The following is a 1153433-nucleotide window of genomic DNA, read 5'->3' on the forward strand; positions in this document are numbered from 1 at the left end:
TCAGCTGCCTACTCTAGGGCAAAGAGCATGAGCTTTAGATTAGGATTTATTAGTATCACTACCATTTATGTGCCTCCCTCAGCTGGAGGATCAAGGAAATGAATGTAGTTCTTCACAAAGATATTGTTCCTTCTACCTTGGGGTGTCCTCTGTTCTCTGCATGCTTTATATTATGCAGGGCGTAGGGGTTCAGAGGCTGCATGAGATTTATTTTCTATACCTAGGTATCTTTTATATGTCTAACTGAATGCGTGTACATGTTGTATTGGAGTTATACATATGCCACTGCTAGGAAATTTGCCTTCTCCTGCCATTGTTATTTTCTGTGAAGAACAACTACCTCATGTTTGGCTATACCAGTCCTTTCAATCTCCTATGCTTGCTAGACTGAATATTCAGATAAGGATTTAGAGTTTTTACAAAAGGGCAAACATACTACAGAGGGTTGTTCACCAAATGAAATATTCTGGTATGAGTAGGGTGACTATGTGAATAAAAATCCAGGGGAAGAGAAATTACAGGACTGATAAGGGGTCAAGAGAGGATTAGTGTAGAAAATGTTGTCAAAGTATAAACAATGCCTAGATGAAAGGGCAATTAACCCTGTGGATTGTAGGGAAAGGTTTATGAAGGAACTTCCAGTCCTTCGGTCTTATTCCAGCAGGTTGGTGGTGAGGTTGGCAAGGTGAAGTAGTAATTTGTAAGTGTTTGCACGACTGATTTAATAAGAACTGAGTCATTTGAAATGGCCAAGGGAAAGCAGGTTAATCGCCCAAGCAGATAGGAATTTAACACCACCACCACCCTCGCCCCAATCCTTTTCTTCATTTGGAATACTCAAGTGGAAAGATTGGAAACTGGAAAATAGGACTTCAGCCATACTTCCACTTCTGAATAGCTATGAGCCAATGGGCAAGTTGTTTCTGGGTCTTAGTTTCTGCACCCCTTTCTGTATACTTTATGAGGGCATATGAGTTCATACCAATATAATTAATGCGTAAAGTTATTAAAGGTGAATGTCTCTAAATTAAATATTGTTCATGTGGAAGACAATAATATTGCTAATGATAATAATGACCCATCCTGTTCTTTGGCAATGTGCTAATATTCTCAGAATTGATGAGAAAAAGATATTCAATAAAATACATAGAGAAACTAAAACAAGATGCTCTAGATAAAGCTATAAAGTGCCAGAGGAAGAAAGTGGGGAGATTTTTTAAAGAGAATAAATAGATGCGAACAGGATAGAAAGAAGAATTAGAAGAGTCAGATTTTGAGTGGCAGAAATACTTACTAGAGGAAGGTTCTGGAGACCTGGTTATAAGCCTGGTTCTGTCATTAGCTGAGTGATCAGAAACAAGTTGCCAAATCTCTCTCAGACTAGAATTTCTCATCCACTAACAAAAAGATCTTTTATCACATGAAATTGAAAGTGGAACCTCAGTATCTAAAAGCAGCTTAAAGTCTTGTTTCTTTTGTTGAAATCTTTCTTGACATTTTCTTGGCCCCATTCCTCACTGTGGCTGTGGATCACCTGTTTAAAAATCAAAGATTTTTGAGGATCATACTCTGAAAACCAAGGATGTGGATAGCATCTGATGGGTTACTTCTGAGATTAAAACAGTCCTAGAAAAGTTTGAAATCTCTTGAGAATGGAATTGAAATGGATGTTAAAGATCAACTGGAAAAGGTGGCTAATTTTTGACTAAGATTATTGTTGACTGACAGGCGTGTGAACAAACATCTAGAAATAGTATTCACCATAAAAGAAAGATGAATTCATGGGGAAGTAATGTCCCCCAAATCAATATTTTTCTAAGAAACATATAAGCATACAGTTGACTCTTGAACAACATGGGCTTGAACTGTGCATGTACACTTACACATGACTTATTTTGATAAATATAGTACAGTGCTATAAATGTATTTTTTTCTTGTGATTTTCTTAGTAACACTTTTTCTTTAGCTTAATTTATTGTAAGAATACAGTATATAATACATATAATATAAAAATATGTGTTAATTGACTGTTTATGTTATTGGTAAGGCTTCTGTTCAACAGTAGTAGGCTGTTAGTAAAGTTTTCAGGGAGACAAAGTTATATACAGATTTTCAACTATTTAGGGGGTTGCCCCTAACGCCAGTATTGTTAAGGGATCAACCGTAGTAGGAAGAAGAACCATGAAAATAACTTGGATCAGAAGACTGAACTCTGCACATTAATTAATATCCAATGCAGTCCGATGCAATTTGTAATTCAAGGAGTAAAATGACCCAGTACATCCCAACAAAATGTTGTTAGGGATATAATCTCTGCCAGTTCTTGTTCACTAAGGCTCCTTTGTTCCATTCTTTCCCCCTTTGCCTAATAATTCAGTGAAGTTCTCATAAGGAAATATTGAAGGCAGTGGCCCACTCCTAGCAAGAGGAAGCTGGACAGACCTCTAACCAGGTCCATTCAGTCTTTTGCAACCATGAGTAAAAGAGGATTTGGAGGACGGGTGGGGAAGGAGCTGCCTGCCTTTCCAATGAAGTCATCATTGTTTCCCAAAGATTTTGCAAAATGCCAATCAACAGTACATTAGAGAAAAGGTTCACACAGCTCTTTCCTGAATTTCAGAATAGGATTGAACTGTTTGGGGGATTCTGAACATTAATCACCTTTTATTCAAAGCTGAATTTCAATTTCCAAGTTTGAAATCAGCCAGTGGTCTATACACTTCAGATGGGCTACAGAGTTGAGGGGAAATGAAGAAATAGAGCTGTGGATGGGAAAACACATTTATATGATACTCTTCTGACAGCTCTCACCTGTATATTGTTGATGCAGTAACAAGCCCATGAACCTAGATGTTAAAATACATGTATTTTTAATCTTGAGAAGTATTTTAAATATTCTGAATTTTGTTAAGTCTACTCAAATATTTCAAGTTTCTGTTAACACCCAGTCTTGTTGGTTTTCAGATCAGATGCTTTCACTAAGGATTATAAATCAGACATTTGGCTGAAATCTCACTTGGTATGCCTCATGATGTTAGGAAGTCAGGTTATTTTATGGCTAATATCTGAAGGGGCAAATGATGAGTAAAAGGAACTGGCATTCTTTCTTTTTATTGTGGTATAATTGACATACAATATTATACTAGTTTCAGGGACACAACATAGTGATTCAACATTTGTATACATTGTGAAATGATCACCAGAGTAAGTCTAGGTACCATCTGGCACTATACAAAGTTAATACAATATTATTGACTGTATTCTTCATGCTGTTCATAACATTCCCGTGATTTACTAATTTTATAATTGGCAGTTTGTACTTCTTGATCCGCTTCACCCATTTCACCTCCCACCCCCCCCTCCCCTTCCTTCTGGCAACCACCGATCTGTTCTCTGTGTCTTATGAATGTGGGTTTTATTTTGTTTGTTTTGGTTTTTACATTCCACATATAAGTGAAATCATGCAGTCTCTGTCTTTCTCTGACTTATTTCACTTAGTGTAATACCGTCTAGGTCCATCCCTGTTGTCATAAATGTCAAGATTTCATTCTTTTTGTATGGCTAAGTAGGATGGATAGATGGATGATATGTAAATTTACTTTCTATTTTTTTAAGATTTTATTTATTTATTTATGAGAGACACAGAGAGAGAGGCAGAGATATGGCAGAGGGACAAGCAAGCTCCCCGCAGGGAGCCTGATGTGGGACTCGATCCCAGGACCCTGGGATCACCACCTGAGCCAAAGGCAGCGCACTGCTCCACCACTGAGCCACCCAGGTGCCCTAGATAGATCAGTTTATAGGTGATCTATCTATTTATCTATCTCACCACATTTTCTTTATCCATTCACCCATCATTAGACACTTAGGTTATTTCCTTATCTTAGCTATTATAAATAATGTACAGTTAACACAGGGACACATATACCTTTTCAAATTAGTGTTTTCATTTTCTTCCGATACATACCCAGTGGTGGAATTGCTTAATCATATGATAATTCTATCTATTTTCAGCTCTTTTTGAGGAAACTCCATACTGTTTTCCGTAGTGGCTACACCAATTGACAATACTACCAACAGTTCACAAGGGTTCCCTTTTTTTCCACATTCTTACCAACACTTATTATTTCTTCTTCTTTTTTTTTTTTGATAATAGCCATTTTGGCAAGTTTAAGGTGATATCTTATTGTAGTTTTGATTTGCTTTTGACTAGTGATTTCTAATGGCTAATGATGTTGAGAATCTTTTCATTTGCCTGCCGTGCTATGTCTTCTTTGGACAAAACGTCTGTTCCTGTACTCTGGCCATTTTAAATTGGAATATTTTTGTTACTGTTGTTGAGTTGTGGGAGTTTTCTTACATATTTTAGATATTAACTCCTTATTGGATATATGATTTGCAGATATCTTCTATCCAGAGATTGCCTTTTCATTTTGTTGTTGGTTTCCTTCACTGTGCAAAAGCTTTTTAGTTTGATGTAGTCACATATTTTTTTAATGTTTGCTTTTGTGGTCCTTGCCTTTGGAATCAGATGCCAAAAAAAATTGTTAACACTAATGTTAAGGAGCCTACCACCTATGTTTTTTTCTATGATTTTTATGGTTTCAGGTTTTACATTCAAGTGTTTAATCTATTTTGAGTTTTTTGGTATGTGGTGTAAGATAGTGGTGCAAGTTCATTCTTTTGCATGTGGCTATCCAAGATTTCCAACACTGTTTATTGAAGAGACTGTCGTTCTCCATTGTATGTTCTTACTTCCTTTGTCATAAATTAATTGACCATATATGCATAAGTTTATTTCTGGGCTTATTTTTCTTGATTTATGTGTCTGTTTTTATGCCAATACTATACTGTTTGGATTACTATGGCTTTGTAGCCAAGTTTGAAATCAGGTAGTATAATACCTCTGGGCTTTGTTCTTCTTTCTCAAGATTGTTGTGGCTAATTGAGGTCTTTGTGGTTCCTTATAAATATTATAATTACTTGCTCTAGTAAGTAATTTGAAAACTACCATTGGAATTTTAATTAAAATTTCATTGAATCTATAGATTCCTTTGGGCATTTTAACAATATTAATTCTTTCGACCCATGAGCAAAAAATATTTTTGCATTTATTTGTGTGTCTTCTTCAATTTCTTTCATCAGTGTCTTGTAGTTTTCAGTGCATAGGTCTTTCTCTATAACTGGTGGCAGGTTCACTTCTTTCTTTCTAATTTTTTAACCCCTTTATTTCTTTTTCTTGCCTAATTGCTGTGGCTAGAACTTCCAATACTATGTTGAGTAAAAGTGACGAGGGGGCATCCTTGTCTTCTTCCTTTTCTTGCAGAAAATATTTTATCTTCTTATCATTGATTGATTATTTCAATGACCCAGTTGTTGTTTATAACATGTTCTTTAATCTCCATATATTTGTAGTTTACCCAGTTTTCTTCTTATAATATCTGATTTCACATCAGTGTGGTTGGAAAAGATGCTTGATATGATTTCAAACTCCTTGAATTTATTGAGATTTGTTTTATGGCCTAACTGGTGATCTATCTTGGAGAATGCTGCATGTGCATCTGAGAATACTGTGTTCTGCCTTTGGATGGAATGTCCAGTCTATATCTATTTAATTCATCTGGTCTAATGTGTTGGCTAAAGCCAGTGTTTTCTTCTTGATTTTCTGTTTGGATGATCTTTCCATTGATATAAATGGAAAGTGTTAAGGTCTTGTACTGTTATATTGCTATCAATAACATTTTTATGCCATTAATATTTGTTTTTTATATTTTGGTGCTTTTATACTGTGTGCATATATATTTATAAATGTTATATCTTCTTGCTGACTTGGTCCCTTTATCACTATGTAATGCTGCTCTTTGTCTTTTATTTTGATCTTTGTTTTAAAATCTATTTTGTCTGATGTGAGTATAGCTCTACCACCTTTAATATTTGTTTCCATGTTCATGGCCTATCTTTTTTCATCTTTTCACTTTCAGTTTGTGTGTGCCCTTACTTCTGAAATGAATCTCCTATAGTGAACAGTATATAGATGTGTTTCGCTTTTGTTTTTGTTTTTTTGATTCATTCAACCACTCTATGTCTTTTGACTGAGGAATTTAATCCACTTATAGTAAAGTAATCATTGATAGGAATGTGTTTATTGCCATTTTGTTAATTGTTTGCTGGTTGTTTTTATAGTTTTCATAGTTTCTCTTTATTCCTTTGTTATTACATAAACTTCCCATTTCCCCTTTGCATATTTGCTCTGAGTTTTTGCTTTGGGTTACCATGAAGTTTACATATATCATCCTATATATAAAATAGTCTATTTTAAGTTGATTGCAACTTACATTTTGAAGACATTATAAAACTAAATTTTTACTCCCCCAGTTTTATATTTTGATATCATATTTTATGTCTTTTTATTTTATGTTTCCCTCAACTATTTTATTTTTAATTATAGCACTTTTCTTTTTCAATCTTCATAGTAGCTTTATAATTGAGTAATCCACTACTTTTACTACATATTTACCTTTTCTAGTGAGATTTTTACTTTTGCATGTTTTTCTTTTCATTAATTAGTGCCTTTCCTTTTCAATTAAAAAAAAAACTTTAACTTTTCTTGTACGGCCATTTTAGTAGTAGTTTCTTTTCTGGAAAACTATCTCTCCTTCAGTTTAGAATGATAACCTTGCTGGGTAGAGTATTCTTCATTGGAAGTTTGTTTATTTGCTTATTTTGTGTTTTTCTTTCAGCATTTTGAATATGTCATGCCATTTTCTTCTTTCTGCTAAGAAATCTACTCATAGCCCTATGGGGTTTCCCTCATATGTACCAACCACTTTTCTTTTGTGTTTTTAAGATTCTCTTTTTTATCATTAACTTTTGACATTTTAATTATTGTCTTGATGTGGATCTCTTTGGGTTCATCTTATTCGGAACTCTCCAGGCTTCCTGGACCTGAATGTCTGATTTTCCCTTTATAGGTTTGGTAAGTTTTTAGCCATTATTCTGTCAAATAATTTTCTGTCCCTTTTTCTATCTCTTCTTCTTCTGAGATCCTTATATTGAGATTGTTTTTCGCACTTGATGATGTCCCATAGGTCCCTTACATAATCTTCATGTTTTAATATGCTTGTTTCTTTTTGCTGCTCTGGGTGCATTTTATGCTTTGTCTTCTAGCTTGCTGATCTATTCTTCTGCTTCACCTAGTCTGCTGTTGAACATCTCAAGTGTATTTTTTAGTTCAGTCACTGTAATCTTTGGCTCTGTGACTTATGATTGGTACTTTATAGTTTCTATCTCTTTGTTGAAGTTCTCACTATTCATTCATTCTTCTCCTGAGTTTGGTGACTCTGATAAGATTACTTTTCTCCATGTCATTAAGGTCTTTTTCTAAGATTTTGCCTTGTTTTTGTTTTGTTGTTGTTGTTGTTGTTGTTGTTGTTTTTGAAACATATTCTTCATTTCCTGATTTTGCTTGACTCTCTGTGGTTGTTTCTGCATATTAGTCAGAACTGCTACATCTCTCAGTCTTGGAGAAGTGGTTTTCTGAAGGTGATGAAACTTCCTATTCAATCTTGCCCTAGCTATTTGTTTTCTCTCAAAGCTTTGTAATTGTCTGAACAGCCTACTTTATTTTTGATATATCACCATTGTTGAGGGGTGTGTCAAGACATGTCAGTGTCCCAAAGCAGGAAGGGAGAGATCTCATTTAGCACCTGGTTTTGGCTGATTGGAAACTAGACCCTCAGGCAGCAGTTTTTAAAATGTGCAAATATATCCTATGGGATCACAATCATAATCCCTGCTCGTCCCCAGACCAGAAGTTCTGCAAGTGTTCTTTGGACAACAGTTGCAAATACCAGGACTCCAAATAAGTATATAAGCTACTTTCTGGGAGGTTTTGTGGAGCTATAGCAAGACCAAGGTTGTGTGCAAGCATGGTCTCTCCCTGCTTACATTCCCTATTAGCTTGTCCTTAGCCTCTGGATATATGGGAAATCTGAAGTCTATCCCTTGGGCTGGAGCTCCCGGACAAGTAAATAGGTTTTTTTCCCGCCCCACCCCCCCAGGAAGACTGGCTTGTGTTTCCATCTGTTTGCTCTGCAGTCCCCTGGGAGTGGTGGCCCCAAAACTATCTTCTCATTTGTTACATTTCTGTGGAGCTCGGGAACCCCAGCCCCTTAGCCACCAGGGCCAAGTAATCAAAGAGTGTCCCCTGTGTGAATTGCATATCTTCATTGGCTTTATCAAGGCAGAAGCAAAATGGGGTGGATGGACCATGCTTGCTGGCTTCAGAAAGGCAAATGGCAGGAAATGTCTGACTGGGAGTGCCCATAGGTGTGAGAAGTACAGCAAGAAACTGTCAAACTGTCTTATCCGTGCATGTATGCCATCTTTAGGCTAGGAGCAGGAAAATGCCATGAGTGCTCATGTTCTCCAGCCCCAACCAGGGAGTCAGGGAATATTGAAACCACTGTACTCCTGCTTAAGTAAGGCAGCAATAGACTGCCACAACCACTTGCTCCCATCTATCTTTGCTAGGTGGCAGGAGGGTGCTGGCTCAGAGCCTGCCCACCTGTGCTAGTTGGGTGGGTGGAGAGTTTAAAAATGGCCTCCACCAGTGCCTTCATCTCTGGGGAGTTACAACTGTCCCCAACTTCTCTAGAATTTGCTTTTAAATTCGCAAATGCACTTCCTTCACATATAGTCCAGGTGTTTTTCGAACTGCTTTTCCCAGCCCCCACCCCTACCCCCACTGGCCTACTGGGCCCTGAGGCAAGTGGGAGCATACACAAGCTATTTAAAAGGGAATGTCAGTTTCCTATAGCACTTTGGGTCCCTTGGATATCAGTCCCATTGGTTTTTTAGGCCAGACATAAGAAGCTCGTCACTCTAGTGCAGATCCTATGGGTTGGGGTACTTGATGTGGCATATCCATCCCTTGTTCCTCCAAGAAAAGTGCCAGAGTAGTACAATCTTTTTCTATTATGTGTCACTATACCAGGTATAGGTTTTTTAGCAAGAAAAAAACCCGTGTCTCTGTCTCTCCTATCTCTCTTGTTATGGTCTTTTATTTGTTGTTGTGGAGAAGAAGTTCATTTGTTTTCAGATATTTTTTCAGAGATATATGATAGATATGTAACTGTATATTTGGCATGTCCATGGGAGGAGGTGAGTTTGGGATCTTACCACACTGCCATCTTGGGGATCTCTAAGACCAACATTCTAATATGTTCCAGCTCTTTCTTGTCTAAGTAGTTGAAGACCTAACTTCTAGTCCCTTCCTATTTTTTCTGGTCCTCATTTTTTTTTTTTTTTGGTCTCATTCTAACTTTCCTAATTCTCCCTATATATGTGTATATGTGAGTATGCACATATCTATGCACATGTGAATGGTATGAAAAGGAATAGGAGAAAAAAATAGGTATGAGGCTTAGCAATTTGGGGAGAGAATAGAAGGAAACATTTAAATTTTTTTTTCATTATTTCAGGTACTTCTTGTAGACAGAACTGAGCCAGATTCTAAAATGAATATTTAATTTGGACAGATAAATTATATTATACCTCACTAATCTAAAAAGAAAATGAGGTGTGTAATATGTGTAGAGTGTGTGCAATAAATCAGTGTGAAGTTACAGAGAAAGTGTGGCCAAATGATGCATATGTTGTCCTCTAACATCTTCACTCTCTTCCTATTAGGTTGCTGGTAAGAGTCAGTGTAAGTCCTCTGTGACTTTGCTCCTGTATGCCTCTCTAGAACTCCTACGATAGTCTTCTTCTAGACATACTAAACAGCTTGCAGTGCCAATTGAGTGGTATAATATGTGATTTTCTTCCCACTCATCCTTCTTCTCAATTGAAAGAAATGTATTTAGCTTTGGCATCCCTTTAATCATAGAACTTTCCTTGAAATTATTTGCTCTGTTCCAGAATCTTGAAAACAATTAATCAATCTCACCTTTGTGCCTGTACTCTTCCTCTTGCAAATGTCTCTTCTAACATCTCAAATTTCTGGTATGCTAACGTGCTAGTTTGGATGATATTTCCTGTTCTACTAAACTATGGAGGTACAGTGTATATAATTCTTCCTTGTATTCCCAGTATCTGACAAAGCATCTGGCACCTAGAAGTTATATATAATTATATATATACATTAATATTATATATAATATTATAGTAATATTGCTTAATATACTATCTATATTACATGGCATCATAATACTTCATGATTAATATCTATTATATCATAACCAGTATATAATTATATAACTAAAACATAATTAATATATATTTTGTAGAATATTATATATAGTATATTTTAGCAATATACCTATGTATACTATACACACATATAAAATATCGTAAAAAATCTTATTCTTGCAGAGGCTCAGAGCATCTAGTTACTTGCCAATTATTTGGGTTCTGCCTTGATATGTTGGATTTTAGGACTGACTTGCTATGAAGGCTACTTCTGGAAGAACTAAGCTAGGAAAATGTTATAGGAGACCAGAACCTGTGACTGGGGTACTGAGTTTAGAGGGTGAAGGAATGGCAGTAAAGACCACTGATCAAACAAACAAACAACAACAACAAAAAAGCCACTGATCACATCCTGCCTTTGTTGAGATAGTGTCAGGAATGAAGCAAGCCTAGAATTCTACAAGGGGGCTGACAGGATTGAAATATCTGGGCTGATTAAAGCAGTGTCAAGGAAATGAAGTTGTGGTGACATTCATGGTTTGAAAACATTAACTTTATGGAACTATTTTCATACGACCTTTGGGTAGATTCTAATTTGATCCAGCAACAATATCTGCTTGGCTCCAAACTGTTTGGCATCTGCTAATTTTTCTAACCATTTTAATCATTTTGGGGGCTCTGCTTTAGAACCTCTCCAAATCTCCTCCTTCTCACTAAAGTCTCAAGTCTTCAAAGTCTATGCCAATTTTAATAAAGTTCTAAAAGGACTACCATATGTTTCCAATTTGGTATTTCTGTTTAATATCCCATTATTTGTCTCACTTAATATATCAAAATGCAGTGAGAATCCTTGAATTTCTGTGAGCCAATGACTTACAGAACAAAAAGTTGAAATTCAATCTCAGGTCACACATAAGCAGGAAGTAATTTGTGTGTCTGCCTTACTCACTACAGTATGATGTTCTTGAGGACAAGGACTTTGTCTTTTTAAAACATTTTCCCCAGTACTTTGTATAGTACCTATCTCCTTTTTTGTTTTTTTTTGGTCAAATATAAATATTCAGGGTGAGTTTAGTATTTTCATTTTCAAACACTCCTTTTTTTTTAATTAATTTTTATTGGTGTTCAATTTACCAACATACAGAAAAACACCCAGTGCTCATCCCGTCAAGTGTCCACCTCAGTGCCCGTCACCCATTCCCCTCCAACACCCGCCCTCCTCCCCTTCCACCACCCCTAGTTCGTTTCCCCGAGTTAGGAGTCTTTATGTTCTGTCTCCCTTCCTGATATTTCCCAACATTTCTTTTCCCTTCCTTTATATTCCCTTTCACTATTATTCATATTCCCCAAATGAATGAGAACATACACTGTTTGTCCTTCTCCGATTGACTTATTTCACTCAGCATAATACCCTCCAGTTCCATCCACGTACACTCCTAATCAAGAGTGCTTGGTAACTGAAAACCAAGTAGGAAATTAAGAACAGAAATACAAAATGTTGTCAGTATATATATTAGATCGTCTTTAAACTTGTGACTCCCTTTTATATGGCCCAGTGTAGAACACGGGGTAAACGAAGTTAAAGTGAAAAAAAAAAAAAAAAAGATAGTTTTAGAAAAGATAAAGAGGTAGGGAAAGTGATAAAAAGTAAAAACAGAAACAGAGGGCAAAGACAAAGATGTTACATGCTAAAACAAATAAAACAGGGCAAACACTGTGTGAATGACCCCTCCCTAATTTCCCCACTGATCAAAAGCTGTCATATTTCAGCCTGGCAAGGGCTCGACATATAGTCGAGGTTAAACAATCTTCCACAATCTGTCATTGCAGGCATAGCTGAAGTAGGTGACTGGCCCTTCTTTGTCTTGTCCTCAAAGGTCTCATTCACACAATCTGAAATTGTAGCCTTCTCTAAATAATCTATTTTTAGTCTTATAGGAATAGATGTGATAGTTCAGATATTCCCCCAATAGCAAATCTCCAGGCTAGTGAACAGATCATTAACTGAAGCATCACCCACAAAAGATGAGGCCTGAAATTTTAGGTTGTCTCTGATGACTTTAACCAAATAGCTATAAATGGCTGAGAAATATCACACAGGGCGATAGCAGAAGATTTCTAGATTTTGAGAAGTAATCTAGGTAATATTTCCTTAGAATAAGACTTAACAAGAAATGTAGGTACCAGTGCTGTTTCTGTCTTATCAAGACTGTGGGCATAGACTAGCATTGCTTCTGAAAAAGAAATACCTGGTCCCCACCCCCTGCATCCCAAAAAGTACTCGATAAAGTTAGGTCCTTATTATACATCCTAAACATTTCAGAGGAATTAAAATGAAGTGGAATGCGATGCCTACACAGTACAGGTACAATTCTCACACTAATTATTGTGAAGAGTAAGATTTTTGCTCATTTGTTCTAAATGAAATCGAGCCATTTCAACAAATCCCTTTTAGCACTCACCATCACCAAACACCACGCATACCATGCATTCAAAGGCAGGAAGACCATGGTTCCTATCCCCTAAGGAGTTTATGATGCAGCAATACTATTGTATAATCTACTCCAGTGAAATAGACAGAAACATTAGCAAAGAACTCTGATATGTTTGACAGTTATGCTACCAGAACAATCCAAGTGCTTTCTAGGAGGTTAAAACAGTAGGTATTGCCTGAGATAAGCAGAAAGACAGGAAGAGATGGTATTTGAACTGGGTTTTGATTAAGGAGTAAGAATGCTGCTTAAAGAAAAGTTGGAGTGACAGAGTTGGGGGGGAAGGTAGGGATATCCTACCCAAGAAAACAGACCAAGCAAGGGGACACACACTTATACACAAATACACACTTGTGCACATACTCATGTATCCTAGAAGTCACCATATTTCAATAAGAGTTCTGAACTGCATATAAGAAGAAATGCTTTCTGAGCCTGGCTTTGCTAGGATCCATTGTATGACCTTGAGCTGGACTTTTAAAGTCTTTGGATCTCAGTTATTCCATATGTAAAACAAAAAGACTAGATTCTACGATGGCTAGAGCTCCATCAGATGAAAAAAGCTGGGAGATAGAGTTAAAACCTATTTGATCTGAAATTCATGATTTAAGGTATACAAGAATAGCTTATGAGAAGGGATCCAAGCTAGCTGATTTCATATAAGGGAAAACATTTTTGACTCTCATTAGTAGGAAAGTTCATTGCAAATTTAATAGTTCTTCAATCTAAATTTCTTTACTATTTGGTAACACAGATATCGTAGGGTATAAATTTAATATTTTTCCTTAAAAATTAAGGACTTCTCCCCCACACTCTAAACTTCAGATAAGAAAAGGCACTGCTGAGACTTAGGACATTGACATATAGTACATTATAACACTCTGTCTGGCTCTGCCTAGGCAAGTGGAGATGATAAAGAATCAGTGCCGTGCACAGCTTCAAGTTCCAGGTGACAGTGAGAATTGAACGGCTGGAAATACAGGGGGGATGTACCAAATCTTCTGCTCCTATCTGAATATCTGTAGGATTTGCATTTGTCAAATATGAAAACTTGAGCTCAGAAACTACATATAATACCAAAGATAGCACCAGACATATTATCCTTCCTCTGCAAACATCTCTCCAAGATTTGGAGCTCAAGGTTTCAACTTCAGCTCTCCGGTACTTCATTTACCCCATCTGGAAGCAGCATGAGCACAATTAAGAAGAAAACTTGAAATTTAAACTCTGCCAATTACATAGATTTTAGATGAATTAATAATAAATTAATGAATAAAAACCAATTGGTTAGTAAATCACCAACTGTCCAGTTTTCCAAATATGTCCATATTTTTGCACATGTGCCTCTGTGTGTGTGGGGGGGGGGTGTATAATGTTCTATGACATTTCAAATTAGATTTAAAATGTTTCTTGGGAAAACAATGCAAATTTAGTGCTGGTTACCAAAGGTAATTCTTTTCACTTATAAAATGCTCAGGTAACATCAGAATCTCAAACTGTATTTACAAATTGGAATAACTTGTAAAATGGCATTTTAGAGAAAGGATTCCATTTCAGTTGTTTACAAGAAAAACACATTAAACATGTGTTTAAGCCATTCTCTTCTTAAAGCTCTGTCGTGTGCTAATGATGAAGTTATGGCCTGTTGTGTTATAATTTCTCTTGGAAACATGGAAGTCCCATTGTACATGTAGCAATCATCTCTCTATTCATCTATTGATGAATCTCTCTAATCATCTGTTGAATTAGTGACAGTCCTAATGGAACTTTGGATAAGGTAGAAAAGGCACATTTGGAGAGGAGACCATGCCTCTCCTTCAGCGAGTTCATCACTCTGTTGCATACATAGGGATGTCCTGAGTTTTCTCTACCCTGGGTTCTCATTGTCCTGTGATATTGATCCAAACCACTTAGTGATGAATACAGTCAGCACTCTCTTTCTATTTAAAGATCTTGAGTATCTATTATTGTTTTTATGTTTATTATCTTAATACCTGACACTTATAACATCTTTTTCCAAAGAGCTCTCTGGAGTGCAATAGGATGCCAAGTGAAGACAAGTGAATGCTGAAGCACTTTGTGTTCTACAGATGAAAGGATATTTACAAAAAAAAAAAAAAAAGAAGAAGAAGAAAGGAGATTCACTCTGGATCTGCTGCTTTCTAGGAACAACTTCTCTTGCTTCTTGTTTTCTTGCTCCAACATGGCAAGCTCTTCCCATGGTGCAGTTTTTAGACTCAGCTCTTCTTTTTCTTCTTTTACTCTTTCAAACATACACATGCAGACACAGACACACATGCACACACACACACACACACACTTCAACTCTCATCTTTATCCTGATGACTCCCCAATCTGTATTTCACTACTGGATCCTTTCTTAAAACCCTGCTTCGTATTTATAACTATCTTTTGTAAATTTCTTCTTTAATATTTAAACAAATCTAAGATTCCCAGCGTAAAGCTCATTATTTATTTATCATTAGAAAAACTATCTTATAACTTTATTTGATATTCCAAATGCATTTTGAAATGTACAGAATTAAAAAAAATGACCTGGCCCCAGTTAGAAATAAATTATAATAAAGAAAGGCATAAGAAACTCAAGGGTAGAAGATTATGATAAACAAACAAGCTCAGTGAGCATAGCCTGGAATATTTTGGACTCTTAAGAGTTTGAGGTAGAGATCTAGTGAGAACCAGTTAAAAACATCTAGGGTTATATTAAATAGAAATTTAGAATAATCAACCTTTAGTGAGTAAGGCTCACTGTAGCCCAGGTGTTACATATATTTTAGATTATTCTTTTATGTACATCACATTTTTAGAGAGTGGATATTAGAGAATAACTAATGTTATCTTATTTATGAGCAATTATAAATATAAGCACAAATACTGAAAGGATCATATGTTTTCTTTTTGGAATTTTTTTCTTTCTTAATTATGCACATCTGGGAAATTCATACCAATTGAGCAAATGCAGCCAAATCCATTAACAAGCACACTCCCTCCAGTAAGTGTAGCTAACCAAATGGCAGTGCTGCTGCTTAGCAGCAATTAGTTCCTCATCTTCCCCTATCCCGGTATACTACACTCTGCTTTTTCAGCTCCCTGATCTCTAGCAGATCTCTAGCAGTGATGATCCCATTCTCCAGAAATCCAGGGGGGAATTCACAGGACTCATTTTGGATACCTTCCTCTTACCCATTCCATGTATTCAGTTAGTCGACAATTCTTTTTGACCCTTCCTTTATATCTCTGATATTTATTCTTCTTCTCCACCCTCACTGTAAAATCATTACCTTTCAAGCCTGAGTTACTGAGGTAGTATCCTAATTGGGCCCTCTGTTTTATGCAACTGTTATACCGATGGCCACTTTCAAGTCTTCGCCCAAGAAGATAAAACACTTTAAAAGGGGTCTTTCCCTGTGCTTCTTTGTGATCTCAGTGTTTACTATCTTGCCTAGCATGTAAAAGGATGAAGTGAACTCCACATGTTTGAATTTCTCTGCATTTAGAGCACTTTTATCAAAATTTCAAACTTATTTTCTACTGGTTTTGAGTCATTCACCAATCCATTTGTTGATCTTCTTTTCCTGACAAGGTTGATTTTTTCCCCCCTCATCATAGAGCCCATAGTGAATGGTTCCCACAGTCTTGCAGAATATCTACTTACACAAAGTGATCGTTAAATTCTTATTACTTAATGAAATAACTGAACTATTGTTACTAATATCATAACCCAAAAATAACATAAACCAAATTGGTAGGAGTGAAAAGAAGTTGCAAACCACCATTCAGTATTGTTTCTTAATAACAAGGTGGTCATTTTTGTCCCAAGAAAAATGATTTTACTCATTTGCTACATGCATTAAAATAGGTACCAGCATTACACTGTCTCACATTAGCTGATGACTAAATTGTTTTTATTTTAAGAGATAACTGATCACAATACAAGTTTCCCTTCATTTATTATCTTCCTCTCTCCTTGCTCCTGTTGTCTTGTACTCCTTCTTGTTCACTTACTGCTATCAGATCCATATCTGCACACCTGCTTATCGTTTTCTCTATCCTGCTACTTCCCAAAACTGTCTGGTCCTTATATCCAAGCTAGATGTTTTCTACATCAATGCTCTAACTATAACCTATTTCTCCTGAAACAGCGAGTATTCCTTGTATCAGCTCATTCTCATTGCTTCCAAACATCACAAAAGGCTTCTAAAGCCACTTACCAACCTGATTCTAGCCTAAGATCAATACTCTGTCATGCTTTCTTGCAAGAGAAAAAGAGAACACCACTGAAGAAAAAGACTCTAATTTTGATTTCACTACTGGAAAAAAAGTTTGTGTGAAAAGTTTAACCGATAAATTGTTGTTGGATATGGGTATTGGAAATATTTGCCAAGTGCATTGGATGTAGTCTATGTTTTGGAACTATCTATATTGTCTGTATTTGTTCTTAGCTCTGTGTGTGTATTATATACAGTTTCACTGGTATCTCTATTCCTGACCTATATCTATCATCTGTATAAAATTTTTTTAATAGGTGCAATATATTCAATTAATGGTCTAAGCTGAGTTTTCTTCTGTGTGAGGGGATTTTATGATTTAATGGGTTAAGATGATGTAATTTTTTTAATTTTAATTTTAGATCTCTTAAATTACTTTCACAGTTATTGACTCAAATGATCTTATCTCTTGTCAGTAAAAAACAAGTTACTAAAGGACTCTCCCATTTGAAAACAAACAAACAAACAAAAAACCTTCTCTATTTATTTTACCAGGTAGAGATTTACTGGGTTTAGGAAATTTCCCTTGTATAATATTCACTTCCCTGCAAAAATTGGAATTTACCACTCACACACAAGTATCAATTATTTTAACTGGCATTTTTTTCTTCTGCCGAAAGAAAATGGGAATATCCATTAAGAATGGAGATGACTTTGGAGAATAGGATATCTGAGAGGTGTAGTACACTGTCTACAGAGAGCATATAGGGAAGAAAAGAGTGCTCCAAGCCGTTAGAGGGTGAGGAATTGTACTCCAATTCTTCTGCTGACACAATCTATAATGCCCTAGCATCTCTGAAAGCCATCTCAAGCCTTGCCTATGGTTCTAGAGCCCCAAGGCTGGGCAGACCACAACCTATTCAAGCAAGTAATTTGGGATTGGTCTTTGCCTTATTGTCTATTTTTTCAGCTGATGTACCTTCCTTTGTTTGTTTGTTCGTTTCTTACTTGCTTTTAAGTTTAACATAGCTATGGACTGTTCCGTTGCTGTATAGATCTAGCCTCAGAGAAATGGGCATTTCTAATCTATAGTCCAGCCTTTTTGTGTAAATATTTCATTTGTGGTGTGAAGGATTAATCTCCTGACAGCATTAGGCAGACAGCATGGTACAACAGAAATAGTACTGTTTTGAGAGTTTTACTCTTTGAATATTATCAGTGATCCTAAACAACTGTAAACTCTAGGCTTCCATGTTTCAGTTATTAAAATGGAGAGATTGAGCAATGAGATCTTCTGGGCCTTTACCAGCTTTAACAGTATGCAATTTTTAAAATTACATATGCTTCCTGATTTTCCTCTGATTTCTTTAATTTCTTAATGAGAGCTTAATGGGTTGGAGTCAAAGTGTTTTTCTGACAAGTGGAGTGATAATACTTGCACTGTTTATCTCAAAGTGTTACAGAGAAGATAAAATATAAAATTATGTGTGTCATTATCCATTATGAACTGCAAAGTCCCAACCTTGTGCATAACAAATTATTATTGTACGTTTCTATTTCTTGTATTCTGGTTTAAAAGACCCATGATACTTCAGTGTGCAACCAGCAGAGGGAGACAAGTTCAGATTATATTTCTTCTTCAAACACAGAAGTAGCTAATTGCTATGTGCACATGCGTTTTTAAAAATTAAAATGAGGCTTGTATGATTGGTAAATATGTCACCAGCTTGATGCGCTATTTGTATATTAAAGTTACAAAAACACATGAGAGAAAGAAAGATAAAGCACAAGAAAAATTGGGGGGGGGGATGTTTGATTTCTGGGCTTACTTTATTACAGAACTCAGAGATAGCTCTCCTATGAAGCATGTCATATTCCTGTGACAACTTCCTAAGCATGTCCATCTGGAGGTACAGACTATTTGAGTACCAATTTAGGAACCAATTCAGAATTCTAAAAGTAGAATTTCCAAATTTCCTCTGAAACTAGTTTCTTAACTCAACTTTCTCATTTTACCAGCCTGGATTTGAAGGAGGAAAAAAAAAATACACTTACACAGACACACACAGGGGGGTGGGGTGAGGGAGAGAATGAAATCTTCTGTATCTAATTAGTTAACAAATCCTATCAGTCCCTCCACGAAATTCCTCCAAGTCTTCACCCCTTTTCTCTTTACACTTTGTCCTGTGATCTACTTTTGTCATCTCTTGCCTGTGCTATTTCAGAAAGGTTATAACTGGTCTTTCCTGCCTTTGACTTGCCCCAGTCCATCTTCCACTCCATTGCCAGTTAGTTATCATCTTAAAACACAAGTCTGATTATGTCACTTGCTTAAGGCCTTAAAAAAATTCTTTATTTATTTGAGAGACAGACAGAGAGAGAGAAAGAGAGAGAGAGCAGAAGCAGAGGTGATGGAAGGGAGCAGTGGACAGAGGCAGAGGGAGGGGGAAAAACAGGCTGAACAGGAAGCCTGACATGGGGCTCCATCCCAAGACTCTGGGATCATGACCTGGGTGAAAGGTGGACGCTTGACTGATTGAGCCACCCAGGGGCCCTCCCAGCCTTCCTTTAATGGCTCCCTTTTGCATAAAATAAAGACATACTTGCTAACTTGCCTGCAAAAACCCTTACAGACCCCAACTTACAAAAAAACACTTATTTTCCTTTCTAACTTTTCCATTTCTACCTCCATATCCTTTCCTACAACTTATCTTCCCCACGAACCTAAAGTCTCTGAAGGAAGGTCTTCATTCCTCATCATTATTAGAAGCAATAATGTATATAATGAACAATGCTGATTTCCTTTCTCATTTGTCCCCAGCAGCTTGACTAGTCTTCTGAGTAGTTTCTCTACTTCATCTTCCTTCTTTTTTTTTTTAAGTTTTTTTAAAATTTATTTTTCGAAGATACAGAGAGGCAGAATCATAGGCAGAGGGAGAAGCAGGCTCCACACAGGGAGCCCGACATGGGACTCAATCCCAGGACTCCAGGATCATGCCCTGGGCTGAAGGCGGGACTAAACCTAGCTGAGCCACCAGGGCTGCCCCTTCATCTTCCTTCTGACCTCTAATTTCCCATAGCCAGAACAATCTCCTTAAGATGTCCATATCTCATCTCACTCCTCCATAATTTATTTATTTATTTTTAAAAATATTTTATTTATTTATTCATGAGATACACACACACACACACACACACACAGAGAGAGAGAGAGAGAGAGGCAGAGACACAGGTAGAGGGAGAAGCAGGCTCCATGCAGGGAGCCTGATGTGGGACTCGATCCCAGGTCTCCAGGATCACACCCTGGGCTGCCGGGGGTGCTAAACCTCTGAGCCACCCGGGCTGCCCATTGATCCTCCATAATTTAAAGTAGCCTTCCAAATAGGAGATGAGGAGGGAAGTGTGATTCTTCATTCAGGCCTCCAGGATTCTCCATGATGCAGCTTCTCTCTTCAGCCTTCTCTCTCCCTTCCCTGCTGCTAGTCATGTAAGCCTTCCTCCAGGTCCAATCTTCCTTCAGGATGGTTCTCATGGCCATCTTTTGCATACTTTGCATAACATATTACCTTCCTCCAGTCCCCTCTTACACATCTTCCAAGGCTTACGTAAAATACCATTTTCTCCAAGAAGTTTCTTTCTCAGTTACTTTTTCTGAACTACCATTGTGCTTTGATTTCACTTCCTTTGAATTTAGTACTTAACTGCTCACTGGTTATCTTATTCTCTGCTTCATATGTGTATACCTAACTTCTTCATCTGAGGTGCAAATCCCAGAATTTTATAATTTCTCAGTACTTCTCAGTACTAGAGAGGAATGGGCATATACGTTGATTAATTTTGGTCCTGCTCTGTAATGGAGAACAGCTGTGAGAGGCTTGCCTTATAATTGTACAAAGATGATGTTTGGTCCCTCTCCAGGAGGGGCTTTGAAGGGCATCCCCCTCATTAGATTTCATGAGGGTATGGTGTCAGTTGCATACATTATTGTTTCTCCAGAATTTAGTATAGTGCCTGTTGTACTGTAGTTCTCGAAAAAAAAAATTGCTTATTTTTGTGAATTGTTTTTTTGCATACTGACACCACTGAAGAGACACATCTCGTGAATCCTCTTCCTCTCACATAGGCAGTGCTCCCACATTCACTGCCAGCAGTAGAGAGGGATGAGATTGTGATTTACAGATAGGAAAGGAAGATACTTTTAAGCAGACTAAGTTCTGGAACCTTTTGAATAAGATAATGACCTAACACTGGACCTGCCCTGCAGCTCAATATTGTCAGTAAACTCTTGAGAAAACATATTAGTGTTATTTACATGATTTACAGCCTCAAGATATTTAACTAGGCATTCCGTTTAGATTTAGTGGGATTACTCTTGTCTGCTAAATACATATAGGTACATAAGAAAATATTTAGTAAAGTTTAGCAATTAGATGGCATCTGTCATCTTGTTAGGTACTTCTTCCTCTGTAGCAAAGCATTTTCTTATACTGACATTTAGTTAACGTGTAATAACCATATTAAGGGTAAGCAAAGTTTGCACCTGAAAAAGAGCACCAACTGGGACACAGTTTTGTTTTTGTTTTTGTTTTCTTGACTAGCTGGTATAAATTACAGTCTACTTGGCGGTCTGTCAGTTCTTATTTGATGAGTGATGATTTCCTACAAGGCAACACCAGAATCGAACTAGTACAGTAAGGGAGAATGCTGGTATGTGGGAAATATTGATAATTTGTGAGAGAACATGGCCTTTGGGCAGGGGGAGGTCTTCTCATAATGAGCAGGTGTAGTTAACTCAATCTTTCCTCCATTTCTGTTGTTACTCCCCAGTCCAACCCAGCTGCCACTGGATGACAAAGATTTCCTTTTATTTGTCTCCTTGCTTTCACTATTGCTCTTCTACAAGTCATTCTCCATATGATATTTGGAGCAATCTTCCTAAAATATAAATCAAATTATCTAAATCCCTAAAATCTTGCATTGATCATTCAAGTCAGTAGAATAAAATCTAAATGCTTACCTTGGAATCTCTTCATTATGACCCCTCCTCAATCTCTAATCTCATCTGCTTTTTCTAGCTACCTCCCACAGCATACACATAAACCACACTCCTGGTTTACTCTTCTTGTTTTGCTTTCTATGTTTGGTGTATCCGTCCCTGCCTCAGAACCTCTGCATATGCCATTTCTTTTATCTGGGAAATGTCTTGCAGATATTTGCATGTCTGCTTCCTTAGATTTTAGGAGGTATCATACCTAATACCAGGCCATACCTCTAGGCTGTTTTCTTTGCATCACACATATGTTTCTCCATTGCATTTAGTCTCCAACATAATCTTAATGTGTATTTACTTGTTTAGTGTCTATTTCTCCATCGAGGATGTAAGTTCTATGAGATAGAGTCTTGGTCTGTCTTATATAGCTATCATATCAATAAACACTGAATGAATGAATGACTCATAAACCTACTGGGAATGTCAGAGTTTCAGAACTCTGACAGAACGACACACCTGCCTCTACTCTTTCTCATTTCTCCTCGGCCTATTTTCTAAGTATAGGTATCCAAGTCACTACAGTAACCACAAATAGGGGATATAATTGTCTGATTACCTGCTTGTACTAATATCTTGCTATACTGAAGATGCTGCTACCACCATCCTTCCAGATGTTCCAACATTCTTCCCATACGGGAAGGAGAGATAAAAGAACAGTAGCAATGCAGATGCAGCATTACTTGACAGTTGCCACCTCCTTGTACATGGTGACAGACTGGACAATCTAGAGAAAAGGAAGGCCTAAGGGATAGTATGTACATGTCTGTGAAATAATAAAACATATATATGAGGGTAAGTCTGCTGGTGTAGGAGGACCCAAGCAGCAGCTCAAGAACCTCAGAGACCTTATGAGAACTTAGATCCAAGTACTGATACTTCCCAAAACAGAATGAATGAGCGAAGAAGCAGAAGACCAATATGATAACAATATACCACAAAAGCATGAGCAAAAAGCAAACCACGAAAGAGCAGTTTTAACTGTGCAGAGTACAGATTGAGTGCTTTACATCACTGAGGGTTCTGTAGTAAGGATTTGAATAACATTTTTAAAAAAATTATTTATAATAGTCACAGAGAGAGAGAGAGAGAGAGAGAGAGGCAGAGGGAGAAGCAGGCTCCATGCACCGGGAGCCCGACCTGGGACTCGATCCCCTGTCTCCAGGATTGCGCCCTGGGCCGAAGGCAGGCGCCTAACCGCTGTGCCACCCAGGGATCCCCTTGAACAACATTTAACTGACTTGAAGCTGATTGATTCTGTTAGGCAGTGAGACACATGTGAATGAAGCTACCGTATTCAAAGGAGCCAGATTCGAAGGGAAATTCACATGAGACAGTGCCATGCTTATGAACATAAACTGAGATACTTGAATATTGCTAAATTATGATGAAATCATTGAAAATGTCATAGCGGGAATCCTAAGGAGAAGTATTAACAGTTCTGCATTTCTAGTTCATATGGAAATGCTAATTCCACTTATGAAAGTAAAGTACAGGCATGGCGTTATTATGATTAAGATCCTACAACTGTAGAAATGTAGAGTGGTATATTAATAATATTATAGACATGTTTAGCATAAAATGTAAGCAATGTAACTAAATTAGTTGTACATTCCAGGCTGCATCTGGATTTCCTGTGAGCCTGTTACATTACAAAGCTAAACAGAAGAATAAACCTTTCATGCTTCTTAGGGTGCTCAGACGTTAGCCAGTTTTTGTTTTTCCTGCAGCATTTGTCCCTGGAGAGTGCCAGAATCTTCTAAAGCCTCTTTTAGAAGGCAGTATGTTATTTTAAAGTAGTAGTTAAGATCATCTTACTTGGGTGATGATGGCTGTTTCACATGGCTAACAGCCATACTTGCCTCACAAATAACCTGAAAGTATGTTCGTTTTTGCCAGCCCTCTTGGAAGAATGCATATAGTGGTGTCCAAAGAAAAAAAAAAAAAAGAATAGCTTGTATAAATTTCAGGAACTTGTCTATTTGTTTCCTTCTTTGCATTTCTTAGGAAAGCCAGCAGAGGAGTTCATACTGGAATAGTTTTGGAGGAGTGACCATTAGGATGAGATAAATTACTCACGAGATATACATATATACATATATTGACCATTGGATTTATTAGTCCTCAGTGAGAGCTCCTGGAGGCGAGAAAACCAGAAGGAGTCCACAAGGGAGTGAAAAGGGGAAAAAAAAACCCCTAGAGAACATAAAGTTGAAACGGAAGTCAACGGTACACTCCCAAATAGATTTATTATTTTATAAATGATAGACATTTAGCCATTCCTCTGTTCTCACATTCATCAATTGTAGAGTGCTGCCCCTGTGCCAAGAATTGGGTTAGGAAGTTGCATTTGAAGTGCCTGCTGGACATGACATAAATGATAAATACTAAAGAATTAACTTATATAATAAACTTCATTTTTTGGAAATTCTTCAGAAATCCAGTATAAATTATCAATCTGAATTAGAGAATTCTTAAAAGGTAGTCTTTTTATAAAAAATAAAATAAATACAGTCTTCTTTTTGTGTTTTGCTTCCAAGGAACATAGTAAGTCAATTTAGTTCAACAAAAGTGGCCAATAAACGGATTTTAATGAAAATATTTCTTAACAAAAACTTTTAATCACATTATATCATTTCTTCCTATATACATATGTATTCAAGATTTTATCCTCTTGGTTAGGTTAGGCATGTCTATTCCATTTCTGATTACAATCTTGATTAATTTAATACATTCTTTTCTCAGAGTGACTGGCACTACAGATTTGATAGCACTACAAATTCCACATTCTTGTTACTTTGGTGTGAATTATCTTGAACCCCAGTATTTTAATTTTTATGTTTCACCTTAGGACCAGACAAGTCCTACTGGTAATTTGAGGTGAATTGTATAGACATTAGTGAGCAACCCTTATACAGCATCTCCTGCAAATCATATGGTACTGCCCCACCAAACTTCCTTCTTGCCCTGGAAAAACCTCTTTGTTCATTCGAAGTGTCGCCCACTGATACGAGAGGATACTGATACTCTTGATATATCTGATCCTCCTCAGAGTTTCTAGTTCCCGTGGTGGGGGGTGGTGTCTTATCATACATCTGGCCCCATGAATGCAAATAGATGTTCTAGTGGCCCCAGTCCTTTGGGTCTTTCTTTTCTTCCTCCTGACATTGGAGAAACACTACTCACCCAAAGAAGATGTTCTAAGACTATCCTTCATCTCTGAAAGCTCAGAAGAAGCCTCCTGGGAGATTGTCAAGCCTACTGGCAGGGGTGGGTGGGGTGGGTGTCCTTTCCTGCAGTCTTTGCATACAGTTATGTAATCCATGCATCTCCATTTGGAACTTGATGTTCATCTTCCCATTGATACTGGGAACCACAGGATTATGGGTTTTGTAGTTCACCTAACCACTTGACTTATCTTTTGTGTGTGTGTGGCAAAGTGGGTTCCAAGTTTTAAACAGCCGAGTTACAAATTAGAGGTGGAACATCACTGGTTTATTATCTGGGTGCAACTTATCAGCACCAACGTAGGATAAAACACTTTTAAAAAACCCACAGTTTTTTCCTTACATTTCTCACATAATCTGTAAGAGTGTACCTACCTTTCAAATTGATAAAATTCAGCAGGTAAATTCTTTGAACTTGGGGGACAAGGCAGGTGTCAGCACAGTGAGTGCCTCCTAAGGGCTTGTACTCTGGTGGGCGTACTTGAGAAGAATTCCCCCCCCCCACCCCCGCCATGCCTTTGGCCAAGCATTTGTGTAACTAAGAGGGGTGGACATGATATGTGTGTGTATTTGCTTGTATATACTTGGATATTTAGGGCGAGTTGTGTAAGAAACAGGAAATACTTGTTGCTCCCAAACAGGAGAAATGGTTGCCCAAAGACAGGAGTAGGAAAGATAACTACAGGTTGCTCTGCAGCACTCCTTACCGCTTGATCTTTGCGCTGTGAATGCCTTAACTATTCAAAAAAGTACAATTTAAAAAGAAAAAAAAAAAAACCCAACAATGATGTCCTCGGCTAGTTCACCCCTATCTCTTATCCTCAGCATCAGCACTGAGGGAGACATCTAATAGTGGGGGCTGTCACATGGGTGACTAACAGTGTTAGGCCCTATGGGTCTTATCACTTGGCTTGACTCATGGAGTAGAAGGAATGACGCATGATGGCACGCTGTGTGCGGTCCCAGGACCCCATCCGGAGCCTCAGTGCGGTCCTGTGAATGCCCACCTTTCCCATATGCAAATCTCTTCCTTGCATGGGAACATTTCGAGGAGCAAGTGCCAGCAGCAGCCTAGGCAGCAGCCACAGGCCCAAGGACATCCCCCCCCCCCAGCCTCACTTTAGGACCCCTCCTCGGGTGTGGGGACTGAGTGCGGGGTGGGGGGCGGGGGGGTTCCTGGAGAGCGAGGTTGACTTAGGGATGGGGGGATCAGCTGCTGAGGCTGGCACTTGCAAAAAAGACAAACCAGGCATTCACACTCCAGACCACTCAATGCCAGCATTGTCTCCAATCCATCCTTCATTAAGGTGGGGGCGCCCGCGGGGGAGGGGGAGGGGGGCTCCAGGAGGGGGGAGGCGATGAAGGAAGGAGGGAAAAGCAACCTTTTTTTTAATTTTAATTTTAATTTTTTTATTTTTACATCCTGCACAAGAAAACGCAGGAGAGAGGAAAGAGTGAGCAGGACGGGAGGCCAGGGAGAGTTGGTGTCGAAGTGAACTTTGGCTTTTGATGGGGGCCCCCTCCCGCCCAGTGGCTTCTGTTTCGCATCCTTGGGCGCCGGTCCCCTCCAGTGGCAGGCTTCTGGGGCTTCTCCGGCTCACCGGGGTGCCCTCTCCCGGCCCCCTGCTGTCCTGGGGCTCCTTCTCCCACTCACACCCCCACCCCCGGCCTCTCCCACACTTTTCCTCCCCGGGTCCCCGCGCTCTTGCACCGCACAGCGGAGCTGCGCCCCCTCCCAGGGCAGGCGGCCGGGGCGGGGGGGTGGTGGTGCCCGGGGCTCCCCGAGGCCGGGCCTGCAGGGGGCAGCTCGCCGAGGGTCCGGGCTGCGGGGGGGGGGGGGGGGCGCCCGGGGCTCCCCGAGGCCGGGCCTGCAGGGGGCAGCTCGCCGAGGGGGCCGGACGGGGGGCGGGGTGCGCCCGGGGCTCCCCGAGGCCGGGCCTGCAGGGGGCAGCTCTCCGAGGGGGCCGGGGCCGGGGGGGGGGGCGCCCGGGGCTCCCCGAGGCCGGGCCTGCAGGGGGCAGCTCGCCGAGGGTCCGGGCTGGGGGGCGGTGCACCCGGGGCTCCCCGAGGCCAGGCCTGCAGGGGGCAGCTCGCCGAGGGTCCGGGCTGCGGGGGGGGGGGCGGGGCGCCCGGGGCTCCCCGAGGCCGGGCCTGCAGGGGGCAGCTCTCCGAGGGGGCCGGGGCTGGGGGGCGGTGCACCCGGGGCTCCCCGAGGCCGGGCCTGCAGGGGGCAGCTCTCCGAGGGGGCCGGGGCTGGGGGGGGGGCGCCCGGGGCTCCCCGAGGCCGGGCCTGCAGGGGGCAGCTCTCCGAGGGGGCCGGGGCCGGGGGGAGGGGCGCCCGGGGCTCCCCGAGGCCGGGCCTGCAGGGGGCAGCTCTCCGAGGGGGCCGGGGCCGGGGGGAGGGGCGCCCGGGGCTCCCCGAGGCCGGGCCTGCAGGGGGCAGCTCGCCGAGGGTCCGGACGCGGGGGGGGGGCGCCCGGGGCTCCCCGAGGCCGGGCCTGCAGGGGGCAGCTCGCCGAGGGTCCGGGGCTGCGGGCGGGGGGGGGGCGCCCGGGGCTCCCCGAGGCCGGGCCTGCAGGGGGCAGCTCGCCGAGGGGGCCGGACGGGGGGCGGGGTGCGCCCGGGGCTCCCCGAGGCCGGGCCTGCAGGGGGCAGCTCTCCGAGGGGGCCGGGGCCGGGGGGAGGGGCGCCCGGGGCTCCCCGAGGCCGGGCCTGCAGGGGGCAGCTCTCCGAGGGGGCCGGGGCTGGGGGGCGGTGCACCCGGGGCTCCCCGAGGCCGGGCCTGCAGGGGGCAGCTCTCCGAGGGGGCCGGACGGGGGGGGGGGCGCCCGGGGCTCCCCGAGGCCGGGCCTGCAGGGGGCAGCTCTCCGAGGGGGCCGGGGCTGGGAGGGGCGCCCGGGGCTCCCCGAGGCCGGGTCTGCAGGGGGCAGCTCGCCGAGGGGGCCGGACGCGGGGGGGGCGCCCGGGGCTCCCCGAGGCCGGGCCTGCAGGGGGCAGCTCGCCGAGGGTCCGGGCTGCGGGCGGGGGGGGGGGCGCCCGGGGCTCCCCGAGGCCGGGCCTGCAGGGGGCAGCTCTCCGAGGGGGCCGGGGCCGGGGGGAGGGGCGCCCGGGGCTCCCCGAGGCCGGGCCTGCAGGGGGCAGCTCTCCGAGGGGGCCGGGGCTGGGGGGCGGTGCACCCGGGGCTCCCCGAGGCCGGGCCTGCAGGGGGCAGCTCTCCGAGGGGGCCGGACGGGGGGGGGGCGCCCGGGGCTCCCCGAGGCCGGGCCTGCAGGGGGCAGCTCGCCGAGGGTCCGGGCTGGGGGGCGGTGCACCCGGGGCTCCCCGAGGCCGGGCCTGCAGGGGGCAGCTCGCCGAGGGGGCCGGGGCCGGGGGGGGGCGCCCGGGGCTCCCCGAGGCCGGGCCTGCAGGGGGCAGCTCGCCGAGGGGGCCGGGCCGGGGGCGGGCGGGGGGATGACGTGCCGGGGCGTGGGGCCCCGCGGGGGGCGGGGGCGGCGCGGGGGCGGGGCGGGGCGGGGCGGGCGGGGCGCGCGGCCGCCGAGTGGCTGTGCGCTCGGGCGCTGGCAGCTGGGCGCCGGCTCCGGGCCGCCCGCGCGGGAACTGGGTCGGCGAGGGCGGGAGCGCGGGCCGCAGACGCACCGGGAGCCGCCCAGCCGCGCGTCCTCGGGGCCCGGCGCACCCCCGCAGCCCGGCTGCGAGCCGCTGTCGAGTGCCCGAGGGAGGCCCGGAGCAGCCCGGGAAGCCCGCGCGCCGCCCGCACCGCGGCGAGGCCACCATGCTCGGCGCCCGCCGGCCGGCCCGCAGCCAGTTGCCGCTCGTCCTGCTCAGGCTGCTCTGCCTTCTCCCCACAGGACTGCCCGTTCGCAGCGTGGACTTTAACCGAGGCACGGACAACATCACCGTGAGGCAGGGCGACACGGCCATCCTCAGGTAGGGCTCCCGGCAACTTTTCTGCTGAGCGCGACGGCGGGGCTGCGTGTGCGCGCGCGTGGGTCTGTGGGCTGTGTGTGCCCAACTCCGGCCTGAGCTGCAGGCTCGAGTGTGTGCGTGTGTGTGAGTGTGTGTGTGCGCGTGTGTGCCCGACTCCGGCTTCCGAGGTTGCAGGCTCGAGTGTGTGCATATGTGTGTGTGTGTGTGTGTGTGTGCGCGCTCAACTCCAGCTTCTGAGGTTGCAGGCTCGTGTGTCTGTGCATGTGGGTGCTCAACTCTGGCTTCTGAGGTTGCAGGCTCCAGTGTTTGCATGTGTGTGTGTGTGCTCAACTTCAGCTTCTGAGGCTGCAGGCTCGTGTGTGTGCATGTGTGTGCTCAACTTCAGCTTCTGAGGCTGCAGGCTCGTGTGTGCATGTGTGTGTGTGTGTGTGCACGCTCAACTCCAGCTTCTGAGGCTGCAGACTCCCCTGTGTGCATGTGCCTGTACATCTGCTCAACTTCAGCTTCTGAGGCTGTAGGCTCGTGTGTGTGCATGTGTGTGTGTGTGCGTGTGTGTTCAACTCCAGCTTCTGAGGCTGCAGGCTCGTGTGTGCATGTATGTGTGTGTGTGCATGTGTGAGCTCAACTCCAGCTTCTGAGGCTGCAGGCTTGTGTGTGCGTGTGTGTGTGTTTGCTCAACTCCAGCTTCTGAGGCTGCAGGCTCGTGTGTGTGCGTGTGTCCTGAGCGTGTACATGCACCTCTTACAGAGTGGCCCACTGATCTGGCCACAGATTTCAAGGGAATTCTGTTTCCCGTGGAGGACCAGCGGTGTTGACGAAATGTGGTTTGGTTTCTTAGGACCAGGAAAGCCCAACTTTGCCGATGGTGTGATGGTGTTCGTGACACTTGGGCCAGTGTTCCTGCTTTTGTGATTTCAGATGCTTTGCACTTAAGAGTTTTGTTGGGCTTCTCTAATGGGAGAAAGACGAGTTGTTGAATTACGGCTCTCAGAGAGTGGTACACAGTACTGCATTCTCTATGCTGTGTGTGTGTGTGTGTGTGTGTGCGAGAGAGAGAGAGAGAGAGAGAGAGAGAGAGAGAGAGAGCAAGGAATACATGCGCATCAAGGCTCTCGCTCTGCCCCAGCAGTAGTTGGGACTGGAGACTTTCTGTAAGGATCCTCTAATTGACATCGAGGGCAATAAATCAATCTTAGAACTTTGGTTGGTTACTGAGCCTTTTCTGGAATGCGGATAGACATCGACACATGAAAGTGGAAAAGGAAAAAAAAAATAGGAACTTGCCAAATTGCTGATATTTAAGAATAGGAGCGTTAAGCACAAAGGTTAGGCAAGAATTAACCTGGCGTAAAATGGATATTTCAAATTGATTATTGACCTTAAAGTCCTATCTCTGTGTGGCTCTGCCAAACTCTGAAATATAATTTGGGATTGAAATTTGGAAAGGAAGAGTCCCAGTCCTTGGGAGTTTGACCCCTGTAAGGGACAGTGAGCAGGAGAAACTCAGATCGAACCTAGCCATAATTTTATTTCTAAAAAAGCATCAAGCTTCTTTTCCTATGTTTCTCTTCTCTCTCCCCCTCCTCCACCTACTGCACATACCCTTGTCCTTTTTTCCAGCTTTCTTAAATTTCTGTCAGATAGGAAAGAGAGGAAGAAAGGAAGAAAGGAAAGAAAGAGAAAGAAAGAAAGAGAGAGAGAGAGAGAGAGAAAGAGAAAGAAAGAAAGAAAGAAAGAAAGAAAGAAAGAAAGAAAGAAAGAAAGAAAGAAAGAAAGAAAATGTTTTCCTTGGAGAGCTTTTAAAATCTCATTGTGTCCAAATAAAATGACCCAGTGTCAGTCTGTCCATACAGTTAATTCGGCTTGTTGTGGCAATAAAAAACAGGATGCGAGAGAAAGTAACCTCTAATCTGTGTGCAAGGAGCTGATAGTGCATAAACCCTGGGGCATCAGGGAGCAGTTCTCTAGCAGAGCTGCCTACAGCAGCAAAGTTTTCTTTCCTTTTCTCAGAAATAAATTTGGTTGGCTGTCACAGTGTCCTGCTTGGGGATCTCTAGCCTTGTTAGAGAGGAATGTGTACGTGTGGTTTGGTGTGTGTGTGTGTGTGTGTGTGTGTGTTGCTGCAGGTTGTAAAAAGGAAGAAAATCCTTACGTGTAAGTGCTCCTTTCTTCGTTTCCTGAGCATTGAGAGATTATGAATCCCAAAGATCCTACTATCCAAAGCAGATTTTCCCTACCAGCTTTCCAGCCCTGTAAACCTGCATGTGTGATTTATCCACATGGAGTAATAAGATTTATAGAGTAATTTATCTGTTTGCAAAGGGATTTGGATATGATGCAGAAAATGTTTTTTGCAAACACATAAGCATGCCATCTCAACTGCTAACATTCATACTCCCTAACGTCATTAACCCTTTGCTAGTGAAGCACTCTATATAGATTTATGGTATCCCCAGAAAGACTTGTTTTCGCTGAGTGTGAGACTGAATATGGGGAAAGCGACTACCCTGGATGTGTATGTTTTTATTTAAAGGTCCATGAACTTTGTAAGTCAGCATCACCTGTATCTTAAGCTATAGTTATTAAGGAGTTAGGGAAACATCTAGATGGTAACTCAAAAGAAAGAGGATATTCTTCTGTTTTTGTATAGCATGTGCATAGAGTCTATGTCTATGAGAGGTGTCTAACTGCATAAATGTCTACATAGGATATCGATGTGCTTCTGTGTGTCTCTGGCTTAAAGGAAATGGAGTTTTTAAGCTTTACACTTTGGGAGGCATTATGGGGTGGAAATGGGGGTAGTGAGAAATGAGAATAAATATAGAAGCAGTTATTCACTAGGAAAGAGAAGATAGACAAACAGAACCATGCAGAGAAGTCACCTGTGAGAGTCCATTGCTTTTTCAGACCTCACCTAATGTGCCCTCTTTTTTTTTTTTTTTTTTTTTATTTCCTTTGCCCTGGACAAGGCTTTTATTTCTGGGTGGTGGAGCTCTATCAGAAGTAACTATGGAGAGAGTTCCCTTTGTTTTCGTAGCTGACCTTCTTCTCAATCTCCTTAACTGAGCCCAGTAAGCTTTGTGGGTCAGTTTCCCGGTGAAGAATGGTTTTCTTGCTTTCTGTTTACAAGTCTAGCCCGGGAAAGGCTTGCTTCTACTTTATTTGTGACAATTTACTGGGAGCATGAGCTTCCAGGGGAGGAGAGGAAAAAGAGAACTCGATTCATTGGAAGCCACAGTAGATGTTTGGCACTGAGAAAGTGAAATGGCAAGGAAAAAAAAAAAAACCCTCTCAGTGATTCTGTGGCCCTGAATACTCTGAAATAGCAACAGGAGACAAGGAAGGTTTGTAATTGTGGTGGTCCAGTGGCAGGAGTTTGGTTGACTGTCCTCCAGACATTTCCCTTTACTGCCTTGAAAAAAAAAGGTGTATCTTTTGGGAACTGATGCTTCTTTTTGTAAAATTATGATATACTAGTCTTGGGGTCTTGTTTGGTACTTTCTATCTTTTTTGGGGGAAAACAATAAAAGACTGTAGAATGAAAGTAACAGAACTAGATGGAGAAATACTCTCCTTTATATGAACCTAACCCTGTTATTTCCCAGACAAAAATCTAGATCTTCAGAGGTTCTCTATGAGATCCTTTAAAGGCTAAAGGAAACCACACACCATCTGCTATCTTATTTTTTTTTAAGATTTTGTTTTCCATCTTCTATCTTAAAGACATAGAATCAAGGTATGATCCACAGACAAGTGGCAGCAGCAGCAGTTACATGGGTTCCTTCCTAGATATTAAACCAGAAACTGCATTTATATTTGTGTGTGCAGTAAAGTGTAAGACATACTCATAGGACTTGACTTATGGAATGTCTCAGGTATTTTTCTGAACAGAGCCCACCTGCCTGTCACCCCCAAGAAGTGTAGGAGTTCATCAGTTACTAGACACATTTCTAACACTGGTTTTCCTAACTTTCTACTCTTGCACACATGCTCCCAACGAGATTCACCTCCTGGTTATGCTTGGCAGGTTGAAATCGTATGGCTCTTTTGATAAGTCAAAGAACAAATGGAAATAGGTAGTATTCTAATCTAGCCTGCAAAATTTCATTTTTACCAGTCCCATTGACGATATCTTTAATATCAACATACGTATAGAAAGATAATGATAAAGTAATTGATCCTGATGTATCTGTTCAAAAGGTAACTTTGTAAAAATTACATTTTATGCATATTTGTACATATTGTATAAGTGCATATATGATAAAATGCTGGGGTTTCATTCTATTGTGATTTTAAATATTTTAAATTTGAGGTATTGCAATTTTATTTATTTATTTATTTATTTATTTATTTATTTATGCAATTTTATTATTTTACAATGCTGACCCTACTTGATGTTTGCAAGATATTATAATACTTTTTATGGTGATAACATTTTCCCCATTTAAATGTAAATATACTTGATGAGTGGTAGGTGTAAGAAATTAAGTGTCTAAATTTATTTATTTATTTTTTAAAGAAAGGTTTCTTTTTTTTTTTTAAGATTTTATTTATTTATTCATGAGAGACACAAAGAGAGAGAGAGAGAGAGAGAGAGAGAGAGGCAGAGACACAGGCAGAAGGAGAAGCAGGCTCCATGCACGGAGCCAGATGCGGGACTTGATCCCGGGACTCAAGGATCATGCCCTGGGCCCAAGGCAGGTGCTAAACCACTGAGCCACCCAGGGATCCCCTAGGTGTCTAAATTTAACATGGCCCTAAGCTTTTAATTTTTTAGAATTCTAGGTCCTCATTCCCTTGTTTTTACACTAGGGGAAAAAGTGGAAACAACACAAGAGATTTGAGTATTTGACAGTGCAATGTGAAAATGTTGCGCAAATTTCAAGGGAAAAATGGCTTCTCTTCTATAAGGCATCTGGAACGCCTACATTTACAAAGAAAGTGTCAACACTCAAACATACTCCTGACACAATATGTGATTTTTCTACCGCTTGTAAATCACTATTTGAAAACAAACTTTGTGGGCATGGGTCTTTGGGGAACGTCTGTGGCAATTATGACGTTTTCTTTCCCTGGCTAAGTCACTAATCAACATTTATTGGTTATTACTGATACTTAAAGGACCCTGCATTTCACATTGAATCCTTTATCAAACATATTAGTAAATGGTCGAGTATCGCACACTGTATATTGTCCAGGAATATGGCATATTAGATACACTTTTTAATGTTGATGTACCTGTGCATTGTATCATTTGTTGTCACTTATGGACAGAAGAGTGCAGCCCAGTCTCATGTGACAAATACAAATTGTGATAATTTGTGTTTTTCTAAGTACGAAACACCTAAGTATATATACACACACTCCACATATTAGGGTCATTTTTCTGTTCTGTGTCATCTGACTTTAATGAATTATCTGCAGAATTGTGGAGTGAACAAGCAAAGGTGACTGACTTATCTACTAAATCAGTTGGTGAAGGTTAAACATTTGTGTTTCTTGAAGCTGGTTCTACATAATAGCAAACTCAGGCAAAAAGAGGATTAGTGCATATTTTGCTGTGGTCTTTGAGAGCCCCAGGTACAAATGTATATAACTCCCGTGATAGGAAGTTACCTAACCATGTGCTGGTCCCCCTTGCTGTCATCACTTGCACCTTAGAGAGCCCTTCTCTTCAGGCTGTTACTTAGGCTTACAGCCATTTGCCCTGTTTTTGGAATGTCCTGCTTGTTAGTTTATAAGACTTAGAAGACCTAGACTCTAATTTTGGATCTATCCTTGCATGCTACATGACTTTGAACAAATCCCTTAAATATTTGAGCTTCAGTTTAATTTATAAAATGCTGAAACTGCCTATTTTAGTTACTCTAGTTACTTTACAGGGTTGTTTTAAGAAGCTCAGAAGAGGTAAAGTAGGGAAGTTTGTCCAATTGTAAACTGCTACATAAGCATAAATATATTAGTCATTTTCCAACCACATTCAGCCAGTTGTTCGGACTTCGGGCAGCTCTTTTGCTTAGACCAGTGTTTCTCAAACTTGTAGGTGTATTGGAAGGTATATCAGGAGTGCTTATCAGAACATGAATTGGTTGGCTTCTACCTTCAGAGTTTCTGATTCAGTAGGTCTCCGGTGGGGTCTGAGATACGCATTTCTAGCAAGTTCTTGATGTTGCTAATGCTGCAGGACGAGGCCACACTTTTGAGAATTGACTCTTGCTATAACAAGTGTGTTCTGCAGATGGGTATTTTAGATATCACACAGTCTCTTTTTAAAATCCCAAATCTCAGGGATTTTACAAGATCCTCAAATGATTCATAAACATCTGAAAGGTAGAGAAGCACTGCTTTAGATGGATCACAACCGTGGCTGCCTATTACAGTCAAGGGGAGACCTTTCAAAAAATACTGAAGCCACATAATCTCTGCTTTCAGAAATTCTTATTTAATTAGTTTAGAGTAGGGCTGGGCATAGGTTTCTTTTTTTTTTAATGATTCTGATGTGTACATAGAGTTAGAACCATTATTTTACTAGTTGAGGAATCTCTTTTATAAAACACCTTTGGGTCAGTACTTAATAGATATGGTAAAAAATTAAAGTCATATGGTATGGCTTGGGAACTATGTCAACAGCAAAGATGTACAAGTTCAATTGGGACAAAAGAATGTATGTCCCAATTGAATATATGTTTGAGTGTTGACACTTTCTTTGTAAATGTAGGCGTTCCAGATGCCTTATAGAAGAGAAGCCATTTTTCCCTTGAAATTTGCACAGCATTTTCACATTGCACTGTCAAATACTCAAATCTCTTGTGTTGTTTCCACTTTTTCCCCTAGTGTAAAAACAAGGGAATGAGGACCTAGAATTCTAAAAAATTAAAAGCTTAGGGCCATGTTAAATTTAGACACTTAGTGGATCCCTGGGTAGCTCAGCGGTTTAGCGCTCATCATAGATCTATTTCTTTACCACACAATCCCATAGCACAATGTCATGGAAAATGTAGTGACTTTATCTTAATATGGATCCAATTTATATACTATCTATTGAAAGATCATTAAAGCTTGGGTTTTTAAAAGATTATTGTCTTGTGTTCTCATTTTCATTGGTATTAGGCAAGACACAAAACAGTTTTAGTATGGTTTTTTTCAGTTCCATCTCTAAGAGTTAAAAGAGATAATATTTAGGCAAGAAAATGTCTTCAGTGATAACTTATTCAAACAGGCTTAATTGTGTACGTTTATGTTGCCATATACACAGATATATGATTTACAAGATGAAAGTTACATATTTGTGGACTTCATCTCTATTTTACATGGTGATCAATCTTTAGCTGAAACGTAGGATCAAGTCTTTGTGCATAGGTAAAGACTGTCAAGGGTATAATAAGTTTAGAATGCTTAACAAGTAGTCAGAAGACTTAGATCTAAATATCATGAAATAATCCAATCTATTAAATGAGAATAATCATCAATTACTTGGCCTACTACACAAACTATTTTTGTGATGATCAAGTGACCCAGTATATATTGGAGTGCTGTATAAATTATAAGATGGCATAAAATATAAGCTCTTAGTAAGATTATTGTCATCATATTCACAGTAAGAAAAACATTTTAGGACATTAGGAAATTTGATAAAATGAGCTTTTTTTTTAAAATTTCTTGGTCAAGGATAGTCATTGGCTCTATGTTTGTATCATTTTTTTCCCCCTGAGGTCATTTAAAGTTACATGTATCTTAGAATATAGTTGAGTTTCTTATCAGGAGTGCAGGGTGAGTGAACACTTTTGGAGCCACTTGTAATCAAAACATAATCTCAAGTTAATGAGTGATTAACCTTAACAAAAGAAAACACTTTGCTTCAGATTTTGTTAATTACTGTAGGATAAACTTGTAGAAGTCTCGGGTAGGAAAGGCTCTGGAGATTGGGCGGTCTAAATTAATTAATTAATTAATTAATTAATGAGAGAGTGTGTACAGGTCGGGGTGTGGGGCAGAAGGAGGGGGATAGGTGATGCAGACTCTTCACTGAGATCATGACCTAAGATCATGACTGAAGTCCTGTGCTGAACAGATTGATGGTAGGTGCCTCCTACCATCTCATTTTAAAGTAATACAACTGAGGGGGTGTCTAGGTGGCTCAGTTGGTTGAGGGGTTAAACATTTGCCTTTGGCTCAGGTCGTGATCCCCGGGTCCTGGGATCAAGTTCCACATTGGGCTCCCTGCAGGGAGCCTGCTTCTCCCTCTGCCTATATTTCTGCCTCTCTCTCTGTGTCTCTCATGAATAAATAAAATCTTTAAAAAAACAATATTAAAGTCATGTAACTGAGGAAAGAAAAATTTAGTTGGTTGTCTAAATATTTGAGTGATTTTTAGAACTCGAATTCATGTCTTCTGTTTCTCATTCAGCAATCCTTATTCCATGGTAGCACTCAAGTTATCTTCCTGGTTTTCATGCAGTCTCATTCTGTGCTGTTTAAAATTATGCCAGAAGTGTCCTTGTCCTTCCCTTTTTTCCCTATCTTCTCTTCTTTTTCTCCTCCAGTCCCTATCCTTCCCCCTCCCTCCACTCGCCTCCTCCTTTGTCCTCTTCCTTTTTCTACCCTTCTCTTCCATTCTTTCTCTCTCTCTCTTATCCCTTCTCCTCTCCTCTCTTCTTCTCTTCTCTTTTCTCTCTCATCCCTGAAAATCAAAGTTGAGCTTTGCTATGAATGATCCTCCAGCTAGTGCTGGTCAAGGAAGTTTTCAGTAAATATGTTATTGTTTACATGTCTGCTATCACCTGTCTTAAGCAGATACGCTTTTTTTCTCACTTGAAGCTTCAATCTTATCATACTGGCAAATCCAGTCTTGTTCTTGGCAGAACCTACATAACTTTTTTTTTAAGTTTTGTTTTGTTTTCCTTTTTGCTTCTGGTGCTCTGCCTGTTACTTATATTTCTTATCTGAATTCATGACTCTTTACTCCAGTACTTCACTTGGGTTCCTCAACCCTACTACCACCTTATTGTTCCTTATAACTTTCTACCTGGTTAAGTTTCCAATTGCTTGTCCCTCGTAGAGACCCCGATCAGGATGACTGTACAATGAGATCATGGTCCAAAGGCTCTGCTTTCAGTTTGTAGACTATCCTTTATATAACCCCAAGCAGTACTCTAAACATTGTAGTCATTTTAAATTATACTTAAAATTCTTTGAGGAAGATAGAATTTATTTTCTAATTTGTACAGAATTTATTTTGGGCTAACAGGAGGGCTGATGATAGTCACTGGGAGGAACTGGACATAGATATAGACCAGTCTCCTGGGATGGTGGAAGCACTGGATGGTAGGTTCTGCTACCAGTGCCTAGGGGGGTGCTTGTGTGTCATGAAGAACAAGGTTTCATGAAGCTTTCTTAGCAGATGAGCCAAGGGAGGTCCAAATTACACCACCAAAAGGACAGAGCACAGTAAGGGGAAGATAACAGGTTAGCAACTCCCAGTGAGCCCTATAGGTAGGTAAGCAGTTGACACAGGGAGGTCTGTAGCTCGTATAGAGACTATGTCACAAGGCAGAGCCAAGTCAGAGAAGAACAGAGTCCATGGGATAAGGACTGGCTTATACAGATACTGAGGGCTCTGCCCTCAGTAATAAGGGACTTACAGCCCAGACATACTACTAAGAATAGCTAACTTGGTCAAGGATACAAGTAAATCTCTGTATCAAAGCTTTTATAACTAAGGGGTAACACAAAGATAACTCTCAGAGCGCTGAACTCCGTCTTTTAAAACTTGTTCAGGATCATGAAACCTGGTCTAGATAGGCAGGGAAAAGATAGAGACAGAGGTCTGAAATGAGTTAAGAATTGACATTACTTGCTTCTCTCTGACTTAGGCAACTTTGCTAGATTACATCTTTGTTCTACTTAGTTCTTTGAGACCCCATGTAGTTGGTAGAATTATGGACCTGACCTCATCTGACCATCCCAGGCCTATTGTTTTCTTTCTTTTTTTCCCCAGGTCTGTTGTTTTCCAATATCAGTCTAGAAGTATTCCCAGATCCTTCAAAGCCTTCCCATCTACAACATAAAAGTCAAAAGTCCTTACCTTGGATAGCTCCCCATGCCCTGCTACTTCATTGTATCTACTAATTCAGAATCACTTAAATTCTCTGTTCATGAGCATGTGAATGTGTGTACACACATGGTGCTGTTTCTTACCTTTGACCATGAAACTGTCTCTGTCTGGAACCTTCTCTTTCTCCCCTCCACCCTTTCCCATCGCATTTCTTTGCTAAGTTACATCTGTGTTGCTTCTTCCAGGCTCAAGTCTAGTTTTGGTGATGTCTCATTCAGGAATCTTCTCTTGTTCTCTCAGACTGGGCTAAGTACTCTATTTATTATTGGTGATAGACTTTCTGCATATCTTTGTTCCCTTCTAGCTTTATTGAGGTATAATTGATAAATAAAATTTTATATATTTAATCTGTACAGTGTGATGATTTGATATACATATACATTATAAAATGATGACTACAATGAAGTTAATTAACACATTTATCGCTTGACTTAGCTACCTTCCTTTTTGTGTGATAAGAACACCCAGGATCCACTCTCCATGCAAATTTCACATGTACAATGCAGCATTATGAACCATTGTCACCATGAAGTTTATTAGCTCTCTGGAATATATTCATCTTATAACTGAAAGTCTACCCTTTGACCAACATTTCTCCATTTCCATCACCCTCCAGCCACTACCACTCTATTCTGTTTTTATGACTTAGACCTTTTTTAGGCCCCATATATCATTGAGATTATACAATGTTTGTCTTTATCTAGCTTTTTTTCATTTAGCATGATACCCCCCAGGTACACTCAGGCTGTTGCAAATGGCAAGATTTAAAAAAAAATTTATGACTAAGTAATACTCCATTGTGTGTGGGAGGAAGGGATAGAATGAGAAAGAGAGAGAGAAAGAGAAAGAGATATGATATATAGATATATAGATATAGCTAGATATAGATACATCACATGTTTTCTTTATCGATTCATTCATCAGTAAATGCTTGGGTTGTTTCCGTATCTTGGCTATTGTGAATAATGCTGCAGTGAACATGGGAGTACAGATACCTCTTTAAGATACTGATTTCCTTCTAATATATGTCCGGAAGTGGGATTGCTGGGTTTATACCTACCTCATTTGAGCATTTAGTACACTTTAGAGTCACTCTTGTCTTGCCTCAAATGTATTATCAGTCCTTCAAAGACAGGCATCTCATCTACTTTAACTTTCCATCTAAAAAATTAGCTTAACACCTATAGGCGCTCAGATAAATATTCACTTACCGAATTAAACAGAAAGAGGTAGTCTTACTGTAAAGCAAGCATATGAGAAATTGGTTTATGGAAGAGGAAATAAGTTTGAAAGAGACAGGGATGAAGCAAGATATATTAATGGTAAAACCAACCACTACTAGAGAAATTATAAATGTGTGGTTGAAGAAGGTAAAGTAGCAAAATCAGAGATAGATTATTTTCTGATCGGTGGTTGAGGGGATAAGGGGTTTGGCTAAAACATTCAACATTTCCCATTGCAGATACTCTTATTAAGCACAGCTTTCTAGGGCATGAGGAAGGCATATGAAAGCATTTTAGGAGAACTCAAAACTTTAGTCACACGTGCCCAAAGTGTGCTCCATTCACTGATGGATGAGCTTTTGACAAAATTAGGAGTCACTCAGTGCTTCTGGTGTGTCATGTCCAATGTCTGTGAAGAACTCAGAATCGCAGGTAGCTCAAGAGAAGGAATAAACCTTCTGAGAGCTGCTGAGGCTTTCTCCCTGAAAGATGGCTATGAACTTTCCGGAACTAAGTTGAGGATTTGGGAGTTATTTATGGTTGGCAGGATTGTTGTGCATCAGGTAGTTTCACCTCATCTGTTCTACTTCTTTGTGAAATGAGACAAAGTACAGATCATTTGCACTCATTTGACTTGAAATAATTATTCACACTGAACAATGATGCCTACTTCGGTTTTGCAGTATTGAGCTCTTTACTTGCTGCTGGAGAAATTCAAACTTGAACGTACAGTGGACTTTTTAATAATCTCAGATTCTCTGTATATTTTGTCATAATGCACAAAGGCATTATTTAGATGAGGTCAGAGGAAAAGCCTGTAACTCTGAGGAAAATGAAACACAGCTTCTCATACAGTAATGCATTATTATATTTATTCCATTATAATTTTTAGTGATGCATTTCTCTATTGAATTTCTATATTTTGAAGTTATCAGATGTTACTAATATCTTTTCTAACATAATGCTTTTGTCATGCTACTACTTGCCACACTTCTCTGCTAGGAACAGTATAGCTAAAATGAAAGTCATGTAGTTCAGCACTAAAAACCATGCATAGCCAATGTATACATGTGAAGATGCTGATTGGGAAAATTACTTGGTTTACTATTTTCTAATTTTTGTGCTGCTTCAGTTATATTTCACTCTAGGACATATATCAGACTTGTTTGTTTTATGGGACTTGAGTCACATATGATTGTCAATTTGTGGCTGATCTTTGTCTTGAGATAACCAACATTGCTGTCATCTTAACGCATGTTCATGCTGTAATTAGCAGCATTTTATATTGCAGAATCATTAACTTAGCAGATGTATCTTTCTTTGACTTTCTTTCTGACCCTTATGCCTCTACCATTTTTTAAAGCATTTTAAAAATATTTATTTATTTATTTGAGAGAGAGAAGGAGAGCATGTGAGTGGGGAGGGGAAGCACAGAGAGGAAGTGAGAGAGAGAAGCTCAAGCAGATTCTCCACTGAGCACAGAGCCCAGCAGAGCATGATTCTGAGATAGTGACTTGAGCCCAAACCGAGACGCGGGTGTTCAAACCATGGAGCCACCCTGGTGCCCCTCTTCTGTCTTTCTTTTGTGACTTGGATACAGTGAGCTAATATCTAATATCATTAGCACCTTAAGGAACTGCCTAAAGTCTACAGAATATCACTAGATCAGATAAATTTCTAGATTGAATGCCAAGGGACTTAGGCTTTAGTTCCACAAAACCTTAACTGTAGAAAGTTGGGAATTAATTTTTATTGTTTTAACTCCGAGAGAGTAATTCCTACTTACCTCTTAAAGATGTTGATCTGTCGTTGAATATGGTTGAGTTCATTAAAAGAAATGTGTGATGTCATAAGTGGAATGGTGATATGCTCAAATTAAAAAAAAAAAACAACTCCTACATTATGTTATAAATGTCATGGTATAGGGAACTTAAAAACATTTTTGCTTTAATACCTTGATACTTGTATAGAAATAAAGTGACTCCAAACTTATTCTGAAAATAAAAGTATATACTTAATAGAATCTGTTATGATAAACAAATTACATCATAAATATGCTTAATTACATTGTGCAGATCTATTTGAACACAAGACTTAAATTTTTTAGTTTCTTTTGCATATATCAACAATAATATATAAAAATCAAAAGCATTTATATGCTTTTTATATGTACAATAAATATACATATACTCAATATGAATCAGAATATTATTGTGAACTTGGGTTATAGTATATACTTTAATAGGAATCTAATTTAATTTGATGCACCAATATGGAGAAGCTTATTGCAGAAAACTAAATTTTCCAGGTTATGAAGGATACAAGTAGGTACAATATATAGGAAGCATCATATGATGTCTTTCTTAATTTTTGATTAATTTTTAATCAATCATTATGCAAGTGCCAAAATTACTCTGTTGAGTGAATTAAAAAAAAAAAAAAAAGGTCAGACTTAATGTTTCTGCCCCCCCCCGATTTAAAATTTTTTTTTTTGCAGATTTATATACTATTTGTTGAATCATGAAATTTGACTTATTGTTTCTTGTTTCTATTCTATCTTGGTTAACATACATAATAATCCCTAAGGAGTAAAATAAGATTGTATACCATTGCTTCTATTTGGATTATAGGATAGACACTCATGGCGTATTAGTTAAGTGAGAAATAACTTTTAAAAATGTAAAATTAATTCTTCATATTTCTGAACTCAGTTCTAAGCTAGACTTCCATTTTCTTTCATCCTAAATCATCAAGAGATATTGTCATCTGGTAAAAAGCATGCTTGCTGCAAATGAGAGACTGGCCACTGAAGGAGAAGAATAAGAATTTTAATTAAATTTCAATTTGTTTATCAAGTAAAAATACCATAATTATGCTTTTATGCCCTTTTCAATATTAAAGACGATTCAAGACAAGTAAAGAAATGATTAGAATAATAGAAATAAGTTCAGGTGTAAGACTCAGATGCACTAAAACAACTTGGTAGTATGATTATAGACCTACTATTGCTAACATTTGGAGCCCTGTAGAAAACAGAAACCATTTCACAGTATTGGTGACATACAATATTGTCCAGGTTAAAAGGAGAAAATGATACTAAATCAATAACAGCAACAAAAGCCTAAGTACTAGAACATTTTAAAAAGGAAGCAGTGACCACTAAGAGCCAACATAGGTTCCCTGGGAACAAACTGTTACATGGTAAATAGGCTTCTTTCTTTCTTTCTTTCTTTCTTTCTTTCTTTCTTTCTTTCTTTCTCTTTCTTTCTTTCTTTCTTTCTTCTTTTCTTAAAGATTTTGTTTTTAATTAGAAATAGATTTCTTTAAAACAAACAAAAATCTGGGCCGGTAGATTAGGGAAATGCCATTTACTCTGAGTATCTGTATTTTGACAAGTTTCTCCTGATAGACATATGAACAGATTATCAGTCTATTAATGATCTAGATTTTTTTTTGGTTAATTGGATGATCATGCCAGAGAAATACTGATTGACAGCATTGAAGGATTCTCTCAGTCTGTCTTTGGCCATGTTCAATATTTGGATAAAAATATGGGAAGCAAACCTACTACCATGTGTATGACACAAAAATAAGAGAATGGTTTGTGTCATACCATGTGTATGGCACAAAGATAAGAGGATTTTGTCTTTTCACAGAATTATAAGGTAGAAATGGATGAGAGCTTATACAGAGGTAAGTTATCACTCTCTGTATAAAAGAATGATAGTCATATGTATGTCTTTATACCATACTTCATTCCTCCCCATCCACTCCCAAAATAAAGGAGAGAAAAGGAAAGAATTTAGGGTAGTTTGTAATTTAAGTAGAACATAATTTAAATAAGTAAATCAGGTTGAAGTCTTTTATAAATGATCTTTCAAATAGTTTTATGATGTGATGGGAATAACACAGCCTCTGAGCTAGGAGACCTAGCTCCAAGTATTGCTTCTACCAATCCCTAACTTTGCAAGCAAGGGCAAAGAAGGACAAATTACTTATCCTTGCTGGGCCTCAAGTCCTCTATTTGAAAAGTTAAAGTGATAATAATAGTTACCCTTTTACCCCAGAAGGCTAGTATAAGAATGAAATAAGAAGGATCTGTAGTTATAGGTAAGATAGATAGATCGACCTATACATCTGGGTGTATGTATATTTATTTTATAAATGTCACTTGCTTTTCTGCCAAGTGGAATAGGTTTCCTTGTAAAGAAGTAAATTTTTAATCATCTTCATATTTAAGCAGAGACCAGGTAACCACAATTAAGAAATGTTATTTAAAAAGGACCAACATCCCAAAATTTTTATGTAGTAGAAGGTTGAAATGGATCATTCCTCATATGCTACCATTAATCTGTATTTCTACACCAATGCATTTTGTGTGTGTTTATTTATTTATTATTTTGCTGGCATCCATTATAACTTTGATTATTTGTGAAGAGCTTCATTCAGAAATATGTTTTCTAATCATTTTTCAGTGGGTTGTAATATTCATACCTCTACTACTTTCTTCCCACTGGAGAGTTTGTGAACATGTTAAGAGAGAAAGGGACTGTGTTTCATTAAAATGGAAGATCTATTTAGGTCTTTCATCTTTCTATGTAGATCAATATTAAGACAAATCTGGTCTTAGAAAGATGCTTTTATATTCATGCAGCTTCACAGAGATAGGTAAGATTGATCAGGTCAAATGGGGATCTCATTTCTTACATTGTTCAACATGGCTCAAGATGTTATTTCATTTACTTCCCCAAAGAGTGAAACATGGTACCACCTCCAAATCCATGCTTCTTGTTGGTTCTCTTTCTACTCTGAGGACTTAAGTATCCTAGGCCTTGAACCTCTCCAGTCCTGACTCCCTCTGAACCCTGACAGGACTAAGCATCCCTAGCTATTTGATACAAGAATCTTCTCTCTGTTGGCTACCTCAGTATCATCATCAGAAGTCATCTCCAGTAAAATGGGAGTAGAAGAGCAGTATCCATGGTTTTTATTCATTTGTGGGTAAATCTGCTATTTCTAAATTGAGGAGTGCTTTGTATGTAGCACTCCCTTACTTTTTATATCACCTACCTTTCCCAGAAAAAATGAAGCAAAAAAAAAGCAAAAAGAAAAAAAGAAAAAAAAAGAAAAAATGGAGCAAAAGAACTTGAACGTCTGATTTGCTGTGCTTACAATTCAGATAACCTCTGCTACCACTAAATATTAGGTTAAATAACGAATGCCATGCATCAATATATCTAGGTAAATCATATTTCCAACTCTTGATGAACCTGGTCTCTTTCACCAACTTCAACATTTTTGCTTTATTTTTGTATGTATATTTCCTTATTTTATTTCTTCTTGTAAAATGACTCTAATTTGCCTGAAAGTTCAACTGTTAAAATTTGTAAACGGTAGTTATCAGAGTATTAAACCAGTCTCTTTCCTGTTGAGTTGACAAGTTTTTAGCCAATTACCTCTTCATTACCTTAGCCATGCTCATAGTGAAAGAAGCATTGATGCACATCTTTGCCTGTGGAACCAGTTAACTTTCAAATTTATAATGTAGCATTTTGCAGATGAGTTAACAGGGCACAGAAAAACCAATACCTTATATTTTATATATTAATTAAATTTCATATGTCATTGGTTCAGAGGGAGTCAGGACTGGAGCATTTTGGGTCATAGTTTTGAAAGCGCTCAGAAAGTTTGAGCTAACCAAAATGAGGATTTGAAGGGAGAAATGAGGAGACAGAGACAAGTTAGGGTCAAGCAGATTAGGAAAGGACCAGATGTCAGGATGTCAGTAAAAGACACATAGCTTCCTTCCAAAGTGGGTTATTGCGTGTACAGCTGAAAATATTCCCACAGATGTCAATTTCCCAATGGAAAATTTGTGGATGCTCAAGTAAAAATAGAACTTGTTAAAAGATAATGACAAGGAATCCTAAGAATTATCTAACAAAGTCCTAAATATGTCAGAGTTAATTTCTTGTAGATAATGTCTCAGTTTCATTCAATATTAGTCCCAAAAGAAAAGGGGTAGGCAATCAGTTCCCAAGCCCTAGCCTCTTGGGCAACTACAGAATTATTGCAAAGTTTCCAAACTTCCATACGAACCTTAAGCATTATCTATGGACATTATGTATCTCACATATAAATAAATAATTGTTTTTCAAACTTAGAACATAAGTTCATTTAAAATATTGATTAGAAATGGAAATGAGAAGGCTGGCAGAATGATAGAGAAAGAGGGAGAGTCCTAAGTAAATAAAATAAAGTATTACTGGAAATGCGGATGTGGGAGCCTAGGACCAAATATGAAAGGACATGTGGAATTAAATAGATTTTCAAACTAAGATTAATTTGGTTGGTTAAATGGAGTTTGAAGGGCTGTTGGATATTCAGGTAAAGTAGCCCATTGACAAGTGAATCTGAGAACTCTGGCATTGAGGAAAAAAAAACCTGCATGACTGAGGATCATTGAATGTTTCCCCATTAAGGGATAGTTTTATCTATAGTTTAGATGAAATTGCTAAGGGAAAGAATGTAACATGGGTAGTTAGTATGCATAGCCCTGTGCTGGACATTCTAGGGGGATTAAATAAATGTCCAACAGAAGTAGATTTACGGTGCAGCTTAAGCTTTGGGGCTCTTCACTTGCGTGGACCAACTATTCTGAAGCGTTCTCTCTGATTTTTAATTTACGATTTTGTATCTTTTAAAAGAAAGACTCCACACGCTATAAATGTCAGGCTCCACAAAAATCTGGATCCATACTTGTTCTAGTTCCTCAGGAACTTGTACAAATGGAAAATTAAATGACAGTGAAAGCAATATATTCCTAATAGTGACTTTTCCAAAACTGCTGTGAGCTGATGTGTTACTGTGGGCATTTTTTAAATGAACGAACTGAGTCTTAAGGGTTGTGGTGAAACTTGATTGGGGATAGAGAGAAAAAGTAGAAATCCAGACATTTCAGTAAACAAGTGAGGGCATGGTACATAGAATAAACCAATCTCAGATTGTGTGCCATCAGAAAAATATGAGGAGATGTCTGTCTCAAACTTCTCGACATACCTCTTCACCTCGAGGCAGATTAGTAATTATAATTACACCCCACCAATCTGTAGACTACTTTGGCTCATCATTCTTTACCATGAAATACAGCCTCACTCTGCTGTGGACAGCTCTGTGTTGCTTCAAAGTTAGGAAATATGGTGATGACGGCTCCAGGGTTCAGGACAAAGAGAAAAAGACACAGGACAGTCACAGAAGATATATAGTCCCATTTCAGGTTTGATTTCCCAATTGTGCTACAGTGCTGTTACAGTTTTTATTATTATTATTATTTTGCTTTTATTTTTCTTTACACTTAGTAATTATAATGAGCTGTCACTGAGTAATGGAACTCCTTCATTCCCACTGCTCTTGCTGTACTCCAAACCCTTATCAGTGCATGGCTGCCTTTAGTCTTTCCATGCACTGAATACTTAACTTTACGCTAGGCACTGGGCTGAGTACTGGCAATGAACAGTGAGCAATGTGGAGATCATAGTCTAAACTTCTAGATTTTCACCACAGTTTAGATTCTTCTGCAAACACAGCGTTTCATCAGTTCCTTTCCTCGCTTAATAAACTATAATTGGCCTCCAGTCTGTGCCCCATCAGCCTCAATTTCTAAGCACCATCAGGCTTTTCATATGTTTCTCTGTAATATCCATCCCCTCTTTTTGTCGGGAATGTTTCCTGATACCCCAGGCCTACATTTCCTTTTTAAAATATCCATGTTTTATCTTCCTTCAGAATTAATCATTCAACCCTCAGTTTATTATTTTTCCTTACTTGTTTGTTTATTTATCTATTTTTTATTTTTGGACTTCTAGGCAATACCAAACAATTCAGTGCTTAAGTGTTTGCTAATGGTTTCATGCGTTTTAGCCTTGTATCCTCAACTAGAATGCAAACTCCCTAAATTATTGTATCAAGGAATGTTGGAGAGCACAAAATACCGTGGTCTGGGTTATCTCTCCATCAATAGTTGTATTAATATACTTACTCAAGTATGTCATATTAACTGCCTTTTAAAGAGGAAGAAAAAAACTCTAGGGAAAATAAATGACTTCTCTATGGTCCACTGGTTATTAGTGGATCCTAGTCTAGATCACTACCGTTTCCATGAAACCATGTTTTCTCTGCCCTACATATTGCCCAGAACAGAGCTAGATGAATGGCAAGTGCTCAATAATTTCTTTTAATGGTGGTCACAGAGTGAATTGTGTTTGTTGCTATGTTCCATTCATCCATATATGGATCATATATGGCCAGAGGTATAGAGTGACAATAGGACATTGATTTTCCTTTGTCAGAATTAAATATGGGGTGATGAAATCTTTAGGGATAGTGAAAATGCCAAAGGCAAACAATTCTTTTAAAATTATTTTCATGCTGATTTTGTATGATAATCCCAGAGTGGATGACTTGGGGAAAGCTTTATGACTTAGACATCTAGTGTTGCCATCAGATCTAAATGCCCAGCCCCCTCACGGTAGGCAATGTATTTGGCTTGGCATACTCCTCTCTCTCTCTCTCTCTCTCTCTCTCTCTCTCTGTTTTTTATTAGTGAAGTTGTCCTCTTTGGAATGGCATTTTTAAGAGTAATGCAAATACCTCCTTTCCTATCAATAAAGCTGTGATTTACAGTATTTAATCTAGTTGAAGGGCAAGAAAAATGGAATTCTGCATACAGAAGAAATGAAATTATAATAAAATGGCACACTCCCCAAAGTTTTCTTAATATGTAGAGTATTAACCTGGCACCCAGCCTTATTTGCTGCATACAGAGCTCCATCAATCAGAAGAATGGAAAGCCTGGCTCTCCAAGACTCTTATTAAAGCATTTGACTTACTAGGTTCTGTAGATTTTCTTGGGTAAATAACATGATATTTAATCCACAATATCTCCTCTATCATCTTGTGTAAGACTGAGTCTCTAAAACCTAGAGATATTCCTTATAATTTCTGCCCTATCGTTATCTGAGTTCTACCTTTTATCCGTATGCTGCTATACTCTGTATCATCCTGTGACCCTCACTTGATTATAAAACACTCAGCTTTCATTAGTAAGAGCTTTCTCTGATTTTTTTTTCCCCCACTAATTGCCCCTTGGAGAAGGTAGGGCTATGGAAAATTAGTAGTGTTTTGTCACTAACTTAGAAATGCTGGAATGAAATTTAAATCTTTCCCCAATGAACTATAAACTGCTCTCTCTTGCTCAGCCTCAAAACTTGAGTGTGATTTAATGTTTATTCAGCATCAACAATATACAGGCACTTCAAAAAAAAGCATTCTGTTTATATAGCACTCTAAAGTTCTAAAGACATGTCACATACTTTGCCTAATTAGTACTCACCAGACCCTATGATGAAGGAAAGGAGGGTGTGCACATTATCCCCACCACATACACTGGAAGTAAAGCTCAGACTTTTAAGCAAGATAATTGAAGTCAGTGGCCACAGGACATGAGTGAGTGGAACACAGCTCCCTCATTCATTTTGAACTAACCAATAAAGATATTACTTATTTTTCTCCTTTTTCCATTTTTAAATCACCTATTTCTACTACCTGTTTTAGAATCTAGTTAATTCTTGTCTTAAATTTGTAAGCAAACAGATATTTTTCATCTCGCTATATTCTCCCCTTTTGTGCATTGTTATCAGTCCATTCCCTTTTCCCTTCTTCTTTCACTTATGATTGCATTTAAACTCATTATTGTGAGAGACATCACCAGAGGGATAGATGGGGAGGACATTAAGATGTTCTCTCCCTCCCACCCTCCCTCTTCTCTTGTTCTTGGTGCTGTGTTCAGTGCAGGCTCTCTGTTCTCATTGAGGCTGCAGTTTCTTTGCTGAATCACTGCTTTGTATTCAGCCAGGGACCATGGAGTATTCCCAGTGTATTTATTTTCTGTTCCTGAGCTGAATGCTGGGTGCTTCTTTGTCCTGATGCTTTCTGCAAAGGAGTTTAGGAGGTGGGGGGGGGGGGTAAGGGGGGAAGAGGAGGAGGGGTAAGAATGCCAATAAAGCTTTCTCTATCCCCTAGAGGAATGTGTGCAAGCGTCTTTAACATTGCTTCACTCAATGTTCTCCTCTCTGCTGCCCTTGCTCTTAATTGGATCTAGACCCTGGAGAAAATCACTTTGTTAATGGGATGGTTAAAGAAAAAGAGAGGTGGAAGTTGGCGGTGCTCAGTTCTGGCAACTGGTCCTCTCCGGGAATAAAAGTCTCAGATGCCTAATCTGGGGAAGGGGTTCTGCTTTCTTGATCATGAGGAAATACCATTTCCCTTCTGTTTCATTTTTCCCCCCACTCAAAATGGATTATTTTCTTTGTCTTCTAAAAATGCATAAAACTCGTTGCTTAGAAAATATGAGTCATCCATTTCCACAGCCGTTTATGTATTTATCCATTTATTTATTTATTCATATATTTGACAAATGGCTGTTAAACGTACTCTTGTGCCTGCTATTGTTCTAAATTGTGAGAGTAAAATGGTAAGTGAGAGATATAAAGTACCTGCCCTCATGGGGCTTACATTCCAATTGAGAAAGAAAATAAGCAAGTATTCCAACACATGTATAACAGTTATTGCTTGGGGGTAGTGCTATATTTGGAAATCAACAGGATGTAATAATAGCAACTATGAAGGGAGTACTTTGGTTGAAATTTCCAGATATTCCTCCTCTGAAGGGATGACATTGAAGCTGAGACATAATGGCATTTATGTAAGCTTATCAGCACTTTTTATTTATTTCTAGCAGCTTTAATGACGTATAACTTAGATATCATAAAATCTACCCATATAAAGTGTTCAGTTCAATGATTATTAGTAAATGTACAGCGTTGTGCAACTATTATCACAATCCAGTAGAAGATTTTCAAAATCCCTAAAAGATTCCTTAAGCACATTTTAGTTAATCCCCATTCCCACCCCATACACTGGTCACTTACCAATCTGTCTCTTTATATTTGCTTCTCCTAGACATTTTATATAAATGGAATTTATATAAATGGAATACGTGGTCTTTTACATCTCTCTTACTTAGCATAATGTTTTTGAAGGTTCATCCATAGTGTAGCATACAGCAGGGTTTTTTTTTTTCTTTTTTTAGAGAGAGAGACACAGACAGAGATAGAGAGAAAGACATTTTGGGGGTGGGGGAAAGGCAGAGGGAGAGAAACAATCTTAAGTAGGCTCCATGCCCAGTTTAGAGCATGATGTGGGGCTCAATCTTGAGATTATGACCTGAGTCAAAATCAAAAGTCAGATGGTTAACCTACTTACCCAAGTACCCCAGTGTTTTCTTTTTTATGACAGAATAATATTCTTTTCTATGAATATGCCATTATGATTATGTTTAATCATATACCAGTTGATGAACACTTTGGTGCTATTATGGACAATGTTGCTATGAACATTTGTGACAGCATACTTTTTCATTTATTTTCTGTAGCTCCCTAGGATTGCAATTTCTAGATTGTATGGAAAATTTATTTTTAACTTTTAAGAAGTCACCACATTGTTTTTCAGTGTACCTACACCATTTTACATTCTCATCAGCAGTGTGTGCAAGGTTGCTTCTCCATATTCTTGCCAACCTTTACTGATGTTTTCCTTTTGGCAGAGCCATTTGAGTGGGTATGTAGTGGTGTTTTACTGTGGTTTTAATTTGTACTTACCTAATGCCTAATGTTGAATATCTTTTCCAGTGTCTATAAGTCACTTGAATATCTTTTTTGAGAATACATTATTCATATATTTTGCCCATTTTTAGTTAGTGTGTTTGTCTTATTGAATTATAAGAATTAAAACAATTTTTTGTATATAACTTCTTTATCAGTTATATAAATTTACAAATATTTTCTTAGAGTCAATGGCTCATCTTTTCATTTTATTTTGAAGTATAAAAGTTTTTAATTTTGATAAAGCAAATTTATCAAGTTTTTCTCTCATGAGAACTTACGATTTTGGTATAAGAACTAAGAACTTTTCGTTTAGCCCAAAGTTACAAAGATTAATCTGTTTTTCCTAAACATTTTATAGTTTTAGCTCTTATGTTTGGGTTTCTGATTCACTTTTCACTCATTTCTGTGTATGGTGTGAAGTAGATTCTGAATTCTTTTTTTTTTTTTTCTATCTGCATATCCAATTGGTTCAGAACTATTTGTTGAAAAGACTATCTTAACTCTGGTTGATTTGCCAATATATTTATTTTTAAATTGCCTTATTTCAGGAGGATCATGGCCCATAAACCTGAAATCTGTTATCTTGTCCTTAGATCAGTCATTGCCATAAGATACACGAAATTTATAGTACTCCTTTTCTGTTACTGCCTGGTTTTCTAAAAAATATATAAGATATGGTCCTTACATCACATATCTACTGTGTTAGGCATAGTGAGATATGAAGCCTTTTTTTTTCTCAAAAAGGCTTTAATGAATATGCCTTAACATACATATCAACAAGAGTAGGCACAGTATCACTTTTACATGTTATAAAGAACAAAATGAAGCAGTTACAATTTTCAAGTCAAAAGAAGCTGACATCTGAAAGTCATTTTAATGAAAGGCACTATAATAAATATATGACTGGTTGTTTACTTGTGTATCCAGAATGGTTGGCTATATGTTTCTAAATGGTGCAAGTAGATGAATATCAAGAATTATATCCTTCCCCATGTTAAATCCAGTTACCCTACCTTTTCTGGTCCACAGTGTCTATTTTGCCTTTGTGTTGATTGTCTACACCCTTTTAATTTGCACACCTATGTTTCCACCTATCTGCTTTGCTTCTGTTGATGTTTGTTTTGCATTCTTTAAAGATTACTGTTTTATTCCTGAAAAATTGTCTTTGAAATCTCACTTGTCTTCATATTTGTAATCTTGCCCCGCTTTACTCCTATTATTTTTTTTTCTGGGACCATTGTCTTGACTTAAACTCCAGTACACCAATTTTCTAGAAAGGAAATTTGAATAATCCCGAAACCAGTATTCTTTTAAACCTTATTAACTTATGCCTCAAACTTTCCAGAAACAAAATAAATGATCTAATTACTATAAATTCCAAGTAGAAGCAGTAAATGATTTGTTGAATAAGAATTTAGAGAATTTAGAAAGCGAGAAATCACGCATAATGGTCAAGGAAAGCTTTGAAGATATGAAGATCCTTGAAAGATGTTAAGATTAAGTTTGTACAGATGTGGGAAGAATAAAGAAGTAGAAAACTCCAGACAGTATAGTTTCGTTTGTTTATTCATTCATCCATTCATTCATCATCAAGTTACCCTAGATATATAATGTTGGAGAATAAGCATTCTATAATGCTAGAGAAAAAGAAAGCATAGGATGCTTTTGGAGTGTATGTAGAAGTCATCTACAGAGGGTGGGAGAGAAGGGGAAACACATCTAGAAGATGACATCAATATTGACTACTTAATATTCAAGTAAAAGTTAATCTATAATGGTTAGAAGGAAGAAGAACTGGTGTTTCAGGGTGAGGAAATAACATGTGCAGAGGTAGAGACACTTAAAGTTGTATGGAGAACTCAGGGAATTGAGAGTGGGTTGGTATGGTTGAAGCACAGCATGCATGTAAGCATGAGCAATTGAGGTACAACTGAGGAAACTCAAGGTGATTTTTAGAAAATGGTGTATCTTTACTGGGCAAGTATGAAGACTGGAAAGAGAACTAAAGTAGATATATCTGGAAATGTAGAATGTATCAGTTATAAGTGACCTTAAATACCAGGTTGAGGAGTCTGAATTTAGTTCTTTATTTTTATTTATGTTTTTTTCTCAGGCAAGGAGAGACATGATTTAGTAACTCATATTGCTATAGTTGTGGCCTATGAGATAGTTTGAAGGTGAGGAAAGGCTGACAACAGGGGCATCATCTAGAAGATTATTGGCGATAGAATGTGTTTGATGTTAAAGAGATAAGCTACAGTGGTGAGATGGAACTGAAATAAATAAAAAGATACGAAACAAATATCTTGAAAAAATAATCAACAGGCACTTGTTGACTTACATGGCAAGGATGAGTGAGGAGTCAAGGATGGCATAAATAATAGAAAATTAGAGAAAGACAGCATTTTTGGTGAAGCATAAATGATGAATTCATATTTAAGTCTGCTGATTTTGAGATGGCATTAAAATATCTGAAACTTCTCGGCTATCCAACTAAGATAAATGACTAAATCTCATGAGTGACATCAGCACTGAAGATTGGGTTGGGAAGTATTACAGGATAGTAGAAAAAAGAGTAGTACTTTAAAATAAACATAAATGGCATAAAAATGCATCCACTATGGTTGTGCAGGAAAATGACCATGTGAAAGTCCAGGTACCAGTAAGATAGTGAGAAAGAATAAATGCATATTAGTGAAACAAATGCCCTAAAGATGGTACAGCTTTTAAAAACTGTTATCAGTGATATATCAAGGGATATATAACCTAAACTTAGGTTATTAAAGTAACTGTGATTAGACTCCACCCTGTCACTTCTGTCTCTCTAGGAGGTAATTTTTTCCTCTCCAACATACAGAAGTGCCATGGAGCCTTGCTGTGTCCTCTCCAGCAGGAAATTCATAAGATCCACAGGACTTGGGTCCTGGTACTTAGAGAAAAAAAGCAAAACTTGTTATTGTTGTTGTTGTTGTTGTTTTAACTAATAGAATCTCAAAGAAATACAAGAGAGTTGTGTTGACCTGTTATTACTGATCATAATCAGGACTGACAAGTGAAACAAAGAGTCTCATTCCCTTAAAGCGACAGTGAATTAAACCAGTTGATTAAACAAAACACACACAAAACCCATAAAAAAAAAAAAAAGACCAGAACATAAGCCAAACTCTCTTTCCCTTCCTTTCTCGTCCCCTTGTCCTATTTCTGATTTGTTTTCCTGTCAGCATTTTCTCCACAGATCGATTCCTCTTCAGTTAGTCCCAGTGATTTTTAAGCAGAGAGAAGCTTACTCTTTGCAGGTGAGAGATAATCAAATTGAATATTACACAGCCCCTGAAGTGCAGGCAGCTGATAACAAGAGCCAAACTCAATATCCTGACAGATGTTGTCTTGGATTGATTAATCTCTGCTCTCACCAGTGTAGCCATCCTCCAGCATGGACAGCACAGCCTCTTGGCCCCATCCCAAATGGGTTTTCACGTGGCTGGGGCTGGCTGAGAGAAATAACCCTGTTAAGAGTGCAATAGAATCCCTTCCTTTTGAGGAGGAAGAAATTAAACTCCAGCATACACCTCTGTTTTAAAATCCATTGTAGTGGAAGGCGGCCGGTTTCTGGGCTTACTTAATGGTACTCACAATAAAGGAATATTGTGAATTTTTAGTTGAGTTTTTAGGTTAGCCAAAAAAAAAAAAAAAGAAAAAAAGAAAAAAGAAAAAAGAAAAGAAAAAGGTTGCTGCCTCTTGATCTTTAAGAATTGAGGCATGTGCATTTTTGTGATGGAAAGAAACAGGAGATTAGAACAAATAAAAGTAAAACATGAAAGTAGAAAAGCAAATAATTACAAGACTGCTTCTAAACGTGAGAGAAGAAAAAAGAGATTTATTCATTCTTTCATTTCTGTTCTTGCCTTATTTTTTCCCTTCCTTTTGCCTTTTCCCTCCGTACCATTGCCTTTCTTTCCTGCCTGCCTCTTTCCCCTTTTTTCTAATCTCCTTCTTTGATTTTGTTTATTATGAAGATACTCTCTAAATGCTGAGAACACAAAGAGGACCAAAAAAAAAAAAAAGTCTCCATCATCATTGACATGCCTTCAACTTAGGAGGAGCCAGGAAGTAGATAAGTCACAAAACAGCAATGTAAGAAGCCTGTAACAAAGTACCACGTGCTATGGGAGCAAGAGGAAATTGAGGGAGGCTTCATGTAAGAGAACAGATTTGCCCTGGGTCTTGAAAGATGGCTAGGGATTCATCAAAAGGATAAGGAAAGGAGTGTTTCAAAGAGAAGTAAGCATGTGCAGAAAGCACATGATGGATTTCAGGTGGCGTGTCACCAATATAGCAGCCCCACTAAATAGCAGTCTCAAAGTAAGCATGTATTCCACTCTGAAAACTGCAGCAGATTTACCACCACCTGCCTTGATACAGCCATTTAACTTCATTGTTTTCTTATCCCCATTTTGCTTCTATACCTCATTCTTATTCCAAATGTAGTATCTCAAAGTTGTGAGCTAGTGTTTAGTTCCTCCAGCTCTAATCCTGGTGTTCTCTTAAAGCCCTCTATGTAACAGTTGCAGGTCAATACATCTGTAAATAATAATGCCTCTTTTCCAGGCCTGGTACAAAACACATGTCGGTACCTAGTAGGGAGGGGCTCTGTGTGGTTTGTTTGGAGAGTGAGCAGTTAGGTGGCTTGAGACTGGAAAAAGTAGTGACAGTAGCCCAGGATGGATCTTGAGAAGGAGATGAACTCGGAAATATGTTAGGGCTTGGAGTAGAAAATGCTAGAAGTAGGGCAGCCTGGGTGGCTCAGCGGTTTAAGCACTGCCTTCAGCCCAGGGAGGGATCCTGGAGACCCAGGATCGAGTCCCACATCAGGTTCCCTGCATGGAGCCTGCTTCTCCCTCTGCCTCTCTCTCTCTCTGTCTCTCATGAATAAATAAATAAAAATCTTTAAAAAAAAGAAAATGCTAGAAGTAGATAAGATAAATAGAACAACTAAGAATATGAGTTCCTTGAGACTTGTCTTGTCCAGTCTTGTGGTCCTAGCACTGGCACAGTTCCTGTCATATAGAAGGGCTCACTTGGTGAATCATTTATTTCCGTAATGCTGACTAAAGGCAAATGGTCCAGAATCATTTCCCCCTCTACCTTGATTTTATAGAATAAAGTAATGTTTTAATCTGTGGAAATAAGCCCCATGTGAATGATAACTCTGCTTCTTTGAATTTATGTATGATTTCTATGCTTAGAATTGTAAGGAATGTACAGTGAAGCCTTTGTGAATATCATCACTTTAAGGAAAGTGTTTGAATTGAAATAGACATTTTACTTTAAAATTTATAAAATTTCCAGAATACATTTGCCCCAGCCCTGTTCCTTGCATTCCCATCCCCCATTAGACCACCTGTCTTTCCCCTTCTGACTGCTTCTCACTCCATTCTTTGCCCAAAGCCCTGTTGACATATTACAGAGCTTTCATTTGCATTCTCTGCAAGGGCCTATGTTAATTTGACATCAGCAGCATTACAATGCACATAAAGGGTAAAGCATTACTATTATTTATTATGATGCTTTGAGTTTACACTTTACCTGTGGGAAGTTTCAAATGCCTGCATCATTCCAGTCTGCAGTAATCATCTATACATACGATTTGAGGATATGCCAGCTCTCTCTCCAAGAGAAAAGAAGAAAATGAAGACAGTCTGGGCAACTCTTCCTGCCACAGTTCCAGGAAACAGTCTCCTCCTACCTTAATCATTTTGTTGTGCATATTGAAAAGTACCAAGGAACCTGTTTCTTGGTCTCAAGCTCACTGACCTACCTATATGACCTACCTATATTTATTATAGCAGATTTAACTTGGTCCTCTGACCTTTGTCCGGTTGGACTGTTGTATGTACAGCCCACCTTCAGCAATATTGTGAAGAAGGAAATGCTTATCTTTATTTTGTCAGGTAAGTATTTTTTTACACACATCTCTCTTATCCACCATTACTCCTATAATTTATTACCTCAGTTGACCTCAGGTGGCCTCATGCCACCTCTGTGAGCCTCACTTTCTTCATCTGTAAAAAGGGTCATAATAATAACAACTGTCAAATAAATATAAATCTGGCTTTAGGTAGGAGAGATTTTAATTAGAAAGCAAGACTGTCATAGTAGGGAGAGAACTGTGATCCTACGGATCTTCAAGTTTCTTAAAATCAAACAAAAACGTTTTATTTGATAGGGTAAAGGAGAGGTAAGTAAGCAGAATCTTTGGAGGGGAAGTTAGACAAGCAAGGGAAATGACCATGGGGGTCTATCCGGTACGGAAGTATTTCTCTGGGGTCAGATGATTCCCAGGAGAAACTGAGAAGGGGGCACAGTTCACTTTTTAAGTGCTTGTTCAGACTTGGGGTAAGTGGAGTTCAGGGCCCTATAGAAAGGACAGAAGCTTGGCGAAAGTCTGGTCAGAAAAAGACAAAGCAAAGGTTAAAAAATGGGTCTTTATGAACTATGAAAACTTGATCACTGCTGCTCAGGATTTTTGTGGAAATTAAGTGAGAGTACATATGCAAAGGGTTGAGCATGGTGATTCCAGCAGATCACAGAGTAGAACTCAAGGAACTCATTGAAGCTCTGTGATCCAGTAAAGATAAGATCCAACAATAGTAGGGTGATTTCTCCCAGACTCCAATTCCTTCTAGTACCTCAAGGCACATTAAAGAGTCTGCTTAGGCTTTCTTATGAATTAGGTGATTTTTAGCTGAAATATAATTCCCACCAAGATGAGAAGGACAAAGATTAAATAGTTGCTCTGTCTGCTCCAGACTGTTGAGATGTACGATTGTGTAGGTCAGGCATATGTTAATACACGTCCAATGAATGAATGAGTAAATGAATGAATGAACTAACTATCTTGATGCCACAGGGCATGCAGCATCATGATACGCTGGAGGAATTGTGCAGTAAACGATAGAGGATAGGTGTATTATTGAAATCCAAATGGAATTTAAATAAAATATTTTAAAAAATAAATCCACTGTACAGGATGGTAGAGCATTTTGAGAAATCTGCTACTGAAGGAATGGGGGACTATTTTAGGGAAAAATAAAGATTCTGATGCCTTTTTTTCTGTAGCAAATACTTCTGTCATTTATGCTTCCTTAGTGCCCATTGAACAGTGATAATAGTTTCTAGATCAGCTCTAAAATTCACTCCCCCAAAATATAAATTCTCTAAAATGAAAACTGGTATGATCTGACAGTGTACAATGGCTACTTTAAAATGAAGGAGGGAAGTAATGACACCAAGACAGACACATAGGTTGTTACTGACTTTACTTCTAGTCATAAGAAAAATTCACAGCTATTTAAGGAACAAGATACCTCTGAGAGAATACTAATCCTAGTGAGGCTGAAAGCACCCCTCACCATCATAGAGCCCAAGACAGATTGCATTAGAAGAATAAAAGAAGAGGCTACATGTTGACTGAATTGCCCTTTCCCCATGCTAGCATAGCACCATGCAGAACGATCTCTGAGCCTCTGGTTCTTCCACCGGGAACAGGGAATCCAGGAGAGACAGCCAGCTGTCCCCCAGCATTTTGGGCCACTTTGTGGGAGCCGCTAATATGGTCTCATATCAAAGGGATTGCAGTGGTATCTGTGGATCTCAACCACTGGGAATCTGACTGAGACAGAAGGCCAATGACTTGCAACAACCAGCACACAGATCTTGGCAAACGAAGTTCATGTCTGCAGTGCCCAAGGGTTAATCCCAATCAGCAGCTTTGCTCGTCTATGGAACCAAGTAGAAGACTTATTTTGACCAGAAAACTCAGTAGGTTGCAGATCTACCTGATTTTATGGGCCCTACAGCCTGTTTTCCCTTGCCCAAGCAAGGAGCTAAGTCATAGCTCCACCTACTGTTTAGTGTCTTCTGGCTCCATTGGACTAGAAGAGCTATGGAAGACTCCTGGAAGAAGTGTGGCCCAGTGGCACTTGAACCAAGAGGTGAACAGACAGAGATAATCACAACCATAAGATTTCAGGATTTATTTTCCTTTAGTGCCTGTGGTTCTTGGTCACACCACTTCGAACAGTGGAGAGGTAGACCAGACAGAATGGTGGACAACAAAGCAAAGTTTACTGAATGATAATACAAAGCTCCCGAAGAGGGAGGAGGCCTGAGAGGATTGCCATTAGAGTTTCTAAGTCTGGGGGTTTTCTGAGAATGTTTGTGGATTGTTTTAACCTAATTAATCCTTCATGCACCTGTCACACAATCAGGCTTTTGTCTACACACTTATCTACCTATCAGGTAGCTGTTCATGTGGGTGGAGGGCTCCTTCCAGGGTAGTGTAGAATAACAAGATGGGGTACAGGTACAAGGTATGGAGAGTTGCTATGTTGCACACAGGCAGGGAGGATTCTATCATAGACAGGGCTTAGAATCCTGGCCTAGTAGCCAGAGAGCCTATTTTGGGGAATTGGGATTAGCCCAAAATGGACCCTCTCCCTTCTTCCCAGGTAAGGGAGCTGAGACCACCCTGTCCATTGTGGAGAGTGTCTTTCAGCCCCATCTGGCCAGGGAGAACTTTTGGAAGCTGTACAGTTCACCAACATTTGAGCTAGAGGCAGATAGGTAGAGCTGATAGTTTGCAGAACAAAGCCAATGGTCCTCTTTAGTCAGGGCACCTGGGTTGTGGGTCAACTCGACTTAATACAACAAATAGCTTTACTGACTTTAGAGCCACTTCTCTCATTGCATCTGGGTAGGGAATCCAAATCATAGTCCCACTAATTGTTGAATGCAGCCTTCAGCCTGTTGGACCAGGGAACCTAACCAGAGCACATGGGAAGCTGCATAATCTATTTAACAGTCCTATGTACAGTGGCACTTGAACAGAGAATATAGCCTGTGGGTTCCCTAATCTGCATAGCAAAACCAATGGTCTCACCTGACCAGGGAATTCAGTGTACACTCTGGCCTGATTTGGGTCCCCAAACAATGGGCTGTATAGGCTCTGGACCCATCCTGATGCCCTGCCAGGTCAGGGAAGCTAATTCATAGCTCCATCTACTACTGAATATGGTACCCAGTCTCTACCATTTAGTAAGTCTGACTGGAGAATCCAGGCAACAATGGAGCCAATCCTCCAGCCTCACTTGGGTAAGGAAGCAAACCAGCAATCCTATCCAACTGCTCTCAGCCAGTGACGCACCCACCCATTCCTCTCCTCAGAGCTTGAACAATCACCTCATCCCAGAATAGACTATAATAGCAGGCCCCACCTGCCCAAGAACATTGCGAGCAGAAACCAAACTGAGCTTTTTGGTTAAGAATTGTCTCTGCTAAGACAAATTTGTCAAGTCTAGAAGAGGATCCCAATAACTCAAATGCTTGGAGTCAATTGTAAGAAATCAAAAATCACAAAAAATCATGTCAATATGATACCACCAAAGGAAACTAATAAAGCTCCAGTAACTGACCCTAAAGAAATGGAGATATATGACTGTCAAAGAATTCATTAAAAAAAAGAAGAAGAAGCTTAGCAAACTATAGGAAAACCCCAGACAGACAACTAAACAAAATTAGAAAAACAATACATCAATGAGAAAACAAGTTTATCAAGGAAATAGTAAACATAAAACAACAAGAACAGCAATAGCAAAAGCACCACCGCCAACAAAAAACCCACGCAACCAACCCAATCAAAAAAACCCCAGAAATCCTATGGTTGAAAAGATACAATAACTGAACTGAAGAATTCAATAGAGCATTTTCAAAAGTAGTCTCAATCATGCATAAGAAAGAATCAGTGACCTGGATGATAGGAGTTAGAAATTACCCAGTGAGAAGAGTAAAAAATGAAAAGGAATGAAGAAAGCCTAAAGGAGTTATGGGACACAATGAAAAGAAGCAATATTTACATTATGGGAATTTCAGAAGGAAAAGATAAGGAGAAAGTATTTAAAGAGCGTATTTAAAGCAATAATGGCAGAAAACATTCTGAACCTGGGAAGAAAAATGGACATCTAAATCCGTAAGTCCAAAGAGACGCAGATAAGTTAAATCAGAATAGGGCTACAGAGAGACACATTTTAATAAATTGTCAAAATTCAATATCAAAGAAAACTCAAAAGTCAAAAACAAAGAATTTCAAGAGCAGCAAAAGAAAACAGAGAAGTTACACACAAGGGAACCTCCATAACCTGTGGGCAGATTTTTCAACAAAGACTTTTTAGGCCAGGAGAGAATGAAATGACATATTCCAAATATTAAAAGAAAATACTTGTCAACCAGTGACTAACCCATTGAAGCTGCCTTTCAGAAGCAATGAAAGTATAAAGACTTTTCTGAACAAATAAAAACTAAGGGAGCTCATTACCACCAGACCTACCTTATAAGAAATGGGAAAGGGAGCGTTTTTTTTTTTTTTTAGTTGGAGCTAAAGAATGCTAATTAGCACCATAAAAACATAAAAAGATAGTATAAATGTCACTAACAATGGCAAATATATAGTCACAGACTCTGCAATATGGTAATAATAGTGCATGATTCACTTAAATCTATTTTAAAATTTAAAAAAATGAATGTAGCAAAAATAATCATAAATATAATAACCTGTCATTGATTAAACAATATAAAAACATGTACATTTTAATAGAAATAACTTAAAATGTGAGAAGTAGAATTATAAAGTTTACAAATTCTACTGAAATTAAGTTATCAGCTGACAAATCTAAAATATTTTAGGTTCATAGTAACCACAAAGGAAAATCTTGTAGTAACTACAGAAAAGAATATAATTAAGAAGTAGAAGATACCAATACCAAAGGACATTAAATCATAACAAAAGGCAGTAAATAGCATAAGAAACACAGGACAAGGGAGCTACAGTACAATCAGAAAACAATTAACAAAATGACAATAGTAAGCCCTTACCTATCAATAATTACTTTAAATGTATATAGATTAAATTCTCTAATTAAAAGACATAAGAATGGCTGAATGGATTAAAACTAACAAACCAACCAACCTAAATCCAACAATGTGCCGCCCAGAAGAGACTCACTTTAGCTTTAAAGACACACCCACAGACTGGGAGTAAGGAGATGGAAAAAGACATTTCAAGCAAACAGAAACCAAATAAATGCAGGGGTAGTTATATCAGGCAAAACAGACGTTAAACTAAAATTGGTAAAAAAGGAACAGAAAAGGTCATCATTTAATGATGAAGGAGTCAATAAATCAAGAAAATATAATTATTTTAAATATGCACTCAACATTGGAGTACCAAAATATATAAAAGAAAAATTAACAGAGATAAAAAGAAAAGCAAACAGTAATACAATAATAGTTAGGTTGGGGCACCTGGGTGACTCAGTGGTTGAGCATCTGCCTTTGGCTCAGGTCCTGATCCTGGGGTCCTGGGATTGAGTCTGTATCAGGCTCCCCCAGGGAGCCTGCTTCTCCCTCTGCCTATGTCTCCACCTGCCTCTCTCTCTCTCTCTCTGCCTCTCATGAATAAATAAGATCTTTAAAAAAATAAATAATAGTTAGGTTTTAAAGTGCAAAACTGAAAAAAAAAATAAAGTGCAAAACTGTAGACTAATGGACCAAACAGACATAAACAAAATACTCTCCAACACAGCAGAATATAGATTCTTCTCAAGTGCACATGGAGAATTTTTTTAGGATAGATCATATATTAGGCCACAGAAAAAAAGCTATAGTAAATTCAAGGAGGTTGAAATTATATCCATTATCTTCTCTGACCACATTAGCATGAAAGTAGAAATTAATAATAGTAAGAAAATTGGAAAATTGATGAACACATGGAACACATTTTCTTGAACAACCATTGAGTCAAAGAAGAAATGAAAGGAGAAATAAAAAATAATTTCTTGATACAGATGAAAATGGAGACATAATGTACCAGAACTTATGAGATGCAACAACAGCAGTTTTAAGAGGGAAGTTCATAGCAATAAACATTTACATTAAGAAGCAAGAAAGATCCCAAATAAGCAACCTAACCCTATGCCTTAAGAAACTGGAAAAAGAAGAATAAACTGAGCCCAAAGTTAGCAGAAGAGGGGAAATAATAAAGATTAGAGCAGAAATAAATGAGATAAAGAACAGAAAAGCAATAGAAAAGATTAACCAAACTAAGAAATAGTTCTATGAAAAGATAAACAAAATTGACAAACCCTTAACCAAGGAAAAAGGGAAAGTACCCAAATCAACAAAATTATAAATGGGAAAGTAAACACTCCAGTAGATATCACAGAAATTCAAAGGACCATAGGAGACTACTATGAACAACTAACTCTATGCCAACAAACTGGACAATCTAAAAGAAACAGAAAAAAATTCTTTTTTAAAAAAATATTTTGTTTATTTGAGAGAGAGAGAGAGAGCACAAGCTGGAGATAGAGGCAAAGGGAGAGGGAGAAGCAAACTCCCCACTGAGCAGGGAGGCTGATACAGGGCTTGATTACAGGCCCCTGGGATTATGACTTTAGTCAAAGAAGATGCTCAACTGACTGAGCCACCCAGGTGGCTTGAAATAGAAAAAAAAAAATCTTATAAAAGTATGGGTTACCCAGACTAAATAAGGAAGAAATAGAAAATCTGAATAGATCAATTACTAGTAAGGAGACTGAATCAGTAATCAAAAATCTGCCATGGCTCTCTTCCCCTGAGCTGCCTGAGGTGACCTCTGGAAATGGTTCGCTACTTGCAGGATCCAGAAAACCCTATAAAATCATGTAAGTCAGGAGGTTCAAATCTTTTGTTCACTTTAAGAACATGCATGAAACTGCCCAGGCCATCAAGGGTATGCAAAGCCTCCAAGTATCTGAAAGATACCACTTTGCAGAAGCAGTGTGTGCCATTCTGTCGCTACAATGGTGGAGTTGGTAGGTGTGCATAGGCCAAACAGTGGGACTGGACACAGGGTTGGTGGCCCAAGAAGAGTGCTGAATTTTTACTGCACATGCTTAAAAATGCAGAGTAATGCTGAACTTAAGGGTTTAGATGTCGATTCTCTGGTTATTGAGCACATCCAGGTAAACAAAGCCCCCAAGATGTGACGTAGAACCTATAGGGCTCATGTCCGGAATAACCCATACATGAGCTTTCCCTGCCACATTGAGATGATTCTTACTGAAAAAGAGCAGATTGTTCCTAAACCCGAAGAGGAGGTTGCACAGAAGAAAAAGATATCCCAGAAGAAACTGAGAAACAAAAACTTACGGCCCAGGAGTGAATTCTGCATAGAATAAATGCAAATAAAAAAAAATCTGCCATGGAAGAAAAGCCCAGGAGCAGATGGCTTACTGGTGAATTTTACCAAACATAAAAAATTAACACCAATCCTCAAACTATTCCAAAGATCTAACAGAAGAGAACACTCCCAAATTCAGTTTACAGTGCCAGCAGTATTCTGATACCAAAACCAGAAAAAGAAACTACTATAAGAGAAAACTATAGGCCAGTATCTCTGATGACGGTAGATGCAAAATTTCTCAAAAAGATACTAGCAGACCAAATTCAGCAGCTCAATAAAAGGATCTTACACCATGATCAAGTCAGATTTATCCCCAGGATGCAAGATGCTTCAACAAATATGCAAATCAATTAATGTGATACATCACATTAAAAGAATGAAAGAAAAGTATCCTATGATCATCTCCATAGGCACACAGAAAGCATTTGACAAAATTCAACATCCATTCATGATAAAAATTTTTAACAAATTATTCATAGAAGGTACATATCTCAACATAATAAAGGCCATATATTTTAAGCCCACAGCTAACATCATACTCAGTGTTGAAAGACAGACAGCCTTCCTTAAGATCAGGAACAAAACAAGGGTGCCTATTCCACTCCTATTCAACATAGTACTAGAAATCCTAGCTAGAACAATCAAAGAAAAGGTACAAGAGGTATCAGGGATCTAAAGAAAGAAGTAAAATTGTTTCTGTTTACAGATGACATGATTTCATATATAGAAAATCCTAGAGACTCAAGTAAAAAACGGTTAAATCTAATTATTGAATTTAGTAAATTTGCAGGATACAAAATTAACATGCAAAATCAGCAGTGTTTCTGTACACTCAGTAAGTGAAGAGGTGTTTCTTTGTTTTTAAATGAACTTTTATTAAGCATGAAAGCAGTTGCCAGGACTTCTGAGTAAGCTGTCAATTTTTTTAGAAGGACTTAATTGTTTGTAATGAAATGTAGAAATATGATTTTTCTCTCATATTGTATGATGCTATATATATATGTTATATAACAGGTGTGTGGGCAGCCCCAGTGGCGCAGCGGTTTAGCGCCGCCTGCAGCCCAGGGCGTAATCCTGGAGACCTGGGGTCGAGTCCCATGTCGGGCTCCCTGCATGGGGCCTGCTTTTCCCTCTGCCTGTGTCTCTGCCTCTCTCTCTCTCTCTCTCTCTCTCTCTCTCTCTGTGCCTCTATGAATAAATAAATAAAATCTTTAAATATATATATAACGTGTGTGTGTATGCATGACACTGAAAGAATGTTTTTTTCCTTAAAAAGCACAATTAATTTGAGACCTTTTGTAATTTTTCTAGTAATTAGTTGTTATAATGGGATAGTGCTAGAGTCACTGAAACTACAGCAGACCAGGATTCTTCAACTTTAGACTGCATCAGAATCACTTGGAGGGGGACACCTGGGTGGCTCAGTGGTTTTAGCGCCTGCCTTTGGCCCAGGGTGTGATCCTGGAGACCCAGGATCGAGTCCCACATGAGTCTCCCTCATGGAGCCTGCTTCTCCCTCTGCCTGTGTCTCTGCCTCTCTCTCTTTCTGTGTCTCATGAATAAATAGATAAACCTTTAAAAAAAAAAAAAAGAATCACTTGGAAGGTGTGTTAAAACACAGAGTGCTGGGCTACACCTCCAGTATTTCTGATTCAGTAACCTTGGGTAAAGTCCAATAATTTGGTTTTCTCATAACTTCCTTGGTGAAGCTGAAAAGGTGAAGCTGAGAATGCAACCCCGTTTTGAGAATCACTGCTTTAGTCAAATACTGGGACAACCCCTAAGTAATCAGCTATTTTTATTTTTCAAACCTGGTTCATTGCAAAAATTTTAGTATTAACGTCAAGGAGTGAATTTCTACTTTCTCACCAACACATTATTAGTGCTTGCACTTCAGATTTATTCCCAGGTTTGTTTCTTTATGTCAAGAATAATAGACTCATTTCCCCCTGATTCTTAGATTTATTTCCTTTTTTGTAATGTTTAGAAAGTTACCAACTCATGATAATGTTAAATACTAATGCTATATGTTAGTTATATATCAATAAAACTGGGGGCACCTGGGTGGCTCAGTGGCTGAGCATCTGCCTCTGGCTTGGGTCATGATCCCAGGGTCCTGGTAGCAAGTCCCGTATCCGGCTCTCGGCAAGGAGCCTGCTTCTCCTTCTGCCTATGTCTCTTCCTCTCTTTCTGTTTCTCTTATGAATAAATAAATAAATCTTTAAAAAAATAAAAAATAATAAAACTGGACAGTAATAATATTAATGATAAAATTCTCTATTTTAAAAAATATGGACATTAGTTATCCCTTAGATTCCTAATGATATGACTGCTTCTTTTGATCCAAGCCAAAATTGTGATGTAATTAATGATTTCTAAAGATGCTGGTAAACTAAGAACTAATCGGTGCTTGTTTAAGTCTTGCTTGGTGGTAGGTTATGCTGTCATTAAAAACCTGTTTCTTGAGGCTTTTGCATAGCTCAATGAGTTAAGCATCTAACTCTTGGTTTCGGCTTGGGTCTTGATCTCATGGCTGGTGAGATCGAGCCAATGTCCAGCTCTGTGCTGAGAGGGGAGTCACTTGAAAATCTTCTCCCTCTGCCCCTCCCGTTACTCGAATGTTCTCTCTTTCTCAAATAAATAAATAAACCTTTAAAACATTTGTTAGAAACCTGTTTCTTATTGAGACAGGTCCTTGATTTCTCAGAACATTTCCTATAAAGGAGGGCGAGAGTTCAAGTGACTTGCCAGAGATGTAGAAACAGACATCAGTAAAGCAGGTATTTGCTATGCCCTTAATGTGTGAGACTACAATATTAGGACTATATATCCTAAGGGAGTTCTAGGCAGGCAGAGCCAAGAGAATTTTCTTTGACTTTTCTTAGAGAGTGGATGTTTTCAAGTTAATATAATCTATCATGTAGCTTCCCTGTTCATTTCATGATTTCATCTCCATTCTGACTGTTGGGTAGTACAATCATGCATGAACAATTAGGACTTCTAGCTGTGTCCCTCTGAAGGAATATTCCAGGGGAGCAGATTTAGTGGGAATAACAGTTTCAGTAAAAATTTACAGCCAGACACCAATGGCCTGGAAGGATAAAGCTACTATAGGGGAGGGTGAACCACTGCAAGAAGGAAGGTAATGAATTGAGAAAGTCATTATAAAACATTTGCTGCTCACATTTCAGAAGTATAGGTTAGACCAGAGAGAGAAGGCTTGAGAAAACTCCATCTCTCCCGGCAGGGTGACAAACGTTGGAGGATATGGAGTACAAAGAGGAGAGCTGATGTGGATAGGGAATTGGCACAGAATTCCTCCGATGGACCAGACGACAACTTGTGTTGTTCACTTGTCTGATCACATTTTATTTTGCTGTGACGTGAATTTTACTCTAAGTTTTGATATGAAAAGCAGCTAAGGAGAGTGTTTTAAAAACAGAAGCTAGAAATAGAAGAAAGCAAAGGAAGTTTGTGCCAGGATTAGAAAGACTAATTCAGTAATCCTACAAAGATTTTACACACCAGCAGTTTCAGAGGTGAATTCCAGCAGGTGATGGAAGAGGGTTCAAGGAGCTTCCTCTAACACGAATTCTTCTGCTCTGCAGTGTCCTTCAGCTTTACCAGAGTCCACTGGAATAAAGTGACACTGGAAGTCTTTGTGTGAAACTTCCTTTTATAATCTCCTCTTGGTAATTCAGTATTTAAGTTAGCCTCCGTTGTTGGGGGCTAAGAATTAGGGTCTTATTTAGAAAAAAAAAAAGATCTATTGTTGCTTTTCAATATAACGGTCTATGAAGAGGGCTAAGAATCCCTATTATTTACAGGTATGATTTTGGTGTTATATGGAGATTTAGTGACAGAAGCTGAAGAAATTGTCTCAATGTGATGAAAATTATATAATAATGAACACTCAGGAAGGAATGGAAAGTGAGATTCATCTGAGGTCCACTCAGTATCCTTGAAAGAGATCATTTCCTTGAGGGACGCCGGGGTGGCTCACTGGTTGAGCATCTGCCTTTGGCTCAGGTCATGATCCTGGGGTCCTGGGATTGAGTCCTGTGTCAGGCTCCACAGGGAGCCTGCTTCTCCCTCTGCCTATGTCTCTGCCTCTCTCTGTGTGTCTCTCATGAATAAATAAATAAAATCTTAAAAAAAAAAAAGAATCCATGAGCCCTCTTTGCCTTGGCACCAGCCTCTCAGTGAGAAATTCCCTGGCAGAGAAGGCAGAGAGACCTGGGGATCTGAGCAGATTCGTACATGAGAGCTGGCTTTAAACACACCAATAACTCTCTCTTTTATTCAGAATAGGTCTGTAAATAAGTGTCATTCTCCTTCCATTCAGCTCCTCCAAAGCATTTACAGCTCCTTAATTAGACATATGTCTGCCATTTATTACCATTTAAAAGGCCAAGATGTTAATGTCCCATTGTTGAAAATTCTAAGTAATTAATAATTAACTAAATAAGCGCAGCTTTTTCTCTACCTACCTCATCTTTGGTTGTCTCCCTGTATTTATATATTAATACGGAGTAATTAAATGATGGCAGGAAAAGTGTTTCAGAGCTGGCATCAGCATAACAATGGATCTATTCTCACCCTTCCAGTCTTAATTAGTGCTATTTCTAAAGGATAGAATGGAGAGGGCTGATTCTACTTGTTGCCTTTACTTTTCCAGGTTACCAGGGTAGTTTCCCACAGGTATAATTTGGAGCAGATGACTTTAACTTTCATCTTTAAAAGGCGGGCATGGTGAATGAAAACTACAGACCCCGGCATGCAGAGCAGCTTCCTGGTGCTGATTTAAAAAAGAAGAGGAGGAGGAAGAAGGCTACATAATGAGTTGTTGTTTCATTTCCCTGAGATATTGCTCATCAGCAAAGAGGAAGATGACCAAGGTCACTGTAAAGCGTCCTTACACCAAATTTGGCCTGAAAACTATGCTTTGTCCACCACACCTGTCTTACGTTGTGCCTGAAGGATCCGGAGGGAAAATGTTTAAACAAACAGCTGGTGGTTAAGCTTTTACTGTGTGTCGTAACAATGTCAATGATAACCTAAAGCTCTGTACTTAAAAGCATCTCTCATCCAAGAAACCTGAAGTGCTTTACACATGATAACTCATTAGAGCTCCCAACATATCTCCAAGGGAACTAGGAGGCACATATGATCTCCGGTGGGCAGATGGAGAAACCAATGTAGAAGAATGGCAAAATACTTTGATTTTTCCCATTTCTGCAATGGGAAATGACTCAGCAGCAGTCTGGGAATAGAATATATGTTTCCCGACTGTGGTCTGTCTGGGTAGTCCCTGGACCACATACTGAAGGAGGAATGCTCTATGGAAAAGACTACAACTAAAGCAAGGAAGGATTTATGCTTTTATAGGCATTATGTATCTGAGAATCAGTAAGCTAACTTATTTTCAAACTGCCCATTGTTATGCTTTTATATAGTTATGCTCCTGGTGTGATGGACAGACCGTTGACTTTGGATTCAGATTGATGCAGCCATTGAGCTAGCTGTGAGATGTTGTGCAATTTCTCTACCTCTCTAAACCCATAACCCGGGGAAAATAATATCTATCATGCGTCATGGCCATGAGGATTACACGCCTGTTTTTGCCACACCTATTTTTGCAATGCCCATAATCAAGCTAGGGTGCTTCTCATTATGTTGAACATTGATGTAAAGCCTGGATTCAGGTATGATTAAATTCATAGGGAAAAAAAAAACCCTCAATACTCACTGCTTTTTTTCTCAACATAAAATGCAACAACAACACAAAAAGATACAAAATATACTTCCCCATTCTGATTTCATTTTTGGAAGTTACACATTGTAGGTTTGTGTTAAATTAATTTCTAGTTTAGTGAATTTCTCCAAAGGAAAAAAATCAAACATTCTGCATTTGTAGAACAGACACATAATATTGATGTTTTATCCATCCATTTATTGACTTACATTATCATTTACCATTTTACAAGTGTAACTTTTTATATAAATCACATTTTCCAACTATAAACATATATACTCATTATGTAAAATTTAAATGACACAGATATGTGTAAAGAAGGAAAACATGAATATTATTTGGTGTTTTTTCTTGAAGATTTCTTCCAAGACATATTTCTAGAGTGCATGTTTTGTCTCTAATAAGAAATATGTCTTATATAAGAAGTTTTATGAAAATAAATTTCTATAATGGTTACCTCAAAGGCTATTCCTCAATAAATTCAGAGTTATTAGGCTCTGATATTTACCTTCCTATCTATCATGGGCCATGTTTTAATACTACATATAACATTTTCTTTTCAAAAAAAAAAGAGACTTGTTTATAGTCTAATTGTGTTTATTGAAGTTTATAGTTTAAGAGAGTGTCACCAGAATGGGTTTCCCTGTTAAGGGAGAGTTGAATCTGGAGTTAGGAACAAATACCATCCGTGGCCACCTGGGAAGCTGGTTTTAGTAGGCACTGGCCTCTGGATTGCTCCTGTCATGCTCAATTTATAGATTCTAGCATGCAAATTCATCAAATTATATGACAGGGCAAATCAAGCATGCAAATCATGTACCACAGTAATAAGAGTACTACATGAACAATAAATAACAGTATCCTAAGATTGAATGGCCCAGACTTGCCTTCACAAGTCACCATTTGTTTTCCTGCAAATACTTAGGCTATACTTACACCTTTGGCACAATGTAAGCATCTGTTGCAAAAGCCTGAATATAGGGAATATAATCTTGTTGTATCCTTGCTGGGAAAACAAAACAAAACAACTAAATAGCATGGGGGTTCCTCAAAGCCTTGCTACCCTTGAAAATCAATATTATTTAAGATTTGCAATATTCAATATTGAAATTCACCTGGGGGTAATCAGTTGTTGGTCTTTTAAATTTGACATTAATTTTAATTACCTTCATGTTTCTACATCAAATAACAAAGCTATTTCTGCTTCATTCGAAATAGTCTCCCCTCTGTATCTGCTTCTCATAGGTGTTTGATGGATGCATGGTTGGAAAGACACATACATAAATAATGCACTGGTATAGACAAGTTAGATGGAAGATGAATAGGGAGAGGGATACATGAATGGATGATGAACTGATGGGAATGTACTGTGTGTTCCCTTTACAGACAAATATGCTAGGCTGTTTTTTTTATGTCTTTTTAAAGAACTTGAAATTTAAATAAAAAAATCAATTAGTGAAGGCAGAAAGTTAATTTTTTTTTCATACTCTTACAGCAGATGCTTTGAGAATCAAAGACAGGTGGTTTAAGAATTGCTAAAAAGAGCCATCACTTGTCTTTTTCTTTCTGTATAGCACCCCCAAAACAATTTCTCATAACTGTTTTTCCCCTTTTTACCTCTTTCTAATCTTCATCTTGCTTTTCTTTACACTTACACGTTTTACTGTTCTAATTGCTAATCTTTTTTCTCCATCTCCCTGATTTTCTCCTTTTTTCTACCTAATGTCTATAAAACATGATCATTTATTTTAGTTTTTGTTTTTTATTATAGGGGTGCAGAGTAGAAGGAAGCAAGAAGAGTTGGGCCTTTAGAGAAGAAAAAGGAATGTTTTTTTTAAATTTCCCATTTTTCCTCTCTCTTGTGGTGGACATTTTCTACCCAACTCCTAATCAAAGACCAGGAAGAAGATGCAGAGAAATGGGAAGATGAAGTGGAATGATTTGATTTAAATATCAATAAAAAAACAGGAAAGGCAGGAAGTGAATGTATGCCAGTAGAGTAATAGAAAGGGTTTAAGTGAGGCATAATCAAGAAGGAAATAGCAAAAAAGGATTCATAATGATATCATTTGTCCTGAAAGGAAGCCATGCCTACATGAATTTAAAGCTAATAACTCTTTGATACCATTTACTCATTCTAGGCTAAACTTTATATTATTTACTTTAACCTGGGCGTATAGTGAGTTTCCAAGGCATAGAAGGAATTGAGTGTTTGCATACATCTCTTTGTATGGTAATTTATTCATCATTGGTATTTATGGCCTCTATACCTTCATTCATGCAATACATCTCCAAAATCCCCTAAACCTTAAGTAAATGATAATTCCAAGAAGGAAAGAATTTTGGATAACATGTCCTTTGTTGACCTTTCAATTTTTTGGTAGATGTGTATTTCCGGATTTTAGCCAGAACTAAAAGAAAGTATAAAAAGAGATGGAAATTTAACTGCCGTGGGAAAATCATATTTGAATTTGCAGCAAAGTGAATGTAGGGAAAATCCAGAAGTTTCATAAAGTTTTTGCCTGAGAATTCAGATAATTTTCTAGGCTAGAATACCAATAATAAATCTAAAATTTTAGTTGATTCTGGTTTATCCAACTTTATGTAGTTCTTTCTGTTCTTCACACTATGGTTCACATACATCCCTGTTGACAGATCAGAAGGGTGGGTTCTACTCCTTTTCAGTTATTAAATCACTACATGATCTTGTATAGGTTTCAACATCTATGGATCTAACATCTTCACCTGAGGGGAACAGAAATGATTAATCTATGCCTCTTCTTATGAGCCTTATAGATCTAAATGTTTGAGACTCATTAAAAATGTTCCTCTTTCTTATACTTAGCACCATTGGGTTTTTTTAATTTATTTTTTTATTGGAGTTCAATTTGCCAACATAGCTTAACACCCAGTGTTCATCCCGCCAGGTGCCCCCCTCAGTGCCCATCACCCAGTCACCCCAACCACCCGCCCACCTCTCCTTCCACTACCCCTTGTTCATTTCCCAGAGTTATTAGCACCATTGTTGATCACAAAAAGTGCTCATTTTAATGGAGTTTTACATGTTCCTTACTTGGTCATTTAAAGTCAGGATGTGATACTTCCAATTATTTATCATATTGGAAACACTGCATATTGCTGATGTGTTTCTTACTATCAGTGTGGCAGTCTGATAAAACATAAAGAGTGGCACTTTTGCAATCTAGACAGAGTAGTCCCCACCACTGTCTCTCTCCCAGACAGTCCCCACCTATCATCTGCCCATATCAGGAAAATAAGTAAATGGCTCATCTTTTCCATACAAATAATTTAGTAGCTTGTCTGTCTAGAAGGTAATGGCATAGCATCTGCAATTCTTGCAATTTTGATAGTGTAACATAATAAGATATAAGACACCCCAAACTACAACCCAGACAGCCCTGTTACTAAGAATGGGAAATTACTCTGGCCTCCCATTCACAGAAATACTGTGGTTAGCACCACTTGCCTATGCTTGTTCTTTGAGCTGCCTACCTCTTGGAAGTTAATTCAACTTTTTTCTACTACCTATCTCATTGATAGTATAATTTGAATAAAAACTCCTGGCTCTGGACAAAATGATCTGAATCTGTTTTTATTGCTATTTCCCATTGATTCATCTCTTTGTAATAAATCTTTGTGTGTGTACAATGTTATTTTGGAGTTGCATTATTACACCAACCTTGGATTTCTAGAGGACGAGACATTTAAAGGGAGAGAAATAGATTTTGCCATATGTTTGAATACTATATAAGACAACAAGAAGAAAATTGCAAGGAGAAAGAATGACCTATATTTCTCCTTTTATTTTAAGCATGGCTTTTGATATTTAATCCAACAAAGAAAATTTTGTTTCATCCTTGGAATGATATGATCTGTCTGAGGTCAGCTGATGAGAAGGAAAAAAAGTATATTTTATCCAATTAGAGTATTTCTTTTATGATCTACAGAGAAACAGTGTGGTTGTCATCATAGTCATTATCATCATTATTGTTATCTTTGTAATAATAATGAAAGCATGTCTTCTTTCACCTGCATAACTTATTTGTATTTACCCATCCATTATTCATCCATCCATGCATTCATCCATCAATTAATATCATGTTTTTTATGCATATGTTTTGTGAGACACAATGCAAGGAACCAGAAACTGTCCTCAAGGAGTTTAAAATAACCATCTATTCAAGCCAGTTAAGCCTAGTAATAATTGGACATATTTTTGCTTTATTAGAAACTCCAGTATGGCAGGCAGAAATTAATATTGTCTGAGACGTTAAAAATTGGATTTCAGCTTTCACTATTACATCATAAGAATGAGATACTTAAATTTGATTTTGTAGGAACTGAATCTGAAACTTATAAGCAGGGGTGCCTGGGTGGCTCAGTGGTTGAGAGTCTGCTTTTGGCTCAGATCATGATCCTGGGGTCCTAGGATTGAGTCCCACATCAGACTCCCCACAGGGAGCCTGCTTCTCTCCCTACTTTGTCTCTGCCTCTCTCTCTCTGTGTCTCTCATGAATAAATAAATTAAATCTTTAGAAATAAATAAATACATACATACATACATAAATACAATCACATAGAGACCTCTTTCTGGATCTGGAGGCTTGATACACTTGTGATTTAGCCTGCTCTATCACCCAGTTTCTTTGTGCAGCTATCCCCCAAGAAATGGAAAAAGACAGCAAAAACAAAACAAAACAAACAAACAAAAAAACAAACAAAAAAAACCCCTTGGAGGTAATATAATCATGGAACTCATAGAATATTCATATCCATTCTTGCTATTAAAAATCTACAGTAATATTTCAAATTGTGAACTCTTTACCATTTGTTTGTTTATTGAACTGTGAATTAAAACATTAGAGGGAAAACTTTTTTTTCATAAATATCTTATTTTTAATATGTAAAGGTTTCTAAGCCAAACTTAAATTTTGACATTTTTCATGTTGTTAACTAATCATGTGTGAGAGACATTCACCATGTCAATCTTTAGCAAATATGTAAAATAATAACCTTATATGTATTCAACACATAATTTTTTTAGAGCACATGGGATTATTTCAATTAAACTTTTAGCTAAATTGTATCAATGTGGACTTAGTTAATGCATGTTCTCCAGGTTGTAAATTGATTAGATTTGTACCAAGGAATTTTTTTAAAAAGGTTCGTTGGTTGGTTGGTTGGTTGGTTGGTTTATTTATTTATTTACTTATTTATTTATGAGAGTGCACATGAGTAGGAGGGATGAGGAGGGAGAGGGAGAGTCTCAAGCAGGCTCCACACTGAAAACGGAGTCCCCCTGTGTGGAGTTCGATCTAATGACCCTGAGGTCATTACCTGAGCCAAAACCAGGAGCCATTTGCTTAACCAACTGAGCCCTACAGGCTCCCTCCCCCCCAAGGAATTTTTTAAATAGCCTTTGAAAATGAACAGTATTTCCCAGATTAATCTAACATTACTGGTAGATATTTCTTCAAAAAATATGTATTATAAAAGCAAATACTAGGGTGCCTAACTAGGTGTCTCAATGTATTTTTAATGGATGTAAAATTCATTATTCGTTGTTTCCAACTTCTAATCATCTTTTTTTACCAATTCTCCATCTCAACCCCACTGCTCTGTGGCTCTTAAGTTGCTGCCCTTTTTTAGGTATAGACTCCCTTTTTTTTTTTTTTAGACTCCCTTTTTAAAAAGACTTTGCCCCCCATGTTTGACCCACCTGGCTTCCTTCCCCCGTTATTCCATTCATGCAAGGATAGTTGTTCAGTCCTTATTTCTACCTTTTCTGACAGCAGTTATTAAGATGGGAATGGTGCTATCATCATGAAGATTTCCTTCTATTAGATGCTGTATGTCTCTAAAACCTTCCTAAAATGCTATTCTTTAGATGAAATGTGTTTCATCTTTCAAATGAGCATTATTACCCCTAGGAGACTGGTTATTCCTGTTATAATTTTATAATAATTCATATATGCACATAGTTAATGCCTGCAGAAGTATCGGTATTCAGGGGCATTAAATTTTTACAATGAAAATTTACCCATTGGAATACATGTATAGAAATTATTGGGTTCTTGTTCATTTTTGCCATTACAATGGAAACTCATTAAAGGCAAACCATAAAGTGCTGAATTGCATTTATTTATCCATTATTAATTTTAGAAAAATTTATTGAATTTTCATTGGATGAGGGATATAGTAAGTATATCAAATTTTCTTTAAAGGAGGTATACAGGGACCCCTGGGTGGCTCAGTGGTTGGGCTCATGTCTTCGGCTCAGGTTGTGATCCCGGGATCCAGGATCAAGTCCCACATTGGGCTCCCTGCATGGAGCCTGCTTCTCTCTCTGCCTGTGTCTCTGCCTCTCTCTCTGTCTGTGTCTCTTGTGAATAAATAAATAAATCTTTAAAAAAAATAAAGGAGGTATACATTTCTCTTAGAATGAGTATATGAAAAATATGAAAGAATAAAATTATAATTTAGAGTAATATAGATGCTATATATATAAAGAGAAATGGAAGGAAAGACAATAACCTGAGTTATTGGCCTACTTGTCAATATTTTGGACCCTTGGATACGTAATTTAACCTGTGTGAGTCTCAGTCTCCACACCTATAAAATAAGGAACTTGAGCTAGATGTCCTATAATCCATCATTTATTCAGAGATATGCAGGTAAGAAAATCCATCTCTTACTAGCTTGAGAAAAAAATAATTGTCTCTGCAGATATGAATGAAAATGGCTTCAGGATACAGCTGAATCTACCTTTCTAACTTGTGTACACACAGTTTTCCCCTATCCATCCCCTATTTCCACCTTTTCTCATTTCTGCCTTCTTTCTTCTCTGCTGTTTATTGGTTTTTCCCACATATTAGAGGACTACAGGGTTGCTGGCAGTGCTGGGCTTATACCCATAATTATAGAGTTATAACCATAAAAGAAAGGAAACTTTTCATGCCAACACCATCTAGAAAATCTATGGGAAGGTTATCATTAGTCTTTGTTTATTGTCCAGGGAATTGTAAACCTCTTATCTCAGTGTAACTATTAATAACACTCTTTCACACTCAGAAGTCTAGTTTGGGCAATAAATTATTTAATAACTCTATCTTGGAGAAGACTGATTAACTTAGTTTAGGTTTTCTGCCATTTTTGGAGTAATCCCTGTGATTAAAGGAATGAGATACAGTGGTTGTCCATATCTGGATCATAGGCTAACAGTTAAGGCAGGAGATTTGGGGTAATGGAATTGGCAGCTTCCACTCAAAACATGATGAGGAGGGGTGCCTGGGTGGCATAGTCAGTTGAGTGTCCAAGTCTTGGTCAGCTCAGGCTGTGACCTCAGGGTCATGAGATCAAGCCCTATGTCAGGCTCCATGCTCAGTGTGGAGTTTGCTTAAGACTCTCTCTCTTCCTCTGCCTGCTCCCCCACCCAGCACTCTTTTTCTCTCTCTCTTCTCTCTCTCTCCCTCTCAAGTAAAATAAATAAATCTTAAAACAAAAACAAAACAAAACATAACAAAAGAACAAGTGGATAAGGGACTAGTCCTAGCGGGTAAGAGTGGTTTGGGCCAGTTGAAAAGCATGAAGATGTACTTACTGCATAAAAGCATGAAGATGTACTTACTGCAAAAGTGAAGCACACATATGTCTTCTTTGCCATGACACACAGCAACATATATACAAGGAATGCTGAATAGAGGCACAATCAGCATTAGATGGGGCTTTGTGGCATCTGATATTACACATAGTAGATTTATTTTTTTTAATTGAGGGTAATTGTAGTGCATACTGTAAATAAATCATCTCAGTTTTATGTATATTTGTCTAATGACATATATATGCATACACACATAAGTATGTACACGTGCATACATATATATATTCACATGTATATATATATTCACTTTTAATTTGGTTTAATGCCTATGAATAATAATTTAATTATTAGAAAACTAGTATTATGATCATGTTGATATTTCTATAAACAACTAAAATGACTTTTATATTTAAGCAAATATCTTGAAGTATTTGTGTTTGTGTGTTATTTCTTCTAATCATTGAGATATTGAGATAAGGTGATTTTAAATTAAAGTTGTATAAGTGACGTGCATATGTTTTGCCTTTCCTAGTCAGGCCTAACCTCAGTCAGCAGTTTCATAGGATGACAGTTTTCAGGGACAGTTGAGATCTTTCTTAAATGAGAAGTGATTATGCTTCATAATAGTGTTGCAACCAGTCCTTAATGAATGGATGTACTGATGTCTATTTGTTCTTTGGACATATTAGCCTAAATTTATTTTTTAGCCCTAACATATGAAATCACAAATAAAATACATAATTATCTCCTCAAAATAGCATCATATCAGCTGTTTTTACAGTATATTTAGGCTTTGAGTCACCAAATGTTTTCCACAATGAAGGGAGTGAAGTGTATTATTGAAAAATGACAGTGGTTGAATTTTCCATTTTGGGTTTCTATATTGGGCAATGGAAGCATGAAATAAGATTCTTCATGCAGTAGCAAGTGGTTTAGTTCTTCTCATAAAAAATATTAACTACCTAACTGTACATCAGGCATAGTATTAGGCAGTAAGACAGCAAAAAAATAATAAGACCAAGCCTCTGATCTTAAGATTACAATCTATAAAGTGAACAGACTTGCACAACTTAAACATGTATAATAAATGTATATATGCACACATACATATACACACATGTATATAAACACATATATATGGTATTATATGATAGTACATATGTAGCCTTTATTTGGTCTATTTTTCATAAATAGTGAATTAATTATTAGTATGAACTGCTGTGCTCTGAGCTGTTCAGAGGAAGAAAAACCTAATTCTGCATAAAGGAAGAGTGAGGGCCTGGTTAGGTAGACTTTGCAAAAAAAGATTATCCATAAATCTTGGCTGATTAGAAGAGATGGTCAAGTCAGCAAGGGAAGGTATAGTGTGATATAAAGAAATCACTCTAGATATAGAGTACAGCCTACAAGCTTTTTACCTAACCGGTCTTCCCTGGATGTTATAAGGAAGCTCTGAGATACTCAAAGTACAAAATACAGAGGGATAGTAAGTAACCAGTAATTTCTTAGAAGTCCTTACCTTTTTTATGGCTTCATGTCCTGGCAGTCAGAGTTGGCCCAGGAAAATACAAGGCTAGAGCAGAACTATATAGCATTACCATCAGTGAGCCTTCTCTTGAGAGATCTGTACTTATTCCTTTCTAAAGGTGAAGTTGAAGAGGTAGGACACTGTTTGTTTGTAGGCCCACCCCGTGGCACTTACTGCCTATACACTGATTACTAAACAGTAAGGATTAAACCATTATTATAGAGACCTAAAGAAAAGTTAATAAAATTACTAAAGAAGGAGCCAAAGTGGAATATGAAAAAAAAAAATGCACTCAGAAAAAAAAAAAAGTGGTGTCTACAAGGAACAAGGTCAGAAGTGGCTGGAAGTGTTACTGATGTTGGCAAGCCAGGGATGGAAGAGCACCTGACTTTTGGGAAGCTTAGTGAGAATGCCATCACATTTCTTATGAGTCACTGCTCTTTTTCCCTCCACAATGACAAAGCCTCTGTTTTATCACCAGTCCTCAACTGGAATTTTGCTAGATTGCGAATTTCTCTGATTCTAACCACTTTGCCTCATTACATTTTTTTTTCTTTTTTCCAGAGTTTTCTGCAGTGAGTTTCTGCCAATTGCACTTCTTCAAAATCTCTCAGTCTTATCCCTTTATTTTCCTCCCCTGTCATCACTACCCATACTCAGGCCTGTATTATTTCTTGCTTGTGTCATTGTAAGAACCTCCCCCTGGCTTCGGTGCTCTGTGTTGCACCTCAATCTAGTCTACAGACTGTAGGCAGAGCTTTCTAAATATGATTTTACTTTAATTATGTCATTGCTTTTCTTACGCTACTTCAGTTGCTCTCCATTATTGTTAGAATAAAATAAAATTTCTTCCAAAAGTAAACAAACTCTTTATAATCTTGCCCCTACTTATTGACTTCCCAATCTCATTTAAAATTATTTTCTGCCTACCTTTTCCCACCTCTACCTTCCTCTGGCTTTTCAGTCCACTTGAAATCAAAGTGGACTTTGATTCTGTGTCTTCCAATGAACCATTTTCTCTTTCACAGTTGTTTTTAAAGCGCTTCTTCTAGCTACAACTTTTCCTTCCGTCTTTATTTCAATTTTCACTCCTTCTGGGAAGCCTCCCCTGATCTGCCAGTGGTCTTGGCTAGGTAACCCTTATACACCCAACACTGTCTGTTGGATTTATTTCATTGTGTTTCCCCCTTCCAGAGATTGTCAACTTCTTGAGAACAGTGATGTTTTATTTATTTCCAGAATCTAGTGCGCAGGCTGGTACATACAGGTATTTAGAACATGAGTAGTACCTTTTATACTGAGATAATATTCAACATGCTTACCTTCTAAATTACCAAATATTCTTCATTCTCTTAAAATACACATTTTTATAGTTTCTCCAAACACATGCAGTTTTGGGGTAATTTTTCCATATAGTCTAAATATCACATGGTTCAAGGACCATCTCTTTAAAAAAAAGAGATTCATTAAAATAAACAAAAGTGAATTATTAAAATAAACAAGAATTCTTTTTTTTTTTTTTTTAAACAAGAATTCTTAAAAGTCTGTGTATCTCATGGAGTTTTATGAGATAATGAATCAAACCAATAAGAAAAACTATGTTCTTAGTCACGCAAGGTCATCTCATAACGTCTTCTTTCTCATTTCTTCTCTCAGTGAGCACGCACTCTCAACAGTAAGTTACATATGTATTTTTAGACTATCTTTTTGCTCTGTGATCAGTTATTGAATAAATACTATTAACTAGGCAGTATTACTATATTGAGAATGTAATTGTCACACTCAAGATTATAATGCAGTATTATAAAGGCTAATTATGTCTTTATTTTATGTTTTAAATTTATGTTTCATAGTTCATTACTTATTTTTCACATCAGAATGTAACCTTTGGGATGATAAATATTATTTTATTTACTGACTCTTTATCATAAGTCTGGTCCTGGATGTAGAATGCTATGTAAAAGAGATACTTAACTCTATTTTAGAAGTTAAATATTCACAGAGAAGATGGCATGAGAAAAATTTATAAAACAGTATATAAAGCACTCAGGTCAAAGGCAGGCATCATAACAAATTTACTCTCTAAGGCAAGGAGAATATCAATCCTTTCCTGGGGCTATGTAGGTAACCAATGGCTGAGTTTGGCCTGGAGTCTACTACTCCTAGCCATGGTGGAAACATGTAACTATCCATGCGAGAGGAGAAACGTGCTTTGACTACTGCCTGTCTCTGAGATTTTGTTCAGAGCCCTTCCCATTTATGTTAAACTGTACTCGATTGGTAAGAACTCAGGACTGTATTGCCTGCCTGTTTACTCATTCATTCATATATCATCAGAATCATTACTGAGCATCTACTTCTTGTCTAGTGATATTCTAGCACTGGGCAATAGAGCAGTGAACAAAACATACAAAAATCCCTGCCCACAAGAAGTTAATATATTCTAGTGGAGGGAGATAGATAAATATAGAAATAAATAAGTAAACATTTTAGTATGTTAGATTGTGATAGGTACATGGAGAACAAAACTTAGTTGGAAGGGGTATCCAAAGCTGTTTTGCCAAAGATATGTATGGATGCAGTTTAAATAGAGCAAAACACTCCAGGCTGAAGGAATGACAAGTGCAAAGGCCCTTAGCCAGGCCTTACATGGAAGAGACCAGGAATAGGCAGGAAGCTTGTGTGCAGAAATGGAGTGAATGGTGGAAAGAGAAGGAGACAAGGTCAAAGAAATGGCAGAATGTCTCTAGGGTTTTGTAGGTCACTTTTAAGATGTTAACATTACCCTATTAAGACTTTTTAAATGAGATTTTTGCAATTTATTTTGACAGAGAGCAAGCACAAGCAGGGGAAGCGGCAGAGGGAGATGGAGAAGCAGATTCCCTACTAAGCAGGGAGCCCGATGACTTGGTGCTCAATTTCAGGACCCTGAGATCATGACCTGAGCCAAAGGCAGATGCTTACCTGACTGAGCCATCGAGGCATCCACCCCTACCCTATTAAGACTTAACACTAAATCTGAGGGCCATTGTAGGGATTTGGGAAGATAAGTGATATGATCTGACTTATGTTTTCAAAGGACCTCTTGGCTCGTATGTCGAAAATGGATTGCAGGGTGCAGTATGGAAGCAAGGAGACTGATTAGCATATTTAATACTTAATAGTATTATAATAGGAGAGAGATGTTGATGGCTTGGTGTAAGTGATAGCAATGGAAGTAGAAGTAGTGATCCTATTTTGGATTTGTTCTGGTGATAGAAATGAGATAATTTCAAGATAAATGAGACATGGAACATGACAGAAAGACGAATCCAAGGTATTTTGGCATGAACAACTAGGAGGATGAAACTTCCAAGATTGAAATAGCGAAAACAATGTGCAGGGCAGATTGTAGAGGGAAAAGATTTGGCGGTAGCAAGTTTAATTGCCTATTAGACTTCTAAGGGCTGATGTTAAGTAGACAGATGGATAAGGAAGTCGAGAGTCCAAGAGAAATGTCCATGATGGAGATATGTTGGATGTAATGATAAATCCTACAGGAGATAGATGGTAACTCAAAAGTACCATCTGTGCTTTTTAGAAGTCTGTAATCTACTGGCTGGACATGAGAGATATATAAAAATAATAAGCAGTGCAAAGCAGTAGATGTAGTGTATTTACAAAGTATTTGAGTACCAAAATGAATGCTGGAGACCACAGGTGCAGTGACACTTCAGAGAAGGGAGATGTACATCCAGGAAAGGTTCCAAAGAGAAGACAGGATTTGAAATAGCCTAGCAGCAAGTGTTGGATTACGGTAGTTGCAAAAGGGAGAGGTATCCCAGGCTTAGGAGGCAGGGAATGAGAACACAAAACTCTTGAAACACAGATGAGATCTTCCCATTTGTCTAGGAATATATGCATGGAAGTCCCAAATTAGATGATAAAAGACAGAATTGCTTAAGAAATGATGCGAATTGATCTGGTCAAAAAGTATCTTTAGAGTTTTTGAGTTAGTGAATAACATATGGAATGCCTTGTTTTCCCTAAATTAATCTGATGACCACACTGAATTTTTACTCAGTGGTGCAAATCCAGCTTTAGTACTCCTTCCAAAACATGGTCCATCAGAGCACTGAAGTCTAATTGATAAAGGAACAAAAATGTCTAATTCCATAGCTTTGAAATACTTGTACTATTTTAAAATGTAATTAGATGTAACAGAGTCATATAAAAACTGTTTATATAAAATTATAATCATGTTCTCAAGGTCATACTTGTGACCGTTAGGTAACAGCCATACTAACGTTGTAAATTGGATAGGCCGGGGCAGTATATATCCTTTTGCTCTAGGCAGACTGTCTTTGGCAATTTTCCAGTGACCAGTAAAAACCATCCTACAAAAGAAGAAAGTAACAATAGGAACTAAAGAGGTCGAAATACTTTAAACCTCAGAATATGTTTGCCTTCCATGAAGTGGCTGTACTTGCCCTGTTTCCAGTCACACCTTAAGTTTTCCAAGCAGACTGTATAATCTGAGTCTTTCTCTGGAGATAATACAGGGTGAAAGCCCCTTCAAAGAAGGGATTTGTGCTTGCTGGCAGCTCCCAGAGCACTGTTCTCTCTAGTAGTTAACATCTCCAGAGTGGCTTATGGGCTTTGTGTAATTTCTATCTGCACCCAGACAGCCGGACTTCATTTCATTTTATTTGCATTTAATAATAAGCTGCCTTTCCTTAGCTGTTAAATTGTGAATTATCAAACACTATCAAATCCTCCTTCCCATATTCTGAATACACTTACTTTGAAACAGACCCATTGGTAACATGCTGGTTCCAGGGAAAAGCTGGGCTTCGTGCCATGTATTTCAGGGTGGGAACTACTCTGATATATTTCTTTTGGGGCTAAAAAATGCCATTTCTGATCTAATGTGAACACTGGGAACGGCAGAGCGAGCTTCGTGGTGGATTCATCTTTAATTATTAAAACAGGAGAGATCATTCGTGCCTCTTTGAAGTTCTTATTTTATTTTCAGGAAAGGAAATGAATGTACTAGTCACTACGTGTGAAGCAGGGTAGATAGTGGTGGTAAAAAGGGGAAAAAAAAAAGGAACAGAATAACAGAAGGAATAGAAAATAGAGGGGAATAGTGATTACAAAGGGGAAAGGAACTGTAGAAATGAGAACAAAGGACAGAGTTGGCCTGGCTGGTAAGAAGCTAGTGCAGAGCTCTCAAACATATTTGGATGCTAGATTTGAGCTCTCTTTGCTGAGTCTTTGTCAGTCAATATAAATACAACTGTATGTTGGCAGCAAACGGGTTTATAAGGGCTAGAGATGAAGAAAAGGATGGGGGATGAGGGGGAAAGGTTTTATATATTAAAACCTCCTGAGGAATTCTTTCCTCTTGCTATGGATTTGAGAGAAATACCATATATTAGTTCAAAAAAAGAAAAAACAACAACAAACAACTGGGCAAACTAGAACAGGGTGAGGAGTTGTGAGGAAGAAAGAGACAACCACGATAAAAAGTCACTGGACACTGAGCATCAGAGATCCCAGTGTGTGGTTTTTCTTCCTGTCTAAAATTGTCCAGTCCTAGTAATTAGAAATTGAGCATAATGAGAGGGCTGGTCTGAGTCACGCTTTAATGAATCAAAATTACAGCAAGCTGGCACTCATTACATGGAAGCACTTATATGTGTGGTGGGGGTTGGGGGAGCAAGGTGTCATTTTTTAGGAGAAAAGATTACTAAAGCTCAAGGTATGTTGTAAGAATTTGTCATGGGCCTGGGGTAGGAGTGGCAGAGGGAGCATGGGATTTAGGTGCATCAATGGACCCTTGGATTCTTATTCTCAATGTTGTGATAATCATGGATAATGTTGTATACATATATCAAAAACTATTATCATTTAGTTGCTTCTCATGCTTGAGGAATTTGAGCCTTTTCTGGCTTACAATGAAATAACCATAAGATAAAGAAAGGGTTGGGACTAGGAACGATGTTGCTGATGTACATAGAACCTGGATATTTGTTACCGTAATAAAGTTCCTCCTTATTTGATTGTCCTCTAACCTGACATATGTGGAATTGAAATGAATTTTCTCTAATCAAGAGAGAAATAGGGAAAAGAAAAAATTTGCATAATGGATGCCTTAGATGCAGAGAGCCCTATATGCACCTGGAGTCAGACACCAGATTCACTGATCTTCCAGCCATAATATCATCAGTTCCAACCCAGGGCATGCCCATGAAATGGTCAAATGAAACAACTAAAGCCTTGCTTCTTTACTATTCCACATAAATGGATAAATGTGTAATTTCATATATTCTTAATGCCACCAACCTTGCAATACACCATAGCCTAATTAGAACCATTTCTCATTTCGTCATGGCTTTCTATTTAGTTTATGAATGAAACATTTTCTCCATAGATTCACTTTATTAGCTCATAGCTTTATGTTTGAAGGATATCTTAGATTGGACTCCCCCATAAAAGTAGACCTGAAATGAGAAGTTTTGTCTAACTGATTTATCAGGAACCATTCTAAGGAAAAACCATAGATGAGTAGGAAAGTGGGTTTTGAAGGGAAAAAATCACAAGTAAAAAAATCACAAGTGAGAGTAAAGTATCAGATACCACAGAGGTTAAGGCATACGTCACAGTTGTCCTAACTTAAGAAAGAGGGCCTGAGTATTCCAGCACCCTGAATCATTGATTAAAGGCTTTATTAGAGGAAAATTTAAGGGCACTTCTACATTTGGGCCAAACAAACTCAGCCTGAGGACAGCCCACTGACAAAGAGCCTCACTTGCTAGCTTTCTGTTGAACCTCATTGGGAGACAATGTACATACATGAAAATGGCAGAGGATTTGAGGGGTTGGGGGAGGAGCACTGACCAAATCTACTGCAGAGGGTATGGCACTTCCTAGTCCATACTGCTTACAAAATATGGATATTGTCATTGCTTCTTAGTATAACTCTTGCTTTTTTTCCCACGCACCACCCTCTCCACCCCCCGCAACAGCCACTCATTCCTTCCAAACACACCATGTTGTTATGTGTTTCCTTGCTTTTGTACATGGCTTTTCTTCTCTGGAATGCCCTTAGCTAATCTCTTCCCTTTGATTGGCTGATGCACTCTTGCCCCATCCTTGATGTCCTACTCAAGCTTTACCTTCTACATGGAATTTTCTTTAACTGAATCTGGAATAATTGACACTCACTCCATCATCAAACAATAGCACCTTTAGTTGCTAGCATAGGACATATCACACTAGATCGTAATTTTTCATTTCTATGACTGCTTACTTTGGCTATAGCGGCTATGTTTTTATTTACCTTTGAGAACTTAGAACCCTTGATTCATGTCTAGCACATAGTCAGTGTCAGTGAATCTTGCTGAATATAAATGAATGTATAAAAAAGAATTTGAATGTAGGAGACATTGAGATTTTTTACTTGGAGGATCATTTGACTAATTTCCCATCCAGAGTAGAAATCTCTGTCCATTTCATCCACAATCAGTGGGATATTTGGTCTGTTTATTTTATTTTATATTGTATTTATTTTTTAAAATATTTTATTTATTCATGAGAGACATAGGCAGAGGGAGAAGCAGGTTCTCCGCAGGGAGCCTGATGTGGGACTTGATCCCAGGACCTTGGGATCACGACCTGAGGCAAAGGCAGATGTTTAATCACAGAGCCACGCAGGTGCCCCTGCATTTATTTTAAATAATTTTATTTATTTTAAATAATTTTCCAGCCCAAACTGTCACCTTTTATTTAACTATGTGTCCTGCAAGCAGTAACAGTGGTGGGAGTGTTTGCTCCTTGGATCCCACACCTTCAACACTTTTTCCACAGTAATTAGAATCTATATTGTGCCTAAAATTACTTTTTAGTATTTTAAATAAAATTTTCACAGAAATAGTAATGGCGTATTCACAGTCAACACTTTTTACATTGAGAAGTCAGTAGAGAATATCAAGATGGATTATATATTAATATCATCTTCAAAACTGACATTGTACCATCCTTGGATATTTCATGGACGTTCACTTTTTTGTGTGTGTGTTTTCCCCTGATTATGTCAAGGGAAGAGTCTCCCCATGCTGAGCCTTTTCCTATGGCCCTTTGTAAATCAAGTGACCAAACTTTAGCAATGCAGTTTATGGCTTTCAAGATGTTCGATGTGAAGAGGAAATAAAATCTAATAATAATTGAGCAATGTTTTGTTATCATCAGAGGGATAAAGAATGCAGAATTTAGACAAGGTACAGACCTGTTACAGAGGTAGAAGTCATGGGTGATCCAGGAGAGTTATGAGATATAACTGATATAAAAGTGATCTCAATGTGAATTTATCCAGCATCACTGTAACCAAAGAAATCCCTCTCTGCCTGTTATTTTTCACTGTTAGAAAGTATATTTTATTCTCTTTCCACAACTTTCCCATACCCACTAGGACCTTTATCATCCCTTGCCTATCCTACCACAGCTGGAAGTTGGCTAGCTTTTGGAATAGACACTAGAGAGCCTGTGTTTGCATTTTTTCCTCCACACCATCTGTTCACAGAATGGATTACAGTTGCCTCCAGTTAAAAAGCAGATTGTCTTGGCCCAAGGTCAGGAGAGAAGTCTCAGCATCCTGTTTGATTGTTGAAAACGTCTTCCCCATCCCTGCAAGACAGGAATGGAACATCTGCAATTAGAACTTGGGTCCCTTGACTGTTTCCTCTGGCTATTGCTTAGCAACTCTTAACTGAAAATTCACAAAAGTACCTCCTCCTTCTCTGGCCTGGCCTTCTATTTCTTCATTTCAATGTGTTTTCTGTTAGGCTCTTTTTAAAAATTTTCAGATAGCTGCTGTCAGCCTTGATTTACCTTCAAATGTGCTTATGCTCGGAACTTTCAGAGCTGTGGTCCCAATCTACATTAGGGGTGGTAAAAAGACCTACAGTTATCTTTTGCCAAATCACTTTGGCATCATGTTCAAAAGAAAATTTATTAAGTTTCTGTCTCTTTGTTTATTGGAGATCAAGATCAGAGAAAGAGAAGGTAGTAAAGCTGAATATTAAAACTTTCTCCAGAATGCTCGGCCACCACTTTGGAAGAGAGGTAAAAAGATGCTTCATATATGTGTGTGTATATATGTGTGTATATATATATATATACACTCTGCCTCTTTCAGAGCTTTCTATTGGCATCTAGTAAAAATTTTCCATATCTCAGAGCCCTTATTTTTTTCATTTTATTTCATTATATTTTATTTAATTTAAATATTTTATTTCTTTGAGAAAGAGAGAGAGTGCATGTGAGTGTGTTTGGTGGGGAGGAAAATAGGGGGAGGGAGAGAGAGAAGCAGACTTCCTTTGAGTTGAGTGTGGAGCTGAAGGTGAGGCTTGATCTCAGGATCTTGAGATCAGTAAATTAAGAGTCAGAAGCCCAACCAACTGAGCCACCCAGGAGCGCCTTCCCCCCTCTTAGTTTCATTTTTAAAAATATTTCTGAACGTAGAAAAGTCCTTTTGTTAGCTAATTGCAGATTATATGCCTTTTGGTCCATAGAGAAGGCTATTGGTATAAATTTTCCAGAGTTATAAAATGGCAAGAGTAAAGGAGAATGAAGAGGTAAATGAAAAAAATACCCAGTATCTGTCCCTTCACCTTTACCTTCAGGTGCATAGAATTTACTTGAAATCCTAAAAAGTAGGATCAGTGTATGCACCTTCCTAAGGATTTCCTGATTTCTTAGTCAAGTGGCCTATCTCCTTAGTACTTCTGCAACATTCTCTCTGTCCTTTTTCAGACCCATCCTTCTCAGATGTTCACCTCCCTTCTTCCAAAGGTCCAACTTCTACCTGCCAATGTTCAAGTTATCCTTCAAAATCCAGTAAAAATGTTATTTTTTTTCCATTAAGTCTTCTGCAATTGCATTAGCTAGAGGCTCCAGGGTGGAAGAGGGCATTTTAGATAAATGGAAAAGAATATGAGTCATATGATTTACTAACTCAATAATTGGTATCAATTTGTAGTAGTATTAGTATTAACATCAACAATAATAACTATTCCTTGCTTGAGTTCTTCAATTTACATTTCAACAAGATTATTGTACATATACCTACTAAAATCACTCATGGCTAAGGCTCTCTTCACATTTATAAAATGCTCCTTGTTCTGGGGTAAGTTGTGCCCTAATGCTCCTACCCCTCCAAAAAAAAAAAAAAAAAAAAAAAAAAAAACCAAAACTCTGTGAAGTCCTAACCCCCAGTACTTTAGGACGGAATCTTATTTAGATACAGAGTTTTTACAGAGATAATCAAGTTATAATGTGGTCATTAGGGTGGGCCCTAAGCCAACATAAAAGGTATCCTTCTAAGAGGAGGAAATTTGGATACAGATATGTACAGAGGGAAGATGATGTGAAAACATAAGGAGAAGATGACCATTTACAAGCCAAGGAGAAGGACACAGAATAGATCCTCCCCCCTCCCCCACAGCCCTCAGAGGGACCAACAGTGCTGGCACCTTAATCTCAGACGGTTAGTCTCAAAAACTGTGAGAAAGAAAATTTTTGTTGTTTAAGTCAAATGGCTTGTGGTACTCTGTTACAGCAGCCCTAGTAAACTAATTTTTACCCTTAAACAGTCCCCAGGGCATTCATTATCTTTTAAATCACTTGCTCCATTCAGTGTCCCAAATGATAACCAGACAGGGTAGATATTTTAAAATAGGCAACACCATATTAAGTAAAGACATTCCTATAAAATGTAGAGAGACTTATAAAGAGTCTCTTAGCAATCAGGGAGACAGACTCTGAGACCTTGTGAATCCTTAGTTTGTAAAGATGACTAAAGAAGGGAAATGCCCCAGTGATGCTCAGGTGGATAGATTCATGGTTTGCCTAGAGTGCAGCCTCTTTGGACTTAACATTCAACTTGGCTCTGGCCAAATTGCATTTTATTGTATTCTTTGCACCTTTGGGAGTAATCTCAAGTAATGGGAACTATAAAAATAAACATTTGAACGCCAAAGATCTACCTGACATTGCTGAAGTCTGCTTATGTGTACCCTACTATTTGGGACTCTAAGAAGGTATTTTCATAGAATCATAACATCTTACTGCTTGCTGATAATTGAAAGAATTTTAATCAGCTTTCTCTCTCTCTTTTTTTAAAAGTTTTTATTTTTTATCTACTTATTCATGAGAGACACAGAGAGAGCGAGAGAGGGGCAGAGATACAGGCAGAGGGAGAAGCAGGCTCCATGCAGGGAGCCCGACGTGGGACTCGATCCCGGGTCTCCAGGCTCACGCCCTGGGCTGAAGGTGGTGCTAAACCCCTGAGCCACCCGGGCTGCCCTCAGCTTTCTCTTATGATAGATGTGGAAACTGAATCCAGAGAATGGGAAGTATCTAGGTCAGGGTGGTGGAGCTAATTTCGGTTCTCCCTAATTTCAGTCTTCGATTTTAAACTCTTGGAGAGTGAGGCATATAACACAGTATTTCCCCCTCACCTTCCTTCTCTTTGGTTTTGTCTTTTATTTCATCCTCCTTGAGGTTCCTGTAGAAATAAAAGAAGCTAGATTCTGACCCTGTGGCTGAGCGGAGCTCAATGACTTACATGCACCTCTGCTTGTCCTATAATCCAACCAGCCTCAGAGACTGCTTAGCTCCTAGCATCTCAATAATTCATTTCACACATTCTAGTCAGTGTTGTTTTGACATATAGCTTTTGAAAGTGAAGGGAAGGAGAGGGAGGGTGAAGGGAACTTTGCTCTGGGTATCCATGCTGGACTTCTTTGAATTAGGAAAACATAATCACTCATAAAATAGTGTGAGAGAATTGCACCTTCTAAAATATATTACTCAAAATTAAATGTTTTCTGTGTAGGAGGACAGGTGGTGATATGCAAGAAAAGGGAAAAAATCACAAAACACCCCCTCAAAATTACCTTTTCTCTGCCTAGGATTTTTAGATTGTTCACATGTACTGAGAACAATGCACCATCTGTCATCAATATTGGGAATGATCCAACTAATTTGTTAACTTTATCACTCTATATACCCCACATTACCTAATATTCTAAATTAATGGGTCTAGATATATATTTGAAGATGAGTGACTCCCAACCCCCACTGTGCATCAGACTCCTCTTGTCAGCTTAACCCAAATAAATTAACATAGATGCCCATGTCCCACTTTCAGAAATTCTGAGTCATTTGGGCTGGGATGTGGATCATATGGCAGTTATGTCTTTGAAATCTTTCCAGGTGATTCTAATATACAGACTGTTGAGGACAACTGATTTAGTGGTTCCATAAGCCAAGGCAATTGATGTGTGAAATGGATGAAATACAAGAATATTACTCAGAATAAAGACAATAAAGTGAGAGACATCCTCTTCCTGAGTTGAAATCTGAGATGGCAGAAGCCTAGGAAGTGACCAGAGGAAGTCTGGAGGATGCTGCTTGCTATAATATTTTGTTCTTCCCCAAAACACATGACATGTCATTTTAATCAGAGAAAGATGATAGATTACTGTGCATTGCCTAGCAGAGATAGGCTAAATAATTCTCTGGCTTGATGAATGAATTTCTTCCTAAATAAGTGAAACATATTTGTATTTTATTTAATTTAACAAAGTCTTTTTGTATGGTTTGGTCTAAGGTTAGTAGGTTTATATCTCAGATGAAGGAGGAAAGTGCTAGTTAGAATGCAGCTGTTAGACACCAGTATACTAATGAGCGAACTATGGCATGTCATCAATGTGTGAAAAATGGGTAATCGTCACTAATGCCCTGCTAATGTTTTCATAATGATCTGTCAAAGTACTAGAGCTAATTATTGTCATGGCAATTTGGCCCAGCTTCACTGGGATAATCCTGGCATTGGTGAACAAGAACATACATTGCCAATTTGTTACCCACTTTGAGTCTTTTTTCCTGTTTCTCTTCATATAAAGATCATATATGTCATTTTCTATATACTTTTAAACATGTCTTTACAGATATCATTTTCCTTTTATTTTCTTGTTTTCCAAGCTCTGTGTTTCATCTTTTCCTCCCTGCTTCCTTTTACTTTTCATCACAGACTCAGCCCTGCAATTGCATTTTGCTTCTTTTATAAGGGCAAGTCATTTTATCTCCCTGAGCTTTTTTCCTTTAGTATAAGAATAAGGTAACTAGATAAGCAGTAATGTCCTTCTTTCTTTAAAATAATAGACTTCTAGCTTTCTCTTGCATGTCTGCTCTATGTCTGCATCCATAGAATCATTTTTATCAAGTTTATTTGTCATCATGATTCATTTTGGACCATAGTTTGTACAGCAAGCAAGTTGCCTACTATGGGTAGTCAGTAGCACAGGAAATGAAGTTCATTGTCTACAGAGAGATGTAGAGGGAGGAGAAGAAAATAACCTTTAAATATGAAAACATACTTCCAAGTATATTGAAGGGTGACATTGCCACCTCCAAATTTTCTCCTAAAATAGTTATTTTTATGGACTAATTTTTCATTAATAATCTTTCAAATAATTATTGTGATAATGCCTAGGATCTGTACAGCATCTAGTGAAGGGATCAGATTTCTTATCATTTCAGTTTATAACATCCTTGAGAGATAGTTGGGGCAGGTAATAATTATCCCTTCCTTTTTGGTAGGAAGCAATATTTGGCCCTGAGCCATATTTGCCAACCCCTGCCTTAGAGTCATGCCCAAGTTGTGTGGTCCTCAGACACTTAGGCCAATAGATACACTGATATTCACATTCAGGAGCTCATAACAAAGGATATTAATGTTTCCTGATCTATTAAATTGACATTTAAGAGGTGATCCCTGTGCTATTCAACTTGACGACCACTGAAAGCAAGACTCATTTCTTGGAAGGGCTAAATTTTCCAATAAGTAACACAAAATCTTGAATAGCAGATTTCCCAATTCTGTCCAAGACTCACTGGGCTCCAGATAAAGGTTATTGTCCAGGCTATCTCTAGCTTATACAACTGATGTGTTTCTGAAAAATAATGCTAAAGTTGAAAATCTGTGAAATGATTTTTTTTCCTTTTCTTTCCCAGATAACTTCATCTATGACTTTCCCTGGGGGGGAAGTATTGTGAGACATAATGAAGAGTTTATCTTTTATAATAATACTCTCTTCATTTTTGATAATGAACAATTTATATTCACTTCATTCTCCTATACAGTCCTCACCGAGAAAAGTTAATCAAGAAATAACCAATATGCATGATCTTTTATACACTTATAATGTACACATGCTTATGCCTACATGCCACACAGTGCTGTAACATATCTAGATATGTTAATTAGTTAATACATGTTTCACTGGCCATTCCAAATTATCCTTAGAACTTATTTTTTAAAATATTTTATTTATTTATTTATGAGAGATACAGAGAAAGAGAGAGAGAGGCTCTACGCAGGGACCCCGATGTGGGACTCAAATCTCGGGCCCTTGGGATCACACTTTGAGCTGAAGGCAGATGCTCAACCGCTGAGCCACCTGGGCATCCCACCCTTAGAACTTATGTATCTTCAGTAGAGTCCTTAGTTGAAAAAGACAAGATAAATTCTTTCTAGGAAAGAATGCACCAGTTTATTACTATCCTTCACTTGTTTGGATCTGATGCAATAAAAAGGAATAACAAACAAAAGGAGTAAATAACTCTTAAAGCATTTCTTCCTTTATGAGTGCCAATAAAAACTGAAAACCTAAGTACATTTTTAAGTTAAAAAGTTACTTATTTTTGAGGGAGCACAAACAAGGGGAGGGGCAGAGGGAGAAGCAAATTCCCTGAAGATCTGGGAGCCTGACAGGCTTGATTCCAGGACCGTGCCATCATGACCTGAGCTGAAGGCAGACGCTTAACTGACTGAGCCACCAAGGCGCCTTAACTGAACTACATTTTGTCAGAATTCAGTTCAATGTGCATAATTTTGCCCTGTACAATAAAGAATATAAGGTAACAAGCAGCCTTTGATTTAGCATTCTGACTTTACTGAATTAATCCTATTAGTAATAAGATTATAAGTCCACAATGTTTTTTACTATAACAATAGTTGTAATAGAAACAGAAAGCAAAAATTATAATCAATCCAAATATTCATCAATTAGAAAATGCTTAAAGATATCATGGTATATTCATATTATGAAATAGCTTGCAATCATTGAATGAGTTAGATCTGAATCTATTAATGTAGAAGAATGTCCATGACTCATTAAATCATGGAATCATTTATAGAGTGTGGCCCCCACTTTATAAAAACAATCCCCACAATACATGTATAGGTTTGGATGAGCATGGAGAAATACGAAAACACATATACATACATCCAGGCTGTTAAAACTGGTGCTTCAGGAAGGTGCCAAAGGGGGAGACAGACAAAGATCTGTAGAGACTGAAACTTTTCTTATTCCTCAAGTTAACAAAGAAAATAAAGACAGAGGAAAGCACATAGCCAAAGGATATCTTTAGGTATAGTTACATAAATGTATCCTTAATCTTAAACAAATAATACCAGTTAATGGGGTATATATCAATTATATACCAACCAAAATATAAGAACACATTAATAATTTTAATAATCATAGATTATATGACTTTAACCTGACATCTAATAATACTAGCTAGGGATGTCTGGGTGGTTCACTTGGTTAGGCTTCCGATTCTTGATTTTGGTTCAGATCATGATGTTAAGGTTGTGAGATTGAGCCCATGTCAGGCTCTGCACTCAGCGTGGAGCCTGCTTGAGATCCTCTCTCTCCGTCTGCCCCTGCCCATGCCCCCAACTCAGGTGTGTGCTCTCTCTCTCTCTCTCTCTCATTCTGTCTCTCAAAAATAAATAAAACTAAAATATTTAAAAAAATAATAGAATAAAAAATAAAAACCATAATTTTAAATATACTATCCAAGTACTGTGCTCAGCACTTTATATGGACTCTTTTTTTTGCCACCAATGGCTGCTATTGAAAACCCCATTTTACAAATGAGAAGACCATGATTGAATCACTTATTCATACTCATATGGTCTAAAGATATTGCATTGGATTTTATTTTATTTTTTTTAAGATTTTATTTATTTATTCACGACAGAGAGAGAGAGAGAGAGAGAGAGAGGCAGAGACACAGGCAGAGGGAGAAGCAGGCTCCATGCCAGGAGCCCAACACGGGACTCCATCCTGGGACTCCAGGATCGTGCCCTGGGCCAAAGGCAGGCGCCAAACCACTGAGCCATCCAGGGATCCCCTGCATTGGATTTTAAATCCTAGTTTGCTAAATCTAAAGCCATTTTTCTCAGCAATGTGTTACAATCACACAAAATGTGTGGTAGTGTCCTAGAAAGGCTCCAGGTATATAGAGTTTTACATATGGGAAAGCCAGTGATTATAGAAGGATAAATCAGAAATTCTGAACCCAGAAAGGAATTTGGGCAAGATCTACAGTTTATGAAAATGATTAAGTTTCCATCCTTCGATTCTACATTTGCCAGTGGGTGTTTTCCATTATGACATTATCCATGGTTATCCATGATAGCCTAATTTCCTTTCTGGTCAAAATGTTTATTCTTATCCTGCTTCCTCTGCTTACCACAAATCTTTTTTGATTATGCTGATTTATATGGCTTCTACCTCAGGTCAGACAATTATTTTTTCCCTTCTAAACCCACTAATTTCCTATAAACAATTATTCAATATCATTTCCAGTTAGACCAACTTTTACTTCGATACAACATGCTCACATGAACCCAAAAGATTTTAATTTGAACAGTTTTCTAAAAATATAAGTTACATCACCTCACCAATCTGCTTAGAATTCTTAAGGATCTTTTCAGAGCTTTATAAACAATATCTAAATCCCTGTCCCATCCTCCAAAGGCCCCACATGGTCTGGCCTTTTTCTAACTTCCTATAGCATGTACTAGACTTTCCATGACTCAGACTAGCTCTGCTCTTTTGTTGAAATGCCCAGCCCTGGATCGCTGAGTCTGGGTCCTTGTTGTCTTTTCACCTCAAAGAAGTTTCTTCGGTTACCCAATTACTTGCTATACCAGCAGACTGTTTTAATTCTCAGCATAATTCTGGAAAACTATAAGGATATATTCTCGGGTATATCAGTGAAAAATGATCATCTTTGTTTATTTGTAGTTCCTGTTGCAATAAAATTAATAGTCAATAATACAATTAAGTTCTTCACTGATGCTTTTATATCTTTAAAATCCACCTGAAAGCAACATTCAGGATGCCTACAAACACACAAATGCTTTTAATAAGAATGAACTTGTTTATATCATTATAGGACTCATGATTTTTGGTCTAAGCAGTTACGCATAATGAAAGAACAGACCAAGTATAAGTCTTCTTACATGTGTTACTTCTGCCACCTAGGACTATCTGACCTTGGCCAAGGTTAATGTAACTTTGCCAAGTTCAATTCAATCAGCTAGAAACTTAAAATGATAGTATTTATTGTATAGCCACATCTAAAATACAAACTAGGTGAGGTGGTTCTCTAATTGAGGGGTAGGGGGTGGGGTGGGGTTCTTATGTCAACCTTATTGCAATGTTTACAGTTGTAACTGACATTTATTTGTATAATTAGTTTATTTCTTGTCTGCACCACTGGACTGTAAATCTCATAATGTCAGGGATAGTATCTCTCTTGTAAGTCTGTGAGTCTTCAGCATCTAATTCAGTGCCAAAACAGAGAAGACCCTCAATAAATATTTATTGCACTAATTAATTAAGTTCTTATGAGGATCAAATAAGATGATATGTGCAGAGGCTTTTTATGAATTGTAAAATACACTACAAATGTATAATAGTAAATCATTCTCTTTACTACTATAACGTCTTCTTATTCTTCATACCACAGAAGAAAGGCCACTCCTAGGGTAAGTGGGTTTCTGGAAAATATTTTTTTGTAGAGGCCTCTATCTATGTGAATTCAAAAAGTTCCCCAAATTAGTATTCTGATAGCCCATCTCATATGTTCCCTTGAAAGAAATGCCACATGAGCCATCAGGAGCAATCCACTAACTAGGCCAACCATTGGAACTGGGCCTGGCTATGGGACTTCAGATTGACTCCATAGTCATAAACCTTGGCAAACTCTTAAGGACATCTAAAGCTCTTCCACACAGAGAAGAGATTTAGAGTGCACTGTAAAGAGGAGAAATAGCTGTGCGTGGTTTTAGGCCCGAGAGGGAAACAGAAATTTTGAGAAAGACATTCCAAAGTTTAGCCCCCCTCGAGGCACAGGAACAAGGTCATGGCTTTTCTTTCTTGTGTCTGGGGTAGAAGAGGTGTGCTGACACATGGGGCATTGCATGCTCAGAAACATATGCTGATTTGCTGGCTCTAATCCTGGCTCCCAATTAACTGGTTATTTTCAAACCAGCTGCATTTTCTGTTTCCTTATTGGTTAAAGAGGACTAATAATGTTTTTCTATTCACTCTCAATAGTTTATGTGTGTATTTTTGTGTGTCATAACACACATATTCTTTGTGAAAAAAGAAAGGGTTTTGTGGAATTTAAATGTTATTAACAGTCATGGAAATGAAAGGTGAATAGTCTATGACTTTGAAAAAAAGTGTAGGATATCGGTCAATAAATTCAATAGTGAGGTTTTGTGTGATAGGGGAAATAGTATTTGGACTGGTAGAGTGAAAAAAGGAGGGAATACAAAGTAAAAGATTTGAAATTGTTTGTCCTGGAAATAGTAAAAGAGATAAGACAAATTCTATTGATGACTATCTTAAAATAGGGAGCTAAAGGGTTGAATTTTATTTAATATCTGTGAGGAGGTTATTGAACATAGAACTGATTGACAGAAAAGTTTTAGAAATATTATTCGGCATTAAGTAATGGATTATATAAATATTTATAGATGCTAATTGACCCCACAGGGGCACCTTTGAAATGTGTTCTACTTCTTCAACTTCCTTTAAATTTTGTTTTGGCATCAGTAAAAATACCCAGTTTGTGAATATCCAATATGTGAATCAAAATAGTGCTCCTACTAATTAGACATAAAAACTGTTCTAAGGAAAAATGCTTTAAAGACAGATTGGCAAATATTACAGAAATGTTCTTTTGCTGAATCCAAAGATCCCGAACGACAAAAATTAAACTATGGCTTTCATGAAGTGTTTGTGTAGTTTCAAGGATAGAACTACAATCCCACTATAATTGCCTGATATAAAAGATGTTGTTGTTATTGTTTTGTCTTTTGTTTTGAAAACATCAGGTCAAGCTGTAGTTTGGCTTGTGAAAATAAAACATTTTGTTTCTGTAATAAGAAGAAATTATTTTTCATCATGCATTTTATCCAAAATGAGAGACACAAGATTTTTCTATTTGAGGATTAGGTAATTAGATGCAAGAATGCCTCATCATCAGTATTTAAAATTAATTCACCCACTGGGTGTCTTACCTTATTATGATTGTATTTATCAGAATTCAAAGGGTCTTCCTTGTAAGGAATTGATAAGACATACAACATTTAATTGCAGTACCTTTCCAACTTACAGATTATGTTCCAAAATTTCTTGGCAAGTATTATTCTAACTAATTATTTTAAAGTTCTGAAAAGTAAATCCTGCTATATTAATAGCAAAATCCCCTTAATTTTAATTAATTTAGTGTATTGTTTGAGTCAAGTAAAAACTATAAAAAATTATGTACAGAGTAAAAATATGCACAGTAGTTATTATCCTACAAAAAAGTCATCATAAATGATAAATTCACATAACTGTTTACATTTTGATGTATTTTTATATAAAATGAGATTTTAGTATATCTAAAAGTATGTTAGGATTTTAGTCCTGAAAATACTAGCAGATTCAATGACCTGAGTGATAATCTAGAATGCTTTTTAAAGTGAATGGGTTGATTACCACCAAGTTCTTTATAATGCTTAATTTCAGGATGATCATTTGAAGCTCAACTATGAAAGTCAAGACAATCCCTTATAGATATTACAAATGAAATCTGCCATTAAGCGCAATTGTTACTATAAATTACAAAAAAAAATTACGTTGAAAAATGAAGATAAAGAAGGAAAGCTACAGCAGTTTTTGTCTACAATGATATTCACAATATAAAACAAAATCAAATTAGTCCATTAAAAAAATCTTACAGGAAAAATACTGAATGTTAGTGTTTATCATTAGATGGGAGGAGTAAGGGAGTTTATTTTTTTATTCTTAAAATTTTTTTTTTTAATTTTTTATTTATTTATGATAGTCACAGAGAGAGAGAGAGAGAGGCAGAGACACAGGCGGAGGGAGAAGCAGGCTCCATGCACCGGGAGCCTGATGTGGGATTCGATCCCGGGTCTCCAGGATCGCGCCCTGGGCCAAAGGCAGGCGCCAAACCGCTGCGCCACCCAGGGATCCCTATTTTTTTATTCTTATATGTATTGTGAATTTCCTTAAAAAAGTCTTTAAACTATTTTTAATGATGAAAGTATTTATTTATTTATTCATTCATTCATTCATTCATGCAGTCATTCAAATACTGTCCCAGCAACAAACAGGAGCTCAAAACCATTTAGCATGGACCACAGTTTAAAGTCCTTTTCCCCAGCAGTGGTTAAAATAGCCTCTTTTTCTTCTCTCACTAATAATATCATGATGATCATAATAGTGATGATAGACAAAGAAGACAAAGCATGTTTTTGAAAAGCGTAACATGCATTTCCAAGCAATCTTGACATAGATTTACTCACTTGTTTCTCATGATACCAACTCTGTGAAGTCACTGACTTATTTACCAAAGGGAATCAGTCCTTTTTTTGGCCTGGTCCAAGGCAGAAGGATTAAAGGAGCTATACAATTGGCAGGGGAAGCATCCTGCATCTTGGCTGAGCTGTTATTCAATCACCCTGGGAGTGTATTCATCACTACTTTCTTGTTCTCAGAACCTACATTGGTAGGAATTCATACTCTGGAGTCCTGGAAGAATTTGTGACATCCAATTCCCAAATCTGGATTCAGTTTCATAGCTTGTAGAAAATTTTGAAGGCTGATTGTAGTTTGGGTGATAGCAAAAATGCACCAAGAAAGAAGTATTAACAGTTACAGTGACTTCAAAAAGCAAGAAGTGATTGTCAACAGCAGGGATTTTTCTGATCATCCTGTTTTACGTTTTGTTGTTCTTGTTGAAATTCAGTGCGTTTCATAAATAATAGAGCAAGATATAACCAAAAATAATAACTAAGATGTAGACAACCAGATGCTTGGTTTTTATCACTATAGTTGACTTGTTTATTGACATGGGGTCAGACATTTCATCCCTCATTTCATTTCTAGTAAAATATATTTAATGTTGTGATAACACTTGTCAAGCATATTGAAACTTTTAGAAGGTACGTAGTGTCAAGTGTCATTATACCCGTAAAATGACCAATACTTTCCAGTTTTCCAGAGCTTTTTATGAAAATCAAATGCCTCCATGCAAAAAAATAAGTAACTTCTTGAATACATTACAAATCAGATTCTTATTTTATTACAACTTTATGTAGTTTTATTGAAAATGACTAGGGAACCCATTACTCTCCTTAGCAGAATAGAGAAATTTTCATTGGCCTGCAAGGAAGTAATCATTTTTTTCCCCTTATGTGATCATAAATGAATACAGTCAAATCTCTTTACTGTTGATTTGTCTCACCATATAATTTGAGTACTATGTAGATGACACTTCCTTTCCTGTATGATATTAATGATGGGATATTGAACTAGACATTAAATGGAGGAAATTGAAGAGGTTACTATAATACAGTATGAGAATCCTTGTTTGTGTTGTGGCATCAAACTAGGATTTTTAAGTTTTGTACATTATTGTCTTTGATCATGTTGGTCTACTCAACCTAGAATATTCTTTTTTTAAGATATTTATTTATTTATTTATTTATTTATTTATTTATTTATTTATTCATGAGAGATACAGAGAGAGTCAGGCAGAGACACAGGCAGAGGGGAAGCAGGCTCCCTACAGGGAGCCCCATGTAGGACTTGATCCTGGAACTCTGGGATCACACCCTCAGCCAAAGGCAGATGCTTAACCACTGAGCCACCCAGGAGTCCTGACTTAGAATATTCTTCATCCCTTTTGATATGTGAGAAACCAGTTGTTGGTTTGTAAACTTCTCTGGTATAAACTGAAACCGGTCCCTGTATGTGGAGGGCATGAATAGACTGAGGAAAGTGGCAGACCACTTCAGATTGGTAGGTGGCAGTTTTAATGAGCAAGGGAATTAACATGGGGGAATTGCCTTGGGCAGCTGCTAAGACGGGTAGGCCTCTGCACTTACCCACCAAATCTTAAGTTTATAGGAAGGCTTTAACTGAGTTCAGTCATGTATAGTGCTAGGTGACCTTAGCACCATATCGTTATCTCAAGATTGTGTCTTTGGAGCAGCCTCTGGAGGTCAGGGAGGCAAGTAGAATGCACCTTCCAAGGATGGGAAGGGGGTAAGGAGCCTCTGATTGTTGAGGTTGAGCTGATGGGTCAACTGGCAATAATGACCTCCCCTAACATCAATCCAAAGTCATCTGCCCCATGAGACATCATTATTGACTATAGAATCTCATTTTACAGGATGCGATAATTTAGATGCTCCCTATTTATCTAGGTTATTGGAGCGCCTTTTTCTTTGATACACAAAATTGTTCCGCACAAATTCCATTTCATGAAAGAAATTCAGAAGTCTTCCTCACATTTCTGAAAATATCTAGGGTGTTATTTGGGGAAGGTTTGGTTAGAGGGAAGTTGGGGAGATTATGTGAACTTCTGGTAACTTTTGTTGCAATTTTTATTGTAGTAAAATACACATAACATAAAATGTAATGTCTCCACCTTTTTTAAGTGTACAGTTGAGTGATACTAAGTACACTCATATTGTTGTACAACCATCACCATCATCCATCTCCAGAACTCTTTTATTTTGCAAAACTGAAACTTTGTATACATTAAGCAAGAACTCCACATTCCTTCTCTCCCAGCTCCAACAACCCACCATTCTATGTTCTGTCTCCATGATTTTGACTACTCTCAGTACCTCATGTGAGTGGAATCACACAATATCTGTCTTTTTGTGACTGGCTTATTTCACTTAGCATAATGGCTTCAGGGCTCATCTGTATTTTAAGATATGCCAGACCTTACTTCCATGGAATAATATTTCATTGTATGTGTATATCACATTTTGCTTATCCACTCATCTGTCAATAGACACTTGGGTTTCTCCACATTTTGGCTATTGTGAATAATGCTGCCAGGACCATGAGTATGCAAATACCTATTCAAGACCCTCCTTTCAATTCTTTTGGAGATATATTCAGAAGTGAAATTGCTGGACCATATAGCAATTCTATTTTTGATATTTTGATGAACTGCCATACTGTTTTCCAAAGTGGCTGCACCATTTTAGATTCGCACCAACAGTGTGCAAGGGCTTCAATTTCTCCGTATCTCACCAACACTTGGTATTTTCTCTACTTTTAATAATAATCATTCTAATGGGCATGAAATGATGACTCATTGTAGTTTTGATTGTATTCCTGTAATGATTAATGATCTTAAGCGTCTTTTCATATGCTTATTGGTCATTTGTATATCTGGAAAAATATCTATTTTTTAAAATAATTTATTTATTAATGAGAGACACACACAGAGAGGCAGAGACATAGATAGAGAAGCAGGCTCCATGTAGGAAACCCAATGCAAGACTCGATCCTGGGTCTCCAGGATCATGCCCTGGGCTAAAGCCAGGCACCCAACCGCTGAGCTACCCAGGCATCCCAAAAACTATCTATTTAACTCCTTTGCCCATTTTTGAATTTAGTTTTAGGAATGTGCTACATATTCTGCGTATTTATTCCTTACGAGATATATGATTTAGAAATATTTTATCCCAGTCTGGGGATTGTTTTTTTACTCTGTTCATGGTACCTTTTGATGCATGAATCTTTAAAATTTTCATAAAGTTCAATTTGTCTATTTTTTCTTTTACCTATGCCTTTGTTGTCAAATCTAAGAAATCATTACCAAATCCAATATGGTGAAGCTTTTGCCCTGTTTTCTTTGAAGAGTTTTATAATTTTTTGTCTTACATTTAGGTCATAGATCTACTTTAAGTTAATTATTGTAGATGATGTTAGGTAAAGACCCAACTTAATACTTTTGCTTGTGAATATCCAGTTTTTCCAGCACCTCTTTTTTTTTTTTTTTTTTTTTGGAGAGAGCGAGTGAGTGAGAGAATGAGAGCATGCATGTGCATGTGAGGTGGGGGCAGAGGGAGAGGGAGAGATAGACTCTTAAGCAGGCACCACACCCAGCACAAGCCCAACATGGGGCTTGATCCCACGACCCTGAGATCATGACGTTAACCAAAACCAAGATCAGAGGCTTAACTAACTGAGCCACTGAGGTGCTCCCCCAACTCCCAGGATCCTTTAAAAAAAAAAAAAAACAACTGTCATTTCTCCATTGAATGGTCTTGGTACTTTGTCAAAAATAATTTGATCATGCATGTAAGGACTTATTTCTAGACTCTCTATTCTGTTGAGCTCTATGTCTGTCTTTATGCTAGTACCATACTCTTTTGATTACTCTTTGTAGCAGGTTTTGAAATCAGGAAGTTTGAATGCTTCAGCTTTATTCTTCCTTTTCAGAATTGTTTTTTCTCTGACTACTCATGGTCTCTTGAGATTCCATCTGCATTTTAGGATGGGATTTACTATATCTGCAAAAACTGTATTTGGGATTTTGATAGGGATTGCATAAAGGTGTTAGTTAGTTGTTTTGGGGGGTATTGATATCTTAATATTAAGGTGTCTAATCCCTGAACCAAAATGTCCTCCCGTTGACTTTTGTCTTTTTAAATATCTTTCAGAAATGTTTTGTAGTTTTCATCGCACAAGTCTTTTATCTCCTTGGTTTATTCCTAAGCATTTAACTTTTTTTTTTTTTGATGCAGCTGTGAATGGATTTATTTTTAAATTTCCTTTTTGGACTATTCATTGTTAGGGTATAGAAATGCAATAATTTTTTGTTGACTTTGTGTCCTCCTATTTTGCTGAATTCATGTATTAGAATTTTTAGAATTTTTCACATATAAGATCATATCAGATTATACAAATAGAGATAATTATATGTCTTTTGTTTTGGATGTCTTTTATCTATTTTTTCTTGATAATTTCTTTGTCTACAACTTCCAATACTATGTTGAAGGGAAGTGTGAAAGCAGGTATGTTGGCTGTCTTCTTGATTTTAGAGGAAACACTTTCAGTCTTTTACCTTTGAGTATGTTTGCAATGGACTTTTCATATATGGCTTTATTATGTTTAGGTAGTTTCCTCCTATTCCTAGTTTATTGAGTGTCTTTACCGTGAAAGTGTTGTATTTTCTCTCTCTCTCTCTTTTTTCTGTATCAATTAAGATTTCATGGTTTTTTTTTTCTCTCTTTTTCCTTCATTCTGTTAATGTAGTGATTAACTTTTTTTATGTTGAACCACTCTTGGATTTCAGGGATAAATCATACATGTGCCATTGTGTATAATCTTTTTAGTGTGATACTGAATTTGATATTTTGTTGAGGATTTTTGCATCATTGTTTTCCTGTAGCATCTTTGACTTTGGTATCAGGGTAATGCTACCCTCATAGAGTTAGAGAATGCATCTTTCTCTGTATATTTTGGGAAAAGTTGGAAAAGGGTTAGTGTCAGTTCTTCCTGAAATGTTTAGTAGAATTTACTGGTGAAACTATCAGGTCCAGGGCTTTTCTTTGGTGAGAGATTCTGCTTACTGATTAAATCTTTTACATTTTCTGTTTTTCATTGTTTGGTCTTGGTAGGTTTTTTTTAAAGAAATTATTCATGACACACACACACACACACACACACACACACACACACAGGCAGAGACATAGGCAGAGGGTTCCATGCAGGTTCCATGCAGAAAGCCCAATGTGGGACTTGATCCCAGGACTCTGGGATCACGCCCTGAGCCAAATGCAGGCACTCAATCGCTGAGCCACCCAGGCGTCCCAAGTCTTGGTAGATTTTGTGTTTTTAGGAATGTGTTCATTTCATCTAGGTTATCAAATTTGTTCATGTATAGTTGCTCACAATACTTTCTTATAATCCTTTTTCCCCATAGAATTGGTAGTTATATTCCCATTTCCATTTCTAGTTTTAATAATTTGAGTCTTCTTTCTTTTTTTCACAGTTCATCTAGCTAAAGGTTTGTCAATTCTGTTGATCTTTCTGATAACCAACTTCTGGGTTTTTTTTAAACTTTCTCTTTTATTTTTCTAGCTTTTACTTATCGCTGTACAAATCTTTATTATTTCCTTCCTTTGATAGCTTTGGCTTCTTCTTTTTCTAGTTCTGTAAGTGATAAAATTAGATTGATGATTTGAGATTTCTTTTGTTTGTTTTTTTATGTAACATATTTTAGCTCTAATTTTCCCCCTTAGTGCTACTTTCACTGTATTTTATAAGTATTGATATGTTGTGTTTTCATTTTCATTCATCTCTCCATATTCTCTAATGTCTCTTGTGATTTCTTCTTTGATCTATTCATTAAGGATATGTTCTTTAATTTCCACACATTTGTGAATTTTTTAGTTTTACTTCTGTTAATTGATTTCTGACTTCATCCTGTTGTCATCCTTTGTAGGACATCTAACTATTGAGACTTAATTTGTGACCTAATTTATCATCCTTCCTGGGAAATGTTCCATGTGCACTTGAAAGGAATGTATTCTCTTGTTGGTGGGCAAAGTGCTCTATATATGCCTGCTATATCTAGTTGCTTTATTGTGTTGTTCATGATCTCTACTCCATTATTTATCTCCTATATGGTTTCTCTACCTCATTAAGAGTGAGAGATTAAAGTCTCCAACTGTTATTGTAGAACTGGCTTTCTCCTCTCCAAATCTGTCAATTTTTGCTTCATATTTTGATGGTCTATTATTAGGTGTGTAAATGTTTATAAATGTTATATCTTCTTGCTATACTGACCTTTTTATTAATATATAATTTATTTTTAATTTTTTTTTGTCTTACAGACTTTCTGAGTTCAATTCTATTTTGTTGATGTTAGCATAGCTCCCCTGCTCTATTTGCATGGAATATGGCTTTCCATCCTTTTACTCAAACCTATGTGTGTATTTTAATCTAAGATGAGTCTGTTGTAGACAGCTTATAGTTGGACTGTGTGTGTGTGTGTGTGTGTGTGTTTACCCATTCTACTAATCTTTGTCTTTTGATTAGAGAGTTTTTTTGATTAATAGAAACTGCCTCTGTGCCTAGGTATGAGCTGGAGGGGAAAAATTTACATTGTCCTTAGATCTTTTCTGAGCCTGTGTCTTCCGTTGAGTTTGTGCCTTCATTCTCTAATTTCCCTGTATATGTGGTTGCTTTTACATATCTTAGTCTTCAATATCTGGCTCCCAAAAGAGGAATAAAAATGAGGGGAAGAAGTTGTTGCCAACCCTTTAATCCTCTGGAATTTACCTCACTCAAGGGACAGGTGTTTGCAGTTGTGAGAGGAGGTGCAAAAACAATGGCCTCCTCCTCTTTCTCTTCACATCTCTGAGTGTTAGCAGCAAAGCACAGATCTCTGATATGTGGAGGACAAGATCTTTTTGCCCACACTGGCTTCCACAAACTGTGTGCAGGGTGCTCCATGAACATGCATACAGCTGCCTGCCATGAAAGAGGAGGGGAATGGGTAGCTGGTGCTGTGCGAAGAGGGGAAATTGACCAAAATTTATCATCCAGGCCTTCCTTGGGAAATTGCAAGTTTTTCAACAGACTCCAGAACTTCAGAAGAGTTACATCACCTATATTCTGTCAGGACAAATGTTGTTTAGGTCAGAAAGACGAATTTCTGATGTTTCCTACTCCACCACCTTCCCAGAATCCTCCTGGTTTCCGATAACTTTTATGTTAAATTCCTGCTCTTGTTAAATTCTTAGTTGTGTATTTATAGACTCTGTTATTTTAGCTGATGTCTTGTCTATGCCTCAAATCCCCTCCTACACAACTTCTCTCCTATTCCCCAAAACACTACAACCATAAAATTGTTATGTGAATAGTTTCTTGATATAATAAAGGGACATGGGATATAGCACATAATGAAACCATTCAAATTATAGTTAATTTCGTTTTTAATACTATTTCTTCCTGACTTCACCAGACCTATGTATTAGTTTGCTAGAGCCACCATAACAAAATACTGTAGACTTAGGCATCTTAAGCAATTGAAAGTCATGATCTAACAATTCTAGAACCCGTGATCAAGGTGCTGGCCTTTCCCTTATATAAGGGGGCTAGTCACATGAGTTTAGGGACCTGCTCTAAATGTCCTATTTTGAAATGTTCATCTGTTTAAAGGCCGTATCTCCAAAAAAATTATCACATTCTGATGCCTTGGATTAACCTGTGGATTTTGGATGGACAAAATTTAACCCGTAACAACAACCCAAGACTGCAGATTACCTTTATGTTCCTCGGGTAACTCTTCTCTTTCTCTTCTCCAGATTCCTATGCCAATCCATAAAACAATTTGTCATTCTTGAGCTGTAAGAGGGCAAACCCACCTTCCTGTTCTTTATTATTTCTTGGTCCCTGTTTTCTTTAATAGACCTACCAGGGTGGGGAGAGGGAACCCAACCAAAGAGCTCCAAAAACATGTTTTCTAGAAGATAAGAGTAATTCTCTTCTTGGAATGAACGCTTCCATCATTGTGACTCAGATTACAGCCAGTGTTGTAAATAACATTTTTCTTCTGACTACTCTATGTGTATCCCATTCAGTCTTTTATTAAAACTATTTGCTGCATCTATCTGCCTCAACCTGTAGGTTGTGAGGTCTTTGTAGGCAGAGACATGTCTTATTTATTACTGTATTGCTCATAACCTCTGTCTGAAGACCTTTATATCATAGGATCTTTCTTCTTTTTTCTAGCTTTCCTCTTTATGCTGTTGGAAAAACTGTGAATTCCGTTCAGTGTTATTCACGTAATAAAACTATTTCTTTAGAATTTCAGGCTAAATTTTCATACATTCAGTCTTAGGGTTTGTTTCTTAATTTGTCCTTATTCTCTTCTTATGTACTTCCATTAGCTCAAATTACCTTATACCAGCTTCAGAAAGTTTTTTAGTCTCATAGCTATCTCCATTTTTTAAAAATAAGCATTCTTTTCTGATGATGTAAAATTCTAGTTTATTGGCCATGAATTTATGTTTCCCCTCTTAAAAGGCTGCCTGTTTTTGAAATTTTATATAGGGAAGATTTACAGCCAATTTTGGATTTTCGTTCAGTTAAATTGTGTATATTCACACACACATATACATATATACACACATTCATGTGTACACATATCTGTATATACATGTGTGTATGTATGTATGTATACACGCACATATAATTATACATTTGTATTATGTTGGCCTTGAAAATATGAATATTTTTCCTAGGAATAATTGGAATTTTTATATTCTGAATCTGTGATGATAGAGGCATTTCTCACTGCTCTGAAAAATAATTCCACAATTAATAAAATTGCTGACTTTTTTTAAATCTTTTTTGAAATATTTTATTTATTTAATCATGAGAGACACACACAGAGAGAGGCAGAGACATAGGCAGAGGGAGAAGCAGGCTCCATGCAGGGAGCCCGATGAGGGACTCAGTCCCAGGATTCCGAGATCACATCCTCTGCCAAAGTCAGACCCTCAACCGCTGAGCCACCCAAGTGTCCCTAGAAGTACTGACTTCTGTTATAACCTGTCTTGGTGGAACATTCAGTCACTATTTCCTCCTTTTCCATGTCATATCCAACAAACATGTTCAGTATGATTGTAGACATTATTTTTCCTTTGGATGTGGGAGCTAAGAATCCTATTTGGCTAGGGTCAACTTTTTCAAGCTAACCATCTTTTAGGAGGCTTATAAAGTAGATTCAGAGCCAGGCTTCTCCAAATACTATTCACTTAACCTTGAACAAGTTTTTTTGAACAAATCTACATTCTTTTTCCTTCAGTTGATCCTTTACTTTGTTTAGAATCTGAATAATCACTGTTAGTAATGGAGATTTGTTATAACTTTTCACTTGATCTTTTTCTACATTGAAAAATATGTATGTCTTCTGACATACAAGTGGACTACATAGGTATTAACAAAAGTGTTTTGGAGGGCATTCAGAAGCCTCATCATGACTCCTGCTCTACTCTTGGCAATCATCTGTTTTGACTTATGAGTGCAAGATGATTTTCAATCTTATTTCACTGTATATTATATGCATGATTTTAACCTGTCAGGGGATGTTCTCCACCTCCTCTGTGCACAGCTGCTTAAGCACACTATGGGCATCCTTCTGAGCCTTTACTAGTGCTCTTCTCACACTATTAATTAAATGAGAAATATTATTACAGCATTTAAAAAAACCTATCAGACAGCTAACATTTTCCACCCACCTGCATTTACCAGAAGCAATTTTGCTCCCACTCACTCACCTGCCACTCATGTCCGTAGGTTAGGAGAATATTTGTTTGTGTTTGCTGACCAGCATATTCAGAGACCACATATAGTCACAGTCATTACACCTGCAAGGAATGTGTGGGGAAACAAAGATAAGAGAACCAGTGAATAATTACTCTTGCTTGTAAGCAGTGGGTTTCATATGAAATAAAAAGAAAGGCAAGAAAATGAATAAATGGAAAAAGAGAAAGAAATACCCTGTTCAGAGATGAAGAAACTTAGGTCAGAAAGAAGTCATTTAATAAGAAGTGAGGAAATAACAGGGATACATATCATGAGATATACTTGCATCCTAATGTCTTTAGAATGGATGGCTGCCTGGTCCTTCTCTTTATGCTTTATGAAGTATTTAGCACACTTAAGAAATCAATGCCCAGCTTAAGAAATCAATCAGTGACACTGTTTTGAAGATGGCAGTCGCTTGTGGTTTCTCTAGCTTAACGCCTCAGATATGCATATTCAGAAAAATATAGGCTATATCCATACATTTGACTCTTCATAATGAAAGGATCCAGTTATCTTTTTTTTTTTTTTTTTTAAACTTTATGGTTTTTTTTTTTAATTTATTTATGATAGTCACAGAGAGAGAGAGAGGCAGAGACACAGGCAGAGGGAGAAGCAGGCTCCATGCACCGGGAGCCCGACGTGGGATTCGATCCCGGGTCTCCAGGATCGCGCCCTGGGCCAAAGGCAGGCGCCAAACCCCTGCGCCACCCAGGGATCCCCAGTTATCTTATTATTAATCCAATCAACTGCTATTGTACAGGTTGTTAGCGTCTAATGTGCCAACTGAGATTATTTAGCAAGTTGTAGTAATCGCTTCAGGTACAAGATATGCCAGCTACCTTAGTCCCAAAGTCGGGCAAATCGAATCAGTCCACCCCTCTCCCATCATTCATATTTTGTGAAGGGCTAGGCAATACACATAGCAGGAAGGCAACTCAGAAAGACAGGTAGCGTGTGTGTGTGTGTGTGTGTGTGTGTGCATGTATCTGTGTACACTGTGTGTGCATGTGCAAGCATATGTGTATGTGTGTGTGTGTGTGTTTGATATGGAAATTAAAAAAAGATTACCATGTGCAAAATAAACAGGTCTTTGATTTTGGTACCTAGAATCATTCCCTAACCCCTTTTAAAGGCAAAGTAGAAAGAAGAACTCTGGGTAGCACAGGATGGATCTACCATTTCTGAATTCCCATCCCTTAACGCCAAATAGTTATTCAGTAAAATGATTTTCTGAATCAAAAATGAACAAATACACATTATTTCTCAGGCACTTCCTCCATATCTCCTTGGGAACTACATACCTGGACTTCTTTGATCCTTTGAAACTTTTCTCCATGCTCCTTGACTTTATATTCACTTATAAAAATATGTGTGGGGAGAATCTTGAGTGACAGGTTTTTTTTCTTTGCATGGTCATGTGAAGACCAGACAGTGAGTACTTAGTACCAAAAACTATTGCTGTGGGTATAAAAACACACTGATTCTCATTGCTTATCAATCCTGGTCTTCACTTTTATGGATGAGTCTTGGAAGGAGATGCTTTTGATGGAAGTAGGATATTGGCTTCAAGGAAATGTAGTCTCTCCTGGCCCATTTCACTAGAAAATGAAAAAAAAAAAAGTTTACTTCAAGTACACTGCAGTTTATTGTCCAGGATGTTGTTTTGGAACTCATCATCCTAAGGATTAAACCTAAGGACATTCTTGTTGAGCTCCTACCTTCCAGCTCTTTTCCCTGGTGTTTTATTTTAGTAAGGGCTGAGGAGTAAAGTCCCCTCACTGCACCCCCTTCTCAGGTAAAAAGCTGCTGAAGGGCATTAGGCTATGCAACATCTATACAATATAGGTACTTGGAGCTAGGCTGACCTTTGTCACCTATTCTGTGTTACCAGGACAGGAATGGTCTGATATGGTGTGATGCCACACTGCTGTGTTAAAGACAGGTCAAGTCTATGTCTTTATTTAATTTTTGCCATTTTAAAACCTTCAGTATCTTGAGCCTATTTGTTTGAATCACACCAAAACATTTTATTCTTTCGTTGACTACTGATTCAAGGGGAAATGATCTTTTCTTTTTTTTTTTAAGGTTTGTTTATTTATGTATTTGAGAGAGTGTGTGAGAAAGAGAGAGAGAAAGAGAGAAAGAGTGCATGAGGGGCCAATGGGAAAGGTAGAAGCAGGCCCCCTACTGAGCAGGGAGCTTGACTAGGGGATGGGGAGTTTGATCCCAGGACCCCAGGATCATGACCTGAGCCAAAGGCAGCCTCTTAACCAACTGAGCTACCGAAATGCCCCAAGTGGAAATGATCTTAATACATTGATAGATGGATTAATTAATGAATTTAAAATATACACATAGTACCTCAGCTTTGAAGAGAACTGAACTCTAATATATATCACAGAATATGTTATCAATAAGTTTAAAAGATAATCTGAATTATGAAATTTAATAGTGATCAAAATTCAGAGGTTCAAAGAAATCAAAATTTCTTTCATGGAAGCTAGGTTTTCCTTCCTTTAGCATGGCAAAAGCAATTTTATACATGGTAAAAATCTCAAAGATAGGCAGATATTTAAATGCAGTCCAGAGTTTATAATTGGACTATTTACTTATTTACATCCTACATAACTTCAGAAATGCTCTTTGGTGGAGAAGAATAATGACCAAATACATTATTCAAATCCATATTTGTTCTCTTAATAATTCTTAGCTTTTTATTTGTGCATATTACTATTTTTAAATCATTAAAACCAGTTAGCTCCTTTCATTAAAGAATAATGTTTGAACATCTCACATTTTTATTTCATAGGAGGGACTTTGATTTAGTCAACATTTTTATATAAAAAACAGGTGTGCGTATAGACAGAATGTCTTTCATCTAATACATCACTCATATCAAAGTTTAAAAAACGCATTCCAACTGGTGAATTTATTATTGTATTCCAGTAATGAGCAAGCATATCTAATGAGCTTTTTTTTTAAATTCTCTCATTAGATGTAACTTGGCATAACAAAGCTTTCCTTCCTCCCTGAATGTGAGCAAGCTCTTAGGTTTTTGTGCTAGTCCCTCTGTGTGTCCTTGCAGTCGAGGTTAGTGCCTTCTTCCCAAGGTATCTAGACTGTTGTCATACAACAACTTTCCTATATTCATATATCCTTACACATCAACTCACTGCTGAAGTCCATGGAATGAAGGTCTACATTGAATGAAGGGGTCTGGCCCACTAAAACCCTTTTCCGTTGTTCTTGAAAGAGCAACTAGCTCTTCCTTTGGAGAACTGCCACTCTTGCATTCCACCTGGTGCTATTTGAGTTTGTCAACCATGAAGCCTTCTCTACCTTGATGAGGGCAACTAGACTGAACAGCTCAGTCGTTTTTTTTTTTTTTTTTTAAGATTTTATTTATTTATTCATGAGAGACAGAGAGAGAGGTAGAGACACAGGCAGAGGGAGAAGCAGGCTCTATGCAGGGAGCCTGATGTGGGACTCGACCCCAGGACCTGAGCCCTGAGCCCTGAGCCCAAGGCAGGGGCTATACTGCTGAGCCACCCAGGGGTCCCCTTTTCTCAGTAGTTTTAATATGGATTATGCTCATGGGAGGATGGAAAGCAATTGGAACTCTTCCTGAAGATGAAACCTAAGGAGATTCGTAGTTGGTTCTTGCCTCCAAGCTCTCTGAAGTTTCCATGGTGTTTTACTTTCTTAGGCTCTGTGTATTTCATTCTTTTTTTTTTTTTAATTGTCTTACCATGTGAAGCCAGTCAATTCATTTTTTTGTCCTTCTGTTAGTCTCAGTGGAAACTTTCTGTTAACTTTCAATGAAGGACATGAACTGATGTAACTTTTTCGTAAACTGTTTTCAGGGTTTATTTATTATTTAGTATTATTAGCTTTGGAACAAGATAATTAGGCTCAATGCTTGTAAACCTTATCTAAAATCCATGAAGAATATATATAAAATTGGCCTTAAAACAAACCATTCAGCTTGTATGCTTGACCATCACTTTGAGGATTATACTCTATATGTAAATATTTCTTTTTATTGTATTATAATGTACTGGGTGAATTATGGTTTCAAATCTCTCAGACCCAGTCTTCTAGGAATGATTTAGTTACCACTCTGCAGGATTTGGGATTATCTACTTTAATCTTTAAACCTATAGATATGGGATCCCTGGGTGGCGCAGCGGTTTGGCGCCTGCCTTTGGCCCAGGGCGCGATCCTGGAGACCCGGGATTGAATCCCACATCAGGCTCCCGGTGCATGGAGCCTGCTTCTCCCTCCGCCTGTGTCTCTGCCTCTCTCTCTCTCTCTGTGACTATCATAAATAAATTTAAAAAAAAAAATAAACCTATAGATATCATCCATTGTCAATATTTGGGATAATCCCAGCAGGATACTCATTGTCTTTTTTGAACTTGAAGAGACTTTGGTTCCATAAACTCTCCAGTGATTCAAAAGATTCATATTTGTCAAAGAAAATTCTGGTAATTTACTTCTCAGGGCAAATGTTGAAAATGACTACTTTTATATGAATATAACATTTTTTGCATTTAGTTACATAGAGATTAATTAGATGAGTAAAATCTGCTTTCATCTTATTATAAAATTATAGTTCTCAGCATTGGCTTTAAAAAGTAATATTGGGGTAGGCAGACCTAGTGATCTTGTTTGGCAATTTGCTGATCTTGCTATAAGGTTAAACAAAGGACTAACTCCTGATTAGGTCTATCATCATAAGAGACTGACTTCTTATGGAAAAAAAAAAGTTAAAAAAATATTTCCATATAGTAATTCCTAATCAGCAGGAATGCTCATTTTTTTAAAAAAAGAATTATCTTAAAAGAAAATTCGGGACACCTGGGTGGCTCAGAGGTTGACCATCAGCCTTTGGCTCAGGGTGTGATCCCAGGGTCCAAGGATCAAGTCCTACAGCCAGCTCCCCACAGGAAGCCTGCTTCTCTCTCTGCCTATGTCTTTGCCTCTCACTCTGTATCTCTCATGAATAAATCAATAAAATCTTTTTTTTAAAAAAATAAAATTTATAGGGATCCCTGGGTGGCGCAGCGGTTTGGCGCCTGCCTTTGGCCCAGGGCGCGATCCTGGAGACCCGGGATCGAATCCCACATCAGGCTCCCGGTGCATGGAGCCTGCTTCTCACTCCGCCTGTGTCTCTGCCTCTCTCTCTCTCTCTCTGTGACTATCATAAATAAATAAAAAATTAAAAAAAAAAATAAATAAAATAAAATAAAATTTATAGCAGACTAGGTGAATTTGCTTATTTTCTCCTTATTGCAGTTATTACTCAAATCTTCAAAATATGTACATACATATAAATGTGGAAAAGAAATATATGTTCTGAACCAAACTTATCTTTATATAGTGAATTCCATTTTTTAGAATCAATGGTTTAATAGAGTCAGCTACTTATTTGAGTTAATATAAAAGCCAATTGTATATATTATATAAGAAATCTATAGTGGGATGCCAGAGAATTAGTCATGCCATCTAATGTAAGTGTTGTGTGCATTTGCCCAGTGTTCTAAATCCCCCTCTTCCTCAAGGAAATAGAACACACACACACACACACACACACACACACACACACACACTTTTTTTTTTTTTTTCTGTAGCCTTAGAAGTCTTTGATGGCTTTCTCCATCTTCCTGGGTGGAACTACAAAACATTGGTGATGCCCCCAGTATCTATCCTGATTTATACTTTCTTTGAGAATACACAGGTAGTAGATATATGTTGGTCTTTCCTCTGACAGACTTAAGGCAACTTAACATAAAATGTTGCATTTACATGTGATGCCCAATTCAGCCTTAAAATTGAAGGATCTCTTCAGTTCCCTCTGAGCTCTAAAATTTTTATGATTCTGTGATTCTGGGTACAAGAAAATATTTGAGCTCCCTCATTGCCAAGGAAAAGTCACAGGAGCTGTGAGGCTACAAATTCAGCAAAGACAAAGCAAGGTTTTTGGTAATTGCAAAAGCCATGGCTTAAATAGAATTGGAAACAGTCAAGTCTGGAATGGCTGGCATGATGGCCATGATATTCCCAAGAAGGCGGTTTAAATAGGATACAGGCAGAGAAGTAGAGAGCATCAGTAAGGTCTGCAGTTTGCATCAAAGTATCTGATCTTGGAAATGCCTGCTTTGGATTTTGATTCAGGGGTGGTCTTAGAAAGGATCAGGGATATATGACTGGAAGGGATAGGATGAATTCAGGATTTTTGAAGATAAAGCAAAAGTAAAAATTTTATTTATTTAAATGTTCCCTCATCAGGGTTAAATGTATATGTCGGTGGTAAGTGGCTCTAGCTTCAAAGGTTAAAAGAAAAGGGCAAGAAGAGTTGTAGCCGATCCTGATAATATATTCTTTCCAGCCAAACTCTGTTAGTGATACTCTAGCTGTCAAGTACCAAAAACAAACAAAAACAACAACAAAAACATATTGAATGGCATTGAATGGATATGCAGTTATCCTAGAAACTCTTCTACAATGATTTTCACAAAATTTATCTTAATTAAATCATTTAGTTAATATATTCAAGTGATTCTTTCCTGAAGTGGGTCTAATAATGTATAATCAAGTGTTTGTGTGAATATGCTTATACCTGTACACTTTAAGTGTACATAACTAAGGCATTCCATTATATTAAAATATGGGATAGAGAATAAATGGTGTGACTTTTATTAGATGATTTCCCAATACTCACACCTATACACTTTTCATCTTTTCCCATTTTTGTTTTGTCACTGTGTTAGATAGTAGCAGAAAGAAATTTATACTATCCTAATTTCAGCTTGATTTGTAAAGATTCATATATAACAATTCAATTCAGTACAGAATTATGGAATGTTCTCTACATGCACTGGATTATCTGGGGAGCTGTGGAGAAATCAAATTAGATGGAAAGACTTGATCCCTGCCTTCAAGGCGTGTACAGTCCTGTTAAGGAAATAAAACTTGTGAACATGAAGCAATTAAATAATAATACCAAGACAGTTTATAATAAAGTGTTAAATTAAATATCGTCAATCACCATAATTATATGGTTTGAACTGTAATTCTTATAGGCAGAACTTTCCAGAGTTAATTGATCATTTTGAATAATTCAGCAAGAGTAGAGGGCTATAATTTATCTTCGTCTTAATTTTCCCAGTAGGTCACCCAACCCTTTTTATAACTTAGTCACATTCCTAGGCATGTGGTATTATTAACCCTTGTTGCCTCTTGATTTGCCTACAGCTGTATCTCTGTCCCATGATCTTTATCTTTTGCTTAAGTATAATTCCCAGATTAACTAGCGATTAGACTATAGCTAATCACTACCATCCAGAATATATTCTGAACACAAGAACAAGCAGAGATGACTCTGAGTTTACAAATTCCAACTGAATGAGTTTTAGAAGAAAGTGAACTGTACTTGTGATCTTACCCAGATTGGATATGAAATTGAAATCCTACATAAAGAAGTAAGCACTTCTGTGTACAGGCAACTAATGACAAAGGGAAAAAACTAAACAGCTATAAACTTAGGACAGGATCTGAGCTATTCCACATTGGGGCAAATAACCTAAGTACATACACCATGAGATCCCCCAAAAAAGTATTTTACAGCATTATACAATGTAGTAAAATAATTGATGCTTGTTGGAATGGAATACATGTAAATTAAATAAATGGTTGATATATTTTATAATTAGTTACAAGAAAGACGGTTAAAATGGAAGCATGTATTAGAGATGAAGGGAGACACCTTTCAGTTATTTTAATGTTTTACTTTGAGGCATACCACATTTTCTGGAGAGAATGATATAAAGGAACTATTACCGCATCTTTAATAGAATATTTCCATATTAGAGCTCAAAACTTGATAGGAGATTTATTTAATGGCCCATCATTAGTCTTAGAGCCGTCTCTAGCTGACAGTGTAAACAAGACTACTTTGCCTTTTCTCACCTGTATCTCCACCTGTAACTTCTTTCCTCTTCTTCTGATGGTCTTTTTACTGTTCTCCATTTGAGGTCCCTAGCTCTCTACTAAAATGCTCCCATTCCCATTGGCCTCCACTGGCAAGTTCCGTGGTTTGGATCTGTCTCATTTTTTCCTTTCCCATCCCAGCTCTCTAATCACATACATCTCGAGCCCTATTCTCTTCTAGATACCTTGATAACCAGCTCCACATTAATGTTAAGTGGGTATTAATGAGTGATGTGTAGTTTTTTAAAGGATCCCTCCTGTTGACAACTTACCTTATAATGGCAATGTCAGAGAACTCAGGCAGTATTTTTAAGACAGGTGGAACTTCCTGTTTAAATACCTAGAGTAGATGCCTGCTTCTTCTGTTTCTACATATGGTGAAGCCTGATTAACCTTTTAACCAAATGACAGAGCTGACAAAGAATCATGTCACAACAGCTGAAGGATTTAGCCAAAATTACCTCTGACATCATGGCCGACATTTTCACACTGTTACCTGAAAAATTACCTGGAAGAAGGTAATATTCACATGTTGCTGATATCGATTTATTTAAATAAGGAACTAGTTGGTGTTTGTCCCTGAAAAGAAATGAGGTAACATTTTTGTTTCACTTCTAGTTACTACTGTTCTTGAACATTTCAAGAGCTTCAAATATATTTACCCAAAGCATGTGTGAGCCAGAGCAGCCAGTTTGAAGGGAATGATAGTGGAGAGCACTAAGATCTTTCCCATTTTCTGCAGTAATTCAGATAAAGAGACAATGGCTTTTGGGACCGTGCTTTTACTTAGGTCATCACTGCCATTTATTATGTAGTTAGTCTTCTAATCATTAGAAAGAGGGTTTAGTCCAGGCTAACAAGTTCAGACTTTATTCAGTTAAGAAAGAACATAATCACATGTAATGTGAGAGCTAAGGGTGGGTGGCTATCCATGTGAATATGCTGCTGACTCTGGAAAATTCTTCAGAATCCTTTCCTGACATAGCAAGGGCCAACCCTCTCTGCAATTTCCCTGTCAGGTGCTGAAGCCACCTTTCCATTATTCAGGGATTAATGCTGCTGAGGTGTTCTCATTCTGTTTCTTCTCCCTTCAGATGTTTAGCTTTTGATCATTTTGTTTGTTTGTTTGTTTAACAGCACCTCCAATGGAAAGTAGGGTGTAGGGAAGAGACAAAGGCAAAATTCAAACAAATCAGTTGTATTGTGTGCAAGACACAGCAGGTGTACTGCCGTTACTGTCAACCATGCAGTCCTTATAGTTTTCTCCCCAGACCCAAACTCCCAAATCCCTCCTTTCTTTATGCAAACTGTTTGAACAGACTCTCAGGCAGTCTTCAGGGTTATAAGAGGAAGCTTGTATATAAAAAGTACTGAGGTAAACCTATATGTATATCCCCTGAGATAAGTCCACATATTTTTAAAAAATTTTTTTAATTTTATTTATTTATTCATGAGAGATACACAGAGAGAGGCAGAGACACAGGCAGAGGGAGAAGCAGGCTCCATGCAGGGAGCCTGATGTGGGACTCGATCCTGGGTCTCCAGGATCACGCCCTGGGCTGAAGGCAGGTGCTCAACCACTGAGCCACCCAGCTGTCCCGATATATATGCTTTAAAATCTACCTGGAAAAGCACGGAAAAAGTGATGGACAGTGATTTGTTCCATCTCATTTACTTCATGTCTGCCATTTTCTGTCCCTCTTTCTTTCTCTCATTTGTTATTTTCCCATCTTTCCATATTGTGATATTCCTCCATTGTACAGAAGAAGAAATACAATATTTCTTCTTCTAATTGTTAAAGCTATAAACAGGAGACAAAGACCTGAAGCCTGCTGTGAGTTTCTTGGGTTCTAGTATGGATGGATCATGAAGCAGTAGTCTTGTTCTCTTGGTTTGGACTCTGCTTGCCCTTTTTTGTACTGTCTCACTACCTGTAATTTCCCTTTAAAAAAATCCATGTTGTAGGTTATTTCTAGAATAGGAAGTCTTGCAATCCAGGGAAACAAACATATCCAAATATTTTAAAGGTGGAGAGGAAGAGAGAGGTAGAGAGGGATAGATTGAAATGGGCATGGGAGGGGGCAGTTGGGGAGAAAAAGACTGAAATAATAGTGAAGAGAAGAAGGGGTGAAAAGGTATCCTAATACAAGGGATCAAATCTTTCAACTATAGTTAGTGTCAGCACTTTAAAAAAATGATTTTATTTCTCTATTCATGAGAGACACAAAGAGAGAGAGGCAGAGACACAAGCAGAGAGAGAAGCAGGCTCCCTCTGGGGAGCCCAATGTGTGATTCGATCCCAGGACCCCAGGGTCATGACCTGAACCAAAGGCAGATGCTCAACCACTGAGCCACCCAGGTGCCCTTAGTGTCAGTTATTTACACACATGTCATTACTGCCTGACCATATTAAACTAGGCCTAAATGAATTTGCTTATAAGTCTAAAGAGAACCAGTATTTGTTTTCTGAAACAATTATTTGGCTGACCTACCAACTGTGAAAATGTTTTAAGGGCAAGCTAGGGAAGGAAAGGCAAGTTCTGTATACAGTATCCGAAGATTCACCTTCATCATCAAAGCTTATTTCGTGAAGAGTGAATAGAAAGAATAACTGTTCATATTATGACTCTGTTCTATCTTGATGCATAAAATTATCAGTACTTTAGAGCTCAGTGCAATGCTCTAAGCAAAATTAGAAAATGTACTTGTCCTGTAATTCTTCTAGAAGTACTCTGGAATACCCAAACCTTTATGGGAAGTTGATTTTCTGTGTTATTGTTTCAACATAAATTAAGAGCACCACTTGGCTATTTTTCAAAATTGTACATAAGTAAATCATTTTTACTTGTTTCTTCATCAAGTTTGGGAACTGATCTTAGGTATAGAGGGATCTGTTGTATAATTTGATCTACTTCAGTGAGTAAAATGAACATATAGATTTAAAAGTATTGGGAAAGGGAAGGAGACACTTGGGAATATGTCAGGAGACTACTGTTGTAGGATATGTGTACAACCAAAACCAACACATAGTAGGTACTCAATGAATTTTTTTTGAATGAATAAATTCCCAGACATGCCTGAAATACTTGAATGACATGTGCTAACACTCCTCTCTGGTGGTTCTCACCATCCTCCTCTGCAAAATGAAAGTGTTGAACAGTAATCTGTAAGGATAATTTCATCTCTAAAATTGTGTGATTCATAATTTTTGTTATAACAATCAAAATAATAGTGGGAACTATCTTCAAAGACCTATAGATACTCATGCAAACTATAGACAGTCATTAGAACTCTAATAAGATGTAACTAACCCTTAAGAAATAAATAATCTGTTCTGGTTTGGGGGGAACTTACTGGACATACATGTGCACATAAGGTTTAAAAATCTCATTAATAGGAATATCTAACAATGCAGAGTATTACTGACCTGTATGAAATCCTTATCTGTGGACATATGGTTATTTGCAATTAAAAAGCAATTTTCTTTTTCAGAATTTTTGCCTAAGGTTCCAGAGTCTAACCCTTCTAGGAAGTGTGTTAATTTTAGTAATGTACACTCAGACCTTTTAATTCATAGAATACTTCTGGTTTCTCGCTTCATTTCCTGTCAAAACTCATTCTTCTTTAGATTATGTGCATGGCATATCATATTTATTTATTTACCAAGATGGCATTCATAATAAGGGAACACCCCAGTAGGAAGCAATCAGTAGTTATTAGTATCCCCAATTTTGTTTTTCTTTCTCTGTTGTATTTTGCTTTTTGTTTTTTCATTATATAGTTACACCAGCTCCTGTAGGCCTGGTAATAGACCAGCAACGGACAACAGCCATACCAAAGTTTCGGGAACACTTGCTGGTCTTCCTGGGCTAGGTACCCATGTATTAACAAAACATTTTTTTTCTCCCTTAGATCAATCAAAAGAGAGAGAGAGAGAGAGAACAAAACAAAACAGAAATTATAAAAAAAATAACATTTAATAATGCAGGGTGGATTAAAGGTCTAAAAACTAAAATGATGGAAATTAATGAAATTGTGAGCACAGTTTTTATTTAGTGTAACTAAATATCCATCCCAGTTTGCCTGTTCCTGGAAGTCACTGGAGACATCCCATTTCAATGATTGTCATTCACATAAGGTAGTTATTTCTCTGTTCATTTACAGAAAAGAGAAGATTGACGTACCCTGAGTCTTGAACCTTGGGGCAGGTGTCTAGTTATTCTCATTTCTCCAGGTGACCCCTGCTCTGAGGGTTGATAGTCCTGCAGAATTCTAATTCCTTTAATTTTACAATAATAAAAAAATACTTCATAACTATAGCAATAATGATGATGACAATGATAGTATTGAAAGGTTGATCTCTCACAAATGGTTGATCCTTTACATTAGGTATGTATTTCTCTTTATAAATCCCAGCCTTCTCAATACTTTAGTGCATTGTATTTTGTTTGTTTGTTTGGCTTTGGCTGCTATTTGGCTTTAAATAACCTTGCGTATCAAACAAAGCAGGCAGATAGATGGTAATCTCTGTGAGAGGAGAGGCCATGCAATGACTATGGTTTTCTCCATAGTACTTAGCATAGTGCCTAGCACAGAATTATGCATATGGTAGACATCTGTTGAACAGACAAAATGCATATATGCGTGTGTGGGCACACACACACCTGGATACAGGTATCACAATCTATTTGCTTGTAGCCTCAAAGAAAGTATTAAGGAATGACTATAGTGAATGATAAAGAAATCAGAGATTGAGTCCTAAATAATTTTAAGGAAATCTATTTATCTCTTGTCATTGTTTGTTTGGGAAACTTTAGAGTTAGCTAGACTTGGCTTTGAACCTTGAGTGCTAAATTGACCATATAAATATTTATTCTTCCAGTTTCTTCTTCTTTAACACCAGAATAATAACACATCTCTTAGAGTTGTGTATAGATTAAATATACTTATGAAGCCCTTGACACATTTTGTATGTAGGTAAATAGTTATTATTCAATTGCAAGAAATTTAGATTTGGGGTCATCTGGGGTGGGTTTCCTAGTGTAAGCATTACATGTGTTTCAGATATGACAATTGTAGGGGGTGGAATGGAAGAGGCTGGAAGCAGAGATTTCTTTAGTAAATATGATAAGGTTAATTTAGATTTATAGGTGAAATAAAATCTTCTCTGATGAAGGGTTTCTCAAATCTCGCTGCAAGTCTACATCGAGTCATACTGTTTCCCCCCTTTACTCCACACTGGCTATCAACCAGTTACTGTACTTTGCATTTGGACTTATCTTGTCCTACAAGCCACATGTGACTAGGGGAATTCTGGGTTATTTGCTTTTCCTTTTACACTCTTTCACTCAAATCTTTATGTATGTCTCTTGTCTGTATCTATGAAATCACAGCTGATTTGGACTAAAAGCAAAAGTTCACTGTACTTTTGGCCTAAAACTTGTAGCCAATCCATATGGCAAAGCTACCTGGTATTGAATAAGGGATGGTGGTACCATGACTCAGATGTGGTCACAGGATCCTCTTAATTTTTTGTTGGCTTGTTTTTGGTATCTACATCACGAGATTGTCATTCAGGGTTCAAATCCTTATATTTCTTGAAATGTTACATTTTTGCACAAATATTACCTTGAAATTGTGGCAAAGAGATTTTTACATATTACAGATTTTTTTCTTACTCATGAATAATAAATTTACATTCTCACAGTGTCTGTATAGTGATGCTGTAATTAAGAGCTACTCAGGTTTATGTGGAGCTATCAGATGGCTGAAGAATCTCGACCCATACATGATTGACACAAAACAGATTGCAGGCTGGCTAATTTTGCCTATCTCTATATTTCAGAGTGACCTGCATCCTGTCTTTGACTTCTGTGGTTTTGACCCAGGCTGTGCCTCTTGGAAACTAAGCTAACTTATGAGACATGACTAAAGTAGTTTTTGTGTTTGGCTACTAATAATCAACACAGAAAGCCACACTATCAGTAAACCCTGAGTGACCTGAATCCATCATAAAAACTGCCTTTGGCCAACAGTACAGGCCATTTTCTACACAGCACAATACATTTTACTGACTGTGTTTGGGCTAAACTGGCTGCCTTAGGTGACTATCTTTGTTTCCATTAAAGTACTTGTATTAGGAAATTACCTGAAACCTAAGAAGCTATTTTCTTTACTATTAGAATATAAATAACAAGTGGACCCTGGTGATTATTACATTGCTTTCACATTCCCCATCAATCCCTTCAGGCCAGTCAGTGACAGATCTAGAGTGGGTGTTTGCTCTGCCTGCATTGCCTACTTTCAGGGTCACAAACCTGTCCTTCCCGTAACTTAGGGGCTCTTTAGTGACCCATGTTTCACTGTGTTTGCTCTACAGCAGATGTCTGACTCTTTAAAGTTTCCCTTGAGCAAGATATCCTGTCTTTCCAAATACATCACAAGTAGGTGCAAGAATTTCACATTTTCCTCCCTTCCACTCCAGGGATCAGTGATGAATGGTCACTGCAGTCTCTTTTTTCCCCCCTTTTGTTTGCTAACCCTATATACTTTATCACTCACTTTGTTCTCGAGTTCTATCTCCCTGGTATTCTAAATACTTAACATATAATGGAACAACTTTTCATCTTTCTTTTACCTTCTTTCTTACATTTTCATTTTGGAAAGAATTCATTAATATTGACTCTTGAATCATGAAAATGATCCTCAGTCGTTGAATTATAGAGTCATAGAATGTTGGAGTTAGAAGGGAGCTAAGTTATATTTCTCTTACATCCATGCTTCCAATAGAGCATGTCCTGGCTTGTAGCTGCATGAAAATTTCCCCCACATAGCTTCATATGTCATAAAGCATGTCACATGCACTTGATGTTTGGGGTTTTAATGCAAAACCCCAAACATCTATTAAATCGAGCCCATTCAATCTCTAAGACTGCTGCAGCTTTTTTAGCAGCTTGAAATGGTGCAGGGGGCAATTCCAAATACAAGCATTTGCCACTTGAAAGCTTAGAGAATGTGATTTGAAGGGCTCAGGGATGGTCCATATCAAAACATATTTCTCATCTATGGGACAGATAGATACCTTTTTTGTGGAAAAAATGTCATGCATAAATTTTAGAAATATATTAAGCTGTTCTCTCACAGACTAGCATCTTAGTATAAATTGGTTCAGATCCTCCATTCTCTTTATTGTTTGACTGAGGAGAGAGTTCCTAGAGATGGACAAGCAAAAGCAATATTTGATGTGGATTCTGGAAACAAGGCTAATAAGCAGATTAAATTTGAATGAAGAATAGGGTAATGTAGGCTAGTGTTAAGAAAAGCACTAAAACGATGTACACAAAATTTGATTGTTCCCAGTAACAACTCCCAGTGGTTCAAGTTTCTCTACCCTGAGATTGGGAAGAGGGAACATGTCCAGTGCTTTCCATCAATATCGTAACAATTGAACTATGCAGTCTAGTGATGTCAGGAAGTGATCTCAAATATTAACCATGTACTAAGGCCATGCCATCCCCTCTTATGTACTTTCCCATGGCGTTTTAATATTGTTCCTATTATTTTACATTTATATAGCCCTTTCTCCTGAGGAAAATTATAACTTTCAAATGCTGACTTAGTGCTACATTAGCCCTGTTTGTCATTGCTTATCCAGGCAATACATATTTAGCTCCTTTAATCTTTTTCCATAATATACATCATTCCATTTCTTTAATCATTTCGGTGCTATCCTCTGTATTCAGTTCCATTTCTCAACACATTTCAAGTATCGGGAAGCCTGACAGTAGTTTAGCCTAAACAGAGTCGAGGAAGGTGGGAGTCATTTCTCTATATTTCTGCTCTGTCCCAACATAATGGATCGTTGTATTCAGTTCAAAATAGCATCAGCCCCTTTGGCAGCCATATTACATTGCAAACTGATATCTAATTTGTCCTCCATTATCAGCTCTGGGTTTGTCAGTGTTACTAGTCCCCAGGTTTCTCCTGCCCACTGAATTATTTTGCTGAAGATGTATTGGTTTTCATTTTTCTAAGCTGAATCTCATTTTGTTATTTTTGACTCCTATCACTACCCTCTCTGGGTCCATTTATATAGCATCTTAGGAGCTTTGCTGGTGCCTGCCATACATCTTAACTTATCACCTGGAAGTTCCATTAATGAGCTACTTTCACTCTTTTCTTACCTAAGGGATCATTAACATAATGAAAATAACCCTTCTTCTAGGTCATTTTTAGACAGATTTATTAGGATCTGAGCTAAGAATACTCCCAGAAGAAAAATATTGTTTAGCGCTATTTTCATACGTAACAAAAGTATCATTTTTACACCTTTACATTTGAATTAGGTGAATTAACTGGAATTATTCTCTAATAGATATTTTTGAACATTTTCTAATACTTAACATATTGTCAGAGAGACTACATCTTACCTATGCCTGATTTGGAGTTGTTAAAACAAAAATCACGGTTGAAAGTGTTTAAATGTCATTATCTCAGTTACTTGGAGGCCATCTGGATCCCTAAAAGGATCATTTAACTTCTTTTTTCTCCATATGCCACACAGATAATCATACCAGCTTCTCTTATAGGAGTACTGATGATGGGGTGTACAGAGCTTATCAGAATTATTTCCCTTCTATTAAGAGCCAAAGAAGACTACAAAACATGCTTCTAATTGGGTGTGGCTATATAGTATGACTTTTGGAAAGTCTAGATGTGGCAAGTGGGAAGAGACACTGACTTGTCATAAGAATTCCAAGGTTGTGAGGTTTATTGAGCAATGAAGACATTTGTTCTAATGGAGCTTTGGATCTGTATTTGCAGAGTATTGTCTATAGGCTGTATGACAGGTACACATTGCAATTTTTAATATGTTTGAAGAAGTTACGGGTTAGTAACAGAATGTGTATTTTTTCCTAAAGTAAATACTATCATATGGGTGTCCAGTGGTTTTGTTTGCTTTCTTAACATTAAAAAAAGTCCTCACTGTACTGGAAAAAAAATATTTAACTTAGTATCTCATCTATATATGGAGTATGTTGGGAAGGGCAGATTCTGAAATCCCTTTTGTCATAAGATTTATTTGCCATGACTTGAACGTGTTCTGTTTCCTTCCCTCAGTCATAAGGAGTAATGGCTTTGATCACTACTGAGATATCCAGGGACCTTTGATAATTAGTTATAATAATGTCAACTATAATAATAACAAAGATAACACTGATAATTATTAAATTCCCACTGTGTTACAGGCACTGTGTCAGGCACATTCTTAATACATTGCCTCTTTTAATCTCTACTACAACCCTGAGATACACTTTTCTCTGTAGCTTACATATTAGGAATCTGATCTTCTGAGAGCATGAGTTAATTACCCAAAGTCACACAGGTTTTAATTGAGTGACAAGGATAATTGAATGACAAAGCTAGGACTATTAGATTCTATAATCCTTACTCTGCCCATAGTAACTTGAATGATTTCTGGCCCTGACGTATGTTCTGCTCTACCACTTGTCACTGTAAAACAACCATTATGCCCAAGACACTGTGGGTCAGGAATTTGGGAAGTGCCTAATAATGATAGCTTGTTTTCACTTTACAATATCTGGGACTTCAATTGGGAAGACCCAAAGCTGGGGGTGATTTGATGGCTTCGAGTGACTCAACAGTACAGAGCTAGTGATGTCCAGGGGCATATTTGCTTGGATATCTGGCCATTAATGATGGCTGTTGACCGGTTCCTCAGCTGGGGCAGTTAGCCAAAACACCTATAGTTAGCTCCTTTATGTGGAGCCTGGCAGCCTAAGACTTCTCATGTGTTGGATCAAGGCTCTGAAGACAAATGTCTTAAGAAAATCAGGTAGAAGCTGTATCATCCTTTATGACCTATACTTGGAAATCACTTAGTGTTACTTCCTCTGTACTCTATTTGGTCTGCTGTCCCCTAAGTTTAGCCAGGTTCAAGGGGAAGGGGATGTAGATCCCACTTCTTCATGGAAAAATGTCAATTTTCAGACATGCTTAGAACCTCTGTAATTCAAGTATTGATGTGGGTTCTTGAACTCTGATATGGCTTTGATTTATTTACTATAGTTCTCAATCATGACTACAGTTCGTCACCACTGGGGAACATGATAAGCTTATCAAGTTCCAGACTCCACTCCAAATATTCTTGAAGCAAAATTACTAGGAAGGGATCTTGGGAATTTGTAATTTCATCAAGCTCCTGGTGATTCTTAGATAGCTAGACTAACCTAAACACCCAAGTTTTACTTATACTGATTCTATAGGTAGAGATATTCCAAAAAACGTATAGCCAGATCCACTCTTTTTTTTTTCTGAAATTTTTTCTTGGTCTAGGCAGATCTACTCTTGGTAGGATTGCCTCAATATGGTAAACTCCTTGGCATCTGTTATTACGGCTGATTGTCATCTCTACTTCTTCTCCCTGCCTTGGAGAGGCACTGGAAGCTTTACAAAATACCACCTCTACATCTGCAAGAGGAATACTGGGATCTCCTTCCCCATCTCATCGTGGATGGATAACAGGACTTTAAGCAAAATATCTGCTGAAGCTATCACAGCAGGAGGTGTACCAGCTTAAAGCTGTCAGTTGATAATCACTCTCCTGTGAATGGTTGGGCTAGTGGCACCCAGTGATTCAATTTGCATATTTATAACTTGATGTGTGCACAGAAGTGCCACTTTGGGGTGCCACTGCAGCAGCTCCACTCCAATGAAAATATCTTCAAAGAGCCTTGTCAGCTTCCTTCAGCATTTTTTCCTGAGGTTTAGAACCAGAGGAGGGTGGTGGTCCACACCTCAGGAGGAATGGCTAATAAAATCTATTAACTCTTTTCTCCTTTTGGGCATCATCTCTCACATCTGCATCAGCAACCAGTCCCGTTAGTGGGAATTAGAACACTACTTAAACATAAAAGAGAAAAGAAGCTTCTATTTTATCTGCCTGGTTTCCAGTCTTTGGATTATCAGGAGTTTCACAAGTCCTAGTATCCATGCATGGAGCAGGAGAGAAGAGACTATAAAGGATCATCTGGGGAGGATGAAAGGGGTTGGAGGAAAATGCTTATAGGAAGAGCTTTCTGTAGCTGGTGACCAAGGGACAAGTTACTAAGGAGATTCTCCTGCAATTTAGAAAAAGAGGCTATAAAGAGAACCTTACTGCATTCGTTCACTGGGCAGGAAAGTCAGACTCTACTTACTAAACTAACTCCACTACAGTCTTCTGAAATCTCAGCCACTGTTCCATCAGTCTATATGTTGGAGACTAGAGAGATGACAATCAGTAAGATTATGTTTTCCATATGCTCTACAAAGGTAAGAGTCTTTGCGGAAAGTACATAGAAACAAGCAAAACTCAATGAAAACCATGCCATTTTCTTTGTAGGACTGGAGTTAGGTTGTGTAGGGCAAGAAAGCAAGGTAACATTCTCTCTTCCCTTCTCTCCTCTTTGGTGATTTCAGATTGGGTCCAGCTATGTGTATTTTTAAGAGTAAGAGGAAAAGATAAAACAAGATGAAATCAGAGAGAGAGAGAGAGAGAGAGAGAGACAAATCGTAAGAGACTCTTAATCATAAATAACAAACTGAGGGTTCCTGGAGGGGAGAAGGTGGAGGGAAGGGGCAACCGGATGATGGATATTAAGGAGGGCATGTGATATAATGAGCACTGGGTGTTGTATAAGACTAATGAATCACTGACCTCCACCTCTGAAACTAATAATACATTATATGTTAATTAATTGAATTTAAATTTTAAAAATTAAGTGTATTTCTTGAACAGTCTGCATCAGAATCTTGTAGGAGTTTTATGAAAAATGAAGATGTCTAGAAACCACTTTAGATCTACTTAATCAGCAACTCTGGAGATGGATCCATAGAATCAAAGTTAGTGAGGAGTTGCCCAGTGGCTGGGAAACACACTCTAATTGAAGAAGCATTAACTCAGATGCTGCCATTACTAGTGTTAGGGGTGCCAGGAAGAGTGCCTTTAAAGGTTTCTATTAGCATGCACACACTCTTCTTGGGTCCTTGTCCCTCAGGGGGACTCATGGGCACTAGGAGGGTCTTTTGAAGTTTGATGGTGTTAAGTAGTTGACCTTTATGAAGTAGGTAAAGTCTTCTTTGATATTAATTGGCCATTAGGTCAGCAAACATTATAAAGGGCTACCTACAGTGGAGAATACAGTAAAAATGACTCTTTGGTTTTTGAATAAAAGTTTATTTTCTGTATTTGAATCCAGTAAAATTGCTTGTCCAAATGACTACTAATTTGCCCCAGCCCTGGAAGAGCCACTAGAGGCTGTATAACGTTCAAATAAAAGTCCCAACAGATATCAAATTAACAATAAAATATGCTTTAATAAATGGACACTATACAAAGTCATATGAGTTAATTGCCCTATCTGACTAAATTTCTTGGAAGAGTGATGTAGAAAAGAGAAATGGGAAGTAGTAATTATTCAGCAACTTATATATGCCAATGTTTTGTCTTTGATATCCAAAATTTCAGGGACTCCTGGGTGGCTCACCTGGTCTGCCTTTGGCTCAGGGCATGATCCTGGAGTCCCAGGATGGGGTCCCATGTGGGGCTCCCTGTATGGAGCCTATTTCTCCCTCTGCCTATTTCTCTGCCTTTCTCTGTGTCTCTCATGAATAAATAAATAAAAATTCAAAAAAAAATACAACAATTTCATTGACTTCAGTGCAAGTGAGCTTGTATATAGATATCAAAAAGTATCATTTTAAATAAGTTAAGATTATTTCTTTTTTAATAAGAAAGAATAATAAGATTCTTATTGTTTATTTATTATGCATGACGCTAACTCCCCCCCCCTCCACTGATGATAAATCACTAAAAATAAAATGGATTGGAAATACAATAAACTTGAAAAAACAAGATTCAGATGTAATGCCATCTAATATTTGAGGTGAAGTTAAATGGTACATTTGTTCTAGTCCAGTTAAATGGTACATTTGTTCTAGTCCAGTCTTTACTGTTATATAATGAAGTCCTCTTCCATAATATTTGGAAAATGAATGAACACCTGATGTTGGCAGAATTACTTTGAATTTTGAAAATTTAGACATCCTTCCATTTATGGCTTTTTTGATAGCTAAGGATTTGCATATGTAGCATCAAAGAATTTTAGATTTGGCAAAAACATTTACTCTTTAGCTGAAGAAGCCAAAGTACAAAAATCATGATTTTTAAATTGTTTTTCTTTTTCCTGCTAACGATTTTCAGTCTTCTTCTTAATAGGGAAATCTACTTTAATTTGAAAGATTCTCATAAAATCAGAAACAAATAACTAGAAAGAATTCTTTTGGTTGAACAATTTTAATAGAAAATAATTTAACTGAATGTTAAAAGACCTTATGTGTGGATTTCTTCACATATAGCTGATATGCCTTGGATGACTGGGCTTTAGTTTCTTTAACCCTAAAATGGGAACAAAAGATGGATCAAGTTCATTGGGCTGTTGTAAGAACTAAATTAGAAAATGTACATTTACTGCTTAGCATAGAGCTTATTAAAGTTTGATGCATGTTTCCAATTATTATTTTAAAAGGTAAGTTTATAACATATATTAAATTCTATCTACATGCAATAGTGTATTCTTATTAGAAACTACCCTATAATTCATACATTGTAGTAAGCCAAAAGTGTCTTACCCTGCATTACTCTAAATTGGGTGACATTTTACCTTGTTCATAATTATGAAACATTCTTGATGACAATGAAATTCTGCATTATAAAGATCTGAAATTCAAACTCATTTGTTTTTATTTCTACATACATCAAGCTGTATTCTTATATTGTAGAGTCATGAAGGTTTATTTCAATGTTAAATAGTAAAAATTATATACCCTTAATTTTCTACAATAAGCATACAGAAAAATATACATGTTTTTAAATAACATAATCAGATAAAATTGGTCCATCTTTGAAGAAAGATAATTACTTTATTTTCATTGGCCATGTATAACAGCATCATCCCTTTCCCATTTTGTGTTGGTAAATGTCAGTGTACAGAAGGGCCTTCTTTGTTGACAAGGTAGTAATGATGATGCCCCTATCACTCTTCAGCTGTTCTCATTAGCGCCTAACCACCTTCATTTATTACTACCGATTCCCTCATATTCAGTATATTAAATGTTAACAAATGGTTCTCATTTTACATGACAATTCTAATAATTAATGGTTATAGAAGCATGTTAGACACATAATGCTAAAATATATTACCTGTAATGTTAATCTCTAATTTGAGTTCCTTTCATATGTTGGGAATAGAATATGCTTTTTAGAGGTCAGAGCAGGAACACAGATGTACCTCTATACCTCTTCTTCACAATCTTGTGCCTGTTAATTGAAGTCAGTGAAGAATTCTAAATCTAATTTTCCATTAGCAGTGTCAGGCTTGCCCGAGAGATCTCTGAGGCCCCGAGAAGACTAGCTGAAATTCATGATGGAAAGAGATTGAATATGATGAAGGAAAATATTCTTGGCCTGACATCTCTTTACTGCCCAAGAGACTATGGGAGACCATTTCCTTTGCATGATGGATTACCACTCTTCCTCCTCTCCAGTGTTGGGAAGGGAGAGTGAAAGCAAAGGAGCAAGCCTAGACCCCAGGGTACTCAGCTAATGAGCACCAAGAGGACTGTAGACAAAACATTGGAAAGGAAAATACAAGGGGAAGGGAGGTGAGGGAATCAGTGCCTCAGAAGTAGGGAACAGAACTGAGTTAACTGATGGACGATGGTTGCACAACCATACCTCAAGAGTCCTGACCTTTGCAGTGTCTCAGCACAAATTAGGATGGGTGTGAGAGAGACTTACTGATGTCCTCAAGGCACATGTCACACAGACTCCAACCTAATTCATTCTGCCTGTTATAATTTTTTTTAAAGATTTATCTTCTGGTTATTTTTATTTTTTTTATTTATTTTTTAAACATCTATCACGGTCACACTCTTTGCCAACCGAGTGTTGTTTCAGAGTCAGAACCATAATAAGCTGTTATTAGGGACTGACATTGTTCCTGATCCTGAACTACCAGATCAGCCAGGTATGAGTCTAAAATTCAGTGTGTTCTTTATATATTACTTAGTTGAACAAATATTTACAAAGTGCTCTTCCATGCCAAGAAGAGTGTTAGAAGTGGGGAAAATAGAAAATCAGATGGTGGTTTTGTCCTTGATAACTTCAGGGTCTAATGAGAGGAAATAGCCACATCAACTTAAACCTTGATATGAAGGAATCATAGAAAGGACAATAGTGCAAGTAAGATTAGAAGTTTCCAGGATAAAATCCTGGAGAAAATAATCTTTTGTTGGAGCCCAAAAAAGATGTAAAAAAGAATATTCTAAACATAGAAAATAGGATGAGCTAAAGTATAGAGTAAGAAAACCACTAGAGTGTCCCTGAACACAGCAGTTTGGTCTTACTAGAAGGGAAGTTGCAGGAACACTGGAAGGGCATATGGTAGGAGAGGAAGGCAGCGAATCATAGAGGGTCATGTAGGACCTTGTTACTCAAAGTGCTATCCCCAGCCCTCAGCATTGTCCTTGGCTGGAACTTTTTGGAAATGCAGTTCCTTTGGCCAGATATTCTACATCAGAATTTGGATTTTAACAAGATCCCCAGGTGATTTGTTTGCACAATAAAGCACGAGTAGCACTGGTATAGTGGTGTTGGGCAGATCTGAGGAAGACTTAATTGGAAGCTGAGGGACCAGAAGTTTTTCTCAGCCAGTCTCTATATTTCTCTTCCTTCCTCACCAAGAATGGACTCCTCAGGGTAGCTTCAAGTTTAATTTGGGCCTTGAACTCCTGCTTTCTGCTGCTTGATTTCAGTGACACTTAACCCACACCCCCAATCCATGCAAACCTCACATGAAAAGCCTTGGGTATATGAAGATAAAAGGAAGGTATCAGGGACACTTTGAAAAATCTTGAAGTTGTGTTAACACAACTTAATATACTTCAACTGTGTAATGGTTGTCAGTTTTTCACATGTATTTTCCTCACTTCAGCCGTGTGAGATCATGATCAATCTCCTCATTGTGTAGATGAAATAATTGAGACAAGTAATATCAAATGTTGAAAGTCACATGGCTGAGGGAGAAGTAAAAAAAAAAAAGAAAGAAGAAAGAAAGAAAGAAAGAAAGAAAGAAAGAAAGAAAGAAACTAAATTGGCTTTTCTAATACAGAGTTCAATGATGCTTCCTCTTCTCTAAGTTGCCTTCCTAGCTCATGAGCTTATGGAACTCTGATCTCTTGCTGTATTGTATTATAACATCATTTTTCTCAATATTTTATTAAGTAATCTTTACACCCAACTTGAACCCATAACCCCAAGATCAAGAGTCACCTGCTCCCCCGAATGAGCCAGCTAGGCACCCTAATCATCATTCTGGAACAGAGGATTTGAGGACACTGGGAGTTGGGAGACCCTCAGAGGTCCACTGGAGGATGACCATGTTTACCTGTTCAAGGAGTTGGGATTCAGTGAATTGTTAAAGCAATGCAATTCTTTTAACTCTTTCAGCAGTTACAAAGGGAGGCAGAACAGAGCCAGGACAAAAGTTTAAGTCAATTTTAGATTAACTCTAAATAAGAATAGGGATCAAATTCTGATATGAGTAGCCTTGCTTTCCTTTTTCACTGCTCAAGAGTATTGAAGACCATGACTTCAGACCACTACATTATGGCCAGTCTAACGTTTAGAGCTCATCTTAATGATTGAATTAAAATGAGCCTTTGGCTCAGGGCATGATCCCATGGTCCTGGGATCAAGTCCCACATCGGGCTCCCTGTGGGAAGCCTGCTTCTCCCTCTGCCTGTGTCTCTGTCTCTCTCTGTCTCTCATGAATAAATAAATAAAATCTTTAAAAAAAGTCTACATAGATAATTTGATTTATCAAATTGAAACTGGTCATTGCTTATGTAGTTAAGTTGGAAATAAAGATTGTCCAATGTCCAAGTTGGATATAGATAGAGTAAAATGTCCCACTCCTCAATTATTCAGCTTTTGATAATGGTTGAAAATGGTGATAAGGGACATGTAGAAAAATCACGAATGTCTTTAGATATGTTTGTGCTCTCTTCACTATTTTCTGTGAGGGTTTGGGATCTTAATCCTTTCTTTTGGCTTGTGGAGAGAAAGTGGAACTTTCTCATCATCAAAATAGGAGTGCTTCTCTGCTCTGGTGGTTCCCAAATAATACTTTGGTCATCCAAGGCTCAAAATAGCTCTATATTCAGTTCTTTGGCAACTTTAGCTCAGAGGGAAATAGTGTTGCTTAAAACCTACACCCTGAAACTCTGCATACTGTTAAAAGTTCAGAGAACAGAAATCACAGAGAGAAAAGGTAATATTTAAGAGATGAGGTTAAGAAAGTAGAAGTATGATTCTTGATCTTCTGTTTGTTCTTGTTGTATAAGAGATATTTTTTTTCTAGCTTTGGAAATTCCACCTCTTATTGGAAATAAAAATCCGGATTTATCTGAAGATTTGAGGGACCTCTATGCCTTCACTAAAATCAAAGATGTTAGCTTTTAACATGGGACTTTCCCTTGTCATTTACTTCATAAGAATAGGAACACCGGGGTATGTGAGTAGGGGTATGTGAGTAGAGGGAGATTCGATTAGAGTAGGGGGCAGCTAGAAGAGAGAATTACTGACTTTTTGTTAAATAAATATGTGTGTATATGTATTTAAATATGTATAGTTTAATTTTTTAAAATATAGAAAAATATTTAATTTTAAAATATATATATTATTATATTATTAATATTATATAAACATAATATATATTAATCATCTGGTATATATACACATGTATATGATGATTAATATGGTAATAGATCTGTGGTCAGATCTTCCACAGATGACCAAGAAACATTAAAAAAAAAAGTTACCATCTTGTATTTTCTAGTGTGTGAGAGGGATTCTAGAGGCTAAGGAGCCCAATCTAATCCTGGAAGGGCAAAAAAAGGAAATCATAGTCCATATAGCCTGTGAAAAAAAGAGGCAGTTAAGATGGAATGGAAATGACTATAAAGACTTAAATACTACAGATACTGCCAGGGCACACTGTTTGTTGTGGGCCAGGTTAGAGAAGATAAACTGCAGAAAAGAAAAAATAACTTCTCTCAACTCAAGAGGAAATGCTTTTCACACAGGTGCTATGGGCACCAAATATGACTTGCAAAAAAGGTGAATTTAAGGAAATCAAGAGAAGAGCATCCAAGGAGAAAATAAAGCATTGTTTGTTGTGGCTCAGGTGTCTGGGAGCTTAGAATGAATAGACTGTGACACTAGTATTATTAGTGAAAAGAAAAATTTTATTGACTACATACTGTGTAGATGTCTGTTTAGATCTGACTATGTAATCTAAAATAGCCAAACTTGTGGGGTCTGAGTCTGAAGTAAAAACAAAGATGGGTAATTTGTGGAATACTTCTGTCTGCCTAATTCCAGAGGCAAAACTCAAGGTTTAGAAAGAGCTTTTATAGCCTAAAGATCACAGAGACAGAATTAAGGAGGAAATGCTATTTCAGCTCAGAGTTATGAATGTCTGGTGAGATGTCTGCCCATCCCAACTTTAGCAGATAAATAGAATAAATCAGTTGAATACTATACTTTTATTTGACTCATGTGTAACCATTACAGAAAGAAAGAGAAAGCTCTGCAATGTGAACTTCGGCATGAGTTTGTTGACCACTGCCTTTATTCATTTGTTTATTCATTAATTTATTCATTCATATGTTCACTCATTCTATAAATAATACTTGAATGCCTAGGAAAGGATCAGGGAATATTCTGAGCCCTAAAGCTACAGTTGTCACCACATAGACTTTATCCTCTGGCTCACAGAGTTTATAGACTAGTAGAGAAATAGGTAAAAACAAAAAACAAGATGATTTCAAATGACAAAATTACTATGAAGAAAGAGAATAAGATGGCATTATAGAGATCCGTTGCTTTATTTTTAATAAAATAAAGAGGATAGACTGCTTATGTACAGTAGTCTGGGAAGTCCTCTTTTAGGTGTCCTTTAAATTGAGACCCATGGTAAGAAGAAACCAGGCTACATTAGTGATATACATATATTTAACAGAATACAAAGGAAATCTAATTTATTTCAGAATATGTAGATTGGAGATTAAAGAATAATTTGCTAGGATGTAAAGTCCTTATATTTTTTAAGGAAAAGAATCTCTCTCCCTCTTTCTCTCTAATTATTTCTCTTTATGCCTCTCAAATGTGGAAACTAGCAATTCTTTGTGTCCATGAAGTTCATACATCTCTGTCTTCTTTTCTTTTTAAAAGATTTTATTTATTTATTCATGAGAGAGAGAGAGAGAGAGAGAGAAGAGAGGCAGAGACATAGGCAGAGGGAGAAGCAGGTTCCCCACAAGGAGCCCGATGTGGGACTTGACCTCAGATCCTGGGATCACGCCCTGAGCCGAAGGCAGATGTTCAACTGCTGAGCCACCCAGACATCCCTCATCTCCGTCTTAAGCACAACAGAAAGCACATCTAGACTTTTATAGTTCTTAAAAGGAAAAAAAATAGTTTCAGTCCATCAGAGTTCAAAGAGTTGTCTTTGATACAGTATTGTGTGCATGGTAGTTGCTCAATAAAGACTAATTTAGAGAATGGAATTTTGTTTAGAGAATGGAATTTTGTTTAAAGATGGTAGTTGCTGGGGATTCCTGGGTGGCTCAGCGGTTTGGCACCTGCCTTTGCCTGGCATCATCCTGGAGTTCCGGGATCGAGTCCCACATCAGGCTTCCTGCATGGAGTCTGCTTACTCTCTGCCTGTGTCTCTGCTTCTCTCTCTCTCTCTCATTCTCTCTCTGTCTGTGTCTCACATGAATAAATAAATAAAATCTTTAAAAAAAAAAAAGATGGTAGTTGCCAAATATATACTTTTTGGTTAAAGAGGAGGTTAAATTTAATGAGATCATATCATGTTTTTATGATTCTTTTCTAAATACTCTAAAATGCTTTATTACTCATTCCACAGGTAATTGCCATTCACTTGACTAGATAACATATAAGAGTATTAATCCTGAGAACAGTAACACTGAGTCGTGATTCATAGTGTTGGTTCAAAGATGGGATTCGACTGAGAGGAAGGCTTCTGTCTCTATCACTCAAATGTTACTTAGATAAATAACAGGATAAGGGAAAACACACAATGAGAGATCACCTTATACCTGTCAGAAAGGATAAAATTTAAAAAAAGATAAATAAAAAATTGTTTGTGAGAATGTGGAGAAAAAGGAACCTTCATGTAACTGTTGGTGGGAATGTAAATTGGTATGGCCCTTAAAGAAAACTGAATGGAGTTTCCTCCAAAAATTAAAATGAGAAATACTTTATGATCCAATAATATCATATAGTACTGAGTCTTTTAGTACTAAGTCTCATTTTCATGCTGAGTCTTTACCCAAGGAAAACAAAAACATTAATTTGAAAAGATGAACACACCCCTATGTTTATTGCAGCTCTATGTACAGTAGCCAAGATATCGAAGCAACCTAAGTGTCCTTCCAGAGAGGAATGGATAAGGAAGATGTGGTACATATACATAGTGGATTATTATACAACCATGAAAAAGAATGAGGTCTTGCCATTTGTGACAACATGGATGAACCTGTAAGGTATAATGCTAAGTGAAATAAGTCAGAATGAGAGAGGCAAATACCATTTAATTTCATTCATATATGGAACTAAAAACAAAACAAATGAATAAAATAATAAAGAAGCAGAATTCGATCTGTAAATATAGATAACAAACTGATGGTTTGGGAAAGGTGGTAGAGGGATAAACAAAATGGATGAGTGAGAGATACAGGCCTGCCGTTATGGAATGAACAGGTCATGAGAGTAAAAGGCACAGCCTAGGGAATATAGTCAATGGTATTGTCATAGGGTTGTATGGTGAGTAGACCTCTGGATGGTAGCTGCACTTGTGAGGGGGCATAGCACAGCATATAGAGAAGTTGAACTACTATGCTGTACACCTGAAACTAATGTGACATCATGTGTCAACTATACTTAGATAAAACATAAATAAAATAAATGATGGACTTTGAAGATTCTGAGCTAAGAAAAAAGAGAGAACATATTTTTATATATGCTGTTTGTTTTCTGACTAGATTGTAAAGTACATGAAGATAGAAGACAATGATTTATGCCTTAGAACTCTAATTTCTAGCATAGACAAATCACAGATATTACCTAATCTTTAAGACTGTGTGGTGAACTGCAAAAACTGTTTTTAAAGCCAGACAAACTGTTTTGAATCCTGGTCTGCAGCTTGCCAGCTCTTTGAGGTTGAGCTAATTGATACGTCAACTGAACCTCACTTTTTTCACCTATAGAACAGAAATCCTGCTACCTTTATGGTGGATTTTGAGATTAGTGATACTTTAGGCAAAGTAACTATGGAATAGCTATTAATATTAAAAACAAGAAGAAAAATGGGCAGACTGTGCTATTGAGTTCTGTAAGGGCAGGAAGAGGAACTGGATCTTTCTGTATCCACAAGTCTTGGTTCTTAGGAGTAGATACTCAACAGGTATTTGCTGAATGAGGAAATAAATGAATATTATGCTTCATGATTTGAGATGGATAGGAAGTTAAGAAATACAGAGAACTGAAGAATTTAAAGACTGCATTAGATATCACTGTATCCACAAATTTCCTATTGCTTCTAGGAGGAATACTGTTACATTATCTCCAGAAAGAAAGCTATCCCTTTTATTCATAAAGCACTTCAAAAGAAGCACTTTCAATTATTCTTATTTTCCTAAAGCAATTTCCCACAAGTCAAACCTACAAAAAAATTAATCAAATAAACAATACCAAAACACTTCCTCAAATGTTACTTGTAGGAGTTACCATGGAATGATTCTTTGAACAGTTGCAGTTGGGCCCAGGGAGGAAGTGCTGAAGATTACTTGGGGTCTTTAGTTCTTAAATCTTGCTGTGCAATAAGTGAAGAAGTCTGATGAAGCTTAAAGAATGTTCTAAATAAGGCAATTGAATGGCCTCTGTGCTTAGAAAAAAGGACAGTAAGTTCTAAGAATTTCTGAGGGCTATGATCAAAATCTGCAAGTTAGTCTACACACCTGTTGGAAGGATTAATATTGACATAACGGGAAGGTAGACTTAGACCTTAAGTAGAAAAAGACTCAGCTTTTCCGAAGACCTGAGAATCTGAGATAAAAAGCCTATTGTATACTGATGGTAGAAATAAGGGGAGTTACCAAGGAGCAAGGGAATTTATCTAGATACAGAAATATCTACACCAGATAATCTGAAGAATAGGGTCGTGGAAAGAATACTACTTATAGGGGCGCCTGGGTGGCTCAGTTGGTTAAACATCTACCTTTGGATGTTTGTAATGCTCCAGTCATTACCTCAGGGTCCTGGGATGTAGCCCTGTGTCTGGTACTCTGCTTAGTGGGAAATCTGCTTCTGTCTCTCCCTCTGCCCCTGCCACCCACCCCCCATTGTTCCTGGCTCATGCTCTTCCTCAAATAAAAATTTTAAAAAAGGCTACTGCTTATAATGTCTCAATTAGACATTTCTGTTTTGGTGCTTGCAATGAACACAGCCCTGTTCTTGGAAAGAAATTGTCCCATCCTTCACCTATAGCCTCTTCTGGAAAACTCTCTGTGTGACCACGCTTTTGCCACCCTGCCTCCTCCTGCCCTAATTGTGTTCACTTCAGCCCTACCACTATATACTGCAGAGGGTGTCTGCTAACTGGGCATTGAATCTATATACTGGCCAATGCAAAATGATAAAATGGACTAAGGAAATTTGTTCTGGACTTTGAGGTGGAGGTATTAGTACAATATGGCTTAGTTAGCAAAGGAAATTGAAGCTGAGTCATGCAGCAAACCCATGAGTTAAGGGGTCTTAAGAAACCTGAGTTGTGAGAAAGCAGGCTGTGACTAACCAGAAGTTATGAAGCTGAAAAAGGGATGCAAAGCTAAGAGGAAGGGATTCATAGTGCAGGCAGCACCAGGAAGAGAAGTGCATATCCAGAGATGGAGATTGCTAGAGAGTAGCTGAGTCATATTTATGATTGACAGATATTAACCATCTCCTGTTTTCCTGCAGCTTTGCTCTTTTATAATTTCTGCTCTTACTGAGTTTGGAGTTTTCAGGGTTTTTTTCCTGGCTCACTGAACAATATATGTTCACAGTACAACCCTATTCTTTGTGGTAAACCTACTTCATAACCAAACTATCCCAATTAAAATGTGTATGATGACTAAGCAGCCAGTTTTCCTTCACACATTCTCAGTTTTATGTATTCCGTCCCAGTGTTCACAGATGACCAGCAAGGTTGGATCTGTTAATGGTTTGAAAAAATATGATTGTTGTATTCTTTGCTGGCCTAATATAGTTTGCAGAGAAGTAAAGAGGGGAGAGAGAAGGAAGGAGTAAAGAAAGTTGGGGAGCAGAAGAGGAGGGTAGGAGGGATAGACGAAGAAAAGGAAGGAAAAAAGAAGACTGAAAGAAATAAGGAATAAAAAGATCGAAAGATTTGCATAGGAAGAATATGATCCAATAAGTGGTGGGCAAATCCACTTAAGTGCGTTTGGAGTTTAGGGAGATTTGTTCACCGAGGAACCTGGGTAGCTCAGTCAGTTGAGCATCTCACTCTTGGTTTCAGCTCAGATCATGCTTTCAGAGTCCTAGAGTTGAAGTCTTGTTGGGCTCTGGGCTCAATGGGGTTCTGCTTGAGGACTCTCCCTCTCCCTCTCCCTTCCCTGCCCCGGGCTTGCACTCTCTTTCTCTAAAATAAATAAATAAATAAATTTTAAGAAAAGATCTGTTCACCTATAATAAGTCTTTTAAAGTTACCATCTGTCAAAAGGAATAAGACAGTCAATTTTGAAAAATTTTGCATGCCCAAATACACAGGTCCTAAATCTGGGTAAATAATATGCCTCCAAGTATAATGTAAAATAAGCAGTCTCAAACACTATTAAGAGAGAGGTGGTGTTTGCATGTTACTTGTGTAGCAAGAATCCATCTACTATTAATATTGTCTAAAAAAAATGCATTAAGCCTCCTTATAGAGCCCAGAAAAATATTAAGGCAAAAAATGTCTGGATGTCCCTGGTTGAGTTCACATAAAGGAGGCAGGCATATTTCCATATAACAACTCAATGGAATAGTTATAGCCACTTCAATAATACAATACAATAAAATTTATTTTTATATTGGGTCATAAAATTACTATACCAGAAGTGGTCAACAGTTTATCAGTTCTCAAAATGGCTAGTGTAGGATGTGGCTGGGAAAGGTGTAAAATCCCTCAAATGTGTCTAATTATCCCAAACTGTAGGCCCAAGGGAAATATTCTCCTAACCCTTTCTGTTGATCAGTTTATGTTATAAAACATATGGGTTGATGACCCTTACAACAGAGTTTTGCTTCAGTGGATAATGTAACTACAGATCTCTTTTATTGTACTATAAATACTCTGTCTTCCCTTGAAAGAGTATTGCATTCATCCCGTGTCTTTCTCAAATTGTTTTCTTGTGTCATTATTTCACATATTAACTGAACATCACTAAGCCCTATTTAGAATGAATGAGTTCTGGAAAAGAACTGTTGAAAATGCCTTCGGCTTCAGAGCATGGAAGTTTGTTGAAAATACCTGGGACCAAATTTAAATTCCAAACCCTGTCTCACCAACAGTCCCAGATTAGAGGAAAAGGAAAGGTTTAGAAGCCATTTATGCCTTTTTTTCTTCAGGCTTTAAGAATAAGTGTGTGGGTGAGAGAGAGAGAGAGAAAGAGAGCAGCTCTGAAACATTAACACTGAGATGAAAGAATGAAAATCAGGGTACTTAAACTTGAACCCAAGTTCCATCACTTACCAATTGTGTGGTCTTAGCTAATCCTTCAATTCCATTTTCTCAGCAGTAAAGTATCAATAATAGCACCTTCCTAATAGAGTTGTCATGAAGATCAGTGAGCAAGAGCCTGAAATGCCCCTCACGTGGTACTTGGCACCTAGCAAGCAACTAGTAGACGTCAACTGCTAAAAATGACCATAGCTGTTCTTTTTCTTTTTTTTTTTTTGTAAGATTTTATTTATTTATTCATGAGAGACACAGAGAGAGGCAGAGACACAGGCAGAGGGATAAGTAGGCTCCCTGCAAGGAGCCCAATGTGGGACTTAGTCGCAGGACCCCGGGATCACAACCTAAGCTAAAGGCAGATGCTCAACCACTGAGCCATCCAGGAGTCCCCAGACCATAGCTATTCTTGATGTAAGTGGTTTTTGTATGTAGAGAGAGTGATTTCCTTTTTTAATGTCCCCTATGGAAATCATTGAGAGAGGTAAGGGGCAGCCTTGGGTCAGAAGAGTCTTACATTAAATAAGGTTGAGGGATACCTGGGTGGCTCAGTTGGTTAAGCTCTGCCTTTGGCTCAAGTCATGATCTCAGGGTCCTGAGGAGCCCCACGTCAGGCTCCCTGCTGAATGGGGAACCTGCCTCTCCCTGCCACTCCTCCTGCGTGTGCTCCCTTGCACTCTCTCTCTCTCTCTGTCAAATAAATTAATAGAAACTTTTTTTAAAAAGAACAAAAAGAAGAAAAAGAAGGTTGGAAAAAAACTGCATAGCCCAGATGCCCTCATAATGATCCTAAAGGCAGGAGGAGAAAACTCTGAAGACAGATGAAGGAACAAACGTAGAGTAAATTTATCCAAGTGTAGTATTCCATGCACTGCTGGCTTATGATACTCCTGTCACTTGCTCCTGCTCCCACTACATTGAAGGCTGGGTTTGGGGTGGCAAATGGTGAACGGAAGAGAAAAAACATCCTTTTCTTTTTTTCATTGAAATATAATTGACGTATAGTATTCTCTTAGGTATAGGGCATAATGATTTGATATATGTATATATTGCAAAACACATTAAGCCTAGTTAATATTATTAATAGATTACCACTTTAAGCTTAGTTAATATTCAGTATCAAGAGGACAGTAGACAAAAGATGCAGAAAACAGGGTGGAGAGAAGCAGGTGAGAGTGAGGATAAATGACATTCAAGCTTTGTCTCAATATTTGATTCCTGACCCATCGTGACCATGATTTCTGAGCAATACAATCAGCTAGATGCCATGGCACCCTCAGAGAATCTAGTACTTCTGGCTTGTGCCAACTGTCCTGTGTGCTGACACAGCTGTACAAAGGGAGAAACGGAGGAACGTCTAACTGGTGGTAGGGATTGATGCCTCTCCAGTGCTATTAATTACTGCCATTGTTTCCAAGGGCTGCCACACTGGAAACACAATAGCAGTTTTCTTACACATTTACCTGAAAGACTGGTGTCTGACATCATTTCGGAGGAGTAGAGGTTGGGGTTATAAGCATAATGTATTGTTTTGCTGACATATGCCAATGTTTGGAAAGTCTTCCAATTTTAAAGGAGGAAAAAAAAAAAAAACAACATAAATTGTAGTCAAAGGAAAAAAAAAACCCACAAACCGTTGTTTGGTTTTCCATCTTCCCTGGGGAGCAGCTGCTGATTTCTCTCTAATTTTAGCTGCTATTGCTTTGAGCTAAACTTTCCATTTTTATTAAAAAAAAAAAAACTTTGAGTCTAGAGGATTACAAGCTCCTGTGCTTTTGATTTTTAATAAAAAGCGAGCATTTACCTCTGAACAGTAGCAGCAAGAAAGGGAATTAAACCGGAGGCTAGTGAGCTGACCTTTAGAGGGGTGCCGATCCAGAGGGAGATGAGAAATTTAACACACATCCCTTTTCTTTCTCATGTACACACTCTCCAGCTAATATTCTTCTTTTTATATTTATTTAAATGGGGGAAATCATTTGATTTTTTTTTAATCTGTGTGCACTAATGTTTGCGTTGCATGAATTGCCTGAGTGGATGAAAGTCCTTCCAAGTGCTATGCCTACTGGTATGGTTGGATTTTCATATGTAATATGAAATGAATGTTGATGGTGCTGATAAGATATAGAATAGAAAGAGAAATCACATATCCATCTCTATACAAGACTACTGAATGGGGAATCTGGGGTGATGCATGACACAGTGAAACTAATCGCTCCAGCATGGCTGACAAAATACTACTTGCAACTGGGAATATGTATACCCAAATTGCAGGGAAATCTCATTCTTGAATCTGTTCACTTTTTTATAGGAGAAAGGAAGCATAGTAAATTTAGTCTAATTTGCATATCACTTTTCTGTAAAACAAGTATATTCCTGTGACATTAAATGAATACCACTGTTTAAAGAAAAATGGGCTATGATCCATGAATTCAGTTTACAAATTACTGTTTGCTACTCCCCAGTCCTCCCCCACCACCAATTCTAGGCAACAATATTTTGTTTCTGTCAAGGAGCTCACCTGTAACTAGCTTAGGATACAAAATGTTGAGCCTCAAACTCGGCCTTCTACTTCTTTTGCTTTCCTTGTTCTCCGTTTCTCCTACCTCTTGTGAAAAGAGTCCCAGCCCGGGAGAGTAAAGGTTGGGAGTTTGCATTTCTATTTGAATTCATCGATAGCTTTACTTCTCTCTGTCAAATGGATCACTACTCTTACAGAATTTAGTTCTCTTTATCATCGAAAAACGCTTCACTTGCAGAGAAAATATTTAAAGAAATACTTGTTAGAGTATCCAAACATAATGTATTGCATGAGTTTTGTTTTCATGACTTTTACCTTCACATGGTTATTGGCATTAGTTAGATGTGTACATTGAATCCTGAGTTGTGTTTAATTACTTTTGTTATTTAATTTATAATTTCAAGTTAGCTAAAATTATACTATGGGATAATGGAAACCTCTCATGGAGCTAATTAGACGACTAAGGATCATTTATAAAGGTCAGGCTGGCAGCTGGCTTGGGAGAAGGAAGTTCACTGGCTAGAGAATAGCAGTGAAAGGACAGTCTATACAGAGTTAAAGAATCTCAGACTGGAAGAGCTTCAGAGATGGTCATGCCCAAACCTTTCCTTCTCTGGGGATAGAGATTAAATGGAAACAAAGTTCTACATCTTCCTGTGACTTGCTATGAATCTTTAGATGAGTCATTTAATTTCCCAATGTCTGGTTCATATAATCTATCATTAAAACCCTAGCTTTTGATTAGTGCCATGTAGGTTGTCCAAAGAGTTGATGCAACTTTGCTGCCATAAGTGGTAAGTGTGTTTTCTTAAAATGATGTATGTATGTATGTATGTATGTATGTATTTGAGAGAGAGAGCGAGCGCGCACCTGAGTGAGTGCACGGGAGGAGGGTGGGCAGAGAGAGAAGAGAGAATCCAAAGCAGACTCCCCATTAAGTGCAGAGCCTGACTTGTGGCTCGATCTCATGACCTTGAGACCATGACCCCAGCTGAAATCAAGAATCAGACACTGAACCAACTGAGCCACCCAGACACCCTATGAGTATTTTATTACTGAATTTATGGAAGACACTTATCTTCACAATTTAAATGAAGAAATTTGTGACTTCTTACATGGATTCTTGATCCAGTTGCTCACTTATAAAACCTCTTTTCCTGCTACTAATTAAAGATGAAAATCATGGACTGTATCTGTTTCCTTCATTTTCTCTTTCAACATCATGCAGACTAGATTGCATTCTTCTCATCACAAGAACAGTACTCATGAAAATCACTCAAGCATCCCTCCAGTCAATGTTCCTCTTCTCTACTTTCATTCTCCTTCACTTCATTTTGATATTAACTCTTATAGTTACCACCTCATATTTGAAGCACACCTATTTTATTTGCTTTCCTATAGTGCCCCACCCTATTTTCTCCCAAATATCTTTCCCTACATTCATTTATTCCACAGCCATTTATGATCACCTACAATTTGCCAGGGATTTTGCTGGGCATGGAGGGTATATAATGAATAATAAATGATTCCTGAAACAACCTAAAAAATATAAGAGGGGGAGAATTTTGTAGGAAATATAGGACTGTGTGATACAGTATGAAATCCTGCTCACAAGTAAATCCCAGTGATCAGTAGTTTCAATCCAGCATCTTAACTGCTTCGCTAGGACCAATGATGGCTCCATCTTACTCGAATGATCACATCTCAACTCTTTAACCTATGGTCAAGGTCCTGTATCAAGTGTCCCTTTTTCATCCATTAGTCTGTATTTTTCCTTAGGTCTCCCCACAGAGACATAGTTGCTGTCGTCTCTATGACTTGGTTGAAGTTTATCTATCCCAGATTACACTTGATTTTCTCCAACTGCTCAAACAGTACTTTCTTTCCTAACCCTTTTCCCTTCAAACACTTGGGATTTTTATTTGACTACATTGACTTTCCTCCCCTCTCTGAACACTGTTAGCTTCTGAACATGCCTTTGTAGTCCAAAATTTAGCTATTTATCATATACCAAAGACACATCAAGGACATGAGCTCTGGGGTCATCATTTACTAATCGAGTGATGGCTCCATGTTTCTATTTTCTCCTCTGTAAAATAAAGATAATAATAGTTTCTACGTCCTGGAGTTCTGGACAGGATCAAAGGAGGAAATAGGTAGGTAGGTACATGACAGAAAAATAGAGATATTCCTTCATCACTTAGAACAGTTCTTGAAACAGCAAACACTCAGCAAAATGTCAGATGCTATTATTATTGTATATTTACATTTGTAAATTACTGTCCTCTGGGTATATGTCTTATACCTTTAAACATAAATTTTTAAAGATAGTCTCTATATTTTATTTCTTCTGTAGCCAATAGAGAGCTGTCTATGGTGCTTGTCATATAACAGACAATAAAATTGACTGATTGTGGTGTTTAACAGCTATTTTTTTTTTTCCCCTTTGGCTCTGTCTCTGCCCCAATATAGATTCATAGATTTCCCTCCTCTACATTTTAAAAACATATGCTATGTGCTATGGGTCTCAGTTTGAGAGGCTGTCTAAAACTAGGTATAGAACTAGAAAAAGAAAGCAGAGATGAGACTGCGCCCCTGATATATCAGGGGAAATATTTGATCCTTAAAGTGACTTAAGGAAGAAGTGGGCATCTGAATGAATTTTGGAGGCTTGCTAAATAGAACTTGAGACGTAGACATTAGGATATGGGTTGAGTCATTCCAGATGGATGGGCTGAAATGAGCAAAGTCTGAAAGGCCAGAAAGCATCGAGATAGGTTTGGGAAAATTACAAATCATTCAGTTTAGTGGGTAAAACATAGTACTGGAGAAAAAACAATAGAAAATTTGGATGAAATACTGAATTTTAGGGTCAGTCTTTTTAAGCTTGAGTGATATTTTTATCTGATTTATATTTTTTAAATATCATCGTTTGGTAGATTAAAAACCTAGAACTCAATTTTTCTTTCTGAGAATTATGAGACTCTTTTTTTTGTTGTTGTTTTGTTTTTAAGGGAAAATGATTCATTCTTAGGCCTTATATATGGCATGTTTGAATAAGAGGAGTTCAGCTTTATATAAATGTTGACAGCTCTAAAAACAGCAGTACTAATGGTCAAGCTAAGCTCTCCATACAGCAACCCCAGAGGGCTTCCAGAAGCAGGCAGGGGAGTTCTGAGTAAGAAATGGCCCCTGGAACTACCTTATCTGTCTTTACCAGTTAAACCCACAACTATTTTCTAGCACAGCTAGTTTCCATAGATACCATTGTGAGTTTTATTTTCCTTTTATTAAGGTGGACTCATTTCACATTTTACAGGATGGAAAGTGCTAGGTAGGGATTCTCCTCTGAGCTCCCACTGCATTTCCTTTTTAACTTTATTTTAGTATTTGGCATCTTGTGGTGTAATTTATCTGTTCATGTGTCTTTCTTCCCCACCAGCCTGTGAGCTCTATCAGGAGTTTCTTGAAATCTTTGCCGTGTTTCTGGCATTGTACTAACGGTTTCACGTAGATAATTTATTCACGTTCATAACAGTTTTATGAGGTGGATACTATTGTTAATCTCATTCTATATATAAAGAACTGATGTATAGGGAAGATAAGAAAATTATTCAGCTTGTATAATTAGTAGATGTTAGACCTAGGATGTGAAATCAATGTAATTCCAGAGCTTTGGCTCTCAAGTATCATATCATATCATGCAGAAATGACTGTCAATTGAATGTGTGAATAAATGGAACAAATGTCATTAAGTGCATTTTTGGTAGAAAGAGCATTGAATAGGGAACTAGGAAACATGACCTCTAGTCCCAGTTCTGCTTCATACTTAGCTGGGTGACCTTGGGCAATTATCCTAACTTCTTTGAACCTCATTTCTTTACTTGGTTATTGTGAAAATATAGTAATATGACATGTGTGAAAGCACAAGGCCTGGTACATTCTAAGTTTTTATAAATGCTAGTTTTTCTTTCTTTCTCACCCTTCTTTGCCCTGAGAGGCCTGTGAACCAACCTTGACTTTTCTATAGCATATGACATCCTGTCTCAGTCTATGCCCACCCCCCAGGGGCCAGAAGGTCCTTGCCTGCACTTGAAGGAGGGGGAACATGGGCAGCAGCAGATGATTATTGAGAGAGCAGAACTCACTGAGGTTATTGCAGCTGCCACTTCAATGACCGATGATGGCAAGGGGCCACCACATCAGGGCAGGGCTCCACGTGTCCATGCTGGGTGCACCCGCTTCAAGTCACTCTGTATCTCTAATGTGAGTTACACATGTAATTATCCAGGCAGCAGGCTAAAATATCTCCACAGATAGCAAAGTTTCATCAGCAGAAGGGCATATTTTGTTTCATGTGACTCCAGCAGAGCACTGCCAAGTGTGATAAAGCTGTGGTGATTAATTGAAGGACAAGTTAGAAAGTCATGGAATAATATGTTGTCCCTATGGCCAGGCCTCCATGGGTTAAGCAAAGCAGAAGGTTAAGGAACACACCTGAATCTTTCAGAAAAAAAAGATATTCCACAAATCATTTTTAGCTAGGAGTCCTCACTAGAAGGCTTTTCCAAAGAGCTCAGAGTCCATATTTTTGTGACTAAGTCCTTAATATTGACTAAAACTATCACTGCAAAATAAATCACGTTTTATTATTTCTTTTATTTTTTTTAAGTTATTTATTTGAGAGAGTGAGAGAGGGAATGTCTGGGGGGCAGAGGGAGAGATTAGCACAGAGCCTGATGTTGGCAGACCTCATGACCCTGAGACCACTACTACTCAAGCTGAAACCAAGAGCTGGATGCCCAACTGACTGTGCCATCCAGGTGCCCCAGAAATCATATTGCAGATAAAATTTTGTTGGGGAGCAATGGAATGAGTGAAATGCGCATATTCTGTGAGTTAGGTGCATGCCTATAGAGCAAAAGAAACACATATACATGTTTGCAAAGACACTTAAAAAATCATTTCAATAAAAACTTTATTATTCTCTTATTTCGTTATTGTTCTTACTTCCGTTAGGTTGACCTCAGGTTCCTGACAGGAATCCTCTTTTGTATGTATGAGGCTAGAGACCATACTTCTTGTAAGGAGTATAGACAGCTGCTATGCCCTGTGTAATCTTGTGCACTCAAGAACTCGTGAGAATTGTGGATAGTTTAAAAGGCATAGAACATGGAAGAAAAAAAAAACAAGGAAAAGGAAAAATGAAATAGATTATGAAAAAAATGTGAGGAAGAAGGAAGACTGGAAATAAAGAATTCCAAATGGAAAAGAGGGAAGGAAAGGAAGGAGGTGAGCATGGTCAGGAGGGGTATATGCCGCCAGCAGTCATCTATGGTGCCACATAGTGACTGACTCTGTCAAGGATTCTTAGACTGACTCTTGGGATATTAATGATCATATTCGACTTAGGATATTTACATCATATTCTCTAAATAGGTCAAAGGAAATTCCAGAGACCATCAGGGTTGCTGAGCCAACATTTTTTTTAAGATTTATTTTTTAGAGAGAGAGACAGACGAAGAGAGAGGGAAAGAGAGGGAGAGAGAGGGAGAGAGAGAGAACCCTCAAGTGAATGGAGGGGACAGAGGGAGAGAGAGAGAGAGAGAGAGAGAGAGAGAATCTCAAGCAGACTCCTTGCTGAGTGAGGAGCCTAATGTGAGATCTGAGCCAAGGCTCATGACCGAAGCTAAAACCATGTGTTGGATGCTCAAACAAGTGAGCTACCCAGGTGCCCACTGAGCCAACATTTTTAAGGAGGACTTTATGCCTGACCTGCTACTTCTTTTACTGCCATCTATACCCAGTGCCCATATAAATACATTGTTCATGATCTGGCACAGTGTTATTATTTTTGTTTTAATTTTTGCCTTTCTTGGGGGGAACTGGTAAGAAGAGAGAATTGGGAATGTACTGGGGCGTTTTGAGTGGTGAAACCAAAGGGTTGAGATGCACAGATCTAGACCATCTTTTACCTGCTTATTGATGAGAATGCAACTGAATCAGAGTTATCATTTGTTGATAGATTGCATCTTTTGCTTCCCTTTCCTACATGGCCACTCTATCTCAGATGAAGATTAGATCACTTGGTACCATTTACTCCTCATACAAGCATTAGTTGTTGCTCAGGGCTTTATTTTTTTTAGATTAAGTAGATTGTTTTAGTTTGTTCCTTCATTCAGTCAAAAGGTATTTATTGAATACTGCTAATACAACCACTACCACAACTACAGCCCTGAGTTACCATTTATTAAAAATGGATATTATTATGGTTTACCTGCTTGACACATCATCTTATTTACAGTTTATAACAAACCTTTGATGTATATATAATTACGTAAGCAACCAGGGCTCACATAAGTTTTATAATTTGCTAAAGTCATGGTGTTTGTAGTGGTGGGGCTAGAATTCAAACTGAGATATATCTGGATCTAGAGCACTATGTACATCACCATGCAAGAAATAGGGTTGGGCCCATACAAAAAAAAATGCAAATAAATAAAATAAAGCACTATCCTCTAATTTAAAATTTATTGTATGAAAAGACAGATCTATAAATAACTCTAATTCATTGTAAGTGGTGTTGAATGTTCTGAGCAGTGATTTTTCAAATGATGCATCAGGATCACTTGGGGGCATTTATTAAAAATGTAGATTCCAGATTGCAACCAAAAACCCTGGGTTGGGGCCCAGGAATCTATTATTTAAAAAGAAAAATGTGTGAAAATCTCCACTGATTCCAAAGCCCAGCCAACTTTGAGAACTGAAGTTAATCCTTAATAGTCAAGGCAAGGGGCGCCTGGGTGGCTCAGCGGTTGGGGCCTGCCTTCAGCTCAGATCCTGATCCCGGGATCCGGGATCCAGTCTCGCATCAGGCTCCCTGTGGGGAGCCTACTTCTCCCTCTGCCTGTGTCTCTACCTCTCTCACTCAGTCTGTTTCTCTCATGAATAAATAAATAAGTCTTTTTTAAAAAAATAGTCCAGGCCATATATTATCCCTTCTAATAAGAAGGGGTAAAGGGTAAAATAGATTCAACAAGAAGTGGAGGTTGTGGAAGGCTGTTTGAGGTTGTTTAGTTAATAATTTCAGGGTTATTTAAGCCTTCAAAATCACATCATGATTTTTGGAAAATAGTTGTCAGTAACTTTAGACTAGCATCTACCAATTCTATAAATGACTATCCTTAACCTTTGCTGGCTTGAATAGATCTCCTGTGTTAAGGTACACTTAAATTGTTGTACTTTGTAAAAGGAGGGCACGTGGTGTGATGAGCATTGGGGTATTATACCATATATTGGCAAATTGAATTTAAGTAAAAAAAAAATTTGCACTTTGCTATCATAATTAGATGTTCTAACCTTTCAATTTACTTGGGATAGTAATCTAGTTACTAGATTGTATGAAATCTACATTTTGTATGAAAACAAAACAATATATAATCATTATCATCATTATTATCAAGTTATAACTGTCAACATTTTTGCTTAGACAGTATTTGTATATGATCAAGGCACTTCACCTCTCTGGGCCTAGACTTTTCATCTGTGTAATGAGGAAGTTGGACTAAATAACTTAAAGTTGTGAAAATACATGTAGCTAAGATCTTGGGCTGTCATCCCTCAGTACGCTATTACCCTAAGACATTTTTCTTTCCAGTTGGGAAACTTCTTCATAATTCAGTAAATATAGAATGACTATTTCAAAGGCCAGCTCTGGAATAACTAGGAATCATTCTGGGCAGACTTGAGGCTTGTGTCTGAAAAGCTATATATACAGAAAGCCTAGAGGATCGAAATAGTCCAGAACATTTCAGGACTGGACAGCTGATGAGTGGGTAAAGGTTGCCTGTGCCTCACTCTGTCAGCTTGTCATTTTAATGAATATCAGAATCACCCACACACCAAATCGAGAAGCCAAGGACCTCATCTTAGCTGAGAGTGAGCCCTCTCAGAACCTGGTTCTTGAAACAGTTTCAGTAGCTAAAAAGTTCCACTCCCGCCAGCTGCTGCGAGGACTCCTATTGCAGGAATTCTGCGACCTCTCTTGTCCTTGATTATAATATAGGCGAAAAACTGCCTCGAAAAGATAAAGATACGTTACATGATTTACAGTCTGACCTTAAGATGCTCTTGACGGTATGTCTGAAGGAAAAGAAGGAACGACTGTTCCCAGACAGGTTGAGTTCTTTCCTTATCAGAAGGGTTAAAATAAATATTCTTTCTCTTCTGTGCCTTCCTAGTATTTCTCTGGCTGATAAAAGGGGAGATCTGTGTTTTGGACTGAGAGTTATGGGGAAGCAAATCTGAAGAGATGGAACAAACTTTTTTTTCTTTGCCAGTGCACAAGAAGTGTGAGTTTGCAGAAAAAGAAGGACTTGTCGATTAGAAAGGGGGTTGGCCTGGAAAGGGAGAGTCACTAAAGCAAGGGCAGTAATGCCCACCAAAGCAATAGTGAAGGAAAGTCTTGGCTGGCAGGCTAAGCATTCTAGCAATAAGACAAGTTTGTATTGTTGGCCAGATTATCATAACCAGATGCCATGAAACGTTTGACTCATCCAGTCATTCTCCTTGTTCTGATTTTGTGCCCTCTAAACCAAACTCAGATCTAATGTTTTTCCAATGAGGAAAAGACGCTCACCATGCTGGAAGCCTATGTGAGAATTTTCTTTTCCATTATAAAATAATAAACCGTCATTCTTTTTTGAGTGCTTAAGTGTTCATTTGGCTAATGAGCAAATGCTCATGCTAAAAACAGTGACTGGTTAAAACTGTACTGTTTAGTACAGGAAGTAGTCACTAACCAAATATAGCTATTTAAGTTTAAATTAATTAAAATTAAGTCAAAACTTAAACTCCTTTAGTCAATACAAACCATGTTTCGAGTGCTGAAAGCCACATGTAGCTAGTGACTACCATACTGAATAGTGCAGATTATCAAACATTTCCATTATCCCAGAAAGTTCTGTTGGGCAGTTTTGGATTAGAAAACTTAGATTAGATTAGAATTAGATTAGAATTCTCAATTCCTTTGTCAGATCATTCTTGGTAATATGCTGTGCCTCAGTTTGCCTTTGAAATAGAAGAAGGATGCTGTCAACCAAACAGGAATTATGTGGGCATTTTTAATGTAATTGCTAATTGATGCTTTATAAATAGAACAAAGAAGAGTGTTTGTATATTTAAATATTAATGTGAATAACACTCCTCATTTTCATCGTGTTCCATAGGAACTCTATTTAATAGTTTTAAACCTCTCCATCATTCCAACAACTTCTTTGTAAAATGAGGTGGAGGGAAACACTGAAAGGTTGTCCTTGATCTTGTCAAAGAATTATAGGCTACTGTAAATTTGTAAAATGTCTAATATTAAACATGAACTTCTGTGGGGTGCCTGGGTGGTTCAATTGGTTAAGCGTCTGTCTCTGGCTCAGGTCATGATTTCAAGGTCCTGGGATCAAGCCCCATGTCTAGCTGCTTCTTCCTCTGCTTCTCTCCCTCTCCTCTCAGCCCCACCCCACGCTCTCTCTCTCTCAAACAGATAAATAAAATCCCTAAAAAAAAAATGTGAACTTCTGAATGAGCCAAGCTTTACTCACAAAAGTACTAATGATGATACTTTATATTTGTGTGCTACCTTTCCAAAATGCCCTCATGTGCATTCTTTAATTGGTACTTAAAATAACCCTTTGGAGTAGACTCCAGGGTGCAAGAGGGGGGAGCAGGGTGTGTATTTTCATCCCTATTTTACAAGTTCAAAGAAGTTAAGTTACTTTCTCAAGGTCATATGGTTTGAGTGTCAGCAATAGAACTTTTGACTTCTTTTTTTTTTTTTTTTTTTTAGAACTTTTGACTTCTAAGTTCATTTTTGGTTCTGTTTTACCACGCTGTTCAGTTATCAGGACAAGTACTATATTTTAGAAAGGTCAACAATAGAAAGAGAATGGGAATGTTGAGGATTTGGAGTCATGAGATATGGGCTGAAAATATTCCCCCTTCTTCCTCTGGCCCAAAGAAGCACTCTTGAACCTTTGGAAGTCACAGGAGAAAAACTACTTTTCATCTTTCCTTCCTACCTGCTTGACTCATAGAACATAGCTTGCGTGCATTTCATTCATTAATCCAATGGGAATGAGCATTTTTCCTATGCCAAGCATTTGCCAAGCTGTGGGAGATGTAAAGCAGAACAAAACAAACCACTAATACTGAGGGAGCTACATTTTGATGGGAAAAGGGATAAACCTTGATTACCATCCTGTAGCATCGATGCTAGCATAGTGCTTGTTACAAAAATGCTCTGACAGTGCAAGGGAAAGGGTGATTCTTTTTCTTTTTTTTTTTTTTTAAGATTTATTTAGTTGAGAGAGAAAGAGCAGAACTAATGAAAGAGAATATGAGTGGGGCCAAGAGTGGCAGAGAGAGAGGGAGAAGTGGGCTAAGCACAGAGCTCAATGTGGGGCTCCATCCCAGGACTCTGAGATCATGCCCTGAGCCGAACATAGATGCTTAACTGACTGAACCACCCAGGTACCGCAGGGTGATTAGTTCTGTCTAGAGGGGGTGGTCATGAAAAACCTCCATATTCTTTTTAGGTGACATGTGAGCTGGACCTTAGAGGGTAAGTGGGAGCTCACAGGTAAAATTTAAAAGGAGAAGCATTTGGGTACCTGGGTGGCTCAGTCGGTTGGGCATCTGCCTTTGGCTCACATCATGATCCCAGGGTTCTGGAATCGAAGCCTGCGTGGGGCTCCTTGCTCAGCAGGAAGCCTGCTTCTCCCTTTCCCTCTGCCTGTAGCTTCCCTTGCCTTCTGTGTCAAATAAATAAAATTTAAAAAATAAATAAAAGGAGAAGCATTTCTAAGTAGAATAAATACCATGAGCAAAATTATGTTGATTCAGAACAAATTAAAACAGTAGTCTGTATTGTACTAACTGTAATCCTGGCATTTTGTAAATATATTAAAAATCTCTTCATCCTTTTAACAACACTAGGAGATAGTTACTGTTCTTATCTGCATTTTGGAAATAAAAGAAACTGTGGCTCAGAAAGGTGAACTAATTTACTCTAGGTTCAAATATCTCATAACTGTTATAATCAGGAATCAAATGTGCTCAGCCAAATTCTAGCAATAGTGCTCTTAACAACGTAGTGGTGATAATAATGTATAGTCAGTTTTATAACCTGATTTTTCTTCCTTTTTATGGTATATCATAAGCTCTTTCCCAAGTCATTAGAATTCTTTACAAATGCTGTTTTAATAGTATAAGGACCCATCTTGCTGATGTATTATAATTTGTTTAACTAGTCCTTTATTGTTGGACATTAAGTTGTCTCCAATTTTTTACTATTTTGAATAAGAGTGCATGACTATTTTTGTGATTCAGAATTTTCTTCCACAGTCTCAACCTTCACAGACTCACAGAAAGCCCCAGAGATTTCCTTGGTTCTAGCACCAGACTGAACGTGCTCTATTTTGGATTATTCTTTTTGGAATTATCTTTAGTGTATTGAACAACACTAACTTGCTACTTCTAAAGACCCAGATATTTCCAGGCCTCTGCTACTTGGTTAGAATATTCTGAATGATTACAAATTAGTTTTAATATTAACCTAAGAAAAATATAATTAAGAAAGCAAATCAACTGAAAATGTTATTACAAACCCAAATAGAGGTGATTTCTGGATTATCTGCTCTTCTGAATTACTTATTACATCACTCTGTCCATTTGAGTGCTGGCAGTTTTTGATTGCTCTGCCCTATGTCAAATTTGGCAGAGAGAAATGTGAAGGTTTAGGTTAAGATGTGAGGTGTTTTTTTTCCCCCTAAATTAATGCAATTAAAATTACTAAGCTTCGCTTGACCCATACTGATTGTATATCTCTTTTCTTGCTTGGCGATGGCATCCATTTTAAAGGAAAAACCTAGAAATGCTGAGCGAGGAACACACACCCTTCATTTCCAAAAGGTTCATTTCCCACTTCTGCTTTAGATTGACAATGAGTTGTAGTTCAAAGGCTGCCCTGCAGGAAAGCTCATATACCCTATAATTTAGAGGGCCTGAGACGCCTCATGGGAAACTTGGTAAAACATTCTATTTAGAGACATGCCTGCTGATATGACACATATTTTTATAGTTATACCTCTTTATTGCTGGGACATAAAACCTGTTTTCACTCAAAATGTGCCTGCTTTCAGAAAATAGAATAAGAGACATGCAGAAAACAGCGATTCTATTATCGTGTATTATAACTTTTGTTTTATAGTTCTCTTCTGCAACTCATCTCTTTGCCTTGTAGCTATGGAGTCTGGACAGGAAAATCTACACATTTCTTCCACCAAGCCCAGAGATGAACCCCAAGTTAAAGACTAGTAATACCTGCTTTGAAGGACAGTTCTATAGCCCTCATGAGCTTTCAACCAGTTAGGCCTTCCGAGTACAAGTTCAACAGAATCATTCATTCAGTTCTTCATTCCTTCATTCCCATGAGAAAGTCATCTATACAACCAACATTTCAGAAATACTGGGTCTGTGCTAAGAATTGTTCCACTTGTTGCCAAGAATACGCACATGAATAGAAGATTCTGACACTACCCATTCCATGTCTCTCAGCAAATGATCACCCCTTGTAGATCTTTATATATGGAAACATTCCTCACTTTCTGACTAAACATTCTAATCTGACTATACTTTCACCCATCACTTCAGTGACCCACCTGTTACAATGGAGGGAGGGGAAGGAGGTGTGGCTGCTGCCTTCTATCTAAGGATAATCCCTTCACTTCTCCCTTCCCACCCGCTAGCATTTCAACTTCTTTAGAGGGTACGGGGTTGCACCTGCATTTATGTACCATTGTTTTTTTCAGGGTCAGGCACAATTCTAGGTACATATAATAGTTTTTCAATAAGTATTCGTTGAATAAATAAGTGAATTTTACCTGAAAAGACTGAGAGCCTAATGTGGAAAATTAGATGTGTACTGGGCACAGAATAAAACCTCAAAATATTAGCTGAAGAAAAATAAATATATGATTAAAAACACTGAAGAAATATGTTCAATATCAGAGACAGAGGGAAAATACTCTTCAGAAGCTCAGATTCCCTCAAGCTGAGATATGGGAGCAGTTTTTTATTTGTGATCATATTTCAAAATATACTAACTTTGGTTTCTCCTGGAAAGCCATTTTCTTGTATTATATTCACTAGATTAGATAATTTTACTTTTCAGTATCCTATTAGAAAATGAGTCCTAGGAGGACACTCAGAATACACACAAAACTGTGATGAATATAAATGATATAATTATTTTTGTGAAATTAAACACTTTTTCACTGTTTTTAAAAAATACTTTTTTGGATTTTATTTATTTGAAGGAGAGTGAGAAAGAGAGCATGAGTGTGGGGGAGAGGCAGAAGCAGGCTGCCTACTGAGCAAGGAGCCTGATGCTGTGCTGGATCCCAGGACCCTGAGACCATAACCTTAGCTGAAGGCAGTTGCTTAACCTACTGAGCCACCCAGGTGCCCCCACTGGGTTTTGATGTTTGTACTTTCATATCAGTGTTATGTATTTCTTCACCCTTCCCCTGTTTTTTTTTTTTTTTTTTGAGCTAGCCCATACATTATTTTTTTTTAATTTTTTTTTTTAATTTTTATTTATTTATGATAGTCACAGAGAGATAGAGAGAGGCAGAGACACAGGCAGAGGGAGAAGCAGGCTCCATGCGCCGGGAGCCCGACGTGGGATTCGATCCCGGGTCTCCAGGATCGCGCCCTGGGCCAAAGGCAGGCGCCAAACCGCTGCGCCACCCAGGGATCCCTAGCCCATACATTATTTTACCTAAAGAAGATGAAGGATAAGAAGGAAATGGAAATGAGACTAGAGGTAGTAGATTCTGCTTGAGTCAGATTCTTTTTTATAAGTTTTCAATTTTAATTTCAGTATAGTTAACATACAGTATTATAATAGTTTCAAGTGTGCAATACAGTGATTTGACAATTCATACATTTCTCATTGACTATCATGGTAAGTGTACTCTTAACTCCCCTTCACGTATTTTACTCATTCTCCCACCTACTACTCCTCTGTCAACCATTAGTTTGTTCTCTATAGTTAAGAGTCTCCTTTTTTTCCTTTGCTCATTTGTTTCTTAAATTCCATGTGTAAGTGAAATCATATGTTATTTGTTTTTCTCTGACAGACTTATTTCATTTAGCATTATACTCTTTAAATCCATCCATGTTAATATTCCTCAGCCATTAGAAAAGACAAATACCCACCATTTGTTTCGACGTGGATAGACCTGGAGCGTATTATGCTGAGTGAAATAAGTCAATCAGAGAAGAACAAACATTATATGGTCTCATTCATTTGGGGAATATAAAAAATAGTGAAAGGGAATAAAGGGGAAAGGAGAGAAATTGAGTGGGAAATATCAGTGAGGGTGACAGATCATGAGAGACTCCTAACTCTGGGAATCGACCAACGGGTACTGGAAGGGAGGTGGGCGGGGGGTTGGGGTGAAGACTGGCTGATGGGCACTGAGGGGGTCACTTGACATGATGAGCACCAGGTGTTATGCTATATGTTGGCAATTTCAACTCCAATAAAATATAACTTAAAAAAAATAAATCCATCCATGTTGTTGCAAATGGCAAGATTTTTTTTTATGACTGAATAATATTACACACTACACACACACACACACACATACATATACATACATACACAACATGTCTTTATCCATTAATCTATCAGTGGACACTTGGCTGCTTCCATAGTTTGGCTATTGTAAATAATGCTGCAAAAAAATAGTGGTGCACGTATCCCTTTGAATCAGTGTTTTTGTATTGTGGGAGTAATTACCCAGTTGTATGATTACCGGATTGTAGGGTAGTTCTATTTTTAATTTTTGTGGAACCTCCTTACTGTTTTCCAGAGTGGCTGTATCAGTTTGCATTCCCACCAACAATGTACAAGGGTTCCCTTTCCTCTGCATCCTCATCAATACCTGTTGTTTCTTGACTTTTTGGTTTTAGCTATTCTGATAGGTATGAGTTTGTATCTCATTATAGTTTTAATTTGTATTTCCCTGTTGGTGAGGATGTTGAGCATCTTTTCATGTGTCTGTTGGTCATCTGCGTGTCTTCTTTGGAAAGTTGTCTGTTTGTGTCTTCTGCCTATTTTTAATTGGCTTATTTGGCTTTTGGGTGTGAGTTGTATCAGTCCTTTATATATTTTGGATACTAATCCTTTATCAGACATGTCATTTGCAAATATCTTCTACCATTTCAGTAAGTTGCTTTTTTTGTTTTGTTGATTGTTTTCTTTGCTGTGCACAAGCTTTTCATTTTGATGTAGCACCCCATAGTTTATTTTTGCTTTTATTTCTCTTGCCTCAGAAGATATATCTAGAAAAGTCATTTGCTATGGTCAATGTCAGAGAAATTAATGCCACGCTCTCTTCTAGGTTTTTTTTTTGTTTTTTGTTTTTTGTTTGTTTGTTTGTTTTTTGTTTTTTTTTTTGTTTGTTTTTTTACAATTTCAGGTCTCACATTTAGGCCTTTAATCCATTGTGCATTTATTTTTGTGTATAATATAAGATGTGGTCCAATTTCATTCTTTTGCATGTAGCTATCCAATTTTCTCAACACCATTTGTTGAAGAGACTTTTTTCATCATATATTTTTCCTTTTTATTTCATTTTTTTTTAATTTTTAAAAAATTTTTATTTACCTTTGATAGTCACAGAGAGAGAGAGATTGAGGCAGAGACACAGGCAGAGGGAGAAGCAGGCTCCATGCACCGGGAGCCTGATGTGGGATTCGATCCCCGGTCTCCAGGATCGCGCCGTAGGCCAAGGGCAGGCGCAAGACCACTATGCCACCCAGGGATCCCTACTTTTCCTTTTTAAAAGATCAATTGACCATATAACTGTGGACTATTTCTAGGCTTTCTGTTTTGTTCTATTTATCTATGCGTCTATACTGTTTTGATTACTACAGCTCCATAATATAACTTGAAGTCTGCAATTGTGATACCTCCAGTTTTCTTTTTTTTTTAAGATTTTATTTATTTATTCATGAGAGACACACAGAGAGAGGCAGAGACACAGGCAGAGGGAGAAGCAGGCTCCCTGTAGGGAACCCAATGTGGGACTCGATCCCTGAACTCACAGATCATGCCCTGAGCTGAAGGCAGATGCTCAACCACTGAGCCACCCAAGAATCCTGGTTTTTTGTTTGTTTGCTTTTTGTTTTATTTATGTATTTATTTTTTAAGATTGCTTTAGCTATTCGGAGTCTTTCGTGGTTCCATACAAATTTTGAGATTGTTTGTTCCAGTTCTGTGAAAAAATGCTATTGGTATTTTGATAGGGGTTGCACTAAATCTATAGATTACTTTGAGTAATATAGAGATTTTAACAACAGTTGTTCTTCTAATCCATGAGCATGGAATACATTTCCTTTTTTAAAGATTTTATTTATTTATTCATGAGAGACAAGGAGAGAGAGAGAGACAGAGACAAAGGCAGAGGGAGAAGCAGGTTCCATGCAGGGAGCCTGATGCAGGTCTCGATCCCGGGACTCCAGGATCACACCCTGGGCCGAAGGCAGGCTCTAGACCACTGAGCCACCCAGGGATCGCCTACATTTCCTTTTTTTGTGTCATCCCCAATTTATTTATCAGTGTTTTATAGTTCTCAGAGTACAGGTCTTCCACCTACTTGATTAAATAAGATTCTTTTTATTCATAATAATATTTAATAATATTAATCTTGGCTCAGGCTTTGGGGTTTTCTAGGACTTACTTATTCAAGATGAATGAGTTGGTATAGGGTAGACCATGTAGTGCCTTGGTCCATTATGGTTTTCTCTTCCACTTACTCTTTTCTTAACCCAATAATTCTATTTTCTTTTATTCACCTATTTGTGTAAAAGAACTCATCCTAAAATGAAATCTTTTTGCTGTTACAAAAATACTGTGAACTATAATTGGGATATATTATGATTTTGAGTGAACGATAATATAATTTTGTACAGGCTGTATCACCATCTGTAATTCGTTGGCCTTTTCATTGAAGTAGGGAAGGACATTGGAACTATGTACTTAAGCAAAAGGATGCTGCTGTGTCCTTGATCTTTATTTAAAAGACAAACTTGTTATACAAAATTAGCTCTAGATGTCTGGTACCATCTTGAAATGTTAACACCTGAAGTCGAGTACTTTTACTTCTTCCCTCATCTTCATCTTGGATTCTTTAGCTCAGCTTGTGACTTTCTTTCCCTTCTCCATAAGGAAATTTTTTCAGAAACATAAACAGTAACATTCTTGCATAAATTTCTGTTCATTCTACTTCTGCACCACATGCACATCCCCTTTAGGTACCATCCACACCATTGCCTTAGTATAAGTCCTTATCAGCAATCACCAGGACTATAGGGTCCCTAATACTGTCCATACCCTAGACTCCCACCATAATTTATTTCCCCTAACTGCTGCTAGAGAACTCCTCGGAAAATCTACATCCGACCTTCTCATTCACCTGCTAAAATTCCTTTGTTTTTTTTCTATATTTTAGATGATTACAAACATGTCATACAGACCCATGCCGGCTCAGTTTCCTCTCCCATAGCTCCCTTCCCCACACTCATCCCTCATGCTTTGAACTTCAACAAATGTGTCTTGTTTGTTTCCTAATGGGCTCCATGTGGTTTCACAGCATTGACCCTGTAGTTTCTTTTGTCTGTAACAACTTCTTCATGTCTGAATGCCCAACTGTCCTCCACCTACTAAAAGAAACTTCCCTGATTATAAATGTTCCTTTCAATTTTTAACCCCAGGTCCCATGTTATCACTTACTCCTTTCTTTATGTATTCCTGTATCTTACCTAGTTTTCTATGATTATATATAGGAATGAACTCTTTGGATGTATCCTTTCTTCCAATTAACTCTCACTCTTTGAGGCAGAGATTGTCCCTTACTGGTTCTCAGGTCCTCAGGATGTGGTACATAGCAGTGTAGTTTAGAATATCTGTAGAAATGCGTAGAACATTCTACCAAATACTCAGAGATTAGTTAGCACAGCCAATGAGAGAAAATACATATTATTAACCATGCTCCATTTAGTAAGGTAAAGTTGTTTATGATCGGTTCATGATTATCCTTGAGAGGTTTTATAATGCTTTGCCCCTAATCTCACTTGTCCATGAGTATTAACCCAGCCCTGTCATTTAATACCCTTTTATCTACCTTTAAGTGATGGTGTCCCTTAAATTTGTTTGACTGTTCTAACACTTTCATCAGTTCACACTTGCTTTTCACAATGATATAAGAGATAGCAACCCAAATATCACACACCATATAAAAGATTGCTCTGTGCATCCAGTTGTTAAATCTGTTGTGCTCTAGGTATGCTCGTGCCAGTCTGTACATACAGATTATTCGCTCGCAGGGTTAGTGACTGTAACGTTTTTGATTAACCTCTCTGTACACTTCACAAGCACTTACTCTGGGCCATGTTTAGATCATGAAGATACCCTGAGTCACTGAGATGTTACCTGATATCTGTTGACATAGTTTTTATGAGTGTGGAATAATTCAGTGTTCCTCAAATTTAAGAAGAGTTAAAAACAGCATATTTTTCTAGTTTTATTCATTTCCAACTCAGACATAATGGACATTGAATTACAAATTAAAAAGAAGAAGAAGAGAAAGAAGAAGGAGAAAAGAAAGAGACAAAAATATATTACAGGTTACTTACATTATGCCTCCGTACCAAAATTTATCCATTCATAGACATTCAAATCTTCAATGTTTTTACCTTGAAATAAGCAGAACTTATCTATCAAATATTTTCTAAGCTTTAATGACATATGGCAATTTTCTCAAAATCTTTATTTCTCCCAAATATCTTCTACAGGACATAAGACTGCTGTAGTTTGCTTAATTCAACTCAGAGACAACTTGACATTTCAGTTACTATTTACTCTCCTCAAGATGAAGCTAGGCATTTGCAAGAGATTGAGAAGTCCTCTCTATTTGTTTCATTTTCCAGTGTTCATGGGCACACATTAATGCCCATTTATTTTTTCAAAAATAAAAACAAAACAAAAACAAAAACAAAACAAAACAAATAAAATAAAATAAAAAATAAAAACAAAAACAAATCAAGGTATATGTAATTTAGAACTATAAGCCACTTACAACCAAATGCTAGAATAGTTTAGAAACCTAGATTCTTTAATTTAGAAAAATTATGTATTTACTTGATAGAATGACAAATACATATGACTAAACTAATGTAAGATGAGTTTTTGCATCTAGTGTATCATAATAGAAAAAGTTATTTAAAAAAAGAGTTATTTGGGGGCTGAGGACTAGGTAATAGAAGGAGGAGCTAGTAAGTTGAGCATACTTACAAAGGGATAGGGAATTATAGGGGGAAAAATTACTCACATAAAATTTTGCCTAGGACTGGCCTAGGTATATGTATCTAGAAAGGAATATTTTTTTTCTGGAAAAGCGCTATGGTAAACAAAATGAGCATATTATATAGAATGCCACTGGGAATTACATAACATGTAGATGCTTTCTGTTGCATTGTGGGGCCCAATTATTACTGCTTTCATTTTGGAACACATACTTCCTTCTTGACAGATTGCCATGATCACTATAGTAAATGAATAGAGTTTAATATCTGGAGCCATTAAACAGTAGTATTTGTGACAAAGAAGAGACCTCAGCTGGAGAATTTATCTTTCTTTACCAAGAATTGCTCTGAATGGTGGGAATCTGAGTGAATTTTGTCCATGTTCACACAGTTGCAACTGACCATTTTTCTTTAGGAGGTCTTTTCATTGGGATTGGAAAGAACCAACAATTAGGATCAAATTGCCAGTTCTATCTTGATGGCTTTGTGTCAAGGAAATATTTTGCTTGCTATCTGTCTTTATAATACCTAAAATCATAATTTTATACTTTCATTAATTTTTTTCATTTACCTTATAAAAACTTAATTTCATGGTTTGGTAGGAATACTTTTTATTATGAATATGTATGAAATATGAGGTTCATTCATTTCTCCAGTGACTCATCCAATGAAATACATAAATCTCAAACCAATATTGGAAATACTTCTCCATCCTTTCAGGGTGGACAGGTTTCTCATGAAACCATTTTAAGGAAGAGATATAGTCTTGGAAATCAGCAATTTACCTCTTTCTAGGACAAGAGAATATTAAAAAAATGTTATTGACAAAATCTTCTATCATCTTCTTTCATCTGCATCACTGAATTGTGTTTGTTATTGGTCTCCCTCGTTGGTTGTATTTTATTTCTTTTTGTTTGTTTGTTTTGACCTCAGGTACAGGAGGTTGAGTTAATCTTCTCTTGAGTTCCGTGTCAGTTGTCATCAAAATCAGTTTGGTTGTCAGAGGGTCATATTTTCAGCTGTAGCCTACAAGTAATTTGATAGTCTGTCTTTCAGCCTTGGTGAAATACTTTAAGTCTTAGGCACATAAGTGTGGCTTTTTAATTGAGTAATTCCATTCCTGGATTTTCATTTTATTTTTATTTTTTTTTAAATTAATTTTTATTGGTGTTCAATTTACCAACATACAGAAAAACACCCAGTGCTCATCCCGTCAAGTGTCCACCTCAGTGCCCGTCACCCATTCCCCTCCAACACCCGCCCTCCTCCCCTTCCACCACCCCTAGTTCGTTTCCCCGAGTGAGGAGTCTTTATGTTCTGTCTCCCTTCCTGATATTTCCCAACATTTCTTTTCCCTTCCTTTATATTCCCTTTCACTATTATTCATATTCCCCAAATGAATGAGAACATACACTGTTTGTCCTTCTCCGATTGACTTATTTCACTCAGCATAATACCCTCCAGTTCCATCCACGTTGAAGCAAATGGTGGGTATTTGTCGTTTCTGATTGCTGAGGAATATTCCATTGTATACATAAACCACATCTTCTTTATCCATTCATCTTTCGATGGACACCGAGGCTCCTTCCACAGTTTGGCTATTGTGGCCATTGCTGATAGAAACATCGGGGTGCAGGTGTCCCGACGTTTCATTGCATCTGAATCTTTGGGGTAAATCCCCAACAGTGCAATTGCTGGGTCGTAGGGCAGGTCTATTTTTAACTCTTTGAGGAACCTCCACACAGTTTTCCAGAGTGGCTGCACCAGTTCACATTCCCACCAACAGTGTAAGAGGGTTCCCTTTTCTCCGCATCCTCTCCAACATTTGTTGTTTCCTGCCTTGTTAATTTTCCCCATTCTCACTGGTGTGAGGTGGTATCTCATTGTGGTTTTGATTTGTATTTCCCTGATGGCAAGTGATGCAGAGCATTTTCTCATGTGCATGTTGGCCATGTCCATGTCTTCCTCTGTGAGATTTCTCTTCATGTCTTTTGCCCATTTCATGATTGGATTGTCTGTTTCTTTGGTGTTGAGTTTAATAAGTTCTTTATAGATTTTGGAAACTAGCCCTTTATCTGATATGTCATTTGCAAATATCTTCTCCCATTCTGTAGGTTGTCTTTTAGTTTTGTTGACTGTATCCTTTGCTGTGCAAAAGCTTCTTATCTTGATGAAGTCCCAATAGTTCATTTTTGCTTTTGTTTCTTTTGCCTTCGTGGATGTATCTTGCAAGAAGTTACTGTGGCCACGTTCAAAAAGGGTGTTGCCTGTGTTCTCCTCTAGGATTTTGATGGAATCTTGTCTCACATTTAGATCTCTCATCCATTTTGAGTTTATCTTTGTGTATGGTGAAAGAGAGTGGTCCAGTTTCATTCTTCTGCATGTGGATGTCCAATTTTCCCAGCACCATTTATTGAAGAGACTGTCTTTCTTCCAATGGATAGTCTTTCCTCCTTTATCGAATATTAGATGACCGTACATTTCAGGGTCCACTTCTGGGTTCTCTATTCTGTTCCATTGATCTATGTGTCTGTTTTTGTGCCAGTACCACACTGTCTTGATGACCACAGCTTTGTAGTACAACCTGAAATCTGGCATTGTGATGCCCCCAGCTATGGTTTTCTTTTTTAAAATTCCCCTGGCTATTCGGGGTCTTTTCTGATTCCACACAAATCTTAAAATAATTTGTTCTAACTCTCTGAAGAAAGTCCATGGTATTTTGATAGGGATTGCATTAAACGTATAAATTGCCCTGGGTAACATTGACATTTTTACAATATTAATTCTGCCAATCCATGAGCATGGAATATTCTTCCATCTCTTTGTGTCTTCCTCAATTTCTTTCAGAAGTGTTCTATAGTTTTTAGGGTATAGATCTTTTACCTCTTTGGTTAGGTTTATTCCTAGGTATCTTATGCTTTTGGGTACAATTGTAAATGGGATTGACTCCTTAATTTCTCTTTCTCAGTCTCATTGTTAGTGTATAGAAATGCCATTGATTTCTGGGCATTGATTTTGTTATCCTGCCACGCTACCAAATTGCTAGGAGTTCTAGCAATCTTGGGGTGGAGGCTTTTGGGTTTTCTATGTAGAGTATCATGTCATCGCGAAGAGGGAGAGTTTGACTTCTTCTTTGCCAATTTGAATGCCTTTAATGTCTTTTTGTTGTCTGATTGCTGAGGCGAGGACTTCCAGAACTATGTTGAACAGCAGTGGTGAGAGTGGACATCCCTGTCTTGTTCCTGATCTTAGGGGAAAGGCTCCCAGTGCTTCCCCATTGAGAATGATATTTGCTGTGGGCTTTTCGTAGATGGCTTTTAAGATGTCGAGCAAAGTTCCCTCTATCCCAACACTCTGAAGGGTTTTGATCAGGAATGGATGCTGTATTTTGTCAAATGCTTTCTCTGCATCTAATGAGAGTATCATATGGTTCTTGGTTTTTCTCTTGCTGATATGATGAATCACATTGATGGTTTTACGAGTGTTGAACCAGCCTTGTGACCCAGGGATAAATCCTACTTGGTCATGGTGAATAATTTTCTTAATGTGTTGTTGGATCCTATTGGCTAGTATCTTGTTGAGAATTTTTGCATCCATGTTCATCAGGGATATTGGTCTGTAATTCTCCTTTTTGGTGGGGTCTTTGTCTGGTTTCGGAATTAAGGTGATGCTGGCCTCATAGAACGAATTTGGAAGTACTCCATCTCTTTCTATCTTTCCAAACAGCTTTAGTAGAATAGGTATGATTTCTTCTTTAAACGTTTGATAGAATTCCCCTGGGAAGCCATCTGGCCCTGGACTCTTGTGTCTTGGGAGGTTTTTGATGACTGCTTCAATTTCCTCCCTGGTTATTGGCCTGTTCAGGTTTTCTATTTCTTCCTGCTCCAGTTTTGGTAGTTTGTGGCTTTCCAGGAATGCATCCATTTCTTCTAGATTTCCTAATTTATTGGCGTACAGCTGTTCATAATATGTTTTTAAAATCGTTTGTATTTCCTTGGTGTTGGTAGTGATCTCTCCTTTCTCATTCATGATTTTATTAATTTGAGTCTTCTCTCTCTTCTTTTTAATAAGGTTGGCTAATGGTTTATCTATCTTATTAATTCTTTCAAAGAACCAACTCCTGGTTCTGTTGATCTGTTCCACAGTTCTTTTGGTCTCGATATCATTGAGTTCTGCTCGAATTTTAATTAACTGTCTTCTTCTGCTGGGGGTGGGGTCTATTTGTTGCTTTTTCTCTAGTTCCTTTATGTGTAAGGTGAGCTTTTGAATTTGAGTTCTTTCCAGTTTTTGAATGGATGCTTGTATTGCGATGTATTTCCCCCTCAGGACTGCTTTTGCTGCATCCCAAAGATTTTGAACGGTTGTATCTTCATTCTCATTAGTTTCCATGAATCTTTTTAATTCTTCCTTAATTTCCTGGTTGACCTTTTCATCTTTTAGCAGGATGGTCCTTAACCTCCACGTGTTTGTGGTCCTTCCATACTTCTTGTTGTGATTAAGTTCTAATTTCAAGGCATTATGGTCTGAGAATACACAGGGCACTATCCCGATCTTTTGGTATCGGTTCAGACCCGATTTGTGACCCAGTATGTGGTCTATTCTGGAGAAAGTTCCATGTGCACTTGAGAAGAATGTGTATTCAGTTGAGTTTGGATGTAAAGTTCTGTAGATATCTGTGAAATCCATCTGGTCCAGTGTATCATTTAAAGCTCTCCTTTCTTTGGAGATGTTGTGCTTAGAAGACCTATCCAGGGTGGAAAGAGCTAGATTGAAGTCACCAAGTATAAGTGTATTATTATCAAGGTATTTCTTGAGTTTGGTTATTAATTGGTTTAAATATTTGGCAGCTCCCACATTCGGGGCATATATATTGAGGATTGTTAAGTCCTCTTGTTGGATAGATCCTTTGAGTATGAGATAATGTCCCTCTTCATCTCTCACTGTAGTCTTTGGGGTAAATTTTAATTTATATGATATAAGGATGGCAACCCCTGCTTTCTTTGGAGGACCATTTGAATGGTAAATGGTTCTCCAACCTTTTATTTTCAGGTTGTAGGTGTCCTTCTGTCTAAAATGAGTCTCTTGTAGACAGCAAATAGATGGGTCCTGCTTTTTTATCCAGTCTGAAACCCTGCGCCTTTTGATGGGGTCATTAAGCCCGTTCACCTTCAGAGTTACAATTGATAGATATGAGTTTAGTGTCATCATATCTATTCAGTCCTTGTTTTTGTGGATTGTTCCACTGAACTTCTTCTTAAAGGGGAATTTTAAGAGTCCCCCTTAAAATTTCTTGCAGAGCTGGTTTGGAGGTTACATATTCTTTCAGTTCCTGCCTGTCTTGGAAGCTCTTTATCTCTCCTTCCATTTTGAATGAAAGCCTTGCTGGGTAAAGTATTCTTGGTTGCATGTTCTTCTCATTTAGGACCCTGAATATATCCTGCCAGCCCTTTCTGGCCTGCCAGGTCTCTGTGGAGAGGTCTGCTGTTACCCTAATATTCCTCCCCATGAAAGTCAGGGACTTTTTTTCTCTTGCTGCTTTAAGGATCTTCTCCTTATCTTTGGAATTTGCAAGCTTCACTATTAAATGTCGAGGTGTTGAACGGTTTTTGTTGATTTTAGGGGGGGATCTCTCTATTTCCTGGATCTGAATGCCTGTTTCCCTTCCCAGGTTAGGAAAGTTTTCAGCTAGGATTTGTTCAAATACATATTCTGGCCCTCTGTCCCTTTCGGCGCCCTCAGGAACCCCAATTAAACGTAGGTTTTTCTTCCTCAGGCTGTCATTTATTTCCCTTAATCTATCCTCATGATCTTTTAATTGCTTGTCTCTTTTTTCCTCAGTTTCCCTCTTTGCCATCAACTTGTCTTCCGTGTCACTCACTCGTTCTTCCACCTCGTTAACCCTCGTCGTTAGGACTTCTAGCTTGGATTGCATCTCATTTAATTGATTTTTAATTTCTGCCTGATTGGATCTAAATTCTGCAGTCATGAAGTCTCTTGAGTCCTTTATGGTTTTTTCTAGAGCCACCAGTAGCTGTAAAATAGTGCTTCTGAATTGGCTTTCTGACATTGAATTGTAATCCATATTTTGTAACTCTGTGGGAGAGTGGGCTCTTTCTGATTCTTTTTTTTGAGGGGGTTTTCCTTCTAGTCATTTTGCTCAGTGCAGAGTGGCCAAAAACAAGTTGTATTGGGAAAAGGAGAAAAAGAGAGAGAAGGAAAGAAAAGAGAAAAAGAAAAAAGAGAAAGAAGAAAAAAATAGGGGAAAAAGAGAAGAAAAAGAAAGAAAAAGAAAGAAAGGAGAAAAAAGAAAAAAAGGGGGGGAGGGGGAAGCAATCAGAAATCAAGAAGAAGAGAGAAAAAAAAGCACAAAACAAAACAAAAAAAAAAACAAAAACAAAAACAAAAAACAAAACAAAAAAAACCACGGGGGAGTATCTTCCGATTCTGTGTACTTTAAGTCCCTTGACTTCCCCTGGAACTGGTCCGTCTCGCTGGTCTTCTGGGGGAGGGGCCTGCTGTGCTGATTCTCAGGTGTTGGCACTTGGGGGAGCTGCTCTGCCCCTGCCTGGTGCAGGGCTCGGTGGGGGTTGTTCACCCCGTGAGGCCCCGGGAGGAAGCCACAGTGGCGGGGGCAGCTCTGGGACCCTGGATTCAGCCCCCGCAGTAGCTCCGGGGCTCTCCTTCTGCAGGGCCTGGGGGCTCCGGGGCGGGGCCGCTGATCTGCTCAGTTCCAGGCAGGAGCGTCCTTGCTGTCCTGGGCCCTCCCGGCCTCTGCCTGTCCCGGGGGAGGCCGGATCCTGGGCTGTGTCCCGGCGCCCTGTGCTCCGGGGCCTGCGCTGTTGGATTCGCGCTCCCGGCGGTGCAGCCCCCTCCGCGGAGCCGCCGCCCGAGCCTCTCCGAGCTGTTCCCGGAGCCGCGCAGCCCCCTCCGCGCGGAGCTTCTTCCTCTGCGCGAGCCGCCGCCGCTGAGCTGTTCCCGGAGCCGCGCAGCCCCCTCCGCGGAGCCGCCGCCCGAGCCCCTCCGAGCTGTTCCCGGAGCCGCGCCGCCCCCTCCGCGGAGCTTCTTCCTCCGCCCGAGCCGCCGCCGCTGAGCTGTTCCCGGAGCCGCGCAGCCCCCTCCGCGGAGCCGCCGCCCGAGCCCCTCCGAGCTGCTCCGGGCCCCGCCGAGCGCTGCAGCCCTTAGGGAGCTCGGCGCATCTCCGGGGCGCAGTTCCTCTGTTACTGTCCCAGGGAGCCCGAGGGCATCCCCGCCTTTCTGGGGATCCTGCTCCAATTCCCGGGGAGCCCCTTTCCGCGGGGAAGGTCGGTGCAGCTCCTGCCCCTCCGGGCCGGGGCTCTCCTGTCCTGGGGACACTCGCCCCGGCCTCAGCCCGGCTCCTCGCGGGGCCCCTCCCCCTCGGAGGCCTTTTGTGTCTTTATTTCTTTTTCCCCGTCTTCCTACCTGGATAGAAGCGCGAACTCCTTACTGTAGCGTTCCAGCAGGTCTCCCTTTAAATCTCAGGCCGAATTCGTAGATTTTCAGAATGATTGGATGGTTTTCTAGGTAATTTGTTGAGGACAGATGTTTTGGAGACCCTGCTCCTCCGCCATCGTGCCCCTCCCCCCTGGATTTTCATTTTAATAGAAATATTTAAACTGATAAGATCCTGGTTATGGATGATACCAATTTTTTTTTTAATTTCCACTTGCAAATATTAAAGATATTGTTTTAATTCCCCAAATATGTAAAAAAGTGTACTCAATATATTAACTTTTATTAGAGTGAAATAATATTCTAAGGCATTATTAGGTCAGTAACCACATATTAAAAGATTATTTATTGTTTTGTTTGTTTTTGCTAAGACAGGTACAAATGACCTAAAAGAGTTAAATCATTTCCCCAAAATGAGCACCCTGTTTCCAGAAGTTATATTAGTCTTATCAATATCACCTGCAGTCTTACGTAATGATATAGACGAGCCCGATCATTGCTATAAGTTTAAGTGCCTCTCTGTTATGAATCAAGTCAATGGGAGAGCAGAGAATAAACTCTAGTAAGACTCCCAAGTGGTTGCCCAGAGTTCCCCCCATGTGATTGTGTGGTTTCTCATGTCCTCTGTGCCCTGGGTTTGAACCTTTGGGAACTGAGGTCCAGCTCTTTTCTCTGCTTTCTCATATGGCTTTGCTTGAGCAAGCGGGTGGATGACTGAGTGCTGTTGCACAGCCAGCCTGCTTTCTTCACCTCTCTGCTAAATGGATGTGATCAAAATGTGCCTTAGACACGGGAGCCTAAATAATGGGGCTGCAGTTTCCTTGTGGAGCTCAGTAATATTTACTGAGCCCAACAGCTTCATTTTCCTTGGTTTCTGCTGCATTAATGGCTGGCTTTGGGGTGGGAGGTGAGAAGGGAGGGAGTGAAGAATTGCTGAGAGGGACTCAGGCGACGTGGTTAACGGATGGCCTTATTAGAGACACTTTCCCTAGGCCTAAGTGAAGCCTTTTTGTCTGAGTCGGCAAGAAGTGGGTCATTTTCCTGAGCTGTCAGGCTCAGTGCTTACTTGACTTGTGGCTGTAGCTGCAGCAAGCTGTGGGTTTCCCCACTGGTTTTCAGTTTCCTGAGATGTGCTATGAAGGCCCTGTCTCTTTAGATCTTCCCAGAGCAGGACAGGACTTCTACACAGACCATTTGTTTTCTGGACCATAGGCTGCCTCATAACTCTGCATGCCTCATGCACAACCAGCCACAGGTGGGGATCTCTGAATCTCTATCCCTAAGGCTGGGTCCTGTTCTGAGCTGATGCAATGGTCCAGTGGTTCCAGACACCTGGAGAGGAAGGAAACTACTGTAGAGTCTCAAAATCGTATAAGCATCAAGAAGCATCTGTATGTAGGATAAAGAGCAATCCTAACTCATTACTATTATTTCCCAATGTAAATGCATGTTATGATGAGTAACATTCAAATTCATTTGAAATATTTCTGAATCTATAGCAACATCCCATCACCACACAATTTTCAATCCAAAGGATATTCAAAGAATGAGCATGGTTCTAAACCATTCTTTTACAGTGTTTTCATAATATTTGCTAAGAATTTGCTCTCCATCAATACTGTTTCCAGTATGTGACATGCTGTCTCCTGTAGGCTCTATCTGTCACAGATTATACATCAATGACCTTTTAGCAAGTCAATAGTAATCCTTCCCCACCCACAGCTGTTGTTTTAGAAGAATTCGGTCACTGTGTTTCTACCTCTCCCACTCCACAGTTTAGGGCCTTATGGGTGGTCATTCCCTAGGGATATTAAAAGGACAGAATACTTAGATGGTCAAAACAAAAGGCAATCTATAGTCTATTACTTAGCAAGACTCTGTACTCTGCATCATTTGCATTGGTCTGCATTACCCTGTCACTCCTGCTGTGTTTTGGGTTTTGGTTTTTGAGGGTTTCTTTTTTTTTTTTTTTAAGTTTTGGTTTCATTGTCTCCCCACTCCCTACACACCTTTCTTCCAAAGTCCTTAAGTGATTGACATATATGTGTATGCCATATATCAGGATAGGCACTGCTCAATTTTAAAAAAACCTCTTCAAAGGGAGGTTGTACCTGTTTCTGAGTCTTGCAGCAAGAATGTGGGACAGGAAGGGAAACTATGATGTACCAGGAAATAAACCAGTATCACTAGACGGTCTCTTGCATACTTAAAAGTGTTAAGTGCTTAGTTTAGCTTGACTTGAGAATCATTTCCATCTCCAGCATGAAGAAGAATAGAAAATAAAGTGAAACTATGCCTTGAAATTAGTTCTTAAAACGTATATAACATACTTAAATTGATAGATAAGGAAATAACTTTATGGAGTTATTTTTTTCCCAAAAGCCACAGATTAATGACTGCATCTTTACACATTAAGAAGAGGACACTTAAATACATTTTCTGTTGAACAATACTGCCCAGTTTTATTTGTGTCTCTGTGCGCTCCCCTTACTCCCTGTCTTCTCTAACAAACTCCAGAAGTCAGAGAAAAGCTTCCTAACTTCCAGGTTTCTTTCTTTCTTTCTTTTTTTTTTTTTCATTTCTGAACACATACATCTTTCAAACACATTTAAACATGTTGGAGCCAGAAGATATAAAGCTGCTGGTTTTAAGTCCATGATTTATTTGCTAAAACCGGGCATGATTTTGGGCAGAAAATTAGAAAAGGGAACAGAAGGAGGGTTTCTCCCTTCTGTCCATGGCTCTGCAGGGATTTCTGTTGGAACCAGAAGAGAAGAATCAGACAGAAGGTTTCTTTAGCTTCCAAGAGATAGTAAGTCAATTGTTGCATTATATTTTAGGTATCTGTGTCTGCAACAAAAGCACAATGGATAGCTAGATGGATTTATAGATAGATACCTAGATGGATGATAAAGAGAAATAGAACATGCGTTGAAGAATTGTGTCACAGAATGCCTTTTGGAAGATTATTTGGCTGCCAGAGATGCCACACATAAAGAAGATAAAGGAGAGCCAATAAGCAGGAAATCTATTATGACTACAGAGTTGGTGAATTCTGGAAGAAGAGAAGGGGTGGTCGTAGGAGTATCACTGAAGAAGAATAATGAAGATAAAATTAGAAAACATGAGCAAAACCAAAATACTATGTTTTTTTTTCTCCTCCTGTGTGCTCCAAGGATAAACAATTACTTTTTCTAAAAAAGATAATTTTTAGCTAGTTTATTCTCATCCTATATGAAGAAGCCAATGTACAGAGAAGTTAGTGGACTTTATCAGTTTGCTTAGTGTGTCTTACAATAATCTTGAGATTTGTACTCTTAGTCTATCCAGAAAGACAATTCTGAAGACAAGAATGAAGGTAAAGGTATTGAAATATAGGATACTCAATGATTGTTGTCAAACTTAGCATTTAGATTTTAGGTAAATCAATAGATAGTATGATATTGTGTATCACTACCCATACAAGAAACATCCTTGTTTTTGTCCCCTCCAGGGAAAAACATAAAGGTTTCATTTGTCAAATAGAATGTATAGAAATTTTTTTTTTTTTTTTTTTTTTAGTATCAGGCAGTATTTTCTTTAGCACACAGAATATTATATCATGACTCTGCTCTCAGCCAGAGATCTCATTGCCCTTTATTATCTAGAGCAAATTGCTTGGACCACACCAATGATGTTGGATCCTTGGGAAGTTCAGTGGTCTCCCCAAGGTTTTAGTGATTCTGGTTAGAAGAGTATTAATAACCCCTGTGGATGTCAGTCTTCCAGTTTCCTTTGCCTCTGTATCTTCTGTGTATCTTGTCTCTCAGCTATTTTCAATTTAGATACAGAATTCAGTCTCTTCATTAGGATAAAAAAATATCCAGTGACATTTTGTTTTGTTTATAGACCTTGCAGAATATTGGAAAGAACATACTATGTGGTGCTTAGAATCCTTGCTGTACTTTTTGCCTCCACAAACAGAGGCAACAGATACTAGGAAAAGAATTATTTGACGGCATTCAGTCACATGTGGCGTTCAGTTCGAGTCAGCCCCTACTGACTACGTGATAGGGAGCTGAAATTTAAGTTTTTGGACTCTTGTCATTTGAGTTTCTTATCTGTAAAATAAGGAGCTTGAACTATTTTTTCCGGTATTTTCACGGTTATAGATTCCATGGGCCTCCATGGCATAACGGCTGTGTCTTCAACTTCTTTGAATCCTCCACAATAATTGGTTTGATGTATTACCCATGGGAATGGATTCTCAGTAGATATTTAGAATTTTTTCAAAAAAAGAAAAGAAAGAAAAAAAGAAAAAAATCCTTATTTTGGGATAGGCTTAACACCTGAAGAACTCAAATGGACATGTAACTGGACATGAAACTACCTCGGTTAGATAAAGCAAACACTGCTCCAGTCAAACCATAGTTCTTGGCTATTCTTACAAAATCTTTAACTGCAAATTGTCTGTAGGGTATTTCTTAAAGTAACTAAAGGTCTTATGGTTTAAATAATCCACAAAATGTATCAGCTTTGCCTTGTCCAATACTTAAGAAAAAAGTCTTTTTTTTTTATATTCAAAGTTTAGTAGGGAATTAACAAAGAGAGTAGATTAGCAGCTGCAATATATTTTCATCTCATTCTCTTTAGCAATTGAGTCAGTTTGTCTGTATGTGATTTGGCTGCAGTGACCATACTGATGCTGATACTTATACTGATATTCATACTCATACTTATTGCATTATGTGGCCAGATGATTCAGTTCATCCAGCACACACAGAGAGGGATCTTTTATATTCAGTGGAAATGGGTGCTTTATTCTAAATTATATCTTAATGTCCCTTCCAACTTTATGTAAGCAAGTATGTAAGTTTTCTAACATCCTATTCTAAAGGCATGAAAAATGCTTTACCCCCTTATTTTTTGGGGGACAGAAGGGTTTAAAGATTTTATTTATTTACTCACGAGGGACACAGAGAGAGAGAGAGAGGCAGAGACATAGGCAGAGGGAAAAGCAGGCTCCATGCAGGGAGTCGGATATGGGACGCGATCCTGGGACTCCAGGATCATGCTCTGAGCCGAAGGCAGATGCTTAACCGCTGAACCACCCAGGTGTCCCTACTCCCCCTTGTTAATCTGAGATCTATAACTTTAGGAGTGTATTTCCTCATATAGTGTCTCATGAATGCAACTGTATCGTAGCAAAATAATCCCAGAATCTTCCCTTTTGGGCTTAAGGCGGGGAGGGCATCAATATAGAATACCTATTTATTGCCTTTCTAAGTTCTATTCAGTTAAGGAATAAGACACAGAAGACAGTATCTCTTCTGATACAATGAGATGGTGACTTCTCTATTATTGATAATCATAACTGGAGCTAAAGCTATAGAACTGTGACTAAAATGATGTGCTAACACTTTCTATCCCCTCTCCCTCCAACTTCCTTTGTGCCTGGTTGTAGACCTTGGGAATGACCACAAAATAGAAAGTTTAACTCTACAAAATAGGCGCACTTAGAATTATATAGCTTTATGTTTCTCAAGGTGGAGAAAGAATAAATTCCTGTAGCATGCAACTGGTAAATGGAGGTCAGCTCCAGCTCGTCAAAAAATGTGGATCCATGGATGTCACATGATATCTAAATAACTCAGTCTTGGAGAGTCAGAAGGTCAAGGTATTATTGTACTGAAAATCCTTCAAGGTGGAAAATAGAAACCAGAGAAAGGATGCTCCCCGTCAGCATTAATTTTGCTCAGAATTAAAAAGTTCTGGGACACCTGGGTTGCTCAGTGGTTTCGTGTCTGCCTTTAGTTCAGGTCGTGATCCCAGGGTCCTAGTATCGAGTCCCACATCAGGCTCCCTGTAGGAAGCCTGCTTCTCCCTTTGCCTATGTCTCTGCTTCTGTGTCTCTCATGAATAAATAAATTTTCTTTAGTGTCAGTCAGATGTGTTTGACTCTCCAGGCATAGGACAACTGTGTGATGTCAGTTCTGGACACTTTTTATTTCTCCCTCAACTCTTAAGGTACGGTTTTCATGTCCTCTTTTATCACTCTCTTCCCTGTAGTATTTCATCAATCCTGGGTGTTCCACACAGGGCCATTCTCACATCCCTAAGGCCAGGAGATAAAATTTGTTCTATTAATTTCCTATTTCTTGCTCCCTTGCCAATGAGTTTTAATTGAGCTTCAGGAAGAGATTACAGGAAGAACTGGGCAACTTATAGCTCCTCCAATCTGGCCTGTTGTCAGCATAAATGCTGTAAGTTCTATTGGCAACAAATTGAATTACTATGCCCTCTGTCACCCTCCCTCACTACCCCCTATGCCCAGTCACTGCAGGCTTGAAAGTTAAGTGCAGGTTACTTTTGTTATTTGATGTTAGTGGTGAAATGGCTGACCCTATAATATCCCACATCAGGTATTATCCACACAACATATAAATTAACCTTTGATTCATAACATTTCTTAATATTTAAATTTAAATAGCAATTTAAGCTTGTAACATTGTATGTTGCTTTTAATACCTTGAAGCACAATAGGAAATGCTGATTACTATAATGCTGAATCTGTATGAATAGTATTTAAAAATCACTGCCGCTATGGTAACCAAAGGAAAAAAATTCTTACTCTTTATTATAGTCTCTTAAATGTTCTTTTTTACTTCAGATTGATTTCCACGTGTTTTTATTCATTTCATGTAAAATAACTTTTCTGAAATAGAAGTGATTATTTGTTTTGCTTCTTATTTCTGAATCTTAGAATATTCAAACACTTTAGTAGACTATAGTAAGATTTAGCAATCAGTGTTTGAAATAATTGTAGTAAAATCAGGACTCAAAATCACATAGAAACATTGTTCCCAAAACATTGTCCTCCCAGCCTATTTTATGAAATTCAACCATTAATAGCTGATAATCTTCACTGAAGAATCTACTGTATGGACTCATTATAACCAGTGTTCAATGTTAAATGGGTTTCCTTCGACTACCTGCAGTGGGTCTGGATTCTTACACTCTAGTGTTAGTAAGTACATGTGCAGGATGTATAGAATCAAGACGATGGCAATGATAATGATTCTTCTTTCTTTCATGTATTCGGTTATTCATTCATTCAACCCCTCAGCTAGACAACTAAACAACCAAAGAAGCAATCAACTAGTATCTACTAAGAACATTGTACATAGCACGGTTTTTATCTTGTAGATCACCTGGAAAGATGAAAAATAGGTTTTCTAGTATATGTTTAAAATAATACATGCACATGGCTGAAAACATTAAAATATAGAGTAGTCTCCTACCTTACCTACCCCCAAACCCTACTTCACAATTTATTGTTTGCTTTGTTATATTGATTAGCTCTATATATTTCACTGTAACACTTATAATGATATTATCAGATTTATCAGTTTTAGATATTGTTTGTTAACTTTGTGTTATGATAACAATTTTACCCATTCAAACCATCTGGTCATTTTCCCAACCTGATATAACTGTAAACATATTCTCAATTTTCTTACTCGCTATTTCCATTTTTTTCCATGAACCATATACAATATTCTTAATCCTTATTTTATAAGTTAAGAACATTTATGTTTCTTCTTGTTCCTCTAACTTGTTTTTCACCTTTTAAAAAATATTTTAATGGAAATTTGAAATAAAATGTAATTATTCTAAATTTCTTTTTTTTTTTTAAAGATTTTATTTATTTATTCATGAGAGACAAAGAGAGAGAGAGAGAGGCAGAGACACAGGCAGAGGGAGAAGCAGGCTCCATGCAGGGAGCCCGATGCGGGACTCGATCCTGGGTCTCCAGGATCACTCACGCCCTGGGCTGAAGGCAGCGCTAAACCCCTGAGCTACCCAGGCTGCCCTTATTCTAAATTTCTATACCCTTCCTAGTTTATAAAATTTTCAAGTTTGGAAGGTAATCTTCAGGGCTACTGATAGCCTCTATTAGAATTTAAAATGAAGACATATCCAGATATGGATATTAGCTATATCCTTCATAAGATTCCCTGATGTGATTGTAATCTAGATATGGTACTGTGTATTGACTCCTGTGAAAGAGAAATCATCTTGGTGGCAGCACCAGTAACAAAGGACATCCAGAAGAAGTATTGCGGCCTCGCAGGAAAAAGCAAAAAGATATAAGATGAACAATCTTTGCAGAAAATGGTGGTAGGTATAAGAAAATGAAGGTGGTTCAAGTGAAGGCCTTTGGGTTGGTATTCATTCATAACAAAAAAAAAAAAAAGAAAGAAAGAAAATACATGGAGAAAGAAATAGTTTTTGCTTCCTTCTGTTAAGGTTGACACAAGAATGTTCAAGAGGTAATTCTCCATAGGATTTAGACTTAAAAAGGTTAATGTGATAGCCTTTAGGTTATTGTACATTGATATTATTCTGAGCTTTACCCTTACTTGCTCTTAGGTTCACTGTCTTGTAAATGAACACTTTCAGGACAACAGAAACAGTATGTGAGCAAACCATTTAACCTTGTGAGCTTCAGTTATCTTCCCTGGAAAATGAAGGTGGGGAACAGGATCATTTATGAAGTCATTTTTTGGTGTTAAGTTTTATATTGTGGATCAGAAGTCAGAAGGCTAGACCAAGATACACTGAGGTTGAGTAAAAGATCTATGAATAATATCTTACATTTGTAAAGCACACTGCAAATTATAAACTTAAATGTTCACCTTGCCCTATTGATTTCTCAAGACAACTCTGGGATATGCATTGGGTGCACTTGCCTAAGACCTTACAATTAAATAATGGCTGAGTTGAGATTACAGACCTGATTTCCTTTTTCTTTAGTAGAATTTTTTCTCACTTGTCTTGTGAGGTAGACGATACAAAAGCACACAAGGTCTTTTATCCATACACGGTATAAGTCCATCACATAATAATAATAATAATAATAATAATAATAATAATAGTGTGATGTTATTTACTACTTGCATTTAATTATAAAATGTACATTCAATCCAAACTGCAGAAATGAAAGGAGTACAGGAGATTGTAAAAGGTAAATTTTAAATTAACTCATTTTGGTCAGGAAAGAAAATGCCTTCTGTACATCTTTTGTGAGGGGTGTCATTTTACATGGTTGGTGTTCTCAGAAAGAGTATGTCTCAAAAGGTGACAAACTATAAGTCTTTCTAGGATTTGATTTTGGGGGGAGGGGTGAGAATTGTTGTTACACAATTTACTTTGAAAATGATTGCTGAGTGGTGACCTTAGAGCTGGAGAAATTTGTAGGGCTATAGGGCTATGGAAGACAGTAAGAAGAGAGATAAAGAGAAAAAAACCCCGAGTTGTTGCCTGGCAGATTGTTCCATAACAATGGGAGATCTGCCAGGCACTTTTATGTGTGAGTCGAGGACTGTTTTTCCCAAGAAAACTGTAGATTAAATGCAACTTCTGAAGTCTGGTCTGTAAGCGGATGTGTCTATTTCATAACTGGGGAACTCTGCCAAAGTTTCATGTACCAAGAGTTTGTCTGAAGCTCTAGTGAGCACAGGAATTTGCAGTGGAGCATGAGAAATACCTGGACTTTGGGGAAGGAAGGAAAGGAACCACCAAAGCTTGATTGTATATCTGAACTGAGCCTTGCATAAATCCTATCCTCCAATTCTAACTCAAGTCATTTCCCAACCTAATATTAGTTGTGGCAAACCACTGAAGCCAACTCCTATTAGAATGAAAACATTCATCATGGCATCATGGAATGTAAGGAATTGAAAACACTCCAGATATCATCTAGGTCAAAGCACTCATTTTGCAGATGAAGAAACTGAAGTCCAAGGAGGTTAAGTGTTTTGCCCAAGTTAAATAGCTTGTTAGTACTGTATTTGAGATTAGGGCCCAGATCTCATGACTCCTTGGCCAGTGCTTTTGGTTAGATCCAATAGAGTCTGTCCATAAGGCCAAGTCTTTCAAGCCCATATGACAGAATCCTCAAAGATCTAGTTCTGCCACAGAAAATCTAAGCTCGTCATTGTTGTCTTCATAATTCTGTTTCCAATTCACCAACCCATATGTGTCAATGCTAATTAGTAAGGCTAATTAGCTTAAAATTAAGCTTAAATTACTTAATTACTAATTAGCTTAAAACAGGCTTAAAATTTAGAGCATTTATGTGCAGACCAATAGGTTAGATTAGGGTAAGGAAGCAAAGATGAATAGTCCAGCAGAGAGAACAACTTGAGAAAATACCTAAATATGAGAATTTGGTTGGTATCCTTAGCAACCAGTGCAAAGACTAACAGTTTCCTATTGGACAGAGGGGTACATAAATTTAAAGATAGAGTTCAGGGTCAATATATGTAGAGTCTTCAGTGAAATTTCAAGGTTTGGGTGGGATCTTTGGTGCAAGAAAGAATACTGGAGATTTTCTTTAAAACAGTGGCTTGCCCTAACTGTTCTCAATTAGACTAATGCAATAACAAAAATCTAGAATTGATTATATCAAGAATTTAGAGGCATAATGACCAACTAAGAAAGTATTTTTATATTTAGATTATTTTTACCTGTTTCTTGGGGAAGGTGGGAGGAAATTCTTCAATATACAGATTCTAATTTTAATGTCCACTTATTCTTGAATATAGTACAGCACAGATAGTGAAATTTAATATTTCTCCCACATCAGTGTGGTGGAGGCCAGTGTACAGGGTCACGCCATGTAAGGATACTGCCACTTATAATGTCTCTTATGAACTAAAATGCCACTAATCCATTACCTTCTTATGGAAGTCATTATAGGCTGCTCAAACAAAGACCTTTTTGGTTTTTGGTTTTTGTTTGCTTGTTTGTTTTTAAAGATTTTATTTATTTATTCATGAAAGACACAGAGAGAGAGAGGCAGAGACACAGGCGGAGGGAGAAGCAGGCTCCCTGCAGGGAGCCCAATGCTGAACTCCATCCTGGATCACGTCCTGAGCCAAAGGCAGATGCTCAACTGCTGAGCCACCCAGGTGTCCCCAAAGACCTTTTTGAATACAAGAGGGAGCTGTACTTCCAACCTTAAATTGCCATTCTAGAGTCCACAAGATCAATTGATACAAAGAGCTCTGCACAATAGGGTAATTAATGATTTGCTAATCCATCAGAGTAGCTGCCTCTGGTATTTGTCCTAGGAAATATGAGAGGATGGACCAGCAGGTAATGAAAAGAAAAGACAAAAGAAATGCAGAGAGAGAGAGAAATGGGGAAAGTAACTAGTTGATATGGTTGCCTTGTGCTGTGATAGATTTTTAGTCCAGGTTTAGCTGTAGGCCATACGTCTTCACAATAAATCCTGTTTTCTTAAGGTGGCCTAAGTAAGTCTCCATTCTTTGCAGCAAACTGATAAATACCTTGAGCTAATTTTTGGTGTTGCCAGTTGATAGTTAGAAAACTTAATAAGCGAGTTTTGTGTTAGAGACAGTAGACTAAGATTTCCATTAGACTGTGCCACCGAGTGACTACCAGATGGTAGGACTTCAAAGGATATTGTCATTGAGCTACTTTGAATTAAAAAAAGTCAACTAGAGGATTTTTTTCTGAATCTGCATTTGGGAAATGACATGTATAAAAGGAACAGAGTAAAAGAGAGGAGAAATTGACTATAAAGTCAATTGATCTTCAGTAGCCTTTGCTGCATCATTTGGCTATTGACCTAACCGATCATTTCCTTAAATCAGTTGTGACAAACTAAGGAATCCTGTAATTGTTGGTATTCCATTTTTCTGGAAAAAAGTCTGTTCTGAGTTAAATACAGGCAGGGATTGCTGTTCAAACACGTTAACCAAATTAAACAGGTTTTGGGAAACAGACTTTTCAGAGCCTTCTATGTTATGGTGGATTGTGAATAGCTAAAAAGTGCTACAATATGCAGTTGTTTTCAAATGTTTGACAGGAAAAGTCCCTACCATCAATTTTTGAGAACTGTTTATTCATAGAGCAGGAGAATACCTGTCTTGATTAGCCCCTCTCTCTCATAAATTGGTATGTTCTCTCTTGTGTTAGGCCTTCTCTGATTGCTGTCGATGCTACTGATTGTTTCTTTGATGGAATTTTATAAAACAGATAAATAGAAACTCTAGGTTCTTTCTGTAAGTTTAGTTTCCACCTCCAAGCATGCACTGTATGGAGTAAATCTTTTCAAGTCAACCTAATAAACCCATGGGTACATTTAAGACTAAAAAAGCACAGATCTGTTTTTACTGTGTGTGAAATGGCTTAAACATTTATATCTTTTGAACTGAACTTCATTTATTCTCAAATGAATTCACCAATTGTTTGCTTGTTTGTATCTTCTTGGTCTTGACATATCTTAAATACGAGGTAGTTAATGCAGGAGCCCAGCTCTTGTTTGAGGCCCCCTTATGAAAAATATTCTACGGGGTGATTTGAGAGCAAAAGAAATTTCTCATCGCCTTATGCCAGGAAAATGAATAGTGCAGCGTTGAAGACCCAAGAGATCAGAGTGGGTTGAAAAAAATTCAGCTAGTGCATGTTATGAGGAAGTCAGCAAATTGAAACCCTCGGTACTTTTAGGGGCTTATCACAGAAAACCTTCAGACTTTGTGAGAGAGCGCAACAAAATGAAGTGAAGTTTTCAATTGGCTTTTTAAAGTTTAAAGAGTTAGAAATTTCACAAACCTTCACTCTACAGGTCCCCAGTGAAGAATCAACAATGTGAGAATAATCCCACCTGCACCAATGAACATATATTTTAACTCCATGCTTGTGTTGGTCTTTGGTGAGGAGGAGGGCACAGGCTCAATGGCAGTTCTGCGGTGGTTTGCATTTTTTTCTAACTCCTTCCCTTATTGCCTCCACCTCTTTTAGGCAACAGCACAGGGCAGCCCGGGTGGCTCAGCGGTTAAGCATCGCCTTCAGCCCAGGGCCTGATCCTGGAGACCAGGATCGAGTCCCATGTCAGGCTCCCTGCATAGAGCCTGCTGTTCCCTCTGCCTGTCTCTCTCTCTCTATCTCTCTCTCTCTCTCTCTCTGTCTCTCATAAAAAAAAAAAAAAAAAAAAGATTTAAAAAAAAAAAAAAAAAAAGACACCAGGATGGTAAGCTCTGCTTTCTTCCCCCTAAAATAAAAAAAAAAAAGAAACATACCTTGTCCTCTTTTACATGGTCATAGTATCCTACAAAATTTTTTTCTGCCTCACTTCTCTCTGTTCTCTTTCAAGGTCAAAGTTATTACAGATGAAGAGGAAGTATCATGCTTCCTGAGTCCAAGCCAGCTGGTTTGGAATTACAGAAAGTTGGAGGCTTGTGCAGTGTTCTTAGCCAGGGATGCAGCAGCCCCTTAATGCTTGTGGTTGAGGGTAAACTAAGAGCTTTCTTGAATAATAGCAGGCAGACAAATCTGCATTTTGGGGTTAGCGATTGGAGCATGAAGCGATCAGACTGGAGGTGGGGCTTTGGGACGTGCTGGTGATGAGAATGGTAAAGTTAGATAAATGGTCATTGCTTTTGGTTTCATCTTTTTTATCTGATAAGAAAGAAACATCTTAAAATATATTCCCTTTCCAACATTCATTATTTTTTTTTCAGGTTTATTGTTCTAGTGCATTTTGCTTTCAGAGTCCTTAATATTTTACGTCTTTAGCTTAGTCTTTGGAAAATGCTAAATCCATCAAGCTACAGTAAGTGATGGAGCCAGATACAATACACACAAAAGGAAATAAACATTTCCCAGGCAGCCTCTCTCCACCAGTGTGCATAAGCACACAGGTACTGTACCAGAGCCTGATGATTATGCCCTCAACCCACTTTGACAGAGGGATTTGTGTGGATTACAAATTAAGGCTTCGTGCTTGGGAGTGCATCTTCTCATAATACAGGGTCACGTTGTGAGAGCTCTAGGTGAGAAAATCACAGAGGAGTGCTCAACAGTTCTGACCTCACCTCCACAAGGCAAACACCACACCAGTATCTTATCTGCAACAGAGAATTTATGGCTCTGCATGTGACACCATCCCCATTTTCCCTCTGTGTGCTTGCACACACAGACACGCACAAACACACTCACATCAATCCATAAACAGTTAACTTTTTACAAACAAATTACACATCGACATCTAAGAAAATGCTACAAATCTCAGCCAATTCTGGTTATATCTGTAAGTGTCCATTATGAGGCAAGCAATGGAGACTGGAGCGGAATATTTCTGTTCTTTATCTAGATGGGCATCAACAAAAAGAAATAAGGTAGTGATGACAGTGTCTTTTTGTACACCTATTAGGCCCTAGTTTTCCTTAATTTTTTAACTGACAGACATGGTATCAAAGTAAGAAATGCAGACCAGGGAACTGGGAACTGCCAGTCCCTGGCATTAATATTTAGCATTAGGTCCTTGTGCTGATAAAGACCAGCTAGATGCACACTTTCTTTCACCCCAGATCCTGTTTTTTGAATGATACAGATGATTTATGTAACTTTTGGCCTAAATAGTATAAAAATCACTAGCCTTCACTGAAAAATGTGGTAGCAATTCCTGTGCTAATCAAGGTAAATGAGCCATAGTCAGATAGATGGGAAGATAGACCGAAAAATGAAAGGGGGAGAAAAAAAGGAGCTGAAGGGGGTGAGTTAGAGGAAGAGAAGTGATGAAAACCATGGACACTTTGTCTGAGGACATGAGCCTTAAAGAGAACAGCATTGCTATGAGCCTGAGTTACTGTGAGAGCTGTGCCTTTCTGTCATTTTTAATGGAATGTTATTAAAGACAAATCTCGAGTAGTGAACCCTTTCATGCTTTCTTTTAATTTATTTATTTCTGCAGAAGGAAACCCTGTTAACCCCAGCAGATAATGTATTCAACAGCTTGTATCCATGGCAAGGTTGTTCCCTAAAAATTTTATGGGATAAATTTAGTTCAACATTTGCACATATTTACACATGAGGTCTCCGTTTCAAGGTCTTTGGCTTAAGTAAGAAAGTCATCCCGAGGCAGGATGGCTGCCAGGGCTTCAGAGGATACTCCACATGCATTGCAAAGCTCCCCTGTTTCCTAGGACATGAAGAGGACATTGCCTCCAGTGACCCCTTCTCCTCTTGGAATTTCAAAGTGCAGGCTAGGGCTGCTGCGGATCCCACAGGACACTTCCTACCGCGAAGCCCTTTAGGTCATGTCTCAGGCCTAGGCTGGCTCCCCCACAGTCTTTGCCCTCCTTTTTGTAAGCCCTAGAGATGAAGCCTGCTTTCTTTTTCTCTGTAGAAGGGCTCTTCCCCCACTGTATGTTAACTAACTGGAATTAAAACAAAAACTTAAAAGAGCTCTGCCCCTTCCAGCTCTTTTCCCTAAAGGAACTACTCTGGAGTGGCACAAAACCATCCTGTTTCTCAGATTGCCACTGAATCTGCACAAGCCTTTTCTCTTGTAAGGCTTTTATAGCTAATATTAGTGTAGAGAGGGGAGTGGTAGCAAGAGAGGACATTCATTGTCACCTTCTATAGACATCTAAGGAGCACCACACTTGAGCCTATTTTAGGTACAGGGGATGCCATGGTCTAGAAGCAAAGTCACCATGTTTATGGCTCTTACATTCTAGTGAGAGAAAACAATAAATGCCATGACCTGATTTTTCTATACATTCTAGGGAAAAAAAAAAACTGAAGCAGGTTAGGGCTTTTGGAATGGGGGATATTTTGGAAAGTATATTCTATTTTTTAAAAAACATACATTTCTCAGGAGTAGTTACATTATAATGGGGTCCTAAAAGAAGGCAAAATGTGGGATGCAGGGGTGGCCGAGTGGTTGAGTGTCTGCCTTCAGCTCGGGAGTGATCCTGGAGTCCCAGGATCGAGTCCCACACTGGGCTCCTTGCGTGGAGTCTGCTTCTCCTCCCACTGCTTCTGTCTCTGCCTCTCTCTGTCTCTCATGAATAAATAAATATTATCTTAAAAAAAAAAAGACGACGACGAAATGAGTCACACAGTATGGAGGCAAAGCATTCCAGGGAGAAGAAATGGGAATGGCACCAATAAGTTTGGACTCCTTGAGAATTGACAGGGTTGCCAATGTATCTACAGGGGCAAGAGTAAAGCAGAGATTGGTAGTAGATAAGGATCACCTCCTGCAGAGTCAGTGAAAAATTGGGATTTTTATTTCCTGTGTGATAGGAAGACACTTCAGAATATTGACATGAGATAATTTACATTTTAAAAAGTCACATGGTACAACTAAGGATCAGGAAATTGAAGGGAGCACTCCAAACACTTAGTTGATTTGGGGCTGAGCCAACCCTAAAGCTCAAGTTTGAAACAAGCCCTGCTCAGAGATCAAGCTGAGACTAAAGTCTCAGCTTGGTGATCAAGACCTTTACTTTCTTTGTTCCTTTGAGTTTTTATCCTTGAAAGTGCAAGGTCATTCGACTATTTACTAAACAAAGACGCTTTACTACAGTGTGAGGGATTCTTGGGATATATACATGTCCTGGTTTATTTTGTTTCCGTAATTATATCATATTTTATGTTTCTTCAAATAGGATTGATGAGCAGATGATTTAGAATGATGGGTGAAGTTGGTCATTTCAGAAATCAAGTATTTTAATTTCATTTTAGGGGGATTCTGAAATCTGGAAACTATTCTATGCGTTCTTTGGATTGGAAGGCCATGAGGAAGTGACATTGCTAATGGGCTGTTCTATATACAGCAGGGTGGCAGCCATGGAGGAGTTAACCTCAGTAGCTGTCCTTTCTTCAGTACCAAAGTAGCAGTGCCCTGTGCTGGAGTCAATAGTGAAATAAAAAGATCTTACTTGGTGGTAGGAAGGAAAATATCTCAGAAACGGTCCACAGCTTCTGTAATGTATTAGCCTTAGATAAAAATTTAATTTTAAATTTGAACAGAAACATGCAAATGCATTATTAGCAAATTGCATGCTTTCTAGGTCCTTTTGAGTGTTAAGTAACATATATGTCTTCTCCTAGGAAAAATATTTTTAAAAAATTCTTACAACTTATATAGTTCTGATACTCTGTACGATCAATACATTACAAATGATCATTTGGGGGGCACAGAACTCTGAGTTACAGAACTTAGGTAGTGATTTACTCTACAAGAAGAAACAACAGTAGAGAAGTAATTTCAGGCATGAGATAAAATGATCAAAAAAATAAAATGATCTTTGCAGTGATTTTTCCATGTTTATTTTTAGAAGGCATGAGGAATGTAGGTGTTTCCCCCACACTTGTCCCATTATTCAAACTGCCTTTGACTACATGTAAAATCACAACCTATATATAAATAAATATCTTGAGTAAGTTGGCACCATCCTAATAGGTAGAGACGTAAGAACTATAGAAGATCGAGAAGAGGGAAATGTGATTTTTTTGTTGGGTAGACGCCTCAGACCATCACACCCTCTATCTGGATTTTGACAAAGCAAGTCTTATGGGTTTCATTATAAATCATCTTTATTATTTTTATACTCCATATCTTTTTAAAATTTATTCAATGCGATATTTTTCCCCTATCTTTGATCGGGACTTTGCTGATCACTCAGATAATACAAAGTCCTAAGCTTTAAGTGTAAAGCATAGATTTGTTTTAAAAGTAAACTGTTAAGCCCTGTTAGTCAACAATTTTGTCTTATTCCAAGGTTCTTCCGCCATCTCAAGATACGGTTTACTTCAGTTGGGAAAAGAGGATACCAGTTTCTTTTCTCTTTCCTTACTCTTATTAAGGATTTTTTTTTTTTTTAATTTGTGTAGAGCTGGGGCTCTGAGAAAGAAGAAAAGATAAGGAGAACCGGAACATCTTACCTTATTGGTAATATCATAAGACAATTTTACATCCTCTAATCCTGGAAAAAGGTTTAAGCTGACTTTTTCTCTAGTGGACACCTTCAAGGATTCTTAGGAGACCCATTCATCTCGTGGAAAGCACTCACCTGTAGCTCTTTTGATCACAATGAATGCCTCCCTCTTTCAGTGATGACTGGCTCTTCTAAAGCCCTATAGGAATTGAGTTATAGAACTTCAGTTGATCTTTGCTGAACCCTCCTTTTCTCTATAGTTTGCCCTGTTGAAAAGGACCTAAGAGGACTTCATCCTGGCTCTCTGCCATGCGGGGCATATATCTACTGCACAGGAAATACCCAAAGATTGTTGGAGATACTGGGGAGTGAAGACTATAATCATTTCATCCTAGCTCCACTTTCAACCCATCTCTTGCCCTTCTGAATGCTCAGGTGGAAGTCAGATACAAGTCCACTGTAACCCTCACTACCTATAAAGCTCTGGGAGAGTCTTGTTGAAACCTCTCTTGAGGTGATTGGCAAGCTGTCAATCAATTGGGAAAAGGGCCCTAGCACAGCTTATTCCAAAGACTTTCTTTCTTTATATATATCTTTTAGCTTTGAAACCTTTTATGTTTTTTTTTTCTATGTTGGTGAGAAGTTTAAAAGTCTTCTAACCTACTACTCTTTTTTTCTCTAACATGAATCTCACAACTCTCTTTGATATTTGATATTTCTCTCCACCAAAGCTTACACTGTAACATTCTCAGTACCTTGTATAATATGGGGAAGGCCTTATGTTCATTAAAATCACCTAGGTAATTGTTTTTCTTATTGCTTCATTTATTGAAGAACCTTTCAGATGGTCTAATTTAGACTTAAGTTTTACCAAAGTATATAATTAAAATTTATTTCGCCCAGTCTACTGGATGAGTAACCTGAGTGTGCATGGCTTTATCGATAGGCAGGTTGTCTCTATAGTATAATTTAATGGCTCAGAAGCCCTTTATGCCTTTTATGCTATCTAGAAGATAGCAACTATCTTCTTCCATCTCCATCTGTATCATAAGGTTTTTGAGATTCCAATGGAAGAGAGCATTTGCTTTGAGTAAGAGTCAGAAAACCTGAGTTTAAACTATTTCCATTTCCCTACTCAACACCTGTAGGATTTTATCGTTGGTAGTACTAGATAGAACTCTCTGCATTTTAATTTACTCATTTGTGAAATGTGGTCAGAAATATCCTCTTACCCAGCCCTGTCATATTGATTAAATAAGATGGTGAACATTTAAGGACAATGCAGGGTTAAAGTAGTCACCAAATGTGATTTGTCATGACTGCTGCTGCTTCTGCTGTTGCTACTACTACAACTGCTACTACTGCACTTCACTCATGAGAGTGGGGAGCAGAGAGATGCATCCAAAGGGGGCCGACTGTCAAGGAAGAGCACATTGTTAGAGAATATTGATGGGGCCAAGATGGTCAAAAGCAGGATGAGGGCAATAAGCAGCTTGTTAGATGATAAGAAGTAGAAGAGAGAGTAAGAGGCATTGAAAAGGAAACTAGCAAGGGATCCAAACCAAATATTTCCATGTGTTTGCCTCAGGTTTATCTTGCCTAGAAGAAAAGTCGGCTTCATCTTAGGTCTCAATGTCAGCTGTGAAGTGGACCATGCATATATACTTCTCATATTTCCTTCATAAGAATACCTTTGCAATTCCTGAGTTAGTGGAAGAACTTCTGTTTGGAAAAAAAAAAGAAAGACATATTGCAACATCCTTGGCTTAGTTACATTCCAGAACATTTTTGTTGTTGTTGTTCTGTGCAGTCTGGTTAGGGTATAGGTGAGATTCATATACCAGAAAATGTAAGTTTCAGAGACTGGAGGCATACATATATACACAGATTAAGGAATATGGAGACAGGGTTTCAGAGCATAGCTTTGAACTTCCAACATATCTATATGATATATGTATGATATATGTAAGATGTAACTCGCATCCCTGCTATACTGAAGCCATTTAAGGAAGTTATATTGTAACTTCCTATTTCATAAGGAAATACCCATAAAAAAGCACATATTAAGAGAAAAAAATATTACAATGACATACAGATGCCAATTAAATTACTTTTAAGAAAAGTTTATCTACCACTGGCTAAAACAATAGAGATTGTGTGTGTGCACACACGCACAAATACCCAAACTCTAGGTTGTTTCCAGGGGCTGACTCTCCAAGAAATATTTTGTATATTACACGGTGTTCTTGCTCTTCTAAGTTGGGGATGAGAAAAACCAGAGGCAACTGTCTCTGACCTTCACCTCTGAGCCCTCCCCTTTTTATCTTATCCTCTGTCCCTACTTACATCAAACCACATTGTCACTGTTTCAATTAAGTCCTGCCCAGCATGAGCCTAGTCCATGTTCTGAGTGGAGATTTATCAAAGTTATCCTCATTTTTAGTAAAGACTGAAGATGTTTTTAAAGAGCATCTCGATTTTCTTATAGAAAATAAACAAAGCAGCAGCACATGCATAATCACTTACATAGCATCCCTTTCCATAATAACAACTTACACAGCATCCCTTTCCATATTGGCAGTGTCAGAAGGTTAATTAAGGAGGCTGTTAATCTGAAGAAGGATGTTTTCATTTCAGATCAACACCTCTCAAGACACAAGTATAACTAACGTCTATTGATTAGAATGAAAAGATGACATAGACAATGTGAGGAAACACCCAATAGCCATAGAAAATTCAAAGTCAAATCCTAGGGGGAAATATGCTCTAGATTGTTGTGGTACTCTAAATGAAATCATCTTCCTCTCAAAAGATGTAACTAGTATCTTTAGATTTAACAGTGCACCTATCCAACATAAAAAGACAGGTGCTTGGATTTGCATTCATGTTAAAAGTAATATAGTAATAGCATCTTATTATTTGTGTAGTGTTTTATATGTTACGAAATGGTCTCATGTTCATGTTTAGTCCTCGCAAGAGTCCTATATGGTAGTGTAATGTGCCTGTTTTTTTCAGATGGCAGTTTAATGCAGGCTCTAACTGCCATGTGTGAATCTGGCCATCGTAGAGATAAAATATGACTCTTTTGCTTGTATTTATCAATTATGATAGCTGTCATGCTTTATCATCTGATTACAAAATGAGTAATTGTCATGAACACTAAAGGAAATGGCCTATCTCACCAGCTTTGCTAATAAGTACTTTTCTTTGAAACCAGCAAGATGTCAGTTCATGTGAAGCTTGAAAACTAGATTGTAAGCGTTCCAAAAGAAGTACCCCTGCCTCACCTCTCTTCCACTACCATGCATCTTTAATGCCTTTCTTTTTCCCTCATTCAAATCTCCTCAAAATTCTCCACAAAGCTCTTCAGTCTGATTTCCTGTACTTCTGGTCTTCCCTGGGTTCAAGAATAATCCCACACATCTCGGGCCTGTATGGTTTCAAAACTTGTAGCTGCTGGGTTTTCTTTCATATTTATTCCACCACCTGCACTTCCCTTACCCTGCCCTTTCATTTTCACTTGTGTGTTCAATGTCTTCCACGTTCTTGAGGATGAAATAATGTAATTAACTTATTAGATGAGTATTTGTCAGGAAAAAAAATTACATTTCTTGGGTTTTCACAAGAGACAGCCTGTCATTCTCATTCTACTCTTTACATTTGTACTGAGTGATCACTTCCCCTGGCTAGAGGGAAAGAAACAGAATCATGAAGGAGGGAAGCAAGACTATTGGAAAGAAAGAGAAGCTACAGGATAAAAGCCTAAGGAATGCTGTCAGTCATCCCCTCCTGTAAGTGAACCACTCTCAGAAGATGCTTATTTTCCCATCTATACAAGCCTGTGTAGAAGCCCCAGATGCTATGCATCATCTGATAACCCAGCATTTTTAAAACTACCTGGCCAGCACCATGGAAATGGATGCCAGTGCTAGGTCTTGATCCTTAGTCAATTGAAACCCGACCTGCAGCCAACCTATTTTAGGAAAGGAGAACAATATAGCATATACAAATTGGAAGTTCCAGTCACCAAGTCCCAGAAATTCCTACTCTTCCCTGTTTAGAACAGAGAATGGAGCAGAAGACTGGGGCCCAGGAACCTAGGTGCAGTTCCCTTTAGGTCCACTCACTGGTCATGTGACCCTGAGATGCTTCACTTCTCAGAGCATCTCTGTAATGAGTGTCTTCTTTCCTAAAGTGAAAATATCTGCCACACTTTCCTCACTCAGTTGTCATGCCAGGGAGCCAATGTGATTTAGGTGAAATACATCAAGGTTAAAAAGTTATTATATATTGATTTAATACCATTATCTTTTTTTTATTGTTTTGTCTTCTGTGGTGTAAATATTTCTGGTCAGATTTTTGTTTTGTCTTAAGTCACACTGGAACAAAAAGTTCACAAAAACTGTCTAAAATTGGAACTACTAGTAATTGGAACCACCATTTTGTTCTTTAAATATAAAGGTTCCCCTCTAAGTGCATATATTACAGAGTCCATATTTTGCCCAAACTCAGATTTCTGAATTATTGTTTTCCTAACCAAGACTGACCATAGATAATGGTAAATGTTTGGACCGTGTGCCTAAAATTTCTGACATGTACCAGAACCAATAATATTGGAAAAACGGGTAAATTCAGCTAATCTATTGTATCATATGCAAGACTCATTTACAGCAGGGTGCAATAATCATTAACTTATAGAGTTTGGGGAAAATGTGTCTCCAGAAATGCTTCATTTTAGATGAAATTTTCATGTACTGTACAACGGATTTCCAAAATTCAATACATATAATATATGCTCAGTAGTCAGCAATATACAAGTAACAGTGTTATTGAACATAATTTTATTTCTTCAATAATTACAAGCAATAAAATACAATAACCAAGAATATCTTTTCTTTAGGCAAGCACATAATTCTTCTTAAAAATGTGAAACATTTATATTCCTTTCCAAGATTTGAGACTAACATGAGCAAAAATCAACACAGAGAATCCTTCACATAATACAGCCACAGTTACTAATGAACTAGTTTTAGGCAGAGACTATAGTTAAAAGAAGAGATATTTATCTGGGAGCAGAAGTATACTTTCTGGGCAGCCAAGGAAACTAGTATCAGGGATGCCTTTGTTGTGGAAAGACTCTCCTAGAAATCAGGCCTTTTGTGAGAAAGAGCATTAGGCAGTCCTCGGTGTGGTTCTTTCTCCTCTGGGAGATAAACTTCTTGTGACTATTCATTACTAAAGGATGATATGTGTAGGCTTAGAGAACAATGCAGAAAGCTCTCCTGCTCTCTCTAGGTTGCCTCTATACCTCTTTTTCCACAGGAACACATAAAATTTAATATAATTAAAAAATATAGGACAGGGGAACCTGAGTGGCTTAGTCAGTTAAATGTCTGATTCTTAATTTCGACTCAGCTCAGGATCTCAGGGTCATGACACTAAGCTCAATGTCAAGCTCCCCGCTGGGTGTGGAGCCTGCTTGGGATTCTTTCTGTACCCCTTCCCCTCTGCTTTCTCTCTATATATAAAAAATCATAAAATAAATGAAAATAAAATATAAGACACAAAATGGTGAATGCATTCCTGTGACTCATGTGCAAGGTTTATTTATTCAAGTGGCAAATAGTAGCAAAAATACTCTTTATGAAAACTCCCCTATGATAAAAGCAAACTCCAGATACAAAGACTTTCTGGGGCAGCCCAGGTGGCTCAGCGGTTTAGAGCCGCCTTCAGCCCAGGGTCTGATCCTGGAGGCCCGGGATCGAGTCCCACGTCGGGCTCCCTGCATGGAGCCTGCTTCTTCCTCTGCCTGTGTCTCTGTCTCTCTCAGTGTCTCTCATGAATAAATAAATAAAATCTTAAAAAAAAAAAGACTTTCTGACAGTTTTATAGATGGAAGCATCCCATACATTGTCCCTTGGCCCTAACAGGGTAAGAGTTTTCTCTGTTGTCCCTGAAGGCAGACCATAGGCCAGAAGAGCCCCACGTCTTACGTGAGGCAGATGATTTAATACAGAAGGATTAACAAAGCATCCAGTTTGGGAGATATACATTCTAATTCAATAAAAATATATTTTTCAAATATCTATTCAACAAAAATATTTTGAGCCACAACCATGAGCTAGGCTAGGTGTTGGGTGTTGAGTTATAAACTGATTTGCATCATGGACAACTTTGTCATCCCAGGAGGTAATTTTGGTAGATATGTGTCAGTTTTTTACTTTATCCATGGCCACAATTATGTCACAGTAGAAGCAATTCTCAGTTACTTCAAACATAGGTAAAGTTAAATCATCAACCTAGGGATGAAAAGAGCCATACATGTGCCCATGTCTCCCCAGAGACTCCTCTCTTCCTGGCTTTTCATGCTTTACAAATCCTTGCATTCCTCTTGTTTATTTCCCCCCTCTGAATCCATGTTCCTGTTTAGTTGCTTTGCAGATGAGTATGATATGAATTAAGTATAATAACTTCAGGTGGAGAATAAGCAGTAAAAAAAAAAAAATCAGCTAATAGTTTCATTTAAATGTCCTCAGTAGTAAAGAGCAGGAAGAGGAAACCTAGACAATATATAATCTAGGAGCTGAATTATTTTCAAATGGAATAATTTTCAGAGTTCCACAGAGTGACAATAGCTCTTAAATCACATGAAGGGAAAAGCTTATTTCAGCTTCTGAGTATGTGTGTGACTTTCTTTTTGCTCCCCAAAGCTAGAATTGCTCTGATAATCAGCACACAGAAGGGTGGTCCTGCTGGGACTAAATTATAAATAAGAGAAACATTCAGTGCCCTCAAAGGATTTTACCTGTGGTAATAGTGCTTTCCATCTTTAATACACTTCACTTTTATTATAGGATTATTACTTTCAGCCCCAATCCTAAATGTGTCGTTTTGTCAGTACAATATCTCATACAGATAAATACCATTAAATAGGGTTAAAGTAATTATGAAACATTAAAGTGACATCTTGTATATCACAGTGCTAATATCAGGTAAGTGTCCAAAAGATAGGACGATTTCTTACAATAAGCAACACGCATGACTTTCTTCTTTTATATGATGAAGATAAGAATAGGCTAAGTCCATGATGTCTTTCTAAACATTTGGTGTATTTATTCTGGAGCATTTACAACCCACATACCAGGTAACTGTTAAAATTTTGACATATGTAGACATGGGTGGACAGAGTGTGATCTGCCCTCTTTTGCAGATGTGCAAAAACCGGCACAAGAGGAAGAAATGAATTGTCATGCTAAAAGCAAATGTTGAACAAGTATCAGGAAAAAATAGCCCTGGAAATTCTTGTATCTAGAGTGATGCTATATACTTGCAAAGTTCAGTGTAGTATCTGGATTAATAAGAATTAACTGTTAATATCAGCCACATGAATATTAGCCACATGCTGAAGACGTATAACTTCCTACCAGAGTATTATGATTCACTTCTGTTTATAGACCTAATGTTGCTTGATCTCTCTTGTCAGGGACCGTGTTCTATTGCATGTTGTTTGATGATCATTCAAGTGTTCACTGATGTGTAGACTTAAGTGTTCAAAACTGCAAGCCCTAGTGCTACTACTGCCTTTCCTTTCAATTCATTTGTCAACTGCTCTATGTGTACTAACCTGTGAGTGTCAGCATCTCCAACAACCGTGACTGTGAACCAATGTGAAGAACAAGAGTGCACTGGAGTCCTTTTCATCCCAGAGTTGATCCTTGGTGACCATTGGTGGTCAGCTCATTCAATAATGGACACTGCTTGGCTGCCTCTCTCAGCAGATTATGTAGAATGTTCTCAGTAAGAATTGCTCCACTGGGCTGGCTCTATTTGTTTGTTCTTATATTCTGTTTCTCAAGGGATTTTTTTTATAGACTTCAGTCTTTAAGCTGAGTATCTACCACAAAGACCCTCTTTGCTTAATAATACCTTGTCTATCTGTTACCCATGAAACTTCTTTATTCTTTTTTTGAACTGCACTTATTTTCAGCCTAAACTAACTCTTAAAATAATCCTTACATCCCATGTTGATTAATCATGCATAAAGTAATATTTTTATTTCAAATATATCTTTTTGAGAGCTTTAAGAGGTGCATCCAACCCTAACATGAAGGAAGCAGGTGGATGCATTTACTTTCTTTCTAATCCAAATATTTCCTCATTACAGATAAAACTTTTTTTGCACTACAGTCTCTCAGGATTTAAAAAAAAAGTGTTAAACTATAGAGCACTCAGTATATTTAAAGAAATATTTTCCTGGGGGCATCCATCATTTATATTTGCAAGGAAAATCTTTTTGAATCCATCAAATCAATTAGGCTTAATATTAAAGCACAGCCCATTCTAAGTCTGATTGCTCTTAAAATCTATAGTCTTGAGGGTTTTTGTTTTGTTTTGTTTTCTTTTATTTTCTTGTGTGAATGCTTATCTATAGTTCAAGAACTTAATGATCACATAATTTTCACCTTTGTGCTTTTCCCTGGTTTGGTCTTCTTCAGTTAAGTGTAGAATGATGCTACCATTTGTTATAGCTTTCTTCTGTTTGTCCTTATGGGAATAAAATTAATTGTTACATAGGTCTTACTTTGGGAGAATGCAGGGAGTAAAAGATATAAATATAGGGGGATTGAGGGGAAAAGGATGGCAACCTCATACAAACTCATATTACTAGTGATGTTTAATCTTCTTAAGAAGCAAATTTTGAACTTTTACCGCCAATCCGGGTTTCAAAAATCAGGGAAGACTATTAATTTTCCTTGATGATATTTCTACATTAGTCTGAAAACCTAAAAATGGGGCTAAAAAAGGAAAATTCAGTTATACCCTGTATGATTTTTTTTCTTTTGTTGTCAGGCTTGAGTTAGATAAAGAACATTTATTTAAGTTGTAGATCCCCCACCTACCCCCACCACCACCTACAGACACACATTGGATTTTTCCACAAAAATGACTGAGGTGATTAAATATAATTTTCTTTTCAGATCTTATTTTATGAAGAGGAGAGGGAACAAAAATTACTCTGCGACCATGTTTATAAGATAGCCAACAAATGTTTTAAGCAGTTCAAAAATAAAAGCCTGTGCTATGGGTATCAGTTTTTTTGAATATTACTACTTGGTACCATTCTTATCAATCATGGAAATACTATATGGACATTGTTCCCTTTATATTCCCAGTTTTCAATAGCCCCTGACATCTATTTGTTCTTCTATTACATAAATACTAGTAATAGGAACAGCAAGATAACATGAAAAAAAAAAGTAAAGAATACAATAACAACGTATTTCTCTTAATATTCCAATACAAACTATGTGTTTTCCAAATTGTAATACGTGGACTCTAATATATGGAAACTCTGACAGGGAAGTTCAAAAGCTAACAGAAGAGGACATGCAGATTTTTAAAATAATATACTAAGTGTGAGGCAGACCAGGAAGGCAAACCTCTACTTAGGTGATACACAGGGAAGAAGAACAGTTTAGTGGGAAAATAGAAAGGATGTAGATAGAAAATCACAGATTGGAGCCAGAGAAGAAACTTAAACTTAAGGAGGAATCTTAGTGGTCACCTGGGGCTAGTGTTCTGGCCTATGGTAAAACACCTTTTACAGAGATGATAGGTGATCATCCAGGCTCTTCAGACACACGCGCATACACACAGAGTCAGAGAAACACACAAAAAGAGACAGAAAAGCACATATTACACACATATGTAATTCAGAATGATTGCAATTCTGAAATAGATTCCTCTAAGAGAGCAGTAATTAATTTCTATGTGAGATTGAAACTACAAACCCAAAAGAATTTTTAGAGTTAATGTTTCCTCTATTATAGTGCCTGTTATCACTCCTGGAATATATTTTATAAGAATATTCCACTTCTGTCAGTTGCCTTTGTATATTAAGATGGGCTAGGTTTCTTTCTGTTACTGGAGGTCAGAGGTTACAGAGCAAATCAATTTAAAAGCCAGGATGAGAATGGAAAATCAAGGAGTCCTTATCCAGTGCCGTGTTAGTCAAGGATAGGGTGAGGTAGAGATAGGATTGATAGGGACAGAAGTTTGGCTGGTGTAGCAGGTCACACATGAACTCACATTTGATATACAGATAAGGTCTTCTGTCCTGCTTATCTCTTTCTGAAATTATTAAGTGCTTTGATGACCTTTTGGGGAACAGTGAGCAATTCTAAGTGTTCAAACAATGAATGACAGCACTTAATAACACAAGAAGGACTCAGGAAATCCAAGGGAACACATTAGCATGTCATAAAGTCCTAGAAATAATTTACCTGATTCTGAGAGGCTATTTATACTCAAAGTGCTGCTTCCATGAAAGAATAGAAAATTAAACAACAAAAAAGTTAGTTTGTTATAGCTAAGACATTTAAATCAAATAGCAAACCCAAATTTCTGGATTGTTTTTTCATGTTAATAGGCTTTTCTACCTCGTATTTAGAGTAGGTTCCTACACATAACATGACATTATTTGTATGTGCCCTGATTCCGTGGAAGCCAAAATCATGCAAAAAATAATGGATTTGGGGCACCTAGGTGGCTCAGTTGGTTAAGCACAGCCTTTAGCTCAGGTCCTGATCCTAGAATCCTGGGATCAAGCCCCACATCGAGTTCTCTGGTCAGTGGAGGGCCTCCTTCTCCCTCTCCCTCTGCCTGCTGCTCTGCCAACTTGTGCTCCCTCTCTGTCAACTAAATAAATAAATAAATCTTAAAAAAAATGAATTCACCAGGAGATGAAGTTATTCCTATTGTCTTTGAATCAAAACAAGGCAAAAACAAGAAAATACCATGACCAACAGAAACAGAACATCAATGTAGTCCAAAGTCTTTGCTTCAAAATATGGAATCAAGATAAATTTGGTTAATTCTTTATCAAGAAAATGTATTTCCTCATTAGACAGCGTGCTACCATGTCACAGATTTGAAGATATGTACTGAACTGCTACCTCTGGCCATTATCAAATAGTTAACTTGAAGATAATCATTTAAAGAGGGCAAAAAGGCCATTCTAATTGGTCTTTGTATCAAACAATCAGACATACCTTGTTAAGTGAAAGGATCCTAATGCAAAGTCTTGGTGTTGTAGGTTTTTGTTTTTTGTTTTCTAATGTAATTTTTGCCTTTCTTCAGATACTTAATTGGTGGCTTCAGTTCCATGATATAACAGGACTCATAAGTTTTGTCCATGCACCACTAAACAGAAGTTTTTTTAACATATGTGGTCCTTGTCTTAATTATATTATATCCACGTTTAGTTGTTTATGGTTCTGTGACTCATAAGACATATACTTAAATAAGTGGTCAGTGCTATCATACATGAAGACAGAAAAAGTGCTTCACTAACTCCTCATTTTTACATCCATCTCCTCTTTCACTCTGCTTGCTTTTCTAAAATACTATTTCCATTTCATCACTTTTTAATTTTTTTCTATTTTCACGATTGCATTTTGCTCGTGTTCTCTTCCCTATACACAATTCAGATAGATTATATAGGCATATACTCATTGTACTTTCTTACTTCTCTCCTTAGTGTTTCTGGCTGTCCTTCCCTATAGCAGAAAAAAGCCCAAGAATGAGTTGGAGTATCATTATTGGATTACTACAAAACAGTAATAAAAGTCCAACTTCTCTTTTAGATTAACTAACTTGGCTCATTATCCCCCAGCAAATTATATTTTATGCTCTAATCACAAAGTAGATTATACTTCTATGATATAAAATGGGAAATTTAAAAGAAAGATGTTTCAGTTTTTTCATAATGTTAGTAAAGTAGGATATTCTTGTTCAGTAATCCTAGAACACCTAGTGCCAGCTGGGTTTACTAGCACAATCCAGTTTTGTTATTATGTCCACCTGGAGGAACTTAAAATATGAAATTAGTTAACTGAGAGTATGTAAAACTGGATTATTTCAAGTTTTGCAAACTCAGGGAAGATACTTAACTTTTCTAGGTCTGTTTCCTCTTCTACAGAAGAGGAAACAGATGAGTACAATTAAGTTATGTATTAGAAATTAATTTTCATGCTGAAAAACATACGATGGGTAGTAATCACATGATACCATGTGTATGGATACTGAAAATAATCTGTATCATATCAGAAAGGCTGAATTCTGTTTTTATTAGCTGAACTCTTAGTTAATACTCTTCTTGGCCATCAACTCTTTACAGTGGAACCATGGAACATCATTATATCACCCTATAACATCCTAGGTTTCTATCTATTTAAAGCTTCCAAGAATCACTTCTAAAATGCTAGTTGTGAAAGGAATCTATAGTAAATATGGTCCGATTCTCTACTTTTACATATGAAGTAATTTAAGTCTGGAGAAGTGAACAGGCTTTATCAAGGTCTCAGAGATAATGCCTAAGACAACCGGGGCTGCGCTTTAAGTTTTCCTGACTTTATATGGTATTGTTACTGCTTATTATATATAGTTATTCAAGTGGGATGTTTGGGTGGGCATGGAAGGGCTAAGAAACATGTTAAGATGTTACTTAACATCTTCTGTAAAGTGACATTCTGTGATCACAGCTCAACCAGGGCAAACAGGGAGCCCTCACAAAAGTCACAGCTGAAAGTTTTTCTGAAACCTTCCAACATATATTAAACATGATGCCTCCCTGGCCAAAAGGGAGTCTTTGGCCAAAGCCAAAGTTATTCAGGGTTTAGCAATTACAGTGCCCAAGTGCTTTCAGAAATGCATTTTCTTGGACCTAATTGAGAGCAGCTTAACCATTGTTTCATTTCAGGATCAGTCCTTGTTGGCCACTGAAGGACCAAGGCCGCTGCTGATGGCATTCTGACAGAGTCAGCTACTAAGATAATCACAATGTAGGTCTCAAACACAGCAAAGAACCTTTGTAGTTCATCTAACCCCACAACCTCAATTGCAGACAACTCTGCTTGAGTTTTATGGGGCAAAAGGATGTTAATTCTTTGGCCATCCATGGAAATGGAGTGCCACCTTAAGGAGAAATTGTCCTTCCACACTGCTTAATGATAGTCCTCTACCATTTTTGTCTATCATCCCAATAAGGTGACAACTTTCATCATAGTAAGGTTCTTGTATGCCTGAAAGGATCCTAGATGAGAAATTGATCACTCACATATTATTAGGACATGTTTCATATAAGACTCTGGTGTAAAGTTGTATCATGCTTTGGAAAACTTAATATAAAACTAAACAAAGCAAGCTTTAATTTATAAGCAAGTAAATTGGATATCAATGTTCATGGAGGGACAGTTGATTATTCAAATTTTAGAATTTATCCCTTTAACGATAGTTCAGTGCCAAAATTCTTTTATAGAGTGCCCTCATGGAAATGTGTATGTACTTTTTTTTATTAAAATCCAGTAAACATAGTTGTTAGGGCAGCAATCTATTGTACAGAGGAAGGCATATTTCCACAATGTTTGGGCAGTTCTCTTGGCTTAAACATTGAAAGCAATGAACCTCTTCCTGCTTTTATAATTACAAATTCATCTGTCATCCTGACCCAAGGGATCAAGCAAAGAGTCATGTGCTACTTAAGAAGGTGATTTATATATATGTCCCTTTTTGCCCAGGACAGTTCCAGTTTATACCAGTTGTCCTATGGTAATTATTAATAGTGCCCCCCCCCTTAGTTCTCAAAAGTGCCCTGGTTTGAATTACGTGGTTGCCTTATTGATAGGGTTGCTGCATAATGGAATAAGCTCAGTGTTAGCTTGGAAATAAAATAGTATTACACAAATAAAATTTGGCAAGGACCCAGAGCACTGCCATTGGGACATTCATTCGTTAGTTTATTATATATTATTCAAACTTTACTGAATATTTATTGATCATTGTGTGTCAATAAATATTTTAGAGCAATTTATTGAGCATTGTGTGTGGGATGCTAGAGATTCAAACATGAGCTGTAAATGGACAAAGTATGTATGTGTTGTATATCTCATTTAACATTTAACAAGAGGTTGCAATTCATATTGTATAAGTGAGAAAACAGGGTTGCAGAGGTTTCATATCTTATTATCCCACAGTTCATACATAGAAAAGTTGAAATTTATAGCTACTCATTATTAAAATTTTGTACTTGTCCTTCCATCATTTCACCTTAATTGAGAGATGCATTAAAGAACTTTGCGCTTAGTTTATGGGAGGAAATGGACAGAGATAATGATGAAGAAAGAATGGGTAGAGCTCTATTCAACACAGCAGATTTCTGAGCTATAGGGACCATTCAACAGGAAGGCTTATCTAGTCCCTACCAAGGCAACTCATGACCCATGTGTCTACACTGACAAGGACAGTGTGGCTATCCAGCCCACTGAATGATCTGATGTTACATAGATTCTCTCATCTGGTTGGGCTGTCATTTCATTTGCTATTAAAATCCCAAGAAAAGTTACTTATTTTTTTTTTCACTCCGCAGAATTTTCTGCCCTCTTACCTGCCCTGTCTTTGCTGCCTTCATCCTTCAAAAGAATAATATTTCTTTAAATGTACAACAGTTTCTAAAATTAAGAGTAAAGTCCAAAAGAAACAAAAGTAAAAGAAATGAAACAGGATAGAGAGAGAAAGTGAGAGTGTTTGAGAGAGAAGAAATGAGAACTTTAGAAATCCTGAAACACACAAAAAAATATTAAGGTCAAATAAAAAATGGAAGGATTCTACACTTAAGTTTTTTCAAAAATGATGATTTTTTTCTGATGCCCTCACAGACTGCAGTGCCTTAAGGATGTTAAAGAGGTGCCATGACCCTCTAGGCTCCCATCCTGCAGCAACATCTAAAGAAGCTCATCCTCCACTTCCAAACATCCTCAACTTACATGAACTCTTCAGACAGCTCAGAAAGAAGAGGAAGGGGGAGAAAAGTCACACCTTATATAAAGGATAGAGCACAGAGTTAAAACTAATCTTTGAATTATAGCAAGGAAAAGGGGTTTTGGTCAGCCAGGCATGGGAGACACTCATAGCTGACATGACGACTATGTTTACCAAAAGGAGTACCCCTTAATATAAACAGAAAGGGGTGTTTGTGTTTTATTTACCATAAGGAAAAAAAAAATAAAGTAGCCATTCTTACTAGTCTAGGAATACTAAGAAGAAATTGGGAAAAGGATGTATTAGTTGAAGTTAGATTTAGTTGCTTATTACAAAAAGCCCAAATAAAGTGGTTTGAATGAATGAGGGCTTTTAGTTTTCTTTTTTCTTTCTTTCTTTTTTTTTTTTTTAGTTTTCTTTAATGTAAGATAGTACAGAAGAGATATCCAAAAATGAAATGATGTCACAACTGCCCTGAGCCTATATTTTGACTCTGTCATCTTAATGTGTGACTTCCATCCTCAAGGTTCAAGGAAGTTTTTGGAGGTCCAGCCTTTACATTTTTATCTCTCCTTCAGAGAACATTCCTGAAGCCTCTGTCCATTGACATTCATACGTTTCATGGCCAAGTCCATCTACAAGAGAAGCTGAAAAGTGGAGGTTTTTAGCTGGGCTCATTGCCAATGATATAGATATTCTCTTATGAATGGAGAAAGAAAGAATAAATATTGGGGCAAACAGATGGAGATTGCACTTTATATTGAAATGCACATGATGGAAGGAAAACAGGTTCCTAACCTAATAAGCAGCTGCTATTCCTTTTTTTTTTTTTTTTAAGATTTTATTTATTTACTCATGAGATGCAGAGAGAGAGAGAGGGGCAGAGACACAGGCAGAGGGAGAAGCAGGCTCCATGCAGGGAGCCCGACGTGGGACTCGATCCTGGGTCTCCAAGATCACACCCTGGGCTGAAGGCGGCGCTAAACTGCGCCACCGGGGCTGTCCAGCAGCTCCTATTCTAGTGTCAATATCTCTGCCAACTGAACTCTAGGATTCCAACTCTAGAGACTATATTTATTCCCCCAGAGATGGGCATTGTCTCGTACCCTTTGAAAGTAAGGAACTTTCCTATAAATTCTGACTGCTGCTCTTCTTCTTTCAGTTGATAATAAGACTTAAGGATAAAGGGAGTAGTTCTTCCTGACTTAAGGGAAACACCAGCAGAAGGACATCAAGAAGTGTTGTGCAAACACATTGGGGGACAGCAAAATAAAGTTATTTGCTATGCTAATTTTATTGCTTCAAAATGTGTTTCTTAACATAGTCTAAGTAATAGATGTGAAATACATGGTGTTGGCACCATCAACTCAGGAAAGGGATGGATCTCTTCAAAGTTCATTTACATTGCTCACATTCCGTTGTTAATTTCTACTTAAATGAGTACCTGTTATATTCTGGATGAATGGGACACCGGACACTCAAAAATGAAGCATTTGCCTTGCATTCCAGTTCATTGGGCACTGTGGGAATTCATTCTTCCTGGTGTATTGCAAAAGTTCTTAGTTTTGAATCTCTATTTTGAGATAATGGTCAGAGACGCTACCTCAGAGCCCTACACTGACCTTATCATTCTCTTCTCTGGGATGGGGTATCTGTAAAAGAATGCATGTAAAGTGCTTAGCAGCTGCCTGCCTCCCAGAAAAGGAACACCCAGTAAGTGTTGGTCATCATTATTGTTAACATTAGTGTTACAGTCTTCTTGCTCCTTGCTAACTTCTCTGCCTATTCCATTTGCAGTGTTTTTCTCACAGTCAGACAAAAGTGGTTATTTATATTCTTTCCATTTTTCCTTTCTCATCATATCCTCTTTTGTTCCTCTAGCCACTTCCCTGCATGCCCAAGACCCTCACTCTGCATGAAATACCAAACTTTTTAGGCTGTTTTGGGGGACTTTTAAACGACTGTACTCAAATCCGTGGACAGATGGCACACATACAAGTAGCTAATCAATAGTTCACTTTCAGTATGCTCATCTTCCATCACTGGGTCCACCAGAAAAAATAATGAGACTTCCCTATTTATTGAACACTCTTTGCCATGTGCTCTACACATCCCACAGTTTCCTATAAACCTTATCCTCAGATTTGTCTCTTGATTTCAGCTCAGGTGTTGCTTCCTCTGAGTGATTTTGTTTCTTAACCTTTCTGCCCTCTCCCAAAGTTCTTGGCTTGTAAGCAGCATAATAAATTCCCATCTCATCATCATTAACTGTCAACTGGAAATCCACAGCCAGGTGAAGGGTAGAATAGGAACCCATGTCTTGTCACTAAAGCATGCTGGATCTCTAATAGCTCATTAGCATACCATATACAAGCATCCTGCTTTTAATTAGTTACGTGGTGTGATAATTAAGTAGTCTTTCTCTGCAATTTTCCCTCATGTGGGGAAAAAAGGGGGAGGGAAGAGGTTGGCTAGTGATGGAAAGGGGTGTTAAAGCTAAGTATAAAGTTTTAAATAATTGTGACCCTGGAGACGAAACAGCTAGCAAACTCTCAAGGGGAGAAAATAAAATACTTGCCTTACGTTTAAAAAAAAATGGAGTAATAAAAACCTCCCTTGCTGGTAGTAATTTGAAGGAAAAATCTTTTTTAAAATTTTAAACCAAAGATGAAGACATATATTGATCTTGATATGAGAGCACAACATGTGTCTTGTGCTAGCCCAGGTCAGGAGAAAAGGACAAGGGGAAGACAACTGCCTAGAAAGGAACTCTAATGAGGCCTTGATTGTTCAGCCTCAGAAACATTTCAGGAAGCCTGTACCTGAGCTCTAAAGAATGACCAAGGTAATTACACTGTACATAATTTCCTCTCACCTGTAGGAAAGAGGATGCATCATTTCCCTGTATGGTTGTCATGACGTTGGTCTGAGGCAAGGCATTGGGAGGAGAAATTTCTCCTCTTAAAAATTCCATCACTTTGGGGATCCCTGGGTGGCTCACCAGTTTAGCGCCTGCCTTCGGCCCAGGGCGTGATCCTGGAGTCCCGGGATCAAGTCCCACGTTGGGCTCCCGGTACGGAGCCTGCTTCTCCCTCTGCTTCTCCCTCTGCCTGTGTCTCTGCCTCTCTCTCTCTCTCTCTCTCTCCCTATCATGAATAAATAAATAAGATCTCTTTAAAAAAAAATTCCATCACTTTGTGTGTGTCTAGGTGGTTGAGTCAGTTAAGCATCTGACTTTGGCTCAGGTCATGATCTTGGAGTTCTAGGATGGAGACCTGTGTTGGACTCTGCCCTCAGCAGGGGAGTCTGCTTCTCCCTCTGCCCCTCCCTCTACTCATGCTTGCTCGCTTGATCTCTCTCTCTCAAATAAATAATAAATCTTTTTAAAAATGCAAAACAACTCCATCATTTTGGAATAATTGTTTAGGTTACTAAATGGCCAGCGCAGCAGGGTATATAAACTAAAGCCATATTCTGGCAGAGTATAAACTATTGGGTTTCCTCTGGTGAGGAAACAGATGGCAGGTCTATGAGTCCTCTATATGTGGATTTGAAAAGTTACCATATCATCTAAAGGACAGATGTAAACCTGTTATGATATAAAGTACCAAATGCAGTTCCACATTGAACCTTAATAGTAATATAGTCCTATAATCTCTTGGAAATTATGTCCACCTCAAACAAGTGCCAAATTTCCAATTAAAAAAAATTGCAGCATGAACTTTAGCTTTTCTCCAGGTGATTCTTCCTCAGGAAGAGAAGAATTGACAACTCTTGGTGCTCTTAAGGGTATACTTTTCTTTTTTTTTTTTAACAGTTCTTTTTTTTTTTAATTTTTATTTATTTATGATAGGCACACAGTGAGAGAGAGAGAGAGGCAGAGACATAGGCAGAGGGAGAAGCAGGCTCCATGCACCGGAGCCTGATGTGAGATTCAATCCCGAGTCTCCAGGATCGCGCCCTGGGCCAAAGGCAGGCGCCAAACCGCTGCGCCACCCAGGGATCCCAAGGGTATACTTTTCCATGCCAAAGATGATTGTCAGTAAAATATGTGCAGCATTATAAGTCTGTTTCAAATTAGAGACTAATCTCTAACCAACCTCTTTCAACTAAAAGTTAATATAAAGGCAATAATACAGAGTAATGCATGGACATAAGAAAACAGTTGCCAAATCACTAAGAATATATATATATTTTTATTTATTTATGATAGTCACACAGAGAGAGAGAGAGAGAGAGAGGCAGAGACACAGGCAGAGGGAGAAGCAGGCTCCATGCACCGGGAGCCCGACGTGGGACTCGATCCCAGGTCTCCAGGATCGCACCCTGGGCCAAAGGCAGGTGCCAAACCACTGTGCCACCCAGGGATCCCACTAAGAATATTGTCAAAGAAAAAAGATGACTCTGATATAGAGATTTGGAAAATGAGTAGATTACAAATGGAATAGGGCTGATAAGTGTAGTGTTTACCCATCCCTGCCACCATGTTCTCTCTCTTCTTTATTCCTTCCTTCTCTTGTTCCCTTGATATTCACTGCAAAGCAGAAACACTGAACAATCTCCCTTAGCTCCTGGGAGTCTCCCAGAGGATCTGACCTCAGAAGCTGAGCTGTGCCAGTATTCACCTGGCCTGCACTAAAGCCACAGTTTGATGTCTTGGAAGCCACTCTTTTCCAGTATATGGGAAATATCACAAGACCATTTCATTGCCCAAGCTTGGCAGGCAGTCAACCCCAGAGAACTCTACCTTGCTCCAACATGAAGTCCAGACTAAGAATGTAATCTGAAAGAAGAACAGAGGGAGAACTTTCTTATCTCTCATCCCGGAAGAGTGATTTTTTTAGGGTTCTACTAGCTACCAAGGAAGAGACCAAGGAGGTAGCAGAAAGTGTTCTGCAGAACTAGCGGGTGACTTAATATTAAAAGGTGATATTTTCCTTTAATGAGACAGGCATGTGGTAACAGCAAAGCATAAGCTAACATGTAGACATGTCCCACTACTGTCCTGCCTGGTAGAAATACACCATCATTTTTAGAAGGAGCTTCTCAGAACTTATCCGTACTTTCCTCTGTACTTACCTCTATTCTCCCAAGGGGCTGAGTACGTCCCATTGCCATCTGAGTGAAGAAGCCACAAGTGACTTTTTTCCACTCTGAGTTAAAATCTTGGCCTCAAAACCATGCTGCCATAGTTCTCTTAGAAGTCACAGGGTGCAATAAAAAGAATACTTTTTATGCAGATTAATATTAGTGATATTAGTGGATCTAGTCATTAATTGTTAGAATGGAGTCTTATAAATACAAAGTCATATCTCCAGAACTCTAGAACTTGAAGACATAAAACTATTGATCTTATAAGAGACAATATAAAAACTGTAATCTTAGTATGTGCTTATGGAAGCACGCCTCACTTTAGAGAAGCGAAGCTGAAAATGTTACTTAAAAATGGCACTTAAATTAGTTTCTTACCAAATATATAACTATAAAAATATTCATCCTTTTATATAATAGTTTAATTACTGCAGTCGAAAGTATACATAGTTCATTATGACCACCCTCCATCTCTGCCCTGATCATATTCTTTGTTATCTTTGCCATTCATAAATTATCAGATGGCCTTTTACTAATTTTTTATCTTCCTCTCCTGCCGAGTGTTATCTTCCCTATGTCTGCTGAAGAGCAGACAGGTTTCCCTGGTGACAATGGGTGGAATGACAGAGCCCAAACCATAGAATATCTCTCTAACCAAACCATTAAGAGCCTACAAAACAAGATCACTGCCCTTTCTATTCACTGGGCACCCAGAAAACTAGTGTCTGTGAGTCCATCTGAACCTCTTAGTCCCTGCACCTACTTCATGAAGGATGTAGAAGAGGGTTGGAAGCGCAGAAACTGTATGCAATAGGACTTACTTTGACTCTGACGATTCATGCTTCCCCAGTAAATGTCTTTTTCCTTCTTCTTGCTGTCCTTTAAGAACATGGTATCCTTTTGAACATTTTCCCTGTTCCCTTAGGCGAGATGTGCTAAGTGATTTATGCCTAGAAATGTACTGCATTATTTTCTGTGCAGTGGTAGCTTTACCAATACAGCAGTCTGTAGTCTAAAGAAGCTTTAGTAGTTCTATTTTACATGCACCAAAAAGTTCCTGCCATCTATCTGGCACTCCTAGAGAACATCAGAGTATATAGAGCTCTAGTCACATACCTGCAGCCCAAAAGCTCAGAATCTCAGAGAAGACCTTGCACATTTTGACAAGTCAAAAGTGTTCAAAATATCAGTGATACCAAAAAAATGCACTTATGGGTGTATTCAAGATGTTAATACAGAGCCAGGGAAGAAAATTTATTATCATTTGTATCACTTATCTCCTAAAATGTAAGCCCAAGAAGACTAAAATCTCACAGCATGATCTAGGATCTATGGTTTATGATTTCTACTTCCCAGATAGTTAAAATTAAATTTCAGGCTTAATATTAAGTCAAAGACTCAACAGTAGGTCATAACTATTAATTGTGTTTGTATAGCCCATGGGAGAAATGCTTCTCTCTCTCTCTTCTAAAATATTTATTTATTTATTTTAGAGGGAGGGAGGGCGGGGTTAGGGGAAAAGAGAGAGGGAGAGAAAGTCCCAAGCAGACTACATGCTGAGAGCAAAGCCTGACTTGGGTCTAGATCTCACTACGCTCAGATCACAACTTGAGCCTAAGTTGGACACTAACCAGCTGTGCCATCCAGGTGCTCGAGATGTTTCTCTACACTTAGGTGAAAAATATATAGAACCAACTGTGCCACCCAGGTGCTCAAGTGTTTCTTTCACTGAGGTGAAAAATATTCATGCAAACTATGAATAGTGTATTTCTACCTTCATTTGGGTCAGAAAGATAATAAGAAAATGATAAGGAATAGGATCCATTAGGCTTACTAGGGAAGTAATTTAGTATTTATTACATTCTCAATTATTCTTCTATTGTATACATCAGTCACATAGAGTATTAAATATTTGCTCAATCCTGTCTTACTTTAATTTAGAAAAAAGATGGGAATGTAGATATGCATACCCAAATGGAGAAATATAACATATTCTAGTGGCAAAGAGACTTATGAAAATTAGAGCATTTAGAAAAGGAGATTCCCAAGATCAGTACATTCTGCAAACCTGCCCACAGTTGGCTAAGAGTTTTCTGAGGAACCTAGTCTTCAGAAAGCTTGGATGCTAATTGACTGTGCTAATTTCCTAGAGAGGCAATTGTTACCTAAACAGGAAATGGTGCAAGCCACAGATCGCTTCAAGCAAAGCAAAACTGGAGGGAAAAAAAAATTCAAAGCTATGAGAAAGACTGAGCTAAAGTGGAAGGATGCCATGAAGAAGAAAGAGTCAGATGACAGCTTTCTAAATAGCAAGGTGACATGCTGATAATTCAGTGTGATGCTAAGATAATAAAAATGCATGAGAACATTGGCTTCATAAACAGACACACACTATCACAGGACAGGAAAGCTGTAGCCTATAGCTTCTATTTATTCGGTAAGGTGAGACTATATCTGGCATTCCCCTCCTAAGCCTGAGCGCCCCGGGATCAGAAAGATACTGATAACTGGAAATGAAAGAGGAAACCAACAACAAAAATGATTAAAGAACTTTAGGACGAATGGAGAAAGATTACAAGAATAAAATAGCTCTAGTTTCACTGTGATAACTAGGAAGGAATATGCATGATCACTATCTACAAGTGCTATATCAGAAAGTTGTAAACACTAAGGAGGCAAAGAAATAATTTATAATACTGTGATGCCAAGGTGTATGTGGCTAAGGGTAATAGGATAGAATTACACTATGCAAAACATAATTTGAAAGCTCTGGAATATACTTCAGAAAAGTTAATTGTGCACAAACTGTTTTACATGCTCAGAATGTTAATCAACTGCATAGTTCCCCAGGTGATGCTCTATCTTTGCCTCCACCTCTACCCCCATCAACACACACTCAAGGAGAAGCACTTCACTGAAGGCCAGATCTCCCACGGGAAATGCTGCCTTGGACTTTGGGCCTTGGGCCCAGGTTCTCCCTCCCTAAGGCACAGATGCATACTAATTGGCTTCTATTTCCCTAAGCCTCACAAATATTGATCTGGCTCAGGCCAGAGAAAATGGGACTGGAGATTGGAACCTAGAAGTTATGCTCTTCTAGCAATACAAATGTTCTACCCCAACCCCAACTGGGAGCCTCCGCAGGTGATCACTACTCCCTCCAGGTGTCCAAGTTCAATTGCCAATAACGTTGTAGATCATACAGTAGTCTCAAAGAGGATCCTATGAGTATGCACTGAGGTCTTGAAGAAGATTAGAAACTCTGTATTTGTATCTCATTTTTACTTTTATATAAATTACATTTGTAATATATTAATATGGCTTCTAGTATATTAATAAAGCAGTCCATGCATATTATTTAAAAATAAACACATATACATAGATTGAGATACTGTGTTTTAATACTTTTTTTTTTTTAAATCTATGTATTACTGGATAGGACGGAGACTCCTAGATGTGAGAGTCCTACCTACCACCAGAGGCCTCGGTAATATCAAATGAAATAAAATGTGTTTGTTTAAGCCCTTTGGAAACTTAAATTGATTATACAAATGTAAAAAGGGATCTTTATTAAAAAATTAAAAGGAAGAAGAGTTTAGGATCCCTTTCCTTAGAGAAAGATTCAGGAACATCTTCCTGAATGCAAACCACAGATTTGACCCTACTTGTGAGACAAATACTTAAACTTGGAAATGTACCCTTTCAAGCAACAACCCATACCTGGGAAATTGCACATAGAAGATTGTAGAGAAAAGCTATAGGAAAAAGGGATGTATTTTGAGATTAAGTAAAATGAGAACAAAGAAGAGTGAGTACAAAAAAAAAAAAAGTGAGTGCATAGTAATGCTATTGTAGAGGGTAAGGCTGTTTGTTTTGATGGCAGGGAGTGAAGAAGTGGGAGAGCCACTCTTATACTTGAGAGTATTTGTTATCAAAAGAATTCTCCAGTCATCCTCACACTCAACCAATAGGAGATTGTAAGCAACCCTACCACACCATTGCATATCCCAGCACCACAACTACGCTTATTTATGTACTGCTTCCTAAATAGAAACTAGTTCCATTCTCTTTACATCGTCTTGGCTTCTTGTTTTGTGATATAGTAATAATCTATCAAAGTGTTTATAAGCCTTAAAATAGGAAAACACAGGGGTGCCTGGGTGGCTCAGTAAGTTGAGCATCTGACTCTTCAATTTGGCTAGGGTCATGATGTTGGGGTGCTGGGAGCCACCCCCGCATCTTGGCTCCCTGCTCAGCAGGGAGTCTGCTTCTCTCCCTCTGCTTCTCCCTCATCTCATGCTCTCTTTTGCATGCGTGCATGTGTTCTCTCCCTCTAAAATAAATAAATAAATCTTTTTTTAAAAAAAATAGGAAAACACATAGATAAGAAACAGTGAAATAAGAAAAAGCTTTTGGCAAAATTTTCCAGTTTTCATTTATGTGTCGTAGAGTGTCAGGACTGAAAATGAACTAGTCTAAATTCTTCACCATTTGTGAGCAAAATATAACAACCGAATACTGTCTTATATCCATAGAGCAATATTAGACCATGCAAACCATATTTTGTTTTGGTGTTTCTAATACTTCCCTGTGGCCCAATGTGTCATAAGTAAGCTAAGACAAATATTTTTGAGTACATGCCATTAATTGATTGAGGCCCTTACGTTGTTGGCAAGAGATCATTGACATTTTAAGATTGACGTGTTATTGGATAGCTAAATGTATATTGTGAAAACTTATCAACTAAATGCATAACAAATGAACAATCCTGTAGAACTCTGAATTTCTGTTGTCCTAATTACCAAATATGTTGACAGTGTTAGAGCACCAATGAACTAATATTTGTTTTGGTAAAATAATAATAATAATAATAATAATAATAATAATAATAATAATAATAAAAATAAAATTTAAAAAAGACAATCCTTGTGTAGGATTAAGCCAAATTCAAAAGTCTATAGATTCAGTGAAGTAAGGACATGTGTGGGATATTTTTTAAAAGAAATTTTTATTGATCTCTCTACTAGGAGCAGCTCTCCTGCCATACCCCTCTTCTCCTGAAAATGTATACCTGCTCAAAGTTCATCTCCATCCCCTTGGTCAGTAGTGCCTCTTAGCTGTTGAGCAATTACTGTCCACAGTGGTGTAAACCATAGACAGTGACAGATGAGAGTGTCAGCAGCTTGGTAGCCCCATCCCTTAATCTCACTTATTCCTAGCTGCAGCTTCCATCTCAAGGGAGCTTTCAATGGACATCAATATAGCAGCCAAGTTCCCTGGTGCTGGGGCTGCCACAAGTAGAGGTGGCTGGCACTGGGACTGGAATTGGGATTGTGTTTGGAGCCTCATCATTGGTTATGGCAGGAACCCTTCACTGAAGCAACAGCTCTTCTCCTCTGCCATTCTGGGGCTTTGCCCTCTTGGAGGCCAGGGAGCTCTTTGTGGTGTTGGTGTCCTTTTTCATCCTCTGCCATGTGAAGGAACCATCTCCATCTCCCATACATAGGTCTTTCTCCCATGTTTCATCTGCCTTATTATGTTGCTTTTCCTATACTTCCTCAGGCAGCCTCAGTAGTTGACTCAGGGTTTGACAGAAGACAAATACTATATTAATAAGATTTTTTAATGAAATTGTTATTGATGGAAAATATCACTCCAATAATTTTCAAGAGTGTTACATATAAACCATTTGCTAAGAAATTGCAGATTTATGCATAAATGTGTTTATCCCTTTCTCTTTCATGTTCCTATTGAGTAGTCACTTTATAGTATTATGCATGCAAAAAGCGATCACTCCAGAAGCATATGCTCACCTGAAAGTAACAACTCTGTTTTACTCTTAAGCAGTTGTGTTCATCTTCAGGAAGCGGAATTAATAGATGATGTCATTTTCCTATTGGCAATCGTGCCTTCCTTAATTCAAACTTTGGATGTCGGGTTACTTAGAATATAATACATTTCTATAAAAGATTTCCATCACCTAATTATACTATGAGACTTTTTTTTTAAGTATTGCTTTTTTCTAGAATTCTGTTAAATTTTAGTAAAAAGGAAATCATTGGAAAAAAATGTCCCTGGGATGCCTGGTGGCTCAACAGTTGAGCATCTGCCTTTGGCTCAGGCTGTGATCCCAGAGTCCCAAGATCAAGTACCACATTGGGCTCCCTGCATGGAGCCTGCTTTTGTCTCTGCCTGTGTCTCTGCCTCTCTCTGTGTCTCTTATTAAATAAATAAATAAATAAATAAATAAATAAATAAATAAATTTTTTAAAAAATTGTTCCTGACACTCTGTTTAGTACTTTTTAAAGATTAAAATTTTCAAATATACTACTCTTTAAAATGGAGAGGACTCTTAATTTAAAAAAAAAATGAAGTAAAGCTTCCATATTTAACTAAGTTATTGGTAATGCTCAGCTAATAAAAGGTATTTTAAAAGCTACTGAAAATTCAGAAGAGACCTATACAAATGGTAAGAAAAATTATAATGAGGGTTGGAAAACAATTTGGGAGAAGATAAATTCATCCTTAGATTACTCATTAACTTTGTAGAAAGGCAACCATATTAAATTTAGTTCAGGAGGCCACGGAATTGCACATTCTTTACTCTTTTATGAGAATGAGATTAAGAACAAGAAAACAAGCTGGAATCAAAAAATCAGTCAAAAGCAAAGTGGGGTGACAATTAGGGGCAATGAGAATCAGCTTTTATTCTTCCCATTTTACCTGGTAATTGTCAGGTTATTAATTTGATAGTGCTAATTAATATTACTTAATGAGGCACTGCGAAATTCTGAGCCATTAAGAAAAGTCCAAATATGTTTCTGTGTTTACTGAGGAAGCAAAGAAATAATTTTTAAAAATCAATAAAAGAGTTGGAACAAGAAAAAAATGCAACAAATAATATTTACTTAACTATTCATTGATTTTACTAATATTTTCTTAAAGATTTTATTATTTATTCATGAGAGACACACAGAGAGGCAGAAACACAGACGGGGGAGAAGCAGGCTTCATGTACGGAGCCCGATATGGGACTTGATCCGGGGACTCCAGGATCATGCCCTGGGGTAAAGGCAGGTGCTAAACCACTAAGCCACCCAGGCATCCCAATTTTACTATTCATGAAATACCTATTCTGTATCAGAAATTATAGGTAATAAGGTTACAGTGATAGTAAGCAAGACTTAAAAATGCCCTTAGAGGGACGCCTGGGTGGCTCAGTGGTTGAACATCTGCCTTCAGCCCAGGGCCTGATCCTGGAGTCCTGGGATCAAGTCCAACATTGGACTCCCTGTGGTGACTCTGCTTCTCTCTCTGCCTGTGTCTCTGCCTCTCTGTGTGTATCTCTCATGAATGAATGAATAAAATCTTTAAAAAAAATGCCCTTAGAGGTCATGGAACTTAAATTCAAACAATCAGAAAAATTACATTGCTCAGTACAATTCTCAACCATATATGTAAGCTGATCCCATGTTCTGTTATTGCCTTTTGTGTATTTTATAATTAGCAGCAGATACTTAGAACAAATCTATATTTTATATAGGATGTGCAATGACACATTTTATATAATACAAATTTGTTACACAAAATAGTCATATTGTACTACTCTTTAAATACTTACAAACTGAATCTTGTATGATTGCTCAACAAATTATCCAAAGAATTTGGAAAACAGAAAAGATAGATGAGAAAAAAAAAAAACGAAAAGAAAAACGAACAGTAAGAAAATAGAAGAAGAGAGTGAGCATCTGTTTTGGACTGGATGTTTGTATCCTCAAATTGATGTAGTGATCCCAATTCTCAATCTGATGATATTATGAGGTGGGACCTTTATGAGGTGATTAGGTCATGAGGGTGGAACCCTCCTGAATGGGATTGGTGTCCTTATAAAAGAGACCTTGGAGAGCTCTCTTGATTCTTCTGTCCTATGAGGACACAGTGAGAAGATGGCCATCTATGAACCAGGAAGCAGGGTTCTCATCAGATACCATATCTGCTGGTGCCTTGATCTTGAACTTCCAAGCCACTAAGACTATGAGAAATAAATGTTCATTGTTTAAGGCACCCAGTCTGTTGTCTTTTTTATAGCTGCTCAGCACCAGTGATAGAAGAAAAATACATATTGTGTGTTTAGAACCTACCACTCCTCCCCCACCTCCAGGTTTCTGAAGGATAGAGTATGTATGCATAGATTGGATCTGCTCCAGTTGTAAACATGTACCAGTGTTATTAGTCTACACAAGTCGCTGTAACTCCGATGCTTGGTTCTCTGCTGTAGAGGACATTAGAGAACATGACTCTGGAGCTGAAGGGCAACCTCTGGCTTCTCATCTTAAATTTAGAACTTAGGTCCTACACCCTGTGGATGTCTTCTTTGAAGAGCACAGCTTTGCTATGGAAACCATGCCTCGGGCAAAGCCGAAGGGGCCTCAGCAGTGGGATTAGAAACAGATGGCCCAAGGTATGGCAGCCCCAAATGTGAAAGAGCAGGCAAGAAGTGCTTTCTGCACCTCAGTACAAGCAGTTGAAGAAAGGTTAAAGGAGGTTTGTGTCCTGCTACTGAAGAAGAGCCATTTGTACCACTCATAAAAAGTGACCTAATGAATGTCAGGATCTGATCCATCAGATTCATATTTTCTCTCCTTCCTCTTCATTTGGAGAAAGTGAGGATATGAAATAGGTCAAATTACTCTACTTCATAAGAAAATGAGGTGATGAGGGCATAAAAGAGAGAAGAAAGAAAGTACCAGGCACAGAAGATGTGGATAAATTATATTAGAGATTTAGGTAAGATGAGGTATTTTGAACAGCTTTTACATACTAACCTGTGTAGGTGAGTTATATATAATTATAGGTGAAGGCGTATTATATATCAATCATGTCATCAGTGTACTGTTATTCCCTCCAACCAATTCTTCACCCTCACTCAAGCTGAAATCATGCTATCAAAAATTAAAGATGGAAAACACCTGTGAGGTCATAGCTTGTCCCTTCTCTTGAGCAGTGTAAGGAAAACCAGTGTTTTCTTCAGTATTTTGTAAAAGTGATTTTCTATCTTCCCATGCTGGCGTGCACAGAGAGGTCTGCCCGAATGCACATGCCTTGCTGGTTGGTTTTGCACAGACAGGTTTTAAACACACTGGGGGAAAGCAGCTCTTGCTAAATGTTTTATAACGTGTCAGGAAACCTTTATCGAACATTTAATCCAAAACCTGGCTTTGAACCAGGGAGGCATACAATTCCGTAATTAATTTTTTTTACCTTCTTTTGCTAATCGCTGATAAAAAGCTTAATTCTATTAACAACTCGACTTGACAAATTGCACCGCTCAACGGAAGCGTTTAGAAATTAATTATGCATTTTATTGCATTAGATTGGATAAACAGGGAAGCACCAGCAAGAAAAAGGAAAACCGGGACAGAACAAAAATGGTCACAATATAAACAATCCATTGGTGTCTGACCCTTTCCATTGTGACTCAGTGTGTCACTTAAAAAATAAATAAAATAAACACACAACCTTCTCGGATGACACCTCCTATTTAAGTATGGCTTCTTCTCTAGGCCATGTTAGTAATACAGGTTTCTTCTACTTTTTCCTGAAAGCATACATTTTCCTCCCTACAGCCCAAGCTGATTTGGATTCCTAAAGGGACTTCTCATCTAATTGTCATGGAAGCTCAAGTCTTCCCCTTTCTTAGATCCTTCAGCTTCAAGTCTTAGGAATCTCAGAGCATGGCCTTCAGGGATTTAACTAAGTAAGAGTAGCAGATTGTAACAGTAGGTGTAATATTGTAGCACCAAAGTATTAAAAAACTAGGAGAAAGATTAAGTTGGCTTCCACTTCACTTCTCTAGTTAAAGTTAAGTGCTCAAGCAGTCAAAAGACCAAATGCAATTTTTATGGCTCTCTTTGTCTATAAATATACATGTTTCAAGGTGGCTGTTGAAAGAGACTTCTGGCAGGTAATCAAATTGTGCTAGCATGTGGACTTCTACACTGTGCCTGCTCTAACCAAAGAGTTTTACCCAGTAGCAAACTTGTCAATAAATTCATGTTTAAAGCATCATACTCTTTCGCATCTCTCTGGCCAATCTTCCTTTTCTTAATTTACATGCTAAGATATAATGAGGCTTTGAGATTTTTCTTCTAAAATTTGATGCACTCAACTATTCATTTCTTTCATTTCAGTTTCATAATTGTTATGTCAGTACATAAGCATGTTATTGAAATGAATATCACCATTAGCAATGGTGGGAAGATCAGGAGAAGAGGGTCTTGTCTATAAAAATCTGGAATTGTTCCTTAAAATGAGATGGAAATGGAGATAAAATGTCATATCACACAGAGCGCCAGAGAAAGGTGCTTCTTTTCTAATGTCCAGCTTCAGTAATTGGTAAAGAGCCCCATCCAATCCGAAGAAAGATGAGAGTAAATTTCTTATCAGAAATCCTCTCCAAGAAAACAGAAGAGAGATTGAGAGAGATTGGCCAATATCCAATGCAAAAGCGAAATATTATTGGCAAATCTGTAAGTTTTTAACCGGGGAGATTTGTGGGAAAATATATTATGGGGCGATTTGGGGGTTCTGGGAAATTTCTTGGGAAACAGTTTCAATCATTAGATCTTTTTTTCCAAAGAGTTTTAAAATAAATTCAACTACTACACAGATTATAGTCAGAGTTTCATATAAAGCCACGTGCTAGCTTTTCTCCTAGTCCTGGTGAAGTCAGTGGCGCTTGCTTCAAGTTTGAGTCTCAGCAGTATCTGTCTCAACATTGTTGAGAGGAGAAAGTGTTAACAGAGGAACTGGTTTTGTTTATTCATGAGAGGCAGAAATGGAGTAAACCAGGCTAACAGTCATATTTACCATGGCATGTTGGGCCCCCCTTTTAATCTCTCTCTAGTGTATATAGTCTATACCCTTCTCATTCTTGGTCTGCCCACATCATGCCATTGTCTTTTTGTGAAACACAAGTAGGCAGTGGTGAGTGAAATCTGTATGAATCTATTTGTTGCATGAATGAATATAACAACTGTCAAATCCAAATCTAATTTTTGGACAGACTGCTGGTTATAAAGTGGATAAAGTGGATAAAGTGGAAACTTTGATCACCAACAGATAATTTTTTACCTCGTTCTCTGTGTGGGAGGGCAAAGGAGTTTCGGATACGATGAGATATAGCATGGTCTCCATCCTTAGAGAATATTCCATGTATAGACAGGGCATGTTAACAGAGAAACCACTCTATAGGCTATCATATTAAATGTCCCCTGTGAAGGATGTGTACAGTCAGTGCTGCCAGACTTTAGAGGATTTTGGCCCATCATGGAACTCTAGGGGAAGGCGGTAATGGGAAGAAGCACATGGTGTTTAAATTGGTAAGAACTTGATTTTAAAATGTGTATGCACTTACAAAATGTTATGATGATTGGAGGATGAGAATGATCTTGCTGGGCCCTTTTGAGAAAGAAAAGTTATTACTGTGACCCTTACAGCAACTTGAACCCTCCCCACTCCATTCTAGTTTCTTGACATCGCCCTCTGCTCTTAAATTTCAAACTGTTTGTTTTATCTATTTATTTTCCTTTTCCACTTTAAAATTTAATTTTCACTGAAGCACAACAGCTGCTAATGTCCAATGTACAGCAACAAATGAGAAATTTCCATACTTCTAAAAGGAATCCACATAGGTCTTCCTGCAGACTAGCTTCAGCTATATGAACAACAAAGAAAAATCTTAAAGTTTATTACATTTAATGTTATCTAGTGCTCTCTCTTTCCCTTGCCTCTGCAGTCTTATTTTGGGCTGCTGTGAACTATTTTCTGCAAAGATAGGTGAAAGATAAAAGACAAATAATAATAATAAAAACATATATGTATTACGTATATGCAACGTTCTAGAAAAATGTGTTTCTCTACAGAGTTTAGCTGACGTTTACAACCACTACAGAAACTCTTTGTTCAGAGATTGGATCTTGCTAATGGAAAATACCACATCCCGTTTTCTGTCTTTCCATGGATGGCATCTGATTACTGAAAATCATGTTATATGGCTGGTCAGTATGTACAGATGGTGAAGGGCGTTTTATTTCTCTATTTATTCAATTTGCAAAATGTATCCATTTTTTTAAGATTCCTTTGCAGTAGTAATATATCAAGAAGATCCCTAACTTTCTCTTCAGGAAGAAAGAAGAGTGGAAGGGGAAGGCCATTTGCTGAGCTCCATAGCTCTGATAATTCTCCAAATATGGAATAGTTCTGGGACAACAGGCTTAGCTGAAGATTGTATTGACCACAAAGCTCTAGAAAGGGATAGGCTTATTCAAAATTTAGTGGATTATTTCCCCCATTGGCTAGGGCACTGTAGACAAAAGAGCCCTCGTCTTTGATCAAGACTTAATGTCTCCAACTCACTGGAGTCATCTCCTAATTCTTAATGATGGATGTTATGGAATTGGCCTTCTTAGAAGCTGTTACACATCAGAAAGAAGTCCCTTAAGGTTACCTTTATGGTGACATTTGTGAAGGCAAGTAGACATTTATTGCTGCAAAGTTTTCCTTGAATTATTCACATTCATGATGCTAGAATATTTTCTTTTCAGTGAAAAATCCAAGGTGTGTATCACAAATATTTAGCTACCTAGAGTCTCAGGGAATCATGATTACAAGTATCTCTAGAGATTTTTCAAATGAACCAAACACCTACTACCCCTAGAGTGTGCCCTCTGGTTTCCCCCACAAATTATTGAGGGAAGCAGTATGGAAAAACAACAATGGTGTTGAAATCCTCTAATTACTCCAAAGGCTGAATAAGAGTCTTCATCTTGCAGGTCGCAAGTTACCTAGCCACATCCCTTATGGCTAACTTTTAAATGGATGACTTGCAAAGTCTCATTTTGTCTCTGTTGATTTCATCAGGATTTCTTGTTGTGAGACTACGGGGTTCTTTCTCTGGCACATGCAAATTGTCGCCACTGGAGGCAGAGCATGCTGGGCATTGCCCTAACCTCTAAGTGTGTACTCTTGGTGTCGCCCTCACATCTGCCTCTTTGTGCTTACATACTGGGTGTACGTTTGTAGACACTTGGCACAGGATTAGCTGTGTATAGAGAGGCTCCCTAAACCCCCCACCTGTTTAAGAACAACGAATGTTAATGTTGTTCCTAGCCAGCAGGGAGAGGAGCAGGACACTCCTAACAAGAGCTGACATGAGGAGAAATACTGGCTTTTTGTCTCTCTTGTATGTTAAACAATTCATGAGATTTGGGGTTGAGTGAGACATTTAATAAACATTGGCCGCTTGGGCTGCCTACAGCTGGTGATTTGTCACTATTGGTCAAATGTATGAGAAGCAGAATGAGTTTTTCAGCTCTGAGGACTTAAGGCTTAACAAATAGTGCTCTTTACCATTCATTTAAATTTGAAGGCACAACATGATTCAAGTGATAAGCACTGAGTTTTGGTCTATCTAAAAAAGTAAGTCTTCCATAAGATGAAATTACAGTATTTGCAAATCAAAATCTTTCATGGAATCTTAGCACTGGAATTGTTTTTGGATGTCACTCAACACAAGCTCCTATCCCATTATAGCAATCCCTCCTGAGGAATGTCAGTTGTCTGTTCTTGGTGAAATACTTTGCTTGGCCTTGTTCAGTTTCTTTAAAGGAGCTGCCCTCTACAGTCTTGATATGAAAGACGTGACCCGCCAGCTTGAACCATCTTACCTCACCTGCCTATATATGTATTGGTGACCTCTCTTTTGCTAATGAATTCACCTGCTTTCAGTGTGATTAACCTTATGGGTAAAGCACCCGCTGGGTGGTCTTGGCCCCCATGACCGACTTCTGTTAGAAAGGTTTTCTTGATATTACAGTGCTCGCTGCTTCTTTCCCATCTCTACCTTTTATACTAACCATGCCGTTTGCTAAATATTAAAGCTAAGTTTTGTAGCTGAATTAGTAATGTTAAATTCCCGAGTTTATGAAATTCTAATGAGGATTTCATCAGAAAAAATCATAAGTCAAATAGAGGCTCAAATCAGGTGTTTCTACCTTAATTTAACAGTAATTTGCTCCAGCAGAATATTATTGCAACCGATCTGTGTAAATGGCAGGGATATGTCTTATAAAAACAAACTGTTGCTTGGGGCCACATGTTTTTGCAAAGGGGCAGCATGTCTTAGCATATAGGGGTCTGAACACGGAGCAACAAGATGAAGTTGGGCATCTGAATAGCTAATCTTCTGTTCATTGAAGGAATCTCACATAAACAGTGATCCAGTTACCCCTTCTCTGCTTGCATATTTTGTTCCACCTCTAAGAAGGAGGTGGGCACATGGACAGCAGTAGGTTCCTTTTCCTTTTCTTTCCTTTTATAGCTTTTTTTTTTCTTTTTTCCCATCACAATTTTGAACATCTGAAGGGGGAGGTAGGAAATAGGTGCTCCATTGTGGGTAATAATTTATGTTTAATTTCTATACAGATATGATTCTTTCTTGGATTTTTTTTATAAGGATGAATTGAAAAATGAATGGATGGAGTGCCTGAGTAGCTCAATTGGTTAAGAGTGTGCCTTCAGCCCAGGTTTTGATCTCGAGGTCATGGGATCGAGCCTCTTATTGGGCTCCCTGCTCAACAGGGAGTCTGCTTCTCCCTTTCCGAATGCAGCAGACCCCCCTGCAGTTCTGCATTCGCTGTCTCCCAAATAAATAAATAAGATCTTAAAAAACGAAAAATTAGTGGAAATTAGGGTGAAGGAAACAGTTCTCTAAAAATGGAACTGTAGGGCGATGCCTGGGTGGCTCAGCGGTTGGGCATCTGCCTTTGGCCCAGGGCATGATCCTGGAGTCCCAGGATCCAGTCCCACATTGGGCTCCTTGCATGGAGACCTGCTTCTTTCTCTGCCTATGTCTCTGCCTCTCTTTGTGTGTCTCTCATGAATAAATAAATAAAGTCTTTAAATAAAAAAAAATAAAAATTGAAATTAAAATGGAAGTGTAGGGCCACCTGGGTGGTTTGGTGGGTTAAGCGTCCAACTCTTGATTTCGGCTCAGGTCATGATCTCAGGGTTGTGAGACTGAGCCCCCTCTCAGGCACTGTACTGGGTGTAGAGCCTACCTAGAATTCTCTCTCCTTCTCCCTCTTCCTCTCCCCTTTACCCCCCTCACACACTCTTTCTCTAAAATTAAATTAATTAAAAAAATAATACAAAGAGAAGTGTTATCAAATTCAGAGTCAATGGTAGTGAGCATTTCTTTAGATGAGATAGTCCGTTCCTGAAATTCCTGATATTGTGGATTTGACATTGTGTCTCAGGCAGCAAAGAAGGTATCCTGTCACTTGAACCAAGTATTCATAGGGAAAATAACAATACCATCTTTAACTAAATTGTGAAGGAAATGCAGTCTGAGTATTACTGTCAAGCACTCTGTTACTCATTTTACTGAATCTGAGTCTGTTTGGCTTAGATCATCATTCTGGGGCAATAAAAGGCAGAGGATTCAGAAGATCTGGGTTTTTCTGTGGCACTGCTATCAAATAACTGAAAGATCCAGAGCAAGGCAGTTATTTCTCTGGATCTTGAAGGCTCCTTATTTATAAAATGAGGTACATGATGTTTATTTTAGGGCTCATGGGAGGTTTAAATGAGATAGTACACTCAGAAACACTTTGTAAATTATAAATGACCATTTTGGTAGCCTGGTTTTTGACAATATGATATTATCATTGGTGAAACTATAAAAATAATAATAACAATAAATTTGTGTTACAGAGTACTACTGGCTTGTGACTTTGGCTAAGTATTATCTAAAGGGGCTTACTCGAGCAGTATTTTTTGGGACTTTCCTGGGTATACAGTTCCCAAAAGACTAGATATTAAAAGATCTTCCCTAGTTTCCAGAAGCATCTGAGAACTACTGGCTTCAGGATAAGGCAGGCAAATTTGTCAGGGCATCAAAGCAAAAAGAATATCAGATAAAGTGACTAGATGACTTACTAATCCTGAAATCAGGGGATATTATTTTGGACACACCTTAGATCAACACATACCCTGAGTCTCACAACCTCAAAAGTGTTACTAAACTTTAGTGCATTTTAAAGATTCTTCTGATGGGGATTTTTATCAGCCTGAAGAACAAATTTCAGTTTTTCACACATAAGGCCATATAGACATGCGGATGTATTCATGTCTACATATACTCATAAGCATCTTTGGCCTGGTGTCCTGCTCAAGAAAACTCAATGAAGCATGAGCAGGGTAGGGTAGAGAGTTCAAGGCCAAGAGGGTTCAAAGGAGCTGATCTGAAAATGTGGCAGCTTGGCCATTTCATAGAAGAGAGACTTGTTTCCCTTGCCTGACTTTTTGCCAAGTCAAGGTGATGTTTGCAGAATGGAGGATACTAAATGGTTTATTTTGCCCTATAGGTCTTGTCCAAACATCACAGTTGCTTGGAATAGCCCTTTCTCTCTTTCTAGGTATCAAGATCCCACTCATCTTTCCAGGCTCCAGAGCTAAAATCCCATTTCCTTTTCCTTTTTATTTTTATTTTTTTTATTTATGATAGTCACAGAGAGAGAGAGAGAGGCAGAGACACAGGCAGAGGGAGAAGCAGGCTCCATGCACCGGAAGCCCGATGTGGGATTCAATCCCGGGTCTCCAGGATCGCGCCCTGGGCCAAAGGCAGGCGCCGAACCGCTGCGCCACCCAGGGATCCCTAAAATCCCATTTCCTTTCTGGAGTCATTTCTAACTCACCCCAGCAGGCAGGCCTACCTACTTGCTCCAATGTAATTAGTTTCCTTCTAATATTTGAACTTCTAGAGATAGGATCCCCATCTGCTTCATCATTGTATCTCCAAAACCAAGCACATTACCTGGCACAGAATTTGGTAACTCAATACCCAGGTGATTAATAATATCACTTTTAAAGAATATTTCCAAAAAAAAAAAAAAGAATATTTTCTTGAGAATATGTCTTCAAGGTCACCCACCTTTTTGTTACTCTTGTGATTTTTCTACTATAGTATGTGGACATAAAGCCACCATGCTCCATAGTTCTCTAGGTGCAAATACACTCATTATCATTTGAGGGAAGTGATAAGTAATTGCAAAAACTCTCTCAGATGGGTCAATTTGGCCTGGCAAAGATTCCTATTGGTTGGTTTAGGTTTAATTACATATTTCACCTGTACTTTAAGAAGTCACAGACCAGAGATAGACCTCAGTTGCTAAAAGTCTCTGATCTTTAGATTATATGCTTGACTCAAGGCCACAATTTAGCTTGATATTCCCTCCTTTCTGCCCACAGAAACTCTTCTGCCTTGAGTGTGCCCATAAACTTACCCTAGTCCTAAAACTTCCTCCTTTCCAAAACGTTATTATATACATTGCTCCCATAATTTCCCCAAAAATGTCTCCAGGTATCTCCATAATTTTACTTTTCTATGTCATATTTATGGAATTTTTATTCTTCTCAAATCAGCAAAATATATCTTGACATGTTAACTTTCTTAAATACTTATCCAACCTGTGTATTAGGGCCTTAGAGGATAACATTGATGCCGTATAATGATTTGTTTTATTTATAAAATAAAAAACTGTGTGACAGATACATACCAAAAACATCTACAACTTCTGAAATATATATAGAAAGGCCTTTGTGTGATAGAACAAGGTAATGAGTTTCCTATCACTGACTATGAACAAACAAAAGCCAGCATAATGCAGAGGCAGGAAAATTAGAGGAATAACTTAAATATTAGATAATCGTCACTCCCAAACTTGTAATTCTTTCAACTTTCACATCGCTTTATTGAGATTGGAGTTCCATGACCTCACTTCTATGTCTTACTAAAAATGGTATATAAACCCTGAATGAATTGTTTATACCACACATTTCTATATAATTTTACCAGCTTGCTTCCTAAATACGTATCCATTTTCTGACCATGTATTCATTAGTGAGAAGATGACCACAGTCACTAAAAAGATAAATGAGCTTACTGATTTCAGATGTTCTAAAATGAACATCACCCCTGCCCATCCCCATTCCACCTCTCCTCTGCCCTATCATCACTATTACCAGGACATTTTCTTTTTTTTTTTTTATTTTTATTTTTTTTATTTTTTTTACACCAGGACATTTTCAAAGTAGGAAAGAATCTGTCCTGTTACTGTTTTGGAGTTTCTAGGACTGCCCTCCCATTCTTTATTTCAAGTGTTCTCTTCCTGACTCTCCCTTCCCCCACCCTGATATATGCATTGCTTTGGATGTGACAAAGGGGGACCATATCCCCTCCCCTCTCCTGCCCTGAGGTGCTAGAGGAGCTCAGAGAATAATGTGCAGTAGGGTTGTTTATCACCATACTGAAAAATAGAAGGATGGCATCGCTACAGGAGCAGATGGCACTGCATGCTTGGCATAATTTTCTCAGACAAACTAGGACTAGGGCTGCGAATACTGGCATTTGCCTGCTATAGTCATTCATATCAAAACATAACAATGAAAATAAGGTACTTTTGCAGAAAAGGTATAGAGATTTATTTTTTTCAGAGATTTAAAATTACATGTGTTTAAGTGTCATAGACTCCTTTGTGTGTATATATATTTGTACACCTAACTTTTTTTTTATCCTGTGAAATTTTATATATGATGTTTTTAGGGTTTATTTTGTATTTATCTTTCTATGTATTCTCCTAAATTTACTTAGGCAGTGATATATCAGAAAATTGAATTTGAGCTTGTAGAATGTGTTTGGAACGTAGAAATAAAAATGGTAGTAGAAAGAATAAGAATGCACTTTAATTCTGGGAACTAGCAAATGTCTAAAAGAAAAATTTGATGTGTGAAGGAATCATTAGTCTTTGTTTTAGAAAACTCAAAGTTCTACTTATTAAATGAGTGATTTTAAGCAAATCAAACCTATTGGCATACAATTTCTCTCATTGGCAAAGTGAAGAGTTTGGACTGGATGACTGCTAAGATTTCTTCTAATTTTCTTTGATTTGGTATTTCTGTGAGGACTAATGAAATGGTAATGCAGACCACCTACCTTTTGGTCCGTGTGTGTTGTGTGTGTGTGTGTGTGTGTGTGTGTGTGTGTGTGTTTTCTCTTTTTCCTCCCTTCCTCCTCCAACTTTTTCTCCTTAATAACCCTGGAGTGAAATAAAGCATTTCATTTCTGAAGTATATTCCACATTTTTTTAAAGATTTTATTTATTTATTCATAGAGACAGAGAGAGAGAGAGGCAGAGACACAGGCTGAGGGAGAAGCAGGCATCATACAGAGAGCCTGATGTGGGACTTGATCCAGTGTCTCCAGGATCATGCCCTGGGCTGCAGGCAGCACTAAACCGCTGTGCCACCGGGGCTGCCCTATATTCCACCTTTTTTACCCCTTTCTTTCTTCTCTCTTCCTTTAGAATCAGTGCTTCCCTGTCTCAATTTTTATTTCCTTTGAGAAACCAAGAAACTCCCAAGAAAATGGCTATAGTCTCCCATGTGTTTGAATTAACAAATATATGTATTCATCCATTCAGCAAATTCAGTTGCAGGCAGATGTTAGTCTACAGAGATACAGTGATGGTTAAGATTTGTTCACTGCCTTATAGGAATTGACCATCCAGCGGGAGGCATACTGCCTACATATAAATGTAGCATGATGTAGTAAGTGCTAAAGTAAGACACAAGGGACAGAACTGATTTTGTTAAGATATGAGGAAAATGTCACAAAAGAGGTTAAAACATTGGGTTTTAGAGGAATTCTTATGATGAAGAAAGAAAAAAAAAACACTCTATGAAGAGGGAACTGTATATACTAGAAATAATGGTCTGATATATTTGGACAAAAGTGAGAAGTTTTATACATCTTGAATATAGGGTATAGATGAAAAAGGTAGGAATTAAAGGCTAAGAAGAAAATATGGGCCATTTTGAAGGGCTTTGTTTTCCTAAGACATTAGGATTTTACCTTTTAAGGAGAAAAGAGAACAGCAGAGATTTGGGTTTTTGTTTTGTTTTGTTTTGTTTTATTGAAGGATAATTGACATACAATATTGCATTAGTTTCAGGTGTAAAACAAGTGATTCAATATGTATATTGCAAAATGGTCATCACAATAAGTCTAGTTATCTATCATCTGTCACCATACAAAGTTGTTAGAGTAATTGTTGACTGTATTCCCTATGCTATACATTGCATCCCATGTCTTATTTGTTTTATAACTAGAAGATTGTGCCTCTTAATCCCCTTCATTTATTTTGTCTATTCCCTCAATCCCCCTCTCTGGTAACCATCAGTTTGTTCTCTGTATCTGTGAATCTGTTTCTGTTTTGTTTTGTTTGTTTGTTTTAGATTTCACAGATAAGTATTTTCTTTGTCTGACTTATTTCACATAGTGTGATATCCTCTAGGTCCATCCATGTTGTCACAAATGACAAGATCCTACTCTTTTTATGGCTGAATACTCTTTTTATGGTATATATATATGCACACATATATATATATATACCACATTTTCTTTACCTGTTCCTCTATCAATATCATAACTTGGCTGTTGTAAATAATGCCAGAATGAACATAGGGTCTGGTCTTTTCTAATTAGTATTTTCATTTTCTTTGGATAAATACCTAGAAGAGGAACTGCTGGATCATATTATAGTTCTATTTTTCATTTTTTGAGGTACCTCCATACTGTTTTCCATAATGGCTTCACCAATTTACGTTCCCATCAGTAGTACACAAGGATCTCTACATCCTTCCAAGGAAAGGATCTCTACATCCTTCCAAACATTTGTTATTTCTTGTTTGTTTCTTTGTTTTTATTTTTTATTATAGCCATTCTGACAGGTGTTAGGTGATAGTCCATTGTGGTTTTGATTTGCATTTCACCAATAATTAGTGATGTTGAGCATCTTTTAATGAGTCTCTTGGCCATTTGTATGACTTCTGCCCCATTTTTTAAAAGATTTTATTTATTTATTTGAGAGAGCACATGCACAAGTGAGGGGGAGGGACAGAGGGAGAAGCAGACTCCCTCCCAAATGGGGTGCCCAATGGTTGGGGGGCACTCAATCCCAGGACCCCAGGATTATAACCTGTGCCAGATGCAGTTGCTTAACTGACTGAGGCACCCAGGCACCCTGTCTTCTGCTCATTTTTAATTAGGTTATTTGTATCTCTTTTGGTGTTGAGTTGTATAAAAATTCTTTATATGTTTTAGATATTAAACCCTTATCAGATATATCATTTGCAAATCTTTTCCCATTTGGTGGGTTATCTTTTTGTTTTGTTGATGGTTTCCTTCACTGTGAAAATACTTTTTTATTTTAGCGCAGTCTCAATGGTTTGATTTTGCTTTTGTTTCTCTTGCCCCAGGGCAGCTGTTTTTAGTTGGTGCGGCTAAGTAAATCTTACTGAGGCAAACAGGAAAATGATAGCAAAAAACCAGACACTCAAAGATTAGTAGGAAGAAGACTATTCTAGGCACACAGATGGATTCTTGTTTTCGAATTTTAATAGATTAAAATGAAGGGAACAGAGAATGTTTAGAAGAGAAGATAACGACACGTTAGGTATGAGAACATGGATTTGCCTGGCAGGGAGTTGGAAATATATCTGGCTACATGATAAGAGATTAGATCAATGGAAATGAATTGGGGAATAAACAAAGTTAGAGGAAATTTGAAGTTAAATGATTGTGGTTGAGAAAGAGATAAAATAGCAAATTCCAAAGAAGAACCTAACTGATACAATTGCAAGAGAAGTTGAGAGATAGATAATACTCAGGGTAGCATAGGACTCCAGTGAGAAGAACAGAGTGTTTCCTCTGTGATAGGGATTAAGTCAAGGTCACTAAACCCGGAAGTGTTTAGTAGAAGAGGGAATTGAGGAAGATCTTAACTAGAGGACTTTATTTTTAATGTATTTGGAATGTGGACTTTAAAGCAGAGTAGTAAGAAGTTAAGGCCATCTACCATAGTGAGTTCACAAGAGAAAGTATTGAGGACAAATAAAAGATTTGCCAAGCAACATAGAACGTTCTGCTGAAATCAGACTATCCTATCCTGTTCCTTCTGCTACTCATCAGATTTATAGTACAGAAATACAAATTTCATAATCGTAAGTCTTCAGATCATTTATAATAGATTAAGTATAGTCTTCAAATAAAAAAGTACTTGTCATAAATTTCATTTTCATTTACTCCTCCATATCTTCTTATTACATCACTATACATATTTGGTTTGGTAGCAGCAAATGGTCTATGAAATAAATAAGTCATGACTGCAGACACAGTATCCTTTCCTAGTCCTGATTCTTCCCAAATTGTATGGATACAGAGAGAAAACTTTGTCTGGAAGCATAAGAGTTCTTGAACCTTCACTGTTCCAGGGTAGTTAGTTCAAAGTTAAAAAATGCATTGAGTAGTTAAGACTTTGAAAACTTAGAAATTTCAAAACAGTTCAGATTTTAGGTCTCTTATAGATATTCAAATTCTGTTTTGACCTAGGCATTGACAATTTGCTAACATATGGGAGATGAAAAATGAAAAAATAGAATAATCTATTCCCTTGCTATGCTAAAGAGCTAGAGTGTGCTGGTCTTATGGCCATTGCTTCTTAGATCTAGTCCTCATACTCTCACACTGTTCTGTTTCTTTGTAGCAGGAGTCTGACCTCCAAGGCTACCCTGTTAATTAAGCTCACCTTCTTCCTGGGCTCAGGCAGTGGGAGGTATGGTGAGAAACTGGACAGCAGGAAAAAGTGAGCAACTAGAGTATATGTCTTTTCCAATTGGTGTCTTGTACAGACTACTGAGGTTTTTTTGTGACTCCAAATCCCCAGGACAGATCTGCATACTTCCAGTTTTTGCTTCTGTGTTCAAGCAATACCATTGCCTCTGTTTAGTATAGGGAAGGAGTAGCTTTCTGCTGCTGCTAATCACTTTTTGCTCTCAGTATCCCCTGGATGGTTTCCCATCCTCTTCTATCATCTGTTTGTCAAGTTCCTATAGTAATTTCCTTTTAAAGACTCATGGAAGATTGTATTTTTTGCTTATACCTTGACTAACATAGCAAAATTAGTAACTTACTTCAGGGTAAGAGATTCTGATATTTTAATTCACAATGGAATAGAATTCAATAACTATTTGAAGGTTTTTTCCTAACTATAATACAGAATAGAGCAAAGTGCTGGAAATATTCCTTAGAAGCCAAATCTTAATAGATTTTTTTTCATGTTAAAATTCAAGTTAGATAGGTTGAACATGTTTGGGCTGCAAAGATTAGTACACAAGGAAAGCATATTAAAAAGTAGAACCAAAGCAGAAAAAGAAAAAGTAGTTGGGAAAACATTATAGAAATAATAATGGGGCAGCATAGAGGAAAAAAAAAGTCCAAAAGGCAGAAGGAAAAGTGGGGAACCAGAGGATCTGGAGAAGAAAAAAGACAGTCTTTTACGGAAGAAAAGAGATGAAGCTGACACAGAACATGCCCACAATGATGCTGTCCCACTTCTTCTGGATCACTGGGCCTGCCTGGAGTATCTAAGAAGCTTTTTTAATTTCAGTACATGACCATCCCTTTCCTTCCCCTACCATCAACCTGCTAATGCTTTTTTAATAATTACCATTTTTGAAACTATTTTGGCTGTTAAAAATGTTTCTTTTTAATAAGCTGATTAAAAGAGGCTGCTTATTAGCATAAGCTCTTTGCTGTTCAGCCCTCTTCCTAATTAAAAGCACTCATCTGTGGAGACCTCGATTTTTCCTTTTCTCTGTGATGAGTTTTTGGATATTTTTCCTTGGAAATTTGTTTTATTTTACTTTTCTTTCTTTTCGTAGTCTTCCGCTCCTATGTTCCACAGAGATAGAAGCTACTGAGTAAAAATAACACAGGGGAGGTGGTATGCAGTCTAAATATCTAAGAGAGGGCTGGAAGAAGCAGCTAATATAGTTAAGTTGGATCTAAGGAAAAAGTCCGATTTTTATGGTGGTTGTGTAGTTGTGTCAAATTTCTAGGACCATGAGTTGCCAAAAGTCATATGTAAAGCTGAAGGGTGGTGAATCCAAATATATTGTTCCTTGCAAAGGATTATATCCACAGTATCAGTAAATATGCCCTTGAAAATATTCCTTTTCTCACAGTGATAGTGTTGAGAGCACATATTTGAAAGCTTCCTCAGGGTGACCCTAGAACATAGGGATATACAATGGATGACAGTCATTGGTTATAGATGCACCCACCCCTCAGAAATGGTCCTTAAATATGTGATTAGGGAACTTGGGAAATGATTGGACCCCAAATGATGAGATTAGCATCATAATTTTACATATTTTTATGAGCAGAAGCTTTTAATATAAAGAAAAGTATACATTTAGAAATTGTCTGCATAAAGAATAAATTAACAGAGTGCTCTGTAAGAAACCTGGAACAAAGGGAGTGAAAGAGAAAAATGTGTATGTCTCAAGTTGTTGAAGGAAGAGGAATTTCTATACAGATACATGCGATTTTTTGTTCACTTTGCATAGCATATTATTTAATGTTTAGCATTGTTTGCTTTTGGGCCCTCTTGAGAATCTGATGAAACTGTGGCTTTCTCACCCCTGAAAAACAAACATTTGCATATAAATACAGTTTTATTTTTTTTGCAATATCTTGAGTTTCACAGATGCCTTAAGCCCAAGAATCCATAGATATGAGTTAAAAATACTTGATGCAAAAAAAAAAAAATACTTGATGCAACTTCTGTAATTGGTGCTGCTAGCTATATAGATCATTTTTCATTTTGGCTTTACTATAATCTCATCCTCATCAAGTGAACTTCTAATTTCAACTTTTTTCCTAGTGTTTTCTGTAGCAGAGAGATTGTGCCAACTAGATCTAGTATAAATGTTTTGCATAAATTGGCAGACATATTCATCAATGAAAATTAATAATATAGCATTTTAGATTAACATATATACTTTCTGAATCTTGCTACTGTGGATTGCCTTTCTGAGCCTTTTAACTCTAAGCTGTGTGGCAAGGTTTTCCTTTGATACTCAAAAAACAGCAGATCCAGGTTCAGTGATGTGATTTTCTTAATAAAATCTTATGGAAGACGTTATGGACTTTTATGGGTTTTATGGAAGCTCCAAGGGACCTGACCTCCACATATCTTATAAATAGCATTATGAGAAGTATTATGTCCATTCAAGCATTCATATCATGAATATTTTCTTTGTAAAAGGAAGATTAAAGGATATTTGTTTTTGTAAAGCCTCTTGACTTATTCTCAGAACCACACTTCCTTATAACATCCATTAATTATGCAATTTGGGTATATTTTCTATATTATGAAGATTTTGTAAATCTATGAAGAAATAATCCCATCAAGTTATTTTATGGATATGAGCAAACTGATTATACTTTATATATATATATATATATATATATATATATATATAAATACACACATTTTATATATATATACATACACACACATATATATATATATATATACACACACACACACATTGCTATATGTAGAAAGCTACATGAAGAAGGAAAAGATCCTAGAATAGCCAGTACACTATTGAAGGAGAAGATCAGATTTGGAGAAGTGACACAACTCAACTTGAAGACTTACTATAAAGCTACAGTAATCAAGACAAAGTGATATTGGCAAAAGAACAGACAAATATACCAATGGAAAAAACTGGTAACAGGCCCACATAAATAAAGTCAACTAATCTTTGACTGAGGAACAAAGACAATACAATAGAGCAAAAGCAGTCCTTTCAACCAAAGATCCTGAAGCAACTGTATATCCACATGCAAGAAAATGAATCTATATATAGGCTTTACATGCCTCACAAAAATTAACTCAAGATAAATTGTGGATCTAAGTGTAAAATGAAAACTATAAAACTCCTAGAAGAAAACATAGAAGAAAACCTAGATGGACTTGGGTATGGTGATGCCTTTTTACACTAAAGACATAGTCCATGAAAAAAAATTGAAAATTAAAATTAAAAACTTAGGGGCACCCAGGTAGCTCAACCAGTTAAGCGCTCTCTCTCTCTCTCTCTCTCTCTCTCTCTTTCTCAAATAAATAAATAAATAAATAAATAAATAAATAAAATCTTTTTTTAAAAATGAAAAACTTAGGGGCACCTGGGTAGCACAGTTGGGTGAGCCTCCAATTCTTGGTTTTTGGCTCGGGTCATGATCTTGGTGTTGTGAGATCAGCCTCACTTTGGGCTCCATAGTCAGCACTGAGTCTGCTTTAAAAAAAGACTTTTTCTCTCTCTCTTTCTGCCCCTCTATCCTCTCTCTAATGAATAAATAAATCTTGAAAAAATAGTTAAGATTAAAAAAAAAAGTTAAATACTTCTGCTCTGCTAAACACAATGCCAAGATACTTAGAGCATAAGCCACAGACTGGGAGAAAATATTTGCAAAAGACACTTCAGATAAGGGACTTCTATCCTTATATACCAAAAACTCTAAGAACTCAACAATAATAAAACAGCCCAATTAAAAGATGGCCCAAAGATATTAACATGAACATCACCAAAGAAGATATACAGATAGCACATAAGCATGTAGAAGCTGCTCCACATAAAATGTCATCAGAGAAATGCAAATTAAAACAATGAGATATCACTGTACCTCAACTAGAATGAACAAAGCCCAGAAGATGGACAACACCAAATGCAGCTGAGGATGTGAAGGAACATTTTTATATGTTGCTGGTGGGAATGCAAAATGCTACACCCATTTTGGAAAACAGTTTGGCACTTTTTTATAAAAATAAACATCAAATCCAGCTATTGCACTCCTTGATATTTACTGAAGGGAGCTGAAAACTCATGCCCGCACAAAAACCTTACACAGATATTTTTATAACACCTTTCTTCATAACTGTCAAAACCTGGAAACAACTAAGATATCCTTCAGCAGGTTTATGGTTAAATAAACTTTGGTACAGCCAGACAATGGAATATTATTCAGTGCTAAAAAGAAATGAGCTATTATTGTCCTCCATGAAAAGACATGGAGGAACCTTAAATGCGAATGGCTAAAGGAAAGAAGCCAATCTGAGAAGGCTACATACTGTGTGATTCCAACTCTATGACATTCTAGAAAAGGCAAAACTATGGGAACAATAAAAAAAAATTAATTGTTGTCAGAAGGGGTGGGGAGAGGAATAGGCAGAGGAGGAAGGATGGTTAGGGATGTAAAAGTACTCTGCATGGTAATATAATGATGGATATCTGTCATTATACGTTAGTCCCAGCCCATAGAAAGTGTAACACCAAGAGTGAACCTTCAGGCAAACCATGAGCTTTGAGTGATTATGATGTGTCAATGTAGGTTTCTCCTGGTTTAAAAAGTTAAATTAAAAAGTACCATTCTGGTGAGTGATGTTGACAATGGAAGATGCCATGCATGTGTGGGAGCTGGGCAGCACATATGGGACATCTCTTTACTTCCTCTCAATTTTGTTCTTAACCAAAATTGCTCTAAAAAAGAAGACTTTAAAAAATGAAGAAATGAAGAAATATATATATATATATATATATTTAGTACACACACACAATGTCACAAAAGTGAAAAAAAAGGAAAAGAGCAATAGCAGCTAGGTTATGTTCACTTGAGGGCACTTCAAATGTTAGAATTTATAGATCATAAACTTTTAATGTGAGGAAGCATGGAAAGTAACCTAATGGATTAAATCTAACCTAGAGAAGAGAATGCAGACATGACTGTCTCCAAATTCATGAGCAAACTGACATAGGAAGGAGTACAGTTATTCTGAATTGATCCCAGCATAAGAACTAGGCTAGTGAGTATGAGATATGAAGAGTGGATGAGGTAGAAAGAAACCAGATTGATATCAGGATGACTTAAAGCAAATAGATCCATCCAACAGAAGAATATTGGATTTTTTAAAATAGTGGATTCTCTATCCCTGGAAGAGTTCAAGCAGAGCCTAGATAACCACTAATCAGGAAGCCTGTTATAAGTATTCTAAGAATTATGTTTTTAAAATTATTCTAAATCTAAAATCTGTGACTCTTCTATAATTGTTTTATACTTCTATTCCATGACTACTTGAAAGGTCTATTTTTTTTTTTAATACTTAGGTGTTTCTTATTGTTTTGCAAGTTAGCTTATCTTCTCTGCTTCAATCATTTAACAATTTAAATCATTTTTATTTAGGTACTGTTAATTTATTCAATAAATTGAATAACATATTTCTTAATATAGTATCTTGTCTTAAATTTAATTAGGATTTTAAGAATAGGATTCCTGGCTTTCAATAGATCTTGATTTCACCAATCTTTTTTTTTTTTTTTCCTTTTTCTTTAAACATATGTTCTGGATCCTGTATTCTAGGATTTGTGGAACTCAAGTTATAATCCAAAGCTTAGTACGCCAGGAAGTCACTTCAGTTTTCTATAGTTTAGCAAGTGAACTTCATCAAGACAGAGACATATGGCTGTGTGTGCATGTGTGTTTCCACTTGAACATTCATTCGGTAGTATGCCATGATTGGGACCCCAAGTCATCCACTTTATTCTCCCAATGGAGAACTATATATCTATTTCATAGTCCTGTGGTGAGGTCAGCAACCCTCACAGAAGAAGAGCTGGAATAGATTCCCTTTATTCTAGACTTAGACTGTTGCAGGTGACATTACACAAACGCAAGTCTACTACTCACAGTCTCTAAAAGCATAGCTATCCTCCACCACATGGGGAGAACTAAGCTGAATTCACTCTCACCTTGTGAATCATCAAAACCCTGTCAGTTGGGTTACGGTTATAGGATGTGGTGTTGATGATGCATGGGGTGAGGGGGAAAATAAAAGCATAAAACCCCATCTGTTTTTAAGACTGCAGGCAGACTGGCTTAGCATTGCTACCCTCCAAAATAAAAACAAAAGATAACCATATCATAATTTCATTTTTATATCGAGTGTATTTTCTGCTGAAGTCAGCAAGTGCCAATACATATGACTGCCTTGATATCAGGTTTATATTTTCTTAGCTAATTTTAGAGGAGAGGCAGATGGACTGGAACCTCATAGGCTGATTTTACTGGGCACAATCAGAAGACATGACTGGCATGACATGAAACTGACAGTGAAATTGATATGATGACATAGGGAAGGGTCTCTAGTACCATCCATTATATAGGTTTTGAAGAAAGACATAAGACACAGTTATCTTCTACCTCTTTTTTATTCCTCCCATTTCTGGATATCTTGCAGCTGAGCTTTGAGCCACTCTAAAAGATAGGCTTAGAAGTGTTGTCTACTTAGTTATGGTCCCATATATGAGTAACCCCCTGCAGCAGTCAGAATGGGTACAAATTTTTCTCAATTTACTATGGGATTACATTCTATAAAGTCATCATAAATTGAAAATATTTTAGGTCGAAAATGCATATAATGCACCAAAGCTACTGAATGTCATAGCATAGCATCACTTACCTCACATAGCTCAGAACAACACTTCCATTATCTATTTGGCACAACCATCTAAACAAAGCCCATTTTATGATCAAGTATTGATTATCTCCTGTAGTTTATTGAACACTGTACTGAAAATGAAAAATAGAATGGCGATATGGGTACAGAATGGTTGTAAGTGTATCAGTTGTTCACCCTCATGATCACCTCTCTGACTGGGAGCTGCAGCTCACTGCTGATGCCCAGCATCATGAAAGTATCCTATCACATATCACTAGCCCATGGAAAGATCAAAATTCAAACTTCAAAGTATGGTTTTTACTAAATGTGTACTGCTTTTGCAGCATCATAAAGTCAAAAAATCATAAGTCGAACCATCTTAAGTCAGGGCCCATCTGTGTTTAAGCAGATCACAGTTATGCAGGAATAGTAAAAAGTTCAGAAAAATGTTTCCAAAATGACAGCTATTTTATGCTTCTGTTCTAGAATTTTAACTATTTTTTTCAAAAATGTCAGGCAGGATCAAAATAATGCTGCCGTGATCAAAAGAGCTTGATTAGCTTAGTGGCGGCCAAAAGGATTATGTTGTTTAATGAAACTTTACGAGAGCCAATCCCATAGTAAGAAAGAACTGAAAGATCCAGGCCTCAGACCCTTGCAAGGATCACTTAATCAGGTGGTCATGATAAAGACATCAATCCTCTAGAACCTGGGCTATTTTTCCCCCCAGGAAACCGTTGGTGATGTCTAGAGCTAATTTTAGTTGTTACATCTTGGTAAGGGAAAGGCTGGATGCTAAGACATCTAGTGAGTAGAAGCTAGAGATGCTGCTAATTATTCTACAATGTACAGGTCTGTCCTTCACAAGAAAGTATTGTTCATTCTAAAATGCCAATAGTGCCAACACTGAGAAACCCTCCTTGAGGAATTTGTTTGGACTGATCTTTTAATGTCAGCTCCCTGATACCCCTGCCCCTCCATTAATTCTAAGACATACATGAGAACTTGGTCTAGTATGTTGTCGAATTATTCAGTGCTAAAAGCATGGGTTTCTCAGTTAAACAGTCTAAGTTTGAGTTCTAGTCAGTGAGTTGTATGACTTCTGGCCACTTACTATCCTCTCTGAACCTCAGTTTCTTCGGTCATAAAATAGGCTAATAATGTCCTTAGGTTTTTCGTGAGGACTAAATCCCAGGGTATTTAATAAATAATGGTGGAAGTAAATGAAGGGAATGGGAGTAGATATCTTGTAATTACAATGCCTGTGTATTAATTGGGTCAGGAGACATGTACAAAGCTCATGTACTTGGCACTGTGCTAAGTGTTCCATTCCAGTACTTCATTACCTTGTGTAAATGACAAGCTTCTTGCTCTCCTTTTATCTTTCCCACTTTGCTCTACAGTTATCAGCAATTATTAGCATTGGCACCACAGAGGCTAAGCAAAAGAGAAGAGAAAATAAAGAGTAAAATTTACGAAACCACTAGTGATTTGAATGTATGTACTTTCCAGTACATTGAACAAAGAGTTAAACATGTTAAGATAAAAGGAACATGCTAATGATAGGGTCTATATGTTGTTACTGATACTACTGTTAAGTTCACCTTTACTTGAGTCTTTGTGAGAAAGAGTGGAGAGTGGATTTAATAATGTTAAGATAGGTCTAGGCCTTGTATTCCTCCTAAATTTTATGTATATAGGCATGTTTTTGATGTTACCATCAGAAAGTAGTTTTACTGTCTTCAGTTTTCATGTTCCAGATTTTGAAATGGCAAATGTGATGTCTGAAAAATATATATTATTTAAATTGTAGAGGCATAGCATTTTCAAAGTAGGAAATGACCTTGTAAATCATCTAGTACAGCTCTTTTGTTTTACAAATAAAGAATCTAAGGCTCATGTAGGTGAGATAACAGTCTCAAAGTGTAGCTCAAAGGAAAATTTTTCTGAATATTTCTTGAATTCATATATTGTTTCTCATTCAAATATATAAAGATAAATAAACTTTAAATAATGGACCTTTTCCAAATAGTATAACATTAAAGGCAATGTACGAGCCCAAAAGGTGTTAACTAAGCATTTAAAGAGCATTCAGTAGGTTGTTCTATTATCATCATGCATTTGTTATCATCTTATGATCTTGGGGGATGCTTTTTATCTTACCCATTTAATAACTGGAGGCTATAAAAAAGCCATTATTTAATGTGTGGTTTAGCATTTCATAAATGAAATCAAGGTGGGCTCCAACACTGAAGTGAGGGTCAAGATGAAAGGTCAGCATTGGGAATAAGTGACATGGGGAATCTTTTTTTTTTTTTCCATTTTTTTCTTTTAGCATATAGTATCCTTTTCTTTTAGATTTAATATGAATCTCAAAATATAGATACAGGAAACAATAAAGTTTAGTCTTTATACTATACGTTAATAATTTGGGAATGAATCTTTTGCCCAGCCTTCTGACTAGTACAACTTGGGTTATTTTTATTTTTATTTTTTTATTTTTATTTTTTTATTTTAAAGAAAATGCACAACAGATTTAAAATCATAAATTAATAACGTTGAAAAACCTAATTCTAAGTCAAATATAGAAAAATAAAAGTATTTTTAAAGGGAAATAAAATGGAAAAAAGTAATATTTCACTACAAAGAAAGCCTTTGCTTTTTCTAGTTACCAGTGAATTGGGCTCCACTTGTCCTTAGTTTTTTGATGATGATCAGTACAGAGTGGAGAAACACAAGTGATGTACAGATATACTAATAATTTTAATAGTAAAAAGGACCACAGACATTTACTGAGCACCTACTATGTCCCTGTTAGTGTTTTCACATATGTTGACTTATGTAAAAGAGTGGCGCTTGGAGGTGAGATCTAAAAGCTTGAAAGAAAGACACATTTCAGTCTAAATCTAATCATAGTATCTGAATTAAATAATCATACAGGATTTATTCTTCAGTCCTTTATTTAATTTAAATGTAAAAACAGAATATCAAAGTCACAGAGAATATGGAGGTATACTACTGTCTTGGATTTAGTCTGAACTCTTCCGAGATAAAGATGATTTTGTAATAAATATTCTAGTACCTTCATGAAATAACATATATATATATATATATATATATATATATATATATATATATATATGGTACCTTTTAAAAGTGAGTAATGCATAGTAGATCTTTAAATATGATATCCTTTTTCATCACCAATACACAACATTACCATTGTATAAAACAACAAAGATTTGGAGACTAAGTTATTTGAGGCTTAGGACAAAATCAATCTTTATCTACATCTCTCCTTCTATCTCTGTCTCTGTCTCTGTCCCTGAGTCTCTTTCTTTTCCTCACTCCCATTCTCCCTCTCCCTTTCTCTTTCTATCTTTTCCTCTCTGTGCATTTATGATTTTTAAAGTTTAATAAGGACACACTTTGGCAGGAAAACAAAAACTTGAATATTGGCCTACTTGAGTGGTTAGTCTGTTTACTTTGCACTATACTGGCATGTCCCAAGTCATGTCCTTAGAATATTTGTTCTGCAGAAACATAATTATATTACATTTATACTTATATAAATGACCAAATATATAAATATATATATATAGTTATATAGTTATATATATATATATATGGTCCAAAAGTTTGGTGGATACCAATTTTTTTTTAATTAATTTTTATTGGTGTTCAATTTACCAACATACAGAAAAACACCCAGTGCTCATCCCGTCAAGTGTCCACCTCAGTGCCCGTCACCCATTCCCCTCCAACACCTGCCCTCCTCCCCTTCCACCACCCCTAGTTCGTTTCCCCGAGTTAGGAGTCTTTATGTTCTGTCTCCCTTCCTGATATTTCCCAACATTTCTTTTCCCTTCCTTTATATTCCCTTTCACTATTATTCATATTCCCCAAATGAATGAGAACGTACACTGTTTGTCCTTCTCCGATTGACTTATTTCACTCAGCATAATACCCTCCAGTTCCATCCACGTTGAAGCAAATGGTGAGTATTTGTCGTTTCTAATTGCTGAGTAATGCAGTCAGCTCTGATGTTAATTCTGTAGTTGAGTTTTGAACAAGAAACCATTTTCTTTTCATGGAATGGGATTTCTTATTTAAATGAATGGATGAATGAAGTCTTAAAGCTGGCCAGAGTGTCCTTAGCCATGTTTGCTTTTTCTACAAGTTCCACCTTTTTATCTTATCGGACGACATTTGGTCATTTCATGTATTATTCTCTGTGTATGCCTTTTTGTTCTTTCTTCTTTCTCCTAACATTCGTGTCCCAAGAGAAGTTCAAGTGAAAAATGAATGAGCCAATATTCTCCAATCCATGGGATCTGTGATCAGACCAGTAAACACCTAAGAAAAACTCCTCTTCAATATACACAACAGAACAACTATCACGGGAAGGGTGTTCATAGAGATGGTTTATGTCCAATGCATCCAGCTCCTGAATCTCTGATCTCACTGTATTTGTTTCTATGAGCCAAGCCTTAAAAAAGTATCCCAGCCAGGAGTTGTGCAGGTGCCAGCTGCCAGTCAGCAGTTCTTTGCTCGAACCAGATTGTAAGTCCAGCACTTCAAGTGGAGAATCTACAAAGAGTCAGCAGGAGAATTTTCTGCTGCTCACAGAGCATGTTGCTGTGCCTTCTGGAACTATGAAGGGAGAATTAAGTAAACCATGTGACCATTACAAATTGAACTGCAACATAGAATTCATAGAGGTCACAGAATATCAATAATTCACCTTAAACTAAGTAATATATTATAATTTCTATTCTGGTTCATTTTTTCACCACACCACATCATTACGTCAAGGCTCATCTTTTTTTGTCACAAATATAATCTAGTCCATAATTTCTTAATTAAAATGTGGCTGCACATTTTTTTGCAAGCTCTCAGATGTTCTAAATGACACTTTTCTTTTCTACAAGGTTCTAAGAAAGCTAGAAAAAGAACCAACTATGTACTTTACCTTTGTCAATGCCACACAAGTTGACGGTGGTCCATATATCATAAAGGCAGGTGGGCTAAATAAATGTCCCTTGTTTTTTAATTTTTTGCTAATGTACGAAAAGGATGTTCCAAGTTGGTACAAGCTCCCCCTACTAGTTCAACAGGTGCTCTGAGGCCATCTGACATCCATCAAAGGCCTAGATAGTTTCATTTAACTTAATAACTCTACATTCTTGGTGTTTAAGACCTGTGCTCATCTGAGACTCAGGACCTTCCTTGCCTCAGGTAGCACATCTATACTGCTGCTGAAGAAAAAAAAAAAGAAAGAATAAGAATAAGAATAAGAAAGAAGGAAGAAGGAAGAAGGAAGAAGGAAGAAGAAGAAGAAGAAGAAGAAGAAGAAGAAGAAAGAAGAAGAAGAAGAAGAAGAAGAAAGAAAGAAGAGAAAAAGAGAGGGAAAAAAAAAGCTCTTCAGACCATCTCTTTCTGTAGCTAAACTAGCTGGTGCTATGATTGATTTTCTTAACTTGGAAATTAGATGTTCTACCAAGCTAAGGCCTTTATAAAGCATCTGGACAGCTTCGATAGGACTCAATAGATTGTCAGCAGCCTTTCCATCTAGATCGTGAATGGACCAAGTGAATATTTTTTCTCTAAACATCTTTGGTTGAAGGGACTTTTACAAACTCCCTTTGCACAAATACAGATGGCTTCACTAAGAGAATGTCAACTTTGTTCTTAAGTCTGAGGAATCTAATTTTACAATCTGTAACATCTGAGAACAGACGTTGAAGAAGTAAGTCATATGGTCACGCTTACTACCAATTTCTTGGAAAGCTGCTACCTGGCAATGCTAGTGAAGTGGGCCCAAACATGGGATGACTGTGGAATTGGAGGACTATATGTAGTAGTACTTATAAGAGAAAGGCTCTCCAGCAGCTCTTCTTGTACTAATTTCAAAATTCATATAGAGAGCTGTTGATTCAATGTATATTTCTCTAAATTTGCTTAGTTCATACGCCAGGACTAGGACCCTAACCTTGAAAGGTGAGCCATATAATGATTTCCATCTACAAACTGTCTTTCTGGCTGAAAGTGTAAGGAAGGCAAATCAGAGACCAAAGACTAAAGGCTTAAAGGTTAGCATATTCAAAGTGTGACAATCTATAGAACAAGGAACAGAACCAGAGGAGTCTTTTACATGTTGTTAAAATACAAAAGCCTCTCAGCGTGCTTGAGGAATTCCATGATTATTTACCTGCTGACATGTTTTTTCCCCTCATGACTGATGACTGAGATACATAGAAAGTATATGTTCTGAGCTGTGATTAAAGTTCTTTCCTCCTTAACTATGTCATTTTCTTTTTTTTCCTTTTGATTCATTCTCTCCAGAAGTCACTACTGATTTCTCTAGACCAATGTGCCTGTTCTCTTTAGATAGACTTGCATTTCACTCAGAGTGTCAGAGCCTTTAGCCTTTAATTGTGCACTCATAAGTAGTTTATGCAACTTAGTTTTTGGTTTTCTAGTGGGTGTATCAGTTCTTGGAAGACAAGGGTTATGTTTTTCACTCTTTCTGCATGCCCTGTATCAGGTGCATGGAAGATGCAGATCCTTTCTCTCACCAGGCCTATGTTTCAGAATGGGAATGAGTGTTTCCTCACTCATGCTCTGCAATTATCAGTGATTGAGTTTGTCAGGACTTTGTCCTGTAAAAAGAACCAGACCTTTTCACTGCATCAAATGTCAAAAAAAAATCAGGCACCAGATCTAATTAATAATAATATAAAAGCCAATTTCACAGCCCATTACCTCCAACAGACCAATATGAGGACATTAAAGGGGGACTTGAACAAACATGGGTGTTTGTATTTGTGGTCTTCATAGTGACCCACAGTCAAGTCAAGGAAAAGCAGAACTTCCTTATATTCCCTCCCCAGCTGATGGTTTTTGGCTCTATTAACCCAGACTGTAATGCAAAAGAAAAAGAATCAGGAGAAAATTTCAAGCCCAACCTCCTCAGTTTGCTTCATTAATAAGGCTACAAACTCTTTGTCAGGTTCCTCCTCCCTTTACCCCTCCCTTTCACTTTCCGTTTCGTTTAACTGAAGGCAATTCATCTCATTTTAATTAATTTTTACTTGAAGCATTATCACCCTGAGTATAAAGGCAAAACGTTTTTTTTTTTAATTACAAAGCTAACGGCATTAATTACTAGTACAGTGAATGCACCGGCGCACGCAAGCCGAGTGAGTTCCAAGGAGCTGAGGCAGCAATTGGTGAACATCTCAACAGCTGGAAAAGGCTTAGTCACAAAGGAGAAACCTTTCTATGGTAACAATATGAAGGCTGTCTTCACACTGATTGAGCTACTGTTTAATTGAAGGTGACATCGCTACAGACTAGGGATAGCACTATTGCATTACAGAGAAAAGGTTATTCATAGAGTCTCTCTGGACTTTCCACTAGGTCTACTGTCTAGGAACCTGTAGGGAACTCAGAAATCAAACAGATTTTGAAATATATGAAAGGAGGTGCAATAGCATAGCACTACAGTATGTGCGAATATGATATCAAGTGTCATTTTCCCCACATATTTTGTTTTGGTCCTATTAATCAAGAAGCAATCTCATCATGTGTTAAGCTAAAACCCAATACCTAATTCATGGCTAGAGAGAACTGGCTAATGCTGAATGTTAGTAACATCAGAAGGTTTGCATATTAACCTGGTCAAGATAAGCGAGTGTTTACCCACAAGCTTGAAAGGCTCAAAAAGTATTCTAGAGCAGAGCCTTCGAAGTATTTTTCTTCATATAGTGTGTGTGCATTCTGTTTGTCAACCAAAATGTCATGAGGAAACATCCCAGCCACTTTGTAGACAGCTCATAGAATGAGTAGGCCCGTATTTCTGCCCCAACACTTCCTTAATCTTCTGCCAAAGGATTATACACAATTCTGCATCTCTGTCATTCTCTGCATGCAGCTCAAAAATCTCCTCCTAGGCAGTCTCCTTTGATTCCAGACATTTTTCCCTGCTTTTTTAAAATCTCACCACACCACACCCCCATTTCCTTGTAAATCACCCTCTCTTTTTCTCTCTCCATTACATTTTTTAGTCAGTAGCTGATAATATTTAAATTTGGTTCTGAAAACCTATCTGTACCACCTGTAAGATATGAAATTATTTAGGGAAAGAGAGAATCTTGCCTAATAACCTCTAAAGTCCTCAAAGATGCCCTTACACTTTCTTCAGAAACTACCAACAATATCACACCTCTCTTCCAAGTTTTACGATCATTTCTCTAATACATAAAATTTTAAATAGATATAAAATAATACTTCTATTCCAGTTTTCTTTAAAGATTTATTTATTCATGAGAGATAGAGAGGCAGAGACGTATGCAGAGAGAGAAGCAGGGCTCCCCACGGGAAGCCTGATGCGGAACTCGATCCCAGGACCTCAGGATTACTCCCTGAGCAAAGGCAGAAATCAGTGGAGCCATCCAGGTGCCCTATAAAAGTGTTTCTATGGGATAAATGAACTTCTGGAACGTGTGCTTTGTATATTGCCAATTGCTGGTAGTTATAAGGTACAGGAGTGTAACTTAGTGATATCCCTATAACAATTTATCTCTAGCCCAACAAAATTTAAAATAAGCAGGAATTTCCAGCTAATTTTACCTCTGTGGTGTTAATATTGATCCGAATTTAGATTTTTATTTGTAACTACTCAGAATATGTTATAACTTTTAGATTTCCTTTTATTTTCCTTAAATAAGTAAATGAATCTTGTGTTCTTATTTGAGGATGATTCTGCTGGTTTTTCTCTGAATATCTTAATCTTGCAGAAGAAGGCTGTAATTCCCCCCAAGAAAATACTTTCAAAAGAAGGTTTAATATCCTTTGTTTGTGGAATTTCCATGAGAAAGCTTACAAAGCATAATAAAAAATTTAGAGAAAATCAATTGCTAAATTTATTCAAATTGTTATGAAACATGACATTTCTTTGGATTTGAATTTGTCAAACATTTTTATTACTTTCTTAATCTAGATGGTTTCTCTAATCCCTGAAGCAACATGATAGAGCTGATACTTCCCAAGTGGTTCCTCAAGTTATCATTTGAAAGGGCCTGTAGCAAACACTAAATGGGCTATTGAATTGCTGCTTGCCCAATGCCCCCAGCTTCCTTCAGGAATAAAGAGGGAATTAATGTTAATCTCCTTTTGAGAGTTCAGACTAGTTTTCTTATGGTACCACAGTTGCTTTACTTGATATATTTTCCATTTGACAGCACTTAGAATTGACCTCTCTTATTTTGCCACACTCAGCAAGAACAAAACAATCACCGCTGCTACCACAACAACATAGCAATACATATGAGAATCATAGGGATAGTAGTAGATATCATTCCATTGAATACTCACTCTTTATATTATGTTGGACTAATCAGTTTTTAGGCCCATTCAATCCCCCTGTCAGGTAGATAGAATCATTACCCTCATTTTACATGAAAGGAAAGTGAGACTTGGAGTCTTTGCCCAAAGTGACACGATTAGGACGGAAAAAACTTCACTCAACCCAGATCCATCTGGTTCCGATGCCTGAGTCGTAACTATTCTAATAATACCAATGAATAATGTATTATTAGCCTTGGCAACACTGTTTTGTCACCAGATATTGTGAGAAGTGCTTTTCTGAAGGGATGTCTTCTCTAGGACTTTGCAACCTCTTAAAGAAGAGTTTTTGTTGACTAGGATAAACTATGGCCCACGCGAAATAAAGAAGATTTAAAAAACAACAACCAAATTTAAAGAAACTGAGAAGATTGATGTTCTCTCCTGTTTGAAGGCAGGCTGTACTGAACTTGTGCATCCCATATTTTATATTTTAGGACTCGCTTGCACTACTTTTAAAATTAGCTTGTACTTACTATGTACAAACATAATTACACCATTGTATATAATTAATACATATTAATAGAATACAGAATGCTTTTTCTACAATCTCCTTTGAAACAGTACCAGCATGGCTGAATTTTGGTAAGACTTTCAAAATCACAGTTATTGGTGCTAGGCAAAAACTTTGTGGTTGAAAGTTATGACCCTTTAAAATGTGAATGACTCTCAGTTTCATATCGTTCAATATTTAATAGATTGATAGATTTGGGGCTGTCTCTTACAAATGTGAGCTGTCTCCCATAAAATTCATAAATAAGGTGACAGGAAAGGGATAAGAAAAGAAGGGAGGGGCAAGATGATAAAACAAGAGAAATAAGAGGAGAGATAGGAGAAGAGAAACAGAGAAGAAAAGGAATGGAAATGAAAGGAAAGTAGCTTGGGCCTAAAATATATAGACCAGACATTAGTTAAGCAGGGTAAAGCTGGGCTTTGAATGTATGCTATACTCATTTATTTAGCACATACTTATTAACCATATGTATGTGGTGTATCTGGTGCTGTTGCTAGGTTTATGGTAATGAAGAAAATAGTCATGGAGCTTTGAGCCAAGCAAAGAAAGTAAATTTTAACCCAAAATACTGTATAAGTGCAGAATCTGGTTAGTACTATGATGAAAATATGCCTGGGAGATGTGCCTTAGATTGCGTGGTCAGGTAAGACCACGGTAAGAAGTGGTTAAATTGAGACGAGAAGGATGAGAAGACTCTACCTGTGTGAAGAGCAGTGCAAGAGATGCTATATAAGTATAATTTACAAACAAGTGTATAGATTATACTGGAAGACATTCATAATATAAAGTAGCTTCATGAATCCTAAACAAGTGATTCTGAATGATTTATATACCGCACTATGAAGGGGGATTGGTTTTATTTATTTTTATTTATTTTTATTTATTTATTCATGAGAGACACAGAGAAAGAGAGAGAGAGAGGCAGAGACACAGGAGGAGGGAGAAGCAGGCTCCATGCAGGGAGCCCGACGTGGGACTCCATCCTGGGTCTCCAGGATCACGCCCTGGGCCGAAGGCGGCGTTAAACCGCTGAGCCACCCTGGCTACCCAGGGGATTGATTTTAGATGAACTTGAAGCAGAATGGCAAACCCAAGTTTCATTCTCAAGGAGGACCTTTTAATTCCTTTATAATAGTGATAAAATGTATCAGGATATAACATTGTTTGCATATTTCTTGAAGAAAATAATCCATGACTTAAATTTGTTACAGAACAGAAGGAGAGGGAAGGAATGGCTGCAAAAGACAAATCAGTGGTGATGTGATATGAAGGGATAGGGTGGGAGGGGAATTTGCAGAGCCAGATTCCTCAGCATCTACTGCAGAACAGGTTAGAAGAAGTCTTCTTATTATAATAATACCAGCCATACATTTTAAGAAGCCCATCTGTGATATGTCTACATTACATACACAAAACAGAGAGAATAACCGTTAAAGGGTTTAAGCCATCTAATACATAATTCTGCAAGGATATGGGCCATAAAAATCTGAGGAACAGCTGATACTAGATGTCGCTCTCTCTAGATAAGGGAGTGCCCATGATGGTACTAGGGCCTTGAGTGCTCAAAAGAGATGTTCTGTTGGGCAGAGGGTGGTGTCACTGAAAGACAATTATGAGAACAGTTTCTACTGATAAAATAGAGCAAATGGACTGCTCTGTTGTTCCTCGAGCAAAGATCAGCAACAGCTTGAGAGAGAACCAGGGAATACCAGAAAGAAAATTCCATTTGCTGGGATCACTTTCTAGTAGAAGTGAAGTAAATGTCAATTTATCAGACTTTGATCTCATCCCCGTGGGTTAGACAATCAGCTCTATTCAGAAGCTGAGGCGACAGGTTATCATCAGAGGAGAGGACTTGACCCTGAAGCTTGAGAACGAATATCAGCTTAGCACCTAATATTTAGGGAAAGGGGGAGGGGTGTGGAGATTAGTAGTGGCTGTTCTGTACAGCAGTTCGTGAAGTTTTGGGGGGAGAATTAGAGATAGAATTTAGGAGACACCTGTTGATTGTTCACTGGTTAAATCAATGTTTTTAACTCGAGAAAAAGAAAAATTTGAAGAGGTACCATGAAGAGCATTCAATTTGATTTTGAAAGCTGGACAGCTAGATGCTAGAGCAGAATTGTGAAAGGATTTTTTAAGTCAGTCACACAGCACAGAAGGAAAAAATTATGGAGATTAGAGCTTTTCTTTTAGACATTGGTAGATGATTTGTAAAATTGAGTGTCTATTTTGGAGAACTGATTGTCATTTTAAAGAACTAAACATCCTGAAATAAGACAGCTTGAGGAAGTGTTTATTTTCAGCATTTTATTTATTTTTTTAAATGCACAGGAAATAATAGAATAATACAGCAAATACTCAAATATTCAATTCCTAGATTCGACGTTTATTATCATTTTGTCACATCACCTATATTTAGATGATGTATTTTAAAGCCAATTAAAGGTAACATATATTTCATCCCTAAAAAATGAAGTTTTTTAACTTCAAAATCTGTCCCTACATAGCCTCAGTACCATTATTACACCTAACACAAATAACAATAATTCCTTTCTTTCTTAATACCATCTATTATAAGGCCTTTATTAGTTTTTTAGAGCTGCCACAAAACTTTTTAGAGCTTTATTAAGCTAACATAAACTAGGTAGCTTAAGACACTTCTGGAGGCCAGAAGTCCAAAATCAAGGTGTGGCAGGGATGCACTTCCTCATCTTCCAGCTTCTGGTACCTCGAGGAGTCCCTTGGCTTGTGGCAGCGCAGCTCCAATCTCTGTTTCTGTCTCTGGGGGCCTTCTCAACTGTCTGGTTTATTTGTCTCTCTCTGTCTTCTCTTGTAAGAACACTAGTCACTAAATTTAGGGGCCACCTAAAGGATGTTCTCATCTTGAGATTCTTATTTATCTGCAAAGAACCCATTTTCATATAATTCATAGGAACTAGAAATTAGGACTTGGACGTATCTTTGGGGGGCCATTAGTATATTCACTACATATACATATTCAGGTTTACCCCAAATACTTTTCTAAAATACTCTTTATAGCTGATTTGTTCAAATTACTATCAAAGTCCATCCATTGAGCAAAGTATTTAAATGACAAGCTGAGAAAAGCCTGTTTTTTTTTTTTGTTTTTGTTTTTTTTTTATTTATGATAGTCACAGAGAAAGAGAGAGAGAGGCAGAGACACAGGCAGAGGGAGAAGCAGGCTCCATGCACCAGGAGTCCGATGTGGGATTCGATCCTGGGTCTCCAGGATCGCGCCCTGGGCCAAAGGCAGGCGCCAAACCTCTGCGCCACCCAGGGATCCCCAGAAAAGCCTGTTTTTGATCCATAAATCAAAAGTTCTGTAGATTCATTCATTTAACTAATATGGGTTATCACTAAGCACTTACTATCGGCAAGACATTCTATCATAGGGGCTGGGTATACGGTGGGTAAACAAAATAGGTGGTGAGTTACTAGGAATCAATCATTCTAGGGCTGGCAGCGCTATCACGGAACCACAGGACCTCACAAGTGTTGCTTCAAGCCAGATAGACTGAAGGAGTATGGCTCTCACACAGGGATATAAGGTTGCCTTTTCTTTTGTGCCTTTTGACTTTTGTAAGGTTGACAAGGCTTTTTCTTAGGTCTCAGAATTTCCATCATATGTTGCTTCATTGGTTACATGTTCGTAGGTACTTTATAGATCAGGATAGGATGATCAATGAGACACAGGAAAGTGTATAAGCTGTGAAGATTTTTAGAAGAAAAGAAACAGCTTTAGATGCAGAAAAATATATCCTCTTCATCTTTGTGCCTTTTTTTCCCCCTTAAATCAAATATTCATTGTGTTATCTAGCTCTGGATTCTGCATCCCTTTGTCAGGTTCCTTTAGAATCTGCAAATAAGTTGAAAAGTTATAAGAACAAAAGGAAGGATCCAAAGATGAGTCTACACTATTTTATTTTTTTTTTAAGATTTTATTTATTTATTTATTCTTGAGAGTCACACACACACACAGAGAGAGAGAGAGAGAGAGAGAGAGAGAGAGAGAGGCAGAGACACAGACAGGGAGAAGCAGGTTCCATGGAGGGACCCCAATGTGGGACTCGATCTCAGGTATCCGGGACCAGGCCCTGGACTGAAGGTGGTGCTAAACCACTGAGCCACCTGGGCTTTCCTAGACTATTGTTTTTTTTTTAAAGAAGCCCTTAGAAGTATGATCTTTACTATTGCTCACTTGTTTCCTGGATGTGTTATGCAAATGACTGATAAAGAAATCTTGTAAAATGCTTGGATATCCTCAGGTGAAGGGTCTAATTAAGTGAACATTACTATTTTTATTATTTTCTGGGTATGGTTTAAAATAATTATGATGGGATAACATGAATAGTTGTTCCTTGAAATAGCTAACTCGGCAGCCTAGTAGAGAGGCTATGATCTTGGACTTGTAAGTCTAGGTGAGTCATTAAGTAACAGAGAGAACAATCTAATTAAATTTGACATCCTCACATGGGGAATCGTACCCACGGGTAGTACTACAGCATGAAACTTCAGGAAGGATTTTTTTCTTTTTTTTCTTTTTTTTTTTAAGAAAGTTCATTAGAAAGAGACTGAGGGGAAAAGTTTGAAAATGAAAATTTATGAAATCAGCAAAGGAGCCACTTTCAAATATTCCCCTGGAGAAAGAATTAGAGCTGAAAGTATCAGCAGTTTCCAAAGGGTTATGCAGCTGGTACGCACAAAGGGTCAGACCTCAGGCAGCCACATTGTGGGACTGGAATCACCGTGAACCTTAAGAAGCTTCTTATGTAGTTAAATGCCATCACGTTCACACAAAGTGTAATTAGAGAATGAGGCCCCTTTTATTGTTGAACAAAGGTACTATACTATCAGTGTTAAACACCATCTTCAAAAGGATCATGTACAATATCACCACTTTAATAAAAATTGTTTCACTCTCTAAGATATTTCCTTCAAATCAATGTCCATGTGAACATATATTACACAGTTGAGATGCTAGTGGGCAAGTTTTCTTTCTTTTTTTTTTCTTTTTCTAAGTAATCTCTACACCTAGTATGGGGCTCAAACTCACAGCCCTAAGATCAAGGGTCAGATTCTCTACTGACTGAGCCAGCCAGGCATCCCTATGATTTGCTTTTTTATTTAACATATTTGCCTAAACACTTTCAATAGTTTTCATCTTTTTATATGTTTTAATGTAAAGTGCCTTCGTACTATTTGAATAAATTGATGTATCACACTAGATCAGTCTTTTATTTTTTGACATTTAGATTGATTCTAAATTTTGATGGTTATAGATGGTTTGACTGATTTAAACAGTTCTTGATACAATGAAAGTACTTAACAAATATTTGGTGAAGGTATGAATATAATTATTTTATCCTTTCTTGGCTAGTATTACTAGGGGTGTCATTCTGATTTTGGAACTTCTATTACTTGTCCAAAGAGTGGTATATTTTACAGTATCACCAAATTATATAAATACCCTTTATTCTCAATCTATTTGTTCTCTGCTATGTATTTAAAGACAAATCTAGGAGCACCTCAGTGGCTCAATCGGTTAAGCATCTAACTCTTGATTTCAGCTCAGGTCATTATCTCAATGTTGTGATATTGATAGGTCTCTGTGCTAGGTATGGAACCTACTTCAGATGCTCTCTCTCCTGCTCCCTCTGCCTCTTCCCCCATGTGCATGCATTCTCCCTCTCTCTCAAGAAATAAAGAAGTAAAAAATAAAAATAAATCGAGGCTAATAGTTCCTTTAGTTTGTGTGCATTGCATTGAGTCTATTACACTAAAGAAAACTGTGCTACCCATTATACAGTTTATGTATTTTGAAAAGAGGGTTTTTATCTATAGAAGTCTATTAAAAAATGGGTGAGAGGATGAAAGGTGAGAAAAAAGAAAGAGGAACAGAAGTAAGAAAGATGTTAAATTCCCCCACAGAAAGATGTTAAATTCCTCCCCTGGCTTCTATTAAATGATGCACAGTGGCTTTTCTTCTCCTCCTTGACACATACCCCAATGCATGCTAGTCCCAGCACAGAAGTCTCAAATACAGCTCTTATTACAGAGGCTTCACACTCAGACCTGAAGTCCAACCAATAAAATTAGAATGGAAAATTATGAGCTTAAGCCCTTTCCTCCCTCACATTTATTCAAATAGCTAGATATAGAAATGTGTTTATTCTTCAAAGGAGCTACTTTAAACATTTAAAACAAACGCCAAGCAAGTAATTATTAAAAAGTAACTTCATAAAAAAAAAAAAAAAAAAAAAAAAAAAAGTAACTTCATCCATGGCAGGCAACTGTCAGTCCATAGGATGCAGCGCTATAGAAATAGAAAAGTATCTAATTGTTTTTTTTTTAACTCATCAAATAGGCATAACATCATAGAATGTCAGAGCTGGAAGGGGTCTCAAGGATCACCTTTATTTTATACATGACAAGAGTGACAAGAATTCCAAAATTCCACTTAGTGTGGGAGCCGGGACTAGAACTCAGATCAGTGAGTTTGTGCAACCCCATCTTTATGGATCTTTCTTCCAGAAAGAGGAGCAGTCTCTAATTCCAAGTGATGGAGGTGAGCCCAGTGAGGTGATACTGGCTCCTCAGACACCCCTCATGATAGATGCTTAATAATTGTCTTTAAATGAGTTCCCACACTGTGAAACGGTGAACAAATTGTCATTTGAGGAAGAACAATAAAAAAGGCATCGTTCACTGTGTTTACCACCCACCCCCGTACAGACACATAAACACAAACACATACTTGTCTACCCAGTGTTACATAGAGGTCTTCAGACTGTTTTCTGCAAAGTAACAAGTGGCCCTTAGCATCTCTTCAGGGTCACAGTGAGGATGGAGGGGTGAGACGCCAGGACCTTTGTTGGCAGCTTAATCAGCATAATTCTATCAGTGTCTGTTACATAAAGCAAAGATCTGTCCTGTTTTGTGATGATGATGCTTCTGCCTCCACACACAGGTACACACACACATTTGGAAAGCCCTGGTCTAGATGAACGATCTCATTTTATAGGCAAACCCGTGGAGGTTTAAATAGGTGGAATGGCTGAGTGACCTCCCGAGGAGGTAAGGTGGGAGAGCAGAGAGGGCTAGGATTTCCCTGTGGGAGAGTCTGCTTTGTGTGAATGGAGCTCTCGATTTTCTGTTCTTGGATTCCCCATGAAAGGTTTACAGGAAGTTTAAAAAATTTTAAAAAGGGGGGGTTTTTTTTATCTATAGAAGTCTATTAAAAAATGGTGAGAGGATGAAAGGTGAGAAAAAAGAAAAGGAACAGAAGTAAAAAGATTTTAAAAATTTCCCCCCACAGAAAGATGAAAAATTCCTCCCCTGGCTTCTATTAAATGATGCCAGGGCTTTTCTTCTCCTCCTTGACACTACCCCAATGCATGCAGTCCCAGCACAGAAGTCCAAATACAGCTCTTATCAGAGGCTTCACACTCAACCTGAAGCCCAAACCATAAAATTAAAAAGGGAAAATTTGAGCTTAAGCCCTTTCCCCCCCTCACATTTATTCAAATAGCTAGATATAAAATGGGTTTATTCTTCAAGGAGCTATTTTAAACATTTAAAACAAACGCCAAGAAAGTAATTATTAAAAAGTAACTTCATAAAAAAAAAAAAAAAAAAAAAAAAAAAAAAGTAACTTCATCCAGGGCACAACGTCACCCCATAGGATGCAGCGCTATAGAAATAGAAAAGTATCTAATTGTTTTTTTTTTAACTCATCAAATAGGCATAACATCATAGAATGTCAGAGCTGGAAGGGGTCTCAAGGATCACCTTTATTTTATACATGACAAGAGTGACAAGAATTCCAAAATTCCACTTAGTGTGGGAGCCGGGACTAGAACTCAGATCAGTGAGTTTGTGCAACCCCATCTTTATGGATCTTTCTTCCAGAAAGAGGAGCAGTCTCTAATTCCAAGTGATGGAGGTGAGCCCAGTGAGGTGATACTGGCTCCTCAGACACCCCTCATGATAGATGCTTAATAATTGTCTTTAAATGAGTTCCCACACTGTGAAACGGTGAACAAATTGTCATTTGAGGAAGAACAATAAAAAAGGCATCGTTCACTGTGTTTACCACCCACCCCCGTACAGACACATAAACACAAACACATACTTGTCTACCCAGTGTTACATAGAGGTCTTCAGACTGTTTTCTGCAAAGTAACAAGTGGCCCTTAGCATCTGTGTGAATGGAGCTCTCGATTTTCTGTTCTTGGATTCCCCATGAAAGGTTTACAGGAAGGTCTGCTCTCAAATAGAGACAGTCGGAAGGAAGGTAGCAGGCACAGAGCAGTCTCAAGGTCCGGGGAGAGGGCGGGCCCAGGGGTGGCAACTGCACTGGGGTTAGGGGTGTCTTTGCTTTTTATGTTTGCAGAGGTTATGAGTCCTTGCTGGGGTGGTCTCCCACTGAGGTTGTTTGCAATCATCTGAGAGACTCCTCCCAACCGTTTGGGAGGGGGAGTTTTTGGCATCAGAAGGTTCTGGCAGGAACTGTCACAACATCTCGCTGGGGGTTGTCAAAATCACAATGTAAATATTTTATTTATTTATTTATTTATTTATTTATTTATTTATTTAGATTATTTATTTATTCATGATTATTTATTTATTTATTTATTCATGAGAGACACAGAAAGAGAAGGGAGGCAGAGACACAGGCAGAGGGAGAAGCAGGCTCCAAGCAGGGAGCCTGACGTGGGACTGGATCCTGGGTCTCCAGGATCACACCCCAGGCTGAAGGCGGTGCTAAACCACTGAGCCACCTGGGCTGCCCATGTAAATATATTTTAATAAAGCTATAGGTTGCGAGCAGGGGCCAGAGATTGTAGAGGAGTGTGCTTGTTTTGCACCTGTGGCTCTTGGTCTGTCAGTCAAGGGGTGTTGAAGCCTTAAGGCTGGGGTGTTAAGAGCCACAAAGTCAGTATGTTGTGCCCTGAGGCTTCTGATGTGTCACCTATTTATCACTGCCTTCACCTCTAGCTCTTGTCTAAGGAACTGCCTACTCCATCAGAATCCTGAGGTTCCTGGTCCAAAACCTTCCTCTGCTATGTTATTGGATTTGTTAACTTGGCCAAGTTATCTTGCTGAGCCTCCATTTTCTTACTTATCAAATAGGATTATTGCATTTTTATATAGACCAATTTTAAGGTAAAATGAAGCAGTTTGCATAAAGAGGCAGTTTTCAGTATTTTAAAAAAATGTTTAGTGTTTGTGTTTTGTTTTGTTTCGTTTTTTTGCTTGTTTCACTTTTTCTTCATCTCAGGGTCAGGACTGGGACCATGCTTCCTGAATCCCACTGAACACACTTTCGAGTACAGAATGGCTGCTTATTTTGCTCGTGTCAGAATTGTTTTCCTATCCATTGTACTTGATTACAGCTGTAGATAAGTGGCCCCCAAATCCCTTATCTCATTCTTCAGTTCCAGTTTGATAAATACAGATCCTGAAACTCCTAAAGATATGATGCCTGAGATTCTGTAATGGTTGCTCCATGACACAACAAATCCTGATACCTGATATGAATAAGAAATTGGTGTTTCGAACTGTCCACCCTCTCTAATGCTTGGCAGCACAAATGTCCCAAAACCCCAATACTGTCTTTTCCAGTCACTGATAAATTATGCTTTATTATACATTTCCCCACATTTAGCTTTTGTTCCAGTATCTGTTGCATCTCATATCATTGTCCCTCTTTCTCTGGTTCTTTGTTACTTTTATTATTTTTTTAAATATATTTTTTAATTTATTTACTCATTAGAGACACACAGAGAGAGAGGCAGAGACACAGGCAGAGGGAGAAGCAGGCTCCCTTCAGGGAGCCCGACGTGGGACTCGATCCCGGGTCTCCAGGATCACACCCTGGGCTGAAGGCGGCGCTAAACCGCTGAGCCACCCGGGCTGCCCATCTTGGTTACTTTTAGAACTATCTTTTGTGTGTATGTGTGTACACGTGTGTGTGTGTGTGTGTGTGTATAGTCTGTATATAGTGTGTATATAGTCATATATGTATATATATGTCATATGCATAATATATATTGTGCATACACCTATACACATATACACACATGTATATATGCAAATGACAGAGCAAAATGACAAGACACTTTATTAAAATGTATGTAGTTTTTTTGCTACTACTGCTCCAGGGCAACAGCATAAAGTATTACCAGTAAAAAATTTGAGCCCACTCAGAATAAAGTTAAAAAGCAGAGGACTGATTACACGGTAGTGAAAATGAAAGCAGAAGCGGGGGCTGGGGGGGTGGACCGAAGCCATCTGGGAGAGAAGCTCCTGGTAGCCAGAAGCTATCAACCAACTCCATGCAAGTACTGCTGGGCACGGAGAAGACCTCAGTGCTGTGACATTGCTTGGCAGACTGTTGGCGGGTAGGGCGTGGTGATGGGATAAGGGAAGTGCAGTGCAGCAAGTTAAACAGTAAAATTGTGACTAATAACTAGGAGAAACTTACTGTTTCTGTACCATCTAAAGCAGAGTTCATCAGATACAGCCTACTATGATCTACTGTACTCCACAGGTACTCTGTTGACATATGATCCCTGTTGTTTTATTCGGGGATCCATTAGATCAGTAATCTGCACTTCTTTCTCCTAAATCCAGTCTATGCCTCTGCCTTTTCTAGTATCTATAGGTCCTACTACTCTTGGAAGGTGACACATGAAAGGAAGGATTTCCACTCCTGTTGCTCTTTTCCTTCCCAAGCCTCCCGCTCCTGAGTACCAAGACCACATGATCCCCATTCCCTATTCTTTCTCACATTGTTAGGTTGCTCAGTAGCATCTTCCCATGCTCAAAGAGTTCAAGACTAGACATTCTATGCAACCAGTTTTAGAATGTGCTCTCCTTTCACCTGAACCGCTATGGAAATAAAAGCATCTCCTCAACCCTACGAACTAAATATTATTCTCTGGGTTATGGCCTAGTGTGGGAGCCCCTCAAGTTCCTCCAGTTCCTTCTTATTCCCCACCTGGCACCAAGGCAGGTATAAGTAATGTATAGAGGCTGGGAACAGGAGCACCAGAATTAGAAATACCTGATTTCAAGTATCAACCTGAGCATATTACTTAAACCTTCTAATCCTCACTTTTCTCATTTGTTTTTTTTTAAAGATTTATTTATTTATTCATGAGAATACACAGAGAGGAGAGAAAAAGAGAGGCAGAGACACAGGCAGAGGGAGAAGCAGGCTCCATGCAGGGAGCCCGACGTGGGACTCGATCCCGGGTCTCCAGGATCACGCCCTGGGCTGAAGGCGGCGCTAAACTGCTGAGCCACTTTTCTCATTTGTAATCAGAGATGCTATTGTCTTCATAGAGCTTTAGTGCCACATAAATAAGCAAATACTGTGTAAAATGTTTAGCACAGTACTTGGCACATGGAAGCACTTTGAAACAAGTAAGGAGAAAACTGTGATCCTTTGGGCTTCTTCCTACTAGACTGTAAACTCTCTGGAGCAGAGACGTGTCTTATTAGCTGTGCTGAGCGTAGTAAGCACTTAATTAATTTGAAAATAACGAGTTCAAGAATGCATGCTTTTATGAACAAATTATAAAATGAGAGCTCAGGAGATTAAATAACTTGCCCAAAGTCATCCATTGTTAGAAGAGCTGGAATTTGGGATGCCTGGGTGGCTCAGCGGTTAGCCTTGCCTTTGCCTCTGGAATTCCGGGATCGAGTCGCGCATCGGGCTCCTGCATGGAGCCTGCTTCTCCTCCCTCTGCCTGTGTCTCTGCCTGTCTCTGTGTCTCTCATGAAAGAATAAATAAAATCTTTTAAAAAATCAAATAAAATAAAAAAGAAGAGCTGGAATTTGAAATCAGGTATATTTTATTATATGCTGCCACTCGGTCTTCTGTAACATAAACACTTTCTTTAGGTTCTTCACTTTGTGGAGGGTTAACTCTTGCTTTTTCAAGCACAGTTCCTTGAACTGTATAGTCGTGGTGATGAAAACAGCCATAAATCCTTGAGACTCCATATTAAAATGTTTTGGCTCAATTACCTGCATGAATTTATCTGTTTGGTGAAGGTGTGGGCTCATACCATAACAGCCACCAGCAGTGAGAATTAATCTCCTGAGTCTTAATTAAAACAGTCTTTGGAGAATACAACTGCCTCAGGAAGTGCCAGAAATCTCATTTGAAAGCTTCCTGATTGTGATATTTCCAATGTCATAGCACAGATTCAAGAAATTTGGGTGTTTGGAATGAGCTTCGGATAAGAACAGCCTCACTTTAAGTGCTTATCTGAACCACCATACCATCTGTTCTTCTCCCATCATGGTTCTGAACAGTACAGAGAAACAAACGTTCCTCTCTCTGTCCCACTTTGCATCTGAACATGATCTCCTTCCAAAGTAGTTTATTTCTCTCCTTTCCCCATCAAGTAAAGCAGAAACTAGCTATGAACATCTCAACAGCACTGAAAAAATCTCTTATCTTTTCCTAATACCTCCTCCCCAACACTCCTTCCCAAATCTTCTGTTTTAAACTCAGAGTTATTTCAGTGAAGTTTTTTATTTTTTTCAAATTTATTTATTTTTTTTTACATCCAATTCATTACTACGCCTATTTTTTTTTCCTAAACAGTTTCTTAAATCTCTCCCTTCCTCTTCACTTCATGCATTAGATCATTACCAAAACTTTTTTTTCCCTGTTTCTCTGTTTCTAGACTCTCTCATGCTCACACCGTCTCAGACAAGATGTAAGGGTAATTGGTTTTAGATAATAGAGGAGGGCCACCAGATAAAAGAAACAAAAAGTCTAAAAAAAATTATTTTGATCTCATTCTCTATTATACAGTGCCCAGAACAAGGACAGTGGATGACACTTTTCTTCTCTGTCCTCATCAGAGCATACCTGTGATGGCACATTCAATTCTGGGCACATTCAGAGCATATTAACAAACTGAAGAAAAGCACTACAGAGTGATCTAGACAACAGTGGGCCTAGAAGTCCTGGGAGGTAAGGGGCAAGTTAAAAACCCCTAAGGAAATTTATTTAGAAATAAAGGGAGACCTGATAAACTAAGATTTAAAGGGATTTTATATAAGAGGATTACATTTATTTATTTTTGTCACTTTTAAGGATAAAACTTGAGCCACTGATTAGAGACTAAGGAGAGGTAGCTTTTAGATCGATCTAAAGAAGAATTTTCTAATGTTTGATATTCATAAAAGAGGTAAGCACCTTTGTGAGGTAGTGACATCCCTGTACAAGAAGCTGTTGCATGGCTATTTATTGGAAATTTTGCAGGAAATACACATGTATAGAGAAGGGAAATCGACCACATGACCTCTTTAGCTATCAGCAATGCTTCTTCAATCATTTGAGCCTTGCTCTTCACCATTTTCTTTTCTTTTTCATTTGTTTTTGTTGTTTTAAACAGCTTTCTTGAAGCATAACTTATATATAGAAGTCACTCAATCTAAATGAACATTTTGAGCTTTTTGACACCTTATTTTTTTAGAGCAGTTTTAGTCACATCAAGATTGAGAGGAAGGTGCAGAGATTTCCCATATAACCACTGCCCCTACTCATGCATGGCCTCCCTCATTATCAGCATCCCTCATCAGAGTGATATATTTGTTACAGTTGATGAATCTACACCGACACATCATTATCACCCAAAGTCCTTAGTTTACTTTAGGGTTCACTCTCGGGCGGTGTACTTTCAATGCATTTAGACAAATGTGTAATGACTTGTCCAGCATTACAGTATCATAGCATTTTCAGTGCTTTAAAAATCCTCTGTGCTCTGTCTGTCCATTCTTACCTGCCAGTCCTGGCAATAACTAATCTTTTTGCCATATCCATAGTTTTGCCTTTTCCGGAATGTCATATAGTTGGACTCACAGTAGTAGGCTTTTCTTATTTGCTTCTTTCACTTAATAATACTCCTTAAAGGTTCCTTTTTGTCTTTTCATGGCTTGATAGCTAATTTTTCTAGATGCTGATTAATATTCCATTGTCTTTATGTGCCTTAGTTTATCCATTCATCTACTGAGGAAAATCTTGGTTGCTATTTAATCACTTTCTTGTTGAACTACTCTTTCTTTAATCAAGCTAATTACCCATCTATTATGGATTATCCTGATCACTGTATATATCTATATCTGTATTTGTAGATATAGAGGTATATCTCCAACTTCTAGACAATTCATGCCCATCGTCTTCCTCTAAACCCATTTAAGGACACTTCTCTAATTAAACACCACTTTCTGAGTGCTTGGCAGGTGAATTAGTTAGGGGTCAGGCTAAAAGTCTTTCACAAATTAACCAGGAAAAAAACAAAGCAAAAAAGACAGGGCAGAAATGCAATAGATCATTTCTCTGTCAAGTTATAGCTCAAAAGGAAGCAGTCTTGATGAGGGTGGTTTTGCATCTTCAGTAAGTGGCCTCCATCTCTCTGACTCAAGCATTTTTCCCCCTTCTCACCTTCTTGCAGCAGCAGGCTCCTGGGAAGGTGCCAAGGCAGTGCATGTTCAATAATTTAAAGTGCAGACTTGGAAGTGGCATGTATCACCTTCACTCACATTGCATTAACCAGAATTTGGTCTCATGGTTGCATCCAACTATAGGAAGATTGAGGAATAAAGTTTTCCTTGAGTGACCAGAGGCCAGCTAAAACTTGATTATAGATGAAAGCGAGAATGGATGTAACATCTCACAGTTGACCAATGCATCTCCTCAGCAGTTTTTTACATTGGGGTTTGTTGTTTTATATGCTTTTTTCCCTTTTTCTGACAGTTAGTTTTGCTTTTCAGAAAGCAAACAACTTTATTTTGAATCATAATTTTCTGTTAAATTCCACTGAAATTTCAAAGATGAGTTCATAGGTTTAAAATTTGTAGTCCTGGGCAGCCCCGGTGGCCCAGCGGTTTAGCGCTGCCTTCAGCCTGGGGTGTGGTTCTGGAGACCCGGGATCGAGTCCAGTCCCACGTCGGGTTCCCTGCATGGTGCCTGCTTCTCCCTCTGCCTGTGTCTCTGCCTCTCCCTCTCTCTCTCTGTCTGTCATGAATAGATAAATAAAATCATAAATAAATAAATAAATAAATAAATAAATAAATAAATAAATAAATAAATAAAATTTGTAGCCCTTGATCTATCAATAATTTTAACATTGTCTCTTTTGAGTATAAAGTCTTTGGGCTTTAAAATAAATGTCCCACAGTTCTACCCAAAAGGAGAATTAATGATAGTGAAGTTTATGAATCTTTGAATGTGATTTTTAAATACACAAATTACAACATGATACTGTGAAAATTCTCACATTACTAGATCTTTTCACTTACTAATGAGACCTAAAGTCTTTATATTTTCACACAGTGTACACTAGTGCAATACAACTTGGTGCTTAATGAGACAAATGAGTCAGGTTCTCTGCAACCTGCTGCTCACTTGTATATGTACACAGGCTTGCACTCACCCACCTGATGCAGAGGAAAGAATGCTACAAGGAACTAGCAGTTGCATAAACTTAAAACTCGAAAGCCTGTTTCCATGATTCTTGTAAGCTTTAAACACTAGTTAGAGAGTCATTAAATGCTTAAATAAACATTTGTTATATCTAGTCAACTCAGAAGGGTGTCTTTGAAGTTCATTTTACTTCCGTAGTTTCTTTGAAGTTTTATTTTGTCTCTTTAAAAAATTCTCTAAATTAAATCTCTGCCTTAATAGGATAAATGCTAAAAGTGAGATTGCATAGTAAATAATCTCAGAAGAATGTCTATATGGATTAGTTCCTCAATTACTTCCATCTCGATTCTGTTTAAAATTGGCTTTTGCTTTGATTCTGTTGCTTATCGGGAAATATTATGGTATTGCCATAAATGGAAAAACCATCACCTTTAGCATCTTTAAAATTTGCTCAGAAGGTAACTTTTTCATCACTACTGGGTCATTTTGCACCTAGAACTACATTTTGTGAACTTTTTTTCAACTGGTTGATCATAAGCAGTCTCTCAATTCCAACTTCCATTTATTTAATGTCACAGTACACATGGTTCATTATTTTTCAGAAGTACCAGACTGTGAATTGCCTCATGACTGCTCAACAAACTGTGTCAAGAAATAAAATCCTGTGTCACTGGATTTGGTAAAAGCTTTCTTCCTTTAGCATTCTTTTCATAGCCTTTATCACAGTCAGAATCCAATTGTAACCTGACTTCTCTCTTCTATTACATATGAGGAAGCACAATCAGAGTACTGACACAAGCTGTAACCCATAACACCAAAATCTCCTGCCGTGATCTCTTTCCTGGGCATCCCTCATTTTTTGTGTATATCTGAAAATAAAGGCTGAGTAGATGGCAGAGTCCTCATTAAACAAGAAGTATTTTGGCCTCTTCCTGGGACGTGTAATAAGAACTCAGTCATCTCCACAGAAAGTCAGCATATCCCTCCCCACCACTGTGTTTAAGGTGTGGAGGATGGGTCAGTCTTCTTTATCCTCTCTTTAGATTCTCAGCATTTATGTTAGATACCCTAAAAACCTTTGGCTTCCCCATATTTCTAGGTTGGCAATGCATAAAGTCAGCCTACCTTAGTACAATCTTGGTTATTGCTTTTTGATCAAATGTCTCTTTTTATTTAGTCATTCAGTATTGGAAGTTTTCTCTACTACTGGCCTATATAATGTGTTTATATTTCCAAATCATCTTTATCATCATCACACAAGAATACCTGGGACACTAAAGCCAGGTAGATCCATATTTTTAATTTCTAAACAGTTTCCCCTTAAGTGAGCAGCCAAAAAAAATCCAAAATCTGTTTCTTCAATTTGAAACTCTAAACTAAGGACTAAATACTAGCTGACTAATCACTGTTTGCAATTCTTTACTTCTTTTTTAAAGACTTTTTTGTTAGTTTGTTTATCTGAGGGAGAGAGAGAAAGAGAGAATGTGCATGAGCGAGGGGAAGGGCAGAGGAAGAGGGAAAAGCAGCCCGATGCAGGCTCCATCCTATGACCCCAAGAGCATGATCCTAGGACCAGAGATGGTAACCTGAGCTGAAGGCAGATGCTTAACAGATTGAGCCAGCCAGGTGCTCCTAGTGTTTGCATTTCTTTGGACTCTACCTTAATTCTTCTTAGTTCTCCAAAATCAGAGGTCCCCCTCCCCACCAAACACATATGAACATATTTACATTGAAACCAAAGTATATGCAAGAGATATTTCAGTTTGAGCCTTTTTGGCTTTAAATCATCATGCATCTATAAAAAAATAGAAAAACTATATACATGGGGGAAAGACAAAAATATACATATTTCTAAAAGCAAATTGGAATTTGAGGAGGATATTCATGTAAATAATAACTGAGAAAAACCATTTGATAAAATATTGTGTACATTCATGATAAACACATTTAGTAAATTAGGATGGAAGGGAACTTTTTTACCTCACAAAGGAAATCTAAAAAATATAACAAAATACGTACTGGTTAAATTAAATATCGCTTTGAAAATTAGTAATGAGACAAAGATGCTCAATATCACAAAATCACACCTGAAAGCCTCATAGCCAGTGCAGCAAGATAAGAAAGGGAATAAAAGGCACAAAGATCGAACGCAAGAAATAAAGCTCTTATTATTTGTAGAAAATATGATTGTCTACATAAAACAAGAGGATCTATACACTATTAGAACTATAAAATAGTTTAGGAAAGTGGTTGGATACAAAATCAATATACACAAATCAATTGCGTTTTGTATACTTTAGCAACAAAGAATACATTTCCATATTTCTCTTTAAAGGTAACTTTAGTGCTACCTGCATACAGTGATTTGGGCCTGGATGCTTCACCTGCAAAGAGATGGATACTTCCAGGGGAAAAGGAAAAACAGAAGTAACAGCATCCTAGGAGAGTTTATTTAGGAGTAGGAAAGGCTTTCTGGAGCAAGAGTTACTAGAACTAGTATTTGACCTCAATAGGGATGAGGAAAGGATGTGGATGAGTGCGACCAGGTAGTCATGGCTGAAAAGAAACACAATATAGAGATGGAAGCTACAGCAAACACAGAATTGCGGGTTCCGAGAATAAATCAAAGGCCTCAGGGGAGGAGGTGAGTTTATTATATTTCCAGGCAATACCAGTAAAGAAATTCATTGAGTAGTTCACTGAAGGGGAACTGCTAGGGGTTTCCAAGTGGTGGAAGGTGGGAATTTTTCATGTTGATGCCAATTGAGGATGAAAAGCTAGCATCCTGGATAGGTTAGAATGAGTCAATTGGTGTCAAGACAGTTGGTTCAAGTAAGTCCCACCTCTCATTGGGCAGGAAAGAGTCTTCAGTAAAGGTCTGGGGAATGGGGAAAGGCATCCCTCAAAATTCATGGTACTTTAACAGCTTCCACTGGTTAGAGGAGCTGCAATGAAACAGCATTTAGTTTCTGTATCTCCTGGGCAAATGCCTTAGTAAATGGAACATTTTCCTTTTACAAAAGTAATGTGGGATGACTGGATATAGATTAGAGGCCATTTTAAGGGATCTGTGAACCTGTAGGCAACAGGAAGCCACCGGAGGAATCCAAGAACAGAATGGCACAGACAGATTTCTGCCCTGGGGGCTGGGGGCAGCCTGGCAGCCACACACAGGAGGGTCGTGATGGGAAACACAGAGAGGAGTTGACTGCCCGTGACTCTTCCAAAGAGAGATCAGTTTGGTTTTATGAAAAGACACTAAAGCACAAAGATGAGGAAGGCACCATCCCTGCCTTCCCCCAAAGTGTTAACGTTTTGGGTGTTTGGATGAGCTTGGTGTAAAGAGGCAAGGCTGTTTTAAAGTCTGTACTGGCTGGTGCCGCCTGCGCTTTACCAGGGCCTGAAGGAGGCTCTGCTAGGAATGGCCATTAACAGTCTAGGCACAGGCCAGGAGCCAATGCATGCAAATGAGAAACAAACAAACCTGAAGGTGGGATGGAGAGAAGGAGGTGCAGGGGGGAGGGACAGAGAGTAGATGAAACAGCGAACCCACCCATCCGATGAATTCTTCTCTGCTCTCGTTTCCAAACTGCACAGGCTTGGCTGAGCGTGCACCTCACTTGTTAATCTCCTTTTTGCATCCCTGTTTTTGTGGCTGTCAGAACTCCATATTATGCAAATTGGGTTTAAGCAATTAAGGCAATAATGTTTCCCTTGAAGAGTTTGACAAGGTGGTGGGAGCTAGGAGTGAATTTTGCAGAAGGGAGCTTGGATGCTTATTTACCTACAAATAGAAGAGGAACAAGAAAAGGGAAAACACTGCAGCATCAGGCTTACCTGAGCTGAGCTGCTGATTTTCTTGCTTTGCCTTGGTGTTTCATAGGAGAACAAAGGGTCACTCCACGGAATTAGTGGGTGGTAAATTTAAAACAAATGAACACTTTTCAGAAGATGCAGCTTTAACCTGTTGAATTGAATTCACTGTTGCAGAAGGACACCGAATCGAATAAAGTGTTCTGGCAGGATTTTAAAGAAGACTGGGCAATCTCAAGACCAATAACATTTGAAGCCACTGGGGTTGTGTCACCTCTGTTTGGGGCCATGAGCCAGTTGTCTTGCATCTGGAGAAAAGCAAGTCCAGAAAGCCGGACTTTGTCTTCAAATTGCACAATAGTTGAGAATGTCACATTTACCTTCCTTTGAAAAATCCACTGTCATTAGGAAGCTTGATATGATATATCAGACTCTTAATTGGGGATGGCACATTCCACATTTCTATACTTAGGGGAACTATACCCAAATGACGCTGTTCTCAACTTGTGCATGTGGCCAAACAAACAAACAAAACCTCTTAGAGTTTGCCAGAAATAGTTTTTAGAATATTTACTAAAGTTCCAAAATACGATTGTGAATATTCCTCTTCCTCCAAAATCATGGTTGAAGCTTCCAGAAATGTCAGAGTATCAGTAGAAAATGGTGCCCTCTCTCCTGCCCGGCATTTATTAACTCTTCAACAGGTAGTTAGAAAATGCCTGCTAGGCATTTAGCCCTGTGTGTGTGTTTGTGTGTGCGAGAGACAGACAGACAGGCAGACAGACAGAGATATGAAAAGTGAGACTATAAACAACAGTAAAATTATACCACATCATCAAAACAAGGAGAAGGTGCAAGAACCCTGACTCCCAGCAGGATCATTCAGAGATAAAAATAAGTGATCACACTGACTTCCAGGATCCAGAGAAGCAGGAAAACCAGGATCTCAGAACTGTTGGAGAAGTTCCTTCACCACTAGATGAGAACCAAGGAGAGGAGAATGCAGTCTCCACAGGAAAAAGAAGAAGTCTTTCTCCTCATTCCTAAGTATTCTATCACTATATTCCTCACTCCTGGTCTCTTATACACACCTTTTCAGTTTACATCCTATGCAAACCTTTATCATTTGCCAAGCTTCTCCTTTCCAAAACTATAATCCCTGTCACCCAAAATCAACATCTATACTCTCTCTTTTTCTTAACTCTTTTTCTGATGTAGTGGATGGTTGGTGGAACGATTTCTTCTCTCTCATAAATTCATCAAAATACTGAATTCTGACCTCTGTTCCCTGGGATAATTTTCTTTTTAGGAAATCCAATTAAATAATCATTTCCTTAATCTAATCAAGTCTTTCTGACCTTACTTTACTTGATTGCTCTACAGCATTTCACAGCTAGCCTCCTTGAAATTTTGACTTGTCTTCAAGCTATTTTTTTCGATAAGTCTCTGTGTCACTGTTCTTCCTTCTATTTATTAATTCATCCACTCATTCCTTCCTTCATTTATTCGAGTAGTCATGCAATAAAGTTTTCTGTGCTAAGAACATGATATGTTGAGGTTCTCATTTTTCTCCTTTAACCTATTGGACACATTGGTTCCCAATGTCTGCAGATTCCACCTCCCAAAAGAGCATCAGATATACTTTGTCCCTTCTAGTTCTGTAGCCACGATCTCCATTATATCTCATTATGAATAGTGACAACTTCCTGATCTCCCTGAATTTAGACTCACAGAAATGCTTACAAAAGAAAGTCCATGCATTTTTAAAAATATTTTATTTCATACTCTTACCTTTTCAATACTATCTTGTCATATTCTTGTATTCTTGCCTTGTACTTCACCCGAACCAGACTGTTCCTGCTTACCTGAGTAAGTGATTTTTGTCTATATCTGTGTGCTTTTTCTCACAGTGTTCCTTATTGTTTGGCAACCTCCCCCCTATCTCTGACTAGTGATATTTAATTTATTCTTCCCATCTCTGTTTAAATGCCACCTTCCTGTAATTCTCTGGGAAGAATTAGTTACTTTCTAGGCAGATGGGTAGGTAGGTAGGTATATCTATTATATATCTATTATATATGTACAGGTATACCTACCTATATCTATTATGTATCTATTATACATATAGATATATCTGTTTATATGTATATAGAAATAATCACATGCATCATGTTATAATAAAGCCAGCTCTACATGTGTCTGCCCACTAGACTCTATCTCCTTGGGAACGAGGACTGGGTCTTGTACTAGCATTCAGTAGATGCCCAGAAAACATCTACAGAGTTAAAGTATGGTTCCCTGGACTCAGTTTCCCAGTATTCTTCTGAAGAGACAGAGGTTCTTATTATTAAGAATAATGGAAAACAGATGACTTAATAGTGGAAGAGAGAAATTAAGACTGTATTGAGAGCAAAAGAGAACAATCCAAATGATTGGGTTAAAAAATCTGCTGTCCTGCCTTGAAAGTTAAGAAGAGTTGGCACAGAGCTTTAAGCAATCTTTAACTTAATACGCTGAGTCTGTAGAGTTGTAACTTATCCAATCTAGCTGAGTAAGGTGAGTTTGTATACTTCATACTAGTTTGTAAACCATGATTGCCTGGCACTGTAGTTTAAAAAAAATGATGTTGTCTGCATCTTGAAGCAGCTGGCTCCATGTGAATATTTGAAGGTGAGACGTTTGGAAGGAGGAGTGACAAGGACACAGTTATAAATTCCATACCTAGAGTCTGCATCCGTGCAGTCCTTTTGCATCTTTCCCAAACCCATCCTGGTCTTTCCAGGATAAAAAGGGCAAACAGGGACAAAGGTAGCAGCATTGGGAGGTGGGAGATGGAAACCAGAAAAAGTGTGTGTGTGTGTGTGTGTGTGTGTGTGTGTGTGTGTGTGTGAGAGGGGTAGTTACTTTTGTTTCAGGGCTGGTCAGAGGAGCTATTTTATCAGCGACTACCAGTTAAAACCTCTTTTATTTGGAAGAGCGAGATTTTGAATGGCCTCTAATCTCCCCTTAAATTGGTAGACCTTTTAGGAGATGCTGAACACTTGGCCCCCAGATGAAGACAGTAACAGATTAAGAGAAAATGGCTATAAAAACCCTGGCCATGGGAGGCAATGGGAGGCTTTCAGGAGTTAATCAGCATTAGCAGCAGGAATATGGCCACAAAGAATGTGGGAATACCAGAAAGAGGTGATTTTTGAATGAAGGAGTGCGTGGAAAGAAGGTGATCAGAGAAGACTGCTGGAAAGAAGGAAGGGAGAGGATGGTGAGACTGTAAAAGAAAGATCCACTTCACCCCTTTCCAGTTTTCCCCAAGGCAAGCTCTGGCTTGATATTTTGTCTACACAGAAGAAAGCAGATTTCTAAGAGGGAAAAATCCCTGCTATTTTTTCCTCCTGAATTTTCCCTTTCTTGCAAGATGATTTTCACAGAAATTGAAATTTTATCTTGGCAACAATAGCTGAAATAAAAATCCCTGTAAATGAATATGATGGCTTAGGGTAGTATATTGGGGAGAAGTAAAATCAATACCATTATTAATTACGATCTACTTGAGATAGGACTCAAATGTTTTCATCTCCCCACTGGTAAAGTGGCATGAAATGAATGGGTTTAGTGAAATTGTTGTTAATTCAGTTCATTTCAACAAATACCGATAGTCAGACACTGTATTAGGTTCTGTGAATAAGTAGATGATAAGATAGTACCATAACCAAATATTTAGAGAACTAACTAGAGCCAAAAACTGTGCTAGTTGCTGTAATAAGATGGAGCCTAGCACCACCGTAACTATAGACCGGACTTTGTCTTTTTGACTACTTAATTGTAGTCTTAGTCAAAATCAGAACACAATTCAGTTAAAGATCCCTGCATTTCAAAATTCAGCTGAACATCACCAGCAGTCCTGAGATCAGTAACCCAACTATTATCTCTATGTTTGTTATGAAAAAAACAGCAACAAGTTTTTGCATTTTTGAAATAGGGGCATTGTTCCAACTATCAAATTATTACTTCCTCAGTCATTTCTAATCACCAATAGTATTCTATTTTCCTTTTAGGGCAGTGGCCTTCAAATTTTAATGCGCACGGGCTCCTTGCATGGAGCCTGCTTCTCCCTCTGCCTGTGTCTCTGCCTCTCTCTCTCTCTCTTTCTCTCTCTCTCATGAATAAATAAATAAAATCTTAAAAGAAAAAAAGAAGTCTGCTAGAAAGAACATTTAAAAAAAATTTTTAATGCATATTAAAAAAATCACCAAATGTGTTTTTTGGGTGTTTGTTTGTTTCACTAAATATGTTTTTAAAACAGATTTCTGGATTCCAGCCACCTTTGAAAGATTCCAGTCAGTAGATCCAGGAAGTGACCAGGAACAGTTTATTGTTAACAAGCAACCTGAATGATTCTGATATTGTTGGTCTATGAACAATACTTTAAGAAACATTGCTTCATAGATAGACCTTTCTCTGAAAAATTGTCCCCATTTTTTTTTCCTAAAAAATCTTTCTCCTGGAACAGTTTTTAAAGAAATCCATTCATTTATTTTTAGACTTCCATCTATACCAAAAGGTCCTACTAGATGGTATACTATTACAGCCTTCTTTCTGCTCATTTATTTTGCTCCTTTTTCATGGTCCAGATGATAGTGATTGTAGTAGATTACATACTGATGTTGATTCATTGTCATACCAATTTAGGAGAAAATTTAGCCAAACTGTTTAGAGACATAGTTAGATTGTATATATTGGCCACCTTAATTATATTTGTGTTATATTAATGAATATGAATATGACATGATTTAATCAGAAATATTAAAATAGATTTTAATACTAGAAAGTCTGAAAAAATGATCATTGAGTCATGAAGGTACAACAAGGAAAATATAAATTACACACTATTTAAAAAAAATAAATTTAATTCAAAAAAAAATGTACACAGGAAATAGAATTGTGAGAAGCCAATCAGAGGGCATCCAGGCAACCCCAAGATTAGCACCAACTACAGAGACAGTGGGAAGTATTAGGGTTACCAGAGCCAAGGAATTGATCTCCAGATGCAATAAATCCATAGCCAAAGATGGTGACAAGGGACAAGGGGAGAGAAATGCCCTGGCTTTTCTCATGCTCCTGTCCTCAAATTTTCTGCCATTTCTTCTTACGAGATGAACTCAGTTGACAGGGGAGCCTGTGAAATGCAATGTGTACCAGTCAGTTCCACAGTGATTCAAAAGAAAGAGGCAGTGAGGAATGGTTCCTAGGATTGTTAAAAGATAAACTGAGGCATATTAAAAACTTAAGAATTTATTTGAGCAAAAATCAGTTGGAATTGGGCAATGGCAAACCAGAAGTAGGTAGAAGCATTCTGTCTAATGCAGCTGTGAAAAACTTAGAAAGGGGAAGCAAAGCAAAATTATTGGTTGGCTATACTTTATTTTGTTCAGCTGTTTGTGATTGGTTGTCCTTAGTTTTCAGTTTTGTAACCTTGAGATATTTACAGGCTTGCTGGCATGCTCTAATGTCAGGGCATTAGAGCCACCTCAGTCTAATGGCCTCCTTGTTTAATTAATAAGACAAAGTAGTAGAGCCCAGGACCAGCAGAGAGGTGAATATATCCCCAAATTTAACTTAATGATTCTCCTCGATCTACTTTAATGCCAAGAATTTAGTCTCTGATATTCCTTATAAGTCCCTTTTTGCATTGTACCCAACCTGAACCTTAAACCCTGATTTATGTGGGCATGGGGCAAAGTGGAAGGGGTCACCACTAGTTTGCTGCCTCGGGAGTGTAGTGCTTGAGATCCACGCAAGCTGAAAAAGAAAACAGCTTTTCCCTCCATGTCTCTTCCACCACTGACATTGTTTCTACATTGCTCTCTGCATTCCTCTCTAGGGTCTCGCGTGGCAGCCATGTGCATTTGGCCATCTTCAGCTTGATATATTTTGATTTGTGCAGAGAGATCTTGTATCCATTTCCTGACAGCTATCATCACTCCTCACTTGCTTCCTCCACTTCTTCCCAGTGTGATGTATTTTTTATGTTGAGTTCTCTTTCCTGGGAGAGGGGGCTTGCTTCAGCTGGTAAGCTTTAGGAATGGCCAGGGCCAATTGCAGCTTGAATGCAGCTACAAAGGGTTTTCAGCTCTCTGTCTGAAACTCAGCGTGACTTAGCTATAAAAGGAAACACTGCACAAGGACTAAAAGAGCGGATGTAGGACTGAACTGGGGTCAGCAAAGAGAAGACTGGAGCTGGGGATAGTGTGGCATTTGATTTAGTTCCTGAAGAATATTACAGTTAATATTTTATTGTTTAGCCAGGGTTCTGCTTGCATGGTTTTGTCTTCTTCATTTTACCTCAATGTTTAGTTGGTGGGTGTGGGCCAAAGGGTGGGAACGTTCACGTGTATTTTACAACATTCTGGTGGCCAGGCTTTCAAGTTTTCTCCAGCTTCTATTAAGTGAATTTGAGGTGGTTCCAACCCCCAAATGAGATGTTGTTGCAAAATGGGATTAGACTTTGTGTAAATCAATGTCCGGCTTGCAGTAGCATTATTTTCTTTTGTTTTTGCAAATATTTTTTTTTCTTTTTACAAAGTGCAATTCTTTTTTTTTTTTTCAAGGTGTAATTCTTTTAGATGAGGAGCATTTCATCTAAATCTGAGCAATCATCACATTACAAGACAAATGATACCTTGTTTTTCCAAAAACAAATGCCATAATGAGCTCCTTCTCTGCCATGAATTAACGATTCCTAGGGCTATAGGCCATGCTTATTGTGACAAATAACACTATGGATGGGAACTTTGAGAAGACTGTCTGAGTTCAAATCTTCCAGTTATTTGAACAACAGAGGAAAAACTGAGACAATCAAAACTCAATTTGCCTTCTTTTAGGGAAATAGGAGACAGCCTTATATAGTTCCTGGCCAACCTTGAACAAATCAAATGATTTTCAGATCAGCACTCTTTATTTGTAAAATATTATAACAATGCCTATAGTGAGGACTTAATGAGTTCATGTGTTTGAAAGTGTTCTATAAACACTAAAGCATTATAAAAGTAAAAGATATTGATTAATATTGCCCTCATCCTCATTTCTAATTGCACGAGGAACTAATCATCTACCATGGGGTTGTTCTGTCACAGTGCAGTGGTTAGCATATCATTACAAAAGTTATCTAATTAAATGGTTGTGAAAGCACCTCCGGTACCAGTGTAATCCAATTACATTTACCAGGTAAAAGAAATTAGAATGAAAATTTAATCTCTGGCTTGGACAGCTCCCTGTTTGTCAGTCCGCCTTTCAGAGCTGGAAAGCTTTAGTGATCATCTATTCCAGTATCTTAATTGATTCATAAGAGAAGCCACTGAAAACCAGGGGAAAAAATCCACTAATCATCACCAAAGTTGTAGCAGTAATGGAGGGACTGGCAGTCAGAAACTCTATCCATTTGCCTATATTTGCTGACTCGTCCACCTAATTCTTTAATTTTCCATTTGCCAGATGTCAGTTACTGATAATATTTTGATATGCCTTCCTATTCTACCACTTATGCTTTCTAATGCCATTCCCCTAGTACTTTGGAATATAAAGGGGAAAAGAGTTGGATTGGGAAAGAAAAAGATAAATGCAGAGAGAAGGAAAATAAAAAAAGGAAAGGTTTACTGGAGAAATTTAGGGAACAATGGAACGCAAAAGGTGATGGGGATGGTTGGACAGACAGGCAAGCAATTAAAAATATGTAAATGGAGTGCTAGGGTTTAGAACTGATGTCTAATATTTCCTGCTCTTGTTCCATTCCCTTTCAGATCACATTTACTTCTGTGTCGCCACCACAGCATATGGTGGTTCTTAAGCCACTTCTCACTGATAGGAACAATCAGAAAGTCTCTGTTTAGCCCATGAATTATTATATTAATACCTAGTACAATGGTCATCTGTTCTCATGTGTTTAACAATCATCAGGCCATACAAACCATACTAACTTGTATGCAAAAATAATACCTTGCTGTAATAGGATATTTTTAAATTTTAAAGAATTTGTAAAAGTTAGTTTGTGTCTGTTATCTCATTTTTCCTCACAGTAATTCAGAAATTTAGACAGATACTTTTAACTGTGTTTCACAGATGAAAAAACTGGTATCTGTGGATATTAAATTACCTACTGGCTATTACACATTGAGTCAATAAATATATATCTAAGTGATGCAAGATCTGATTCCTGAATCAAATAATCAGGATATGGTTGAACAGGAGCTAAATATGTTATTCGGACATTTTTTAACATTTACCATTCTTTCTAAAAACTTCCCATAGTCTAGAAGACATGGCTCTAGAAGACGTTAAAATGAAAAAAGCAAGATACAGTACCATATATGCAATATGATCTCGACTATGAAATAGTTTTAATATTTATACATTGAAAAAAAGACTGAAAGAAAATGCACCAAACATGCATTTAGAAGACATGGCTCAATAGCCCAGAAATATGTCAATGGCTAATTAAGAGTATTTGGGGTCAATAAGACAGCACAGAAAACCAGATTCAGACCAGAGTAGCTAAAGCAAGAAATCAGACCAGCAGAGGAAATGAGTTAGTTCCATTTCTCCAGACAAGCTTCCAGGTTGACTGAGGAACTCAGTGAGGCTGGTTGAGATCCAGAAGTTGAGTGGAATCTCCAGCTGTTCAAAATCATCTTGTCTCCCCAAAGTTCTTATCCTTCTCTGACTTGCAGACCCATATGGGAATCCTGAGAAAAGCGCACAGTTAGTTGTAAGAACTCACAAATGACAATTCCATTCAGTATCAGACATTCACAGATTTCCCAAATCTGTCTATAGACTGTTTCTCAGTGTCTGCCCTTCGGACCAGTGCAACAGAATCTCCTAGAATGCTTGCTTCTTAAAATGCAAATTCCTGATTCTCATCCCGAAACATCAAAGCAGTCTCCGTGTATAGTGGAGGCTAGGAATTTGTGTTTTTAACAAGCCCTATGGCTGATTCTTATCCAGTCTAACAATTGAGAACCTATATTACAAGTGCCCATTGACCCACAAAACCCATCTGTCTTAGAAAAATGAATTTGAGACTGCTCCACAAACTCAGCCATTCCTGTTCCAAAATTTTTAAAAAATTGCCATGTATCCTATGTTAATGCTAAGATCAACACTGCCTCTAGGAAGTCCAGTGGCCCTTGTTTCTTATGCTGTTCTCCACTGAAGGTGCCCAACATAGGAGGTCATCTAACTTAGCGTAGGAGCCTCAGAAGGCATCTAAGTGAGTGCTTCCCTGTTGCTTCACACCATCCAAAACAATATTCTAAGCTGCTAAATTCTGTTTACAAAACGTTACGATCTCATTTATGCCAAAACTCCACCCATAATAACAGCAAATATTACTTCCTTGTGGTTTTCCACTGCCCGTGACACATGTACCTTTTACTGTATCCCTCTGGTTTGGAAATATGAAGCCAGTGTAGTAAAAAAGTGAATGAGCCGGTCTGTTTATTTCCATTAAAATGCAGGTACACACTGTTTGTTTATCTCCCTCTGGGAACAAGCTGAGAAACTGTTAGTGTTGGGGAAAATAATAATAAAAAAAAAAGTCTTAAGTGTTGATTCCACATTTTCAGGGTTTGATAAGTCCTTCTGAGTGTGGCACTCCATCACTTTTCTCAGCAGGGTATAATTACTCATAACTTGAAGGTTTTATCTCTGGGCTGCTTCTAATAAAAAGGGGGGAAGAAGGCATATCTGTCACTCACTGGAAGTATAGATGTTTAATTAAGTATCACATATAATTGTTTCAGTCTCTTGTGTGACAATTGCACAGTCCAGGAGTTTGGGATGGGGGTAGGGAGATCATCTAGCAGATTTATGAGGATTTATAAAGTAGGGATTTTTTAATGTATCTTGTGTGCGTGCGCATGCATGTGTGCACGAGTATGCTCCTCCTATTCCTGCATCTGAATCTCAACCTGGTGTTTGGTCTGTGAGTCTCATGTTCCTTGAATCTCATTTGCATTCTCTCTGGGTATCCTTCTCAGTATTTTTAAACTGTGAAGTAATTATTTCCTACCCCTGTTCCACTTCTTTATGTCCCTTCTCTTGTATTGACCAGGGTCTCTTGTATTTAATGTTTACATGTGGTATATCTGATGTAACCCCACAGGACAAAAAGTACAGCAGGCAAAGTGGGGTTCTGCATTGATAAAAAGGTGGTGAGGTAGGATTCATGGCTCCTTAGAAGACAGTACAGACCATTTGAAGCCTAAGTAGACCTTCTCTGTTGGTTCCTTACACCCTGGACCTAAACAGCTTTAGAAGTTTCCAGACACTGTGGTTACAGGTTTGAAGCCCTACAGTTGTCCATCACTGTTGGAAATCTTTGGCACAAAGGTGATTTTGAAGGTTTGAGAAAGGCTTTTTCTCTGGACACGTGGAAATGCCCAAACAGCATATTTCCTGAATCCAGACCAGGGAAACCCTGATTTGTTAGTGTGTGCTAATTGCCATGATGTAAAGGGTCCCGTTATGGCCAGCTAAGGGGCTCTGCTATATCTGTTCAGGGTTTCTTCATGCTTCTCAAACTGTCAGCATCATTCTCACGTCAACTTTTGCTATCGTTACTCCTTATACCAAGAGAATTCTTTTTTCTTAGACCATCCATTAGCTTTCTCTGTCTTACTTTATTTAGGCCTCTATTGTTATGTCCCCTCCTCAGAGAGGCCTTCATTGATCACACATTAATTTTTATCTATTGTTAATTCATAACACTTCCATGACCTGAAATTCTGTGTTTACATGTTTATTATCCGTTTTCTCAGTTGGTTTTCTTCATTACTGTATTTCTAATACCTGGACTAAATAAAGCTGGCATGTAGTAGATACTCAGAAATAATTATTGAATCAAAAAATAAAATATGTGATTAATCAGTAGCCGTGAGATGAAGACTGCAGAGATTTTGTACAATTTGGGAATATTTTCAACTCTCAGTATAATGGAAACTGTCCTTTCTACTGTGCTTTCCACAGTCCCCATTCATCTTCCTATCATAGTATTTATTGAGTAGATAGTGATTTTTTTTTCTGTTAGACTAAGAGCCTCTTGGAGGAAAGCATCATTTCTCATTTACTCTTAAATTCCTCATATCTGGAATATAGTAGAAGCTCAATAAATACAGGGAGACTGAGGATGAATTTGCCGCATTTTCTGTTTTTCTTATTTTTTATGTTTCAGGGTTGGTTAGCAATAAATCCATAGGTTATAATAAAAGGGGCCTGTGTGCATCTATCATGGCCAGCAAGAAATTAAGAGTCAACAAAGAGACTGTATTTTGCATCACAAACAGGCTGGAAGGAAGCAAGGATGTCACAGGATGGAGTAAGTTTTGGCAGCTACCAGTGGGAAGCATCTAAAATCCCCAGGATTTCAGAGCAAGAAGTTCTGAGGCTAATCAGATAAATGGCTTCCATGGAGCCCCAGGAAATGTACAGATACAAGACATTTATAAATGTGTTATAAGATGTTGTATTAGACCTCTAACCAACTGAACAACTCTATGATAGTCTCAAAGTTGTCTGTTCCTGAGAAGTCTACCAGAAAAAAGCATGACGGGAGACTGTACTGAGGCAATGGATTTTCCATGTCAGCTTTTCCTTGTACCTAACTGGATCACTATATGAGGCAAAGAACTCTCCCAGCAAGTGCTCAGGATAGGGAGAGCATTTAAGGACATGTAGGTGTAGTGTTTGCCATCAGCAAGGAGATCCAACAAATTTATAACAAGCCTATTATTTTTATGGGTTAGGATGGTTTGCATAGAATGATGTGCACAAAGTTAAAATACACCTTCTGTAACTTTGTAAAAACAATTCAAGTGTGATGTCCCTGTGGTGAGGGTGAGTGAGTATGGAGGAGAAGCTGTGTCCTGGGAAAGGAAGGATGCTAAATGAGTCAGAGTGAAGTTTTATAACTCAGTAACTCCACTGTACAATAACTATGAAGGAAGAGATCTCGTCTCAAGAGGGAAAGAAATAGGTAAAATACAAAGCTTTTGTGTTGTGCTGAGTACTTGATACTTCGAAGACTATGCAGCTGACTTTCTGAGACAATAGATCACAGCAGTTGGGAAAGGGGACTGGGGACTCGGAAGCTGGAGTAGAAGGAAGGGAAGGCTGCTCCCCGCTCTACCCAGGTTCTTAGAGAAAGTAGTACTGAATATCCCTTTAAAAGTTCTGAAATTTAACCTTTTCATTTTACGTCATTTGGTCCAGATTTCCCATCTGTAATTTGCTTAAAGCTGCGCAGATGGACATTGGCAGAGATTGAATCCAGGAAGTTTTCAGTTTCCCCTTAAGACAGTCCACTTTTGGACCATACTTCAGCAGAATGCCCAGTTACACCAACATGGTACTACTTACATACCAAGTGCAATATGGAAAAAAATGCAAAATGAGTTGATGTAGATCTAGAAGAAAAGAGAGCTTGAAATTATGGAGAACTATGGAAACCAGAGGGCAGGTTAAGGGCCCGATGCACTGTCTGTTGTGGCTTTTTTGGTCCCAGAGAACATGGTCATTATTACCTATAATCCTGACCACCAGGATGCCCCTCACCCCCAGAAATAGTCTTGTGGATAGCAGGTTCCTTCTCTGATGCTAACCCAGCTCTGTTTAAAGCCATAGGCTTGAATATACTCAGAGGCATATCCAGCTGAAGCAAACCCTTCTGGTTGAATGGTTTTTCGGGAGGGATGGAGTCAAATACCAAGAAAGAAAAAGCTGGGGTAGAGATGGTAATTGGGGTCCTCTGAGAGTCAAGAGAGAGATTATATGGTATACAAAGCAAGAGTGTGGAGAAGTGGATTGTGGACCTGTAATTTCATTGGACTAATTGTGAGTCCTTGAAGCTCCATTTCCTCTTTCTAAGATGAGGGGATTTGTCATGATATCCTAATGGTGCCAATGTGATCTAATTAAGCCTATTCAAGAAATAATTCTTATCTTGATTAGGTAAATAAGACTTGATTAATTCCACTCTGATTAACCACTGCTTCTCAAAATGTCCTACAGGCTTCTACCCATTCTATGCAGCAACTCACCGTGTTCTCCTAGCAGAAATGAAAAATGCCCCAGTATCCCTCATGACAGAGATCAAGCCAAGAACCAAATGCTTTAAAACATGAAACACTTCTACAGATGGTTGTGGTTTGCCTTGCAAGCAGGATGGCATTGGTGGAGATAAGATGATGAGGGAAAAAAAGGAGGGGGGTATAAAGGAGAGGTCCTTTAAAACATCAAAAAGACTTGATACATCCTTTCTGCCCTTTCATAAAGACTTCATCTGGCAGCCAGATTGCCTTAATGGTCTCCCTAAAAAGGCCCACCCTGGCCTGACGGAGCCAGGCACATACTCTCTAGCTTTGCTTTGCTTCTTTGATGCTGTCACATCTCCTTCATTTTCTACATTTCATTCATTCTTTGCCTTTAAGCTATGAGGATAAAAGTGCCTGGCATTAAAAAAATCAGCTTACATTTTTTAAAGGGGTAGACATTTCATGCAGCCTTTGATTTTTTTCTAGGAGAAAAATGTTACTTTAAGGAGAAACTAGAAAAAAAAATTTAAAAAAAAGAGAAACTAGAGAGATTTTTCTGCTTTCTTTTCCCCCTTTGCACCCTTCACCCCGAATCTCCCATTTTGAGCAGTAAGACACAGCAGTAGGTATAGTACAGGAAAGAGTATGGGAATGATTGTCTCTGAGAAAGCATTTAAACCACTACAGTGAATAAAAAAGCCTGAACATTCATTTACTGCTAAACAATGACAAAAGATAATTAGAATGTTTGAAAGCACTGCACTATATTCAACATCTGTTAAACATTGGTTGAGATAGCTGTTTTTAAAATTAGGCAGTGTTGAGGAGGAAAGGTAACCAGTAGAGTATAATTCTTATAGCCTTCAGAATCTTTGTGAAGGGTACATAGAGATATCTGAAGCATTGTATATGAAGGAGGGCATAAAAAGTAAAAACCTTATAGCTAAAGGAAACTCTGTGATAGAATTCCTGTGTGTGGAAATACTCAAATAATAAAATGTGGCCATGGGGATACAGTCTAGATTATCTCTCCAAAATAATGAGTATAATCTTAAAATATGGAGAGACACAGAGAATCTGTGAGAAAAGGACAAGTAGCAATCCTAGGGGATGAGAGTTGGTTAGAAATGAAGTGAATTCACACATGGAAGAAAGAATAGGAAATAGTAAGATTTCCAGATAGGATAAATGACTCCTTCTACAACAGGTGTTTAGAGCCCAAATGAAAAGGAAATGTGGATGTGATACTTAGATTTGAATAAGAACTTATGCTAAAGATATGTATAAATGTGTTCAAACCAAATCGCACAATTCTTTTTTTTGTATATCTTTTTAATTTTTTAAAATTTATTTATGATAGAGAGAGAGAGAGGGAGAGAGAGAGGGAGAGAGAGAGAGAGAGAGAGGCAGAGACACAGCAGAGGGAGAAGCAGGCTCCATGCACCGGGAGCCCGATGTGGGATTTGATCCCAGGTCTCCAGGATCGCGCCCTGGGCCAAAGGCAGGCGCCAAACCGCTGCGCTACCCTGGGATCCCTTTTTTGTATATTTTTTTATTGGAGTTCGATTTGCCAACATATAGTATAAAAATTCTAAAGGGAGATGAAATAATGAAGAAATCTATCACCTAGCTATTAAACTCCAGGAGAGAAAACTATGCCAAAATGTGTGTGTGGTGGTGAGGTTGGGGGGGTGAGGATTAAGAAGACCTGTAAATAACTTTACAGTAAACCACAAGGAACCTGGCAAGATTTAAGATATTTCATTGGAAATTCAGAGTAAATGCATTCTGAGGATCAAACACACCGAGGGCTGGTGAAAGAAAACAAAACTGTCTGAATAACCAGCAAAGTCAAAGAATCTTTCACTGGAAAAAACAAACAAAAAAGACATCTTTGGGAGAGAGGAAAACAATTCAGAACTAAAAAATCAACCAACCAGAGCAAGCACCAAGCCCATAAGAAAGCCACATTGGAGGATCCCATGAGAGGTACTTAAAATATAATACGAAAAGTGGCTTTCACTCAGGTAGCCAAGTCTTCCTTAGGAGCCTGCATGAAGCTCAACTAGGCCCACACTTCGAGGAACAGAACTTTGGGGGGAATTTGCAGCACCATTTGATGGTCAGTGTATGGAAGAGTGGACTTAGAGATAAAAGGAAAATCAAAGAAGCTTATTTAAATGTTGACTTCCTTTATTAATAAAATAGGTCATTAAGTTTCTGTTAGCCAATATTCCATTCAGAATAATTTGGTAAAATAATGACAAAAATCATTGACTGTCTTACTGGTTTTTCTGGTGGCATGCATGATGGAAAGACTCAATCAATGCTTATAAATCCTCCTTTGTTGAGAGAAAGCACAGCTTCTATAAGTAGAAATAACATAATAAAACTATTAAGACTCTAAATTTACATTTAAAATTTATTTTTTTTAAAAGCCATATTGGGAAGGGGCCCTTGGGTAGCTCCCTCAGTTAGTTTGGCTTAGGTCATGATCTCAGGGTCATGAGATGAAACCCCGAGTTGGGCTCCACGCTGGGTGTAGAGCCTGCTTAAGATTCTCATCTCTTCCTCTCTCTCTCTCTGTCCCTCCCCACCAAAGAAAACCCCAAAAAATCCATATTGGGAAATATTTTGCTTTTTTAATATGAGCCAGGATGTTAACTTAAAAATAGGAAATCAAACATAAAGATAACACACAAAATATTGGCCCAATACAAATATATCCACATTATACTTTTGTGAAAAAGCCAAACAGGGGATAATTAGTAATGTCTCCCAAATGGTGCTAGCATTTTTGGGGTTATAAAATGTCAGCTCAATGGGAATAAACTGAAATAAGCTCCCAAAAGAGACTGTAACTTATCAGAGGAGAGGTAGGTTAGGCCTAATACAGGCAAGCCCAAGAGGTCAACAACAGTATAACGAAGGATCTGGAAGCTGTTATATGTCATTTTATGCTGATACCAACTGGATTTGATATCAGTTAGGTTTTCTAAATTTGGGCATCATCAGATGGGAATTCATAACTAAATACAGCAGGGGAGCCCGCGTGGCTCAGTTGCTTAAAGTGACTGACTCTTGGTTTCAGCTCAGGTCATGATCTCAGGGTTGTGGATACAAGCCCTGCATCAGACTCTGCACTCAGCATTGAGTCTGCTTGTCCCTCTCCCTCTGCTCCTCCCCTACCTGCTCTCTCTCTCTTTCTCAAATAAATAAATAAAATCTTTAAAAAAAGACAAAACCACAAAAACTAAACACAACCATAACCTTGCTCTTGTTCAGCTGGACTGTATGTGAAAAAATAGGCTATACAGAAAATGGAGAGTAAATTAAAGGACAAAGGGATGGGTGCCTAGCTGTGTGGAGACCAACCACGTGGAAAGAATGGGACTTATTAGTTAGAATAGGAGAAAGCTGAGCTGAGACCAAACCATGACGGAAGTGTTCAGTGAGAATACCACTTTCAACAGAGCATGGTTTACTGGCATTACGGGGCACCACCTAAAATATGAAAAAAAATAATATTAGGACAAGTAAAAAGAAGCTACATTGTGCATGATATATTTTAAATTTGTGTAACTTTTAATTCTACAAAAAGTAAATGCTAAATAGATGAACAGTGTAGTGAAAGATGTGTATGATTTCAAGGATGCTAGTTCCAAAATGAGTTTTTAGTGGTAGAAAGTGGGAAAATGTGATTGTTCAAACTTTAAGGTTGAAAACTATTCCCTTTCACATCTGATTCTTTGGCACCTCTGTCAACTAAAGAATATTCTCTACTAGGTTAGGATTTTACTTTTGGTTTGTTGTTTCAGGGCTTGAATTCCCAGAAGGAGTAGGGGGAAAATATCAAGAGGTCAGATGACACTATGACGCTTCAAATACACTATTTGGTGAAGGTGTTGAGGGATTCTGTTAACAAATAAGAATGTTTTATGTACTTCCTCCTCTCCTATGGAAGCCTTCTCTGGTCTCCAGCTTTTAACTTATGCTACATCTCATTACACAATAATTTTGTATATCGCCCTAGCTGCTTAGTGATTGGAAAAACATGAAAAATGATACAATTTTTGCATAACTTAATAAATGTGATGTTGTAATATATATTTGATAAAACAGAAGAAAGAAGAAAAAAAAGAAAAGAAAGAAAAGAAGAAGAAGAGGAAGAAAGGGAGATGATCGATGGATCTATCATAAGGTTATATGGTTAAAAGCTGGCGTTCCAGGTAGTATACAGGGCTAACAGGAAAAGGAATTTGGGAACCGAAAGGCTATTGATTCAGCTCTGTATGATTGTTTTTGGATTGGTATGTTCATAGCCCATATTTCTTTTTTTTTTTTTTTAATTTTTATTTATTTATGATAGTCACTGAGAGAGAGAGAGGCAGAGACACAGGCAGAGGGAGAAGCAGGCTCCATGCACCGGGAGCCCGATGTGGGACTCGATCCCGGGTCTCCAGGATCGCGCCCTGGGCCAAAGGCAGGCGCCAAACCGCTGCGCCACCCAGGGATCCCTCATAGCCCATATTTCTAATCAATTTCTCTCTCTCCCACCACGTTTCTGCCTCTGTCCTTAACTTCCTCCCTGTTTGCTTCCACATAGATCCATATTTCATGATACTTCCAAATGCTGCACATTTACATGTACATGGATGCCTCTGCACATACCTACAACACATTTTTTCAAACCTTCCTGCTTATTGGCAATAAACTGTATTGCTCCAAATCCAGTTTCACCAGTTCAGAACATCTGGGATATTTTTGATTTTCTGTTTTTCCTAGTTTCCATATCTCATTCAGTTACCTCCTCATCTTGATTCTATCATCTTGAAACTACCCTTTGTGTCTCTTCTCCACTTTCCCCTCAGATTCCATGTAATGTAGCGATTACAAGTGCAAGCTCTAGAGTTGACTGCCTACATATCCCTGTGTTTGATAGCCTGGTCTACCCACTTACTGCATCTGTCAGGCAAGTTGTAAACCTTATGCCTCAGTTCTACAAATATAAAGTAGAAATATAGTGGTAAACCATATCATAGGATTGTATTCAAGTTTAAATTAGTTAATATAAGCAATGCTTCTTAAAGTTAGTTATAATCATGGTAGCAGTGGTTGTGGTCGTGATGATGATGATAATGATGAAGATAGTGATGATTTCAGAGCCATCTCATCTTTCGTAAGCCCCAGTTTTCTAATACATATCCCAAATTCCACTTTTTGTTCTCTCAAGTTCGGCTTTCGTGCTTCTACCAGAGTTGGAACTCTATAGCACATATGTTAATGTTTTTCCTCCTGCTCAAGCCTTATTTTTTATAGGATGGTTCCCATGCCTATTAACATTACGGTCCTATTTTACTGGGACTCAGTAACCTACTACACTTTCCTTTTGTTCATATGGCTATTTTCTTCCCCATCTCACATGCCCTACTTGTTCTTTTCCAAATGTGGCCTAAGTAATGATACCTATTTATTTTTCTTCTTATTAGGGATATCTTTCTATCCATTTTTTGCATGTTATTATAATCCTTTCCAAGCCTTCCGATCAAAGATGTTGTCTATTCCTAACATCTAAATAGTAATACTAAATATAACTAAGTTTTAATACTAAAATCAACAATTGCCATGTATTAATCAAATGTTAACAGTGTACCAAGAATTTTGTACAGTATCATGTCCATTTTAGAGATAAGGAAACTTATATTCTACAGTGTAAAGTAACTTAGTCAAAATTCACCAACCAGAAAGTTGATAGACCTGATTCTTTCTGAGTACAGAGCCAATATACTCTTTCTTACTAACCCATTACACTACCCTGACACCTGTTCATGTGTTTATTTCCCATTCAATATTCTTCTCTGTTTCCCCAAATTAAAAATCTCTCTAAGCTCAGTGTTTTGTCTGGACATAGCTCCAGCACTTCATGCTGTGCCCTCAGCACAATAAACAAGCAATGATGGTGAGTTGAACTGACTTTCCCTGGTGCAGCCAAAAGTGTGTATGGTCATGATAGAGATGTGAGATGCTATGTTAGCTTTACCTCCATGCCTCATTCATTCTGTCCCTAAAGGTCACATATAGATGGTCCCTAGCTGCAGAATATATCAAAACAAACAGCCCTCATTTACCTTAGTCTTAAGTTCAGTCATATCAAGGAAGATACTGAAAAGTAGTATAATATTTTATGCAGGTATAAACATTCAGAGACCAATTATCAGACAATAGCTACTATTAACTCACCCCAGTTACCTGTTACAAATCTCTTTCATTAAACACTCAAAAATCATTGTGATGATAAGGTCTAAGTCTCTTTGTCTTTGTCTTACCAATGTACAATACAATGCCTGGTGTATAGTTAAACACTTTTAAAATTAGAATATATAGGGATGCCTGGGTGGCTCAGTCAGTTAATCTTCCAACTCTTGGTTTCAATGAAGATCATGATCTCATGGGTCATGAGGTTGATCCTTTGCATTGGACTCTGCACTCAGTGGGGAGTCTGCTTGAAAGATTCTCTCCCTCTGTCCCTCCCCCCCATTTTTCTCTCTCTCCCTCTCTCTCTCTAAAATAGATAAATCTTCTTAAAAATTTAAAATATATAAAAATCTACATTACTATGGTCAACTCCCCCTTCCCAAACTTAGATTCAGTAGGTCTAGCATAGGGTTCAAGCATCTCTATTAAAAGGAACAAACAACAACAAAAACCCAGTTGACTCCTTAGTACCTTTTATCTTCATTCTATTTAGAAATGATATTAGGCAAGATTACTCTGGACGGTCTTCTTTTCTTCTCTAACCTTTCCTTTACTCCCTCTTCACACACATGCAAACACCTACACTGAAGCAATCAGGTTTCATCCATAGGCATTTCCATAGCATCCTATCATAGCAATCAGTACTTTCTTCTAATTGCTTATTTTAATTGGCATAGTCTTCCATTAGACTACAGGGTTCATGAGGACAAAAACTATTTCTAATTTTTTCAAAGTCTTCTCTTTGGTGCCCTGCACAGTGCCTAACTATACGTGAAGTCCAGTATATATTCAATATAAAATAGAATGGTTTAACAAAAAAAAATTTTTTAACAAAAAAAATGGATAGAACATGGTATCTATTTTCCTATAGAAAATATATTTTATGAAAAGAACCATAAGAATGGCTGAAGTAGTAACTCATGGCACTGGTTATTTGGCTGCATCATTGGCTACAGAAGTTTCATGAATGTTGTTGGAACTGACCAGTATCTACCATGTTATTTCCAAGGGAAAATGATTTCTAGCTCTTTTAATTTAAAAGAACTTTCAAACATGACACATTCAGGCCCTACTTGTACAGAGCAGGTTGGCAATTCTCACTGAAGCTGAAATATAACATGTTCTACTCATTTTTAATAAAGTTTGTATCTCATCATCTTTGAATTTCTTTCCATGAGTATTCTGTAACAAAGGCTCCTAAAGACAGTCATTGTATCCTGAAATGTAGTTGCCTGGAGAAACCTTACACAAATACAGATTCCTGAGTTGCACAGGAGGCAATTTTCACTTGGAAAGTCTGTGGCAGGATTTGTAAAGACTAAATTTTTAGACATCCTTTCAAGGAAATCAGATGCACAGATAGGCAATCACAGTCTTGGGTCACAGTGGTTGCAAGGTTGGGGGTCTGGTGTTTGAATAACATGGCTCTCTACCTCAGGATATTGTGATGAATGGTAAAAAACAATTGAAAGTGCTTTGGGAAAGGAAGGGGGCATACAAATACCAAATATTTAGGAGTATGGCATGTTTTTACTTTGTATCAGTTAATACTGATGTCATTATACAATATTTGCAAGGGATTTTGATACTGTGAGTGATGGGCAGCTTAGGGAACTGAGGTGCATTTGGGATGTCCTAAGTCATCACGGACATAAACTTTCTCTGTAGATATGAAAGCAAATATTTTTACAACGATTACACCAGTTCAAAACTCATTATCAATGTCCTTTTTATCAACTTTTATGTTTGAGCTGAACAACTGGTGAACTATGTATTGAATAGCACATTCCCTGTGGTTGGAAATCTATCTTTTGTTACTATGTCAGTACAGCCCTAGTAAAGAGAAGGATCAGAAAATTAAATACTGACCCAGACAAGACTACCTGAATTATTGTGCAGTGTTTTAATTTTAAAGATAAATTATAACTGAATGCAGTAGGCTAATTAGGAACTTCTGTGTAAATGACAGTCTAAGGACCTAAGAAACTATTTAAAGTATGAGACACTATAAAAATCACCTTAATGGGACACCGGGGTGGTTCAGAGGTTGAGCGTCTGCCTTTTTTTTTTTTAATAAATTAATTTTTATTGGTGTTCAATTTACCAACATACAGAATAACACCCAGTGCTCATCCCGTCAAGTGTCCCCCTCAGTGCCCGTCACCCATTCACCCCCACCCCCCACCCTCCTCCCCTTCCACCACCCCTAGTTCGTTTCCCAGAGTTAGGAGTCTTTATGTTCTGTCTCCCTTCCTGATATTTCCCACACATTTCTTCTCCCTTCCTTTATATTCCCTTTCACTATTATTTATATTCCCCAAATGAATGAGACCATATAATGTTTGTCCTTCTCTGATTGACTTACTTCACTCAGGATAATACCCTCCAGTTCCATCCACGTTGAAGCAAATGGTGGGTATTTGTCGTTTCTAATGGCTGAGGAATATTCCATTGTATACATAGACCACAGCTTCTTTATCCATTCATCTTTCGATGGACACCGAGGCTCATTCCACAGTTTGGCTATTGTGGCCATTGCTGATAGAAACATCGGGGTGCAGGTGTCCCGGCGTTTCATTGCATCTGAATCTTTGGGGTAAATCCCCAACAGTGCAACTGCTGGGTTGTAGGGCAGGTCTATTTTTAACTGTGTAGAAAACTCCACACAGTTTTCCAGAGTGGCTGCGCACCAGTTCACATTCCCACCAACAGTGTAAGAGGGTTCCCTTTTCTCCGCATCCTCTCCAACATTTGTTGTTTCCTGCCTTGTTAATTTTCCCCATTCTCACTGGTGTGAGGTGGTATCTCATTGTGAGCGTCTGCCTTTGACTCAGGTCATGATCCCGGGGTCCTGGGAGACTCCTAGGGAGGCTGCTTCTCCCTCTGCGTATGTCTCTGCTTCTCTCTCTCTCTCTCTCTCTGTGTCTCATGAATAAATAAATAAAATCTTAAAAAAATTCATCATGGACTATCCTTGGTTCATCTTCAGCAGCACCCATTTGCTGTCTTTATTATTTTATTTTATTTTTTTAGATTTTTTTGCTTACTTGAGAGAGTGTGCCAGTGTACAAGGGGAGGGGGGCAGGAGCAGAGAATCCCAAGCACCTTCCCCCTGAGTGCAGCTCAATGGGGCTCGATGTTATGACCCAATATCAGGACCTTAGCTGAAACCAAGTGTCTGTCGCTCAACCGTCTAAGCAACCCAGGCACCCCAGCTATCTTTTTCTGGAGCAGATCTCTCAGTAGTCCACAAACCATATTCATGGATCACTTCACTCACCTTCAGATGCAGCCACGTTCAGGGTAAAGATTATTATGCTGTTGTTTTGCCCTACTTACAGACCAGAGGTGTGATTCAGTAACAAAAACATAACTTTTTTTAAGTATGAAAAGAATTAGCTCATAAAAACTATTGATCATCAAATCCAGCCATATCTCCTATTTATTCCTTCTGAGTAATTTATTACATCCTAAAGGGATGTTGTGATCATTGTCCTTCTATAACAGCCAAAAGCAGTCTCAAGTGACACTGTCCATGGTTCTTTATCTTCCCAGAAGTCTTCTTGATGGAACAGCACTTCTCAGCCACAACAGATACTTACCTAATTTAGCACAAGTCTAATGCTTTGGGTCTTAAGAAAAAAATCTGATAATACAAAACATCTGGAACAAGAAATTTAAATCTTCAAACCATATCTTCAGGTTCTGGTAATGCACTCTCATAGCATTGTGTATTTTGCCTGTCTTTTCCTTATCACAATTGTAATCATGTGTTCATTTGAGCAGTTAACTTGTTCGATATCTGTCAGCCGCTTCAAGTGAGCTTTAAGTTCCTTGACGGCAGGGACTAGGTCTATCTAATCCAAGGATATGTCCCCAGTGCAAAGTATGGTACCTGCCATCTGTTCATTTATGAACATGTCCCCTCTGATGTCCTGGGGACTACATATGTGGTTATAATCTTTAAAATATTTTTCATGTGAAAAAATTATTGGCTGAAAATGAATAAACATCTCCAGATCTATTTGCATCCCAAGCTATTTGCTATGTGGCTATTATAAATATGCTATATATACTTAGAACAAGTACTAATTATTTGGCCGAACACAAGCATACTATTAAAAAAAATTCCAATAAAGAGACGGAGAGGTCAAAAGTATTTCTTTCTAGCAGCAACTGGTTAGGTATAATTTTATTACATTTTTCTGACATTAATATCCTTGGGGAGTGTTAATAAGCATGCTCATTAATCATTTGTCCCCTTTCTAACCACCTTCATCTATTGAAATTCATCTTTCAATGCTCAGGTATCAAGCATAGACAGGTTTCTCATGGAAGGTGCTTGATACAGAAGTCATGCATCCCAGGGATGTTACTAGTATATCTTTTTGTGCAGCTGAGGAACTGGATGTAAGTGACTAGATGAAAGTCCTTGCAGGAAATGTCTGTAGAGGTTTATGTGGTCGTAGCCTAGGGCAGCAGGAACAGGTAGGAAGTAGCCTTGGTCTGTAGGTCCTGATTTTCAAGGTGTTTGACTATATTCTTGAAGAAATATAAACTATGATGCAAACAAGGGGTCATTGCTCAGGAAATGGGAGGAGGCCACTGCTGTCGAGGCTTTTTTTTTTTTTTTGTATCAAAAAAGTTGGGTATCTGAGTCCCTTGGTATCAAAAGTTGGGTATCTGAGACCCTTGCACATAAACGCCAGAGTACAGCATCTTTTCATGAACTAGAAAGTGATTAAAACTTGACTTGATAGACCCCCAAGGATTCAGACTGCTTCAGGAGAGGGGCAGGGAGTGGGAAGAAAAGACCAGGAGACCAGATAGCACTTACAGGATCTTCAGGTAGGAAGTTTTTACCAAGAAAGAACTGATCGTTTTGTCCAAAAATGCCCCCTTAGCATCTTCTTTATCTGTTTAATTTTAAAGTTTAACTGTTTTGTCATTATTTTGGAGACTAAAATAGTCAGGTGAGAAATAGATTTGGTTTATGTTGGGCTCCCAAGTGCCAAGAATGTGTTCCTGTTTCACTGGTAGCCTTTTTTAGGGGAGGAAAATATCTGTTACCCACATGTTTTAATTCATCCTACTTCTTAGCATTTATAGCAAGCACCCCCTCATCCATCCTGCCCTTCCCACTCTCTCTACCATCTCTCTGGTTTATGTAATAAGGCTAAAATTATAATCGCCCCCAATGGATCTGTCTGCTTTAAGTCTCTTCCTTTTTTCATGCATGTGTGTGCACGTGCAAGCATGTCCCAGTATGCGTGCCCACATACACACACACATATATGCAGGACGGTCTGTATGACTGCCCTTAAAGACACATGTTATTATGTACAAATCCTGCTTTCAGTGTTTTCTCATTTTCTCATTTAAAATCTAAACTTCTCTCCTACTTTTAAGACTCTGTATTGATTTTGCTTCCAGTATAGAGTAAACTCTAATAGAATTTAACATGATCCGCCACATATCCTAGCAGCTTGTTATGGAAGCATTATCCTCTCCATCTAGACTGTGAAATTCCCACAAGTCAGAGACAATGTTTTATTGATTTCTGCATCTCTATAATAACTAGGATGTGATATTCACATAGTAGGTGCTCAATAGATAGGTGACTGTTTTCAGCGATATTGAGGGTGATCTCATCCAAGCCATTAGAAGAACCTGATAAAATTATCCTCCTTTTCTTCCCTGTGAGATGAATTCTCACAAAAACCTTCAACAAGATTTATTACAGTTCTCATCGCTGGACCATTCTTAAGGAACTGTTTTTATTTATTACAATTTTTTTTTCTATTTACACTCTCCCCTGATCTTGCTCACATTGTGACATTTCACATTGTAAAATGCACACAAAACCCCTTTTCTCTACATTATAAAAACTTCCAGACCCACTTTATAATTACTGAATCTCAAGAGAGCTCTATCATGCCTGCCTTGTGGGAGATTTCTTATGTATTCATACCCTCTATACTACATGGATTCTTATTTACTTTGATCAGAGTGAAGTGTTTCTCCCTTTGATTCTGGACTAGTTTCTCTTGTCACTTATAAAATGCGGGATCCAAACATTCCTTATTCTAAATCTCTGAGACATACTACAATTCAGAAATGTCAGCCTTGGGAATTACTGTTCCTTTCTCCAGTCAGTGTTGCATACAAAGCTGCCATCCAAGTACACAAACACTGCACCTTAGAATTGCATGCACCTCTTGACTCTCCCAGAGTAGTGGTTTTAAACTATATCCCCATCACTGTTAGCATTCTTAAAAGACTTCTCAAGAGGTTACCTCTGAGAAGAGCTGCAACTTTTGCCAGCTTTGCTTTTATCTATCTTGTGTAACTCGGGTTTCAAATAAGATTTTAGTTTGGAAAACAGCATCCACAGCCACATTTCAAAGGTTAAATTTTTAAAAAAGTGAAATCAACTATATTAGAGGATAAATGCAAAAGTATAGAAATCTAATACTAACTGTAAACAGTCCTTCGAATATTTGAAGCTTTTTAACACCCATTTCTAATTTTTCGTAACACCCATCCCACCTGAAAATCTCTCATGGAGGCAGAATGTTATTGCTTTCTTTCATACCACTTTCCCCCATAAAATGGTTCGAGATTCCATGAGTATTTACTGAATACCTCTATGTGCCAGACATTAGATATATTACTAGCTATAACTAGTTCTAACAAACAAACATAAATTAGATATGGTCCCTGCTATAGCCGGGATATTTTGCCTTCGCCAAAAATTTGTATGTGAAATTCGAATTCACAGAGGTATTAGTAGACAGGGTTTGGGAGGTGATTAGGTCACGGGAAGAGAAGCCTCATGAATGAGATTAGTGCCCTTATAAAAGAGGCCTCAGACACACTGGGTGTTATTCTGTATGTTGGTAAATTGAACACCACTAAAAAATAAATTTATTAAAAATAATAATAAAAAAAATAAAAGAGGCCTCAGACAGATTTCCTTTCTCTTCCACACTATGGGGATAGAAGAAGTCTGGAAGCTGGTAGCAGGCCCTCACCTGACCATTCTGGCGACCTGATCTTGGAATTTAAGCCCCCAGGACAATGAGAAATAAATTTCTGTTGTTTATATGCCACCCAGTTTCTGACATTTTGTTATAGCAGCCTGAACCTGGTCAGACTAAGACAGTTCCCTAACGACATATACCTAATTATTTAGTACTACTTTTTGATATCTGTTATTTCTGATACTAAGGAAGAGCCTTCAATTGCTTGTTTGCTTGGTTAGTTGTTTGCTTGTTCGGTTGGTTGGTACATCTGTTTATTAATTTGGCAAGTAAGATTATATCAGTTACGTTGAGAGTGGGCAAGATGATGAAATGCTGTTAATTGTTCCTAGAGATTCACACTCTGTCAATGATGTACCGTGCTCCAATTTTAACATGGGATGGTAACTTCCACATTAGTCCCACACTTAGCATTTCCTTTTCATTTTTCTTTTGTGTCTTGTTTTTCTACCTTCCTGCCTCTTTTGAGGGCCAAAGTTATTTCTCATCCTTCTGTGAATTGCTCTATTCCCTACTGTTTCTAGTGCAATTATTTGCACATATAGGGTACTCAATGATATGTCTGAAAATACTAGTTATTATATGTCTACATTTCTGACTCTACCAGTGAGGAAAATGATTGAAATATTGCAGGTTTTTTTGTGCCTCATGCCGAGCTCTGTCAAGGTGGAGAATTATTTTTAGCAAGAATATTATATCATGAATTTCTGCATCAAACAAAGGGTTAAACTGAATGACCTCCAAAGCTTCTTCCACCTCTTAATTTTTATGATTCTGTGTTATTGCACAAGGGTGCAATTTTATAAACAGAAAAATAAGCTTGCCTTTGGGTGTTAGACTTTCACATCCTTCAATTTGAGTTTTCATTGGATTTACTATATCCATTAGCACAATGTTCTTTACATTGTCTTGAAAGTCAGGAAACTTGGCTCTGCTTCTTAGCCCTGTAATGCCCTCATTATGAGCCAGCCCGCAAAGATGTCTGGTTGCACCCCTATGATATCCACTTTGACCTAGTCTTTTTTTTGCATTTGCTTTCTCCAGAAAAAGGCAATCATCCTAAGGTGTGTATATGTGATTGTTTATGTACATGTGCTGCTACAGGTATTTTTCCTCTTCATATTCCTTGGGCGTATACCTTTTATATAGTCATTTAATCAATATTTTAGTACTTCCTGAATTCCTATATTGTTTTAGATGCTTTGGTAAAGTCAAAGAAATAAGAGGACATGCCCTAAGCTTTGTAGAGCATAATCTAATTAGGGAGACCTTAAAATACTAGAGAATGATAATCTTAGATGTTTTGAGACAAATTTGATATACCATGAGAAAAGATCACCACATAGGCTAAAAGATGGCTCCAGGGGTGAATTATTATTTATTAAGGGAGAGCTCTTGGGAGTCTAGAATTGTCACATTGATGGAGAGGCCATTTATGAATGTGGGTAGTAGAGGAATGGCAATAACTAACACAAAAAAAATGGGATACCAAAATAATAAGGCCAGGTGATGCCAAATGGGTTGAACCAAGGGATAACCCACATTGTCAAGTTCAAAGACAAGAATGGAATAGAGAATGGAGAAGGGCAAGGTGAAGGTGATTATTATTAAAGAATTTATTTATTTATTTTCATGAGAGACACAGAGACATAGGCAGAGAGAGAAGCAGGCTCCCTGCAGGGGGCCTGATGTGGGACTTGATCCTAGGACCCCGGAATCATGACCTGAGCCAAAGGCAGATAGATGCTCAACCACTGAGCCACCCAGGCATTCCAGTGAAGGTGATTCTGAAAGGAAATTAGTAGAGCCTGTATATAATGTGACAGACAACAGGAAACCTTTCTACATGATCTGGGTTAAGTACATATTGTATTTGAGATGGACTTAGCTATATAGAGAGGAGGAGCATAAAGATAAGAAAGCCATCTGAAAGTGGGGTACAAAAATCTCCCTGTGATATAATAAGTTGCTCATCATCATGGTTGTGGAAGTGAAGGAGAAGGGATACATATGAGATATGACTAGATTTGATGACCAATAATTTTATAAGGTAATTTTTTTTGGTGCTTTTTAGTGGTTATGTTTTCATACTGAACACTGCCTCTGGTCTATGAGTAGGGCAAAAGAATGAGCATAATAAAAGACATAGCTATTATGATTGCTATTATTATAAAATCCCCTTGAAGATTTGAAGAGAGAATAATAGTCTTAATGTGGTGTTTTGTGGGCCAGTGCTATGTTAAACAGCTATTACTTTTTACCCTAAGGTGGCTGCATACTAAAGATGGGTGAAGTGATACCCAAGAATATGGCTTGTAGAATATGTAGGGATCAGCTCAAATTAAAGACACCATATAAATGCTGGGTGTCATTACCAATAGTCCTAACAGTGTTGGTTGTTATTGTTGTCTTGGGGAGTTTATAAGAACTCATTGCAATGGTTGCTCATACTGTAGCCATAAGCTGTGAGAAATAATCTTTTGAGTCATAATATTAAATATGTCCAAAGGCAGCTAAACAGCCTTTGGAAATAAATGAGACTGCTTTGATTTTTACCTGTGACAATGCACAAATCTGGCATTTTCTGATTTGGAAAAGTTCTGAGTCTGGAAATTAAACTGTCAGAGTTGAAAAGTATGGGAATGTGAGGACCAAAAACTGTTTAATCAAAGTGCCAGATACTTTTTCAAAAGGGGTAGGAAATAGATTGTCCAATAACAATGTAACCATGTGAAATGCATCTTCTGAACACGGAAAGATGGAAGAAGAGGGAGAAGGGTAGAGAAACAGGAGATTGCTTTTCCAATGGTTAAGAAAGAGAAAATGTTTCTTTCTTTTTGTCATCTATTATGCCAGACATAATATCAACTGTTAAATACTCTAGCTTTACCTTCAATTAAAACATTTGCCTTTAAAATTCTTTTATAACCCAATAATACAAGTTTCTGGGTTTTAAAAATATTTGATGACAGATCAAGAACATATTATATACATCATAAAAAAGATAGAGACAGATTTCATCTATGAGTTTAAATGGTTCTATTCCTGCCATAAAGAAAGTAATGACAGAAAGTGATGGTGAATATGTATCTTTTAGGTCTTGAACTCCTAGTGGACATATGGCACTGGATTATAAGTTCTAGAGTTACTATCAATGTTTTTCTAATAGATCTTTGTTATCCACAGGTTGATCAGTGTGTAGCCACTTAATCGACAGACTGAAAAAGTCACAGTGTATATCATGCTCTATTATTTCAAGGTTTGGGAAGAACAAGTAAGAGAAATGCAGTAGGATTTACTGCAAATTCAGGGGCTTCCTCTACTTAACCAGTGTTTAGGACAAGTAATCCCACTTTTTTAACTAACAAAATTCATTCATGACGAAATAAGTAGATATTAAGTTTTGGGGAATTTACTAAATGGCATTATTGACAATTTACTTGACTCTTTAGGTCTTACGTGAGAAGATAGAACTCTTTTATCTCCTTTCAATCATCCCTCTTCCTATTTTCCAGTAGTCACTTGAGTGTGGAGACTTTATTCTGTCTCCTTTATGGGAGATGGGAGGAGACACGTCACTCAGCAGGCCAATATAAGGAAACTGATCCTCACTTTTAGGTTATGGAGCAAATCTTCAATCATGACCCACTACACTGATAACACTGATGATTCTGGAAGCAAGTCTTCTTGAGAGAATATTTGAGAGCAACTAGATGCTTGCATTTCTATCCTATATCCCCCTTACAATACTGCTAGCATCTTCCTTGGGAGTTTTCAAATGCTCTCAAACATTTGAGGTTTGTAGTTGTCTTTATCATCACTAGATTTTCTCTTCTCTAGTACAAGTTTAAACAAAAAAATATCAGTTGTTTGATAAGCCCCAGTACCAAATTCCAGGTATTTGTATCTGGTTCCTGTGGATATTTTTATCTCTATGGAAGTCAGAGATGCTGATAATTGAGGTAGAAGAATTTAAAAGCTTTTGACAAAATTTGATAGAAAAACCTTGAAACAATGGCATTGCTAAGTACACACTTTGACTTCTCATCTTTTCTTACCCGATGAAATTTTAACCCTTTTTCCCACGAAGTTATGTAAGATTGTGAATATACGAATAGGCAGCTACAATCACTATATCCTCAGAGGTTCTGTGTTTAAATATGTTTCTGTATTTACCAACTTGTAACTAGATACTTGTCCAGTTCCTGACAGGATATAGATCAATTAATACTTATAGAATAAATTTGAAGGGAAGGTGTGATGTGACTATTCTGCATCTTTAATGTGTTGACAGTCACATAACTGAAGGAATTTGTCAAAATTAGTAGAACTGTATGTTGTATTAATTTCTGTTATTATATGCAACTGTTTTTGAATGAGTAGCTGTTCATCTCTTAAAGGATCCATGCTTGTTCATTCACTCTCCTTTATTTATCAGACATTTTTTTGAGAACCCACGATGCACTGGGCACTGTGTTCAATTCTAAGGAGATACAGATAAATAATCTCTTCCCTTCTGCCTTAGGAGTTTGACCTCTTCTCCACTTAGTTTTTATATTCCTACCTCTCGTAGTTCCATTTTGTTGTTTACCTTACCTAACCAAGTCCATGGATCTTGGTTCCTTAAAGGACAAGAGGGCTCAAATGTTCTGGATCCTTGGGCTCAGGTAGCTACATCAGACTTAAAATGACTCAAAACTAGAATTCAGTCCTATTTCAGTGATATCAAGGGTGAAAAGTAGTTCAGTGACAAGCACATATATTTAAAAAATACTTGTTGACAAAAGTATGTTTCATATTCAAATAATAGGTAAAATATAAAATCATCAGGTAGGGCTTACCTATGGTTCAGTCAGTAGATCTTCATTTTGGGAGAAAGGTAATGTGGTGATGTTATTAAATAAAATAAAAATAGTGTGAGCGTTAGTGCTTTGAGTGTGATGATCAGATGAGGTTGTCTACCTAATGTAATTCAGTTTTGTTAAAATTTCCATTCACCCACGTGATTCAGCGAAAAGTGACCTTTCCTCCAGCTCATAAACTGTGTTTAATTTAGCCAATTTCTCTTCTCAGTGATTGGTTTAGAATTTAAAATAGCAAATACTTATTAAACATTCGTTATGTGCTAGGTACTGTTCTTATTGTTCGCTTTGTATTAACCCATGTGATCATCACAACAATCCAATGAGGAAGGCAATATTGACATCCTCGTTTTATAAACAAGGAATCTGAGGCACAGAGAAATGAAGGGATTGCCCAGAGATAAACAGCTATGAATTGCAACACTGAATTCAAACTTACGCCCCCTTATCCCATTTTTCATGTTCTGAACCACTATTTTATTCTGCATATGACCCAATTTCAGCCAATGAGATGTGAGAAAAATTTGCTGGGAAGTTTTTAGAGAGTATTCTTACGCTCGAGTATTGAACTAACACAGAAAGGAGGAAATTACCGGGAACCACAGAGAAGCAAAGCCAACAATCTAACATGCCCCTCTGGAGCCTGCCCCATCTCTGTACGTCTTGTTATGTGAGATAATAAACATCCTTTTTATCTAAATCCTATGTCAGGATTTTCTCGTGTTTTACAGTCAAAAGCATCCAAGCACTTATTGATGTATTGAATGCTAATCCCACCCCTCATCACATAGCAGGTGTGGTACATATATTATTTTATGTAACCCTCACAACTTAAAATAGGTTTTATAATACCCCTATCCAGACTGAAGGTTAGAGAGATTAGCTAATTTGCCACAGTCATATAGCACATAAGAGGCAGAGGCCTGTATACTGGACTCTGGAGGCCGTCTTCTTAAAACACCCTGCATGACTGTCCTTTCCCAATCACAAAATCATTCCATAATAATAACCTGTCTATCCAATATCTGTAACATAAAGCAAGTTCTACCATTATAATATGGAAAACCATATATAGAGAGAGGTAAATAGTTCTATCTCTATCAAGCTTTAAGGAAAGAGCGACCATACAGCAAGTGCATTACACTATCTTATGGCACTAAGCAATTAGATTGAATCAAAAATGCTGGTCTCCTCTGATTGATTTATACAAGAAGTTAAGGCAATTAGCAAAAATTTTAACATTTTTCTTACTTTTTCTTGCTTTTAATGCAGGTCGAAAATTATTTCAAAATTGAATTTTACTTAGTTATGTTTACTCATATGGCTTGTCATATATATAGAGAGAAATATATATGTATATACATATGTTTTTATGAATTTGCCTTATTGAAAAGGGACATGAAACATTTTAGTGTCTGAAAAATGTAAATATTATGGTTAAAGCCCACATGCAAACACAAGAAACATAAGAAATGGATTAAAGTCTAACAGGAGAGCTGGCTGTATGGTCATGATTTCTCATAGATGAGCTGTAAGCCCATCAATTATCAATAGCTGTGGGCTTAGGCTACATAAATTGTCGGTGCCCACCATCGGTGTTTATAGCCTATAGGAAGAGACACAAGCTTTACTCAAACTCATACCCATTTATTTTAAAAATGTACTGTGTGGCAAGCATTAAAAATAGATGAGTCTAGTTTCACAAGACCCATTGACAGTAATCAACAGCACACGTAGGGAGAAAAACAAATTAGATTTTTAAAACCTTTCAGCTGAAATCATCAATGATTCTTCTGATCCTACAAATAGCGGAATGAGTTTAAAGAAATAGAGTTATCATTTGGGGGTTTGCTTTTAAAGTGAAGAACAAAGCTATAAAAATAACTTTCATTTCTGGAGGGCTTTCCTCCTCATCAGTGATGGTGTTCTCTGCAGGGAGTGGAGAGCATTCTCTTGGCATTGCTGGGCTCCAGACTTCCTGGAAACACGCAAAAGGACTGTGTTGTTCACTGCTCCACCTCTCAATGGGAGGCAGAGGAAGAGGAGGGTGTGCATTGGGAGAGAAGAGGACTCGGGAAGGTTAATATATGGCAAACCCCTCAGGCCCTGTGTTCAGCCCTTGCGTGAGCCTGTCTTTCTCATTCTGTTTTTTGGTTGGGATGTAAACTGGAAAATAGAAAAGAGTCTTTAAGAACAATCGTTCCACTACTAGATTCACTACAAGTAGTTTAGGGGATAAAAGCAATTCAAGTTTGAGTGTTTCTTGCCTTTTCTATTTTTCTTCTATGCCTTTTCCTGACTGGTAAGTGTAGGGAGTAAAACTATTTGATCAACAAATCAGTTTTAAAGTCTTCTATATCTGTTCCTTTTAAGAGATTTCCATTTTAGAAAAAGATACCAGTAAGACAGCAGAATTAGATTTAGTGTTTAGAAGTCTGTAATGAATCGTACTGTGCTTTTTGGTTATTAGATCAAGAAATGAACAAACGAACGAACAAATATCTTAGCTAATCCTTAATGGCTCCTCGATTTCCCCTAAGCATGAATCACTAATGCTGGAATTTTAGGCATCAGTGGAGGAGATGTTCAGGTCATCCAGGCTGTCCTCTGCCCTGTCAACTCACACCACAGGGGTGAGAACATATTGCATCGCCAGGGGTATTCCAATCAGTCTTGTCAGGATTCAGTAAGTTAATGCTCAGGGCTCAGGTATATGCAGAAGGAAAGAGTAGAAAAAAATGCCTCCATCCACATGACTTGGGGAGCCTTCTTAGTGGTGGTAAATATCAAAATAATCTCATTAAGATTTTACATCCTATTTCTGGGATGAATTTCTATCAAAGGTCTACTTGGCAGCAATGGTGAGGGGTGGATTGATTGGAACAAAACTGACAATAAAATGATGGATTTTTTTCTTTCATATCAAATGTTAATTAATATCCTTTGATTCTTGGGAAATGTAGCCATAGTTCTGTCACTCCCATGGCACAGAGAGAGCTGCCCTCTGGGGATATCATCTCCTGTACCCTCACAGACCCATTAGTCAATAAAGAAGAAAAGCTTTTTTGGCGTGGGGGCGGGGGTTCCCCAGAACAGGCACAGAGGTAATGGGTTAGTGGAGTCTTTGTATTCCTTAGAAAAAGAAATACTTTGAACACCTTGTTTATTTCTACGAATATATCTTAAAAACCTTTAAAAAATACTCTAAGATGAACAGTCCCACTTGTCCTGGGCACATGGGATCAACCTGCTGAGTCTGTTGGGACAAAGTCATCATTCTGTCCTTGATGGTACCTGTTCCCCAGGTTCCCGTACTTTCCCTCCTGGCTTCATACCTCCACTTTCCCCTCACTGCTCCTTTGGCCATTACCCTGTGCTTCTCTGCCTGATAGCTGTGTCTCCATTCCTGCTCCCTGTCTTTGGTCTTCACACTCACACACAGATTTTTCTCTGTCCTGTTTACGAATTGGCACTGCGTAAAAACTCTACATAAGGGATGAAGGCCAGGGATTGTTAAGAACAATACATGCCAGAATGTATCTCCATGGGAGCAGGGACAGTAGCTGCCTCGGTCACTGCTTACATCACTTACACAGTGATGGGCTTATAGCAGACATTTGATGAATGGATGGGCGGAAGGATAGAGAGACATTTGGACCAGGTACAAAGGTTATCCGTGCTTCACAAGATCCTTAAACCATTCTCATTCCAATTTACTTGCATAGTTTTACACACGCAGACACACACACATACACAGACACACAAACACACACCTTTCCACCTTTTTGAAGAGTGGATTTGTGTAACAATCTCTCAGGCCAAATGATGCTGTGAAGAAATACGTCTTCACTTATACCCAGTACAAGTGCATAGATTAAGCTGAATATAATTGATGATGAAACTTCAAGTACAGGACTCTACAGATGGACTCTGAGTATCTACATTAGATTTTTTTTTTCTAAAAATGGCAGCAATCATGTGTTCTAGTAGCCTGTGGTCCAGTGCATTTATAAAATACACACACATACACATGGTAGGCCTTTTGACACGTTATCGTTGTCTCATTTGTGCTGAGTGCCTGCAGTTTCGTATGATAATGATCTAAGTAGAGAGTTGATATAGTACCGTCCCTAGGAGCATAGACTCTGGAGTCATTCTGTCAGGAGTCTAAATACTACTTCTGCCTCTTGGTAACTCTGTGAACATGGGAAAGTCACTGAAGTGCTCTGTGTTCCCTCTGTTTCAGTTTTCTCATCTAAAAAATAGGGATAATAATAGTGCTTTCCTCCTAAGGTTTTTGTAAGGATTAAATATGTTAGTACGTAAAGAACTTAGAACAGGACCTGGCAGGTGGCAAGTGCTATATAAAGGGCAGCTGTGATAAGATCCACTGGGGTATTGTTACAATAGCAAAAACTGCTGGAAATAAATATTTTTTTTCTAAGTAACTATTACCTCAATATATCATTCATTAATTGATTCAGCATGTCGTTGAGCAATGACATGTGATAGGTATTATGGTAGTTACTGGGACTGCATAAGGAATAAAATAGACAAATTCCCTGCTCCTGCTGAACTTACCTCATAGTGGGAGAAATACTTTTTTAAAAAAGGAAAGACATACATACATATATATAGATATAGCTATAGATAGGTAAAGATGTCTCTATCTATCTGTCCATCTATCTATGTAGCCACAAGATGACTTCAGATGATAAAGGCTCTAGAGATCATGCAACAGGGCTAAAAGGTTCAGGAGAGCCTGGGTGGGTTGGGAAGGCAACAGTGGTGGGAAGCTAATCATGCACGCAGTGGGGAAAGACATTCAGGGGATCAGCAGTGCAGAGCCTCTAGTGATAAGGAACTTGGCATCCTTGCTGCATCGAAGCTAGACCAGGGGGAGGGGGTCACAGCAGATGAGGCCTGTGGGGTCAAGTAGAGCTAGCCTGTTCTGCTCACATTTCCCTCATAATTAAAAATAACCTATCTGGACCACTCTGAAATTTCCAAGGCACAGTTAGAGCCCAAATTTTTCCTTAATTATCATTTCCTGTCTGGTGGATTTTTCCCTGGGTGGCGGTGTGGGGGAGTGGGGAAGGTGGGGGGTGGGGGTGGGGAGTGAATACACACACACACACACACACACACACACACACACACAAGCATGCACCCAGACAAAAGGCATCTGCCTATCTTTATTCAGGCTTCTGATTAATCCAGTTTTAATCCATCTACCTAATTGTGCTTTGCTATTTTCTCTTTCTTTATCCTCCAATTGGTCCACTGGGTGGGGGGTCTGGAGGGCAAACACATTCATTATGTTGCCAGCAAACAAGATAGGAATTGCACTGCAGGGGACAAAATTAAATTTACAGCTTTCCCTTGTACATGTCATAAACTATTGATTTAACACAAGAGGAGAGAGCTGCAATGATGGGGCACAGTGGCAGTGTGGGGCCAGGTTCTGGCCAAGAAGATGTTAGTGGTGACTGCAGATAAGGCTCTAGCTTCTGAGATCACCCCCTGTCCCCAGCCAAAGGGCTAAAAGTAGGCAGGTTTATATGCCTTGGTTTATATGCTGAATGTACAAAATTTCAACCCAGGACCATTCCCTGCTCAGAAACACCAGCTTTATGCCCAGGCGAAGCATTAGTGTTCAGTATGGGAAAGCGAGATTCAGTGAATATTTCCATCTACCATCCCTGGTATAGTAGAGCTGCATGGAATATTTTTTTAAAGTTATAAGTGAAGAGTCAGGTTCAGAGAGGCAAAGTAGATAAAGACCACCCACTTTTAAGTAATAGAATTAGTTCTTTTCCTGCAGGAAGTCTTCATGAGACCTCAGTACTAGTCAGGGACAGTTTCATGTTCCTCTAATACCATGTCCATGGCGATTATATTGTTCCTGTTCCTGTCTTCACTAAGCTGGAGGCTCCAGGGCAGAGAATGCCTTATGTGCATGCTTATACCTGAGGTGATGAGATCTGAAACATAAAGGTATCTGTATCTATTAGTTGAATTAGCAACCCCATGTTGATTTCAAATGAGACAAAATTAATTACAATAAAACATATTCTCTATATGGAGATCTTCCAAAACGTCTTCCTGGTCCTCATTTTCTTTACTATTTGGCATAATTCTCAGGAGATGGAATAATGAATGAAAGGGAAGGAGAAGGGGCTAGAATTTCAAAGTATTTAACTACACTGTCTGTTGCTCTATCCATCCTAATAGGGCACTTTTGGGTGTTAAATCTGACAATGGAAACCAGATGCTTGTTGTTAACTGCCTTTTGCGTAAGCAAATAGAAAAGGAATTCAAGAAGCAAGATGAGTGATTGAGTTAAAAAAGCACAATTATCCAACATTTGTACAAATAGTCAGCATATTCAAAGGACCCAACTCAAGCTGAGAATTTAGTGGGGAACAATGTTTAAATGCAAAACAAAAGTCAGTAATACTTAAAAACCTCTTCTGGCAAGCTTTAGCCTCAACTATGAATCTGTCTAGACAATTCGGACTCCCCGGGATGCATGTGTGAGTCTTATTTCCAAATGGAAAGCATTTGAAAACTGTAAACTATATATGTGTGGCCTTCTTCCTTTTTCTTTCCATTTTGTTTTCCCTCTCGTCCAAGCTCCTTCCTTTTTTCCACAGACCCGGAAACTTCCAAATACCTGTTGATCCCAGTGAGGTCAGTGAGCCAGAAGTCCAGGCATAGGGAACAAGTAGGCTGACAGCCAAGCCGTGGCTTCCATAACAAAACTTGTGCAGGGAGTATCATGAGAGAAAGAGCAAAGCCTATGTCAGAACAGTAGGTCACAGAGATTTATCAAGGCTAAGACATCTTGCAAAATTAAAGCTTTAGAATGCAAAGTATATGTACACACATACACACCTACATATTTGTGTAGACAAAAAGACAAAATTGTCAGTGCAAAAGTAACACACACAGTCAGGTAATGCCAATCTTTTATTATTATTATTATTATTATTATTATTATTTCTTTTAAACCACATCTGTAAACTTCTTTTGCCAAATTCTTTAGAAACATAGTTTTAAGAAAGGGGGTAGTGCAAGTATTATAGAATGTGCCTGAGATTAAGCATCAGAAATCCAGAATTTAAATCCCAAATGAACCACTGACTTTTAGCATATGACCTTACTGTGTGAGCATCCCCTTTTGCATGTATAAAATTGTGACAGAATGGTTGAGCCCACAAAGCGTTACTCACAAAAGGAAGCTGAGATGTGCCATATAGAGGAGAGCTTTTTAAAACATTATACTAGGGAATCATTTCTCGACTCTGATTACACAGAAAGTCTTAAAGAACTTATGAACTGAGCCCTCACCATATCCTGACTTCACTGGGGAAAGATTTAGAGACATTGGCTACAGAATCCATCCCTCTCTCTGTTTTCTGGTCGGTACCAATTTTCTAGGAGAGATTCCCCCAGGAGCCAGGCCACTTCACCACATTGCCCAGGCCCTGAAATATTGCCAAGACCTGTATCACAAAATATGTGTACTGTCAGTCACCAAATTTCTGGAAACAATTCTCTAAGATCACTTATTGCCAGCTACATGAAGATGTCTAAGATTTTAGTTAGGAGAGCAGTAATTTGTTATAGACTAGCATCAGAATTCATTTTCATATGCCAAAATGCTAATGTGAATGGTGCAGAAAGAACCTTTGTCTCTGGGGGCAAAGGAGGTGGATCCGTTAATGTTCTTTTTTTCTGCCCTACTTCCCTTTTATTTTATTCTCTGCTTGGGGGTGAGTTATTTTGACATGATTATGCACTCTCATTCCAGCATCCAAATCCACTATTCCCCACCCTCGCCTGCCAAACTCCATCTATTTAGCTAATGTGTGTGTGTACATTTTTTTAGCCTTTTTTTTTTAACCTAATGCTGTTCTTAGAACAGGCCCAATATAAAGATAAAGTTTCACATCTGTGCTAAGTCTGGCATAGGAATTCAAGCAATATTTGAAGGAGAATCTGCTCTATTGTCTCTTTTAGTTGCATGAATACTAGACCCTGATGCTCTATGATTTAGAATATTTTTTGGCACTAAACCCATCAATAAGATAGCTTGGAATCTCCCTTTGTTCCATTGTGACTTTCTTGGCAGTCGGCATTGCTAGTGTTTGCTTGGGAAGGAGAGATCTATGGATTTGGATAGTTTCTCAAGCACATGGGGTAGCCCTTTCTAACATCTAATCAAGGCCTAGCTGCCTGACCTGATTAGCCACAGGCATTATAGTCATGAAACTAACTGGTGGGATTGCTGCAAGGTGCGACAACATACCCACGGTTCAGTGCGCATTCATTTTAAGTACAAATAAATGGAGATACCCATAGATCGTTCATTTAGCTCACCCTATGAATATGGCATAGCTTGCTATTTACAGACTAGGAAAGGAATAAAAATGTTTATTCTGATAATATACAATCACACTGCTATGTGCACTAGTGGATTGAATGGAAGCATCCTGCAGAAAATGTTATTTCATGCTATTCCTACTGAGATCTAGAATCTCTTGCTTCCTTACTGTGGTGGGTACAATACAAAAGAAAAGGGATGGCTCCTTGTCCCTAAACAAAGTGTATTCTAAAGCTCAGCTCTCTAGTGTGGCAGCCACTAGCCATATGTGGCTATTTAAATTAAAAATAATTAAGTAAAATTGAAAATTCAGTTCCTTATCTACACTAGCTACTTTTTAAGTACTCAACAACCACAAGCAGCTAGGGGCTATCTCATTGAAAAGCACATATACAGAGCATTTCCCTCACTGTGGAAAGTTCTATCAGAGAGCACTGTAATTTCTCCAAATGCAGTCTGTACAATTGTTCCTTCTGCTTATTAAAAACACAAATTTCTGGCACCATTCAAGGCCTACTAAATCAGAATCTCTGGGGCACAGTCTTCAAATGTGCATATTAACAAACTTCTCAAATATTCTGTATCTGCAGTGAACTTTGAGAACACTTCATAGTATATGTCCTCACAACCATTACACATTCAGTTACCAGTCACCAAAATGTTGCCAGATATATTTTATCTAAAATAGTTCTCCCGCTCATTTCCTCATTTCTATTTATCTTCTCTCTCCCTCCTCTCTCTCTCTCTCTCTCTCTCTCTCTCTCTCTTTCATTGAGTATGTTTTCCCCATATATTTGGGGGTGATAATGTAATTCCTTTTGTGAAAGTAATTACTAAATGGCTTTACTGAATTGACGACCAAGAATCTTTACATCTTCTCTTTGCCAGTAACTACATTGGCAAACATAAGCAGAGAATAAAGTAGAACATCGGGTCACCTAAGGAAACAAAAAATTCTTACAGAAAACCTCATAAATCATAAAGTTTTCCACATCTTCAATGACACCTTTCTCTTTTTGCCAGTTTTTTGATTATTACTTCTGTAGCATTTATGCAGAAACGTAGAATCAGGATCTCAGGGATGAATCTCACCACTGATTTTATATACTTACATATCAGATGAGATAAAATAAGGATAAGGAGAACCAGCATTCCTTTTTCCCACCCCAACCCAAATTAGAAGGGTGCTATGTGACCTCATGAGTTCTTTTACTCAACGTTTAGGTTTTCAAGCAGTCATATCTGTCTCCTTTAGAGACAGGTAGTACAAACTGATCTGATCAGTTCTAATACAAGTCAGTCCTAGAGGTCTCTTTTCCCTTCTTTCATTTTCTTTCCTGCAGTGTAGGATTATAGGTTTGCCACCCCCTGCCTGAGAATTCTGAATGAGACCTAAAGAGAACTGGAATTTTCACCAGTGTCCTAAATCACCATTATTAAGTCCAAAGAGCACATCCTGTACAGGAAAATTGCAGCAGCATATGGGCAGCCCTCTGCACTTCATATGTCATCCATCACGTTACAGAGCCCTGCCACATGTTCCTGAAGCGGCCAGGGAAGAACTTGGCTCAGTGCTTGCTGAGTGGGGCCTCTTAATCTGTTTTACAGCAAACAGTTTTGCAATTACTGTGGGCATCATGGACCCAGCTGATATTTGAGCTTTGTCCTGACAAGTCTATAGCAAATAAACATATGACACAAAAATAATCCACTGAAATCAATGGAAAAAGGAGCTAGAGAAATGGAGGAAGGGTATATTAGTTACAGATAGAGAAGGGAAAAAATCCAGCTCTCCCTTTGAAGAACTTTAATTTTGACTTTATATGTGTACACACATACATACATGTTTCAAATACATATATGTAGATGTAGATGTTTCAAACGTACAGTGTATACTTCAAATATGCATACATTTATATGCTCCATACACACACACTCACACACACCCCTCTGTGTTCATTAAATATTTATGAAGCACTTACTGTAAGGCAGACAACAGGTTAGGCATTATGAAAGAAAACAGGTGATCAAAAATGGACCTCAGTGCTTGCCCTCATTAGAGTGTCTAGTGAATGAAAACAGGCATTAATTAAATAGTCTCAGAGATAAATTAAAATTGTAACTACTAGTATGCTTCACGGAAGTGTATTGTGATATGAGTCTACAGGGAGTCTGATTGTCTTAGTCTGATTGGTAAAGGAAGGCATTCATAATGAGGTAAACAGTTGAGCAACTGGAATATTCATGGTGAGGTCACATGAAGAGGTAACAGTGAGGCAGTGGCCTGCAAACAGTTACTTTACTTTGTATGATATGTTCCAAATATGGAATTTATTATATATAAGTTACCTATATGTGTTCCTGCCTGTGGATATATCAATATTTGAAAACTCAATTTACCTTTAAGCTTAGGTCAAAGTAAATAGAAATAAAAGCTTCCCCCCTGCCCTTCCCAGGCTCCATAGGACTGTCTTGCATTCCCCACAGGGTACATACATTCTACTTTGGAGATCTCTTTGAGGATGCCATTAGTGGACTAAACGAAACGAGTAGGGAGGGGCCTTCAAGAAGGAAGAAGCAACATATGCCTCAAGAGCTGAAAGAGGCCCAGTATGGTTGGGAGGAAGAAGGGACAGTTAGGTAAACCTCAAAAAGACCTTGGCTTCCAGACCAAACATGGCTTTGCCAAACCCAATGATGTCTTAGGTCATCAACCTAAAACCAACGGGAAGCTGTGAACTGTTTCATCATTGAGTGAGAAGATTCCATTCGAATTTAGAAACAATTATTTTAAGCAATTGTGGAGAATGAGATTTACCAGAGCATATTAAACCTTGAGCAAGTGATTTTTATCAGTGAATGGGTCGCTTAAGACAAATTAAAGTTTATGAGAACACTCTTTGTGTTCCAAGCTTTGTTATTAAAAAATGCCTTTCTAAATTAGTCAAGGTACATAATACACCAAGTGGCATAACAAATATAATTGAATCTTTGGTCTTGTAGTTCCTCAAGGTAGGCCAATATATATTTGTGATTGATAATTATCACAACAGTACTCATCATCATCATTCTGAATCACATTTTCCTTTGGCATATTGCTTTATTGTGTGAAAATATTTAACAGAACAGCAAGTAAGTGCTTTTATTTGCATCAACTTTGTTAATCCTCACAAACACACTATGTGGTGAATAGCCCAGGAAAACTACTAGGCTGCTTATGTTACAGGTTATCATTCCAGTCTATTCCATGATATTAGCTATTTTGGGAGATTTGTCAAATTTTTGAATCAGTAAAGACAGATTTAGAATGTTTACTTTCTTAGAGTTCTGGTTGTTTGGTTGGTTTTGATGCTCTAAAAACAAGGATTGGACAATAATTTTGTATAAAATTTATCTTGGGTTTCCTTTCTCTTACTTACAGAGTCAATCTACCAGATTTTAGTAGCCAGTATAATGAATGAATAGTTGTTAACCACTGTAAATGTCACTATTTAGACTAGATTTTACTTAAAGACAAATTGTTTAAACTATTCCTAAAGAAATCTCATGACATTGAATGAAGAGGTTTCTAGGTCAAGTGCCCCTTTGCCCCTTGAACTTGTCCTCAGCCTTAAGCAAAGGCTGAGCAATACATCTAATTGACCCAATGCTAATTCTCTTCTAAATAATGACAGTTCATCCATACTTTTCTAAGAATTTGTAGCAACCTTATGATTATCATCTTATAAAAAGCTTTTATTGTTCTGAATTAAATCCACTATTGGTTTATATGCTACCATAACTCTATACAAAAACAAAAAAATAATTTTATACAAACTGTTGCACTAAAGTTGGAATAATGGTCGATAGTCCATCTAGTAAAATGGGACAATTTGAGAGTTCTAGGTTGATCTTATTTTTTCCCTTAATTCTGGAATCATTATTGGAAATATGTGTGGTCTTTCCAGCACCAAAGCTGTTTTCATTTTTGTAGAGTTCTTTTGCGTAGTCAATTTAGTAAAGAGATAGCACAGTTTGATAAGTCATCTCTTCTTAGAAGAAAGCAAGCCCTCCATAGCATGTGGCATAATTTACAGCCATTATTCAGGGGAAACCCTGCAGGGCTTAGCTCCTAAATATGGAATTGCTTTCATTTTCCTGTAGTTGAGTTGAGTCATTAGCTAAGTCATGTAGGTACAGTCTGAGAAATCCCTTTGTGTTCTCAGATGGTCTGGAGTGGCCAAAAGATAACAGAGGGTCTTCAGCTTCACAGGAACTGGAATAGAGTCTGAAATCAAACTCCAAGGAATTTTGGAACAGTGCGTGCAGTGGTTCGAAACATTCAAAAACATTTTTTTTTGGGGGGGGGGGGGGAAGAGGATTCTTTTTCAATTTGAACACTTTGACTATTTGTGTATCTTTAAAAATAGGTCTTTTTTTAAGCAAAAGAGACAAAATTTTACAAAATTATTCACAATATCATGGAAAACACTGATAATATTTTGGCAAATTTACTTCCAATTGTTTTTCAAGCATTTATTTATTTGTAGAACTGAGACCATGCTCAGAGGCTCTTCTTTAATAGAGGAATGTCGGGATGCCTGGGTGGCTCAGCAGTTGAGTGTCTCCCTTTGGCTGAGGGCATGATCCCGGGGTCCTGGGATCAAATCCCACATCTGGCTCCCTGTGTGGAGCCTGCTACTCCCTCTGCCTATGTTTCTGCCTCTCTCTTTGTGTCTCTCATGAATAAATAAAATCTTCTTAAAAATTAAAGGAATGTTTATGTGCTTCTTAGTGTATAATTTACAAAACCAGTAGAATGGACTATGGGTACTGGATTCTAGTCCACACTTTTCTAACGATATGTTTATAACTTTTAAGTAAGTTGTGTGTGTGTGTGTGTGTGTGTGTGTGTGCTTACAATGAATTTTATTTTGGGTCTTTTTTTTTGTTTTTGTTTTGCTAAATAAATAAATTAGACTTGATCTCTGGATCTCCTACAGGTTCTATTTCACATGATTTTTTGTAATTTCCATTATACCACTAGAATTCAATCTATATAAGAATATCTACGACATGATTTCTCTGCCTGTGTATCTAGATGCCCAAAACAATGAGCCTGGTGCATAGATGTTGCTCATTCAATATTTGTTGATCAATTAATTGTGACAATAAAGGACCTAAGTGGAGATGCAATCAATAGCTTTTCTAAGTGATACAAATTCAATTTAGTACAACCGAGGCACAATACAACAAAGTGGTTGAGCAGTGCAGTGTCATGGCTAAAAAGGCAAACTTTGAAGGTAGATTGCCTGGATGTATACACCAGCTCCTCCATTTACCAGCTATGACCTTCTACACATTCCTTAGCTTTAACGTTATTGATTGAATCATAGAATGTGGGTAACTGCAGATAAATTATAGTGTGATTATTAGGAATAAATTAGTTTATGTATGGAAAGCAGTTAGAAGGATATCTGTCATATAGTAAAGCCCTCAATAGATGTTTGCTACTATTGATAGGGTGTATTGCCAGTCTAGGGAATGAGAATAAGCCAATAACTTTTATACCTAGAGCTTATATCAGACCTGATCTGGGGTAGAAACTAAACAAGCTTGGTGAGGAATAACAGTTCAAGAATTTTGTTTAGACTAGAGGTAAGAGATAGGCCTGAGATCAGATCCAGAATAGTCAGGTAATCTAAAAAGAAGAAAACACTGAACAGAAATATAAGAAATTCCTAATCCTGTGTTCCCTAATAATTGCTGGTCTTAATGGCTAGAGTTTTGGGTCAGTTCTGGGTGCCTCATTTTTTTTTAAAGATTTTATTTATTTATTCATGAGACACACACACACACACACACACACACACACACAGAGGCAGAGACACAGGCAGAGGGAGAAGCAGGCTCCCTGCAGGGAGCCCGACGTTGGACTCGATCCCAGGTCTCCAGGATCATGCCCTGGGCTGAAGGTGGCACTAATCCTCTGAGCCACTCAGGCTGTCCTGGGTGCCTTATTTAAAAAGAAACATGCATCTTTTCAGGCCTCTCTGTGTATCTAGAATCCAGTGGTAGCAGAGTTTGCAGTGTGGGAAGGCGAAGGGAGTTCTTTGTTCTGTGTTTTAAAGAACAGGTGAAGTTGAGTGACCTGCTCCTTCTCAGCAGAGTTAATCAAGTTCCTGGAGTTTGGTCTCCATGGGCAGGCCCTGGCATATGGCAGGTACTGTGTCCAATCTGTGGTTCAACAGCAAAGCCAGATTTTTCTGTCTCTCCCCTCCACCTTAACTAAACAACTTGAGGGAAGAAATTGAACTGATATACAGAAGAGGCATAATAGATATTTTTGTATTTTTTTTTAAAAAAAGAGATAAAGATGGAGTAGAACACTGACTTCTCTATTTAGGGTTACAGTGAATTTTATATGGTCCCCAATCAAACCAGTCTCCCTGGGAAGATACCATTACCTTCCCTTGAAATGCTCCTTCCTGCTACTTCTAATTGTTTAACTCCCACACATCCTTAAGAATTCAACTGGCATGTGACTATCCTTAGGAAACCCATTCTTGTTATGTCCCCTCCACCTCAGTTCAGGCTGAGATAAATAAATGCCCTCCTTTGTAACCCAGTAGCACTCTATACATATGCATGTTTCTCTCCTAATCTAATGCAACACTCATAAATTCTATTACTTTTCTGTCTCCTTCATTAAATTACAAGGTTCTTGATGTCGATGACTTTGGATTTCAGCTCAGTATTCTCAGGGCCTAACTTTGCTCAGTGTAAGGAAGGAGTTTTGAAATAGTAGGGTTTAAAATGGGCTGTCTCAAGCAGAAGCTCTTTACTAGTTAAGGATGGAATAAAGGCTATGGCTATATGCCCTCAGTCATCCAAGATTCTAGGGGATGACTCTCCCAATCCTTACAATGGGTCCAGTAGGATACTACCTGGAAATACTTTATGAGCCAAAAATAGTTTACATATGCTGAAGTAGTGAAATTGCATTTCTTTAGTACATTTAGCAATTTAGATTTTTACCTGTTCAGCAGGTTTCTCTTCTCCAAATTAGTAGTGTGTATTATGCCAATAAATCCTCATATTTTTCTTTATATTTTAAAACTTGCTTTTTTAGGTCAAATTAAAAACTGATTTTTTCCCTCTCTAGACAGTTTCTAGTCCTTGAGATAGATAGCTATGTGCCTTTTTTTTTATAATAAAGGTTTTATTCATTCATGAGAGACACACAGAGAGAGAGGCAGAGACATAGGCAGAGGCAGAGGGAGAAGCAGGCTCCATGCAGGAAGCCGGATGTGGGACTCCATCCTGGGTGTCCAGGATCACACCCTGGTCTAAAGGCAGACAGACGCTCAACTGCTGAGCCACCCAGGCATCCCTATGTGCCTCTTTTCATCACATTCGTAACCATTATGACTCCTGTAAGCTTGCGTCACTCGGCATCAAACTCCTTTCCTTGGCCCTCAGCCCCATGAGGTCTTCCACCTTTTCTCTCCATCTCCATCTCTAGCTTTTCTAGAGATGTTTGTTTGTTTTTAAGAGAAAAAGAAAGAGTACAAGGGGAGAGGCAGAGAAAGAGGGAGAGAGAGAATCTTAAAAAACAGGCTCCATGCCCAGTACAGAGCCTGACGTGGGGCTCAGTCTCAGGACTCTGAGATTATGATCTGAGTGGAAACCAAAAGTTGGACATTTAAGGGACTGAGCCACCCATACATCCTTGGCCAGTCTTTTTCTTTGGTAATAGAAATGCCATTTTTCATGTTTCTTTCTGCTACCATGTAGTTGGTATTTGAATTCTTTCAACTAAAGCATCCATTTGCAATTTTATAAAAGTCATAATAGTCCTGCTAAAAAATGCCTCCTTATTCTTGAGGCTTTCAAAAGGTTCTTTAAACTAAAAGTCTGGGGATATTTAAGTTGACAGGTGCAGACATTAGACTCCATTATCAAACAATAGCTAGAGTCCACAATAAGGGAGAATAATTAGCTATTTTATGAATTAGAGATATATTTATACATTGGGAATTTAAAAATATAATTTGTTGACTTAAATAACCTCCAGGCCTTGATTTCTTGTGTTAGTTTAATTGAAAGTGATGACTGAGCTCAGGCCTCTGCTGTGAAAAGCAAGTGTGTGAAATTCTAACACACTCATGAGGTCAGGAGAGTATAATTTACTAATTAAACATGCTAAATGACGTTTTAATAAAGTCCATATACTTTTAAATCAGCTTTATAATTCAGTTCAACATTGTTGAAGTCATCTAATAATTGAACATGTTAATTGCAATCAGATTAATGAAGGTCATTATTGCTTTTTTCATATAGACTGTGAGTAATATTCAGTGCTATAGTTAGAATGATATTTGCTGTTTCAACAATATATATAGTTTTTGGTAGACTTGTATATATACAAGGCATTTTCATGTATCTCCCAGCTGCTGAAGTCAGTATGTGTATAGGAAATGCTTCCAGTCACTCAGAGCCCCCCTTTTTAAAAAATGATATTTATTCAGGAGCTCCATCAAAAAAGAAGTGCATCACCATCACAACAAAGTCTCCTTCCCTGAGATCTTGCAGAGTAACAGTACATATTCAGATAAATGAACCACTGAATGCTGTCTGTAATAGCAACAGCTGGCACCTCTCAGATAACGCTGAGCTGCCCAGCCCCCATAGATGAGAAAATAGGCAACGACTAAGTCGAATTTTTATAGATCTGAAGTCTGCTGAATGCCCATTGAAAGAGAGCAAAATGTGCATTAGACCTCACTGACAAGTACCCAAGGTTCAATCTCTCAAACAGTTTTGCAAACCAACAAAAAACAGGAGTGAAAGGGATTATCTCCATCCTCAAATTTTCAACATGGTCAGAGGGACTGTAAAATCCTTCTGGTGAGCAAGCCGGTTTAATGGTCGGGAACAAATGCTTCTTTAGTCACAGTCCAAGCCTTTTGGATTTGTTGTAATTTCCTGTTAGGGGCAGCAAGGCCTCCACTCCTACCCCCACCCTGCTCTCCAAGCCCCTTCACCATACTGTCTTCTCTTCTTCCTTCCTTTCTCTTTCTTCAGCACAATTCTAGCTGTACCGCAGGTTCTCCTGGAGTCTGCACTTGGAGGGCGTCAGGCCTATATTATGATCCATTCACCACAATTCTGCACATAAACCCACTCTCCAGAGAAGTAAATATGTACCCGAACTGCTAGCAGTAAACATAATTGGTGCCTAGTGGAAGGTTGAACAGAGCGCTAACAACACATCATTAGGGGCTGAATAGATGATCTTATGCAATCGGTTGCTCTGTGACTGTGCCTTAGCATAGCAGTGGGCCCCTATTATAACTAGTCTTTTCATAGCCTCTGCCATTTTCTCTATTGACGTCTGTGATTGCAGATAGTGGAAAGTAGGTACTGTTGTCCAAAATCAGTAGTTTGCTATATGCATATACTACTGCAAACTACTGCCATTCTTTTGAAACATACTGAGGACTATTGTTCAGTATCAGTTACTCATTTTTTCTGAGTCTGGAATAGACCTCTTTCTGTTTACCAGTCGCATGTTAAATTACTCTGACAGATGCATTTTTTAAAGGCAAGTAAATTCAGTCTCTGAGATTAAATGGGACAAAGATGTTGGATGGCTTGTCATTATCTTCTGGTGTCATTAACTCTCTAGGACTTACATATCCATGAATTTCCCACACGGCAAGAAACTGCCTTGACTTACTAGGGGCTCCATATCTATTTCTGTAACACTGGTTTGTGCTCCAAACAACTTCTTTTATTTGGAATTAGGTATAACTACAAAGGTAAAATGACCAAAGTCATTATATTGTAGCAACACATAGGTTTTTGCTTAAAAATAGAGGAGAAGAGGAGAACAGGGTAAATTTCTTTCCTTTCTCCTCATTGGAGTAACTTGAGGTCTTCCTAATAATCATAATCCAGATAAGGTGAGCAGGAACTACCTATGTGACATTTTCTAAGCATTAATCCAGGTCTGCAAAGTGATTCTGTTCCATATGAAAGAATATTGGCTAAAGGGTCACTTTGTGTGAGTAAATAATCAATGAATCAAATGCAATTCCTTATTTGTTGTTACTGATGTTCTGTTAGCTCTGAGGGTACACATACAAACTGCACACCATTATTCATGAATAGAAGAAGCATACACTTCTGTAGAAGAAAATCAAGGATTAGGACTGATGAAGGAAAAAAATGCTTTAAAAAATGCCGTAAAACTCCAAGAACAGTCTTTGGAAATCTTAAAATTAGAATTAGTTGAACTGTGCTGTGGGAAAAATGTATAAGGACAAAAATGTATAGATTAGTTTCATTCAAATTAAGAAAAAAGAATAAAGAAGAGCTAGAGTCAGATAAAAAGGAAAGAATAGAACCACTCTTTTTCAATTTTGAAATTGTCATTTAAGTAATGAAGAAATATTTTTAAACTGGAAAAGATGGCACTCAAAAATATGCAGAAATATGGAGAGCATCTAACTTAAGTGAGTTCTGTTGTCTTTGATCAAATGAAATATGTCCCAGTGCCTGCTGATAAAATCAATAAAACTGATTTGGGATTTTTGAAAAAATCAAAGATAACGGACCAGAAGACCAGAGATGGGAAAAACTGGGTCCCACTTTTTTTTAAAAAGTGAGTAGTAGATGTCTTCAACCATATAATATAGGACCTGCTACCAATTCTTGAAAAATATTATAGACACATTATTAATTTAATTGTGGGAAAAGAAAATGGTGATTACTCTGAGTTGGGACGGGGTCACTGAAAATCAGATGATATCAGACTTGAACTCATGTGCTTTCCTGACCATCTTACAAAACTGTTTATTAGAAGATTGGAGAATATGTGGCATGGATGAATGTTGGCAAAACATGAGTGAATATATGCTCTGAATACCACTGGTGACAGAATGGAGAAAAATGAGTAGAATTTTTAAAAAGCTGAGTTCACCTAGCAGGAATTTCTTAAGGTAAGGATCAACATTTCTTTTAAAGGATTCTATAAGGAGATGAAGCTCAGAGGTTGGACATGTAATAGGAATGTAGACAAACATATAACATGCTGATGAGCAGATCTGGAAATTTAAAAGTTTCCAGGAATTTGGAATAAGGATACAAATCTCAGAAAATCCAACTGTAAGAATGTGATATGTGAAATCGATAGTGAAATCGAACATTTAGATACATGAAAAAACAAACAAACAAACAAAACACCTAAACTGTCAAATTGACTGCAGTTCCAATTCAAATCAATAGTCTGCCGAAGTTATACCAAAAATAAATAGCTTAGATTACATTAGAATCAAGAAAAATTAATTAGAATTATTTTACTTCTAACCATGAGATACTAATCCATAGTTTTGTAGGACTTTGAAAAATCATCTTGCTCAGTTTTCTTTTTTATGATTCTTATTAATTCCTTCAACAGTACTTCTCATAAGTTGTGTTTCAGCCTCCTCATACCCCAAAACAGGGCATTCTATCTTTATATAGTTAAAATTGTCATAAATGTCTTTTTTAGGCCCAAATTGATTTGCCTGTACCTTTTATCAAGTAGATATAATTCTGTTCACTTGAATCACACAGAACAGTCTTAATCCATCTTCTATCTGACAACTCTTTAGGTATCTAAGAATTTCTTTCATTACCCTTGTCAGACTGTATTTCCTTTTTGAAATATACACTATCATGTCAGCATCTCCTCTTTTGTTAGTGTTGCCATTCATTCATACAACACATAGTTACTGTTCCAATTGATGTGCTAGTATTGGTGATGGAAAGAAAAATAAGACTTTTTCTTTGCATTCAAGGAGGCATTTTGTCTAAAAGGGAACAACATACTATTGACTTATATTAGGCTCTTTGTCAGCTAAAATCTCTAAGGCTTCTTTTGTTTCTACAGATCATTGCAGCTATTAAGTCATGTCTTACCTATTTTACCATGCACATAACACAGCGCCAAGCCCACTGAAAAAGAGATACTTTGTGATCTGACAATATTAGATTTTCTTAAATTTGTAAATTCAGAGCAACCAGCTTATATTAGGGATCAGTTATCTTCCAAGTACAACTCCTACTCTTAAGATCACCAGTCTAGTGGTAGATGGAGGAATATAAACCAAGAATCACATTATAATGTTCTATGTTTTAGAACAGAAGTATGTAATGAATGGTACTGGAATACAGAATAAAAAGCATAAACTATTTTACTGTTTGCTATTTCGGTGAAAAAGATTCATTCACAATTGCCCATATGGCACTTTTTTTAAAAGACAATTGGCATATGGGATTTTATTTTTTAAGAACTGGAGCTATTTACCTGGGGAAGACTCGAGGAAAATCTGAATGTGAGCATTCAGATAATTGAAAGGCTAATATATAAAGATAGATACAGATTTTGGCTCTGGTTCTCTGAAGAACCCTAACTCGTACATAATGAGAATTTCAAAATAGGCCTAATAGGAGTTTCAGAAAAAGAGAGTACAGAGATGATACCTCAAAGATATTGCAGATTTGGTTTCAGACTACCACAATAAAGCAAATGTCACAAAAAAGCAAATCAAAGGAATTTTTTTTGTTTCTCATTAAAAGTTGTTTTTAATATACTGTAATTTATCAAGTATGCAATAGCATCATGTCTAAAATGTATATATATATATATACACCTTAACTACAAATATTAATTACATTTTACCACTAAAAATGCTAGCCATCCTCTGAGCTTTCAGTGAGTTATCTTTTTGTTGATGGAGGTTCTTGCCTCTATGTTGATAGCTGCTGATTGATCCGGGTGGTGGCTGCTGAAGATTGGGGTGGCTGTGGCAATTTCTTAAAATAAGACAACAATGAAGGTTGTCATTGAACGATGAAGGAAGGAGAGATTCCTCCTTTCATGAAAGATTTCTTTGTAACATGAGATTCTCTTTGGTAGCGTTTTGTATACCAACCTCTTTCAGAATTGGAGTCAATCCTCTCAAGCCCTGCCACTGCTTTATCAAGTATGTTTCTGTCACATTCTAAATCCTCTGTTGTCATTTTAACAGTCTTCGCAGCATCTTCACCAGAAGTAGATTCCATTTCAAGAAACCACTTTGCTGATCCATTGAGACACAACTGCTTATCCATTAACATTTTATCATGAGGGCTGGCAGTTAACATTTTATCAAGGATGGCTCAGCAGTTGAGCTCTGCTTTTGGTTCAGGGTGTGATCCTGGAGTTCAGGGCTCTAGTCCCACATCGGGCTCCCTGAGGGAAGCCTGCTTCTCCCTCTGCCTGTATCTCTGCCTCTCTCTGTGTGTGTCTCTCATGTATAAATAAATATAATCTTAAAGAACCCCAACATTTTATCATGAGATTACAGCCATCCAGTCACACCTTTGAGCTCCTCTTCTAATTCTAGTTCTCTTGCTATTTCCACCACATCTGCAGTTACTTATTGCACTCAAGTCTTGAAGCCTCAAAGTCATCAGTGGTGCTTGGAATCAGCTTCTTTCAAACTGCTGTTAATGTTGATTATTTGGCCTCTTCCCATGAATCATGAAAGTTTTTAATGGTATCTAGAATGGTGAATCCTTTCCAAGAGTTTTTCAATTTCCTTTACCTAGATCTATCAGAAATATTATATCGTGGCAGTTATAACCTTAAACACACAAAAATGTGTTTCTTCAATAATGAGACTTAAAAGTTGAAAGTACTCCTCACTCTATAGGCCACAGAATGGATGTTGTGTTAGCAAGGATGAAAACAACATTAATCTCATTATATATCTCCATCAGAGCTCCTGGATGACCAGTTGCATTATCAATGAGCAGTAATGTTTTAAAATAAAGCTTGTTTTTTTTTTTCTTCTAAGCAGTATGTCTCAACAGTGGGCTTAAAATATTCAGTAAACCATGTTGTAAACAGATGTGCTTGCTGTCATCCAGGCTTCATTGTTCCATTTATAGAGCACAGGCAGAGTAGATTGGGCATAATTCCTAAGGGCCCTGATTCTTGGAATGGTATATGAGCACTGGCTTCAACTTTAAGTCACCAGCTGCCTTAGTCCCTAATAAGAGAGCCAGCCTGTCCTTGGAAACTTTGAGGTCAGGTGTTGACTTTTCCTCTACGAAAGTCCTAGCTGCATCTTCTTCCAATCGAAGACTGCTTCATCTACATTGAAAATCTCTTGTTGGGGCAGCCCAGGTGGCTCAGCAGTTTAGTGCTGCCTTCAGTCCAGGGCATGATCCTGGAGACCCGGGATCAAGTCCCATGTCTGTCGGGCTCCCTGCATGGAGCCTGCTTCTCTCCCTCTGCCTGTGTCTCTGCCTCTCTCTGTCCCTCTGTCTCTGTCTCTCTCTCTCTCTCTCTGTCTCATGAATGAATAAATAAAATCTTTTTAAAAAAGAAAAAAGAGGGCAGCCCCGGTGGCTCAGCAGTTTAGCGCTGCCTTCAGCCCAGGGCCTGATCCTGGAGACCCGGGATTGAGTCCCATGTTGGGCTCCCTGCGTGGAGTCTGCTTGTGTCTCTGTCTCTCTGTCTCATGAATAAATAAATAAAATTTAAAAAAAGAAAAAGAAAAAAGAAAATCTCCTGTTGAGTGTAGCCACCTTTATTAATTATCTGAGCTAGGTCTTCTGGATAACTTGATACAGCTTCTACACCAGCACCTGCAGCTTCCCCTTGCACCTGTGTGTTATGAAGATAGTTTTTTACCTTAAACTTCATGAACCAACCTCTGCTAGCTTCCAACTTTCCTTCTGCAGTTTCCTCACCTCTCAGCCTTCATGGAATTGAAGGGAATTAGGACCTTCTTATAGATTAGGTTTTGGCTTAAGAGAATGTTGTGGTTGATTTGATGTATCCAGACCACTGAAACTTTCTTCACATCAGCAATAAGGCTGTTTCACTTTTTTATCATCTGTGTGCTTATTGAGGTAGTACTTTTAATTTCCTTCAAGCACTTTTTCTTTGGCATTCACAACTTGGCTAAACATTTAGTGTAAGAGGCCTAGCTTTCGGCCTATCCCAGCATTTGAAGTGCCTTTCTCACTAACTTAATCATTTCTAGCTTTTGATTTGAAGCAGAGATGTGTGACTCTTCCTTTCACTTGGACACTTAGAGGCAATTATAGAGTTCTTAAATGGCCACATTTTAATACTGTTTTGCCTCAGGGAATAGGAGACCACAGGAGGGGGAGAGGGATGGGGAACAACCAGTTGTAGGAGCACTCAAAATACACACATTATTCATTAAGCTCACCACCTTATATGGTGTGGCTGTGGCACACCAAAACAACTAGCATAGAAACATCAAAGATCAAAGATCACTGACCATAGGTCACAATAACAAATGTAATGATATTGAAAAGTCTCAAATACTGTGAGAACTACCAAGATGTTATAAAGAGACATAAAGTGAGCAAATGCTGTTAGGAAAAGTGAGGAAATACACCAATAGATTTGCTCATTGCAGGGTTACCGCAAACCTTAATTTGTACAAAATGCAATCTGTGAGGTGCAATAAAGCAAAGTGGGATAAAATAAGGTATGCCTACATATAAAATGAAGAAGAAGAAATATTCAGAGGTGAATAAATTAAAGGTGAATAAATTAAAAAGCTAATTATTTTGTAAAGGCTAATAAAGTCTGTGCAATGATTGATCAAGTAAAAAAAGAGAAGGGAGAAAAATCAGTGATATGTATAAAAGGGGGCATAATTATAATATAGTGGAAGTGTTTATATCATGAGTAATAAACATCTTTAAGCCAACACATTAGAAAACTTAGATAAAATGCATATTTTGAAAAAATAAATGATAAACTTATTTAAGAGGAAGTGAAAGATTAATTTTTAACCTTTTTTTTTCATTATTCACTTTGGTGAGGAGAACTAATATATGTTCTGATGAGAATGACTAAGTTGATAAGCAATGTTAGGGAGTCATTCCTTTGCCTGCCTAGGTCTGTAATTTAACTTGGGATTTGGGGAAGTTATTAGTGAAAATAGGAAGGTATAGAAGTAGTAATGAAAATAGAAGGTATAATGGAAACAGAGGAAGGGAAGAGAAGGCGAGACAGAAGGCTGAGAGTGTGCTACTTCTTTTTCCAGCTAGAATTTTTTTTCACCTTTCTTTACTAACGCACAATGTTCTGAAGCACCCTCCCTCCAGTTCTTCTCACTCTTCTCCTAACCCCTTCTATTCATCTATCTTCTACTTTCCCGTAAGTAGAAACAGTAGTTAAATGTATGTATCAAGGAGAATTCTGTTTATAATGAGAGGGTCTAGACATATGTCATAGTTCTGCCACTTACTTTAAGTAAATTTCAATATAAAGTATATATAAAATATATATAGTTTCAGGATGCCTGAGTAGCTCAGCAGTTGAGTGTCTGCCTTTGGCTCAGAGTGTGACCCCAGGGTCCTGGAATCAAGTCCTACATCAGGCTCCCTGCATGGAGCCTGTTTCACCCTCTGCCTGTGTCTCTGCCTCTCTCTCTCTTTGTGTCTCTCATGAATAAATAAATAAAATCATATATATATATATATATATATATATATATATCAAATAAACTATAAATAAAATTGCAGTCACCTTGGCAGTGAGTGTATTTGAAACATTTTAGTAGAAATGAATGGAACTTAAGCCACCAACTTTAACCAGTTGGGCAATGGCATGCTCCTAATTATAACAATAGCTTCCTGATTGATCAAACCTCACTGGATTTTATTTTTGTGACTATTCCATTCAGGCCAAGGTCAATCCCTTTTAGTTATCAAACTCCAAGCCTACAGAAAAAAAACATTGATCATTTTTCCCTCTTCCCTCTTCTTTTCTTCTTACCCTTCTTTTCCAGTAACCTGAATTTCCCATTCTATTTGAATTAGTTTAAACATTCCCCCTCTATAGTTTTACTTTCTTAAACTTAAGACCATTTCAGCAAATGAATCCCAAATATTCATTTTATCTACATTAGTTAATATAAGCCCTTTCTGCTTTCTTTAGTTTAATTTAGCTGATCTGTTCTTTAGAGGAATTGCTGAAAATTAGCTTTTCAAACTGCTTACAACTTTTCTAAGATGATCTAGTCATTCTGGACTATTCAGCACTAGAGTAACCTTGCAAAATACAAAATCATATGATTGTTTTTAAATAGTGAGTCAAACCACTAACTGAATTCCTTTTCCTACTTACAATTATTTAGATGTGATGAGATCACACACCCACAATCATGTGATTTTGCATTCACCTGTTTGTTAAAATGTGGTCCCGTCTACAAAAACAGAACCGGATGCTCTAGAATCAGATTAATTTTAGAAACACTGTCACCTGGTGGCATATTCAAGTGATTACACTTGGCTTTTCCTCAAGTTTTTTCAGTGTCCATCTACAGGAGAAATGAATCAATCTCTAAAAAACTAAACAAAACATCTTAAGTTACCAAGTGTAGTTCAAAGGGAGAACTATACAGACCCTTTCCATCATGCTATAAGACTAAATTCAAAGACTGAAGACCTTCCTCATTCTGAAAAGTCCAACCTAGTGTTCAGGGATCATTTGTGTCTCCCCTTCCTATGTCTTTAATCACATGTATTTGCAGCTTGGAGAAACTAGGAGAAATCTTGGTAACATTTTTAACTGATAAAACCATCTCTATTTTATTGTTCTTATTTGCTTATTTGTGAAAAATAGGATATTCCATAAGAACCACAGGCAAGATACTATAACCCAAAGAAAACTCTGTCTGCAGTCACAATGCTCCTCTCTATATACTGAAATGAATCATACAATTCATGGATGGTGAGAGAACAGAAAACAGTGTTGTCTCTTGCTACATCTTTCCCATTCTTCTAAATATAGGAACCATGCAAAGCATTATAGGTCTAAAAGTATGTCTTATATGTGCTGTAATACACTGGTCTGGATTGACCTTTAAGAAGGAATATAAAGGTACATAGGTTGATAGTGAATGACTTAAGCAAGTAAAGCTGTACATAAGATCCTGTAGCATACATTTGGCAATTAGCTAATTTGTTTGATCAATGAAAACAGCAAAGCTAAATATTTCATCTATTATGTCTACTTTGGGGGTGAAGAAATAGTTGAACTTATGGAAGACAGAACTTATCTTTACCTTATGCTGTGAGATCTGGTTATTGCAGTTGAAGTAGCCATTTGCCATCTTTTTTGATATCATGATGAAGGACTCCAGGTTGGCCTCAGAACTCTCAGTCCCCAAATTGGAGAAGAATCGTGAGTGTTTTTCTGTATGTTGGTAAATTGAACACCAATAAAAATTAATTTATTTAAAAAAATAGTATCAGAACTAATTATTTTTGTGGTCTTGAATGCTTCTGATCAAAAGAAGTTTAAATGTGAACAGTTATCCTTTGAAAATTGGCTCCGGATATCAGGCCATGTTTGTGTTGGTGGCAGCATAATAGTTGGACTTTTTGTGAGAATTTATGGAGTGAAATTCAAGATACTGCAACTTCCTTTGAGTTTTCAGCCCTGAAGAAGATCGGGAAGTCATTACTACCTTCAACAGCAGGTGTATGCGGAGGAAGACATAGACATGGCCAACAAGCACATGAGAAAATGCTCCGCATCACTTGCCATCAGGGAAATACAAATCAAAACCACAATGAGATACCACCTCACACCAGTGAGAATGGGGAAAATTAACAAGGCAGGAGACCACAAGTGTTGGAGAGGATGCGGAGAAAAGGGAACCCTCTTACACTGTTGGTGGGAATGTGAACTGGTGCAACCACTCTGGAAACTGTGTGGAGGTTCCTCAAAGAGTTAAAAATAGACCTGCCCTATGACCCAGCAGTTGCACTGTTGGGGATTTACCCCAAAGATTCAGATGCAATGAAATGCTGGGACACCTGCACCCCAATGTCTATAGCAGCAATGTCCAAAATAGCCAAACTGTGGAAGGAGCCTCGGTGTCCATCAAAAGATGAATGGATAAAGAAGATGTGGTTTATGTATACAATGGAATATTCCTCAGCCATTAGAAACGACAAATACCCACCATTTGCTTCCACGTGGATGGAACTGTAGGGTATTATGCTGAGTGAAGTAAGTCAATCGGAGAAGGACAAACATTATATTCTCATTCATTTGGGGAATATGAATAATAGTGAAAGGGAATAGAAGGGAAGGGAGAAGAAATGGGTAGGAAATATCACAAAGGGACACAGAACATGAAGACTCCTAACTCTGGGAAACTAACTAGGGGTGGTGGAAAGGGAGGTGGGCAGGGGGTGGGGGTGAATGGGTGACGGGCACTGAGGGGGGCACTTGATGGGATGAGCACTGGGTGTTATTCTGTATGTTGGCAAATTGAACACCAAAAAAAATAAATTTATTATTTAAAAAAAAAAAACAGGTGTATGAAGAGATTCTTCATAGGGCGAGTTTCCCAGGACATTTAAAGACCCTCCTGAAAATGTATAATACACACACACACACACATGCATATGATCAATATATACTTTCAGTTGACAGGGCAAACCGCTAAACTACTTTTAGGATCAGAATAGTCTTTGGTGGATTCTCAAACTGACTGAGAAATTCCCCTGGCTGCTACCTGCCCATGAAATCCCCAATTTTAACCCAAATCAACATGAAAAAAGAGGCAATTGCATAATTTTAGTCTTCAGCAGCCAGAGCCATTACACTCTAGCACATCTCTTTAGCAAGGCATAGAAGTAAATTAAACAAAACACAAGAACTTATTGATTTTTCTATAAATTAAATACTTTCTTCTGTGAATGTTTTATTATCTCTTTGTGAGTCATTCCTGCTCATTGCTGCATCTGCTCACAGCCTGGGAACCACAGCACAGTGCTGACTGCTGCTCCCAAAATCTGAGCAAGTTATTATGCTACCTCCTGAATATAGTCCTTAGGGAAGACGCTGCCCTCACTGCTAATGGGCTGTATGTTTTAGAACAGAGACCAATTGCATCAATTTTTATAAAACTAGTAAAAGTAGGTTAACTTTTTTGCCCATTTAAAAAATATTTTATTTCCATTATTTCCCTGATATTTTTTGAAAATGAAAGTAGGTACCATATATTATAGCTGAAAAAAATCGCAACTGGCTGCAAAAGAAACTCTTAATGATTTGGATTATAGTTCATTTATCTTTGTATTTACCAAAAATGACTGCTACAGAATAGGGGTCCAGTAAATGTCTGTCAAATGACTTAGAGCCTCGTAATCTTTAACCTATGTGGCATCATAATTTGCCAGCCCTGTTAGAATAACTTGATCCTCTATAACCTTGGTACTCAAAGTGTGGTCCTTGATCATTATCAGAAGTTGTTAGAAATACAGACCCGCAAGACCTACTCCTGGAATCTGCATTCCAACACGAGCCCCAGGTTTTTCATATGTGAAAATACTGCTTCTCTATGTATCTATTCCTGTATTAGGATGGTCAGGCTTTGTTTTCCTAAGTTGTTTCTCTATGAATGTATCTCTCAATTCTATGTTGATTCCTGTGGGATTTTTCATTGAAAAAGGCAGAAAGGGGGCACTTGGGTGGCTCAGTTGAGTGTGTCTGCCTTTGGTTGAGTGTCTGCCTTTGGCTCCGGTCATGATCCCAGGGTTCTGGGATCAAGTCCTGCATTGGGCTCCTTGCAGGGAGCCTGCTTCTCCCTCTGCCTATGTCTCTGTCTCTCTCTGTGTGTCTCTCATTAATAAATAAATAAAATTGTTTTTAAGAAAGGGGGACAGAAAGGACCTGTTTATATCTACTACCTGTAGACACAAACATACCTATTCTTTATCCTTTATGTAATTACCTTTTTTTTTTCAAGTTTTATTTACTTACTTGAGAGAGAGAGAGAGAGAGAGAGAGAAGGAGAGAGAGAGATTGAGAGAGCAGGGTGGGAGAGAGGGAAAGAGGGAGAGAGTCTTAAGCTGAGTGCAGAGTCCAAGGTGGGGCTCAATCTCAAAGATTGGGACCTGAGTCAAAACCAAGAGGTGTGTACACCTTTGACTGCACCAGCAAGGCACCTCTAGGACCGACTTTTCTTAAAGGATGTGTATTTACCTCATTGGAAGGATAAGAAAAGTAATTAGTGCCCATAGTTTCTTGATTCTCATGTCATTAGCTGAATTTTTATACTTGTGGGTAGTTTTAGAATATGTATTATTGCTAAATAAAATACGTATTACTTGTTTTAAAAAAAGAGATATCTTTAGTATATTTTAACAAATTAAATTGAATATCTATTTAAGATTGTAGTGAGTTCAGTGGTGACCTATCCAGACATATGTCTAAAATACTCAAAATGTAACTTGTTTGGAAATACGTAGATATATTTAGGATAAGAATCTCCAGATGAGATTATTTAAGATTAGACAGGGTGCTGAGTCTAATGAGGAATGCATTTGTAAAAGAAAACAGCGAGAGACAAAGGGAAGAAGGTCATGTAAAGAAGGAAGCAGAGATTAAAATGATGTCTCTGTAAAACCAAAGAATACAAGTAATTACCAGCAAGCACCAGAGTTGGAAGAAGCTGGAAAGGATTCTCCTAGGGCCTTTGGAGCTTTGCTGGCACCTGGATTTTTGACTTCTGACCTTCAGAACTATGAAAAAATAACTTTCTGTTGTTTTAGCTACTAAGTTTTGTGATAAACAATTACAGGAACTATGGGAAGTTGATATAATAGGCTAAATAAATTAATTGTTTGGTGATATACTGACTGAGTGGCTTTGACATTACAACCCCCCACCCAGTGTATAACACCTCTACTTCTATATCATCTTCTGATTCTATTTCTGCACTTGCAGAGGCACACATATATGCACAGGAGGCAGGATACATGCACAGGTGGATAAATCTGGATGAAACAATAATAGTGAACAAGAAATGATACTGACAAGAATGGGAAAATTGGCAGGGAAAGAGAAAGGCAAAGTAAGATTTTTAAGCATCTTCTGAAACTGTAAGGCAGAAATGTAAAAGAAACAAAGATCTAGAACAACTGAGTTTATTAAGGGCCATAACCTTTGGCTGGTGATATTCCTATTATATAAAGAAATTATTAAATAGCCTTTACGCTCTAATTCAACAATCACAGTTTAACAGGGGGTGCAGGGGTGAGGTTTGGGGTTCTTACAGTTGTAACATTGTGTTCTGTTATCTCTGGATTGACAGTGGTGTGTGTGAGTGCATTGCATGGGTGTGTGTGGCTAATAGGCAGGGTTTAGAAACACACTCTTACCTTCTAGGGAGTGTGCCCTGCTCTCTTTCACAACTAGTGTGGCTAGGACAATAGTCATTGCCCTGGTTGACTGAATACCTGTGCAGTTCATTCTATACATGCTCCAATCCCTTGCCAAAGCTGCACGATCCAAAAGGGTGTTAAAACTATTGATATATTAGGTGTGTGAAAGAAATGGGTGGTTTTTAAATAGTTTGCTCCATCTGTGTCACTAATGTGGGTCTTGCCACCTTGTAGACTCACAAATCAATATCCAAATTCAATGACAAACTCTTTCAAAAACATAAGTCATTAAGCTTTAGTGCTACTTAAGACAAGGACCTTGCCTGTGTGAGGCCATCAAACATCGATATTGACTCTCTAGGACATTTTTAAGGCTATTTATATCACAATAAAGGCGCTTTATTAGCCTCATCAATCAGAAGAGTGCAAATTCCACCCTGGAATCATCTCTGCCTGAGCCTGTGGAATGGGGAAGGGTGAGAAATTATGGGATGCATTATCTTCAATCTCATTTGAAACATCTTAATTGAAACAACGAACAAGCACAGTTTATTGCTTATAAAATAAATGAAGGAGGTACCACTATTGTAATAATGAAAGTTTAGGCTTGTGGTTGTTTTTCCTCTTCTTGACAGAGTTGGTGATTAGCCAGCAGAGTGATTCCTGGTTTCTGTAGTTAGAGACACGGGGCATCTGTCATTTGACCAAGATGAATGCCCTGGCCATGCAGAGGGCTGCACGTGGCTTGCAGCACAGGCCTAGACTGGTGGTTCCTGTCATCCATGAGTTGGCAAGTAACACCACCTTTCACTGCATCGGGGAAATTCTATCCCAGAATAGTTAACAGTCCAGTGCCAGGAGTCAGACAAGATTGGGTTCAAATTCTGTTTGACCTAGTTTAGTTGAATTTTGCTCATGAAAAACAAGAGACCTGCATCTTAGGGTTGCTGTAAGAATTAACGTAGATAATACCCTGTGCATAGGAAGCACAGGAAATGCTCTCCAGTAATGATATTTGATGTGACAGGTCTTCACCTCTGTTTGGGTAGCTAGGACAGGTAGGAAAATATATAAATGGTGGTGATGTTTGTGAGATGAAAGGCACCAGTTTTAATGTCATTCAGAGTTGGATTTGAATCCTAGCTCTGCCATACATGCACTGTGAATTCTTGGCTTGTAAACTTACTTTCTCTGGGTTTTAGTTCCCTAAGTTGTAAATGGGTTATGAAAATAATAATGCCGCCCTGTCAAAGTTGTTGTGAAGACCAAATGAAAAATGCATGTTGGTAATAATGTATGTTGAGTGCTTTCTATATGCCTTTAGTGCCATAAATGTTCCATAAATAACCTTTGGTTATGATTTATGGTTCCATGCACCATAAATGTTCCATAAATAACCTTTTTATATGATTATTGAGAGTCTGGAAAAATTTTAGAAAGAAATATCTATGTGCATGCCCGGAGAATTATTTAATTTCATAGATTTTATACATTTACTTAACAAATATTTACTGAGTGATTCTTACAGCTGGAAGATGGATACAGAGGAGAACAAGACAGTAAATTCTCTGCTTATGGATCTTATAATCTGCATGGGGAAGATGGACTTGTGCCCTTATGAAATAACTAACAGAGGGTGATGTGAAGGAGAGTGATGGGGAATGGGAAAAGGTGATTGGTCATCACTGTCCCCTCTCCAGTTATGCATTTGGACTACAAAAGAGTAAGCAATGAAAATATAGGAGGGGAAGATGAATACATTTTAAGCCAAAGTTGAAGTTAACATTACAGGATAACTCAAGAAAGTATATTTGGAGAGGCATGTACCCTAGGGCCTAAATGAACCATGAAATAGTTCACTGAATCACACCAAGGCATTAATTATTACTTAATTGAAATTTTTGTTGTTGTTTTCTGGTTGAAGAGAAATAAAAGTGCTAAACTACTGTAGGAGATGTAGGGGAGACAACTGAGGGAGTAAAGGAAAGAGGAAGAAAAGGGGGCAATTGTAGAAATACCAAATGATAGAAAATATGGCCTGTGGGCTTTTTTCTCTTAAAAATTTAGGGACCTTTTTTAAGTCATTAGATGTTCATGAGAAACACATTATGCACTGGAAGATTATATTCTTCTTTTTTGTTCAAGTCTTTATAGTCCCTATTTCACAAAAGAAATATGAACAACTGTGTCTTATTACAAATAATCCATCAGGTGTGCAGCAGTGAGGTGAAGACAGTGTGACCTTTTGCATTCGTTTTATCCTGATCCTTATTGCCAAGTGGTGCTGGTTAGGGCTTATCACAGCTACTGGGTGTCCTGTGAGGAATGATATGTGTTAGCAGGTTAAAGATGCTTGCCTGTCAAAGCCCCTAGGGACATTAATACTGAGGCATTTGGACTATTTTTTTTATTATTATTATATAGTTCTATTGGTAACTTGCTATTGAGCTGCAAAGGATTAGAGCAGCAGTTCTTGATGTATGAGCAACAGTTGTTCAAAGGGATTCTTGGGCTTGAAAATGTAGGAGCTACTTGTATAGGACTCAATCTCTGTCTGCCTGTTTGACGTTGTTTATAGGGTGGGTTTATACTTACGGATAGAATACTCGACTTAAACTGGCTTCAGCAATGAGGGAGTTTATTGGTTCACAAAAGTGAAAAACACAGGGGAAGGCCTAGCCACAATTATCGGTTGACTACTTTTTCTATGCCTTGCTTCACTTATTTCCCTATTAGCTGGATTCCTGAATGGGTTTTCTTCTCATGGTCATAAGATGTAGAGCACCAGACTTTGTATCCCCTCTACATGTTGAATCTCTTGGGGGAAGAGCAAACCTCTCCTTCCCAGAAATCGATTAAAATCTTAAACCACCTCATTCTATTTTACCGGTTCTAACTGGCTCACATTTCTATCTCTGAACCAATAACAGATCCAGTGCTTGATTTAGCCCTTAGTACCATCCCTACTGTTAGCAAGACGGTCTCAGCTAACCTACGAAGGTGGAAAGATGAACGTGTGTATCTTTAAATGGATCCTTAAGTAAAGTGAGTGAAGCCTGAGTGGCTAAAGAACAATACGTGCTCGTTAAAACAAGATTGACTGAAAGAAGTAGAGGGATTTGAAGAGAAAAAGAGAAGGATGATGGAGAAGAGGAAAGGAGAGAGAGTATTTATGCAGATATGATCTGCACTTAGAAATATGTTTAGAATTTCTAGGTAGGTAAGTAATTTTTTTAATTCATGCGGAGGAATCTGTGACTATACTGTATTTTGTTTAAAAATTTATATTAACAGGGATCCCTGGGTGGCTCAGCGGTTTAGCGCCTGCCTTTGGCCCAGGACGCGATCCTGGAGCCCGAGGATCGAGTCCCACGTCAGGCTCCCGACATGGAGCCTGCTTCTCCCTCCTCCTGTGTCTCTGCCTCTCTCTCTCTCTCTCTCTCTGTCTATCATAAATATATAAATAAATAAATCTTTAAAAACTTATATTAACAAAATGTTTTAAAAAGAGGGACAGTGAAAATAAAAAAGTAAGGATAAGAATAAAATATTTTTGAGGTTCATCATTATCATGAAAAAGATGCCCCTGTTCAAATTGTATTCTCAACATACTCAACAATGCATAGAAAAAAATACAAATGTCTCTTTTCACAGCTCTGAAGCCTTATCTTTAAAATGACACCATTTGTAGTCCATGTTTTAGGCTTACTTTTGTTTTCAATCAGGCATTAGATGAATCAACTGTTGGAAAGGACAAACCAGCTCATGTTAGAACTTTTGCTACCTACATTTGTACCTGCTTAGTTGAGCTTTAGTCAGCCCAAGTAGTCTATGCATATGCTGATAACGTTGGCTTTCACGTACTAAGTCACCCTACCAGCTTGTAGACTCTTGATCAGCCAAATAGCCTTCCAAGGGATTCCGTGGAACTAGACAACAGTTTTATAAATAAGAGAAACAGGAAGCAAGGTGGGGAGGCGGCCGTGGCAGATGTATGAAATCAAGGAAAAAAGAAAGTGGGTAGATAGAGCAGCCATGAGATGGGCTAGAAAGCATGTTTTTTGGCAGAGTTACTCAGAGCATTTGTCTCCTTAAAGTATCGCCCTTGAAACCACTGAGAGTGTCCCCTGATGTGCTTGGGAAAACCTGTTCATCTTTATGTTTGGACTCGGCAAAAAAGAATCTTGGGCTGCTGTTTTGGGGTCGGTGTCCAGAAAACAGTGAATATTGAAAGTGAGATTGATATCCCAATTCCTCTAATCATCCCCCCACATGAACACATCGAATCTAGAGTCCAGAGCATCTCTCAAGGCTTTACTTTCTACTAGGCTGACCTCATGAAAGAGATATCATATCCCTGCAGGGCTATATGCATCCCTAGGGCCATTCAGGCAGAAAAAGTAGCATCTCCATGGAAACCTTGCATATGCTCACGTGTGCACATCCTCACCTGGCTTTTATCCTTCTAGTGACCAAGCCAAATGAGGCAATTTGTGTTGTGGCCACTGGACGGATGCAGGGCTTGCTTCGTTAACACCATATCGTGTTAGCAGAATAATAGGGAGAGGGGTTTTGGCTTCCTTTAGGGAAAGTGATTTTCTACTGGGCCCTCGCCAAAGGTCGTACTGACTATGTTTGGAGACAAGCTGGGCCATACCCTTCACATAGCTGCTGTGTGCTTTGTGGCCAGAGTTCCTTTTTGTAAATAAAATCCAATATATCAGAGACCTACTTACCTTGGGAAAGGGGGATGCTATTTACCCAAGGTAGGAAATTGGCACTATATTATCAGAGGGTATTTTCTGAGCAAATATTTAATCAGAACCTCTCTTGTTTGTCTTTTTTGGCCTGAGGATGTTCTGTGAAGTGCAATGCAGTTCCACTCTTATGTTCATGATTTACTCAGAGCTTTGCCATAAGCTGTTGTGTATGCAAAAGGAAAGTTCAGTATTTTTAATTATATTGTGTGACTAGGCTGTTATCTGACACTCCTCTGTGTTGCCAAATAAATTTTTATCAGTATTTCTCATTGCCAACTATCAAGGTCTTGTGAATCCATATTTTGTTAAGTTTTTTTTTTTTTTCAAGGGATATCATGGATGTAATATAATCACATAGTCTTACACACTCTTGCTGTACCTTGGACACCTATGAACCTATTGAATCCATTCTCTTTATGATTTTTTAAAATTATTTTTCAGTAGCCTGAACATTTGTTTTTGACAAATACCCAGGAATGTTGTCACATTGCTGAAAGGTTTTTAGTTAACTCAGGTGACACATGATTGGCATTGAGCAAAAATATTAGTGACTTGTTTTAATGTTCTTTTTCTTTGTGGAGGTCACATGAAAGTGTGAATTAAAAATGTCCCTCTTTTCTGCATTGTGTTCTTATTCTACTTCTTAATCTTAGTTAATGAAGTACATAGCCTGGATCATTTCTCTAACTCTTCTAACCAAACAGTGTGAGTAGTATCTTATTCAATTATAGTGATGGGACAGACCTCACATATAGTGATAATGATCACTTAAATGAGGTTGTTTTTTGTAATATTGAAATGATGTCCCACTGTGCAATCCACATAGGTGGCAGCACAGCTGTTTCCTAAATTTTGTCTATTATATCCTGTGATACAGACCACAGTACAATTATGGGAGGTATGGCTGTGAGAATGTGCTCTGAGGGTAAATAATATGAATAAATCCAGTTAATGTCTCATCCATGGACATGGTGGAAATGTGTGTATTCACTAAAGGACAGTGGGGAGAAACTGCTCTACCGATTTCCAGAAACATCATGTAGTGGGAAAGAAGTAAGGCTTTGAAGCCAGAAACTCAGGTATATGAATTTCACTATATCTTCTATCCAGCTACATGAAATTGGCCAAGTTCTCTGAGCATCTGCATAGTTTTCATGGGAGAAATAAATGAAGGAATGTCTATAAAAAGGGGTCTGATTGGCCATAATTATTCAATCAATAGGATGCTTCTTCCACTATGCTATGATCTTGTCAGGGCATCTATTATATCTTTACTCCTGATATCCACCAAACTTAGGGCATTCCCTGAAACATAAAGAACATTCCATAAATGTTTATTAAATGACTGTTAACCTTTGATAGATGCAGACGATCACACCAGAGATTCTAATTAAAAACTAAAATGAGCCAATTAAATACCCCAAGGACCTGGATCGCCTTGTACCCCAAGGACCTGGTAAGAGCAACTGCCCTAATTGTGATCATGAAAATAAAATTAAGATTTGAGGAACCTGTTGAACAATCGACAGTAAATCTTTGAAACTTCTATTAGAGATCGTAAACAGTGGATCCCTGGGTGGCGCAGCGGTTTGGCGCCTGCCTTTGGCCCAGGGCGCAATCCTGGAGACCCGGGATCGAATCCCACATCGGGCTCCCAGCACATGGAGCCGCTTCTCCCTCTGCCTGTGTCTCTGCCTCTCTCTCTGTGTGTGTGACTATCATAAATAAATAAAAATTAAAAAAAAAGAGATGGTAAACAGTATGATGTATGAATTTGATCCTTAACAATATAGTTTTAGAGGAAATACATGTTGTTTAAAATCAATCATCCTAATAAATAAAAAACAACAATAAAGAAATATTTCATTTTTTAGTTTGTTTCCATCATAAAGTCAAAGGGTTTCACTATTTGCCTCATGAGCTGCTGTCTCTACAAAAAAATATTCACAAACACTGAAAAGAAAATATTTGCCTATTCAGCATTTAGACTGTCTAGAGACACTAACTCCCACTTAGTGAGAAGGTGTATTAAAGGAACTTTTTCCCCTCAAGTTTTATTTTTAAATATGATTATTTTTGTACTTGTGAATTTGCACATCTCCTGAAAATGGTTTTAAGACTTGCAAATGTATCCTGATAGTATTAATTTGAACATGTGTTTCTCTTCTTTTTCTGCCTTTTTTCCACCTGTTGAAAAAAAGAACATTAGTTGAATCCTACTTGACTAAGGTGGAGTTCATAGATGCAAAGGAATGAGAAGGATATATCTATCTCTTCTGACCAGTGCACACATGTCACTTGGATGTGATTATCCACAGCCACAGGAAATAGTTCAAACAATCATAACAGCCACTATATGATTCAACATAAAAATCAAACATGTTTGATATGCAAATTAATTGAATTTCCATGTGGTAAATTAAATAATAAAAGCATATGAATTTTTCATTTTATTAGCAGGCAGTTCCTAGCAAATATTGGAGATGCCTGATGTATCATTTTAGTTATTCCTGATCAATGAATCAAAATACATGAATCCAGACATCTGAGAAGTTTACAGAAGTGACTAGTTAAGGCCTAAACCAGCAATTCTCATTCTACCTAGATTTCTATTTCACCGAATGCCTTGAATGTCCCCAAAGCAAGAATAAGGATCCAGAAAAATCTCAGGTATAAGTAGTAGGATTTATTGACAGATTTTTATCATCTCTCCAGCTAAATTCTTAACCTCTTAAGGGATAGATCAAAATCCTATTCATATCTGCAAGCACCCAACATAGTGCTCTGACTCTTGACTTGAATGCTTGACAAGTATAAATGAAGACATAATCCATGATACTATTTTCTATTATTCAATAGAACTTGAATCAACCCTGCCTTATTTCCAAGAGAAATTTTGCAGAGGGATTGATGTCCTTTGGGCATGTCCCAATGATAATGCTCTTGAGAGGGACTTGTCTTGAATGTTCTGCCTCCATAGGTCCTCAGATTTCACCAGTTACATTGAGGCAACTAGAAAGGTCATGATTCATATTGATTGGCTAAGATTCAAGTTGGCTTTTCACATTGCCAAACAGAAAATCTGGATGTGTTAGCTGTATGTTTGAGTTTCCTTTTTTTTTGTTAGATTTTTCATTTCAAATAGAAGCTTCAGATCAATATATTCAAAGTTCAGAGCCATGTTTACTTCAGTTTCTCAATCCTCCAGCCCCTCAATCCAAAAGACAAAATAAAACAACAAAACAAAAACAAAACCCACAAAAATTTCCTTTCTCTTCATCCATGGTATCTACAGAAGAAACCTGCCTGCAAATGGATAGAAAATGCTGTAACATGGAGTTAGAGAGTCAGGGTACAGATTCTATTATCCATATTCTCCCCGCAGTTGTAAATCTCTTAGTGTATGAAAGAATATCGTTTAGTGTGTGAAATAGTGTGTGAAAGAAGAACAATGGGTTCACACACAATAGTGTGTGAAAGAAGAACAATGAGTTCAGGTACAACCATAGATCCTAATTCCTTCTTACTGTCTTTTCTCTTTTGGTTACTAATTATAAATCATTTCCAGTTTTCATTGTTGCCAGAAAAAATACCATCAAGTACACTCTTCCAAGTTTTGTTATTGTTGTTGCTATTGTTATTGTTGTTTTTCTTAGACTGCCCTAGTTTATAAAGCTTATTATGAGTAGTGGATTGAAGGTGAGTTCAAAGCATAACTCCTAGGAACTAATGTACACAATACTTCTCCATTTCATTGTTTTCCCAACTAAAATAGAGCAACAAATAAATATGGTCAGTCTGTGGGAAGCCAATTCTATTGAGTATAGGATAGTCTCGTTGAGAGGAGTGAAAGAAAAGGTTTGTGGAGGGTATTTGAAAAGCAGAGAAGAGAATCAAGGCAGTGAAGGAGGATAAATGAAGGGGAGAATGCCCCTGGTTGAAAATTCAACCAAGAAATTAGGATAACAAGAAAGGAACATAGACACCAAGAAAAAAAAGAAAAGAAAAAAGAAAAGGAAAGAACCTGCTAAAAGAGAGAGAGAGAGAGAGAGAGAGAGAGAGAGAGAGAGGAGGGAGGGAGAAAAAATAGGAGGAAAAAAGGAAACTGCAGTAAGTAATTAACAACTATGAAAGGGAGGGAAGTAAAGAAAGGAAACGCAAATAGAATATCCCAAAAGATAGGTATCTCTCGATTATTGTTGGGGAAAAATACATAGGAAACAAATGAAGTCTCATTTTGTTCTCATAAAAGCTTCATTATATGATGATATTTCAGAGCTGGCTTTAGATATGGAAATGAGTTTGTCACTGTCTTGCTCCCTATAACAGAAGCCATTCTCTGCTTTCAAGTGGGAAAGAGACAACAGGAGCTAGGACATCATACACAATGGGAGCACATCAGGCTAAGCCAGAGGTCCCTGGGAAATAAATGACCCTGAAGTGCTACAGGGAGGAATTTCTTTTTCTAACTCTCTCCTTTTGAAACTCAAAATATCAGCATCCTTGCAGACACTGCTATCTGATTTGCACTCCCCAAATTAGCAAAAGCCAGTCAGTTTTTTTGCTGTGCAAAATTCAGAATGGAGTTTTCAAATGAAAACAATAATGGTTCGTATGTGTAAAATGAATGTTTTTGTAAAACTTCCTAATATTTATGAACCCAATTGTATTTTCTTCTTTGAGTATGCGCATGACTATCCGCATGTCTTCAAGCAGTCTCTAACTGCTATAAACAACTCCGTGTCTTTACTTATTAGCTCCTAACTCCACGCATTCTGTAGTTTGAATGGAGAATATTTACTATCTGTTTTATTTCCCTCACGTTTTTACATTCCATTTTTGTGTTTTCAGATCTCTCTTGTCCAGAAACTTGTACACAAGTGTAATATGCTTTTATAAATATGGTTAGTGGTAAATAGACTCTAAAATGTTTTCAGAGTTATTTACATCTTAATTAACTTAAAATGCTTAAATGTTAAGGATATATATTTAGATTTGTTTTTTTTTTTTTTTCCAAATGATTTAATCTGAATAAGCTTTTCAAGGCTTGAGACAAAGACTGCACCTGAATGGCTTCCTAAAAACTGGATTGGTTTGAGAATATAATACTCTGGTATAACTCTAGAGCAACTCAGAGGCTTTAGAACTCATAAATAATGATCATGAGTGAGAAGCAATGATGTCTTTGATTATCTTAGGGTATGAAAGTGGTAGGTCGGGCAGCCCGGGTGGCTCAGCGGTTTAGTACCGCCTTGAGCCCAGGTCCTGATCCTGGAGACCTGGGATTGAGTCCCACGTGGAGCTCCCTGCATGGAGCCTGCTTCTCCCTCTGCCTGTGTCTCTGCCTCTCTCCCTCTCCCTCTCCCTTTCCCTCCCTCCCTCCCTCTCTCTCTCTCTCTCTTTCTCTCATGAATAAATAAATAGAATCTTTAAAAAAAAAAAGTGGTAGGTCTTCTATTCAAACCATAAAAGTTTCAGTGATAAGGAAGCTTTTAGGGTCTTTCTTCATTCAAGTTGCTCATATACTTCTCATTTTTGAACATCAGTGGACAATACTGAGTAATAGGATTATTCTTTCTGGATGAAAAGTTAGTCTTCCTCCAAACGTTTGAAAAAATTTCATATTTGTCTATTTTATACATGGTGGTCCAACTGTGTTAGGTAGTAAGGAATCTTTGCCCTATAGTTATATCCTTTTTAAAAATCATTTTTTATTTTAATTCAGTTATTGTTAAAATACAGTATTATGTTAGTTTCAGGTATACAATATAGTGGTTCAACACTTCTATGCATTATTCAGTGATCATCATGGTAATTGTATTTAATCTCCATCACTTATATCACCCATCTCCACTCTCACTTCTCTGGTAACAAAACCCATAGTTTTATTCTTACAGTTTCTAAGTGTGTAGGTCTTGTTCTCATATCCTTCTAAGAAAGAAGGCATGTGACCCCTTAATGAGTAGACGTTTTCTCAAATCACACTTTATATTATCTGACTTAAGTCGTCTCAAAATTTATGGGACTGTTGTCCAGCATCGGAGTTAAGGTGTTTAGGACATACTCCAAAGATGGGTGGGGTAAACTAGACTAATATCTGCTATGCTAACAAAGTTTCAGGGCAAATTGAGATTTTTCTTCTTTTTTCCATTAATCAGACCTGCTATCCTGGGTACACGTATTCATTTAAAATAAAAACATAATCCAGTAAAACACTTTTGATTCACAATGGTTTTAATGAGAGGTGAAGAAGAGAGTGTAGCAATTAAAGCAGAATGGCTTTTGTTCTTCAAGTTCCATGGTAAATTAATAATTGTTATTACTCTTTCAATTTTCCTCCACATCATAATATTTCCCATGTGTTATAGCTTTGCCTATTATTGGAATGTCATTGAAGTTCAAAAAATGTAGACTTTCCTTGCTATTTCTATATGCTTTGTCAGAGTTGCAAGCTAAATTTAGAATATATGCAGAGGGTAAATATACTATATCTCTGAGAAAAATGCTTCAGCTATGGCCTATGTCGGAAGGAGGTGTCATGAGCTACTTTCTCAAAGCATCTGTTAAGACACAATCACTCATACCCAAATGAAGGCAGCTCACTTTACCTTTTGTTATAACTATGTATAAATGGTCTGATGAGACCTGATCAAACACTAATAATTAACTGCTATTTTCCCGTTATTGATTTTAGCATGGGAATTGCTTTTGTAATTTTTTACTAAATTTTCACAACAAGTGAGCTATTTTGGCTTCTCTGCTTTGGAAAGTAACCCAGGAAAAGTCAGTCTTTCTTCAGAGTGCCTACAGTTGATATTAGTTGTTAAGTATCCTTTATTATAATAGAGTTGTTTGTTTAAAAGTCTGTCAGACCCACCAGATGCAACATTCTAAGGTCAGGGAACGTCTCCTCCATGACTCTCATGGCTACAATAGGTCAGCAGGAACCAATTATATGTGGGGATGAGTAGAAGAGAAAAAAAAAAATCAGTGACCTTCCTTTGGTTAAATTTGAGACTGAGATTTGCTGTAGTAAAATGACATATTTTTAGAGTATGTTAAATGGTAGATATATCATTTATTCATTTGTTATCTGTTCATTCATTATTCAGTAAATAAAGAGCACTCAAAAAAAAAGCACTCACAAAACTTTTTTAAATCACAGGAATGTGTGGAATTCATACTTGAAGATTACTTATAGCAGAAATGACAGAAAATAAAAACATATAAATTATTAATAAAATGTAATAAATATTGAAGTGTGTAATATAGTATAGTTCTTATCATATAGAAATATAAAGAGAATACCTAAATGTCTCTTTCAGATTAGGGCATCAGGGAAGACGAAGACCTCCCTGTTAGGGTGACATTTGAACTAAGCTCTAAAAAACAAAAGGAGCCAGCTGTATGAAGATCAGAAGAGCATTCTTGAAAAAAATAAATGAAAACTATCCATTTACCCACTACTTGGTAATCATCAAAATTAATATTTTAATAAACCCTTTATATGTGTGAGTGTCTCTGTAGGTATGTATGTGTATGCATAAATGGGTTTTTCTATAGAGCATATTTGCTTTATTCATTCAAGAATATATTATGAATATTTTTCCAGCCCACTAAATTTATTTCTACAATCTACATCTGAATGACAGCATAGAATTCAAGTAGTAGCATTTAATCTGCTATTTCCACATTTATCTTATTTCTAATGTTTTGATATTTTAATTTTTATATTTGCACAGGGGGTATATCGAAATCATGAAAAGTTCAGGCTTTGAAAGCAGCCTGTCTGAATTTTGACCTGGCAGTGCCATTTAAGGTCATACAGCTTAGGCAAATTGCTTCCCCTATCAGTTTTGTCATCTCTAATGCCATCCTAATAATGGGACCTACTCCATAGCATTGCTGGCAAAAGTTTTATTGAGATTATACTCATATTGTATTGACTACTTAGCACCACCCGAGACTACCATTTATAGGTATTAGAGAACAGGGCAGAGAATGAAGTATGCCGTGCAAACCAAACATTGTCGATTATTATCCTAATTGTGGATTCATTTTTAAAAAATCTGTAAGAAAGTTTAGATAAAGTCAAAATTGTGTGGATTAAAAAAAGTGCATGATACCCCCCAGGAACTGACTCAAGAATAAATAAATTTTCATGACTGGTGAAGTTTACAGTTGTTTTTCCTTGGAAGGTCAGAAAAGTGGCAGACTTGTTTTTGGGTCCAATATTTGTACATTGACAAAGTACTTATCTTTTACTCACTGAGGTCTCAATGCTAAACAAGAATGCAATATTTCAGTTTTTAGCTCTAGGTCTTACAGTAAGCAACTATTATTGGGTGAAAAGGTCTGCAGAAAGGCCAGTGAGTTCAAGTAATGAGGAAAGTGCACACAAATGAAACGTGATTGGGATGAAAAATTTGAAGATGTTGTGACCTTCATGACTCTAGGTCATCACATTGCCCCTAGCTCGAGGGTTCTTAACCTAAATTCCCATAATGGGCTTCATGGAATCTTTCATCCACCTGAAATTGTTGATATTCTGTAATCAGAAGGTCACTTGATGAGCATACAATTAAAGTAAAGGGAGTTAGCAAGAATATCTAAATGGCTCCCAACCTCAAGTTATGATGATAGCCTGATACATCCATCACATTTAGCTTTTGTTTTGTTTGTTTTTGTTTTCTGTTTTCTAATCTCAGGGTCCAGGGAAAGCTTAAAAAAGTCTGTGATAATCTTAAAACCCCTGAGCCCAAAAGAAAACTTTGCATGTATGTATATTTGGATCTTTTCTAAGTAGAAGTTAAATAGCCTTGGTCAAATTTTCAAAAGTGTCTGGGAACCAAAACTGGTTACCAAGGGCCATTCATCTAGCCTGCTGGATTGCTCCAGAAGCTGGCCTCAGCCTCGTGAACCTCGCTTTGGTGACTGTCCTTACACTTTTAGGAAGCTTGTATCCCTGACTTCTGCTCCAAGTAAAGAGTTACTAAGCTTCTGTGTTGTCTCAGAGTCTCACTCATGAACATCTGTCTCCTAGAGACTGGTTTCCCCCATTTGCTGCTAGAATTTCCTACCTGCAAAAATGTTCTTCTCCTTCATTCTTTTCTTTTTTCTCTCTTATTTTCTGTTCTGCTTGTTTTCACTTCTATTGACTACAGTGCAGAACCTACTTAGATTGAGATTGTGTATTCTTAGAGATTTTGCCAACAAGTAATATACGTTTGTTCAGGCATGTTTTTATTTCTTACTCCATAAAACAGTCCACACCATCCACTATTTCTCTGGCTGAGTTAATTTCTTTCTCATTTAGGCTACTAGCATACCCTGTTCTTCTATTATAACACAAATTTATTTGAAAGTTCTTAATCTATGCAGAGGATTTGTAAGCTCCTTTAAAGAGTGTGTCATTTTGTTTCTCCATCCTGAGCACCCCAAAGTCATACCTAAAATACTGTATTATCTGGGTTGCCTTCTTTTTTTTAAGATTTTATTTATTTATTCATGGGAGACACAGAAAGAAAAGCAGAGATATAGGCAGAGGGAGAAGCAGGATCCCTTTGGAAAGCCCAATGTGGACTCAATCCCAGGACCCCGGGACCACGACCTGAGCTGAAGGCAGATGCTCAACCACTGAGCCACCCAAGTTCTCCTATCTAGGTTGCCTTCTGAGACAGCTTTATAAGGGTGTCTTTGACAGTGTTGTATGAAACATTACATGGGGGATCCCTGGGTGGCTCAGCGGTTTAGCACCTGCCTTTGGCCCAGGGCGCGATCCTGGAGTCCCGGGATCGAGTCCCACATCAGGCTCCCGGCATGGAGCCTGCTTCTCCCTCCCTCTGTGTCTCTGCCTCTCTCTCTCTCTCTCTCTCTCATAAATAAATAAATAAATAAATAAATAAATAAATCTTTAAAAAAAAGAAACATTACATGGCCTCCTTTTTGTAAAGGTAAAGAAACTGTTCTTAGCCAACATGACTTATGTAAATGATTGTGTATCTATCCATTTTTTGCACTAACTACCAAGAGCCACATTTATGATACCCCTATCATTAATGTGCAGGAGTCACAGTACGTATTGTGTTCTAACTCAACATTTGTTTTATTTTATCTTTCTTGTCATTTTCCCTTTGCTTTGATTCCCTTGCCTCTTTTAGTAAATATAACTTTCATGCATAGTTAAACCATTTTAAACCAGTTTGGTGTAGTTTATAAGATATGATGCACATACACACAAGAATGGAGTTATATAACAATTTCTAGTCCCGGCCATTTATCTTATGGATGGAATCTATTTCCCACTGAAATGAATGCATGCAGGTACATATTACACACACTTTGTTTTGTTTTGTTTTCTTAAAAGCTGGCCAGCCTCTCACATTATATCCTATGTTTTTATTCAACTGGTAGGTTGACCTGAGCTCCTAGCTCTTTCTTTACGTAGGATAACTCAACTTATTGCTACCAAGCCGTGACTTTGACAAAATTGTTATGCAAATAGTACCTCTACAATAGAAGTAAAATGTGAAATAGCATTTTACAATGCCAGAATATATAGTGCTATAATCCATTACTAAACATCCTTGCTATACAAGTTTGTGGTCCTTATACCAGCCAAGACTCAGCCCTACCCAGACTTACTGAATCAGAATCTACATTTTAAGAGATCCCTAGGGCATCTGTATGCACATAAAATTTTGAAACACATGGATCTGTATGATCTTATGGATGAAAAAAATTCCATTTTTTTAAAAATTCCATTTTAAATGTTGAAAGTACCAACTTTATAATTGATGTAGGATGGAAGTTTAGTGTAATGTAAAAAATAAAAATTAACTTGGATTTAGATTTGAGTCCTGACTCTGTTTCCTATTTTCATTTATAGAAACTCAAATTAACTCCTACTCTCTATCAAGCATGTGTGTGGGTGATGGGGATACGAAGATAAGTAAGACAGAGCCTCTGGTCTCACAGAGCTAACTCTGTAATCCTAAACAAATCTGTGAAAAAATAATGGATTGAACACACACATACTTTTTGCTCTCCCCAATTATGTGATACCTACTGGTAAAGGAACTTTTTTCCCCAAAGATATACATACAAGGGGAGGTGGGGAGAACAAGACAAGAGAGCGCAGCAAAAGCAATTTTGGAAGCTGTAAAACACATGGATGAGTAAAACTGATTTAGCAAACATGGAAATGCTGAAGCCCAAGCCAGTAACAAGGAGAGCTGAAAACCAAACTAGTTCTTCCTACCAACTGTTCAGGAATTGGCAGTACCACATAACTTTGGAAGTTGGGGAAAGATCAAGATTGGGGTGGGGAGCAACTAAAATAAGAGAATCTGTTTGAATGATGCTTACAAGTGAATTAAATCTCTAAATCTATTCTCTCCATGCCCCTGGTTGATTTTTCTTAGCTAAACCGAGCAACATAATTTAGATTCATTCTCCTGGAGAAAGTGAGAGTGTTTCTGTACAGGGAATACCAGTCACAGTTAAGAGTGGGGTACATGACATTTGTATAGTAAATGTGAAGTCTCCCACCCCAGCAATAATTTTCCACTGAGATTCCCAACTATTGGCAGCCAGAGTTTACCTTTTATACAGAATATTGTATGACTTTCCTGAGGACCGTCATTAATTCAAAAGAAAGAATCTAGTGAAAGGAGGGAAGGCATCATAAAATAAATATCTCTGGGTCCATACTGATATAAACAAGTGATTAAGCAAAAGAATAAATGTGGTAAGAGACAAATCTTCCATGCAGAAGAATTCCAAATAATCTATGTAGATATTGTTCCTTCCAGAACAAGGAGCATAACTCCCCACTCTTTAAATGTAGGCTATTCATAGTGATTCCATTTCAAAGAGGACAGTATGAAAAAGCAGGAGAATATGAGTAACTATACAGGAGAGAAACCTGACAAATGTTTCAGGAAGATGATCAAGGTCTGTGTCAACAATAACAAGTCATATTCATAGTAAAACCCTTCATAATAAGAGGTGATGAATATGGCACTTACCTCTGTGGTTTCCTCCCTAAGACTCCTAACTCCAGTCTAATTATAAGAAAAACATCAGACAAATTGTATTAGAGGATCTGTAAAATACCAGACCACTATTCCTCAAAACTATCAAAGTCATCAAAAAAAAGGAAAATCTGAAAAAAAAGTCACAACCAAGAGGAACCTAAGGACATGTGACAACTAATGTAGAATCCTGGATGTGATCCTGGGAGAGAAAAGGGACATTAGGCAAAAATTAAGGAAATATGAATAATGTATGAACTTCAGTTAATAATAATAATGTATTAATGTCAGCTCATAAATTGTGACGAATGTACCACACTAACATAAGATGTTAATAATAGGGGGAAATTGTGTAGGGTTTATGGGAACTTCACACTACTGTCTTTGCAATTTTTCTATAAATCTAAAACTATTCTAAAAATAAAGGGTTTTTGTTGTTTGTTTTTTTAATAGATAAGTGGGGGGTGGGGATGAAAGGTGGAAAGATTCAGATTGCACAAAACGAAGTTAAAATCTGACCAGGTCGCTACGGTCTTTAGTAGATCAGTAGACCTTGAGCAAACCCGCACTTACTCCAAAGCCTCTGATGAATTTAGGCTTCGGGGGCATCTGCAGAGGCGCCCTCCGCCCTCAGCATTTGCTCATGGTCTAATCCTTGGATGACTTGCCTGCCGGCCTCCATCTGCGAGGCAGGTCCACACAAAGCCCACCGCAGACATCAGGCCCAGTCCCTTCCCGGCCCCCCACTCTCCCACTGTGCACCTGTCTGGGTCGAATTCATGACTCTCGCTGGGCTGGAGGTGTGTGCCAGGGCCTCCCAGCAAGCCCCCGAGCAGGGGCCAGGAGGTGGGGGGGAAGCTGTGCTGTTCCTCTAAGCACAGCACAGCCAGATTGTTCTGAGAGTCAAGCTCCCAGTCAAAGAGTCTCATCCATACATTAGTTTTGGGTCACCCTTTTTTTGACTATTATAACAAGTTGCATTTATTTTAATTTACCAGTATTTTTGGATATCACTTTTCCATGTTAGTACATAAAAATCTAATGTTTTGATTATCCCTTGATGCACTAAAAAATTACCCGGAACTTAGTGACTTAAACAACCACCATTTTTTTTTTTTTCTCAACATCCAGGAATTTAGACTTTAGGCTTGACTAGATGATGTAGTGTTGACAAGAGTTGTTCCATGGTAATCGGCCCACAGTTGGGCTTCACTTGATTGTTTGTCATCTTGACAGGATGGTTGGACAAATGGGCTTAGCTAGAATTTTTGGCCAGAGTACTTAATATACGTGGGCTTTCCAGCATAGTAACCTCATGGTGGTCAAACTTCTGACATGGCTCCTTGAGACAGTCTTCCATTAACTCACCTCTTAGTCACCACCTTAAGTATGAATAGTACGTGAAGATTACCAGATACCTAAAGAATGGCTGAAAGCAAAAAACCAAAATAAACAGATAATAGCAACTTGAAGAAAAGAGAGAAAACTTTTGGATGTCATTAATATTCTTGACAAGAGAAGATATTTGAAATTGAAAAGAGGTCTTAGAAATTTAAAACATGAGATAGAAAGGAAAACTCAGTAGATATTTTGAGAAAATCTCTTAGGAAGTGTAGCTAAAAAAACAAAAAAGGTGACAAACAGAAAAAGAAAAAAAAATATTGTATAACAGGACAAATCTAGGAGACCTACCATCCAAATACTAGTAATTACAAAAACAGAAAGTTGAGGCAAAGGGAGGAAATCACTAAGGAAATCATTCAATAAAAACTTCCTAAACTGAAAAATACAAATTTCAAGATTGAAATGATTGAAAGCACATGGGAAGTAGACCTACCTCAAGGCGCTTCACCTTGAAATTTCATAACACTGGGACAAACACAAGAACCAATGAACATCCAAATGGGGGGAAAAAAAGAAAGAAAGAAAAAAGAAAAAGTAAGTCACATTAAAAGGATTAGACGTTAAGTGATTTTGGACTTTTCAATAACAAAACTGAAGTTTAGAATTCAATGGAAAATATCAAAATTTGGGAAGAAAGTGATTTCCAATCTAGTATTCTCTACTCAACAAAGTTGATTTTTTTTTTATCCTCACACTTGGCTGACAGATATCCAATTCATCAAATAATTTACATGTTACATATCTTAATCAAGAAGTTATCAAAGGAAAAAAAAATAAAAAAAAAGAAGTTATCAAAGGATGTGTTCCACCAAAATGACTAAATAAATAGAAAAAAAAAAGATATAAACTAGAGAATATAAGAAAGTGAATTCAGGACAGAGGCAAAGAGAAGTAACAACCTTATAGCTCTGCAAGAAATGTAGGAAGCAAACAGTTGAGTGGACCAGATTCTATTCCCAGCTCCACCAATTATTAACTAAGATTCCTGGAGCAATATAATAGACCTATCTGTGTGACTCACTTTCCTTTTCTGTAAAATGGGGTTGGAGTATCTACTCTATGTAGGTTGTTGTGAGAGTTAAGTCATATATAAATATATTTGAGCAATACCTGGCACGTAATAGATGCTCAACAAAGATTGGCCTTTTCCATTTATTACTAAGGCCCTCCTTGCTTTATCCCCCATTCAATCCCTATTAAAAGTAACATAAATGTATACGCTTGTTTTAAGAAAAAAATAAGTCCCCCCCATGAATGCCACATTATTTCCATTTTCTCAGGCCATAAAATCTGAGCTAGACTAAAGATTCCATTTAAAGTGTTTCCAAAAACCTTTAAAACCTGCAAACAATTATGAAGAGATGAATAATAAGCAAAACAATTCCTTCCACTTCATAAAATACTATTGAAAAGCATCTACATTTGCAAGTTGTCCTGGATACTAAAAGTGGTGATATTCAACTATTAACCCAGTGGCATAAAATAAAAGGAAAACATAATAAAATGTAGGGACTCGGCACCCTGCTGCCATAATAACTAAACGGAATAGACAAAGAATGCCAAATTCCTAACTTTATCACCTACATGGAGGGATGTTCCAAAGCATATGCAGATCATCTGAGTCTAAAATCTACCTGAGGGGTTCACTTTCAGTATTTTCACTATATGGCTTATTTGGTGGGTATCACAAGATTATAAATGCTGAGAGTATTACTGTTAATGTTTTGTAAAAGCAAAGTTATTGTTTCTTTTAAATATGTGAATGTAAAAAGTGGTACTACTGCTTGCTTAAGTGTCTGATTTTATTACAATTCAGGATTTCATTATACCCAGGGATCTCTGGTTTTCTAATAGCAGACCCTTAGGCACCAGGAAAAAAAATGCATTTCTGGAATGCATATATTTTGTGAAATAAGGGATAATATAATGAACAAGTTCACACTCAAATAGGAATAACAACTTCCCTTTCTACCATCATTCTGCCATCCCATGCACTGTCCAGGATTGCTCTGGGCACTCCTCCCAGCCCATCTTTTCAAAGGGCAACCCAGCGCAGAGAACACTGTGACACATATGAAAAACAAAGGCACCAGACCATTTACCGATATGTTATTCAGGCTTGTGCAGTAAGAAGGAAGAAAGCCTGGGGTTTGATAGGGGTCGGGAGTTATCAGACTCTTGTGGAAGTAATGAGGAAAGATGAGGACGAGTCTTACCTCATACTATGTGAGGGCACTGGGGTCCCTTGCAGTTCACCATTTCCTGGAACACAGACCGTGGAGATTTCCTAACCATTCCTCCTTTCTGGGGATGCAGGATCTAAATAAGGTTTATTGTTTTCCACATGGTCTTCTATTATTTCCTTGACTTTCATCTCAACTTTCTTCATTCCATTTTTTGTAACTTGTAAATAATAGCAATAGTGATGATAAAACAACAGTAACAGTATCAGCAGTTCCATGTAACAATATTGATCATTTTCCCATATACTATTACAGGTGCTACTGTAAGGTCTTTACATGTAGTGATTAAGTCCAAACACAATCCAGTGAAAAAATAGAGACTTAAGAGAGGTGAAATAATTCGCCTAAATTATTGTAGCTGATGTGTTGTGGAGCTGAGATCTGAACTTCCTCAATCTGCTCACTCCAATTACACTACTCTGATATCAGAATCCCACACCACACAGCCACAAATGCACTTGGAGACACAGCCTGGTGTTAGATACACTGTAGGAATCACTTACAAATCCTGAGAGTGTCGGTAAGGGGGAGCCTTCGTAGCTTAGGGAAACAACTTCTCCAGCTAAGGTTTATTGTAATGAGCGCAATGAGGTACCATTAAAGTCTACTCTCCTACCTGCCATACAACACAGGTATTAATGTTGATTTTCCTAGAATTTCTATTCTATGGGAACACCTTCTAGAACTACTGGCAGGTAAGTAAGAGGAAAGTATATTATTATTCAATGAGTAGCACACTCTGCTTGTCTAGTAGAATCGTTTTTAAAAGCAGAATTCAAAGTTATGTAGATTTGTATAAGGGTGTAATTTATAAATTATAAGCTCAGTATAATTCCAATCAAGCGTAAGTGTGACTGTATGACTTTAAATATAAATCACCAGAGATAAGCATTGTTAATATTCTGATGGTTTTTGTTTTATCTATATTTTTCCAACGTTTCTGAGTTTTTGATGCAGAACAGGTACTTTTTATAATCATAAAACATACAGTGAAAACATTTCTAAATTTCTAGACTTCTCTACATCATTTACTGATCTTTCAGGTTTGCAGTTTTATAGGGACGTAGGAGAAAGGGTGTGGGACTTGAGATGAAGAGAGAGAGAGCGTGACCTAACATTTCTGAATGCAAATATTGTTATTTCTCTTTTCTGTACCTTCCACTTAATGAAAAGTCATTCTGAACATCTATTCTAGAATTTCCTTTGGCTTTTCCTATCAGCTTTTTATTTGATTTTCCAATAGTTCTGCAACATCTCTCCTCCTCTCTTTCTCTCTCCCTCTTCACTTTCTCATTTTGTTTCTCACACTGTCTCACACTGAGTTTGTGTTTGAATCTCTCTCTGCCTCACACTCATGCTTCCCTTATTTATTATTTTTTGTAGATACTTTTCTGTTCTTTTCCATCTACCCGAATATACTAAAACAAAACAAAAAGTATGTGAACACTGGAATTCCAGAAGTTTGAACTCACTAGTGCTTAAGAAAATATTTCAGAATTTCCTCTCACAGCCACATAATTGTCAAGAATATATATGTAACACGGAAACTCATATTTAAAATGTCAGTGGCTAAAGTCATGGTAGCTTTTAGGTAATGATTGATTAAAATGTAGAAATATTATTTTACTTAAATCAGTTATTGGTAAATCCAATAGATTCCAAATCCCTATTATTGAAATAGCCTCATGTGGGTAGAAGAGAAATAAAGATATAGATATTGAAGTAGATATTGTGGGGTGAGTTAGCTCAGGAAGTTGAAAGAAGATTCCCTGGAGAGACAACATAATTAACTCCCCCATCAGATCTCCTTTCAAAGCAAACTCTTTCCTGCCTTTCTTCTCAAAGTACTAACAATTACCAGGAGTTTCCAATTTTGCAGATTCCACCAAATCCAGTCCTTCCAGCTGCAGACTACCTGGGGCTGGTTCCTATGTTTCAAAAAAATCTCAAGATATTAGAATCTAAGGATCAAAAGATCCATCCATTAAAATGCTAAAGAGTAGAGATTGTAATATTTAATTGTTAAAGAAATAACTATTTTATAGATTGTGAGCCATTCTAATTCCTAGAATTTTTCTTAGTTTTCTTGTCATAGTCATTTGGAAGCTCATGTCCATCCTTAACAGCTCTCCTTTGACTTTGAGTTCTAAGGAAAGAATGTACTGGCTGTTTTAGAATGGGTAGTCCGGCTGAATTCTGTTCTCTCCCATCCTGCTCTCCAGCATACACTGAGCCCTTCCATTAAGTGCACAGATCTGCATTCTCTCTATCACCAAAGGAGTGATTGCTTTTGATCAGTTGTGATCCCAGGATCCACGTTTCTAAGGGGTATCCCTGTCCTGTTCTTGAACCCTCTTGTTAAAAACACGTACAGAGATCCAGTTTCTCTGTCAGAGCTATTCAGCCTTCCAGGTTAGAATGCAACTTTCTGTTTTGTAATCCAGCTAGGAAGTCTTATCCTTGCAAGAAAGCAGGCCTCATCAAGAGCACATGGCTTCTCTCCAGGTAAATCCCACTGAGTAATTATCTTTCACATACTGGAGGGGAGGCTGTCTTATGCCATCCAAACCCTTCTTTTCATCTCCCTATCTTTGCCTTTGAAAATTCAGGGCTAGGTAGCAGAAACAGAATGGCTTTCACATGCTGCCAACCTGTTGCTAGGGTCCTCTTTATATTGCACACATTTTAAAATAGGCAGCCAACGTATCTCCTTCATTGGAAGACTCATATCAGGAGAGTAGTTAAAAGGGAGTGAATTAATTGATAAATTAGCAGAATTAATAAAACAGAATTAAAAAACCAATAGCTGGGCAGCCCGGGTGGTTCAGCAGTTTAGCACCATCTTCAGTCCAGGGCATGATCCTGGAGACCCGGGATCGAGTCCCACGTCAGGCTCCCTGCATGGAGCCTGCTTCCCCCTCTGCCTCTCTCTCTCTCTCTCTCTCTCTCTCTCTCTCTCTCTCTGTGTGTGTGTCACTCATGAATAAATAAATAAAATCTTTTTAAAAAAATAAATTAATTTTAAAAATTTAAAAAATTAAATAAATAAAAAATAAATAAATAAATAAATAAAAATTAAAAAATAGCCTTACAAATCTGTGTGAATAACACACTTAACACATTTTTCATAACCTGTGGCAAAAAAAAGGAGGTGTTAGAGGGGGAGAAGGAAGAAAAAGAGAAAGAACTATATTACTTTGAGAAGTTCTCCTTTTACACAGGGTGTTATAGGTCCAAGCTTCAAAGTGGGGACATTTTGAAATCAACGTTTACTAAGTGATTCTGAATAAGCACTTTGGACACTCTAATGCCATTGATGAACATGAAGAATTAACTCCTGTCTCAATATAAATTCATGAACCCACACATGTCAGAAATTGCTTTCTCTTAGGCACCAATGAAAGGGAATAAACTTCTTATTGGTCCATGGAAGGCATTTAATTGCCTATGCAACCTTTTCTCAACGGTTGACTGCACATAGTCCACACCCAACTGTCCTACAGTTGGCTCCTACACTCTTTCTATTGAGAGATATGCCTGACAGTCCATAGTTTGCATGAGAAGCTGGGAGGTCTTTGGGTCAGTTAGCCCACTCACATTATAGTTCTGTGGCTGGAAGAGAGTCTCAAAGGATTAGCTGGCAATGCTTATTTCCTTATTCTGTACTGTGTATCACCAGCTGTGGAAAAAAAAAAAATATCTACTAACCAAGAGCCCTGTAAATGCCTTCAATATGCTGATTATCCCATACTCCAAACTTTCAAAAGGCTTTTAGAGAGTAGATGGCTCATCTAGGTTTGTGTGTATTGATGCTGAAGCCCATGTCTTGCACTGTTTATAATATTGGAATCTGCAATGAAAGCACCTGAGATATCCAAGGAACAGCTCTAATTCTAAGTTCCCACTATAGCTGCAGTATGTTTCAGGAGGTTGGCAAGTAAAAGAGTGCTAAGTCAAGTATGGTTCTGGCCTATAGCATATTCTTACTAGCTTTTAATCTGATATTGGGAAGGAATGGTATAACTGTGAGGTCTTTGGGGAAGATTTTGGTGTGATCTCATACCCCAGCATCAACAACTTGAGCAGGTTTAGGCTTTTAAAATAGGATAAAAAAGTCAATTGTGTGTTCTGATTTTAGAGAAATTTGCCTTAGTTCCTTTGTGGGTGGTCTGCAAAGGATCATATTGTAACAAACATATTATTTTCTATATCTTCATTTTGTGCAACTCCAGTGTCTGATCTCCTATGCTATTTACAAAATAAAGAATTTAGGCAAAAATAATATAAAACAAAAGGCTAATAGCGGATATAAGATTGTTAATCTCTTCTAATGTTACTTGTAAAATAATAACTTGATATCCTACATGATGGACAAAGACTGGGATGAACTATATGGAAGAACAAAAAAATGCAGGTTTGATTTGCTTTTGTTGTTGGCTTGTTGATTTTTTTTAACATTGCCTCTGGCGTATTTGCATCTAGCATTAGCCTCCCAGAAACATACTTTACTACACCATGGAGAATGTTCTCTACTTATTTGTTGCTTGGGGCTAACAGGCTGAGTAGTTTTGCATTGAATATGTATCTTTTGATCTTGCTTTATTTTCCTCTTGCTATTTTGTTGCTGCTAAGAGCAGATGATTAGGAGAAATCTGTAAGTGAAAACTGCCAAAGGGTTTTGAATTGATGAGATTGGACTCACTGGCCAGTGCTCACACTGAGTTCTATGGGGACCACAGAGGGCCTGTGTAGAACTCAGTGATTGGGAAAGAAAATCAGCCTTAGACTCACTTAAAGGAAGCATCTACTTAATGAACAGTACAATCTTTGCTCTTTTGTGCTCTGATTCTGGCCTCTAAGTGCAGATTTTCTGAAGTTCCTATTTTGTTACCCTCAATCACAGTATTCTGTGATTAGATGTTATACAGAGGCAGAGTAATCCATAAGAAATTGTATATTTGAAATTCTCTTCATTGTTAGAGAGTTTTTTATTGAATACCCACAGATTTTCATGTACTCTGATCATTTCTGCACTGATATACTTTGAGAAATTAGGGACTCTGACTTCCTTAATTTTTAGTTTAACAGAGGTATAATTTTAATGTGAAGCATCAGGTGACATAGTAGTAAGTCTTATCTAGACAAAAGAATGTTCATAAAGATTAAGGGACTCATAGTGCATAAGAGCAAAAGGTAAAGACATATAAGTAAGCCATTTTCTTTGATTCATGGCATCAGTTGTAAAGAGTATGGCAGAAAGGAGATGGAATGAGAGGAGGAGTCACATAAGACATGAACAAAAATATATGATTTATACCATAGCTATTAGATCTCCATATTCTAATCTCAAGACAGAATATAGTGATTAACACTTAATAATTAATAAAGAAATTAAATATTCCACTTCTGAATAAGGCTATCCACACTACCATTCCTGAAGGTTGAATATAAGGACATATCTTGACTATCATAGTTCCTTTAATAGAAGTCTTTGGGAAAATACTGTGATTCAGGGTAACACAATAAGAACTATAGGAAATCTTCCCTTAGAGAACAAAAAAGAGCAATATAAATCATTAAAAATATTTTGTAATGCTTATTCTGCTCTCATTCTGTATTTTGGAGAAGTTTTGCATGATTCTAATGACTTATTTGGAGGCTGACATCCAAAATGAAAAGATTATATCTTGTAATAATAAGAGTAAAGAAATACACTGAATTTACTAATTACTAATTACTAAGTGCTAATTGTACAATACAATATAGTGGGGAAAGAAAAATTTTTGAAGTTTTGTGAGATCAAATTAACCTATTTCACAGAAATAAACAGTGAAATTATTGGGTACGAGTTAGTCAGAGACACACTCTAAGACATTACATTATGTAGCTAGAGGTGGTTTGTCCTCGGTGTGACATCTGAATACTGATAAAAAAAAATGTTAATTTCTATGCTTAAATATGAACCTCTAGGGCAGGAAATACCAGTAGGATAATATCAAGGACAGTATTCAAGTCCACCAGACAAGAATAGGGGCCCAGGTGATTTTGAACACATCTTATGTTTTTACTATACAGCATATTTTTAGAAATTTTTTGAGTTAAGTTAGCACCACACATTTTATTTATTTATTTATTTATTTATTTATTTATTTATTTATTTTAAGATTTATGTATTCATGAGAGACACAGAGAGAAAGAGAGAGAGAGGCAGAGAGAGGGGCAGGCTCCGCGCAGGGAGCCTGGTATGGGACTCGTTCCGGGGACTCCAGGATCACACCCTGGGCCAAAGGCAGGAGCTCAACTGCTGAGCCACCCAGGTGTCCCTATTTCTCTTTAAAAAAAATTTTTTTTACATATATATTATAGTGCATCATAGATATATCATTAAAAAGATAATATCAGGGCACCTGGGTGGCTCAGTCAGTTGAGCATCCAACTCTTGATTTCAGATCAAGTCACGATTTCAGGGTCATGATATCAAGCCTTGCATCAGGCTTCACACTCAAGGCAGAGCCTGTTTGAGATTCTCTCTCTCCCTCTGCCCCTACACCTGCTTGTGTGTTGTCTCTCTCTCTCAAATTAATCAATCAATAAATATTTGTGTAAATTAGTTAATTAACTAATTTAAAAAAAAAAAGGTAGTATTATCTCTTCCAGGCAAAGAGAGAGAGAAGAAATGGTAGCATTAAGTGAAGGGAAATAAAATGCCTAGATTAGAATAGACAAAAGGGCTCTGTCCTGCCACAGCTCTTTCTAAACCATTAGGAATAGTAGGATTCTTTCCCCTTCAAGATAGTATTAGGAAACAGAAATCTCTAAGAATGTGAAATGAAAGGAAAAAGATTTTAGGTATATTCATTCATTCATTGAATAAATTATTAAGGAATTTTGTGTCAGGCATTTTTGAGACAATAGAGATGCAAAGATTGAGAAGACATGGTTGTTCTTCACTCTTAAAATAGTGATGTGAGGCAGAAAAAGAATGCTAGCCAGAGCAGGAAAGCAACTACAGAATTAGAGAATGCATCACAAGAGAAGGCACACCTGAGATGACTTGTGTAGCAAATAGGAACTTGCCGAATGAAAGAATAAGGTTCATAGCAGAGAGGGAGTGTGATGTCAAGAGATCAGCTGGAAAGGTAGGTTGAGCTGACATATGTTTTGCTAATCTATTTGAGCTGTTAAAAGTAAAAAAGAACAAGTACATTTAAACAAGAGGATTACATGATCAGCTTCTTGTGTGTTCTGCATGAAGGATGAATGGTAGAACATGGTAGAACTATGGGTGAGGGATGCAACATTGGAGCCCAGAACACCAGTTAGAAAGCTAGGACACCAGTTGGAGGTGATGCCGACAATAGAAGAGAAGGTTCTGAACAATGGTAGTAATAGTATGGATGGAGATTAGAGGTCAACCTTAGGGGAAAAAAATGTAAAAAATATATCTGGTTACCTAAATGACATGAAGGAGAAGGAAACAAGGACAGCTCTGTAGCTACTAGTTTTCATTAATAGATGGATCATGGTTATATTAACCAAAACTGGAAATTTAGAAAGAGGACAAGAATAAGATGGAAGATAATACGTTTAGGTTCAAACAATGCTAAATTTGAGGTGCCTTCAGATATTTATGTGGAACAGCTGAGTATGCTGTTTTAGATTTCAGTATGTTGGAGTATAATTAAAGCCAAAATATCTGATGAAATGTATGAGGACTATTCCATGAAGCCAAGATGTGAGTGGAGAAAGAGGGGCCGATTATGGAAATTGAGAAATAGTGGGAGTTAGGAAGAGAGACAAGAAAATGAAGAATGAGTGGTGAATTGTGTTGAAAGCTATAAAAAGATGAAGTAGGACAAATACTTAAAATAAATCCACTGGATTGGGCTATTAGTGGATTACGAACATCCTTCTAAAAGTGGTCTTGATAGAGCCAGGTGAAGGTGCCTTGTCCTGGGGCGAGAGTAGATATTAATTAGTCAATATAATATTGACTACTACTCTCAACATTATGATTAATACCACAGTATTGACATTATGTTGACTATTAGTTAGTCGACGTAATTCTTGCTGCTGCTCAGATCAGGTTCCTGAGCACATTTAGAGAATTCAACAGAGTCCCTGGTGATATAAGTAACCCAGAAGAAAGAAAGGAATGATTTCAAAACAATGCCTGATTAATCTCCACTTTGATTTAGCTCTTTCTCTCTCTTCTTATCTTTTCATTCAACATTTTTAACTAAGGAGGGTATGAAATTTTAGAAATTATTTATAAATTGAGTTTTCATCTCAAACTCACAAGGTCTTGCCTTCATGCCCATTCTCTCAGTAGCTTCTTCTTTTTAAAAAAAAAAGATTTTATTTATTTATTCATAAGGGACGCACACAGAGAGAGGCAGAGACATAGGCAGAGGGAAAAGCAGGCTCCCCACGGGGAGCCCCATGCGGGACTCAATCCCAGGACCCTGGGATCACGTCCTGAGCCAAAGGCAGATGCTCAACCACTAAGCCACCCAAATGTCCCCCTCTCATTAATTTCTGAAGCTCTGTTTGATTACTTAATCTCGAGTCCCATTCACATCCTGATTGTTGATATGGTGAAGACAGGCAGGCCTCCAAGGAAGGATTTAGGTAAGGGGGAGAAAAAAAGATGGGGAGAGAGAGAAGAACCACAGGAACCGACTATCACATGAGGATGAAGACCTCTTCACATCATTGTCCTTTAGAAGAAAGTGCTGAGGGAAAAAAATAACTTTTGGGGCTAGGAAACAAAGCGAAATGGGGTAGAATGTGGGTGATGGAAAAGCAAACGTGGAAGTCAGAAAAATCCCTATGATTATAATTCTCCATGTGAGAACTGTCCTTGTGATTTATAAGCAATCGTCAGTGATCTATTGGCTTCATGTCAGCAGGGGGAGGGGACCACTACATTTCCTTCAGCTAAGATGGATCTCTTTGATAATATGTGCTCCTTCAATTTGCAGCTACCAGAGTGCCCTATTTCACATCTGCATCCACGAAGTACATTTAAAAAAATAGACTTCTTTTTACTCTTTATATTTATCTGCCTTTATTTCTGTTCCCTCTACCAGGGAAGGCAAACTAGATAGCAGGGCCCTTTTCTAATGGTAGCTCCGATGGTCTCATTACTCATTTATTTACTTAGATGCTTACTGTATGTTAACTGTGTTATATCATACACTCTGTATTTATTAATTGCCATGTCTTAGAGGGCATAATTTGATCTAAATTTTATCTAAATGCATGTAATGAGGAGTCGTATTATAACGTAGCTCTGCTCCAATGGTAACATTTACATAATGCTGTATATGATAAGATTATAAAGTAAGGGGCTGGGTTTTCAAGTGAGACTTATGGAAAACAGTCTCCTGACTTTCCAGCCATGTCTCATACCACAGAATGCTCATCCTAAGTGCATTATAATTTATTGCGAGCACTTTTTATTTCTCCCTACTGCTGGAATGAGGTAAAGAGTAAACTCTACATAGTATAGAGCACATTTTTTTTTCTTTCTAGAACTTAGCATACTTTGGATATTTACTTTGTAATGACTCAGAAGATAACAAAATTTTCTTTAAATAACTGTGGAATTGTTTTTAATTGCATAGTGAATAAAAATTTCAACTAGAAATCTGAGCCAGGATTCTAAGACTAATTTTATTCTTTCAAAGATACAACTAAAGGCAGCTTGTTTTCCCCCCCTCTAATTGAGAGAGATTTTTCACAGAGAACAGAGACTTATAGCAAGAATCAAAACAAAAGCAAGATTTAAAATTGCTTCTCATTCTCACTCAAGCAAGTGGTGAGGGAAGAGGAGAATCTGTAGTTTATAGGAGAGGAAAGGAGCTACAGATACTTGCTGTTTTGGTGAGAGGATAATTGCCACTCACATATTGAGAAGAAGAAAAGATAAACCTTGTTCTTGTAGCCTGAGGGCCCATAAAGCATAGGCTGTGACTCACCCAGTCCAGGAGGAACCCCAATTTTGCCAAGAAGATTTTTAGTAGATCACAAAGTACAGCATGGGCCAGTTGTCCTCTGTTCGGGCTGCCCTGAAGAGAGAGCCATGCATGTGTGGGCTCTGACTGGATCTGATTGAAAGTGGTAAGGCATTTAAGACCTAAGCTGCCCATGCATTGGTATGCCAGAAAACCTTTTAAAATGTTCAGAGATGACATTAGAATCTCAATATACACTGTGGTACCATGATCGTACTGCATCGTCCTGCTTTCATTTGAACACCTGTGGGCTTTAGGGAACTACTGACTAGAGGGGCCAGAGGGGCATCAAATACAAGAGAATCCAGGCCTGCAGAAGGAGTTGTCCCTGGAAATGCCTTTTAATAAGTAAGGAATTGGATTAAACAGTTTCTGGTGGTTACTGGGTTTAGCCCAACAATGGGACTTATGCAGAACGAAATGCCCAAGATTCAAATTATGAAAAGCAATGGGGACAAGATTTTATTAGGCTTTTCCAAAGCTTACTGGGTATTCTAAATACTTTAGCCCATTTAACAATTACAATCATATGAGAAGATAGTCGTTATCCATGTTTTGCTAAAGGAGAACACTGAAGCTCTTTGGTAATTATGAACCTTTTTAGGGCCAGACACTGCTCTGTATGTTTATTTTTTTCTTATTTTTTTAAAATTTTTTTATTATTATTTATGATAGTCACAGAGAGAGAGAGAGAGAAAGAGAGAGAGGCAGAGACACAGGCAGAGGGAGAAGCAGGCTCCATGCACCAGGAGCCCGATGTGGGATTCAATCCCGGGTCTCCAGGATCGCGCCCTGGGCCAAAGGCAGGCGCCGAACCGCTGCGCCACCCAGGGATCCCTGCTCTGTATGTTTAAAATTAACCCATTTAAATATTACAACTGGCCATTAAGTAGACACTATTACAGTCTTCATTTTATAGATGAAGAAACTTAGGCATAGAGAAGTTAAGCAAATATCCTGAGAGCACAGAGCAAGAATGTGATGGTGCTAGAATGCAGAGCAGGAAACTGGCTCCTGCTCCTAACTTGAACCCATAAACATGCCCCGTGCTGCCTTTCTCTGCTAAGTAACTTGCCAAAAGCTACTAAACTATGAAACCCATGACTTTTCCACTTCACTTCTGACATGAAAATGGAGAATCTTGAGTTATGTTGTGACTAAGAAAATAATGATTTGTTTTCTAAACTGATCGAAGACTCTTGGAAAGAACCTAGGAGAGCTGTTTCCAGCCACTTATAAACGTTCCTGGGATTGATCTTAGCTGTGACTGGGGTAGAACTCCATTCTCTCCTGGCCTCAGCCTCAATTTTGATCTCTTTATAGAATTTCTTTTTTTTTTCTGTTTTCCATTCATTTCTTCTACGTGAATGCAGAGATGACACAATTGATGTGAAAAGCAGAGGAACACACAGACCCTCCGAGAATTGAGAGGTTTTGCAACATACTCAGTACCTAATTTTGTGAATAATTTCTACTCCTTCTCTACTTCCTTTCCTAACTTGTACCACCTGCATGGATATATCTTAATGCTTCTTCTATAAGAAAATGAGCCTGAAAATATAGCAATGCATGTGTCATATACATGCTTATATAAGGATGCATGGACAAGTCCTCCCTACTGATAGTAAGAGATAAAAAGCATTTCTAGGGAGGACTTTTCATTGCTTCAGAAATGACACAAACTGTCCTGGCTTTACCAGTTGCCACTGTAGTTTCTTTTTTGCTCTTATAGGTGATGAATCATCTGAGTAGATAGTAAGCCTATCACAGGAAGAGTGCTTTGTCAGCATAGCACATGCAAATACCTAGTGCAAATTGAGTATTTAAAGAAATATGTGATTGATCAGAGAATCTAGGTAATAACACATATTTAGTGGGTGTCATCACATTCTGTGAAGGGATAAACTTTTTGAATGGCCTGCGAAAGTCAATGTTTTTCCTTCATAGCCACCCCTATATATAACGATGTTCTTATCTATCATACTCTACCATGAGAGAGTATGAAGATGAGCATGTTGTTTTACATCTTATACAGTGTTTCCATGTACATCATCTCATTTTATTTATGGAACTACCCTATAAGTAGTTCTAAGAGGTTGGATAAAGTATCATCAGCTTCATTTTAGTTATGAAAAACTAAGATACAGAGAGGCTAAGTGACCTACCTGTGTTCTGAAGGCCAGAACTAAAATTGGTTTTCTTGTATGAACTAAATAGTGTATATTTTACCCTAACATTCCATCAGAAGTGTACAAATTCTTAAATTGTTGTGACAATTTAAATAGATTCACATGAATCTGGTTCCTGTGGTTCCTGTGGTTTGCTACCTCTCCATTTTCACCCTCTCCGGAACATCTGTCACTCCTTCTGTATGTATACTTATCTGCATTTGTGCATGCAGTCACTTGTACATGAATGTGTACAAAGCAGCTGGGCTGCGGGATGATAATCATACCATGTAGTTACTGTAATGGTGTTAATTGAACTAAAATTCAGTAGGAATCTAGAAAAATAAATTATCATCAAACTAAGATCAGTTTAAGAGGTTCAAGAGGATCAAGATTAAGAGAGCATACATGCATAAGAACAACAGAATGAGGCCACGAGAGTAGGCAGGGTTCAAAGCCATAAATCAAGTCTAGAAGGTGGTAGAAATGGGAGCAAGACAGAGAGCTGAAGCTTCTTGTTGCAGACAAGGCTAGCAGGAACACCTAAGGGTCACTAGTGAAGCCTCACAGTTCTCTTTTTTTCTGAGTTTAATCTTATAACATGATAATAAAACAAGAGATGTCACAAAATGATTAATAATTTAAAAATGTTTAAATTTGTTTTTTCACTAATTGGGCATTTATTGCTTTTAATGTGTTTTCATAGTTCTGTTGGAATTCATCATACTTAAAATAATATGATAAAATCAGACTAAGGACCTCTGACTTAAGAGAGCCTGGTAATCCCATCGTCTGCTTTTCCTGATTTTACACACTAATGCTGGGAATGTACAGCCTTCCCTCTCAGACAGAGACTCTTTCCTTTTTTTTTTTTTTTTTTTTTTTATTCATGAGAGACACAGAGAGAGAGAGAGGCAGAGAGGCAGAGACACAGGCAGAGGGAGAAGCAGGCTCCATTCAGGGATCCCGACGTGGGACTTGATCCCAGGTCTCCAGGATCATGCTCTGGGCTGAAGGCAGGTGCTCAACCGCTGAGCCATCCAGGCATCCCGAGTCTTTTTCCCCTCTACATTCTATGATTGTTTTGATGATTCATAAGGATTTTGTTTCTAGGGTTAAAGTTATAATGCAAGCAACATCAAGATAAAGGGGAAACACATTCTTGAAGACTTCCCTTCAATCCACATCTTGAATCATTCATTACACACCTTACAAAAGAGGGAAAGTCACAAATGTGAAAAATAATAAAAGTTTAAAAATAGCTTTCCCAAGAATAAAGATTAACAATTTCCCTAAAACTCAAATTGCCCCAATTGAGTTGATTCTTTCTTATCTGTTCTAGATGTTATGGACCCATCTTATACAGAGAAAGAAAGTAAAAGACCAAAGTTTTTTTTTAAAGATTTTATTTACTGATTCATGAGAGATACAAAGGGAAAGAGGGAGAGAGAGAGAGTGAGAGAGGCAGAGACACAGGCAGAGGGAGAAGCAGGCTCCATGGAAGCCTGATGTGGGACTTGATCCTGGGACTCCAGGATGACTCCCTGAGCCAAAGGCAGACGCTCAACTGCTGAGCCACCCAGGCGTCCTGAAAAAAGACGAAACTTAAATAATGTCTCCAGCATTAAATTAGGAAGCAGTGAAGTTCTAGATTTCCTATTCACCATCAGTAGTGTACAGATCTTCCTTGACTCATGATTATTGGGTTACATCCCAATAAACCCTTCCTAAGTTGGAAACATAAATCAAAAATGCCTAACATACTGAACATCATAACTTAGCCTAGCCTACTTTCAATGTGCTCAGAACACTTACAGTAGCCTACAGTTGGGCAAAATCATCTAACACAAAACCTATTTTATAATAAAGTAGTGAATGTCTCATGTAAGTTATTGACCACTGAAAGTGAAAAAAAGGAATGGTTGTAGGTATATCAGTCATTCACCCTCGTGATGGCAAGGCTGACTAGGAGCTGTGGTTCGCTGCTGCTGCCCCACATCACAAAAGAGTATCTTACCATGTATTAGTAGCTTGAGGAAAGATCGATACTCAAAATTCACGATGCGATTTCTACTAAAATTGCTTTCACCGTCTTGTAAGGTTGAGAAATTATCAGTCGAATCATTGTAAGCTGGGGACTGTCTATACAAAACTATATTGATGTATAATTATGATGCTAAAATAAAACAGCAAAGGAGTAATGTTTCATTTACCACTAACCATAACTAAAGTATGACTAGACTTCATTGTAGTGATTCTATCATGAACATGACTTATAATTCAGGGACTTCGCTGGAGGCGATTAAGTGTCTATAAATTAAGAAGCATATGCTTATTAAAAAACACCATTGTTGGTGTTTGCCCTATGCTTCCAGATATTTAAAGCAAGAGACCAAAGTCTGACTCAGAGTTTTTCAGCTCAGCCCTGTCAACATTTGTGAGGTCTTTATTATGGAGGTTGTCTTTTATGTTGTAGGATGTTTAGCAGCATCCTTGGCCTCTACCCATAGATGCCAGTAGCAACCTCCCCACTTCAGGTTGTGACAACCAAAAAAATATCTCCAGATATTGCCAAATATCATCTGCAAGTACGAATTGCCCCCACTTGAGAACCACTGGTCTCACATTCTTAATTTTAAAAACAAATCTCTTACTTATGCATTCCACTGCCCTGGTCCTTTCATATGAGAAGTATGAGGATAGATAATTGATGAGAGTTTGAGTAAAATACACTTATTTGTGATAAATGAATAAATACCAGATTATATTCCTGAGAAAGAAAGGAAAGTTTGGATAAAATTTTTTTAAAGATTTCATTTATTTATTCATGAGAATACAGAGAGAGAGAGAGAGAGAAACAGAGACACAGCCAGAGGGAGAAGCAGGCTCCATGCAGGGACCCGATGCGGGACTCGATCCCGGGTCTCCAGAATCACCCTGGGCTGAAGGCAAGCGCTAAACTGCCGAGCCACCCAAGTTTGGATAAATTCTAATGCCAAATTGAAACATTTTTAGCAGCAAGTAATGTTTGTTAAATACGAAGAGATATGTCTAGTAGCAATTGAATAAGTTTAATATCTGATAGATCTGTATCACTTATATCTTGGATGTACTGTCAGCAAATATGCTATTAAGCAATTTATTGCTACAGACCAAATTTAGCATGTCTGTTCTGCCTCCAATTATACTCATCATTTTAGAAGCAGACTTAGGCAGTATGAGTAGAATTGTCGATGTACCTGTTTGTATAAATGTGCATAATATGCTTGGTGTAAAGTGTTTGCAGAGATCCAATGCTTGAGATTTTTATGGGTGCATTGATTTTTTGTGACAGTTTTATGGCTGCAGATATACTGAACAGGGAAGATAAAAATTTGTTTGCTTGCCTTTCCTGTAATTTTTTTAAGCTGATTTAAAAAAAAAAATCATAGGCCCACAGTTAAGGTAAGTAACCCACCTGATATTTGTGGGTTCATGGCTAAAGTGGGCAACCCACTAAACATTTATCTATTGCTTTATGTTTCTCTCACTTTTTCACATGTGACATAGATTATGTAATTCTCAGGGATGAAGTTTCTTTATAATGAAAGCACTGAGCACATATTTTTCTCTCCTTTACTTTCATGCTACTACCACACTCAATAATTCTCTTTTAAAATTCCACCTTGTATCTAATACTTTTAATTATTTCTTAAGAAATGTTAAAATAGTTACCCATTTATTCTGCACCTCTTAGATAATTAACTAATATTTGATGTTTGACCTAATGTCAATGTGTTAAATTCAGTTTACTTATTCCACATTTCAGTGAGTGCCTACTGTGTGCATGGTGGGTATCTGCTAGGACCTGTGAGGGCTCCGCAGGCAAGTTTCAGGAGGGTCACTGTCATTAATAAGCTCAAAGGAAAGATAAATGCAGATAACTTTAATGCAGTGTGGTGTATAACGAGGTCATAAGAAAGATCCATGAAAAAGGATGGAATACTAATAACTGAGGATTTCCTAGAGAAGCTGGTACTCTGTATTATAACATCATGTTCTCAGCTACCTGCCAAAAAATCCCAGCTGAAGAGGAGGGATTCTCTCTCCCTCTCTTCTTGACACCAACACCCACTCTCTTTAAGGAGCAGTCCTTTCTAAATCCAGGAATGGTTTGCAACATCATGAACTCCTGGAGGAAACATTCTGTTACATCTAAACAATACGTAACACTTACAGATTTTTAAAATACATCTCACTAACCACCTCTTACTGGTCAGAATGACTAAAATTAACAACTCAGGAAATAGCAGACGTTGGCAAGGATGGGAAGAAAGGGCTAACCCTCTTACACGGTTGGTGCAAATGCAAACTGGTGCAGTCACTCTGGAAAACAGTATGGCAGCTACTCAGAAAGTTAAAAATAAAACTACCCTATGACCCACCAATTGTACTACTAGGTATTTATTCAAAAGATACAAATAGGGATCCCTGGGTGGTGCAGCGGTTTGGCGCCTGCCTTTGGCCCAGGGCGCGATCCTGGAGACCCGGGATCGAACCCCACGTCGGGCTCCCGGTGCATGGAGCCTGCTTCTCCCTCTGCCTGTGTCTCTGCCTCTCTCTCTCTCTCTCTCTCTCTCTCTGTGACTATCGTAAATAAATAAAAATTTTTAAAAAAAGATACAAACATAGGATTCAAAGGGGCACCTGCACCCCAACGTTTATAGCAGCAGTATCCATAATAGCAAAACTATGGGAAGAGCCCAGATATCCATCGACAAATGACAGATGAATGGATGAAGAAGATGTGTGTATGTGTGTGTGTGTGTATATATATATAGTATGTATATATATATGATTTGTGTGTATATATATATAATTTGTGTGTATATATATATAATGGAATATTACTCAGCCATCAAAAAATGAAATCTTGCCATTTGCAACAACGTGGATAGAACTAGAGGGTATTATGCTAAGTGAAATAAGTCAGTCAGAGAAAGACAAATACCGTATGATTTCACTCATATGTGGAATTTAAGAAACAAAACAGATGAATGTAGGGGAAGGAAAAGAAAATAAGACAATAAAAATAAGATAAATAAGATAAAAACAGAGAAAGAGGAAACCATGAGGAAACAAAGTGAGGTTTGCTGGAGGGGAGGTTGGTGGAGGGTTGGGGTAATTGGGTGATGGGGATAAAGGAGGGTACTTGATATAGTGAACACTGGGTGTTATAGGCAACTGATCAATCACTAAATTCTACCCGTGGAACTAATTATATTACATTAACTAAATTGAATTTAAATAAAAAATTAAAAAAATATTTTATTAATAAAATACACATTTTCACACTTCTCCAGCTTTAGCCACATCTGATATTGAAGATGAAGTCATTAGATATCCAGTTCTGAACTAGATTGTCTGGTATTGAAGTAGCATTCTGGGTAGGGGATAATTCATTATTATATTATGATGGCCTGGCATGAGAAGTCTCATTTACTCTACAGGAATGCCTAATGCACAGTTAAGCTAACTTAACTCATAGATGGAAGCTCATGATGCTTGCTGGTCAGTCAGTGCATGTTGGGAAACAGGATCAGCATTAAATTGACATTTCCTCATTTTTTAATAACTAGGTGTTCTGTAACTGGCTATTTTCACTGAACCACCAAAAGTTCTACAAATTGAGATTATTTTGACTCTTACCATCTTTTTCTTATGTGTAGTTCTTATGGTTTGAAATAGTTGCCACCTTAAATCAAGATATTAAAATTTTAAAAACGAAATTAGTTCTAAAATTGTAATATTTTTGCCCTTTTTTCAGTATAAAAGTTTTAGTCATGTTGTAGAAAGATGATTTTCTAGTTTATAGAGTCAATATATTTACTTTGGAATGACTGGCTACATAAAAAGAACCCCTAAATATCTGGAGGAGTTGTTTTCCTTTTAAAAATACTACATCATCGGGCACCTGGCTGGCTCAGTCAGAGGGGCATGTGACTCTTGATCTCAGAGTTGTGAGTTCAAGCTCCATGTCGGGTGTAGAGGTTACTGAAAGTAAAATTAAAAAACAAACAGAAATACTGCGCTGTGCTCTGTTTGGCTTCCTGGCTAACTATACTAAGTTAGTAAAAAGTGTGAGTGTATATGTGTATGTATTCTATGCCTTTCATCTATTTGTAAGTAAAAGGTAAACTTTAAAAATAAATATAAGTGAAACACAATGTAAGAATAAGATGTTATATAGATTGTCACAGCAAAATTTCCACATAATGTATTGTTTCAGTTAATACATTTTTATGGGTCTGGCAGTTTTGCTGAAATAGTCCATTACTTCTTTAGGTAAGATAAATCTGAACACTCTCAGAGAATAATTTGGAATAATGATCTGTGTGATAATTTTAACTTGTGTATGGACAAAAATTGCTAAAATGTCGAAAGGACCCTAAACACCTGATTTAGAAACTGTACCTTGTGCTGATAAGGAAATTTGTCTGATTCATTTGTTGATTTTATAGGGTTTAGGATGGGAGAGTGGAAAATAGGTAACTATATGTCTTCTACTCTGTATGTGTGACACTATCAATTTAACAACAGGTATTTACCAAGTACCTAATATAGAAGATTAATTTTTGGAGGTACCTAAATGAACAGGGCAAAATATATCTGTCTTTAATTGATTTGTAGGCCATATTTATGTGAAATGTTACATGGTATTTTTTTCCCAAAATGAACATATTAGGAACATATTTTAGGCTATACATTATTCAGAATAATCTCTATGATGTAGCATATCTGTTTGCTGCTGTGTTGAGCTGCATGGATGAGAAAAGTGCAAGGAGGTACATGATACAAGATTTAAAATGCATTTACAGAGGCAAATTGCCATTCTTCTCTATAGAAGAGAAAAACACAGTAAATCTACGTCAGTCGTTTCATTTATGTTCTAGAAAGCAGAAAACAGCCTATTAATTCATAAATGATTCTCAGTTGACAAGTGTCACAAATACCATGAAGGACAGAGAAACAATGCCACATAATAATAAAACAGGAAGAGTCAAATCATGTCTGGAAAGAAACAGCAAGAATCCATGAAGTTAGCTTTGTACTCTCTCATGGAGAAGTTCTAAATTATCAAACACATACAGCTAATCCCAACAATATATCTATGGAAGAGAGATACATATTGGGTAATAGAGACATTAAATGTTGACTTCATCTACTTATGTTCTTGAAAATAAATAGGTAGAGAAGAAAAGAGAGACCTGCGTATTATAGAACTCAAGTAATTAAATAAAATTCTCATGTTAAATAAGATATTCAATACACTTAAAAATAATAGGAGGTCTTTTGAACCATAGGTGAGGTATTTTAAAAGATTTCAGCTTTTCTCTTTTTCCAAAATGAGGTGGCCTCTGTATGCCTACTATAGACAGCCTGTAGATGATACATCAATTTCCTGTCTATGTGTAGATCCAGAATCTTTATGACTGACTCTTTTGACCTAAAAGGAAACCTGGATTTGACTTAGTTTGGAAAACACAGAACATGGTATTTTAATTGTTCTGCTGTCATGCTCCTGGCTTCTCCTCTCCATCCCTCATGCCCCAGAGTGCTGAGCAGATGGCTCTACAGTTGTGAACAGGGTCTGGGACAATCTCCCTGTGGGGCAGACATAAATCTTGCCAAAGGGATGCAGAGAGAAGTTTGTTTGTTTGTTTTTGCCCAATTTTTCCATTTCCAGATTCTTACAGGAATTGAAGGAGAAAACAACATTAGCTACAAAGTATTTGCTCCTTCTACATTAATCTGCATTCTTTGCCTCTTTCTTACAAGTTTCAGAAAGAGATCCTTTTAGGTTTTTTAAAAAATATTTATTTATTTATTTATTCATGAGAGACAGAGAGAGAGAGAGAGAGAGGGAGAGGCAGAGACACAGGCAGAGGGAGAAGCAGGCTCCATGCAGAAAGCTGGATGTGGGACTCGATCCTGGGTCTCCAGGATCATGCCCTTGGGCTGAAGGCAGTGCTAAACCACTGAGCCACCTGGGCTGCCCCCTTTTAGGTTTTTTAAAATAAGTCACCATTCAAATAAGGATTTCCCCATCATCTTTCTTGGAAAATGAACTACAAAAGTGGTTATTTCATCTCCCATAAAATAATTGAATCTGTTTTGATGCGCCAGAAATGCTGGTTGTAAGCCGTTTTGCCAGCACCCGACCTGCTGCCCTTAGCAGCTGGAAGCGGACTTAGGCAAGATGATATTAAGTTTGATTTCCTTGACACCATACTTATCTACTTACCTTTGGATTGACTTAGACGCTTCTTGCTCCTGGGAGAGGGCATTCCAAACTTATAAGAATCTGAAGCAAATTCTGAAATCTAGTCCAATTCCTACAGCAGTGGGGCATAAATTGTATCTATCATCACACAGGACTTTAGGAAGTACTTATGAAAGAATTAAGACAATTCAAAACTCAGTAAACGTGCCACATTATCACTTGTCAAATTCTCAGTTACTGAAACAGATGGAGTTCTGTATGAATGACCTTTTCCTAGACAAGAAGAAGATAATCCAGTGGGAAGTCAATATCTATTTTATTTGCCTGCATTTTTCATATTCATTGTTTATTGCAGAATTGAGTCCAATATAATGACATCCATCCATTGGATGGTAATTAGATCTTAGGAGAAATAGTGGCAATAGCTAGGACTCTAAGAAATGGCATGGCAATTATTCATCCTGCATATAATTATTGTTCTTGATTGGTCTTGTTGAGGAGAATGAATGCAGATGCAGGCATGGCTAAGGTGCTAATGTTGTTATTCTGCTCTACCAGGTGTGTTGTAGAAGACAAGAACTCGAAGGTGGCCTGGTTGAACCGTTCTGGCATCATTTTTGCTGGACATGACAAGTGGTCTCTGGACCCTCGGGTTGAGCTGGAGAAACGCCATTCTCTGGAATACAGCCTCCGAATCCAGAAGGTGGATGTCTATGATGAGGGTTCCTATACTTGCTCGGTTCAGACACAGCATGAGCCCAAGACCTCCCAAGTTTACTTGATCGTGCAAGGTAAGAAAAGATGGGATAAGTGGATGTTAAGGGAGATGTGAGAAGCAGAAAATAAACATGATGTACAAAATATTTGCAAAATCCTTTCTGAAAAAAAAACAACTTTCAAATGCCTTATTGCATTTAAGTGTTATTTTTTTCTCTGAAAGGATAGATTTAGAATAAGAGGAACAAGGAGAATATAGAAGGTGGAATCTTGCCATTGTGAGCCAGTACCCTTGATAAGAATATTCTCTCCTAGTCCCAAATTTAAAAGCACACAGCAAAGGCCACAGCGATTGAAATAAGTTGGAACAGGGTAACAAGAACAAACAGAATGCTTAGAACCATGTGAGGTGCACTTTATCAGCTGTTGGGTACTGGATGCTTTGCTGAAGGCTTGATTTTTATCTTCAGCATAAAGAGTGTTACTAATTATCTGTTTTTATGATGGTAAATGTTATTTGGAAAAATAAAAATTTCCAGAGGCCTTGACATCATCTCAGCTGGCCAGCTTTCTTTTTAAATTATATCTCCATTTAATGGTAAATTATTTGTGAACAAATCCAGTGTCAAGGATCTGCAAAGTCGCTGGGGACAATCTGCTCCTAGATTGGGGTTTCCAAGGGCACACCTGAGTCATGGTTTTATAGGATGAAAACCCTAAGTGGCATACGCATGCCCCCAAACAATAGCTCTCATGGGTCCCTTTCCCCATAATTGCAGAAAGAGAACAAAGCTGATCAGCTGCAAATTTTATTGCAAGCAAAGTCAAACCACCAGCAGTTTCAATCCATCTATCAGGAAAGATCTAAGCACTAACAAATATTAGGGCTGTGTTCATGTATTCTTGATTTACAATTTTATGTAAATTTAATGCAAATTAAGCATGGCCCTAGGGCTCCTGTCAGGATTCCAATGTAGTCAGTGGTGTGGGAAAGTTTGACTGTAGCTTCTATTAATGTGTTATGGAATTGATTATTGCAGCGTTTAAATTATTGCTCTCTCAACTCCTCTGATTAATAGATTGAAACTGGAGTAAAATACATCAGAGACTGCCTGGTCCAGAGGTGGTTTAGTCATGTGACCTCTATCTTGGTCCATTTGCAATGGCTGACAGCTTCATTTTATTGCTTGTAAAAGGCATGTCTACTGACTTGCAAAGTTCCTCTCACAGTCAAGGCATATAATGTTTTCCTTGTAGTTTATGAAGCTAGAGCTTCATAACACGATGCTGCAGGGCTTGGATCCAAGGCAGTCCATTTAAATGTGTAAACATAACCAGAGATGTGTAAATATACAAATAGGTTAATTTACCAGCTCCCTCAAAAACACAAGTAGGACATATATTTTCTTTCCTCTCTCTCTCCCTCTATCTCTGTCTCACACATACACCCTCCTCAAAACAGAAGTTCTACCCCATGCCATGGCAGAAGGAGTGGAGTTAACTGGTTTTCTTAAAGCCCCTTAGAAAGATTTTATCGAATGACCAGGTCCATATTATATTATGAGATTCCTACACAATTTTAACACCTTTACAGCCTTTAATGTCATCGGAAAGCCACTAGAGACCACAACTAGAAAATTTGTATTGTACCATACTAAATAAAATTACTCAATTTGAGTATATTATTGTCCTTGGTTTCTAGGTGAGGAAACAGAAGTTCATTAAATTTAAGTTACTTGCTCAAGATTACATTAAGAGTTCAACGAGTGAGTAGTTTGGAGCCAAGCAGACCAGGAATCAAATTTTCTACTGGAAGGGACATTTATTGTTATGACTTTTAAAACTGCCATATTTATATTTAAGTCAGATCTTAGTACCAAATGCCTCTTCCTCTTTTTTTTTTTTTAATTTTTTGGTTATTTATCTATGTGCATTTTAGCTATGAACTAAACGTACTAATCCTAAAGGGATTAGAGGTAGAAGTAAGTTCGACCATACTTGCATATACCTTCATACCATGTTGGCATAAGTTAAATTTGATAAATTAATATTAAGTAATGGAGAAGAGCCTACCGAGTGCCAGGTACTATTTAGTCCATTGGGAAACCTTTAAGGTTCCTCTAACTGGCCTATGAATTAAATTGACATGAAATAGATTAATAGGAGAATATCAAATTGAATTTCATATGTATGGGGATCCATATAGACTTGAGATTCCAAGGACAGGCAAAATGAGATATATATATATATATATATACCATCCTGAATTAACAGAAGGGGCTATTCATCTGGGTCTTCAAAGGAAAAGAAAGCAATTCACAGAAGAAAAAAAAATGAGTAAATGCTGGCCCATCCAGAAACAATGGGACATAGGGAAGACTTTGACCAATTAGTGCTTGGTTCCTCCTTATCTACCACACATAGTTCATATTAGAATATAGTTATTTATGGTGCTAGCTCTCTTGCTGGAGCAGGTACTCTATCTAAATTCCTTTTTTTTTTTTTCTACCTAAATTCTTTAAAGCAGTTAGGGGGAAGGTCAACATTTCTTCCTGAGTCTTTGAGCCTTGATTATTTTTAGCTCTAAATAATCTGCATGCCAAAGGTACAAATCCTGGGGCAACTCTTTCTGAACCCCTACAATTTTTCCCATTTGTTTTTAATAATATTATTATTAAGTAGGTATTAATTACTTTATTATAAATATGCAAAAGCTTAAAGTTCAGACACAATAAGGAGCCAGCCCAAGGCTGCCTGTTGGTTTAGCACAGGATTTCAAACCCATATCTGTGTGATTCAAGATACTAGTGTGGTGTTTTGTTTTGTTTTGTTTTAATCACATTGCTGTGGAAGAAAAAAAGAGCAACAAAGTTTATACTTGTAAAAGAGATGAGAAAGGATCGTCTCCTCCTTGAGCCTGAGTCAGGGGGATTTTTTTTTGACAATTATATGGATGTTGGCATTTTATATCTAGCACCAGATGGCTGATCCACTCCCCATTAGGATATTAAACCTTGCAATTATATCAGTGATTCCATCCCATCATCCTGTTTTGTTCATACTATTCCCACTCCGTGCCTCAACCCTACGTTTTCACATCAAAGATCCTGTTTCTGGGAATGGCTGCCATTCTTCTTCCCTCCAACCCCATAGCACCTTCCTTCGAAATGAGAGTCTTTTGAGTTTTTCAGATTCTGCCTTGTGCACCCTCTGTGGTTTCTGTTAATCCAGTTTAACTAGTCATTAAATAAATATTTTTTTTCCTTACCTAATGGTGAGGCTATCTTTAGTTACCAGATGCTAATGAGATACCAAGAAAATATAGCAATTAACAATGTGGGCCTTGAAGTCACACTGCCTGCTTTAAATCTCAGTTTTCTTTCTTATTATTTAAATAAGTTTGGTGGGGGAATCCCTGGGTGGCACAGCGGTATGGAGCCTCCTTTCCCTCTGCCTATGTCTCTGCCTTTCTCTCTCTCTCTCTCTGTGTGACTATCATAAATAAATAAAAATTAAAAAAAATATTTAAATAAGTTTGGTGATAAACTGCTTAATTTCTCTAAAGCTCAGGTTTGACATATATAAAATAGAGATAAAATTTAAATTTTAAATCTTCCCAAATTTATTGTAAGGATTAAATTAGATGATCTATGTAAGGCCTTAATCCAGTGTCTGGATATCATGTGTTTTCACCCAATAAGATGCTAATAATGGTGATGATGAGGATGGTGATGATGATGATGTTGGTGATGATGATGATGGTGATGATGATGATGGTGATATGATGACGATGACAGCAACCATGCTGTTTCTACTGTTTCTGATTCTGTCATAAGACTTACTTTGGCTGTAGGGCTGTTGCCCAGAGTCTAACACCTGCTTCCACTTATTGCCTATTAACCCTTGTGTTGGACTCTTTCAGCTTTTATTTTAGATCCTTCCTGTCCATTTTCTCAGTTGTCACTTTCCTTAGCATCCAGTCTTCAGCTTTACTTCTTTAGGATTCTAATGGGCTTCTTAGACTAGCATCTTCTTAAAGTCCTTAGAGAGCTTTATTAAGAATATTTAAGGGGGATATGCAGCATGCTTCACCAACACTTAGAGAGTTTGTTAAATTTTAGATTGGAGGGACCTTTCCAGAGTTTCTGATTAAGCAGTTCTGGGGTCAGGGGCTGAGAATATGCATTTCCAACACATTACAGGTGATAATAATGCCACTGATACAAAGACCATACTTTGAGAACCACTGCTCCAGAAGAATTGTGTACCTTAAGATTATTGGCAGAAGTGTTCTTGCATAATGTCATTCAATTTCAGATAGTGTTACACTTTCAAATACTCCTAAAACTAATCTCATTGGACATGAGACCGAGAACAGGTTGATTGAAAAATACCTTAAATTTCATGGTAACATCCTAGGCCCTCTGAGACTGCTTACCTAGCCTAGTTCTGTGGAAAGAAAAAAATCTCTCTTCCAAAACTGTCCATTTTCAGGTATCAAAGCTGAGGAGGGGGAATGGTTGAAACATAAAAACTGGGGATCTCTGGGTGGCTCAGTGATTTAGTGCCTGCATTCAGCATAGGGCCTGATCCTGGAGACCCGGGATTGAGCCCCACGTCGGGCTCCCTGCATGGAGCCTGCTTTCCCTCTGGCTGTGTCTCTGTCTCTGTCTCTGTCTCTCTCTCTCTCTCTGTCTCTGTCTCTCTCTCTCTCTGTCTCTCATGAATAAATAAATAAAATCTTTAAAAAAAAAAGAAAAAGGAAACATAAAAACTGCTCTAGGTTTCAAAAATCTCACCTGTATAAATTTTTAAGTATTTGTACCCCCTTATGTTTTTCATGTTTCATTTTCCCTGGAAACCTCCTTTCCTTTTGTATGTATTCCCATCACATTAGTGACTATTTAACATTTCCAACATTTTCTAAGTTTTTGTCAGTTCATGAGGGTCATTACACATAAAATATCCTGTGTGAAATAAATATGCTACATGGTTCACTAAACTCAGTCTTTAGCTAAATGGCATCTCTACACACCTTTCTCATGAGGTACACAAGTGACAGTTTTGCATCAGCAAATGTACAAATCAGTAATGATCTCTGGTTGACTTGTGATTAATGGTATTAAATGTTGCATCTGTGGAACTCAAAGCTATTCAAACATAAACATGCATCTGAGATACTTAATGAATGGTAGGACTCATTTCTAAAGCCAGATATTTTGGTTCCCACACCACCTTCTTTAAAGATTCTGTGACAAAAGATTTAAAAAACATTAACTTTAATAAACAGAGTACTTTGACATCTTTCCTATTAATAATGTCCATATTTTTCTCTAAATGTTATCCTCCTATGGTCTGTTTTTCCTGATCATGACACAAATGGAGGTATTTGAATTATGACTATGTTTCTCTTTATGTGATCCTTGTCTAACCTCCAACAAAATCAACATTTTGGTTTATTATACTTGTCAAAATGTAGATTCCTGAAAACCACTCCCAGAACAATTGAACCGGAATCCCTGGGAATACAGCCAAAATTTGCAAATACTCTGTGTTCTGCATGTGATTCAGATCCATGTGGAAAACCGAGAACTACTGTTCTAGGGACCTAAACAACTAGTGAGAAGAATTTGCTGCTGTTGGCTGCTCATTTTGCTGTATGGCGCAGCATCGAATTGTATATAAAGCTCTGTGGAGCAGGTACTAGAGCCTTATAATAGAAAAAATATAAATAAATAAATAAACAAACAAACAAATAAATAAATAAATAAACCTGTGTCCTTGTTAAAAACAGATATTCTTGAGTGCTAGGAATAGTGGCCCCCCAAATGACTTCTTTTTTTCTTTTGACTATAGCATTAGGAATCTCCACATGTATGTGAATGCAAATGACACCCTAACATGATAGGATTTTAAAAATGTGAATCTTGTTTTTAAATATCTCATTCAGGGGCACCTGGGTGGTTCAGTCATTAAGCATCAGACTCTGGGTTTCAGCTCAGGTCATGATCTCCAGGTCGTGAGATCAAGCCCCAAGTCATGTTCCACACTGAGTGCAAAGTCTGCTTGAGATTCTTTCCCTCTCCTTTTCCCTCCTCTGCTCATCCCCTTGCTCACTCTCTCTTTCTTTCTCTCAAATAAATAAATAAAATCTTTATAAATAAACATCTTATTCACCATCCTTGCTACATTTATTATATTTTCACATTTTTATTCATTATACTTCCCCCAGTACCTATACTAGAATGGTCATTTCCATGTTGAGTCTTTTTTCTCTTTTTAAGCTGTTCTAATTTGGTTTCCATTGTTGTAAAAATAGCCTATTCTGCATAAAGCATTGGAGTTTTTTTTAAACATTTTTGGTTTTTGAAATGTATTTCTAAATCAATATTTAAATTTCACTATAATATTAAATAGAATCCCAGACATTTTTCTCAACTTCTGTGATGCAAATCATATACATGATTTACTGAGAATTTATTACATGTAAGGAAATTTATTAAATAATTACCAAACTAAACCAATGTAATTATGGAAAAAAATACAAAAGTGGGACTCCTTCCTTGTAAGATTGTATTTGGCCTTTATTCCCCCTCAAATCCACATGCTTAAAAAGCCAGATTTCCTGTACCTCATTCACTTTAGAATATTCATTTTGACTTACAATTGTAATGTCTGTAGATTCGTTTTTATTTTGTATTACTTAAAAAAATTAAATATTCTATTTAAATTCAATTTGCCAACATGTAGATTCCTTTTTAATTTAAGAATTGAAAAGTCAAAAAAAAAAAGAATTGAAAGGTCAAGTCTTAGGAAACAATTTTTTTTTTCATGAATACTAGTCTAGCACTAATTGTTTCTAGGATTTAAATTCTTAGAAGCATTTAAATCCTATTAAACATTCCTAATTTTCACCTGGAATGTGTTACCTAGAGTTGAATGTATTACCCAGAACTCCAAGTAAATGTCCCCCTTATATCTCATAATCTCTCTTTTCTTACCTTCTTTCATTACTGTAGTCCCCTTTTATCCCATTTTGTTTTCCACAGTTTTAGTTAGCCACATTCATCTGTGGTTTGAAAACACATGATCTTCCTTCTGACATTTTTTTTTAGATTTTATCTATTTATTAATGAGAGACAGAGGGAGAGAGAGGCAGAGATGTAGACAGAGGGAGAAGCAGGCTCCATGCAGGGAGCCCGATGTGGGACTCAATCCCGGGACTCCAGGATCACGCCCTGGGCCAAAGGCTGGAGCTTAACTGCTAAGCCACCCAGGAATGCCCCCTTCTGACATTTCTGGCAGAGTCAGAGGTCAATAGTAGCCTAACATCACAATGTCTATGTCATTCACCTCACTATGTCATCTCATCACATAGGCATTTCATCATCTCATATTATCACAAGAAAAAGGGTGACTACAATACAATAGAATACTTTGAGAGAGAGGGAAACCACATTCACATAACTTTTATTACAATATACTGTTATAACTGTTTTTTATTATTATTTCTAATGTCTTACTATGCCAAATTTACATATTAACCTTAATCATAAGTATGTATGTATATATAAAAGAAAACACAATGCATATTAGGTTTGATACTATGCATGGTTTCAGACATCCACTGGGGGGTCTTGATATTTATCTCTTTCAGGTAAAGAAAGTGACTGTTGTACTTCCTTTATTCCCCTTTCCTTTCCACCTTTCTCCTTTCCCTTCTCTAATCAGCATCATGTTGCAGTGATTATTTTTTCAGTAACTTAACATTGTCTACAAAATTTCATATAAAATGTTTGCCACTGCATTCTAATTGAACTTAGCCTGGAGCTCTTTACATTTTTAACACAACCTAGTAAAATAAAGAATTTTAAATCTTCTTTAGTTGGATTTGATCTGGGGTTAATTCTGTTGATTATTGAGAATTTTAGTGATTAACTGGAATTCTCATTTGGAGTTTATATGCTGAAATCTAATTTTCCTACTCTTCAGCTTAATTTTTCAGACAATAGCCTCTTGATTGGCTATTAAAAGACCAGGTTCTGACTTTAAGGACATCACTATCCACATCAGCAATCAGACAGCTCTTGTAATGGGAAGAAGTGACTCTTTGGGGCTAAAACATTTGAGAAGATTACTTTGTTGGGGAGGAAAAAGTTTTATGTATCCTTCAGAGTTCTTCCAGTTATTCTAAGAATCACATTGACATGAGACAAAACAGCAGGAGAAAAACAAACAAAAGTTTAATAACATGTATACCTTCTGTATACATGCAAGAGACCCAAGAATACCAAGGAACTCCCCAAAATGGCCAAAGCTATCACCTTACATGCCAACTTCAGCTAAAGACAAAACGCATTGGAAGTGGTGAGTCAGTTGTGGTAGCTTACCAGGAAAAACACAGTAAACAAGAGTTAAGGTTATTGTACAGAGCTAACTCATTGCCTTCTTCACTGATAGTGTTTCTAGAGATGGAGAATCAACCCCCTCTTCCTGGTACAGCAAGGGAGATACCCTTACAAGTGGAGATTTCCCTTAAAATTATAATTGTCTCTTACAAAATGATAAATTCTTAGTTTTCAGAGCTTCTGTTATGTTTGGAGTTTTAAGCTGATATTCCACCTGTGGTAAGGACTCCAAATTTTATATAAACCAAGCTCATCCACCTAAAATTAATTATGATCTCCAAGCTTTCCATATGTATCTGCAGCCCACTTTTAGCCATCAAAATAAATCAACTATTTACATCCACATACTTTCTATTCTAACTTGCATTTGTCCTTCTTGAGGATGACAAAAAATAGGAGAGTTATTTTAGAATCCAGAGTTGGCTCAGTGTAAAAATCCAGACTCCATGAAAAGAAGAAAGCTACCGGAAGACAGGTAGCTTGAATCAGTATACGAATCTTGAATCATTATGCCAGTCTTAATGCATTATGGTCAGAATTCTTGTGGTACTCAGGAAGACTTTGGGAGTGGGCATTTATTCTACTTTGGAACTGCATACACTAGATGCTTTAGCTATATCCAGTGTGCACTACAGATTATTTTTCTTACATTTATATAATATTATATGTAACAGCTGACAGATGGACCAGTTTTTACACAGATATTTTACCTATTAAGATAAGGATAGCTACCCTTTCTAATATTTTTAATTTTTTTAAAGATTGTATTTATTTATTATGAGAGACAGACAGAGAGAGAGACAGAGACACAGGCAGAGGAAGAAGCAGGCTCCCTGCAGGGAGCCCAGTGCAGGACTCATTTGATCCTAGGACCCCGGTGCCCTGAGCTAAAGGCAGATGCTCAACCACTGAGCTACCCAGGTGTCCCTCCTTTCTAATATCTTTAAATAACCCTGTAAGCTACCCTGAATTGCCGTCATCTGTAGCATTTATGTTTTCTATACATTACCAAAAACAAATAAATAACTTTCTCCCAAAAGGACCTGTATATTCTTAAAAATATTAAACTTATATATTTTTTTAATATACTTTAATTGTTTTCAGTTTGCTCTAAATAGGTAACATTTATTTTTAGACAATGAGATGATTTGCCTTTAAATTTGTCAAATCTTAGGTCTGTTTCAGTGACAAAGCATACGGAACACAATTATTCCTTATTCTCAATCAAAAAGCTAATAGGCAAGTTCAAGTGTAGTTGGAAAGCAACTCAACCTGTGCCAGGGCCTACTGAAGTGGAGTGCCAACACTACAGGGTTCAGGGCTCAAAAAAAAAAAAAGGACATTGAAGTGAGGAGACAGTCATGGAAGATTAGGACCTTAGCTACATTCAAGAAAATTGAGAAAATAAATATATTGAGGATAATAATAACCATTTTTTCATTGTTGAAGTAGAGAGTATAAATATGGAAAAGGGAAAGCTAAAATAAACTGAATGGTATTGGATCAAAATTAGAATTACTAGTGTTTATTCATGAGTTTTAACAAAAGATAAATAGATGTATACATATGTGTATATTTTCTAGCCTCCCACTGAGAGGGCCTCAGAACAATTAAAGCTCAGTAGCAGTCAACATACCTAGCATCCAGATGTTGGTTTTAGAATATCGGTCTTAACAAAGGCAGTGATTTCTTTGACATCAGCCATAGCTACATTTTTCTAGATATATCTCTAAGACAAGGGAACAAAAACAAAAATTAAAAAATAAAATAAAATTAAAATAAAATAAAAAGCTTTTAGACAGCATAGGAAACCATCAACAAATCAAAAAAGTAGCCTACTGAATGAGAGAAGATATTTGCAAATGATATGCAAAATATATGAAGAATATATACAATACAACACCCAAAAAACAAACAATCTGATTAAAAATAGGCAGGGAAACAGAATAGACATTTTTCTAAAGAAGATAGCCAACAGACACATGAAAAGATGTTTAACATCACTCACCATCAGGGAAATGCAAATCAGAATCACAGTGAGATATGATTTTACATGTGTCAGAAGGGCTATTATCAAAAAGACAAGAAATAACAAGTGTTGGTGACAATACAGAGACATAGGACCCTTCACATACTGTTAGTACAGTACATTATAAATTGAAATGTAAATTGGTACAGCCACTGTGGAAAACAATATGGAAGTTCTTCAAAAAATTTAAAATAGAAATACCATATGACCCAATAATTCTAGTACTGGGTATTTGCCCAAAGAAAATGAAAACACTAATTTGAAAAAGATGTATGCAGCCTTATGTTTATCACAGCATTGTTTACAATAGCTAAGATAGTTGCAGGGAAATGGGCAAAACAGGTAAATTAGAGTGAAAGATAAGGCTTCCAGTCATGGAATGAGTAAGTCACAAGTATAAAAAGCACAATATGGGGAATATAGTCAATAATATTGTAATATTGTTGTATGGCAGCAAGGGGTAGTTACACTTGTGATGAGCATAGAATAAAGTATAGAGATCTTGATTCACTTTGTTGTACACCTGAAACTAGTGAAAATTGCATATCAACCATACTCAATTTAAAAAAATTGAAAATAAAATATCACTCCCCAGTAAACAAAGGTTACTTAGAGAAATAGATGATTCCAGGACTAGGACAAGGAAGGAACAAAATGAACTTGGAACACTTTTGTGTCGTTAAGCAAGGAAGATCTCAAAGAAAAATTCAACATACCAAAAGTATACAGAAGCCAGCTTAAAAGAGATTTCCACTAGCCAATTCTGGGACAATTTGGTAATCAAAATAAGCGATAGCCACATATTATAATGCTGATATAAACTAGATAATGGCTGTTCAATAAAGAGACTATAAAGCTCTTTCTTACAATAATAGAATGTCAACTAATAAATGCAGAAGGAATGATGGTATTTGAAAATATCATTTGCCACCATTGCAGAAATAATCAGTTCAGGCAAGAAAGATCAATGCATTCTAAAACTAGTAGATAAAAGTGAAATAAGGACAGAGATTTTTGCATAATCTCAAAGTAGCTCCCCACAAACTATTAAGTACTATTTATTAAGGGAAGAAAAATTTTAAAAGGTACAAAAATCTAGTTGATACCATTCAGAGTTAATACTACCAGTAATAGGACAAATTGGTATCATGTGCCGAATGATAACATGCTATGAGCAGAATATAGCATCATTTCTGTGATATTTCTATCAAAACCTGCCTCTAGTCATAAGAAGACATTAGGCACATCCAAATGAAGGACATTCTATAGAAAAATTGGCCTGTAATTTACATGTGTCAAGGTTCTATAAGTAAGGACAGACAGTGGAACTTCCCCAGACTGGAGGAAGCTCGAGGTGTGATATATCTGGGTATAATATGTGAGCTTACATTAGACCATTTTGCTTTTAAAGACATTGTTTTAATAAGTGATAAAACTTGAATAGAGTCTCTATGTGAAGAATATGTGGGAGTCCTTTGTATTATTTGTGCAATTTTTCTGTGAAGTTGAAATTATTTCAAAATAAAGGTAAACCAGGTTTAATAACACTTAAGGTAGGTGTCAGGGTTAAATATTAGTGAGTTAAATCCAAAATTGTATTAAATGCTAAATGTAGCATAATCAAGCAGGATTTTTTTAAGCATAATCTATTATAAAGAAATATAAATATTCACATTTTAAGTGAACCTAGGTTGTAGTTGATATCTTTTTTTAAAAAAGATAGTTTCAACAGTAATTAATTCAGTAATAAGGCAAGAAAACCAACAATCTTTTTTTTTTTAACATTCATTTATTTGTTTCAGAGAGTGAGAGAGAGAGCACACAAGAGGTGAGGGGCAGAGGGAGGGTGTAGCAGCAGACTCCCCACTGAGCATGGAGCCCAACACAGGGCTCAGTGTCATGAAACTGAGATCACAGTATGAGCTGAAATCAAGAGCCCGATGCTCAACCAACTGAGGTGCCCAGGCATCCCACCAACAATCATTATTTAACATTATTCTGGAGGTTGTAGTCAGTGCAGTGGGATAAGAAAATAAATTTAAAATATTTAATTGTAGGAAAGGAAGAGAGTAACTTAACAATATTTTTAGGTAAAATAATTACTAACTGAAAACACAAAAATAACCCTCATAAATTAATGACCAAAAACATTAGCACCAATAACCATTTGATAAATTGTCCAATTATCTGAAGAAGTATATAAAATTAATAGTTTCTACATTGGGTTATTAGAAACTCATAAAATATACCATAAGATGGCCATTCACGAAGCTTCAATAATATAAAAACATTTAAGAATGAATTAAATAAGCAATGCAGAGAACTTAAATGCAGAAATCAATATCAGTACCTGGGAGAATGAAAGAAAAAGACTTTTGTGTGTGTCTGGTTTTTGTCTGTTTTTTCATGGAAGGGAAATAACTTAATTCTTGAATGGACACACACAAATGATGTAAGGTGGCAGTTTTCCCCAAGGTAAATATAGAATATTTTTATGTATCTAAAAATTACTTGGAGGGATTTTTTTATTGAAATTATACTAAATTTATCAAGATGATTATGAATAAGTTGGCACAGCTAGCAGTGATTTTTAAAATTGCTTTATCGGGGCAGGAAAACTCTTGTACTGCAAGATGCTAACATATTTTGTAAAGATAAAATTATCAAAAGACCATATTTTTGGTTTAAGAATGACCAAGTCTATGGATATAAATGAAATGTGTAAAACACTACCATGTGTAATTAGAACGCACATGATCTACATTTATTTAAAATCATGGAAAAGTTATGATCATTCAACAGATGGTTTTGAATAGCTAATTAAAGAAAAAAATAGAATTGTATTTTTACTGATCACTTATGAGAATTAATACTCTTAAAGACTTAAAAGTAGAAAACAAAGGAAAAGGCTGGAGGAAACATCAATAAATATGTACCTTAAGAGAGTGAGGAAGGCTTTCTTAATAGCAAGTGAAAAGAGCACAAAGAAAAAAAGAGTACATTTGACTATGTATATATAAAGGTATATAATTAAGGAAGTGATAAAGTGATTTAAAAACAAAATATGTAAAAAATAAAGCTTTAATGTCACTGGTATATGAATACATTTTAACAGGTCAATAAAGAGAGAAAGAATATCAACACAGTAAATATGATTAAAATTTGCTTAAGGGCATAAAATCACCAGTTTACAAAAGGACCCGAGAAAATAGCAAACATAAAAAACTGTGAAAACCTTACTAGTAATCATGGAAATGCAAAGTAAAACAGCAATAAATTGTTATTTTTTTAGACCAATAATGCTGCGAAAGGGTTAACAAAATGTGGCTAGCCTGAATTGGCAAGTCAGTATGAAAACTGACACTTTTATATCTTCCTGTTGAGAGTGTAAATTAGTGGAAACTTTGCTAGGGTATTGTATGGATGTCTGTCAAAGTTTTAAAGCATATTTGTATCATTTGACCCAGTAATTCTCCTTCCATGAAAATCCTTTGAAACGCAAATAGATTTCTGTATAAAGTGATCATCACCGAATTATTTTTAATGAAAACACCCCAAATATTCAGAATAAGGAATGAGGAAGTTAAATGAAGGTCATTTCCTAAGGAGAAATAGCACTAAGATGGACATGAGAGTAGCTGCCAGCACTCAAACCTCTCCCCTATGTTTATTTATTTTTTTTCCATTTGAAAGTAGTCATTTATTTACTGACCAGAATACAAAAATAATCATGGTAGATACCTTAGTTCATCTTTGGAATAATCCTATTGATCTGGTCTTCCCTGTTGCCAGCATCTCCACCTCCTACAAAATGGGTGGTCTTTTTCTTCATTCCCCCTCGTAGAGAACATAATTTGAAAGGCCATAAAAAAGTTGGTTTACTTCTTTGAAATGTTTTCTAAAAATAGATATTGTGAACCAGGTCCTCCATGCAGGTGATGCCATATTTACGTAGAGATTGGGCAATCAGTGTGTTACCTGTCAGGGCAGTTCGCTTCTTGTTGATCTTGCCACAACCACACTTGTAGATCAGTTCATTCACGGCTTCAGGTTTGGGTACCCCCATGCTATATATGGTTCCACAATCCTTAGCATGTTAACTGAAGCCTTGTTGAGCTTAACAAAAGCACTCTCCCCTATGTTTGGAACTTTCGTCCTTTCAGTACTGGGATGTAGACAAACTCACCCAGTGTTAAAGCAGAAATAAAATCCAAACAACCTTCAAAACTGTGGCTTGGACATGAGATCCAGGGCTTGAAACTTGAAACAAAGACTTAGAATTATTAACAGATATTATTGGATACAAGAAACTTAAGACCAAAAGAATCTATTTGGGTAATTGGTGGCATCTGTAAAAGTCAGTTCATATATGGCAATACCTGTATCACTGAGGTTTCACTGCCTGGATGGAGAGTCATATTGTTAATGGTGAAAACTATGGCATCTCATGTTCAGATTCACTGGCATTCATGCTCCCATCATGATTTTTTGGCTCTATCCCGGCTTTGCAGGTTTCCCTGTGATATTGTGAGTTACAGTGAATTCCTCCTCTGCACAAGACAGCCAGAGATGTTTTCTCTTTCTTCCAACTAAAAACTCTGAGTCACACAACTAAGTAGCCATTGACTATCATGCTTTGTAAAACATTTTATTACATATTAAGCATTTGCTAACTATGCTTAAGTGAAATGGCAGGTGACAAAAAAAGTATGAACCACAACCTGAATTTTGTGAACTATAATAAATATATACATCACATGAACTCATACATCCATTGGGGAAAAAAAAAAGATAGAATGAAGTATATCAAAATTGTTTTTACAGTAGGTTTTTGAGTATTGTCTTTGTAGGTAAATTTTTATGTTATTTGGTTCCCAAATGTGTGTGTGTATGCATGTGTATTATCTTTGGAGAGTAGCTTAAAAATTGTTAAATAATGACTGAATAATAATTATTGAAAGGACAGATTTTAGAAAAATTTTCAGAGAACAAAATTTCTCTTTGGTGACTTGACCTCCATTTTTTTTTCTCCACCATTCCCTTGCTTGGGTGTTTTCCTGTTTTTTTCTTTTTTTCCATAGTGGGAGCAAGCTTGTAAAATCATCTATTTTAAAAAATGATAAGGCCTTAATTGCTTATGTCTTGCAAAGATACATTCTTTCTAAACGAGATATTATAAAGATAATGCTAAACACACACACACACACACACACACACACACACACATTACAATGTCTTGGAGAGGAGGAACAAAAACAGATTTCATGTGAAAAGACCTTGTCAGTCCCCTCAAATCCAGTACAACTGTAGAATAAACAATTTTTTTGCATAAATTTCTAAGTCCCATCCTGATTTCAAAACAAAAGAAACAAAACACAATAAAAACCTTCTGTCAGATTTTTTCAGATAATGCTTTAATATTGGATTCATTTGCCTGTCTACCCAAGCTGGAGCCCACAAGCTGACATTTCAGTGGTCTCTTTCCTGACGCCCTAAATTCAAGTCCATTTGATTTTATCTTGATTTGACTTCTTCAATGTCTAGCCATGGGGAACTCCATATTCTCTTTCTCCATCTTATCTGAAAGTTGCTAGGAAATGGGATATCATAATATTTTACTGAGTACCCTACAGAGTTGTGCTAATCTCAGCTGAGTCCTCATACTTTCTAGAAATCTCCTTTCATCACTGGCTGATTTTCAACTCAATTGCCTAAGACATTTTTTCCTAGTCTTCCTTATTCTATGTTTATGAATTTCCATTGTTCCTTTCTTTTTAAAATGCCCATCTTTTTAGAATTTTTTCTATTTACGCTTTAAAAAAAAATATATTAGATACGCTGCTAATAATTCTCTTTTTTCTTGCAGTCTCTTTTCTTCTTATGTCCTGAAATAATGCCCTTAGTGTTCTGTATCTCAAACTATGTCAACTTGAAATTTTTTGGTTGTATGGTCTTTTTTTCTGTATGTTTCATCAGAACTATCTGTATTCCTTTGCCTTTTCAAATTCTGTCCATTGATGACCTCATCTTTACTGTAACATCTGTATAGTTTTATTGCGAGTCTTTGTGCCAGCCTTTCCTTTGGGGGAAGAGGGTTGTAGGAGTAGAGAATCCTAGTACAGAAATATTTCACGAGCATTCTTTTCTATCTACTAGCTACTACATGATTATTGTGCTCACGTCAAAATTAAAAAAAATAAAAACCCTCCAAAGCATCTCCGTCTCTTCCTTCTGATTTCCTTTTTTTTTCAATAATGACACAATTGCTCTCCCTAAAAGGAGAGCTACTTCTAACTCTTCTTGCCCATCTGTCTCAATGTATCTCTTCCATTCAATCAGGCACACATTTTTGTGAATCACCTTTTCTACATTCTCTCATTTAATCCCTCATTACCTCTTTCTCATATTTTTTCAAGAAAAAGTGTCTCTTTCTCTTATCTTTCTATATTCTAAGTTGGCCTGAATATCACTTCTAGATATTTGTGAAATATAGATGTGATATTAACATTCTTTGTCTCAAAACTTTCAACTTCTCACAACTATGCACAGAATAGTTTAGTTCTGAGTGATTTTTCCTCAACATATTGTTCAAAGCTAACTTCTTCTTATGTGCATACTCTATATCCTAGATAATTAAACTCTTCCCCAAAATTGTGAAAGTAGAGTTAGTCAGGCATGGAGTGTGAGAAAGAGGGTTCTAGGTAGAATTGGGACATGTAGCCAGGAAGCTGGGATGTGGTGAGCAGGAGGGATGGAAGACAATAAGAGGCTGCAAAGATACATAAGTCCTAGAAAGGTACATTAGGGTTTTATTCTGCTTTGGTTTTTGAAGAGTATTTCAATACTTTGGGTATTCCAAGTGTGATGGAAATCAATTGAAAATTTTAAGTGGGGGAATAACATGTTCCCATTGAAGTTTTAAAAAATCACCCTACACACTCTATGTAGAGTAGTTTTTCTATCATGACTTATTTACTTGTACCATCCACTAGCAAGCTCTCTCTTCTCTAGCAGTAGAAGCAATTTATCTCTCTCTAACAAATATCATTTTCTACTTTATAACATAGCTAGTGGAACACATATCTTTGTTTTAAAAAGATTTATTTATTTATTTATTTATTTATTTATTTATTTATTGTTTATTTATTTATTCATTTATGAGAAACATGGAGAGAAAGGCAGAGACATAGGCAGAGGGAGAAGCAGGCTCCCTGCAGGGAGCCCGATGCAGGACTCAATCTCAGGACCCTGGGATCATGCCCTGAGCCAAAGGCAGACGCTCAACCACTGAGCCACCCAGGCACCCCCTTGGAATACATATCTTAATCTCTTCTACTAGTATAATTCCCAGCATGTACAGACTGTCTTGTTTCTCTTTGAAACCACACAGAACTTTAGAAAATAGTGAGTTCATCAAATACTTGATAAAGGATCAATTAAGACAATTGATTACTTATTACTTACTAATAATAAGTAGTAAAGTAATAATAAATTATTACTTTCTAATAGTAATACCCAGGTTCTTAATGGAGGGTGAAATTGTATAAGGAATATTCACAGTTGGTGAAAATCTTAGTCTTTATTCATTGTGATTCATCATCACCCTACCTTTGTATGGAAGGAGCAAATCTTTCTAATTATCTGTATCCTATTCCCTCTATCTTTCAAAAAGCAATAAATATCATCAACTTCTTTACAATGGTATAGCAAACATCACTCAACTAATAATTATCAAATAAGTTTTCCCAATAAAAAATGTTTTCTCTTTTAATATTTGCTACAATGAGAAAATATTAAATCTGAAAGATAAATTACAATTTTCTACTCAATATCCAGTCACAAGAGCTGTACCAGGCCTATGAGTTAACAAAAATGAGAGCATTTCAGAAGGCTCCAAAGCAGAAAAGAGGAGTAGATATCCCTTTCTTGAATGCTGATTGGTTGCTGAAGAGATAATGATTTGTGGCAATTTTTTTAAGTTTTTTTTTTTAAAGATTTTATTTATTTATTCAAGAGAGAGAGAGAGAGGGAGAGAAAGAGAGAGCACACAAACAGGGGGAGGGGCACAGGGAGACGCAAACTCCCCACCAAGCAGGGAGTCCAATGCGGGACTCGGGACTGGGTCCTGGGAACCCAGGATCAGGACCTGAGCCAAAGGCAGATGCTTAACGAACTGAGCCACCCAGGTGCTCAGTAATTTTGCATTACTCTTCTGGATGGAATGGTTCATGGAAGAGGGGAATAGGATTGTTCTTTAACATCCTGAAACAAACAAACAAAAAAAAAAAGCAAAACATCCTGAAGCATCTAAAAACCTATGCAACTTTCATTTATCTACTCTCTGCTGGATAATCCTGCTATTCAAAATTGATGACATATTAACTTCTCTGAGAATGCCTCTATGGTTGTAAACCATTCTTTGTTTTTTTGTCAAGAAGTAAATTTTTTATTCACCCCCCTATTAAATGAGTTTCCATAGACTTGGGGATACCAGTTTGTCAGTATCACTCTTATATTTCATCCTCCCAGTTTCACTTCCATTTCATAATCACATATGATAACATGAGAGTATAGAGTTTTCTGGGACAACAGTCTTCAAGAGTCTCTGAGGAATCTTTCCTAAAAGTTCTTTAATAAAGAGAAACAAAACATTAGCTTGATGTTTCTGATTGTTTTGTTTGACAGAGGATGAAGGGAAGAGTCTAGATTTTTTAAATAGCAAGATACAGGAAAGGGTATGTCCAGAGAACAATAAACTCCCTGTATCTCTGTTTCAGATCAAATTTCATAGCAGCTTATTTTATCACCTTAAAAGAAAAGTTATTTGAGTTACACTGCATTAAGAGAGGGAGGAAAACCTGTTCAAGAATGCAGCCTGGCCAAATGGCCCTTGATTGATGGGGCAGCAACAACCAGGGGGGTATTTGCCAACTCACCATTGCCAAGTCCTCAGAGTGATTTTGCTGCCTGTGACAGCTGGTGTTCTCTATTGGAAGGCTGTGTCTGTATACATCTATGATTTGCATATTTATATACCTCGGCTGCTGTATGAGGTCTGCATTTCACAGCAGTGTGCATAAGCTGTGCAGCCTTGCTGCTTGAGTGCCTCTGGGCATGGGATGCTAGAATCGGTTTGGGTAAAATTAGAATTTTAAGGTTTTGTGTTTTGCAGGTTTGCCAGTAAAACCACATTTTTGTTCATCTCCCTCTTCATCAACTTTCAGTAATGTTTTCAAAGCATCTCTGCATGGGCTACCATTTGAGGCAGACACATTATATGCTCTCTAGGAGGGTGCAAGCTCAGATATTAAGACATCATACACAGATAGAAAGGATGACATCAAAAGAATATATTTAGTCAAGTTGAATCCTAAAGAGGGAATTGTGGGATCTATACACTGAAGAAAGTTACTGATATTTTTCTCTAAGTTGATTTAAGAAGGTAAGACTAGCTCTATAAGGCAGATATGAACCCAGTTAAGGCTTCTCTTTCTAAATAGTGATACCACAGAGCTCCTGGAATAGGTGGGATTTCCCTGGTTATTTGGAAGGTCAGTTATGGTATGCAGAAAAAAATGGGAGAGGCTCTGGAGGAAAAGAATACAATAGCTTGAAGAAAGCAGGAGTTGTATAAAACAAGCAATGACTATGTGGAAATGAAGTATTTTTTTTAAAGAATGTATTTATGTATTCATGAGATACACACAGAGAGGCAGAGACATAGGCAGAGGGAGAAACAGGCTTCCTACAGGGACTCCATTCCAGGACCCCAGGATTAGGACTGGAGCCAAAGGCAGATGCTAAACCACTGAGCCACCCAGATACTCTGGAAATGAAGTAATTTTAAGAACAGAGAGAGTGTTCGGTCATCAGAAAGAAATATAGTAGAGTAGAGGAAGTGTCATACGAAGAGTTTTGAAGGAAGCTGATGTGAATTATTGACCTTTGCTCCCCTTGAGATTGAAAGTCTCTTAAAGGTATTCTTTGGGTAAAAATGATGTGTGGAATCTTCAATCATGGAAAGATAATCTGAAGTAGGATAATCTGAAGTAAGGTATAGTCAGTTTCTGGAAAATAGTAAAATCAGAAAGAAGGTATCCAGATTATAATTCTGGGTGAAGAGAATGGGGCAATGTTTTTAAACAGGTGAAGACTATAATATCTGACAAAAATATTCAAATTTTGACAGAAAAACAATACCGAGTTTAAAAGTTAATTTAAGCTTTCTCCTAAACATGTTTCCACTTGAGAAGCATGGAGTGTCACCGTAAGGCAATAGTTCCCATTTTGAAGAACCTACCATAGATGGCAGACACTCATACACCTACAAACCTCATACAAACCCTCTCGAGTATTATGAGCCCCAGTAAAGATGAGATAATGGAGGCAGAAAAGATTAAATAACTCCCCCGGTTTCACACAGTTAATATGTGGTAGTCCTATGATTCAGATTTGCGTGTTTGACTCCAGAAGGCATTTTGCTTATTTGTTTGTTTGCTTGTTTTCCTAACATGCTGCTTCCTTGGACGCAGAGGAAGGATATAAAGAAAAGAGAGTGAATAGTTCTCTTGGGAATATTTAATTTGAGTTAGCAGGGAAATGGCCATCTGGAGATGTTGCTTATACGAAGTACTTGCAGGATTTGCTCTGTGCATACCTGTGAAATATGACATGTTGGGTACTATGGCCCCTATTTGAGGAATAGATTGGATTAATGACTTGATTATGCTGAGAAAACTAGTTCTTGTCAAATATGTTGCTGACAGTGAGTGTGATCCACAGGCCCTATCTGCATTTATTCCAAGTTACCATTTACTACTACAATACAGGTCATTGGAACAGCATTTTGATTGCTTACAGAGCTACAACAAACAACTATCATAATTGTCAACAAAATACAGAATACAAAACCGAATATATAATTCTAAAAAACCTAGAGATATAACCTTTTTGAGATATCACTATGTCATGAAATAATAAATATCATTTTTTTAAGTTTTTATTTAAATTCCATTTGGTTAACATGCAGTGTAATATTAGTTTCAGGTGTATTTATCTAATTGTTTTTTTTTTTTTATCTAATTGTTTTTTAATCATCATTATTTCTCTTCTTATTTGGCTTGGCATGGGCACAGTTTGGGCCCACTTTCAGCATACCGTCATATAGTCCAAGTGAACAGCTGTTCACAGAATCCTTTGCTGGCTCAGTCACAAGTTGCAAACTGAATGTTATCCACCCATCTATAGGAGATTTTTTTTTTTCTGGATGTGTTGTCTTTTAAAAAATATCTATCAAAGTACTCTGCTGAATCTTGTTCTTATATGGTAACATCTTCCAAAATATTTTATTTTTTAAATTATTTTATATTATCTTAAAGCTGACATTTAGAATATTAGACTAAGGACCTGTCAAAATACCAAAGGTATCCATAAAGATTGAATATGTAGTGGCTTAAAAGCCTAGGTTCTAAAGTCAGAACGTATGAATGATATTCCAGACTGATTCATTTGCTAGCTATGTGATTTGGTGCAAATTATGTTCTCTTTTGTGATTGTGTTCTCTTTTCTGTAAAAAGTGAACGTAACAGTAGCACTCTTATATTTGTGTGTATGTGTGTGTGCATATGAAGATATTGAGAGAAAGTGTAACAAAAATCTTTTTCACATTACCTGACATATAGTAGATGCTTAATTAATATTAATTTCTTATTTTATTTACTTTACAAACAAGTTAGCTATATCTAGGCTATTCTGTACTAGTTTTTTAATATTAAGAAAAATATTTTAAATAACTCATTAGCCTGGATTTCCATAGGGGAAAAAGATACAAATTCATATTCTGTGTTTCTGAAAATTTTTGTGTTTATCTAGTATAAGAAATGCCGAATGCCAAATGCATTGAGGCAGAAGAAATTATCCCTTTAGGAATTATGAATGAAGTTTGATTTACCAAATTATTGATTTTTATTAGAACCCTTTTATTCTGAGGCCAAACCTTAAAAAAGAATAAAATATGACTATAATCCACTGGCCTCTTCTTCTACATCAGCATTCATTTATTGCATTTGTCTAGAACTTGGCCAAGGAAACAGCAAAAAGCAAAACAAATAACATCAGATTAAAGGATGTTTCAGATTATAAGGGAAAAATTATATGCTTGGAGGGAAGGGGAAATTAGAAGAAACATAAGCATTTTGATAGGATGCCATGCCTTTTGAAGAAAAATTTATTTTTTTTTTGCAACAGACACTCATAGAAGGTCTGTATTAAAATTAATCTTTGTTTGATAATTTTCATATGCTAATGTTATTTAAAATTTCCTAATTGATCTTTGATTTCATATTTGTATCTTTGGTGTAATGCTGGGCTTTTATAGAGTAGGATACACAACTATACTGTTTATTTTTCCTGTGGGATCAATGAGTCAATCCTTTGGAAACATGATATAAATTAAGTTGTTTTTGACAATGGGTGAGAATAATCTTTTTTTCCAATTTAAAAAACGAGTGACTTAGGCTGGGTTTTGTTTGTTTTGCCACTTTATTGTGTTCTAGTGGCTTAATTGATTAAAAAAAAAAAAGTACTATGTCGTTTAGAAGGAGTACTAGAAACTGTGTGGCAATTTCAGTTGTGAAATGCTTAATGAGGTTTGTCAAATCCAAAGATAAGGACGCTATAAACAGATACCCAGATTTAGTGTTTAGATTAGACCAATTTACTCTCATTTCTAGGTGGCTATTTGTACACACACACACACACACACACACACACAGCAAACAAACATGTACAGACACAAAGAGTGTTTGTTATGAAAATATAAAAAGATTAATTAATACACAATATAGGGAAAAAAAAATACACAATATAGGGGATCCGTGGGTGGCTCCTGCCTTCGGCCCAGGGCATGATCCTGGAGACCTGGGATCAAGTCCCACGTCAGGCTCCCTGCATGGAACCGACTTCTCCCTCTGCCTGTGTCTCTGCCTCTCTTTTTGTCTCTCTCTGAGTCTCTCGTAAATAAATAAAATCTTAAAAAAAAAAAAAAAAAAAGAAAAATAGTCCACTCTACTTGAAGGGGTATACTCTTCTTTGAAAGTTGTAATCCATTCACCTTTTTGGAAAATTTCTTGTCTACTGACAGATTTATGAACAATAAGAAGAATTTTTGTTGGGGGCGCCTGGCTGACTCAGTTGGTAGAACATGAGCTTCTTGATCTCAGGGTCATGAGTTCGAGCCCCATGTTGGGTGTAGAGATTTAATTTTTTAAAAATTTAAATAAAAAAAGAATTTTTGCTATTTATGAATGCTTTTTAAAAAAAATTCTTTACTAAGCACAGTATTACCCAGCTCAATCACGCACTTTAATTATTAATGTTAGAATTTAGTCTTGGTAAATAAGTATTTGTTGCCTTAGTAGCAGGGTATCAAAATCTTAGGAATCACTTTCAAAAATAATTTCTAGAAATAATGTTAATAATAATTACATTATTGAGGGGATCCCTGGGTGGCGCAGCGGTTTGGCGCCTGCCTTTGGCCCAGGGCGCGATCCTGGAGACCCGGGATCGAATCCCACTTCGGGCTCCCGGTGCATGGAGCCTGCTTCTCCCTCTGCCTGTGTCTCTGCCTCTCTCTCTCTCTCTCTCTATCATGAATAAATAAATAAAATCTTTAAAAAAAAATTACATTATTGAAGTAAGGATATGTTTTTCAAAAATAAAATTCCTGAAAAGCTCATGGATAACTCTGCTATACTTATATTTTATTAAAAAATAAAAGTAGGGCGCAGCCCGGGTGGCTCAGCGGTTTAGCGCCGCCTTCAGCCCAGGACGTGACCCTGGAGACCCGGGATCGAGTCCCACCTCGGGCTCCCTGCATGGAGCCTGCTTCTCCCTCTGCCTGTGTCTCTGCCTCTCTCTCTCTCTCTCTCCCTTTCCCTCTCTCTCTCTCTGTCTCCAATAAATAAATAAAATCTTTTTAAAAAGTAAAATGAAAGTAGCTAAAAGAAGAAAGTAGTTTTGTTGGCCTAATCTAAATACAGTAGGTATGTCTGTGTCTACTTCCAGTCACACAAACACTCAAATTATATCCACGTACTGTAATGGAATAAATCCCATTTTATGATCTCTGTATTTTAAAAAAGATAACATTATTGATATTCTACCAAGGTACTTTTTCAAAGTAATCCAACCATTCATCAGGTAAAGATATGTTTGAGTCATTCCAGGGTAATCTCCAGATGCCAGAAATTCAGGGAAAACACACTTAGGCGAACAGAGGTTAAAAGTAGACATTCACAGTAGTAGCAGAACTGCTCAGGGGCCAAGACACCACTGAAGAGTGAAGCTGACAGGACTGGTCCATGCCTAAAGCTGGAAGCTGGGAACGATGTGTCACTAAGAGAACTGGCTATGGAGTAACTACCTTCCCTGTTCAAGGACCTAGAGTAGAAATAGTTCTGAGTCACACCTGGAGCTGAAAGTAGAAATCTACCCATACTGCATAGATATTTCTTACTTTCAAACACAGGAATAATTTAAAAGTAAATAGATACTGGGTTCAGGATTACCACATTTTGTTATTATTTATTCAAGTACACATAACAAATATACATTCAAGGCTAGTGATTAATATATATCTCCAGCAAAAACAATCATGAGACTACCCCATAGATACCCCAATCATATCCCCATAAGGGATATTGTTGACCTAGTACTTCTTCTTTCAAGTAATAATTTCCATTCAAAATAAGTTTACAGATTTATTATTATTTTTTATAAATTTATTTTTTATTGGTGTTCACTTTGTCAACATATAGAATAACACCCGGTGCTCATCCCGTCAAGTGCCCACCTCAGTGCCCGTCACCAGGTCACCCCCACCCCCGGCCCACCTCCCCTTCCACCACCCCTAGTTCGTTTCCCAGAGTTAGGAGTCTTTATGTTCTGTCTCCCTTTCTGATATTTCCCACTTATTTTTTCTCCTTTCCCCTTTATTCCCTTTCACTATTTTTTATATTCCCCAAATGAATGAGACGATATAATGTTTGTCCTTCTCTGATGGACTTATTTCACTCAGCATAATACAGCAAAGAAACAAACAATCCAATCATGAAATGGGCAAAAGACATGAACAGAAATCTCACAGAGGAAGACATAGACATGGCCAACAAGCACATGAGAAAATGCTCCGCCTCACTTGCCATCAGGGAAATACAAATCAAAACCACAATGAGATCCCACCTCACACCAGTGAGAATGAGGAAAATTAACAAGGCAGGAAACCACAAATGTTGGAGAGGATGTGGAGAAAGGATGTGGAGAAAGAGGATGTTGCACTGTTGGTGGGAATGTGAACTGGTGCAGCCACTCTGGAAAACTGTGTGGAGGTTCCTCAAAGAGTTAAAAATAGACCTGCCCTACGACCCAGCAATTGCACTGTTGGGGATTTACCCCAAAGATGAAACGCGGGGACACCTGCACCCCGATGTTTCTAGCAGCAATGTCCATAATAGCCAAACTGTGGAAGGAGCCTCGGTCCATCAAAAAATGAATGGATAAAGAAGATGTGGTTTATGCATACAATGGAATATTACTCAGCCATTAGAAATTGACAAATACCCACTATTTGCTTCGACATGGATGGAACTGGAGGGTATTATGCTGAGTTTACAGATTTAAATGCATAAAGCTCATGAGAAAATTTAATGCCATTAAATATATTATCGAAGTCCAATATATTGGCATATTATACTGGCTGATTGTAGGTTGATCTAAAAAGGACTTTAAAATTACTATGGTTGGGATGCCCAGGTGGCTCAGCAATTGAGCATCTGCCTTCCACCCAGGGTGTGATCCTGGAGTCCCGAGATCAAGTCCCACATTGGGCTCTCTGCATGGAGCCTGCTTCTCCCTCTGCCTGTGTCTCTGCCTCTCTCTCTTTCTGTGTCTCTCATGAATAAGTAAATAAAATCTTAAAAAAATAAATAAAATAAAATTACTGTGGTTAAATTTTTAAACAAGTTGTCTACTAGGCATGAACAGGGTATCATGAGAAAAGAACAGGTACATTAAAAAAAAAAAAACCTTCCATGGAAGACTTAAGTTCTAGGTTATACACAGCAGGAGTGTTAAGAAATTGGAAGCTAGATCAAAATGAATCACCCAGGATGATCCCATGTTGATAAACATATGGAATTTCTGAAAAAAAATGTATGAGACATGAAAAATTGAACAAATTTAAAAATACATCAAATAGGAATTTGGGGGAGAATAGAGAGAATTGAGAAGAGATATTAATTGAGTTGGGTTTGAAGAAAATTTCCAGAACTTAAAATATAAATCATTAAAGAAATCATATTGAGGCAATACAAAGAATAAAACTATTTACAAACTGAAGCATGTTATAATGCAACTGAAACACATGGAAGACTAAGAAGAAAAATCTCAAAACATTCATAACAAAAGCAGATTGCCTGTAAAGGAAAAACAGACTGATTGAAAACCATCCTTTGGTAACAATACATTCCAGGAAATAATAGAATAATTATTTTAAAGAGTTGAGGGAAAATAACTGTAAGCTACCTAAAAATAGACCCAGGCAAAACCATTATTCAAGACTGAGGGCAAAATAAAAATACTTTTAAACCAATAGGAAAAAACAAACAAACAATAGACTACAAGAATATAACATTCAAAGACCTTACTAATGCATCTCCTTAGGGGTGAAAATGTTTTTCAATCAGAGAAGAGGTGAATGTAGAAAGAAGGAGTAAAGTAGAAGAAGAAATAGTGAACAAAGAGATTAGCAAACATTTTGGTAATTATGTATAGGTATTGAATTAAAAATAATGGATAATTTGCAGTCAGATCACCAGAGACATTTAAACTGCAAACTAGGATAATCTGTGAGATTGCCACTGCCTGCCCTCACTCTATTTGAAAAAGCTTTGTGCCTGCCATCCAGAAATCTTCTTACTGGCTGCCCTTAGAATTCAAAAACCGAGATTATAGTCCACTCCAATCATTAATTGTATTTTTATTGTTTCCATAGATATGCTTTATTAAATACTTGCTTCCTTGTACAATATCTGCCTAACTGTGGGGGCCCATCTGCACCACTACCTCCTGAAATGAGGTGCAGCTGTTTAACTGCACTGACCTATTCCAAGACTGAGACTGGCCCAATGAGATACGGAGCAATCTATCAATTTAGGTACTGGATTGTGAAACTTCTTATTCTAAGTTTCAAAAGTGGAACTGAAGGGGAACAGATTATGCCACCACAAAATATGTTTCTTAGCAAAAGTATTATTTTGAGCTAAAGGCAATCAAAACCCAGCAGATTTAAGAAAAGCTCTTACCTCCCCCTCAGCGGCCTAAATTTACATTGGAGAGGGGACCTGTACCAGATAACTTTTTACCTAAGAAACTTATCTGTATAATAGGGTAACCTTATTTTCCAAACCTCTCCTCTGTCTTCGTGTGAATGGCTTTCCTCCCCTTTTCCTCCCTAGACTTCAACCCCTTCCCTTAGCTCAAGGTGTTATATAAACTTCAGTTACCTGGCTGCCTTTTGAGTCTTCATATCTTTATTGGGCTCCACTACATACATAATTTTGCTTGCTTTTCTCCTGCTAATCTGTCTTATGTCAATTTGATTATTAGACTGGCCGAAAACCCAGAAGGGTAAAAGGAAACTTTTTCTGCCCTTATAGCAGAATTTCTCTTTTTCCAGACTTCCTGCACATTTGAAGAGGGGTGAAAAGGAGCATCAATGTCACCTTGCTGGTGTTAACTTAGCTTTGCCTTGTGAATGGATATAAAGCTGTAATTCTTGGCAGAAAATGACCCCAAAGAGAAAATGAACTGCTGTGAGGATTATGGCAAGGAGGAAGATGTGAAACAGTCTAAGAAAGAAAATAAAAACATCATGAGAAAACCTGTATTTGTATTCAACCTCGAGTCAATACCCAAAGAATTAAGAGCAGAGATTCAAATATTAGCAAACCCATGTTCATAGCAGCATTGTTCACAATAGCCAAAGATGCTAATAGCCCAAGTATCCATCAGCAGATGAATGAATAAACAAAATGCAGTATATTTTTACAATGGAATATTATCCAGCCTTAAAAGGGATGGATGTAGCAGATGCTACAACTAGGGTTGAACATTGAAGATGCTATGGTTATGCTAAATGAACTAAGCCAGTCACAAAAAGACCACATAGTATAATTCCACTTACATGTAGTACCTGGATAGTCAAAGTCCTACAGACAATGTAGAATAGTAGTTACCAGAAGTTGGGGGCAGAGAGGAATGGGGAGTCATTTTGTAATGGCTACAGAGTTTCAGTGTGGGATGAGGGAAAAGCTCTGGAAATGGATAGTGGTAGGGGTTGCTTCTATAGCACTGTGAATGTACTTAATGTCAATAAATTGTACACCTAAAAATAAAATAGTAAATGTTATGTATATTTTACCACTTTTTTAAGAGTTGAAAAAAAAATCTTGAGATTCACAAGAATAAGTAAATAAATAAAAATGAAAATGATGGCTAATTTGAGAATTAAAAGTAAGAGAGAAGTACAGTACAACACAATATCAAAGGAGATAAAAGGATGAGGATATGTTTGTTAAACCAATCTAAGGTCCTCGAGTTGTTTGGGAGGACCTTCATACCATACACCGGCTTCATACCATACACCAGACAGCTATAGCCTACCCCTGAGGAAGGAGCAGCAGCAAAAGATTCAGGCCCTTGCACAGGACCAGTCTGTGTCTGAGGATGAAGCCAAACAAACTAACAAAACTTTCTACACTTTACAGTTTGTAAATTACTGGCCATCCACAATTAAGGAAAGGAGAAGGACACCAAAATCCATACCTCTACTCCAAGAAGAAAGTATAGGAGTCCTGCCTAAGTATGGCCAGGACAGAAGTGAGAAAATCTCTCTTGCAGTTCAGATCTTAAATTAAGACAAGGCATGCCAGTCTATCATTGGGAGAATTTATACTTAGTGAAGTACTACACAGGTAACTAAAACAACATAGCCAAAATTCATCAACTATACGTTGACCCAATCCTCAACATAAACAGTCCAGGAATAGGAAAAAGGGCCCTTGTCTAAGTGGAAATACATTATTTATCTCTATACTATTATGCAGAATTTTTGTCATGTGATAAAATATTATCGTGCTATATAAGGAAGAAAATAGAATCCATCATTAAGAAATAATATAATCAATAGAAACAGATTCAGACATGACCCTAATAATAGAAATATCCAAAAAAGGCATCAATACTATGATAAATATGTTAAAGGATTTAATGAGAAAGATCAGCAACATGCATATAGAGATGGAAAACTTCAACAGAGAGATGGAACCTATAAAAAATACCTGAAGAGAAATATTGGAAATGGAAAACATAGGGCACCTGAGTGGCTCAGTGGTTGAACATCTGTGTTTGCCTCAGGTCATGATGCTGAGATCCTAGAATAGAGTCCTACATCAGGCTCCCTACAGAGAGCCTGCTTCTCTCTCTGCATGTCTCTGCCCCTTTCTCTGTGTTTCTAATGAATAAATAAATAAAATCTTAAAAAAGAAAGAGAGAAAAAAGAAAAAAAAATGGAAAACACATCAGGATAAAGAATTAATTTGATGATTTTATCAACAGACCAGACACAAGAGACAAAAGAATCGGTGAATATTAAGACAGATCATAGGAATTCTCCAAAACGAACATATGCAAAATAAAAAGTTGAGAAACATGGAACAAAGCACCCTAATTCTGTGTGAGACCATGAAATGGTAAAATCCCAGAAGGAAAAGAGAAGAAAATAAGACAAGAAATATATGAAGTGAAAATAATCAAAAATGTTCCAAAATTAGTGAAGTACACAAGTCTCAGATCCAAGAAATCTAGAATCATTTGAGATCACATTAAAACAATAAATGATAGCTATAGAGACACACACACATACACACATATATATACATATATATATATATATATATATATGCTTCATATGGTACATGTGTTTTTAGCTATCAGTACAGTTGACCCTCGGACAACACAGGTTTGAACTGTGCAGGTCCACTTATATGCAGATTTTTTTTCAATAAGTACAGTACTAAAAATGTATTTTCTCTTCCTTACGATTTTCTTAATAACATCTCCTTTTCTCTAACTTATTTTATTGTAAGAATACAGAGAATAATACATATAATATACAAAATATGTGTTAATTGGCTATTTGTTATGGGTAAGGCTTCTTCTGGTCAACAGTAAGCTATTAGTAGTTAAGTTTCTGGGAGTTGGGATACCTGGGTGGCTCAATGGTTGAGCGTCTGCCTTCAGCTCAGGGTGTGATCCTGGATTCCCCGGATCAAGTCCCGCGGCAGGCTCCCTGCATGGAGCCTGCTTCTCCCTCTGCCTGTGTCTGCCTCTCTTTCTGTGCCTCTCATGAATAAATAAATAAAATCTTTTAAAAAAAGTTTCTGGGAGTCAAAGTGATAGGTGGATTATTAACTGTGTGTGTATTGGAGGGGGTCAGTGCCCTTACCCCTCTATATTGTTCAATGGTTAACTGTGCTTAGCACCATCTGACTCTGCCTCTTATCACACAGATTGGGCTGGGTCACATAAGCACCTTAGCTATGCATAGAAGAAAATTAAGACCTGGCCATGGCAGGCTGCTTCCTCAAACCCCTGAGGAAAAGGGACCTAAGCAGTTTATCATAGTTAATTAGATAATTTTCATTTTATAACATATTGCATTAAGTGATTTATGCATGGTTCTCTTTTCTGTGTGACATGCTAGAAAGAGCATGGGCTTTGGAACCAAGAAACAGGATTCAAATCCTGACCGCTACTTAGTAGCTACATACTTAACACAGGACAGTTTCTGTTTACTCATCGCAAAGTAGAAATATTAATATTAAAAATTATTGTGAGAGTATAATAAGCATCATTACTACAATGAAGTGTGTTAAGGGCCCTGCCATCCCCTAGTCCCTAGCTCTACTCTATTCTCTTAACATTCCCTTACAACTGAGTAGTCTCATGTCCTCTATATATCTCTGTCTACTAGAAAAAGTAAACTTCTGAATGGTAGAAATTTATTATTTTAAAATTTTTCATTGTGGTATTTTATTTATTTATTTTGCTATCTCTCATAGTCCTGTGCTTTGGATATCAAAGGCATTAAAATTTTATGAAATGAATGTTTTTTGTTTTGTTTTGGTTTTGTTTTTATTTTTGTTTTTTAGGAAGAGTGCAGGTTGAGGGTAGGGGAGTGGCAGAGGGAGGAGAGAGAGAATCCTAGGCAGGCTCCATACCCAGCCCAGTGTGGCCTATGCTAGCCAGCCAGTCTTAGGACCCTGAGATCATTCCTGATGTGAGCCAAAAGCCAGAGGCAGAGGCTTAATTGATTGAGCCACCCAGGTGCCCCTGAATGTTGTTATTTTTTTTTAAGATTTATTTATTCGTAACCGACACAGACTGAGAGAGAGAGGCAAAGGGAAAAGCAGACTCCTCACAGGGAGCCCTATGCAGGACTTGATCCCCTATCCCAGAATCATGACCTGAGCCAAAGGCAGGCACCCAACCGCTGAGCCATCCAGGCATCCCTTGTTATTTTTTTTAACTACTTTTTAGACTTCCCATCTCTCAGCGTTTGAAATAACTCATTAACACTTGAGTTTTTTTAGCTATGAAAATGTAGGAGTATTTGCATTACCTTTTTAAAGCAGAGTCGATGTATTTGTGTGTTTTTCCACCTTTGTACTTTGATTTGAAAGGAAGAAAAAGAGAAGAATTCACAATCAGCTTTTATTTTGCTACCTTCATGGCTCTGCTAGTACTGAAAGGAGTGTATTGCTGGAAAGAGTTAGGCAAGAGAGACACGGACAGGGGAAAGACGGAAGGTGGTGAAAGCAGAGGGAAGAAGCAAACAGAAAAGAGGCAGAGAAAAACCCAAAGAAAGCCTTTGCATTTTCCCAGTCCCCCATCTCAGTATATATTGGCAGCATTTTCTGCCTGGAGGCATTGCTTTGTCACGTAAATCACAGAATGGCTGTGCTCAGCCAGGAATAGAGGACTCAGGGAGAACTCCAAGTAGCATGGTGAGCCAGCCATTCCTCCAGCAGGGGGGCTGCATGCTCAGTTGAATCAGTGAGGGCTCCTTATTACCCTTCCTCATGATTCACACAACCCCCCATATGCCAGGACAAGGGATTTCATCCGACAGGTTTCAGGTGATTTTTCATCCTCTAAAACTGAAATGCAGCCAAGTCAACCAATGGAAATCCAGACACCTAATTAAAAGACCTCATTTACGTCTGTTTGGCTACTTGTATGTACAAGACCTTTAGGTTACCATAGCTGAGATTTGAATGAAAATTTCTATGTTAGAAGACAACTGGCTCAGCCCACTGACTCCTCTGGAACTATGCTGTGCCTTTCCCCAGGTGAACTATAATGTTTAATAAGAAATGCTGGAAGAAGGAGGAAAATAGCTCAGAAAAGTAGAACAAAGGTGCTAACTGTCAGAATTCTTAGGAGCTAGATGTCTTCTCCCACAACTCTTTAACTTTGATAAGAAAAATACCAAGAGGGATCCAATAAGTATAACTGAAGAAATGTCTATTTTCCAAATTGCATTTTTCTTACTTTTAGTCCCTTTAAAAACGTGAGTAGCTGAAGGGAGTGGGGTGAGGCAAAAGGCTACTACTTCTTTAGATGCTTTATGTCTGCAGGATGCTAACCATCCTCTAATGAAAATAATTTACCTCTTGAATCCAGAAAAAAAAAAGTAAAATAAGATTTTAGGGTGAAACCTAAATCATTTAAAATTTCAGCTAACCAGATGCTAAATGAGCTGCATTGTTGTTCAGACATAGCAAATTTAATCACTGGAACTTTGCATTTGCAGCTGTATTTGTGTTTAAGTTCATGTCTGTTCTTAACTAGATGGGGAGCATATACAGTGGTTTGCCATGGTGCGAAGGACAGAGGAGACCTAGAGCCATTGTTTGTTGGTAATGACAGAAATAAAATAAACAAAAACACTTTTGCTAGTTTATGAACACCATTCATCTGTATTTGGTTTCTTTCCTAGTGGCTAAGAGGCTGAAGATTTGTGTGTCTTAGGAACAACATAAATCATTGATCTTTAGACATCTTTACCAAGCTTCTTAGTTTAGCTTTCATGTTATAGTGCTATAAATTGGGTTTGTGCATTCTCTATTCCTTAAGGGTTCTGAATCTGAGTATCTAAAACACTAACTTGAACTCTTAAACTAAGTTTTCTTTTTTACTGTTACATACCATGCTTCACAAAGGTGAAGTATTCAAATGTGACCAATGACTTGGATTAAATAAAAGCAATTACAGAAGATGGTTATATTCTGTGAGTAGCAATATTGCATTTCTGGTAGAAAATTTAATTTGGAGATTAGCTTCAAAGATTGTTTTTTAAAAAAGGGACTTAGGGATCATTAAGCCCAATGGTTTTATAATTTTTCCCCAAAATTTTAAATGACAGAAATGCTTTTAACTTTTTTCCCCAAAATTTTAAATGACAGAAACGCTTTAGTTAAAAGCTGACATTCAAGCTTAGTAGATGAGAGATATGCTTAAAGCTCTTCTGTTTAGATAGCAGGGTGGAAGAGTATATGAGTCCACTTTTTGGCCCCATCTCACATTCTGTCCCTCAATATACTCCATAAAAGCCCTAGGGATTTATAAAGTATAGTGTGAAAGCACTGCTCCAGCTCTCTCCTTTTACAAAGGAGGAAACTGTAATCCAAGTGCTAGCTTACGGCAGAATTGAAACTAGAACCCAGGTCTTCCTTGGTTCACTTCAGAAATGGAGCTGTCTCTTTAGTTTTCTGATTTTAAAAGTAAAACATATTCACATTAGGTAATTCAACAGACTTGTCCCTTCTAAATCCCAGTAGAACATTCTCCCCACTGTACCATGCCACCTTGTTACAGTTTCATTAGAATAAATGCCATTCGTTTTCAAATACCCATGTTAACCCATGACATGAAAGGCATAGGCACATTACATACACACAACGGTCCTTTTCACCAAAACAGACTCATTTTGCTAAATCAATTCTATTTTATTTAATTCAGCTCCTATGTGCATGTGTGCATGTATATGCACATGTATGCCTGTGCACGTTCAAACCACACCCATAATTTTAATTTTTTAGCGTGAATAAATCAACAGCAAAACTCACAATAGGTTAAGTAGAAAGGAGAAGGTATTGCTTATGTAACTGGAAAATACAAGGGTGGTTTAATTTCAGGCATGATTGGATCCAGTAGTTCAAATGATGTCCTAAGCATTCCGTTTTTCCCTGTGTGTCTTGGTTATGATTTCTTCTATGTTAACCTTATTCTCAGTCAGGATTTCTACAACAATGGGAAAGGTGACCCTGAAGGAGAACAAATCAGTCTATCTGAATCAACCTCTTCTCATTCTCTCTCTTCCACTCGCCCCCTTCTCTTTCTCTGGCCATTAGAGCCCATGAAAAGAAACACTCTGATTGGCCCTGCCTCGGTCACATGCTCATTCATTAATCAACCACACCTTCTAAGGGGAGCAGTATTCTGACTGGCTAGCATGAGTCAGGGGACCAGCACTGTATCAGTAGAGCTTGAGTCAGCTCATCAGCTGTGTACCAGTTGTATGATGACCCCACCAGGTGGGTGTAATTCTTTAAAGAAAAGATGCCTGGCAGATAAAACGTAAACAACTCTACATGAAGACAAATCACCTGTGCGTGTACAGTGAAAAATGCCGAAAGAGACTTTTATATACTGAGGTTCTCTTACCTATAATCTAGTTACCTGGTTGATTTGTTTCTTATCTGTTTCTTCTATGCTTTATTGGTAAAGGCACCAATAACAAAGCAGAGTTCAAAGTGAGGGTTTCTAGGAACCAGTGAGTCCGCAGCATTCACAAATAAAATAGTATGTCAATGGACCTTGACTTTCAGTGGGAAATCTCTTCAGAAGAGATCTCAGCAGGGTAAGCTTTAGTGTGAATGATGCGTGCTAACTTTATAGAGGCTGCACCCAGAATTCTTCATAGCTCATTTTTATTATGCATTCCTTTATTTCGTACATCAGCCTATGTCTCTGTCATTCACTTTATGAATGCAAACTTGGCAAACTACTCAGTACATAGTAAGTTCTCACTGAAGATTTATTTAGGAAATACACAAATCAGTGAATAAAAACTTCTCAAGGGGTAGGGTATCTAGATCCCTAATGCCTTGGTGTGAATATTTGTTTCTTGGTTATCTTTCTTCTAATAATAGCAAAGAAGTTTCTGTTGTAAGTACTTGGGATCTCTGGCAGATAAGGGAGATGTTGATAACAAAGAAAATACAGAAAATGGAGGCAAGAGCATGGAAATCATATTTTTTGAGTTGCCTCTATGAATTTGAAGATGAATTTGCTTATTAAAAAATAATAGTTAATGCTCGGAGAGTTAATTAGACCTATTCCTCCAAGAATTCTTATTTCTAATAAATTATATGATATGTGTGCTCTTAGCCTTCTGTTAATAAGTACACTTAGGATACATCTGGTCAGCTTATCTGTTAGAATCATATTTTTAGTTATAGGTTATAGTCCTACATGAACTAGTTAGCTGTATACCAGATTTCACTATTGCCCAAACTAGTTCAACATGTGTATTTGGTCATGGATGAGAATGGGCAGAAATGTGAGTGATCAATTTGATCCATACCCTATCAGAAAAAGACACTCTAATGACTATCATTCATTCAAGTAGATGATCTATGTTAATATGCAAAACATTATACTCTTATCACATGATAATTCTACCCCCTATTTTGAACTCATTTTTTTGTAGCGGGTATACATCCTAGACATGAAAATAAATAAAATCAACATCAGAGTAGAAATTGAGAACTAGTCTAATCATGGAATAAGAAATATTATTGTATAAAAGGCAGGTCTCCAAGCTTGATGTAGCTGCTGCCTCATAGTCCTGTGAAATCAAGAGCTGTGAAAACACACACACAGACACACACACATAAAACAGAAGCCCTTTTCCATCTTTTAGTTCAACTGCAAACTCTTTGAAAATAGTGATGATGTAAGAAAAGGCAGAGTTTCAGAACCTATATGGAATTTGCAGCCTTAGCTTGAAAAATCCTCTCTTGACATGTAGACTAAGGGGATTTGCTACATAAGTGATTTTAAAAAGAAGCATATGGAATTCACCGTCACTTTTCTTCAGTCACTCATTACATCTCCCACATACTTTTGAGAAAAAACACATATATGATTGATCCTGGAATAGGTCCCAGGATGAGCCAGGATTAAGAAACATGGTCTCCCGTGAACTCCAAAGAGCCCTGTCCTTCTCCATTAGGTTACCTATGAGCTGAAGGCATTGCCAATTGCAGTCGTGTTCGTTTACATGTGAGGCAGATCGGTATCTTTCAAGGATTGAGGAAGAGAACCTCACCCCTGATGAACCTTGACTTCCAGAGAATGCTTGTCTACATCCTTCTAAATAGACTTCTCTAATCGTCATTCAACTGCCAAATAAGATAAGTGAGTGCACAATGTCTGTACCTCTTACGGCAACGATCCGAGTAATTCTCACCCACTCTTGGCTTCAGGCCACGTGTTATTTTCACTGTATCCCCAGTACAGCACCACACATGACAAATAGCACTTGGATGGATAGTAACCTCCATTATTTTTGAACTCTATTCAAAGGACTTTCTCATACACTATCTCTTTTTATCCCACATCTCCATGGCATACCTAACACCAATATTTTTTTAACACTTCAGTAATACACAGGAAAATTAAGGCAGCATAGTATTATTAACTTGGTCCTAATCATATAACAAATTAGGGATGATCATGGTGTTTCTCTGAATTCAAGGCTAAGAATCTTTGTACTATATTCTTATACTTCAGAATATATTTTCATGTACCTAGAGCATGAAAAATATAATAGAGAGTAAGAAAAAAATAACTAAACCTTTCAAAGCCTTAAACCCTAGAAAGGAATACCCTAAACACAAGGCACTATTCTGCGATCTTGCGTTGGGACATTACCACATGGTGGTAAATGTGACTATAAATGTCAGGCTCTTTGTTGCTGACTTTTCAGGCAAAAGCAAAAGAATGATCTCAGTTTTCCTAACGTGTAATCCATTTTTTTTCTTGCAAAAATCATTTTTCTTCTTTTCCCTTGACATTAAGCGGATATAATCTTTTGTATTCTTGACAAATCTTTATTCGGTGTTGATCAGCAGTGTTTATGCAAACAGTTTGAATGTGTATGTGAGGCAGTAAAGTCCTAATTGAAGCCCTTCCCTCCTACACTATTTTGATTTGCCTATGAGAAACTCCAAATAGGGCCAGTTTCACTGGTTGAAATCCAGGACAGGTCTTTAGGAGTTTGTGCTTGGAGCATCACACTCTGCCCTCTCCTTTTAAACTGTGCCCTCTGACCTAAGTATGTCTGTGGTAGACAGAATAAGGCCTCAACTCCGATGATGTTCACATTTTGATCCTGGGATCCTGGGATATGTTATCTTTATATGGGAAAAAGGACTTTTCAGATATGATTAAGTTAGGGGCTTTGAGATAAGACTATCCTGGATTATCCAAGCCAGTCCAGTGTAATCACAAGGGTCCTTAAATAAGCTCAAGAAGATGTGATAGTGAAAGCAGAAGGTCAGAGAAGAGAGATTTGATGATGCTATGCTGCTGGCATTGAAGATGGAGGGGAACCTGGAGCCAGGAATGTGGGCAGCCTCTAGAAACTGGAAAAGGCAAGCAGTGGATTCTCCCCTAGAGCCTCCTAAAGGACCACAACCTTTCCAACACCTTCATTTTAGCCCAGTGAGAACCATTTTGGACTTCTGAACTGTAAGATAATACTTCCGTGTTATTTTAAGCCACTAAATCTGTGGTAATTTGTTATAGCAGCAATAGGAAACCAACACAATATAAAATGGAACATTAAGTGTATAGGATGGGGAAAAAGGCAGATTTAGCAGTTGTTGCCAATCTAAAACCCTCCATTATTTGAGTTGCCTTTCAAAAACACACCAGTGTCTATTACTCTACCGTGAAAAATCACTTGAATGGCCGCACATTGTGTACTAATACCTATTAATAAAGTACCGCACTTTAGCCTGACATTCATCTTTCCCATAAATATTGTATATCCTTACATTCAAACCATGTATCTTTTTACATTGCCTTACATTTCCTGTGTTTCAGGTCATATCAGATTACTTGTCAATTCCTGGAAAACTTAAGGATTTCATGATCTTTAAACCTTTAAACATAATGTTTCTCAGACTAGAATTTCCTCTTTATCCCTTCAATCTTCTGAATTATTCCTATTCTTCTTAAAAGCTATCACCTCAAAGAGACTTTTCCAGCATTCATAAATGGTCTCTCCTTCCTCAAAACTCTTTTGCTGTTTTTATTCCGCAGTGTCACCCAAATCATTGTGCTGTCGTTGTCCATATGCCTATCTCCTCCTCTGGATTATAAGAACACTATGGGTAGGAAAAAATTATTAGTAAATTTCTGGTTGTTCTCTGCAAAAATGCCTTGAGAGAGGAGCTCAATAACCTGATCTAATTGAATTGAGCATCTGATATTTGCAGTTGGGACTATAGGACTGGAATATATAGGTCTTACAGAAAAATGGAGATCAGTACTTGAAGTTATAAATTAAGAATTGTTATTTTTGGTAACAGTGAACAATAGACGATGGACCGTGCCACTGGGCTTCAGGGTCCTCCTTTCCTTTCTACTAACTCAGAGACAGGCTGACTTGTAAATAGAGATGCTTTACCCTGATCTCATTTCCAGTCTTTTCACTCTGCATTCCACTCTGCTTCCTGTAATGAAAAGGAAGTTTTGCTTTAGAACTGGTTGATTCTCCCTACCAGGTTAGAGAGGCCAAAGAGCATGTACAATCACATCCCATCCAGCTAAGCAATGAGATGTGAAATAGGTTTGGGAGCACATGAGCACCCTGAACAACACCACACTGACTTGTTTGCTACCAGAATGCATGAGGGCGGGAAGTGTCCTGGGTAATGGAGCCCAAATGCCTGGAAAGTAGTAGCAGGTGAATAATTTCTTCTTAATGGGAGTTTAAACACTAGAACTCTTTTGCAAAACGTCTTGCCTTGTTGCCTCTCATCCTTTAACATTGAAGTTCTTGGCCTCACTGGCACGGTGTCCACCTATCAAGAACCTAGAAGCATAATGCCACCCAGGAGTTTTCTGTGCAAATCTTGGAAGGAAGCAATTCTTATACTAAATTTATACAGAAAATATACATTCTGTATGATTGTTTTCTTAACTTAAAATAAGTATTTGTCGGAATTACAACCTGAGATGTTTAATGGATTAAAAGGGGGAATAAAAGCCACTTACAACACTTCTTTTCTTTTCCTTCAAGTTCTTTCTATCCCTACTCTTCTTCCCTGTCTTTCTCCCTCTCTTGCTCTTCTCTTTGTCTTCTCCTTCTTCTTTCACCATCCTTCTTCTTCCTCTCCTTTCTCTTCTTTGCAGACTCTAGACACAGATGATTTTGTCCACAATCATAACCTATCAGAGAGGGTACCCTTGTGAAGCATCCATTGTCCACCTGCTATCCACAGTCCTAAAGAATTTGGATCGCTGACCATCCTGGCATGGCAATCCTTCACCCCATGGCTCCTTTCCCTACCACTTTTTTCTTCTTCTAAATCCAGCCATTCTCTCTTTATCTTACTTTCACTTCTTAGCACTTCTTGTTTTTCTGTGCTTTGCTCAACATTTAAAGATTAAATGGGTGCAAGGAAGTTCTGAAGCAGTTGGTGGTAGGATGACAGCTGTTCCACTTGTATTCCCCCAGGGAGCAATTTTACTCCATCAGGAGAGGAAAATTGAATTACCCCCTTCTCCAACCCCCTGCACCATTCTAGCTATCAGCACCTGCCAGTGCCTCTCAACTGGCAGCCCTGATATGAACGGGGCCTTCATCCAGTTCAAAGTAGGCACCCAAACTAGAAATGACATCCCTGTGACTCTGCTGGCAGCCAGGGCTGGTCAAGAAGCCATTGTTCACAACTTTCTATGAAGAAGAGACTGAATTCTTTGCGAAAGTCCAGTGGGAAAGAAGACCGGGTTAGTGGCTTTAGTGAGAAATTGTCCTTTGAATTTTCTTTTCTTCCTCAAGTAAAGACTGTTGAAGCTAGAAGGTGATCTTCATTAAAAAAAAAAAAAAAAAAAAAAGGATTCCCAAGCAAATTTCAGTCATTTGAAGGGGAGAATGCTGCTGCCTTTCCCAGCAAGTTACGCATTTTCAAAGGGAGATTTGTGCTGCAAGAAGCAGCTTTTGGAAGTCATCTCAGGAGAAGATCCTCTTTTTTTTTGCCTCACTAATCAGCCCTTTTGTGCTGCCTGGGTCCAGTGACAAGTCACATGGAACCTGCAGGAAAGCTATTTTAAACCCCCGTTCCCCTTGCCAAATGTATAGGAGGCTAAAACCCGACAAGGGAGGTCACCGTCATTCACCTTGCTGCTCCTGGGCTGGCCTTGATGATTCACAGCCCTTAGCTGTGCCAGGTGCCAGAGCTCTTTCATTTTCTTTTCACTTGCAGATTCCATACCTCCGGAGGGGAAAATGAGGTTCCCAAATATGTCCCTTGCTGCTACTGCCACCAGGTTTCGGCTGGAGGCAGTCCTGGAAGATTTCATTATATTACCATTTCAAATATTTTGTGCTTCTTTTATTATTGTTGTTGTTATTTGACCATTTCCTGGAATTTCTGGAATTATTGCAAGCGGTCATGTTGGAATTTCGGACTCTAATGTGCCCTGTACTGTGTCCTTCTAAGGCATAATTTATCTTTCACAAGATGTCATTGATCACACTGCTGATACAAGTGAATTTTATGGCTGTTAGAAAAAAAAAACATTTCATAGCAACTCATTTTTTTTTTTGGATCTTTTAAAAAAGAAGTCGTTTAGAAGTAACTGGGAAATATGCCTTTGGCCTGGGGAGAGCGTAGCTGACTCCAAACCTTTTATTTTGCTATTAAAACCTTGGCTGGGAAGCATGTTTCAGTGGGTGAATGTGAGCCACATTATAACGGCCAGTATCTGGCATGGGAGATTCATCCGGTTTCCTGGTGCTTTTCTAGGCTAAACCACCCATTTTTGACTCTGTGATTTAGTGGATGCGTTTTTTTTTTTTTTTTTCTTAATTTCCCTGAGAACCGTATTCAGGCTTCATACTAAAGGTAAATCTGAGTTACAGGGCTTCATCAGTCAGGGTCCCTGCAGGAAACAGATGGCACACTCAAATTGGATAATTTCAAAGGAGTTTAATAGAGAATTTTTTTAAACATTTGGACAAAAGGCAAGGGGTTAGGAAATCACAGGGGATAGTGTACTTCCTTGGGGCTAGTAACTCTAGGAAGCTGTTATCACCTCTGGGTCTGAAGAGGGTAATGGGAGGGAACAGGGACTAGAAGCCAGAAAAGGAGAGAGCTGTCTGCAGAGAGCGTCTGACAGGAGCTGGGTCGTGTAGCAGGAGACACTGGTGCAGGAGCCAGGGCAATAAATGCCTAGACCACACTCTGGCCTGTCCTTGCAATCTCTCCACAATGTTCTCACTGGCGGAAGCCAGTACCTCAACTGGAAGCCAGAGGCAAAGATGCTGTTGACGTAATTCATATGGTCAGCCTTCCAGGACACAGAGCTGGGGGTGGGGCGAGGGGGGGTGTCTGAGAAGGGAGGCATTGTACAAATGGAAGCTATCCAGCAAAAGAGTAATCCCTGGGCTGCGTGCAGCACTTTACCTTTTCTTTAAAAGAGACAGATTCTCTGTTCACTAAGGTAAGTTAGCAAGATCTTTGACTTTTCCAAAACAAAACAGACAAACCAAACATGGGTAGAACCTACCTCTACCTTGCTGTCTGTTTTGGTTCAGCAACTAATGTTGGTTAAAATATACATGAAATAGAAATATAGGGATCCCTGGGTGGCGCAGCGGTTTGGCGCCTGCCTTTGGCCCAGGGCGCGATCCTGGAGACCCGGGATCGAATCCCACGTCGGGTTCCCGGTGCATGGAGCCTGCTTCTCCCTCTGCCTGTGTCTCTGCCTCTCTCTCTCTCTCTCTCTCTCTCTCTCTCTCTCTATCTCTCTGTGACTATCATAAATAAATTAAAAAAAAAAAAGAAATATAAAATGAAAACCCTGGTATTTTTATATCTAATTTCTGAAGGCTGATCAGTGATGTTAAAAATGTAGTTTTATGCATTCAGAATTACCCTTCTCCAGAAAAAAATAGTTAAATGATTCATGAAAATGCAAGTCAGGAAATGCATGAAGCACCCAGAGCCCCTCAAATCCAATCAAAAAACTGGGGAAAAGGCAGCTATTGAGTAGTCAGCAAAGGTGGTTATATCAGAAACCATCCTATCATACTTCTGATGTAGGTGCTGTACAGTCATAGAACTTGAGACAGAGTTTAAAAGGCAAATACCTTTTTCTAGAAGCAGGTGGAGGAGAGATAGGTGGCAGATGCCACCATCACCTTGCTATAAATTACCGGAATGTTTCAGATACTTTCTTTCCCCGCTAATGGTCACTGGGAAGAATGGAACACTTAGGAACATAGAGAAGATGAACTGCGTACTTCCTGGTCTTGCTGCAGGCTGGCCCTGAATCGAGCTTTGCTGTCCATAAATTCTACTAACAGCCACTTAGGTAGCCAAAAAACTGCTCCCAAATTACTAACACTGATGCCTTCTGATTCTGTTTGGCAGAAAGCAGAGATAGCAAAGCCTGATCAATCCCATTAAAGCTAGGACAGATGGACACCCCTGGCTTCAAGCTCTAGTAGGGCACTGCAAGCCTCTATCACACAAACACTGTGTTTATTGTCTATTAATCATCATCTGAGAATGAACCAAGGAGAGGTTCTATGATCAGCTGAACTTCTACAGCATCAGCTCTCATAAGAGTTAAAGCAGTGAACCCCAGCGTAGTCATTTCTGCACTGCCTTTGCCCTCTTCTATTTCAGTAGTGCCCAAGTCCTCTTTATTTTCAATTCCTGTGTCCTCTCTGCATTATATTTTATTTTGTCTCATGCCGAATGGAGAAAGAAAGCAGACATTTATTACATAGGAAAGGAGAAAGGAGAGAAAGGAGTCATGGCCTTGAAACAGGAGCTCTTGTTTGATTTTGGTACTACAGCTTCAGATCTGTGACATGGATGAGTTATATAATTTCATTAAACTTGCAGTTCCTATCCTCTTAAATGAAGATAAAAATATTTTGTCTAAAATAACATAAAAGGATGTGATATGGTGTATAATATATAATAAGTGCTAAATAAATATTTCAGTTTGATTCTCCCCTCTCCGGTCATTAAGGTAGTATAGAAGAAAAAGAAGCTCATAGGAAAGATTGTTGTTACATTTCTATTGGTTTATCTATTCATAGTGAAGTTATGCAACTGTTTATATTTCTTCTGGTGCACCTAATTCATAGTCCATAGACAAATCACACTATTCCGAGGTATGCTTTTATGGGTAGCTTTTGCATTATCTTTTGTCACCCCACTTTACTTCATAATTTTTCAAGGTCTTGGATATAATTCACCATAACTTAGCCCTCAGAACAGTATTGCACAAAATATTCCTTCTGTGATAGACTGGTGACATTACAGAACATTGTGTTTGGTGATTCTTTTTCTTTGCCATTTTACGTAAAGAATGTGCAGGCATGACCAAGTTTTTCAGGATGGATACATTTGTCAACTCTACCAAGGGAGAGATACCTGGTTATTCAGAAGTCCTATCATTGATACTGTTCTCTAACAAAAACACCACTCCATCACCTGCTACCAAGACAGTATATTCAGTGGCAAAGTTTATTCATAAAATTCATCCCTTTGACAAACATTTATTAAGGGCCTACCATATGCCAAGCACTGTGTCTGATAGTGGAAATTCAAAGATGACTAAAAATAATAATAATAATAATAATAATAATAATAATAATAATCAAGGTCTGAATGTGTTTGGATGCCAAGGAGGTAAGTTAGGAAGGAAGAATAGAAATGCAAAAAAAAAAAAAATATATATATATATATATATATGTGTGTGTGTGTGTTTTACAAAATCTGTGGGAATATGAATAAAGTCTAATTGGCACACACAGAAGGAATGATTCTCTGGAATATGAGAAATTTTTTACTGATGAGAAAAGGCAGGCAAGGCTTTGAAGGATAAGTCAGAGTTGTTCAGGTAGTCAAAGGGAGATAGGTAGTAAAAAAAAAAAAAAACATGGAGAGACAGGGGATTGGCTAGGTTGTTCAGGAAGTAGTAAGTAGCCTGTTTTAAATGGAGTAAAAGGAATTTGAGGAGATGAAGCTGAAATAATCACTTGACACCAGGATATGATGGACTTTAAACACCTCGCAAAGGATATTTGACTTTACCTTGTGGGGTTGGGTAAGTAAGCATTTTTGGAAGGGAGTGAAACGATTAGAGGCATATTTTATAAAGGATGCCAGGCACAGTGAGGAAAGATTGAGTCTGTATCACCGATAGAAATATTTGCCTGTGTGTAAGATTTTTCTCTTTTGGACTGAGATGCAGCCTTTTCTTTCTCCAGTATATTTGTGATGCATAACATTGCACTGCTTCTGAAAGAGGATCATAATCTTTTAAATGTATTCGTTGGGAGAGTAGTCATCGGTATAGACCAGCTTGTAGAGGATTTCCTTGAGGGCATCAGATGATTTTTTTGACTTGCTCAACTGCAAAACATGTCCCAAAGGAGAGGAACTGCATTCTGGTATCAGTTGAGCATCTGAGAATGGCTGCATAAGAAAGAATGAATAAATCGGGACTTACTTCTCAGCCCTTTGCAATGGGAGGTTATTTGGACAACTCTGACCTGACCCACACTCTGTCACCTGCCTGATAATGTCTGAAATACAAGAAGGAATGAGACCTGGGGAGAGAGAGAAGGAGCATCAACAGTGCTTGTCTTTATTTCATGCGTGTTTTGGCTGTATTCATGTCTGGAGCACCCTTGTTTTGCCCTTGGAAGTTCAGACAACACTTATGTGGGCAAACGCCTGAAAGGACCAGAATATTATGCACAACTTTCATGGCTTCCCAGCCATTACCATTTCTTTTCAGGGTTGCTGCAGCAGAAGTATCTGACGTTGCCGGGGTTCTGCAGACTCTATCTGTTGTCATTCCTCCGTCTGCTCCTGTCTCCCAAACCAGGGCCTTTGAGCTCTGCTCCCCATCTAATCTGTGCCTCCCTACCTAACGACATCCACTAATGTGTGCTAACAGATGTCTGAGGGAAAATTAGCCGTGGTGTCCAAATCAATTAGACCAGAGTTGCTGTGCAGGAACAATTGCTCTGTAGGCTGTGTGGGCTGTACTTTTTTTCCCTGTTTCTTTTTTCCAAAGGTGAAGTCATGTAGCCCAAGCTGAGCTTCCCCGCTCCATATTTTCCACTTCCAGGCAGTCTACCTCAGTGCTTAATGGGTTCTGATTGGACCACCAGATGGAGATGCCTCTACCAGGTGCAGGCTCCCAGCAACCACGTTAAGAACAGGAGGGCTGTGTTCGCCCCAAAGGCAATGCAGCCCAGAATAAGAGCCATGTGAGCTTCAAAAATACAGCTTTGGTATGTGTTTTAAATTCTAAGATGTGTTATGTTAATGGAGTGGCCTTATATGACTCTTTAGAGAAAGACTGACAATTACATGGATGGAAAATGGCTTGAGGAGCAAACACATCTATTTTAGTGCATCCAAAGGGATTTCTGTTTCCCATCTCCTAATGCAGGGCCAAATCCATCAAGAGTATGAATAAATGGAGAAAAAGAGCTTCTACTCTGAAGTTAGGCAGGCCTGGACTCTGACTCTGTAGGCTGTGAAACTTTAGGAAGCCCTCAACTTGAGCCTTGGTTTTTGTCTTCTGACATCGGTGCTGTTTGGTTTGCAGCATGGTTAATCTCTGAACCTCAGTTAAATTATGTGTAAAGTGGGTATAATAATAATCTACATTGCAAGCACAACATGGTAATTAAATAAGACATTCTTAGAACAAGGCCTGCTATTATATACTTGCTTGATACAGATAGCTATGTAAGCATCAATCTTTCCATTCCACTTCTCAAAAACACACAAAGAATATCCAATCTGTGAAGAATTCCCACCTTTTGTACTTTTTTAGAAAAACCTCCTCCCAAGAACAAGCATTCTGAACTGTCTGTGGTTTTACACTTTTTTCTTTTGTTTTATTCTATCATCATATTCTCTGGCGTGTGCCATCTCTTACCGAACTATGGTCACCAAACCACTACCACCACAACACTCCATCCCCACTTGTTTCCCCGCCAGTATCCTCCTCAGAGGCACTCATTGTGATTGTCTGTGTACTTTTGTGTTGTGAAAATAGACACTGGTTCCCAAAATAGAATCAAATCTCATGATAAAAATTAATAAAGAAGAACTAAAGAGAATGAAGGGCAATACTTGGAGGCAGTTGTAGAGAAAAGGTCAATTTTCTCTCTTTCATTCTATGTGCTCATATTTGGAGTTTCATCTTGCTTAGGCTAGAAAATTCTTTAGCATAATTAATAACTGTCTTTATGCTGCTCATAATCTTCCTATATTACATCACTTATTTATGTATTCCATTTTAAAACTAGCAAGCTTTGTGAAGCCCTCTTCAGGCAACCTATGTATACGGAATGATCCTATATCCAAGAATCTCTGACATTTACTCTAAAGCTTTTTCAGAATTGGCAGCCTGCCTTCCCCCTCTCCCCCTTTCCATCTGGGAATGTAATCACCACAAGGCATTTAGCCTTTCAGGGGCGATTTCCAGTGTTGGGGGGAAGCAGAGAGAAATGCGGTCTGAGCCCAGCAGGCTCACCTCCTCTCCTATACACACAGGTTTTCTTCTCATTACCCTTCCATGCATCTTTCTGGATCTGACCAACCAGGGTTACGAGGGCTGAGGATTCTGATAAGTGAATAACCTCCTGATCAGAAAGTACTGGCGTTTGTTTTATCTTTATAAAAACTGCTTGTTTTGTTTTTATTTTGAATTAAGATTTGTTGTTGTTGTTGTTGTTTTAAGTGCAATTACATTTCTACTTTAGGTTACTAGCTGTGGCTCAGAAATAGAGACCTGCCAAACTCCTCATCTCAGCCTGTCCCCATTTTGTGCATGAAGCAGTTCCCCATGAACACACAAATATCACACTCAGCTTTGTCAGATCAGCTTCATGGCCACATTTATCAAAATTATCCCAGAGTCCCTTGCAGAGGCGAATATTAATAGGGTTCATTTAAAACCAAGAGTGTTACTAATGCTTTTTTCTATGTGCTAAATGGGAGGAAACAAGAATTACACAAACAACAAAAAAAAAGGCAGGGTTGTTAGAATAGTTAATAAGGCGAGGTGAAATCTTTGGGCAAGGGGAAATAACGCTGAGCTTTCAGAAATCTTGATACATCAATTTACATATTATTATTCCCATTGCTTTCCATCCAGAAAGCAGGGCAGCATTTCTCTCTGTACACAACACACTGCCAGGTAGTCGGCCCTGAGCATTTCCCTTGAGAACATTGTCCGTCCACGTATCTAAAGAATTCTTACTTTGCAATCTTGAATTATAAGGAGAATAATGTTACGTTTGCCTTAAGTTAGTAAAGAAGGATCAGGGAAGAAAAGTAGGGGAACCCATAAAAGGGTAAGTGAAAAGACATGAAGAATGGATTATTTCCATTTTCTCTCCAATCATACAGTGCCATTTGCACACAGGCCAGGTGTTATTGGCAAGCCTGCTTCACATAGCAGCAAGCTAACGTGGTGGTGTTCCTGGTAAGTTTTGTTGGAGAGTATTTCACACTGTGATGCTGCTTCGGTGCCCAGGAAATGCCATTTTGTTTTCTTGTGCTGAGGTGACATCTGCTCTGAGTTAGGTAGATAGTGGCATTACTCCTCCCTCAAGCAGAGTAGAAGCAACCTTTTCATGTCTATTGGCATTAAACTGACTCTAATAATTATGTGTATTAGCCTGCCAGAACCATCATAGTTCACATTCTACATGGAAAAAAGTAAATAGGGTGCTGTCATAGAACCTTCTGCAAACACCTAAATTAGAAGGTTTTTAATTAATTAATTAATTAATTAACTAATTAATTAGTTTTTAAAAAGGGATGCAGTATCTAGATATGAATGTTTAAAAAGTAATGGTAATGGGTTAAACCATCCTTTATCACTTTTTAATTAGCTAGAGCAACATTCCAAGGAATGAAATTAATATGTTTTTTGGAACTGCTTAAGAACCGGATTCCGTAGTTAATTTTACTCTCAGACAGAGACGGAAGAGTAATTTGTTTCAGGGTCAAACTCTCTATTGTGGAAACTGCCATTGTTTTTGAGAAGAATGGGTCATGCTGTCCATATGTACCAGTAACCTGGTAAGTCATTGTCCTTCATTAGTCTATCCAACAGAACGCTCTAGAGCAGTCATTCTCAACCAGGGCTGGTTCTGCCCCCTAGGGATATTTGGTAATCTCTGAAGATTTTTTTTTTGGTTGTTGCAACTGGCCAAAGGATTGGGGAGGAAAGAGCTACTAATGTCTGCTGCTGGAGAGTAACCAGGGCTGTTGCTTAGCATTATATATATATAAATATATTATATATTTATTATATTATATATATATATATATATGTAATTCCCACAAAAAGATTTATCTAGCCCATAATGTCATTAGTGCCAAGGTTGAGATGCCCTGCACTAGAAAGATATGTAGAAAGGTATACAATTTCCAAACAAATCAGGGATAGATAGAGAAAAAAGACATTGGATCATTACTCTCCTGTTGCTTCTAGCAGGAGATCGTAGCTATTTCTACAACTCTAACTGAAGGATTATTTTCCTTGTTCTGTAAGATCATCCTTTGGTACCAAGCATGCATCGTTGAGAGATACACACAGAGTGAGTGAGAAAGAAAGAGAACATATTGTCAGGTTAATTGATTCAGAGTTTATTAATAGATTGACAGATACCTATAGATAATATGGAGTAAAGGTTAAGAGCAAAGTCTTAAAATAAATAGAAATTAGCATACCTAGACTAGAGTCTATCCCAGGCTAACTATGTAGCACACTTTCCTCATCTATAAAATGGAAATATTAAAGGTACTTTTCTCCTAGAATGGTAAAGATTATTCAGTGAATTAATGTACGCAAAATACTTAGCAAGTTATTGCTAAATGTTACATATCGTTATCATATCCCTTAACATTTTCTCATAGTGAAAACATAAGAATAAGTAATCCTATTGAGACCTGAAACCATTAAAGCCCTAGAAGAAAACACAAGCAGTAATTTCTCTGAGATCACCCATAGCAATATTTTTCTAGATATGTCTCCTAAGGCAAAAGAAACAAAAGCAGAAACAAACTATTGAGATCACATCACAATAAAAGCTTTTGCACAGCAAAGGAAATCATCAAGAAAACAAAAAGACAATCTACCAAATGGGAAGAAGTTATGCAAAAATTAATATACAATTAACTTCAATGAGTCTAAGTAAATTGTGTATACATATGTGCATATGTTGCTCTACTGTAGCAGCATGTTAGAGACCTATGGCAAGGAAAAGCAGTAAACTGTAGTTTACTTCCAGTATAAATTAATACTCTAAGTATATTCAAGTGCAATACCCATAGAGAAAATGCACCTCTATTCAAGAAGTTTCCAAAACAGGTTGTATATAGAATGATGTATTCAATTTGGAAGTCAAGATTTACTTTTGTGGTGTTTAAAGCATATGCATGAATTTGTTTCCTCCTTGCTGAATTAAAATGAAATGATACCTAAGGAGCTGTATCTGTTGAGAATAGGAAAGGTTTTATGTTGGTATCAAACATTAACTTCTACTGTCATTTCTAGTGCTTCATTCTTTATGGTACACACCTCTATAGCATGATGAATGCCATTTGAAAAATGAAAATATCTAAGTTTTACCCCCTCTTCTTCCACTGTACAAACAGGCAGAAGAGGCCCTATTCCAGGGAAACCCAAAATTTAGTCACTCATTTGCAAACCAACTGAATTTTGAATAGGAATTAGACTCACCTGCCTAAACTCAGAGCCTTTGATTTCACAAAAGGGAGAGATGATTTTGAGAAGAGGTGTTCCACCGATTTTTTAGCTAAACCTAGGGCAAACATGTTTGATACCAGACAACAGTACAATTTTAAAAATCACTTATTGTTATACATTCTACTTTTGAAGTTTCTTTTTTTTTTTTTTAAGATTTTCTTTATTTATTCATGAGAGACACAGAGAGAGAGAGAGAGAGTCAGAGACACAGGCAAAGGGAGAAGCAGGCTCCATGCAGGGATCCCATCGTGGGACTCAATCCCGGGTCTCCAGGATCACGCCCTGGGCTGAAGGCAGCGCTAAACCACTGAGCCACCCAGGCTGCCCTACATTCTACGTTTGGTTGTTTTTTAAGATTAGTTTACTGCTTTGTTGACTAGAGAAGGCCTTAAAAACCACGTAACCCTCAGGGTGCCTGGGTGGCTCAGTCGGTTCAGACATCTGACTGGATTTCTTCTCAGGTGGTGATCTCTGGGCCATGAGATAGAGCCCCATGTTGAGCTCTGTGCCCAGTGCAGTCTGCTTGAAATTCTCTCCTCTTCCCCTCCCTCCACTCATGCATGTGCTCTCTCTCTTAAATAAGTAAATAAGTAAATAAGTAAATAAATAAATAAATAAATAAATAAATAAATAAATAAATCTTTAAAGAAAACATGTTACCAGCAAAAAGACAAGAAATAAGTGCTGGCCATGTGGGGAATGGAAAACCACATGCACTGTTGGTGAGATTGTAAATGGTGCACTTACTATGGGAAACAGTATAGAAGTTCCTCAAATAATTAAAAATAGAACTTTCATCTCTTTTGCTATGAACTGCATAGGACAGGGCTAGACACTGAATAAATTCATTAAAATGCTAGAAACAAAATTCATTAAAATTCTAGATTTTAATGAATTCTAAAATTCATTAAAATGCTAGAAACAAAAACCAAAACACCATGTGACCTACTTCACTTCAGACACTATAGAGTCCCTAAAATGAAGTCTCATAGAAGATCCCGATATATGATCTTTTCCATCTGCACCAAAGGTATTCAAAAGAGTATTATGATTATGATTATTAGCTGATTGGAACACCCTCATGGCCTTTTGAGGAATTCCTAAGATAGATAATAATGAAAGAAACACAGGGTAAGTAAAGAACCAATCAATATAGTAAGAATGGTGGATACTAAAACAAGTGTTGGCATGTAAGGTTATGTGTGCTTTTCTGCGAGGGGGAAATGAATGGATGGTTTTTCGGCCAGATGAGCTGTACCCGGAAAGCAGTCATTTCTCCTTGCTTATCTGAAGCAGAGAGTTGGAAGACAGATTGCTCTCATCAGCCTCTCTCTTCTGAATTCTCTTCCTCTAATCTGCATCTCTAAATCCCATCCTGGCAGTGGGGGAAAAGGCTTTGAATTCTCCGCTATCTGTAGAAATGCTAGAGTGAGGTCAGAATCACTGGGCTCTGCTAGCGCTCCCCTCCCCTCGGTTTGAATTTCCAAAGGTAAGGCTAAACCATCCGTACCCAACACACATTTGCTTTCTCTTCGGGCATGTTGTTCCACTGTGCTAGCTTCAGTGTTTTCCATTGCTTTCTTTTTAACTCCACTACCCACAACCGGAGAAGGGGATCAGGACGTTTTTTCCAAAAAGAAATAGGGTAAAGAGTTGCTGTTACGTGGAGCAAAGGGACTCGAGATGAGGGAGAGCTTTGGCGGTGTACATTGAGGGCAAAAGGGAAGACTTTGAAAGGTGAACCTTACAGAGACAAGCTGGTCATTGAAAACTAAATTGCCAACTTGCCTCCAGTGAACAAATGCACCTGCCATTCGTACTGTAGCCAATTTGCTGTTTCTACTTTTATCTCTCTCATGCAGCAGGCTCCAAACTCTCAAAGGTTTTCTTGTGCCTCTTTTTGCGATGCCCAAACCAGCAGGACTGTTAGATAGAGGCTTCTGTGTATGCATTTTATTCCCACCTTCTCTCCCACTCGTTGCGTTAAAATAAATTGAGACAGTAATATTCATAAAAGAAGTAAAGTTCTAAGGAGCAACTGCTCTTCCTCCAAACCCTAATGCTACTGGAAACTGTCCAGCTTTTCAGGATGGTACATGGCGTCTACATAAAATGCAGGCACTGGAACCTAGCCACCAAGGGAGAGATGCTCTGTGCTGTGAACACTTTACTTAGGCATGAAGTAATGCTTTTAATCCCATTCTCCAATAGTGAATAATAGCTTCTGGAGAAAGACCTCCTTTGAAGGATGAAATTTCACAAGCGAGGTCTCAGCCTCAAAACATTTTTTTTCCATGTGCAGAAATGTTTGATAATGAATGATCATCAGGTGACTATTTTTAATTACCTAAACAGGAGGGAGAAACACCGTCTTTCCATAAAAAGAATTCAGAATGACAAATGTAGATTTGCTTATTTGAAAACATCCAGTTCAATCATTTCCAAAAGGATTTAATTATTTCAACATGTATTGTCAAGCTTCCACAATAGCTTACATTGCTCAACCCCAAAAGATGCTTCCAGTTACAGACTTCTAATTTTCTATGACGGCTTCTCTGAAGGCACCTCTATACATTTAAATGTAGGCCATTTCAAGCCCTGGCAGGAAAGAAAGAAAGACCTTGGGACTGCATCAATTAAGTATTTTTTTTCCCCCTCTTTCATGAAAACCTGAAGTAATATGTGAAATATTCTAATGTTGCCTTAAGGTTGGTATTTTAATTGCATGAAAGAGAAATTATTCAATTATGGTTTTCCAATCAGCTGTAATTCTAACCCAGTGTAAGAGAAGATCTCAGTCATTAGTCTTATGATCTAGAGAAAAAATGATAAGCATTGGGTAAAAGTTCCATTCTGGTGCCCTGCTCTCCCCTGACTTTCTCTGTATCGTACTTTATTTTTATGTTTTTAACCAACATCATTTTTTTTAAGATTTTATTCATTTATTCACACACACAGAGAGAGAGAGAGAGGCAGAGACACAGGCAGAGAGAGAAGCAGGCTCCACACAGGGAGCCTGATGTGGTACTCGATCCTGGGTCTCCAGGATCAGGCCATGGGCTGAAGGCAGGGGCTTAAACCACTGAGCCACCCGGGCTGCCCCTGTATCTTACTTTAGACCAACCAAATGAATTGCCTTCAATTAAAAGTGGCAGTGCCTAACAGTTGTAGTATGCATCTCAGAAGGGGAGCTGGCCTTCAACTCATCTGAGGGCAAAGACATTAGAAATAGAAAGAAAGCATCTAGCGTTATCACACTGTTGGAAAAATAAATATTATGTCGATGCTTTAGTCTACTCTTCAGAAAAATCACAGAGTAAAGTAGACAGAGGTTACTGGTCATAATTACCTCCCAAAAGTATATTTCCAAAGGGTAGTCTTTTGTCCTTCACTGATTCATTCATTCATTCATTATTTAATTTATTCATTCATTTGCTTGTTCCCTCTTGTGTTCCAAAAATATTTTAAACCGCTGTCCCCAACCTCCCAGTTAGATGGCGCTAACATGTTCCAGGATCAGCAACATTTATTATAAGCACATACTTCATAGTCCAGGCATCCAGTTAAATATTTTGCACAACTATTGTGTTTAATACTTAACAATCTGATGAGACAGGTTAAGTCTCTCATTCTGCGGATGAGAAAACGGAGTCAAAGTTTTCTCCAAGATTTAACAGCTAGTACATTGAGGAACTGAGCCTTGCCTGGGTCAGAACCCAGTGTCTAGCCACTAAGTCATACTCTATAAATATATACTGAAAGAGGTAGTTTCTACCCTTGTATGTCTTCGGACATTTCTGAGTTATTCCTTTCATCAGAGCATTTATCACACTACACCTTTGATTTTAGACCATTGACCTTTATATTCATGGATACAGGGAAGCATTAGCTATTAGGGCTGTGTTGCTCAACTCAAGGAGACCTCCAAAGCTGTTTTCTCAATAGAATAAGCTTAAACCACCGAGGTTGGGAATCTTTTTATATAGGATATTGTTGACCTACACACAAACTATAAAGATTAATCCATAAGTCTCTAGTGTTATAACATGCGCTAGAGCAAAAATAATCATGAAGGCATGGGACGTATTCTAGAGCCCCATGTGAAAATCAGTGATGTTACCATACAATCCTGAATCAATTTTATCTTCCTTTTTTTGCTTTCTGCAAAAAATTACTTAAAAGAAAATATCCTAAGCATTTATACCCAATGTACTTTCCCTAAATGATTTAGTTAGTCCTTAGATTTATCCTGGAATCTAGAGAATTGGCATCTGTTATTTTTAGAGATGAATACACTGAGGTATAGGAGGTTTCTGTGGCCTGAAGGAGCCCTACTGGGAGTGAGAGAAAGTATGGGGCTCAAAATCTAGGTCCCCTTGAAGCCCTGTATTTAGTGAATGGGGCTGCTTTTAGATAACTCTGTTTACTTAAATGGGTCAGATCTTATTTTCTATTCAGAGTCACACATTTTCAGTATGTTCCTCTCACTATTATCCTGAAATTCTCCCTGGTTGGCCTTAAAAATAACTCGTGTACTAGAAATAAATTCAGTGAAATTTCTTTATGTTTTTCTTATGAAGGAATGATTGTGTAATAATGAGGCCTGCAGAATGCCAAATATAGAAAACCCTTTCACTATAGGAAAGCTAAGGACAGACTCCACCCTCGTTAGAAACCTTATTTGTTCTGATAAAGTATGATTTTGTATTTAAGTAAGGGAATAATACAGAGGTCTCTGAGTCCTTGGATTGATTATGTAACACAGTTCCTTAAATATATCCTGAGGCATTGTCCTCCTCCCTCTTCCTCTAGCTGGGGAGGCAGGTTGGGGGGTGGGGGAGGGGGAACAACCCTGCAGGTATAAAAGACACAGAGGGAAAGCCAAAAATATAACCTAAGACTCATGTATTTCCAGGCAGCTGTGCTGTTTACTAGCAAGCATATGCAAATGGAGAGAAATTTGGTTATAGTACCTGGAGTACAAAATAAGCATTTTTAGTACAATATTTCCTCAGGCAATTTCTAGAAATATCTTGTACTGTTTTATTATCTCTGTAGTTGTGAATAGAGGTTGTGACTCCCTTGATGGGAAATGCCATTTTGCTAATTCAAATAATATTCCTTTACACTGTATTTGCTTAGATTTTACAGGGCATTTGCTTTTCACACTATGAATCTTATATAAGATTATAAAATTCAAACTTGAGAATGCCAGATTTCTAGGATATATGACTTACAGGTCAAGGATCTGGAAGCAGCTATGTCCCGGTTCTTAACACCAAGGGCTGATAATCAGAAGTAGGGGTGCAGGTAGGAGAGTTCTGATAGGTGACCAAGACAAAAGCAAGGCAGAGAATTAGGCAGATATCCCTTTCTGACTGCACCGTGGGTTTTCCTGCATGGTCTTACAGATGAGCGCCGGATGAGGCAGGAGGCTATAGTTGGTCAGAAACTAAAAAGGAGGGGCAGCCGGGGTGGCTCAGCGGTTTAGCGCCACCTTCGGTCCAGGGTGTGATCCTGGACCCCCGGGATCAAGTCCCACGACAGGCTCCCTGCATGGAGCCTGCTTCTTCTTCTGCCTGGGTCTCTGCCTCTCTCTCTCTCTCTCTCTCAAAATCTGTCTCTCATGAATAAATAAATAAAATCTTCAAAAAAAAAAAAGGAAAGGAAAGGAAAAGGAAATGGATGGGTAGGCTGTAAGATTAATTGTGTAGTCATTAGCCACAGCTAATCTAAGCCTTCGCTGAATGGAGGAGAAAAGAATTTTCATTCAACAGCTATGATTCACAAACTATGAATGACCTTGAGAGAACATCACATCATTTCCAGCTTTAAGCCAGTTCACTTCTAAATAAAGGTTGTATAGTTCGTTCTTCTTAATGATGTTTTGATTAGAGTAATCCATGCTAGCCACCACTGTGGATACTGCTGAACTCTTGTGGCTTCTTTCTTTCTTTCTTTTTTTTAAGATTTTATTTATTTATTCATGAGAAACAGAGAGAGAGAGAGAAAGAGGCAGAGACACAGGCAGAGGGAGAAGCAGGCTCCATGCAGGGACCCCGATGTGGGACTCAATCCCGGGTCTCTGGGATCATGCCCTGGGTAGGAGGCGGAGCTAAACCCGCTGAGCCACCAGGGCTGCCCTTGTGGCTTATTTTTTACTAATGAAGCCCAGCTCAGGTCATGCAGCCCCCTGCTACATAGCAGCTATGCCTTCTGGACTCAAGGCCGCACAGTTGCCATCACAAGGTAGGAAAGGGCTGGAGCGACTTGCTGACATTTTTTAAGGGTCATGCCTAGATGTGGCTTACCTCACTTTCCTTAACATTTTATTGGTGCAAGCCCAGTTTTATGGTCCCAAACTAACCACAGCAGGTTGGAAAAGGTAGAAAAGCACAGCTACTCGGTGAGCAGTAATAGCCACCTCTGCAACCTGTAAAGAATTACTAGACAATGATTGGGGAATGCCATTCTGAAGAGCTCGGAACACTACCAGCACACTCATCCATCCCTCCAGGAGGTGGATGGTCTAAAGGATGAGCTCCATGAGCCCTGACAGCATGCAAATACACTAATATAAGACATTTCTGGGCAGACAGGGAGTTTGGAAGCCAAGGATTAAATGTTAATGTGTTTGTCTTTTAGTTTTGCCTTGTGATATGGAGAATGTGTGGCATTTCAAATATTTTTAAAGAGGATGTTAAATAGAAGAGGATAAATCTGCACTGGGAAATACACACATCCATATAAAGTATCTCTTCATTTTCCCATCGCCTTTTTCTTCCTTTGACTAATTGTGACCATTCCAAAGAAGCAGTTTGAAGTTCCCTTCACTCTAGTACAAGTGAAATGTTCCTATTACTCTCATTAGGATCCATAAACTAAGGTGTACTTTGAGTCGAACAGTTTAGCATCTGATTGAATGAGAAAGAAAGGTTATAAAGTTTTTAATGTGAGAATGCTAGATTAAGGTGTCGGAAATAGAGTATATGACGGTGGTACACGTGAATGTCCTAGTCCCTAACGATGCTATCAACTACCAGCAGAGCAGATTTCTGTTTGGTTGATAATTTTTCTTTTTTACAGTGTTTTAAGACACTGCTAAAAACATTTGTAATAATTTACTCTACTTTGTAATTAGATTTAGTGATTAGAATCTTGCTCACTTACATAGCTGTTTTCCTTTAAATGAATGGCACCAGCTGGCTTATAGCTGAAACCTGATCTGATTCTCAAAACTATCAGAGGGGCCAGCATAAGGCAAAGCCCGGTGTGTTCTGGAGCTTCATGAAAAGTTAACGGAGGGAGATGGTTTACGTTCTCTTATCTATGCTTTATGTTCTTTTATATTTCTAACAACACATATATAAATATGTGTATGTTAAATATATCGGAGATTTTCTTTTAAACATAAATCTTAGCTACTCTGGGAAGACATTCAACTTACGGGACATGGAAAGCAGCCGACTTTACCTTCTCTCATACAGCCTCTAATCATTAGAGGAAGGAAGCTAAAAATTTGCAGTTTGGACTTGAGCTGCTGGGGCTATTTTACCATCAAGAGAGATGTGATAGCTGTATAATTAATGGAAGAAAGCATTATCGAAAGGCTAAGAGAACAGAGTAATCACAAGTGGCTCTGAGTATTAATTGTTTCCATGTAATTTTACACCTGATATTGAAGATTCATTTAAGTTATTCATTCAGTCCCTTTATTGTTAGTGAGAAGCCACGTCGTGCTGGGTACTGTGTTTTCATGCCAGTGTGGCAGGCATGAGTGAGTCTGACTCGTGGAAGTCAGCCGCAATGGCCAGTCACTCAGGTGCAAGTCATTTGCCAAATGAGGCTAAGTGACTTGCCCAAGGCCGGAGGGAGGACAGGTAGCGTGACAGAGAGCGTACTCGCCTTTTCCCCAGGGATTGAAAATGGAGCATTGTGGACTGAGAATCAAGAATACTTCTAGTGGCCAACAGGCCTGGTTCTCGGTCCATCTGGAGCTGTTTGGAAAGAGTAAAAATCCAAGAATCCCACTCACTCCTACAGCATGGTACCACCATGGGACCACCTACAGCAGGAGTCTCTGCCTGCGTGTCCTGAGGTTTGTTGAGAACAAAACAGCCATCGTGTCAGCAGCCTTCAGATAGTTGAATGACGGTGGACAAGAGGACTGACCCGGCCAGCGTGCCTCCAATTGCAGGACCACTGTGACCAGCCCATCCTAATTCCTGCTCTGCAACCTGCCTCTTGTGCTTCTGATGGACATAGGTGAAGAACAAGCTATGAGTGCTTCTCACTTTCCCCTCCAGTGCCCACTCACACTTTCCATAGAGTCTATAGAAACTTGAATGAATTTCCATAGTGTTCTCTGGCCTAGGCCCTAGGCATAAGCCACTAGCCCTGCTGGCCAACCCGGGCAGTATGAAATTCAGAGCTGATGAGGAGCCAAACAGAAGAGCTTCCTCCCACTCCCCTTGCTGACATGCAGCTGACTCGCACCTGTTCTCAGTCATGTGTGCATGATTCTCACCCCCAGCCTTGCCCTCTTTTCCCAGCAGTTTTTCTTGATAGAAACCCAGAGTTTAACTCATAGTTCAAACCACCCCATGATGGAAGACAGGGTCAGGGGACGGAGTGTGTTATATAAGCACAAGCATTGTGAGAGGGAGACAGACAACAGTCCCAGGGGGCCGCGCTGCCTCAGAAATCCTGGGCCTGAGCACTCCAGCCTCCCAGCATGTTACCTGGAGATTGCTCTTGGCCAGAATTGATCCGCTCTCCTAAACACAGGTGTTGTGCATGTTTATGTGTGAGACCGGGAGCCAGGTGGAGGATTTTGATCGCCAGTGTTTATTTCCTTAGGATGTGGAAGTTTGAATAAAACATCATGGCAGGGTACAGAAGCAAGAGAAGAGAAATCTTTGACATTTTTCTCCGTAACATGCCTAGGGCTCTGAACAAACAGTGGGGACCCGAGGTGCCTCCATGTCTAACTTCACATTTAGCTCCAGATTAATGAGACTTGCCCCATTCGAGATTCATTTGTGGAAGCCGGGACAGAACATTACTTCTCTCTCTCTTTTTTTTTTTAAGATTTTATTTATTCATTCATGAGAGACACAGAGAGAAAGAGAGGCAGAGGCACAGGCAGAGGGAGAACCAGGCTCCATGCAGGGAGCCCAACGTGGGACTCGATCCCGGGTCTCCAGGATCACACCCTGGCTGAAGGTGGCACTAACAGCTGAGCCCCCCCGGGCTGCCCAGAACATTTCTTCTCACCACTACCACCTGCCCCATCTTGAGTTTCAAGAAGAGGAGGGAGAGTGAAGACAAACCCCAATTTGCATTGGCCAAATCGAGGGAGAGGAAATGTGATATAGGTGATAAATAAGGGCTGTGAGGATGTCTCTAGTTTCCACTGTGAAATTGTTCAAGCTTTTCAAATTACAGATAAGAATATTATCAGCATTATTTTTAAAAATACCTTGAAATCAGAAAGACAAATTCTCAACCATGTCATATTAATTGAACTAAAAAATTGAACTGAATAATGCAGAGAAAACAGACTTTAGTAAACCAAATTCCCAGGACCTCTACACAATCAGTGGCATTTCCTTCACTGTACTGAGCACAAGTACCCAACTGCCCAGACTCTTCTATCTCTAGTTGTGTCCTGGTTATCTTTGCAGCTCTTTAATTCAACCAACACGGTAGCATCTCATATCTTAATAGTAGATATCCAGTCTTGAAATACCAGTGTCTTCCTAGATTTTCTCAACACAATCGGACAAGCTAGTTATGAGCTTTGTACTTTCATTTTCTACCTTTGTGACCTTGGCCAAGAAAATGAACCTCACTGAGCTTCAGTTTTTCAATATATGGGTGGGAGATAGCAGGAATAAAAGTTGTCCAAGCCATCATACCAGGATAGGGTATAGATCAAATAAGGCAAAGCACCTATCAGCATTTCATAAATTATATAATGTGGAACGCCTGGGTGGCTCAGTGGTTGAGCATCTGCCTTCGGCTTGGGACGTGATCCTGGGTCCAGGGATTGAGTCCCACATCGGGCTCCCTTTGAGGAGCCTGCTTCTCTCTCTGTCTATGTCTCTGCCACTCTCTGTCTCTCTCATGAATAAATAAATAAAATTAAAAAAAATATAAGTTGCATAATGTTATACTATCTCAGACATTATTATTATCTTTATCATTTTTATTATTTCTCCTGTCTGCTTGCTTATGTCTTTTTTCATTGTTTAATGTTCCTTCGTCCCTCTTACAGAGGGCAAGGAAAGATAAATGGAGATCTAACTCATATATGTCAACTCCAGGCTTTGTTTTTTATATTTCCTTCCTCCCACAAATGCTGCATACCTACTTACCTCTCTGGAATTTTTAAGCCAACTTGGAATGGCAGAAAGTATTCCCTTTCTCCTAGTTATATTTAACATTTGTAATAATTACTGTATTTTCTACCAGTACATATAATTTTTGAAAAATTATAATTGGCATGAATGTATTAATTAATTCACAGTGGTGACTCTGTTTGTTTAGGAGGAAATAATGTGAATACTCCACATTCAGTTCATAATGGTTCATAGTAAGCTTTGAACAAGGGCATGCAAAGAAAGAAATTCTAAAAACCTCCTGTCAATCCTATTCTTTGTCTAGATACTCTAGCTTCTGGGCCCTTGAGCAGTGGCAGGAAACAGCTTTTATTATTTTCATTGTATTCCAGGCATGCTTTAGTTCACCCTAGTTGATTTCTATTAGAATCTACCTCCTTCCCTACACGCAGAGAACACTATATGCCTTAAGCAACTAAAAAAATAGAATTTAGGCTACTAATGTGGGCATGAAATCTTTAAATTTAAGGGATTCTTACAAGCACCATAGGTATTTCTACACATACCTGATTCCCAAAATGGAACGAAGAAATGAGATGAATGAAAAACCTCTTAAAAAATGTTAGGGTAAGTATTATTATTATTTTTGTGATGACCTTTTATTGGCACTTTTGTTGAAACAATTAAAACTGGCTGATCTAAAGGTCATAATTTTCTTTTTTTTAAGATTTTCTTTATTCATGAGAGACACAGAGAGGCAGAGGGAGAAGCAGGCTCCACGCAGGGAGCCTGATGTGGGACTTGAACCCAGGTCTCCAGGATCATGCCCTGGGCCAAAGGCACGCGCTAAACTGCTGAGCCACCCGGGCTGCCCTAGGTCATAATTTTCATTGTTTTATCTCCTCTTCACTTCTGGCCATGCCTAGCACAGTGCCTGTATGTGTTACAGGCTCTCAATAAATTTGTATTATTTCTAAACATAATAGATGGAAGATTAGTCTCTGAACCCTTTATACTTACGTTCTATTAACTTATGGTTTATTTCCCTCTGATTTATTTTTTAATTTTTATTTATTTATGATAGTCACAGAGAGAGAGAGAGAGAGAGAGAGAGAGAGAGGCAGAGACATAGGCAGAGGGAGAAGCAGGCTCCATGCACCGGGAGCCTGACGTGGGATTCAATCCCGGGTCTCCAGGATCGCACCCTGGGCCAAAGGCAGGTGCTAAACCGCTGCACCACCCAGGGATCCCTTCCCTCTGATTTAAAGTCCTATCCTCTTTTGGGGCATCTGGCTGGTTCAGTCGTATGAGCATGCAACTCTAGATCTCAGGGTTGTGAGTTCAAGCCCCATGTTGGCTGTAGAGATTACTAAAAATATAAACTTTAAAATTCTATCTCTTTTAATATAAAGACTAGTGTATAATATTCTCTTAATAACTAAAGAATTCATCCATGGGGTACAGATCATTTTCCTCACTTTTTTTTAAAAAAAAACAACTAATGGAACACAGAAAAAAAATTTGGCTATCTATAATATATTTTGTAACTCTTAGGATAAGTCATGATTTAGGGTTAAATCTTCACAGGCTTTTCATGGAATAAGGAGTAAGGAGTGGCTTTATAGTAGATTCCAGGAATATGGGCTGAGTTTTCCTATATTCTAAGAATTATACTGAACAACTCCCTTAAATGTAGAAAAATTCAGTTTTGAGTGCAAAGAGAGAAAAGATGCACCTCTCTTCTTTCTGCTAAAGTCTGTGGGTACCATTTCTGAGCCTTTGGAATTCACCCAGTTGCTATTTGCTTCCTATCCTAGGTAGCCCGATATTTTTGGGCTTCCCTCTGCTCGATACCCCATTTCTGCCAGATAACAAAACCATCTGCTGCTTTAGGCAGTATCTAAAGACTATTATATTCTGTAAGTACCAGAAATGATAAAGCTATTTTGTCTAGGGAAAGGGAAGATAGCAGACTTATTCCTCTCATCTGTATCAGCTTCTGGATGTTTTCCCAGATTAGCAAAAACAAATATCCCAACAGCTGGAATAAGGTCTGGGAATATCAGATTTCGGAGAAGCTGCTGACTTGTTGAGTAACTGCAGCCTCAGTGAATAGAGTCAGGATAGTTCCATTTGCTCTTATTTAGGAAGGCAATGACCCGTGCATGAGAACAGCCATTTGACATCCCACAGAGTATACATATTGCTGAAACAGCAATAACGGATGCCCTTCACTGGTCATGAGTGTAAATGCTGGTACCCGAATTATTTGTCCCCTTTCTAAACCAGCCCACACACTTAGATTCCAGGGTAATTCTGAATATTTAATAAACATAGAAAAATTCCAATTTAAGGTACTTTCTTTTTTAGGTAGACTGGGGGCCTCAATCAGATGCAGATATCCATACCACACATGGATCACCCTAAGTATACATCCACCATGGCATGGTGTAGACGTGAGCTCATGACATTTCTTTGTACCATGGCTACTGTGTTTGAGTTATTTAGAGCAGTCTGACCCAAATTAACCCTCCTTTGTGATGTTGGCTACTGTCTGGATGAGTCTGTTGGGACTCATTCTGGTGTAAGTCTGACTGAGACAGAGCCAGGAACTCATAGGGCCACTTGAGAATGTGATAATGTAGGGTTCAAAGGCCAAAGAGGATGTCTTACCCAGCTTACACCTTTGGCCAACACAATAAAATGCCCAACGCATCTCAGAGGATTGTGGTAAGTGAGGCTTCAGGCACTTTTCGTTACATGTATAATTCGGAAATTGTTCCTGACTGATTAGAAAAGGATGGCTTTTTCTTGACTGCACGTTGTTTCAATATGTCATTTTCACAGGCTTTCACGCTCCTGTTTCTGACTTCACCACATTACCACTCATATGGCACTTGGCTTTGTTTTCTATATACATTTTCTCTTTTCCTCTGAATTGTTAGCATATTATCACTCTTTCCTTAAGTTACTTTGTTCATCATCTAATGCATGCATAAGCAGAGCATTTGTAATCACTCCTAGCAAAGAAATGTGAGTAACTGATATGTATAATGAGTTTCTTCTACTTTCAGATTCATCTGACACTCGAGGAATCTATAGTTTCCGTATTTTCCCTACTCACCCATGAAATCTATGCTTAAAAGGAATCATGTTCCTGTAGAGTGCTCCTTTTCACACACCTACTTCACAGGCTGATGTTTCTTCTTTATAAATGGATTCTAGTAAGAGTGAGAACTAATACTAGCCGAAAAGAAATGATCATTGCTGGTTGTTTTATTCTGCTAGTTAAGGCAGCAGAGACTGAAATTACAGACACAAAACACCTGGCAACCTCTTTTGTCTATGAGAATAATAAAAGGAAGACCTCTCTTTTTCTGAGACTTACATTAAAAATTATGTAATGATGATAAAAATTTATTTGGAAAGCTTTTCCTTAGAAACCTAAGAGTTCTAAGTTCTAAAACTTATTTATGATTGTACATTCTCACATCTTTGTGTCACTTTTTATTTATTTTTTGAAAGAATTTATATATTTATTCATGAGAGACAGAGAGAGGGGCAGAGGGAGAAGCAGGCTCCATGCAGATAGTCTGATGTGGGACTAGATCCCAGGACTCTGGGATCAAGCCCTGAGCCAAAGGCTCAACCGCTGAGCAACCCAGGCATCCCGTGTCACTTTTTAATACTGGTATAAAATGTCTAGACATTGACTAAAGGGCTGAACATATTGGCATCTGCCCATGAGTAGATAAGAACTGGATACGTATCTCTGGGGCAATTTTTTGTTAATGCCAATATTAATGATTAATTATGAATTATAATAATTACTCATACCTTCTGGCAATAATGGTGTCTATAAAAATATAACTAGAATGCCATTAGCCATAGAAATATGCATGAACTGTTTTATCATGTTATCTTAGGAGGAGTTAAGCCAGCACTGCTTTATTAGCTAGTTTCAGCATGTAATAAATAATAGCTACGCTTATAGAACCCCTTCTAGTTTACAAAACAAGTTTACATGAATTATTTTATTTGGCTCTAATTGCAATCCTGTAATACCAATTACTATCAACTTGACACATTACTTCCAATTACCAGATGAGGAAACTAAGTCTCAGGGAGATTTAAACAATTTGTCATTAATTTGTTTATTCATTCAAAATTTGTTAAACTCCCACAATGTGCCTGAGAGGAAGATTCAAAAGCAAATTTCGGAGAATATATGGTTGCCTTCTGAGCCAGTGTCAGGGCTGGATCAAAATCCCTGGCTTTCAAACTAGTATATGGTGCTATATTCTCCAGTCCTATCACCCATCCCATAAACTACCACACCATGTAGCAAAATACGCTTTATTAGCATTTTGAAGCAAAATGCCAGATTAGATGGATGTTTGATGTTTCATAAGATGGCAGCAATGTGTCATATTGTATGTTTTTATTGTTAAATTCTTGATCATGCTTATTAAAGCCAGGTGTTGCCCCAAAAACATCCTGTAGATTTCTGAACCCAACTCTTACATAGACATGCCAAACTTTTTCCGGTCTGTTACATATGCAAAAGATAAGAGTTTAAACTTCTCTAGCCACACCAAGGAACAGTTAGAAATCCACAAGTGATAGTGTTGTGGTTTTAACACCCCCTCACCACCACGCACACAGTAATACCTGCACCTTACCCAAATTTCAAATAAACAATAACTGATGAGACCAATTTGTTAATGATTTGCACAATTAGGAATACCATCTTGAACTGAATACCAGTTATAACTGCTAAGTATTTGAGGTTACAGAAATGAACCACCTGACTACTTTTCTGCCTTGCTCTGGAACTGATTTATTGTCCTTCTGATGGCTGGTCAGTTCAGGACTATGAATAAAGGTATTTAAACATTCACAGCTAGAATTAGATGGTCCTGCAGATGTAGAATTATTTTTTTTTTTAGATTTTTTTTTAAATTTATTCATGATAGACAGAGAGACAGAGAGGCAGAGACACAGGAGGAGGGAAAAACAGGCTCTCTGCCGGGGGCCTGACGCGGGACTCGATCCCAGGACTCCAGGATCACACCCTGGGCCAAAGGCAGGCACTAAACCGCTGAACCACCCAGGGATCCCCAACGTAGAATTATTTTTAAAGCAATGTGTACTGACATATAAGAACCAATGCTAGACCTGCAACTAAGTTGGTTTTGTGGAAACCCAAAGAGTAAGTACCTAAGCACAGGTGACAATTTACCTGTGTGAAAAAGTTCCTCTTCAGATTTTTCCCTTATGATGACTACTTCCCAATTTGTAACCATTAGGATTCTTTGGTAATTTAAGCAACAGAAATTGACTGGCTAATTTGATTTTAAAAAAAAGAAAAGAGGGCAGTTCTTTGGAAGAATATGGAATAGCTCACAGAACCAAAGGAAAAACAGAAAATATTGCCTTGGAAAGCACAGAAGCCATGCATCCCTAGGCATCCAAGTTGCAGACAGTCCTTTCGGGTGGCTGCCCACTCACGATATGTATTAGCTAACTATTGCTGCTGAACAAACCACTCCAAAATTCAGGGGCATGAAATAATGGTTATTTTTAATTTCTCACAAGTATGCAAGTCAGCAGATCCAGGCTGGGCTTCGCTACAGGTGACTCTCTGTTCTTTGGATTGTCAGATTTACCAAATAAAAATATGGGGTGCCCAGTTAAATTTGTAGTTTACATAACAAATAATTTTTAATATACATATGTCTCATGGAGTATTTGGAACATGCTATACTAAAAAAAGTATTTGTTGTTTATCTGAAATTCACATTTGACAGGATGCCTTTTTTTTTGGCAATCCTATTTGCCATCTCTCATCCTCCTCCTGGGACCAGCAGGCTCAGCTGGGCTTATTCTTCTCATGCAAATGGCAGAGGCACAAGACCAAGTGAGTCCAACTGTGCCAACACTATCAAGACTCTGCTTGTATTCCTTATGCTTATATTCTTGGCCAAAACAAGTAACATGGTCCACGGATGGAAAAGTGCACACCACCCACTAAAGGAGGGAATAGGCATGGCAAATGTGTGGATCAGGAGAGAGTGGAGAATTGGAGCCATTAACACAGTCTACTGCTGGCTGAATCAATTACAACCTCTCTTGAGTTATTGGGAGGGGAAGTCCAAGTAGCCCCGCTTAGGTCACATACCCACTCCTTGGCCAAGGAAGAATAGGTCACTTGACTGATGGTCCCAAAAACCAGTGGCAGTTGGTGAGAGGTGTTTTATCCAAAGGAAAACCAAGGTTGTCTTTCCAGATAGAAGATAGCATGGATTTGGACAGGGAAAATAATGTATGTCCACTCCATTTATGTCCCTGACTTTGGCTGCATTTCCACTTTTTGTCAAACGTAAGAGATGTTACCCTTATGCAAAAGAGAAGGAAGGTGTAGTAACCTAGACAACTGCACAAACATGTGCAATCAGGTCTAGGTTCCCACAAGCCAGGGCAGCTTCTGCAGATCTGATGGAGAGAGTAGGTAAAGGAATTACAAGAATGGTGAGGAGGGGCAATAAAAGCATGAGTGGCAGAGGTAGATTGTGACTGTGTCATAATCCTACTTACTGCTGCTTCATTGCACAGCTGAAGAAATCCGTGATTACAAGTGTACCTAGATGTTAGCATCATTTTAGAAACTGTCATTGAATGTGCACTGCATGGACAAAATGTACATTCTTTAACACAGAATTTGTGTAGATTTCAGTGAAAGAATAGCACCTACTTAGTAATTCAGATGTAAAAATTACAACTGTTAGGTGTGGCTTATTAATTTTGTAATTTATTTTTGCAGTGGAAACCTTGAGAATTCTGTGGCATAGTGAATTTCACTAGTATCCTGAAAGAGGGATGTACATTATATTTTCACTCAACATTTTAGGAAGTGTTCATCTAATAATTGATTTTGGGACTAGCAACGCATAATAATAGTATGGTGTCCAAAAGATTAATGACATATTTTAAAGTATTTTGATACAATTACTTGGCATAGTAAGTATGGTTTATTTTTATGTATTTCCCAGAAATATTGCTCTGACCAGATTGGTACCACGATAGGGTAATTCTAAAAACCAAAACAGTGTATACATTTTATATAATTTAACCAGTCATATTGGGGAAATTGACTAAAACATCATGAAGGGAAAAAAAATCTGACTTATAGATGACACCATAAATAAATTCTAGATGATTTGAAGAGTGCAATAAAAAAAAAGAAACCATTGAAAGAAAAAGAAGAAATAGACATAAGCATTTAACTGATTTTATGTTAAGAAAGTAACATCTATGCACAAATCATTAAAAAGTTCAACAAATAAATTTAAAACTTCTACAAAACAAATGTGGTCACACAATTAAGAAGCTAAGATTGAATTGGGGATATTGCAAATAATATGACAACAAAAGGTCAATTCCCTCAGGTATAAGAAACTCTCATTAATCAGAAAGAACATCAAAATAATCCAGACAACTTGGAGAGATCGCTGAAACTGAGTATGTTGAAAACATGAAATAAATGGTTCATGGCATTACATTTAGGAAAATATAATAACACACACTAATCTCCTGTGAGTAAAAATTGTTAGGCAATATTTCAGAAGAAAACAAAATATGCAGAATATGTGATGACCAATGAGCACGAATCAGTATTACAGTGGTTTTGATAAATAAACAACTTATGTTTACTGATGCAAATAAGATTATCTTGTTGAAAGTATTTCCTATAGTCATCTTTACTGAGAATTAAAATAGAGCAAGAAATCCTATTTGGAACCATTATTGCAAAAGTGAATATGTTCTAGAAGAAGAGTTAATTCTGGAAAATCTATAAATCTTAGGTTTTATTTATTTATTTGTTTATTTATTTTTAAATCTTAGGTTTTAATACTGGCTTCATAATTACTTAAGTGTGTGATTTTATCCATTTTGTCCCTATGCCCACATTGAAAATGGCGATAATGAGAATACTTTTTAGTTTCCAGAATATTTATAAAGATTTTATGAGGTTATAAAATAAAAACCTCACATTGCCACTTTCATGTTATTATCTGTGATGGTGTAAATGTAGACTGCATGAATGCTGTGGGAAGCTAGGAAGGAAATATTAAGTTATATATATTTATATAAGTTATTTATATACATGCATACAAATATGTATGAATGACTCTTTGTAGAAAAGAAAAAAACAAAGTTAATCTCTGAAAGTGTCTATAATTTAGGAATTTGGACATCAAGTTTATCTTGCTTCTTATTTTCCTAACCTACACAAACATTTCTCAGCCCCATGGCTAATTTAGTAGTAGTAGTAATAGTAGTAGTAGTAGTAGTAATAGCAGTTGAAAAAGTCAGTCATGAACAAGATGGTTAAAGGGATAGCTAAAGAAATATTGATAAAAGCTGTATTTTATAGGTTCGAAATAAAAGGTTGTTCCTTTCTGACAAAAAATTATGGGATGACTTTGTTGAGCTATGAAAAGAGTTGGCTCAGGGTGGGGATTTTCATTAACTTCTTTTTTTTTTTTTATAACATTCTGTGAATACCTGCCATGTTCCAAGCACTATGGTTTGTAAGATTCATTAGTCAAGAGACACCTGGGTGACTCAGTGGTTGAGCATCTGCCTTCAATTTAGGTCGTGATCCCAGCATCCTGGGATTGAGTCCTGTATCAGGCTCTCTCCACAGGGAGCCTACTTCTCCCTCTGCCTGTGTCTCTGCCTCTCTCTCTCTCTCATGAATAAGAAAAAAAATCTTAAAAAAAAAAAAAGAAAGAAAAAGATTCATTGGTCAAGAAAACAAAGGCCTTCTCCTCTACCTTTTTCCATTTAAGGATAGGCACAGGTAAGTAATCAAGCAATGATGATTCAGGGCAGTGGTGGAGATATAGAGGGCTCAGTGTAAGAACATAGGAGGGATGCTTCACCCAATATGAAATCAGGAGTAGGGTGGGGTTAGGGTTGAGGGTGGTAAAAGGTGGGTGACAGGATAGTCTTCCTAGAAAAAGTGAGAAAACAGGCTGACAAGTTGAAACCTGAAGGGAGAAAGGGGCTGACCACATGAAGGGTTGGAAGAAGAATATTCCATGTAGAAAAAATTGAATGTTAAACGCCTGGGAGTAAACAAGCACAGTATCTTCCAGGAACCAAAACTTATTTGATCTGACTAGATGATACAATGAAAAGGGAGTAGGACATATGGCTAGAGAGATATAACCAAGGGCCATGAAAGGCATATTAGTTCATATTAGGAAGTTTGAATTTTATCTTGAGGGCAGTGAGATTAATCAGGGGATATTATACTCACATTTGCAATTTAGGGAAAAAAGGAAACTTCTTATTGCAGTGTGATGAATGAATGACGGTGAGCCTGAGGAAAAGGCTAGAGGCAAAGAAATTCATTATAATGCTCTTGCAGAATTCAGGCAAAAAAAGAAATGCTTCTGGCTGGTGGGAGTGAGGCTTGGGAATAATGAATGAATCTGAGAGAGATTTAAAAGGCATAAGTTACAGAATTGGGGATCCTTTTTACATGGGGGGCAGTAAAGGAGAGGGAGCAGTCAAGGGAGAGAACTTTCTTTTTTTGCTTGGGCAACTGTTTGCATGATGACACCATTCCCTGAGACGGTGAGTAAGACCACAAGTGTTCTGTAGGAAGGAAGATGATGAATCAGTTCTGAGTATGTTGAATCTTGAGTATCTGTGAGGTATCTGATGAAAATGTAGAATAGTCAATTGGAAAGTGGGTGTAAAAGCCATGAGAAAAATCTGGGTTGCAGATACTGGATTTAGGAGTTATCATTAATATGGCCTTAGCTTCTGAAGCTAGAAAGTAAATGAGATCATTCACAGTGGATGATATGAAGGAAGAGGACAGTGATCAACCTTTCAGAAATATAGATATTTAAGTAATAGGTCAAAGTAAGTCCAAAAGTTAAACTGGAAAGGCTAGCTGGAGGGGTAAGACAAGAAACAGTTGAGTTTGGCATCTTAGAAACCAAGAGAAAAAAGGACTGGAAGAAGGAAGGTACAGTCAACAAAGTCAAATACTTCAGAGAAAAATGGGATAATAACAAAACTGTTCATAGGACCTATACATAATATGGTTCAAATTGGTGATTTTCCTGAGAGCAGTTTCTTTGGAGGTTGAGGAGAGAATCCAAATTACACCAAAGGTTAAAGTGTGAATGGGAGAAGAAGATGTGATGTGGAACAATTCCTTCAGGAAAGTTGGAGACAGAGAGTTTGGAAGTAAGAGGGTAACCTGGAATTTTATTTCTGGAGGGATTTATTTCTAGAGCAAATGACTGCATCAGATATAAATGCTATGGGAAGAAACTGGTACAAAGTACAAAGATGTAGAAGATAGGCAGTGGAATGGAACCCAATGGTATTGACCCAAAGGAGGGTGAGATACAATGACTACATGAGTACATTTCTGACTATTGAACACAAACACCTTCTGAATCTCCAGTATCTGAGACCCAAGGACTTGAGTATATTGTCCTTAATTAAAAGAAATGATATGGTTTAGTGGCCAAAACATAGCTCTGCAGTTAGTTATTCTAGGTTTTATTCTTAACTTTACCATCCCCTGTCTATGTAACATGGAACAAGTAGTTCAACTTGCATGCCATACAAAAGCAAAGTCCTTAGATATTTATTTCTCTTATAAAGAGAGGTAATTATGAGTAAATTTTACTGTAAGTAATAATTCTCTGGGAGCTCGACCACTGGAGATCATTTCTGTTTTGTAAATTTGCATATTTTTATATTAGGGATATGAAGTCTCCCGCTCTACACTTTAAAAAAAAAATCCAAAACACATCTATATTTCTTCTTTCTATTCTGTGGCCTGTCTTGCAATTCAGAATTAACTACGAATGGAATAATATAAGCTCTTATAATTATTGCATAGCTTCCTGTTGCAGATTTTAGATTGTTGAGGAAGATGCCTAGGATATCTAAATCTTATTCTTGAACACCGTCATTGATTTATAGTTTATTGTAGTTTTTTTGGAGATTTTCAGAACACTGGCTTGTTTAGCTAGGAATTAAAAATGGTGAATGTTAGACAACAGAACAACTGGTCATTCAAGAGCCCTGAATTCTAAGCTCAGCCATATTTCTTGATGGGATTGTCTTTGACAAGCCATTATTTCTTTCTGTGCCTCATCTTCTTCCTTAAAATATGGGTATAACTTTTTAGGTCCTCAAGAAGCATAAGAGGGTATATTGCAAGTCAATGTGTGAATATGAGAAAAAGACCCTTTACCCCAGTAGACAAAAGGGAAATAAAAACCCTATAGATAGATACTGCTAAATAATGGGAATTGACTCTATTCCATTTCTGCCATTAGCTTTGATGTAGTTACTGGTTTCTACCCACATCCCCTGTAAAATGTCATTGTAGGAGAAATGCTAAGGTCAGGAGTCCTCCTCCTACCTCTTCCTTGCAGCACTCTGACCTGGTCAGTTGCCCAACTACCATCAGTGTCTCCTAACAGAGATCTGCAGAGATCATGGGGTTGGCAGACAGCTGTCTCTACAAGCAGAAAATGTTCCTGTTTTATTCATCACTAAAGGGCAGAAAGAGTGAGAAAAAATAAGAGTCTTTTATTATTGAATTCGTTTATGCTGGCTTGTTCTCCTCCCTGCCTCTGACACATACTTTCTCAGGAACAGCATAAGCAACTAAGATTTAAAAAAAAAAAAAAAAAAGGAAAATCACAGTCAAACCATAAACTCTGCTATTTGTAATCAGTGCATAACCTCTGTGATGAAATTTGTGAGTAATTCACTTTCCACTTAAGCCTACCAATATGAGATCTAATGTTGCCGCCCTGAACACTAATGAAGGAAGTCAGAAAGCAGTACAGCTAGCCCTCAGGGACTCATTTCTCACACCACCAAAAAGTAATTTCCGTCATTTTCAGCCATCTGGTAGCCTGGATTGTGAAGATGAAGTTTCATTCAAGTATCGCTGAGAGTGTGGGCCCTGGGGTCTTCTTGGATTCAAATCTGTTTTCTGCTTCTCACCTAGCTCCATCTATACCTCAGTTTCCCACCTGTAAATACAATTCTCATTGGACATTTCTTTATCCTTTTTTTAAGATTTATTTAATTATTTATGATAGACAGAGACAGAGAGAGAGAGAGAGAGAGAGGCAGAGACACAGGCAGAGGGCGAAGCTCCATGCAGGGAGCCCTACGTGGGACTCGATCCCGGGACGCCAGGATCACACCCTGGGCCAAAGGCAGGCACTAAACCGCTGAGCCACCCAGGGATCCCCTGGACATTTCCTTATTATAAGGAGTTACTGATATAAGCTTATAAAGTACTCTATCTAGGATCTTACTTATAGTAGGTACCTACAGTTAACCATCATTAAATTGTTAATAATAGTGGTGGTGAGGGCCACGTGGGTGGCTCTGTAGGCTAAGCAACCAATTCTTGGTTTCAGCTTCAAGTCATGATCTCAGGGTCATGATACTGAGCCTCACATGGGACTTCCTACTCAATAGAAAGTCTACATGAGATTCTTTTTCCCCTTCTTCCTCACCCCATCTTGCCCATTCACACTGTCTCTCTCATAAATAAATAAATAAACAAACAAACAAACAAACTTAAAAAATAATAGTGGTGGCTAATGTATTAGGAGTAATAGTATTATGCTTGTGATGTCTGTGACACAGGCCTTAGCAATTCAGTTTTTAATCTTTAAGGAGCACCGTCCAGTCTGTCACATAGCAAGGTGATATTTAGAGGCTTTCTGTTATGAATAACTGATGTTTGCCTTATGTGGCCAGATTTAAGTAAACAGGTATTACCACACCTTAAGAACAAAACTGTAAAATTCATACAAACTAACACTGGCTTTTCCTAACATTTGGAGGAAAGATTGAACTATATTCATTTTATATACTTAAGAAAATAAATGTAGGAACCATGTAGTGATAAGACAGTTTTGTTAATATATATAAATGTGTGTGTTCTCAAATATCTATATAAGGTCTATTCTAATGAGGAAAGAGCTGAGACATTTTTTATCATACTCCTCTGTGAACTTCCTGTACTCTTTGGTCATAGTGGAGAGATTCTCCTTATAGTAAGACCCGTGCTTTTCATCTGCTAAGTCTATAGGGACATCCTAAAGCACCCTGGATTCTTAACACAAAAAATCAAACGATTTAAGTCATAAAAGCATTTAGTTCAAATCTGTCATTTTCAATGGCATGGACCCAAGCCGCAAAGCTGGGCATGGTGACATATTCCATTTGCTTTTCTTTACAGTTCCACCAAAGATCTCCAACATCTCTTCAGATGTCACTGTGAATGAGGGCAGCAATGTGACCCTGGTCTGCATGGCCAATGGCCGTCCTGAACCCGTGATCACCTGGAGACACCTTACACCAACTGGTAAGCAACAATCTAGCCTACAAGATAGTACACATCATTTAAGGCATCCTTATGCTTCTGAGATTCCATCGGATCAGAAATGCAAGCGGGTCTCTGGCTATTAAAAATTAATACAGTTGCAACATAGGACTTACTTAGGGTCCTCCCCGGTCTTTGTTAATGTGTTCATCTCTATAAAGTCTACAACTATTTCTTATTTCATTTTCAATAGAACATCACCTCAAGGCACATATACAGAAGAATTAACTGCATTAAATGACCTAGAAGTATGTCTAAACTGTATGACAGTTTTGCACTTGAGTGTCTTGGGGCAATGTTTTGTATGATTTAAATTTGCCTAGTTCTTTGTATTTTTTGTTGTTGTTTTGCTTCGCTTTTTAACTATAGTTTCCTAATATGTAGCATCTTGTGAAGAAACTTTTCAGGAACAATACAAAATTGTTAGTGACTTTGATGTCTCGGGCTTGATATCTGGCTCTGTGGAGGGGTATCAGGCATGGACTAAGCTGCATGAGCTCATTATGAGTCCCTAGCTATTGATGCAAATTCAGTAAAAGTCAGAAAATCATTTCCCAGGAATGCCTTCTGCAGCCTCCCCTCCCCCTTTCCAGCACCATCACCATAACTAAATTCTCAGGCCCTGTTCCCTTTTGAATTTCACTTAAATATTATATCAAATTACTTGGATCAACTGCCTGCACTTTCCACTGCTCTACAGATTTTGTTTTCTTATGTGTAATGCCATGCATTTACAAATGACACAGTCTTTGTAGAATAGGGCTTGCTATTTAATTTCTCAGGAAGAGGAGCTATGGGTGAATTATTCTTATAAAATGTAATTTATTTTGGTAGGTAGTCCTCAAATTTTAATGGACTTATTTCAGATATTATCTTAAAATTTCCTTATGTAAGTATTTAGAGATTTAATTGACAACATAGTTATTTTGGAACGAATGCCATAAAAAATTGTGCAAAGTGAGACACACATGAAAACTATCCTGAGGTATTTCTAAAAAGCCAGGATAGTGTTTGCTTAAAGCATCTTTAAAATCTGTATTTTGTGATTGAGAATATGGGCTTTCATGTCGTGTTAGCTCTCAAAATAATTTTTCAGGTGAATCTGGACCAATCTATGGAATGGTCTCTTATTTTACCAGCTACTCTTATTAAAAGCTTCTATTTTCTTAAGACAATGTCGCTCAGAACCCCATCCTAATTGTTAATGCATGCAACTTGTCATTTATTGACAATATATAAGAGCAACAAATGAGGCACTTATTTGGAAGATCAATCTCAAACTCATTTTCTCTCAGACCCGTTTTATACTTCACATAGTAAAAAAAAAAAAAATGCATATGGAAGATTGTCTGAAGTGTGAACCTCTGGATATCACACAGCTTTCCCATGGGTTAAATTAAACATCCAGAGCACATTTTGCCTGGATGGAATTATATTATCCCTCAATCTCACACCACCTACTCCTTTCCAATGTAGAATTGTTTTTACTGAATGACTCTTTGGTCTGAAAGCTATTGGCCCACATTTAAAGATGTTATAAAAGATATCCTTTAAAACCATTGCATTTACTATAATGTTGTTTTGAGAGATTGTTAATTTTATTAGTTTCCTTTAGAAAATACCCTTCAAGGAAAGTCCTCTTTGTTTTCAGTATTTCTCTTGCCCTTTTTCTAAGCAATGGTTTGCTTTTTTTATGAATGAACTCAGCGAAGTTCTATAAATGATTATGAGTCCATGGAATTGACTATTACTAACCTTAGAGCCAAATTTATTGCCCATTTGTAAAAGAATATAGGAAATCATATATAAAATACACATTAATAAAATGGATTTTAAACAAACTATGTGGGATTTTATGGCATAAAATTCATATACAAACTACGCTCTTGCTTTCCTCTTATTTCTTACCATTATATTTTATATTGCCTCACCTTTTCTAATTAATTTAAATATCTATATAAAATATTATTTATAATCTCTTATTTTGTGGAACAAGTGGTAGAGAAAAGAAGGGAAGAAGAAAGGAAGATTATATTTAATTTATAAACAAAGAATGAAATTAGTAAAAAGACTTTCTTTTGGTGTACTACTATTAAGTTGTTGGGTTTTTTAAATTTTTATTATTATTTTTTTTTTTTTATTTTCAGGGAGGAATGCTATTTATGACCTGAACCCAAAGATACATTCTTTTTTATCCTTTGAGTTCAGAAAAATAATGAGAGAGCATCAGAGTTTCAAGTTTTTTTCAGGCTGGGCCTAGGAGTTTAGGTCTTCATAGCTAACTCTAATAAACTTGTTTATGATAATGAATATCTGATTTGAATCCTGAATAACCTGGTATCCATGGTGTTTTAAAGTCAACAAAAGACCATATATTCCAGACCAAAGGTAGCATTTACAAACACTCAGAGAACCCTAGAGACTTCAAAATCAACTAGAAAAATCAGTATAATCACAGGGATTTCCACTAGTAAGGCCAGGAGGTCAGCAAACTATAGTCTTTGGGCCAAATCTAGCCTGCCCCGCTTTAGTACTGCCCATTAGCTCAAAGTGGTTTTTAAGTGATTAAGTGGTTGGAAAATATCAAAAGAAGAATTTTATTTTTTGGCATGCAAAAAAGTTTGACATTCATATTTGAGTGTCCACAAATAAAGTTTTACTGAAACACACTCAATACTTAATCATTTTCATGTTGTCTATGGCTGCTTTAGTTCTTAAACAGGAGAGTTTAGTAGTTGCAACAAAGATAGCTTGGCTCACAGGGCCTAAAATATTTCCTATCCGGCCCCTTAGAAAAGTTTGCAGACTGTTGTTCAAGACTATGACTTGGGGTACAGGACGAGGATTTTCCGCACCCGTCTATGATCCCATGAAGCTCTGGGGATCCTCCATTAAGTTCCTAAGTACATCTCAAGGGAAAGAACTTTATTCTTCTATAATCCTCTATCTAGGCCCTCTCAGTGGGTCAAATTTTATTGTGTCACATGTAAAACTTGCTCTATGCTGCATTTACAGACTCAAGGGCAAACTCCAATTTCCCTTCTAAAGGGTATTAATTCTCAGGCCCACTCTTTCATCTCTTTCATGTCTGACCTAAATAACCACCTGATCATAATCATATTCTTGGTAACAGGAGAGAAAATTTGCCTTTACTGTTTTATAAGGGAAACTAGGTTTCTCGTGGGGGTTTGGGGTGGGGTTTTTTTTGGTTTTATGTGGGGTTTTTTTCCTTCTTTTCCAAATTTGGAAACAGGCAGTGATCCTTTTCAGTCTATAACATGAAACCTTTCTTGGAGACACTCAAGGAAGAAGCTCTGCTCCCTGTGTGACAGCAAAACTGCCTGTAACCCATGGCCGTGTGAGCAAAAAAATCCAGCTAGCTTTGTTCAATTATTAATTGTGCCTTCAACAGTATAGAGTGTGACTGCCTTGCAGAGGAAATGTACCTGTAATTAGCTCGACCCCACAGGGGCATCGAGCCATGAAAGGGGGAAGATTCTATGCAGGGTTCACACATACCTGATTACCTGTCATTTGATGGCACAGGGGGGAAAAAGGAAAGAGGGTGCAAGGTGTATTTTTATGAGGAGAAGAATATTCTCTCTTAATTTAGAATTTAAAAAAAAAATTGGATGTGCCATTTTGTTTCTCTTTATTTTGACATTTTAAATTTATTTTTCAAATATACTGCAAGAGTTTTTAAAGAGGGAAGTTTTAAGAATGGTAAGTCTTTTCATATATACATAATCAAAACATATACCTGACTTAGAAGGAGAAAAAGAGGTTGATGAATTCCATGGTTGCTTTTCTTATATTTCTGATTTCTTAACTTTTCTCTTCTCTCCAGTTATTCGGTATAGTCAAAATGATATGTCACGTATGTGGTTGTTAAATGTGACCTATTTTCTCCCTTAATTAAGTTAGACTTTCATAATCCTGTAAATCCCAGAGGGCAATTGCACCGTAACATGTATTTTCTATGGAGTGTTTGATCTCTCTTCTGTGAGCAATGCTGCTCCCATCTTCATTTAACTTTGTTTCTCCATCTTCCTTTTCACATTCCAGAGGAAGTCCCTTTCTCAAGTGTGCCTCACATGGTATCAGGACTGCCCAGGGTTACAGGAGTTCCTATGCATTTCATTTCTACAAAGGTTTTCTGCATCCTCAGTAGCTTTCTATACCTGAAAAACTCAGGCATACTAAGGAATTAGCCCTTTAGGCTGAGAAAAACTTAGCAGGTGCTGTAAAATTCTCTTGTCCAAGGAAAAAGCTAGATTTGATATCAATATAGATTTTTAAAATATCTCTTGAGAAATATTTTATGTTTTGATAGGGTAGGTGGGAGAACATTATGCTGGAAGGAGCTAAGAGGACTGCAAAGAGTCTGGAATCCCATTTTTCATGGGGTGTTGGGTTTTAATCATTTGGTCAGAGATTCCCTTTCAATTATTTTCCAGATTTGAATCCTTGCCTAATGATTCTCATAAGTTTCATTAATGCTGTAGCCCTATCTGTCTTACTTCTAATATTATAGGTCAACAAATTTTTAATATATGTAGCCTAGATCCTGCTCTCATGGGTTTGGGAAAAATATGTAATGTTAAACTAAACTCATTTCCTTAAGTTGATTTCCAGAGGTTGCGTGTTGCAAGTAACTAACATCAGCTTTTTTTAGTTAGCACGTAAAAATTAGTATGACTTCATATTTCACACAGAGAACATATGATCTACAATTCAAGTTTGAGGAAATTCTTTCTCTAGGATTTTCTTGTATGGACCTTCCAGAAGGTTCTTTGAGTTTAATCTTAGATGTATATAGGTTTGGAAGAATCAAACCAGTAACTTTACAGGTGAAGGCTTTTGACGACATAATAATAATTTCAATGAGAATAATGAATCAAACTGTTATGTTGATTGTTTCTATTTGTTTCTTCCATTTAAAAAAATCCTTTTTCCCTTTATAAAGAGCAGAAAAGTAAATAAAAAAATCTTGCTCTGTTTTCTTTTCAGTAGCTTACTATTGATTTTAAAATATGTCATCCATGAATACACAATAATATTCAGATTAATCTTGATCTCCATCTCACAGTTTGTTCTTTTGGCAAAAAAAAAAAATATTCATAAATACTCACTTTGTAAAAGAACAAAATGAAAAGAACAATAGACGTAGTCTCTCACAAATGGAGTTTATAGTTCAACAAGAAAGCAGAGCATTGAACTAATAATCACATGAATAACCACTTAATTAGATTTATGCAGCATAAAGAAAAATTACAGCATTCAATAAGATCATAAAACAGGGCCATATAGCAAAATCTGCAAGGCCAGCAAAGCTCCCCTGAGAGGAGCTTATGTTGAAACCTTAAGGATGAATACAACCTGGCCAAGAAAAGAGGAGAGTGAAAAGTATCCTAGGCAGAGAAGAGAGCATATGTAATAATGCATTTAGGAATATAAGCAAGTATCTTTTTGTGAAACCGTGATGTTAGTGTTTTTTTTTTATATACTAACCTTTTATTCTTTAAGCACATTTTTTTTTTTTTACTTTTTAAAATATCCCTATCTTTCCTTCCAAAGAGTGGAAAAAAATTAAGAGAAATCTTGCTATATTTTCTTCTCAGTACTTTATGTGTACATTGGTTTTAAATATACTTAGTATATATACTGGTGTATACACCATAATACATACAGGGTATGTGCATGCTCGCAGTGTAGCAGGTATATAGACAGCTACTTATGTTTGTGAATATCTTAAATTTAGGTCAGAAACATATTCTTTGCCCACACAGGTGATTCCATAATAGCCTAATCAAGTAAATACAAATTCTTTTTCAGTAGCCTTATTATTAAAACAATTGAGAAAATTAGAAAATGAACACTATAAAATTTAAACACAGGACCACTGGCCTCCAAACCTTAAAATCCTGGAGAGACTCACAGTAACTGACATAGGCAACCTTTAAGCCATGGGAAGAGCTCCACATCCAGATGTGCTAGCCATTGTGATAGTGTTGAACAAATGCTCTCCTGCCACCTGAGCACCCCACTCCTACCCTACCCAGATTTGTCATCAGATGCCCAGAATACTCTTCCTGAAGAGAAATGGACCATTCTGGATGGTCCTTGGGGGACTAGCTTGGACTTGAGTGCTCCAGGATATTTTAGAAGCTTGGGTCAAAAAAGAACAAAATAGCTTAATTACAAACTTTGCCCATGAGCTAGGAGAACAGAAATACAGAGTCCACATCTCTTGGAATCTTACCATTTCAAATATTTGTTGCCTTTATTCCAAATAGTCTGTGTTTTACAATTTAACAGATAAAAAATATATAATTTGTTAAAAGTTATTATGAGAATCAAGAGAATATGTAGGTAAAGTTCTTAATATAGTATTAGTATTAATACTATATTATTTATTTATTTTATTTTAAATATTAGTTATCCATATATCAGCTTTATATAGTGATAATTTTGGGGGAGACTGATAAGTTGATTGAGAACAACCCAATGTCGTCTTTATCCCTTCCAACATAACAACCAGGGAGATTTTTAAAATGCTCCCTCATCACAACTAACCTTTTATGTCTCATATTGTGTTACATTATATTGCATCAACATACCCACTTAAGGTGTTCCTTTTTTCAAAAGGGCATGACAACAACATCTTATTAGGGAAAGATTTTCTAGCATGGCTTATCAAAGTGTTCATTCTCCTAGAGGACAGTTTCCCAGAGTCTGGCTGTATAATAGCAAATACCTTATTTACTGTAGCTATATAGAACCTATAGGCTGTAAATTACCATGCTTATTATTTTTTAACAAAATTGGTGTTCTAGGTGACAATTATACTATAATATCAAAAAAATGATCTGCAGTGTTCAGGAGCAGACCATTGGACAGTAACAGAGGGGCTGTACAATAAAAACAAAACAAAAAATGGTAAAGTATAGAGCTTTTTTGGAGAAGCATATTAAAAAGACCAAAGTAATCATATAATTGTTGAAATGGGCAGATATTAGCACAATGAAATTCATCAAGATAAGTACAGTTGATTTACCTGGGAGCCAAAGAAATTGCTCTAGAAGAGGAGACAGTAGGACTTGCATTGTATTTGATAAGGCTTCTTTATACAAGAAAAAGTCAGGGTAGGTGTATAACTCCGTGGACCACCCACAATTAACTTCAAAATCTTGACTGTGGATCTCAGCTATAGTCTATCCTAAGATCCCTCAGGAGACGTCAGAGTAGAACTGATTTAGGTCCTTGCCAAGAAGGGCAATCCTGGGTCCAGTGAATCAAGGCATTTACCCAAGGTGGTCAGAAGCAAAAGGGTCGGTCAGAGGATATGTTCCAAGAGATTCTAAAAGTAGGAGATACAAATTGTATAAGCCAGAAACTTGAGAGGGACACTAGCTTTGTTCTCTTTCTCTTCCCCAGCAATATTCATTTGACACATTGTCTAGATTCTACATCCTTACTGGTTTTCAATCTATTACTCTTTCCCCATTGTCATTGTCACAATGACAGCATTTTTCTCACCTGTATTTCAATAGCTTTCCAGTTGGACCCCTTGCTGCTAGATATTTCCTCCTCCTACAAAAACACTATTTTTTAATTTAAAATTGGTCAAGTGAATTTTCGTAATTTCCCAATTTACCAGTGCTTTGGGGGTAAAGTTCAAACTACTTTGCATGGCCTTAAAGCCCTTCATTCAGCTTCTTCTATGTTGAAACCCCTAACCCCTGAGCTTCATGCATTAAGTAAAATATACGACTTATATTTCAAGAATATGCCGTGTCCTCTTCCTTTTGAGACTTACCACATCTTGTTTTTTGTCTTTAAACATGATTTTCGTCTCACCTATATCATTTTGCCAGCATAACTTCTTTCAAAATCTTCAAAATGATACTCCTCCAAGATGCTATAAAACAGAACTAACAAAATTACATTTTAATTATGTGTAATCTCTAGATTGTGAGATCTGTAAAAATGCAGAAACTATGTCTTACTCATATGGATATTCTCAGCACACTGTACTCAACCAATCAGTCAATCAGTTAATTGAGTTATTTAGGTAAGGGCTTTTTAAAAATAGTATTATTGGGAAATAACTCACAGCATGAAGTGTAAACTGAACAGACATTAATAAGTGATTAAAGCATGAATGAATGGAAAGCAAACAGCAAAGACTACAATAGAATTATAGAACTAGAGCTATCTAATAGTTTTATTAATTTCTTACTGAGAAGGTTTGGGAAATTTCAGGCCCTATTCAGATCCTTTTCTCCTTGTGTTGCCTTGATGTTCTGATCTGCTTCTGACTCTTATTATTTACTAGGCTCCATAGAATGCTCTGAAATCTTCACATTTTGGTATCAGATCCTTGAATAGTCTCTATGACACCCAATTATCATCAGTGATTGTTCCCATCCTTCTGAGCAGTTATCACACAGAGTAATTACCTTAAATATTTATTTACTTTTTTACTATCTATTTTCCTCATGAAATCAGACATCTACCTATCCTTAGTTCTCATTATGGTGCCTGGCACAATAAGTACTCAATAAATATTTATTGAATGAATTAATGAATTACTTATTTCAGGTATTCAAGCTCTGTGCTGCTTACCGTTTAGACTTTGAGAACAGAATCTTCATAAACTAAAGTTTTGCTTTACTATATCATATGCATCTCAAATACATGAGCAGTTTCTTTCCAGAAGATACTCTGTGAAATGTCTACTGACTATTTCTGTATCTGGAAATATATATATATAACTATATATAAAGATATATATATAGAGAGATATAGATAGATAGATAGATAGATAGATATAGATATAGATATAGATATAGATATAGATATAGATATAGATGTATAACTTGTGCTGTGGTGGGGGTTCGGAGTCTGGTGATAGGAGTTCAGGCCTATCCTGGTTTTTGATAGTAGAAAACAGTAGAGGACAGGTTGAGTCCACCTGAACACTTATCCTCCATTCCACAGCTGTAAGTTTTATAATACCTCCTATAATTCACTATTATAAACTATCCTTTGCAGGTGTAGCCTGTGGCATAATTTTCATCTCCACTATTAGAAAGTCAACTGGATTTCCAAATCTGGTTGATCGTCAGAATTACCTAGAGGCAAAAGTTTTTTAAAATACAGATTGCCTGGCTCAACCCACACATGAAGCATCTCTTTTGGTGAAATTCTGGGATTCTGTGGGAGTAAAGCCGCCCAGTGAGTCCGGTGACCAGCCAGGTGAACAGAATGATGACTGTGTAAGCACAGGAGGGCAAGATCTAAAGGAGTGATTCTCCAACTTTATTGTGCTGGAAAGTCATCTGGAGGATTTTGTTGAAATGTAAATTCTGATTCATCAGGCCTGGGATGGGGCCTGAAAATCTGCCTTTCTAACGAAACCCAGGTGTAATATAGGTGCTGCAAGTCCATGGACCACATTTTAAGCATCATCTTGAATCTTGAAATCAGAGTAGGTTGGAAGATAGCAGGTTGTATAAATAACCTAGCACAGAGAAACACCTAGGTAAGTCCTACTTAGGACTTAGGTTATTATATACCTAATGTATATAGTAGTTTCTCTATAATAGTTTTGAGAAAAAATGATTAATCTTTGCCTGTCAAGGTTGGACTATGAACAACAGAATTGGCATCACCTTGGAACTTTATAGAAATGCAGGATAATGGGTCCTATTTCAGATCCACTGAATCAGAATCTGCATTTTATGAAGAACCTCTGGAGGTTTGTATGCATATTCAACTTTGAGAAGCCCTGGATTAGTGGTGAAGAGTCTCTTTGCATGCAGAGAAGACCACTTTCCTAAGAACTTAAAGTATAGAAATGAAAGAATTTTTTTTCACTTTCCTACTAACTAGTATTCCTAAACTTCACCCCTTTTTCCCTTCCCCCCAAATGTATTTCTTCCAAGAAACCAAGAAAAAAATGGCATGGGGGGAGGTCAGGGTTACAATACTGAACCATTGCATATTTATTACTTGGAAAGGAGAGCATCTGATGCTTTACCTACTCTATCAGATGCTGTAAATATTGCAGGAAAATTTAGCCTCGTATATGAAGAAATACTGCCTGAATGACAGGAACCACTTTTCTCATCATCTTTTATAATGGCTTTATCTGCAAAATGTAGACAATATTATGTGCCCTACCTGCATCACGCTGTAGCTCTGAGGGATCAAATGAGATAATGAACAGGCAAATAGTTTAAAAAATGTAAGGCTCTCCACAAATGTAAGCAATTAAGAAAAAGAGTACGTTGGTAGAAAGAGTACAGAATTTAGAGGCAGAAAACCCAGGGGGTAAAGTCTCTTCTCTCTACCATTTGCCTTTTTGGGGGGTTTGGAGTAAGTCCTTTAAGCTCTCTGCTTTTCATCCATAAAATATGAATATAATGCCTTCTCACTTGCCAGGATTCCTGTGTTGTCTCCAGTGATAGAATGTATATGAGAATGATTTATTAATGATACAGCATGATTCAAGTGCTGTTATTACTATTATCTTAGATCCTGCAAGGCAAAAAGACTGACTTAAATTACAGTAGTCATTTTTGTTACTATTTGGATAGTAGCAAGGACTAACTGCAAAACTATAAAGCACTCCATTTGACCAAAATAAGTATAAAGCCAGAGTCTCTAGATTTTGTAAAGCAGTGGTTCTTGGAGTGTGGTCCCTAAACCAGCGGCATCAGCATCACCTAGGAACTTGTTAGAATTGCACATTATCAGACCCCAACACCAGACCTACATGAATCAGAAACTCTAGGCCCAGTGACTTTCAGTTTAACAAGCCCTCCAGGTGATTCTGCTGCACAATAAATTTAGAGAAACCCTACACTAAAAATACATCTTCTTGAGATAGGATTGTGTGCTATTTTTACCAAGCATGAGTATAGGAACACCCGAGATTCTTTCTGTGTAATAATAAGTCAATAGGAAATGTTTTGATGACCTGGGGTGTGTAGGTGTGGTGTGTGTGGTGTGTATATTTAAAACTATTTGATATATAAATGCATTATCACATCTCTGTGGTTAGAATTTTTATCACTTTAGATGAAGAGGTTTAGAAGTAACAACTGCACAGAAATTCTCACTTTATCTTTTCCCGTCTACAGTCTAATGATGTTTGAGCCTAACATATCACTTAAAGTGTGCACACATTTCTGAAATCCTCATCCTTCTCTAGGAATATTCATTTTCAAGTCTCCCAGTACACTGAGGCTGCAGTTAATTCTAAAAAAAAAACCAGAGACCTCAATAGGTAACTGAAATAGGGTGGCACTGCCTACAGAAGACATACCAATAAAACTACCCCATGTCATATAAGAAACATTAATGAGAAGCAGACTCCTGTACATAAACTATGTGGCTATTTCCTTTATATGTCACCACCTACCTTCATTCTATGAATCAAATCAAATCTCAAGTTGGTCAACAATTCAAAAGCCCAGATCACTCTGTGAAATCACATGCGTGTTAAATTGTGACTTAGTCTGCAGTTGACTAAAGTGTTAAAATCTGATGAAGGGAAGAGAAAAGGAAAAAAAAACAACTTTAATAATTCAGTTGGCAAATATCAATGCAAATCAGGTCTAATTCTTCAAGGTATTCTAGTAATAAAAACGGAAATGTCAGTCTTTGAATGACATCAGTTCTTTTTTTTTTTTTTAATTTTTTGGGCCTGGTCACTGAGGCTTTATGCTGTTTTGACTGTGGAAAGACAGATCCAGATCGGGGAATGAGGGATTTGAAAGGCAGACAGGAAAATAGTTACTGAAAGTTAGTCTTCATAAAAAAATCCAGGAGATACTTTGCATTTTAAAAAATTCCTACCACTGGATAGATAGATAGGGGAGAAAGCGAGAGAGAGAGAGAGAGAGAGAGAGAGAGAGAGAGAGAGAGCACCTTGGAAAATTGCTTCAAATTGCAACAAATTATTAATTCTGAAATTTCCTCTTAGAGCAAAAGTCATTTCAGATATAACATATGGTAGTGAGAACCTGGTTGCCCATAGCTTAGGGTTACTTGGTATGGATACAGAGATGGGCACTTCTTTGGGTAACTCTGGAATTTAGGCAGCATACTTTAGTAATTGTCCCGGAGAAGATAGGTGAATTCACCTTGTTTCTTGAAAAGAAAGGAGGTGGGCATCTTTTATTTTCTAGCAAAATCATTAATTTTGTTGACTGTGACTATAGTGTATTAGCTTAGGCTGCCATAACTAAATGCCATAGACTAAGAATGCTTAAACATCAGAGATTTAGTTTCTCACAATGCTGGATGCTAGAAGTCCATGATTAGAGGACAGCATGGTCAGGTTGTAGTGAGAGCTCTCTTCCCAGCTAGTAGGTGGCCAGTGTCTCCCTGTGTGCTCACCAGATCTCTTCCCACAGAGAGAGAGAGAGAGTGCAAACAGACTCTGGTGTCTCTTATTATAAAGCCCCACCATGGGGGCCACACCCTCATGACCTCATCTAAACCTAATTACTTCCCAAAGGCCCCATTTCCAAATATCATCACTTTGGGCATTAGGGCTTCAAATAAGAATTTGGGGGGGAACACTAGTCAGTTCATAGCATGTAGTATCTGATCTCACGAGGCTGACCACCTGGACTCCTGGCTCATCTGTCTTTTTTTGAGCTCTTGAGCACCTGAGACTTGCAATGGTTCTGTTCTCACATTTCTTTAAGACTTGGTAGACCCAAAGTTAAATAGTCTCTTAAACTCAGGATATGCAGCCACAATCCAGAGACCAAATGGGAATGGCATTACCACTCTATTGCTTGCTCACCTCCCTGAATTCAAATGTCCTGTTGATAGACGAAACCCCAGGTGTCTTCTCTGTAATGCCAAAGAACCAGTAGAAGACCCCAAGCATGCTCCATTCGGTTATTCATATAACACCCCCAGGCCAGGCTGAAAGGAACATTTGTTTTAATAGTGTGAGTAGCTGTAACTGTTTCAGGGTGTCTCAGCTCTCCCTTTCCATTCTCTTATAAGGTTATCAGTCACTGGATTTAAGTGTCATCCTAAATCCATGATGATCTCATTTCAAGATCCTTAAATACCTCTGCAAAGATTTCTTTTTCCAAATGAGTTCATGCTCACTAGTCCTGGGGGTTAGGATTTGAACAAATTTTGTTTGGGGCCACCATTCAACCTACTACAATCTGCTCTGCAAAGGAAAAAAAAAAAAAACCTAGAGAATAATGAGATTCTAGTGGAACAAACCCAAATGATTTTTGAAAGGCAAAGTGTGGGAAGTTCCAGGTATTGCAATATTCAAATCAAATGTAATTAGATCTTGCCTTATTATCAAGTGAGCTGAGAAGAGATTTTATATACTGCACAGTTCTCTGAGTTTGCCTATAAAACCAAGATCTTTATAGAAAAACATAAAGGAAGTACACGTTGTTGCTAAGAGGATAAAATTAGGAAGTAGGCCAACCTGGTTTGGAGTTTTAGATATGACTTGCTAGCTGTGTAACCACAGCAAAATGTCTTCCTTCAGCCACATGATGATCTACAAATGGGGTGGGGGGAGATAGAACTTTCTTATTTTTATTGTGGGAATTAAAGAGACAGTGTTCATGAACCACTTCCCAGAGTACCTGACCTGTTAAGCTCTTAATAAAAATAGTTTCTGTTATTGTTGTTCCATTAAAATTTCTGATGGGAAAAGGTGTGGTCTATGTGCAAAGGCACCAATCTGCAAGTGACCCTGCTGTACAAAGGACCAAACCAAACCAAACCAAAGGGCACAAAACAGCCAGCTAACAATGACACATTTTCATCTTTCCCTCACCTTAGTGCTTTAGCTGTAGAGGAATTTTTTCCATGTCTTAACTGGGCTTGAACACAGTGAAATGATGGATCTTGTTCCTTCAAACATTGCTTATAATAGATCTGTCAGGTGTCCTATTTAAACCCTAATGGTTTTGCAAATAGCAAGGCTTATGAAGCACCCAAATTTGAGGTAAAAATGAAATATCCAACATAATTCCAAGGCAAGCAGTCAATGTAGGTTTAGGGTAAAAGGTTAGCAGAGAAGACATCTGTCTACAGCTGAGAAACAGAAGCCCCATCTGGCTCAACCTGTGTGAACTTTCTTCCTGGCTGAACATCTTGTCCACACAGGGGGAACCTCCAGGAGCTCTAACCTTTGTCATACTTTCCCTTATTCTCTAGGTGCACAGGGATACTTTTTCCAAGGGATACTTTCCTGTTTCTGTAGCAAAGCACAGAGGGTTGTAGGGTGCATGGTGTAGCTGGGCGGGCAGCCAAACTTGCACGTTCAAAAGGCCTGTCAGATGGCATCCAGAGTTTCTTTTGGCCTGGCTTTCTGCCTCCTTGTTTCTCCTTCCTAATCTCCTTTTGTGTTCTCCACTGTCTGGCACCAGGAAAATATTCTCCATCATTTTCTTTCTTCCTTTTATGTTCTAACTTCAAATTCTAGTATTTTAAGTCAAGGCTTTAAGAAACAGAAGTTTACGTAACTCCCATCACATGGTATAAGTACACATGGTATGGTGGGCAATTGCCAGCTTAGCCCTTTTCTTGCTGGCTTGGACTCCTTGGTTCAAGAGAGGCTCTGCATGAGATTACTTCCTTCAAGCTCATGAACTTCAGTAGTTTTAATTTCAGGATCACCCTACACATTATATATGAACAGAGACTATTGCTTCCAAAAATTGTAAGGCAACAAGAAGAGTCGGAGAAGGAGAACATTATGATGAATGAGTTATTGTTAAGGGAGTGTGGTAGACAGACTAATGTTCCCATGAGATGTTTACATTCTGATCTCCAGAATGTGTGAATATGTTCCCTTATATGGCAAAAGGGACTTTGCAGTTGTGATTAAGATTTTGAGATGGGGAGAATCTTCTGGATTGCTTGGGTGAGCCCAATATAATCACAAGGGTCCTTATCAGTGAAAGGTGAGAGGATCAGAGTGAGGAAAAGAGATATGATCACAAAAGCAGGGGTTACAATCCAAAAGATACTTGGAAATGCCACACTGCCAGCATGAAGATAGAGGAGGGGCCCCAAGCCAGCGACTGCAGGCAGCTTCTAGAAGCTGGAAAAAGGCAAGGAAACAGATTCTCACCTAACGCCTCCAGAAGGAATGCAGCTCTGCTGCCAGTTCAATTTTAAGCCCCCTGAGACCCATTTTGGTTTTTCCACCTTCAGAACTGTACATGGATTATTGTTTTAAGCCACTAAATTTGTAGCAGCTAGTTATAGTAGTAATAGCAAATTGTATACTGAGTGACCCCTTACCATTGTTTATAGCCAGACACACAGTTATGTAAAATGTTTGAGCTGTCTTGAGGCAAAAAAAAGATACTGAACACGTCTGTATAGAATTACTTGTTTTGGCATAATAGGTAATCGAAATGCTCTGATCAATGGTATCATCACATAGTTTATTCCTGGTGGCTAATATTCAAAGAATTGATTTTGATAAGCTATAATACAAAAATATACTAAAGGAAACTTCTTTTTCCTTTTTTTTTTTTAATGAGCACTGCCTCAAGATAATCTTTGTGATCATCAATTATCTTTGTACCATTGAAGCACAGAACCACCTGCTAGTGGTGACATTTCCAGGTGATGAACACTAGATAAACTACCGTTTATTATGATCCAGTGCCTTGACTATTTCTGTTAAACTACAACTTGGGGGATATTGCCTGTGTCAGAATTAAAATTTACTCATTTTCAGTATATCCCTTGAAGTTTCCTAGAGAGTGATAGGATGAGAGATAAAAGGAGGTCCTGTGGTTACTATTAAGTGCAAGTTTTAAAATACTGATACTAGAAATTACCATCTGCTAGAACAGGGGTTAGGTGAGCAGTTGTTTTGTGTTAGTCTTGGTTACTGACCATGTGAGATGTCCTCAATTCCCAGTGTTATGAACCTGCTGTATAAATACAATAATTTTTTTTTCCTAACACTTGATAAAATGTGAGTTACTTGAGGGAAGAGTCAATATCTTCTTGTTTCCCCTCCCATTTCTCCATATGTTTACCTAATGACATTTTATATAATAAAACCAAGTTCTCAAGAAGTACGCAATGAATAAATAAGTTAATGCCAAATTCCTTAAATAACAGAAGCTACCATTGGAGCAGCCCTCAATACAATGTGCTTTCCCATCCTTACTCTAATTGGCTATCCAGACACAGCATTTGAGGAGGCACAGCGCTACTGAATGAGCTCCCCCCCCCCACCTTGAGGAGTTAGACACCCTGGGTGGAATCTGAACTCCATCACCCCTCATTTGGGGGTTTGTGGAGGAAATCTATGTCAGCTTGTCAAACCTCAGTTTCCTTGTCTGAAAAAAAAAAAAAGGTAAGAATAGTTCCTATCTTACTGGGTTATTGGGTTATTGTGAAGATTAAGTTAGGTAGTACAGCATGCTCTAGCCAGCATACACTAAGGATTCTAGAAATCATAGATTGTTGCTACTCTCAGTTGGTGGAGAAGTTAAATGAAGACCAAAGGCATAGAATGACTTATCCAAAGTTCCTAATAACAAAATGGAAGTTCTGACTCAAATCCTACTTTCTTCCATCTATAATGTATAAATATCTGAGAGTTCATATATTTAACTCTCTTATTTTTTCTTTGTTGTCTCTTCCCAGCACGCACACATTCTCTTCTCCCCCCCTACCTCCCCCCCACACACACACACCTGCATCACTGCCCAGCTTCGATTTCTGTGAAGAAGCACTGAGGAACTCCACATGTCCCTGTCAGGAACCTGCTAATGGCAGATGACAGCTGTGCAATGACAGAAGCTGTGTGCTTTAGGGGCCAGCCCCTGCAGAGAGGAACGGTTTCACATCCAGCCCTAAAAAAGGCATTCGGCTTTGTCCTCCTTCCCGTGTGAGCCTCATGAGCCTCTGGCCATCTCCCTGCCCACCAACCACTGTGCTCATACAGCGGTTGGTTTACCTGCCCTTTATAAACCCTGCTAACTCCAGGAAATCAGAAAGCCCCCTTGGCATGGCTCGCCAAATTACTCCTGGGAACGAAGGAGGTGAGGCTGCCCCATGCTTCCAAGCCTTAGAGACAGAGATCAGTATCTTGTCAAATGAAAGGCAGCCTTGAGGATTTGAATCACTTTTCTTATCCTTCTCTCCCCTCAAGCTCATCCTCCAAAGCAGGCTCTCTAATTTATGATATGATGGGGACCACATATTGGGATAAGCACAGCATATTAGCTCTGCAGGAGCTGCCAAATAGGACAGTAGCTATTTTGCGACTTAGGTTTTGAGGAGAAGAGAATTTGACAAATGGTCCATCTCCCTGGAGGATGAGAAAGCAGCAAGTCAGCTAGCCAGAGAAGAGGATGATAAAGACAAGGGGAGCACAGACTGATGCTCGGTTTTCCAAAATCTCTCTTTACATGGTGGGAAAAGAAACATGGTTCAAGTTGCAAATCCTGCTGCCTGTGACCTGGAAGATTCCTGTCACTGAATGTGCAGCCAAATAGCTCTCTACGCAGAGGCTGATCTCAAAGCCTCCTCATCATTGCCCACACCCCAATCCTGGCATCACTTTGCAAGGGATTTGTTTTGTATTTGCAGTGTTAACACTCTGAGCAGGGGAAAGATGCCAGCCCTGTGAGCAACAACAACACAGCTTGGTAATTGGTTTTTAAACGCTTTTTTGCTTTAAATTGATACCATGGATCGTTCATTCTTCCTCCCTGGAGAAATTTCAATCTTTTATTTTTTGAAGGGTGACTTTTCCTTGTCCTGTGAGAATTAAGGGACAAACTTGCCATTTCTGTTTCAGAAAGGACTCTAACAGGAGATACACATTATCCTACCAAGCCTGCTGCTGGGAAGGATCTAGAACCAGGGCACGGAATACTGAGTTCCAACTCTGATTGCCCCTGACTCTCTGTGACCTCAAATGACCAGTCTTCCTCTCAGAGCCTCTCAGACTTTTACATACATAGCAATCACCTGGGGAATTTTATTAAAATGCAGATTCTGATTCAACATGTCTGGGGTGGAGCCTGGGGTGTGGCATCTATGCTGCTCTCTGGTGATAACCATGCTGCTGGTCCATGGATCCCATTTTGAGTAGCAAGGGTGGAGAATGTTGTTCCTCCAACTGTTGTCTACTGACCACTGGAAATCCTGCCAAAGTGCCTTCCAAAATATATTTTGACTCCAGCATCTTCTCACTGAATACTTTCAATCTCATTATGTCTCTACTGGACCACTGCAGTTGTCCCTACTTCTACTTTCCACCCACTCTGTTCCCTACCCAGCTATCAGAGTGTTCTTCTAAAAACAAAAATCAGATCATATCACTCCCTCAGCCCCACTTAAAACCCTCCAATGATTTTCAGAATCTCTTAGAATAAAATACAAGGATCATTACGGCCCTACATGATTTATCCCTCTCTATTACCGCCATCTCCTACCGTTCTCCTCCTTCCACTAGCTCTATCCTAGTAGTTCTCAACGAGGGGCAGTTATGCTCCCCAGGGGACATTTGGCATGGTTGGAGACCTTTTTGGTCATCACAACTGTGTGGGTGTAACTAGCATCTAGTGGGTAGAGGCCAGGGAAGCTACTGAAATCCTGCAATGTACAGGAAAGCTCCATACAACAAATAATTATTTAGCCAGAATTATCAATAGTTCTACTGCAGAGAAATCCTGCTCTGACCACACTGCCCTGCTTGATCTTGATTACTCAAGATCACCAAGCTTCTTCTTACTTCAGGGCCTTTGCACTTGCTGTACATTTTGTGCCGCAGACTATATGTATATATACACATATATATGTATACATATATATACACACACACATGCACATATACCTATATACATCTATATGCACACGCACACACACACACATATACATAATCATTTTTATCATTAAAGCCTTAGTTTGAATACAGCGTCCTAAGGAAATACATTCCAGATATCCTTAGCTAAATAGTACACACTCCCACTACTTTTTTTGTCACTGTGCTATTTTATTTCCTTGTAGTGCTGTCACTATTTGAAAGTTTATTATTTACTTATTTATGAGAATTTTTTTATCTGTAGTCCCAGAGTAGAATATAAGTCCCATGACAGTATACACTTTGTTCACCTTATTCACTACCAAATCCTTGGTGACACGGCTGTACCCTACAAGGGTGTCCAGGGCATATTTTCTGCTCAAAAACATATGTAGAATTAACATTAACAAATGAATAAATATACAACTAAATCGACGTGGATGTCTATTTTTAAAAACATAGAATTCTAGGCCCTACTGCAGACATACCGAAAAATAATCTCATAGGTATAGAGTCCAGGAATCTACATTTTAACAAACTTTCCTTATGATTTCTATACACACTGGAGTATAAGTTCCACTGGGCTAGACAGTAACAAAAAGCTGACTTTTATGACTTGCAGAGAGGTGCTCACTTGGCAGCCTGCACATGGATCTTGCCAGGAGACTCACTTCTCTTCTATATTGCTTGAAAAAAAGCCAGGAATCCTGTCTTTGGTTTTATTTCTGTGGATGGAAAATCAAAAGGAAACTCCAGAGCATAACTGACCTGGAACCCCATCCATCCTGACCTCGAGATTGACTAAACCTCTTTTATTTTTCTTGAAAGTTAAAGGGACAGTAAGGGAAGGGAAGGAAATAATCCTTCCCGAGAAAATAGTGATAAAGTGAGAAATGAATAAAAGATAAGCAAAAAAATATGAAATTATACCTGAGATAATGAGTATCATGAGGACTTTCAAAAACTGGTGGGAATGTTTTTGCCCACAGTCCTACCAGTGGCTGTGAGATCACAGTCAATCAAAAGGCTTGCGAGTGATCTTACACACGAGGCTAATGAGCCATCTATTTCCCATCTCGACTCTACATCATCTTTTTTAATGGAAGGAAAAAACTGCATTTTTCCCTGTTACATGCAATTTTAGTAGATTTGCTCTATTGTTGAAGGTTTATAACAAGCAGTGATCTTGAAATTCTATAACAATAGTCTAAACAAAACATCAACTCCCTGAAGACTGTGCTTCAAAAAAAGGTGATGGGAGATTAGCTGCATATGTCAGTTCAGAAGTGGAGCTCACCCTTCAGATACTATTACACCATTTAACTACCTCAAACATGTAGTCAAATTCAATGTATGATTATTAGTAGTATTGTTATTCTGTAGTTTAGCTATTTTATTCTATATAACCGGTTATAATTAGTAAAGTTGACTATCCGTTCTTTCCTAGATCCTTCAAAGTGACATCAACCCTTTATTTTTTTTTAAATTTTTTTAAAATTTATTTATGATAGTCACACACACAGAGAGAGAGAGAGAGAGAGAGAGGCAGAGACACAGGCAGAGGGAGAAGCAGGCTCCAAGCAGGGAGCCCGATGTGGGACTCGATCCCAGGTCTCCAGGATCACACCCTGGGCCAAAGGCAGGCGCCAAACCGCTGCGCCACCCAGGGATCCCGACATCAACCCTTTAATTCTTTGGGAAAATTTTTCAACCAGTTATGAATCCACTTTACCATAATCTGGTCTACACATTCCATGTTGCTTACAAAAATAAGTCCTAACAAATGTTTTATTTACATTCTAATATTTCTCATAGTATTTCTTTAACCAATTGTTTGGTAATTATAACCTAGGTATTTATTCAATCTAGAGTTTTGATTGTTAATATATTGTATCTCAAGCTAAGCTTTCTGTGATGACCACTCCTATGTCCCCAGAGACAAATCATCAGTGTTGCCCAGAAAATTTAAAAATATACAGGTTTCTCCACCCAGATCCTAATCAATGCTCATTAATTTTATGGGAAAATTTGATCTTGGGGTAAGTCAATGGCGATCGACTGTAACATTTATTGCTTTTTTCAATTTTGCATTGAATGACTCTTCTGCCCTAAAAATAACATGTAAAGTCAAGTGAACTAATATGCCTTCCTATTTTATTACTTTCTCCTCACTTCCATCAACCTAGTATAACATTGGTCACTAAATAGGTGATTGGAAAAAAAATGTCTGAATCTGTTCCTAAAACTATCTATCTTCAGAACACCCTCAATAATATATATAATTCTTTTAATTCACTAACAACGAAAACATAAAACCAATGATTAAGAATTTTGGTGTCTTTTAATTAGAGAAAGCACTCATGGTCTGTGATATGGAGTAATTATCACCGTCACCATTAACAAATATTCCGAGCAGCCTGTATCATGGGCCACGCAGTCAACTAGGTCCTGATTACTGTGTGGAAGACAGGCAGTAAATTAAATAAAAGGAACAAGTCCCCTTTATCTGGGATCAGCACTGAACTCCATGAACAGGCACTTTTGGGTGAAAAAGCTCTGGAAGAGGCAAGAGGAAAGTAATGTGTACCATTAATTACCTGGCTATTGAAAGGAATAATGGTGGAATCACACAGAAAATGGATAGTTCTGAGAGGGCAGAGCTTCTTCCCTTATTTTTTAAAAACAGTTTATGGAAAAGTCCTTTAATGAATTCTATTTGGGGAAAGTTAACAAGCTTAAACCAGCAAGACTAACAATAGTAGGTATACAAAGGAAGTTTCTAGGATTGCTTTACATAAACTTTTATTTGTACCTGTCTCTGGAAATATGGGCATCATTCCACGCCCAGGCATCCGCTTTCTCACTTACACCTGTATCACACTTGGTACCTCTGTTTTGAGAAGGAGTGAAGGGAAAGATTTTCTCTATTTCAGCCTCTCCATGAAAATGCCTAGTATTAACCAAATTCCAATCAGTGTAGAATGCAAAGATTTAATAGCTAAAGTTGACTGCAGTTCCCTTCAGGACTATGGTTTGAAGCTAAAGGAAGTCTGGTGTCACCTCTGGCCAAATTTCATTTAAAATTCTAGTATAAAGACTTTCGAAAGGAGAATTCAGTCTTAATGACTAAGTTGATGTCATTTCTCTTCTCCATAGAAATCCCCAAGGTATTTCACTACCAGAATGCACGAATCACTTATTCTGTCCTGAAATGAAGCTGCCTTTTAGCAATTAAATCTGGCCACTGTGATTATTATTCAACAGCACAACATACCAGTTACAGACAAGGACTAAAAAATATTAAGAAATGGTAAGCCTTATGAAAGGGTCACAAGATCCGGACAGTTTTTTTAATTAAAGAATTTTATAACTCATTGATATGATATGACTCATTCCTAAATTGGGTTACCAAATAAAGATGCATTTTAGGTGGTGGCAGTTAGTTGTTTTATCATAATGACTAGCACTCCCTTCTTTCCTGCATTAAACATACCTTTTATCCTCTTTAGAGTCACTTCTTTCAAATCCCTAGATGGGAAACTTGTGAAATTTCACCTGGTTCCTCCCCCTTGCCCTGAAACTGTTTGTTTTTCTGAATATGCCACCATTAAGAGCAGGATTTCTCATATTCCAGATTGCCTATCTCCACTTTGCTATTGCTACCACTGTAATGCTGAGTTGTCACTTGTCATTTCCAAAGGCCAGGTTCAAATTACAGGGGTCAGGGAGAAAATAAAGGTTTTTCATCCCAACTTCCACCATTTGGAAGCTCCAGGACCTGTACTCCTAATTCTTAGACTCTCAAAACAGAACTCAAACCAGGAAAGCAATCTTTGCTTCCCCCCCCCCCAAGAGTATCCACTTATAAGGATCCATTAGCACTGATCTGTTCCTGTGTAACATGCCTATGCTGAGATAAATCAGCATTTGCATGTTGAGTCTTTCATCTGTCAGGAGTAAAAATATTGCATACCAATAATAAAGGTAAAGGATGGGAGAAACATGATCATTTTACAGAAGTACCTCATTTTTTACATTAAAAATGTAAAAATACTACCATTGCAGAAGTGTCACAATTTTCAGGGCAAAATGTGAAAAGTGTATGTTCATATCTACAGTGAAAAATAAAACCTGTCCCTTTAAGAACATAGAGGAAACAATCATGAAAATAAAAAATCAAATTAGCATCAAGTGTAATGACTTAGAAAACTTTCAAGAGACAAGTTATTAACAAATTTCAAAAAGAGAAATAGGCGCATTTAGTTTACATAATCATTAAATGTTAATAAGATTATCTGAACCTGTGTAATATAGTCAGAAATTTAGAGGAATTGATACCTTTATGGAATACTAAATTCCCTACATCTCCTAGGTGCGCTACAGATCAGAGGAAGCCATGGCTATAGGTAACACAGCGGTTGGAATTACAACCAAAAGATGAGTTTTTCCTAACATCTTCAAGGCTGTCAAAAGAAAGTGTTGGATTTTTTACAGTGGAGCTGAGCCCAGGTTTATGTCATATTCAGACTGCTGCTGGAAAACTTTAAGGGGTTGTTCTTTGTTTCTTTTTCTAAGCATTTATTTATCACCCTGTCTCAAGAACCTTTGTGCTTTACAAATAATGACTTATAAATAATAAAAATAACCCTATATGGTACATAAAGGAAATTTAAAAATTATTCCCTGCCTACAGGGTAAAACACTGAGGCTTAGATAGCTTTGAGGCTAGATATTTGCATGTTCTTTCAAGCTTTAGACACCTGAAAACAAGGGCTGGATAAATTGCCATCATCCATCTACCAGTATCAGCCGGGTAAAGAGGAAGGAGAAGCAGAAAAGATGGCTCTAGCAACTTCTCAAAGTCCTGTGACTGAGGAGACAGGGAGCCCTGAGGGAGGTCAGTGTTATCCCAACACCTAGCATTAATCTGCATCAGATAAATTGATGAATAGTCACGTCAAGGCAACTTCCTAATGATCCATCTCAAGATAGCTTTGACTTGTTGTAAATTTACTTTGACTTCAATGTATTCCATTGTTACACTCTAGTCATTTTTATGAACTATGTCAACATCACGTCATAGACCTCTGCAAAGGAAGGCCATCAATTCAAAGAGTAAATGTGGTTTTGAAAAGTTTTTATAAAGAAAATAATTTATAAAATAAATCTTACTTTTATATTTATTTGCATTATATGAGAGGGCTCATCTCTGAAGTTTCAAATGATCGAAGTCAGCAGTATCATCTGATTTGCATGGTGACTGTAATCCTGATAAATAGAGGAGGTAGGTGACCAGTTCACTTACCTGTAGGACCCCAAATGTGTATTTTTTAACCATAAAGTGAAAAGACCAGCAGCTGCAGCAGCAAAAAGAGTTCTGCCCCAGGGGAGAGTTGCAATTCTGTGAATCATCACTACATCGCCATCACCCCCCTCTGGCCCTCATTAACTACGGCTGTCATTGCAAATGAGGGCTTAGGCAGCCATTCTGATTGGGTCCCCATCTGTGTGTGTCACACAGGCTGATCCTGGTGCAAAGGTAGAGATAGAGACTGAGGATATCTAATCTGGGAAAAACAACTTGAAATGTTATTCTTCAGCTAACATATATACTTTGTAAAGTATGTCATAGCAAAATTGTGTGTGTTGCGCATTTTCTTCTCAGTCTATACCAAGCAAAGAAAATAACTTAGTTCCTGCAGCCATGCTATCCACCTGTTCCCTTTCAGAACAAGACAATGGGCAACATGTGGGTGGGTGGATGGGGGTGTGAGAGAATCGTAGCATATGCACAAGCAAACACGAGTGGGGAAAAGGAGTCAGTTCCAGATGATCTGCTTTACCCCAGAGCATGGCATTGCCTTATTCCTGCCATCTGAGCTTGCAAAGGTATTGCTAGGCATGGGCCAACATCAGCACATTTAGCCACCTGCAGTGTAGTCCCATGGCTTTCTTTCCAGTGCCTGTCTATCTGTATATGGCATTCTCTCTTTGTCTGATTCAATTCTACTTTTACTCTATCTATAAGGAAGACTAGGTTAGAGACAGTAGATAAAGGCATTTTCCTTTTCCAAGATAGACAAAGATAATTGGAGCTATTAAGGTCTCTCTGTAGTCCTTTGATGATTACAACAAAAATATAAGATCACTCTGTGTCAAGTTCCCCCCTCCTCTATATATGTATATATACCTGTAAATAATTGTGTTTAATTTTAACGGTGTCCTATAAGATATATTACTATCCCTATTTTACAGAGGCTACTGAACATTAGAGGGTTAAATAACTAAGATCTCATAAGGGCTATAGACAGTAATTGACCCCACATCACATGATCAAACCACTACATTGTGAGTTATGACCTTGGCAAAGCTTTCCAAAGTCTAATCTCTCTCCATTTTTAAAATCATGCTATGCAAACACAAAACTAATTTTTTTTTTACTTTTTTTTTTCTCAAGGAAATAAATGCACTCAGACATTCATTTACAAAATACTTTAGAAAAGCAATTGTTTACTTTAGGGGAAACGGAAGCGTAGGCAAAAGAAAACCATTCTATCAATGCTTTTAGGTAAAATGGGGAGATGTCTTTACCTATAGTAGCCAATCTACCAGTAATTGGCCTTAAATAATATTTCTCAACACGTGATCCAGGGCTACTTATATCAAAATCAGTAGGATTCTTGTTAAATGGAGTTTCCTGGAACCACCTAAGACATAATAAGGAACAGCCTCTGTGGATAAGCCCCAACAATCTACAGTAAAAGCATACCTTCTTGGTGGTCCTGATGTTCACCAAAGACTGAGAACAAACGCCCTAAGACCTTTTTGTTGTTTTTCATCATGTTATTGTGACAAGCTAGTGAGTTAATGAGAATGTTGTCGATGATAGGTGACCAGTAAGTTTTAGTTGGACTAGCTCATGACTCTCCCAGCATCACTTAATGTAGGGGTGGGGCTTGTCTTGGAAGTTCTAGTGCGTTATCACCAGCCGGATAGATCGAACCTACATTTGGAATTGGAATTCCAATTGGATCGAACCTACATTTGGAATTCCTACCGAGGAATTGGAAGCCTATTGGTGTGCTCAGGCTGTTATAATGGATGACTATGAAGAGAATAAGCATTTTGGAAGAAACTTCTCTCACATGGTGACCTTGTTTTCAAGCCAATGTGCCTACTACTAGGTCACAGAGTTTGTTTAAAAGAAATGAACATTTCACCAAAGGTTTTGCAACGTGTGCTAATCAGAAGCTGCCTGTCAAGTTGAAGTAGCATCAAGAGGCTCAGAATAAGGGCTCTTGGGCGTTAAATGGTTCCTACCAAATACCAAACCTATTATCATGATTGGCTGTTATAGCCCTCTAAACGGCAAAGTGATTAAATTGGTCATTATGAAACCCTAAAGATGCATAATTATGACAAATAAGACTCAAGTGCAAAGGAGATTTTTATCTCACTGACTGGATTACATTTCAAGGAGGAATCAATGAAGAATGTTTTTTTTAAAAAATGTCTGTGGCATGGAAGCTGGTTAGTTAGGAACTGGATTCTCTTGATCTTCAGGGAAACCTCTTTGTGAGTCATCTTCACACACTCAGTTCAGAAGCCTTTCCAGATCTTAACACTGACCCTAGATGCCCATTCTGTACAACAACTGGTCTCCATTTACCTTATAACCCTGAATTATAGATGGAATGCTCTTTTTGATAATTTTGCTGAGTATCAGATGCCTCTGACAGGATCTTAGATTTATTCGGAGTCGCTCTAACTTGCTCTAAGTCAAGTCCTCAGCCTAGGTTTGACCCACTTATCATTACCAAACGTAATGGCTAAAAACTAGGACCACAAAATAAGGTAGTTCTGTGCAGTCTAAAAATCACAGAAAAAAAACTGGTGACAAAATACCTCACAAAAAAAAAATGATCCCGTTCTGGAAATGGACATACTACAAACTCTTAAAACACATGTCTGGGCCATATATCAGGTTATACCCAGAAACTCTAGCACACACAAGTTTTTTTTTCTTTTTCCTTAGCACTATAGAGAAGACTGAGCACATGATCCCAGTGTCTTGACAGAGTAGTTTTTAATTATTGACAGATGGACAGAGAGAACATGGAAAAAGAACTCAAACAAGAAGATTTACACGAACCTTTGGATTTGGCAGCCAGAAATAATACTATCTAGTAACAGGCTACATTTACAGTAAGATTTGTCATCAGTACAAATGAAAAATACTCTTTATCGAATAGTGATATTTGTCACTTCTTGGGAAGAAGTCCCTTCTAAATACCAAACTATAATTGTGACGGTTGATGTTTTCTTGAAATAGAAAATCACCAGGAGTGTAACCAAGATTTATTCTCTGTTCATTATATTGTATACAGAAAATAAACTATTCACTCCCCCTTTTCTCTTGTCTTCTCTACCTATGAATTTCTTTCACTTTCTTCAGTTCTATTTACCACATACCTTGAACTGTAGTCTCATCCTCAGAACAACTCATTTAGTGTGAAAATTGAATGCCCTTTAAGAAATGAATTGTCAGTATTTGATATCACTGTGCTCCTCTCATTTAAAGAAATGCTAGTTTTTTGGAGAGAAGGGAACATGGCAAGAGAAAGGGAATCAAAACATCCTGAAGGGTGAAAGAGTTTTAATTGTTTTCAGATACATTTTGTAGACAGTCGTAACAACACAGGACACAGAACAAAATAGATGGTGATGATGAAAATAAGCAAGGGCATCTGGATGACTTTTTTGTAACTCAACTGCAAGAACCTTTATCAACTCAGAACTTACAAAATATCAACCATGCTGATAATTGAAAGCATTTTTTCTTAATAAAAAATTAAGGAAATCAGAAAAGTATATAAAGAAGTCAATAGTGTTTAAATTTGTATTTCTGTAATTTTCAAGATTGTACTGTTTCTGAAGGCTTCATGCTAAATCCACTCACAATTAGACATTATCAAGGATACCTAGCCCTATAACCATTCTATTCTCTGCTTTGACGCCAACTTTAACTTGTCCAAGAAGCACCTTTGGGAAGGCACTCATGCCTTGCTACTACTCTTTTAGGTGCAAATGGAACCAAATTAAATTCAATTCTATCAAAAGAAAATCAAGTATGTAATTTAAAGTGAAATTTAATAGTTTATAATGAAAATAAGTTATCCATACAATATTTGGGGTCATTTGAAGTGAAGATTTTTATGTGATTTTTGTTGTCACTAAATTATTTTTTAAAGATTTTATTTATTCATGAGAGACACAGAGAGAGGCAGAGACACAGGAAGAGGGAGAAGCAGGCTCCATGCAGGGAGCCTGACGTGGGGCTCGATCCCGGATCTCCAGAATCACATCCTGGGCTGAAGGCGGCGCAACCACTAAGCCACTGGGGCTGCCCTGTTATCACTAAATTAAGGAATAAAGAAGTCACCCATTTATGGTGGTTTATGTTTATTTGGTTTCCATGTTGTTAGAAAGCTTTTGGATGAGATGGATCTTCTCATATTTGTAAAGGGACATTATCAGAGTAGAAAACCATCCATATAGAGAGTGATTACAGAGGAAATACATATTTCACTTAAGAAAAATTACAGACATATAATTTCTTATTGCCCTTATGTGCAGAAAAGCTTAGAAGGAAAGAAGTTCTGGCATGCTGGAAGAATTTAAAGAGTTTGAATATTTTCATGTATACAGAGATAGGGAAGCCATTCCATGCAATGGTTTAAATAAAAGAAGCTGTGTATTTAAGCATTTTCTCTTGGCTGCAAAATATACCTGTACTAAAGGTCCCAAATCAGAAGTATCATTTGTAAGTATGGTGCATAACTCAGTATATACCTAAAGTAAGTCCTAATACATAATCATTATCATAGCATAAACATGAATTCACAAATCATTTAGGAAACCTCTTTATAAATGAAACATTGTAAAATTATTCTGATGTTTCCCAAACTTGGAGGATATTAATCCTAATAGTGTTTATTTCTTTAGTAGATTTTTTTCTTTACTCTTTTTATGTAAGGCAGAGAAGATAAGGGAAGGCAATCTAAGGGAGTCAGGAGAAATAACCCTACCCACCACCCAATTCCTGGAATCTCCGGGGCTTAACAAAGTAAAAATGTCTTCTTCCTTCTCGTTATAGCCTTATGTGTATCATTCTCCACTTTGTAGCTCTGCCATCCTAAAAAAATGACCTTCAAGCTCACCATGAAGTGGGAAGAGGGAGAGTACCGAGAAGGCCACCAGCTTATAATTACCTCAACCCAGAAGAAGCACACTTCACTTAAACTCACACCTCATTGGCCAGAACTCACTCTGCAGGAAAAACTAATGAAGAAATGAAATGGGATATAATAAACAAAAGGCATTTCTTGTGCTTTCGTCAGCTTGTCTAGCCTCCAGATGGTCGTATATTTGTTTTATCACACATAGTACCATCACCCCCTTCCTAGGGCAGGCAACCCAGACACCACTACATGCACCTCAAATTCCAGTCTTACTCCATGAGATCCAGATATTGTTCCTCCCTGTCCATAAAATGAGGAAGTAAAAAATATAACTTGTCTGTCCCATCACATATACACCTAGTACACAATGATGGAACAGGGAAGATAAAATCTCAGTAAACTCAATGGAGAGAGGAATGAATGGGAGATACATATTGGTCACAGGTCCAGAGTGATTCCCAAACTGCACTTCTGTGTTTTGCTCTAAAAGCTCCTCTGCCCCAACCTGGTGATCATGGAGTCTCTGATTTTGTGTTCTTGCTCACTTTTTTTCTCAGTGGCTCCTAGATCTGCCCTTTGTAAGGGAAAAGGAGGCCATCGTTCACCCACTATTTTCTTAATGTCATCTAAAGTGGGCATTTGGAAATATGCTCACACCTTGGAGACTGTGCAACTTTTGCAGCTCAGCATCCTCTCATGGCAGCCCAAAGTTTTTAAAAACATCTAACTTAAATTCTTCATCCAATTTCTCAATCACATACAGATTTAATAATCACTTTTTCTAAAAATTCTTGCATTTTTGGTCTGGGCTTTTGATTTATTTGGTGATATACTTTCTTTGACATCTTTGTGGGCTTCTGATCTATTGGCTTCTAGTCAGCAACATGTGCTAATAACTATGTTTAGTGTTCTTTTGGGCACAGTACTCAAACATGTTTTGCTTCTTTTCCTTTCTGAGCTCTACATCCTTCCCCCAACAACATGATGGTAGCTACCTTGAGGCCACACCCTTAGATTTTTCCCCTAAGTCTTTTCAATCAAATGAAAGGTTTTATTGGCACTTAGTTTATTGGTTACTCTTTTAAAATCCCATCTCCGGGATCCCTGGGTGGCGCAGCGGTTTAGCGCCTGCCTTTGGCCCAGGGCGCAATCCTAGAGACCCGGGATCGAATCCCACATCGGGCTCCCGGTGCATGGAGCCTGCTTCTCCCTCTGCCTGTGTCTCTGCGCCTCTCTCTCTCTCTCTCTCTCTCTCTCTCTCTCTGACTATCATAAATTAAAAAAAAAAAAAATTAAATCCCATCTCCATGGGGCAGCCCGTACAGTGGTTTAGTTTAGCACCACCTACAGCCCGCAGTGTGCTCCTGGGCACCTGGGTTTGAGTCCCACATTGGGCTCCCTGCTCGGGCTCCCTGCATGGAGCCTGCTTCTCCCACTGCCTGTGTTTCTGCCTCTCTCTCTCTCTCTGTGTCTCTATGAATAAATAAAATTTAAAAAATGTTTAAAAATAAAATAAAATCCCATCTCCTACTATTGAGGATCAAGAAGCATTTGGATTTTCTAACCCTTCAAAGCTCCAAATTTCTGGACTCTCTTCTTGTTTCTGCTTACAAACTTGCCTATTCTCTCCTTTGCTCATCTCTTCCAAAGACTACTGTATTAGTTACATATTGCTGAATAAAATATTGACCTAAAATCAATTTTTTATTTTACTAGCTGGCAATAGCAAACATTTATCATCTCATAGTTTCTGTGGATTTGGAATCCAGGACCAGCTTAATGGGGTGCTTCTCCCCATGGTCTCCCATGAGATTGTAGCAAAACCTTCCACTTGAGGCTGTAGTCTCCAAAGGATTGACTGGGACTGGAGAGTTGACTTTTAAATTCATCTACAAGGCTGTTTGGCAGGAAACTTGTTTTTCACTATTTGGGCCTTTCCATTGGGCTACTCATGACATAGCATCCTCATGCGTGGGGACAAAAGCGAAAAAGAATGAGTAAAAAAGAGAGCACCCAAGACTTAATCCAGTCTTTTATAATCTAATCTTAGAAGTGACATGCAGTCACTTTTTCTATATGCTATTGGCCACACATACCAGCATGAGTATGTCATGGGTATAAGACAAGAATACCAGGAGATAGGGATCATTAAGGACCTTGTTAGAGGTTGGGTATCACAAGCAACCAATTGTAACAAACACAAAGATTTTGAACATCTTTTCGATCTGCTCATTCCATAAGCATGTAAACTCACCAGTTAATAGTTTTACTAACTATTTTGTTCACATCTCATTTCAGAGATCACATATCTAGTCCTTAACTGGCCACAAAACTTTCAGTTTGTTCACTAATTAACCACGAAGCCAAAATTACATTTCGCATTCTTTGTTACAGCAGCACTTTACTCTTGGTCCTGATTTATTTAAAGCCAGGATATTTAAATAATAGCTAGCAAAACAAAGCAAAACCAACACCACCAAACAACAAAGAAAAAACCCCTGAATCATCTTAAATGTTTCTTGTTTCCAGGTTCCGTTACAATCATTCTCCCTGAAGTGACCAGAATTTCTTCTGTGAAGACACGTGTTTGAACATATTAGTGTATTAGTGAAAACTCTTTGGCTCCAGAGCCTTCAAGACAAGTTTCATTCCCCTACTATTGTTTACATATTCATATTCCAATCTTAGTCTATATTTCCACCTTATTCTCCAACTAACCTCCATATATATTTGACACTTAAGTCACAAGATTGGTCACTATCTATAGAATATCATAAGCAGTTTTATTCCTCTGTGTTTTGTACTTGCCAAGTACTTTACCTGAGATTACCTGCCTTCCTGCAGAACCTGTATAGATCCCTCAAGTCACTCTTCCTTTATGCTACTATTGCAATACCGCTACCAGAGCACTCTTAACATGTTTTATTTCATTGTCTCTTGAACTACAATACTTATTCCTCAAAGGAGCTACATTAGAAATTACTTTTCATTACCATAGAGGCTTGCTAACTTTTTGGAATCTGATTAATGATTGTATTGTAAATGTTTATTAAATGCATAAGCAAATATATGAATGAATTGGCAAAGATCATTCCTTCTTCTTTCTATCCTTGTCATAAAGCTAAGCTCCCTAATCTCATACATGTAGTAGACAATCAATAAATATTTAACAATTGTAAAATGGATAAAAATGGCTGATTTTTCTACTTGTACCTATTCTTCCTGAAAGATAAATTTATTTACATCTCTATTTATATTCTATGTCTTCTAAAAATTTAACTCCAGTCCAGATACCTACCCTGAGTGTTAGGCCCATATAGCCATTTCTCGTGTTCCTTTCCTCATCTTCACTGCCCCTTGAGCTAGGTGGATTTTCTCTTCTTGACAAATGAGAGTATTTGGTAGGGAAGGCAGGTTAAAAAAATAATAAAACCCACCCCCTGCCCCTTGTTCCCCCTCCCCTCTATCAGTCTGGTAAAAGGAAGAAACCACACCATCAACACCAACAAGTTTCCATGTTCCTTTTACAACCAAAGGGACTTGAGTTTTTATATAACCAAATGTGGTGTTTTAGTGACTTTTTGATAATGTACAGTTTTTTGTGAATTTAAATTTATTTCTTTCTATATTTTTAGGACCAATCTCATTTTTTTTTTTAAATTTTAAATTGTTGAAATGTTTTTTTTTTGTTTTTTTGTTTTTGTTTTTTTTGTTTGTTTGTTTGTTTTTTATGATAGTCACAGAGAGAGAGAGAGAGGCAGAGACACAGGCGGAGGGAGAAGCAGGCTCCATGCACCGGGAGCCTGATGTGGGATTCGATCCCGGGTCTCCAGGATCGCGCCCTGGGCCAAAGGCAGGCGCCAAACCGCTGCGCCACCCAGGGATCCCACCAATCTCATTTTTAATAAGGTTTAAAAAAGAAAAAAAAAAGGTCTAGAGAAAAATCTCCTGTTTTTGCCATGTGATGTTCCACAAGTGCAGCTGTAGAAAAGTGCTTGTCAGTTGAAATAAAAACCACATTTGATAGAGATTCAAAAAAAAAAAAAAAAGATAAAATTCCCAAAATTGAATTGAAATTCCCAAAATTAATTTGAATTCAATAGGTACAAAATTAAAATCATGTTTCCCATTGATACCAATTTTTACTCTTGAATTTTCTTTCTTTGTGAATGGCACCACCATTCACCCAAGACAGAAGCTTGAGTGTCATCCCAGACTCTTCCTAAATAGGAAATATTCCCCACACTCAATTTGTCACTAAGTTTGTGACTCAAATATCTTATTCTTATTTCTCAGATTTTTCAACTTCTCATCCTGTTTTGTGCAGGATGCCACAAGAGCCTCCTAACTGATTTCCCTATTTCCTGTCTTACATTCCTTCAGTTTATTTTCCACACTGATGTAAAAATGATTATTTTACAACATAAATTAGGTTTGTATCATTTTTCTTTAAACACCATCAAAGTTCTCCTTACTTTTATATTAATATTATTACTTTTTTGGTGTTCAAAATATATATACTTTAAAAAATTATTTAAATTAAATTTAATTAACACATAGTATATTATCAATGGTAGAATTTAGTGATTCCTTAGTTGCATATAACACCCAGGGTTCATTACATCAAATGCCTCCTTAAAGTCCATCACCCTGCTACCCCATGCCTCCTCTTACCTCCCCTCCAGCAACTCTCACTTTGTTTCCTATAGTTAAGAGTCTTTCATGGTTTGTGTCCCTCTGATTTTGTCTCACTTTATTTTTCCCTCCCTTCCCCTATCATCCTCTGTTTTCTTTTTTAATTCTACACATGAATAAAATCATATAACTGTCTTTCCCTGACTTATTTCACTCAGATAATATCCTCTAGTTTCATCCACGTTGTTGCAAATGGCAAGATTTCATTCTTTTGATGACTAATATTCCTGTGTGTGTGTGTGTATCACATCTTTATCCATTCACCTGTTGAACATCTGGGCTCCTTCTCTAGTTTGGCTATCGTGGACATTGCTGCTGTAAACATTGGGGTACCTATGCCTCTTTGACTCACTATATTTGTATCCTTTGGATAAATCCCTAGTAGTGCAATTACTGGATTGTAAGGTAGTTCTTTTTTTTTTTTTTTTTTTAAGATTTTATGTATTTATTCATGAGAGACAGAGAGACAGAGAGGCAGAGACATAGGCAGAGAAAGAAGCAGGCTTCATGCAGGGAGCCCAACCTGGGACTCAATCCCAGAACTCCAGGATCACGCCCTGGGCCGAAGGCAGATGCTCAACCACTGAGCCACCGATGTGTCCCCTATTTTTAACTTCTTGAGGAAATTCCATACTGTTTTCCAGAGTGACTACACCAGTTTGCATTCCCACCAACAGTGCACAAGGGTTAGCTCTTTCTCCACATGTTTGCCAACATCTGTTGTTTCCTGAGTTGTTAATTTTAGCCATTCTGGCTGTTAATATTACTACTTTTGTGCTGACACAGAAAATACTCTGTGGCTCTACCCTTGACTATCTGGAGACACACATCTTGCCTGTCTTTTTTCTCTGTGCCGGCCACAAATGTGGGAGCCATACCTAACTAACCTAATAAATTATTATCCCTAGAAGATACTATCTTCTCTTGGGGAATGCTGTTCACTTTCCAGGACTCTTTCTCTGACTAAATGCTAAGTACTTATTCTGGACAGTCCTACCTATAGGCAGCCCTGTCTATAAATATGTGCTGTCTGGAATGCATGGTTATCGAAAATCTTAACACTAAAAAGCACAAAACCTAAAATTAGAATGTATTTTGTAATTTATCTATTAATTAACTCACTTATACTGCTAAATATCACGTTACATGTTGGGATTGCCCTGAGCAATCTCTGTTTTCCTTTTTGTGTCTTAGAACAAGGTTTTTGATTTGGTTTTAGCAAGAGCAGCAAGAAAATGATATTAAAAAGTTTGTTTTTCAATAGCTTCATTTTAAAATAGAATCTCAAATGACCTTCCTGGATACTACTATTCATATTCTGTCTTAGACTAGATTAAAAAAATGCCTCCACGAGCAATGATTGGTTAAGACAGAGAAAAGAGATAACGATTCGCCCACAGGAGGCTGAGGCAAGCAAAGACAGTGACAAGCAGATAAACAGAAAAAAAAAAAAAAGGAAGCCATTAAAAAAAATCTTGAGCACTTGAAAAGCCTTGGCTAAGACAGTGGGGAAGATAAAAAGAGAAAAGGAGAAATACAATCAGCCCTGCTAGTAATTGTAGAGGCTCGAGGAATGGGAGGTGGAGGCTCAGAGGGGGAGGGAAGAGCAATGAGAGAAAATGAACAATAATGGGGCAGGGGATTGGGGAGGAACATAGGAAGAGGTTGGAAAAATGAGAAACCAGTCAAAGAGGATAGAAAAGGGAACCTCTGGAGTCTCACTTCTCAGTTGTTTCATTAACTTCTTCCTATAAGAATCATGTATAATTGGGGGATTTCCCCCCTTTCATTTTAAACAAATAAATAAATACTTAAATACTTAAATAAGGAACTTCTGCCTTATGATTCAGAGTTCAAAAGCAGGGTGAACTAACAGTATGCATTCATGGTTTTGAAACTCAGTTCCGAAAATAGGAAGTTAGAGAACTTGGTGAGTGCACCTCTGAACACGAGTCATACTGTCTGCCTTTCCTGCATTTGCTTCCCATCCCTGACATCCGGTCTATAAATGTTTTCCTCTTTATGCAGTTCATCCTTGCACATCCACCAGTTGCATTAGATGTTGCTACCTCTCATTCACCAATAACAAGGGACGAAAGCCTGAGAATGTTCCAACTCTCTCCCTCCTCTATCTTGATAATGGATAGAGTGATGATTCAGTTTTATTCTAGAGCTCCTCTTTCCTTCAAAGATGAATACAATGTGAAGGCATTGATGTTTCCAAATTGCCTTTATTTGCTAGAGAAAAAAATTTTACCAAGAGCCTACAAGTGGTTGAGATGGGTACACATTAGACCTCCAGTTCACACTTTTCCACTGTTAGTGACATCCTCACCAATAGACACCTCATCACACATAGGTTTCCTTAGCTATCTGTGTGAAGGTTTTCTTGTGTGACGATTTAAAGGAAGGTGCCATAGAAAGTAGAATGCACTCTACATAGTTGGAGTTCTGCTTTGGAGATTGGGAGGAAACAAAGGCTCTTGGTTAGAATTCCAATGTGCAGATTTGAGGGGTTTTTTTTTTGTTGTTAAATAATGCTCTCAAAAATCAGGTCGGCAAGAGAACAAGGGACAATATTGACTAAAGTACAAAACAATCAGCAAGTGACCTTCATGCTTCTAAGCAACTAGCCAATCAGAATTCATGGCAAGCAGATATCATCCAATCAGTATTCATTTCACATAATTAGTAACAAGCCAATGTGAGAAAATGGATGAAAGGCAGCATTCAAGTATCTAATGATTATAAAATAATGGATCAGAATGTAATTCTACAAAGCTACAGGGTTAACAGGCTTGGAAAATGTGTTTTGCAGCTTTGAAAAGGATGCCATTTTTTAAAATAAGATCTTACTATCAATAGTAGAAAAGAATAGAACCCCCCCCCAAAAAAAAACCAAAAAGACATTTAAAACATAATACCTGTTGCTTTCTATTTATTGCCAAAAACCTCAACTTTAGGTAAATAGCTAGTGACTTGTCTAAGAAAAAATATTTCGGTCAGGCTCTGGTGGGTGTTAATTTCCCAATAATCCTTCTAAGAATTCAGCTTTGGAGGCCAGAATCTCTTAGTCCTATTCTAATTTCCATTCCCTTTGATCTGTGAGCTCACTTCTTTTCTTCTTTCTAAATATTTTCTGTGATGAAAAAATTTCATATGGAACAACTTTCACTTCTCCCCAGGAATACCATGCCATTGTTGGGTTATAGTTTATGGAGTTTAAATGGAAGAGAACTCAGTCTAGGACAATGGCATCTTGACCCAGGGTTGAAAACAACTCTCAGAGGTACTCCCCAAAGCTCTGGTTATCACCAGTGAAATAACAATTCACCTCTCTGTTTTCTTTTACTGAAACTGACACTGTAAGTAACAAAATGTAGTGAGGTTTCAAAGAAAGGAAAATGACCTTTAAATTTTCTGAAGCATAAAGGCCACTTCATGCAACAGAGAACAGCAAGAGATACGTGGCCTTAGGAGGTGAGTGAGATGACTCAGATTAGGGAATAAAAGGGGAACGCAGCTGGGACCTTTGGGCTTGTCCTTTCTGAAGGCACAAGGACCAAGGTCTCCTTTAGATGGAAATAGAGGTGGATGAACCTCAAAAGACTTGGTACAGATAATAACCAAAGGTCTCAATAATTATTCAAGGTATCTAAGAGTTCCAAAATGGGTTAACTTGCTGTATTCCAGTATTTTCCATTATGCTTTTATAAAAACAGGATTGAAGGGAATATATGTGAAAATTAATGTGGAAATGTTTCCTACTGTCTATAGTCTCAAAGTAAAAATTAACACATTTTTTTTACACTGACTGAAAGACAAACTCAAACTGCAGGATATCTATAGGACTTACTTTTCTTTGATACAGAGAGAAAAATGGAAGGATTGCAAACATTATCTATTCAGAAGGTCAGAGAACTGTGGCAATTTTCCAAATTATAAAGACATGATTTTAGCAGCTAAATTCAATAGAAAAATAGTTACACTACTTTTTTTAGTATCATTATGAAACTCCAAATAATAACAAATGTACGGTTTAAATGAAATGATTATTTCTCAAGAGGGAAGTGAATTGGCAAAAGATGAATAATGTGAAAACCTAAAAGAATGTTTTCCTACATAGCGAAATCTCTCCCAATTCTAGGATAAAGTCTAAGTCTTTGGCTGTAACATGGACTCATATATTTTGTATGATAAGCTTAACTTAAAATAAGGTGCAGTGAGTTGCAGGTACTAAATCTTACTGAAGCTGAAATACAAGTTTTACAGCCAAAGAATACGTGAATTTAACTTAATAGAGTATGTAAGAAAAATAGTGAAACAAATATGCTAATGATGAAAGGGCAGCCTTAAGCAGAAAGATCATAAACCTCACTAAAGGTCCTTCAATCTCTCCAAAGCTATTTGCACCTAGAATTATTTAGCAAACATTTATGAAACACCTATTTTATGCAGAGATTAATATCTGAACTAATGGAAAATATACTGTGATTGAAAGGAGTAATCTCTGTCCTTTGTTTAGAGGAAAGTAATCTGATAAATGGTGATCAAAATTTTTCATGGAATCACAGTACTCAAAGAAACTTCATTGTTCATTCTATCCTTGGAGATTTTAGGATGTGGAGATTTGTAATCTCCCTTGGAAGCTCATTCCAAGATATGTCAAAAAACTATGTACTAAACCTCTAATGAGGATAATAGCCACTGTCTGATTCCTGTTTATATTCCCACGCCACAAAGTACTTGTAAAGAAAAGCGTAGAAAAATCAAAGCCATGCTTTCTAATATCAACTTAATCCTTACGGCTGCTGTGAAATACCTGTATCTAACTATTTCTGAATAACTCATATACATTCCATAATAAATATAACAAGAGTTTTCCATTCCTTTGAAATTTTTAAATCTCACGTTATTTTTAGCTTCTTCTCACTTTCTTCTGCCAGATAAGCTAGAACCTTGGGCACCAGCATTTTCATCTTCCCTTTACTCTTCTTCAAACTATCCTTCCTAAAACAAATACTAGTACAAACTAAATATTCTTCTAAAATCAGTGGAGAAGCTCCAGTAGACCAAATACTCTAGTCTTTGCTTTCCTCCCTCTCCATCTGTGTGCTCTTTTCCCTAGCTTCCAAATATTCTACTTCATCAACCCTCAACCCTCATATATTGATCTTATTTTGCCTTTTCACTATCTCTCTGTTCCTTAGTTCTCTGCCTTGCGTGAGTAAGACTTCATTTTATTGATTTTTTCCTATTTTACAATGCTGTCCCTCTTTAACAACAAATAAATTTCTTCTTCATTTCAGCTAAATTTATGAAAATAGTAAAACTCATCTTTGCAGTCACCTCCTTTCCTTTCAATTAAATTTGACCATCATCAATTTCTTCCCAATTGCAAAATCATATGGTCTTGCCATCATCTTAATGCTCCTTGTTTCACAGTAGCACTCTGTCTCTCAACAATTACTTTCTTTTAAAACCTAAGCCTCCATCACTAAGGCCACTGCTAGGCCTTATTTCTTTCTTTTTGTCTTTCTTTTCCTTTTCTTTTTATATATTTTTTTTTATCCTTTCTGACCTCTCCTCTTTTTTCATTGCAAACTTATTTTCATTTTCCCATGTGTGAGATGGGATGATATTTGTTTGTTTCCTTGGATGAGATCATCAATGAACAGAGTTTGTTTACTTAGTAGTAATACTATTAATAATACTCTATTTCTATGCTTATTTCTACATTGTAATTTGTCACTATCATAAAAAGAAAAAATGTGGTTGGTGACTTGCTCTTCAAAAATTCATAGTAAATTACTGATGAGTCATTTTTGATATGGTAGGAAGACTATTGAATGAGACTGTTAAAGACTGAACTAACTTAGCCTCATTGACTTTGATTTTCTTATCTGTAAATGAGGATTACATGTCTATGTCACTGTTGTGATAATCAGATGACACATTGTACATAAAATCATCTTGTAAATATTAAAGCACTATTTTGATCCATCATATATTCTTACTGGGAACCAATGTTAAATATTTATTTATTTATTTATTTATTTATTTATTTATTTATTTATTTATGTAATCTCTGCACCCAATGCGGGGCTCCAACTTATGACCCCAAGATCAAGAATCACATGTTCTGACTGAGCCAGCCAAGTGTCCCCCTGATATTTGATGTTAAATAGATCCATATATTGCCACAGTTGTCCTCTAGCTTTCTCTTTTATGGGGGACATCACTTTTGCTTCTGCCATATGATGGAAATGACTACATTCCTTACCCTCAGAAATGTTTATACCCCTTCAAATTCCTTCTGACTCCTAGAGCTATGTCCTTGGGGATTTTACCTTCCATGACCATTCAAAAATAGCTATTGAGTCTGTCTTGGCATAAGAGAAATATCAATTTCTTAAATAACTGCGGTGAATTTAATTCACTCACCTTTTCAAGGCTATAAAATAGTATCTTCTTTCTATTTTAGTTTGAGCCTCTTTTCTTCCTTCATAACCAAAACCACTGGAACTTGCCCCAGTCAACTATTCATATTTAAACTTGAAAGGAAGTGGGGTGGGGGCAGGGTAGGGGGGAGGGAAGAAGGGAAACGGAGAGGGAAGGGGGAAGGAGGGTGGGAGGAAAGGAGGAAAGAGGAAAGGAAAAAAAGAGAAGGAAAAGAAAGAAAAGATGAGAGGAAGAGAGAAAGAAAAGTTATAAGACAAAGGTTTTCAGTGTACTGTTACATTCACTGGTACTCTGTTATTTTAAAGACATACCTAGTAGCACCTCCATGGCTCAGGTGGTTGACATGGGACTCCCGGTTTTGTCTTAAGTCTTGATCTCAAGGTCGTGAGACTGAGCCCTGTGTGGTAGGCTCTGGGCTCACTGGGGAGTCTGCTGGAGATTCTCTCTCCCTCTGCCCCTACCTCCTGCTCAAGAGTGCCTATGTGTGAGTGTGTGCTCTCTCTGTCTCTGTCTCTCTCTCTCTCTCACTGAAAACATCATACCTTGTTTGGATATAAGAAGATATTTAAGTTAAGAGACATTCAGTAAGGAGGAGTAATTAAGGTTGGTTCTTTAATAGTAGGTACAATCCCAGCTGGTGGAGTATGTCAGACAAAAAGCATTTTGGGAAAAGGACAAAATCGCAGATAGAAATTGAGTTGGTAAGGTGTAAAAATACGAGATTCTGAGTAATCATGTCTGGCAGGAACCCAACGGTAACATTAGAGGGATTGGGCTGAATCTGCATTAGAATGATAGAATCCTGGATACCAAGGTTTGGAAGAAACTCTAGATATCATGTGGCTTAGCACTTTTCTTGATGTTTGAATTAATCGTATAATATTCCTTCTGAGTGGCTACTTAGAATAAATCTAAAAATTACAATGACAGAAATGCTACTCTTCTCAGAAGCGACCTAATCGACCTTTTGACAGCACTGACTATAAGAAGCTTCTTTCATCACTGAGCATAAATCTATCTTCTTTTCATCCATAGTTCCTAATGTGCTTGTCTGGGCCATACTATACAAGTTAAATTACCTGTCTTCTTCATCATCCCTTATACATTTAAAGATATCTCAGGTCCTGCTAAATCTTTTCATTTCCAAGGAAAACTTTAACAGCTCCTTCACTAAAACCTTGAATAATGTGAAATAATATTTCATATAGAGATGCCTGGGTGGCTCAGTGATTTAGCACCTGCCTTCAGCTCAGGGCGTGATCCTCAAGCCCCGGGATCAAGTCCCACGTCAGGCTCCCTGTGAGGAGCCTGTTTCTCCCTCTGCCTATGTCTCTGCCATTCTCTGTGTGTGTCTCTCATGAATAAATAAATAAAGTCTTTAAAAAATAATAATAATAATATTTCATATAACAGTAAAATGTAGCATGGACTTTAATAGCATGAAATCCATATCCTTTACTGAATATTATGCTCACTCTCCTAAGTATGTTCTCTAATTTTTCTATCTTCATCCTATAGGGTCATACCTAGTACTGAAATTTTCACTATGAATCCTAATCAAATAGGATAAAATAATACTATACTATACATCTCCTAGAGATCATCTTTTTCTAGTATCTTCTGAAATCTTTTTCTTCAAAGAGAAGTCTCCTTGATGGCAATCACTTTTCTCGTTTGCTGATTTTGCTCAGTCACTTTTGATCAGATTTTCTTTTTCTTGTATAGATTTTGTCTTCAGTAAAATTAATTGACTTAGTTTTACAGCTGCTAAACCAGTTTCTTCCTTCAACTCCCTTCCCCTTACCATTTCCCCTTATCTTGTCCTTGTGTACTTAATTGTTTTGAACCAAAATAAAGGAGTTTTATTCCCTCTGATAAACTGGAGCTATTTTATGAAGGATATTTATTGAAAACCTAATAAATTTGCATTTAATTAAATAGAAACCATTGAAGTTTTTTGATACACACACACAAAAAAACAATTTAGTAGGCTAATATGGCACACACAAGTAGAGCTGATTGAAATAAGGAGAAACAGGAGTATAGTTTGGAGAAGACTACATTATTGCTCCCTAGAGTGGTGTCAAAGGAAATAGAAAAGGGTATTAGGCATGGTGACAGGAGCTGCAGAACTCACTACTGATTAATATGAAAGAGGGGAGAATCAAAGTTCCCTGTAAGATTTCAAACAGTGGCGAGTGCGTATGTCAGTTAGGGTTCTCCAGCAAAACAGAACCAAAGAATTGCATTTATATAAAGAATTGACTTATATAGTTATGGAGGCTAAGTCCCAAAATCTGCAGTCAGCAAGACTGGACATCCAGAAAAACCAGCGATATAGTTCCAGTCTGAGTCTGAAGGCCTGATACACCAAGCGAACTGATGATGTAAATCTCATTCAGACAAAAGGAGAAAACTGATGTTCCAGTGCCGCAGAACAAGTTCCCCCTTCTCCATCTTTTTGTTCTATTGAGGTCTTCAATTTGAGGTCCATCCATCTTCATTAGGCAGGATGAACTGCTTTACACAGTCAGCCAATTTAAATGTTAATCTCATCCAGACACACCCTTACAGAGACACCAAGAATAATGTTTGATCAAAAGTCTGGCACCATGTTGCCCAAATTGACACATAAAATTAACATTGAGAGAAAAGTGAAACGATGAAGCCAAAAGAGGAGTTCCTTTGGCAAGAAGGTGCTATTGGTACATGCTGAGTTTGAGTTTTTGAAGACATGTGAATATAGATGCTTATAAATGCTATGGAACGAGATAAGGATTTGAAATATAGATTTGTGCTTTATTTACATAAAAGGTATAAGTGAAGACTTTTAAAAAGTTAAGAGCATAGGATACTGCTAAGAGATTACTTAGGAAGATGACCAAGAAAAAGTCAACCATTGACATGGTCAGAAAGGTGGGAGGGTAACTGGATGGGCACAGAAATACAGAAGCCAAGCAAATAGCTATTCTTGAATAAGTTACCTCTCTTCACTGTCTCTAAACTATCACCTCCCTTCTCTTTTACTTTCTTGAACTTTCATCAATCAAGCTCCTGACTTTCTAGATTTACTGAAGTTGATTTCTCAGGTACATTAAATTCTGTGTCCTATTAGGTTTCTCATTTTGTCCTGTAAATGCAAGAATCCTCAAAAACTCTAGTCTCTACTTTAGTCATCTCTGTAACTCAGAAAAAATGCAAAACTATATCCCAATTGCTTTCATTAGTTTCAGACCTGTATTTACAATTAACTGGCCAAAAATCCCATCAGGATATCCTTCATGTTTGTATCTCAAACACATCGTAAATTAGACAAAGCATCCTAAATAGAACCTGTAATGGCTCAGGAATACTCCAAGATGCTCAAGTTCTAAACCTCAAAAATAACTTTGATTTGTTTCTCTATTTTGCCCCTTGCTATCCTCCATTCCAAGGCCAAATCCTATCAGTTTTACTTGAAAACATCCTCCATATTCATATATTTTGTATTATAACTGTTACTACCACGACAATTCTAATTCAAGACCTCATTGTCACTTGCATGTGGTATTAGTCTCCTACACGAGCTTTCCATATCTAGCCATTCTCACCTCTACTCTGTCCTTATCGATTGCTGCCAAATTAATCTTCCTAAAGTACCACTTAAATCATGTCATTCTACTAATCCAAAATGTTTAAGTGTTTTTTATTACTCGTTGAATAAAATCCAAACTCCTTAAAATAACATTTAACACCACCCACTGTCTGGTAATATCCCACATTTCTAGATGTATCTTCCTTCTTCTCCCTTTCAGATTCAGTATTGCACTAAAACCACATGTCCTTTTCCTGTCTGTCCCAGTCACTTTGCTCATTCTATTTTTCTTGCCAGTAATGCTCTTTTTACTCATTCTTGTCTGTGAAGCCTTTTTAATTGCCACAGAAGGTAATGTATGATTCAAATGTTTGGGGCTACATGTTAAGTCTATTATAGACATTATCCTCACAAATTCTCATAACAACCCTATGATATATTTATTTACTCTTTTCTAAATTTTACCATTGAATAAGCTGGTATTTATATGGGTTTTTAAAGTTAGCCCGAAGTAACATAAAATACTCAGTTTTCCATATTTGTCTGATACCAAAATCAGCTTAATTCAAATATTTTTAATTTTAGCATCACTTCTTCTGGTACAGTTATTAGTCCCATGGCTTCACGAAAGCCACAGTAATGGGAGAAAAATTTTAATAATGACATATTATATGCTTATAAAAACGCCTTTTTCCTAGTGTGGCTTATAGAAGCATGATTTATATACTGTGCAATTTACCCTTTTTTAGTGTATAGTTCTACTAATTTGGCATTTCTACCTTTATTTTTCCAAAGTTCTCCCTTTCGAATCAGGTGATTTAGTTTTGCAGTTAGCATAGTAGTTTGATTTAGTTTCAACAACTTTTGGCTTCCCTTTTGTCCTACATTTCTTCGGAAATGCTAGACATTGTCAACATCGTTTCTAGTAACTCTTCAAGCACTTCTTTATGAACTTGAAGAACTTGTTCATAAAATGAGAAGCTAAGTAGTATATAATCACAGCCAGAATTCATGGACATTCTCCCATTAGATCTTTCCTATTACTGTCCTACACCTAATAGATTTGTACTCTTGAAAGTTACTTTCTTCATCTTTATCTAATGGATATATAGAATTTATATTGTTAAATAGCCACAAAATATCTAGAAAACTTACTTTTCAAATGATAGTTGAATGCACTTTAGAAAGAAATCATGGAGGAAAATGTGGACTTAGAATCCATTTTTTTCAAAAGCTACATTTCTGTTAAACTATGCTAAAATATATTCTTTTATCCAGTAAACATTATTGAGCACCTCTATGTGAAAATCATGAAATTTTCCCTTACACAGTCTACCATCTAATAGATATTCTAATAGACTGATTTCATATACAGTATGTAAGGGAAATTCCCCAGAGTGATAATGACTGACAGGAATTAATGCCTACATTATTTAAGTGTTGTAGTCACCAAAGGAGTAGGGAAACTATATTTTTTTATTAACTTGTAAGAAGAGTTAAGAAGATAATATCTAGCATATTATTAATGCTCAGCTGCAATGAAATAATAATAATTAGGAAAAGAAGATTTGATGCAAGAATGGTTTTAAAGCTTCGTAGTATTAGGTCAATCAGTGCATCAGAAATAAGAGAACTAGTCCTTGTTATAAAAACAAGAGTCTCTTTAGTAATGTAAAGGCAAATGAGAAAGTATTCCCCTGTAGGGCTTCTGAAGATAAGATAAAGCCCTTTTAAAGACTTTTTCACCAAGTTTTAACAATAGTTTTCTGGACGTTATAATCTAAAAAGATCATTGCCCTAGTTTGGAAAATCATCTTGGGTTTTGACCTCTCTGTTTATTATTAAATTTTTGAAAAAACAAACAAAAACATGTGCGGGCATAATTCATCATGATATACTTCTCATTGACATTGTGCAGGCATAATTTTGAACTTCCCTTTCTCAGGAGCACAGGTGCACCAGTGGGGGTGCCAGGTGGGTGGAGGGCAGGGACAGGAGAGGGAGAGAGAGAATCCTAAGCACGCTACATGCCCAGCAGGGAGCCTGAGCCAGGCCTGATCTCAGGACTCTGAGATCATGACCAGAGCTGAAATCAAGAGTTAGCCATTTAATTGTCTGAGCCACATGGTGCTCCAAATTTTGAACTTTTAAAATGAAGAGTTAAGAAACCTATTTTGCAGCCGTTTTCTGACTCCAGACCTGCTGCTCCACAGCTCCCCTTCCAGTGATATTCCCTGCCTATCCATCATGGAATTAATTCTCATGCCTCAGAATTATCTGAACACAACCTTTGATTTCCTAGTCCTGGCATGCCTTGGAGAGGGTGAATGAACTACTTCCATTACTCTAATCTGCATCCTTTCTGTCTCCTATTCACAACTTCCATAACATCATTAAAATTAAAATATTGATTAAATGAAGTATAATGTACAGTGTTTGCTATAAAAACCACATAATAAATATATGTAGTAGAGCTCATGACAACACATATATCACAGAATTTAGAGGAGGAAGGGTTCTCTTGCATACCCCACCTGCTAACCAGCAGTACCAAAATTATCTCTTTTAATAAGTAGGTAAATACCCTATTTTTAAAGAATTTTTGCAAGTACAAAGTGTTGTATTCCCACCCTAACAATCTGAGTTTTCACACCCCATAGAAATTTCTACATGGATTTGTGATATATACATTCAAATGCACAGCTAAAATATTCAAATACACAAAATAAGTAAAGCAAGAACTTTTTTGTTCTGACCTAAAAGTACCTCATTAGCACGGATGTCCAAGAGAGACAGCCCCAAATACACTGAGGTCCAAGGGCATGAAAGAGCCCTTACTTCCGTAGACTAACAAATGGATTCATGCAAATTAGTGTGTGAACTTGAAGATATTATTGTGACAAACTGATGGGTATACACACACTGCCAAGGGGAAAACACCAACTAGGCAGCGTTATTATTGCCCCTGCCATAATTATTGCCAAAACCAGGAGACCTTAAAGCTTTCTGGATGAAAGGTTTTTGAGGGAAAAACAATCTATCCTAGGGTTTGCTCTGTGGACATGAAATTACTTTTCAACCTTTTCTTCTTATTTATCCAACTCATTTCAGAAGATGAAACACCTATTCCAAGGTGAGGAAAGAGGCTTCTGGGGAAAAGAAAAAACAAATTCTTTAGGATGGTCTTATTATTTTCTGTTCATTCTCCTGATCCTTTTTTTGTTCCTTGCCTATCTTCCTGATTTTAATTTGTCTTACTCCTTTTCTATCCTTTTGTCCTCAATCTTTCAGAATGTCCTGCGTCTTTTCTCTCATCTCATCTTCCAAACTCTCAGACGTATTGTCAGTAATCAGTCATATGTTCACTTCATCCTTTCTTTTTTGTTACATCTTTAAAGCACCTCTATGAATATTGCTTCAGAGAAACTGTGGTAGCCATTATTGTGCCTGAAGTGGTGACAGTAGAAGTAGACATATTTGAAATGAGTGTTGTGACGAAGCAGTGTGATGGTTAAGATTACACATTTTGGAAACAGGTGGGTTTGCATTTGAACCCACGCACAGCCACTTACTATGACAAAGCCAGTTTATTCATTCACTACTCTGAACTGAACTTCAAGAAGACCTTGTAAAGAGTTAGTAATATCTAGTTCATGGGATTGCTAAAGATTGTTGAGATAATAATATAAAGCGTTTGGTAAACTGTCAGGAACCTAAGAGACAACACAAAATAATGACACTGGGATGATGGTGACGATGATAGCTATGGTTGAGACCATTGTGATGTGGTGATTATAAAAGGGGCAGTCACCTTTGTCCATTTGAATTGAGTTATGGTCAAGCTTAAATCTCTTCGTGTTTCTAGAAGTAGATTTACTTCACACACACCTGAAAATCCAAGCACTACTTTGTCCTCCCCACTGTTTTTCCCACTGTTACTATAAAAATTTTTACACTGGTTCAAAAGAACATTTACCTACACGTAAGTTTTAAAATAAAAATAATAAAATTAATATCCTTGTACTTAGCATCAAACATAAAAAAGTATGGAAGCTTATGCACATTCCGAAGTTCCTCATATAGCTCTCTCTTATTGCAGCCTCTAATTCCCACACCAGAGGTAATGACTATCCTAAATATGAATTTATCATTCTATTCATTAACTTACAAATTGTATAGATGGATATATCCTTAAATAATATATTGTTTCCTTATTGTTGAATTTTTATAAATTATATCATGCTGGTAGATTCTTTAAAGATTAAGGCTATCATTAGCCATTCTCCTATCTATGGGCTTTGGGTTATCTCTAGCATTTAGTCTTAGAACCATGTTGTTATGAATATTTTTGTACATGCTTCCCGGGACACATAAAAATGTGGTACTTCAAAGCATATACTTAGAAAAATGTAGGGGGACGCCTGGGTGGCTCAGCGGTTTAGCGCCTGCCTTTGGTGTGAACTTGGAGTCCTGGGATCGAGTCCCTGCATGGAGCCTGCTTCTCCCTCTGCCTGTGTCTCTCCCTCTGTCTCTGTCTCTCTCATGAATAAATAAATAAAATCTTTTTAAAAAAATGTAGGTTATGCACATCTTCAACCTTATGGGATAGTGCAAATTTTTTTCCTAATGAGGTTGTATTGGTTAGGATTAGGTTAGGATGCCATGAATAAAAAAAAAAAAAATCAAGAATCATAATAGTTTAAAGTCATGCATTTCTGTCTCAGATTCCAGAAGTTTAGAAGTGGCCAGTCCAGAGATGGTAAGACACTTCAAAGTTTCAAAGATGTAGGGTTCTTCTATTGTGTAGAACACCTCATATGTATACTTTTCATCCACAAGTTCATCCAAGGTCCAAAATGGTTTCTGAAGCTTCAGCCAATATATATGCTGGCAAGAAAAAGAAAAGAAAAGAAGAAGAAGAAGTGTATAACCCCTTCTCAAAAAATGCACATAGTACTTTTTTCTTTTATCCATTTGGCCAGAACTTACATGGTCCTGGATCCAGTTAAAAATAAAATTACTGATGAGAAAGAAAAGAAATATAAATATTGGGAGATAACTAGCAGTCTCTACCCATATTAAGTTATACATTCACCTGAAGACTAAGACACATTTTGTCTCCCTGCATATTTGCCACACTTAAAATTATTAGACTTTAAAATTTTTAAAGATTATATTAAATATTATGCCATTTAAAAATGTACCTGATTAACCCTAAGTTTCATTTTTTCATATATTAGTCATTTGTATTTCCTTGTCTGTTCCTTTCTGTTCATATCTTTCCCATATTTGTGTGGTTTATTTGTTTCTTTCTTTGTTTATTTGAGAGAGAGAGAGAAAGAGCATGAGAAAGGGGGTAGGTAGAGGGAGAGAGAGAAGCAAACTCCCCACTGAGCAGGGAGCCCAGTGCAGGACTCTATCCCAGGACCCTGAGATCATGACCTGAACTGAAGGCAGACACGTAATCAACTGAGCCACACAGGCAGTTTATCTTATTCATAGTGATTTTATGAGTTTCGAATTTACTCTGAATAGCAACCCTTTATCAGTTATATAAATTGCAATTGCAAGAAAAATTTCTCATTAATGTCTTAGCTTTTTATTTCTTCAAAATGTTTTATGAAAAGTTATTTCTTAAAGCTTAATACAGTTGAATTTATCAGTCTTTTCCACTATCATTTAACCTTTCTATATATATCATGTTTGAAAAATCTTTCTTCACTTCATGGTAATCAGAAATTCCTACATTTTGTTCTAAAAGTTTTGAAATTTTTACCTTTGCATATGTGCATTTCAATGGATTAGAACTGAACTGAGTAGAATTATAATTTCATTTATTTCCCTGGGGATAAATAATATAGTCTTGGAATGATTATAAGATGTTAACTTTTTCTCACTAATCGGAAATGCCAGCTTGATCAAATGCCAGGTCTCTTATAAGCAAAAATCTGTTTCTAATAACTAGTTCTCTGTTCCTATGTCTAGTAATACTTTCTTTGTATATTTAAATATCTGTATCTATATTTGCCTAATATTTATAAATAGACTTGCTATTGAATAAATAAGGACCCTGTCTACATCTTATTTTTTTATGTTTAGGAATTTATTTTTTATTTTTTTTATTTTTTATTAAGTAAACTCTGTGCCCATTGTGGGACTCAAACTCACGATTCTGAGATCAAGAGTTTTGTCCTCTGCTGACGGAGCCAGCCAGGTACTTTCGTTTAGGTACAGCCAGGTACCTTCGTTTGCAGTTGGCGAGGTACCAAGAAGCGGGAAACCAGCTGAGCTGCTGAAGATGTTTGGCATTGACAGGGACGCCATCGCACAAGCTGTGAGGGACCTTGTCGCCAAGGCCTAGGGAGGGTAGGGGGTGTGAGGTAGGGGTTCTACACATTCCTGAAATTCTGGCAAAGGTGCTCAAAGATGTACGGAGTGGAGTGATAAAATATATGTTTTAAGAAAAACGAAAAAAAAATTGCCCTAGGCTCTTGGCACATAAATTTTAGAACCAGTTTGTCAAATTCAACAACAGAAAATACAGTTCACAATTGATAGTCTTACATTAAATCTCATTTCTCAGTTTGAGAAATGATATCTTTATAATACTGGGCATTCTTATGCATGAATATGGCGTGATTTTCATTTTTCTATTTATCTTTTTAGAAACATCCTTTTTCAGGGTGCCTTGGTGGCTCCAACTCTTGGTTTCAGTTCAAGTCATGATCTCAGTCCAGGTCATGAGATAGAGCCACACACGAACTCCTGCGATCAGTGCAGAGTCCGCTTGGGATTCTCTGTCCTTCTCCCTTTGTCCCTCCCTCAGCTCATGCTCTTGCTTGCTTGCTATCTATCTCAAATAAAATAAGTAAATAAAATATTTTAAAAAAAGGAATATCCTTTTTTTGAATGGTATCTAGAAATGCAGTTGACTTTTTTTGTCATTCTATAGACATAGAATTTTCTCAATTCTCTTAATTCCAAAATTGTATAAATTTTATTTTCTATATCAATTTTTCCAGTTTTATTGTGAAATAATTGATATATATTATTGTATAAGTTTCAGATGTACAGAAGATAATTTGATTTACATATATTGTGTAATGATTATCAGATTAAGTTCAGTTACTATCTGTCTTCTCGTATAGGTACAATAAAAAGAAAAGAAAGAAAAAAGGAAAAATTCTTGTGATAAAAACTCTCAGAATTTACTGTCTTAAAACTTTGTTATATGTCCTACAGCAGTGTTAGCTATAGTCATTACGTTTGACATTATATCACTAGTACTTAATTTTTTTTAACAGAAAGTTTGTACCTTTTGATCACCTTCCTCCAATCCCCCCTCCCTCTCTCCTTTTCGTCAAGTAACCACAAGTTATCTCTTTTTCTATGAGGTTTTTTTTTTTTTTAATGCTTTTTTGGAGGGGATTTCTGCTTTTGTTATTCTTAGAAATCCCACATATAGGTGAAATAATATAGAATTCATCTTTTTCTGTCTGACGTATTTCACTTAACAGAATGCATTCAAGGTCCATCCATGGTGTCACAAATGGTAGGATTTCTTCATTTCTTATGGCTGAATAATATTCCTTTGTGTGTATATTTATGTGTGTATATCACAAATTCTTTTTACATTCATCTATTGATGGACACTTTGATTGTTTTCATGACTTGGCTATTGTAAATAATGCTTCTATGAACATGAAGGTACAGATATCTTTTCAAGTTAGTATTTTTATTTCCTTTGGATATCTTCCCAGAAGTAGAATTTCTTGATCATATGGTAGTTATGTTTTAACTTTTTGATGACCTTCCATACCGTTTTCCATGGTTACTGTATGAATTTACAATCCCATCAATAGTGCACAAGGGTTCCCTTTTCTTCACATCCATACCAGCATTTGTTATCCCTTGACTTTTTGATGGTGGCCATTGTAACAATCAGAGGTGGAATCTCATTGAAATTTTCATTTTCATTTTCCTAATGACTAGTGATGTTGAGCATCTGTTCATATACCTGTTGGCCTGTCTGATATCTGCTTTGGAGAAATGTCTATTTAGCTACTTAACCTATTTTTAAATTGAGTCATTTGTTTTTGTGTGTGAGTGTTTTTTATTGTTGTTTGATGGAGATTTTTTGTTTTGTTTCTTTGGAGGAGTTGGGGGGATTTTTTTTTTTTCTATTCATGTTTCTTTATATTTTGGATATTAACTCCTCATCAGATACATGATTAGCAAATATTATTTTCCCATTTTGCAAATTGTAGGTTGTGTTTTCACCTTGTTGGCTTCTTTTGCTGTGAAAAAGCTGTTCTGTTTTGTTTTGTGTTTTAGTTTGATGTAGCCCCAATTGTTCATTTTTTATTTTGTTACTTGTGCTATAGATGTCATATCCAAAAAATCCTTACAAAGACCCATGTCAAGAAGTTTTACTCCTGTGTTTTCTTCTAGGAGTTTCATGGTTTCAAGTCTTACATTTAAGTCTTTAATCTATTTTTGTTAATTTTTGGAGTGATGTAAGAAATGGGTCCAGTTTTATCCCTTGACATGTGAATTGTCATTTATCCCAGCACCATTTATTAAAAAGACTCTTTCTCCATTGAGTATTTTTAGCTCCCTCATCAAGTATCAATAATCTGTATATGTTTGTATTTACTTCTGGGGCTCTCAATTCTGTTCCGTTGGTCTATTTTTCTGTTTTTATGCCAGTACCATAGTGTTTTGATGACTGTATAGTATAGCTTGAAATCAGGAGTGATACCTTCTGCTTTGTTCCTCTTTCTCAAAATTTCTTTTACTATTTGGGGTCTTTTATGGTTCCATACAAATTATAGCAAGCATTTTCTCTACATCTTTAAAAAATGGATTAGAGGGGCACTTGGGTGGCTCAGTGGTTGAGCATCTGCCTTTGACTCAGGTCGTGATCCCAGGGTCCTGGCATCAAGTCCCGCATTAGGCTCCCCACAGGGAGCCTGCTTTTCCCTCTACCTATGTCTCTGCCTCTCTCTCTGTCTGTCATGAATAAATAAATATATATATATATATTTTTAAATCCATTGAAATCTTGAAAGGTATTGCATTGAATCTATGGAAGGTTTTTGATAATATTGACATTTTAGCAATATTAATTCTTCTAATCTATGAACACAGTACACCTTTCCATTTATTTGTTTCTTTTTGATTTCCTTCATCAGTGTCTTATCATTTTAAGAGTAAATATGTTTTACATTCTTAGCTAAATTTATCCCTAAATATTTTATTGTTTTGATGTTATTATAAATGGGATAGTTTTCTTTATTTCTTTTTTTTAGAAAATTTGTTGTTACTGTATAGTAATGCTTCTGGGTTTTGCATGCTAATTTTGTATCCTGCAACTTTACTGAATTCCTTGACTAAATCTGAAAGGTTTTTGGTTGTCTAGGATTTTCTACATATAAAATCATGTCATCTGCAAATAGAGACAATTTTACATCTTCCTTTTCAATTCTGATACTTTTTTATTTCTTTTTTTTTTTTACCTGATTGCTGTAACAAGAACTTCCATTTCTGTGTTGAATAGGAGTGGGGAGAGTGGGCACCCTTGTCTTGCTCCTGATCTAGAGAAAAAACCTTCAATCTTCCACCATTGGTATAATGTTAGTTATGGGCTTAAAGTATATGGCCTTTATTATGTTGATATATGTTCTTTCCAGCCTAATTTGTTTTTATTGTGAATGGATGTCAAATTGTGTTAAATGCTTTTTCTGCATCTAGTGAAATGATCATATGATTCTTTTATTTTATTAATGTGATCTATCATATTGACTTTCATATGTTGGACCATCCCCATATCCCAGGAATAAATTCCACTTAATCATGTGTAGGTGATCCTTCCAATGTACTGCTGAATTCAGTTTGCTGGTTGTTATTAAAAATTTTTGCATCTATATTCATCAGGAATATTGCCTTATGGTTTTCTTTTTTCTAGTAGTGTCCTTTTTTGAGTTTTATTTCCGGATTATGCTGGGTTCATAAAATGAGTTTGAGAGTATGCCATCCTCATTGTTTTTTTTTTTTTTTTTTTGGATGACTTTGAGAAGGATTGGTGTTAATTCTTCTTTAACTGTTTTGTAAAGTTCTTCAGTGAAACTATCTGGTCCTGGGTTTTTCTTCATTGGGAAATTTTTGATTACTGATTCAATCTCCTCATCTGTAACTGCTCTTCAGATTTTCTAGTTCTTCTTATTCTATTTTAGTAAGTTATATGTTTTTAAGAGTTTTTTTTTTTTCATTTCTTCTAGGGTATCCAGTTTGTTGGCATTTAGTTGTTCATGGTAGCCTCTTATGATCCTTTGAATTTCTGTTTATCCATCGTAATGTTTCCTTTTCCATTTAAAATTTTGTTGAGTTTTACTGTTTCTTCTTTCCTTGATTAGTCTAGCTTTATAAGAAATTGTCAAGTTTGCTTCTTTAAAAAGAACCAGTTCTTAGTTTGGTTAATCTTTTCTACTGTTTTTTCGTTCTATGTTTCATTTTTTTTCTGCAATAATATTATTTCCTTTCTTCTGCTAACTTTGGGCTCAGTTTGTGATCTGATTCCTTAAGGAAAAGAGTTAGATTGTTTATTTGGAATATTTTTTTCATTCTAAATGTAGGCATTCATTGCTATGAACTTCCCTCTTATAACTGCTTTTGCTATACCCCATAAGTTCTGGTATGTTGTGTTTCCATTTTCATTGATCTCAAGAAACTTTTATATTTCCTCTTTAATTAATTGTTGTTTCAATAGTTGTTGGGAGAGTATTGTTTAATTTCCATGTGTTCATGAATTTCCAACTTTCCTCTTGCTGATTCTACTTTCATATAATTGTAGTCAAAGAAGATATTTGGAATTATTTCAGTCTTTTTGAATTTTCTAAGACTTGTTTTGTTGCCTAACATATGGCCTATCTTGCAAATGTTCTATGTGTGTTTTAGAAAAATGTGTATTCTGCTATTAGATAGAATGTTCTTCATGTATTTGTTAGTTTCATTTGATCCATAGTATTCAAATCTGCTGTTTCCTTATTGATTCTGTGTGGATGATCTGTTTATTAAGAGTGGGATATAAAAGTCCCCAACTGTTCTTGTATTACTACTTATTTCTCCTTTTAGCTCTCTTAGTTTTTGTTTTATTCATTTATGCGCTTCAATATTGGGTGCATAAATGCTTACAACTGTTATAATTTCTTGATTTTATATATCCCTATAATCATATATCCCTTTATCATTATATAATAATCTTCTTTGTCTCTTTTTATCAGTTTTAAGGTTTGTTGTGTCTGATAGAAATATAGTTATTCCTGATTTGGTTTTTTGTTACCATTTGCTTGAAATGTCTTCCCTTCACTCTCAGTCTATGTGTCTTTAAGGCTAAAGTGAGTCTCTTGTAGGTAGTATATTGTTGGATCTTGTGTAGTTTTTGTGTTCTTTTTAATCCTTCAATATTCTTTTAATTAGATAATTTAATCCATTTATATTTAAAGTAATCATTGATAGGTAAGGATTTACTGTTGTCATTTTAATTGTTTTCTCATTTTGTAGATCTATTTTTCCTTGTTTCTTATCTGCAGTCTTTTATGTTTTGACGTCTTCTGGTATCAGTATACTTTAACTCTTCATCATGTTCTATGTAATTACTACAAGATTCTCCCTTGTGCACTGAGGGGGGCACTTGGCAGGATGAGCACTGGGTGTTATGCTAAATGTTGGCAAATTGAACTCCAATAAAAAAAAATTAAAAAAAAAAAAAGGATTCTCCCTATGGTTACCATGAGGCTTACAGAGGTATCTTAAACTTGTGACATCCTATTTTAAACTGATAACAACTTAATCTCAATAGAATTTGTAAACTTTACAATTTTATTTCTCTGCACAACCCCCAACCTCACATTTTAGGCTATTGCTGCTGCAATTTACATTTTGTATATTGTGTAATAACAGATTGTTGTAGTTATGGTTGGTTTTGCTACATTTGTTCTTTTTTAACTTTTAAATTAGAGTTGTAAATGAATTAAGTACCCCTGTTACTATATTGTAGAATCTAACTATGACTATATATTTACCATTTCTTGTGAGATTTATGCTAAGTTTTTATGTTTTTATAATGTTAATTAGCATTCTTTTACTTTCAGTCAAAGAACTCCCTTTAACATTTCTCATAAGGCACTTCCAATGGTAATGAACGCCCTTAGCCTTTGTTTGTATGGGAAAGTCTTTATTCCTCCTTTGTCTCTAAAGGACAGCTTCACCAGGTATAAATTTCTCACTTGACAGGTATTTTCTTTCAGTATTTTGAATATGACATCCTATTCTTTCCCGGCCTGAAATGTCTGTTGAAAAATCCACTGATGGCCCCTTGTATATGACCTCTTTTTCTCTTGCTGCTCTGAAAATTCTTTCTTCATTTTTTGACTCTTGACAATTTAATTATAATATGTCTTGGTGTAGCCTAGTTGTGGGTTCAATCTACTTTGGATTCTCTGGGCCTCATGGATATGCATGCCCATTTCTCTTCCCAGGTTTGGGAAATTCTCAGCCATTATTGCATTAAAGGTACTTTCTATCCCATTCTCTACCTCTTCTTCTGGAATTCTCATAGTATAATATTTTTTTTAATATTCTCATAATTCCTATAAACGTTCTTCGGTTTTCTTCATTCTATTTTCTTTTTGCTCCTTTGTAACTTCTAATATCCTATCCTCTAGGTTACTTATTCTTTCTTCTATACAGTTGAATCTACTTTTAAAACTCCATGTTGCATTATTTAGTCCAGTTACTGTATTTCAAACTCTAACATACTTTTTTTGGATGGCTGTCATTTTCTTGTCAAACCTCTCATTTTTGTTCATGGATTGTTTTAGTAATTTTGTTTAGTTGTCTGTCTGGGTTTTCTTACCCACTAAACTTATTTGAAAGGATTAGTCTGAATTATTTGTCTGACGTTTTGTAGATCTTCAGTTCCTTAAGGTCAATTATTGAAGATTTATTAGTTTCTTTTGGTAGTGTCATATGTACTGAATTATTTTGTGATCCTTGATTCCTTACATTACTATCTGCACATCAATTGATTGGGCTCCTCTTCCAGACTTTAGAGGTTTGCTTAGTCAGAAACAGTTCTTCACCAGTCAGCTCAGTTTGGGTTTCTGGATGTGTTTGCTGGTAATCTCTTTGGACAGATGCCATGATGCTCTGTTTTGAGGTGAGGTAACTGTTTGGCCTTTGAGGATGGGGATGAAGGGTTGTGGCTTTGGCTGAGAAGAGTTGGATAGGACTGCTGGCTTAGTTCCTTAGCCAAGTGAGGTTGTAAGATGGTCCCCATGGTTGTCTGGATTCTTGGGTGAGGCTGACTAGATAGTTGGGGCTAGGTACTAGATTCAGTAATAGTTTAGGCTATTAATTAGCTTCCCTGCCCTAACAAGGCAGCAGGATGGGGCCCAGGGCCTATCCACCTAGTTTGAGGACCCGAATCAGGATAAATTGTGCACTGAATTCCCTGGTCAGGTGAGGCCACCAGGTTTGCCCTGCAGACAAAGGAAGCCATGGCTGTGCTCTCTACTCAAGTGTCGTTGCACGTAGAGTTGTTGAATGGGCTATAAAGCTTTCTGTGTGCTCTCGTTAGGTTCTCTAGTTGGACAGGCTGAACACTGTATTCAGCTATGAGTGAGGCTACAAATTAGATTCCCTGCCTGGGCACAGTGGAAAAGGCAGCTGTAAAGCCATCAAAGCCTTTTGTTTCTTGTCTTAATTCAAACCAAACCACTCCCTAAGTTCCCTAGCCAAACAGGGACAGTAGCTTTGCTTTACAAACTATCACCTCTGCCTACTTTTCTCTCAGCTCAAGCACCACTGAGCTGTACAGTGTCCAGAAGTTGTTGCCAGCTCTTCTGGTCAGATGGAACCAGAAGATACTTCACAATAGGTGGGGGCTATGTCACAGCTCCTTTGCTTGAGAAGGTGGTCTAGAGGGGCCATTCCACACTACCTTATTTCTCAAACAGGCTCTTCAGTTGGGAGATCCCCAGCACTACCTTCACTGTTAGCTTTGAATTTAACCCCCTGCCTGTGGGTAAAACTGGAAGTCTCCATGCCTGATACTGGCTTTGCTTTGGGAGCAATCAGCACTGTCCACCCCTTTCTACTCTCCAGGGCCACTGGGCTACTCAGCTTCCTATAGTTGTTACCAGCCCTTCTGGTCAGATAGGGTCAGAAGACATTCTGCACAATGGATGGGGCTGTTACTCCTCCTTTCCTGGTCATGGGCAGACTGGGCTTTTGGGGCTGGCAAAACTTTTCATTTGAGGATCTGAATCAGGCAAATATGCACCCCACCAAATTCCCTTTTCAGAGTGTGCCCTTCAACCTAGTTCTTTGGATAAGAAAGGCTACTAGTTGAAATTACCACTTGTACACTACAGGTATGAACTCAATCTATGAAGATCTGTGTGCCTTCTTCTCCATTATAGTCAGGTGGTTGAGCCCTGCAGATTCCCCTGCAGTCTGTGTGGTATGAGATCAAGTGGGGCTCCAGCAAAGAAACTCCAATTCTGGGTTCTCTTTTCCTGGGGGCTCAGAGGAGACCTTTCCATATTGTGGTGCTCTGGCATGGGAGAAGGATAATGTGGTCATTATATAGCCACTTTTCTTACCTTTCTAATGCCATCTGTCTTGGTCTCTGTAATACAGAGGTTGCTTCAGCCTCACACTCATACTCTAGGATTCTCAGTGGTGTCTTGTTCTTTAATAGTTGTTGTTCTTCTCATGAGGAGCAAAGTCAGAACATTTAACATTATCTGGGTGCATCAATATACAGACAATTTTGTCATCTGTGCATAACAGATACTTATGTTCCATTCCTTCTAGTGTTTATGCTTCTTGTCCTGTGGGCCTGGCTGGGATCTCCATCATAGTGGTGAACAGAAGTCGTGATAGAAGCCATTTTTGTATTGTTCTAATTTTAAAGGAAATACTTCTTAATCTTTTTTCTTTTTTATTTTAATTTCAGTATCATTAACATATAGTGTTATATTAGTTTCAGATATACAATGTATGATTCAGTCATTCCATATATCACCCTGTGCCCATCATGATAAGTGCACTCCTTAATCACTCTTTCCTACTTTGACCATCCCCCCATCACCAGTTTCTTCACTATAATTAAGAGTCTTTTTCTTGAATTCTCTCTCTCTTTTTTCCTTTTGCTCATTTGTTTTTGTTTATGATTTATTTCAGTTAGCATTATATTCTCTAGCTCCACCCATCTCATTGCAAATGGCGAGATTTCACTCATTTTTATAGCTGAGTAATATTTCATTGTCTATTATGTGAATGTATATATATATGCTATACATATATATGTGATATGTTATATCTTTATTAAATAAGGAAATGCTTTTTAGTATATGTGCTGCTGTAGCAAGCACAGGAAATACTTTTTAACATTTCACCATTAAGAGTGATATTTTATGTACATAAACTAGTACTTACTTGGATGTCTTTCTGTATGTACAGTTAGTTATTGCATATGTGTGTATATACATATATGTGTGTGCATACTGCTTATACTATATATAGATACTTCATAATTCATATTTGTCAAATATGAAATGTACAAACCTTAATTTAGTTATGTGAGATTCAAAGAAGACTCAGACACAAATCCTACCCTCCAAAAGTTTACTACCTATGAGAAGTAATAAGAAGTATATAAAACCAAACACAAAACACAGAAAGCAATAGGTTCCATAAGAAAGGTTCAAGTCAGGTATAATGAAAGCTCAAAGAGCATAGTAAAAACCACCAGTTGGAGACTTATCAGGAAAACCTTTTTAATTGAGATGGTGTATAAGGTGAACATTAAAGAATGGGTAGGCTTTGAATTGGAAAAAAAAAACATTCTAGGTAAATGAACAGCAGGAGCAAAGGCCTCCATCTCTTGCACCTATGCTTTGAGTGAAATTAAAAGCCAAATGCCTCTTAAGGAGATTTAAACTAGATGCTTCCAGTATATCCTCAAGCCAATCTGATCTTATACTGGAACTCAAATCTAATGCCTCGAGTTTTGTTCTAGGGCTATCAGGCCTCTCCTACAAGCGTATAGGTGATGAGACGGGTCCTTCAAGTGCTGACAAATATGATTATTCTGTTTGATCACCTACCTTCATAACCAGAGAAGATCCAAACATCTTTTAGTTGCCTCCAAATTCAAATCTACCCTCAGATGATAATTTGCTACCCCTGGGAAGGTTCAAATGAATATATGAATAGGTGAGAGCAATTCTCAGAGGATTCCCTAATATTTAGCAATTTTGGTTTTATTAAACAAGTGCAAAAATCCACAAAGTGTTTTAAAGCAAGCAGCCGTTTGGATGAATTATGCATTTGTTAAAATTCCAATCACATTACTTAACAGTTGCATTTATGTATTATTTCTGGATCCCTTGTTACACTGAACCAGGGGAATCTATAGCCCTTCACAACCAAGGTGTTCAGAATCCTTTTAAGATGGAAAACAATAAGAAAATTAAGATGGGAAACCTTTAAATACAGAGATAACCTGAGTCCTCCTCTTATCATATCACTTGGTAGCAATTTAGTCCCTGGCTAATGTATTACTCATAATTTATTGCAAATTTATTAAACCTTGGTAGCTCAGAAACCTAGTAGCTTATGGATGATTCTCTAATTAGTGGAATTAGAGGATGATACTGTTTCTTTTGATTAATTGGCACATGTGGAGACTGTGTGCCCTTTGAGGCCTTTCATTTGCATATTAAGTTACCACATATCCATGTGCTGAAATCCGAAGGGCTGGGGTCTCCATCTACCCATGTGAAGCCAATGTCCTGCGGATCTAATTAAATCACTATGTGCTTGCCCTTTTCCCTTTTTTACCCACTTTAGCATAATTTTCCAAGGAGTAACCTAAAAGTCTTAAAAAAAAAAAAAAAGAAGAAAAAACAATTTATGTGTATATAACAATTTACCATTTACAAATTCCTTTCATATATTATCCCATTGAACCCTCTTAGCAACCCCCTTGAGAACATACAGCTTGACTTCCATTTTAAAAACAGTGAGAGTAATAGGCCTCCTAATTTATAGGGTAGTAATTGAGCAAGCTGGGACTCACACCTGTATCTTCTTAATCCAAGGTCAGAGCTATTTTCATTAAGGCAAGTTGCGTCATTAGAGAATTATCCCAAATTGTATAATAAATGACGTGAAGAAAATGCCACTCTTCAAAAACTAGTCATGTTCAGTACAAACTACCATTATACTCATGGTCTTTGGGGAAAGGGATAAGCTAAATGGAATTAATAAAAGAGAGTTTCAACATACTAAAGGGGAAAATGGTGTTCACTTTTAACCATTGTGCAGAAGGTAGTAACTTCTACATTCTTCATCCCAGGATTTCAAGCCAAGACTGGATGGCCACTTGGTTGCAACTCTAATTCAAATGTCAGCTGTGTGGTTGAGCAAGTAGATCATTAAGGTCACTTTGCTGAGTTTCTTTGGTCTTAAAAAAAATATAATACACCAAATTACTAGGTCAAAGAAGTTTGCAGGCCATTACCTTTGCTAGGCATTTGTCAGAGCCTGGACACAAATAAGGGAGTTATTTTAGACAGTGGGTAGTTCCAGTAGCCAAAAGCTATGCAGCCATCTTCTGGGCACATGTCACAAAGCATATTTTCTTTGCTGGAGAGAAGCAAGAGAGTATATTTGGAAAGATTTAATAAAGGTTCTGAAGGACCCTATTGGTATAAATGCCTATTATTGTTGTCAGTGTTATTTAAGAACAGCAGGAAGGAGGCATTTCAAATAGAAGTTCAGCTTCTATTCCAAGAAGGCCCTCCAGATTCGGCGCTGTTGCAGTCTGTAAGCAATCTGTGAAACTGGCCCCAGGAAGGGAGTGAAGAAGGCTGAGCTGCCCCACGTGATATTCCCCTTGCTCGCACAGAGAATTGGTTAGGGGGCTGTTTCTGTGTGTAATTACTGAGTCACTCCTCCTTTTGGTCCCACTGCCAGAGGTGAGGCCCCCTTTAATGGCAGCTTGGGGGAGAAAGCTAGATCAGCTCCCCTAGTGGTGATATACACTGTGAACGTGCTTCAAACCAGACTGGTCTCTGAGAGCAAAAGGAAAATGTGCACTTTTCTCAGTGTTTCTTGCTGTGAATTCTAAAGGAAGCCCCAAACCTGAATCTATAGTCCATCTTGGGAGGAGCCAGATCTCCAGTCTCAAAGAGGTGCATGGAGAGAAACTGGCATAGTGTCCCCCAGTTCCTCCAGAGGATGCAGTTATGTGAGGGTGGCCAGCTTGCTGTGATCTGGTGCTTCCTAACTCATCTTCCACTGCCTATTCTGACAGTAGGAGATTTGAAAACCACATATCTGCATAGAAATGACAATATGGGAAGATCTTGGGAAAAAAACTCTGTTGCTTAATGGCCTATATCCAGCTTTTCTCCACGGCAGCTCCTCCCTCAGTTCCTCTCTGTCCTCCTAAAACAGCGTTTGCCTCTTGGTGATGCCAGCTTCCTCACCTCGTTAAGCTGCTGCTGCAAAGGAGACCGGGGATTGATGGCAGACAAGTCTAATGTGGCTCACACAGAGCAGTCAAGTTTGGCATGTGGGAGGCTGCTGTGGAGATATTCCCGCAGGCTCGGGCACACCAGCTGATTGGAGTTGCTGTGAACTGACAGCTAATGGGGGAACTTCATTTTATTTTTTTTGGTGGCTGTTTCATTTTGGGTGCAGCTGGATTTAAAAATCCTTTTTTTTTTTTTGATGGGGAAAAATTCAATGATTTTTTTGTTTGTTTGCCTTTTGTTAACAGTTGATTTCAGGATATTCTAGAGGCATTATCTTGGCAGGCATTATATTGCCTGATTCAAACCTCCATTGGTAAACTCCTTTAAGCCCTAACTCTAGGTAGTGAATATGCCAGGCCCCAGGGTGCAGCTGAGGTGCCAGCCACGTGCTAGAGATGCCATTATAATGACTGAAAAGATAAAAGTGGCAGAGGATATGAGATAAAAAGCTGGCTGAAAAATGTTGGCTGGAAAAAAATGCTGATTGGGGGTGGGGGTGTGTCTTAAAGATCCTGATATGTACAAGTAGCATTTTAGGAAAAAGGAAGAGTAGAACTGGAATTCCAGGGGCATACTAGTCCCCAGCTTGTTTTCCCTACATTTGGATTGGTAAAGGAAAGCTACCTTTCCAAATTAAACTAAGATATAAAATCTCCAATATTTATTAGGGCTGCCAAAGCAAAGTACCACAGCAGAGGTTAATTCTCGCAGTTCTAAAGGTTAGACGTCTGAGATCAAGGTGTCAGGAGTGCTGGTTCCTTCTGAGGGCTGTGAGGGATGGATCTGCTCCAGGCTTCTCTCCTTGGCTTTAGCGTCATCTTCTCCCTGTGTCTTCACCTTGTCTTCCCTCTGTATACTTTGTGTCCAAATTTTCTCTTCCTATAAAGACACCAGTCATATTGGATTAGGGCCCACCTTAATGACCTCGTTTTAACTGAATTAGGTCTGTAAATACCCTATTTCCAAACATAGTCACATTTTGAGGCATTAGGCATTAGAGCTTCAACATATGAATTTGGTGGTGATGGCAGCGACACAACACAATTCAGCCCCTAACAAGGGACATAAGTAAGAGACACAAATCTTCAGTTTGTCATGGGGCATGTCCAGCCAGTCCACATGGCTGAGACCTGAAATACTGTCTACTCCTAGAGTTTCTTTCTGTTGCCACCAGAACATTCATGCTCTCTTTTCAGTAGTAGGGGACCTATCATTCACTGTTGGATCATTAAAGTCCCACCACATTCTCCCTAACTTCCGGCTCAGATAAGTCAATGAATCCAATTTGTTTGGATAGATCTAATTATAACTGCAAAAGTAATGGTAATATCAATGATAAAGTTGTAACAGCTGCTACCTCTTAGTGAGTGTTTAATGTGTGCTAGTCTCAATGCTAAGTACTTCCACGTATTATCTCATTTGGCCTCATTACAAACCTGTGAGGTAGACAGAATTATTACCTCATTATTACAGATAAGGAATCTAAGGCATGGGAAGGCTAAGCAGCTGGTCCAAGTTCAAAGGCTTAGTTAGAGGCAGAGCCATATTTGACTCCTAAGCCAATGTCCATACCCCTAAGTACTATAAATTATTATATAGAACCAACCATTTCCTAAATCAGCTTTTAAAACTATTTTTCATTACAAAATCCTCTATTTTTCTAACTAAAGTCTTTTTTTAAAGATATTTTTATTTATTTATGATAGACATAGAGAGGCAGAGACACAGGAGGAGTGAGAAGCAGACTCCATGCCGGGAGCCTGACGTGGGACTCGATCCTGGGTCTCCAGGATCGTGCCCTGGGCCAAACGCAGGCGCCAAACCGCCGAGCCACCCAGGGATTCCCTTCCAAATAAACTCTTACATGAAATTTCTATTATACAGCACAGACATATAGCATATAAATTGGGAAGAAACATACAGGATCCTGTCCATGCCATCTCCCCAATTCCTCTCATAGATTATCCACCAATTTAAAAACCACAGCCCTAAATTATGCCTAAAGTCCTTGCACTTTTGGACACTCTGCTTTGGAAGCCGTGGACCGTGAGCCCACTGCTCTGATTTCCTTCTCCTCCCTGCAATCCCTATATTTCTGTCTCCTGCTCAAGAAATAATCTGGGGTTAAAATCTACAATTACAATAAAATCTACAAAATTACAATTACAAGTAGTCCAGTGTTTTGTATGAAACCTTTGAATTAGATTGTTAGTGGCATCTACTCATTTATATTGAGAAAGAAATAGATAGGTCACATTAAGAGTATAAAATATACATTATTGCTAAGGAGAATAGAAGCATCTAGACCAGGAGACATTTCTAGAACCTGTGTCCTAAATACAGGATGTGGTTTGCTGAGGAAGGAGAGGGAACGGCAATTATAGGCACCCCTCCAGGTATAATGCCGAGTGCTCTGCATGGGACTTATCATTATTCCTCGTCACAGCCTGTGGGGAGATCTGCACACCTCCTGACCTCACTTCTACTAGCTTCCCCTGACAATAGGAACACCCAGAAATTGATCTCATTCAAGGGGAAAAGTTGTATCATTTGGAGACAAAAATAAGAAAAGTGCTTAACGCTTCACTTACTGAATCCTCTGGAAAAAAAAAAAAAAGAAAGAAAGAAAAAAGAAAAAACAGCCTTTGCAGCCACTCGTCTGCAGGAATGAATCCTGCCATGGAATATTATCTTCTCATCCTCTCTGCCATATGTTCAGGCAATCTGTGTTTCACAGTCTATATTAATGCACTGAGTCAGAGACAGTGAGGTTCAGTGGGCTAAGCAACAGCCTGGAAAATAGAGGGGTGTGAGTTCTAATTCTGTCCTTCCCCCAGCTTGCTGGCTGACCTTCAGGGAAGTTATATCGACCTCACATTGTCCTCCGTTTTCTCCTCACATATCACACGTGGTTTACAATTCCTGAGCAAGTTGAAGAGGATTACTAACAGCGTCAGCATTGAATTTCACAAACATCTTCAAGGCTTTTAAATGCCTACCATTTAAAAATACTGTTCTGGGACCCCTGAGTGGCTCAGTCGGTTAAGTGGCTGACTCTTGATTTCAGATCAGGTCGTGATCTCAGGGTCCTGGGATTGAGCCCTTCATCAGGCTCCCCACTCAGTGGGGAGTGTACTTCTCTCCCTCCCCTCATTACTCCTCCCCCTGCTCTCTCATTCTCTCTCAAAAATAAATCTTAAAAAAAAAAATACTGTTCTGAGCTTATCAGAGATCCTTAAAGAAATGATTTCCTATCCCTCAGTCATTTCTAATCTAGTTGGAAAATAAAACATGTATTTATAAGATATGTTAATGTCAACATCTCAATACTTACACTCGTTTTCCCTCTCAAAAATTAAAGTTCTGTTGAGACATTGCATAACATCGTATTTATGCAACACCTCAAATCCTTCATAAAATGAGTCAAAATATGTGTGTACACATATATATGAATAAATAAACAAAAAAGTAATTCTTTTCATCTCAAAAAATATAATAGGCTCAGAAATGGTTAATACTATAATCCTGGCAATCAGAATTTTTCTTACTCCCTTCAGGGACCAGAAGAGCTTCCTTCCTCTCTCAGTTCCTGGGAACTTGTGAGCAGTACATGCCTGGAAATGTTGGACAAAAGATGGAGGAGACAGAGGTTGTAGGCAAGGACCTCCCATAATGAGGAGATGATTCAGTTACAATTGGAAATCATATGGTTTAGGAGAGTATGCTTTTGAAAGCTGTTCTGCATAAGAGGGTTACCATGCCTTCCAGAAAAGGGTTCAGAATGGCCTAGTTGTATACACCAAAAGTACAAGGATGATATCAGGGCTTTGAAATAGAAGCAAATGAATCATTGTCCATTGAAATTACACCAAACAGGCATTTGAGACTGACATGGAAAATGCAAATTTCCCAGCTCTTTGTCCTGGCACAGAACTCACAGTGATGACATATTTGTTATGTAATATTAAGAAAGCTGGTGAATTAGTCATTGTCCAATGGCTCTTTGAGGGTTAGGTGGTTCTATCCAGTTACCACAGATGTATTGGGTTTTGGGTCTTCCCAAAGAAGAGATTGAAAATAAAAAGTAAATATATTGGTGATTAGGTATCTTTATCCCACATAAATTATTCAACTAATTTAAGCTAAACCTCTCTAAGATATTCACAGTTAGGAACAGAAATAGCACCAGGGTATTCTCAAAACAAAATCAGGCAAATGTAAATATTTGAGGCATTAATTTTGACCATAGGCGTGCCTGGGTGGCCCAGTGGCTAAGCATCTGCCTTTGGCTCAGGTCATGATCCAGGGGTTCTGGGATCAAGTCCTGCATCAGGCTACCCGCAGGGAGCCTGCTTCTCCCTCTGCCTATGTCTCTGCCTCTTTCTGTGTGTCTCTCAGGAATAAATAAAATTTAAAAAAAAATATTTTTGACCATAAATGGTTGTGAGGGTACATTTGGACTGGGCTTCTCAAAATGCTGAATAAAAAGTAGGCTTTCAAACTCTAGAAGGCTTATGACATTTGAAGAATAGTAGACCAACCTTTAAGAACTCTGTAAGAGGAGATTAGGGTTAAAGGAATGAATATCTTAAATCCAAGAACCTCTGAGTATTCTGAATATGCTAGTGTTGAATCTAGGCTTATATCTTTTATAGGGAAGTAGTTAAAAAAAATTGTAAAGGTTTTAACTATAAGTCCCCAACTTTTTCTTTCCCATCTTGACTTTTGGATTTGTTCCATCTTGGAAGCAAGCTGACATGGACCTAAATCCAAATCTTTAGTGAATTATTTTCTGCATGATAAGTATACTTGTCTCCACTTTCATGGAGGCTATCTTTAGAACATGGCTATCTTCCACTAAAAAAAATAAGCCCTATCTAGGAATAGAGGTGGGCAACCAGCTGAATGTCAAGAGTCAATTGAAGTTCATGGTTCAGAAGTAGTGGATTTAATGGGGGTACATATACAGTTGTGTCCATCTGGCAAGCTTGAGTATTTCTCCTCTGTGTATTAAGATCATTTGGAAGTGACTAGTAAAACTACAATAGTTGAACTCCTATTTAGGCTGTTTTTCCAAAATGATGCAGATTGACTCATATTTGGATGGGCGGCCTACTAGATTAGGTCTGTTCTACAGAACTCTATGTGCAGGTTCAGACCTCAATCCCCTGATTGAATACTCACCTCAGTGCTTTGCCAAGTCTTCCCCTCTAGTCAGATTGTAAGTTTTCCAATATAACTATAATGGAGGTAATACTCACGGGAGAAGTCACAAGCTCTTCCTAAAACTTATCGTAGAGGGTAGTGTGTCTCCAGGAGAAGTTCGGGGCAAGAAGGTGTACCATGATAGCCTACATTTGAACTGGGTAATACCCATTGTTTGTAGCCCTGTTATATGGCTCAGTTTGTTTTTCTCTTTGATAGTAGCTTGAATTTTTTAATAAAATGCTTGGAGAAAAGATCTGATACTGGCCTAATGAGAGCTTTAAGATTATTTATGTACAGAACCTCACTCCCTTCACCTGCCCAAATAATTGAGGCAGGAAGGAAACTACTGACCTTCTGAGAATCAGTTGCATTCTTGTTAACTGCAACTCCAGAGACACATGAGCTCCCTAGCCAGCCAAATAGGCAGGATGTGGATGCCATGAGAGCAGCAAGCGGGGAGAGGTGGGATTTTTTGTTGTTAGTGGTGGTGGTGTTCATTCAAAGCGCCTGGCTAATTCTGTTTCTCAGATTCCAACTTGGATTGCATTTCAGCCAGAAGGTTTTTATCCAGTAACACACACATACATGCTACCTGGTGGGTTAGCACCCCTTCTTTTCCCATTGGTAGTTATTACAATGACTTGTTTTAATACCTGTCTCCCATACCCAACTGTAAGATCTTTGAGAGCAAGTACCATGCTGATTTTATTTACTGTTGTATCCTTAGCACTGAGTATAGTGTCTAGTATACAGTAGTGTCAATTACAAATATTGGTAAATATTTGTAAATGAATGAATTAAAGAAAAGAAGTCCGATTCCACCTCCATTTTCATTGGATGTGAGTATGATCTTCGGAGATATTTTAATAAAGAAGATATCAGGACTAAACCAGGAGCATGGGGATCCCTGGGTGGTGCAGCGGTTTAGCGCCTGCCTTTGGCCCAGGGCACGATCCTGGAGACCTGGGATCGAATCCCACTTCGGGCTCCCACTGCATGGAGCCTGCTTCTCCCTCTGCCTATGTCTCTGCCTCTCTCTCTCTCTCTCTCTCTCTCTCTCACTATGTGCCTATCATAAATAAATAAAATAAAATAAAATAAAATAAAATAAAATAAAATAAAATAAAATAAAATAAAATAAAATAAAAAATAAACCAGGAGCATGGGTAGAATAATTGTAAATTTTAGAGAAACAATAAGAAAACAGAGACATCCTATTCAGTATATAGAGGTTGTGCATGAGGTCAAGATGTACAAATTATAAGATAAAATATCAGAAATATTAGGAAGCAAACAGGTAGAAGGGTGATGCCAAAGTACATAAGGCCTAGCATAGATTATCATGCATGAGATAGACCCACGGGATCAGGAACCAGCAGAAACCAATATGGTAACAGGATATGGTGAATTTAAGAGTAAATAATTATGGAGCTACCTTAAGAGACTGGCCCAGTATCTTACTCTTTGATCAGAGCCTATCCTAAAGGTAGAGCTACTAAATGCTGGGTTCTGGAAAGAGAATGACTTTTTCTTTGCCAGCCATCTAAAAGCATATGTTTGGTTAAAAACCCTTTTATTCTAGTCTATATTTGGCCCTGACATAGAGCTCAGCCATACACAACTCAGTGGTCTATGTCAGTGTCGCAGTTGATGCATCCAAGAGAAACGTGTTAGACCTTTGCATTTTCCCAGTCATTTTGTCTCTGTGTTTGTCATGTTCATGTCACTACTCTGGCCTCTCACTAAAATAATAACTTGGTTACTTTTGCACATTCAGAACTTGGTTTTTCTTGCTCATCATGGTGGTATCCCCATACCTATATACCTGGTGGAGCAGGCAGGTCAATTTCATCCCATCAGCATGAGCTCAAAGAGCCAAGTACATGAATGCCTGAAGGTGGGGGAGTGGAGGCAGGGCACTGATTTTCGGCAAAGCCAAATGTGGACTGTCTGCAAAAAGGGGTGCTCCTTTCTGGCAGCCCAGATGCCAGAGATGGATGTGGGAAAGTTGCAGATCCTACAAATAGGCAGGCTCGGAAAATAAATTAAGTAAACAAGCAAAAAAACAAGCCTTCAACAAATATTCATCAAGCACCTTATGAATATAGCATGCCAGTTGGTAATAAGAAAAAAGTAGTAGAGGATAAGACAGAAAATAAACAATTAAAAATTGAAAGATACATTCTTTGATTATTATATCTGATACAAAAGAAGGAAAATGAGTAGGTGATATAAAAGAAGATTAAGGCCTCAGGGGCAATTGCTTTAGCGAAGGAGCTCAGGAATGGCCTGTCACATAAGGAGCCATTTCACCTGAGACCTAAAAAGTTACGAAGGAACCAACTAAGGGAAGAAGTGGGAAAGGGCATTCCAGACAGAGGACCAAAGGCCCTAACACAGGCAAGGACTCAAGGAATAGAAATCTGGACAGTGTGGGCAAAGGACAGTAAGAGAAAGACACCTTGTCATATGATATTGGAGAGGTGGACAGAGGCTAGATTCTGCAGTGATTTGATGGCCAAGGTAAGGAAATCTGCATATTTCTATTTTATTAGGATTTCTTAAAACCTTACTCTTTTATTTTCTAATTTTTCTTCAGATCATGTTTATCGTATCTATTCTTTTGAAATGAGAGTATTGCTAGCTAGATTGCTGAGCTGGGTTATCCTGATAAGGGAAAAATTTGGGAAAGGGAAAGCATGACTGGAGATTATATTTCAGAAAATTCAAAAACTGCTGATCCAAAAGAAATTTATATTTGGCCTATTACAGATTCATGTATAATATATAAAAATGACTATATTATTGTTTCACTCCATTAAGTTTGTATCACTGATCAGTTTTGCTAATTAACATTGGTCTGATCCCACTACATATATACATAAGTGGCTGGGATGTTCAGAAAATGGCTCAGGATGAAAATTTGTCATGGAAAATCAATCCAGTAATCAAAATTTGATTGCAATACTTTATCCAAAAATAAAATAAAACAAAACACATGTTTATAAAGAAGAAAAAAGGTCAAGAATTGGATGACAGGTTTTGAGATGCAATCACGAAGCACATGCACCAAGGACCATCTCTATTGGAGGATGGGTGAAATGTAATTGGTGAGAAGTGGCTCTGACTCAGACTGAAAGAAGACCAAATCCCAGCTCTACCAATTGCTGGCTATTTCTATGACTTTGTATAACCTCTAAATTCACTTTCCTCACCTGTAACATGGACCTAACAATGACTTTTGAATGGTGTTTTTGTCAAGAATAAATTTAAAAAGCACACGGCGACAGTATATGATAAGCATTCAGTAGTGGCTTTTACTATTAAAATAATTTTCTTTAAAAAAAATAATTTTCTTTATAACTCAAATTTATGTTACCTGTTGTTCTTTGGTTTTATATATCTTGTTGTCACCTTAACTTCTTCCTAAACCTGGTCCACAGAGATCAGGCCCTAAACGAGTTTACTGAGCCTGAGAGAACACCAGGTCTTTTTTGCATAAGCAAGTATGAAGGGAGGCAGAAGTGAACTGGAAACCAAATGAATGAAATCTACTTTCAATAACGTCTTGTCTTAATACCATATGATTTCACTCCTATGTGGAATTTAAGAAACAAAACAGATGAACGTAGGGGAAGGAGGAAAGAGGGGGAAAAGGAGAGAGAGAAAGGGAGGGACACAAACCATAAAAGACTTAACTATAGGGATGTTATATGTAAGTGATGAATCATTAAATTCTACTCCTGAAACCAATACTACACTGCTGACTAGCTAGAATTTAAATAAAAAACTTGAAATGAAACAAAACCAAAATCTTGTCTTTGTAAGATGATTTCTTACTTATGACGATAAGTGTATTTAGAAATTCACGTTTCAACTACAGCATTTTTACTGTTAAGTCCTGATACAGAAGAGATTGAAATTCTCTTGGACTTCACTATCTGTCCCCAAGATTTTCTCTACTTCATACTCAAGTGCTACAGTAAAATGGATATCACTTTTCTGCATAGCTCAGTCAAGACTCCACTTATACATAGATGTGCCTTCTATCTGAGCTTTCTATCCTTAGCATTCTCCTAAATGTGCAGTCTCGGAACAGATTGCTGAAGTGGCCCTCCTGTCAGCCAGTAAGATGCCTAAGTAAGCTGTTACATGACAAGAATGCACAGAATCATAGCTGGTAATATGTCACCTGTAAGGCTGGCTCATTCCAAGCTTATTACTTTCTCAAATTATTCTGTTCTCCCACCAGTTAATTCACAAACTTGTATCACACTTAATCACCAACTTATTGATTTGCATCTAAGCCAATTATAGGTATGGGTTACTGGGCAATTATTTTTGTAAACTTTTAAATTAAATTGTAATGTGAATACAGAAGAGATTAAAAATTTCATACATTTTGATGACTTTCCACAAAGTGAACATACTAGTATTACTATATACCATGTTAAGAAATGAAGCATTACCAGAAACCTAGATGACTCCCTGTGCCTTTCCTCGTATTACCTTTCTCAAAAGTAACCACTATCATGACTACTTTTTTTATTGCAGATAAGTTTTCCTTCTTTGTTTGTTTTTTTGTTTTATTTTGTTTTTAATATAAATGGGATCCCATAGTATGTACTCTTTCATGTTTGGCATCTCTTACTTACTATTATGTGTATATGCCATCTGTACCATCGTGTCATTTGCAAATAATAATTTTATTCCTTCTTGACAGTTCTCATAACTTTCATTCTTTTTCTTGCCTTATCACATTACTTTAAATGTTTATACAAACTCATCAATAAAACACCTGCATTTACTCTGTGGAAAGATTTTAATTGAGAATTAAATCTATTCAATAGTTATCAAACCACCTAGATTTTCAATACATCTTGTACCAATTGTGGTAAACTGTTTTTTAAGGGGTATAATATTTTCATCCAAGTTTTCAAATTTATTGCTACAAATTTGTTTACATCTAGTTTATAATGCCTATAAATTCTGGTATTGTACACCTTTCATTCCTGATATATTCAGAAGTTGGAATGGATTCCTTTTTGCTAATAATCTCACATAGGGTTTATCAATTTTATTAATCTCTTCAAAAACCTATTATCTTTAATTTTTAATAGTATATCTGCCTTCTGTTTTATTAATTTCTATTTTTATTATTTATTTATTTCATTGAATTATTTCATTATTTCATTTTATTATTATTTATTTCATTATTTAATTTGTCACTGATTTTAAATAAATTCTTATACCATAATTTTCAGCCTTTTTTATTTTCTGCTATATTTAAATATATAACTTTACTTCAAATATTAATTTAACTAGATCCCTCAAGTTTGGTATGTCTTGTTTTCATTGTTACACTGTTATATGTGTTTCTAATTTCCATTGTAAATTATTTTTTTGGCCTGTGACTTATTTATAAATGTGTTAATTTGACATATCTGGGCTTTTCTGGTTGTTTTTCTATTCTTGGTTCTTAGTTTAATTTCACTGTGGTCAGAAAACATACTCTGAAAGATTTCAATCCTTTGAAAGTTAATGAGGATATGGTAAATTTTTGTAAATATCTAGTGTACTTGAGGAAAAAAACAAACATGTTTTTTTGTTTGTTTGTTTGTTTTTAACAAACATGTTTTATGCTGTGGTTGTGTGGAGTGTTTTATGTAAATCAATTATGTTACCTTTAAGCTTTTCGAATTTTCCATATACTTATTTTTTTTTTGTCCATTTTTCAGCTACTAAGAAAACATCTGTTGAAATATTGTACTTGTGGGGTTTTTCTATGTTTCCTTTTGGATCTGATGATTTTTGCTTTATATGTTTTGAGACTTTGCAGTTAGATATATCCAAAATACAGGCTTATATATATATTCTATTACTTTATTATTATAAATTGTCCTTCCTTATCTCTAGTAGTAATTTCTGCCTTATAATTTCTTCTTCAATTCCGATATGGCTAGATGAAGTTTTTACCTCTATTTAGAGTTTACATGGAAAGACTTTCATTCAGACATTTTTATTTCTATATTTAAGGTATATCTATTTGAAGCAGTATATAATTTGTTATTCAGTCTGACAATGTATATTTTTAATTGCAATCTTCCATGTATTTATAATTAATATAATTATATCATTTTATTATTATTTTCCTCTTGGTCCCATCTATTCTGTACATTTTTTTTCATCCCTACCTTCATTTGGATTAATCATGAATTTTAAAAAGTATTCCACATTTGTTAGCTTGTTCATTATTCACTTTTAAATATTATTCTTTGCATAGTTACCATGAAGACTACAACTTGCATCTTTAACTTATTAGAGTCTAAATCAGTACTTTCACCACTTTCCAGGTGAAGCAACTCTTCAAATCTATTTACCTGCCTCTCATTTTTAATCTATAGTATATTTTAATGCAACATATGTCTGAAACACTACAAGTTGTTATTATTGTTTTACACTGTAGTCAGTTAGATTGACCACACATTTGTCCTCTAGGCTACTAATTTCTTCTGTTTCTGTGCTTTTATATGGAATCATTTGCTTTCTGACTGAAGAACTCCTCTTGGTGTTTCTTTTTGAGTCTAGTGTAGTTCTCTTACTAATAAATTTTCTCTGTTTCATTTGAGGGGAAAATGGTATTTTGCCTTCATTTTTTAATAGATTGCTTTACTGCTATAGAATTCCAAATTGATGGATATTTTTATTGGTGTTTTAAAGGTGCCAGTCCATTTTATTTTGCTTCCACATTTTCTATTTAAAATTCATCTGTCAGTCTTACTCCATTGAAGGTAGTATGTCTTTCCCTACAAGGTGTTTTCAAACTTTCAATTTCCCTTTGATTTTCAGTATGTATAACATGATAAACTTAGGTGTGGTTTTCTTAAATACACCCTTCTTAGTGTTAAATCCAAGAAGCTTGGATTTGTAGTTCAGTATCTTTTGTTAATTTGGGGAATTTCTGGTTATATTTCTCTTTAAATATTGCTTCCACCCAATTTTGCCTCTCTTCTCTGCTTCTAAAATTCCAATTACACTTGAGGCAAACTTTCTGTATGTTCCATATATCTGATTCACCCATTGCTGCATTTCCTTTTATTGAGAAAAAAACTCTATGCTTAAATCTGGGTGGATCAAACTGTCTTCTGATGACCATACTTACTGTTAAATCGATCTTTTGAGTATTATTTCAAATTCTGAGACTTCTAGTATATTGTTTTTAGTGATTTCATTTATTTTTAAAGTTGTCCAGATTGTCCTCTATTTTCTTATACATATTAATTATGAGATGTTAAAGTCTGCATTTAATAACATCAATACCTGGATCACTTATGAGTGTGTGTGTGTGTGTGTGTATATATATTTTTTCTTTTAGTCTCTAGGTATTGAATCCTGTTTCTGGGCAGGTCAGGTAATGTTTTATTGAATACCAGAAATTGTATTAAACAATATTAGTTAGAGACCAGGGTGATGCTATCTTTTTCCAAGATTTGTTTCCTCATTCTTGGGCAGTTAGAGCATGTGCAGATCAACTTGACCCAGTCAAAGCTGGTCTATTTTAGTTGTATTAAACTTGGGCCTTCAAAGGTCTCAGTTGAAAGCCTATGCTATTTACCCAGGACCCTGAGCAAATTTAACTTTATTTTTTATTGCTCAGCACTATGAGAATGACAACATTTCTGCTTAGGTTTTCTAGCCTCCTAGCAGCTGTTTTCTTCCTGGTTTCTTGGCATCTTGCCTCCCGCCCCGCCCCCCCAACCTCCATGCATATACATCTTGGAATTTGACATACTGCTTTAAGGGAAATTTCTTATAGATCCCCGGGTTGTGGCCCCTTTGGTCCTAGCTGCATCGGTAGCTCATTGTATGCATGTATGCCTGTCTGTTTGTATGTCTGTCTCTTGAGTTCAAGGACTGCTGCCTTCTTTTGGCCTCTTCACCCCACACTTTGAATCAGTAAGTGTTCCAAAGGAAAGCAAAACAAAACAGCTGCAAATATGAGCCGCCTTACTCAGTGGTTACCCTCCCTTTTGGGATCTTGGCCTCCCAATTCCGGCTGTCTTAGTTGCTTTCTGATGAATCTGAAGAGTTTTGTGGGGTTTTTAAAATCCAACTTTTATAATTTTTCTCAACAGAAGAGTTAATATAATACCAATTACTTTGTCATATTTAGAAATGGGAAGTTTCATGACATTAATTTTTATATTGACTGTGATGGTTTGTTCAATCAAATTATTAAATATGTAAGTAGAGTTTTCAGAGAATGTTCTATATAAAAGTTCAACTTTAAAAGTCTTTCTTAAAACTCTTTTTGTATTTAAAAACTTGAGAAGAATACACTAAAAGTGCCTTAACAAAGGATTTAACTGACTTGAGTAGGTGATAATGTCAATAATAACTCAAAAGCAAAATTTGTTCTTGATGATCCATCTGTGAATAATTGAGAGGTGTCTACTTGAGCAAAGAGTTTCTATGACAGTATAGACTATTAAATTGAAACTGTTTTTAAAAAGCTATTAAACAATTTTATTTCTTAAAGCTAAGATCTGCTTTCTTCTAACATTTCCAGTTACAGTGTAAGGGAAAAGTCATTGGACTTTAAGACCAGAAACAATTGATGGCAAGGTATTTGAAATGTCACTGATAGTTCTGTTTGTGTCAGCATGATGTAGTAAAAAGAATGTTGCACTAGTATGAAGGTAATATGAGTCACAGTTCAGTAGCTCTCAAGTTTCAAAGTTGTGTGACCTTTGGTAAGTATTTCCTTCTGCTTCTCATCCCTTACACTTTTATAATTTCTGAATCCCAGCATAACCTACAAACTTATATCACAACCTTTAGTCTTCTACTTGGGAGACAGAGATCCATGATCCCTGAACCCCATTTCGTAAATGTTTTATAGAGGACTTCCCATATGGAAAATATGTGATTACAACTTTTCAAGATGTGCGTGAGCCATAATCTGAGAGTTTATAGTTAAATATCCAAGCAGACAAGACAAAATAAGAATCATAGCAGTTATAAGGAAGCTGCTGAGAATACTAAAAAATGGAGCTCATATCTGGTTAAAGGAGTGTAGTAAGGAGGAAAGGATAATTAGGATAGGCTTCATAGAGAAGATAATATTTGGATCAGCATTGAAGAAATATATAGACTTTTGATAGTTACACATAGAGAAGGAAGGGAATGCAGATAGGGAAACAATTCAAGTAGCACAAATCATCTGAGCAAATGCATGGTGGGAGGGAACATGGATGGCTCCAGTAGACTGGAGAGAGGCCCTATAGTATGGAGGTTAAAAAGCCCTGGCTATGAAGTCAGATAGTCTTGAGTTAAAATTCTGGCACTTGGAAGATACATGACCTTGAACAATATCTTAAGCCTAGGTCTCAAGTTCCTTAATTGCAAGATGTGGATATTGATAGTAACATATATAGAGCTGTTGCAATTACTAACTGAGATAATGTGTGAAGTATCTTACCACAGTGTCAAACACTCTATACGTGATAGCTAAGATTACTTCGGTATTGGCAGAACAAGGCACACTGGGGTCTCAGAGCCTTTGGAACCTATCATTTTTTTGTTTGTGCATTTGCATCAGGAACAATTGAACTATATGGAGGTGGAGTTTCAGGTTGCTGTAACTTAGCTGATGAAGTCCTCTTTAAAGTTTTGAATTGACAGTCACCCAAGGGTTCAGTGTGAAACATAGGGCTGAATTTCAAATAGGCAAAACTGTCATGTTATTGATAACAATGCACGTATCCTAAGAGATTGTCTTTAATAGCCTAGGGTCGATATGTTCTTGCTTTCAATGAGAGCTAATACCTCACCTTCAGTTCTTCATTTCCTCAGCAGCACTAGCAAGGACGTTCCTACTGGAAAGGGTTTAGCACAAATTCTAAATGCCTCATCCAGCAGCAGCTTCCTTCCTGAGAAAGCCCGTGGCAAAAGTATACAGGCAGAAGTTTACCATTACCACCAGCCATCATCCTCATTAAGTACTGTGGGAAAACTACGTTAATGATTGTTTTTAATACTGGACTGGAAATCTGTGGATTTGGTTATGTATCATTTTCTTCTTTAGGAATCCCTAGGTTTTGAGCCACCAGAAGGATAGCTTCAGGGAACTTGTTCCTAAATAAGCCTGTTACAAAGAGATACATCCTCCCTTAGGGAGAGAGAGAAGCAGTTGCAAGCAGTGGGGAATTTCCCCAAAGGCTTGTTTGAGGACTGGTTCAGACATTCTTGGCAAGTAGGATCCTCTAAAGATCCTATTAAAGGCCTTCTGAGGGCAGCAATGAGGGCAGATGAAGAAACTCTTACCTCCATGTGTGTAGTTTGGTTCCTGCTTCCGATTAGACTTGAGAAGGTAAAGTAGCATCTCTCTGGCAAATGCCTGTTGAAGTGCGAACAGCTTTATCAAGATATGCAGCTGTCTCCTCCTTAAGGAAAATCTCCTCAGTGCAAGCTTAAGGAGATACAATCCCAGGGAGTTAAGAGCAGACAGCTTGTCTCCTGATTTTAGGGGATAATTAATAATCAGTCTAACCCTAGGAGCAGGAAAGAAAGACACCAGCATTCAACACAGTCTTTCTTTGAGGGTGGACGCCCCTGTTGCCGGAAGCGCAACTCATGTTGACTTCCAGTGAAAACAGGAGGAACTGCCAACTCTCAAACTTTATAGACAGGTGGGTACTTCTGGCCTACGAAGACCACTTAGAGCCAGTCTGAATGACCCATTCTGAAGAGAAGTCAGAGCCAGATCAAGGAAGAATGAGCTTGAGCCCATAATCTAAGTCTTAGCCCAGTGGACATCCCCGAACTGTCTTCCCAGGATACTCTGACATGCATCTGGTGTTCCTGCCTCACTGGCTCACTTGCTGCACCACAGATGGAACCTTCTTCCAAGTGTTTTTTCATGAGTTGCTCCATTACTGAAATGCTTTTCTTCCTTATATAAATGCTCACCTTTCAAATCTCATTTCAAATCATCTCTTGAGCCTTGCAACTGAAAATGATATTTTCTTCCTCTGAGCTCTTCTTATGTTGTTCATCCACGCAATTCACTGTGTACTTTTTTATTGCATTGTATTATGCTTATTTGAGTTTATGTTCATCTCCTTTCACTAGGCTATGAAATCAATCTGTGAAAGTACTAATGTTGACAACTTTATACAGGAAGACTGTTAAAGCCATGGGTGCTAGTTTGGTTCTCTTTTCACTTTTAACATAAACCCAAAAGTTCAAGATAGGTCTTTATCCGGTGTTTGCAAAATGTGGTTACAGATCACTTACATGAAAATTTACTGGAGTGCCTTAAAAACACTCATTCCTAGGGTTCCCCACAGATCTACTGAATCAGAATCTTTGGGGAGGGGATCTGGAAATACACATTTTAACAAGCACATCAAGAGTTTTTAGTATATACTAAAACTTGAGATGAGGGAATCATCGTGTTTATGGTTATTAGATGAAGCAAAAACAAATGATATGAGTGAAACTAGAAACATTGTAGTTCAAATTGTATACAAGAAATTGGAACACTTTTCTGCCTTTCACTTTTTTAAAGTACATGTTCTCCAGTGCCCAATTGTTTTGTAATAGTGTGAGATCATTATCAGCTTACAGAGGAGAAACGGACTCAGTCACCATGGTTTAGCTTTGTCTGAGTTTTTACAAGCAGACCATTTTACTCCTTCATATGCTGATCGAATTATTACCCTTGATGATGGGAAATACGTGCACTATTATAAGGAAGTCAGGTTTTCATATAAAAAAGAAAGTAATAACACACACTTGATGCTGGACAACCATTGATGGAATATGATGGAATTCAAAAGAGACACTAAATTTGTTCGCAAACTTATTTCCTTATTTGTTTTCTTTCCTTAACCTAGCCTTCCTTTTCTCTCTTTGTATAGCATGACTCGACTATTTCTTCCTTTATCAACTAGCCAGGGTACTGGTTCTCTTTTGCAATATATCCATTTTAGTAGACTTTATTAAATAGCATCAAGTTATTATAAAACTAATAGGGAAAATGTAATGGAAAAATAACAATAATTTTTAGAAAGAAATAAAACATTATTCGCAAGTAAGCAATTTGATATAGTGAAAGAAGCATGATGCTAAATCCTGAGATGGGGTCAATGCCTACTTGTTTTGTTCTATATAAGGTTATATATTTCCCCCTCATTTTTTTTTATTAAGAAGACACATCTTCTTAAGATGGAGAATCTTAAGACCTCAATGCTAAATTTATTTTATTACTTGTGAGAACCCAGATTTTCATTAATGGAACACTTCTATTCATATATAAAACTAAATTTGAGACCAGCAGTAAGTCATTTTGTGACCTCCAATACTTGCTTTTAAGGTCAAAGAGCACTCCCTTTGTTATTTTGTTCCTATAGATACAAAAAATCATAGATTCAAAATCCAAAAGTCGATGAAACAGGAAGAACAGAAGCTAGCAAGTTCTGTGTTCTGAAATTAATATTTATTGAGTACCTGCTATCCTGGTACTATGAGTTCAAAAATAATTAGACAAAGTATTGAAATGGATGAATTCAATGTTTCATAAGGAAGATATTCACAGAAACAAAAAAATATATATATTTAAGTTTGCAAGTTGGCACGGATGTTTGTTTTGGTAGCCTTATATGGCTGTAGTTGTTCATATATTGAAAATCACTATAATCATTCATATTGACATGTCACCATTTAATAAGATGTACCTAGGCAATTAAGTTTTTGTGTTTTATGAGTCGTCTTTTGTATATACATTTTATGTAAGTACTTCTTAAAACCTTCTATAATTCAAAACTGACATTATTCAGGACTAAACTATACCAAGGAAGGTGTGGATTGATATTTTGTTTAGCTAAGGTGGTGCTAACATTTTGTAAGAGCATAAATCTAGTTTACAGTTTATTCGACATGCCATCTCTGGTAAAATATTGTTCTTGACTTTCTGTTAAATATTTTGGGAGATACTCACTTCAGAAGGAAACTGATATAATAGGAAACCTAAATAGTTAGGTACTGAAAAAGTCAGTTCAAACTTGAAAATCAAAAGCATTTCAATATTTCAGTGTACATAAGTGAGTATACATTCATATCATCATCTCTTGACTTAGGATTATAGTAATTTTTGTGAGTCTGCTCTTTAGGTCTGCGCATTAGAGTTCAGTGTCATTTTTCTCTCATAAACTATGCCCATAGTAATTATCTTTAATTGCCTGTTTTAGATTCTTTTAAGTTCAATGAAAATCTAAAGACTTTTGTAAAATAACCTGAATGAAGTATTTTTGCATTTGCTTTCTTCTTTTACAGTTGTCTTATACGCATCTAGTACAATAGTACTGCTTAAGCAACTTTAATGAAGATTTCCAATATATTGTATATAGTTCAAGTAAAAACTTTTTCTTTCACACATATATTGCAGCAAGGTACACAATAGTAAGTTAAATTACTTAATTACAAACAATAGTACAACTGTGAGAAACAGACTTGATAATAAACAACCATATCATAGTAAGCAACTGTGGAAGAAGTGCATAGCCACACAGAATGAGCCAATACCATTCAGCACGCTGCGGACACCCATTTTAACAGAGGAACAGGATGTTAAGACAGATGTGGTAAAGTGAAAGCTGATTAAGAGATTCTTCTCTGTGTTTAAAAATTTGTATATAACACAAGACATTACATTTTTATGCCACCATATATAGTTTTTTTTTAAATTACAGTTTACATAAAGTGCTATTGCACTGAGCTATATTCCCTGTACATTGTTGCCTAAAATTCTAGAAACTGACATCAGGTGCTGCTACCAATGATTTAGCCAATAGAGTGGTAGGTTATCCTCAAAGAAAAATTTTAAATAAAACCCTAAAAGTAAGTAGACCAATAGACAGGATACATGTTTTCAAGTTAAATTATGCTTTGTGATCTAAAAATTCTCAAAGATGAATATTATCTTAATGGCATACTTAGTATAATTCATGAATATATGAAAGAGAGACAATGTGGAGAAAAGTTAAAATTAATTAAAATATCTGAGCATAGTTTATGTACTTAACTAAATAACAACTATTGATTGCAGCTTAGGTAAGATAAGTCTCTCAGATTTAATTTGCACATTTCCCCAAACTTTTTCCTGGAGTCAGAATTCCCCAAATTTAGTTAACTTCAACATGGGAACTCTATATGCTCTGTTAAATGTACATCCTGCATCTAGAACTGTACCAGAATATTAAAGGACCTTAATCTAATAACTTTAAACAAATGAATTGAATAAATTAACTTTGAATATGACTTTTTCCCCTGGCTTAAAGATTCCCAAAAGCTAGTTTTTTAGATTTCTCCTTTCCATTATCACCTGGAAGTCTCACTTTTCCTCTTTAACTCCAGATGATAGTAATAGGTCTTTGTCAACTCCCTGAAAGGCCAGAGTAAAAATGACCTTTTAGCATCACTTCCAATTCTCTGTCAAGACTAAAATCAAAAAGAGTCTGTCAAACCTGTCACTTGTCATTTTTCTAACTACATGGCCTCAATCAGGAAAATATTATTATTTTGGCGATAATATTATTGTGGTCATAATATTGTCACTGTCTCAAGCAAACCAAATGTTTAAAGCACATGTGAGGGCAGCCCTGGTGGCCCAGCGGTTTAGCGCCGCCTTCAGCCTGGGGCATGATCCTAGAGACCTGGGATCGAGTCCCACGTCAGGCTCCTTGCATGGAGCCTGCTTCTCCCTCTGCCTGTGTCTCTGCCTCTATCTCTCTTTCTGTGTCTGTCACTAGTAAATACATTTTAATTTTTTTTTTAAATTAAAAAAAATAAAACACATGTGAATAGAGAGAACAAAACAGTTGTACATTTAATGATTTTCTTTTAGTACGACAGCATTTAATGATCAATGTATACTAATTATAAGAAGGAGAATGGATCATGTAATGTGCCAGGTATGGTGTGCAGGTGATAGAGATGTTGCTGAAATAAGGAATTCAGGTAGGATCAAGTAATTTGTCCAGAGTCTCATGACCATTATACAGCCGATCCAAAATTCTCTTTCCATAACAACTCACTCTTTCTGTGTTTTAAAAATGGATTAACAAATAGTAAAGGGGGAAAAAACATCTAATTAATAAAAGCATGAAGCGCTCAGACTGAAGGACTCGTCTTGTTCTGATTTCCAAAGTGCTAGTAGCAACAACTCAAATCTATACCATGCTTATCTTTACTTGCAATTTAAATCAGGGCGACACAGTCTTCGGCCGGACCCCCTCTCTTGACCGGAGTAAACATCCCCAAGAAATCTAGTCTCTTAACTACCCCAGCTACCAAGTAATATTGTCTCTAAAGCAAACTTGAGATGTTTTAAGTAGCAAAGCACTGAAAGATACTGGAAGTGTTATAAGAAAGTATTGCTCTTTCAGACTTCCAGTTCAATTTGCTTGTTTAGAGAGGTTTGGATGTGACTTATAGAGAAGGTTAAAGACCTTGCCTGGTGGGTGTTCAATAAATGTTAATTGAACTGAATTGAATTGAGACCCAAGTTCAAATCCAATTTAATGCCAAAATAGTGAAAGTTTGGTCAGATCACAAAGTCACAACTGATGGGATTGCCTGGGACAGGTATTACAGCATTTGTGGTGGGAAGAAAGGAGAGGAGACTGGCAGGACACCTCGATTACGTTTTGAGTTCTGAAAGAGTGCTATTTACAGCCAAGATGTGTCATGACACCTTGCTAGCTTTTACAGATACTAAAACATTTTGCTATTTCTTGAAATTGTCATGATGTGAAAAATCCTTGTCTTTTCTTTTCCTACACCCCCAAAGACATCCCCCCACCCTTCCACTCTGAGATGGGAGTCCTCATAAAAATACAGCAGGTGCAGAGCTATATCTCAGAGAGAAATAAAGTGATAACTACCCAACCAGCTCCCAATAAGGTAGATCTTTTGAAATCATATCCCAAAGTGGTAAAGAAGGGAATGATGAGATTACTTGGTAGAAAAGAGTGGAGCCAGCTGTCTTAGCCCATTCAGGCTTCTATAACAAAATACCATAGTCCAGGTCACTTATGAACAACAGAAATTTATTATTATTTATTAAGAAGGGCACTTGTGATGAGCACTAGGTAACGTATGGAACTGTTGAATCATTATATTGTACACCTGAAGCTAATATAACATTATATGTTAACTAACTGGAATTAAAATAAAAACTTAAAAAGCCAACAAAACAAAACAAGCATTTATTTCTCCCAGTTGTAGAGGCTGGGAAATCTAAGGTTAAGGTTCTGGCACATTTAGTGTCTGATGAGGATTCATTCCGTACATGGCTGACTGTCTTTACCACAACCTCACATGGCAGAGGGGCAGGGGAATTCTGTTAGGACCTTTTATAAGGGTATTAATCATATTAACCACAGATTGATGGCCTAATCACCTCCCAAAGATCCAAACCCCAAATACCATCAACTTTGAGGGGCTAGGATTTTTAACATATGAATTGGGTTGGGAGGGTTATACAAACATTCCAACCATAGCATAACCTATGCCTAATGGACTTCCATTCTGCTGGGACCAGCATCATGTGAAGTACAGCTCACACTCTCAGTAGGTCTGTCTGCCTCCCTGAGGACCATGAAAGCAAGACTGCGGTTTGCTGTAGTGTGCAATTCTTCCCACTTGACTTTCTCAAGAGGCTCTTTATCCCACATCACTTTCTCAGAAAGCAGAAAAGTCACATCTCTCGGCCTCTCATGTCTCCAGTTCATTCACCATCTTGGAGTCAAGAATTCCATCTGAAACTGAGCATGGCACAGAATCACCAGCATTGAATGAGCTTTACTTCCTTCCTCTGTTTCCTTCCTCCTTCTCTCCTCTCCTTTCTCATTTCCCAAACAGGATGCAGCCAAAGAGACTGTTAAGTGTCTGGCACAATGAGTGCCCTAGCACAGGATTTCTTTTTCATTAAACCAAAAGAAAACTTGTGTCTAGGAGTACAATATGATCACACAAAAAACTGTGCTTCCATATTTTATTTATCAAATTAACCTTTCCTTTTATGTTCTTTTTCAAGATTATATTTAACATTCCAGAAGCTATCATCCTCTTTCTTTATTCCTCATTGGTGGATTTTGTGTATTTGATCTCATTCGTGTCTTGCCTTTTTTCTAAATAAAATAATTCTGTGCTCACTTCCTGAAACGTTTTTCTTACAGCTTGACCAATTTTCTAATTCTACTCATCATATGTATGCAGTATTTTCAAAACCCTCCCAAAAATGTAGCTCAAGTAAAGAAAGGCATACATAAAACATTTTCTAGTTGGAATCTGTCTAAGAGATCATCAAGCCTGGAATCTTTATTTTTAGAAAATGGTATGGAGGCCTAGACAAGCCAATTAATTTGTCTCAGGCTGCAGAGCCGGTCAGTGACACACTCAGGACCATTACAAACACAAGTCCTCTACATATGGAAGCAGAGCCAGATAGAAGTAATCTGTGCAGAAAAGAAAATACATTGTCTGACTTAATGTGAAAACACATACTTTATCTGCTTAAACCATTAGTTCATCAAGTATTGCTATCTTACATAATTACATAATCCAATTTCTCAGGGTCCAGATGTTCAAATAAAATATGGTATACTTGTATTTTATGTAGAACTTTTATTCAATTCAATAATGCTTTTAAAATACAGTACAGGGATGCCTGGGTGGCTCAGTGGTTGAGCGTCTGCCTTCGGCTCAGGGAATGATCCCGAGGTCCTGGGATTGAGTCCTGCATCAGGCTCCTCCGCAGGGAACCTGCTTCTCCCTCTGCCTGTGTCTCTGCCTCTGTGTGTGTGTGTGTGTGTGTGTGTGTGTGTGTGTCTCGAATAAATAACTAAAATCTTAAAAAAAATACACAGTATAGACTATACACTTAAGGAAACCATTTGAGGGAACTATTTTAGGGTAAATAAATTTAAGCTCTTGAGTTCAAAGGCCATATCTAAAAGATATTCATAGAATTATGTTTTCCATTGTAAAATATTCCCTAGTTTCTCAAGCCACTGCTCTTTCTACTTTCCTTTCAGTGCCAACAAGCCAACAATGTGGGAAAATACATTAAGATTATTGCGTCTTCTACCTTGGCATATATTATTCTACTTGCTGACTTCTGTCCTAAACACTCTACTGTTTTCTCCCCAGAAAGTTAACAAGACCAAATGGCACATCGTCATTTATAGTACTGCAGCTTTTGACACCGTTGACTCTCCTCTCCATGTCCCCTAACACTTTACTAAAGTTCTGCTCTTTCGATGGCTGCTCATCTCCTTGTCACCTGAATATAGAAATACTCCTCATTTTTCTGCCACTGGTATTCTCTCTGTATACACACTTTCAGGGCTCCTCTTCTGCCTACATAGACCAGAGCTTAAAAACAGGCTGTAATGAACTCCCAGCCTGAATTCCCATGCCTGATGATCATTTTATTTGGATGTCTTAGATACTTCGATTTCAACATGGCCAATAGATCTTTTTAGCAACAACTAATTTCTCTTAATGTTAGTAATTCTTTCCTTATTTATCTAGCGCTATCTTTTTCTTTCTCTTTTGTTCTCTAAATTTAGTCATTCACAAAGCCTGTAACATTTTCCAGCCCATCCCATCCCATCCTTTTCATTAGCACTTATGTGAGCAAGAAATAAAGAGTTCCAACAGATATTTTCCACCTGAAGTGTCTCCTACTCCAAACCATTCAAAATTACCATTGTAGAGTCATATTCTCTAATGCTCTGCTGCTCTGCTGCTATCACTGCACTGTGAACACCCTTCAGTGGTTTCCCATTGCTATCCTAGTAGAGTCCAGACTCAGTTTGGCATGCATGACCATGACCGAGGCTGCCCATACCCATGCAGATTAGGAACACTACCTTTTGTGAGTTCTGTGCTCCAGCCCTTCTTGACTACTAGCTATCAATGTATTCACTCCAATTACCTCTCCCCCACCCCTTATTTTCTCTTTCTTCCCCTGAATCATTATCAGTTGAAAGAATGTTCACAGACTAGTTCTGTTCCCCCTCCTTCCTCTAACAGCATCTAACATGTCACTTCCTATCTCTATCACATGCCGGCTATTCAACATGGAGAGTTATTTGTGCTAGTGCTTTATGTCTCCATTTGAATTGGATTGTATCTCTTCAATTTAGTATGCATTGCTTGGCCATTACTGTCTTATTTATATAGTGACTTGCACAAGATCAGCAATCAGAAGACATTTTTAACTGGATTAATATTTCCCTGGTAAATGGAGTCATGAGAGAGATAGGATTTTTTTTTAATGATTACCATGTTAGAAAAGAATAAAAATGGATACAATAGCGTACCCAGAGATGATCTCTAGAACCATTCCATGTGTTGTAATTTTTCCTCCAAATTGACCACTGTATGACTTTTCTAACGTATAAGTTGCACTGTATATACAAAACAAAATTTGGGTAATCATTTTTTGAGCTTTAGCTTTAGCAGTGAACTATCTCCCCTCTGTCTATTATTGACTATTCAGCAATTCTGGAATCTACCCTGCTATCTTATTGCACATCTGCGCTTTTGTGCACATTTTCCCCACTACTTAGGGAGACCTGAACCTGCCTTATCCCCGCAAAATATACATATATATTTTTTTCATATATATATAAATATATATAATAAATAATTTTAAATATATACATATATATTTAAGTATCTATTTAGGCCTACCTAAAATTACAATTTCTCTCTAAAATGTTTCCCGGTCAATTAGAATTACATAGAAGTTGAGAGTTTGGTAACTGGTCAGAAGGCCCAGGCCCAAATTTTGTTTCTTTTATTTCCTCAGTGATTTAAGATAAAACGAAGTTTCATTATATAGGATATGGGAATAATCATAATATCTCCCTCACCAGTTGCTGTCACATTTTAAATAAACAATGGCTATATTATTATCACCTTACTCTAACCTTAATGTTACCAATGCATTTCCTTTGTATCCTTGTCGCAGCACAACAATTCTCACAGTCTCCCTTACATTGTCTTTCTATAGTTTAAGTTCATGTCTTTTTTATCTTTGTATCCCGTACGTTGCCCAGTTTGGTGCTATGTATGTATTAGTGGCTTAGGGCTTGAACTCATAAATTTTGGAGACAGATAAAACTAGGTTAAAACCTCCACTCTACTACTTACTAGCACTCTCTTTTGGGGCAAGTTACTCAATATTTCTGAGCCTCAGTTTTTCCTTTAATAAACTTGGAGTGATAGCAGTTTCTACCTCGTGGAATTATTACTAAATAAGGTAATAATGACTGATACAATAATTTGTGTATGATAAGCTCCATGCTCAGAAGAATAGCTATATGGTAGATATTTCACAAATCTTTCTTGAAATCAGTGCAGATATTTTCATGGGAGATCTTTTCCGCAATTTTAAAGGTAGGTCATGACAAGGAGAAAGGAGAGACATGGTGTGGGGAGGGTGCTCTCAACAGGACCCTCTCTGGTCCAAGAGCTCATTTGTACCTACAGTCTGACCCTATGCCTCAGAGCATAAGATTCACTTTGATCCAAGCCCCTGACACTTGATTTCATTCTTCTCTTTGTGAAACAATCTCATTAGAGAAATCGTGCTGCTGAGAAAGCAGGTCACTCAGCTGGGGGCAGGCAAAGAAAGTTTGCTCGGCTTAGTCATGACCTCCATGAAAAGTGAAGTGTTAGTGAGGAGCCCTGGGATTTGCAGTGTGCCATGGCCAAGGTTTTCACCAGAGGCCACTGGGAGTTTGGGCGGAAGGAAAAGTAATGAAGGGGTTGACTGAACTGCTGCTGTGTGTGTTAGCATCAGTTCTCCCCTCCTGGCTAGTAATGAGCTCTTTCCCCATCTGGTGGGAAATCCCGGGTGGAAGGAGGAAGCAGGGTGCTGCCAAGGGTGATATTGGCAGTGATATATTTAGAATAAACACCCAACTGGGTTGCTTATCATCTGTAGTCAACATTGACCTTATCATATTTTTTTGTAAGAACAGAAATGTTTATTAAAGAACCTAGGGCTAGCTTCAGCTTAAGACTCTTTCTTTTTAACTAATGTATATGAATTTGTATCTTGTTATCCTTATAAAACATAATAGCAAATAGTAATAATAAAATACAACAACAAAATACGCCATTGAGAGTTTTAAGCTCACATCTTCATCTCATGTATCGGACATGGAGGACCAGATGACCTCCTCAAAACAAGCCTGGAAAAGCCTCTATGGCATCAGGGTGTTTAGAGACAGAAACTTCCAAAGACAGATATCACTGTTAATCTCCTCTCATCTTCCAAAGTGGAAAAAGCAAAGGTTAGCACCTAAGCTGCCAATGAAATACTTTGCTACACTTTAAAGCCCTGCAAACCAAAAAAGTCACAGAAGTTCATTGGATAATGGACTGCTCATTGACACAGAGTTAAAAAGTAAAGATAAAAAATTCAATCCCGTTCAGTTGGTTTTCTTCTTCCATACTTCATTCCTTTTACTCACTATAAACTGGGTTTCCCAAGTGGATCTCCCTCGGGATGTACTGACCAGGAGACGGTCCTACCCTAAGAAAACTCTACTTTTCACTGGTAGCAAATTAGCCACTTAAAAACCATATTGTTGGGATCCCTGGGTGGCGCAGCGGTTTGGCGCTTGTCTTTGGCCCAGGGCGCGATCCTGGAAACCTGGGATCGAATCCCACATCGGGCTCCCGGTGCATGGAGCCTGCTTCTCCCTCTGCCTGTGTCTCTGCCTCTCTCTCTCTCTCTCTGTGACTATCATAATTAAATAAAAATTAAAAACAAAAATTTTCAAAAAAAAAAAAAAAAACCATATTGTTACCCTTGAATCTCTCAGTATCCCTCCTAGAGGAGGTGCTCGAATAATAAATGTGAAAACAAAACTCCCAACACTGCCAGACCCATAAGAGGTGCTAATTCTTTTCGTTTAGCTGTAGTACAACAGGGTACAAAGGCTGCATTCTGATTCCCAAAAAATAAATGTTACTTTAACTGAATGAGGCCTCTTCTAAGTAAACATGCATCAGACCCAACTGTAAAAAAAATGAACAGTGCTGGTGTTGGAGTCCTACTCCAAGCCACTGATTATATAATTCACTACCTAACTGACCCTTTTCTCTGTTCTGAATTCTGTAACCCTAAGTCCCAAAACTTCACAAGACCTATTTTACATGTCACTCAAAAAAGGATCCAGTAAACTTATAGCTCTGGTGTATAAACATTCACATGTGTACCTATTATGTGTGAAGCACTATTTCTTTCAAGAAAGCTGGTGTTTTTAAGATGACCACTACAATAAAATATACTTAATCACTAAAGACTGAAACCAAGGATGTAATTTCAAGAATCTAGAGGACGCAGGAGTGGGAGGGAACCATTCAGCCCTTTCAAGTTATCTTGAGGCTTGTTACTTTTACTACCAAGTCATAGACACAACCCTGTATATTCTTTAGGAGGGACTCTGCTTTCATAATATTGTTTTTCTTTATACAACAAATTCTGAATTACATAGCATTTTTGAATAGGAAAGGAATTTATAACCCACCTATTAGGTGATATTTTACTATCAAGTAAAATTTACTAATTTATGATTATACAACAGGTTAAGGGTTGAGTTTCTGCAGAACACCAAATTCTTGACTCCCTACCAAGATATGTTATAAACTCCACCATGCTTGCAGTTTGTGCATTTTCACCTACCTGCTTAGTAGGAATATTTTCTCTCCAGATCTACTACCAGGAAACTAAAAGAGAGGATATCTTCATGTTCTCACCCACTCCACTACTAAATAGAATATATAATTTTTGAAATACCACCAATGTGATGCCTGAGGGTTGAGGTTTGAGATAATGTCACAAGTAGAGTCCCACATGACCTCTTTAGCTTTGCCCAGGTTTATAGCTCTCACCAAATCTTATAGACCCTTCTGCCTCTCAAAAGGTCTATGCCCTCTCTTCCTGACTCTTCAGGTTAAAGTGTTTGTTTTTGTTTTATTACTCTGCCATACATCCTACTCTTTATTCCTGAGTTAGTCAGTCACCTTTATTTCTCCCTTTAAGGTATTGCTTTCCACGTAGGGGCTTGGATAACCTTTATCTAGTTACATTCATGGTCTACAACAATCAGCTAAGAATCCCATGAATGTTATTGTAGCTAAGGGGTACATAATAGCCATGTTCAACTTCTTATAGGGTACACCCGATAAATCATAAGTCAAATAGGAGACAGAAGGCATATTGATATGCCAGTATTTGTGATACTAGCCTTATTCCATGTAAATCTTTGCCTCTGTATTTCTCTTTCTGCCCTTAATATCTCAAATGAAAAAAACTTATCATTCTCCCAGGATTATCATTTTCTTGCCATTTCTTTTTATTGGGCTGTGACCCGAGATGCATGATTACAGAGAGTAATTTCCACGTTGGGATCAAGTATCCTGAATATTCTGGACTCATGATCTTCTTTCTGTCATTCTTCTCCTGTGTGCCTCCTCCTCACCAATACCTCCTCTAAATTCTTCCTGCCCCCAGCAATCACTCTGTTACACTCTGCCTTTCCTGCCAAGGGTCATCTCACTTGGATAAATTCAACAAAGCTCATAAAACAAATCCAATAATTCACAATAAACACTTAATATTTTATTTATTTTATTCATATTCTTTTTTCTTAAGATTTTTATTTATTTGACAGAGGGAGAAAGAATGAACATGAGAAGGGAGAGGAGCAGAGGAAGAATCAGACTCCCCGCTGAGCCGGGAGCCCTACAAGGGGCTTGATCCCAGGACTCCAGGATCATGACCTGAGCTGAAGGCAGATGCTTAACCTGCTGAGCCACCCAGGTGCCCAGCACTTAGTATTTTAAAGTCAGCTCCCTATCTTCCCCACAAATCCCTGATTTCTATTAAATAATTAAAGCAATTACATTTTTTACATTTACATACTAGCAAAGGAAATGTGGTCTAGACATTTTTTATAATTCATAATCTTTGGGCAGAGGACATTTTTATCGATGTGTTCTGTTCATATCCACATTGTGAGCTACTTAGGACTGTCTTCTCTTGCTTTTGCCTCCTTCAAGAGCCTGGTGAGGTATTCTATACACAGTGATGTTAAATAAATGCTTTTTGAATAAAGTAAGCATCAAAGAAGAGAAACACATGTGAATGCAAGGTGGAATCTGAAGTCAGAAGACAGGAGTTCCCAAGTTCTTTCATTTGGAATGAGAATTGTTTAGTGAACTATTTCCTGGGTTTTAAAAAATTTTAATATATCATTCATTTATTTTGTCATTTTCTAAATATTTACTGAACAGATACTGTATGCAAAGTATTTTTCAGCTCACGGGGAATACAATTTTAAACAAAACAAATGTTCTTCACTGCCTTCACGAACACTCTGACATGAGGATATGTCATAGGAAGACAGATACTACTTAAAAATGTAATAGATAAAGTTTAAAAGTACATTATCATGTAAGAGATACACGGAACAGTGGAAATCATGGAGCAAGATATTGATTTCAGGAGTATATGGAGAGGACAAGGTTCCTGTTTTAAATAGTGTTGTCAAAATGAGACTCACTAAATGGGTGACATTTGAGCAAAGACTTGAAGCAAGGGATGGAAGGAATCAAGTGGCCTTCTGGAGGAAGACCTTTCCAGGCAGAGTATGTGTTTAAAGAAGAGCAGGAAGGTCAGCAAGACTTAAGTAGAGTGAGTAAGGGCAGATTAACAGGGGAAAGAGGGGAGGACAGAGAGTTAAGGGAAGGAAGTATGCAGATCCTTTTCTTCAGGAATGAAGTAAATGACCGTGATTAGATGGGGTGGACTTTCTGGGAGTGGATGGCCAAGCAGCAAGCTGCTGTGTGGGGGCGGCAGGTAGGAGGAGAAAGACTTAGAAAGCAGCAGATCACAAATGCTCACACAGATCCCTCAATGCACATCTGTTATTTCAGAATGTGGCAAATATTTCAACAAGTCAGCTACCATCGCCAACTTCTCAGCAAGCTGTTTCGCTCCAGTGCTCTCTAGTTCCTTCTTAATTCTGCTGTCTTTTATGCCACCTCTCCCCTCGTCTTCTTCCCCATCACCTATGTATTCTCTGTAGCTGGGAAGAAACTTTTGAGATCAATCTTCCATACAATGCATGATTTCCCCTAAGGCATCCTCATATGTGGTCAGCTGGCCTCTGCTTGAACACCTTCCCTATATGGGGCTGAGGGCACTCAATCTGCCAATTAAACCATCAATAAATCAATAAGCACTCACTCATATATTTATCTACACATTATTTAACAAATATTTGTTGAGAATTTATGATTTCCCAGGCTTTATTTTAAGCAATGGATGTGCTGCACAGGATAAGACAAAGTCACTGTCCTTATGGAACCTATATTTTAGTAGCAAAGATATCAATAAACATATAAAGAGGATTTCAGATACGTGGTAAGTACAAAGAAAAGGAAGAAGGCAAAGCAAAAAGAAGTGATGTGAGATGGACCTAATTTAAATCAGAGTGAAGCGAGTGAACAAAACTTTCAGAAGCCTGGAGAATAATGGTCTAGGCAGAGGACAGTAAACATGAAGTCCAGAGTCAAGAAATTAATAAGCTTTCAGCATATGTGAGGCCTTGAATTTCACAGTAGGGCAATGGTACTCGAGTCCTGATGCACATCAGCATCCCTATAAAATAGTTCAGGACTCCAGAAGAGTACACCCCTCCCTGTAAAACTCCCTAAAGTCAAATCTCTAATGATGGTAGCTAAGTTTGCCTATTTTTTTCTCAAAAGGCTCCACCAGATGCTCAGCCAAGTTTGAGAACCACTACACTAGTGAGACAGCCATGAACACAGCAAATATTTTCTCTGTCCTCATGGAACTGTGTAGGTGAGCTCACAATACTAGAAGCTTGTTTATGGATATGTTGGTTCAAAACCCATTTCCCTGTGACTTCCTCTTCTTTGCTCTACGTCCTCTGGGACTATAAAGAATTTCAGTTGAACTTGCATGTAGGAGTCTTTCAGATATTTGAAGACAGCACTTTTTCTAATGATGTTCCCTTGATCCCTCTGTATGAGTGATGTCAGACCCTTTACCATCCCAATCACTCTCATATCAACGGGCTCCAAGTGCCCACATTTCTTTTTTAGTGCAATGCCCAGAATTAACACAGAATTGTCCATGATCATGGAGGCAGCATCAGCTCATCTCCAGGCACCTGTTTTCCACATTTCCTCATACATCTCACATAATAGTTCAACACACTCTCTTAAATGTACTATGATGCTTCTCTGTTATTTTCTTTTGTATCTTATGTCTTTAATATTTATGTTGTTCTTTTCTCTTTCACAATTAGCTCTGTGGACCCAAAGTTTTCCTCAAATAACATAGCTAAATGCATCTCATTTCCTTTATAAAATCCCTTCCTTAAAAAAAAAGGAAGAGAAACCTCTCTTTGATTAAACCTCTTTTCTCTGTTTTCCTGCACTATGCAAAGCAACATCTTCTATCCATTCATAAATAATATTATTCAGAAAATGTTGATTGATTCAATTAACTAGAATACTCAATCAGTGACATTCCATTTTTAGAAGAAAAAGAGAAATTTTAAATAAATGAGCCAATGACTGAGACTTTAATTAAGAAGAAATTTCAAGTATGTTTTAGGGTCAGTTCATATTAGCTGCATTCCAAAACTGTTTGTAATGTCTCTGATCCAAATTGTTGTACAGGTTACAATAATCAAAAACAAATCTAGGTTTCTTCATAATATGTAGTATTTACTAAGTAATCAGGCCTTCCCCTAATGTATGTGGGTCCTAGAACAAAAGTGCAAGTGGAAGCCCATAACCTAATAGATATATATTTTAAAGCTATAAATCAAGATTTTAAAAATTATATCCTATAATTTACTAAATTATTTTTAAAATGCTGTAGAAGCCAAATTTGAATGAAAATCCTTGAGTACCTCAGAGTTCTGTGCCAGAATGCACTGGTGTTAAGAGCTAAATCCTGGATCCTGGCTTGTAGCCCATCCTTCTCCTCTTTCCACACTTGTTTTTTTTCTCATAGCACAAGCAACTTTATGAAAATGTGTGTGGCACTCTGGCCCATGTATTTAAGATCCATCCACACTCTGTAAACAATTGTCCCTTGTCTATTCCCTGGGCCTAGGAATTCACACACATGGGATATGGCTTGCCCTTCAAAGAATGGACTGGGAAGGAATCCCAGGCAGAGCCTCAGAGCAGACCAATTGTCATTTAGGCAAGGGATTTTGGGGGTTCTGTGTACCTGGAGCATGATCTAAAAGGTCATAGAGTAGATGCTGGCCATAGGAGGGCATGACCCGTAGATTCCAGGTCTCATGAAAAGGATAATGACAGGAGAAAGGGAACAATAAGACCTACTATGTAGCACCCATATCAGAGGATCCTTAGCTTGAGTCTAAACACAGTACAGTACTAACAAAAGAAGTAAGCTTCATGTTTTAGCAGGATTGTAGTTGCAAATGCTAAAATAAAATGAGTTTCTAATTAACATCAATTTCACCCAAGACCTATTTATGCATAATTTCTAATGTGTTTTTTTAAGAAGTATTATAAAAAAGAATTTTAAAAAATAAAAGAAGTATTATATACCCTATAGTACCTTCCTAAGACACTCAATAAAAAATTCTGCAGGACAGCAACAACAACAAAAATGTATTCTTTTTAATCAGCCTAGATAATGTTCAATGAACAATATATTCAATAAAATCATCATTCACAGCCATGGTTTAAATTTGCCTTTTATGCAAACCCATGTTGGGGCAATGTCTTCACTGTTTCTAAGAGGCTAAGTGGCTTTAGATAAGCTGTCTTACCACTCTAGGAAGTGAGAGGGCAATGTTTGGGCAATCTGTAAGGTTCCTTTCAATTTCAACATCGTCTCTGCTGCGCTTATGCATTCACTGTCCCAGAGCCAAACAGAGCAAACCGATTGACATTTCATTTTTCTCTGAGAATTTTAGTCAAGGCCAAAAATATTATCTTATGCTAATTTAAAACTGAATTAGGTTCTTTGGGATTCAGAGAGGGCAACATGGTTACCCTATGCAATTTAGTTGGTAAGCTTTTAATCGCCACCTCATTCAAGTCACCTTGTTTAGATACTAGACAGAAAACAGAAGACAGGTTTTGAAAATAGAAACACAGGTCAATTTAAGTAGTACCCCTCACCAGAAGAAGTTTAGAGACAGATAATGCTGAAACCTAGTATAATACAATATGATATGGGTTCTAATGGAAACATGAAAAAAATGCTATAAGCATTGTAGAAGGGGAAATTTTTCTGTGATTCATAATGAACATAACACTCAGGCTTTTTCTAGAAATCTAAATAGGAGTTCACTGAGTAGAAAAAGAAGGAAAGGCCATTCTAGACAGAAGAGACAATATAAGACATGGAAGCAGGCTATTTTGGGGAAATTATAATATAAATATAAATATAATATAATATAAATTTCCAGTAAAGGAGAAGATTCTTGATAATAGCAATAGCTAATGGGATATATTGAGCATATGCTATATACTAGGAAATGTGCCCAGCACTTTACACAAATTACCTCAGTTAAGACTTCCAGAGTTCCAGAGGAATAATATCAGCAAGATGGTGGAATAAGTTCCAGACCTTGTTGCCCCATAGAAGCACCCAATTTAACAATGATCTGTGGACCAAAATACTGAGAATTCCAGAATCCAGTTAAGAAATTTCAGTGACTGAGGTGAGCATAAAACCAAGAACAATTGTGTTGAAACAGAAACAGGTAGAAGAACAATTTCACATTTTCTGCATCAGCTCTTTTCCCAAGCTGACATAGTTCAAAACTGGGAGAAATTTACCACCTCACAACTTCTCCATCAGGGAAATAAGAAGAATGGAGTGTGGGGCCATTGTTCCAGCTTTTTGGAGGGCTACCTAAGGGACTGGTTTTTGTCTTACTTCACCTGGAGTGCTGATGGAACAGACATAGTTTGGATGCCCGCAGGCAGGCTGCTAAGAACAAAGAATATTCAGGTGGATAGTTTGCTGGGGCTGGCACAATACATCATTATGAGGAGAAAGCACACAACTTGAGGCTTCTCCTACTGAAGAGGAGAGGAGTAGGTGTGGGTGTCCTGCATTTTAGCTTTTAGCTTTCAGAGGGCTCCTCATAGAACTGATGTCTATCTTTCCTGACTCTGGGTGCTAATGGAGAACCAATTGACTTTGGCCACTAAAAACAAGGAAGAACAGGACAACTTGCTGCTGTACAACCAGAGAATTTACAGTGCCACAGGGAGACACTAGAGGGAGCAAGAGATTAAGAGGTCCTGAAAAAGAAACTAGAATGCCTTCCTAATTGAGAAATTGAAGCCACAAACTCAGAAAAATATCATCATCCAAAAAAAACTTTTCAGAAGCCTAAGAATCTCCAGCAAGGCTGATTAGTGAGGGCCTTCCCTTATAAGAAGCCAGTTCATAAAGACTGGGAGAGGTGTTTTTGTTTTTGTTTTTGTTTTCATATATGCAGCCCCCAACAGAAAGTTATGAGACCCACAAAGAAGCAGGAATACATGCCCCAAAGAAATTAACAAAATAAATATTTAGAAAATGGTCCTAAAGAAATGGGATATATTAATTATGTTGTAAAGAATTCAAAATAACTATCAGAGAGATGGCCTATAGCCTCAAGAAAATAATGCATGAGCAATATGAGAATATCATTGAAGAGATAGAAATGTAAAAAAGAAACAAACATAAATGTCAGAGCTGAAGAATGATTGAAGAGAATGATTCAGTAGAGGAGTTCAATAACAAATTTGATCAAGCAGAAGAAAGAATCAGTGAACTCATAGATCATTTGAAATTATCCAGTTTGGGGAGTGGTAATGAAAGAAAAAGAATGAAGAAAGCCTAAAGGACTTACAGCACACTTACAGGACACTATCAAGCAGACCAATATATGCATTAGGAGAATCCCAGAAGGAGAGGAGAAAAAGGATTAGAAAGCTTATTAAAGAAATACTGGCTAAAAACTTCCCAAATCCAAGGAAGAAAATGGACATTCAGATTTTTTTTAATGTTTTTTTTTAATTAACTTTTATTGGTGTTCAATTTACCAACATACAGAAAAACACCCAGTGCTCATCCCGTCAAGTGTCCACCTCAGTGCCCGTCACCCATTCCCCTCCAACACCCGCCCTCCTCCCCTTCCACCACCCCTAGTTCGTTTCCCCGAGTTAGGAGTCTTTAAGATATCTAATAGACCCTACCTAGGAGGACTCAAAAATTCTATACTAAGACACATTATAATCAAATCATCAAAAGTCAGAAACAAAATTTTGAAAGCAGCAATACAAAAGCAATTGATCATGTACAAGGGCATCCCCTCTCCCCCATAAGAATATAAGTAGATTTCTTAATATAAAATTTGCACAGCAGAAGCAAATAGGATAATATATTAAAAGTACTGAAAGCAGAAAACTGCCAACCAAGAATACTATGTCTGACAAACTAGCCATTAAAGATGAAGGAGAAATAAAGACTTTCCTAGAAAAACAAAACTGAAGGTGTTCATCACCACTAAACTTTTAAGAAATGCTAAAGGGGGGGTCATTCCAGTTGAAATGAAAGGACACCGAAAAGCAACACAAATGCATATGCAAGTACCATGTTTGCTGGTAAAGGTAAATATATACATATATAGAGAATATTATAATACTGCAACAGTAGTGCTAAATCACTTCTACTTCTAGTATAGAAGTTAAAAGGCAAATGTATAAAAATAACTATAACTATAAAAAAGTAATGGATATACAATATTAAAAGATGCTGTTTGTGACATCAGTTACATAACACGTATATGGAGGAGGAGAAGCAAAAGGGACTTATGTGCAATTGAAGTTAAATTGTTATCAATTAAAATGTATTGTTATAGGGCAGCCCGGGTGGCTCAGTGGTTTAGCACTGCCTTCAGCCCAGGGTGTGATCCTGGAGACCTGGGATCAAGTCCCACGTTGGGCTCCCCGCATGGAGCCTGCTTCTGCCCCTGCCTGTGTCTCTGCCTCTCTCTCTGTGTGTCTCTCATGAATAAATAAATTAAAAATCTTAAAAAAAAAAAGTTTAAATCTTTAAAAAAATAAAATGTATTGTTATATTTTATGTAAATTTCATGGTAACCACAAAGAAAATACCCATGGAAGATGCACAAAAGAAAGTGAGATAGTAATCAAAATATACTGCTATGAAAACAAATAATAAATGAAACCCAAAGGTAGACAACAAGAGAGTAACAGAGGGACAAAAAAGCTACAAGTCAGAAAACAACAAAATAGCAATCATAAGTTCTCCCCTATCAATAATTACTTTAAAAATACAAATAAATTAAGTTCTACAATGAAAAGATGTAGAGTAGCTCAATGAATAAAAAAGCAAGATTAAACTATATGCTTTCTACAGGAGACTCACTTTAAATACAAGCACACACATAGGCTGAAAGTGAAAGTATGGGGAAGATATTTCATGCAAATGGTAACCAGAGAGCAAAAGTAGCCATATGTACATCAGAAAAAAATAGACTTTAAGTAAAAAAAACTAACAAAGAAGAACATTCATAATGATCAAAGGTTCAGTTCTCCAGGAAGAATAATTATTGTAAGTACATAAGTATCCAATATCAGAATACCCAACCATATGAAGCAAACATTGACAGAACTGAACAGAGAGATAGACATAGACAGCAACACAATAATAGTAGAGAATTTCAATACCCTTTTTTCAATAATAGATAAAATACCCAGACAAAAGATCAGTAGGGAAATGGAAGAGTTGAACAATATTATAGACCAAGTGCTCTAGCAGACATACAGAAAGCATTTCACCTAACAGCAGGAGAGTATACATTCTTTTCATTTGTACAAAGAACATTTCTCTGGATAGTTTGTGTGTTAGAGAACAAAACAAGTCTTAACAATTTTAAGGAGACTGCACTAAATAGCAATCAGTCAATCAATTATATTAAATAAATAAATGACCCAATTAAAAATGGGCATATCTCCAAAGAAGACATACAAATGGCCTACAGGTATATGAAAAGATGTCCAACATCATTAATTATCAAGGAAATGCAAATCAAAACCACAATGAGGTTATCACTTCACATTCATTAGGATGGCTAGTAGGCAAAAAATAAAACAAAACAGAAAATAACAAGTATTAGGGTGTGGATAAATTGGAAGGTAACTTTTGTACACTATTGGTGCAAATGTAAAATGAGGTAGCCACTATGGAAAACAGTTTTGAAGTTCCTTTAAAAAGTAAAAATTGAACTGCCATTTGAACCAGTAACCCTACTTCTGGGTATTTAACCAAAAGAATTGAAATCAAGATCTCTAAGAGGTATTTGTACACCTATATTCATTGCAGCAATATCCATAATAGACAAGAGAAGGAAACAACCTAAATGCAATGGAATATTATTCAGCGATAATAAAAGGAGAAAATCTTGTCATAAGCTGCAGAATGATAGCACCTTGAGGACATTATATATACTAAGTGAAATAAGCCAGTCATAGAAGGACAAATACTGTATGAATCCACTTAAATGAGGTATCAAAATAGTCAAATGCAGAGAAATAGAAAGCAGAATGATAGTTGCCAGTGGCTAGGGAAAGGAAAAAATGAGGAGTTGCTATTCAGTGAACAGAGTTTCAGTCATGCAAACTGAAAATGTTCTAGAAATCTGCTGTACAATAGTGTACTTACCCTTAATACTTTACACTTAAAATTTTAAGAGGGTAGATTTTATGTATTTTTTTACCACAAAATTAAAAAACAACACTTACAATGATCCTACAAATAACTATTACTATTGAATTTTGCAGATGGGAATTCTGAGGCTTAGGCCAACTTTTTAAAAGATTTCATAGCTAGCAAATAATAAAGTTGAGATCTAAACCCAGTTAGTTTCCAGGATGCTCTAGACCACTATGCTATTTTCTTCTTTTTCCCTTAAGTGACTTTAAATAAGTATGCTATAAAGCATGTCATATTCCTTGCTAAGGGGTTTGCATTTATCAAGAATCATTCAGGTTTTAATCAAACTTAACCAAAACACATACTTTCTCCTCTCATATATATGTGTATGTGTGTATATATATATGCCGTACATTATGCATAATATATGTGAGAGATATTTTTCCTTTTCAGGGATATATGATTACAGTACATTCAGTTTTTAATCTCCAATTCGACCACTTCAGAGAATCCACCAAATTTAACGTATATCAGAGCCTATCTCTTGCAACCTGGGGTTTCTGTGGAAACTGAGCAATTAGGGAAAAAATAGCAAAACATGCTTTGTAGCATCTTCAGATGTGGGAAACAAAGAAGTAAACAATGGAGATGCTAACTATTCACATCTCAAAGAGCCCATTCACACTCATTCATGGATACACACACACACACACCTTTAAAATTCACATTCACATTCTCACACACACCTCACATCCAGACCCAACCTAAAATGGCCCTGTAGATTTGTAGTGGAAAACAAAGTATTGGCCAGCAGAACTCTGGCCTGTTTGAGGCAGTTATAGCCTATCTTAGCTGGTCTGGTGGAGCTACTTTTACTATATGTATTTTTAAGTCTAGGAAATGCAAGAAAGAAAGGTCACCTGCAACTTTTTCCCTCAGGGCTAAACAAACCTAGATGTGTAGAAGCAGGACTCTGAATGGATCATGTTGGCATTTAATTTCTAGATTCACAAAGCTAAATTTAGAATGTCCTATTGACAACCCAGCATCCAGCAGGACAGTCAGGGGGAGAAAAAGCAGAATTTTTCAAGCATTGTGTGGATTGTCCTACAGGAAGTAGATAGGCATCAATCCTCTAACAGCAGATAATGCATCTGTCTTCACCTATCCCCGATCATGTTCAGATTATGGATTGAATGAGATAGTGCATGTGAGGAATTTAGCACAATGGTTGACATATAGGAAACACTAGATAATTGGTAGGTATTACATAATCTGGTCAAGTTTAACTCGTTCCAGACCACTTTTAAGGCAGTTAAGAGTATCTCCTATCCTTTTGAGCTATATGCACCCTGTATGTAGAAACAAAATACTGTCTTTTTGGATCTTGTCCCTAATCTAAAAATAAAGCCATCTGGTGAGCAAAGAAGCCACTGAGAGCAGCAGTTCGTCATCACCAAGCCAAAGCCACAGTCAGGTTCAGAATACTTGAGCTGACTGTGGGCTATTCTTTACCTTTCATCACAGCTGTGCCAGTAGGACACTAACATAGGTATGAGTCTTAACCACAGACAAAATAAAAAGCCCTCCCCAGCCTCACCTCAAAACTTAGCAAGCTATCCTAAGAGGTTATCATAATCTCAGAAAATGTTGTTTGAATGAGCGGATCCAGATTTGTTTTACTGAACGAATACAGTGTCATGCCAAATAACATCATTCATTTCTCAGCTTTGGGAGAAATCATTGAGCATTTGATTTCACTTGGTAATTTTTACTATAGCCGGAAGAATAATCCTTAACATTTGTATTGCTTGGATTTATTTATGATCTTATCCTAGACTTATGCTAGTAATCTTCCCACATAAGGATCCACCAATAGACCTGGAGTCTTAATGGCACTCAGAGAATAAAACCACATTTTTTTTCCTTTGCTAAGAGTCAATAACCACTGACCTGGCCGATCAGAGAGCCAGAGAGATCAGTAGATAGAAATATACAGGTGAGCTAAGCAAAATAGGTCAATCAGAGAAAGACTATTATCATATGATTTCACTCATCTGTGGAATTTAAGAAAAAAAAGAGGATAATAGGAGAAGGGAGGGAAAAATCAGAGGAAGAAATCAGAAATCAGAGAGGGAGACAAACCATAAGAGACTGTTAATTATAGGAAACAAACTGAGGGTTGCTGGAGGGAAGGGGGGGGGGGATACGTTAACAGAGTGATGGGCATTAAGGAGGGCATGTGATGTAATGAGCACTGGGTATTATATGCAATTGATGAATCACTAAATTCTACCCCTGAAACCAATAATACAGTATATGTTAATTAATTGAATTTAAATAAAATAAAATTTAAGAAATACACAGTTGAACCTGACACTACGCATAGTCACAGCATTGGCCCTGAGTTCTATGTTGCTTCTCTTGAAGCTTTTACTGAAAACTGCTTGCATTTTGAAAATTGCATCAACTCAGAACAGGAGGTAAACGTAAGAAATAATAATACATAATTAAAATCTCTCTGACAAACAGAGATTATTTTTTATGTTCAGGGAAGTTGCTGAGGTAGATTTTTAGTCATTAGGGTATTTGCAAGGTTAATGTACTATACTTAATAAAGTAAATAATTTTATAACTATTTAGGCAAACAGTGTTCATTAACATAAGAGGGTATTTGATGGAGTGAGGAAGAATGGAATAAATGGATAAGAGAATACCAAAAATATACAGTGATGTTTAAGGATGGTACAAAACAGAGAAAGGGGTTATACAATTCTTAAGGAAGGGAAAACAATAAAAGGAAATGCTTTTTAGAAGTATCAGCGTAGAGGAGAGGGTGGTAATAACAATACTTGGAGAGCTACCTATGGAAAAGTGTTAAGAAGAAATCACCAAGAGACTAGTCCTGTTTCTATAGAGGTTCTATGATCCTTGGATTGGAACATTTTATTTCAGAAGGCAGCAACAATATATGAGCAAAGGCAAGTTATAAACAGTGAGTTAAAGTGGTGGGACCAAAGAGTTGGTTGCAAGCTAGAAGTATGGAAGCAAGTGTCCAGGGATTGCCCAAGGCTATTGAGCACTTTTTAATATCCTATTTCAACACTCACCTTAATATTTTATTTTCCCCTTAAGTTTCCCAACCTAGGAAATATCTGAAACCATCCACATAAGTTACTGTGTGCCTTGGGATGCAATCATTTTCTTCTTCCCAGCTGCAAGCCTGGGGCAAGTTTCAAGAAATCATTAGCAGAGGCCCTTGTTCCTCTACTCAGTATTTTGCAGAACCGTGGGTCTCTTACTTAGACTTTTTAATAATATACACATTGGGGAATCTCATTCATAGGAAAGTGTAGCTACCCTTTATAAGGAGAAAATTACTACTTCTTTTTTATCCCACTATTTTCCATCCTCCCCACATCTCCAGAAATATAAAGGCATTTATGTAATGTGTACAATGTTTTGATGACAGACAGACTTGGATATAATTTCTGACCTTGGGCAAATGACTTACAATCTCAGAGCTTTAATTTTCACATTTACAATATGAGAACAGTGTCTGTTTCATCAGATTGTCGTCATGAAAAATAAAATGAATCACATTTATCTGTTTCCTCATCCTAGAAATACTTTCAAGCTCCTTACTACCAACTGAAATGCCTGGAAAACTGGATTTTAAAGGAACGAATGAATGAGAGAAATTAGTGTAAGGGAGTGAAAGTTGCTAAGACACTAGATCTTAAATGTTCTCACCATAATAGCAACAACAAAATGGGAATTACCTGAGGTGAAGTATGTGTTAACTCACCTTATCGTGGTAATCATTTCACAATATATATGTATCATATTATCATAATGTGTACTTAAAACTTATGAAATATTATACATTGATTATATCTCAGTATATAATGGGGAGGAGGGAAGGAAGGTGTTAAAAAAAAAAAAAAAAAAAAGGAAGACGTGTTAAAAAAAAAAAAAAAGAAATTAGTTTAAGAGAAGATAAAGGAGACTACCTCGGGCAGCCCGGGTGGCTCAGTGGTTTAGCGCCGCCTTCGGCCCAGGATGTGATCCTGGAGACTGGGATCGAATCCCACGTCGGGCTCCCTGCATGGAGCCTGCTTCTCCTTCTGCCTGTGTCTCTGCCTCTCTCTTTCTCTGTGTCTCTCATGAATAAATAAATAAAATCTTTAAAAAAAAAAAAAGGAGACTACCTCTAAACACAATAGAAATTTTCCTTACTTTAATACATCTTATACTCTAATAGTATACATGTGAATGGCTTTTATGCTCTTGATCTGAGCTATACAGAACAATTAAGATCTGTTAGGTAATGAGATTTTACATTTGAGAGGAAGAGTTAATATTTGACAGATATGTTATAGAAAGTTAAATTTCCTCTTGCTTATTGTATATTTCAGATATTTGGACTTTAATATCCCATAGTGTAAACATCTGTTTACTTTGTATCTTGACTGCTGAGCTCCTTGAAGCTACCCATTTTTTCCCATTCTGAATCCCTCATAGTTCACGCCCCAGCTGGTAAAGCAGTAGGCTTTGAAGAGAAGAGGCAAGCGGGAGGCATTCCCTTAAGGAAGGCCAAGTATCCTCTGTGACCTCCTGTGTCTGCTTGTGTCTACGTTCCTCTTGGATAATCAGTATTGGACCTTAAACTTCAATATTCTACATTTCAGATGTGTTTCATCCCTCCAGAAAGTGAACAAACGAACAAACGAAACAACCTCATTCGTGCTCTGCCACATGGGAATGACTGGAAACAGGGTGGTCTACCCAAGGCATTTCGGGGACCTATAGATAGATGATTTGTGGAGGTGGAGGGAGAACTATAAAGTGTCCTCCAAACTGAGATGGCACTTTGAGACTAAAAAAATGCAGCAGGCAGCTCCACACAGTTTACACAGAGTCAGAGTAACTTACTGACAGGGAGGATTGGGCAGGCAAGGATCTAGATGCTGTGCAGCTATTCTCTGCTAAGTCTGGACCTTAGTGTACAGATTATATAGAATGCGGAGATGTGCAAAGGGCATTGTGGTGAGGTCAAAGGGTCTGCATGCACTTCACTGATAGCTAACACTTAACAGACCTCATGGCAACACCGGTGTGTCAGGAGATGGAGGGGAAACTATGTTATCTGTGCTAGTTATCTAAACAAATTTAGGGAAGACCAGAACAAGCCTCGCCACATTCTGTTCAGGTCATACATTAACCTCCACAGGGCCTGGAACACGCAGCCCTGGGGTAAGTCATTACACTGGCATGAATAAGGTGGAAGGCCAAAGATGGAATCAGAATTGTCACCACACCTACATTCCATCTCCAGTATTTTCATGGCCTATACATTCTTTACATGTCATTCTTCCACAATGACTCTGGAGCCAGATACTTGACAGGTGACTTTCATTCCTATGCCACGGCAGCGGTATAAGCAGCAACATGAGATTAATATACCCAGAAGACAAAAGAAAATGCTTAGAACTATAGTTTCTAAGCAACCCAATAAAGAAGTGAGCCATCTAGTGAAGGCATCAGCAAGAGATGCGCCTTCTACATATGGGACATTAAATCAGTGACATTACTGTCATAGGAAGGTATATATATGAACAGCATTCAGGTCCCTGATGGAGCAACAATTAAAATATCTAGAGCCATGCCATTTTATAAAACCACCTTTCTCATTTGAGCAGTTTCTTGATTGAGTAGAGAAATGTTTTGGTAAGAATTATTTAACACAGAGGCTCTAAATTTAGCCAAGGCCTGAATTTCTAATTTTGCATGAAGACTGACATATTGAGATAAGAAAATAGACACTGGCCATTCCTACCAGGCTAGACTTGGGCTCCATCAGGACCTTAGAGCTGTTAAGTTATGAAGCATCCCAAAAAGGGATGCCTAGTTAAGAGTGAGAAACCTAGGGTGCATTTCCCTGTCCACCCATAAGGTAGCTATGCCCATAAGTTAATTCCACATATCAAAATTCTGTTTTGGGGGAAGAGAAACCCCAGCCCTTATAGATTTATTTTCTCATCCTGTCCAGTCCGTGTCTAATATTTTATGCATCTATTGATAGGAAGAGTAGGGCAACCATCCCATATGTCAAGGGATAGCAGAAGTAAAATTAATCCTCTCAATACATAAAAGAATATGTATTAATAAGCCATGCTCTGCACATAGCCATCCCAGGCCATCCCAAATGTGGTAGTTAATAATAAGCTTGGAGTCATTAGTTCCTTGCCAAATTATTTTATAAATGTATATTATTTGTAGGGGATGTCTGACTTTTTCTCTGCAGGGCACCCAGCACATCATGGGGAAGGGAGGGAGGGGGTTTACTAGACTTAGCCACCATTCTCAATCCATGATATTAAAGGGTATCACTGCCCATGGTATCCCTCCTGAGCTGGATAGTGAACTGCATGGAACATAGATGTGGTCACAAATCCCATCATCGGAACAAATGTGAACTCCAGCATAAGTGGAGGCCCATGATAGGTATTTCCCACAACAACAGGGAGAGACAGTAGTAGTGTGAGTCTAGAGGCAGTATGACAAATGTTTTATAGGCAATAAATATGGCAAATCTCCATTTAGCAACAACACGGTAGATGTTTGGTCCTCATAAGCCAATAAACCCCCTGGCTCTGGTGTTTTCCCTGGAGGAATGATATCATATATTATGTCCCTTGATATCATCGGTGTGTCTATATTGTGTATAGATATTTAGGTTACTACTCATAATAATGCCACTCAGTACCAAACGTCAGAGGTTCAGAAGCAGTTTGTGTGTGTGTGTGTGTGTGTGTGTGTGTGTGTGTGTGTTGGGCCCTGACTAATATAGAAAAATGGGTTAATGGCAATACCAGATATGAGCTCTTGCCCCCAAGGGATTAGGATGCTATGCCACTTCGGGGCGGAGCGTACTCCAAACCAGTTTCCAATGAACTGAAGTCTTACTGAGTGGGAAGACTTGTAGCAAAACAAAATGAGTCCCTTATAGGCCTCAAATCTCTTGACAGTATCTGTACCCGCAGCGCTTGAGCTGGGCGTGCTGTTTGTTATGTGTTCACGTGCTGATGTCTATTTCACTGTGAACTCACATTAAAGAGCTGAACTTAAAAAAAAATAAAATAAAATAAAGAGCTGAACTTACTGTGTTAGTTGTACCAGCCATCCTTCGAGGGAGCTGGCTGGTGACAATGTCTTTAACCTGTTTCTTATTAGTCCATTCATTCTTTCAATTAGGCCTGCAGCAGTGGGATTATATGGCAGGTGCCAAGTCCATAACATATCCCAGGCCTCTGCCCATTCTTGGCCTTTATGGCAGGTAAAATGTGTCCCTTGATCACTATCTGAGATGGTGTTTGTACATGCCCTGTAGTTTTGTTAATCCTTTTATGGTTGTGGCCTGATTGACTCTCTTATAGGAAAAGGCTTGTACTAAGTCTCATGGAAATGCCTGCACAAGTCAGTGCATATTTGTGCCCTCTTGACACTAGCAAAGGGCCTATATATTTGGCAGTGAGAAACGGGGTGTGTAGCTCACCTAGGATGTATGCCCCAGTGTATGGCACAACAGCCATTGCCTGAGGTGACGTTAGAGGCGTCTTTGTAAGCAACTCAGAGACCAGAATGTCTTGCTATTTCCCAAGTAGTTTGGGGATCTTTTAAGGTGGACCCATTCTGCTACATCAGACAGGTGAAGATTTCCTTTAGTGGAAGGGCTCCCACCAGGACTAGAGCATCTGCCTCCATGATTACCTGGCAATGTGAATGGGGAGTAAGCAGACACGTGCCATACGTGGATGGCTACATTAGGTTTAGTGCATACTCCCCAAATATCTTTTCCATAGTTCCACTCCCCCTCAGGGGTCTATTTAATGTAGCATCCATGTTGTTAACCCTTTCCACCTGCTCAACTGTCAGTGGCAAAATTGATAGGCGTGGTTCATACCTCAACACAATCCAACTCTGCCCAATGACTACTTTGTTTAGTTCCATTTTCACACCAAAATACATTAGAATCCAGTTGAATGGCAGAAGAGGCCAAATAGGGGGTCTTCCTGGCAACTACCATAAGTAGTATACCATGTGTCTGCTGGAGGCAGAAATATCCTTTTCTTTACTTGGTGGGGGAGGTGAGGAGGGTGCATAATGTCAATGACTTCTGGAAGTTGGGCTGGGTAGACATAGATGACCAGCCCCAGTAACAAGTGCAGTCCATAAGACAGCAGGCTACTATTGCAAGTGCTCCTTTGCTGTAGGTAAGCTGCCATTTCAGTAAGGTGCTCCCCTGGGCACAGGCACTCTGAGGTTTGCTGAACGTGTCTTTAATCCATCCTCATACCGACAGACAGGTTCATATCATCACAGGCAAGTCATCAGTTAATCCTTCCATCTGTTAATACAAGAATACAGCTAATAATTGTTTCTCAATGGGACTGTACCTGGTTTCTGTTCCCTTCCATCACTGGGAACAGAATCCTAACAGGATTTGTTTCCAATTATGTCATTGCCATAAGTCGCAGCCAAATCCTTCTAGATATAAATTTATATCTAATTCACAGTTCACATCTGACATTAATTCCCCCAGGCATTTTTACATACAACAATGTACTTTGTTTTACTGCCATTATTGCCTTTAAGAACACCTCTTGTTGGTAGCATTCCGATCCCACGGACTCCCCTTCTTAAAGAAGGTATATAAAAGTCTTCGTATCTATGCTAGATCAAGAATAAAAGATCTCCAGTTCTTCAAAAAAAAACAACAAAAGCCTGCAATTCCGGGACACCTGGGTTGCTCAGTAGTTGAGCATCTGTCTTTGACTCAGGGTGTGATCTCGGGGTTCCGGGATTGAGTCTTACATCAGGTTCCCTGTGAGAGCCTGCTTCTCCCTCTGTCTGTGTCTGTGCCTGTCTCTCTGTCTCTCATGGATAAATAAATAAAATCTTTTAAAAAATTAAATAAGAAAAGCCTGTAATTTCTTTACCATTTTAGTGATTGGGAAGGCTTCACCTATAACCATCAATAGCTTTTATCACTCCCCCAAATTTTGGGGGGTTACTGTATATAAGTGCATTCGGTTCTAGTGCTTATTAGAGCTGATACGGTCTGTTAGTGCAAAACCAATAAATAGTTATTTCAACCTGGGGCCTCCGGTCACCTCTTATTGCATATGCACTAGTGGGCAATGTTGGCCTGACCCCTAGTCTCTGGAGGTAGAGGGTATATACCCTTGGAATTCCTCTATTAGTGGAGGAACATGGCAATACATCTGGCTTTTGTGAGCCTTCTTTCAACGGAGCAGACTACTTTTCTTTAGGTAATGCCTGCCTTCCATAGGCTCAACAAGACTAAATTGAGTTGTTTGCCTCTATTTTCTCTTGGAGTCCCAGATAATATTAAATCGTGCCATAATTGTTTACAAAAGATCTTGATGGTCACCCTTTCCACATTCTTATTGTTGCCAGGATCCTTTGTCTTCCAACCTGTTTATTTCCTTTATGACCAGACTCTTTCAGTCTCACTTAAGTCAGCCACCATAGCAGCTATTGTAGCAATGGGTCAATTAACCATAGACGCAAAGACAAATACTAAAGTCGCATACCACACCCTGGGTGCGAAATACCATACCCTGGGTATGAAAGATGGTCTTTCATACCAACGGTAAATAATTCTTCATTTGGGCCTCTAAAATGCTGGGTGTAAATGGCATGGTTTATTCCTAGTTCACATATAATTTTTGTAATTTTTCCATAAAGGTTCAGCGTAATGGAGGGGAGGTAACATTTCTGTTGTTAGGTCGAGTCATCTTAATGCCAGCATTTATCCAATCAATCAGTTTAGCTAAGTACCCACCATTTTCACCCATGCCTGCAGCGTATTATCTTTGTCAAAAGGCAGGTTAAGCAGTGTGCCGAAGGCCATTTTTGACATCTCAGATCCATTTAACATAATACCATCTCCCCCAATATCCCACAATCATAACACCCAAGCTGCCACACCTTCTCAGCCTTTTTGCTTAAAGTGGCTTATTAGCTCTACCAATTCAGAAGCAGAATATTCCCTCACAGTTGTTTTCTTATGGTGCAAATTTCTTCTCGGTCATTCTCAGGCTCATGAGTGACCTGGGTCTTTTGTTTGAATCAAAGGTCATGCCTGTAAATCATTTTCCTCCTCTATGATAATATGCTCCTCATCAGAGGAGTATATTATCTCAGGGATCCCATCTTTTAGGGTCCCAGTCATCTTGAGACATAATTGTTCCTACTTTACTGCACGATAGTCTGTGCCCGCACAGCTTTGGCATCTTACATGCCATAATTTCTAAGCATTGCTCCTGCTGTTGGATTCTTTTGGACATAATGTCCTCATGAGAGGAACATGCACCTTACATCTTTTTCTGAGGTCAATACTTCTCTAGTCTATTCTAATTCTTTCCTTACTTGTAATTCCCTTTCCGTGGTATCTCGTAATGCACAGAGCAATGGCCAAGCTACAGCAGCAATAGCTTGTTCCTGACCCTTTTCCATTTCCTCCTACCTGTCATTTTGGATAGGATATCTAACAATCCCCAGGATGTTTTCAGGGCATCCCCATACTCACTCACTGGTCTAAAATGCTCAAACAACCTGGCTGTCTTCCCACATGGAGGTGGCTGACCAGCGTGGGATTCAGCTCCCCACCCCCAACCCCCACCCCTGCAAACAATGGCTTTTTTTTTTCCTAGATTTTATCTATTATCCATGAGAGACAGAGAGAGAGGCCGAGACATAGGCAGAGGGAGAAGCAGGCTTCCCACAGGGAGCCCAACACAAGACTTGATCCCCCAACCCCCCCCCATTACAACCCAAGCCAAAGACAAATGCTCAACCGCTGGGTCACCCAGGTGCCCCCATGGACAACAGGCTTTCTTCTGGCCCATGGTCCCTTTACTCATGCTTGTTTCATTTTCAGTCTCATCCTGGCTGGCTCGCCAATTATTTGAAGGTGGAGAGGAAACTATACAGTATCCTCCAAACTGAGAAAGCACTTTGAGACTAAAAAAATGAAGCAGGCAACTCCAAACAGTTTATACAGACAGGGAGGATTGGGCAGGCAAGGATCTGGATGCTGTGCAGCTATTCTCTGCTAAGTCTGGACCTTACTGTACAGACTGTACAGAGTGAGGAGACATGCATAGGGCATTGTGGTGAGGTCAAAGGGTCTGCATACACTTCACTGATAGCTAACACTTAACAGACCTATGGTGCCACCGGTGTGTCAGGAGATGGAGGGGAAACTATGTTATCTGTACTAGTTATCTAAACAAATTTAGGGAAGACCAGAACAAGCCTCGCCACATTCTGTTCAGGTCATACATTAACCTCCACAGGGCCTGGAACACGCAGCCCTGGGGTAAGTCATTACACTGGCATGAGTAAGATGGAAAGCCAAAGATGGAGTCAGTATATTCAGCGCTCCTATAGCCCTTCTTTCTGGGCTAAAGTTAGCGTAATATTATGGGGTTATATGTAGTCCAAGGTATGATCATCTCCCAAGCTCACATTTATAGCTACAGCAAGGTGAGCTCAGGGATTTTACATACAGTGATGGTAACAAAAAGCTAAAAATGAGAAAATGCGGATTCAAGAACCACCCCACTGATTAATTAGCTGGGTGATCTAAGTCAAATTGCTTCTCTTTTTTGAAATCCTTTTTCCTCATCCATAAAATAGGAGAAGTTGACCTAGTTGATCTCAAAGGTCTTTTCCAACAACAAAATTCTATAGTCAGCAAAACCTCTTACAACAGCACAAGCAGACACTAGAGAAACCCCATCTTACTTCTCCACTTCTAAATTTATCACTTCAGTCATCAACAAAACATTGTCCAATATAAGGGAACTGAGTTAGGTGCTATTTAATAGCATGAGAGTTGTCTCAGCCAAGTTAGTAATGTCAGACTTTCATTCAGGTGTTTGGTCATAGTTGTAGAAAACCAAAAAGAATAGAAGGGGTGCAGCAAATCCTGAGTGTCCCAATTTCAGTTTAACTTGCATAACAGCAGGGAAAGGGTAAAAGGGCATTTTTTTTTCAGACAGTTTCTATATCACAGCAAGGCTCCAGCCTCTCACTGCCTTCTGGCTTTCTGGTAAATAAAAGAAGTAAACAGCCCCCATCTTCTCCACCCCTCCCCCACCCCACCCCCTTTTAAGGTGATTGTTCTCTCATCCCCTTTGGAGTCAGATCCAGGATACCATACAGTCCTTTCAAGTGTAAAAATATACTTCCAAGTCCCAACTTCCCAGCAGTGCAGAAAAATCCTAAGAGTTTAAGAAGAATGAAGAAGCTTCTAAATCTGTGTGCCTGAGAGTACTTAGTGTCCCATTCTTCCTGACACAATAGATCTGGTTTTATGTGGTATACAGTCAGAAAGGACACATCTAGAAGTAGCCGTGAGCAGTTTTGTCTGCTTATAAGAGAGATGCTTATCCGTCTAGTTTCTCTAACTCTTAGAGGTAATAGAAGGAAATATAATAAGAGGAGAAGAAAAGAAGCTGCTCATCAAGTCCTCCTCTAGATCTGGATTCTGTTAAAGAAAAACTTATTCTGACATTTGTTAAAATGGTAAGGAAAACTTTATTCAGAACTGTTGCGATACATGTTGAGACCATCCCAAAAAGGGACAGAGATTTAGCTCAACTCAGAATACAAGAACAAGTGGGGATTAATATCCAAGAAGCAGGTTGGGTTCGGAGGTTGTTCTGTGGGGAGGGTGTCGGCAGATCAGAATTACTAAGAAGAGACATCAAAGGTTGAGAGGGATTTCTCACTGAACTGACCTAACAGGATTCTTGCTAAAGGCAAGCCGAGATGATTAGATATCAAGGATGAAATAGGGGATAGAGAATTTGATTAGATATTGAGGGTGATCAGGGTAGGAGGATTCTCTCTACACTGACTTAGCAAGATTTTGCTGAGAATCAGGCTCTGCAGTTCGAGCAAGAACAGAGGCTAAGATTGAGATCTATTCAAGCAGATGGCTCAGAGGACCTTAAGGTTTGGTAAAGGAGAGAGTGACAAGAATTCTCTCCTGGACCAAACTTTGGTCAAACTCTCCTGAGCTCTCTTTCTGACAAGGTCTTGACTTTAGGACTTCCGTGTTTGTCTCTGTATTGTTCAGTATGGGCAAGAATCCTGCTAAGTCAGTTTAGTCAGAATCCCTCACCCTTGCTATCTGGGCACCCTCAACAGATGGATATCCACCCCCTTCCTCAGGTGATATATGGTCTCCCTGGCCTGCCTTCAGCAAGAGTCCTGTTAGGTTGGTAGCCAGAACCCCCCTGCCCTTTACCCCTAATGCTTCCTTTTATACTTTTCCATCTACTGACACCACCCTACTTTTTCCTGGGCTATAAATTCCCATTCTTCGGGATCCCTGGGTGACTTAGCGGTTTAGCACCTGCCTTTGGCCCAGGGCACGATCCTGGAGTCCTGGGATCGAGTCCCACGTGGGGCTCCTGGCATGGAGCCTGCTTCTCCCTCCTCCTGTGTCTCTGCCTCTCTCTTTCTCTCTCTCTATCTCTCTCTCTCTCTCTATCATATAAATAAATAAATAAATCTTTAAAAAAAAATTCCCGCTTTTCTTTGTTGTATTCAGAGTTGAGCCCAATCTCTTCCCCCTACTGTAAAATCCTATTGCAGTGATCTCTATACTGATCCTGATGGTCTTGAAAAAAATTGGACTTGCTGTCTAACAAATGTCATGAACAAAGTCTGCCAATTCTCTGAATATTCTATATTTTGGGGGGCTGCCTCCTCCTTCTCCTCTATCATCATCTTCCTCTTCTTCTCGTCTTCCTCCTCCTCCTCTTCCTCCTCCTCCTCCTCCTCCTATTCTCCTCCTCCTTCTTCTTCTGCTCCTTCTCCTTCTTCTCCTTCTCCTTCTCCTTTTCCTCCTTCTCCTCTCCTTCTCCTCTCCTTCTCCTTCTTCTTCGCCCTGACTCTTATATTCGCAGAGCTGCCATAGTCACACAGTAATCTTATGAAATTTACTGATTTAATGGTCTTCTGTTTCTGTATCTTTTTCTTTCTTTCTTCCTTAGTTTGTTCTTTCTTTCTGATATTTTTATGCTTTGGATTCGTGGAGTTCAGTTCTCTGAACATTCTCTTCTCAAGGTCCAGTTAGGGTTTTCCCATGATTGTGGCTTAGTGTGACCTAGGATTTTAGCTTTTACTCTGCATCAGGAACCATGCTAGAAGACATGTGAAAAAGACAAATTCTGTCTTTATGAAAAAAAAAAATCTCTTTCCTTATGAGAAAACCGATGTTTTATAGCAGAGCTCACATGAATGAATTATTCTGCTTTCTCTTCCGTTTCCATGTCAGAGGGCTTCTTCATCACTGGAAAGGGAATTTACTTTTTCCTCTTTTCTCAAGATAGTCCTCAAAAAGCTCTGTTGAAGAAAGGCATTTTCAGGACAGTTCTTTTTTTTTTTTTTTTTTTTAACCTAAAACACCTGTGCACCCTTCAGCTGTCTGACAGTCCTTGCCCTGGGGAAGCTGAAGGCCAAAGGACACTGGCTGCTGCTAGCCTGCTAAGCACCCAGCACAAGCTTCTGCCCCTAGGGGCATTCAGTAAATATTTGTAGACTGACAGAAGCCTGCAGGTCAGTAAGGATGTGGCTTTGTCATGTCCAGGTGAGCTGAGGATATCAGTACAACAACTGAATGGAATGGAGAGGAATCACTGGAAAATAAGTTGGTACAAGTCTAGAGGAATAATTAGTACGAAAAAAAATGGTATCAATTATATTTTCTCCCTTCCCTTGGAGGTCACCTAGTGGGCAGATTACACAATTGATGAAAATGAGATTTTTTTTCCTCTTTTTTAAAATCATCAACATGAAAATCCTGTAATTTATTGAAGCATCTGTCCTCCTTATAGCCTTGTGCTATGGACTTTGAAGAGCATATTAAAATAATACAGCTTGCCTGCCAGAATAAACATGACATATTTTCTAGACCATCAAGTTTTACTTAAAAATCAAATTGGGGAACATTCGCTTCTGGAAAGATAGAATAAGACTTATCCCTATTTTTCCAGAAAAATGCAATTATAAAACCAGCATATTACATATAAAACAAACATAGAAGACCCTGAAAGTTGGGGAGAAGAGATATTCTAGGTGAGAATCTCAGGATGTGAGGAAAAACATGGTCATAAGTTCCCTAGGTTTTGGTTTGGGGGGTTATTTTGTTTGGTTTTGCTTTTTTTGCTTGTGTCATATACCCCAGATTTGGAGTTGCAGAAGCTGGTAACTTGGAAATGCCAATGGACATAGACAAAAGTAGCCCCAACAAAAAAGCCTGTTCTCTTTAACCAAAAGACCAAAAAAGGGGGAAAATATCAAGACACAACACTTTTAGACAATAACTCTACTCTAGCTAAATACCACAGGAAAAACTGGCTCCAACCTCTCATGCCAACAAATGCCAAGTAGAGAACATAGATTTCAATAATTGTGTGGTTGTAAATGAGATGTCACAATACCCTTGCCAAGGTGTTGCCAGAGAAGGCCAGGTGAGGAGATGAGCTTTTCATTCCCACTGGCCACTAGTGTGCCCCCACCCACTCCCTGGGTATAAATGGAGTCCGTGTGGAGAGCCTTACCCACCCAGTAAGAATGAGACCTCCCACACCTTCACAGCTGGGTTAGTGTCAGAAAAATGAGACAGGTGGTACTGTAACTGTTGGATGTACCATCCACAGGTATAAAAGAAAACTGAGCATCAATCTAAGTCTAACATATTGTATAAAAATTAATTCAAAATGGGTCACAGACTTAAATGTAAAATTTTAAACCATAACATTTTTAGAAAAAAGTCTTCATGATCTAGGGTCTAGGCAAAGTGTTCTTAGACTTGACAGCAAAAGCATGATCCATAAAAAGAAAAAATTGATAAATTTAGCTTTATCAAAATTAACAACTACTTTTCCTGTGAAAAAGGTTAAAAGACATATTAGAGCGTAAGAAAAACCACTTATTTAACAAAGGACTGATATCTAGAATACATATTCTAGGACTTCCATAATTCAACAGTAAAAAAATAAGTAAAAAAAAATAATTAAAAAATGGACAAAAGAAATGAAGAGACATTTCAGTGAATAGGATTTATAGATGGCAAATAAGCATGAAAAGATATTCTAGGTCATTAGCCTTTAGAGCAATCCAAGTTAAAGCCACAAGGTCCAAGTTAAAGCCACAAGAAGGTATCACTATACATCTGTCAAAACAGCTAAAATAAAAAACATTGCAACACCAAATGATGGTAAGGATTTGAAGAAACTATCCATACTGGTGGGAATGTAAAATGGTATTGCCAAAAAAGTTTGGCATTTTCTTTAAAAAAAAAATTAAACATATGGCTACCATATGCCCCAAGTGATTGTACTCTTGGACATTTAACCCAGAGAAGTAAAGTTATGTTCATACAGAAACCTGTTCACTAATGTTTATAGCAACTACATTCATAGTAGCCAAAAACCAGAAACAACTATTCAATGGGTAAATAGTTAAACTGTGAAAAAAAAAAAAATAAATAAATAAATAGTTAAACTGTGGTATATCTATTCCCTGGAATACTTGCAGCCAAGAAAGGAATAAACTACTGATACATGCAGTAAACTTAGTGCTTCTCCAGTGACTTATGCTGAGTGAAAAAGAAACAAAATCAAAAGTCGTGTCTCTGTAATTCCATTTATATAACACTCCTTAAAGAACAAAATTACAGAAATGAAGAACATGCTAGTGGAAACTAGGGCTAAAGAAAGGTGGAGATGGGAGGGCAGTATTGTGGCTACATGAGAGATCATTGTAGTAATGGAAATGTTACATATTTTAACTATATCAATGTCGATATCCTGATTATGCTACTATGCCATAGTTTTACCATTGGGGGGAAATGGGTGGAAAGTTCACAAGGATTTCTATATTATTTCTTACAGCTACTTATGAATTTATAATGAACTCAAAATAAAAATTAATAATTTAAAAGTCAATTGGGAAGGTAGAAAAGTTAGAGGAGACACTGCTTACATTAAAATACACTTAAATAGGAGGGTGGAATGAAAATTTTCCTTGAATTTTTAATAAAACTTGAAACATCAAGGACATTTTACATTTGAAATAGAATTTTGAGTCCAAAATAGCCAAACTGTGGAAGGAGCCTCGGTGTCCATCGAAAGATGAATGGATAAAGAAGATGTGGTTTATGTATACAATGGAATATTACTCAGCAATTAGAAACGACAAATACCCACCATTTGCTTCAACGTGGATGGAACTGGAGGGTATTATGCTGAGTGAAATAAGTCAATCGGAGAAGGACAAACAGTGTATGTTCTCATTCATTTGGGGAATATAAAAAATAGTGAAAGGGAATATAAAGGAAGAGAAAAGAAATGTTGGGAAATATCAGGAAGGGAGACAGAACATAAAGACTCCTAACTCTGGGAAACGAACTAGGGGTGGTGGATGGGGAGGAGGGGGGTGGTGGAGGGGAATGGGTGACGGGCACTGAGGCGGACACATGACGGGATGAGCACTGGGTGTTTTTCTGTATGTTAGTAAATTGAACACCAATAAAAATTAATTAAAAAAAAAAGAAATAGAATTTTGAGACTGAATGGGCAAACAGGGTAAATGTATCTGTGTTAGCTTTTTAGAAGAGTGAAACACAGGTACTGTAAATTTATGTAGAATGAGCTAAGCCAAAACAAAATTATGTCTTCTCTGAAAAAACACACATCTCATTAAAGTATATTTATTTTGACTAGTCTCACTACTTTTCACCTAAAACTGATGGAATGCAGATGATCTATGATCTCTTATTGATTTAGAACATTTAAAGTTTTATCTTTGTGGCGCCATCTCCCAAAAATCAAATGTCTGAAGACAAAGGATGTCTTCAACCCATTGAACTGATACTGCTCATTCGTATAAATGATGCACTTCTTGATAAAAAAGAAAAAGTTCGGAAATAGAAACCTACAGATTGAGCCAACACGTAGGAATAAGAGTGTCCTAGGTATATTTATGGGGAATGTGTGGATGGTGGGAATCCTCTATTGCTCCTAAAGAAAGGACAGGTAGTGATGTAAGCTAGGTATGTAACTATACCAAGGGAGAAGAATAAATACCTGGGCATTTGACACCTGAATCACTCACTTAATGAGATCTGTCATCTGTTTCTTTATACTCATAAGTCATGAGAATCAAGCAAGAAAGAATCATTTGCATGATTGTGCAGACTTAGAGAAGCCAAGCTGAAGAACTCGCAGAAAGATGGGATCTGGCAGGTGGGCAGAGAATCAGAAATCTAGAACCAAACCTTGGAATTCCAGAAGGCATTTGGCATCAGAAATCTGTGCCATGAGCTGATCAAAAGGAGATGAAGACTAAGGAAGGATAAGAAGAGGAGAATGTCTACAAAAAGACCTAGACAGATATTGAACCTAGACAGGCCACTAGGACAGGAAAAGTATGTGTAGGAACAACACGGGAATCCAGTTTTTTACCAGAATTATTGTCTAAGCTGAGACTTTGAGAAAAAGGCAAAAGTTATACTGTTTAAATTTAAGTACAAAATCACGGGACATAAAGCAAACAGCAGGGATGACTTGATTTGCAATCCTAAAGAATCAATGAGCACCTTGTGTTGTTTGACTTAGGGTAGGAGGAAGTCAGTGTCTGGGGCAAGGTTGATCACCTAGGTAGGTTGGACATGAAGGCAGGCAAGTCTTAAGGGGAGGGGACTTCAGAAAGGAAGCCATAAAGGTTCTGATACAGATTTATTTCCTGCAAACTCCATGTCCAAAATGATTTAAAAAAAAAAAAAAAACCTTTTTGCACTAGCGAAGATACGATATTAACAGTAATCAGAGTAAAATTACTATTTCTATTTTATTTTTACATTTTATTTTTACATTTCTTTTTTTATTTTATTTTTACATTTCTTTTTTATGCTATGGTCATTGTAGAAACAAGTACTTTATAATACTAGAGGTTGCATATCCGAAAAATCATAGGAAAAAGGTCAAGCTATGAGCAGCTTCAAAATCAGGCTGATGGAGGATCTGAACAGGAGCCTGCCCCAACCTTCACTTTCTTAAATACCAAGATAGGTTCATGCATTTGGGTTTTTGCCAATCTGGCCATCTGCAGTATTTTATTTTGAGCCTTACAGACAGACAAATTATATTAGCAAAGTAATAGTAACATAAGTGATGATAATTCTACAGTTGAATAAGTGTTTCCTTGGTGAAACATGACTTTGTAAGGTAGGTGAACTAAAATCCTTCAACTGGATGTTTGGAGGGGGGTAGGTTTATAGTGCTAGCTAGGTGATCTTTTCCCTAAGACAATATAAGGTATGTTTTCTTATCTTCCCCTTATGGTTACATATGCTGGCCTCAAATCTCCCCATCAATTAAGTGCAGGTTCCTAACCCTCTTTTAACATTGAAGATCCATGGATAGGCAGTTGAAGTCAGCAGTGACATGAGACGAGGCTATGTTTTCTGATTTGAAACTACCCAGTAAGCGTCATGGTGATCTTCAGGATGAGAAGGCTTTGAGCAGTCTCTAAATGGTGTCCTGTCTTATTTAGCAGTAGCAGTAGCACACATCTTTCCTTTTCTTTGGCAAAATGCTTCAGATACAAATCTGATTTTTCTTTTCTTTTTTAAGACTTTATTTATTTATTCTTGAGAGACACAGAAGGAAGGCAGAGACATAGGCAGAGGGAAATTCAGGCTCCAGGTAAGGAGCCTGGTGTGAGACTCGATCCCAGAACCCCAGGATCACGCCCTGAACCAAAGGCAGATGCTCAACCACTGAGCCACCCAGGCATCCCAAATCTGTGATTTTTCTTTGATTACAAGCTAAATCATTTCATCGAAAAACTTTTCACTGTTGAGTTTATAGTGTACTCACAAATCAGTTCCCAAGTACTGGGGAACTACCTTTTGCTATTTTACTGTTCCATAGTCAATTTTCTTTCATGTGGTCGAGCAGATCTGACTGGGGAAGTAGACTGCAGTGAGCTTGAGGGAGATTGGAAAGTCAGAAGATAGATAAGCAAGATTAGGAATGGAAACTGGAGGCCATGTCAGAAACTAAAAAGGGACCATATGCAACAGGGAGCAACAAGACTTGAGGGTGACTGTAGCAAATAAGTAGATGTTGGAGTTGTTTGACTGAAATAAGAAACCAACCCCTGGTGCAGTTTTTGTAGGAAAAGGAGTTTGTTTTTAATGTTCAAATTATGCTGATATTGTGCTAACATTAAATTATTAGGATTATTGTTTACTTGGGTTTTTCAATGTAGAACCTAGCTAAGAATTTAAATTAAGCCTCAAAAGTTACTTTACTCATTCTTTGAAATCAAACTAATAAAGACATAATTAGCCTCCTCTAATGCAGTTTAATATGTAATACCTGATTCTTGAACCACATCTTATGTCTGAGCTCTCTTGGAAAAGCATGTCTAAAAGAAGGAACAGAACTTAACATGCAATGAGCACCTGCTGTGTGCCAAAAACTGTGCCAAACTCTTTATACATAGTAATTTATGTAAAGCCTTCAGCAAACAAAGCTATTAGCTTTACTTTACAGATGAATACATTAAGGCTTTGATGGTTGCGGTGACTTGCTCCTGGATACACAGCTAGTAGAGGAGAGAACTGGGATTCCAAAGTTAACGTTCCTTCTGCTTTTCCGTGCTGCTTGGTCTTTGGATTACAGAGCTGTGAAGTTTACTCTTCAGATAGCTACCTGTTGCAATAACTATGGTAACAAGTAATAGCAGAGTTGGTCTCCTAGCAATACCTACACCCAGACAACATCTGATTCATTTAAGTCATTTGCTCTCCAGAGCAACACTATTTTCCTCAAGACTTCTATGCAAAAACAACAAAAGAAAGCCGAGAGGAAATCAAGCATCATCTCGGTACCTTGCTTAATAAATGCTGGTGTCAGATTGATGGGATGGAATAAATAAAAGTAATTTCACTTAGCCACCCCTGCCCTCCCAAAGACAAAGTGACACATGTTATAAGTGGCAGAGCTCCATCACTGAGCGCATTTCTGGTGTAATACTGAAGAAGAGGGCGGCAGAGCAAAATTCCCTGGGCTTGTAACCTCATCCGCTCTTTCTTCCTTTTGGCATTGGCAAGAGCCTGTGATCTGGATGGGAGCTCTAATTGCTTGCCATAAGGTTCCAGCACCTGTTTCCAGGGTCCAGTGGTCAGAGGAACAGCCTGAATGCCAAAAGTTGAGTTTGCTATTTCTAGTTCTGCTGTCGCCTCGTGACCTGGGCATGATGGCTCTTCCTGACCTTATCCCACCTCCCCAGAATTCTGTAAATCAAGAATGCCTGGTATTTTCCCACTCCCAGAGCTCCCTCCCAAAATACCCTTCAGGCTTTTGACCTCCTGATGCCCTGGAATGGGAGATGCTCCTGAGCAGAGGCGCCCCCAGAAGGAGACCTCTTTCCTTGGGAGCTGCAAGCGCCAATTCAAGTGAAGGCAACGAACATCTTGGCATCTTTTGCTGGGTTCTCAATGCTGAGCCTCCAATGTATTGTAAATATGTGGCTTCTCTACGTAAGGCTGTATTTTTTATAGCACATGTTCCCAAGTATGCTCTGTACAGCTGCACAGCCTGTGACTTTAATAACTCTCAAAGCTTTTTCCTAGTTTTGTGTTACTGACTCAATAGCAAAGGATCAATTTATATTAAAGACCAAATATTAAAAATTCTAGGGAGGACTCTGGGGTATCTATTTTGGAATTTAATTGAAATCAGTGTAATGTTGTTCACAGACGAAAAACCGAACAGGTATATTTTGAGGCTTGTAATGATAGCTCTGTATAGTGAAATGAAACCCAGCAGGGAGGAAAGTAAAACATTGATTTTTTTCAGGATGCCATGTGCCCGTGCACTAAAGAATGCTTCCCAATATCATCACTATCTCATATTAGAGCAACTGTGAGTTTCCTGTCTTTTGAAGTACCTAGGAGAGAAATATGATGCTTTTATTGTCTCCCCATATCCCAAACTTTTGAGATGCTTTTTAAAGCTCATAGAGATAGATCCCAACCTATAAATGGGTTGTATTCCAAAAATGCATTCTTGCTTTTTCTTTGTACCCTAGAATGTATTTTCTCACAAAAGTAAGATTCTACTCGATGATTAAGTTACCAGAAAAGCTATACAACAAGCACTTCTTCCATGACATGCCTACAGTATGGTATGTACCCACCATATGCCAGGCATGCCCTGGGCCCTGAAAACCCACAAATAAATTTCCCCAAGGAATTCACATTAATGTGAGAAAGACACACTGTGATAATAAGCAGAGTTCAGTATGGTGGGATGGGTGCTGTGAAGATTTGCAAGCGTGCTCTTGGAGTCCAAAGGAGGGACCAACTAAATTTAGTTTTGGAAGACAAGAATATGAAATCAGAGCCTGTGTGAGTGAAGAAGCAGAGAAGTGCAGTAGCATGCCGTCTTTGGAAAACTGCCATAGTAACACTTGGGGAGTGGTGAATGATGAGGATGGCAAGGTAGGCAGGGCAGAGATGAGATGGGCAAGGAAAGGTTTATCCTAGTGGAAATGAGGAACCACAGAAAAAGTGTCCCCAGTGGACTGGAGTGATTAGATTTGCATTTTAGAAAGATCACACTGATAATGAAGAGTAGATCTGGGAAAAATGAGAGAAGAGACCAGGACACAGATTGTAAAGTGTCTCAGAGTTTTGCTGGCTTCATAAAATGAATTATAAAGTATTTCCTGCGCAGGAAATAATATAAATATACATAATAAAAATACAAATGCGGGAGTAACATGTAAATTTGAAACGTTTTTATTATTTTATTTCTTAAATGTTAAGTGGAACTCTCCTACAATTTTGTCTGAGCCTGGTGTTTTCTTTGTGGAAAGATTGAAATCTACCAGGTAAAATTCTAAAATGGTTACCAACTATAAATATTTTCCATTTCTTCCTGAATCGGTTTTGCAAATGTATGTTGTTTTAAGAATTTGAAATTTCCATGTAAAATGTTTAAGTATTTGACATAATGTTTTCTAATTTTCCAGTAAATAATTCCTAAAATAAGTATTATGGTTCCTAATTTTTTTTAATCTATAATGAAATCCAACTTTTGACTAGCGTCTGTAGTCATAGCCATTTTTTATTCCTATTATTTATTGGTTTCTCTTTTTTGACTACTCTTGACAGATAATTTTTAATCATTTTAGTTTTGTTGATCTTTTCTATTATTTGTCTTCCTCTTTTTCCTTGTCCAATAATTTGGGCTCTTATTTGTATTATCACTTCCTTCCTACTTTCCAAGTTTATGATGTTTTCTTTCTCATAACTTCTAAATATATATGCTGAGTCCATTTTAATAGTTTATTTCTTTATAACATAAGGAGTGTTATAGGTTACCCTTTAAGAATTGTTTTAAATAAAAAAAAAAGAATTGTTTTAAATGAAACTCACTGGAGTTGCTTTGTGGTATTATTTATTGTTCATTCTTATTTTATTTTATTATGATTTATACCGCTGTACTGAATTTATTTAGAGTTTCTAAATGGAGAGGACTTTTTTCCTACTTAAATTTTGTTACCAATTTCTAATTTATTTGCATTTTGATCAGAGATTGTGATCGAGAGGTGTAAGTCCTGTTTACTGAATTAGCTTTTTCATTCTTAAATGTGTTCAATTCTTTTTTTTTTAATTAATTTTTATTGGTGTTCAATTTACCAACATACAGAAAAACACCCAGTGCTCATCCCGTCAAGTGTCCACCTCAGTGCCCGTCACCCATTCCCCTCCAACACCCGCCCTCCTCCCCTTCCACCACCCCTAGTTCGTTTCCCCGAGTTAGGAGTCTTTATGTTCTGTCTCCCTTCCTGATATTTCCCAACATTTCTTTTCCCTTCCTTTATATTCCCTTTCACTATTATTCATATTCCCCAAATGAATGAGAACATACACTGTTTGTCCTTCTCCGATTGACTTATTTCACTCAGCATAATACCCTCCAGTTCCATCCACGTTGAAGCAAATGGTGGGTATTTGTCGTTTCTAATTGCTGAGTAATATTCCATTGTATACATAAACCACATCTTCTTTATCCATTCATCTTTCGATGGACACCGAGGCTCCTTCCACAGTTTGGCTATTGTGGCCATTGCTGATAGAAACATCGGGGTGCAGGTGTCCCGACGTTTCATTGCATCTGAATCTTTGGGGTAGATCCCCAACAGTGCAATTGCTGGGTCATAGGGCAGGTCTATTTTTAACTCTTTGAGGAACCTCCACACAGTTTTCCAGAGTGGCTGCACCAGTTCACATTCCCACCAACAGTGTAAGAGGGTTCCCTTTTCTCCGCATCCTCTCCAACATTTGTTGTTTCCTGCCTTGTTAATTTTCCCCATTCTCACTGGTGTGAGGTGGTATCTCATTGTGGTTTTGATTTGTATTTCCCTGATGGCAAGTGATGCAGAGCATTTTCTCATGTGCTTGTTGGCCATGTCCATGTCTTCCTCTGTGAGATTTCTCTTCATGTCTTTTGCCCATTTCATGATTGGATTGTTTGTTTCTTTGGTGTTGAGTTTAATAAGTTCTTTATAGATTTTGGAAACTAGCCCTTTATCTGATATGTCATTTGCAAATATCTTCTCCCATTCTGTAGGTTGTCTTTTAGTTTTGTTGACTGTATCCTTTGCTGTGCAAAAGCTTCTTATCTTGATGAAGTCCCAATAGTTCATTTTTGCTTTTGTTTCTTTTGCCTTTGTGGATGTATCTTGCAAGAAGTTACTGTGGCCGAGTTCAAAAAGGGTGTTGCCTGTGTTCTCCTCTAGGATTTTGATGGACTCTTGTCTCACATTTAGATCTCTCATCCATTTTGAGTTTATCTTTGTGTATGGTGAAAGAGAGTGGTCCAGTTTCATTCTTCTGCATGTGGATGTCCAATTTTCCCAGCACCATTTATTGAAGAGACTGTCTTTCTTCCAGTGGATAGTCTTTCCTCCTTTATCGAATATTAGATGACCATACATTTCAGGGTCCACTTCTGGGTTCTCTATTCTGTTCCATTGATCTATGTGTCTGTTTTTGTGCCAGTACCACACTGTCTTGATGACCACAGCTTTGTAGTACAACCTGAAATCTGGCATTGTGATGCCCCCAGCTATGGTTTTCTTTTTTAAAATTCCCCTGGCTATTCGGGGTCTTTTCTGATTCCACACAAATCTTAAAATAATTTGTTCTAACTCTCTGAAGAAAGTCCATGGTATTTTGATAGGGATTGCATTAAACGTGTAAATTGCCCTGGGTAACATTGACATTTTTACAATATTAATTCTGCCAATCCATGAGCATGGAATATTTTTCCATCTCTTTGTGTCTTCCTCAATTTCTTTCAGAAGTGTTCTATAGTTTTTAGGGTATAGATCTTTTACCTCTTTGGTTAGGTTTATTCCTAGGTATCTTATGCTTTTGGGTGCAATTGTAAATGGGATTGACTCCTTAATTTCTCTTTCTTCAGTCTCATTGTTAGTGTATAGAAATGCCATTGATTTCTGGGCATTGATTTTGTATCCTGCCACGCTACCAAATTGCTGTATGAGTTCTAGCAATCTTGGGGTGGAGGCTTTTGGGTTTTCTATGTAGAGTATCATGTCATCGGCGAAGAGGGAGAGTTTGACTTCTTCTTTGCCAATTTGAATGCCTTTAATGTCTTTTTGTTGTCTGATTGCTGAGGCAAGGACTTCCAGAACTATGTTGAACAGCAGTGGTGAGAGTGGACATCCCTGTCTTGTTCCTGATCTTAGGGGAAAGGCTCCCAGTGCTTCCCCATTGAGAATGATATTTGCTGTGGGCTTTTCGTAAATGGCTTTTAAGATGTCGAGCAAAGTTCCCTCTATCCCAACACTCTGAAGGGTTTTGATCAGGAATGGATGCTGTATTTTGTCAAATGCTTTCTCTGCATCTAATGAGAGGATCATATGGTTCTTGGTATTTCTCTTGCTGATATGATGAATCACATTGATGGTTTTATGAGTGTTGAACCAGCCTTGTGTCCCAGGGATAAATCCTACTTGGTCATGGTGAATAATTTTCTTAATGTGTTGTTGGATCCTATTGGCTAGTATCTTGTTGAGAATTTTTGCATCCATGTTCATCAGGGATGTTGGTCTGTAATTCTCCTTTTTGGTGGGGTCTTTGTCTGGTTTCGGAATTAAGGTGATGCTGGCCTCATAGAACGAATTTGGAAGTACTCCATCTCTTTCTATCTTTCCAAATTCTTGTAACGATTTTACACTTTTAGGAGAATTTGCGTTCTCTATAGGTTAGGTAGGATATTCTGTATATGCCCAGAAATTAATTTTAGTTGTCCCTTTGAGATAAGACAATGTTGAACTAAGGCTATGATGATGGAGAAAGGGAGAGGATATATTGAGGATGTATTTAACAGATTTTATTTGGTAACTAATGGGAAGTTGATATTATAGAAATTTAAAATCTAAGATGATTTAACAATATTTTGACTTATGTTTTCTAGTGAATTTAGATGCTATACACTGAGATGGGAAATACAAGGGGATAAGCTGGTTTTGTGGCCATGGACTGGAAAATTGGGTTTTGATATGTTGCTTTTGAAGTGCTCACATGACAAACAGTAAATATGTGTAGGAGATAATTGGAAATAGGTACCCGTGGGAGGAGTTCAGATGGTGGAGAAGTATGGGTACCCTGGACTTTCCTCGTTCCTTGAACACAGCTGTATTGATGTCAGACGACTTGAGACACCCAGAACATTGATCTGAGTATTGGAAGAAGGATCTCCACAGTTGAAGGGAGGCAGTGTCATGGGTGCGAGGTGCATAGAAGTGAATTGGGGGAGAGAAAAACAGCATGTGCCCCAAAGCGGAGGGAGTCCTTTCCACAGGGAGAGAAAAGTGAAAGAGAAAGGGGTTGAGAGAGTATGGCATTGGGTCCTCAGGTAGAAAATCTCTCTGAACCATGGATTGATGAGAGATGGGATATGAGTGTCACAGGTTTTTTTTTTTTACAAACAGTATGTGGAGCTCAAACATTGAAGTTTTGGAAATAGGTCCCCATAGCTCATCAGAGGGACCTGGCTTTGAAACACTATTTTGGGAGCCATCCATATCAAAGAGGGTAATTGTAGCCCAAGTAAAGTAAGTAGAATGAGAAGAAATGGCAGCCAAGGACACACTTTGAAACCCATAAAAATGCATTATTATACATATGCTTTCCTATCTAGTATTTTGCAGCTAAATTGGCTAAAGGCAGCAATTATGTAAGTTGCTGTTGGCTGCCATTATTGACAGTTCAAACCCAGACCTGGAATGTTTCTAGTGGCAGAGCCGCCAAAGGTTTGTCCAGAGCATCTAAAAGCAGTGAATGCATCAGATAAACGCTCTCCTGCTGCTTTAGCTTCCCTTACTAAGCTTGTAAGATGAGCCTGCTACTCACTCACAATTAAAGTGAAGTTGAACACAGAGGGGTGGAGAAAATATGTATGGGTTGAGAAATAGAATTTTTTTTTTTGCCTTGTCAAAACTGGGAGGGGAGAAAGTAAAAATCTCAGCAAGGAAGAAGTCCAAATAAATAAGAAAATAGTTTATACTACAGAAGACATTTTTGACTCCAGGATCTATAGCCATAAGCCAAAATCGACTGTTTTCATCTTGATGCAAAATCCACTGTATTAGTGTCATGGGCCCAGGAAGGCACCCAACAAGAGAATGACATTTTTCTCCAATTTACCATTGTTATTTCACTTGCAGCTGTTTTCCTTGATGCCAAACACAAAGAAGAGGAATCGAATCAATGGGGGCAGCAAGCTTCTCTTCTTTTGGCTTTGTACTTGTTCATTTACCCTTCCATCTCATATAGAAAAGTAGCAAATGTAAATGATCATCAAATCCCTGATCTTTGAGCCTTGTGGTCGAGCTTATGGGAAAACCTGGCTCTGATATCAAATAGGAATTTGAGTTTAGGTGAAGCTCTTATTCTTGTCCTGCCTCAGTTTTCTCTTCTGTAGAAAGTAACATCTCTAAGGTGACATTCCACACTGAAATTCTCTAATCCGTTGAATTCAGGGAGGACTAGTCACGAAACAGATATCCTAGGAATAAGTAGTTAAGTATAATTCTACATCCAAATTATTTATCATGCTTAGAGCACCACTGTGAGGACATAAAGAACTGTAATCTGTAGAGGTCCTTTACCTTCTTTCTGCCTTTCACATCTTACGAAAATAGGACATACCTAATGGTCATCAGGAAGACTATATTTCAGCGTGGAAGCTGGGTCTCTCCCTCTGGAGTAAATTAGATGTGAATAAATATAGACTCTGATGCCATTTTTAGAGAATTCTGTTGTCGATAGTAAGCATAACTTAAAGTGGAGCCAGATGCCATGTCCCCTTTTCAGAATGTTCTAAGAATCTAGATTCTTGCTGACTGCACAAAGTTGGCGTTTGGACTATGTATAGAGATAGACACCAAATCATTCTCATCAACAGAGTAAAACATATAACATTTAGATTTCACAGTAATTTGACAAATAAGATTTAGTGGATGTGCAGGAATGAGTTATTGAAATAGCTCAGTCTACACCTTTTATTGAATACTCATTGTGTTCCAAGGACGTGGTTTAAAAATAGACATCAGACAGTTATGCATGCAAGGGTAATCATGGCTCTCCTAATAATAATCTTTAAAAAATTACCTCTCTCTTATGCACTAAGGAAAGTAGACTCGGTGATTTATGGGAGCTGTGAATGCTCTGTCTCTTCTTTCCAACGTGAGGCATCCTTCCTTTATGTAATTCATTTTTCTGGAGTGTTTCCTAGGAAGGCAGTGCCCTCTGAAACAAACAGGTGTTGAAGTAAATCTGATGCAAATAAGAACTCTTGCTGTCACAGAGACACATGCTTTGTACCTATATAAATGCATTTCTCAGAAAGTTCTCACTGTTGAGAAAAACCATTTGAAAGGAAGCCGAGCTAGCTAAAAATGTTATTCTTTGTACCCTGAATACATCTGCTTCTCCTTCAGATTGACTGCCTTGGTTGTGTGTGTGTGTGTGTGTGTGTGTGTGTGTGTGTTTAACATATTGAAATGAGCCTTCTTTTATCCTTTTCTATGATTTCAGCACACTTCTTTCCTTTGGGTTCTAGATACTGAGCTAATTTGTCTATATTTATACTGCGGTGCCATCTGAGATGCCCATGGCTATCTGCACTGATGCAGGGCTTCAGATGACCATTACCTGGCAGCCCCTTGCCATCTACAGCCCACACTCAGAGTGACCAAAGAGAGCTTCACACATACTAGTTCCTCTCTTGCCTTGCTTAAGCTTCTTTTTTTTTTTTTAAGATTATATTTATTTATTCATGAGAGACACAGACAGAGAGAGAGAGGCAGAGACACAGGCAGAGGGAGAAGCAGGCTCCACGCAGGGAGCCCGATGTGGGACTTGATCCCTGGACTCCAGGGTCATGCCCTGGGCCGAAGGCAGGTGCCAAACCGCTAAGCCACCCAGGGATCCTATTGCTTAAGCTTCTTTTGTGCTATTTAGTGAAATGATCACCACTACAGATTTTCCACAATTTTCAAGCAAGGAAAAGCCCTGCCACGTCTTCAACTTTTCTAACAGAGATTGGCCTGATTTGGGCAGAGCAGGGAAAGATGGATCATTGTCTGGTCAGTAGCTGGGTCTCAATCTAAATGTATCTTTTTTGAATTCCTGAATGTATTCATCAACCAGCAGGCTCTGGGACACCTTCGGAGATTCATATTGGTGCTAAAATAGTCTGAGATGCAATCTAAATAGCTTCAATAGAATTTTCAACTCCATTTTCTTGGATTATCTGGGATTTCAACTCCCTCTAGGAAATCCTTAAGAAGCCCAAGAAAAAAAAAAAACAAATGTCTGTAGGTGGCCCAAAAGCAGTATCTCCCAAAGTGTGCCTCAAGGCTTGTCCTGCTAAATACCCTGGAAGACAGTTAGTTACATGGTCAAATAAATCAGGGGAACACAGTACCTTTTATGTTTTGGAAATTTACAGCACATGTGACATTAAATGTTTTTAGGAACTCCTTTTTTTTAAGATTTTATTTATTTATTCATAGACACACACAGAGAGAGAGGCAGAGACACAGGGAGAGGGGGAAGCAGGCTCCATGCAGGAGTCCGATGTGGGACTCAATCCCGGGTCTCCAGGATCACACCCCAGGCTGCAGGCGGCACCAAACCGCTGCGCCACCAGGGCTGCCCTTAGGAACTCCTACAATTAAAAATAATCTTTTAATTTTTTTTAATCTGGTATTTCCCAAACTTATTTTGCCATAGAAACTTTTTTTTTTTTTTTGTAAAACATTTATCATCATCCAAAATTTGGGGCAGTGCTCCCTCGGGACTGTCCTAAACACTCACAGAAAGAGCCAAGAGCTCGCCCTTGTTACAGGCTCTTGAATATAAGTCCTTAAGCTGGTGGCCTTCCTTAGGTTTATCTAAACCCCTGGAACATCCTCAGGAGGAATATGATGGGTTAGAGATTTATATCTGGAGTGAGATTCGATCTAGGGTGGAAGGTCAAGCTGCTCAGAGTTGGACACTCACAAACTGCTCCCACGTGAAGTGGCATTTTGCCTACCAGCATCGCTTCCTGACATTATTCTTCTCGTAAACCAAATCTGTCCTCCCAATTTAATTAACATAAGAAATTGGAGGTGGAAAAGCCACTGATTTTTGCCAGAGGCACTTCGGAATCTATTCTAGCAGGCAGTGAATCAGTGCTCATCTTTTCATTTTAAAGAAAGTCCAGACACTCTTAAAATGTGTTCTATTTTTAACAAAACACTATTAAACTGTCACATACTCTTCTTTCTGTTTTCTTCTCCACTGCTTGCTGATGATGACCAAGATATTTGTATGGGAATAAAAGCTGTCTCCTTTATATTCAGCTGACATCTTTACTTCCCTGATATTATTATTTTGCATTTCTATAGACTTTATCTTTCCAAAAGGCTTTACAATCATTCATTAGTTATTCCTCACAGCCTCCCTATTAGGTAGAACACTATGATTTGCCACTTTTACATTTCATTTTCCTCTACTCAGTTCCTCCCCTCTTCTCTTCATGGAGAAAAGGGAGATGTAAATAACTCAGGGCCTACTATGTGTCATCCCATATTACCTTTTATTAGGTAATCACCTTAATCCTCTAAAAGTAATAAGATTTCTAGATGGAATTTAGTGAGACTCATGCTGCTCCATCTCCTCCCTCCATGTTTTCTGTAAAGAAATTTATATCCAATAACATGGCCAAATGAGGGGACAAATTATTGGATTGAATAACAGCTGGACAAGGGGGATCCCTGGGTGGCCCAGGGGTTTAGCACCACCTTTGGCCCAGGGCCTGATTCTCTCTCTCTCTCTCTCTCTCTTTCTCTCTCTCTCTTTCTCTCTATCTCTCATGAATAAATAGATAAAATCTTATTTATTTATTCATGCAAGACACACACACACAGAGAGAAGCAGAGACACAGGCAGAGGGAGAAGCAGGGAGTCCGACGTGGTATTCAATTCCAGGTCTCCAGAATCAGGCCTTGGGCCAAAGGCAGCGCTAAACCGCTGGGCCACCAGGGCTGCCCCATAAATGAAATCTTAAAGAAAAATAACAGCTGGACGAGCATCTAAGGAATACCCCTCTAACCCTGTCCCTGCCACACTCACCATAGCCCAACTCTATTCAGATTAGGGTTTCTCTGGTAAGAGGCACCAGTAGGAAACTTAGGCTCAGAATCATAAATGAGTCTTTTTATTTATTCCCTCCTTACTCTATCCTCCACATCTGAAAGTCTAGGTCTGCCTTTACCCAACCAGTGGCAGAAGCAAGGAGTGGGAATAGAAGCAGACATGGAGCTCCAACCTCAAGGACAGGACTTGCTCAGAATGTCTTTCCAGGGATGTAGCACATCCCTCACCCACCACCCAGGCATTAGCACAGAAGAGCCAGGTAGAGTTTAGAAACCCACCTTCAAGACATGGAAACTTTGCATTTATAAATCGTGACCATGAAAAGAATGAGGTCCTGTTCTATCAAATTAGAAAGCTCTTCCATTGAGGCTAATGAAATGTGGATTACATGGGAAAATAGTGGATGCTGCATCCTATATGACCAGTTTAGAAAAATGAAGAGGACAGCAGAAATATTCCTCACTTCCCAAAAGTGGTGCTCATTATCAACATCATTTTATAAATGAGAAAACCGAGGCATAAGGTCATTAAATGAATAGTACGAAGCTGCATAACCCAGTGAGGGGCAAACCAGATAACCTCTTTATACCATTTCTGGCAGGGCAGGATGGCCAGCATGCAGTGTTCCATGAACGCGGAACACCAGTCCTGCAGCTACTGCTCCCATTTTTTTCTGCCTTCATGTAATCTTTTATCTTAGGCACCACTATATGTATCCAGAGGGATTATGTTACCTCTCACTTACCTACCTGGAAGAGATTAAGTGTCCACCTTATAACCAAGCCTGCTGGAACTAGCTAGTGGTCAATTTGAGTATAATATCTATGTGGCAACTGTTTTGATGGCTTACGACCATTTTTTAAAGCTATAATGCACTTTCTTTGTAGGAGACCTCATTAGGACTTTAATATGGAGCTTTTTAAAAAATTTCACAGTCCTAAAAACTGAACTTAATGCTTTTTCTCTTATTTTTAAACCTTAGGAGATAAGGAGAAACACTTTCAGGGGGAGAAAGAATTTTGGAAAAATTAGGAAAGAGAAAGAATAACAGTTAATAGCCTGACCAGGAGAACACAGAGAAACAATTAAAGCAGATGTGAAAATTTAAAACTGAGAGCAGAATAGATTTTTTTTTCAGAATAGATATTTAGTGAAAGGGCAAATAGCTCAACAGATCCATCCATGAATTTTGAAGACGTCAAAAGCTATTACAATAATAACTAGATGGCCATACTTATAACATTGGCTATTTGTGGAGAGAAGTTGAATTAATAGCAATGTTTTCTTTTTAAAATGGCAAGAATATATGTGTGACACATTTAAGAAAGATTTCCATTCAAAGAAGTTAAAATGTAAAATGTTTTACTGCTTAAAGATGGAACCCCTCAGCTATTAAGAAACAAACAAACAAAAAACTTGGCTCTCCAGGATGAATCATTTCCAAAGAGTCTTGGATAAATGTGGTCTTACAGATATATTTTTATTCTGCTAGGAATAAATATACTGAAAGGGAATTACAAATTTGTCATATGTCCTTTTATGTATTAAACACATGCCTCCCTCCTCAAACTATTCCCATTCACCTGCTCTTCTCACATTTCAGGGATCCATTCAAAGAAATGCATTCCATCTTGATGCACTCCCAGAAAAGGGTTTTATATTAAAAATAATCTGTTGTTTATCTGGAATTCACATTTAGCTGGGCATCCTGTATTTTTATTTGCTAAATCTGGAAGCTGCACTCAAGGAGTTCTAATGATCAGCCAGTTTGTGTAACCAGTGAAGGTCTTACTATCTCTGCAGAGACACCTTACGCCCAGTACCAGAACTTTCTGGGAGTCATCTGACACCATCTGCCCAGTCCTTTGATGAGCATTTGGTCTCTCAACTATCTGTAGAAGAGCTTTGACTGACAACATCAAAATGATGCATGCTAGATGTTCTTAGCATGCATCATTTAGCATGTTCTTAGCATGTTCTTGCTTTGAGAGAGAGAGAAATAGCATGAGCTGAAGGGGAGAGGCAGAGGGAAAGGGAGATGCAGACTCTCCACTGAGTTTGGAGCTGCCCCACAGGACTCGATCCCAGGATCCCGAGGATCATGACTTAAGCCGAAGGCAGACTTTTAACCCACTGAGCCACCCAGGCGCCCCTCAAATCATTTTTTTAAAAAAATGTCAATCAGATCATGTCATTCCTTTGCTAAAACCAGTAGTTTCCTGTCCTGTTCAAAACAACATCTAAATGTCTCGCCCTGGTTTCTGAGCCCTTCTATGATCTGCCCCTTCCCATACCACTGACCTCAGCTCCTCCTTTTCTCTCCGTTCACTACATCCCAGCCACCAAGGCCTCCTTGCCCTCACTCCAACCTGCCAGGCATACATCAGCCACGTGCTGTTCCACCTGTCTACAATGCTTGTCCCCACATGGTTGGTCTACCCGGCCCCTAGGACCTTGTAATTCACAGTGAAGAGATTAAACTGTTCCGATGTCAAGAGTTGTGGTTTGTGAAGTAGGAAAAAAAAAGGGCATAGAAGTACAATCTGATAGTTAAAGAACAAAAGCCTGTATTTATACCTGATGATTCTGGTAATTGTCATTGAGAAGGAAGCATAGCACAGATTTTTTTTTTTAAGGCCATGAATAAACACAGTACTCCATTTTTCTTTTTACATTTGTCTGAATTTAGCAAGGTGTATTAACCCTTAATTTGCCCTCTTTCTCATTCTTTTTTTAAAAATTCATCTGCATTTAGTTCTCTTGATAATAATGAAAGGAAATCAAAGTGCCTTTGTGAATTTTGACAGCCAAGTGCAAATAGATTGATTAGAAACATGGTGTTTCTTTTTAAAATTTAAATAGAGGAAAGATTTGTGGGTAATATGCATAATGTGTGTTCATTGGCAACAAGCTAGCAGAGAGAGAGAAAGAGAATATGGAGGCACCATTAATGTTCTGCTTTTAAGCAGGAGATTGATTTTAAATTTTTCCTGCATGTCAGTTTCATTAAAGGCAAATTAATCCTTCTTTCAGTGGCCTGAGACTTTTATCTGAACTCCTTGTAGGAAAAAAAGTAGATGTCACTGGATTTCATTTTTCATGAACCATTGACTTAAATTTGAATGCTGAGTTAGTGGTCCTAACTCAGAATATGGTAGTTTCAAATAAGATGATCTGAAAGAAGATCTTCTTCTTTTCAAAGAAGCCTTTTATTTTTACCTTATTGTGTTCTCCATCTCCCAAATTTCTAGCATAAAGATAGAAAGCTCAGAATGAGCTCATTCTCTCTCTTTAATCATACAGAATTTCAATATGAAGATACTCCTTCTTTCAGGGAACAGTGAGGGTCTTGGACAAGCTCATGTATGGTTGACACATGCTTCATTTCTCCACTTCTCACCTCTTCCCTTAGGTGCTGCATGAAAATAGGGACAAAGTAGAAGGATGGTAGGAGGTAGTAAGGTACAGATAATATCCAAAGGCAAGAAGTTGTAGATAGTGAGGGAAATGTTTAGGGCTCTGCTGGCTGAATCAAAGATCTGGGCAAGATTGCCCCAGATGAAGTAGGTATATCTTAGACCTTTGTCCAATTACACTAGAAGAGAGATGTCTAAATTCTTGGGCAAGGGCTGTTGCAATGAAGAGGTATCCACTCATACTTCTTTAATTCAGATTATAGTGTAGAATGGGACTGTCAAAATTAAGAGTAAGAAAGAATAAAAAGGAGAAAGTGGAGGTAGAAAAGGAAAAAAGAAAGCCTGCTATATAGCATAAGAAGAATCTGAAGGAGGGAATCCCAGTGGCTCAGCAGTTTAGTGCCTACCTTCGGCTCAGGGTGTGATCCTGGATTCCCTGGATCCAGTCCCTGGATCGAGTACCTGCATGGAGCCTGCTTCTCCCTCTTCCGATGTCTCTGCCTCTCTCTCTCTCTCTCTCTCTCTCTCATAAATAAATAAAATCTTAAAAAAAAAATAAGAATCAGAAGGTGGAAGGATGTTTGAATGGCAGGAAATAGCCCTGCAATTAGGGCACATTCTAGCTGTGGAATATATGCATAGTGATTCTCAGCATCGGCAACTGGGTTGTTTGGGGCCCGAAACTTCTATAATTTGGGAGTCCTCTTGAAAAAGAGAATTTGAGTATAGTTTGGGTATAAAACTCAATTTTTATTTAAAGTAAAAATAGAAGGCACAATAAATGAAACTGTAAAAGCTGGCACATACCATACACAACAAAATTGAAAGAGTATCATTTATGAATTAATTGCTGATATACATCTAATACTTTTATCTATGCTTTTTTGGTTTTATATATTTTTCTGGCTTCTTTATGAGCATACTTTTGTAACATTTTCCATAGAACAACAAAAAAAAAGAGTTCAATATTTCCCCTGCTGCAGACATTTAGTTTTTATTATATCGCTGATGGTTTTAAAAGGTGTTTTTTGAGGTTCACAACTGTTATTGGCAATATCATGCAAATATTTAGGAATATTGTCAGTTCAAGGAAAAGATAATCTGTGTTAGGATTCTTTGATCTTTGAACTATAAGATATAAGGACCTTTCAAGTTTTCTCATATACAGTGACACTCTGAGTTGACAACAATCTTTAACTAGAGTGTTGCCAATGTTTTCATTCTAGTGAAAAACTAAAAACTTTATATATTATCCTTGTTGCTTTTAGCATTTTGTGTAAAGTTGGCAACAAATTTAAGTATTTCTTGTTTCAGTGATATGAAACAAGGGATTTTAATACAAATTCCTATACTGCCATAACCAATATTTGTAGTAATGTGACAGATTACTTCCCCAAAAAAAGAATGTCATTTCACACAGTTTATAAAATATATAAATGGTATATAGAGTTTATATATAATTTATAATTATATACACTGTGTCATCAAATATATTCATGATATAAAAGGTTTTATCATTTTAATAATAGCTGAATCCTGTTTATAACTTTTCAAATATTTTATTGAAGGATATATATGCTGAAAAGTGCACATTTCATATTTCTATGGCTCAATGAACTCTTGTGAGTATACATCCCTGTAATAGGTATTCAGACCAAGAAATAGAGCACTATTAGCCACATGTGGCCCCCCTCTGGCCTTCTTCTAGCCACTACCTCCCACAAGAGTAGCCACTGTTTGCCTACTTTTATGCTTTACATAAATGGAATTTAGTAAATCTACCTGTGGTTCCCAGACTTCCACACATACAACTAGGAGTATCTTCTGGAGTAAGCTAAATTTGATTGAGTAAAGTCTACAGAGGGCACACCTGTGGTATAGCTTGTGTCACGATAGAAACACCTCTTCCTCATCCAAAAAAGTCTACCTTCTTCCTAAGTGAGCTTTCCACAAACTCTTTTCACATCAAAGGATGCATGGAAAGATGATGACATCTTTATAGCATGATGGACTGGGATGCTCATGATGAGGGGAAAATTATTAGATCCTCTAAGGGCTGAGGAGCTAAGTATCTCTGCACATGTGAAACCAATTCCTGTCACTTCTGTGTGATCCACTACGCTAGTTGGGAAAGTTTTCGTTGGAGGACTGAAGCTGCTCAGGCTTTCACCTTAGATACCCATCCTTTTGTTGTGTGAAACTGTTTCCATATGGAAGCACCTACGGGAGGATATAATACAATAAGCCTCATCAGTCATTTACACATGAGTACATAAAAGCTTAATCATTATGTCTTTTACTGCGATTTCATTTTTGTTTTCTGGAAAATAGAAAAACCTAGACATGTGAGGCTTTACATAAGAAAGAACAGGAGGTAGGCTTTGGAAATGTAGAAAAGAAGGCATAGATAGTAAATGAGAAAGCTTAGCAATGCAAGTTTCCCTCATAATCCAGATTCAGCCTCCACCACCTGCGAAGATATCTTATCCTAGACTGGAAAAGTGAAGAGTATCCTCACGTCTCATGCGCCCTGGAAGAGACACCTAACCTGAACTGTTAGTGCCAAATTGTTTCATAGAGAGTTTAGGTATAGTAGGGAAGTAAATTGTTCTTGTTGGATTACCATGTAGAATTATATGACTATTAGTCTGTAAAGTCATTAAAAATTTTAGATGGCTGTTGCTCCAGTACCCACCCTGTAAGTTCAGGGACTTATTTGTGAAATTTCCCAGAGATAGCACATTAACATTTTCTGTATTGAATAGAGCTATGAATACTTTTGAGGTTTAGAGATTCAGGTACTCCTGGGTGGCTCAGTGGTTGGGCATCTACCTTCAGCTCAGGGCACGATGCTGGTCTGGGAATCAAGTTCCACGTTGGGCTCCCTGTAGAGAGCCTGCTTCTCCCTCTGCGTATGTCTCCACCTCTCTCTGTGTGTGTTTCTCATGAATAAATAAATAAAATCTTTTTTTAAAAAAAGGAATTCAGGTAAAATCTTATTTTAACCAACTTGAAGAAAAATCAAAATTGCGTGTGTTAGATCTAGATCTCATTAAAATGGAAGTTTATTACTACAGAATAGGAAGGGGTATACTGTTTATTGAATTTTTATTTGTTTACATAAAACAAGTGTTAGGTATGCACTGTGTCTACAAACAATAACAAATGGGAGAGATGAAAAAGAGGATGTTCTTGCCAGTTCTGAAGGAGGGAGTACCTAAAATTATCTCTTCCACTATAACTATATTTAATGGCAATATAACATGCTTTTAATATGATTTGTTTTTCACATTGTTTTAGAAGTGATAGAAGCACAGACAGGGTTTCTTTTATACTATTCAAATTTTAGGGCTCCATGTTATAGGCAATAGCCTCGTAGAGATGCCTAAATAGAATTACTAGTGTGATACTATTTGGAAGCAGTTCAAATATAATAAGGAAGTAAATTTTTGTAGGATTATCATATAGAATTATAGAATATTAATCTGTAAAGCCTTGCCAGTTTTTTTAAGGCTCCATGCTGGGCTTGAACTCGCAACCCTGAGATCAAGCCTGAGCTGAGATCAAGAGTTGGACGCTTATCTGACTGCGGAACCCAGGTGCACCTAACACCATTTCATTGAAACTTGAATGCCACCTTCTCTATTTATGAGTTACACCTAATTGGAGTGCAAATCAAAGCTGAAAACTAGGCCTTCAGGGGCTTAATTCAATTATGTGTTCACATTTGAAATACCATTTATTTTTGGAGTTATATCTACCTCCAGATATAGCTTGCATTCTTCCAAAGTTCCTAGACATCATCTAAATATAACCCCGGTTTGAGTATCAGATTTCAAGCTTCATTCCTCACTGATCCTTCCCACCACCTCCTTGCGACACACACCCCTAGTAATGCACATGATTCTGAAAGTTCACCAAGACAACATCTGGCATTAAGAATAGTTATATTAGGGGTTCCCTGGGTGGCTCAGCGGTTTAGCACCTGCTTTTAGCACAGGGCGTGATCCCGGAGTCCCGGAGTGGAGTCCCACAGCAGGCTTCCTGCATGGAGCCTGCTTCTCCCTCTGCCTGTGTCTCTGCCTCTGTGTGTGTGTGTGTGTGTGTGTGTGTGTGTGTGTGTCTCATGAGTAAATAAATAAAATCTTAAAAAGAAAAAGAATAGTTATATTATACAGATATCCAAGCTCAGATTTTACACTCAGTTCTAAGAAAGCAATATTACCATTAATTAGAATGATAGCTAACTACATTCAGTTTCCAACACAAGGAACCTTGCTCATCCTCAGGCTCAACCTTTCAATTCCAGCTTGCTGTAGCCAGAATGGAAAGTAAGACCCTAACAAAACTCAACTGGAACATGAGTGCTGTGAGAGTGCTTTAGGAAGAGTGAAAACGTTCAGAGACTCACAGGATGTAAACAGGCCTAGTCTTACTTTGTTGCCTTCTTTTCTCTCCCTGTTTATTCCCTCTGTGTGCTACATGGTAGAGGCTAGCCCTGAGAGAAACCCAGCTTGTTAGTGCTCAGAAGGCTGGTATATGGTAGCTGTCTCTTATTCTTCTGAATTTACTTCTTCCAGCCACAGACTTAGCATATGTGGGCCTTCCATTCTAAATGTCAGCAATCCCATTTTGCCACATAGTTGATGTCCATTTTTTCCAAACGTATCATACTTCCAAACAGTCTACAATAAGGGTGGTAGAGAGGGAAGGGACTGTAGAGAGATAGAAATCTGTTCAACCTATTCATTCTTTGTCTGAATTTTTCAAAATGCTAACAAGAAAGATTGTGAGCTTTAAGAGACCAGGCAGTAAGCATGGAAGTCTAGTTCTAAAGGAGGGTAGAGTTTCAATGACACAGTGGACTATGGATTGGATTGGATTGGATTAGGGTCAGTTTATATTCTCCTCTCCTCTTTAAGTGTATTAGGAAGAAACTGATTTGAGAGAGAAAATGGGGGGACTTGGAACTCTGAACAACAGAAGGAGTGATTTATACCAGAAGACAGTGTGATGTGGGGTCCGATGAAGTGTAGAGTAGCAGAAAGGTGTTAAAGAGGTAATTAACAACTATATTCTAAAGAAAAGCTAGGTATGGGAACAGATGGGACCAGAAGCTGCAGCAAAGGCCTGGGGTGATAATATGAAGATAAACACAAATGTATTCGAAGTAGCTTTTAGTACAGTTAAGTCAATGACAGGATAATTAACTGGCACTTAAGAGCTTTTACTTCTTTTAAATCTTGCTGTGTTTTTTTATGGTTTATGAGGGAAAAAATGGAATAGCAACTTTTATGCTGCTTTCTAAATCAACCAAATTGTGTGTATAAATAGCCATACAGAGATCCTACATACACATGTATTCTAAATGAGAATATGAAAGGATAAACTTTTCCTTTCTTATTCATCTTTGCCTGATCTAAATCCAATCAAATGACAGAGTGAATGTCACTGTACTTTCCTAAAAGAATGTCTGTTTAGCCAATGATTGCTTCAGGCTCTTCAGGCTTAATACTTGTATTAGTCAGTTCTTGTCAAAATCATGCTGTGTAAGAAATCACCTTCAAACTATACTTTCAAAAATAAGCATTCACCCTCCTATTTATAGGTTTTCAAGTTAACTGTGTCTCAACTGATCTAGGCCAGGCTCGTCTGTGTGACTATCCCTTGGGCTACAAGTCAGTTGGGCTTGGCTTCAGGCTGCTATTTGGGTTCAGGTTGACTTCATATATGTTCATGCTGGAGCCCAGGCTTCAAGAGCAATACATGTTATTCTCATGGCAAGATGAAGGAACGCAGGAGAGTCAGCTGAAATATGTAAGACTACATGAATAAAGGTGCTTAGAGTTCTGCACAGCATAGCTTAGTCAGAGCAAAGACTCTTTATTTGTGTTTGGTACTTAGTTTGAGTTCTCAATAGGATTGACTATATGTTTTTCATATTTACACTTTTAATCTGAATATAGGAGTACAGAATTTCTTTAATCCAGCAAACTACTACTCACCATACTGATTTCTAATCTGCTATCATGATTTTTCTCTGAGTTTGGTATAGTCAGCTCACAAACCATGAGGATTCATGGCCCTTCATTTCATCTCAGATAAAATGTTCAGCAAGTGGTCAATATCTTTTATGTCATCACAGCCCCTTTAGCATCAGATGGCTGCAGCTGTAAGCAAAAGGGATTCCAGCAAAAGTCTGATCCATGGGACCTTGAGGCCTCAGGTATTTCCTCCTCAAAAAGTAAAGACCCTTGAGACTCGGGAGATAAGTCTTCCCTTACTGGCCATGATATGGGACAATATTTTAGAATCAGTGGCAAAAGCAAATCTTAAGATACTTATTATCAATTGAAATATCTATCAATACTTCATTCTGTGGTTTCTGAGCATGATTATGTGTACTGTAGCCAGGTGAAGCAGATCCTACTTTACCTATAATTCACAAAGACAGTATGTAATTCACTGAGGTCACCCACTCTAAATTCCTATCTCTTTCCTACCCACTCATTCCTTCATCACTTAAAATATCATGGATATGTGTAGATATCAGCTGAACTGATAATTCATTAAAGGACAAGGTGATCCCAGCTTCTTCTTGTTGCTCAAAAAAACCCAACCCATCTTATCCCTGTCCCCCCAAATTAACTGCAATTTGGAGAAATGGGTTAAAATATTTAAAATATTCAACTTCCTACATGAATTCATTTAATATAATTGTTCTATTTCATAAAAAACCAAAACAGCAACATCTGAGTTAAATGAAATTATTAAATTGCAGATACGTGTTAAGGCGTTTCATTCATTTTATCAAGAGCAGTGAAGTGATCTTAATATTTGCTGAACTTTTTTTTTTGCTATTTGTTAAAATAAAATCCATCTCTACCTTTATTTGTATTATTTTATTACTTTGATTTCTATTCTAAGATAAAAATCAGCAAGCTTTTCTTATAGTTTCTGATACTTGCATAAATATATGGGCATAATAAAATTATACCAATAATATACACAAAAGTAAGAAGAAAGGCAACTCTCATATAGGCATTCCTCTAAGCATAGTTAGATCCACCTTAAATAAATAATATTAGAAAGTATTAACAACCACTTAAAAATTAATTGAATTAGCTGAAGTTTTATAAAAAAGTTATTTGGTTTCCTACAAAAGCCATGCCTGTTTATGTAGGCTATTACTTTGCCCCATGTTTTAAGGTCAGGATGGTTCAAAGAAAATCTGTTGTTCTAATATCAAGAACATATAAAATTCCTTGTATGTTAATTATTGCTGATGCTGGCTTGGCATTTGTATTAGGCCTCTGTCACAGGAGAATGGTTTTTAAAAAATGATTAAAGTTGAGCATATTTATCCGAGGGAACATTATTGCTGAACTCTGTTTACATAGGCAGCAATGAAACATTCAGCAGTTTGAGCAGAAAAGTTGACTTACTATCTAAAGGTGGTTTCCAATTTCCAAAATACATAAGAAAGGACAACACATTGTTAACCTGCAAATGACATCCCATCCTCAGAGACAACTGCTCCATTTCATCTTGGGTCACAAGTGAGGTAAGTTTGTGGAGATGAAGCTTTAGCCAATTCAGCCAGCCCCATTTGCCCACTTTGTTTCTGACAACCACTCAAGAAGGGATTAGGAATAGATTAACTAGAAACACTAAAAGTCAGAACTGAAAGCAGCATTTACAAATTTGTCTAGGGAATATCCAGAAACAAAATGCCACTAGTCTTTCAAGTCAGAGGGGAAAAATGCAGAATTTAGAGTTGAATTTTTGGCCTTTATTCCTTGGGCACAGCATTTTTCCATTCTATAACTATCTCTGTTCAAATTTCGAATGGTGCATGTTGTCCGTTATATCACTGCTACTCAAAGTATTGTCTATAGACTGGTGCTAGTTGGTAAAATGCTAACTGTTTATGAATATGTATTATACATAAATGTGTATATATTTATGACATAAATACAGAAATTGATCTAGAAATTGATAGTTCATATTTAAATAAGCATACTTACCTGATGAACCAGTAAAAAAGTTCACAGACCGTATTTGGAATAGTAGTGATAATTAGCATGTAATATAAGAAAAGACTGTAAAGCAATAGGTGTCAGAAGATTTAAATTTTAATTGGAGCCACTGTCAACTACTAACTTCACCTTTCTGGTCTCAGTTACCTCAAATGTAAAATGAGGAATTAAATTAAATCTCTAAGGTTCCTTTCGTAATTAACATTCTATGATTCTATTAAATATGCTTTTGACTTTTGAATATACTTTTGTAATATTTCACTTTAACTTTTCCTCATTCATTTATCCTTACTAACCGTTAAAATTAATGCCTGCAAGAAATTGCAAAATATCATATCATAGACAGCAAACATCTGAATCATCAACATTTTGCCTAGAATTTGTTAAAATAAGTCCCCCTCCTTAGCTTTTATTTTGTCTTATAGGTTAGAAATTGGCAAATTACTTTATAGTTTTTATTTTAATATTTTTATATATGGGCACAATAAAATTATAAAATTTGCAATAAAAATAGGGAAGGAATGGACAGATCTTATATATTTGCCCTGCTGTTTGTGTTCAACAGTAACTTCGTAGTGTTCTTAAATAGTTCCTCTACCAAGAGGGACTGACTCAAAGAAGATTTAGAGAGAATCTGTGCTCTCAAAGAATAAATCTTTACCAAAGACTCACAGACTTAAAGAATAAATCTCTGACAAAGATTTAAAGAAACCAATCCTCCATTAAAAGCCATGTTTTGGGTAGAAAAAGCCCTGTTACTGATGAAAACTCCAAAGTTACTCTTCATTGGGAGCTTTAAGAATTCAAGTGCTTACTTTATACTTGATAGGGAAGTATAGGGGGATGACAGGGTGACGTTGTCTTCCCATCTTCGGGCATACGGGGAGCTCTCCATGGTACTGCTTCAGATCCTGACAGTAGCATCAGCCTGCATGATTCTTGGTCCTAACTTCAGTCTTGCTTTTCTAAGTTGCCTCCAATATCCTGTTTGATAAAAAGTATCCAAATGAGATGCATTAAGGGGCAGATAGTTGCCCCTTCCCCCAAAATGTTTTACCTTCCAAATTTGATCTGCACTGGTCACAGCACGACTCCTTTATGAGTCCAGCCTTGATTTTGACCAATGCTCATGTCTATAGCTGATATTAAATCTACCTCCTTTAACTCACCTTCATTCTTTTCTTACTTGATACAGCCTCACTTTCCCTCTAGTCTTCTAGTCTTTTCCTCAGAAATGAAAATCATAGAATTATACAGAAGAAAATTGAAAACATCCTACCTACCCACTTAATCTCATAATCATAATGGATCTTGAATCATTGCTCACTCCACTGTCCTTTTCATAGTACCACACTTAACAACTCTCAAAATTCTTTTTTTTAAGATTAATTAATTTATTTGACAGAGAGGGCAAAAACAAGGGGTGGTGGTGGTAGGCAGAGGGAGAAGCAGACTCCCCAGTGATCAGGGAGGGATCCCAATATGGGGTTTGATCTAGGACCCTGGGATCATGACCTGAGCTGAAGACAGATGCCTAACTGACTGAGGCATGCAGGTACCCCACACCTCTCAAAATTCTTAAATACAGGTCAGGTTCTGTTGTATATAAATATTTTTCCCGAAGAAGGATAAAACACTGTGGGACAGGAAAAGACAAATGCAAATCCTGCCTTTTTTTCCCCCAGAACACCAAGCACACTGTATCATACATAGATATTAAATTTGAGTACTTGTTGAATTCTTACAGCTTCTCTATCTTATTAGTTTTTGCCTCTCTTTTATGTAAGCTTCCTCAATTTTTTATATTTGGGTCATGAAGATATTCAATTCAATTTTGCATGTTTAATATACTTTCTTCTATGAGAATCTTGCTTAGTATTTTGCACATACTAGGTATTAAATAACACTTCATTTTTATCCAATTTGTCTTTGTTGTATCTACAGGCATCTCTCTGACCTTTGAAGAGTGCTTCTTTACATTCAGCATCTAATGGAACAGTTCTTTTGTTTATATTTGCTGTACTCAGAATATGCTTGTGTTTCGTATAATCATTCATGCTTGTTCTTTTCTCAATGTTGCTGATTTCCAGGTTCATCGTCTTATTGAATATGTGTGCCTGTTAGATTGTTTTCTCTTCTGCTAGAGCATTCATGTTTTCAAGCTCAATCTTATTTTAGATGCTTTGCGTTCATATCTGTAAATGTGTTGGCATTCCTTCATTATTTTCTGTTCTCTGACATTTGCAATGTCTTTAAATCAAGTTCCACCTGCAACTTCTTCATAGTCATTCTAGTAAACAATGATGAACCTTATAATACTCCCAACTAAAGAGATCACCAGAACTAGTTCTCTAGTCATTCATGATAAATTTTTATTAATTAACAACCTAATAGGATTAATTTCAGATTGAATTTTAATCTAAATAGAATATTTATTATCTATTTCATATTTATTGAAACTCAATGATATGAGTTATCCTACGTTGACTTTCATTACTTGTTTATAATTATGTCTACCATAAAGCTATCAGAAATGATGTCCACCATTTGTTCTTCTCAAGATATTATTGCTTACCTGTCACCTTGATATTTAAGATTGTTCTGTATGAACATCTGTTCCTTTTTAAAACTGCTTTAGTCAGCCTCCAAAATCATTCTCTTTACCTAATATGAAGATTATTTCCATTTACCCATTATTACTACATCTTTTGGATATACATAGAGCTCTCTTCTTTGTTCATAACTTTTCAAAAATCAAATTCAATCACTATGACATCCAACTATCAAGTCAATTGTAAGCATCACATGCTCAGAGTCACTGATTTGTTAATGTCCAAATTTTCCAATTACTCCATTCTCTGCTTTTAGGAGCCATTTTTGCAGAAACTTAATTATATCCTAATCATACACAGTAATTGTTTTCTTATTAAAACAAGATTTAAGAAATTAGTTGAGTCTCTCAGCCATTTGGACTTATCATTAATGTCATGTCCCTCATTTATTTTTTACTTCATTCATTCAGTTATGTTCTCTCCTCCTCATATCCCCTCATGAGGTTTTAAAAATATATTTCATTTACAGTTTTAACCATTTGTGCCAACCCTAACTCATTCTTCTTTTGTATATTTCTTTTTTTTTCCACTTCTTTTTTTAAGATTTATTTATTTACTTACTTATTTATTTATTTATTTATGATAGACAGAGAGAGAGAGAGAGAGAGAGAGAGGCAGAGAGAGGCAGAGACACAGGCAGAGGGAGAAGCCAGAGGCCCGACACAGGACTCGATCCCGGGACTCCAGGATCGCGCCCTGGGCCAAAAGCAGGCGCCAAACCGCTGAGCCATCCAGGGATCCCCTTTTTTTCCACTTCTAAGTTAACATACCTTACCATTTCTTTATGGAAACAGTGGCTTAATAGTGAATAAATAGAAAATAGTCAGGATTGCTGCCCCATATTTGATTCAGATCCAAGATTTCTACAGGGCCACAAATGAGGATTCAGTGCTTGCTCAGGAACCCCATCAGCTATACTTGGGGTCAATTTCCATGTGCTCACTATCTGTGTACGCTGCCTATGTGCTGCACACTGTAGACTCAATTATACACCCACCCCCTCCAACCCATGGAGTACCAACATAGCCTCTTTCTTCTTAAAGATTTATTTATTTATGAGAGAGAGAGAATGAGAGAAAGAGAGAGAGAGCATGGGGGGAGAATGCAGAGGGAGATGGAGAGAGAAACTCAAGCAAAGTTCATGTTGAATGCAGAGCCTGATTCGGAACTTGATCTCATGACCCTGAGATCACAACCTGAACCAAAACCAAGAATGAGATGTTTAACTGACTGATCCAAGGTGACTGGGCCACCCCCTGTCACAGTCTTGTTATTGTGTATTTCCAAGCTCTTGTCCCACCAAAGCACAGACATACCAGGAATTTCTTATCCCAACTACTTTTTCTTCTATTTGCCTTTCTACTGACTTTGTCTCTTGACCTTCAAATTCCTGATCCTTCTAAATCACTCCCTCTTTTCTATTTTTCTATTTTTCTATTTTCTATTTTTCTATTAGAACCCAATTGTGTTCTAATAGACCACAGTATAACAAAATCTTCTATTTATCCAAGATATTTCCAAGTCATACTCAGTGGTCTACTTTTTCCAGAAGCAACTGATGAAAGGACTTTCAGAACTGAATAAAAGTAAATAATCCTTTGGAATTTAGTGTACAATAGGAGTTGACTTCTGTTTCTCATTCAGTCTTATCTGCTTTATTCTCCTTATATCACAAATTCATTCATACAGCCATCCACCCACATGCCCAGCATGAGGAAAGAAGGAAACAGAACTGGATTTGATCAGCATAAGGTAAACTCAGCAGGATAAGAGCACTGGGGCCAGAATATCACAACCATAGAAACAAAAATGGGAGTCCAAAAGTAAGAATAGTGAGGGAAGGAGGGCAGGGGGTAGGAGAGAAGCCACCAGCAAATTCTTTTGGTATTAAAACTACCCAGTAAAGTAGTACCTACTTTAAGTTAATATGATATGTGAAAATTAAAATTTCAAAGTAGATAACTTCGTGATTATTCAATTTATAAAAAGATTAACAATAATATCTTTACCAGCATGCTCCTCTGTGCTATTTCAAATATGACTCAATTTACAGAAACTTTATTATATAACTTTCTAGGAACATGGCTCTGGAATAAAGTAAGATGTATCAAAAATGTGTAGATTTAGGAGAAAAAAACACAGGAAATTGTGAATCAAGAAAATCATTTGTTGGGTCAGCAGTTATTGGACCAGAATGTGTCTGGAGAAATCCAGAGAAAAATAAAAATAAACCTCAAGAACTTGAGGGGAAGAGATAATATCTTACTCAAGTGTTTACTCCTAGTACCTGGCACAAAGCAGATGATTGTTTTAAGGCAGGTTCCTTAGACACAAAGCCTGAGACAGGGATATAGGGGTTTGTGATTTGTTGAGAAGTGTCCCTCAAGAAACACTTGTAAGTGGGAGAGAAGTAAAGCTAACTGTAGTTTTCATGTAAGTTAGGAAATGAGTGTACCTTCTGGAAAGGGATCCAGACTAGCTGCCTAAAGCATCAACTGCAGTTACCCATAAATATTTATTAGATGAGTGAAGAGATAAGTATGGCCTAATCTGACTCTTAACCAACTTCACATTTTATGGGAGTTGGGTATTTTCTGATTTTTTAAAAGATTTATGTATTTACTTTAGAAAGAAAAATAGCACAAGTGAGGAGTTGGGGGGTGGGGAAGGGCAGAGGGATAAGGAGATTCCTTGAGCTGATTCCCTGCAGAATGGAGCCTAAAACAAGGGCCCAATCCCAGGATCCTGAGATCATGACTTGAGTTGTAATCAAGAGTCTGCTGCTTACCCCACTGAGCCACCCAGGTGTTCCTATTTTCTGATTTTTTGTTATGACCATGAATTTTATGCAGCATACTACATATATCCTATCTGACTTAATCAGTGTCATTTTGGAAAGCACACTTAAATAGCAAGTGAATATAAACAATAACCAAATCCAAGAACACAACCAGTCAAGAAGCAATAAAAAAATGTTTGCTCTTACTATAGCTCTCATTGGCCGGGTAAAAGCAAAAAGGCTCATAAGCAACTGCATACATAAGACCATAAGTAAAGTGAGCAGAACATACACTAGCAGAGCACATTAAAGCAAGGACCCAAATAATGCAGAATGGCTCTATAATCCTGGGCAAAATGAGTAATTAGAAATACAGAGTAGGCAAGTGACACTCAAACATGAATTGCTCTTTCTAAATAGGCTTACCATAGGTCCTCAAATGGTAGAAGGCACAGGGATAACTTAATTTACTAATCCTGGGGCAGTTTTCAAGGATGCACAGACTACCAAAGAGCAATGGTTAATGCATTGACTCTTTACCTGAACACAGGTATACAGCCACTTTTAGCAGCAACATCTGTGAATGCAAATGGTGAGACTATTAAAATATTACTTGTTAATTTAGGACATTAATGACTTTAACTGTAAGGATGATATAATCTCCCTGTAAATGACTTTTAAAGCACTGTGCACATTATTTTGACACAGCAGATTTCAAATGTTTAGGTTTCAATCTAACTAGCATCTTTTAATCTGATTTTCTAACTCATTAAAAATATTCTCCACTTGCTACAAAGTGATTACATAAATTTTGCTCATAATACTGACCTTAGAGTTTCTGAAAGATTTAGAAGTCTTGGTAAGTAAACAGAATTTTCAGTGTGGCCCTTTATTTTGTAGAGACTTTGACTGTCTCAAGAGGAAAAGTTTGGTTGTCAAGTATATATCTCTATTAATATCCTTTGGTGGAAAGCAACAGAAGCTAACTGACCTAGCATAGGGAAAAGCAAATAATTTATTAGAAATTTGCAGGAAAAAATCATAGACTTGAAGGAAACACTGAAGAATATGTCTTTGTTAAGACAAAAATAAGGCAACTGGTAAGCCGGAGACATTTGGGGTCTGTAGCATGCTTCTATTAACGAAACTCATCTAAATCTGAGACTTTCCCTTCAAGTTTCACATTTTCAAGAGACAGTTTTATTAGTATAGCTTAAGTTGTTTTTCCCCTGGAATCAGCTAGCCTGTCCAGAGGTTAGTAACACAGAAATGGTCACCAGAGAAATCACCGATTTCCAAGCATCCATTCATTTTATGTTGACTTAGGCATTAGAATTTGTCCCTTGATGTCTATGATCACCAGTGTGTTCAAATCTGTGAGAGTTTTTTAATTTTATTTATGTGTTTCTATAATGGGTCTTAATGTTTACACATAATTAGAACATTTTTACTGTGGAATTAAATGAATTTAGATTCACAGGTACCAAGATTATATTTAATGCTAGCATTTTTAAATCGAATTAAGCATTTGATCTGTGATATAAGAGTTGCCATAAAAACATTTTTTAGGGAACCTGGGTGGCTAAGCAGCAAAGTGTCTGCCTTTGGTTTGGGTCGTGATCCCAGGGTTCTGGGATCAATTCCTGCATTGGGCTTCCTGATATGCAGGGAGCCTGCTTTCTCTCTCTCTCTCTCTCTCTCTCTCTCTCTCTCTCTCTCTCTCTCATAAATAAAAAATCTTAAAAAAAAAACTTTTTTTAAATGAAGGGTTGAAAAAGATAGGCTGTTTTTTGGTACTCAGTATGTCATATGCATGTCTCTTAGTTTTATCTGGGTTTCCTTTTTGAAAATCTTTATCATTTATCATATCTTTATCATGACATTATTTCTCATCTATACATTGGCTTACACAATCAGGCAATCCTCAATTTTCAAGGATTACTGTCTAATTTTAAAATTGTCACTCAGATGTGAGCCCCTGAAGTGCCTTCCATCATGTAGCCCTATGCCCAGTTGAGTATATTACAGGCACTAATGACATGTATGTTGAATGGGTGAGAGAATGAATGACTGTATCTCCTATTCCTACATTCTAATGTCAGCTTCTTAATTATTATCAACAATATAAACTAGTGTATACCAACCCTAAAGAGATACATAAAACCCAGATTGGCCAGAGTTTATACCCCATAGTTACTAATAAATGCTTCATGAAGGTAGAATTTGAAGTTCTTCAGCAGTATAAAGTTTGAGCTTTATCTTTGGGTTCCATTTACTCATTTATGATTAAGTATCCAGTGGCTTAGGTAATTTAAAATCGACAATTTCCATTAATTTTATTAAATCTACACACTTATGGACCTGTGTCATGGGTAGAGTGTGCATCTTCACAATAAATCTGAACCCATTTACCTGCTTGGCTGGATTTGTACTTCTTGGATCATAAAATTTGCCCTCTGTAAGCCAAAGCAATGGTAATAATGATGCAAACTTGACTGAACTTGCAGCCCCAAAGGCATGAAAGTGGTTATTTAGGACCTATCATAAATTCACTGTCATGTAGCTTTCATCAAAATGTTGAGATATGGATACTACAAGATTTGGAGTAATGTATTCAACTTGCAGATAGTGCAAATAACAGGGCTTCAGAAGCATCAGTATCCAGTACTTGACCCCGTAATTCACCAAAACTAATTAGATTCATCAAAATCCTTTTCAGCTGCCACATATGGAGATCCATTCCCAAGTAATTCTCACTTATTTCTGGAGTTGTTGACATGTGCTATCATTGTTATTATTATTACACTTCTATTATAGAATAGCACATCCTCAAAATACCAAGTAAATCTCTTATTGGTTAATGTCTAAGGCAGATGCATTCTTTTACCTTGTTTGTCACTCTTTATAACTGAAATAAAAATGTTTCATCCTTTTTTGTTTTTAATACAAAATTGTATCCTATGACCAGTGGTAATAGGTTTGGTACAAAGTACTCTCCATCACCTTTCCCTTACTCCTCTTCCATCTAGATTTTCTCATGCTGAAACACACTACTTGTTTGGAGAAGACATTGAGGACATTTCACTTCCCTGTGAAAAGCTCCCTTCTAAGTCATGATTTCAGCTCTCCATGACTCTGTGGATGCTGAGAACTGTCATTTTAGTCACTGGCAGCCACACATGTCATATGTGTGGTTGAGCAGTTGTGCCTCTGGGTATGGCTCAGGGAGATGGAGTTCATTGGCATGATGGCACACATCCTACCCCACTGTATTTAAATTACCTGAATTGTTGTAAAAGATCAAAACATCAGTTTCAGCACTTATTACTGCATGTCATCATCATTTGTTTGCTTAACTACCTCTCCAGGCACCGTGATCTGCCTAAGAGTGGAAGCCACATTTTATTTATGTTTGTAGCCCTCTCCCCAAAATAACACAGTGCCTGGTAATAGTTAGTGATGATTCAGCTGACCAAAGGATTCCCTCGCTGAAGTACGCACAGAGCAGGACCATGTGATTGGGAGCCTTAACCACAAAGTCATGCGTTTGTGGCGGCAAAGTAAACATAAAACAAAACTTCAAAATGAGAGAGAGGAGAAGGATGTGTTAAAAATCTAAGATCTTCCTCTCCTGCCAGTCAGGAATTGATGCCTTTTATGGAATGAAATACTACACTCTAGGCTTGTGTTCTTGATGAGATCGGCCCATAATACTGATAAGATCTGAGCTACATTGTCATTCATTTCTTATTTTTATAGACATTGCATTCATGTATAAATGTTTGAAAAAAACTACTCATTTTGAAATGTTATGTCTGTGAATAAAATATGTACATGTATTTGAGACTCAGTTTGACACTACAACAGTATATTTAAGATAAACTATTTATCTTCCACAAACACATTTCAGTGTTTTAACACATCCATTTGTTTCTGGAATGAAGGCAGAGGCATGAGGATGGGAGGAAGGGAGGAAGGGAGGGTGAGAGGGAGGCAGGAAGGAGAAGGAAACAGTCAGGGAGCTTTGTGTTTTGATATTTCAGCTTTCCTCTTGATGGCAAAATCCTAAATGGAATATGGTTTTGTTATCCTGGATGTCAGTTCACAAATCATGAATTAAGCAGCTCAAGCCAAGTGGCACCTAGCAGTAAAACTGGCATTTCTCAAAATATTGGCAGATCGAGCAAGCAACTGTTGATTTTAAATGTTTAATGAGCAATATGTTACTTATTCCGGTAATATTGTTGTGTTTGCCTAACCTTTCTCAGACTGCCTCCTTCTGCTTTATTGCTGGCAGGCTTCCAAAAAGGAAAGGTTGAGTTAGAGAGAGGAGAGAGTACGGACAAAATGAGGAAAACGGTAAGAAGAGAGAGCTAATTAAAACCACTCCCCTGATAATAGGGAATTAGCCATGTCTTGTCGGAATCATAACTCAAGGACTTATATGGTGTTATGGAATCCTAACATGTTGTTCTTCACATGTTTATGATCACAGTGGGGAAAAAAAAAGAATAGGAGAGGGAAAAATGGACTGGAAAGAGGATAAAACTACTAGCTGGTGGTTGAAATGAGCAGTACAGGGTAACTGGGAAATCCTGGGTGAGATCTTAAAAGTAAGATTGTGATGACAGCAATCTGGGTGGAGTTGCTCTGCTCACGATTATGATGATGAAGTCTGGGTCCAAAGATTGAACCTGTGGCAGGATTACAACAGAAATAAATCAACATAGTAAAGGGGTAAGGAGAAATCAATAGTAACTTCATGCTTTGTGGCAGAAAGCACTTGGTTTCTTGGTTCCTCTTACAGATAACACTACAGACACATGCTGTCATTCCTTAACGGTGCTGATTGGTGAATCTGAATACATTATTGATCAGTATGTATAAAATACCTGCTAGAAATTAAAACTTCATCAAGGTTAAGTTAATGACTGCTATATGCAAACTATGGGAGTGATTTGTTGCTCCAAGAAACAATTCATTTTCTTTATCAGAACCATTTTTTTTCTTTTTTTCTTTTTTTTTTTTAGCAAATATGAATGTAGAACTCAAGGCATTACTGAATAAGTTTGAAATCCTCTACAGGTCTAATGCAGATAATTCATGCAGAAGATCTGGATCAGTAGGGGCATGAAAGTGGAGATAACCATATGACTGATTAGCATAAAAAATTAGCTACAGAGACAAATCTCCTGAACAGAGCCCTCATTATAGTTTGGAACAGAAAAGAATTCCTCAGTGCTCTAAGAATTAAAACGAAAAGGGAAAAAAATTCAATTCCCTGTTTGTGGAAGTTAGGAGAGGATTTTACCGTAATATAAATACACCATTGACCTGCTGTTATGCTACTTACAGAATTAGGAATATTCTTCCTAAACTTGAGAAGAAAAATATGGTACAGAAGCTCATCCACGGTCGGATTTTGTAAAGTTACTTCAAAATATAGGCCTGTTTGCACTCTTCTGTGATTATGCTCCCGTAGAAAGGAACTGTGATTTTCCTTAATGCAGTCATAAGGCCTGTTTTTGGTATTGGGTTCAAGAACCCTGGGAGTGATGCTAATGAGGTCAGAAAAACAAGGACAGTCTCCATAATCTAGTGAGCTTTGCTTTGTCCTTTGACCACAGTCTTTAACCCTGGCAGTGACCCCTCAAATGAATATTCAGTCGCAATAGCCATGGCTTGTCAAAAAAAAATCATTTCAGAATCATCATTAAGAAGTCATAATTTATTGAGTATCTACTATGTGACAGGCACAGTGCATAGTGGTATTTGGGATAATATAATTATTCTGTATCCGGTAGTAATAGGTTTCTATTTATAGAGATATGGCTACAGTGCAGCAATTTTGATAATCCATCACATTTGTTACAATGAAATACAGTAGCCACTTATAAAACCCTACTCTAATCTCTCACTCAATTAAATATTTCAGTACAGAAATGAGTGAGGGTATTAAAAATTCTAATTTAGGAAGTGAAGATAAGGAATACAATTGAAATAAATAAATTCAAAGGATAGATTAAGGTTCCTTGGTTTGCTTCCTTTGATAGAAATAAAAGATGCTATCACTTCTGAAAAAAATATTTGGGTGAGGATCTCTAGCATAATTTGTGATTTGGACTGAAAGTAAACAATGTGTGTTACATTTCACTCACTAATTATTAATGTTTTTTTTGAAACTGTTACATTACAAAAAATAAACAATATTCTCTCATGGTTGGTTGTAAGAATTACAAAATTATATAGATGTTTATAGAAAGTCCCATATAAATAATAGCTATTTCTGTTAACATTTTTCTCCTTTATTTGAGGAAACCCATTTATTTTGTTTTGTTTTATTTAAGCACCTACTGTGTTCTGTGAACTCCTTCCTTGTTAATAAAATACTTATCCTTGAAATCTCGATTTACATGGGTTTTTCTTAGGTGATCTTGCCTTCTTAGCATTGAACACGGTTGTAACTTAGACTTAACCAAACTTTCTCACACACACACACACACACACACACACACACACACACCTCCAACCTCTACACACACATACACATTTGAGATGGCGAGTTTCGTAAATGTAAATGATTTTGATTACTGCTGTGTCTTTAGCACCTGGCACAGTGTCTAGCATATAGTAGACAAGCAATCATATATTTTGTTGAATGTATTTTTAAATAAATATGCAATTCAATAAATGAACAGGGGAATACAAAGGTAAATAGGCCTAGAGATTTAACTTCATGTATTTCATAGTCTAGTTGGGAGAAAAAAACGTGTATGAATGATGTCAGTGCGACTTGACTTAGGCCACTATAATTACATGAACAAAAGTAATGGAGCACAGAGGGAAGATAAAATTAAAAAAAAAAAATACTGGAGGCTAACAATAGGGGTAGTTTCAAGCAGGGATTAGGGGAAGGAGCAGAAGGGAACATGCTGAGAAAGACTTCATAAAAGAGATGTTACTTGGACTGGTTATTGAAGGTTGAGTAGAAAAAAACCCAGAGGGCAGCCTAGGTGGCTCAGTGGTTGAGCATCTGCCTTTGGCCCAGGGCATGATCCCAGGGTCCTGGGACTGAATCCTGCATCGGGCTCCCTGCATGGACCCTGCTTCTCTTACCACCTGTGCCTCTGCCTATCTCCGTGTGTGTCTCTCATGAATGAATAAATAAAATCTTAAAAAAAAAAAAACAGAAAGAAGAATGTCTTTCTGTAGGAAGATGGACAGCAAGTATTGTTTGCATGAATCTGTACACTAAAATCTAAAAGCTCCAAATCCATTATGTCAAACAAAACAAATTGATGTTTTGCAATAGTCATAGGCAATATTCAAGGCTTGATTAGATTTAAATATGCAATAAAATTCTGCAAAGGCTCCAAGAGGGAAGAATAAAGCTACGAGATAGCAGAAGCTCAGCATGTAAAATACTCCTAAGTGCTTGGGTACCCTGGCATCCTGCAAATGGGTAGTGGCCAGTTCCTTTGTGCACTTCCATCGACTGACTCCTAGGGAAGACCCTGGGGGTGGTCTGCAGAGGAGACAAAGGAGGAGCAAGCAGAGGTTCTCTAGCAGTCTCAGACAAGAGTGCTATGACGTTTAACTGTGTGCATTTACTTACAAATATGTAGTGCTTGATAATTGGCACAAATTATCTATCTAGAACTTCTTACCCATCTTATAAGGCCATCAAGAGGGGTATCATAACCTCTATTTTATAGATAAAGAAAGTGGATTTTGGAGATTCTTAATGACTTGCCTAAAGTTAATGGCAAAACTATAAGCTCAGGTTCCCTAAACCCAGTTTCAAGACTGCCATACTATTCTAGCTTACTTATTTGGTAAAATAAATGAAAAAAAAAAAACAGTAAAAATAAGGTAGCATGACCAGAAAAATCTAATGTAAATGCTAGAGTAAATTTTCTGAATCTTTTGCCGCATCAAAAAGTTTTCAAATCTAATCTAGTTAACCTTTAATCACCAAGTATCTCCTACTTTAGGTTATATACCTCCCTTTCTTTCCATATTTCTTCCGTCTCAAGCTATATATCTCCTTTCATTCTAGTCCCTTTTCCATATTTCTGAAATAGTCCTTCTACACTAATTTTAAAAGCCTGGACTTTGAGGCCAGACCAAGGAGAATGCGAATCCTGATTCTGCCACTAACTAGCTTTATTTTTTTAAATTTTTTTTAAGATTTTATTTGAGAGAGAGAGAAATTTTATTTATTTATTTGAGAGAGCGTGCATGTGAGAAAGAGAGTGAGAGAGAGAGAGAGAGAGAGAGAGACAGAGCATGCACGCTGGTGCCCATGTGTGGGGGGAGAGACAGAGGAGGGGGTTGGGCAGGGGGAGAAGCAGACTTCCCGCAGAGCAGGGAGCCCAACCTGGGCCTTCATCCCAGGACCTGGAGATCCACGACCTCAGCCAAAGGCAGACCTTACACGACTGAGCCACCCAGGTGCCCCTACTACTTACTAACTTTACAATCTTGAAAAAACAAATTCAAGTCTCCGGTCCTCACCCACACTATAACTACATTGTAATGGAATATTTCCTGAGTTAACGAGTTTGTGTGGAATTGCTTAGCACGTGTCTGATTTACAGTAAGCTCTCAATAAATATTTATTTGGTGAAGCAGAGTTCAGATCTCTTCTCCTTCCCCACTATCTGTGCTAATCTAGGCTAGATATTTAATAACTGAGTTTCATTTTCCTCATCTTTAGGAATGATAATGCTTGTATTCCAGAGTTTGCAAGAAGCTTTCAAGAAGAATGTTTGAATTACGGAGCTTTCAGGAAGTAATATAATTCATGCAACATTCTTAGCGCATAGTTTTCACTCAATAAATGCTTATGGTTCTTTCTCTTCCTTTTCTTATTTTCATTCTATACACCATTTAAACTCTTCTCTCCATTTTTCCATCTTCAAGAATCTCAGGTCTGGGGCAGCCCGGGTGGCTCAGCGGTTTGGCGCTGCCTTCAGCCCAGGGCCTGATCCTGGAGACCTGGGATCGGGTCCCACGTCGGGCTCCCTGCATGGAGCCCACTTCTCCCTCTGCCTGTGTCTCTGCCTCTCTCTCTGTCTCTGTGTCTCTCATGAATAAATAAATAAAATATTTTTTTAAAAAAGAATCTCAGGTCTGTTTTCTTCTCCACCTTCTCTTGTTCTTCTTCTTCTGGCATTCATACCCCTTCTCTTTTCCAGATTCTACTTCTGATTTTCTCCTGTACACCCCTCATTGGTACCCTCTTCTTCATCTGTGTTGCCCTTCCTCTTGTCTTTGCCAACTCGTCAAGAACTAAAGTATAAACCAGGTGATGGCTAAAGGTGACAGATTAAAAAATCCCACCTGCCTAGAGGACTTTTCAAGCTGATCCAAACATTGAAGGATAAATGATTTAGAAATCTTTGATTTGGGAGCATAGAGACAACAAAATGTATTGAACAATAGAGATCTTCTGGACTCCTGCCTTTCCCATTTGCATGTACCCCCCTCACACACACACACACACACACAAAGCCTGCCCCCAAAATTTTGCATGTGATCACTTCCTCACTCATTCTTGTGAGTCTTTTTATCTTTGTCTTTGTATTTACTTTTTCTTCACTCATTTTCAGAACTTCAGAAATAAGGGAGTATGTAAATCAATACAAATCTGCGAAGAAAGAAAAAAGGACATAAAAAGGGAGATAGGGAGATGCTGAGATATGAATGACAACTTGGCATGAATGTTTTAATTCTTTTAGAACCAGCAGCATCCTCTTAACACTACTAGACAAGCTGTACATTTGTTCTGAGCAGCTTGTAACTTTCTTCCTTGTCACAAGACACTCTGCTACATGGTATAGGGATGTTTCTGAGTCCAGCTGGTGATCACTTTATGTCCTGAGGCAAAGGCTTGATGGTATGTGCCATACTTTTTCTAGCTTGTATAAAACAGATGCTATTCCTGCCCTGCTCATTCATGTAAATGTTTAAATTTTCGTAGACTCTTACAAAACTTCAACAGTTCGCCTGTAAAGTCAGGCAACAGGGCACCTTCAGTGAGATATAGAAAGAAAAATATAAGGTAGTAGGAACTTGGAGATACTTTCTCTCTCTCTTTCAGTCTTTCCCTCCCTCTCTCGATCTCTTTCTCTCTCACATACACACTACTTTCATGCAGGTTTTTTTTTTTTTTTGAGTTGCTTTTTGTACACTGGAATCATTCAAGTAGGGGTATCCTGTGTTTGGCATCTTTTGTATTCCAGCACTGCATGGCTAATATCGTTTTCCTTTAAGTCTCTTCCTTTCCTGAGACCTTCCAGGGCCTTTGGAATCTTCGATGGTGAGGTTGATTTCCGAGGGCTACACCTTTCTAAGGATGATTGTCTTCTGATTCCCTGTAGCCATTTTTTTCTGACTCTGCTGAATAGACTTGCTCTTAGTCTTGAGTATTGACCCAGGGCAAAGAAGAAAATTTAAAATAAGTTAAATGGAGGGGACATCTCTGTGTGTCAGAGTTTAAACTGTGTGGCCATTCCAAGCTGCCGGTCCCTATGAGAATGTGATGCCATTTTTTCCTATGGTCAATCAATTTTAAGAATTCCCAGTCAGCATAACATAAGAAAGAGTTTTAATGTGAATTTGGGATACTACTTCTCTCAGAGGGGAAAACTTTTCAGCTCTTGGAAATATGGTTTTTAGTTTCATAATTTGAAAGCTCCACGAATGATTCTTTTTGCATCTCTCTCCCATCTTGTTGGTTAGTGTTTGCGTGTGATTTCATATAATGGTTTTTCTCTGCTGTGGGAACCTAATGCTGTGCACCTTACAAGGTTTGTGATTACTGTCTTTCCAGTAGGCAAAAGAAATGCCTGGGGCCTTTTCAGGTTTTTTAGAAAGAAACAAGTATAAGGCTATTAGTCTGATTCTAACTTTTACTGCATTTCTCCTGGGAGCAACTCCACAGCAAGTGCAACAATCTCTTCCCTAGAAAAATAGTCCAGTTCATACCCAATAGCCAGAGCTTTGAAAGCTGTTTTTATATGGTGGCTGGTTTGTTGAGGCTGCAGCAGAGGAACTGGTGAATTAGGGTGCCTTTGTGAAGCTTCTGTACTCAAAATGTACATCAGCATCACCCCCATAGTGGTAAAATGCAGATCCCTAAGGCTCACCATAAACCTACTAGACTAGAACTTCTGGAGCTCAGCCTAAGACTCTTCCTTTTTAGGACATTCTCTAAATAATTTTTCCTAGTTTGGGAGCCATTGCTTTAGAATGATATTTAGGATGACCCAAAATGAAAGTTGACTCTTAAGTATTGACACCATAAGTATTTGAAAATAATTACTTAGATCTTATTATAGAATGCTATCTCTGAAATAGAATTCCATTGTTATTTACTGTATTACCTGATTTGAACACAACAGCCCAATGAAAAATGCAAGTCTTTGGACTTGCACATTAAGAGTCTACTCCTTTATACCACAGATTGCTAGATTTTTTTTCATAAAGGACCAAGTAGAAAATGTTTTAACTTTGCAGGCTATACATTTTATGTTGCAACTAAACTCTGAAAATACTCTTAGACAATAAGTAAATACATGTGTATGGCTGTATCCCAATGAAACTTTATTTATGAATGCTGGACTTTGAACTTCATATAATTTTCATGTGCCACAAAATATTGTTCTTGTTTTAGTTTTTTTAATCATTTATAAGTGCAAAAAACACATTCTTAGCTATGGGCTGTACAAAAAAACAGACAGCAGGCCAAATTTGGCCCATGGGCCATAGTTTACTGGCCCCTTCTCTGATCTTCTGTTGGTTTCAACTTTTTTGTTGTTGGTTTCAACTTAAGACAAATTTGGAGGAGAATAAATCACAGTTTTAGGAAAATTTTTTTTTTCAAAACATTTTTGGTTATCAGTAAAATAATAGGATATTTATAATCTGTATCTGTATGTTCAGCAATAAAAAGGTTTTGCTTAGAAAAGACATCTATGTTAATAAATTTCCAAATCTTACATCTTAAAAGTGGTTCACCAGATACAGAGCAGGTTATTAAGAATCTAAGAGATAAAAAATACATAAATTAAAAAAAAAGAATCTAAGAGATAAGAACTCTTTGAGACAGTTGCAGCAGAAAGAAAGAGGTTAAAAATAAACTAACATTGAATGAGTGTTTGTTGTCTGGGCGCTGTTCATCATATTCAAAAGTAATGACTATTGACAGGAAAAGCAAGTTCAAGTTATTGATGACATGTTATCAATAAAATGATTTCCTAAACAGTTATGCCCCCTTTCCGTTTTAGTGTTGTCTTATTATGCTTAATTGTATCTTCGCAGCACAGTGCCAAGTGTGTAATAATTGTCAAACTGGATTCTCTAGGGATCCCTGGGTGGCGCAGCGGTTTAGCACCTGCCTTTGGCCCAGGGCGCGATCCTGGAGACCCGGGATCGAATCCCACGTCGGGCTCCCGGTGCATGGAGCCTGCTTCTCCCTCTGCCTGTGTCTCTGCCTCTCTCTCTCTCTCTCTCTCTGTGTGTGTGTGTGTGACTATCATAAATAAATAAAAAATTTAAAAAAACTGGATTCTCTAATATCCTTTCTACTCTGAGGAGCTAGTACTCTTCAAAGATTTCAAAGGGAGAGCTATATTCCCTGTATTTCTCTCTCAGTACCTCTCATTCTCTCTCTCTCTCTCTCTCTCTCTCTCTCTCTCTCTCCCTGTCTAGCATGAGAGGGAGGGTTCATCTTTATGAGGAACCCGTGAATGTCAAACAATCTCTTGATCATTTTTGGTTTTTCACTTACAGCTATCAAAGTTTGGACAATCAGCAAATGATCTATCATCCCTTTTCAATTGCTTGATTTTAGTTTATTCCTTGAGTGTAATCGCATTTATGTGTCCCTTGGAAACTATTTCAATGATTTTCAAACTATTTGCTAAGGAAAGCTGGTGTTCCAGGAACCAAACTTAGTAGTTCTGCTGATAAATTGGAATATTGGCGTTCATCCTAAAATTCTGCTAAAGAGAATTTTATTGACTGAAAGTTGTCCCAAGAAATGTTCCTAAGTTTTTTGATGTCTACAACATTTTTTCTGTATTAAAATCTAACAGTCTAATTTAGATAAACACAAAATCACATAATCAATATTTAGTTTTTTGTATTTGGATTTGTTGTTAGACAAAGAGTACTATAATTTTTGGGGTGCTCTGCTACCTGAAAAATGTTGACAACCTATATTCTGAATTGTATTTTGGAAAAAATACAAAAAAGTATCTTTTCCAGCAAATGGAGATTAAATCTGGGTGATTAAATTTTGCGAAATTACTTTTAAACTTTCCTCCTACCAAACTTCATTTTAAGTATGTCTCCAGTTTCATATTTTAGACTCCTTAGTCAAGACTAGTTTCTTGCTAATTTAGAAAATAACTCCACATTCCTGCTAACCCAGATTCAGTCACTTACCTTTCTCCAGCTTTCCCTGAACATATTTTACTCTCTCTCTCTCTCTCTCTCTCTCTCTCTCTCTCTCTCTCTCTCTTATTTTTCTTCCAAATATCTCTCATCCTTAGGTTGCTTTATGATATTCCAACTTTGACTTCTTGATAGAGAGGTGAAGAGATTTCTCAATGGCCAGTGCTTGGATGGGGAAAGGAAGAGGTCAAGCATCTGACTGTTGGGAATTGCATTTTCTTTTGGTTCATATGGACCAACCTAGATATGCTCTAACTAAAGTTTAACTAGCACTATCAGAACCCATGCAGTTCATAGGTAACCAACACCCCCATTTCCCATCCCATAGCAATGACCAATAGCTCTCATCCATAACAGCATTCGATAGCTCTTTAGGTAGACATTCCATTAGATTTGAATTAAACATAGGAACAGAACTTTTTCATCATCTCTGATGTGCAGAAAAAGCCTTCCCAAACCTAAACAAAGCCCTTGGACCACCTAGAATATATCAGGGCAAGGGATATTGGTTTTAAAATATTATCTGGACCACTAGTCCTGTCAAGAGGACTAGAGGAATGTTGTCAGGAATGACCACTCTAAACTTCTTTTGACTCTTAAGCTTTCCTAACCCAGCTACCTTTGCAATCATGTGCTCATGAATTCTCTTACTCTCACATGTGTAGAATGACAGGTAGTCACTTCGTAACATGGTTATATTATGTCATATCCAGATGAAGTCTTTTGTGAATAGACCTAGGCTCAACCAACCTGTCAACAAACGTCTCTCTGCCTTGACTGCCAACAGGCTGATTTTGTCGGTTTCTGTAAGTCTACTCTAGGCTGTTACAGTCTGGTAGAATTTTCTCCCTGCTCTTATGCTTCCCCGTGGTCTGCTTTGCTTGATTTCTCTCTATGACCTCTCTGTACCTCCTTGTTTGCTGCGGGACCTTCCCCTCCCACTTGTCTGCCTTCACATCTTCCCTGTGGTCTCCAATGCAGCTGACCACAGCAAGTCATCAGTGGCCCGAAGCTCAGTTGCTTTCAGGTTAAACCATCTGTCCAGAGAGGGTGATTTGAAGTGCCTAACTTTTTTCACCTTGAAATTGTTCCTGGCTTTTGGGGCCAGGAACCTAAAATTTCAGCAGTAAACGTTGTGTTGAGATACTGATATAATCAGGTTTAGCCTTTAGGAAACCAACAGTATTTTGGAATAGTATACAAGGAAGGGAACACTGAGGAAATTTGAAAGCCTAGGATTTATTGTAGGTATTCCAAGACCTTCTACTGAGAATTTACCCAGTTATCTTCTGAAGAACTGGCTGTTATTGTTCTCATCAAGATATGAATTGGCAAGTTTAAAAAACTTGGCCTTGAATAGACCTAAAGATTTTTAATGTGTTTTATATCTAATCTAGGACTGACTTATATGTGTGTGTGTATGATATATATAGACACGTCCTCTTTAATCATATCTGCAACTAATTTCCTATTAAGACTTAGATATTAATAAGAATGATTTTCTGTCTCAGTATTTCCTATTTCTTTCTCGGTTATCTCAAACATTTAGATCGGCTAAACCCGATTTGTATAAAATGTGATATCTGAACTGTGACCCCCTCATCCCTAGCACTGTCCTCTTCTTCCATCCTCTTCCTTGTATTTCCCCAGAACCTAGTCCCTATCCTGATAGCAAGTACCTATCCTGATTGCCTGCAGGCTGATGAGTCCCTTAGGTGTTAATTGAGAATTAAGATGTTAACTGATAAAAGGTATAACCACTTGCATTAATATTTGCATTGCAAAAAGAGTCTTAATGGGAAAATAATTAAGCTTTAAAGTTTGATTTCTTTGAGGCAATTTATCCTGCCTGGCAACCTGTCAAATCTCTCCAGGCAGGCAGCCCCGGTTTCGCATCACCTTATCTGCCTGCACCTCATGCTGGCCGCGTGTAATTTCAGTGTAACTCTGCAACCAGACTATTAGAGTGTGGAGTGGGATAGCTCAGAATCCTATGTAACATGATCCAAAGAAATTAAATCTCTCCTCTGTTTATAAGTTAATATGCTTTTAGAGGATCTTCCAATACTTGAGAAGATCAGTAGCCATCCATCTGCAAATTCAGTTTATCCACTGATCAAAGATTTTGTAAAAAAATTCACACATAATGGAAGTAGGAAAGGAATTTGCTGCGATTTCTTGCCCAACTTTGCATATAAATGCCCTATTCTTGAGTTACTTTTACAATTTGAAAATCTAGTGGCAGGGGACACCTCCGTGGCTCAGCGGTTGAGTACCTGCCTTTGGCCCAGGCCATGATCCTGGAGTCCCGGGATCGAATCCCACATTGGGCTCCCTACAGGGAGCCTGCTCCTCTCTGTGCCTGTGTCTCTACCTCTCTCTGTGTGTCTCTCATGAATAATAAATAAAATGTTAAAAAAAAAAGAAAGAAAGAAAGAAAGAAAATCTAGTGGCTTTGCTGAGCAAAACACAGTGAATTGCAGGACAGAAAGGAAAGGACAGCAGACAATTGGGAATTGGGTCCCAGGTTTTGTTTAGAATTCTAGGCAGGCCAGCAGGTAGTCAGCATTGGCTTTTGTTAGGAAGCTACTGTCTACACCTGGTAGGCAAGATGGAGATTAGTACCAGGATGAGAGCTGAAATTTTTAAAATATGGAATAATGGTTACAACACTGGACTCACACAGACATCGTGGCTTTGTCATTTACTGTGTGATTTTGGGAAAATTCTTTAACTTTGTTAAATTTAAGCGACATCAGTTGTAAAGAAAGAGAAAATAATATGCCTATAGAGAAATGAATTAGCATGTGTAAGCAGCTCTGTGTGGCACAAAGTGGTACCAACAAATGGAGGTTTGAATTGTTAGCTCAGGACAGAGAACTGAGTGTCACGTTCAATGCAGAATGTTGATTCTTCTTATGAGAATTTAACTTTTCTCCTTCAGTCTCCCCTGACCTAAAAATTGGATTGATCCCTGATCACGAGCCAAGGTTAAACTTGTCAGCTAAAGTTAATTGAAGTCCCTTGAGAAAAGAAAAGGGATGTGTCCCTAAATGACAGACTACTAAAATCAGGTGGATAATTCCCAAATGTAGGTGTGCCCAGGGATCAGCTTGGGAGCTTTATAAACACATGGATTCCTGAGCCTTACTCCTGCTGGTTCTGATTGAGTAAGTCTGTGAAAGGTCCCAATGATCCACAATGTATAATAAGCTCCCAATGGGATTCTTATAAAGGTGGTCCATGGATCACATTTTGAGGAACAATGGAGTAGATGCTGACAGGAACCTGGGATAAACTGATTACTACATCTGGGCACGATATTTGCATAATCTTTCTAAAGTGAAAGCAAAAGAAAAAAATGCATTGATTCACAGAGTTATTTGTTATTTTAAAAACAGTGGCAAGAGTTTAAAAAAGGAAATATTTTCTGCAAATATCTGATGCAGGGAGGGCATTTATAAAGAGTACTGAGTAATGTATTAGACAATATATTTGACTGAAGTTTATGAAATACATAGAAAATGTGTTCAAAAGGGTAATTTTTTATAGTCTTTATAGTAAAGCCTGTGGTCTCACTTCAGTGAAGCCATTTCTAGGAAGTGCATAAATAATCATGGTCCAAGTGGCTTGCTTTCTAAATACGTGATCCTTGGATAGACTCCAGAGACTCTTAAATAAATGGATGGTAGCGTGCTGAGTAGATATGCTGTCTCAGTCACTTTAGGCTGTCATAACAAAGTACCATAGACTGGGTGGCTTACCCAACAAACATTTATTTCTCACAGTTCTGGGGGCTGAAAAGTCCAAGATGAAAGCCCTAGCAGGTTCAGTATCTGGTGAGAACTCCCTTGTTGGTTCATAGATGAGTATCTTCTTCCTGTGTCCTCTCACATAGTAGAAGGAGCAAGAGAGCTTTCTGGAGTCCTTTCATAAAGGGCAAAACTCAAAAAGAAAAAAATAATAATAATAAAGGGCACTACTCCCATTCATGAGAACTTCACCCTCATGACTTAATTACTTCCCCAAGGCCCCACATCTTAATACTATCACTTTGCGGGTGGGATTTCAATACAATTTGTAATTATCAAGAGTCTTAAACAAGCATTTGACAGATCTTAGGTTGAAATCCGTTAAAGCAATTGAATCTATGAATAGTTATTCTGTGTGGTCGCAGTGATCAGCTTCCTAGAGCAAGGCAAAATGACTTCAACGCAGGGCTGGGAAGTCATCAGTTATGAACAAATGCTTGAGTACATTTCAGTGCTTGGATGAGATACCAAGTCTATGGTATATAATGTGGAAAAAAGGACTGAGCCTGTTATTTCTGTACGATGGGCATTTGTTATCACCTGCTCTCTCTACCCATAAAAGTTCTCCATATAAATGTTATACTTTTAAGAAAATAATTGTAATTTTTGCCTGTTAGGTGCTGTAGGACCTAACCACTAGCAAACTTAACTTAAAAGTTCCCAGTGAGAAAGGAAGATGGGGAAACGAACTAGGGGTGGTGGAAGGGGAGGAGGGTGGGGGGTGGGGGTGAATGGGTGACGGGCACTGAGGGGGGCACTTGACGGGATGAGCACTGGGTGTTATTCTGTATGTTGGCAAATTGAACACCAAAAAAAAAAATAAATTTATTTAAAAAAAAAAAGAGAAAGGAAGATGGTTGAGTTTTGCTTGGGCTAAAGGAGTATAAAAGAAGAAACAAACTAGGACAAAGGATGGGTTCTTTCCACCCACATCTCAGACCTATAATTCATATCATTAAGGAAACTCAGGTTGGGATCATTCTCAGAATATTCAAGTCCAAGGTCTATGACTGTAGCAGGGCACAGAGATTTATGGGTAATGGTGCTGCAACTAGGCCAGCAGGCGATTAGTCAGTGACAGAAATACAATAAGAAGCATCTAGACTTAGAGGAAAGGAGACATCGACAACTAGATTATGATGGGCCGAGTTTATGGTTTGGCCCCACGGTAGTCCCAGCTGGGGACTGGAGTGCAATCTGAGCACCAGTGACAAGGGCAGAAAAGCAATTAAGCAAACTGGTGCGTGGAGTGGAAAATTGGTAAGGAAAAGGTATCTGAATGTGCATATAGGTACCTGCTGCGTTCAGGATCAACACTGAGGTCCAAATCCCTTTTATTTATTTTATTTTTTTTTATTTTTTCAAATCCCTTTTAATAGTGAGGAAAGAACTTCTAAGGAAGGCCAAGCTTGCATCTCAATGTTTCAGGGGTAAGTGGGCAGGGCCTACAGGTCACAATTCCTTAATAGCACCAGTCAAACAGTACAGATAGAGTAGAACCCACAGTGCTCACATATAGTCACTAAAACTCTTTATTGTCCACCTAATTAGAGAATTGTTCTGTTTTTATATAAATCAATTTCCTTGCTGATTTTCCTCCTGTCATTCGGTATCAGTGTCTTATTTCCATATTAATTCTTCTCTCCTTAAGCCAGAAATAGAAAAATCTCAGAGATTTTCTTTTTCATTATGAGAAACCTACCCTGAGGAGACAGCCAAAAGGGTGAATATGTCTTTCTCCTATACTGGAATTATTAAATCCAATTCCATTTTTAAACAACTTTTAATATAAAAGTAACATATGATTTATGTCACAAACTCAAGCAATATAGAAGGGCATAAAATGAAGAGAAATTCCCTGATTACACACTTCTGGCCCACAGTCCAGAAGACTATCACTAATAGTATGTAGACATTGTATATATACAAGCAAATGTGTTAAAAAGCATATATATGAATGTATGTATTTATGTGTAAATACAAGTTTTCTAACACAAAGGAGATAAACTGTAACTGCTATTCTATAATCAATATATCTTTTTAGTGACTAGATAGCATTACATGAATTAAATTTTCTTAATTAAGGGAATACATTTATATAAAAAGCATGACACAAGTAAACACTTGATAAATACTAGATATAATAATGTAAATATTTTGTGATAATCCTTTCCTCACTTAGTTTCATAATTTTACAACTATACAGCATTTTAGAAAAACAGATTAGTTTTGCTTGTCTGCAGTTTTCATACGAGGAGATTTATGCTGTATTTATTCAGTTTTATTTATTTCACATAACATTATGTTTGGGAGATTATCCATATTGCCACTTACAGCTGTCATCTATTCATTTTCTTTGTTGTATGGTATTTTATTTTATGAATATAAAACAACGTATTTACTTTTTACGCAAAGTGGGTGTTTCCAATGCTGCAGGGAACATTGGGGAACATGGTAATGGAACTGCTGGATCATATGCATGTCCTCAGCTGTAGTAGATATTGTCAAACTGTCTCCCCAAATAGTCAAACCAGCCTACTGACTTTGAACATTCAACTTTTGAAGAAATGTAGCCTTTTTATGTCATTTTTATTATAAATACATTTTTTATTTTTTCATTTACCTATTTATTTTGTTGAAGGTTTTGTACAATGAAATAATGTTACTTTTGATGTGGTCAAACTAAACTTTTTTATGGTTCCTATATTTCATGGCTTGCTTAGAAGATATTCCCTCCTTCAATATTATCAAATTATTGTCTATCCCTTTGGTATTCATGTAGTTTGATTTTGAAGTATTTGACACATCTGAATTTGTTTTGGTGAATAATATGAGGAAGCTTTTTCTCTCAACAAAGCATTGCCTGTTGTTTCGACATCATTTAGCAACAATAAAAGAGAAAAATCATTCATTAGGTAGTTACAGTATTGATATGTGAAACTATGCTTTTTAAAAATATACCAGTTAGACAATAGCAAAAAGGACTCTAATCATTATACGTAAGAAAATATAAAATAGAATAAGCTTAATACAAAATTCTTACGACCTAGGAAGAAAAACAATTGATGGATGAATAAAGAAGACTTAAATATGATATCAGATTCTTAGATAGACCAAATCAAGATTATAAACCTGTATCTCTGTTAATAAACCTATAAATCTGATACAAACCCAATCAGAAAGCTGAATATTTGTTTTTTGTTTAACCTAGAAGATAATTCTAAAGTTCATAAAAAAAAAGATATATAGAACCAATCATGAAAATTCTGACAAGTGACTATTCATATCTTTAATTAAAATGTGTTAAAAGTGGGGATCCCTGAGTGGCTCAGTGGTTTAGCTCCTGCCTTAGGCCCAGGGCCTGATCCTGGAGTCTCCGGATGGAGTCCCGCGTCAGGCTCCCTGCATGGAGCCTGCTTCTCCCTCTGCCTGTCTCTGCTTCTCTCTCTCTGTATCTCTCATGAATAAATAAATACAATCTTTAAAAAAAAAATGTGTTAAAAGCTATGGTGGGGGGTGTTCCTGGGGTTCATTCAGGAGAACAATTCTTGATCTCAAGGTTGTGAGTTTGATCCTCGTGTTGTGCATAGAGTTTACTTTAAAACAAAAAAGTATTGGTAATTCAACAGGTATAAATCCAACAGGTATGAAAGCTCATTTTATTACCCACTCCACCGAACATAGATTAAAAATTAAAAAATAGGGATCCCTGGGTGGCGCAGCGGTTTGGCGCCTGCCTTTGGCCCAGGGCGCGATCCTGGAGACCCGGGATCGAATCCCACGTCGGGCTCCCGGTGCATGGAGCCTGCTTCTCCCTCTGCCTGTGTCTCTGCCTCTCTCTCTATCTCTCTGTGACTATCATAAATAAATAAAAATTAAAAAAAAAATTAAAATTAAAATTAAAAAAAAAAAAAACAGTAGGAGACTAGTCCAAGAAAAGACAGAGTCAAGAAACAACAGAATCATGAAATAAGCCAAATTGTAAATAGGAGTAGCATTTAACATCATTGATGAAAACATGATTTGAATAGTTTTTAACAGAACGTAGTTCACATATAATTTCCAAAGCCTTTAATCCATTTCTTAGTCATGTGAAATAAAGTCAAGACCTTCCAGAACTGTTTAATCATATTTATCCTTGATGATAATATAAACTCCATAAGAGTTAGAATAATATCTTCTTTTTACTTCCTATTTCTTATAATTACTGTTTATAATTGTACTTCAGAATCCGTGCTCTGCTATTCAGATCGTACACCACTTGCATATATATTTTTAAGTATTGGGTCCAATATACTAAAAATGTATATTTTAAATTATCAATCTTATTCAGCATTTAGAGGTACCCATCTCTATCCTCTTTGCCCTCTAGATGCTTAGTTCCTTATTTTTGCCTATAGCTGTCCTTGGTTTATAAAGACCTCAGAAAACAAATGAATAAAGAAACGAAGTGTAAACAAAATAAGTAGTTTTATTCTTCATTAATAGTTGTTTAGAAGGGACCTCCATTTGAATATCCTTTAAGGATTCAAATTCAACAGGTATAAAAAGTAAATTTTATTCCCCATTCCCCCCCCAACTTAAAAAATATCTGGTCCACAAATCAGTCAAACCAAGAAATTTGGGGTCATCCCTTTCCTTCACTTGCCACTTTAATTAAGGGGATTTTGTGAAAGTAGCACCTTCCCATCAGGCTAGGACAGTCTTGTGGACTTCCTTCATTTCATCCCTTTAAATCTCTGGGGTGGCCTTTTCCTCAGCCTTTGTTTTTATTTAAAAAGAAGTGGAGGAAATCTCCTCATGCAGTTCTTTTTAAATGAAGTGACTTGTCGAGTCTGAGACGATGGCAGTAATCTGAAAGGCAGTAAATTTAGCGACCCTCACTGGCATAGACAGCCTGTCACGGCTTGAAACATAAATAGCAGTGGAGACAAATCGCTGCTGTTTTCCTATTAAGCTTTGGCCCACTAGCCCCCGTAGCCTTCCAGGAGCGCATGGGCCCAGCCTGTGAGAGCCACTGCCTTCCAGAGAGGCTGGGCTCCCCCCGCCCCCACTCCACCTCTAGGCCTGTGCTCCCAACACTGCAGCTGGGCCCCTTGTTCCCCCTGTGATCCATCTGCTTCACAGAAAGGCCAAAAAACCCGGGCCAGGATTGAGGGGGTGCTGGTACACACAGGGCTGCAACCCAAGCAGAGTGTTGATGGAGGGGGGCGGTATTTCCTCGTTCCTACATTTGGGGCTAACAGCAAGAAGCAAATCGTCAGACTCCTTAAGGATTAATTGTGTGGAACCTGGAGCTGCCTGCCTGACGTTCAATGGGAACATTCTAAGAACATCAATTTAGTTCATGCTTACCATTTCCTTTTCTGACCTACCCCCACCCCTTACTCCACTTTTCTCTTCATTACTTATTTATTGACTTTAAGCAAGAACAGTTCTCTAAATTGGATCGAACAGCTCATTCAGCAGTGAGGCAGCCAGAGAAGTGAGGTCAGGATTTGGGGGTGAGCCCAAATGAGGTCACTGCAACATAGGGGCTAGAATGGAAGGGCAGAGGACCAGATGGGGTTATTCCTGCTTTGTTTTAATTACCTTTCAAAGGCTTCTGTGGCCATCACAAAACTATGCCTAGAGATCCTTCTTCCATAGTGCAATTGCCCTGCTGAGTTTAACACATTCACTTACAAAATGCCAATTGATTTATGTGACTCTTGAAAACAGCAACTGCTGTTCTCATCTCTCTAGATATTTAATCCTCAGCCAAGGCAGAAGCACTAATGACAGGTCGCATGACACCCCGACAGTTTTGATGGAGCGGTGAGAGATGTTGGTTGTTGCTACCTCTGACCACCAGTTCTAATCTCGGCCTTACCCCCTTCTTATGAAATCATCTGGAAAATAGACACCTGCTGGAATTTTTATTTTTCTTTTATTACAAAGGACTCTCCTAGTTTTGAGGGTTTTTTTTCCGTTTTATCTCTTTGCCTCTTCTTCCCCACACCCTTAGGGTGGGGAATAAAAATGAAATAAAAATGAAGACAGTGAATCCCCCCCTTTATGACATCATGCTATACCGTACAAATGTTCTTCAGTCTCTACTACAGTGGTGTGAATTACGACCAATGTATACATCACACATTGAATCCACACGTAGCTCCAGTCTCTTAGCAACTCTGTATTTCTGGGTGCCTGGGGAACGTACTCTCCAGGATGTTCCAAGAAAACCTGATACCAGCCATGTGTAAAGAATGGAACTCATTATCTTCACTCAGATTAAGCTCTCCTTCCTAACTTCCTGAGTGGTGCCAACTGCATTCAAACCAAGGAAGTCCTTAGCTTTGAACATACACACTGCATTAGAATACACTTCATACTTCAGAAAACTCAAATGGACTACGGGAGACCCCAAGGCAAGCGAATGTCCAAGTACGTGGCACACATTCCTTTCTTCTGCCCTCGCACACACACACAGCTTATTACAATACAATGAGTACAAGAAGCTGGTACTGAGTGTAAGTGGTATTGATATAAAAAGGAATATTTTACGATTATTCATTTTTTAAAAAGATTATTTATTTATTTAAAGAGCTACAGCAGGGAGAGGGGCAGAGGTAGCAGGAGAAAGAATCTCAAGCAGACTCCATACTCAGCGTGGAGCCCGATGTGGGACTGGATCTCACTGCCCTGAGATTATGACCTGAGCTGAAATCTAGAGTTAGACTCTTAACTGAGTGTGCCACCCAGGCACTCAAAAAGGACTTTAAACCAATCGAATCTCCATGGCATTCCAAAATGAAAGAAAGAAGGAGTGGGGGGTAAAGAAAGAAGGAAAGAAGGGAGAGAGGGAAAGGGAGAGGAAGGAAGGAAAGAAGAAAGGGAGTGAAGGAGGGAGAAAGGGAAGAAGGAAGGAAGAAAAGAAGGAAGGAAGGAGCAAATTATTAAAAAATGCCATTTTACTCAGTACCTTGTAGGTTCTGGAAGGTTCCATTGTACCTTCAGAGTACAGAGTTACATGCAGAGTTACCAAACACAGTAAATCCAGAGTCTTCACACCACCCCTCACATCATGCTGCTCATTTCTCCTTCATAGAAAAGTCTGTTTCAAGCAGGCTAACAAGATTGCCACACCCTTTCACAATTTGCCAGCTCTGATTTTCTGCACTTGTGTTTTTCTACTTCCTGAAAACTCACTCCTCCCAGTAAGTCTTTCCTAATATAAGAAGTCTATTCTAGGGGATCCCTAGGTGGCTCAGTGGTTTAGCGCCTGCCTTCAGCCCAGAGTGTGATCCTGGAGACCCGGGATCGAGTCCCACATCGGGCTCCCTGCATGGAGCCTGCACCTCTCTCTGCCTGTGCCTCTGCCTCTCTCTCTCTCTCTCTGTATGTGTGTGTGTGTCTCTCATGAATAAATAAATAAAATCTTAAAAAAAAAAGTCTATTCTATACTGTTCCTATACCTCCTTTCCTTCCTGTTAGCATATGTGTGCGCTAGGGGCCTTGGTGGGGCCTCTATAAATAAGTAGGTACTGCTATACATCCAAGTTATCGGCTTTTTCTTTTTTTTTTTTTTCAAATAAATTGCTTCATTTGATTCTTTCAATAAAGAAGGTAAGTGGACAATCCTTATAAAAACTGAAGGCAGGACTCCTGGGTGGCTCAGTGATTGAGCGTCTGCCTTTGGCTCAGGTTGTGATCCTGGGGTCCTGGGATCGAGTCCTGTATTGGGCTCCCCGCAGGGAGCCTGCTTCTCCCTTTGCCTATGTCTCTGCCTCTCTCTGTGTCTCTCATGAATGAATAAATAAAATATTTTTTAAAAATTAAATTAAATTAAAAAATAAAAACTGAGGGCTGTCTTTTACTGTCTTTATCTGTAACTGAGCTGCATTGCTTTGGAAATTCCCTGTTTCCCATTCTCAAACTCCCATTTTATACTCCGTAGACAGAAATAGAGCAGATTCTGAGAGCTAAGAGACCAGCTAACTATCGCATCTCATGGCACTATAATGATCAAAGCAGACATGCCTAGTTGGGAACATGAGCTCCAGAAGCCCACAGACTGGTTCAAACCTCAGCTGTCCTTAATAGCATTACATACCTGGGCAATTTCCTTCAGGGTCTTCTCTAAACCTGGATTCCCATGTTTCCTCATCTGTGGGCACTTGGACACAGTATTGTGAATTAAATGGGGTAATATCTGAGTTACCTAGTGCAGTGCCTAGTCTGTAGCTCTGCCAACGATCACCCTGCAATATTCCTGGAGCACTCCAGTCATCCAGCATCGTATCGTGCTGCACATCCTGATGGAGAGGACTACAATGATGAGCAAAACCAGATGTGGTCCCTACAATGGAAGACTCGCTGTTATCAATACAATTCCCCTTGTGAAAAACAGAGCATAGGGAATCCTGATTTCAAGCCTAGCATTTAGAAGGGCAGAATGGTTTCTAAAAACTGACACCAAATAAGAGGTAATGGTTAAATATGAGTACAACAACAGAATGTCATGCCCCAGGAATAAAAAGGATGTGTAGACAGGCAGCTTCCGGTTGGATGCTGAGCTCAAACTGTCAACTAGCTGACTTTTTGTATGTGAAAGCAAAAAATGCAAACCATAATGAATTGGATCTCTCTGCATGCCAAGAAAAATAATGCCAGGGCGTTCTTCTTCATTTGGCTCATGCTCATTCATAGAGCCAAAGCCAGTTGTGAATCTCTCCTGGCATTGTGCTTGCCTCTGGTTTCTGGGTACTAACTACACCCTTTGGGGCTGCAGAAGGCATGGGGCCAATTTGCATAATCCACACCCTGTTGTGTCTTCCTATTCAAATGGGGAACATTTCTACAGCAGAGTAACCAACCTCTTCCCTTCCATGTAACTCAAATATCTCAATAGTCAAATGCCTCATTCTCTAGAGAACTCTCTCTTCTTTCATTTCCATCCCTTGATCTCTTCCTTAAAATCATCCCTATTGTATCACCATTGTATGTCTTCAATGCAGTGTTCCTCCCTGTGTCTCCTTATTGTCCTATGATTGTTGCTTCTGACAACTGTGTCCGCCCCCACACCTGTCTTCTTTCCATCATGATCACTTACTACTCCCTTCAACCTTCTCATGATGGGTGGTGAGAGGTGGGGATGAGAAGTGGTTTCACCCTTTGGACAGAAACACTGTCAAATGCTAAAGAATCTCTCAGGTGGGATGTGAAGCTGAAAAACAAAACTTCAAAGGATCTAGAGAGAGAGACATGGCTGGAAATATAAACAGAACCCCATTGCAGGCATATTTCTTTTTGGATTTCTTGTGTTTCTTTCTCTCCTCCATTTTTTTTAGCATATTTGCATAGAACGCAATGTGCGGAAAAAAAAAAAAAAAAAAAAGGTCAGGAAGGAAGCAAACACAGGAACAGGTGAATATGTCCTTAGGAAAAAAAAAGAAAACATGAAAACGTACTGTAAGAACAGAAACTTGTTACAGTATTTGAAGTTAGCACAGAAAACTTCAAATGGCATCAATGATTTGCAATCCTTTTTTCTTTTATTTTTAGAGGTAGAAGCTCATAGCTTGCTTTTGTGTACCCTGTTCACTCTCCTTTCTAACCACAGGCCCACACAAACACATGCATACGAGCACACGTACATACCTTGCAAGAAAAGTTCTACTTCTTTGCTTTTCATTAATCTGTATGTGTGTTTGTGTTGAAGCTAATGTGTTTACAGCCATTTGTAAATATTCAAATTTAGTAGAGCAAAGAGAACATCAATCCCACTTCAAACCCATTTTCCTTTCTGTGAAAAAATGATCTACCGAGATATTATACTGAGACTCTTCTTAGCAGAATGGAGAAAAAAATGATTTCTCCATTTCCTAACATGTATGAATCCTTGGAATCCTACATATTTAAAGTCAGAAAACACTCAAATTTTAACAAGACTTCTAAATTTTATTTCTTATATCTCATATAAAGAAAAAGAAAGATATCATAGTGATAATTAGGATAGTAGTCTTTTTTTTTTTTTTAATTTCAAATAGGGCACTTGTCATCTCTGGGGAATTTGCAAGAATAAGCCTATTCTATTTAGTAAGCAAATATTTGGGTGTTAGTGAGTTTGTATGTTGTTTCCTGAAAGTTCAAGTAAATAGTTACATGTAGGTAAATAGCTATTTGTCTATATGCATGTATGTGGGGGAAAGTGAAGGATGGATATGGGGGAGAGAGAGAGGAAGGAGGGAAAGGGAGAAAAAGAGAGCAGTGCCACAGAAATGTATTTAATTTCAAATGGCTGCTCGCCTCCAAATGCCTGATTGACCTCGGAAATCTAAATAAATCAACATTTTGGATGTGAATTCCTCCAGTTTAACCAAAGCACAGTATTCTGAAGCTGCTAAGACTGTGGCACCTGGCATACTTTAATTGGCATTATTCCTGCCTGATTTGCCTCTACATTAGGGAACACGAAGAGATCGCTTTCCTCTTGCCATTAGCTCTAGGCCGTTCCTTCTGACTTATGAAGAAATATTAAGAAGAACTAATATGTACAATTTGAGTAAACAGTGACTACGAGGGGATATGCTAATTATGTTCAAGAGTCTGAAAGGTGCATCCACTGAGGAGGACGAGAAGTTATTTAGCCTCGTAGCTGAATATTGCCAGGAGACACAAAAGCACATTAAGCAAAGGGAGATTTAAACTAAACACCAGATCCCAGAATAAATATAACACTCGGCGACATGAGCAGGCTTGTGGAAATAGGTTGAGATGTTTAAAATACCAAAATATTGAAATTTGCATTTCAAGTAAACATTTATACTAGGGCAGAAAATAATAGGAACAAGAGAAAGGCCCACATTGTAGCCAGAGGGCTTTATTCCTCCAGAGAACTTGACAAAGGCTAAGTATTACACTCTGGCCTGAGAGCCTTCTTAAGGTTGTGAGGGTGTAGGGAACCCGTGACAGGACCCTTGGGTTGAGAGCAGCCAGTCAGAGTGAACTGAAAGGGTGGAGGGGAAAGATGCCCTGAGGGGGACAGATATACTGGAGCAAAGGAAGAAAAGCAAGAGAATCTGAGCGCATTTTAGAATTCTGATTCAAGGTTAACAACATGTACTGCATGCTTTGAACAAAAAGCTGCGCTTGATCTGATAAAAGCTGTGTCATGGTGACTGTTTCTACCTGGGGGCTGTGTTGGTGTGGCCACACCTTTTTTTGAAACCATAACCCCGCATAGCAAATGCATCCTCGGGGACACAGCCAGAGAGGCTCTGTCCAGCTTTTCAGCAGCGTAGGACTCAGTCTACCCTTTCTTCCCCAATGAAAATGCACTCTGTGAGGATCATCAAAAAGAGGAGATTGATACACCAGCTTCTCATAGAGAATTACTGAGCCATCTTTCAGTATTTCGTTCTCTTAAGCTTTATGATGTATTGAATCTGGCTCTAGTTTCTACTTGTGTTTCTTTCTCTTTTTTTCAAGATTTTCTTTTTTTTATTTATTCATGAGAGACACAGAGGGAGAAGCAGGCTCCCCACGGGGAGCATGATGCGGAACTCGATCCCAGGACCCCGGGATCACGACCCAACCAAAGGCAGACGCTCAACCACTGAGCCCCCCAGGCGTCCCATCTACTTGTGTTTCTTAATTCAGTTCAGCTAACTCAACAAACTAATCTGTGCCAAATCCTGTCCAATAGAAAAGCTCCCATTTCCTCTCAGATCACTGTGGATTAATAAGAAATGCTCAAGTGAAGTAGGACAGATAATGTGCTGTGGGTAAAGTCTCCTACGGGTGTAAGAAATAGCAAGAGGTGCCATGGGGGCACCTGGGTGGCTCAGTCAATTAAGGATGGGACTCTTGATTTCGGCTCCAGTCATGATTTCAGGGTCACGGGATACAGCCCCCAGTCAGGTTCTATGCTGGGTTTGGGACTTGCTTATGATTATCTCTCTCCCTCTCCCTCCGCCTTCCCCCTGCTTCTTTCTGCTCTCTTAATAATAATAATAATAAGTGCCAGGAAGTATAAGAATTTCAACTGAAGGATCCAAGGGGCAAAGGAAGAATGACAAGAAGGGCCCAGAGGTGTTGTTTAATATTTTAAATTCTTATCAAGCTTGTTGGATAGAGGAAGACCTTCTAGTTTCTGTCATCTGTGTTTGGTTTGTACACTGAGACTGCCCACTCCAGTGAAACAGCTCCATACACATGTGCTGGGGATCAAGGCAGCCATCAGAGAGGAGGAGAGCCGCCATGGGAGAAGCAAAATGATTTTCCTGCCTTACAGGATGGGGCATGTAAGAGAAACTCCCCTTCATCTTCAGTGGTATTGGGGTAAATTCTTCCTGGACATGTGGGATTGAAAACTCATTATTATCTGCTTACCAGAAAAAGTGAGATTATTAATACCTACATTATTGTGTAAGAATCCCAGGTCCAAAAACCCAGTAAATACCACTTTATTTTCTCTAGTTCATCTTACCCTCATAGGTGCTATCTTTCCCAAACTGGTAGGGCCTTAGTTGGTACGCTAAAAGTCGCCTTTTGCTCTCCTAGAACAGGTTTATATCTTTTAAAAATTCAGAATGCAAGGTAGGAATTCACTACCCACCATTTCTAGGTATTTCATGGGAATCGAAAAGAATTCAGTGTTGTTGGCTGTCTCTAAGAAGACTGCACTTGTTCTCTCTTTCACTGACAGCTCATACCTACCCAGGAATGAGGTTGAGGGGTGTGGGAGCCCAGCACAGCAGAAATCCTAAACTGTTCAGAAATCATTTGAACCCTTCTTTCTTTTTTTTAAAGATTGATTGATTGATTGATTTTAGAGAGAGAGTGCACAAACAAGGGAAGGGGCAGAGGGGTGCTCAGTGTGGAGCCCACTGTGGAGCTCCATCTCACGACCCTGAGATGGTGACCTAAGCTGAAACCAAGAGTCAGACACTTAACTGACTGAACCAGCCTGGCATCCCAAACTCTTCTTTTACTACAATCCGTCATTCTCAAAATCAGTAATGCTGTCTGTCAATTCCACCTCTGTATTCTAGATTTTTTAATGAGTTTACACCTATTTTGGCCTGCAGTTGTCAACATTTGTCTTCAGGGTATTTATATTTAGCTACAAGATTTTAGCATCAATTAGTTGTCATGACTCTCAGTCCACAGTTGCAAGTATGTAGGAAAGAATTTTTTTCCTCCAAGCCTAAATTCTTCCCAGTTCATCCAATACAGTGGACTCTTACCCCTCCACAAGTTTCTGTTTTCTTTCCTACCACATTCTACTTCTGTGGCATGTGAAGTCAGGTCTGTCTGCTTCCCTGAATGTGAAGAAGAAAAAAGGCGAAAACACAAATAGGGGGGAAAATTAATCTTTTATAGATGATATGCAGCTATTTACTTAATAGACTAACTCTAAAGCATTTTCAGTAGAAACATGTGCTAGTTAAAGTGCAGGGCTCCAGAACCAGATGATTCTGTAAAACTACTGCCTTTTCTTGTTGGGATTGCATAGTTTCCTCAACACTGGTGATAGTGACCATTGACAAAGACTTGAAGCTTGGAACTTGAAGCTTGGAATAGTCCTGACAGTTGTGTTACAGGATGTTATCAAACAGGCCCCGTGTTCTTTTGGGAGCCAAGTTAACAGGCTTGGCTGACATATTTAGGCAGTGAATTTGTCTCTATGGTAGCTGTCTGTTACGTTGATTTGGCCATTAGGGAATTTCCAGAAAAGGAAAACAGCTTGTGGCATTTGAGCAAAGCTATTAATTGGTATCATTTAGTGTGGGATGACCAAGAGCAAGATTTCTTCACGGGGCAGGACTGTGTCCTTTTGCACCCTCCTCAGCTGCTTTATCCTAACCCAACAGAAATCGGGTTTAGTAATTTGGGATAAAGAGGGTTCAATTTAGCTGGAGTTCAAGTCCATACGCCTTTCTGGCCAAGCAACTCCCCTGCTCAATCCCCTTTCCATTTCAGCTTCTTTTCCTTCCGTTCCTTTTCCTCCCCTTCCACTTTCTATTCCTTCTCTCCCTGCCGTGACTCCTTTCCAGGAAGAAAGTCATTTAATCAGTTATACTTCACAGGAGGAGAATTAAACAAGTCTGCTTGGCTTGAAATTTCATTACCAAATGGACACATCCAACTTTGTGGAACTTTCCAAAAAGGACCTCCGGACCCCTAATCCTAACTGACTAAACCGATGGTATTGAGCTTCCTACCACCCACCTCCATGTGACACCATCTGTCACAAAGCACAGCATCAGCAGCACATTCTCATGGATCTGGTCTGTAGTCTGAAAGCCTCAATGATGAAGTGGTTTGACACCGAGCAAGAAAACCATAACTACAAGACGGAGTTTTGAACATGACCTTTGTAAACAGAATTCCACATAATTTGAGGGAGAAGAGTGACAGTTTCTCATAAGGAAACCTCATGTCATAATAACAACTCTGGTTGGAAGTGTGTTTGGCCACAAGGTGTAATTGATGGCAACAGTGCTTAGACAAGTAGCCCCTCTGAGCCCTTACAACCGTATGCCCAATTCCCACTCTGTCCTGAGCCCTTCACCAATGACTGGTGGGTGCAGATGCCTAAATACTGCAGTTTCTTGACTTTTAGTCAGGACAACTTTAAGTGGGACCTGTGCTTTCCCCACAGCTCCCTGACGGATTAAACCACATTACCCTCTGTGGGATGTGACCAGCATCCTCTCTTGGCTTCTTTCTCTTCCAGGTCCCATTTTCCCACTGCCATGCTGGTTTTTCCTGAGAACTCTCCTTCCATGATCACTTTCATGTGACTTTTTGTCATGGGGTCTGCTTCTGTGGAAACTGACCTCAGACAAATACATGGTCAAATTATGAAAAAGCCATTTGCATTTACTGAAAACATAAGTGCTCTGCTGCATATTTTAAACCTAAAAAACAATCATGCAAATTTCTGTTTTTCAGGGAGAGAATTTGAAGGAGAAGAAGAATATCTAGAGATCCTTGGCATCACCAGGGAGCAGTCAGGCAAATATGAGTGCAAAGCTGCCAATGAAGTCTCCTCGGCGGATGTCAGACAAGTGAAGGTCACTGTGAACTGTGAGTATGGCAAAAGCCAGCGGGTGCTGTGTGCCCAGGGCCCACCTCCACCACGAGCAAGCTCTAAAGATCCCATTAGCAAAAGAACATTGCATTTCAAGCAGATGCTCCTCTGGTCAGGGATGCACATTTATACATTGGACACATCCAAGGGCAGGCCTTGGCCTTTGGATTAGATAAATCAACTCTACCAACTCTAAATATAACCCATAATGCATTTAACAATACAGTCTGTCTTTTACTAAGACTACAGAATTAAGAAAATATGACTGAACAGCACTAGCATTTCTAGCAATCACTATTCTGGTCTTTGTGAAGAACAAGGTCATACCACTTTGGAAAAGGAGACAATTCATTTGTGCTTAAACTGGAATTTCTAGCTTTTGCACTGCTTATCAGAAGGGAATAACCTGGCTTCTGCTATTTAACTAATTGGCCTTCGGAACAAATTCAAGTCACTGTGGTCAGGTATCATGTGTCCCCAGTGGCTACCAGGAATACCTGATAAATTAGTTTGGTTATCTATTTGTCCCAAAGTATGGGCATTAGAAACGAAGATTTCACTAAGATGCATAGGTAATGGGCATACTTTGAACTTCTCAGATGAAAGGATCCTTAGATGTAGTTCAAAAGACAGGGGGAGGGGGCGGATCCATATGATGTGTGTCACCCAGCAAAAGAATAAAGAGAATTCGTTTATCCTGTTCAGTTAGGAGTGACTTTTCACATCATTCAAATTCAAGTGCCCACATCACACAATTGTGGCGAGTGACAGGGACAAAGGGACGTCCTGACAGTTCCTTCTTCCTATGCATTTAGAGTGCTCGCACACACTCGCACACAAATATATGCCCTATACACCCATATCTACATGTGCACATATAACACACATACATGCATGTGCAGAGACACATGCACAAACACATTAACCCATATTTGAAAATATACTGTAGACCATGATGAGTTACTTTCCATTATCTTAAGCCCTCCATGCAGTTACCTATGTACCACTGATTCGATATAAAGTCTCTGTCATGGTACGTATAATTGACTCATTTTAGGGTTTTATATACCGAAGCTCAAGTAGGGAAAATTGCCTTTCCAATGTGGAAGCAAGTGTAAGAAAAGGGATTCAGACTCTGGCCCATTTGATTCTAAAGCCCGTGCTTTCAGTAAAAGAGAAAAAAGAAGGCATTTTCAATCCTTAGTACCTACTATGTGCAGCACTGGACTAATGGATTTTCATTTAATTCTCACAGTAAAGTTATGAGATAAGCATCTCTAGTTTGACTTTAAAAACTTGGAAACTGAGGCATAGGGAGTTGAGGAAACTTGCTTGAGGTGACCTGGTCTACGCTGGGCTGTACCATTTCCCGTCGCCCTGCTTTAGCCTTGCAGTTTCTGAGACGGACAGTGAAATCTCCTTCACACCATACCTAGAAGAATCCAGTACATAGGACTCTGCCGTAGACACTGATGGCAATCATTTCCAAGAAGCAAGAGGTACATTTGATGAGCTCTGAAGTGCTTTTATCCTGTAGCTGTCTGCAATTTTTTTTTTTTTTTTTTTTTTTTTTTTTTTTTAGTAATAGAGTTTTGAAATGCCAGTATTACTATTCTTTTTCAGTGCTGGGTGTGTTTCAAAGACACATTAATGATCTCAATGTTATAAAATGCTTTAGGACCTTTTTTTTACATGAAAGGCAATTTCTCTGGGTGTTTATATAAGTTTATAATTAGGTTAGTTAGGTTCTTTTATGTACACACAGCCATGCCATCATCTTCCACCTCTTCTCTGACTTTTAGAGTTAAGATTTCATTTTCTCTTAATTGACCTTCATCTTAATTAGATTTCTGAAGGTCCAATCATGGAGTACATAGAAAATATTTATGCTTCCATTGTGTGAAACATCAAAGTGGTCTGCATTGCAGATGGTTCCCAAGATCAAAGCCAGCCGTCTGGGCCCTATTATTATTAGCGCAATTAGTCTGACATTGCTCCTTCTTGACTGTCCCCATAGTGTAACTTAGAGCAGAAGAAAATACTGATAATTTTTAAGAAAAAAGGCTTTTATGAAGATGTGAGCTTCTCCTACTGATGAGTGAAATACAAAAGAATATAGACAGAACCTTGAGATTCTGAAATGATACCTAATAACAAATTACATGAAGATTTATAATGAGCTTAGTTAAACATACAGAAGGTATGTCCTAACCAGAAGTACCTAGCCCAGGCCTGACCTTATAAAAATTGCTCAGTGAATGTTTGCTGAATGAGTAGGTAAAGCACTCACAGGTAAAGTCCACCCTCTTGACATTTCTTCAAACTTTGCAAATGATATCAGTCACAAATCAGGAAATATGTTCTAATATCAATTTCTTTTGTAATCACCCTTTTTACCAAAACCTCATCTGCTATGTTTATATGACATTAAAACAACTAGCCATTGTGCCTGTTGTACTGTTGTACAATTTGTCCTATTTAAATGTAGTTGTATTAAGTAGACAAAGTCTCCAAGATTGAATTACAGAACCAGGGAAAGTAGGGAAAATTGCCTTTCCAATGTGGAAGCAAGTGTAAGAAAAGGGATTCAGACTCTGGCCCATTTGATTCTAAAGCCCGTGCTTTCAGTAAAAGAGAAAAAAGAAGGCATTTTCAATCCTTAGTACCTACTATGTGCAGCACTGGACTAATGGATTTTCATTTAATTCTCACAGTAAACTTATGAGATAAACATCACTAGTTTGACTTTAAAACCTTGGAAACTGAGGCATAGGGAGTTGAGGAAACTTGCTTGAGGTGACCTGGTCTACGCTGGGCTGTACCATTTCCCGTCGCCCTGCTTTAGCCTTGCAGTTTCTGAGACGGACAGTGAAATCTCTGGCTAGCAAAACTTGTTCCTACTGAGAAATATCCAGTATTACTTCATCACTTCATCCAAGCCTACACACTGTGAAAGTGTCCCATTATTTAAACTGATTCCTCTTCCTTTTCAAATCGCAGGGTTTGGAATTAGTTCAGGCGATCAGGATGGCTAAGATAAATAATGGCTAAATAACTTACTGTAATGAAACAGACCCTGAGTACCACTGGGGGGAAAAACCCCCAATGCTGGTAATTTTCTCCTACGAGCATTTCATTGATTCATTTACTCAGTTGCCAACAGATATTTGTTGCAGGACACTGAGAAGCTAGAGCAGTAAATAAAAGATGGAGACACAACAGCTTCTCCTGTTTACTTCATAAGCTGGATTCTACGGTCTCTCCTTTTTACTTCTCTTGGATAATCCTTCTCCACAGTTGGTTTATAGCATTGCATACAGCCATTTGACGAGCAAAATCTATTTTCTATGTAGTAAGAGGTCCTGGAGTTTACAGAAGCTAAATTATTGACCTGAAATCTCTTCAACTAAATAAGCTTATTACTAGCACAATAAATAGGACTTCTGGTTTCTTGTATCTTACAAGACAGCTAATTTCTTCCAGATACCATCCCTAAGGACAACTGTCTCTCTTTTTTTTTTTTTTTTTTTACAGAGTCCCTCTATTTCAGTTCTCACAGTACTTTAAAACTAGCTGCTTATGGGTTTACCTCATCCTAGTGCCCAGTATCCTGAGGATAATATCTAGTGCATAGTCAGTGTTCAATAAATGCAGACTGTTAAGTTTGTTTGAATTCTTCTTATGCTGAACTCTTTTCCTATTTCTGCAGAATTTTTTCTCCAAAACTGCCTCCACCTATCAAGTCTTCCCTCCATCCCATTAACCAGCTAATATTCCTACTTCCCACAACTATGTCTCTAGCTAGTTCACACCACCGTGCTGTAACGTCTTTTCCCTCTACTTGTCTCCCTTTGAGGTCAGCTCTGCCTCCACATCGATGTTCAGAGCTAACCGACCCAACACAGATGCAGGGGGACTTGGATACTGGCATTTCTAAAACTCGCCCTTGGAATCCCTGGGTGGCTCAGAGGTTTAGCACCTGCCTTCGGCCCGGGGTGTGATCCTGGAGTCCCGGGATCAAGTCCCACATTGGGCTCCCTGTATGGAGCCTGTTTCTCCCTCTGCCTGTGTCTCTGCCTCTCTGTGTGTGTGTCTCTCAGGAATAAAAAAGTAAAATCTTTTAAAAAAATAAATAAAAAATAAATAAAACTCGCCCTTATATTTGATAGTCATTTATGAGACATAGATTACCTACGATGGAATCTACAATTGGGACTGGAAACATCTGTTGTTTCCAGATAATATATATGCATTTTAACTGAAATCTTCAATGCTTTGATTCAAAAATCACCTAATGATGAGGCTTTAGGAAAATAAATGCTCATTATGGAACCAGACTGGCTACTTTCTCACGATATTCATAGCTACAGCAACGCATTCTCCATGCCAACCTTTAGTTTATTCTTATATTTGAGACAGTTTTAGTAAAGACATGTCCGAATGCTCATGGATCCTTCAGAGGAAACATTCAATACAAATCCAGAGTACTGCCAGCCTTCTACCATAACTTTGCAATGTGAACAAGAACTATAATTTTCTGGATTCCTTCAGAGTACCAAGACTGTGCTAGAGATTTTGTATGAATCGCTGTAATCATCACATGGGCAGTGGCTAACCAAGGAGGGAGGTGTATTGGGCCTGAACTGCCCCAGCAAGCAGGTATTTATTTTATCACTGACATTATTTAGTATGTTTAGTTTAGTATTGCTAAGACATGGTGATTTGTTTTTAAAGTTAACTTTGAATTAGTTCTGTTATTGTTTCTCAATTCTCTAAAGGTAGTGCCATTCTTATTGCCTCCATTCTCTGCCCCTTTTATGTTGATTGGTCCACCACTGTACACTCACCCTGGAAGATAGTCAAATCATCCCTCTGCAGAAAGGACATAAACAGAGCTCAGAGAATATAAGCATTCTTGGCCATAAAATCAAAGAACTTGTGTGTGGTAGATAGAGTTGGGATTTTAACCCAGTTCTAACTCCAGTGCCTCTTTCCTTCCAAAACACTACGTGAATAATAGCAACAAAATAATCAATGTAAAAATAAAAATAAAAATAATAAATATAATCACCTCAGGTGTTAAACATGCTCCCTTATACATGATTTCATTGGATCTATACATCAAACCTGTGAGATAGGTCACAGGGATCATCATCTCCATTTAGGTGGAGGGCCTCAGAGGTCAACACATGGCCCCTAGGAGGTAACAACCCAAATGGCACAGGCAGAAAGTGAGCCCACAACTCCTGATTTCTAATGCGGGTGTATACCCCCTAGAACACTGTATGCTGTGCCATTCTTGTTACCCTTTAATAGCAGAAATAGAACATTTACTTTTTACGCTACTAACATGTTCCCCTAAATGGTATTTTTCCTTATTAGGAATTCATTTCTCTTTAAAAGAACTCATACAAATGGAAGCCCAAAGAATTTCAGAGCATGGGCTTTAAAACATGGGTTCAATCTAGACTCCATCAAATGCTGGCCATGTAGATCCCTCCATAGATCTCTCTTCTCATTCATAAACTAGGGTTAATAAGCCCTACCTTTGACAGCTATTATTTGGATGAAAAGAATACCTAAAGCCTAGTAGAGTGCTGACACATGGTAAATGCCCACAAATTGAGACCTTTATTAAAATTTTTGTTCTTTTCTATTATTATTCCAAAAAATTAGAATGACTAAATGAATGATACTCTGTTTGTTAGGTCACTTTCATTGTTACCTATTCATTCTAATTGAAAGACTTTTGTTACTGGTGATATAAGAAGAAAGCCCTTATTAATATTTTCAGAACCCAGAATTTTGAAGTAATAAAGACCGAAAGAGTCCTTTGAAAATGGTAGGCTATTCCAAAGTCACCTAAAGAATAACAATGAACTCTGTGCAGCATTTTTATTAAGCCACATTTTTATTATAATGATATTTTGAGCATGGACATCTATTATTTTAAGTACACTAGGCATGCTGCAATGTGATTTGTAATAATTTTTCTCAGCCTCACCTATACAGAATTCATTATAAATGAACTTTGAAATGTTCATTCCAATAAGCCATGAGTGAACAGACTTACACCATTGTGTCATCTAAAAACTATTAGGAACAGTGACTTCTTTGTGTATTTATCACTATCTGTGAATTTACCTTGGTAGGAAAAACTTCCTAGATTTTCAAGGAGAGAAGCAAGTGTTTGGCCTTTATAATTTACCAGTGTCATCCTATCCCAAAATTAATGCACCTAAAGTTGTTCAACCCTAATTCGCTGCCACTTTTCCCATATTTGCATCTCTGAGGAGTTAATAAATAACTTACTGCTTAGTTATTCAGGTTCTGAACAAATTCAGAAATAAGTAAAGGATGTATTTGGGAAACCCAATTGCCCCCATTATTAGAGATCAAGGTGGTTAGAGGTAGTACTTAGTGTGGAGGATTTATCTCCCCAATCATGACAGCCCTGGAATGGGGCAGGCCTACTCACCTGAAAGTGGGAAGAAAAGAGCCCAAATAAGACTATCGTGTGGAGAAGCAGAGGAGAACCCCTGTTCCCTGCCAGAAGGTTGGTCCCAAAAGGAAGCAAGGACAGAGATGAGCCAAAGAAACCTCATTTATTCTTCCCAGATTTCTCAGCCAGAACCATTCGTTCCTTCTGGGTCTCAGAGCAAGGAGATATACTGACTAAGCCCCCACTATATAGAAGGAAACATCCAGAGTAAGGAAGAACTCTTCCACAAAACTGTCCCATGGGGCCTGTGTTCCTGGTCCCACAGTGAAGGGGCAGGAAGCCATTTACCGTAGCATTATTATATTGAGGTGCCACAGCAATGAGCACTGGCGGTGGAGGTGATGGAAAGTGTGCAATCAGCCCCAGGTTAGAGTTGGTTTAGTAAAAAGGTGGTCATCATTAACGGTTTGTCACACCACGTGGCTCCAGAGATTCATAAACACTGGCTAAAACTCATTTTACAAACTGAGAAACTAAACAAGTCAATAGAATCACAAGGAAGATTATCTCTCTGGCCAACATGCTACAAATTGTGGAGTCACTGGCGGCTTCAGAACCTACGATAGTGATGAAGTGAGGATGAGGAAGTAATAATTGTTTGTGGTCATCTATTTCTCTTCTTACGTTCTCAGTGTGCATCTCAGGGCATCACTTAGATGCCCAAGCCAAAAATTGGGTGTTACCTTTGACACCCCCCCTCCTTCCCCCCTCCTTCACATCTATTCATGTCAATCCTGAAGCTTCCTATCTCTCAATCTCAAATCTGTCCATTCCTTTCCAGCCTCTTTTTCACAAACCTCATGCAAGCTCTCTTGGGTTCATTCAGTACTCTCAAAGAAGACCTCCCTGCTTCTGGTTCCAGCATTTTATACATGAGGAAGTTGAGGCAATGTGACTCTAGACAAAGCACTATTTTCTGTAATGAGGAAGGACAGTGAGGGATAGAGCCTGGTTTTGAGCTCCTGTCTATCAAACTTTAAATCCAAACTCTTAACCTCGATTCAGTGCCCCATCTCTATACAAATATCTCCCTCACCAACACCACTACCACCAATTATTCCTAATTATTCCTAATTATTACCAATTATTACTAATGTGCTATGATGGTACATATAGTGAATCACAAAAGGGAAGAATTTTAAGTGGAACTTTGGTGATCATTTTAAGCTAACTCCTTTTTTTAAGAGAAAAAGCTCAAACTGGTGGAGACACTTGTGCAAGCCACAGTTCTGGTTAAGGTAAGAGTCGGAATCAGACCTCAGGTTTCCTGTTTGTGACTGCTAACCCTGATTCATAACTCATGGAAAAGATAAATGAGTTATAGTTTTGAAAGTTAGTAACTTAAGTGTTAAGTGAGTTATGGGTATGAACATACACGTGAGTCATGATGATACCAACTGCCCATTTGTGAAGGGTGGACAGTTTTGACTAGAATTGGTTTGTTTTCTTTAAAGCTGGAAGGGTTACTATAGGTCATTTGTGGTTCCCTCACGTTATAGGTTTTAAAACCAAGGCTCCATAAGAGAAACTGTGTGATGAGAGGTCCACATAACCAAACAAATTAAATTCCAGGATTCCTAGTTTCCAATCCAGGGGTTTTTCTATTCATCTGGCTTTTTTGTATCTATACAAAGATGAGTAGATAAGTCGAAAACAAAACAGCCACAACCACCACCCTCTTTGGCACACCTGCCTACACATGAGCCGGTGATGCTTATCCAAACAAGCCTTAACTCCTCCTCTCTTTGGCAATGATTTAAAGTGTCCAAGCTGATGTGAAAATGAAATGGGAGAGAAAACTTCAGACTAACCTCATGGCTTTGTGCATCCTTTTCAACTAAGAAGATCAGAGTCTTCTATAAGCAGGAAACTTGGAAAATAGTTCTGAATATGAAGACAAAAATCAAAAACGAGTACCTGAACCAAGGGCTGAAGAGCAGAGATTTAAATGAATTTTGTGTACTAGTTTACTTTGCTAATTTCCCTAAGTAAGCTTTCTTCTCTACAAAATCGAAACAGATTGTTTGGGTCTATTTTTGACTTGTGCACAGAGCCAACCTGCCACTTTCAGGCAAATGGCCTTTGGACAGAAAAGCCCTTTTCTCCTTGAAGGTCCATAACCTGTACAAATACAGAATCATCAAGCCAGGAGCTTGAGCCTACAATCCGACCTCAGTCGCATGGACCTGTAAACACTTGTTCCACCCTCTGTAGGATTATTTGAAAGAATCATGGCAAATTAGAATATCAGATGTGTTTCTGAGCTCATTTCATGCCTGCTATAGTTTTGCAGGCCCAATTCTCAGCAGAGCATATCAAGTATACAACTGCCAGAGAACACAGAAAACTGACACACCAGCAAGGCATCTGTGTGGCTGGGTAGATTCAACTGCACTCTCACACACAAAAGCACAATTTACTTGGGTCACAGCAATAAGGGAACACTTAGAAGGAAAAAAAAAAAAAAAGAAAGAAAAGCTAAGCATCACACCGGTTTGTTTTTCTGAATTCCTGCAGCAATATCAGGCTGAGCTTAGCTTATCAGGGAGGAGAACTTTAGTCCTTCATTACTTTCACCAGACTTCTTACTGCCATCTCAAACTGTGACAATAATGATGATGATGATGAAAAAGAAAAATGTTCATATTATACGTTTAAAATCCCAAGTCCTTTGGTATCACCACGTAATTTATGAAAAGAAAAAATTGTGTGACTATTATAATCTATGGTTGAAATGATTGACAGTCTATCGGAGTAAGGAAAAAGAAATCCTAGATTCCATTGCCATAAAACCCTGTGAAGTGTCCCATTTAAGTGAAGCAAGTCTACGGTTTCATTAATCTTCTCTTATTTTTATTTAGTTTTCTAGTGATCAGCTGAATGGTTCTGCTGATCACCATTGGTACTAATGGTACTAATGAATCAGTACCATTCAGCTGATCACAAAGTTCATGTAAATGAAGCTTGAAGACTATTCCTTTCATGCAGTTCTTCGATCAGATCATCCTTTCTGAGTCATTCTTGCATGGAAACTCTGACTCTCATGTAAACTGTGTGCCTGTCTTTTCTACAGATCCCCCCACTATCACAGAATCCAAGAGCAATGAAGCCACCACAGGGCGGAAGGCTTCACTCAAATGTGAGGCCTCAGCAGTGCCTGCACCTGACTTTGAGTGGTACCGGGATGACACCAGGTATGTGCCAAATGCACTGTGCCCCCATTGTTCCACTAGGTGGTCCTCAGGACAGAACCAAGCTCTGCTATAATTATGTGGGTTTATACAGTTAAACTCTTTGTTTTCTAAATTCTTTATCAAGTACTTTGGGGCCTTAGTTCTTAACCCAAAGCCCCAAAGCATTCAGGTTACATGCAAAGAGGGAGGGAAGGGGCTTCATGGGTAGTTTTCACTTGCATATCTTTCTTGCCTGTAGCAGAAACCAAAGCTCAATGAAACTCATCCATTCCTGAGTCTCCTTTGTCAATGGACCTTGATTCTGTGGGGTTGTCAATGGACCTTGATAATGTGGGGTTGCACAATTAAAACGAGGAGTTGAACATGGAACCACAAGCTCTAACTACTACATTCCTTTCCATGCCCTCCAATACCATGATGAAAAGGGGTCGCTACACCAAGTCTTCATCCATGTTCCTTTGTACTCTTCTGTTTTTGAACTCTTAGGATAAACAGTGCTAATGGCCTTGAGATTAAGAGCACGGAGGGCCAATCCTCCCTGACGGTGACCAACGTCACTGAGGAGCACTATGGCAACTATACCTGCGTGGCTGCCAACAATCTGGGAGTCACCAACGCCAGCCTAGTCCTTTTCAGTAAGTATGCCAAAACAGGGACTCAGGAGAATTACTAAGTTCTCCAGTAGAGAACTTAAAAATCATTTCCGTACCTCATCATTTACCTTACCTCTGAAAGATGAACTCACACAAAAATAAGAATACAGTCACTGAAACAAAAACACAGGCCCTCAGTCCATATCATAGGGCAAGATTTACAAATGAAATAATTTCTCTCTCTATTTCCTGACTTACTTTTGATAACTGCCTTGTTGTGGATTTTGTTGTTGCTGGGTTGTTTTTTGTCTTTCTTTCTTTCTTTTTTTTTTTTTTTTTTGGTTTTGTTTTGTTTTTTCCTGATAGATTTAACTGTAAGAATATTCAGAGAACAGAAATCTCTTTAAGGAACAGAGGTGATGTAAGATCCTGGAAATGGACAGCAGTTTAAAAATGGCCCCGGTGAGAGTGATTGAGGAAGAAATATTCCATGAGATAAGGTACTGGGAGAAGAGAGAGGCTGGGAAAAGAAAGTGTATTTTTAACAACAGAAGAGAAAGGATAGAATGAATGATTAAAACATGATATAAAATCTAAAGGAGGAAAAATGGTCACAGAAAGGTTTCCATATGACAGCAGGAAACATTAGTTATCTGACATATTTTTGGAAGAGATAAAATGGTAGGAGAGAGAAACATTTCCAGGGACCAGAGACGATCCTAAGGCAGACAGAGGAGGACTCAGTTGTTTCAGCTTCCTGGTGTTAGCAGGAGAGCCCATCTCAGAGCTTGCTCTACAGCAGCTATTACTGTAGGCTCTCTGACCCCCTGCCTAGCTGGCCCTGAGCTGAACATAGACACAAATACCCCTCAGAAGTACGATGGATGAAATTCTTATACATTCCAAATAGGAAAGCAAGTCTATGGTTTCATTAACCATCCCTATTTTTATGTCGTTTTCTAGTGATCAGTCTCATTCAGCTGATCACAAAATTCAGAATAGGAAAATGGAATTTAGAATAGGCAAATATTAGGAATAGGAATATGTTTACCAGAATAAGTAAAACAAACAAAAGAGTTAGCACATGCTGGGCCAGAAAGTTCATTTGGGTTAAAAGAGAAAGTCCGAAAACTTTACTATTATTATTTTGGAATAACAAGCCACTAGGAGTTTTTTCTGCATGGGTTCAGTGGGAAAAGCTAGAAATACCATGACTAGGAGAGATGTCTCCATCTTGCTTTATCTGACTTAGATGAGCCTACAAGAAATATATTTTTTAGGATAAAAGTCGATTTAAATGAGAGCTTTCTTGAGATGCAGTATTAAAGCCATTTTATGACTGTTCAAGATCCAACTCTGCTTGTAAAAAACAACAGCAACAAACTATTCTAAATTTGGCCTTCAGCTTTCACCCATAACCCCCCTTGACTTCAACCTATAATAGTTTGATGGGATATAGTGATACAAATGCTTGAAGTTTAAAATTCATATGAATTGTAATATGAAGTTTAAAATTCATATCTCGGTTTACTTGTCTCCAAAGACTAAACATCAGTGTTCTTTACTTCGTCTAGAGACACCAATATTTCAACACACTTGAGAAGGTACTTATTAAGAAATGTAGTTATCTGACATCAGGGATTCCATAACTGGAGGGAGGGAGAATAGCCTCAACTCTAAATTTGAGACTCTGACATATCTAAGGTAACCTGGTTAAGTAAAACCACATACAGTTAATAAGAGGTTCTATAGGGACAATAAGAGGTTTTGCAGAGAAAATAGGACAGTTGGATTAGAGAAAATGAGCAACTATAATTTGCATTAAAGTATCTTTTCTTTGTACCCCACCCAGAAGAAGAAATGTGCTAATATATTTCAAAAAATAAAACAAAATGACACTTATAGACTGAGAGGAAGGTGAAGGAGGATGGAAGTATAGGAAACTTGAGGAGAAGAAAGCAGGGTGGGCTAGGTCAGAGATCATGGAGATACTGCTAGTCTGCTGGTGGTGATGACAGGTAATCTCAACCCTGTAATACCATTCCCTTATTCATAAAAACCCATTGAAAGGACTCGATCCAGTACAATTAAGAAATGCCAAAAATCTTATAGAATTTCTGCTTGCAAACTGAGAATCACAGACTTGGGCAAGTGGATCATAATCATATGGTCCTGATGACTTCACAGAAGTAAGTCATCTGTATACACTTGAGAAGTGCACCGCGGGGTGATTAATGGTGCATGACATCCCTGTGCCCCCACACTGCCCTCTGCAGGACAGCCCTCCCAGGCACCAGCCCTGCATTTAGCCGCTGGTACATCAGAATTGGGTTTAGAACCGATTTCCCACCTTATGGGAAAGTTAGGAAGCATAGTGATGAAAATTAGTAGAACTATTGCCCTCTTCCTTAGATCCATGGCTCAAGTGTGGACATTCTAAGGGGGAAGCTGTGCTTATTACCGAACAGGAAGGGCACTTCCACCACACCCACCCCTCTGTGACTTTTTAGGGTTAGGAGGTCCTTGTTACAGCCATTATAGCCGGGTCCATGGGATTACAGCTGTATGGAGCCCTACTTCACAAAGAGAAGAGATAAAGAGAGAGGAAGAGGGAGGAAGGAGATGGAGAAAGAGAAAAGGGGGGGGAAAGGAAGTACTTGTGTGAACAGATTGCCCATTACTTGGACTCAAAGTAGATGGGTTTAATGGGAAGAAGGAAGACGCTGGTAGTGGTATTTTTCCATAGAACAGGGTCAGGACGGGAGAGATGCTTGGGAGGGGTGGCTACAGCCGCTCTGATAGAGAGCACTGTGTGGGCAGCAGGGTGCTGTGCTGACCCAGCCAGTCCAGAGCAGACAAGGCAGCTGGTGAGCTGCTGCCAGCCAGCAAGAGGAAGCAAGTAGAACCAGAGATCCAGAGCCCCTGAAGAGCTCACGATTATCCATCTTCACTGGTGTGTCAGCACATTTTCAGTGTCTACCACAGTGACAAGTGCTGACTCTTTGCAGTGTCAGTTTGCGGTCACTGATACATCTTGTCCTCCACCACATACATACATATACTTCTCCACTCTCCACTCAAATATTGATCTCCAAAGGGGTCAAAATAATTGAATGAAAGTACAAGAATGCATTGTATTTGTAGTAATTTTTTCCTAAGCCAATGGAAGCATTCCTTTCTCATTTGTCTCCTTCTCCACACATTCTAGCATTGTTTATCAAGGATCTGCACTACCTCAGGCTATATTATATCCAACTTTATATGTTTTTCTCCATCCTGGGCAAAGCATTGCATTGTATAATTTTTCTGAACACATTAATCCAGTGGTACAGTGAGTACAGGCAAAGATTCAGCTTTGTCCTCATCAGCTGTGGATCCGGATAGTCACCACATGGAGGAAGACTTCTGTTGACACGAAGAGAAGGTCCATCCTTAACACTGTAATGTAGCAGCCTGTGTTTCCACACTGATGACTGTAATGCACTCACAAAGGAAACCTACCTTGTTTCCATGCTTATGTTGAGTTACTTTTAAAGCAATGGATAGGGAGGAAGGAGAAGTTAGGGATAATTTTAAAGTGGTCACTTCTGATCAAGTGAGTGTTTACAAGATACTCTGTACATGTGCTAAATACTTAACCTACATGATCTCATTTAATTGCCTAAATCCTAGGAGGGACTCCTACTCCATTATACAAAGAGGTGAAGTAACTAGAGCCACTAAGTAAAGCTGCTGGGGTTTAAATTTGGGTAATTTCCAGAATCCAGGCTCTAGATCAATATGTCACCTAGATTTGTGTATGTGGAGAACATGTTAGGAGATACATCTTTTGTAGTTTGGAAGTGAGAAGACATTTAATTTCTCCTACAATCACCATATGGTTTCACTCATATGTGGAATATAAAAAATAGTAAAAGGGACTATAAGGGAAAGGAGGGGAACTGAGTGGGGAAAAAGTAGAGAGGAAGACAAACCATGAGAGACTCCTAACTTTAGGAAACAAGCAAAGGGTTGCAGAAGGGGAGGTGTGTGGGGGGATGGGGTAACTGGGTGACGGGCACTGAGGAGGGCACTTGATGGGATGAGCACTGGGTGTTATATTTTGGCAAATTGAATTTAAATAAAATACTTAAAAATAATAGTAGTAATAATTTCTTTCTCTTTTTTTTCACTCAGTAAAGTCTTTCCATGACTAAATATCGTTACATCCCTTCCCACCTGAGAGCACTGTAGCTGCCACCTCCCATTTCCATTAACCACCCCACCCCCAGTATGGTTAGTTAGATCCTTGGCTTTATCTTTGGCACATTGAGATTCCTAATATTCCAGCCTAATGATCAGCATTTGACCCTAGGAGTCAAATGAATATTACCACATGTTAAAGGACACTCCTATCTTCCACTTTAGAGAAATGTGTGGATTGGTAAGATATTTTGAAGCAATTGAGTACAAAAAAAAAAATAAAATGCAAAGGAATCTACACTGAGCCATACCATATCAGTGTGTAGGAGCTTTTCAGATTATCTTTTTAATTTTAAAAGATCATTAACTTGTAAACCTATACTTGATTATATTTCAAGTACTACCTAAGCAACCGAGCACCAGAGAGAGCCCTTAAAAGGAAAGCCTCCCCGATTTGTTTAGCAACCAATTTAAGTTATTATCTTGGGGGGCCCAGGGTTTAGATATATATATCACTTGATGATGCTAGTTAAGCCTTGGCCAAGCCTCTTAACCAGCTACTTCTTGATGTCACATAATAAAACAGTGTGAGCAGCTAAGGAACACTACCCACGTGTAGTTTGAAAGACTGGCTGCAAACTCTTGTATTTACAAGGGCTTTCTGTGGCTACAACAAGAAATGGATGAGCGTTGGGACCTGATTTAGTTTCAAGAATAGGTGTGGAATATGCTGAGTTCCAGGAGGTTTGCAAAACATCCACAATACCCATTGAAAAATAAAAGAAAATCACATCTGAGTTAATAAATTACCTTTATATATACACCTTGTAGTCAACTCTAGCCTTTGTCACTTAAGTGCTTTTAATTCAGAAGTTTTTCTTGTTAAGTGTTAATGCCTCATTTATCTCATGGCATCCCAGCAGAATTAACCAATCACACACACACACACACACACACACACTTAGCAGATAAGAACCTGATGACCTTATTAAGAGCCACAGCATTTATTTCCGGGGTCAACTTTAAGGCTCTGTTCCTAAAACCTTCCAGTCAGCTGCTAGGCTCTGCTGACTTCCCCAAATGTAAGCAGCCAAAAGACAAAGAGTATAGCACCAAAGCTCCTGTTCTTCCCTACTTTTGAATGTCAAACATTGAAAAATTTTTCATTTTAAGTGATATCACTTCACTCTACACTCTTAAAAGAGCCGACAAATCCTGGCATAAATTATAAAATGAAGCAAACTGATGGTAGAGGAATAAGGACAAAAAGCTGGGATGGGAAAGCATCTAAGGAATAAGTCAATAGGATAGAATTAGAGAATGAGAGTAAGTAGCAGGGCACGGTAGGGCTAAGATGATGATAACAGGGTGGAGCTAAGATGATAACAAGCTGGGAAACTGTTGCAAAGGCAATGAGAGGAGGGCGACTGAAATGATTTTAGCAATATAAATGGTCTTGTGGAAATGAGGGCAGAGTGCATTTACCCAGCTGTGAACAGTGTGATGAGAAAATATTAAGCTGAGTCATTTAAACCGTCTGAATAATAATAGTAATAATAAAAATAAAATACGGTAGATAGAGTATTGTATGGGACAGTAGTCTCCAACTGCTACATAAATGCTGAAAGCAGTTTAGCTATTTATTTTCAAAGCTGGAAACTTAATACCAAATAACCAATGGAGGTTTAAACCATTTTTCTACTTGACACTTGTGTAACTAAGACACAATTGTTCACTGTGCTATTATTGACCTGTTCCATCTTAATGCACTTAGGAAACTTTGGCATTTAAGCTAGAACTTTCAGCCAAGCTAGAGAAAACCTCACTCTGCAAGGGTTTTCTTGGCATCCAGATGTATTGAGTGCCCAAATTCCAGGCAAAATCCACTCTTTCTAAATTTGTGGTACAAGATGGCAGGCAGATCAAATTTGAATATGATTTTGATTTTGATTTATTTCAATTTATTAATACTTATTTAACCAAAAAGCTAGGGGGGATATAAAGTATGTGCTAATTATATTGCCTTATAGGGTTTCAGGGCAGTAGGTAATACCACCTATCCATAATACACCATTCTGCCTCTCTGAAAGAGCCTCAGAGGAGGATTTAGAGTTAAACCTGGGGTTTTGATAAGATAAATAGAGGATACCTTAAAGCCTGAGCTCTGCGTGCACATTCAATTTATGATCGGTAGCTAGGGGATGGGAATGTGAGGGACACATAAGCTAAAACCCAAGGGTTCAAAAGAACACTTCTTACTCAACAGGATGTATTATCAAGTAAATTTGATTGGTTGATCAAATTTCAGGTGAAAAAAAAAAAGAAAAAAAAAAAAAACAAATTTCAGGTGAGATTCTATTATCACAAGAGGGTGGTATGAAAGAAAAGACAAAATAAAATTATATCATGCCAATTTACTTATTTCCTTGGCATTACTCTTACACTGGTATTCGTAATATGGAAGTAAAGACCTGAGGGAAAAGTTGAATTAGTATTTCCCAAAATAAATTTTCCACATACTTGGATAAAGCCGATATGAGCTGTAGGGCTCAGGGAAAGGAAAGGCATCCTTAGCTATCATGGGTCCATCTGTCATGAGTTAAAGAGACCAGAACCAGGACTAAGTCGCATGACTGAATGTGATCACTACTAATTTAAATATCTTCAACCTAGCCCTGCAAAAAATCTGTAATTTTGGTACTCAGTTTTGTCCATGTAGGGTAGGATCCTGTTTGAGGGTTACCACAATAAAATGTTGTTTCCTACTCTAGCTAAATTTTTTTAAAAGGCTTTAGATTTAAAATTTTACTAATAGCTTTCTGATACTTTAGTGTTCGCTGAAAGAACAGACAAATGCCTTACGGGAGATATAATCTTATAAGCATGGAAATTCGTCTGTTTTATAATTATCTGAATAGTTATTATATATACATATAGGTAGATATAAATATAGAAAGAGATCATGATGCTTACTATTTTTCCCCTTTAGAGCGTGTTTCACCCACAATCCCCCATCCCATTCAAGGTCAGTATGATTTTTATGACTGTAGTTCTGTTGCAGGGTCATTCTCCATCATCTATAATGTGCAAGACACACAACAAGGGATACATATTCCCAAAATTCACATACAATAGATATCTTTTTTTTTTCTTTAAACCTTCAAAAGAAAGTCAATCAATTATCCTATACAGGTTGATAGGCATGTAACAGATCTGTCATCTGACTTAAGTTGGTCAGTTGCTGGAGAGATGATACCAAGCTCAGAAAGCAATTTTCTCTTCAATTAATATGTATGACAGGTAACTGTGAACTCACATGTTTGGAACACAGCCAGTTATTTTCTGTAGCTCATAAAAATATGAATCCTCTAACTGACCACCCTCACGTTTGGAGGCTTATACAATTTGAATCTGAAGTCATTGATATTATAAAAATGAATCGATCTATTGCTGTCAAAGTTTAAACTCAACCAGATTATGACATTAATATTTCTTAAAATCTTGGCCAATTCAAGGGCTTTTCCTTTTAAATATAAGTATTTTAGAAAACACAAATGAAAAAATAGTCTTTGTTCCTTTATACAAAACTTTCTACACACTCAAATTAAATTTCGCCTCCTACATCACATTTAGATGCAAGTTGCAGCCCCAGCCTTCCAGCTTAAGGCTATTTAAAGGCAAATTGGCAAATAAAATTAAAACAATACAAAAAATCTGAAATGAAACCAACCTACCATTGAAATTAAATTCCAGAAAAGTGATTTGCAAATAACATTCAAAGACCTGAGAAAAAATGGAAAGTAGGCCATGCGGGGCCTAGTGTGGAAAAAATAAATCCAATTAAACGAGATTATTGTATACACCATAAAAGAAGTGTGCTCAGAATTAAAGGTAGAAAGCTGCTGTTTTATAAGTTTGAAGATAGATCATGTATCATTAATACTCATCCAAACTAAAAATTAGGCCAGAATTGGGTGAGGATATTCAGTGTCAGTAATGTGATATTTTGCATATGTATGTATTCACATATATGCAAACTTATTTTAATTATATTTGCAATGAGGATTGCAGGGTTTCAAGGATCAACTAGACAGCTTAATAAAAAAGTTATTCTTAAATTTTAAGAAGGGTCCAAACTATTTTTAAAGAACTCTGTTAAATAAAATTGTTCCTTAAAACATTAATGAAATCTGTTTTTCATCTCAGCTACTAAAAATAAGACTTAAAATGTGCCTGTTTTTTAGACTTGACATGAGACTTAGTGTTCATGGAAAATATCCCATTTTGAATTCCTGACATGCCACAATTATTTTAAGACATTTATCTTCTAGTGTTGCTGCAGAGATTGACACCATTTTATCATGCTGCCATCTTGCAAATATCTTGATGTGACAAACGCATACATACACATTTGTCCCAACGGACATTTTCAAAGAGGTCATGCTCCACCCAAGATGAGCTTTGTACCTTGTAATATGCTTCTGTGTAGAGCAGTTCTGCAGCCCCAAACTCAAATATTTATCTGATCATGCTTTATGATGTATATAACATGGAACAAAATGAAGTCAGTCACGATTCACAAAGGACAGCTGTTGAATATAGAAAAACACCCCGGACAAGAAAAGGAGCATGTTGGATTTTGTTGAACTTGATATTTTCCCACAAACTGAATTGTTGATTGGAGAATGACCCTAGTTTGATGTTATGTTGTAGATAGACTGTAGATAGCTTCTTTAGATCCAATAGTTCTAGAGAATATAATTTATTTGACTACTAATACTTTGGGCTTCTGCTGGTAGAAATTGGAAAGCTGTTCATGGAGACTTGGGAGAGCCGATGTGTGAGGTTGGTAGAGAAAGATAATGCCCTCTTAAGTTCCCTGCTTCTTATGAAAACTTTAACTTTGTCGAAATCAAATCCTTTTTTTTCTCTTCTGCCTAATAAAGAGGGTAACCCATGTGAAATGCAGTTTTCTGTTAGAACAAATATTAACATACACGATCCTTAACTCTTTTTTAGTGCTACTGGAGTAGCAGAATATCTATGAAAAGCATGCTTACCTTACTTTGGGCATATTTCTAGCACAAAACACCTTCATTTAATTAAATACTGTATATTGTCATCATCTAGGTAGAACCCTACATTTCAATCCTGAAATGCCAACGTGCCTATGAGCAGCTAGTTGATGCAAATGGCCTGAAGGATTTTGAACCTATTAATTTCCTTAAGGTGTTTTGAAAATACAAGAAAGTTCCAAAGATCCTTTGCCGTCCACCCATCATAAAAAAGAGAACTTTTCTTCCTGTGTTCCAGTAATAGAAATACATGTTTAATTTCAGCTGCTTTATTGTTAATATCTTTCATTGGAGGGTCTCCCCGCCCCCACCCCCACGCTACATGGCTCATCAAGCTGACTGGGGATAAACATCAGAGTCGCAGCAGGAATGCAGTCCTAAACCCCTTCAAGCTGTGATTAAACAAAAACAAGGCTCAATAAATCAAATGTATTTCTCCTGGGTTTCCTTCATCATATTGCTTGATTTTCTGCAATGATAATAATAATACTGGAATTACACCAAAGGATAATTCGTATTGTCTGTGGCCAATCAGAAATTTTCAAATGTCCTTTCCTATTCGGCCAAAAACAAGACAAAAAAAAAAAAAAAATCAATGTGCTTCCCTGCTTCTTAATCTAAAAGATATACATAAATAAATAAAATAGTGTTACATCCTTGATCTGTTTCTGATAGGTGTTTTTCTCCATTAATTTTAATTTAGGTTTATTTATTCTGAAATGAGTCCTGAATTGCATATATTTGCATAAGTACCCCTGACTATATCACTGCAGAAAATCCACTGAATTGTAAAATGAGGAAAGAGTCAGCTCTAAGTGATTGAGGGAACTTTTTTCCTGAGGCCTCTGAGTCCTGGGAAGTGATAATACTGCTCTTGTCTCCTCCCCATAAGTTTACTTTTGCATAGCTTTTCATAGGGAGGGCACCTAGAGATGCTTTCACATTTAGAAGGACTGAAGGTTCAAAATGAGGTGATAAAACCAGCATCCAAAAGTTAAAATGAAGTAAAAGAAGAGAAAGGACAAGGACAAACTACCATTGTGTTGTTTTTATCACCCTCAAGTGAGGAATCCCCTTGAGTGTGGGACTCTCTGGGCTCAATCAGCCCATCCTTCTTCCACCACTGCAACTTTAAAAAAAAATTAATAACCCCGGAATGTGTCTCACTTGCTTGCCTCCCATCTGATTATTTATCCCAAGTGAACAGCCTTTCCATTCACTAACCCCGTGTGGCGAGTGGGTTTGGGAAATGTTGAGATTATCTTCCAGGTTCAGGCTTTGCACTGGGTTTGTTCACAGCTGCTTGCCATTCAATTCCTGTTTTTCCATTGATAAAACACATTGCACATGGCTGGGTTTGCATGATTAATACAGCTGTCTAAAGCTTTCTCAGAAAACAAAACAAAACCTCCCAAAATTAAAGTTTAAAAAAAAATTAAAATCCAACCCACAAACAAACCAAGCTTGCAGAAATCTGATGTCCACCTGGCATGTTTCCTCCTGAAGGGAGACCAGTGTCAGAACAGCTAGCTAGCTTCCATCTCCAGTAGGAGGAGGCCATATACCTGCCCTCACCAGGCACTCTCAGATCAGACTCCATTGGGATGGAAGGAAACTGGCAGAAAAATCCTAAAATCAATGCTTTCTGTAGAAAGATAACTAGGTAATCTCTACAGCTTAATTTATTTTCTGTAGGATGTTATCCCAGGTATCAATGAGAAAATGCCTCTTTTCAGCTCCTTATTATAACAGCGGTTCCATCTCATATAATAATAACAATAGTAAATAACAATAGCTGACATAGAGAGTGGGCTTCTCATGTACAGAGTTCTGAGGGGTTTTGTATGTATTAACTCAATTAATCCCCACAACCCTAAGAAACTAACATGCACCTTCTTCCACACTTTTTAATCATCAAAGTACACCCAAATTCCAGTCTACACCTCTTGGCATCCAGACACAAATATAAATCTATAGTGCATTATAAATAACCATTATGTATGCATTTGTGTTCATTAGATAGCTCTAGTGAATTTTAAACACTCATCTAATTTTTTATGTATTATAATGTTTATAGTACATAATACTTTTACCTTAATGTCCATACACTCTTACAAAGTCTGTTTCCAGGCATATCAACACAGAGATGCATGCCCAGCTCACACAGAGATTTATATGAAAGCATTCATCTTTAAAAACATGAGCAGAGCTATCTGGCATCTGCACATCTAATTTCACACACTTATTCAGGCTGATTTACATACACACCTCTATTAATCATGGATAATTACTAGCATTGTTCTCTTTAATTCAGTTTTTCCAACTGTGAAATGGGAAAGAAATTATATTTTTCATGCCTACAAGCTCAGAGTGGTTTTTCAAATAATATACAAAAGAGAGCTTCAAGTTCCTAGAAAGAAAGCACATTGAATTTAAAACAATCATACTCTGATACACATACTTCTCATAATTTTTAAAACTGTTAATACTTAGAGACATACTTGTATCAGATTGCCTGGATATTAGGTAGCTACAAGTTCAGTGTTGGCTTCATTATAGTTTGACGTATTACAGATCCTCGGAATATCTGAAATGCCCACTGCTAGCAAATTTAAATACAGAAGTATCCCAAGCCCAAATAAAACACATCGTTTATTGTTTTTCGTCGGTATCATCATAGTAAGCTTACAGAATTTAATGTAAATTGTGCATTCTAAGTAAATATATAAATAAATAGTAGAAAAATCTATTCACTCTACTATTTCGTTTCTGTATCACGAAACCATTAAATTGTAGTCCAGCAAAAATTACATTAAATGCCCGAAAGTTCGTCCACACTAAGGAATTGGGGGAGCATCCATACCTCAGCTTAAAAATGACCCCATCTCCATTGGAGGAGACTCCCTGCCTCATCCTGCATGAATGCAGTTGTTTCAAGTGGGGTGTGGACAAGAGTTGGCTCTCCTTGCCTCCTGTGGTCACCCCAGCAGACCCATTGCCCCCAGGCCTGATGACAGCTATTCCACCCCAGCTTTGGTACATGAATCCCCCATTAGAGATATTCACCCCCGCACCATAATGCAAGAAACCCTATTGCTACCCGGGCCTCTCTTCGAAACTCCCTTGGCTCCAGCAGCACCTGGAGACAATGCCCCTGCTCCCTCCACAGTGCTGCTCTCCATATCCACCCAGCTTTGTTCTGGAAACTCTTGAGAGGGCTGGAGCTTGACTCATCTCAGGGAATGTTGCCCCTGGGCCCTGGCTTAAGGCTATACTCCTGATCTCTTTGCTCACTCCAAGGGCCCTCTCAAAGCCCACTGCCCCCTCTACAACTCCTAGGAGATATCATTCTTCTCACTCTGGGTCCTGCCCCTACCTAGCAGTGTCCTAGCTCTCAACAGCTTAGGGAAGCTCTACACAGAGTAACCTGGAACCAGGCACAGGGAAATTTGGTATAACTCAATCAGTGTCTCTAATTACGTAAGCAATAAGGTCTTAATAAAGTATTCTGGGGTGCAGGTTGTTCTGCAAAAACAAAAAAAAATCATGATGTTCTCTATTGTGTGACATGTGTGCGCACCATACACACACACACACACACACTCATACTTACAGTGAATGTTCATCATGCACACCTCCACCTGTCAGATTGATCCAATATCATCACTCTAAAGAACTTGCCCTTTTTTCTGGTCAAAGGTGTAAAGCACATCCCGGAAAAGGTTTTCATTTTCAAACACATCTCTCCTTTCCCACTAGTAGGTAGGGGGGGGAAAGAGGGGCTTTGCTTTTACTGATAGTACTTGGAAAGTAGTGTTAATACAAGTTTACAGCAAAATCATAAGCCCTAACACACATGAAGATCATTAAGAGCTGACATTAATACCTGATGACCATCTCTGATTCCCTTATGGGGAACAACAGGCTGACTTCCTCCTGATTTTCTTCAGTGGCTGGGAACCAAGTAGGATGGCTGTGTCAGTACTTCACCTAGAATCAATACTTCACCTGCCAACACAGTGATTCAGACCCAACTGTAACAGGCATATCTCACTGTTGAATCCATTTCTGTGCCTTACTCTTCTCGGCTCTGCACTCTCTCTTCTGCTGTGTTTCCTGAACAATTCTGGTTCTCTCCCTGTTAAAATTTGCCAGCAAGAATAAACCTGAAATTTATTCACGCTATTATTTAAACGTCCAGCAGCGGCTTGGAAGTGTTACCTCTCTCAGAATTTACATTTAGCTTCAAGCTAAATGGCTAAAAATCTTACAGCATCAGTTTAAAGGTAGGAGAATTTTTTGTACAGGGACCCTTTGCTAATGCTTTTTCCTATTTTCCTAGTCTGTTTCTGCCTATACTAGTCAGATTTTCCTGGTGATCTCCCTGTACTTAGGCTTTGCTGTGCTATGTAGATTTCTAGAGCCAGCAGGGATTTGAAGATGAATATTTTTTTTTAAATCCCAGCTCCCACTAAATTTTAATTTGATGGAAATATTTCTCTTCTATGAGCTTTATGGGAAAAAAGAATCTTTCGAAGTAACAATTACATTTGGGGATTAAGTTTAAGTAATTGACAGTCTTGTCTTTAATTAAAAGGAATAAAGCTGCCTAAGAAGAGCTCAGTGAGATTTGCAGCAGAAAATGTTGGCATGATGCCCCCAAAGGGTAAGAAGACCAGGATCAGGAATGGACAGAGAATGCTGATGCACGTCCCTCTGGTCTTTAGAGTGCACCCCCAGCAGAGCTTGCTCTGGTGCTGCATCAGTGTGCCATTTAGCCGGAGGGTAGCATTGTGCTGTGAGGAGCATTGCTGGGTGTAGACAGGAAGGAGGTCCTTTCTTTGGGAGCTGTGCTCTAGGTTCACAGACATCGTATGGAGCAAGAGCCCTTGAAGGAAGTGGCACTACTTAGAGTAAAAAAGAATATATACTCTTCCAGGAATCGACGGTCTCAGCTCCTGACAAATGTCCTTTTATAGCCCCTCAAAGTATAAACTTGAATTTTAGCCTGGCCTGTGGCTCTCTTTCTTTTTTACCTGAAATTCGTATTCCTGCTCTCTGTACTTCTTGATTTTCTTTTTCTGTGTATTTTACACCATATATACTTTTCTCGTTGACATCCTTCAAATAAAACCAAAGAAAAGGTTTTGATAGTATTAGCAGTCACTTCTAAACACTGGTTAGCAGCCACGTAAGCAAAGCCATTATCCCATCTATCTGGAGGACGCATCTACTTCTGAAGAGGCAAGATACAAATTAACCTTAGTAACAACTTCCCTTACAGTCACTCCAGCCTCACAGTGGTCTTTCATCATCACAAGTCATTTGTAGGTATTAAATTAAAGGAGCACCTCCATCAGGGGGAAAAAAATCAGCTTAAGTGCTCCCACCTTACATCTCCCCTTGTACACTGCTGTGAGGAAACACACCTGCCAAGGAAGAACACAGCATGACATAATGAGTTTGGAATTCCAATTTAAGGTGTTCATACGTACCCAGATGTATGATGGGAGTACGCAGGCCACTCGCTAGGACTCCACTGAGAATTGTCAGCTTATATCCACCGCAAATCAGTGGGGGGAGAGACTTTACAAGTCATTTCTCACGCTTCCTAATTGGACCCTGGGGAGCCAAGCATCGCTGTAGTTTACTACACTGTTTTGCTTATTACTATGCTGATTGTAGAGGAAAACACTTCCCACACCTCTGTAACACATATGTACATTTTAACCCCTAGACATCACCACTGAGTATCTACTATAAATCATAGCTGTCCATCCCTTCTACTTTATCTGTCCTACGCTTGTAACAATGGTTCTAAATTAACCACTCACCTTGCAAACCTGGCAGTTCCAGGATGACTTTTTAAACTGCCTAAGAGACATTGTTCGGGGCAACAGTAGCATCCTGTGGATTTAAAAAAAAAAAAAAAAAGGAAATAGCTGTGTCTTGGCCAACTGTTCATTCTGTGTACCATCCCATCCTCTATAGGCCACAAAACACCAAGCATGCCCAGCCATGTTCTATGTTGGAAAATTGCTTGGCCATTCTAAAATGTTTTCTTGATTATATGTGCAGAGTTCTATAACTTGGAAGCAGGGAATGTTTGGAGAACAGAAACAGCTATAGAAAGAAGAAAGGGGGGAGGGAGTGAGAAAGGAAGGAAGGAAGCAGAGAAAAAAGTAAATAAATAATAAGGAAGGGAGGAGAGAAGTGGGAAAGGAAGGAAGAAATCAAGAGGTATCTTGCATGTTGAATCACAAGTTAGAAAGCAACTTGGGAGATTTGTTCTATTTTCCTCGGTGGAGTTCCAGAACGCAGGTAAGTTCATCATTGAAAGCTGCTCATTGTTGCCCTGCTGAAAAAGAGCAATCTCATTCACTGGAGGTTGGTCCTCCCTTAGAGAATCAACCCTCCCCTGCTAAGTCGTTCCATTAATACTGTGACTCCTTGCTCTGTGTTAAATGTACTCTCCACTTGCTTTTGCTTTGTAGAGTGTCTTTTAGAGTTCACGTTTTCTTTTTCTTGAGATTTCTAACCATTAGGAACACCAGAAAGAGACTTCATTCTCGATGGGCAGTGCAAGGAATTTCTGGCCCAGCAATGCACAATATTTTGATTACACCATTCATTCACTCAAAAAAATAACTATCCTAGTGCTTGCTATGTGCCAATCTCTGAAGCATCGTCTTGGGAGTGACTGTGGAGAACAAGCAAGACACAGCCTCTGCACTAATAGAGCTTACAGACCAGGTGGAGCAAATGGACTGCTGTGTTAAGCAGTCACAAAACAAGTCTGCTAAGCTTAACATACCTGTGTAGTATTCGGGGAGCACGGGACAGGGACACCTTAGCTAGCCTGGACTCATCAGGGAAGGCTTCCAGGTGAAAGGGAACTTAACTTTATGGTAGGTAGCACTATGCTGGATGAGTTTTCTGGAAAAATGCTGAAAGCCTCTTATCTGGGAGAACATCTAGAGGAAACTTTCAGCCTCTCAACAGGGAGGTTTGATGGTAAATTTTAATTTTAGTTGTAGGAATGGTCAGGTTGTAAGGAGCCATCAGTATTTTCAAGGAGCTTGCTCCAGAACCTGGTGGTGATGTTATATTTGGAGTCAATGACACAGCAGGAGTATGAATCACTGAGGCATCCTGGCACTTTAAGTAATGAAGTCACTTGGGAAGGGTCCAAAACATAACTCCCTTTATCAAGTTCTGGACTGTGGTGGTTAGGGCCATAGAGGTAGGTCCAAGGGTAACTCAGAGCATACCACCTTTTTAAATCCCTTATCTTCTAATTTCCAAAAGCCTTAAAACCCCCTAGGAAATATCACAAATTCATTTGTTATCTCTGCATTCAAATTCTGCAGGCCAGTTACCTTGTTTTATGATACTTGAATATTTTTTTTTTATTTTGAAACATACAAAATAAAAAAATGCATTACATGGATTAAAGACACTCTTGAATCCCTTAGAATTTAAATCTGAAATGTATTCTAAAAAGGATCTGCAATTCACAGTTTAGGGCCGGGAAATGAAAAGAGAGGCAGAAAACCAGAAAGGATGAAAATCTCCAGAGACCTACCCAAACCTGTGCTTTTAATCCTTTTTAGCAAGTCAAATAAATGAAGGCACAAAAGGCTTTAAAATATACATAAAATATATGTTTTTAAACATGGAAAATATAATCTATTTTGTACCGACAGCTAAGTAGATTCGGGGCTGGGAGGTAATTCTTTATTAAGTGAGATGGTCTTTAATTCCACAAGGGCAAAAGGCCAGAATTGTACCCACAGGGGTGAAGGGTGCATTCTAGATACAAGGACAGAAGCACTTGTTTCTTCTCTAAGACCGAATACTTTACTGACAGCTGATTCAAATAAATTCTGGAGTTTTTCTAATATGTGGTTTTAGGTGGAGTGGCCCAGGGAAACTCCTTTATTAAACTTAGATCCTTGGGCATTCTCTAACATTTTAATTCATTGATTATTAAAAGTTAAATTTCTCAGGCTAAATAAGAAAACTGTAGGATTTGAGAAAGCTGACTTACTGTAAGAGACTTAATGAAGCCCTCTCTTTATGGTGGGAGTGCTCAGCGAATCTGCACTTTCTGTAACAACCCCTATCACCACTGAGCAGAGCCCATAGCGGTTAAAGTCAAATCACACACCTACACTTACTCTACAGTGCAATTACATCGAGCCTACAGTCAGGAGGACCTCATAAACCCATTTAATACATTTTTTATTGCATTGCCATTTCGTGTTGTTTAAGACCATGTTCCTTTCAGAAACTCAGCCTTACCCATCTTAGCTTTTGTTTGGTTTTGCTCTATGATACCAGCCAACTAAAAAAGGGAGGGAAAAAAATTCAATATCCTTGAAACGATGTCAACCCAAAGCCAAATATTATTTTCTTTTCCCTAGATTTAGAGGGTTTTAAAAAAATTCATTGATATACTTTTATAAATACCTTTCTATTCTGATCACGAATGTTATACATCCTCATTATGGAAGAATTTGAAAATATCTGAAACTATAGGGAAGAAAACAAAGGTCATCCATAATGTCTCTCCTCAGAGGTAACATCAACAAAGGTGTCATCTGAAAGTCTGAGATGTCAGTGTGCTATAAAATATTTAAGTTCAAACACCTAAGCCATTCTGCTTTCTGCCCTTTTCGAGGCTGGGTGTCTTTCTGTGACTTGCCCAAGCTCATAGCTGTCTCCACAGCTACAGACAAACCCACAGCACTTCCAGTTCTGAATCAAACCTGACCCATCCTACCAGAGGTTTCCCCCCGTGTCACCTCCAGGATTTCCAGTGACAGTTCCCCCTTGCAGATGTGGGAGTGCCTACATTCCCTTTCTAAATTGGTGTATTATTTCCCCATTTATAAATTTGTCTTTTTTTTAATGAAACGAGAATTAAGTGCTTTTTGTTTTTCTTTCTGGGTTGTTTTTTTTCTGATTCTCTTTACTGTAGAATATTTGGTTTATAGGAGATTGGTCCACAAATTCATGAGGATAAATATTTTATTTCATATTATGCAATAAGAAATTATGTCAGCATTAATTTCGGTTTGGGTTTATTCTTTCATTCAATAAGAAGTTATCACCCAGGGTGACAAATATTCGGCTAAATAATTCATGGCTCCAACTCACTCCTAAATAGCATCAAACATGTGAAGTCCACTTTGGGCTGACAGTTAAGGGGAAAAACCTTTAGAAGTATTTGAAAGTAAAGCTAGGATTCCTTTTATGACCCAAAGTGAGCTAAGAGAGGCCAACTTCCTTTCTCAAATATTGATGACATACTAACACTTCTTAGTTTTCCCAGCCAGTTTGAAATATTCTCTTAGTAGTTAGGATAATGGTCCACCTATGAACTAACTAAGAAAACAGGAATCAGTGGCTTAGTCACTAAAGCATGTGACTCTTGATCTCAGGGTTGTGAGCTCAAACCCCATGCTGGGTGTAGAGCTTACTTTTAAAAAACCAGCCACATGTTTTTTTGTTTGAAAAAACAAACAACAACAACAACAACAAAAACAGGAATAGCTTAAGGTTGAGGTTTAGACCTATTCCTCTATTTTGGCTCCCCCCATCGCTGAACTACACCCAGAATGGTTACTGTGATTCTCAGAGAACGTTACTCCAGGTATTAGGCACTGGGGTTTGTACAACATGAATATAGTACATGGGAGAAAATTAAAACAAAAACACTAAACAAAACAAACCCCCAAACTTCAACAATCTAAACAGAAATCACAGGCATATCTTTTTCTATGTCAAAAAACCAATAATAATAATACTTGTAAGTATAAGTTGCTGTTGCCTAAAGCCTCTGAGTGGGGAAATCTGAAAGAAAGAAATTAATAACTTTCTAAGCTTGAAAGCAGCTTTGAAAATTGAATTAATAAATATCCTGCTTTAAGCCACTGTAATAATAAGGGTTTTGTTTTTCAAAACTGTGACCAAAAAAAAAAAAAAAAGTTGGAGCACATAAAACATAAATTCCCATCAAGAAACCTCACAAATGTTATGCTTCAGGTCTTCATCATCAGCAAAGGAGGAAGAGGCAGCGCGTAGAATCTTCATTTCTTTTATTAAGGATAAAAGGATTTTAACCCCATGCCTCTCTTACTTGTTCCAGGCAACTAGAAGGTAACATCCCCATTGAAGCCAGACTTGCCTTCTCTTCTGAACACACAGTCTTAGTATTACTATTGCCCAGAAAGGGGGGGGGGGGGGACGAAACAAAACAGTGCAATTAGTCATTTTAACTCCTCAAACTTACATGTCATTTTAAAAACCTAAGGCACATCAGATGACCAGTCTTATACAAAGAGTTGTGTCATACACGACGGGAGTGAGGCTGTTTCCTTATGGCAGATTAAAAAGTGAGCCATTCATGTTCAAGTTAACATGGAACTAGAACAACCACACAAACAATAGAGACCCCAAAGCTCTGTGCATCCTACACGCGGCGGGAACGAGGGCTTAGACGCAGAGACTTTGAGGTAAGTAGCTAAGAGCCAAGAGTCAAAGCACTGACAATCAGTTCTTCTCTTTATGGACTTACTGTACATATCTCCTCTACAGATAGAACTCAAAGAAGGCAAAATGCCAAAGTTCTTCATAAAACCTAGACTTGAACATTCCCTAGGACAATAAGGCATTTTCCAAACTGTAAACTCTAGAGTTTCCAGGGATGCATCTCTCTCACTTTCATATCACTAACTTCAATTTCCGGGCAGAGAAAGAGAGAGAGACAGAGAGAATGCATCACACCACATCATGGAAGGTGAGAGGTAAGAAGTCTTCTGGCCTTAGAACAATAAAAGAAGCTTGAATTTCTACCTTCTAAGGTTTCAATTTTCATTAGTCCAGAGGATATTCTCTTTTTTATTTCTTTTTTCTTTTAGAGAGGGAGAGATGGGGGGGAGGGTAGGAGGGGCCAGAGAATCTTTTTTTTTTTTAATTTATTTTGTATTTCTTTTAAAGATTTTATTTATTCATGAGAGACACACAGAGAGAGGGCAGAGACACAGGCAGAGGGAAGTAAGCTCCTTGCAAGGAACCTGTTATGGGACTTGATCCCAGGACCCCAGGATCATGACCTAAGCCAAAGGCTCAACCACTGAGCCACTCGGGCATCCTGGCAGAGAGAGGATCTTAAGCAGGCTCTATGCCCAGTGCCTAGCCCAATTTAGGGCTCAATCTCATGACCCTGAGATCATGGAGCTGCAGTCAAGAGTCAGACATTTAACCAACTAAGCTACCCAGGAGACCTAGTCTAGGGGTTATTATTTTCTTTTTTAAAAAGATTTTATTCATTTATTCATCAGAGAGAGAGAGAGAGGCAGAGACACAGGCAGAGGGAGAAGCAGGCTCCATGCAGGGAGCCCGATGTGGGACTCTATCGCAGGTCTCCAGGATCAGGCCCTGGGCTGAAGGCGGCGCTAAACCGCTCAGCCACCTGGGCTGCCCTCTAGGGGTTATTCTTTGTTTTTTGTTTTTTTTTTTTTTTTTTTTAATTTTTTTTATTTTTTTTTAATTTTTATTTATTTATGATAGTCACAGAGAGAGAGGGAGAGAGGCAGAGACACAGGCGGAGGGAGAAACAGGCTCCATGCACCGGGAGCCCGACGTGGGACTCGATCCCGGGTCTCCAGGATCGCGCCCTGGGCCAAAGGCAGGCGCCAAACCGCTGCGCCACCCAGGGATCCCTCTAGGGGTTATTCTTAAGCAAAGCTCAACCATCCAGAAAATTTTCTACCTGACCAAATTTGGGGACTGATGAAAGGACGTCCTAGTCCCATTTGGCTCTTTCAGTACCTGATTTCCCAACAATAATTTTGCCTTTCCAGTAGAACATGATGGTTCCAAAAGAAGAATAGAATCTCCCTCTACCTAGAATCCTAGCTAGGATAGATCTTGAGGTACTAATGATTCAATCACTCATTTGTGATTCATCCACTCATTTGCTTCACCCATTCATCTGTGCATGGGCATCTATTCAGCAAATCTATTGGTCACTTACTCCGTGCTAGAGAAATAGTGAGCTGAGACTACACGACTACACTAGTAAACAAGGAAAATGTGGTCTATGCCAAATAGAGAGGCTGAATCAGCTCTTTCTGATGCTACAGGTTTGTCTAACACAGCTGAGTATAAAGAATCTGAAAGTTAAAAGTCGAAAGCAGATTAACAAATAAATATTTCATGACACTTGCCTTTTCTAATATTAAATTCTTTCCCCCATTGCCTCCTTGGACCCCATCAGCAGGAACTAAAGTCTAAGATATGGCAATAATGCTTCCAGAGAATTCTAGGGCTTTCTCTGTACTAAAGCCCCCCAAAGTTTTATACTGAATTGTACAATTGAATTGCTGCAATAGATTTATCTTTTTATTCTTCGCTTACTTTGTTAAGTGTACTTGCTAAAGCAAGCTTGATATGTGGTGAGATGTTTTCCTGAAAGGTATAAAAAATCATAGGCTTCAAGTGTATTCTATTGAGTGTGTCCAGGGAATCCCTGCATAAATAATATCCTTGGCAAGTCAGCTTTACTCAAGAATTTGGAATCACCTTAGCACTATGAAAAGAAGAATAGTTTTCAGTTGTTAAGGACCACAATTTTTCCCCCCTTTTCTGTAAGAAGAGGAAAGACTCTTTTTGGAAATGTAAGGTTTCAAGCTAACTGAAAAGTTTTTATTTTTCCCACTATTGCCACCTGCTGGACAAAGGCAAGTCCTTTAGACAGCACATAGGAACATGTCTTCGTTTTACCACAAGATGGTAGCACACAACCAAGTTTTCAAAGTGCCAGGCTCAAAACATTCAGGGTTTTGCTTCTCAAAACAGAATGTTCTATTCCAACAGAAGAGGATGAATAGGAAATGATAGTACGAAATAAGCACTCTGTTTTCCTAGAGATTCATGTAATTCCCACTCAAGATCATTAACTAGTGTTTCAATCAAAAAGAAGGAAATCTTGCTATTTTCAATGACCTGGATGGAACGAGAGGCTATTATTCTAAGCGTAATATGTCAGTCAGAAAAAGACAGATATCATATGACTTCACTCATATGTGGAATTTATGAAACAAAACAGATGAACATAGGGGAAGGGGAGGAAAAAATAAAATAAAATAAGATAAAAACAGAGGGAGGCAAACCATAAGAGACTTTTAACTCCAGAGAACAAACTGACTGTTACTAAAAGAGAGGGGATGGGGCGATAGGCTAGCTGGGTGATGGGCACGAAGGAGGACACTTGTTGGGATGAGCACTGGGTGTTGTATGTGAGTCATGAATCATTGGATTCTGCTCCTGAGACCAGTGCTGCGCTGTGTGTTAACTAACCTGAATTAAAAAAAAGAAAAACAATGATCGGTAGGGTTTCATAAGCCAGTTTATTTATTGCAATAGGAAGTGCTACCTAAAATTTAACTGGTAAGCTAGTTTGCTTTTTATTATTTTTTTTTTTTTTTTTTTTTTTTTTTTTTTTTTTTTTTTTTACTTATTCACGAGAGACACAGATTGAGAGAGAGAGGCAGAGACACAGGCAGAGGGAGAAACAGGCTCCATGCAGGGAGCCTGATGTGGGATTCGATCCCAGGTCTCCAGGATCGCGCCCTGGGCCAAAGGCAGGCGCTAAACCGCTGCGCCACCCAGGGATCCCTCCCTAGTTTGCTTTTTAAAGGTATTTCAAGCAGATGCATAATTTTTATCTAATATCTGGTGATATTCTCTTCAAAGAGCATAATATTTGGGCAATGTGTTTAAATCCTTCTTTTCATGAACTCTTTAGTTAGTAGGGGAGTTTCTGTTCCCTAAGAGAAATATTTAGAGCATGTAGACTTTTATCCAAACCTGTGTCACTGACTGGTTAACCCAGGTGTATGGCTGGTTTTCTCCTGACCAAAAAGCTGTCTGGTCAGTCTATTTCCCTATCACATCAGCATGCTAGCATCGCTAAATGTTTTATTCATCCTTACTGATGCAGTAGAATTATTTATTTATTTATTTTTCATTCTTTGGCTCTGCTCTGCTATAGTTTAGCTGTTGATATATTTTCCTTTTTTTTTAAGATTTTATTTATTTATTCATGAGAGACGCAGATAGAGACAGAGAGAGAGAGGCAGAGACACAGGCAGAGGGAGAAGCAAGCTCCATGCAGGGAGCCCAACGTGAGACTCGATCCCGGATCTCCAGGATTAAGCTCAGTGAGCCACCCGGGCGTCCCCCAAGTGTTCTTTACATAAAGATGGTCCTGTTAGGGATCTATGGCTCTTTGAGTGAAAAGCAATCACTCTATGATCTTGCAGCATCTATTCCAAAGAATGATAAAAAAGCTTGACCAAAGAGAGAAGGGCAGTTGCCCTTTGCACAAGAGCAAAGCCAAACTGTCTCCAGTTGATACTGAATCAGTTAAATATGCCAGCAAGAACCCTAGAGTTATATAGGCTATTCCATGGCCTTACTTTCATAAAAATACCTGAGGGGTATTGTAGGATAGTGGACAGGGTTCTAATTGGGAGAAGTGAAAGCCCTAAATTTCAGTCTCAGCTTTACTCTGCGTGACCCTGGGTATCTGATTAGCCTCTCTGGGCCTCAGTTTTCTCATATTATGATAAATACATTCTCTACAGTGCCTTTTCAACAATTTTTAAGGCAACATGTTTATTTCAAAGAAAAGTAGTCAGAGCAGGTATTATGAAAGAAAAGAAGTGGCAATGTGTTCAATATACAATTGAAAAATCAGTGGTCAGATGATCAGCGTGGTCAATAGGTAGAGTTGTTTTATAAATGAAACAGTATTTTATATCTTGATGGCATCTGGCTTCACTTCCAGAGTAAGAGTGACATTGGTTCCTGGCTTTTGCTAGGAGAGGAGCAGAATTCTCACTACATCCTTCTGTAAGGGCTCCCACACAGAAGACTTGAATTCCTTGTGCAAGTAAGACTAACTCTTCAAAGACAGAAGGATGAAGGACAGATGTCAGTGGCTTGGAGCATCCTCAGAAGTGCATCTAGAGGTCCACCAGCAATCATAATACAAAGCAACATTTACGGGAGGATCCCCCCACCCCACATCTGACCAGTTTAGGAAAGCTGTCCTTATGTGTAGATACAGCTCGCTCTTAGGAACAGCCTGGCTTACGCTAGTTTTGCTAATGCTGAATTGTAGCCAAACGTTTTCAAAACTTCACACACTAGGGGAATTGTGCCCTTCTTATGGCCATCATAAAAATATAGGAAAACAGCATGCTGTTTGAGGGCTTCTCCTTATGGCCTCCTTTGGATAGACAAATGGAAAATCTGCGAAGGAAATAGACTGCACTGAACCTCAGAAATTTTGCAGACCTAATCCTGAAGGTCTGAACCCTTTGTACTAAATTAGATAATAATTTAGCTACTCAGGCGCTCTGTTTTTTTTTTTTTTAACAGTCTTAGCCCCTCTGTTAGGAGATTGCTTGACATATATTTATTTTTCCCGTATTTCAGTGATTCTAAATCTATTTTGGCCCACTGTAAGTCAGAGTGCCCTCATGCATGGACTGTACCATCATAAGGAACAGAGCAGAGACAGCCCCTGCTTCCATGGAACTCACAGGCCAGTAGTGAAGACAAGCATTAATCAAAACCTCAGCCAAAAGTATTTAAATTTTAAGCTGAGATGAATGTCATGAAGGAGAGCAGAGCTTATATAATAAAGGGACTTAATTTTATTAAGGAGGCTAAGAAAGACATCCCTGAATTCTGAAGGATGAGTAGGGTTCCTAGTAGTGAAAACATTGTGCCATCGGCCCTACAACAACAACAAAAAACATGATACCACGGAGAATGAAGGAGGACTTGTGATGAGGCTGGAGAGATGAGAGAGTAGAGTCATGGATGCCATGCTAAGGATTTGGGTCCTTATCCTGGAAGACACGAGAAAGCATGAGCAAGTTTCAAGCAGGACAATGAGGTAACCAGATGTCCAATTCAAAAAGCTCTCTTCAGCCTCAGAGTTCAGTCACTTTACTTCCTTAGTGAAAGCATGTTATTGAGGGGTGCAAGGCTATGCCCTGATCCTCACGGAGAAGACAATCCATATCCCACAGCCATGGTTTGGGCTCCTATATCTAACTACCCACTCAGTTGGTCCTGAAAGTCAAAGTGGTATCCCATGGAAAATGTCCACATTTACTTCTAAAGATCTAACAGTATCGATAAAGACACAAAAGGGAATTCAGGTATTTACTGGTATGAGCTCTTCCAACCCTGAGACTTAAACATTCAACAAGTTTTTACTTGTTTCCTGAACACATATTTACTGAACACATATTGCATGTCAGACTCTAATCTAGGCACAGGGATACATCATTTGACCCGATAGACACTGTTGCTGCCCTCACAGAACATATATTCTAATGGAGGGAGATAAACTTTAACCAAGCAAATAAGTAAATGTATAAAAGGATACCAAGTACTGATAAATGCTAATAATACTAATAAATAAAAAAAATACTAAGAAATCAGGGTAAAGGAATAGAAAGTGACAGAGGGTACCATTTTGACAAAGTGATGGGAGAACTCCTTCCTGAGTTGGTGTCATGTCAGCACAAATCCGAATGAAGTCATTGAGTGGGCCATGCAGAGATGTGGGTGAGAAACATCACAAGCACATAATACAGCAGGTGCACAACTTGTAAAGCTGGAGTGGATTTAGTGTGTTAGGAGAAAAACAAGGTCAAATAGCTTGAGTGGAGTAAACCAAGGGCAAGATGGCAGGATGGTGTTGGAGGCCAGACACATTCTATCAGTCCATTAAGTTTCAGTCAAGAGTCCTTCTATGTGCCATTCTCAGGGTCCTTGTTCTTGTCTATACACAGAACAGGTAACATCAAGTATTTGTAGTTGTAAATTATTTTTACCACTCCCAAGTGCACATTTGTTCCAACAAAACAATATCTTTCCAACTGCCTTTCTTTCGATCTCTGCTAGTGTGTGTTTCTATTAGAATGTTCTTTCCACCTTTTGTCCCATTCTCCTTTCAATGGAGAGTATCAGATTACCTTTGTGCTTATTCTCAATTAATACAAAAAAAATTTTTGATCTGTTTTTTTTTTGTTTTGCTAAATGTTTCTTTTTTAGAAATTGGCACCACCGTGCACTTCAAGCAAAAAGGTATGGTTCTTATTTCTGATTACCTACTGTATGTTAGAATTAAGATTTCTTAGCCATGTATTGAGGTCTTATACACTTGAGTTTATTTCATCTCAATAATTTGTGATAAGAATTCCCATAATGGTTTTGCCACTATGTTTCCCAGATTGTGAACTTTCTCAGTCACACACACACACACACACACACAAAGCCCAGATCTAACCCATGACCCCTATACGCCTTTTGACAGCTATTTATTTTTAAATCTCTGGAACTGAATAAGTTATTTCCCCTCCCACTCTCCATGTCCTAAATGGCCATAGTTAATTCTTGCAGAGCTGCACTTTTGGCAGTGTTCACTGCCCAGTGACCAGTCTCTCAGAAGAGACAGAGAGCCTACTCACTGTCCCTTGCTGGCTATTAAAGAAGATACACTGCTAAAGGAAATAAAGTAGCATCTCCTAAAATGAAGCACTTGGACAGTTAATATTCTCCCTGCCTCAGTGCTTTCCCATGTCTTTGTAGGCCCTCTCCCTTCTGCGTACACCCAGGCTGCTGGTGTCTCCCAGGAACTGTGCCACCTACCTCCATCAGCCATGTGACACAATAATCCCCCTACATAATAAATTCTACGAAGACAATACAGTCAGGTTAAAACTTCATAAACCAGAACCTATGATGCAAACAATTACCAATTCCCGAGATGCCCCCTTTACAAGTCCAACAGAAATTCCCCTGATTGTGTCTGTCCCCAAACCAAAGCCACAGAGGAACCTGCATGGCCAGATAGCACCCTCCTTAAGTCCTCATGGCTACCCACTTGGATTGGTAATTGTCTTATATGAAGATGTTTTCTTCTCTGAGCCTCAAAGGGGATGAGCCAACCAAGGTCATTCTCAATTGTGAAAACCTATTCTTGTGGGACTTGGACCCTACCAGTGACTAACAGCCACAGAGATTATGGACACTTTGTTGTTTACTCCCGGGAAAGGGTCAGCACCTTGTTTATAACCAGCTCTAAGAGGTCTTCACAGAAGGCAGTAAGGACAAAGCCATCAGGAATACATACATTGAACCAAGATCATCTGGGGCAAGAAGGTGTAAACTCCTGTCCCCTTCACCCCTTCTTCTCTCCCCAATGCCATGATTATCAATTACATGTGAATTTTAAATGGCTAGTGTTAGTGGAACATATGATACCTAGTGTTTTGAAATGGATGGAGAAATAGGGGATAGGGTTTTATTTCAATGACCTAGTGTCACCCAAAGGAATTCTAAGTAATGACCTAAAATTTCAAAATTTTGTACGCTAAACTATTTGATGCTGTTTTGATGGAAAAGATGTGATGGACTTTACCATGAGAATACTTCAGGTTTATCCAAGACTCACTTTATAGAGAGGGGAGATAATGCAAAGAGGAGGCCAAGTTTAATTCTAAGACATATTGCTCACATTAAACATCAACATATCCCCTCTTCTGTGCTCCAGCCTGGAGAATATAAGCTTTAATCTCCGATTCATTTCCCCTGAGGAAGCTGTCCTGGCTGAACATAGAAAGCAGGTGGCGCCAAAGTCAATCTTATCAGACTTCCCTTTCACTATGGCTTCCTAGGAGAGGGCAGTGCCTTAGCTTGCACATCCAGCTAATAACTAAGAGAGATTTTAGAAGATTGTTGTTCTCTTTTGCTGAACAATTGTTTTGTATTTTGAGTTTTTCTTTTATTTTCAGACACTCGGTCAGCACTTAATGATTCTAAGAATTCAAACTTAAACTCACCTGGTCTTTCTTTTTTTTCTTGTATGACTCAACTGCATACAGGAATAAAATTATTATTGACCTTGATTCCTTAGTGGCTGAAAGGAATGCCCGAGGATCATTGAGGCTGTGATTAATGATATTCTTTAAGAATGATCATTTTGAATAAATCTAGTCCAGGGAAAGAGCCCTAAGTATTCAGGAGAAGCTACAGAAATGCATGGGCTAGATTTGAATGAAGCACAAAGTGTTTCCAAGTGCATGCTCTCTAAAGCAGGTGTTGGGAAATCACCTTGTACTTTCTTCAAGATTTTCTTGAAAGACAGTCAATTGGCTGAGCATCCTGCACCGAATTTACTGTGTAGAGACTTGCCGAAAATTCTCATATCTCACAATTTCAGGATGTTTTATCAACCTTGTCCTTAATCACAAATTCCCTTGTAAAAGCATTGTCGTGGCAAAGTGCAGTCCAGCAATCACCGTGATACAGAGTCTCACTTATCATCCTGTCCTGAGGTTGAGAATCGTGACCTGGTGTGTTGACTCAAGATTCTCAATCTTGCTCCAGCTGAATTTTGCCTCTTCAGGTCAAACTTTAAAAGCCTTGACCAGATTCACAAGCCAATACCTTTGATTCAGGGGTATTTCATGGCTTTCTGTAATCTAAGCTTCTATAGTTAATAGTAGTATGATGGTGCTACCATTTATTGAATGTTTACTAGATACCACACATATAAGTGTGCGCACATACACGTAAACACATATAGAATGTGGCTAAATGCCAAGATATGATTTTTGTCTGTTGTATGAAAACCGTGTAGCAATTTTTGAATTGTGGTTCTATTTGCCCATCTATTCTTAAGGCTAATTTATGTTTACAGACTCTTGCTTTCATTATATCTGTCAGTATATAAAAGCACTTGCTGAGCCTGGCCATCTGGTGTGGGAAATAAGATTTATCATTTGCATTTCCACAAATAAGCAGAAATTTCATAACTATGAACTAAAACATAATTAATGATTTTGCTGATTATTCTTCCCTGAAATAGCCATTAACTGAAGTAGTCTCCTATGCAGTCATATATATCTATAATTGCATACACACTTGTGATGATTCTCCAACTATCATTCATTTACCCTTGCATTTTTTCAAGCTATTTATTTACTCTCAAAACCAATTATGAAAAGAGCAAGTCATATAAGCACATCAAATAGCTATATGAGAGCACTTAATAAATAATAATTGATACAAATGAAGATATCTTTAATAGATCCACAAAATGCATTTCAAATATATAATAATAATTCTACAAGAATGAAATTATTAGCACAGTCATACTGGGATTTCCTATATATATCATAGACTAGCATGTGAAAGTAACAGTTAATTCTCAATTATGTCTATTAAAAGACCAATAGAATATATGTACAGTATATCGTATGTGTATATATGAGTATGCATATACCATCTATACTTCTCTTTGTATCTGTGAATATATATGTGTACGTACATTAGCAAGAATGTTATACCTGAACATGTAGGCTCATCTATGTATGTATTATATTTTTCAATGATGCAATTTTGGCTTTCTCAAATATTTACTGCCCTTCAAATAAAATGATCAGACTAGACTTTTTAGACGTCCCCAGGTACACTCAACTCCAAGACGTCTGAAAGATACTGTAGCCTGTCCCAGCACTAAAAGTGAGATTAAGGAAACAGGCAAAATTAGACTCTTACTAAAACCCTTCTGTTTCACACCATCCCTAGGGAAAAACAAAAATCATTTTTGCTTAGTCCGGTCAGGCCTCAGTTTGTGTGTAGTCTTTCTGTTTTGGAAGCTGTCCTGACCCGCTAATCCAAACAAATGTGCCGCAGAGTTATGCCATTTAAAGCGTAGAGAGGAACTAAAATGATAGGGAAATGCATTACCATCTGGCCAGAAGCTCTAGAGAGTTGCCACTGAGAGAGCTTAAAGGTCACAAAGGCCAAAAAAAAATAATAATAATGGTGGTGAAGGGTGTGGGGCTACAAAAAGCATTGAACTGAGACTCTGAACACTGTATTCTAGTGCCCAGTCACCAATTACCAGCACAGGTGCTTTATGCAAGATACATGATCTTCTTGAACCTGAATTCCCCATGAAAAGCATGAACCCAAAGGTAGTGAGAAAGTGTCTTTTATTAACACAACCCTAGAACCATTCAGAAATGTAAAGAATGGACTGATTAAATATTTAAATTGTTTACTCTGTATTTCCATAGCTTTCCAGGTAATAAAGCTCATTTTTATACTATAACTACACTGTTCAAAGTTTTACATATTCGCATTTTTATAGTAATATTTTTTATGTTCTCAAAAAGACGCGCTAGTAAAAATGTTCTATTGAAAATCTTTTTTTTTTCTTTTTTTTTTTTTTTCAAAGATAATGATTGCCTCCATGTTGTGTTTTGTTTGTTCTGGCTATTGTTTTCCACAAACACAAAATTCATTTGCTGAACGTTTGACAGGAGACTTACTGGCAGTCCTTCACTGTGTAACTTCACTGTGTGGTGGTGACAGGCAGAGACTGCAGCCAGCCGCCTGGGTAAAAACCCCAGCTCCCCTGCTTACTAGCTGTGTAAATTTTTGCAACAAATTTAACCTCTTTCTGCCTCTTACTATCTCACTGTAAAAAAAGGGTTCATTCTAATGCCTACCTCAAAGCATGGTTATATGCTTACATGTGTAAAGCATTTGTAACAGTACCTTCTCGTAAGTGCTGCGTAATTGTTGGTTTTATTGGGTGGTTGTTGCCATTGTTTATGTAAAACACGGATTAGGAAAACATTCTTGAATTCAACATCTTCTCTGTTGTTTGGCCTCTGACCAGATATGTTTGTAGACAATCCTGGAAACATTTGCATACCAGAGGATGCTTCCGTTGCACATGCAAACCATCGTAGGTTTCAACATACGCGCGTATGCACACACGTGCACATTCATTCACACACATTGATCTGTATATGTGCCCTCAAAACTGCAAAGTGACCCATAATTAGTCACATTGATTTCTCTTTTAAATATCATTGTCTAAGCATGCAGTCTTAAATCTAAAAATCCTTGTTGTGAAAAGTACTAACATTTTCTTCCTGTGATGGATCTATATGAACAGAACTATGCAAAAGGAGAAAATGGAACAAGCAAAGCGTCAGAGACGCTTTTGGGGACTACGTTTTCTGCCCCAGTTCTCTCCTTTCTGTCAACACAAAATCCTTTCTCCACTTTCCTTTCCATTCCAGTCTCCCTCTTAGATCCACACTCCCATATACCCCACATCGTGTCCATGTTGGGAAAACTAAGGTGGCAGTGGGAATACACGGGGGCCACCCCTCCAGGGTGAATTCTGGACAAGTCCAAGTCTCGGTTCTGCTTCTGGCTTGGACCTACCTATTAACGTCTCTAGGTTTGGTGGTCCCTGTTGTGGTTTTCCTGTTGCCTTTGCTTTTGACCTTTAAAGTGTCACATGAAGAGTTTGGACCAGATGATCCCGGGCTGCCTCTTAAGACCCTACAAGGAGTTCACTTACTCTCTACCTTGCAGCAAGGTGACATTCAGCCACAAATGTTCCTTGGAAACAATTCCCCTTCCCATTAACAAATAAATAATGACTGCTTCCCCCTGAGAAATGAGAGTTTCAGATTGGTCCCATGTTTTATTGATGGAGACACTGTGATGAATCAGCTGGAGGAGCCGGTGTCTGGCTGCTGAAAGACCCCATCAATGCTTGGAATCTTAACGAGTGCTGGCATCACAGCGCTATGCCGAGCAGAGCGTGCGAGAGGAGGCTGGGTGAAGAGGAAGGAGCCCGTTGCACCAGCAGACACGCCAGTGAGCCTTCTCCAGCAGGAGAGCTCTGTGTACAGAAGTGTTCAATCACGGAAACCCCTTGAGATACTTAAAACTCAAGGAGAAGGATTTAGGGAAGATGGTGAGCCCTTCTTGGGCTGTACCTAAGCGCACTGGCTTTGAGGTGCTGCTCCCTGGCCCTTCGTACCTCCGACACCCGCTGTCAGCTGTCACCTGGAGTGGGCTGGCTCTAACTCTTCTCCTGTCTTTCTCTTTTGCATCGCAGGGCCCGGGTCGGTGAGAGGAATCAATGGATCCATCAGTCTGGCCGTACCACTGTGGCTGCTGGCAGCATCTCTGCTCTGCCTTCTCAGCAAATGTTAATAGAATAAAAATTTAAAAATAATTTTAAAAAACACACAAAAATGCGTCACACAGGATACAGAGAGAGAGAGAGCGCGCGAGATGGGGGGAGCCTGTTTATTTTACAACGTTGTGTGTTTATAGATGAAGGGGGAAATAAGAAAACGAAGAAGAAAATGCACTTGAGACCATTTTAAAGTCCATCAATAAAAGTCTAACTATGAATCAGGGTGGGAAAAGCTCTACGAGGCTATGTGTATATCGAAGCAAATGTATTCTCTATAAAGATGACATCATGCTAAGGACACCGGATGTTGTAAAAATAAGTCAAGAGAAGAAGTGTCAGATGGGTATTAACCCCCCCACACACACACACTTTATCCTTCCTTCATTCTTTTTCATCCGTGGGGAAAGAAAAAATAAGGTCTTGCCTTTGGTGTTTCTATTTCCATCATCTTTTTATTTTGTTTTTCATTTGAGCTGACTCCTAGCCATTTCAGACTATCAGTGGAACCCACGCTGGAATCCTGTGTCGAGCCTTTAGCTGGCTTTCCTGCCTCCACTATCTCCCCAACTTTTAAGACCATCTCCTCCCCCTCCAGTGTGTTCTATCGCCCCTACATCCATCCCAATTACTCCCCCTTCAGCCCCCCTGCACAAGGCCCCCAGCTGCTGCTTCTCTTCACCCCCTCCCACACCCCCAGCACCAGTCATGCCGCAGACACTAGGAAGTGCCATTTTAATTTTCTCCACTGTATGCGCGTGCTCAAGTCTCTCGCTCTCACGTGGGTGTACGTGTGTGAGCGTGTGTGTCTCTCTCTAAAGCATGCCAAGGGAATGGTCCATGTGTACATAGACTCATTGTGCTGTAGATACTGTCCCGCATTGTAATTGTGAGACGCGGCTGTGACAAGTTGCTGGGGGACATGGTGGGGAAGGAGGCATGGAGCAGAGTCCCCCAACCTCCCCCCCCCATGGCTGTCACATGACATCAGCGTGTATCCACACCAAGCCGTGCCCCTTCTAAGGGCAGAGCCTCATATTCCTCTTAGTCCAATCATCAGAACCCAGTCGAGAGTCACTCAGAATATCACTGTAAATGAAAGTGCCTACTATTGATGGGGTGAGCGAACAGTAGAAAGAATCAGTGACGTCAATGAGGTGACCTAGGAGAGCAGGTTTCTGATTTCACTCTTGTTTCATGAGTCTGAGGAATTGATAGATTTCCTGGCTTTCTGCAGGCTTAGATCTGCTCTGCTGCAGGAGTGAGTAGCATGTGTTGAGTAAATCCCAAGAAGCAGGAAGGTCTCCAAGTGTCAATTTCCAACAAAAGGATGATGAGCCACGTGGAGATCTAAGCAGCCCTGTTTTGCCCCTTCCCTGATCTTCGAATAACATTGCATTTGGCCCATGGATTCCCTTGAGCAGAGATTATTTCCTATCTCAGATACAATATAGTGAGAGTGAGCAAGGCAGGAAAAGCAGACAGATGCACCGGTCCCTACTCATCTTGTAGAGATAATGGCAGAACTGTGTACAAAGCATTGACCATAACAAGAAGGAATCCATCCCTTGTGCTCCTTTGCAGATTTCTGTCCTGGTGGTGTAAGCTAAGACTTTATTTGGTGGCCTCCTTTATGCTCCACTGGTAATGTTTGCAGTGTTCACGGTAGTCCATCATTATCCTAGGCCAGGCCACTAAGATCTATGTCACCTTCCCTGCTCACTTTTGGCTTCTGGTTCCTGAAAAAGATACTGTGGGGAATGTGGTGCCTAAGTTCACATCGACAAGAGTCCTCTGAAATGTGAATTCGGTCCTTAATCAAAAGAACCGGGAAAATAATTTAGGCAGAAGTTGTATGCATACCACAAAGCTTGGTTATCACCGCAGCACCAGAATTTTCTTAGGAAAGGTCTTGCGGAGAGAGCTGGCTCTCTGCCTGTAGATATCTTTGTCAGGAAACCAACCATTGCTTTCACTTAGACTATAGGAGGCATCAGAAGTGGCTCAGTTTATGAAAAGACAGAGGATTATTATTGAGGTCCTAATTGAATGTAAAGCCAAATATGGTACCTCATCTAGTTTTGGAACTTGAAAAATAGCTGTCACAGGATATAAGACAGGAAACCTCCTAACTGCAAATAGAAAAAGGAAGGAAGAGAGCAAGAAAGGAAGAGAGGAAGCCAGGGAAAAAAGAAGAAAAGGGGAAAGGAAGGAAGAAAGGAAAGAAGGAAGGAAGAACAGAAGGATCTGAAATTTCTACTGATAGTTTTTTTTTAATTGAAGGCAATGAGCCTTGCCTTTGAAGGTAATGATCTCTTTGATAAGCAACATTTTAAATCTGTTCTAGGGGATTCTATTGTTTGTTTTAGAAAGCTTATCACCAGCCTTCTTTTATGATTTTGCAGTTTAGACAGGAGACAGAAGGACAAATTGGGCTTGGGGATGGATAAGAGTATTTGTGGCAGATCCTCACAGAGAAGAGAAATCCTTATCCAAGAAAGTAGCTACTAAAATATAGGGAAGGTGAGCCATATTCCTATCCAGCATCAATTTATTGACAATCGGGGTTTCTCTAACATTGTGGTTGTAGTACAGGAATAAAAGTTTATCATCATTGGTGATAAATGTTCCTCATATATTGAAGAGCCAGTCACATCCTTAAGTGGAAGCTTTAGAGGAATGCATGCTAATTTAAAGATATATAAGAAAAGAAAAGTAGCAGGTGTTAATTCGGTTTAGTATCAGTTTCGGGAACAGATCCTTGTGGCATGTGACACATTTTAATCATACGCCTACATTTCATCTTCACCCTATCATAAGGACAAGGTCTTGGTTTTATGGAAGAAGATTCTCCACTGAAAGGAATGTCTGCCTTGTCAGCACCATTTGTTCCCTGAGTTTTAATATAATTGACCATATATTAAACATAATTAAACATATATTGAATATTGTGGTGTTTGCATATATCTCCGGCAGGATCTGGGAATTTAAAAAATTGGTCCTGGCTCCTGTTTCAGAGCAAACATTGACCCCAGAAATCTCATAGGTTTGAGAATGTCTCTAAGCAGTGTGAAGAATGGAGGAGAACATAATTTGGAGAAAGTTCAGGAAAAAGGTAGCAGCCAGAGGACTACACCAAGAAATTGAGTCCGAACATGGAACTTCTTGGAATTTAGTTCATCATATTGCTCTAAATCCCTTCAAGAATCTTGTCCATTGGTACTCAAAACTTGAAACTCTGCACTGAAAAGAACCAACTGGTTGGAAATAATACCCTGAGAGAAGTGAAATTCATCAATTAATCTGAATGGCTAATATATTTAATGTCCTCTGTATGCAAAACGAAACTCCACTATTCATAAAATGAAATCCTTAGAACTGACCTTCCGTTAACGAAAGCAGAAATGACCTTGACCAAGGGCACTTCCTGAAGAATGAGAACTATCCTAGGTTTTACAACTGCAGAATTATATCTTCTGTGCAATTGTTCATCAGAAGGTGTTGCCTTGTTGGAGGAACAGTCTTACTTGTTTTGAGACATAAAATCCCTCTGCCCTAAAAGAACTAAGGCTTAGGGAAAATTTGTATTTTCTGTTGGGGAAGAATTGTCCTATTGACCTTTGCCTTCTCTTCCAAGTCAGACAGACTTCTCCCTTGCCATGGGCATTTTTTTTTACCACATATTCAGTCAACTGGGGCTATTCATAGAGACCTTGTAAAAGTACTCGTGATTTTCATGTTCTTGGAGACAGAAACAAAAATCTGTTTCTCCTCCAAAAATGGACTTACCTCCTTTGCACACAAAAACTAAACTCCTCAGCATGAGATTATTTCTGAGTTATTACCTACCGGGTGGTTAGCTTCTTAACTACTCCAGAGTCACAGTTTCCATCCCCAGGTTGGTTGTGGTTTGATTGTTTCTATTGGCTTGTCTCCCAGAATCTCTCCTTTTGTTTTTTGCAGGCCTTGAATTATTTGTGGAAAAATAATATATATGTGTATGTATTTTTTTTAATCTTATCTTTACAGATGCTATATTTACAATATTGTATGTATTATAAGACAAATCTAGAATAACGGTTTAAACGTAAAAGGAAGAAAAGTACTGAATTTGGTTTAAAAAAAAAAAAGAGCTATGCTTCATTTAGAAAGATACGGAGCCCCATCTTTTTCCACTTTGTAATTATTTGTTTGAGAGGAATTTGTTTGTAGACCAAGTTCCGTGGATTAACCATGGCCTTATTTTTCTCATCTTCATAACTTTTTAGCCTGGATTTAGTCTCAGTTACCGGTAACTATCTTTTTTTTTTTTTTAATATAGAAATAGAAGTGCAGTGCTATATCTGACCTATAAAAACTATTAATATTTTGAAGACAAATGTTAAACATACCACAAAAATGATGAGATAGGACCCTAAATTAAGAAACACAAATTCAGTTCAGGAAGTCTTCTTCTTTCTTACGTTCTTAAAATATTTCTCTTCCAAAGACTACATTTGCCCCAGTGATGTAAATTTTCCATCATGGTTGGCATAGTATCTGTAAACATCTCACTAAATGCAAAATGGAGTTTACATTTATGTGCATACTAGTGGAAGAGAAGTAAACTATTCTCATTTGCATGTAGCTGTGTTGTCAAATGCGGCCAACTGAAATTCAAGAGAGAATTTGTTTTCACCCAGCAATGTACATCACTTTCTTCTTGGCAAAGAAGCTGGTGTTAACATTAGGTTTAGGTTTAACATTTACACCAGCGCAAATGTTTATGGATATTATGGAAAACTTATTTTAAAATCTTGATTTCTTTTCAGTGCATTTACATACTGTGTGCTGATTAATAAATTAGGCACCAATCATGTGTAAATCAATGTAAATCACTAGTTTATGTACGTGATATAAACTATGTAAACTTCATTTTTCAGGCGGTGCCCAGGTTCAGCTAAATCTATGAATCTTAAAGAAACACCCCTCCCCCCACAAAAATAAATAAAAACTGAAGCATTTCACAGGTCAGAATGGGAAGGAGGATGACTAATGTCTCGAACAAGAAAGTTGCCTCAGCAAAAGGAAGCAGACCCACAGGAATTCCTAAAGGTCGACATCCTGCTCATGTCACAGGAGGCCACCTCTTAGTTCCTGTGGGACCTAAGTGGAGTTTTTCCCAATTGTTGCCACAGTTGGCTCACCTGACCCCAAAACAAGGGAAATGAGAAGACAGGGAGGAAGGAGTTTTAAGGGCTCATGTGTCTGTTGCATCAACTCCCAGCGTCTTCTTGATACTTCTTACCTACCATCTAAGATGGCTTATTTAAATAGGTCCAAGGAAGTCACCTACAGCTCGAGGAGTACAATATTACTCCATTTTTATTTTCCATCCAAAAAATGACATTGGGAAAGCTTCTTTGTCATCTTGATTCTAAGAAATTGTAGATTTCTTAGAAATATGTTATATTCTTGAGAACTATCTTGCCAAGTTACCCTAGGAAATTATTACTTTTACTTAAGCTGACAAACCTATATTTCTACATACCTATCCCGAATATTGCAACTGAGGACAGAATAACTTTAACTGGGAGTATTTCTCTCAGGCACCTTCTCTTGGAGTCTTTTTGAAGGGTCTGATGTGTTTATATAGAGTGACATATATACATTTTCTACAATCTGAACAGCCACAAAGAGGCATCAAAGAGATGACTTTGGGACTCAGGAGAACTTTCTGCATGGACTGTTATAGAAAGAGATTTAGGTCAAATTAACATTACACTTAAAGTACATTCCTCCACCCAAGATAAATGGCAAGTTTAAGGTGAAGCAGAAAGTCAAGAGAATTGGAATCTGGCTAGGGTCTAGCCACACAGACAAGTGAGGTGACCTTAAGCAAGTCACTTAAACTTCCTGAGACCAGGTTTTCTTATCCCAAAAATAAGGTATTTGGATCACATCTCTAAGACTTCTGGCAACTCTAAACTCTGATTTCAAGTAAGAATTTAATGCTCATGTAGGATGTGGTCAGCTGATCATTCCATGTCACCTCCAGTTTGGCCCCTCTCCCACCTTGGTTCCTCCGAACCATCATTCCATCATCCCCATTTCCAAAACGAAAACTTCTAGAATACAGGGTCCCTGGACAGGTTCTAAAATTCTCTTTTGAACAAAACTTCTTAGCAAGGTAGAGAAGGGACACATTCAGATGAGACTGAAGGCACTGAAATAACTGGAGTTGTTTCCTTATAATATAAAATCTAACTGTTGAACTGTATTCTAATAGCCTTTCATAGGAAGGAAAGTAGCCAGGCTAATATTATGCATGTTGTGTGTATGAAAGGAAACATCAGTTTTGTTTTGTTTTTGTTTTTGTTTTCTCATTCTGGGCCAAGTGCCTCATTACAGTAAATGTGTGTCCTTGAAAACTCTTTGCTTTTGCTGATGGCAGTAAGCAAGTGGTCCCAGGCAGGTTCAAAAGGCTGTTCTGTGAGAAACAGACAAGACAAGACATTTTGTTTTGTAAGGATTTTCTCATGGCATAGTTGCCCTAAAATTGACTAAGAGGCTGTGAAGTCAAGCAAGTGGACTGAGAGAAAACAAGCCTCATTTTGAAAAAGTACAGGTCGAGATCATTTAAAGAAGACAAGCTAAAAATAGGACAAAAGTAAACAGAAGGTGACAGAGTCGAACACAGGGAGAGTTGTTGTGAAAGGCCCAAATCAAATGTGGAAGCTCAGTTCTCTGAGGGAAGGGTACGCAGAAATGCTATTTCTCAGGCAGTTCGTGAGGAATTACTTTCTTGTGCTATATGCTGAATGGATTGAGCACAGGCCCACTTGTTTCAACCCATCAAAGTGTAGCCCCACACCATCCTGGAGGCTCAATTTAGCTTTTCATTCATTGCCTAAGAGAACAGAAACAATCTGAGTCTCCCGTGTCCCGAAGAGCAGGGATTATTCATAACTTCCCAGCACTTGTATTGGGTGATGTAGATAAGGATGTGCATGTGTTTAGAGCACTTTCAAAGCTCTCTTTAAATGGGAGAATGACCCACCCCTCCCTGAGGACAACTCTCCATTTGCATGGTTATTTCAGAGGTGTCTCATTGAGTGGTGCTCCTGGATCTACTCTACAGGTATGTTTTCCTCTGCACAAGCCTTCTGTATGTAAAAGCCAGGCACAGAGTAAAAATCTGCTTCTTGCAAATGAAGAAAATACGTGGAACTACTAGCTTCATGGCACGCAGCAGTAATTCTAAGCTATCTGCAGCCTTTTTGGGACCCACTTCCCCAAGTCTTTGCTCTTCACCAGAGAATGTAAATGGTTCATTCTGGTGATCATGGCCAAGTGCTGCTCCCTAAGTATTCACTGGGATGGGGGGAAGGTTAAAGGGAAAAAAAAAAAAAAAACCGCAGGGGGAGAGAAGCATGGAACAAAACCTCCACCTTCTTTCCCCCCACACTGCTTCACCCCTTCCTTCTCACTGCTCTATTGAAGGGTGTATAAATCCTGCTCTTGGTTAGAATTCTCCTTATTAACAGTGTTATATACATATAAATATATATATATATAAATATATTCCTTTTTTTTCCACCCCTATAGACTTTTCCTTGATGATACAACACATGGCCATTTTTTGTTTTTTGTTTTTTGTTTTTGTTGTTCAAAGTTTATTTTTGTTTATTGGATGGATTTTTTTTTTCCCTGGATACTAGCTCTGTGGAGGAAAATAAAAAGCGCAGTGTGTGTTTAAAAAAAAAAAAAATTAAAATTTAAAAAAAAGCTTTTTTTCTTTTCTTTTAAAATGTATTTAAATTCTGTTTCTCTCTTCTGTTACTTTACACGTATGAATGCTCTGCTCTTCTGTGATCTTAAAACAAAAATGAAATAAACGTGAAAAGGAGATGTGTCTTCATTGACCTGAGTCGGTGATCTTGTGGTTGACTGCCCTGCCTCTTGGAGGTTTTCATGAATAAGATAGGAAATGAAGCCAATGATGACAATAACGTGAGGAGTGGGTGGACAAAATACTGAAGAATCCCTTGAAGGCTCTATCAATATCTCTCCTATCACAGAAGGGAATGTGGTATTTACAATAATTGTCTTCATCTAAGCAAAGAGGTTCTCTGCAAGTTTTTCTTTTTTGCCCTTAAGGGGCGATAAGAAAGAGCATTAATTACCATTGGGAAGCTATAGATGGAGCATTAAGAAGTTCCAGATTGTTAGATTTGAGTGAGACCTTAGGACATGATCCCAAAAAAACATTAGGGAGTATACTCTTTCTTTAAACTCTCCATAGTAGAAGTATCTTTAAGGATTAGTTTTAATAAGATCCTACCTGCTAGCAGTAGAAGGAACAAAACGGCTTTCTAAAGCCACCTATTTTTTTTCTACTGATGAAATGGAGAGTTTGTTTTGTTTTCTTTTCTTACTGAGAGCCATTACCTTCACAAAATGTGTCCAGAATCTCTCTACAATTCCTATAGCGTTGCACGGGACAGACAGGAGATAGCGAAAGAAAAGGAGAAATAAGCAATTCACAGTCCAAAGGGGTTAAAGTGGGTTCATTGTACATGGGAAATGATTGGGAGGGTCTGAAGTTTGAGTCATAGGAGTCAAATTAGGTCAAGAAAAAAAACAAGAGAACTATATTGAATCAGAGTGGGTGGCTGGGGGAGAGGGTGAGGAAGTAAGTACTGGTTTGCTATCAGCTTCAATAATTGGCAAAAAGTCTTAAACAGAAGCAAAACCCTTGGTCTCCTTCTGGTTTAAAGAGACAGTTTAAGGTCTGAGTCTCCCCAAATTTGAATTTTATACAAAATTCTGAAAATGCCTTTCTTCAATGATTTTTACCAAACTCAAAGTTAAAGACACAGTTCTCAAACAAAATTGCCCTCACGCCAGACAAGAGCCACACATGCAGGGACCCCCAGGCCACCATCATTTCTGATCAGCTCGCTACAATTCAGAGGTTCCCACTACCCTCTCAGATGTAATAATTTCTAGAATGACCCAGAACTCAGGAAAGTGTTTTCCTTATGATTACAGTTTTATTACAGCAAAAGGATGCAAATCAGACAAAGGTAGAGACATGTAGGGCAAAGTCTGTGAGAATCCCAAATGTGAAATTTCCTTTGTTTTCTCCCCATGGAGTCAGGACATGCTACCCTCCCAGTACATTGATGTGTGACAATATCCAGAATTTGGCCAATAGGAGGCTCACGCAGTCTTTGGGGCACAAAGTTGTTTTTTTGGTTTTTTTTGTTGTTTTTTTTAAAGACTTTATTTATTTATTCATGAGAGGCACACAGAGAGAGAGGAAGAGACACAGGCAGAGGGCGAAGCAGCCTCCATGCAGGGAGCCTGACATGGGACTCCATCCCGGGTCTCCAGGATCACCCCCTGGGCTGAAGGCGGAGTTAAACCGCTGAGCAACCCGGGGCTGCCTGCACAAAGTTTTTATTAAGAGTTTGATCACTTAGGCATGATTGATTAAATCACAGGCCGAACAGCTAAATTCCCATCTCCACATCAGACTGATGGTATCACCACAAGACTCAACGCCGCATCCACCCTAACTTCATGGCTGGTATTTCTGGCATGACCAGTCCCCATCCTGAGTCATCTTGTTGTCATAAACTCTCTAGGGGCCCAAGGGGCCCAACATGAATAACAAGGAAACTCCTACCACTTGGAAAATTCCAGGGACCTAAAGGTTACCCAAGAACCTAGGGTAAAATGTAGCCAGTCTTTATTATATACCTCCCATTTCCAACCTTATATTAAAAAAAAAAAAAAAAAAAAAAAAAACCACTTGGAATCTCTAATAGCATTGTCCCCAAGTGGCTTGAGACTTTATTTCCTTTTAGCCACAAAAGCTACAGGGTTAGAAAGTTAATACCAACTCGAGGCTTTGCCTTCTGAGTGCCTCAGAAGAAATTCCTTGTTGTATACCCTACTTTCTACTGTCTTTATATCCATGTATTTAAAAGTATGTTCAAAGCAGCAGCTGAGAGCTGCGAAGAAGGTGAGTCTGTAATCTAACGTCTTAGTGAAAGGTCTTTTTCACCTTGGTGATCCTTTCAGACCCAGCATGGTGAACGGCTAGTAATTTGGCAAACGTTTATCAAAATAGAATTGAGTTGTGTTCAATGCAACCAACAAATAGACTTCATGCAGAATCTGTCTCTACCAATCACTGTAACCTCACCACAGTGGTGGAAGTCTATGGAACAAAAGGCAGATCCCCCCTCACACGCACATACCAAATTTGTTACACAAACATGGTACATTGGCTGCCTGTAAGCCCAAGACTGGAGACTTAATGGTCTTTGGTGTGAAGAGGAAAAGGCCCTTTCTCCACTCTCCCTGTCAACTTCATTCTCTTCGACTCCACAGAGTGGCCCATTAGGTTACTCTTTCCTCAGTCAAGCTGCTTCCTGGCCCAAAAATTTCAAATTGTTGAGGATCTTTAGCAAACCCTGAGAATTATGTTTGAGAATACTAGGGAGGGGAGGTCTTCTAACTCAATCACCTCTCATAGACCCAACCATTCTCAATGAGAAGGTGCTGACTGACTTGTCATGTCTTTAAAACAGGACCGTTTTTACTACATAAGGTTGTGTGAAATTGGGACTGGCCATGTTATCTTTGCTTTGTGTTATTACCTGCTTGCCCTGCCCCCGTCTGACCTCCCAGATCAAAATCAAGATCTATCAGTCCAAAGTACTTCTACCTTGGGTCTGTGTGCATGGAAAAGATGCTTCTACTAGCAGGAGCGGACACCAGAGGTGGACCTGAAAGCAGAAGGAGTAGGGGTCCCTGGAAAAAGAAACACAGGACATAACTTTTACAACACAAGAGAAATCATTTTCTTCCCCCAGCTATTTTTGTGTTCTATGCCCTCCCAGCTCTTCTAGCCCAAGCACACTTCTTGCAGAATTTCCTACGAAGTGTTAGGATTACAAACAAATGCAAAAACCTCAGTAGTTAAAGATTTAAGGGAACAAGTGGAATGTAAAAACTAACAGCCTCTATCAAGCCAGGAAATAGCCTAACTATATCAGAGACAATAAATCAATGGTAAAACTCCCAGGGCTATTTCAAAAGTAAAGTTTGACCCAACGCACATTCTTGAATTGTTTTTGTGGAATTGAAACTGTGCCCCATAGGGTTAATGAAGTTAAAACTAGCAGAAAACTTAAACCCTATTTTTTCAGAGAACTGCAGCCAAATGTACCATGTTTGTGTAACAAATTTCGTGAACTAATCAGCTATTGTGTCTTTTCAGACCCTTACTAACAAATCCACTAGCTGTTTTTACAGAAGCCTGGACTCAAGGCCAACCGAAATGATTCCAGCCTCTGAACAAGCAAAACCCTGCCTTCCTTACCCAAGATAATAAGCCAAAGACCCAATCCAGTTTGTATGGGCTCTCAGAGCCTGCCCATAGCTGTGTCTTTTCCAGGGGTTACCTGGAATGTCAAAGTCAAAGCCCTAGGAGCACAAGCTCATTAACACAACATAGGATCCCTGTATAGGCATGCTTCCTAAATATTACCTGTGCAACCTTTTGCCTGCCTTCATGTGGGATGACAAAGCTCCCTTTTTTGACTATCCATCCTTAAACCCTAAATAAAAAGAACCCACTCATCCCTGCTCAGGGAGCCACCATTTGGAAGTTATTCTCCATGATCTCCTTATTTACTGCAAATAAAGATTACTTTGTGCAACAATGCCCCCCACCCCCCATGTAGTCTCTACCTGTAACTCTAGGATGAGGGAACTTCTGGTTACAGACCCTGATCAAAAGCTCAGGAATGGAGAAGGACTCTGATCAGGCCAAGAGAAATGATGTGGTTGTGGTCCCAAGCAACTTCAGCTGAAGAGTCTTGAGAAGCTCTTAGGCAGTTGTCAATGAAAAAGGACCCGCCCCACGTTTTCTGCTATGGCAGCCATAGGTTCCACCCACAGACCTCTACTAAATTAACATTTTGACTCCAAATCCGTGGACTTTGAATCCCTGTCCTTTTATTCTTTCCAGGCTCTTAGATAATTAGTGTAACCTGCACTGCTGGGTTTTTGCCTTATCCTTAATAGGTAAATTCCCAGGCCCTCTACCAGCAGTCATGAGATGGAAGAACCTTCAAGTAGCATCGATTCACCCAGATACATTAACATTTCAGCAAATTCTGAAAGAAGAAAGAAAACAAAACCACCCAGAACCGAGAGGATTGACCAAGGAAAGGACTGAGAATCCCTTCTGAATACTTGCACTTACACTTTCTACTTGCAATGCAGCTGGGTTGTAGACTTGAAAAAGCTCCTCATACACGTGGCCCCTAGGTCTGGCCAATCTTTTCCCACTTCACCAGCCTGGACCAGCTGTGGTACACTGCCCTGAAAACCTGAGCAGGCCTGGAGAGTTATGTTGCCTGGCCAAGAAAGAAATGAGCCCAAAAGAGGCCTGGTTCATGCCCATTAAATACACATGGGCTTCCCCAAGACACACACTTCCCCCGCCCTACACCCACTCATCATGCAGACACATTCCAGGACCTGGAGTATCTGTCTCAGGGCATACACGACCTCTGGCAAAATGTGAAAAGATACACAGCTCTCCCTCTGCATCTATTAATCCTTGTTTTTACAGACTCCATCTTTCAATGAAAAAAGCCTGGCTCAGGCTTTCTCTTGTTGTTCTAGAGGAATCGTAGCCTTCTTTCTAAATAACAACATTGATATTTTTCCCTTTTTACTCCTAACTTGTGATAAAATAATGCTACTTTCAGGATGATGAGATATTTGGATATTAAGGAGTTGGATTAGCAAGGACCCCAATTACTCTCACATTCTAATTTTTTTCTTTTCTTATGAATTCTTTTTAAATATTTATGAAATGTATTAATATATGCCTATCCTTCTTTGTCAAAATAGCACCCATATAAATAGTCCTGATATTATGTCTCTCTACTTTAACAATATAAGGATGCGATATTTATGTATGAAATGTTTGCAGTCGCTGTTCAGATTATTATCCGGTATTGATTATCTTATATTGATTCACATTCTAAATTAATACTGAGAAGAAACAAGAGATGAAAACACAGGAGAGTTTTTTTCCCCAGTGTGATTAGTGTTAACGACACAGGCCTGCACACCAGGGCCACCGTGAATTGTCACGCTAGATCTTAATGGGAATGAACTGAACTTTTCTTTCGTTTTTTTTCTCCCTCTCTCTCTCTCTCTAGTTTTTTTTCTTCTGTTTAAAGTACCCTAAATAGGCACTAAGGTTTTCATCTCCCCAAAGTCCCTTTGAAAATAAAGAAGTAATAAAGCAGAGGTTAAAACAAAAGTTCCTGTGGATACAGTCACTGTTTTCATTAACATTTTAAATGGTTATTTTTAATGGTACATTTAACTAAAGCTAACTTATCCATGGAAAGAGAATATGGCCATTAAGATCGGCATCTGTTGAACAAACTGAGGCCCACGTTCAGTGATGCATGATTATAACACCAAGAATATTACATGCTAACAGCAGCCTCATTAGCATTAATTGCTGCATTTTGTCTCACTTAAAGCCTCCTGTATATATATAACATTTGCTAAATACGTTATTGTTTTTGAAATAAATACACCCTAAAATATTATCACATAAATAACAATGGAGCCAAGATTGGCACGGGGTGGTGCAATGAGAAGAAAAGAGAGCCAGTGATACCTCTGTGGCCTGACAGTGATGACAGGGCCTGACGATGGTAACCTGAAAAATGTTCACACAGAGGGGAGCAGCACTACAAATACAAGGTTACTTCTCTCTGTTTAACAAGTCGTTCAATGGGAGTGGTGGGAAAAACCTCTGGAGAGGTGTGAATACACAGACGCCAATTACCGTGCGCTCATTCATTCATTCATTCATTCACTTGTTTGTCCACTTACAAATCTCCTGAAGACACCAGTGTGGGCCATGCATCATGCTTAATTATTCACCTGCTCCCTGAGGACAAGCTTTTGTCCTCTGGACGTTATGTCTGGCTGGGAAGACAGACTTTTTTTTTTTTAAGATTTATTTATTTTAGAGAAAGAGTACACAAGCAGGGGTGGGGAGGAGCAGAAGAGAGAGAAAGAGAATCCTCAAGCCGACTCCCCACTGAGTGCGCAGCCTGACCAGGGACTCAAAGCAGAGCTGTGAGGGATCCAAAATCAAGAGTCAGCTGCTTACCTGACTGAGCCACCAGGCACCTTGTTCTCTTTAAGATCTCATTTTTTTAAATAAACTTGATATCCAATGTGGGGCTCAAACCCACAGCCACAAGATCAAGAGTCGCACACTCTACCAACTGAGCCAGCCAGGTGACGCAGGAAGACAGATGTTTAACAAAAAAGTATAAGTCAATCCTTTCATGATGCAAATAAAGTATTTTAACAACCCTCGCATCGTCCTGCCATTTGGCCAAAAGGACCACATATGTATGCCTAAAGCTGTGTGTAGGTGAAATTGGGATCACTAAAAATGGGGCTGTGAACACTCTTTACGAATGGAGGGGGCAACTTTTCAGAACTCTCTACCACATGCATTGTCCTAATTCGTCCATTTCCTTTTCCATTTGACTCCAAATGGTACTTCTGCCCTTCTCTCAGAATGTCACACACACATACACACACACATATATACATATCTGTGTCCGTAGCAATACTTTCTCCACTTTAAGCTTCACAGCTGTCCTGCATCATTATCCCTTCTGGACTTTCCCCCTTTATGATCTGTCACTGAAAAATACACATTTATTGTTTTGGCTATACTCTTGTCAACGCACCATTCATTTGTTCATTCATTATCCAGTTATTCGTGGGTCTTGTGGGTCTTTACTCTTCCTTTTTTTTTTTTTTTTTTTTTTAAGATTTTATTTATTTATTTGAGAGAGAGACAGAGAGACAGAGAAAGAATAAACAGGGGAGGGGCAGAGGCAGAAACAAGCTTGCCACTGAGCAGGGAGCCCGAGGTAGGGTTCAATCCCAGGATCCCAGGATCATGACCTGAGCTGAAGGCAGACTTAACCCACTGAGCCACCCAGACACCCCTATGGGTCCTTACTTCTCCCGGGCTCTGTGCTAGGGCCTGGGATGCCCTTGCAAGTGGAGGTGAATGCTATTTTTTGATCCTTATCTTTCCCTGTTTACTCAAGCTTCTGGTTGAGAAGAATGTTTTGAAAGAGTGATAAGTGATAGGCAATAGACTGGAATCCAAATTCAGATCTACACGCTTCCAGCCATTGCTCTCAACCACAGCACTATCTTCTAGCACCAAGAAGAATCAGCAGTCTGAAGAGGCACCATAAAAATGCTACGTATTACACGCAGTAAAAACGCTGGAGAACTAACAGGCCACGTTTCATAGATAAGGAAACTGAGCCTGATGGGTTTATTGGTGGGCTGTTTTAATCTGATGAACCCTCCCCCTGCCTGTCATCTAATCAGGTTTTTGTCCTCTATCTATCACTTGGAAAAGGGTGGAGGACTCCTTCCAGGGTGGTGTAAAATCCTTCTAAGGGTAGTTTCCTCTTAGGGTGGGGCGCTTTGTCCCTGCCTGCCTCTCTTCCAGTTATCCTTCATCAGATATGCTGAGACAGGGTTATGAGCTGAACTGTGTTCCCTCAAAAAATTCACAATTGAAATTTTAAGCCCTTAGTACCTTAGAATGTGATTGAATTTGGAGATGGAGTCTAGAAAGAGATAACTAAGGTTAAACGAAGTCACCAGTGGGGTTCTTATCCAATATGACTGGCATCCTTATGTGAAGGGGAAGAGACACCAGGTAGGCTCTCGCACAGGGAAGAGATGATGTGAGGACACAGCAAGAAGGCCCCTGTGATATTGTGATTGATTACAAATATGTATTTGCTCACTCAGATGACTACAATATATTTCCTATACATTTATATTTGGCCTTCGTTCATGGTTCTGGTCTCACAGCTCTCAAAATCCTTGGAATTTACTGAGTGATAGGAGAAACAGGGCACATCTTTTGCCATAACATTCGGTTTCTTGCCCTCAGTTCCTAACATGGCTTTAGGACCATAAAGGAGATATGGGTGTCTTATTATTCACAAGTCCCTTTATTTTATTTAAAAAAAATTTTTTTTATTGGAGTTCAACCTGCCAACATATAGCATAACACCTAGTGCTCATCCCACCAAGTGCCCCCCTCAGTGCTCATCCCCCAGTCACCCCAACCCCCTGCCCACCTCTCCTTCCACTACCCCTTGTTCATTTCCCAGAGTTAGGTGTCTCTCATGTTTTGTCACCCTCACTGATATTTTCACTCATTTTCTCTCCTTTCCCTTTATTCCCTTTCACTAATTTTTATATTCCCAACAAGTCCCTTTATATCACAACTGTTTTTTTTTTTTTTTTTTAACAAGGTAACTTTTGGAAAGCACCTAAAGTTGGAGGCTGGCTGCCAGGAGGGGATCCACCATGAATAGAGGGTGGAACTTTTACTCACATCTCCTGATCTCTGGGCATGGGAAAGGGGCTGGAGGTTGAATTGATCACCAATGACCAATGATTTAATCAATTATGCTGATGTAATGAGGCTTCCATTAAACCCCTACAGGACTGGTTTCAGAGAGCTTTGGGGTTGGTGAGCATATGGAGGTTTGTGTCCTCACAGAGAAGCTCTGTGCCCTTTCCCCACACCTTGCCCTGTGCACCTCTTCCATCTGGCTCTTCCTGAGTTATATCCTTTTATAATAAACTGGTGATCTAGCAAGTGATATGTTTCTCTGAGTTCTGTGAGCTGCTGTAGCAAATTAATTGAACCCAAGGACACGGATTGCTCATTAAGAGCTTCCGATCTGTAGCTTGTTGCTCAGAAACAGGAGCAATAACCTGGGCTTGTGACTGGCATCTGAAGGGGAGGGGTGGTTGTGTGGACCTGTGCCTTTAACCTGTGAGATCTGACGCTATCTCCAGGTAGATCCCGTTGGAACCGAATTGAATTATAGAACATCCAGCTGGTGTGTGAGAATTGCTTGTTGGTGTGGGAACCCCCTCCAAACACACACACACATACACACACACAGAAACTTTGCAAATTGGGTCCTAGAATCCCATGTAGTGGTCATCTGCAAGACAAAGAGAGAGACCTCAGGAGAAGCCAACCCTGCCGGGCGTCTTGACCTTGCACCTCCAGCCTCCAGAACTGTGAGAAAATAAATTTCTTTTAATTGAGTCACCAGTGTGTGCTGTTTTATGGCAGTCCCAACAATCTAATACCGAGAGCAAATTCATTTGTCCAGGTGAAGTTTTGCTAAATGTTTTAACTTTTCAACCTTAGGGTGAAGTTACTATATGAGGATGTGTATTTCTACTCTCACTCTAAATCTTTTTTTTTTTTTTTTTAAGTTTTATTTATTTATGATAGGCACACACAGAGAGAGAGAGAGAGGCAGAGACATAGGCAGAGGGAGAAGCAGGCTCCATGCACCGGGAGCCCGACGTGGGATTCGATCCCGGGTCTCCAGGATCGCGCCCTGGGCCAAAGGCAGGCGCTAAACCGCTGCGCCACCCAGGGATCCCCTGTCACTCTAAATCTAAAGGCAAATCACTGAGTCCCATAAAGTAATAAATCGTGTGGATAGGGGTAAAAAAAGAAAAGTTAGCTGTGTGTATGTGTGTTGGGGGGGAGGGTAATGTGCAAAAATATTAGATTTTAGAGAGAGAGAGAGAGAGAGAGAGAGAGAGATGCATTTCAATTTATTTCTAGCACTAGAAAATAGATTTAGAGAGGTTCCCACTCCACTCTGTAGTACAGATTCACAGATTCATCTGAATTCTTTGCCATGAACTCTCCCTGGCACAGAAGCTGAGCATGGAAGCGAGCAAGCTCAGTGACCACTATGGGAGACTAACCTTGCCGCATGGGAGCAAGCTTTGGTAAAGCCCAATTAACAGTACGGGTTCTTTGGCTGAATCCTGATGGAGGATCATAAGAAAATGTACTAAACAGATTTAAGCAGGAAGAGGTATCAAGAAAGAGTGAAAAGGAAACAGGAGATAGTAAATGTTTGAACGTTAGAGGATTAATGAAAACAATTATTTAATGATTTGGTGTCATAGCGTTAATTGGTTTGGAAAACCCCACGCCTGGCTCTGGGGAGCATCTTTTGACTTTGCAAAGCATGCCACATACACAATCTTTTCAACCCCACAACTTATGGAGACAAGAGTAACCTTACTCTCCCTATTTGATGATAACCATGTTACAGAAAGGCTGTGCATTCGGAGGAACCAATGCTTTTTTCTCTTCCTATTACTTACCCGCATCACAGTCCATTAGCCACAATGAGAAATGGCTTCTCTCCAAACCGCATTCCTTGAATGTCCCTGGCAAGTCCCAGAATAAGGGTGCAACACCAAGGATGTCCACCGAGTGACCCATCACAAGCCCATCCCCTCCACTCATCATACAGATAGGCCCTCACTTCTCCTGTGGCAAAATACACTGTATTGGCCAAAAACATGTTCATAAAACCATTTGTTGTGGTTAAGTGAGTTGGGGCATTGCTGCCCACGCCCGTATGCACTGATCCATCTCCTGCCAAAACAGTTTTTATCATCTTGTCCAGGCTTCTTAAACGTGACCCCTCCGCGCCCCCCCCCCCCCCAAATTTGGAACAAGATTGGGCCCTGGTGGCCAAACAGCGACCGAGATCTCCAGCGACCTTGCAAGATCTCCCAGTCTTCTGTGCTTCCAGAGATGGAAGAGCTTAGGTCCGGGGCTACAAAAGTGGGTCAAAAGAGCCCATTTTCCAGGCTCCGTGTGGCCTGGGCTTTGCTTTGTGTGCTGATGGGCAGGTCGCGGAAGGCTCTGTGTCACACACATGGGGATTCTGGGTGCTACGGTCGGTTTCCCAAAGCCCAGGCCGGCCCACGGGGTCGCTGCGGGGTCGCTGCGGGGTCGCCGAGCGCAGGGGCCAGGCCGGCGCCCCGGGCCTGCCCTGTCCCCGGGGCTGCGGGGCACGAGCCTGCCGAGACCAGGCAGGAGAATGGGAACCCCCTTCCGGAGGCCCCAACACGGTGGGACGCCAAACAGCGGAGAGAGGTGATGCGGCGGTTCACAAGGGGGTTCACAAGGTCACCTGGCGGGGGTGTGACGCCCCTGCCCCCCGCCAGCCCTCCCCGGCCCAGCGCACCGCGGCTCCCCGCCTCCCCGCGGCCGCCGCCGACTCCGACTCCCGCCTCGCGGTCACGGTCACGGTCACGGTCACGGTCACGGTCACGCGGCCTCTCTTGCTTCTGCATTTCCTGCATTTTCCCTACTCCTTTCCCTCCTCTCCATTGTCCTGTCGCAGACAGGCTCTGCGAGCTCTTCCCCCCTCCACCCCACGCACCCCTCATTCATTAGTCATTAACCCGAGAGCCGCGTCTGCCCCCGGCAGGTGAACGGAGCTGCAGAAACGCTGCTTGAAGAACACCCGGAGGGGACGCTGCGGGGGCGGGGCGGGGACTGCGGGGCGGGGACTGCGGGGCGGGACCTGCGGGGGCGGGGCGGGGCCTGCGGGGCCTGCGGGGGCGGGGCTGCGGGGCTGCGGGGGCGGGGCCTGCGGGGCTGCGGCGGCGGCGCGGGGCCTGCGGGGGCTGCGGGGGCGGGGCCTGCGGGGCTGCGGGGAGGGACCTGCGGGGCTGCGGGGGCGGGGCCTGCGGGGCTGCGGCGGCGGGGGCGGGGCCTGCGGGGCTGCGGGGAGGGACCTGCGGGGCTGCGGGGGCGGGGCCTGCGGGGCTGCGGCGGCGGGGGCGGTGCCTGCGGGGCTGCGGCGGCGGCGCGGGGCGGGGCCTGCGGGGCCTGCGGGGCCTGCGGGGGCTGCGGGGGCTGCGCGGGCTGCGGGCCGGAGCTCCGGCGCCGCCGAGATGCCCGCACCGGCCGCGCGGGGGCAGAGTGAGCGCAGGCGGGCAGGTGCCCCCGCAGAGGGCGCCCCCAAAGCGCCCACCCGGAAAGCGCGGCCCCTGCAAAGCGCAGCCCCCCCAAAGCGCGCCCCCCAAAGCGCCCACCCCCACCCGGAAAGCGCCCCCACTACAAAGCGCGCCCCCCAGATCGTGTCCCCCCAAAGCACGCCCCCCGCAAAGCGCGGCCCCGCAAAACGCGCCCCCCGCAAAGCGCGCCCCCTCCCGCAAAGCGAGGCCTCCGCTAAACGCGCCCCCCGCAAAGCGCCCCCCCCGCATACCACGCCCCCTGCAAAGCCCAACCCCCCAGGTGCACCCCCGCAAAGCGCAGCCCCCGCAAAGCGCGCTCTCCCCTCCCCCCCGCCCCCTCCGCAAGGCGCGCCCCGGAGCGCTTGCAGGGCGGCGGCGGGTCGGGGTGGGTGTGGCCGCGGGAGCGGAGGGCGGCGGGCGGGGGCCTGTGTCCGCGGCGGGGCGGCCGCGGGGAGCCGGGAGCGCGAATCCCGCCTGGGCGAGGACAGACCCAGCTCTTCCCGAGACAAAGGAGGGTGTGCGGCTGCCTGCGACGGGACCGCGAGGCCAGGCTGGGCGAGCCGGGGTCCCCCCGCCACCCCGGTCACCGGTCCGCGGCCGGGGAACCTCACGGGCAGCGTGGTTTGGCCACTTGGGGGACCGGCAGGGATGGAGCCGCGCCCCGCAGCCGGGGGTGCTGGGGGCAAGGTTGATTTGCAGCGCAGGGGGGCGTCCTGCGAGCAGCCCCCAGGGGGCGGGGGTTAGCGCACCCTCGGCCTGCGGCGCCCTGGGAGCTGCAATCGGAGCTGCTGCGCGACTGCCTGCCCCGGGTCAGCCCTTGGGCCCCCCACACCTGCACCCCGCGCGCAGCGGGGCCTGGGGGGCCTCTAGGGCTCCGCTCTCTGACATATCCCCTACTCGTGTGGCCGGGCTAAGAACACTCATAAAATAGCAATAACACACGCGTATTGGGTGCTGTGTGCCAGGCCTGCGCTGCTCTTACGTGGCCGGTGGTCCCTGATAGTCATGAACGGCAACAGGCCGCAGCAAGGGCGCTTGAGAAAGTCACTGTGTCAGATTTCCTTGGTTTCAGGTTGAGAGCAGGAGAGGGATTTTTTTTTTTCCCCTTCCAAGAAGGGCGCTGGGTCTGGGGGTCCCTCAACCTTCAGATGGGCAAGAAGCCCTGTTCATTTATTATTATTATTTTTAGAAAAGGTAGGGGGGTTACTTGGCTACCTCGAGGGAGGATTCAGCTTCCAGATTGTTTTCCCCCACAATGTATTTTTTAAGGAATTTTCTTGTAACCCTCCAGAGTTGTAGCTTCCCTCGAACAAGTAGAGACAAGTAGAGACGCTGGACCTAAAAGGCAACGATTGGTAGATTGGTAGGAAGGAGCCGAGGAGCTGTTAGCACTGTGAGAAGGGGGGAGCTCGCCCCAGGACCCACGTCCCCTGTTGTCTTCCTTTTAGCTTGGGAGGCACGTGAGCATGGACTTCCTGGGGAGCAGGGGCTTGTGGAGATAGAGGAATAAACTGTCAGAGAAGAAGGATTCTCCATAGGGACTAGCTGATCTGAGGAAAGAGTTGAATTCTGGAGCCTGGCAAGAATGGCCTGATTAAGGGGTCACCAGTAGACTTGGGCTCTGCTGACACACAGTGCCCCCCCCCCCGGGGGGCCAAACCTTGTGACAGAAGAGTGTTGTGATTATCTGGGGCCCCAGGGATGGGAGCTGTGGTGATGGTCCCATGGCCTCCTGTGAGAGTGTTGGAAGGGGGAACACCAGCAGAGCCCCTGCCTTGGGGCCAACCATGTGGGCTTGACTAAGGAGACAAACAGGGATCACCCACAAGAAACTTCTTTAGAGATGCTCCTGAGCCCCTGGGATTCTTGTGTGATCCCAAGAGAGGTGGAAAAGACCACCTTTCTCCTCCTTACCGTGCTGGAGGTAGGTTTACCTGTCAATCTTGATATGTAGGAGCTAGACCATCATTCACTTTGCCATAGACAAAAAAAATGCAATTTCTTGTTTTAGCATCCAAATATTTGTGACACTAATATTTATAGATGGGTTCTCAAGCTAAAAGTGGACACCATTGTTCTCTCTACTGTATATTTGAGGAAAGTAAGACTTAGAGGAGATGATCACAGTCATACACCTGGCAAATGGTGGAGCCAAGGCTCAAATGCAAGTATGTGTGACTCCTGTTCAGGGATCACTGAACTTTTTTTCTGGAAAGGGCCAAGTGGTAGTCTCTGTGGCACCCCTTCAACTCCTATTGTATAAAACAACACATAAATAAATGAGCATATCTGTGTCCAAATGAAATTTTATTTATGAACCCCCAAAGGTGACATTTTTGTAATTTCTACTTGTCACAAAGTATTATTCTTTGCATTTTTTTTTCAACAAGAAATGTAAACACCATTCTTAACCTGACTGGCAGACTACAAAAACAGGCAGAAAAAAAAAAAGAAAAGAAAAGAAAACAAGTACATATGGGGGACCCGATTTGACTTGTGGGCTGTAGTTTGTCAACTCTTGCTCTAGTGTCGACCTAATCTGTATTTGCAGGCACTTCCTGCCTCTGGATCTAAACTAGCCAGCCCTAGTTTAGGGCTGATTTTGAGAAAAATCAAAGACATTTGCCTACTCACATTTCAAGGGCTTTAAAAAGTGTCCCCTACCTAAAGAAGCAGCTCTTCAACCTCAAGCCATGATTACATCAAGGTTGCATTCTGTGAGGGAGTAGGACATATTAGAAAGGGCAGTGGGCTTGACATTAGAAAAACGCTTCAAATTCCAAACTGTGTAACTTTGAGCAAATGAGCCAGGTTGTCAGAGGTTCAGTGTCTTCATCTGTCAATGGCAATGCTTGCCTCAGAGGTTAACTATGGCTTCATATTAGATCAGACAAAGCACATAAACTACAGGACAGACAGGCACATTCAGAATTTGAGATGCTAAATTTTATTCAACTTGGGACCTTATCTAAGAAAAAGATTACGAAATTTTCATTAAAGAACCGCTAAAAAAAAAAAGAAGAAAAAAAAAAAAAAAAAAAAGAACCGCTAAAAGAAAAGATTTATTTAGGATGAGAAAAAAAAAAAACAAAAAAACAAAACACCCAACAAATATCGAAGTCTTAGAGATTCAAGTAGTTTTCTTTTTTTCCTTCTTTTTCTTCAGATTTTATTTATTTATTTGAGGGAGAGTGAAAGCAAGAGAGATCACAGAGGGAGAGGGAGAAGCAGACTCCCCACTGAGCAGAGAGCCAGATGCAGGGCTCAATCCCAGGACCTTGGGACCATGACCTGAGCCAAACAAAGGCGTCGACGCCTAACTGACTGACCTACCCTGGTGCCCCTCAAGTAGTTTTCTTATATTTCTCCCAGCAATATACCAAAAATACTTACGTGCAGAATTGTCTTGTTTATGACCTGGCTTTTCCTCCTCATCAAGGACATGCTGGAACTCCTAGCAATGCACAGCATTCGTATAGGTCCTGAAGCTTAGTGTAACACTGTGTGGCAGCAGTGGGAAGGCGGTAACACAGAAGGGAATTGGCCAAATAAATACACATATTAAAGAAAATGGGGGGCAGCCCCGGTGGCTCAGCGGTTTAGCACCGCCTACAGCCTAGGGCGTGATCCTGGAGACCCAGGATCGAGTCCCACGTCAGGCTCCCTGCATGGAGCCTGCTTCTCCCTCTGCCTGTGTCTCTGCCTCTATCTCTCTCTGTGTCTCTCATGAATAAATAAATAAAATCTTAAAAAAAATAAAAAATAAAAAAATAAAGAAAATGGGAGCTTAATTTCTCATTATCAGAGAAGGGAGGTAGACATATTGAAAACAGAATGAACTCTTTGGTGCTGGGATAAAAATCAGAAGTGTTGGTGTGAACTCGTAATTTTCAATACAGACGGATACGGAGATGATCGATGATAGTGGGTTTATGTAGACGTCAATGTACGCACATGTATGCGTGTGCACACGTACATAACCTAGCGCTATCCACTAAGAGCAGCAACAACCCAAAAGTAATGAGGTCACTTAGTTCGCAGGCCTTGTTACCTAAATACCTAACTTGTTTTATTTCCTCTAAAAAGAGGGACCAAGGTTGTTGGACAAATGGCAGGGTTGGGAAAAGAAAGTCCACATAAACCTGGAATATTTTATTGTATCAAAAAGTAAACAAAGAATAAAAGAAAAAGTTCAGAGAATGAGAGACATACATTAAAAGGACACAGAAGCCAGCTTTATAAGGGCTTTCACTGGCCAAATCTGGGATAATTTGAGCGTTAAGCTAGATCATAATAGCAAGAGAATACAAATTGTTGAATACAATAGGTGAGCTGATACTGATATAAATGGATGGATGAATGGAAAGTTGAATGAAAAAAGTGATATTTACATGGTTTCAGAGCAACCCTCACCTCACCCCTACGACAGACAGACACACACACACACACAGACACACACACAGTGAATACTCAGTAGATACAGGGGGGAAGAGAGGAATATGCAGTGGAGAAGTCTAGAAGACACGATTTTAATCCAGGGATCAAAGTGAACATTGTAAGAAACAGCACAAATCAAGATCGTGGGCAGAGAGGGAAGCACAGCATTACTTCTGTAATGAACTATTCCAGATTGAAGGAAACTTGAAGGGACATGGCCACTAAATGCAATTCATGTTCTGAAACGAAATCTTTTTGCTGTAAAAACGATTATTGGGATAATTAGTGAAATGATGGAAATTGGGAAACAGAATAGAAGTACATTATCAATGTGAATTCCTGATTTTGATGATTGTTGTGACTTTTTTTTTTTTTAAATGCAGCACACAATAAAGCACTCAGGGATGATGAAGCATTGTGTTGGTAACTTATTCTCAAATGGCTCAGGGGAAAAAATATCTCTATGATATACTCTGAAACTTTCTGGAAACCTAAAATTATTTAAAAATTGAACATGCATAACATGAAAAGTAATAGATTATAAATTTCATAAGAACAAGAATCATGCCTTATGTTTCTTTTGAATCCCTCATAAGAAATTCATAGATCTAGACATATGTGTAGGTATTCGGTAAATATTGTTGAATAGAAACTTACTGAGTGAAATGGGCAATGGGATAACACTTCAAGTGTCCCTATTATTTTTTAAGGTTTAAGAAAACATTTATACATGGCGTACCATCTCTGTTATCCGTGCATGCATGCATTAACAGAATCTGATGCTGAAAGCAAATAAAACAATCAAGATTAATGTATGGGCACTTAATTATAAAACTATTTGGTTCATTGGTAATAAGACATAGTAATAATCTGCAAAATACTAAAAGGCAACTGAGATACCCTTTTCATAATTATTTCAATCCATAGGAAATTTTAGGCCTAACCATAGAGCTAAAAGAAATGTGATCTGATAATAGTAATATTATAATTAGTAATAGTAATAGTAATATATATATATTTTTTCTCTCTGGCTCCCCTACCTCTACATGGTGGTGGCACCAAAGAGCAGCACAGGGACCAGGGTTTCCTTCCACTTCCTGCCCTCCCTGCTCTGCACGCACAGCAGGCTCACCAGCCTCACACCTGATATCACACAGCTTGAGCCTCCAGAAGTCCCCTCAGGAAGGATATGTCCCTCGTCCCTCTCCAGGCTCCTAAAGCCTTTGGCTCACCTGTGCTGCTCACGTGCCGAATCTGGCAAAGTCCGGCCTCTGGACCCCAGCCTCACATCCTGATTTTTTTGTCACTTTGTCTAGAAACGGTTTAGACCGTTCATGGACCGCAGCTTCAGACTTCTGCAGGTGCAGGTAGCACAACGCATGGAAAGGGCTTAGGTTTGGAATTTGGGTGGAGCTCTTTGGGATCCTACATGACGAGCCTTAGTTATTAAGCTGTCAGCCTCATTCTTCCCATCCGTGCGGTGGTGATAGCAAGACCTAGCAGGAGTTTTTTATTGAGATGTAACTGATACACTTGACGTGTCACATTATATTGGTGTTGGGTTTACAGCGTAATGATTCAATATTTGTTGATATTGTGGGATGATCACCACAGGACGTCCATCCATCACCAACACAGTTACAGTAATAATAATGGTAGTGAAAAAAATTAATATTTTTTGTACATGTAGAAGCCCTAGCTATGCGGTACTGCACTGCATATTTGTAAGTCACAGTTGTATCAAAGAAGCAGAACTACTGTGAATGACACAGAATCAGGAAGTTATTTTAGGAGTGATTGCTATTTCTCCCATATATGCAATTATGGGAATGGGTTAAGCGATGTACATAAGGTCACTGCCTTTGTGCGTGCTCTTGGTCCTGAGTCAACAGGGCCAGTAAGTCAAGAAGGGTTGAAATGGGTAGGCCAAGAACAAACTGGGACCCTTGCCTGTTTCTTATGGCTTCCATGGGAGTGACCTACAGGGGAAGCTGATTGTTCACCCCAGAGCTGCCCACACACTAAGCTCCGGTTTAGAGAAGCTAGCAGGAGCTGACGGAGCCCTAGGCCAGCAAGGGAGCCAGCAGGTCAGCAGCAACCTGGGTAAGCCACAGCTGCATTTGTTTCCATACCCAACTTCAAAGCATAAGGAGAGCTGGTGCTTCTCTTCTGCTTTCCAAATCTCATGCACATTTCTCTGCTGCCCAGCCCTAGCCTAGAAACAACGGGAATTCCTGGAAGGTGGTTCCAGCTCGGCCAAGTAGATGTAGCAGAAAGCCACTACATGTATACGGAACTCTGTGAATGTAACATAAAGGTCATGACATTATATAAGAGAAAGCAGTGTATTTTGAATATCAAAAAAATAAATTCAGTTCTTTAGGCCCCAGTAATATACTTTTGTAAATTTTTAAAAAAGATTTTATTCATTTATTCATGAGAGACACACAGAGGGAGAAGCAGGCTCCCCACAGGAAGCCCGATGCGGGACTTGATCCCCAGACCGGATCACATCCTGAGCCAAAGGCAGATGCTCAATCGCTGAGCCACCCAGGAGTCCCAATAATATATTTTTATTTTTTTATTTTTATTTTTTTTAAATTTTTTATTTATTTATTCATGAGAGACACAGAGAGAGAGGCAGAGACACAGGCAGAGGGAGAAGCAGGCTCCAAGTAGGGAGCCCGATGTGGGACTTGATCCGGGGTCCCCAGGATCACGCCCTGAGCTGAAGGCAGCACCAAACCGCTGAGCCACCCAGGCTGCCCCAATAATATATTTTTAGATGTTTATCAGATTACTTTACTCTCCCAATTTGGGGGCTATGGAAATTCAGTGGGACTGTGATTAGGAAGGAGGAAAGTGCTGTAGGTGATTCTAGAGCATAGACTCCAGGGAACATAATAGGCCACTAGATAGAGCCACATAGTTCTGGCCTTTTGACAGAAATTAAGACAAGGGGGATTCAGCAAAGTCCTACAAGATGAATAGAAAAGCAGCTTCAAAAAAAAAAAAAAAAAAAGAAAAGAAAAGCAGTTTCAGGAGTTACAAAGAAAAATAAGACGTGAAGAAAAACTGCCTCTTCTCATCTGTCTGGCAAAGTGGCAAATTAGAAAAGTAGCAAATACAGAAGTAGCAAATTCAGAACAGGCCAGCCACCAACAGTGATGATGGATGGTGCTTAACATACGGGGAAATTGTACTTTCAGTTCTGCCCCTCACAGCCTGCCTAGGAATCAACCCTGACTCCTTTCTTTCCCTCAACCCATCAACTGGCTTTGTCAACTCTGTCACCAAAATCCATTGTGAATATTTTCAACTCGACTGCCGCCACCGTAACACAAGCCTGATCTACTGCTATAACTTTCTCTGGTTTCCTGCTTACTTTTTTCCTATTCTAATCCATTCTCCATACAACATACAAAATGCTAATAAAAACAAATGAATCAGGGACACGTGGGTGGCTCAGTCGGTTAAGTGACCAACTCCTGATTTTGGCTCAGGTCATAATCTCAGGGTCATGGGATCAAACCCTGTATTGGCTCCACGCTAGACATGGAGCCTGCATGAGATTCTCTCTCTCTCTTTCCCTCTCTCCCTCCACTCATGCTCTCTCTTAAAAAAAAAAAAAAAAGATGAATCGTACTACATATTAAATTTACAATATCTATATTTATTATATTTATTATCCTGGATGTCAACATGAGGTTTCTGGGGTAGAGCTTAATTATCAGAGAGGAAAGGTGCCATAGTGGGAAGTGCATGAGTTTTGCAGTTTAGAGAGTCATGGGTTCAAATCTTGGCTCTCCCACTTACCTACAAAGTGACCTTATAGGGACAAGAAATCTACGGCTCTTAGTGATAACTTGTCTAATGTGGGCAATAACATCTTATAGGATCTTTGTAAGAATAAAATGCAAAGTACTCACCTAAATATCAGTGCCCTGCCCTTCCCATCCCCATCCCCTCACTAACCAGAGGAAGAGTCATCCTTGAGTCCTCTTTGATATCCAGCTCCACCCAGTTCAACAATCACTGACCATCTACATATTAGGAACTGCAATACACATGGAGGATACATACACTACAGGGCATGTGACGATGCATGATGATACATATTATCCGAAGGAGCAGTCCCAGGGAACAGATGTCTGCCTGCATTTCTGGTTCCCTGGTCAGAATTTCACTGTTTTGACAAGGATCCCAGAGAACTCTAAGCTGATGCTCACCCTGTGGTGATTGGTGATCACGGACTTGTTGTTTCAAACTTGCTGGTTCAAAATTAAACACATAAATAAAATACCATAATCCAATCTGTCTCCTAAGTTTCATACTAAATAAATAATTAAATAACGAGTGAGTGGTTTGAAAGCACAACATGCTGAATAATGTAATGTGTTAGGCGACCAGATCCTCATGAGGAAGTTAGAGTCGGAATTGGCCACAGGCCCAAAATGGGAACTGTTAATCTTTACATAGATATAAAAACTACAAAGCCCATTCATTCAGACTCAATACCAATGGGCTCCAAACTTCAGATCATGTACCCAGTCTTGAAAAAATCATTTGAGCATGTATCCTCAAACATGTACATCTATTAAGTATGCAGTTGCATTTCTGTATGAATGTATTACATATAATTAAAAACATACACAAATAATAAATATTTTTAGAGGGTGAAATAAAAACACACACATAGAAATCCAGTACTTTTTTTGTGTGCTCTGTTGAATCAACTTACATGTGGCCTACTTTAGAGGCCACTGATTAAATGAATAGATCTATTTATTTCTTAAACATTTTAACAGATAAAAAGGTTAATCCTAAATGTTACAAAATATGCAATTAAACAAGTAAATGATCTTGGATTTTGGTGTCACCAAGGAGAAAGGAAGAGAAAGGAACAGTGGATGTGTGACCTTTCACCTCATTCCCGCCCCTCTTGTCCATTGCAGTTAATGGAGGGTGGAGGGTGGAAGGAATCCCGCAAAAAGGTAAGATAAGCAAAAACTGAACAAAAATTCCCTTTGGATATAGGCTCTTCTTTATATAACTAGACAATGAAAAGGGACTCCCAGTTTGGAAAAATGGGCTCAGGACTGAGTTATGATAAAAGTCTGGATCAGTTAGACTGTGGCTACCCCCACTGCTTTTGGATTTTGTGAAACTAAGGAGTGTGGGGTGTGCCTTCCAGCAGCTGCTAAGCACCGAGTAGCATGCACAGGAAATGGGAGGTAATTCTTACTCTATGGAGCTAATTTTGACGAAGGACAGACAGAAGATGGAAGGTGCCAACAGATAAATCGCTCTTCTTCCCTCCAAGAGACTACTCTGAATTAGTTTGGGCCATGTCTAGAAGCCATCCCACATGACCAAGCCACGGTCTCTTTCCTTAACAAGTGTGGCTAGCTCAGTCACATGCCAGTTTGGAGTCATGATCTGGTCACATTTAGAACTTCCCCTCACTTATAGCTCTTATGCTGAAGTGTCCCACCTAAGATCTGCATCAAGGGTCCCCACAACTCTAGCCATATTCTTTGGACCAAAGGACACTTAAAAAAAAATTTATTTATTTATTTATTTTAGAAACAGAGAGACAGCACGAACGGGGGAGGGATGGAAGGGGAGGAAGAACTTCTCAAGCATCCTTCCCTCTGAGCATGGAGCCTGACACAGGCAGGCCCAATTTCGTGACCCTGAGATTGTGACCCTTGCCCAAACCAAGAGTTGGACACTCAATCAACTGAGCCACCCAGGTACAGGCCCAATTTCGTGACCCTGAGACTGTGACCCTTACCCAAACCAAGAGTTGGACACTAAGTCAACCGAGCCACCCAGGTGCTCCCCAAAAGGACACTTGGACTCAAGGGCCATGTCTCCAACACTGGCCAGCTGCTTATGGTAGGTCAAAAGGAAAAGCTGGGTCGGGTTCTTTTCCTGGGAATTTGGTTTTGGGCAATTCAAGTGGGTGAGGTATTGTGGGTGCTGAGTTGTTAATCCTGAGGGCTAAAGTGGATGTCATGGTGCCAAAGCCTCCCTAGAGGGAAGAAAATAGCAGACACAAAATGACAGAGGTGTGGAGATGCCAGAGTGAGTCCAGAGAAAGACAGATAAATCAGCTGCCTTTGCCTTTTTGCAGTTACCAGACACATTTTTCCAAAAGCCCAGCTATTCTTTATTTCTCATATTTAAATTATGGGAGTCCTCTCTGTACATCTTTTTCTTGTACCACTATATATGCGGTTCTCTGTTCCCTTCAATTAACAATGTCCCTGACTGAAGCATGATCGCTACCCAGTATCTGTCATAAGCTTAGCTCAGAGAGCAAGTGAAGCCTGAGAGGTCTTCGGCACATCCATTTCTCCAGATACTGTAAAAATCTGCCTCTGGATTAAGTCAAGCCAACAGAGAGATGCTAACTGGATGAATTTTGTATTGCCAAACCCTTTCCAAGCCCCACAGGATAGCATTTTCTGATTTGTGTCTAGGGTGATACCAGCAGTCTTTTTTGAGGGGCTCTTCAATGCTTTTTTAGGAAATGCTTTACTTCAAACATAAGAGTGTTGTTGAGGAATTTGTTCATGATTGTGTATCTTCTTTACAAAAACCTTTAGGAAAAATGTCTTTATAGTCTAAGAAATAAACCTATTTCTTGCTGAGAAAAGCTTGTTTGCTAAGACCTTATAGCCTTAGAATTTATATAAATTGTTGCTAGAAAGCTTGGAATAGGAATCTATTTTTGCATTAATTTCATTTCTGATTCTAAGTTATGTCTTGACCCATTGCTTAACTTTTTTCTTTCCCATTTGCTTCTTATTTATGTTATCTTGATGTATGGCATGTATCCATGAAGCCATTTTAAATCTTTTTTGGAGTAATGCATATATAAAATAAAATAGCCACAATATTGATAACACAGAAAGCAAAACCTGTGATATGATTTATGATACTGCACTGGACAAAATTAGAATGCTTAACATCACACAAACTTAAATAATTCTTAATATGAGCTGAGCATTCTAAGGCAATAAGTCCCATGAGTTGGCGAGGATTCAAAATTTTATATTTCTACATTAGGGAGCTATCAAAGGCACCATCCAGTATACAGAGAGTCATTACAGAATAAGCTCATGAAGAACAGCAAGAAACCAGTGACAATCCATCATAGTTTGTGTCTCATTGATCTGCAATCTTAACATTGGTCTGAGGCTCTCTTAAAAAGCATGGTGGCATTCAGTAATAAAAAGAAGACAATGTAAAATTATCTTTATCAATATGGTCTGCTGCAAAGCTATGCTCGCTAATACAATTGAGTGAATTTAGGAAGCCCTGTTAACTGCTAATCTGAGTACCCTTTTATTTCCCTTTCCAATGCCGAAGGGAAGGATCAAGGTGACCTTTCTGAAGGCTCTGTACCTTCATGGCAGAGCCAATGCTTTTTATATTTCCTATCAATTTATTAAAATCCTTCCCTGCTTTTCCAATTTTCCTCTCTGCATTTTTCTCTTCTTTCTGCCTACAACTATCTTTGAGTTATTTCAGTTCGTGGCACAAAGAAGAGGAAGCTGTTCCTGGCCTCTTGTTTTATTGCCACCTACCCATGGCAGACTGTACAGTAAAGTGATGGATCTTGATGAATCCTGTATTTTGCATCTGATTAAAGAACAAACCTTGTTATTCCTTAGTGCAGCTATGTCCAAATTTGAGCCCATCATTTTCCCTGATACACCAACTCCTTAGTTCTCTTCCCTTATTTTTGATCCGAGACAATGAGGGAGGAAGGAGGGCTTGGCTCATAAATTCCTGCATTCTTCTTCAGCGGAGGAAACTCAGAGTATGAGTATGATTTCATGAGAGGAAAGAGGAAGTGGTATCGTGGGATAGATTTTTTTTTAAAAAACCACTATGCTATGAATGTTGGAATCTTCTATGTACGAGGGCATGGTGAAAATCCATAAAGTACCAACTCGCAGAATCATAAAGCTTCCTGAGGGAAAGAGACATTAGAAACTACCTAATGTCCTTTTAGGGATGGAGATACAGACTCTAAGAAGTATGACGATCTCTCCCACCACTGCAATTTGTTGGAAACTGAGGGATGTGATGTGAGCCATGTGAGGAAAGGTCCAAGCACTTGAGCAGAGAATTCAAGGCGTGAATGATCTACGCCCCTGTATCTTTTAAGACTCATTACTCACTTTCTCCACACACAGTCTCAAGAATGCAACATGCATATTCAGATTTCTGAGGCTTTGCTGACTCTATTCCTTCAGCTGGGAACATTCTTATCCCTTATTTCTGCTTATTAAAATCTAGTCTTTGATTCATGTAAAATGCTTTTTTTTCAATGAACATATCCTTGATTATCCAATAAGATTATTTGAAGTGGGGAAAATATAGAATGATAGTTAAGAGCAGATCCTCTGTTGAAAGGATATTTGTACAGTCCCGAAGTATATGTCCCAGGATACTAATGAATTTATAAAGGAAAAAAATAGTAATTTTATGATAGAGAAAACTAGTAGACACCACTTTAACCGGAGGTTTAAAATGCAAGTGTTTACCAATAATAAAATATATAGACATCGTAAGCTACCTGAAATGAGGCACCATCACTTACATGATATTCATGTCCAAAATGCTAACTTCCATCTAATTGTGAGAAAACACTAGACAGGCCAAAATCGAGAGGCGTTTTACAAAATAACTGACCAGTGCTCTTCAAAAGTGTCAAGTTCATGAAAGAAAAGTAAAGAATGAGGATCTGTCACAAACTGGGGGAAACTAAGGAAACACAAAAACTAATGCAATGTGTGATCCTGGACCAGAAAAAGGACATTAGGTTAAAACTGGAGAAATTCTAATAAAGTCTGTAGGTCAGTTAATAATACTGCACCAACATTCACGTCCTGGTTTCTCATGAGAGCACTGTCGTTATGCAAGATGTTAACATCACAGTAAGCCAAGTGAGGGGAATGTGGGAACTCTTTGTACTATTTTTGCACCTCTTCTGTAAGTCTAAAATTATTTATAAATGAAAAAGTTTTTTTTTTTATTTTATTTTTAAGAAAAAAGCACATCCCCTGGGGCCTGTCAGCCTGGATCTAAATCCTGGTTTACCACTTATTAGTTGTATGACTTTGGGCAAATTACACTTCTATGTCTTGATTTTTCTCACTCTTAAAACAGGGATAATAATAGTATTTACTCTATCGAATAGCTATGAGGATTAAGTGAGTTAAAATGTATCAGTGCCTTAAGATAGTGCCTGGCACTTAATAGACTCAATCAGCATTGGTTTTTATTTATCATTTTTTGTATTATATCTGCTTTCCCCCATGCTTCTATAATACTATCATTAACAGATCATTTAACACATAGTTGGCCCTACAGAGCAGAATATTTCTAGTTTTTAGAAAAAAGCTTACCTCAGTTCAGATTTATGCTTGAATATGAGTTTAGGCAAGTTACATAAAAAATGGATATTAATATAATGTCCCTATGGTTTTGTGAGAGTGTGATATAATGTACGTGAAGTGTCTAGCAAACCCCAGTGACTCACAGAAGACATTTCTGTGATGATACGTGTAGGTTATGTTTCCACTTTCCCTCCTTCTAGTAAACTATAAATATATCTTTTTCATCTTGACAGGCTTCACTCACCCTAGAACCTTTACTTTCAATACACACACAAACACACAAACATACCATACACATATCATATAAATAATACACGCACAGACACCCACACATGCTGACTAGCACAATGGTATGCACATGGTAAATGTTAAATTCATGCTTTTTAAAATGAGTAAGTATACCAGTAGTTGTTTTATCTCCCTAATTCGTACACTCTTTTTTTTTTTTTTTCTGGGAATGTGGCCCACATTTAGTCCCAGAGATTTCAGCCTTACTGACAATATGATTTATACCCCCCTCCAACTTATGGTTCTACATTAATAGAGAGGAAGGCAATGCCAGAGCTAAGATGGGGCCATCAGACAAGCTCCTGCAATAATTTACAATATGGAAACAGAGATTGGATCAATCAGCTCTAGAAGCTGGATCTGAAGTATATTGTTAACCAGACTGAAAGCCCCTTTTTAGGACAGGGATTATAAATTATAAGTGGGGCAGAGCAGACCCAGTCTGCAGGGAACAGAAGAATGCAATAGAAGTGAGAGATGGAGTACCTAGAAAGAAAGAGAATGAGAATGAGAAAGAGAAAGAAGGGAGAGAGAGAGATAGGGATAGAGATAGAGATAGATAGAGATAGAGATAGAGATAGAGATAGATAGAGATAGAGATAGAGATAGAGATAGAGATATAGAGAGAGAATGCACAGTAAAGCCTGGCTGCATGCACATAGGGTATATAAGGATATAGGGACATATAAGGAAATACTTGTTAGGATATAGGGACATATAAGGAAATCCGATGCATACTCTTCTTTTGCTTAAACCAGTTTGAGTGAGCTTCAGTTCTTTCTAACATGATATCCCAGACTAATATAAAAGCAAAAGTAATAGCTTTCCCTAAATATCCAACTTTCAGTTTGGTATAAAAATGCATTTATTTATTTCCAGACCCGTTTCACCTTTACTCCATTGCAGGAAGATCATAAACTATTTCTATAAAAATCATATAAAGATGGACAAATTCCAATTTTAAAATGTCACAGTAAATGCTTTTATAATCCACATATGAATCAGGGCCCCAAGTAGTCCAGCCTTCTGTGGAGTGGTATTCAAAAGAACCATAAATCTAACTCTACAAATCTTGAAAAATGATGGAGATTTTTATTGTGGGTGTTCTTATAGGGCCCAGTGAAGAGATTTTATGTAAACTACTGTCCAGACTGGGATGCTTTTGAAAGAGAGAAATTTCTTTTAAAAATCATGCTGGGTCAGAGGCATAAACCAAGACTAACTCGAGCAAACCTAGATAGATGGTCATCCTAGCATTATGCCATACAACGCAGAGGCCCCTTCTCAAATATTCCATTTGGTTATGTTTTTTCTTTCCTCACATCTCCAAACTCACAGCAGCCTCTACATCACTCCCACTTACTCTGATCCAGTTGCCTCTCCCCACACTGTTCCTTTTACCCTCTTTCTTTGTCCCCTGCACTCTGCTGTCCCAGCTCCCTGTGGGAAGTTGCCACCAGGACTTCTACCCCAACCTGCCCCAAGCCAGCCTAGAGTCTGGAAGACACATCACTGCACAGACCCATTCCTCCCTTGCTTCCTGACAAGAAAAGCAACCAGTATCCTTGATACATTTAGTTTTTCTGGGTGATATTTTACAAGAAATACCTAGTGAATAAAATTCTCAACTTCATTACATTTTTCTTCTACTTAACATTTACACTTCTCTGCAAAGAGAGGTATAATATATATTTGAATCTCCTAAGAGTCTTAGATCAAATATTAGATCTTCAAAGAGTCTTTTCTTGACTACCCTTTGACTAGCAAATCAACCTGTTTTATTTACTTCATCATGTTTAATATTATCTGAAAATGTTAAAATTTGGTATGCTTATTTATTTCCTATTTCCCCTTCACTAACATATAAGCTCTATGAGGGCAAATATCTCACTTACCATATTCTCCTCTGGAACCTTGGAACAGTAGCTGTGCATCAGGTCTGAAACCAAGGCTTCTCTGGCCTTTTCCCCATATCATTAAAGGGGGAAGGGATCCCGTGCTTTTGATATTGCACTCAGCTTCCACAGAATCCTCAATCTATTGTCAGGATTCATGACTGGCCATGTACACTCAGAGTAAAATAATCTCTCCCCAAAAGGGATCAAAGTGAATACAAACAGTAGGTCTACAACCAAAATTTTCCTATACCTTCTATCCCAGTGTCTGTAGTCCAGAGAAATGTGAATTGAGACCAAACTGATGATGTCTATAGGTCTTCTAAGCCCATCATCACAGGGGAAGAGTGGACCTTGGAAGCATGTTCTTCCCTACTCCACACACACAGAGCCTTGGCATGTCTATACTCTTATACAAAGCTAATTTCTCCTTTTTGTGGGCTGGATCCTATTCATTCTTGTCTACTCAAGGACATTGATCTAGTAAGTCCTCTTTTCTCCACGAACTCATCAAATATTTGCTCTCTGCTGAATTGTTCCCATAACCATATACAGGTGATGCTCCTACTCTTGTATCTCTCAGTTCAAATTTCCAAAAGAACAAAGATAAATGGTCGAGCTTGGATTCATTGTCCAGCATTGGTGAAGGGAACAAGGTTACAGAATAGAAATCTGGCTTTCAGAAGACTAGAAAAAAAATCTGTTTGGATGCCACTAATATATGTGCTATGTGACTATTTTCAGAAAGAATTAAGCATAACAAAGTATGGGAAGTTCAGGAACAGGGTGATTAGAAGGAAGCAGAAAGGGGATAAAGAGAAGGGCTACAAAGGTAGATTCCCAAGTCTAGGAAGCCAAAGAGCAGTATTTAAGAAAGACATACTAACTCTAGACCAATTGGCAAAGGTCAGGAACAGCCCCCAAGCATAACAAGTGATAGAATCCTTAATAAGATTTTTATAAAATTAAAGACTTATCTGGAAGAGAAAGATAAAAATAAAACTTGAGTTAACAAATATATAGGTGATTTTTAAAAGTTCTAAAAAAAGTAAGTTCTAAATATAGTTTATTTTAGAATAATGCTTGCTATCAAATGAAATTTCTTCAATGGAGTCACCTAATAAAAGAGAATTATTACAACCGTTTCGCAATTGGTCCAGATTACAACTGCAAAGCTCTCATGGCAAAGCTAGGGCCAAAGCACACAATTCAGTAGGCTTCTCTAACACGCATACAGATAAAAGATACAAAGAAACTGTCCTGCAGTATAAAACAGGATCTGTGAAAATAGGAAGAAAATGAATTTCAGTTTGAATCAATGCTAACTAGATCATCTGGTGAAAATATCCAAAGCATCATATAGTGCATGATCAGGAGCACATGTAACAATGATAATGAAAGAAAAGTTGAGGTGTCAGTGTGAGGTGGCAGTCAGAAGTGGCCAGTTTGGGCCACGTAACTCCAGAGGAGAGGGAATGGAGTGGGTTAGATTAGAAGTCATTTCCTAAAATTCTGTTGGTGTTTTCAGATTGCAGAATTGCTGAAGCTTATTTTATCTTTGAGAGGAGGGTAGTTATGGAAGTGTGGATAAAAGAAATGGCATTGAAGCAAATGCTGAAGAATGTGAGGAAATGAAAAGGAGGGCCCTTCTGACAGATGGTGCAAGAGTCAGCTGAGATATATTTCAGGCCTGGCAAGAAGGCTGATCTGGCTGGCCCTAAAGCATATTTATTAGTCAGGGGCTGCTTAGTTGCAAGAAACAGAAGTTCACTCAAACTAGGTTAAGTTAATAGGGATTTCCTCAAAGATCTAGAGTACTTCATGGAACCCAAAGGCAGGAAGACCAGCTAAGCTTCCTGTTTGTATAGAACTAAGACAAGAGCTATGAATAAAGAACCAAGGCATCTACCTTTTCTTTTTAAAATTTATTTATTTATTTATTTATGAATGAGAGAGACAGAGAGAGAGAGAGGAAGAGAGAGTGTGCATGGGCAGGAGCGAGGGAGGTCGAAGGGAAAGGGAGAGAGAGAATCTTAAGCAGACTCTACACCCAACAGAAGCTGGAATCACCACCCTGAGATCAGACCTGAGCACGATCAAGAATCAAAGCTCAAACCAACTGAGTCACCCAGGAGCCCCAAGGCATCTACTTTCATCTCTCTCTCTTTCTGGGTGGGTCTCTCATTTTGTACTTTTCTGCATTCTAGTTCTATTTGCCTGCTTCTCTCTATGGAGCACTGTTTTCATCCAGCGCTCAGCATCCATTTGCCCTGAATAGCTGAGGTGAAACGACAGACACACACCCTTACACCAACTTTACCATCTAGGCCTGGTAATACTAGATAACCAACTGAGTTATTGCTACCAAATCCAAATTCCTTGAATAGAGGATGTGATTGGTCCAGTCTGCCCCTTGTCCAATCATCTGTGGTTAGATGAATGGGGCCACTGTGCTAACCTGGAACACCCAGCACAGACCTTTTATAGAAGGAAATATAGAGGGATCCCTGGGTGGCTCAGCAGTTTGGCGCCTACCTTCGGCCCAGGGCGTGATCCTGGAGTCCTGGGATCAAATCCCACATCAGGCTCCCCGCATGGAGCCTGCTTCTCCCTGCCTGTGTCTCTGCCTCTCTCTCTCTCTCTCTCTCTCTCTCTCTGTGTGTGTGTGTGTGTCTCATAAATAAATAAATAAAATATTTTTTTAAAAAAAGGAAATATAGAGGCAGGTAGGAAATGGTGAAAATAAATAAATAAATAAATAAATAAATAAATAAATAAATAAATAAAAGGTAACTTGGGCCTTTTTCAATGAAGAGCTTAAATGCTAGGCAGAAGGGCTTTTATTTTTATATAGCAAATAATTTAATCCACTTATTTAAGCCCATAATTTAAGCCATTTAAGCAAAGAAAATTGCTTAAACAAGGGATTGCTATGTATAATAGCAATTTTACATTTTCTCCAGCAGCAGGAGAAAATGAAGAAGGGAATGACTGAAGCCACAAAGAACAGAGTAAAGATGGCAATAACCTTAGCTCGGCATAATAAGATTTTAAACTGGCTGATGGCAGTGAGAATAGAAACAGAAAGAAGGGTTTGAGAGAATCCTGATAGAATTTGTTATACCTTAGCTGTGGGAACCAAGATAATGTGTATGGATGCATGTTAAGAACAGAAAGTAACTGTATAAGTGCAGCAATAAACGTGTCTGAAAATAAAGAATGAGAAGCATGATGATGATATTTTGATACCAGACATGCATTTGAAGGAAATCCATGTGATAAAACCTGACAGACTATTGGAAAAGCAAAAAGCTAAGGGGAGAGTATAGGTCGATGACAGGGACAAAGCGTAATCTTCCCAGACTTGACGTAAAAAAAAAGGAGTTAATTTCCTTTAAAAAGGCTTGTGGGGAACACAGGAGTATCTAAGGCAGATGAAATCATGCTCACCTATTTATTTAAAATTTATAATTATAAGATTCCTTCCTCTTACTTTCTCTTCTAAAACAGCGTAGGGTACCTTTCCTGGGCTGATCATGAGAATTCGGCTAGGTCTGGGGAAAAGAACCCTGTCTTGCTGCCTTTAAAGTGACTCCTCTCCTCAGCACAAAAGGGAAGGAATGGGCATGACCTCACAGAGCTGCCTTTCATGGTCCCTTGCTAAATTTTTGATTGTGTAATTTCCCTATTGCCAGATGATTATGCATGGCAGGCTGATTCAGAGGCCATTGTCTGTTTTGAAATGAACCCCTAGAGTGCACTAATGGGATTTTATGCCATTAATGCTGAATAGAGTGGGATGAGAAATCACTTTTCTGATCTGTCTGCTGCTCGCTCTTGGGGCTCAATGAGAACACAAGTGGCTACCGTGAGAAAGAGGATTCATGGAGGCCTTGGCCCCTTCTATCCTCTCCCTAAGCCTCTGCAGTGTTTTAACGTGGCCTCACCTTTCCTTTTTATCTTTTCTGGTTTACTTCAGGATATCAAATCATCAGCTCCGATTTGTCAGGGCAAGTGTGTCATCCATCACCTTCTCTAGAGCCCACTATATCCAGAATAAATAGCCTGATGCCAAGAGGATATTTTAAACCAGAGACAATCAGCTTTGTTTATCCGGCCTGATACCAAATCCTTTTTGAAGACTTTCCTTTGCAGATTTTCCTTCTCTGGAGTTCTAACTCTTTGAAGAATCTGGTTTTGTGCCCTGTGGGCAAGGAGGAGAGATGAGCTAAGCCATAAGCTGAGCTCTTTATACTTCCTTTATCTTGCTCGCATGTAAATCACCCTCCAACTCTTCCTGACAAGAGCAAAACCTGAGAGAAGGGACTATCTTTCCCTCTTTTCTTGCTATAGTCTAAGAGCGTGTTAGCTTTCAAAGTGTCCACATTCACAAAATTCCTTTGCAACAAAACAATACCACTAAAAAACAAAAAACAAAAAACAAAAAAACAATACCACTGCTTTGAAAAGTTTCTTACAAATTGGTTTTATGTGTATCCTCACACTCTCTTGCTGTGGCAGATGGAGGAAAAGCAAAGAGGTGATTTTGCACTGCCATCCAGAGCCCTTTGTGAAAGTCATCTATTGGGATGAAGGAGGAGTTGGGAACTGCAAGGCCAGAGGGTCTAATCCTGTGAGAGCTTCAGAGGTTAGAGAGGGAGAGATTCTGAGCTTAGCTAGGACCTGAAGAATCAAGCATGAAGCACAAGGCCACCACTGTTACCAGCAGAGCTCCTGCTGCAATGGCACAAATGCCATTCCTGTCCTCTCACATCCATTCCTGCTACATACAACAAGATGGAGATTCCCTTTCCCCTTTTCCCGCATCCTGGGGACAGTGAGGGGCTCCCAACTAATGCCTAGAAGGCGTGTGTAATTGTAGAAACAACCGGAAATGTAGGGATTGTTATTACCAATTTACAGACAGGAAAATAAAGCTAAAAGGTGGAAAGTAACTTGGCCAAGGTCATGCAGTTCCCGAATGGGAAAGAAGTTTAAAATCCAAGCATTGCATGGCTCAAACCCTTTCTACTATGCTACACTGATTCCAAGCTTTTAAAATTAATGTAAAATTTTCTAGGTAAATATTGAAAACCTGATGAAGGGATAAGTTTTAATTATATACATATAACAAATGTTAATTCATAGAGATCTTTAATTATAGAATTTATACATGCAGTTTTTGGGATTTTATAAAATAATAGTGCTAATTAAACACTCAATTGTATAGGCAATGATCCATGTTCAGGGGGAATTTGAAATAATACTAATATTAAGACAGTTCTATTTTAGGGTGGGATGGTTGGTTGATAAATTGAGGTGGGAAGTAGAAATAAAACTGGTCTCCCTTCTTTGTATGTTTTTCCATACCCAAAGCAAAATAGAAGTAATATATTTTGTGCCTATAGGAAATTGAATTTAGGAATGTACACCACCATAGAGTGAAAATGAAAACCTAATGCAGAAATAATACCCTCATACGATATGTACAAACTGCCACCTAGAAGTGGCCATTTCCATCTCTGGGGACTGAGGTACTGCAGCACTGGTGGGAGTTTATGCTGATCTTCATCAGGAAATGCCTCCTTTTGCCTGATTTTCACTTTCCCTGGATAACTGCTGATATTATTTGGCTTCTGATTGGTTCTGTGAATGTGCAAGGCAAGAGGACAGAAACAAGGCGCCTCATGCCCCTGCACAAAGAGCTGTGGGAAGCAGATGAATACCTGGTAATTGGGATGATTCTGGGCACATTAGGATGATTTCATGGCAGCATGGCACAATCTGTGAACACTTTATTTTTATTTATTTATTTATTTATTTTTTTGTGAACACTTTAATAAACATTTCATTCCTGGAGAGTGTGTAGGCAGGTGGATGAATATTTTCATGCTAGAAATAAATGTGTGAGTGCTATGGCCTCTGCGCCCACCTCACCCCACCCTACCCCACCCCACTACCTTTTAACCATGCTATGAGAAAGGGAGGGGGAAATATACCTGTTTGTATGTATATGTGTGTATATATGTATATATATATATAAATGTATATGTGTATATATGGTTACGCAATTAATACTCACACAGACACTTCCATAATATAAACACACACACACTTCCATATATATATATACATATATATATATATATATATACACACACACACACACACAGTTGTGCCTACAAAAAAAATTGAAAGAAGAAAAAAAGACTCATATCCTAAAAATAGACAGAGGTGTTGAGATAGATCTTTGAAATGGTGAGTTCTGGATTCTACTGCAAGCAAGGCAGGCTAACCCAATGGACATCTCTGCAGATTCAAATTAGTCTGCTTTTGCTGGTAAATGTCACAGAGGGCAGGTGATCTGTTTCAGACAACTAGGTGGGAACTTTAGTTGTCCCAAACAAGTACCTGCCACCACCACCATTGCCTTAGATGTTCTGTGTTGAGTCATATTGTCCCTAAACATCAGAGACAATGACATCTAGGTATATAGTAGGCAGTTTAAGCTACAAGATTGTAGCTCAGGAGAGAAATCTAACCTTAAGACACACAGGAAGTAGATGAAGCAATAGAAAAAGAGGAGACTGCCCAGGGAGGATGTACAGACAGGGAAGGAATGAGAATTGCAGACAAAATCTGGAAACATTAGCACTGAAGATTGAAGAGGTCAAGGAAAAGAATACTTGATGATGGGTGATGGGCACTGAGGGGGGCACTTGACAGGATGAGCACTGGGTGTTATTCTGTATGTTGGCAAACTGAACACCAATAAAAAATAAATTTATTATTTAAAAAAATAGAAATGACAAATACCCACCATTTGCTTCGACGTGGATGGAACTGGAGGGTATTATGCTGAGTGAAATAAGTCCATCAGAGAAGGACAAACATTATATGGTCTCATTCATTTGGGGAATATAAACAATAGTGAAAGGGAATAAAGGGGAAAGGAGAAAAAATGAGTGGGAAAAATCAGAAAGGGAGACAGAACATGAAAGACTCCTAACTCTGGGGAAAGAACTAGGGGTGGTGGAAGGAAAGGTGGGCAGGGTGTGGGGGTGACTGGGTGACGGGCACTGAGGTGGGCACTTGACGGGATGAGCACTGGTGTTATTCTATATGTTGGCAAATTAAACACCAATAAAAAATAAATTTATTAAAAAAAAGAAAAGAATACTTGATGAATACTGAAATGATCTTTTCAGAGGTAAAACATAATCAGGAGAAGCCAAAAAGAGAGATTTTAAGAGGGTGTACAGTAGAGATCAAATATGTTTTTTATTCTTCTAAATAATTAATAAAGAAAGCATCTCAGTAAAAATGCCAAGGGAGATACTAATACTTTTTGAGTATCCCCTTTGTACCAGGCACTGAGATAAGCATTTTGCATATGTGTTGGAATGTGAAAACATTTCCTTTATGGGTAATAATTAAAAATGTAGGGCAGCCCCGATGGCCCAGCGGTTTGGCACCGCCTTCAGCCTGTGGTATGATCCTGGAGACCTATAATCAAGTTCCACTTTGGGCTCCAAGCGTGGAGCCTGCTTCTCCCTCTGCCTGTGTCTCTGCCTCTCTTTCTCTCTCTCTGTATCTGTCATGAATAAATAAATAAAATCTTTTTAAAAAATGTGGAGCTATATGTATATTTCCTGAGACATTTTGGATCCTAATTGTTGTTTTTTTGTTTTTTGTTTTTTGTTTTTTTTTTGCTGCCAGATACTTGCACAATGACCTGGAACAAATCATTTCACCTTTCTGGGATTTTGTTTTGTCATCCATAAAATAAAACAGAGGGTTTGGAAATATCTCTAAGTCTCTACCCAACTCTACATACATTCATTCTGGTAAGTGCCATTGTAGAACATTGCATGTTACATACAGAAATATAGTCTAGAGTTTTTAATGAGTTCATCAGCTAAAGATCCAATTTAGACACCAGTGCATTTATTTACTTATTTTTTGAAGGATCTTATGGAGATTATTAAACCTTTGTATGCTTTAGTTTCTTCATGCATAAAATGTGGATAATAATAATAGCTCTTGCATTGCAAGGCAATTGGAAGAATTAAATTAATGCTTATAAAGGCCTTAGTATAGTTCCTAGAACACAGTAAGTGCTCAATAATTGTTTTGCATTTGTTGGCGGTGATATTATCATAATCATCACAGATAAGGCAATTATGAGCATTGATATTTTTAAATTCCTATTTCACAATCAGGACTCAGCAGGAAAGAACCAGTCCAGTCGAAGAAGAGCTGCTTCAGACTATGCTTGATTGAGTAATTAAAATCATAGCTTTAAAAGTGCTTCGTTAACTGCCAATGAGTAGTCAAAAATTTTAAGCATCAACTTTTGTGCCGTGTTCTTTCTTTTCCTACCCTTCCTTATGTTGAGAAATTAATCTGGATTTCAAGTAACAAGGAAAGGTGGGTAATAAAGGCCCGTGCATTACATCAACACACTGCATTAGTGATGCTATTGACACTTTAATCAAGGCTTCTGCTCCTGGTGATGTTTGTAAAGTTGGGCCACAACCCAGGCTAAAACCACTCAAGCTTATGGCAAGGTTGCTCTTTTGTTCAATCAAAGATTTGTCATCAAATATGTGCTCCAGTCAGTTCCTGACAGTAAGCTTCATGTTAGCACCTGTACTGTGAAGAATACTTCCAGGATAAGTGCATTTTTTTTTTAAATATGGAGAATATCCACCTGCCAAATCATTCAACCTTGTGGAAGAATGTAATGTGGTTGCAATTTAAGGAGGATCTGCCCAGATTTCTATGTCCCGTGATTCCTTCCATTCTAAATCTATATTAGGATAAAGACAGGCTGCTGATAAATGATGTCAACCGAGCTACAAGGCCTCCTGAAGGGTAGGCAATTTGAACCATCACAGGGAATCTTAATGACCACACCACATACACCTGTTTTGTTTGATTTATTTTTATTTTTTTCTCATTTAACTGGAAATGGTACTGCACAGCATCATTTAGAATTGTGTTTCTCAAAGTTGGTTGCACATTAGGATTATCTGGGGATGTTTGTAAAATATGACATGCCTAGGCCATGCTATATATCAATTAAATAAGAGTTTCTGGATCTTGGACAAGTTCAATAGTTTTGTGGTTTTTTTTTTAAGATTTTATTTATTTATTCATGAAAGACAAAGAGAGAGAGTCAGAGACATAGGCAGAGGGAAAAGCAGGCTCCATGCAGGGAGCCCGATGTCGGACTCGATCCCAGGACTCCAGGATCACACCCTGGGTCAAAGGCAGGTGCTAAACCGCTGAGCCATCCAGGGATCCCCAGTTCAATAGTTTTTAAGCTACCCAAGTGATATAATGTGCAGCCAAACTTTAGAGCCAGGTGCTTTGAACATTGCCATTCAATCTTGCAAAAATTTATTCATTAATTTGTATACGTAAAGGCATACGTTTGTATGGGTGCCTGGGTGGCTCAGTTGGTTAATTGTGGGATACCTGATTTTGGCTCAGGTCACGATCTCAAGGTTGTGAGGTCGAGCTCTGAGTCAGACTGCTGGGTATGGAGCCTGCTTAGGATTTTCCCTGTCCCTCTGCTGTTAAACAGGCCAATTCCAAGTTCCTCTACCCCTAATTTTTGAATCTTGCCTGGGATTGATCCTAGAAATGTGCATTAAAAAAAATTATTTATTTATTTTAGGTTGGGGCAGAGAGAAAGAAAGAATCTTGAAGCAGACTTCCTGCTGAGCATGGAGCCCAATGTGGGGATCAATCCCAGGACCTTGAGATCATGACCTGAGCTGAAACCAAGAGTTGGCTGCTTAACTAACTGCACCACCCAGGCGCCCCTAGAAATGTGCATTTTTTTAACCAACATCACAGGCTTGGAGGTGGAGGTGGGATATTAAAAAGTTTCAGAACCCTGGGCTTTTGCATTTTCTGATCCAGAGAATTAAGGTAAAGCTTAATGCATCAGTAAGCTCTTGCTTCAGAATGAATCACCTCAACATGTAATAACTTGAAATAGCAGCCATTTATTATTGCCTAGAAGTATATGGGCACTTCCTCTGTTCACAACTGGCTTCACCCATGCATCTGAAGTAATTTGGGTATTGGCTTTGCCAAAGTTGGCTGGAATCTCTCATATGCTGGGGGCTGGCTGTCTATTGGGTATCTGCTGTTCAGTATGGGATAGCCTTGGTTCTCCTCCATGTTTCCCCTATTTCCCTCTGAGAGGCAGGCCTGGCTTTTTCACGACAAAGAAGGCAGAGCAACAGAAAAAGCAGAAGGCTGCAAGACATAACATTTCTTCTGCAATATTGTACGCTTGCTGTCAAAGCAAGTACAAGGCCAGTCCACATGCCCAGATTGAAAAATGGAGTCTACTTCTTAAGAGCAGCAGCTCTAAAGTCATACTACAAAGAACACGGACACAAGGAGAGGTCAAGAACTGCAGCCATTTTTGCAATAGACAGACTAAAAACAGGCATCTATTTCTTTATCCTTATTCCATGTTACTTCATGAAATTGTCACAATAATCTCATGAAGTAGGTAGTATTAGCCTTGTTTTACTGAAAACAAGGGACTGCAGGTCTCCCAGAGAATGGTAAAACCATTGCTAATGATGTGTAGGGACAGGTTTCAGGTCCAATTTGCAGATAAATATTTTAACTTCAGTAGGCAGCAGAAGATGAGGTCATTACCAGTTTGGCAGGGAGACTGGATTAAAGTATAAATGTGCTGATTTTGTGAGATGGAGGTAATTTATGAAAAAGGTGGTAGCATTCCAGATTCTGTTTCATTTAGATCTCACAGCCCTCTTTTGAGCCCTGATCCTGATTTATTTTATCAGATTCTGCCCCAGGGGGGCATATGCTGTTGATGCAGCCATGGCTGGCACATGTATTCAGCTTCGTCTCAGGCCTCAGCAATGGGAAACTGAAGGATTATATTCATTTGACCTTTGGGGAGAAATTGCCTGGTGATCTAGTTAATTGAGGTTGCAAGGAAGACTATCAAGCCTGTATCCCAGCTGGGATGATTATATAATATCATTTTGTGTTTTAAAGCCTCTGTAAGAAAAGTTAACTTTTATAAAGGGAAAAAAATACATAGCAATGAGGGACAAGAACTATGCCTCTGGCCTGGCACCGGCCCCATTTAACCTGCTGTGCCATTTCCCATCTCTGCCTCTCTTATCTCAGTAGTTAAAGCAGGAGCCTAACCCCTCCTTACAGAACTAAGGGGGCAAAAGCTCTATTTTTATATGGCCAAACAGAATTGCCTTTTCAGCATATCAGGGCAAGTGAGCCAAATGGTTTTTCAGATAAAATCACAGCTCATTTTTAGACCTAATGTCAATTTTTACTTTTCTACCTTAGGAGGTGTGTTATAGGAGAATTGTGTAAAATAATTTATATATAAATTATATAAATTATATAAATTATATAAATTATATAAATTATAATAATTTATAATATTTGTAAAATAATTTAATGCTCATTTGTACTTATTGGACTTTTCTTACACAATTAATTTGGTGGCAACTCCATGTTAGCCTCTTACTGGGAAATGAAGTTATTTGTTTTCTGGCCTCTGGGTCTGTTATCACTGAGATATCAACAGAGCACTGGATATTTAGGGGGGTTGGGTCAGAGGTCATAGGTGAGAGACCTGGTCCCAGGCTTTATTTCTTATTAGACTGTGAGATCTTTAAAAGAGTGCCGCTTGTCCCTTCATCATCTTGTGGCCTAGTTCAGTGCCTGACTCTTAGGCGAGGAGTGTACGACACCGGATCAGAGCTTGCTATCTGGCAATGGACTTCTGAGTTTGATTTCTGTGTCTGCCACATGCTGAGGACTTCGGGCAAGTTACATAATCTCTCTGTGCCTTTGTGTGTTCATCTCTAAATGGCAATAAAGGTAATGTCTACTTTATATTATTAAGAGGATTAAGTTTACACGCAACAATCTTTTTGAACTTGGCCACAGCATATTCTTGCAAGACACATCTGTGAAGGCAAAGGGAACAAAAAATGAACTATTAGGACTTCATCAAGATAAAAAGCTTCTGCACAGAAAAGGAGACAATCAACAAAACTAAAGACAACCTAAAGAATGCGAGAAGATATTTGCAAATGACGTATCAGATAAAGGGTTAATATCCAAGGGCTGTAAAGAACTTATCAAACTCAACATCCAAGGAACAAACAATCCAGTCAGGAAATGGGTAGAAGACATGAACAGACATTTCTCCAAAGAAGACATACACATGGCCAACAAACACTTGAAAAAACGCTCCGCATCACTGGCCATCAGGGAATCACAAATCAGAACCACAATGAGATACCACATCACATCAGTGGGAATGGAAAAAATTAACAAGACAGAAAACAACAAATGTTGGAGAGGATGCGGAGAAAGGGAAACCCTCTGGCACTGTTGGAGGGGAGGCAAACTGGTGCAGCCACTCTGGAAAACAGTGTGGAGTTTCTTCAAGAAGTTAAAAAAAATAGAGCTATCCTACAATCCAACAATTGTACTACTGGGTATTTACTCCAAAGATACAGATGTCGTGAAATGACGGGACACCTGCATCCCAATGTTTATAGCAGCAATGACCACAATAGCCAAACAGTGGAAAGAGTCATGATGTCATTTGATGGATGAATGGATAAAGATGTGATATAGATAGATAGATAGATAGATAGATAGATAGATAGATAGATGATAGATAGAGGATAGATATAATGGAATATTACTCAGCCATCAGAAAGGATGAATGCCTACCATTTACATCCACATGGGTGGAACTGGAGGATATTACGCTGAGTGAAATAAATCAATCAGAGAAAGACAATTATGATATGGTTTCACTCATATGAGGAATATAAGAAATAGTAAAAGGAATTATAAGGGAAAGGAGGGAAACTGAGTGGGGAAAAATTAGACAGGAAGATAAACCATGAGAGACTCCTAACTCTAGGAAACAAGCAAAAGGTTGCAGAAGGTGGGGAGAGTGTGGGGATGGAGTGACTGGAGGAAGGACACTGAGGAGGGCACTTGATAAGATGAGCATTGGGTGTTATATGTTGGCAAATCGAATTTAAATTTTTAAAAAAGAGGATGAGGGATCCCTGGGTGGCGCAGTGGTTTGGCGCCTGCCTTTGGCCCAGGGTGCGATTCTGGAGACCCGGGATCGAATCCCACGTTGGGCTCCCGGTGCATGGAGCCTGCTTCTCCCTCTGCCTATGTCTCTTCTTCTCTCTCTCTCTCTGTATGACTATCATAAATAAATAATAAAAAAAAATTAAAAAAAAATAAATAAAAAATAAATAAAAAAGAGGATGAAATTTGGCAAGATATATAAGATACTTAAATATCTAGGCACTCTAAGTGCCTAGAACATAAGTACTCAATAAATGCTAGTTATCGTTGCTTAATAAATATATATTCAGTAAACAGAAAGAAGTGTTATTATATTGTCATATAATCTGACTATAGGTTGTATCAAAGGAAGAATTCCTAGGAGAAGGGAGGACAATTTTTGGAACCTCTCAAACTGCTTTTAGCAAGAGAGGCAGAAAAAGAGAAGAGCTTGGGCTTTGGAATCAGAGCGGGGTTCAAATCTGAGCTTTTCCAAGAGAGGCTCTGAGCCTCCATTTCCTTCTCTCTCAAAGAGGATTGTATTTACTTGACCACCTCAAGATGGGTATGGTACCTGGCACATAATAGGCACTCTGTAAAGGACGGCTGTTAAAACGGTTAGCCTCTACTCTAGAAAAGGATTCACGTTTGGTAGATAGGCAGTGGCTGTTAAGTGAGAGCTCTATATATAAACCAATCAACCTATTGATTGTCTGATTGATTGATTGATTGATTGATCTTCTGTTTCCACCTCAGTAAACCAGGATTAAAACCACTGGGGGAGGGGGGCTGCTATGCTTCTATGTGATTACTATGTCACTCCCCCTGTGACTGAAAGGGGCACATGGATGGTAGTGAGGAAGGGGGCTGGCTGAGTGGGTGTGAAGGTAGAGCAGGAGGCCAGAGGCTACACTGTGAAGGTGCTATTTTGAGAAGTGTGAGGTCAATTCATCAATTCATGCGTTATTCTTGTTTGCTGACCCTTCACCAAGCCTTTGCATGGAGGGGATTTCTCCATATTCTTCTAACCTTGGAAAACTGTTATCTGGTGCAGTGGGCAGACACTGGCAGGGAACTGACAGTCAACTCCCTTGTCCCAGGATGGAGCGTTTCTACACTTCCTTTCTTTCAGATGTGGGGAGAGTAGGCCTGGTTCCTGGGGAGACGTGCACTACCCCTCCCCTCCTGGAGCTAGGGGTAAGCGCTGCAGCACCCGCCACACTTGCACATGCCTTCTGCACCTGCTTCCTCTCCTTGCCTCCTCAAGGCCTCTTCCCTGAGGGGGGAAAAGGTGACCATGGAAAAAACTGCTAAAGGCCCATGAATATTTCAAAGGGAAAAGCCAAGGGACTCCATTAAACCTCTCACACTCCTCTGTAAATGGAGAAAGAGACTGAATAATGAAATGCTCAGAGCTGCTAAGGCGATTTCAGAGCAAAACAGGAAGATATAAAATAAAATGCTTCTCACTGTGACAAAACCTCCATTTCCTCTCCAGCCTTCTCTCTCAGCCAGTTCTTTTCAGACTTCCAACATTCTTGTGCCTATCACCACAAAATGGCAGAGGGGGTCAAATAACACAATGGTTAAGGGCAAACCTTTCCAGTCCAAGAGTCCTGGTTGGAATCTGGTTTCTCATATTGACGGGCTTGCATTACCTCGGAAGGTACCCTACTTGCATGCCAAGATGAAAAAATTCAGGATCCAGGGGATAGTGATCTTGACACCCACGTTAGAATAGTGTAATGAGAATCAAGTATGGCAAGGCACATAAATCTCACAGCTCAGATTAATTGCCTAGGAAATGTTTTTTCTTTGTATTGTGCATTCCTCCCCCACCTTTTTTTCCTATGTGCGTAGGCATTGTCTTCTTCTCCCAACTTCTTATCGAACTACAGCTGTGCGAGGCCTCTGCCCATCGGTTGGGTCAGCGGCCAGCCCTGGCATTTCCAGGAGCAAGCAGCCTGTCTGCTGACAGATGCATCTGTTGCAGCAGACCCAGTCCTCTGTCTAATGGCCCTCGGGGAACAGGGCTTTTAAGCCCACACATGCATGCAACAGGCTAGAAAGCCTTCATTAATGGCCCCTGCGCTGTCAGGACCGGTTAGGTCAGCAGGTGTGGAACAGGCCATACCTCTGCTTTCTGGTCTGGCAGGGAAAGTATGCCTCTTTTCTTTCCCTTTCTTTAGCTACCTCCACACAATATAAAAATCACTTCTGAGGTGTCCAGCTATTCGTATTTGTCATTATCAACTCAGAGTCCAAGTGAGTATCTCTTTTGAATCCTGGCATTGCTTGAGTAGGAGAAAGAGGAATGATTTTTCCCGGTGATGAGCTCCGTGTAAACTCCCTGAGGGCAGGGATGGCACAGACACCCACCAAGGTGCTTTGGAAGCAGTTAATCAGTAAAGCATCCTCCAGATTACAGAATTTTCTCTGAGCCATTGAAAAATACTGTAGTTCCTCTTCACAATCTGTCTTCATTCAGTTCACTACACTAGAATATCATAGACTGGGTGGCTTATGAGCAGCAGAAATTTATTTCTCACAGGTCAGGCCGGAACTCCAAGTTCAAGGGGCCTGCGTGGTCAGGTTCTAAGAAGATGCTCTTATGGGTCGCAGACAGTTGACTTCTCACGGTGTCCTCACGTGTCAAAAGGGGGCTCCCCAGAGCCTCTTGTATAAGAGCACTGATCCCATTCCTAAGTGTTCCACCTCATGATCTAAGCAACTCCCAAAGGCCCCTCCTCCTCATTCCATAACCTAAGATTTTCAACACAAGTATTTTTTTAGGGAGGGAGAGGAGCACAAACGTTTAATCCACAACACAAACATTATTACGTGACTACTTAATAGTCAACTAGAAGCTGGCAATGCAAAGAACATTTTAGTTGTCCCTGTCCTTAGTGTCTTGGAGTCTTATAGACAACTGAATTTAGCACCGAATGGGCAACTAACTGGACAGACAACTAAACAGGTGACTGTAACACAGTGGAGAGCTAGCACAGAAGTAAGTGCCATGGCAAGACACGTGTGGGAGGTCCCCTAAAAGCAGATGAGGGAGTTGGGGAAGATTTCTCAGAAGTAGCAGCGGCTGAATTGAGTCCTGAAATGTGAGTTATTATCCAATTGTTGATACAAGGCATGAGTTTCTAGCGTCATCAGAGAAAATTCTTTCAAATAAAAATGCTACATACTTGATCTCATATCTCATCTTTTTATGAAGACTTCCCCCAGCTCTTCTGTCGAAAATTAATCTCACCTGTTTTTGATCTTGTAGAGCTGATTCACATATATCTATAATTTAGAACTTAAACTGTTTCACAACTATTTCAGTTCCTCTCACTCCCAGCGAAATTGTAGTCTTCTTAAGAGTAGAGGTTTTAGCAACGTGAATTTTACATTTCTAATATTTTCTGTGAGGTTTTGTCCAAGGTCACCTATCTAGAAGACAAAAACCATGGATTCTACTCTGGTTCTGAAATTGTTTGCATGATTTGCTGAAATTCTTATGAATAACAATTTCAGTTGCCCCATCTATAAAATGGGGGTAACTCCCTCTTTCAAAGAGCCACCACATAGGATTGTGTAATGTTTGCTTTTTTTAAAGGTATTTTTTATTTATTTATGATAGTCACAGAGAGAGAGAGAGAGAGGCAGAGACATAGGCAGAGGGAGAAGCAGGCTCCATGCACCAGGAGCCCGACATGGGATTTGATCATGGGTCTCCAGGATCGTACCCTGGGCCAAAGGCAGGCGCTAAACCGCTGTGCCACCCAGGGATCCCAGGACTGTGTAATGTTAATGACAGACTACTTCTAAAATGCTTCTTGAATAGTAAAATACTATAAAATTGGTTTATTGAACATGCCTCCTGATAATTGCATTTTATTTAATATAACGCTAGACTTTCTGTGCATTGCTGTCCGCATCAGTCAGGATAGGTGAAATTAGGCTGTGGTAATGAACATCCTCAAAATCTTAGTGACTGAAACCAACCAAGGTATATCCTCAGTTATTTAACTTATCTCTCTCTTCATGTGTAGAAGATCGGAGCTCTGCTCTTAGTTTCTCAGGGACACAAAAGATTGGCCAAATACCTTCTTGAGTACTACCAGTTGCAGAGACAGAAAAACAGAATTTGAGACTCTCACAAGGGCACACATTTGCTTCTGCCAGGAAGTCACTATTATTTACTACTCAAAGGCTAGAGCTAGTCATATGGTCCACAAACAGCCACAAGAAGGCTAACATGTAGCCAGAAGGCAGAGAGCCATGAGGATGGTGAACGGCAGGAATGTTCTAGTGGTACTGGGTATTAGTGGTCCATTGCCTTTGAGTGGCTCACAGTGTAGTGAAGAAGATGGACAAATAAAGACTGCACAGTGACTATAAAAGAAGAGATGACTTCCTAGAGCTAAGGGGGCACAGATAGTGGACCAATTCATTCATTGGAATCAGGGATCCCAAGAACCCAACTCCTACCTTCAGGAATCACACGGTCTTGACAAGACAAAGAAAGGGACAAGAAGAGCATGAATTAAGTGCCACTTTTGTGCCAAGCTTGGAGGGTATATTTACACCTTCAGAAACAATCACAGTTTAATCACTTAATCCTCACCATAATCCTACAAAATGGCGAACTTCCCCACATGATGTGAAATCCAGTCATCTTCAAGGTCCCTATGTTATGGTGACAGAGCTGGAATCGGAACCAGATCTGTCTATTCCAAAAGCAGTGCTCTTTTACCATGGCATGTAGACTCAATTGGTCAGAAAGAAAAAATGTGTAAGCAGTAAGTTGCAGCATGAGAAATATAACAGCATGAACAGTGTATGCAGTGTGTACTCGGTGGGCCCTGGAGAGGCAACTAAATGCCTGGGGTGTATCTGAAAGGTCTCTCCGTGGAGGTGACATTTTAGCTGGGGTATTTGAAAGATGAGTCAATATTTGCCATGCAGAAATCAATTCAGTCTAAGTAGTAATAAATGGGGCTTAAAGAGGCAAACAGCCAAGTTGTTTATCTAATGTCAAATGTCCCCACGATCACACATTTCCATCTGTCTTCCTTGCCACCAGCATCCTTCTAAATTATCAGATTCATAACCCTACAGCCATCCTCCATTTCTCTCTCTTTTTCACCCTTTCCATCCCATTGGCAATCTATCATCAACTTCTGATAAGTTCTTCCTTGTATTATTTCTCAAGAGTGCACTAAATAACCAAATCTCAAAGAGGGTGGTTGTCTGGAGGACAGGAGCATTGCCCAGTGTGATCGTGGGCCTGCTCTCTGCTTCCATTGCTGAAATAGACATGTTTCCCCATCATCAGCAGAGCTGAAGCCAATGTCGTGGGAGCAGGGCAAAGCCAATTTTCTCACTGAGCTTCAGTAACAGCCAGTTTAGCTCTGCCTGGTGCTGGCAAAGGGAGAAGGAAGAATGAACTGTGATTGTTTCTGAAGGTGTAAGCTAAAGCTGGAATAACAATAAAGGGAACCCTACTCATAATAATGATGCTCCAGCATTTCCCTGCACATGTTTCCCTCTTTTAGCTCCTTACAAAAATGCAAGGGAAGATTTTTCTCTTTAAAAAAAATTCCATTTTCTTTTGCTAAATGAGCCAACTTAATATAGAAGAGATGGAGAAAGAATAAGTACAGAATATTAATATATATTTTGAAGACTTTGGATTTATATTCTATTCAGTCTCCTAACTACACACCTACTTATACCAATCAGAACAGGCTCTTTTCCTTTTTCTCAGTGGTCAGCATTATAAATTTTATCATCAGCAGAAAACACAGCTATTCTTTCTTTTACTTATGATGAACTATGAAATAAAGACCAAGCAGTTAGAAATGATCTGAAAATTTTGTCAATGATGCATGATTTAGCTTGCTAGTACTTTGTATGACTTGAGAATCTCTTTGGTAAGGGTTTACCGCATTAAGGAAGATTAAGCCAGCAGGAGGCCAAAGACGGGAAGGGAAGTGCCATTCTGCAGATAGCATTACATTTCCTCAAATTTTCAAAGCAATCTCATTTTAACTGAATATAAAGTAGTTATAATAAACCTGAAAGATGTCCTCTAGACTGGTTTGGAGATGTTTGGAAAGATTCTCCAATGTGAGATTTGGAGGAGTCTTAAGTAAGGGAGGAATAGTATTAGTTCTGAATCTACATAGCTAATGAGGGGGAAAAAAGTCCCTCTCTAATATATTTTTAAAAGGTTTGTGGAGAAACTGAGAATCAGGGCTCCTTGAGTAATAGGACAGTGATAGTCTGGAGGTAGACAATAGGGCAGGGATGTAGTATATGTTTCCTGACTCCCAAAACATGGATTTTTCATATGTTAATATTTCTAAAATAAGATTCATCTTCAAGGATGAATATACCTAAGGTGATAAAGTTTCTGTTTTTATTGTGTGTTTTTTTTTCTTAAAGAAGCAGTTATTTAGAACTATTTTGTTGGCCATTTGTGTGAAATGTCTGTTCAAATCTTTTGACCAGTGTTTAATTGGATTATATATATACATTAAGTATATATTACATATTGTCTATATATTATATGATATTGTATATGTAAATATATATACTCTTACTGTTGAGTTATAAGAATTTTTTATCAAAAATTAATTGAATATATAAATGTGGGTCCATTTCTGAACTCTGTATTATTTTCCTTTGAGATACGGCAACACTGTACTATCTTAATTACTGTAGCTTTACAGTGAATTTTAAAATCAGGTAGTACAGGGATCCCTGGGTGGCGCAGTGGTTTGGCGCTTGCCTTTGGCCCGGGGCGTGATCCTGGAGACCCGGGATCGAATCCCACGTCGGGCTCCCGGTGCATGGAGCCTGCTTCTCCCTCTGCCTGTGTCTCTGCCTCTCTCTCTCTCTCTGTGACTATCATAAATAAATAAAAATTAAAAAAAAAAAAACTAAAAAATCAGGTAGTACAAATTAGTCCTTTTTCAAAATTACATTTCCTATTTTAGGTCCTAAAACAAATTTTAAAATCAGCTTGCCAATTTTTCCAAAAAAAGAAAGAAAGAAAGAAAGAAAGAAAGAAAGAAAGAAAGAAAGAAAAAAAGAGCTGGGATTTTGATTATTAATCATCCATGTAAGGCAAATTAAAAGTACAGTGAAATACTTCTACATATCCAATAGAGTGGCTAAATTATAAAGACTGACAACGTCCAGTGTTGGTGAAGGAGGATTTGGAACAAATGGAATTCTGTTGCATTGCTGATTAGAATGAAAAATGGTATACCCACCTTGGAAAACAGGTTATCAGCTTCTTAAGAAATGAAATGTTCACTTACTGTGTGATCAGCAATTTCACTCTTAGTTATTTACTCAAGAGAAATGAAAACACATGTTAACACAAATATAAATGTAAATAGCAACTTAATTCATAATAGCCTCAAACCAGAAACAACCCAAATACCCAACAATAGGTGAGTGGATAAACAAATTATACTGTATCCATACAGTAGGATAATATTCAGCAACAGAAAAGCCTGAACGATGGTACATCTGGTACATTAAACAACATGGATGAATTTCGAAAAGATGCTGCTTGACAGAAGCTAGACACCATGCGATTCAGTTCATATGAAAATCTGGAAAAGATAATTCAAGTATATGGTGATAGAAGAAGGACCCACTGGTGCTTGGGAGTTGGGGTAAGATTTGGAAATGGATTGGAAAAATGCAAAAAAGGAACCTTTGGGGGAATAATGGAAATGTTCTCTACCTTGTGGTAAGGATTACACGGGTATATTCATTTTTCAAAGCCTATTGAACAATACAGGTAAAATATGTGCATTTAATTATATGTGTATTATTACATCAATAAAATAGATTTTATAGTTTATACTGTTGACTCCTATTTCCTTCTTGGAACACTCTTCTTTCTCAGGAATTTTACACTTTCATGGTCTTTCGCCTGCCTTTCTGATTTTTGCCTCTTGGCTTCCTTTATTGGTTCCTACCTATGAATGCCCTCAGGTGTGGTCCTGAGTCTTTTTCTGTTCCCTCCAGGTCAATTGAAATACTCTCTATAACATTTAACTTTTATAGTTCTGGCTTAGTTCTTTCTTCTATGTTCGATACTCAGATCCATCTTCCTATTTGACGTCTCCAATTGAATGTATCATAAGCATCTCAAAATTAACATATGCAAACTAAACTCATTTAACCTTTTGAACTTGTTTCTCCCTCACTCTACTTTCCCAGAAAATGGCACCATTGTATGCCCATTTGCTCATGACAAGAGTTTGAGAAATACCATTTATTCCTCCCTTTTCCTTGCTCTTCAGATAGTCTGTCAGAGAGTTTTGTTGATCAACCCTTACCAAAGCACTGTTCTCTGGAGTAATAGAGACAATGGGGCATGTATATAGAGAAAGAGATTGATTATAAAGAATTGGCTCTCATGATTGTGGAGGCTGACTAGTCCAACATCTGCAAGGTCGACTGGCAAGCTGGAGACTATGAAGAGCCAATATTCTAGTTTGAGTCTGAAAACCATCAAGCTGGAAAACTAGGAATAGCTAATTTTCCAGTTTGATTCCAGTCCATCTGCTGGAGAATTCGCTCTTACTTGGGGAAGGGTCAAGTTTTTTATCTGTTCAGGCTTTCAATTGATTGAATGAGGCCCTACCACAATATTCAGAGCGATCTGCTTTACTCAAAGTCTTCTAATGTATTAATCTAATCCAAAAACACCTTTAAATAAACACTAAAATAATGCTCGATCTATTCTTTGGACACCATGGCCCAGCCAAGCTGACACATTAAATGAATCCACCTTACCATGTTTAACTTCTTCCCACCTTCACCACTATTTTCCCCCTGCCACCATCATCTCTCACTGGTCTCCATTTCCATTCTCTCTCTCTCTTTTTTTTTTTTGTCCTCAAGCCTCACTTTTCAGAAAATCAATCCCTTTTTTATGGGATACATGAAATGACATTGTCTCCCTTGCTTGAAGTTCTTAAGGGCCTAAAAAGGTGACAGAGACCTAATGATGTGGTCCTTCTACCTTACAGTCTCAAGCTGTCCCACTTGTCCTTACTTACCACCTCCCAGCCACACTGCTCCGCATTTGTTTGCTGGAACACAGTCAGTTCTTGTCTACTTCAGGACTTGAGCTGCTGCTGCTGCCTCATCTTTATAGTTTCCTCCCTTCTTCCCACACCTTCCTTCTTTTCAACCTGTATTTCAGTGTTTCTGCTTATGCCCATCATCTTTTATCTAAGCAATAACTTTAACCTCCTGACTAGTCTTTATCTTCACAAGTTCTTTGTACTCTGCAGTATTGCCAGTTTTCTTTTTAAACCATAGATCCAGTCTCTAAAATCTCTATAATATAAAGTTCATACCTTTTTTGTTCCTTAGGTCCTTTGGCAACTGACTAAGCATATGCACCCACTCTCCCCCTTCTCAGAATATTGTCTGAAAATAATGATATAATATGCATACAATTATAGCACAAATTTATTGTGAAATAACTACCTTTTTTTAAAAAAAATGTAAGATATGGTTATTAATGTGCTTCTTTGGTAATAACGGATGTAGCAGTAGATCTCATTACCAAAATTTTGAAGAGATGATTAACATAAACATCATTTCAAGGTATCTGCAACAACTGTAATATGAAAAGAAAATAACTGATTTCTCTTGGTGACAAAGTCATAGGTACTGTTAGTGTCACTGTGTTCTGTTAGCTACGTTCATAATTAAAGGTGTTATGATCGAATGTTTTTCTCCCAAAATTCTTATGCTGAGGCCTTAACCCTCAACATTATGGTATTAGGAGCAGGGAGCCTTTGAGAAGCAAATAGATTTAGATGAGGTCATGAAGTTGGAGTCCCCATAATGGAATCAGTGCCCTTATAAGAAGAGGAAGAGATAGCAGAGCTCCCTTTCTCACTGCCATATGAGGGTAGAGCAAGATGGTGGCCATCTATAAGCAAGGAAGAGAGTCCTCACTAATAATCAAATAATTTGTTGTCACTTTGATCTTGGACTTCCCAACCTCCAGATCTAAGAGAAATAATTGTTGGTTATTTAAGCTACACAGTTTATGGTATTTTGTTATAGCAGGCCAACCAGACTGAGACAGAAGGACATATTATGTGTCTCATAATAAAGATTTATTTTTCATCTGAGTTTACAAAGCCACTGAATTCTATCCCAGTTGGAATCTAGTAGTTGAGTCCCTATTGTTTATACAGTAGAGTCCAAACTCCTTAGAAAAGTTAGTTTTTTAAACTCTTTACAAATATCTCCAATACTTTTTTTATAGTCTCTTATGTGTACAAAACTGTGCATCCCTTGTACTCTAATTTATAGTCCTACAGACCTCTTTCCATCACGTTGAGGTCTGTAGAGGTGGTCTCTCTAGGTGGGATTTCTTTCTCCTACTTCTTCGCTAACAAACTTCCACATTTCTAAGTGTGCCTAATTTCTCCCCCTCCTCCAGAAAGCCTTCCTATTCTCCGCACAGTTTGGGTACACCTTTGTCTGGTTCTCACAGCAATATTCCTCTACAGTAGTCATCACAACCTTGCACTGCCCTTGTTTTATGTCGGCATCCTTTAATTTTATGGACCGCATTTTATGTCTTGTGTTACCTCTTTTGTTTAAGGCAGTACAAACATTTAACACATTTCTGTGGAATCACATGACCATGAGTAGCTCCTGGACTGAGCATGGCCGAGTAGAAGGAGTGATTCCATATCAGTTGTCCTGGCAATATCTTTAAAGTAGCAGATGAAGACTTGCTTAATAATACACAACATGATACAGTAGCTCCAACTTAGGCCTCACAAAGAGTATTTGGAGAAAGGCAAGCAAAAAAGGGGAAAGAAACCTGACTTTGTCTTTTTAAAAACACAATGAAGCCCCCTCCCAGGCTTTGGGTGCTTGCTAATGATTCCTATTTTAAGAGCAAAATGAGCTCTTCTTATGTTCTAATCCCTTTGTAAGAGACCTAGGATAGATGCCAGTAACAACTGATTCTGTATTATAGCTGTTAAAGTGAGCCTGCCGTGTTTTTGTTTTATTTTTGTTTTCAATTTTTTATTTCTTATCTCACTTTCTGTGTCTTATCAAATTATCATATACATGTATATATACATATACACACATACATTTCATATGTGTATGTATGCATACATACATACTCACATATATGCAGTATTTTATACTATTGGCAAGAGAACTATACTAATTTTTATTTCATTCAACGCCCACTCTATTTTAGCATAACAGTAAATATTTTAAAATATTTGTTCAACATAGCTTGCTAATAGCAAAGGATTCATGTTCATTAAGATGTATAATTACTCTCATACCATATGCTGTTCTGATATAAATTAAGATTTGATATTTGAGAGAGACACCTATGATTTCAAAAATAGATCACACTTGATATCCTGTTCGTCTAAGCACATAACACGTTTTATGGCTTTCATTCCGAGTTTGGGGATGGGAAAAATATAATTGGCATCACTGAACCTCACTTCCAACCTTAGCTCTATATTATCACGTTTTCTTTCTCTGTAGACATAATGGTGTTCTTTCAGGATTTTCAATGTATGCATTAAATTGTGAAAATATATGATCAACATGACGGGGGGAAGAGGGATATGTTATATACTTGGATAACAAATCACCATGCTTATGCCACAGATGATGTGAAAATGTCCAGCGGCCAAGAGAAACCAGGACCAGCCAGGTGGGAGCATCACTGAGGGGGGTACTTATATGCAGGAGGTTACTGGGACTGGGGCAAGTATGGAGGGGCTGATAGATCAGAATCTTTTAAGTTGTATATGGCAGAAATACAATTCAAACTCACTTAAGCAAAAAAGGGTATTAACACAGATAACTGTAAAGTCCACAAATAGTACTTGCTTCAGGCATTGTTAGAATTAGGTGACCAGACAATGTTACCAGGACTCTGTCTCTTGCTATTTCTTGGGCAAGGTCTCTCCACTTGGTGAGCCATTATAGAGCCAATATAGTATATTCCAGACAATATAGTATATTCCAACCAACCAGTACTTGGTTAAGTAACATGCTAGTGCCTAAGCTAATCACTGAAGACAGGAGATGTGATGGCCTGAATGGCCAGGCCTGGTTCTAATATCTATTCTGTGTTGAGGAGAAGAAGGAAAAGATTCAAAGTTGGCTGCATTCAAATTAAATGGCATAGATTCAACATAAGAAAGAGGTAGTCTATTACCAGAAGAGTGTGAAAAGATGCGGTGAACAGATGTCTACTGCTATGTAATGTTGTGAGAAAGTGATCCAGGGATGAACGTTATATTTAGGAGAAACCGGTTTTAAAAGTGAGAAGGTTAAAAAGTATGTGCTAAATTCAAGAAACAAATACAAGACAAGTAAAGTTTGTGGTTGCAATTTTGAGGGAAATTCATTTGCTGTTTATTGAGATCCTACTCAATGCCAGCAGTGTCTTAAGAGCTGAAGACAGAAACAAAACAGGGAGAGCTTATATTCTAATGATGGAACACAGGTGAATAAAACAATTGAGTAAAGGATACAGTATTTATTATTATTATTATTATTTATTAATTTATTTATTTTAGAGCGAGAAAGCACGAGCATGAGGGGAGATGGGGGCAGGGAGGAGCAGAGGTAGAAGTCAGCGAGATAATCTTAAGTAGGCTCCATGCCCAATGCGGGTGATCTCACAACCCAGAGATCATGACCTGAGCCAAAATCAAGAGTCCCACGCTTAACCGACTGAGTCATCCAGGCACCCCAAGGACATAGTATCTTAAATGGAGACTAGATATTTCTCCACCTGTATGTAACAGGAAAGGGTGATAGAAAATACTGAGTGATCTGGTCATGCGAGGTTTTGGTGAGAAGATGCTGTTTGAGAAAAGACTTGAGAGAGCCGTGTAGGTATCTAGAGGAAGAGCATTCCAAGCAGAAGGGACAGCAAGTGCAGAGGCAATGATGAAGTAACGAGGCAAGATGCAAAGTGAAATGTGGTGCAAGCATGGAAATGGGGAGGCTGTTGCTGGATCCTCTCAGCCATCCACCAGTTAGCGACTGAATTGCAACTTGTAAGATTGACAGGGCCATGGCTGCTCCAAGTTCATCACTGGGTATGATATGTGAGAGGGCTGAGTTCTCAGGGAGGTGTTCTCCCTCTTCTTAGACAGGAACCTAAGTTGCAACGTGGAGGTCCTGTGGGAAGTTTGCAAAACCAGAGGAAGGGAAAAGGAGGTAGACACTGAAATGGCAAGAATCAAATCCCATCCATTCATTTGTTCACTCTTCTATTTGTGCGTTCTTGGAGCATTTACTTGATATGCACTTGCCATTTTCAGACACTCAGGTAACCAGGGTATAAAACTGAGCAGGACAAAAATCCCACACCTAAGTGGTCTACGGTCTGGCAGGAGTCTACACAGACAGGGTGGGCTACAGTTGGCAGGCAGTGGGGGGAGGAAGGCATAGGCCCAGGCTGGTAGGAGGTCAGCAGGGCAGCAAGGGCAGCACGGCAGGCATACATAGCACTGTTGGTGACCCAGGGGTAGGAGAGCGAGGCTGCCTACACCTCGGGCTGGAGGTGACTTGTCGCTGTCCACGGTGCCCATAGGCCCTGCCCCCTCCTGGCTGCCATTCTGCATTGCCCCTTGCTTCCAGAACCCTCCCCCTCCCTCCCCAGCGTCTCCAGGCTCTTCCTGCCTCTGCTGACTAAAGGCAGAGCGGGAGAGAGGGCGATGGAAGGTGGTAAAGCACCAACATGATGGAAAAGAAAGTTTTAAAAAGCTTAATTCTACTTGCTGTGCTTAAAAAAATCCAAATGAAAGGGACGCCTTCTTTTTTATCACTGAGTATAAAGTGAAATATTCATCTTCTTATCTATAGTTTAAACATAAATTTGCACTCATGGTGAGTTAATAAATGAGCACTTAGTCCTCACAACGCTTGGGAACCACTAGCTCCAGGTTCTAAGAGGCCCAGCTAACCAGCTTCCTCGCCAACACCAGTTTTGAAGTGACCAAGCCCAGGTTCACGGCCGCAGGCTTCCCAGGCCCACGCAGCCGTGGGGGCGCCGAAAGCCCACTGGGCATCGCAAACTGCTGGTTTGGTCTGGCCAGTGATATTCTTCTTTACTTTTCAGTTTATTTCCAGAGTGTTCAGGAAGGGCATGAACTCTTCATTTATGCCACAGCCCCCGACCAGCTTCGGACCACCCCCCATTGCCTACCTCCACGTGTTTCACCGTCTCTGTCTTCTCTTGAAAGCAAGGAAACATCTTAAAGTAAATCTATTAACTTCCTAGGAATATTAGACATTTAATTCCGAAGTCCTCGTGGGCCCAGTCATTCTCAAGCCTTACAGTCCCTGGGTATCACTAAGAGCCCACATAGTCACAGCCACCAGCCCACAGAAAACATCTGTTTAGAAAACAACAATTCCAGGGGCGCCTGGGTGGCTCAGTGGTTGAGCATCTGCCTTTGGCTCAGGTCATGATCCTGGAGTCCCAGGATTGAGTCCCACATCGGGCTCCCCATAGGGAGCCTGCTTCTCCCTCTGCCTATGTCTCTGCCTCTCGCTCTGTGGCTCTGATGAATAAATAAATAAAATCTTAAAAAAAAAAAAAAAACAATTCCAGCATTCCCTTTGGGAGCCTAAAGGCCAGGATGAGGGTGGGGCGGGTGAGGAGCTTGCATCAAGTGTGAACTTTAAGGTCATATATATATATAAAAAAATCAGTAACTGAGATAAAAAATTTTAATGCAATATTTGAAAAATCAAAATTAATACAAAAATCTCTGTGATTGAACAAAATATCAAATAAAGACAGGTTTCTCATTGTATGTTCTCATTCATTTGGGGAATATAAATAATAGTGAAAGGGAATATAAGGGAAGGGAGAAGAAATGGGTAGGAAATATCAGAAAGGGAGACAGAACATAAAGACTCCTAACTCTGGGAAACGAACTAGGGGTGGTGGAAGGGGAGGAGGGTGGGGGGTGGGGGTGAATGGGTGATGGGCACTGAGGGGGGCACTTGATGGGATGAGCACTGGGTGTTATTCTGTATGTTGGTAAATTGAACATCAATAAAAAATAAATTTATTAAAAAAAAAAAAAAGACAGGTTTCTGCTTGTATGTCTGCAGCCCTGCGTTATTGTACGATGACACTAATCCTTTTCAACCAGCCCTCATTCCCGTGGCCATCAGCAGGTGGCTTTACGAGGGGTGACAACGGTGTGCTGACAGGTTGGGCAACCGACATGAGGTTTTGTATAGAGTCATCTCTTCGATTCTGGAGATTTATTAACCTTCTCACTCGGTTCAAAATATAGGATAATGTTCTAATAGGTGTATACGTATAGAATTGCACATTTTCCCCTATACCGCAGGTGTCAATAAGGCATTGGGAACCTTGAATTTTAAAGTCCTCTGTCTATAAATTAGCAATCTGTATGAAAATATCTGTCTTGTGTGGAGCAGTTTACAAAAAATGAGCCCATTTTAAATACATATCTCTATGTACAGAGAGACATGGATAAATAGAGACGTGGATGGTCTACAGAAAGGAAAGAAGGCAGGTAAGCAGGCAGACAGACATAAAGCTGTCTCTTGAATGTTAAAATGCTCAATTGTGGGTGGCAAACTGTGGAGTATTTTTGTCTTCCTCTTCTTACTTTACTTTTTACATCCCTACAAAGAAACAGAATTATTTGGGTAATTAAACAATAAAATTATCTTAAGATTCTTTTGACAACCCCATGTGCTTTCATAGTCTGATCACATGTGATACAATGGTAGCCAGAAATGTTTTTCTTCCTATGGAAGCATCTCACTTCAACAAAAAGATACTTATTAAGGTACCGTCTGCAACACTAAATATGCTATAATTACCAACAATGACACATACCTGTAAAAAAACAAATCAAGTAATCAATCAGCTGGAAAATAAACACTCAAAATGTGTTTGCCACTTTAACAGAATTCTTCAAGAATTCATCAGTCTCATAGCTTTAATCTTGCCCTCATTCCTGATGACTATGAATTTCTTTCCAGGAAAACAGGACAAAATTACAATTATATGGAAGTAAATATGTGACTGAAAGAGATGGTGGGTGCGGATGCAGGCCTTGACCGCATGATGGGCGGCCCTGAGTTTTAATCGGCTAGGAAAAAAGTTAGATGAGGGATCTTTTTTTTTTTTGGAGGTTTTATTTTGCTTTGCTTTTCTGAAATAAAGAAAGCCCACATTTCTAATGCTTATTAGCTAACATTTAGCTAGAAGGGTCACCAATCATTAAATTATTTTTATAGGCAGCTTAGCAGAAGCTGTGTTTCCATGACAACAGACAATGTATGGAAAGGTTAAAAAAAAGTTAATGGGATTTGTGGTGATCTCAATAATGCTCTATGGAAATCATTAATCTGATTTTCCTATTTCTCAGGCTTCCATGCCAACTGCAGAACTGGATTTTCTGGAGCTGGCTGATGTTGGAAATAATGCATTTTTGAGAGCCCCAAAGTGCTCTTTTCTTTAGGAGTTGAGACAGAGAGTTTGATAATCCCTCCCTGATCTCTCTAGAGCAGAATATGGGTAGGGGTCACTATAAAAGACCCCTAGAACATCTAAAAGACTGTAGCAGGCACAAGTTTATATCATAATTTGCTTATAATTAACTATTATATGAGGAAAAGAGATATCAACCTGCTTCCAAGTTTCTGAACTAAATCACTGGATGGATGATAGTGGAAAAGATTAAAGGATGGGCAAAGTGTGACTAGAATGATAGAGATTGTATTATATCACGACCGAATGTTTTAGACCCAAATAATACAGCTTAATGACTAGACTACTTCATATAGACATGGCCATAGTTTTGCTATCAGTGGAATATTGGGAATAGTGTCCAGAATATGGTTTTATTACTATTTTGAAAGATATACCATTGATGTTGAACCCTTTTTTATTTGTCCTCAACCGAGTTTTAAATTTTTTAAAATATTTGAGAGAGCGAGAGAGAGAGAGAGAGAGAGAGAGAACACAAGCTGGGGGAAGGTGAGAGGGAGAGGAAGAGAATCTCCAGTAGACCTCCAGGGAGCCTGGAGCCCAACATGGGACTCGATCTCAAAACGCTGAGATTATGGCCTGAGCTGAAATCAAGAGCCAGATGCTTAACTGACTGAGCCACCCAAGTGCTCTAATTTTTTTTTTTTTACAAAAATATAAGAAAATTAATCTATACCCTAATTTATTTACTTTTCAGTAAGTTTAAATCCTTGAGGGGTATACAATCACAAGGATTCTGTGGCCAAGCAGGAAAAATGCTTCAGAATTTGGCATGAATCAGGCTACTATTTCCATGAGCAAAGTTACCTTCCCCCACATTACTCTGGTTTTGTTCATTTTGCCACCAGGAGTCACCGTGCTGTTCTTTGTACACATAAGCACATCTCTTGCTTAGATAGAATTCAGTTTCATCTCAAGCATAAACACCTTCAATTTTAACAAGAGCTGCTGCATGCTCCCTCTGGTTCCAGAGACCCCACTTATAGCCAGCAAAAATGGTCTTGAGCCACAGACTTCTGGACATATTTGTCATTTTAGGAGTCCTGTACCCAGCAGGCCTCCACAGGTTCCAAGATGGGGGAAAGAGAAAAGTGAATCTAGTTTTAATTTTTATTAACGTGCTCCAGATGTACATGTTTTAGAATTGACAGATTGTGTTGCTTTCTGATCAGAATTTAGAATCTATTTCTTTATCTTGAATGGTCTATACCAGCCAGTGTCAATCCTCACTTCGCATGTGTTAGGTGTAAGTTCAAGCCACATTGTTTTCTATCAGTGTGAGGGCTGCAATTATCCTTGGTATATCTTTTAGGATTATTATCAGCTTCTCTGATGTGTCTTCCCCCACCTTAAACATTCCATTAAGGAATAAAGAACTTATAAAGCAAATAAAATGTATTAAAGCATGTAAAAAACAAGATCCCAACTTTGACACAACCAGTAAGACCATTAAACAGTGTATATTAATATAAATTAAAATGCTGCTGCTTTCAGTGTGACCATGGAGCTAGTGGAAGAAGTTTAGAGTTATACTTTGAAAAAGAAGTTGAACTGTGCTAAGTCACAAGGATGTTACTTTTAAGTATAGATTTGGGAGAGAAATGAAAGTATTTATCCTACCAAAAAATCCTTAAGGTAAAATATACTACCAATATGGCTCCAACCCATGGATGACCTTTTCCAATACTTTATGGCACACCTGTTGAGACCCTGATCATGTTATAATTGAGTCCCAGGTACTTGCTCCAAAGTCTTTTGTGGAAATCTCACCAACTCAGAATGAAGTAAAAAACATTTAAATTGTTTGGATATGTACCTAACTTTTTCTGACCTTTTTCTGTGTGGCTGCTTCTCCCAATGAAAATTTCACTCAGTATCAGCGATGAGGAAAGACCCCTTGATCCAGTGAGGACTCAACCTTTAAGTAACATCAGCTTTCTTCAGATTATTAAATAGGTACTAGCTCCATGCAGAGCTGAGAAGAGTTACCAAGTGTAGGTTGTTTCTCCCAAGATCACTTATTTCCATGATATTAGTTATTGTAAAAGCTTCAACACAATTTTCTTTTCCTTGCTAGGAAATTCTATGTGTAGATGAGGACAGGAAGCTGATGGGAGTCCATTGGTCATACCTGTCTATGAGAAGATTTGGGGTCAGGGCAGAGTATTACTTGTTAGGAATTGCTCCAGGATTGATTTAGGAAATTTAGAGGGAAAAAGAACAGCATCAGACACTTCAAGATTTAGGAACATTGCTGTTTCTCATGGGAACTGCTTACCTTCTGATATAGAGTACTTAGGAAATGGGAACTAGAAGGAAATTTGAAAAGGATGGATGTGCTAAATGTACAATTTTCCCTTATATAGTATCATCATTGCAGGAGCAATGATTATATAAATCAAGAATCTGACACTTGCCTCACAGGAGGATAAATCCAATAAAAGTATTAACTTATTAAAGCTGAAAAAGATACAATGTACTCTGTCAATACTTGGATTAAAATAAATCATTTAAACAAAAGCCAGGAGGTTTCTAAGAGTTATGTATGTCTCTGTAATATTCAGCTTAGTAAAACCTAGAATAATCCTCCATTAGATACTTCTCCAGGATCATGAAAATACTCTAAGGTCATTTGAGCAAGTCTTAGGGCCTGTTATGGGTTGAATTATGCCCCACCTCCCCAAATGCATATGTGACCTTATGTGGAAATAGGGTCTTGACAGAGGTAATACAGTCAAGATGAGGTCATTAGGGTGAGGCCTAATTCAGTAAGAATGAGGTCCTTACAAAAAGGGGAAATTTGGACATAGAGATGCCCACAGTGATGTGAAGAGACACAGGGAGAAGATGGCCATTCATACATTGAGGAGAGAGGACTGAAAAAGATCCTTTCCTCCTCAGCCTCAAGAGGAACCCATCCTGCCAACACCTTGATTTTGGACTTCTGGTCTCCAAAACTGTGAGAAGTTTATGTTTGGTAAGCTACCCAGACTGTGCTTCTTTGTTATAGTGCCCCAGTAAATAAGTATAGTCCCCAGCAATCCAATCAAAGACCAAAGAGATTGGTCCTGACCAGAATCTTAGACTTCCTCCTTCTTTTCTTCATCAGGGTCATTGATGTCAGACTGGGAGGCCAGAAAGAAGATGAAATGTCAGACGTCAATATGTCAAACCAACTAATGAGAAGGTGGAACAGAAACACAAGAGTCCTGGAGTTTGCTTACTCTCATGATTTATTAATATTCAGATTGAAAAAGGAGCCTTAGAGCCGCAAGTTACGCTAATTGGCACATTTGCTTTATTTATTTATTTGTTTATTTATTTATTTTCAAAACAAACTGGGTTTTTGATTTTTTTCCTTTTTGTTCATTCCATCACATTAAAAGGAGGAAAAGAAAAATGGTTTTGAATTCACTCGATATTTTGGACTCCTCAGATGAACGGAACATTGCACACACACTTGGAACAGAGAGAGATAGAGAGGAAAGTGGACTCCCACAGGGCCACACGCACCAGATCAAAAAACTTGGATACAGTGCAAGAATTTCCCAAAATGATTGGATCATCATTACCAAAAACTCGCCATAACAACACCAAGAAACAAAAAATGTTTAAGCCACACTGTTTGACTTGGGATCTTTCCTGCTTTTTTTTTTTTTTTTAAATGTTTGCCACACAGAGAGAAAGAGGGCTAGTGGGTAGGAGAGGACAGACTCACGGATGTGAGCAGGACAGGAAGGGAACCTTCAGAGTGGAGTTGAGAAGAGGGTGGGGAGAGACAGGGTTCAGGAGAGGGGAGGGTGGGGACGTGGAAAGCCATTTCTTAAAGTTCAGGCATGTTCTTGGTCCGCCTCACGTTCTTCTCCTTTACCCTCATCCTGCCGGGCACTTTCCTTAGGTTTGGTTTCATCTACAGCTTCTGAGGAAGAAAACAAGGTGGGGAGAGGGGAGAGGGGTTAGTATTTTGTCTCATCTGTTCATATGATAATGCAATGCATTTCTCCTTTTCATACCGTTTCATAAGAGATTTAATATATAAAGAGATTTTGCTACCCCAGTGATACAATTTCCCAGTTCAGAAGATGTTACCTCCAGAAGGCTGTTCAGTGACACATATGCATGAGCTCAGGAACAAAGCTATGATATCAGGGGAAAGAATCGCTAAACAGAAATTACCATGGTCTTCAATCACTCAGCCTTGGAATTAGGGTATCCATACGTGGGCTCTTCAAATAAGGAATCGACAACAGTCTTGGATCTCTTTTCCAACAATGTCAAGCTAATTGTGACAGATAGTTTTGGTGGATCATAGAACACCCATTCCAACTGTCTCATTTCTTATTTGTGGTGTTATAAAGGCTGGAAAGTAAAATACTTGAATTTCCAGATCCCCTTGAAGCTAGGGTTGTCCATGTAGCACAGTGATGGCCAATTAGATAGAGAATTCCTTGGAGAGGATCCCAGAGGAGGTGTTTGCCCTTTATGCTATTCCTGATGCCTGAGACATCGAACAGTATCTGGTAGTGGAGCAGCTATCTTGTGACCATAAAGACAAAACCTATACACTAAGGATGGTGGGGCAGAAAGATGCGGGAAAAAACTGTCATTGAGTGACCTGTCATTCCTGCGCATCTTTTCCTCAGACTTTTTTTGAAATTATGAGACAAATAGCTAACCTCTAAACTAAACCATAGTAGTAGTTTTTAGTTTCTTTCAGTCAAGAAGATTCCAACTGAATATGTTAATCCATTAGGCTTAACAAGGAAGACTGCATCTTTTTAAAGTTTAATTTTTCCTCAGGAAGTCGGCAAATTTTCTAACTCTTCCTCCTGATTTGCTGATAGACTCATGCAATCGATTTCATGTTACAGACAGTTTACTAATATGCCAGCTTGTAGAAAGAGAATTCCTTTGCCCTGCAATCACCTGTGTTGATGACCTTAACTCCCCGTGTGGAGTGTCCCTCAGACTACCCTCACGCTCAATAATTTGCTAGAAGGACTCACAAGACTCAGTATATGGTCCTATTCATGGCTATAATTCACTACAGTGAAAGGATACAAAACAAAATTAGCAAAGGGAAAAGTTGCATGGGCTGAAGTTCGGAGGAAACCACACACAAGCTTCCAAGAGTCCTTTCCCCATGGAGTCATACAGGAAGGATGTGCTTAATTCCAGCACATCCACAGTTCGCAGCAGTGAATTGTGATATATATGAGATGTCGTCCACTAGGGAAGCTCACCTGGTCTTACAAATACATAGTTCTTATCAGAGGATGGTCATGTGGACACCCTCTACCTCGCATATACTGAATCCAGACTCCCAGAAGGAAAGCATAGGTCTACCATAAACCACATTATTTGCAAAAAGAGTTTAGGCACAGTAAAGACTCTTAGGGAATGGTGAGAACCCTCTCAAAATCCAAGTTGCTAGATGCCATCCAAGGATCAACTTCACAAGCAGCCTTTCTAAGAATTGAGAGATGTTGAGACTAGAGAAATCAGAGCCCTTTAGGAAACCATAAGAAGAGATCATATAAATGTATGTCTCTTTCAAATCATTCAGCTATATGTTTATATTCAGATTAAGCTCAACATCCACATCCAAAAAGACCACCATTGGAAATATATTTTTGGAATTCTTTCTTTGGAACAACCATCTAATAATATTCTTCTGAATCTTTCAGTAGAAGAAAATACTTATATCCTTGAAGATAGATTTGATGAGGCTGGTTTGGTTAATAAGGTAGCAGCTATGATGGATAATTTTAATGTTACAATGACTCCTTTTTTTAAAAAAAATTTATTTATTTATTTGAGAGAGAGAAACAGAGTGCAAGTTGGGGGAGGGGCAGAGGGTGACAAGCAGACTCCCACTGAATGGGGAGCCCTTCATGGGGCTCAGTCCCAGGACCTCGAGATCATGACCTGAGCCGAAATCAAGAGTCGGATGCTTAACCGACTGAGTCACCCAGACACCCCTACAATGACTCATTTTTGACCAAAGTTTTAAAGTCTGATTTATTTTGGGGATTTGTCATTGACCATAAATTACTTCCAAAACATAATTGTTGCACTAAGGCTGCCTACCATTACTCATAAAGGTATTTTAAGGCTATAACCTTCTAAGGTGACCATTATTAACTGTTGAAGAATTGGGTATACCAATCATATTTTCCAGGAAAATTTTTTTTTTTTTTTAAATTTTTTTTTAAATTTTTATTTATTTATGATAGTCACACAGAGAGAGAGATAGAGAGGCAGAGACACAGGCAGAGGGAGAAGCAGGCTCCATGCACCGGGAGCCCGACGTGGGATTCGATCCCAGGTCTCCAGGATCGCGACCCGGGCCAAAGGCAGGCGCCAAACCGCTGCGCCACCCAGGGATCCCCCAGGAAAATTTTTTGTATCAGAAGATTAACTCATTTCTGATCATTGTAATACTCTATGTACCAGCACTATTCCTCATGGATAATAGAACTTTAGTGCACTAATGAATCAGCTGATTTTCTGCTGAAAGAAAGCTTTCAGGTTTATTTCGGTGAGGTTCATTTATAACAATTTGGAATTATCTTAGAGAATTTATTTAGTTCTCTAGCCCTGCCCTAACCTCTGGATACCACAGGTATGCCCAAGGGGCTTTACTATCCTTATCACCTTGGGAACAATGTATTTAGTGTCCTCTTCAAATTGCAAAAGAAATAGTACATTGATTTAAAGTGGCCAGAAGTATAGAAAAGTTCAGTTCTAGGAGCAAGACAAGACTTTAAGCCTTTCTTTCTGAAATAAAAACCTATCTATGAGGTAGTTTTGAGGGAGATTAGGGAACTTGAGAGAAAAGGAAGAAGCAGGATAGGGAAGATGAAGAGAACTGTCTGGTTATGGAATAAGGGAACGACATTCCAAAAGGGAAAACAAAAGAATAAAGATTCAAGAAATTCTAAAAAGCAGAAACATTTTCTATCTTCTGTTGGAGTGAAATCAGGTTAAATCCTCCCAAATTTCTGTACTTTCTCTTGTCACCCTTTGCCTGGGCCTGGGACAAGGGGTGAAACTTGCACACATTTGTTTATTGTGACAGAAAGTGCTGCTGTTTACTTCCTGTTTTTAACAGCTTCAATATCTACATATCTATTCTTTCCTTTAAAAGCTTTAAAGTATTTGAAATATAATTATTTGTTCATTTACTTGCCCAGTAGGTTGTTTTGGAACATCTGCAATGTGTCAGACATTCTTCTAGATATTGAGAAAAGGTGAAAAAAACAGCAAATATTCTTGCTCTCACTTAAGCCTTTCAACAATATACGTTTAACAGACAATGAGACCCATAATCATAGAATGTTAGCAGGAAGAGGGGTTTCAAAGAACATCTAGTCACTAGATATAACTCTTCAAGGGTAAAAACAATACCATTTTGCCCAACTTTGAACTCCCCTGTGTCTAGCATGGAACCTCATGCAGAAAGGGCCTTCAATAAACATTTGCTGAATAAAAGAATGAATGGACATCCTCACTTTATACATGAGGAAACAGAAGTCCAGGTATTTCTCTAAATCATATGGTTTCTAATGACCTCGCCAGGACTAAAACCTAGAAGTTCTATTAATCTTGGCCAAATTTGACAAGAGAAAGTCAAGATCAAATTACTTTTTTTTTCAATTAAGCATTATAAATAAGTAGCTAGGGTCCAGAGGCTTTTAATGACCTATAAAACCTCTGAGATTAAAAACAAATCATTGGCTCCAAAATTTAAAATAAAAACCATAAAATTAAAACTGATGAAACTCAATTAGTTGACTACAAAAGGAAATATGTCAGTCAGTTAGTTGAAACTCTTAACTGAATATATCAATTATATATACATTATATTTTATATGAGATGAAAGGAGTTTTTAAAAATTTTATTTACCTGATGATACTGAATAACGAAAAAAGGAGTCATCTTTGTGTTAGAAGAAGGACAACTAGTCATTAGAAATAAAATGTCAAGTCAGTGGATTCAGTGAAATTTTTATAGGCCACCAGGAAATTATAGGGAGAAAAAATACGGAGGAAGGAAATAATCGAAAGTAAGAGTCTTCTAAAACCAGAAAAAGCCTAAATGCAAATGAAGGAAACAGTAATCGGATGTGGAGCACATACCTGCTCTGGCTAGATTCACTTTGATGGAGACTGTATATGAGTTTGTGAAAGGTTTTAACCTCAAAGGAGAAGTTATTGGAAACAGAATCCGAGTTATGTATAAATCCATTGAGCCTGAATGCCAGAGAGAACTGCATATTGTGAACTTACTCCTTCACCCTTCAATGCCAACTCTAGAAAAGTCATTGTAGTTAATAAATATATTGACCATATACTTGTATATGTACAGTTTCTTACCTGTTCTATTCAGCAACCTCATTGCCTCGAAAGAACCACAAATTATGACTTTCCTGACCCGTTGTATAAAGAGTTTAGCTGTAGCTAACATAGTTGAGCCCTTACTTTATGTTCACTCATTGCAGTTCTACATGTACTTGTGTCATATTTTTGAACCATTGCAGCTCTTTAATCATCCCATTTTACAGCTAGGAAAGCTGAGGCACAGTGAGATGAAGTAACTTACCTAAGACTATACCGTTTGTAAAAATGGCAGCAGTAAATTTCAACCTAGGATGGAGACATCAAGGCAGCTTCTATTTTAGATTGCTCCCCCTGCCCTTATCTTTGCCCAAGAAGAATGAGTGGGCTCATCGTGGGAACTAGAGCAGGGCGGGGGGGGGGGGGGGTGTCCACAGGTACCTACACCTGCAGCCTACAAAGTCCAAAAACTGGCCTTAATAAAAGCAGCTCGGAATGGAGGGAAGAATCTTGATCAGTCTTGAACAATATGAAATCTGGTCTTGGCACTCTCTGCCACTAATTACATAATTGTAAATGCTAGAGATGAGTTAATATGTAATCTTTAGTATTTTGTGCAAAAACTTTGATCACCATGGTGAGTGTCAGAGATAGATGAATGGCTGAGGCCAGCTGGTCACTCCAATTATCATGATCCAATTAGGGTAAATAATCACATTCCCCATCTAGAGGATCAACCTCCCTCTGAGACAGTTATTGCTTAAGAAGAGGCTGTGGAAGCTAAAGATTGAATGGAATTTTTAGTACTCAGTGACACAGAACAAGTGGAAGTAAATGGGCCTGGAGCTAGCAAACAAGGAGAGCTTGGAGTTGCTCATGTGATTGCTGAAACCCAGCAAGTGAAAGGGTAGAAAATGCTATTTCTCTTGCAGGTTATATCTGAAGAGCATTTCTGCTCATGTTAAACATGGAAACCTAACATTATGGTTAAGACGTCATAGGAAAAGAAAGATTGAAGGAATCCCAGGATATATATATTTCAGGTGACCAGTGAAGCTCTTCTCATTGACAGACATTACTATTCGCTATCTAGCAATGGCTTCTCCCCCAAAACCAGTCTTCACCAAGGGAAATCGACCCCTAAATCCAGGTTTATTATGAAGCAGAATGTGTCCTCTAAAACAAACAAAAATGTACCCCCAAACCAAAAACTAATGATGCATTTTAACAGTCTGGTCTAAAGGGAGAAAAAAGTTCTTTAAAAAAAAAAAAAGACCATAAAGGACTCAAGAGACTTCATGACTGCAGAATTTAGATCCAATCAGGCAGAAATTAAAAAAAAAAAAAAAGATATTGGGTAGTTTTTTTATACTTATTGATATTAAATATACGAAATATTTAAATTCTCAAAACCAATAGGTAGTCAATTTAAACAGACGATGTTACCATCTGGTAAAGAACTATAACCTTCTCTGGCATTGGTATTTTAGCCTTGACAAAAACATTACTTCTTTCAGATTCAAAGACCTCTTAGAAATGACCATGTTGGGATCCCTGGGTGGCTCAAGGGTTTAGCCCCTGCCTTTGGCCCAGGGTGCGATCCTGGAGTCCTGGGATCGAGTCCCACATTGGGCTCCCAGCATGGAGCCTGCTTCTCCCTCCTCCTGTGTCTCTGCCTCTCTCTCTCTCTCTCTCTCTCTCTCTCTCTCTCTCTGTCTATCATGAATAAATAAACACATAAATCTTAAAAAAAAAAAAAAAAAAGAAAAGAAAAGAAACGACCATGTTCTTGGGGGTCTCCATGAATTTTACCATTTCTGTGTTAACTTAAGAAGAAAGTTAACATCACAGACAGTAAGTCATGTATTCTCGAAGGCACTAGAGTTGAAAACACTAAAAAAGGGAAGAAAGAATGTGTTCCCTCATTCATTTATTTATTCAGTAGAAGGTCCTGAGCCTCAATATGTACCACACTCCACTCAACATATTGCAAATACAGCAGCAGGGCTAGAGCAATGAAAAGACCAAGTAAGAATCTTTACCTTCCTGGAACTGGTGTGCTAGTAATCACTAGCACATTTATACGGCAGCATTGCTGTCATGTGTATTGTTTGTTGGAGAAGGACCACTCCAAGTGGTCGTAGCTAGACAAGAACTCAGCCCCAAAGGGCATAATTTCTCCTGGATTTGAAAAGTTGAGTATCTTTAATAAAGCCACAGAAGTTTCAAAATATGGAAAACCCTAGTAGTTTTCACATTCTCGATACATAATCACCATTCCTAAGAAAGATCGAGGCCACATTAGAACAGCAAGAAAGGGGTGCCTGGGTGGCTCAGTCAGTTTAGCATCTGCCTTCAGCTCAGGTCATGATCTCAGGGTCCTCCCGGAATTGAACCTTGGGTCCAGGGTCCCTGCTCAGTGGGGAGCCTGCTTCTCCCTCTCCTTTTGTGCTCTTTCTCTCTCAAGTAAATAAATAAATATCTTTTTAAAAAACAGCAGGAAAGCTAGAAGTCCTTTCTGTATGCACTTGGAACAGTGTGGTGGTAGCCTTAAAAGAGTAAGGGGACCCAGGTGGGTGATCAGTGGTCCTTAAAAGATGTATGCCAAACTGGCTTTCTGATCTTTATTGAAACGGAGTCTGGAAGCAGCTCTTGGTTTTATGCATCTCATTCACTTCCTCGAAAGGGTGAAAATAGCACGTCTGCGTGTTCGGTCGGTGAGCAAATACCAGCAGCATATGCAGCGGCGGCTGCTCCAGTGCTCAGTAGGGCAGCCGGGCTGCAGTGCTGCTGGAGGGATGGCGGTGTTCCCAGCTGCCATCGCCTACCCTGGGCTCTAATCGCCCTGTTTACTGGCTCTGCTCCAGGGCCCTCCACAGCCCTACATTACTGAAATTAGGTTGAGTGGATTTCCGAGTAAAACATTATCTCTTGGGACCTGCCCAGCTCTCCCCAGCCTTGTCAACATTGATTAAATAGAAGCTGCTATCATCCTGGGGCCATGCCCACAATTACTCTACCAATCACACTGGGCTGGGGTGTTTGCTTTCTCTTTTTATTTTTCACTTTTCTTGAATATTAAACATGATCATCTCAAAGGCTCAAACGAAAAGAATAATAAAAAAACCCATTCTGTAGCTAACTCCTATACATTCCTTTGTCATATACGTGGTCTTCCGCTTGAGCTGTAGACCAGGTTTCAATCTGGAGCCTGGATCACGTTTTTGTTATGTTTTTTTAAAAAGATTATTTATTTATTTATTTATTTATTTATTTATTTATTTATTCATTCATTCATTCATGAGAGACACAGAGAGAGAGAGGCAGGGACATAGGCAGAGGGAGAAGCAGGCTCCACGCAGGGAGCCCCTTGTGGGACTCGATCCCAGGTCTCCAGGATCAGGCCCTGGGCTGAAGGAGGCGCTAAACCGCTGAGCTACCCGGGCTGCCCTGGATCATGGCTTTTGATGTCCCTGGGATCCACATTTCGAACCCCCTTTTTAAAACTATGTTTTACATTTTAAATTCCTTTCAGAGCACCGAGTCAGTATATACCATTCTGATGTCAGCAGAATGATGCAGATATCGCCTATGCCTCCACCTCTTGCTTTCTGAGCCTTTGAAAGAGAGGATAATCCTATTGCTTATAACACTATTTACTTGAGAATTTAGAAGACTAACAAAAATTTAACTGAGGAGAAAACTCAAAGGCAGTATGGTGGGGGTGTCCCAGTGATATCTGAAACACACACATATGTTTACTTCTCTTAAAAGTTTAGGCCTAGGACCAAGCTGATTTGTATTCCAACTTTGACTTTGCCACCAATTAGTCATATGATCTCGGAGAAGTTACTTTCCTTTGTTTGCCTCAATTTCCTAATTTACAAAAAAATATGAATGATGATCGCCCCACCCTATTGCACGTTGTTTGGAAGCTGAAAGAAGGCATTTGAAAGGACTTTATAAAATTTAAAATGTAGAATTATTGAGACTTTAATCCGACCTGTAAATGAGATTTGTGTAAAAAAAAACACCAATCAAGTTTAACATTGTCATCCCAGGAGAAACAAAACAAAACAAAACAATTTCCCAAAGGGATAAAAAACTTCTTTCTCATATAAATGATCAAGAGGACTTCTCCCCTAGAACGTGCCTGTAGTCTCTGATCAGAAAATAAGGATACAAGCGATTTATTAATTAAATAACTATTCAGTTATAGAGGTTGGGAAAGAATCTAAGATCTCTAACAGTGAGAACAAAAGTTGGTGTTTTTTTGGTCTCCTTCCCCCTCCTTCCTTCCCTTCCTTCCTTCCTTCCTTCCTTCCTTCCTTCCTTCCTTCCTTCCTTCCTTCCTCCCTTCCTTCCTTCTTTCCTGAAGATTTTTGTTCTGGAAAAATTAAGACAAAAGTCAAAGAATGTACAAGTTGACTGGCCTTGAAAACTTCTTAAACATTCTCTATACAGAATGTCTGCCAAACCATCAAAAACTAGTGTTCTACCTTCCTCCACTAGAAACATGCAGGAAGATGTTTTAGAAATGACAATTTATGTGGCTCTCGTTGTTGGCCTAAATCATTTTTGGGACAAGATGGAATAAATACATAAAATTAAACAGTATTCTCATTATTTCTTACTGTTCTCACAATGCCTAAGTTCAACTTTTAGAGGTTAAAAATCAAAACAAAAATTGGGAGGATTTTCACTCTAGCATATTGATCAAGGGGCTCCACCCCTTCATCTTACTCTCTGCCAAGCTGGCAGTTGAACTGAAGATCCAGTGAGACACTGTTTCCTGTTAGTTAGCGGGGGACGGGGAGTGACACAAGCCCTGATGGCTCCCATGACATAGGACTATTGTTTAATAGTCCAAAATTCCATCTGATAGGAGTTCAGCTCTCCATCGCCCCTTTTCACTTCCCAGTATCCCAAGTGAGGAGAATCCTAGCTGGGAGAAAGGCTTCGTTGCAAGTCTCCAGCCTTTACAAACTCCATCGTCATAGAGGCCAGGCAGGCAGATAACATTAATCTGGAAAATCTGGCCACAGGTAAAATCAGTGGTAGGGTCAAAAGGCATTCAAAAATTTAAAAACAGGGCAGCCCGGGTGGCTCAGTGGTTTAGTGCCTGCCTTCAGCCCAGGGCGTGATCCTGGATCCAGGATCGAGTCCCACATTGGGCTCCCTGCATGGAGCCTGCTTCTCCCTCTGCCTGTGTCTCTGCCTCTCTGTGTCTCTCATGAATAAATAAATAAAATCCTTAAAAAAAAAAAAAAGGAATACACTCAATATGAGAAATACAGAAACTAGATTAAATTTTTTTTTAAAAAAACACTCTCACTGGAAAAATAAAAGAAGGCAGGCTGGTATCTGGAGTAAGACTTTTTAATTGTAACAAGAAGATACATTTGCGGACCCTGATTTCAAAACGAAAGAGGTTCCCTTTCATCAAAATAACAGTCATATTTGTCTTCAAGAACCAGCTTCAAATCAGGAGTCCTGAATAATAATGCCTCTTCTATTCTGCTAATTTTAAATCAGAGATCTTCGACTTACAATGGGCTATGTCCCCAAAACCACATTGTAATTTTATTTTTTTAAGATTGCATTTATTTATTCATGAGAGAGACAGAGACATAGGCAGAGGGAGAAGCAGACTCCCTGCAAGGAGCTGGATGCGGGACTCGATCCTGAACCCCGGTATCACACCCTGAGCCAAAGGCAGACGCTCAACCACTGAGCCACCCAGGCGTCCCCATACTGTAATTTGAAAGTATCAAAAGTCAGGGGCTCTTGGGTGGCTCAGTTGGTTAAGCGGTCAGCTCTTGATTTTGGCACAGGTCATGATCTCCGGGTCCTGGGATCAAGCCCTGTGCGGGGCTCTGTGCTCAGCAGGGGGTTTGCTTGAGAATTCTCTCCCTCTCCTTCTGCGCCTTCCCTGGCTCGCACAGGCTTGTGCTCTCACTCTCTCTCTTTTATAAATAAATCTTAAAAAAAGAAAGTATCAAAAATTAAAAATGCATTTAATACACCTAACTTACCAAATACCATAATTTAGCCTTGCCTGTCTAAAACATGCTCAGAACACTTACATCAGCCTACAGCTGGGCAAAATCACCTAACACAAAGCCTACTTTTTAATAAGGTGTCGGATATCTCATGTAATTTATTGAATGCTGTAGTGAAAGTGAAAAATAGAATGGCTGTATGGGTGCAAAGTGGTGGTAAGTCTATCAGTTGTTAACCCTTGTGATCCCTTGGCTGACTGGGAGCTTCAGCCACTGCCCAGCTTCCCGAGAGGATCCGTACCACATAGGGCTAGTCTGAGGAAAGATCAAACTTCAAAGTACAGCTTCTACTGAATGTGTATCGCTTTCACACCATTATAAAGTCAAAAAAATCGTAAGCCAAATCATCGTAAGTCGGGGACCATCTGTATTCATACTTCAAGACTTTTTTAGTGAATGAAGTAAAAAAAAACATAAGGAATGCCTATTTCAGATTTTATCAATGGCCTACCAAAGCAGAAAGAGGTGGCAAAAAAAATTAAGTCACAATATTATCTCTCCCTTTGCTTGCCATTCAAGTTTTTACTACATTTCTACATCCCTACTTAGGCCCAGATGTCCTGTGCTCCTTGTCACAGATACTGTTGGTGCCCTCTCAGATCCTCTCTACCATCTTCCAGCTGCTAGAGGTGTTGGCTGCCAATGGCCCACTCTTGCACCTTGAGTGGAGGTATGAACTGTGAATCAACCCAACCAAAGGTGATGACCCGTTTGCCCCTAATGACTTTAGTGTTCTTGTTTTTTTGGGCAAAACAGTCTGTCTGTGGTACAGTTGGTACTTCAGAGTTCTCTGTGGCATCAGGCTGAGACTTCACTTTTCCTGCACCCACATCCTTGTCTTCTTCTCCTAGTCCATCTTCTTTCTCACTCCCTTACAGATTTCCACCAATAAAGCATCCACACAAGAGTCCCATCTCAAGCTCAAGTTTTAGAGAATGGGACCAGATTTATTCCTTTAGCCAAAAATTAAGTGCTGGAGTTGGGAGACGGGCCAATTACCTCAGTCAATGTGCATAGCAAGTCTTCAAGGTTTGAATCATTCTGGTTTGCTGCTTAATTTTCCTTCATGACACAGCTCAAATGTTGTTTCCACACCTCCAAGGCTATCCTAGGCATAATTAGTCAGTTCCTACTCTTTATTTATATGGAAATTATATCCTTTGCATTATACATCAGTTTGTGGTATACTTTTGAGTCTTGACTGTGAATAACTTTCCAAAGGAAAAGGATACATTTGCTAGAATTTAAACTTCACAAAGGCAGAGATTTTTTCCCCCCCGTTGGTCTACCTTTTAATTAAAACCATGCTCTGACAGTTATAAACAAAGTAAGTAATAAAGCACTTCCCCCCATTAGGAAAGACCACTCCCACCAGTCTTGTTATGCCACTGTTTTTAGGTTTCACATCCAGGCTAATTTCTCAAGAAAGACATCCATGATCCTTTAGACCAAGTCTTCTGTTATGATCCTCAGGCAGAGATTTTTTTTTTTTAATTTACTTTGTTCACTAATAAATCCCAAATGCCTAGAAAAGGATCTGGGAAAACACACACACACACACACACACACACACACACACGCACACACACACACACGTTTTCTAGTGAATCAATTCATGTATATTAACCCCAACTCTAAGTATCATGCTTATCACAAGATAAGCATTTAATATTTATAGAGGAAAGAATATATGGAAAAAAGAGAAAAATCCCAAGAATGCTTTGTGACATGTAGATAAAACCTGAATTGCCTCAAGCAGAAAAAGTGTGGACCTGTAAAGTTTAAATAGCAGGGGTTTGTCTGAATTTCAAAAGGTTGCATTACAGAAAGGAACCTCCACATTATCCTGGCTCATGGCCATGGAAAGCATTATGCCATCCTCCTTCTCTTTTCTTTTGTTTTCTTTTTTAAAATTAACTTTATGTCTATCTTCTAATTTTATAACAAACTACTGAGATAAAAAAAAACCCAAATGTAAAAAATAGATATGTACTAAAAGCATAACTATTTTTAGATGACAGAGTAGCGAATAAGAAAGTTGGTTCTAGAAACAGACTATCTGCATTTAAAGTCTATCTCTGACACTTACCATGACTTTGAGTGAGCAACTTAACCTCTTATTGTCTCATTTTCCTTACCTGTAACTGACGGTAGTATTGTTACCCACCTTATGGTGTTGTTCTAAGATTTAAGTGTGTTAATTATTCAAGGTATTTAAGACCTATTTCAGTAAGTGCTCAATAAGTGTCACCTATTATTACCAGTGACTGAACAGGAACTAACAATGGCTTAATGTTTACTAGGTGTCAAGCAGTGTATTGAGGGGTTTCACATATGGGTATTTAATATGCATCTTCCTTGGCTTTTCTATTTCCTCATCAGTGGAAATAATATTAATATCTATCTCATAGATTTGTGATAAGCAAATGAGACTGTCACTATCTTGTTTACCTATGTGCCTAAGAAATGTGTGTTAACATCTCCCTCTCTCCACTAATTCAAGCTAATATCAATCTTAGTGCACAGTTCCAGTTTTTTTTTCAAATAGTTTAAGAAAGGGAGATAAAAATCTGTGACTTAACAAAGCTTTTTGCTTGTAGAGTGGAAAAAATCATTCTTTGAAAAAAGGCTTTGAAGTCAAGGGCCAGAGTCCAGAAATGATTAAAACAGTGAAGATGACAACTGACCAAACTGGAAGGGAATGATTCTATGATGTATGATGCAAGAATCAAGGCTGCTAAACAGTGATGTTTCAAAGGCAGAACTTCTCTGCTTATTGCCTCTGCTTAAGAACAGAACAGTCTCCTTTATTTCATACCCAAAGAATAGCAGCTGATTTCAAAAGGAAATAACCGTATCTTTGGCTTTAGCTCCATTTGATTCCACAAATTTTGTAGCAAAAATTGACCACATTGAATGAACAAGAACTAGGTCATGCCCATCCCCAGATATATTGTAAATCCTGCATCCAGTAGGCAACTTACAGAGGGCATGGCAATTCTCCAGGCACAAGACATCACATCCAAGTTTAAGAAAAAATTTCCTTATTTCATAATAATCACTGAGTCTGAGACTTGAAAGAGACCTAAGACTTCTTGTCTTTAACCTTAAGGAAAACGATTGGATACAGTGAGATTTTTTAACTTCATTATGAGAAAGTTTTTTTTTTTTTTTAAATTTCCAGGAAGCTTTGTTGTCCTCTGGGGACAGGGCATATGTTGGGGGAGAAGTCCTTGGGGCTGTGTAGAGACTGCTCTGATGGGTTTTTCTTCCTACCTATGCATAACACTCTAATGTCTGGACCTTCTAAAGCAAGGAATTACAGCAGACTTTGAAGGACAGAGTAAAGAAGGAGTAGGAAGGACTGTTTTCTTTTAAAAATTCTAGGTAAGAAAACATGATACTTTTTGGAATCTTGTTAAAATATGGTTAAGTTAGCATTCTCCCCACCAAGGCTTATCTATAATTTCTCCTGCAGCACTTTGGAGGAAGTTAGTATTTTTTAAAAATCAGACCCTCAAGTTTTGATATTAATTATTTAGGTCCCTACTTAGGAGATGGGAAAAATTGAATAGGATTATCATTTATCATAAATCAGACTCATTTTTCATTGAGTCTATGTCTCAGCTTTTCTTTCCCACAGTTTTTCACTTTCCTTGAAACAGGCTGCTTAGGCACTGTACCAGCCTTTTCAAGTTTGTTTTTCCTTAGGTATTTCTATTATAGTCACCATAAATCTCATCTAGTGATCAGTTATGCAAGTATAGTAATTTGTATCTGCCAGACCTTAAGAAATTTAATGAACAATCTTCCGAGTTATACTGGTTTTCATTTAAAAATTCAACTAAGCAAAAAAAAAAAAAATTCAACTAATCAGAGGTGCTTGGCTGTCTCAGTCAGAAGAGCATGCAACTCTTGATCTCAGGGCTGTGAATTTGTGCCCCACATTGGGTGTAGAGACTACATAAACAAATAAAATTGAAAAATAAAAATAAAAATTCAACTAATCATTTGTAATGTTTTAACATAGAGCGAGTTAATATGCCTATTACAAAGACTGTATTTTCAACATTTGTCTTTAAGGGAGAAGCAGGCTCCATGCTCCGGGAGCCTGACGTGGGATTCGATCCCAGGTCTCCAGGATCGCGCCCTGGGCCAAAGGCAGGCGCCAATCCGCTGCACCACCCAGGGATCCCCAACATTTGTCTTTAAAAGCAAAAACGGATCCTAGGTTGTCAAGTCTCATGATCTGATTTTTGATTAAATGATTTGGTTATCTGACTCCAGGGTTAAAATATAGAAGCCCAAACTAGACATGATTGTAACTCTGTCAGAGTCACTCCAATAAAGACTATAGCTGCATAAAAATTTTTCCTACTTGTGAACATCTATTGCTTAGGTAACATTTAGATTTTTAAACGAAAGCATTACATTTATGAGTCACATTCAGCTTGTGCCTTGCTGTGATTCTATGATGTGTTTGGGTGGTACTTGAGATTAGCCAGACCGTTATTTAACTTTGTTGCCTACTTTTTCCCTTATGGCTGTATCTATATAGTACAAAAGAAAACTAAAGATGTGGTAGTTGCTAATTTTATCAATGCAAGTGGAGAAACCACATAATTCAGGACAAAAATACAAAATCTATATATATTTTCATTGAGTTGGCTTGTAACTGTATGTAAAATTACAGAATAGTGGAAGCTGAAGGAGGTCTTAGAGATGATCTGATCTCAGTCCCTCATTCCCTCTGACAGAAACTGAGGATGGAGGGTCTCTGCGACTTGCCCAAAGTCACATAGTTAGTTAGAATTCAGATCTCCCCATAATACCATAATACCTCTCACAGCCTTGGGGATGAGTGGATTCCATTGCTCGATTTGGACTTGCGTCTCTCTCCCGTCGTTCTAAACACACTGCACAAATCTATTTTCCTGCCCTTCCCCTCAACCTCATTCCTTACCCACTTCCCTCTTTCTCTCCCACCCCCCTTCTCTACTGTCTCCTTCCATTCCTTCTCTTTGTGAAATGAGAGGTAAACTCAGTATAAGTCTGCTTTAAGTGGTTCCAGAAGTACATTTAGATACTCTAGATGTTTTCAGAACCAGGACTAAGGATTATTGCTGTATCAAATTTCAATATGTTGTGTACAGACTGTGAGGGGTTGCACATAGGGGTCCCTCTATGCAGAGAAGAAAAATATGGGGACGTCTAAAATTAGTAACTTGGGCTGAAACGTTACCATCAACTATGGTAGGTTTCATAAACTAAATGACTAAAGAGCTACCAGATAATGAAAGTCCAGAACTGCTAAAATTATTACAAAAGCTGTCATATCTAGGAATCTGTGAAAGACCATTACTGTGTCCTGAAGAAGAGGAAATGAAGATGCATCTCATCCCCTCACCTACCACCCCCTTCACTTCCTGATGGAAGCAGAGTGTTAAAAAACCAACTGAGAAGGTTTAACTCAATTGTGAAATTAATTTTAAAAATATTATTGTAATAAGAAAGGCCTATAAAAGTTGTTTGTGTTATATGCATGCACGTGGGTAAATAAATGCAATCCCCATCTCTTACTGGGACAATTCATTTTGCACTCATTGTGTGTTTTGGCTTCCTGGGGCCTGTCAAATTATGGCACTGCCTTTGAGTGAAAAATTGCTTTAAAAATCGATAGCACTCACTGGAACACAACCAGAACTATATTGAAAAAGTAATATTTGTATTTGTACCGATTTTTCTCTCTTTAGTCAAAGAGGAGAAAGTTCTTTACTTTGTGGCAAAGAATGTAATAGCTTTGGCTATTCGAGGATATTGGGACAACAAGCAGTTAAAGAATAAAAAGATTCACAGTGAGTCTTGGCTTGCCTGGGATAGATACACAATCGTATATGTTCCGCCTGCCATATAATACTCCCATTTGAAAGATATTCTCCCTGAAGGCTTTCTCTCTTTTCTCCACTTGGTGTTTTTCTCGAAGAAAGCCATTTTCCAAGGCACACCTCATGTCTAAAATCTGCCTTCTACTCTCTTCCTTCTTTCAAAATGCTGTTTATGTGAAAGTACCCAGACTACATGCATATAGAAATCGTAGAGTAGAAGGGGGCTTTGGAAACCCTCCAGTAGTGCCCCACCTTAGATACAAGAATCCCCTAGAACACTCCTAGCAGATGGACAGACTCTGATTCAATGGGCCATTCTAACTTTAACAGTGACTTATTCCTGATATTCAGCTAAAATCTACCTCCCATAAGCTTTCATAGAGCTCTTTCTTCTAGAATAACATGGAGCAAAATATATCCTAAATATATAGATTTTTTTGTACCAGACAGTCAAAAAATGCAACGATAATAGCTTCTTTGTTCAAGTTTATAAAATTGTTCTTTCCCTCTTTGCATGAAAAGCTAAGTTGTAGTTAGGTTATAATTTCTTCACATCAATCTTTTATGTCTCTATAAGTGGACTTTACCATTTTTCTGATAGTACTCTCCTCAAATTCACCAAGAAAATTATTTTGTAAGTCATAAGGTCTTTTGTCATTAACCATTGTTCTTTTTTTTTTTTTAGAAAAATATTTTATTTACTTATTCATGAAAGACACAGAAAGAGAGAGGCAAAGACATAAGCAGAGGGAGAAGCAGGTTCCATGCAGGGAGCCCAATGTGGGATTCGACCCCGGGACTCCAGGATCACGCCCTGAGCCAAAGGCAGATGCTCAACGCTGAGCCACCCAGGTGTCCCCTAACTGTTGTTCTTGATCTTTTTTTGACAACTACTTTTTTTTTTTTTTTAACAGTGTTAACCTTTAATTGAGCTCTATACTCCAGAATAGAGTGATGGTTAAGGATGGTAAGATTCCCTAACCTTTTGTTTTCTGAAGTCTCTCCACCCTTTTTCGCTCCAGAAAATGGCTTACTGTAAAACACCCTTGTCCACATATTGCTGTACATTCTTCCTCATGATTCCCAGAAGACTTATGGATGACTCCTTTGTTTACTTGTAACGAAGCCAAACATGGCTCTTCCCCCCCTTTGCCTGCATCTGCTGACAAAGCCAGACACAGACCCTGCAACTGCCCCTTCTTTGTCTCATGAGTGGGTAGCCGAGATTAGAACTGTTTGTCCCTTTGAAATGCGCTAGACACAGAGATAAACAAATCCTGTTCAGCTAACTGACTGTACTTCTGCTGACTACGCAACAATCCCAATTATAAATCACCCCACCTGTAACTTGACTAGACTACTTCTCCCTATAAGTCTAAGGGAAAACCACCCCCTACCAAGTCACTATGATCTTGGGAGCTGGAGTCTCTATTGCAGTAACTTAAATAAAATAATATTTAATTGTTGGTGCATTTTTTGTTTCTTAAAACATTAACTTTTTTTTTTTTTTTAAAGATTTCATTTATTTATTCATGAGAGACACAGAGAGAGAGGCAGAGACACAGGCAGAGGGAGAAGCAGGGTCCATGCAGGGACCTCAATGGGGACCTTGATCCCAGGACCCCAGGATCACACCCCGGGGCCAAAGGCAGGTGCCAAACCACTCAGCCACCCAGGGTCCCCAACTTTTTTTTTTAAACTTTAATGAAGACTGTGTTCTGCATTTATTTCAGCTGTTTCCTACATTTTCTTTTGCCATTATGGGTCTAGTTTTTATTCCCTGCCCCTTAACATGACTATAATTCAAGAATGAATTTTCCATATTTTTGTAGACTCTGCAACAGAAAACCCATTCTTTCTAATGACTTCAAGCCTGACCTCATAACCAGGTAGCTAGCCAATTTATAGCACCACCATCATATTATTAATCTTTATACCTCACTGAAAGCATAATACTTTCCTTATGACAAAACTTTAATGTCTCCTGGGGTCATAGACATTAAGTTCCAATTTCTACTGCCAAATATTTCTCTATGTCCTTGGCTCTACTCCTGGTTCCAATCCTACATCTCAATCTATACTGGACAGCACACAATCACTATTACTACAAATATAACCAGGGTGGCCTTATCATTCCTTAAAATCCTCTCTCTATATATGCACCTATTTATATCTGTCGATATAAATGGGAGGGAGTATCGGTAGGTAAGAATAATTTAGTATCTGAAGTATATAGTTAAAGGTGATGGTCAAAAAGGAGGTCTTCAAGAGGAGTGGTCAACAAGTGTTGGTGGCCAGAATACAGAGACCATGGACATGTGGAGAAGTCAATTAGCCAGTAATGGGGCCCTCTGATCATGGATTCTAGAGCAAGATTTCCATCTCTAAGAGGATAGATGAGAATAAGGCAGAGCTGTAGTCCCAGAGAAACCAGAACACAAATGAGATGAATGAGACAGGGACTTAGGTAAAGCAAACCCAGCATATGTCTAGTTAATGGAACTGTTCCTAAATAGGAGACCAATTACTGGTGTTTGGGCAAACTTAACTTGATGCTGAGCTAACTGGGTGCTTTTTAAATTTACCTAGTCTAGCAATGAGATGTCCCTTACATTATCTCTCTTTCAGATTTCAGATTGAGTTCTATGCCTGCTCCTGGAATTGATGTCATTCTCATTCCTAGACTAGGTAAATTTAAAAAAATTTTTTGGTCATTGTCTCACTACCATTTTGCTTAGGCATGTTTAACTCTTGCACTCTATCTGACCCACATGTTTTTGCCGTCACTGCTGATTCAGGTTACAAAATTTCCAAAGAGTAATAGAGAGGCTTTTTCTAAAAATTTTGTTTAAATTCAATTTAATTAACATATAGTGTATTATTAGTTTCAGGGGTAGAATTTAGGGATTCATCAGTTCCATATAACACCCAATGGTCATTCTTTATTTAACATCAAGTGCCCTCCTTTATGTCCATCACCCAATTACCCCATCTCCCACCCTTTTCCCCTCCAGCAACCTGTTTCCTATAGTTAAAGAGTCTCTTACGGTTTGCCTCCCTCTGTTTTTATCTTACCTTTTTTAAAATCTTACCTTATTTTTCTTTTCCTTCCCATATGTTCATCTGTTCTCTTTCTTAAATTCCACATTTGAGTGAAATCATATAGTATTTGTCTTTCTCTGACATTTCACTTAGCATAATACCCTTTAGTTCCATCCATGACATTGCAAATGGCAAGATTTCATTCTTTTTGATGGCTGAGTAATATCCCATTTTGTATACATAATAAATTTATATATATACATTGATATACACCCACCGTATCTTTTTATCCATTCATCTATTGATGGACATCTGGGCTTTTTCCATATTTTGGCTATTGTGGACATTGCTGGTATAAACACTGGGGTGCAGGTACCCCTTAAAATCACTATTTTTGTATCTTTGGGATAAATACCTAGTAGTACAATTGCTGGGTCATAGGGTAGTTCTATTTTTAACTTTTTTGAGGAACCTCCAAACTGTTTTCTAGAGTGGCCACACCAGTTTGCATTCTTACCAGCATTTTAAGAAGATTCCGCTTTCTCCACATCCTCACCAACATCTGTTGTTTCCTGGGTTTCTAAACCTGACAGGTGTGAGGTAGTATCTCATTATGGTTTTGATTTGTGTTTCCCTGATGCCAAGTGATGTTGAACATGTTTTCATGTGAGTAGAGGCTTTTAAACTCATCCGGGGGCCTGGGTCATCTTGTCTCATGTTGAGACTAAAAGCAAGAAAATACTAGGGATAAGAAAGATCAATTAGGAGTTAATTTTGTTTTCTAGGTTAGATTTTGATGAGCTCTTAGAAGGAGAACTGGAACTCAGGAAGACGTAGTAATAAGTTTGGGGATAAAGATAGCATTGAAAATATTTAGAAGATATAGGAGAAAATGAAAAAAATATTTTTGATTGAAATAATTTGACTATAAATTATAATATAGAAAGAAATTCTATGGATTTTCAGCACCTTCCAGCCAAGAACTACCTAGAACACCTGTAGTTGAACAAAGTTGGATTTACTGACATGTTGCTCATAGAAAACAGACAGTGGGAAACCATGAAGCATCAAGTAAGACAGGGTTAGAAAGGAGTTATCTGGACTTGTGCTAGGGGATTTGGAGTTGGATTTAAGGAAGCAGAGCTTTGGTCTGAGTTGGATGCTATCATGAAACAGGAGTCATTTTATGATTGGGTATCTGAACAGACATTATCCAGAAGGAATTAGGTGAGTATCAGCACTCACATAGAGAAATATTTGGTCATTTTATGGTTTAAACAATCCCCATAATTAGTCTGTGTTCAGACTTGTCTTGGGCCATCACACAAAGTCTGATACTGGCATCTATGGAATTGGTTATGTCAGTAGGAGACTACCAAGGTCTATCTGTGAGGGCCAGTCCAGTTCCTGGTTGTCAGGAGCTGCTTTTCACTTTCTCAGAAGAAAGGAGATCAAACTTGACTTTCCTAAGATCTGATGTGTTGCTGTTAAAGCCCTTCCTCGTGTGTCCCTGTATCCCACCCCCAAGTTTTCCATCTGGTAATACTTAGGGATGTTTGATTCCCCTGAGCATTGGAGAAAGAGAAATTACACTGATTGCCCAGAGACGATGGAAGATTCTAACTCAATCCAGTGCCATCAGCTAAAGCCTATCCTGAAATGCTTTCACTGGCTCTTAAAGATGCTTATGGCTCCCAATAGACTAGTGGCACTGTTTTCTAATTTAAAATATTTTAATTAAATAAAATCCTTGGTGAGGAAGAAAGAATCCAGATCGAGGTCTGTCACTCAGGTGTTTTCGCACTTCACTGATGTGACAAGACACCAAGTTTGGCTTTTCTACCCTCTCTCTCTTCCCCTCCTCCCTTTAATGGCCTGTCAAAAGGAACTTCCATTCTGTGTTGGCATTAATGCCTGCTGTAAATAAAGAGGAAATGAGAGGAAAGAGGAGGAGGGAAGAGAGGGGTGTGTATGATAGAAGCTAGATTTGCAGCTCAATTGCAAGGCATCTCTCGGTGTCTAGACACCAGCTGCCTGGTAACCATGGAAACCCACTAACTTTGGCTGATGGGCTGAGGAGTAACGGCTCTCAGGAGATCCGGTGGGAACATGGTGGTGGGGGTGGAAGAAGGAAGGTGGGAGTAATGGCAGAGAGTGTTAGAGTAGTACCAGAGAAAGCAAGAGCAAACAAAACTCTTTGTGAAAAGGTGGCATTAGCCTTGTTACCGGTTTTCTCATGCACATTACACACATGGTGACAAGGTATAAATCTTCCATACCCAGCAGGTGTCAGGACACAGGTTGCTAAAGATGAATAGCCGAGCTGGAACGATTATATTCCCATCAACCTCCTGCCAGTGCCAAAGTACTTCCTCAGTAAATGAAAGCTTTCCACAGTAAACAGACACAATCAACAATTGTCTGTGGAGTCTCGGGAGTAGGAGATTCCAATCCTCAAGACTAGCTGCCACTTTTACAAGCCCTCAGCAATGAAGATTAATCACAGTATACCTGAAGTGTCCTCCCTGCCTACTGCTCCCACATTCCCTTGTTAGATGCAAGGGCTGGGCTGCTGTTCAAATAAAGGATGGTGGTGGGAACGAGTAAGAAATGGAGAGTTACCAATCCAGAGCAAAATCATCAATCATACAAATATATTTTGTTCTTCATTCATTAACCGGTTCCTATCATCCAAGGTTTCCAATCCAAAGATTTTAAAGCTTTTCAGTTGCATGCTCAAATCCTAGTCCCTTCCATCACCCATTCCTTCTGGATAGGAATTTTTAGGCAGCACTACCCCCACCCTCTCATCACCTAATTTTATCCCCAGCCTCACACCCTACCCACTTGTCTCCATTCCACTCCCTTGACTGAGTGCTACCACAGACAAACATGCTCCCAGGGACCTTCAGGCTCTTTGCTCCTACAGAACAGTCCTTTCTCACCAAAGTTCATCACAGCTATACAGACTTGATTTTATTGCCTCTCAGTGTTTTGTCTTTATTCAGGCAACTCTGTCTCACAGTTAGACTCTAATAGAAGACGTACAGGTTTTTATTAGAGGTAGTATCGGGGTCACAAAACTGCTTTCCAATTGTCCAAAGCTTATAGATGGTGTGGAGGTTAATCCTTGCCACTCTGACCAATCAAAACCAACAGAGATGCCTGAATATATACTTATACACATATAGTCTGAAGATCTGTATACAGTGGTTCCTCTGAAGAAATGCCCCTAAGTGAGAAAAAAATGCCCCAATCATTGTCATATTGAGCTATAATCAACATTAGGCAAATTCAACATACTTGAAAAAGGGCTACTAAGAGATAAATGCTGACTTAACTATAATTTATGATAAATAGAACATTTCAATCCACTAAGGACTCTTTATTAGACATAAAAGCTTCCATGACTTTGATTGGATGATTTCACATGAGAGAAAGGCAGCTCATTCCTAAGCAAAGGTGTGTTTTTGTCAGCAATTTCCAATCAGGGCAGAGTTCCTAGTGATTCTGAATTGCTAAAATGATTCTCAGCTTTTAGAGACATGTCTTTGCATGGGGAGATGAAACAGATTTTTGCCCTCTGCCCTGTGCTCCATGTAGGAAATGACTGTGAAGCAGTGACACTAGGATATGGAGCTGGTCCCCTGGTGCCACTGACACAGCTTAGTTATAGTCACTGTCCAGTTACCAACATCTCTGGTCAATAGGAGAGATGGTATCACATGTGAGAACTCTTATGAGGCACCAAGGAACTTGTAGGGGCAAAGGAAGATGGAGGAACATCTGCCCATGTGGCAGAGGAGAAGTTTCTTTAGTGGCAATAAGGAGTGAACCAATTGAATATGACAGCGATTTGGGGTCACCTTTGCCACCTTTGCATTGACCATCAGGATTACTCAGCTACCCTGTTCGCCCAAGTATGTATCATCTTCCTCACCTGTTGAATCATGCACATCTATTGAGCACTCACTGTGTGTTCTAGTTGCTGGGGATACGGCGGTGAACACAACAATAATGAAACAAACGATCCCCTCTCCTCATGGAGCTTAGCATATAGCATGTCCGGTGACACAACAGAGAGATAATAATGGGGGGAAGGAGAATAGAGAATGCTGGGATGAAGGTGGGGTGATAATGTCAAACAGGAGAGTTGGGGACTAGATGATATGAGCCTCAAGAGGAGGGAGATTTCCAGGCAGAGGAACAGGAAGTGCATACAGTTTAGCTGTGAGCACACGTGGTTGCTGGAGACGTAGCAAGGGCGCCGTTAGTATTGCTAGAATAGAGCAAGAAAGTGAGAGTAAAAGAAGATGAAATCCAAGCAGGGACCTAGAGGAACGTTAATTGCGGAGGGCTTCAAGGCCATTTTAAGACTGTGGCTTTTGTTGAAACCAGATGGGTGTTAGACAAATTGAGATGGGCTCATGTTCTAGGATGTATTTTGAAGGTGGAGCCAACAAGATTTGCTGACAGACTTAATATCATTAAAAAAAAAAAGAATAAATTCAGGGATAATTCCAGGATACATGGTCTGAGCCTCAAGAAAAGATGGGCCTGCTATTTCTTGAGAAGGGAAAGACTCAAGAAAGAGCAGGTTCAGGGAGAAAAGGCAGGAGTTTGGTTTTTTTAAATATTTAGTTTTGGGTGTTTATTAGATATATTAGTTGAGATGTAGAGTAAGCAGTTGTCTGGAGTGGGGACAGAGGTCTGGGCTGCAGATGGAACATTGGGATTTACCAGATTGTAGACAATAATTACAGACATGATCCAGGAGAGATCACCAAAGGGCTAAACATGAATGGAGAAGAGGAGGTCCAAGACTGGCTGTGGGGTACGCCAACATTTAGAAGCTAGGGGATGAAGAAGGAAGGGCAAAGGAAACTGGAAGGGAATAGCCAAGACGTGAGAAGAAAAATCAGGAAGAGATAATGTGCTGGAGGAGGAGTAATGAAAGCATTTCAAAGAGGAGAAGGCCATCACCTACCAAATGCTGTTGGTAGGCCAAAGAAGATGAGGTCTTAGAATTGACCCCCGGATTTTAGCAAATTAGAGGTCATTTGGGACTTGGCAAAAGTTGTTTCAGTGCAGGGTGGGAGGGTAGGGGTGATTGTTGTGCATTCAAGAGAGATCAAGAAGAAAATTGTAGAGTGAGTGTAGACAATTCTGGTTAGGAAACACAGACTCAAAGCCTAGACAGCCTGAGTTTAAGTCTAGAAACTACCACTTCCCCACAAGTTTTTTGTTTATTTTGTTTTGTTTTGTTCTGAGAGCAGGGAGGGGCAGAGGCAGAGGGAGAGAGAATCCCAAGCAGCGTCCATGCTCAGCAGCTCGGAGCCCAACACAGGGTTCTGATCTCATGACCCTGAGATCATGACCTCAGCCACAATCAAGAGCTGGACACTTAACCGACTGAGTCACCCAGGTGCACCCCCAACAACTTATATAACTTTTCTGTACCTTGATTTCTCTATTTAAACAATGGTGATAAAGTACCAACCAACCTCATAGGGTTGTTGTATGGGACATATAAAATGCATAGATGACATGCTAAGTATTAACAAAAAGCAGGCTTTAGCATCGCTTTTCTCAATCCCCAATAAGATAGGGTCCTTGTAAACGAGTTCTATTACCAGTTCTGGAGACGAAAATCATAAAAATTATTTGAGCAACTATGACGAAAGTTCTGCTAACCTTGATCTACTCTCAGTGCTTTATGACAGATTTGGATCGAACTGCCCAAAGGGAATCTCATATTTCATTTTCCACATAGTGGAACGTTCTGGTTTAGCAAAGACAGTTTAATAAACTACACAGCGATCCAGAATATTTAGTGAGCTTGAGTTTTTCCAAGCATTAATCTTCTCTAACTCTGAAAGATCCCCGAAGATTTTTTTTTCTGATCCCATTAAGTTTCAGGGGTGGTTCATCTAAAGTACTTCAAAATATATAAAACTCGACAGTGTCACGGCATTGATACGTCCAGGCCACAAAAACAGTTCATCTGGCATTCAGATGTCAAACAGACATCTTTATCAGCTAACTCTTCTGCATTACAATAAAAATTGACATTTGTGTAATGATCCTGAAGCATTTTATGACTATGATGACTATATTTCTAATGTTGTGTATATTTTTTTTATGTCCCAAACCTCTCCCAAATGGAAATCCAATTACAATTGGATTCAGATGGCAATTATTAATCAAAACATTTGATTAATCAGAATGTTCCATTCCCCAATCACACTGGAGAACATAGAATTTACTGTAAATGTGCTGTTCCTTTCCTATCTTGAGGACACTCGAGTTAAATAGTAAGGGAAGAATAGAAGTAATCATACAGTGGGCGCGGAAATGAGGCCCTGATGTACTGACGCTCTAGCCGCGTGGCCTAAGATTAAGTTGTTAACTTCTCTTACTTCCACATAAGGGACAATGATGCTGCTAATCAAGGGTCATAGCAGAGACCCTTGTACCTTGGCTGGTATGAGACAAGTAAATGTTCTCTGTATTGTTACCAAGAGCACTTTTATTGTTGCTGCTGCACTTGTTCAACGGTGAGGACCTAATAAGCAAGCACCAGACCAAAGACTGAGCAATTCAGAGCTATCAGATATGCGTTAGATGCAAATATGCATTGGCTTCACATGTTAATTAGGCTTGAGTTAATATTAGAAATATAGAGTCACCATTGTCTTTGTGAGGAAGCTTCAATTAATTATAGGAGCTCAATAAACATACGGGGCGTGTGATACATTCATATGGATCTACTCCACATGGAGGCTTATAGGGTGGGGCTGGAAAAAAACTGTCTCCACTTTGATTTCTGGGCTGCCTGCACCAGCAGCCACAGCCACAGCCACTCAAGGCGTCAGGGATGCTCACACAGCCTCCTGAATGACTGCACCCCCCAAGTGACAGGGGGACAAATGGCTGCTGTCTCACCACACGTCTCCCCTTCCCATCTCCTCCATCCTCCCGCCAGCCCACCAGGCACGTGCCAGCAATGAGCTGCCTGCCTCCCTGGGATCCTCAGTTCCATTAATAAGCCCTGCAAGGCTGATAATTGGCGATCTGTGGAGCCTGCAGGCTTTCAATAAGCCAGGTTGTTATGGAAACCAGAGGCGGACCTCCACGTCCCTGCTATTGATCCTAAAAAAATAAAATAAAATAAAAGTGGAGTGCTGGAAGTGACCATTTCATCCACTTCCCCCATCGTTTTAGTTCAGAAGTTTGCCTCCAGTCTGCGCACAGGAGAATTCACAACTCTTCTTTGGCTTCCTTCTTACCACTCCCCCCTCACCCCCCTTTCTTAATTACAACTGAATGTGTTTTCACCTCTAGCAAAAAAATCAGCTGAGCAGGGTACTACAGCAACCCCAGTGCAGATATTCTGAATTCACTCTAACACCATGGCCTTCATTCTGATTGTTTGAGCCAAGGAATCAGTGATGGGTATCGATGCGCTTTACCCACTGCTAAAAATAATTAATTAATTAAAAATAAATAAATAAACAAATAAATAAAATGAACAGGATTTTTTTTTTTTTTAAAAAGGTCTGTCACTGGCCTCCCAGGAGGTATTGCTCTGCAGCAAGATGGCCAGCACCCACAATGAGTCATGGTATTGTGTTCCATGGAAAGGACAGTCCAGCTCCCAAACTGTCCAGCAAAAGGAGACAGTTTTCTTGGAGGACTTTTAAAAATCAGCTGACAACCTCCTTGCAATAAAAATCCGATTACTGCTTTTGGTTAATGAATTCAGGCATGATGCCAGGGCCCACCTGCCTGGATGGCTGTAAAGAGCACTAGAGGGATCCAGCCTGGAGGCTGCTGTGGGCTCAGAATGAGGGACCCAGCCCCCCACCCCCAAGCTGCAAGGCCCGGGGCACCATTGTTTCCTGCTGAGCTTCCCTCCTCTGCCCAGCAGAGGGCACCAGCGTAATTCGGTTCCCAGGCACGGCTCCTGGGCGGACCCTAAATCCGGGATCCCTCTCCAGGAAGAAAGGCAGGTGACAGGGCGGATGCCATCAGCAGGGTTGGCACGACCTAATTGTGCCACGGTCCTACTTTTAGACTGTCCTGAAATCAGTTTTTATATTTTAGTCCTTCAGAAACGATTAAACAGCCTAAATACTGTTCATTTAAACTGCTTTAAGGAATAAACTAAAAGTTCTAGTCTTTGAAGTGACTTAGTAAGGGTAGATTGTGCTCTGTATCCATCTTGCAGAAACCCCAGAGCCCTTCTTGGAGAAAAATGATATAATATAATAAGGCGAAACCACCAACCATCCTCTAGCCACCCTCTATTCACTTTAATCACCTTAAGGGTTTTTTTTTTATTGTTTTATTATTATTTAAAAAAAATTTTTTTACCTTAAGGTTTTTAAATAAGGTCCTGCGTATCCACCGTCCCCACATGCACACAAACTACTAGGGCCCTTATCCTTACCAATGCTTACTCCATAGTGACGTTGATTTCTTTCCTGAGGACACTACCCACCATCCTGACCTCTAAATTCCTTCTTTGCAATTACAAACTGCAGCTTGCAAGCAGACATATGGTTCTTTACTAATCCTGAGGTTTTTTTTTTTTAAAGGCCCTTACTTTTTTTTTTTTCCTCAACCAGATTGTAACTTTCTTGACAGCAGATATTCACTTGTATCCATCTATATCACCCATCGTGCCTAGTGCAGCATGGAAATTATACATATTAAAAATAAAAATTAATTCAATAATAGGGAAATTCAGTTTTGGGGACATCTGGGTTTACTGCCTCTCTTCTGATACTCATTGTGTGACCACGGGCAGACCATGTAACCTGAACCCCTCCCTGAGCATGTTTCATCTTTCATTAAAACCCACATCTACACAAACTCTCCTGAAGACTGCTTGAGTACAATGGATCTTAATCTTTTTGTGTCATGGTCCCAGCTGAGTATCTGATGAAAGGCGAGGATACAAAAATGTCATCCATATTTATGTATAATATAACATGTTGCAAATGATTTCAGAAGATTCAGAAGGACCCTTTTGGAGCCCACCCATTTTGCAGGTCTAGGTGATTTTTAAGTTTCTTTTTAGGTCTAAGAATGTAAGACTAAAGTCCAAGAAGTTACAGTTTATAGCTGGTATCTACCTAGAAAGAGTGTATTAATGATTTCCCTTAAGGGACCCCAACAGTGTCTGATGAATCCCTAGATGGCAGTTTCTGAGGGACCAATTACATGGAGCCTAAATTAATCCTAACATCACTACCTGTGGCCTTGGCTGATTTCCAGGCTCAATCATTACGGATAATGTAAGGACTCCGTAATCTTGCTGAGCTACAGGTAGGCCAAATAGAATAGTCTCTGACTCCCAAAAGAGATTACAAATCATTATGTGTCTCTCTTGCTGGCCATAAAACATGTCCTATTTGCCCATTAATTTCCTTTATAAAAATCAGAGGTATAATGCCCTGAGAAGAAAAAAAAAAAAAAAAAAGTCTCCTGACAGCTTTAGCTGAAAGGAATCAGAAGCAATGGTGACTTTCCATTGGGCACCTACTATGTGTTCAGTAAAATACCATAGTGGGCGCTTTACATGTGATCTATATAATGCTAACAACCACTAAGTTCAGCAATGAGGATATTACATTATTTCAGAGATGATAAAACTGATGTTGAGCTAGTGGCATAAAGCTGGTTAGAGACCAGGCCTTTCATTCAGACGCTGATAGGCCCAATTCTAACACCTGTGATCTTCCCCTTGCATCGCAAGTCTCTAAGGGAGAGTTGGCTAAATCCACAGCTGTTGCAATTCTCTGTCTACTGTTACAGTATCCATTAAGCAATATATTTTTCTTTTGTGGTATTTATATACTCTTTGAGATGCTTTACTTTGGATTGCAAAAAAAAAAAAAAAAAAAAGATTGTCTTTATTTGCTGGATAAATCTCTTCCACTATTTTACCTATGGACAGATGACAGATAGATAATCCTTGCTTCTCCCACCTCCAATTTGAAGATCTGCACAGGGGATCGCCATATGGGGAGAGGGGAGCATTGAGAACTATTTATTTCAGATTATCAGAAGAGAGGGAAGACAAAATGATGTTCAATGAGGACCTACACTGGACCAGGTTCTCGAAAAATGTCACATTACTAAATCCTCACAACAACTGAGGGTCGCGTTACTACCTCCATCTTAGGAATGAAGAGATTGGGGGTTAAAGGAAATCATAAAAGCCACACAGTGAGAGAAACCCTGGGGATGAACCCAGGTCTCAGTGCTCTCTGCCTACGGGGCATTTTATATAAAAAAATATTTCTGAAACATGCCTTGGAATCCATAATGAGGTCGTTTGTAAAGAGCCATCCATTTAAACTTGTAGGGTAATGAAGCTCAATTCCTTTTTCCTTCTGCTGCCTGGAAGCAAGCAGAGGCAGCGTTTTTGGTGGCAGAGGCTGCGCTGGCTGGGGACTGAGGCTGTAGAAGGACTAACAACAGTGAGCTGGGCTGGGGGCTGGGGGCTGGGGAGGGGCATCTCCTTGGGGAGCGGCCCCATCTGCCACTTAGATCTGGTCACAGACAGAAAATCCATTTGCCAGGGAGCTCTTCAGGCCTGCTATTTGTGAAGTCAAGAACAGAGAGCCCTAGAGATGGGAGACAGTTTCAAAACCATATCCTCTTATCAGAGAGGAAGGGAAATGTGTCCTGCCCACTCCAGAGAGCATGTTCAATCTAGAGCTACTGAGTCCTTCATCTCCTGGGGCCTAGATCTGTGCCTTTCCTCTGCTCTTCCCTGCCCCTCCCAGTCCTGCTTCTCCCATGCTTCATGCTTCCCTCTCTTCCTCTTTTCTACCTTCTCTTCTTTGTCTACTTCCTTTCTCGTTCTTTCTGGTCCCCTGATACTTTCATTTCTGGTCCTCATCTACTTTTCCACTCCGTTTTCCCTCTCCTATCTTCCAGACTCTCTTATTCTTCTTCCCTTCCACTTCCTCTTTGCTCTTTGTTCAGTGAAGGGTCCCTACCCACAACCTACCGGGTTTTCCTAGGGGCCCAAGCTTCTTTTCATACTTCAACCAATTTCCCTTCTGAGCTAAACATCCAGATGCAAAGTTTCTGGGTGCCTGGATGATATTCAGAAGGTCATCGAAAGGAGGTTCCTGATTTATAAAGTCTAAACAAGTTGGGCTATAAGTAATAAAACTGGATTTGCCTTAAAAATTCTTAATTTTTATTGTGGGTCTTCAACTTTGAAAACTGAAATGATTCTGCCCCCTTTCTCAAGCTGCTTACGAAAAGAAATCTATCCATAGGTGCAATTCATGTTATTGGCCCATCAGTGATGTCCATCGAAGGTTATTTATGTGCCAGGCTCCATCCTGAGGACTGGAGCTACAGGCTTTTCAAGTGCTGAGTCCCTGCCTTCAAGGAATGGGAAGTCTAGGGAGAGGAAGAGAAATAAGTCATTTTTAGATAAATATAGTCATTTTAGGCACTGAAAATGACATGGAGAAAACAAAATGGGTAAGGTGGTAGAATGGATGGGGCTGGCCAGGGAGGGTGGTACTGTTCTGGTCAAATGGTCGAGGGAGTCTTCTCTGAGCAAGTGACTCCAAATGGAGACCCAAGCGCTAAGAGCCAGCTAGGGAAGACTAAAGGAGAAAGCAAGTGCAAAGTCCCTGACATAGGAACAAGTGGAGTGCGTTCTAGAGAAACTAAAAATGTCATGTGGCCAAAGTAGAGTGAAAAAGGACAGAGTAGAAAGACATCAGATCAGAGAGGAAAGCAGAAATCAGATCATATGGGGCCTTGTAGGCCATCGTAATCCATTACGTTTCATTCTAAAGGTAAGTACTGGAAGGCTTTATCTAGGGCATTTGTATGGATAGGTGTATATTTGTAGCTTTGTATGAGTGGTCTTCAGAATAATCTATTAGACCAGGACACCTGGGTGGCTCAGTGGGTTGAGTGTCTGTCTCTTGGTTTCAGCTCAGGTGATGATCTTACAGGTATGGGATTGAGCCCCATGTCTGTTCTGAACTCAGTGTGGAGTAAGATTCTCTCCCTCTGCCCCTCCTGCTCCCTCTCTCTAAAATAAATAAGTAAATTAAAAAAAAAAAGGATAATCTATAGAAATTACAAGAAGAAATCAAAGCCCCTCAAACTCTAAGCCTAAGATTATCATGACATGATTGGATCTACTCCTTTTATCCACCCAGGTTGCTTCACATTGTGATTTTAATCATTCAAGTCACATTTCGGAAGTTAATCTCTAGAATAAAATAAGAACTGGCCCCATTGCCCATGGGTGTTTTCCTTTTAGGTATCCTTTTAGACAGAGGCACAAATTTATTATCCACTACAGCTAAAGAGTGGAAGAAAGAAAGGCGTCCAATTTTTTTTGGATTTTTTGAGACAGATGATGGTCTTAGCTTTCTAAAGATATTTTTAAATAGATATTTCAAAACTAAATAGATGGAATTCCTTAACTGGTAACACATCACAGAGGATGTTTTGTTTATATAATTATAAATTTTATAATTATAATTATAAAATTGGAGTAGAACTAAAAAATATTATTGCATTATTATCCTTAAAAACACAGAAGCTTCAGATGCAGTAATTTTACTTAGTTTTGATTAGTAACCCTGGGTAAGTTGCCTAACTTCCATTTGTTTACAATTTGCAATATGAGCAAATTCTTACAGATTTCAACAATTTGGACAACTCCTATTTGAATGTGAACAACTAGAATTTGAACAATTCCTATGATATATTTGGGAAGATCATCTGTTGGTAAAATAAACAATTCAGGCTATGTATAGCGTGGATGCCTGAATGAAAAGATGAGCTCTGAATTATGCTCAGTCAAGTCTGAATCATCCCATAATTCAAGGACTTTTGAAATTGGCCTTAAGTTTAGAACAGTAATTTTCAGTAATTATTAGTTAGAATGTCAAAAATTTTACCAAGATCTAGAAAGGGTTAGTGGAGGAAAGGGGATTATGGGATAGTGGAGGAGCTGGATCTTTGCCAACCTGGCTCTGCAAGACAACCCAATTTCCAGAAACCACTTCTGAGGTGCTACTGCATGGAATTTCAGGGCTCCAAAGAACGCAGTTCAAAATTCACTGGTTTAAGGTTTTCTTTTTTTTTTCTTTTTTTTTTTTAATTTTTATTTATTTATGATAGTCACACACAGAGAGAGAGAGAGAGGCAGAGACATAGGCAGAGGGAGAAGCAGGCTCCATGCACCGGGAGCCTGACGTGGGATTCGATCCCTGGTCTCCAGGATCGCGTCCTGGGCCAAAGGCAGGCGCCAAACCGCTGCGCCACCCAGGGATCCTCGGTTTAAGGTTTTCAAACAAGCTTTTAGAAACCTTTTTCTCGGGTTTGTTCTTTATAAATTTTGCGTGACTTCAATACTGTTTAGAATCAAAATAAAATAGAACATTGTTTAATATACCCAACACCATGCTGAGAAGTTACTCTGACCAACTCCGTGTCTAAACAGTTGGACTGTAATGGGGGGATTGTATGTTGACCCTCTAAATAATACACATAATCTACTACTAAATCAATATGGCTCCAGTTATCCATACTCGTGGGTAAAGACCATCTGAGTGAGTGAGATCAACAGGTTTGGATCGGACATTGACCACATCCTGGCCATGTGTAGAAAACCAGTAAGAGAGAGATTTCTTAATATATTTTTCAAACTTACACTTCAGAGCCCAGCGAAGGTCCATTTAGAGGGGAAGGATAGAAGCAGAGCAGAAGGAGCCCTGGGCCTCATTTCCCTCTGCCATTCCCAACCAGATCAACTCTTGGGGGTTTCGTATAGATATATTTGAAACTCGTTTGGACAAATGATGCCCTGGCTAAAAAGTTTCAAAACTTCTGTCCTCAATAATTATTCACTAATCTGATCCTACCTCCTGTGATTTCATTGCTTCACAATGCTCCTCCTAGAATTAAAAGCATCATGTTCACCAAAAATTAGTATGAGGAAAGGAGAGAGGCAACCATTTCTCTACATTAAAGGTTAGAGAAGGCAGCATGGTCATGGTTCAGTATGAACCCAGAATTCACTTCTGAAAAGATAAAAAGTCTTTCAATTAACTAAAAAGATGCAGCTGAGATCACACTTCTGAGGGCAATATTAAATATATATCAATTCCTTCCGTAGCAACTGTTTTCCTGGTTGTATAGCAGGTACGTTTGTTTCTAAACCTCCCCCTTTTCCTTAACCACTGATAAGTGTACAATGTGTAACAGAAATCACTGCAAATGTTTAAAGCTAGTTCTCAAGGCATATGATATGTGTACGCATATAAGTTTGTGAGTGTTGTAGATCGATATTTATGTGCTTCTATAGCAACACGCTGTTTGGGAGCTGACTACTGCTCCAGTATTTTTAGACTCCACCAAAAATAAAGTTTATTAAATTATTAGGATATATTCATTTGGGATCCACCAAAAGTAAAGTCTATTAAATTATTAGGATATATTCATTTGGGATATGATGGAGCTGGCTCACATTGGCTACTGAAAGTAAGTTGTTAGCAATATTTCCCATCTGTGTGTTCAGTGACAGCACATTGATTGGTAGCCTGAAATCAGCTATGATGGGAGTATTTATACCACAGAAATTGGCAAATACTATAAATCAGGGCTTTTTCAAATTGGTTTTTTTGTTTTGTTTTGTTTGGTTTGGTTTGGTTTTGGAGAGCCAGTTTACTAGTACATCAATCACTGCAGATATCTGATAAGGCCATCAGTCGTGAACGATTTATGTTTTGGGTTTGTTTTTTTGTTACACTGTAACATATATCCACGTGCAATCATCAGGAAACTCGGGACAAATGGCCAGACAATGACTAAAATGAAGATAGGGGGAGAGTGGGAAAGAGAGACATTATTCTATAAGGCCTGAAAATGTGATAAATGCTCATTCTAATTCATCTTTCAAACTAATCCTATGGTGTAGACTTCTGATGTGATCCAGCCGGAGTTCCCAGATTAATTTGAACATGAAAAACTATTTATTCACTTATTGTGTGATACTCTTGCAAGAGCCTGCTTTATCAGGATGTCAGGAAAGCGGAGAAGGGTTTCTGCTTATAGAAGTTCAAGAGAACTGGACATTACATGTAACTGATGAATTACTGAAAACTACACCTGAAACTAATGATGTACTATATGTTAGCTAATTGACTTTAAATGGAAAAAAAAAAAAAAAAGTCCAAGAGCAATATGTGATTTGACAACTGCGCCAACCTTGTATCCAGACCACACTCAATGTAGTACAAAAACGGTGTTACATCTTAAAAGTCTACCATTTTGCTGGGGGTGAGAAACATGCATAAATAGCTCATCAGGAAGTGACAAGGTTTTGCTTCACATCTACCCTGTTTTTCCTTTTTTTAAAAACTGGCAAGAAAGAGGAAGCTGACCTGTATTTTCCAAGAGAAGCCAGGTCCTCTCCACCTGGTATAGTTAAAACCCGCATGTTAAAGGAGAAGGAAGGAGGGAAACCAACATCTTCCATGTCTGCTTTTCTTTCCAAAATGATTTGATTACACCAGTTGGAAAATCCTGCAAACGCATGGCTCAACTCTGGGCTTTCTCAGCCCTTTCGACTGGACAAGGGACAGTTTCACAGAGTGGGGGCCCTAACTTTCTTTTCACCAAATACATGAGAGTTGCTTCAAGTTAGATTTTATATGTGGGGGAAAAAAATCTATTCAGCCTCCTTCAGTTCCTTATGGTCTGTAGTTTTAACAGCTCACAAGCTGTACACAAATTGTGTTTATACCGCTGTGGGAAAGGACAATAAGCAACAGGAGTGGGAAAGCCTGTTTTCTGGTCTCTGTCCCAACACTGTTGGTTTGGGAACGTATCAACAATTGATCCTATAGTGGGGCACAGCAGGGTCAGGAGACTCTTAACACCCTGTGAAGATTACTTAAACATGTCAGAGAAGGAAAAGGAGCCAAGGATCCTGGCAGACTATTGCTTCTCCGGGTGTACCTGTCACACACTGGCACGAGCCTCACACGGGTCACTCACGGGGCCGGAATGAAATTAATCACCTGCTTTCAGAAGACAGCAGCTTTGGTTTCCTCCAGTTTTCAATATGTTTCTGAACGTGATGCAAAATGCTCACTTTGGTCTCCGGATGGCTTGAAATCTAGCTACTTCAGGGATGACGTATGCCTTTGAGTAGCAGCAAAATTTCCAGCAAGTTCTATGCAGCCTCCAAAATAGCAGAAAGGTTGATAGCAGCACAGCTTTCTGTTTAAGCAAGTGTCTGCCTCCTTTTGTCACTTAGGATCCGCATAGAGGTCGGCATGTGTCGTAACATGGGCATTGCCGAGCTATTTTGGAAACGGTGATCCTGAGATCCTCCGTCCAACATTTTTGTTCCATCAAAGGATAAACTCACTCCCAGAAAACGCAAGGAATTTGCCCGCCCAAGGTGTTCAGGTTAGAATCCAGTCTCCTACTGTCAGTTTAGGACTTTCTCTACTGTAGTAACATTGTTCACTCATCCTTAGTTCATTCATCAAATACTTACTGGCCGCCTTCTATTCCCCAATCATTGTGACAGGTGCCGGGGACTCAACAATGAGCAAAACATATCGTGGAGCTACTTTTTCCACTATGGATTAATCTTCAATAGCTGCTGCTGAATTATGACTTGAATTAAAGTATCTGTATTTTTGCGTTAGTTCATATGAAAGATAGTTTCTAGGTTTTTTGTTTTCTTTTTTTTTTAACAAAAGATATCTCTTTTTTTTTAGTAGATACGTCTTTTCCTTCAAAACTCAGCAGAGCTAACCTCTATACCAAGAAGTCTTCTATTCCAAGAAGAGAAGACTCTTTGCCCCTAGTTAGCCTCCACAGAAGTCTAACTTTCACACACTGTAAATCTCATCACAGACAGCCTCAGTCCTCCTAGCTCCCCCCATCTCACTGTGCATTCACAGACACATCCCAATGATGCACCCAGCAGAGGAAGAAGTGGTGCTTTCCACACAGATCCTCTGAGAGACACGCAGGTGTTCCTGGAGGCTTCTGCTCCCTCCCCCCACTCCTGGCTTCTTGATGGCCTCAAGAGTGGAAAAATATATAGTTCAGTGTTCTTTCAGATGTTCTCGGACAGCCTGAACTCACGAGCAGGCCTTTCCATACAGTTCAGATCTGTGTGTATGTGTGTGTGTGTGTGTGTGTGTGTGTGTGTGTGTGTACATGTGCTAGTAAGTTGGCAAGAGAGTATGCTACAGGCATAGATACAGTGCTTAAGCATTTCTAAATTATACTTTTCACCTTTTCATACCCCAAAGAGAAGATTCTTGCAAGGCTATAAAAATGTTCGTCTCTACTCTAGAAATATACACTTTCCATGCACCAGCAAGAAGGGACTATTTTAGGGGAATGGTTTCTGTTTTCTTTTACAAAATCCAAAAGGTTTTACTAATATTGGAAAAAAAATAAAAACAAAAAACTAGCTTCAGGACTTACTTGAGTATATGTATGCTTCCAGGAAAGAACATTAATATTGAACATGATTTATAAATAAAAGCAACTAGCCTTCCTAGGGTACTTTTTTCCCCTTGAAGATACCTTAAAAGTAGTATTCTATTCCAAACAGAATAGTATAAGATGACCCAACTGAAATATTTTGTCTTCTACATTCCCCTAATTTGCGATGTGAAGATTGAAAATATGGCTGAGAATTGCTAATAATTGCTAACCTGTGCATCACCTACACAAATCTCTTCTTGGAATATTTGGTAGCCCAATTCGAACCACTTAGGCCTGTTAGCTAATTTCACTAATGGCCTAAGATCCAATTACTATAACTGTAGAATGAATAAAAGAATTGGAGGAATGTCCCCCCAAAAATAAAAAAAATAAAAATTGGAGGAATGTTGTATTAGACTTATCCATATAATTCTTATGTTTTAGTGACATTCTACTGACAACATTTTTAAAATGCTTATCAACCACAATTGTCTGTCAGATGCAGCCATTTTTCTTCACAGTGATTCAAGACTCCATGTGCTCTTGAAGCTACTTTAATTATTTTAATAAATAAGGTGGGTATAAAAAAATGAATTAAATCTAAGATGGAAGTGAAACTATAGACAGCAAATTATGGCCACTATAGCTGTCGATTTCCATCTCAGAGACAGGGTCAGGAGAGATGTAAGGAAGAGTCTAATCATATCAGAAAACATCCCTGTCAATTCTTCATTTTCAATCTCAAGTATAAAGTGAGTTAGAAAATTTCTTTTCTTTTTATTTTTTTCTCCATCTCCTGGGCCTTCAGTGTAACCAAACTTTCTTGGAGCTGAGTCTTCCTGGATTCTTTGCCCCTCTATTTAGACTTGTTTATTATCTACTCTGTCTGCTAAAACTACTTCCTAATAGTTGAGAAAATAAGGGGCTGCAGGAAAGCAAGGATGGTTGAATAAGAGGCCACACACCCACCTTTGAAGGATCCCTCTTCAGTCTATCATTGCATACTTGCCTTTTCAAGCTAGAAGGCAGAGAAGATCCCATTGAACACACTTACTTTGCAGGTGTTGGAACTAAGCCCAGAGGATAGAGGACTGGTCTGGCATCACAGCAAGCCCTGAACAAGAACCCAAATCTCTTGACTGTAGGTGGTGTTTAGTCTATCATGCTGAAGATACAGAGCATTTGCACCAAGTATTTCCTATAAGATATTGGATCTATTGAAAACATGGATTCTATTCATCATCCTTGTGAAAACAATTTATAGGAAATTCTTTTAAATAAGCCCAGAAATAAATTATTGGCTTAGAGAGCCAAGCTTTATTGCTGTGAGATCAATAGCTGGTGAAAGACGGATGCAGAGATTCAAATTTTCTTGATTATAGGAATTGGTCTGAGGTTCAGCACCCGTTTCAGTCATTTTCTCATGACACAAAATTCACACATGACTAAGAGGGCTGGCAAAACTTACACATCCTTTCAAACCTCTCTCTCCTCTTTATGCATGCTGTGAACCATATCATCTTGGGAGATCTTCAAGGGCTCAGGTTCTATAGCTTGAAGCAGCACCATTGGTCGCCTTTTTACGTTCCTTTTATGTCTGGTTAGGGAAAGCTTTCCATTCTTTACTTAATGAAGCTATGATTGTGAGAAGAAAACAAGAGTAATGACCACTCAGTGCTTTCTAGTCCATTAAATTGAGTGCTCTGTTCTCTCTCCATGTTTAGCCAAATGGACTATGTAACCCTTGCCGCTCTTAGTTCTGTCTCCACCATTTAATCCTTCTGGGATGCTGTGTGCATGTGTATGTGAGTAGAGAAAACAAGAAAATATATCTGATGAATATACATTAGCATCTGAAAGTATTCTGTATTTTAAGAAATACTCTTTCATTTTCATTTCCAAATATAGTTTTATCACTTTAAAATTAGCAGAGTTACTTACATGCCTTTCTGATTATTAGCTTCTTTTATGAAGCAATAGTAGTTACTTAATATGAGCTATGAAAAAATAGATAAAAAGCCTCACAATACGAGTTTCTTGACTCTAAAACATCTCTTATCTTTTGTCAGCTTACATTTTTTAAATTAAAGAGTCATTGTATTCCAATCTGCCCTCTCTATTAAGTTCTATATATTATTTAGTTACAAATAAAAAGGTATCAGAGTCCTTTAGAAATATACTTGCCAAAAGGGACAAAAAAGATATAAACACAAATTTTAAAAGATACTAATTTTGATAAGCCAAATTCAGGGTGGAGATCACCTAGAACACATGAAGTTACTTTCATCTGATTGAGATCTAAAAATTTCACTTTCTAATGTTCAGCTCTCCCAGCATATTCAATGGAATCAGTAGTACCTCTGTTAAGACCAACCAATTTCAACTGATCTTTATAGCTCTCTTAGGCTTGATAAAACAGTACTTGAAGGATTTTTAAACTAGGAACCTAAGACTCAGAACTAGTTTAATATTCCCAATAATTTTGGGGTGAGGGAATTATGACCAGGAAGTATGGATAATTACTGGTTACTCATCTGTAAAAGTGATTGCTCATGATTCCTGGACAAGAGCCTATAGGATCCAATTATACAAATGAAAGGGATGTTCTTAGATTAGGACACAAAATTGGGGTTCTTAGATCTTCCCCTTGTCTTTGTTTCTTTTGGAATAGTACTTGTAGGGGTGTCAGGGTTCAATGTAAGGCGCAGCACCTGGTTCAACTACTCGCTAGCTGTTCACAATGATCAAGTGCTGCAATCTCCCTGAACCTCAGACACCTCATCTGTCAAAGTACTTACACCATGAAAAGAGTGCTTTTCATGACTAAATGGGGTAATCCCCATATAGCAGTCATCACAGGGTCTGACACTTGATAAATGCTCGTTACATGCTATCCATTATAAAAACCATGTATTTTAAACCTCGAAAAAACCTTAAAAGCCAACTCTCCTAGCCCCTCCTCTTAAAACTGAAATCTAGAGAGAAGCAACAACTTGCTTAAAATCTCACAGCTGGTTAGTAGAAATATTGAGGTAGAACCCTGGTCTCCTTATGGTAATCCAGTATTCTTTCTTCTGCATTGTCTTACTGGACACACAGGACACAGAACAGCCCAGGAAAGTCCTGGTTGGTATTGTCTGACAATAATCAGAAGGTGTCACAGCTGCTAAGATAAAGAGAAAAATGCAAGGATTGAGATAAAAACAGTACCTTAAAAGAGACGTAAAGAACTGAAGGGCTAAAGTTAAGGTGAGGTTTTAGAGTACTTTCAGTTTGACTCCTGGTTCATCACTGAGTGTCTGTGGACAGATTATGCATTTACTTTGCCCCTATTCTCAGAATGTAAAAGCAGAAAAGAAAATATTTTCAAATGCCACTGGATTGTTGTCAAGGAAAGCCAATAAAAATGATTACTTTAGCGATATAAAAATGCTCCATAAAAAGTTAATAATCAACAGTTTTTAAGCAGCATGCCACTGAGTATCAGACAGGGTGCCCATGTTTTATAGACAACATTTATGGAGTTGCACAACCCACATTTTCACTCTTTATTAGTTGTGTATAAATTTGGGAAGTGGTTGAAACCACATTTCAAATCAAAACTGCTTATGAGGCACCCTGCCAAATAAGTGTAAATATCCTTGGGAAATCTCACATCTAATGTAGAGCTTGGTAGAAGAGGATCTGTCCTTTGGAGAGCTAAAAATGTTATGGATAGCTACCTTGGGCCCTGGGAAAATTTTCTTTAGAGGAACATAAAGAATTACCCGAAATCCGGAAACGTGGGCTGGCTATTTCATTTTCTTACATGTCATTATGATTCCAGAAACTATGAATTTTGCATCCATTCTTTTTGATAACAATTTGGCAATAGAGACACACATTATATAAAAGCATTTTTTTTCAGAATGCTTCATGTTGCATGAAGCACTATCTCATTCATATTTTGTCCCACAGTGCGTTGGCATACAGAAGTACTCCATACTTTCTTGCAGAATTTAATTGAGTTGAGATTATTACTCTGATTATTTTCAACACCACTTCCTGAATTACACCCTGCACCCACTACTGAATCAGAACTCCGTAAGATCAGTGGCCATATCTTACTCATCTTTGTGATCCTCATACCTAGCATAGTAGAAAGATAATATAAATGGAAGAAAAAAAAGAAGGTAGGAAGGGAGAGAGGGAAAGAGGAAGGGAGCAGAAAAGGGAAAGGGAAAAGAGGCAGGACAATGACACATCTCCCCTGTTTTGGCACAGGAAAAGATGCTCAAAATCACTCATCATCAGGGAAATACAAATCAAAACTATGATGAGATACCACCTCACACCTGTCAGAACGGCCAAAATTGACACAGAAAACAACAGATGTTAGTGAGGATGCAGAGTAAGGGGAACCCTCTTACTGTGTTAGTGGGAATACAAACTGATACTGCCACTTTGGAAAACAGTATGGACGTTCTTCAAAAAGTTAAAGATAGAACTATCCTATGATCCAGCAATTGTACAACTAGGTATTTACCCAAAGGATACGAAAATACAGATTTGAAGGGGTACATGCACCCTGAGGTTTAAAGCAGCATTATCAACAATAGCCAAACTACGGAAGAACCCAAATGTCCATCAACTGAAAAATGGATAAAGAAGAGGTGGTATGTATATACAGTGGAATATGACTCACCCATCCAAAAAAGAATGAAATATTGCCATTCGCAATGACATGGATGGACCTAGAGTGTATTATGCTAAGTGAAATAAGTCAGTTAGAGAAAGACACATATGATTTCACTCATATGTGGAGTTTAAGAAACAAAACAGATGACCATATGGGAAGGAAAGAAAAGAGAGGTGTGTGTGAACAAACCATAAGAGACTCTTAACCATAGAGAACAAACTAAGGGTTGATGGAGGGAGGTGGGTGGGACATGGGCTAAACGGGTGATGGGTATTAAGGGGGCACTTGTTATGATGAGCACTGGGTGTTATATGTAAGTAATGAATCAATAAATTCTACTCCTGAAACCAATTCTACATTGTATGTTAATTAACTAGAATTTAAATTAAAATGTGAAGGAAATAAAAAAACCTCCCTTATTTCAAAGATCATTATTGATGACTCCAGTTAGAAAGAAGTAATGAGATCATGAAAATAAAATGCAGCCAAGTTTAACATACAGAAAACCTAGGGTAATGCAGAGTAACACCTGCCACTAGTATCAGTCAAGTACACTGAGGCAACCACCTAGTCAACCTCCCTGATTTCTAGCCACCTGGATGTATTACTTTGGTAATACTACATCACTGAATATGGCCACAGCAGAGATGTTGGATTCCTCTACTGGGGAAAGTCAATATAATATCATGGAGAAGAGAACAGCAGAATTCCTTCACTGAGAGCCCAATGAGCAGAACAACACTGTTCAGCAAGAGACACCAAGGACACTATCACTAAAGTTGGCTTGGAAGTTCTCTCTTCATGGCTAAAGGGGACCAGTATTCTAGATATGCCTAAACACTCCTCTTATAAAGGAATCATCATCAGAAATGCACTGAAATCTTTTGGTCATAGGCATATCAAGAGATAGGTAGAGTGGCAAAGCAGAGTAAGAGAGAACTATAGTTGGAGGCTTTCAAAAAGCAAGGAAAGAAAAAAACTAGCCAACTCCAAAGGTTAATATAAATGGCATCTATCTATCATAAACCCATAAACAGTAAAGGAAGTAAAATAACATATTTAGAATTTACAGAGCATTGCCATTTGTATTAAAGCAGGGATCGGATTTGGTCTAAATTTCTTTACCCTCTTGCAGACAGAAATTATTGTCCTGAAGTCTCTCTAATCACTTGTTCTGGCCCAAACCCCACTCCATATTCTCTTCTTGTCTCTCTATGCTCATCCAGGCAGCCATAGAATCCTATAGCAACTCAGGGTGGCCATCCATGTCCAGATGGTGGGGCTCAATTGAAAATACTGTTATTTTAACTTGGATTAGAATAAAATCCAATGGGAAATGGAAGAAAATGTGGTACTGGGCTCCTGGGAATTTGGGCCTGCTATGCTGTGATAGATCGCCCTGCCCCCTCCAGTTTCTGTGATTCCTGAAACTCACCACTTCTGGGTAATATGTGCTTGTCACATATAGCAGGCAAGGCTAATAGACACATCAGTCCAGAAAGAAGCTACAGGTAGCATTTCAGAATCTGACCAAGAAGACAATACCTACCCCAAACTCAGAAACAATGTAAAATAAATTGTCCTTTGTAATTACCTTCAAGTTGAACTTCACTTACACTTCCAATCAGATTAATTGAGATATTTTCAGATTTTTCAGTTGGAATTTGTAAAACTTAGGACAGAGCACAATCTCTACTTGCTTTCAAAAACCAAACACATTTTTAATCAAATAAGTGAATGGAGTAAGCAAGGTTGCAGGTGGAATAAAAATGAGTGAACAAATTATTATCTATAAATTAAATCTAGTCAATTTCACTCATTCATCACTTAACATTTATTGAGCACGTTCTATATAAAAAACTTTGCTAATTCATTTGGAATTACCATAATTTGCAAAATAATAAAACTGAATTTCCTTAAAAATATACTTTAGACTCTTCATTGATTCAAGCTGTCTTTCTGTTAATCCAAATCATGAAAACATACCTAAAATCACATCATGTGTTTGTTTATTCTCATAACTTTAGAAATTCCAAAAAAAAAAATGTGACTTCATTCATTCAAGTATTTTGTTTTTAAAACCATGATTAATTTCTAAATTTATAAAAATGATATAATAGGTAGTCTTTCATATGCAAAGTGATTTCCAGCCATCATATCTGAGACTATAACCTTAGATCTAAAGAAAAGTAGTTAACTCTCTTAACTATAGAGAACAAACTGATCGTTACCAGAGGGGAGGTGGGTGGCAGGATGGGTGAAATAGGTGATGGGATAAAGGACCACACTTGTGATGAACACCAGGTTATGTATGGAATTGTTGAATCACTATGTTGTATACCTGAAACTAATATAACACTGTAGGTTAACTAACTGGAATTAAAATAAAAACTTAAAAAACCCCAAAACAATAGCAAAAAAAAGTAGTCAACGAGGTTGGTTTTGCTGAGTAAATTAAAACCAACACCCCATTCTTTATCATATGCCTTACCTTTTCTAGGGAAATATTCCCATCTTCTTAACCACAAGGTCTGGTATGTAGTTAGAATAAAGATCTAAAATGAGTCACTTGTAGAAAGAGACATATGGTTTGTCTGGAGGCAGATAATGCTAATAAGAATAATAATCAATATAGTCTGGCTTCTTACAGAATTTTGGGGGTAAGATGAAAGAAGTAGACTTGAAGATATCTAAAATAATCATCTGTCAACTACAATATCTAATTTATTATCTAAAATGAATATCAAGGGAACTATCCAATGACTACTTTCTCAATATAATGGTCAGATGCCAAGCATTTCCCAGACAACCCCATGTAGTAGGTCCTTTCTCAGGGCCACAATATGGGTTCTTGGACACATCATGGGTTAAATTCACCAAGTTCGAAAGGAGTAAACCCAAACTTTTAAACTGGCATAGAAGCAATTTTATATTCAAATTCTTGGAGGCTGAAAGTTATTCATGGGACATATTGTGCTAGAGAAAAATCTTGGAGATTATTGGCCTCCTTCACCAATATGGATGGTTAAAGTGAGGGATGGGTCTAGTCTCCAAAGGGGACGTTCTGTTAAATTGATCTTGCTCTGGGAATGCTCTATTCCAATTCTGCACAGGCTCTTTAGGCCATAATAGTGAAAACACTCCAGCTTTCAAGTTAAAGCTCCAAATCAAAGAGAATCCAGTTCCTTTTTGTAATCATCATTCAACCCTCAATTATTTATGTATATGGTAGAAAGTAGTATCTTCAATAGCAAAATGATAATTTATGTTTGACTTCACAGCATGTTCTATATTTGGGGTTTTTCTTTTGTTTCTGGCAATATCAACAGACTTATTTTCCTAATTAGTTTGACCCTGATTCAATGTTACAATTAACATTCTCTGAGCGTACACACACACACGCACACTACTCACCAATTGATGGTGGGGAGAATGCCCAGAAACATACTGTGGGATAGGCAAAGGTGGTCTGAGATTATGTTTTTGCTGCCAGCAATTCACAAATAGATCATCTGGATCAATAGGGAGTTGGCTGTACTTATAACCAGGCACTTCCCAGAGCCAAATAATCACATTAGCTAATTCCCATCTATATAATATATGTAGCCTCCATAATTACTTATTAAACTAAGTGTATCCAGCCTGCAGAATACTTTTTTTTTTTTAAACCAGGATTACCTAGTTTTGCTATTCACGCCAATTCAATTAATAAGATACTTGCCAGATCTCTCCATTTCTGGCTGCTACACAGACCCGTCGGATTTCCTTCTGGGCCTTGGAGATACTGGGGAGTGTAAGTGGCCAGAGTTAGCTCTTAGCCCTGCAGCTTTGGGGAATGAAGCACAGCTGCGCTTAATTTCCTGGAAAAAAAAACCCTTCTAGATGTTTTCCCTGTCCCTTGATGGCCCCGGGGGCCCACCCACCCAAGGCAGGGCCCTGGAGGTGGCTCACCTATCTTTTCTTCGGCTTGGCTGCTCTCTGCAGCATCCGTTGGAGGCTGGGCTGTTGCCTTGGCAGCCGCATCCTCTGCAGCAGGGGTGGTGGCAGCAGCAGCAGCAGCAGTGACAGCAGCAGGCACATCGGCTTGTTTAGGCTCCTCCTTGGCTGGGGCGTCTTCGGCCTTGGAGGACGGCGAGTTGTCAGTGGAAGCTTTAGTGGCACTTTCTGTTTCAGCAGAGCCGGCCTTCTCCTCTGAGGGGGCAGGAGCCTGGGGGGCCCCCTGCTCTGTGGCAGCATCAGGGGCGCCCTCCCCCTTCTTCTCCTCGGAGGGAGTTTCGCCTGCCTTGCCAGGTTCCTCAGGCTTGGGGCCTGAGGCAGGGGCTGCCTCAGAGGGAGTGGCACCTTCTCCCTCCTTCTTCTCCAGGCCATCAGCAACAGGAGCTTCATCCTTCTCCTTCGCTTCTGCCTCAGCAGCTTGGGCATCACCCTTCTTCTCTCCTTTGAGCTTTTTCCTTGTTATGTGTCCACGGAAGCTAGCCTGAATTTTGGTCGCGGCCTTATGAGCTTTATCTTCTGGTTTGATGCCATCTTGTTCAATCTTTTGGTCCTCATCATTTTTTTCAACCTTTGTGGAGAAAAGGGGGGTTTGAAAAAACAAAAACACAAGAAGTGGAATGAATGTTCTTTTCCTACAGATCACAACATTCAACAATATTCATTAAACCATGTATTTTGTAGGAGGCTCCATGTTTGAAGTTAAGAAGTCAACAAGACTCTGGATTCAAATCAAGCCTTTCCTCTCTCTTTGATGGAGAATTGGGTAGACCGCATGTTGTCTTATGGGAAAACTAATGTCCTTTTGGCCTTCCAGAATCACTGGCATTATTTTATACGTATTTCTTTCCCCAGCTCAATGTCTCTCTCCATTACCAAACTTAAACCAGCCTTTTTAAAGATATACCTCGATAATTCAAATTACGTTCATCCTAGGTTTTAATCAAAGAGCTTTGAAAGGTACTGTTTTTCACAATTCCTGAAAGAGGATGCTATGAAAAACATGATGGCTTAGAAATTATTATGGAAAAGTCTATTTGTTTCCCCATGATTTCAAAACTGGTCAGAAAACCAGTAGACTGAGGCAAACAGTATGATAAATAAAGGTTTAGAGCACAAATCCATCATGGTTTAGTGCAAAATGCAAACGAGTTTCAGGGCTTTGAGGGAATTGTTCAGAATGTGACAACTCAGAATGCTGGTCACAAAATGATGCCTACTTTCACCTTTATGTAGTCTAACCTCAGTAATCAACACAGAGACCTTCAAAATTTGAATATAGGAAATGGTCATGATTTCTGAGTTAAAAAAACAAAAGTATGGAAAACAACCATTTCCACTTTTGAAACAGTAGCATATATTCACTAAAATCACAATTTCTATTCCCAAAGCAATTTAAACCTAAAATTAATTTTATATTATCATTAATGGAGTCATCCTATTACTGAACGCAAGAGACTAGAACACAATTTTTTTTTTTTTTATCATTTGGTTGTAACATTTATAGAGTAACATATGCTGAAAATCACTTTTTTCCCATTAGGAAATTAAATCAGAAGATAGGCAGAAAAGGTATAGTCATGGAAGGAAATGTGTAAGGACGTCCGTACACAAAAATTTTATGTAGCTCTATGGTTGACCATGGTGCCCTAATGCGGTTACTTATAGTCTCCATTCATTTCTTCCTTTAACTGTGGAACATTTAACTTTTGTTTACTTCTATGAGCACTGTTCTAGACAATGGGGAAAGACAGTGGTGAACAATGCAGCACATTTTCTTCAAAGGACTAATAATAGAAGAGGGCTTTTCATGTACCAAGTCCTGTGTTTGGCCTCAATCTTGACTTTGGCCTGATCTTGGCCTTCACTCCAGTTTAAGAGGTAAGCCACAGCAGATCAATATAGGGAGTATTTTTTTATCTGTCCTACCAGCCCTACCCCAGTGACCCAGATCCTGCTAATCATGATGTGGGTCTGTCTGAGTCTCTGGACAGGCATATGGGCCTGTTGCTGTGTAGGTTCATCAACATGCTAGTGGATACACACATTTTGAAAATTAGCTACATACAACAGTAAAAGCAAGACTGACAATTTTCCAGTAAATTTTATTTATTTATTTTTAAGATTTTATTTATTTATTCATAAGAGACAGAGAGAGAGAGAGAGAGAGAGGCAGAAACACAGACAGAGGAGAAGCAGGCTCCATGCAGGAAGCCTGATGTGGGACTCAATCCCAGGACTCCAGGATCATGCCCTGGGCTGAAGACAGGTGCCAAGCCACTGAGCCACCCAGGGATCCCCTTTCCAATAAATTTTAAAAGCAGTTTATCTTCTTCCTCAGTTAACTGTGCATGTATCCATACAAAGAACGAAGGAGCGTTCAGAGAGGCCCATTCCTCTCCCTCCTCCCAGTGCCGTGCTGTGACTCTGTTCAGCTCTCTGATGCACTACCACTTTCCCTCCGTCCTGCTGTTCTTGATAACTCCTACTGGGATGCACACAGCACAATCTGGGGCATGGGAGCAGCTGTCCCTGCCAGGAACTCTCTGCTCAGAGATGGAAGCATAACCCTGTTAAATTAACAGTTGTGAATGGAGCACAGAGCCAAGATGTTGTTAATTTATTTTACTCTATCTTGAGTTTTCTGAATGAGGCACAGTCTTATATGATAGGATAGGACATCTGCACTTGGGCATTGATGCCAAGTGGCTCTTTAATACAAATACTGTTCCTTGTGAAAATAGACAAACAAATCATTTCAGAGTGGGCAGGTGTGCAAAAAAAAATTTTTTTTTACAGTCCCTTTTCCCCTTTGAGAACACAAAGCAAAGGGGATGAAACTTTTTAAAAGCTGGAACATAAGAAGAAGGAAGCTAAGACTGATTCTAGAACGAAAGAAGCTTTACATGGATAAAGCAAGAGCTCTTCTTGATTCTTCCGCCAAACTACCGAAACTTTCTCTTTCTCTTTCAATTTTTCAGATTATCTACCACTTTACCTTTCCAAATGATCAGGGCTTAAGCTTTTGTACATAGCATCAACATTAAAATATCTGTTTAACAGGGCTCACACGAGGCCTGGGTGCCAGGATTGTGGGACCAGCCTCATCTGAGCAATCCAGGAGTATAAGGAACACAAAAGAAGAAGGCGTAGGTAGGAAGGGAGAGAATCATGGAAGACCAAAATCACAGGAGAGAGGTGAAGGCAATCTTATAAGAGGTAGGTACCCAAAAATGCAGGGAAAACCAAAGAGGTGCTGAAAGTTTCTACGGGCTTGCCGCTCATTCTGGAGAAACTGCTGGACCACTTAACATCATTAGAAATTTAGAGAAACTGGATTTTAGAGAACTCACATAAATATTTCAGATAGAAAGAGAGGCAGAGATGGGAGGGGAAGGAAGGAATGAGGAAGGAAAAGGAGAGGAGAGAACAGGAGAGGAGAGGGAAGAGAGGAAGAGAGGGGAGGGAAGAAACCAGCCTAAGATAAGGTTGGGCTTAAGTGACTGAATAGAAAGATCCAAAGAGGAAAATATTTTAAGTAAAAACTGGGTTTTAAGCTAGGCAGTACTAAATGGTGAGTGTGTGTGTCTTTCTTTTGTACCTGTAATTGATTCTATTAATATGACTTAAATTCCAGGTTATTTTCTGGTAAAATTCCCTTCACAGTAGTAGAGGTAATTGGACTAAGAGTGTACTTTCTTGAGAGAGGTGACAAGAAGCAAGAGGATGTTTCCTAAGAGTGGCTGCAGGGTAACCCTAATGTGTCAGGCCACATAGAAGTAGACAAAGGTCATTTGAGCCCAGGGAAACCAGAGGTCACTCAGCAAATTCAGCACAACTCCTACAGTTTCTAAAAAGGGCCCCGAGAGGTTAAGTGACCTGCCTAAATTATAGCTTGTATTTGAACTCAGGTCCTCTTCCCTCCCATCCAAACCCAAGTCTGATGTTATTGCATTAGCAACCTGTAATAGCTTAGGCTTTCTTCTGACAGATAATCTCTAAAGCATCATGTCAACACCACCATTCATCTATTCATTTCACAATAGTGAGTGCCCATGCTAGGCACTCTGGGACCCTAGTGAACCGGTGGTACTGTCTCTACCCACATAACATTCTTTTTTCAGTATGCTTTTTTTTTGGGAGGAATAACCTCATGGTGCCTTAACAATCAGTAATTTCCCAGGAATTCACATTAGACACCTGATCTTATGCCCATTTTGTAAAGCAAGGCCAATAGTCTACACAGTGAGTTATAGATGGAAGAGGTCTGGAAAAAAAGAGGATCCTGGTATTCAGCAGCTAAAGAGTCAGTTCATAAGTCTCATCAAGATAGATTTATTTTTGAGGTGCCTGGCTGGTTCAGCTAGTTCAGAGCATGTGACTCTCAGTCTTGGGGTTGTGAGCTTGAACCCCACATTGGGTATAGAGATTACTTAAAAACAAACATAAAACTTTTTTTTTTTTTTTTTTAAAGATTTACTGTTTCAACTCGGCCCTGTGGCAAATAAGCTTTGTGCTGAGCTCTGATGTTTTCTGAGGGAACTTCAAAATTCTTTCATTTTTACATGGGATTATTGCTATCTGTGAAGTAACTGAGGAGGACATTTCAATGCAATGAATTATACGTAGGAAGAATCTCGTAAGTTGCAACAACTTTTTAAGGAATCTTCACTTCTATAGCTTATTGTTTTTATTGACCAGTTTGTTTGGGAGCTCTGTAATTTATAAAGTCTTAAAGGAATTCAAGTATGTAAAATCTTTACCTTTCATCCGAGATTTTAGCTTTGGCATAAATCTTATATCTTGATAAAAATATTATATACCAAATAATTGTTATAATACAGTATACCATTATAATAACTTGTTGGGACCTTGTCAAGTTTCTAAATCTATTAGGTGAAAGGACAATAATTTTCAATAGTATTTAAGAATCACAGGGTAGCTCGGGTGGCTCGGCGATTTAGCACTGCCTTTGGCCCAGGGTGTGATCCTGGAGACCTGGGATCGAGTCCCACGTCAAGCTCCCTGCATGGAGCCTGCTTCTCCCTCTGCCTGTGTCTCTGCCTCCCTCTGTGTGTGTGTGTGTGTGTCTCATGAATAAATAAATAAAATCTTAAAAAAAAAAAAGAATCACAGATAAGAAAGCCAAATGTAAGATGTAATTTAATATCTAACATTGTTGCTCTGGTTAATGGCTTCTTTTCCCTCTGGGGAAGGGAGAGCGTACAACTTGGGATTCATTATAATATGTCCAAAAATTTGCATTTATTAAGATACAAAAGAACTTTAGGCAAAAGTCTATGAATTCCCGACTTCCAGAAGTAAAATATCATCATCTGTTCAACTGGGGTACCTCAATTCATTCATATTTTCCAATTATCACAGTACTGCCTCAACCTTCCAAGCACAGAAAAACTTGGCTCTGTATCTACTTCTGCCAGCCACAAATACTACTATTAAAATACTTCAAATTTTCCCTTAAATAAGATTGAACTGTAAATGCCTTTAAAGAAATCCTTGGTGTACACTGATTCTTCTTTCCAAGAACATCTTTAGTAAATCAAAATATTTTCTATCTGGCTGAGCAAAAAATATTTCTGAGAAGCAAAACTGAAGAGCCAGAGATATGTTAAGCAACATTTTCATTATCATACTATAGTTTTCATGCCTATCAGGTTCTTATGCAATCCATAAGGAAACCAAAATAAAGTATCGATTATATATTTATATTTGGCAGACATCTACTATGGCTCACTCTAGTTTTATTAATAATTTATTGAGATAAAATTCACATAGAAAATTTCAGTCTATTTTTAAGCATAGTTTATTTCAAATATAATCAATGGCATATACTTCAGAAAAAATGCCCAAGTATTAAAGTTCATGCTGAAGTTTCTATCATCAAGGATCAGAAATCCAGTGAAATACCCCTTATGGAGGAGAAAAAGGAGGATGGACCAATGTCCTCCAGTTGTGAGGATAAAATGTCTTCAGGTTTCTGGACAATTGTTAGGAAGAAAGTCTTGTTCAAAAAGATGAATCGACACAGCTGAGATATGCAGGGTTCCTTCAACACTCAGTCTGGTTTGAAGGTCTAACTAAGAGTGTGAGGCAGCTGGGGTTGCGGGGAGCAGGATGCAGGTGAGTAATGAAATTGTGTTTTTTGCCAACAACTGTCATCACATTTTGAAACTCCAATTTTCAGGGGCGCCCGAGTGGCTCAGTGGGTTAAGTGTCTGGGTCAGTGGGTTAAGTGTTTGACTTTTGGTTTCAGCTCAGGTCATGATCTCCCAGTAGGGTGATCAAGCCCCACATCAGGCTCCTTGCTCAGTGAGGAGTCTGCTTCCCCTCTTCCTCTGCCCCTCCACCCTCTGTAGTAAGTAAATAAATCTTAAAACAAAACAAAACAAAAAAACCCAAAAGACAAGAACCCTCTGATTTTCAGTCCAGTGCAAAGTCTTTTTTTTTTTTTTTTTTTAAGTTCCTGGTCAGGTGGAAGCAAGGCAAATATATAATGACTAAAAATATCTCTAGGGGAATGTAAGACATCAAGAGTGATTTTACAAATCCTGGCAGAGTGGCAGTAAAGGAAATCTCTTTTTCCCTTCAAATAAAAGGTGCAGCATATTGCTGCAGCTTCAGAGTTAAAATAAATGAGTGAAAAATGCTCGTTGTTTGACTGACTATATAAGGAAACTAAATATCTCATTTTGGAAACTGGAATAGTGATATTAACTTTTCAGATAATAGCCAGTGATCAAGACATGGGTCTTTAGCTTACTTTTATTATTTTATTATTTAATATTTATAAATATTAAAAATGTTTATATTATTTTTATATTATTTATTTGACATGTACAGCCCACCTGCTTCCAAAGGAATATGAGGTGGCATATGCAACACAGGGTAAGGCACTACTGGAAGAGAACTCAGTTCCCTTTATCTTTTATCTTGTATTGTGTATTTGTAACTCTTTTTGTCCCACAAAGACAGAGAGAAGAGTAAAAGCATATGATAATTGGTGGCTTCTAAAAGACAAAGGTCAGCGTATGAAAGACCTTGTCCATTTTGCTCATAGCTGGATTTCCAGTTGCTAGAATGGTCTCTGGCACATGGTAGATGTTTGATTAATATTTATTGAATGAATCCAAAATTTGAACATGTCAGTGTCATTTCAGAAAGATGATGACAGACAAGGATGTCTGGAGTTACATTTTGTCAATTTTCATTAAAATCCTTCATTTCACTGGGATGGAATTCATGAGCATCTGACTAAAACAGGTATGTGACCCCCCAATACCTAGGTGACTGATCTCATGTGGTGAGGTTGAACACAAAAACCAATTATGAAATGAATGAGTAGAAATCAGACAAAAAGAGAGATCTCAAACCTATAGAATGGCATTGATAATAATAATTTCAAAAGGTACTTGAAAATGGCAAAAAATCTAAGATAAAGACAATTGATTTATATTTATCTTATCTATAAATTGGCTGGAGTCATATCATTCAAATTATTTTTCAGGCAGCCCGGGTGGCTCAATGGTTTAGCGCTGCCTTCAGCCCAGGGCCTGATCCTGGAGACCCTGGATCGAGTCCCGCGTCAGGCTCCCTATGATGGGAGTCCCACGTCGGGCTCCCTGCATGGAGCCTGCTTCTCCCTCTGCCTGTGTCTCTGCCTCTCTCTCTGTGCCTCTCATGAATAAATAAAATCTTGAAAAATTATTTTTCAAATATATGTGTCTGATTCTCCATTTGTAAAACAGGTGAAAATATGTACTGGAGGTTGTCGGAGACCCTTCTCCCTTCCCTCTATTTATACTTAATCTGTATAATGAGCCGTAGGGCCTATGATTGCGAGCTGGGGATAGCTATAGTCCCTTAGTTATTAAAGATGAAAGGTCTCACTCCAAAAATTGGAGCTGGGGAGAGCCCTAAATTGAGATGAGGGACATACTTATGCTGGTCCATCTATCAGGGCATGTGGCGGATACAATATAACAAAACTCTTTCAGAAAACCTTGGAGTATGGCAAACATGGTGCTCAAAAATACTTGCTAAGAGTCAGGTCTAGGAGGAAGGCACTCCATTCTTGAGCAGTGAGACCAGACCCTCTGACAAGTGTCGTTCATGGTAGCTCACTACCTCTGTAAGTATTCACTACCTCTGCAAGTGTTCACTGCCCTATAAGTGGCATGCTGAGAGGAGGAAAAGCCAGGCAAGGTGATGGAGGCACTAAATCCTGCTCTTGGAGAAGTCTCTATACCTAGAGGCCACTGCACAGGAAACAAAAGAGAGGCACTCCCCATCATGTGCTGAAAAGGCTGGGATCACATAGAAGACTGTAAGAGGGGACTGGGAAGCTTCTTCTGCTAACATCTGGACAAAGAGGGAGAACAGCGGGCAGCCAATACATCTGGGAAGAGACAGAAAAGCAGTCTACCAACAGACGGCCTCTCATACCACCATCACAGGTGAATTGCTCCCCGGTGTGTGTTCCCAAGAGCAAACCACGCCCCAAGCTGCCAGAGAAGGTGCTCAGAACCAAACATCAGGAAGAGAAGCCCCAAAATGAACAAGGAGTAGTGGAAGGGGAGGTGGGCAGGGGGTTGGGGTGACTGGGTGATGGGCATTGAGGGGGGCACTTGGCGGGATGAGCACTGGGTGTTATGCTATATGTTGGCAAATTGAACTCCAATAAAAAATAAATTAAAAAAAAAAAAAAAAAAAAAAAAAAGGAAGAGAAGCCCCAGACCCCAGGATAGAAAACTATCCTACTTCCAGGTAGGATACTCCAAATGTCTACCGTTGGACATGCAGGAATACAAGACACAATAAGTACTTAAATCAATTATTCTTCTCTTATACTGAATAGTGATTATTGATTTGTTATTTCTTTTTTGTTTTTAGTGATTTTATTTATTTATTCATGAGAGACACAAAGAGAGAGGCAGAGACACAGGTAGAGGGAGAAGCAGGCTCCATGCACAGAGCCCGATGTGGGACTCGATCCCGGGACCCCAGGATCACGACCTGAGCCAAAGACAGACGCTCAGCCACTGAGCCACCCAGATACCCTGATTTGTTATTTCTTAATTAAGCCTCTTTGATAAATTATTTTCTAAGTTAGTAGTACCTGATGTATTTTATTCAATGAATACATGAATGACAGAGACCTCCCTCAACCACTTTAACACACACCCTTCCTCTTGGTCTACTTGCTTTTCCTTCTTTGTGCTTATGATTACGTGGCATATTTTCATTACTATTTCCTTAGACTATAAATTTTTGGAGAGCAGGACCTTGTCATCAGTTTTATACAAACTAAAAAACCTCTGTAGCTAAAATAGCGTTGGCTCATGGTTGAAGCTCCAAACATATTTATTTGTAGTTGTCAAGTGACTATGTGGGGATTCCAGAGGGAATGTCAATGAGCAGCACTCAAGCTAACTGGCCAGATGTCCTTTCTTCACTCTGGGACACTAATGCTTGGGGTCTCTCTATCCATTTATATGTATAATGAGTGTACAGCATATTCAGGTAGTATTTCAATCCAATTCTCGTCATAAACACATGAGAAACACATCACTGTGCCTGTTTTATAATCGAGGTAACTGAGGAAACAGAAAGGAGCCCGTGTCATCCAGCTTTGAAATGATGAAACCCTACGTCAGTTCTACTCCTCAACCAGTGCATTAAAAAAAAATGTAGCAAGCCGGGATTCCCTGATGTCTAAGAGCATGGGTTGGATCTCAACTCTGCCACTTGATCACCAGCTCTTGAGCTTGGCAGGTCAGCTTCAGTCGTCTTTACCTGCAGGATGGTTGGAAGAACAAGTCTCTCACGCTGGATTGCTGTGAGGATTACATGAGTGAGTGTGACAGCTAAAGTTCTTAGCATAGCCCCTGTCATGTTGCACATGTTCAAAAAGGGCTAGCTGCTACTTTTTCTCACTTTGATCATTGGCCTCATCACTACAATCTCAGAGTAATTTCTACATTATCATTAGACTAGATAAGACAATAAGGGAAGTACTGTAGAGGCCCAGGGCAGCCCACCCCAAAATACACCACCCTGGCATATTAATTATTTTGAATGGAAACTATTTGGGAAACAACCAGTTCAAGGACACTCTAAGCCCTCCTCTTCCCCCTAACAGCAGGAAGCAAATCTCCCATATGAGAAATATTCCCCCTGTACTAAGAAGTAAAACAATATCCTTAACACCAGATATAGGGACTTAAAAATTGAGAAAGCTGTAGAAACAAACTTTGTTATTTTTTTCCTAACCTATTACCTCAGCCTAATTCTGCTTAGAATTTATTAACTTCCCAAACATGTATTTTTGTTTTTAGATTTTATCTATTTATTCATTAGAGACACACAGAGAGAGAAAAAAAGAGGTAGAGACATAGGCAGAGGGAGAAGCAGGCTCCATACAGGGAGCCTGACGTGGGACTCGATCCCGGGACTCCAGGATCAGGCCCTGGGCTGAAGGCGGTGCTAAACTGCTGAGCCACCTGGGCTGCCTCAACACATATTTTCTTTACCTTGTCAATTAATCACACTTATATTGTCTCTTTGTCTAAAATATATGAAAACTGCCCACCCTTGTCATTTCTTTGGATCTCAGTTTCATTATTGGACCGCCATGCACATGTAATAAAATTGGGTTTTTTTTTCTCCTGTCTCACGTTAATTTAATTCTTGAGCAGGTTGGAAGACCTTGAAAAGTACAGGAAGAATTTTTCCCCTCCCTATCCCTACAATACTGATGAGGTTTGGCTGTAAGGCCTTGTATTCATCTCCATAACTGGCATCCATACCTAGGGAGGAGAGAGTCCATTTCCTTAACACTGCAGTGTTCCAGAGCTATCTATCCTCAAAGAGATAAGGAGAAATCTGTCTAAAATGTGCCACAATACTCAATCTACTTCTTTCTATCCTAGGGAAAGGAGAGGATCTGTTCAGAGTGTCAAGCATAAACCATAATCCCTCTCCTCTGCCACTGAACACACACCAATCCTCCCTAACTATATCCATCCCTAAACCTCCACATGGTCAAGCATCTGGTGACAGAAATTCATTTAAAATGCAAGTCTATTTATTTTCAAAATCTATGCCCTTCACTTGACAACCACACTCTCACAGGAAAAAAAAAAAATCTCATCCAGCTTCCATTTCATATATCTAACCCATGGATCAAGCTATAGACCTTACACATCAGTGAAACAATGTATAAGTGTGTAGGTTCTGAGAGCTACTCTTTTTACACATGTATGGTCATACGCATACCTGGTAAAAGCTGTGGATGCAGCTGCCCAACATTTTGCAAGGGTTTAGCTTAGGAACAGATGCTCCTGAAGAGAGAGGGGCTTCATGATTTGGTATTTCCAACTCTATCCAACTGGCTAGTTAGTAGAACTCCTTCCAATGTCATTGTGCCTAACATCTAGTGAGGGTACATAATGTGTCATCAGAGTGCATGTTATTATAAAACCTGGCTGATGAGAGATGGAGAAGAACTCGGATACCTTTGACTAAGGAAAAAAAAAGACAATAGCTTGAATTTTCATATTTCTTCAACTTTCAACTTCATAAAACCGTCCCTCTAGGCTGAGCAAGCTATCCCTTTTGCAAAATGAAGAAACTGAAACAGAATGAAAAGCCCCCCAATGGTAGAATGGGTCTTAACTCTAGGCCTCCGATCCCCTACATTTTATGGAATTTAACAGAGAACTCAATCTAAGAATTCAACACTAAACGCTCAGAAGGATCAAAGGATAAGTAGCAACCCTCACATCAGCACGTAGACTACTTGAAACACTTTTCACTTAACAGAATTGGTCTGTATTTCAGATCTTTGGACAGAAACAGCTCCAGAATCTCTATGTAGAAGGGGTTTAGGGGCAGAGACAGTAGAGACACGTTTGGAAAGGGGAGTGGGTGATCTTACCTGAAACTGCACTCGTTAGGGAAAGCTTTTTACTGTAGGCTTATTTATATGAGGTGGCTGGTGGGATGATTTTATGGGGCCACTGCTATCTATTAGCAATAGTTTGCACATGCCTTAATGTACTCCATCAGTCACCAGGTAAGTGACTGCCCGTTTATAGCAGTACTTGAGAAATCTTTTAAGAAGTGCAAGTATGTTTTCTCTCTGATTCTGGAAGATATGTTGTGGTATTCTTCTATGTGTGGAAAAAAAAAACAATGGAGTGTTTTTGTTGGGGGTGGGTCAGGGATATCAGGTGAAGGGAATAGTTTGAGGACAAATAGACTTCCACTTAACTGGGTTTCTATTCCCAAGCTACTAGACAGTAAATCATAACTGAGTCTAAATTTGCTCATGTTTTTGTCATTCTTCTTCTTTTATTCTTCCCTTTGTTTTTGTTTTGTTTTGTTTAAGTTTTCTAATTTATTTATGAAAGACACAGAGAGAAAGAGGCAGAGACACAGGCAGAGGGAGAAGCAGGGATATGGGATTCAATCCCGGGACTCCAGGATCATGAGCCGAAGGCAGTTGCTCAACCACTGAGCCATCCAGGTGTCCCTCTTCCCTTTGTTTTTGGCATTACTTCTCTTGATCATCAGTCACTGACATTCATTGAGTACATGTTCCCTGGTTTTGTTTTGGGGTCAAATAATTTGAGTTCAAATCCTGTTTTAGCCACTACTTAAATGTATGACCTAAAGTAAACTACCTAATTTCTTTAGAATACAGTTTCTTCACCTTTAGATTGGGATACTAATACCTACTGTACAAAATTTTCTTTTAAATTTTCTAAAGTGCCTGATACTTGAGAGCTCAATAAAGAATTGTTTGGAAGAAGATATAATGAGTAAAGTGAAAATGACTATTTTCTGGAGACTAGGGACTGGGTGCCCTACTTGATGAGTATTTTATGATTTCCTTTCTTTGATAGCTCATGAGGGAATTCTTTTTCAGGGCTATGCATATTTCAAAAAAATAATAAATGCCCCCCCCTCCAGAAACAACAACAAATCCTTTTAAAGGTAAAGACTATAAAATACCATCAGATCCTTAAAAGAAATAATACTAATAATGAATTGAAAAAATTATATAGTACTATGCCCAGTACTCTTCCAAGTACTTTATTACATATTCTATATATACACACAAATATATTCATTAAATATATATACTGACTAGTTTAATTCTAACAAGACTATACATTGGGTACTATTATTTTACAGATAAAGGGAGATTAAATCACTGCTCAAAACCATACAACTGGTAATGGCAGAGCCAGGATTTGAACTCAAAATACTTGTATAGATTGCATGTGAGATAAAATCATCCCAAGAAGACTGGGCTGATCTACTCTCTGCAGGTTTTGCCTCCAGGCTCTCAGGCAAAGTGAAAGAGGAGGATGGGGGAATTCAGACCAGGACTTTCTCATGGCCAGTGCCTGCTAGGCCTGGGCTAGTTCTGAGTGTCTAAAGGACCCAGCTTCAGAGCTATCACCACAATTTCTTCTTCCCCTTTCAAAATCTCTTGACAATAGAAAATAGAAAATAGAAATTGAAAATAGAATACATTTTCAAAGCAGAGGCTGTGGCATCATGACCTCATCACCCAGGTGATGCCATGACTCATTTTCCTTGTGAAAATATAGACGGAGGATTCACACACTTGGGATGTTGAGGAGATCCCAGAGACCAAGTTCCCTATTAATTCTGAAAGTAGAAGAGAGAAAATATCAGAGATCAGAGAAAAAAATACTGGGGAAAGTGGCAGGGAGAGGACCCCAGGTCAGGAATTAGGGCTATTTAATTACAGGAGAAAAGCAGATGAATGAACTCGAGTCACTTATAGGAGTTCTTATCAGAAGGAAGGAGTTGAACAGGTGGAAAACAGCAGGTTCTGTGACTTATTCCCAGAACTGAGGATTTAATCCAGCCAGAGTTTCTGAATTAGACATTGCCTTTTTCTCGAATCAACTTTTCCTGTTCTTTTTCTCCCAATTGTGGCGAAGCAAACAGGGAAATTCATCTAGAACATTCCATAGTTGTCATACTAGTTGCTCTGATTATATTCTCAAAAAAAAAAAAAAGTCATATAATTCAGTAGAGGAATTTAGTGACAGTGTTCATCATGGCACAAAGAACCAGCGTACCTCCCATTTTGTGGTTTTGTAGGGAGAAACACTATACTGTTTGGTGCCACCAAAGAAAGAAAGTTCCCTCTTCTCTGTTTTTGAAACGAGGCAGGCAAATTCTACAACTTCTGAATTAGTCTGTATGAGCCACATAGGGATTTATGATAATCAGATCTTGGAGCCAGAATAATTAGACTGAATTGGGTAAAAATAAGAAAATATTAAGGCTGATCCTGAGGTCTTTAGGTGAATGAAAATTACTCTCCTTTCTTTTTGAGGCATAGACAACTATGAGATGGGCCATAACCTTCTCATAAGTGATATCGCACCAAAGGAAGAGCCACATAGAGCACCAAGTTGGCCCGGCTCTGTAAAACTGTAAAAAAAGAGCTTTACAGGTGTGTCACAACATGGAGAAGACTTGGAAACTGTCCTGAGCTTGAGAGTTCAGGTGATGCCAGCACCCTTCCCTCAGTTCCAATTTACTCATCAGGAGTCTGATCTCCCACATGCTGTGTCTGCTCAGGACTAGACCCAAAACTAGAAATTAAAGATCCCAGGGCAATCCGATAAGCATCTTTCCTCTGTGGGTTGGGCAATTCAAGTTGGGGCAACTGGAAGCTCCAGGCTAAGATAGTTCCCTGCTTTCTACTCAGGCTGAACTTACAGCTACAAGTCACATATAAGGCACCTGGGTGGCTCAGTGGTTGAGCATCTGCCTTTGGCTCAGGGCGTGATCCCGGGGACCTGGGATCGAGTCCCGCATCAGGATCCCCAAAGGGAGCCTGCTTCTCCCTCTGCCTGTGTGTCTGCAACTCTCAGTGTCTCGTGAATAAGTAAATAGAATCTAAAAAAAAAAAAGTCACGTATAAAACCCTGGGGAGCCTGGGGCCTGGATGCTCAGTCAGTGGAACGTGAAACTCTTGATCTCAGGGTTGTAAATTCCAGCCCCAGGTCAGATGTAGAGATTATTTAAAAATACAATCTTAAGGGGGTGGGTGGGGGGTGGGAAGCCCAGTGAGCTTAAAAAAGTAAAATCACCTGGTACCTTTGCAGCCTCTGGGTAGGTACATCAGTCTGCTGTGCCATGGCATACAAGCAACCCAAGAATAAAGAACATATAGTTAAATCACTGTGGAGAATTAAGGTAATAATGGGGGTGGCTAGCAGTGGTAGTGGAGGGGGTGTGCAGGGAAAACTTAAAGATTCTCCTGTTGCCAAAAGTCTGAAATTCCACCTTGGAGCATTATTCCCTTATTTCCCTTATTATTATTATTCCCTGAAAGCTAAAACTATAGACACTCTCATGATTGGCCTGCCTTCCATTGTCTGCTACACAGTTTATCAGATTAAATGAAAACAGAATTATGGTTTTATAATTTGTCTACTTCCACCACCACAAACTTCCCTCTGCCCCTCCCAAAACACAACATATTCCCATTGCTTTTCACACTTGAAAGCTATGCATTGTTGTAGCATTTGAGAAATTCACGGAATGGGCCCAGCCTGCCCTTCCAGCGTCTTTGTGTCGCACACCCTTTACTTCAGCCAAGTAATTGACACGCTGCTCACTGAACACGCACCTCACTCCCCAAGTTCTCTGACTTCATCTAGGATGTGGACCTCTCAAACATTTCTCTGTCCTGTGTCTGCTGAAACCCCGCCTGCCCTTCCTGACTCATCCCAATCCTTACCTGCTTGGCAGGAGTTTTCTTGCATCACCCTAAATGAACAGTTCAGGGCTCAGGAAATTTTTTCTGTAAAGGGCCAGAAAGTAATTTTTTTTTTTTTTTAATTTACTGAGTTCTGTAGTGTCTGTCACAACTCCTCAACTCTGTCATTGTAGTGTAAAAAAAACTATAGCTGGTACGTAAATGAATGAGCATGGCTGTGTTCCAATGAAACTTTATGAACACTGAAAGTTGTATTGCACGCACTTTTTAAGTGTCACAAAATAGCATTACTCTTCTGACTTTCTGTCAACCACTTAGAAATGCAGGGGAAAAAAAAAAACCCACTCATAGCCCATAGACTGTAATTTGCCAATCTCTGGGGCAGAGGTTATCTTTACATTAAGCTCTCACAGCATCCTTGCTGTACTTTTGTTAATTTTTTTTTGCATTCCAGTTATTGGTGTACTTATTTCCCAACTCCATTATTTTATAAGATCTTTGAGGGCAGGAATCTTGTCTTATTAGTAGAGACTGTGATACTGTGACTTTTATTAAGAAATACGTATTTGGTCTTTGTCCCCATTTCTGGCACAGAGTTCTTAAAACCCTTCGAATTCCCTGTAAAGATTGCAATAAAGGTGTCTTGTTATGTTAATGAGGTGACTTTGGGAGAGCACCTAGAGGTGGGGCTGGTTGCCTGGAGAACCACCAAGTGATTGGAGGGTTGAAACTTTCAGTTCCAACCCCCTGACCTCTGGGGAGAAGTGGGAACTGGAGGTTGAATCCATTACCAATGGCCAATGATTTGATCAACTTGGCTTAAGTAATGAAGCCTCCATGAAGACACAAAAGATCAGTTTCAAGAGCATCCCAGCTGCTGAATGTATGGGGGTTTGGGGAGAGAAGCTTAGTGGGAAGGGGCATGGAGCCCTGCACCCTTTCCCCACACCTTGTCCAGTGCATCTCTTCCGCCTGGCTGCTCCTGACTTATACCTTTTTATAATAAAACAGGGATCTGGTGAATCAACCATTTTCCAGAGTTCTGGAAGTCGCTCTAGCAAATGCATTTAACCGTAGGAGGGGATGATGGGAACCTCTGACTACAGGCAGCCAGTCAGAAGTACAGGTATCAACCCTGGGCTTACCACTGGTGTCTGAAGTGAAAGGCAATTTTTAGGGGGACTGAGCCCTTTACTGTGGAACTGATACTATCTCCAAATAAAAGGTGTCAGAATTGAGTTGAATTGTACGGCACTCAGCTGGTGTCTGGAGAATTGTTATTGGTACAGGGAAGTGCCACCCCCCACACTGGAATTGGGTCAGGAGCCTTTCCCAGGCTAACATTTATTGATCACTTTGTGCCAGGCACTGAGCGCAGTATTTTACGTGGAAAAAGACCATAACAGCTGTATGAGGTAGATGCTATTATTTTTAGTGAGGAGACTTATTATTTTTACAGGTGAGGAAATAACAAGGAGGATTCAAAGTGAGCTCACAGAGCAACTTAAGAGAGCAAAGGCAGAGGCTCTTCTGGGGCAGGCAGGCTTCAGAGAACTGAGGACCGAGTGGCAGGCACTAAGCCTGCCTACCTTGGAAGGGTTTCTGGGTTGTCCCTTAGCTGCCTGCACACCTCAACCGATGCACAAAGATACTCAGGGCTGAATCCGGGTATCTCACACAGCTTGAGAAGAAATGCAAGGCAGGAGTGGTGGGAAAATGCACAGAAAATTGCTGAGCCCCAGGGGAAGGGCCCTGCCTGTTAGCTAGCAGCATAACAGCTGCACTCCCAGAAGGAGAGAAATGAGCTGCAGCTGGGAGGACACTTGTGGGAGAGAAAAAAAAGACTTTTTTTTATAACCATCAGAGTTGAGTAAGTTGCTTATGTGCGAAAGCTTTTGTGGAATCAAGTTAGATGGTGCTAAGTCACTAGACAAAAGATCACACCCTCCAGCTCAAGATACATGTCTCCAGGGACTGTTTCTAACAGTCTCAGGTCGGAGTGAGGACAAGGAAGTGAAAGGCATCTAGATGAGTTGAGGGAACACAGTGACCTGGTAACAGGGGAAAAAAAGGGCTCCTTAAATCCCCAGGGCTGTTCCATCAGTGAGAAAGAAAAGACAGGGAGGAAATGCTGTTGACAATTCTGCTGCTCAGCACTCGGACCAGCAGTATCTGAACCGCCAAGAGCTGGGTGGCGATGCACTCTCGCCCTGCCCCAGATCTACTAATCAGGGTCTGCGTTTTCACAAATCTTCTGCACATGACCATGTGACAAGTACCAGCTTACAACACCCAGACCAAACACACCCGTCCCAGGAAATCCACAGTTCTTTTGAATATTTCTTCACACCAAAGTATAATTTCAGGGGATCCCTGGATGGCTCGGTGGTTTAGAATCCCTGGAGACCCGGGATCGAGTCCCACATCAGGCTCCCTGCTGCTTCTCCCTCTGCCCATGTCTCTGCCTCTCTCCCTCTTTCTGTCTGCCACGAATAAAGAAATAAAATCTTTTTTAAAAAGATGTTTTTTGGGCAGCCCTGGTGGCCCAGCGGTTTAGCACCTGCCTTGGGTCCAGGGTGTGATCCTGGGGGCCCAGGATCAAGTCCCGCGTCCAGCTCCCTGCATGGGGCCTGCTTCTCCCTCTGCCTGTGTCTCTGCCTCTCTCTCTCTGTGTCTCTCATGAATAATAAATAGGTAAAAAAATAAACAAATTAAAAAATACATGTTTTTTTTTTTTTTTAAATTTCAGAGGTGCTTCTCTTCTTACAAAGCACAGAGAAATAAGGAGCTGCAGGGGAAGTAGCAGAAACCATGGCCTAGCAGTCAGGAGACCAGGGCTATAAATGATACATCCCAACCTTGTAACTCCATGGAAGTCCCTTCACTTCCCTGCGCCTCCATTTCTGTGTCTGTACATGAAGGGCGTTGACTAGGAGATTCAGGACTCAAATATTCTAAGTACCAGTGTCCTAGTTGTGTGCAAATATATACATACATATATATATAAACATATATAAATATGTGTGTATATATATGTATGTTCTATTTTCCTATTTCTGTAGAAAAGAAAGCCTCAGAGAAGTTGACTGTCATCCAGTCCTACTACTTGGAATGCACAGGGTCTCCCCCACACAGTCACTTACCTTCTAAAGTTAGTTCTATACATTGAACATTCATGAGATTAAGATCATTCTCAAATGTGCCAATTTCCTCACCAAACCAAGGGAGCATGGAATTTGTCCACTGACTAGCCTCTCATGTACAGACTCTTGAGTCAGCACAGTTCAGGATGACTTTGCTTATAGGCTTCGATGATCTAGTAAGGACCCACCTCATCAGGAAAGTGGACACCACCTTCCTTGAGGCACCTCATTCCAACCCTTTCAGAATGCAGGACCGTATCTATCACTCGTCAACCAGCAAAAAGCTATTTCTTCTCCACCTTCCCAAAAGCCTTTACATGAAAGAGTGAAGCTCTTCTAAAGGGAACACCTTACTTTATAATTTTTGAAGCCTCATTGTTCACCTGCATGGAAAATCTGAATGAAATTTACTGTCTTAGTTGGGGGGTAAAATCCAAGACCGCTAAAAATAAACAAATGGGAGATGCAATCACTCATTCTCTGCCACAGTTGGTTTTAACCTATTGAAGCAAGAAAAAGAGGTCAGAGAAAGAGAGAGAAAGTTCCAAGTCCCATCAGCTTCCTACCCTCATCATTTCCGAGTGTCGCTGGTCTTCTGCAGCTCTTCTCCTCTCCAGGTCCCTTCACAGTCTGGTACACTAGGCCCATCCAGACCCTAGCCTAGCTATAGGGCCACACCTTAGCTCTCCCCTCCTCTTGCTTGCAGCTATCCTCTCACGTGGACCTGAGGTCACTTACAGCCAGAGGCAAAGCCCATCACAGAGTTAAGTGCTCAATGTCCAACACATATTTTTGAAGTAAATTCCTAGGCCCAAGATGGAGGTGCCCTTGCCCCTGACACCATGTCAGCAAACTGAAAAGTTAAGTTTTCATGCCCCTATGAATGCTCCAATTGATCAGAAACACAGTATATCCAGTTAACCCATCCCCCAAATGTCAAGTCAACCCTGAGCTCTACATTTATTATTTTCTTGTTCCTCCTTCTTTATCCTAAAAAGCCTTTCACTCCACTTTGAACTTCCATGGGACCCCTGAGACCTGAGACCGCTGGTTTCATGCAGTGCTAAAGTCTGTAACATCTAAGCTGACTTCCTTAACCATTTTTAACAATATTATGGAATGAATGAACGAATGCATGCTGGTTCCATGCGTTTCCAGGTTAAGAGAAAAATCTCACACGGAGTCGAAATGCGACCACACCTGCAGAAGTCCTCTCACCTCCTCCCTCCCGTTTCAGTTCCCTTCCTTCCCCCAACTGCCTAAGGAGCCTGCACTTCATCGTGGGAAATGGAAAGCTCAGATGAAGCAGCCTAGGAAATTGCTTTTTCTTTCTTTTCTTTTCCCTTCCTTTCTCCCCCTCCCCCCTTCTCTTTCTTTTTTAAATAATGAGGGATCATTGTCCCTGGCCCTGACCTGGCTGGTTTTCCCACCTCTGTTATACTCCAATGACAAGGCATTACTGGTTAGTTCCCAGAGGTCTTTTCCTGCTGACAAACAGACACCTTCCTCCGCTTCTGGGGCTGGAGAAGCAGGCGCGCGCAGCCCAAGGAATGCTAATGTGCATTTTGCAGCCTCCAGGCGAGGAAAGCTGGGCGGGGCTACAACGACCCAGCTTTCCCTGCCGTCCTTCCCCCCGGCTGAGTGGGTAACCTTGAGTAACCTTGACGAGGCCCCGCCGGGAGGCTGCTGCTGATTCCCGCGAGCAGGGGGTGCAGGCCAACCGAACACCCGGGGGCGAGGGGGCGAGCCCGCGCGGCGCCCCGAGCTGCTCCTCCGCCGCGGCCAGGCCCGGGGCTTTTGTTCTCCGGGCCACCGAGAGCAGCGAGGAGCGCCCGAGCAGGAGGTCGCGGAGGTCGCAACAGCCGCCGCGGTGCAGCGGCCAGCGGGGAGCCTCCCCCGAGGGGGCGCGTCGGAGGGGGCGGGGCGCTCCGCGGCCGGCCCCGCCCACCGCGCCCGCGGCCCCGTCCACCGCGAACTAGGCCACGCCCACCGCGCCCGCGGCCCCGTCCACCGCGAACTAGGCCACGCCCACCGCGCCCGCGGCCCGTCCACCAAGAACTAGGCCCCGCCCACTGCGCCCGCGGCCCCGCCCACCGCGCCCGCAAAACGCTGTAGGCCCCGCCCACCACGCCCGCAAACCCGCCCGGAATTAGGCAGGGGGCGGGGGCGGGGGCGGGGCCGGCAGCCGCGGAGAAACAAAGGGATGAGGTCACCCCGAAGAGAGGCCGGAGGTAACGCCTGGGGCTCTGGGGCGCGGAGGAGGCGACCCGGGTCCAAGTGCAGGGGGAGGGCGCGGGGGACAGGCTGAGCTGGGGAAGGGGCACCAGGCGCTGGTCCGCGCCCGCAGAAACGGAGCGCGGAGAGCCCAGGCACAGCCAGCTTTTCTGAGGCAAAACAAGAAAGTTTGCTTACACCCTCCCCGCCGTGCTGTTCCACGAACTCCCACGATTCCTGCCAGTTCTTTGAATTGCATGATTTTTATATATTTTTTAAAGATTTTATTTATGCATGAGACAGAGAAAGAGCGAGCGAGAGAGGGAGAGAGGCAGAGACACAGGCAGAGGGAGGAGGGAGGAGCAGGCTCCATGCAGGGAGCCCCACGCGGGACTCGATCCCGAGTCTCTAGGGGCACGCCCTGGGCTGAAGGCGGCGCTAACCGCTGAGCAACCCAGGGATCCCCGAAATTGCATGATTTTTTTTATTTTTATTTTTTTCCATGATTTTTTAAAAAGTCTGGGGGTGCCCTAAGGATGGGGGGGGCTCCTGAATCTGAAGTCGTATGTAATGTAGTTTATTTTTCTGTCCAATGTCCACAGCGTTACCCGAATGTGAGAGGTGTGTTCATCCCCCTGGTCTGCGTCCTTGTAGGAAAGGAAAGAAAAAGGAGAACAGGGATCCCTGGGTGGCGCAGCGGTTTGGCGCCTGCCTTTGGCCCAGGGCGCGATCCTGGAGACCCTGGATCGAATCCCACATCAGGCTCCCGGTGCATGGAGGCTGCTTCTCCCTCTGCCTCTCTCTCTCTCTCTCTCTCTCTCTCTCTCTGTCTCTCTGTGACTATCATAAATAAATAAAAATTAAAAAAAAAAAAAACATTCTGGGGCCACTCTTGTGCTTGGTTAACTCCCCACCCCAACTGTAAGTTCACTGGGGGTAAGGACTCTGGCCATGTCAACCTCAGTTCTAGCATAGTTGATAGGACACAGTGGGCACTCAATATTTGTGGAGCAAATAATTGAATTGCCACAATAATGCCACATAATCCACCCCACCCCCAAACTGACGAGGACCCTAGAGACCTTGGATCAATTTTGCCATCTGGTGGTAAATATAGGTAATTGACAAAATCTCTTACCCAGTGTTCCTTTCTTGGGTCTGGGGTGGGGAAACAGAGGCCCAGTAAGTTTTTCTCCTTAGACCTAAGTAACTCAAGTCTCCTACATTGCACGTCATCACATGCTCACATAAACTACTCATCTCCTCTTTAATCCTCTTTTTCTCTGTTTTCTCTCTACCCTGACTTTACCCCCCCACCCCCACCCCGTGGTATTTCCTCTTTTGCCCAGACAGCACTGAAAATTTCCTTTCGAGCACCCTTCTTTTTCATTCCTCAAGAAAATCTCATTATGGGGGTGCCTGGGTGGCTCAGTTGGTTAAGCTTCTGACAGCTCAGGTCAGTATCTCAGGGTTGTGAGGTCAAGCCCAGTGTGTAGGCTGGGTTCTGGGCTCGAAGCCTGCCTAAGATTCTCTCCCCACCCCCCCACCCCACACCTCTACCCCTCACTCCCTCTCTTAAAAAAAAAAAAAAAAAAGAGAGAATGAGAGAGAGAGAATGCCATTATGACCCAAAGTTGCCTAATAAACAAGAATCTTGCTATAGTTTTCATTCCCACTACTGTTGGAGGAGGTAGTAAAACACCTTACCAAAAAAGGGAAGTTGGTGTATGGTTCTTTCTTTCTTTCTTTTTTTTTTTTCAAATGAAATTAGATATCAATGTGGAGGCCAAGAAAAATTAAGGCCATCCCACCTAAAGTTTAGCATTAGCACAAGTACAGCCATCTTAGGCCCCTGTGAATAGGAGCTGAACTTTACCAGGGAAAAAAAACTGCAGAATGTCCTCAATGTCCTTGGCAGAGAATCCCATATCAGAAAGACAACAGAGCTCAGAATTGCCCTGGGCAGAGAATCCCATATCAGAAAGACAACAGAGCCCACACCCGTGGTAGAAATTCCCATATTAGAATGAGAACAGATATCAATGCCCTTGAAAGCCCCATATCAGAATGTAAACAGAACCTGAGAAATTCCTCCACCCCTTCTGAAAATCCCCTAGACCAGCCTATAAAAAACCCAGCTGTAACCCACTTCGGGGTCCAAGTCCCCACACAGTGGGGTATACTTGGACCCAAGCTCGAGCTTGCTAATAAACCCTCGTGTGCTTGCATCGGTGTCGGCTCCTTGGTGGTTTCTCGATTAACAATCTTGGGCACAACAATCAAGAACTGGTTCTATTACCTTCCAAAACCCAGTAACATTGTTTTCTCCTGTGCTTCCACTACAAATGTACAGAATTGGAGCTACATTTGGCTTAACCTGAATTTTATAGATAGGTCCAGAAGTCTTAAGACTATTTTATGTTATTTCTGTGGAGAAAGTGTTTTAAAAGTTTCAGGTTTAACATTGTGTTTTTGAAATATAATCCATTTGTAACTAGGAAATTGCTTGCTTTTCTAAGAAGCTGTTTTCTAAAAGGCTGTTACACTAAGACACAAGCACTGTTACTTTCTGGGAAATTGGGAGAGACAGATAATGTTTCCTTTTTTTTTTTTTTTCAAGATTATATTTGAGAGAGAGCATGCCGGTGAGCCCAGAGGGGCAGAGGGGAAGGGAGGGAGAGAAGAATCTGACGCATACTCCCTGCTGAGTGCAGATTACCCGCGGTGGGGCAGGGTGGGGTGTGCATACCAGGCTCTGTCCTGCACCAGCAGATCAAAACTTGAATGGAAACCAAGAATCGGACACTCAACTGCCAGCCACCCGGGCACCCTGATAATATTTCCGTTATTACAAAATTGAGGTTTAGGGTAAATTAAATGATTTTGCTCCCCAAAAATCTCAGATTAGCAGAAAAAGTGCTCTTTCATCAAGATTAGGAGTTTCCAAAACTCAGCATACATGTTTACCACCAGGACTGCTTATAAATCAGATGCATGGCCCCACCTCCTATGGTGCTCACTGAGGGAGTTTGGTGTAAAGCTAGCTGTAGAGCACCTGAAATGCATTTTAGTAAGTCCTTGTGTGGGCATAGACCACAATAAGGGCGGTAATCTGACCCACACTCCAGTTTGGAAATAGCCTCCTTGATTTTACTGAATATGTCTGTATTAAACAACAGTAAGAATTTTCTATTCCTGCCCCCATTGCCTCCTGATTTTAGAGACAAATGGCACTAACCAGCACATAGGACCAAGAATGCCTATTCTAAATTCCAGTATGTGCAGACACACTGAACACAGACATGAAGCCTAGAAGAGGTCATCAAACCATGTCATTTCACCTCCGGGGGAACCGAGGCCTGCAGGTCGGTCAGTGGAGGTCAGTAACAGCGCTGGGGCTAGCCCTTATCACCTCCTGTGGTTTTGTTTGAGTCCCCAAGGCCACAGAGAATGAGAAGGCTGAATTTGGAACCAAGTAGATAACTGAATTAGATCATTAGTGTCAAAAGGCATGCTTTGGCCTAAGGCAATGGCCAGTCTCTTTACAATCCTATTCTGGGCCTGAGCCACACTAGCATACTAGATTGTTCCTCTGTTACGTTTCAATCATAGAACCATGGTTTGGTGCTGCTGGATAGTTTGTATGGAATCATGAATGCAGAAAAGCATAGCTTGAAAAAAGAAGATCATGCTTCTGCCCCAGAAGCTAAATTCCCAAGTCAGGCATAACGTCATTGCGTATTATAGTTTGTAATGTAAATGCAAATTAACTAAAAATGTTTTAGCACATTTACTAAATTATAAGATACATATTGATCTTCTGCAAAGTACATGTGAAGGTACAGATAGCCTGGGTCCAGGAGAAATCGCATCCTTTAGGCACACACTGAATCCCTGTATAACATTCAACACACTGAATTTGACACAGTTTAAGAGGAGGAGAATTTATATAGAAAGAAGATAGTAAAGCTTATAGTGATATCCATATCTGCGATAACAGACCTGTTCAAGAAACTCTTCCAAAACAATAAGCTTAACTTGTTTGGTTAGTATTTTGTTTTAATCTTTAGGGGTCTCACTGATTTCCATGTATTTATATAAATATACCATCCTCAGGGAAAGCCAGTTTTATTTTTTTTCTTTCTTTTGGAAAGCCAGTTTTCAATACAGTAAATTCATTAGTAGAAAACATTTCATAAAATTCTTCTTGAATTTCCAAGCCTATGTTCCAAGGTAACATAGGCTTTTAAAATAAGGAATTATTGAATTCTAGTTTTCAGGGGAGGATCTCAGCACCCCCAGTCCTTGCCAACCCCTGCAGTGATGAGTTTAGGAATATTCTGGTGTTCACGTGTCAAAAGTATGATTACCTTGATGCAATCTGGTCTCACTGAAACCTGGTTTTTATATCTTAAATGCACAGAGGTTTCCTAATACCACTTTCTAGTCAATACACATTTCTTGCCTGAAAACCTTAGAATCAAAGGTTTGTTATTGCTTACTCTGGATATGGAAATTTGTTCAATAGCACTAGGAATTTTTAAACACACCAAACAATCTGAATTATTTTTTGGGTGCCCCTGGACTTCCCTGCTAGATGCCCCACTGAACTTTCATACTTTTAAATGCAGGCACATTCCATTTTAGACACTAAAGAGACCTCCATACAGAATGTTACAGCTGCACTGCACTGTGTACATTTCTGGAAAGTGGACTTGGTATTATTTTCCCCCAAGAAACTACCAATTTACACATCTGTTCTTTGCAGCAATGGATATAATTACTACGATGCTGTTTGTAGGCACATGACCCTTTGAAGGGGCACTGGTTAAACATCTGTAAACAGGGATAAACATCATATTGTGTCTTTTTCTCAAGCAATTTGAGTAATTTTTGCTGGAGGAAAAAAAAGAAGAAAAACACACAACATCTTTGTCCAGTCAATGTTCAGCAGTATCTGCCTTTCTGAGAGTGTGACTGTGTGAGATTGCTTTGCCCCCAGGAAGGCAGATTTTGCTGAAGTACTCTTTTGACTCAGGAACACAGTGTTCAAATAAAATAGGGCTTTTAAAAAAAGACTGTGAGAGAGGTGTGCTGAAGTAGTATTGGGTTTGCTCACCATTTCCTCAGATCATCCTGGGCAGAGCTGAGCTCTTCAATAAAGAGAGAGTTTGTATTTCCTAAGTCTTTTTCTCCAGAGAAGAACTTTTAAGATAAACTTGTATAATTTGCTATTTTATTCTATGTAGGTGGCTGAGTGGACAAGTATGTGATTTGCTTACAATCATACTAAAAATTAATATAACAGTCAGTATTTTAATCACTTGGTACTTTTCTCTGAGCTCCAATTCTATTGTATACAGATAGTGGCCAACTGAAAAATTAAAGTGAAAACAATGGAAAACTTGAAATACAGGCTATTTTACAACAGAGCAGAAAACTTAAAACCAATAAGAGACACCTAAGCTGAGTGTTCCAACCTTAACAATAGCAGAATTATCATAGAAGCAATGCATAAATCCTTATATACAGTAGATTTGGGGTAGAACGAGAAGTGGACAAGAGAGGGAGAAATATTTCCTTCCTACTATCGTTACATATATTTTTTGGAAATACTCTTTAGGAGTAATTTTTTCAATTCAAATGTTAAGTACCTGAAAAGTGAGGAGTGGTCTACTTTTTCATAAAAAAATCCATTAAACACAAACAACATTTAAAATTAAAAATGTTGTTTTTAATATAACAGCAATATTTTCATTTGTATTGAATTACCCAAACTCTAGGACTGGTACTAAGTTGAGGCTTCAGAGATAAGACCCAGAGGTTGCATATCTTAAACAAGGAATTTTAATTAGATGGTCAAATCTTTTCCAGCTCATTCATTCCAAGAATCTATAAACCTACTCCTCAGAGAAATAGGAGTTTAAGGTAGAGGTTACTCTTGGTAAACTGATGGCACAAAACACAAAGTAAGAGCAGAAACTATTTCTCAAACCTTCCTTAGCTGCCTTTGACATTGGAAAAACTATCCTATAATTTGGTCGAGAAAAAAAAAAATTGCAGAAACCCTGACGTCTGTAGTTTTTCAAATGAGGTGTAGAAGTCCAGTCTCCAATTTTTAGTTCAGCCTGACCTCTCATTTGTCTGTCCGCTTAAACTAACTCTAGCCTCTTCAGCTTGCCTCATAAATGTTTTGACCTGTAGCTTCCCTCTATCAGAGTTATGAATAGCAGGACACCTTTAGTGTGAACATGTACAAAATTATACAGAATCCACTGTTTGGGGCGCCTGGGTGATTTACTTGGTTAAGCAACTGACTTGATTTCAGCTCATATCGTGATCTCTGAGTCATGAGATCAAGTCCCACATGGGGCTCCACACTCAGCAGCAGAGTCCGCTTGAGATTTTCTCTCCCTCTCTCTCTGGCCTTCCCCACTTCCCCCGTGCACACATGCTCTCTCTCTCTCTAAAAATAAATTCATAAAAGTCTTTTAAAAAAAAAGAATCCATTTTTAATAATGTTACAGAAATTCTCGTACAAGTAAACTTACTAGCTGCCATTTTTGTCTCAAGATGGTGGTCTAAACCACAGTTAAATCTTCATATCTACTATTTTTTATCAAAATCTGTTAATCTTTCAAAAGTGACAACAATGAAAGAGGTATATAGGAATATTGACAACTTAGTTGAAACATCTTAACAATAAATTTATTGAACACTAGATTAGAATCAGGAACGTAGAGATATAGAAAATGCAATTGTTGCCCTCAAACTATTTAGCATTTAGGTAAACAAGTGATTAAATGGTAACAAGAAATAAAATGAAAGAATTAAATAAGTAACAAAGCAGCATACACTTAGAATTAAATGGGTGGTTACAGTTAGTATGTGATTTAAAATTCAGATGAGAAAATCAACACTGAGGCTGGAAGAAATAACAGAAAGGGGGGCATTCAAAGGGGAAGACAGGTTTTGGAGAAAGATGGTGGATTCAGTTTCAATCATAAAGTTTTGGAAGAGGAATTCAACTAAAGATAGCCAGTAAGAAGCATTTTAATACAGGAAGCAAAGTTGAGAGTCCTTTATAAGAAAGTGATCGCTGAAGCTAGGAAGGTGAATGAGATTTCTAACGAATGAGTTTGGTCAGAAAAACTAAGATCTTGTTATGGGGGATATCTTAAGTAGAAGACAGGAAGAGAAAGTTGATCCAGTAAAAGCCAGCCTCGATAAGCATTGAGAAGAACCAATGATCCAAGAGAAGAGAGAGTCCCAAGAAGGTGTCTGGAAAAGTCTAATGCTGTGAAAATGTTAAGTGAAAACTGAGAAAAGGTCTTTGGAAATGGAAATGCTGAGGTCACTAAGGACCTCAGACAGCAATTTTAGAACAGGGGAGGAGGTTGGGAAGGATCAATTACATGTGTTTAAGAGAAGCACGGGACAGATAAAAATGGAGGAAATTACTATACTGTTTTAAGTATATTGGTATATCATTTGAAGGAAATAGAGAAACTAAAACCTCCCATTTCTGCGTTGGTAAATAAAATGGAATGCAGTGTAAGGAAAGAAAAATATAGAATTTACTCGTAAAATGAGTTTAGGATATGTTTACTCTTGATAATAGGGTCCAGTTCAGAGGTCGGAAATTTGGTGTTGATGCTCTCACCCTAGGTGATAGCAAATTTTTTTCTACCAAACAAAAACCACAATCAGCCAACCAACCAAACGAAAAGATTAATAAGATAATCTTCAAACACTAAGCCTAACTTTTCAAACAAAATAAAATAATAGCTCGTGTGTGTGTGTGTGTGTGTGTGTGTGTGTATGTGTGTGAGAGAGAGAGAGAGAAAAGAGAGAAAGAGAGAGACAGAGAGACAGAGAGAGAGAGACTAAGACTTCGCTCAGCAGGAAACTAATAATGCTACAACTCCCAGAACTCCAGCGATGAATCCCATGCTCCTCCTGTTGTGGGCCTCCTGGCGTATGGTTTCCAAATAATTAAAGGTATCCTCATGTGACAGAATTGAATTTTACTTTCTTCCACACACTTTTTCTTTCCCCCTTACTCCTTACGAGGAGCAAGACAAGATTAAGAAGCACTGACTTCTTAAATATATAATAATTTATCAAAGTTACACTACAGAGAGGGGGCAAGGTTACCAAGCAAATGTCAGTTGATCTACCGTGCAGCTTTGAAAACTCTAGGGACCAAATGTCTGAAGCTTCTAATGCTGACTCTCTAGAACAGAACAGGCACAGAACTATAAAGATCTAATATCCCACCTCAAGTCTGGGGGGGAACTAGGCTAGGGGAAGTGGAGGGACAAAGGGCTAAAAATGGGGATGAGTGAAAAGAGAAAAATAAGAGAGCCCAGAGAGAGACAGGGACTCCCAGATGTCTACCTGAAGGAAACTCCTAATGAACTGAAAGGAAATTCAGTGGAAAAACAAGTGGTTTACATCATCCTCTAAACTTCAGGTGTGTATGTAATTAGTATTGGGGTTTTCTTGTTGGTTATAGATACACCTTAGAGCTTTCCCAGATATCATGGACCTAGCCAAGCGCTCTTGCCAGTGTCTGCTGGGATGAGTTTGACTCTTTCCCATGCAAATACACCTACTGCAGGAAGCACTCTGAGGGATGTGAAGATTAAAATGGCCACAGGGTGAGAGATTATTGTAGCTTCTTATTAGCTTCCGAAATTCACAATGTTTTCAAGATGGCTTCACTTCTTAATAAGGCACTGGCTCCTGAATTCATATGCCTAAGAGTCATCTGAGGAGCTTGTAAATGAGATCTCTCCTCCAGAAAACTGCATTTTAAAAATCTTCTAGGAGATGCAAATTCAGACAATTCATAAAACCACTGGGAAACATGCTGCTTAACTCACTCTTGTTGCTTAGTAAGATCCCCTGAGAGTGTTTGTTTCTCATTTTTTTGCTCTGAGCAACTGACCACAGTTCTTCATTTTGGGGAAGGAAAAAAGAGGAAGGGGTGTGGAATTTTGACAGGATCCTCTGAATGTACACCATCCCAATCCAACAAATCTCTCATCCTCTTCTTTTTCCTTTTTATTCTAAAGGATATTTCTCTACAAGGAACTCTCTTGAAATTTAGGAATTTGAGCCCATCTGGTCATTGATGTCATATTTGTTTCCTGCTTTAGCCCTTTGGTCTTCCCTTCTCTTTTCCTCTCTCTGCTTTAACATAGGTCTCTCCCTAGCTCAAAAAATAGCACCCTTTTACTACAGTCTCATCTCTCTTCATTCAGTGCCAAATTTCTTGTATGCGGTCTCTGCCAATTGCCTGTATTTCTTCCACCTCAGTCCCCTCCTACGCCCCTACAATCTGGCTTTCATCTTCACCATTCTACTAAATTGCCCACTCGGAGGCTATCAATGGTCCTCCCACATGCAGTGGTCTAGTCTTCATTCTCATCCTTCTTGATCACTCTGATTTAGTCATGTTGACCATTCTATTTTGGAGCTTACTCCTTACTGGCTTCTTTGATTTTGTATGATAGTTTTTTACTAACTCATCTGTTTCTTCCTTCCTTCCTTCCTTCCTTCCTTCCTTCCTTCCTTCCTTCCTTCCTTCCCTTTCTTCTTTCTTTTTTACTTTATTTTATTTATTTGCAAGAGAAAGAGAGAGAAAAAGCGGGTGCATGAGCAGAAGGAGAGGCAGAGAGAGAGGAAAAGGCAGGCTTCCCGCTGAACAGAGAGCCTGATGCAGGGCTCTATACCACAACCCCAGGATCATGACTTGAGTTGAAGGTTGATGCTTAACCAACTGAGCCACCCAAGTGCACCTGTTTCTTTTCTTTTAATGAAGTATCTTCTGCCACTGAAGGGAGAGTAAGCCTTTCCCTCAGCTCTTCTTTTTCTAACTCTCCCTTAACTGAAGCCCAAGGAGATGAATAAGCTTTCAATTATCCTTTGAATCACTTGTCCCTGTCTCCTCCTCTCCTCTCACTTGCCCCTGCTTAACAAGAAATTAAGCATTTCTTTCTGGATACCTTATTCATACAACCCATGCTGGAAATCAAAACCATGGTCTTCCTTAACAAACCAGCTCTTAACTCTCAAGTTTATTGATTTTGCCAATAGCATTTCCACTCTACTTATCTAAGCTGGAAATCTTAACAATCATATTTTATTTCTCTACCCATCACAAGGCAAGTTAGGAGCACTGGCATGGCTTGTAGGGTTGTAGATTTGAAATGGGTAATGAAGTTCAATGTTAGAAATTGTCTCCAAGGCCAGAGAAGACAGCAAGACTGAGAGGTCAGTAGAGGAGAATCCTCAATATCAGGCCAAGAAGAAATGCCTGATAGAATCCACATGAAGGGGTCAGAAGCAGAAAATAAGAGTGGGAAATAGAGCTAGCAATCCAAGGACTAGGAAATTGAAAATGAGGAGCAAGTAGATTTGTAGAAGCACCCAGAATAATTACCAAAAACAAGGGCTGCTTTAAAAAAATTTTTTTTTATTTATTTATTCATGATAGACAAAGAGAGAGAGAAACAGAGAGGCAAAGAGAGAAGCAGGCTTCATGCCAGGAACCCGATGCAGGACTCGATCCCGGGACTCCAGGATCACGCCCTGGGCCAAAGGCAGGCACTGAACCGCTGAGCCACCCAGGGATCCCCAGCTGTTTTTATGACTTCCTTTGTCATGCTACCTATACCACCTGTCACCTTGTGTGATGAATAGGAAGAGTCACAGACCACATGTATTGATAAAGACTTTTCTTCATGTCCCCTAACCTCTGAAATTGGTCAATTTTCCTCAAAAGGGCCACAATCAGCTTTATATTTTAATTCCACCTGTGAACATCCCAGTCCAAGGTTTCATTTCCCTACTCATATTTGAAAAAATACTAAGCTCTGAACTCACCTTCCTGCCTCAAAAATCTACCCAGGCAATACTACATGCAAACATACCCTAAATACCTTTTCCGTCATGTCAATTCTTTAGCCAAAAGATGTAAATGGCACAAATTTCTTACCAGAACAGCTCAATTTTTTTTTTTTTTTTTGGTAGGTCACATCTGCACACCTATTTCCTTCCCTAATTCTTACCATCAAACACTCTTCACTTTTCTCAGGATGGTCCCCTCAAAGCTCCACAGTTTGCTCTGTGTCATCCTATGTAGCTGGAATACCATTTCTCTTCTTTCATCTTGATCCATCCTTAAAGTCTTTCATGTTCCTTTCCTTCTTCCAATGAGAATCTGTCATAGCACTTGTATCCTTTAGTTATAGGCTGCTTTATTTCATTATATTCATGAGTGCCATTCCTCATTCCTCAATTTGAACTAATTTCTTAAACATCAGTCTTTTTTCCTCTCCCAAATTGTGGGGTTTACATTCTCTTTGCCATCACAATATGTCCTCATAGAATTAGGCCCACAGTAGGGGCTCAGAAAATACAAGTTGGTTATTTTCCAGGAAAAAGATACTTAATATATAAAAAAAATATGAGAAGGGGATTTTTAACATATAATATGGCATCATATTGCAAATGAGTCCCAGTGGGGAGGTCTCCTGTGATTAGAGTTTTTCCTGATTATATTTTCTCTATAAGAAATGGCAATCTACTTAGGGCACTACAAATATTTCTGAGGGTTTTTTTTTTTTTTTTTTTTTTTTTTATTTATGATAGTCACAGAGAGCGAGAGAGAGGCAGAGACACAGGCAGAGGGAGAAGCAGGCTCCATGCACCGGCAGCCCGACGTGGGATTTGATCCCGGGTCTCCAGGATCGCGCCCTGGGCCAAAGGCAGGCGCCAAACCACTGCGCCACCCAGGGATCCCTATTTCTGAGGGTTTATGTTTAATCTAAAATACCTGTTGAACTTTCCCTCCTTTGTCTTGGGTTATTTCTATAGTTTTACATTTCTTCAGGATGATTTAAAGCATGTACTCAGTCTCTCTCTCTTTCCCTCTCTCTTATTATTCTCTCTCATTATACCCTTTCTGAATCTCCACCTACAGCAACCATCTCTAAGTCCTTTGACATGACCAAGGCACACTATGCAAATCTTGAACACTATAATTTTGAGGTCTTCTTCTTTGACTTTTGTCTTTGACCAAAAGACATGGATTAACTGAGTCCTTCTTGGCTCCAATACATAGCCCAAAAAGAAAAAAAAAAAAGATAAAGAAAGAAAGAATGACCTAGCACAATAGTAATTAGTTGCATAAGCAAAGCAAACCTGGGAATGACAGTTTTGGAAGTTTCCACTGTGCACATAAACAGTTGGCATGAACAGAGCTGCTTGCAGGAAAAATCTTTATAGGTCACAAATGTTGGACAGATTGGTGGCCTAGGCCAGACAATCTGTTTATCTAAGGCTGACTTACCCTTGGCCCTGAGTTTCTGGACCCTGACAGTGAGGAATATTAGGAGAATCTGAAATCATGGTTTAATCTTATCAAGAGGCATAATCTAATATGCTTTGGTTTTAGTATTGTATTTTAAACTTTAAAAGTTAGTCCAATGTTTAATTTTTCTAAATTATTATTGAACCAATGTTCTGATAAATGACAATTGACTATTCCCTTAGATCCAAAGTAGAAATCTTGATAATCCTTAAAATTCCATACTTTGAGTTTGTGTATATGTATGTGTTTGTATGCCATTTTACTTTTCATTTTGTGAAACTCTTAATGCCTTAATTTTTGCCAAAATATGTTTTTCTTGAGATGTTTCTAAGCATTTTACAAATGTAAGAATTTCATTTTAATACTGTAGATTTATTCTAAAACTTAATTTTTCTATGCAAATAAACCTGAGTTAGTGAGGCTTCATTCCATAAGAAGGGAAAGTGTTCTGAATACATTAAGGGCTGGGGATATTCCTTGTGGTAACAAAAATACTCCTTGGGTTACAGATATCCAAATTTAGTATTTTGCTCCCATCTCTGGGTGAGCATAATGGTCAGTAAGTTTGACAGGACCAAGACAAGAATACAAAGGTAAAAGAGGTCACTAAATTAACTGATCAGAGCTTTGAGGACTCTCCTTTGATCTCTGGATCTGTCTTTTTGAATGATAAGGGGTAAGCACATTTTTGGTTCGGGCTCTCTATCCTTGTAAGTGAGGTTAACCTAATTTCTCTCATTTGAAGAGTAGTATAAGTGAATAGCAACACACAAAATATTGCAGGTACTCCAGCAAAGGCTGAACGCCAACCTAATATGGATATCATGAAGAGGAATTAATGAATCCCATAGAGGGGACAACCATATCTGATTCATATTTTCAGTATACATCTTTTAATTTGTAGTAGGCACTCAATAAATATTTCCTCTTGGGCAGCCCAGGTGGCTCAGCAGTTTAGCACCGCCTTCTGCCCAGGGTGTGACCCTGGAGACCCGGGATCCAGTCCCACATTGGGCTCCCGGCATGGAGCCTGCTTCTCCCTTTGCCCGTGTCTCTGCCTCTCTCTCTCTCTCTCTGTGTCTCTCATGAATAAATAAATAAAATATTAAAAATAAATAAATACATACATACATGCATACATACATACTTCTTCATGAATAAGTGAAGGATTCATGGACAAGTTGACTTCCTAAAACCCTTCCAGCATTGAGATATTATGAAAGAGGTAAGTGATTTATTGATAAACCAAAATAATAAAAGCCAGCCATGCATGTGCCTTAAAGATATCTTTTTCTGGAGAAAGATAAAAGATTAAATAATAGCTTCTTGAGGCTTCCTGCTTCAACAAGACTTTTGGATGAATCCCGGCATGCTGAAGACACCCTACACTAGCAGAGTTATCACCATATTTCTGTCTGGAGTAAAGCCTCTGATGAAAATTGGACTTTGAGAATGCCAGTGGGGGACTAGTTTTTGATTCAAGATCAGCTTATAACCACAGAACTCAGTGCCTAACATGGTGCCATTTGCCATTATATATTTTAATCTTCAATTTCTACAAAACAAATTTTTTCTTGGAATGTCTTGGGATGTCTTTAAATGGTTCATTTTTTTTTAAAATCTCCACTTATAAGTCACTGATGCTGTTAAAAGATATACACGGAATTCCAGCTACAACCATAATCATGTGGAGTCATGGCACACTCAGTAACCATAAAGGATTTTTTCTTTTTTCTTTGTAACTTGAATCTTTTCTAGAAGATCTTGCTATTTTTATCTTGGAATGTTTTTGCCATGTTGGCTCTTTGAAGATTAACCTGGAATGCAAATAGGACATGCGATGGATGTTCTATCTTATTCAGTGTTTAGAATGCCTCATAGTGTCTGACTTATTGCTACAGGTTTGTTATCCTTTCTTAACCAGTGTTTGAGCCCCTCCCACTCTCACCCATTCATCACCCTGATAGTCCTGTCCAAAGACTATCAGGTAAAATACAATAATCAGTCAAAGCCAGATGGTGCCAGTGGCAAAAGCAAGCATTTCCCCTTACAGCACCCACAATACATAAATAACTAATACCGTCACATTTGACAATTTAATGAGTATAAATTTACCACAGCAGGAAAATCCTCCCCAAATATTTAAACAATTAAAATGTAAAAGAAGAAATAAATAAGCATTTTGTAGTGGTAGGCAGGACCAAATTTCTCTTTCATTATTCTTAGGAAATCTACTGTATCACATGTCTGAGACTGACAGATAGGCAGAAAGACATATACAGGATGCTACTGGTCAAGATTAAGGGGCAGAAATCAAGAAAGACATGGAGGAAGGTGGAATGTATATATTAGCTATAGCACATTTCTAGCTTATTGTAATTAGTGCATCTGAGCAGAATTTAAATTCATTCATTCATTCAAGAAGTATTTATTGAGCATCTAATAAGTGCCAAGCACTCTATTGGGTGTCAGAAAATACCAGTGACTAAGAGTAAGGGAGTTTACATGCCACTGGGATGAGCAGATAATAAATTAATACCTTGGGTGGATACAAGGCCTAGAGAGAAAAAATGAAAAGTATAAAAGGGGCCAGAAGGGGAGTGTCAGGGTAGGTTCTGCTTTACATGGAGTGGGGACAGAAAGCATTCTTGATGAGATCCACACTTGTGAGATTCTAGCATAGACCTAAGGAAGTCAGGAAGCAAGTCAAGAGAATAGGGGTGAACAAAGCATTTCAGGCAGAAGGAACAGCATGTGCAAAGTCCTGAGGTGAAAAATAGTAGCTAGGGCCTGATTTCTTGAGGAGTGGGGTTACATCAGTCAATTCTGGGGTGCAAGCAATAGAAACTAGCAATATTGGAGCTCATGTTATTAATGGGAAAGCTAGAGAATGCGACTTGAAAAACAGGCAGGAAGCAAGCTGAACCCAGGAAACACAGACAAGTCAAGACCACTGACTGGTTAGGACATCAGTCTATGGGCACCACAGCCACCAGCCTCTGAATGCCCACACCACTGAGGACAATTCAGAATTGTCACTGCATGTTGGCATTGTTCCTTGAAGATTCAAAATTTCTGAGTCTAGATCTTGAGATGCTCACATTCTAGTTGCCTGGAAATGATGGGCTGCTTTACCTTTTAAGTATGAGGCAGGCTCAAAGTTCTATTCCTATTTTATTAGGCATATCTGTAAGATAGACTTATTTCTGAGTTCTAGACTCTAAGAATCAATATATATTAGCCCTAAAGAGCATTGAGAGTTCAGACTGTACAAAACCTAAATCAGCACATTAATAACTCATTTTTCAGTTAATCAATTACGTGTCCATTAAGGCTCAGACATATATACACGTACACACGCATGTTACACATACACACACACCTCCCAAAGTCCAGAAACTCGTCCTTGAAGAATTCCTACCAGATAATACTTAGGATTAATTTAATATAATACAATATCATCAAAAACATCAACTGTAACAAACAATAGCTAACATTAAGTGCTTCTATATGCCAGTATAGTTCTAAGTATTTTACATGAATTAACACATTTGTCCTTAAAAATCCTTGAGAGTTCTGGTATTTAAACCTTGATACTTGTGAATGTTCTCTTATTCACAAAACTCACCTCCAGGCCTCCAAGGCAAGTTGGGTACTCATATCTATTGAGAGAAAAATACTAGTTTATTCTTATAATGGGAAGCTTCCCTGAGCAATAAGAAAATACAACTAAAATTATCTAGGAGCACTTTTTAGAATACAGACTTTGAAATAGACACACACATAGGTCTACCACATTATACTTGAGGGTGAAGAGTGTTTCTTTTTAAAAAATTACTTCTGCGTTTCCAATATTTCGCATAGTTTCTGACTTAGGACATGATTCATAAATGTCTGTTGAATGAATGAATGACATCCATATAATATTTGAGGAAAATACTCTCTCTCAAAATTTGTCTTGATAAAAAAGACTAATTGAAAAATAAGATGAATGAGTCAAAAGGTGGAAAAGAGAAAAATAACTTTTATTCTTCATTTGTAGAAGAATCCTATCTGTTGATGAACCACACAAATGCTGACATCACAAACTAGAATATTTAGGAATTTGTACATGTAGAAATTGAGAGCATGATCCTTTTTCATCCTTTAAAAGAAGTAGTACTGATACAGGAAGGAATTTCTGCTCAGCCTTTCCCGTGCTGAATGACCTTGACCGTACAACTCCCAACATCTGTACCCTGAAGAACTGGATGTAGATCAGTGTTTCTAAAACTCTGCTCCCTAGGCTTCCTCAGAGGAGCTTCAGAAGAAGGAGGCGGATGGTAACCAGACAGATCTCTGAGCCACTAAACTCTCTTTAGCCACAACAGCGCCTTTATCTGTTTTATATATTTGGGATTCTAATATCTGGGACAAAAAGTTTCTGGAGCTAAAGAGAAATTAAATAAACAAACAAGCTACGTGAACTGTAAAATCCCTCAATGATAATTATCATCATCAGGCATATAATGAAAAAGGATGAAAACTTTTCCCTGGGAAATTGAACAAAAAGGTAGTAGGGTAAACTGCAGACCCAAGATGTGCAAATATTGTACAGTGCCTTGTGAAATCTAAAACGAAAACTCTGGAATGACACTGAAGCAGTGTCTAGAGGAATAGGAAAGGACGACACACAAGTACACATATAAAATACTTATATATGCTCTCGTTCTCTGACTACATATATGTGTATATGTATGTTTATGCAACATATATCCATATACACAATATGGGGGAGGAGGAATCACTAGGGAGGTTACTATAATGATTGCAGTACGGAACCAGATGGGGAATGAGGAAATGTCTCAAATGATTTTATAAAGGAGGTGATATTTCAACAGAATTTTTGGAGGCAGAACATGGTTTGGCAGAATGAAGGAGAAGAAAGTATTTCAGGTCGAGAAAATAGCATCACTTAGTGTTAGGAGGTAATATAAGCTTGTAGGTACAGAATGCCTCAAAAGTTTTGTTATTCTATCTTCTGGTCATCTTGTACCAACATAGGCCTAACCTGTAGACCTTCCACTGGAATCCAGGGAAACGCCCTTATTTCTACTGTGGCTGAAATTTGGTTTTATCAGAACAACCCAGATTTATTGGCCATTTCTGGAGTATGACAAAATTATTGGCAACTTAAAATATATAGTGGCCTGACACTGCAGCCATCTCTGGATATACGTAAATTGAGAAGCCCAGAGCCTTGAAGTGAAAATGGTTTTCCACCCTATTAGGGGTTCTGTTCAGAGAACAGTCTATGGAAAAGTCTGTGGAAAATGGAGGTAGAAATATATATGGCCAGATCAGTGGGATGGAATATGAATCCTCTTCTAGAAATGGCCTTGAAGAAGCCCAGAGCCTTGAAGTGAAAATGGTTTTCCACCCTATTAGGGGTTCTGTTCAGAGAACAGTCTATGGAAAAGTCTGTGGAAAATGGAGGTAGAAATATATATGGCCAGATCAGTGGGATGGAATATGAATCCTCTTCTAGAAATGGCTCCAAGTGGTTCCACCTATGTGTGGTGGGTCTCTCAAAGTTCCATCATATCCTACCAAACCAACCTCTTCAATGTTGAATACTTGCTTCTCTCATCTACTCTCTCAGCAACCAAAACTACTCAAGCATCTTCTCCACTTCCCACATACTCACCAAAATAAAAAATGTACAACTGAGAAAAGTGACTCATTTTTTTTTTCAGCTGAAGTCTGCTTCATCTTGCCTTCCTTATGTTCATCCACTCCCTAAGCAGGCAAATTATATTCTTTTGGTCCTTCCCAAATATGATTTTAGAGTGAGCATTACCCCAACCTATAAATGAGATGCATTTCCAAAGTTTGTTTTGCAAGTTAGCAGCTTGAAACCTAGAATGTAATTTCCTGAAGAAATAAATTTGAAAGAGTGTTTAAGTTTTCCAAACCAAAAATGCATATTTAATCTCTATGTTATTTAGGTTTGGCTTGAAGGGACCTGGCTTCCTAGTGACCATGGATCCATGGATCGTTCTCCCTTCTTGATTCTCATAAGTGTTCTTAAAAAAGAGATAAACTAAATTGAACAAAATTTCTCTGTCTCCAGAATTCCGAGGGAAAGCCTATTCCTTTTCTTTTCAATTCCCCAGAAGGAACCATATTTTTGTATTTAAGAGATAAGTTAGATGTTGATAACTCAATGATTACCTGGCCATTTGTTTCTTCTTTCCCCTGTAGGTAAATATATTAGTATTTTCCATTTGTTTACCAGTTTGAGGAGAAATATAACAACATCAGACAGATGGATGCTTCCATAGCACACATACAGGGACCAGGAAAAACAAACAATTTTTTTCTAACTTGAAGTTTAAAAAAGCAAAAGGAGAAGGAGACTATGTACATGTACATACTTGTATATATACAGATATATAGGTTACATCATTAACAAAGAGGAATGATATGAAACCTCACCAAGATTCTTGTGGGAGCAGTACCAGACGACACCAGTTTCAGGTACTAGGAAAGGGCTGATGTTTAGCACTAGGCTTAGGAGGCAGATTAATGGGTTAAAAAGACTATAGTGATATATTTTAAATGGCTATCTCATCCTTAGCCCAGATTGTAAGAAGTTCAGAGTGTCAAGTATGGCTATCTTTCTGTCACTGTTGAAGTATCTACAAAATGGTGCCTGTTGTTTGTTGAAGCAACCAGCTGGCACTATTTGGGTGAAATCCAAGTCTGTGGGGATATCCAAGTCTTAGCTCTGTGAGATATCTATTAGGTGCCCAATTATAAACTGTGCCAAAGTGAGCAGGTTCCATGATTGATTAGTGGGAACTAGGCGGCTTTTGCCTTAGATCTAACCAAATTTTGCCATCACATACTACTCACTAGACACTGATATTTGTCCATTTGTGTAGACTCCATTTACTCAACTTTTCTTTAATGGGAGCCTAGTAGAGCTATACATAAGCAATAAACAAAACATGATTACTACCTTAAAGGAGCTCTTGGTATAGTTACAAAAAGACATTCAAATAAATGAATATTTATAATAAAGTCTGCTGAAAGTTGTAGCAGAAGTATATACTAACACAATAATGGCAGAAAGGAGGGGATCATCATATCTGCTTGGAGGACAAAGAAGAAAACCACTTCAGCCACATTATGGAAATAAATTAGAAGTGTGTTATATAAAAACAAGAGAATGGAAGACATTCCAGGCAAAAGGAACAGTGTTTAGAAAGAGAGAAAAGATGAAACAATATGGGTTATTCCATGAAATTATACAATTGTAATGGAATGTAGGATGTGAAGAGGGGCAGATTTTGAAGTTCAAAGAGATAGGCAGGGAGGGACCAGAAATTTAACAAATATATATATATATATATATATATATATATATATATATATAATCAGACTGAAGGCAATCCTAAAAGAAAATAAAAGAAGTGGGGTGATGTGTTAGAAAGTGACTTTCCGGACATCACTTGGATGTATTTGCCACAGAAGCCCTCTCAAAAGCCAGAGAAAGAGCATTCCTGGTAGAGAAAGTAACACATGCAAAGGCCTTGAAGAAGGAATATGTGTGATGAGTTTTAAAAACTAAAAGGCCAATAGACTTGGCAACCAAGAGTATATTTTTATAAGCATTGGTGATAATGAATTTGATTCTAAGTGAAATGGGAAGTTATCAAGAGTGGGTGTTTTGTTTTTTTTGTGTTTTTTTAGAGAGACAGAATGTGACAGGGTGAGGTGGGGGTCAGAGGGAGAGGACAAGAGAGAATCTTAAGTAGGCTCCATACCTAACATGGAGCCTGATGCAGGACTTGATCTTAAGACCCTGAGATCATGACCTGAGTCAAAACTGAGTCAGAAACTTAACTGACTGAGCCACCCAGACACTCCAAAGGCTATCAAAAGTTTTTAAATGGAAGAGTCACAGATCTGATAGACACTTTTAAAAGGACCAATCTGGCTACTGAGGAGACAACAATTGTAAGGGATTGAGGTTAAAAGAAGAGATTAGAAGGGAAAACTATTGCATCTGTCTCCATGAGAGACTAGTGGGTTATAATGACAGAGGAGACGGAGAAAAGTGGACAGAACCAAGACTTATTTTTGAGGTAGAGAGTGAGGGAAAGGAAGAATGAAAGGAGCTTTTTATTTTTAGAAACTGGAAAAAATAGTGGCATCTAATCAAAAAAGAGAGATGGGAGGAATGAATCAAGATTCTGTTTCCATTTAAATGACTGCACGAGAAAGAAGAGATTTGTGAACAAGAGATGAATGGCCTTTAAGGAATGTAAGGTATGTTGAGATTGGGGATCTTGTTGGCTGTCAGAAAAAGATTTCCAGGGGACAGTTAAATATAAAGTTCTAGAGCCCATGAGGTAGGTTTGGCTAGAGAGCCTGGAAGATTTGAAACTCACCAGTCCATGTAGGAATTGTGGACATGAATTAGATTACTCATGGAGCTTTTGCTTAGGAAGAACATGCAAGAATAAGGACAAAAGCCTTGGTAACATCAACTTTCAGTTAGTAGAGAAAGAGAAGCCAAGGGGAAAAAAAAGAACATGCAACCAAAGATGCAAGAGAGAAAAAACAGCTAAAATAGGCAATATGGAAGCCCAGAAAGTAAAGAGATCCAAGAGAGAAGACATGCTTCGTGGTTTCAGATGTCATAGCAAGGTCATGCAAGATAGCTCCAACTTGTCTTTCCCAGAGTTTACTATTTGTATTTTATACTGCCTCAGGGTCTAATGCAGAGCTATTGCAGATATCAAGATGTCAATCAACAGTATATCTTGAACCAGACACTGAACTTGATAACTTATCTTCAAAGAGTTGGTAACTAGTTGGGAGAAATCAAGTACATATAAATCCACATGGCCAATTAAGTAAGGCTCTGTGTAATGTATGCTGAAGAAATGGGACAGGGAGTATATGCCACTTAAGATCTAAGAGGGGAGAAGTCAGGGATCCCTGGGTGGCTCAGCGGTTTAGCGCCTGCTTTTGGCCCAGAGCGTCATCCTGGAGATCCCAGATCAAGTCCCACATCGGGCTCCCGGCATGGAGCCTGCTTCTCCCTCTGCCTGTGTCTCTGCCTCTCTCTCTCTCTGTGTCTTTCATGAATGAATGAGTGAATAAGTAAATAAAAATCTTAAAAAAAAAAAAAAGAGGGGAGAAGTCACAGAGAACTGTGGTAGTTAGAAAAGTCTTCACAAGTGAGATAACTCTTGGTTCAGGACTCAGGTTGAGCAGAGCAGAAAAGGAACTTCGCAAGTAGTGGCAATAACAATGAACAAAAGTACAGGGGAACTAATACTTAAATTCATGTTAAGTCTGGCTGGGACAGGATGCCAAAGTGGAGGAGGAACTTAGCTAAAGGACATATTATTTTGTAAGTTGGAAGGCCTTAGACACAACTTAGTCTAATGCTCTTGTTTTATATTCAAGGAGATGACAACCCAGACAGATTATATTTGTTTAAATCCTCAAGCCTAGTTGATGGCAGAACCAGTAAAGGCAAAGCAAGAATAGGAGATTGGTACCAGATTCTGAGGAGCCCTTAAAACCAATCATAAATGAATAAATTGGAATTAACCCTGTAAACAAAGAAATACTACTGACATTTTGAGAAAAGGGGGAGTGAAGTGTAAGATTTACAAACAAGCAGTGTGAAAAGCCAATGCCAAAAGCAAGGAATTTTGGTGACTATCTAGCCTTTCTTACCTGGAGCTTCTCATTTGAACTCCAGAACACAAATAATGATCTGAGTGATGATTTTTCTCCATCCTAACAAGGATGGTGTGTAACTAGTACCAGTCTAGATGCACAGGAAAGAGGTGAATTCATTATGTACAATCATGGACCTTCAGGCTTGGCTTCCTTTTAGATTGCTGGTTGAAAAAAGGCTGGCAGAAGAAGTAAAGGACAGATGTGAAAGACACTGCAAGTAGAATCTGGTAACTGGCATTATGGCTCTTGTGAGGGAAGAAATAATAATAAATTATTCCCATGTTATGAGCTTGTAAACTGAAATGTGCCAATATCTCTAAAAGATATCATCAAGAGTAGAGGAGTCAGGAGTTCTAATCTAGGGAGAAGATAATTAGTTAACATGAGACTTTCTGGGGTACCAACAAAGAATAAAAGGGAAAAAAAATTTAGTATCTGGAAATCTTGGATTATGGGAAGATTAAATTTTCTATTGGTTTTCCTATGGTTCTTATAGTTTGGTTCTTCATGGGTGGGTTTTTACAATACACTCAGGTTCAGTCAGGGCACAATATTGGTAAAAACATATCTAACAAATAAATTTCAGTTTGTACAAGAGCCAATCAGTTTCCAGCATCACTAGAATGATAATGTAGAATCGAGAGGCCTGCAGAAAAACCTTAAGAATTGACAGAATCTTGTGTAAAATAGGAAAATACCTGTGATGACAAAATTGGCATTATTTTAAGCCAAGAATTAATAGTTTCTTCCCATTTAAGTGAGGATAAACCTAAATTTGGTCCTGCATGTGCTTGAGTATGCTTAAGTATACTAATGCCCAAACTTCTTGGATTCTTTCCTGATATGCATGTTCTTGGGCTTACTGTGGGCTTATTGCATCTTCCAGCTGACGTTCAGAAGTGAAGTCGGAGCCATCTGTGGTCATTAAAGTTCCCATGACAGTTTTTACTAGAGGGTTATGGCCCAATTCCAAAGCGAGTAATTCTGTTTTATAGCTCCTCCTCCCTTTTCAATTATAATAATCTTCATTTCCTCCTCTATACTGGTTTCACCCCAGAGGTGTAAGGCATGAAGTTCAAGATGGAAGAAAGAATATGCAAGAAACTAGCTAGGTCTTCATATTTCCTATACAGCTCTCAGTATGGAGTACAAATCTGGCTGAGTTATCAAAAGCTATCACCCCAGTGTCTTTCAATCAAAGGCAATCAAAGCCATGAAGAACATTGAATTTATATTAGCATGAAAGACTTATTCAAATGAACACTAAATACCAACCTGATTTCTCCAGAGTAGCTTTCCCAGGTGATGGGAGTAAACAAGTCCTTGAGACTCAAGGTTAAGGGAAAATTGCAAAAGGTACTCTTCAGAACTAAATATGAATAAATCGAACCCCCATGTCAGATCTGACTAAAGAAAAAGCCAGTATTTTTTAAATGAGATGATACCATGCTCTCCTTCCTTTGGAAATTTTTAGAAATACTAATACAATAAAGCTTTGGAAGATAAATCCTCCAAATGCCTAGGTAAAGATGAAATGGGGTAAATTGATGATGGATCACTTATAAAATCACGATTACTTTACATCTCTCAAATAAAATAACGCCATTTTAAAAGTGATTTAAAGAGAAAGAACTTTCAAACGCAATGTCCACCAAACCATACCCAATGCCTATTGCCCTTCCCCCTCTAGAACCCTACACATAAGATTCTAGATAGCCAAATCGAGTTGCCCTCAAAACGTGCAACATGTACCTAGAAATTTAGCTGCAAATTAATTGTTAGAAATTGAGAATTTTCTTTTTAAAGAAATGCTGCTTTGATTTGTGGGGTGGGGAGGCAAATAATGGAAATATTTGCCTCTACTGGAGTTTAGATGGAACTGTGGAAGGCATCCTTGGAATAGCTGTTAAGGATCTAGTTTGGTGATCAGGAGATTTTACTTCTCAGTTTATACTTCAAGCAAGTAAATTGGTTTCTGAACCAAAACAGAGTGAAAAATGGACTTGCTTTTTAATAGCTCCTGCTCTAGGCCAATTCTTAGGCTAGTTGTGCTAAGGAATTCTGAAGCCCCTTAGATTTAGATTCTGAAGCAGCCAATTTTTGCTTAACCTTTGGAGATCATTTATTTATTTATTATTTTCCTCATCTAGTTCTTTTATATAGTCATTAATGGGAAGATATTAGGGTCGCTCAAATTCTCATTTAAAAATAACATTTTCTGAATAGTTATTGGAACTGGGATTATAAATAATGGATGTAAGGCTAATTACCAAAATTCTACATTTAGCGCAAACTGGTGCATATGGAGACAACAGCTCAATATTTTAGAAAGTGCCAATTTGCTAAAAATAGATAAATATGATGATTATTGCTGGAATTAATTCAAGGACATTCAAAATGAGATGACTAATATCAAGGGGTAGCATTTCTCTGATACTAATCCAAGGGAGATATTTTACACCCATTATTGCCCAATCCTTTTGCAGAAATGAATCCCCAAAACTAGAAAAGAAAGACTAACCCCACATGAAATTATCGAGAATATAGGGCAGCTAGTATTCCTCTTAAACAGGTAGTACCTACCAGAGCAGATCCTGGAAGACCCTGAAAACCCAGTGCTTATCAATTCCAAGTGTGTGGAGACTTGCCCTAACCTTTCTTTTTTGTGGGATTGGTTGCCTGTTGTGGTTACTGCTTCCTTTTTGAAGGAATGGATGTCAGGGATGATAACCCTACCAATTATAGGAATATACAACTAGGACAAACTGAAAGCAACCAAAAGGAAAAATTAGTGATCCACCACATTTGGTAAGTCCCTCTTAATCTGGGTAGCTACCCTGTTACACACATCCACATGTATGTATGTGTGGGCTTCCAAAAACTGTGTCTAAAGAGTGCAACTTGGCTCTTCTTCCAATCAGAGATAATTGGTCTATTGGTAACTAGCTGATCTAAGAAGGACCAATTGATTCATTCATTCTCATTCTGTCTCTCTATCCGCTCTCTCTGAATGTGAACAGATGATACAAACACACACACACGCACACACACACACATATATATGTCTTTCATTTAGAATTTTGAAGTGTGAGATAGAGAAGCTAGGGTTATTAATAATTGAGTCTTTTAAATTCAGGGCTTCAGAAATAAAGTCTATCTATCTATCTATGATTTCCTGCTTTTGAGGTTCCCAGATCTACTCTGGTTTCTATAAACTTGGTTATTCCACCTCTTAATTTTGTGTGATATCTAGTTTCCCTTTGATAGACTTAAAGTTGGTTTCTGCTACTTGTACCCTATCAAAGTGCACATAAATAAAAGTGTGTGGGGGTGTGCATGTGGAGAAAAAAAAGACAGAGAGACTGAGAGACAGAGACAGAAAGAGGTGGCTACAGGGAGGGATTAAGGAGTGATACCCTTCATAAACTATAAACATAATAAATGATTGTTTCCCTTTCAACACCAGTTTATTTGGAAATTTCTAGTTAATACACCTTCCTATTAAACTCTATATAAGCCCAACATATAAAAGATTTTCCAAAATATGCATGATATTCATTTTTCTATCTTAGACTTTTACTTCTAGGAAAAACAGAATCTTCTGGACAAACCTGACCAATTATTACACTTCAAAATATTTTCAAATGTTATCCACATATTAAGAAATCAAATTCTTTGGGTTACAAAATTCCATTGCTTATGTGAGAATTTCATAAATTTGTTTTATTAAATTGGAGACTATGTCAATCAATCAGGGACATATGAGATCTGAAATGTCCTTTGTAGAGATCCTGAGAGCGTAGAAGATTATATATGGCATTAGAGTTGGGTTGGAAAAGGTTCAGGATTGCATGTCACTTCTTCTGATCAAGGTTAATTCCTGATGCATTGAGGAATCTTGAAGTTGTATGAAAATGGTGCTCAGGTGATAATCTTTGCACTGTGTTTTCCCCCAATCAGGCTTCATCCCCATTGTCAGTTGCTCCTAACCAGCCCCACATGCCTATTCTTCTGCCTGACTGGGCCTTCCTGTGATAGATGTGAGCACAGCATGCCTGGTAATCTTAGTGCTGAGAACCCAGTTTAGATGTGAGGTGGGGGTGGGGATGGGGGTGGGGGAGAAGCAGCCAGTTTAGCAAATGGAGAAGAGAAGAAATCTAAGTGTGAAGGAAAGACTAAAACGGAAAAAGATATAAAAAGAATAGTGGATATTTCTAAATGTGTTTGACCTGACCTTGCATGAGAATTTGAACATTGGCTTTTTAAAATTCTGTTCCTAAAATTTTTAAAGGAAATAATAAAGATATATTATGTCTTATCTATTATCATGGTTACTACTTACTCTGTAGAGAATAAGGGAGGAGAGGAGGGAATTATATATGTAAACACATATATAGTATATATATATATATATATATATATACACACACATATATACATATACACACACACACATTTTATACAGAAAGCACAGGTACTTCTTTGCTTCGAACCATGAACACTTTGGGTTTCAGTATGTGGAATTCCTGTTAATAATACCTTACACTTGAAAAACACATTGTTTGCAAAATACTTTTATTTTTATCACTTTATTTAAGCCTCATGCTAATTTATTAGAAAAGGCAAGTCAGGACTTGGTGTGTCCTTTTTATGTGCCTACTATATCAATGGATAAACTGAGGCTCAGGAAGATTAAGTTACTTACCCAAGGTCACAGGACAAGCAATTGGCAGACCCAGGTCTAGAACTCAGGGGAAGGGTTTATTTCACTACAAAGACATGAAACAGGACATTAAACAAAGAACATCTAAAAGAATAAGATCTGTAAATAATTAAGGATAGGAAATCTGGAAGAATCACATTCTCATACTATAACCCGAACTCACTGCCAAGTATGCCACTCTGACCTAAGCAGACAGGAAAGGGAATTGTAACTTTGACCACAACCACCCTGTGAGGAGGACCAATGGAATTGACTATGCATTTACACAAAGCCAGCTCTGAATAAGTTCACAGGAATGGTGTGTTCCAAAATATCACCCCTAATGGCCCATTATTCATTATGATGATCTCTCCCTTCCTCCTTTTTTTTTTTTTTAAGATTTTATTTATTTGTTTATTTTAGAGAGAAAGCACATGCGAGCAGAGAGTGGGGGCAGAGGGAGAAGGAGAGAAGCAGACTCCCTAATGAATGAGGAGCCCTACCTGGGGCTCAATCTCAGGACCCCGAGATCATTACCTGAGCTGAAACCAAGAGACAGAAGCTCAACTGACTGAGCCACCCAGGTGCCCCCTCTCTCTTCCTACTTTCATTCCTTCAATGAATTTTTTTTTTTTAATTGAGAAGGTAGTATGTGCTAGACATAGCTTAAAATATCTATTTTGTCTAAAACACCTCTTTGGAAAGTTGGAAGGAATACTCTTTTTGAAGTTCTTTTTTCATAGCCTCACACGTCAAACACTAGCATGAGCTGGTATTACTTAATCAGAAAACTCCCCCTGGACCTGAAGAAGGAGAACAAAAGAAAAACTCAAAGAAAGAGATTGAAAGAGATTGAGAGCAACGAGCAAGATATGGAATAAGGGTGTGGAGATTAGAAAATATCACCCAGCTTTCTCAGTTGAAGACAAAGTTCACCTACAAATCATTTTATCTTACTACTCTTCTCAAGGCCATGCCAATTCATTCACAGAAAATATACTGCGTAGAGTCTGGCCAAGAGCATTTTCATGGAGAGCTGTGGTTGCTATTTGCCCAGTATTAACCACAATAGGCCTACTTCAGAATCCAAATCCCTTCAGTCTATTCAAATGTAAGAAGGATAAAGTTGCTCTGATTCTCATTCAAGTAACAGATATTTGAGGGGCTACTTATCATATAACCACCTTTAACCTCCAGGAAAGGTTCCCCTTTGTGGAATAGTATTATATAGATACTTCAATGGAAAGGAAAGAAACCCAAGTGAAGGTAAAATTGATTCGTGAGCACAGACACGGGGGCACAGGCCAACACTACATATATTTTTGGAGATTTGTGTATCAGTGAAGTAAATCAGCTAGGAACGAGAGATTGAGTCAAGTTCTATTGGAACAGTTGTGGAGCAAAGCAACATGTGTGAGTACTGTGGGGTTTTAAAGGAAGGGCAGTGGAAGATCCAAGACTGGTAACCATGTGTCTGACCTGGCACTTTGCTAACTTAAGGGGGTGGACTAGTTTGCTGGATTGGTGGGGGAGGAGGACACCAAAGGAAGGTTTCCAGATAGTACCAGTTATGGTAGTTTGGAGAATTGCAATGTAAATGGACTCATTTTTAACCTACTTTCATTAAAAACTGATGGTTGTCATATTTATAGTTTGATAATAAGAATCAACAATGATTGGCTGCATCTCAAAATTTGATGCCAATAGATTAAACAAAAATCTACTAATGGAAAAAAAAATCTACTAGTGGTTTCATCCATTTAAATATGCCACAATTTAGAGTAAGCCTGGTTTTATACTTATTTAGGAAACATGTTATCCACAGGTAAAACCAGTTACTCTATGTGTCAAACATTGTAATAGGCCTGGAAGTAGAGAAAGAATGAAGATTCCACCCAAGCAGCTCACAGTAGAGACACCAGTTAATGAAAAAAAAAAAAAAAAAAAAAAGAACAAATGCTATATAGTGCAACAAGTGATTTAATAGCGATGCTACAAACTATAGCATGGTCACAAAGAAAGTGGAACTTTGGGAGGTCAAGAATGTTTGCTCCAAAGAGCAAACTCTGACAGAGGAAATGGGAATTTTCCAGGCAGAAGGAATATACAGTATGAGCAAAGGCACCAAGGCTTGAAATGCAGATGTGGTATCATATGGTTGGACGAACGGGTACTTGAGGATGGCAATGGAAAGATAGGAAAGCCGAGGTCATGTTATCCATGTATTATAGTTTATAGTTAACAGGGGACCACTAGTGGATTTTAACAAGAAAGATAATACAGATTTGCATTAGGTAAAGGTAAGTGTGGTGTTCTACGCGAGGAGAGTTGGAAGAAAGCAAGATGGAGATAGGAAGTCCATGCAAGAAGCTATTGCCTCTGTCCTGATGAGAGGTAATGGAAGTCGGAACCAGGATATTTGTGATAGAGTTGAAAAGCAGAGGATAGATTCAAAAGCTTTTTACCTAGAATCAAGAAATTTATTATCTGGAATTGAGGACTGAAAGCAAGGACTGCCTTCACATTACTCCCAGGTTCCTAGAGCCCAGAAGCTGGTTAGATGGTGTTATAGCAGAAGGGTTGGAATTTGGAGGAAGATTAAGTGGAACAACACAGAAGACACTGAGTCTGGTTTTCTACATAATGAATGTGGGTGTCTCTGAAATGCCTGGACCTACTAATATCCATGGGTCAGGTGCTGAAGAAAGATATCCAGTCTACAGATTGGGAAACCTCCCAACATGGATGAGATCACCTAGAATTCATGTATCAAATGAGAAGTGGATCAAGATCATCAGCCAGAAGATAACTGATATTTGAGGGGAAAAGAGTGAAAAAGTCAGCAAGGAGGACTAAGAAAAGCGTATCTGAGAGGGAGGAGAGCCAGGGCAGCTGGGAGCCCAGTGAGGAATTTCAGGAAGAGGAATGGACGATACAAAATACCAAAGAGATATCAAGTAAGATGGAAACCAAAGAGTCACTGGAAGTGGTATCTTTTTTAGGATATGAGAACAGAATAAAAATAAATGAAATAGTGAATAAGGAGTGATAAATAGAAGGAATCACCCCTGATGGGAAGAACTGCTCGTTAATAGTAGGCTCACAACAACCCTGACAAACTAGGAAGTCCAAGCCAAGACTGACATCGCACAACTTGCAGAGAAAATTTCCTTACCTTTGTACTGATTTTGTCTTCACATGAATTTTGTTTAATCCCTACAAAAACACTTTAGAGTCAGCAAGGTGGGGCTGTTGTTTGGTTGATTTTAGTTTTTTGCTTTTTAGTCTCCAACTTATGGGAGGAAACTGAAGCCCAATATTCATTCAAGATCACAGAATCAGGAAGTGGCATAAACTGAGGACTCTCAGCACAGTGCTCTTCCCAACACTTCAGAGAATCTTAAACTGACTTCAATGGTGCAGAGGCAACTTGATCACACTTCAGAGATTCGGAAGGGAGAAGGGCCCACAATCACTTTCTTGACTGGTAGAAGACCCGCTTGGTTGCCTGAATGCCTCTATGATAGCCAACAGGGAAGTGAATAATCAAATGCTGTATCTTTTCTGGAGATGACATACGTATGTGCATCCTTTGAAATGTTCCTTTAATATCAGAGGAAGATTTTAGATTTGTCTTACTTTATCAGTGAGAACAAGGAGAACATTTGGTTAATATATATGCACTACTGTTGACTGAAACCCGCCCCCCCCCCCCCCCCCCCCGCTTCTTTATGGGGTCAGGTAAAACTGAGGTATGTGGATTCATCAGCCCCAGGCACTGCATTGACAATTCCACCATGACGGAGGCAAAGGAGACCCAGGCTACTCTCCCTCTCACTGAACAGAAGCTCTGCCATTTCGCATAAAACATGAAAGGTTTCTGTAGTTTTGCCAACTCAGCAAGAGAGAAAATTAACCCTACATTTTCTTATCCCAATTGCCTCGGCATGGGTGTGTGGAGGGGGGGGGAATCCTAAGTTACAGACCCACAGCATGAGGGAGAGGGCTCATTGTGTATGCACCCTGGCAGGGATTCGAAGGAATTACAGTCACCAGATAGGAACTCATTTCTAGATTTACCATGAATTTTCTAAGGTTCTCTGCAAGTCTACATAATTTGGCAGGAAAAAAAAAAAAAAAAAAGCCCTTACATGATTTCTTCTGTTTAAATTTGGAAATGTGTGATAGAAATCACCATTGGAAAAAAAAAACCCAAAACAGTTTCAATTATATTAAGTAAAATGCCTCCATTTAATTAATTCACTTAGTCCCTGGGTGACACTGGGTGTGGCTCAGTGAGATTTAGGAGGAATCCAATTTATCACTAGGAGGAATCGGCTGCACCAAGCAGCAAGGCGGCATCCTTCCACACCTTTCCAACACTGCAAGGGAAAGGCGCAGTGAGGCTGGCATTCCAAACGACATATCACACTCTCCCCAGATAAAAATTATTTGTTTTACGAGGAAAAAAAAGCAGATGTTGGTGGGGTTGAGAGGTGGGGGACGGAGGGGCTACTTGCTTGCCCTGGTTTTCTTTACACTTGGATTACAATTTAAAATCCTTATCTTGAAACAAAGGAAAACAGCTCAGTTTTCTGGCTTTGTGGACACAGATCCCATCTTGCAAGTTTTTCATCATCTGCAGTACGCATGGTAATTACGCTATTTAAAGTTAGCCCCAAGATATTTGAAAATCAGAAACTAATAAGGTCTCAGGGATCCTTTTATTCTATTCCTCCTTTGCACACTCCTTTACCATGTTCTCATGGCCACCCCGCTCCCATTCTCTTCTTCCTGCTGTAATAATCCATCGTGGTAATTAATGGCTAATAAAGATCCTTTACGCTTTCTCCTCACCCACTGGCCGTGTATTACAACTCAGAAATCCAAGGTTGCTTCTTTATGCGGCTCAAGTGGAAGAGGAAGGAAGTGCAGTCCCTCCAGCCCCCTCCCACGTTTCTGCTGGATTCCATGGGTGTGGCAGCATGTAGACCTTTGCAGGGTTTTGCCCTTGTTTTATTCCCTGTTAAGGCCTAGGACTGATTAATAGACGGCAGGAGGATAAACACAACAGGGTTCAGCCCAATTGAATGATAGAGGATCATTTTACCCCCAAGCAGGAAACCTGTGTGAGACTTAGTACTCACGCTATGTAAATGCCAGTCAGGGTAGTGTGCAGCCCACGCCCTGAATACACCATTTCCTTCTGTCTGATTTAATGGTATCCGAAATACTGACTTACGTGAATGGTGCACAGCAGTACTCCAGAGGGCACATGGCCATGCCACACAGAAGTACACATGCATGAAATGCATGGGCAGATATGACGATTTCTTCACCTTTCCTTTTCTCTCTTGACTACGATTTATGCTAAAACCCATGCAGGCGTGTGGAAGCTGTACAGGGTACACGCATGACCGTCGTACATGAGGTATGCGGATGCTCTACACATTTACATGCAAATTTCTACAACTCCCCAAACACACAATTTCAGCTTTCTCACTTTGCACATCACAGTGAATGCTTGGGGCTGGGAGTGAGATAGAACCCAAGTGAAGGCAGCTGTCCCCTTTTGGGGGGGGGGAAAGGAAGGGAATACTTAGAGCTTCAAATCCTTTTCTAAAATTATGCTTGATTTCTTTTGTTGAAGGGGGTGTGTGTGTCTCCTTGTGTGTGTGTACATGGGGTGGCAAAAAGTTGTAAACCGGCATATTTTTCTATCTAAAAGGAAACCTTTTTTAATGAATAGCATTGGCTTCCTTAGGGCTCCGCCTTCCTAAATTTTATTTCCTCTGCTCACCAGTGGGGTAACCTCAGAACGTTTCCTTGACAGTGTGCTTAACCCAGCCACCTGTATCTATTGCATTTTATGTATTAGAATGAAGGAAGACAAGGAAAGGAAATGTCCTGGTTTGAAAAATGAGCCAATGGAAGCATCAATCTCTGGAACCATTGAGCAGTTTGGGGAAGTGGTGCATGTAAGACTCTCATGCTCTTTTTCAAACACAGCTACACAAACCACACACACAAAACCCTGGAGTGTCTGCTACTTTTTAATATTTATTTATTTATTTATTTATTTATTTATTTATTTATTTATTTATTTAACTTATTTATTTTTCCCTTGCCTCTCCACCCCCTGCACCCACTGATCTGATATTCTGCTCCCGTTTCCCTTCCCCTTCCTCTCCTTCTTCATCCTCCACACCACCCACCCCTCACCCCTCCTTCCCAGGGCGCTGGCTAAATGTGCAAAGCTGGCAGACTGTTTCTTCACCACTCCCCTCCACCCCCTTCGGATTCAGCGAGTGTATTACAAATTGCCCAATATCCAATACCTGTACAGGAATAATGCCCAAATCCCATCTCTTGCACCCCACCCCAAGGCAATCAATCTGCAAAGGGCTCTTTTGACCTGCCTCCCCTCCCACGAGTATGCACACGCACGCACACACACACACTCACCCACATCTCACACCCATTTTTTTCTCTTTAACCTTCGCCAAAATCACTCAAACATGTTCCAATGAATGTTTGAAAGCTTCATTTGGAGAATGCCAGAGCACTGCCGGTTGCTGCAGAACACTGAACTCGTCATTGCTCCCCACCCTCAGCCCAATCAAGTTTCTAAAATGTCTTTCAAGAAATAAGTGAGCAATTTGAAAGAGAAGAGAAACCTGGGTAGTGGGGGAGGGATGGAGGGACACGGATTCTCGCAAAGCTCTTATGTGTCCCTCTTCTGATGAAAATGAGTCACCATGCTTATTATCCAAAATGTTAGCCCGGCTCCGGTCACTGACAATCCCAGGAAAGATGCAGGGGAAGGGAGAAGAGGAAAGACCTGATTTCCAACAGGTAATACTCGGCTCGTCTTTCCCATCCCATCGGAGCCCAAGGCTCCTAGGGGCGTGGTCCACCCTCTCCTCCGACCAGCTGGTGCACAATCGGCTACCGATCTTGGGAAGGGGATTTTCTCCCCCTGCACCTCCAATCTCTCCCCCAACCCCAGTTGTCTTTGGAACCTCTTTAAGAGCAAATAAACAAATTTCACTTAAAAAAAAAGAAACACCTTCCAAATCACAGTTTCATTCATTCATTGAAAAATAAATAAATAAACCCTTCACATGTTTTTTCCATTAATACCTGCGCCCCTTTGAAGCTCATGCATGTACGAAATAAGGCTTCCTCCGCAGCACATGTGAGAAAATTGCACGACAGAGCAAGCAACACTCATTACAGAATAGGATTCCTTCAACCCTGCCTTTTGCAAATGATTTAAAGGATCGCCTCCCCATCTTGTAGGTAGAGTCCACATCCTCTCCCCACACCCCTTTCTATATCCACACCCGCAAAACCAGAGACCTAAAACGCTGAGCATTCACCAAGAGCCCCTCGCCCCCCAAAAAATCTTATTTCTAGCCGGACCGGCATATATTTCCACCCCCCCCACCCCAACCTCATCCTAATTAGCCGCAGCATTCCCAAACCAAGAGCATGAAAGACAGACAGAATGGAATAAAAGCTGGGATGCAACCATCAGTTACCATATGCTAAGGAAACGCAAGCACCATGGCCAGAGCAGAAGCAGTTAAAAAAAAAATTTTTTTTTTTCCCTGCCTTTACAGGGAAATATTGTAGTCTGGTAATTTCACAACAGCAAGAAGTAAAAATCTTTAGCTCTACCTGTTTGGTTCTTCTCATACAGCACAGCATGGTTGTATCGTCCCTTGCCTTCTTCCTGCCTTCTCTCCTTCCTCCTCTCTCTTTCTTATTCCCCCCCTCTCCACCTCTTTTCTGCTCGCTTGCTCACTCGCTCTCTCGCGCTAGCGCGCTCTCCCTCTCCCTCCCTCCCTCCCTCCCTCTCCCTCTCCCTCTCTCTCTCTCTCTCTTGCTCACACACACCAGGGCAGTTAGCAGCAACTGTAAGGTCCGCGGCTACTGCTCAGCGCACATGCTCCCTCTCCCTCTCCCTCTCCCTCCCTCTCCCTCTCCCTGCCTCTCTCCTCTCTCCTTTTCCCTCTCTTCCCCTCTTTTCTCCCCCTTTCCCTACCCCCCCCCCCGTCTTGTCTTTTTCTTCCTTTTCTCTTTCTCAGAATTGTTCACTAGCTTTCAATGACTAATCACTTCCCCAGCCCCCACCCCCATTCTAGACAGTCACCCCCTCCCAGTCCCCTGCCAGCCTCATGAATATTTAAACATCTCCAATCTGGACCCAATTACCCACCGACTTTCCCACTGCATTGAGAGGATGGTGGGGTGGGGGTAGAGAAGGATATTCCAGCCGGTTCAGGAGATTGGATGGAATGTGTTTTAGGCAAGAGGGGCTTGAGGAACGCTTGCATTTCTTTACTAACTCTTCTCTTTTCCCATATCATAAAAGCAAAGAACAGCTTAGTCAGACCTGTACCAATATCAGTTGTAGTTGCTATTTAGATTTAATGTACAGTTAAATAATTGTGAGGATTAAGTTCTCTCAAAAAAAAGAAATAATATATAATTATTAATAATTGTGAGGATTAAGTTCTCTCCAAAAAAATGAAACAATATATAAATATCATACACTATGTATACTGTTCTCACTATTCATATAATCTAAAATACATACATTTAAGCTTAAATATGCACAAAGAACACATCTCATGTATGCTCTGATATCCTTGAGAAATCCACATGAATATGTAGCATTTTTAAACATTCTAAGCATTTAAGTTAAGAAATGGTAACTAATGTTCAGGAATTAGAATTCATATCTCAGATCACAGGGTGGTTCTTAATGGACTCACACCTGTTTGAGAATTGGGGTGTCTTCTAATTTTGCTTAAAAACCGGAGCACATTTGAAAAATAAGTCTGTAATACTAATGGTGCCCCAAATGATTTTTTACACTTTGGTCAAGAAGAATAAAAGTTAACAATTGTTATGAGAAGAAAACATATATTACAATGTCTATGTCTTCAATTCCTTCTATGGTCTTTTATAATTTGAGTAGAGGAAAATACTACTTTAAGAAAAAGTGTATATGACACAATTTTTAGACATATAGTTCTGTGTGATCTTGAGAATGTTACTGACCCTCTCTGACCTAATTTTTGAATCTATCAGATAGGGATTATAATGCTAACAAGTTGTGAGGACCAAATAATATAATGTATGTAAAGCATACATTAGAATGGAGCCATTCATAATATGTAGTAGCTTACCTCAGAGACTGTACTTTTCTAACATTTGGTGGCATTTTTAAGTGAATACCTCAAAGAACTTATCAAACTATTTCTTATCTTATTAGTAATGACAAGCATCCCCAATTAAATACCTCATATTCTTTCTAGTGTCTCCTAGACACAAGCCTAGTTAATAGGTATCAACCAGACAGCTTATTATCATACATATTATCAGGATCACTGAGCTTAATAGGTGCTTAATACATTTTAACAAAATTCAAGGTACATCCATCTCAGAATGGACTATCTCAGAGAGACACCCAAGAGGTGATGGTTATAAATTATCCCCAGAGGTCTTTCTGAGCATGACCTGCTTTAAATCTTTCCTTCCTTGCTCTTTTACTCCCGTTTGCTTCTTAATTTTCACATTTTATGATAAGAAACAGAATTAAGCTCTGAGTTTATTTTTTTTCTTTTTAATGTTATAATGAGTCTAGTAAGAGCCAGCTTTCAAAAACAACCTTCTGTAGATGTAAGTGGTAGAAGAGGGCAAAGAATGAGTAAGAAATGGCTCCATCAGAGACATTCTGGTTATGGGTAAGGATGGGCCTACCTGCCTGCCCAGAGCTGAAGAGTAGAGAAGAAAGGAGCAGAGAAGGTGAGGACTGGGGACAAAGGAGAAGAAATTGCTTCTTTTGGTGTTTTAACAGAAACCTAACTTGGGGCACCTGGGTGGCTCAGTGGTTGAGCGTCTGTCTTTGGCTCAAGTCCTGATCCTGGAGTCCTGGGATAGTCCTGCATCAGGCTCTCGGAGGGGAGCCTGCCTCTCCCTCTGCTTACACCTCTGCCTCTCTCTCTGTGTCTCTCATGAATAAAGAAATAAATAATCTTTTTTAAAAAAAAGAAAGAAACATAATTTGACTGATAAGATCCTTTTGTCAACTATGGCAACGCAGTTGGTCATAGAAAGGGGCCAACTCCTTTCCTTTTCAATACACTTGCCTCAGCCCTCCTAATTATGTCTTGTTTTCCCTTTTATTTTTTGGAAGGAACCTTGGAAACAACATGACATAATGGAGTCAGACAGAGCCTAGAGCTCAAAAGCAGGCATAGGCATGGATGAACTCTGTGGCTAAATACATTAAACCACCCTCTTGGCACCAGTTTCCCCAGTGGTTGACATGCACTGTTTCATCAAATACCCAAAATGAGGGAGGTGTGATCATTATTCCTATTTTGATAGGGATACTAAAGCTAAGTGAATTAAGTACCTAGACTAGGTCACATGGCTAATAAGAGGTAAAGCTAGAACTCCAAACCCTCTTAGCCACTAAGCTATGTGGCATTCAATGGGCCTCCATACCCTATTACCCCTAGTCCTTAGGCAATTGGATGATGCAATGTAAGTTTTTGTGTTGAAATGACATCAGCATTCTGCGAGGACACCTACTGACCCGGCCCTTACCTCAGGAGCCATGGAGAACACACCGATGTCCTCAGTAAGCCTGCAATATACTTCTGACCAAACATCACATGCTTCAGCCACTCTCAGGTGCCTCAGTATTTAGAGTCTTCGCCATTCTGAGTGCCTCCCGCTGGATATACTACATTCAGTCAATGAACCTCTTAAAATTATTTTCCAGGAGGGAGCTCAGAATTCCAAATTTAGTTTAAATATTTTGGAATCAATTCCAGTACCTTTTTTCCCCGAGCAATGGAGGTTATAGGATAGTAAAAGAATAAGAAGGAGAAAGGCACACACAAGGCAAGAAAGGAAAATGAAATGAAATAAAATAAAATAAATACTAATACTAGTATTGTCCTGATCCCCACCAGCCAACTAGTCAGTGGATCCACTAATCCTTATCGATATTCTTGCAACCAATCCCAGAAAATGCCTAAACCTAAGCCCCGTGGTTGAACCTCATATAATTTTAATTGGCAGGTTGGCTTCAACAGACTGTCAGGTAACTTCCTAACTGTAGGTTAGGCAGTAACATCATTCTAGAAGAGGGTGAAGAGTGGTGGAGGGCACGTGCCAGTTCCATTCTCAAATCTCTTTGAACTTCATACTAAAGTGATACTGTTTTCATAATACACCTGGAAATCTCTGGGCTTTACTAAGGGCTCTGTCAGAGAGCGGATCATTTTAGGAATAGGTATGGCACTCGAGAGAAGAGTGTCAGAAGTGCAAGTAGAAGATATGTTCATCTTTTTACTCCCCCTTTCAGGAGCTTATTTTTTTAACTTTCAGTCTTAGCTTTTTACTTGCTGTATTCTTGGACTAGAGCTGCCATAACAAAATATCACAAACTGTGCAGCTTAAACAATAGAAATTTATTTCCTCACAGTTCTGAAGGTTGGAAGTCCAATGGTAAGATTGGTTTCCTCTGAGGGCTCTATAGAAAGTATCTATTCCAGGCTCCTCTCTGTGGCTTTGCAGATGAGCACCCTCTTACCTTCACATGGTTACCTCTTCTCTTCACATGGTTATCCTTCTTTGCACTCAAATCCCCGGTGTCTCTGTGTGTCCAAATATCTTCTTCTCAAAGGACATCAGTCATATTGAGTTAGAGCCCACTCCTCTGACCTCATTTAAGCTCAGTTGCCTATTAAAAAACCCTCTCTCCAAATACAGGCCCATTCTGAGATACTGGCTAGGGCTTCAACGTATGTCTTTTGAAGGACCCAATTCAGCCCATAACACCTGCGTTCTCTATCAGTACTTTTGGGCACCACTTACTTATTCAACATTTTCTGTGTTACAAAAACATCCTGCCTTCAAGGAGATACACACATATGTGAAAAGTGAAACAAAAATGCTGTTTGGACAAAACACGATTCAATGTCAAATGTGTGTTACAGGAATTTAGAACATGAGAGAAATCACAATGGACTAGGGTAGACCATCCATTTCATGATTCGGATTTGAAAAAAGTGCAGAAGACACGATGAGTTTTAGGGAAGGGAAAGGGGTCATGTTGGAAAAGGTAAAATATAGAACTGATCACTGCATGACCAAGGGACTGTCAATATGTAAAAGAGGGGCAGTTGTAAAGCAGGGTCATGAGAGAGAACCTTAGAAGGGCAGGCCCTAACCAGATAGGGAGAACCCTAAAGGTCAGGCAGAGGGGGTATATTAGTGTCCTAGGGCTACTATACAAATTTCCACAAACTTGAGGACTTAACATAACATAAATTGATTCTTTCAGGGGTGCCTGGGTGGCTCTTCATTTAAGTGTCTGCCTTCAGCTCAGGTCATGATCCCAGAGTCCTGGGATTGAGCCCCACATCGAGCTCCCTGCTCAGCCAGGAGTCTGCTTTGCCTTCTCCCTCCACCCCTCCTCCCCACTTGTCTTCTCTCTCTCTTCTCTCTCTCTCTCTCTCTTTCTGTCCCTCTCTCAAATAAATAAATAAAATCTTTAAAAAAATTATTCTTTCACATTTCCAGGAGTCATAATTTAATGTTGACAGTATTAATTCCTTCTGGAGCCTCTGAGGAAGAATCCATTCCATACCTTTCTCTGAGCCTCTGGTGGCTGTGGACAGTCCTTGGCATTCCTTGATCTGAAGATACATTACTCCAATCTCTGCCTCCATCTTTACATGGGCTTTCCCTCCTTCTGTCTCTATGTCTTTCCCTCTTTTAATTAGGACATCTGTCCTTGAATCCAAGATCCATTCTAAATCCAGGATGATTTCATTTCAGGATTCTAAATTCATTATATCTGCAGAGATCCTTATCCAAGTAAGGTCACATTCATAGAAGTGAGGGTTGGGATTTAGATAGTTTTTTGAGGAACACAAGTCAATCTTTATACATTAGGCTTGTTATAGGAACAGTTTAGAAAATACCTGTGGTAATGTTGTATAGCATGGAATAGAGAGAAGGGTACACTAAGACCTGGTGAGAGAATCATGGAATTGTTCTAATGCCTGGTTCTGGGAGGAATGGTGGAGAAAAGTGAACTGTCACTCACTGAGTGTCTAGCATGTCCCGGATGTTACATATACCGTCCTTTCCATATTTTGTCTCATTCACCTCACCGAAGAACCCCTTGGAGGGAGAGAAAAATGGAAGGATTGAAAGTGGCTTGGAGATTGGGCCGGGGCAGTGTGGAGATGAAAATTCAAAACCCAGATGTGAGGAGGTCCAGAAAAAGGGCTGGTACTGTGAGGGAGGTGATGAGTCAGTTCTAAAAGCATTCATTTTCAGGAAGCATTGAAAGTTTCAAGTGTGTCACAGGATCAGATTGTAAGAAAAGACTCAGAAGTTGTCTGAGCCTGCCAAAGGTTTCCAGGCAGGCATGGCTACATCGGGATCCAGGGGGGGGCGAGCCTCTATGAAATGATGTCACCACATTAATTAGCCTGATAGCATTTCAGTATGGCCTCATTGCCAGAATTCATCCTGCTTCCTGCAGACAGACAGGGACCTGGATGATTTTTAGGACCCTCTAAATCTTTCTTCATCATTCCAAGCTTGCCTCAAATCCCCTCAGAGTTTCTCCTTCCAGCGCACTGGAGGCCATCCAAATCTGTGAGTGGCCAATATCCCAGAACACAGAAATCTCAGGGAGAGAACCATGTGCTGGTGTCACAGGACGAGATGAAAGACGTGGCCCATAAGCTAAGACTCAGTAGCTTGTAACTCCTGAGGAAGTTTGTAATTGCCTGAGTGAACAACTCTAACTCATTGGCTTATGGAGTGTATTAATAGCAGCCGACGTGAAAAATTCCACCAGGTTACACAAACCTCCACTACCAACACAGGGCCAGGGGCGGAAATTAGAGCTGCATTTGATTTGGTCATTAAAAGAACCACAGAATTTTTCACATACTTCTCTATTCCCCCTGAAGTTGGGTGATGGCTTATTTGTCAGCCTGTGTCCTCCCTGTAATGCATGTTTCTGGATGGCAAGCACCGTGTCTTTTTTTGCAGTTGTTAGTCTCAGAGGTAGAATTTAGTGATTCATCGTTTGCATAAAACACCCAGTGCTGATTACTTCAAGTACCCTCCTAATGCCCATCGCCCAGTTGGGTGGGCTCCATCCCTCCACCCCTCTCCCCTCCAGCAACCCTTAGTTTATTCCCTAGAGTTAAGAGTCTCTTCTGGTTTGCCTCTCTCTCTGCTTTTTTATCTTATTTTCTTTTTCCTTCCCTTCCCCTATGTTCATCTGTTTTGTTTCTTAAATTCCACGTGAGTGAGATCATATGGTATTTGCTTTTCTCTGACTGCATGTCTTAGTATTTTTTTTTTTATTTGTTTCTGGTGTCTTCAAGCAGAGGCATAGATAGATTTCGTGGGACCTAAAGCTTTCAAGACTTAGGGGAGACTTCCTTAAGAAAAGGAATACAAGTTAATTATGAAAGTGGACATTTATTTGAAATAAGATATTACAAGTTATATATAAAAATTGATTTTTACCATAAATATCACAAAATTCAGAAAAATAAATGTGATATTTAAAAATAAGTGCCTGACACATCTCTATAATTCCTACCTATGTTTTTGGCTACATGTTCTTTGATCATCTCTTTGTATAACGATGACTTTGTAAATGTAATATTCTGAAGGAGAATGGAAAGATAATTGAGTCTTTTCCTCTAACACGGTTGATTGGATTTGTTTTTATTCTTGATAGTTGGGGGGCTTAACACATGAGACTTAACACGTACAGATGTGTTTTTGGTAAAGGGCACAAGCAGTAATACAAAAACACAGGAATTCTGAGAAATTTCAAATAGTTGCTATGGAAAGAGAAAAAATATGCATGATACATTTGTAAATTATGCATTATTAATTATGTGGCCTTATCAAATTTATTCCTAATAGAAAAGAACTTCAGTTTTGGTTAGACTTTGGTGTAAACTGAATCTCTCATGTTAAATTTTATATAGCTGATGATTGGAAAAATTTTCCACAGACTTTTGGTGCATACGTTTCCCATCTTGTTTCTCATCTTTACCACATCACTCAGGTGCTACATGGCCAAAGCCAAGTGATGGTTATATTTCAATTCAACCTCTGGTTCTGCACTCCAGGTTACCATGCCCAGTGAGTTGGCTCACTGTATTCCTTGGAGTCATAAATGACTAGCAATAACTGAACTGCACATAAAAGCCCAAGGAAGAAACATAAACAAATCCCATTAAACCCAATCTAAATGTAACACGAATACAACCACATCTTACCCAGTTGCCAGAACTGCTCACAGCCATTCAGTACAACCTGACCTGTGGGGAATGTTGCATAGGGGAAGTTTGAGTGGAAACAGACAGAAGTCTAATGGGTTGTTATTAAAATATCTTACTATTTCAAATTTTATGCAAATGTACAAACCTGTAGCTCCTGGCCCATGTGAGTGAGGAGCCCTAAACCTTAAGCTGAATTAGCTTCTTAGTAAGTTTGCTTCTGGTTTCTGGTTTTGGCACAGAGACATTAAGTCTTCAATAAACAGTTGTTAAAGAATAGGAGGGTGGGAGGGAGAAAGGGAGAGAAGAATGGAAAAAAAAAAAAGGAGGTGAGAAGGGGAAAAAGAGAAGAAGGCTGTTTGAACTCAATTTCAAACATTAACTTTCAGAATCCCCAGTTGTTTCAATCTGTAATTGTGATTTTGTTCTACTCCGACGTGGCTCTGTTTCTCACCAGCTCCATGCATATCCTGAATCTGCCCCATTCTAAACATCCTTCTGGAGTGTATGTGGCTTGGAGAAATGACAAAATGCTGCCTTCCTGGTAGGGTCCAAATATGAGGCTCCCCATTTGTGTTCCATCAAATGTTAACTGCCACTATGTGAGGGATCAGAGAGGTGTTCTTCAAAGACAATATCCCTAAACTCATTACTTTTTATCCTCTCCCATGTCTTGTGATACTCTTTTATTATTTTTGATAGACTACAGGCTATTGGGAGGTGTTGTGTAGTATACAATGTATATAGTTGGATAGTAAGAGAAATTTCAGATATACAGCTTTATATTATTTAATTTGCTCATCTTGGCTTGAAGCATTGATAGATATCACTTAAACATAATTCGTTTCAACCTTCATTTAAACAGGGCAGCTCATCCTATAACATAATCCCTTGGTTTATTTTTCTCCTTGTTCCCTTTCCCCAGTCCCATCATGATTCTGTCAAGACTAGAACTGAGATTTTTTTTGTTTAAACAACTTTGGTCCTTTTCTGTCTGAAATCCAAGTCTACTCTCCTTTACATTAAAATCCTTCATAGTGAAGCCATCCAAAACATACTTAGAGTGGCTAATGTACTCTGTCCACAGAATTTTCTTGAACAGACTTTCCCATTCTCTGTCTTTAAGTCTCTGGGATATTTATTTCCAATGATCTTCATCTGTATTCCTTTAAATCCCTTCTAGTACCTGTTAGATCCCCCAAATTCCTCTGCTGATTATTTGGCTTTCTGTTCCCAAGTTTGTATTCTTTCCTTCATCTCAAAGCCCGAAACTTCTGTCAAATTCAATAACAACAAAAAATTCCACCATTTGAGATTTAAGACTTTTTGTTGTTTGAAATACACTTCTCTGAATTTCTAAGGCAGAATTAACATATAATAACTCTCCCAGGCCATCTATAATTGTACTGTACTTTAGTCCACACCCTAGTCTCTTTGACTCACGTAAAGACATTCACTATTAGAAAGTGATATTATATTTGTATTCGTTTATATATATTTTAATCCATTTATTTAGACTGTTCAGCATTGAAAGTTTTGAGTTACTGAAATGGAAGCTCAAAAGTGTCATCTCGTCTATCTCCGTGCCACTAACTAATGACTGCAGTTTTATTTACTTTTTTTCAAGATGAGAGAGTCTCTCATTAAGATTTTGTCATGTTCATTCCTAATATCTGATATATTAGAGGAGTCTTTTCCCCTCATTTAGCATATTGTCGTCTTCTAGGGGCTTTCATCAGAGTGGATGTGTTTAATGGTCTGAAGGATAATGAGAATATGGGGCCCCTCTTAGCAAGTCTTCAAATAATAAGTTTCACAGAAACTGGGCTCTGCATGCCTTCAGTCATTTGCATTGTATGCTTCTGAACTTCAAAGGTTCCAGAAGGTTGGCTGATACCCATAAGGTCATCTGGCCCAGGTCCTCGTCTGATGTTACCAAATGATAAAACATCCTGTGCTTGAAGGAAAGCATGTTACTTTCAAAGCTTTTCATTTTTGAACTTTTGACAATACTTAGGATATACGTTGTCCCTATTCTTTCCTATAGAAATTGAGATTTGTCTCCCACTTGTTAGTTCAGTTTGTAAACCTTGGGCCACCTAGGACAATATCTCTTTCACATACTATTTCAGCAAGTGTTTAAATATAGCTCATTTATATTCCCCGTCTTTTGAATACTAAGCATCTCTTGAGCTGTTTTTCTTTCTTTTTTTTTTTAAGATTATTTATATTTATTCATAAGAGACACAGAAAGAGAGAGAGGCAGAGACATAGGCAGAGGGAGAAGCAGGCTCCATGCAGGAAGCCTGATGTGGGACTCGATCTTGGGACTCCGGGATCACGCCCTGGGCCGAAGGCAGACATTCAACTGCTGAACCACCTAGACATCCTGAGCTATTTTTCATTAAACAAGATTTTGAGTCCTTTCATTCTGATTACTCTCCTATCTTCTTTTAACATACATAATTTATTGGTATTCCTTAAAATGTATCATCCTTTCCTAATAATTATACTTATTAGGAAGGGAGAAAGGAATAAATCAGTACCAAAATTTTAGATGTTCAATATCAAAGAATACATCACAGAACTGTAAGAGCTCTGTGTGGGTGTCCTACCACCATAGCATTAAACTGTGAACATATTCAGTGGCGTGCTGGCAAATGTTTAACAACTGGCTCTCAAGGGGCTAGGAGTGAAGGATATGATTTGTAGCATTTGCCCATTTCCATGGTGTAAAAACTCCACCACGTCCTATTTGAAGCTACAAATGTGGCATCACTGAATGTAGAGCTGGGAAGAGATGCACAGCAAAACAGCATTATACAGTATTTCCACCAAATAGATACAAGGAAATAAATAATCTGAAGCATATAAAGAATAGTAAAACACAACAAAAAACGAAAACAAAAGAGGGAAGTGATATGTTTTGAGTATTTATGTTCTTTGTGTTTAATTCAGTGTATTTAGTTTTAAATTTGTGTAGTTTCATTTTTAATAATGGCTGTGTTTAACTACTGGCTTGCAAAGTTCCTGAAAATTCAAAATTAGTTTGCAAAAGCTCGTCTGGCCTCATGCCACTTATTACTCTAATTGACATTTTGAAACCTTTGTTTATGTGTGACCCTGATAAACTAAGTACCTCCTACACCTTCCTGAAATTGTCTACTTCCATTGTTGATTTTTGTTTTATCATTTTCATCTGGGTATAATATTGCATATGGATCCTTGTTTATTTTTGTCTTGTTAGATTCAGCCAATTATTTCACCCTGTCAATTACTCTTTAGATCCTAATCCCATCATCACATATTTCTGTCATCTTTGTCCCTTCTGGCTTCATGGCATCCACATATTTGATGAGCAAGCCTTATGTATCTCATCCAAGGCGCTGAATTTAAAAACAGTAATGCTTGACAGGACAGGGCCAAGGACAGAATCCTTGGCCATGCAAGTAGAATTCGCCCTCCACATAGGCATCAAACCATTAATCAGCATTGATTCAGGGAGATATTTGTCTACTTAATAGCCTTCGCATCCAGTCCAAATTTTTCCACCTTGTTTGTAAGACTCTCAAGAGATTATTTACAAAGTACATAAACTGAAGTCCAGAAACCCTCACTTTCTTCCTTCTCACGTCAGAGAAAAAGACTACTCACCCCCTGTGCAAAGCCGAGCACTTTCTCCAGGATTCCTTTCTTCTGTCTTTTCAATCTGCCTCTTCTTCCACTTCCACCCCCTTGCATGTGAACATAGCATATAAACACAGCCGGAAAAAATCTTTGTTTCTCTCCTCTGCTTTTGTTTCCCATTTGGGATATTGCATATTTCCATTCTTTCCACTTTTCTTGGGCTTACTTATTCCATCTCTCCCCTCTATTCTCAGCATGACCGATACCATGACCTTGTTCCACTTGGAAAGTGGAGGCATTCAGGTGAGACTTCACTCATTTGCTGCTTTGCCACCCTTCAGACGTAATCTGAACCTGGCAAAGTGGAGGTGGAAGTTTCTCCTGCGTATCTGGAATAGTATCTTCTCAAAATTCCTCAAGATCTTGGCTCTCCTATTCCCTCTCTTATAGCATCACCCTCTTTCTCTCAACTGACTCTCTAAGCATCATCTTATAAAAGACTCTAGCTTCTTCCATTTCTTTATAAATAAAATATTCTCTTCCAACTCTAACCCTGCATCATATTCTCCCCACCATCTTTACTGCTTCACCTCCTCTTCCATTCTCATTCATTGGTGATTTGCCTTTGTATTCACCAATCCATTGGTTCTAATTAGGCCCCCATAGTTACCATCATTCTCTCTTTCTCTTTTCCTTCTCTCTCTCTCTCTCCCCCCACACAAACACACACATGCACACACACACACACACACACACACACACACACACACACATACCTTTGCATTCCTTACCTTACAAGGCTTCTTTGCAGCTTCAAGACTAACCACTCCTTGTGTGTGTGTGTGTTTTTCCTTTAATTTCTTTTTATCTTTGTTTCACTGTCACTCATTCTCCTCATTTTCCTCCTCCAGCTCTGGATGCCTCCTCTTTCTTCTTGTCAGATCTCTCTTCCTCAATCACCACTTGCCTGGGCCTTCTCAGCACTGCCCACAGCTTCCTCCACCACCACCTCTTTCTGTGTGACTCCCAATTCTGTATTTTCAGCCCAGACCTTGTTGGAATTCTGTTTCAAATACAGATCTCCATATGCATGATTCACTCTCCCAAAATGAACATCTTATCTTCCTCCCGCGTCCTCTCACCAAAATATGCACCTCCTCCTGAAATCTCTATTCTGGTTTATAGGACTGCCTCTCACTCACTTGCCCAGGCCAATAGTGTGCCCTGTTCCTCCTCACCCACAGTCAGTCAGTAGGTCAGGAAACCCTCTAGGTATCAATTCTTCAGGTTCTCATTTCTTGCCTGATTTGTTTGTGACGGGTTTCTAATTACTTCCCTGCATGTAATCTTTCACTTCTTTAATCTATCCTCTACCTACAGCCAGTGTCATCATTCTAAGACAACCATACCAAATTGTGGACCTCCTTTATGTAATATTTCACTTTAACTCCCAGTTAACTGCAGGATAAAGTCCAAATGCCTCACCACCAGCCTCTCTACCTCTCCAGTGACGTCCCCTGAACACCGAATTCACTGCATTTTCCAAAGACGTCTATGTCTTAATTACCACTGTGCCTTTACACGTACTGACATTGATTCGCAGAATAATTTTCCCCATGTTTAGTGATGAAATTCTCATTCTTCCAGATAACAGCTAAAATAATCACTCTTCCATGAATCATGATGACATTTTTCATGCCACCATTTCTTATGTTACTATTCGTTCTTGTACTGGCTGCTGTCAAGCACTTACCATACACTATTGATACTGATACTATCTACTTACCTGGCTATCTCCATTGTTACATGGAATTTAAGAAACTAACAGATTTCTTAAAGGAAGATATTGAATTCTATTTATCTTTGCATCTCCAGTTCTTAGCACATGCCCAGCACATTTTAGGTAACTCAGTATATTTTCTCTGAATGAATAACTTTTCCTTACTTAAAATTTTAGACTCAGGCAAAGGAAGATATGTGGAAACTAGCATGATTAATGCCTGGTGAATGGATGCTGGTTCTTTGGGATCAGTACTTTTTCATTTATTTTCTCAAACCAAAATTTCAATATTCAACTCTAGATAAAATGTACCAATATTAAATTCTTTAGCTTGTGGGATAACTTTTCTTTTCTCTTTATTTTAATTTTTGAAAACTGACCTAAAATTTTTCCAAGTTCAATTCTCCTGCTCCAGAAATGGTACTATAGATAAAACTCTGCAATTTACATAAATGTGTTCACTGTTGGGTAAAAGCTTTATGTATATATATATACATATACACACATATCTGGGTGTTGAGACAAAACCAAGGACAAAGAATTATTTTAGAATTGTAAGTAATTAACTAAACCCAATTAAAGATGACTTAAAGTGTCATTTCTAAATTTACAATATGAAATATGGTGGTGGGTGATTGCATTCATTAATCTCATGATGGAATCATTAGGTTCTTTGATCTTCTTCTTAGATCTTGAACTATTTTATTTGTTTGTTTGTTTTCAATCCCATGAGACTTGCCTCTGATAGTAAAATGGCTGCTGCAACTTCTGGTATTATGGATGGATACTTTCCAGAGAGGAATAGGGAAGAAACAGCACCGATATCTGCCCCTTTTTAAACAAGGTATCAGCTTTTGTAGAATCCTTCAGGCAGATTTTGTCCTAGGTTGTATTGACAGATCTGAGTTGAATGACTATACCTGCACTTCAGGAAGATTAGAAAAGTAACTATTTTACTTTTATTATTATTATTTTTTTTTAGCCTCCACAGTGAAAGAAAAGTAAGGGAGAATGGGGTTGAAAACCAATTCTTATCTGCCTTGGGGGATAAGATCAGGTGTGACTGATTGCTGTTCTGTTTCCCAATGTGTATTGGCTTTTATCTTACATTACTCCGTTGTTTTCTTAATTCAAAAATTGTACTGAACTTGTCTTTGGATAGCTTGACTATGTTTTCACTGTCTTTCCCACCAGCATAGCATCTGTTTTGAACAATTTTTCTCCCCTCACGTCTCCCCTGATCATTGGCATTTTTTAAAAGATTTTATTTATTCATTGGAGAGAGAGAGAAAGAGTGTGAATCGGATGAGGGGCAGAGGGAGAGAGAGAGAATCCCAAGTAGATTCCCCAAGTGTAGAGCCCACGTGGGGCTCCATCTCACGACCTGGAAGTCAGAACGTGAGCTGTAACCAAGAGCCCGAGGCTTAACCCACAGAGCCACCCAGGTGCCCCTGGTCGTTGGCATTTTTGTAGGCAAAAGTCTCATTTTTTTCTACTCATCTTTCTAACCTCTTTAGGTCCATTTATATTATTTTGTCTCTACCAGTGCTGATAAATATTTAACATAATTTTCCAATTTTACTAGAGTTCTGCTTATTTTCTTTTCTAGATCATGAATATAATACTAAATAAAACCAAATCAGGGGCACCTGGGTGGCTCAGTTGGTTAAGTGTCTGCCTTATGCTTCAGTCATGATCTTGGGGTACTGGGATCAGGCCTCACATCAGGCTCTCTGCTCAGTGGCAAGACTGCTTCTCCCTGTTCTCTGTGATCACTCTCACTCTATCTCAAATAAAAAATAACAAAATGTTAAAAATCAGATTATATATTAACCTTTGAATCATCCTAATGAAAATATTTCTCACCAACTATATATATACTCAATTTATCATTTCCTCACACCTCTAAACCAAGTCTTAAGCATTTTCATGGAGTTAAAAAAGACCAGAACTAAAAGGAGCTTCCAACATTTTTCATTTTATATGTTAGATAATTGAGACTGAGAAAGTCAAAATGAGTAGTTAGTGTTTGAGACAACGCTAGAAACCCTGGTTTCCTGGTCTTCAGTTTGATGTTTTATCCACCTAGATTGAGATATGATTGGGTTTTGCATGAGAAACATTTGAGATAACAGAAATATAGGGCCAGTGGAACAGGAGCCGAGGAAGTGGGCGATAGCATTAGTCCTAGAAAGGGCTAGGACAAAGCTCAACTGAAAATCATGGAGCAAGCTGAGGAATGGTTTAAGTGATCTTGGGCATAAAGTCCAATTTGGTAAGACAGGGCACAGCAGTGGGTGAGCTCTTGGGAGCTAGGCAGGTGGCAGTCATGATTCTGGGAGTTGTACCCATATGTTGCAGAATCCCTGCCAGAAAGCTGTGTTTGGGCGAGGCTCCAGTTCCTGGAGTGGAGGGCTGACAGGTGCCAGGTGGGGTCCAGGCCCTAGCCAGATGTACTGCAGTTCGGAGTGTGGCTCTGGTCACAGGGAGGGGATGACAGTCTCTGGATGACTGGTTGCAAACTAAGAAAAAGGGAGTTAGGCAGAAGTAAGACACCATGGCCAGAGCCAATATCAGGGGTAGTATTAGGTATGTTGGGGCGACTCAGGCACCCAGGACATCGGCACTTGGATCTGAAGGGCAGTAAAAGAGCCTTGTAAAGCATGAAGAAAACCCAACAATCACAGCTGAATTTTCAAGCCTCAGGTCTAGGGTCAGAATTTAATTCAAAATCTCACCAGCCTCAGTCAGCACTGGCTCAGGATGGCAGACAGGACCAAGCCTGTGTTTTTGCAGCAGTCGTGAATACAGTCAGGAGATCAGAGGACCCACACCCTGAAGTTGCTAGAATCCAATTTACACTTAATCTTTGACCTAAAATTATTTTGGGGTGGGGGACGGAAGAAAGGGTGTCAGGCTCTACAAACCTCAATTTAATAATTCCTTAGGAAAAGTTTATCTCCAGCTTTTTAAAAAGCATCTCAGTAGTAGGTGGTGTTCATGAATTCATTATCTACAGGGTGTTTACAGATTTGTATGTCTTAATATAGTTACGTCGTTGGTTTGTGTTAATTTTAGAACTTCTTTAGCAGCACCTTAGTTCTCTGAGACTTTTAAAAAATAGAGACAGCAAGGAAATAGCTATAAGGGCAGTGTATGCGTTATAAAAATATATCCATTGGAGATGGAGAGAATGTATGGTGGTCAGGATTCTGCAGTCAATACAACTGGGTCATTAAGGTGACCAAGATCACCAGACCATGAAACACTTGGTCCAATCATTTCATCCATCTTAATGACCAAAGCCAACCAACTGCACAATGATACAATCAATTGCTCAGTAACTATCCATTATGATGGCAGAAAACAAAACAAAACAAATTGGCAGTGTTTTGGTCAGTTTAGTAGAGCTACACAGACAAGATTGCCAAGCAAATGCTGGCTCCTAGTTTTTATGCCTTTTGTGGTCCCGATGCATTTCCTTAATTCTGATTATTTAGGAATACTCAACTCTCCCAAGTGTTTATCTCCAGCTTGCTCTTTGCCATTAGTTTCTGTCTACTTTACTTTCTTCAATTCATCTTGTTTATGAGAGATTTTAAAGCAATCGGTACTTCATTTTTTAAAGTCATCAATCATTTTCTATCCCTACTTATTTATTATGCTTTATTAGAAAATTTATTCTTGTGTGTATTCCATTTTTTGTTGCTACATTTATATATGAGCTTTCCAATTTGCCCTACTTCTCTTTGAAAATATTAAGTCAAACAGAACAGTGGTATAAATTATATTTTACATATAAGCCAAATATAATATATATATATTTTAGCATTTGCCTGGATTTGTATTTGTTTACACATATATCTGCCTATGTGTTTTTTTGGATTTGCTATAATCCATGCCCAAATACTCAGACCATCTATTTCAGATATACTGTATTCCTATCTTGCAAACAGATTGATCTACTTTTTCCCTCTGGAATTATGCTTAACTATAATGTTAAACTTTAATTTTCCTATTTTTCTATAGTGGTCAGATTCTACTGTTTTACCACTGCCTTGTACTCTTTCTCTTTTCTAGGCTGGTCTATGCAATACTTCATCGAACAGAAGCTAAATATTTGGTAATCCAATAGTTGGGTGTTTTTTGTGTGTGCATTTGGGAGGAAAAAGCAGACTAACTTCTTTACTGATTTCTTTACTTTTAATGAAATTATTAGAATTTCCTAAATGATTTGGTACATGTAGGCACAAAAAGCAGTTTTGGGGAAAACTTTATTTCCTGAAAAAAATTGTTGACTACAGTTTTATAGCAAAAAATACAGCTTTAAAAAAAAAGTGAAAAGGATCAGAATCATCTCTATTTTCTGGGAATTAGCTTTGTAACCATCTCAACATTAGTTTGAGTGTTGAGCTTTTTGTGTTTTAAGGGGTGTATGCTGTATGCACATGAGTGCCTATGTGTGGATGCATTTTTTTTGGGTGGGGGGAGGCAGTAACCATAGTTAAATAGTAGTGATGGGGGACTGCCTGCAATAACTGGATTACAGATACAGCATGTATGTGCCTCAGGCTCTGCTGTAGGAACAGATGGTAGTTGAGGTCATGTGAGGTCAGATCTAACCAATTGGAGCAGGGAACTGATTATAAGGATGAATGGTGGGTAGGTGAGGGTGTGATAAGGGTCAGGGGAAGCAGCTGCTATTGGGGGTACTTGAAGTCAGAGAAACAAATTTCCAGGCAAGGTACTCAGGCGTATGGGTAGATTCTGGAAGTGGAAGCTAAGAAAGCACTTCAGACAAAAACTAACCATGGCCTGGGCAACTTCCCTGAAGTCGCTATAACACATTCCATGGTCCCTGTGATACATAGATGACGTCTTTGGTGCAAAAACGTGGTTACATTTAAGCACCCATAAGCAGAAAGAGCTGCATTGGGGTCATGAGTGACTCATTATGTATTTTCAAGTTGGGAGGGGGTTAAGGATAGCACAAGCCTCCAAGGTATTTTGGAAACAAGGTTTCCAGGATCTTGAGGGGGCCAGCTATTGTCAGGAAAAGGTCATTTATTACTTTTTAGTAAAACCTCAGTCATGAGACCCTTCGGATGTATATTGGTGGGTCATATTCTTGGGGGATGATTGCCAACATGTATCTTTAGATATAAAGAAAGTTTCAAAGCATTTTTTTTTAAATATGTTCAAGCAACAGATTCACAGGATTCTGGGTGTCTGGCTAAGATTGGGGTTTGCCCTTTGCAAGTATTGAGGGAGTTGAGTTCCTAGAGGAATGTCACTCTGCCTGTTTCGAGGACTTGTTAATGGGCTGTAAGTAGTAAGGAAATTTAATGTTTCTTTTGTCTTTGTTTCCCACATCACCTGAAGGCCTTTTATTCTCAAAGTCCCAGACTTCCACGGGTGTCCCTTCTATATAGCAGAACTTCAATTAGCATTACCAGCTCAAACTTTTGTTCCATGTATGGATTTCCTCTTATCCTTAGTCTATATGAACACAATCATCTCTATGATCTAAAGAGCTGTCAATCTCCATCTCAGACCAGAGGTACCATTTTTTTTTTTCCTGTGCTGAACTGGGCTATTCAGAGATGTCAAAGACTCTGAAAGGTTTGACAAGTTGAAGGGGGAGAAAATTTTATTCTTATAAATACATGATCCATCTTTCAGGGAATCCATCTGTCTGAGTAGACTCACCCAGGTTAAGGGCCTTGACACATTCTTCCATACAAAATGATTTCCATTTGTCTTGGAAAAACCTAGACTTCATGGAGAGTGTGTGGTGGAAATGTCAGGGCAGATGCACTTAGTACTCAAGGATTATCTGAGGAGTTTAAAAATTGGCTACTATTGCTTGCTCTGAGAGGTGTAAGAGGTAAAGATTTTATAAAGTTCATACTCATTTCATTAACTGCTTGGGAAAATACAGAATTTGTGTATGTCATTGTTATGGTAAGTAGAGTAAGAAAAAGGAATGAGAGGTGTAGGATAATATGAAAAATAGTTGGTCTTTGTCCCCAGTTTCTGTCACAAAACTCCTAAAGCCCTAGGCATTTTCTGAGTGATAGAGGGTTGTTATTCCTAAGAAGTTCATTTTGATCACCTCTGAGTTTATGCTAATGAGGTGGCTTTAAGTGGGGCCCTTAGACAGCCTCAGTATGGGGGCTGGTCACCAGAAAGACTAAACTGTGATTAGAGGAAGGGAACTTCCAGCCCTCCCACCCTATCCCCCCAAATTGTGGGAGAGGAGGTGAGGCTGGAGACTGGATTGTGAAAACTCTTGCACAATAAGGTTTAGAGAGCTTCTGGGCTACTGAACATATATACTTGCAGGGAGGGTGGTGTACCTAGAAAGGCAGGAAAGCTCTGTGCCCCTCCTCCCCATACCTTGCTTTATGCATTTCTTCTACTTGGCTGTTCTGAGTTTTGTCCTTTGTAATAAACTGGTAAACATGTGTAAAGTGTTTTCCTGAGTCTGTGAGCCATTTAAAAAAATTATTGAACGTAAAGAGGGAGTCATGGGGACTCCTACTTTGTAAGTGGTCAGTCAGAGTTGCTAGTGGTCCAGGACTGCTGTGTGATGTGGTGGTAATCTTGTGGGACTGAGCCCTTAACCTGTGGAGCCTGGGCTAGCTGGTAGTTAATGTCATATTTGAGTTGACTTTTTGGACACCAAGTTGGTGTCAGAAAATTAGAAAATTGGTTGGTGTCAGGAAAAATACTCCGGAGGGGAAAATAAATTTGGAAGTAAGTGCAGAACTTGATCAATTTATAAGTTAAAAACAAAAACCAAAAACCAAAAAAGCAGGCACAGGGGTTTTGTTTTAATAGTTCTGTAGATCTTTCCATACTAAAACTTTAAAAAAAATCTATCTACCTTACTAGTGGGTTAAAAGGAATGTGCCACTTAAGGGAAATTTATGCTACATTAGTTTACATAGTCTAATATAATTTTGCCAGTAATTAAGTTTAATTTCTATATATCACTCCGAACAAGACAAAATAGCAGAAGAATGCATTTATTCTTCATCATTTACAAAATGATAAAAGCAGGGACTGCTAGATCAACACTAAATTATAGCTCAAGAGAAGAGAGCTGCTCTCATGTTGTTACTAGATTCTTCACCTATCAATCTGCACCAACTTTTTGAAGATGGGGCTGAAATTCCTACGAAAAGGCAAGAATGTGATCTGTATTTAGTGATGATTTATTGGTGCTGTACGTAAAAGAAAACTGGAAAATAATGACATAAACAGAGAAGCAATTTATTATTCTCACATAACAAAAGATGTAAGAAATAGGTAGTCCAGGGCCGATTTGGACATTCAGAGGTGCTCTTTGGGACCAAAGCTCATTCTATCTTCCGTTTTGCCAATCATGGCTCAGGCTTTCCACCTTTGTGGTTACAAGATGTTAATTATAATTACACAAATCACATCTATGTTCCGAGTAGAATGAGTGAAATAACAAAAGCAAAGGGCAAAAGGAAGCAAAAAGCCAGTAGGCTGTCCTTCATAAAGTCTGTACCAGTGATTCTTATATCTCATTGGCCAGAACTGAGTCATGTGATGGTATTGATTGACTATGCTACCTCAGAATTCACACAGTAGTCCCTTGTTATTCAGTTTCCCTCTCTGTGGTTTCAGTTACCTGTGATCAACCATGATTGGGAAGCAGATGATCCTACTTCTAATGAGCTATCCAGAAGGTCCATAGTGGTCTAAAGTTATGTCACAGGGCCTACATCATTCACCTCACTTCATCTGAGCATGTGGGCATCTTATCATCTCACCTCATTACAAGAAGATAGTGAGAGAGAGAGAGAGAGAGAGAGAGGAAAAAGAGAGTGCAATAAGATAGAGAGGGAAAGAGAGACCACAGTCACATAGCTTTTAGTATATTGTCTTAATTGTTCCATTTTATTATTACTAGTTGTTAATCTCTTATTGTGCCTAATTTATAAATTAAGCTTTATCATAGGTATATATGCATAGGGAAAACATAGTATAGATCTTCCTTGACTTATGATGGGATAATTTCCTAATAAACCCATTATAAGTGGGAAATATCATAAGTTGATAATACATGCAATACACCTAAGCTACTCAACATCAGAGTTTAGCCTAGCCTACCTTAAATGTGCTCAGAACACTTCTATTAGTTTACAGTTGGGCAAATCATCTCACACAAAGCATATTTTATAATAAAGAGTTGAATTTCTCCTGTGATTTATTGAATACTGTATTGGAAATGAGAAACAGAATGGCTGTTTGGGCACAGAACGGTAAGCATATACTGGTTGTTTACCTTCATGATTGCCTGCCTGACTGCGAGCTGTGGCTGGCCGCCACTGCCCAGCATCACAAGAGAGCATCCAACCACATATTGCTAGCCTGGGAAAACGATCAAAATTCAAAATTTGAAGTACAGTTTCTACTGAATGTGTATTGCTTTTGTATCGCAAGGTTGAAAAATCATAAGGTCAACCATTTTAAGTCCGTGAACTGCGGGGTAAATGGGGTCTGGTACTATCATAGTTTCAGGCATCCACTGGGGGGCTTGGAACATACTCCCTTGGGGTGGGGGGAGTACTGTATTCACACTGGAATTAGGTTTTCAATACCTAATGCCAGTGTGATGGTATCAGGAGGGGGAGCCCTTGTGAGGTAATTAGGTCACAACATCATTAGCCCTCATAAACCGAATTAGTATCCTTATAAAAGCTGAGAAATTTCTTATCCTTTTGCCATGTGGAGTTACAGCTATAAGGTGTCTTCTAGAAGACAGAAAAAGGGCTCTTATCAGACATTGGATCTGCTAGTGCCTTGATCTTGGGACTTCCCAGCCTCCAGAAGTGTGAGAAGTAAAGTCTTATTGTTTATGAACCACCCAGTTTATGGCATTTTATTGTAGCACTCTGAAGGGACTAAGACACATGACCATTCCTTGCTGAAGGTGGTCAGGAGTCATTCCTTAGCAGTTCAGCAGTTTATATTGTACACTTAATAAAAGTCATAATTCTGAGGTACAGATTAAGGGATAGTGAATATTGTACTAACAACAAGGATTAATACTTTCACTAGTTATGATATAAATAATGACCACCTACAAAACAAAAACATGATTTCATAGCTTTATAACCAAAAAATCCTAAAGTTCAAATATTACTCTTGACTTTAATATCCACTCCACAGGAAACATTCCTCTTCTTCTCTTTTTTCTCCTATTCCTCTTTTTTTCTTTTTTTTTAAATTTTTTTTTAATTTTTACTTATTTATGATAGTCACACAGAGAGAGAGAGAGAGAGGCAGAGACACAGGCAGAGGGAGAAGCAGGCTCCATGCCCCGGGAGCCCGACGTGGGATTTGATCCCGGGTCTCCAGGATCGCGCCCTGGGCCAAAGGCAGGCGCCAAACCACTGTGCCACCCAGGGATCCCCTCTCCTATTCCTCTTTTCTCCTCATTTTTTTTTTTAATCAAATCTCTTTCCATTATCTTGTCTCCCTCTCTAGGCATTTTGTCTTCTCTTCTCTCCTTCTCTTCCTCTGTTCTCCTCCCTTGTAACATATACTTACTTTTAGTACAAACTTAGACTTTTCTCTAGTTCCATTCAATGAAACCCCTATTTCATTAATACCCTATTACATAACAAACCACTGCAGAAGTTAGTGGCTTAACGCAGGGATCAGCAAACTTTTTCTGTAAAGGCTGTAGAGTAAACATTTCAGCTTTCTGGGCCATGTGGTCTCTGCCATTGCAGTGCAAAGGCAGCCACCAATGATATGTAAACAAATGAGTATGACTGCTTCTCAATAAAACTTTATTTACAAACAGGTGGTGGGCTAAATTTAGCCTTCAGGCTGTAGTTTGCCATCCTTTGACTTGAAACAACAATGACTTATCATTTCTCATGATTCTGCGAATTGATTGACCAAGCAGGACAATTTTATCCCATGTGGGATAACTGAGGTCACTTTCCTGGCTGTATTTAATAAATAGTTCAAGTAGAGATAGAACATCCCAAATGGCTCCTCATTCTCAAGGACCTCTCTCCATATAGCTCCTCATTATTCAGTATTTAGTCTGAGCTCTTTTACAGCAGTGGACCTAGAGGTCAAGCTCCAGATTGCAAGTGCTTATCAAGCCTCTGCTTGTATCATTTTGTGAAATTCTCATTGGCCAACACAAGTCAGTGGCCAAGCCCAGAGCAAAAGTAGGACAGGGCTATACCGGGTATGAAATCCCAGAAGCATGGAGCACTGGGGGCCACCAATGTGAGAAAACAGTGAAGTCTGCCTTCTAGCCCTCAGTGATGCATATCTGTCTTACATTCAAAGTACGTTCAGTTCCTTCCCTGACCCACATAATACCATCCCACTTCAGCATCAGGTTCATGCTTGGTGCTTAGCACTTTGTCATATAAATCAGTTTCATGCATAGATGTGGTCCCTAGGATGTCCTCATACATTCAACACTCAATGATGAAAATAGGAAAGGATAACCTCCATAGGTACTCCCTTTCTAAAAATGGTAGCAGAGAGATGAGACAGAAAGTGTATAGTTCTTGCTCCATCGAAACTTTGTAACCCATTGGGACACATGTCACTTGGGGGAACAGAATGTTTGCTGCAATCCCTAGAATTGGTTCCTTAAGCCATTGCTCTCCTCTACATCTTGATCTTCTGGATTCTTGGTTCTACTTTCTAAGATGGCCTTGCTTTCATAAATAATGGCGATGCCTACCACTAAGTAATACTCTCAAATGGCTTCCTGTCAATAATATAATAAGTTGGTGGCTCAGAGACATCTTTTCATTTTGACCTATTCTTCTGGGTCCAAGCTGATACAACTCTTTACAAACGGCTGTGGACTTGTAGATATTCAGTTTTAAAATCCATTCCATTAGGCAAAAACCCACACCCACAAATAACACGCCAGAGGTCTCTCCCTGATTTGAGCTCAGAATAAGTGTTTTGTGGTAAAATGCCCTTAAGATTCTCAGAAGTGATTTTGTTCAGGGGAGAGGATCTGTGAAGCATTGCCTTAAATCTTTCAGGGGTCTAAACAAGGGATCAAACAGCTGAAACCTTGATTCTCTATTTGCCCTCAGGCCTCTAGAATGATAGCATCTTGGAGTTGATCTTTCTCCCTGAGGAAAATTCTTACTTTAAGATGTTTTACCCACTTGAAAGACTGAAAATGAGAAACAGCTATCTTGTCTAATTCAAAAAGTCCCAAGTTGGAAATATTTTCTCTGTGTTCTGCTTGAAAACTGAATAGTACTTTCTTTAGCTTCTATTTTTCTTGCAATATCTTCCCATAAATGGCTTAGAGCACCAATTGACACATTCACTATTCCGCCTAAATTTAGCCAAATTCTTAGCTAAATTCTCAACTTTTTTAGGTATCTAATTTTTCTATCTTCTAAGTTACCACTAATGAAGGATAGTTGGAAGAGAGGCAGGGACAAGAGCCTTGCCCTAAGAGGAAACCACCATTATGAGGATTTTACACCGCCCTGGAAGGGTCCCTCCACTCTTTCCCACATGATAGGTAGATGACAAAAACCTGATTGGGTGACAGGCCCATGGAGGATTAATTGGATTAAAATAGCCGGCCAACAAGTCCAAAAAACCCCCTAGATCTAAATGTCAAACCAGCAGCCCTCTCAGGTCCCCTCCTTCTTGGGGAGCTTTGTACTATAGTTCAATATTGCCCAATAAACTTTGCTTTGCTGCCCACCACTCTTTGTCTGGTATACCTCTTGATTCTTTGAAGCAGTGTGACCAAGAACTGCTGGCACCAAAGGGAAAAAAAAATCCTGTAACAAGCACAGGTAAAAATTTCCTTCATTCTTCTACTAATATATGACACAGGTCCCTTTTTCTCCAGCCTCTAATAGAAAGTTTAGTTGTTCCAGGGTCCACTCACAGTATTCTCATTTTTCCATCTTCCATGGAGTTCCAAATTCTGTATTAATCATGTCTTAAAATATTTTATATTTCATGATGCTTTGAAGGTTTTTGGGGCCTTGCTGACCCAGGAGAGACTATCCCTCCCCTGCTTAGCTAATTCCTAGAGATAGTAACCAACTATCTTTTGCGTATGCAAAGTACCTAATCCAGAGCCCATATGACCAGACCAAATATCCCCTTTGCCAAGCTCTCACACATTGTCTCCTGCCCTAATCAACCCAGGGCAAGGTATCACACAACTCAATCTCTACTCTTCAGAGTCTGCTGAAATTATTCAAACTAAACAATCCTAAACCTGCTTACCCTGGTTACCTGCCTTGCCCATTCTTTCTCATGAAAATTGCCAGAAAGGCTATTACCCATGCTACTCTTTTACTCCTGTTTCTTGACAGACCCTGGTGCTTCCCCATGTGGTCCTGTATAGCGTAGCATGCCTCTTCCTCTTGAGAACTATACAAGAACAAACTGCCTTTTCAATGGCAATCATCTGATCTGTTGGCCTTCCCAAACTTCAGTAAAAACAAACTCCAAGGTATATTTTAAAGTGATCCAAAAATAAAATAAATAAAATAAAATAAAATAAAATAAAATAAAATAAATAAAATAAAAATAAAGAGATCCAATGTCAAATACTTGAGGTTTTTGTTATAATAGCACCCTACTTTTAGGTACCAATTTCTATGTTAATTGTTTGTTGCTACATAACAGTCACCCCTAAATCCAATGGCTTAAAATGTCAATTCTTTGTTTTTTTTAAAGATTTTACTTATTTATTCATGAGAGACACAGAGGGAGGCAGAGACATAGGCAGAGGGAGAAGCAGGATCCCTGCGGGGAGTCCGATGAGGGAGTTGATCCCAGGACCCCAGGATTATGCCCTGACCTGAAGGCAGATGCTCATTGAGCCACCCAGGTACCCCTGTCAATTATTTCTCACAATTCTGTGGGTTGACTGGCTTAGCTGAGCATCCTTCTGCTCCATGTGGTAGAGAAGATGTCAATCAAGCGGTTGCATTCAGCTAGGAGCTCACCTGAGGGTAGAATGTCCAAGATATCCTCCTGGGCCTCATCATTGAGTAGTCAATCATTGAGTGTCAAGACTGAATTTCTTTATAATATGGCAGCTGGCTTCTCAAAGTAAACATTCCAAAAGACAGTGTACAAATATTTATCAATATTTGAGTCATGCTTGCTACTATCTCAATGGCCAAACCATTAGCTAGTTTACAGTCTAAGTAGGAGAGGACTCCCCAGGGGCTGAATACTGAGAGATACGGGTCCTCTGGGAACATCAAGGCCTACCATACCAGTATGATAATGCCAGTCCAAGTTTCTTTTTGCTTTGTGGAAAAGCCCATGGAGGATAGTAGAAAATGCTATGATGTGGTGAAGACAAAAGGGTTGCAAGACATGGATGTAGACAAGACAATGCTGAAGGATTTGATTTTTCACTACTCCGTTAGCCACTTTGGCATTCTAAAGACACAAATTTTCATTTTCCTAGAACATATCTTAATCTGGGATTAAATGGCATTACACTGCCAGTAAGCTTTTATTGTCTTGATATTCCCATCACTATTAAAGAGGCCTACTGTGGCTAACTCTGTTTGGGACTATGAAATTTTCTTTCTCCTTAAAATTTTGTTTTCATTGCTGTCATTGTTCCTGTTCCTTTCTCCTACATAGATTCCTTCGGCTACATTGACATTCTGAGAAGAGATAGTCTTCAGCAATTATCCACATGGAAACATGTGCTACTTATGGCAGTTTGCTCTTTCTTTTCTGTCTTGCTAATTTTGTGAAATTGGTTATTTGTGAATAGTTACTTGATTACAGAAATAACTTACTGATACCTAGAATTGTTGTAAGGACTTAGACAATTAAGGTCATCTACATGAGTCTGAGTCAGTGAGATAAAAAGGGGATATCCAGGCTACCATCTGACTACCAAATATTTATATATGTTTGGGAACATCTTTGGACTTTTGAGTCACATAAAGGGAGCCAAACTGATAGCTGTCTTATTGAGGGGTTAAAAAATAGCAGAGCCTTTGTCCATCATATTACTCATTCCAAATGTCATCCTGAGTCAGGCCAAGAGGAGAGACCAAATAAAATTACTATTATGTTCTGTACATTAATCTCAGTTTACACCTTCTATTTTCGACATATTGCTGCTTCTGTGTCATGGATTCATTTAGATATCCTCTGTTTGCAGTTCTTTGCAGGTTTCAAAGTAGTATCCACCTATAACACTCATGAAAACTACTAGAAGTGCCATTTTATAATATAGATCCCTAGGCCTTGCCTCAGACCCATGACATCAGATTTTCTCAGATTTGAACTCAGGAATCTAGATCCTTTTTGACAAGTGTCCATGTTTGCTTCATGAACTCTAGAGTTCAAGAATCGCTGCTATAAAAGGAAAGACAAAAATAGGGCATGAGATCCAACCTGAGTTAAATAATACTCGTGTTTAGCTTTTGAAGGGAGGGACAAGATATCTGATTCTGGCAAAATTCAGAACTGATTTTTGTGCTTGGAGACCTTTTCATCTCCCTTCCATCTTTGCTCCCTCTTATTCTTCAGTAATTCACCAGTCATTGTCATCTGTTCAGTTAACACCATGAGCTAGTCATTGGGCCTTGAGCCTCACGAAATCCTCTGGAATAAGGAATAGTACCATCTCCCCATTTTGCAAGTGAAGATATTGAAGTTCATTGAAGTTAAGGAATTTGTCCAGACCAGGAGCTAAGTAAGGTAAAGCTATAGGATTTGAACCCACATCCATTCTCTGCTCACTTGCCTGAGAAATTCATTCATATCGCATTGTTAGGGGTGTTAGGTTTCAGATGTGTGAATGTCCTTGGATCTGCCTGGTGGCCATCCCTATTTTTTTTTTTTTAATTTAAGTATAGTTAACATGTTAGTTTCATGTGTACAACATGTTGATTCAACAATCTCACACATTACTCAGCACTCACCATGGTAAATGTAGTTACCATCTATCACTAAACAACATTATTATAAACATTATTAGCTATATTCCCTAGGCTATACTTTTCATCTCCGTGCTTACTTATAGAACCTTCAATGCTAGCACCCCTCACAAACACTTTTCTCTTTCCTTTTAGTCAACTCTATTTTCCTTTTTGTGGATATTTCTTCTAATTTTTTGAGTCAAAGAATGAATGGCTGATGGCTGGTGTCTTCTCCATCTCAGCCATCCAGCCATCTCTGGAATGTTTGTCATGAAGCAAATGCAGCCTCTTTGATTAGTACACACCTCACTAAATATCTTCTGGGGAAAAAAATGAGTAGAAGATACCTTATTGCAAAGCCTTTTCTTCTTCATAAATGACTCCATTGGAATATATGCTCCATGCCCATGCTCTGGTCCCTGTTTGAGCTTCAGCGCCTAGAAGAGTGGTTGATGCACTCGTACTCACTAAATGTTGGCTGAATAAATGAATGAACAAATTGGATTCTCCCCCCAGTTTTATTGGGAAACAGTTGACATACATCATTGTATAAGCTTACAGCACACAGCATGATGGTTTGATTTACATATATTATAAAATTATTACAATAGGCTGAACCAACATCCATCTTCTCATATGGCTGCAATAAAAAGAAGAAAAAAAAGGATAGCAACGTTCTGCTCATGATGAGAACTCTTAGCGTTTTCTGTATTAACAACTTTCCTATATGTCATATAGCAGTGTTAGCTACAGTTATATTGTACCTTACATCCCTAGTACTTATTTATCTTATAACTAGAATTCTGTACTTTTCAGCCAACTTTCTCCAGTTCTCTCCCTTGGCTTCTGGTTACTGAAAATAAAAACTCTCTTTCTGAGTTTTTAATTTTTTTTTAAAGATTCCACATATAAGATCATACAGTATTTGTCTTTGTCTTACTTTATTTCATTTAGCACAATGCCTTCATGATCCATCCGTGTTGTCACAAATGATAGGATTTCCTTGTTTAAATGTTTTTTAATTAAAAAAATTAATTTAAATCCAATTTAGTTAAAATATGCTGTATTATTAGTTTCAGAGATAGAATTCAGTGACTCTTCAGTTGCATACAATACCCAGTGCTCGTTACTTCAAGTGCCCTCCTTAATGCCCATCACCCAGTTACTCCATCCCCACACCCACCTCTCCTCCAGCAGCCCTCAGTTTGTTCTCTTTAGTTAAGTCTTTTATGGTTTGTTTCCTTCTCTGTTTTCCTCTTTTTTTTCCTTCCCTTCCCCTATGTTCATCTGTTTTGTTTCTTAAATTCCACACGTGAGTGAAATCATATGGTATTTGTCTTTCTCTGACTTACTTTGCTTAATGCCCTCTAGTTCTATCCACATTATTGCAAATGGCAAGATTTCATTCATTTTGATGGCTCAGTAATATTCCACTGTATATGTATACCACATCTTTATCCCTTCATCTGTTGATGGACATCTCAGCTCTTTCTATATTTTGACAATTGTGGACATTGCTGCAATAAACACTGGGGAGAATTTCCTTGTTTTTTTTCAATGGCTGAATGATATTCCATTGTATATATGTGTATATATACCACAACTTCTTTATTCATCTCCTGATGGACACTCAGGTTCTCATGGCGTGGCTATTGAAAATATGCTGCTATGAGCATGGGATACAGATATTTCCTCAAGTTACTGTTTTCATTTCCTATGGATATAGTCTGAGAAGTGGAATTGCTGGATCATATAGTATTTCTATCTTTAATTTTTTGAAGATCCTCCATACTGTTTTCCATAATGGCTCCAATTTACAATTTCAGTAACAATGCATGAAGGTTCCAGTTTCTCCACATTCATGCCAGCATTTTTTTAATCTCTTGTATTGGTGATAACCATTCTAACAGGTGTGAGGGGTTATCTTACTATGGTTTTAATTGGCATTTCCCTAATGGCTAGTAATTCTTTTCATGTACCTGTTGGTCTCTTCTATGTTGTGTTTTTTTTTTTTTTTTTTTTTGAGAAATATCTATTTAGGTCCTTTGCCCATTTTGTAATCAGGTTATTTGATTTGTTTTTTGTATGTATTTTATTTTGTTTTAACTATTGAGTTGCAGGAGCATTTCCTGTATTTGGATATTAACTAATCCCTTATCAGATATCTGCTTTGGAAATATTTTTTTCCCATTCTGTTGATTGTCTTTTAAAACTGAAGTAAGCAACACAGCTGCAGCTCTGTCCCAACAAGTGGCCCAGGAATGGGAACTTCAAGTTCTTCACTAGAAATATTTGGCCAAATGTCAATGGGGTCTATAGATATTAAAGCCAAGCTCTATCTTTCCTTATAAGCCTACATATTCATTCTTTCCCTCATTAAATAAATATTTATTGAGCAACTACTATGTCTAGGCACAGGTCTAGGCACTGGAAATACAACAGCTGATAAAATTATCAAAAGTTCTAGTCCTTATAGAATTTTTTTTATTTTGCCTGGGGTGGGGGTGGGGGGTTGGGGGAAGGGTTGGGAAAAGGAAACCAGACTAGGTCTGCTAAAGAGAAGAGAACAGGAAAACACACCAACATCAAAGGCATATGCATTGGAAGAGTTAGGAGAGACCAACTGAACATTATACATGAGAAAGTTGTGCTGTGCGTGGCCCACTCTGCCCAGGGCCATCAGTCTCAAAAGGACTGCATTCAGGACAGACTTAGAGTGGGAAAAGCAATGATGTTAGGAAGGATCTGTCCCCACATCCTCCTCTGCCTTTGGAGCCCACTTTTCTACCCTGAATATGAAAGTAGAAAAGATGTTTCTTGCTCACTGTGAAGCTTGTAGTACAGGGCCTGCTGCTTTGGATGCCACAGACACCCTCAGCTTGTGCCTCATGGCTGACAAGGAATAAGAAATAAGTGCAGAGAGAAAGGATGAGGCTGTCTACTCTGGGGGGGGGGGTAGGGGGTGGGCAGCATGAGGTAGCTTGCCAGGGAAGACCACATACTTCACCTTGCTCATTCTCCTGACACAGCCCTTCCTGGCCTGGGCTACAGTGATGCAGGGAGATCCTTGTTCGTTGTGGTTTAGGAGGATTCTCCTTTTGGAGACCCCAAATGTGCTTATTTGGGCAATCTTGAACAGAATTTGGCTGGTCACTCCCTACTCCTCCAATACCTGTGCCTCTGATGCCAGTCTGAATGTGGGTTTTTGTGTTTGTTCATTCTGTGCCAAGGATGGGATGCATAATCCCTAAAATATCATCATCCCTTCTCTTGGAAACATATGGTTCCACTCCTTAAAAAAAAAAAAAAAAGTAATCTCTACACCCAACGTGGAGCTCGAATTCACAATCCCAAGATCAAGAGTTGCATGATCTACTGACTGAGCAGTGAGGAGCCCCTGGATCTACTTCTTCTCAAAGGACTAATACATTTTTATTAATGTCTTACTCTTTATTTCCTCTTAAAATACCAACAAGTCAAGGGAGAGTTAAATTAGTAAATTCCTAGCACATACACATGAATTAATTCCTCAGGCAGTTGACAGGAGAGCTGAGAATAAGAAAACTGCCAAGCAGAGGAAAAGTATATATGGGGTGTAGAGAGGTGGGGGACACATGCACATTGCCTGAAATTACCAAAGCCAAACTCCTCCTTCACTCTTCTTGCTTGGGGCATCCCCAAGGTGTGGTAATTCAGCAGTAAGTTGTAGGGGTAAATGCTCGAGCTCTTGGACAAAATGGGTTCTAATTGACTTCATTTCTGTGCATCTGAGTAACTGAATCCCTCTGAGCCTTAATTTCCTTAGCTGTAAAAATGAAGGGGGATCGGGGCACCTGGGTGGCTCAGTCAGTTACATATCTGACTCTTGATTTTGACTCACGTCATGATCTCAGGGTCCTGGGTCTGGAACCTTGCACTGGGCTCTGTGCTCAATGGGGGAGTATGCTTGAGGATTTCTCTCCCTCTGCCCCACCCGCCAATTCACACACTCACTCTCAAATTAATAAATAAATCTTTTAAAGTGAGGGGGGTGTGTCTGATAATGACACCTATTTCTTAGGAGTGCTGTGAGGCTCACATAAGATGATATGCATTGGGTGGCCAGCTGTGTCTGACACATCACAAATCCAAGGGCTGTGAGCTTCACTGGGCTTCATTAGGAGAGTGGGCAAGACTTGCTCCTGCTCAGTTGTAGGCAATGGTCTTGCATCCTTTTTTGGCTTCTCCTGTAATAACTGAGAGCTGGTAAGAGTGTTTGGGAAGATTCCCAGCTGGTAGGAGGCAAGTCAGAAGACCCCAGGCCACTTCCATCACGGCTGTTAACCTTATTCATCTGAAAGGGATTAGGAAGGAGGAGTGTGGGCAAGGCAGGGTAGCACAGGGGATGTTTTTTTTGCTGTTCATGTTAGCCTGGCCACAATCTGCATGGAGATTTCTCTTCCAAACTGGATGGCACTGAGGCATTTAAAACCTCATTGCACAATGACTTTCATCTCTCACTGCTGCTTCTCCTGCCACTACACAATTCCCCATGATTGCTATTCATGTTGGGGCCTGGAACAGGTGATGTTACAGGTGAGGATGGGGCAAAGCAGCTTCCTTGGTGCCAAACTCCCTCAGAGCTGGGAACACCACCACTCTAACAGCAAATATGAAGCCCCTCCCTCACAGCTGACCTTTGGCCTATGCTTCCTGTTTCTGCCCGATACATAGGCACCCTGCACATTTGCTCTGGTGGCCTATTTTAAATTTCACCTCACCTTTTGCTCTCAGCTTCAGGCTTTTGCCAAGTAGAGAGCTAATGCAGCATTGGGCTTCACCTTTATAAACAGAAGACTAAATCTCCAGAACCACCAGCTGTCTTCCTAGCTTCTTGCTTGGGCCTCAAACTGTGTCCCTGGGTGGTCTTGTTTACTGACTTGTATTAAACCTGTGGCCTTGGAGAGGCGGTGAGGCAGCCCCATGAGGCTGCTGAGCAGGAATAGAGCAGTTGAAGCAATAATTCCTCAGGTTGTTACCAAGTGCGGCTAATAGATTAATCAGTGCCTTCCTTGCAAGCCTTGAATATTAGTTTGAAATTAGCTTGGTTCTGTACCCAGGGCTGGAGTGTGCATGCCAGTGCATATATGAGGCCAATGGATTTAGTGAGTCTTGAGAAATGTTCTTTTCCCTAAGACCTACCTGTTCCCTGTGCTCCTGGCTGCCCCAACGAAGTACATGGTTCTATCCCCATGCTGATCCCCAAGCCCAAACCTGGGCTTCATTAGGAGAGTGGGCAAGAGTGGCTCCTGCCCAGTTGTAGGCAATGGTCTTGCATCCTTTTGGGTTTCTCCTGTGATAACTGAGAGCTGGTAAGAAGTGATTATGTGGAAGCTCTTGAATCAGGTTGCCTGAGCCTGAAGTCTCTCCGGGGCACTTTTATGCAATTAATCACTCTAAACCTCAGTTTCTTTCTCAGTGAAATGTTAATAATAGTATCTACTTCAGAGGGTTGTGGAAGGGTTAACTGAGGTAATGCATATAAAGTACCAGCACAATGCCCGGCACATACTAAGTACTTAATAAATGTCAGATGCCACTAATAATTCTCTACATTTTTATAGCATTTAATTACTTTCAAAGTATTTTCACATAGTTTCACATAATTCTTCTAACCAGCCCACCAGGTATAAAATGCAAAGCATGTAGTATTGTGCTCATTTTTACAATTATAAAATGGAGTTTGTAAATGATTAAGTGTCATAAATTGTAATTCATGAGAATTCATTCTATCATCTTGTCCTTTTTTCACCATCCCTCAGCTGCTTTAAGAAAACAGACTAAGAAAAATCTTCTATTTGCATCAGAAAAAGCAGGACATTTGAATTATACCACGTGCTTCTAATCAAATAACAACCTCTCTGAGTTTGATTTTTGCACTTTGGTATTAGAGGGCTCCTTCCAGGACTGATAGTCTGTGGTCTTTGGCTCTCTCTTAACAATGAGGCTGGTTCCAGAGATAAGCAGTAAGGAGAGATGGCCCATTGCTGCCTGGTCCCTGCTCTCTACCATTCCCATGATCCTTCGGGTATATTGCCTGCATTTTGTAGCTACTTTTGTGAATATACTATCTTCCAAGTAAAGTCAAGCTCCAGGAGCACAGAGGAACCATTTTAATTGTGTTTCCCCTAGAACAGCTAACACAATGCTTCCCACAGAGTATTCAATAACTGCTTGCGGACGAATGATTTTGTACTTTTGGTTTCTCTAATTCAGGTCTAATTTTTTTAAAAAAGATTTTATGTATTTATTTGAGAGGCGGGGGGGAGGGAGAGAGAGAAAGAGAGCAAGGGGAGGGGTGGAGTGGGATGGAGAGAGAAAATCTCCAGTAGACTCCACACTGAGCACGGAACCCCACATTGGGCTCAATCTCATGACCCTGAGATCATGACCTGAGCTGAAATCAAGGGTCAGATGCTTAATCAACTGAGCTACCCAGGCGCCCCTAATTCAGGCTTAATTAATGACTATGTCAAGGTTAGCCTCATTATTCTGCCAAGTATTTTGATACTCTGAGTCTAGACATTCAAAGAATAATAAAAAAAAATGCAGCTTTCAAGGGTTTTACCAAGAGGATAAGAAGGGAACACATTTTTGTAAATTTAAATATTGATATTGTTAAGAAATAAAAATCAGTTGCTTCAAACTCCCCAGGGACACCCAACATAATCATTAATTATCGAGAATCGCCAAAAAGAAAGTCTTCCTGCATATACCAACATTGGTCTTTCAAGATTTCAGTTAAAATGTGACTCTGAGAGCAAAACATGTACTAGACATCATGCCACGCCCCCTGTTTTGTACATTTGGATTCCAAGTGGACAGTTTTGCAGCTTTCATACAAATCAGGTAATGTTCTCCTAGTTAACGGTGATATTTTTATATGGCTCCTTGGACCATGATCATGAATAATTGAGGACCTAGACCATAGTGCATGCTACAGCCAACATCCCCTTTCCTTTAAAATTGAACTTTATCATGAGATCAGAATTGAACAGTGAAGTAACTGGAAGATAATAAACAGAACAAAACAAAAAAAAACCCAATGGCAGAAACAAAAAGCCCCACAAACCTAACCAGGAGATAGTATAAACAATTATAGGCTGCTTGGAGGAATACAAGCAAATGTAAGTTAAAGAAATATAAATACATGACATAAGAAGATACGAATGTAATCCTTAACTGTTATCAATGTGTGCTTAATTTAATTCTAGTTTTAGCTTGGGTAGATTGTGAAAAAATTCATCCCAAACATTTGCTCAGATATAAATACATTCCAGGATTCCTGTTCTGCTTTTCAGTGTATTGGCTCATCATCAAATGCCCTCATAAAGAATTTTGCTCCAGGTTGCTTAGCAATTATACCATCTAATATTTAGTTGTTCTGCTTACTTAAAAAAATTCTTTAAATTTCAAAATGGCTATTATTCTTTCTTAAAATTCTAACAGCAGTAATAAGAATAGTCACACAACATGATTTCAAGGTCCTGAGTAAAATCCTTTTTCCAAATGGATTTTTTTTTCATCTAACAACTTTTCTTTACATAAGAATCTCTTTGGAAACTCAGAGCTGAATACCAACTTATCCACTAACTCGTCTACTTATTACTTTCTTACTATAAATTTCTAGCTTGGCCTCTTTGAAAAACCCATTGACACAAATCTTCAAGATGTTTTTATCCTGATCCACTTGAAAGTACATTGTACAAATCATACCTCCTTACCCCTAAATACTTCAATTTTTCTTAAGAACAAGGGCATGCTCTTATATAAACATAACACAATTATTTAATTGAGGTATTTAATATTCACACTGTATTATTATCTAATAGAAGGTTCATTATCAAATTTTACCAATTGCCAAGCAACAGCAAGTGTTGGTGGGGATGTGGAGACAAGGGAACCTCCTTGCACTGTTGGTAGGAATACAAACTGATGCAGCCACTCTGAAAACAGTATGGAGTCTCCTCAAAAAAATAAAAGTAGAACTGCCCTATGATTCAGTGATCACACTACTGGGCATTTACCCCCAAATTACAAAAACACTAATTCAAAGGGATATATACGCACCCTTCTGTTTATTGCAGCATTATTTACGATAGCTAAACTATGGAAATAGCCCAAGTGTCCATGAATAGATGAAAGAATAAAGATCTGGTATATATACAATGGAATATTATTCAGCTGTAAAAAGAATGAAAGCTTGTCATTTAAAACAACTTGGATGAAGCTAGATTGTATAATGCTAAGCAAAATAAGCCAGTCCGAGACAGACAAATACCATATGATCTCACTCATCTGTAGAATTTAAGAAACAAGACAAATGAACAAAGGGAAAAAAAAAAAAAAACAGAGAGAGACAAACCGAGAAATGGACCCTTACTATAAAGAACAAATGGATGGTTATCAGAAGTGAGGTGGGTTGGGCAAGGGGGATGGGTTAAATAGGTGATGGGGATTAAAGAGTACACTTTTTGTGATGAAAAAAAAAAACATAAAAATTTTACCCTTTGTCTCAATAATGTCCATTATGAGAATCCAAGATAACACATTTCATTTAGTTGTTGTGTTTCTTTAGTTTCTTTTAATCTGGAACAATTTCTCAGCCTTTCATTGTCTTTTATGACATTGACATTTTAAAAAGAGTACAAACCAACTGTTGGGAGTTTGTGTAGTAGTTCCTTATGTTTCTGTGCAGGTTATGCATTTTCAGAAGGTATAGTATATAAGAAATACCGTGTCCTTCCATGTGTACCCAATCAGGAGGCCCATGATGGCAGGTTGTCCCATTGTTGATATTAATTTTGGTTACTTGGTTGAGGTGCTCTGCGTCAAATTTCTCCATTGAAAGATTATCATTTTCCCCTTTGGATTAACCAATCTGTGGAGAGATGTTTTGAGACTATACTGTTTCTCACCAAACTTCCACCAAAAATTATAGCATCCCTTGATAATTCTTTACCTAATTAATATGGATAACTGCAAAATGGTGGTTTTAAAAATTCTATTGTTCTTTCTACATTTATGATGTAATATTATACTGAAAGAAGAACTTCCCTTTCTCCCCTATTATTTATTTATATATTTATCTATTATCAATATGGGCCCATGGGTTCTTATTTTATTCAATGGGTCATAATAAATTACTGTAATTATCCATTTAAAGCACAAATTATGACAGATTTGGTCAGATGGAGCCCTTTCAAGTTGGCTCTTATATCCATTTGACATGTCCTCATCATTTTTCGATTATTTCTTTACTTTGCAGCACAGCAATATGTTCTAAGCTCAACTTGGATTTTCTCTGCCCCAATCCTGGAATCAACTATAGTTGCTTTTAGTGGAGAAATGATGTTTAGAATTGCAAATGTAGGCATACAATTAGATGTTAAAACATAGGCTTTAAAAGATATTCAGTGTTTCCTCTGTTATGTCTGAAGTGCCAGTTTGGGCAAAGCTAACTGTGTCCATAGAGCCAAAGAGTGGGCAATCTATATTGGCTAACCCAGTGTTATACATCTTAACAAGAATCTAAAGCAGTAGGCTTAATAATGACTTCTTGGAGGGTGAAAGGAGCGTAAACAATCCTATATTAAATGTTCACATTGATTATGAGAAATCAACTAATTTCAAAAATATCTAGATGTGAAAAAAATTTGCATCTTAGAATCAAGAAAATAAGCAGTTTGTCTTGAAGAAGAGCATATCATTATGACTTCATGCAGAATCATTCAAATGACTTAGGGAAAGCATTAAATACTGTTACAAACTGCTTTGTTTATATTTCTTCTCTTACTTGCTATCCATAACTATACTTTCATTTCCATGAGGCTTTAATAAAAGTATAGAGGCCAGGTCAAATGAGTCTATTTTATTTTTTTACAGATACATGAGAAATGAAAAGAAATCATAGCCAGAGCTTCTATTCCTCAATGATTGAACTTAAAAAATATAGATCATCACTAGAAATACGTTGGTTTGTTCCACATTTTCTCATATATCTAAATTTTAATAGGTCTACTATATCATCTTAATGAATCAGAGAACTAAATGGATTTTAATAATAATAACAAGAATATTTTATGTATGGATGTGACTTTGTAGTTAACAAGCACTTTACAAAGGCAATCTTACCAAAGGTAGCAGAGTGTATTAACTAATCAGGAAAACCTGCTGAGGATCTGATTGCCTGGGGTACAAGTCCTGTCTCTGCAACTTACTGGATTCGTGTCCTTAGGCAATTACTGAACCTGTGTAGGCTTCAGTTTTCTCATCTGTCAAAGGAAGATAATAGTAGCACCTGCTTCGAAAAGTCTTCGTGAGGATGAAATGAGAGAATTCAGGCAAAGTGCACAGACCAATGCTTGGTACTCAGTAAACCGCTCAATAAATGTTAGCTAACAAAAAAGTTGATCAAACACAGGTCAGCATCATTCTAGAATCTCAAGGGGACACAGCTCCTTTGTACACCCCTCATAAGACAATTTAGTGTGTTTTCCCTATCTAGGAACCTAAATGGATCTAATAGGAAGGACCTTCTTAAGCTCTAAGTCAGTGATATGAGTGAGGATGCTGCACCACAGGTAGGCAGGGGCACTTACCTAGGGCGGTTTAGTTACTTACCTCTTCGTGTGATCCACTACTAGTAGGTAATAACTTGCCTAACCCATCTTCTTTTCTCTCATCTACTATCCTCCCATTCATAGGAAAACCATGTTCATGAGAGTTAGGTTCAGAAAACTGAGCAAAAATGTTTGAGTCGAGATAAGCAGAGGAAAGGAGAAAAGAGCACACACTTAGCAGATGTGGGCTGCCCCATTTCACTCCCGTTGTCAGCTCCTGGATGACTCACTCTCTGTCACAATGCTGGTCACAAGTGGTCCTGAGGGTACTTATCCTGGGACAATACCACAAAGATGATTAACATTTTCAAGAAAAAAATGAAAAGACACCTTTTTTTCCACGACAAGGGATTCACCATTTCCCTTTGAATTCTTTAATTGGCCTTTCTAATTAGAGGGATTTGCTGCTTTATTTAGCAGTAGTTGGCCGTGATCTATGTGGTTTCTGTAGGACTGGGCCAGATTGTTTGCATCTTAAAGGAAGTCTAAGGAAGTCTTACCCCTTTCTAGGGTTTCTTTCATGCTATTCAAGGGCTTTAGAGAACTGAGGTCAAGGATGATCTATTAGCGTGCAGAGGAAGGAAGCTGGGACTCCACTGCCTATTTCAGAGTAATTACATCACTCATGCTGGCTCAGCTCCTACAATGTCGTGTGAAGCTGTGGATGAAGCAATACGTGTTAGCAGACTGTCACAGGTCCTCTGCCATTTGCACAGCTCTTGTACTGTGAAGTTTTAGCATCTGCACTACTAATTCTTGGGAGAGTCTTCTAAGTTCTTCCAACTACACGGTTTGTCTAAAGGTTCCACTTAGGGGCTCCTGGGTAGGCAGTTAAGCATCTGACTCTTGGTTTTGGCTCAGGTTGTGATCTCAGAGTCATGAGATGGAGCCTCATGTCAGGCTCTGCACTCACGGAGTTGGCTTGGGACTCCCTCTTCATCTTCCTCTGCTGCTCCTCCGCTCACACATGCGTGTGCACACTCCCTCTAGTAAATAAATAGATCCTTAAAGTTCCTACCTAGCTAAAAGCTGGAAGAAAGGGATTGTTTATTTGAAAATATCAAAATATGTGGGGAGATGTAGGATCACAGCAGAACAGAGTTCACTAGGGGTTACACTACAATGTGCCTTTAACAAATAACATTACAACACAAAATATAATTATATGATCGTCATAAGAGGCGATTTGTAACAATTAACTCTTCAGGGAGGTCTGTTTCCACCTGGCCCTGCAGAAGCCTCGGGTGTTTTTTCAAAGGGACCAAACCTACAAAGTGAAAGTCTTTAAAACAAGGGAGACAACAAATGTTGAGTTTTGCACTTCACTCCCCAGGAAGGCCTTCTGCTCTATTTACACCCCCACCCAAACCACACTTCCCGTCACCCACCAAAGATTACTAATGGTAGACTCAAAAGTGCCTCTAGTCCCAATTTCCTGTCTTGTTCTGGATAGAGACTTAACACTTTCTGGAATCTGGATATTTGGCTGCCTTGTCCATTCCCTCTAGCTACTAGTTTACTGACCAGGATCTGTTGTCTGGTCTTTCCCTGTGAGCATGCATTTCCCCAGCTTCAGGCTTTTCATGGCTCTTCTTGCTCTATGATTTTTGTCCTTGAGTTCAGTGGCTTACCAAAGACCTAATTCAGCAGTCTGTCTGCCTCTGGCTCTTTAATTAGCTCCCCAGAGGCTTTTCTTAAAAGTCATTCTGGATCGTTTTTTGAAAGGGGCATTTCCTTAATATAAAGCTCCCTCCTCATCGGGAGGTACACAGCCTACCAAGGCCTCTGATTATGAAAACATGCTACTAGGAGGATCAAGGATGAAATAATTTCTTTCTTCATGCCTTCCTTTACTACACAGATGTTATTTGGCCATCTATTATCCTAAATACAATGCAAAAGCTACAATGGTGAATATATTTCCATTCCTGTCTCAGAAGGCTTACAGTCCAGAGCAATAGTTCTTAAACTACACTGTGCATAAGAATCTCCTGGGGAGTTTGTTAAAACACAGATACTCAGAGCCGTAACTCAGAGATTATGATTCCATTGTTGCAGAGTGGGCTTGAGAATCTACATTTTTAATAAGCATCCCTCCACTCTCTGGAGAACTGATGAAGGGCCCCTGTGGATACTTTAAGCACACTACTCTAGGAGAGAGACACCCCTATGTCTATGTCACCCCCTGCCAGATACACAGTTCTGGAAGCCAATGAAAGTAGGCAAAATATGGCCTATTTTTTTGATTTACCTAGATAAAATGTGGAGTTCCTGTTGTATCTGCATTCTGTATTCCTACCAAGATGCTCAAACTGCTTTTTATGCTTTTACCACCCTTTCCTTTGTCATAGGAGTGAACATTACGTGTCTTGATTTTAGAGATGGAGAAGGTGAAACCTATCACTCAGTCTGCCACACATTACACAGCAAGTCGGTAGCACATGCAGGTCTCCAGTCAACTCACTGCCTCCACTACATAACAAGACAACCTGAAAACACGGTAGCTTCCCCAAGCTCCCATGTGCTCTGATTACCCAATGATGCACAAATAAGAAATGACTTTCTCAGGGTCACCAAGCAATGGCTGGGGCCCAGGAATCTGAACATTTTAAACTTTGTACTCCTGCCTATGCTTTTTCTCCTCTGGCTCCTATCCCCATCTCCTTTTTTTCCTTGTTCTTATTTCCATTTGAAAAAATACTCAGGGCACAATCCCATCTGTCTGCTTGGAATGACAACTGCTTCTTTCCATATGTGGTTGTCTAAGTCCATTTACCTCCAGAGTGAAGTCTGTGAATTCTCTGGTATATTTAAATAATCCTGGTGTTGAGGGGCCTACATGAAGTATAAGAAATTACAGGTAAGATAAATATATACATATTAAATAGGTATTACATATAATTATATATAAATTATAAATATATTATTTACATATATATATACATACATATATATATAAAGTAGATGCACATTTCAAAAATCTTCAAAGTACCTTGCCATCTTCTTTCAACTCTAGCTATCATCTTCAACTTCCAATATTATAGGATGCTCATGTCAACACTATTTCTAATGGAAACTGCAAGGATTTACTTGTTGGTTCTCTGTCAGAGAAATGCTTGGAGAAGACCATGTCAAAGTTATGTCAGGCATCTTAAAACTCAGGAGAAAGGCAGTGATAGGAAATCTGTAAGTATCCTAGTCAACATAAGTGGGCAAGATTGGTTCATAGTCAAGCATGAAGAATACCAGTATTTGACTGGCTTTCAATTTATCCTTTTTCTTTCAGTTCTGCAAAGGTTTTCTTATTAATTGTACCTGTGGTGGTCTTACTTGAACACCAGTATCCTCAACTCTGCAGAAAGTTTTTTTTCTTAAATACTTACCTACTTTTTTCATGTGTTTTCCCCAAAGTGTAAATGACCACTTTGAGGAAAACTGGGAAGTTCTTGATGCAGTATAGCAAGTGAGGTTTAGGGGTCTATAAACCTTCATTCAAATCCTGCTTTTCCCCTTATTAGCTTTGACCTTGAACAAGTTGTATGACTTCTGAGCCTCCTCAGCTATAAAACAGAGTGGACAGTTGTACCTCCCTCAATAGGATTTTGTAATAGGTAGATGAGAAAAAAAGCACACAAAATGCTTTGCACAGCACGGGCCCATAATAAGCATTCATTTTATTGTTGTTAAATTTTATTGTTATTTTTATTAGTCTTGGGAACATGTGATGTTTCAAAGGTATTAGAACTTTTAGAAAAAGAAATAAAACTCCTTATGTCAGTAAGCAAATGAATGAGGATTATTAGGGGCCTAATAAATGTTCTTGCCTGAAAGAATACCACTGACTTTTGAATAAGTTTATTCATTCAACAAAACTGTATTGTGCATATGCTATGTGAATTGTATCTCAATAAATTAAACACACACAACTGTACTGTGCACTCTTGACTATGCAGGGCATGGAGATAGATTCAGGGAATACTAAGCTAAAGAAAGCACAGTTTCTGTCCCTAGACTGTGAGTGGGAGCAATCAAAGCTGACGGTATCCTGACTTACCACTCAACACATCCCTAGAGTGAACTTCAGCTCTCAAAGGAGCACATGCTACTTTGAATGAGTCAGTGTCAGAACGGTAACCTTGGATACCTCTCTGATTCACCTGATAGCCATCCAGCCACATGGGACACAGGACAAATCCTTTCCCATCCCATATTCTCTCCTTGCCAAGCAAGCCCAGTGTCAGAGTGGCCTCTGTCAAGAGTTTCCTTAATAAAGGGTTGGGAAGTGGTAATTATATGAATGGAGATGACAAAGATAACACAATCCTTTTTATTTTACTTTGTTTTTAAGTAATTTCTATACCCAATGGGGGGCTCAAACTTACAACCCTAGGTCAAAAGTTGCATGCTCTACCAACTGAGCTGGCCAGGTGCCCCAAAGATCAGATAATCAAAATGTAATTTTCTTTCTTTCTCATGCAGGGAGGCCGATGTGGAACTCCATCCTAGGACTCCCGGACCACACCATGAGTCGAAGGCAGATGCTCAACTGCTGAGCCACCCAGGTGTCCCTCTTTCTTTCTTTTTTAAAATGCAATTTGTACATTTGCTATGACAGGTTGGAGGAGTGGCATAAGAAGTAGAGAAAGTGGGGCACCTGGGTGGCTCAGTCAGTTAAGCGTCTTGCCTTTGGCTCAGGTCATGACCTAAGGGTCCTGGAATCAAGCTTGTGTGCTTGCTCTCTCTCTGTCAAATAAATACATAAAATATTAAAAAAAAAAAAAAAAAGAAGCGGAGAAAGTAAATTTCCTATGACTTTCAATTTGAAACTGCACAATGCATGTTCTCCATTACTGCAGGATGGTGGAAAGTGCTGGTTAACAACATCCTGTCTACTTCTATGATTTTTTTTTCCCTCAGGACTTAGAAGTGCTGAAGTATGTGTAGAAGTTTTCATTGGTTACTTTTTTATTTATTTTATTTATTTTGATGGGAGGAGGTAAGAGAAAAAAAAATGTTAGTTTTCAAGGAAAGACCAAGGGAAGTACAGCAGTTTGGTAAAGCAGATGGGCCAGCAAAGATTAATTTTAGACCATAAATCATTCTTACCCCAGTAAACTTAATCTTATAAAAAAAAAAAAGAAAGAAAAAAAGAAAAGAAAGACAAAAATAGGCTCTCAAAGATATTTCCTTGGTCAGAGTGAGATGTATTTTTTTCAGTAGCAGTGGAAAGGCCTCATAATATAGTGGACAAGTCCTGAACTGGGAGTCGAGAAACATGGGTTCTCACCCATGTTCCTATTGGTCTCTGTGACCTCAGGCACATTTTATAACCTTCCTGGCCTCAGACTTATCATCTGAAAAACAAAAGTATGTGATACTTGAGACCTCTTTGACCTTAGAAACACCATAAAGTGCATTAAGTATGAGAATGTAGCATGTAGCTCAGGAAGCCACTTAGATTATTGAGTGGGTTTCTTCCCAAGATTCATCAACATTGTAGATATGAAATTATAACAAAGTGTTAGAGCTGTCCTTCTCACCCTGGATCTTGGCTTTTCAAACCCTGAGCCTAAAGACTCCTATGACTGGCACTGCATTTATTCAAGCCAGCTATTGCATCTGCTACTCCACAACCCAATTTCTCTACATTTTTATTTAGTTGTTATCACCACTGTGAAGCAAGTATTATGTTTTCATTTTACAGAATAAAAAAAAATAAGGCTCAAAGAAGTGAAATATTCTATATTCCACAGCTGGTGAGTGGCATAACTTGGACTTAGACTGAAATATTTTGATTTTCATGTTAGTTCTTTTATGCTGTGCCTTTGTAGTAATTCTGATTAATGTGGAAAGAGCTATGAGGCTTTGCTGAAGATGTTGTCAGTTGATATATTTTTGTCATTTGTCACCCGAGGCCTTACTTACACCTGTGCCAATTAAACTGATAAGCTTCTACCCATCCCTGGGAGATACTGACCATGAGAGAACTAGGGAAATTATTTACTTCAATAATACAAACAATTCAGGCCATAGCTAATTATTCTTGTCTTTTTTTAATATCCTATTGGTTATACATCATCATCAATTACGTGTTAGTCAAGCCAGAAACTACAGTCATCTTGGACTTTTTCCCTCTTCTCTTCCATATCTGCTAGTCACTGAATCTTATACATTCTTCTTTGGAAGTGCCCTAAATCCATCTCCCCCACTCTAAATACTGTCATTTCCTATGGTCAGCTTGAGTCAGTTGATCTCCTTGATTTAAACTCTGTTAGCACTAGACCATTTAAAACACATCACAAATTATTTTTCAGAATTAGAGCTTTTACTGTGTGGTTCCTTTGCTCGAAAACCTCCCTTCAAGAAACAAACACATACACAAAACCCCACAAGATTCAGACTCCACAGTATAGCATTAACATCCACCTCCGAGTCTACTTCCCTATGTAGTCACTCTGGCCTTCTGACTCTGCTGAAATTTCACCCTACTCTATGGCCCCATTTCACCCAAGAAGAGCAGATATAGAATGAAGAGAGATGAAATAAAATGATCTAATTCAAGAACCATCAACATTCTGTCAGTTGAAAAAAAAAGATGTCAGCCAATGGGATCAAGATAGAGCAAGGTCCAGTATTGGTTAAGCATATGCATGGAGGAGGTTTTTAAGAAAAGAATTGCAAGGTGCCTAGAGGCTCAGTTGGTTTAGCATCTGACTCTTGGTTTCAGCACAGTTCTGATCTCAGGGTCTTGAGATCAAGCCCTGCATTGGGCTCCATGCTCAGTGTGGAGTCCACTGGGGTTTCTCTCTCTCTCTCATCTCCCCCCCTCACACACACATTCTCTCTCTTTTAAAAACATAAATTTTTAAAAATCTTTTTTTAAAAAAAGATCTGTGCATAGCAAAACGTTCTTGTTAGCCTCACAGAAACTTCATAGGACACAGAGGAGCAAAAAATGGGAGACTGGATCAGAAAAGGGAGGAGCTGACATGCATGGGCGCATCAAATTGAACAGCTCAGCAAATCTCACGGAAAGGAAAGGAACAGAAGAAATGTGATTGGGTCTCATCTTGCCACCCAAGGCTGTTTGTAATCTGACCAAGATTCTCATACATAAGTTATCCTTATTCCAAGATTCATTCATTCAATAAGTACTTCTGAGTGTTAAAGGTATGTCAGGAGCTTAGCTAAGCAAAGGTGATCCAGAAATTAACAAGCAAAGGAGAAATAAAAAGAGGCAAAAACATTTAAAATTCCATAGTTATTGTCTTCAAGAAGCCCATCACCCCATGTTTGAGAATGACAAGTAACAGTCATAAAATAGTGTGAATAAAACAGTGATAAAGGCAAATACAAAAAGTTGAGGGTAGATAGAATGCAGAGAGATCCAAAAAGTTTTCTTCGTATGGAAAACGATGTGGAAGATGTTGCCTTAATTTGACTCTCAGGTTTTGAAAGTTTGACTGTCTCGCATGTAATAAATATTAAGTTTTATTAGTCTGAAGGTATGTGTGAGATTACACCAAGTATAGGTGTTCTAAGCCACACTGGCCAGTGTAGTGGACTTTGGTCCCTCACGTATCTCATTTTGCCCTTTCCAGGCAGTGCCAAGGCTTCTCTATCATTCTGGGCTTTTGCCTCTTACCACACTATTGTTCATGCTCTGGATTCACCAATCTCTATTCCATCTAAAGACCATTGCACCTCTGTTGATCTGTGAGTCTGGGACTTCTGAGCTCTCCAGTGAATTCTGCAACTACTCCACTGGCCTTGGCATAGCATGGGTTTGGGGCCAGAGGCTGTCTGTCCTCTGCTATTGGCAATATGAAGTACATCCTTCTTTTCACTTTCCACAGTCTAGCTGAGTTCAGGCTATGTCTTTTAATAGAACTTTACTGGAGTTCCGAATGGCAGAAGGGAATCACAATCAATAAAATTGCCTTCAACTGCTTCTCGAAGTGCTACCCTTAGAGCTCAAGGGTCAGGTGTGCATTCACAGTTTCTTTATATCATTGCCTAACCAGTTAAAAGGCTTCCTGTCTCTTTCCAAGGCTTTCTCTGAGGCAGGGACTGACCTAATTCCATCACCAGGAATCTGCTAAGTCTACAGTCCTTAGAATCTGATGCCAACCCCATTGGCTCAGAGGAAAAGAAGTTGGACTTTGGTGAAGTGTTAAGTCCTACTTTCCAAAGTCTCAGTACATATCTAAAGAGTAGTGACTTATTGGGATTACTGCCAATGGGAATAACCACTTTTCTATAAATGAAATGTCATCTTCTACCCACTAGAGTAAGACCTTGTTTCCAGGTCTTATGAAGGCATCACTTCAGTAGAGATGTTAATAATAACAACAACAAATGTTTGTATGTGCTGATTAAGTGCCAAGTACTGTTCTATGGATTTATATTATTAACTCATCTAATCCTCAAAGCAATCTCACGAGACAGGTACAATTATTTTCCTAATTTTATAGGTGAGGAAATTGAAGTACAAAGCAGGTATGTAATTTGCCCAAGATCACACAACTGGTAAGTAGCAGAGCTGGTTTTTGAATCCAGGTAGTCTGATATCAGAGCCCATGTTGCTACAGCCCAGTATATCATACAGGTTCACATCCCAGAGAAGACCTTGGCCCAAACTCTGAGTTATTCAGTGTTTGCTTTTTATTTTTAAAATAGAGATTTAATTCATTTACCCTAGAGTTCACTTAAAAATGTGTGGTTCAGTCGTTTTTAGTATGTTCTCTGAGTTGTGTAATCATCACCACAATCAAATTCTAGAATATTTTCATTACCCTCTCTCCACTCAAAAAAAAAGTCTCATATCCAGTCGTGGTCAGTGATTTCAATTCCTGCTCCCCTCCCCCTACATAACCTGCAATCACCATCTCTGTCTGTGTAGGTTGGTCTGCTCTGGACATTTCATATAAATGAAAACATGCAATATGTAGTCCTATGTAACTGATTTATTTCATTTAGCCTAATATTTTTGAGGTTAATCCACATTGTATCACATATGAGAACTTCATTCTTTTTTATTGTCTAATTACAGTCTACTGTAAAGATATATCAATTTTGTTTATTTGTTCAACAGCTAATGGACACTTGGAAAGTTTCAACTTTGGGGCTATTATGAAAGATGTTGCTATGAAACTTCATGTACAAGGTCTTGCATATTTCTCTTCAGTATATGTCTAATAACGGAATTGCCGGTAACTGCCAGTTTTAAATTATTCAAAATATAAGTCATCAAAAGCATAGTCTGCATGGAATTTCTACTGGTTTGCTATCATTAGTTATCTCCTTGAAATGATTTTTACTGTGGGAAATCAAAATCCAATCTGTAGTTCTTAGGTTTTAGGACTGAGCTCGATGATGCAAGGATCTTTGATAACACTCACACACATTTGCATATATTCACATTCACCAGAAATATAAGCAAGAATGTATAGGCAAGGGGTAGTCTACATTCTGGTAGAGAAAATAAATATCCTTCTTACCCCCGTCCCAGTCTGGCCCCAAAGCAGCCTCATTTGAAGCAATTTGTCTCTGGCTCAAACCCATATCATAATTCACATCACCAAACTGAACCACTGGTTTCTCACTGAGAAGATCTGCTTCCTTCACAGCTTTGGTATTGTTCTTGAAGAACAATGCATGTCCTTGCTTTGCATTTTTGTAACTAGTAGTTATTTAGGTGCTTCTTGCAGACCAAGGGACCAGTTTGCCCAAAAGAAGCAAGTTCTTCCCTCTCAGAAGCCAGAAAATGACTTCGATTCTTCCGGATTCTATCGAGGTTTAGAAAAAAAACATAAAGCTTGATTTTTTTTCAGCTTGAACATAATGGAAAAATGCCAAAACACACAGATCTTGCTGAATGAGTTTAAAGTCAAAGGTAGTGCCCCCTGAGGACTGCAATGCACTAAAAAGATTACATAAAGAATTGATATATATAAAAACATAACAAAAAATTTCACATATGATTATTCTAGGTGCCTGTAAAGCAAACACTATCGTTTGCCTTTGGGACCATGTCCTAACCTTTACTTCCCTTCAGCAGTCTTCACGGAGTCCCTTCCACACAGGACATTCGTACCTACCTATTTGAAGTACAAAGTCAATGAAGGGAAACAGAGCCTATGTATTAATAAGTAAACCTTGAGGAAGGCCCACTAGTCATTTGTTTAGCAGGCTTGTGTGTGTGTGTGTGTGTGTGTGTGTGTGTGTGTGTGTCCCATCCATGATTCACTCCAGTAATTTCCCCTTATTATCCTGGTTTCCCTCAGTTCCTGTTAGCTGTGGCTCAGTGCCCCCCTGCAGGCTTAAGTCAGGTTACTCTCCTCAGAGCCACCTGAACATGACCTACATTGGCTCCCTGCGATTCGTTATTTTTTTTTGGCTCCCTACAATTCTGATTAACATGCATCTCTTCCCCCCAGGGACTGTCCTTTGGATTTAAAAATACAAGTTTGAAAATTGAGTGGATTTTAAGGCATTTGGCCCTGAAGTAGAGAGAATCCGGGGGTGGGGGGTTGGGGGGGAAGAATAAAAATTCCCCTCACAGTAATGATTTCCGAAGACAGACTGTCCATTTTAGACATGTGTTCCAAAGCCATAACTTTAAGTTTCTTAAAAGTTACTTGGTAGAGACCATTTGATCTTGGTGATTTATCTGAATTTAGCTCATCAAAGAAGTTTTGGGTCAGCATCTGTCTTGAGCTGTTACCTCTTCTTCCATTCTGATGGCTGACCTCTCTCCTAGGACTATCCAGTTCTAAACTGTTCATGCTGTAGATTTCTGTCTCAACCAAAAATTCTAAGAAATTCCTGGGTGGGATGGTACCGTCTGCAGAAGCAAAAGACAAAAGATTCCATGGTTGCTGGACCTATTCTTGATTGTCGCTCCTTGTCTACTTGGCTTCCTGACCCACTTCTGAGTCTGCTCCTCTTGTGGGAAGCTTGTTTGCCTAAATTTCTGTTTTGATCCACTTAACTCACAAGCTATCTTTGTGCTCCGGCTTTCCTTTCCGGTAGGTAGTGTCTAATCTTCCTTATTACCCAACCACAGGTTGTGTCCATTTTTATTCTCTTGCAGAATCATCACTGCTTTTTTGGCTCACTATCCTGCGCCTCTGCCTTGCTCTCCTGGTTCAAACATCCTGCTTTATCCTCATGTTCTACTGCTGCTGCTGATGCCAACGTGACCTAGAACATTTACCCCTCCTTTATCAAGTATCTGAACTCTGCTCTGCAGTAAAAGATACTTGGCCAAGATGAATTTAATTCTATTCCCTTTTCATTTTCCCCCCAAAATCTATGTAGGTTACAGAGAGAGGGGGATGGAAAATAAAGAACATCAGAGGCAGCATTTTAAAACGATGATTTGAAAATTGTCAGTGAATCTATAATGAACCATCATTTGATTAGAAAGATAGAGCTTCTCTAAATCTACCGTAAGTTAAATTCACTGAATTAACTAAATTCAAATATGATTTTTAAAAGGGAAATAACCAAAAGAGGATGGAAGAAAATTAATTTGTCGATCATTGCCTAACGTTTTAATATTAATAAATTGACTGATTTTGCAAGCATTAGCAAGCCTAGTTATAGATCTAAGGTAGAATCAGAGGTACTATCAGATAAAAAATTGGAAATAAGACATTTACTCCATTTTGTTCATCATAGCTGCCCAATCCAGATGTTAAACTTAATAAGGAATTTAGGTTTCACAATTAGTTTGATTAGTTAAGTATGTTGATCACCATAAAATATAATAGCTAAGGTTTTTTTTTTCTATGTACCAAGAATTGTGTTAAAAGCTTTACATGCATTTCATGAATTAATCCAAGAATAGCTTTATTATGTAGGTATTATTAGTAGTATTTTTACCATTTTACAGATTAAAACGTGGATGCCTGGATAAATTAATTACCTCCTTCAACATCATCCAGCTGTTAAAAACTAAATTAGTGATTCCAATGCAGGCTACCTGACTCTAAAGCCAGTGCAATTAACTGCTAAGTGCATCAGGGAGAGAATTGTCTCATTGCTCTTTTTCATTCTTCATATTTTTACACTATTTGTTCAGCCTGAACATGAAGGAAAACTATGGTGTTGATTCATTTAGGCTGTGCTGCTCATGTCAATGGAGGGAGCAAGAGGTTAGATCAGTGAACATGTTCTTTAAAAAAAAAAAATACTGTACAAAAATGTCATTTCCCAAGATATTTCCTCAGTCCCTGAACCGACTACCAGAACTGAGAGGACAAAAAGTTACCTTCATATCTTTCCAGACTCCAGACAGAACTCATCACCCAGAATATTTACAATCACATGGGGGCAGTGGAAAATTTGTAAATTTTTAGAATCCTCCTTAGCTATTACCCATTGAGTGTACATGTTTACCAAATATGTTTGTCGTATGCTCTGTGTATTTCTTTTCAGTTGAGTTGCCCATAGCTGGCATTCTCCTTCCTTTGGCAAGTCTCCTTCCTCATGACTGGTACTGGAGTCCCTCGGACTTTATCTTTCCTTTTCCTGCTTCTCCTTTACATACCACACCCACCTGTCTCTCAGATGCCACCCAGACCTCACACTCTCTGTGTTTTCTCTTTTCCTCTGCATCCTCTTCAGGTAAAACATTGTCTCTCTCTCTCTCTCTGTTTCTCTTTTTCTCTGGATCTATTCTCGGCATAAATTCAGCAGTTGGTTGCATTCAATTACTTCAAGAAAAAAAAAATCAATCCGTTCTAAATGCTACTCTTTAATTGAATTCAGCTGTAATTTTCCCTTGTCTAATTCCATCTTCCCTACTTACCTGTTGCACCAACCTTATGGTTTTATTACTCAAGTTTCCCTCTGTTTATCATGTTTCCATAAAGCCTTCATTCATTCATCCCTGAGTGTCTGGGCCATCCTACCTTTGGCAATAGGTCCATCGATAGTCCAGATGCCTTGCCTGTCAGCTGTGTCTGTCTGTCCCCTGAGCCATCTTATATGCTTTCCCTAAATGGTGCTCCCCTCCCAGCTGAACTTTCTTTTCTAGTTGCTCTCTTATCTTCCAGAGGAGAACACTGACAGACATTATCCATTTATAGTTCTTCCATGCTTTCTCCACAGATCACAGGCATGGTTTGTTTCAGAACATTCAAGAAGTGGAGAGTGGCTGTTGGGTTGTGGCTACCTGATAGGGACCATATGGCTTGATATAAATCTAGAGGAAAGAGTCCTGACCCCTGATCCCTTGCCCCCTTCTCTCAGACTTTATATTAACACAGAACAAGGTGGGGGGTTTTCTTTTTCAATATATTACTCTGACACTGAATTGGTGCATACAATTACCCGAGACTTCTACATTTCAAGACTCAGTATTAAGTTTTACGTGAAAGGTAAACCATTTTAAAAAGCAGGTGAATACTTCTTTCACGGATAGTCATGCCAACAATTATGTTGTAAAGCCATTCTTCTATTATATCTACCTAATAGAAGGCATATAGGCATATATGTATATGGCATATATGTATAGGCATATATGTATATTTGTATAAGGCATATAGTAGGACTGGAATGGAAAGATTTGGTCAAGTTCAGTACACATGGCAGGCATTACCAGTGGTTTGCTGCCTGCCCACACCAGTATCTCCAGGGAGACAGTGGATTTCAGCTGCTGCATCATCAACCTGTTGCCAAGGAAACAAGAGAGGGCAAAAAAATGTCCTCAATGACATTCATTTTCAAGGCAGTCAAGACACCCCTGAAAAGAATTTCAACAGTCCTATGAAGGAAGCTGAAATAGGCTTCTAATTATAAATTCTGAGCCGTCTCCTCTCACACCAGGTTATACTGTCTGCTTAGATTTGTCTTTCAATCATTTTCTGTTTACCATGGCATATATATTCCAGCTGTCAGAATAGTGAGAGTGTGTTTCTGGAGGGAGGAAGAGGCAAGGGGAGAAAAGAGCAAAAGACAGAGAGGCTAGGGGAAACATGGCTAAATAGTGAAGTGGTTACAACACAGAACACATGAAGGCAAGTGAAGTCATAAGTGCTAACCTGGGGGGCTGACATAAATTTCAGTCCAAATTTGTCAGATTTTTAAATGTTTTTGTAACTGTATTTGTGTCACGGCAAATAGAGAAATTCTCTGCACATGCATATGTTATAAAATAGGAGATTCGGTTCAGCATTTATGGTTTTTGATTTTATATTCAAGTACAAAATATGCAGGGCAGGCCTTCTGAGTGACTGCTTTGCACAAGAGGGTTCCCTTCCCTCAGAATGCACAGAAAACATCGTGTTTACTAAATCAGTGTCCTTAGTACTTATAAATTGCAATGTGTAAAGATTTAGCTTTATATAATACTATGTTTGGGGACATACAAGCAATTGTGTGAGAGAGTGTGGACATGTATAACATCAGTCTTTGTGAGGACATTAATGAGTCTGTCAGGTAGAAGTTCCTGGGTATTGAGGCCCTGTGTAGAAAGCACCACTAGCCTGCCCTCAGCAACCTATGCTGGGCGTCCAATCAGTTCCTTTCTCTCCAGCAGCCCTTACCCAGGCCCACCAGCACACTTCCCTCCTCATGGAATTTAAAGCTTTTTCAAATTGGTGGGCCTCAGAACAACATCTCTGAGAGGAGGACCTATGGAACACCCTAGACCAGTGCTTCTCAGCCTTTCGTGTGCATATGAATCATCCAGATTCTCATTTGCTAGGTCTGGGCCAGTAACCTCCCAGATGATGGTGAGGTTGCTGGTCCAAGATCTTAGACCACAGGTTCCCCAAAGGCAGCAGCTGATTCTGATTAATGTCTAATATTGTAACTAGCAGGACCTAAGTACATAATGTATCCATGTTGAATGAAATTAATTTTATAACACTTCCCACCCCACCCCACCTCTACCCACACTGCTGGAAAATACTTCAAAGTCTCTGAGTTATGGCCAATGGAATGTGAGCAGAAATGATGTGCATGTCCATTCCCCATCTGTTTCCACTTCTACTGCTACCACTGGACCTAAGCCATGGTGTAGCCTAGGAGAAGGAAGGACCATGAGTCCCTAAACCATGTCTTGAAGGAGAATTTGCACATATTACAGTCACACATTTCAGATTCTATATGAATATGAGATGTTTATCATATTTGAACCATTATGCACTTTCTTTTGGTTGTTAACAGCAGCTTGGATTTGCTTAATAACATATTTCTCTTATAGGTATTATCGCATTATATTGTAATTGTTGGTGTCTCCCACTGGAATGTGAACTTGTGCATATGATAGTGACTGACACATGGTAGGAGACCAACTTTGCTCTATGAATTAGTAAATGTAGATGGTGTTATTTTTCAGTCATTCACCTGTTCAATTCATAGAGCACCTGCCATAAATATAATTCTCATGCCCCATAAAAAAAGACATAGAGAAAGAATCAAGCTTATTTAATTATGCTTAGACTTTAGTTTCTTTCTTTGGGGCACAGATGGTAATGGGTAGGGGGAGGAGAAAAGGTATTGCTACTTAGGCTTCTTTATTTTCATTCAGGGTGTGTGTGACCTTTCCATGACAGATTTGATTTCCATGGGAGATCTGATTGCACAGAATGAAAAGGGGTGAAGGAAAGGGTGTTGAAAAGTTAATATACTTATCACACTTCCTCTTTGGTGGAAGTATATGGGCAGTGAGCACAACTGCATGGAAAATTATAGCCTCAAGTGATTAAGAGGAAAAATATATATGAACGATGTATTTTATGTGTAGCTATATATGGCTATATGATCTACCCTAGCTATATATAATAGCTATATAATATTTTGTCTATTATTTGGATTTGCTTCTTATGCTGTGTCAGGCCTTACGTATATTATGTAAGCTTTACAACAATTCCTATAGAGTATTATGTTCATGTTACTGACCCAGAAGTTACGTCTCAGGTAAGAGAGGTGAATTGTCTGATGACCTGAACTCATCCACATGGTTTCAAAGCTCAGTTTTCCCCCAGCTTCATTACACTGAGCAAAAAATGTACTTAGGAAGACTTTGTTATAGAATATTTGAAAACAGAATTATCCTGGAAATTTAGGACTTCTGGTTGTTGTAGGCATTTTGTGAGACCTTATAAGCAACTATACCAGAGAGACACATTATCTCAGTTTCCAACTTCCATGAGAGGCACTCATGCTAGATGTGTGATCCTATGGGATGGCATGGAGGGGTAAGGGACACTGCCTGGGACACTCCCATGCTTGCTGAGACAGCGGCAGAAATGAAATAATTCCTTCTTTTACCAGTAAAGGAAGTGAGAACTATGATGTCCTTTACCACATTATAACTTGGGTGAGGTACTGGGAAGCAAAAACTCAGGTCTTCTGACTTGTAAATCCTGTTGTCCCACTGGACTGGCCCTTCCTACATCTGAAGAGGTGGGTCAGATATGCTCAGGGCTCCTATAAAAGAGTGGAATATTGGCCCTTTTCTATCCCTTTATTTTGACCTTTTAAACCATAATTGAGGTCCAGGTGTCTCAGTTCACTCTGTTATAGTTTTAACTGCATAAATTCTTATAAAGAAACTCAATGATGGGATCCCTGGGTGGCGCAGTGGTTTAGCGCCTGCCTTTGGCCCAGGGCACGATCCTGGAGACCCGGGATCGAATCCCATGTCAGGCTCCCGGTGCATGGAGCCTGCTTCTCCCTCTGCCTATGTCTCTGCCTCTCTCTCTCTCTCTCTATGTGACTATCATAAATAAATTAAAAAAAAAAAAAAGAAACTCAATGACTCCCAAATTTCCAAATCTAGCTTTATTTTTCTCTTTTATTTTCTGAATAAAAATACAAATGAATACAGTGGAAAATGCTTCCTTTCTGGAGTCCACAGTGAACAAGTATCCTTTGTATTTTTCAAGAGCCATCCCTGCTCTCATCCTGAAACCTAATCCAAACACTTCTTCAAATATTATACTTTCCCTCTGCTGATCGCAATACCATTTGTAATTCACATCACACAATTTATTTTACTTATATTGTTCCCAAATTGCTTTGCATATGTAAATCTTCTGGGCTTAATTGGGTTATAAGAGTTAGGAATATGTCTTGCCCTTATATTTAAACTCCTTGAGGGTAGGGCCTACACCTTTATAAGCTCTTTTTTTTTTTTTTTTTTTTACCTTTATAAGCTCTTGTAGCTCCTAGAGCACTTGTACGTGTACTTTTTTTTTATTTTTTTTTTTACTTGTACATGTACTAATTGCTTATAAATATCAGCAAAATGAACTACACTCCTTTCAAAGTCCTACATTACCTGGGACGGTGCTGGGCCCATAGCAAAGTATCTAAGCAACTGGAGACCCCATATACACCTTACCACCGTATGTATGTATGTGTTCATAGCTGTGTCGCTAGTTCCTAGCACAGGGAATGACTGATACAAAGTACTCAAAAAATACATGTTGAATGAATGAATGTTCATTGCATGATTTCTCCAAATTCCTCTTTCATTCTTTCACATCTACAAAGGTAATCACATAGATCAAAGCTTCTCAAATGTTAATGTGCATATGAATCACCAGAGGGACTTGTTCAAATCCAGGTTCTATTTCAGTAGATCTGGAGTAGGGCCTGATTCATTAAGTATGGCATCTCTAGCCAGAGCCCATGTGATGCCCAGGTAGTCTATCGATCATACTTTCCGTGGCAAGGTTATAGATAACCCCATAAAAGATGCAGGCCTTCCACGTTTGAATTGAATCTTACCAATGTACATCAGGACATGTCTCTCATAAAATGTGTTTAAAGAGCCTTACTTTGCAGCCTCTTGAGAAAGAAGTCCTGGGGTACTAAATCTGTATGCACCAAAATGAATATTATAAAGTTACTAAAACAACACTATCAATATTTAGTCATTTAGATCTGCTACATATGTATTGATCAAATCTAATTATGCTTCAATATTGAGCCTAATTGGAGAGTCTGCCATTTAAAGATCAAACTAATGGGGTTGCCATAAGGTTTTTGTGTATGACAAAGAGGCAATTACATTAATATCAAGAGGAATTGTTCAGGAAGTTTGCCAATGGGAATGAAGATTTCTGGCTATTGGAAAAGGATTTAAAAAATAACCAAACCTCAGTGCTATATGAGAGATCAGCTCATTATTCAGTCTTGAATTTGTCTCCATGCTAATACCAAAGATGTCAAATTAACTAAATTGAGTTGAAGTCTTGGGACCAAGGAGAAATCAAACGTAATGTTTAGCTATAATCATGCTATAGAGTAGATAACATTTAAAAAATATTTCATTTTTCCCATGTTTCATTTCACATGTGAAGGTCTATAACCCACCATACCCAGCATTTACAGAAGTAGATTTATTAGGTGTCATTTGGTCACCTCTTACGTCTTCTCAGAAAATAATCTTTGCGATTAGGGTCACTGTCTATACCACAAATATTTTTAAATGCTAATTGGCAAGCTCTGTGCTACGCAAACCATTGGTAAGGTAGATAATAATAGGTTTTACTGATTATTAAGCAGTGTTGTGCTATAGCCAAAAGTCGAAGGGCTCAATTCAGTCGTGAAGGGAACTGATTTTTCATTTGTTGTTACTGCAGTAGACGCCATAGTAATCATCATTATTGCAGTTATTTTGTAGAGGCATCCATTGTAGAAGCCCTGAGTTCATTTTCCGAATGCGTAATCAAATTTACTCCACCCATTTGCACCATAGAGCATTTTGTATCTATTCAGGTAATGCTTTGATACCGAGCCTCATGCATGAAACTTAACACCATGTCCAAGATGTCTGAAAGAGCTCAGTGGGTAGTTTTAGTAGAACAGATTTTAGGAGATGATACAAATTAGATAGGTCAGCCCCATTTTTCTTACTTGGGCCCTACCCTTCTTTCTGGTATTGATCTTCCCCAAATTCACTTTCCCATTAATGAGTCTTGAGATTTGGGTAGAAGAGTGATAGAGAAGCATAGGCGAAGGAGAGCATTGGAATGTTAGGGAAAGTGGTGCCAAAGGGAAGGTTTTCATTTGTTTAAGCTAGAGGTAGAGAAACTAAGGGTCAGGGAGAGGAATATCTCCTCCCTGGAGAAGCAGCGTAGGAGAAGGAAAGGGATCTGGATAAGGACAGGAAATAAAGCCTGTTTCAGTGTGGCTTGATAGTTTCAAGACAGATGTAGACTTACAAGAAAAACAAAACAGAATGGCAGCTTTCATTCTCTTCCACCCACTTTAACCTCCAAAACAAGTTCTTTGGAGATTTTAGTCCTTGGATTACTGTCATATTTCTCAGCACCGTTCTTGCCATAATTCTTCACATTTTTAATGTCCACGTAAGCAATTCTAGTCCCCTTGTCCTGGATCCTTGCTTGATGGCCTCTCATTTCATTCTCAGACCCCATCACTATCACTGTTATCTTTGTAGCTTGTTGCCTCCAGAGCCCTGACTATGGTACTTGGCCATTGAGAGATCTTGTCACCTTTTCACTGTCTTTAACCCTTCTGGAGCCTCTACCCGCCTCCTTATGCAGCTTGGAGTCCACACTCCATCGTTAGAATACATACACTTGTGTGTGTCCTCAACACATTTGCCTCCCTCTTTGTCACAACAGCAACTTAACACAACTGTATGTTCATTAATTCTAACAGTCTATCTCCTCCGTCCCTGTGCTTTGGCACCTGAATGTGACTCGAAAAAACTCACAAAGTGCTTCATCTCTGTCCTCAAGCAGGTCTGCCGAGCTGCCCCTGCTCTGTTTACTCTTTCACTTTCCAAGATGGTTATTTCATAACTTCTCTTCTGTCCTGAGTCTCATCTCATGACTTCACTTCCCTGACCACTGAAAAACCAGAAGCAATCAGAAGAGAACTTCCACAAGCTTCCACTACCACGTTTAACCAAAGACTAAATCCTGTGCCCATACACTCCACTGTTGTTTTTGTCACTATGGTCCATGTTCCTATGATTAACTTTCCATTTGTACATTAACTATGATAACTGATATTATTTTTCTCTCTATTGGAGGATCAAATTTTCCTTCACTATAGGTTATTCCTAACAGCTTACAAAAACGATACGATCTTAAAACAATGATGATATATCTTAAAAACAATAAAAATAATGTGATCTTAAAATAATAAAAATGATGTGATCTTAATCTTAAAAAAAACAAAAATTATGTATCTTAAAAACAATAAAAATGATGTAAAACAAAACAAACAAAAAACAAAAATGATGTATCTTAAAAACAATAAAAAAAAAACAGTGCCGGAGTGGCTACCTTTGTCTCAGGTCATGATCCCAGGTTGCTGAAATGGAGTCCTCTGTGGGGCACCCTGCTCAGGAAGGAGCCTGTTTCTCCCTTTCCCTCTGCTACTCCCCCTGCCTGTGTTCTCTCACTATATCAAATAAATAAATATGATCTTAAAAAAAAACAACAACAATAAAACAAAAACATGTCTCTTGGCCTCACTTCCCTTTCTGGCTATCTTCTCTTAAACTTATCTCTGGCAGATTTTGACCCATCTTGCACAAAACAGAAGCCACTCTTATCAAGGTTGTTAGTACCTTCCATGTTATTGGATCTCCTTAAAACATTTTTTTTTTTTTAATTTGGATGTCACAATATCATCTTTTCCTGGCTTTCTTCTAATCTTACTGGCCACATATTCTCTACTTCCTTTGCTGATTTCATCTTACATCACCAAACTGTTAAACTTTGAGAGCTCCAGGATCAGGTTTAGACCTCTTCACTTTTCTAGCTACACTGAACCTCTTGTTGGTAACTTCATCCAGTCTCCTGTTTTTAAATACTACCTACGTACTGATATTTCCAAAGTTCTCTCTCCAGCCTGGACCTCTCCGAATCTCAGACTTGTATATCTAATTGCCCACTCAATATGTCCACTTGTCTGTCTACCAGGCATTTCAAACTTAACATGACCAAAACTCAAATCCTGGTCATTTCTACCAAACCTAAGTGGCCACAGAATTCTCTCTCCAAATGACAACACTATCCTTCCACCCACTCAGACTCAAATCCTTGAGTTGTCATGACTCCTTTTCAGTCCACAACTAATCTATCAGCAAATCCTCTTGGCTCTACCTTTGAAATATATTCAGAATCTGACCACTTATCACCACTTTCCACTCTGATTTATTCTCCATTGATTTCATTTGGATTACTGCAATAGTGTCTCTTAACTGACCTCCCTGCTTCAGCTCTTTAGCACGTACAGTCTATTCTCAACACAACAGCCAAGGAATCATTTAAAAATATGTCAGATCATGTAATTCTGTTCATAATCCTCCAATTGCTTCTTATCTGACTTCAAATAAAGGAAAATGTCTTTACAATAGTTAAGACCTTTTGTACATCTTTAGTACCTCTTTGGCCATCTTTCTTACTGTTTTCCCATTGTTTCACTTGACTAATCCTTGAATATTCTGGTCACATCCCACTTTAGGGCATTTGTACTGTTCTTCTGCTTGGAATAGAACAGTTCTTCTTTCTAGATATCAACATTGTTTACTTCTTTACCCCCTTTTGCTTTTATCTCTCATGCTACCTTAAGTTTTTCCTGACACCTTTCAGATTGCAACCTCCAACCCTCCATTTCCCTTACCTACTTTTTTTTCATAGTACTTATCATTATCTGATACTATTTATTTTTTGCTGTTATATTTATGATCTCCCCATTAAAATGTAAGTTCCATGACAGCTTGAGTTTTTTGCTGTTTGTTCATTTTTGCATACCCAGGGCTAACATTTTCCATCCCTATAAGTCAAGTACTGAATGAATGAATGAATGAATGACATACAATTCTGGTGGGTTTTTAAATTTTGTTTTATTTTTGTTTTGTTTGTGAGTAGCATATAGTATTAGGAAAATCTCAATCCCAGATTTTTTTCCAGAAGATTCTGAGTTTATTAATCTAACACAATGCTAAACATTTCTAATTAAATGGGGAGGGGAATATCCATAGTTATCCAGATGTTTTAATTACCCACAATAAACGCAAGTAATCACCCATTTCTAATCTCTTGGTAACAAGAATAGTTTTAGGATAATTAGATTCCAAGTAACCAAATCTCTGTTGCTATTCCAGTACTTGAGCTGATAAACCATTAGAACAATTTTTTTTTTAAATTTAAAAACAGAAACCAGGGCAAAATGGGATTTAATTAGAAAATTCACTTTCAGTCAACTGTTTAGGAATCAATTAATTCTCTGTCAGGTAATATACATAGCAGTCACTAAAAGCCCAAATATGTTCATTCCTCTGGGACAAGAGATAACTATGTGGTTAACTTCTTTTTGAATCTCGCTTTCTTCTACATTATTTTAGAAAAATATTCACATTGCATTTTATGTGAAAATAATACATGGAAAATTTAGGAGTAATCTAATATGCTCCCAGGAATTTAGTAGGTTATTTTCCCTCCTTCCTTAAGCATTGTCATTTTTTGCAATTATTCTAATGCCATTTGTGGAGGAAATTGTTCCCTATTAAAGGAGTTTCAGGTAATAACTGTCAGGTGGGACAGAGTTTAGGTTGGTGGTGTCTTTAGTGAGAGCTTTCCTCTTCCTTCTGTACATGTAATTCCATTTTTCTACTTAGTAGCAAAAGTAATGGCAGAAAAATAAGTCAGATTATATTAATCATTTGCTTAAAAACAATTCAATGACTTCCAACTCTATCTAGAATAATGTCTAAATTCTTTTTCTGGACTTTAAGATCTTGTATCATTTAGTTACTGTGTTTCTCTCTCTTAATCTCACAACACTGTCTCCTGTGTTCATTTTCATCTAGTCACAAAGGTTAGCAAGATTTCCTCACCTCAGGACTTCAGCACATTCTCTTCACTCATAATAGTCTTCCTTTGAATATTCCCACAAGGCTTATTTCTTTTCATCACTCTGTTTGTCAGTTGTCACTTCTTCAGAGAGTCCACTCTGCCCATTCTAATAGCAGGTCTCCTCTATGCTTATTCTCATCTCCTTGTTTGTTTCATTCATGAAAATTGTCACAATCGTACAGTTATTTTTACTCATTTGCTTCTTTACTTTCTTTTTGTCTGTCTTCTCCACTGGGTTATAATTTCCATGAGGGTAGAGATTACGTCCTTCTTCTGCCTTCTATGTATGCTGTTGTGATGAGATGTTGAGTTTGAGTCGTTCACATATTCATAATAGCTGAAAGCTCAGAGTCAATGAGATCACCAAAAGAGCATGTGAATCAAGAAGGAGACTGTGGATAAACCCCTGTAGAAGTAGAACCCTAATATTTATGGAGCAGATAAAAGAGAAAAGGCCTCCTAAAATGATCAGTGCTGAGTGGCTTAAGAAAAGAGAGAGAACTGTTAGAAGAGAAGAGGACAGGTAAGATATGCTATGTGCCCTGTTAGATCCCCAGCAGTCAGTACAACGCCTAATGTTTAGTAGGCACTCAAAAAACATATATCCAACTGTGGGTAAGATGAAAGAATAAGGAAAACAGGTTCAACAATACCAAATGTTCTGAGGAAATCAGGAAAGATAAAGTTTTAGTAATTATGAGACTACTGGCCACCTTAACAGGAACATTCACTTTCTAACATATTATATAATTAATTTGCTTAATTTGTTTATTATTGTTTTCATCCTCTGCTAGAAGGTATACTCCGTGAAGTCAGGAAATCTTTGTTTATTCACTGACATATCCCAGGCTCCCAACAATTTCTGAACAAAGTTGAAAAGGTATTAGAAATGTTTAAAGCCAAGGTTTATATACAGAATTGTTTTTTTAGAGTGCTTAATTCTTTAGTGACCCCAAAGAACAAGAGCATTCCTATATTATCCAATCAGCCATTGCTTTACTAGTGAATCAGTTGGGCATTAAGTGGTTCTAAGTCTTATGCTCAATCATCCCCACAGTTTTAGTATGTGATTTGGAGATAGGTTTAAATGTCAGCAACAATTATTCATTGTTCAATCTGTTCAGTGGAAGTCCGTCCCTTAAATCTCTAATGTAACAACAATAGCAAAGACCAGAAGGCCTGATTTTGTCTTTAGCATCATGGCACATACCCCTTCCTGCTCACTGACGCTATTGTAAAGAACATGTCACACCACGAGAAATTCTTTGAAGTCCCAGAGAGCTTGAACTTTTCTGCAGATCAAGGGTTCACCACCTGAGAGAAATTTACAAATATTTTATCTAATCAATGGGACTAGTTCATAACTGGCAGATTATTTAAAAATGTAATGTACTCATTTTTATAAATTAGACTATGCCTCCAAAGGCTTTTTTTTTTTTCATTCATTTCTCCCAAGCTTTCCTGAGAAACACATCTGTTTTTATTTCCTGAACTCATTAGGGAAATACAAAACTGGCTTTTTCATGGTTTTGGGGGTGGACCCTTTTGTAGTTCTTATGAATACATTTTTTACTTGGTCTCCTTATTAAATATAAAATTGAAAATGTTTAAAATTGTCTCATGTTTAGATATTTCTTGATATTGTGGAAACTGCTCTATGCCAACTAGACTATGGCGTTTTGGGATAGTAAAGGAGAGAGAAGATAATTAGATGGTGTGAAGAAACGTTAAGTGAAGTGATTGGGAGAGAATATATGAAAGATTTAGGGGACATTTTGAAAGGAGAAATAACTGCCTGTGTGGGTGTTTGTACATGGAGATTGAAAATTTTTAAACTAAGGATATATATCTGTTTTTTTTTATAACAGGTGTGTGTCACATATTTAGATGTCAAAAAACTATCACTACAAGTGGCACTAGAGCCAAAAGTATTCAATATGAGAACATCAGTTCATCAAGACTGTCAAATAGAGGAGGCATATGTTCTGAGTACTCACCACTGATTGGTCAGCTGCTGTTTCCATGGCAATCCATGTACAGCTCAGACATTTTTTTTTTCTCCTATTCTACATTACCTCTATTACATAGCAAAGAATGCTAAGATTAGTAAACAGACATATTTGGTAAATGTAATATGGCATCACAGTCACTAAAATTGTGGCTGATTGTTCTAATTTTGGAATAGTTACAGTCTATATCGTACCTCAAACTGTGGCAAAGCAGTAAAGAAACCTTATATTTTGTCTTCTACTTGGGAAAAATGTCCTTTGTTTAGACAGTTTCTTGAACACACCACACAGGTTTAGGAAAATAGTGATGTGTGCCTTAAGCTGGAAAGAGTGAATTTACTAGAATTTTAGAAATTTCATAGATAGATAGATAGATGGGTAGAGATAGAGATCTCCATTTATTGTCTATGTATTTATATTTGAATTTTACATGTGCAGTAAACACGTTTATCTTAGGTGTGTCTGGCATCTGAACAGTTCTTTTAGACTAAAACTAGTCCCCTATACTCTAAATGTGAATCTAAATAAATAAATAAATAAATAAATAAATAATCACTACTCATCAAAAACTGGAACCAGGGAGATAGTTTTTCTCTCAGGGTATTGCTACTGTTCCCTTCTCTAAATGCTACCAAAATTTGAATCCTCATTGAAGTCAAGTTGCCGCTATGTTGGAATTAACCATCTATTTTCCATTCACTCTGTTTTTATACAGTGCCTGGTTATGTCTTGGGGCAGGGAGAATTATTCCATCCCTATTCTGAGACCATTCACTCTGGTGGAGCAAACTCCATTCTAAACTCCAGGGCTGAATGAGACTCAGCTCCATGACCCTACATTCTTTTGGTGATTGGGCCAAGGATGACAATGGGGCCAAGGCCATGCCAAGAATCAGAGTTAACTGATTGGAGTTAAATTAACTTCAAACAGAGTTAATTCTGGAACTTTTGCCTGAGCAACCAGAAAAGAGGCAAGCTTCGTTCTCTGGACTCTATCTGGGAGGATGTGAATCTGAAGCAGCTAGAGAGACAGAAAGAGAACACCTGCTTGGGAATGGAGCTACACAGAGGAAGGCAGAGACAAGAGACAGAGGGAGCTGTAAGGCAGGAATCATAATAGACTTCCCTTATTGAGTGCTCTAAGAATTAAATGAATTTATAATAGAAGGTACTTAAGTAGTATCTGACATATGGACAATGCTCAATAAATGTTAGCGATTATTATTATTCACATTGTTTGGATCCTCTTTTAAAGTCAGCTTTAATTAGTTTTCTGTCACTGTAACTGAAAAGTCTCTTTCTAAATATATATATATATATATATATATATATATATATATATATATATATCTCGCCAATATCTCTCTATGTATAGACATATATATATGAAATCTCAAAAGTAGTGTGCATTAATGTTAAACTTTTACTCTTTACCTAGCTACTCTGCTTATAGACATATATCTGAAATGAGATTGAAGTATATGCATACAACCATTGCAGTATTATTGATACTTACAAAAATCAAGCATCTGATTTCTCAAAAAGAAGAAACCCAAGCAAATTTAAGTAACTTAAGGGAAGTTATGTGGTCATATATTATGCTGCCATTAAAATTATGCCCATTAAGTATTTTTAATGTATTGATTTATGATGTTATGTGCAATGAAAATAATAACAGAATATATAGCATGTATTTATAGTATATGTACATACAATATAATCTCAAGTACATTAAATAATTATATAAAAAGAAGACTTGAAGGAAAAACACTAAGATATTTGTAGCTGTTTTCTCTGAGTCTTGGTACTACGAGGGGCTTAAATATTTTCTTTCACTTTTCCATATTTTTAAAGTGTCTATACTAAGCACTTAGTATTTCCATTATTATTTTTCATTATCTGTATATTCATGGAATTTCATGCGTTCTAAACAATAGACCTGATATGATTGTAGCCACATAGTTAGGAAATGAATTTAGAAAAATGCAGAAATACAAGAATCTTAGAAATGTTCTCTGGGTTCCATCATTTTTAGAGATTTTGTAGGAAGCTAAGTCTGAGAAGTTGTAACTTACTTCAACATTTGACAGTATTTGGCAGATATTTTAAGACTCCGAAGACATGGATGTGAATCATATTTCATTTTTTTTTTTCATTTCTATTATAACACATTTTTTTCCTAAATGCAGCAGAGTGGACTCACTGATCTAAATTTGCATCTGGTTTCCATAGTAACTGCTTTTGGGCTTTTAACATTAGGCACCACCTGTTGTTCTGTGGACAAACCACCAAATAACATCACAGATTATAGAGGAGACAAGGGGTCCATACACCTGTCTCCAAATTGCACTTCCCTAATGTGCCATTTCTCACTGATATTTAGCTGCGCACTAGCATATACCTAAGATAATCTCCTTGCCATTTATGCACACACAGCAGCTGTAGTTCCTGAATTTAAAAATATTAAATCCATACTTTCACATTGTTATGGCAATATGGAGCTCACAGCTAGGAATAATAGGACATTAGATGTAGATCTATAGAGCTATGCAGTTTATTTCATGTGATATTTAGAGATTCTGAAAATTACAACATAGTTAAGACTCTCTCACACAAATTCTCTGGTTTTCTACATTTGCACAACAACACACACACACAGAGTCACACTTCTAAATATATCAAGTTATTTTAGAAATTGTGCAAACCCTTTTTCTCTGATTCATTTTTAGGCTTTCTTACTTGCAAGAAACCAGCTGTTGGGGAAGACATAGGGATTTTCCTTAATTAAAATGATTTCTCATAGCTCTGATTCAAAGACCCTAAATTATGATAGTAAGAGTTTCTCTCCCTGGCAATATTCCTTTGCAAAGGGCAAAAGAATTTTCAGAAAGTAGCTTACTTAGACTTTATCATCCCTTGGATATATGTGATAAAACCCTTAAGGTAAGTGAGAAAAGACTCAAAGGCATCTTGAAAAAAAATATATAATCAGCAGCTCAAAATGGTGTAGAGCATATATTGTGAGAGAATGTAGCTCACAGCTTAAAACAATCCATTGATAGAGAAACATTCAGTTAGTCGATGACTCTATGTATTATTTATTTATCTCTGTTTGCTGTTCAACATCTAGTGTTTCCTGTTGGAGAGTTAATCCAACCTCCTGCCACCTGGTAGCCAAGTGAGGAATTCTGAGAAGCAGATCAGATTCTCCCTGTCAATCTCAACTTCTAGAACCCATGTTGCTTTTGTAAAGGCATGATCCCCTCTCCGTTGTGCCTTTCTCTCCTCTTTCCTCTCTTTTTCATTGTGAGGTAGTGGAAAGAGGCTTAGTTTTGAAGGCAAGCAGGCCTACTTATTTTTTTAAGATTGATTTATTTATTCATGAGAGACACAGAAAGAGAGAGAGGCAGAGACATAGGCAGAGGGAGAGGCAGGCTCCCTGTGGGGATCCCGATGCAAAACTCCATCCCGGGTCCCGATCAAGCCCTGAGTCAAGGCTGACACTCAACCGCTGAGCCACCCAGGTGTTCCAAACAGGCCTACTTAAAACCCCAGCTCCACAGGCATTAGCTATGTGATCTGAGCCTCAGACCTCTCCACAAAGAGGTAGTAACACCCAACTCACATAGTAGAGTGATAGTAAAATGTCGGAAAGCAGATATTACTAAGCATGATACTTGGTAGGCACTCACAAGTTTTAGTTCCCTGATCTTTCTCTTCTCTGAAGGATTTCATGCATCTTCAGTTGGAGGTGAGACAGGTCAATGCTGCCCCGTCCCACTCAGCTGTCACTGAGCTTGTCCTTAGTTCCTCTTTCTTACTAACCACAAGAGTAGCTGCAACAGCAGCAGGAGTGGCCCTACGGCTTCAGGGACCAGTTGTAGCTAACAGTTATTACCTGCTGTTCCAAAACTGTGGAAAAACTGAATATAACTTCCAAATCCCTGAAAAGAAGCAATCAAAGTAGGATTAAAGGACATGGTATTTGCAAAGTGCTTAGCATAGTGCCCAGCACACAGTAAATGCTCAGTAAATGTTATCCATTCCCATAGATTATTTTTGGAATGAATGGCTAAGCAGATCAGTAAGGGCTCCACTGGATGTTTAGTTGAACAGTATTAAGTGAACTGAAAGTGTTGGTGGCCATGAACCTGAAACCAATTTCTGTTTAAATGAGAGTCTGCAGAGGTGAAATTTCAGATGAAATGTGAAGGGTAGGATATCTCACCTCTCTCAAGATGGAGCACTAGGTTAGATCAAGTTAAGATATAACACATAATACAGACATTAATTTCACTCTCAGCTGAAGTCAGCACAGAATGACTCCCCCAAGTCTTCCGCTTTGGATTTTAGAAATATTATTCTGGGACATAATAATCTCTAGTGTGAACAAGAGTGAGAGAGATAAAGTTCTGAACTTTTCATGATAGCTGCAAACTCTGTCAACTTTAGCATTAAAATAGGAAAAGAAATAGATCAAAAAGAAAATGTTATATTGCTGGTCTAAAAGCTACAAGATGAAAGTCGCTCTTTCCACCCCCAAATCCTCCCACTGTAGTCTGAAGGAATATTGATGATAAGTAAAATCTCTTGCTTAGAACAGTAACATTTTAGAGGTCAGAAACATCATGAAGGTTATGCAAATTAGAGACTCAAACTGGAGTCCATGGGATAAATTTGGGATGATGGTGGGAGAATCTATGAACCCTCTGAAATTATATGCCAAATTGTGTGTGTGTGTGTGTGTGTGTGTGTGTGTGCTTTCTGGAATGCTGAAAACCTGAAGGAAGAAATCAGGGCACTGACTGGCATTTCTCCCTATATGAGGAGGTGGCTGAGTTGATGCCATGGGACTCAAGAATAAGGAACCAATTCTTTGTAAACATTTACTTTTTAAAAAAATTAAAAAAAAAATTTTTTTATTTATTTACTATAGTCACAGAGAGAGAGGCAGAGACACAGGCAGAGGGAGAAGCAGGCTCCATGCACCGGGAGCCCGACGTGGGATTTGATCCCAGGTCTCCAGGATTGCGCCCTGGGCCAAAGGCAGGCGCCAAACCACTGCGCCACCCAGGGATCCCTGTAAACATTTACTGACTAGAAGTTCATAGGCTGTAAATTCATCGATAGTGAGGCAAGCCCTGAAAATAAAGGGAAGTGGCCTAGCAAACCCCTCCTTCTTGAATCAGGGAAGACTCTAATTTGTACAAGTAGTGTCTTCAGTCTTTTTTAGGCACCTGGGCCCAAGAAAAACTATGTAAACTGTGGCTGCTCCTGCTCTGTGTGGCTCCTCATTTCCCAAATATTTTGCATTTTGGTGTAGGTAAGTTAGAAATCCAATGTAGCTTTACTGACATCTGCATATGTGTGGTCACTTCCTGTTAATCTGTAATACTGCAATAGACATGATTCCGAAGAGATGATCTGTGGCTTTTACAAGATTCCTAAAGTGTCCTTGACTTCAAGGGCTTAAGAAGCACCTTGATAGATGAATAAAATAATTTTATAGGTAAGGGAAGTGAAGTCTTTGAAAAGTTAGGAGATTTTTCCCAGAATAACCGGCAGAACCATGACTAGGAAACAGTTGTATCCAAGCCCAAATCACAATTTCCACCATCAACCCTTGCAGAATCTGAGTACTTTAGGGGCTGTCTGGGTCAATTCTGGCTGCTATAACAGAATACCATAGACTGGGTGGTTTAATTAACAGACATTTATTTCTCATAGTTCTTGGGTGCTGGAAGCATGAGATCAGGGTGCCAGCTTAGTCAGGCTCATGGTGAAGTCCCTTTTCTTGCTTTACAGATGGCCCTCCTCTCCATATATTTTGACATGGAGAAGAGAAAGGAAAGATCTCTTTGGTATCTCTTCTTATAAGGGCACTAATCCTATTCACGAGGGCTTCACCCTCATGACCTAATTACCTCCCAAAGGTCCCACCTCCTAATATTAGGGGTCAGGATCTCAATGCATGAATTTTGGAGGGACACACACGTTCAACCCATAGCAGGAGCCTCAGAGATGATCAAGTGAGCTAGTGTCAACATCACAACATTCTAAATCAGGAGCAGAAGTAATTCCATGGTTTGTATACCTCCTATTTTATAATCTTGGTTTCAGAGAGAACACCTTAAACCAGGGCAATCAGGTAACTAGATGACCGAATCAAGGCAGTAAATGAACCATAGGCATAAAAACTAACATTTGTTTCTGTCCACAAGATGCTTTCCCAGGAAAGCCCTTGCTCCATACATCATGGAGAGAGCAGCCAGCAACAGCTAATGTATCTCCCTCTTAGTTTAGCTGCACATGGCTTGGCCTTGGCAGTCAAAAGTCTTCTGATGGATTTGTGCCTCCATCTCCAACAACCTTCTTATTTTTGTTTCTAATAAGATTGACCCATGGGAGTGCTTCTGGGAATATTCCAGGGAAGACCACTTATCACCCTGACAAAACTATTCCACTAAAACAGCATCTCAACTTCAGGTCTCTCCTTCTCACTCCCTGCCTTTGGTCTTGGTCCCCTCTCTACCTATTTTTCCTCTTCTGATCTCATCACCTCTTTCTATTTGGGTCCAACTTTCTTGCTTCCTTTTGGTTGCCTATCTTCCTTCACAGGTTGCCGAGTATCTAACTAGAGAACTAAATCACACCATTTGATAAAGATGTTCTTGAGCTATTCATCAGCATGACAACAAAAAAGGCTCTCTGGGATTTAAGAATGTAAGACATGCTATTTTAAAGTGAGACAAACGGTCCATTTCATGCAATGTTCATGTCTTAAAAAGTAACATCAAGATGTTTATAGAAAAATATGGTGGCTCTCTATGAGATCAAATTCTAGTAGGCAAAGTATTCTGAACATTGTCAACTTTCCCTTAACAACCTATCCCATTGGTAGCAACTTAAAATGTTTACTAGGTACCTGCTATATGCTAGGCAGGTACCTAGTTCTTTAAGTTCTTTAAGTACATTTTCTCATTAAATATCACAAGTGTCATTATCATCCCCATTTTGTGGGTGTGCAAACAGGTTCAGAGAATTTAAGTAGGTAGTAAGTGGTGCAGCCAAATTCTAACACAGGCTGGTCTGCCTTCATAGACAATTTTAACTACTATGCATATGACACACATGCATTTAAAATATAGAATCAACAGTTCTAATTTTAACTACCTTTTATGTTAACAAACTCTGCTGTTACTATTGAACACATTGTTTCTGTGTGCCTCTCATGAAAGATGTTCTTCCTTTCTTTTTTTCTGAAAGACGTTTTCAAATAATGTAATACATTCTAGGTTAGCTTTTGGTGAATGGATCCACATTCATTCTATCACACCAGGAGACACAAAATCTAATCAGTGGGAGTCCCAGAGGACAAAAAGGGCTGGGGGGTGGGGATGATGAGGAACGATTTCTCAAAGAAATAATATAAGAATGTTTTCTAGAACCAAAAGACATGAATCTCAAGCCCACAGAATCTCCAGCATAGTGATTGAAAGAAAGACACTCCTTTCATGGAAATTCCAAACATTAGGAGTAAAATCAAGTTTCTCAAAATTTGCAGAGAGAACAATAGGTCATATAGGAAAGAATAGCTGCACACTTCTAGACAGCCATCCACAAGAATCAGGAAGATAATGGAGACCTACCTTCAAAGTACTTCAAATGTGAGTGAAACAGGTCTAGCCTAGAATTCTTTACCCAGACAAGAGAGACATCAAGTATGGGAGAATAGACGCTTTCTTCATGAGGCTGCTAGAGACCATACTTGACCGAAATGGGAGCTAAAACCAAGAATGAGGAAGACATGGACCCCAGGAGACAGGAGATGCAACAGTGCAGAGCCAAAGGCAATCTCCAGAGTAATTGGGAAGAAAAGGCCCAGGCTAATAGTTTAGTAGCAGAGCAACAAATCTGACTGGAGTAGGAAGACAAGAGTCTCAATGATGAGCCACCTTCACATGATTATAGTAATAAAAACACTAAATGCAGATTTAATGAAAATAAAGAAATGTGCAAGATGTGAAAGACAAAGCAAAATAACTTTGACAGAAGAAAAGAAAGCCTTGAGTAAAGGAGAGGCATGTCATGTACCTTGATAAAAACATTAGATTTTATAAATATGACAAATTTCCAAAAATTTTTCAAAAGCAATTTTTATTTTATTTTTTAAAAAGATATTATTTGTTTATTTTTGAGAGAGAGAGAGAGAGAGAGACCACATGAGCAGGGAGAGGGGCAGAGGGAGAAGCAGACTCCTGGTGAGCAGGGAGCCCGATGCAGAACTCCATCCCAGGACTCTAGGATCATGACCTGAGCCAAAGGCAGACCAACTGAGCCACCCAGGTGTGCACAAAAGCAATTTTTAAAATGTAATCTGGTGACTTGTTTCTAAAGTTCTAAAAAGCAAATATGTGTAGATTGCAAATACATTTGGGGTGCCTTTTTTCTCGGATAAAGAAATTTATCAGAAAGTTTGAGTGATTTTAGCATTAGCCAAAACCAGATTCAGGTCATAGATAGGAATTCAATGTCTAATTAAGGTGTTTAAAAGCAGGGGGGGGACACAATAAACCAGAAAAATCCAGGAGGGTTTTTACAACAAACTGTTAATGATGAATAAATAGCTTAAGAGTAAATGTGGGGGAACAGACACTCTCATGCACGTACAAAGTGATGCAACTTGACAAAATCTATCAAAATTTCATGTAATTATCCCTTGACCTTGCAATCCTATTTCTCGGTAGTATTGCTAGAAAAGTAATTTGAACAGCAGTATTTGTTGCAAGATTTTTTTTTTTATTACAGCAAAAGATTGAAAACAACATACAAGGGATGGAAAGTGATTTCCAAAAAATATTGTTAAGTGCAGTAAAGAACTTGGGGCTCCTGGGTGGCTCAGTTGGTTAAGTGATTGCCCTTGGCTCAAGTCACAATCTCCGGGTTCTGGGATCAGCCCCACTTCTTTTTTTTTTCCCACTTCTTCCTCTCTCTCTGCCTCTCCTCCTTACTTGTGTGCATGCTCTGTCAAATAAGTAAATAATAAAAACTTTTTTTAAATGCAACAAAGCACAAGTGCGTATTATAGTATATAACATTTGTCTATAAAAGGGGGACAATTGTGAGTGTATGTATGTGTGCATGTGTTTGGATCTGTACATTCACTACATATACATTTATATTTGCTGATCTCTATATAAAGTGTCCTTAGACACTGATAACATTAGATTTTTCAGGAAAGGGAATGGATGGATGGATGGATAGCTGGGTGACAAGTGTGAGATAGGTGTTTTCTTGTATACCCTTTATGGCTCTTGAATTTTGAACCATGCAGCCATAATGCTTTAAGTCCTTTAAAAATTTAAAAATATTAAAATAAATTAGTATTCTCATAATTGGTTTTGGGAATAAGTAGGCTAATTCTTTAATATCTGAGCTAAATATTGCCAGTATGAAGCATGGCTTGACACAGCTAACAGACAGAACCAATAGGTCTCCTTCCCTGGCACTTTGGACATTATTCTGTTATAACATTTATCACATCCTATTGTGATTCACTATGTATCTTGCTTACTATAGTGTGAAGACCTCTATAGGGTGAGGATAGATCAGATATTCATGGATTCATATATTCATTTACTTATTAACTAACTGCTAGACAAGGTGTTTATTCAACCCTGTATCTTTCGTGCATGGCCTGGCAACTGACATATAAGAATTCAGTGGACCACATTTTAGATGATGCATGAATAAATGAATAAGGTGAATTCAACAATTCATTATAGGATTCAGGATGATATATCCTTAAAGTTGGTATTGTTCATAATCCTTAGGACTTCTATCTTTTCTTGACTCAAAAGTTAAGCTGCAATCATATTGAATATACATTCCAAATCCTCTATAAAGAAAATTTTTAATTTACCTGCCAAATGATCAAGCTCATTCAAATACAAAGGAGACTCTAAGGTATCTTTAAATATTATTTTTTCCTGATATACTTATAGTTTTGCAAATATCATAATTGTATCAGAATAGTCAGAAGAAAAGAATATTTTTAGTGCAAAATGTTTCATAATCACAAAGCATTATGCATCACTTGGGCCAAATATTTCCCACAACAGCCCTGGGAAGCAGGAGATTTTGATGAAGCTAAGCAGAAAACAGCAGTGTGAACAAATGATTCCTACCAAGTCATACAACACATCAGTAGCACAAATGGATTTCACCCAAACAAATCTATGCTCTCGGGTCATTGTTTCATCTATTTCCTCTCTCAAATTAAAAATGATATTGAGGCTGAATGTGAAGAGGTCATGGATACATATTGATAAACTCACCCAAACAGCTCTTCTAAGAGGGGATAGGATATTATAAGAAATGAGTCCCTGCTGGGGACTGGCTACCTGTGTGTCAAGGGGTATTTTGCTTGAAAAAACATGATTAAGGTAAGGTATTTTTTTTTTTTTTAAGGTAAGGTAGTTTTTAAAAGAATCCATGAGATCTCTCAAAAGATTTGTCAAAACTCAGGCATTCTAAGGGAGTCAAAGTGTCTCACAGCCCCCTTATATCTCTATATTAGCCACTCTATCTTACCGCATAGCAATGGATTTCCTGCCTGCCTCCTCACCCCAGCCCCTTGTGAGTACTTCCTAAGAAGAAGTTCTATCATCATTTTTTGTTTTTAATCCCCAGGGCTTAGCCTAGTGCAAGGCATTCAATAGTACTTAATAAATATGCAGACTGAAGAATACAGTTCTTGTTCACAGTCAGTATGACATAGTAGAAAGTGGTTCTATCCTTGGCTCTGCCCCTAAGCAGCTTCAGCTAACACATGTACTAATAAACCAAATTTCAGTTTATTCTTCTGAAAAATGAGTGGGTCACTGGCTGACTTATGATAACATCTTCAGTTGTAAAGTTCCATGATTTTGTGTAAGTGTGAGGTAGGTGGGATGATGGAAAAAAGAAATAAAACATAAAATACAGCAATAAGTATGTATTAAACCATTACCCTGCACCTGGATCCATGCTAAGAAACGTCTTTACCTTCATTTTCTCATCTAATCCTTGAAACAACCCTATGATGTAGAAACTAATGCTATTTCAATTTCACACATGGAGAAACTGAAGTGCAGAGAGGTGAGTACCTTGGACAAGTTCACAGACCTATTCTGACTGAGGAGTTCAAGCTTATCAAGCACACCTCTATTTGGACTCTACCTAATTCCAGTCACAAAAAGATGGCTGTTTTTATCAGCAACCTGCAAATGGAGATTTAGCCCATAACATGTAGGTACTAATGATAGATTAATATGATTTATGTTTCATGAAGAAATCCAATTTATGTAACTATATAATATCCTTCTCTTCCTTTTTTCCTGGACTTTGGAAGGGCATAAATATTTAATCCTCTAGTTCCTTTTTACCAGGCACACTGCATGCTGAGATATGAGTGACTTCTGGGTGGGCTTAGCCAGCTATAAGTAGGTCTGCATTCAGGATGGAGGACTGTTCAATATAATCCCTTCCATTAACATACAACGTTCATTTAAAATGATCAGGAATGCTTGACACAAGACAGCATTCCTAAACTTTACAAAGTCTTTGAATCATCTCAGCATTTATGAGTTCTTCCATTCCATCATTTAGAGCCATTGGGACACCTTTCTAACTTAGGTGCTATAAAGGATACCCAGAAGGTCTTAGTTTCTTCAATAAACTTACGTCCTGCAATGGCAGGCACATGAAGATGCAATCCACACAGGCATGTTGATTGAACAGGAAGATTTTGCTATAAAATGGCAGTGCTAGAACTCCAACGTAGATCACTGTGTGGCTGAAGCTTGGACTCTTAGCAACTGAAGTATATCCAGCTTCCCAGCTGACAAATTCCTTGATATCAAGGATTGAAGTAGTATGTGCTTTGTTGTAGTGTCATTTTGCCATATACAGAGCAGAACTCAGTGTCTCTGATGATAGTATGGAATAAAAAGTCCAAATTAAACAGAGGTTATAAAGAGAAATTTCCCTTATGTGATGCACTGAGAAGAGCACGAAGAGCACAGCATAATTTCTGTGGTATTCTTGCAATGAAAGAATGACCTGAGGCTGGTCATGAGGAAACATCAGAGAAGCCCAGGTTGAGGGTCATTCTGAAGACCAGTGGGATCCCATCAAACTCCCTGTAATGATAGAAAACCCTATGGTCATGCTGTCAACTTGGTAACATGAACCACATGTGGTTATTCAATGCTTGATATGTGCTAGTGCGACAGAAAAATGATATTATTAATTTCCTTTAATATAAAATAATTTTAATTTAAATAACCACATGTGGCTAGTGGCTGCCATATTAAACAGCTCAACTACAGACTCTCCACTGTATGTTGAGAACATAAAAGATAGGGAAAGAATGAGTGAGGAATTGTACACAGATTGGAAGAAACTAAAGAGGCATGACAACTAAATGCAAGGAGTCCTTGGATGCCATCCTGGACCAGAAGAAAAGAAAAGAAGAGTCATCACTGTCCGGGACAGTGTGCAAAATTGAATAGGATCTGTGTTTTAAACAGAAGTGTGATATTATTACTGATTTCCTGACTTAATGGCTGATACAATGTTTGTGTGGGTGAATGTCCCTGATTTGGTAAGTTGGTATGTTTTGGGGGTGATGGGGAATACTATTTTCATCTTGCTCTCAAATGGTTAACAAAAGTCTAATGATAATGGAAGTGTAACATATTATGTGTATATATATATATATACATAAATGTCTGTGTAAGTATGTGTATATGTAAATGCCCATGTATATATGAAAATATGTGTATATGATGTAAATGTATGCACATTTTTGACATACATACAGAGAGATGGAGAGAGCAGCAGGGAGGAAAGTAGAGAGATGGAGCAAATACTGTGAAATGTTAACAATGAGAAATCTGGGTGAGGGGAATATGGATGCTCTTTGAATTGTACTTTGAGTTTGAAATTATTTCATAAAAATTTAAAGAAGAATTAATATTAATAAAAGTCCTCTGGACGTTTGCCTTTATTTGTCTGTAATCAACAACATTCATTCTTTCATTCATTCGGCAAGCATTTATTAAGTATATGGTTTGTGAAAAGCACTTTAGGGGATACCCAAGTGAATAAGACAGTTCTCTGTCCTTAGGGAATGTATAGTCTATGAGAGGTGATAAAACTTATTCATAGCCACTACACAAAACAATTTGAAAAATATTAAAAGAGAAAGGCAGTAAACACCATATGAATTTATTTTTTATACGAGTTTATATTACACAAAGGGTGATTCTATAACATAGAGAAAAAGCTTATTTGAAGGATTATATCTGTCTCAAAGGATAGGAAAGGTTTTTCAGAGTGAAGATGGTGTAAGTGGTTATTCTTGTCGGTGTAAATAGTATCTATCTCTAAAGAAACTTGAGGAACCTAAGCCAAGAATAGTGATAAAGCTCAAATCCCTTCTATAGCAAGCTCATAGATAGTCCTGCTACCTCAGCTTGAGTACTTCTAGGGACAGAGAAATCACTACCCTCTCTGAGGCAGGTTGTTCTACCATCAGACAGATTTATCCCCAAGGAAAAACTTCCTTATTCTAAACCAAAGTCTGTCTATATCTCTCTCACCCAATCCTGGTGATCTTAGGTGTTCCCTTTGGGACTATAAAGAACAAATCTGACCCCCTTTCTTCTTCTGTATGACAGTTCTCTGCATATTTTAAAATAGCTGAATCCTCTTTTCTCTGAACTAAATATCATAAATCCTCAATTCTTTCAGTCTCCTTATGATCTCAGTCATAGCTTTCTGAATGTGTAAAGACTTTTCTATGTCTTTCTTAAAGTGTGATGAGCCTAAATGAGTTCAACATGCCACGGATCCAGTATTCAAGAACCATGGAAAAAATAAATAATAAAAAAAAATAATAAAAAGAACCATGGGACCATTGGCTCCTTCTTTTAAGACAGGTATATGCCCACTATTGGACATTGAGGCATTTTTGGTTGGAGAAAGACCATAGTATGCTGCAGACTTACATAGAGCTTTCAGGTAACTAAAAGCTCTCCTTCTTGTGCTATCTCCCATATTATTACTGAATACTTGGCTTTTTAGGACCCAGTGTGGATCTTACATTTTATCTCTATTATGTGGATTTTTTAGCATTCAACAATCACTCTAGTTTTGTGGAGATCCTTTTGGGTCCTGACTTGACATCCAAAGTGTTTTATATCCCTCCTGGCTTTATATCATTTTTAATTGTAATGAGATTAATTGCTATGTGGTTACTATTAAAATTTAATTGTGATAATCACTGTAAAAATAAATTAGAAAATGATTTATGTTAAGAGATAAATCACAAAAGATATTAAAATACAGAATTATGAAAATGAATGAAAAGATATGGGTGTGTATGATGAGGAATAGAGAGAGAACACACTGAAGAGAGAAATCATAAACTGAGCAATTGGTAAAAGACAGGGAACAGGAATTCTATCCATGTATCAAAAGTAATTACTCCAGAGAGAGGCATAGACATAACTGGACCTGCATCCTAAGGCAGGTAATAACAAGAGCTATTTCACACTGATTCTAGCTGATAAGATACTGGGACATGCCATCCAAAATTGGGGTGCCTGAGGGATTGTAAATAAGGCCTTAAATCTGCTGCCTAAAAATTTCAATAATTTTTCTACCACCTAAAGAGAGAATCTATATATGGCAAACAATACTGTCTACATCTGTTCCAGGCCTTAACATCTTGCCATCCTTCTCTGCCCGGAGAAATCGAATATATATACACTAGATTCCAAATGTAAGAAGTGACTTGCAGTTCCCAGAAGAGATCAAACTGTTTGCCTCCACACCTTTGCACACGTTGGCATCCTTCCTTCCTTTGCTTAAAAAAATCTTGGTTCAAGGTTTAGTTAAGGCACCATTTACTTTCAAAATATTTATGCTCCTTTCCTTCAATCTTGATTTATTTGCAATGTCTATTTTGCACATATGTCTGATGAAGGATTTCTTTTATTAAATTATAATTATCTCTTTCTCTTTCTTTAAAAGCCCCTGCAGGAAAGCTAACAGAGTATCTGGCATATAGTAGCTGCTCAACTGATGTGAACTGAAAGATTGAGGGGGAAAAAAAAAACCCTGGAATCAGGTTATTGCATTAGTTAGGAGTCTTGGCTGGCAGTATGAGATACCAACTCAAGTTAGTTTAACCATAGTAAAGTGGGGAGGGGAGGTAGAGAAATGTCTCTCAGAGAATCTAGGAAAGGAAGAGAGCCAGATCCCTGGAAACTCTGAAGCCAGGAACTGACAAAGCATTAGGATATTTTCATTCTCTTCTGTTCTTGCTTTATTCAGATCATCGACTTAGTCTTCTTTCTGGCTACAGAATAGCTTTCTGCATTCCTGTAACAGTTCCTGCCATTTACATCTGGGAGTTTCATCTGCATGTCATGACTGACTTGCATTCTCTCTGTTTCACTTCAAATGTCTGGGGAGGAAATTTGATTGACTCAGGTTGTATTGAGTATCACTCACTATCCAGTTGCTCAAGATGAGGAAGGAAGGGGCAGCATTGTGCAAATATTAAATATTAAATATTTATATAATATTTTAATATTATATATTAAATATATATTATATATTATTATATTATAAATATATATTATATTATATTATATTATATTATATTATATAAATATATTATATATTTAATATACTGCTGGTGAGTAGCCCAATCCGCATGTTAAAATAGGTGAAGGCGTTCTCAGAGAAGGACGGGTGTACACCCAAACATAGGCCATCAAGTCTGTCAAAGAATGCAGTGAATTGCTGCAAGTAGGGGAACTCTGGTTTGTAAGCTTGGATTTTGTAAAAAGAAATTTTCTGGGGTTTTCAACAAAAGTTGGCTCTTTCTTTCTTTTAAACAATGGTTGGTCTATGGCTAACCTATCTCAAGTATCCACTAACTCAGGTTATTATAAATTATGTTTGGAGGAGTCTAGAGTACAAAGATGTGTGCAAGTGGGAGGAACATCTTGGAATGAGACTTTGCAATGAAATCTTCATTTTATGTCCACTGATGATTTGTTTTGTATTTTTCCCTTAATGTTTTACATCACAAAAGACCCAATTAATTTTTTTGATAGCATATTTAAAGAATAATAAGCAAATGATTTTACTGGAGCATCGAGTATGTGGAGGGAGTGACAGTATATAAAAGTTCCAAAGTTAGAGAGTTAAGAATCTTTAGTTTATTTGAAAGAAATTTGAAAGTGTTAAAGATCGTTGATTGGAGAAATGGCATGATTGGAACTAGGTTTTAAGATCGTTGTGACGGTGGTACAGAAAATGAAACTAATTGGAAGAAGATGATTTAAGAAGCTGTTGTATTTGGGCAGAAAATGATTAAAAAACAGACAAACAAAAAACCCTGCACCTACATGGTAGCAGAAAAAAAAGAAGCAAACAGATGATAAATACGACCTGAGTCAAGATACATTTCTGAATTTATGAAAATTGTCCTTTCCCGCCATAGGTTCGTGGATTTCCTAAAGCCCGTTCATGACCCTACATTAAGAGCCTCTGGATTTGAACTTTGTACCTCTTATCCTCTTGATCTATTTCTCCCATCCCCTCGCTGATTTCTCCTTAGAGAGGTACTGGAAGTAAAGTAAAACAATAGGTAGAATTTTGAAACAGATCAGATGTGGAGGTAAGTTTGAGTCAAAGATGATGTGATGGTTTCAAGCCTTGATGACCAGAAAAAGTGTGTTGCCAGAAACAGAAACTGGAAACTTGAAATCAAATAGACAAGCAAGCCTTGTGGGGTGGTGTGCAGAAGACCCCATGTCTAATTTTAAATACTTTGCCTCTGAGATTCTTGTGGGAGACCCATGTGGTCATGGGGGTGGACACATATTTTTTTTGAACATCTACTATTTTCCGGGTAGTGGATATATTTTAACTCTCTGAAGGGCCACTCAAACCCTAGGAGAAAGCATTTTCTTCATTTTACACACGAAGCCTCTGAGGCTGTGAGACTTAAGATACAGGTCCTGCAGTCCATTAAACAGCAGGGAGACGCGCGATCTCAGTGTGCTGGACCACAGACCCGTGTCCTCTACTGTCCCAGAGTGTCGGCCTACAGGTGGTATGAAGACCAGGATGGACCTTGAAATGCCATTCTAGTCAGTGCCAGAGAGCTTAGAACTGAAATGTTCTGCCAATGTGTTTTGTGATTGTCTGGTCTCCACATGGAGGTTATGAATTTTTTAAGGGTCGACGTGGCATCATAAATTTCTCTTACCTCCTTCCACAGCACCTCCTGCAGTTCTGGACACAGAAGAAGACTCACTAAATACTCAGATTGACCAGTGATTCTGATCCCTCGTGATAATTGCATAGCATCTTCAACTTGAGGTTGTAATCCCCATGAAACATTCATCTGGGTGCCTCCCTCTCCTTGGGTCCAGTGGCAGGTACAACACAGGAGAGGAAGATGACGATGTTGAAATTGTGGCACAGGAACTAGCTTCATTCTCCATCCTTACCACTTGCCGGCCTCTGAACCTGTGCTCTGTTCCTCATGGGAATGCTGAGAGACAGTGCCTGGCCATGCTTGCGAAGGCTTGCGGTGTCCCTGGGTTATGTTGTCAGTGCTCCCATCACACATCTTCATCTTTCTTTCCTGTAGGATTTATTAAATTTCCCACCCATGACTGAGCTACATTGTGACATTTGACCAACTCACATTTGCTGAACTCTTGCCCCTGTCCAGAAGCAACTAGTGGCTACTACCTGAGATGGGAATGAGAGAAGTGATTTGGAGAGATCATTAGACATACGAGAGAGGTACTGAGGACTGAGCATACTTTCCAACGAATAAAAGCTATTTAAAATTGTCAACTGGACTAATTTCTCTCCCATGGTTTCCTAAAGGGCATAATGTTATCAGTAATAAGAGCAACCATTTAATTGTCTTATTTCATATTTTGGGAGCTTATGAATGCTTTAAATATATTGATTTGTTTAACACTGAAGCCAGTTTCCTCAGGAAAACATGTGGGTAACTCTAACATCTGTGCAACAAAGCATAGAAGGATGAAAAAGGGGTGAGATAGCACCTACCTGCCCAGCTTAGAGATAGAGTTGCTCAGAGTTCCCTGGATCCACACGGTCCCAAAACCTCTTATTTTATGGGGACTCGGGGCCCCCTTTTAACATCATGTTTCTGTCTTGTTTACTATCATATCTCCTGCACCTGAAATATAATAGGTGCTCAAAAATATATATTGAATGGAAAAACAAATGAATCATCGAATGCAAGGTCTTTTATATAGAGCAAACATGGAAGGGATCCTAAGCTACTGCTCTGAGCAAGAAGGAAAAGCAACTTTTGCTCAAGTATGGCATGCTATTCATCTTTCACATCCTGTATTCCATCATTAGAGAGTGTCTGTTTTTAAACAGTAAATGTCTCTCTACTAGCAAAGCCAGATTCAGCTCTTGGCAATCATTTAGAACATAGAGAAATTCTGGTTATCAAATCCCTTTCTGCCCAGACAGCTAGCTGAGGCAAGACTACAGTCAGAGAGTTGAAAGGTAGAGAGGGAGATGCAGGCGTGCAACTCTAGGATTCCCAGAAGAACCAGAGACAGAGGCTCTTCCTTCACCTTTCTACTGCTATTCCTTAATCTAGGGCCCCAAGCTGTCATTGGTTTGGGGAGAATCCAGAGGCCCAGAGGCTATGAACTGGCCCTCAGGAGGGAGCGCTGAAAACATAACCATGAACTGTTCCACTGCTGAGAAACCTCAGGGCACGCAGAGTTGAGCCAAAAGCAGCTTCTGCCAAGAGCAGCTGTCACAGCAGCAGAGAACAGCCACTGGGAGTTGACTGAGGGTAGAATGGCTAAGGACATTTTACGCTAGAGATATCCATCCTCGTCAAAACCTAGCAAACTAGAGAAAATTAGAGATGATTGATCAGCTGCAATTCTCTTCCCTGATAAAAGACAATGACAATTACCTGCTGAATAAGTGAGAGAGGCCAGGGAAAGGAAGATCATATATATAATGGCTCCTTTGCAACTCTGCTCACGCTCCTATATCTTTAGAGGGTAGCAAAAAATGGCAGAGGCTACAAATACCTAAGGCAGACACTGCTCTCTGTTCACCAAATTTTCCTTTTCTTCTTGTCCTTGGCCCATAAACAGACTAAATATCTTCACCCCTCTTGCATTAGTTCTCATAAAGAGAATATGAATGGAAGTGATATGTGCCCCTTCAGGGCCAAGGTATTATAGGAAAGGAAGGAGATGTGCTTTCTCCATACTCTTTCCCATCTGTATTCAGCAAATGGGGGTGGGGGGTGGGGGGTGGCAAAGCCCTGGAGGATGGCAGAGCCATGATATGGAAAAAGCCTTCGTTCCTGAATTACCACGTGAAGAAATCCAGGTGTTTATAAAAAATACTGATCTTGGACTGTTTGAATGAACAAGAAGTAGCTTTTGTTGTATGAAGCCAGTATGCAATCTGAGTCTGTCTGTTACAACAACCTGGCTCATCTTAACCTAAGACATGTCCCAAAATACACTCCGCAGACTTATGACAAGAGATGATTGAGCATCCTTCCCTCAGGAGGAAGACAAGACCCTTGGTGATGAACCCTATGATTCAAGGGTTGAATGAATGACCCCATATGAATCAAGACCCCTATGATTACATTCAACAAGATCACACATGCTATGGAAGAGAGTCATCATCAACAAGAGACATTTTCTAAAATAATCTCTCCCCTTCCCAAGAGTGACTTACAGACTTCTTGCTGGTGTCATTAGAATGTGGGGAGTAAGTGCAATGAAGGAAACACTCAGAGTAGAGTGAGAACACATAAGGGGGGCTGTGTGCTGAAATTTACCAAAGCATAATCGCTCAAGGATGAGCTGAAACACTGAGTATCTAAGTCTATAAATCTGAGATTCAGACCCAAGAGTTTAAATGGTGGGGAGCTTTAGCACAGCCAAACTAAATCTTGCTGCCCACCTCACTACCTCTAGCTTCTTATTCATATGGTGGAGAAAAAGAGGATATTACGTTAGAAAAATTCATGCTCACTGCATCTCAACTCCCAGTCCCTTAATATAAATTAGGTAGAAGTGTCAAATTCCTTTAAATATCCAAAATGATCAAACTCTATCTGTAAAACCCAGAAAGTAATTTTTCTCAGGGTTTTGGAACATGGTGTCAAGAAACGGGCTTTCAGGCATTAGTAACCCTATAATAACAAAAGTATTATAATATCACTAAAGGGTTGTTCCCAACTTTGGAGTCCCAGGATCATAATAAATCCTCACTGTATGAATGGAAATGGGGGCTAATGAACTATTTTCAGAATTTCAGAAAGCCATGATAGAATCAATATATGTATCGAGATCATGTTGCAGTGACTATTTAAAACACTTAGGTTCTTTGACTTGGCCAGAAATATATCATCTAGCATGACAGCAATGCTTATTAGCTTATGTTGATGAGAAACTCTGATTAACCATCTTAGATGTGTTCAATTAAAATATACTAGAAAATATTTTTATCAGACTAAGCCTTTTATAACATGGTACATATTCTGAAAAGACTAATAACAGTAAAAAGGCCTTTTGTTGAGAAAAAGGCTAGCCAGATTCAAAAGGCAGGATAGGATTAAGGCATTCAGCCCTTTAGATCCAGAGGAAATAAATTAATTCCTTCACCCTGAACACCTCAATATACCTGTATTTTTTATGGGCATTCTAAGAAAATTAGTAAATATGCCTACCAAAGTGTAGCTATCAGGAGAGAAGGAGGTTGGGTGGTTGGAAAAGGGAAAGATATATATAGAGAAAGATATAATATGTATCTATCTATCATCTATCTGATTATCTGATATCTATAATATACATATATCTGATATCTATTATATTTGTGTGTATATATATATATACATATATTTCTGACTATATATTTCCATGTAATAATACGAGACAGAACTATTACAGGTGTGCTCTTCTCTCACTGTGGGAATAAATAAAGACCACACAAATGAGAACAATTAGGCTTATTCAGACCAAGCTATATAGCAAAGAATTCATCTACATCACATTTGGCAGAGCCTCAAAGGCAGGCAGGGGAATGGAAAGCTTTACGACTAACTAGATGCAGGACATCCTGTGTGATTGGTCTGGGGAGTGTATTTGGCTTTCTCTCTTGTTGGTCCTGAATTGGAAGCAGGGAGTGGAGGGACAAAGAAGAGGGGTGTTGACAATCACGAATCAAGTCCAGATTGACTGAGGTTGAGCTTCCTGTACTGGTTGCTGCCGAGGTTGAAGATCAGAAATCTATTATCGTATGTGATCTGGCCCTTGTTCATTTGTATACAATCACCCTTTCCCTCTGACACACATTCTATGACCCAGTTTTAGGTCAGGGATTCACTTTTTTCTCCACTTTCTACAACCTCCTATTTCTACTCACTCCCTACATTTTTTTTTTTTTTCCATCAGCCTTTTACATGCAATTCCCCCAACCTGGATAGTCCTGTATCATTAACAGATATTAAACACAATCCTCACCCCTATGGGCAGCTTAAGCCCCACTGCTGGTCATTAAGTTTCCTTGGATAATGTTTGCTTTTAGTAATTTAACTTTTGTCTACATTCCTGCTGCATTTAGAATTTGTTGCCACATCATTAAACACTTGATTATAAAATGTTTTTAATTGATTCTCATTAATTTGTGAATGTTAATCTTATCTCTCCAACCAGATTATAAATTGGAGGCTGGTATCATAGCTTATACATTCTCTTTCATTTTATGATTCTTTGCAGTGCTCCATGTAGTAAATGCTCAGAAGATAGTTGTTCATTGAATACTATCTATACACACAATTCAAGTGAAGGGATAAAAGAAACTGACACATGATTCTATCTATTACCATTCCAGGTGCTAATTTTAGCCTCTATCACCCCAATTTTCCTAGAACTGGGGATTTTGTACACTGAAATGAGAGGACCCTTTTCTAGCTTCAAGTGAAAAGGAGGAAAGACTAGTGATTTTTTTCAACTTCTAAGCCCTGTGTAGCAGTGAACCTTTTGAACAATTCATGAGATACATATTGGGTTTTTCAACAAGAAGGATACATGGTGCTAGAGGGCAAGAAAAAATAAAAAGTAAAATGGCTCCCTGAACCCGTGATGGAAGACATGAGAACTCATGTGACAGGCGGTATGAGTATGGATATTTTTCTAATGAGAATTCTCTACCAATTTCTGAGAGCATTTCAGATAAATTAACAATAGCAGCTAGAATAGGATCAAAGAAGAGAAGTTGTGAATATTTCTTTTGTCCAAAACCAAAGCAAGGATATATATGTTCCATGTTTGGTGTGTGGACAATCTAGCTGTGTCCACGCATGAGAGACTATTCACGGAGGCTGCTCTTTCTAGCTGAGGGGAGCACCAGTGGTGTGCTGGCGTGGCTCATATCAGCTCATCAGAGCCAACTGTAAGATTTTCAGAAAATTTCCTAGCCAGTTGTTAAATCATTGACAGCCTGGACTCAGCCATGTTGGGAATACACTACAGAAATTAGTGAACTCTACAAATCAGGATTTTTCTTTTTTCAACACACTAGTGGCAGAGAGCAGGGTCATCCATCTCCCTTTCTAGAGAGCACCATCAAGGAGGTGGGGGGGAAAGGGGTGAAGTGACAAATTCTGCATTTTCTAACTTCCTTGAAGAGTCCCTTAGAGTCAAAAGTATGCAATGTTAGAGCTGGAATGAGATGTTAGAGGGAATGAAGTCTGGAAATGAGAGGTAAGTTGCCTAAGATCATGTAGCTGGCCAGATCAAATAATCTGAAAAAAGCCCCAGTTTTCTTACCCTCACCCATTACTTTCTGGAAATGAATATAGTGTGTGATTATTCAGGATGGTATATTTTCCTCCCTCCTTCCTCTCACATCAAGGAAAGCTCCTGCTGGTAAGACCAGATCACTCTCTTGTGTCAGAGCCCAGCTCATAAAATGCTATTAAGTGAATTACTGATGACCTAATTCCCAGCTGCAGGACACATTCCATTAGAGGCAGGCTGGCTGCCAAGTAGTGTCAGCAATGGCTGGATGGCAGGAGTGATTGAAACCATCCTGCCTTGGGTGGCTGGGCCTCGGAGAGTGCAGTTCGTGGTGGGGAGGAGGTGCTCCTATTCCCCAACATTAGTCCTAGGTCTCTTTCTGGGAACTGAATTCATCGGCTTCAAAGAGAACTTTCTAGAAATAACAAGGGTCACTATTATAGAACCAACTAGAGATAGTGCTTCCCCATCATACGTGTCTAGAACATCAGAAGATTGAACTGCTATCATCCATAGCACCAAGTTCTGCAATTTCTTTTTTCTGGCCATGTTATTATTTCCTTTTTGCTTTTCTTTATTGTCACGCTGTCCATCCTCCTACTTCTTTATATTCCATTTCCTTAAGACACAATTAGTTCCTAGTTGGTGATACGGTAGAGAAGAATAGGAATAATATGGTCTATTTATTTTTAATTTACCTCAGTACTCCACAAATACGAGTTGAGAAAGTATTTGAGGGAAAAATACATTACAAATCAAAATTAGTTAAGTCCCATGTGGGTCATTTTATAGCTGCAATTTACTTCTCATAGAATGGGTACAAACATTAAATAAGATAAAGCACTTTGTAAGCTGTAAAGCAAAAATCTAAATGTAAAAATGTTTTTAGAAGTTTAAGAAAAAAATGGGAAAGTATTTTAATTTCAAAGGAGTTTTGGATTCCGTTAGCCTTTACAAGTATCAGAAAGAATGTAGCAGAACTAATACTGGACCCAGAGTCAGGACGCTGGGAGCTAACATCAGCCTCATCAACTCAGATATTAGACAAGTCACTCATCTCCGCCTTACTCCTGCTTTCTCATCTGTGAAATAGAAAAACAGACTGGATAATCACCAGATCCTTTCCAGCTCTGAAATTTCTCTTTAAATCAAGATGAGAATAAACTGGAAGATCCTAACCTGTTCATTAAGTGCTTAAGACATCCTATTCTATTTAGTTTTTCCCCTTCATCTCTCATTTTTTTTCTACTTTTTAAATCTTCTTTATCTTTCCATTTCTCATGTCTCATTTTCTCCTTCGTGACTTTATTTTGTCTCCGCTGACTCTGCTTCTGGCTACTAGTGGCGTCAACTGGGCACTTCCTAAACCACCAAGCTCATTTCTAGGAACTGTCATACCATATTGACTACCACTACAGAAGTATACAAGTACATTTGACTGTGTTTGGATAAATGAGGTTCCCATGCGTCTGTGGGTGTTTATTTGAGGTTAAGAAGCCAGGTTTTATTCAATTATCCAGAAGCTGGGCAGAATGGCCTTAGAGTAAACTAGAAGTCCAAAGATTCTGTGGTAAACCATGTGCCTGAGAATGAAAAATTAATAAAAATGAAAATAAGTAGATTCTTGGCATTCTGTGCTTTTATATTTTTGTCATCTAAAAATTACTAATATTCTGCTATATTGCCAAAACTCCAGTGAGATGTTTTTATTATCAATATGCTTCTTAACCGACTGAGAGTAAGACCTAGAAAATAGGCCCTTGGTAACCAATATCTCAAGGACACAGAAACAATGGCTAGTTTGAGCACATATATATGGCTTTCTTTCTCTCTCTCTTTTAAGAAAGAATTGCCCCCTTTGAATCCCATTACCTCCTGTTACCTTCCATCTAAATGCTTAAAACCATGAATTAGTCTTTGGCTCCCTTGTCCTTTAATTTATTCCAGATTTTTTTCCCCTAATTTTGGAATTAAAACTAGAAGGCTCATGACTGCAGAGTATGTACTACAGTCAGACCACAAGTGATAGGTATTTCAAAAATTCGTCTAGCGTTTGTGATGCTGTTGCTCATCTCCTTCTTGTTATATCCCCGGAGTGTGCAAAGGAGTCCCGACTGGCACCAACACCTCCTGCATTTCAGTCCCATCTCAACCACACAAGTTTCTCAGTGCCCTTCACGCTCATATAGTTCTTACACAGCCTGAACCTGTACACTTTTTCAAGCATTTTCTCTCACAATTCTAGCCTCTGGGTTTCTTAAAATGAAGCCTTTAGGGCAGCCTGGGTGGCTCAGCCATTTAGAGCTGCCTTTGACCCAGGGCGTGATCTTGGGGTCCTGGGATCAAGTCCCACATTGGGCTCCCTGTAAGGAGTCTGCTTCTCCCTCTGCCTGTGTCTCTGCCTCTCTGTATGTCTCTCATGAATAAATAAATAAAATCTTAAAAAAAAAAAAAAAAAGAAGCCATTAAACCTTGAACTTCTAATGCCAAAATCGTGTGGTTTCATGAGTGGTAAAACTTGAGTAGAGGCCAAGCAAAGCTAAGACCAATACAGATTCCCTTAGAAATTGCAGCAATAGAAATAACTCATCAGAGAGAGAGAAAAAAAAAAATTGGAAAACCAGTTCACTATGTCACTTGACAGACAATTTTACAGAATTGGCATTTTAAATAGGGCCCTTTGTAAAACTTCTTTTTCTAGACTATCCCTACAGAAGTTTTTTTTTTCCCCTGTCCTCCCTGTTGTGTATCTACTATAAAGGGCTAGACCTCAGAGGCATCTAATGCTAACTATCCTTTTCTTTCCTGTATTAGAATTAATGTCACCTTTCTTAGGCTGTCCATGGTATGATCACCTGCTGCCTGTCACAAGTGGTCATTTGTGACTGTATCCAGCTCCCCCATCAGAGCACAGGAGCCTTGAAGGCAAAGAGAAGTCCGCTCATTTTGCACACGCTAGGCCCATAGCAGACCTCAGAGAGTGTTTATTAAACCCAACTGGTGGGATCCCTGGGTGGTGCAGTGGTTTGGCGCCTGCCTTTGGCCCAGGGCGCGATCCTGGAGACCCGGGATGGAATCCCACGTCGGGCTCCCGGTGCATGGAGCCTGCTTCTTCCTCTGCCTGTGTCTCTGCCTCTCTCTCTCTGTGACTATCATAAATAAAAAAAATAAAAAAAAAATTTAAACCTAACTGGTTGGGATCCCTGGGTAGCTCAGCCGTTTGGTGCCGGCCTTTGGCCCAGGGCACAGTCCTGGAGACCCAGGATCGAGTCCCATGTAGGGAGCCTGCTTCTGTCTCTGCCTATCCCTCTCTCTCTCTCTCTGTCTATCATGAATAAATAAATAAAATTTTAAAAAAATAAATAAATCCTTTTGGTTTCTCTGTGTAAGGCCGGCAAGCACCTGCTGGCTTATGAGGGCTTTTTCTTTTTGTTTTTTTCCAAAGTCTTCGTTTGTGGAGCAGAGCTCCCGTGACCCGCAGTTACCTAGGGCAGGAGGCACAGTTCAAGTGATGACAGCCCGGAGCTGAGCTCCCCCACGACCCCGAGCCACCTGCTTAGCATCTCAGAGAGGCGGCGGGTCCTCCCGCCTGGGCCGGGGACTCCGGCTCAGCCACCTGCAACGTCCCCAGGTCCCACCTGGAGTGAAGCTGACCTCACCGGGGCGCTTGTGCAATCAGAGCTTCGGCCCAAGCGCCCCGTCCTCCCCTCCCCCCCCCCCCCCACTTCTGCAAGGGGTTCGGGGCTCGGGCGCCCTCGGGGTGACCTCGCAGGCGGAGGCGGGGCGCCTCCCGCAGCAGCAGGGAGCCCCAAGGCTCCGGGTTACCACCTGGGCGTCTCCCCTCGAGGAAACGGGGTACCCAGTGGTCTGCGCTCCTTCTGTCCCTTGCAACCTGAGATCACAAAGGAGGCCTTAGAACATCCCTCCTCCGCTGGAAGCAAGCACCCCTCTGCCTCTTGATTCCCGGAGCACCCAGGGGCTCGCCTCCACCACGCCCTCCCTGCTGGGGTGCCCTGCCCTGCTCCTTTACATCCCTTCCCCTCACTCCCCCTCGCTTCCCCTCATTTAAATACAAATGCTCAGGGGCGCGCAGACGTCACCTAGCGTCTCCATGGAAACCGGGAGGGCGGCGTGGTCCCCTGCAGCCCCAGCACCCGCTGCGGGGAGAGGCCTGGCGGGCCTGGGGGTGCTGCGGGGAGACCTTCAAGACAGCACTGCGAAGCTCCTGAAGCATAACTGCATTCAGACAAGACAGGGTATACAATGAGCTAGAAAAAGCAGGGGCTAATTGATGAAATTCTCTCCCCATTTTGGTTTCAACCTAGGAACCCTCAGAGGGGACCAGGTCCAAGAAATCCGCAGGGTCTCCCCCCCCCCCCCCTGCTCAGTGTTCTCATGCAACCAAAAGCACTCAACCCAAAGTGAAGATTATTGGGGGGAGTCAGTTTTCTGAGTTTTCTTACCTTGAGGCAGCTGCCACACCTTACTCCAACAAAGTCTTCCCAAAAACACTTAAAATGAATAAGAGATTTATGTATACAATGGAATATTCCTCAGCCATTAGAAATGACAAATACCCACCATTTGCTTCAAAGTGGATGGAACTGGAGGGTATTATGCTGAGTGAAGTAAGTCCATCAGAGAAGGACAAACATTATATGGTCTCATTCATTTGGGGAATATAAAAAATAGTGAAAGGGAATAAAGGGGAAAGGAGAAAAAATGAGTGGGAAATATCAGAAAGGGAGACAGAACATGAGAGACCCCTTACTCTGGGAAACGAACTAGGGGTGGTGGAAGGGGAGGTGGGCGGGGTGTGGGGGTGACTGGGTGACGGGCACTGAGGGGGGCACTTGATGGGATGAGCACTGGGTGTTATTCTGTATGTTGGCAAATTGAACACCAATAAAAATAAATTTATAAAAAATTTTAAAAAAATAAAATAGATAGGAGAGCCAACACCACAGTGCTCCTCCAGCATGTCCAGCTATTTTTAATGTGATGCTTAATTTTATCCTCAGGAAGGTGGCTTTATGACTCCTATTTTACAGACGAGAAAATTGGCTCAGACATGTTAGTCTTCCAAGTTGATATTTAGTAAGGGTGAGAATTTGAACACAGATCTGTGATCACCATAGTTCAGATTCTTTTCCAAGAAGGCTAAACTTCCTGATCTTCTATTTTGTTTCCTAAATAATTTACCGCAAGGGAATCTCTCACACTTCTTCACTGAAAGGAGATGACGGTCATGACAGGGGTTCACAAAGAGAGTGGAGGGGGAAGATCTGGAAGTAACAGAATTGGGGACAGCTGCCCTGGGTTAATCTGTGACAGTCCAAGAGTGCATCTGATCATGTGTCTTCTTCTTTTTTTTTTTTTTTAAGATTTTATTTATTTATTTGAGAGAGAGAGAGACAAGACAACGGCGGGGGGGGGGGGGGGGGGAAGGGCAGAGGGAGAAGCAGATCCCCCTGAGCAGGGAGCCCAATGTGGGGCTAGATCCCAGGACCCCAGGATCATGATCTGAGCCAAAGGGAGAAGCTTAAGCTTAATCCACTGAGCCACCCAGGTGCCCCCAATGATGTGTATTCTTAGAGAAGTGGTTGGGATGATGCACAAGAGATGATGATGTACAGTTATTTCATCCACAGCTTCACATCCGATATAAAGTCTTAGAGAAAACTGGACCTCCAGAGTAGTTATATCTTGCTGGATTTCTATTTCGTCTCCTTTTGTTTGATGTAATACATCTCAATTCTCCTTTGGTTCTTTTCCTTATCATATCAAGGATCCCTGTATTACAGTTGACTCTTGAACATGGAGTTGAACGGTGTGGGTCCCCTTATACGTTTTTTTTTTTTTTACAGTACAGCACTGTAAATGTATTTTCTCTTCCCTATGATTTTCTTAATATTTTTTTCCTCTAGCTTACCTTATTGTAAGAACACAGTATATAATAATACACTATATACGTCAATTGACCATTTATGCTATTGGTAAGTCTGGTCAATAGTAGGCTATTAGTAGGATATTAGTAGTTAAGTTTTTTGGGGGAGGCAAAAGTTATATGCGGATTGACTGTGCAGGGGGCCATGCCCTAACCCCCAAGTTATTCAAGGCTCAACTGTAGTTATCTATGTACTATAACAAATCACCACAAATTTGTTGGCTTAAAACAACATTAATTTATTACCTTATAGTTCTGGACCTCAGAAGTCTCATGGGTCTAAAACCAAGCTGTTGGTAGAGCTTTGTTCCTTCTGGAGGCTCTACAGGGAGAATCAGTTCCTGTTTTGTCCAGCTTTTAGAAGCTGTCCTCATTCCTAGGCTCAAAGCAGCATTTCCTTATCAAAACCAGCAACAAGGGCAGCACCGGTGGTGCAGAAGTTTAGTGCTACCTGCAGCCTGGGGTGTGATCCTGGAGACCTGGGATCGAGTCCCACATCAGGCTTCCTGCATGGGGCCTGCTTCTCCCTCTGACTGTGTCTCTGCCTCTCTCTCGTTCTCTCTGAATGAATAAATAAATATTAAAAAAAAAAACCAGCAACAACATCATTCCCACCTCCATGGTGGTTGTAATTCCTCTGGCCCTTACCCCTCTGCCTCCTTCTTTTAACCCTTGTGATTACACTGGGACCACTAGGATAATCCAGGGTAATCTCTCCATCTCAAGATCCTTAATTTAATTACATCTGCAAAGTCCCTTTTGCCATGTAAGGTAATATAGTCACAGGTCTGGGGGATGAGGATGAGAATGTCTTTTGTGGGGGAGTGTTATTATGCTTACCACAAATTGCATGCCTTTTCTATCTTAAAAATGATACTTTTTCAACCTTTTGTCCTTTAAATCATTACACAATTTGTCTGTCCCCCATAACAGCCATTTTTTTTGTTTTGTTTACAAAAATTAGCACATATTCACTATCTTTATTTCCTCCCATACTATTTACTTATCTCTCCACTACAAATGGCTTCTGTTCTCTTCATGATATAAAAACTCCCTGATCTAAGTTCAAAATTACTTGCAAATCACCACTTTCATTCAATATTTACCAGTTTTAGTTCTACTTGTCAGCAGCCTTTGACTTTGTTGAACATTTTCTTCTTTGTGAAATTCTGTTTACCCTGGGGTTCCAAGACAGTACACCTCTTTTTTCCTCCTTTCTCTTCCTGACTCTCTCTCTGACGTCCTCTACTCAGTCCTTTTTGTGGATTTCTCATCATCTGGTTGTCCTTAAACACTGGAATGTTTTCCAGAGTCTTGCTATCTGAAGTGTGGTCTGTGCACCTGCAGAATCCATATCACCTAGCAGCTTGTTCAAAATGATGAGCATCAGGCCCATCCCAGATCTACTGAATCAAAACTTAAGATCGCCAGGTGACTATGCACACTAACACTTTAGACACACCCATCTAGAATTTTGTATTTAATCCCTTAATATACTCCCTGGAAAAGCTGATGAATTGCTCAATTTCTAGCCATAAGTTCCAAATTTACATGATCAGCATCAGTCACTCTTGGTGTATGGAGCTCGCCAGCAGGCATCTTCCTCTAGATGTTCCACAGGCACTTCAAACTCACCCCATTCAAAAGGAATCCGTCCTCTCCAACTCCCTGTGTTCCTGTTTTGGTAAACAAGTGCTTCACCCAAGTACCCAAGCCAGAACATAAGCCCCTTCCATTCCTCATCTCCACATTCACACTGTCACCTTGTCATGTCACTTCTCAGGAATGTCTTCTCACATCTCCAAGTCCTACCACTGATACATATCGCAATCGTGTCATCTGTGACTTCTCAGCTAGTGTCCCTGTCAGCAGTCATAGCAGAGTACCAGAGCCTCCCCATGACTGCCCACTCTCAGTGTTTGAAGGCTTTCTGAAACACACACACATACACACACACACACAACTTGATTAAAGCAGTATCTTGTTTTTAACTCTCCTCCCCTCATCATATGCAGAATAATATCTTAATTCTGTAGCATGATGACAAAGGTCCTCTTGATTTGACCATTTTCTTTCTCATCAGTGTCCCCTCCTCACACACGTATTCTTCACTTTACACATTATTTGCACCACACATCTTCATACTTCTTTAGCTTGTGTAATCCCTGCTGCTTACACACTCTCCTCAACATTTTACAATTGAGAAATTCTTACTAAACCCTTTGAAACTGAGCTGAGCCACCTTAACTTTTTCCCTGACTGTAATCTCTTCTCACTCCCAGCAGAAATGGAGTATTTGCTCCTTTTTACAAACTTATACTTCTTTATACGTATATATGCACTTCATATCTGGTGATTACTATACTTATCACAATGTTTTGAAACTGTAGCCTCTTGTTTATATGAAAAACTTCCTGAGATGGTGGGTTTTTTTCTCATTATTTATCTCTGTATCTTCACCAAGTCGCATACTCCTTAGCACATCTTAGACATTCAATAAATGTTTAATAAATTAATGAATCAAATAGACAGTGTATTAATTGATCAATTGATCAAACAGCCCCCAGGTCTGAGATTACAGTAGCATGAAGCTAGGGATGCCTGGACACACTCAGCCCACTCAATGCTGCACCAGTAACTTTAATTGGAAGGAATCCTCAAGGCTGTGCTTTTAAGAGTGCCTGGATACTCAAATAAATATCATGGTGTAATAATACTTTCTCTGGTTTTTAGATTATCTCCTAAATTAGCTGGCAGGCTAAAAGACTTAAATATAAATCTGACTGCTGCAACACGATTAGAATTCAACTGCTTGGCTTTACATGTAAAAATGTTTGTTTGAACTAAAAGACTGAGGTTGATTTGCAGTTACATATTTTTAAGAAATTGGTGGGTTCTTCTATTTGAGCATCCTAACCACTGGATGTCTGGTCACACTCAGTAGGAAGGTGCTGCTTGCTGCATAAATAAAGAGAGCCCATCACTGTGGCTCTCTGTCGGGAGCAGGGGTACAGGCTTAGTCCACAGAGCCACCATGGTGTCTGCTGGGACTTACTACGAAAGGTATTCTTCTTCCCATGGTTGGACAAGGAAGGTCATGATTTCTGTGGGGAGCTTCAGGCTGCCATGGCAACTCCCAGTTTTTTCTCCATTTTCTATTTGTGCTATTTCACTAGAAGAAGTAGAAAGCTGTAATCTTCCCTCCCCCTCCCCTTTTCTTCTCCACTGGGTCTAGGATGGACAAAGGTTAGCATTAAATCTTGCTTATGATTTTTTACACCTTGTGAGACTTTGTGCAGCCCTACAGATAGAGACAAAAAAACAAAAAACAAAAACAGAAAACAAAAAAACCCACAAAAAACAGGATTCTACTTTTTCTGAACTACATTGTTAACTCTTAATCAAAACAACATACTGTCCTAGCCAGTGCTCCTCTATTCCCCATAGAGTCGGAATGCAGAGCGAGAGGAAAGGGAGTCAAGGTTAGGTAGGAAGAAAAACTGGGCAAAAACCAGCTACAAAGTTGAGCTGGAGGCATGCATAATCCACTTCAGTTAGGAATTGCTAGAGTTGTAGAAGGTCCTAGAGCAGGGGTTCTTAAACATGTCTGCATATTAAAACACATGTTGGGGGCTTTTAGAGACATAGATGCCCTGCCACAGAGTGTACTAGAACCAAACAGGGGTGACTCTGTGTGGTCAGCCTCAGGAAGACCAGGGACTGAAATAAAATTCTGTGAGGGATAAAAACCAAATCAAGGACTTTTTATAGTAGCAAAAGGCTGGTAGAAAAAGCTAAGGTAGGATATCAGGACAGAGAAAAAAAGGAGTGAATGGTTACCTCGACACAGTAAAATCAAGGTCTAAGAAGCCACAAGTGAAATAAAAGTAGATGAGGCTCCCAAATTAGGCTAGGATATAAATGTTGGCATTATACATACCCCCTTCTCAGTCCTTCGGCTTGGTTGCCCCCCTCTTTTGTAACCAATTAGTTGCCTTTCTCTGCTTCTGCGGAGTTTTTAATTGTATTCTACTACTTACTAGTTTTTGAACTATAATTTGTCTGTTTACGTGTTTAAGTCCCCAAAGCTTAGCACTTCCTTACAAAGAATAGGTGTTCAAAATATTTTTTTTTTGAATGAGGTATTCAAGAACCAATGTTTATGGAGCTGTACTTGATAGTGTAGTCAGGGCTAGGTAGTCAAAAGCATTCACTGAGAAGGACACATTCCCAACCCTGTCCTTGATAAATAAAGATGAGATGCCTCCATACATTCTTAATAAAACCAAGGCATCCACTTCTGGGAGACAGCAACTAAATTTGGGTTGATGTTTTGGAGGCCTGAAGTCAATGTTGGCTTTCTTCCATTCTGTTGAGAGGCTCAGTAGTAACTAGAGTATTATAAAGTTGATAATTCTGTAGCAAAAATGTATTCCTCGGTTTTCAATGGATTCACTCAACAGATCTTTAACAAAAGTGAGGAACTACATTAAATATTGGGAGATACAATTATAATTGTGTTTGTGCGTGCCGTGTGTGTATTGTGTGTGTGTGTGTGTTAAGATTTTATTTATTTGCAGGAGAGCATGAGGGCAACAGCACAAGAGCAGGGGTGGGGGTGTGCAGAGGGAGAGGGAAGCAGGCTCCCCGTTGAGCAGGACCTGAGCAGAGCAGAAGGCAGGTGCTTAACCAACTGAGCAACCCAGACTCCCCATGGGTGTATTGTTTTAACACCATCTTTAAAGGAAATGGTATCTTATATAATACATACAAGCATGGATACCTACAGATATTAATTTATGATAAATTATATATCATAATTTAAATTTTAATTATATAGAAAGTGGTATATATCAAGAACTATGAAGGGTCCAAGATTTTGCTCAACTTGGGAAAAATTACCTGCCATAGTTTTATGGATGTTGGCAAGAGACCTGAGACTTCTCACAGCACATCGGGCAGCATGAGATTCATGTTTTTGCCAGTTTTATGTCCTCTAAGACCCCCTCCCCTCTAAGTGTGACAGGTAGACATAGAAGAATGCTGTTGAAGTGACAGTTGGTGCTTTTTGTTTGTTTTGTTTTGTTTTGTCACAGCTGAGGAACCCTGAGCTTGGGCAACCCCAATCTTTCCTAGTGGGCTGCAAGCAAACCCATGCAACATTGACCCTGAAGAAAGACTTTATCCTTACAAACCTGCCCTCTTCTCTGGAGCAAGACACTATCTCAATTTTCCAAGGCTGTTGCTATCTACATCCTTGAGAAGATAGTCTAGAACAAAAAGTTGTCAGTGCTTCTGCTCACGGAATGTGCAGAAACACAAAGGATTCACAGAGGGCTGTGTCCTATAGTATAACGGTATAGGTGAATGTGAAGATGGATATATAAGGAGGAGGGAGATAAAAAGGAGGAGTAAATTGACGGAAGCAGATACCCCAAAGTAAAGCTAGCACAGCTAGGATAAGAAATCCTAGGTCTAATTAAGAGCAGGGGCTAGAGAAAAGCATGTAGAAATATTGCCATATACTTGAATCATGGAGAAAGAACAACTCAAAAGATTTGAGTGAGAAATCGAGAATCTCAGAAGTTTCTTAGGGAATAGAGAGGTCATCGGAAAGAGCATCTGCGGGTTGCATTGCCAGCTTGAAAGGACCATGTTTCTTCCAAAATCGTGTTGCTAAGAAACAGTACCTAGCAAATCTGGGAATAAAATAAGATAAAGATAAAAAAGAAAAGCCAAGTTATATCTCTGTGGCTATTACGAAGATACACACCACAGCTACCTCACTCGACTTGTAATGTATGGATTTAGCGTAGATGCGAGTGGTAGATCTTCACCAGCGTCCAGATTTTTGGAGAAGTCTCAAGTTGTTTCTTCTTAATCCTACCCAGTTTGAGGATCTGGAGTCTTTCCCCTCTACCTCATCATAGCTCCTCCATTTTAGGGGCTAATGAATGTCCTAGGCTCTTGAAAAGGGAAGGGGTCCCCTTAGGGGAAGGGGTCCTAATGGCACATTAGGGTCATTACTTAGAGCTGGAACAAACAACCCCAGAACCTTACAGGGGTTTATCCCCCAAAGTTTCATCTCTCATTCACAAAATCCATACCTCATAATGTTTCTGAGTAGGTGGTGTACTAATCAGCTTTCCTGCATCCACAAGCAACCCCCAAATCCTGGTGGCTTACAACAGACAACATTATATGTTGGTGGCTGCAGGTTGGCTGCAGATTCTGTGTCTCTGTTTAAATCCATTTGGCTCTGCTCCGTATGTCTTTTTATTCCCCAACCCAAGCTAAAGAAGAAATCCCTGTGTGGTATGTACCATTTTCATGGCAGGAGGCAGAAGCAGGAAAAAAAAAAAGTTGGCAGGATCTGGCAGTGCTTCCTAAAGCTTCTGGAAGGTGGTAGCACATATCATGTATGCTCACATTCCTTTAGCTCAAGTAATCACACAGCTGAGCTAACAGCAATAGTGGGATTCTTACAGGGAAGTGAATATATCTGTGAACAATAATATAACTAATGATGAGTAGTTTTCTTGGGAAATTTGTCTTCAAACTGTCCCTCAGGGATCTTCCCTCCATATTGTGTTAGCGCCATCACTGGGGGTATCTGTGAGAGGGAAAGAAAAGTAGCTGGCAGGAAACCTGCTAGAAAGCAACATTCAAGTGGTGTGTGTATGGAGGAAGGGAGGTTTCTAAACCAAAAACAAGTTCAAGATATCCAGGGACTCCTGGGTGACTCAGCGGTTAAGCGTCTGCCTTTGGCTCAGGGCCTGATCCCAGCCAGGGGCCCGGGATCGAGTCCCACGTCGGGCTCCCTGCATGGAGCCTGCATCTCCCTCTGCCTGTGTCTCTGCCTCTCTCTCTCTCTCTCTCTCTCTCTCTCTCTCTGTCACTCATAAATAAATACATAAAATCTTAAAAAAAAAAAAAAAGACATCCAGAGGAGGGAAGAGGTACAGGTGAAAGTCATGGCTTAGCAACTGCTGACTGTGACATGGTGCCCTGTGGGTTGGGTCATTCAGGACACTCCGAGAAACCTTCCTGAATATGAGACGGGCAAGAGTCTCAAACAATTTGTTTTTCCATCCCTAGCAGTTGACTCTCCGCCCCGGGCAAGTAACCAGAATCCCTTTCCCTCTGTCCCAGCGGCCACCTCGGGGGATGCTAGGCTGGCTGTGTTTCCTAAGCCCAGCATTCTGATTCCCTCCACTACCTGGGCAGGTACACAGATCTCCTTCGCTCTGTAATCATGAGGAGTTCTTACATGAACATTTATCTGTGCATTTACTACATGGCCTGCATGCCACAGGGGAAGTAGAAAAGTAAGGAAATGCAGTAAGGGAATTAGCCACAGGATCATCTTTGCTGAAGAAAGAAGAAAGAACTTCCTTTTTATCTTTGGGGAGAGACAACAGAAAATTCAGACTGACGGTAAGCAATGAGCAGAATGCTCATGGGGGATCCCTTAGATTGCAGAGATTCCCCCCGCCCTTGCCTGGAGTACTCCTTCCTAATTCATCACTCAGGTAAGTAAGAGGGCTGTGTATCTAGAGAAAGATTCAAGTAAACAACAGGACACTGAGGAAATTCTTTGCTCACCAGCATCCCTGTTGTAGGTGTCCCCTAGTCCCCATCCAACTTCTAAACTCCCATGACTACAGTTCAGATATACAGAGATTCATTATTTGTCTATTTATTTGTTTAATAACCTCGCTTCAACATCCAGCTTTCAATTGAAAGCCAAAAGCTGTTTAAATTGCCCCATTATTCTAGTTAAATCCCAGAGCTTTGGGAAACTCTGAGGAAGGCTGCCTGCATTTGGGTCTAGCACTTTAGTTGAAATTACATGTATGCATCAAAGGCAGACAGAATGCCACAATGCCTAAAAGCATTGCTCATCATGTCTCTTTACTTCTTTATACCTTCTCTCCAAAAAATTGCTCTGTTGATTCCTTGGCTATTTAAATATCATTACTATTCTAGCCACAAGTGAGTTTTTGACATTCTGAATGTACGGATTGCTTGCATACCCGAATGGGAGGGAGATGTGAAGAAGATGCTCCTGAGAGTGACAGTCCATGGGAGGACAGGCTTTGTGAGATTATATGAGTCATTTTTGTGAAAGGTTTGGAAGTAGCAGCTGTAGCTCTTCTGCAAGGGATAAACTTCCATACCTCAAGGGATTCATAGGATGACATATAAAATCCAAGTGGCTCATGAGGGGTGAGTGTTGGGTTTGGTAGACTGCTTTATAAGTAGATCGTATGAGGACCCAGACCCTACCTGTTTGGGGGCACCTCCCTCAAAGGTGGCTCAGATTCCTCTCCACCCAGGCTGTGAGTGAGGAAAGACCCAGTTGTGGATTACGACATGGGCCTGGAAAATGCTGTCAGCCATTTCTGCCCATTTTCCTTTGGCCAGAACTCAGCACACAACCCCTACCCACCTGGGGAAAAGTTGGGTGATGTAATCCAGCTGAATGCTTAAAAAGGATAGGAATTCAGTGAACAGACATTCAGTGTTTGTAACCAGCTAGTCCTAAAATTAGGAATGCAATCAAAACGTCCTCACTTTGGATCCTCAGTATTCACAAATTATTATCAGATGCTTTCTTTCCCTCTGTCTTTCTGGGTGATGTTACTGCCCAAGAATCTTTTGCAGGGTTTAGGAAGAATTCCTAAGGGACAGGCCTCCTTCCCACCCATTCACCTCCCTTCGCCCCAAATGGCAAAGATATTGCTGGTGGCAGTGAAGTGCTGCTAAGGGTGGGGGGCAGGTAGTAGCTGTTATAGAACACTGCTTGGTGCACTGAATTTTTAGCATTACCATCGTCCACTTTTCCAGCTTTTTCTACTTCCACAGTATTCTAGAGTTAATTTCTTCCTGTTTTCTTAATCTATGGCCTGAGCTTATTTTAAACACTAGTGCCCACCCTCAAGGTTTCCTGCCAGTCATCCTATGGGCAAGTCTGCATGCCAATTGAGGATATGAAACAGACTTAAAAATAGTACTTCTGTCCCCACCCATAAGTTTCAAAAGAATAGGTATAGGGATATTCTTGCGTGAGACAAAATTGGTGCCTCCCCTGTGCCCTCAGCTTCCCCTTCATTTCTAATTGCTTCCTTCCTCCCACTGTTTTCCAGACTATCTGAATTGTATCAGTCTCAGGCATATGGGAAAGTGGGTACCACCGGATGGCTATTGTCAGTTAGGAAATAGCTGCCATCCAAACACTGTTTGCTAATGATCATATTTAATATGATAAAATGGATGTGAATATTAAGTTTGAACCATCTCGGCACCATCTCAGATTTAGAAAAAAACAGACATGAGACTTGACAGCTTTGCATAAACTTCTTTCTTTCTATTTTCTGTAATTCTGACATATTCACATTTCACTAAATAAGAGTGAACACCACCATCCGCCCACTCACCAGGCGTTCACTTTATATATAGCTATAGATATTCAATGCAAAACAAAGCGAAAAGGGATTCATGTAACATAGATTTGTGGTGGGGTTTCGAACAGAGCAGGGGCTAACATTTTTATATTTAATTTTCAGTCCTGGCCTTGGTTTTACAATATGTTCTTGGTTAAGGCACGAAGCATCTTTGTCCTTCAGCTTTCTTGTTTATTTTATTCATTCACTCATGCATTCAATATTTTTTATCTATTCTCCGAATACCTGGAACTATGCTAGGTTCTGGGGATACAGAGTGGAATGATGTATTTGTTGCATAAGGGGCTCAAAGTCTCATGGTTGCTATTATAGAAGTATATGATAATAAATGTTATATTTAGGGAGGAGAGAGTGGGAAAAGGCTCCATAGCCCTGGATGGTCCTTGAAAGATGAGGTATTATCCAAAAAGAAGACTCTAAAATTATGTGCCTTTGTACTGAGCATTCACCATGGGCCTGCCCTGTCTGAGGAACCACGAATGTGATGGGAGCTAAGGCTACAGAAATTTAGATTTAGAGTTTAGAGTTTCAATTTAGAAGGCCTTCTATCCAGTGCATGGATTTGGGCCTTCTTGTCTGAAGACCTTGTGAACAGAGTCATAAGATCAGTGTCTCAGAACTACTGTCCTATTCACCACCATGGTGGGGAACACAAAAGGATTACATGGATTCAGAGGTTATGACACTATTTGGCAACACTTTTATTTATTCACTCTCAGGTCCTTAACTTCATACATGACATATGTCTGGGCCTTTTTCAAACGCTCAGGGTTATTCAGATCTATTTGTGTTCTCACCCTGAACACATTCCACATTTCAATCATGGTGAGAGAAAACATTGCTCTTGGCTTATAATTGCACTCTCCATTTCTTTCCGCTCCCTGAGTCTTGGGAAGTCCCTGAAATCAAAGCTCAAGGAGCTTAATTTGAGGGTTTTGAGAGGTTTGACTCCTAAAAGGAGGTGAGTTATCACAGCATATGCCTTGGACTTTCTGTAGGCATCAAAGCTCAGAATGTGAACAGAAAGACATGGAAGGTCCTTAAGTTTTTGTTCTTCAAAGAGTGTGGGCCTCGCATTTCAAACCGGTTTCATTTGGTTCCAGTTCACAGCAAGACTCCCTGCTTACTTTCCGGTTCTGGCCACAACCCACCGTCTCCAACCACTGACCACCCACAACTCTCATTCCAAAAAATTCTGGCCTAACAGTCACCTAATTCTGCCCTCAGTAAGGTTATTCTTCAGAATACATGTTTTCCATGGAACAATTTAAATATAATGGTTTCTTGTGACCTGTGAGAAAGCCCACTCCCTTTTCCCAGCCCTGCTACCTATATTCAGAAACCCCAGTACTCCTGGGAAAAAATGTACTCCTGGGAAAAAGCTTAAAAGATGGCGTCACATGGACCTCTTCCAAAGTTGTTCAGGGAAGGCTCATGCTCTGCCCCTAAGCTCATGCTTCCTCCAAAGACATTGGGTCTAGAGTGCCTCCCTTATTTCAAATCCACTGTGGATGTTCTGAACCATGCCAGTGAGAACAGGCAGAGCAAGTCCTCTCTGGGTGGGATATTGGGATCTGCTTGCCTTAGCAGCTGATAGCCAAGGACATCAACAGCTGACTCCCAGGACGTCCACAGAGCTCTGTTTGAGAGGTTCAGCAATCGCTACAGTCTTCCTCCATATCAGCTCCTGTGGATGGAGGGGTGGGGCAACATTTTTTTTTGCCGGAAGTAACCACAATTCTTTATTCCCCCCAACCCTGACCACTGTTTATCAGAGTTGGGGAGAGTGTTCCATTTTTAGCTGATTGAGTTAAAATGGAATGTTCACTGAGAAACACCAGTCCACACTGATGTCAAGTGTATCTAATTAACGCCTCCGATGTTGAAAGCTCTTTAGCTAGTGTTCTCTGAACCAGGCCTTCAGTGTCAGGGTGGATGCAGAACCCTTCTCACTAACCTCAGAGACCTTCAGGAGGATGACTGGTCCAGCTCTTCAGTTCTCTTCTTGCTTAAAGACTTGTTCAACAATACTTAGGCAATCAGAACAAAGATTAAAGTGTTAATCAGTTTGAGGATGCCAGTGGCTCAATACAGGGTCAGGATGGGAGCCTCTGAGACATCCTATTTGCCACCAGCATTCCCCAGGCATATTAATCAGGTGCTTTTGAGGTGTCATAGTGGTAGTCTGTGTTTAAGTTCACATGTGTTCTTTGCTAGCACTAAACAAGCACTCCTCATCCCTAAACTTTGTTTCCACAATTATTTCCTTCAGAAACAAGAGACAACCTTTCTTAAGGATGGTGGGTTAGTGTCACTTCTAATTGTAAATAAAACCCTTCTCCCCAACTATATTTATGTCATCCAGGATCCAGAACTCTCCCTTTAGAAATGAGGTCATTTCTTTTTCTTTTCTTTCTTTCTTTCTTTCTTTTCTTTCTTTTTTTTTTTTTTTTAGAAAGCTGGATCAAGAAGGATGGATTTGTGGATGATGTTTCATGGCCCTTTTTGGGGAAAACAATGAGGGTCAACAGACTGGAGCATCTTAAAAAATAACTCAGAATCACTACCCTGCTGGTGTATTAGCCATGAAAAAATTTATACCTTCAGTGGTTCCAACTGAGCTTTTCTGATGCCTTTGAGTTTTAATCATGGATTACAGGTTACACTGCCATGCCAAGCACTTAAGAAGGGCTTCTTTCTGACCTCCTAAACCACTCTGTTGGTGATAGAGGGTCATCTAGAATTAAGTAAAAGTGAAATGGGGAAAAACGCTTGGGTCTAGTTTGTGTGTGCCATTATGTCTGTGATGTAACCTAAGCTGCAGACAAACTCACATGTTAACACCATCACAAATGGTGCCACCTGTGAGGACAGTATCCTCCCCTGGCTGATCCAGTTCAGACTACTCACAGATATCCCCATGCTAAAGCTCCTGGCAACCTCCCTGACTGTATCCCATGGGCTGCTCTTGGAGTTACAGCTGTCCTGGAAATTTGCAAAAAGTTCTTGGTGCAAATGAAGAGATGGGTCTACTCTTTTAAAGACCAGACAACTGAAGGGCTCAGGTCCCAGGTGCAGGCAGCCTGAAAAGTCCCTCACAGGAAGATAGCAACTAACTGGAAAGAATTCTGACTCAAGTTTCCTGGGCCCTTCCATATTCCCCTTCATAGAGCAACCAGTAACCTCAAGACCCTTTTATCTCCTGATACCAATTCTTACCCTTTTGTCTCAATAAATGGTTACTCAACACCCACTATATGGCAGACATTATACAAAGTCAAAGGTTCTCAAAATTTAGCTTGCATCAGAATTGCCTAAAGGCTTTTATTTTTTTTTTAAAGATTTTATTTATTTATTCATGAGAGACACACACACACACACAGAGAGAGAGAGAGAGAGAGAGAGAGAGAGAGAGAGGCAGAGACACAGGTAGAGGGAGAAGCAGGCTCCATGCAGGGAGCCTGACATGGGACTCGATCCCGGGTCTCCAGGATTACGCCCTGGGCTGAAGGCAGCACTAAACCTCTGAGCCACCAGGGCTGCCCACCTAAAGGCTTTTAAAGACACTTATTGCCAATGTGCTGTGGCTAGAACACCTAATTCAGATCTGGGCTAGGACCCAGTTTGTGCTTCTGAGAAGTTTCCAGATGATAATTATGCTGCCAGTCCAGGGACTACACCTTGAGAACCTCTATATTACTTACTAGGAAAAAAAAGACACAAAAATCTGAATTCTCCTGAAAATTATATTATTTTCTCTTCTGTCACAATAGCAACCTGGGTGGCCTATTAAAACTGGAATTCAATGGTTGCAACTATTAGCATGAGGAAAGCTGGCTTCTCCTTTCCTCAGTGCAGAATGGGCTGTATCTTCAAAATAAACAAACATAATTGCTTGATCTCCATTCCCTAGAAGATGAAATAATCTTTCACACAAAATAGGTCAAATAGCTCTTTATAATGGTTACAAAGAATAAGACAAAATGAGTTTAATCTTCATTTTAAAACAGGTAAATATTTACTTTCTTTCACAAGATCTTTGAGAAGAATTCTTTTGTAAAGAGAATTATAGAAAGCTTGGCCAATAAAAGACTAAATTCTGAGAAGTTAATACAAGAGCAGTAGAAGTAGGTAATGGGGTGACACGTGAGAGGGTTTACACAAGTAGAAGTAACTGCACTTAAACACTCATCTAGAGTGTGAAGTGAAGGGAAGTGTGATATCAAGAGTGATTCCTAGACTTCTGTCTTGAAAGTCATTCACTAGTAACTGAAATTTATAAAACCTGAAAGCAAACAAGATTGGGAAGTGGGGAAAAGAAAGCTCAATTTTGAGGTTCTTTATGAAGATGGAATAGTTCTAGCAGACACTTTTATCTAAGGAAGTAGAGCTCAGGATGAGTTCCAGGCTACAGATAAATATTTATGAGCTGAAGCTTATATATGGCAGCACAAGAATATGGCAGTGGAGGAGACATGGATTACAAAGCTAAGGTCACAAATTATGACATATCAACACTAAATGAGTGGACAAAAGAAAAGAAACCCACAGAGAAGTCTGAAAAAAGTAGAACAAGAAGGGAACAATATATCAGATGCCAAAGGAGAAACAACTTTTAAGAGAGAAGTGCACATCTGCCATAGAGAAGCCTAACAAATTGAAGATTGAGAAGAGTTCATTTGATTGGGCAGTTAGATCATCAGACAGCCTTGCTGAAGTGTGAGGGACATTCAATTTCAGTAGAACAAGAGTGAGAGGGGACAGGAGGAACTGAGACAAGAAGGGAGGTAAGTGTACAATATTCTTTTGAGTAGCTTGGCTGAGAACCCATGTCGCATGCCAGACTATGAATTAGTAATGATATCATATCTCTCAACAGCATTCAATAGTCCAAGTGAGGGGCGGCGGAGGAGGAATGAAGGATGACTCAATCAATGGGTGGTCTGCAGCATCAGAATGACAACAGGGCTAAATCAAGGCTGCTGGCAAAAAGAAAAAGAAAAAGAAAAAGAAAGAAAGAAAGAAAGGGAAAGAAAGAAAAGAAAAGAAAAAAAAAGAAAGAAAGAAAAGAAGAGAAAAGAAAAAAAAAAGAAAAAGGAAAAGAAAAAGAAAAAGAAAAGCCTATGTGTTGGACTATGGAATCTTGTATACTATTCATTAATAGATGAAACTATTAATGGAATGATGGACTCAGAGAAAAGGCAGAGCTCAAAGTGTTGGAGAGTGAGAAGCTAAGAATGTAAGAAAGGGGAAAATAATGTTCAGTACTGGTATACTTATTATTTTATATTTATATAACACTGTGATCTAAGCATTATTTAATACTAATTTATTGAATCTGTATGACAACCCCATGAACCACTGTTATGCTTATAGCCCCCAATTTATAAATGCAAAAATCTGAGTCACAGAGAAATTTACTTGCCTCGGACCACACAGATACTAAATACTAAAATGGTAGAGTTCGAATTTCAACTCAGGCAATTTGGCTATAGAAGTTGAACTAGTAATACTTCATGCTGCCTCTCCTTGATGCTTTGGATTTCAGAGTTGCTCTAGGCCAATAGCTTTCAATCTTGACTGTACCTTAGATTTAGCGAGTCTATACTCAAAACTCAGAATCTCTGGGAGTGGGATCAAAGGATCAATGTATTATAAAGCTCTCCAGAGGACTACAATGTGCAGGCAAGGGTGACACTCACCAATCCTCGACCTAAATAAAGAAACAGCACAAATTAATATGATCATATTAATGGACAAATCAAAGTGGAGGAAACCAGAGTCAAAACACTACCAAGAAAATGCTACTATCTGGGGGAGATCTAAAAGAATTCACAACCTCTAAGAACAATCAGATGGTATGCAGATTAAGAATGGGTAAAAAGGCAAAAATAAAGATGATAATCTCTCTAAAGAATAATGATGAAAATTAATGTCTAACTTCTAACCCCTGTACCTGAGTATAGTAGAAGCATTTATCCTTAGGTTCAAAACTACATGAAACAACTGAAAGATCTTCATGGGAAAAGCAAAGCTATTGTGTGAGTGCCACAACCCAGAGTACAGATCACTTCAGTGTGATACTAGAACAAGACATAGCTACCTGCTAGTTCCACTTGTGCAACCTAAAGTGAAGTCTGCCAACCCACTCAACTACCTAGAGAGCAAATACTCTTAGAAGAAACAAGCCTAAATAATTACATAAGAAACCCATGCCAGCTGACTTAACTCTTACATATTTTAAAGATGACTGAATCATTTGTTTCATTTCAATTAAGGTAGTAACAATTGGAGTGCCTGGGTGGCTCAGTCAATTAAGGGTCTGCCTTTGGCTCAGGTCATGATCCTGGGATCAAGTCCCTTGTCGTGCTCCCTGCTCAGCGGAGAGTCTGCTTCACCCTCTCCCACTCCCCCTGCTTGTGCTGTCTCTCTCTGCAAATAAATAAAATCTTTAACAAAATAGTAACAATTGTAGAACACATTATTTTATATACCACAAAAGGAAAAAAAAAAAGCACCAGCTAAACTGTAATGTAGTATTAATTCTAAGATACATTCTGATTTCAGAGATATAAAAATCTGGGGAAAAAAATCTTAGAATTGATTACATTCAGATTTTGAGGAAAACTAGTAACACACAAAAAAGAAGAATCACAATAAACAAAACCATTGACCTCAAAATGAACAGGAATAATTTAGAGCTTGAAAATATTTTATTTAATATGTTCAGAGAGATTAAGAAGATATTGATTCCATAAAATAAAAATAGGCTACTATATCAAAATTTTAAAAATCTGAGTATAAGAAGGAATTTTTGGAAATTTAGAATGTGTTCAGCATTTTTTTAAAAGATCAATAAGAGGGCTATAATAAACACTTGAAGAAGTTTCCCAAAATGTAAAGCAACATATAAAAGGATAAAAAATGTAATAGAAAAGTTGAAAGTTAGGAAATCATTGTAGGATACTCAACACATAGCTAATGCATGTTCTCCAAAGAAAGAACAGAGAAAATGGAAAGGAGGAATAAATTTCAAAATAATAGAATTCATTAGAACTGAAGTAGGATCCAAGTCTTCAGATTTAGAGCTGCTAGAATGACAAGCAGGGTGAAAGAAAATTTCAACTTGAAAGAGGGAAAAAATTTCTAAAAGCTTCAAGAAAAACAAAGGTCTATTGTTACTAAAAATGAATAATGAACAGATTGCCACCAGACCTCTAATCAATATCAATAGATACCAAAGGCAATGCAGCAAATGTCATTTCTTTCCTCTCTCTCTCTCTCAACACACGCACACACACACACACACACACACACACACACACACCATATAAACATAGAACACTATACTCAGAGTATCAGAAAAGCATGAGTCCGAAGTCACCATATTCTAAGCATACACATACTTCTTATCTTTTATCCACTATTTCTGAAAGATTATTTCATTTGGAATGATTATAGAAAACTGAAAGAGGATCCAAAAAGGAGCAATACATGGGCTTCTAGAACTAGAAGGGTATGAGAGGTAAAAATCCCAGGATAGTTACTGAGAATAAGGCTGAAAGTAACTGAGACAAATAAGGAAAAGTAATTAAAGAATCCCGAAAAAAAATATTTTCAAGAAGAAAATGAATTTTCTATATCAAATAGCATAATTAGGATATTTAGGGATGAAGTAAAATTATATGATTCTTTTAACAATAAAAATATTTTAAAAAGTGATTTGAGGAAAAAATATATGAAAGTTATAATGTCTACAGGAAGCAAACCAAAAAGTGTCATGATTTTGAACAACTAATGGAGAGTAAAAAGAGTTTTTTACTAGAGGTATATTCTTCTTCATGAGGTTCTAGTTTTTGACTCAAAGAAAATATTACCTTCTCCACAGGTACATTCATATTTGCTTCATCTAAAATGAATAATATTTACAGAATTCATTGAATTTCAATTCTTAGAGTCAACTCCATAAACAAAACACTGAAATATAATGGACACTGATTTTTTACTTTACATAGTGAACAGTCAAGAAATAGTATCTACAGGGACGCTTGGGTGGCTCAAGGGTTGAGCATCTACCTTGAGCTCAGGGCGTGATCCTGGAATCCCCAGGGCATGGGCGGGTATCCTGCTTGTCCTTCTGCCTATGTTTCTGCCTCTCTCTGTGTCTCTCATGAATAAATAAAAATTTTAAAAATAGTAGCTACAGATAAAGATAGATATAGATAAACAGCTATGGTATGTGTGTGTAGATAAATCTTTAAATCTAATGTTTGAAATCATAAAGGTAAGTGATAGAAAAGCTAAAAATAATTAAAATGAGCATAAAGAGAGGAAAATATAAATGGGCTAAACTTTATCTTTTATAGTTGACAGTAAGAGATAACTGTGTAGAGTTGTTAAATAGAACAGTAGAGACAGAGTATATTACTTAGAGTAATGGAGCCCACCATAGGAGATCTCAAAATAAAAATACCCCAAATAGATTACTTCTTGGGAGTGAGATTGTGGGAGAGAGGGAGAGTTTACTTTTATTTCATACCTACAGCTGATGCTTAGGTTTTTATTACCACTGCTTTTATGATTAAAAAAAAAGTTAATAGTCAAGATGATAGTAAATATGAATGGCTACAAAAGTGAAAATTTGTTTGTACATAGGCATTTCCCAGTTTCCCATAGCTATAAGGTGAACTCCCATAACCCCCACATCTTCTGCATTGTACAGTGGCTTATTTTGTTATCCACTACCACCAAAACAGGCCGAATTGACTTTTGCTTCTTTTTTCACTGACCTCCCAGTGTGTGTGTGTGTGAGGGGCTCTAATAAGAAGCAAAATGACCAAAAGGAAAGCTACCATTGGAAAGAAAAGAAGAACCTTGTAATTTTACTGATCCTTTGACTTGAAAATGAGATCCTGAATTGGGAGCTGTTTCAGGAGTGCCTGCCTACCACAATTTAGAGATTCTTTACACAACTGGAAGGATGGATTCCTTTATGAACCTGGTAGCAATTTAATATGGCCAGTAGCATCATGAGGCTGATTGGGAGGTCAGAGTTAGGGTAGATCTACTGTAAAACTGTATTAACTCTACTAAACTCCTAATAGCCAGTTCTGGGGCAAAGCACAGGAAGTGGGCTACGGATGCATTGCATCACAGGCGAGCTCAAAAGGACTTTCATGATTGTGAATTAAGTGAGATTAGCAAGTAGAGTCAAACCTTGCTTTCAGCTGAGTCTTGGGTAAATTCTGGTGCAGATCCTTCTATTGAACAAGTACCAAATGCCTCTCACATTGTATCTGACTGTTTAGTGATCAATTGAGTGGAATATTATGGGAAGGAACAAGAAGGAACAAGAAGTCCTACTGGCTAATATAAGAGTTCAGACAGGGAAAGCTTACCTTCCCATCTGCTGCCTCTGGCACTCATTAGTCACACTGGCATTCAGGAGATAGGAGACAGGTGGTAGGAAATGGAAGCTACAGAAAAGAAAGAAAAGGAAGGTCTTTTTCCTAAACAACCATGACATGTGCTATTGATGGCTACTCCACCAAAAAAAAAAAAAAAAAAAAAGTATATTTGTGCACCAAGTTCATACTTCATCCCAGAACCTGAGGAAGCAAGGGTATGGAAATTTTAGAATAACTTTCTTATCCCCCTCTTAGTTATTAATAATTCAGAATTGAAGTCTAATCTCAAAATAACCTACTATGAGATCAAGAACACCTGTTAATAAAACAAAACAAAAAACAAAAAACAAACAAACAAAAAGAACACCTGTTAATGATTACAGAATGGCTATTCACATCTGGTTTAATTTTCTATTACCTGATAACAAAAATACATCACACTGAATCATTACCAGACTCCTGATAAATCTTAGTACAGACTAGAAGTTTTCCTATAGTAATGACTGGAGTTAATACTACAGGAAAAAGGACATGCTAGTGTATTACTAACAAGAAGAGTAGTGAGTAAGAGCATTACATTTGGAGCTCAGGGATTCCTGCCGAATCGCTTCGTGATGATTATCTCTCCAGCTCTGAACTTTCTTGTCGCATTTTAAAGAGAGAGACCAGACAATTTCTAAAATACTTTACATACCTAAGATTATACAACAGTATATATATTTTGAAAGATAACTTCTTAAATTTCTTAATACAGAGAGCTGAAATGTTGGAAGGGTAGGGTAAAAGTGGATTCTCGATGGAGTTATTTATTGAACAAAACAAAGAAGAGGACATGGTTGTGACTAGAGACTTAGCTTGCAAAACTCAGAAGATAGATTTAGTAATTGAATAATGCATAACCGTTAATTTACTTGATTCAATTATAGATTCAACCCTCAGATTCCTTTGCACTAAAGTAAAATAATCATGTCATGCCCTTTACAATAGAATATGTTACACTGCTGGAGACAACATAAGATAGCGATATCTGAAAAAGGTGCGAAAGGGGGAAAGACCTTGAGTCTATCAAGTGTCAAAATCTTTGGAGGAGGAATTAACATAGTATAAAAAGTAGTGGTGACCGGAACTTACCGCAAGAATCAGAGATCTTTCTTTCTGTTGGGGTGAATGGGAAAAGGGAAGGAGAAAGAGAGAAGAGCCTGTTTTGTTGTAACTATAAAAAGAAAACAAAGAGATGGGAAGATTCTGAGCTCAAAATCCTGGATGAAGGGAACTGATATCCCCATGGCCCTCTGCCCCCACCTGACTAGCACTGTTAGCATTTCATAGCCTCCTCGGCAATTACTTGCTACAGTGTGGTACTTCAAAAATTTAGATTTCAACCTGTAACCCACACAAAGTAAAAAACTTCAACTGAAATCTCTTTTGCCCACTTCTTGTCTTGTATTAGTCTCATCTTTCTAGCTCTTGTCACATGAATCAAAAAAGGTCTTGCATTGGATAGTCTAACGTCATCCTTAACAATGCGTAGATTCTGATTTAGCCTACTGAAATATGTATTGTGTCTCAAGGGATGCCCTATATGAGATGTTCCCAAAACATCTAAATTAAGAGAAATTTGAGCTGAATTATCAAAATGAATGTTCTTCAAGTTTTAAAAAATGTATATGGAACTGTTCTCCATATAATAACAATCTACAGAATAGATTGGGTGGCATCCCCTGGAAAGAATAGATTACTTAATGATTATTTTGGAAGATGGTAATATACTGTTTTCAGCCATCATTATTGGTGATCTCTTCGACTGATTTATTTATTCTTTCTTTTTAAAGATTTTATTCATCCATGAGAGACACACAGAGAGAGAGAGAGAGAGGCACAGGCAGAGGGAGAAGCAGGCCCATGCAGGGAGCCCGATGTGGGACTGGATCCTGGGACTCGATCCTGGGACTCCAGGATCACGCCCTGGGCCGAAGGCTGGCTCTCAACCACTGAGCCACCCAGGGATCCCCACTTTTCAACTGATTTAAATCTTTTTAGTTAAATCTCATTATGTTTATAATTCAGTTCCCATATCTAAGCTCATGGAAAGCAAAAACCAGTTATTATATTAATTTGTATTGCATAAAGAGCGCTGCACCTAGCAGTAATAGGACTCAATCACCACATGAGTGCTTGGATTAGTTGACCTATATGTTATCTAACAACTCAGAAATTCTGATTTGATTACTATGCTTATTTTTTAACTTGATTTGCTCATTCGCTATTATGTCTAAATATCAAACTCCTAAAACTGTTTCAATGAACAGGTGAGGATCATTTGTAATGAATATTTTCTATTTGTGTATCCACTGACAATAGCAAAGACATTGGAAATACTCCATGATATTGTTTACTTTATCAAAATGTTTAGCAAACATTTTGGTAGGCATTGTTATTATAAACCTGAATCCATATGTGCAAATTAATAGGTTATTAATGCAACACCAGAATTAGCTATTTTTACTGAAATGCAGATAATTTATTTGATCCCCAGCCCAGAGTGTTATAATACAAATGATAAGGTATTTGCTAAACTTTTAAGGTACACTACTTTGCAAGCAGTTTTTCAGAGCAGTGGAACCTTTGCAAAATAAAATCTATAAAACTAACTTCATATAAGAGGTACCTGGGTGGCTCAGTCAGTTGAGCATCAGCTCAGATCATGATTTCAGGGTCATGGGATTGAGCCCTTGCATCTGGCTCCGTGCTTACAGGGAGTCTGCTTGAGATTCTCTTTCCTTCTTTCCCTCTTTCCCTCTGCCCCTCCCCCTGTTCTCTCTCTCTCTCTCTCTCTCTCTCTCAAAAAAATAAATCTTTAAAACAATAACTTCAAATAAAGTTCATAAATTTGGGGATCCCTGGGTGGCTCAGCGGTTTAGCGCCTGCCTTTGGCCCAGGGCGCAATCCTGGAGTCCCAGGATCGAGTCCCACGTCAGGCTCCCGGCATGGAGCTTGCTTCTCCCTCCTCCTGTGTCTCTGCCTCTCTCTCTCTCTATGTCTATCATAAATAAATAAATAAATCTTTAAAAAAAAGTTGATAAATTTGTTTTTTATGTGAAATTATTTCATGATACAAATTTGCAAGAATAACTTACACATTCCACAAAAAGGACAAGGCTTTTTATGCGTGCAAAAAATTTAAGTTAGTAACTACAAAATCTTAGCCTCAACAATAGATTTTATTTTCATATTTTCTTTTGATATTTCATAGTAAAAAAACTGACTCACAAGGCTAAGAAATAACAAAGAACTATAGTTTTTTTTTTCTTTTTTTAAGATTACTTCTTCATCAGGATGTTTCTCAATTAAATCCATCCAGTAACCTAAAAACAGATGAATAGATTTTTTTTATTCAAAAGTATAAATACTAAAATTATTCACACAATAGAATTGTCCTAAAACAGTTTCAATAATTATCCACTCTTAATAATCATACTGTTGTAACAATTTTAAAAACCATTTGCTATAATGTATGGCATATATTGATGATATGACACTGCAATTGGCCCATCAGTGAGCAGGGCCCAATCAAACATAATTGAATTGGATAGCCCAAATCAGGAATGGCTGAATCAAAAATTCTCTCTCAGAGGCAGTGGAAATCACTTGCATTTCATGGAACAAAAGTCATTTACTGCGAGGAAGAAGATAATCCTCTTGTGCAACTATAATTTCAAATTTTTTCAGTATTTAGTAGTGAGAGATATTAATGCATTAATGGTAATACATTTCTCGTTTAATATAAATTGAGGATGTTTTTCTAGTCGTGCATGAACGCTGGCAACTTAGTAAGATTTGACAATTGTTTAAATATGTAATGTTAAGCTTAGGTTTAAAAAAAAGTAAAGTTGGTAAACTGGGTCTTTGTCATTTGCTTAAAAAAAAAATAAATGCGAATGTGTTTGGTGCATTCTTTTCTGAGTGGGGCCTGTAAAAAAAAATAAAAATAAATAAATAAATAAAAGGTAGGCACAAGAAGGAAATCTGAAGCTTTCACATGTCACATGACATGGTCTGTCTCACCTTTTTTCAAAGGACTTTTACATCCTCTCCTCTGGTTTTTGCCAAGAATATAACAGATGTCAATGGTTTTGCTGTACTTTCATATACAGACAAGGATTTCTCAAGAAACGGAAATTTTATTAAAAACTTATAATGTGGGCAGCCCAGGTGGCTCAGCAGTTTACCGCTGCCTTCAGCCCAGGGTGTGGTCCTGGAGACCTGGGATCAAGTCCCATGTCAGGCTCCTTGCATGAAATGGAGCCTGCTTCTCCCTCTGCCTGTGTCTGTGCCTCTCTCTCTCTCTCTCATGAATAAATAAATTAAATCTTTAAAAAAAAAACTTATAATGTAATATAAGTTACATTATATTTGTAACTTACAAGTTATAATTTATATATTATAAACATTAGTTATAATTATTGTAAGTTATTTATAACACAATTAATAATACAATAAAACAAATTTATAATTAATTTTTAAATTTATTATTAGTTTATATATTATAAATATAATTACAGTATATATTATATATGTATAACATAATTTGTAAAGCATTACAAATTCTGAAGTTTTGGCAGGAGAATTGATAAGCAGAAGGATTTATTATATTCCCATTATTAACTATTTAAAGTTTAAGACATTCTATGAGGTTTTCTATTTTCAAAAAATCCCACATGATTGTGATGAATGTGAAAGTACAAAGGCTGCTTTCTGTGTTTTCCAACCAATTTATATAATTTACTACTGCTGAATGACAAGTTTCCTAAGACACACAGAGTTCTTAAAACTCATTTATTTCTTATCATACCTTATGTCTCATCTCGAGTTAGAAAGTCATCAGCTCCAATACCCATCATGATAAAAGTTCTCAGTAAACTAGGAATAGAGAGAAACCTCAACTTGATGAAGAACATCTACAAAAATTCAACAGCTTAATGATGAGAAACTTAAAGCTTTCCTATTAAGATCAGGAACAAGGCAAGGATATATCCTTTCAATACTACTTTTCAACATTGTATTAGATATCCTAGCTAATGCAATAAGAGCAGAGAAGGAAATTAAAATTAAAAAGGAAATAAAACTCTCTCCATTCACAGAGGACATGATTGTCTATGTGGAAAATCTGAAAGAATCAGTAAAAAATTCCTGGAACTAATAAGCAATTCTAGCAAGGTTGTAAGATACAAGGTTAATATGCAAAAGTCAATTGCTTTTCTTTTTACATTCCAGCAATGAATAAGTGGAATTTTTAATTTAAAAATAATACCACTTACATTAGCATCCTTCAAAAATACAAAACTTAGGTATAAATCTAACAAAATATGTATAAGACCTATAGGAGGAAAATTAAAAAACTCTGATGTACAAAATACAAAAATAAATAAATGGAGAGATATTTCATGTTTATGAATAGGAACACTCAATATTGTCAAGGTTGTCAATACTTAGAACACTCAATATATGTCAGGTTTTCTCCAACTTGAGCTATAAATTTAATGTATTCCCAATAAAAAGCCCAGCAAGTTATCTTCTGGATATGAACAAAATGATTCTAAAGGTTATATGGAGAGGCAAATGACCCAGAATAGCCAACACAATATTGGAGGAGAACAAAGTTAGAGGACTGATACTATTTGACTTCAAGATTTCCTAAAAAGCTATCGCAATCAAAACAGCATGATATGGTTGGAAGAATAGACAAATAGATGATGAAACAGAATAGAGAGCCCAGAAACAGACTCACATAAATAGAGTCAAAGGACAAGAGCAAAGGGCAATACAATGGAGAAAGATAATCATTTCAACAAATGGTGCTAGAACAATTTAACATTCACAAGCCAAAAAAAAAAAAGAAAAGAAAGAAAGAATGAAAGAAAAAAAATCTAAACACAAACCTTATATCCTTCATAAAAATTAACTCAAAATGGATCATAGACCTAGATGTAAAATTTAATAGTATAAAACTACCAGAGATAATATAAGAGAAAATCTAATAACTTTAGATTTGGCCATGACTTTTTAGATATGACATCAAAGGCATGATCCATGAAAGAAATCATTGATAAACTAAAATTAAAATTTTAAATTTCTGCTCTGCAAAGTACAGTCACGAGAATGAGAAGACAAACCACAGATGGGGAGAAAACATTTGCAAAAGACATATCTGATACAGGTCTGTGATCTAAAATCTACAAAGGATTCTTAAAACAATTTGATTAAAAAAATGGGCAAGGACCTTAAAAGACACCTCAGTAAAGAAGATATACAGATGGCACATAGCATGTGAAAACATGCCCCACGTCATATGTCATCAGGGAAATACAAATTAAAACAATAAGATACTACTGTATGCCAATCAGAATGGCCAAAATCTGGAATACTGACAACACCAAAGGTTGGCAAGGACGTGGAGCAATAGGAGCCCTCATTTGTTGCTCATAGGAATGCAAATGATACAGCCACTTTAGAAGACAGTTGGGTGGTTTCTTACAAAACTAAATAAACTCTTTCCATATTATCCAGCAATCATGCTCCTTGATGTTTACCCAAAGTAGCTGTGAATTATGTCCACACAGATCCTGCAGATGGATGTTCAAGAGAGCTCTATGCATAATTGCCAAAACTTAGAAGCAACTGACACATCCCTTCAGTAGGTGAATGCATTAATAAACTGTGGTGCACCTAGACAGTAGAATAAATGGGCTCTCAAGTCAGAAAAGACATGAGGGAAACTTAAATGCTTATTACTAAGTGAAAGAAGTTGATCCTAAAAGGTTACATAGTGTATGAGTCCAACATGACATTTTGGAAAAGGCAAAACTGGAGACACAGTAAAAAGGGCAGTGACTGCCAGGGGAAGGGAAATTTGGTATGGATACGTATCATTATAAAATTGTCCAAACCCATAGAATGAACAATACCCAGAGTGGAACGACATGAACTATGGACTTTAGTGATAATGATACATGAATGTGGGGTCATAAATTGTGACAAATGTACCAACTCTGGTCAAGAATGTTGAAACTGGGGAATATTTTGCATGTAAAGAGGCAGGAAGTAAGTGGGAAATCTTTGCATATTTGCTCAATACTTCTGTGAGCCTAATATTGCTCTAAAAATAGATTTTAAAAAATTTCTCTAGGGAAAACTTTTCTCCAATTCTCAACTTCCCTTCTCTAGGCCACTATGTCTCCTTTATAAGATAAAAGTATGCAGTCAAGTGAGGGTCATAAAACCAGTATTTTCATGCCTCCTTTGCAAATACTGTGAAGATGGTTCATCACTTCACTTTGGGCTATGAATTCAGAATTTGCCACCTTTCTTTGCTCTGAACTTTCTGGGCACTCAGTATGAACCATAAATTTGAAAGAGATTCATTTCAGCACCTTGCTATATATAAAGGTCTTTTTTCCAATACCTTGCAAATATACAAGTAATACATACAGGTTTCCATACTTTTGTGTTTGTAGTCATGAGCCACATGACTGCCTCCAAACTAGGAGTGGTGCATTCACAGAACAGATGTGCCTGAACCTTGCTTGGCTTTTCAATGATCTCTGTAGACAAGTGCTGTAGAGATATGCAAGTATGAATTTTTCTGTAAAAGACTAACATGGAACTAGACTTTTCCAAATCTATGACATATCACGCAAAGCTTAAATTTATGCAGGGTAATGACAGGAGAAGCATTAATCATAGGATTGCACAAAACTCAGCTCCTCTGACAATATAAATAACGGGAGTGGTCTCTATCATATTAGCATATATCACGTTTGAGTGTGTATAGCATCATTTACTATAAGACGGCAGCTTTGAGAACTAAAAATATACTTAAAGAACAAAATTTTATTTTATTTTTATTTATTTTTTAAAACATTTTATTTATTTATTCATGAGAGACACACACAGAGAGAGAGAGAGAGAGAGAGAGACAGAGACAGAGACAGAGACATAGGCAGAGGGAGAAGCAGGCTCCATGTAGGGAACCCAATGTGGGACTGGTTCCCAGGACTCTGGGATTATGCCCTGAGCCAAAGGCAGCCACTCAACCACTGAGCCATCCAGGTGTCTCAAGAACAAAATTTTAAATCAGATATTTGTATAACAAGTTACAGAGGAGAGAAGATAATGGTTTAAGTTATTTTATTTAACTATTATTTAAAAATCTGCTAAGCTCTTTGGCACATTTCTATTATCACATTAAGTAAAGAGTATTTACTAAATAAGTATGATAAAGTCCTTATAATCTTTAAATGTTGAGGTCTGTTATATGTAAGTATATCAATAACCAGGTACTGATAGAAAGAGAGGAAACTCCATTTTTGGATTTGCAATTTGCTTACTTGAAAATGCTCATACATCCACAAATATTTCCGAGTCCCATTAAATGCAGACATATTTACAAGCACTAAAAAAGGTAGGAAGACGAAGCAAAGCTGAACCAATCTAAAGATGCTTCATTAAAAGGAGAAGAGTAGAGGTAAGGATAGGCCAGAACCTTGGGAAAAGTGTTCCCTCCAAACATCTATCCTTAAACCAGACCATCGACTAGTATTTCAGATTTAAGAACCAGAAATCCAAGAATTATTAAATTCCATTAAAAATAATTTCATGTGAATGAATTTAGTTGAATATCTACATAAATGAAACAAACCGCTATTCTAAATCGAGATGTTAGTTGTAATGAACTCTGAAAGGGAGAGGCCATTTGAAGCTTTGGATATTCTCAAAGGGTGGCAGGGGACCTGGGTGGGGCACCCAGTGGGGACCCAGGAAGAGCTGAAAGTTATTCAGGCGTTTTGGGAAAATGGCAAAGAATCAGGAAAAATAAAATATGTACAAAATTTTCTCTCTTTTGAGGAAAACATAAGACCCTAAAGAAGCTTCTGAAAGTTGCTTGAGTATGCTTACATCCTCAGGTTCCTGATGACCCCCAGATACCAGGATTAGAGAAGAAGATGGGGGTTTCATTCTCTCCTTTTTCCATCTCTTTAGGCACCTAATGTCTATCCTTCCAATCCTCAGTCTTCCTCCACTCAGAGAGAGAATGGGAAGTGCTTATATGCATGTGCATCTGCCAGGGGTTAGACACCTCCTATTTTCCTCACTCTCCCCTCAGCAACTGCTCTCACTTGTTATTCTAGCTTATTTTTATATTCCCAACCTTCACTATTCACTAATTCTGCTAAAAAGTATTCCACCAAAGGACTCATATCCTTTCCCTTCCAAGATATTATATCTCTACCCATTGGATCAGAGTGAGAGCACTAAAGAATTTTTTCAAAGTGACCAATCAACAGGCAAATGATGCTATAATATTTGAGATAATTTAGCAGCTATTTATCTTCTCCTCTCAGGGAGAAGATAATGCTTCTCTCAAAGGTAGCCAGTCTTAAACCTACTTCAATTTCACTCCTACACTTTCTACTATTTGGGTGGAATTTCTACTACTTCCTCAGGAGTTTACTTCCAAGTCTTTACCCTACTAGGGGGGAGGAAAAAAGACTAAGCTTTACCAAGATTTGCAGCTATGATGAGACTAGAAATGTGATGGGCTGTTGGGCATTGCAGAGGGCTAGTATGTATTGTAACATTAGCTGCCTTCAAGGCTGATTATAGCTTCCCTGACCCTGCCAACACATACACCTAAATCACAACTTTTTTTCCAGCTTTCATCTATTCAGTCACGTAAGTAGCCTTGAAAATAAATTAACATGCTGATTTGGCAGGGGTATAAAAGAAATCAAGTATGAAGTCATCTTAGCATACGTGGATAGATGTGCAAATGTGTGTCTGGGTGTGTGTATGGTGGTAACGATGGGGGTAGTGTTATTTATGTTTGCTGCTTTTTATTCCCCTATTTACCTTGGGAACATTAAGGGAATAGAAGAAAGTAAATTTGACTCTCAGGAAAGAAAGTAACCCTGCAAAATACGATTGAGGCAAATGCAAATGTGATAGGCCAAATAGATTTTTCCAGATTTAACGATTTTCAAAGGCCATATAAAAGTCAGATCTGGCATTTTTGTCTTGCAAATCCCCTAAGACACCCCAGAATTCAAATAGATAATGCAGGATAAACCTATTGAAAGATTCCAGATTTCCACCTTAAAAGAATGGAAATGGCAGGAGGTATATTATCTATCACCGAAGTATATAATGCATTACTGAAGAGCTTAGGCAAAAATAGAAAACTAGTGAGTAGGTTGTGGGATGAGAGAGAAGGGCCTGAATTGTTTTGAGTGCCTATGGTATACTCGTTACTGCACTGGTATTTTGCATGCATGATATCCTCAATCCTAGAAATACTAGTATGATAAAGAGTCTGAATGATTCCGCAAACTGCACTACCAATAACAATCTAGATGGGACATTGGCCATGAAAGTCTTTATCACTCTAACATTAAACATCCAGGTCAGATCCTATATGCTTAATTAGTAACTTAGGTCATTCTGACATTTAGTGGGCAAGCACCTTTTCTTAGCTCATTGGGATTATCCTAGGTCATATATGTTCTCTTACACCATGCATTAAGTCTTTGCAAGAACACATAATTTCCGCTTTTGGAACTTTTACATTTATTTAAGCTCAACAGAGTAATAATGCTTCTCTCAAAGTAGCCAATCTTAAACCTACTTCAATTTCACTCCTAAACTTTCTACTATTTGGGTGGAATTTCTACTGTCTTCTTGTTATGTGATATTAGATATCAGATTAGGAATTTAATAACATTGAGCTTAAAGTCTGGCTGGAACAGCAGAGTCTATGTTAAGACACCGAACATAGTGAGCATTCTCAGAGGGATGGAAAATGGCCTGCTCTTGCGGAAGCTGAATATAGCAAAAAAGCATACACATACATTCAGATGGTTTAAATGAAGGATAAGCCTTTACCGTGACAAAGTAGAGTTCTTTTTTCCAGTACAAAAGCATGACACAATGTGCTTTTTCAACTGAGTTGTAGAGTTATGTGAGAAATTAAACTTGATGAAATAGATGGGAAAAGAAATTTGAAGAATTATAGGAATAAGGCAAGACTTCTCTTTAGTCTCTTAATGCCAATGTGGCCCTTTATTTCTTTCTTGTCAGTTCACGCTAAAAAAAATTTAAAAAGTAGAAAATGAATGGATGCTTCAAGGCTCAGTTGTTTAAGCAGCCAGCTTTTGATTGTGGCTCAGGTCATGATCTCAGGGTCATGAGATCCAACGAACACATGTCAGGCTTCTGCCCTCAGTGGGAAATCTGCTTAAGGATTCTCTCTCTTCCTCTGCCCCTCCCCCATGCTCTCTCTCTCTCTCTCTCTCAAATAAATAAATAAATCTTTAAAAAATGTTTTAGAAAAAAGTGAAAATGAAAATGAGGTTTGGAGATGCAGCTAAGACTAATCATAGCACTGGGAACTAACAGCCCTAGTGATAACAGAAAAGGATATAGACGTTGGTGGGAACAAAGTCCAACATTGCAAAGTCCAAAGTCAAAGTGGGGATCAGAGGGGAGAAAAGCAATTATCCTGAAGTGTGAATTTGGTGGCTGGGCCAGAAGGTTTTGTTTTGTTTTGTGTTACATTTTATTTTAATTTTTGTTTAGACTTTAGAGAAGATGGAGGCAGGAACTGGAAATCGTCCTTTCTGAGTGATGGAATGACTATAAGGAGTGAAAAGAGACCCCAGAGGAATCAGTCTTCTAACACATGACTCTGCAAAACTGGCATTCCTTCCCCAGGAGCTGATAAATGGCCAGCTCCTACCTGGGCACTTCCAGAGACTGTCACATAGTTGTAGTTATTAGAAAGGTCCTCCACATACAGAGTTACAATTTTTCTTCCTCTTACTTCCCACTATTAATCTTCATTTTGTCTTCTGGAGCTACACAGAATAATCACAATCCTTCTTTTCTAGGAGAAGAACCCAAACAACCTTGGAGATAGAAGGCAGGGTAAAATAGCCAAGTGATGGGACTGTTATGAGAGAGTAATTTCTCAGGTAGATCTAACTTTGAAAGGCAGAACTGAGAAAGATGCTGGAATGGTGAGAGGAAGCTGAAAGCTCAATTTCCAAATGAAGGGAAATTACAATAAAACACAGAAACAAAATGGTACATTTATAAATAGAACTTGGAAGAAAGGAAGCTGTCGATAACATGAAGGATATAGAAAAAAGAAAAATACACTTAGAGTCCAATTGGAGCGATGGAAAAATATGTAATAAGCATAACGAATATATTACTTGAAGCTAAAATCAAGCTATGGTACATCATTGCCATTAAATTATGACTTGTATGGTAAGTATTCTAATTTTAAGTTTGGGAGTATAAGAAGATATCCTGAGTTGCATTCAAGCTTCATTCTGTAGAAGAAAACATCTGAGGAGAAATTAAGCAGCATTATGAGCAGCTCCAGGAGAAGGATAAACCAACGTGGTAGACAGACTCCAGGGTGGCCCCCACAATCTCTGCCTCTTGGTATTCATGCCTTTTCTCATCCTCTACCCTTGAGTATAAGTGGAACCAGTCAGTGACTTGCTGCTAATCAACAGAACACACGCAAAGCTAATGGGATGCACGTAATTACATTATGTAAGATTTTTATGTCTGACTTGCAAAAAAGGCTCCCTTTTCTTTTGTAGCATCGAAGAAATAGGCTTCCATTTTGTGAAACTGCCTTTGGAGAGATCCATGCGGCTAGACTGTGAGGATGGCCTTCAGCTGACAGCCAGATACAGACTGATGCCCTGAGTCTAGAAGCCCACAAGCAAGTGACTTCTGCCTACAAATATATGAGCAAGGAAGCAGATTCTTCTCTGGATGAGATCATAGCCCAGCTGACACCTTGACTGCTGCCTTGCAGAGGATTCACTTTTGTCCAGATTCCTGACCCACAGAATCTATAAGATAGTAACTGTATGTTGTTTTTATCTGTTAAGTTTGTTATAGTCACATAGCAATGGATAAATAATACCACCAGCTCTATATGGTTCAGGTCCAAGAGCCGTAAGAAGAATGATTGGCAACTGGACTATGACTTTCTCAAAGAGACAGTTGTAGCTCAGATGAGTCTTTAACTATTGATAACAAGAAAATGATTAATAAATGTGTATCTTTGTGTTTATTTAGCATATTGCATTTATTTACCTACTACAAAAGTTCCTTCTGAGAGTAGGGAGCTTTATTGGACAATATCGGATACGTCTCAACAGAGAAGTACTGATGTGTGCAAAGGAGCCAAAACCTTGAGCAGAGAGCACATCTTACTTCTAAGAATAGAAGGGAGAAGAGAAAAGGAGACAATGAAATAAATTAGAAGTTCTACGTTATATAATTAAAAGATTAATTAAAAATTGTAGAATAGTTTGATGGTGAAAATTTCTTAAAAGTTATAAATGTTCATTGTATTGACACTACATGTAATAAAAAATATATGTGTGTGAAAATACTGCAAACCATTGAAGAGCTAATTAATTGTGAGGTAACGTTATTTCCTAGAATTTGCCACAGTAGACATTACTCAGGTCCTCGATTTCTTCTTCCTCTTCTTCCTCTTCCTCCTCTTCCTCCTCTTCCTCCTCCTCCTCCTCTTCTCCTCCTCTCCTCCTCCTCCTCCTCCTCCTCCTCCTCCTCCTCCTCGAGTTTTCTTGTCCTTGGGTTATTTTACTGAACTTGGGCCTGGGTCTATTTATATTATTAGATGATTATAATCCTCTTGTTCAGTAGGACAGGCAATAGTCTCACTATTCCAATTAATAATGAGATACATCTCTGCCTCCAGGGAGGCACTGCCATTTTCACATCCATAAACACTAGTATTCAGGATCTCTCTTACTTATTGGCTCTCTCACTAAGTTTTGAAATCCAGCTGGTTGGGAAGATTCCGGCTCTTTTTATCAAGCCTCAAAGGACTGGAAAAGAAGTGGGCAGCAAGTATAAAACCCTTTCTTCAGCTATGGAGATTAGAAACAACTTACCAAGCACCTAGTTTTCTTATACGCTTTCTTATACGCTAGAGGAAAAGAAGTCAAAAAGAAGTTGAGTCTCCATGACCATGGAAATTGTAAAGAACCAGGGGACAAAAAGGAGAATACTTTTTAATTAAAGGCAATAATTTCAAGAAGTCCAAATAAAGGATAGCAAACAATCTTTAGCTTTAATCTCATCTTTTCCTAACCTACAGAAATAATTATTGAGCAAAATACCACTGACTGAAGGAAAACAATTATTAAGTGTGCTCATGTGATAATGTTTGCTTGCATAATGATTTTATAGCAGAGACCACTCAGCTTTTATCTGTAAGTTCCAGGGGCACCTAAACATCAGATTAGTCCTTTGATTGTTTCATCTCTGAATCTCAATCACAATTTTAACAATATAAGGTTCATTTCTTCTGTTATGACCTGAGCCTCCTTTTTATGGATGTTCTAGGAACTTGGTCCCTCTCTTGCTTGATTCCACCTGTTTTCCAGCCAAGTTCCCATGTTAGATTTTCTGGGAAGGTAGTTTTTCCTGTTAGCTCTCGGAGGATATTTTGGAACCTGGGAATCCTTACCCTGGCTGCACGCTGAGTCTCCTAACAGCTGGTTTTTCCTAATGATTTCTGCCCTGCCTGTAACTCCTCTTTATTATCAACTGTGAGGCCACTAACCATCTGTCCCTAATATTCTTCCTGGCTGGGTTCTCCCTAGATTGTCCATCTAGGAAATCATCAAGCTTCTAGGGTAGAGGGACATTCAGACATAACAAGTTATTCTGAGAAAAAGAACAAAAGAGCGATTTATCTTGTAACACTGTCCAAAACACATTAATCCCAAATATTCCCAGTTTGACCAGAGAAATTCTTTTATGTAAAGAATGTCCCACAGAACCATCCATTAGGAAGAAATATATAGTAGAAAAATCCATGACTTTGGAATGAGAACTGGATTTAAATGTAGGCTTTGTCATTTACTATGGGATCTTGATCCAATCCTATTTACCCCCCTGACCCTGTTTCATCATGGGGCTGATGATAACAGCTTCCACCATCTTTACCTGAAATGTGAAAACAAAATTCTAAAAATCGCTCCATAGACTACTGAATTCTGTGTGTAAGACATTATAAGGTTCTATGTAGAATAAATTAGTATTACCAAGCCATGCACAGCATGATGAAACAGAGCAAGTAATTCTTTCTAGTCTTTTCCAAGCAGTTTTAGAAATTGAGATATAATTAATATACTGAGATATAATTAATATATCATAAACTTCACCCATTTAAAGTGTAAAACTCAATGGTTTTAAGTATACTTATAGTGTTGTGCAACTATCACCATAATCTAATTTTAGAACATTTCATCACCCCCAAAAGAAACTTGTATTATACCTATTAGCAGTCATTCCTCCATCTCACTCTCTTCCCTCCAGCCAAAGGCAACTACTAACCTACTTTCTGCCACTAGATTTACCTATTCTAAGATATTTCATACAATATGTGGTTTTGGGGACCGGCATCTTTCACTCAGAATAATTGTTTTTGAGGTTTATCCATGTTGTAGCATGTATCAGTACTTTACTTATCCCCTCCCCCATTGTATTATTGTTGTAGAAGACACAATGTAAAATGTAGCATCTTAACTATTTCTGAGAATACAGTTCAGTGGTATTAAATGCATCTATATTGATGGTGCAACCATAACAGCCACCCATCTCCAGAACTCTTTCCATCTCATAAAACTGAAACTCTACATGCATTTACCAATAACCCCCCATTCCCTCCACTTCCAGCCCCTGGTGACCACTATTCTACTTTCTGTCTCTGTGAAATTTGACTGGTGTTGGTGTCTCATATAAGTGCAATTACACATTATTGTCTTTCTGTGACTGGCGTACTTCCCTTTAACATAGTATCTTCAAGCTTCAACCATGTTGTAACATAGGTCAGAGCTTCCTTTTTGAGACTAGTCATCTGTATGTATATATCATATTTTGATTATCCACTCATTTGTCGATGGACATTTGGGTTGCTTCCACTATTTTGTAAATAATGCTGCTATGAACATAAGTGCACAAATATCTCTTCGAGACCCTGCTTTTAGTTCTTTTAGGTATATATTCTGAAGTGGATTGCTTTATAATACGGTAATTTTATTTTTGATTTTTTGAGGGACTGCCAAACTGCATGTAACATTTTACATTCCTACCAACAGCGCACAGGATTCTAATTTCTCCATATCCTCACCAGCTCCTGTTATTTTCAGTTCCTTTGAAAATTGCCAGCCTAGTGGACATAAGATAGTATATCATTGTGGACCTGATTTGCATTTCCTTAATAGTCAGTGAGGTCAAGCATCCTTTTATATGCTATTGGCCATCTATATCTCTTATTTGGAGAAATGTCTATTCAAATCCTTTGCCCATTTTTGAATTGAGTTATTTTGGTTGTTTGAGCTTTAGGAGTTCCCTGATATTTCATTCCTTTTTATTGTAAAACAGTATCCCATTGTATAGCCATATCACATTTGTTTTTCCATTTCCAACCTCCTAAAATTAGAAAGTTTTTATAGTATTAGCAATAGCACAAAAGGAAAGCCACTGAACATCCTCACATCATCACTAGTACAAGAAAACCATCTATTCATTCAACAAACATCTGACAAACATTTCCAATATGTCAAGCACAGTGCTAGGCATACAATTTTCATAAAGGCATGGATTTGGGCCCATAATATACACAAATATTCTGAACATCTCATTTTCGTACCAAATTTATGCTTCAGGATTAATATTCATAATACCTACAAGTATATATTTCAAACAAATCTTCAAATTGAGACAAATATTATGCCTGATTCATTGGGCAAAACTTTTCTAAAATCTGAGCAAGAGAAAGTGATCGAATCTGTGTAGGCAGAAACAATGAATCACTGTATCTCATAGTAGCTGCAATGAATAGACAGAGTGGGGAAATATTATAAACTGGGGTATCTGCTCAACTAGTTTTTACAAAAGAGTGCGGAACAAGAAAGAATAAATATGTTGCAAGCTATAAAACATGTGAAATCCTAGAAAAGATAAAGAAGAGATGTGAAATCTCTGAGAAGATTCCTGGTTCTGTGTAGATTCACTTTCTGTTAAAACGAAACACAGTAAAATCTTAACTGATTCAAAACATCTGGAGGAAGGAGACTGTTAATGAATATAATTTGCGGCTTATAACACATAAAAGAAACTACCTTTTGTTGTTTTTAATTGTCCAGGAAAGCTCAAATTTGGGAACATATTACCAAGCACTAGCCCCACTGAAATAAATTAGGGCTAAAGAACTCTTTCCAAATAAGGAATCAAACACCAGCGTGAGCAGCAGGGGTTTGTCCCAATTACCTTTCTTTCTAGGTAGGCTGTTTTCTCAGTTCTGTTAAATGGGCAAATAGTTCCCTCAGCCAGGTGTTTAGTCTTTTCATTTCACTCACCAGCTCAACCTCTTGGGAAGAAGACACACACACACGTCCTAGCTGTGTTCCAGCCAGTAAGGAATTGGACGACACAATTTTTTAGATCCTTCCTCACGCAGAGATGCTCTCGGTCAGGTGCAGCACAGCATAAATTAATGAATTTCTACTGGTCCTAAATACCTGAATTAAAACCTTCCCTCATATTTTTTATGACTAAACACTTCTTTAGCACTTATTTATACCCTTTAGGGCAGGGATTGGCAACCTTTTTTTTTTTTAAGATTTTATTTATTTATCCACGAGAGACACAGAGAAAATGATAGAGACACATAGGCAGAGGGAGAAGCAGGCTCCTGTGGGGAGCCCGATGTGGGACTCAATCCCAGGACCCCAGGATCATGCCCTGAGCCAAAGTCAGATGCTCAACTACTGAGCCACCCAAGTGCCCCAATATATATATATTTTTTTTAATGTAAAGATTTTAGGCTTTGGGGTCAGTCTCTGCTATTACTGCTCACCTCTGCATGTGGCAAGAATGCAGTCCTAGTAAATATATAAAGAAGTGATGCTACTATGTTCTAATAAAGCTTATTTACAAAAACAAGTGGCAAGCTGGATTTGCCTGGCAGGCCATGGTTTGCCATCTTCTATTCTGTGGGCATAATCTTTGTTGGAGGGACGTGCATTTCTGAAGGTGGAAGTGCTAAACTCAGCACCAACCGAAGCAGTTAGAGTACATTGTTATAACTTAGTTCCTTTGGGGATGTGGTTTCTTCATCGTTCAGTGGAAATTGCTCCTAAAGTCACCTCAAGCCTTCACAAGGCCTTTCCTGGCTACCTTACATGTAACTGTTGGTCAATCCTGAAGATTACAGAAATGTTTATGGTGCTCATCATAATGTCGAAGTTCCTCGAACACTTCCTAAATGCCTGTGTCCCTAACCCTTGGTTCTTGATCATTTCCTTGAAGGTGAAGAGAACAGCCTCTGTAAAACCTGTGTGCGGTGATTCAGTGTAATAGCACTAGAGTTGTTGCAAAGGAAGGTAAATGGAGCATAGAGTCTTCGGCAGCTGCAAGAGTCTAAAACTACTCCTGAGAGGACAAAATAATGGCAGACAGAGAGGCTACACTGAGAAAACAGTTATAGTCTAAAAAATTTTACCATAGGATAATATGAGGACTACTCATTGATTGAGAGCATTTACAATACATTGTGCTCACTTCTTATTAGCCACAAGTCTACAAGACAGCTGTGCTAGCTCCCAGTGGTCACGAGAAAATTCTGCAATAAAAGTATATATATGCATATATAAATCCGTGCAGTTTACTGGCTTCTTAGATATGGGAGTTGTCTGGTAGAAAACAAAATCCTTACACTCATGGAAATTGTAATAGAGTAACCTTGAAAGTGAGAAAAGTAAAAGAAAAAAAAAGTGAGAAAAGTATATTTAAATATAAATACTTCAGATGTTTGTGGTTAGACTGACTGTAACTACTTTAAAAAGAACCAGGTGAGGGGCACCTGGGTGGCTCAGTGGTTGAGCATCTATCTTTGGCTCAGGGTGTGATCCCAGAGTCCTGAGCTCGAGTCCTGCATCAGGCTCCTGCAGGGAGCCTGCTTCTCCCTCTATGTCTCTGCCTCTCTCTCTGTGTCTCTTATGAATAAATAAATAAAATCTTTAAAAATTTTTTTTAAATAAAAAAATTAAAATGAACCAGGTGAAATGCACACGGCTTTTCAGTCAGTGGGCTAGCAAGCACTGAGATACAGTATGCAGCACAATGATGGATTTTGTCCAAGTTTCAGATGCGGTGACTTAGATAACATTGGTCAGGGATCGATATGCTTCTTCTAGAATCCTGTGACACTGCTGAAGAGAAGCAATGAAAGAGTTGTGGACGGTGGTAGGTAGCAATGTAGGTAGCGGGAAGAGATGGAGGGATGGACCCTGGTATAAATTTCTCACCGAGATATGCCCAAAGCACAAAGATAGTGGGGGCACCTGAATGTATAAGAAAGGAGAACTCAACGTAATAAAATAATGGCTGGTGCCAAAAATAAACCATCAGAGGTGTTAAAATGCAGTATCTTGCTTTCTGAACGTCAAGCAACTTCCTGAAGGAGCTTGTACAATCATATCACTGAAACTCCAAAGTCAGCCTCTGAAATGTAGTCATCCGTTCACACTTAAAGAAGAAACCTCAAGGATCCTAAAGGAAAACGAAAACTTTATTTCAAAAATTTGCTTTGAGTTTTGAAAATAAAACAAGATGTATCCCAAACTCTGAACCACTAGACAGCTAGTCCTACTTTTAAAAGGTAATGGCATGAAGTTCTAAGCTTCTGCTGATGCCCTTAACCAGGCAAGGAACGGTGTGTAAGGAAAACGGGCAACAGATCGCTAACTGGCACATTCACCTCAGAATGTATTGGTCAGGACAACTGGTCAGGACTTTCACCCCATTATTCTGCTTATCTTCCGTCTCTCTTAGCTCTTTATCCTGTTGTCAGAACCTATAAAATACTCACTGAATACACACCCTTCATTCTGTCTTTCTCCCTCTCTCTCATTTTCCTTAATTTCCCCTTTCTATTCCGACTTTTCTTTTAAAATCCTCTTCACTCTACTTTTATGATTTTTTTCCTGCTCTCCTTTATCTGTCTCCCTTCCCCTTCTCTGTATGCCTTTCTCTTTTCCTAACTTTAAGGTTACACTATGAAACTAAAGTATATTTTTGATTATTTTTTGCAATCCCTTGATTGTCTGAACTCTGTTTCTAACTTTAAAGTAAATGATGATGGGGATGCCTGGTTGGCTCAGCCATTGGGCATCTGCCTCTGGCTCAGATCATGATCCTGGAGTCCTAGGATCGAGTCCCACGTCGGGCTCCCTGCGGGGGAGCCTGCTTCTCCCTCTGCCTGTGTCTCTGCCTCTCTCTGTCTGTCTCTTATGAATAAATAAATAAAATCTTTAAAAAAAATAAAAATAAAGTAAATGATGATGATACACACACACACACAATGTTATACTGCTCTCTAAACACAGGAGAAAATGTAGTTGATCTTGTGTGGGGGACATTCCTGTGTTTTTTCTTGTTTCGTTCCGAGGTTCCACCCATCACATAGCATCTTGGCTATAAGGAGTAGCACCTTGACCTATGAATCTGCTTCTGACCTTTCAAAAGATCAATACATCTCCACATTAGCCTTTTTTTTAATCCTCTGAAGCGAATGGAAACTGATGCCAAATTTTCCCTTTGCAAGCCTAAGCATTTTTGGAAGGTGAGAGGAAAGGAGCTGTTCAGTGTTATATTTTATAAAATTAAACAACCTGCTACCTTGGCACAGCACTCAGGGAAAATATATCATGCTTCTGAAAGATTCTTTTCTAATGTCATTATCTTCTCCAGCCACACAGCATCCAAACTCCCCTTCCATCAGGAGAGTCCGGCCCGGTGCATAGTGTGGAGCCCTATCACATTACACCACTTCTTATCTCACAACCTATTTCTGGGCTCATTTATATGCATGCAAAAGTGGGTTTCTATCCCCTGGAGAGCTGGCAGGCATCCTGCGGTCTGATTCCTCTTGTCCCTGAACATTAGACACTCTGTTGCCAAAGAAAAGCCGCCAGAGAAATCATGTAGATCGACAGTCTTGGAAATTTCACTTTTATCTCAGTCGATTAGCATGGGGTTTTTTTCCTTCCTAGTGTCAGCACAGAAAGATGACAAGTTAAGGGAAATGTAAAGTAAATGCTGATGGAGAGCAGCTTAGAAAGCAAGAATCAGGCAGTTGAGTCTTGGTGGTAAAAAGATCTATCTCTACCACCGGTTTCTCTCCCAAGAAAGATTGTAGGGCCTCCAGCAAATGTTGCTGGAAAGTGAAGTTCTCTTAGATGAATTTCACTTTTCTGTTGTCTTTCATTGTGAAATTGGGATACGTTATGCTAAGACACTTCAATTTCTCTCTTTTCAGTGTCAAAGCTCTTGAGCTGGGCCCTAGGTAAGTTGGCTCCGCAGTCCTGCGTAAGTCGTCCCCCCAAGGCTGTTCCTAACCTCTTCCACCGGCCTGAGTTCTCTCTCAGGTGTCCTCAATCATCTCCTGTTTGTCAAGTCCCATCTCCCCACCCCCTTCTGGCTTTTGACTCCATCCACCTGCTCCTTCATTCTGGGGCTTCTCTCAGTTTCCAAGACGTCATACTCTTTTGTTCTCCAAAGCTAATGAATGATTCTTCTTTGACTTCCCTGACTCTTTGCCCATGACCATACTGTGAGTTCCTATCAAAGCGACCCCATCAGCCTTCTGCTCTTCTCCCTCTGCACTTCTTCCATCTTGTCACCTTTCATGAGCATCCCTGTTTGTAAGCCCAATCGGCAACCCCAGTGCTGCTCATACAGTATCTTCATTCAAACTGTCTTGGTAGCATATTTACTGGGATAAACAGCCAACGACAGCTTTGATTTACTTTAATTTCAATGAGCTCAAAGCTTGCCTACTCATTTTCCCTTCTCTGTTTCTACTTAGGTGTACCTTATATCTCCCCCAAATACTATCCCCCCAAAACCAACCTACAAAACAGTTTTGGCCAGCCCCAAAGCATCCTGCAAATTACTGCATTAGTTTAAGAACATCTATGACATTTCAGTGTCTGCTACATTCAATTCACATTCCTGTGCATGGCTTTCAAGATTTTTCACATCTAATCTAATTCTGGTTTCCATTACCCTAATATGGGCCACTATTACTGGTCAAGAAAGCCTCTTCATGATGGACACGCCACACTGCCAATCCCATAGCAGTTCTTCTTCTCCAGAGGTTCTGCTCTTGTCTCCTGGTCGGAACTACTTTGCCCACTCAGTGTATCTCTTAGCTGATTCTAACTTCTTGTAAGACATACGGTTGTGTGATGACCAAGTATCATATGGCAATAATTAGTAGTTTACAGAGAGGCACTCTATCCCAGTGGTTACAAACACAGCTTTGAGAGTTAGAGTAGGATTGTAGCACAACTTGTGTCATGATCTTGTGCAATTTATTTAAACCTGTGTCCTCATTTATAAAATGGAAAGATATATTACTTACCATATAGGTTTTTAAAAATATTTTATTTATTTATTCATGATAGACACACACACAGAGGGGTGGGGGGGCAGAGACAGGCAGAGAGAGAAGTAGGCTTCATGCAGGGAGCCCGATGCAGGACTCGATCCCAGGACCCCGGGATCACAACCTGAGCCAAAGGCAGATGCTCAACCATTGAGCTACCCAGGCATCCCCCATATAGGGTTTTTGAGAGAGAGATACAAAATAATGCATATAAACCACTGTGCACAGGACCTAGTGCTCCATGAAGTTAGCTATTATTATCATAAAATGTATTATTCTTCACCCTGAACCCAATTTCATAATTTGTTTAACAGATCTATCCTAGGTGGGAAAAAACATAACAAGAGGCATGTATTGAAGACTGAAAAGGTACTAATGAGTTGCTGGAGACGGGAGGGTCGCACAGACACAGGAGGCCCACAGACAATGGTATCATAAGGGCAGGCCCTCTCTCTATTTCCCTTACCATCGTATTTAAGGTGGAGCATAGAATAAGGAGATCTGGTCTCTAGATAAGATTGTGAAATAAAACAAATGTACTTGGAACCCTCCACATTTCTTGGAAGAGATCTCAGGCCGACAAAATAAAATCCTATCCAAAGGCGTGCCAGGCACAGGGTCACCCTCTTCCAAAGTATTTCAGGATCCAAGATCACACTTTCTTTTTCTCCCTTCTAGTCTTCCTTTGCTTACACCTCCCATTCCCTGTAACAGCTAAACAAAAAAGTAATTTGATTATCGTGGTAGAAACTATGCATACCAGGATATAAGTGAGAAGTTCAGTATTCTCAAAACTGTATCTGCTTTTAAAATATGAGCTAATTAACACACTAGAATCTCTGATTTTTGAGCTGTCAGCATTTTAGACTGAATATCTCCTATAACTCCTCCATCGGCTCCTCAAAGTTCATCACCAGGGAGAGGTTCATCAATTTCCCTCTACCTTAGTATGTTCTGAAGGGCAAGCAGCGAGCAGCGTTGTTGTCAAGCAGTCACTGTAGTCACCCACTGAGTGATGCGGGGTCAGTATCTCTAAGCCACCCTTTCCTCTGCTGCTATTAGGACAGGGTATTAAATCCCATCGGGTCTTATCGGTTCAATTTCTTCCCTGTTTTGATTTGCAAAGAATTTTTCTAAGTACTATTACGCATGATTTAAAAAAAAATAATAACACATGTTCTTTTTCCTCAATAAAGGTTAGTCAATTTTCCACTTTCATCCTTCTAAGAGGGAGATTAGCAAACATTTTTAAAAAGGTCCAGATAAGATATATTTCAGGCTTTGTTGACCAAGAGACAAAAATCAAGACTTACCTAACGAGAGAAAACAAATTTCCACACATATTTTATTCATGAAATTAACAACTTTATAAACACTGAAATTTGAATCTCCTCTGATTTTTATGTGTCACAAAAATATTCTTTTAATTTTTTTCTTTCAATCATTTAAAAATGTAAGAACCATTCATCACTGTGGTCCTACAGAAACAGGCTGGGAGGAGCGCATGGGTAGGGATGGGACAGGAATTGTAGATGTGGCTATAGTCTGTCAAAATCTGTTTTAGGAAACACCTCACATTGTTCAAATCCATGAATCTAAGTCCATTCCTCTAAAAGAGAATAAAAGTTACCGTCAAATACCTTGGAATTGGGTACCCATGATTTTCTCTCCCTGTCTCCTCTGCTTTTCTCAGAATGCAGATTGCATTCTTGGCTACTGAAGAAGGGTCTTCTCTACAAGGTAAAGAATATGGCTATGGGCGGCTTTAGGCTTATAGGCCAGCTTGCCTATATCAGGGGGAGGGTTTCTCTACCTCTGGTTCTGTATAGAAAACCCCAGAGAGGATCACCGTAGCTGATGCTGTCAGAACTTCACCCATATCCCTCGCAGGGTCAGATCCATTTTTATGCACGCATCTCCTAGTGTCTGTCACTCTCAACAGCCAACACCTGCCTCTCGTTGTTGGAGGACTTGCCCTCAGGCAGCTGGAACAGCTGGGCCTGCCCACACAGACTGCTAGAAGTGTCTGGAAAAATATGTCCCTGACAGGTAGCCTTTAAACAATGACTGACAGGTGTGGAAATATACTCTAGCTCCAGGAACCAAAAGTAAGGTGTAGCCTGCATGGTTTCCAGAGCTTTCCTATGGGGTTGAGCCACAGGCACCTATGTAGAAAAGCATTTACATGGCAGGACTAAAGCTGCTAACCTTAAAAAGTCCTACTTGCCCTTACCTAGCATCTGGGAACTTGGATTTCAGAAGGGTTCCCACCACTCACTGTACCTAAATTGTTTGTACACACGATATGGTTCATGCTAGTCTATGGCCATACCACCGTGAACGCACCTGATCTTGTCTGATATGGTTCATGCTGAGCACCTGCTCTCCTTTTGGAAGCCTGGAACTTTGGTAAGTACCTGGCAGAGGGTGCCAGTGTGACCAGCTCCCAATAAAAGCCTTGGGCACTGAGCCTCTGCTGAGCTTCCCTGGTTGACAACATTTCAGATGTGTTGTCACAGTTTATTTACTGGAGAAACCGAGTGTCACGTGTGACTCCACTGAAAGAGCACTGCAGAAAGCTTTTGTGTGATTTCCTCTGACCCTCACCCTGAACGCCCCTTTTCTCTTAGTTCCTTTTGCTCTGTATCCTGTCACTGTGATAAATCATACCTATGAGCATGATAATACGCCAAGTCCTGTGAATCCTCCTAGTGAACCATCAAACCTGGGAGTGGTCTTAAAGCCCCTGACATAGTACCTTCCTAGGATCCTGCTTGACACTACTTGCTTGGTATTCTCTCCTTCCCAGTTCTATTTTTGTTTTCTCCAACTTTCCTCTATATCTTTCCTGGAATATTACCTAATAAATCACGTTGTGGCACTCCTCATCTCAGAGTCTACTCCTGGGGAACCCAACCTAAGGCAGTTTCTGATAATTTGAAGCCTTAAGTAATGACTGTAATCAGAAAAACAAGTTGTATTGACTGTCCAAATCCTGACCATGTAGCTCATATCTGTGGCCAAGGAGAAAAGGGCCTTTCGCCAGAAGTAGGAAGAAAGGTGGGCAGGTGCTAGACAGACACGACTAATCCCTAAACCATAGATGACGAGGCCTTCCCTAGATCTAAAGGCCTAATTACTAATACAACATGATATTCTTGAGGGAATATCCTCATCTGAAAATACTTTTCTTCTCCTTTATTGCCATTTCTTCACACAGTGAGATTTTATTACTTCACAAGAGCGATAGTATATATAATAAGAAAAAAAAAATCAAAGCTTTGTTGAAATGAAGATGCTTGCCCTTTTGCAAACCTGGCTCACAGCAAAATGACTTGCATCTCAAAAACTAGCTTTTTGGCCTCTAACTCAGGTTTGTGTCTTGAAAAAGTGAAAAATTATGTTATATCACAAAATTTCAGTGGAACCTCTGAACATTGAATCCATAAAATCTGGGAGCCTGGGTGGCTCAGTTGGTTAAGTGGCCCAGGTCATGATTCCAGGGTGTTGGGATCCAGCCCCGCATGAGGCTCCCTGCTCAGTGGGGTGTCTGCAAAGATATATTTGAATTAATTTATGGAGCTAAAATTCCATTGTGAATTTACAGATCTTTTAAAAAATACTACTATGTAGAGCATCACACCTTCCAGATACATCCCGTCTATACTCATAAGCATTTTCTCAGTAGGTGTTTCCTTCCTACCCTTCAACAATATACACTGGAGCATCTGCCCTTTTTTTGTTTTTGTCTTTCTTACCTAGGATTTATTTTACACATTTGTTAAACAGTCTGAACATAAAAGAAATATATTCACACTGGAAATACTTCAAAAGATACAGATATGTACAAAATCAAAGAAATGTCATTCATAATCTCATCCACCAGAGAAACACTTGGTTAAGGCTTTTTAATGAATTCATACATATTTGTTTACCAAAAAAGAGGTTCATATGACTAACACCATCTTGTCATTCACTTTGTTACACTTAAAAAAATACGACACAAACATCTTCCTAGGTTATAACAAATGTACCGAAATCTATCTCAATTTTTTTATAATGGCTCAGTCCTCCATGTTATGACCATCACCATTTATTTAACTATTTCCATATTAATGGTGGCATATAGTTTTCTTCTAATTTTTCATTACTCAAACAACTGTGCAGTAAATATCATGTTATATATTTCTTAAAGAATTTGTGATAGTTATTACTATAGACACATTCCTTCAAGTTAACTGGCTGAATCAAAACATGTATACCTTCAGATCTTAAAATAATTTCAAAATGGGCTCAAAAGAGACTAGACCCATTTCAATCCCCTCACTAGTGTACAAAAGTACCCATTTATTTGTACTTTCAGCAACATTAAATATTCTAGGTCTCCAAAAACTTTTCCAATGTAATTAGTATACTTTGAATTTCCATATTTTGATAATTTAGTGATTAAGTATCTTTCCAACTATCTGTTGGTCATTTACATGCCTACCAGAATATATAATTATTTCACTTAATTTTCCTATTTTAAAATTAGACTAATCACTTTTTCCTAGTAGGAGCATTTTATAAATTTTGGATATTAATCCTTTATATGTAATATAATATTTTTCCTATTTTCATTTGTCCTTTAGTGATTTTATGCAAATGTTTTTTAACCCAGATTCTCAAATTTTTCTATTATTCATTTTTTAAATTTTACTCTTATGGCTTCTTACTTTCTTGTCATACAAAGAGCTTTCCCACCTCCACATTACAAAAATATTTTCCTGTGTTTATAAAATAAATAATTTAAGTACTTTAAAATATTTAAACTATTTATTTATTAAATAAATAAAACTGGTGCAATGCATGCATCTTTGTCTTTGCGTCACTTTATTTCTACTTTGAAGCTTCACCCTTAATATACGTGTCCCTTATCATCAAATCCCACTTAATCATCACTTTGTCTAGCTAAGTACATTTCTTTCCTTTCATCTTTGCTCAAAGCCAATCCTCCGTTCTCATAAATTCCTTATCTGAATTTCACCCAATTTACCTAATTGGTTCCTTTCTATCCTTCTAAGGCTTAAGGGAGCGAGCATGCTTTTTCAAGTGCAGATTCATTAGTTACATGCAGAGGATGAGTTCTGCCCTTTTCACATAATGTTTTCCTTTCCAACTAAATTAATGGGGACCATGTTCTTGGCCTATCACACAAAAATTCCAATTGGCACTCATGTTTCTATGTTTCCCTTTTAATGAATCAAGTATGCCCCAAATTGAAGCACTGTCCCATCTCTACTTTTGTCTTCACCTCACCTGGTTTCCCCGTTGACTTCTTCCCTGTGTTTGTGGCACCTAGTGGAGTAGTTTCCTGGGGCTGCCATAACAAAGTACCACAAACTAAATGGTTTAACAACAGAAATTTATTATCTCAGTTCTGGAGGCAAGATGTCCAAAATCAACGTGTTAGCAGGGTCAGTTCCTTCTAAGGGCAATGAATCTGTAATTCCATGCCTCTCTCCTAGGTGTGACAGGTTGCTAATGATCTCTGGCATTCCTTGGTTTATAGAAGCATCACCCCAATTTCTGCCTTCATCTTCACATGGTTCTCTGCGTGCCATCTGTGCCCACAATTCTCCTTTTTATAAGGATATCATATTAAAGGCGCACCCTACTCCTGTATGACTCAATCTTAACTAGTTACATCTGCCATAACTCTGTTTCCAAATAAGTCACACTCTGAGGTATTGAGAGTTTGAGCTTCAACATGTAAATGGGAGGGGGTACAATTTAACCTATAACATACAGGCTTAAAGCTACAAAAGTATCTTTGTCACTTATCTTTCAACCTTCCACTTCTTACCAATATCAGATCACCCCCCCGCCCCAACCCAGATCTTGTACATGTCCTACTTTATGCCAATCTTGTTATCCAAATGTTCAGGTTCTCAGTACCCAGTCATGAATGAATACAAAAACCACCTAACTTCCACCACTCAATTTATCCTGTACCCTAGAAATATACTGATCATCTTAAGCTATAACTGGTAAAATTTTAGTGACTTTTCATTACCTGTAATATAAAATACAAGTTTTAGCTTATCTTGGCATTCCAGTGATTCTTAGCTTTGGCTTTTCTAAAATCAGAGCCTGAGACAAGAACTAGGATTCATGTAGTTTAATTTTGGAAGAGAGCTTAAAGAACATAACTGTGATCTGAGTAGTGTGAAACCAGAAAGGGTAAAATGTCAATTCAAGGATGTGCTACTGAGCAGGTTAATTGCTATGGCAACTGGGGCTTGGTCCACTCCTCTTAGGGAATCTCTGAGGATCCATGGAGAACGGATCTCAGACATGCTCACCCAAAAGGCAATGCTCTCAATTCTCCACTGTTGTTCAAAGTTGCACATATGTGTATCAGAATGGTTAAGCTGGGAACAGCTGGGTAGCTCAGTCGGTTAAGCATCCGACTCTTGGTTGTGGCTCAGGTTATGATTTCAAGGTCCTGGGATTGAGCCTCATCTCTGGCTCCACACTTAGCATGGAGTCTGATAGAGATTCTTTCTCCCTTCTTCCCTCTCCTCCTCCCCCTCCTTGCAGGCTTGCCTGTGCACTCTCTCTAAAATAAACAAATCTTTAAAAAAAAAAAAAAAAGAGTGATTGAGGAGGTTCTGCAAGCATAGGAGCCCCAAATCAGGAAATAAAAAATATGTGATGAAGCTAACTGGAGGCACTGTCAGCTTATACTTTTGTGCAGCTGGTTGCAGAAGCAATGGCTACAGTAAATGTGTCAGCCAAAATGATAGGAGTTGTGTATCCAATACAAGTGGGGAGAAATAGAGCCTTTGTTTTGAATCAGAGTTATGTATCTCCCAAAGCCCACATTCATAATCTCTGCAGGGAGACCACAAATGAAGTAGCCCAAGGGGAGTTCCCTTCTTGCATATAAAGGAGGTGGCCAGTCTTCTGGGGTGAAATTTAAAACTTTACTTGATCACTGCCTACAACAAACATATGGAGTTTATGTCATTGATGCTGGTGGGGTCTTTATAAGAAATAGGGAGCAGAGAAAAAGGAAGGGAAGTGGGGAATGAGATGATGTGTTTTTTCTGTTTGGGGAATGTTGACTTAGAAGTGTTCCAGGGTGGCTCAGATGACAGTGTTCATCAAACAGTGAAGAATTCAAGTTTAGAAGTTCAGGTACAGAACTGAAAAGTGAAACTAAAAATTAAGATGCCATCTGTAAAGACGTCTTAATAAGGAAAAAAAGGCATAAACATGGTTGAGATTGCCAATGGGAATTCAAGGGAAAAGGGAAAGAAAGAAGCCAAATAAACTAATCTAAGTAACATTTACATGTAGGGTTTGGAAAGAAAAGTATCATCGAATGAGTCATAAAATAGATAAAAGAACTAGGAAATCAAAAGAAGGTTGGTCACAGAAGTGAAGAAAAAGAATTTTGAGGAGGAAGAGGCCAATAATGTCAACTGCTGCAGAACTCCAAAGAACTGAATGTAAATAAGTTCTCAGTTGTGGGTTGTCTATGCTGGTAAACCAAGTGGGGTTGTTGGAGCAAAAATCAAATGATTCCATAAAACATACTGAATGCCTGCCAAATACTCAGTGTTGTGCTGAAACTTCATGTATCTCCTCAAGAAGTTTATATTATATTTGGGAATGTAACAATAGAACATATAACATCAGATAAGATAATTATGTCTATTTAACATTCTAGGGGTTTAGAGAGAGTTGGCTACATAGTATAGCATCCATTATACAAACATTCCATAATTTTTCACAGACATTTTTTGAGATATTTGGAGAGTTAAAAGCAGTTCTAAGAAAAAATGCTGAGATCCTATGTGCTTTTTGCCCAGTTTCCCCTAATGCTAACAGCTTGCCAAACTATAGTACAATGTTACATCCAGGATATTGACATTAATAGTCAAGATACAGAACCTTCCCATTGCTTTTTATTTTTATTTTATTTTTTTTTTCCCATTCCTTTTTATTACTGAGTAGTAGTCCATGGTGTAGATTTACCACAGTTTTGTTTTTTTTTTTTTACTTCTGACCATCTGAGTTGTTTCCAGTTTGGGCTATTACAAATAAAGCTACATAAATAAACTAACCATTTGTGCACAGGTTTTTATGTGAACATATCTTCATTTCTCTGGGATAAACACCCAGATATGTAATTGCTGTGTCAGGTGGTAGTTGCCTGTTTAGTTCTTAAAGAAACTGTCGAACAGAGTGGCTATACCATTTTATATTCCCATGAGCAATTTATGAATAATCCAAATTTCCCACAATCTTGTTAGCATTTGGTCTTCCATCATATTTTACCTTAGTCATTCTCACTGGGGTTTTAATTTTTCATTTTCATAGTGTCTAATGATGTTGAACATTTTTTATGTTGTTTATTTGCTATCTGAAAAATCTTTGGTGAAATTTCTTTTTGCCCATGCCCTAATTGAACTGTTTACTTAAGACTGTCAGATTTTGGGGGAATCCCTGGGTGGCTCAGTGGTTTGGCACCTGCCTTTGGCCCAGGGTGTGATCCTGGAGTCCTGGGATCGAGTCCCACGTTGGGCTCCCTGCATGGAGCCTGCTTCTCCCTCTGCCTGTGTCTCTGCCTCTCTCTCTCTGTGTCTCTCATGAATAAATGAATAAAATCTTTTTAAAAAAAGACTGTCAGATTTTGAGAATTCCTTATATATTCTAGATACTAAGATGCCAAATATGTGTAAATTTTTTCCCATCCCATAGTATGTCTTCTCATCTACTTTTCAGTCTTTTGTAAAGCAAAAGTTTTTAATTTTGATGCAAGTACAATTTTTTTCTATCGTTCATGTTTGGTATCAAGCCTAAAAACTCCATCTAACCTAGATCCTGAAGTATCTTGCATGTTTTTTTTTTTTTTTTTTTTAAGATTTAGAGTCTTGAATTTAACATATAAGTCTGTGATGCCTTGAGTTAAATTTTCATAAAGTGTGAGACTTACATTAAGGTTCTTTAGATTTCTTTGGCTTTGGATATCAATATCCAATGGCTTCTAGAACTTTTATTGAAAAGTGATCTTGGGACGCCTGAGTGGCTCAGCGGTTGAGCGGCTGCCTTGGACTCAGGGCCTGATCCTGGAGACCCAGGATAGAGTCCCATGTCGGGCCTCTTGCATGGAGCCTGCTTCTCCCTCTGCCTGTGTCTCTGCCTCTCTCTCTCTCTCTCTGTCTGTCTGTCTCTCATGAAGAAATAAATAAAATCTATAAAAAAAAAAAAAGAAAAGCAATCTTACTTGAAATTGCTTTTGTACTTTAGGCAAAAAGTAGGTGAGTTATTTTTGTGGACAGAGTTTTAGCTTCTGTTCTGTCCATTGATCCATGTATCCGTTCGTCCATCAACGCCACATTGTCTTGATTACTGTAGCTATAAAATAAGTCTGCAAATTGGGTAGGCTGATTTCTCCCATTTTCTTCTTCTTTTACCTATTCTACTTTTTTTGCTTCCAAGTAAATTTTTGAATAATATTGTCTGTATCTACAAAAAGTATAACTGGGATTTTGACAAAAATTACATTAAACTTATATTTCAATTTGGGAGAGACTGACATCTTTTCATTTAAGATTTTTAAAATTTATATGAGACAGAAAGGGAGAGAGAGAGAGAGAGAGAGAGAGGCATAAGTTGGGGGATGAGGGGGAGGAGACAGAGAAGCAGGCTTCCTGCTGACCTGAGAGCCCCATGCAAAACTCAATCCCAGGACCCTGAGATCATACCCTGAGCTGAAGGCAGACGTTTAACTGACTGAGCCACCCAAGCACCCCAGAACTGACATCTTTATTGTATCTTCAAATCCATGCACATATATGTCCCTCCATTTATTTAATCATCTTTAATTTCTTTCATCAGTGTTACGTAGATCCATCATATACATTCTGTTCACGAAAATTTTGCACCTAAGCACATCAGTTTTTGGATAATTATAAATGATATCGTAATTTTAATTTTAATGTCCATGTGTTTGTGGCTAGTATACAGAAATACAATTGATTTAGCATATTTTTCTGTATTCTCCGACCTTGCAGAACTCACTTAGATCTAGAGTTTTGTTTTGATAATGATGTCATCTGCAAATTGGAGTAGCTTTACCTCTTCCTTTTTGATCTATATTTCCTTTATTTATTTTCTTGGGGGGATCATATTGCACTAGATAGAACTTCTAATACTGTGTTGAATTAAAAGAAGAGATATTGAACATGCTTACCCTGTTTCTGATCTTAGGGGTAAAGATATTCAGTCTTTTCACCACCAGGTATAATGGCAGCTCTGGGTTTTTTGTAAATGCTATTTGTCAAGCTCAGGAAATTCCTCTGTTTTTTGTTTTTTTTTTTTTTTTTGAGAACTTTTAACAATAAATGGATGTTAAATAAGTTTTAATTTAAAATATCATTCAGGAATTTACACATTTGGATCTGTTTCAATTTTATATTGCAGAAATACTTGGGAAAAGCCTCAGGGTAAAGGAGAGACTTGAAAAGGATAGATGGCAGAAGGGATGAACAAATCCAAGTGAGAGGAATGCTCTAGTCAGTGACTCAGGAAAAACAAACCATTGAGGGGGAAGAAAGAGAGAATTTTATTTCTGAGTTGTTCAAATTGTGCATACATCTAATTATTTGTCAGATGTCAATGTATTGAGGCTGTTTTGTTTTTAGCACTTCCTCAAAACATATGACCTTGGATAAGTCAAAATAATCTAATAAGATTTTCTATTATTTATTATCTGTTATTCTATTATCAGAATAACCTAATAGAAAGACAATGGACTGGGAACCCAAAAGACAAAGGATAGGCACCATTATTGCTATTTTTGGGGTGGTACCTTGGTTAAAACCCCTGTTCTCTGATCCTCTGCTTCAATATCTGTATGACAGTATGATGATAAAACACCTATCTTGCAGGATCCTTGAGAATATCAATTGGTGCACTTCAAACATAGGCCATATCTTCAAAACATTCTATCAATTATTTGGCTATTCAATAATATTTGGCACTATGCAAAGATTATATATATATATATATATATATATATATATATATATATATATATATTTTTATTATAGTCACACACAGAGAGAGAGAGAGAGATGCAGAGACATAGGCAGAGGGAGAAGCAGGCTCCATGCACCGGGAGCCTGATGTGGGATTCGATCCTGGGTCTCCAGGATTGAGCCCTGGGCCAAAGGCAGGCGCCAAACCGCTGCGCCACCCAGGGATCCCGCAAAGATTATATTTTTAAAAATAGTTCAGTTTTTAATTTATGTACTTTTTCTAATCCAAAACTAAAGTTTTTAAAAACTTTATTGAGACATAATTAACACATTAAAAATTATACATATTCTTGATGAGTTTGGATGTATGCATATACCCTTGATACCATCAACATGAAATGAAAGTACTAAACATATTCACCGTTTCTGAACATTTTGTGTTTTATTGCATTGCAGGTGTGTGTGTGTTAAAAACACTCAACATGAGATCTATCCTCTTACCATACTTTAAAGCTCACAAAACCATATTGTTAAATAAAGGTACTATGTCGTGTAGTGGATCACTAGAACTTATTCATTATATATCAGAAACTTGATGCCACTTGAGCAAAAATTATCCATTTCCTTCTGTTTCCCTCTCTTTCCAGCCCCTGGCATTAAATAGTTTTGCAAGTAATAGAAAAGTCATATTGCTTATTCCATACTGGTTTATTATTTATTATTTATTCCAGTGCTTTATTATTTCATTTTGAAATGTTTAACATTTTCAGAATTTTATTTGTTTGGGAGTTTGGATTTGTCTCCCCTTCTTTTCCTCCCATTTAATGCTACATGCAATTAACATGAAACAAATCTAAGTCTCTTTTCAGAAAACTTATTTACACTAGTCTGTGCGTGAGATATAGACTCTTTCAAAACCACTTTCTCAAGAACACTCGTAATGAAGCAATTTGAAAATGAGACAAGAGAAAAAGAAAATACTCTCCATATAAAATAAATGATACTAGCTTCCAACTATAAAATGGTAGTATTGAGGCAGTTGTGGCTTTATTCTCTGGTAGAATGAATATTTAACATCTTCTGATTAGAGACCATCTGGCCCTCAGATGGGTTTTATACTCACTGTAAAGACACCATAGCTTCTCTTTCTTTCTGCTTCCTCTCTATTGAGAAAAGGAATAGGCAAACTGAGAGAGGGTGTTGAAAGCCATGCAGAATTACATTAGCAAAAGAATGACTTAAGCCAATATAAGAACATATTGAAACAGAGATGTGTTTAGTACTGTAGATACCAAGATAACCCTAAATCTCATATCTACCTACCATCTCCAAGTATGTATCTCCATCTTTAGTTTCACAACATATAGAACAATGCCTTGCAAATGGTGGGCTTTTGATGAAGAGTTGTGCAATGAATGAAATAATAAGTAAAAAGAAAAAATAAATTTCAGATTAGCTAGTTATAGGTATTTTAACAGAAATCTAGGAATTATATTTCAATTATATTAAGCAAGGGTCATTAAGAACTAAACCATAGGGATCTACTAATGTATTTACCTGAGTAAAAGGGCATTAAAAAAGAATGAAAATGTAAAAAAAAAATAAAGTCCCTTTTGACCAGTCTTGCTTTAACCTCTTCATTAAACATCACTTTTTGACATTATATATTCATTTATGTTTATTATCTTATTTCTCAGTACTCTATAAGATTTTATAAAAGTAAGAATTTTGTCTTGCTCACTGCTATATCACCAGTATCTAGAACAGTAAGTAATTGCATGTGATAAAGTACACAATAAAGATTTGCCAGGTTAAAGAGGGGTTGAGGAAGGCTTGTATATAATGACATGGAAAGATCTTAAAAACATATTTTTAAAAACTCACCATTCTTAGTAGGTGAGTGGGAGGACCAAGCTGTGGTTGGGGGGATATATTCACATTTTAATTTACATGCCTATGCCTTGCTTAAAGTTTCAGAAATAAGTATATAATTGAATATTTGTTTGGCAATTTAAAAAATTGTGTTTCTAAAAAATTATCCAGTTGTTATCTTGTGTAATTGTTTTTACACCCAAATCACATAAAATAAATTTTTAAAATAATTATTCCTTTGTTTAAATTATTAAATTACAACTTGTTTAAAACAAGTTAGTCCCTTGTTTACTAATTTTATTTCTAGTAAGCAATTCTTGAGAAACTAAGACATTTTTATCGACTGTATCTGAACTTGGTTCATTTTTTCTGCTTGTTTGATCATTTAACAAACACTTGTGAACACAAGACAGTGTTGGAGTCTTAGAGGGCTACAAAAGAGAGTAGAGTTCATATATATAAAGAGCTAAGAAGTTATCACTTCCAACTTTATGGCATAAAAAAAGTTGAAAAGAAGTTAAAATTTGTGACTTTCCTTGGGCAGGTCCATCAAAGTCACCAAATGATCACCTGAAATCTGGGGAGAGAAATAAATGACAGCCAAAATCATCTTACCTGGAGTGGGAGCTCTGGATCTAGCAACTAATAGAAATATGTAAATGGAAATTTTGATATATTACTGGACACTGAGTCTGGACTATCATAAGACTGAGGTTTTAGGAGCTATAGTCTTAGGGGTGAGGAGCATACTCTAATGGGTTTGTACCTCCAGGAACTCCACAAAATTTTCATGGTGAAGAGACAAGAAAAAAGTCACTTAATTTCTCTGTCAAGGGGAAGAGAAAAGTGACCATTTGGAAATATGCCCAGAGCATTCTCCATAACAAAGGTCTGCTCCCCAGTGAAAAAAGACTTTATCAGAAGCTATATTTCATCTGAGAGAGGGACATTCTCCTGACTCCCTCTGTCCTTCCTGTCTTTTGTAAAGGTGGGGTGGAGGAGGTGAGAAGGGATAGACGGTTAAAGGTGAAAATAGTTGTGAAGGTCATAGCCCATTGGCACAGGCTTATTAAAAGAATGAAATCTAATCATAAGATTGTAGGATAATTGCCCTCTCCCACTCCATATCACCACATATACAAGGCTTTAGTATAGTAGCAATGGATTATAGTTAAAAGACCTGCAAGGCTCAGACTCTTTTTTTTTTTTAAGATTTTATTTTATTTATTCATGAGAGACACACAGAGAGAGGCAGAGACATAGGCAGAGGGAGATGCAGGGTCTTCATGGGGAGGCAGATGTGGGACTTGATCCCTGGACCCTGGGATCACGTCCTAAGCCAAAGGCAGACGCTCAACTGCTGAGCCACCCAGGTGTCCCCAAGCTCAGATTCTTTTTTTAGGAAGTTGGTCTGAGTACATCAATTAAAGACAGGGATTACCACAGGGGATAAAAAACAAGCTTTGACTATATATTCTCTACAAAAAACCTGTTTTAAATATAAAGACATAATCAAGTTAAAAGTAAAGAGATGGAGAAAGATATAAGAAAGTAGGAGTAGCTATATTAATTTTAGATAAATCAGACTTCAGGAACAGGAAAATTATCAGTGATAAAGAGAAGCATTACATAAGAGAAGGGGGTTAATTCTCCAAGAAGATATTATAATCATTAACAAGCATGCACCCAACAGGTTGTCAAAATATGTGAGTTTTTACTCACATATTGAGAGTATTGTAGCTTAAAGATCAACATCTGTTTTGCAGAAATTGGTGCATCAATAAGGCAAAAAAAATCAGTAAGGATAGAGTTGACTCAAACAGTACTAATTGGCATTTATGGAATTTTTTATCAGACATCAGAATACACATGTTTCTTAAGCTCATGTAGAAAATTCACCAAGATAGAACAAATGTGGAGCCATAAAATGCACTTTAACAAATTTTTAAAAATGGAAAGCATGCAAGGCATGTTCTTAGATCTTAACTGATTTAACACAGAAATCAGTAATAGAAAGGTATATGGAAAATCCTCAAATATTTGGAGGTTAAACAGCACACTCCTAAATCACACACAGAAGAAGAAATATAAAGAGAAATTTAAAAATATTTTGAACTAAATAAAAATACAACTTAGCAAAAATTGTGAGATGCAGTGAAAGCAGTACATAGAGGAAAATTTGTAGCATTAAAATCCATATGTTTGAAAACAAATCATAAATTAGTAGTCTAGATTTTCACCTTAGGAACTAAAGAAAGAAATGTAAGCCAAGGACAAGCAGAAGAAGAAAAATAATAAAAATTAAAGCAGATATCTGAAATTGGGAACAGGATAACAATAGATGAAATCAAAAAGATCAAAGCTGGTTCTTTGAAAATACTATTAAATTGATAAACCTCTAGTCATGCTAACCAGGAAAAAAAAAGATACAAACTAATTGTAACAGAAATAAAAGAGATTTTCGTTACTACTGATGCACTGCCATTAAGAGGATAATAAAAAACTACTGTAAACGTCTCTACAACCACATATTTGATATCTTAGATAAAATAGACCAATTCCTTCAAAGATACAAACTATGAACACTTGAAAGAGAACAGATAGATAATCCCAGTCAGCCAATATCTATTTTTTTTTCTTTTTTTTTTTTTTAACTTTTATTGGTGTTTAATTTACCAACATACAGAAAAACACCCAGTGCTTAGCTGGGGGCATCACAATGCCAGATTTCAGGTTGTATTACAAAGCTGTGGTCATCAAGACAGTGTGGTACTGGCACAAAAACAGACACATAGATCAATGGAACAGAATAGAGAACCCAGAAGTGGACCCTGAAATGTACGGTCATCTAATATTCGATAAAGGAGGAAAGACTATCCATTGGAAGAAAGACAGTCTCTTCAATAAATGGTGCTGGGAAAATTGGACATCCACATACAGAAGAATGAAACTGGACCACTCTCTTTCACCATACACAAAGATAAACTCAAAATGGATGAGAGATCTAAATGTGAGACAAGATTCCATCAAAATCCTAGAGGAGAACACAGGCAACACCCTTTTTGAACTTGGCCACAGTAACTTCTTGCAAGATACATCCACGAAGGCAAAAGAAACAAAAGCAAAAATGAACTATTGGGACTTCATCAAGATAAGAAGCTTTTGCACAGCAAAGGATACAGTCAACAAAACTAAAAGACAACCTACAGAATGGGAGAAGATATTTGCAAATGACATATCAGATAAAGGGCTAGTTTCCAAAATCTATAAAGAACTTATTAAACTCAACACCAAAGAAACAATCCAATCATGAAATGGGCAAAAGACATGAAGAGAAATCTCACAGAGGAAGACCTGGACATGGCCAACAAACACATGAGAAAATGCTCTGCATCACTTGCCATCAGGGAAATACAAATCAAAACCACAATGAGATATCACCTCACACCAGTGAGAATGGGGAAAATTAACAAGGCAGGAAACAACAAATGTTGGAGAAGATGCGGAGAAAAGGGAACCCTCTTACACTGTTGGTGGGAATGTGAACTGGTGCAGCCACTCTGGAAAACTGTGTGGAGGTTCCTCAAAGAGTTAAAAATAGACCTGCCCTACGACCCAGCCAATATCTATTAAAGATACTAAATCAATAGTAGATGAAAGCATCAGGGCCAGATGACTTTATTGGTGAATCCTATCAAATGTTGAAGAAATAAATGATGCTAATTCTCTATAATCTCTTCCAGAAATTGGAAGGGGAGAGACTACTTTCTATTTCATTCTATGAGGTCAGCATTACCCTAATACCCAAACCAGATAAAGATTAAGAATGGAAAACCATAGACCTATATAAAATTTAAACTCCTAGTAAAACATTAGCGAGTCAAATCCAACAATGTATAAAATGAATTTAAAACCACAACCAAGAAGAGTTTATTCTGGGTATGCAACACGATTCAGCATTTGAAAATCAGTTAACATAATTCACCACATCAACAAACTATGATCACATCAATTGATAAAGAAAAAGTACTTGACAAAATCCAACACCTATTCATTATAAAAACTTTCTGTAAACTAGGGATAAATAGGAACTTCTTCAACTTGATAAAAAAAATATTTACCAAAAGCCTATAGGCAACATATTTAATGATGAGAAACTGGGGGGCTTTCCCTCTAATTGGGAAAAAGCAAGCATACACCTTCTCACCATTCCTATTTAGCTACTGGAAGTTTTAGCCAGTCCAAGCATATAATAAAAAAGGAGGAAATGTAAACAGATTGGAAAAAAAAGAAATTATAACATTCTTCTTCCCAAATAACATGATTGACTATGTGGACAATCCCAAAGAGTTGAAAGAAAACAAAAGGAAAAACCACTTGGAACTAAAAATTGATCATGGCAATATCTCAGAACATAAGTCTCATACAAAAATCAATCGTTTTCCTATATACCAACAATGAACAATTATAATTTGAAATTATGAACATAATATCATTTAAAACAGCAACAAAGATTGCAATTCCTACATATAAATCTAGTGATATATGTACAAGCTCTCTATGTGGGAAACCACAGAACTCAGATGAAGGAGCCAAATAGATGGATATTCTACATTTATGAATTCAAAAACTTGATTTTGTTAAGCTGTCAATTCTTCCCAACTCTTCTATATATTTGATGCAATTCTAAATAAAATCCCAACAAACTATTTTGTTAAGCATCTATAAAGTGATTCTAAGGTTTGTATGAAAAGTCAAAGGATCCCAATACAATAGCCAATATAATACTTAAGGACAAAATTGGAAGACTGACACTGTCTAGCTTCAAGACTTATTGTAAAGCTATAGTGATCAGAACAGTGTGGTACTGTTGAAAGAATAGAGCCCCACATGCCTGGGAGGCTCAGTCAGTTAAGCATCTGACTCTTGGATTTGGCTCAGGTCCTGATCTCATAGGCTTATGATTTGGAGCCCCATGTCGGGCTCCCCACTCAGTGGGAGTTTGCTTGGACATTCTCTCCCTCTACCCCTTCCCTTGCTCTCTCTCTCTTTCTCCCCCTACCCCCAGTAAATAAATAAATAAATAAATAAATAAATAAATAAATAAATAAATAAATAAATCTATCTATCTTAAAAAAATAGGTTCCCACAAATATAGTCAACTGATCTTTGATAAAGACAGAAAGGTAATTTAAGGGAGACAAGATAGTCAACAAATGGTGCTGAACAATTAAATGTTCATTTACAATAATCAACATCCATCATCTAGATGCAGACTTTGCACTTTCATAAGAAATTAGCTGAAAATGAATCATACACTTAAATTTAAAATTCAGAATGATAAAAATTCTAGAACACATCTAGGTGACTTTTGGTTTAGCAGTAAGTTTTTAGATACAACAAAAAGGCAATCCATTAAGGAAAAAATTAATAAGTTGGATTGAAATTAAAAACTTTTTCTCAGTGAAAGACATTGTTAAGAGAATGAAAAGGTAAGCCACAGACTGGAAAAACATGTTCATAAAACGCATACCTAGTAAGATCTTGTACCTAAAATTTAAAAAGAATTCTTAAAATTCAGCAATAAGAAAGCAATCCCAATTTAAAAAATGGGCAAAATATCTGAACAGACACCTCACCAATTGGGATATATAGAGATTGTAAATCAGCATTAAAAAAAAATACTCAATATCATATGTCATCAGGGAATTGCAAATTAAACAACGAGACACCACTACACACCAAATTAGAATGGCTAAGATCCAAAACATTGACAATACCAAATGCTGGTGAGGACTTGGAGCAACAGGAACTTTCATACTTTACTGGTGGGAGTGCAAAATGGTATAGCTACTTTGGAAGGCACTTGGGCATTTTTTTAAGAAGATAAATGCAGTCTTACCATATGATCCAGCAGTTGCTTTCCAAAATGTTCACCCTGATTTGAAAATTTATATTCACACAAAAACTCAGCATGCAAAAGTTTATAGAAGCTTTATTCATGATAACCCCAAACCAGAAGTAAGCAAGGTATCCTTCAATAGGTCCATGGATAAACAAACTGTGGTATATTCATAAAATAGAATATTATTCAGTAATAAAAATAAATGAGCTATCAAATCATGGAAGAACATGAAAGAATCTTAAATGTAAATGGTGAAGTAAGGACAGCCAGTCTGAAAAGGCTGCATATGAATTTAATCATATGACATTTTGAAAAAAGGCAAAGTCACAGAGACAGTAAAAATATCAGTGGTTACCAAGAATTTGGGGAAGGGGAAAAGGGTTGAATAGCTGAAGAAGAGGGGATTTTTATAGCAGGAAAACTATACTATATACTAGGCATTACTTGTTTTTTTTCCCAAAAACTTACAGAACTTTATAGCACAAAGAGTGAATATTAATATATGTATATTTTGAAACCTATTTAGAAGATCAGAAGACCTCATAAAGGAATGCAGATTGTGACAAGTGGATCTAACTGTATTACAAATGCTTGAAAAAAGCTTGTTGAAGGAGGTGGGGAAAAAGGGCTGACCTAAACAACTCTGAAAATGACTATAAGCCTAGGAGCAAAAAGAACTGCACATAAGCACTGTAGTCTTAGTTGACAGAGTTGTACTCATGGTAGTATGGGCTCAAAAATCTGGAACCACTGTATATATACATTGGAATTGAACAAGTAAGTAAGCAGGTGGAAGTTGGTGGGAACCTGGTTACTTATCACTGCAGTGGGAATTTACAGATCAACAAGAAAATGAGGCTAGAATGAGCCATGCGGAAACAGATTAAAGCTGGAGATATCAATATGAACTCATATTTAGCTTAATATAGATACAAATGGCACATACAGAGATACTCATACGTGTATATATGTGGCTTATGATAATACTATATTTCTTTGCTCTTCTAACATGATCTACAAGCAACCACATATCAGTAACAATGAGTATACTTAGCACCCAAATCTTAGATTCTAATACCATTTTCCAATAAGAAAAACCAGGGCTTAAAAAAAACAAAAACAAAAACCAGGGTTTCTTAAAGAAATTATTGATTTTACTACTGAGGCAGGGAATATACAAGATACACCTGGAGCATCTTACAGTGCCAGGAAGTAGGGAAGTGCTCAAAAAGCAAACAACAACAATAACCCCCCCTCCCCTCCCACTGATGGGGATATATTGAAGAGAAGCAGAAACCAGCTGAAAGAATTCCCAATAGCCAAAGCTGAAACAATTTGAGAAATGAAGTGTTACTGGACTATAACACACAACATAAAATAAATATCCGTAAGTCCATACTGACATAAGTTATTGAATAAATTAATAAATAGGAAGAAGAGAAATATCTCTTGCAGAATGCCAAATGATTTATGTAGATAATCTGCCTTTAAGGAGGGGTGCATAGATCCCCACTCCCTAAGTATGGGTCACACATAGTGACATCCTTTCAAATAGTATAAGTCGGGAAAGGGACAGGAAGGAAATAACTTTACAGTGGAAATACCTGAAAAACAGTACCTTAGCTAAAATGAACAAGGTGATAAATTACACTAACACTGTGTAGTTTTGATATGATGTAATGACAATGGTTTTTGGAGGTTTTCCTCTCACAAAACCTCTAACTCCAGTCTAACCATCAGGAAAACATCAAAATTCAGTAAAAGAGCATTCCGTAAAACATTTGATCAGAACACTTAAAAACTACCAAGGTCATCAAAAACAAGGAAAATCTAAAAAACTCTCATAACCAAGAGTAGGCTGTGGAGACACATGAAAACTGTGATATGGTATTATTAAGGGATCTTGGAACAGAAAAAGACATTTGGTTAAAAACTAAGGAAATCTGGGCCAACTATGAACTCAGTTAATACCAATGTATCAATATTGGTTCATTAATTGTGGTAAATGTATTGAACTAATATAAGATACTAATATAGGAAATTGAGTGAGGTATATAGGAATTCTTTATTACACTCTTAATTTTTCTGTAAATATAAAGCTATTCTTAAAAATACAGTCTATTGGGGTGCAGGTGTCTTGGTCTTTCACTGCATCTGTATCTTTGGGGTAAATCCCCAGTAGTGCATTGCTGGGTCACAGGGTAACTCTATTTTTAACTCTTTGAGGAACCTCCATACAGTTTTCCAGAGTGGCTGCACCAGTTCACATTCCCACCAACAGTGCAAGAGGGTTCCCCTTTTTCCACGTCCTCTCCAACATTTGTTGTTTCCCCGTCTTGTTGATTTTCCCCATTGTCACTGGTGTGAGGTGGGATCGCATTGTGGTTTTGATTTGTATTTCCCTGATGGCCAGTGATGCGGAGCATTTTCTCATGTGCATGTTGGCCATGTCCATGTCTTCCTCTGTGAGATTTCTCTTCATGTCTTTTGCCCATTTCATGATTGGATTGTTTGTTCTTTGCTGTTGAGTTTAATAAGTTCTTTATAGACCTTGGATACTAGCCCTTTATCTGATAGGTCATTTTCAAAAATCTTCTCCCATTCTCTAGGTTGTCTTTCAGTTTTTTGGACTGTTTCTTTTGCTGTGCAGAAGCTTTTTATCTTGATTAAGTCCCAATAATTCATTTTTGCTTTTGTTTCCCTTGCCTTCATAGATGTATCTTGCAAGAAGTTGCTGTGGCCAAGTTCAAAAAGGGTGTTGCCTGTGTTCTCCTCTAGGATTTTGATGGATTCTTGTCTCACATTTAGATCTTTCAACCATTTGGAGTTTATCTTTGTGTTTGGTGTAAGAGAATGGTCAGTTTCATTCTTCTGCACGTGGCTGTCCAATTTTCCCATCGCCATTTATTGAAGAGACTGTCCTTTTTCCAGTGGATAGTCTTTCTTGCTTTGTCGAATATTAGTTGACCATAGAGTTAAGGGCCCACTTCTGGATTCTCTATTCTGTTCCATTGATCTATTGATCTATGTGTCTGTTTTTGTGCCAGTACCACACTGTCTTGATGACCACAGCTTTGTAGTACAACCTGAAATCTGGCATTGTGATGCCCCTGGCTCTGGTTTTCTTCTTCAAAATTCCCCTGGCTATTCGGCGTCTTTTCTGATTCCACACAAATCTTAAGATGATTTGTTCTAAATCTCTGAAGAAAGTCCATGGTATTTTGATAGGGATTGCATTAAATGTGTAAATTGCCCTGGGTATAACATTGACATTTTCACAATATTAATTCTTCCAATCCATGAGCATGGAATATTTTTCCATCTCTTTGTGTCTTCCTCAATTTCTTTCAGAAGTGTTCTGTAGGTCTTAGGGTATAGATCCTTTACCTTTTTGGTTAGATTTATTCCTAGGTATCTTATGCTTTTGTGTGCAATTGTAAATGGGATTGACTCCTTAATTTCTCTTTCTTCAGTCTCATTGTTAGTGCATAGAGATGCCACTGATTTCTGGGCATTGATTTTGTATCCTGCCACACTGTCGAATTGCTGTAGGAGTTCTAGCAATCTTGGGGTAGAGTCCTTAGGTTTTCTATGTACAGTATCATGTCATCTGCAAAGAGGGAGAGTTTGGCTTCTTCATTGCCAATTTGAATGCCTTTTATTTATTTTTCTTGTCTGATTGCTGAGGCTAGGACTTCTAGTACTATGTAGAATAGCAGTGGTGAGAGTGGACATCCTTAACATGTTCCTGATATTGGGGGAAAGGCTCCCAGTGTTTCCCCATTGAGAATGATATTTGCTGTGAGCTTTTTGTAGATAGCTTTTAAGATAGCTTTTAAGAATATTCCCTCTATCCCTATGCTCTGAAGAGTTTTGATCAGGAATGGATACTGTATTTTGTCAAATGCTTTCTCTGCATCTATTGAGAGGATTATGTGGTTCTTGTTTTTTCTCTTGTTGATATGATCTATCACATTGATTGCTTTATGAGTGTTGAACCAGCCTTGTATCCCGGGGAAAACTCCCACTTGGTCATAGTGAATAATCTTCCTAATGTATTGTTGGATCCTACTGGCTAGTATCTTGTTGAGAATTTTTGCATCTGTGTTCATCATATAGCAGCAATGTCCGTAATAGCCAAACTGCGGAAGGAGCCTCGGTGTCCATGGAAAGATGAATGGATAAAGAAGATGTGGTCTATATATATGATTTAATATTACTCAGCCATTAGAAATGATGAATACCCACCATTTGCTTCAACATGGATGGAACTGGAGGCTCTTATGCTGAGTGAAGTAAGTCAATTGGAGGACAATCATTATATGGTTTCACTTATACGGGGAATATAAAAAATAGTGAAAGAGATTAAAGGGGAAAGGAGAGAAAATGAGCGGGAAATATCAGAGAGGGTGAGAGAACATGAGAGACTCCTAACTCTGGGAAATGAACAAGGGGTAGAGGAAGGGGAGGTGGGCGGGAGGATGGGGTAACTGGATGATGGGCACTGAGGGGAGCACTTGATGAGATGAGCACTGGGTGCTCTGTTGTATGTTGGCAAATAAAACTCCAATAAAAAACATACAAAAAAATAGTCTATTTAAAAAATGTGGTTGGAGGGCTGACATATAATGGACATTAAAAAAAACTGATTAAAACTTTTCTTGGGGGAAAATGGAGCAAACCTAGTTTTGACCTAATGACTGGGAGAGAATTAGAGGCTAATAACTATATAGTAAAATAGTTCTACTTATGAGTCAAACAGTACAAAAAAGGTGGAAAGAAGGAATTAACATGGGAGAAGACATTCCAAATGGAAGAAAACAGAAAAAACTGGTCTGGAGGCCAGTTTGGGTGACAATAGTTCTGAGTGGTAAAAGAAATATAAATGGATTTAGACTCAAACTGCACAAATCTTTGAATATCTAATTTAGAAGCTTGGTAACTTATCAAGAATTACAGTATTTATATTGCTCATTGATGCCATTTAAGACCAACAGTTTCAATACAAGACTTTTATTTTTTGCTGGAATTTTTCACATCTGGGAGAACATTATGGAGCAGAGAGCCACACTCTGGATTAGACATGATAAATGAAGTATTTTGGAATAGGTTAGAGTTCTTCCAACTCCAAAGTTATAGAGAAAAAAATGCTTAAGTTTTAGGAAAAAAATTAACTTTTTCAGGCCAATATGAAGGCATTATGTAACGTTTAATTATTAATATTTTCCTTGTTCATGTCAGCTCTCTTCTGCTTCAAGAGTATAATATCTTTTTAATGAAAGATCAAGCACTGTGTTATTTGAAACAAATACAAAAAAATTTTAAAAGGAAACTATTTCCAAATTTTTACATAATATCTTAAAAAATAGTTACTGAAATGCCTAGATGGCTTAGTCAGTTAAGCGTCTGCCTTCTGCTCAGGTCCTGGGATCAAGCCTGTGTCCTACTTTCTCTTGCTTTCTCTCTGCCTCTTCCAGGCACTGGTTCTCTCTCTCTCTCCCTCGCCCTCTCCCTCTCTCTTTCTCTCTCTCCACGTATGAAGAAAATCTTAAAAAAAAAAAAAAAACCGTTACCTCAGAGAATACTATATAGTGACTCAAAACAGAGCTTTTAAAAACTGTATTTGGTTAAAGAACTGATTTGGAGTCAAAAGAGCTGAGTTTTAAACCTGTCTCCACCATCCACCACCTATGTGAGCTTGAGTGAGTTATTTCACCTATTTGAATCCCATTTTTATTTTCTGTTCAGGTGAGGACAATAGTTTTCCCTTCATTTTTCTATGGAATTTAAATGAGAAAATATGTATATAATATATTTCAACTTCTGGCACATAGTAAGCCCCAATAAATGTCAGGTATTATTATTTTTAATAATACCTGAAGAAAAGAGGCTCTTCACCAATGCTCTAAAATAGTAGTCATTATTTTGCGCCATGCCTTTCTGTATGTGGATGTACATAACATTCTAGTAAAAGGCATGGGTAAAGACACTTTTAGATTTTATAAGCCTCACTTGGCAAAGCTCTGAACTTCTAATGTCTTTAGCCAGCGTTCTTGGATGACTTCTTTGTCAGCTGGTTTGTATGATAAATAAAGGACACAGCACCATTCTTTCCCATCTCATCTGGAAACTAAGCTGCTGCTGCTGCCCCTGTCTTGGGGATATTGTGTGGAGTAAAGAGCAACTCATTAAAGGTTAAGCGCATAGTGATTCCAAGAATACAGGGTGATAATTCAAGTCCAAACTTGTTTTGAAAATGCAGCACCTCACAAATAATGAAACCATGAGTGGTGTGAATGCAAGTAGATATTACACCAGGTGATCTCCACAGTCATTGTCCAGGGAAAGCCCAGGTTTCCGAACCTGTGAATAGCCCTGGATAATGAGTAAGCAGAGTGTCTATGACACCAGAGGTTTCCCGCACCCCTCAAAAAAACTTTTGAGCATTTGAAATTCAGAGCCCATTCATTAAATACTCAGATTTTCCTCCATATGAAGCAATGACAAAATGTGGGTGAGCATTACTGGAAATGGACATTATTGCATATTTTTGGTTTCATTCTACCAGCCATATGTTAATCTCTAAATTTATGAGGGCATGGTTATATAGTGGTAGTTTCAGAATACAAACATGGAATAAGAGGAAACTTAGATCTGAGGAAAGAATAGTCTACATGTTAATTAAAGAGGAGACTAGAAAAAGAAAGGGAAAACAAAACAAAGGGAAACTTATGAGAGAACAAGCTTTAAAGCGACAATCAAAAAGATGCAACAAAAATAAAAGTATGTAACAGAAGGCCTGAGGTCCTCTGAGTGCATGGTCACTTATATGTTGTGCTTGAGGCATAAAATACTGAAGAGAAAAGAAAGCAAAAAAAGAAAGAGCATGTGTGAAGGGACTCTACATTTTAAAATTGAAGTCATAAATTATACCTGGAATCTCCCTAGAGACCTGTAAATAGGAAACTAAAAGCATTTGCTTCTATTTTATAAGTACAATAAACTTTATCAGCTTTTAGTATTGGAAACTTGTGCAATATTTATAGGCTGCTTACTTTCAATGTTATTCAGGAGATAGAAGGAGGCTAATGAAAAAGAAAATTGGGGTGGGGTTAGGGGGTCTTTGTTCCTCCTGTCCAACAATCAAGATTAATCATAAAGATTTATCATTTTGCTTCCTGGCCCATTCACCAGAGCCAACACAACGTGCTCTGTCTAGCGTGTGATATAATTGGGTTGGCCAGAGGCACACGGCTTCCTGGCTCTGCAGAAGGTCATTACAGATAGACTCCTTGCACCCGAACAATGAGTGTGCTCACCTCCAATGAGGAAGCGTTAGTAGAGGAAAGACTGAGCAAAAAAGAGACTTAAGGTGGCTCTGAGTCATGTGGCCAGATCAATAGAGGTGCTCTGCAAAGCCTCCATCTACCAGAAGTCTTCAACCGCTTGTCAGTGTCAATGATCATGTCGCTCTGGACCTTAAGAGCACGCAGGTGTAGATTTAAAAGGGTACAGTAACTTCTTGCAAGATACATCCACGAAGGCAAAAGAAACAAAAGCAAAAATGAACTATTGGGACTTCATCAAGATAAGAAGCTTTTGCACAGCAAAGGATACAGTCAACAAAACTAAAAGACAACCTACAGAATGGGAGAAGATATTTGCAAATGACATATCAGATAAAGGGCTAGTTTCCAAAATCTATAAAGAACTTATTAAACTCAACACCAAAGAAACAAACAATCCAATCATGAAATGGGCAAAAGACATGAAGAGAAATCTCACAGAGGAAGACATGGACATGGCCAACATGCACATGAGAAAATGCTCTGCATCACTTGCCATCAGGGAAATACAAATCAAAACCACAATGAGATACCACCTCACACCAGTGAGAATGGGGAAAATTAACAAGGCAGGAAACAACAAATGTTGGAGAGGATGCGGAGAAAAGGGAACCCTCTTACACTGTTGGTGGGAATGTGAACTGGTGCAGCCACTCTGGAAAACTGTGTGGAGGTTCCTCAAAGAGTTAAAAATAGACCTGCCCTACGACCCAGCAATTGCACTGTTGGGGATTTACCCCAAAGATTCAGATGCAATGAAACGTCGGGACACCTGCACCCCGATGTTTCTATCAGCAATGGCCACAATAGCCAAACTGTGGAAGGAGCCTCGGTGTCCATCGAAAGATGAATGGATAAAGAAGATGTGGTTTATGTATACAATGGAATATTACTCAGCAATTAGAAACGACAAATACCCACCATTTGCTTCAACGTGGATGGAACTGGAGGGTATTATGCTGAGTGAAATAAGTCAATCGGAGAAGGACAAACAGTGTATGTTCTCATTCATTTGGGGAATATGAATAATAGTGAAAGGGAATATAAAGGAAGGGAAAAGAAATGTTGGGAAATATCAGGAAGGGAGACAGAACATAAAGACTCCTAACTCGGGGAAACGAACTGGGGGTGGTGGAAGGGGAGGAGGGCGGGTGTTGGAGGGGAATGGGTGACGGGCACTGAGGTGGACACTTGACGGGATGAGCACTGGGTGTTTTTCTGTATGTTGGTAAATTAAACACCAATAAAAGTTAATTAAAAAAAAAAAATAAAAGGGTAAAGGACAGTTGGTTGGTTCATTGATAAGAAAGAGAGTTCATTGAAAGAGAGTTGGTTGGTTCATTGACAGAGAGTAAACTCTCTTTCTATCAATGCAAATTTCAAACTGCGGGTCAAGGACCATAAATTTAAAACCTAGTGATTCTCAAATAAGCTTTACAGAATTCTTCCCACTGTCCCTATATTTCTGGGGTGCCAAAATCTTCTTGCCGGGTAGCACGTATTTATGTGGCCTCTACAGACTCCCCCAAACCTTTCTGGGGTTATATGGGTAGTGGTTGTTCCCACTCCTGAATCTTTATAGAAGTTCATATAGATCGTTAACTGTTTTCACCTTTTCTTCCACTGGCACTGTCTTGTTATTGTTATCCATACAGTAAAACTGCTCAGAATTTTGTTTCAAGCTGTCGCTAAATCTCTTTTCATGTACCCATTGCTCATACTTTAATAATGGCCAGTGTTTTAAAAAAAACTTAGGAAATTAAAAATTTTAAAAAATACAAAATTTACTTTAACATTTTATTTTTTTATTTTTATTTTTTTAAAGATTTTATTAATGAGAGACACACACACAGAGAGAGAGAGAGAGAGAGAGAGAGAGAGAGAGAGGCGGAGACACAGTCAGAGGGAGAAGCAGGCTCCATGCAGGGAGCCTGACGTGGGACTTGATCCCAGGACTCCAGGATCATGACCTGAGCCGAAGGCAGACTCTCAACTGCTGAGCCACCCAGGGATCCCACTTTAACATTTTATAGAACTGACTTGAATTTATAAAAAAACAATTCAAAAACACTTTAAAATCTTAAATCCTCTGACAGTCTGATTTCCAGGGAATTAAAAGTAAATGTAAAAATAAAGAAACTCGGATCAATGTAAGTCAAGAATATGTTCTATGAATCCAGTTTGGAGACAAGTGCAGAGAAAAGTCTACACAGAAGCCTTACTTGAAGTTATTATGGAAACATCTACCAGAAGCCCACAGCCAATGGTCAACTGCAAGAGAGTTGATCTGTGCAGAGACAAATATGCACATAGAAATTGTGTAAGTCCCGACATTTCACACCAAATCTCTTTATAGTTTTCTAAGTCTCCCAACCTACAGTAGAAGCAGGCTGTGCTGGCAGTTGGACTACTAGTTCCTAAGTTCTTAGACATCAAGAACAAAGTGTATGCAATACTACTTTACTACACCCTAGAAATGCAATGAGAAATCTGTTCAATGAAGGTTTTTTTCCTCAGGGTCTATTCACTAAAACAACCTGAGAACAGAGAAAGAGAGAGGAAGACTTTATTATTATGACTTTATACCTGCTAATCCTGTTGTAAGACAAGGTTCCAAAGTCTCTCGTCCATTCCAGAGTTCCCCAAACTCCAAGTAATTAGGGTCTGTGCTGGAATTTGAATCAGCTGTTTTAGGGATTATTGAAGTGTGTGACGAATCCTGTTTAGGTCTGCAGGTTCCAGTCTATCCTGGGAAGTTTGTGGAGTCAGATTTCACTTCAACTCCCACTAGAATGAATGCTCCAGGAGGACAGGGAGTTGCATGTTTTGTTTGGTATGCTGTATGCCCAGTGTCTCATGCTTGATAAATATTTTTTGAGTGAATAAATCCATGAACTTGTTAGGAGTTTATAAGATTTAATTATGTCTCAGGTTTCCTGGGAATTGGGGGAAAACCTGGAGGCCATGGGGATGGCTGGGTTGTAAAGGGAATGCTGGCAGGTGTAGCACTATTTAATAGGGTCACCTGCAGGTAATATTAAGAATTCTATAACACAATTTCAGGTCCTTGGAAGTAATAAACTGCATACATTTAATACATTATTAAATTGTGGTCCAGATTACACTCGTGGTGGGTTTTTTTTTTTTTTTTTTTTTTTGGCTTATTGCTAGACCAGAGAACAAAGAGAGTAAATGTAGCAGGTAATATAAAATAGCAAGTCATAAGAAAATCACTTTGCCTCTTTTTTTTTTTTTTAATTGGCAATTAGTAGGAGATCTAAACAGTACAGATGGTTTCATTGAGGCATCTTTTTGAGTGCTTGACCCAACTTCCCCTGTAAAGACTTAACTGTTAGAGGCTACCTTCGCTAAAATGTTAACAGACTAGATCAAGTTTAAACAAAATAGGTTCAGCCACCTGTCACCATCACAGACTGTATGAATGTATAACTGAAAACAGAGGAAACTGTCTGTTGTTCCGGACTGATTTTTCTAACGTCACTCTGATCATAAAGCCTTCAGCCATCTCAGCTAGCGGATGAACCGCTCCTATTGAAATGGCTGCTATAAGCTGAATTCTCAATGTTCACCTGGTGGCTGTTCCAACCTGAGAGGTTGTCATGTTTTTCTTTTCACATAGGAACAGATGTGCTATTCCAATGAGAATCTTTGATCATCCATAAACCACCTGTGGAGAACATTTAAGCACCCCCAGAGCAACTTCTGTGACCCGAAATATACGAGCCCATAGTAATCTAGCAGAGTGACACAACAGTCATAAGCTTGCAGCTCACCTCACTTCAAGGAGAACTGCCCTTTCAGACATTTGCTCTTTCTAGCATAGCATGTGACTCAGAGGGTCCCACGCAGCTGGTGTCATCGCAGTGGAATATGACCCCTAGGAATATGTAGGTCTGCAGTGTGCTCTCCTGGTCAGTTTCAAAAGCTACATAAAAAACTTAGAATTGGCAGCCGTCTAAATGTCTTCTTATCATATCTACATGCACAAAGTTCTGTGTCGTCATTACCGACAGTCTTATAACCGAGTTTATACAAATCACAGAAATTAAAAGTATGCATAATAAGGTTATAGCTTTATAACCTTCATGACCAACATGTCTACTTCACGGGGATCCCTGGGTGGCTCAGCGGTTTAGTGCCTGCCTTCAGCCCAGGGCATGATCCTGGAGTCCCAGGATTCCCTGCATGGAGCCTGCTTCTCTCTCTGCCTGTGTGTGTGTGTCTCTCTCTGTGTTCTCATTTTTCTCATTTTTCATCATTCTCATATTTATTCTCATGAATAAATAAATAAAATCTTTTTTAAAAAAAGTCTATTTTTCTGTTTATCTGATCAAAGTATCAAAGCTAATGTATGGATATAAACTTGTTTAAGTCTACAGAGTTTAGATACGTACAAATATTCAACAATAGAAAAAAAAACAGATAAAGGATGAATCCCAATATGTAGTGTTTAACTGCAACAATGTTCACTAACTCAATAAGACTGATAAATTCAATGAGAAAGTTAAATACTTGATCAGTTGATGCTAAATAGCAAGTAAGTATTTGTCTCAATTTTTCCTAATAACTTAACATTTTTATCTATTAATCCACACTTTTGGCTTTCTGACTACATATTAGCATTTTAATAGCCATGGCTACTGCATACATAGATGGCAAGCCTTGTGTGGAAGTAGTCTAAGCAAGAGTGAAAACTGTAAAATTGTAACTTTGAGGGCAACAGGAAGTCAGAGGAAATACCCACCCTCAGGCTTGTCTGACTTTGGTGCAGTTCTCCCCTTTGGAACCTTCAAGCCACATGTGACTTTTTGTTATGAAACCTGTAGTGTTTTAAGAATTCTCATTTCAGCATCAGGAAATTACATTAGATGAAATCCTATGGAGGAGTCAGGAGTCTGAGGTCATCTTGGCTGAGAGAAATTGCAGATGTAGTTCCCAAGTCACATCTCTGTAAGGGATGTGCCCTGCAGCCAGCTATGTATGACTCAGTTCATTTTATTAAGCAAATTTCTCTTTCATCTATAATTGATTAAATAAGAATCCAAACAGCTGTACCCTCCTTGCACCCAGATAAGGTGACATATTTCTTTATATTCAATCTCTACAGTCCCAGGCAATCAGTTCACCTAATCATTGATTGTATCTGCTCTCGCTCAGCCCTTTTAAAATGTTGGTATGAGCAGCTAAACTAAATTTTTCGATTACTGTGAGAAGCATTTGCCATATTTCCCTGCAGAAGAAACAAAAGATGTGTTTTAGAAGCCAGTGAGTAGATCACAAACACTCAGAGAGTCATCACCATTCTTTATTTATTATTTGTGAAATAGCAGCTACTTAGTGCAGGGATAGACTTAGAAAAAGGCATAGATCTTAGTCAAGAAGCTAATGACCTATGTCAGACAGACAGAGAAATTTAGTCATAAAATACATATGCAAAAAGGTGGATCTTAAAACTCAAGTAAGAGTGGTGACTTGAATTCTTTTCAATTTGGAAGGGTTAGTGGAGGGAAAACTTTAATGATAGAGAATCAATGAGGCTATTCACCAAGGAAATAAGGAATTGAGTTATCCAGAAAGATCAGAGACTTTTTTATGATTTTATTCATTTATTTGATTCTCAGAATTTGTCACCTCTTGCTTGACATATGCTGGTTATATCATTCCTCCCTACTCTGCTCCGGAATGCACACATCATATACTGATCTTCTTAAACATGGAGGTCAGTTCTTATTCCTATCAGAGTACGTGGTACACAGCATGTGCTCAGTAAATGCTTACTGAATGATTAAATGAATAAAAGCTTAGTTCTTTCATGGATTGTATGAATGCTGGGAGACACGATAAGTCCTGAACAAAATTTTTTGTTGGTGGTGTTTTGTTGTGTTTGTTTCTAAATGTGCTAAGGAAATGGGCTTGAGCAAGCAGAGCTAGATAGAGCAAACTAGCAAACAGGGCCTCAGAAGGGCACAGGGTGAGAATATGTTGTGCCAGGATTTAAAATACAATTTCTCTTGCCATATTTTAGAGAGATTTCAAGAAAAACATAAATTGCTTTTCAGTGATCATATTGATACTGGCTTTGAGCTCCTTATAGAGCTGGGGTGGGACATGAAAGTCGTTTTATTTGGGTCATACATATGCAAATCAATTTGCATTTTGCAATGTTCCTTAAAGATTTCATGAAGATATCTGTATAGCTACAAAAATGTTTTCACGTTTTCAAAATTCATTAACAACAGAACTGTATATGGTTCACCTCTAGGCTGTTTATGAGTCATAGGAGCTGGATTGGAGATGGGTGGGAAGAAGAGCCATCAAGATAGAAGAAGGGGCACCAAAAAAGAAAAAATGAGACCAAGCTAAAAATGAAATTTTTAAACTTTTCCATAGCTCTCTATGCTGGCTGTGTAGAACTGAGCTAAGGAGCTAAGGCATGTGTCTAAATTGCGTGGTTAGCACCTCTGTGATGTTCTAGCACAGCCAGATCCTGGGATGTCAACATTAGCCGTACTTCATTTGTTTTCTAGGGTAAACTCACAAATTAGGCTCTAGAGGTATACTCGTCTGTACTTTTATTCCTAGCCCCAGAATAAGACAGAAAGAATAAGCAGCCTAAGGAAGCCACAGCTTGATGGGCTATAAAGATAAGGGCATAATGACAACTAGTACACCAGGGCTCCAGTGGCGGGAAGCAAGGTAAAACTCGATTGATTTTGTTGCAATGAGCAGATGTATTGGCAACTCATTTTGTCTATTTCCTACAATGCTGTTTTTCAAAACTCCAGAGTTAACCCCTAAATATGTCTTCCACTCTACCTTTCCAATAATTTGGTGAATGACACAGGAAGCTGACTTGTGAAAAGCCATCTCTATCTTAATAGTATGTCAAGGGAATCTTGACTTACTGGGATACCAAATTCAGGTTTCTCCTCAGCAGGATTTTGACTAGAAATAACACTGTAACCATAGAAACACCTATTCAATGAATGGTCATGGGAGAAATGACATCACAATACCATTCAAAAAAGAAAAAAAGCAGAGAGAATTCCCTGCCAAATTTGATAGAGGATTTTTTTCTCAACACAAAAGTATTGTGAAGGCTCAGAATTCTGTTTTTTTTCTGACTCTCACAAGTAGACATCTTTTTTCCCCTCATTCATTCAACAAATATTTTTTTTTTGAGTGCCAGCCACATCCAGGCAGTGTTCTAGGCACTGTAGGAAACAAAGCTGACCGAGTGGTAGATGCAGAGAATAACCCAGGGAAAGGAGATGCAGCACTATCACACTGCAAGAGGATCGATGATACTTACTAAGGAGGGACAGAGAAAGACCATTATGAAAGGGTGACAACTGAGCTGATGCACGCCAGGAGGAAGCAACCAACCAGATTTCTCATTCTGGCCAGAGAGAATAATATATGGAAAGGCCCTGTAGTGGGAATATTTTTTGGGTGTTGGAGCAAAAGTTAGGAGGCTTGTAATACCGGAATAGAGTAAAGGAGGGTAAACTAGTTGGGTGACAAGAGTGTGATAGTAGGCTCTGATTAGGTAGGAAGGCACAGGCCATAGAAGGACCTTGGACTTTTACTTTGGGTGATGAAGGACCTGTTTGGAGGATTTAGCCTGATCTGTCTTGATTTTTGAAGACTTTACACTAGGTGCTATCTGGAGGTTAAATTATAATGGAGATTAGGTGAGAGGCAGGAAAACCAATTAAAGGTGTGATTACAATAATCCAGAAAAGAGAAGATAGTGACTTGGGTCAGGATGGTCACAGTACATAGAGAAGTAGTAGGATTCTCAATATATATTGAAGGCAGAACTGACAGGAATTGCCAATGAAATGAATGAGTGTGTCTAGCACAGTGCATTATGGGTGTATGAATAAATACATACATTTTGGTCAAATATAAAAAAATCAATCAAATCCAATTTCCTTACTTTTTTCCCCAGAGAAAATCAAAACTCAGAGAAATAAAAGTATTGCTTTATTTTTTTTCATAGCAAAACATTTTGCATCTACATAATAGCCCTCATCCACGACGCTTCTGATAATCCTTTCATAAGTGTCAACTTGTCTAGACTACAATCCCCAGTTATTCAATACTGTGAAGGTATCTTATCTTGTCGATGTAATTAAAGCCTATAATAAGTTGACTTTATTTTACTTCAATTTTTTTAAGTTTCAAAAAGGCTTTAATGCATACAGAGGGGAGGGTTTTAGTTCTTTTTGGCTGCTGCTTTCTTCATGGCTGACAGGATGCTGCTCAGCAATTCTCTCTTCCTTTTGGCATGGATGTGTGTCCCCACCCTTTTGTTGATGAACTTGAAGACCTGCTTGTCTTTGGACACCTTGAGAAGCTCCATGGCACTCCACTCGCTACTCATACGGCATGAAGCTGCACATCTCTCGGGTCATGTCCCACATGAACTTAGTATGCTTGGCCAGGCACTGGTGGCTGTGGCTGTGCCTAGGTTTGCTCACATCCTTAGCGACCTTATGGCCCTTCTTGAGGCCTGTGGCCACGGGGTACCACAGAGCCATGACTGCTGCTCCTCCATGGCTCCCTCAGAGGAGGGGATAAATTGACTTTAAATAAGGGAGTTTATCATAGATAATCTGGGTAAGTCTGACTCTAACAGTTGAAATGTCTTAAGAGCAGAGCTGAGATTCCCTAATGAAGAAGGAATTCTGTCTGTGGACATCACCTTCAGCCCATGCCTGGGGGTTTTCAGCCCACCCTCCGGATTTCAGACTTCCCTCTCTAGCCCCCAAAATTGTATAAACCAATTTCCTGCAATAAATCTCTTAATATAATCTCCTGTGGGTTTTGCTTCTCTGGTTGAACGCTGACTGGTACTTATCTCCGGCCCATCCTTCTCTCTGTCCTTGACAGCCTCTTCTTTTCCTACTAACTCTTATGCATCAATGTTCCAAGGGCTTTGTCCTGGTTCTTACTTTCCTTCCAGAGAGATTCTTGTGCAGACCTCTATATAAGTTACCAGTCAACTCTTAGAATTAACACCAACTCTAATGGTTCACTCAACAAGTTTAGACATGTATAAGACATAAAGTTGGAAAGAAAATCCAATCATACGCAAATAAGTTGATCGATAACTTGTTTATGCAACAGCAGAGTCATTATGGGATAAGTCAATCTTTGTAAACTAGCAATGAGTTGACAAGGTCCGTGTTTGAGGGAGTCATCTTAATAACAGAAGGCATAATTCATAGTATAGGTTTTGAGAATTATAACTTGGGAACTGTTTACCTCCTTCTATACCCAAGGTAGGTTGTTTAGAGAAAATTGGTCAGGAGGTGGAGAAGCAAGGCCCAGGTAGGTGCCAAAACAAAGAGATATAATGGAGAGATTGCTAGATTGGGAGCTATAAAACTTGGGTTCTTACTCTGGCTGCTATGTCAGTTGGGTTATTTTGATCACAAATAAAAGGGTCTCATTCATATTATCTGGAGAAGAAGGGAGTTTGCTGTGACATCCAGGACATTGACCGGAACTGGAACGAGGAGAGGGAGGAGCAGTGACAAGGAGCTCTGCTTCATGCCAGCTGCGCCTCTCATATACTGTATGAATCTGTCTCTCACTGGGCTTCTGCTTCTTTGCTCATCCACTCCAAATTTCTCTCCCAGAGCTTTCTTATTTATTCATCTGGTCTATGGATTTGTCTTTGAATTACTCGTGGCCTCTGCTTTTATTGCCAGCTTCTACCTCATGGTCCACTATGTAGTTTCTTCAAGGTGGGCCTCTACTGTTAACTCTCCCACTCTTACATCTTCTAATTCAAATTCTCAAGAGAGGCAAGAGGGGGAATCTTATTGCTCCCATATGCAGAGTTGTATATTAAAGATTAAAGGTCATAACTTAGGGTGTTGGCAACCCATTCCTCTCAAAAAGGCTGCGGTTGGAGTAAGGGGAAAAACGTAAAAGGTAAAATCCCTAGCCAAAATCTATTGTTATCTAGCCTTTCTGGGCATTAGCAGCTTAACATTCCCTCCTCCCTTGCTTCTGCAACATTTTGAATGGGCTTTACTTATTTCTGGCCCATCCTTCTCTCTGTCTTGGCAACTGTTTCTTTTTCCATCAACTCTTAGATATCAATGTCCCAAGAGTTCTGTCCTGGTCCCTACTCTCTAGAGAAATTCTTGATCAGACTTCTGTATAATCAAAAGTAACGCTTGAAACCAAATGTATATTGTCTGATAAAACAAGTGTACTAAGTTTCCCACATATGTATTTTAATTGTTTCAAACATATGTTGGATTTTCTGTTGTAATTAAAATATTAACCTTAAGAGGTTTCATATGTAAAAAAGATTGACAGTTGAACACCTTTCCATAGTAATGTCACCCTCATTCCCAGCTTTTGCTACTATGTGAACACCAGTGACTCCCAAATCTACATCTCACTTACTTAACATATATGTAATGAGAAAAAAGTATGTGGTAGACACAGGACTATTCTTTGGGGTTACTGCAATGATTAAGACAATCTCTCTTTCATGGAGTTCATAATCAGGGAGTCAAGAATGATCAGTAAGCAGGTAATTATAGAATGTGATAAATCTCCAAACAGAGGCAAGCACAGAAAGCAGTAAGTGTTGGGATCTGAGGGAATCAGATCTTTTTTTTTAAAGATTTTATTTATTTATTCATGAGAGACACACACAGAGAGAGAGAGACAGAGAAAGAGACAGAGACACAAGCAGAAGGAGAAGCAAGCTCCATGCTGGGAGCCTGATGTGGGACTTGATCCCAGGTCTTCAGGATCACATCCTGGGCTGAAGGCAGGCACTAAACCACTGAGCCACCCAGGGATCCCCAAGGAATCAGATCTTGAAGAACTTCTAGTTGATATCCAAAAGATAAGCAAGCATTGGTAAGATCAGTAGTTTTAAACCATCATTATGCATCAGAAGCATCAAGGGAGCCTTTGGAAAATATAGATGTTAGGGCTCCATGCCCAGAGATTCTGACTTCATTGCTCTAGGGATAGGTCCTCAGCATTGTTATATATATATTTTAAGCTATTAAATAATTTTAATGGGAAGAAAGAATTGAAAATCAATGGCTTAGGTAAAGCCAGACAAGAGCACTTCAAGCAGAGGTATTAGCATGTTGAAAAATCTGAAAGCAATAAGAGACTTATCTCAGGTTCAGTTGCCTAGAAAACAGACTCTGAGATATATATTTGCATGTGGGTTATTTATTGGGGAGTACTTTTTAGAAAACCACCAGTAAAAGAATGAGAGAAGAGAATTGGGTAAAAGGAGAAACTGACAGATTTATGGGAGCTCAAACCTCTCGAGGCTTGGAGCTGGAATATCCCTTTTGTTTGCATCATGACAAGAAGGCTGAAACCTTGCACAGCTACATCATCAAGTGATTAGACTGCCCTATTGTGTAGCCTTACCTCCTCTTAATGATCAATCAATGACCTCTACCCATATTGTGCTTCCTTTCCTTGCTTGTTAGACTCAGCATGAGAAGACTTAGGTTACCATGTAGTAGTCATAGCTTAAAGTTTAATGGGACCCTTAAAGAGGGAATAAGACTTCCTTTAGGATCCAGGACTTAGTATAGACCCACACGGCCATGAACACATGCTTGAGAATAATACATTCCTCAACTGAGTCACGAGGACTGGTAAGTGGGGTCATCCTGGACCCACTGGGGGAACAAAGCCATATAAGGGTCTTTGTTACTGCATCCTCAAAGATGGTGCTCCATCCTCATAGACTATCATCTGCAAGCCAACACCTCAGCTGCTCTTTCAAAAGTCAATTCTATCACCTCTCAGACCTACAACTTTCAATTAGTGCAGAATGTATTGGGCCCAACGGATACATGGTCATTGCCCACTACTGCAACATCATTGTTTGGTCTGAAGCTATGCTATACAGTATATAATGTGGGTAAATCAAATATTCCTGTAAACCTTCTTTTTTTTTTTTTCTTGTAAACCTTATGGTGATGCTAGAAGAGGCCCTGTAGGAAGGAAAAATATATCCCAGAATATGTGTCTTTCATAGTTGAAGTGAATCATTAATTTCCAGGACAAAAAGATTCTAATGTAATCAACAAATCACCAAGTAGCTGGTTAATGTCCTTTGTGGATGATGCCCATAGAGACTCAGCATGGTCTCTTTTGCTGGCAGGCTGGAGAATTAGCAGTGACAATAGCTTGCTCAGCCTTAGTCAGTGAGGAGGGATACCGTTGAGCCAATTCCTTGTGACAATACAAGTCCACTCATGCATCCATTATGCCATCACTGGAATGGACAATAACAGAAGCTGGATGACATCAACTAGCCAGGTCATTTTGTCTACCTGGCTACTTCGTGTCTCTTCCTTGGTAAATGCTCTTACTAGGCATTATCATGAGATGCAAAGACATTCAAACTTCACCTCAAATGCCATAGACAGATGCACATGCCTTTTCTCCAGACCTCCTTTTCCAAGATTTATTTTTCTTCTTTCAATCCCCCAACCAAACAGGTCACTTCCTATAAATTCCTATTTATTCTTACTTCAGCTATTTCTTTCTTTCTTCCTCTGCCCCCTAAAAAGTAGGGAAACAGCTGTGGTCATCAGAAGCTGTACTCAGTGGGAAGATTGCCCCATATTGCTGACTCTCAGGGAACCTCTGAAATGCAGCTATATTTTCAGCTTGAACCCACATACAAAGCCAATTCACCAGATTTGTCCGTTTTTTCCTGTGTCAGTTGCTTAGCCATCCTCCTCTCCACTCACATGTGGCCATAGATGTGAGCTGAGGGAGAGGTGTCACTGTAACAGTAGTTGATATGGAGGTCTGTGCTACCTGCAACTTACTTATGCCTTCTGGCTCTGCTCATTCCCAATCCAATATCCCACTTCCATCTTACAATGCATTGTATTGGTTCAGCTTAACTTTATGACTTGCTGGGTCTGAAAGATCCCAGGTCATGATGGGCAGTCCTGGCTACATGGTAAATTGGTGTTCTGTGGTTGCTTTTTTCTACTGGGTCCCAGGTACATGGCAAGAGTTATTTTATAAATGACATTTGGGTCTCTAGCTTTAGGTTTATTATAGATAGCATGGCTTTGCTCTAGAATCTTAGGAGTCCACTTTGCAATCTGTCAACTGGGGCTGACCACAAATCTCAAACAACATCTTTTCCATCACAGATACCTACCATTATTTCTGCAGGATGATCTGTGCCAGACTTGCTGTAGAGCTCTTTCCTGCTTTGGGCCTTAATCAAAGCTAGTTGTCTTTCTGTGTCACTTGGTGAGTAGGTTGAAACAAAGAGATCTTAAAAGTGTGCTTCTTTCTTAGGGGTGAAAGATATGAGATGCATCAGTCTCTCCTTTTCTTTAGAAGGAATATCCTGGCATGTCCCGGATGCCTATGCCCTTAAAAACATACATGTCAGAGCCCTGAATTTCATTAGGTTTATCTCCAGTCCTTTGGAGTGTATGTGTCTTACAGAGGCCTCCAATGTTTTTGCAATTTCTTTTTCATGTAGTCCAAGTGACATGTCACTGATAGAGTGGACTGATAATATTCTGAAGAATAAAGAGTCTAGGTCCCTTTAGATTGTATTATACCAGAAGACAAGAGAGTTAACACAAGACCATTATGTATGGCTGTTCAGTCCACATGAACACAAACTACTTTTGATCCTTCTTCCTAAAAGGGATAGAAAAGATCCTATTGCCAGATTAATTGCTATTTATTATAGATCTGAAGCTGTGTTAATCTGCTCTAGCAAAGATACCTCACACAGCATAGCAGTTGCAATTAGGGGCTACTTCTTGATGGAGTTTGCAGAAATCAACTCTCGTCTTCAAAGACCCACCTGTTTTTTTTTTGTTTTTTTGTTTTTTTTTTTTTGTAGAAGTCATAGTACAATTCAAATAGAGGACATGAGGCCACCCATGAAATCATTAATTTGCTCAAAGATTGGAAAGTAATCTTGGCATGTTGAAAGAGGGATAGGCCATTCCAAAGACAAAGAACCAATTTAGCAATTCTTCCAACTACTAATGTCCATTACAATTTTATATCTGGGAACCAAAGAAATGATTAAGCAGTGAGCTGATGGACTAGTGAACTCACTGTGAGATAGAACTAGACCAGGTTTCCACTTATTAATTGGCTCCTGTATGTTGCTACTCTAATTGGTGCCACAGTGATCCTTTAGGTCCCTGGATAGTAGCACTGGTAACTCAGACCCTGTCCACACACCTACTCAAAATAACTGGATATTCCCATTTTTCTCCAAGGCATGATTATTCTAATAGTCGTAGGTACCTGGGAGTGATACTAAGGCAATCATTATCACTTATGCTTAATAAAGAGCTGCAGGTCTCTCCCTCCTGGACATCTGACTTTGCCTTTAAGTGGTAGGATCTAGGGCTGAGAGAATTGGCTCAGTTTCCAGAAACTGAACAAGAAATTTTGGTTTTTTACTGGGATAAGTTCTCTTAACCTCCTGATTATCTCTCTCTGGCTCCTTTGATTGCATACATTGAGCATACCTTTATTGACTGCCTGTGGCACACTGTGTTCTATTGTTCTATTAACAATCTCCTTGGCCCTGTGTGGGTCAGGCCTCCCTGGCTATTACGCAGACTAGCCATTTATTATGATCATTGTGACTACCTTGCTTTAGATAGTAAAGTGCCACCACCTGGCCTCTATTATTTTGCCATGCTCTTTATTGTTCTAAGGGTTCCCAATTCAATACCAGCATCTTCCACCATCAGCCCTTGCCTACAGAGGACAGCAACCCCTGAGTGTCTGATTCATGCTGGTGCCCCTCTCATTAGTGCATCCTTTATCACTCTGGTAAATGGAATGGCAAGTGGACCCTTAAGTGAAACATGGTTAGCAGATGGATTTTCTGCTTTGCATAATACACCCACTCCAGCACTTCTCTAAACCTTTTGATCTCTTCTTCCATCATGTGCCAGAAAAGTTCTGGTATTTTTAGTTAGTGTGCACCAAAGCTTTTTCCAAGCTTCTAAGAGCCATTCTAATTGCATGTTAGCACTGTCTCCTGAGTCCTTGACAGGGTATTAAGTCCTCCAATGGAGAATGTTACATAAAAATTCCCTTTTATCCATACTTCTGTTTTGCCCTCATTCTCTCACATCCTCCACCTTGACCCAGAACCTCAAGATCAAGTCCATACTTTCTTTTCTGGGACTGTTGATACAGGTCCTGCAGCTCCTTGAGTGTATAGTTCCTTTTTTTTGCTAGTACAAAGACTAGATACTTCCCTAGCTAGCTATGTTGTGTCTTGAGATTAGTCTGGTGGCCAACAGGGAGGGTGGAGATGGATGAGGGGAGGGCCGGTATGGTAGGTATGGGAGTATATGTTATTTTGCCATCTAACAAGCAAAAAGAAATGATAACTTTTACTAGGAGGGAATAGGGTACTTCCCTAGGTTCAGAGGAAACAGGATTCAAGATTTCCAAGGGTATCAACCCAGATAATGCCATCCCAAATCTCAGACCTCACTCCTTCACAATTAAGGCCAAGAACTTGGTAAGGCAGATTTGCCAGGTTGACAAATTAATCTTCTCTGGAACTCTGTCATACTTAAAATCATACTCTAGGGGTGGCTCTCAGCTTTTCTACCTTCAGGCCTTCTGGCTCTCTCACTTTGCCCTAAATTTGAGATTAATCACTCTCACTCCTTCATTGCCTTTCTCCAATGTCTGAGAGCATCCAGTCAAAGCCATGTGATTCCATGGTCTCTATATTGACTACTTTCCTAGAACCTTCTAACTGCCTGAGACAGTACACCTGCCAGTACATTCTCAGTTTCCATCCCAGTTAACCATTGATGAAAGGTGTAACTTCTGCACTGCTCCAGGATTCCAGGGGTTATCAAAATTTCACCTGCTACCAGCAATGGCATTCTCATTTCCAGTTAGCCAAAGGATAATATAGCTCACAAATCCCATTTTAAAGCTGCTAGGACAATTCTGGTAGCAATTGTTCTAGGTCAGACTTCCCAGGAAACGAACTGTGCAGGAGAAATATGAATACAGATTTGTGGAGAGGGTTCTTAGGAAGAAAAAAATTTAAACGGGGAAGAAGAGCAGGAATGGGTAGAGGGAAAAGTTTGAGTAGCAAGGCAGTTCCAACAAAGACTCAGCCAATCCTATGGGAGAGGCTCTGAGTTGGAATGGCCTTCGGAGTTGTCCATTTTGACTTTTGGGCTTTAATACCCCTGCACTGCCCAGTCATGAAATGCAGGCTGCTTCTGGAGGGAGATGTAACTTTCTGTATAGCAATTCCCTTTGGTAGAAGGCAATTCTTTTAGAAATTCTCGGTTATCAGTGGGCAATAGCCAGCACTTCTGGTAGCTGTGGAAATGTATGCCTTAATCCCAAAGGAAAGATAGATGCGGGAGACCACAGGGTTTATCACAGCATGTGTTTTTGCCAAACTGTAAGTAGTTCAGTAGGGCTCAACATAGAGTCTGAGAGGGAGAGGGGTATACGAGAAGCCCAGACGCATAAGCAGTTCCCAGGTCAGAAAGAGCCTCTGTCTTGCAGCTGCTGTGTAGCAATGCCCAGTGGGTACTTGGACATAAAGTCTGGAGCTCAAGAGAAAGATCTTGCTATGAAGTTACTTATGTCTGAGACATTGAGTTAAGAGTCATTTGGAAAAACCAGTACCTGAGTTTGAATTCTAGTTCTCTCCATATTACCTCGAATCCTCTGAACCTTAGTTTTCTCATCTAGAAAACCCTCATAGGGTTGTTAGGAAGAATGAGAGGGATGATTCACACAAAGCACTTCAATAGAGCTCTCTGAAAACATGAAACCTTTACACGGCACACTAAACCATCTCTAGCTTTGTTCTCAAGTCAACCAAAGAATTGATCCTGAACTGACAAAACTTCTATAGCTATTTATCCTTTAAAAATATCTATAAAAGAAGTGTGTGTGCATGGTAGGAGGGAGCTTTATTATGTACTATTTGTCTTTCATAGCTGGAAAACTGAAGGCTGAGCTGTTAAGCTCTTTGGTTGAAGTTCCACCGCAGGATGAGTCAGGGTAAACAATTCAGATCCTTAAACTCCTTATACCACTGGGCTCTGTAACCACCAAACTCATAACCTACTGGGAAAAGAAAAGGACACTGATGTATCATGTTAATCCTGTAACAAATGAAAGGAACTTCAGGGTCATCATTCTGAGATGATTGCCCAGGGGTTAGTTAGGCCCCAGGTGTTGAGAAGAGCAGACATTATAAGGTTTATTGAGAAGAATGTGACAGGGATGCATTATCAGGTGACAGGGTGATGAGGTGGGTGATAAGATTGCACCTTGCCTCTGAGGTCAGCCTCAGGTTGAAGGAGGCAACGTGTGTGACACCCTGGTGGGCATGAAGAATCTTCCGTGACTTCTCTCTGGAGTGAAGAGATGAGCTGATGAGCTTCCAGTCTAAGGCAGCAGCCTCTCTCAGTTTTTAGGTTTCCTGCCTTCTTAGAGCCTCCTTCCTCCTTTTTTTTCATAATATTTATGAAATATTTCAAAGAGGGAGGGTGGAGAAGCAGCCCTGGAAATCCCAGCTTTGTTGTATTCAAGACAAAACTACAAATACAAAATAGATGACAAAGAGTGGGTATCCAAATAGTGCTATGGGGGGAGGGATAGATGATGCACTGAAAAGAGATGGATTGGCTGGAGGGAGAAGGGAAAGAGGAGAGACGTGACTGGCAGCAACTATCAAACAGAAAGATTTATCTGTTTTCTGAGGAAAAGAGGAGGCAAGGTGAAAGCAGAGCTTGCTAAATATAAATGTCAGCTGTGAGGCTGAACTACAGAGTAGTGAAAATAGTCCTTGGTAAAAGAGAAAAAGAAAATAGGAAAAAAAAAAAAAAAGAAAATAGGCACCAAACTCCCCTTTATTTCCATCAGGTTTTCTTTTTATTAGTCTAACCTCTCTTTTTGGAGTAGAGGAGGAGAAATTGGCAAGTAATATAAATGAAGGCTTTTCCCTTCACCGTACCCCAAAAGCAAAGAGTTAAACATTAGGAGCACACAACCGATAAGAATCACCAGGAGAGTTCGCTGAATATTCATATTTGTGGACCCACCTACAAAGCTTTTAATCCAATAGGTCTGCAGGGGCATCCAGGACTGCATTTGTAGCCAGCTCCCTAGAGAGGCTGATGTGAGGGATCCAATGATCATACTATGGAAAACACGATTCTACACAGTCACCACCCATCTCAACCTTAACCCAAGACTCAGGAACATGTAAAGCAAATAAATACACGTTTACATGACCAATCCAAATAATTAAAAACAACAACAACTGGGTAAGAACGGTACTATCCATATAGACATTTCTCCTTTTCCTTGAAGGGTTTCTTCTAAACTAGGAATCTATAAAGGATAGCTCTTTCCAGAACAAAGGATAGTCTGCCTCTAAGTTGACTCCCATTCTCTCCTAGAAGGTAACTTTTTAAGTCAGAAGCTCTATTTTTACCTTCAAAAAGCATTAAAACTTAGTGTATACTCTGTTACAGGGACAGTGTCAAATCCCAGCTCCAGACCATTTTCCTCATTTCCCAAATTTCCTCATTCCTATTTGCTGGAATCTGGCTAGAATCACCAGATCCCGTAACAAAAAAGAGTAAACTATTTTTATTCCAAAATAATGAGGAATAGAAACATAAAATGGACAGGGTTGCTTCAGCAGAGTTTGTTTTTCTCATAATTTTTCTTCTATTTGATTTTATTTTTAAATAATAATATTAGGCCAAATTTAATTTCTCTCTTCTTAGTTATTAACCACCCAGGAAAGCTTTCTCCTCTTCAATTTGATCGCTAAAACTAATATTGCATGAGCAGTTTGACAGGAGAGCTGGATCCAGCATTGACCTTTTAATAACTCAGAGTTGTAAGAGTGAGGCAACAAGTGAAAACAGATAAGCTTCCTGGGGCACGCTACTGAAACTGGGATCTTTGGGCCTCCGCGAGGTTCTCAGAGAGGACCCACCTACAGTTTTGGGCATCCAGGCCCTTTGAATTGGGGCCAGGTGCTGGAAGGCTCATGTGAGATCATTCCATTGTACGTTCAAAAGTACTCTCATATCTCTGATCTTTGTAAGTAGAAGACTTTGTCTTGAATCCAAATCCCCTTCCAGATGCTACATCATTTCTTTTCTTCTTTGTACAAACTTCTTAAAAGAATTCCCCTTGCTTGCTATCTCTCCTTATTGCTACCTCTCAGTTTTCAACTCAGTGCAGTCTAATTTTCAACCCACCACTGCTTTGAAACCCTTCCTGCTAAGGTCACCAATGTTTTCAAAGCCAGCGGTTAAATCTCTTCCATAGCTAACTTGAGCTCTGGGCAGCAGCCGATGCAGTTACTGTTCCCTTCTCTGACTGTTTGATATCAGCCTCTCTTGTTTTCCACCAACTTTATGGCTTTTCTTTATTAGATTCCTATTTGCTGGCACTTCTTCCTCTGCTTGCTTGGCCTCCTCTAAATGTAGAAGTTCTTTGGCCCTCTGCACTTCTCTGTCTCCATTCTCCCAGGTGATCTTTTCTAGCTGTATAATTAAAATACCACCTACAGCCCAATTATTCCACAGTCTACATCTCTAGTTCTGACTCCTTCTCTGCATCATAACCTAATGTATTCAACTTCCTACATAAACGTATTAGATCCAAATGAAACTCTTGACCCTCTCAAATATTATATTCCAAGTCTTTCCTCAGTACAATATCCTCATTCACCCAGTAGCAAGGCCCCAAACCTAGCTGTTGTCCTTGGTTCTGCCTCCTTTTGCCACTGCCTATATCCAAGCTCTCTAACTGCCTCACCTTAATCCAAGCTACCAGCACCTTTTGACTCTACTGCTGCATTAGCTCCTGTCCATCACTTTGCTTGTATACTCTCTACAAAGAAACAGGATGATTGTTTTAAAAATCACATTATGCTCCCTTGCTTTATACTGGCTTCCAAGCTCTCCCTCACAGTCTTCAAGACCTTATGTGACTTTGTCCTTTCTAGAACTCTCTATCTTCCTTGTTTCAGTCACGTTAATCTTTCTGTTAATTTTCTCTAAAACTCCAAGCTCAGCACACCTGGGTGGCACAGTCTCAAGCGTTTGACTTTTGGTTTTGGTCATGAACTCAAGGTCATGATATTAAGTCCTGTATCGGGCTCTGAATGCAGAATGGCATCTGCTTGACATTTTCTCTCCCTCTCCATGCCCTTCTTGCTTATGCTCTCTCTCTCTCTCTCAAATAAATAAATAAATTCTAAAAAACAAAACCAAAAGCAACCCTCCAAGCTCATTTCCACTGTAGGGTTTTCAACCGTGGCTTCCTCTATCTGGAACAACCTCCCTCGATCTCTTCATGTAATCAACTATTTCTCATCACTTAGGTCTTGGTTCACCTGTCATTTCCCCCAAGAGGCCTTCTGGCTGTCCTAGGTACATGGACTTTTCTCACCCCAGATACACTTCCCGTCACCCTGTTTTTGTCTTCAGTGTAGCACATATCATGACCTGAAATCTCATTCATTTTTTCCTAACAATCCCCATGCCCACTAAATTGTAAGTTCCCAGATGACAGTAGCCAGTGTCTAGCAGATAACAGGGACATAAAAAATATTGGGTTTTAAACTTTAGAATGATCATACAAATCATGTATTAGATTCATAGCTACAGAATGTTGGCAATGGATAAGCCCTTTAGAATTTCTTCTATTTTATTTGTGGTACTGGGTCCTGGTTGAGTTCTACATAAAACTCAGGTAATCTGAAGGACTATCATAAATTGCTGGTGGAAAGCTTCTTGGTGTTTTTTTTTTTATTGATTTGCGCTAGTGGAAGATATATTTAAAAAGGAAGTTTGTGCAAAAATCCAAAGAATTCAGGAGAAGCTATGGAGTGGGAGTAATGAGGTGCAGGAGGGAAGACTGTTTCTCAGCCAGATCTGAAACACTAGGGATCAAGGGAGTTACTCCTGTGGAAGGGAGTTACCAGAAGAAGTAAACAGAGATGGTTTATTGTTTCATGTTTGGTTTTCAGAAATTTGGTTTCTGAAAGCAGAAAAACACAAGTAACGGTGACTCAGTGCTCAGGTGGCAAAGTGAGATACTGCACCAGGAAAGGGGCATCTCAGCATCTCTGTTCACCTGTGGCTCCCAGGGCAGTGTGGAAAATACTGATCCCTGTTACATTTGAAGAGCGTGCAGCTTTAGGGGACATTGAAGGCGGTCCTCTGGGCAGAGAGTCAGAGTCCTCCCCTCTTGGCTCTGTTTCCTTAGGATTAGCTCGTTTTACGCTACCATGCTCACAAATGGCTGTAGCAGAACCAGACACCACATCTTTTCTCACCCATGTCCAGCGGGAAGAGAGTGGAAAGTTCATTGCTGACAATACCAGGGGGAAAAAAAATCTCATTCTATCTCCTCAGCTTTGACCCAGTCAAAGGGGATGGGCATTCCTCAAACTAAGATTGGGAACAGTGAGGTGACTGTGGCAAGTGGTTTCTTTTCGTTCACTCAATAGCACTTATTGAGCACCTACCGTGTTCCTGGCACTCATCTAGGTACTAAAGATGCCATAGTGAACAGAGTGTACAAAATCCTTCAACTCTAGCAAGACAACCAAGATTTCAAAGCCGCCACTGACTTTATGGCTCCGTCTTGGTTTAACCTACTCTTTTCTGGAAATGGGGCATGTTCCCAGGGTGACTGTTTTCCACACCACAATAGAGAGGAAGGGACCGCTCAGCTGCTGGTTCTCCTCATTTGTAAGTCTGGCATGATGTGACTCTCCTGCTACAAAAAGCTACAATCACCCAGAGCAAGCATGACCTTTCCCCTGAACTCAGAGGTTGACAGCTGCTGCAACTCTTTGTTTTCACCCACTTTCGAAGCATGTGCATGGAAGGAAAGGAGATTGCAAGGGCAGATGCATGGATGGTGGGGTTGTGCCTTCCTTTGGACACCAGAGAAACTTTGCCTGTGCCCTCCTGACAGAGGAGCATTCACTGAATTTTAACAGAACACTATTCTCTGCAGCTATTTCATTTCAGGCTTACTGGACAAGTGAGGCATCAGAAGGAAGAATGCTGATGGAGGTTTGGGTAAAGGCAAGAAAGCTGATAAACATTTCCCTTCTGAGGCAATATGAAAACACCCACATCAAGGATAAGTAGCTTGCTTGAGAGAAGTCAAAGTCAAAATGAAGTATGAATTATTGATTTTCAGTAAGTCAGGAACTACCATTCTACTTTTACCCCCACTCCATGTTCTCTAATTTTGGCAATAATTCAACAGCCTCTTTCACATCCAGAAGCCTAGCCTTAAATTCCATTTTCCTTTTAACCTCCTTTCTCATTCTCTTTCTTATTTTCTCTCCTCCTCTTTGATCCTCTCTCCCGCTCCCATTCGCATTTCTCTCATTCTCTTGCTCCCCCCCTTTCCCCCCTTTTTGCTTTAGGATGTATCCTAGCAACAGCTATTTCAATTTAAAAAGGATGGGAAGGGCCACCCGTGTTGCCAAGGTTACCAGTATTTCCTGCTGTCATCGGAGGAAGTAACTTGTGTGTCGATCACAATGGAATCAGATGCCCCAACATCTTCCTTGCTATGCTGCCTATCTCCTCAACATCCAGATAATGAGAGGGTCTTCTACATCAAAAAGTCTTACAAGTGTCTCACAGGGTCTTGGATGTTATCATTTAGTGAGAAACTATTCTATAACCCAGATGTTTATAGAAAACTTTAGGGAGATATAAAATAGTGATAATGATAATAATTAGATTTTGAAATCATTTTAGATGGTAGCAATTCTATTCATTTGAGATATATTGCCAGAATTCCAACAGCAAAATAACAGACCAACAGACCCCATTGTTGACCAACAGACCCCATATGGTGATAATGACTCAATATCAGATACATTTGCATTTTATTTTTATTTTTATTTTTTTTAAATTTTTTTTATTTATTTATGATAGTCACAGAGAGAGAGAGAGGCAGAGACACAGGCGGAGGGAGAAGCAGGCTCCATGCACCAGGAGCCCGACGTGGGACTCGATCCCGGGTCTCCAGGATCGCGCCCTGGGCCAAAGGCAGGCACCAAACTGCTGCGCCACCCAGGGATCCCACATTTGCATTTTAAAAATATAATATTCACAGTAATTTGTACCTATATGCCATCTTTTAAATTTTTAAATTTTTAAAAAATATTTAAAATTTAAGTTTTAAATAAATTTATCCAAATTAACCACCATTATAAAAAGTTAAAAATTCATTTGGCAGGATCTTTTCTATTCATCCTAAAAAGAAAGCCATTAGTGTCCAGGAACTAATTCAAAGACTGCTTACATCAGGTCCAAAAAACCTAAGGCCAGCCCCTATGCATGGCTCCAGGTCTGAACTCACATTCCCCAGATCAGTCAGGCTAATTAAATTATCTCCGATTTTTCTATGTCCTAGTACTTTATATTGGCCTACTCCCTTACAAAACCCTCATACTTCCTTATTTCATTCCCACAATGGCTATGTATAACTTTCCCTATTTTATAGATGATCAAACTAAAAGCCGGGGACTTTGAGTGGCGTAAGTGGCAAAAGACCTGGCACCAGACCTTCTAACTCCTAACTCATGGGATAGCATTTTTCTTCCATCAGATGCTGATGAAATAGTACCTATACATGGCTTCTTCCTCCTGCTTCTTGACTAGTTCTTCCTGGAACCCTCCTCTGGGGTCCACTTCTGGGGAACCCAACTCCTACAACTCCTATCACGGTGCTTTTTCTCCATAGCTTCTCACCATTCCCTTCCCTTGACCCTTCATGCCAGGGGCTGGTAATGGTTCCCACTGTTGCGAGCTCTGGCATTCTCTCACAGTCTTGGTAGTTCCCTTAACTCTGCTCACACTGTCTTTCAGTTCTTTAGTTGAAGTCTCATGAGATAGCTTAGTTGCAGATACCAACACTGTTAGAGCCTCTTAACTGATAGCTCTGATTTCTCTTTCACCCTTCCTCTCCTTTAATCCCTTCTCCATAGGCTGGCTGGAGTTATATTTTAAAAATCTTAATTAGATCACATCATTCCCCACTTAAAACCATCAATGGATCCCCACTATGCACAGATAATGGCCAAGCTCCCTGACATCATAGAGCTCTTTCATGCTTCAGCTGGAATCTTCAGCCACAACTCTGACCACTTCCTTCCTAATATGCTCACATTGCAGCAATACCAAACTACATGTAATTCCCAACACAGACCAGGGTTGCATCTTACCTCTGTGCTTTGGTTCAGCTCATGCTGTTCTTAAAGTATAGCATGCTCTCTCCTCCAAATGTCACTAATTGACTCCTCCAGTTAAAGCAAGTGTCATCTCTCCAGGAAGATTATGGTTGCTGGAAGACACAGATTATTAGTTTATTAATTTGTATACCATCTGTTTCTATTCTGACACAGAATAGAAAGCATATTGAATGAAGGGCCTTGCAAGGAGTGAAAATAGCTTCTACTGCACTAAAACACCTTTACAAACCCTCAACCATTATTGGAGATATCTTTGAAGAGTGAACCAATAATGTTAATAATTGCCATTTACTTGTGCCAACTCTGTACCAGACACTTAACGCATAATGTTATTATTTAATCTTCACAACAAATATAAGGTATCATTATCCTTTTTTTTAAAGCTGAGAAAAAATAAAACAAAGATAAGAAATGTCCCTTAGGTCACACAGCTAATAGGAAATGGACTTGGGATTTGAATACCGGTATGTCTATCTTCATTCCCAGGACCTTGCCCTCTCCTTTATAGACAAGCATCTCCATCATAATGTAAAGTTAAAACCACACCCCTTGACATCACATGGGCAAAGCCCTCACTCCACTTCCATTCCCAGTCTTCTGATCACCATTTAAAAAAAATTTTTTTTTAAAGATTTTATTTATTTATTCATGAGAGACACACAGAGAGAGGGGCAGAGACACAAGCAGAGGGAGAAGCAGGCTCCACACAGGGAGCCCATTGCCGGACTCGATCCCAGGTCTCCAAGATCATGCCTTGGGCTGAAGGCAGGCGCTAAACCGCTGAGCTACCTGGGGATCCCCTGATCACCATTAAGAAGAGGGACACTTGTTGGTTTCATATATCCATGCTTATATTAAATTCACAAAACTTGAGCAGCATAACCAATGCTCTACATACGCATCTATTTCTCGCTATTTTAGAAGGCATTTTGTTTGGTGGCATTTCATCTAAAGAGAGGGCAGACCTAGAGACAGTCAGATACTTACATGGGAAAAAGAAACCCTTACTATATGCCATACACAATAAAATACTCATGGAACATTACTTCCCTGCAAGAGCTACTACTACAGCCCGCATCCCCGGGAATGTCTTTCACCGGTTCTCGGTAGGACTCAGCAAGGCCTTGATCACATGCTGATCTCACACACACAGAGCCAGATTCAGACAATTAAAGTCGTGATTTGTTTTCGCTACCATCAAAACTTGATAACTAAATGGTAGCAGTAGTTAATGTAGCATTTTATAAGCAACAGTGAATTACCCATGGTTAGTGACTAATAATAAATTAGTATGGTTATACTCGACACATAGATATCTACAGATGGGAGATCATGTCACAAGCATGAAAAAGCAAAAGTAGGAATCAGGTTACACAAAACTGGAGAACAGGCAACTCGAAAAAACAGATGTGCCTGGCTTTTGATTTCTGCCTAGCTCAGAGCCTCTTCCTTCACTGCACCTTGCGGCCACCACCACAGCAAGATGGCTCTTCTCTGGTCTCTCACCCCAGTGAAGGGACCAGCTTATACTAGCTCTACCTAGGACTTTACTGGTTTTAGTACTGAAAATTCTGTATTTACTGCTGAAAATTGGCTTCCAGGTATGGTAACTGTGATAGGCAAAGTAATGGCCTCCCCAAAATGTCTAAATCCTGTTCTCTGGAATACCTGTGGATATGTTACCTTGCACAGCAAAGGGGCTTTGCAAATGTGAGGATCTTGAGGTGGGCCCTCCCTAATCACATGGGTCCTTAAAATCAGAGAACTTCTTCTGGCTACAGCCACAGGGACATGTGGCTACACAATGGTCACAAAAACGCAACATTGCTGGCTTTGAAGACAGAGGAACAGGGAGGGTCTCTAGAAACTGCAAGAAGCAATGAAATGGATTCTCACACCTCCACCAGGTGTGAATCCAGGTCACACCTCCAGAAGGAAACACAGTCCTGCTATACTTTGATTTCAGCCCAGTGAGACCCACATGGGAATTCTGTTCTCTAGAATCACAAAGATAATAAATGCGTTGTTTTAAGCTATCAGTTTGTGGTAAATTTGTTATGGTAGCAATAAAAAAAAATCTAACACAGTAACCAACTCATCCCAGTTTGCCCAGGAATGTCTTAATTTTGAAACTGAAAATCCCGCATCCTGGGAACCCCTTGAGTTCTGGACAAACCAGGACAGTTCATCATTCTACCCACATTTTTTATTCCCAGTACTGAGCTGTAGAATTCTCCACTGACACTTAGGTACTCTCAGATGAAATTACCTGGCCTCTCAAATGATGCCCCAAAGCAATGAACCAGAATCACCTGGAGGGCTTGTTAAGACAGATTGCTGGGCCCACCCCCAGCGTTTCTGATTCAGTAGATCAAGAATGAAGCCTGAGAGTTTGCATTTCTAATATGTCCTCAGGACATAATGATGTGCTTCTGAGGACCGTATTTTTAAACCACTGTCCTAAGAGACAAAAACCTGTGGGACAAGCATGAATAGAGGTTCATCTGTTCATCCACATGCCAAGCATAGATAAAAATGAGATGGGTTTGTGTGGGTATGTCTCAACTATAAGAGCTGATCAAACAATCTTCTTGATCTGCTAGATCACATGTGAAACACTTCCATTTCTGCCTTTTATTTTTTTATTTTTAATTATCTAAAAGATTTTATTCATTTATTCATGAGAGACACAGAGAGAGAGGCAGAGACATAGGCAGAAGCAGCATGTTTCCTGGGGGAGCCTAATGCGGGACTCAATCCCGGAACTCTGGGATCACCACCTGAGCCAAAGGCAGATGCTCAACCACTGAGCCACCCAGGTGCCCATCAGTTCTGCCTTTTATAAACCTTTGGGCTCTCGGCCAGTTACCTACTACTTTGACTCTCAGAATTGGAGCTATACTAAGTAAAGCAGTTGGCACGATGTCTACCATATGACATTGCTCAATAAATGAATAGCCACATAAGAAGCCAGTCATTTCCAAAGTATCATTCATGTAGCTCAGACACCTGTGGAAGTTTGCCATTCAACCCTGGTGAGAAGATCTGAAGTCCTGCTTATGCTATTCAAATTCAGCAAATTCCCATCACAGTTTGAAAAATATAGGTTTCCTGGATTCTCCTATTTTTCATTTATTCAGAAACATGCTTGAAGCACCACTTATGGACAAATCACCAAGTTAAATGCTGTAGTGCCTTCTAAGTCTAGGATTCATCAATTATTCAACAAATATGTATTAAGGATCTACACAGTATGGGAGACACTACTGTAGGTGCTGGCATTACAATGCGCAGGATGACAGAAAAGGTCTTTGCTGCCAGAGAACTCATGTTTTAGGAAAACTAAACAGTAAAGAGAGGAGAGGAGAAAAGAGAGGAATGAGAATGTCAGTGGTGTTATGTCCTATAACAAGATAAAACTGGCCAAATATTGCCTTATAATAAAAAGGTAGTTTGGGATGTCCTCTATCAGGAGGTGACATGTGAGTTGAGAACTCAAAAACTGGGTAAAATTGTTGCAAACAAAGGAACGGATAGTATAGCCTAAGAAGAAATGAGCTTGATACTTACAAAAAGTGTCTAAAAAAAGAACAATGTGGATGGATCCTAGTGCACCAAGGGGAGAGACAGGAGAAGGAAGGATTCTGTGATTCTATGATGTAGATCCTGGGTTGGCATGGAACCTCTTCTGGCAGCAGGAAGCTTTATTAGGCAGGAAAAAACCTTGATTTTAAGGTGTTTTCTATCCACGGCTAGTTTCTTATGTCTGTTATTCTGATGGCTAATCTGGTTTTTCCTTGTAGGGGGCATATGTTACTGTCAGTCAAAGATCTCTTTTTCCTCTTTTTCTGGAGAGAAAATTCCCACCCTCTGGTTGGTTAGGGTAAGATTCCAATCAGAGTGTTACCCTACATGGTAACCCTAGCCCCTGGGAGGTGAATCTAGGCAAAACCAATCATAAATTTTCCTAACTAAAATTAATGGGAACAGCTCTTTTCTCACAAGTCATAGAGCTATAAAGAGAAAATCCTGAGACAGCATATAGACGTGGTTGCAGCCTCATGGGGAGAGCTTGTGCTAATAATGAGTGAAAAGAGAGATGCAGAACTAAAGTATGAGGAGACAGAGCCCTGAGGCCTTCACTTCTCTAGATAAAGACCATAGGACCTTTCTCCCATTATTGCCATAGCTTGGTTGCCTGAGCCAAAAAGTTCCTCTATGGTTTAAGATAGCTCGAGTAGGGCTTTCATCATTTCATTCGAGTTCTCACTGTTACGCTATTCATGACTTCACCTTAAACCTGTGTGTTTCTCAAATCCTGTCCTCCTGGTCTTGACACAGCCCTTCCAGGCATCCAAGCTCTATATAAGCAGCTTTCCTTGATTCACCCAATGCCGGGAAGGAGCATAACATAGTTGTTGGGACCTGAGCTTTAAAGAAACAGATTTGTGACTGAACTCCTGGCTCATTTCAGACTAACTACCTGGCCTAAGTCAAGTTACTTTACCTATCTGAGTTCCATTTCCTTCACCTGTAAGGAAATGGAAATAATAAGAGCGCTTGGCCACAGGTAAGTATAACCCTTCTGAGTGGGGGAAATGCAGGGGTGAAGTGAGATAATGAAAAGTAAGGCATATGGCATCATAAATGGTCACTTTCATTATAACTCAGCATTCAGATGTTAGCTGTGCCCCTTAACTTCCCTTTGGGGTTTGCTTTCTGCTGCTGGCCAAATGGTATTAAATGTCTTCATTCTTTAATTCTTCTCCCCTACTACTGCCCTGCTGACTGGGTTATCAGTCCATAATCAACAAAAGGAAAATTGGACTGTGTGCCCATGCAGATCTAAGTAAAACTGAGGTGTGTGATGCCCAGTGCTGGTGCAATGTACTTGCGAGTACTGATGCTATTGTGAGACACTGTGTCATTGCTCTGACAGGAGAAAGGATGAGATTAGCTGCTCACAGTTTTACAAAGCGATGGCTGTTTGGAATTGAACTATGAAGCTGTTCTACTATTGGGAGTGTTGACAAGATAATATATGCAAAGCATTTGGTCTGCTTGGAAGGCAGGTATGAGCAAAATACAAAGTGGGATTAATTATTGATTATCTGTGGGAAGGAGGAATAGAGAAGCAGAGACACATACTTTTCTTTTGGCAGATTTTACATTCTGCCTTGTGTTGCAATTATTTCCCTACCAGACTATAAACTCTGAGATGAGGGGCTTTGCCTTATGAATTGTTGTATCCCCTATAATCCCTGGAAAACAGGAAGTTTCCAACAAATGTTGGCTAAGTGAATGCTGAATAATTAGATACATGGTTAATAACAAAACAACAATTACTTTGTGTGAAATAAAGAATAAGCAAGTAAGAAGGCAGTGTGATATTATGAGAGAAGAAAAAAATTTAGGTTCAAATTCAAGTTATTCCATTCACTGGTTTTATAAACTTAGGTCAATACTTGATATATTTTATTTATTTTTTTCATCTAAATAATAGGAATTTCAATGCCCATTTGGCACATTTGTGATGAGGAGTAAGTATAACAATGCCCAGAACTGCTATAAATAATAATTAGTAGTAGAATCCTAATGCATCGAGTTATATTCTAGGTAATTCTGTTTGTATTCTTCTGGTCAATCAGGTTAATTCTCTGAATGGTCTTGGTAAGATGCTTCCTTAAAATGGCCTGTTTCCCTCAATTACAAGGGGAGAACATTACATCTTAAACTATTTTTCTTTCTCTTATTTTAAATGTAATTAAATCAACATTCTAGGCCAAGTTAAAAAAAAAAAAAAAAAGACTTCACACTTACTGTACTACAACTGGGCATATCTCCTGCTTTGGTCAGGCATTCCAGATGGCTGCTGCATTCCCTTGGCTGTTCCTTTGCTTGTGAGGTTTTTCTGGGATTGAGTTTGTTCTTAAGAGGCATCAAAGCCCCTTGATAAAACATGGCAGGTGTTCTTTAAAATGCTCTTTAAATTTATCACTCAGTTAAAAAATGCATAGGAAGCAAATAAATCTGTTTGTGGATCCAACTCAGGAAGAAACTAGAGTGAGAACACAGATAATTCACCAGTAAGTTGCTCACTAGGCCCAGCAAACTCTCAATCCTCTAGATATTTTTGCTTTGACATAGGAAGACAGCAAGGTGCTACCACCCCCACCCTCCAGGATGAATGTTCCGTATAACCAGTAAATCATCTACTTCTTTACTCTAGGCCAATTCCAGAGAATTTCTGATGGGCTACTAGATGGAAAATTCAGGGTTTTGGAAAGGTGAGGGAGGGAGGGATGGAAGGCTTCCAGCAGGCTGGACTCAGAGTATAGCTCATAAAAAAATAATCACATATCAATGGTAGTCAACTTTTCTAGTGAAATGCCTTTTTTTGTACCTCACTATGATAAAAAGAAATAATTTTCTTCAAATTTGAAGCACCACACAGGGGTGCCTGGCTGGCTCAGTTGGTAGAGCCTGTGAATTCTTGATTTTGGGATTGTGAGTTCAAGCCTCATGTTGAGTATAGAGATTACTTAAAAAAAATAAAACCCCAAAATTGAAGCACCACATACAACATTCCCTAATATAGTGTCCCACCTACAGGGAAAAGGGAATCCAAGAAAAACACTCTTGTGTTTCCCCTTTATGCTCACACAACTACCACACAATACTTCTGACACCAGATGAGTGTGCTTTCCATACATCAAACAATTATCTGACATGAGCTAGGTATCCTACAATTCAACTAAATTCTGACACTATTTACTTGGAATTGGTGTGTATCCCACGGGTGAAGGGCTCAAACTCAAAAGATTACCTCAACTTCAGACACCAATTGCAAGTTGTAGGTTGTCACTTGTACTTTTGTTCAATTGGCTTTAAATAGAGACTCCCATGACCTCTCCCCGGGTTTGGTAATTTGCTAGAATGGCTTATAGAACTCAATGAAACACCTAGTTACATTTACTGGTTTATTATCAAGGTTACAATAAAGAATATGAATAAATAGCCAAATGAAGAGATCTATAAAGTTAGATCTAGAAAAGCCCTGAGCTCAGGAGTTTTTGTTCCTGTGATGTTGAGTTGTGCCACCCTACTGGCGTATAAAGTTGTTTACCAACCAAGAAAAGCTCTCCAAACCTGGTAATTTGGGGAATTTTTATGGAGGCTTCATTGTGTAGGCATTTACATCATTATCTTAATCTCCAGCTTCTCTCTTCTTCCTACTGGATGAGGGGTAGACCTGAAAGTCCCAATCTTCTAATCATGGCTTGGTCATTCTGGAGACCAACCCCCATCCTGAAGCTATTTAGAAGCCCACCAAGAATTACCTCATTAGAGCAAATGACATTCCTAAATTCCTAGGAATTTAGGAACTCTATCAGGACCTGGTGTCAAAGACCAAACGTTAGAACAAATGTTTCTATTACTCTTATCACTTACAAAATTACAAGGTTTTTAGCTTTGTGCTTGAAGCTGGAGACTAAGACCAATATATATATATATATTAGTCTCACAGAATTTATAAATAAAACACAAAAAAGGAGAGTTGATATAGATGGAATGGGAAAGAGTCCTTTAAGTTCTGCCTTTCACTCAATTTTCCAAAAGTCAGTCTCCCATGAGCAAGCAATTGGTCAAACAACCAGCTAAAAGAATATATGTGCTATCTGTTTTTTATTTGGTCTTCATACAGTGTTTTAAGAAATGTCTAATTTGTTTCCGGCTGAGCTCCCTTCTGCTGCAGCTGGAGGCATCAGAGAATAGTGGGGTTCGGGGGGAAGCTTTCATGAGCTACAACAGTAATAAAGGACCTTTCCCAAAACCAGGAATTCTGTGGCCTGATCCGCTTCTGTCCCCACCACCATCACCTTGGATACCATTAGTTCTCTCTTAGTGCTAGGTGACTATTTCCAGTATAGTCTGTGGGTGACACTCAATTTGATCACCACCCCTTCCCAGGCTTCCAGAGCTCTTCTGTTATCTCCTGGCTACCCAAGAATCTCAACCGCAGGTGTCCATCTAGATTCTACTTTCCTGCCAACCCTGGCCATTTCCCTAGGCCACTTCCCCCAACACCCTCTCTGTCTCTTACCTATTTGTTTTCCTAGGTGAAAGCCAGTTCAATTAATAAATGGAGCGTGGTATTCCTTCTAGGAGGCATATTCATATTTTAGTGAGTGGCTTATAGATGAATAGCCTATAAATACTAAAATAATAAATAGCTCTCATTTATTGTGCATCTAATACATATCAGGCAGAAAGAACCACTTTACATCCATTATTTCTATTCTGTGCCACAATCACACAGGGAATTTATTTGCCATTTCAGAATGAGGAAACTGAAGCAATTTGCCTAAGGTCACAGATCCAGGAAAGGACAGAGCTAGAAAATGATTCTGTGTCTATCTGGTTTGATTTGATCAAGCATCTCTAATGTAGGACTTGAGGACATAAACAATAATCACAAAGCACTTTCAATGCCATAATAGTAAAGTAACTTGAGGGTAAACTGCGTTCTTGATGACTCTTATTAATTTTTTTTATTTTAAATATTTTATTGATTTATTCATGAGAGACACAGAGAGAGAGAGAAAGAAGCAGAGACACAGGCAGAGGGAGAAGCACAATGTGGGACTCGATCCCGGGACTCCAGGATCACACCCTGGGCCAAAGGCAGCCACTAAACCACTGAGCCACCCAGGGATCCCCCGCTGATGACTTTTATATCACACCTCATCGTAGCTTCCTTTCTCCATCTTGGTATAGGCAACTCTTCCCATGAAAACAGTCTTGATCTAAACTAAACATTTTACTGGTCATCAGTTCCAAGGTAAACAGACTTACGCGCTCTCTTGAGCTCAAATCCCTATAGGTCTTGAACATAGGGTTTCTCTGCTTTCTCCAGTTTAGAAATGAGGATCTCACAGGACAGTTCAAAAAGGATCGAGAAGTCAACTGAAAAATAGAATTCCATTAATGCTGAGGATCAAGCCTGTTGAGCTAAAGGTACAGCAGTCTCTGTGACCATGGCAATATCCAGGGAAACCAGGAAAGTACAGCCTGGTCTATGAAGAGAAATAGGATGAGACCTGTAAGAAGGCAGACTTGGTGAATCCTCAAGAACAGAATGACGTGAGCCAAGAATAGCCGGGCAGTTAATTCAGAAACGATTAGTCTTCAAGTAATCTCCAAAGCTGAGAAAAGTTGGAAGTTCTATTTAGGTAATTGCTTTTCTCTTTTATTATGAACAAAGATTCTCACATCCCTAGTAAAGCAGGGTTTATTATATCTAAGACAATAATTGTGAGAGCATCTCTACTGACATTGTACTGGAAAAAGTATGAGAAAGAGGACTATTATGTATGTCCTGAAGGCAAAACTAAAAAGGAAGAGTCCAAAGACATCGGGTTGCTGATCAAAGGGCGCATCCCCACATCCCCTTACTTGCCATAACTCTGCATCCAGCCCACTACCCACTTCCCAACATACACGCTCCTTTTCCCCCATCCTACACCAGTGAACTGGGATCCACTGAGCACATTTTCCACGGAAGGCCTTGGGTTTGGTAACTGTGAGAAATACAAAGATGCATGAAACACAGGCTTAGCTCTGTGTTATTTCCTAGACCCTCAGAATCACAGAGCTGAAAGTATAGGCTTTTCATTCAAACAGCATTTAAATCACTTTGAAATCTTGCAAGTCTCTCAAAGTCAAACCTTCTTTTCAAAGGTCCCACTGCAAAGCCTATGAACCTAAAAATAGCAGACACTAACATTCTAAGACTGCACTCCCCTGATTGCTTCATATGCCTTCTCTAAGCCCTACAGTGACCCTCTGAGAGAGGTATTATTACTATTATTCCTGTTTTACAGAGGAGAAAACTGAGGCCTAGAAAGGTTAATGAGTGATTGGGCTGGAATATTCAAGGAAGTCTGACTCCAAAGCCCATGCTGGTATTTACCCTACTGCCTCTCACTTGCTTTATACTAGAATAGGTGAAAGTCAGAGTCTGATTTCACCTTTATAACACTGGTACACTGCAGACACTCTGTGGTTTCCTTGAAGCCATAGAGGGTAGAGGGACAGGCAAGGCAACCACCCCACATATTCCACCAGGGGAAATTTTGTTTTTCTTAATAAATCTAATGAGATGATAACAAACGAGAATATGGCCCAGAATCACAAAGTGGGTGGAGGTCCGTCTAGTTTCTGCAGGCAATAATAAAATAGACTCCAAGACAGGTAGGGTTGCCATATGGAGAAGGTATGGAATAACTGGAGCGCTGTCCCAGTACAGAACATCTCTTATTGAGTCCCAAATCTGCCACCTACTAATTGTGTGACTTTGGACGGGCCACAGCCTCTCAGAGTGGAGACTCCTCATCTGTGGAATGACTATCACCCTGCCTGCCTCAGGCCCGCTGTGGAACTCAAAAGAATAACACATGCAAATCACCTAAAACCCTGCAAGTGCTCTCTCCCCACATTGGCTATTTTAAGTATCTCCAGTTCCATGGAGCTTTCCTTTAAGTCATACATCCCTGTTCTGTCTAGATCCCCGCCTCTCATTAAGCCATTTTCTCAGAAAGCCATGGTTTTCAATGTTCAAGGATGGAATGTGATTTCTTTGTGATAAATCATTCAAACAAGTGGGTAAAAAAAGTTCCATGAAAAAAGGGAGCAGGGTGCTCAGATAGACAGCTCCTGGCATCTGTGACAGCAGCTCAGGGCAGCACCTTATCCTTCCAGGGACCTCAGGAATCCTGAGCCAGGTGGCAGGGAATCCTGCTGTTTGCTCCTGGTTTTCATCTCTGCAGACTGATGCTCAGGGAGAGCAAACTCCTTCCCCATTTGCCTGCGGGGCGGGGAGATGCCTAATTATGCACCATGCTTCTGATTTCCCTCTGGAAGGCTGGCGCCAGGGCCTGAACTCAGCTACCCCCACAAAGCTCAGGAGACACCAGCTCCTGGAGAGCCTCAGCCACCACCCTTCCCCCACCATACATGCGCACACACGCGCCTGCAGCCTGCACCCTGCCCCCCAACACAGGCAATGGCTGTGGGCATCCGGCCAACCCCACCCAGGAGCAGCACCCTGAGACCAGGGTGGAGAGTCGGGAAGACAGTAGGTGGTGACTGGAGGGCGCTGCTCTGCACAGAGTAGCTCTTGGGGCTTTGGCCAGGCCTGTTTTAAATATTCTGTTCACATGTATACTCCACCACTGCAGTGACAGTTTTTCCCTGGTGAGCAAGCCCTGATTTTCATATTTCTTCTCCTTGCTTTTAGAGCTCTCCTTGTAGGAAAAAGCTCCCTTCCCCCCTCCCTGCCTGGTATTACCCCTGAGAACATTCCTGACTAAAGCTGTTTCTAGCCTGCATTCCCTGCCCCCTCCTTCTATTGCTTGGAGAAACTATACAGTGAAAATTCAGAAAATATTTCATCTCCTTAGGAAAAAGCAATTTGAATGTTTTAGCAAGGAAATCACTTCAAAAGCATGTGCTTCCACCCACCCCCTCCAGCAGCCTGAGAAGCCAGGAAATGAAGGCAGATTCTACAGTACAGACACCATCAAAGAGTAAATCAACACCCCAGGGACTGCAGCGAGGGCCATTCTGTTGCATAAACACCCAGCCACAGCCCATTAAATGGAGCTGGTTTAACCAAATCACAGGGCTTTCCTCTGGGCTTCTAACCCCAAGGGCTCCCTTTACTCCCGAGTGGCTGTCCCCAGCATCTTTCTCTTTGGTGTCTGCAGATTTCATCCATATGGTTTCCATTTCTCTTTCACAAAATGGATAATGTTGACTCTGCTAAATAAGAAGAGTCTCCAATCCAGTGTCGTGGCACCTGCTACTAGCATCACATAAATTTATAGCTTGATTGACGCTGACCACATATTACATTGCCAATTTGATTTTCTTCCCTTCTCTGCCAACTTCCTTCCTTCCTTAGAAAGAGTAGAGATTAGAAAGAGGTGAAAGAGATGACAAACTATAGTAAAATTATGACCAGCTTTCTTTCAAATCATTGGCTCCAATTAGCCTTTAAACCAAAGACCAATCTTGAGCTTTCTATGAGAGATTGTGGGTTTCTGTCACTGACAAAGAGGGAAACTATGGTCCAGCTGCAGCAGCAGCACCTGGGCACTTGCTTAAGAATGGAATTTCAGGCTCTACCCTAGAGCAACTCAAAGCTTCTGCACTTCAACAAGATCTCCAGGTGATCCAAATGCAAGTCAAGGCTTGAGAGGCACTGATCTATGGGATGGTGACACATCACACACACCTTCCAGGACTTTTCCTCACTATAAACCCAAACTAAGTCATAGGGAACAGTCTCTGCTGCTCTGTGTATAAAATTACCAAATTTAGTGGCTCTATTTGCAGTATATATATTGACTCATTGACTCTGGAAGCCAGTGCTGCCCAGTAACTCAGCTTCAGCTGGGAAGACTGGCCAGCAGGACAGGCTGCACAAGCCAAGTCTTATCAGCTGCTTCATAGCCTGTGAGCTCCTGCTGACTCTGGCATCATGGTATCAACCCTGGACCAGAGATCAGCAGACCTGGATTCAAAGTCTCCTTTCATTTCATCCTGGTTTTGGGCAAGTTATTAGATCTATCCTCAGTTTCTTCAATTCTACAATGAGACTATTAATAACAGTTTAGCCTACCACACAAATTAATTGTGAGGATCACATGAAACAACATATTTCAAAACACTGTAAGCCATAGAGCAGTATTATTATTTATTATTGTTAATTAGTCTAGAATCATAGAAGAGAGGTAGCTTCAGATTGGAAGAAAATTAGTAGATCCAATCTCCTTCTTTAAACAGGAATCCCTTTCTTGCTAATAAGAGAAATCACCAGCTGATTCTCTCCTGGAACCTCTGGGAAATAAATAAAAGGATGGATGAGTGGACAAATGAACATCCATTGAGCATGGATACTCTGTTAGGCATTTTTGCATATATTAAAAAGATGCTCACAGAGTAGGTGCACACAGATATCCTGGTGCACACCATCCCCTTCAGGAAAGAAGGACTTATTCTTCTAGCTACCACAAGCATTATTGGCAGAAAGCCCTCAATTATCAGCCTGCTTTGGGGGTTTCCTTTGGCTACAGAGAGTTGTTTCACCCTAGGCTATATCTTACGACTGCTCAACACAAGGGTGTCAAAGGCCCAGCTCTCTTCTCCAATTCAAGATGGGTCCAAAGGGTCATCTCACCCATGTTTTCCATTGAGACTGCATCAAAGCTCTACTTGTTCCTCTGCTCAGTCCTGCTTCCCTTCCTTCCCTTCTCTAGGGATCATCCCAAGAGCACTCCCTAATAAACCACGTGCTTGATAACCTCCATCTCACAGCCTTTTTCCCAGAAAACCCATGCTAATTTCTTAAGCCTATTTTGTTGACCACACATAGTCACTGAACACCCTTAGGATCAGAGACTATCAGAGACTCACAGTAAAAAGAGACTATTCTTTCAGAGCTGAAAGAAAACTTGGGGTCATTTCACCCAACAACTTCATTTAATAGAAAAGATTGAGTTTACATACTTTGACTAAGGTCACCTTACTGGTTAATGGCAGAGCCAAAACTAAACCCCAGGTCTCCTAATGATTCAGTATTTTTTCTATTGCACAAGGACATTGTTCGTGAAAGAGAAAATGCCTAGTACTATACCTGAGGAAGAATTTAGCACTCAACATCAACTTACAAAATTGAAGAAAAAAGCATCCAGTAACAAACCTTCATGCCATAGTTTTTGGTATGCTGTCAAAAACAGATACATTAACATTTTGAAATACTGCTGGTTTTCTGTTAAGATAAGTAACCAGATACATCAGTTTGGCTGGGCAACCTCCATTTTTGATGAGATATTTGGGTTGGGAGGTAATCCAGGACAGATTCAACAGGCCCTGTTCTGAGATCTCATAGGGCCTGCTGTAGTTAAACACAAACTTCAAGGTGTCTGAAATCATTTCTGTGAGTTATTATCCTTACATAAGGCAAAATGATCATAATATAGACTCTGGGTTAAGACACCGAGAAGACCTGGAGAATGAACAATGAGAGCTCCAAGAGGGAGCTAAGAAAAGTAGAGACATCTATGGGTTTTTTTAAGCTTGTAAACAGGACACGGCAACTTTTCTTTCTGTAATAGAAGTTGCAGTCTCTCCTCTGTACACCCATAATATCTTGTATGGTCTTGATGATATACTGACCACACTGGATTATGATTATTCTTTATGGCCCTATCTCCCCCGACCCCTAAATTGAGCTCTTTGCAGCCAAACACCAGGCTTACTCACCTGAGTGCGAGCATGTGATTAGCACTGAATGGAATGTCTGTCAAATGCATGGGTGGTTGAATGAATGAACAATGTTATGGTCTCCTCATTCTTTCCTTAAAATATCGTACCAATAAAAGCCTTTTAGGGCCCAAGGATTTTATGAGAATTTGGAAGAGAGAGAGACTTTGACAATTATCTTGTGTTATCGCAGTCTGTTTTACATATTAGGAAAAGAAGCCAGGGGGCTGAAGAAGTAGAAAGATTATGACCTTATGCCATCAAAAGAAGCAAGTTTTATTAGGGTTACATGCTTAAAAAGAGTAAATAGAACCTACGTTTTATTAGTCCATGTTTTTGTCACCTTCTCTAGATAAAGATTTCCAGTTCCTTCTTCTTATGTTTTAAATCTTTCCCACTGAAATCTGCGATATGCCTTGTGGTCTGAACCTTATGATAAGAGAAACAGTCTAAGGTTACATTCATAGAGTAAGGGTCTTCCGCCATTGATCCTTCTGCTTGTGTGAAATGGATGGAGCGCAGCTGGGATGACTACTGAGGTCTTATTAAACAGGGAGCTAATCTGATCAGAGGTTTGGCTTAACTGGGGCTGACTACATTTCCTCAGGGTTTTTGCTGTCCCTGAGGAGGAGGAGAGTCAGGATGCAGATCAGAAATATAAGTGCTTTCACCGAGGCATGTCTAGATTTGCAATTCAATTCAGCCAAGAGAGGAAAAACAAAACCAAGAAAAGATGGAATAGGCTACTGTGTTGAGGCTGAATGCCACAGGGTCATTGGGTTCCTTTGCAGCTGTGACTGTTCAGATGGGTAGGGAATCCATGGACCTAGGGCAGGGTAAGATACACCAAATGTATTCAGTCATTCTGGAAAGAGAAGTGCCTCCTGGAAAAATGGAGGAGATTGCATCACTGGTTTGATTAGCAGAAGGAGCTGGGCGGAGACTAACTGAGGTAATCCTATATACACTACAATTTTCTCAAACACCTCCAGCTTCTACTATTGTTATCACTGGGGATTATCAAAGCCAAGCCAGGTAGAACTGGATAATCGTAGAAATATTATCAGTCTGTTGTTTTTTGGCTTTGTTTTCATAGTGTTACTAGGTTCCAGAAATATGCTTTGCATGAAAGTATTTTTTTATTGCTTGTATTAATAACACACCTTTGAGGAGCTCAAAAGATAGTGACAGCAAAGAATTAGCAGGAGGTCCCTGAGAGTAAAACTCAGAACCCAGGTGGGCTTACAACAGAGTAGAGGTCAGGCACCCCAGAGAAGTGGGAGCCCTCCGCAGTAGAAAATAAGGAATTAAGAAACTGCAAGATGAGAAGGAAGTAGCTGAGCAGTGAGAAGCCTTCTTTTGCACTAATTTAATTTGAGAAACAATTTAGGGATATTTACCCAAATTGCCATTTGATAAAGAATTAAGTGGCATAACTTGATTACCTGATTATTAAACCCAAGAGCTGAAACATTTTCTGCACCAGACCAAATGTATGTCTGATCATAAAACTGGAGGGACCATATTAAAATTCCACCACCTGGATATCTTAGAGCTATATAGTACACCTTGAATGTACCTACATTTAAGGTAGACAAAAATGGCATAAAATATAATAAACTCACTTAAGCAGATTAGGATACCAGAGGTATCCAGAATATCCACCTAAAGACCACAAATCACGTACAATAAACTTAATTATGCCTAACAGTTGAGTAACCCTTTACATGTTTCAAAATGCTTTTGTGGCGCTCTTATCTTCTTGCAGTAACTACAAGTACATTATTATCAAATTCATTTTTTTCCATTTTATCTCTTTCCCTACTGTCACATTAATTAATGGCAAAAGCTACATAAGGAAGCGTAGGGCCCAGATTTGCTCATTAGTTCTATGGCATTCATTTCTTTATAACGCAAAGCCCAGAATTTAATTTTAGACATGTGCTTTTGGTATCCAAACCATGCTCTATGCAAGTGGAGAATCTGTCCACCATGACAGTTCATCCTGGGAAATGAGGACTCTCAGGACATCTGCCCCTGTCACCACTGATCAATTCAGGCAAATCACTGCAACTAAATACAGCCAGAGGAGCCAAAGAGGACCATTAGTAGCTCCTGTCCAGGAATTACAATATAACCAGCAGATAATTCATATCATGTTGAATCAGCCAAAATAGAGCATACACGCTTCATCACTGTGGGCTTTTGCACAAATCGAATGACGAGTCCTGATGCAAAGCCAGGGAGGCATAAAGAGGAGGTAAAAAGCTGCCCTGACCCCCTTTCTATTTCATGAGGCCCAGAGAGAACTGATTTCTAGAAAATCAAAATTAAAGAGTCATCAGCCTCAGGACACTTTGCTATGATTCCTATTGCCCTTAGAAATATTTTTTTTTCTTAGAAATATTTCTAAAACTCTTCTGTAAGACAACTTTCCTTACATCTTTAGCACAAGGGGGAAAAAAAAAACTTAAGAAAACCATAACTGTATATTAAATATATTTAATATTGATTATATCTGGAGAATAAAGTTGAGAGGGCACTTTCCTTTCTAATTATTACATAGCTCATAATGTTTCAATTTTAAAATACTCTATTAATCAGAAAATATCACTAAAGACTAAAGAGAGACAGACACACATACACAGAGATGGACTGACCATAGAGATTCTAGGCCAATGCTATCACTTTAGAAGTAAAACTAAAGTCAGAGATAATTTAGTTTGTCAAAAGTTACACGGCTAATTTGCAGCTAAACTAACTTATTGAGTTGATCTAAGCTATTGAAGCTTTTTCTTAGTGTCCATGTGGTTAAAGAATGGCAGATAACTCTAAAAAATTTCTTGCTGTAATAACCCATGGTTCTAGCAACTGGAAGGTAATTTGAAAATATCATCCTCAATAGGGCAGTCATTTTATCACAAATGAGATATGTTTGTGAGTGACAGGGGACTACTATTAGTAATTATTCCTAGATACCAAGTATAAACCAGAACCCTCTGGGCATACTTGGTTGTATGGTGACCCTGTCCTTAATAGACGATCAATTTGCAGACATTCATTAGGATTTCAAAACATTTATGTCCAGCTGCCAATATTCCAGAGAGCAAGAGATGACAAAAAAGGAAATAAACTTTAGCCTGTTAGTACCTTTCCAACACTTAAAGAGACATATGAAATAGTGGAACAAAACTTGGGCAGTTCACACTTTCTGTTAACTAACTGATTGAGGTCTGGATTAGAGTAAAATATTAAGTGAGTTCTAGACTATGACTTCATGCAATAAAGTGTGAAGAGGTAAAAACAGCGGTGGGGGAAAATTCTGGGTAGAAAAAAGAGGGCTAGAAAACTGATGATCCATAATGAGTCTAGTCACATGATCCCCTGAAAGGTAGTATTTATAACAAAATCACAAAAATCATCGTTCAGGCAACAGGGTAAGTGGATGACATTGATAAAATATTATCAAAGTAAATATCACTCCTCACTGTGACAAGGGAAGTGCTGAAATGTAAGGATGCTATGCAGATATTACTTGCATATGTCCTGGCTTACAGGCTGTTAAATTCCCAGCCATGATAATACATATTAATGGGAGGTTGGAAGTTAAATAAATATAATTTGAGCAAGTCAATTCTCTGTGGTATACTTTCTGTAATGGATAAAAAGCCAACTGAAATGATTAGTCATTGTAGAAATAAGGCATTGATCATGTAATAATAATAAGACTTAGCTTCCAAACAGCATGAAGCACTATTCAAAAGCAATCAAAGATACCATGTCATTTCGTCCTCTTAGCAACCATGAGAGGCAGGAATTATATTGTTGTCTCAATTTTATAAGCAAGCTGATGGTGGCCCAGGGCAATTAAATAACATGCTGATTGTTTTACCTTTACTGGAGAAGCTAGAACTAGAACCCTTTCTCCTGATTCCCCCATTCACCTCACAATCCAGTGTTCATTGTACTTTATGCCTAGAAAAGAAGTGACCTCAAGAAAGCTACGGGTTTAGTGATTTCTGACCATCCCTTTTGGCCGAAGTCCATCTTTTTGGTTTTCATATGCCCTAGGGACAATCCATCTCACTCAGCCCTATCCATTCACCATCTGACCTGCCATGCTCTCTGAAAATTGCAACTATGTTTTACCTTTGGAGTAACCAAATTCAATTATAGTTTCTGCCTTTGTGTTTCCTCAGCCTTTTTTCCTACACAAATTGATGGTGACAGCAGTGATACCAATTCAATTACATACCATCTTCTGGTTCCCAGTAATGATTCTGAGTAGGTCAACAGAGACCAGCTAGGAACAAGAATGACCGTGAATTAAAAGGAAAGGATAAAGAGTGAAAGCTTGAATTAGAAACCCATTTTCACTTACTGGGGAAATTTAAGCCAGCTTCTCTCTTAGAATAAGCAGGGAAAATCATAGAAAGAGAAAGGAAAGAATAGCTTGGTCAATTTACAAAAGAGGATTTCTGGAAAGGATTAAGGAGCTTTATAATTGTCCTGCCCATATGAGCAGAACCAAAGGGGTACCAAATAAAATAACATCCTGTGTTGTGAAAGAGTCGATTATTTTTGGCATTTTAATTCATTGAAAACTATTTGTGAATTTAGCTCTCACCATGTAGCAGGTCATTCTAGAATAGAGTAGAGATACTGCAGGGAACAGATAAGGAAGTCCCTGCCCCCAAGGTGATTACATTCCAATGGAGACAATTGTAAGTACTATGAAGAAAATACAAAGGAAGATAAAGGGGCTGATAGTCACAGGACAGAGATGTGCTATTTAGGTAGAGGGGTCAAGAAGGGCCTCTCTGAGGAGATGACATTGGGAAATAAATGAATTGAGTGTCAAACAGGTAACATACTACCAAATTCATTGAGAGCCAAACAGTAATGATACTTAATTGTTTAACCTTTGTGTATTTTACTAGCACAGACTTTAAAGGTTACTATTTTTATGACTGTCATTTACCCTAGGAATGACTATAAGAGGCCAAATAAGAAACTTGTTTATCAAAAGCTAAACCGAACCCTCCACAAAAATGGAAGCAGCTTACCAAATCAAGTGATTTTTTTTTTCTTCTGTGACAATCTTTTAGAAACCAAGTTCTAAATAGTCTTCTTCTTGCTCTATTGTATGTACCTGATTGTCTACGCTTGGGCAGCTACTTACCTTTTTGTGTTTATAGATTGTTTTTGTGAGTTCCCATATTGTTTATATATTTAAAAAAGCCCAAATGATCAATAATTGGTTCTGTCATTTTTTTTTCTAAATCAGAGTTTTGATTTACACATAATAGGTTAGCTTATACTATTAATTTATGTCAATCCAACAAGTATTTATGACATAAATACTATTAGCAGGAGAATGTGTTAAACACAAAATGGGAGAAAAAGATGAAGGAAAGACTATCTTTGCTCTTAGACAACATACAATGGAGTATAGTAGATAAGTACACTGAAAACCATGAGGAAGAATTGTTTCTCTCAAATAATTTTTTTTTTAAGTTGAGAAAAGTACAGATGAGGAACATAAATGATTTCAAGGAGGAGGAAAGATTTGAAAATCTTTTGCATCCTTGAAAGCAGGATAGAATTTCAAACTATGAAAGGAGAACCAGGAGGCATTTCAGAGCAAAGTGGCACCATAAATATATTAATGAAGGCAGAACGAGGCAGAGCATGTTCCAAGAAGGGCAAATATTCCAGTCTGGTGGAAATGAAGGTCATTAGGAGTGAATTCATAATAAGTAGTTTAAATAGTGATAATGGGCTGGGACAATATTAGGAAGAGCCTAGGATGTTGAAAAGCAATGACAGCCACCAAAGGGTTTGAATTGGGAAATGTCTCTAAGAGGATCTGGTACAGATTGGGAGGAAGTAGACATAAGATGGGAGACTGGTTGAGGAATGCACTTCTAAGGTACAGATAAGAGGTACTGAAAATCTGACATAGAGTGATGGCACTGGGAACAATACTTCTTGAAGAGAAACACAAACTTGTTGACTATATGATTGATGGATCTAGGCAACTGATTAGATGCGAGGCAAGATAGAGAAAGTATAAAAGATATCTGAGAAGAGGCACCTGGTTGGGCCTGTAGAGTACGTGACTCTTGATCTTGAGGTTCAAGATCTTGGGGTTCATGACTCTTGATCATGTGAGTTCAAGCCCCATGTTGGGCATTGGGTTTACTTTAAAAAAGATAACTGAGAAAAAAATGTCCCCCTTTGGGGGAAAATACTGAGAGGAAATATAGAGTTTCAGTCTTATAAATATTAAGATATTTCTAGGCTACGCAGGTGAAAAGGAGCAGGTGAAAATCTGGGATTGGATCTTGGAGGGGATTTGGTAGAAAAATCATTTCAGAGGTGAGAGTTGTGGCCATGGGAGGCAAGCAGAATATTGAGGGAAAAAAATATATAGAAGGCAAAGGGTAGGGATCCCTGGGTGGCGCAGTGGTTTGGCGCTTGCCTTTGGCCCAGGGCGCGATCCTGGAGACCCGGGATCGAGTCCCACATCAGACTCCCGGTGCATGGAGCCTGCTTCTCCCTCTGCCTATGTCTCTGCCCCTCTCTCTCTCTCTCTCTCTCTGTGACTATCATAAATAAATAAAAAATTAAAAAAAAAAAAAAAAGAAGGCAAAGGGTAGAAAGCAGGTGGCTAATCTTAGGGAAGTATTTTTTGTTAGGTAGAGTAAGAAATGGAACCAGAGAAGAAAAGAAATAAGGAGTAGTAAAAGGTAGGATAGCAACCTCATTAGAGAAATTAAGGGAAATGACAGTTTCAAGAAAAAAAAAATAGTCAATAGTATCAGATGTGACTCTGAAATTAAGGAGCATAGAACCATAGGATTTACTACTCAGTGATGGAGGAAAGCATGTTTGGAGTAGAGTAAGCATAGGCACACGTATCCACGAAGGAAAAAGAACACAAGGGCTTCTATGAAAAGTGAAAGCTGAGTAAGAATTCTTAACACAGCACCAGGGGAAAGGAATAAACTAACATTTATCCCATGCCCAGTTTGGTCCAACACTATGTAGGATACATTTATGTTTTATTATTTTGTCCATGTTAAAACTGTGAAACAGTGTTATGAGATGAAAATCTAAGGTGCGAAGAGGTTAAACAAGTTACCCCAGAATATATCTATGTCCACAACAGGCCTGAAATTCTAGGCTTTGTGAAGCTAGAGCCCAGGCCATGCTTTCTCTGTGACACCATGACATTACCTGAGCAGGAGGCTTAAAGCTAGGCTCACTTGTTTCAACAGGGAAGACAAGTACCTTCTCCTCAGAAATGGGACTGAAAGAGGGAGATGATAAAATAACTATTAAAGGGAAAGTCATCTGCTGCAAGTGACCCATTGGAAAACAGAAGAAAAATTAATTCAAAATTTGCAAAGTGCAAGAGGCAAGAGATTCTATAATGGTAGCAGTTGCATAACTGAAACAACCTACCATATGTTAGAGGCTGGAGAAGGAGCTAGAAGCTAGAGCAGGGCTTAGAGGAGGAGAAGTTGAGGGCCTGCAGACCATGAAATGAAACAGAAGGAAAAGAAGGACACAGAGTTGCAATCAAAGTAGGAGATTTCAAGCTTAAGATCATGAGTATGGGGCCACTTTTAGTGAGGTAGAAAGAGCTGAAAAAATTAAAGTAAGGAACAGGGTAATTTAGTATAAAGCCTCAATCACAATGGCTTGATCCTATAGAGGACTAAATTACAAGAAATGTGCTAGTTGAAAAATGTGAGTAAGAAAATAAATAATAACTATGATTCACATATTGAATTTGGACATAGAAGGTTCCAGAATATGAGATTTCTGGAATAAGAAAGAAGGTAGATAGCATAATCAAATGGAAGAAACTTAATGAAGATGTTGCCATGGAAGAGTGGACTAAAGTAACCATGGGGAAGCAAGGACATACTGACCTCTTCTCCTGGTCCTGAGATGCCCCTGGCTACATCGGGAGAAAAATGATGCCCCTAAAGAAAATGCCAAAAGGTTGGCCAAATCTTTGAGGGCAGGTTTGAAGACAAAGGAAATTTATCCACAATCAAGGATACAGGGAAAGGGACTGGTTGAGGGATGGATAGAACATAAGAGTGCCTTTCAGATGCCACAGGTGAACTAAATTGGGATGTGGGTATTAGGGAGGAGAATTCACACTCAGGGCAGATCCAAAACAGACATTAGAGGAGCAGGGTCAGGAGGTAAGCTCAAGGGACTTCTTAGCAGTAGATCTGGGTAAGTCCACGTAAATAGTGATTAACGTAGGCAACTGTGGAAATAACCCCAGTTTTTTAGAAGAGGCAAGGCAATAGGGGAAGGAGAACCTGGTACTTTACAAACTTTCCACTCTATGAGCTTGATCATACTGGAATATAAAGGAACCATATGAAGAGAACCACATAGCTCTTTGATGTCTCAGGTGATTAGGTTAACAGAAACAGGACCTCAGCTCAGATCGATTTCCAAGTAATGTTACTATTTTATTTCATTAAAGTTATCATGCCTAGCATTTTATTTACATTTATTTGTTTTTTCACTATCTATATTCCTCCCCCATTCCCACCTCCCAGAGAATTATAGGCTAAATGGTGTCCAGAACTTTTATTAACTTGCTGCTGAGTCTCCAGCACCCAGAATAATGCTTAGTATACAGCCAATATTGAATAAATATTGACTGGCTTTTGATTGAATGAATTAAAAAATAAAAACACTGGCCAAACAATAGGTGGTAGTTATAAACAAATGTCTAATATATAGTCCCTGTTTAAAGGATTTCATGAAATAGGAGAAACACATCAATAATGTAAGACTATGGATGCATGAAAGAGAATGTGATCAATTCTGCTTTGGTGGGGGTCTTCATCGAAAAGATTGCAGAGTAGAAAAACTTATCTCCCCAGATCAGTGCTCTTCCCCCAGGAGAAACAAGCCAGTCATTGGGGGTGAAAATAAAACTCAAAAACTTCTAATTATTTTTACTTATATTTTTATGTAGGTTTATATATAAACATACACATGTACATAATTTTGAATATGTAAATTAACATACCTAAATTTAAATTGTTAATTTCTGTCTGAGGGAGGGCACAATTAAAATGTCATCCATAGACTAGGGGATTAGAACTCTGAGCTACATTGTGAAAGAAAACTAAAAATGTGCCTTCCAATTAGAAGTGAGACAGGACATTCCAGAATGAAAGCAACAGCATGGATCTATGAAAAATCAAAAGCTATTCTGAGAATTGTAAGACATTCATATGTCTGGGCATTATGATGAGCACAAGGAATAGAAAATAAGCTAGAAAGCTATTCTACTGGAAAAGGGAGATTATCAATAGAGTTATAAGCAAAGGAATGGTAAAATGAGATTTTTATGTTAATTAGGTTATTCCCATCAACAGGGAATGAATTTGAAGGGTAGAAAACTGAACGTCTAAACACAAGAAGTGTTTTAGTAGTTTGGGTAAGAGATGATTCAGGCCTAAGTAAGTGCTGGATTACAAGGTCTAGCGAACCAGATTTAGAACATATTTTGAGGAAAATTAGCAAGTCTTGGTGATAACTGGATATGGGCTATGTATCATGGAAGATAAAGGTCAACCGTAAGAACAGAGACCTAGAAAATGAGTACTTATAAAGAGGGAAGGGTACTTCCCTCACATATGATAGGATTTTGTCTCAGATTGGCTCACTCATATCAGGAGCCCAGCTCCTTCCATTACTTCACTATGCCATCCTTGATGTAGACCTTATTCCTCATGATCAAACATGGCTACTGGGGCCCTGAATCATCACCTCTATGTGAACACAGGAAGGGCAAAATTAGTGCCTGCTTCCTGTCTTTACAGAAGACTTTTTAGAAGACTTCTGCCTACATGTCAGTGGCCAAAGCTCAGACATGTTGCTTGTTATAGCTGCAAGATAGGCTGGGAGACATAATCTTTATTCCAAGTACTGGTATAAACACTTTGGTTCTTCACCAAAAAAAGAGTAGATATTGGATGGCAGCTAGCACTCAATAGACTAAAGAAAAGAAAGAACCATGGATAAATCCCAAGCTTTTAGGTTTAGTGGTCACTAGATGGTGATGACATCAACTGAATGAGACACTATAAAGGAGGAGGAAGTTAAACTCCATGATGAGTTCATTTTTGAATGTTGAATTTACAGTGGCTATAAGACATAGAAGTAAAAATGTCCAGCAGCAATTAGTGAAGAATGACCCAGAATTAGATTTGGATGTCAGCCATATATGAGCTAAAATGACCAAGAAAGAGTGTATGGAATGAGAACTGCGAGCTGAGGACAGAACCCTGGTTGATGGGCAGGATGGGAGGATGTTGCCAACATTTAAAAGGCTCAAAACGGGAAAAGAGCCTATGAAGGAGCCATAGGGACAACAAAGTTTTCAGGAGAATATTCTATGCCATAATCCAAAGGACGGAATGAAAAATTCTGTGCAATACAGTGGAGAGACAAAATGTGAAGACTAATAGAAAAAAAGCCATTGATTGCCATGATTAGAAAGTCATCCAGAGCCCTATGGAGGCAATTTCATGGGAGTGGAAGGAGTAGAAGCTAGATGAGGTGTCAATCAGACTTGAAGTAGGGATGATGACCAGAGCTTTACAAACTTTACCAGGCATCCTAGTCACCCAGGGATTTGGTTAAAAATGCCAACTGTGAGGGTAGGCTCCAGATTCTCCATTTCTTACAAGTTTTTAATGATTCCCAGACTACTGGTCAGCAGATCACACTCTGAGTAGTGAGGCTGTGGACCAGTGGTTCCCAAACATTAGTGTGCATCAGGATCACCTGTGGACTTGCTAAAGCAGATTTTTAGACCCCACCCCCAGAGTGCCTGAGTTAGTAGTCTTAGAGTGGGAGGACAGGGAGCTTGCTGAGATTTCCGTCTTCATTTTACTGTTGGTAATAGTAGTGCCAGCATATTCACACTCTCATTGTATTAAACACAAACGTCCACTCTAGGCTGGTTTGATACATATTCTCAAGTTTTCTCTCTGTATTTTCTCCAAATTAGCCTGAATCTTAGACATACAGCAATTCTTATTCAGTCAACCATCTGCACCTAGTTTCACAGTCTGTAACTAACATTGATACGTAATACAAAGAAATTAAAATATCCTAGCATCCCTAACCAGAATAGTCTCCCCATCTTAAAGGGATGTTTTCTTCTTAGTTGGAAGAATCAACCTCCTCCGCTCAATCTTTTGTTTATTTTCTGTGTCAAAATTATTGGGTTACATACTGATTACCAGACCTGGCCAATTAGTCTGATTATCTCATCACATATTTTCAACTTCTCCAGCTGTGAGAGTTTCTTTTTATGTTGACACTTTCAATAAAGAACTCCCCAAGCTGAGACAAATGATGAGTAAAGTAATAAACACCCACCAGCAATTTAACCTGAATATTTACTTAGAGTAGCATAGTGGTACAACTGAGCCATGGGGCAGAATTCAGGAAATGAATTACTGTGCTATGTTTTGAGGCTCTGAAGAGGTCCATAGCTCCTGGCACATGTAAATGAAATTGGTACTAATTTCAAGTTGAACCCCATTATTATTATGTATAGATAGATAGGATTACTTTGGGAAAATATCAAATGTTATTAGATCTATTTATGTATGTCTTGGAGGAGTAGAAATGAGAAGAATGATCTGGCAAATAAGTAGGATACAAAGATGAATAGGACAAGCCCGCTTCGCAAGAATATATAACCTAATATTGTCTATTCCTTATTTCTGCCTCTTTAGGGAAATGTGGTGATACAGATGAGGCATTTCTGTTTTCCCATAGTTCCTGTCTACAGTCAGAGTGGACAGTAGGATAGAAGATCCGTCAAACCTCACAGTTTCAGCTTCTTGTATGTGGTCTCCTGGTTTATAATGGACAACGTGGTTATACTCCAAAGAGCCCCCCCCAGACAGAAAAAACTTAACCTGATGTCTTAAGTCTTGAAAGAGGGCCACTTCTCTAGCCATGGTTACTTTAGGCTTTTATTTTTTCCCCAAATAAGCCATCCTAGGAGCTCCATGGGAAAAGAATGGTCTCCGGATAGTTTGGAAAGCTAAACATATCTTTATCATTGAGACCATGCCTGCATTAACAAGGAGGTTGGCAATCACCGTGTGCCTTGTTCAAAGCTTGCTATCTCTCCAGGCCTCCATCCTGCCTGCCACCCCACCCCACCCCCATCCCCAGCTTGCTCTCTGATCAGTGAGATTCTCTGTGTCTTTGCTTAAAGGTCATGGAATCCTAACAGCTGTAAAACATACTGAAGGGGGATTAACTAGCTTGATTCCAGGCTATTGGCTGCAATACATGACTCAGAATGAGAATCTCAGATTAGTACTACAGATCATCATCCCAGATGCTAGGAAATATAGGCACCCGTGTAACCTCTCTTGGAAAACAAGTTATCAATATCATTTTCTCAAAGCTCCTGGGAAGAATAAACAATGAAGTGTTCAAAATTCCCTGGTGGAGATGTTCAGTTTTAGCCACAAAAGTTCTAGAGACAATTTATAAAGACCAAAATTTATTCAGTGATACAATCAGTGTCTCTTAATTTTCCAGAGGATACATCTAAAATCAGTAGGAAGAGACTGGATGTGGGCAAAAGAAAAAAAAAAACACAAGATAATTTTCTAAATTAACTAATTAAAATAAAGCATCAACCACAGCTGATTTTTAGTCATTTGGATGAATTTGTGAGCTTGGCTGGATCAGGCAATTTGAAGTGTGGTATACACCTAAGGAGTTTGGGAGCAGCAACATGTTTATTTGTGCTTAAATAGAAACATAGATAGCTAGTCCAAGCAAGAACTTCCTCCACAGAAACTGCAAATAACCCATCCCCTGGCTGCCAACTAGAGGCTTATTTTAGTAAGAGTAAGTAGGAACAGGATGCCTGGCCAGTCCAGGAGAATTTAGGGGTGCTCTTCCCACACACCAGGCACTCATTAGCATGTCTACTCAGTTTCTCAACTGCGTAACAGCTGCAAACAGACAATAGTGGGAAACTGTCACAGAAAAAGAAAAAAATGTACTGGAAAAGGCTGTTAATTAAAAAAAGATGGAGGGGGATGTTCTCTTTAGAAAGAAATGTAACTCTTAAACAGAAGAAAAAGTTTAGTAACAGAGTTTTGAGAGAAAATAGCTCAAAGGAAAAGAAATAACAGTAAATATACTGGCATTATGCTCATGGTGTTGAAACCATAGTCACTTGTTTCTCAAGTATTTATTGAGCACCTACTAAGTACAATTCACCATGCTGAGTTCTATGTGGGGAAAATAGATCAGGCCATTCCAACCCTTCAGCAATTGGCATTTAATTGCCAGGATAAAATGTGTATAGCCAACAACTATGCAAAATCATGAGTTTCGGTCATTTGTGACATGCAACATACCAGCTATTCAGGACTGTTGCCTTAAAAGGCACATTTCAGCCTACAAAGATAACAATTGAAGATATTACCCTTGACTCTGGAAGGAATGTTGAATGTTCTTTTTTATTTTTCCATTTGTTTTTAAGTGAGGATCTCATGATCCTGAGATCAAGACCTCAGCTAAGATCAAGAGTCAGATGCTTAACTGACTGAGCCACCAGGTGCCCCTATGTTAAGTGTAGATTGGATTGTTGTTGTTGTTGTTGCTGTTGTTGTTTTTCATTCTCCTTTGCTTAAAACAAATCAGCTCATGAAAATACCCTCCTATGTATTGGTAATTGACTCACACTACAAGCTATAGGTCATTCTCCCAACAGAGTTCAAAGTTACAGTCTAGAATGGTGATAGTAAGAAAACTGGGAAATGCAAACAAGGTAAAAGTCCGAAGCAAAAAAGAACCAAGGAAAGCAAGGCAAATATAACTAGGACCCCTGAGACATCTAATGAGAAAAAAAAAGTTGTTAACAAAAAAATTGAGTCTAACTATAGAATTAAAAATCAGATCACATTTGATGAGAAATGGAGAATAAAAACAACTTACTGATTGATCATGTTAGTATGAGGCAGTGATGGGAGTCCCATTTTACAGAAGTAATGGAGACTTGAATGGGTCCATAAGCAGAGAGACAGGAAGTTATGAATTCAGAATTCACCTAATGGCCAATGAACCAACTACTACACAATATGGAACTCCTATTTTGTGGAAACTGCCAGTAGATAGTGGCAGCAATGGATTCCTGAGATTTCCATTCTATGCCCATGTGTCTTCTCTTACCATAGATTGGGCCATGTATGCCAAGCTTCCAGAGGCAAAGAACGGCACAGAGTAAAGTCATGTTCAGCCCACAGGAGTTGCAGACATTGCTATGAACCATCATTCTCTACTGGCCCAACTCCATTATTTCTCTCTTTTGGGACAGTCATCCTACAGACTTTGTTTTTCTGGGTAGGCCAGAGTGACTTGAGAAAAATAAATCTCAACAATCACAAATGATGCCCTGAAGCGCAGAGACCCAGCTCATACCTTTAAGAACAAAGTCCCTTCTTCAGAGTGGCTTTAGTACATCCAGCCAATAGCTACCTGCCCCTTTGGACTCTGCAGCAAAGCGTTCAGAGTCCAGAGCTCACACATGCCCTTAAATTGAGTGAATGGACATCCTGAAGGTTGGGGATGAGGAATGCCACATTCATCTGAGGCATGCGGCAATGCCACCACTGTCTATTTGCAGTTTCCAATGACTAACTTGAACCACTAAGAAAATCAAGATTGGGAACTAAGTAAAAAGTATGATAGGAAACATCCTGTTTTCTCACATTTGTAAAGACTGGCTCGGAAATCATTCTGCTTAGTGTGTGGATGTGCATAAATGCTAATGTTTGAAAGAAGCCACTCCTGGAAATAAGGCTTTGTGGCTTTTAAACTCCACGCTGAATTTGTCTACTAATACACCCAGAGAATGTATCCAAGGATGCTGAGGAGGAGGGCGCCAATGGGGTGGAGATGTGCTTAATGCAGACACTATTAATAAATCACTGATAGTTAAGATATAGATTGGATGATGGGTGGCAGATGGAATAGAGGTACGTCAAATTGCTTTTCTTATATAGGTTATTGGATTACCAAGAAAGCAGCAGGCAAGTGGCAAACTGGTATAACAAATTGCTATCATAAAAAAAAATTTTTTTTGAACTTATCCCAAGATGGTAATAAGGTTCTGAAGGCCATTAGCCCTCTGGAGAGGTGCCTGAAGCAGGACTATCCCTCTGAGATGGTAATACAGAGAACATTCTCCATACTTCTCCTTTTTTCCTCACTATTATACTTAAGCACATCCTGGTGAGGGAAAGGGGAAGGGAGAAAGCCAGGCTGCAGAGGGAAAGTTAATTATTTAATGTGGCTATTAGCAGGTGCATGCCCTGCCCAGTAGGTGATAAGTGGAGGTGCCTATCACTTAGCTTTGGCAACCAATTCTGGTTGCAACTGATGCTGCCTCCTTTTTTCTTTTGGTCTCCTTCTTTCCTTCCAACTTTTTATTTTGAAAAATCTTAAACCTATAAAAAAGTTGCACTAGCAATGAGCACTTGATACTATTACAAGATTCATCATTTGTTAATATCTTTTCGTGTTGGCTTTCTCCTTCATTTTCCTCCGCTCCTTTTGGTGAATTATTAAGTGGCATCAAAAAATACTTACCCCCTAAATGCTATAATATGTATCTCCTGAGAAGAGAGTCATTCTATATATCCATAATGGAACTATCATTTTCAAAAAAAAATTAGTCTTGATGTAGATTATATAATATACAATCCATGCTCAAAATTTTCAAATTGTTCCAATGCCTTTTATAACTTTAAAAAAATCCAGAATACAAATAAGAATTAAACATCATTTAGCAATCATGTCTTCTTAGTAATTGGTATTCTAGAACCATGCCTGTCACCCCTCCTTTTAACTTTTAAGACACTGACATTTTGAAGAGTCCAGACCAGTTGTTTTGCAGACTGTTTCTCAATTTAGATTTTTTTCTGATTGCTTCCTCGTGATTAGAATAAGGTTAAACATTTTTGGCAGGAGTGTCCTTCCAAGAGACATAGGTTGTCAGTTTGTCAAGTTTGGTGATTGTAAGTTCGATCATTTGTTTAAAATGATGCTTCCAGATTTCTCCAATGCAAACGTACCATGTTCCCTCTAAAATCAATAAACAGTTCTGAAACTGGGTGATTAGGAAGACCAACATTTTACATAATAGTTTTAGCATGCTTTGATGAGTTTTGCTTGAATTATTAAAATGGTAATAGAAAATGATTATATTCTTCCTACACTTATGGTTGCTATTGTTCTGTAAAAATAAACCTTTCTTTCTACTCTCCATCCATTTCTATTGTTTTTGGTACCACTATGGCCTCATGAAATTTCACAAGTAAATCTATTACAATCCATTCCTGCCATTATTTTCATATGCTACTTGTCTGAACTTTGATCAACCTGGCTTTCACATTTTTTGGCATTTTATTATCAGTTCTTGAGCACTTCTTTACTTTTTGATGCATCTCAATGTTACAGGCTCAACCTTGCACTCCACTGTCTCAGAATCAGGCACTTTTCCAGCGAGTCTTGATTTCTTTGCATGGGAAATGATAGTTAGAAACCAAAATCAGGATGATACGTACATTCATTGGTACTGTGGTATAATTACTTCTAAGCCCTTTCTTTGAACCCAGCAAGAGAACATGTATTTTGATAAAGTCATGAGCTCATATTGATTCCTCCAATTCTAATCCAATACAACTGATTTCTCCTTCCCCATTTCCATTTTTTCTCCACTCTCCTACCATGAGAACTCCATTCCTCCAAAATGATACATTTGCACATTTGTTCAATTCTACAATATATACAAAACAGTTTCAAACTACCAGCAACAGTTTTCTGTAGAAAAAAACTCCACTGAAGGTGGGATGCAGTAAAAGTACAGTGTTCAAAATATACCTGAATTAATTCTGAATTTATCCCTTTGTGTTCATGTCAGTTTGATACAGAATTCAATTCATGTGATCCTATTTGTATTAAATTTTAGAATTTTATTATATACTGGATGAAATAATATGGTTTAAAAGTCAAAACTAGATTGAAAGATAAATTTAGAAAGATTTCATTTCTTTTATTATTGCTTCCACTTGATTTCCACCCATCCCCAACAGCAGACCAATTTCTCTAGTCTGTTAACTAACTTGTGTTCCTTTTGAAGGTATTTGTATATATGTGTGTATTCTTTTCTTTTTTTTCTTACAAAAATGCTAGCATACTATTTTCCCCTTGCTTTTTTTCATTCAGTATATTTTGAGATTAAACCTGGGTTCTAAATCCTCTGATTCTGTTCTATTCAACTTCTCAGGTAATGAAATCCTATCTCAGCTCTAGGTAAAATTAGTGGTTCCTGTAAAAAGGAGTTATGAATATGAAAGAGAGTGGATCTGTGTTGAAACAGGGATTATGTGCATGTATTACGCTTAATGAAATTCTAAGTGTGGTTCAAATTACCCCCTGAGGTATTAGGTAAGGGTGCTCATTAAAAATTCTTATTCCAAGGCCCTGCTAACTCAAACTCTTTGTAGGGTAAAGCTCAGGAATCTGAATTTTAAAACTCCTGGATAACTGTATGGACTTTCAGAAAAACATAGGCTATTATGAGGGGAATAAATGACAGGGAAAGCTTTATCATGACAAAGTCTTTTCACCTGAGTGTTTAAGGCTGCTTTTCCTCTGAGAGCATGGATTTCATTTTATTATTTTATTTTATATTTTATTTTATTTTATATTTTATTTTATTTTATTTTATTTTATTTTATTTTATTTTATTATTTTATTTTATTTTTAGAAATTGGGTTTCTTTTGGAGTAAGTAAGCTCTGAGCTCATGTCCTCTGCTGGAGTCAGCCAGGCAGATAGACTCTGTTTCCCTTTTGGATCTTTGAGACAAATTAGGCAGCTAGATGGAGCATACTGGAACCACACTGTCCCTTTCCCTAGCCAACAAATCTCAGGATAGCGTTTTCAGGGAACACAGTGACTTTCTAAATGTTTAGGTTCCAAACTCTACATTTCAGTCAATGGAAACAGAAGGAAACAGGTGAATGAGTGATAACTTGAAGTATCACAAAACCTACCATTTCTACTGCTTCTCCCACCTTCCCTAACCCCTTCATATTCTCCCAAAATAGCATGATTGGACGATGCCTAAGGACACACTGTCCACCTAAAATTAGCTTTTTATAAAAGATATGAGATACTCTTTGGGGGAAGGTGGGGGGATGAATCATCTATTCCATTCTGAAGCTGTGAAAATTGAGAGGCAGAGACACAGTGGGGATGAGAGGTTGACTGGCTGGGAGCAACTTCCTGTCACTGGGAGAGCCCATCACAACACCATCTAGTAGTAAGTCAGTTCTTTAATAACTCGGTCTTAATAGCCAGTGTTTATCAAGCACATACCGTGAGCCAAGAACTTTGCTATGTGTTTTATCTACTTTAGCTCATTTAATCTTTATAACAACTTCATGAAGCAGATAATACCACCATCTGTCTCTTATAGGTGAATAAACTGCAAATTAAAGATGTTGTTACTTTCCCTGATTCACATAGTGAAGCAAGAGCGAAATCTACTTTGCTAACACCAGAACCAAGCCACTAACTGCTACACAAGCAAAAGGGCCTTCAAAAACATGATTCTTTAGGATACTAACCTAAGTGCCCCGTGTCCTAGCCTGTTGACTGCCTGTGTAATGATCTCTACTAACATGTTGTGATAGGATCTACCCTTCAAATTCCAAGGAGGCAAAGACCCAGGAAATTTGGTTGTGGCCTTAGCCAAGCCACCATGCTTTCCTTGTGCTTGGTGTCCTTATTCTGTAAAAATGGGAGGGATGGATTACAATTTCAAAAATAATAATTTTCCCTTCACTTCTGATAGCTTATAATCCAAACGCCAAATTCCCGATTCACATTTTCATGCTAAGGTTTTAATAGTTTTGTTTTCTTCCTCTTTATTGTTTTAATATTTTAATATGCTCCTCTTTATTCCCAAAGGCATCTGAATTCCAAAAGAGGCTAATGTATTAACTTTAAAAAATGAGTCTCTGAAAGTGGAAATTTCCAGGCAGAGAATCCAATGAGTATTGGAAAGCTGTTATATCCTGATTATATTTCTTTTCCCATTCTGAGATGACTGTGTTCAGGAAATGCTCTCTGAGATAAGGCTGGATAAAATGGGAACCAGGCACAGCAATCTGAAACAGAGTTGGCAGAAAAGAGGTGAGAAAACAGGGCCCACAAGCCAGCTGGCATAGATGGCAGGGGTCCCTCCCAGGCATCAGAAATTCAGGGGAACCATAGAAACCATATGTGTGAGAAACACTGGCAGAAGAGGGATAGTATATCAGAATTGTCTCTACATGGGGTAAATCCCAGGAGATTTGATAGGATGGTGGTTTCCAGAACCCTCGTCTTCCAATGTAGGGGAGCAGAAACTCCTCAGCACACTACTCACCAATGAGACAAAAACCACTTCTCTTGGCCTCATTCCTGTGTGGTTTCTCCTGGTTCAGGAACTCCTCAGTGGATGATTAGCTGACTAGAAATGACCCATGTTTCTGTCCAAAAATTTTAAGATTCATGAGGACAAGACAGACATTTTGTTACTCTTCACAGCTCAAAGCTCTTTTACATATGTACTAACTATATGCTGCATTAAAGGAAGAACAGAGAATGAAGTTTTTAAGTTGGAGAAACCCAATATATATTTCAGGTGAAATGAATCAATGTGTAGACTTAGTTCTTTTTAATATTGCTTGTAATTCATTCATTCAATAAATATTATTGAGCACTTATGTACCAGGCACTCACCCACCTCCCCTTCTGCAACCCTTTGTTGCTGCTATAGTAAATTAATGGAACTCAAGGAGGTGGTCATGGGAACCTCCAATCTGTAGCCAGTTGGCCGGAGCACAGGTAACAATATGCGCTCACAACTGGCATCTGAAGTGGGGGTGTGGAACCATCTTGTGGGATTGAACCCTTTACCTGGGGATTGGACACCATCTCCAAGTAGATAATCAGAATTAAGTTGAATTGTAAGACACTGAGCTGGTTTTGGGAGTACTGATTATTGGTAATGGTGGAGAACTCACTCCCTATGTTGGAATTGGGTCCAGGAACCCTAAAGAAAAACAAAACCAGATATAGAAAAAGATTGAGATAAGGAAGAGAAAGTACCATAGGCAGGAGTATTTGGGAAGGCCTGTGAGCAGAAGAAAGGTCAAAGAATTGTAAGCATGTTGGACATGGCCTCTAAGGAGAGGCTCAGAAAAATTTGACACTATTTCTAAATTCATCAAGAATTTTTGATAATAGTTATGAAACCAATATGTATGCTTGCTAAAATGTCTCTATAGCATAGGATATAAAAAAGCAATATCCTCCCCAAACCCTACTACTTAATGCAATACCATTAACCATTTCCTTGTGTATTTTTATAAATATTTTCTGTCTATGTATATACAGTAGTCCATCCCATCCACCAATCATGGTTTTGTTTTCTGAGGTTTCAGTTACCCAAGGTCCATCCTGGTCTAGAAGCAGATGATCCTCCTTCTGATGAATCATAAAAAGGTCTGTAATAGCCTAATACTACATCATAAGGCCTACATCATTCATCTTGCTTCTTCTCATCATGTAGGCATTTTATCATCTCACATCACAGGAAGGATCAGTACAGTAAGATATTTTGAGAAAGGAGAGAGAGAGATTCATGTAAGTTTTATTACAGCATATTGTTATAATTATTCTATTATTAGTTACTGTTGTTACTCTCTTATTGTGCCTAATTCATAAATTAAATTTTATCATAGGTGTGTATGCATAGAAAAAAACAGTATATATAAGACCTGGTACTATCTGCAGATTTCAATCATCTACTGGGGGTGGTCATGGAATATATCCCCCAAAGGTAAGGGCAAGCTACTACATAAATGCATTTATTTGAATGGTCCTTATGTGCAAATGGAACCTTATTTGCTTACTCTTTAGAATCACTCAGATCCCCCTTCAAGAAAGAACTTGCCCAGCTGTAAGACTTGATAAGTTTATAGCCTCTGGCTTTTAAGGTGGGCCTCAGCTCAGTAACCAAAAGTGGCTTCATCAGTGACTGAGCCAGACTATGGTATAAAGGCCTCCGAGGCTCCTTTCACAGTTTGGCTATTGTGAACATTGCTGGAGCCCCGGTGTCCATCGACAGATGAATAGATAAAGAAGATGTGGTTTATGTATACAATGGAATATTCCTCAGCCATTAGAAACGACAAATACCCACCATTTGCTTCGAAGTGGATGGAACTGGAGGGTATTATGCTGAGTGAAATAAGTCAATCAGAGAAGGACAAACATTATATGGTCTCATTCATTTGGGGAATATAAAAAATAGTGAAAGGGAATAAAGGGGAAAGGAGCAAAAATGAGTGGGAAATATCAGAAAGGGAGACAGAACATGGAAGACTCCTAACTCTGGGAAACGAACTAGGGGTGGTGGAAGAGGAGGAGGGCGGGGGGTGGGGGTGACTGGGTGGCGGGCACTGAGGGGGGCACTTGACGGGATGAGCACTGGGTGTTATTCTGTATGTTGGCAAATTGAACACCAATAAAAAATTTAGTATTAAAAAAATAAAATAAAATAAAGGCCTTGTCACTTCTACCCAACTGAGACTTTAGCACATATTTACCTTACATCTGTTGTTGCTTTGCTTTGTTTTTAAGAACAATGCAGCAATTAGCATCTTTAAACATGTATCTTCAAAAAATTAAGGAAGAAATGTATATCTTCAGGCAGGAATGAGTGCCTGTTTTTCTCCACCTTCTATTACTATTCAGTATCTAACTTTAATCTGTGCCAATAGAAAAACGGTACTTCACTAACATTTTAATTTGCAACTTCTTAGTTATGAATAGGTCAGAATTATTTTAGATTGTCAACTCGCCATTCGTATTTATCTATGAACTTCCTCTTTGTGTTCTTTGCCCTTTGTCTACCAAGTTGTTGATCTTTTTCTTATTGATTTGTTGGAGTGCTTTGTAAAAGAAATGAACTCTTTTCCACAAATGTTGCAAATATTTGTCCCTGTTGTTTGATTTTTAAATTTTTCACAACATTCTTCCCCCCATTCAATAGTTTTAATTTGCACATAAACTTACTTTTTCTGATATAGCTTCTGGGTTTGAATTCATGATTATAAAGTTCTTCTCAGCTCTAATAATATTTTCAGAATTGGTCCTTATCTAATATCTTTAGCTTTTTTCCCTTTAAAGTTAGGGTTTCATCTGCAATTTATTTTGATATAAGCTGTAAGGTAGGATTTCAGCTTTTTTTTTTTTTCCCCTCACCAAATTATCCTCCTCACTTCCGAATATCCATCTCTTCTCACTAATTCTATGTTCTCCTCTTATAATAAACTAAAGCCACATACACTAATTTGGCTTTATTTCTGGACTTTATATTCTAATTTACTAGCCTATTTTGGTGTGCTTCACTGATACCAAAACTGTTTCTTATTATTGATTTATCATCTTTTAATAGCTAATAGGAACTAAACTCTCTAACTGTAACTGGATCAATGTGAGTGTGTTCCTTAGTGAGTCAGAAACTGCAGCAGGTGGAGTTGTTCTACAAAGGAAACTTTATTTGCAGCAAATAAACAGATTGCAGGAAATGGCTTTCAAAGCCCTGAAAGGGTGAATGGCTTCCTTTCATTTAGGGTTAGGATGAATATTTAGATAGGCAGGCCTTGTCATTGGATGTGGAGGTGGGCATAGGGTGGGGCATGCTCCTTAAGGAAACATGTCTTTGCACACACTATACGTTATGTAAATAAGGCTTGTGTTCTTCCTTGGGGAGAGATTTTAGTATTATAATGAGGTCAAGGTAGTTGTCAGTCTTCTAGAGGTCACTTCATGGTGCATCTACCCAGGCAGGAGTCAGGGGTTAAGCTTAAACTGGTCTGTGTGGTCTGGGCTGGGTGGAGGAGGTCTTGTCAAGGCTGTTGCTATTGCTTGAGTGGCAGTTTCCCTTTCCATGTGCCTGAATTAAGAGATAAGCTAGAAAGAAGAGCTTAAGAAAAAAATGTGAGAGAAATATCAGTGAGTACAAGCAGGTGGGCAGTGAAGGTAAGGTCTTGGGGTCTAGCTGGTGACATAATTTTTTAACTCTTTGTAAATTCTCTTCTTTCTTTAGGATCTGACTAGTCACTCATCTTTATTACTGTTAGTTTTTTTTACATTCTTTTCCACAGATAACTTTTGCTTTTGTATGAATAGTGAAAATGTGAATCTAAAACTAATTCAATTTTAGCTTTATTTTTCTGGGGTAAGGTCAGTATTATTTTAAGTTCTCTCTCCAAATTTTACCATTTCAAATGTCAGAATTGGATTTCTAGAGTAAAGCAGCTTTCCCTATTATTCTATAGCTTTACAAGATGTTACCACTGGGGGGGAAGAAACTGGGTAGATCATAGTTTCTATCTGTATTTTTTCTTATAATTGTATGTGAATTTACAATGACTTCAAACCTATCAATTTTTATTTTCAACTAGCACAATATCTTATACATAGTACATGCTTAGTGAATGTTACTTTCCTACCTCATTCCCTGTATCCCTTCAACACAATTTCTTAAATGTATTCTTCAGTTTCTGAGTAGACATTCATAAATATGTCTCTAAGACAATACAGTTAGCTTTGAGCTAAACTATAAAACTGATGTTATACTCCCACATCTCCACAAGAGTGATCTGATTTGAAAAAATAGCTATAGCAATTAAGAAGTGAATATGCATCAAATCAGAATAACTGGCTACTAGATCATGGGATCTTCTTCAAGTAGCGTTCTTTTAATCTGTTCAGCAATTCTTGTCTTGAATCTTTTTCCTCACTTTGAAATTTTTCTACAAATCAATAGTACCCCTTTTCCTACCCAGTTATAGGAAAGACTACATGTGGGAATATCATGTAGCGTTTTATCTGTATTTTCAAAATCAGTAAACATTCCTATGCTTGGCAGTGTTCCAGGAAAGACAGGTTACTGACAAGGCTAGTCCTAAGAAAAATAGGGAGGTAAATAAAACTCGCCTTGAGCCCCAACCCCATTTCCCTTTCCAATACCATCCCCAAGGAATTCTTGGGGAAAGGGTTGCAGTTTCCTTTGGCTTCCTAGAATCCTTCTAATGTTAACTCACTCAAACTTGCTCTTGGTCCATGTTCAACATCTATTTCCCTACCTGCATTACTACTCTTCTGTCTGTGGAAATCTTATTTCAAAAACTATTTAATTTTCTTGTTTAAAATATTCTGTGAGACATGAAGGGCCTTTGATCTGAAGTAGTGTAAATGTGAAACCAGCTACTGGTATCAACAATCTGGTAAGTTAATAGCCTTCTATTTTGGGGGGAATCAATTATACATGTTCTGGTAGAAAAAAAGACCTTGTTCTGCTCTGCTATATATGAAGAAGAATAAGACATGAATTCAGCAGAAATACATATTAGGAAACCCCCTTAGTGTTGGTCAGATTGGAGGTTACTCCAGACAAAATCAGTAGTTGTGCCTGATTCATCTCACAAAGTGAACTGTCCTTCGGACTGAAGAGAGAGAAAACTAGGAATAAACAACCAAGATTAGGGATTGAGCAAAAAGACTAATGGCCAATAGAGGTAACTCTAATGCTACAAAGAGTTCATCATCTTAGAGAAACAGAGAAGGTACAAACCCCAGCCCCTAAAAGAAAAAGCCCCAATGCTGTTTGACACCAAAATAATCAAAGCTAAATCTCAAATTTCAATAGGGAATTAGATTTAGATTCAAGGGAACAATCTGTCCAAAGCCTATCACTAGGTCAGGAGTGGATTAAGCTATGCCTTACAGAGTGTAAGAAAAGTGCTAGTTTCCTCCACAAGCTTTTATTTCCACAGGAAAAAACTTCAGACTTCAAGTTGTCAAACTGTTCTCTCTCATATTGGCCAACAATAGGTTCAAGAGCTATTAGAGCATATTGCCTTTGATATGAAGACACTAAATGGCATGTCTGTCTCCATTTCAATTTAACAAGCCCAAATCTTAGGTATTGGGAAGACAAGGCAAAAGAAAATGATCTTTGGAGTAAAAAACCTGTTTTACATCATAGCTTAACTATCTAGTAGCTATGTAATCCTGGGGAATTTACCTAGACCATAAGAGTCTGTTTCTTAATTTATAAAATGAGTAGTATAAGGGGCGCATCTGGAAGAGCATGTGACTCGATCTCACGGTTCTGAGTTTGAGCCCTACGTAGGGTGCAGAGATTACGTAAATAAGGAAAAAAACTTAAAATAAAATAAATGAGTAGTATATTACCAACCAATAATATTTAGTGAGGTAATATATACAGATAATATATGCAAAATGGTTAGCACCCTTTAGGCACACAGCAAGGGTCAGTGAATGCTTATGACTTTTATGATCATGGCACATTCCAGTTCCCTGTGGCCAGACATTTGTCTCCAAATTGAGGTTTTTAAGGTCATAACTAAACCTATTTTCCAAGTTGATATAAAATTCAAAGAGTTCTGTCAATGTCACAGTTCCTTCCTCTCAGAGATGACCCTCTGCTGTAACAGTTAAGGCTAAATTCCTGTTGAGGTAGTCATGGCTTCAGGTGTTAGACTTTCTTTTGTATTGGCAGCATTTTAACCAGAGACTCTCATTCTGTAATTCAGTCATTCAACAACCAGTTATGGCTCAGATACTGCACTAGGTCAGGAAATACACAAATTAATAAGATCACTACTACTTTTCAAGGAGCTCATGAGAGTCCTAATGATGGAACATAAAGAAAAAAAATATTTATAGGTGTTGATTAAGACATTTACTTTCTATTATAGAGGTATATTTAGACAAATAAATATGTTTATGTGTTTTATAGTAAATTCATTTGTGTCTCATACCATGGGTCTGGTTAATAAAATAGAAACCACACCAGTTATTTTAATAGAATTTAATATAGGGATTTACTTAAACAGGCTATGGAGGGCAAGCGCAAGGCAGAAGAGAACACTGAGATAACACAGAAGCAGTGACTATCGAATGCAGCTACCACCCCTAGAGCTGAGGTAATAAAGGGAAACAGGTAATCACACAAAGAAATATGGGGGTTGGCCCCACAGAGCTGAGACCAGCATTCTAAGAGAGAGACACTGCCCCGTTGGTGCTGATGACTCAGGTGCCCCAAGGGGTCCCTGTGGAGCTAGGACTCAGCTGGTGTAGATATTTCTGAGGAAGAAGGTTGAGTCTGGGGGCAGGAAACAAACTGCTGCTGGGACCAGCCATTGTTGCTGGGGCAAAGGACCGTGCTGATGTGGCAGTGAGATGAACAGGAAGCCCATCAGGAAGAAGCATAACCCTCTCCTTTCCATCCTCTTGCTTTTCAATCTCGCCAAATTCTAGTGTCCTCCATTGGCAGAGCCTCTATGGGGACCAGCTGGCAGGGCAGCAACATGGTGTGCAGGGGCCCAGCCACAGCATCAATGAGCAGAGCTTAGAAGAGTATGTTTGAATCTGAAAAATAACAGCGTAATATCCAGCACACAATTTGATTTGTAATACTCTGCTGTTTGCCCATAATTCTGCTCACTGCCCATTTGGGCCAACTTCAATAATGATATGTTTTTATATATCTATTGAACTAGGTGAAAAAAGAAAAAAATTGAAAAAAAAAAGACTAAAAGTGAAGAAAACTTGACTTTAGGACTTGCTCTGCCAGTAAGTGATAAGAAAAAATAAGTAATATAAATTTTGTATTGTTTTGGAAGGAATAAAGGACTATCTAATCTTGTCTACTTGCTTTACTGAATACCTTAGTAATTTTGACACAATAGGAATTATTTACTACCCATATGCAACCTGTTTTGTTTTTCTATGAAATCGGAGTGCTGGCATAAATGTCCAAAATGTCGTTTGTCCATCTCACCACTTCACCAACATTCCCTTAACCACATCCAATCATTCAGTAAATATATAATGTTTAGCTATGTTAGGCAGTGTGCAAAGTCCTGAAAATGGAGTTCCTGTCTTCAGGAATACTATAACCTATAGAGGAGAAAGACCAGTTAGCAGATTATGAGTGTTTTGGTATTCTGATGGGATGTATGCAGACAGCATTGGAGGCACACTAATGGAGGAGGAGCATTTAATCCAAACTAAATGTGGAGCTTGAGTTGAAACTTGAATTAGCTGAGAAGAGAGAGAATAGGAAGAAAAGAAACAGGAAGCCATTCCAAGTAGAAGGAACAGCATGTGCAAAGTTTAGGACATGGAAGTTGTTTTCAGTCTCCACCAGGGCATGAAACCAAGACACAGTGTGTGTCATGGCAGCTTGTGTCATGGTAGCTTCAGCTGCAATTAAAAAAATTCCTGGATAGCATTATTTTAAAAGCACTATTATTTCACATAACAAGAAATCCAAAAAGAAGGAAGTTCTAGAATTGGTTAATTAGGCCATTTAACAATATCGAGCCTTCTTCTTTGTGATTCTTTATGAATTCCCTCTTTTGTGATTCTCTGACCTCTCTTTTCCTAGCTGCAAGCCTTATATCCTCAACACAGTGTCCAAAAGTGAAAAGGCAGACATTTATCTTTATCCATCTCTAATCAGGGAGAAATATCCTTCCTAAAAGCCTTTGTAGAGTCTGAATTCCCCTCCTCCCCTTTCCAACCCTCACCCTCCCAGAAAAAAAAAAAAAAAAAACAGAGTCTGGAATAAGAGCTTGACTGGAGATAGTTATGCAGTTATTTTGGGGAGAGGGATTAGGATAAGGAGAACAAGGGAGAAGGCAAGTCAATGTAAAGGTGCGTTGTTCAGCCCGCTACCACCATAAGCAGTTGTGGCTCCATCCCACTGACGTCCTTTGAAGAACCAGGTAGACTCTCAGGGTTTTCAGTCTAAGATAGAAGAAGGAAACACTTGTCTACCAATTCCTGTCCCCCACTAGACAAAGGTTGAACTCTGTTGTACTTCCAGTTGTATGAATACATGAATATAGCTGAGCATATTCCCAAAGTGCCCCACGGGGAGATACAGAGATGGTCCAAGGCAGAAAGCAAGAAAATCATGGAGACAAAGCACCATGAGCTACCCTTGAGTGCACATCTGCTGTGACAGGCCAGGGCAAAAATGTGGGCTGAGAGAGGCCACATGAGGTTGGACACACCTCCCAGTGGACCTGCCCTCAGGCTCTACTAGTGAGGATCACACCATGGCGTGTCCCAGAACAGCAAAGGAGGGTGGAGAACAGTGATAATACAGGGCTGTAGACTTATCTTACAAAATGTTCCATCAATAGATAATGCCTAAAAATGGAAAAAAAAAATCAGCAGCAATTTAGGCATATTAAAAGTACAGAGGTATATTTCAAAAGTTAAAAGTGCTGAAAGAATTTGCCTCTCCAGAGCAGGAAATGGGGATGCAGAACAATGTAATTTTTTATGTCTTATAATCTTTGACTCCTTAAATAAAGTTCATGTTTAACTTTGATTAAAGAATTATTAAATTTATAAACTGTATGTGGGAGGCTACAGACACAGCATAACTTATATAATTCACATGCTTTATACCTTTGAAAGCCGTTGGTGGTTCTTAAAATGGCCTTAGAAAGAGCAGAATATACCATAGTGCCTAGCCTGTAGGAGAGAGTCAAAGATGCATAAGAAAAAAATGGAAAGAGGAAAGGAAAGAATGGAGGGCTGAGGGGAAAAAACCACCAATATCATCTCCTCACTTTCCCGGTGCAGTAGAAAGGTATTCATGCACAGCAAAACCAGCCTGGGGCTTTCAGTTTAGGGACTTTGCTGTACTTTTCTTACAATAAAGACAAGAAGGGAGTCTCAGACTTAGTTATATCTTTTTGTTTTTGATTCCAGGTGGATAAAATTAAATAATCATATAATTCTAGAGTCTTACATATCAAGACACAAAAAGAACTCCTCTGATCAACACGTATTGTCCTCGGCAACAAAACAACCAACAATCATCCTTGCCAGATCTTATTTATTTAGTCTTCAAATGCTGCTCCATAAATAGTAGATGAAAAATGAAAAAGATGACATTTCTCTTCAGCCAAAAAAAGTAGTCAATGAATCTGTGAATACATCAGAATATCCTTTAATACGATGACATGTTGAGTTTCACCTTTGTGCCTCAATGTTTACTCCAATGCCTTGCATGTAGGAGGTGCTTTATAAATTATTGCTGAAGTGACTTAAACTATTGAATGGTGGAATGAATTTGGCATGTCTCCCAGTTATTCTATTCCACACTTACTCTTCCCTTTATTTATACCTTACACTTGTGTGTAGACTGGCAAGTTTTCTGAATTTCCTGCTGCAGACCTCAGTAATGAATGGAGAAGAGAAGGAAGAAGTAGGATGAAGGTGGAGAGGTAAAGATGGAGGGGAGAAAGAAAGGGAAAGAGAATGGGGATGCAAAAGAAAGAGAAAAGGAATTAAAGCTTTGAACAGGGTAAGGAATAACGGAGAGTAGGAGAGAGTGAACTACAGGTGATTAAAATTGCTCTCTGGATATCTTCAACTAGTAGATTGAATAAAGCTATTTCTACAACTTCTCAACATCTTCAAATGGCCCTGTCCCCTTCACACTCATTTTTTTTTTAATTTTCCAATTCTGTGCCTTTATCTTTAAAAAGTCAAATCATTTTATTCTTTAAACTTCATTATCTTGATCTTCTAATTTCTTTACATTTAAAATTCTTAGCACAAAACTGATATCAGATAGGTTGGCCTAGGTGCCATGGGAAACAAAGTTTTACTTCCCAAGCCTGAATGAGTAGATTAAAATGCTATCTTCTGCACAGGCTAACTATGATTCAGCAATGGAATGCTGCAAACAAAAATACTAGGCTTTAGGAAACTGAAGCATAGGGGCCCCTGGGTGGCTCAGTCTTAAGTGTCTGCCTTCAGCTCAAGTCATCATTTCAGGGTCCTGGGATCAAGCCCTGTGTTGGGCTCCCTGCTCAGCGGGAGGTTGGCTTCTCCCTCTGCCTTCTCTTCCCAGCTCGTTCTCTCTCTAGAATAAATAAGTAAAATCTTAAAAAAAAAAAAAAAAATGAAGCACAGTATATTGAATTGGATTTGCATCTCCTTTTTACTCCTAATGATGCCCACTTTTAAATGTCAATATTCCAATATTTGGAAGAACTATTCAAATTTTGGTGTCACAAGTGTGAAATTCAAGATGAGACAAAAATGATTCCAGATCAGTAAAATGAGAACCAGTATTAAGTCCTAAAGGAGCTGAGATTTTATGTCTTAAAGAAAATGTAGAAACCCAAATTTTTACCAGTATCTTTTAGAAAACTCAGTGAACTGAAGAACACAAGTAATTCACAACTCCTGGGAAAGTAGCAAAGTCCATTGAAGTGGTTGGCATTCACAGGTCTCCATCTTTGGCCCAACTTTATCTCAAGCCTTCCTGTTATTCTACTTAGGCTTTATGACTGATTTTTTTTTTTTTTTTAATTCATGAGAGACACACAGAGAGGCAGAGACACAGGCAGAGGGAGAAGCAGGCTTCCCACAGGGAGCCTGATGCAGGACTCAATCTTGGATCCCAGGATCATGCCCTGAGCCAAAGGCAGACCTTCAACTGCTGAGCCACTCAGGCATCCCTATGACTGAGCTTTAATTATTACTTATTCATAGATAACTCTCAAATCTATATCCTTCCACTTATATTTATCTCTGTGCTCCTGATTTAAACACCCAATGGAGTATTTCAACTTCTCTTTCTATATCTCAAATTCAACTTGTCCAAATTTGAATGATTCATGGACACCCTTAGCCTCCATCACTTGTTCTTCCTTCTGTGTTTTCTACCTAAGTGAATGTCACAGGGTCCTCTACCCCGTTCTTTAATTCATAAAGTTAGTAGTCATCTTGCATTTCTTATTTCCCTTTTGCCCACCTATATAAAAACAAAAAAACAAAAAAACACCAGGTCCTTTCCAATTATACTTAACTTTTTTCAAGTACATTCTCTTCTACCCATTCTCAGCATGATTGTTTTAAGTCATTATTACAATAGTCTTTCACCGGGATTCCCTGCCTCGACTTGCCTATACCTGATTCGTTCTCATCTGGACACAATTTATTCATTCAACAAACTTCCTAGGGGCCTACTATGTGCCTAGCTCTGCCCTTGGTTCTGGACTTTACCTTGCATGCAGTGTGATACTACTAAAGTGCGAATTTGATCATGTGATTCTTTCGTTTTAAATTCTTTATTCTAAGGTCCTTAGACCTTAATCTTAGTCTTAAGATTAAGACTAACCTTAATCTGAACTCCATAGTATAGCTTACTCAGGTCTCTGTGTCATGGCCCCAGTCTACCTTGTCATTGCCATTTCCTGCCATCCTCCCTTACCCCTACTCACACTTCATTTTGCAGTGATATTCAGCCATTTGCAATTCCTCCACTGCCCCATGCTCACCTCCTAGCATGGGTTCTAGTTTCTTTCTCTGTCCAAAATGCCCATTTCCTCCACTTCAATGCTTAACTCACACTAATCCTTCAAAACACACTGCTGGTGTTTTGCCCTCTGAGAAATTTTCTTTGACACTGTCCTACTGCCCTACCTGACTTAGGTGCTTCTCTCCTACTTACTCTCTACATCTGTACTTACCTCCGACATAGCACATGCCATGTGTATTTGTCAGTTTACATGTCTGGACATTGAACTCTTTATGAGAACATGCCTTGTTTTAGCAACCCTGGTGCTTAGCACATGGTAAGTGCTTAATAAATATTTGTTCATTGCATTTTGGATAGTTAGAAAGGTGTCTATGAGATGACATTATGAACGTATATTTACTGTTTAAAAGGAAATATACTTCTTTCAGGGATAGATTGAGATCAGTGGGAAAAATAACCAAAAATAGATGAAGTGAAGCCACTTAAGACTGCTTATCTATTTTAATTAAAAAGAAAGTCACACCTTTCTTGTGAAAGAGGTGAAAGAGAGAAAGGCATTAAGAAAGTAATTTGTGCCCTATTTTCACAGAAGTCTGAAGCAATCAGAAAAGGCAAGATATGGGTGTTGTAATAGCCTGAAGGAGAGATGGTATTGATGTTGTTATTGTTTCATATATATTGAGAATGAAGGCAAGTGATTAAGTTATGAGGAAGAAGCAATAACTTTACCCTGGTTATGATAGGTAGGGCTGGGTGCCCCCCAGAAACCTGATTATAGTTTTTTGCTATATTAAGTTAGCAGTGCTGAGCACAGTGCACCTGTTTTCCACTTCTTACCCTAACAATTTGCTTTTTGCATTTTGGAGACTGCCATTCCATAGAAGCACCTGATTAAGTGAGCAATGAACAAAATTAGATAATGATACAGCATCCAAATGAGTCAGTAAGAATTCAACCAAACCACAGTCTAAACCTTGGGAAAACTGCAACAACCCATATTTATGAGGAAATGGGGAGGGGTAGAGAGCATAATGTAATCAGTGTTCAATGTGATTGTGTTGGTTCAGATAGGAAAACCTTACTAAATGTGTCAGAAATTTCATGAACTTGGCATGAAGTAGATCTGCCATCTCCATTCAAACCAGATGATTATGCAGAACCATAAAACATGGGGCTGAAACAAGCCTCTGATATATCCTGGTCCAGTTCTCTCATATTAAAGGTGAAGAAAACAAAGCCTAAAGATCTTAAGAAGATGTTTACTTGAAAGCTACTTTTCATTCCTGCTTTCTGTGGTCCAAATTAGTGAAAATTATCTCCTTACATTTTAGATGCCCTAGTGACAGGACAGCACAGTTTACAAAATCTCTCAGGTTATTTCTCTGCTCCCATTCCAATGGCTACATTTTCAAGCTGCCACTTTCCTGTCTTATCATCATAGATTTATACATATTAATGTCAGACTAAATAGTGAAGCAGTGTGTGTATGTGTCTATACAAATTAGTATTAGTAAATTTTTGTCTTTGAGGGGGTCTTTACCTCTAGATGCTTTAACTTGGCTAGCCTTTGTTATTTGGAAGGAATAGCTGAAAAAAGGAGTTTGTCAGATTTGTGAAGGTTCAGAAATAAAGTCATGGAATAAAACATCCGGGCAACTGAGTAATACCCTTTCCGGAACTTCTAATAGACAGCTGAAACTTCCAAAGAAAATAAATTGCAGTCAGAAACCAATGATACATCTATTAAAAATAATCTCAACCCTGTTCTTCTACTCTTAGGCTATAATGATATACTTGCAGGTAATTGAGAAAGAAAAGCCCTCTTCTTAATCTTGGAATTAAGTCTTTTCAAAATATAGGTCTGGGAGAAGGATCCAGCTAATTCTTGTTAGATTAGAGAGCCCAGGATATTAAGTATCTAGCATTAGAGGGAGACACAGAGCTAATCCAGACTGTCAATGAAGTTTTAAGGAGTTGCTCAAGCCAGGAAAGGCAATTTGGACTTCAGATTCTGTTGTCTGTCCAGGTAGTGTCCTTTCTGCTGAATCCAGAGAATTCTTGCCAATTTGGACAGTCACACTTTGTAGTGTGGATTCCTGCCCAGCAAAGCTGGATAGCTACCAATTCCTGATTTACAGAGAACCATCTACACTCCTGAGAAGTTTTCTCTTTGTCATGAAACACACAAAATGAAGTTTGAAAGGAAGTTCACATGAGGGAAAGTAGTACTGGCAAAAACTACCAATGGTGTAAATAGAAAAGATGGACTAGCAGATGATTTGAGGAGTACAAATTGGGTCAACCCTAGAAAAACTTTGGAAAAAAGACTGGTGAGGTGGTGCAGGGAGAGTTGAAGTTTACCTTGGTATTCTCCTATTTCTACATTAAATCTCCTTAATAATTATTGATGTATTAATTAAATAATTGACAAAAGTTTATTAAACATTAACGACATGAAAGATGTTGTACTAGACAGTATGTGTAAACCCAAGGAGGTATAAAAATAACTCCTCCACTCAGAGTATAGTTGGATAGAAAAGACAAGAAAGTATACAAAGTAGAATGTGATCAAGATCAATAAGGTGAGATGGAATCTATAAGAGATTGTGTGTTTCAGGAAACGAACCATGGAACTTGAGCTAGAATTGAAAGATGGTGTGGCAAAGACACCAGTTGCCACTTGATATTCATTTTTCTTCTTATACTTACTTGTCTTCTTTATACTTAGGAAAAGAAATCTAAATTCTATTTGTATGGAGACCAAATCAAGAGACAACATTCCCCAGCCTACTGTATACCTGGTTGTAGCCATGTGATTGGATTCTGACCAATGAGATCCAAGAAAGTGGGTGTAGGCAACTAGAATAGCTGCTTAAAATGACATGAATCTGCAGGTAGAGGTACCAGTTTTTATACTTTTCTTCTTTCTCTGACCTGGCACTTTAACATGATGGCTAAGTGATTATAGAAGGTAGAAATCCCATTTCAGGATGGTAGAGCAAAAGGGGCATAAGTAGAGAATCTGGTCTTTCAGGATTAAATGTTTAGATATGAGGATTCCAAAATTGTGTGTTGATCAATCATTAAAAAAATTCTCAAAATAGGGAAGGATGAGCTTTTATATATATTTTTTAGCTTTTATATATTTTAAATAAAATCGGAAAAATTCATCCTCCATTATGATTTAATGAAGAAACATCTTAACAGTAAAAAATAAGATACAATCTCACAATAATTGCAAGTTGAATGAACTTAACATTAAGAAAAATTCACATATTGTCTTTATTTTTTATTTCAGTATGGACTAGCAACACGCTTTCAGAGAGCAGCAGAAGTCTAACACACAAAGATTTGGAAAATCTCCCTCAGATTTTAGAAATTTAATTCCGGAGTAATGTTTTCCCAAATGTGATATTTAAAATGACTTTGATTGGAAGAGAATGAACATTTAATAGATGCCAGATGATTTAATAAATGAGATTATTTGGGGTGGTATATAAGGTTTCCTATTATACCTCAATTGGGCAAAAAATAACATTGAATCACAGAGTAAAAAAAGTTGCCTTTTTCTGCTTTCCTTCAGTTCCTCTGATTGGAGAGGGAGACTTGATTTGGTACTAGTTCATCAGTGATCCAACACTAGGTTAATTTCCCATTTCATAAAGAGGAAGTGGATCTCAGTATCAGTCTGGCAAAACTACAGGTACAAATAGTTACAGTTCAATTAGCATTGCTGTTTCCATGATATTTTATGTTTATAGTTTCCTTATTTTTCTAGTAAAATATTTTCCACTTTAACCAGCAATAAAAAAGTTTCCCTTTAAAACACGTTTATATAAAATTCTTAAAAAGCTAATCCATTTAAGAAATTTATTAAGTAGATAATCATATAATGGTACTTGAACATACTAAAACTCATGAAGATGTTACATGAATTATTATGTAAGGGCCACAAAGTTACCTGGCAGACGGCTCCAGTCTGGAAAAGTGGACAACCAATTAAAATGAAACAACCTGGCTCAAGCCAGATCTTGTCTCACCTTTGAGTTCTTTCTGGCCACACATTTCCTGACTGCATTGCCCTGATCTCGTTAATTTGACCCAAAATCTTGTCTAGTCTTTATCTAAAACTGTATTGCTGTGAAACCTGTGCTCATCCTCCCTTGTCCAGTCCTGGGCTGCTACCAAAACTGCTGACTTCATTTACTCTGCCCTGTAGGTGGATTGTGCCCTATTCCGAGCTCCTCAGGCCACCTGTACTAGCATGCTCACTCCTCTTAATTTCAACTCCATGCCAGCCAGAATTTACTGTTGATCTGAGATCTAACAATTGCTATTGGACTTCCACTCAAAATTTAAGAGAACAGGTTACATTTAACACATTTTTCAGAAAAGCAAAGAAAGAATCATTTCTATATTTCATAATCTTATTAAACCAATCCAGTTCAGCTCAGCCTAGTCATTACCTGTATCATTCCACAAACTATTTTCCCCAAATGTTATCTTATCAAAAAAGATTTTGATTCCATGACATAAAAGATCATTAAAATTTCCAGAACCAAACCAAAAATTACCTTCTAGAACCTAGAGAAATATTTACCTTTTTTCTGCTTTATGAAGTCCATCAAAACTCTTCTAAGTTTTCAAATAAAATTCCTTTCAACAGTTGATTTTTTTTTCCCTTAAGAATACAGTTCTCTGGTTCTAGAATCTCACACTTATTTTCCCAGCTCTTAAGTTTTGTGAAAGGTGTCAGGTGGAAAGTATCCTTATAAGGTTATCTAATTAACCTCTCATGCAAATTTTAAACCTCTACCAAAAAGTCTACATGGAAATGGCTTTCATCTAAAGATATGCTCTACCACTTTAATGCTTGATAACATTTTTTGTTTTTCTAAAAGTGATGAGATTGCACTGAGATGTCTGCACACTTAGGCTGAGGCTTCTTTCAGTCTGAGAGATGGATGGCCAGGGTTGGTGAGATGTGTTATCGGTGGCAATGTAATCATTTTTTTTTTATTGGAGAACTAGCTGACCCACATAGAGATTAACTGATGACTTGGCCTCTTTATTACCCTGAACCAACACAGTTACCTGGACCAAATACTAACAATTGTGGTAGTAAACTAGTTATTTGTGATAGATTTATGTCCTGAAAAAGTTCATATTGAGCTGGAAACATTTAAGTTCTCACAAAATTTTAATGTTGCATTTTAATAAAACTAAGTATTTGGCTATAGCTCCTGGTTTCCATTCAAAAGAGAGTAAAAGAGAATATTTAATAGATGCGTGTAATTATGTCAGGCATTTTCATATATCTTATTTAACCATAATAACTGGTAGAAATTCAGTTTGAAGTAATTTGCTCAAGATCACACAGGAAGTAAATGGTTGATTTGTGACTCAAAAATTTAACTGTAGTGGTGGATACATGACATTATAGACTTGTCAAAATTTATGGAACATACAAAGAGTGGACCCTAATGTAATCTATGGACTTCAGTTAATAATAACGTATAGATATTTTAATCAATTTTAATAAATGTACCACATTACTTCAAGATGTTAATAAAAGGAGAAACTGCAGGAAGTAAGAAGCACATAGGAACTCTCTATATTTCTGATCAAGTTTTTATAAACCTAAAACTGCTATTAAAGTTATTTATTTAAAAAAAAAAAACAAAAACAATAAAAGATTCACACATGTTTAGCTGTCTAAGCATTCTCCTCTAAATTCACTCCAATCAGGTTTTCCATTGTCCCACCTCTCCATCGACATTGGCCTAATCATGGTCACCCCAGACCTCCATATTACATCTAATTCTCAATCCTCATAATACCTAATTTATTAATAGCATTAGATAAAGTACCATAACCTCTTTATTGAAACATTTCTTCACTTGGCTTCACGGTATCATTTTCACTTGGTTTGTCTCCTCATCCCTGAACCCTTCTTTAGCCTTTGCTGGTTTCTTTTGTCTCTGACTTCTTCACATTGGAGGATCCCAGAGCTTAGTTCTCTTAGCTTCCTCACTTCCTTAGTGGTTTTATTCAATACAATGATTTTAAATTTAGATTACGTGCTGGTCATTCTCAAATTTTTATGTCCAACATTGGGTCTAACTTTAGACTTAGGTAAATAACTGTTTACCTATTTGACTTCTCCAGAGAGACAGAACCAATAATTTATTATAAGGAATTGGCTTATTGTGATTATGGGGACTGGAAATCCAAATATGTGGTATGGGTCAATAGGTAGAGACCCAAGAAAGCCAATGGTGCAGATGAAGATGAAGTTTAAAGGCAGCCTGTTGGAGAATTCCCTCTCGATCTTTCCCCTCTACTCAGATCTTCAACTGATGGGATGAAACCCATTCACATTGTGGGGGATCATTTGCTTTACCAAAGTCCACTGATAGAAATGTCTCATCTCACAATACCCTCCCCAAGTTGACACATAAAATTAATCATCACACATCTCAAATATAGCTTGACCAAATCCGTCCTGCCTGTTTTCTTTTCCTAACTCAGTTAATAAGAACTTCATCCTTCCACGTGCTTGGGCCCCAAATCATGAAGTCATACTTAGTTTGTCTTTTCTCTGACACCCTGGATCTAGTTCTTTCTTCCTTCTACCGCCACGGGTACTACCTGAACCCACAACGTTATCGTCTCCTACCAGGAGTATAGTGAGGGCTTTTATTAAAAAAGATTTTATTTATTTATTCATGAGAAACAGAGAGAAAGAGAGACAGACAGAGACACGGGCAAAGGGAGAAGCAGGCTCCATGCAGGGAGCCTGAGGTGGGACTTGATCCCGGGACTCTAGGATCACGCCCTGGGCTGAAGGCAGTGCTAAACCACTGAGCCACCTGGGCTGCCCATAGTGAGGGCTTCTGAGCTGTTCCCTGGTTCTCTTACCCTCCTCCTCAGTCTGTATTCCTGTTTCTCAAACCATATTGTGCATGCTAATCCCCTGGGGATCTCACTAAAGGCAGATTGATTTAGTACATCTCAGGTGGGGCCTGTGAGTCTCCACTTCTAACATGCTCCAGTTGATATTCCTCAACACTTTGAATGAAAGAAGTTAGAGCAATACCTTTAAAACAAATAAAATCGTGTTTCTCTCTCCTCAAAGTAATCCAATAGCTTCTGACTTCACTCAGTGTAAAAGCCATACTCCTTGCAGTGGCCAACAATCCTAAACGATCCAATTCCCCTCTCCTCACCCTCTACCTTTTCCCCAATCTAGTATTGCTTGCCGCCTTGCTCCTTCCACTTCAGCCACACTAGTCTCCTCAGTGTTCCTCCAATACTGCAGACAAGATCCTGCCTCAGGCCTTTCCAGTAGCTTGGCTCTCTGCCCAGAAGTCCCTTTTGCCGCAAGCTCCTTCGCCTTGGAGTTCTGGCTTAACTGCTGCATTACCAGAGAGTTCTACCTACCACCCTACTTAAAACTGAGAGCACCTACTCGGCTTTGGGTGCTTCCCATCTTCCTTGCCCAACTTTATTTTTCTACATACTCTAAGATTTACTTACTTGTTAGCAATAATGCCCATCTCCACCATCAAGATATGGACATTTGAGGGCAAGGATTTTTGTCTCTGTACTCACTCCATCAATTAACTGTGTCTTGCACCTGGCAAATACCCAATCATTTATTAAATAAGCAAATTCCAAAGGCCATTCTTGTTCTAGGCAAGCATGTTCAGACTGTATCTCCAAAAATAAAAAACTTAACAAGGCTTCAGAAGAAACAGATTCAAAAGAAAGCCCTCATATAAACTATATTTAAACTCAGAAATGAATACAATTTTGATTTAGAAAGACAAATGCAGGTAATGCTTATTAAATATATATGATGAATGCCACCAATGTATTACATGCAATGCAATATAAACAGTGTGAGCTTGCTCTTATTAATATACATACTGCATGCAAAAAGAGAAAAGTAGAAATATGGTTAGCAGGAATGAGTCATGGGTAATAAATGCACCTATATTTTCCAACTTTTTTTATAAAAATATAAATTGGTAGTAAAGACTTTAATCTGTGCAATATAATTGTATTTTGTTCTATAAGGTCAAAATTTAAACAATGATAGTTCCATTTATGGTGTGCTAAAATAGAAATGAGCTGCTGCATTAGTCCAGGTTCTTTGTTTCAAACCTCAGAGCCCATCTAGTTATTTCAAGCAAAAGATAAACTGATGAAAGAGTAAGATCACAGCTCTCCAGAAGCTCACAGCCAGGAAAATCAGGCTAAGGCTCAGCTCTGAGGTTGATTATCCCTGAATTAGAGCCAGATGCCTCCTTCAGTTCTCTGAAGGTGTGATCTGTCCATCTCAGGGCAAAGGCACACAGCACAGTTCTCAGAGCCTAGGGGACCCAGGTTGTTGCTGTAGCATCAGTTCAACCATGCCCCTGACTCCATGCCCCTCCACCACACTCCACCAATACTACCAGCAACAGAAATTCTAAGCAGCAACCCCTTCTTAGGTCATAGCCTATACTCAGTGGCAAGGGAAACTAGGAGAAGCATTTGGGAATCTAATATAGGAAATTACCAAAACGTAAGAAAAGCATTTAAGAAGTATTGAATAACCAGTTATGACACAGATCTACTCTGAGTTGAGTCTGACAAACTCAGCTCTCAGACTCTCCACCTATTAGTCTCTGGGTTCAAAGCAGTGGGGTGCAAGAAAATGTTTAATGGCTGGCACTCTGGGCGAGGGGACACCTCCTTTCTAGCACTTGGCAGTTTCCTTGTTTTCAATACTCCCAAAATGTCTGACTTCTGCTACAACATTCCATCACTGAATTCAGGGTCTGAGGAAGAGATGCATAGCAGCAGCGCTCCATTCCCAAGTATTTCCATGGAGATATAATAGATATAAATATCCTCAAGAGCAGAGCTAATAGTGAAATACAGTAAAACAACTAAGAACTGATAAGCTTGGAATACTTATTTTTGTTTTAAAATAATTTATTTAATTGTAAGTTTCTATAACTTGGGGCACCTGGGTGGCTCAGTGGATGAGCCTCTGCCTTTGGCTCAGGTTGTAATCCTGGGGTCCTGGGATCAAGTCCCACATTGGGCTCCCCAAAGGATGCCTGCTTCTCCTTCTGCCTATGTCTCTGCCTCTCTCTCTCTCTGTCTCTCTCATGAATAAATAAATAAAATCTTAAAAAAAAAAAAGGAAGAAAATTATATAACTTAATAATTGATGTTTAAGACCTGGCTTACAGGATTTCTGAAAATTAAAAAGTTAGCTCTTGAGGGTCAGAACAGCCAACTCCAGCATACCACAGGCTCAAAATACATTTTTTACATAGCTGGTATCTTTATAGTTTTATACATCAAAAATTGTAAGGTTCTCTTTCTCTAAACTAGATAATCTCTTCATTTAAGTATAAATATTCCTAATGTATTTTTTTAAAAAGGAAATGGAATTCCTATTATCTTCTTTGATTTCTTCCCATTGCCATTGGGCATCTGACTTGATTTTCTGAGCGCCTAATCTAGGGTTTCATTTTAAACTTTAGCTTCAGAAACTACCGTTCTACCAAAGCTCTAATGGCCAATCTCTCCTAGCTTGTTAAAGCCCACATAGTCAGAGGTTTGAGTAAAACAGTGGGATTTATACTTCAGGTTAATTGGCTGTTCATACCCAAGACATCTGTTGCTAATTAGAATCTTTTCATTCTTTAGTATCTAACTTGTACCCATTATACAAGCTCATTTGAAGAAGACTTCCCTGAGCCTCCCATATCCTCCATGTTCCCACAGTGACCCTCACTTCCCTGTACCATAATGCCTAGGACACCAATCATAATTTTTGGAGACTGTCATTTTACCTGTCTTTATTTTACTTCTCTATCTCCCTTTGAGGGCAGGAAGCCTGCTTAATTGTCTATTGCCAGTACCTACTTAGCATAGTACCAGGGATACAGCAGACATTCAATTCATCCACCCATTCATTAGTTCATTCTTTCACTGTTCAACAGATGTTAAGCATCTACTAGGTGCCATATGATTTGTGTGGTAGACAAATAACAGAAAAATCCTGTAATTACAGGGCCAACATTATAAAGGGGGTATGTAATACATGGAGTATTTGGATGAGGATTAGTTCTATGGAGAAAAAAAACAAAAATAATGAAAAGTATAGGGAATGCAAGCATGGATGAGGGAGGCTGGTGGTGATGGATTCTAAGTCGAATTGTCAGAGAAGACATCATTGATAAGTTGAGCAAGACCAGAGGAGATGAAGAGGCTAATAATATCCAAATACAATTAGATCCCTCTTTACTTTCATAGTACAGCATAAGAGGGAATTTTTTTGGCTGATGCTTCAGACAGGGATTGTTGGATTTTAGCAGGCCTGTATCACCAAGTGGTTGCCTCCTCCAGAGCAGTTCTAATCTCCACACATTAGTTCCTCCTTTCTGTTCCTCTCCCTTCTCCATTCAAACCCTGCCTCCTCACTCATTCTGCTCTTTTATTCTTGGTCATAATTCTGTATTCTGACTCATTCAATTCTAATTAAAGGAATTTACTTCCTATGTGGCCAATAGTATGCTAAGTAAAAGGAAAAATTACAAAACAGCACAAGATACTTGAGAACCTTCTACCTACATATAGAAGAGACATAAACAAGCCCCCTCCTCTCAACAAACACCTGTGTCAATGTCTTACGACCTATGAAGTGATCTCTATTTTGTTAAAAAAGAAAATGCATAACATCCAAATAAAAGGGGACATACATGATACATATCAAATTGGAGAGAGGTTTATTCACTATAAATATCTATATCTACTGATTATTCTGCAAATCCTGCTTTAAAAATGACATCATTCTAGCAGACAGGTAGTAACTAGATATGCATTATTCATGTATTCAAAGCATTTACAACATTTGTATTTTGGCAAAATACCCACCTCTCCTTCACATCACACTGTAACAATTAAGCAGTGGCTAAAAACAATGCAGTCCTTGTCAATGAGCAGTTAAGGGTCTCATAAAAGCGAAGTTTATTTTTATTGATTTAAAAAGAACATACAGATTTGTTCAAATTGGACTTTTATTTGTTCAAGTATTTCCGATTTAAAGGGGCAGTGTTTTGCAAGCATGACTGTATGAGACAGACATTTCCAGTGTCCTGGTTTAGTTCTAAAGAAAGAAGAAAAATGGATTAGCAATTGAACCCCTTTTTGGTGCCAGGCATCAGGGCAGATACTTTCCAATATATTACCTTATTTAACATGTGCTGTCTTCTGATCTATACACACACACCCACGCATATGTGGGGTGGAGGTACTATTACTTGTCTCAGTTTAAATTAAAAAGAAAAATGAGTTAGAGTTTGAATAGGTTTTTCAATGAGGCATAGCTTGTGAATAGCAAAAATGGAATTCCACTCCAGCTGTGTATGACTCTGAGGCCCATGGCTTTTCTACTTTTTATGAAAACTTTTCTCACATGAGAGTATTATGTTGATAAGGCCAAGGCCATGACGTGGGCCAACACCTTGTATTCGCTTCAGTCCAGGTCATAGCCTCCTCTCCCCTCCATCCTCCAGCTTCCGCTAAAGCCTTACAAATCCAAAGTGCAATTTAAAAAGATACGAAATGAAAAAAAAAAAAAGATACGAAATGAGAATGTATAAACTAGATGAATAAAAACCCATTCTGACCACTGGATAAACAAGAGTAAATATGGTGATGGTGGGTCTTCTTTGTTGTGTTCAAAGGCTGACACAACTTGACCTCTATTTTCCCATAAATCTATGTCACGCTTTGTCCTTCAAATGAAGGGCACTTTCATTCATCATGTCAAAGGATGGAATTATAAGGGTTCTAGCTCCCTAGATCAAGAGAGAAAATAGCTAGATTCATTTTGACTAATTATAGCTGTCTTAGAATAACCAGAAAAAGTTGCCAGAATTATATGTCTGCTAATTCACTGATGCCCTTTGAGGATCACAGTTGTGAATCTTGAACTCTACTCTCCATAGCTGCCGCTTTAGTGTACAGAATGATGCTGAGTGTGTTTAAGCTAATAATATCTGGATACACATATGATAATGATTAGAGTGAGTAATTGATAACATGAACTGAAAGGGCTCTAAGGCTCCTTTAGGGGGGATAAATGAATCTGAATCCCGACAAATTAGTGGTCCTCAATTTATGCTACAGTTTATGTGCCCTCCAAATTTTGAGCAATGTATAAAACTTATTTTTACAATTGAGTAAACCACTAGTCCCTAATATCTGTCAAATGGACCACTGAGCTAAGTGGATTTTGACACATTTTGAGGAATGAGGTACAATTTGATTCCAAGTAAGAGATACGAGGTACAGCATTAAGTCAAGCCTATGGCAAGAAGAAATAGTATGTTCATCAGAATATCTAGAAGTTTATTTTGTAAGACAATGGGATCAGTGTCACAGTGCTAATCAATCAAGGGCTCTTGAAAACGGATAAAAGTAAAGCTGAGGAGTGAAGCCAGAACCTAATTCTAGGGCCTTAGTTCTTTTTATCTACCCATCCAGTGGTTCTAGTAACAAATGTTACTAAGTATTTACCATAGATGATGAATGGAGACCAGTTCTGGATAGAAGGAGTACTGGCAATAAACAACCATGGAGCTCAACCATGGCCTGAAATCAAATGTGAAGAGCATCATAATGCACTGAATTTCTCCAAGTCAGTGTGTGTGTGTGTGTATGTGTGTCTCACCTATACAGGATCCACTGGGGACATTCAGGGTCTTGTAACTTTTAATTGCTGATGATTCTCTGGCAGGTGTGGCTTACCCTAATGGACTGAAGATGTATCAAGTGCTTTTAGTTCTATCTGGAAAACTGCCCTGGTCAATGGCAAATCTCTTTAATTGGGCTTTTATCAGGTCCTTTTCTGCTTCCTCAAAGAGAGGCAGCTATTGGAATGAGATCAGTACAGGTTTTAGGGAGTGCTGACACATGCTTCTGAAAATGAATAGAAGGGGTGGCTTCTTTTGCTATCGTTGAAAATCACTTGCTAGAATGAATTTGATATGGATCAGCCACAAGGGCTGTATTATTGATGGATGACACAAATGAATTCATAGTGGCATTTAAGCCTATTGATTATATCTCCTCTTCATTTTAAAAATATGGTATGACCAGCAGCTTGAGGCCTTACCTCCACGCAGGACATTTGGGAGAACTGGCTAGCCCAGGAATGAATCGGCAGGGCTTACTTTACTACTATAGGTGTATTAGTTTGCTAGGGTTGCCACGGAAAAGTACCACAAATGGGGAGGCTTAAACAACAGAAATATATTGTCTTACGGTTCCGGAGTCTAAACCAAGACCAAGAGTTTGTCCCCTTCTGCGAGGTATGATAAAGAACCTGTTTTATACCTCCAAATCTCTTCTGGTATTTGCTAGCAACCTTTGGTGTTCCTTAGCTTACAGAGGCATTACCCTGATCGCTGTCTTCACTTTCACATGGTATTCCCCCTTTTATGTCTGTGTCCACATTTTCGCATTTAATAAGGACACCAGTATTAGGAATAGACCCTTCTCATATATGATCTCATCTTAACTAATTACATCTGCACAGCCTTATTTCCCCCATGGGGTCACATTTTGAGGTACTCGGGGTTAAAACTTCAATATATGAACTTTGGTGATGGTGGGGGGTGTGATTCAATCCTAATAACAGGGAAGGAATAGGGGAAGGAATAGCTAGGGCTCATAGTTTGTTTCATGGAATGAATATAATAGGCTGTAGAGCAATTCCAGGGGCCACAACCATGATTGCAACTCCACAGAAAAACCTTACATAATTTTCAAGCCCAACTCAGATATATATATATGTAATACAAAACAAGTTACATTCTCCTTTCCAACTTGTCAATTTTCTGTTGTGGCATTTTATTCAATCTGAGAGATTTATTAAGGTTTACTTGTAGAAACGTTTAACTAAATAGGTCATTGAGGTGGAACAATTTGCTTCAGGAAATATTTATATTATATCCTATTTTTCATATTAGTTCCATTGTAATATCACAGGCATATTTATAGAAAGCACTGAAATATAATGAAACAAAATAACAGCTACAGAAAACATTTGTAAGTCACATTTTTCATATAAGATTTTTCATTTTAAAAAAATTAATCAAGAAACTCTAGTAAATGCAAAGATGACACTAACATGAAGTCATAAAATCATACCTTATGGTAAGTAGGTTTTATCTGCCTCATATGGCAGTCCTCTTGGCAGTTTGGCTGAGATTGTCACCAGCCTCAAGCTACACTAGCATTTCTACTTCGGCCTCTAAGACGGATATTCTAACTCTTTATATTTTACTTCATCATTTGAACTTAGTTCCTGCTTGCCCCAAACATCTGCCTAGGAGACCTGCAGAGCTCTTAGCATAGTCCAGGTAGAGGAGATAAGACCTAATTTAAGAGTTGAAATATTTGGTCCTTGCTTACCATTAGAGCTCAGCCTAAAATCTGCTAGGACATGTGGTTGTCTAGCAACCAACTAATGTCCTATAATGATCTACAAATTGGTGCCTGTGCTGAATGAATGTTCTAGTCCAAACCCAAAGCTTTATATAGTTAATTGAAAGCTAATGTCCTCATTAGTGGCTGTTACAGAGGCTCAACAAGTGTAGTTTGCATGTGCTAAGTGTTGAATATTTATTAGATATGTTGTTTAACACAGACTAGGAGGAACTGGACAACCCATCTGGTGGCAACTATAAGGAAATAATGGTACTTTGGAATCGTTCAACCCATAAATGTGTTCAGGAGAGCTAATGCTTATCCTACTGTTCACTACAACTGCCTTAATCTACATTGCATCTTTTTAAAAAAATATTTGAAAGAAATATTTATTTGAGAGAGAGAAAGTGTGAGAGAGCATGGGCAGGGGGAGGAGGGGGGCAAAGGAGAAGCAGACTTCCTGCGAAGCAGGGAGCTGGATGTGGGGTGGGGCTCAATCCCAGGACCTTGAGACCATGACCTGAGCCAAAGGCAGATGCTTAACCTACATAACCACCCAGGCACCCTACATTTCAGCCCTACATACACTCTACACCCAGGTATTTTTTTTAGGTTCCGGACTTTTTTTCTCCCATATAAGGCTTCCAGTATTATGAAGTCTGGATTGCTTCCAACCTGGCAGGTAGTGCTGAGACTTATATTCCCTGTCCTCTATTCATCATAAAATTAGCAGAAAGAAAATGAACCTTTGTAAATGATGCCTATCAGGGTCCTGTGGTTTATATTAAAATAAGAGTAAATTTAACATATGTTAAAATTTAAGAATATTATGTGTGCCTTACTTTCACTCACACAATCATCCTGAGCTTCCTGGAATCACCCTGACATGTTTCTTATTTGCTAGACTTTTAAAAAATCTCTTTTTTAAAGCACATAGCTACTTTAATAAAGATCCAGTACAGTCTAAATAAGTTATTGATACTTGCAAAATTATTCAGTTGATGTACTGACCATCTGTTATGAATTTAGGATTATGCTAGATACCGTGGGAGATAAAGGGGAGAAGTATTCCATGCAACTTCTCCCCCATGACCAAGGAACCCACCTTTTTTTGTCACAAACACAGAACAATTGAAAGAAAGTAGGATCCTCAATTATTCCCTTCTACCCTATTCCATAATAAACCACTCCTTTCACAGTGTTCCCACAGAACCTACCTCTATTACTAGCCCCATAATAGCCTTCCTTAAGTCTATCTGTTCTAGTAAGATTTCTTCAGGTAAAGGACAGGGTTTTCTACTATGTGGACCTAGCATGGGTGAATACAGCGCCCAAACATAGTAGGTACTCAATGAGTATTTGCTGAATGAATGAATAAATGATGCTTTTATACTTTTGCATCTAGCCCAAGTCTATTAATACATTCGTGATGCTTCTAGCTAAGCTTAACGACATCTCTATGTGAAATAATGCCCTGGGTTAATGTCAAAAGTCTGCCTTTAGACTTCAACTAGTCAATTTCAACCAGTCAACCTACATATTAAATCAGTCCATCAGCAAAAACAAGTATTTTTTGGTTGCTTTGTTTATAAGTACAGCCCAACAACTGCCTTCTGAGATAATATAAATGTCCTATGTCTATACTGTCGTATATAGTCGCCACATGTGGCTGGTGTGACTGAGGAACTAAATATTTAATTTTATTTAATTGCAATTCATTTAAATAGCCACATACCATATTAGCTCACACAGTTCTATAAGGTTCAGAATGTGAGGAGCAGTAAATACATCCCAGTGTGTTGCCACAAGTAATACATAATTTTCGCTGCCTGACTAGTGATGGTCCATATTTCCAAGTACCTTTCTTTGTCTAACAACACAGAAATAGACTAGGAATAGATAGAAGTTTACCTCTATTACAGAAAACTTTCATTCTGTGGTCAGAATTTAACACTACATTTACCAATTTCCTTAATCCTCTAATGCCATTGAATAGCGCCCTTGATTTGATAGCCACTTTTCAGGAAAAAGAGAGAGAGAGAGAGAGAGAGACTCAAATGTTTTAATGACTTTTAAACATTTCAGACATATCATAATATGAAAATACTATAACTCTGGATTTTAAAATAGAAAATTATTCAGGCTTCTAATGTAGAAAATACGGCAACCCCACTTGTGTCCAATGTTTTGTTTAAAGAGGAGTTGAAACAGCTAGTACATTCTTGAATAGAGCTGTTATTCACTTTTAAAAAACAGTGAAGTTTCAAAATCATGAGTGCTTCAAAAGCTTGTGCTTCTTAAGCTTTAAAATAATTAGTAATTTTATTAAATGTCCTAGGTTTTTAACGAACAGAATCTTTGGAAGCATTAGTGTTGTTCTCCTCCTTCCTCCCTATCCATTAGAAACTCTCCTTCTTGCCTTTTGTTGTTGTTTTTTTTTGTTGTTGTTGTTGTTTTTTTACAACTTTCTCCTTCACCAAGTCCCTAAATTCCATCTCTGAGGGATATTTTTACTATTGATTATTATTTAATTAGAACTTTGTTCTTTGTATTTAAGCTGGTAATTCTCTCAAAAAATAACTAAATTTGATAATTCTCTCAAAAATAACTAAATTTGGTTGCTTTTTAATTCACATAGCTCTCAGTTAATTTTGTACTTCATCTCAGTAGCCCTCAATGTTTTTTTAAAAAGCATTCCTAAAGAGTCCTTTCATAGCAAATATGGCAGTGTAAAAAATGTATACTTTGCAAATACAGAAAGAAAAATATTGACTTCATGAAAGAAATAATTTGCCTAGACAAAGAATTTTTTAAAACACACCAGAGCTGAAGGCCAATTGTCTTTATAGCTTTTTAAATGTATTCTCTACCCTAAACACAAGTCTGAAATGTCACATCTGGCAATAACACTGTGCTCTCCTAGAGAAAGGAAATGACAATGTTAGTAATAAAATAATAATATACCTGCTATATATCAGAATTTTTCTCTCTCTTTCATATACAAACACATACACACACATACACACATATCCACTGTGAGACATCATTACAGTCATTTCTTGAAAAATGAAAACAAAAGCCTGGAGTCACAGCCAGTAACTGATAGCAGGAAAAGTAAACTCCCAATGTTAACTACACAACTTTTACTGAATCTTCCAAATTCTTTTCAAAATAACCACCTAGGATTCCTTAGGACCTCAAATTCAAATTCCCAGCCATCCAGACCAACATTTATTTGGTTTGGGGAGTATACACACACACACATATACTGTGTGTGTGTGTGTGTGTGTGTGTGTGTGTGTGTGTACGGCACTATTCTTGGTTCTAGTACATAAAGAAATCCATATATTACAGGTTTTCCTTTACATTTACATTCCTTAAAGTTTTTCTTTTTTGTTTATTACCATCTTAGCCATTTTTAAAAATTTGAATTCCAGGGTAGTTAACATACACTGTTGTACTAGTTTCAGGTGATACAATACAATGATTCAATAATTCTATACATTATTCAATGTTTACCATATCTTCTTTGAAAAGTTTTCATGTCTTCTGCCCATTTTTTTAACTGTGTTATTTGGGGTTTGTTTGGTGTTGAGTTGTAGAAGTTATTTACATATTTTGGATACTAACCTTTTATTGGATACATCTGCAAATATCTGCTCCCATTCAGTAGGTTATCTGTTAGTTTTGTTGTTTCCTTTGCTGTGCAGAAACTTTTTATTTTGATGGAATCTCAATAGTTATCTTTGCTTTGGTTTCCCTTCCCTGAGGAGACATATCTAGAAAAATGCTGCTACAGCTGATGGCAGAGAAATTACTGCTTGTGCTCTCTTTTAGAAGTTTTATGGTTTCAGATCTCACATTTAGGTCCTTAATCCACTTTGAATTTATTTTTGTGTATGCTGTAAGAAAGCAATCCAGTTTTCCCAATACATTTGAAGAGACCATCTTTTTTCTATTTTATATTTGTGCCTCCTTTGTCAAAGATTGACAATATGATTGCAGATTTATTTCTGGGCTCTTTACTCTGTTCTATTGATCTATGTGTCTATTTTTGTGTCGGTGCCATGCTGTTTTGATTACTACAGCTTTGCAGTATATCTTGAAATCTGGGATTGTGATACCAACACTTTTGTTCTTCTTTTTCAAGAATTCTTCGGGTATTTGGGGGCTTTTATGGTTCCATGTAAATTTTAGGATTGTTTGTTTTAGCTCTGTGAAAAATGTTCTTGGCATTGTGATAGGAATTCCATTAAATTTGTAAATTGCTTTCAGTAGAGTGGACATTTTAAAAATATTTGTTCTTTCGACCCATGAATATGGAATATTTTTTTCATTTGTTTCTGTCATCTTTAATTTCTTTCATCAATGTTTTATAGCTCTCAAAGTATAGGTCTTCTCCTTGGTTAAGTTTATTCTTAGGTATTTTATTATCTTGATGCAATTATAAATGGGATTATTTTCTTAATTTCACTTTCTGCTGCTTCAATACTAGTGTATAAAAATGTAATAGTTTTCTGCATGTTGATTTTGTATCCTGTGACCTTACTGAATGCATTTATCAGTCCTAGTAGTTTTGATGGTCTCACTAGAGTTTTCTTTATAGAGTATCATGTCTTCTGTAAATATTGAAAGTTTTACTTCTTTCTTACCAATTTGGATGCCTTTTCTTTTTTTTGTCTGATTGCTGTGGCTATGACTTCTAGTACAATGTTGAATACAAGTGGAGGGTGTAGACATTCTTGTCTTATTCCTGATCGTAGGGGAAAGCTCTTAAATTTTTCATCCTTGAGTATGAGGTCAGCTGTGGATTTTTCATATATGGCCTTTATTATGTTGAAGTATATTCTCTCTAAACCAACTCTGTTGAGGCTTTTTTTTTAAAATCATTAATAGATGTCATACTTTGTCTAATGCTTTTTCTGCATCTATTGAAACAATCATAGGATTTTTTCACTTCTTTTGTTGATGTGATGTATTACATTCATTGATTTGTGAATACTGAACCACTCCACCATCCCAGGAATAAATCCCACTTGATTGTGGTAAATGACTTTTGTAATGTATTGTTGGATTTAGTTTCCTAACATTTTGTTGAGGAATTCTATGCTCATCAAAGATACTGACCTGTAGTTCTCTCTCTCTCTTTTTTTTTTTTTTTTGTAGTGTCCTTACCTAGTTTTGGTATCAGGGTAATTCTGGCCTCACAGAAAAAATTTGGAAGCTTTTCTTCCTCTTCAATTTTTGGAATAGTTTGAGAAGAATAGGTATTAACTCTGCTTTAAACGTTTTGTAGAATTCACCTGTGAACCCATGTGGTCCTGAACTTTTGTTTGTTGAGAGTTTTTTGATTACTGATTCAATTTCATTGCTGGTAATAGGTCTGTCCAAATTTCCAATTTCTTCCCGATTCAGTTTTGGGAGGTTTATGTTTCTAAGAATTTATCATTTTTCTAGGTTGTCCAATTTGTTGGCATATAATTTTTCATAATATTCCTTTATAATCTTTTGTATCTCTGTGTTGTTGGTTATTTCTCTTTTCTTTCTTTTTTTTTTGATGAGTCTAGCTCTAGATTTATCCATTTTGTTTATTGTTGCAAAGAATCAGATCCTGGTTTCATCTGTTCTATTGTTTTTGTTGTTTTTAGTTTCTATTTCATTTATTTTTGCTAGTCTAATCTTTATATTTCCTTCTCTCAACTGATTTTAGATTTTGTTTGTTCTTCTTTTTCTAATCCTTTAGGTGTAATGTTAGGTGTTTGAGATTTTTCTCGCTTCTGACGTAGGCCTGTATTATTACAAACTTTTCTCTTAGAACAGCTTTTGCTGCATCCTCAAAATTTTGGACCATTGCCCTTTCATTTCCATTTGTCTTCATGTATTTTGTTATTTCCTCTTTGATTTCTTGATCAACTCATCTATTGTTTAGTAGCACATTATTTAATCTCCATGTATTTGAGCTCTTTCTAGGTTTTTTTCTTGTGGTTGATTTCTAGTTTTATAGCACTGTGGTCAGAAAAGACATGTGGTATGATTTCAAACTTCTTAAATTTGTTAAGATTTGTTTTGTGGCCTAATATATGATCTATTACAGAGAAGGTTCCATGTACACTAGAAAAGAATGTGTATTCTGTTGTTTTAGAATGGAATGTTCTAAATATATCTGTTAGATCCATCTGGTCCAAAGTGTCATTCAGACCTACTGTTTCCTTGTTGATTTTCTGTTTGGATTATCTATCCATTGATGTAAGTGGGGTGTTAAAGACCCACACTATTACTGTATTACTTTGATTACTTTCTTCATGTTTGTTACTAGCTGCTTTATGTATTTGGGTGGTCCCATGTTGGGTGTATAAATATTTACAATAGTTTTATCTTCCTGTTGGATTGTTCCCTTTATGACCAGATAGGGTATTTCTTTGTCTCTTGTTACAGTCTTTGTTTTAAAGTCTACCTTATCTTATATAAGTATTGCTACCTGGATTTCTTTTCATTCAATTTTCATGATAAATGATCTTCTATCCCTTCACTTTTAATTTGCATGTGTCTTTAGATCTGAAATGTGTTTTTAGCAGTCAGCATACAGATAGGCCTTCGTTTTTTATTCATTCTGTTACCCAATGCCTTTTGATTGGAGCATTTAGTCCATTTATATTCAAAGTAATTATTGATAGGTATGTACTTATTGCTATGTTGTTACTTGTTTTATGGTTGTTTTTGTGGCTCTTCTCTGTTACTTTCTTCTCTTGCTCTCTTCTCTCACAGCTTGCTTTCTTTAATGATATACTTAGATTCTTTTCTCTTTATTTTTCATATATCTATTACTTATTTTTGATTTGTGGTTATCATTATATCTGTATATAGCATCTTATGCATATAGCAGTCTATATTAAGTTGATGATCACTTAAGTTTGAAGTTCTTACTCCTTACCCCTCCACATTTTATGTATATGGTGTCATACTTTATATCCTTTACTTTGTGAATCCTTTCTCTGTTTTTACAGATGTACTTAATTTTACTGCTTGTGTGTTTCCTACTTTTCTTACTCCTCCTCTTTATGATCTATCCTTTCTATTCAAAGAGTCCCCCTTAACATTTCTTATAGGGCTGGTTTAGTGGTCATGAATTCCTTTAACTTTTGTTTGAGAAACTTTTTCTCTCTTCTTCTACTCTTAATGATAGCCTTTCTGGATAGGGTATTCTTGGCTTCAGGTGGTTTTTTGTTGTTGTTGTTGTTTGTTTTTTTTTTCCTTTCAGCATTCTGAATTTATCATGCCATTCTCTTCAGTCTACAAAGTTTCTGCTGAAAAATCAGCTGATAGTCTTATGGGATTTACCTTGTATGTAACTGTTTTCTTTCCTCTTGCTGCTTTTGGAATTATCACATTGTCACCAGATTTTGCCATTTTAATTTCTATGTCTTGGTATGGATCTCTTTGTGTAAATTTTGTTGAGGGCTCTCTGTGCTTCACAGATCTAGATTTTGGTTTCCTCCTCCAGATTCAGATTTTCAGTTATTATTTCTTCAAATAAGTTTTTGCTCCCTTTTTTCTCTTATCCTCCTAGAAGCCCTATAATGTGAATGTTACTACACTTGGTGTCACTAAGTTCCCTAAGGCTCTTTTCATTTTTTATTAATTTTTTTATCCTGCTGACTTGGTTGTTTTCCATTACTCTGTCCTCCATATGACTGATCTGTTGTTCTTCTTCCTCTAGTCTATTTATTCCATCTACCATCTTTTTAATTTCAGTTGTTGAGGTCATCATTCTGATTGGTTATTTTTTTAATGTTTTCTCTTTGTTAAGGGTTTGAGATCCTCCTCTCTTTTCTCACGTTCAATGAGTATCTTTATGACTACTACTTTAAATTCTCTATCAGGCATATTATTATCTGTTTAATTTGCTCCCTGATGTGATTTTTGTCCTATTCTTTCATTTGGGATATAGTCTCTTCATTTATCTATTTGTTTCTCTGTGTTAGGGAAGTCAGCTATGTTTCCTGCTCTTGAAAGGAATTGTCTTATGAAGAAGAGGTCCTGTTGTGCCCTGCAGCATAATGTCCCATTTACCAGACCCTAGAACTTCAAGGGTGTCTCCTATGTATGTTATGTGTGCCCTTCTATTGTGACTGAGCCACAGTGTAGTCATCTTCAATGACTCTTTTCTCTGTTGTGGGCAGGATTTAGTCCCTGTATTGTTAGTGGGCATGTCTGGGGCCACCGTGGTTTGAGTTGAGTCAGACTAGGAGTTTGCCATAGATACAATAGCACCAAAGTGCAGGGTTCTTTCCCTGTATTGTGCCCTGAGAGGTTTTTGTTGGGTTTCAGAACCTGCCCACTGGTGGTGCTCAACTGGATTGGTGTGAGTGGTTGTTTCCCCCTCTCAGCTGGGGTCCTGCTAGCCCCTACTGGGGCTGCTTGCACACTGCCAGGCTTCTGGTATTGCTTTAAGATGGGCTCCAGCCAAGTGTACATCAGAGGGGGCAGGTTTGTAGAAGAACAAGAGGGTAGGGAGCACACTGTTAGAAAGTTAGGTGGAAAGTGTTGTTACTGTGCTGGTTCCTGCAGGTGTCCAGGTATGTAGGCTGGGGGTAGAGGAAGATATGGCATATGTCAGTTCTTCTGTTCCTGGAGAAGTCTCCCAATGATTCATGTCCCTTCAGCACATGCTCTGAGATTAGTAAATACATCTCCCTCCTGTATACCTGAGGTGTTTTTTCAAACTCCTGCTTCTATACTGTATCTCAGTGGGATTTTTGTTGTGATGTCTCATTAAGGGCTGGGACTCCACCCTCCCAGTTCTCTGAGAACTGAGCCATTGATTTTTAAAGTTCTAGGTGGTAAGCCTGAGGAATGTAAGAACTCACAAAATTTGTCTCCTCTGATTTTCAAAACCAAATGTTAGGGGTGGGTTCATCTTCCCTCTGCTTGAAGTTTCTGGGGTGTCTGTTTCTTTCTACTCTTCATACTCACAGCATCCTTCCCTCCCGTGGATAGTCCCATGGGTCCATGTAGCTCCAGACCACATCTCTGCCTTTCCTACCTTCTTTGATGTAGCCTCTTGTATACATTTAGTGGTAGAGAGTCTGTTCTTCCAGTCTTTGTGTGATTTTCTGGGTTATTTACACTGATGTGGTTGTTATCTGGTTGAATCCATGTGAAGAGGTCAGCTAAGCATTCGCCTACTCCACCATCTTCCCTGGAAGTCTGAAAGCTTTTTTTTTTTAAACATCATTGTTGAGATATAATTCACATACCAGAAAATCCATCAGTTAAAGTACACAATTTTGTGGTTTTTTAGTATATTCACAGAATTGCACAACCATCATCACAATCTAATTCCAGAACATTTTCATCACCCCCAAAATAAACGTATCCATTAGCAGTCACTTCATTTCCTCCCACCCAGAACCACACACAACCACTAATCTATTTCTGCTTTCTATGAGTTTGCTTATTCTGGACATTTTATATAAATGGAATCATACAATATGCAGTCATTTGTAACTGGCTTCTTTCACTGGGCATAATATTTTCAAGGTTTATTCATGATGTAGCATGTATTAATAATTCATTCTTTTTTATTTTCAAACAATAGTCCATTGTATGGGCATACCCCATTTTATTTGTCCATTCATTACTTGATGGATATCCACTTTTTGGCTACTATAAATAATTCTATGAACATTTGTGTACAAGTTTTGTGTGAACATATGTTTTCATTTTTCTTGGGTATGGACCTAGGAGAGAAATTGTTGAGTCATATGGTAAATCTATGTTTAACATTTTCAGGAACTGCCAAAATGGTTTTCCAAATGTACTATCTTACATCCTCACCAGCAATATTATTTTACATCCTCACCAGCAATGTATGAGGTTCCAACTTCTCCACATCCAGCAGGACCCATTCTTATATCTTATCACATGAAAACAGTTTAATAAAGGGGAATTTCACACAAAAACATTAAATGCAAAGAAGATTTTCCAAAGGTTAACTTTTAGTGTGGGTGAATTTCTTCAAAATAATGAAGAGTTCAATATAGCTGATATTTGGCCAATTTGAGTACTGCTCTGGAGAACATCTTAACAACATCAGAGGTTCTTTTTCCAAATGTATATAATTATCATATCATAGCCATCAGTATTTTTTAAAAAACATACCAAAACTAGTGGTCATTAACCATATTCAAAGGTTACATTTTGTCATGATCCAACGTAAGATGGCATTTCTGTCTAAATTTTCTAAATGGCAGGCATTTCAAACAATGTTCTTCATATTTCCCTACAAACAAACAAACAAACAAAAAACATCTCCAGGCAAAACCAGGCATTGTGTACATATCAAGTATCTGTAATCTCTAAATCTCTGACATAAAAATATTTATATTCAATGGTGCCTAGCGAAATGCTTCACATTAGGCATTAGTAAACACTCAATGAGGGAAGAAAGGAAGGAGGGAGTGAGGGAAGAAAAAAGGTAAACAAAAAGAAAGGAAGAGAGGAAGAGATTGAAGGAAGTCAGTTAAGAAATTTAAGGATGCCCCTGGGAAACAGAAAGGTAGGTATTTACTAGAATATAAGGATATTCAGAAGGCCAGAGTATGCAAAAATTAAATACCTCCAAAGCATATTGTACAATACCATAATATGTGAAATTTCATCAATATTTGCCTATGTATGACTATAGGTGATTGCAGCTGAATTTAAATAACATGATAGATACCTGTTTCAATGACTAATAGAAACTTGGGATCTAGGGAAATGGTACTATATTATAGCTAGACCAATCACAAAAGCTTATAGGAGAGAACCGGGTACCAAAGTTAAACAGATGAGTATAAGACAGTGTTAATGCTGAATGGGATAAAAGAAAGGTCTAAAAATCATAGCCCTTGAGAACTTGTAGAAAAATATGACTTTGCAAAGTACATTGAAACTGAGGAAATGTAGAATGTAAGCAAACAGACTAGAGAAGAATACATGGAGTAAATTCTTGGAGTCAGGAGACATGGATTTGAGGACCAAATATGATAAAATATTTATATAATTCATGTTTTGTTTGTTTTATCATCTATAGTGATAGATTATTTTTTAGTAGGTAAAATCATATTACTCATAGAAATACTAAATGAACCCGTGTCCCAGATTTTAATGAAGGAACCAGTAAGATACTACAACTAGTTCAAAAGAGAACTCAAAGTGCCACACAGCCAAAGTTATATAAGGAATGCTGAATTTATAAATGCAAAACGAGTACAACTGATCTATAGCCATAGGGTGGTAATCAATTGCTCTCCATCAGAAGTATTTCTATAGACAGGAATTATTTGCTTTACTATTGGTCTTTTATAAGTTAACCTTTATCTTAGCAGAGTTGTAAAATTCCTTTGCTAAAGATAAGAACTAATGAGGGTACCCACCAAATTTTAGTCTTTCACAATTTTCTCTCATAATAGGTTAATCTCTCAGGCTCTTTTCACTTCTAATATTCAATTAGTTTCCAAAATCAATAAAAGGAAAAGTAAAGAGAAGAAAAAAGAGTAAGAGAAGCAATGAACTGAGAAGTCTCAAAAAAAAAAAAAAAACCTTACATACTGGTGATCTAGTCTTGTCAGTAATAACCTTCCTCCTGTCTCACATTCCAGAATTGTGTACTTATTATTAATAGATACCATACTAGTTTAAACAGAAAGGGGAAAAACATAAATCACAAGAGACTCTACATTTATTATATTCATGGATAAATGGCAAAAACCTTCATCGCACATTCACTGGATGCCAATGAAATACCATGATCCTTGGTTGAAGTAAAATTTGTTCTTGGTTAGAATGACAAGGGTAATTAATGCTTCTATAGAAAAGCCCTGATCCCAGTTACTTTATGTCACATGAAAGAAAATTCCCCTATCCACTCCTCCCTCGTCTGCGGTTAATATTGAGTTATGAATCACACAATGACAGCCCTGCAGAGACAGGCAAAGTGGGGGCTGAGCTAACCCTGCAACACGAAGCACACAGCCAGGGCTGCAGGAAATAGCACATTCACCTTCCCAGAGCATAGCTGAGCAGAATTTCTTTAATAGATTTTGTTCAAGAGAAGGATATCCAGGCTCTTCTGAGGCCTGTAGTTATGCTAGCATCTGTGTGCTATCTAGTCAGATATACCCCTCTCCCATCACACACATCCCTTTTTTGTTTCTCTATCTCCAATCAGAGCATGCCATTTAGAAGCAGGCCACACCATTAGTGCTATGGCTGAAAGGAACAATTACATGGAGCTCACACAGAAGTTATTTAAATTAGTATCTTTAAATTTGCCAACATTTATTAAACACTTCCTCTGTGTCAGGCACACTATATTCATTATCTCATTTAATCCACCCAACAAGCCCATGAGGTAGGCTCTGATATTATCTCATCTTATAAGTAAAGACAGTAATTAATTTGCCTGGAGTCCCATAGCTAATAAATGGCAAAGTCCGGGCTCAAACCTGGGTCTGGCTCATCAGAGACTCCACACTGTTAAGCACTGTGCACATAGCTTCATCCCCACCATTCCTCCCTAGTGAGCCCTAACCGTACTCATGTGCAGGTAAAGAGCAATCCTACTTCCCTCAGAAAGATAACTGGTCGATTATTTCATACTCCTCTGTGCTGAGCATGGCCAGGCACTCAGTCCAGGCTGCAATCAACTTAGGACTAGAAAATATGTGTGCAGGGAGAAAACTGAGGACCTAGGACAGCACAGAACAGATGCTGCTCTGCCCCCTGCTCACTATCACCTTTTTCCCCTCAATGAGCTCTCTTCCTAATGAAGAGAGGGAAGTAGGATTTGCTTTTATAATCAAAGTTTGTTCTGGAGAGTAGGGTTTTCCTTGGGCAGAGTAAGTAGATACAATGAGGCCCGAGAGTTCTTCACAAGATTTCATATCCCTATGTATTAGAATTCTATAATTCTCTCTATAAGAAATTCTTTCCTTTGTGGCATGCATTTCTAGGCAATGAAATAAGATCAGATTTTGAAGGAAGACCAATCTCTAACTTTTTACCAACTCTACCAACTGTGTAAGTTCCTGACCTCTTCTGAGACCATTTTGTCAACTGTGAAAGGATAACCTAGTGATCAACAAAAGTTGGTTGTTTAAATTTCCCCTCTTTAAATGCAAATTTATCTCAAATTACTACCACTTTACTGTGACTTAGTTTACAAGATAATCTTTCTCTTCAATTGATCTTGGGGAAACAGCTGTTTTGGTAGAAAAAGGAAGACTCAAAAATTGAAAGAATAAAAAGAGAGGTGAAAAAAGTATCAAAGATACAGTCACCCCCCCCCCAAATAAATAAATAAATAAATAAATAAATAAATAAATAAAATAATAATAAAAAGATACAGTTTCCCTAAATCACAAAAATCACCTCAAAAGGAGAGGTCTCTTCTTTAAAATCTACATCATATCTGATAAAGAGAGGAGATAAGGGAAAGGGCATCAATACAAAGGATTTGACAATGCAAAGGACACTAAGGCATATGTTTATTGCCTGGGCAAAAATCTCTTCTCAGATTGTACAATATCACCTCCAGGATTTATACACACATCTTGAACACAGCAGACTTTCAGGACCACTCAGAGCCCTAGGGAAAGTTATACTTAAATAGTCACCACTGTATCTTTAAACGGTACAAAATGGAGATGCTGCATTGATATTTCATTGTTTTTCACTTAAAAAAAAAAAAGGGATACCTGGCACATCAACCAACTAGTAGAACAACACAGCTGTGAGTCAAAAGACTAACTACAAGCCCAGAAGACTGCTGAGGTTAAAAAAAAAAAAAAAAAAAAAAAAGCAAAGGAACTATCATCTATCATTTCCCCTTCTAGTCCAACTTGTCATCAATATCACTCCTCCACACACATACATATTCAATTTTTTTTTAATTTAACAAAGGAATAGAAGACATAACTAAACTATGTATATGGCTGTGTACGATTCATTTCTCTGTTAATTAAGACTGGTGTCTTGCATTGTTGGACTTCTAGGGATTCCCCAAGGCCCAACCTGTCACTAGCTCTGTATCACTTCTTTTCCACTGCTCAGTGTCTTTTCTCCCTGATGCCCATATTGGAAAGAAATTAAAAAATAATTATAATGGATGAGTCTGTTTTGTTTGTGCTTCAAAGAGCTTCTGGAAATAAAGCCCATAGAGGAAGAACATGACTAGGATGATTCTACATTTAACTAAGATCTGGACTCCCAATTGAGAAAAATGGACTAAACATCACAGTGAATATTTATTGAAAGCTTACAGGTTTATTAATGCTGGGCTTTTTTTTTTCATTTATGATAGTCAGAGAGAGAGAGAGAGGCAGAGACACAGGCAGAGAGAGAAGCAGAGAGAAGCTCCTTGCACCTGGAGCCTGACATGGGATTCAATTCCGGGTCTCCAGGATCGCGCCCTGGGCCAAAAGCAGGCGCTAAACCGCTGCGCCACCCAGAGATCCCATGCTGGGCTTTTATTTTTGCTGGCAGTCACAACTTCAGACAGAAACAAAGGTACCTTTTTATTGAGGTAGAAGTAAAACAAACAAACAAACAAACAGGGATTCTGCTCCAGAATCTGATATATTCTATTTGAACCCCTTCTGAATTCTTCCCTCTGAATAGGGTTTACCTGGCTGCCTCAAAGGGTTATGGTGAGAACCAAGAGAGAGCCTATATAGAAAAATGCTTTATAATCTGTTAAGTATTACAGAAATATTAAACTGCACATAAAAAAATTATATTAAAAAAACAAACACACCCTGGAACTTTAATGAAACCAAGATGAATAGTACTACTGTAAATAATTCCCCCCACCTTAAAAAATGTACAACAGCAGTAGAGACAAAACAAATGTTTAGATAAGACTTTCAGGATCTGTGTAGTCAGCTAAGCCCACCCACTAGCAAAATATCTCACTACTCCACCTCAATCTCCCAGTACACATTTCCAATTCATAGCTCAGCAAAAGTACAATATATGTCATTCTCCAGTATTACTTACGAACATCAGAAAATGCAATATCAAATCCACTCATGACAAAAGCTGAAGGATGGTGGCAGAAGGGGTGTTTCCAAAGATAAGTGTAATTAGCACACAATACCAAAACTTCCCTCAAATTACTTCCACCAGTCTAACCCTTCCAGTCTATCTCACAAGTATGACATGATGTGAGAGCACCCTGAGGAACAAGGAATATTTCTCATCCACTTCCAAATTTCAAGGTAGGAATTCTAATTATTAGAAACATGTTTAAATTTTTGAAAATAAGTAAAACTATATAGACTTTAGCTAAACACTACTTAAACTGCATCATTTAAAAATGCAACGGTTTAATCAAAGTAGAAAAATGTATAACACTGAAAATTTTTGTTGTAACATAAGTCAGCCAATAACAACACTTTGATCACACCATTTCTATCTGGATGACATTTTTTTGGTACTATCTACACATAAATGTCAATATGTATCATTTTGGTGCACTGTGTCAAACACTCCCTTGGGGTAGCTTCGTGGTTCACACTGATTACTATTTTTCCCATAACTCTACCCAACATACAAAAATAGGTTCTATAAACTATGTTTATACTACAAGACCTTATTTCCAGTTATATTTGATTATCTAGTGGGTATCTATCCCTAAATTCTCTCCCAAGAATTTGTACTTTTGGACTAAAGGGGCAAAATTACTTTGGACCAAGTATTGGTGCTTTGGAGAAGCTGTCCATTAACTAAGGTATCTAGGGCCTCCTTAGAACCTAATCTTCCCAATAGCTGCTTATTCAATTCTTGTTTGAAATATGTAAAATAGTCCAGTATATGTATAATGAATTCCTTTTCAGCTTAAGTCTTTTAAAGTTAACATAGCTACTTGCAATCAAAAGAACTCTAATATAGAAATTGCTATGAAAAAAAAAGAAATTGCTATGCAAGTTTATTTTTCCTTTACCTATTGTTACTGGTATAATTCTAAAATGACCACTCAATATTCCCACACCCTGGTATGTACTCCCTGTATAATTCCCTCCCCCGAGTGAAGGTAGAACCTGTGAATATGATGGAATATCATTCCTATGATTAGGTCAGTAATCAGTTGACTTTAAATTAATTTAAAAAAGGAGATTATCTGGGTGTGACTGACCCAATCAAGTAAGCTTTTAAAGGACACTGGGTCTTTTCTGAAGTTATAGAGATTTGAAGGGCCAATGGAGAAGGCCATGTGACAATGAAGTGCGAGTGGCTTCTAAAATTTGAGAGTAGTGTTTGGCTAAGAGCCAGAAGGAATATGGGGACCTCAATCCAATAATCCCAAGGAACCACAAGATTGAATTCTGCCAAAAAAAAAAAAAAACAAAAAAAAACAAAAAAACACATGAGCATGATGACTCCAAGCTATAGGAAGGAATAAAACCCAGTCAACACCTTAATTTTTTGCCTCATGAGACTTTGGAAAAAGACCTAGCTAACCAAGGCCCAGAATCTTGACCCACAAAAACTCTGAGATAATAAATTTATTTTGCTTGCAAACCACTAACTTTGTGAGAGTTTGTTATACAGCAAGAGAAAACCAATACAATCATTCATTATTTTGTCTGTGATTACTTGAGGTTTCTTCTGCTATATCTGCAATTGTTTGAAAATTATCATAACTCTCAGTGGCTACACCACTGAAATCATCTCTTACTTCATGCTCCCTCTCTTCTTTCCCCTTCTCTCACCTCTCCCATCAACACCCCTGTCCATACTGGGTTCAGCATTCCTGAGAGGTTGGGCCAATCAGCTAGGGTTAGGACAAAGAAACTGTGGTTCAGAACCTTGGAGAGCAGCCCACGTGCTGCCAGCCAATCCCTTTCTCCACACCCGTGCTCTCCATCTTGACTAGTTACAGTTCCCTCAAGCATATGAATTATGATGTGCTGTCATTCCTTCTGTTTCATGCTATTTGTCCCAACAAGCTACGATTAGAAAAATTAGAAAATTAGAAAACCAATCACTAATAGGTCATCATTTGCCTTTGTTCATCATTTATACCTGTTTTTCCCAGGACATTTTCTATACTAGTCCAGTCTGCACTGACTCTTCTCACATATTATGTTTCACAGTACTTGTATATATCATACAGCTCACATAGATTACCTTAATTCCCTCCCCTCATCGACTTTTCTCTTTTCCTAACATGGTTATAACTAATTCCTTAAAGGAAAGAATCATATTTTGTACATCACTATAACCTTGAATATAGATTGGCCTTTAATGGTTGATGGGCAATATATAATGTTATCACCAACATTAGTCTCAGAGAAAAAACTAAAAAAGAAAATTATGAGGAAGGATTTCTACCCACTGGTGTACACTTACTATATAATTTTCTTGGTGTGGACAAGACCTGTGAATATAATGGGAATTAAAACAAAATCATGATTTTGTGCCACATCTATTCATTAAATTCTATTTTAGATCCAGGTCTAAAAAGATAAGGACTAGATTTGAGGAAATAAAACTCATGGACGCTGACCAGTTCTATGCCCAAACTTGATCAAACACCGAAATGATAGGAGTAACACAGAGACAAAGGGTAACATCAGGGTGAACATATTTCCCTGGGGACCTCTCCTGTGTCTTGGGGGTGAGGTATCTACAGTGGTGATGTTGGCAGTCAGCATGAGGAAAGGAACAAGCCAGATCAGAGTATCTGAAAAAGAGTCTCCCAAGATCTTCTCTACTCCCTGTGGGAATGGCCAGGAAAGTGCCCAGAAACAACGTAGGCTTCCAGATAGGGGAAATTATGCTCCTCACAAGCAGCATTATACAGATTCATTATAAGCGTTCTGAGTACTGAAATTCTTGTTTATGTAGATCCCTCTATTTCTGAACCTCTGCCTCAGATTAGGCAACTCTTTATCTGACTCTAAATTGCACGACATAAGAATTTTCTATTTCTGTCCATTTAGGGGCTTTCTGACAACAGGTATGACTATATTGTGCCATACATTTAGGGAGGCCAGTTTGTCTTCAAGAAGTGGTGAACATAGAATACAACATGAGAAGTGACACAACAGATGAACAATTTTGCGGTAGTAGAACAAAGGGAACTAACCTCCACCTCCCAACTGCCAGGGAAGGTTTTAGGTTAGGAGATAAATGGTAGAATAAGTTGGAAAATCATACAAATACAAATTTAAAAAGTTAGATATTTGATGGGGGATATTGATATTAGAGGAAGCTATGCATTTGTGGGGATAGGAAATATATGGGAAATCTCTGGACTTTCCTCAATTTTGCTACAAACCTAAAATTGCTTTTTAAAGTCTTTTTCAAAAAGCAAAGCAAATGAATAATTAATATTAAATATCAAGAATTTGGATATTTTTACAAATAATACCAAACAAAACCCCAAAATTACACATTTTTGAACTGAAACATTTAACACAGAGGAAAACCCAGAATTTATTAAAAAAAAAAAAAAAAAGATTGCAAGTGCCAAGGATTTGTTAAGAACAGTGAGGGTGGGGGCATTTGGGTGACTCAGTTAGTTAAGGGACTGACCCTTGATTTTGGCTTAGATCATGATCTCAAGGTCGTGATGTTAAGCCCCACATCAGGCTCCAGGCTCAGTGTGAAGTCAGCTTCAGGTTCACTTTCCCTCTCCTTCTGGCCCTGAGCCCCTATAGTCCTTACCCTTGTTCACACTCTAAATGAATGAATGAATGAATGAATGGATGGATGAATGAATGAAATCTTTAAAAAAAGAACAATGAGGGACAAGAGTCCTATTACTGTATTTAGAGTTGGAAGGCATTGCCTCTCTTTCCCCAGATCATTTTCCATGCTTTCTGCTCTGCAGAAACAACTCTGAGTGGTGGTTTTTGTGTTTTGTGTGTGTGTGTGTGTGTGTGTGTGTGTGTGTGTGTTTGCATGTCAGACTAGTATGACAGTGATCCAAACAGACACCAACACAGAATTGGAGAGGAAGCCCTATTGAGTCAGTGCTGGCAAAGGAGGACACTAACAAAGGCACAATGGAAGCCATAAAATGCAGGAAGTGTGTGGGCAGAGGTGTGGGGGAGAGGATGTCAACACCATGAGTCAATGCCTGAGGACAGGTGGGGGTGGCCGTACACAAAGAGAAGACAGAGGCAAAAGGCCCAAAATAGAAATGAATGGAAGAGAGACGAACTGAAGCACGAATGTACAGATGTTAAGTTAGAAGATACAGAGGAAGGAAGAGAGAGAGAAGCAAAGAGAGAGAAGCAAGCAGAGTCCAAGAGTCTGTGGTAGCAGAGGCTCAAAAACAGAGAGACAGAAAAAAATCATCCACAATGTCAGTGCAGTGGGGCACAACTCCACTGTTGGACTCTGCATTTCACAACACTGTGCTTTCAGCACGTTCTATGGAACACCATGCCCTAGAAAGATTTTCCACCTTTTTCAGGACAAGAGCTTTTCTTTCCTTGTTCTCCCCCTCCATCTATGCTATCATTCCCCCTCTCCATCGTGAGATTTCAGCAATATTTCTCTGATCTTGAAAGCATACATAGAACAAGTAACCCATAATGACCGTTCCAATAATTTTAATGAATTTTAGGACTTTCTGATGGGGGAATTGGAACTTGCAGAAGGGAAATGTTTAGCCAATTCTTTAAGGTACCTCTGTCACCTGAGAAGAGAGGCACATTAATTATACTCTTGTGATCAAGCAACAATCGCTATTAGGATAGCCAAGAACTGGGCAAGCAGTATCTGCAGCTATATTTAGCGAAGAACAAATTTCCACTTTGCACTCTAGTTCAGCCCAAGATGCCAAAGAAGAATGTAACAGCAGCACGATCAGAACTCCTGAATGCAGCCACAGCATAATACTGTGATCAGTTGTGAGTCCTTTCTGGCCTTTGAAGACCTCATAGGAGAGTGGAGACAGAGCTGCAGGAAGAAATTTAACTCCAGTAGGAGGAGACAGGAACAACAGAAAAATAACTTCTTTCCCTTCTCTTTGCAGCTTCTGTAGTCATCTTCTCTCCCTGGAACGTTAGGAAAATGTGTGTCTATTTTTTCCAAACACTGTAAAATCATACAATCTTCCAATGACATGAATCTATCTGCAAAGGCAATTTATCCCATATCCTACTTACAGTAGAATATCATCAAACAGAAAAGAAAAATAGGCCATAAAAATGAATAAAAAAGCGAATTCCTTCATTTGGTCACTAGATTTATGGTAACATATTGCTGAATTAGTCTCCCAGGCTAACAGTTCCACGCTTCAGGAAAAGGGTAGGAGATGAGGCTGGACTCCAGGTGGGTAAAAATATGCCTGAGAGATTTTTGAAATATCACATCCCATGGTGAAATCAAGTCTAAGAACCAATCAAATAAAAACTCAATTCAAAGGAGCTGGGAAGAGAAGCAGAAATAAGGTAGGAAACAACAGATCCAAGAGAATGGGGTCATTCCTAGAGGTTGGACAGGAAAGGGATCCAGGGACTTAGGACTTAGGCCTCTAATCCACCTGAGCAGAGAGATAGCTAGGAGCAAGGGCCAGGTGGCACTAAATGACAATTGCCTGAACACTTTTTAAGGTCTAAAAATTATGACTTGATCAGTCTACCTATTCCATTGCTAGATACTCCTGGTTACCAGAAAAGATGATCATAAGATCTGAGCCAGAAAGTTCTGCTTCTCCCTAATATCCCTGATCATCACATTTATCTTTTTGTAGCAGCAGGACTTGCCTGACTTCTTTTCTTTTTTCAATTCAAGCCCTATTCATAGTTCTTTTTTTTCTCCCCCCAAAAGTGAGCTCCCATTGGATTTTTGCTTCCCTCAACTATTTTTCCAGGTACGTGATCCTCTTTTTTGTATTCATTTCTGATGCTCTTCTTTGCCATGCTGACTGTAGGTCCATTAAACAAGCTGAGTTTGCACATAATCTGTAAAGCCATTTTAGTTTCTAACTAGATCCCCTCTTTTCCTTCTCATAGAAATTATTTACAATTGTATTAAGAATTTTCTTTTTCAAGAGTTCCAATCCTTTGAGCCAAAAAATAATATTTTGTTAGAGTGTTTACTATAGAAGCAAGAATAACATTGTTTCATATTGAAAAAGACCACAGGTCCTGAGGTACATAGAGGGCATGAGGTGATGGCCAAATGAATACTACAATAGATGTTCCTTCTAGGCAGACCTGGAGACAGTTACTGCATAGCACAGAACAACAGCACCACATGAGAAGTGGAGCTGAGCGGGGCCCACTCACCGGCTGAGTGGTTTGCTTCTGCTGACCAGCCTTTCAAGATGAGTGATTCTAATTTTTGCTTCAACAAAATCACAATCTGAATGAGTCATGGATATTTGGGTGGTTTTAGAGTTGGTAAAATCACAAATGTCAAATCCACAAATGTTAAAAGCCTACAGCAGGGATCAAAACACAAGTGTTTATAGGAGCCAGGCAGGAAACATAAATGAGCAACTCAAGATGGAGGTAAGACAACAGCAAGTAGTAAAGGTCATTTGTAATTGGGAAGAAGTAATAATAATCATCATCATAGCAAACATGGATATAGCACTTACTTTGTACCAGGCACAGGATGAAGGGCTTTCCATGTATTAATGTATTTAAATCTCAATACCCTCCTATGAGGGGGGTTATTATCTGTCAGTTATTAGCTGCCAATTTAAAAATAGGAAAACTGAAACACAAAGCATTTGAGTTACAAGGCACATAGTACTCAAATCTAACTAATTGTTGTCATTAAGGTCCGTGATCCAGTACTGTCAAATCTGCTTTTATAAGGTAAGAATTCAAATTTGTATGTGAAATCTTGGTTTTAAGCTATGGCTCATAATCTTTACACATATTATGGACCAAACATATGCAGCATTCAGCCCATAGGACACTAGTTTGTGTTTCTTTTTTTTCTTTTTTTTGAGAATAGTTTGTGTTTCTGATATTTAGTACACTTTCAGAAAGGGATCTCCTCAATAATGACAGCTCTGCAATTAGCACTTTCTGCATTTTCTTTCTGGAAAACTATTAGGAGACGTGGGATTAAGAATTCCTCATGAGGGATGCCTGGGTGGGTCAGTGGTTGAACATCTGCCTTCGGCTCAGGGTATGGTCTTGGAGCCCTAGAATAGAGTCCCATTTTGGGCTCCCCTCAAGGAGCTGCTTTTCCCTCTGCCTTTGTCTCTGCCTCTCTCTCTGTGCCTCTCATGAATAAATAAATAAAATCTTTTTAAAAAAAATAAACTTAGAAAAAAATAATTCCTCATGAATGGAATGAAAATGAACAAATGAAAAAACACATGAACGAATGAATAAAAGAAAAATGTCTGGGCCATAAACCCTTCGAGTAGATAAACATACTACACTGCTGTTAAATAAGAACCAGTTTTAAAATTCCAGAATGGCATGAAAAAACCTGTGTGTATAGCAAATAGAAGGGCATCCAGTGAGTAATCAGCATCTTTTATAACAGATTTTCAAATTCATTTCTGAATCTCCTAGAACCCCAGTGCATTACAACCATCTTCACTTCCTTTCCCTTCTTTGTACCACTCTCAAATGAGGTAATGCTGAAGCCACAGCACTGTTTTCCAATCTACCTATTATTCCAGTCCACTCAATTCCCCTGCACCAAAAGCCTCTCCAACCACCCCAGGAATTGGGTTGTACTCCAAAACACGCCTTCTGGATATCATTGACTATCCTGGATACAGAGGGGAAAAAAAATTCCTCTCAGGAAGAACATACAATGTAAAGACAGAAAGTTCATACAGCCCAGCTCCTTCCCTTTAAAGGTGAAAATAATTAAGGTATAGAGAGATAAATCAACTGTGCAAGAGTTTATTCTACAAGCAATCTGTGAGCTTCATTCCAGTATCCTAGAAGATGACTAGTTGGTTTACTATTTTGGGAACTTCTGGAAGAATTTTAATGTATCATGAAAGCAAGTACATGCAAAAATCCAGGTAGTTTTTGATTTCTTAATTTAATGCTTTTCCTTGACACCGACTTCCCTCATTTTCTTCCTCTGGCTAACCACTACTCATTGTTCAAGCACAAATTAATGAGTCATTCCAAAATGAGCCTTCCCAGATACCCTTTCCTTATAACATATTCAACTGAGATGTTGCTTCTTTGTGCCTTACTTCCATCAGTGTTCTTATCACACTGCTCCGCAATGACTTTAGGTGTTTCCCCTGCTCCCCTCAACTCCTGCCTCTTGGGGGAGGGGAAACGGATGGGCCTTTTATTACTATAAACCCAGGACCTGGCAAGTTACTGACAAATGCATAGTGAGCTGTCAGAAAAAGTTAGTTTAATGAATGGATGAGTAAATGCCCTTCTATGCCCTTTGGGAGACACAAGGGAACACTGATATCTCTACCAAGGTGCTGAATGTCTAGGTAAGAAAATACTTCCTCAGTGACCTTATCTTTTGAAGGAGGCAAAAAGTGAATCTCTCCCCCTTGACAATTTCTTTCTCTGATGATGGACTCTTAAGGAAAGTGCGATTATTTTACCAAGGATGACTTAAGCATTTATGTTACCCATTGATTTTTAAAGATAATCTGCTTTGTTTGAACATGGGCTCCTGTAGAGGGGTCATGGGTGGAAAAGAAAAGAGGATTCTTTAGGCTTGGTCCGCATACACGGTATAGATTAGAACTGGGCTTGCTTACCTGCTAAGAATTAGCTACTAGAAGATCAGAAATCTATACAATGTTTGTCTGGTAGTGTTTTGAGGCACATTTGTGTGTGTTTGCATACTTTGTTTCTCTTTTATTTTTCCCTGGATCCTTCAACAAAGTTATGTTTCTAAAATTCATCTGATCTCAGCTGTTATAAAGGCAGAGAATGGTTTTGCCAATGCTTGTATCATAAAGAAAGAGCAGCAGTGTCAGCAGAAATAAAAGAACCTCAAGGGCCTGAATATCTGTCCTTTAAACACCAAGAAAGACAGCTTAGAGAATATATAAATGTGATTTCTCATATACGTCCTCAATATGTTTTGTATTTATCACTTTCTTTTGATCCTCATGACCACAATCTCTATTCAGAATGTTTCCAATTTGCATCATTCCATTACCTCCTCACTGCTCACCCAGACTCCAAGATCTCACCTTTCCCATGCTCCAATCTTCTAATCCATTCACACCATGCTGTGTAGTGATCACTCTGAAAAATTCTTCTATTCGTGACCAAGTTAAGCTTCAGCACCATTCTCTTAAAATTCTTCAACATCTTCTATGAGGGCAGTATTACCGTGACACTAAAGCCAAAGCTATCACAAGGAAAGAAAAATACAAATCAATATCCCATATAAACATAGATGTAGAAATCCTTAAAACACTAGCAAACTGAATCCAATAACATATAAATAGGATTATACACCATGAACAAGGTATATAATCACAGAAAAGCAAGGTTGTTACAACATATGAAAATAAATCGACACACATTAACAATGGACAAAAACCATATGATTACCTTAGTAGACACACAAAAAGTCATTTGACAAATCCAACAATCTTTCATGATTAAAAACAAACTAGGAATATAAGGGAACTTCCTCACTCTGATAAAAGACTTTTATTAAAAACCCATGATTAATATTGTACTTAATGGTGAAAGATTCAATGTTTACAGCCTAATAGAAGAAAGGAGAAAGTTATACATTTTTGCATTCCTGTCAAAATTGTACTGGAAGTTTTAGACGAAATACTGGGCAAGAAAAGGAAATAAGAGGCATCTAGATTGGAAAAGAAATAAAATGATTTCTATTTGCAGGTTACAAGATCTAACGTAAAAAATCCACCACAAAAATTATTAAAATAAAGTATTTCAGCAATGTTAAAATAATATTTAATGGAATATAGATGATTTTGTACATTGTACAAAAATCTAAAAATCAACTGTATTTTTATATACTGGCAATGATCAATCTCAAAGAAAGCCATTTTTTACAATGATATCCAAAAGAATAAAATACTTGGAAATCAATTTAACATAGAAGTGCAAAGTCTTGAATGTTACAAACTATTATTAAAAGAAATTGAAGAAAAACTAAATAAATGTATAAGTATCCCAAGTTTCTGAATTGCAAGATGTAAATGTGTTATGATAGCAATATATCTCAAGGTGATCCATAAATTCAGCAAAATATTTACAAAAATTCAGCTTTCATGCAGAGACTGACAAGACGATCATAAAGTTTAAATGGAAATTTAAGGAACAAAGTCAGAGGACTTAAATGTTCTAATTTCAAAACTTTCTATAAAGCTATCGTAATCAAGACAAAGTGATGCTGGTGTAAGGTAAGCTATATAAATCAATGGAATATAACTCAGATCCCAAACATAAATCCTTACATTATGGTCAACTGATCTTCAACAAGGGTGCCAGGATAATTCAATAGAAAAAGATCTTTCAATAAATGGTACTAGGAAAAAAAATAAATAAATAAATGGTACTAGGAGAGCTAAATATCTACATGAAAAAGAGTGGTGCTAAAATCTTACCTCATTCCATATACAAAAATTAACTCAAAATAGATAGAAAATACCTAGTATAAAATATAAAACTATAAAAACGCTTAGAAGAAAACATAGGAGTAAATTTTTATGATCCTGGACGAGGCAAGAATTTTTTAGATATGGCATCAAAGTACAAATGACAGAAGACAAAAATAGGCTAATTGGACTTCACTGAAATTGAAAATCTTTTTATTTCAAAGGCTACCATCAAGAAAGTGAAAAAATAACCCAAGAAAGGGAGGAAAATATTCATAAATCCATATATCTGATGAGACTTGCATTCAGAACAGATAAAGAACTCCTACAACTCAAAAATTGAAAGACTTATAACCTAAAAAATAAATAAATAAAAAGACTTACAACTTGATTTTAAAATGGAATAATGAACTGAACTGTGTTCCCACCCCACCACCCACTTGCCACCCTTGAATTCATGCCGAACCCCTAACTCTCAATCTGTGTTTGGAGAAGGGGCCTATACGGAAGTAATTAAAGTTAAGTGAAGTCTTAAGGCCCTAATCCAATACAGCTGGAGTCCTTATAAGAAGAGTTTTGCTTATCTTACTTTTTCTCTCATCATTTCAACATATTCATCTATTTTCTCTTAAAAGTAGGCATTCTTATCTTTATCTTTCTGGAAATTCATTTTCATTCTTTTATACCCAGTTCCAAGACCACTTTCCCTTTAGTCCCCCCAATCAACAGACTTGATTATTTTTTAATTTTTGTCCATGCTGTATATTTTACACGTATCTGAGCTTCTAAGTGTTTTCTAAGGATGTTAGAAAATGTAACACATCAATGGGGTCACATCAACAATGGGGTTGTTCAAAGAGATTTCTTTAAAGTTCACCATTTAAAAAATCATGATGTGTCAATGATTAAGTGAAATTCTATTGTGTTTGGCATGTTGATAGTGTACTACAAATGACCAGTTGGTGCCATGATGCTTTACCTACACAATAAGGACAGACAGTATGGACTGCAATGGAGAGACTGGAAATAAATTTGCCAGAGACTACTTCATTTTATGAAAATTTTGTAAACTTCATGGAAAAATGTACATATTACTGAGCAGAAATAATTGTGAACAGTAAGAAAGTAGTAAGCTACGATATAAAAATATTGGCAAATGACATATTTTCAAAAGATTGGTTCCATTTGGTATCTGCAGATGCTGTTCCAACAAATCCTGACCCTATGTGATTTCCCCATAACTTTTTCTTCAAATAAATGGGTATTTCCTGGTAAACAAATATATACCGTTTTAGTGCTGCATTATGTTAGTGGCATTATGTTAGGTAGGATGCACGCTACAGCCTAAATGTTTACAATGATAGCATATAAAATGTACTTGTTGTATTTGTATCACTACATTTTAATACTTTTATATTATTTTGTTTTCCAAATTCAGGTAAATTATGAGAGATAATTTATATTAATACATTTTTACTTATATTAATTTTAATATATTAATACAATTGACTCATATTGACATCTAGTAAGATATAAATATAAGTCTTTAAACATGGCTAGGTAGACTGAAAATAAAGTATTGATTAGTTTTCTAGGGGCAATCAGGATTATGAACAGTTATAACACTAATTTTTCTTGGTGTGTCTTGAAAACAGGAATCCATTAATCCATTTATACACTAACTATTTAAAAGAATATATATAAAAAGATCTCAGTTCCCCTCTTCTCCAAAAGTCATCATGGGTAGTGGAGTATAACTGAGACATTGCAGGAAACATTGTAAATACTTGATATTAGGCCCAGAGACAGATTCAATCTATGGGGTCTGGTAATAGCAAGGTAAACACGTTGATAATTGACACTTCTATTGAACTACACACATTTAGAAGTCACTTTCATATACCTTGTCTCATTTCATTCTCATAATATAACCTTTGATATTAGTAATGTAGTTGTAAAATAATGAAGTTAGGTTTTCTCCCCCTAGTTGGGAGAGAAAGCTAAAGCTAAAGCCAGGGATGTTGAATAAGTTTTCCAAAGTCAAAAAGTCATCCACAGAACCAGAACCCAAGTTTACTCCCTCCTTTCTGGAACTCTTGCCACTTCCCCATTATTAAGCTGCAGAGCTGTGTGAAATGAAATGTGCTGAGCACACCAGGGTTGGAGAATACCACCTGGGGATTATATTCGGGTACAAGGCATATAGGCATATAGTCCCTATGACTTGTCAAGCTCTGTGTCAAGTGCTATGAAAAGAGTGATAAGATAATAAGATGTGATGATATGCTTTTATAAGTTTCCTTATGCAATTTGATATGTGTTATGATGGAAGGAAGCCATGGACCCACTGACAAATGATATTAACATATACAGAAAATTGAAAGAATAATTAAGAAATAAAAGAGAAGCCAAGGGATATATGTGTCTTCTCTTCTACAAGACAAAAAAAGGAAAAGTACCTTAGAATCATGCTTTTTGTGGATAGAGTGGATTTCCATTCTTGACCTATCATTACAAAATTCACAGTAAACCTTAGAATACACCAAAGTCCTGCCCACTGACAAATCACGAGTTTGTTTTCCATAACCTACTATTGACCCTGCTCTTTTTTTTTCTTTTTTCTTTTCTTTCTTTTCTTTTTTTTTTTTTTTTTTTTAGGCTGAACTCTCTCTTCTTGGACTGAGTTTTTAAAAGATTGGTACTTATTCTGTAAAGTGTTACAAACCTTTATATTTTTAAAAAGATATTTTTAAAAATTTATTCATGAGAGACACACAGAGAGAGGCAGAGACATAGGCAGAGGGAGAAGCAGGCTCCCTGCGGGGAGCCTGATGTGGAACTTTATCCCGGGAACCCGGGATCACAACCTGAGCCAAAGGCAGACTCTCAACCACTGAGCTACCCATGTGCCCCACAAACCTTTATATTTTAAAACTTCCATTTAAGTTTTAAAAAATACATCTTAGTTACTTCAGATTGCCCTAACAAAATCCCTAGACTTGATGGCTTAAATAACAGAAATTTATTTTCTCATAGTCTGGAGATTAGACATTCATAATGAAGGTGCTGGTAAACCTAATTTCTGGTGAAAGCCCCCTTTCTTGGCTTATAAACAATTACCATCTCACTTTGTCCTCACACGGTCTTCCCCAGTGCACATGAGCTCTGGTGTGTCTCTTCTAATAAAGGACACTAAGTCTATTGGATCAAGGTCCCACCATTACAACATCACAACATCACTGGACTATAATTACTTCCTTAGAGGACCCATCTCAAAACAGCCATGCTGGAATTTGGAGCTTCCACATATGAATTTTTGGAGGACACAAACATTTGGCCTCTGATAGATACTGCCTCTTAAAATATTGAATTTTTTGAAAATCATGTTCAGCCTATTTCTGATCTTCAAATATTAAAACCTTTGGCCTTATTTTCTTTCAGACTTGATCTTTCCAAGTTAGAGTCTAAGATTTATCATCTCTCCAAATCCTTTTTATTAATTTGCCATTCTTTCTCTAGACTTAGTGCCTTGTTTTGAAGTCAACTTCATTAAAATATAATTCACATAACAAAATGCACCTATTTAGGTGTACAGTTTAATGAATGTTGCTAAATGTATACATCTGTATAACCACATTCTAATCAAGAAATAGAACATTTATCTCATCCTAAAACTCTCTGGTGTCCCTTAGCATTTATCAGCACACTCATGGCACCAAGCAACCAGATCTGCTTTCTCTCACTATAAATTAGCTTTACCTCTTCTCCATTATCCCACAGCTGGAATAATATTTACTTCTTTGTGTTTGGCTTCTTTCACACAGCATGTTTTTGAGATACTCCCATGTTACTGCATATGTAAGTTTCTCTGTCCATTACTGTGTAGTATTCCTGTATTTGTGTGTCATATAAATGTCATATGTATAGTCACAGTTTGTCCACTGACATGTTGATAGATGTCTGGGTTGTTTCTAATTTTGTGCTATTACAGATAAAACCACTATGAATATTTCCATGAATCTTTGTGTTGACTATGTTTATAGTTCTTTTGAGTAAATATCTAGGAGTTGAACTGATGGGCTGCATCATAATTATCACCTATAACTTCATAAGAAATAAGCAAATGGGGGATCCCTGGGTGGCGCAGTGGTTTGGTGCTTGCCTTTGGCCCAGGGCGCGATCCTGGAGACCCGGGATCGAATCCCACATCAGGCTCCCGGTGCATGGAGCCTGTTTCTCCCTCTGCCTATGTCTCTGCCTCTCTCTCTGTCTCTCTGTGACTATCATAAATAAATAAAAAATTAAAAAAAAAAAGAAATAAGCAAATGGTTTATGCAAAGTGGCAGTAGCATTTCATCCTTTCGTCAACATGTATGAGAGTTCCAGTTGCTACGTTCTCCACCACACTTGTACTGTCACTCTTTTGAAATTTTAGCCATTCTAGTGTTCATGTAATACGTTTAACTTTTGTTTATATATTTGAGAGAGAGAGTGAGAGAGCGCGCACATGCACACATGCATTAGTGAGGTTGTAGGGGGAGAGGAAAGAGAGAATCTTAAGCAGACTCCATGCCCTTCTAAGAGCCTGACTTGGAGCTTGATCTCATGACCTCGAAATCATGACCTGAGCCAAAATAACGAGTCCAATGCTTAACCAACTGAGCCACCCAGGTACCCCAACTTGCATTTCAGTGTTGGCAAATAATATTAAACATTTCACACGTTTGTGGGCCATCCACATATCCTCTTCTGTGAAAACTGCAACTCATTTTAAATATATATTATGTACATTTAGTATATGTATTGTGAACATTTTCTCCCAATCTTTGGCTTCTCTTTCTATTTTATTATAAAGAGAATGAAGCTCTAGTCTTGGTGGTGTCCAATTATCAGAGGTTTTTTTTAGATCATGATGTTGTATCCTAAGAAGTCTTTGTATAGTCTCAAGTTGTAAATGTTTTCTCTTACATTCCAGTGGTGTTATAGATTTGGTTTAGGTCTATGATAAATTTAGACTTAATTTTGTGTATTGTGTGAGGTGACAGTCCATTCCATTTCCAAATAAACATCTGATTTTTCCAGTATCTTTTGTTTAAAACAGTATACTTCCCCTAATTGAAATGCCTGGGTATCTTTGTGGAAAGTCTATTGAACATATGTATATGGGTCTATGCCTGGCCTTTTTTTTTTTAATTTTATTTATTTATTCATGAGAGACACACACACACAGAGAGAGAGAGAGAGAGAGAGGCAGAGACATAGGCAGAGGGAGAAGCAGGCTCCATGCACCGGGAGCCCGACATGGGACTCGATCCCGGGTCTCCAGGATCGCGCCCTGGGCCGAAGGCAGCACTAAACTGTTGAGCCTCCTGGGCTGCCCTATGTCTGGCCTTCTGATCCGTATTTTCATTCCCACACAATACCATACGATGTTGATTACTACAGCTTGATGTTAAATATTGAAATCAAGATATGGAAGCCCTGTCACATTGCTACTAATTTTAAAATCTGTTTTGACTCCTCCAGAACCTTTGCATTTCCATGTAAAAGTTATAATTTGGTTGTTGATTTCTTCTAAAAAGTCTGGGAAAATTTTTGAGATTCCATTGAATCTATAGATCAATTTGGGAACAGCTAGCATTTTGTTGAGTCTTAGACATCTTTAGGGAGATATTATTCAGCCTCTGATAGGGTGAAGTGAAATTTTCTTGCGGCTTTCTATAGCTTAATCAGAAGGGAATACTTTCTGGATTTTTTTTTTTAAACAATGTCCAATTTTTTTATTTAATCAATGTGCCTGTATGTAACTATTTTACAGCTTTTGTAGAATTCTATTTTTCTGTATCTATTCTGTTTCTATTCATTAATTTTCTCCTCATAGTGAGTCAGTTTTTGTTATCATATCTTCCAAATTTTTGATGGATGCTAGACACTGTTTTATAGTTTAGTGCCTGGATTTTTATCACCTTTCTTTAAAAGGTGTTGAATTTTGTCCTTGCAAGCATTAAACTTAGTTGTGGATCCTTCTGACAATTGTTTCTGAGCTTTTTAACAATGAGGAGGTCTAAAGTATCCTTTACTCTAGGGCTGGTTTACCCTTACTACTAAGGTGCATTCTGAGTATAATTCTTATGAATACCTCAGGTATTCAACAAAGAGTCTATGCTCTGGCTGGTTGGAATTTGAATGTGGCCCAGTTCTGTGATATCTCCTGGAGTTGTTCATTTTATATCTCCCCAACAGTACTTGCCTGGCCATGTGGAGTTGTGCTTAAATTATGCACAACTCTGTAATTATCAACATATATAAGGGTCCCTATGCAAATCTTTGGAGCATCTTTTATGTATAGTTCCCCTCTACACAATTCGCTGCTCCACAAATTCTGGATATTGTCTTCATCTCTTGAACCTCTGATCTCTGTCTCCTTGATTCACTGAGCACACCAGGCTTTGCTTTGATTTTCTCTTTCTACATTATGATCTATGGAAGGTACACCTCAAGAGTGTAAGCTGGGGCTGGCATAGGCTCATCTCATTTGTTTCCTTTCTGAAAGAATCATAATCCTATACTTATTTCCAGTTATCTGCTAGATTACAGTAAGAGGACAAGTTGGAACAAACTACTCTGACATGGCCAAGGCAGAAGTCCTTTCAACTTACTGTCATTTTTAAAATGTTTATAGAGGGGATCTCTGGATGGCTCAGCAGTTTAGTGCCTGCCTTCGGCCCAGGGCATGATCCTGGAGTCCTGGGATCAAGTCCCGCATCGGGCTCCCTGCATGGAGCCTGCTTCTCCCTCTGCCCCCTCTCTCTTTCTTTCTCTCTCTGTGTCTCTCATAAATAAATAAAATATTAAATAAAAAAATAAAATAAAATGTTTATAGAGTAATCCAGTATAAACCCATGCCAACTTGTTCCTATGCTGAGATGGAACTTCCTAATTAAATATAATTCTCTTCCAGGTGATGCCCAGCACATCATTGAAATTTTTGCCATATTTTGAAAATCATGCAGATTTCTTCATGGAATGGTTTATGGTTTGTATCCTATTTTTAAGTGATAATTTGGGATTTCTTCATTCTTTATGAAATTGAATGTGTCAAAAAGGGATTAATTGTGATTTTTTTTTCTTATAGCGGATAAGGGGCCAAACGCCTACAAAATCACTTGTAAAATCTTCCTTAGGACAAACACTTTTGACTCTGACAGTAGCCACTTTTAGAAAGGTAGTTGTAGGAACCCTAGAGTTATTAAGGGTAGCCTCTTTTAGGAGGGTGATTAAATAACCCCACTATTTTATGAAAAATGAGTAATAAGACCATTTTGTTTAAAAGGTTTAAGAAAAGCATCCTGATACAAAAGATAAGTACCAGAAAGGGAATCTCAGCACAAGCTAACCCCTGCAAGGTGACATTAAGTGCTAAGGCTGAAGTTTGAGAACTCCAAGCATGGGGAACCCTACGATAAGCATTGGATAAATATAGTCAAATAGGTTGGGTCAGACTAGTCTTCATCTGTGGAATCATTTGGTAGTAAGAAGCAACACTGACAGTGGACTAATCAGATCCCAGTTCTCTTTCATTAAAGTAGTAGTCCAGCTCCTCTTTGCGATTGCACAATTATAATAGTAAATCCTACTGATTTTTGGACACTTCAAAAGATCTTGGTTTCCTGCTAAATGCAAATATGGAGGCTCAAGAGGTTAATTAAAAATATAAAATTGTATGACTATCCCTGTGCCCTACAAATATAGTACACTTCGTAATACCTACAGATTTGAGCATTTTAGTGAGATTATAAAAAGTTTTATAGTATTTACATGGACTTTTAAAAAATGCAATTTACACCAAAAATTCTGTAACATCCCTAGTAGTTCATACTAGAGAACTTATCCTTACAAGAGTTAGCCCTGAAAAATGTGTAACCTTCTAAAATACGAAATATATAACTCCATGCAGTACTATGATGTGTATAATTTTTTTTCTGATTTCTGTGATTAGAAGGGGTCGGTACTCACTTCTGATTAAAAAATAAATAAAGCTGTTAAAAACAGTGTTCAGATATCTCTCATTTCCAAGGAGAGGAAGCTAGCTACCTTGTGTATAGAGAAATGACTTCACTGAGTATTAAGGTTTTTAAAGAATAAATGGAATGAGGGATTCAATGATATTTTATCTAACCTTAATTAACAAAGAAGGTTGCAACAATGGCAAGGAATAGAAATACTATTTAAAAATAAGTGTCTGATTAATAAAATAAGCATCAGTATATTAGATATTCAACAGGGAAAAGTATAAGATTTCTAACATTTACTTTCTCTTTAACTTTTTTCAAAGTTTGTCTTCTTTCTCTCCTGAGCTTCAAATACATATGTTCATTTGCCTACTTGACCTGTGTACTGAGGTACTTAAGAGGGATCCTATATTTAACATATCTAAATTGAAATTCCCAATTTCCATCTCTGCTCACACTAACCCAATGGGCTCTTCCAATAGTTTCTTTCAATGGCTCCTACTTGCCCAAGCTAAAAAACTAAGAGTCATTCCTCAACTTTCCAGTGGAGATCATTCAACATAAGACTATTCTTTCCTTCATGCTTTCTACTTGGCTGCTTCCATGTGTTAACCTCCCCCCACAATCAAAAAAGTTCAAATCCAATCTGAATTCTGTAGTGAGAGAAACAGCAATGTCCTCTTCTAGTATCAAGCAGATGATTTCTCATTTTCTGGACCACAGCCAAATTCAAAGAGTAATTGATTCTATCTCCCATTGATTCTATCAAGCCCCCTCAGCTAAATCAAGGCAGCACTTGCCAAAATTACCTGCTAGTGCTAAATGTGTAGTGGGTGTATTTGTTTACTATGATAGTTTTAACAAATTACACCAATCTTGGTGACTTAAAAAACAGAAATTTATTCTTTCATATTCTACAGGCCAGAAATCTAAAATCAGTTTTACTAGGTCAAACTCAAGGTGTCAGCAGGGGCATTCTCCCTTTAGATGCACTAGGGAAGAATCCATTCCCTGCCTCTTCAGCTTCTGACGACTGCCAGCATTCTTTAGTTTGTGGATGTGTCAAATCCAATCTCTGCCTTTCTGGTCACACTGCCCTCTCTTCTTCTATGTTAAATTTCCCTTTAGATGAGAGTGTTTCTCTATGACCTTTTATAAGGATACATGTGATTGCATTTAGGTCCTACCTGGATAATCCAAAAAATTCCCCCATCTTGAAATTCTTTATTTAATCACATCTGCAACTGTCTCCCCACCCCTGCTTTTTTCATTATAGAAGGTAAAATTCCCCTGTCCTAGGGATCAGGATATGGATATCTCTTGGGAGAGGGCATTCTTCAGCCTACCACATTCATGTAAATATTTCAAGCAATGACTTTAAACATATCATTGATTGGATGAAGAGACCTAGGCTGGATGCCAAACCCAATTCCAATCTCTATCCAAACCTATCATGCCTATTATTGCCTATAACACAATTACAAGTAATCAGTGTTTATATTAATTACTACAGATAATTTATTCTTTCTGGATTATTCTGAGATTTGTCAGCTGCTTGTCACAGAAGGCATGCATATTGACAGTTCCACTCAGTGACTTAAAAATCAAAACCATCTTCTTTATCAACAGGATATCTCATAAAGAATCTTTCTTGTCAATTTTTTTTCAATTTTATTTTTAAAAAAGGAGAATTACACCCTAGACACGGTATCTTATATCACCTTTCTTCCATATTATTCAGAAAACCAGTGATTTTTTTTTTTATTTCTAGGCACTTTATGGTCAGATCTTTCAAATATCTATTTTTGAAATAAAGTTATGCTATCCCTGCAAAGGGGCTCCTTTTTCTCCCCAACTAACCATTAAGTTTAATGTCATGGATTGAAAAAGTTCAGTGTAATGCAAAGATCTCTGAGTCTGTGGTCATACCACCAGGGTTTCAGTTCTACCTGCTATTTTACCAGGTCTGGTTTCCTCATCTGCCTAATGGAGGTGGTCTTAATAAAATCTATAAAGCAATGTTGCTAAGAGAATTATTATTTTTTAAAGATTTTACTTATTTAATTCATGAGACACACACACAGAGAGAGGCAGAGACACAGGCAGAGGGAGAAGCAGGCTCCATGCAGGAAGCCCGATGTGGGACTCAATGCCGGGACTCCAAGATCACACCCTGAGCCAAAGGCAGACACTCAACCGCTGAGCCACCCAGGCGTCCCATAAGAGAATTAAGTAAGTATATTTTATGAACTATAAAATACCATTCAAGTTATAATTGTGGTTACCTTTGAGACCCTTCCTATAGATGTCTTTGAAACAAGGTTTTATTTCCAATGATCCTCTATTCAGTAATTTGCACTTATTCATTTAACACTTACTGAATACCCATTGTGTATTAGACATTGTTCTTCATGCTAGAGATACAACAGTAAAGTCAACTAAGTCATTGCTTCCATGGCACTTACATTCTAATAGAGACCATTAAACTCTAAAACCCCAACCAACCCTTTAGAGACTTTTGCTAAGAAATAGCTCTTTTAGAAGTCGGTTCTATTCTGGTTTATAGAGAATCACACATATACTCATTTTTCATTCACTCAGCAGATTATTGGGCATCAACAATGTGTTGGAATTTGCTATGGATGCATTCATAAAAATAATGGTCCCTTCTCTTAAATGGCAACCTAGCTGAGATAATAATCTGGCAATGCTACTAACAAAGAGAAAAAGAAAGAGAGCAGCATCCTATAGGAGCTTCTAAGAGGGAGGATCCAGCCCAGGATGTCTTGACTTCTCAGAGGTGACAATACCTAAGGCTGCGTCTTGAAGGACTAACAGGGTTGGTGAGGGAGAGATCAGACAAGGATTGTGGCAGATAACTGTTAGGATAAGTAGTTCATGGGGTCATTTGAGTGGTTGCAGCTGAGAACCCTGTGGCATGGGACTATGCAATAACAGGACATTCAAATAACATCCCCTACAAATTTTGGGAGGGATTTTCCTTTCTATCCTCTCTAATAATAAAGTACTTAGCAGTCTGAGTTTAAAATTATTTTTATCAGTATTTAGTACCTTGTGAGTTAACATACTAAGGGAATGCCCTCTTTATGTTCTAATTAAAGGACTGAATGGGGAGTCAGAATATTCTCAGTTGGTCAGGTCACAAAGGCCTTTTTAATACTATCTTTGCGTGGTAAGACCAGGCAGGTTTTTCACAACAGAACTGTCTTTGATATTTGTCTTGATACACACATCTAAGTGACTGACCTATAGTTTCTTATAATTCCCTTGACTAATAGAAACTGAACTGGAGCAGAGCTAAGAATGTTAAAGAAGAGCATATAGACACAGCTGTAGGTTTTGGCAGTGGTAGTGACTAGAGCAATTCTAATGTCACTCACTCATCATGTATTTTTCATTTCCAATTTAGTTAATTCATACTATTATTATTTGGAAGGCTGCTGATTAACCTTATATCCTTGGTTCTACCATTAGTTGGGCTACATATTTATTTGGGCAAAATATTATTTTTGTATAATTGCCCCAATCATATTTTTGTATACTTGTTATTCATCTTAGGATTCTTCACCTTAGACTACACAATGTCTTTCATGTTGCCAAAGCTAGATACTATAAAACTGTAGAGTGACCTTCTGTATGACCAAAGTTTATCTTGCATTGTATCTGGATTCTAATGTGCTTCTAATGCCTTTTCATGGCCTGTTTATGCTGTACTAAGGATTATCAAGAGTACGGTATTGATAGAAATCTGACAGCATTATTCCCTTCTTCAAAAAGACAGAATTAAATAATTTTTTTATGGGAACAAAGGTAGTAATTACCCATTGGTTTGCTGACTGAATGTAAAACATGCCTTTCTTATAATTCTGGCTTTTGTATAAAAGTGTCATCCTTTGATTCAAATTTGAAGGGCCAGATTAAGCTAGTTGAGCTTGGCACTGAGTCTTGAAATCACTAACCCCATAAAGTATTCAATAAGGAGGATGGTTTTAAGACAGGAAACATCCTCTTCCCCATTACCTTTCTGTGGAGATGACTGTCATCCCTTCATTTGAAGTGTTAAGAATGGTCTTGGTTGTTTGATTTATCATAAGAACTGGTTCTTTCTGCTCTTTCCAGTACCTCTCTTTTTTAATCAATTGATCTGACACCTCCACATTTTACTGATATAATTTGTTCCATCCAGACATCCTCTGAATCAGTATAATTAGGTTCCGTTTTCAACTGAGTACTTTCTGGGATTTAAAACTCCCCTCTTATTGGCACAGTGCACCAAAAACTATGGAGCCAGAGCAGAGAGAGCACGTATCACAACAAAAAACATCACCAATGCAGGACATTTTGATTGGACAGAGAGCAACAATACTCTACAGACAATGCCAGCATTTGGAGGAGACAAAACCTTTAGTGAAAATCATCTAATGAAGAGCCATCATTGCAAGGCTATGTTCCTATATATAGTGATGTCACCAACATGGCAGAATAGGAGATTCTAGCATCTGTTGCCCTACAAAGATCAATTAGACAGTTATCCAGAACAAAAACACCATTGGGAGAGTTTTGGAATCCATTTAAACTTTAGACACACAGTGGGAAAAGTTGAGACTACCTCATGGAAATAACAGTTCCATTTTGCTTGTATCATAGCATTCCCCAAGCAGTCATTGCTCAACAACAAGAGAACTTCCCAATGGAAACAGTTCCCTTTATGGGGAAAGGAAGAGTGACGCGTGTGATCAGGTTCCTCAACCTTTTCAGATATTGCACAAAGAATCCCCTCATTTTCACCCAGAGACAAGCAAAGCTGAGATGAATGGATAGCTGAGAACAAAGGAGAAAAGTAGGAGCTACCAATATCATCCACATGGCAAAAGTGACTACATTTCCCAGTGACCAGCTCTGCAGACAATCCCAGTAGCTTTTACCACTGAAGAAACCCACAGCCAGAACAGCTACTGTGGACCCCTCTGCAGATTTCACTGGGGTTTTTTTGTTTTGTTTTGTTTTGTTTGTTTGTTTCAAATACATTTATATTTACCGATGCAAGATACTTGAGTCCCTCTTTCATTCCTCCTACTTCCACCACTGAAGCCTAGGACCCACACAAGCAGCCAGTCCAGACTTCTGCAGTTGCTTGAGTACAAGATGACAGCCTACAGTCAGGCAGCTGACCCTCATTGCCATGTGCACACACACAGCAAGATCCTGTAGCCACAGAAATATGCTGATTGCCAAGACCCCCACAACCTCTTTTGGGCCTTGATTCAGCTGTCTCCAATCATTGGCCTGCACCACTGGGCTCACTTTCAACTAGCAAAAACCACCGTCCAGTTGTCCAACTGCATGCTCTGGCCCAACTCTCATCACTGGCATCCACTGCAATGCATACTCTATAGACTATGCAGCCACAGGTTGATTCAACATATAAAAACCAATTAGTATGATGTACTAACAGAAGGGAAAAAATCATATAATCATGTCATAGATGCAGAAAAAGCATTTGATAAAATTCAACATTCATTTATGACAAAAACTCTCAACAGGGATGCCTGGGTGGCTCAGCGGGTTGAGCATCTGCCTTTGGCTCAGATCATGATTCTGGGGTCCAGGATCGAGTCCCACATCAGGCTCCTGCAGAGGGCCTGCTTCTCCCTCTGCCTGTGTCTCTGCCTCTCTCTGTGTGTCTCTCATGAATAAATAAATAAAACCTTTAAAAAACTCTCAACAAACTTGGTATGGAAGAACTATACCTCAACATAATAAAGTCAAAAAATGGCAAACCCATAGCTAACATTATACTCAATGGGAAAAGGTTGAAAACTATCCCTATAAAATCAGGAACGAGAAACAGGTGCCCATTCCTACCATGAATATTCAACATAGTACTGATAAGCTTAGTAATCAGGCAAAGAAAAAGAAAAGTCATCTAAATTGTAAAGAAGCAAAACTGTCTCTGCTTATGACATGATCTTATATAGAGAAAATTATAAAGATTCCCAAAAAACCTTGATAAAACTAATCAATGAACTCAGTAGTTTCAGAATAAAAAAAAGCAACAGACAAGAATTGGTTGCATTTCTATACACCAGCAATGAATTATCAGAAATAAAGATAATAATACCATTTATAATAGCATTAAAAACAATAAAATGACTAGGAATATATTTCACCAAGAGATGGAAAGATCCATATACCAAAAAAATAAAAATAAAAATAAGACACTCATGAAACAAATTGCAAACACAAATATAAATGGAAAAATACCCATGTTCATGAATTGAAAGAGTTAATACTGTTACAACGTCCATACTATCCAAAGCTATCTATGGATTCAATGCAATCTCTATCAAAATTCCAATGCATTTTTCATAGAAATAAAAAAAACAATTTGAAAATTTATATGGAACCACAAAAGATCCTGAATAACCAAAACAATCTTAACCCAAAAGCATCATACTTCCTGATTTCAAACTATATCACAAAGCTATAATAAAATAATACGGCACTGACATAAAAACAGATATATAGTTTGAAATCAGAATGTGAACCATATAATTGTGCTTGTATGTGGAATCTAGAAAACAAAACAAATGAACACAAAACCAAACAGATTCAGATATAGGAAACAACCTTATCAGAGGGGACAGGAATTGGGAGGAGTAGGATGAAATAGGTGAAGGGGATTGAGAGGTACAAATTTCTAAGGTAAAGTTGTGGGGAAGTAATGCACATAGTAAATAATATTGTAATAATTGTGTGATGATAGATGTTAACTAGACTTATGGGGATCATTTCATAATGTATGAAAATATCAAATCCCTATGATGTACACCTAAAATGAATAGAATATTGTATGTCAACTATACTTCAATAAAAAAGACACTCAGACCAGAGGAACAGAATCAAGATCTCTGAAACAAATGCATGCATGTACTATCAACTAACATTTGACAAGGGAGCCTAGAATACTAAATGGAGGAACAATAGTCTCTTCAACAAATGGTGTTGAGAAAACTAGATTAAATACAAGCAAAAGAATGAAACTGTACCCTACCTTACACCACTGAAAAAAATTAAAATGGATTAAGAACATAAAACTAGCAAAAACATAAAAGTCATGAAACTAAGAATCCTAGAAGAAAACAAGCAAAAGCTCCTTAATATCTTGGCAATAATCTTTTGGATGTGTCACTTAAAGCAGAAGCAATGGAAACAAAAATAAATAAGTGGGACAATATTAAAAGCTTCTGCATAGCAAAAGAAACAATCAACAAAATTAGAAGGCAACCTAAAGAAAGGGAGAAAATATTTCCAAACCATATATCTGATAAAAGGTTAATATCCAACTTATGTAAGGAACTCATAAAACTCAATAGCACAGGAAAAAATTGGCTTAAAAAATGGGTGGAGGACTTGACCATTTTTCCAAAGAAGATATATAAATAACCAATAAGTACATGAAAAGGTGCTCAGCATCATTAATTATCAGAGAAATGCAAATTGAAACCATAATGAAATATTACTTCATACTTGCTAGAATGATTTATCAAAAGATAACAGATAGATGCTGGTGAAGATGTGGAGAAAAGGCAACCCTGGTATTTTATTGTTGGGAATGCAAATTGGCACAGCCACTATAGCAAACAGTATGGAGGTTCCTCAAAAATTAAAAATAGAACTACCATATGTTTCAGCAACCCCACCTCTGAGTATAAATACAAAGAAGATAAAATTACTACCTTTAAGAGAAATCCAATGATAAAAAAAAAAAAAAAAAAAGAGAAATCCATGCTCCCATCTTCACTGCAGCATTATTCACAATAGTCAAGATACGGAAACAACCTAAGTGTCGATGGGTAAAGAAAATGTGATACACACATACATAGGAATACTATTCAGCCATAAAAAAGGAGAATGTCTTGCCACTTGGGCAAGATGGATAGACCTTGAGGGCGCTGTCCTAGGTAAAATAAGCCAGATAGAAAGAGACAAATACTGCATGCTGTCATTTATATGTGGAATTGTTTAAAAAAAAAGGGGGGGGGTAGTTAAATATATAGAAACAGAATGGTGGTTGCCTGGGTTGAAGGTTGGCTTAAATGGGTGAGATACTGATCAGAGAGTACAGACTTTTTGTAAAGTAGTTATAAGATGAATATACTTTACAAAAAGATATGCTTTTGGTAAAGAGTTATGAGATGAATAAGTTCCAGAGATCTAATATATAGTATGCTTTCTATTAAATCATGACATTGTAACCTAAAAAAATATTATCAATTATATCTCAATAAAGCTGGGGGAAGAGAATATAAATAATCAGTTAACTTTCTAACAGTTTCCAAAGGTAGGTCTTGAAATTTTTCACAAAATATTTGAAATATCCCTTAGATAAAATTATTAAGAAAGGCTGGAATTGTAGTCTATAAGGGGAAATAAAGGGCTAAGTTTACACCAGCTAAAGTTCCACAAGGTGTAAAGTAACAAAGACACTGGTTATACCACAGAACAAGAGCAATGTAGGATATATAGAAGTGGGTTTAAACTAGAGAAGGATGATTCTTTTAGTCCCACTAGTGAATGGTTACCATCTGTTTCTCCCTGGGGAAAAACTAGAAATTTACATCAGATCTCTCCATTTTCTCATGGTGGGTATGTTAGTTTTCATTGTTGTAACACATTACCACAAACTTGGTGGCTTAAAACACCATAAACTTATTAGTCAACAGTTCTGAAAGTCAGAAATCTGGGGCTGCATTCTTTCTGGAAACTCTAGCAGAGACAATTTCCTTGCCTTTTTCAGCTTCTAGAAGCTGCCTGCATACTCCAACCTCTGCTTCTATCTTCACATCTTCCTGGCTGATTCTGACCATCCTATTCCCTCTTGTAACAACACTTATAATCACTCTGGGCTCACTTAGGCAAAGTAGGATAACCTCCCAATTTCAAAATCCTTAGCCACATGTGCAAAGTGCTTTTTACTACATAAGGTAACATATTCACATGCTCCAAAGATTAAGACTTTGATATCTTTGAGGGTCATTATTCAGTCTACCACAGTGAACTCTCAGTTCTTTTCACAGACTGAGGGTTAGTTAGGAAGAGTCAACAGATCCTTCTTGTTATCTTTAGAGCCCACTGTGGCTCCACCTGACTCAGATATACTTGTGGTTGTCCAATAGTCAAATCTGGTAAGCAACGTCCCACATAAAATTATTTTACTGAGATTTCTTTTTTTCTACACTTCATGTGTAAATAGATTCTTTCATTCAAGTCACTGACATAAATTTTGAACTGCCAAGGATAGAACTATGTTCCAGTCAAATGAAGATGCCACTCCTTAAATATTTAACAATAACTATTAGACAAATTATTAATTCATCTAATAACCCATGAAGTGTTTTAACCATCTCATTCTAAATAACACAAAGAAAAAAATGACCAAGTTCTACACTTAAATCAACAGATACTAACCCAATGATATTTTCCTGAATTAGTAGTCAAAACCACTACTTTAAAATGATATGAAATCAACACGCTTCACTCATACTTGGTGAATGCACATTGGTTCCTAGTGATCATCACATTCTTCTCTAAAAGTTCACAAGCCTTCTACTTAAAATTTAATCCCAAATGCTGATAAAAATTAAAATCTAGTTGTTTAGTTAATACTCTCTGGCATTAACAGGTCTTCCTTTAAGAAGTGAAATAGCATATGCAAATCTCAGGTTTCTTGTACCCCTCATTGGTGTCATGGACCTATAACAACTTATTCTACAAAGTTAGAATAATCATTTGGTCATTTTTTCTCTCTCTCTAAAGCTGAACCCCATTAAAGCACAGGTGAACTTTGGTCATTTTTTCTCTCTCTCTAAAGCTGAACCCCATTAAAGCACAGGTGAACTTTAAGCTCCTCAGTGCTTTTCTTACATTCCTGTCATTCTTTTATTATATGTATATGTCTTTTGTAAAAGTCTTTTATATGCCTGTAGAATGGAATACCTATGCAACTACATTATTTTCCTTAAATGTCTTTTCTTTTGCCGTTCTCTTTGAACTTTGCAAAACTTTTGTACAGCCCAAATTACATGTAGAGAGCTTTCCACCCTTCATCATCTATTTTCCCTTTCAGAGTCTCAAGGAAACATTTCAACAATTGACTTTTAAGGTCTAGGGCACATGAATAATTAACCCCAGTGTTCCTTTTCTTTGGTATTAGGCATTTACTGTTACATTAATTATCAGTTTTTCCTCCTTAGTTTCCTTCAAGACCAGGATGGTATTAGCCTATATTAAATCTTTTACTTTCTCAGTAATAAATCGTCTCATAGTCAAAAATTTATCAGATACCTTACTTTTTGGCCAAATAAGACTTCTAACAGATTTTGAAAGAGCTGAAGTCTCCTGAAACACCAATATCTTTAGAATCTGACATTATTAAGAAGCTTATTCTGTCTGTTGAAGAAGTCTGTGAAACACCCCGCATTATCATTTCAATTTAGTTCTCTTTCTGTGTCATCCAACTACCCTTTGCCCTGCTTATGAACTAAAGTTCATGAATTTGCATACAGTTAGTACTTTTCATGGGAGGAGCTTCTATTTCTAGTTGTTATGGTCCTGTCTAAAATTGTGTTTACTTCCTTGACAACAGATTGGGTCCAATTTATTACCCATCTTGGATCCTAATTACCAGTTTGAGGCCCAAGTATCTTTTAGGATATTTCTGTGCTGCTTTTACTTCATAATCCCTTGTCAAAATAATCATTTTTGAAAAGAAGTACCACTGCATACAGCTGATGTTCAAAAGAATCTGCATGTGCACAGGCGCACACACATTCACAGACATCCTACAAAGCCTACCAATGAAAAATAAATTCTGGCACATTTGCCAGTGGAATATTATGGTTTTATAAACTAACAAGTATGTGGATGATGTTGACACATGGAAATAACTACAGCATTGCATATGGAAAATGTTATAGGCAGCAGATCACCACACTGATTCCAACTATGTGAAATGAATATATAAATTAACAGCAATTGGAACATTTGGAGAATGTAAATAGTTGGTGTTTAGTCTTAATAGCAGTTTCAAGAAATCAAGATTTTAAAACTGTAAGTAACCAAGAAGTTCATATCCTATGTATACAATGAGACCAATGTATATAGTTGAACTCCACTCCAGTTGTAATCATTAGGTTGACCCAGATGTAAGAGGTGAATCACTGAAATTCTTGTGAAGTAACTGGACCAGAGGAAAGGAAAAAAATAATTCATCTGCTGTTTCTAATATTTTATATGTATGTGTATATGCATACACATATGTGTATCTAGAAAGATCAAAGATTTTAATCGGGGGGTTCATGAACTCCTACGTTTCTCAAATGCAGCCAAAATTAACCTGCATCAGACATCAGACTCATTTGGTATTTTTGTTTTGTTTTGTCTTTATTTTTAAGAAAAAGGGCTTTCCTGGTCCTGTCCCAGCTTCTCCAATTACAAATGCTGGAGCCTGGGATGCTTGGTTGACATTCACCTGAGCTGATTCATAGACATCTTAAGTTTTAAGAGCCATAAGATTATCATGAAAGGTATGAAGGGACCCATCAACCCCAAATCCTGAGCATATGATTTCTCATGGTTATCATTAGATTTTTAATGAGTTCATGACTCCCAAAGGCTAGATGGAACCAAGAGAAACCTCAAGATAACTTTCTCACAAGCATGCTTTTCTATAATAGATGTGGCTAAGTTTTGGATGGCCCAGTATGCTTTGAGAGATAAAAAATGAACCCTCATCCTGAACTTCTTCTTGAAGAGCAACAGTTTTCAAGGATATTTGAGAAATAATCCTTTTCCACTTTTTGGCTTAAATAAGATTTACTAATGGAATGAACCATCTAAAAGACCTATTTACCACACAGACTGATCAAGTTCAGAATTTTATTTGACATTAACAAGGCTGATTTTTCTACAATGAGAAGCCCTGGTGTTTAATAATGTAGGATGTGAGTTCGTCTACAACCTTTACAACAGATCTAAAAACCTTTCCATAAGTAATGCAGAGATTAGGCAGTAATCTATGTCACTGAGGATATCAAGAGCTTTTCTTCTAGGAATAGCAATTCTTAGAAGGCAGATATCTTTAGCACAACTAAATCTACAGCTCTGAAAATGATCAAGTTTTGTTCCAAGTTACATTGAGACTATGGACGTCAAGATTGATAATGATGCCTTGATAGGAATAACTTTGAGGGGAGAGTGAGGATATTTTGTATGTGGAGGCCAGTGAATAGACGATGGCAGGCTGAAAAATTGAGTCACAATATGTTACAGCTCTTACCATCAAATACAGTCTATTTTCAACTCCTTATACTGGGTAATCTTATGACTTACTTTGATCAATAGAATTTAACCAATTCTAGCATCTGGGCTCCAGCTTCCATATTTGCCTTCGGAACACTCCACTTCCGTGTAAAGACATAGAATAAGCTACCAGATGAGAGATTACATGGAGAAAAAGACCTACCTTGCCCACGTGAATAAGACAATCTTAGACCTCTGTCTGTAATTGAAAGAATATGACTGCAGCTGCATGAGTGATGAGAAAACCAGCAGAAAAATCACCCAGATGATCCCAGTTAACAGAATTTTGAGAAGTACTGAATCATTGTTATTTTAAGCCACTAAAATTTTGGAGTGTTTTGCTATGTAGCAATAAGTGACACATATTGCCGTTTTATATTAAAGAAATAGGAATAAAAATATAGGAAGTACTAGAATAGATTTTAAAAACAATAACTTATTGTAGTAGACAAAACTATATGCTATCTAGATCTCCCTTCAAGGAAGGACTTGTTGTCTAGGTGTAGGGTATGCAGTTAGCAGACAGCCTCCAAATGTCAGCTCCTTCAGAGTTTATTTCAACTGCTGAGAAGTGTCTCTCCCAAGGTCATGCCTTTTGTAGGGCTGCCCATGTTCAATGGCTGAATGGGATGGAAATACAAAATCCCAGCAAATTCAGTCCAAAAGGTAAAATGCTGATGGGCAATTCTTGCTCAAGAGCCTCCCACTGGGTTTTCCCAGGGCTTTTAAATAAGTTTGTGAGAATGGTTGTATTAGGGAGAGTTTCTTTGAGGTTGTAGACTAATGGCAAACATTAGCCCCTACATGGCCAGGGTCACTCTGATGAGGATTCCTATAATGTTCCCTTGAGATTGGTGCTACAAGGTATGATAAGGAAGTGATGAGATAAGTCTCTACTTACTGGCCCCTGACTGCCATGTTCTTGCCAGTTATGCAAACAAAGCAGTTCTCACTACTCACCTGGCCCCACTAGACTTTACAACTTTGTTACTCATAGCACAGGAGTGAATTGATAACAAATCAGACCCTGTCTAGAGACTTTCATTGATTTGTTTAAAAAATAGATTAGCTTTATCAGAATATTGAACTACCCACCTAAGGTTTTTCAAATCATTCAGTCCTCACAATGACTCATTAAGATGCATTATTCTCATTTGAAAGAAGAAAAAACACACCTCAAAGCTGAATTACTCAAGGTTATACAGGTATTAAATGGTACAGAAAGATTTTAAACCTGGTCTGTCTGACTCCTTAGCTCAATGTTCCTTCTGCTGGCTCACTGCCCTTACAAGGCTAAGCGAAAAAGGAGTACAATGTGACTGAAGAATGGGCATGGCCCCAAGACCTACCATGTATAATTCTTTGTTACAGCTAATAAGGAAGAGAGGGAAAGGCAAAGATGCAAAGGAAGAGAATGTGCCAGAAAGGAAAGAAAAGTGGGGAAGAGAAAATTAAACTAATCAACTCTATGGGAAGAGGGAAGAGTGGCCATAGCAGGAAAGGCTGGATAGAAACCTATGAACTCACACAAAAGATGGAGTAATGAATACCACAGTCCAAAAACTATGATATGTAAGAATTTAGATCTACCTCTGAAACATGTAGTAGTTGATTCTAGGACAAATAAGAAGTACTGCTTTATTGAGTGAACTAAAGAATTCATTATCCCATTGAAATATTGGCTAAAAATACAAGAGTTACAAGAAAATTTCATGACTATCAGATCCTTAATGATTTGGTGAAGGAACCTAGAAAATTTGGGATTGGAAAGAGAAATCCGCAGTGCCGCCCAGTTCCCACAGCCCTCCCTTGGTCCCCAACCAGAGGCAGAAGTCTGGGCAGGATGGAACTTACTCTGCCCTAGTTTAGCATTTCCTATATTCATTTCCCTGCTTCTGGAAGGGAGAATATGCTGCCCTGGCAAAATTTGTCCTGACGAGGCTTTGGATTCAATTTCCAAACACTGAAAATAATCTCCCTTTCTCCCTTAAAGACAGTTTGTCTCCTTGTCTCAAGGTCACTTGTTCGATATGGTGTGGTGTAGGAGTGGTCCAGGGGCAGCGAGCTCCTCCTAGACTTCAGAACAGTGTCCCTATAAAGTCCAAACCCTCCTAACTTGGGTTTAACTCCTAGATTTTTAAAATATAAAATTCATCTCAGCCCCTAAATTGTGCTTGTGTTGAAGGGGGTTAAATTTTTCATTCTCCCTCTATCATTGGGAGTTCAATAGATTTTTGTTCTCTCTGTTGGCCGCCCCGCCCCTCTAGGGCCGAAGGCTTGAGGTTTAAGTCTCTCTTGAAGAAATGGCCATGCTTCATTTAATCCTACTGCAGCCAGACTGCTGTGGATGTCATGCCTCTGATGAGACATTAAATCAAGGTAAACATTAATCCCCCAGGCTGGAGCATCTATGAAGAGAAGAAAAATGTGGCTTCACCTCACAGGAAACACTACAGTCAATCTAGGCCCTTTACTTTGTTTCCTACACCCCCCCCCTTCTCAAGAATATATATAAAATGCTCCCTCTGGAAATATATTAGAAGCCACATTTAATTTGGTGAGGAAAATATTTTCACAAATCTTACCTGAATACAAATGCTTTTGACGAGAGATTAAAACATATTTGTGCATCAAAACAGTACTTTTCCTTTCAACAAAGAAGACCAATATAACCTACATTCCTGCATGACCTGAGTGCAGTGTAATGGGATGCAGACTATATGGGCAATTCTGCAATCCACTTAAATTACATAAAAAGAGAAAATCTGATTTGGGAAAAGACCAAGGAGTGCCAGCTCAGGATTGCAATTTCAGACTTTCTCCAAATGTTTTAATTTTTCATATTTTATTCCAATGCACTTTGAACTTTGATGATTGTTAATGATATATTTTTTAAACCTATTTTACCAGCACCACTAATTGGAGAATTATTTTTTATTCTGACATAAAACATACATGCTAGGCCTGTATCTAGGCCTTCTATTCTGTTCCACTGCTTTGCCCATTGATTCCCATACCAGCACCACATTGATTTGATTACTGTGGTTTATTGTATGTTTTAATACCTTATAGCTAAAGTCTATTTCATTTTTAAATTTTTCATTGCTATTCTCATCCATTTATTCTTCCACATTAAAGATTCATTTTGTCAAGCTCAAATAAATAAATCTCAATAGGATTTTCATTCAAATTGATTTTGGAAAGAACTGACATGTTGCTTTGAAATATATCTCCACTAGAAAAGTCCTTTCTTAAAATATTTCTCATTTAACATTTGTGAACAATATCATCTATATTAGTCAAGATTTTTTGTTGCCAGAAACAGAAACTCAAATCATATTTAAAAGGGGGGAGCAGGGATCCCTGGGTGGCGCAGCGGTTTGGCGCCTGCCTTTGGCCCAGGGCGCGATCCTGGAGACCCGGGATCGAATCCCACGTCGGGCTCCCGGTGCATGGAGCCTGCTTCTCCCTCTGCCTGTGTCTCTGCCTCTCTCTCTATCTCTCTGTGACTATCATAAATAAATAAAAATTAAAAAAAATAAAAAATAAAAAAAAAATAAAAGGGGGGAGCACTATATGCCAGAATTAACTACAAATTGATCATAGTTCTGTATGTAAGCTCTAAAACTATAAAGTGTCTAGGAAAAAAAAAAACAGGAAAATTTTCCATGGCCTTGGGCTTAGCAAACTATTAGAGAGGACATGAAAAGCATAAAGCGTAAAATAAAACAATTGATAAGTTGAACATGTTCAAAATTTAAAGCTTCTGTACTTTGAAAAACACCCCTAAGAAAATAAAAAGACAAGTCACAGTATGGAAGTAAATATTTGCAAAACATATGCAATTATTTATTGTGGCTTTTGGCATAATTACCAAAAGCTAAAAACAGTCTATATGCCTATAAACTGGTAAATGTGTAAACAAACTATAATATATTGATATAATGGAGTACTATTTAGCAATAAAAAGGAAAAAACTATTAATACTTGCAACAATGAAGATGAATCTCAAATGCATTCAATCAAGTGAAAGAAGCAATACTCAAAAGCTACATACTTAAGGATTCCATCTACTTATCATTATGGAAAAGACAAAACTGTAGGGATGGGATAATAAGTCAGTAGTTGTGAGGAGGAAGGGTGAAAGGAAACACAATACACAGAAGCATGATAGAACTTCCTGGGGTGATAGAAATATTCTATATTTTGATCGTGGTAGTGATTGTATAGTCTTTACACATCAATCAAAATTCATGGAAGGACAGGGTGAGTTTTAATGCATATATATAAATTACACTCAAATAAATACATCCTAACAGGGAAGAAGTATTGATTGGCTCATATAGTTCAGAAGTCTGGGTGTTTTATAGTTTCAGAGGTATTTGGGGCTGAGTACTTAAGCAAGGTCCTCAGCCATATGTCTCTTGCTCTTCCTTCCGTCATGTCAACTTACTCTTTCTAAGTGGCCCACCTGTCACTCCTATCTCACCACCATCTTTATAGCTCATAAACTCAGAACAAGATCTTCTCTCTCTTCCTATAACAATAGCAATTCCCCCAGCAAGACAGTGATTGGCCCCACATAGATCTCACACCCATCTCTAGTCAATGACTTTTTGGGCCCTGGGAAATAAAATACTCTGATTGGTCACCTTGAGCAGCAGGAGAGATGGGCACATCAGAATTGCGTGGTGTGGCGGAGGAGCACTTTCCAAAGGAAGGGAAGCCTGGCAGACAAAATAACAGATGTTCTAACACCCTCATTCTTGATTGCCGCATATAAGTGATCTGTCTGCTGCTCTTGTTGTTAAACAATACACAGGCCTCCCTCCTGCAAGCTGTGTTCCAAGGAATCTCTACAGCATGTTTTAGTGATTTCCATCTTGTAGTTTTAGGCTCTCACTTGCAATACATCATCTGCTATGGATGCGTCTCTTAACCTTCCTCCTTTCTCCACATAAGCCCAAACCAGTGTCTGTGGGTTGGAGCACCTCCTTCGTGCTGAGAGACCAGCTTTAGAGCAGAATGCATTCCACTCCCTCCAATTGGTGATGTGACCTGCCATTTTGGTGACAGCTATCCTAAGAAGTAACACTGCTGTACAAATCACCTGGTTCTCAGTGGATTCTCACTCAGCAGTTGCCTTCATACAGAGCAAGAGGACAAGGCCAACAGGTGAGTTGGACTGACTTGCATAATTAATTTCCCCACACAAGCCTAACCCATGCACATGCACATAAGCTTTCTTTCAATTGCAGAAAATGATTATACTTGTGTGATTTTTTTTTTTTAGGCCCCTCAAGAAGTAGCTACATTTTTGGAAGAAACCTTAGAGACAATTTAGTGTGAAAGTCTAATTTCACATGTGAGAGAACAGAAACCCTGGGAGCTTCTTGCCCACAAGCTCAGACTAGAACCTGGGTCTCCTTATCTATTGACCTGTGCCTTCACCTCTATTTTCTGATGCTTCTTTTTTTCTGAGATTTCCTTCAGGTTAATGATTTGCTCTGAACATTTCTATCACAAATGAATGTAAATGTTTTGAAATGTAAATCAGTCAAGGTTGCCACCTATTTCGTAATAAATTGCAATGTTAGTCTGTCATCCTGGGAAAATGTAGAATTTAGTGAGCTTGAATTTCAGCCCTGGTTATAAAAGTTATTAGCTGGGTGACCTTTGTAACTTATTCAACCTTTTCTCACCTATAAAAGGGAAGATAATAATAGTATCTCCTTCAGAGGGATACCATGCAGAATAAATAAGATTTTTAAACATTTAGCATAATACCCTAGTATGTAGTCCCTACTAGACAAAATTAGCTATCCTTTTCTCAGGAAAGCTTCAGTATAGAAGTCTATACTTCTGTCCTAATCAAGAATATAAGGTTTAGAAAGAAGAGGAAAGCAAAGAATTTTCCAGGGACCTTAGTAGAACAAAAAGAGTGATTTCATTTAATGCTGCTTTAAGAAACTAGTGGTCTCTATATTGCTATAATAGATGTTGGAATAGGGAGAGTGAGTGATAGTTTTTTTTTTTTTTTTTTGAGATTTATATATCTGTTTGTTTTAGAGAGAGAGAGAGAGAGAACACATGGACGGGAGGGGCAGAGGGAGAGAGAGAAAGCTCAAGCAGACTCCTTACTGAGTGCAGAGTCTGACACAGGGCTCTATCTAGTGATCCTGAGATCATGACCTGAGTTGAAATCAAAAGTAGGATGCTTAACCAACTGAGCCACCCAGGATCCTCCTGCCTCACCCTCTTTTTTTGTTTGTTTTGTTTTTGTTTTTTAAGTGATAGTTTTAGTATAAGAAAAGCTTTTTTTTTTTTTTTTTATTTTGCTAGGTAATATTGAAGCTTACTTTAGTATCTTCAACTCTGGATGATACAGTGGAAAGAAGATCAGTTCAGGATTTGGGCAGCTGAGGGGATGTAGAGGGCCAGGAAAGACTACCCAAAATGACACAAGAGTTGAGGGTCTAGAGGGATTCTTAGATAAGGCAGGAAAAAGGAAATGGAAAGGCTTCTTAGATTCAGGCAGGCAAACGGTCAAGTTTAGAGATCAGCTGAACAGACAGTTGGTATAGATCAAGGGAATGGAGGGTACAGTTGCAAGAACAAGTGGCAAGAATCAGAAAATTGACCATCTGAGTCTCACTATGAGGTTCTGGTTCAACAGGACACTGGGTCACATGATGAGAATTACTAACAGTGAACCTGGATGCACTATTGCCACTAACGTAAGAATTTCACACACGTCATGGCCAAATGAAGACTGAGGTAGACTATGGTAAAGTCTACAGACAAGTTAAAGGGGGAAAACATTTAGGCCAGAATGGGTAGTAAGGAAACCTCATCCCATTTGTAAAGAAGTCCTTTGCTGTTTTCCCATGACAACAGACTTTCACAATCCACATGACTTAAAATAGAAATAAAGAACAGGAAAGCATGATTGCAGGATTTATAGAGATATTTTGATACATGTGCCCAGAGGCATTTAAAAAATATGGCCTTGTTTTTCAAAATTAAGAAAATAAAGTGAATACGTTAATGATAAAGATGGTATCACAGTAAAACCCAATGGATACATTTATAAATCATTTTCAAGTATAGTCTAAGGCTCTTAGGGTACAGGGTATTTAGTCAAGGGGGAAGTTTTCTTTCAAGTAACTTGCAATTATTTTATGAAATTCAGAGATGAAAAATTCTATAGTCATGGACAGTTTTGGAAATTTGGATTTGTAAGGATGTGTAAGGACCCTGAAAGGAATATCTTTATTGCCTGATAGAGCAGTACATATATGTTTCTGTGTTTAGTAAGAGGCAGGTAGAGGTATGGGCACTACTAAAAGTTAAGGGACTGAATATAAAGCAATGGACATGATTTCAGCAATTACAGAAATCATCCGATGTTTTTCAAACTGATTTACACAGATCTGAAAACTGAGTTGGAATTTCAGTGAACGATCTAAGAGAAGGAATAAAAAGAAAGTTAAACTAGAAGCCCCTGTACTCATTTCAACCACAGTGATTCCACTTTCCACATATGTTATAGAGATTGGTTCCATGGAACATCCAAAACAAAGGACTCCAATATTTATCTCAGGAAAATTGTAAAGGATCTCTAAATAGACTGAAATAGATTACTGAGAGTCCTGTTAAGTCCTTTCAGGTTATTTTACTTGGAAGAGTCTGTACCTCCTATTGTCTTTGTGGTATTTTATAACTCCATAAAATACTTATAGTAATGCAAATGATTCTTGTCCATAGGAAGGCAAATTATTTCTCAGGTTAAATATTGCCTTGTGAATACTGACCAGCTTTGCATCTGTTTGTAAACTTATTACCTATACAGTATATGTGTCTTTGAATTATTTTGGGAACCAGTTGTGCCATCTTATTGGCTCCCTCATTAATTGAGTTAAATAAAAGTCTTTGGCATGTACTCATTTTATATTAGTATGGGATTCGAGATTCAGAAGATAACATTTAAAAAATTTATCTTTTAAAACTTACAAACCATTGGCAGCTACTGATATAAATATAATTCACAAAGAAGTTGTAGTCTACTGAATCTAAGTGGCTTGTTGAAGTGACAGTAAATTGTAAATGTCTGCACTTGACTCAAACTCGAATTTCACCAACTCCCTGCCCAGTGTCAGTACTGCTCATGTGAGATACTGATCACTGATGTTTTAAATCGGATGAGAAAATATAAACTTAACATGCAAATATTTCCTGAATGTCAAAAAGGAGAGTCAATTAAGTTTGTCGTATATAATGAAGTTAGCTTTGTGTTATCTCAGAATATGTATACAACATTTGATTTAAACTTTAAAAGGACAGGTTTAGGCTGAAAACAAATTATTCTTTACCTCCCCAAGGGAGATCCCTGGTCCACAGGGACTCTTTGGGTCTAAAGGAGTGACTTCCATCTTTTTCTGCATCGACCACATGATGGTTGAGCCACATGTGTGACACACTCTGTGGGCACAGATATGGTGGTCTATCAATTACATACAAATTCTTACACACTGGATGTTACTTCCCTTTCTTCCTGCATAAGAGAGCGTATCAGAATACAGATGAATGAATATTAAGGGTTTATTCTGAAATACATTTTTTGAAAAGGCAAATCATTTGGTAGAACTGGGTATTTTTACCAATTATAAGGAATAAATTATCTGAACACATTTTACAATCCTGGGACTCACTAGGTGATTTCACTTCCATGGTTGATAATTACTGGTTCGGAGATAGTTAACCCTTTTTTTGGATAAAAGGAGGAGAAGCATGTATCTATAAAGAAAAACTGGAAATTAGCAAGGAAAAACCAATGTAAGAGAAAACAAACTTTGAAAGAGATAATTAGAACTGAAAGGAAACATTTCTAAGGGAGGGTCCTACACAAGAAAGGATTAAAGGAGGGAAATGGAGAAAGATAAAGACCACATGAAGAAGTCAAATCAGTAAGAAACTAATTCCAAAGTAAGTCTTTAAAAATATTCTGTTGTGTTTCTTTTTCTTTTTTCAATAATTTTTTTATTTATTCATGAGAGACACACAGAGAAAGGCAGAGACTAGGCAGAGGGAAAGGCAAGCTCCCCGCAGGGTGCCTGATGTGGGACTCAATCCCAGGACCTCGGGATCACCATGTGAGCCAAAGGCAGTCGCTCAACCACTGAGCCACCCAGGTGCCCCTTTGTTGTGTTTTCTAATGTAGAAAGTTTCATACTGTTATGAGTTGAGCTCTGCCCCCACCCCCAAACTAATATGTTGACATCCTAACTCTTAGTACTTTACAATGTAACTTTATTTGGAGGTAGGGTCTTCGTAGAGGTAATCATGTTAAAGTGATATTGTTAGGGTGGGCTCTAATTCAGTAGGACTGGCGTCTTTTTAAAAAGGGGAAATTGGAAATAAACAAGCACACAAGTACAATACCACGTGAAGATACAGGCAGGAATCAGAGCAACATTTCTACTGGCCAAGGAACACTAAACGTTGCCAGGAAACCACCAGAAAGTAGGAGAGAGGCATGAAACAGATCTCTTCTTCACAACTCTTAGATGGAACCAACCCTGCTGACACATCCATTTTGGACTCAGCCTCCAGAACTGTGAAACAATTTCTGCTGTTGAAACCACTCAGGTTGTGGTACTTTATTACATCGGCCCTACCAAACTAATATACTTCCAAGGCAATGACAATAGTCCTCAAGAAGTTGTGTGCATGTCTACTTGTCAGAAAAGATGGATCTCTCTGCTGTGGATCTAGAAATTGGTGAGAATTAGGAGACAGGGAACCGACAGCTGGACAGAGATTGCCAGTTAGTGTTAATTCAATGAGAAAAGAGGAAAATCAGACATTATGTGTACCCAAAACGCCTTAAAATAATGAGAGGGTTACCAAGTGCTTCTAGGGTTCAGAATTATATTCCTGGCAGCAGACTGGTGAGGCAAGGTGGAGTACACGATAAGCCTGATATGCCAGGCTTGTCCAGCAGTCTGGTTCTCTCCAGGTCTAAAATACTGTTGAGAATGAGAGTGCCTGCATCTTGAATGGTAATTTTCTGGGTAAAACAGAACAAAATTAAAATGCATGTTAACTTTTAACTATTCTCTTTGAAAATGTGACTAAATTCAGCTCTCTAAGTTTGCACTGGTAATGAATAAAGAGTTGCATTGTTTGCTCTCGCTTATAGACTTCTGGCCATTATATCCCTACATATGAATCCTCATGCACCTTTCAGGGAGAAGGGAATACTGGCATTATCAAAATTGTTGATTACATTAAAAATCCAGTGTGTGCAAAAGTACATGAAGTCAAGAATATAAGGATTCCTAGAACTAGAAAACATTAAAAACAGGAGAGAGAGACTCAGTTTGAGCGGTGAAAAATGTATTTAACCATTAAAAGTCTATGCATTAAGAAAGTACAAGGATAATCACATACCAGTGCATAAAATAATTTGGCAAATTCCACATCAGACTATAAGACTAGTGTGTTAATACTGAGCTACTATATTAGTTACATTACGTGAAAACGCCCTGCCACCAACCATCCCTCCAGTCATCCCAGAATCTTGCTTTCCTATAACAGTTCTGTACTGTCAACAAGGCATGACTACTATTCCCTTATGTAGACCACAGTCAGTAGCACTATGAAAAGCATCCTGCCTTGAAAATGAATATAGGATTTTCTTGACTGTCAGTTGTCAAATGGTTGTTACCAAACTTGCATCATAGTTCTGGTTATGCAAGATTTCTATTCTGGAATGTGCCCTACAGACATTATGCTCTTCTCTGGATCATTATCCCTTTTCGGTTTTCTTCCTTTGATCATTACTTTTTGTTCTTTGCTTTTGTTTCCCTTCTACTTAGTTGCGTTCACTTGCTAAATCAGGTGAATTTTATCACCCATACTCCTGCTTCTCCAAAAAGGTCCATGGTCCTTGTACCCGTCCAGACTAACTCTCCTTTTTCATTAGGTCCATACCTTAAGTTCCCTAACCTTTATTTCTCAGAAAGAGTACTCTAATCCTAATATCCTTTACCCCATAGCTGAGTAAATAACTGGGGAAATGTCTGTTGTTGGAGAGGGAAGTCAGGTTCCTTCCCAGTGTCTTCAAGCATCCACACAGCCTTACTTCTAAGACAAGTAAAACATCTTCATTTGCTCATTTCTACGACCTTTCTCTTCCTTTACTCTTATAATTCACTTGCTACTCTTGTCACAAAGAGAATGAGGCTGGGATCAAAACCCTGGATTCAAGTACTAATCATTTTTTTGCTCTACAGAAGAAAAGCCTAGGAAAATCCTTTAGCTTTTTAAAATATCCTCACCTGTACAATGGGACTAGATCATCAACCCTACCACACAAAATTATTGTGAAATTGCCTGAAAAATGCCTGATCAGACTGAAAATTAGCACTAGTTAGAAAAATTATAATATTATTGAGATATTAGACACTTTACACTCTTGCCTGAGAGAAGTACATGAACTCAAGATAGGTAAACTAAACCTTATGCAAAGATTCAGAAGAAGTCCAGGTAAGAGAATATTGACCAGAAAGTGGTGTCAAATTTTGAAATATTAAACAAATGAATGAAAAAGACTGAAATTAAGGTATCTGAGGACAGTTTGAGGAAGATGGCATTTGCCCAAAACAAAAACTTCTGATCATGCCACTGGCCCTTTCTAGAATTTTATTCTCACTTCCCTCCTGCTGAGCCAAATTTTATGGCTGATAATACCAGCCAACATTGAACTTGCCTCTTCCTGACATCTCCGTACACAGAAGGTCTAGATCATTTACTTGGGGCCTTAATTAAAAGGTTATTGCATATTGTCTTGATTTCTAGGCATTCCTTCGTGTTAATATTCAAGTATATCTTAGGTTCAGATGATTTATAGCAGTCCATAGGGCTATGAAGTGTTGCACATATTAAAGGTTATGCCATCCATCTGTTTTTGTATCCTATCCTATGGTGCTTTCATATTTCTGCTTTTCTTTCCTAGATTTTATGTTGTATTGCCCAGGAAAAGCCAATTTTCTAAAATTTTCTTCTAGATTTTGGGTGCACTGCTGGGGATTTACCCCAAAGATACAGATGCAATGAAACGCCAGGATACCTGCACCCTGATGTTTATAGCAGCAGCAATGTCCACAATAGCCAAACTGTGGAAGGAGCCTCGGTGTTCATTGAGAGACGAATGGATAAAGAAGCTGTGGTCTATGTATACAATGGAATATTCCTCAGCCATTAGAAACGACAAATACCCACCATTTGCTTCGACGTGGATGGAACTGGAGGGTATTATGCTGGGTGAAATGAGTCAATCAGAGAAGGACAAACATTATATGGTCTCATTCATTGGGGGAATATAAAAAGTAGTGAAAGGGAATAAAGGGGAAAGGAGAAAAATGAGTGGGAAATATCAGAAAGGAAGACAGAACATGAGAGTCTCCTAACTATGGGAAACGAACTAGGGGTGGTAGAAAGGGAGGTGGGCAGGGGGTGGGGGTGACTGGGTGACGGGCACTTGATGGGATGAGCATTGGGTGTTATTCTATATGTTGGCAAATTGAACACCAATGAAAAATAAATTTATAAAATTAAGAAAAATCCTTTCCAAAGTATGCTTTTTCCTCTATATATTCATAATTATATTCCCCTTTATCTGTAGTATTCTCTGTACTCACCACATTGGCTCCTACTACTGCTCTGCACAGTTAAGCACTGGATGAACCCTCAGATCTACAACTAGTCTGGGTTCATGTCTATAACTTACGTCTCTATAAACTTCTACTGGGCTGAAATAGCTCACTTCCTGGCTTTCTGACACTCTAAATAGGTTCTTTCCTGCTTTTTGATAGTTTGTATCACGCTACTTTTACGAAAGACCTACACAAGTACCTGTTTTCATTAACAACAACAACAAAATTCAAAGGGGATTTTTGTTTTTTATGAAAACAGTGGAAAGTAAAAATGGCATTCAGCATTTGTTTGCAGCAAGCCCATATAAAGGCAGAGTGCACCCAGAGCAGCAAGAGTGGCACTGCCATGCTTCTTTCCCACGAACTACTCAGCAACTCAGCATCAGGCTGCCATAGCTTTGGATTGTGTCTCTTTGGATTGAGCATCTCTGCTTTATTTCGTGTACCCTATAGCAAGATATGTCCTGAGGTACCAGAAAAGCCTAAGAGAGGCTGTTTTGGGGTCTGAGAAGGCTCTAATTTTTTAAAAAAAATATAAAATATGGTAATTGCTTTACTTTACACTATTTCTATTTACAAAAGATTTCATGGGGATGCTCTACTTCTGGATAGTGGGGGAAACCTATATACTAGCCATCACTCTCGAGTCTTTTCCTCACCTAGTATATTTGACCTGTAGAGACTCTGCTTCTCATGATACAATGCTTTACCTCCCCAACCTCCACGTGACTTCCCCCTTCTCTCTGGTTATGGGATCTAACTGGATATAAAAGAGAGGTCTTCAGAAACAGTGTGAATATACTTAACACAACTGAACCGTACGTTGAAAAAACAGTTAATATGATAAATATTATGCGTTTCTTATTTTACCGCAATTCAAGAAAACATAAAGATGGTGAACTCTTGGTCGGGTTTGAGGAAAAGGAAAAAGAGAAGACAATGTTAAGGTTACCCTAAAAAGCAGCAGATAAGTGGCAGAGGGGTAGCTGCCCAAATTTTTATTTGAAACAAAACTAGCTTTTGTGAAAGGAGAGACAGACCATGGAGGTGAGGAAAGTCTTCCTAAGTACTTTTAGTTGAGCATAACAAAAGTAAGCCACTAATTGAGTCTTTCAATATGGAATCAAAGACATTGTAGCTAATGGAAATCCCCTCAGATTCCAGCAAATAAGTGGATTGTCAGTGTCACTGCAAATTTTTACCTTTTCCCACCTTTCTAGGTACATCTGCAAGGAAGAGACAACTTTATTAGTTGAGCACTATCAAGTTGCTGTTTTACAGGAGAAGCCCCTTTTAAAAGACAGCTCATTAAACAACTCAAATCAACTTTTCATTCGTGTTTAAAATTTTTCAACTAAGAAAAAAAAAAGCAGCCTGCTACCAAATCCCTGAAAAACTTAGAAACCGATTTGAAAGGGGGTAGAAGCTATGAACTATCAAAATGAGATGTTCCAGGCATTTGCAAACATTTAAAGCACACTCTAATAACAAGGGACAAGAAGAAGACATTACAAAGAGCCATCCTAGTAAATAAAATTCTTTTGCAACCAGCTTAAGGGAATAACTGTCTTCAATACTGGCCTAATGAGGGGTAGATTGTTCATTAGCATGTAGCTAACATTCTGTTATAGTTTCCAGCTGTGCAGGGAACTCGAAGAAGAGAATAAACTAAGTCCACTACTCTCTGGAATCATCAATCCGTGTATAAAGCTTATGGATTCTAGAAAAAGATAATCACTCATTCCACAAATATTTACTATATATATACAAAATCAAGTTTACTTCTTAAATAAGCAGATCAAGCAGCTACTTCCATGGTGTGTGGTAACAAGGAATTTCACTGCTTATTAATAAGAAGTCACCTTTCTTAACTTTCCACCCAAAAGGCAATGCTCCCATTAATACCAAGCCTACCAGTTAATACCTATGCTTTCCTCGTGTTCACTAGCTGCTACCTTCAGAGGCAAGAAAGAATCCAATCAAAAGGCAAGTCACAGGAGGAGACATTTTTATTTAAGCTGGTTTTACTGGATCCTACCATATGAAACCATCATGTAGGTGCTGTGAAATATGCACACATGAACAAGGCACTATTCTAGTCCTCAAAGGAACTTTTTTTATTATTATTATTATTTATGATAGTCATACAGAGAGAGAGAGGCAGAGGCACAGGCAGAGGGAGAAGCAGGCTCCATGCACCGGGAGCCCGACGTGGGATTCGATCCCGGGTCTCCAGGATCACGCCCTGGGCCAAAGGCAGGCACCAAACCGCTGCGCCACCCAGGGATCCCCTCTCAAAGGAACTTTATATTGGAGAAGGGAAAACTCAGCTTAGCCCAAGAGTCAATGGGAGAAAACAGCAGAAGTTGGCAGTTGACAGTGGATTGAATTGGTAGAAGGTGGTCTCAGGGTAGTTCCAGGGCTGTTACCTCAACCCTTTCAAATCCTGTTTCAGCAGGGAGGAGACTCTTGGGACCTTGCTTTGATCTACTGACTGGAGAAGAGGCTATATAAAGGAGTTGCTTTCAATTCCATTCCTTCTGCCCCATATGTCTGTCTGTTGAAGTGTGAGGGCCCTAGGAAGGTCTGATCCCAGATAATTAACACTTGAAAATCAGGAATAAGTCCCGACATAAAGAATTGCACCCCCAGATCAGTTTTATAAAAACACAGACCTGCTTAATGCACTCAATTCTACGTACCACAGAACGTGGCAAAGGCCTTGCAATGATGCATTATTATGTCAGTAGTCTTAGGGAAAGTAAACACCACTACCCACTGCCTGGCAAGTTGATTCATTCACTCACCTCACTATTTCTTGAGGACCTTCTACATGCCAATCACTGGGGATATGTAAGATGCTACACAAGCATACAGTCTAGAGAACCGAACCAAACCATACAAAACAGACCTTCCAAATGCTTTTATTAGCCATGTGTGTCACCCTCATAGGGATGCATCCAGGCTGAAACAGTCTACATCTCACTGATTTGGACCTGCTCAGTCTTTGACCTTTGGCTTTCTTTTATTGCCAGTGACATTAAGGATTTTTCAAGATATTGCCTGTGTTATGAGAAACCATTAGTCAGAAAATTAGAATTCATTAGCAGGCAGATAATGTCCTTGCTATTATGATATATGGGACTATATTTATCCTGCAGTGTAACATATCTGCTTCATCAGTGCAGGAACAGGACGATCTTTCATCTGGATGAAATAGCCTTGAAAGCTTCGTCACTGCAGTGCAGCAAGAAGCGACTAAAATGGTTCTTCCTAGCCTCTTTTTGCTGATTAAAAAAAAAAAAAAAAAAGGCTGCACCACCTCCCAAGGGCTTCCATGCAGTTGCTATAGCAACACTACATCTGAGTCAGAACTATTAACAATCACCATGGCAACAAGTGTCTCACTTGCCATTTCCAGAAACTCATTGCGTTTGGACTAGAATCATCACACCATGTAAAAAGGGGTGGAGTTTTCCTCACTAGGAAACAAGATACTTTCTTCAAATAACTTATCGAAAAAATGTTTTAAATAAAAGGAATTATAAGGGAATCATGCTGTCATAAGCTGATTATCCTCTTTTCTGAAATATTACAGTGTAATGGAAATAGTTAATACGTTTATATGGTAGATTCATTTTTCCCACTAGGATTCCATAGAATCTTTGGTATGTAAGAAGTTCCTTTTTTTTTTTTTTTTAACATTCCTGTAACTGTTTTATTTCTCTTGCCCAGCTCTTTTTGTCTCTGCTAATTTCCCTTCCTTCACTCTGTCAGACACCCTCTTGAATATTTAGCAGAGCAAAATTCTTTAGAGATTTATGGATCACACTTGTCAAGTTAGAAAAAGCAGAAAGGATCACGCATATTTCTGAAATTGCACCAATAATGGAGTGTGTGGTACTCCATCAGAAAAAGTGGTCATAGTGGAGCTGTGGGCCCACCTTGTTTTCCTTCTTTATACACAAGATGGTAAGATGGGTAGTGTTCAGATTTTCATCTAGAGTTTGGCCTCCACAAGTGGTTGGACACTAGAACAGAATAACACGTCGAAGCTTCCAGTAGTCTGAGAACTACTGGATCATCTTTCCACTCCTGTCACCCTTGCTTCCCTAGGTGTCCCAGAACACCTCTTCACCTCCTGATCCCACTGCCCTCATCATGCCATGTCATATCACACAAGGACATTTTCTTGGAATTTACGACCCTGGATCAGAGCTGCTAAGGCCAGATAAGTTTGAGCAGGGAGCTCTCAGAAAAGGTGTATATCTGGATGGACCAAAAAAATGTGCAAAAATATTTTCCAAAACCAAAAGCCAAATTACATCAAATTCCAAATTGTTTTTAAGTATCTTGTCTAATGAAAACAAAGATTCCATGTTCTGATATGCCCTTTCTTCTCTCAGAGCTTTCACACCCTAGAGAATGAAGGCAGACTGCAGAACAAGGCAACTTTAATGCAGAAACCACCACTGTACCAGGGATGCAAGGATGGGAAGGAGGGAACTCTTCTTTTCACTGTGAATCCTAGGTTACTGACTCCTCATGCGTAAGATTGTTTGGAATATAAGCTGGAGGAGGGGAGAGGCAGGCAAAATTGAAGTGTCTCAGTAAACCACCGTGATTAGGAAATCTTTGAGTTAAGACTCACCATCCTATTGTTGAGAAGCTAGAAGGACTCTGAGGTGAGGGTAACATGAGGCTGAAAGCTGAGGGCCACCCTGTCGCCCAGGGTAAAAAGTCATTCAGAAAGAAAAAAAATGTTGCATTTTGTAATGAACTCACCCCTGAATGAGGCTGTCACATGGCTCCCCTGATTCTGGATACCCAAGCAAATACAAATTGAACCTTCTCCAGAAAATGTAAATGATACTAGAATATTTACATTTATAGTTTCCTCTGATATTCTATAATTTGTCTACCATACTACTGAATTTTTTAATGAATTTTTCCCATGTTCTTAATGAAACCAAGCCAAAGCCCCTCTAGAAAAGAAAACTGTGGGTTTTGTTACAGGGTGTAAGCAGTCAAATTAAAGGTTTAGCTACATAGTAGTCAATGTAAAGGACTTCATCTGGGAGACCCCTCCTCTGATTGGCGTTTGCCATGGTTATTTGTGTACCAAAGTGTAAGTAAACACTGTAAGAACCAGCTTTGGATTCAAATCCCATGTTCCTTTCTTTCCTAGCTCTAAAGTGACTAGATCATACTGACCATATTTTTTCCTCATCTTTGAGATAGAGCTAATAATAGTTCACAGAACTGTTCCAATGACTAAATGAATTGATACATGCATAAAGCACCTAGAGGAGAAAATAAAGGTTGTATTTTATAATGAACTCACCTCTGAGTGATGCTCAATAAACACTACTGGCCCTCAATACATACTATCATATTATAGTTGGATTCAGTTTGTCTATATATTCACTGCTTCCTAGTCATACAGATAGAATTTTTTTTTTTTTTGCTTTAAAAATACATTAACTGTATTCCTTTATCTCTTCATTCAACAGGCATTTATCTCTGAGAGGTGGAGACAAGATGCAGGTCTGGCCTTACAGGTATAGTCACTAATGTTGAAGAGTAGTATGGGAAGGAAAGCATTGCAAATGAGATTTCAGTTTTGGAACTAAAGTGATTTTTCCCAACTGGGTGAAGTAGTCCTGCATTAATCTTTGTGGACTGCTCTCCTTCTCTAACACAACTTTTAATAGGTAAAAATACCCACGGGCTTTTGTACTCCATTTGTGAAGCTATAGTATAGGTTGTCCCAATACTGCCATTAAAATTCCCTAGCATAAAGTGTGTGTTACTCTTGGCTATAAAAATAAAAGTTCCCTATAGACTAGAACTTGGCAAACATAGTTTGATTAAGTTGGGCTATTTTTATTTTATGCTCAAAGGGAAGCAATGTGCCCTAGTGAATCAAGCTGTTTTGAAGTCAGAAAATGAGAGTTTTCATTCCAACTTTGCCACTGAGTTATATTTGGAAAGTTCCTCAGTTTTTTCCCCATTTGAAAAAAGTGGAGAATAGTTTCTGCCCCCCCCCATGTGTTATTATAATGAAGGTGAGTAAAAATGTTAAATATAAGGAATCCTAATCCTTTCACATGCGGTCTCAGAATGGAAACTGGGATATACTGGTTCTACTGCTTTCTTATTCTACAAAATAAGAGCAAGTGAATAATCAATCCAGCCCAACTTAGCCACCTGCAAATAGATCTATCAAGTTCAGAGACAGAATTTTCTTAAAGAATTCAGACATGTTCGGCCAGAATGAAAGAGCAAGTAGGTAGAGACGGGGGTGCTCATCCCCTGAGTTCCAGTTCAAACATTTTGTTTTGTTATTTGTACATTCCTGTAGATTTTTCACAAATTTCCTTCTCACAGCAATTCGCAACATTAGGAAGTAAATTGCTTTGAGATGTACCCTATCTTCCATTTCTTCTTTCAAGGAAGCTCACAGAAGGCAGCAAACAGAAGATTTATCTTTGACACACTGACTTACACACACACACGCACACACACACACACACACACATGACACACATACACAGACACACACCCCTAAGGCCAAAATCATTTAGTTATCACCATCTCAAGTCCCTTTGGGTAGAGGCCATCCTGGGGAAAATCAGCTGCACCACTGGCCTGACAAGGAAATGACACTGTTCAGGTCTACCCTGGACTGGGAAGTCCTGTGAAGTGAGCTGAAAATCAGAAGTAAATTCACAATGAAAGAATTCTGCTTTTCTCCACAGTCTTTCGTGGTCTCTCCAGCTTGAAGATTCTTTCTTATAAAAGCTTCAAATCTGTTTACTTGGCAAACTCTCCGAAAAGGTTACATGTTCTCTGTGGGGCAAAAACTCTACCTTATGTTTGTTTTCCTTATAGCAGCTAAGACAAATAACTCGTATGCCCTTGTTAATTAATGTTTTGATTTTAGAGTTCTGTAGAGACAAAAATTAAAATACTTGCTGACTGCTGCTGATACATGGACAAGGGAAACGATTCCATCTGGGGACAGGGCTTGCAGTTTCCTTTGCAACCTCGCCTACTGAAAACAGATACTGTTTGAGGTGTACATATATTGAATCAAGAGCTCTCTAGTAACTTTGCCTTATGTACATGGATCTCATTAAGACCAGGGCACCATCTTAATTAACCAAGCTATGACTAGATGAAGTAGAGAAAGGTCAGAAACATGGGCAAGCACTACCATTCTGAAGTATTAAGATCGCCCCTATGATTTAGACATTCCAAATGCTATAGTACCATAATCA

At 38.4% G+C, this 1153433-nt stretch overlaps 2 protein-coding genes and 1 pseudogene across 4 annotated transcripts; 1 reads left to right on the top strand and 2 right to left on the bottom strand.

Moving 5' to 3' along the window:
• Positions 1-28760: 28760 nt before the first annotated feature.
• On the top strand, positions 28761-679672 carry LOC121500641 (limbic system associated membrane protein). 2 transcript variants are annotated; one of them, XM_041772536.1, is made up of 9 exons: positions 28761-29113; positions 372912-373144; positions 447417-447542; positions 628985-629119; positions 638699-638819; positions 639306-639454; positions 646584-646619; positions 665818-665850; positions 671702-679672. In XM_041772536.1, exons 1-9 carry the CDS (start codon positions 28959-28961, stop codon positions 671797-671799), a joined length of 1086 nt encoding a protein of 361 aa, XP_041628470.1. In that variant the 5' UTR covers positions 28761-28958; the 3' UTR covers positions 671800-679672. The 2 variants fall into 2 exon arrangements, with proteins under 2 accessions (XP_041628470.1, XP_041628478.1); XM_041772544.1 differs by lacking the exons at positions 646584-646619; positions 665818-665850 and having other exon boundaries at positions 28763-29113.
• A 61057-nt stretch (positions 679673-740729) lies between these two features.
• On the bottom strand, positions 740730-842841 carry GAP43 (growth associated protein 43). Of its 2 annotated transcripts, none has more exons than XM_041768379.1 (3): positions 842702-842841; positions 786993-787605; positions 740730-741433 (listed from the first exon to the last, which is right to left on the bottom strand). In XM_041768379.1, exons 1-3 carry the CDS (start codon positions 842729-842731, stop codon positions 741345-741347), a joined length of 732 nt encoding a protein of 243 aa, XP_041624313.1. In that variant the 5' UTR covers positions 842732-842841; the 3' UTR covers positions 740730-741344. The 2 variants fall into 2 exon arrangements, with proteins under 2 accessions (XP_041624313.1, XP_041624339.1); XM_041768405.1 differs by lacking the exon at positions 842702-842841 and adding an exon at positions 807404-807624.
• Positions 842842-1010986: 168145 nt separating this feature from the next.
• On the bottom strand, positions 1010987-1011311 carry LOC121471375 (annotated as a pseudogene).
• Between the last annotated feature and the right edge of the window lie 142122 nt (positions 1011312-1153433).

Source organism: Vulpes lagopus, chromosome 1 (assembly GCF_018345385.1).
Source record: "Vulpes lagopus strain Blue_001 chromosome 1, ASM1834538v1, whole genome shotgun sequence".
NCBI classification, from domain to species: domain Eukaryota; kingdom Metazoa; phylum Chordata; class Mammalia; order Carnivora; family Canidae; genus Vulpes; species Vulpes lagopus.

Excerpts from the sequence above, each read along its gene's own strand:
- GAP43 (XM_041768379.1), bottom strand. The coding sequence starts at position 842,731 with ATGCTGTGCTGTATGAGAAGAACCAAACAG. Across the intron at positions 787,606-842,701 it reads GTATGAGAAGAACCAAACAG|GTTGAAAAAAATGATGAGGA; the intron begins GTAGAGCTAAAG and ends TTCTCCACAAAG. Across the intron at positions 741,434-786,992 it reads CCAAGCCGAAGAAAAGATAG|AAGCTGTAGATGAAACCAAA; the intron begins GTGAGCCACCTC and ends TTTCTTCCTCAG.
- LOC121500641 (XM_041772536.1), top strand. The coding sequence starts at position 28,959 with ATGCTCGGCGCCCGCCGGCCGGCCCGCAGCCAGTTGCCGCTCGTCCTG. Across the intron at positions 447,543-628,984 it reads GAGACACCTTACACCAACTG|GGAGAGAATTTGAAGGAGAA; the intron begins GTAAGCAACAAT and ends TCTGTTTTTCAG. Across the intron at positions 638,820-639,305 it reads TGGTACCGGGATGACACCAG|GATAAACAGTGCTAATGGCC; the intron begins GTATGTGCCAAA and ends TTGAACTCTTAG.